The 984,415-nt window shown below is 38.8% G+C and overlaps 11 protein-coding genes, 8 long non-coding RNA genes and 1 pseudogene across 37 annotated transcripts; 10 read left to right on the top strand and 10 right to left on the bottom strand.

The window, feature by feature from the left end:
• The first annotated feature begins 50,346 nt into the window (after positions 1 to 50,346).
• Positions 50,347 to 108,407, top strand: SECISBP2L (SECIS binding protein 2 like). Of its 2 annotated transcripts, XM_004056157.5 has the most exons (18): positions 50,347 to 50,868; positions 59,031 to 59,209; positions 61,123 to 61,447; positions 63,704 to 63,839; positions 68,087 to 68,316; positions 68,601 to 68,625; positions 69,286 to 69,401; positions 77,242 to 77,376; positions 79,172 to 79,252; positions 79,785 to 79,952; positions 80,096 to 80,237; positions 83,999 to 84,168; positions 84,951 to 85,083; positions 87,775 to 87,937; positions 96,066 to 96,286; positions 97,175 to 97,329; positions 100,581 to 100,800; positions 104,257 to 108,407. In XM_004056157.5, exons 1-18 carry the CDS (start codon positions 50,845 to 50,847, stop codon positions 104,937 to 104,939), a joined length of 3,306 nt encoding a protein of 1,101 aa, XP_004056205.1. In that variant the 5' UTR covers positions 50,347 to 50,844; the 3' UTR covers positions 104,940 to 108,407. The 2 variants fall into 2 exon arrangements, with proteins under 2 accessions (XP_004056205.1, XP_004056206.1); XM_004056158.5 differs by lacking the exon at positions 77,242 to 77,376 and having other exon boundaries at positions 50,379 to 50,868.
• A 15,437-nt stretch (positions 108,408 to 123,844) lies between these two features.
• Positions 123,845 to 129,107, bottom strand: LOC101125182 (keratin, type II cytoskeletal 8-like; annotated as a pseudogene).
• Positions 129,108 to 133,298: 4,191 nt separating this feature from the next.
• On the top strand, positions 133,299 to 273,398 carry SHC4 (SHC adaptor protein 4). The gene is made up of 12 exons (XM_004056153.5): positions 133,299 to 134,788; positions 172,324 to 172,394; positions 206,337 to 206,400; positions 212,759 to 212,878; positions 224,996 to 225,049; positions 229,292 to 229,343; positions 239,323 to 239,446; positions 241,015 to 241,186; positions 245,890 to 245,950; positions 253,548 to 253,727; positions 262,109 to 262,362; positions 271,007 to 273,398. Exons 1-12 carry the CDS (start codon positions 134,204 to 134,206, stop codon positions 271,160 to 271,162), a joined length of 1,893 nt encoding a protein of 630 aa, XP_004056201.3. The 5' UTR covers positions 133,299 to 134,203; the 3' UTR covers positions 271,163 to 273,398.
• EID1 (EP300 interacting inhibitor of differentiation 1) lies at positions 217,298 to 219,252 on the bottom strand. Its single transcript, XM_004056154.5, has one exon. It carries the CDS (start codon positions 218,948 to 218,950, stop codon positions 218,387 to 218,389), a length of 564 nt encoding a protein of 187 aa, XP_004056202.1. The 5' UTR covers positions 218,951 to 219,252; the 3' UTR covers positions 217,298 to 218,386.
• Positions 273,399 to 285,232: 11,834 nt separating the features above from the next.
• LOC109023475 (uncharacterized) lies at positions 285,233 to 286,509 on the bottom strand. Its single transcript, XR_002002873.4, has 2 exons — positions 286,336 to 286,509; positions 285,233 to 286,213 (listed from the first exon to the last, which is right to left on the bottom strand). It is a non-coding gene; the product is annotated as an uncharacterized lncRNA (long non-coding RNA).
• Positions 286,044 to 358,779, top strand: CEP152 (centrosomal protein 152). Of its 10 annotated transcripts, none has more exons than XM_055363271.2 (27): positions 286,044 to 286,183; positions 291,358 to 291,451; positions 298,978 to 299,081; positions 299,299 to 299,368; positions 299,449 to 299,727; positions 300,880 to 301,030; positions 303,572 to 303,712; positions 305,657 to 305,796; positions 308,027 to 308,227; positions 312,906 to 313,053; positions 314,788 to 314,879; positions 315,659 to 315,822; positions 324,334 to 324,538; positions 327,948 to 328,073; positions 328,701 to 328,810; positions 329,566 to 329,694; positions 329,837 to 329,969; positions 334,028 to 334,309; positions 336,437 to 336,568; positions 340,157 to 340,807; positions 344,240 to 344,360; positions 348,094 to 348,261; positions 351,741 to 351,837; positions 352,389 to 352,492; positions 354,623 to 354,776; positions 355,019 to 355,092; positions 357,426 to 358,779. In XM_055363271.2, the coding sequence occupies exons 2-27, from the start codon at positions 291,365 to 291,367 to the stop codon at positions 358,463 to 358,465; spliced, it is 5,103 nt and encodes a 1,700-aa protein (XP_055219246.2). In that variant the 5' UTR covers positions 286,044 to 286,183; positions 291,358 to 291,364; the 3' UTR covers positions 358,466 to 358,779. The 10 variants fall into 10 exon arrangements, with proteins under 10 accessions (XP_055219246.2, XP_004056199.3, XP_055219245.2 ...); XM_004056151.5 differs by having other exon boundaries at positions 355,019 to 355,122; XM_055363270.2 differs by having other exon boundaries at positions 329,822 to 329,969.
• A 426-nt stretch (positions 358,780 to 359,205) lies between these two features.
• LOC134757245 (uncharacterized) lies at positions 359,206 to 376,257 on the top strand. Its single transcript, XR_010130983.1, has 4 exons — positions 359,206 to 359,397; positions 367,236 to 367,364; positions 372,733 to 372,814; positions 374,464 to 376,257. It is a non-coding gene; the product is annotated as an uncharacterized lncRNA (long non-coding RNA).
• LOC101153458 (oxidation resistance protein 1-like) lies at positions 370,864 to 371,426 on the bottom strand. Its single transcript, XM_019010367.4, has one exon. The coding sequence runs from the start codon at positions 371,424 to 371,426 to the stop codon at positions 370,935 to 370,937; it is 492 nt and encodes a 163-aa protein (XP_018865912.1). The 3' UTR covers positions 370,864 to 370,934.
• A 75,119-nt stretch (positions 376,258 to 451,376) lies between the features above and the next one.
• FBN1 (fibrillin 1) lies at positions 451,377 to 685,835 on the top strand. 2 transcript variants are annotated; one of them, XM_019011042.4, is made up of 66 exons: positions 451,381 to 451,542; positions 452,182 to 452,526; positions 484,014 to 484,096; positions 486,276 to 486,374; positions 496,865 to 496,960; positions 500,709 to 500,804; positions 558,582 to 558,779; positions 562,143 to 562,268; positions 569,638 to 569,763; positions 575,001 to 575,159; positions 579,439 to 579,618; positions 580,273 to 580,413; positions 582,137 to 582,256; positions 585,626 to 585,751; positions 587,080 to 587,202; positions 590,632 to 590,754; positions 591,840 to 591,992; positions 596,722 to 596,775; positions 598,368 to 598,493; positions 599,533 to 599,658; positions 600,174 to 600,293; positions 600,502 to 600,639; positions 601,507 to 601,557; positions 603,175 to 603,300; positions 605,679 to 605,906; positions 607,258 to 607,383; positions 607,510 to 607,638; positions 608,314 to 608,439; positions 608,551 to 608,676; positions 610,241 to 610,363; positions 611,791 to 611,916; positions 613,955 to 614,080; positions 621,085 to 621,207; positions 621,358 to 621,480; positions 623,060 to 623,185; positions 624,972 to 625,094; positions 627,241 to 627,363; positions 627,674 to 627,838; positions 629,912 to 629,980; positions 630,077 to 630,202; positions 631,751 to 631,873; positions 632,533 to 632,691; positions 635,461 to 635,532; positions 639,048 to 639,173; positions 643,115 to 643,237; positions 646,908 to 647,033; positions 648,975 to 649,091; positions 650,312 to 650,440; positions 651,080 to 651,199; positions 653,891 to 654,016; positions 657,836 to 657,985; positions 658,366 to 658,431; positions 658,676 to 658,792; positions 660,966 to 661,085; positions 662,682 to 662,804; positions 664,868 to 664,999; positions 667,200 to 667,325; positions 667,898 to 668,104; positions 669,819 to 669,944; positions 670,193 to 670,315; positions 673,858 to 673,974; positions 674,240 to 674,368; positions 675,120 to 675,239; positions 680,143 to 680,374; positions 683,164 to 683,338; positions 684,529 to 685,835. In XM_019011042.4, the coding sequence occupies exons 2-66, from the start codon at positions 452,363 to 452,365 to the stop codon at positions 684,916 to 684,918; spliced, it is 8,616 nt and encodes a 2,871-aa protein (XP_018866587.1). In that variant the 5' UTR covers positions 451,381 to 451,542; positions 452,182 to 452,362; the 3' UTR covers positions 684,919 to 685,835. The 2 variants fall into 2 exon arrangements, with proteins under 2 accessions (XP_063554609.1, XP_018866587.1); XM_063698539.1 differs by lacking the exons at positions 484,014 to 484,096; positions 486,276 to 486,374; positions 496,865 to 496,960; ... (59 more) ...; positions 683,164 to 683,338; positions 684,529 to 685,835 and adding an exon at positions 454,032 to 454,231 and having other exon boundaries at positions 451,377 to 451,542.
• LOC129527046 (uncharacterized) lies at positions 452,660 to 466,137 on the bottom strand. Its single transcript, XR_008671885.2, has 3 exons — positions 466,029 to 466,137; positions 463,666 to 463,808; positions 452,660 to 462,399 (listed from the first exon to the last, which is right to left on the bottom strand). It is a non-coding gene; the product is annotated as an uncharacterized lncRNA (long non-coding RNA).
• On the bottom strand, positions 569,260 to 571,589 carry LOC129527047 (uncharacterized). The gene is made up of 2 exons (XR_008671886.2): positions 571,525 to 571,589; positions 569,260 to 570,785 (listed from the first exon to the last, which is right to left on the bottom strand). It is a non-coding gene; the product is annotated as an uncharacterized lncRNA (long non-coding RNA).
• Positions 685,836 to 696,407: 10,572 nt separating the features above from the next.
• LOC134757244 (uncharacterized) lies at positions 696,408 to 781,945 on the top strand. The gene is made up of 3 exons (XR_010130982.1): positions 696,408 to 696,908; positions 780,349 to 780,417; positions 781,829 to 781,945. It is a non-coding gene; the product is annotated as an uncharacterized lncRNA (long non-coding RNA).
• DUT (deoxyuridine triphosphatase) lies at positions 752,235 to 764,190 on the bottom strand. Its single transcript, XM_031002281.3, is given in 9 exon segments — positions 752,235 to 753,588; positions 754,024 to 754,094; positions 754,246 to 754,320; positions 759,520 to 759,564; positions 761,101 to 761,192; positions 763,192 to 763,330; positions 763,804 to 763,943; positions 763,945 to 763,997; positions 764,000 to 764,190. Coding segments are annotated over 9 exon segments (846 nt in total). The 5' UTR covers positions 764,174 to 764,190; the 3' UTR covers positions 752,235 to 753,531.
• Positions 781,946 to 791,217: 9,272 nt separating the features above from the next.
• SLC12A1 (solute carrier family 12 member 1) lies at positions 791,218 to 903,002 on the bottom strand. The gene is made up of 27 exons (XM_055364185.2): positions 902,931 to 903,002; positions 886,652 to 887,256; positions 874,048 to 874,176; positions 873,817 to 873,892; positions 867,634 to 867,729; positions 865,476 to 865,615; positions 864,301 to 864,411; positions 861,961 to 862,072; positions 859,795 to 859,922; positions 853,307 to 853,391; positions 850,001 to 850,152; positions 847,891 to 847,998; positions 847,447 to 847,570; positions 845,228 to 845,329; positions 843,120 to 843,275; positions 839,001 to 839,100; positions 835,820 to 835,931; positions 827,458 to 827,598; positions 825,394 to 825,500; positions 820,394 to 820,476; positions 809,805 to 809,948; positions 806,877 to 807,008; positions 806,535 to 806,646; positions 803,174 to 803,260; positions 795,703 to 795,838; positions 793,591 to 793,658; positions 791,218 to 792,546 (listed from the first exon to the last, which is right to left on the bottom strand). Exons 2-27 carry the CDS (start codon positions 887,138 to 887,140, stop codon positions 792,411 to 792,413), a joined length of 3,366 nt encoding a protein of 1,121 aa, XP_055220160.2. The 5' UTR covers positions 887,141 to 887,256; positions 902,931 to 903,002; the 3' UTR covers positions 791,218 to 792,410.
• Positions 805,117 to 862,644, top strand: LOC129527266 (uncharacterized). Its single transcript, XR_008672241.2, has 9 exons — positions 805,117 to 805,272; positions 808,056 to 808,202; positions 828,913 to 828,999; positions 831,781 to 831,844; positions 834,637 to 834,704; positions 843,267 to 843,348; positions 852,479 to 852,731; positions 862,015 to 862,085; positions 862,466 to 862,644. It is a non-coding gene; the product is annotated as an uncharacterized lncRNA (long non-coding RNA).
• On the top strand, positions 862,947 to 867,563 carry LOC129527267 (uncharacterized). Its single transcript, XR_008672242.2, has 4 exons — positions 862,947 to 863,046; positions 864,324 to 864,457; positions 864,710 to 864,848; positions 867,215 to 867,563. It is a non-coding gene; the product is annotated as an uncharacterized lncRNA (long non-coding RNA).
• CTXN2 (cortexin 2) lies at positions 893,098 to 916,426 on the bottom strand. Of its 3 annotated transcripts, none has more exons than XM_031002208.3 (2): positions 916,218 to 916,426; positions 893,098 to 893,538 (listed from the first exon to the last, which is right to left on the bottom strand). In XM_031002208.3, the coding sequence occupies exon 2, from the start codon at positions 893,479 to 893,481 to the stop codon at positions 893,236 to 893,238; it is 246 nt and encodes an 81-aa protein (XP_030858068.1). In that variant the 5' UTR covers positions 893,482 to 893,538; positions 916,218 to 916,426; the 3' UTR covers positions 893,098 to 893,235. The 3 variants fall into 3 exon arrangements, with proteins under 3 accessions (XP_030858068.1, XP_004056195.1, XP_055220161.1); XM_004056147.4 differs by lacking the exon at positions 916,218 to 916,426 and adding an exon at positions 902,931 to 903,042; XM_055364186.2 differs by lacking the exon at positions 916,218 to 916,426 and adding an exon at positions 902,344 to 902,842 and having other exon boundaries at positions 893,098 to 893,542.
• On the top strand, positions 903,038 to 904,711 carry LOC109023523 (uncharacterized). 5 transcript variants are annotated; one of them, XR_002002951.4, is made up of 3 exons: positions 903,038 to 903,142; positions 903,715 to 903,837; positions 904,611 to 904,711. It is a non-coding gene; the product is annotated as an uncharacterized lncRNA (long non-coding RNA). The 5 variants fall into 5 exon arrangements; XR_010130981.1 differs by having other exon boundaries at positions 903,074 to 903,142; positions 903,710 to 903,837; XR_002002952.4 differs by having other exon boundaries at positions 903,102 to 903,193.
• A 79-nt stretch (positions 916,427 to 916,505) lies between the features above and the next one.
• Positions 916,506 to 960,566, top strand: MYEF2 (myelin expression factor 2). Of its 2 annotated transcripts, XM_004056143.5 has the most exons (17): positions 916,506 to 916,788; positions 926,363 to 926,571; positions 927,800 to 927,852; positions 929,075 to 929,082; positions 929,177 to 929,270; positions 935,395 to 935,586; positions 936,284 to 936,437; positions 936,979 to 937,028; positions 937,147 to 937,210; positions 941,307 to 941,408; positions 942,917 to 942,967; positions 943,259 to 943,327; positions 943,632 to 943,730; positions 944,032 to 944,103; positions 945,838 to 946,046; positions 946,126 to 946,177; positions 952,134 to 960,566. In XM_004056143.5, exons 1-17 carry the CDS (start codon positions 916,628 to 916,630, stop codon positions 952,295 to 952,297), a joined length of 1,803 nt encoding a protein of 600 aa, XP_004056191.1. In that variant the 5' UTR covers positions 916,506 to 916,627; the 3' UTR covers positions 952,298 to 960,566. The 2 variants fall into 2 exon arrangements, with proteins under 2 accessions (XP_004056191.1, XP_004056190.1); XM_004056142.5 differs by lacking the exon at positions 944,032 to 944,103.
• Positions 952,859 to 974,157, bottom strand: SLC24A5 (solute carrier family 24 member 5). Its single transcript, XM_004056144.4, has 9 exons — positions 974,037 to 974,157; positions 973,167 to 973,346; positions 960,857 to 960,940; positions 960,660 to 960,763; positions 960,214 to 960,314; positions 958,243 to 958,523; positions 956,034 to 956,240; positions 953,998 to 954,099; positions 952,859 to 953,181 (listed from the first exon to the last, which is right to left on the bottom strand). Exons 1-9 carry the CDS (start codon positions 974,155 to 974,157, stop codon positions 952,859 to 952,861), a joined length of 1,503 nt encoding a protein of 500 aa, XP_004056192.3.
• Positions 974,158 to 984,415: the final 10,258 nt, after the last annotated feature.

The following is a 984,415-nucleotide window of genomic DNA, read 5'->3' as shown; positions in this document are numbered from 1 at the left end:
TGCCTTCCTTTTCCTGTCTGATTTAATTTTTCTGGTTTACTATCCCAAACCATAGTATCTGATCAGACATCAATTGTTCTGTTTAACATGTGCTTGTTTTTTTTTAATCTTCCCAGCCAAATTGTAACTTTCTTGAGGGCAAAGACAACATAGGATTAATTTTCTGCAATCCACAGCTCCTAGCAGAGTGCTGGGCATGTAGTCAACATTCATTAGATTCTTGATGATTAGATTCTATCTACAGTAAACTAGAGTCTTTCAAGGTGAGGCTGCCTATTGGATAACTATAAAAAATTTCCAAAGGGGCAGACAACTAGGCTAAAGGTATACTTCCTTCTTGAACACTCAAATTCTTTATTATAGAGATTTTCATAGCCCGGAAAAGCCAAGCAAAGGGTCCGTTGTTTATTGGGAGCTTAAGGAAATATGAAGGATGCACAAGAATCATCAATAATTTATCAGGTGATGTCTTGGGCCAATACAAGTATGGTTATAACTTTTGTAATAGTCTGTCTCCTCAGTCACCAGCTAAATCTGCTGAGAAAAGGATGAAAAAGCCAGATCCAGCTGTCTATCTAAAGGCCAAGAGGCATACTTTAAGTTCTAGGGTGGAGTTCTAGAAGCTAATATATACTTACAGAAAAGGGCCAGAAAAAAATGTTAATGTAGCCACTTTGGAAAACAGTTTGGCAGTTTCTCAAAAAGTTAAACACAAAGTTGCTGTATGGCCCAGTGTTTCATACCTGAGTATCTACAAACAAGAGAAATGGAAACATATGTACACGCAGAAACTTGTACACAAATGTTCATAACAGTATTATTCATAATAGCCCCCAAATAGAAACAACCTAAATGTCCATCAATAGAGGAATGAATAGATAAAATGTAGTTTGTTCATATGATAGAATACAGAGCGATAAAAGAAAATAAATTGATACATGCTACCTGGATGAACCTCAAAAACACTATGTTAAGTGAAATAAGCCAGACACAAATAACCACATGTTGTATGAATCTATTACATAAAATGTTCAGAAAAGTAATAGAGACAGAAAGTAGATTAGTGGTTGCTTGGTGCTGTGGCTGAGGGGGAGGAGCATTAACTATAAATGAACATGAGGATTCTTACTGGGGTGAAGAGAATGTTATAAAACTGATTTATGATGATGCCTGTGCCACTTGGTAGAGTTATTAAAAACCATTGATTTGGCCAGGTGCAGTGGCTCACACCTGTAATCCCAGCATTTTGGAAAGCCAAGGCGGGCGGATCACTTGAGGTCAAAAATTCGAGACCAGCCTGGCTAACATGGTGAAACCTTGTCTCTACTAAAAATACAAAAAAAGATTAGCCAAAGGTCGTGGTGTGCACCTGTAATCCCAGCTGCTCAGGAGACTGAGGCACAAGAATCGCTTGAACCCAGGAGGCGAAGGGTGCAGTGAGCTGAGATGACGCCACTGCACTCCAACCTGGGTGACAGAGCAAGATTCTGTCTCCAAAAGAAAAAAAAAAAAAAAACCAACAACATTGATTTGTACACTTGAAATGAGTGAATTTTATGATAGAGCCTCATTCTGTTGCCCAGGCTGGAATGCAATGGAGTGATCATAGCTCACTGTATCCCTGATCTCCTGGGCTCAAGCGAGCCTCCCGCTTCAGCCTCCCCAGTAGCTATAGGTGTGTGCCTGGCTAATTTGAAAAAAACTTTTTTTTTCTGTAGACAGGAGTCTTGCTATATTGCCTAGGCTGGTTTCCAAACACTTGGGCTCAAGCAGTCCTCCCACCTTGGCCTCCCAAAGCACTGGAATTACAGGTGTGAGTCATAACGCTTAGCCTAAAATAGTTTTTTTAAAAAGTTAATATTACCTTTTTTCTGCTTGTAAAAGGAATGCATACTCAGAAAGTACAGAAAAGCATAGAAAAGAAAATAATCAATACCTATCTAGAGATTAAAAATTAGCTATTTCTTTCTGGTCTTTTTTTAAAAAATGTGTGTGTTTTACATAGTTGATACCATTCTCTGTGTGCAATTTTATATCCTGATTTTCTGACTATTATACGATAAGCATTTACCTTCTTCATCAAAGCCTTTTGATAAATATCAATTGCTGAGTAATATTTCATCATGGGGATGTATTATAATTCATTCAACTACCGTCTATTGCTGGACATTTCAATTTTATAAATAACACATGCTGAATATATTTGTACAAAAAAATAACTAAGGCTAAACTAGATTTTTCAATCTAGTTTATTTCTGGTTCTCAATCTACCTTACAAGTCTTGAATTTAGAAACATGACCTTGGTAATAGGGGCTTCCTTATCTTCAGTTGGTGAAGTGAACCCTGCTGAAGTGCAGAGAATCACTCATGATTTCAAAATATGGCAAGGATTACAATAGAATGAAACTGATTGGCTGGGCCTGCTTGCTCTGGTGAGAAGGCCACGCCAGTGTCAGGGACTGGGATCTGCAACAGAAGGTGAGGACTCCAGTGCAGCAAAAGGTCAGGAACAAGGCCAAGAGCCCTAGAAAAGGTGGCCAAGGCAATAGAGCAGGCTCCAGGGTGTCAGTGGGTCACCTGTAGTCAAGAGTGGGCTGGAGTCTGGAAGCCAAAGAGTCTGAAGCAGAAAGAAGTCACCAGCTCTCCCAACTCCTGGCAGAAACAAAGGTAGATGAAAACACAGCACCAGGAACCAGAAGTGAACCTAGCCCTACGACAAAGACTGTTTGCTAAATGCTCTCTCACATGTTGACCCTAAGGAACTGTGTTGGTATATAGGAACTCTAGTTAACCTTCCTACCTATCCAGAGGTAGGACTGGAGTTAGAGGGTGTTAACCCATCAGTCTTGGTGTGAGAAACGTCATTTAAAATAAACAATTGTATAAAGGTAATGAGTGGGTACTGATTTCAAATGCTATGTGAAATAAAGGTTTTCGCTTTCTCATCACTCATAGAAATTGACCATGAATGCTGTAAAATTGACTATGGTGATGGCTGCACAAACTCAGTGACTATACTAGACATCACTGAATTGTACCCTTTAAATAGGTGAATTGTATTATATGTGAATTATATCTCAATAAAGCTATTTTTAATTTTTAAAAAGAAAGAAAAGAGAAACTGACCATGATTGGCTACCCTTTAATATCTAGAGGATGGGGCCTATGAACTTCTCCCCATGTTCAAAATCTCTACCCCATCTGCTTCCCAGTGAACATAAGGTTTCAACAGTGAGAGCTGATTGCTCCGTATCATTCTATTGCTTCATCTAACCGTCAAGTTACCCTGAGATACCCAACTCCCAGGGTTAAGAAAGAGAAATGATGGTTAAGAAAACGTGCTACTTGTCCCTGGAGGGTTTAGTGCATAGGCATTAAAGGCTGTGGAATGGCCGGGCGCGGTGGCTCACGCCTGTAATCCCAACACTTTGGGAAGCTGAGGTGGGTGGATCACCTGAGGTCAGGAGTTCAGAACCAGCCTGGCCAACATGGTGAAACCCCGTCTCTACTTAAAATATAAAAATTAGCCAGGCATGGTGGCTAATCAGGAGACTGAGGCACAAGAATCACGTGAACCCAGGAGGCAGAGGTTGCAGTGAGCTGAGATCGCACCACTGCACTCCAGCCTGGGTTACAGAGTGAGACTTCATCTCAAAAAAAAAAAAAGTCTGTGGAAAACCAAGTTGTGGAATCCATATATTATACACATAGAAAAAGCCTAAGCAAAGAAAAAAGTTTAGCAGCAATTAAAATGCTAACAGCAGTGTAAGAGAAAGGGGAGAATGATTTTTCTCTAACAATTTGTATTCTAATGTTTCTTTGCCTGTCAAGAGATGCCATTCTGTGGTTTTTAATGATGAATTATTCTGGAGAGACAACACATTCAGCTCAGCTCAGAGAACTTAGTCTGAGATGTGCTTTTTTCCTGTGACAAAAGGAATCCAGGGAAATATGAAAACTTAGGGTGCTGTAAGAGCTAAAAGAAGAGAAAAAAATAGCAGGGGCATAAGGGAGCAAATAAAGTTACCTTTTGTTGTTCTTGTTCAGAGTTTTTGTCTGTTTTTTCAATTATGTCAAAAAAAAAGTCAATTGGAGATTATAGCTATGTAGGACAACCTGACTTATCTTCTCACATCTTGGCCTCTTCTACTGGAAAATATTTTCTTTGTGAAAATACCAAATACAGCTGCTACTCTCTCCCTCTTAAAGGAATATCTTGTACCAAGTGAGCTGGAGTGAATTCAACAGTATCTTATCTGCAAGGAGAATAGCAAAATAATACAAATGCAAATAATACAGACACAAATAAAACATTTATGTGGACGTAACCAGTTTAACGTGAAGGACAAATGTTACGTTGTCCTCCAGCACTGGGAAAGGAGGTAGGGTCTGGTATGGGGTGGTTTATTCAGTTCTGGCTCGGCAGGTAGATTTTGATCTGCTTGAAATGATCAGATGGTACAATGGAAGGAGTCATGAAAACTGAACTGTCATTTAGCAAGTGAAAAAACTAAATCCCAGAGAAGCGATGACTTATCCAAGGGCACATCAGTGGCAGAGCCAGAATCAGACACCACGTCTTAGCCTTGTAGTCCAGCACCAGGCTTTTCAGAAGTAAACCGAAACCTGACTCTAGAGAACACCTGGTTCTCATCCCTCCTCAAGATTCCTTTGAAACAAACTGGATCCTAATCTGGATTTCTTTTCCCAGAGATGCCTGGATTCAGAGGAGAACCAGGTCCGGCCTGCCCCTCTGGAGCCAGGCCAAAGCTGAGCAGCAGTTTGGGAGGGCCTGAGGGGTTCAGTACTTGGGCAGATCTAGCTAAGTAGTCTCTGGATCCTTCCACATTTCAGTTTTCAGGAGCAACAGCACCAACTCCCCTCGAAAGTAGCAAAGATGAATAGCTAAGGCACAGGTAAAACACTAGTGGTCCCAAATCATTGTCACATTCATTAAATACCAGCATACTGGTCATTTGAGAGACAGAGCTGGGGAAGATCCTGGTCCACTCTCTGATGACAGCTTTGCGTCTGGGTATGATCCCAAGAAGGAAGCATTCGTTCAGGGAACACAAAGGGGGCCTGTGTGGAAGACAGAACTGGAAGAAAGTAGCATTGTACCTAAGGAAGCTCTGGATGGCTTCTCTTGAGAGGCAGGCTCGAAGAGTGTAGGGAGGAGGAGTGCTTGGTGACAGAGTCTTGGAAAGAGAAGGTGAATGCTAACTTCTCTCTACTTCCTGCTATTTATCAAGCTGAGAGCTACAAAATGTTCTATAACTTCAGCAATATTTTTTCTAGCACATTTGAAGTGTGTCTTACAGTACAAAATCAAAATCAAATAACGACAAAAATCAAAATGTCTCTATCTGTTGTCTTTCTGAAGAGCAGAAGGTCATGTATTACATTGAGAGTTTTAGCAGATTCTTCTGATATTTTGATAAGGTTTAACCAAGTATTCATAGATAACTGAGTTATTCATGTTGTAACAGAATTGTTTTCATATGAAAATTCCAGAATCATCATTTAAAAGCATTTTTTAAAATAGAGTACACCAACTCTCCACTGAAAGTGTAGCTCAATTGATAAGAAAATATTTCTTTCTTTTTTTTTTTTAACTAGAAGTGACCTTAGAGATTATGTAACCTAATCCACTTATTTTAAAAGTGCTTCTGGCCAGGCACAGTGGCTCACACCTGTAATCCCAGCACTTTGAAAGACCAAGGCAGATGGATCGCTTGAGCTCAGGAGTTCAAGACCAGCCTGGCCAACATGGTGAAACCCCGTCTCTACAAAAAATACAAAAACTAACTGGTCATGGTGGTGAGTGCCTGTAGTCCCAGCTACTCAGGAGGCTGAGGTGGGAGTATCATGTGAGCCTGGGAGGTCGAGGCTGCAGTGAGCCGAGATCACACCACTGCATTCCAGCCTGGGTGACAGAGTGAGACCCTGTCTCAAAAAAAAAAAAAAGTATATTAGTATTGTTTGGAAAAATCCTAAAACATATTCTTCACAACCTAAAGATAGATGGACTGGGCATAGTGGCTCACACCTGTAATCCTAACACTTTGGGAGGTGGAGGCAGGAGGATCACTTGAGGCCAGGTGTTTGAGACCAGCCTGGTCAACTAGTGAGGCCTTGTCTCTAGGAAGGAAGGGGAGGGAAGGGGAGGGAAGGAGAGGGAAGGAGAGGGGAGGGGAGGGGAGGGGAGGGAACGAGAGGGGAGGGGAGGGAAGAAGAGGGGAGGGGAGGGGAGGGGGAAAAGCTAGAGGCTCGTGCCTCAGGAGTTCAAGGCTGTAGCAACCTATGATCATGCTACTGCACTCCAGCCTCAGTGACAGAGCAAGACCATGACTCAAAAAAAAAATGGATGTGTGTGTGTGTATATATATATATAAAATATATAATATATATAACATATATATTTGGAGGTTTATTTAAAGTCATAATATAGCATATTTCAAATTTGTATCACTGAAAAATTGAGCTTATTTTATTATTTGACAAACCAAACTAATGTTTATGAAGTTACAAGAAATCATCTCCATGAGCTTAATCTGATTATTCTGGAAATATTTTTAGACAGTAAAACATCTGTCACTACTTATTAAAATAAAAAAAGTGTTTCAGATACTTAAAAAACAAAACACTTGTGCATATGTATGACTTTTATGCGTCATTTAAAAATAAAAGTTAAATACTTCAGATGGGTTCACATGAGAAATGTTTATTTATTTATTTAAGACAGGATCTCACTCTGTCCATCAGGATGGAGTACAGTGGACCAGTCATGGCTCACTGCAGCCTTGAACTCCTGGGCTTAAGCCATCCTTCAGTCTCAACCTCCCAAGTAGCTGGGACTACAGGTATGCACTACCAAGTCCAGCTAATTTTTTTAATGTTTTGTAGAGATGGGGTCTCACTGTGTTGACCAGGCTGGTCTCAAACTCCTGGCCTCAAGTGATTCTCTGGCCTTGGCCTTCCAAAGTGCTGGGATTACAGCCATGAGCCACCATGCCCAGCTGAGACATTTTTTAAATAGATTAAATAATTTTGTCTTCACTATCCTATTTTTTTTATTATTTTAAACTGGAAAAGAAAGATGACTCCTACTGTTAAAATTCTTAAATGTTTTCTCAGTATATTTCAAAGGCAGGAAGATAAACTTAGGTGTCTAATACACTGAATCTAGAATAAATATTTAAATATTTCCATAAAGTGGGCTAGCTGATGAAAGCAATACAGTAAAATTTAGCAGTAATTGATATAAAATTTTATATTGGGTTCCAAAAAATTTTGCATCACTTGGAATTTTTAGTGTAGATGAGAGAAGACTTAGCGGGGAGAAAATAGCTGTTTTCAAGTATTTAAAATGGATTCAGAGAAAGAGAAATTGGCTTTGCAAGGTGTTGCTTTAAAAGTTAAAATTAGGAGCCCAGTGGGAAGTAGATATTGGGCTATAATGAGAAATAACTTATTTTAATTACTGCTATAGGCAGAGGAATGGGCTGCTCTGTAAATGGCAACCTTTGCATAAAAGATTTTTTTGGTAGCAGTTGTGTTACTATCTAACTCCCTATGATTTAAGGAAAATAAGCTAACCATTACCCCAGCACCCAACCCTGCTTTTCAAGGCCAGCATGGTGGCTTATATATAATAGACCCTCCACAAATATTTTTGAGTAAGTGAACTGATTATGGCCTAATTATTGCTACATATCAGTAAAAGTATGGAAAATAACAAATTAAAATCAAAGTATGTAGTTAATCTGATAAAAGACATTTTAAAAAACTAATGAAGGCCGGGAGAGGGGGCTCACACTTGTAATCCCAGCACTTTGGGAGGCTGAGGCAGGCAGATCACTTGAGGTCAGGTGTTTGAGGCCAGCCTAGACAAAAGGGCAAAACCTTGTCTCTGCTAAAAATACAAAAATTAGCCGGGTGTGGTGGCACACACTTGTAATCCCAGCTACTCGGGAGGCTGAAGCAGGAGAATCGCTTGAGTCCAGGAGGTGGAAGTTGCAGTGAGCCGAGATCTTGCCACTGAACTCCAGCCTAGGTGACAGAGTGAGACCCCACCTCAAAAAAAAAAAAAAGGATGAAACATTTATAATCTTTTTAACTTAAGCATTTCTTTTAATGTTGAAAAAAAATTTTTTTTTTTTTTTGAGACAGGGTTTCGCTCTTGTTGCCCAGGCTGGAGTGCAACGGCATGATCTCAGCTCACTGCAACCTCTGCCTCCCGGGTTCAGGTGATTTTCCTGCCTCAGCCTCTCGAGTAGCTGAGATTATAGGCTCCCACCACCACGCCCGGCTAATTTTTTGTATTTTTAGTAGAAACGGTTTCACCATATTGGCCAGGCTGGTCTCAAACTCCTGACCTCAGGTGATCCACCTGCCTCGGCCTTCCGAAGTTCTGGGACTACAGGCGTGAGCCACCACGCCTGGCCAATGTTGAAAAATTTTTTGACTTTTATTTATCCACGTTACTTTGAACTTAAGGTTGTGTGCAGATTATTAAATAAAAGTCTTACAGCAAATGCCTGCTGGACTGTGAAAGAATCTGTTTTACAACAAAGCCATATTTAGTTTTAGCCCAGCTAAGAAACCAATAAATCCAGAGCATCACATGACACAGTTTAAGATACGCTGTAGCTAGGGATGGTATTTTTACTACTGGAAAAACATAACCATGGACATCATCTGTTTGATTTGTTTTTTTTTTTAGACAGTGTCTCGCTCCATTGCCCAGGCTGGAGTGCAGTGGTGCAAACATGGCTCACTGCAACCTTGACCCCCCAGGCTCAAGTGATCCTCCTGCCTCAGTCTCCCCTGCAGCTGGGGCCACAGGTGTATACCACCAAGCCTGGCTGTTTTCTTTTTTTTTTAATGTAGAGATGTGGTGGGGGGTGTCTCAGTTTGTTGCCCAGGCTGGTCTCGAACTCCTGGGCTCAAGTGACCCTCCTGCCTCGACCTCCCAAAGTGTTGGGATTACAGGTGTGACCCCCCCATACTCAGCCCTGTTTGAATTTTTTTAAAGCAATCCTTTCCTTCCTGACCACAGAGGAGGGAAAGTAACTCAGGTTCACCAATACATACATTCTTAAATAAGTATCGGAACCATTAACTAAAATAAGAAAAAATAGCAAGTTAAGTTCTAGAATTCTTCCACCCAAAGCATATTCAAAACAAGCAAACAAAATATTCAGTTCTGACTCTTGCATCTTTTTAACCTATATTCTTGGTAAGGCCTTAGACATGATAAAAAGAAGCATTCTTTCCTTTTCCTTTAGTTCTTTGTCCTACATTATTAGGATCTTCCTGACTTCATCCTCCATGCCACCTCTTTAAATTAAAAATTTGAAGGCATTTGTCCATCCTACTTGGATGTCGTTGTTTAAAATTATAAACTGAGGATTTGCAAATTCCTTAAAGTGGAATTTAAGAAAATCTTTAACATTTCATAAGTCATATTGTAGTCAATGTCCTATTTTCAGGACATTGTCTGCTTTTTTCCAGAGCAGACAAATTCCCCAGAGTTATGCAGCGTGCCAGACCATCCTCCTTTTTATTTAATTATTTCGAAGGATGAAAAGCTTTTTCATAGCACCCCCACAAAATCTGTTATACCAAGCACCATAAGAAGTCACACATAGCATTGAGCTCAACACAATGCCTGTGATTGTAACTCCCCTCCTCGGCTTCTTGTCTCTCCACTCCTCAGGCCTGTAACTTATACACGTTATCTCTTCTGAATGCAGGCTTAACACTAACATACCCAGCAACCACACACAGCTTCCTGCACCCACCTCAAAGTGGTGGGCTGTTGTTCCTTCAGCATGAGTATCCAGCTATGGAAGACAGGAGATTACATTTTCTTTGGTTGCCTATGAACTGGTTCTGTCATGAGATGCTAGGCAGGGCTATGCTTGCATAGCACTGCCAATTATTCCAAGGCCAAAGTGGTCCATTTTGGTAGCTATCTCTCAAAATACCACTAGCTGAAACTTAATAACTGCATTCAGCAAGGATTTCATTCAGATACCTACCCAGGGATACCTTTGACAAACAATTTAAAAGCTTCACCAACAAATCTATTGCTGATGGTTAGGTTTTCTATGGGTGTTTATGGAGAATTTTCTTGTGTGTTCACTTTTGTAATTTGATAAAACTTGCTTTAAAAATGCTCCCAGCTGGGTGCAGTGGCTCACGCCTGTAATCCCAGCACTTTGGGAGGCCAAGGTGGGCGGATCACCTGAGGTCAGGAGTTTGAGACCAGCCTGGCCAACACAGCAAAACCCCGTCTCTACTAAAAATACAAAACAAAATTAGCTGTGCGTGGTGGCGGGCACCTGTAATCCCAGCTACTCAGGAGGCTGAGGCAGGAGAATCCTTGTCACCCAAATAATATCCTCCCTTGAACCCGGTAGGCGGAGGTTGCAGCAAGTTGAGATTGTACCATTGCATTCTAGCCTGGGCGACAAAGCAAGACTTCGTCTCACAAAAAAGAAAAAATAAATGCTTCCCACCAGTGTTATCTCAGCTGTGCTGCCATGGCATAGAACATTTGGCCTTGGATCACTGACATGTCCCAATGTTGACTGAGGGTCACTCAGTCAACCTATCACATCTGATTCAAGGGAAGTGTCAGCCTCCCAGGCAGATCTGAGTGGCTGTGTTTCACCAGTTTCTGTCTCACAGATCCTGTGAATCAGGTAACTGACTCTGGCCCCTCAATTGTAAGAAAGATCAGACTCACGTTTGTGACCCAGCTCTGGCAAGTATGTAGGACTTTAAGGCACATGTACTAATCTCATGGCAGGCTTTATTATTTTTTTCACTATATTTCTTTGTTACAACTCTGTCATGGGTATTTTATGTATTTTTGCAAACCACCTAAAATTCTGGTTTAAGTCAATAATTTAATCATTATTATACTTATTAGTAATCTGATCATTTTAAATCAATTAATTTATCATTCCATACTGAACAGAAAGAGTTCTGATTGAGTGCTGTCACATTGAAGAGCCATTCTTATTCATGGGCATCTGTTTAAAAGTTATGTAGACTGGGCTGGCACTGTGGCTCATGCCTGCAATCTCAGCACTTTGGGAGGCCGAGGTGGATGGATCACCTGAGGTCAAGGGTTCGAGACCAGCATGGCCAACATGGCGAAACTCTGTCTCTACTAAAAATACAAAAATTAGCCAGGCGTGGGTGTGCACTTGTGATCCCAGCTACTTGGAAGGCTGACACAGGAGAATCGCTTGAGTTTGGAAGGTGGAGTTTGCAGTGAGCCGAGACCACACCACTGCCCTCCAGTCTGGGCGACAGAGCAAGATTCCATCTCAAAAAAAAAGAAAAAAAAAAAAAAAGAAATTATGTAGACTGCTGCTTTCTGGGATATTTAAAAGTCCATCATCAATTACCTCCTTCTGCTATTCATTTCTTACTTTTTGTTGAAGGAGAATTGAAAAGGCAATCAGGAGAGTCCATTTCAAAAGGAAAGAAATGACTACATGAGGCACACGAACTCAAATTCATTTAAATGTTTTCAGAAATGTGTCATGTATATTTAAAATAATATACACATTGTTTTACTGAACTAGGATTCTATTGTTCTGGGTGAATTACTAGAATTCTTACACAAGTTGATAGGAACTAGAGGCTGAGCAGACGTGATATGATATCTAGTAAATAAATTAAAGATATTAAATTATACAGAAGAAAGTAGGTTATGTCCTATATGAAATTTAATCTCAAATTATTTTCTCTTTTAATTGTCTAAGCCTTCTACAATATTATTTTGTTTGGTGAATGGCTTCAGAGTTTAGATCTGCTTTTGGTTAGGAAGTGACTGAGATATTTAGTGGAGAAAGGAGGAAGAGTAACAGGTCATTGCTACTTGGTAGTAGAATAAAAGAATGGTGATGAGCTCATCACCATCAGGCATGTTTATATAGAAAAATCGGTCTTTTGTAAGATAATTTGCTAGCAAAATTATCATTGAAAAGAATTTCTTGTAGCTAGTTCAACAGAATGGTATTGTTGAAGACTCTAAAACTGTATTCTTTTGTATATAGAAGTGAACCTTTCTTATAATGTTGTGCAAATATATATATTTTTCCACAACATATTAATAATATATAATATATACTTCTATATATACAAATATATACTTAGCATTTCCTCACTTCTATTGATAAAGGCACAATAAGTTAAATAAAAATGGTGACAGTTTGGTGGAGAATAAAATTTCAAGGTGAATCTCAGTCTGTTTCCACCACAGCCTACCTTCCTGTGGGTCACCTTGAATGATGAGGCCCTGGTGGTTTGAATTTAAAATGAATTGACTCTCACCAATTGTTTTGAATGTTTATACTAACTTCAAACTTTTTTGATTAACTGACATGTATCTGGTCTTCATTGGGTAGATGTAGCAGAGCTAAGACTAGAATTTACCAATCTTGGTAGTTGTTGCTTTCTGTTCTTGATTGATTATCCAGGAGGAAGCAAATCTTGATCTTTCACATTACTGTTTGTTAACTAACACTATATATTCAGCTTATCTCTAGTTTTCTATAATTTCTCTGGTCTAATTACTTTAGCTTTTCCCCTCATTCCTTGCTTAGAATTAAAAACTTTAACTTGGTTGTGTAAACTGGCATTGCGCAATTTCTTCTATTTCACAAAATAAATTCTCTACAATCTTACCTCGTTATCTATTGCAAACTTTGCTGAAGGTAAAATAAACATCTTAAAAAGTGCTCGAGTGCAATGCTCAGTCTCCTCATGCATTTTGGTACAATCTAATTTTATTAGAAGCTATTTTTCACACAAAATCTCAACTACTACTATTTCTTGCTCAAGAAACTCCAGTTATTCTTTCATCTACAGACCCTGCGTTTACTTTTGATAAAAAGGCGGCATTTTGTTAGCTCTAATTAGGTTTGGCTCAACCCATTAGCTTTGCTAACAATAAACTAATTGTCAGTCAAACTTGTGTTTTATCTGTCACCCTCTCCCCTCCTCCATTTTATAGCTTAGTGTAGTGACAGGAACAGGCGCAGCTGACTTAAAATGAATTATTTTGTCTTTCTGAGCCTTCATTTTCTCATTTGCAAGTATACCCATCTTAGGATTGCTGAGCAAAATTGATCCAATTCCTCCAAAAGAATCAGCACTCAATAAATGTGAATGTCCTTGCCCTCAGAGAAGGATCTTGTAGGAAATTACACCAGCAAAGCAAAGTCACTGAAAAGCAGTAAGTCATCTCTTCATCTGAGTTTTACATCCAGGCTTTGACACACAATAGATGGTGGTGGTGGTGGTGGTGGTGGTGGTGGTGGTTTTTTACTAGTCAAGTGCAGCAATGAGAGGTGGGGAAAGAGCAGAACAAGGAGTTCGAGTTGTAGCTGACTGCAGACAATCTACAGGACTCACTCCCTGTTTTACCTTTAGCCAACAATACATGTTTTGAAAAATCACTCTCCCAAACCATTTTCAAAAACTTAAAGAAGAAAGCCCACATTGAAACCTGGGAAAAATTGTTTAAATTTGTCCCCTCATTTAAGATTAACCTCTAGCTCAATATTGTAATGATGATAAATTCATTCTCAAAGCATTTTGCACTTTTCCTTTATATTTATCACAACTATAACTAAATGCCTTGATCCCTGGTATTATGAACTCTATCTTGAAGGGAGGAACTGTGTCTGTCTTGGCAACTTCTATATCTCCATTTGACATACAGTAGGTGATCTTAATAAACATTTGAAGAGTCAGTGAGTGAGTGCAGTAGTCTGTGTTTCTGTTTAAAGCAGTGCTTCTGAAAGGCTGTAGGTGAATCCACTTTAAATCCATTTTCCCCCCCAATAACTTGTGGTAAAATTATCACCAATGCCTTCTCCCCATTTCAGCCTGCTCTTCCCTTGACATTATCTCATTAAAAGAATCTGTTTCTCATTGATCTTTCTTCTGCTCCGTAAATAAATGCTTTGGGGAGATAGGCTAAGGGTTAGAGAAGAAATTTAAAGAAATGCTACTGCTGAATTATTTTATTAAGGCAAAATCTTTTCACATATGAAAAGTTTGTCCTTATATTTTTGTGTAACAATGTTAGATTTTCACTTGTTGCAACTTCATTTAAAAAAAAAATGCACTGATATCTACCTGGGACACTCCGTAAGGGTACTTAAAACATTTTCCTAAAAGAGCACAAACCATATTTTTTGCCTAAATTTCATTTTAGCTTCTTTCTAATTCTAAGCAAAAAGAGTCTTTGCTACAACTATACCTCACATTTTTTACTCATTATTTAACTAAAAATTTATTGTAAAATCTGTCTTCAAATCCATCCATAGAAAAGGAGAAAGGATTTAATATTTCTATAAAGCTGTGGACTTGGAATGGAAAAAATGTATCATGAGTTTGAATTCTTCAACTGCTTATTTTTCTGGGGGAGGGCTGGAGGGGGTTACGGATGGGAGGCCTTACTCTGAGAGTTATTGTGATAGGATCTTTTGACAAAGGCAGCTCTTTTTAAATTGTTTTTCAGGCCCTTATGGGTTGGGATAAGGACCTATGTACTGGAACTTACACAAACGGAACATTTAAGCTGGGGCTTTTTATATTTCCAGGATATTTCTGAAGAACATGAGAGTCTTTTGCTTTGCAAAACATAACATTTCAAAAACAGTCTTCTAAACCTGCATATGAGTAGTTCCCACCTTACCTCATTCTTTAAAACAAGATTTTCAACACACTTAAGAATTACCTTAGAGTTTGTGAAGAATGCACATTCCATCGTCACGGAGCTGAGCTCCGGCATTGCATGTTAACCCATGGGTTATGAGATTCTTACGTACATGATCAATATAAACTATGCTTTGAAAAAAGGTTATTTTCAGATGGAAGTGGGCAACTGGGTTTCAATGACCTCCCCACTTTTCCTGTTTTTCCTTCTCCACTTCCATTCAGTCACTGCCTCAGATTACTTTCTTAGACATTCTCCTTCCACTTCTCAACAGAGAGGCAGCCTATCCAGAGAAGGTCCATGACAGAATTTGGTCTCCCACTCATCCTGTCCTCAATCCACACTCCCATCCTGCACTTCCTTTTTTAGCTCACTTGCTTATGACGGTTTCAGAATGGTTTTCTCTCCCACTTTGTTCCTTTGTCCACAGGCTCACCATTAATATTTCTCCAGGCATTTTGTTCTGGACCTCTGTGAACCACAATGACAATCTGAGAATGCATCTAGAGTGAGGTAATCATGGAAACCATATCCGTAAGGCCCAGAAATGGGAACTAGGGTGTTTAGCTTAGAGGGAATGGATGTCTTATGTCTTATGTTAACTTAGAGGGAATGATGTCTTATGTCTTAAGTTAACTTAGACTCTTTCTGTGCGGTTCTATGAATCCTAACTACAACAACTGAGTAAAAGTTATGCAAAAGCAGATTTTGGCTGAGGATCAAGGAAAACTTCCTAATGAAATAGTAGCTTTGCAAAGTTATAAAAATCCAGTCACTATGAGTGTTCAAATAGAAGATGGAGAATTTCCCGTAAGCATTTGGGGAAGGAAAATATTCTATTAGTGAAGATCAGAACTATTCATTTGTTCATTACTCTGTAAACATTTGTGTAGCACCCACTGTGTGGATGGTGCCCCAAACAGTGGTGATACAAAGATAAATAAGACTTATTTCATGTTTTGGAGGAGCTTAAGATCTAGCAGAGAACCAGACATTTAAACAAAAACATTGCAATATAGTGTATTGAGTGTAATAGTAGAAGAATGCACACAGCTGGCATCAATCACAGGCATGTGTGTGAGCAAGATTCAGAGATTCCAGCTCTCAGACTTTAAGCTGGAAGTCAGACTTTGTCACACTTTGACACCAAGTGGAGTAGCAATGAACTCCCCTCAACCCCTAAGCTTTGCCCAAGCTGCAGATTTGGTAGCAAAATATATATTGTGGTTGTTTTAAGCACTAAATTGTAAGGTGGTTTGTTAAGAAGCAATAAATGACTGGAACAAGGATGAAATGAATTAATTTATATAAAGAGCATAGAACAGTTATCTAGCACATGGTAAGTACTCAATAAATATTAAGCTACTATGGTTATTGTTTTATTATTATCATTGTTACAAAAGTGGTATTATTAAAAAAGCATTAGTATCAAAATCTGTATCAATTTATTCAGCTTTATCATGCCATAAACTGTCTGCTCATATTTCCTGCCATTTCCACATGCTTTTCCTCTTTCTTTTGCCACTTCTGCATTGCCCATAGCCACATGGAGTATGTCTACAAAGAGCTAAATATTTTGCATTTTCTATTTACCTTACCTGGAATATAGCAATACTCTCCTCCCTGGTCAAGCCACTTTCAGATTGTCCCTTCTGATCCATTCACTTACATGACAGCCAGAGAGAGTTTTTTGGGTTTTTTTTCTTTTTTTTTCAATTCAAACCTGACCACATCAGTTGCCTACTTAATATCTTTCAATAGTTTCCCACTGTTCTTAGGGCGCAGCCTCCAACCATAATTGTGGCTTCAAACCCTGTATGGTTGTCCCTCTGCTCACTCTCTCCCCTCTGAATCTTATCACCTTTACTCACTGTATTCCAACTAGCCTGGTCTGCCTGCACCTTCTCTCCTTTCTGCCTTAGGGTCCTGGAACACTGTTCCCTCTGGGCACTAGGCTCTTTAAAGAGCCTTTTTATTGAGTTAACTCCTCCTTGGCCTTCAGGCATCACCTTGAATTTTAATTTCTTATGGAAGAGCCTGAGCTCCATAGCACTTCATCAGTGATATATAAATAATAATAATAATTATTAGTATTGTATAATTATTTGTTTAATGTCTGCCTCTACAAAGGCAGGGATGATTTCTCCACAGCCACATTCCCACCACCCTAGCACATAGGAAGCAAATGACTGTCAAATTGACTCATTTCAGTGGGTTGTGCTTAGGTTCCTAACGTTTATACATATATTAGATATACAAAATATGTATACGGTCATGGACCACTTAATAGTAGGGATATGTTCTGAGAAATGCATTATTAGGTAATTTTTTTACTGTGCAAACAGCGTGGTGTGTACTTACACAAACCCAGATGGTATAGCCTACTACACTCCAGGGCTATACGGTATAGCCTATTGCTCTTCGGCTACAAACCTATACAACATGTTACTGTTCTGAATACCGTAGGCAATTGTAACACGATGATAAGTATTTGTGTGTCTAAACATAGGGAAGTACAGTAAAAATATGGTATAAAAGATAAAAAATGATACACCTGTATAGGACACTTATTATGATTGGATCTAGGAGGGTGAGTCAGTAAGTGAGCGGTAAGTAAATGAGAAAGCCTAAGAAATTATTGTACACAACTATAGATTTTATTAACTACAGTACAGTTAGGCTACATTAAATTTACGCAAAATTTTTTCTTCAGTAATAAATTAACCTCAGCTCAATGTAAATTTTTTTATTTTATATAAAAACTAAACTTTTTTCAACTTTTTGACTCTTGTGTAATAACACTTATCTTAAAACACAAACATTGTATGGCTGTACAAAAATACTTTCTTTCTTTATATCTTTATAGGCTTTTTTCTACTTCTACTTTTTTTAATTTTTTTAACTTTTTAAGCTTTTTCATTACAAACAAAGACACAAACATACACATTAGCCTAGGCCTACACAGGGTCAGAATTATCAACATCACCATCTTCCACTTCCACGTCTTGTCCCACTGGATGGTCTTCAAGGGCAGATGACGCATGAAGCTGTCATCTCGTATGATAGCAATGCCTTACAGAATATCTCCTGGAGGACCTGCCTAAGGCTGTTTTACACTTATTATTATTTTTTTTTTGTAAGTAGAAGTAAAGATTTTCCAAACAAAAAAATCAATGCACGTGATTATATGGAAGTTAGAAAAAAGAAAAAAAAACATTTTTAAAAACCAGAACTGTGCTAAATGCTCCACTTATTTTATTGCATTTTGTCTTCACAATAATCTTGGCAGAAAAGCACTTTTAACTTAGGCACAGAGAATTCACTAAGCTCATAAGGAGCAAGTTGGCATTTGAACCCAGTGACTCTAGGTCTGCGCTGTCAGAGTAACCTTCAGAATCGGCGGTAATTCAGGCGAAGATAACAGTGGTCTGCCCTGAGACAAGGGCAGAGGGGTTGAGAACAGTGAACAGTGGACAGATTTGAAGACTATTAAGGAGATAGGAATGAAAGGACTTGGTGATGGGCTAAAAGAAGTGAGAAGAAAAGAAAGAAAGAGAAAGAGAGAGAGAGAAAGAGAAAGAAAGAAAGAAAGAAAGAAAGAAAGAAAGAAAGAAAGAAAGAAAGAAAGAAAGAAAAAGAAAAGAAAGAAAGAAAGAAAGAAAAAAAGAAAGGAAGAGAGAGAAAGGGAAAGGGAGGAAGAGAGGAAGGGAGGAAGGGAGGAAGGAAGGAAGAGAGGAAGGGAGGGAGGGAGTATTAGTCAGAACGCTTTGCAGTGCAAGGAACAGAAGCTCAAGACCAGCCTGGACAACCGAGCAAGACCCTGTCTCTACAGAAAAATTTGAAAAGAAAATTAGCCTGGCATGGGGGAGAGGGCCTGTGGTTTAAGCTACACGGGAGGCTGAGGTGGGAGGATAGCTTGATCTCAGGAGTTTGAGGCTGCAGTGAGCTATGATCATGTCACTGCACTCCAGCCTGGGTGACAGAGGGAGACTCAGACTCTAAAAACAAAACGAAATTGATATAAACCAGAGGCAAAGCTGTTGGAAGGGAAGGTTTGGGGGATTCCAAGGTGTTTCTAAGGACAATTCTCAGCATGCTGGCAGTGCTGTGCCCCTCGTAGCCTCAGAATATCTGTTTCACTTTCTGATGTCAGAAGCAGACTTTCTGCTCCTAAGTGTATAAGCAGAGCTCTCCCAAAACTTTCTCCACACGGTGCAGCAACCTGCGCCATTAGGGACCTTACACGCATGCGTATGGCCACCCTAGCGCATCTCCTCCTGCAATTGGCCACCGTCTGTGTCCAGGGATAAACACGCTAGCGGCGGGGCCTGCCGTCGGTCGGGGAAAGGACTGGAAGAGGCCCTCTGAGCCCCTGGCAGGTGTCGGGGCGATGAGCCTAAGGAGTTCTGCGTCCTGGGTACAAGGAGAGTGGTGTGGATGGGGGCCACAAGCTCCGCGTGGGAATGTCCCCTTGGTTCCAAGACACCACCCTTTACAGGGAAGGGCGCCGTTAGAGGAGTGCTAGGGAGTCCTTCTGCTACATCCCCTCGTGGCTTCCCAGAACCTCCCTCCCCACCCCTCACTCCCAGGGGAGTTGTCTTCAAGTCTCCGCAGCCAGATGGAGCCACATGCCCTGGCCACAGATGCAAAGGGTTCTGGGAAAGCAAATGTCACCTTTTCCGCTTCTGCAGTGGAAGAGACAGTGCAAAGTAGGGGATGGAATATGAGATGGTTGTTGGGAAGGCAGCCAACTAGGACTGCCACAAAAAGTCAAGAGTAACACCGAGAAGTTTCTTTAAAAGTTAACACAAAATCATACCTACCATGTGACCTAGACATTCGGCTCCTGCAAATTTAACCAAGAAAAATGAAATCATATGTACATACCAAGGCTTGTACATGAAATAGTAGTTTTATTTGCAATAGCAAAAACCTAGAAATGACTCAAATGGCCATCAACAGGCAAATGAATAAACAAATTGTGGTATATCCATATAATGGTATGCTACATGCTAATAAAAAGGAATGAACTATTAATACACACATCAACATGGATGAATCTCAAAATAATTATGCTGAGTGAAAGAAACCAGACAAAAAAGTACATGCTACATGACTCCATTTATATGAAATTCTGAAAACTGTAAATTAATCTATACTGACAGAAAAGCAAATCAGTAAATATGTGCAGTTTATTGTGGTCTATAATTTATACCTCAGTAAAGCTATTTAGAATAAAACAAAGCAAAATGTTGCCAGGGTGTTTGTTATTTGGGCAATTGGTGATTCACTGAAAGGACCACAGGTTGGGAGGAAGACAAAGAGCTCTATTTGGACATACAGTGCTGAGTCTGCATAGAACCACAGAATATCCAAATAGAGAAGTCAGTGAGTTTTGAATACTAGAGTCTCTTTAAGGAGAAGTATTTGGGCTAGAGCTGCTATTTTACACCTGAAATATGCACATGAAATTTTATGACAACAGCCATTAAGGTTGAATGGTGAGGACAGAGCCAGACTCCAGTAGATTGAGACAGAAGCAAAGAAATGTAGAGAGAAAAATAGGTAACTCTTTTGGTAAGTTTGGCTGTTCTGGATAAAAGAAAAATCAAGCAATCGCTGGAGGAAGTGTCTGAGCTGAGGGGACGGGATGTTTATTTGATTTTTAATATGGAAGATAATTGAGTTATATTTAAAGTCTGAGTATAAAACTCCAGAGGAGAGGTAGACATTGATACAGGAGAGAAAGAGATAACTGATGTCACTAAGTGCATCAAAATGTAAGAAAGATTGGGATCCAGAGTGTTCTTCTACTGTAACCAAAAGGAACAAGAGACATGTACCCAGGAGTTGGTGGCAGGTGTGACAGCTGTGCTGTGCTCATTGGGAGAGCACCTGCTGCTGACCTGAAGTTTTTTTTTTGATAATAATACAATCATTATTCTATTCCTTATAAATAAATATATGTGTATATTCAATATATTCATTATAAGCCCCCATGTACTTGAAAATGTTTTCATTTTCCCAGCTCAGCAATTATCAACTGATGGCCTATCTTATTTCATCTCTACGCCAACTCTTCAACTCCCCGATCCAGATGATTTTGAAGCAAATCCTAGACTCTTTTAAAATAGACATATAATTACTATGCCATTATTCAAACTAAATAAAAATTAATTCCTTAATATCTTCCATTATTCAGTTGTTGTAGAACCAGATTATTGACCCTGCCTACTGATAGGTCATAGGTAGGGTCTTTTGGGAGAAAGAAACTAATAAAGGTTTGTGCTGAAATGCATACCCAGCTCCTTACCGCACTACTATCATGAGTGTCTTCCCAACTGAGACGTGGGCACAGAGTAGAGCCACAGTTATAGCCCTGGGTAGTCAAAAAGCTCAAGTCCTAGAGCATGAACTGTGGCAAATCCAGACATAGGAGCTGAAGCCTCAGCAGCATTTGATTCATCCATTTATTCATTTAATATTTTCTAAGTACCCATTCTGTGTCATGCACCATTGAAGACACTGGGCATACAGAAGTAAGCACATTGGACATGGTCTCTGGCCTCATGGCTATTCCAGCCTACTGCAGTGGGCTCCCTTTACCCTTTGTGGAGAATCCATCCTTCCCTCACTTCTTTAGTTAACCTAACATTGTTCTCTCTTCCAATTTGTATTTGTTGTTAAAACAATATTGTAACATTGGAGGAATTTTTTAAGAAAAAAATTTATCTAAAAAATAGCTAGATCTTTTCATAATTGTTTTTATTTTTCCACGTACCCTTCTAGTGTTTGTTCATGTATTAAAATTGGACGTTGGCTGTAATTTCAACGCTTTGGGAGGCCGAGATGGACGGATCACTTGAGATCAGGAGTTTGAGACCAGCCTGGTTAAAATTAGCCAGGTGTGGTGGCAGGATCCTGTAGTCCCAGCTACTTGGGAGGCTGAGGTGGGAGAATCACTTGAACCTGCGAGGCAGAGGTTGCAGTGAGCCAAGAACACACCACTGCACTCCCACCTGGGTGACAGAGAGAGACTCCATCTCAAAAAAAGAAAAATGGAAGCAACCTAAATGTCCATGAGTATGGAATCATTAAATTCATACAACCATTAAAAATGAAGTAGATCTCTATACATGTGCATGTTACAAATATATAAACTCAAAGTTTGCCTAAGTCAGGGGTTCTCAAGTTTTAGCATGCACCAGGATCACCTGGAGGGCTTGTGGATGGCTTCGCAATCAGTAGGTCTATGGTGGGACCTGAGACCTTGAAATTCTACCGAGTTCCCAGGGGATGCCAATGCTGTTGGTTGGGGGACTATAAGAACCACTGCCTGATCATTTAATCTTGCTAAAGCAAGGACAAGTTGTAAAGTCTCTACAGGTGCTTTGTGCTGTTCAAGTGTAGTGTTCCAAAGCAAATGGCTATTTATTTACGAGGCCATTTTGGTGAGTACAAAAGTTGGCCAGTAGCAGACTTTGAGGTAGAAGCAAAAGGTACTGAGCTCTGCATAATAATAAAGTGGGAGGACATTTGAGTTCTGGGGAAAATTAGGGGAGAAAAAAATAGAAATGGGGAAGAAAAATGATTAGAGATAAGTGGACAAAAGGACTTTGGAGCACACTGAAATATTCAATTTTAAATTATTTGCTTTCCTTTTCTGCAATAGAAACCATTCAATTATCTCCAAGTATTCTGATACTGCTTAGTCAATAGTATTTTGCGCAGTGGAGATCAGAAGTGTCCAACATGCGGTGATGTGGTACAGAAAAGGAGAAACACATACAGAAGGTGAGACCAAGAGCAAGAATCAATAATTCAGCAAAAGCAGGATGTCAGAAGAAGTGACTAGGAGAAATGAAAGCCCCAAGAGTCCCTGAGGAAGAAGAGAGATGAGAGATGGTGCTCAGAGCCATTTTTACTTGCTATTATGAAAATGGGTGTGCCCATAATGCTGGAGGACTTGCAATACTATCAGCTGATATCCAGCTAGGGACTGATATTGAGCATAGATGACAAGGTCAAGTGTGACAACACTTGTATGTTGCAAACAATGGGGGTAGAGTCATGGTTGTGGCAAAGAGTTGAGACAGAATGTAATTAAGAGACCATGTTTACTCTTAGAATAGAATCCCCCCAGAGCCTGTGGTGAGTTTAAGCTGTTAGAGTTTAGTCAGAAAGAATAACTCCCACAATACCAGCAAGGATTTCCTGGTCAGTAACTGTGTAGTTCCATTCAATAGGAAACATTATCTTTAGGAACAATCTGTACCTTAATGCCACATGGCATTGGTGTCCAAACAGAAAAAAGTAATGTAAGGAGAAACACCTAAGGTAACAGTGCTTTCTTTTTCTGATAATAAATTAGCACAGTCTCTGAAGCCAACAACTGTTTCACATTCTAAAAAACATTGCTTTGTGATGCATAAAATTTGCTTTTCCACTAGCAATGCAATAACTTGTTATTTTGTGGAAGGCAGATAGAGTGCAGATGCTCTTTCACTTGGAGTAGGGTTACATCCTAATCTATCCATCATGAGTACAGAATATTCTAAGTAAAAAATGCATTTAATATACCTAACCTCCTGAACATCATAGTTTAGCCCAGCCTGCCTTAAATGTGCTCAGAACACTTACATTAGCCTACAGTTGAGCATAATCATCTAACACAAAGTCTATTTTATAATAAAGTGTTGAATATCCCATGTAAGAGTATAACACTGATTATCACTAGCCAAGGAAAAGGTCAAAATTCAAAATTCAAAGGATGATTTCTGCTGAATCCCTATTGCTTTTGTGCTATCATAAAATCGAAAAGTCTTAAGTCGAACCATCATGTGTTGGGACCATCTGTATGAAGACTGTCCCTACAATGCATCCCATGGGGCTGGATAGCTTCACATGTGCTCTCATGGCACCCTGGTGTCATTCAGTCACAGCACCTATTATATCACATTTTTAAAATTATTATTATACTTAATAATATAATTATTATATTAATACTTAATAATATTAATTAAGTATTATATTAATACTTAATAGTTCTCAGTTACATGTGCAAAACATGCAGTTTTGTTGCATAGGTATACACATGCCATGGTGGTTTGCTGCACCCATCAACCCATCACCTACATTAGGTATTTCTCCTAATGTTGTCCCTCCCCTACCCCCTCACCTCCCACAGGCCCCGATGTGTGATGTTCCCCTCCCTGTGTCCATGTGTTCTGATTGTTCAACACCCACTTATGAGTGAGAACATGCAGTGTTTGGTTTTCTGATCTTGTGATAGTTTGCTGAGAATGATGGTTTCCAGCTTCATTCATGTCCCTGCAAAGGACATGAACTCATCCTTTTTTATGGCTGCATAGTATTCCACAGTGTGTATGTGCCACATTTTCTTAATTCAGTCTATCATTGATGGACATTTGGGTTGGTTCCAAGTCTTTGCTATTGTGAATAATGCCGCAATAAACATACATATTCATGTGTCTTTATCGTAGAATGATTTATAATCCTTTGGTTATATGCCCAGTAATGGGATTGCTGGGTCAAACGGTATTTCTAGTTCTAAATCCTTGAGAAACTGCCACACTGTCTTCCACAATGGTTGAACTAATTTACACTCCCACAAACAGTGTAAAAGCATTCCTATTTTTCGACAACCTTTCCAGCATCTGTTGTTTCCTGACTTTTTAATGATCACCATTCGAACTGGCATGAGATGGTATCTCATTGTGGTTTTGATTTGCATTTCTATAATGACCAGTGATGATGAGCATTTTTTCTTATGTCTATTGGCTGCATAAATGTTTTCTTTTGAGAAGTGTCTGTTCGTATCCTTTGCCAATTTTTTTGATGGGGTTGTTTGCTTTTTTCTTGTACATTTGTTTAAGTTCCTTGTAGATTCTGGATATTAGCCCTTTGTCAGATGAATAGATTGCAAAAATTTTCTCCCATTCTGTAGGTTGCCTGTTCACTCTGATGATAGTTTCTTTTGCTGTGCAGTTCTTTAGTTTAATTAGATCCCATTTGTCTATTTTGGCTTTTGTTGCCATTGCTTTTGCTGTTTTACACATGAAGTCTTTGCCCGTGTCTATGTCCTGAATGGTAATCCCCAGGTTTTCTTCTTGGACTTTTTTTTTTTTTTTTTTTAAGACAGAGTCTTGCTCTGTCACCCAGGCTGGAGTGCAGTGGCGCGATCTCTGCTCACTGCAAGCTCCGCCTCCCGGGTTCACACCATTCTCCTGCCTCAGTCTCCCAAGTAGCTGGACTACAGGCACCCACCACCACGCCCAGCTAATTTTTTTGTATTTTTAGTAGAGACGGGGTTTCACCATGTTAGCCAGGATGGTCTCAATCTCTTGACCTCGTAATCTGCCCACCTTGGCCTCCCAAAGTGCTGGGATTACAGGTGTGAGCCACCATGCCCGGCCTTCTTCTAGGATTTTTATGGTCCTAGGTCTTACGTTTAAGTCTTTGATCCATCTTGAGTTGATTTTTGTGTAAGGTGTAAGGAAGGGGTTCAGTTTCAGTTTTCTGCATATGGCTAGCCTGCAAACAGAGACAATCTGTCTCTGCAGAGACAATTTGACTTCCTCTCTTCCTATTTGAATATTCTTTATTTCTTTCTCTTGCCATTTATTAAATAGCAACACCATTTATTAAATAGGGAATCTTCTCCCCATTGCTTGTGCGTGTCAGGTTTGTCAAAGATCAGATGGTTGTGGGTGTGTGGCATTATTTCTGAGGCATCCGTTCTGTTCCATTGGTCTATATATCTGTTTTGGTACCAGTACCATGCTGTTTTGGTTACTGTAGCCTTGTAGTAAAGTTCGAAGTCAGGTAGGGTGATGCCTCCAGCTTTGTTCTTCTTGCCCAGAATCGTCTTGGCTATGGGGGCTCTTTTTTGGTTCCATATGAAGTGTAAAGTAGTTTTTTCCAATTCTGTGAAGAAAGTCAGTGGTAGCTTGATAGGGATAGCTTTGAATCTATAAGTTACTTTGGGTAGTAAGGCCATTTTCATGATACTGATTCTTCCTGTCTATGAGCATGGAATGTTTTTCCATTTGTTTGTATCCTCTCTTATTTCCTTGAGCAGTGGTTTGTAGTTCTCCTTGAAGAGGTCCTTCATATCCTTGGTAACTTTTATTCCTAGGTATTTTATTCTCTTTGTAGTAATTGTGAATGGGAGTTCACTCATCATTTGGCTCTCTGTTTGTCTATTATTGGTGTATAGGAATGCTTGTGATTTTTGCACATTGATTTTGTATCCTGTGACTTTGTTGAAGTTGCTTATCAGCTTAAGGAGATTTGGGACTGAGACGATGGGGTTTTCTGAATATACAATCATGTTATCTGCAAACAGAGACAATTTGACTTCCTCTTTTCCTATTTGAATACCCTTTATTTCTTTCTCTTTCCTGATTGCTCTGGCTACAACTTCCAATACTATGTTGAATAGGAGCGGTGAGAGAGGGCATCCCTGTCTTGTGCTGGTTTTTAAAGGGAATGCTTCCAGCTTTTGCCCATTCAGTATGATATTGGCTGTGGGTTTGTCATAAATAGCTCTTATTATGTTGAGATATGTTCCATCGATACCTAGTTTATTGAGAGTTTTTATGCTGAATTTTGCTGAAGGCCTCTTCTGCATCTATTGAGATAATCGTGTGGTTTTTGTTGTTTGTTCTGTTTATATGATGGATTACATTTATTGATTTGCATATGTTGAACCAGCCTTGCATCCCAGGGATGAAGCCAACTTGATCTTGGTGGATAAGCTTTTTGATGTACTGCTGGATTCAGCTTGCCAGTGTTTTATTGAGGATTTTCGCATCAATGTTCATCAGGGATATTGGCCTGAAATTTTCTTTTTTTTTTTTTTTTTGTGCCTCTGCCAGGTTTTGGTATCAGAATGATGCTGGCCTCGTAAAATGAGTTAGGGAGGATTCCCTCTTTTTCTATTGATTGGAATAGTTTCAGAAGGAATGGTACCAGCTCCTCTTTGTACCTCTGGTAGAATTCAGCTGTGAATCCATCTGGTCCTGGACCTTTTTTGTTGGTAGGCTTTAATTATTCCCTCAATTTCAAAACCCGTTATTGGTCTATTCAGAGATTCAACTTCATCCTGATTTAGTCTTGGGAGGGTGTATGTGTCCAGGAATTTATCCATTTCTTCTAGATTTTCTAGTTTATTTGCATAGAAGTGTTTCTAGTATTCTCTGATGGTAGTTTGTATTTCTGTGGGATCGGTGGTGATATCCCCTTTATCATTTTTTATTGCATCTAATTCTTCTCTCTTTTCTTCTTTATTAGTCTTGCCAGCAGTCTATCTATTTTGTTGATCTTTTCAAAAAACCAGCTCCTGGATTCATTTATTTTTTGAAAGGTTTTTTGTGTCTCTATCTCCTTCAGCTCCGCTCTGATCTTAGTTATTTCTTGCCTTCTGCTAGCTTTTGAATGTGTTTGCTCTTGCTGCTTTAGTTCTTTTAATTGTGATGTTAGGGTGTTGATTTTAGATCTCTCCTGCTTTCTCTTGTGGGCATTTAGTGCTATAAATTTCCCTCTACACACTACTTTAAATGTGTCCCAGAGATTCTGGTACATCGTGTATTTGTTCTCATTGGTTTCAAAGAACGTCTTTATTTGTGCCTTCATTTCGTTATTTACCCAGTAGTCATTCAGGAGCAGGCTGTTCAGTTTCCATGTAGTTCTGCGGTTTTGAGTGAGTTTCTTAATCCTGAGTTCTAGTTTGATTGCACTGTGGTCTGAGAGATAGTTTGTTATAATTTCTGTTCTTTTACATTTGCTGAGGAGTGGCTTTACTTCCAATTATGTGGTCAATTTCAGAATGAGTGCAATGTGGTACTGAGAAGAATGTATATTCTGTTGATTTCGGGTGGAGAGTTCTGTAGATGTCTATTAGGTCCACTTGGTCCAGAGCTGAGTTCAAGTCCTGAATATCCTTGTTAATTTTCTGTCTTGTTGATCTGTCTAATATTGACAGTGGGGTGTTAAAGTCCCCCATTATTATTTTGTGGGAGTCTAAGTCTTTTTGTAGATCTCTAAGAACTTGCTTTATGAATCAGGGTGCTCCTTATTGGGTGCATATATATTTAGGATAGTTAGCTCTTGTTGCATTGATTCCTTTACCATTATGTAATGGCCTTCTTTGTCTCTTTTGATCTTTCTTGGTTTAAAGTCTGTTTTATCAGAGACCAGGATTGCAACCCCTGCTTTTTTTTGTTTTCCATTTCCTTGGTAGATCTTCCTCCATCCCTTTAGTTTGAGCCTATGTGTGTCTTTGCACATGAGATGGGTCTCCTGAATACAGCACACTGATGGGTCTTGACTCTTTATCCATTTTGACAGTCTGTGTCTTTTAATTGGGGCATTTAGCCCGTTTACATTTTGGGTTAATATTGTTATGTGTGAATTTGAGCCTGTCATTATGATGCTAGCTGGTTATTTCACCCGTTAATGCAGTTTCTTCATAGCGTCGATGGTCTTTACTATTTGGCATGTTTTTACAGTGGCTGGTACCGGTTCTTCCTATCCATGTTTAGTGCTTCCTTCAGGAGCTCTTATAAGGCAGGCCTGGTGGAGACAAAATCTCTCAGCATTTGCTTGTCTGTAAAGGATTTTATTTCTTCTTCACTTATGAAGCTTAGTTTGGCTGGATATGAAATTCTGGGTTGAAAATTCTTTTCTTTAAGGATGTTGAATATTGGCCCCCACTCTCTTCTTGCTTGTAGAGAGATCCACTGTTAGTCTGCAGAGAGATCCACTGTTAGTCTGATGGGCTTCCCTTTGTGGGTAACCCGACCTTTCTCTCTAGGTGCCTTTAACATTTTTTCCTTCATTTCAACCTTGGTGAATCTGAAGATTCTGTGTGCTGGGGTTGCTCTTCTCAAGGAGTATCTTTGTGGTGTTCTCTATATTTTCTGAATTTGAATGTCAGCCTGTCCTGCTACATTGGGGAAATTCTGGACAATAACCTGAAGAGTGTGTTCCAACTTGGTTCCACTCTCCCCATCACTTTCAGGTACACCAATCAAATGTAGATTAAGTGTTTTCACATAGTCCCATATTTCTTGGGGGTTTTGATTGTTTGTTTTCACTCTTTTTTCTCTAATCTTGTCTTCTCACTTTATTTCATTAATTTGATCTTCAATCCCTGATATCCTTTCTTCCACTTGATTGAATCGGCTATTGAAGCTTATATGTGCTTCACAAAGTTCTTGTACTGTGGCTTTCAGCTCCATTAGGTCATTTAAGCTCTTCTCTACACTGGTTATTCTAGGTAGCCATTCCTCTAACCTTTTTTCAAGGTTTTTATCTTCCTTGCAATAGGTTAGAACATGCTCCTTTAGCTCAGAGGTTTGTTATTTCCGACCTTCTGAAGCCTACTTCTGTCAACTTATCAAACTCATTTTCCATCCAGTTTTGTTCCCTTGCTGGCAAAGAATTGTGTTCTTTTGAAGGAGAAGAGACATTCTGGTTTTTGGAATTTTCAGCCTTTCTGCTCTGGTTTCTCCCCATCTTTGTCATTTTATCTACCTTTTGTCTTTGATGGTGGTGACCTACAAATGGGGTTTTGGTGTGGATGTGCTTATTGTTGATGTTGATGCTATTCCTTTCTGTTTGTTAGTTTTCCTTCTAACAGACAGGCCCCACAGCTGCAGGTCTGCTGGAGTTTGCTGGAGGTCCACTCCAGACCCTGTTTGCCTGGGTATCACCAGCAGAGGCTGCAGAACAGCAAATACTGCTGCCTGACCCTTCCTCTGGAAGCTTTGTCCCAGAGGGGCACCTGCCTGTATGAGGTGTCTGTCCACCCCTACTGGGAGGTGTCTCCCTGTCAGGCTACATGGGGGTAAGGGACCCACTTGAGGAGGCAATCTGTCCATTATCGGAGCTCAAACATCATGCTGGGAGAACCACTGCTCTCCTCAGAGCTGTCAGGCAGGGATGTTTAAGTGGAGAAGCTGTCTGCTGCCTTCTGTTCAGATATGCCCTGCTCCCAGAGATGGAATCTAGAGAGGCAGTAGGCCTTGCTGATCTGCAGTGAGCTCTGCCCAGTTTGAGCTTCCCTGCCACTTTGTTTACACTGTGAGCATAGAGCCACCTACTCAAGCCTCAACAATGGTGGACACCCCTCCCACCACCAAGTTCCCATATCCCAGGTTGATCTCAGACTGCTGCGCTAGCAGTGAGTAAGGCTCCGTGGGCATGGGACCTGCCATGCCAGGCACAGGAGGGGATCTCCTGGTCTCGTGGTTGCGAAGACCATGGGGAAAGTGCAGTATTTGGGAAGGAGTGTACCGCCTCTCCGGGTACAGTCACTTAAGCCTTCGCTTGGCTAGGAAAGGGAAATCCCCGGACCCCTTGCACTTCCTGGGTGAGGTGATGTCCCGCCCTGCTTTGGCTCACCCTCCGTGGGCTGCACCCACCATCCAGCCAGTTCCAATGAGATGAACCAGGTACCTCAGTTGGAAATGCAGAAATCACCCGTCTTCTGCATTGATTTCACTGGGAGCTGTAGATTGGAGCTGTTCTTATTCAGCCATCTTGGAAGTGACCTCCCCATATTGCATTTTAATATCTGATCATTTGTCTTTTTCCTCCAATGGACTATAGGCAGCTTGAAGTTGGGGACTGTGTCTTTCATTAGGCACTAGAACATTATACAACCTCATAAGAGGAACTTTTAAAAATAAGTGCATCAATGGTTGTATGTGTCTTACAGTAGCCAAAGAAAACAATATTATGCCTCAAAGTCCTTCTCTATAAAATGACAGGGTTGAACTGCATGATTGCCAAGATCTATAGATCTAAAGGGCATCATTTGTCTCAGATACTTGATATATTCAAATAATTTAGAACTGCCTGAAGCTTTCCCAAGAATCCATCCACTGTTGATTCAAGTACTTTATTAACAGAGGACAGAATCTGAGATCCTGGAGATCAGAGTCTCCATTAGAAGCACTGGAAAATTCCAAGCCTATCAGAGATGAAGGGATGGAGATTCTTTTGGGAGTCTGCAGCTTCATCTTTGATAATAAATCATTCTACATGAAAGAAGCCAGAAACGAAACGTTGCATATGGTATTACTCCATTTACATGAAATATCCAGAATAGGTAAATCCATGGAGACAGAAAGCAGTTTGGTGGTTGCCAGGGGCTTGGGAGAGACAGGAATGGAGAGTGACTGCTTAAAGGATAGGGGGTCTTCCTCAGAGGTAATGAAATTGGTCAGGAACTGGATAGTGATGATGATTGCAAAACATTGTGAATGTGCTAAATGCTACTGAATTGTACACTTCAAAATGGTTAATTCTATTAGCCATGCACAGTGATGAATACCTGTAGACCCAGCTATTTGGGAGGCTGAGGCAGGAGGATCACTTGAGCCTGGGAGGTTGAGGCTGCAGTGAACCATGATTGCGCCACCGCACTCCAGCCTGGGTGACAGAGCAAGACCCTGTCTCGAAAAAAAAGTTAATATTATGTTATGTGAATTTCACCTCAGTAAAAAAAAAGTCACTGACAACCTTGAACTGGGCCAAGATTTATACTAAACTTCATTCTCTAAAATTACAAATAGTATAGTGTTAACTGACTGCAGAAACTTGATGAAGGGTCTGCTTAAGTATCTTATTTGTATTGGGTCTATAGTTCCAACAGCCTCTTTTCCAAAGGGTTTTAAATTAATAATGTTCATCATTGTCATAACAATAGGTAACATTTATTGTGTTTACTATATTCTAGATACTCTACTAATCTTTCTGAAGGTATTAACTCAATTAATTCTCATAACAACATTATGAGGTTGGTACTATTATCATTCTAATTTTACAGTAACCCAAGTTTACCCACCAGAGCAATAAGTGGCAGGCTGAATTCAAAACTCTAATCTCACTGATCGAAAGCCTATGCCTCTTGTTAATAATGCCAAGGACACAAATGACACAGTTCATGGTAGTACATGCAACTGATTTAAAGAGACCTTGTTTGATAAGATAAGCAAGACGTTTACATATTTTTCTAATTGCAGAGATATACCTGCCTAGTTTTCAAGTGAATGAGCGCAATGACAGGGTCTTGCTGGTAAACAGCAACCTTGGTGGAGGAGATGCCAAACAGACTTGACCCAGTTAAAGGAGGCAAAGTCAGAGTCAGAGTGAGCCTTATAAGCTTTCAATGTCTGGAGAAATACCATGAGAAATCTACTGACACCTTCTTCAATCAGACTTTCTCATGGTACAGATGCTGTGTACCCAGGTCTCTATGTTCCTTCTCAAAAGGTGTTATCTCTAGAACGGATAGGTGGTACTCTCTTCACAAAGGAGTCCTTGCAAGATCAGCTATGTGAGCATTATAATGTTAAAGGAGTTTTGGCTAATTTGGTAATTCTGGCAAAACATCTCATGAAAAAATATTGTGAGCAAAGCCTGTATTTATTATTGAAATGTCATGCTATGCTTCATTTATTCACTTATCCGGTTATATATTCTAAAGTATCCTAAGGCATATATCCTCAATTTTTCTGAGTATGATGCAACTCTTGGATCTCAGTGCCCTGTCAAGAATCCAGATCATCATGTCAGGTGATGTGACCCTGCCACATAAGTTCTGGGCTTCCATCCATCAGCATTTGAATAGCATGCTCTTTTAAGGTAGGCCTTTCCTCATTCAGAATCAACACTCCATATCTTTAAATCTGTGACTCGCCACATCCTCTGAAAAAGGTTAAGATGCCTGAAACTGATCTGCAGATATTATGGAACATGTGTTCCTTATGTTCAGCTGCCTCTGTTGTCCAGAGTTTCTGCCTAGGTTAGGGACAATATTAAGAAGCATATAGCCTCACTAGTTCAGGCCCTTCTTTTTGTTGTTGTTGTTGTTGAGACAGGATCCTACTCTGCTACACAGTCTGGAGTGCAGTGGCCTGAACACAGCTCACAGCAGCCTCAACCTCCTTGGCTCATATGATCCTCCCACCTCAGCCTCCCAAGTAGCTGGGACTACAGGTGCTCATCACCATGCCTGGCTAATTTTTTTGGTATTTTTTGTAGAGATGAGGTTTCACCACATTACCCTGGCTGGTCTCGAAACTCTTGGTCTCAAGCCATCCACCCGCCTCAGCCTCCAAAACTGCTAGGATTACAAATGTAAGCCACCATGCCTGTCAAGGAGCCCTTCTTAAATGTCAGATTTTAATTGCTCAAGAGGCAGTATCAGAGGATACGATTGTGAACTCCATAAACCAGGTGATCCCTCGACATCTCATCTAACCGTCCCTGACCTGTAGAATTGAAACAGAGAACAGGGCTCTGCCAGATAGAGTGCAGTGCCCTCGCCAGGGGCTGAATTTATTTTGTGTTTTAGTTAGTAAATAGCACCTCTCAACGAGCTTCAGAATTGCTTTACAACTGCCTACTTGGCCTCTCCACTTGGATGTCTTAGGCCATCTCAAACTTAATATGTTCAACACTGAGCACTGGATTTACTACCTTCCTCCCAAACTTTTCCAATCTCAGTAAATGGCTCCATCGTTCACCTATTGCTCAGGCTAAAAACCTGGGGGTGACTTTGAATCTTCTCTTTCCCTCACACCCAAAGCATCATCATATTTTTCTAATGCAGAAATATACCTGTCTAGTTTTCAAGTGAATGAGTGCAATGATGGGGTCTTGCTGGTGAACAGCAACCTTGGTGGAGCAGATGCCACAAGACTTGACCCAATTAAAGGAAACAAAGTCAGAGTGAGCCTCTTGTTTCTATTTATAAAATATATCCCAACCCTGACAGTTCCTATCCTCTCTTACTTTGGCTACTCTAACAGCCTTCCTGCTTCTCTCCCTGCTTTCCTGCTTCTCTCCCTGCACTCTTATGTCTATTATTTAATCAGAGGCCAGAGTAATCTTTATAAAACATAAAACAGATCATGTCATTCTCCTGCTGAAATCCTCCAGCGATTTCTCATCACATTTACAAGACATTCACAACTGTGAAATATAGCCTATCAGGCTCTGCATACCTTTGTGACGTCACAAGTACTGCTTTTTTTCTGAGTCTATTTTAACTTGACTGGCCCTCTTGCTATTCTTCAAACTCATCAAGCTCATTTCCATCTCAGGGCCATAACATCTGCTGTTCTTTCCACCTGGAACATCACTCTTCCGCAGATGTTTTCATGGCTCACTACCTTACTGTTTTCAGGGCTCTATTTAAATGTTACTTTTTCAGGAAGGCCATCCCTGTCCACCTTATCTAAACTAGCCTCCCCTCCATTTTCTATCCCTTTACCATGTTTTATTTTTATTCATAGCATATATAACTTCTGATATATTTAAGTATGTGTCCAATGAATGAATGACTTCCTAATAGTGCTAGAAAGTGAATTTTCACCACCTAATGTTGTGCAACTTTATATATAAAGGCATTGCATCTTTTCCCTCTGAATATACTCCCTCAAAACATACTTTCCTTCGGCAGTAAAGAGATTTTCTTAATGATGTTGAAACTGAGTCCAAACTAATCACATCAATATATACAATTTCAAGAACATGAAAGTGCCCGAACACCAGCAAAGATCTCAGAAGAAATCAGTGTAACAGCACTGAATCACAGGTTCCCATTGCATGCAAACATCTTTCCCCTGCAGCGGTGGGATTGCAAAATGTTACATGTGATAAAGATCAAAGGCTGTCACAGAGAACTGGGTGGAGTAGGCAAGGACTTCAGGACTGAGTTATACAATTGAAAGTGTTAGGATGTTTTCAAATTCTGACCTAGGACCTGACCTCAATGAGAATAAGGGGGCTGAATGCTTTGGACTTGCTTTATTTCACTCAGTCCATTTCCTAGCACAACAACATAGTAATGAGCTACACACCACAGCCAGGGCTAACAGCTCTTTCAGTGCTGCCTGTTTCTGAGTTGAGCATTTACAGAGTGAGAAAATAGAGAAGAAAAAAGATTGGGAGATGGAAAAGGGAAAGAGAGTGGCAAAATGGGGAAGGAAGAGCAGGAGAGAAAGAAGGAGAAACTTGATGGGCCGGGACAGAGCAGCAGAGAAGGGTCAGCATGTGAGTGATTCTATCTGAACACCTCCCTGGTGCTGGCGCTGCAGTCAGGCTTTGGCTGGTAACGTGTATGTTGAGAAACGAAGAGCTTCACACACAGGGCTCTGCCCTGTGTGGTCTCTCTTTTGTTTCCTCTCCCTTGTCGCTCTTATTTCTCCTCTCCTTTCTTTATTTCCTCTGCATATTCCTTGTCCCTGTGCTTTCCTCCTGACAAACACCCTGTCTTACCATCATTTGCAATGGACACATTTATTGCCTGCAAAGGAGACACTAGATTTTCTTGGGCCCTGGGAAAATATATGAACAGACATAGGGACATCTGTACCTGTGAAGCAGCTTTGCTGAAGCAGCGGCTGCTCTTCTCTAATCCCAGCTGACTGGGACATCCAAATCATTTCCTCATACTGTAATCGGGTTGCGAACTTGCCGCAAGGACCTTTCCCCTGGAGGCTTAATTCCCTTTTCTGTCCCAGACGGATCACTTTGATATGGAAGGGGGGTGGGGAAGTGCTGGGAAGGGAAGGGCAGGTCCCCGGCTAGGGCTCTGCCTACCTGCCGGTGGTCACAAACCTTGGTTAGGACAGGCACTCCTGCCTTCGTGCCCAAATGTTGCATTTCCCAAGACCACGCTGGCCCACCATGCCCCCATCCTGTGCCTATAATCTATGTGACCTGGAGGTTCTCAGGCTTATTGTGCGTTGGAGTGTCTGCCCATTCTCTAGAAATGGAGTAGGAAGAAGTCACTCTCCCCTGCTCTGGGGCCTGTAAAAATGAGGTGGGAAGCTTAGGAAGAGCCCTAAAATAGTCAAGGGGAATGTGAAAGATGAGGCCCAAGACAAGACCATAGCAGGCAGGCACACAAGCCGCTGGACGTCGAGAGGAACACGTTGTTTGAAGAAGACACAAGCAGCTGGACTGCGAGAGGACGTGGAGGGGAGCATGATGGTGGAAGAGCACATGACAGACGGCACGTGGGCAGGCTATGGACTGGCAGAACGGGGAGGAGTTTGGCTGGGGCAGTCCGAGGAGAACCGGGGCTGCCGAGTGGCCCAAATCTGGGGGAAAACCATCTCGCTTTTGGCTCTCCCATTTGCTGAGAGCTACTTCTACTCAATAAAACCTTGCACTAATTCTCCAAGCCCACACATGATCCAATTCTTCCGGTACACCAAAGCAAGAACGCTGGGATACAGAAAGCCCTCTGTTCTTGCCATAAGGCAGGGGTCTCATTGAGCTAACTAACACAAGCTGCCTGTGGACAGCTAAACTAAAAGAGCACATGGTAACACACACCCACTGGGGCTTCGGCTGTAAATATTCACCCCTATACACTGCCGTGGGGTTGTAGCCCCACAGCCTGGCAGGCTGTATGCTCCCCTAAAGATTTGAGCAGGGGGGCACTGAAGAAGCGGGCCACACCCCCATCGCATGCCCTGCAAGGGGGACAAGGGAAATTTTCCCATTTCACCTTCACTAGGTTTGTGGTTATTTTCTACGCCAGAGCATTTCCTGCTGGCGTGAGAAGCAAACAGTATAACTCAGGGCACATGTGATGAGATGCACCATTTAGGAGGCCTTGCCCAGGACCTAATAGCCTGTGAGCTCCAAGCTCACTATGAGTGTCTCCTGTATTAGTCTCACCAACAGGAAGGAGTTGTTTCCTTATATACAAGTTCTTTTGCTTGCTGTATTCAAATTCCAGCTCTGCCACTTCTATCTATACAGGAATTTCGTGTAAGCTAATTACCATATATACATGGTAATTATATCATGTACATAACATATATGTCTTAGTTTCTCCTTCTGGAGAAAAAAAGACAGTAGCTTTTCCCTCAAGGGTGCTTGTGAAGGTTGAATGAAATGTTTTCTGTAAAGGGCTCAGCACTGTTTCTGAAACAATCAGTGTAAGCTATTATTACTACTTGGTAAGAGGTCATTGTGAACAGCTTCTTATCATTCATTGTTCTTGATGGCCAGGGGCTGTAGTTCCTATTATTTCTTTTAGAGACCTTGACCAGTTCAAAGACTGTGAATTATAACCTGTTAGAGTTTGGCACAGCTGGGAATCTGGAGACCCCATGGTCAGCTGGCGAGTGAATGGCCTGCCTGTTACAAGTCAATGTGAAGAAGCAGGGCAGGTCAGCCAGAAGCAACGAGACCAGGATTCCAACAGTTGTCTTCCTTAAGAGTTCTGCCAACTCTGATTAAGGATGGACTGGAGAAGAGGCTGGGGTTTTATAAGTAGGTATAGTTTCTGATTGACTTTGGTATTGACGGGTCTTTTGAGATTAAAACCCCACAGTATAGTATTGGTGCCCTTCTCTCTATCTCCAAAACAATTTTAGGGTTTTATATTATTATAAATAATTTATTATTTCCCTCAATGTTTATCTTATACTACCATCTACCCGCAGGATCCAGATAACACAGGGCCTAGATAGTTTGGCAAGGGAGGATTGAGTTGATATAATTGTCAACATGAAGATTCCAGCTATCCTTTAAATGGATGGAAATGATATTCTCATGGATGTACCCTGTTCTGTTTTAGAGTCAGTGATGGATCTCTGGAGCTCCCACATCATGCATCAAGCCAAGTGATACATACCTTCAGGTTAGTTCTGGTCCTCATGTCTCACATTCCCCTTAACTATTTTAGGCTCTTCCTAAGCTTCCACACCTCATTTATACAGGCCCCAGAGCAGGGGCCAGTGATTTCTTCCTACCCTATTTCTAGAGAATGGGCAGACACTCCATTGCACAATAGGCCTGAGAACCTCCAGGTCACACAGATTAAAAATCATGTCACATGCACATAGATGAACAGAAACTAAGAAATATTTTTCTTATGTTAAAAAGTTAAGTTGGTGGATTCTCTTTCTTTTTATTGTACTATTTTTGCTCTGATGTTATTTTTGCAAAAACATTTAAAACTCTTTCTTTAAGAAAAAAAAACAAATTCTGTCATCTATAATGTATGCTTCCTGTCACGGTATTCTTTGAAGCAGGAATGTTTTCAGAGATGGTATCTCTGCTAGTTTTAGTTATTTAGCACTCGTTATTTTCCCTCTGAGACTGGCGATATCTTGCTTATCATTGGAAGCCTTAAGGAAACTTGATGGCACATCAAGGTTAACAAGAATTACACATTCACAGGTTGAGCTTCGTACATTTTGATTCTAAGAATCAGGGCCTGCTGATGAAGAAAGCGCCTACTGGTTCAAAAAGGACATTCCAGAAAGAATGTTAGGTTTGGGGAGCTGTGGATATGAGTCACTGACATGAAAAATCTAGATAGCTTGTTTGCAAAGATTTCTAAAGACAGAGTAAAAAAAAATTGCGTTTTTTTTAAAAATATTAAAAATAGAGACAGGGTTTCACCATGTTGGCCAGGCTGGTCTAGAGTTCCTGGCCTCAAGTGATCTGCCAGCCTAGGCCACCCAAAGTGCTGGGATTACAGGCATGAGCCACCATGCCTGGCCAGAAAACATTGAATTTTGAAGGATATTTTTCAATTTCAGGTTGTATAGTACTTCTAAATGAAGGGGGACTATCAAAGATTCATAGCTTTCACTATCATAAGACAGCATGCTCTAGAGAAAGATTGAGATTTGGAATAGTTCATGAAAATAATATGATAGGCCAGACACAGTGGCTCATACCTCTAATCCCAGCACTTTGAGGGGCCGAGGCTGGTGGATCACTTGAGCTCAGGAGTTTGAGACCGCCTGGGCAACATTACAAAACCCTGTCTTTACCAAAATACAAAATTTAGCCCAGTGTGGTGGCATGAGCCTGTAGTTCCAGCTACTGGGAAGCTGAGGCAGGAGAATCCCTCGGGCCTAGGAGGTTGCAGTGAGCCAATCTTGGCTCACAGTCTTGAGCTAAGGTTGTGCCACTGCACTCCAGCCTGGGTGACAGAATGAGACATTGTCTCAAAAATAAAAAAGAAAACCATCTTAAGGACATCATAATAAATCTGGGAAGTTATTTCCTGTTTTTAGTTGGAATGGTCTGAAGACCTCACTGCCATAAAAATGAATGTCATGTCCAATTTTTATCTAGTTCTCCAAGTCCATTTATGCATTTATTCATTCTTTTTCAACTCACTCTTACCTAAACTAGATTGTTTACAAGACAGCTAATTATGTAGTTGATCTTACCATCCAAAAATCTTTTTTTGATGTTATCGTCTTCTGTTTTCATTTTACTTTCCTGCGTCTAATATTCTCAAAGGAGCTAGGGAGTTTTCCATTTAAATCCACCATTTAATTACCTGTCTTCCTTTTTCTGGTAAACATCTGACTCAGCTCTAAAGGCAAGCTCATTTGTTCATTCAAAAAACACTGTTGAGTAATTTCTCAAGGAGTGTATGCTCTTAGAAAGGAAATAATTACATAAATAATTATACACAGTACACAAATAATTTCAGGCAGGATATGGCACAACAAGCTAGAGGAATTTTGAGGAGGATCTGTTTCATCCAGGAAATGGAGGAAATGATTTTCAATATAAAAAGGACACACTAAGTAGAAAAAAAATGTGTGAACAAAGTCAGGGAGGTGGGAAAGCACAGAATACATTTGGGATAGGCAGTGAGCCATCAATGAAGTTTGTAGATTGAATAAGGTGCATGCTCAGAGCTTCCATTTGGAATAGCAATAATAAATGTGCTCTGAGGGCTTGCTATGTGCTAGGCAATGTTCCAAGCACTGGAAACATCGAGCAGTGGGCACAACAAACAAACAAAATCCCTGCCTTCATGGAGCTTATATTTGAGATAAAAATGACAGTCAATAAACAAAACAGACAAATATACAGCATTTTAGATGATGATAAGTGCTACAGAGAAAAAGCTGGAAAGGAGAGGAAGTGTGTGTGTCTGCATGCTGTTTTTTTTTTCTTTTTTTCTTTTTTAAAAATTTCAATAGCTTTGAGGGGTACAAGTGGTTTTTGGTTACGTGGATGAATTATACAGTGGTGAAGCCTGAGATTTTAGTGCACACATCACCCAAGTAGTGTACATTATACCCAATATGTAGTTTTTTAAATCCCTCACCCCCTCTTCTACCTTCCTCCTTCTGAGTCTCCATAGTCCATTATATCGCTCTGTATTGCATGCTGCTTTAAAGAAGGTGGTCAGAAAAGGCCTCACTCCAAGGTCACATTTAAGAAAAGGCCTGAAGTGAGGGCTTGAGCCATGTGGGTTAACTGGGGGTAGGGAGTTCCTGCCAGTGGAAGCAGCAAGGCCAAGGGATCTCAAGATGAGAGTGTGCTTAGAATGACAAGGGAACAGCAAGGAGTGAGCAAGTGAATAGCAAGTGAGTGAGGAATAGGAATTAAGGCCAGAGGCATGGTAGGGGCTTGATCATAGGGACTTCAATGGCCACTCTAAGGACTTGGGCTTTTACTCTGAGATGGGAAGCTCCACTGGAGCTCCTTGGAAGAGAGGAGTGACATGATCTGACTTAAAATTTTATGGCTGACTATGGCTGATTGGGAGATTATCTGCTCCAGAGATTCTGACTTATTCGGTCTAAGAGGGGACTGAATATTCTAGCTTTAAGAGTGCCACAGATTGAGAACCACTCCTCTAGGGCTTTCAATGTGTTCTTGCATTCGTTACCTCAACTTGAACCCCTCAGCAATCCCATGCATTGTGCAGATGAGGAAACTGAGGCCCAGGGAAGCTTAAGCAACTTTTGAGGGCACATGGCCTGAAATGGGTATAGATAAAATGTAAACCCAAGTTATCAAGTGTTAGTCTAGTAGTGCTCTTTCCATCATAACACTTATATTATCAATGGAATCTTTTTTCTTATCAGTTTGCCACTGGTTTATAGGAATTTTGGTGGATTTATCTTATATGCTGAAAACATAAAGATATTATCTCTAGTAATTTTGATTCATACTCTCTTTACTCAGGTTTGATTCCATGGTCTGTTCTGTCACCCTAACCACCCTCTTGCCATTAGATCATGTTACTTTCCTGCAAATGATGAGAGATACATACTCCAGTTCAGCTGTGACCTGGCCTCAGCATTTGGCCAAAATTTGCTTTTCAGTTTCACCTTTAGCATTGGCCTTTGGAAGGTCATATTGTCAAATTTCTATTTCACCTTCTGGCAAGTCTAAACTGGGTAGGGCCTCCCCATCAGGTGATCTTACTGGGTAACCATTATATCTAATCAGCATAACTATGTAAATTATAAGAGCAAAGTATGTTAGTCAGAGTTAGTGTTAATATATGGATATGCACTTTCAAATATAGGTAAGCATTTTGGATGTATTTCCTCTGTTGAAATTCTATTAATTGTTTAATATAAACTTCAGTAATAAAGGTAATTGTGACAATTGTTAATTTTATGCAAAAATGTAGAACTTTCAAGTAGTTAGGTAAGAAAATAATTGAAAATTAATACAATTATACAAAAGATGGGCTACATAAATTTAGAAAGAAAATTACATCCTTTTGAACCACTAATATTCATACAATGTAATTAATAATAAAAGGCATGCAGAAATAAACGCATATTAGAAATTAAAATTTTAAATGAGAATAACAATCTTAGGTGTGCATCTGAAAATATCCACAAAGCATCTTCTTCAAGCACAGCACAAACTTCAGTTTCTAGGGGGCTTCAATGAAATGGAATCATGTCCATTGACCAAATCTTCAAGTCCAGCAGCAGAAAAGCGGATAAAACTTAGTTTCTATTAGAAAGAAAGGGAAGCTTAATAACAGATGATGACATCACTATCAGAAGTATCCTATACTAGCAGAGCTAGCCAAAAATAATCTTGTTCCTCATCTGACTTTGGTTAATAGTGGACTTTAATATTTAAAATTGCAATGTGCAGTATCATGACTGTAGGAACACTAGTGATGCTAAGAAATTGTTCCTGCGTTGTTTAAGCTTCTGAAGTTTGACTACTGCCAAATAAGAAATGATGTTTAACCTTCTCATGTTATATTTTTAAGGATATGTTATTAATATATGTTCTAAAATTGTATGAGACTCCTAAAATTCTGATATGTCTTGGTATATGCTATCAGTCATAGTTATAGTTAGTATGTTTAATTATTGTAGGTCACAGAAATAACCAAATTTCCTTGTCAATTGTGTCTTTAACCGTGACCATTTTAAGTCTTGCTTCCAGTTAATTGCTTAATTCTGGTGCATTTTCTGAAAGCTATTTATAAGCAACTAAAATCCTAGAGGATTGTGCCTTCAAGGAGGCTCATGGAAAGGATGGAAAGGACCCTGAGAAGCACTCTTGAATACACGGTTCTGATAACTTTAGGATCATATAATTTGGACTGGGTAGGAATTCCTAGAACTCTCATGAAGAGACTGACTGATTCATAAAACTGCTAACCCAAGCAGGACAAGAATTGATTGAATATCAAGAAAAAATTTTGCCAAATGTTATGCAAAATGAGCCAGTACTGAAATTGTTAAGAAATTCAACTTAAATGAACTCCATGGCCCAAGGCAAATTACCTATGATAACAGATTTAACAAACAGTGCTGTGCAACAAAATCGCTATTTAAGAATGATAAAAATCCAATGTTAAGTGTGGACTCATGGAGAGCCTGGATGGCTGCCTGGCCCTTCCTGAGTCCTCATAGCTTCCATTATTAAAAGCTGCATACCCTATGACTTATTAGGAAAGAGGTAAAATGATTCAAATTATATGTGTGTGTGTGTGTGTGTGTGTGTGTGTGGTGACTATTCTAAACTGCTAAAATGGCTTATGATCAATGTTTAGTTTGTCAAATTCATAATTAAGGGAAAATATCAAAATTTGGGGTACATTTCTGCTACATGATGAGCCTTTTGAACATTTATGAGGGCATTTCATTCAATTGCCATTCTACGCATATATTCTGATTGTATAGAAGCTTTCCCATGCAAGAAGGCCAATGCTATAACAGTAGCTAAAAGGTTATTTTAAAATGTGTTTCCCTCATGGGGAATTCTGAAGAAATCTCCAGTGATGGAGGTACTTGTTTCACTGGACAGGTTGTAGAACAGTTAAATAAAGTATTATAGCATTAGGCAAAGCTAAATGAATCGACTGGATTGCGTTGATCCAAAGTATTGAAGATTGATGGCAATCAGATCCACTTCCAGAGGAAAACATAAGTTGACCCCTTATGAAACAGTCACTGGAAGGCCTATCCCCCTAATAATAGAATATTATATCTCTTCCATTCCTGTACTCTGATATGACTAATTGCCACAAGGCTTTAATGCATTATGCCAAAGTGTATTTTAGTCAGGCAAAGGAAATTTTAATGACCCATTGACTCAGGATAATTAAAACATTGATGATATAGAACCGAGATATTGGGTCTTCTGGAAGTGAAGAGAAAGACTGCCCTTGCCACACACACTGCAGCAAAACTTTGGGACCACAAACCTTGTATCCATAGTCTCATAACTCTAAACAGCCCTTCCAGACTCAGGACTGTATACCAGGGGTCCCCCTAACAGGTACTTGTCCATGGCCTGTTAGGAACCAGGCTGTACAGCAGGAGGTGAGCAGTGGGCAAGCAAGTGAAGCTTCATCTGTATTTACAGCTGCTCCCCATCTCTGGCATTACCGCTTGAGCTCCACCTCCTGTCAGATCAGCAGCAGCATTAGATTCTCATAGGAGCGTGAACCCTATTGTGAACTGTGCACACGAGGGATCTAGGTTGCATACTCCTTATGAGAATCTAATGCCTGATGATCTGTTACTGTCTCCCATCACCCCCAGATGGAACTGGTTGCACAACAAACTTTTAAAAATTCTCTTGCTAAAGTTGTGCTAGATGACTGAATTACTCTAGATTATTTTTGACTGAACAGGGAAGGATCTGTGCAGTTCCTGACACTTCTTTTTGTATGAATACATCAGGTTTTATAAAGACTCACTTTCACGGGATTAACAAACAGGCTGGTTGGTTAAAACAAGATTCTTTATCAGCCTCATTCGTAGATCTATTTGATTTTAGTTGGCTTAGTTCATGAGGACCCCGGCCAGGGAGCATACTCCCAACTCTTGGTATTATCCTTCTGATAACCATAAGAGTAGTATCCCTGGTGCACTGTAGTTTCTCCAAAATTTTAAATGCTTGCATATAGCCATCTGTAGAATGTCAAATGATCTCCCTTTTGTTGGTATGACAAAAACTCAAAGAAATGAGTGATCATGAAGACGCTGTAACCTATGAATGATGTGCTGTGACTAGAAATCCAAAATGATGGCAACTGGGAGTAGTGCTAAACCCTAAATTTTGGTTACACTCACTTAGGTGAGAACTTGAGCGAAAGGGGGAAATTATTAATCAAAATTATGGGAAACCAGTGTTCTAGACAGAGCTCCTGCAGTAGGCCCCAACAGACCAGACCAAACCAACACGGAGTCACTCATGCTAAATGCTACGTAATTAAAGTGAAACATTATGGAAGCGGATCGATCCCAAAACAGATCAGTTTTGTCTATACTGAGAGGGTGACCAAAAGGGTGAATTGTTAAATTAAGTTAAAGCTGCCTCCTTACACATATAGTAAACTGTCACCTAACTGAATGTGTAAACAGACTATAACTTACTCTTGTACTAATCACGCAGTTTCAGCCAATCATAGGTGGCCAACTGTTCAAACCGTATTCAAATAAGACAAGTACCAAGCTGTAACCAATCCAGCTGTTTCTGTACCCCGCTTCTATTTTCTGTACCTCACTTTCTATAAGTATGATTGGATCATGTGGGAGCCCCAGAGTCTCTTTGAGCTTATTCTGGTTCTGGGGACCTGCTCAATTGGCAAATCATTCTTTGCTTAATTAAATTCTTAAATTTAATTTGTCTACAGTTTCTCTTTGAACACTACTAAACCTTTTAATAATAAAATTGTAATAATAATCCAGTTTTTCAATAGTCATTTAGATGTGTTTTTATATCCCTGAAGTATTAATTTTAACATTTTGCTATTCAGCATTCAGACAAAATGTGAATTCAATGCACTTCTTTAAAATTCCCCAAATGGCTTTTTGACTTAAAGTTAAATCCAAATTCTTTACCATGGCTTGCAAATTAGTACAAAATCTGGCCTGGTCTAGTCTTCCATTCTATCTATTGTCCATACTCCTCTCCCCCTCCTACCATTCACTATTCACACTGGTCTCTCCTTTCTGTTTCCACAATTTAAGAGTTTCCCCTCCTGAGGCCTTCGCTTGTCTTTCCTCTATCTTTTTGTATTTCTCAAATCTCACATCAGATATCACCTCTTCAGTGGTCAACCATCTAAGGTAATCCATTTCTTCCTCCTAGGGACTTTGTGCCCTGCATCCCAGCCACTCCAGCCATGGCTAAAAGGGACCAAAGTACAGCTCGAGCCGTGGCTTCAGAGGGTGTAAGCCCCAAGATTTGTCAGCTTCCACGTGGTATTGAGCCTGCAGGTGAACAGGAGTCAAGAATTGAGTTTGGGAATCTCTGCCTAGATTTCAGAGGATGTATGGAAATGCCTGGATGTCCAGGCAGAAGTTTGCTGCAGGGGCGGGGCACTCATGGAGAACCTCTGCTAGGGCAGTGTGGAAGGGAAATGTGGGGTGGGCACGCCCACACAGAGTCCCCACTGGGGTACTGCCTAGTGGAGCTATGAGAAGAGTGCCACCTTCCTCCAGACCCCCGAATGGTAGATCCACTGACAGCTTGCACTCTGTGCCTGGAAAAGCTGCAGACACAACACCAGCCCATGAAAGCAGCTGAGAGGGAGGCTGTACCCTGCAAAGCCACAGAGGAAGAGCTGCCCAAGACCATGGGAACCCATTTCTTCCATCAGCGTGACCTAGATGTGAGACATGGAGTCAAAGCAGATCATTTTGGAGTTTCAAGATTTGACTGCTCTGCTGGATTTCAGACTTGCATGAGACCTGTAGCCCCTTTGTTTTGGCCAATTTCTCCAACTTGGAATGGGTATATTTACCCAATGCCTGTACCCCGATTGTATCTAGGAAGTAACTAACTTGCCTTTGATTTTACAGGATCATAGGCAGAAAGGACTTGCCTTGTCTCAAATGAGACTTTGGACTGTGGACTTTTGAGTTAATGCTGAAGTGAGTTAAGACTTTGGGGGACTGTTGGGAAGGCACAATTTGTTTTGAAATGTGAGGACATGAGATTTGGGAAAGGCTGGGGCAGAATGATATGGTTTGCTGTGTTCCCACCCAAATCTCATCTTGAATTGTAGCTCCCATAATTCCCTTGTGTTGTGGGAGGGACAAAGTGGGAGATAAATAAATTATGGGGCAGTTTCCCTCATACCGTTCTCATGGTAGTGAATAAGTCTCATGAGAGCTGATGGTTTTATAAGGAGAAACCCCGTTCACTTGGGTCTCATTCTGTTCTCTTGTCTGCCACCATGTGAGATGTGCTTTTCACCTTCCACTGTGATTGTGAGGCCTCCACAGCCAGGTGGAACTGCAAGTCCATTAAACCTCTTCCTTTTGTAAATTGCCCAGTCTCGGGTATGTCTTTATTAGCAGCGTGAAAACAGACTAATACAATGACTCACGAAGGGTACTGTTTTGTATACCTTATACATAACCACACCTCCCATGGGCAAAAGGAGATGCTTCCCCTTACCTCAAGCTATGTGAGAGAAGCTTTCTGGGAAACACTTGGAGAACCTGATACATGTTGCCTGGAGTGTGGTAGAATACAAGGACCTGAGAGAAACAGTGGGAACAAGCTGCATTTTTGCCTACTGTACCTATATAAATTTTTCCCAGGGCAAAGTGTACTGAAGTCTGTAATCTACTTTGACATGCACCAAAAATAAGACAAATTAATAGCTGGATAAAGGGATGGAGGGATGGATAGCTACATGATAAATCAAGTGTAGCAAAATGATCCCAGGGATTGATGGGATCCCAGGAATTCTGCCTGAAGCCATTTTAAAAGGGAATCCAGCAAATAAGGCTGGCTTGCTCTTCCCCAAATTGATCAAGCTGAGATTTAAACCCTCAGAAGCCCAAGGGCTGAGGGCTAGGGTCATAAGTGACTGCTCTGAGATGACTTTGCTGCATGTAAACATGCAGGAAAGTAGTAATTAAACATCTGAGAAGCTCTGCCATCCTCCCCCTCACAGTCCAAACCTAGAGAAATCTAAAAGCCTAATCTGAGTGTTTAAGGTACAGGAGGTGGAGATATAAAATGTAGAAAACAAAACTGAAGTGGACCAAGCCATGTCCTTCACTGCAGGCTTCCAGCCTGAAGCAGGACTGAGCTGGGGAAAAGGAGAAGTTTTGATGTGGAATAAAGTTTGTGTGACCTTCACGACATTTCATCCAAGGCAGAAAAAGAAATTGTCTTCAGAGAATTTGAAGGTACAGGACAATAAATAATAATTCTACTTGCACCCTAGTGAATCCTGCTCCTTCAATAAAATGCACATGCCTAACAAAACCCCAACCCTGGATGAAAGAATCCTGATTTAATATAATATTACAGTTCATTTATTCAATAAATATTTGTGGAGCACCTGTTGCATGCTAGGCTTTGGTATAGGTAGTAAGAATAACAACAATGTATAAGACAAGCATTTGATATAAGTAGAGAAGTTTTCAATGTCACTGGAGGTAATGGTGACATTCTATGTTTTGATAGAGATTTGAATTACATAGGTGTATGCGTTTGTTAAAGCTAGAATTCAATATTTGGTTATAGTTTTTTCTTTTGAGATAAAATGTACATATAATGACATGTACATAATTTAACTATATGTTTGCTGAATTTTGACAAGTGCCTAGTCACCACAACTCCACCTCTCTTTATTGTCAGCAGGTAACCTTGCCTCCTACATCACTGAGAAAACAGAAGCCATTAGGCATTCCCTCAACTTTTGGCACCAAACTTATAAATGTATATAATCTGTAGCCATATTGATCTTTTCTTCCTTTCTTCCATTACGGTAGATAACATGCCCCTACTCCCATCAAAGGCCTCTTTCTTGCCCCTGGTATTTGTATCCTATCCCCTCTGAGCTTCTCAGAGGCCTTCATCTATTGGATTATCCCTCACATTCTGAACCCTCATCCCAAGGGATGAGTTTGTGTGAGTACTAAAGGCTGAATTTTCTCTTTCCTCAGAATGCTAACATGTGCCATTTCCTCTTCTTGAAACAATTTTCCTACTTCTTCTCCTTTACTGATCATAACTCCTACTCACCCTTCAGGTCTTTTTGTAGATGCTATTTACTCAAATACGCCTTCCCTGACCTTCCATCCCTTACCATGGTAGCACCTATTATACTTCCTTTTTCATTACACTCATCTCACTTATAAAGACTTCTCCTATGCAGGTCTTGCCCACAAGATAAACATGGTCTCAGCCCTCAAGGTGTCTCATAAACTTCTGTACCTCTAGTATTTAGCATAGTACCTTGCGCATTAAATATTTATTGGTGAATAAAATAATTTGCATTCATTTATATCATCTGTAAAATGTAGTATTTTTAATATGCCTTACTTTTTTTCACAGATTTTAATTTTTTATCTACTAGCTATTGCCATCTTTTTAAAGATTACATTAAATGAGAAGGGCATTGTGACATTTCTGTTCTCATAATTCTTATGATTCTGTTCTTATAATTTTAATGAATGTCTTGTACATAGAAGATTCTCAATAAAAACAATTTTACAGTCATAAAAATCCTATAATGTGGAAAGATCCTTGGGAATCCTATATTTAAATTTCCTCAGATCATTCCTCAGAAGAAGGAAGAAAAGCAAAAGTACTATAGTATTTTTATGAGTTCATTGCTATTATCTTTTTACTCAGATGAGGGTATATTATGGCTGTAGACCACCAGTAGGAAGACATTCTGAAAATTCAGAGTTATTTTATCTTTCAATTGTGAAGGAGGATGGTCATCTGTTAGTTTACATAACTACTCCTTATAAATAACTTAGTTTTTCTGAGCAACCAACCCTAAATTCATTCAGCATTCATTGAATCCCAGCTAGGTGTGTGATAGGCACTAGGGACCTAACATTATGTTAATTGCACATATATTTACAAATGTTACATACATTTGCAGTTCAAATACACATGCATTTATATTAAATTTGAGGAGGCAGAAAATTTACTAAAATTAAATAAATATATTTAGATGTAAATATAAATGTGTAAATATAAATGTTTCTCCTTTCAAGATGTTTCTATTGCCAGCCTTGATATAAGTCTTGCTGACACAATATAGCTCCTTTCAGCAGGCCAATATATAATACAGGTTGAATGTCCCTTATCTGACTTACTTGAAACCATAAGTGTTTCAGATTTTGGATTTTGGAAGATTTGCATTATACTTACTGGTTGAGCATCTCTAAACTGAAAGTCCAAAATCTGAAATGTTCCAGTGAACATTATCCTTAAATGTCATGTCTGTGCTTAGAAAGTTTCTAATTTTAGAACATTTGGGATTCAAGAGGGTTTGGGATTTCATAGTTTCCATTAGAGATACCCAACCTGTATCAACATAAGTACAGCAAGGGGCCTTCACATAACAAGCCTCATATTGGAGTCTAATAACCAGACTAATAACCTAGACTAACTGAAAAGGCAATTAGTCTTTACTGATATCTCCTGAAGCATGACAAAGCAAATTTCTTAAAATCTCTTTCCCATTCCTAGCTGTGGATCTCCACACCAGTGCCCCAAACAGCAGCCACCTCAACTCTTCCTTCACTTAAGTGTAATTTAGCTTATACAGTTGTCCCTAAGTATCCCAGGGGGGATATTGGCTCCAGGATCCCTGCTGATACCAAAATCCATGAGTGCTAAAGATCCTTATATAAAATGGTGTAGTATTTGCATACAATCCATGCACATCCTCCCATATACTTTAAATCATCTCTAGATTACTTATAATACCTAATACAATGTAAATGCTGTATAAGCAGTTGTTAAACTGTATTACTTGTATTTTATTGTTTTACTTGTTATTTCTTTTTTCCTCAAAATATTTCTATCCGCAGTTGGTTGAATCTTCACGGAGGGTGTGGGTGTTGGAGGGTGTGTCTGAGGAGATGCCCAGAAGAAATTTGCCATGCTAACGGTAGTGCCCAGTTTCAAGACAGTCTCTGCCCTTAAGGAGCTAAGGATCTGAAGATAAAATAATTACCCGTTGGGTGGTGTTATACAGATCCTGCATAAAATTAGGATTTCTGAGATGGGCGAGGTCAGCCTGGATGTGAGCCTAGAAGTGGGCATGAACCTGGATAATGAATTAACTCATCAATAAATATTTGTGGGGAGCTTCCTAGCGGGCCTCTTCCAGTCATTCTGTGTATGCGTTTTACATATGCATTTTTCTAGGGCAAGACTCCATTATTTTCAGAATATTCTCGTTCCTTTATAGTCATGACTCCCTTTATTTGCGTAACATAAGGAAGGAGCAGATGTACGGTGGGCAGATGAAAGCTTTTCCAACATCACTAAGAGGTGGTTTCAGATCCTGAAGAGGTCTTTGAAGTCCCGGGAGACCTGGGTCCCAAGTGGTCTGACACTTCTCGTTTAACAGTCGCAGGGGTGGCGTGTGGTTCGGGGCACCTGCTCCTGGGCGCCTCCACCTGGCCTTAGCCTCCAGGCCAGGCCGGGTTCCTCCTACCCTTGCTGAGGCCATTTGCTGTCACTCCGCCCACTGCCCCTCTCTGCCTCCTCCCCACTCCTTTTCCTTCCGTGTGCCTCCATTTGTAACTACGCCTCCAGCCCATTCGGGCCCTCCTCGGCTTCCGTCCCAGATGATCCCTCCCCGAAGCTCCCACCGCCTCCTCCATCTCCCGGAGCTGGAGCCGCCTCCTCGGCCAGTGGCGTAGCCGAATCGGTGTCGCGGCCAGCCAGATAGGGGCGGAGGTCCGGAATCCAGTCTGGACCCGAGCGGGGGGCCATGGAGAAAGCGGCCCGAGGCGCTGTTTACACCGACTAGCGCGGGCCCGTTGCGGCTGCAGGCACCATGGACCGAGCCCCCACGGAGCAGGTACGCGGGTTTGGGCTGGGCCTGCCGAGCCGGGGGTTGGGGTCGCCGCTTCCTCACAGGCCAGGCCCAATTCTCCGAACGTGGGGACCGGGGGCCGGTCCTGCGGTCGCAGACCCCCTCACCTGGGAGCCTGGCAGCTCCCAGCTCTCCTTCATTGTTCCAGCTGCTGCCTGGGACTTGGGGGCTTTTCCAACCCTGATTACTTCCCAGGCGGAGGGCTCGCCGTTGCTGCTTCTCCCCTGCTTGGTGAAGGGGTCAGAAGGCTCCAAGTTGTCCCTGCTCTCCTGGGAGGAGGGCTTATAACTTCCAGCAGTCTCCCCGCTTCCCCCATTCCCTTCAGCTCTGGAATGTGTTTTCAAGGTGGAAAGGCGTTTGAAGGCTTCTCACCCAGAAAGACTGTAAGAGAATGTGTGGTAACTACAGATGAAGGGAAGTCACGGGCCTTTTAGGTCTGTGTTCAATGGAGCGAAGCATTGTTTTTGCAGTGGTTTTACGGAGGTGTTTCTTTTAAGAAACGATACTACGATTTCCCCTTGTCCTTTTATCCAGTTATTTTGCAAAGAATTGTAATTAGTGGGGTTTTTTTTTTTTTAAAGCTAGCTTCTATTTTAAGGGTGTAAAGCATAAGCTTATTTTCGAACCCGTTTTCATATTCGCAAAGTAGTCCTATTAGTGTTCTGTTTTGTTTTTATTTGCATCAAATTCCTGATTATGCATGCTAGTAGGTGGTAGCAGGCAGGGGTGATAACAGTGTTAAAAGTAATCGAAAACAATAGTTTCCCCCCCAGTATTTTCCACTCTTAAGATCTGTGCGAAACGACTTAATCTGAAGTCCAAGTTTATTCACTCTCTATTCCCTTCTTCGAAGGCCTTGCCCATTGATGACTAGATGACGGAAGAAGAGAGGCTAGTAATTTCTGCCTACTAATTTTACAGTTGGATAACTAGCACCTGAATTAATGAGATAAGATTTCCCAAATTCCTGTATGTGTCTATATGTAGTTGGAGCCGGTTTGTATTTTTAAATCGGACTCTTAGCAGGCAGAGCACAGCTTCCTAGTTGTGTATACTTGTTTTTACAGAAGACTTTTTTTTTAAAAAAGCTTTATGTGAATGTAACTCTGAAGACACAAATGAGTTTTATAAAACAATACGTGGAATTACCAAAGAGAAATTGATACGGAGTCTCTTGGCAAATACACGTAGGCATTTATGTGACCCAGAAGTGTTCTGTATACAGCCTGTATCTAGTTTAATTTAAAAACATTTTTGAAGGTATCTATCATAAATACCTGAGATTTCAAAGCCTGACAAATGAATACGAATTTTCCTTGAATCATTTCCTTGTATGTGTGTTACTAATGAAAGGGTTCAACATTTTGTTCCTTCACTAGGATGCCAGGACTAAAACCAGTAATGCTACCTTATGTATACTTAGAGTTCCTTTCATCCTAGGGGAAATATAATTAACTATTTAGATGGTAATTTTTAGCATAGCTGTTTGTGATTATCCTAGCAGCAAGTGCTGTGAGCAAATTATTTAAACTAGAGAGCCTTTTCCCCTTTCCACATCTTTCCAAAGTCCACAACCTATTAAAACCTTGTAGAAATTTAAGAACTAGGAAAAAAACATGGAAGAAGGTTTTCTGTTGACTTTTTTTTCTTCCGATGCTTCTTGCCTCTTCCCCAGCCTAACCCTAAATGAAAGAATAATTTGAAAATCCTCCACTTCCCTATACACTCAGAAAATATATATAGAAAAGTGATGTCTTCACCTCATTTATGCGATAGACAGTTAATTCAGGGGTCCATGAATGACCTGGAAGGAGTATGCTTCTTTATATGCCTTTTTCTAGGGCAAGAATCCATTATTTTCATCGTATTCTCAAAGGACGGCTAAGAACCATTAACTTAATAGTAGATTGGGAACTGAGATTTCTCAATTTTGTGGAATTCTTGATTCTTTATACCATAGAGTCATGTAATGGCTTTTTCAGGATATTTGGATTATACTTTTGTATTTCTACTATTGAAGTGAATTTAGGTAGATTGAAGTCATTGAAAAGTGTATGTAATATGTGTCAATTTCCATTTTTCCTCACAGAATGTTTTTTTCCCTTTAGACCAGTGTTGACATACTCAGAATTTCTCTAGATGCCTACAGCATTAAAACTTACTCATTATAGTATTGTAGTAGTTAGCAATTCATAGAAGTTTGGTTTTTAAAAAGTAGTACTTAATATAGACTTTCTGCATTTTATCTTAACCTAATTAAATCCTTGTGTACTTTAGAAGTGTAACTTTAAAAAAAAAAGAAACTTTTTTTTTGCCTGAAGGCATTCATGTTCTTGTTCTTGTGAATTACCTTTTTTTAATATATAAAATCTTTTTATAAAAAAGGTAAATTGTATGTGTGCTGATCAAGATTGTAAAAAGTAATTTACTGGGAATACAGTGCTAGATGGATAATCTTAATTGCAATAATGATTATTTGAAAGAATGTTATAACTAGAAGAAAATCTTAGGAGTATCCTCTTTCAGCACTTTTTATAGAGTATTCTCTGTATTTAATCAAAATAGCTAGCTTAATTTTAACTGCCAGAGTTAAATATTCTAAGAATATGTGTTGCTTGGTATATAATGCATTTTTTCCCCTAAAAAAAAAAAACTTGCATTATGAGATGTGAAGAATAAATCATGGAGTTCATTTTGTTTATAAAGGCTTACTGTTTCTATTTTTAGGAAATTTATTGAGATTTTTTAAAGTAAACAATGGGCTTAGAAGTGACAGAACACTTGAGGTTAACAGTCTCTTTTCTGTTATCACAAATAATTTAAATGTTGGCTTAATTTTTAGTACATTATCATTAGATAGTTCTTTTAAAAGAATTTATAAGATTACTAGTTATTAATGTCTTTAATTTTTGGAAAAACTAATGAATACATATGATTTCATGCAACATGCTTTTTACCAATAAGGATAGAAAATTGTCTAGCTTTTCATTGTTTCCTTTAAATAATTTATAAACTTTAAGTAATGTCAGTACTCCAAATGAAATGTATTCTAAATAAGTTATTTTAAATGTTTATTATTCAGTAATACATGTAGTTGGCCCTTACGTAAGGATATAAGTAAATGAGCTGTCTTATCAGATTTAAAAAATAATATGTTCATAATAAAAAGAAGGTATTAATATATACATTTAGGGAAAATAGCATTTGGAAATTTAAAAAGACATTTTCTGTTTTTTCTTTTTGAGATGGAGTCTCACTCTGTCGCCCAGGCTGGAATGCAATGGTACTGTTTCAGCTCACTACAACCTCGCCTTCCCAGTTCAAGCAGTTCTCCTGCCTCAGCCTCCCGAAGCTGGGATTACAGGTGTGCACCACCACACCCAGCTAATTTTTGTATTTTTAGTAGAGATGGGGCTTCACCATGTTGTCCAGGCTGGTCTCGAACTTCTGACCTCAGGTGATCCACCCACGTCGGCCTCCCAAAGTGCTGGGATTACAGGCATGAGCCACTGCACCTGGCCAAAAAGACATTTTCAAGCTCTTAGGTCAAAAAAGAATAAAAAATAGTATGATAGGTTATTAAAAATGTGTTAATAATAAAATACCACATATGAAAAACCTATGGGGCCCAGCATGGTGGTGTATACCTGTAGTCCCAGCTGCTAAGGAGGCTAAGGCAGGGGCATCGCTTGACCCTAGCTAGGTGTTCTGGACTGTAGTGTGCTATGTGGATCAGGTATCTGCACTAAGTTCAGCATCAATATGATAACCTCCCTGGAGTGGGGAAACTCCAGGTTGCCTAAGGAAGGGTGAACTGGCCCAGGTCAGAAATGAAGCATGTAGAAACTCTGGTGCTGATCAGTAGTGAGATCACACCTGTGAATAGCCACTGTACTCCAGCCTGGACAAGATAGTGGGACCCCATCTCTAAAACAAACAAACAAACAAACAACCTATGGAATGTGGCTGAAGCTATACTCTGAGGCAAATGCATAGTCATAAATGCCTTCATTGTTAAACAGTTTACAAGGAGAATGAAAATTAAGCATCCAAGGCAAGAAGTTAGAGGGGAAACTCCATCAAATCAAAAGAGAAAATAAGAAGTTAAAAACAAAGTAGTGGATAATTCAGAAACTAATATTAAATCTAGAAAGCTGGTTTTTAAAAAAAGTGACCATCAGATTTAAAAAACATTAGATTTGGTCTGTTTTTTAAAAAGGAAAAGTATGGGTAGCAAAGCATTCTGCCCAGTATGGGCAGAATCTAAGTTAAATACTTTGATTTTTCTTCCTCATTATTGTCTGGAGTCTGTGAAACTTACACATGTAAGTACTGTGTTTTGTTTTGGCATTTTAATCAAAAAAACAGCACAGCTAGTAGTTATCTCTTAAGCATTAATCATTTTTCCCTTCAGAGGACATTTATTTTATCTTTTGCTATGAGATGTAAAATATCTTAAAGTTTGAGATATTCTATTTTTACCTTAACATAGAAAGAATATGGAGGGTTTCCATGGTCATATTTTTTCTGTGGGTGTGTGGTACATACTCTGGAGTTTCACTGTGGGAGAGTGTCTCGTTATGTTCCAACTTCAGTTTTGATTTTAAGTGGGTGTCAGTTTTTTATTGCTTAATCTGGGAAAATTATTTGCATTCATCTGGAGGTTCCACCTCTGAGGAATTTAGTGTACATTCTCTGCCGACGTGTGCTTTGTGGTAATGTTTGCCCATTTTCCCTAACCCAGTCCAGCACAGTGCTCTTTCCGGAATGTATGCTAAATGCACGTTTGTTGAATTATATAGGCTCTCAATGATCTGAATACATTTGTCTAATAAACTCTTTTAAATAACATTTTTGTTTCATACTCTGACAGAGTCTTGAGCTTTCTAGATTATTTACATCAAAGGCATTTTGTTTATAGACATTTGCCTTAATGTACACAAAATGAAACTGCTTAAATATTTTTACAAAGATGATTCTGGGACTATGATTTTTTTCATTAATTTGGAAAATTCTGAAATAATTTCTGAAAGATGAAGATAGTTTTGCTGTGTAGATGGTTGTGCTTTTTTGTGAAGCAAATAATACAAGAATGATTAGACTTTGTTAAGTGTAGTTTACATTTATTCCATATTTATTTCATTTATGAAGACAACTCTCTGCTATGAAAGTTCTTATTCCTAAAAAATAGATCTTGGCAAAAATAGAGAGACTAAACACAGAAATTCAAACTGAGGAATAACATTCTATAATGTATCTAGTCTAGTTTTTTCATACATTTTGTTGTTCACTATGCAAGGCTTTTTTTTTTTTTTATTTCTATACTAATATAATTGAAACACTGCCAGAATTTGTTGTTTATTTAACATGTTAATTTTATGGGCTTTAGTATGTGGACTTTTAAGAATAGTTTGGGATCATAACACTCCTTTTCAGTCCTGAGAACAACAGATGCTGCATTTTGATGTATATTACTGAAGGCCCCAAAGTCACAATAAACAGCTTTTGAAACCATACAGAGTTGTAGCTATAGGACAAAGTTTGCCAGTCTGTTCCTACTAGTGACATCTTCTGTTTGTGCAGCTGTTGACTGTAGCAGCTTCTCTCTCTCTTTTTTGTGTGTGCTAAAAACAAAGGATCATTTTAGTGTTTGTGAGTTTTATTGTTGAACTCTGATAACTAGAATTGCACTTAGAAACCAATACAAACTTTAATAAAGGCACATACTGTGTATATGTGCAGCCATTAGTTTTGAATTATACATAATACCTTTTAAACAGTAGGTTGCCTAAGTTTATAAAACTTTCTATAAAGTACAAATGAAGTGGGGTGTAAAAATTGTTTGCAACTTTTGACCTGAGCAAGAATTTGAATGTATTGCTACCAAAGTAATTTATGAGTTGATATGTTTTGGGGGGAGAGGTCAGAAAAAGTGTTATTTTAAAATTATTTATTTATGATTATATTAGTATGGTTAAGATTGATAATTTGATGTACCCATATACCTTGCTGAAAAAAACCCTGAATGTCTACTAGCTCAGATTTATAAAACTGCTCAGTGAGTTCTCATATGTCGTAAAGAACTTTTTGTTTTTTAAAAGAAATCCTGGCCAGGCTCATGCCTATAATCCCAGCACTTTGGGAGGCTGAGGTGGGAGGATTACTTGAGCCCAGGAGTTCAAGACCAGCCTGGGAAACGTGGCAAAACCCCATCTCTACATTAAAAAGTTTGCTGGGTATGGTGATGTGCACCTGTAGTCCTAACTACTTGGGAGGCTGAGGTGGGAGGATTGCTTGAGTCCAGGAGATTGAGGCTTCAGTGAGCCATGATGACACCACTGCACCTCACCCCCACCTCCACCCCGTGACAGAGCGAGACCCTGTCTAAAAAAAAAAAAAAAAAAAAAAAAAATCCTAAAAATTACATTTTTAGTGCAGTTAAGCCGTGATTTCAGTTTCTTTTCTTATGCATGTATGTGTGAACTGTATAAAGCAAGCTTCCATTATCTTTGCATTATTGCTGTAAGTCGGCTTTTCTTTTTCCTAATTGGGGAAATATTTATTGTTTTGATATATTGTGTCCTATATAAGTGAGTTTGGGTTCTAATGAATATCACAGAGTGAAAATTACTAGCTTGTATCATTAGAGTTTGAAGATATTTTTGCCTCTTATGTTAATCTTTAAGAAACCAACTTCAGTTCACTAGTATTTGTATTATTATTATAGTATATCTACTTCTGATTTGGTTAATAGTACAAATGTAAACCTCAAATCAGGTAGGGAGGAAGGATACTGAATTAATACTGCTGGACAGTTCAGATTTTACCATCCCCGCCCCTTCCCTTTTAACAAGCATTTATAAATATTTACAGTGAACTTTTTAGAGAACTTAATTTTTCTGAAACAAATGAGCATATCTCATCTTCAGATTTTTTACTTGGATTCCTTACTAGCTGCTTTTGTGAGAAACATGAAATTTATTCTTAGAACTATGTTTTGGTGGGAGCCTCTAATAAATATCACCCTAGTGGGTTTGTTGGGGAAAAGTTCTGGCTAGGACCATGGCTTTTAAGGTAATTTTTTACAATAGTTAAAAACATTAGCTTGCATTTCACTTACTGGTTTCATTAGAACATGTTTCATATCATTTGATATTATAATATTTATATGATTTTTTACAGAATGTACTTAATGATTTCAAAAAATAATTTAAAATGTTAAATTTGTTGTTAACTATAACATATAGAAACTGCGTAAAACCAATGTACAGCTTGATGAATTGTTACAGGACAAACACCTTGTAAATTTTATCCTGGTTAGGATATAGAACTTTGCCAGGCACCCTGGAAGCTCTCCAGATTCCTCTTAATCACAACTCTCTTTGCTAAGAATAATTCCTATCCTGACTTTTATGGATTTTATTTACTTTTCTTTATAGTTTTGTTGCCCATATGTGCATCCCTAAATACTACAGGGTTTTTTTAATGTCTTTTAAATCTCTATAGATTTCTTGTAAGAAAAGATACAAAGTAAACTAAAATGGATTACATATCTTGGATTACTTTAGTTTACTCACATGTGTACTGGGAAACTGAAGTACTCATATTTTCCTCAGTTTAACTGTGCAGATTTTTTCTTCTTATTGTTAAGTATTTTTTCATCTTAGACGTTTTTTCTTTTAATGATACTGATCTAATTTCCAGAAATGGACAGAAATAGACAACTTTTAAGACTATTCAAACAAATACAGAGTAATAATTATCCTTCATAATTTTGTTCAATTTTTCCCCCAACAAAATGAGTTAAAAACACATTGTTTTGTCTGAAGAGCTACATCTCTTACTACCAACTTTATTTTTAGACCCTGAGGTATAACTTCTGTGTTCTCTTGATTGTTTTAACAGCTTTAATTACATTGAAATGTAACATTTGGTTTATTTTCCTTATTCGATGGCTTTGTCTAAATAACTTGATCATTATTCAGTTATTTTAAAATTGACATTGCTCTTCCTTTTGGATGTTTTATGAATGCTGAGAAGAGACCTAATTACTGTTTATAAGGACTGACTCTTCTGTTGTTAAATTTTGAATTTGTAGGAAGTTGCTTGCTCATTTGTTATTAATGTATTCGACTTTCTCTTTGAAGAATGTCAAGCTGTCAGCTGAGGTGGAGCCATTTATTCCCCAGAAGAAGAGTCCTGATACGTTTATGATCCCTATGGCTCTCCCAAATGATAATGGAAGTGTTTCTGGTGTAGAACCAACTCCAATTCCCAGCTACCTGATTACTTGTTACCCATTTGTGCAGGAAAACCAGTCCAATAGGTAATTTGTTTATTTTTATTTTCTTTTTTGTGGGGGTGGCTATAAAAGCTGGCAAAGTGCACTTAATATTTTTCTTTTGCAACTTTTAGACTTTAACCATTTCTCTATTAAGAGGAGTAAATAAAATGATACTGAAATTTGGAAATTGTTAATATGGATTAGTTTCTCATTTTTTCTAAGAGAAAATTGAATTCTTAGGCTGTGTCTCCTTCAGTAAGTCACTAAAATTTATTTGAAGTAAGTCAGCTCAAAGGGAGAAATAAAATATTCAGAGGTGAACAAAAACCTTTTTTTTTTTTGAGATTGAACATCTAATCTCATAGTTGCCAAGACAGTCTCTGGTGTAAAAGAAAATACCAAGCAGTAGTCCTTAACTTTGAAGCTGTCATGGTTAGCATATATTAGTATTTCTAGACTCAGATTTTAGTTTAAATTTGTGTCTGTGCTATAGTTACAGGATGATTTAGCAAAATTGCCCGCAGTTAGGTCATGTATAACCTAGTGGTTAGGGTGTTACTTATGATAGTCGTGATAGCCATTCTAACCCTGCTTATACTGTCTGAGTGATTAGCACTTCATTGGTATAGTTTATTTTATTGCTGTATAAAAGTACTTTCAGCCTTTTTCAAGTTATGTCACACATAAAATTTCATTTTTCTAGGACTGTAAATGGATGAGGCAGCTGTTAACTGGCTATAGGCTCTGTCATTCCTGAGGGCTGAGTCAATCAATATTTCCACCCATCTATAAACCACTGTTGCACATTAGTGTGCCAGTGCACATTCTTTGAGAAATTATGGATGTATGGTATATAAGGCCATTCAACTACTCAAATATTAAGTGTTCAAGTTAATATTCTGAGGCTCTTAATCAAGAGTCTTGAGGGTTAGACAAATAGTAGAAACTAAGGAATCATTTTCAATTGAAGTTAGCATGATATTAAATATCTTTGCCTATATTGGATAATGTGCAAACTGATTCTTGAAACTAAATTTAATAATACTATTTTTCTATTTGAAAAAATGGCCAAGTATACAGTATGATAAACTTAATTGATTTTCTTGGTTTACCAAATAATCTTTGTGAATTCATGAGTAAACCAGCCAACAGATTATTTAAAAAATATTTTTAGGAATATGGCCGTGAACATTTTACTATTTTGCTTTGTCATGGGAGTAATGAGGAAAAGCCCTATGCTTCAACTCCCTAGTCCTTAGGACCCCATATTGATTTGGTGAGGGGGCTGCTGGGACAGGAAGAATTTTGCTAGTGTTTTATATGAACTGCATTAGAAGAAGCTCCACTGCTGAAGATGTCAGTGGACAGATTTGCCTCTTCTCTTCTTTCCCTTGGACCCAGAGCCTGCTTCTATTGCCAGGAGGGGAGCCAGGAAAAGAGCTGGACTTGGCCAAGTGATTAGGGGAGTATGAGAGGAGGAGTAGGAGGCTCTGAGATTGAGCTGAAAATGAGGAATTAAATCACCCTATGTAAAGATCACCTTACACAATGGTCACTTTACTCTGTTCTTTACAGAAGGCTGTCACAGTTGTGTACCTTGAATGGGAACTTTGGACTGCCATTGTTGGTAGATACAGTAGCTAGGTGTTTAACTTTTAGGCAGAAATGTCTTGAGGAATTTGAAGGCAGAGTTACAGACAATGGTGGTATGTGGAATACTGTAAAACCATCAGGTTGGGTTCGTTTATACTGTTGTTTACATTGTTACTGCATGTACATAATGATCTCTATAGCAAAGAAATTTATAAGATGATGATAGTTTTGTCTCCTTTCCCAAAATTATCATGAAGCCACTGTTCTGTTTTGTCTTTTATTAGTGTAAGTTAAGAGATTTTGCTTTAGTGGTATTTTTAGACTTGTCAATGGATTTGTTCTTCTTTGATTTGGTTTTGCAGACAGTTTCCTTTATATAACAATGATATACGATGGCAACAGCCCAATCCAAACCCTACTGGACCATACTTTGCCTATCCCATTATATCTGCTCAGCCGCCTGTTTCTACAGAGTATACATATTATCAGCTGATGCCAGCACCATGTGCCCAGGTTATGGGTTTCTATCATCCTTTTCCTACACCTTACTCCAACACCTTTCAGGCTGCAAATACTGTAAATGCTATCACCACAGAATGCACTGAGCGTCCAAGTCAGCTTGGACAGGTCTTCCCATTGTCCAGCCATCGAAGCAGAAACAGTAACAGAGGATCAGTGGTCCCAAAAGTAAGTGTCTGGTCTTGATTGGCTTTTAAATTTGATATTACTTATATTAGTATAAGCAATTTGCTACTTGGGTTGATTGACCATTAATGCTGAATTTACTATAAAACATATTGTTCACTATTGTAAAATGGTAAAGGGTATGTAATTCTTAAAATAATTTTCTTTGTGTTGTTTGTTCCTCATTCTTAATTGTGATATGATTTATAATCATTTTCACATTCCTTTAGAGAGTTTTACATAACATAAGGCAGAAATATTTACAAATAAATTTAGTGATAAAAATTGCATGGCGACACTAACATTTGTAAGTGATTAGTGTGGATCTTGTGCTAGCTGTGTTGAATGGCTAATGCACTTCAAGATATTTCAATGGGCCAGGTGCAGTGGCCACACCTATAATCCCAGCACTTTGGGAGGCCGAGGCAGGCTAGTCACTTGAGCCCAAGAATTTGAGACCAGTCTGGGCAACATACGAAACCCCATCTCTACCAAAAATACAAAAATTAGCTGGGTATGTTAGTGCATGCCTGTAGCTCCAGCTACTTGGGGGCTGAGGTGGGAAGATTGCTTGAGCCCAGGAGGTCAAGACTGCAGTGAACTGAGATAGCACCACTACACTCCAGCGTAGGTGACAGAGTGACACCCTGTCTCAAAAAAAAAAAAAAAAAACCAAAAGATATACTTTCAATCTTCAAAAGTTAGCTGGAGACATTATGGAAAAGAACATTTGTGGTTCATTAGATCGCTTCAACTTTATTGTTTCTACTCTGTGAATTTTTAGTAGGAATAGCACTTTGTTATTTAAGAGGTGCTTTACTTTTATATGAACAAGGGTCTCCTAGGACTGAAGAAAATGGAAGATAAATATGTGAAACCACTTACTCAGTACGAGCCTTTTGACTAAGTAAAAAAAAAAAAAAAAGAAAGAAATGAAGGCTTTGAATCACAAGAGAATTAAGGTTTAATTTTAGTTAACTTTTTAACTTAAAAGGCTATTTTACAGTTGAAGCCTTATTGTCAAAGCTAATGGGAAGAAAGAATGTGTTTCTAGTCGGCACTTTTGAGCTGATAGAAGAGGGACATCTTAGACATATCTTACGAGTATATCATCAAGGAGTTGATGCTTTCCCTAGATTCCATTAGCCCAACTTCTTCAGTGAAGTCTTTGCTGCCTCCTCGTATAATTTCTAAAAATTGAAATACAAGCAACAGAGATTGCTTTAAAAAGCTTTTAGTTTTTGTTCATGGAAACTTTCTTGGTCAAGAAATATCTTTTCGGGAACTCGGAATGAAAAAAAAGTGTTGGAAATAAGATAGTAGTGTATAATTTACAGATGTTTAAGGAACATGATTTCTTAGAATACATTCCCAGCACTTCAATTTCAGACGTTCAAGAAGTTAAATGAATTCAGAGTTCTATTGTGTAAGTTGCTATTAAGTGATGAATACTTATATTTTTAAAAGTAAAGGAAGAGATCAGTTTATTAATATTGATTGATTGATTGATTGATTGACAGGGTCGGTCTCTGTCAGCCAGACTGGAGTACAGTAGAGCAATCATTGCTCACTGTAATCTCAAACTCCTGGGCTCAAGTGATCCTCCTGCCTTAGCTTCCTGGGTAGCTAAGACTACCGATGCCTTTGTTTTTTTGTTTGTTTGTTTGTTTGTTTTGTAGCGATTGGGGGTCTCTGTGTTGCCCAGGCTGGTCCCAAACTCCTGACCTCAAGTGATCTTTCAGCCTAGGAGCCCAGGAGTTTGGGATTATAGGTGTGAACCACTGTGCCCTGCCAGGATCAGCTTTTTTATATTTTCGTTTTGAACTCTGAAGCAGAAACCATTTTTCATGTCATTGCTTTTCTGAAACTAAAATTTACTTTGGGATAGGTTACTACCCTTTTAAAGAAATTTACAACCCCTTGTATGACATTATTATACCCCTGCTATTAATTATTTTTTTGACTGAGAAAATAAAAAGTACAAGTAGCAGTTAAAAATGAATTCATTTATTAATCATACTTGTGTTAATTATTATTTGAAAAAGTGTATATATGTGTATATAATACATTGTTTAGCCTCGTATGCTTTGCTGCAGGCATTTCATGAAACCCTAGTACTATTTCCCCATGGAAGCCACGAATTTTGAACATACACTTAGGATGTGTATTTTATAATGTTTATTTTAGATGTGTATTTTATAATGTTTAGTACATTGAATAGTTGTGTGTTTTTTGTGTTTTTTTTTTTTTTTAAATCAGCAACAGCTTTTACAACAGCACATAAAAAGCAAAAGGCCGCTGGTGAAAAATGTAGCTACTCAGAAAGAAACAAATGCAGCAGGTCCTGATAGTCGATCAAAAATTGTGCTTCTGGTAGATGCTTCACAGCAAACTGGTAAGGCGAGGGTTCTTACATGTGCATCACTGATTTTTATCTGTTTTCATTCATTCACTTTATAATTGTGGTCTGAACCACTTGTCAGAATTGTAGACTTTCATCCTTTCATTTGTCCTGCCACTTTGTGAAATTCTCTAGGAAGGATAAAGCAATCTATGTCCTTAATGTTCTTTCAATTTGCTTGCTGGCCTTATGTACAATTTTGGGCGGGTTTAAGATGTCCTTTCCATTTGTAATAATGGAGCGGTTCAGAAATCAGAGATGGAATTTTGCAGATACTGTAGAAATTTGAGGAACTCATTTTGGTTAAAATTAAAATTGTACATGTTTTTATAACTAGATTAAAGCCCTTTATAAAACATCCTAATATCCTATATATCTTTGTAGAAAGAACTTAGGAAGTTTTCTATGCCATATTTTAGCATAGATCTGAACCAAACCTATGTATGTCATGTATATCCTGTTAAACAAGTACAAATTTTGAACTAGTCAAATATCATTTTGTCAAAAATTTTTAGAGAACTGTACAGGCATTAAATAAAAAAGCTTTCACCTGGTAATAGACAAGAATTAGTATTCTTACAATGTGCTATTTTTTACAGTTTATATTATGAAATTTCACTTTGTATCTTTGATCTCAGTACAGAAACTATCTGTTGAGTAGATGTTTATCTCCTCTCACCCATAGTTATTGACACTAGTAAAAAATCTTTGTTTGTGATCCAAGGCCAAGATCTGTTCAAAGGCAGAATTAGCTTTTTTATCTCTGTACAGCCTCCATTCAAATGAAGTCTGAGTTGAAATGAATAAGATGGCTTATACTTTTTTCATTTAGATTATACCCTTTCTTTTGGAGATCTGTGTATCTTTTTACAGTTGCTTAGATCCATTAGGAGCAGAGAAAGGATCTGAAAATCAGTTTAAAAGGTCTTGTTGATAGTACAGTCATTGTGTGGTTAAAGCATAAAGGCATGAAGCTTTGAGATTAACAGACTGACAAATACTTGGAGTGGCTATGGAAAAGAATCATAATGTAATATATTACGAAGTTTTCTGGTTTGGTTGTCTCTAGTCGTAGTGACCCATTTCTATGTGCTTTTAACCCTGGGAAGGCTTTAAAATATCCTTACTTCTTTACGTTGCTTATTATTTTAACCACAAAGACGTTCTTTCTAAGGCACAGGAATTAGAAAATGAAAAGATGAAGGTGAAATTTGAATAGAATGTTATATATTATACATCCTATTAGTATTTTTATTTTTAGTTTTCAAATCCGAGGATTTTAATTCTGTCAGTATTTTTATTCTTCAGTTAAGTTTTTAATTTCTGAGGATTAATTGGTATCAATCAGAGATAGAATTAAATATTATAGTTTATTAGGAATGTCTTTCCATTTCTAACAGATTTTTTACATTTGAACACAAGCTCATTATTTAATAAGAGTTTATAATAAGATAGCTGGATCTAATATAATATACAAAAGTTAATTGCATTTCAGTTTGCCACCCACAAAATTTAAAAAAAAGATGTCATTAACAATAACACTGAAAAAGAGAGTTTCTAGAAATCTTAGAGAAGACATATGGGATGTATAGGCAGAAAATGGTAAGAATAGGCTGAGCGCGGTGGCTCATGCCTGTAATCCCAGCATTCTGGGAGGCCGAGGCAGACAGATCACTTGAGGTCTGGAGTTCGAGACTACCCTGGCCAGTATGGTGAAACCCCATCTCTGCTAAAAAATATAAAAATCAGCTCTGTGTGGTGGCACGTGCCTGTAGTCTAGCTATCTGGGAGGCTGAGGTAGGAGAATCACTTGAACCTGGTAGGCGGAGGTTGCAGTGAGCCGAGATCGCATCACTGCACTCCAGCCTGGCAACTGAGAAAGACTCTGTCTCAAAAGGAAAAAAAAAAAAAAAAAAAGAAAATGATAAGTCTTTATTATGGGACATTAAGAAAAACCTAAATATCATGTTCAAAGTGATTTTGGGGAAACTTGATAAACTAATTCTAAAATAAAGGAATAGTGGTCTCAGAAGACCCAAGACATCCCTGGAAAAGAACTTTTCCTCTAGATATGGAAACTTGTAAAGCCATCTTAATTCCTATAGGTTTATTTTGTCAATGCAGTATACAAAAGTTGAACAAACAGAGAGCCCAGAAACAGACCCCACATGTGTATGAAAACATGTATATGGAAGATGGCAGAGATAGCATTACTGATTTATGCCCCATGCAAATCTATTTCAGATTGATTAAGGACTTAGGGAAACCCAATGGTAGAAGAAATATAGGCAGATAACTTTATGACTGCAGGGAGGGAACTATTTCTAAAATTAAGAATTTCTATTTATTAAAAGTAAGTGAAAGAATAATCCCCAACTTGGAAAAGACTTTTACCATGTATATAACTGACAAAGGATTAGCATGAGATATATAAAGAATTAATATGAATCAATAAGAGAATGATCCCACCCTGTCCTTGGGGCCCGTGGAACACTGTGCTAGCAGGCTAAACAATTTTGCGGGAATATGGGAATTTTTCTTTGGACGCAGTCATCTCATTCCTATGAATGTATCCAAATGGAGCCTCCCCCTAGAAAGAGAGGGGGTATTTGATTAAAGATGCATATTGCAGCAGTGCAGCAAAAGTACTGAAGCTTTCATAGTGTCCACTAGTAGCAGGTAACAAGTCCTGCTTGGATACTACTCTAAGTACAGGACACCCACTCAATGGAATAATATGGAGTCATCTTATAATTATGAAGACTTGTCATAACATGATGTCATATTAAGCAGAGCACAACTCAAAATTTTATCAGTGTTGTATAAAAATTATGAATCGGAAGAAATGTGGAAAAAGGAAAACTTGTAATTTGTTCAAAGAGAGTCGTGTTTTTTGTTTTTTGTTGGACTGTCTTGGTACAGTTATGATTTGTGAAGTAAGTAAGAAATACAACTCAGTTGAAAAATGGCAGAAGTCAGATAATTCAAAAGTAATGTTAATAAAAATTTCTCAGAAGGGAAAACACTGTGGCTAAAAGTAAAAAAAAAAAAGATCAGCCTCATTATTAAGCAGGTACATACAAATTAAAACCCACAATGAGCCACCATTTTATAACCAACAGATTAGGTACAGTCTGGATGATAATGTAAAGTATTTAATGAATATGTGGATCATTGGTATATACTACTGTTGGAGTGTAACTGTCTATTAAGTACCTGTGAAAATGATTTGGCATCAAGTGAAGTTGGATATGTGCATCCCCTAAGTTCTTGCAGTATTTACCTTAAAGAAACTTACATATGCATATATGCATGTTCATGTGTCTGTGTATCAATGTCAACAGTACTATTGTTCTTAGTAGCAAAACTCCAAAACAACTCAGGTGTCTCATCAGTGGTACAAAGGATAAGTACACTGTGGTATATTCATGTAAAGGCATGAATCACATGCACCAGTGTTGAGGTGTGGCAGGGGTTAGAAGTCACGTGGATAAAGTGGCGTTTTAAAATAAAGTTAGAAACTGGAAAATTATATGATTTAGGTTTTAGAAATACAGAAATCCATGGCAAATGTGTAAAGAAAAGTGAGGGAATGATATGCACAGAATTCAGAATAGATGGTAAGCTCTGGGTAAGAAAACGGTATAGTAGTGGAGGGGAGCACACAGTGACCTTCAAAAGATTGACGATGTTCTCTTTCCTAAATGGTTGATGGTGGTTTTAGTATTTTAGTGATATATTTTATTCTATTTTCATAATAAAAACATATAGACTGGGCGAGGTAGCTCATGCCTGTAATCCCAGCATTTTGGGAGGTCAAGTCGGGTGGATCACTTGAGCTCAGGAGTTTGAGACAAGCCTGGGCAACATGGCGAAACCCTGTCTCTACAAAAAATAACCCCGGTGTGGTGGTGGTGCGTGCCTGTAGTCCCGGCTACTTGGGAGGCTGAGGTAGAAGGATTGCTTGAGCTTGGGAGGCAAAGGTTGCAGTGAGCCAAGATTGCGCCACTGCCCTCCAGCCTGCGAAACAGACTGAGACCTTGCCTCAAGAAAAACAAAAAACATTATGAACCAACTTACCAGGTACATCTTACCTTTTAATGACCTTTTCAAAAAGTTGTCACCTATTTCTTCATTTATGAAGTTTGGTATCTATTTTCTTACAATCTTAATGATGATTTAATGAGAATTTATCAATTTGTTCATCACAGAGAATTGTCAAACTTTCCTTGCCTTTGTAGATTTCCCATCAGATATCGCTAACAAGTCTCTCTCAGAGACCACTGCAACAATGCTCTGGAAGTCCAAGGGCAGGAGAAGAAGAGCATCCCACCCTACTGCTGAATCTTCTAGTGAGCAGGGGGCTAGTGAAGCCGACATTGACAGTGATAGTGGTTACTGCAGTCCCAAACACAGCAACAACCAGCCTGCAGCAGGGGCTTTGAGAAATCCTGATTCTGGGACCATGAATGTATGTGACATCGTCTTGATTTCTTTATTGGTCATTGATATCAGTATTATTATTTTGCATCCTCTGCTAAAGCTTAAGTATCTGTTTTCATTAGCAATTCCTGTAGTAATAGGATAGTTACAAATGTATTTTGTATTTTATTAATAAAAATATTCATTTATGAAGAAGTATGATAATATTGTGATATGCATGCTTCACACTAGGATAAATTATAAAACATTTAGCAAAATACATAATGTTGGTTCTCAAGTAGAGTATAATTGTCTTTTTGTTTCTTTTTTTAGCATGTGGAATCATCTATGTGTGCAGGTACTTGTTTTCTGCATTGTGTTTTTGCTATACTTTCTACTTTTATCCATATCAGAGTTTTCCTTTTAAGCATGAGGCTTGCTGATACTGCAAAAAAAAACTTAGAAGTCTTCCAGAGATTCAAGGTAATTTGGAAGTACAGTTTTGCTGATCAGCTTGAGAAAATGCCAGCTGGAGATATTCTGTAAGAGGACACTTGTATTACTAAGAGCTGTAGTACTGCTTAGAAGTTTATAGGGCCGGGTGAGGTGGCTCACGCCTCTAATCCCAGAACTTTGGGAGGCCGAGGTGGGTGGATCACGAGGTCAGGAGTTCAAGACCAGCCTGGCCAACATGATGAAACCCAATCTCTACTAAAAATACAAAAAAGTTAGCTGGACGTGGTGGTGAGCGCCTGTAATCCCAGCTACTTGGGAGGCTGAGGAAGGAAAATTACTTGAACCCGGGAGGCGGAGGTTGCAGTGAGCCAAGATCTCGCCACTGCACTCCAGCCTGGGCAAGAAGAGTGAAACTCTGTCTCAAAAAAAAAAAAATAAGGTTTATAGAAAAATTTTCACTATTACATTTCTAGTGACTGAATTTCAGTATGTGAAGTCAGGTCAATTTAGGTTTTCCTACCTTTTATAAGTAAATTATAATTTAAAATTTCATTTGTTATAGGTGGTGTAAATTGGTCCAATGTAACTTGCCAGGCAACTCAGAAAAAACCTTGGATGGAAAAAAATCAGACATTTTCTAGAGGTGGAAGGCAAACTGAACAAAGAAATAATTCACAGGTAATTTCGAATTAGGTTGGAGAAAATTGATTAGGTATGAGATGAGTCATTTTAGATTTGTTAGTTACAGTGGTGTAGTGGATATGCACATTGAGTGATTTGGAAGTGAACTATCATGTGTAACTTTAAAATGGCTTAGCTAATAAACTTACTTAAATAATGAAACAAAATGGCAAAGTGTTGAGTGGGTATATATGGTACCATTTTTCTACATTTCTGTATATTTAAATATTTTATATGTTAAAAAAGGATGCCCTTTAATCCTGTTTCATTTGCCATGTCTTTTTCCCACATAAAAATTCAAAAGCATTTTGTGCTTTAAATATTGATTCTTTGATCTTAAGGATTGTAGCCTTGTCCACGTGTCTTTACTTGACTGTAAATACCCTTTTGTGCTAATGGCAGTGCCATAGTGATGGCTTGCCATGAGGTAGTCAGACAGAGCAGTTTCCTGAGGCCCAGAGGAACAAGGTGTAACTGCAGTACAGTAGAGCAGGCTGTGCACTGCCATGAACTACCCATAACTGTATCTTCCTGCTTTGGTTGGCTGTAAAATCAGGGAGTTGTTTAATGGTCATTATTTTTCCTTTTCATTTTTCAGATGGCCTTCTTGGATTCCTTAACTCTATTTAAGGAATTAAAACTATCATATGACTATATGGACATGTTCATCTGTGAATAAACTTAAATAGGAGCAAGTTACTAATGGGTTAAATATACTAACTCTTTGCCTGTTCCTTTGCCTCCCTGGAATGAAATACAGGTTGAGCATCCAAGAAAAAAGTTTCAGATTTTAGAGCATTTTGGATTTGGGATTGGGATTTTAGAGCATCTGAAACTTTTTTCTTTCTAGTCGACACATGATAACTGTACATAGTTATAAAGTATAGTGTGATATATTGATATATGTATATAATGTGTAATGATCAAATCAGGGTGATTAACATATCCATCATCTCAAACATAGATCATTTCTTTGTTTTGGGAACATTCAGAATCCTGTCCCCTATTTGAAAATAAACATTAAATTATTGTTAACTGTAGTCACTCTACCGGGGCTATAGAACACTAGAATTTATTCCCTCTATGTAACTGTAATTTTGCATTTGTTGACCAACCTCTCCCTATCCCTCTCCCTCAACCCTTCCCAGCCTCTAGTAAGCACTATTCTACTCTCTACTTGTAAGATCAACTTTTTTAGCTTCCACATGTGAGTGACAACGTGTGTTATTTATCTTTCTGTGCCTTGCTTATTTCACTTAACATATTGTCCTCTAGGCTCATCCATGTTGCTGTAAATGACAGGATTTTGTTCTTTTTATGGCTGAATAGTATTCTCTTGTTTATATATACCACATTTCTTCATCCATTCATCTGCTGATGGACACTTAAGTTGATTTCATATCTTGGCTATTGTGAATAATGCTGCAATAAAGAAGAGAGGTAGATATCTCTTTAACATACTGATGGCCTTTTCTTTGGATCTAGTAGTGGGATTGCTGGATCATATGGTAGTTCTTTTTTAGTTTTTGAGAAAACTTTATACTATTTTCTGTAGTGGTCATACTAATTTACATTCCCAAGATCAATGTGTATACGAGTTTCCTTTTCTCTGCATCCTCACCACCATACCAGCATTTTTTTTTTTGTCTTTTTGAGAATAGACATTCTGAGATGAGAAAATACCTCATTATGGTTTTGATATGCATTTCCCTGATGATTAGTGATGCTGAGCATTTTTTCATGTATGCCTTCTCTTGAGAAATGACTGTTCAAATCATTTGCCCATTTTTTAATTGAAAAATATGAAACTTTAGTGCCATGATGCCACAAGTAGAAAATTCTACACATAAGTACTTAACACAACTTTGTTTAATGCACACAGTTATTTAAAATACTGTATGAAATTACCTTCCGGCTATGTGTATAAGGTGTATGTGAAACACAAGTGAATTTCGTGTTTAGTCTTGGATCCCATCCCCAAGATACCTCAGTATGTATATGCAGATATTCCAGAATCTGAAAAAGTCTGAAATTCAAAACACTTCTGGTCCCAAGCATTTCAGATAAGGAATAACTCAACCTGTACTTTATATGTACCTTAACATTAATTAGGCTGTCAAAAAAAAAATAATTCACTCTTCCTTGTGGTTATTGCAAAAATAAATCATTTATGGCAAGCTTGTGAGGCAGTCTAACTTCATTTGATTAAAAACAAAAGAGCTAAAAGGGGAATCATTTATGTAGATTAGATAAATGAATTCTACCTAATATTTACATACGGGCTGAAATTTTCTGTTGAGACTGTAATTGCTAGTCCTACCCATGTTTACAGTTTCAGTACTATTGGTTTTGGTATCAGTAGCTCACTAGAGGGGAAATAATACTGAGATGAAAAACATTTTATCTCTTTCTCAAAACTTGATGAGGAATGTTAAAAGAACAAAAAAGAAAACTTTGCAAATATATATGGCACCAAAGAACTGGAGCCACATGTTTGACAATGTATTTGCTTTCTACTTCTGATGCTTTGTTATCCTTGTACTTTACTTAAGTGTATTTGTTTGATTTTTGATTTGTTTGATTTTTGAGATGCAGAATCTTTTTAAGTCAAAATGTTTTTCCCTGTTTGCAATTTCTGATTGTTTTTAGGCTCTAAACATCTTTTAGCAATCAAATAAATATTGACCTGTATGTTCTGCTACTTTTTATATTTCAGGGCATTTTTATCTGAGATTTATTTTGATCCATGGTAAAACAAAATTTTCAAAGTAGTTAACCAGTTGTCCTAACATTCTTTCCCTGGTTTGTGTTTCCATTTTAGTGATTTGCTGATTTCTTTCTTTCTTTCTTTTTTTTTTTTTTTTAAGACAGAGTCTTGCTCTTGTTGCCCAGGCTAGAATGCAGTGGCACAATCTTAGCTCACTGCAACCTCCCCCTCCCAGGTTCAAGTGATTGTCCTGCCTCAGCCTCCTGAGTAGCTGGGATTACAGGTGCCCGCCACCACGTCTGGGTAATTTTTGTATTTTTAGTAGAAACAGGGTTTCACCATGTTGGCCAGGCTGGTCTCAAACTCCTGACCTCGTGATCCACCCACCTCGGCCTCCCAAAGTATTGGGATTACAGGGGTGAGCCATGGCACCCAGCCTACTGATTTCTTATATGTTATTTTGGGGCTACTTGTTTTGTTCAGTTTATCATATTTTTGTACCTATACCATGCTGTTTAATTACAGGAGTTTTAAACATCCTTCTCAGTGTTTTAATATTGGGTAATATAGATCATTTCTTTAGTCTGGTATAGGTCTAATTTTAAATGATGGAAAGAATCCAAAAACTTGAAATCTTTTAAAACGGCTTTATTTGATGGAATAGGTTGAAAAGTAAAAGAGATTTTTAAAAAAAGATTATATACAATGTAAAAGTCTCATTTCACCTCTGCTTCTCCTTGACTTCTCCTCTCCCCCATACCTCTCCCACTTTGAGTAATTTCTTCCAGAGTTTTTTCACTTCATTATAAGTAAATAGAAGTATATATCTTATTTTTGTTCTTTCTTTACATAAAAGAGCATATCTACTCTGTTCTCTGCTTTGCTCACTTAACAGTGTATCTTGGAGACATTTTCATAATTTCCATATTACTACGTAAAGGGCTTCCACACTTTTTCCTTTTAGACAACTCATAATATTGTGTGGATATAATCTTGTTGATTTTTGTAGTCTTACCAGTGGACACTTGAGTTGTTTGCAAACTGTTGCTGTTATAGACATGCTGCTGTGTCATTTAGAAATGTGTATGTATAGAATCAGTTTCTAGTTAGGGACTGCTGAGTCAGAAGGTAAATTCATCTGTTGTTTTGGTAAATATCACCAGATTGTATCAGTTTGCATCCTCAACAACAATGTGGAAAGTGCCTAGTTTCATACGGCTTCAGATATAGTGCGTTTTCAGGATTTGGGGTGTATGCCAGTTAGATAAAAATTATGTTTTAATGTAGTTGATCATTCTTCCATGTGTTTAAGGAGCATTTGTATTTACTTCTTTTCCTGTGAACTTACCTGGTCCTATCCTTTGCTAATTTTTTGAATCTTGATCTACTTCTTTCTTTTTTGGGGTACATTTTAAAATCAGTTTGATCAAGTTTTTATCAAATTCCTGAAGTTACTTGGAGTCTTTAATATGTAATACAAGTTGCAAATATTTTGCTAGGTTTTCCTTTTTATTTTTTACTTTGCTCATTATTATCATGATTATTGCCATGCACAGTTTATTTTTAAAATAACATAAAGAAGTTTATATTTATAAATTGACTTTATTGGTCCTTTTTTTTTTGATGGCTTCTAAAGGGTTTTAAATCATAGTTGGAAGAGCTTTGCCCCGGGTTTTAAATCATAGTTGGAAGAGCTTTGCCCCTACTCTAAAGCTGTAAAGGAATTTGCTTGTTTTTTCCTCTAGTGTATTCATGGCCTTGCTTTTTACATTTAAATCTTTATTCCATTTGGAGTTTTTCTTGGTATATGATGCGAGATATGATCCTACTTTGTAATTTCAAAGTGACTTTTTAAAATCTTCCAGCACCATTTGTTGAAAAGTTGATCTCTTCTTCACTGACTTTAATTACCTTTATCACTTATTAAATTCCCAAATATATTGGAATCCATTTCTGGACTTTCTATTCTGTTCCATTGGTGTTTAAATTAATCTGTAAACTTAGAGAGAATCAGCTACCTTTATGATGTGTCATCTTTCTATGCAAAAACAGAATGTCTTCCTATTTTTGAATCTTTTTTTTTTTTTTTTTTTTTTTGAGACAGAGTCTTGCTCTGTTGCCCAGGCTGGAGTACAGTGGCACAATCTCAGCTCACTGCAACCTCCTCCTCCTGGGTTCAAATGATTCTCCTGCCTCAGCCTCCTCCCAAGTAGCTGAGATTACAGGTGCCTGCTACCACACGTGGCTAATTTTTGTATTTCAGTAGAGACCATGTTGGCCAGACTGGTCTCGAACTCCTGACCTCAAGCGATCCATCCGCTTCAGCCTCCCAAAGTGCTGGGATTACACGCATGAGCCACCGCACCTGGCTTGAATCATTTTTTTGTGTTCTTTAGAAGTGGTGTAAGGCAGGCATGGTGGCATGCACCCATAGTTCTAGCTACTTGGGAGGCTGAAGTGGGAGGAGCGCTTGAGCCCAGGAGTTTGAGGTTACAGTGAGCTATGGTGGCGCCACTGCACTCCAGCCTGGGCGACAGAATGAGACCCTGTCTCAGGTAAGCAGTTAGTCAATCAATCAAATAAATGAAAGTGTTGTAAAGTTTTCTTTAAATAAGTTTGTACATATTCTTAGTGGCAATTTCTAATTTTTTTCCTATTTATTGTAAATGGGGTATGAAAACTTTAAAATTTTTAAATTAATTTTGTGCTACTCATTTAAGAATTTTAATACATATTCAAAGCCGTAGCTTCTGCTTTGTTTTGTTCAGTATACCCTCTTTCTATCAACAAAACTCTTTCTTAGAAGAGCTGACAAAAAGTATTTCGATGTCTTGAGGTTATTGATTCATTCATGAGTTTATTGGAGTACTTGCACATTTGGCTCACATGAACTTTGTTGGGACCATTAGTTTGGGGGTTTTAATTTAATCCTGGTGCTTTATGTCTCGAAGTGTAAGAATCAGGTTGCGTTTGTTTTTAAAGGAAATTGCTTTACCATTTGTAACACCATTAATGCATATATACTAATTCTGGTTTACAACAGCAAGCGTGAGAATTCAGGTGGTTCCAGGTCTTTGTGTGCATCTGTTTGACTTCAGAATCCAAGGCCTGTGTACCAGCACCTTCTCTCCAGGTCTGCTTCCAATTCACAGTTGTTAGAATTTTGGAGTAGCTGTTACTGAAGATTATACTTTTCATATATTTTAAGTGTCCTGGTTAAGAGGGGCATTTACTGTTAGCTGCATTTGGTACTTAAGAGAGGTAACTTGAAATGTCTTAAGAGTCTTAGAATGCTTAATGTTTTTTTTCTTGCCCATATGACAGTTGAACATTTTGCATATTCGTTAATGGGATTTTTTGGTCTGTTTTGGCTGCTATAAGATAATGCTATAGACTCAGTGACTTATAAACAACAGAAGTTTATTTCTCTCAGTTCTGGAGGGTGGGAAGTCCAAGGCACTGGCAAATTCGATGTCTGGTAAGGGCCTGCTTCGTGGTTCATAGGTGGCTGTCTTCTAGCTTTGTCCTTATGTGGTAGAAGGGGTGAAGGAGGTCTCTGGGGTTTCTTATATGAGGTCACTAATCCTATTTGTGATGGCTCTGCCCTCATAACTTAATCACCTCCCAAAGGCCACACTTTCATATACCATCTCATGGGCGGAGGGAGTATTGGGATTTTAATACATGAATTTTAGGAGATAGAAACATTTTAGTCCATAACATACAATGATAATACTAATTTATGTGATTGAATAAAAGCTTATTCTCTTAAATCTTGGAAACAAGATTTGTATTAAATAATTCTCCTAATTGTTTTATCGATTTTATAAAAAAAAACTGCAAGTATCAGAAGACTTACAGTAGTTAAATTAAAGAGTAGCTGGGCACGGTGAATCATGCCTGTAATCCCAGCACTTTGGGAGGCGAGGCAGGAGGATCCCTTGAGCCCAGGAGTTCCAGACCAGCCTGGACAATATAGGTAGACCCTGCTTCTACAGAAAATAAAAAAAATTAGCTGGGTGTGGTGGTGCACACCTGTGGTCCTAGCTGTTTGGGAGGCTGAGGTGAAAGAATCACTTGTGCCCAGGAGGTTGAGGCTGCAGTGAGCTGTGATCACACTGCTGCACTCCTGCCTGGGTGACAGAGTAAGATCCTAATTGAAAAAGTAATGTAAAAGGCCAGGCATGTGACTCATGCTTTAATCTCAGTACTTTGAGAGGCCAAGGTGGGAAGATTGCTTGAAGTCAGCAGTTTGAGACCAGCCTGGGCAACATAGCGAGACCCCTGTCTCTACAAAAATACAAATAAAACAATTAGCTGGGTGTGGTGGCATGTGCTTGTAGTCCCAGCTACTTGGGAGGCTGAGGCAAGAGAATCACTCGAGCCTAGGTGTTCAGGCTGTAGTGAGCTATGATCAAGCCACTGCACTCCAACCTGGGCAACAGAGCAAGATCACGTCTCTAAAAAAAATAAGTAAGTAATATGCAGTTTCCCCCCTGTGGTAACATCTTGCAAAACTATAGTGCAATATCACACCCAGATATTGGCCTCGATACAGTCAAGATGCAGAACAGATCCATCATCACAAGGACCCTCCTGTTGGCTTTCATAGCCATACCAACTGCTCCTTATCCACTAGAATCCACTGATCTATTCTCCCTTTCTAATTTTGTTTCAATAATTTTGTATGCCTTCACACAGTCTTTTTGGGATTGGCCTTTTTCACTTCCATGGTTCTCTGGTTGTTGAGTTTATCAATACTGTAGTTTATTCCTTTTTGTGGTTGATACAGACTTCTATACTATGATCTGGATATGCCACAGTTAGTTTAACTGTTCACCCACTGTAGAACATCTGGTTTGTTTCCTGTTTTCACTTTTGTGAATAAAGCTGCTAATAAATATTCATGTCGAGGGGAAAAAAGCAATGTGCATTAATTGTCTCATTTTTCTATTTTTCTTATAAGTACCTTACTTGTCAGAAACTTGATCTTTAAAATAAGTGATGCACTTGGTGAAAATTTATTGAGTTGTACACTTGTGTGTACTTTTCTGCCAGTATGTTATATATTTGAGTGAAACATTTATTTAAAAATAATTAGATTTTTTTTCCCCTCTGGGGTTTACTTAGGTTGGATTCAGATGCCGAGGACACAGTACTTCCTCAGAAAGAAGACAGAATTTGCAAAAGAGACCAGATAATAAGCATTTAAGCTCTAGTCAATCCCATAGAAGCGATCCAAATTCTGAGTCTTTATATTTTGAGGTATTTTTTTCAAACTCTATTTGTAAGCTGTTATAGGAAATGTTCCCATTAAGAAATTAATTTGTTACATTGTGAACATTATGAGTACTTTTTATGTCTTAACATGTGATTCTAGTATTAAATTATAAATTACTCAGAAGTATTAACTCATTTTTGTCTTGGTTATATATATTTCATCTAACATTAATTTTACTGGTGTTTATTTTTATACATTTTTGTCCTGTGTGTTCATCATTTTGAGGTAATGTATAGAAGTAGAACTTGATTTCATGTGGACTTTATTTAGTATGGAGCTTTTTCACTTAATTTTTGTTGTTATTCAATCCATTTGAAAGGCTTTTCAGATTTGAGTAGTTCAGTCTAGTTAAGTTGTGCTGCCAGCCAGGAGAATTTTAGAGAAGGAAGAAAAATGTTTTACTTTCTCTGATAGACAGTTCATATCCTAATTGCACTGTTATTCATCTAACAGATTCTTACTGGTGGTCTAGTATATGTGTGCAGTGTAAGTAAGGTGCTCTGAATGATACATTAAGGTGAATAGACCTGCTATCTTTGGGAAAGTTGCTGTGTAGTAGGAGAACATAGGCATATACACACCTAATACTTAGTTGAGTGTGGTTAGAGTTGAGCGCAGAGACAGGTCACTTTGGGTTTGTGGCAGGGTAGGTAACATTTGAAATGAATTTAAAAAACAAATAGAATTTGTATGTGTCAAGATGTTTTTCACCACACATCTCCGGTAACTCATTTGAGTAACTCATTTTGGTTGGATCATAAATTCTATTAAATGAGTTAATAGATGGAGATTAAACTGGAAAACTTGCTTGAGGTCAGAGGACAGAAATCAATAATATGCTGGGCGTGGTGGCTAATGCCTGTAATCCCAGCACTTTGGGAGGCCAAGCGGATCACCTGAGGTCAGGATCACTTGAGGTCAGGAGTTCGAGACCAGACTGGCCAACGTGGTGAAACCCCATCTCTACTAAAAATACAAAAAGTTAACTGGGCGTGGTGGCAGGTCCCTGTAATCCCAGTTAATTGGGAGGCTGAGGCAGGAGAATTGCTTGAACCCAGGAGGTGGAGGTTGCAGTGAGCCGAGATTGTGCCATTGCACTCTATCCTGGGCAACAATAGTGAAACTCCATCTCAAAAAAAAAAAAAAATCAGTAATATGTTAGATAAGTTTAGTAATTGAGCCAAAGGACTTGAGAGTATATCTCAATTATTCTTTCAAGAATAGTTTCAATATATCCAGATCTGGCAATTGTAGTACATGTACTCAACTGTACTGTTGGTTCTATACTTATATTTAAAGATATTAGGTATAATTTTCAGGATAAAGGAAGATATTAATAAATTAATTTCAATGGAAAAGATGTTTTTAACCTTATTGACAATCGTGTGGAGTAATGCAGAACAAGGAATATATTAATAAAGTTTACATGAAGCTGTCTGTTAAACACTTTTTCAAATTATCTGAATATGATAAAACCCAGTTTGAATTTCTTTTCAATTACCCACCCATCTGAAGGTAGAATTATTAATAAAAATGAAATAGTAGGTGCAGAAATCCAAAAAATGGACATGTGTGGATACGCCCCCATCCTTGAATAATTAAATTGTTTATGTTTTAGCATGTGAGAAATGACATTTCCTCTTTAAGACCGACTTTGAATAATTCAGTAGTAGAATACAAGAAATAACTTCCTCATTTTTCAATACTTCTAAGCATTATAAAAAGTTTTTTTAGGAGTTTTCCTTGAACTCTTTTTACTTAAAATGTGAAACATTTCAGGATGAAGATGGGTTTCAAGAACTAAATGAGAATGGAAATGCTAAGGATGAGAATATTCAACAAAAACTTTCTTCTAAAGTAGTAAGTAACTCTTTAAAAAGAAAAGCAAAATATGACATCTTTTGAACAATGGCTATGTTGAAGGGAAATATTAAAGATAAGTGTAAAGGCACATGGAGCAGCAGAGTGTGCAGGAGATGGTGTTTAGTACCTATCTTTAATATTTCTTTCCAGCATAGCCTGAACAAAGATAATACCCTATGAAATCCACAGTTCTATTACTAAAATACCATTAACTAAATGATATCATCATACAACATACAGTCTGCACTGAAATTTTCCCAACTGTTGCAAAATTTTACTTTGGATGTAATTTTGTTTTATTTCATTCAAGGATCCAGGCAGCCATCACCCACTGCATTAAGCTGTTTTGTCCCTTTATTATTTCCCAGTCTGAAATGGTCCCACTGTCAAATCCTGTTCTTTATGACATTGAATTCTTTGAAGAGTCTAGTCCAGTTGTACTGCAGAACATCCCACATTCTGGATCCTTTTTCCTTATGATTGACTTTTATGGGATCACTAACAAATGTGTTTTTTCTGGTTATCATAGTTGGATGATTTACCTGAAAACTCACCAATCAATATAGTTCAGACTCCAATTCCCATTACCACCTCAGTTCCTAAACGTGCAAAAAGTCAGAAGAAGAAAGCTTTAGCAGCAGCCCTTGCCACAGCTCAAGAATATTCAGAAATAAGTATGGAGCAAAAAAAATTACAGGTACATATTCATTTTTATGAACAAATGTGATAGTTTACTTGCTAGGTTTGATGGAATAGATAGGAGTGATAAATGTAGTCATCTTAAAATGCCACAGTTTCATACTGTAACAAAAAAATTAATTTTTTATATTTATTTTGTAGGAAGCTTTATCAAAAGCAGCTGGAAAAAAGAATAAAACACCTGTGCAGCTAGATTTAGGGGACATGTTAGCTGCTCTGGAAAAACAACAGCAAGCAATGAAAGCACGGCAAATTACTAACACCAGACCTCTGTCATATACAGGTGATATCATTAGTCTGAGCAATTTGCTGTTTGTCTCTGGTAATATATGTTAGATGTTGTTAATCGAAATTTTTAAAATTTTATATATGTATGTGTATATATATGTGTGTGTGTGTATACATATATGTATGTGTGTTTGTGTGTGTGTATTTTAAGTCAGCTTAAACCGCAAGCCTTGAAATTGTCCATGCTCCTTTCCACACCTAGTCCTTTAACACATCCTGTCTGTCCTGCCTGCAAAACATATCCATACTCTTAACTACTCACCAGATTTCCTGCCACCACAGTAGCCCCCATTATTGTATCATACTAGACTGAGTAGCCTCCTTACTACTACTTGCTTTTCCCTCCCCACAACCCCTCGTCTGCATTAAAAGGAGTGACCTTTTTAAAATGTAAGCTGGATTATATCACTTCACTGCTCAGAATCCTCTAATAGTGCTTCATTTCACTTGGCATGAAGCCAGACTCCTAACTAAAGCCATATTTTAGCTGACCCTATTACCTTTTTGCCTTCGTCACCATTCTCTCCTAACACACTCTGCTCTAGCCGCATTAGCAGTCCTCAGACACACCCAGCATGATCCTAGCTCAGTATCTGTGGGCTTGCTATTCCCTTTTCCTGGGGTGCTCTTTCCCCAGGTATCAGCATAGTTTGCTTCCCTCAGGTTCTTTAGATCTCTGCATAAATGTCAGTTGGTATGCATTTTGACTCACCCAAATTTTTTTCTTTTTCAAAGATTGAAATAAAAAAATCACAAGTAATCTGACTCTTAAATTATCCAGTTTAAAACTCAGTTGCATACAAGGGTTTTGATCAGATTGTGTGTGTGTGTGTATGAGAAAATGATCTGGCTTTCTACTGAAACAGTAATTTCTATTTTAACAAACCTTGTCAGATTTAGAGCTCAGCTTTTCTGTGTTCCCTCATTTCTTTTCATAGTCTTTTTTTAGAGGGTGAGGAATAGAACAAAGGAACAGGAAAGGTACCAATGTACAGCACCAGCACCAATGTTGAGAGGCAAAATTGAATTTTGTGTTTCTTCTGATCCTATGTGAAGGGACTATTACTTATTAGACAGAAAGATAAATTACAGTGTATAATTTTAACCTGTGTGCAAAATGTTTAAACCTATCTAGTTACCGATCCACTATCAATCTCTGTTATTACAATAGTTATTTGTAATAACTATTATTACAAATAGTACTGAATGTATATAAAGCTTTAGAGTTGCATGTTGAGATGGGCAGAGTGGCAGTAATCTCTCACTTAAGAGTGAAAATAGGGAATAAAACTGAGAGTTGGCAGTGTTCTGGAGGCGGTATGCCCTAGTAGCTAAAAGCAGGGGCCCTGGAATCAAGTTGCCTTTGTTTGAATCCTGTTCTTCCATGTGTTTCATTGGCAAGTTACTTAACCTTCCTGTGCTTCGGTTTCCTCACATTAATATGAGAGTACCTACTTCAGGATTGTCTTGAGAATTAGATGAGATGATATATGTAAAGTGCTTATAGAGTATCTGGGTTATAATCACTCAATAAATGTTTAATATTATTATGGAGACAAGATTGTTAACCTGTGATACTTCAGATGGCTTATTGTTACAACTTCAATTAATTTAGCAACTGTTAATATATATGTTTATATGTGTACATATATACAGTATATATAATGTCTATATTATATACATATATACAGTATATACTGCTAAATATATACGTTTATATATTTATACATATACTGTTAATATACGTAAATAAACATTTAGCAGTTGCTAAATGTTAATATGATTATATAATTACTATGAATTATATAACTATATATTGTTTTATATATAATATCTTTTTAATATATATACACCCATATATACACATGTTCAAGAAAAGGATGAGACTGATCATGATGAAAAAGAATTATAGGGAAATGATGGATCTGGAAACAGGTCAGTGATAACTCCAGACTCTGTCTTGAATGACTGTGGTGGTGATAAGGGCTGCAATGTTACTACACAAGATAGGGATTATAGAAGAATTTTGTTGGGAAGAGCAGATGCTGCCTGTTGTATTTTAAATGCTAGCATGAGAGATTCTGGTGGTTCCTATTTAGCATATAGTTATGAATGTATGTATAGCTTAGGTTACAAGTCAGTGAGTTTCAAATACAGATGATTGTTGAAGTTGTGGAAATCAGATTGTTGGGGGAAAGAAAAATTAGGAAAAAGATGTTCACAGACAAAGCCTTGTGGAATGCTCACATTTAAAGGATAAGAGGAAGAAGAACAAGAAACATAGATTTGAGAAAGAATAAGAAAAATAAAGGAGTGTAATGTTACAGAAGGCAAGGATAGAATTTTGAGGAAAAGGATGTAGTCCTTGGTACCAAATGCTGAAGAAAATTAGAGTAGAGTGAAGAGTCAGAGAATTGTATTTGGCAATTGCAAGATTATGTGTGACCTTGACAGTACGTTTCAAGAGAATGGATTGGGCAGAGGTCAAATTGTAATGATTTGAAAAGTGATAATGAGAGAAAAACTGTTTTGAAGTTTAGTAGGGAAGGAAAGGGGAATGATGGCACCTTAGCTTGAAGGGAAGTCAGTCAAGGGAAGGGTTTAGTTGGTGTGCCTTTTTAAAAAACCCTTTCTTTTTTTTAGATAGAAGATTCTAGCATCTTATTAGGGGATCAAGAAAAAAGTCAAGGGTCAGGGAGGAACTCGAAAGATGCAAGGGTATAGGAATAGAGTTAGATCTTAGAGGAACTGAGATGGGATATTAAGAATAAAGACAGTTGGTGAGCCTTGGACAGGAGTAAGGATGTCTGCCACCTCCTTTCAGGTGGTTTGTAAGTTTATATTGGATAGCATCTTCTCAGTGAAGTGGCAGGAAAGCTCTGCTAGAGTGAGAGGATTGAGGTTGGGGATTTAGGTATAGTAAAGGATTGGAAAAAGCCAGTGGAAACTGAGGGTATCAACCAGACATAAAAGAATTACTCAGGCCGGGTGTAGTGGCTCACGCCTGTAATCCCAGCACTTTGGGAGGCCAACGCGGGCGGATCACAAGGTCAAGAGATTGAGACCATCCTGGCCAACATGGTGAAACCCTGTCTCTACTAAAAATACCAAAATTAGCTGGGCGTGGTGGCACGTGCCTGTAATCCCAGCTACTCGGGAGGCTGAGGCAGGAGAATTGCTTGAACCCAGGAGGCGGAGGTTTCAGTGAGCCGAGATCGTGCCACTGCACTGCAGCTTGGGCGACAGAGTAGACTCCATCTCAAAATAAATATATAAATAAATAAATAATAATAATTACTGAATGAAGCTGAGTGCAGCTGAGTGGGTAAAATCATCATTCTTTACTGACCAACTGAAGTAAGGAGAGAAGTGATTAAGATATCTTACATAAGGACAAATAGCAGATTCAGTGGGAATAAGAAGGGGTGCAGTATTGTGAAGTTTCAAAGGTAGAATGGTTCTGACTGAAGACCAGTTGCAAGGAATTGCCATATTTGAGGGTTGTACAGGAGAGTAGAACTAATTATTTACCCCTATAATGGACTTCTAAATTGGTTAATTGCATTGGCTTAGTCTCTAAAGGATAGGTAAAAGCTGTATCTGAGGGACACTGCCTAGCCATGTATAGTGCTCCTACTGTTATGATGTCGTTTTTTCCATGGGAGGAGGATGTTCTTGTTTTTGTAGTTATTGGAAATTTTGAAAGTATGTGGGATTGGCCCTAATAGTGAAACTAATGTTCCTCTTTGTTTTTAGTGGTTACTGCAGCTTCTTTTCACACTAAAGACTCTACTAATAGAAAACCTTTAACCAAAAGTCAGCCCTGTTTGACATCCTTTAATTCTGTGGACATTGCTTCTTCTAAAGCAAAAAAAGGAAAAGAGAAGGAAATTGCAAAACTAAAACGACCCACAGCACTTAAAAAGGTAAACCAAAATCTGGTGGGATATTTATTTTATACGATGAATAAGGATTTTAATCTGTTTTGTAAAAGTAGGTTGTGGTGTCTTAGCCAACAGATTGTTGTGAGAAGTATTCATACACATGAATCTTGACGATAATGTGTTAATTTGAAGCTCAGGATATCATCAGTATCATGACTATCTTTCTGTGTAGAACAGGGCCCTGGAAAATGAATTATTTCTATAAGGTTAAAAAAAGATAAATATGTAGTATCCCAAAACATTAGACTCCAGGAATCAGAAGCCCTGGATTTCAGTACTAACTTCAGTGCTTGCTACACATATCATTTTAGGCAACCATTTTACTCTCATCTTTCTCATCTATAAATTGGGGAGCATATTTGATTTAACTCACTATTGTTAAAAGGGTCAAAATGAGATAATTCGTTCCAAATAATTGAAAACTGTAGAATGTCAATCAAATGTAACTGTATGACCTGGGTTCCAAACTTTTTAATTTACCCTTTTTTTTTTTTGGAAACTCTAGTTTGCCACCTAGGATTTAAAGCATCAGATATGGTTTGATAGCTGTATATTCTATAACATAATTGCTTTTCTTTATTTTGTATGCAGTACTTCCTTCAACTTACAGTGTCTGAAATTACATTTGCCTTTTTGCCAGTTAGCCAAACTTCTCATGTTCATGTTTAAGTGAACTACCATACCTGTGTTATAATGTATATTGTCATCATTTGTACACAGTTGAAGAGTAATCAGTAATTAAAGACTAGTGTAATGACTTTTAGGTTATTTTAAAAGAAAGAGAGGAAAAGAAGGGGCGCTTAACTGTGGACCACAATCTTTTGGGATCCGAGGAACCAACAGAAATGCACTTAGATTTTATTGATGATTTGCCACAGGAGATTGTTTCCCAGGAAGGTAAGGAGCTCCCCGTTTCTCCTCTTCTCATGGAATGGTCTGAAATATTTTAATAGATATGTAAGCTATCACTAGTTAATGCTCCTGATTGGAAGACGTGCTCCATATTTTACATAAATCTGTTTATTCTTCAGAGTGGTTTCTTTTAAAGATGCTTTTGTAGGGAGATGGTTAAAGAGAAGGGGACAGGTATTATATAGTAGGCCTATGACATTTTTGAGGCTTAAATCCTGAATTTGTAGTGAATTCTCAAAATTAAGATGCCACGAATGCATGAGATCTCTGGAATTGTCACAAGTATTTTCATTTTGTTTTCTTTTACGTCCAAAATACTGTTGGCTATCTTTCTTTTTAGGGCTACTTTTCATTGAGTCATTTTTGTTGATTTTCTTGCTTTCATGGAATTAATACATACGTCACAATGCAATTGCAAAGCAGAATCTAGTTGGTCAGTAAGATTCAGTGTCATACAGTAAGTAGCAACACATATGATTCCAGTTGGTAACTTAGTAAAACCGCAGATTTCTTCTAATATTTATACCACCATAAAAGAAAGATTTTTCTGCTAGTATATCTTTATTGCCCAACTTTTTGCAACACATTTAAATCTGGTTTACACATAGATTAAGCAACAATGTTTCATTGTTTTTAGAAAAATGAGTTGATTTCTAAGGATTGTTCACTGGGGACATGTTTGTTTAGGGTTCTGTTTTATTCTCAATTTAATGATTCCCCATGTTTTTAGGTGTAATCATCCATCCATTCATTCAGCAAATGTTTATTGAATGCTTACCCCATGTATTTCAGTAACTAGAGTGGCAGGAGGACGTTGGGGAATGTAATAAAGATATATAGTAGACAGGTCCTGCTGTTGAAGAGCTTACAGCCCAGTAGGAAGGTAAGAAGATACACGTGGGCTGGGCGCAGTGGCTCACGCCTATAATCCTAACACTTTGGTAAGCCAAGATGGGCAGATCACTTGAGCTCAGGAGTTTGAGACCAGCCTGGGCAACAAGGCAAAACCCTGTCTCTACAAAAAAATACAAGAATTAGCTGGGCATGGTGGCTCATACTTATAGTCCAAGCTACTTGGGGGACTGAAGTGGGAGGATTGGTTGAGCCCAGGAGGTTGAGGCTGCAATGAGTGGAGATCATGCCACTGCACTCCAGCCCGGATGACAAAGTGAGACCCTGTATCAAAAACAAACAAACAAAAAAACCAAAACACCACGTGTAACTTTGCTAATTAATGGACTAGATATACAAATGCGAACTAATTTCCTGAGTTTAGCTGTTTAGGAAAGAAGCAATAACTAAACGAAAGAGACAGTAGAGTCAAGAAATGGCATTTAATAATGTGGCTTCTTGAACACAGAAGCAAAGACCAAATAAGAGAGAGACCGGCGTGGTACCTGGAGAATCAGGAGTGGTGTGGAGAGGGTGAGGTAGAATTTGTCATTGCCAGCAATAATGGGAAGTTTTAGATTGTTTAAAAAAAAAAAAGATTTCTAAGAAATAGTTGGAAAACTAGAAATGAAGAAGTGAGTAATGTGATCTGGCAAGAGGTGTGTGTGTGTGTGTGTGTGTGTGGGTGTGTGTGTGTGTGTGTGTCAGTCAGAGTCTCTGTTGTTGCCCAGGCTGGAGTGCAGTGGTGCGATCTTGGCTCACTGCAACCTCCACCTCCCGGGTTCAAGCGATTCTCCTGCCTTAGCCTCCCGAGTAGCTGGGACTACAGGCATGTGCCACCACACCCGGCTAATTTATTTGTATTTTTAGTAGAGATGGGGTTTCACCATGTTGGCTAGACTGGTCTTGAACCCTGGACCTCAAGTAATCTTCTGCCTTGGCCTCCCAAAGTGCTGGGATTACAGGCATGAGCCACCATGCCCGGCCTAAGAGGTGCAGATTTTTTCTCTTTAATTTAAATTCTCTGGGAATACATGTTTTAGATAACGTATATTCTTCCTCATCCCTGTGGAGACTTCTGGGCTATGCTTAACTTTTGAAAGAGAGAGGGGGCCGGGCGCAGTGGCTCACGCCTGTAATCCCAGCACTTTGGGAGGCCGAGGCGGGTGGATCACGAGGTCAGGAGATCGAGACCATCCTGGCTAACACAGTGAAACCCCGTCTCTACTAAAAATACTAAAAATTAGCCGGGCGTGGTGGCGGGCGCCTGTAGTCCCAGCTACTCGGGAGGCTGAGGCAGGAGAATGGCGTGAACCCAGGAGGCGGAGCTTGCAGTGAGCCGAGATCGCGCCACTGCACTCCAGCCTGGGCGACAGAGCGAGACTCCGTCTCAAAAAATAAAAAATAAAAAAAAATAAAAAAAAAGAAAGAGAGAGGGAATGTTTTTTTTTTAAAGAGATGGAAGTCTCACAACGTTTCTCAGGCTGACCTCAAACTCCCAGATTCAAGCGATTTTCTTGCCTCACCCTCTCAAGTAGCTGGGACCACAGGCATGCACCACCTCACCTGGCTAAGAATATACTTCAACAGACAATAGGAGAATTTAATTTTTGTAGTGTATGGAACATGTTTATTTGTGATATGAAAAATGCCCACCTTATTAGCTTCTGGAAAATTTGGAAATGACCCAAAAGACAATGGCCATTCTAAATTGCATTGATCAACGTAGAACTTTTCAGCATTTGAAGTTTCTAAATTTTTTCCCTTCACTCCACATCTCCACAGATACTGGACTAAGCATGCCCAGTGATACTTCACTCTCTCCAGCAAGTCAGAACTCTCCATACTGTATGACACCTGTGTCACAAGGCTCTCCTGCTAGTTCTGGAATAGGCAGTCCAATGGCATCTTCAACAATAACCAAAATCCACAGCAAAAGATTTAGAGAGTAAGTTTTATACTCATTATTGAGGTTGAATAGTTTAAGGATCTTGATTGTAGTTCTGAATTTAGTATTGTCATTGTTACTCAGTGAGTCAAGCAGACAAAAGACCAGAGATCTTTAACTCCTTTCGGATTTTGTTTAACAGCTGGGTTTATTATTTAAAGCATTGCCTTCTGTCAGCTGTTAGTATTCACGTGAGAGTGATCTGACAGTAAGTATATTCTCTTTATATCAGATAGTATTTCTATTCTAGAAATCTAGACTCTTAGTATCTTATATGTTAAATGTTGTACTATCAGTTTTCCTCCTACAAATGCTTTTGCTTTTTTGTTTATATTATTGGCCCTTCAAAAGATCACTCTAACCAATTAATAGGTTTCTAAGACCCTGTTATATGAAGTGAACCTATTACATAAAGCTATTTGTGCAAGTATTTCTAAGTTCTTAAATTGAGATAACTGGGGGGATCACAGAATATGATACCCCATCTGTGAATAGCTTTAACAGTTATTGCTGTGAAGGATTTTAAGATTTTAACATTTATGTTGATGAATTAATTTTACCTTTAAAAATGACATATGAAAGAATCCCAGGGTGAAAGTATAATCTATGTGAGTCCAAATTACATTGGTTTATTCTGTTCCTTTTCCCTATACCATTGTTTTTGAGCAAATACTTCCTGCCTAGCTTTGGAAAGTTAATTAAATGTCAAATCACAGATCTGGAGCAAATGAAACACTTGGGGGATAAAATGTTACATATGTATGAAATTAACAGCTTGAAGGAAAAAGGGAAAAAAAGAATGAAGAAAATTGCATTTTGGGATGTTCTAGTCTTTGATTGCATTCTTCAATTTGGCACACTTTGACAGTAAATGTTCCTCAATCTCTGCATTTATATATATTCTTCTGAAGTAGTGTCATTCTTGTACTTATTTAACTATTTTTCACAGAAATACAAAAAATTCCCCTGCAAACTTTTTTGCACTAAAGAAGAACAGGCACAGATTTTCCCACTATATAATATAAAAGTAGAAATTTGCTTGCCTTGGTTATTCATAGATAAGAAACACCAATTCTCCCTATTAAGTACCTGCTTATGGTAGACATGAGGGGTGATTACTAGAAAAGATGGAAAGAGTATACAGGAGAAGTATATACTTAGATGACTTCTTTATCCCAGAAATTAGGTACTGTAGTGGCCTCACGCTTCTGACTTTCTGTTTCTCACACTATAGTCAAACATAATCTCAGAGAGCCCTACTCATTTGCTTTGTCTGATGTAAAGGCATGTGATTTTTACCTCATGACCTCTTTGGTTTTGGCTTCAGTTTAATTATTGAGTTCATCCTCCATAGCCATAAATTTTCGGAGCTCTAGGCACTCTTGAGGCCATTTTACCTAGTTCCTTACTTTTATGACTGAGAAAGCCAGTGCCCAGAAATCTATCCAAGCCCAGAGGAGGAATTGTTGGTAATAGGACATTCAGTTAGAAATTGTATATATTTCCTACTAGAAGCATCTTTAGTAACTCTTTACCAAAATCATTATGTTTGTTTTTATCTAATAGCAGGTTGTCATTTGGTTTATATCCTTAGGAATTTAATAATTAGTAATTCTGATAGTCTTTACCTTAGGTTAACTTATCCTTTACATAAAATCTATCTGAATCGAGCTCGGCAAAGCTGCTGTAGCCAGACTGCCTCTTTAGATTCCTCCTCTCTGGGCAGGGCATCTCTGAAAGAAAGACAGCAGCCCTGGTCACGGGCTTACAGATAAAACTCCCATCTGCCTGGGACAGAGCATCTTGGGGAAGGGGCAGCTGTGGACGCAGCTTCAGCAGAGTTAAATGTTCCTGTCTGCTGGCTCTGAAAGGAGCAGTGGATCTCCCAGCACAGCGCTCAAGCTCTGCTAAGGGACAGACTGCCTCTTCAAGTGGGTCCCTGACCCCTGTGCCTCCTGAATAGGAGATACCTCCCAGCAGGGGTTGACAGACTCCTCATACAGGACAGCTCCACTGGCATTTGGTGGGTACCCCTCTGGGATGAAGCTCCAGAGGAAGGAACAGGCAGGAATCTGCTGTTCTGTAGCCTCCGCTAGTGATACCCAGGCAAAAAGGGTCTGGAGTGGACCTCCAGCAAACTCCAGCAGACCTGCAGCAGAGGGACCTGACTGTTAGAAGGAAAACTAGCAAACAGAAAGGAATAGCATCAACATCAACAAAAAGGATGTCCACACAAAAACCCCACCGAAGGTCACCAGTATCAAAGACCAAAGGTAGATAAATCCATGAAGATGAGGAAAAACCAGCGCAAAAAGGCTGAAAATTCCAAAAACCAGAATGCCTCTTCTCCTCCAAAGGATCACAACTCCTCGCCAGCAAGGGAACAAAAGTGGACGGAGAATGAGTTTGACAAATTGACGGAAGTAGGCTTCAGAAGATGGGTAATAACAAACTCCTCCGAGCTAAAGGAGTATGTTCTAATTCAATGTTAACAAACTCCTCCGAGCTAAAGAAGTATGTTCTAATTCAAAGCAGGGAAGCTAAGAACCTTGAAAAAAGGTTAGAGGAATTGCTAACTAGAATAACCAGTTTAAAGAAGAACATAATAAATTACCTGATGGAGCTGAAAAACAGCACAAGAATTTCGTGAAGCATACACAAGTATCAATAGCTGAATTGATCAAGCGGAAGAAAAGATATCAGTGATTGAAGATCAAATTAGTGAAATAAATCGTGAAGACAAGGTTAGAGAAAAAATAATGAAAAGGAATGAACAAAGCCTCCAAGAAATATGAGTCTATATGAAAAGACCAAAGCTACGTTAGATTGGTGTACCTGAAAGTGACGAGGAGAATGGAACCAAGTTGGAAAACACTCTTCAGGATATTATCCAGGAGAACTTCCCCAACCTAGCAGGACAGGCCAACATTCAAATGCAGGTAATACAGAGAACACCACAAAGATACTCCTTGAGAAGAACAAACCCAAGAGACAAAGCATCAGATTCACCAAGGTTGAAATGAAGGAAAAAATGTTAAAGGCAGCCAGAGAGAAAGGTCGGGTTACCCAGAAAGGTAAGGCCATCAGTCTAACAGCGGGTCTCTCTGCAGAAACCCTACAAGCCAGAAGAGAGTGGGGCCAATATTCAACATTCTTAAAAGAATTTTCAATCCAGAATCTCAAATTCAGCCAAACTAAGCTTCATAAACAAAGGAGAAATAAAATCCTATACAGACAAGTAAATGCTGAGAGATTTTGTCACCACCATGCCTGCCTTACAAGAGCTCCTGAAGGAAGCACTAAATATGGAAAGGAAAAACCGGTACCAGCCACTGCAAAAACATACCAAATTGTAAAGACCATCAACACTATGAAGAAACTGCATCAACTGAGGGGCAAAATAACCAGCTAGCATCATAATGACAGGATCAGATTCACACATAACAATATTAACTGTAAATGTGAATGGGCTAAATGCCCCAATTAAAAGACACAGACTGTCAAATTGGATAAAGAGTCAAGACCCATTGGTGTCCTGTATTCAGGAGACCCATCTCACATGCAAAGACACACATAGGCTCAAAATAAAAGGATGGAGGAATATTTACCAAGCAAATGGAAAGCAAAAAAGAAAAAGAAAAAAAAAAAAAGCAGGGGTTGCAATTCTAGTCTCTGATAAAACAGACTTTAAACCAACAAAGATCAAGAGAGACAAAGAAGGGCATTACATAATGCTAAAGGGATCAATGCATCAAGATGAGGTAACTATCCCAAATGTATATGCACCCAATATAAGAGCACCCAGATTCATAAAGCAAGTCCTTCGAGACCTACAGAGAGACTTAGACTCCTACACAGCAATAGTGGGAGACTTTTTTTTTGAGATGGAGTCTGGGTCTGTCACCCAGGCTGGAGTGCAGTGGCGCGATCTCAGCTTATTGCAACCTCCACCTCCTGAGTTCAAGTGATTCTCTTGCTTCAGCCTCCTGAGTAGGTGGGACTACAGGCCTGTGCCACCATGCCTGGCTAATTTTTGTATTTTTAGTAGAGACAGGGTTTCGCCATGTTGGCCAGGCTGGTCTCAAAGTTCTGACCTCAGGTGATCCACCTGCCTTAGTCTCACAAAGTGCTGGGATTACAGGCGTGAGCCACTGCGCCCAGCCAATAGTGGGAGACTTTAACACCCCACTGTCAATATTAGACATCAACGAGACAGAAAATTAATAAGGATATTCAGGACTTGAACTCAGCTCTGGATGAAGCAGACCTGTTAGACATCTACAGAACTCTCCACCCCAAATCACAGAATATACATTCTTCTCAGCACCACATTGCACTTATTCTAAAATTGACCACATAATTGGACGTAAAACACTCCTCAGCAAATGCAGAAGAATGGAAATTATAACAAACAGTCTCTCAAAACAAGTGCAATCAAATTAGAACTCAGGATTAAGAAACTCATTCAAAACTGCACAACTACATGGAAACTGAACAACCTGTTCCTGAATGACTACTGGGTAAATAACGAAATTAAGGCGGAGATAAATAAGTTCTTTGAAACCAATGAGAACAAAGACACAACGTACTAGAATCTCTGGGACACAGCTAAAGCAGTGTTTAGAGGGAAATTTATAGCACTAAATGCCCACAGGAGAAAGTGGGAAAGATCTAAAATCAACACCCTTACATCACAATTAAAAGAACTAGAGAAGCAAGAGCAAACACATTCAAAAGCTAGCAGAAGACAAGAAATAACTAAGATCAGAGCAGAACTGAAGGAGATAGAGACACAAAAAACCCTTCAAACAATCAATGAATCTAGGAGCTGGTTTTTTGAAAAGATTAACAAAATAGACCGCTAGCCAGACTAATAGAAAAGAGAGAAGAATCAAATAGACACAATAAAAAAATGATAAAGGGGAGATCACAACTGATCCCACAGAAATACAAACTGCCATCAGAGAATACTATAAACAGCTCTATACAAATAAACAAGAAAATCTAGAAGAAATGGATAAATTCCTGGACACATACACCCTCCCAAGACTAAACCAGAAAGAAGTTGAATCCCTGAATAGAGCAATAACAAGTTCTAAAATTGAGGCAGTAACTAATAGCCTACCAACCAAAAAAAGCCTAGAACCAGACACATTCACAGCCGAATTCTGCCAGAGTTACAAAGAGGAGCTGGTACCATTTCTTCTGAAACTATTCCAAACAATAGAAAAAGAGGGACTCCTACCTAACTCATTTTATGAGGCCAGCATCATCCTGATACCAAAACCTGGCAGAGACACAACAAAAAAAGAAAATTTCAGGCCAGTATCCCTGATGAACATCGATGCGGAAATCCTCAATAAAATACTGGCAAACCGAATCTAGCAGCACATCAAAAAGCTTATCGACCACGATCAAGTCGGCTTCATCTCTTCGATGCAAGGCTGGTTTACCATATGGAAATCAGTAAACGTAATCCATCACGTAAACAGATCCAATGATAAAACTCACATGATTATCTCAGTAGATGCAGAAGAGGCCCTCGATAAAATTCAACAGCGCTTTGTGCTAAAAACTCTCAATAAACTAGGTATTGATGGAATGTATCTCAAAATAATAAGAGCTATTTATGACAAACCCACAGCCAATATCATACTGAATGGGCAAAAGCTGGAAGCATTCACTTTGAAAACCAGCACAAGACAAGGATGCCCTCTCTCACTGCTCCTATTCAACATAGTGTTGGAAGTTCTGGCCAGGGCAGTCAGGCAAGAGAAAGAAATAAAGCGTATTCACATAGAAAGAGAGGAAGTCAAATTGTCTCTGTTTGCAGATGACATGATTGTATATTTTGAAAACCCCATTGTCTCATCCCCAAATCTCCTTAAGCTGATGAGCAACTTACTTCAGCAAAGTCTCAGACTACAAAATCAATGTGCAAAAATCAGAAGCATTCCTACACACCAATAATAGACAGCCAAATAATGAGCGAACTCCCATTCACAATTGCCACAAAGAGAATAAAATACCTAGGAATCCAACTTACAAGGGATGTGAAGGAACTCTTCAAGGAGAATTACAAACCACTGCTCAAGGAAATAAGAGAGGACACAAACAAATGGAAAAACATTCCATGCTCACGGATAGGAAGAATCAATATTGTGAAAATCGCCATACTGCCCAAAGTAATTTATAGATTCAGTGCTATCCCCATCAAGCTACCATGGACTTTCTTCACAGAATTAGAAAAAACTACTTTAAACTTCATATGGAACCAAAAAAGAGCCCATATAGCCAAGACAATCCTAAGCAAAAAGAACAAAGCTGGAGGCATTACACTACCTGACTTCAAACTTTACAAGGCTACAGTAACCAAAACAGCATGGTACTGGTACCAAAACGGATACATAGACCGATGGAACAGACCAGAGGCCTCAGAAATAACTCCACACATCTACAACCATCTGATCTTTGACAAATCTGACAAAAACAAGCAATGGGGAAAGGATTCCTTATTTAATAAATGGTGTTGGGAAAACTGACTAGCCATATGTAGAAAACTGAAATGGGGCCCCTTTCTTACACCTTATACAAAAATTAACTCAAGATGAATTAATGGCTTAAAACATAAAACCTAAAACCATAAAAACCCTGGAAGAAAACCTAGGCAATACCATTCAGGACATAGGCATGGAGCAAAGAGTTCATGACTAAAACACCAAAAGCAATGGCAACAAAAGCCAAAATTGACAGATGGGATCTAGTTAAACTAAAGAGCTTCTGCACAGCAAAAGAAACTATCATCAGAGTGAATAGGCAACCTATACGATGGGAGAAAGTTTTTGCAATCTATCCATCTGACCAAGGGGTAATATCCAGAATCTACAAAGAACTTAAACAAATTTATAAGAAAAAACAACCCCATCAAAAAGTGGGCGAAGGATATGAACAGACACTTCTCAAAAGAAGATGTTTATGCGGTCAAGAAACGTATGAAAAACTCATCATCACTGGTCATTAGAGAAATGCAAATCAAAACCACAATGAGATACCATCTCATGCCAGTTAGAATAGCAATCATTAAAAAGTCAGGAAACAAGAGACGCTGGAGAGGATGCGGAGAAATAGGAATGCTTTTACACTTTTGGTGTGAGTGTAAATTAGTTCAACCATTGTGAAAGACAGTGTGTCGATTCCTCAAGGATCTAGAATCAGAACCATTTGACCCAGCAGTCCCATTACTGGGTATATACCCAAAGGATTCTAAAGCATGCTGCTATAAAGAGACATGCACACATATGTTTATTGCAGCACTATTCACAATAGCAAAGACTTGGAACCAACCCAAATGCTCATCAATGATAGACTGGATAAAGAAAATGTGGCACATACACACCATGGAATACTATATAGCCATAAAAAAGGATGAGTTCATGTTCTTTGCAGGGACATGGATGAAGCTGGAAACCATGATTCTCAGCAAACTAACACAGGAACAGAAAACCAAACTGCATGTTTTCACGCATAAGTGGGAGTTGAACAATTAGAACACATGGACACAGGGAGGGGAACATCACACACCGGGGCCTGTCAGGGGGTGGGGGGCTAGGGGAAGGATAGCATTAGGAGAAATACCTAATGTAGATGACAGGTTGATGGGTGCAGCAAACCACCATGACACGTGTATACCTATGTAACAAACCTGCATGTTCTGCCCCTGTATCCCAGAACTCAAAGGATAATTAAAAAAAAAAAAAAATACAACATGGAAGACAACAAATATACTTGTTAATTTATCAGATATTTTTGAGTGTTTAGTATGTGCCTTTTTCCAGGTGATGGGGATAAAGTGATAAATAAAACCAGTATCATAATAAAAGCAAGCATTTGTTGAATACTTAAAAAAATCTATTTGAAATGCAGAAACAAGGAATATCTGTATCACTCTTCTGTTTTTGTAAATGACTGAAGGATTTAAGAAGTTTAAAACACTTCTTTAAGAGACTTTTCATGAAAACTTCTTACTGTATATATTTTCTCTTAGAGATATTTTCTTAATGCAGTTTTATAACTATAGGGAAAAAAATTAGGATGGAGTTACCCATTTTGGTTTTTTTTTTTTTTACAGGTATTGTAATCAGGTTCTTTGTAAAGAGATTGATGAATGTGTGACTCTTCTTCTCCAAGAGCTTGTCAGTTTCCAGGAACGCATCTACCAAAAAGATCCTGTAAGAGCAAAAGCAAGGAGACGACTCGTTATGGGTCTAAGAGAAGTTACCAAACATATGAAGTTAAACAAGATCAAGTGTGTTATAATTTCTCCAAACTGTGAAAAAATCCAGTCAAAAGGTATGCGCTTTTTGCTTTTGAAGTGTTTTGATAGTATAGCTGTGGGATATACAGTGAATATAAAGTAGAAGCCATATGTCTTTCTCATCAGAGTTTAGGTATAAAACAATATTGGAGCATGAGAAAAGAAAATGCAGTCTTTCAATACCTGAAATTAAGTAGTAGAATTGAGACTGGATTGTAAATAAAATCCTCATGTATGAACACCAGTGGAAGATTTCAGTTTGGCCCACCAACTGTCCCTTCTGTTGTGATCAGATGGAGGTCTAGCCAGAATGCATTTCTTCTGCAAATATATTCTGTTTTTAAATTTTTATGGTGGTGATTTGTCTCTGAGAAACCAGCAGTTTCATTTAGAGGCACTTAGGCAAACCAGCACACAAGTACTTTGAACTACATCGTGCATCCTTATTTGTCCTTTTTGATGGGCAACTTTAGGTGACTGTAGTAGACAAAGCAGGTAGTAGTAGTAGGCATATGCATGGCGAGGAATATCAGTGAGACCAGTAATGTGTAATCGATCTCATTGCATTGTGAGAGATCTTTTCTTGAGCTGAAACATTTGCAAGTCAGCCACTATTAACAATTTTAATTAATTTCTTTATTATAAATATTTGTTGAATTGCAGTTTGATTGCTGCTGTGCTAATCCCTATGGAGAAAGAAAAATACTGGATTGAGGGAATTTGGAATTTAATAGGGGAGAAAGAAAATACATATATACTTCCATATATTGTATAAAATTAAATAGGATAATGTGTAACAGCGTTAAGTGCTACAAGTGTTCATAGAATTCTTTGCTGCGATGTTTTATGCTTTAGCTATCGGGTGTGCAATTAGCTCCATGTAGGCAATAACTAAAGGCGTCTGCATGTGTTGATTTTCTCAGGTGGTCTGGATGAGGCTCTCTATAATGTTATAGCCATGGCACGGGAACAAGAAATTCCTTTTGTGTTTGCCCTTGGAAGGAAAGCTCTAGGACGCTGTGTGAACAAGCTGGTTCCTGTTAGCGTAGTGGGAATCTTCAACTACTTTGGTGCTGAGGTAAGAATTTAGAAGACACACACTCTTGCTCTCCAGCACATCCCCCAGATAGCACATTTTTCGATTGACATATGCCAGTGTTATGTTTAAGCATTTGAAGGAGTGAGTTGACAACCCTGAAAGAATAAATGGAAATTTTTTGAGTATTACATTTCCTTTTTTAGTGGTGGAAAAGATTTATGTAGATTAATCCGAAAGCATTTTGAAAAGGTTTTAGTTCATATTTCTGCCAAAGTGGTTTTTTTCTTCCAGGCTCAACTGCATAGTACTTGGTAATTTATTTTACTGCTGGTTAAAGATATCTGATATTACGTAATGTAATTTCTTCAGTCTCTAGATGGGTATATTTTGTGCTACTAGGAATCAGGAGACAAAAGAATCCTTTAATTGGAAGGGATTTTCCTTTAGAAAATGAAATTTCTAAACCAATTGTCACAATGATTGTACCCATGATACTATCAACCATCATCTCTTTGGCAATCTGCTAATATAGATCTTTATCTATAGGAGCTGATAATGTAGTGGTTACCAATTTAGAGTAATGCTCATCAGCTGTAGTGTTTAAGACTGTTTTTTAACAAAGTTGATTCTGAAGTACTTTGTGATATCAATGACAGACTACTTTTCCCAACCACACTATTTTTGTGTATGTGTCTATCCAGTCACCATGTTTGCATATCCTACATTCCCCTGTCCATTCTGTTTCTTTCCCACCACCCATGAAATTCTCTACCCACCTGCTCTATGAGCATATAAATAATATCTGTGCTCCCACAATAGCCTGTGCTTTTGTCACGTTTAGCATAGCACACTGCCTTGCTGTAGGTTACGTATGTTTCTTTCCCTTTAACTGTGAATTCCTTGGTGACAGGCCCCTTCCCTTGTCTTTATATTCCTGACACCTTTCACATTACTTGAGTATAAGCAGGCAATATATGTTTGTTGAATGATATTGTGAGATAGATGTATATCTGCCCACTATGCTAGACTGTATGTGAGAATTTCTTGGTAGCTCATGCCTGTTAGCCCAGTAACTCGGGAGGCTGAGGTGGGAGGAGTGCTTGAGGCCAGGAGTTCCAGACCAGCTTGGTATATTATCAAGTATGTCTATTCACAATGAATGGTAGTGCACCTGTTACTGTTACCATCTGATACAACTAATCTTGGAATTAAGCTTCCAATCTTTACCCTCACATTCAAGGCTTTAATTCCTTGATCCTAGCATCTCTCTTCAGTTTTTCTTCTCTTTCCTTATATTCTTTTATTCCTAACAATTTCTTTCTTTTATATTGTAAAACCAATGTTAAACTCACATATCCATTTGCATATTTTCTTTTTATTGTTTTCACTTCAGTGCATGGTTTGTTAAACACTGCAAATATTTGTCAAGCCTGTTACATGTAACCACATAGGGGCTATTGTTTTTTGTTTTTAACAGAATTTGTCCTTCCTTTTTAAAAATAACAAATCCTGATTATATTTTTTACACTACTAATAGGTAACACCCACCACTCTTCAAAAATCAATACAATTAGCAGCATCCTGTATTATACCTGCTATTTTAAACAATTTAAAATGCAGCTGGATAAAGGATGCTACTTATATTTTTCCCTCTTGAGATGAATCTTCAGAGACTTACTATTCTACAGCAATGTAGCACTTTTTGCCATGCTTTCATCTCAAGGTTTGTACTTACTGTAAAATTAAACAGATTCTCAAAAATGTCCAGGTTATGTTTAATTCTTTGAAATTCTTTACTTAATGTTGTGAGTATGTTGCATTGTGATACTAAATTGGACATTTAACAGTAATGGGATGCTATAGAATTATGGCATAACTAAAAGTCATATAGATTGGCCTTCTGGTGGCTGTAGAAACTTAAATCTTTGGACATCATTCGGTATCATGGTTATTGAAGTGCAACTTTAATGCTATATGTATTTTGCCATCTTATTATTTTTTTTCTGAGGCGGAGGTTCACTCTTGTTGCCCAGGCTGGAGTGCAATGGCATGATCTCGGCTCACCACAACCTCCACCTCCCGGTTTCAAGTGATTCTCCTGCCTCAGCCTCCCGAGTAGCTGGGATTACAGGCATGCACCACCACGCCCAGCTAATTTTGTATTTTTAGTAGAGATGGTGTTTCTCCATGTTGGTCACGCTGGTCTCGAACTCCTGACCTCACTTGCCTTGGCCTCCCAAAGTGCTGGGATTACAGGCATGAGCCACTGTGCCCAGCTGAATTTTGCCATCTCATTAGATGTGAATATGCTCAGTGTACCTACCACTTCAGGGAAATTATTTATTTTGTTCCTATATTTGTTTCAGCAATGAAAGAACATCTGGTTTTTTAGCTCCATATTCTACTTCCAAGCTCTATATTCTAATTTGCATTTGGCCCAGTAGTCATGCTTTTCTATCTTGTGTTATCTTTTCATCATCTTCAAGGTCCTAGCTCTCCATATTATCACCAACTTACTTTTGGTCTTCGTCTAGTTATTCCAAAAAGTAAACATTACAGAAAAATTTAATTCCTATAGAGACTGCCATCTTCTTCTACATTCCTGAACATCACTCAGAATACACTCATTCCTTTATATTCTAACCCAGATAAAATCTTTACTGCTCCCCTAACAAGCCTTATACTTTTCTTATGTCTGTAGCTTTATTAATGATTTTGCATATTTGGCTTCGAAGGCCCTGATTTTACCCCTCAAAATTGTACCTTTTTCAAGGCCAGTGCTGATGTCATCTTCCCTTCATGACTTCCTCAGTGATGCCCAGCAGTTTAGAGTTGATGCCTCAACTAAAGCCATAACACTTTACACCTCTCAAGGCATGTAAGGTGTTATGCCTTGCATTATAGGTGTCTCTTACCATCTTTTTCCAGCCACATAGAAGGTTCCTTGAGAGTAGAGTTGATGTTCAGTCATCTTTGTACCTTCTGTAGTGGCAGACACTAAAGGAAGAGTACACTTGTTGAATATTGTAAGAACTTTTAATATATCACATTTAGTGGCTAGTGTTGGAATCAAGAAATTTCCTCAGGCTTGACTTGTGAGAATTAAATAAACAGTAAATGTAAGTTACAGAGTAATTTCATAAGGTTCTGTGGTTTGCATACCATTTGGATTTTGTCCTCATTGAAAGTGTGTCTGACCCTGAAACAAACAGTAGAGATATTTATTATCCATAATAGGAGTAAAAAGTGTAACAAAAAAATGGATTAATCAAAATACTCTTTCTTTTCAGAGCCTGTTTAATAAATTAGTAGAACTCACTGAGGAGGCCAGGAAAGCATATAAAGATATGGTTGCAGCAATGGAACAGGAGCAGGCTGAGGAAGCCTTAAAGAATGTGAAGAAGGTACCACACCACATGGGACATTCTCGGAATCCCTCTGCAGCAAGTGCCATTTCTTTCTGCAGTGTTATTTCTGAACCGATCTCTGAAGTAAATGAAAAGGAATATGGTAAGTTGTTGAATACTATTTTAAATGACTTAAACCATGAGATGATTTAAATGACTTTCTATTCTACCTTTTATTTTTAATCTTTATTCTTGATTATTCAAATGTTGCTCAAAATTTGGTTTAAAACGTTGCATTAAACATGTTCATTAAAAATCAGGAGAATATTTGGGACTGAGACTTCTTATGAGACCCCAGAATTTAATCACAGTTCCAAATCTTTATAAAAAGCCTCAGGGGCTTTAAAAAGCAAAACACACCATACTTGTGACCTATCACTAACTAAACATTAGGAAGTTGTATTCCAATACTTTATGCTCAGTTACTAAAATTTTATATTTCCTAAGGGCTGGTCTGAAGGTAGTGAGTTATCTAATTTGTTCACAGTCAGTTATAGATCAATCTCCTTGTTCTGCTCTTTCCCCCCTTTTCACTACTGCACTTGACTATAGTCTTAAAAAGAAAAAAATAAATTAAAAAAAACTTTAAATGTTGTATTTAATAAGTAAACTACAGACGTGAATAATATTCACTCTAGGCTTATAAAACCTAGACATGCTGTTTGCCTTAAGTAAAGTCTGATTGTAATCAAGAAGAGATACAGACTAAAAAATAGTATTTAATGTTTAACATTTATTTATTGAAGTCTACATCTCAGTAGTTTCTTTGCCTTATTTCTATAATACTTTGAGCTCTTTAGTTCTCTTTCTTGGTTTAGTTTATGATTTGTTTTCCCTATGTAACTTCCTTTCTTCTTTTTTAAAAATTTTAAATAGTATAGCCACCTTCTTTCATTTGGCTCTTTGTTCGTTCTTTTTTTCTTTTCTCTGGGAGGTTATCAGATAGCTTGTTGCCACCTAAAATTTAACGTGTAAAAAAAACTGAGTCCTCATTTTCTTCCCGTATTCCCCTTCCTGGCCTCCCTGTCTGTGATTGTAGTTAGATGTTTGGAATGCTTTCAGTAAAGCTCCAGAGCAGAGGCAATTAACAAGCTGTTGTGGGCCCTTAGGAAACTGTTGGCCAGGGATGGGTGATACTGGTTTAGAGGCAGACATGTTTCTTTTGCAGGAGTGATACTAGTTGAAAATTAAGAAGATAAAGGGAAAGTGCTAACATTGTAAATGAGCACGATCCTCTCTATATAGTGAAATGCCGCATCTCAAAGGCAAGCCATAAGAGAAACCTATGAAGCTGTGGGTTTGGACAGATGACAGAGTAACAAATAATATTCATATGGGCACATATAAACACAAGTAGTATAAAACGAAAGTCTCAGAGATTGAGGTGATGTTTTCAGAAAGCACCAGATTCATAGTGTTCAAAGATTGAAGCCTTGGTTTTTCTATACTCTGCCTAAAGGTTTTAGGTGTAATCAGTTAATCTCGGGGTCTTGGATTTCTCCTTAGAAAAAAAAACTGTTGAAATGTTAATGTGCATCTAAAATTTTTAAACATTTTATGCCTTTAAAATTTTTTTTCATAATTAAATATATGTGGGAAAATTTTCACTTACTAGACTGTTTTTTTGTTTGTTTTTCCCAGCACTTACTATATACCAGTCATAGGGACCCAGAGATGAGCTGAAGTGGAAGTGAGGAGGAATGAGGAAGGTGAAACAGCAAACACAAAACAAGGCTTTTGACTGTATATGTAAAAAGTATTGTGGGAGTTCAGGTTAGCGATTGCCTGTCAGGAGTTAGGAAAAACTTCATGAAGGAACTAACATTTAAGAGTGGTTATCAAGATGAATAGGAGTCTGAAGGGGAAAGGAGGAAAACACATCTACAGAAAGAGTACAGCTGATGTTCCAACTTTAGGGAACAGTGAGAATTTAGATGACACTGAGCATGGAGTGTGTGGCCTATGGCGCAGGGTCAGAATGCAGTAGGACCAGAATGATAGATAAGGGCCAGATCATGAAGGGCTTTGCTGTGCCACGCCAAGGATTTTGGATTCTATCCTAGGGTGATAAAAAGCCAGTTAGACAATGATATAATCAGTTCACAAAACCGGTTACGAAGATGTTACAAATGAACAGCAAGAAAAAGAAGGCCTGAGCTAAGGGAGTAGTAAACAGATTTAGTAGTTTTTGAGCTACAGGTGTCATGGTATAGTGATGAATTCAGTGGACTAAAGGGATATAATATTAATAAGAGAGAAAAGTAGGATCAAGTGTTACTATAAGGTTTCTTCTGCTTTGAGATTGTGTAAATGATAATGTCATTAGCTGAGAATGAGAATATAGGAGGAGGTGTTTTTTTTTTTTTTTCATAAGGTAGAAATGACAGTGGAAAGGACTCATTCTACACTAAAGTAGCTTCAGGAAAGAAATTTTTTCCCAAACAATGTATCCTGACTTGAAGTGCCCAAAACATGTTCTATATCAATATATAGGCCATAGATGGTGACCATATTGAACATACTAATGTGAATAGGTTTGCTACAACTTGATAAGAATATTATACCTATAAACTGCAAATAGTAGCTGTAATGTCAATATGATAGAATTTTTATTTTTTAAAAAAATTTGAAAAAATATAGGGGTGAGAGATCTTTACTGATTCTTAGTACTTTTTTTGCCTTCAACTGATTTCCTATCATGAGAAATAATTTAGTTTGTCATCACTGTAGTATATAATACTTTTTTTGTCCTCCAAAATCACTTTGTAAGCCAAGCTATATATATATATATTATAAAACAACCTTTCACAGATGTTAGAAACGCATGGATGGATTCTTTGCTTATAATTGGAAACACATGTCCCATTACAGGCCAAAAGATAATTTAAATAACTTGCTGAGTGAGCATGGTACAAACACATGAATCAGAACTATTATTGCTGGACATCTTGGCTCTTCTATCTCTTGGGTTGTGGGTCCTTGAGCCCAGTACACCTCTAGGCTACCAAAAAGTTAGGCAGTTTATTGATTTTCATGAATATATGGATTTTATTTGTGAATGCCAGTGAGCTCCTATTGGTATAAGATCTCTTGCATTCTGAAGCATTAATATACTAATTTTTACCTCCCTGTTTCTTTATCTTGAATGTACATTTTTGGGAATTGTTTTCCCTTTGTAACATTTAAATTAGGTTGGGCACAGTGGCTCACACCTGTAATCCCAGCGTTTTGGGAGCCCAAGATAGGAGGATAGCTTGAGCCTAGGAGGTCAAGGCTGCAGTGAGCCAAGATCATGTTGCTGCATTCCAGCCTAAAAGAGCAAGACCCCATCTGAAACACACACACACACACACAGACACACACACACACATACACACACTCTCTCTCGCTCTCTGTCTCAAACTAGTACTAAATAAACTAAATTTGTAGTTTTTCCAGTCAGTTTCTAAGCCAACAAATTTATATATTTTGTTGTTCTTTCTTTTTTGGGGGTTTTTAAAGAGTTGCATGATTTTGAAACAGTGTTCTGGTTTTTAAAAAATCTGCTTGATACTTGTAGAAACAAATTGGAGAAACATGGTGGAAACTTCAGATGGACTGGAAGCATCAGAAAATGAGAAAGAGGTATCCTGTAAGCACAGCACTTCTGAAAAACCCAGTAAACTTCCATTTGACACACCCCCAATTGGTAAGCAGCCGTCATTAGTGGCTACAGGCAGTACTACCTCAGCTACAAGTGCTGGGAAATCCACAGCAAGTGATAAAGAGGAAGTGAAGCCAGATGACCTGGAATGGGCCTCACAGCAGAGTACAGAGACTGGCTCTTTGGATGGCAGTTGCCGAGATCTTTTGAATTCCTCCATCACCAGCACCACCAGCACTCTTGTACCTGGCATGCTTGAAGAAGAAGAAGATGAAGATGAGGAGGAAGAGGAAGATTATACTCATGAACCCATATCTGTAGAAGTGCAGCTCAATAGTAGAATTGAGTCTTGGGTCTCAGAGACCCAGAGAACTATGGAAACCCTTCAGCTTGGAAAAACCCTTAATGGTTCTGAGGAAGACAATGTAGAGCAAAGTGGAGAAGAGGAAGCAGAGGCGCCTGAGGTGCTGGAGCCAGGGATGGACAGTGAGGCATGGACTGCTGACCAGCAGGCCAGTCCTGGGCAGCAGAAGTCCAGCAACTGCAGCTCGCTCAACAAAGAGCACTCTGATTCTAATTACACAACGCAAACTACGTAACTCAGGAAATGTCGGCTCTCTATCTCCAGCTGTGGAAGGGTTGCAGCCATTACCTTTTATGCTTCATCTCAACATTTTGCACTGTCCAGTATTTAATATACGTATTTAATTCCCAGCAAATATTTTTGTAGCTTTTACTTGTTATGATCTGTAGCTTAGCTTTTAATTAGTATCTAAGTGTCTTTCTAAGAACTGTGTGGAAAATTCAGATCTGTTTCAGCTTATTTTGTAATCAAAAACAGTGATAAAAAGAAGACCAGATCTTAAAGAAAATAAATTTCAAATGCTTACTTAAAAGTCATTTTGAAAGTTAAAGAACAAGGTTCTAAGGATAGAAGCAGTTATCAGTGTTTGCTTCAGGACTCCACCTCCTCTACTCTAATTTGACCAAAAAATTGTTTGGGCTTCTTTAAAAAAGAACTGGGGGTGGAGTCAGAAAATTAAATGAAAGGCTGAGGGTAACTAAGTCCACCAGTGTTGTATGTTAAAAAATCAATGCAACTTTTATGTGGTCCACAAATGTTTAGTCAGAAGTCACTGATTATTGTAATTAATTAGTGTTGGGATGGGCTAAAACAGAGCCTTCAAAACTTCGGCTAGCAGTGGAGCCACCATCTTAGATTATAGCTAGCTAGCCTCATTTGTGGAAAGTGATAGATGCTGTCTATAATAGTGAACAGTCACCCATGATAGGACCTCCAGGTTCTGTCTCATATTTGCTTCTTACTTACCTCAGGAATGCTCTTGTACATAGACTTATTTACAAAAAGCTAGGCACATGTTGACAGGTGAATAACTGTAACCGATTGTATGACTGCTGCACTTACATGTAAACTCTTCAGAAACAAAGTCTTATACTGGTGTGTTCTCTTGCATGCTTCTGGTTCAGGACTCTTGATTTGAGATGTGGATTTGATTGAGTATCCAAACTTGTCCTGAGTGCAAAACTGTTTCACCTTTTAAAAAACACCTATTTTGCACCTAGCCTTGAGCACCTTCCACATAGCAATGACCATAGTTACTGTCAGGAGGTCAAGGAAAGGAACTTTGCACAACTTGTGACATGTATCCTGATAATCAAGGCTTAGATGAGGAAGTTTTAGAAGATAAGAGAAAGTTGTTCTAATTGTGCTGAAACTATTAGATGATTTAGAGTATACAGATATGTAGGTATTAATTCTCTATTCACTATTATTTATCCTTGCCCTTCTCTAGGAGTTTGTATACCTGCTTAGGAGACAATAAATCAGCTAAATGTTTTATTTGCTAGTCAGTCACCACCTGGACTTCAGTGACTTTACAAGTTTATGTAATGGTGGAAGAATGACAAACTATGTAATTTTTTTGTCTTCCATCCAACTCCCCACCACCCCCAACTGTCCCCCCCCACCCCCCCCCACACACATGCACACATCCGTACATGTGTGCGTTTTCCACTTACAAGCTTCCATAAGCAGGCACAAAACTGAGAAGGAAGGGGTATTTTCCCTGCCCTGATTATCTGGGGCAGGGCTTTGCCTCACAGAGGCAGGAGAGAAGAATTGGGCAGATTCTTTACTGAACTCATTGGGACTACTGTGCTAGTTTTGATGTTTTATAATGCTGGCATTTAATTACTGGAGAGATTGGATTCTTGGTTGATGATTTAGTATTTGTGAATTGTGAAAGTTTAGGAGCTGTGTAGAAAATGTTAGTCAATCAACTTTATTATTGTGCTAAAAGGGGACATTCTTATACTGTCCTGTCTAAACTGTTCTCCAGTATAGACTTCCTAGGCACTAAATATCCAATATTTAAAGGAACACAGCAGGTAAGGAATGAAGCCTCTGAAACAGTACTCATGGATTTATACATGGCAGATCTTACTGTCTCTACACATTTGGAAGTGTTCGTTGGTTTAAAGAAATGATAGAGGTTTTGAACTACTGACAGTCTTAAAAGTGAATTTAAAAACTGTTCATACTTTTTATGGTGTAAATTTCCTTTGCTCGATGTCAGTGATTCAGATAACTCTTGACCTTGAGATGATGGCTTTTCACAGGTTTCTTATATTTTATATCTCTGAACATGAATTGTCATTTTAGATTTTTGACATTTGTATCAAAAGAGAAGTTGAGGAAATCTTCAGAACACTGGTAACTTTTAGTTTTGCTACAGACTTCAGAAGTGTTTATTTATATGTTCGGTAAATGCTCTCGCATATGCAGTACCTCTTCTGCCAGCAAATCCAAGGGACCATAGCCTTTTTATGAGACAGGTCACCTCTAGAGGACAACCCAAGAATTATTAAAGGAAATGTTACCATTTTGAGAGCATGCTTAAATAAATATTAATAATGTCTTTATAACTTGTTTCCTTTAAATTTTGGAATATTGAATTACAGGCTTTGGAGGAGTTGTGAAAATTAGGAAAGTTTTTATATATTTTTTGAAGTGGGCATGGTTGGCTCTTTGAAGACCTATAAAGAGATCCAGTGGGAAGAGTAAGGGTTGGTTCATCATCACAAGAAATAAAAAACATAGTGATTTTTTCTCTTAATGTGTAGAGGTGGTTTTACTGGCAATAATTAATAATAGATTTCTATTTCAGTATGTAAGCATATTAACTAAAATATGAATTACACTTCCAAAGTTAGATTTCTGCTTCAGTAGGTTTGTTTGCTGTGAAGATTACTTCTCAAAAGACAGATGTTCATATTAGCTTAATTTTTGGTTTAAATATGTTTGTAAATGATGTAATATATTTCTTTTGACTAAATGTGGAAAAGTAATGTGTGTTATACATTGAGAAGTTTTTACTGGCTTTGACTGGAGGTTGTTTTTGCAGAGATGGTATTTTATATGATTCCAGTATTTGGAAAAGAATTAGTCAAAAGGAATTCACATAGTTTAAATACTGAGAAATTAATATCCAAATTGTACTTGTCTGATTTCTAAATAAGCTGGGGGAGGAGGGAGGGGTGGGAATTGAAATGTGCAAATGAGTAGTGAATGCTACACTCATTTTCAACTCTTTAACATGAAGCTGTTCAATCTTAACACATTGTTACTTTAATATATGTATAAAGAAGTATTACTGTTTGTAAAGCTGCTGTTTGCTTAAAAAAAAAACACACCCTTGTCATGTATTTTCTGTATGTTGGGCCAACAGGTTAGAACATCAACTCATTTAAAAATTTTTATCTTTTTTTGATTTAAAAAAATTCTGTGAAATAATTTATTTACAGACATCTTCCTCCTCCCTCATCCCTTCCAACCTTTACATACATCACAGAATCAACCAAACTGTTTGCCTAATCTGAAATCTGAATCCTAATGAGAAAAATTTAAATTTTGTTGGCACATCACACCTTGAAAGTATTTGTATTATTTTATAATTTAATTTCTAAATATACCACATAAGTTTATAATTTAATGTCTTAATTGTAATGCTCTAATAAAAAACTAGCAAAATTAGTGTGAGTTATAACATGAAGGGATTTTCATCTTTTGCTGTATGAAGGATAATTGTTATATCACATTTGGGGGGTAATAACAGCTTTTTTGCACTATGTAAATACTAGTGGGGATTCTTCTGTACTAATAAAATGATTATTGAAATGAAATCTGTCCTTTCAGAAGAGATACTTAAAGAGTTCATGACTCCCCACAAGTAGAAGACAGAAAAAAGAGTCCAGCTTGAGTATTGATTGGTGGTCATATGGAGTTGCCAAAAACGGCTGTAAAATCGTCACGAAGGAGTTAAGAATAAAAATCTCCATCTGGGATGGTTGGTGTGATCTGTGGCATGGGCCCAGGCGTTTAGCCAGAGACCATCCTGGTTATTAGGAGAAGGCTTCTATAGATTCCTTCACCTTTTTATATTAGTTCCTCTGTGCTGGGCACTGTTCTAAGTCTTTTCCCAGTATTAACTCACTTAATCCTTAAAACAGTCCTGTGAAGTAGATTTTGGTTACTATTTCTCACTTTTCAGATGATGGAAGAGTCATGGAGATGTTAACCCAGCCCCATACCAAAGCCCATGCCCCAATCACTGTACTTTGTTATGTCTTGGCATAAAGTGCACAGGGTGTGCAAGGCAAACATGCTTCCTTCACCTTCAGGTGTCTTTGGGAATGTGGAACAGGAGGACTGAAGAGGGCCTTGGGGACTAAAGTTATTGGGCCTCACCTCATCGCCCTTTCCCTAAGTAGCCCCAGGACTTCTCACTATGTCACAGTGAAATGTAGGGAATCTGAAAAAGTGCATTCATCTGTCAGAAAATAGGATACTAATTTTCATAACAAAGAAATGAACTTTTTGGTGATCACAAAGCGGAGGATGCCTCATCAGTTGTATCAGGTACTTCCTTTTTAACCAGTACATGTACCACTCCCTAATTTTTTCCAATAGTGATCAGTTTTTCTCCTAACTGACCAGAAGGGGGTGTGCATCGCACCTGAAAACAGTCAAAAGCTACATGTAATATTAATACTTTTTTAAAGCAGGAAACGGTGAAAGAGAAGTAACCTGAACTATGGGCCTTGCCATTAAAGGTGCTTAGTTGAGTCTAAGCTCAGAACTGGGAACCATGCTTATGGGTATCATTTCATTTTAGAGAGAATATTTAGACATGTTGAATAGGTCATGTGAAATTTCTAGATCAGCAAGTCAGTCAGTACTTTTGGCTTGATTTAGGTTCTTCTGATGTTACTGTCATGGAATATTACACTCGGCTTATATATTAGGCATCAATGGCAGCCTTGTGGATTGCAGAGCCAGAGTATGGTTTGCGAAATGGGAGATGCTTCAGTTCTGGACCCAGTCTCAATCTCTGTATTTCTCCCTTCCCAGTCCTTCCATTTTGACACTTTGAGTAATTATTTAGCAATCATGTGGCAAGCAAGGTGACCCTTACTCTTGCAGAAATGGGTTGGATAATTGTGCAACTATAAACTGGCTGTACCTGTATCTAAGGTTTCAGTTGGAAGCAGAGGATTGGAGCAAATAAGATAATGAGCTGCATGAAATTTGGAGCTTCTGGCTGAGCATGATGTTCTTTATGTAATTGCTGAGGAACCAACCAAAGAATGGAATTGTGATCTGGTGTGCTATGGTTTTGGAGGCTGGCGTAATAGGTTTCTGTGGAAGGAATGAGTGCTTCATCTAGCCATGGCTTTGAATTACCCAGAGGGAACGGATAATAGCTACAGCATTCCCGTGGTAGGCCTCTGATGGGAGGCAGTGTCAGTTGCATCCTCATCTACCAGGGGATGAGTGACGTGAGTAAGGCGGTTCCTACTTCATTGTGCAGATTTCTCCAGGTAATTGTTTTCACCCTTTACTTCTCAGTCTTCTCTCTGTTTAACTGAGTTAGAGAATTTCATTGCCTTGTAAACCCTCAGCTTGAGAATGGAGTATTGAATTGAAATTAAAGCAGTTAATGTTTGTTAGCTCTGGATAAAGAGAAATGAGAGAAAACTTTTAAAATATTGGCTTCTCAATCACAGAAATATTAGAGGTCATCATCCCTCTCATTGTTCCTTTTCCTTGCTTCCCCCTTCTTAAAGCCAATATTGTAAGGAAAATGGTGAGCTTCTAACAAATCCTGTAACATCTGTAATTAGAAAGGTAAGAAATTACTGTATTCCTATTTTACAAATACTCAAACACCATGATGACCAAGAAAGATAAAACTATTTCCTTAATTTTCTCTTTTCCTAATAAAGTGTACCAATTAAATGATGTAATCTTTTAGATAAGGTGATCAGCAAACTATTGCCTTATAGCCTGTGGACCAACGCTGCCCAGCAGCCTCTTTTTGTAAACAAAGTTTTGTTAGAACACAGCCACACATTATTTACATATTGTCCATGGTTGCTTCAGTGCTACTGCGGAGGTGAGAGACCATATGGCCTGCAAAGCCTGAAATATTTATTCTCTGGCCAACCTCTAAAATTGAGATGATGTCCAATATTTTACACTCACGTGATTCCCGCCCCCAGTTCTTTTATCTCCAGAGATGATACATCTGTTGTGGTTTTACATATTAAAAAACGTACTAAGCTCTGCCCAGTGGTGGAAGGCATGCAGATGCATAGGAGGGGCACCACCAGAAGCAAGCCTGGATGCTTGGACAGTACTGGGGTTTGGGAAGGCCTGAATTCTTGTTTCTCTGTTCTCTAATATTGGGCAAGTCCCTGGTTCCTGATTTCCTCTTCTATCAGGGGATGTACTGGATGAATCAGAACTTGGCTCCTTAGAGAAACAGTGAAGCCGTTTTTTGGTCAAGGATGGTCATAAGTTGGATGTGAGCTGGGCACTTTCTAAGGCTACTATACCCAAAGACTGCCAGCACCCTCAAAGTGGCCTGGATGGGTCCTGTCCCCAGAATGGGTCATGGCAATTAGGCTGATCACCTTAGTTCTTCCCGCTTCACCCCTCCCCCGCACCATCCCCCACTAAAATTTGAACTGGAGGCCAGAGAAAGCAGAGTGTCGCAGGTGTGCAGTATGCAGGTATGCAGAAAGTAGAGAGGCTATGAAAGTAACAAAGCAAGACTGACCACTTTGCATTTTTTTAGCCCATGCTGTGCTTTAATCAACACTACTTTTCCTTAATTGTATAGAGCTTTTTATGTACTTAAAATATTTTATAAGAATAACCAAAAGGAATGGGCCAACTAAAACGCAACTATTTTCGATCCCATAACTGACTTCCCAGATTTGGCACTGACTTCAATAAATTGACAAACAGAAAAAGTATTAGCAGTGGAAATGGAACTGGAAGCCAGATTTAAACCCCTATCTTGATTGATTTAGCAAATAACAACTATTTGTTAAATAGCCAAGAGCTACACATTTTATTTTCTTCCCATGAATGAAAAACTCTTCCTTCATCTTTTCCCTGGCCTAACCCTCCCCCAAGTAGTGAGAAATATGGGTTCCATCTATGACTCTCCCATCTGCTCTTTAGCTAGAGCAAAGTGCTTTAATCTTCATAGAAAGTTCTAAGATTGTGTTAGCAACCCACTTATTTGGTTTCCTTAGCAACCAGAACACAGTATTTAAAGTAATGGCATTCCTTGCTCGGAATAGAAATTGAGTAAGCTGATCGTGGTGCCCCTGGTCTGCTCAGGGCTGCTTCACCTCTTCAAACACTATTTTTCACCTGCCAATTCATGGTAGCAAACCTATAAATGGTAGCACAGGGGCAACTATCTGGAATACAACATAGTGAAAGCTCTGGACCTGTATCCACCGCCAACTTCACCCTGGCCAGCTGCAGTGGCACCTACAGTAGCCCAGTCTGTGGAAATATTGACAAAACAAACTGTCTCTTTTAATTCCAGAATTTAAAAAATGTTTCCATGTACTTGTAACTTTTGCAGCAATTTAGGTTAGTTGCCACCAGCTTCCAAGAAATCTGAACACGAATCAAGATGATGAAGCTGCTCAGGCATTTAGAAAAAAAGCATAAAGAAAGAAAAAAGAACTTTGAAAGGAAATCAGTACTAAAGTATTATTAACTAGGCATCTGTTGTTTTGTCTGGTTAGTACATCCATTCTTTGGGGAACAACACTTTATGCCTCACACACCCACCAGGGATATAATCTCTTAATTGCAACAGGAGCAGGCAGTTAAATGACCCCGAAACCATTGATTAGTCTGGAAATCCTGAAACAGTTGATCTGTGCCTGGCCAATGGGTTTTTTCTTTGGGAATTTTGGACTTGGGATTGAGAGAGCTTGGCTCAAATGGTTTGGGGTGTCTGGCTTTTAAAAGAGGAATCTCTAAAGTCATTTTTGGCCAAGAAAAAGCAAAATCTGGGTCAGGCAGTGTTGAACAGGTTTCCTTACTGTCAGACATTTTATAGCCTCCAATATCCTAATGTATTTTGACTCTCCATGAAGGAAGGATTTATTATATATCAGGCTGCATTTCCTCAACATGTTGGACCATGGCACACACAGTTCTCCACATTTAGTCACAGAGCACTTTTTCTGTGCAGGAACTGTGAACATCCTGGGGAACTAGTTTTTCATGTAATGTGCAACAAAATCTATGTTGCTTAAACTCTGAAGGTCCAGGAGGATGAGGCACATAAGGAATACCTGGACTGCTGTAACTCGCAGATTCTCAGCCAGGGGCAATTTCACCCCCAGGGGACATTCGGCAATGTCTGGAAACAGTTTTGATTGTCACAACTGAAGAAGGGGCTACTTGTCATCTAGCAGGTGAAGACCAGAGATACGCTAGGCATCTTATAGTACACAAGAGAGCGACATTACCCCACAAGAAAGAAGTATTTGGCCTGAAATGACAACAATGGAGAGGTTGAGAGGCCCTGCACTAACTCAATCCTGGGAGACTGCATTAGTCCCATATAGGTTCATGGCCCCAAGAAGGTGGGCATGTGTTCATATGGTGAGTTATCAAATGCTCTTGACTTCTGTTTCTGTCACATGTTTATACATTCTCTAATGTTCCAGAGTTGGCTTAGCCAGGGACATCCAGGTCTTCCTGATACAATAGGCCTTATTTTAAAAAAGTGTTTTTTTCAACCGCCTGGGGAAGAGAATGAACAGAGTTTGACCTGGAGCTTCTGATCATGTGCCAGTACATCCTCCCATGTCTCCTACTTGTTTCCTCCCATCATGTGGGCAGGCGTGTGAGGAGCAAAAGGGCAGGGAGGCACCTCTAGCAAGGGCTGCTCAGTGAACACTCCAAGAAAAGCACAACTCAAGTGCGAACAGGAGGCCAGAGGAATTCGGTGGTCTGGCCCTATCACACAATTGAATCAAGCAAAGGTGGCGGGGACTGAGTTTTCTAAGACACTGTGACATGGAGTCCAGCTGCCTGCCCTGCTGAGTAGCATCTCTGAAGCAGACACAAGAAAGCCTCTGCAGAATACTCCAGCCACCTCCCAGGGAATGGCTGCCCTGGAACCAAGTCCCTCAGGAGAATCACTGGACAGGGGCTTGGAAAGGGGCTTGGAAATGCCTGAGCAGCTCCTGTAATTCTGGAGAGAATGGAACACAAAGCCCCCGTCTACAAAGAAGAAGCTCCCTTCTTAAGATTACTGTTGAAAGACATAGGGAGACTTACTAAGCCACAAACTGAGGACCCTCTATTATATTTTAATCAAATCAGTGTTGGTTGATGCTGATTCTGGGCCACGGTTGGGTTAGTGCCCTGGCAGAGTTGACAGACACACAGGCTGCCCCATCTCACACATGGCTGTGTACTGAGAGTTCCTAAATTGCTTGAAACATGGAACATTATCCCAGAGTAGCCATATTAAAGTGCTCATTATATTCCCAAGCTAAGCCCTAGAAACCCTTAACCATAACTCATGTTGGAGCTGAAATGATAGGAAAAACCCACAGTTATAGGAAACTATGCTGCTACAAATGCGTTTCAGCTTCATACACTGAAATTGTTGTTGAATTCCCCTTGTTTCTAGGAGAAAAGTGTATAATTCAGGAAAATAAGTACACATTTCCAATTACCTCGCCCCTCCTACGCACACATACAAACACACACACACACACACACACACACACACACACACACACGGTCTTTCTCTTACCCAAACTCCCCCCCAGTGGGGCAGTGTGAGAATCAAGGATCAAGGTTTCCAGATGCAAAGGCAGGTCAGCAGCACTTTCCGCTGCTGGGGTGTTGATGTCTCAGAACAGACACTCTCCTGGCTATGGCCTCCAGATGCAATGACAGGGATAAGAAAACACAGCACACTCTGCAAGTCTGTCAAATAGAGACACGGGTCAGGCAGCATGTTTCCCCAACACAGAGGTCCCAGGTTAGGGGATCTTTAATATGGAGAGAATCGTAAAGATGATTCAGTCTAAGCCCCTCATTTACAGATGGGGAAACTGAGGCCCAGGGAAGCAAAGGGATCTGGCCAAGGCCACTTAGCTTTGTGGAGGCATATTAGGGCTGGGATTCCAGATCCACCAATCCCCAGGCTGTGCTCTTGTCCCTGCATCCTGAGACTCAGAAACTAGAATTCCCCTCGGGCTCCTTCCAACGCCCAATTCTACTTTTGCGAAACACATTCTCTAAGAGAAGCTTTGTTTTCTGGCTAAAATAGCTGTGCTTGCTGAGTTGAGGTCATAGGACTCTTGAGGCAGAGATTGCCAAACTTTGCCACCCCACGATACTGCAGATGCTGCAGTTTCTCTGCACCTGGAATCCTCCTTCTCCCAAACAGAAATCAGCAATTGGCAGCACCACCAAACACCAGCACATGTCTCCCATCCTCACCACGTTTATCTCCACTCTTTGGAAAGCAGCTGCCCCGCCTCTGGCCATCTGACCAGAATGTTCTTAACTCTCAAGAGGAGAGAGACTGCTCTTTGTAGGTGTGTGATGGTGATGGAAGAGGAAATGCAAACACTTTGTCGAAAGATGTAGCACTGGTGTTCCATGGCCCTCTGTCCACAGATGTCTGATAAGCCTCCAAACCTCTTTTCTAACCTGGAAACACCCATTATCTTGCTCAAAGCCATGCTGCTCTTTATGAGGTCCTCAGGCTGCCAGAGTGGGTGGATCAAGGAATTGACCTTAACGATACCACTATGGTATAATAATGTATTCCATGTGCAAGGCTGTTCACACCTTGAAAAACGCTTTTGTGTAAATGATCTCATGTGGCCCTGTGAGGGAGGTAAGAGAAGTGATTCTTATACCCATTTTATGGACAAAGAAACTAAAAATAAATCTGATTATTCTTCAAATGTATCCAGTGGCAGAGGCAAGATCAGAACCCGAGTCTCTTGGATCCAGTATCTTTTCCACCAAACATATAGCAGTCTTTTGAAAATTTTTTATTGTTCTTGAATAGACAATATCTACATATGGTTCATAATTCCAAAGATACCAAAAGATGTACAATGAAAAGCAAGTCCCTTTCCTGCTTCTCTGCTTCGTTCCCCAAAGGCAGCTCCCTAAAGATGCAGCCTTCCAGAGCCCATCTATGCACATCCAAACAATAGACATGTGTATGGAAATACATCTATATGTGTGTATTTGTGCATGTGCATACACACAAATGAAAGACAGTTTTTATCCTCTTAAACATATGTATTTTCCACTTCAGCCCATGTGGAGCTGCATTCCGAAAGGATCAATAATGCTCATTCGGGTGGAAGGTGGGTGATGTATCTTACAGTTAAGTTCACAGGCACTCTGCAGTCAGGCAGACCTAGGACAGACTTACCATTGATCATGTACATGTGACAAAACCTCTGTGGGCTTTAGTTTTCTCATCTGACAAATGGACATAATGATTCCTAATACATAAGTGAGAGAGTGTCTGTGACATGTTTAGCACATAGCATGTCCAATAAAGGGTGGCTACTTACTGTATGCCTACTATGTGCCAGATACTGTCCTGGGTACTGTAGAAAAGAGGTGTTGGCCCTTAAAATGTTTACAGCTTAAGGTTGGAGAAGGAGATCTAAACAAACAAATTTATTTATTTTTATATTTATGTTATACTAAATATTTTTATATTTTATATTTATTACAGCAGAATTGTTGGGAAGTCGTTCACAAAGAGAGTAAGAGCATAGACTCCTACCTGCAGGTAAGACATTCTTGGGGTCCAATCTCATCTTGAATGAGTTATTCAACTTGCCGTGAGCATCAGCTTCCCCATCTGTAAAACAGGAAAAATAATATAGAGTTGTGAGGATCAAGTGAAATAATGCACAGCACTTAAAACAGTGCCTGGCACATGACAGACATTCAATAAAGGGTGATTTTCAGAATTGTACAGAAGGAATGCCACTGTAGAAACATGTACAAGGCACCCAGGTGGCACATGGAGAAGGCAAGCCTTCCAATGACATGAGAACGGCCACGTGCCAGGCCCTGTAGTTGATGTTTTACATGCATCCTCTCACTGAGTGCTCACACTCCCTCTGAGAACTGTGTTACCCACTTTTCACAGAAGAGAAAATCAAGGCTCAGAGAGCTTCTTCCTAGGCATAGACAGAAATGGCAATTTCCTTCTCATTCTTTTATCACCTGGCTCCCCAGAGAAAAGTCACTAAAACCAAGACGTCAAGGACCTGGGGCGCTTCGTAGGTGACATTCACTCACTTGCTCACACATCTTCAGATTTGTGCTGAGCCCTCTTGTGCCCGAGCCTCTGTGCTACACCCCGGGCCAGAGCAGAGATGGCAGCTCTGGTCCTCGAGGAGCTTCTATCCCCGTGGCTGGACAGACCTCAAAGTCTCACTACACATCTGATTATTCATTCACAGCCATGATAGAGAGAAAGGGATGTGCCTGGCTTGGGACCTGATCTGGTTCAAGAGGATGTGAGGTTCCATCTCCATCTGCTCTTGCCTTCCCAACATCTCAGTTTGTGAGGGAGATCGGAGGGTAGAGAGGAAGAGACCATGAGCAGAGGTAGAAGTAGTTGAGCCTGTTATTATTGCATGGAGGGGAAGAAGGTCTCTTTTCAGCCCAGAGATCACACGGCAGTGCTCTTGGGGGGGGGGGGGGGGCTCCCATTGCCACAGCTGTGATGAATGCTGACCTTGGCCAGGCAACGCCTCTCACACCCACAGCCAAGGAGGGTGTGGAACTGACAAGATGCTGAGTGTATAGCTTCTACTGCTGTCATCGGTGGCATTGTTGAGAATATCCTTTACATCTAATTTACATGGCAGGTTCTAGTCTACCCAGCACTTTTGACATCCACCATTTCATTTTATTTGTTGTGCATAATATTTATATACAATATTTATATACAGTGGTGGTGGGTGGGCCAGGAGAGACTGGGAATTACTTCTCATTACTGCTACTCCTCACTGTAGCTCAATTTTCTACCCTCTGAGGTAAACAAGGTAGGTATTATCAGCCCCATTTTACAGATAAGGAAACTGAGGCTGTGAGCATTTAAGTTACTGGCCCGAGGTCACAGAGGTCATTTGCTTCCGAGCCAGGGATTTGGTCAGTAGGGTCCTCACGTTGACATGCAGTGATGCCACATGTTGGTCCCTTGTCAGACTCTGCCCAAGTTTCACCCTGTGACAAAGAGCCTCTTAGCTCCACATTCTTTACCAGGTAGAATTAGGCTGTGTCTTGAGGAAATAAGGTCCTCATGGCAGGTCTGGACTGCTCTCCTTCCCTATGTTCTAGTGACACTCCTCCCTCCACACTTTGGCTCCTGTTATGAACGGAATTGTGTCCCCTGCCTCCATTCATATGTTTAAGCTCCCACCTCCAATGTAACTGTATGTGGAAATAGGCCCTTCAAGGAGATAATTAAGATTAAATGAGGTCATAAGGATGGAGCCCTAATATGACAGGACCGGTGTCCTTATAAGAGAAGGAGACACCAGAATTCTCTCTCTCTAAGCATGCTCAGAAGAAAGGTCATGTGAGGACACAGCCAGAAGGCAGCCATCTGCAAGCCAGGAAGAGAGGCCTCACCAGGAACCAATGCTGGCACCTTGATCTTGGACTCCAGCCTCCAGAACAGTGAGAAAATGAATTTCTGTGATTAAAGCCTCCCAGCCTGTGTCACTTTGTCATGGAAGTCTGAGCAGACTAATATAGCTACTATGTCCTAAATCTCCACCCTCCACCTTCACCTAAAGGCATTGAGCACAGGTATTTTACCCAAGACTTTCTTTCCGGGGTTCTCCTCAATTAACTACTTAAATTAATCTGTCTTGCAGTGTTTATTTTCACAAAAACTTTCAAGAGAGATTTCCAAAGAAATAGTTTGTGACCCTGAGAAACAGGTTTGGCTTCATCAGTGAACAGCATGAATTATGAAACTGATCCTGTTCCCCCGTTTGACATGTTTGCTTGGGAGCTCAGAATTAAATTGACAGCCTAAACTTCTAGAAAGTTTACTTGCCCTTCTGTGAAACACTTTATATACTGTCACCACTGCTTTCACCTTAATTTCCTTCTTGTTTTTTTCTCATCAGTTGCTTCTTACATTTATTTCATAAGTTAATGGATGAATAATACATTCTTGTTGTAAATAATGAAAAGAACTCAGAAGTATACAGAACAAAACCTGAAAGCATTCATTTATTATGTCATAGTACTCTCTGTATTTGTGTAAGTAGCCTCAAATCCATTTGGAACAATATTAGGAATAATCAAATTTTTTAAAACAAATGAAAGATACCTTTATCTGAAAAACAAATAAATAGGTACCTTTGTTTGAAAGCTTACTGCCATGCTAGGAATGTTCAGTATGCTTTCTCTTTTGATTGTCACAGCAACTCCATAAGGCAGATTTCATATGCTCATTTCACAAACTAACACAATTGAATGAGGTTAAGTTAGTTGTCCAAAGTCATAGTAAGTGGTAAAGTCAGAATAAAACTCAGATCAAGAGTTCAAAGTTTGTGTGTTCAATAGCAAAGTCATGGAATCAACCTAAATGCCCATCAATGGTGGACTGGATAAAGAAAATGTGGTACATATACACCATGAAATACTACACAGCCATAAAAAAGAACGAGATCAGGTGCTTTGCAGCAACATGGACGAAGCTGAAGGCCATAATCCTAAAAGAACCAACGCAGGAACAGAAATAACAAATACTGCATGTTCTCACTTATAAGTGGCAGCTAAACATTGAGTACACATGGACATAAAGAAGGAAACAGGCCGGGCGCGCTGGCTCACGCCTGTAATCCCAGCACTCTGGGAGGCCGAGGCGGGCGGATCACGAGGTCAGGAGATCGAGACCATCCTGGCTAACATGGTGAAACCCCGTCTCTACTAAAAATACAAAAAAAAATAGCCGGGCGTGGTGGCGGGCGCCTGTAGTCCCAGCTACCCAGGAGGCCGAGGCAGGAGAATGGCGTGAACCCGGGATGCGGAGATTGCAGTGAGCCGAGATAGCGCCACTGCACTCCAGCCTGCAGGCGGGGCAGAGCGAGACTCCGTCTCAAAAAACAAAACAAAACAAAACAAAACAAAACAAAACAAAAAACGAAAGACACCAGGGCCTGCCTGAGGGTGGAGGGTGGGAAGCTGGGGAAGGGGTAGAAAATTTTAAAAAACTACCTATTGGGTACTATGCTTATTACCAGGGTGATGAAATAATCAGTACGGCAAACCCCATGACAAGCAATTTACCTATATAACAAACCTGCACATGTACTCTGGAAACTAAAATAAAAGTTGAAAAAAAAAAGTTTGTGTGTTAGTTTATTTGTTTGGTTTGGTTGTTTGTTGTTGTTAACTATCTTGACCCTCTATAACAAAGAGAAGGATTAGGAAATTGATGTACAACTGGGTTGTGTGGATGTGCGTGTGTTGCAGGGCAGGGGTTGTGAATTGCTCTTCAATCACAGCTACTCCTCTGTCTTGTGCAAGCCATTGGCATTATTTAGGCAATTCAGCCAAGAGCCAGGTTTTGTTTTCCCTTAAGCGGCAATAGAGACCTGACCCCAGCCAGCCGATCTTGTGTCAACTCCAGGAGAAAACGGCCAAGGCCAAGTGTAAGGACCGTAGCCTAAGTCACCTTCCACCACTGATCAGTGGGCTGCTGCTATCAGCCAGAATACAGGGCGGCCTCTCTCTCTGGGGAAGAGGCAGCAGCGGAGTCTGGACAGCGGATAGTTGCTGGGAAGAAACTTGCCCACCTCCCACCCGCTACTTCTCCCCAACCAGGGCAAGTTCGCATTGCTGTACAACACATGCGCATAGGCGCCTTCCGGACCGCTGGCTCCAGTAATTTGTACTGGCGTCCCCCTCCTCGTAGGTCCTGGCCAGAGGACTCAGCTCTCGATAGAAACGCTGACCGCTGTCCCAGCTAGCAGGCAAGCCCATTTCTATTTTCATCTGAATTCCCAGCACCTTGGGGAAAGAACTTGGCCCTTCCTATCGACCAGACCCATGACGAGGGAGGAGAGCCTGCAGGCTCCTTCTTTAGCCTTCTTTGACTTGGACTCCGAAGACAAAGGTGAACTTGAGTGCTGCGGAGACACAGCTTCCCTTTATGCTCCCACTAGGCCCCCGGGCCGCTTAGTATCCAGCACTGAGGCCCTATTGTCCCGGCGGGGCACCCGGGGCCTGACTGCCCACACTGTGAAAGCGCAGTTCCAGCCCCCTCTCCCCTCCCCCCGAGTCGCTGTGCCTGGAGAAGGGCTTTGGAGTTTCACGGAATGCACACTGGCCCTTTTCTTCTCGGGGCACCCGCAGCTTTGATGCTGTGCGCCTGGCAGCCTGGTGCTCCGCTGGTCTTTTTCAGGGAGACCGTGCGAAAGCGCGGACCAGACGCTCTCCCCGCCGCCCGGCCGGGCTTCTCGAGAAGGGCACAGCCCGGGGCGGCCGCGGAGCTGGCGGCCTGCAGCTCCCGCCGCCGCACCGAGGGGGCGCTGCGCCTGCCCGCGGGGAGCTCACGCAGCCGGAGCTCATCCGGGAAACTCATCCGCCGCCCGCCTTTCAGACGAAAAACAGGCAGCCCGGGGCCCGGCAATGCTACCTCTGGGAGCTCATTCTGAGAGCTCATTCTGAGATAATCAGATTGGGATCTGTGAGAGGATATGTCAAAAAAAACTTCTTCCTCCAAATCTTTCTATGAAAAATTGCAATCATGCTAAAAAGTTGGAAGAATGGTACAATATACACCTATATACCCGCTATCTGGCGTCTGCAATTAGCATTTTGTATGGAAGGATTTAGCAACAATGGCTATCACTGTCCTATTGTGTGTGTGTGTGTGTAGGAATCTAAATCCACCCCCTCTCCGATTTGCTAAATTATGCCACATTTGCACAATGGTACTATATAGCCGTTAAAGTAACATCGTCTATTCAGTGATATGGAGATTTTTTTTTGTTAAAAAAAAAAAGCAGGTGGAAAACCGTATGCACAATATTATGTTGTTTTTGTTTGAAAAAAAAATATGTATAGGGGAAAAGCAGCCTGAGGTGGTTTTTGTCGCTAAAATGTGAATAAGGATTGTGACTAAATTAGGATATGGATGAATTTAGTTTTCATATCTGACTTATCTTTGTAACTTATCTATCAATGAAGTACTTCTATGCAAAATGAAAAAAAGAAGTTTAAAACATGTGGTCAGCTCAAGAAGCTGACCAGGCTCCGTGGGATTATTTCAGCACTATTTATCATGACAGAAGTCCTGGGCTCTCCCAGCCCACATACAAACACTACTGTGTTGCCCCTTCTGGCCATTTCCAGCTCCACCAGCCCCACACAGGTTCTCAAATTTGCGCTAGATCCTCCCTTCTCTTATCCCTGCTTTCCTGCAGCAAACTGCATTCCTCCCTCTCATCACTTACTCTTAAGCCAGAGAGGTTCCTTAGTCTCTATAAAGAGAGAATCCTACCATGCTATTCACTTTTCCCACTAAAAGCAAAAGTCTTGTAAGATAAAATTCCTCTTCTTAAAAAGAAGTCTGGGGCTTAACCCAGAGGCAGAACCTGACCTGTCTCTCTGTGAGAGGCCTGTCTCAGTCTCCTGGGAAAAAGCATTTTTTTTAGTGTGGGTTCTTTAGGCATCTTTAGGACCAGCTGGACGATATTTTCATCACTACACAAGCAACGGCACTTTGGGAGACTACAGTAATAATAGCTCACTTCGTACACGTATTTTTAGTTCACAAAGTAAATCCACAGACTCCCTTACAGTGATTCCCAGAGCATATCCAAAATCATTTGGAGATAGAAATAGGGCTGCTAACTTATGTTTTGCCAGGTAGAGCCATTTAAAAAGCTGCCTAGTATCCATGTTTGCCATTACTTCCTAACAGAAAAGACGTTTTACCACACACAGAAAATAGGAAGGACAATCTCAATTTTTTTTTTTTTTAAAAAAGCACTGTTTAAATAGAACTTCACTATAAGGTCCTCCTTTTCCCCCATGTATTTTAAGATTATTACTATTTCTATATAAACTGGAGAAAACATTTTTACAGATAATCAGTGGTTTGGGAACAGTGCTCCATTGTTTTTGATACTTAGAGTTACCCACTTGCAGGTGAGGAAGCCAAGGTTTAGAGACTATCAGCTGATGGAATGGTTAGAACCAAATTCAAGTCTGTCTGCTCCCAGTGGCTTTTTCTTATTGCAGATTGCCTCTGTCTAACCACATTGCCAGTGTGATTCTACCCAGAGAAAACCTAACTGAAAAGCAAATGAAAGTCTTGGCTACACTTGGATCACCAGACTACACCCAGTTGGTCAAATTTTATTTTTGATTGAAAAATAACTGAGCTCGTCGGATGGAATTAGCCTTTCAGGAAAGTTCCTCTCTAATTTCATTATTTGCTTTATCAACAAAGCCATTCATATAGGTGGTTTCTAGGGGAGAATTATATATTAGAATGCTAATATATCTACTCGTATATATCTATCCATATACATCTATTGACTGGTGCCTGAAATTCCCTCATTTTGGTCTCCTTTAGTGATAGGTTTCTAAACATCACTAAAAATTTAAGAATAAGGCAAAAAGGTAGACAGCATGTCTTTTCAGTGTAATACTGAAGCATTGTTTAACAAGCTTAGTCAATAATTTTTTTTAACTTTTATATTCGGGGGTACAGGTGCAGGCTTGTTATAAGGGTATATTGCACGATGTTAAGGTTTGGGGTACTAATGATCCCATCACCTAGGTACTGAGCATAGTACCCCATAGTTTTTTTATTTTTATTTTTATTTTTGCAGAGCTAGCTGAGGTTTTATTTTGGGGGAAAAAATGGAATTGTTTTGTAATTGGAGGCATGGGCAAGGCAGGTCCCCCAGGCAGTAAACTTCCCCGCGGGTGGGCTGAGGGCCAGGGCTGAGCCTCAGGTGGGCCTCCTGTTCCCTGTGCTCCCCTGCACAGCGGCCTCCCTCTCAGGCCCTGAGGCAGCAGCAGGAGGGATAGGTTGGGCGGGGCTGCCGTGGCCATTCACTTGGGCAGAACATCAGAGGACTCGGACACCAGCTTCCCATCGCGGGTCTTGATCGTCTTCGCGACCACGGCCCTGATGGAGCCGGTGCGGCTGAAAGAGCTGGAGGCCCGGCCAGAGCCAAAGCTGGAGTCCCAGGCCTTAGCTGAGGTCAAGGCTTGTGACGCTCCGGTAGGCCGAGCTCAGCGCACCTGCATAGCCACTGGTGGCCTGTGGATACTCATATTCTGCATCCCAGATTCCAGCCGGCTCTCCTAGCCCTCCAGCAGCTTCGTGTAGGTGGCGATCTCGATGTCCAGGACCAGCTTGCCGTTCATCAGCTCCTGGTACTCAGGCAGCTGCCGTGCCATGTGCCATGTCCTGCTTGGCCCGCTGCTGGGTGGCCTCCAGCTCGGACAGGTTAGTCTTGGCCTCCTTAATGGCCAGCTCCCCGCGCTGCTCAGCATCTGCGATGACGGACTCCAGGGAAGCTCTCTGCTCTGGCCTTTGAGGCAGGCCCTCAATCTCAGCCTGGAGCCGGCTGATGTTCCGGTTCATCTCAGAAATCTTCGTCTTTGTACGACGCCGGTCATCCCAGTGCTTCCCAGCCAGTGTCTGCAGCTCCACATACTTGATCTGCTACATAATCTCAGCCTCGGGCCGGCTGCAGTTGGCGATTTCCTAGTACTGCGCCTTGACCTCCGCGATGATGCTGTCCATGTCCAGGGAGCGGCTGTTGTCCATGGACAGCACCACAGATGTGTCCAAGATCTGGGACTGCAGCTCTGGGATCTCCTCTTCATACAGCTGCCTGAGGAAGTTGATCTCGTCAGTCAGCCCCTCCAGGCGAAACTCTAGCTCTACCTTGTTCATGTAAGCGTCATCCACATCCTTCTTGATGAGGACAAATTCATTCTCCATCTCTGTAGGCTTATTGATCTCGTCCTCGTACTTTTTCTTGAAGTCCTCCTTCACGAAAAACATGCAGAGCCCCTGCATGTTGCCAAGCTCCGCCTCCAGTTTCAGCTTCTCCTGGCCCAGGATCTCTAGCTGCTGCAGAAGGTTGTTGATGTAGCTCTCGAACATATTGTCCATGTTGCTCTGAGCCGGCTTCTGCTGCTGCAGGAGGCTCCAGCTGGTCTCCAGCATCTTGTTCTGCTGTTCCAGGAACAGTACCTTGTGAACGAAGGAGGCAGACTTGTTGAGGGTCTTGATCTGCTCTTTCTCCTGGGTGTGCATGCCCTGCATGTTGGGGTCCACTTCCAGGTTAAGGGGGCTTAGCACGTTCTGGTTGACTGTGACGGCTGTGATGCCTCCCATACGCTGGCCCCGCATAGCCTCCACACAGACCCATGCTGGTGCCCAGGACATCTCGGAAGCTGCTGCTGCCCACTCGGGAGAAACTCAACAAGCTTAGTCAATAATTTTTTTTAACTTTTATATTCAGGGGGTACATGTGCTGGGTTGTTATAAGGGTATATTGCATGATGCTAAGGTTTGGGGTACTAATGATCCCATTAGGAGGCCCGGGGGCCAGAAGTGGACACCTTGTAGGACTTCTGGGTCACCCTGATGGACATGGTGGAGGCAGGAGTGGAGGCAGGCAGGCTGAACCAGGCAGAGATTCGAGAAGGAACGGAGAAGCTACTTCTAGGTCCCGTAGTTAGTTTTTCAACCCTTGCCTCACTCCTGGCTTCTCCCCCAATGGTCTCCAGTATCTATTTTTGCCATATTTATGTCCGTGAGCACCCAATGTTTAGCTATCACTTATAAGTGAGAGCATGCAGTATTTGGTTTTCTGTTCCTGCGTCAATTCACTTAGGAAAATGACCTCCAGTTTCACCTATGTCAACGCAAAGGACATGATTTTGTCTTTTTTGATGGCAGCATTATATTCCATGGTGTATTTGTATGACATTTTCTTTAATCTGCCATTGATGGGCACCTAGGTAGATTTAATGTCTTTGCTATGGACAAGTGGGACCTAGTTAAAGAAAACTAGGTTTGCTATGGTGAATAGTGCTGCAATGAAGATATGAGTGCATGTGTCTTTTTGGTAGAATGTTTTATTTTCTTTTGGATACATACCCAGTAAATTAGATTGCTGGATCAAATGGTAGTTCTGTTTAAAGTTCTTTGAGAAATCTCCAAACTGCTTTCCACAGTGGTTGAACTAATTTACATTCCCACCAACAGTATATAAGCATTCCCTTTTCTCTGCAGTCGTGCCAACATCTGTTGTTTTTGACTTTTTAATAATAGCCATTCTGACTGGTATGAGTGGTATCTTATTGTGGTTTTGATTTGCATTTCTCTGATGATTAGTGATATTGAGCATCCTTTCATGTTTTTTGGCTGCTTGTATGTCTTCTTTTGAGAAATGTCTGTTAATATCTTTGCCCACTTTTTAATAGAGTTGTATGGATTTTTTTTTTTGCTTGTTCAATTGCTTAAGTTATAGATTCTGCATATTAGACTTCTGTCAGATACAGAGTTTTCAAATATCTTCTCCCATTCTGTAGGTTGTCTGTTTACTCTGTTGATTGTTTTGCTGTGCAGAAGCTCTTTAACTAGGTCCCACTTGTTCATCTTTCTTTTTGTTGCAATTGTTTTTGACGGCTCAGTTATAAATTCTTTCCCAAGGTTGATGTCCAGAATGGTGTTTCCTAGGATGCTTATGGTTTGAAGTGTTAAATGTAAATCTTTAATCTATCTTGAGTTAATTTTTGTGTGTGGTGAAAGGTAGGGGTCTAGTTTCTTTCTTCTGCTTATGGCTGGCCAGCTATACCAGCATCATTTATTGAACAGGGAGTCCTTTCCCCATTGCTTGTTTTTGTCAACTTTGTTAAAGATCAGATGGCTGTAGGTGTGTGGCTTTATTTCTGGGTTCTCTATTCTGTTCCATTGATCTAAGTGTGTGTTTTTGTTCCAGTACCATGCTGTTTTGGTTACTGTAGTCTTATAGTATAGTTTGAAGTTGGGTAACTTTGTTCTTTTTGCTTAGGGTTGCTTGGCTATTTGGGCTCCTTTTTGGTTTCATATGAATTTTAGAATAGTTTTTTCTAATTCTGGGAAAAATGATGTTAGTAGTTTGATAGGAATAGCATTGAATCTATAGATTGCGTTGGGCAGTTTGGCTATTACAGTGATATTGATCTTAATTTAGCCTTTTCTGGTCATGCTCCTCAAAATTTTTCCAGCCACTGCCTGTTGCCCAGTTTTGAAACCACTTCACATTTTATATTTGTTATAGTAGTACTTCACTTGTGGTGCCAAAATCTGTATTAGTTTTCAATTGCTGCCATAATAAATTACCACCACCTTAGTTTAAACAACACACATTTATTATCTTGCTACTGTAAGGGTTGGGGTAGACGTTTGACACAGGTCTCTCCGATCACCTGCTTAAATCAAAGTATTGGCAGGGCTACATTTCTTTCTGGAGACTTTAGAGAAGCATCTGGTTTCTTGCTTATTCAGACTTTAAGCAGAATTAAATTATTTACAGCTCTATGTCTGAGATCCCTGTTTCTTTGTTGGCTGTCAGCTGAGGACCCTGTCTTCATAGCGCCTTCCTCCATCTCCAAAGGCAGTAACAGTAGGGTGAATCCTTCTCATGCTTCAAATTTTTCCTCCATTTTTTTATATCTCAAATTTCCTAGCTCTTACCACAACAAGGAAATGTTCTCTGCATTGAAGGACTTGTGTGTTTAGATTGGGCCCACGCAGATAATTCCTGCATCTCAAGGTCTGTAATCTTAATCACATCTGCAAAGTTTCTTTTGTCATGTTCCCGGGATTAGGGTATGGACATCTTTGGGAGTGCTTAGTCTGCTTACCATACTGTCAACATCCAGAGTTGAAACCAGGTTGATCTGACTGCTTTTGGACTTTTCCCACCTGATTCTATAATCTCCTGTCATAACTGTGCTTCTGTCTCATACCTAGAGGCCCTGCTCTTCTTATGATCCTGTTCTTGCCACTGTATTTGTGTCAGGTAGCAATGTGTTGGGCTGTAAGTCATAAATAACAGCTAAGAGCTGCTTGAGTTGCTTGAATTATTGAGGTTAATTTTTGTCACATAACAAATCTAGAGGTGATTGCTGGTCTTGGTTCAGGGATTCAATGATGTCAAAGCATTGGCTTCATAATTTGGTTGGTCTTTCCTTCATGGTTGCAGTATGGCTACCATAACTCTAGCTATCATATCCACATTCAAGACAAGAAGACATGGGGTAAAGAGTGGGCTCCAGTTTTATCTGCCCTTTTAATTAGGAAGTAGATGTTTTCCCAGAAGTCCCCATCATATTTTCACTTGCATCTGATAGATCAGAACTGTATCAAATGCCCCTATTCCCTGCAGTTACAGGGAAGCCTGAGAAAGAGAGTATTTAGCCTTTCCTGGTGGGGGTGGGCAAAGGAAAAGAAAGTTGGAAATGAGGATTGTATTAGCCAATTCATAGTGTCAGAGTTTCAGCCTATCAGGACTCTATCTTTGCCTTTTTCTCTTGCCAGTCACAATTAGAGTGGAGATTCTGCTCCTGAATCAGCCACCTGATGATTATACTTGGACCACTTTAACACCCACTTACTCCTTATAAAATCTTCCTGGCCTCAATTAACTACTTGGCCTGCCATCTGACATGGCCTGGATGCACTTTCTGTTGCTTCTAGCTGCTGGCCCCTGGAAGCACCTGACCACCTTTCAGAGCCTAGAGACTCCATCAGTCCCCTGGCTCTGCAGAGGTAAGCTTCTATTCTGACAGGGCCTGTTTTTACATGGGTCATTTATAAGCATTGTGTGTGTGTGTGTGTGTGTGTGTGTGTGTGTGTGTGTGTGTGTGTGTGTGTGTGTTTGCATGTACAGAAAAGGGGGAAATTGGACCACATTGGCCAAGAACATTTTAATCCTATGCTAGGTTTAAATTTAATAAAGTAGAAGGTCTTCTAAAAATATTACCATGGCAGATAATATCTGTTTTTATCTTCTTCCCCCCAGTAACAGAACTGTGACTTTCTGTGCAGCAACCATGCGCCCAGACAAAAGACTTTTTCATTCTCAGATGAAGAAGACTTTATCTTCTTTTACAGCTAGGTACAGCATGTGATTAAGTTCTGGCTAATGTGATATAAATTAAAACATTGTATGGGGTATCCAGAATGTTTCTTTAAAGAGAGAGGGCGTATCGTTCTTTGTCCTTTCATCCGTTTTGCTGCCTGGAGTGCAGATGAAATATCTGGAGCTCCATTAGCTATTTTGGGCTATGAGGAGAAGGACTATACTTTAGGGATGGCCAAGAGCTGACACTGCCTCTGGATTTCCCACCTCCAGAGTAATAAACTTTCTATTTAATCTATTGTAATTTTTAATTTTTATCTTATTTTCAACTGAACATGACCCTAAGTAATTCATCTACTTTTCATCTTCATGCTAACTCTTTACATAGCCTTCCCAGGTACATTATTTTCTTTTCAACAGATAGGAAAATATCTGTTTTCCTGTTCATTTTTTTAAGCTGGTCCTAGTTCTAGGAGTGTGAGATCAACAGCAGCCATCAGAAAGCTGTTGACCTACAGGGCTGGAGACTGTGAAAAAAACAGAAAACATTGGGTTCAGGAAGCAAAAGGTGATTATTTCCAGAGTTAATGACAACTTTGGGGGATATGATTTTTGTGAGGCTAGGCCCTTACTCTCAGAGATACAACTCTTCTTCACCATCTCATTTCCCCATCCTGAAAATGATATTTTGGTCTCTACCAAGAACTTTATATAAATATTTTCTTGTGGAATTTTTTTCCCCAAAATAGAGCTTCAGCAATGTTTTCATTCCCAGCTGATGGGCTGTTAGACTCATTGTGGGTATTGCTCAGTGAAAATCCTTCGCTAGTAGGCCTGCTTTATGGTAGAAATTGTAGTGGAGGGATGGAGTAACAGTCCTTGTGCTATAGCACTCAGATGCCACCTGCTCCACTTTGTTCCAAAGTAGCAATTGGCCTACAGCCCCCCAGAGTTATTATGTTTCTGCCTTGTTCTCTCTCCTCTTCCCCATATCCTCTAGCACAACCTTCCTCTACCCCGAATTCCATATTGGGTTATCTTCAAAACTGGGCTGGCATTTTTGCCAGATTCTCTTCTCTCCTCCTCCTGGACCTGGCTAATTGTAGCACGGCCCAGCCTGACCCAGGTCTTCCTTGAAACTGCCTGTTCTACTCAAGAAGCTCAGCCAGCATAGGATGTCTCTTAAGAAGCTGACATGTTGTTTCCTAGCAGGTGCCTTTAGAGAGGGGATGTCTCAGAGTAAAGGAGGCATACTGCTGAGGTCTAAGCGGAACTCTGTTTTCCAAGGGCAATGATGAGGCATTCATGGTTCTTAGATGATTTAATGACAATAATGGTTTTTCTTATCTATTATTCATGTTGTTACTTGTGAGGTATTTAGGGTGAACTTTATAGGTATGCTTTCCAAGGAGGAGAAAGGAGCAAGAACTAACATTTATCGAGCACGCAGTAGGAGTTAGGTTCATATACACTGGATCATATCACAGTGGTTAAGGGCATAGTTTGGAGTGAGTCAGTGCTCGATTCTACACCACAACTACCACTCCCTGGTTATGTGACTTGGGCAAGTCAGTAAATGTCAGATAGCACCTGCTGCATAGGCTTGCTTGGGGGCTTAAATGTGAAACACTTAGTTCAGGACCTGATCTAGAGTTAGTGCTCAGCAGATATTATTATTATTGTGCACATTTTACATATACAAAACCTAAGTCTCAGAGAGGTTAAATAACTTACTCAAAATCCCACAGCTGGTTCTGGAATTCCCAGATTAATGTTCATCCAATTACATTTTGCTGCTGAGTGCATACTGCTTGTAGGTAGTGGCCCAGTTACAAAGGTTTCCTGAGACATCTAGTCTAGTATTATCTTCTGATAAATGATCTTTGGGCTAAATACACTTTCCCTGGGGGTTTTGGAGGGGTAGATACAGGAAAACCATAGATAGGAAAATATTCTGCCAGCCCTGATCTCATTGATCTATGAGGGCCAGCTCAGGGGTAGGCTTCCCAACAACCCTAGAACCTCCAAAAATCCCCAGCTCATCTTCCTGTCCAGTCATTTCTCAGAGCTTTAGGAAGCAGTAAGATGCCCTGTAGCCATCATAGGCCTGGAAACTAGACTTGAGCTCTCTGGTCCCCTGGGAGGCAGCAGAGTACAGTGGCTGCCAGCAGAGGCTTTGCAGTCAGGCCCAGAGGGATCCCAAGATCATTGCTCAACAGCTGGAGCACCTTGAACAAGTCACTGCCCTTTCTCTCAGCCTCATTTTCATATCTGTAAGGCAGTGAGGAACATAATCCAAGCCTCCACAATTTGTTATAATAATTGAAGCAGAATGTAGGTAAACTGTCAGGTGTTCCACAAATAGTAGCTCTTATTAATATTATTTTAATCATGACTAATTGAAGAGGATGTTCTAATGCCCTGGAAAAAGCAAACCATCTGCTTTACCCACCCATCTACCTAGAATGAAAAGCAATTCAATCAACGAGCCTTCTCTTGGGCTGTTAGGACTGAGAGAGTGGTCCAGCTGGGCAGGCTCAGCCTAGAGGCTATTCCCCACTTCCCAGTTGCAGATCTGGTCTCTTTCACCCTCGTAAAACGCTGTAGCAGAGCTACCCAGGACAGCCAAGGTCTCTAGGCTTTGGGAAGAGAAGGAGCCCTCAATGGCCATGACTGCTTTCTTACCTTACCTAGTCCCACTTCACAACCCCCAACCCTCCCAGGACTCACACTTTCTGAGGCATGTAGGCTGGTCTGGGCTCCTGGAGTCTGGCCAGCATGGTGCCTACCTAGATGAGCTGGCTCCCCTGGACACCCCATCCTGCAGTCATGAGACCTCTGTAAGGATTCCTATCAGCCAGGCAGGCCCATGTCCTTTCCAGCCTTCTCCAGGCCCACCTGATTTAAAAAATTGTTTTCTTTGGACAATGTTGAGTTTCTTAGCTTCTCCCACTTTGTACTAATTTTTCTTTTTAGTTGCCTAGAATGATGTAAACTCTGCAGTGTGAGGGTTAAGAATATGAGCTTCAAGGGGAGGTAGCTCTGGTTCCAATGGCCATTTTTTCATACTGCCCACATGTACTTAGTGAGATGGGCACTGTATGGAGCATTGGGCCTCGTAAGCCCTCATAACAACCCCATTAGATGGCTGCTGCCAACATATGAGGACATTCAGGCACGGAGAGGTAAAGTAACTTTCTAAAGGGAGCATATGATGAGGTCATCATAGCATAACAGAAGCAACACAGGGACCCAGGGACCCAGGGGAAGGCAAGAAAAATGAGAGGAAGAAAGCAGATGAGGAATGAGGAGGAATGAGAGGTAAATATTCTTGCCCAGAGCCTGTCTCCTCAGCCCCAGGGATGTGGGGTCCAACTGATTTAGCTACTTCCCTCAGTTTTGCCAGGAGGAGATGTAGAGGAGGGAAAAGGAGGTCAACAAGGATTGAAGGGAAGATTTATGAAGATGCAGAAAGGCCTTTCCAGGGAAAGAAATGTCTGAACAGGCTTGGCAGACAAGATGTGATGGGTGATTTATTTCCCTGGGGGACCAGGGAGCTTGGGAGGAGTATGCCGCTTTCACTGATCACTCTCAACCATTTAATTCAGAACCTGTGTTTGGATCCCAAGGGAGCTCAGGCTCCCAAAGTCATGAATATACATAAGCCTAATCCAGCATTAGGGACAATAAGATAATGAAGGTGGCACCCTTGATTCCTTTGGTTGCCAGTTTGTCTTAATTTTTTAATTAATGAACAATTTCAGATGTCAAAGCCTTGAGACACGGAGTAATGCAATCTTTTCTGAGAGTTCTTTATCTCCTCCTATGTGTGATTTCCACCCCACCCCGACACCCCACACCCCCAGTGTTTCAGCAGTTTCCTCTTCTCTATTCCTGAAGAACCTGCATTTCCTTTTCCCAGCTCTGGTTTTGGCTTCCTGTGTGCTAAGCCTTTGCAGTTGTCATCATGTCTTCAGGATGCATTTGATAGGTACAGGAAGTCGCACCAGACGGAAGATGGAACCAACAATCAATAAAAAAAGAACTATGTTTCTAAGAAAAATGCATCATGGCTTCCCACAGGAGTTGTGAACCATATGTCCTAATATCCCTGGAACAATGGGTCTAATTTTTAGCTCTTCTGCTCTGCCCTCCCGGCCATCTCAACAAGAAAGAAAATAGATCTTTTAACCTGCTGCTCCCCGGCTAATGATCTGTAGTAAAGATTGCCTTTCCTTTTAACTCATTCATCAGATACCACAAAATAAATTACGTCCCTCCTCTCCCGCTAGCTTTATTTCTCTCGGCTACTAGTTTAGTATATTTATGGTGTATGAGTCATCAAGCTGCCTCCTGATTGGATAAAAACCAAGCACCTCTGAGACCGTCAGTCAATTACAGCTATTCTCAGCTTCATTCACAGATTTATTAGCTTGCACACACACACAGAAATTCATTCGGCAAAGTTCATTCATAAAAATTTCAACACGCTGCGTATCATCCTGCACATCTCAGCTTTCGGCTGCAAATGGGCTTCTGAAAAAAGCTCCGAGAGGAATCCAGGAGGGAGGGAAGCTCTGAGCGAGGGTAGGCAGGCTGGGAGGGGATCTGAGGAACACGGACCCATCACAAGTCAGTGAAACAATGCGGAGCAGCGCCCGTCAGTAGTACTCCTGGCTGGTGGCCCAGAACGGGATGCAAGACAAGATCTTCCAAGAGAGGGCAGCCTTTGGAATCAACGAACCCAGGCAAAAGGGCCTTTGGTTCATAGATACATTTTTTTTTCCTTTTTAAATGAACAATCACTGGAACAAATAAAGGGTTAATAGGCCAGTCATTTGCCCCGCCCTGTGAGAGCCGAAGGGAGCAGGTTCGAAAGTTCCTGTGTGCAGAACAGAAGGCTGGGGTGAGGATGGGAGTCGGGTGCTAAATATTTCTACTAGGCTCCTGCAAGGCTAGTGATGCAGCGGGCCCCCCTGGCAGGCGCTCGCCCGGGTTCTGTGCCTAAGAGTTGGCCGTGAGCGACCCGCGCCGCCGGGAGCCTGGGTCTAGGCTCTCCCGACAAGGATTCCAAGGCGAGAACACTGGTGCCTCTGCCTGGGCCAGGGAGGGACTGAAATCAGAGCAGGGGAGGCGTTTCCCCCATGGGCTGTCACCCTTAAGGGGCCGGGAGCCGAGGTGGGCGAGCTCGAGAGCAGAGTTGGAGAGGTGGCTGCTGTGAGTTGCATCGGGCGTTGAGGCATCTGATGTCTGCACCGTTTATCTACCAGACGACGAGGCGATTTATGCAACAGTATCCTGTTTCAGCCCTGCCAAGGCTATGCGAGAACGCGGCCAGGACAGCCTGGCAGGACTCGTGCTGTATGTAGGACTCTTCGGGCACCCCGGGATGCTGCACAGGGCCAAGTACAGCCGCTTTCGGAACGAGTCGATCACGTCCTTGGACGAAGGTAGCTCCGGAGGCTCGGTCGGGAACAAGGGCTCGCCGCAGCCTCCCCACCCCGCCCTGGCACCTCACCTGCCGACTGAAGATGCCACCTTGCCGTCGCAGGAGAGCCCCACCCCACTGTGCACCTTGATCCCCCGCATGGCAAGCATGAAGCTGGCCAACCCGGCCACTTTGCTGAGTCTGAAAAACTTTTGCCTGGGTACCAAAGAGGTGCCTCGGCTGAAGCTCCAGGAAAGCCGGGACCCAGGTTCCAGCGGCCCCTCTTCCCCAGAAACCAGTTTAAGTAGGTCCGGGACTGCACCTCCACCGCAGCAGGACTTCGTGGGACACAGGGCAACCGCCCTAACCCCTGATTCGTGCGCGCTTCCTGGCCCTGGGGAGCCAACACTTAGGAGCAGGCAGGACAGGCACTTTCTACAGCACCTGTTGGGGATGGGCATGAACTACTGTGTGAGGGTAAGTCCATTTTCCTCTCTGCACTCTAAGAACTTCCGTGGAAGGGGGCATCTTCTCTGCTTTCTGCAAGGGGTCTAACGTTACCTGCCTGGGTTCTGTGTTTGGACAGGACATGATTCAACTGGACCAAGGCGGAGGGGAGCTGGGTTTATATATGTCCCTATAACTATCTGACTTGTACTGGAGTCAGGCAGCCTTTGGTTCAAGGACATGAACCGGTGCTAACTTGTAGGACATGAACTTGTGGGTACTTGGCAGGTGTAGAGGCAAGTTCTGATAGAGGCAGCTGATGGCACCACTTTGTCCCCACTGGACCTAGTATTCTGGCCAAAAAGAGTCAAGGACTTCAAATCTGATCAGTGATTGAGACCTGGTAGGTTATACTGGCCATTGTATTTTGGATGAATACAGTAAACATTTCTGTGCTGTAGAAACACATGGTGTGTAAGGGGCTTGAATTATTCTTTAAAAATTTATTTCAGCATTTAACAAACACTTCTCAAAACACGTCCCAGTCTCTAACCTTGTGCCAGGAGCTAGTCTTAGCTCTCCGGTGCACATTTATTGCCTTTACTGCCTACGCTGCAGCAAGTAGGCCTTGTCCATGAGCTATGGGCAAAATCAAGGTCCTTACTGGCCTTGTATCTGTCCTTGCTCGGTCAAGATTTGGGCAAATGAAGATTTGGCATGTGCCTTTTTGCAGCTCAGATTTCAATGAGATCAATGAATACATGCGAAATACTAAGATAATAATACTTAGCAATAGATAGCTAATATGAGAATGCTGAGGGAATTCAGAAAAAAGGAAAGATTATGTGATCTGGGATTCATTCACATGGGGAACCCTCAGGAGAAGATGAATCTTGGAAGAAATGTCAGATCTGGGTTGGCAGAAAGGAGGGGATTCCTGGTAGGCCAAGAATAGGAGCAAAGTCACTGTGGTGGCTGCAGGGGAGCATCACACCAGCTGGGCCTTATGGAAGAGGAAGGGGAATGCTGGAGAATAGTGGGTGACTGAGGGAGGGGCTGGCTTGTAGTACTCAAACAAGTATGAGTTGAATAAAGACAAATAGAGATCACGGGTAGCTTGGGAGACCGAAGTTGACTGAAGCTCTTAAATGCCAAATGAGGAGACTGTAAATACTGTGATTGGTAAATGAGAATCCTCCTAGGTTTGTAGGGCATGACTCGCTGAAAGTAATTTTTAAAAGACCAGTCGGTTGATTTATTTGACATGGATTGAAGCAGGGAAAAATTAGAGACTTGGAGGACAGTAAGAAAGATACTCTGAGAGTTTAGGTATGAGGCAAAGAGAACACTGATTAAGGTGGAGAGGAGAGAAAGGAGGTGAATGGTAAGGCATTCTGTGACAGAAGAATGAGAGAAGCCTCAACAACCCTGGGAGATTAAGCAGATCATTTCAGATCATAATATAACTAATAGAATAGTGAACATTTATGGAGCAGTGGGTAGATTGATTAGTTTGTTACCATTGTTGTTTATTGGGGTAGTGATTGATTATTGATGGAGGGTTGTAAAGGGTGAAAAAAAAACTTTCAAATTGAAGTCTCAGAATGACATCAGTGATGCCAATGACTGAAGCAGAGTAAATTAGGAAATGGACTCATTTTAAGTTTGTTTTTGACATATTAAATTTAATGTAATGATTTCTAAATAATGCTAATATGTAGGTAGACAGTCATATAAAACTAGCACTCAGGCGAGATGTCTGATCTGAAGGTGTAGAGAGCTAGCCCAAGAACTGTATTACAGACAATTAGGATCTCAGTATTACAAACAGACAATTAGGATCTCAGGGAAGGTCAAATAATAAACACTGGAAGGGTTACAGAGAGAGCAGGCTTGGGCAGTCCTGGCAAATGGGTAACTAAAACCTCTAAAGCAGATAAATGTATGGGACATGCAGCTCTCGCCCTCACCCACAGTGACATGGCACATAATGGAAATATTTTCATGTTTCTACTCAAAATTCATGGGCATATTCTCATTTATCAAGATTAGGTGTGTGCCAGGCCCTCATGGGAAAACGAGTGACTCTCCAAACCTGGGCTCTCTGCACCTGCCTTACCATCACCTACACATCCTCTAGCCTCTGCCTCAGCTTTCCTTTCCTCTTGTACCTCCTGCAACCTCCCCATACCCACACACCTGTACAATTTTAAATGTGAAAAGAGTTGCTGTGTGATCTCCAGTTTCCCTAGGGGAGTGCCTCCTCTGGCGTTTTAGATTTTTAACGGGGGCACCATCTGTCCTTTCATGGCAATAATCACTGACTCCAGAAAAAGTGCTGACCCCATGACCCAAATGAACCTCACAAGATTGCCAGTATCCGTGATGTCCGATGCAAGCTAATGACATCTCTTATGAAGTCAAAATACGTGAAAGAACTTACTTATTAAGTTTTATAGAATCCTAACTTTGAAAGATGGAAGACTCAGAAGTTATCAAGGTCAATTCCTTAATGGTGAAACCAAACCCCAGGTTTTTCAAAGGCCACACAGATGAGTTAAAGCAGAGTGAGATCTAGAACCCAAATCTCCTGTGTGCCATTCTTATCTGTCTTCACCACAGGTTTCCATCCTGGTTGTTGTTCTGTTCCTCAGAATTCTTTTGAGATGTGAACCAATTTTGAAAAATGAAATGCTAAGCTATTAATTTACAGTAAAAATATCATACCAAATGAACCAAAGTTGTGAGCTCTGTATTCCCATCTGTAGGAAAAAGCACATAAAAAATTTTAAATCAAACCTTGCTTGGTAATAATGGATTCATAGGAGAGAACTGAGAGAAAGATGATCTTAATGGCTAGTTGACACAGGGCTGGTGGATTTAGGGGCAAAGTTTACAGGAAAAAAGCCACTTCATATTCTACCTTCTTATCCATATCATGTGACTGCTCCTCTCCCTGCCCCAACTTATTTGCTAATCCATTCATCCATTTATTCAACAAATATGTATTATGAATCAATTATGCAGCAGGAACTGTTCTAGGCACTGGGCATCCATGAACAAAATGAATCAGTTCTAAGCATCAGTAAACAAAAGAGACCAGGTCTGAATCATTGTGAAATATTTTAGTGAGCGGAGATAGGTTCAATTGAATAAAAGAAAAAATATACTATTTCAGATGGCATTAAGTGCTATGGAGAGCAATAAAGTGGGGTAAGTGAAAAAGGCAGTAGCTTGGGTGGGAACGGAAGGTATATTCCTCTTGGGTAAAAAGTGGGATTGTTATAGCTACTCTTTACTTTGTTTTCTTGCATATTTTCTCTTTATGATAGGGACTATATTTTTCATCTGTGCTAAGCTAGAGTTGACTTTGGGTTAAATATTCTTTTTAAAACGTGGTTCTTCATTTGGTCTTATGATGTAGAATAAATTATATAGCTGAAAACACTTTATGAATCCTGACCACCTGTTTTGAGTAACTTTAATTGAAGCTCAGACTTTGGACCACCTGAAGGTCTCTCAGGGAAGGGGGCCTAGCAAACCATTCTTTGAAAGATATTGAGCCAGAAATAGGACAGTGAGATCCCAGTCTGGGCAAAGTAGTGAGGTGGGCAAAGCCCATTAAATGGTGTCAAATGTGACTTCATTCTTCCCATAAGACTAAGTCTCCTTTCTTTAGAGGCCTTTCCAAGTCCATTCATCCATCAGCGGACATTCACTTAAAGGTCTCCCAGGTGCCCAACATAGTGGGGAATGTGGAAAATCTACAACATGACAGTGTTCTCCTCTTTAAAATGAGAGAATTGGCTTGAAAGCCCCCTCGCAGCACCAGTATTTAATGAATGTAGGGTTCCTTTCTCACACGGGAGGTGTTGAAAATGTCAGTTTCCTTTCCAATTCTCAACTTGGCTCAAAGACTTAATAAAGCAGAGGCAAAGAAACCAACCTTGACGAGCTTTGGCAGGTAACTGCAGTGGCCCTCACCACAACCCCCTGAGGAAGGCCGTGTTCTCCAGGTGAGGACACTGAGAGCCCAGGTGTCTGTGATCCACAGGATACTTCGCAACTAGTAAGTAGCAGACTGAGGATTCCTAACCAGGTGTGTCTCACTCCAATGTTCCTCCACTTCCCAACCTCTCACTTGCCTCCAAGCAAGACAGGCAGTCTCTGAAGCATGGGAATGGAGTAGCGTAGATGAGAGGCCACACTGTGCAGGATAGCCTCATCATAGGACCAGCCCATGAAACTTGCCTTGTGATATGCATTTGCATGATTTCAGTCTCTTCACTTCAGCCCAGCCCAGCCAACTGTTTCCCAGATCGCATTAGTTTCCTAGGGCTTCTGTAACAAGTCCCACAAACTGCGTGGCTTACTACTATAGAAATCGATTCTCTCACAGTTCTTGAGGCTGGACGTCTGAAATCAAGATATCAGCCAAGTCACTCTGTCTCTAAAAGCTCTAGGGGAGGAATCTTAGAGCTCTTCCTTGTCTCTTCTAGCTTTTGGCAGTTGCCTGCAATTCTTGGAGCTCCTTGGCTTGTAGATGCATCACTCCAATCTCTGCCTCTGTCTTCACATGCATTCTCTCTGTGTGTCCATGGCCAAATTTCCCTCTTTTTCATAAGAACATCAGTCATTGGATTAGGGCTCATCTAATATAATCTCATCTTTACTTGATGACATTTGCAAAGACCCTATTTCCAAAGAAGGTCACACTCACAGGTTCTGAGGGTTAAGACTTGGGCATATCTTTTTTGGTGGACATAATTCAACCCAAAACAGTCCCCAAGAACATTTATTGCAATGTGTTTGCTCACATAGGCCTTCTTGGGTATCAAGCTCATCAGCTTTGTGTGCAAATAGAAATTTGTGTTGAAAGATTTTCTTTACTTCCTTTATAAATCCCACAGTATACTCTTACCATCCATCTTCTCCTGTCTAAGGTGTCTTATCACTGACCCAGTAAACTAGTATTGTCAATCATCTGTTGTCTAGACTAGATGTAGTCCACAGTACCACAATGCTACGTCTACCTCAAGTAGCTTTTCCATAGGAGAATACAGGTCTAGGAGTTTGGAGACGTGTATTAAAGTAACGGCTCTGACACTAAGCTGTGTGATCTTGGGTGGGTCACTTCACCTCTGTGGGCCTCATTTTCTCATATTTAAAAGAAGTTTCAGCCAGGCACAGTGGTTCATGCCTGTAACCCCAGCACTTACGGAGGCTGAGGCACGCAGATCACTTGAGGTCAGGAGTTCGAGACCAGCCGGGCCAACATGGTGAAACCTCATCTCTACTAGAAATACACAAATTAGCCGGGCATGTTTGCATGCACCTGTACTCCCAGCTACTTGGGAGGCTGAGGTGGGAGGATTGCTTGAACCTGGGAAGTGGAGATTGTAGTGAGCTGAGATCATGCCACTACACTGCAGCCTGGGCGACAGAGCGAGACTCTGTCTCAAAAAAAAAAAGAAAAAGAAAAAAGAAGTTTGAACAAAATGCTGCTTAAAATCCTGAGACTCCAGGTCTTCTTTCCTACCTGTTTGAAACCCCTTACTATTAGGATCTCTTTTGGTTAGAAAGAGTTACCTTGAGGAAATAATGTTTATCCACTTTATGTTAGCAGAGAAGAGAAAGAATGTCCTTCAGGGATGCATTCACTTCTATTTTAGCACCCTCTTACTAACACTGAGCTGGCTTCACCAGTAAGGCAGAAAGGAGGGTGTTATACTGGCATGGGTGGAGGCAGTAAGTTTTAGAGGGGTGGAGGGTGGTAGAACAGCATCCAAGAGTAGGATTCCAGGGAGGGGTGAAGGGTGGGCTAGTTTGGGGGCAGGCCAGGGTTGGAAGAGGTGAGCGATAGCGGATGGGATTGTGGGAACATGGCATTCCTCACATGTCTGGCCAGCTAGGTCTGACCGGACTTGGTGTCCAACAGGAGGACTGCAGAAGTGACAGAAATTAAGCCATCTCTATTTTCTCTGGACAAAAGAGCCAGGAGAAAAAGGCCTTGCCACACACATAGCCTGGTAACTCTAACCTTGAAAGAGGGAGATTTGTAACTCCAGGAGACTCCTGGAGAGACAGTCCCATGGTTTACACAATGAAGCCAGACCTGGGTCGCTCAGGTACCCACAGCAAAGAGACATGGCTTTCTGCCTCTGTAAATTTCCTTCTTTTCTAAGTTATTGGTGGTTGAGAGGGAGGTAGTATGGATGGGAGGAAATAATTCCAGCTAAAACTGATGACTTGGCATTGAGGGTTTTATATTTTCCTTCCTATTTCTTTCTTGGAGTAGATGTGGAAGTAGATTCTGCTGGAACTTAGAGAAAGCCTGGCAGGTTTGACCCATTCCCCTGTTCTTCTCTCTAGACCTTCACATATCCCTTGATTGGTCCAGTCCTTTCATGCCCCTGGACACTAGAGCCTTAACTGCAAGAGTCTTAGAGATCAGTGAGTCCACACACTTCATTTTGCAGTTGAGGAAACTAAGGCTCAGACATGTGAAGTGACTTGCCCCCAACCACACATCTACCAGTGGTGGAGCCCAGGCAAGAGCTCCCAGTTCTGTGTACAGCACTCTATTTTCTACCTCCACCTTGCTTCATCTTCCCCCACTTCCTGAAATAAATGTGCTACACCAAATGCCTCTACATGATTAAAATGCTGCGTGTGCTTTTTAGAAAGATAATTACAAAAACTTCTTTCTAATGGGAAAATTGTCTTAAAATAGCAGTGAGAAGAAAAGAGGGAGCAGTGAGAAGAAAAGAGGGAGCATAGAAGGGTGGCAAGGAGACCAAAGAGCACTGGCTTGGCCAGTTTCAACCTTTTGATTAAGGAGGTCCCTGCGGATGGCAGTGTGTCCATGCTGGGCCAGGACTTGTTACCACATGCATGGACTGGCTCCCATTTCATTCATTGCTGCAACCCTAATGACCTTAGGGTCATTTCCCCAATATGGTTTCCTCTCATTTCCATGTTCATATTACTCTGAAGCCAATACGGTGTTATCATATGGAGGGACCGAACCAAGCCTGGATCCCAATATGACAGTTCCATCACCAGGAGAGTGATCTAAATGATGCACACATGCTGCCCCACACCCCCCTCCTACCCAGTTTCACTCACTTACATCATCTGTCTGCACCTGAAGGTGGCTAGGTTTGCACACCCACCCGTGGTATTGGAATGTGAAGACATTTCTAGTCCCTTTGTCTTTCATTTTCCCCTTCAGAATATGTGGGAAAGAAGCTTAGAATGTCCTCTTCCTGGGTAAACATACTGGGATGTCTTTCTTTTACGCAAAGGGACAGAGTACTGGGGGCTGCATGAGACCCAAGAGAGGGATCCTGCCTTCTCAACTCATGCAGCTTTTTCTCATTCTAACAATGTTGCAAAGAGTTTTTAAGGGTAGTAGAACTCTAGCATTAGTACAGGCTGTTCCCATTTCATGAAGAGATTGCGGGTGAAGAGTTAATTTGTACAGCAGTTCTTTGAGACTGAAATTTCTCAGAGAAATAAAACTAAAACTTGATAAGCCTTCTCACACAGTTAGGGACAGGATAAAATAACAAACTGTATGTACAAAGCTTAGCACAGAGCCTGTCTCATAGTAGGTCCCAAGTGGAGGGAAGAGAATGGATTTCAATAGCCTAGGGGTGCCTCTGGGCCGAAAACTCAGGATAGACTAAACTTGGTTTTGGCATTTCCCCACATTCCTTTGGCATACTTTCTCCTGGCCAGCAGCGCCACCCTGGCAGAACTTTCTTCCCTAAGTCTTGCCTTGTGCTGCTCACCAGGGAGGGCCTGCCTGCCTTCTTCTCTAAAGCTGCCTAATGTTTATCCGCTAGTTCCCTGCTCCTCCAGTGCAGCAAAGCGAAAAGCATCTGTATTTTGGAAAGATGTTTATTTACCTCATTGACTCTTCATTGTAGTGTTTCCCAAAGTTTGCTGAGGACCACCTGTATCAGTTAAAAATGCTTGTTAAAATGCAGATTCCCAGTCTCTATCTTGGACTTACTGGACCAGAATATCTGAGGCTGCGGCCCAGAAACCTGCATTTTTGGCAAACTCCTTATGTGATTCTGTGGCAGAGAAGATTTGGGAACCTCTGCTGAGTCCAGTCAGAGCAATGGTTCTCAACAGGGGATTATTTTGCCACTCAAGGGACATTTGGTAATGTCTGGAGACATTTTTAATTGTCATAACTGGGAGGGGAGGTGAATGCTACTGGCCTTTAGTGGCTGGAGGGCAGCTTGCCCCTAAACAGCCTGCAAGGCCCAGGGCAGCTCCCACAACACAGAATTGTGAGGTCCAACACGTCAGAAGTGCTGAGGCTGAGAAACCTTGAGCCAGTGGGATGAAGTGTATGAACCCGGGATGTAGATTAGGAGGCAATATTAAATGGAAAAATAAACAACTGCTCAGTGATTCCTGTAAATCGAATCTAAGCCACTTCTAAATCTTCTCATTTTCTTCTTTCCCCTCTTTTAAATCTACAGATTCTCTAAAAATTATAGTTCACACCACTTTCCACCCAAACAATATTCCTGTGGCTTCCACATCATGATCTCAAGTCATGGGATGAGGGTGAGCCACACGAGCCATATGCTGCTGTGAGCTACTTGTACATCAAGGATGTCCACATTAGGACAGATTCTACCTTAACCCAGGAGCACTCGGGCTAAATGACATTGACAGGCTAGCTTACTTTCTTTTTCTGTGGAGGGGGATGGAAATATGAGATTTTATTACAATTTATTTGGAAATATAGGAACATAACATCACATTCTCATTAACATAATAGCTATGATTTGCTGAGCTCTGTGTACGTTGCAGGAAGCTTGCATCAATTACCTCACAATGACCCTGTGGAGTGGGTAGATGGAGAGGAAACTGACACAAAGAGAGGCCCATTATCTGGCCTTGATGCTTATAAGTAGCAAGCATCAGTATTGAAATGGGAGTCCAACATGTCAACTCCACTACTGTAGTTTGCTTTACACAGTGTTGGTTTTTTTTTTAACTTTTATTTTAAGTTCAGGGGTACATGTTACATAGGTAAACTTGTGTCATGGGGGGTTGTTGTACAGATTATTTCATCACTCAGGTATTAAGCCTGGTACCCATTAGTTATTTTTCCTAATCCTCTCCCTCCTCTCATCCTCCACCCTCTGATAGGCCCCAATGTGTGTTGTTCCCCTCTATATGTCCATGTGTTCTCATCATTTAGTTCCCACTTGTAAGTGAGAACATGCAGTATTTGGTTTTATGTTCATGCATTAGTTTGCTAAGGATAATGGCCTCCAGCTCCATCCATGTCCCTGCAAAGGACATGATCTCATTCATTTTTATGGCTGCATAGTATTCCATGGTATATATGTACCACATTTTCTTTATCCAGTCTATCACTGATCTTCATTTAGGTTGATTCCATGTCTTTGCTATTGTGAATAGTGCTGCAGTGAACATACATGTGCATGTGTCTTTATAATAGAACGATTTATATTCCTTTGGGTATATACCCAGTAATGGGATTGCTGGGTCAAATGGTATTTCTGTCTTTAGATCTTTGAAGAATTACCACACTGTCTTCCACAATGGTTGAACTATTTGCACTCCCACCAACAGTGTATAAGCATTCCCTTTTCTCCACAATCTCACCAGCATCTGTTATTTTTTGACATTTTAATAACCATTCTGACTGGTGTGAGATGGTATGTGGTTTTGATTTGCATTGTTCTAATTATCAGTGATGTTGAGCCTTTTTCATGTGATAGTTGGCCACATGGATGTCTTCTTTCGAGAAGTGTCTGTTCATGTCCTTTGCCCACTTTTCAATGGGTTTTTTTTTCTTGTAAATTTGTTTAAGTTCCTTATAGATGGTGAGTACTAGACCTTTGTTGGATGCATAGTTTGCAAAACTTTTCTCCCATTCTGTAGGTTGTCTGTTTACTCTGTTGATAGTTTCTTTTGCTGTACAGATAGCTTTGTATCTTAATCATGGTATCCTACTGTTACTAGTACCTTCATTTTCACAGGGAAATGCATTAAGATTTTTAACAACTAATTTACAAGTAAATTTTAAGAGCAGAGCCTGTCTTGGGGTTGAAAACTTCCTCTAGTTAGAGGGGTTGACATTCCAGAAGGCAGGAGACTTGAAAAACCCATGTGCTTTAAGGACAATCCCAGAAATTGGATTTTTACCCTTAATATCATCAGAAAATAATCTATTATATATATGAATCATTTATTGGAAAGTGGTAAAATGCATAATTCAAACTTAATCTTTTTTAACCTAATGCCAATCCTAGCTCCTTGAAAGGCCATCGTGCCTCCCACATCCCTCTCAGCTTGGTTCCTTTAACCCTGGACTCAGAACTCATCTGATACGTTAGACTACAAAGTTCTGTTTCATGGCGAGTTAAGCTCTCCAAAGTCACAGGGCTCATCGGCAGCAGCGCAAAGACTAAATTTCACATCTCCTTACTCCCAGGCCAGTGGTCTTTCCACTACATTATGTGAATGAGACATAATTCTTGCATGAGGAGGTGTAGTAGGAAAGTAAAGCAAAGATGTCCACACACATTACTGTAATAAATGTTAGGTTATAATAAATGAAACCAAAGTGATACCAATGACGGATTATGGGAGTTCAGAGAAGAAAGGGCACACCTTCCATTTGAGATGATTAGAGAAAGTTTCTTGGAGGAAGAGGTATCTTACCTGAGTTTTAAGAAATGGGTAGAGTTTCCATAGGCTGAGATGGAGAGAGAACATCCTAGGCAAAGTGAAGGCATGGAGGTGGGAAAGTGGAGGATGTATTTGGGGAGCAGTAAGTGATTTGACTTGGTTGAACAGTGCAAGAGGCATATGTAGGAAATCAGAAGGAAAATAAGATAGACTGATACAACAAGGTTGTATAGTACCTGAAAAGTTGGGTTTTCAACAGAAAGCCACTGGATTTTTTTTTTAATGGGGGAATGACAAATGCAGAGATGTGCTTTAGGAAGATTACATGGGCTGCAATGCTCAGAGAGGATGCAAGAGGAGGGAGCCTGGAGAAAGGCAACCAGAAGAAACAGAGTGGTAACAAAGGCAGTGGCACTAGGAAGAGAGGGGAAAGATGGGACACCTAAGGGAGGAAGAAGCCACCAGCTTCTCATCCCTTTGGAAATGGGTCACAGGCAGGAAAGTAAGGGGGTAGGAAGGATGGGGCTGGGGATGAGTCCCATTGTACACCTGCTGTGTTCAAGGTGACCCCGAAAGCGTCCAGGTGGAAATCTCCAGCAAAAAATAGAATAGTTAGGACTGGGGAGAAATTATTTTTGTTGTTATTGTCATCAAGGCCCGTGGAATGGACAAGGCTGCCACAAGGAGAGGGTAGAGCAGGATTTAGGATTTAGGTGTTCTATGGAAAGGGGAGGAAGGGAATGGGCAGTATGAGGAGCAGGATGAAGAGAGGACAGGTCACCTAGGGAGAGGGTGGAGAGAGTTTCCAGGAGAGAGAGGTTGGTCAAAACCATGTCAAAATCCGTGGAGGGTTGAAGGAAGATGAGAACTGAGAAAGAACCGCAGGGCTTGGTCTTTTGTCTTCCTACTCCTACCCTCCTCCAGGATATTAACGCCAACCATCGTGACCCAAGCACACCAGTGGATATCCCACACCTCCACTGTCACCTCCGCCCACTCAGTGAATGGTGCCTCCCTGTTGTCCAAGTCAAAAGTCTGGGGGCATTCTAGACCACTCACTCTGTCTTGCTGCACGCAGCCTCCTCTTATCACAAACTCTCAATTCCACCTTTATGACATTCCTCACACACTCCCATTTCCCTCCATCCCCACTGCATTTTCTAAGGTGGGGACTCTAGTATGCAGCATTTTAAAACTTATTAGATCAGCTTCTCATGGAGCTAATATTCTGTGAAACACAGGTTGGGAAACTCTGCTATTATAGCTTTCATTTGAAACTAGGAGATCAATAATCATAATACAAGGTAGAAAATGATATATGCCTATAGACACAGTCATATACATCAGTGTGATAAAGTAGATATGTCTTCTATCTGGTGGAGATGTCTTCTAGCTGAGTAATCAAGGAAAGCTTCCTAAGGAGATGGCCTCTGAGATGGTCCCTAATGATCGGTTAGAAGTTTAACCATAGGGAATATATATATATGTAATTTTATATATTATCTAAAATATATATGAAATTTAATAATATATAAATTTTATATATAATAATATAAATACAATTATATAATATAAAATTATAAATACAATTATATGATATAAAATAATATATACAATTATATAATATAAAATAAACACATATTATATAATTATGTATTTACTATATTATAAAAATATATTTTATATGTTTATTGTATGTTAATAAATATATTTATTGTATTATATTTATATTATTTATTACTAATAAATATTTTAATATTAATATATTATTTTATATATTATTTCATATTTCATATTTTATATGTTAAAATTATATATAATATATAATCTGCATGTTAATATATTATATAAATTATATGTATAATTTATAACTTGTATACATTATAAAATTATTAATATACTAATTATAATACATAAATATTACATAATTTATATGTATATCTATTAATTTATAATTATATATAATTATAAAATTATATTACTTTACATATATATAATTTTTTTAAGGTATTGTAGATGAGGGAACATAGATAAGGAATTATAGGTTATCCGCAAGGGAGGGCACCGATTTTAGTTGGGCCAGAGTAAAGGCTGCTGGAAAAGAATGGTGGGTAATAATGCTGAGATTCGATCCAGATTATAACAAGTCTTAAGCATCAGCCTAAGAAGTTTAGGTGTCTGAGTAGAGGCATGAGGATTTGCGCTGCCAAACAAAGTGCCTTGAGGTGGGGAAGCCCATTAAGAGGAGATTACAGCAATAGTCAAGGTGAGAAGTGTTTGTATCAGGGTCTTGATACAGACAACGACGTAAAGAGATAGAGATATCATGGAAGAATAATTTGATGAAGAGGGAAAGGGGAGAGGGTAGAATTCAGTCCAGCCTGCCTAAGGTTTTTTTTTTTTTTTTTTTGAGACGGAGTCTCACTCTGTCGCCCAGGCTGGAGTGCAGTGGCATGATCTAGGCTCACTGCAAGCTCTGCATCCTGGGTTAATGCCAGTCTCCTGCCTCAGCCTCCCAAGTAGCTGGGACTACAGGCGCCCACCACCATGCCCAGCTAATTTTTTGTATTTTTAGTAGAGACGGAGTTTCACTGTGTTAGCCAGGATGGTCTCGATCTCCTGACCTCATGATCCACCCACCTCAGCCTCCCAAAGTGCTGGGATTACAGGCGTGAGCCACCGCACCTGGCCAGCCTGCCTAAGGTTTTGAGGTAAGTGGCTTAGGATGGGATGGGAGAGATGCCAGTGGAAGACACAGGACTACAGAAGGACAAGCAGTGTTGAGAGGGAACGGATGAGGTTCCATTCCCAACATGTTGAGTTTGAGGTGGCAGAGTCATCTAGATGAGAGGGAGGTGTGTGATTTTTCTTTTTTGAGACAAGGTCCCGCTCTGTCACCCAGGGTGGGATACAGAGGTGCAATCACGGCTCACTGCAGCCTCAACCTCCCAGGCTCAAGCCATCCTCCCACCTAAGCCTCCCAAGTAGCTGGGACTCCAGGCAAACACCAACAGGCTTGGCTAATTTTTAAAATTTCTGTAGAGACTGGGCCTTGCTATGTTGCCCAGGCTGGTCTCAAACTCCAGGGCTCAAGTAATTCTCCTGCCTCGGCCTTCCAAAGTGTTGGGATTACAGACGTGAGCCACTTCGCCCAGCCCAGTGTGTTTACTATCTGCTTAAATTATGTGATTTCAATAGCAGTTACAATTGCAATATACAGGTGCCATATACAGCAATTACAATGGCACGAACATAGCAGAATTCTTGGTAAGCCCACAATTCAAATACTCACAGCCGAAAGTGTGGACATACTGGTAGCCTGCTGGCTTCATGCAGCAAGTTGTCAACTGGAGATCTGTCAGCAGAGTTTTATGGTATTGAATTTTGTGTTAACAATTCAGCAACACGATTTGTTGGTATGTCTCACAATGCGTTTCCTATTTTTGTCATCACATGTAAATGCTTTGTTGTATAGCTTTAATCAATGAGCCCATTTTACATTCAATTGTTTTTCTACTAAACTTGACAACAACATCTTGCCCTTGAAGAGCAGAGAGCATTTAATGAATGCTGTTGTACTTACTCTCAAAATGGTTTCTGTTCAGGGAAAATGATATATAGAGAGTGTCCCAGGACAACCTAGAAATAAAAAACACAGCTAGGAATACAACAGATATCTTGGCTGCCCATGCAGAATCCTATCCAAGACCCTGTGTATTCATGAGATGAAACTGAATCAGCAACGAGAAGGGTGTCTCTGGGGATGGAGGTTTAAATTTAGAAACTCATCTATGGCCTTTCCCTTTATAAAGAAAGCCAAAACATGTGAGTTTTGAGTTTCTCCCACTGTTGTCAACGTTTTTATCAGCTGAAGACTAAGTGAAGATGCCTTGATTTTTGTTTTTATTATCAGTCTTCTAGAGGGCCCTTTGCATCTCCATAGCATTCTGCAAACATTAAACAAATTATAATAAAGGGTGTTACAAAAGCAGGTGTAATTTTTTTCAATAGCTTTTGTTTGTCATTTGGAAAAAATACATGTCTTTCTCAGGTGTGATGATGTTAACTATCAGAAATACGCTGGCAAAAACCAAGATACTTTATCCACAAAGTGGTTATATTTTAGCTCTTATTTACCCAATGCTTCTAGGGACTCAAAGGCCTCCAGGATCCTGGTGAATGAGATTGTTCTCTCACTTGTGTTTTTTAAATAGAGGAGTCAGGACAAGAAAAAAAGGATGACAAGCAATGACTTTTTGAGGGGTAATTGCACTATTAACACCTTCTTTTGTATTTTTTCAGACTTTTTTTCCTAAGTGTTGCATATTTGTGTATACACACAAATTTAATTGTTGACACAGATGAAAATTATACTGTGCATGCTGGTCTGCAATGTGTGTGTTTTTTTCTGTCTTGTGGATCAGGGCACCCTTGCATGTCAGTACCTGTTGATCCATCAGTGGCAGGAGAGTATCTTGGGGAAGGGGTCACACTTCTAGCCATTCCTTTATTGAAAGATAAGACCCAGAGGTGCTGGAGGACCCTGGCCAGAGGGTGGTCTGTTTTCATGCTGATTTTCTTTTGGCTTCTGAAATAATGTTAAAGATACTCATTTTGGCCAAATGAAGACATACTTAGAAATAGTTTTTGATTTGAAAAAATATGTATCTTGGAAATACTGACAGTTTGAAATAAAAGACTAAAACTTTTCAGAGTAGCTCTAACTGAAGCCTTATCCCTTAAACCCCCCTAGCATAAGCATTATATATAGCTCATAGGAGCTCACACAGCCTATTTACATAATACCTGACTCTCAGGACCTGTCTAAGTTATGTCAAGTGTCTCTTCTCAACCTTTTCAAATGCAGAGGTGAGTTTAAAAAAATGTTAATCCATCTGAAATAGATATCTGCTGTTCACTTAAAAACAAAGAAACTCTTATTCAACACCAAATCTTGAATTTTTTTATCTTTTATGACAAGCAGCAATAAGTTGCAAAGTTCTGTGAAATAAAGGCAAGTACCATATCATTGTGCCTAGTCCAGTGATAGGAATGTTCTGGGGAGAGAATGTTCCAAATGCATTGCCCAGAGAGCAAGAAAGATAAGCAAGGAATGGGGAACAGCCATCCAGTGAAAATCTCAACGTGAAACAAGTGAAAGAGATTCTGGCCTGGGATGTGTGATAAATCTCCAAATTTCTCTTCAGAAAATGTAAGAATCCGATTTTACAACTAGGCTGTCACTTAAGAAAAGAAGGAGGAAGAGGAGAGGGAGAGGAAAGGGGGAGGAGAAAGAGAGGAGGGAGAAGGAAGAGGAAGGATGAGGAAGGACGTGGGCATTGCTGTGGGAGGCCCCTGGGCCCTGGCAAGGAGTGAGTATTGATTCTGGAGGCCTCCAGGAAGCATAATGTGCACAGTCATGGGTAATATATTTATTTATGATTTATACCCTGCTGACTTCCAAAAAGGTTTGAGGTGGCTCACCTGCTAGTGAGTTAATGCTTCCTACACACACTGAGCAACTCTAAGCAAGTGAAAGAGCAGAAACTCTGTGAGTCATCACCCAACTGTTTAAGTGATAAGAGGGAGAAGGGAGCTATTTCTTCTGAATAAGATGCCCACAGATATTGTCAACACTCACCAGTAAGAATCTTGACACAGTAAACTTATTTAGTTGACATCACTAGGCAATCATTGACTTTTTCAGATAATTGAAGCTTCTCCCTTTAGATGTCAGTCTTCTAAAAATGTAGTATTTTACATGGAAACCTCTGTATAAGGAAGATTATATGCTTCCTTCTCTTCATAGACAGATGATACTGTTTGAAAAAAAATTTTGGGAGGTAAACGTCAGGTTTTTTTCTAGATCTATGGTTTATTTTTATAACAGTTTTATTGAGCTATAATTCACATACTGTAAAATTCACTTTAAGTGTACAATTCAATTGTTTTTCATATAGTCACAAAATTGTGCAACCATCACCATTGTCTAGTTTTAAAACATTTTTAGCACTCCAAAAAGAAACCCTGTAACCATTAGCAGTCACTCCCTCTTCTTCCCCTCCAATCCCTGGCAGAGACTAATCTACTTCCTGTCTCTGTGGATTTGTGTTTTCTGGCTATTTCTGATAAATGGAATCATATAATATGTGGTCTTTTGTGTCTGGTTCCTGTCATTGAGCAAGTGTTTTCAAGATTCATCATGTTGTAGCATGTGTCCATTCTTCCTTTCTTTTTATTCCAGTATAATAGTCCATTGTATGGCAATACCACATTTTGTTATCCATTCACCAGTTACTGGACCTTCGGGTTGTCTCTACTTTTGGGCTATTATGAATAGTGCTATAATGAACATTCATGGGTAAGTTTTTGTGCAGACATGTTTTCAACTTTCTTGGGTGTACACCTAGAAGTGGATACTGATTGGAATTCAATCTCTTTTTTTTTTTCTGATGGAAATGGAGCCTTCATTCTAACAGTCATGGAATGCAATGGTTGGTTGCCCCTGAAGTCTGGATTCCCAAGTGGTTGAGCTTTTTGAACTTATCTGACTACATTTTTATACTTTATCAGATTTCTTTTGTTCAGTCAGCTATGACTTTTTGCTTTTCAGAGTGAGTCTGTCTCTGGGAGGACCCAACATTTCAATCTGGGCTCTTGAGCTCTGGAGAGGACAACCTGTTACCACTGTTATCGAAAGCAAGGGTAAATGGGCTCTGAATGAAAGACTGGGTTGCTCTCCTAAGAGAAAAACATAAACATAAACATTAGTGTTGACTTAGTAGTATTTTTAGATGTTTTTGGGTGCATATTTTTGTATTCTTAGCCATGCTTAGGACATTTGAAGTTGTTAGGTATAATACTTTCAGTAAGGTGTTATTGTATAAAGACTCTACTTTCAGATAATGGGGATTAAAACGTTACTTTTGCTGACATATAGGAAAGTCTATTTAAGAGCTGCTGAACTGATTCGAGTAAGAAACCTTTTCACAGAGATCTTTTTTGGTAGGAAGGGGGCTGCAGAGGAACCCTGACTCCTCAGCTGCCATCTGAAAGCACAGTTTAAAAGATCCCCCTTATCACTTCAGATTATATCACTACAAAACTCAAATAACTGGAGTTTAAACAAGATAGAGGTTTCCCTTTTTGTTGATGTTAGGTAGGTTGGCCAGGGATTCAGTCATCAATAACCCAGGATCCTTCCAGCTTTCTGTCTGGCCATCCTTAACACATGGCTTCCATCTTTGGGCTCATTCAAGATTGCAACAAGGCTGCTAGAGCACCCAGCATCATACCCATTTTCCAAGCAGCAGGAAGAAGGAATGGCAAATACAAATGGTGTACCTCCTGGCTGAGTCAGCCCCCTTTTAAATAGTTTTCCTTGAAGTCCTACCCAATAACATCCTCTCACATCTCCTTGGGCTCCTGGCTTCCAGGGAAGCTGAGAAATGGCAGTTTTTAAACTAGGTACATTGGGGATCTGTTAGTAAAGAAGAATGAGGGAAAGGAAAAGGAACAAAAGATGTAGGTAGGGCACCCAGAGTCTCTGCCCTGGACGCCTAGGCTCTCATGCTTTAAGATGGGTGCAACAGAGGTGGACACCACATGGTGTCGCACACAGAGCTGGGCAGAGCTTTGCAAGAGTGCACCCCTTTACCACTTGAAAGTTTGTAGGCTTAGATTGTTGAAAAATAAATAGACCTTTTTCTGAAGAAGACATAAAAATGGCCAACAGCTATATAAAAAGGTGCTCGGCCAGAGCAGAGACTCTGGGTGTCCTACCTACACCTTATGTTCCTTTTCCTTTCCCTCTTTCTACGTTACTAACAGATCCCCAATGTACGCAGCTTAAAAACTGCCATTTCTCAGCTTCCCTGGAAGCCAGGGGCCCAAGGAGATGTGAGAGGATGTTATTGGGTAGGACTTCAAGGAAAACTATTACTGATCATCAGGGAAATGCAAATCAAAACTGTATGGGATATCATCTCACACCTGTTAAGAGGGCTATTATCAAAAAGACAAGAGACAATAAGTGAAGGTGTGGAGAACAGGGAACTTTTGTGCACTCTTGGTGGGAATGTAAACTGGCACAATCATTATGGAAAGCAATATGGAGGTTCTTCAAAAAATTCAAAGTAGAACTGTCATATGACCCAGCAATCCTATTGCTGGGTATATACCCAAAGGAAATGAAATCAGCATTTTGTAGAGCTTTCTGCACCCGCGTGTTCATTGTAGCATTATTCACAGTAGTCAAGATATGGAAACAACCAAAGTATCCACTGATGGATAAATGGATAAAGAAATTGTGGTATATATACAATGAAATATTATTCAGCCTTAAAAAGAAGGTAATCTTGTCATTTGTGACAACATGGATGAACCTAGAGAACATTATTCTAAGTGAAATAAGCCAGATATAGAAAGAAAACTACTGCATGATTTCACTTATATGTGGAATCTTGTAAAGGTGGAATATATAGAGGCAGAGAGTAGAACAGGGGTTACAAGGGCCAGGGAGCGGGAGAAAATGGTGAGGTATAGGTCAAGGGGCCCAAACTTGTAGTTACATAGGATGAATAGGTCTAGATATCTAATGTGCAGCATGAGGACTATTGTTAGTAACATTGGACTGTAGATGGAAAATTTGCTAAGGGAGTAGATGTTGGGTGTTTTTACCCACATACATAAAGATTATTGAGAGGAATGTTTTTGGTAATGGTTGAATTGTCTATCTCAGTCCTTCAGTGAGACTTTCTGGAGGATATGGGATTTCAGAAGAATGTTAAAGGAAGTGATGCTATCAGCAGACCCTCTTTAGGTATTATGGGAATGGCTGGCTTAGAGCCAGCATGGTATCACCTACACTTGGTTTCCATTGATGTACTCATGAATGCCATTGGTCAGGGGAATTCAGGGCAATGGTTGAAGGTTTGGTGTGTAGTCAGTGACTGGGCAAGAAAAGAAGCTGCCTAACTTCTATGAAAATCTCAAGCCTGAACTACACTTCTTATTAGCTATAACCAACTGACCTCTCCCTGCTCCTAGACTCTTACTTCAGCATTCCTAACTTTTTGATTACTTACATCAATCTATGTATCTTCTAGAAAGTCATTACTTAATGTAATAACCAATGATAATAATTGATTATCATGAGCCCTTCAAGCAATGTAAAAAATAATTGGATAATAATAACCAATAATTAATAATAATCCACTCATGCTAGCAGACTTTAAAGGAAAATAGAGATCTCCCTGTGCCCTTTTTTTCTCCTTAGCTAAAAATGCTGAGTTTTTTTTTTTTTTAAAGAATACAAGCTATAAAATAAGCAACTTGAATCTAGGATCCTATTTACATTGCATCCTGAAGGTGTTGGTTATTTAAGTTATAACAGCGTTATTTGAGTTTGATTCAAAAATCTATGTTCGATTTTAATGGGAACCTGATGTTTGTGGTCGAATAGCTTAGCAAATTTGTATGCTTTCTTAGAGCTTTGTGCTGCGCGGTGATCTTGTTCAAGTCACTTAAATGCTTTGGAAATAAAGGGGTTGGGACAAATAGTGTCGTCCATCACAAAGTTTTTATGAATCTAGGGTTTTTGTTTTTTTAAAAAAATACTGACTAACAGGTCACCTCGTTCTAGCTCTGATCATGATGACCCTGTGATGCAATCCTGAAGCAACCCTAGTTACTGAAGTCACAGGATCCTGCTGCTGTCCATCTTCATAGCATTGCCATTTACATAAAATTAGGCTCAATCCTGATTATTTATAAGAATATGACTCAAATACTGCATGTTCTCATTTATAAATGAGAATGAAATAATATGTACACGTGGGCATAGAGTTGAAATTGATAGACATTGGAGACTCAGAAGGGTGGGAGGGTGTGAAGGAGGTGAAGGATGAAAAATTACTTAACGAATACAATGTGAACTATTTGAGTGATAGTTACAGCAAATGCCCAGACTTCACCGCTACCCGGTATATCCATGAAACAAAACTGCACTTGTACCCCTTAAATTAACACCAAAAGAAGATTCCCAGAAAGGTATCCAGACATGTGAAAAGGGCAACTGTATCTTCAACTTTCAAAGTTACTTGATTTGAATGCTTGAGAGAATCTGATTCATAATTAAAATAATTTATTTGAATCAGGTCTTTCACATTTCATGGGTAGTCTTCACTCCTGCCTCCCCAGGAACTGTGATCTCGCCATTATTTCTCTTCTCTCCTGTTACTGTCAAACTTTCTATCAATAAACATGCTCAAATCTGTTCTGCCCTTAAAATAACACCCTCCCCTAAGCTTATGTTGCCCCTCTTGTTAAAATATCAATTTCTCAAAACAAAAACAAAAGTACTATGCTTACCGGTTCACTGCCTCATCTCCATATCAAATTTTAAATCTCTTGCTACCTGGCTTCTACGTTGACTACTCCACTGATAATGTTCCACAAAAGCCAACAGTTGCCAAACTCCTATGAACATTTTCCAGTTCCTTAGCCTATTGACCCTCTCCACTGCCCTGAATTCAGTCAACAACTTCTTCCTCCATGGAGCTCTGTGTACCCTTGACTGCTGCTGTCTTATACTCTTCTGATTCGCTTTGTACATCTCTGACTTTTGTGTCTTTAGTAGACTGTTCTCTGCCTTCCCTTTAAATGCTGAGTGACATCAGATAAGCCATTTAATTTTTTATCCACAAAAAGTAGAGGAGTTGGAATGGATCATCTCTAAGGTCCCTTCGAGCCCTGGTGTGCTTTTAGTCATATTATCAGGAGTCAGAATTCACTGCTCCAGGTACAGACAACTCTTGTGTTTCATGTAAAAAGAAGTATAATGAGAAATGATTAACATTTGAGCTGCATTTCCGCAAAGCCGTATTGTTGACTGCTGCTTTTTCAAAGAAGTCATAAAAGCTGAAAACTAATACAGCATAATTCAGCAGTTTATCACCATGTGGGAGAATGACTAATGTGAGTCATGGTTTCAGTATAACAAACACTGACCATTCGTTTAGGACTTCAGTGCTGTGACATAGAGGGAGAATGACGTCAATGAGGTTCTTTGCCCACATGGTCTCCAGACATGACCACACATTGAACATGCAAAGTCCTAGAGCGCTGGGGAGATTGAAACCACCCTCATACTGATGCTGCTACTAGGGACATCAACTTTGACCAGACATGGTAACTGATGACAAAAATTTTGGCCTTTGACACTGCTGAGTCAAACGGAAAATGGAGTAGAAGAAAGAGTTTGATGGAGCTGCTGTTTGTCTATCTTGTGGCAGTATTTGCAGATGCTCTCATTTGTGAATACACAGAGTTCCTCCAGTAAATATTTAATTAAATTGAAACTCGACATCCTAGGTACTGAAAGCTGAGTCAGATTTGTGTGATTTTAGGGTGTAGGATATAATTATTTAATTTTGTTGAGGAGCTGATAATTGAGAATGAAGGTCAAAATATCCCAAAAATGTTCAATTGTAAGTGGATTATGTGTTGGCAGGAGAGACCATAAACACAGTGTCACTATTAGGTTAGATCATATTCTCAACTTAACTAGACAAGAATACAAAATATAATTGGTAGGTCATTCACTAAACCATCCTGCAAGGGCATTGCCTTGGCTACAGCAGTAACCATAACCAACTTGATGGTGGACATGTTGAGCCACTGAGAAAATCGACAGGGCCCTGTGCTTAAGGTGTTCTTAGCAGACACCTAGAGCAACCTTGTCAGCACCTGTGTCTGGGCCCATCCTTCCGCTGCCCCATGATGGGTTGCACAGGGCTGCCGCCTCTTGGCGTCTCTGCCTAGGAGCCTTGGAATACCAGATGGGCTTCCAATGGCAGGCCTAGCCTTTAGATTAGCTTTGTCTGCACAGCTATGATCCTGGCTTTTTGCCTAACCTTTCAGAGCAAAGGACATCCAGCAAGACTCTCCTGGGAAGCAGATTAACTTCTGTGAGTCACTGCTCTTCCATCTCATTTATGATTCATGACCTGAGCTGTATTTTTAGCTTTTATTTATTTGGGTCTGAGAAGTGGGTTGGGTGGAAGTGTAGTTGGGAAACTCATGAAAGAATAAGAAGAAATTGGCGTCACATCTAAGCGAGGGTGGCCTGAAACTTGGTTACAGTCCTCAGACATTCAGCATAGTGTATTGAGAGCCTACTGTGTGTCACATATTGTGCTGGACTCCAAGAACAAAAGGGAAAAAGAGAACCAGCTTCTGCCCTCTAAGAGCTCATTGAATTGTGTGGGCAGATGTTTAATTGGATGATTAATGTAATGTAGCCCCTGCTGATATCTCAACCATATCCCTGGACGTTAGTCATATGGAAGTATTTGGTATTTTTGGACCACCCCTTATTTTTGCCCTTACCTCTTGCACATGCTGTGCCCATTGTCTGGAAATTCCTCCACCATCACCTCTCATTGCCTGCCCTTCATAACTCGCCCCAGCGTCCTTCCTCTGACCCTTCTTCCCTGATTCCCTGAGGCTGGTCTGGAGCCTCTCTGACACACTCCCATAGCCCCTTGCATCCCAGTGCTCATCACACTCCTATGGAGCACCATTGATTAAGGTCCCTGCACAGTAATTGAGGCTTGTTTATCAGCTCCCCATACTAAGGCAGGTAGAACTGAAGACAATCAGGAACAGCAGTATAGTCATCCCACTGTAATGATGAACATATGCTGAGACCTTTGTATGTGCCAGTCACTGTGCTTAGCACCACACATGCATTACCTGATTGGATCCTCACAATAACCCTATGAAACACATAAACTATTGTTCTTGTTTTATGGATGAAGAAACTGAGGCTTTGAGAATTAAAGTTATTTGTCCAAGGTTTCACAGCCAGTACGTGTAAAGCTGAGATTCAAACCCAGGCCCTTCTGATTCTCAAAGCCCATGCTCCTAGACTCTATGCCATATTCCTTCTCCCCTCTCATGGTTATTGTATCAGTCAGGATAGGGCAGGTCATTCTATGTTAACAAGTAATGCCAACATCTCAGTGGCTTAGACAAAAAGGTTTACTTCTTGCTCATGTCATGGTCCGAGCACATTGGCTGGGGGCATCTGCTGTATTATTCTCACTCAGCAAAAAGGCTGAAGGTGGCTTTCTATCTGTGCCTCCCCAGTTGCAAGAGAAAGGACATGTGACAAATCACTCCCACAGTGATATCATTGGCCGAATCAGGTGCTGTACCCAACTTCAAAGGGGCAGGAGAAGTGCAATGCTGCTGTGTGCTGGGAAGATGAAGAATTGGAAATATCTGTGGAACGGTACTAATGACTCCCACAATATAAAAGAAAGGAGTGAGGGAAATAGAGAAGTGAAAATAACAGAGGATAAAGTGTTCAGAGGAATAAGGGCCTTCCAGGGAATAGGAGAAAGCTTGCCTTTTTAAACCATAGGTCTCCAGTTAAACGGCTGCTGGGATCAATTATTCAGTTGTTCTTCCTGTAAGTTGCATTGTTAAGGCTTCTTCTCTTCTGAATGTATTAATACTTTGTCACAACCTGGGATTTTGCTGGATCTATCAGGAGAGAGTAGTCAATTGCTATTACAAAAGCATCTTAATCTGAGTAGGGTCAGCTTTTGCAAGCCAGTATTCCAATTCTCATTTTCATTACGGAGAACCAGTCCCACCAGGTTAAAGACTTTCTCCAATAACAGAGAGTAGCATTCCTGGTTTCCTAGGATTAGGCCTACATGGTGATAAAGATCTTAAAAGTTTCTTAGGAGGCTTGGCTACAGTGCCAACACTTGCTCCTCCCCGCAAAAGACTTGGGTTAAAGCTATTGGTTGCAACTTTTAGATCTCAATAACAACATTAAAATTGAATATAAAATACAAGCCCTCAAGGAATTTCTGCAAAGAATATATTGGGAATATTTTGGTCAAGGAGAATTCACCTTTGTACAAAGCAATTCCTGTTTTCAGAGAACACAGAATGGCTGAAACAGTATAAAACTGAGCACAATACTTACTGTCTTAGGTATTGGATGCAGCAATCTTTTGTCAAGTCACCATAAGTTATTGGATAATGTAAAACATTTGCTACATACAGGGGGTGTCTGGCCTTACCACTCCTCTTTCTCTTCATGATATGGATAGATAGATCTATATGTGTATCATTTATATCTCTATCTATCTATCTATCTATCTATCTATCTATCTATCTATCTATCTATGTGTCTGTGTGATAGAGTACTACCTTCTATATATAATATATGCAAGGCATGAGTCTCCCCTAGATGGTAAACTTCTTTAGGTCAGGATCAGAGAGATGACATGGAACAGCAGCTTTAAACATCAAAAGATCTGGGTTCTTCTCCATTAATCAGCCCTGTGACTCTTGAGCACAGCATTGAACCTCTGAGAATCAGTTTTTCCATCTGTAAAAAGGCATCAGGGCCAGGCGTGGTGGCTCAGACCTGTAATCCCAGGTTTTTGGGAGGCCAAGGTGAGAGAATTCACTTGAAGTGAGGAGTTTGAGATCACCTGGGCAACATAATGAGACCCCATCTCTACAAAGATAAAAATAAAAAAGGAGATCACCTACCTATTCAGGTCTTATCACAGTTTCATTATGAGGCTCAAATGATATAATACTTTTGCGACTAAACAGAATATACATCTCTATTTGTGCAAAGGCACATGATGAATCACATAGCACAACTTTTCTGGCCATGCCCAGCAGCAGAAAGAGCCATTTGTGGCTCCCAACACATTGGTGTAAAGTTATTTCTAGGAGAAGTCATAGCTCTCCAAATGCTATCAGTATAGTTTTTGCCACAGGGATGACCTCCAGCTGGGTGACTTTGCCTGTGCTCAAGTCTGTAGGCAGAGATGAAACCTCTCTTAGTTCAAACAAATTCCCTTGTGTAAGGGATTTTCAATGGGAGTAGGACTGTTGGAATGAGACAGTGCATAGCTGCCTCACGGGATGCAGATGGTTGTCATACTTTCCTTGCCCACAGATGACCAGTACTTTTTTCAGAGAAATTGAAAGATTTCTTTGGACAATTGTAGGCAGCTCATTTCCCAGTGTATTAGTCTGTTCTCACATTGTTATAAAGAACTACCCAAGACTGGGTCATTAATAAAGAAAAGAGGTTTAATTGACTCACAGTTCTGCAGGCTGTACAGGAGCCATGGCTGGGGAGGTCTCAGGAAACTTACAATCATGGTGGAAGGCAAAGGGGAAGCAGGCACAAGCTTGGTTCAGCTTACTTTAAGCGGACTGGGAATAGAATCTTGGGGATGGAGACAATGGAGACTCTCTCCATCTGCTGGGGTGGAGTCCACTTAGCAGGGAAAGACATCGAAGGAGATGGATTGGGCCAAGTGAAAGGCCTTGCTCACTTCACAACCCTGCCTTTTGACTTGGGCAGGAACCCTGGAGAAAGGAGATCTGCCTTTTGTAAGAGCAAACAGAACACACAACTTACTGTTAGAAGGTTCCATCGTTATAATGACTAATGACTTACAGGGTTGAAATTTCCTGGTTGTTGAGTCTCCAATGTGAATGACTGAACAAATCCAGATTTTCAGGCTTTTAAACCCGGAGCAGAAGGAGGAGTTTTCAGCAAAAATAGATGTTTGTATTTTAAAAATATATATTCAATTCAGTCAACCAAAATATATTTGGAGGGTCTACTATGTTCTAGGTGTTGGGGATACAACACTCCCTGTTCTCTGCTACTAATCTTCTAGTAGGGGAGACAGATAGGCAACAAATACATAATAATTTCAGCAGTAAGTGCTCTGTAGAAAAGCAGAGAATAGTGAAGAAATGGAAAGTGTTAGCACCTCTATGCTCCTTGATGCTATAGATTATAATATACATATTATTATATAATGCTATTATTATAGCATTCAAAGGTGCTATAAGATTATTCCTAAGAAAAGTCCGTTTTTGCCAAGACCACTTGCACCTCCTCCTTAAAGGTGTGTTCCAAGCAGCTCATCTCTCTGTCCGTCTCACTGAGCGCTCTCTAAACTTGCTTCCCTATTCCAGGGCAGGAGATCCCCTACTCCCACTGCTTCAAAACCCTGCCCAGGTTTTCATTTGATTGGTGTTACACTAAAAGGGGAAGGATTTTCCATTCCCTTCTTACACGACCCACATTCCAACTCAAACCTGGCACAAGGAGGGCTTTGGCCAGCTTAACTTCAGGATTATTTTAATTGACAACATACCCCTTTAAGAAGGAACACATTACAAATGGTCCAGTTAGGATGCAGGTTATTTTGAGACTTCCTGAGCATCACTTCTTGGCTAGTTCATTCAAATAAATCATTTAATTGCACTGTAAGAGGTGCTGGGCATAATGATGACTAAGACTCACTCCCTGCCCTTGAGAAGCCCATAGTCCAGCAGGAGGCATAGACATTGGAACAGATAAATTCCAGCACCACAGGGTGACTGCAACCTAGGGGTATAACCAAGGTGTTCTGGGATCCCAAAGGAAGAGCAATGAACTCCACCTCAAGGCTACAGAATATTTCAAAAAACTGTAGTCACTGCTGATGCCTCATTCATTTATCCATTATTCATCCATTCATGCATATTTCCTGAATAGTTTATATCAAGGATCACACACTGCCTGCAGATATTGCTTGTTTGGATTCCTTTTGTTGTTGTTGCTTCTTGGTAATTGCTTTATTGAGATGTAATTCAAATACCATATAATTCATATGCCATATAATTCACCCATTTAAAGTATACAATTCAATGGTTTTTTAGTATATTCACAGAGTTGTGCAACTATCACCAATTACAGAACATTTTTATCAACCCCCAAAGAAATCTTGTACCCGTTAGAGGTCACACTCCATTCCCCAAAAACCACATAGCCCTACTTTCTAGCTCTACAATTTTGTCTATTCTGGACATTTCACATAAATAAAATAAAATCAGTCTTTTATGATTGTCTTTTTTCACTTAGAATTAATATTTTCAAAGTTCATTCATGCTGCAGCATGTATCAATACTTGATCGCTTTTTATTGCCAAATACTATTCCATTGCATGATATACTACCTTTTATTTGTCCATTCATCAGTTGATGGACATTTGGGTTATTTCTACCTTTTGGCTATTGTAAATAATGCTGCTATGAACATTTAGGTGCAAGTTTTTGTGTGGACATATGCTTTCAATTTTATTGGGTATATTTCTAGGAGTGGAATTGCTGAGTCATATGGGTAATTCTATGTTTAACTGTTTGAGAAACTGCCAAGCTGTTTCCCCTAGTGGTGTTACCATTTTGTATTCCCACCAGCAATGTATGATGGTTCCAGTTTCTCCACATCTTCACCAACATTTATTTTCAGTTTGCTGATTTGTATTTTAAATTATAGCCATTCCAGAGGGTGTGAAGTTGTACCTCCCTGTGGCTTTGATTTGCATTTCCCAATGGTAAATTATATTGAACATCTTTTCATGTGCTTATTGTCTATTTGTATATATTTCTTGGAGAAATGTCTGTTCAGATCTTTTGTCCATTTTTAAATTGGGTTACTTGTCTTTTTATCATTGGGTTTTAAGAGTTTTTTAATGTATTTTAGATGCAAGTTTCTTAGCAGATATATCATTTGCAAATATTTTCTCCCATTCTCTGAGTGGTTTTTTCACTTTCTTCTTAGTGTCATTTGAAGCACAAAAGAATTTAATTTTTATGAAGTCCAACCTATATATTTATTTCCTTTGGTTGCTGGTGCTTTTGGTGTCATATCTAAGAAACCATTGCCTATTCTGAGGTCCTGTGATTATGACTGTTTTCTTTAAGGAGTTTTACAGTTTTAGCTCTTATATTTAGGTCTTGTAACCATTCTGAGTTTATGTTTTGCTTATGGTATGAGATAGAGGTCCAACTTTTATATACAATTGCTCTGGTGCCATCGGTTGAAAACAATGTCATTTTTCCATTGAATTCTTCTGTCACCTTTGTCAAAATTCAATTGACAGTAAATGCAGGGGTTTACTTTTGGACTCAGTTCTATTCTACTAATCTATATGTCTATCATTATGCTAGTACCACATTATCTTGATTGTGTAGCTGAGCAGTAAGTTTTGAAATTGGGACATGTGGATTCTCTAACTTTGTTCTTTTTCAAGATTGTGCTGATTATTTTGAAATTACACATGAATTTTAAGAAATTACACATGAATTTGAAGTTAGACATGAATTTTAGGATCCGTTTGTCAATTTCTACAAAGAAGCCATCTGAGATTTTGATAGGGATTCTGCTGAAGTTTTAGATCAGCTTTTGGGAGTATTACTATCTTAACATTATTAAGTCTTCTGATCCATGAACATGGGATGTTTTTTCCATTTATTTCAATTTTCTTAAATTTCCTTCAACAATGTTTTTCAGTTTTCAAAGTGTAAGCTTATCCTATCAGATTTATTCATAAGTATTTTATTCTTTTTGATCACATATTGCAAATGAAATTATTTTCTTAATTTTGTTTTGGATTGTTCATTGTGACTTGCTGGAATTAAAAATCAGGAAAACTTACAAATAAAGTCTGATTTTTGACCTCTTTTGAAAGATCACAAGGTCTGGTTTCCCAAATGGTAACGAGGGACTGGAATGATTGGTTTGGGCCTTGTTCTTTTTGTAGGCCATATGGTTCCAAGTTTGTCCTAATCTAGCTACTTTCTTATATCTAGTTTACTTTGCTCATTAATATCTTTATTATTAAGCATTGAGTTTTTGGCCTTTATGATTATTCTTTTGGGAAATCTAAGTTAGATGAGATTCAATTTGAAAGAGCAGTTAATATTATTTAAGTCCTTAATGTGATTTTTTTATATGCATATCCCATTCTTTCTTAAAAATTACCTCAAGCCATATCTTACTTGCTCATCTCAAGAATATTGTTGATCCAGGCTTTACACAGAGGATACAAAGAAGAAACAGACACCATTCTTACTATAAAAGAGATACAGACACATTGACCAAGAAGTAGTTCCATATTAGCAAAGGAAGTTTTATTAAAGGTCTGCTAGAAGTTCATACAGAGTATAGAAGAGGGCCCAAAGAAGATCAAGGCTGCAGGTAGGGATGGGGAAGAAGAGGAGAGATCTCATAAAAGAAGTGACTTTGCATTTCCTTGTGAATGATGAGTAGGTGTTAATAAGATGGACATGGATAAGAAGGACATTTCAAGAGGGAGGAGCAAAGGAAGGGGTTGTTCTGAATTTTGAAGCATGGTAAGTGAGTTCAGGCAAATGACCAGAGGGCAAAATGAGACGGCAAAAGCGGGGAGGAAAAGGCTAAAGAGTTCAGCAAGAGCCAGATCATGAGAGGCCCTGTACATCATTCTAAGAAAGCTGGATCTTTTCCTGAAGACTGGTGTTTTCTCCAAAGTGTGATTCCTGGACAACCTGTAGTAGAAGGACCTGAGTGCTTATTAAAATGCCGTTTCACAGTCTTACTGAAGAAGAATTTCTCAGAGCCTGGGAATTTTATTTTTAAAATCTGATTTGTAAGTTTCCCTGGTGATTCTTAAGTTCTTTAAAGTTTGGGAAGCTCTGCTTTAAGGGTGGGGGTCTTGGGAGTGTTTTAAGTGAGAATGATTGGGGGATCGGACGGAATGATAACATGCCATATATGTGTTTTAGTAACGTGCTGGCTGCACTGGGAAAGACAGATTCAAAAGGTGGGACACCGGAAACCCCATCTTAGGGAGGGCCATATTCTAAAGTCAACAGTAGAATAAAACTCAGAATAAAGAATACACTGGATCATCCTTGAAATCTCCAACTCCCACGCATCTGGACGATCAATTGTCAGAATCAATGTCTTGTGTTTCTGTTTGCATTTATGGAGAGATACTCTTTCTCTGGGGCAGAGTATGTCTCCAAAAATGCAAACAGAAACACAAGACATTTATTATTGCAAACAGAAACACAAGACATTATTTAACTCTCCATAAATTCAGATACTCTTTCTCTGGGGCAGATAGTTACCCTACTCTCTGGCAAGTAGGGTTGAAAGACTGAGGAGATAACAAAGGGGCTGATCTCTTGCTTTCTGCCTGCCAAATGGGTGCAGTTGAATTCATATGCTTTGCCCATGAATATGATGTGAGACCCCAGTATTGCAATTGAGAGAAAGAATGTGCCTAAACTTGGATAGCAAATGCTGGGGGTAGTGTGCAGAGTTCAGGGAAGAAGACAGGGAAGTTATGACGATGATAGGGAGATTGAAAGGATGCGGCTTACCTCTTGATTGGTTGATGGATTTGAAAAAAAAGTAAGAGTTGACTTTTCTGGTTTATGTAATTAGGTAGATAGTGATACTATTGGTTTAGATCAGAAATGTAAGTAGAGGAATAATTTGAATGTATTGAATTTGAGATGCAATTAGAATATTCATGTGCCAATACATATCTGAAGGTGGGAGAAAACCTGGGCTAAAAATGTGTGTGGCATGAGCATGAGGTAGTAATTGAAAGCAAAGGAGTGTACATGCTAGAGACTGATTTTATTAGACTAGAGTAGAACCTAGGAATCAGAATTTTTAATACTTCCCAAGTGATTCTAATATGCAGTCAGGGTTGAGAATCACTGGTATAGGGAGAGAAGGAACCATTGTTTTTAAAAAATAAGAAACTAGCAAAGGAGACTGAGAACGAATAGTCAGAGAAGATGAGGAATTGGAGAAAATGTTCTCAGGAAAGCTAAAGAGAGTTCAGAGGAAAATGAAGGGATTGAGTAAAGGTCAACAGCGGTAGGTGACCCCGATAGGTGAGTAGGAAAACAAAAATCATTCATTAAAGGAACTTTGAGGAAGTAGTTGGTTTGCTCAGGCAGTTTCACTAGAGTGATGAGGCCAGAAACTTTACTATTGTGAGTTGAGGCATGAGTGAAAGGAAGAAAGTGAGACAGTGTTTCAAGGTTATGAAGGGAATGTCCCTGTTTCTTACTCTCCCATTTTTTTTAAATGGGAAAGACTAAAAATTATTTAAAGGTGGCAGAAATATCCTGCTGTGTTTTCCTGCCATTTTGGTGGCCTCTACCATTGTTGAACATTTATCGCATGAAGGTCAGACCCTCCTTATATCATAGTTGATTATATACTGTTCTTCAGTGTTTGTTTTTAATTCATTATTTATTTTTTATTTACAGACAGGGTCTCGCTCTGTCCCCCAGGCTGGAGTGCAATGGCACGATTGTAGCTGACTGCAGCCTCAAACTCCTGGGCTCAAGTGATCCTCCTGCCTCAGCCTCCCAAGTAGCTGGGAAGTGATTTTCTTCCTTGTCTTAGCACTCTTATTATAAACTTACCAAGTGCAGGGCCTGTGCCTTAAACTTCTCTTGAAAAATATTCTCCCATACTCCTAGCCAAGATGCAGGTATATTCTGAGAAAGGGAATAAGCCATGTATAAAAAGAGATTTCACCCTACTCAATAAAACTGTGGTTCTTATAGATGAAGTAGTGAGCTTTGCTTATTTTATTTTTCAAATCTAAACTAATACTACTACTTATTTTTAAAAATAAATATGTTTACACTTATTTTTATAAACAGTACAAAAGTATAAAGTAAAAAGTAAAAACCTGCCTCTCTCCCATTTCCAAAGGCAACCACTGTTAGTTTCTTAGTATCCTGCAGACCTTCTTTCTAAGAGTATAAGAATATGTATCTTTTTTTTCTTTAGGTAGCATGCTTGTAGTCATCATTCTGTAAGAGAGTTAGGATGAGACTTCCCATAAGTAACTATCATTCCTTTTCTCTGAAAATCCCAGTAATTTCTTCTCTGGAGAGCAAAGCCCAAGATACACATGGCCATAAATAGGCTGTTCACCTCTCCCTGGGAGCAAGTGGTTGAAGCTCAGACAGTACAAAAATATTATGACTGCCTTGGGGCATAAAGGGAGGAAGCGAGTTGGGAGTTAGGTAAACCTGTGCTGGGGGCTGAATGGGCAGGTTGTCTGAGCAACGCTGAGCTCCGCTGCTTTCCCACTGTTCCTGTAAGGCTCCAAATAAAGGTCTTCAGTGTCCTCTCCTCACCACAGGGTGGGGAATTAGGGAGTGTCCTCTGTCTCACCTCCTGCAGTTCCCAGAACAGTTTGGATTCACATCTGCTGTTACCATTGTGGTCCCCCGTCTCGACACTGTTCACCGTGTTCCTGGGTAGACCAAAGGGAGGGTAGTGGCAGCCAGCAGGATAACTCCTCTTTTCACTTTTTCTGTTATACAGGGTCCTAGCAATGAACTGCAGACTCTAGAATAAACCCTGATTCAGTACCAGTGAATAAATGAAACTGAGCCAGGCACTTCTCTTTAATAGGCTTCAATTTCCTCATCTCTTAAATAAAGTTAGCAACAATGACTAATCTCATAAAAAGAAAAGATAAGTCATCTCTTTTCATGGTTGTCCTGTCTGAATGGGGCCAGGTTTCTTAAGAACAGAGCCCATGTCTTATGCAGATCCTCATTTAATACGTGAATGAGAAGTATTGTCATCTCCAGTTTATAGCTAACAAACTAAACTTCTCCTCTCTCGGGCCTTGATATTCAGCCACTATCTGCTTATGTAGTCATCAAACACCTAAAGAAAGAAGTGGACAGAGTATTTTTATGCACCGCCTCCTCCCCGCTTCCTCACCACGGTGGTTTTTAAGTGAAATGGATTGTGTGAGTCAATGGGAAGACTCACTCCATTCTTGTCTTTGGGGTAATTGTGGCAAAAATCAGTTGTGGTTTTCTCAACACATGCCCACAGTGGAAGGGGACTTGTGCTCATTGTCAATCATCTCAGGCCATGACTCATGTTTTTCCAGAAACTTCTGTTCAAATGACACACCTCAGAGGCCCCCTCCTGCCACCCTTCATCTCAGCCCCTATTCATCACTGATTGATTATTGATTTACTTGTTAATTTGCTTGTCTAGTACCTCTTTTTATTCCCTTGGCTATAACCACCGTAAGAGTAAAGATCACAGTCACTGCCATATTCCCTGCAACAGGGAGTCACCTGTGCCATAGCTGACAGACAAGTGTATGAATCAAAACAGAGGTTCACATGAAGGGAAGGGGATCCCGAAGCAATGCTTGGGCTTGCTTTAGTCCGAAGCAGATAAGGTGGTTATAACCATGAAGTGTGATTAAGAACAAAACCGTGGAGGAGTTCCTCTCACCCCCAAGACACTAAAAATTCTTCTCCTCATTGATAACCAAGATGAATGGCAACTTATTTAATAACTGGGCTGAGAATAGCCTTCACTTTGACACTCTCCTCACGTGGGTCTCAAACTTGATCAGCCTTGGGTGTCCTTGTTCCAGCTGTTTCCGTTTGTCCCTTTGTCCCCCTCCTGTTCAGACATTTCTGTCTGAACAGAAATGTCTGTTTCTGTTCTGTACTCTCCTTTCCTTTTAGAGTTCCCACCGTCAACTCTATCATCCAGGGCTGTTCCCACCGTCAACTCTATCATCCAGGGCTGTTCCCACCCACAGCTTATAGCCTGCCTGAGAAGTAGGGCACATTCTTGCCAGCTTCCCACTTCACTACAAAACCTCCTCAGTCTAGGTTGTGTGTTGCCACTCCAAAATGAAGAACAACAAAAATAACAAACATGAAGTACATTGCTGACAAATCTAGAAACCTTGCAAAGACATTGTTCTGGCCTGTAGCACCTGAGGCTGAGTCCTTGGTGCTCTTGTACTCCTGGGTGGAGAGACCAGCCAAGCCTTCACCTCCCTCCATCCCTCGGCTCCCCCTAGCCCCCACTCATTGTAAAGGTACAACAGAATTGAACAAAAGATGCTTCATTCATTCTTTCAACAAGTGTTTATCGAGTGCCCACCAGATCCTAGGCACTGTTGTAGGGAATATGGCAGTGATTGTGATCTTTACTCTTATGGTGGTTATAGCCAAGGGAATAGAAAGAGGTACTAGACAAGCAAATTAACAAGTAAACCAATAATCAATCAGTGATGAATAGGGGCTGAGATGAAGGGTGGCAGGAGGGGCCTCTGAGGTGTGTCATTTGAACTGAAACCTGAAAGATGAGAAGGGGTTTGTCCTGCAGAACAGTGTAGGAGAGCCAGGCGGACAGAATGTCAAGTGCAGGGAAGAGCTGGGGTGTATTTGAGGAGTAGAAAGGAGGCCAATGTGGCAGCAAAGTGTGTAAGGGGACAGTGACACAGATAAAGCTGAAGGGGTGAGCTGGGGCCAGGAACCCCAGGGTCTAGGGGTTTATAGTAACGAGCTTGTTTTGATCATAGATGCCAGGGGTTTCATGTGGTGGAAGAACATGATCTGATATAAAGTTTTGAAGAACCATCACAGCGGAGTGTGAAAAATGTAGGTGCTTGGTCACCTTTTCAAAAAGTGTGCACGGATAGGCCAGTTGGTATCACCTTGTCTTCAATTGGTGATTTACAGCTAAAGGGAAAGATGATACCCACCTCCTCACCAACAAGACCTCCTGGGGGTATTGGAGGGGATCCAGGCCTGCTCTCCAGCCTGTGTGGGGAGTCCACTCTTTCCAGGGCCAGGACTGCAGGATATAGGGACGCAAGACCTAGGCTCTGGGGTGGAAGAGGGCGCTGGAAGGCACCAAAAGCCAGAGAAGTCAGTGAAGACATATGGACAATCTTTTCATGCCACCTGGACGTGGAGCTTGGATGCTTGGAATTTCCTTTCTTGACAATTCTGAGATGGGCTTTCTAACCTACTTCCTATATCTAGCTTTCTTCTCCCAATAACACTTACAGTTGAAGAGAAATCTCTAGACACAACTTCCTTAAGGTACCCAAGGCTTGGGAAGTTATGTGTGATGGGGACAGAGTAAAATATCCAAAATGTTTCTTACTAGTGTGATGGGGACAGAGTAAAATATCCTAAATGTTTCAGTACTAGAGATCCCAAGAGGAGTGTAACTGAGTGTGACTAACAGGAGTCTGGATGAGACTGGCAGGGTGGTTGTCCCGGCCAGCATGCTCTTCCCAGCACCAGGCTCCAGGCAGCACTCGGTGCTTCAAGGAGTTCTATCTGCACAATCTGCTCAGAAATACTATTATACAGCAGGACGCGGTGGCTCATGCCTGTAATCCCAGCACTTTGGGAGGCCGAAGTGGGCAGATCGCTTAAGGTCAGGAGTTTAAGACCAGCCTGGCCAACATGGTGAAACCCCGTCTCTACTAAAAATACAAAAATTAGCCAGGTGCAGTGGCATGTGCCCGAATCCCAGCTACTCAAAAGGCTGAGGCAGGAGAATTGCTTGAATTTGGGAGGCAGCGGTTGCAGTGAGCCAAGATCGTGCCACTGCACGCCAGCCTGGGTGACAGAGTGAGACTCCATCTCAAAAGAAAAAAAAAAAAGAAATACTATTATACAAGAAGTGTTTGGGTAGGTGCCCCTCCCCACCAGCTCCTGACATCTTTTGACAGTGTTTTTGCCATTCCCAAGCATAGAGAGGCTGGAAAGCCTCCAGAGGAAAGCTAAACAGGGAGCATATCATTTCCAAGGAGAGAGCAGATCACTTTCAATTGGACCTCTTAGCTCTAGTAACATTTCTAAGGCAATTCTCAAAGAAGCACTCTCCCTCCTCAACCAAAGCTCTTCTGGGAGGATTGACTCTCACAGCCTCACCTGGCAAAGCTACACAGAAGACTACTAAGTCCACGTCCCTAGGCTGAATCCTCTCAGGACTCCAGAATCCAATTTTCAGCTGCCAGCCTGTTATTTCCTGGATACCCCACCGGTGCCTTAAGTCAACAGCTCCCAAACCAATTCATCATCTTCCCTTCTCCTGGCTTTCCTGTTTCTGTTGATGGCATCACTGTTCCCTCTGCTACCCTGGCTGGAAACATCTGAGTGAGTCATCCTTGACTCATCCTTCTCTCTTATTCTCCATATCAAATCAACTGCCGAATTCTGTAGTATCTGTTTCCATGATGTCACTTGAATCTGTCCCGTCCTTCCTATTGACACCATCCCTCTTCAGTGTGGGCTGTCATTACTTCCCTCTCCACAGGATCATCCTAACTTATTCCCTCACCATTAACCCACCTTCATACTGCCGCTGACTTAAGCCTCCTCCAACACAGATCTAGTTGCATCACGCCTGCCATGGATCCTCACTGCTGCCACACTAAATATAAACCATCTCTCAGCTTTATAAGTCACAATTCCCTTTGCAATACATGGTGTTCAAGCTAACCATACTAATCACTGATGCAGCACATGACTTTTGTCCTGTCAAGAACCCCCTTAATATTTAAATCAGCTGCAAAGGATGATAAGATCTTATATTACTAAGTTTGGTATTCTATGCATTTATATGCTTGTTCTATCCACTTAGAAGATTTGACATTCCTGTATTCTTTATCTCACATTTATTTTTGCTTCCTCTACTATTTAGGCCTTTGTATGTACCAGGCGTTGTTCTAAAAGCTTTATTTATACGTAGGAAATAATTTCACTCTCCTAACAATTCCTGTTGTATCCCCATTTTACCAATGACAAAACTGCGAGGCACAGAAATTAACTTGCTGAGGTTCAGGTTCCATAACTAAGAAGTAGCAGAGCCAGGATGCAAATTCACATGATCTGGCCCCAGAGCCCATGATCTTAACCACTGAACCCACATTTGTCTTTGTTACTTGCGTTATCTATATTATGGTTTGGATTTAACTGGTGTTTTGTAATTGAATTGAACCTTTAGGCATGTGTCCATTAATAGTCAGAAATAACAGTGGTAGGCAGAGGGTGCAAATGTAACTTCATAGCAGAAGCTGATTTTAGGTGCTTCCCGGGAAGTTGCTGTGAAGCTAAGAGACATCTTCTTGGAATTTTTGTCCTACTTCTTCTTTTTTTTCTTCTTATTGTAGTACATGGGCTGTATTGAAGTGCTGCAATCAATGAGATCACTGGATTTTGGAATGAGAACCCAAGTTACAAGGTAAGAAGCCAAAAATGGGAGGGGCTTTGAGGAGTATGGTTTAAAGTCACAATAATTTCTCCCACAGGAATTTTATGCAAACCTTCCAATTCATTATGCACACCTTCCAATTCATTATGCACTTTTATTCATGCGACTGGAGCGTACAAGGCTCACCCAGTGACCCTCAATGAGTGGCTTGATCTCATCGTGTGAAAGATTTCTCAACTGTGTGGCAGTGCATCTGTGTTTCATGTGAGGATGAATAAGATGATACAGTCTACAGAAATAGCTGGTTTCCCAGGTACCAAAAGTATTTAAAATTATGCCTGGCAGGAAGCCATTACAGAATCAGACCTGTCAAGGAAGTAGCAGAAAATAAGACCAAGTAAGACTTTCAACATGAGAAAGCCCAAGCTTTCCCCAAGCTCTTCCTGACGTGAGAAACTGCTTACTCCTTGTCTGGGTCTCCCTCCTCTATGTACAGTGAGCTAGATGGAACAGTGGAATCAGGGAAGTTTTACCCAGGGTGACCCCAGGGAGCTTAGGGGAAGAAATCAGAATCCCTGTTACGTGGAGCTCAAGTCAGAAGCAGAAATACAAGGCATGGTTCATTAAAGCTAAGCCCAGAGAAAGGACGGAAAGAAGGAGTGAGTGCAGACTGGCAACTGGAAAAATTGTGAAGCGAGGGAGATGAGGTGAGAAGACTGGGTCGATATGAGTGGTTCAGAATGAAGACTTGGGCATCCATTTGATGTGGTGCCAAGGTGTGTCTCAGGGGCATGCCACAGTAGATCTGTGCTTGCAGGCCTCCTGTTCTGAAGGTGAATGTTGTCATGTAGAGAATAACTCTCCCTAATGCTCATCCCATGAAATTCTAGGCCTAGAGAAAGAAGTATCCTGTGGTCAAAAAATGTAGCGAAAGGAGCCACATCGCTCTTTAGGAGACTACAGTATACAATAGTATATTGAAGACTCTGAGCCTGGTGCAGTGGCTCACGCTTGTAATCCCAGCAACTCAGAAGGCTGAGGTTGGAGGATTGCTTGAGGCCAAGAGTTTGAGACCAGCCAGGGCAACATAGTGAGACTCCATCTCTACAAAAGTGAAAAGAACATAGCCAGGCACGGTAGCACATGCCAGTAGCCCCAGCTACTCAGGAGGCTGAGGCTGGAGAATCAATTGAGCCCAGGAGTTCAAGGCTTCAGTGAGAGATGATTATGCCAATACACTCCTGTGTGGGTGACAGCAAGACCCTGACTCTTAAAAAAAAAAAAAAAAAAAAGACTGAGTAGTCCTGTGCTGCTATAGTTGAAAAAAACTCTACCCCTCAAAATTTTCTTTTTCTTTTTTCTTTTTTGTTTTTTTTTTTTTGAGACAGAGTCTCACTCTGTCTCCCAGGCAGGAGTGGTGCAATCTCGGCTCACTGCAACCTCCGCCTCACATGTTCAAGCAATTCTCCTGCCTCCGCCTCCCGAGTAGCCGGGACTACAGGTGCCCACCACCACGCCTGGCTAATTTCATATTTTTAGTAGAGATGGGGTTTCACTGTGTTGGCCAGGCTGGTCTTGAACCCCTGACCTCAGATCATCCACCTGCCTTGGACTTCCAAAGTTCTGGGATTAAGGCGTGAGCCACTACACCCAGCCTTACCTCAAGATTTTCTAAACTTATTGGGCCTTGGATCCTTTTCTTGTATAACGGAAATGTACATCCTAGGGTTCCATGAAATGTGCCTTAGGAAATGCTGATTGAGACTCTCTGCCTTATGATGCATTCAAATCTGCCTTTCCAAACCTCTCTCAACCTATCCTTGGTATTTCCTCTGGAGTCAAACATATTATATAATCCTGTTTTTTGTACTCTTGGTACCTACGTCAGTCACTGGCACATGGCAGAGGCTCAGTGGATATTTATTGAATAAATTCATGGTTCCACCTGACTACACTTCCAGTATTTGCAAGCAGCTACATTTCTTCTCCCCTTTAAATCTTCTCTTACACATTCTCAGTGCCTTCAATTACTCTTCAAGTGACATGGTATCTAGACTACTTTCCAAACTGTTAGCCCTACTTTGATGGACATATTTCAGGGTTTACTCCATTTTGATGATTCTTAATCTTGAGACATTTTTTCTTCCAATCCTGAGCAGGCTACAGATGAGAGAAAGAGGGCTGATACCCCAGGTTGGCACAGGACAAAGGAATCCCCACTGTCCTAACCTGAGAGCTATGGTCTGAATATGTCCCCTCAACATTTATGTATTGAAACTTAATTCCCAGTGTGAAAGTATCAAGAGGCAGGGCCTTTAGGAGGGGATTAATTCATTAGCCAGAGCCCTCATGAGTGGGATTAGTGATCTTATAAAAGAGGTGCAAGGGAGCATGTGAGGATGCAGCAAGAAGAACCCGGCTGAGAAGCAGCATGAGCCTTCATCACACACCAGATCTACTGGTGCCTTGATCTTGGACTTTTCAGCCTCAAGAAGTCTAAGAAATACATTTCTATTATTTATTCATTACCCAGTCTGGGGTATTTTGTTATAGCAGCAGGAATGGACTAAGACACTGAGGATGACTAATCTTCTGTTCATTCACCCATTCATTCATTGATTCTTTCTTTTTCACTCGAATGTTTATGGAATATCCATAAAGTGCCTGAAACTGTTCAAGTGAATAAGACAAAGCCTCTACCCTCATGGAATTTACATTGTTGCTGGGGAAACAGACTGTAGGCAAGGAAACAGGTAAATAAGCAATCTACTTTCAGATAGGAAGAAATGCTTATTTACTGCATCGAAAAAGCAGGGAATGAGGATAGAGATTTAGGTGGCGGGTTTTTAAATTTTATTTTATTTTCTAGTTATAAAATATTGCAAGTTTACTTAGAAGATTTGGAAAGTACAGAAAAGTATGAAAGAGAAAATTACTCAGAATCTTACCTAGAGAGGGTGTCTATTAACAGTCTGTGTTTGAAATCCATTTCCAGTATTTTTTTCTATACATGAGCTTACAAAGAATTTTACACAAAATCTGAACAATATTATATACTAAGTCTCCCATATTGAGCAATTTCCTGTTGCTAAAGATTCTAAAGCATGTTTTATCATGGTAAAATATACATAACAAGATTTACTATTTTAATCATTTATAAGTGTATAGTTCAGTGGCATTAAGCACATTCACATTGTTGCACAACTATCATCACCATCCATCTGCAGAACTTTTTCATCTTCCCGAAGATGAAAAACTGTATGCATTAAACTCTGTGCCCATTAAACAGTAACTTCTGGCCTGGCGTGGTGGCTCACGCCTGTAATCCCAGCACTGGGAGGCTGAGGCAGATGGATCACTTGAGGTCAGGGGTTTGAGATCACCTGATCAACATGGTGAAACCCTGTTTCTACTAAAAAAATACAAAATTAGCCAGGCATTGTGGCACACACCTGTAATCCCAGCTACTTGGGAGGCTGAGGCAGGAGAATTCCTTGAACCCGGGAGGCGGAGGTTGCAGCGAGCCGGATTGCACCATTGCACTCCACACTGGGCAACAAGAGCAAAACTCCATCTCAAAGGAAAAAAAAAACAAACCGGTAACTTCCCATTTCCTCTTCCTCCCCAGCCCCTGGCAACCACTGTTCTACTTTTTGTGTCTATGGATTTGACTGGTCTAGATACCTCATAAAAGTGGAAACATACAGTATTTGTCCTTTTCTGTCTGGCTTATTTCCTTTAGCACAATGTATTCAAGATTAATTCATCTTGTAGCATGTGTCAGAATTTCATTCCTTTTTAAGGCTCAATACTACTCTCTATTGTATGTCTATACTACATTTTGTCTATTCATCCATCAGTCAATAGACAAATGGGTTGTTTTGCTAAAATTTTAATAACTGCATAACATTCTCTTCTCTTCCTCCGCCTCTTCCTCCTCCTCCTCCTCCTCTTCTCCTTCTCCTTCTTCGTCACCTTCTTCTCCTTCTCCTTCTTCTCTTCCTTCTTCTTCATATATAGAGACAGGGTCTCGATATTTGGCCAAGCTGATCTTGAACTTCTGGGCTCGTGGGATCCTCCCACCTCAGACTTCCAAAGTACTGGGATTACAGGCATGATCCACCATGCCTGGCCTCTTCTATTTTTCATCATTATAAGTAACGCTGTGATTAACATCATATATATATCTTGATTATATTTCCAAAGGACAAATTCTAGAATTAGGATCACTAGGTCAAACAATATAAATGTTTTAAAGGCTTTTGATATGTATTGCTGGATGGCTCTGCAGTATATTTGTACTAATTGGTACCCCCTTTTCCCAGCCATTTATCTATTTTTATCTACTTAAAAAAATCTCTGGCCAGACGTGGTGGCTCATGCCTGTAATCTCAGCATTTTGGGAGGCCGAGGCGGGCAGAATAATTTGTAGATTTTTATTTTTACATACAACTAGAAACCTACTAAGTAAGATATAGGAAGTTACTAATGTTAAGAATTTGTAAATTAAAATGAGTGCATTATTCGGGTTTATCAAGAATGATCATTCATCATTTGGATGTGCAATATTACAAAGCTCCTGCTCGTGCACAGTTGAAGGTAATTGGAATTCCCATGCGAGGCGCAGTGGCTCACGCCTGTAATCCCAGCACTTTGGGAGGCCGAGGCGGGCGGATCATGAGGTCAGGAGATCGAGACCATCCTGGCTAACACAGTGAAACCCCATCTCTACTAAAAATACAAAAAAAAAAAAAAATTAGCCAGGCGTGGTGGCAGGTGCCTGTAGTCCCAGCTACTCAGGAGGCTGAGGCAAGAGAATGGCGTGAACCCGGGAGGCGGAGCTTGCAGTGAGCCAAGATGGGGCCACTGCACTCCAGCCTGGGTGACAGAGCAAGACTCCGTCTCAGAAAAAAAAAAAAAAAAAAAAAAACAACTCCGTGAACTTGTAAGTCTATATTTCCCTATTATTTTGTAAATAGTAAAAGGTGAACTGTTTTTTTTTTCCCCTCTGCTTCAAGGATTCAGTTATGTCTAACATACACACCAAGGGGAAGATATCTGGTATGGTATCTGGATATTGTTTCTTCTTGTAGATGTGTCTATACATGATTCAGGCATGGCTGATTGTGTTCTAAGCAGTTATGGAAGCTCGAGTGTGATGGTCTTTTATTTTTAGATCTGGTGGTCAGGAAGTCCTATCTAAGGAGAGGACATTTGAGCTAGGGCCTGAATAAAGTAAGGGATCCAGCCATGAAAGTATCTGAGAGAAGAGAGCTGAAGGCAGAGGGAAGATGGCCATGGACATCATGGGTCCATGGTGGCAACATTTGGGCAGGGAGTTTGATAAAAATGTGAGAGAGGTCAGGCACGGTGGCTCACACCTGTAGTCCCAGCACTTTGGGAGGCCAAGGTGAGAGAATCATTTGAGTCTTGGAGTTTGAGACCAGCCTGAGCAACAGAGTGAAATCCCATCTCTACCAAAAATAAAGCATGGTAGTGCAAGCCTGTAGTCCCAGATATGCTATGGGCCAAGGTGGGAGGATCACCTGAGCCTGGAAGGTCAAAGCTGCAGTGAATTGTGACCACACCACTGCACTCCAGCCCAGGTGACAGAGCAAGACCCCACCTCTACAAAAAAAAAAAAAAAAAAAAAAAATTAAAATAAAGTTTTAAGAGTGTGAGAGGGTGTGCATCTTCTCCCAAGAGTGGATGCAAAAACATTCAACCGTCAGCTCAGGAGAGGGAAAGTCTGACTGGAGGGGAAGATCAAATTTTAAAATGTCCTATGGTGTCAAGTGGTCCTACTTGAAGTCTGGAGATTCCAGCCACCAGTAGACTGGGGACCTTATCCAGGGTGGGTCTTGAAAGCAGTGAGGCTGATTTCCAAGTGCCAGGGCCAGACATCAGTCCCTTGCTTCAAAATCCTGTCCCCATCCCAGCTTCTTGAACTATTTCCCTGGGGCTTGTTGAATTTGAAATGCTGTGACTTGCAGCTATTTGGGTGTGAGAGCAGACCTGGGACGCCCTGACCCAGAAGGGAGAAGGAAAAACCCCATCAAAGAAGGGTAAATTTAAAAAAAGGGAGAAGATATAAAATAGATTATCTCTCACTTTAAAGAATTAGCAAAAAATCAAAATTTGCTGAACAGAAAAATTATATTGCAGAATTCACCTCTGACTTCCTTTTAATGGTGAATTCCTTGGTGTTTCAAATAACGTTTTGTATGGAAACAAATTACTTTCACATTTTTTTCTCAGGAGCTGAAATATTGCTGAAAGAGAGGGTGATCTTTGAAACTCTTCTTTGAAATTCTAGGTCTTGAACTAAATAGGACTATGAGCTAAATGAAAAGACTTTATAAACATAAAAAAATTTAAAGAAAAAATGGAAACGATTCAATAGTAATGTTTAATGAGAACATCTAAGACAATCAGTAACAAAACAACCTGAATAGTGGTTGAACATCAAAAATACGTTGCAGTTGAAAGAAGAGAGAATGACAAAAAAGGAAAAATTGGAAGAACAGTATTTGGGAGGTTGGGTGGGAAATAGAGGTTGTTGAGAAAGTGGTCCATATGGCCTTGAGAAACACACATTGTTGAATGAGCCAGTTTAAAGTCAAGGTGAGAGAATGTCCTATGGATACCACACTCAAACCAAATATTTCCATCCAGCTAACATATGGGGGAGTTGGGTGGGAGGGTGGTGGACGGGATCTTTTGTTGTGTTTTTCCAAAAAAAATTTCCATGGACCAAGTTAGGATTTCACAAGAAAAAACTGTATTTTGTGTGATCATAGCTATCTCTAGACATTGACATACCACCAAACATAGAATAATTCAGGTGTGAATGCTGACAAACTGGTGTAAGTAATTACCGCTACAGATACAAACAATTGGAGGCTGATGTCTCACTCACTGTAAATATTTCACCATCTTTAGATTCCAAATATCAGGGAGACAGCAACATGAAATTCCTGGTAATAAAGGAGGAGCCATGATTAAGAGTCAGCCTTTGAAACAAAGGAGAAAGATGGAGCAGAATTCTTGTCTTTAGAGGGACCTTTCTGCCAACCATTTGAGGGCTGAATCCACAGACTTAGAACACAGAAAGTACTCAGATAAGAGCAGAGGAAAATAAAAGGACAAGACGCCATTGACTTTCTCAGCCATTCCCCGGATGTCACCCCTTTCAAAGCTCTCATCTTGCTTCCCTACCTTGACTCTAGATTTAGTCCCTGGGGGAGCCACTTGAATGGCTTTTACTGTTGTTCCTCCACTAATTCTCACCCAGGCATTCATCCCCTTGGCTGATTATGGACCAGATCTCCATTTTTAATAATAGCATATTCATGCAAAGGGGCAAAAGAGGAGGTTTTTACTGATAGTAAAGAGAAACAAGATCATTAGGAAAACAAAGTTTCCTAGCCGCAGTTGTCTTTAAAATGTCCGGAACTGTATCAAAAGGAAACAAGGGAAGAGAGCAAATGAAGATCATGCTAAGAATGTCATTGTTACTTAATCTTTCCTATAAAAATGTATTCCTTATGTTTTTAAAAACACAGTTAAAGAAAATAAAACAATAACAACAACAAAAACACCTGACCTAAATCAGGAATCTGACACACACACACATACACACACACACACACACACACACACACACACAAAAGAAATCAGGTCATTAAAACTTAAAGCTCAGCTTCCTTCCCTTAAGTAAGCATCCACATCAAGTAAAGAAGGAAAAAAATCTTCCTTCTCCTCTAAGGATGGCTACCTCTTTGTGTCTAGGTGGGAACCTGCATCAAACGCTGAAGGAGGAATAGACACATCAGGGTAAACCCAGTAAGTGGAGCTGGTGAGAAAGGGCTTGCCTTTCAACCCTGAAGAACAGAATACATTTTGATACCCAAGGAAATTGCAAAGGGAACATTTATTTCATCACCACAGTACATAATTCACCCCGAGGGGCAGAGCACACCATTGGCAGAAGGGACCTCCAGATCACTGTCTTACTACTCTGTACTTTTCTGATATTTAGTGCCTTACACATGTAACTTGTATTCAGTAATAAAATCAGCCAGGCTCCCAGCACAGGATCTGCCCAAGCCAGGCTTACAGGGCAACTAAGAAGCAGTGGCTTGGAGTGGGTTTTCCTCCTTTGTGTGATTGCCACCCTGGGGGTCTGTGAAGGAAAATGGGGAACTGTTAAAGAATGGGTGGTGAGTGCTCCATTTTGAGGTCCTGGCTTCGGATTCATTTTCTCTAGCTGATCTCTACCTGTGCCTCGTGGTGTATCTGTCCCATTCCATTCTGTGAGGGAAGAAACCCTGAGTAGTGTTTTTTTTTTTTTTTTTGAACTGATGCTATAGACAGTAAGGAGGTTCTCTGGGTGATTTGGTACTAGCTAAAGCAACAAGGAAACAGAGATCATCATTCAGAAGTTATTGTAATTGGATTAATTTCCTGTGTATGTTATTACTCCTCAGCAGTGATTCTGCAAATTTCATTCACTATGTTGAAAATTTTTATTATTGGGCTTCAACAGGACATTAAAGGCAGTGACAAATGCCTTTAATGACAAATGCATACTTCTGGGTGTGTGTGTGTGTGTGTGTGTGTGTGTGAGCAACCATCAGCTGCAAAGCAGATTCAAGATGCAGCCCAACAATTACATAAAGTCCTGTACATGTGGTTTTCAATAAACGTCAACTCTAGAAGGAAAAGCATTCTGGAGAGGTCAAATATCTGTATATTAGGTAGCTAAATTAAGATATGTTTGAAAACAGTCTGGCATTTGTCTAAATTTTCTGAGGATTGCAGAACAGGATTGGTTACAGCAATGCATGGATAAGTGAGAGTATCTCTGCTAAGCCTTGGAGTAGTTGAACAGCATATGGTATGTGCAGTTAGGAGTAGGATTGCAGCCACGTGTCATGTGAAATAAAGATCACAAGAGAGGGGGATAAAAGGCCAAGTCTATTAATTTAGCAGACAAGAGAACATTCCCCAGTGAAAAAATTTACTGAGAAGAGTGCTAAGGAGAAAAAAATCAGGAGTTTTAAAGTTCTAATTTATAGTGATTATGCTAAGGATTGAAAACATGCACTGTAGCTAAGGCAGAATGCCCACGGTTGATTAAAACAGGTTGCATTGTTCATTGGTCAGGAAAGGGTGTTAAGACCCCTGCAATGGTCTGCTGTCCAAGGGTCAAGGTTCATGGCCTTTATCAGCTGATTTGAACAATAAACCATGCAATAAAACATAACATCCAAAGCTGATCTCCCCTCAGCGAGCACTGGTGTCAGTGGAAGGATGATTTCCTTTCACACACGTGCAGATGTCAGGAAGCCTTTGCTGGAAGTCTGATGTTGTGTATGTGAGTGTGTGCACAGTGACCACCTCTTTTAGTTTCAGGTTTCACTGCTCTCCAGTTTTGCCCAATCTAAGATCTCACTTTTCAGATACTTGAGATAATTGAAATAGCCAACTAAATTCCTTTTAGAAGCCTTCAAAGATCTAGCCATTTAAAAAAAAAATTTCCAATCAATTGGGAATGGTTCTGATAGCATGACAAAGTCAAATGCAGACAGAGAGGGTATGAAAGTCAATTGCACCTTTTTGCTCTGTCATTAGCACAATGTTTTTCACATAGCAGGCACATAGCTACTATTTGTTTGAATAAACAGGTGTAAAGTCAAGAAATATAGCTGCTAAGGCAACCCACGGAATGGGAAAAATATTTGAAAATCATATATCTGAAAAGGGATTAATATCCATAATATGTAAAGAACTCCTATTACTCAAAAAAAAAATAAAGAACCCTATTGAAACAATGGGCAGAGGACTTGAACAGATGTTTCTCTGAAGAAGATATACAATCATACGCATAATTCCTCTTATATGGGGTACCTACAGTAGTCAAATCCAAAGACAGGAAGTAGAATGGTAGCTGTCAGGCAGTAGAGGGAGTTACTGTTTAATGCTTATAGAGTTTCAGTTGGGGAAGATAGAAAAAGTTCTGTTCTGGAGATGGATGGCGGTGATAGCTGCACAAAAATGTGAATCTGCTTAATGCCACTGAGCTGTATGCTTAAAAATTATTAAAATGGTAAATTTTGTATTACGTATATTTATTATATATATTTAAAACTGCAGTTACCAGATGAGTTATATTTCTGGAGTACTGAAGTATTCAATATTGTATACATTTTATTCTTTAAAAAGGGTGAAAAGCAAATAAGAAAATGATAATTGAGGCTTCGGGGCTTAAGTTTCTAGCACGTCACACAGCAAAGAGAATTTGGTAAGTAGTGTGTAGTGGCCTCTTCTAATTTCTTGACAGCGAATTCCAACCAAAAGCCACACTGGCAGAGAGGAGCTGTGGCAGAACAAGACGATGAAAGAGTAGCTAATAATAGCTAATGTTTGTTAACACTGCACAGAGCTTCTGCAACCGCAAAATCACCTCGAAAGGAGTGATTTCTCCTTTTAAAGAAGGGAAAGTTGAGGCTCAGAGAGGTAAGTGTCCATTCTAAGACCACACAGCTGTTTTGCAGGGACTCAAACCCATGTACTCACACTCCAAATCCCTACCACACTTAATGTTTCCTAGTGAGATTGCTTTGGATTGAAACTAAGAAACGGTTCTTGTGGGCTGTGAATGAACTAATGTGGGAGACAAGCAAGCGAAAGGCTCAAGTCTTTAAAACGCACAATGTCGCGCCGGGCGCAGTGGCTCATGCCTGCAATCCCAACACTTTGGGAGGCCAAGGCAGACAGTTCCCTTGAGCCCAGGAGTGTGAGACCAGCCTGGGCAACATGGTGAAACCCTGTCTCTACCAAAACTACAAGAATTGAAAACCAGAAATCCCGAGAGGACCCATAGACCCTCTGAAGGAAGCAGATTGCTCCTGCAGGACCCAGGAGAACCCCCAAAACTGTGAGTGCCCCAGATGCGGAAGTGGGAAAGGGAGATCCTCCTCTCCTGAACAAACACACCCACTGGAGAAGCTGAAGATCTGTTTGCGGGAGAAGTTTCCAACTTTACCTGGAGCTGAGTCAATTTGGAGAGCTGAACGAAATCCAAGGGTAGAGGAAGCAGTAGAAAGGCCTTGGGAGCTCGCTGGGCCCCCTAGCAGGCCATTCCTGCCTGGCACCACAGGGATCCATCGGGAGGGCGACCAGAGGAGCAGGGGTTAAAACTCCACAGGGAGAAGGAATCCTCTAGTTGAACTTTGTGACAATTTGAAGTGGGTGAGAAGCCTCCTGGCCAGAACCTGGGGGAGGGCACAAATCCTGTGCTTAGACTCCACATGTAGGGAAAGAACCAAGACCTTTACTTTTGCAGCTGGGAGGCAGGTAGCCTGGAGCTGGGGCAGGTTTTCAAGCCCCTGTTGCTCTCCATCTAGAAATGGACTGGGGGCTATTGGGGAGAGCACGGTGGGAGTTAAACCGGACCTTCGGTTTGCATGGGAGCTGGATGAGGCCTGTGACTGCCAGCTTTCCCTGACTTCCCTGACAACCAACATGACTCAGCAAAGGAAGCCATAATCCTTCTAGGTACACAGCTCCAGTGACCTGGGAACCCCACCCACATCCCCCACAGCAGCCACATCAAGACCTGCCCGAGGAGAGTCAGAGCTCAGACATGCCTAGCCCCACCCCCACCTGATGGTCCTTCCCTACCCACCCTGGTAGCAGAAGACAAAGGGCATATAATCTTGGGAGTTCTAGGGCCCCACACACTGAGGGCTCCTCTCCATACTACTATAGCTGATGTTCTCTGGAAAGTGCCACCTCCTGGCAGGAGGCCAACCAGCCCAAAAATAGAGCATCAAACCACCAAAGCTAAGGACCCCCATGGAGTCCACTGCACCCACCCCTGCCCCCCACCCCCTCCACTGGAACAGGCACTGGTATCCACAGCTGAGAGACCCATAGACAGTTAACATCACAGGACTCTGTGCAGACGACCCCCAGAACCAGCCCAGAGCCAGGTAGACTCACTGGGTGGCTAGACCAAGAAGAGACAACAATCACTGCAGTTCAGCTCACAGGAAGCCACATCCATAGGAAAAGGGGGAGAGAACTACATCAAGGGAACACCCTGTGGGACAAAAGAATCTGAACAACAGCCTTCAGCCCTAGACCTTCCCTCTGACGGAGCCTACCCAAATAAGAAGGAACCAGAAAACCAACCCGGGTAATATGACAAAACAAGGCTCTTCAACACCACCCAAAAATCACACTAGTTCACCAGCAATGGATCCAAACGAAGAAGAAATCCATGATTTACCTGAAAAAGAATTCAGGATGTTAGTTATTAAGCTAATCAGGGAGGGACCAGAGAAGGGTGAAGCCCAATACAAGGAAATCCAGAAAATGACACAAGAAGTGAAGAGAGAAATATTCAAGGAAGTAGATAGCTTAAAGAAAAAGAAACAATAAAAAATTCAGGAAACTGTGGACATACTTTTAGAAATGTGAAATGCTCTGGAAAGTCTCAACAATAGAATTGAACAAGTAGAAGAAAGAAATTCAGAGCTCGAAGACAAGGTCTTCTAATTAACCCAATCCAACCAAGACACTGAAAAAAGAATAAGAAAATATGAGTGAAGCCTCCAAGAAGTCTGGGATTATGTTAAATGACCAAACCTAAGAATAATCGGTGTTCCTGAGGAAGAAGAGAATTCCAAAACTTGGAAGACATATTTGGGGGAATAATCAAGGAAAACTTCCCTGGTCTTGCTAGAGACCTAGACATCCAAATATAAGAAGCACAAAGAACACCTGGGAAATTAATCACAAAAACATCTTTGCCTAGGCACATTGTCAAAGTTAAGACGAAGGAAAGAATCTTAAGAGCTGTGAGACAGAAGCACCAGGTAACCTATAAAGGAAAACCTATTAGATTAACAGAAGATTTCTCAGCAGAAACCCTACAAGCTAGAAGGGATTGGGGCCCTATCTTCAGCCTCCTCAAACAAAACAATTATCAGCCAATAATTTTGTATCCAGTGAAACTAAGCATCATACATGAAGGAAAGATACAGTCTTTTTCAGACGAACAAATGCTGAGAGAATTCACCATTACCACATCACCACTACAAGGACTGCTAAAAAGAGCTCTAAATCTTGAAACAAATCCTGGAAACACATCAAAACAGAACTTCTTTAAAGCATAAATCACACAGGACCTATAAAACAAAAATACAAGTTAAAAAGCAAAAACAAAAACAAAAAAACTAAAGTACACAGGCAACAAAGAGCACGATGAATGCTCTTCAATCTAAACCTCACATTTCAATACTAACATTGAATGTAAATGGCCTAAATGCTCCACTTAAAAGACACACAACTGCAGAATGGATAAGAACTCACCAACCAAATATCTGCTGCCTTTAGGAGACTCACCTAACACGTAAGGACTCACATAAAGTAACGAGTAGGGTAGGAAAAAAGCATTTCATGCAAATGGATGCCAAAAGCGAGCAGGGGTAGCTATTCTTATATCAGACAAAATAAACCTTAGAGCAACAGCAGTAAAAGAGACAATGAGGGACATTATATAATGGTAAAAGGCCTTGTCCAACAGGAAAATAGCACAATCCTAAACATATATGAACCTAACACTGGAGCTCCCAAATTTATAAAACAATTACTAATAGACCTAAGAAATGAGATAAACAGCAACACAATAATAGTGGGAGACTTCAGTACTCCACTGACAGCACTAGACAGGTCATCAAGACAGAGCGTCAACAAAGAAACAATGGATTTAAACTATATATTGGAACAAGTGGACTGAACAGATATGTACAGAACATTTCATGCAGCAACTGCAGAATACACATTCTATTCAACAGCACATGGAATTTTCTCCAAGATAGACCATGAGATAGACCATAAAACAAGCCTCAAAAAATTTAAGAAAGTTGAAATTATATCAAGCACTCTCTCAGACCACAGTGGAATAAAACTGGAAATCAACTCCAAAAGGAACCTTCAAAACCCTGCAAATCCATGGAAATTAAATAACCTGCTCCTGCATGAGCATTTGGGTCAAAAACGAAATCAAGATGGAAATTTAAAAATTCTTTGAACTGAACAACAATAATGACACAATCTATCAAAACCTCTGGGATACAGCTAAGGCGGTGCTAAGAGGAAAGTTCATAGCCATAAATGTCTACATCAAAAAGACTGAAAGAGCACAAACAGACGATCTAAAGTCACACCTCAAGGAACTAGAGAAACAAGAACAAACCAAACCCAAACCCAGCAGAAGAAAGGAAATAACTAAGATCAGAGCAGAACTAAATGAAATTGAGACAAAGAAACAAAAAAACCAATACAAAAGATAAATGAAACAAAAAGATGGTTCTTTGAAAAGATAAATAAAATTGATAGACCATTAGCAAGATTAACCAAGAAAAGAAGAGAGAAAATCCAAATAACCTCACTAGCAAACAAAACAGGAGATATTACAGCTGACACCACTGAAATACAAAAGATCATTCAAGGCTACTATGAGCACCTTTACGCACATAAACTAGAAAACCTAGAAGAGATAGATACATTCCTGGAAAAATACAACCCTCCTAGCTTAAATCAGGAAGAATTAGATACCCTGAACAGACCAATAACAAGCAGCGAGATTGAAATGGTAACTTAAAAATTACCAACAACAAAAAAAAACCTCCAGGACCAGATGGATTCACAGCAGAATTCTACCAGACATTTGAAGAAGAGTTGGTACCAATCCTTTTGACATTATTCCACAAGATAGAGAAAGAAGCATACCTCGTTAATTCATTCTATGAAGCCAGCATCACCCTAATACCAAAACCAGAAAAGGACATAACCAAAAAAGAAAACTACAGACCAGTATCCTTGATGAACATAGATGCTAAACTCCTTAACAAAATACTAGCTAACCAAATCCAACAACATATCAAAAAAGATAATCCACCATGATCAAGTGGGTTTCATACCAGGGATGTGGGATAGTTTAACATGCACAAGTCAATAAATGTGATACACCACACAAATAAAATTAAAAATAAAAATCATACGATCATTTCAATAGATGCAGAAAAGACATTTGTCAAAATCCAGCAACGCTTTATCATTAAAACTCTCAGCAAAATCTGCATACAAAGGACACACCTTAATTTAATAAAAGCCATCTATGACAAACCCACAGCCAACATAATACTGAATAGGGAAACTTTGAAAACATTCCCTCTGAGAACTGGAACAAGACAAACATGCCCACTCTCACCATTCCTCTTCAGCATAGTACTGGAAGTCCTAGCCAGAGCAATCAGACAAGAGAAAGAAATAAACAGCATCCAAATCAGTAAAGAGGAAGTCAAACTGTCACTGCTTGCTGACGATATGAGATATGATCGTTTACCTTGAAAACCTTAAAGACTCCTCCAGAAAGCTCCTAGAACTGATTAAAGAATTCAGCAAAGTTTCTGGATACAAGATTAATGTACATAGATCAGTAGCTCTTCTATATATCAACAGTGACCAAGCAGAGAATTAAATCAAGAACTCAAGCCCTTTTACAATAGTGCAAAAAAAAAAAATCCTAGGAATATACCTAACAAAAGAGTCAAAAGACCTCTACAAGGAAGACTACAAAACAATGCTGAAAGAAATCGTAGATGACACAAACAAATGGAAACACATCCCATGCTCATGGATGGGCAGAATCAGTATTGTGAAAATGACCATACTGCCAAAAGCAATCTACAAATTCAATGCAGTTCCCATCAAAATACCACCATCATTCTTCACAGAATTAGAAAAAACAATTCTAAAATTCCTATGGAATGAAAAAAGAGCCCGCATAGCAAAAGCAAGACTAAACAAAAAGAACAAATCTAGAGGCATCACATTACCTGATTTCAAACTATACTATAGTGCCATAGTCACCAAAACAGTGTGGTACTGGTATAAAAATAGGCACATACACCAACGGAACAGAATAAACCCAGAAATAAATCCAAATACTTACAGCCAACTGATCTTCAACAAAGACATAAACAAAAACATAAAGTGGGGAAAGGACACCCTTTTCAACAAATGGTGCTGGGATAACTGGCTAGCCACATGTAGGAGAATGAAACTGGATCCTCATCACTCACCTTATACAAAAATCAACTCAAGATGGATTAAGGATTTAAACCTAAGGCCTGAAACTATAAAAATTCTAGAAGATAACATTGGAAAAACTCTTCTAAACATTGGCTTAGGCAAGGATTTCATGACCAAGAACCCAAAAGCAAATGCAATAAAAACAAAGATAAATAGCTGGGACCTAATTAAACTAAAGAGCTTTTGCATGGCAAAAGGAACAGTCAGCAGAGTAAACAGATAACCCACAGATAGGAGAAAATCTTCACAATCTATACAACTGGCAAAGGACTAATATCCAGAATCTACAACGAACTCAAACAAATTAGTAAGAAAGAAAACAAACAATCCCATCAAAAAGTGGGCTAAGGACATGAATAGACAGTCCTCAAAAGAAGATATACAAATGGCCAACAAACATATGAAAAAATGCTCAACATCACTAATGATCAGGGAAATGCAAATCAAAGCCACAATGCAATACCACCTCACTCCTGCAAGAATGGCCATAATCAAAAAATCAAAAAACAGATGTTGGCGTGGATGTGGTGAAGAGGGAACACGTCTACACTGCTGGTGGGAATGTAAACTAGTACAGCCACTATGGAAAACAGTGTGGAGATTCCTTAAAGAACTAAAAGTAGAACTACCATTTGATCCAGCAATCCCACTACTAGGTATCTACTGGTGGTCTTAGAATGGCCACTTACCTCTCTGAGCCTCAACTTTCCCTTCTATCTACCCAGAGGAAAATAAGTCATTATTCGAAAAAGATACTTGCATATACAGGTTTATAGCAGCACAACTGCAAAATCATGGAACCAACCCAAATGCCCATCAATCAACAAGTGGATAAAGAAACTGTGGTATATATACATACCTATATATATATACACATATTCATTCATTCCTTTTTGTGACTGTGTAGTATTCCATCATATATATATATATGATGGAATATATATATATGATGGAATACTACACAGTCACAAAAAGGAATGAATGAACAGCATTTGCAGTGACCTGGATGAGACTGGGGACTATTATTCTAAGTGAAGTAACTCAGGAATGGAAAACCAAACATCGTATGTTCTCACTGATAAGTGGGAGCTAAGTTATGAGGACACAAAGGCATGAGAATGATGCAATGGACTTTGGGGAATTGGGGGGAAGATTGGGAGGGGATGAGAGATAGAAGACTATAAGTATGGTGCAGTGTATACTGCTCGGGTGATGGGTGCATCGAAATCTCACAAACCACCACTAAAGACCTTACTCATGTAACCAAATACCACCTGTACCCCAATAACTTATGGAAAAAAAAACACAGACTTCAAAAAAAATACAAAAATTAGCTGGGCATGATGGTGCATGCCTGTAATCTCAGCTACTGGGAAGGCTGAGGGGAGAATCGCTTGAACCCAGGAGGCAGCAGTTGCAGTGAGCTGAGCTAGTGCCACTGCACTCCAGCCTGGGAGACAGAGCACAACTGTCTCGAAAAAAAAAGGAAAAGAAAAAAAAAAGAAAGAAATCACACATCACCATGACCATTATCATTGGTAAGGTCAATCCTCTGGGCCATATCTAATTCTTAATTTTTTTTGCATTTCTTTTCCGATTATGAAAAGTAAATCTGGCTTATTGTAGAAATTGGTAAGTAGAATAAACTTTTAAAAAAGGCAAATCACTGGAGATAACCCATAGTAACCGTCTGATGTATGGTTTTTCTAATCGCATGTTTAAAAACTAAAGTGAGATCCTGTGGTGCATATTAATTTGTAACATGCTTTTGCCACTTGTTGGGCACATTTTGTAGGTCATTGAGTCTGAGCAGTAATTGCTTTGATTTGAGCCTTAAGATAGAGGGAATAATTTTCATTTCATCTGCTTGCCCTAGGCATATTTACTTCTGGATTTTAAGTAACAGAAAATGATTGCCTAGCTTAAGCAAAAAGGGGAATTCCTTGAAAGGATATTGGGGCAGCTCATGGAAACTGAGGAGCAGTAAACAATCAAACTAATAAAGGACAGGGGCCAGGTCTTCTGAGGCCTTAGCAGCAGGAGTGCAGGGACACCCCCATCTCTGGTTCTCTTAGTTCCAAATACTAATTTCCAGTAAATATGGCGATTGAGGGTTTACCCTGGACCAGACATCTTTAACCAGGACAGCACTGTATTGTGGCAATATGGTAGTTCCATGGTAATCCTGTATTGAGAAGGGGAGTGGGTATGGAAAAGGGGATGAGATGGGGGAGTAGGAGAGGGGAAGAGTAGGGGGAAATGGGGGAAGGACAAGGACAAGAAAAATCAGGTGGAAAAAGAAGCTTGTAAAATGAAGGTAGTAGATACAGTAAAAAATAGATTTCCACCTCAAAAGGAAAAGAAGACATTAGATCAATTTCTTTGGACTATTTAAATTATCCCTAAATATGCTCTACTAAAATCTAATATTTGCCAAATTGTTAATCAAATGTTTGATGTTATTATAGCAGTGAGTTAATTGTAGAACATAGTTCAATTGAGCTGTATTTTTATGTGGTGGTTGAACATTTCTAAACTTTGAGACTCCATGTATAGGTACTGTATATATTTAGGCCCCTTTTATAGGACTTAGGGCATTGTTTTAGAGTTTTAGATATTTATAGAGGTATATAAAATAGTCATAGTTTTCGTTCCATGACAAGCTGTTGGCAGTTTCTATATTTCATTTGCTGAAGAGTCCTTGGTCAGGAATGAAACTCCCAATTATAGCATCTTTTCCATGGAAAATATGATCTACATTATGAAGTGGTTTCTAAAAATATGTTGTGGCTAAAAGCAGGGCCTGCTAATTTATCCATATAAATCTATAGAAACATACAGATGTGCAGATATTATTACACAAACACAGCTCCTCAATCAGGCAATACATACACATTCACTAGCCTAAGCAAGAATAGTTATATATCTGTTCATGTTGAAATATAGATGGTAATAGATGGCTTCAAGTGTTTGAAGAGAAACAAATTAATTCAGAGATTAAAACACATGAATGTGAAAGCCTATGCATGTGTATTTTTAGCTCTGATTGCTGAATGAAATAGCTTTCTCCAGTGATTTCTTCCCAGGCCTTCTTTATCATGCAGAGTCAGATGACAATACATTCTAGTATCTCTGTTTGGTGGCCCCTTTTTGCTTTCCTTAAGCCTGGATTTCTAATTTTGATTTTGATAGATACAGTGGCCAGCCTCTAGTCTTAATCATTTTACAATGCAAGTAAGAATAGGCCTTTTGAGCCATTGTTCTGGGAAGCACAGAAGCTGCAGTTGAATGGCAGCCTCCTGAGAAAGCTCAGAGTGTGCCCTGGAGGATGTCTGGCCTGGAAGGGATTGGTTTCCCTAAGGTCTTTTTTCAGTGGAGCAACCACAAGGGCTCCATCATCCATCACTTTTGGGCTTGAAGGTTTTCCTCAGAAGCCCAGTCCCTGGAGCTGGAAGGATTCAGAGCCACAGTTTCTAGAACATAGTTCGGTTGATAATAATTTATCGAATAACGGAGAGGTTTCTAGGCTTCTCAGGCCTGGATCACAGATCTTGAGATGACCCTGGAGGTCTTGAACTTTCCATGGTCACTGCTGGTTAGAGAAAAGCAGAAAAGACCTAGAGAATCTAAAACATAGGATTTGACATGCTAAACCTGGCCAAATTCCAAAACAAGAAGCTCTTGGACAATTAGGTCAGGTCCCTGGCTCAACAGGAGAGTGTTTGGCTTATGGGTGCCATCCGTGTGTGTGTGTGTGTTGTGTCTGTGTGTGTGTGTGTGTGCGTGCATGTGTGTCGTGTTTAGAGACAGGATCTCATACTGTAAGCCAGATCCTGTAACCCAGGCTGGAGTGCAGTGGCATGATCAAAGCTCCTTGCAGTCTCAAACTCCTGGGCTCAAGTGATCCTCCTGCCTCAGCCTCCCAAGGAGCTAGGACCACAGTCATACACCACCACATCTGGCTAATTACATTTTTTTTTTTTTTTTTTTTTTGTGGAGATGAGGTCTTGCTATATTGCCTAGGCTGGTCTCAAACTCTAGGCCTCAAGCAATCCTCCCACCTTAGCCTCCCAAAGTGCTGGGATTACAGGTGTGAGCCACTGTGCCCAGCCAGGTATATTTTTGAACAAAGGAATAAAAATAAATTTCGTGAAGATACTCATTTGGATCAGACAGCCTTGGGGTCCACAGGTTGATTCAGATGAAGGGAAGGATTTCTCAATCACGTGGAACTGGATGAGCCTTAACCTCTTTCTAGTTGAAGAGATCAAACATGGTTTCAACTATTAGCAGGCTGTTGAAATAGCAGTTTATTATTAATTTATAGCGACTTATCAACTTTGTCATCACAAAATTTAACATTTATAAAATAGATATTACTATTAGCCCTGTTTTGTCCATAAGAATATTGAGACTTAGAGAAATTAAAAAAATTTACCAAGGTCATCTAGCAAGTCAATAGGTGGTAGAACTGGAAATCAGATCTGCCCTGCCTCTTGTGCATTATGGGTCAACCAAAGTGGAATAATTTTAAGGAACAAATCTTGGGGAAGTGCTGAAACCCAGAAGGGTCAGAATAAGGAAATGTTTAATCCTGGGTTTAAGATGCCAGATTCCTTGTTTGTGAATTCTCTCTGGAAGGGCTTCATAAAGATACTCATAAATCTGTAGGAAAAGATACTTTAATGTCCTTTTGTGATTTCTAAGGAGAAAAAAAATGTGTGAGATAGTAGTTCTCAAACTTTAGTATGCAAAGGCTTCTTAAAACAGAGAATGTTAGCTGGGGGTGGTGGCATGCACCTGTAGTCCCCGCTACTTGGGAGGCTTAGATGGGAGGATCACTTGAGCTCAGGAGTTTGAGGCTGTAGTGTGTGATAATCACACACTTGTGAATAGCCACTGCACTCCAGCCTGGGCAACATAGTGAGCCCTTGTCTCTGAAACAAACAAACAAACAAACATGTAATATTGGACCCCAGCCCCAGAGTTTTTTGATTCAATAATTTGCATGTCTAATGAGTTCCAGGCGATGCTAATGCTGCTGGTCCGAGGACTGCACTTTGAGGCCCGCATGTGCAAGGGAAGCCTATCCAGTGATTTTAAAATGAGGTCTCCACGTAATTTGGACCACATATTACATGGAGGCTCCTTATTTTTGAGCAGGTGGTTCCCCAGAAAGTCCCCCAAAGCATCTGCAAGTTTTAATTGTTTTGTTTTTGCTTTTAAGAGAGGAAAATGGGGATATCAGGGAATGTGAGAACAGTGAGTTTTAACTATGCTACATCCTAAATAGCTAGAAAAAAAAATGATATAATTCTTTTTGGGAAGAGTGAGCTAGACGGGAGGCACCCAAAACTCATCAAAAACTAATCTCTTCCAGAGATAGTCTTTTCATTGGTAAAAGGAGAGCTTTGTGGCCAAAGTAAATGCAGGACAGTTGGTGCATCTCTCTACCTGCCAGGCAGATTTATTCCATTTCCTGCTGGTGTTCTCAGTAGGGAAGCTGAGAAATGCCTTATAGAGTAAGTGCACAGCTCTGGTCCCTTTAATTATATGTGATTGAGTTGTAGTTTTTGAGAGCTGCACTTACTTTAGGAAATGTGTACTGTAGTGTATGTTTGAACAATTAAAAAGTGGGTGTTTTTGATCCAGATCATCTGTGTCTCTTATGAGAAATTCTCTGAAAATGATTTTTTTCACTGTTGTCTGTGACAAAATAGGTTCTTGAAAGACATCATCTAGTTAAGTGTATGCAAGTTTAAGGGGGCATAACTCTGGCAGCAGCTTGTTAGCAGTTCTCAGGCTGGATATTGAAACATGTTCTGAGATGGAGAGTTGAATGCAAAAGGTTTACTAGGAGGGCTCTTGAAATCAACCATCAAGGGAGTGAGGGAAGCAGGGCCTGGCAGAGGGAGAGGCTGAAAAGCAATGAAGTCACAGCAGACTCCATGAGCAGTTCTGGATCTAGGATGGCACTTCAGAGTCACCCCATATTGAGGTACGGGGACCAGGCCTTGGAACCCCATATTGACCAGTCAGGTCGTTGGATGCCTGCTGCTGCTGGGGAGGGGTCATAACATGGGCAAGGCAACTTCCCCTAGAGAGCACAATTTCTGTGGAAGGAACTCAGCTATGATCCATGAGAAGTGAGCATCCCAGCAACTGGAGGAATGAGTACCTCTGTCCTGAAGGGGGATTGGATTTATATAGGGAGACAAGGGTTACACTTTGTTTTGATGACATAGCACTACCTAACATTCGTATGTTGAATACATTGTATTTCCAAGGCAGCCTACTAGGTACCATGCAATATCTGAAGAAAGCCAGACATGTATTCTGCCTTTATAGAAACTTATACCATCCGTTACTATACACATGATAGACATAATTTGACCTACTATATAACATATTAACTATAGCATTCCAGTTATAACACAGAGAATACTTTGCTGGGTAATAGGTGTTGTACAAATTAGGTTAGACCCAGTTCTTTTTTTTTTTTTTTTTTTTTTGAGACACGGTCTCACTTCCTGGCCCAGGCTGGAGTGCAGTGGCACAATCTCAGTTAATTGCAGCCTTGACCTCCCGGGCTCAAGCAATCCTCCCACCTCAGCCCCCCCAAGTAGCTGGGACTACAGGTGCAAGCAAACACACCTGGCTAACTTTTGTATTTTTTGTAGAGACAGGGTTTTGCCATGTTGCACAGGCTGCTCTCAAACTCCTGAGCTCAGGCAATCTGCCTGTCTCGGCCTCCCAAAGTGCTGGGATTACAGGCATGAGCCACTGCACCCGGCCTAGACCCAGTTCTTAAAGTAGATAGCCATTATAAGGATAAAGCAATAATAATGGCTAGCATTTACTGAGGTATTGTTCAAAGCACTATTATTATTCTTACTTTTTATATTTAAGGAATTGAGACATAGAGAGCTTTAAAAACTTGTTCAGGGTGACAGAGATTGTAAGAGACAGCTAGATTTTGAACTCTGGCTGTCTAACTGTAGAGTCTACCTAACTAGCTTTTCCTCACTTTCTATTATCATAAGAAAGTAGAGTTATAGATAAAGCCATCAAATTTTAACAGTTACTATAATTTTGCACTTTTGTTTATTTCTGTATTGCCTGCCCAAACACTTTGCACTGTTTCATGTACATAGTATCACTTAATGAAGGTTAGATGATAATTAAAAGGAAAAAATAATTTGTTTCCATCTGCCTCTACTGAGTGCTGTTAGAATAAAAGAATGGAAAAACAATAATTTACAGCGTAAAGGGAGTCCCATAATTCTTATACTGACATAGGGATAGACCCCTTTCTTATAATACCCAACTTCCTGTACCAAGAAACCGAACAAGACAAAGTTCAAAATATGTATAAACAATCCTTGCAAAAGATTACACTCTAATAAGCTTTGCACCATGCACAAGCTAATAACTGACCACGACCCCAAAGCCTCTTACATTTGTTTCTGGTTTGCTTTAGAGCAAGAGTCAGAGAACAACAGTCTGCAGGCCAAATCCCACCTGCTACCTGATTTCGATTTTGCCACCTTGTCAGCCAAGAATGGTTTTGACATTTTTTAAATGTTTGGAAAAAACACCCCAAAAGAATATTTTGTGACACATGAAAATCATATGGAATTCAAATTTCAGTGTCCATAAGTGTTACTGGCACACAAGCACATCCATTTGTTTATGGATTGCCTATGGCTGTTTTTCTAGCTACAACAGCAGAATTGAGTAGCTGTAACAGAAACTATATAACCTGCAAAGCCTAAAATATTTCCTACCTGGCCCTTTTCAGAAAAAGTTTGCCAACTGCTGCTAGAGTGATTCTCAACCTTAGCCTTGTTGGAAGCATTTGGAAGAGATCTTAAAACTTCTGACCCCCAAGCCCTGTCCTGCACCAATTAATTCAGAATCTCTGGAGCTGAGACCCAGTCTTCAGAACTTCGTAAAATTCTTGGTGGTGTAGTCCAATGTGCAGCCAAGGCTGAGAAACACTGCCTAGAGTGTTGAACGCGTTTGAGGGGCAAATAGATTAGATCTTGCTGCCTCCAGGATGACCTTGCTGCCTCCAGATAAGAGAGAGAATGCAGGCCACTCTCTCACTGCTTGTGTGTGCAAGGGGTGATGTAAGCCAAGATGTTCAGGACCTCCATGTGCCCTCTGGTAAAAGCCCTTCTTCTTCTTCTTCTTTTTTTTTTTTTTTTTGAGTTGGAATCTCACTCTGTAGCCCAGGCAGGAGTGCAGTAGCACGATCTCAGCTTACTGCAACCTCCACCTCCCAGGTTCAAGAGATTCTCCTGCCTCAGCCTCCCAAGTAGCTAGGACTACAGGTGCCCACCACCACTCCCGGCTACTTTTGTATTTTTAGTAGCAATGGGGTTTCACTATGTTGGCCAGGGTGGTCTTGAACTCCTGACCTCAGGTCATCCTCCCACCTAGCCCTTCCAAAGTGCTGGGATTACAGGTGTGAGCCACTGCGCCCAGCCATAAAGCCCTTCTTCTTTAGGAGATGAGAATGGGGGAGGCAGAGAGGAGAAGAGAGGATTATACCAAATATCTATCCCAGAATATAGAGTGACTACGTTGAAAACAAAATTCCCCAGAACGGAATATCATCAAACGTATAGACAGTGTAACCTTCCCTAGCCTAGCCTCTAGGAATAGGTGACCTGATTCCTTAACACGCACGAACACAACCATCTGGTCTAAGCTATACAGCACAGAACCTGTTTCTCTATGCAACGAGTCCAAGTAGGTTTAATCAGCTGTGTGGTTCATGAACTCGGTGTCAGAATCACTTGGAAGGTTTGTTAAACTGTAGATTCCTAGGCCTCACCTCAGAATCAAAACCTCTAGGAACAGTCCTAGAAATCTGTATGTTAACCAGCACCCAGCTGATTCTTAAGAACTTTACAGTTTGATCACCACTTACCTAAATGGTGTACTCTCTGTGGATGTGCAAGCTGAAGTTGTCCTACTATTATTTGTCAAGGTGGATTAACTGGCTAGGCCAGTTGTTCGTTCCTTCCAGAGGTGCACACACATTTAAAAAAATGGAATTCCCAAAAAAATTTACAACATATATGCCAAATAGCCTTTAAAAGAACCAGAGTTATTTAAAAAAAAAACAGTGGTAGAAGTAATATATTCATTACACCAATTGCTGTCTTGCTCAGTAATATAGACACCTGTATGACAAACTGTTTTACTGTTTGTTTATTTATTTATTCATTTATTTATTTATTGAGACGGACGGTTGCTCTGTCACCCAGGTTGGAGTGCAATGGCACAATCTTGGCTCACTGCAACCTCCACCTCCCGGTTCAAGCAATTCTCCTGCCTCAGCCTCCCTAGTAGCTGGGATTACAGATGTGCACCACCATGCCCAGCTAATTTTTGTATTTTTACTGGAGTTGGGGTTTCACGATGTTGGCCAGGCTGGTCTCAAACTCTTGACCTCAAGTGATCCGCCTACCTTGGCCTCCCAAAGTACAAAGATTACAGGTGTGAGCCACCACACCTGGCCAAACTGTTTTAAATATCTTTAAAATTCCAAGTATTCTCTGAAGAATTTTTGGAAGTAGATTGTTTAGAGTGAGCTTGAGTGAATAAAGTGGGTGACTAAGTAAGACCTGTTTTCGGTTTTTTTTTTTTTAAATGAGCTTTGGCTTTTAAGTGACCACATTATGCATCAGTGCACTCTTTAATTCCAAAATACACACCTTCATAATATTTTGAATATTTTATCAAAAACAAAGTTGTTTTAAAGAAGCCCAGTTTACCCTAAAGGAGAACAATCTTTTGAATTTATAAATTCCCATGTATTTTATATGAAACCAACTCTATTTCTTATTGTCATTAGTTTAACCACTTATAAAGCCTATAAGCCATCAGTTTGTGGGTGTAGGTGTTTGAATTTTGAGATACATGATTGTATTACAGGAAATCTCTGTGGGGACAGGAAAAAACCAGCACTTAATGTCCGTTAACTAGTGAGATTTATAGGGGAGATGTGATACTCTAGACAAGAGGGTCCTTCACTTCATTCCAGTGTGATTAATGGGTTCACATTTGCATCAGAGCCAAAGGGCAGAATCACGAAGTAGACAGACAAACCCATTTCCTATGGTTGCTGAGCTGGGTTGGCTAGCAAATGTACTTTAGAAACAGACTTTAAGTACAATTCAGGTGAACAGAGTGGGACACTAAGTCAGTGTGGGGATAAATGCTGTGGGCAGTACTCAAAGGTTTTATTTGACCATCCTGGGACCCGAGGTGCCTGTTTCTAAAGTGAAAGGATGTATTTTATGAGGCTGACTGAGTTCACCCTCCTAGAGTACATGGGTGATGCCCCTTGATAATAGCACAAAGCAAGTCTGAGGCTTTCCATTTTCAACTGGTCTATGGGCATTGACTGCGTTCATTGTGTGCTTATCGCCACAGAGGCAGGCTCCTGTTCTAAAGTGTCCTGTCTGAGGGCTTTCACAAATTCTTGGATGTCTTTAATTTCACTAAGCTGGACAAAATTGAACACATAGATCACTGAGCCTTGCTGTCCTGGAGGCAAAGATTTAAAAAAAGATGGTACTGGTTTCCCTAGAACAATGAGAACAGCATGATACCACATGGATGTGCAGTCTGAATTACTCAGAGTCTCTTCATTCATAATAAGAAGGCAATCCAAGACATTTAGGGTGCAACATGTCCCTTAGACTTTGTTAACTGATTTCTTTAAGGACTTACGTTGGAGATGCAAAGTGAAAGAAAGACCTTTGGGAAACGCAGGTGAATTTGTTTTGGCTGAGTATCGTTGACTTTTTATTTTGGAAAGGCTCTTGCTGTGATTAAAATTTTATTCTCATTCCTATTTGCAGGGACAAAACTGGAACTACTCCTTCACTGCATATGTGACTATAGATGTGTGTGTGTGTGTGTGTGTCAGAAGGTGGGGGATGTGGGGATCATTGCCTTTAATCATTCCAGCTGGGCCCCTTTGCCTGGTTTCATGTTGCACATTTTCTGGCTTTCCTATTTACTGAAGAACTGCATCTTGACATTCACCAGAAAAAAATCTGCCGCACAGCCTCTCCTCCCATTAAATGCTCCCCTTTGTCTTGGATTGTGATATTGCCTTCCAAACTTAAAAAAAAAAAAAAGTGTGTGTGTGTGTGTGTGTGTGTGGCGACATTGCTTCCAGAGGAGCTTAACTGTTTAAGGGTTAAAGACACAGAAGAATTATAACTTAAGTGTTGTAGTGGCCAGGAGTTGGTGAAGAAAGGTGGCTTTGTTTGGATGATTAGTTTGGACTCTGTTAAGACAGACAAAATATCTTTTTTTGGGCTTACGGCGTAGGCAGGGTTTTATATGCTTAAAAGCAAATCTTCCACGGCATTCTCATTCTCTTACATCAGCCCACTTCTCCCCTTCTCTCTCATGTGGCGAAACAATAAACAAAGTGGCCACTGTTGGTGCTCTGGGGCGTTTCTCTTTCTTTCTAATACAGGCTCCCAGGATGGAAATCTTTAGCCATTGAAACCCCAAAATTTCTGCTCCTCTAAGAGCAGACACTTGCTGAATGTTTGCTAGCTGGAGGAAGTCTCACCGCCACTCAGCTCCAAAAAGGTTCTGCAGGAGCGCAGCTGCTTGGGCTGCAAGAATGGCGGGGACCCCCTGGGCCCCAGGAGAAATCGCTCTCAACTCTGTTTTCTTTTTCTTTTTCCTCGGCATTTGTAAAGTTGGCCCAAGGGTGTGGCTGAGACTCCAGAAAAGCACTGAAAGTACTATTTGTTCTTGAAAATGTTACAGTTAATGTCTTGGTCCCAGTAGCAGGGGAAGAAAAGATCTTTGTGAACAAAAGCAACAAAATGTAGGCATCTATCTGCCTTTCCTTGCTGGGATTTCAGGAGATTTGTTAACGCTGCTATCAGCAAGGCCAGCGGAATTTGAGAGGTTAATTTAAAGCAGTATTTCTTAACCTGGGATCTGTGATTTCTAAGAGGTCCACAGAATGTTTTGGGGAGCTTTGGGGTGAGGAGTGGACCTTCTTAAATGGAATAGAAAAGTTTGTACAGGCTGGGCGCGGTGGCTCATGTCTGTAATCCCAGCACTTTGAAAGGCCAGGCGGGAAGATCACCTGAGGTCAGGAGTTTGAGACCAGCCTGGCCAATGTGGCGAAATCCCATCTCTACTAAAAATACAAAACTTAGCCGGGCATCGTGGCAGGCACCTGTAATTCCAGCTACTTGGGAGGCTGAGGCAGGAGAATCGCTTGAACCCTGGAGGCGGAGGTTGCAGTGAGCCGAGATCATGCCATTGAACTCCAGCCTGGCCGACAGAGTGAGACTCCGTCTCAAAAAAAAAAAAAAAAAAAAAAAAGAAAGGAAAGAAAGAGAGAGGGAGAGAGAGACAGAAAGAAAGAAAGAAAGAAAGAAGGAAAGTTTGTACAAATAGGTCTTTTACTGGAGAGAGGCATGGCTCATCTTAGAGTCTCCAATTCAAAAAATTAATAACTACTATTTTTTTGAGACAGGGTCTTGCTCTGTCGCCCAGACTGGAGTGCAGTAATGTGATCCTAGCTCGCTGCAGCCTTGAACTCCTAGGCTCAAGCAATCCTCCTGCATCGGGCTCCTGGGTAGCTGTGGCCACAGGTGTGCACTGCTGTGCCTGGCAATTTAAAAAATATATATTTTTGTGGACACAAGGACTCACTATGTTGTCCTGTTGGTCTCGAAGTCCTGGACTTGAGGGATCCTCCTGCCTCGGCCTCCCTAAGTGGTGGGATTACAGGCATGAGCCACTGTGCCTGGCTAATTATTACTTTTTAAAGCAAGTTCATAAGCACAAGTTTTCCCCTTTTTTTCTTTTGAGCAGAGTTTTGTATATCAAGAGATTTTGGGCGCTCTGTAAAGCCTCACATGCCTCAAATATACAGTTCTGAGTGAGCGTGTGAGTGCACACTCATATGTGTTTGCCCAGGTGGGCAGAGCCTGGCTCCAGATGCTCGTTTCTTCCAGGAGGTGGCAGCCAGCGCATAGACAGCAGAGGGCTGGGGAAGGGCAGGGGCATCCGAGTAAGCCTTTTCTAGAGTCAGCCCCTACCACTTTGTCCTTTTGCCTGGGTAGTTTACCAGCCACGCTGGTGTTAACGATTGGCCAAAGAGCTGTGCCTCCCCATGTTAGGGGAGTGAACAAGGGAAGGACAGTCAATATACTACTTTCCCTAGTCTCTAGAGCCTAGGATTCCCTCCTTTTCATCCATCTGGCGATGTGGTTCCTCCCCGGTGCTTGTGGGTTTTGAAGTCAGAATTGGATTTGCATTCTGTCTCTCTCACTGTCAATTGCGTTATTTGTACAGTTATTTAAATTATTTGAACTTTATTATCCTCATTGGTAAAATGAGGGTAAAGTCCATACCTTGGAATGGTACTGTTACGACTCAATGAAATGATGTACATAAGGTGCTCACTTCTGGGCCTGACCATAAGGAGTGCTCAGTAAATAGGGGCTGGCCAGGGGCTGTGGCTCATACCTCTAATCCCAGCACTTTGGGAGGCTGAGGTGGGAGTCTCACTTGAGCCCAGGAGTTCAAGACCAACCCAGGCAACATAGGGAGACCCTGTCTCTACAAAAAATAAAAAAGGAAAAGAAAAAATTAGCTAATTGTGGCAGTGCTTGCCATTTGCAGTGGTCCCAGCCACATGGGAGGTTGAGGTGGGAGGATTGCTTGAACCCAAGGAGGTTGAGGCTGCATTGAGCTATGATCCCACCACTGCACTCCAACCTGGGCAACAGAGTGAGGCCCCCATCTCTACAAAAGCAAAAAATTAAACAAATAAATATAAATAGGGGCTGTTCTTTCACTGAAACTCAGGCTCCCTGCTACTGCAAGGTGCACCATTCTAAAAGGCTTTACTAAACGTGCTCAAGATTTTTTATCTTTATGAAACTTTTGGGAATAGAAACAGGTAACTCTACTTAAAAAACTGAAAAAGGAAATCTGGATTTAGTGGCTACAAAGATGGAGGGGTTAAAAGCTAAGCTGGAATGGGAGCAGAGAGAGAAATAAAGAACATCTGTTAGTATCCATAACAGGAACATTGTCCCGTTTCTCTATGGGTGTCACTTCTCCATTGGGACATCTTTGATGTGCCTTCACATCTCAACACCTTTGCCTCACACTAGCAAAACTCCTGCTGAAGGAACTTACTTTGCATTATTTTCAATATTTTAAAGGATTACTTATCCGATCAAGTGCACAATGAAAGTAAAACATAACATTGTTTACCTTGTTTATATCTAAACATCAGTAGAATCAGAAACAAAATAGCAAACCACAAAAAAAGCACCTAAAACCAAGCCATAGTTTACAAGCTCTTTCTATATTACTATTGACACAGGATTAATTTTGTATAGCTGCTACCAATGTGTACATACTGTTGCAAGTTCTACTTTTTCACACTAATTTATATAGACTTCTTCGTATTTCTATAGTCCGAGTGGCAATATTTATTTTGATATGTTTTATCTCTATATCACAAGACTTTGGGTTGGTTTCTTACTTGAAGTGTTTCTTTTACTTATATACTCAACGCTATCCCAATACAGGCTTCTCCCCACCTTGTCAAAGGCTGTAATAAATTATTTAAACAAATTGTTTTTAGAGACAGGGTCTCGCTCTGTCACCCAGGCGGGAGTGCAGTGGCACTGCAGCCTTGAACTCCTGGGCTCAAGCAATCCTTCCAAGTAGCTGGGACTACAAGTATGTGCCACCACACCCCACCTGTGCTCTGACAAATTTTGACATTTGTCAACTTTTACCAAATTACTCTTTAGAAAGATTGTATTAATACTAACCAAGGCCCCTGGCAATGGATAAATATGCCTAAAGCAGAATATTTCCCATCTTTTCCAACACTGGGTTTTGTATCTTTTTTCCTAATTTAATATGAGTGAAGTATCTTGTTGTTTTAATTTTCAATTTTAAAATTATAATGAATCTGAATATTTTCCCGTCTTAAAAAGCCAAATGATTTCTCCCTCCTTTTGTGTGAATTATCGGATCCAGGGGTCAACAAACTATGGCCCATGGGCCAAATCTGGCCAGCCTTCAGTTTCTATAAATAAAGTTTTGTTGGAACACAGCCATGCTCACTTGTCTACATATTGTCTAAGGCTGCTTTTTGTGCTACAATGGCAGAGTTGAGTACTTGCAAAAGAGCAAAGTCTGAAATATTTACCGTCTGGCACTTCACAGAAACAGTTTTTAGACTCTTATTTCTTAGTTAATATTCACTCTTGTACTACCATATGTTATGCTCCAGCAATATCAAAGTACCTGTAATTCCCCTCATATCATGATACTTTGTGTTTTGGTGTCTTCACCTATGTTCTTCTGTCTGTCTAGAATTTCCAATCCCCTCGCTGCCGGGAAGGTTCATCCTTTCAAAACCTCCTTGAGAGGTATTCATGCTGTAAAGTATCCCCTTCAGCTTCAATTCACTGCATTACGTTTTGTTAGAAGATATTGATAATTGGTATGAGAATCAAGAAAACAAACGTGTGGGAAAACAGTTTGTGAAATTACAAGATGCTATATAAAAGTAACAACTTCTAGTAAAAAGTTACTATATTTGGCATATAATTATTGTTATATTTTTATTATTGTTGTTATTATATTTGGCAGCATCAATATCCACCTTTGTTTTTACTTTAAGTTCACATCATTTATAGTCAACTTTTTTTTTTTTTTTTTTGAGACGGAGTTTTGCTCTTTTTGCCCAGGCTGGAGTGCAATGGCATGATCTCAGCTCACTGCAACCTCCGCCTCTCGGCTTCAAGCGATTCTCCTGCCTCAGCCTCCCAAGTAGCTGGGATTACTGGTGCTTGCCACCATGCCTGGCTAATTTTTTGTGTTTTTAGACCAAAACATCCAAATCACTCTCATGGATTAAAGGATCTGCCCTATCTTATAATACCTCTTTATTAAATACTGCCAATAGAGTGGGGTGCCTGGACTAGCTATTTCGGCAGTATCAGTGCCAATTTGGATTAATAATATGAGTCTTATCAATTATTGAGTAGTCATTAAGATGACTCAAAATGTCAATCAACCAACCAAGCCAGAGGGCCCAAGTATCTGTGTTATCCTTCTATTTGACTCCAGAGAACAAAGGATAGAATCCTAGAGAAACAATAAATATGAAATTCTGAGAATATATGCTAACCAAAGATCCATTCTATCCTTTGGTTGCAGATAATTATGCAAAAATCAGACAAGATAATACCTTGAAGAAGAGTTTCATTTATATAGAAAAAATGATCTGAGTTAAAACATGCATTATAAGTGCAAAATAATGCCTAGAATCTTTGGGAATTCTGCTTATCTTTCAAAAGTATTTTCTAGAAGAACATCGCTCTGCACTACAAAATATCATAGCTGTAGTTTTAAAAATGGGTCTGCATGGCCGGGCGCGGTGGCTCACGCCTGTAGTCCCAACACTTTAGGAGGCCGAGGCGGGCGGATAACGAGGTCAGGAGATCGAGACCATCCTGGCTAACACGGTGAAACCCCATCTCTACTAAAAATACAAAAAAATTAACCGGGCGTGTTGGTGGGCGCCTGTTGTCCCAGCTACTCGGGAGGCTGAGGCAGGAAAATGGCGTGAACCCGGGAAGCGGAGCTTGCAGTGAGCTGAGATCGCGCCACTGCACTCCAGCCTGGGCGACAGAGCGAGACTCCGTCTCAAAACAAAAACAAAACAAAACAAAACAAAAATGGGTCTGCATTCCTCTGTCTGACCTCTCCCCACTTCCTTTGGGAATCGAAACTATAGAAAATATTGTGAAATATAATATATATAAAAACTATAATACAGTGTTGCATGTGTATGTGTATTGGTGTGTGTGTGAGAGAATATAGTTTATTAATTTAAACAATGATCTCTGGGGAATCCAGAAGAGATTTCCATTTGCCTTGTGAGAAGTTTAATATATGTGTTCAAAGCCACAAGGCTAAGGTTCAAATTACACAGAGTGAAAGCTTGGGCAGTTATGAATGCTCAGAGTCCCAGAGACAAAAGCTTTTAGTTATAACTGCATTTCTGGAAAGGAGGGCGCCAGTTTCTTCACCACTTCCATTAAGGAGCAACTACTTATTTTAGCGGTGCCTTTCTCTCGGGAAGTGCAATATATAGGAAGGGCAGAAAAGTAAGCAAAGGAGGAAATTTGATATTGATTTCTTTTCTTCTGTGAAATTACATGAAAGCTCAATGGCTCGCAGCAGCAACCTAGTCAATAAAACTCCATTTGAGACCACCTTGAAGTTCAACGTTCTCCCGATCCTTTTAAATTTTCTCTAGTGTCAGGTTCTTTTTGTATTTAATTGTCTTTAGTTCTGAGATACTATGAAGCTTTTTATTCATAACATTACAGAGATGATTTTGCTAAAGATGAAAATGCGAAGTATTTCCAGATGACAATGCCTGCCCCTCCTCTTTGGTTAAAAATCAACAACACAAAAAACAAAATCTGAAAACCCAAGGAAAAACAGAGATGAAAAAAGCGAATAGTAGAGCTCCTTGTTGTAAAGCAATTGCTCAGTATTAGGGTGCTGCTAGGTTTTCCTGCAGAAGGAGTAAGTACAGCATTTCCTCCTGTGGGGCTGGGAGAATACCATTTGTGTCAGACTCACTATTATGTATGTGTACTTTTTGGTCGTGATAATTTCTAACATTTCTTAAACACTTACTGTGTGGAGGTAGTATGCTAAGTCTTTATTTATATGGTTTCTGTTCTTTAGGGAAGCAATAAGTCGCCTGTGTGAAGCTGTCCCCGGGGCAAATGGAGCCATTAAAAAGCGAAAGGTAAATGTTGATGTGGTTTTCTTGTTTATGTTTCCCTAATTATGGCAAAGATAGTATGAAAATCGCTGTTAGTTCATCCCACCATATGACCCAAGGTCCAGCCTGGCCTTTATTAGGTGGCATGATATCAGAACTGCACTCAAAACTGCTCTTGTCCTTCAAATCTTTCCGAGTTGCCTGACACTGTCTGACGTGGTGATATCTCCAGCTGCAGAGGGGAGAGAGCCCCTGGGCTTTATGTCAGAAATGTAGGGTGCCAGAGTTGGCTGTTACTGACCAGTGAGCATGGCATCTCATCTTGCTGAGACTCTGTTCTTATTTCCTGTGGAGTTAGGGAGTTGCACTAAATGGCCAATTTAGTGCCTTCCAATTTCCACATTTTATAATGTATGTATTCTGCATTATAACATTTTAGACTTTTTAGGCTTCCTGGCCTATTTTCTAGTATAAATATGGATAGTGGTAAAGATGAGGTAATAGCACATGGGTACAGTAGCTTTCCCTGTGGAAAGAAAGCAAAAGTTTTGATATTAGACAGACTCGGATTAAAGTCCTGCCTCAGCCACCTACAAATGGTGTACTCGGACAAGTCACTTAACCTCTTGGATCCTTGGTTTACTCATCTGTAAAATGGGAGAAAATAGCACTTACTTTATAGAGTTATGTAAGAAATAAATGAAGTGATGTCTACATACTGTCTACCACAGCGTCTGGCATCTATTACACTTTCTGTGTTAATGGTAGCTAGTATTATTGCTATTAGGCTATGAGCCCTAGAATATTTTGTTGGTTTGAAAAGTCCAAAGGGCCAATGCAAAAGCTCTTGAGATAACTATATAAATCATATAGAATTGCAGACTGTTTAAGGGAAGGGTTTTTTGGTTTTGTTTTGTTTTTTGTTTTTGAGACGGAGTCTCGCTCTGTTGCCCAGGTTGGAGTGCAATGGTGCGATCTCGGCTCACTGCAAGCTCCGCCTCCCGGATTCAAGCCATTCTCCTGCCTCAGCCCCCCGAGTAGCTGGGACCACAGGAGCCCACCACCACACCCGGCTAATTTTTTGTATTTTTAGTAGAGACGGGGTTTCACTGTGTTAGCCAGGATGGTCTTGATCTCCTGACCTCATGATCCGCCTGCCTCGGCCTCCCAAAGTGCTGGGGCCACAGGCGTGAGCCACCGCACCCAGCGGAGAAGGGTTTTTTAAGAGATCTTCTGGTCTAACCTTTTCATTTTGCCAGCTACTAAACTGAGTCTGAGACAAGAGATGATATTTGCCTGAGTCACTAGGATGATTAAGGTCAGAGCCAGCTGTAGAAGCCAAGTCTTCAGATTCCCAGCTTAGGGCTCTATTTCTATACCATTCTGCCCCATTTTTGGTTATCATTCTTCATTATATTACATAGGGCTGAACCCAGTGTCACCTAGAGAATCCACACGGTATGAAACATTCTGACAAATGGCTCTTAAATTCCATCAAGGACTCCCTATGACTAGTTTCTTTCACAGAACCCATGGTTTCAAAGTAATCTCTAACCTCTTCCTGCTTCTCATAATTTCTGATTAGGATGCTTCAACTGGATGATTCCAGCTAACAGGCAAGATATTCTCATTTAAGGAGCAGGGATTCCCCATCCCAAAATAAAACAGAGCAAACCTGGCTATCATCTATCCAGAAAGTACACTTGTAGAGAAAAACAGAAAAGCAGCTAGTTTCCTTCAACAGCTAGCATGTATTGAGTACTTAATATGAGCCAGGGACTCTTTCCAGGACTTTAGGCTTTTTTCTTTTCTTTTCTCTCCGCTTTATTGTGGTAAAATATCCATAACATAAAATTTACCATCTTAACTTTTTTTTTTTTTTTTGAGACAGTTTCACTCTGTCACCCAGGCTGGAGTGCAGTGGCTCACTGCAACCTCTGCCTCCTGGGGGTTCAAACGATTCTCAATGCCTCAGCCTCCCGAGTAGCTGGGATTGCAATCATGTGCCACCATGCCTGGCTGATTTTTGTATTTTTAGTAGAAATGAGCTTTTACCATTTTGGCCAGGCTGGTCTCTAACTCCCTGGCCTCAAGTGATCTGCCCATCTCAGCCTCCCAAAGTGCTGGGATCATAGGCGTGAGCTACCACTCCCAGCCTCATCTTAACCCTTTTTAAGTGTACAGTTCAGTGGTATTAAGTACATTCACATTTTTGTGCAGCCATCGCCATCATCCATCTTTAGAATCTTTTGATCTTGCAAAACTGAAACTCTACACATTAAACAAGAACTCCCTAGTCCCCTATCTCCCCGGCCCCTGGCAACCACAATTCTACCTTCTGTCTCTATGATTTTGAGTACTCTAGGTACTTCATATGAGTGGAATCATACAGTATTGGTCCTTATGACTGGCTTAATTCACTTAGTATAATGTCCTCAAGGTTCTTCCATGTCATAGCAGATGTCAGAATTTACTTCCTTTTTATGGCTGAATAATTTTGCATTGTATGTATATACCACATTTTGCTTATCTATTCATCTGTAGATGGACACCGGGTTGCTTCCACAGCTTAGCTATTATGAATAATGCTGCTATGAACATGAGTTACAAAATCTTTTAGAGACCTTCCTTTCAATTATTTTGGGTATATACCCAGAAGTAGAATGGCTGGATCATGTGGTTATTCTATTTTTTGATTTTTTTAGGAACTGCCATACTGTTTTCTACAGCAGCTGTATCATTTTACATTCCCACCAATAATGCACAAGGGTTCTAATTTCTCCATATTCTCACCAAGCCTATTCACATTTTCAGTTTATTTATGATTTCATCTTGATAGGTATTCTAGGAATTTGTCCATTTCATCTAGATTCTCCAATTTGTTGGCATACAATTGTTCACAGTAGTCTCTTACAATCCTTTTTATTTCTGTAGAATTGATAGTAATGTCTTCACTTTCATTTCTGATTTTAGTAACTTGAGTCTTTTCTCTTTTTTGCCTTAGTTCATCTAGCTAAAGGTTTGTCAGTTTTGTCGATCTTTTGGGAGAACCAACTTTTGGTTTAATTATCTATTTTTCTATTTTCTATTTATTTTATCTGTGTTCTAATCTTTATGATTTCCTTCCTTCTGCTAGCTTTGGGTTTTGTTTTTTTCTAGTTCCTTAAGTTACAATGTTAGGTTTTTGACTTAAGACCTTTCTGCTTTTTAAATAAAAGTGTTTATATCTATGATTTTTCCTCCTAGCACTCACTGTTTTCACTGCATCCCATAAGTTTTGGTATGCTGTGGTTTTTATACTTTGTTAATCATCACAAAAAACCTAGCCACTAGTGTTATTATTTATCCCCATTTTACAGATGAGGAAACTGGGGCCCTGAGAGGTTAAGTAACTTGCTTAGTGACCCAGTCAGTGTATGGAGGAGCTAGGTCAAGCCCAGGCAGTCTGGCTCCAGCATTTACACCCTTAATCACGATGTTATCTGCTTCCTTGCCAAGCATCTGCCCTGGGGGGAGGGAGCCAAAAACAATTTAGGACCAGTTGAATATAGTCAGATCTTTGTTTGATTCCTTTAGATCTGTTAGATACTGCATCATTAGCAGTTTGGAGTGCTAATGGAAAAATGATTTATTCATTTATGTTATCTCCCATGAGTTTTGAAGTCTAAAAGTTAATGAATAACCAAAAGAACTGGGGGTTCCTGAGAGACTATGCGACATAGAGTAAGAAGAGCTAGGCTGCTATGTCAGTACAAATAAATTGACCCAGATACAGTCAATTAATGTTTCCCTATCTTAATACTTTTCTCATTTGTAAAATGTGGATAAGCACCTCTGCCAGGCCTGCCTCCACTCTTTAGTAAAAGTTGGTCAGTATCCCATCCTCAGCCTTCTCTTTCTGTTCCCTTCTCCTCTCATTCCCATAATGACCTCTCCCAAGGCCAGGGTCTGCAGTTTCTCTTTCTCGAAGGAGAAATCCTATAGCAAAATTGCCAAAATTCATTTTAAAAGTAGTAATTATAATCACTACAGTTTGTTAGCACTATGCATTTCCATATACTTTATTATTAATACTAAATTTGATTCTCCTAAGATTCCCATGGCTACAGGTGGAAGAATGGAAGTGATAGTATTATTAATCCTGTTTGGTAAACAAAAACATTGAGGGGGTTCCGGAGTTGTCTAAGGTCCCTTGACAAGTTAGGATCAAACCTGGGACTTGAATTCCAGTTGCCTCACTGCCCATCCTGTGTGCTTTCCACTCCTTTTTCTTCCATCGGTCTTTTAACTGTTAGGACATTTCTAATAATGGCATGAAAGACTTTGTCTCCTATATAATAAATACATTTTGGACATTTCTCACGAGATTAAGGTTATGGTGAGAACAAAATTAAGATGATTTACGTAAAAGTTATTTACAGATAACAAAATGCTTTTTGACTATGAGACAGTGTTATAATTTAATTTGTATTTCATAATTATATATATATATATATTTTGAGACAGTCTTGCTCTGTCGCCCAGGCTGGAGTACAGTGGCCCAATCTTGGCTCACTGTGACCTCTGCCTCCCAGGTTCAAGCGATTCTCCTACCTCAGCCTCCTCAGTAGCTGGGATTACAGGCATGCGCCACCACGCCTGGCTAATTTTTGTGTTTTTAGTAGAGACAGGGTTTCACCATGTTGGTCAGGCTGGTCTCGAACTCCTGACTTCATGATCTGCTCACCTCGGCCTCCCAGAGTGCTGGGATTACAGGCGTGAGCCACCGCACCCAGCCTCACAATAATATTTTTTAAACTAGCATGGAAAAGAAACTCTAGAGAAGCAAATGAGCAGCTTGCTGTTAAATAAAATCACTGTGAGAACACAAAATCCCTGAACTGTGTGGCTTGCTTTGCCCAGAGCCGTGTAAGAAGCAAAGAAAGTAGACCAAGAGTCAGCTTTATGATGTGGTGATAGCTGTGAGGTTTAGGGCTCCTTCCTCACATTGTTTGCACTACATTTTAGAATGTGCTTGGAATTAAAAATAAAACTGTACATTAAATTTCAACAGTGTGTGTTTAACAGTTTGGGACGGCTCCAGAATGAATCAAATGAGAGTAATATAAAAGCAAAACTAGGAAAGAAACAAATTGTGTTTTCATTGATTGCCTTAAAGTATTGATTCATATGCTGAGGAATTACTGATTTCCATCATCTGGTCCACTTTCCAGTAGAGGATTTCAGGACTTAACCCAAGCATCCATCAAAGCATTCAAATCTCTCAAATTATTTCTTAGAATTTTTAATGTTAGGAAGGGCAAAAATAAGTAATAATAATAATAACAGCTCTCATGTAACCAGCCAAATACTATGCTAAATGTTCTCTAGTTATTATTTAATCTTCACAGCAGCCCTTATGAGGTGGCTACTGTTTTTCCCCCACATTTTATATAAAAGGAATTTGAGGCTTAGAAAGTTTATTTGTCTAAGGTCATCAGTTGGTAAGTGGCATTTCTGCCTGAGGAAATCTGCCAGCCCAGCCTCTCGCCCCCCTGTTGGTACCTTTTTCCTGACATATGACCCCAGTGCTTTTCTTTATAATTCCTGGGTACCCCCTGCTCTCATGATTCTTCACCAAACCCCCACACGTCTTCTCCTTGAGAAATGCCTGATCCAGAATTTTGACTTTTATCAAAACATATCCCTTTCCTCAGGATCTTCCTCTAAATCTCTATTAGTAATTTCTGGTAAATCATCTTTATTAATGAGTTAATGTGGAATGGGCTAACCCCTTCCTAGTAATATTTGTTCATTTTAACAATTGGGACCTTCTGAAAACAATGGTTTAACCTAAAAGGGTGCCCAGTGGTAGAATTTCAGGCATCATGATTATCTGAAGGTAACAATTAGACTAGTAGAGAGGACTTTTTAACTCTGGGAAGGGAAAGATGAGGGAGGAACAGGGATGGCCTCAGAGAAGGAAGCAGTTACGTAATTGGAGAGTTCATCAATGCCTTCTGTGGCATTAGATTCAGTGGATTGTCAAATTTTTCTTGTTTTAGATTTGTAGTATTGAAAAGGACTCAAGAGTTCAGCTGGTCTAAACTCTCACAGGAATTTGTTTACATTAAAGCAGGAGCCCACTCCCAGCACCTGGGGAGGAGAGAAACTATGAGAAAGTTCTGAGGGCCTAAATTTCACTACTTAATAAAGAATTCGCTGCATCCTAATTTAAAAAAAAAGTTTATTTAATAAAAACCATTCCCTTTCATTTGATTTACGTAAAGTAAAATAGGAAGAGTTTGGACTTTGACTCATTTTTAACATTTAAAAAACATTAACATTTATTCTGTAACAAAATTCCTAACAGTGTTTTGTTTTTCTTCTTTAATTTTTAAAGCCTCCAGTTAAGTTCCTATCAACAGTTCTTGGCAAAAGTAATCTTCAGTTTTCAGGAATGAATATAAAACTGACCATCTCAACATGCAGTCTCACATTGATGAATCTTGACAACCAACAGGTAAGATCACAAATGTCATTTATAGATAAACATATCTATTTTTTCAGAGAAGCGTGGGGATAATGAAAAGAATAAAGTTTTAGACAGAGTATGCCTACAACTTAATACAGCACAAGGGAAAAATCTGCTGAAGATTTATGCATAACAATCATTAGAACAACAGCATCACTAACCCATCACTGGGGCTTGTAACCACCTACATAGGTGTCCCTACCTAACTGGCTTTGAATGAAGAACTAAGATGCAAAGAACATAGAAAATATCATTTAGCAACTCATATCCTTGAATTCATCATTGATATCTCCACCAACCCTCCCCAAATGGATAGCAATTCCGTTATCAACAACTAACAGACTGTGTGTTGGGCCAGGGTACAGATGAGGGACAAAGGGGAAAGGTGATGTTGGGGTTAATGTTCTAGCGAACTGAAATTTAAGCAGAAAATATTTTCTTCCAATTCTTGTGGTTGAGAAGCTTTCTAAAATGTTATTGTATAAAATATAATGTTTTCTTCCTTAATAATTTATGGTACTGTGGTGTGCCTACGTTTTCATTGTGAACCTCATTTCTCAAAGAACAGCATTGCTGAAGCAAATGTAGAAGATACGTAGGCATTGGGCTAAATGTGTACCTAAACCAGGACATTTTGTTTGGCTTGCTTTTAATTTTTTAAACTAAATTCCTTCTATCAGGTTATGTATGTGTGTTAGGATCTGATTTTCCTCTTTGTCTAATATGTTGTGATCCAAGTTTCTTTACACTTAAGGTTTTACTGTATGGAGTGCTGTTGATCAAGGTTTAATATGTACTTGGCAATAATAACATGCTAAAAGTCTGAGGTTACATATGGGTTGAAATGCTGGCTTTGCCACTTACTAGCAAATGACTCTACTACTCTGGGCTTCAGTTTTCCTCATCAGTGAAATGAGGATTATGGTACTTATTTATAAGGTTTCTGAGAGGATGGATTTTAAGTGTCCCATAGGGCTGTTTAGAGGATTAAATGAGATAATAGATGTAAATTATATAGCATGTGCCAGTCACATGATACCTATTATTATTTACTCTAATATTCTCAGAGACCTTTTCATATACTCAGTACTTAACAGGAAGAGCATATTATAAGATTATAAAATTATCAGTAACATATAAGTACAGGTTTTGAGGTCTATTTTATTTTCTAAATTAAAAAAACAGAATAAAATACACTGTTTAAGCAGTAGTATACAACACCTTACAGGAAAAGTGTTAATATGAAACAGTTACAAATAAGTTCTTGTCTAGTTGGGTCCTGATTGATCTTCCAAGAGTGGTGATACCATTGGTATCATGAGAGCATAACATTTTGGGCTGCACTTGGAAGACACACGTGGGTGGTGAAACATTCATTCAGTCATTCTGACATTTTGACTTAATACATATGTAGATGCAAAATTTATTTTCAATTTTCATTCACATGGATGGTACCACGCAAGCTCAATGCTTTTAGTTATGAGATCTCACTAAGTAAAGGAGCCCTCGGATTATCTCAGAGTTTTGTAAGGGAGGAAGAGTAGGCAAAGCTGAAGCCATCATAATGACAGCCTTTTGGGTAGAATCTATGATCATTTTTTAAGATGGCCCTTTCTGTGGGGTGTCTGAAATGAATAAAGAATTTATGAATGGGATTGTGGTATATGTGGTGGGGCAGAGTTTATTCTCAGCCTCTCTTTCCCCTTCAGTACCCTTCTTTAGGGCAAAGTATTACTACCCATCCATAATCTTTCAGGCAAAACAGAGGTGAGGATAACGGGTGGTTTTCATTACCAGTAACTATAGTAATATGATGTGCCCTTGAAAGTAATCCATAGCTTTTCTGCACTGGTGGCATGGAATGGGGTTGTATTCAGCCCACTGCTAGAGTGGGGACCAAAGTTAAGATCTCATTTATCTCAGACCTGAGGGCTGATTTTTAATAACTATTTTGAGCTTTCCTGCAGGCCTAGGGGAAATGGCTGGGGGGTATGGGGGAGAGATGTGCCACTGTAGAGGCCTCAACTCAAGAAGCTTTATGTCCCATGAGAAAGGCAACTAAAATGTTTAAGAAATGAAGGCAGCAAAGATGAGAGACCTTGTGGATACAGCACAAGAAAAGGATTAATTAAATCCTTAACGCTACCACTGGAAGTTCTAAAATAAATACAAAGAAATACTAATGCCTTCCCCATCCCCACTTAATTTCTAAGATATGCTTTGGACTGAAAACAAAGGTTCAAATTTATGGATATATTCATAGATGATAGCATTTATGGAACAGATAGTTCACATTTATGTTTGGCCACTGAGAACATCAAGAATATAACAATTCATTCCCAGAAAATATTTTACAAACCTCCAGAGGCAGAAAATATTAAACATGCAATGCTTGCAATTTTTAAATATTACCATATTTCAGGATGGGAATACATTTTTGCAAGGGTAAGTTATAGGTATTTCCTTGTTTTAAAATTCAAGCAACAGACTTTATTGACATACTTTAATATAGTATTTTAGGGCCTCAAGCAAAGTCAGAGTCTCAGTTGCTCACACTCCCACTAATTCTTTACTGATTTCTACAACTCTAACAGGTACTGAATTCAGAAGGGTAATAGAGTTAAGGTAAAACAGGCAAAAATTGAGATATCCTTTAGTCTCTACAAGGAGAGGCAACTTGAGATATTTAGAGGCCAAGTAGGTAATGCAAGCTGTGCAAGCACAAGAAAAAACAATGGTGCAGGCCCAATGATAAATGTCAAGTGCTACCTGGCCTCTATGTTGGGGAGACAACACTGAGGGACTTGGCAAACAGAATATCTTCCTTGTCTAAAGGTGAATCAGATGGTTTTTTTTTTTTTTGCTTTGTTTTTTTTTGTTTGTTTGTTGGCTACATAGGTCTATAGGTCAAAGGCTCCCTGATCTTTTACTTTAAAAAAAAATAATAAAAAGGTAAGAATCTAGATTTTTAGCTGCTGTCTCTGTACTGAGATGTTGGTCTCTTAAAATTATAAGCATGAACCAAACAAAATAGATCTGTGGCCTGAAGACAGCCAACATGGGATATCTGATCTAAGCGAACATTTATAATATGTATGGATAAATTTGGAAAACTCTCCCTAATCACACCGTGTACTCAAAAGCTTCTTTAAATCCCCTACCTTGCAAAATCAGTTAGAATTTCCCCAGAACTCCTTTCTCTAGCTCCCTTAAATGAAGATACACACACACACACATCGTCATTTAGTCCTCACAATTTGTAAGGTACATCCAATTGTTCCTATTTTCAGTTTAGGACACGACCAGACAGATTAATTTCCCAGTTACTGAGCTAATAAATAGTAGAACCCAAATTTTAACCAAGTAGTCTGGTTTGTCTGTGGTAACTGCATGTAAAAGAAACACAAATAATTTTACACCCCTAAAAGGGATGTTAAAATGTTTTCTATCCTCAATAAATACAAGTAAGTATTTACAATTTTCATTGTCTCTCAGCTTACTGCCTATTTTTAAGACTGAAAAACAACCGAGCCAATTGCAGAGCCCCGGTTTTTCTCCCCAGGATGGGCCTTCAGATGCAATAGTGTTTCCCACCCCCACCTCTTGTGCCCTACTCAGTCCCAGAGAGAAACAGAATCACAACCTTCTAGTTTGTGGACCTCAGATTTTTTTTCCCAAGAGTTTATCTTTCCTAATAAAGATAAACTTTCCTGGTAAAGATAAAGATCTGGAGGTAAATACAACCAGCCAGTTTATTGTGCACTGGCATACCCCCACCCACACTAATTTACATCATGCATGCAATTAATTACCTATCCACACTCATCTGACCGTAGCTGCATGCTAATTGAGAAAGCAGTGGAAGAGGCAGTAGGATTAAGAACTCTAAGCACCAACATTTTACTTCCACCATCTCTCCCTCCTAACCCAGCTAGTGTCTGAGCAATTCTGATCAGCCTTGTCACAGTCCTATCTTTTACAGATCTCTCCCCCAAAAGACAGGATGACCATAAAATAAATAGGGCTCTGAATTGTCCTGTTGCATTGGATATTCGTTCTTTACTGCTATAATGGAGCAGAAACATTTGGAACCTTTTTACTGATCATGATAAAACCTGCTGATATACTCATTTTGCTGAACCTAGCCTTCTGATGTAATCATTACTCTCCTAGAACTTCAGCATCTTAGTAAGGTAACCATGGCAACATACTCATTGATAGGGCAGGTTTTCCCAGACCAGCAAATTCTTACAGGCAAAAACTTAATTTACAAAGTTTAATTTCCAGAAATTAATTTGTGAATTAGATAGCTGAAGCTGGATCATTTTCCCTTAATACTGGTTAACACATACAATAGAAAGTAGTATACAGAGAAAGTACGTATGCAATACTATTAGCCAAACAAAATACACAGAACAAGAAATTTTATTATCTCGAATGCTGGTGCATAACAAATAACAAGCTTAATTAGAGGAGGAGACAGAGGGAAACTTCAGATACCAAGGTAATTTCTGGGCAGGTTTAAAACCTTTAAAAGTTGATAGAATAACTGTTCATAAAGTCTTTTTAGATATAGGGCTTTTTACTTGACAACTTTTATTAACAGTTCTTACAATATGAAGTTCAACTAAAGTCTTTCATCTGTCAAGTTAAAACAGCAAGCAAAACAAAATTTCTCTAGCATATAACAGCATAAGCAATGGTTTGTTTCCTTTGTACATTCACACACATTTAGTGTCTAGATTTGAAACTTTTTAATTAAGGATGTCTTAATTTTTGACTTTTAAAAATGGTTATGACAATGGATTTTCTTGATTTATAGATCACAGTGGCTTTATAAATGATCAAGATACATGTACAAACAAAATTTCAGATGCTCTTGGAAACACATCTTAAGATACAAAGCACATGTGATACATATTTGAGTTTACTCATCCTTTTGGAATAATGAAGAATACTCCATTTATCTTACACTGAAAATGTAGCCTTTGATAACTGTGGCTTGACTAGATCACAAAATAGAATTTTCCAAGTTTTCTTAAGCTTTCAGTCCAAATAACTCAAAATATATGTGTCCTAGTTGGATACATTTTTTTCTCATTATATAATTAGTATCAGTGGGCTTTTGTATTGGCAGTTTGTCTTGGTCATGACTTATTCTTGCAAAACCATCTTTACAGCAAACAAATATGAAAGATATTTTCCCCAATGCAAGGAAAATAATCTGGATCAATAACAAAGTCAAAGCCATAGGTGTTTTAGGACATTCTTGATAACTGATTTCAATGGTCTTAAAATCTTTTTTCTTTTTCTTTAATGATTCTCTTCCTTTTTCACAACTGTGCAGTCACTGTCCTATTGTCTTCTATTCTGAAAAACAAATTTTTTTGAAGGTCAAGTTTTTCAATGGCACAAAACTATTTGGAATGAACCCAAAAGATAGCGGAAAGTTGGGTCCCTCCTCAAGTAGTTTCCTCCTCTTTTAACAGCATCTAACTACTCTCTATCAATAATCTCATCACAGCCGAGTTCTTCGGTCAGACGATTGACAACCATCAGTGAAAAAAGCTCTTCGATAAAAGCTAACTGATCAAACGGGGTCTTCTCATAATGCATCTGAAACCCGCCATCCAGGGCTGGTTCTCTTGTTCTCAGAAACATCTTGTCGGCTTCTTCAAGAGCGGCTGATACTCTGTAGCCGGCACCACTAAGCTGCTCCTCTTCGGGATAGTCGTAGTCGTCCTCCCAGTCATCAAATTCCTCGCCCTCGTCCTCGCTCTCGAAGTCTGCGCCCGCCACCTGGCCTGGCTGCTCCCCAGCGTTGGGCCCGTTAGCAAGGCTCCGTTTCCCCTCTGGCGCCGCCATTGGCTGGGCCTCCTCCTCCTCCATTGGGCCTTCCTCCTCGAGCTGCTGGGCCCCGCTGCGGGAGGGACGCAGGGATAGCTCCCGGCTCCCGCTGCCTACCTCCATCTGCGGAAGGTCACCCTCGCCAGGCATCACATCCATCTGCAGGTCACTGCTCTCTTCATACAGCTCGGACAACTCAGCCATTTCCGACATTGTGCAAACCGCTCAACCTCTAGGAAAAAGCTTCCAGCAAGACAGATGCTGCGCGGCCGTGCGTTCGTGCGCGTGCGCAAAGGCTGCGCGCTTGCGTAACCCCGCGCGCAGACGTGGTCCTCAGGTACCGCCTCCTGCTTGGCGCGCCACTGTGGTTGGAGTAGCTCAATGTTTTCTCCGCGGTGTTGGCGTCGCCTTTTGAGCTACGTTTCCATCGATTCGAACTTCGTGTCTAGGGACCCTGCATGCAAGAGCGTAACAGTTTCTGTGTTACTTAACCCTACTGCTGCTTGTAATGCTGCAAACCGGAAAATAACCTTACATGGCCTTCGTAACATTTAATGCTCCTTCCCCCCCTTCTTCCTCCTCCCCTAGGCAATTTACCGATGTGCTGATGACTTCTAAATCCACGTCTCCAAATCAGACAACATCCATAACCACAGATCAGCATATTAAGAACTAATCCATTTTGTCCTTTTAGTGTTTTCATTTAAAAAGTTAAATTCACAAACAACAGATATATTGTACTTTTTTTTTTTTAGTTGTAGTGAAGAAATACTTGGTCCCATTTCTTTTCGCCTGGGAGGTATCTTTCCACTATTAGCAATGCGGTGTGTATTCTTTGAATTCTTTTTATTTGCATTTACATGTATCTTTATGTATTCATAGCAAAATACTATTTTGTGTGTTTTTTAAAAACATGTTTTACCTGTTTTTACCTTCAACTTAAAAGCCTCAGCTTTTAAGTTGTATATACTTATATGAATTATATGACTGTGTATACTTACAGGATTCAAGCACATTTCATTTATTCTGCACTTTATTTCTATTATTATTACATTGTAGTTATGTAGAATTATACAACTCACCATAATGTAGAATCAGTGGGAGCCCTGAGCTTGTTTTCCTGCAACTAGATGGTCCCATCTGGGGGTGATGAGACACAGTGACACCCGAGGTGTGTTCCTTATGTCCGGTCTATTCTGTAATCTCATTTTGGTTGCTGTTACTGTGGAAAATCCTGCCTCACAAAGATAGGATATTGAAAATGGAAGGAGGCTTTTCAGTACTTTTGTGGCAATCTCAGGATGTTCTGCCTTGACTTTAATCGAGAACATATGGAGATTTGAAGTTGTCTCAAACATACTTTTAAGGCCACCATCATTTGCAGTATCAAGCAGTTGATCCTCTTCTAGCGTGGACAAAGTGGAATCACCTGGCTTATTCACAAATGGGTCACAGATCCATTCTGTCTTTTGTGGATGAGAAGTGTGATGGTTAATACTGAGTGTCAACTTGATTGGATTGAAGGATACAAGTATTGATCCTTGGTGTGTCTGTGAGGGTGTTGCCAAAGGAGATTAACATTTGAGTCAGTGGGCTGCGAAAGGCAGACCCACCCTTAATCTGGTTGGGCACAATCTAATCAGCTGCCAGCTTGGCTAGAATATAAGCAGGCAGAAAAATGTGAAAAGAGAGACTGGCCTAGCCTCCCAGCCTAAATCTTTCTCCTGTGTTGGATGCTTCCTGCCCTCGAACATTGGATTCCCAAGTTCTTCAGTTTCAGAACTCGGACTGGCTCTCCTCTCTCCTCAGCCTGCAGACAGCCTATTGTAGGACCTTGTGATCGTGTGAGTTAATACTTAATGATCTCCCCTTTACATATATATACATATATATGTGTATATGTATGTGTGTATGTGTATATACGTGTGTGTGTGTGTATATATATATATATGTATATATATATTCCATTAGCTCTGTCCTTCTAGAGAACCCTGACTAATACAGGAAGTAATGCTCAAAATATTTTGAAAGCTGAGATAGGTGATCATGCACCAGCTGGGAGAAAGAAGACCCTGGCTCAGTCTCTTTCAAAATCTCTGCTAATGTTTGAAATGTCAGAAATCCCAGTGTTCATTTGTCACCCGCATGATTCCAGTTTGGCTTTGAATGCAGCCACCTTATCTGCCAAGTTGAACACAGTTGTTGTTCATCCCTAAAGTGACAGAGTTCACTGAGCAGGTTGAATATGTCACACAAGTAAGCAAGTTTTTTTGTGACCCATTCTGTGTCACTGAAATGTGCCGCCAATGGTGACTGTTTTTCTACAAAGAAATCTGTGAAGTAGCTCTCTTAACTCAAAAACTCTGGCCAGTGATCTACCTTTAGAAAGCCATCTCACTTCTGTGTGTAAGAGAAGACGTGTGTGCTCTGCATCCATCTCCTCGCAGAGCTGCACAAACAGATGTGAGTTAAGGGCATGTATAATATGGTTGATAATTTTAATCACATACTGCAAAATGTTGTTAAGTTCAGGTGACATTTTCTGACTAGCCATCATTTCTCTATGGATGACACGGTGCATAGACTCACATTCAGAAGCGACCTCTTTGACGTGAGTAGTGAAACCAAAATGCCATCCAGTCATGGCAGCTGCTCCACCCGTGCATATCCCGATGCAAAATGACTGATTCCACTTTCCTGATATGTAATCATTCAAAGACTTGAATAGTTCTGCATCTGTGGTGCTGGTTGGCAACAAAAGTGCATATAACATATCCTCATTCACATCCTCCTGCAAAATATATCACACACAAAAAAGCATTGTTCCTTTCTAACAATTGTGCCTCATTATCCTCTGATATTTCATCAGTTCATCTAGTTGTGGTGCTAGCCAAAAGAGGAACACATGCCACCTTTTGAACTGCAGCCTCTCCTGAAAGTTCATGACAAATGTCCTTAGAAGCAGGCAGGATCAACTCTTCACCAATAGTAAAGGACTTCTTAGCTTTAGCAATGTGGTTAGCCACTAAGAATGATGCTCTCAGTGCAAACACATCTGATGAAGTGGTGGCCTTCAATAATTGCTTCTATTCTTTGTGTTCACATTGTTTTCTTTTGAAAAACTCCAAAGGCTTAGTATTAATGCAGGGTGCGTGGTCTCCATGTGACAAAGCAGTTTAGAAGGCTTCATGGCTTTGTTAGATAGCCACTTGCTACATGTTATACAAAGCAAGCTTGGATAATGTGAATCACCTGTTGCAATGAACTGGGATTTTAAGTAGGACTCTTGGTATTTTCTTTTAAATGCAGGTTTATTTTTGTTGGCAGTCTTAAAGGCTTCTGCAGTCTCATCACTGGATCTTTCCCCCTTTTCAAAGAACCTCTCCAGTGAAGTTTGTTTTTTACTCATTTTGGCTAGGGTTAGCTTATGGGCTTACCAAAACTGTGACTGAGAAAGTGCATGGTGCAGGAAAGACACATGGATGGGAGTGGTAAATAAAATAATGGGTGGGCCAGGCACAAACTAAAATAGTCGGATTCAGACTTAAAGCCTGCCATCAGCTGCAGCTGTACAACTGAAGTACATCAACTCACTTGCCACTATGTAGCCTGCCACCAGATGCAACTTAAGTGTCACTTGCTACTTACCGATAGGGTTTTGATATGAGTCTGCAAGCAATTGATTTATTATGGTCTCTGTGCAGTCAAACCTCTCTGCTATTGTTAATCTGTATTTGCAGCCACTCCCCAGCACTAGCGTCACCACCTCAGCTCTACCTCAGGTCATCAAGCATTAGATTCTCATAAGGAGCATGCAACCTAGATCCCTCGTATGTGTAGTTCACAATAGGGTTCATTCTCCTATGAGAATCTAATGTTGCCGCTGATCTGACAGGAGGCAGAACTCAGACAGTAATGTGAGGAACGGGGAGCAGCAGTACATACACATGAAGCTTCTCTTGCTCATCCACTGCTCACCTCCTGCTCTGCAGCCCGGTTCCTAACAGGCCACGGACTGGTACTTGGTCTCTGGCCAGGAGAGTCGGGAGCCCCTGCTCTAGTTCTCCTCACCATGGACACATGATTTCTGGCTGACTGCTGCTTGGTGTCAGATTTATCATAGACTAAAAGTTCTTAAATACATGAGTCTATTTTTAGACTTTGAATTCTTGTGACATTTCTACAGTTTTATATCTTGCTGTTTGATCAGGAATATTTTGTCTTTGTTCTTTAAAAAACTGCGCTAACTCTTCTTGTGCATTTATTCTTTCATATGAATTTAGGAGCATCTTGAATATGATATTATAATATTTCTTATTATCTGATAAGGGAATTCTTATGCATTTGTCCTTTTGAAATTTGCTTTAGCTCTTCTTGCACATTTATTCTTCCATATGAATGTTAGAAGCATTTTTATTGGAATTGCATGGAATTTGTAAATTAATCTGGGGTAGGATTGACACCTTTGTAATACCATCTTCTCATCCATGAAAGTGATATATATCTTTCTACTTGTTCAGATCTTATTTATACTCTTCAATGAAGTTTTCCAAAAAGCATTACATGATTCTTATTAGTTTTGTACTAAAGTACTCTTACAAAGTGTACCTTTCTCCCCAAAATACAGTGTCTAATTGGCTATTTTTCTTTTTTTTTTTTTTTGAGTCGGAGTCTCGCTCTGTAGCCCAGGCTGGGGTGCAGTGGCATGATCTCGGCTCACTGCAATCTCCGCCTCCCGGGTTCACACCATTCTCCTGCCTCAGCCTCCTGAGTAGCGGGGACTACAGGTGCCCACCACGCCCAGCTAATTTTTTGTATTTTTAGTAGAGATGGGGTTTCACTGTGTTAGCTATGATGGTCTCAATCTCCTGACCTCATGATCCACCCGCCACGGCCTCCCAAAGGGTTGGGATTACAGGCGTGAGCCACTGCGCCCAGCCGACTATTGTTGATATATGGGAATGACATTGATCTTTGTATATTGCCTTTGTTTTTACTGAAATATAAATGTAGACAAGTACACCGATAATAAGTCCATAATAATTATCACAAAATGAAACAGTTGTATAACCAATATTCAGATCAAGAAACTCCAGCAATCCCAGAAAATCTTTTGCCCCTTCTTCCTGTGCTCCAGAAATAACCACTGTTCTGATTTCAAATACCATAATTTTGCCTAGTTTTGAACTTCATATAAATTAAGCCATGCAGTATATATTCTTTGTGTTAGATTTCTTTTGCTCAGCAAACATGTTGCTGCTATATAGTATGCCACCATTTGAATATTACAATAGTCATCATTGGAATTGTTTCCAATTTAGGGCTGTTATGAACAGGGCAGTTATTGTCTTCTTTGAGAATATTTTTTGTTGCACATATTTACACAATTGTGTTGGATATACGTCTAGGAATAAAATTGCTGGTCATCTTATATAATCAGCTTTGGTAGATTCTGTCACACAATTTTGAAAGCAGGATTAGTCAATAGGTGCATAGTTGGTGTTTTAATGAACCTTCAAAATAGCATGACAAATATGTCTCTGCAAATGGTCATTACACTGTGGTTTGCAAACAAGCAATCCTAGACTCTCAAATAGAAGACAATCTTCTTAGCTAATTAATGCGGTTTACTTGGCGATTCTTACTCATATTAGAAGTCCTAATGTTAGTGCCTTACTCAGGATACATTTAGTAGTGAATGACTGAAATCAAATTCAAACTAACTTTTGCAAAAAGAAACAAAAATATAAAGGGAGAGGGTGAAATATATTGGTTAAAGTGATGGAACAAATGTTACCACCAGACTTTTTTCCTATTTTTAGTTCTCAGTTCCGATTTTCATCAGAAGAAAAGCTTCATATTCCAGCAGACTTTTCTCACATGACAGCATAATATGGCCCCTAGAAGCTTTGGGCTTACATAGTTTTTAATGGCAGAGAGAGATGCTTTCTCTCCTATTATTCATTTCAGTTCTTCCCAAAATACATTGATTGGCTCTGCTGTATCCAGAGAGATGGTATTTTCTGATTGGCTAGCCCTAGATAATGTTCCACCTGGGTGGGCAAGGGCAGTGAGATGGGCATCACAAAATCATCAGAATCTCGTGGTTTAAATGAGATTATTATAGAGTGTAGGTTGGGTGGTTTTCAAAGGGAAGCTCATCAGGCAAAAACAAAACAAACAAATGTATGTCTATTACTGTTAGACTGTATATAACTAGAAATAATTTATATTAGCATACATGTTTATGTTTTTCAGATTATTGCAAATCATCATATGCAGTCTATTTCATTTGCCTCTGGAGGGGATCCTGTAAGTATGGATTCACAGAAGTTCTTTTTATGAGTTAAAATAACTTCTTGACATTTGGGGCTGGATGATAATAAAATAAAATAACTTTTACATAAACCATATTAGCCACTACATGTCTTTTCCTAGCATACTATTACAGTCTGTGAATAGCTACATGTAGCAGATAATAAAATATTTGCTTTAGGCAAAAATTTCCTATTATTAAATTTTAAAATACTTGGATTAGTAGATGAGCTAATAGTGCTCCATTGTGTTATTAGCCATGGAGTTATCATCTAATAAGCTTCTTGTTGATAATATCTAGGTCATGAAAAGCAAGTATGTCATACATGTGTTGCTCAATCCTTCCTTAGAATTCTTCTCAACGCAGAGTTTCTGGAACACTTTACTAATCAACTGGACTTGATATATCAACCAAGTCAATTAAGTCTAATCTGGAATGAGCAACCAAGTTTGCAGGAACTCATGGAGGAAATGCTGAGCTGGGGAGAGAGAACTTGTAGTTCTTCTCTACCAAGATGGGGTCATGTGGTACTCATTTCCCAGAGATTGTACAGGATTTCTCCAAGCCTACTTTGCAGAATGGAGTGTCATTCCTTGACTCCCTACTGCACCATTTCTGGACCACAGCAAAAGGAGAGGGGCTTTGAAGCTAGGGAGCCTGCAACTGAGCAAGAAGCAAATCTGTTTAAACTGAGGGAGTAGAAGAATACTTTTGCCACTCTGTGACATTATTGGTCTTTTTATTGTACTCTTTCCTCTTCTAACCTTCCATATGTTTTGATGAAAGGTTAGAAGAGGATGGAGTATGACTTTCATAATGGTTAAACATCAGTCATGTCAAGAAAGCAGGGGGAACATACACAGACCTTGTTCTTACTCAGACTGTATTACCTTCGTTTCTGCAAAGCATTTTTTAAAGAAAAGATTATATCCTTCAGGAACGAACCAATAAAATTCAGTTTAACAATTGATTGTTTTCTATCCACCACATTTAGTTTTCACCTGTAATTGACGAATAAAATGTAGAGTCATAAATGATAGGATGATAACCTAGAAACCCAAGAAAGATATAGAGGATGCTAAAAACTAAATCTGGCAGCTGATACCATGGTAGTTTTCATTTGTTTTAAACTTTTTGCTAAATATTCAATGGGGGAGAAATAATTGTATATCCTAAAAGGAAGTAAAGTTCTGAAGTTACTCTGTAATCATTGCTTCATTTACTGGCATCTAAAGTATTTAAGCAGGTTCTTCCACTTGGGTGTTGGTGTAACTTACCTGTGTGTAAAATATATAGCTAAATGCTATTTAAATTAGCCAATTCTTAAAAACACTTCAATAATTACTTGTCTTCACATTGGCTACCAATGACCCAAAGTATTTAAGCATGTCAAACCAAGACATGCTTTTTTTTTTTTTTTTTTTTTGAGACAGCATCTCACTCTTGTCACTCAGGCTAGAGTGCGGTGGCACGATCTTGGCTCACGAAGCATATGGAAGAAAAGCAGCCTTTACAGGATTTCAAACCCTTGTTTTCTAATTAATGGATATTCAATTTCCCCTTTAAGCTTTACTACTTCCTCATCTTTTAGCCTGGGGTATAGTTATTTTCAAATAACTATTATATATTAGTTCCATGATGCTGCCATTTTTAAAAGTAAACCAAATGTTAAGAGTTCCACCTTTTCCTCAAGAAATTCCACAGATGCCTAATTGTGAATTCCCATTAGCAAACAAGGGACATACAAGGTGTCTGGTGCTTAGCAGCTGCTATTTGAGCCCAAGAGCCTATCTGGACTCTTTTCCATCCAGCCTTGTAATCTGGCCTCAATAGCAACACCAAGGATGGTGGCTGGCAGGGAGGGTCAACTGAATCCAGGCTGAAAAATACCAGCCCTTTCTCTTCTTCCTAGCTCGGTCATCCATGAAGGAACTCAAATACTTTTCTTAAGAGATTTAAAGTAGTGTTTATACATGTAGTGTGAAAAATAATTATTGGCATTTGCCCTAAATTTCTCAAGGGTTGTCATCACGTTAGAATTGGTGCGTAAACACTCATTTACTCAAGGCATGCCCTGAATGATTTCTGTTATTGTTCTCCAGAATCTTAATTTTTTTCATACTCTCTTCATGTGCCTTTAGTTCTTTCAATTGACCAAACCACTGTTCCTATAAAAAACAAACATTAAATAATTTGTGGCCACTATGGGAAAGTTTGTACCTGCTGCATTGAGAGCACCTCTGTGCTCTCTAAAGCTGGTGAGAAAGCCTGTTGATTCTAATTTAAAGTAGAAATCTGGCGGCGGTGCCATGGCTTGGTTGGTTAAAGCACCTGTCTAGTAAAATAGAAGTCTGGAGCCACCCTAAGCATTGGCATTAGAAATCATCTCTATGAAGTTTTACCATCAGGTCAGGGAGGCAGTATTATGTACTGCCAGGCTTTGGAGTCAAGTAGACATGACTTATTTAAACTCCCTAAATTCCAGAGTCCTCATATGTAAATGGAGGATAATCCCTATTGCCTGACAGTGTTGTGGGAATTAAGTGAAATGATACATGGTTAGTGTTAGCACAGTGCCTGGCACACAGTCACAAGAAGTAACTACTACCACAATTGCTAACACATACCCGTATTTGTTTTAGGATACTAGCTGAGATCGTTTACAGCTTCACAGCGAACTGTGTACAAGGGTAGGAAGCTGACTTAAAAGTCCCTGAGGTCCAACATAGTAATCTTTCTACAAGATTTCCTCCAAAATTTCAAAAATAATGAATAGTCTTTTCGTCTCTTGGCCTTTGCTCACCCTCATTTTTACTCTCTTTGCAAAAACAGTTGTTTTCCGTCCGTCAGCCCTGAGAACAGTTGTTGGTAATGCCTCTATAACTATATATACTTTCTCCACTTAAAAAATGCATTGTGAGTATGTCAAAAATTAAATACATTTAAACATATTTTCCCCTGCTATTTGTGCTTTACTTTTAGCATTCTGTAAATTCTCCCAAATGTTTACAGCTATAGAATTTTAGAACTATACCAATGTTGGAGGCTGTTTTGAAGATGAGAAAACTGAGGTCTGGAGAGGTCTCACAGCCTCTTTCCCATAATTGGACCTACCAGACAGCATGGCTGGCATCAGACCACCTCTTCACTTAAATAAGAGTGGCAAAGTCCCCAGAAATTGTGGCTTTCCTTCTAAATTCATATAAAACAAAGCCCAAGGATATGGCCTTATTTATTTAGAGGATATTTAAAACCTTTTTTCTTTTTGTGTAAGAGAAATTTACTCAGGTATGTGTTATTATTTTCTTTAATTGCCCAAGACGAGTTATGCTGACCCTGAGATCCACTTCCTGTGTGATTCATTGTGGGTTATTAAGTGATTGTACTTGAGGGTATTACAAACATGGGCTTTTATTTCCTGCCAGTTGATTGCATCTTCCCTCTAGAGAGTCATACTTCTAATCTGCAAATGGCATTGTGTGTATTTTTTCCCGAGAACTTAGATAACAAAAAGCATCTTTAATTATTAAAACCTTATCATTCATCAGCTTACTGTTTTCAATAAAAGCTGGAATTACCAAGTAGCGTTTTGTTGGTTTGTTTTTACGAAGTCAGCAGTGCATCTCTTTTTGAACTTCTCAAGTTTTTCAAGGGTTCTCTTTTTTTAAAAATGATTTTTCTTTTCTGTATATTGATCAAATAAATTCCTTGTATTTTCACTTTATTATCCCTTAAGTTAACTTGCACTGCATACAAGCAAGCTAACAACCACAAAATCCAACATGTCTCTTTAGTCAACTTACTTTCTGATGTATGTAGTATATGTTTGGACAACAGGAGATCATGATACCCTATCTTAGTTTATGTCACTTTTGTGATTGCATAATCCCTGATATTTCAACTTTCAACCTAGGACAGCATCATAGTCTCTAGCCATTTTTAAAGAATATGTCCTAACATGTTCCCTATCTGCTTTCTCTTTTATTCTTAATGACAGTCTGCCTCTAATTTTTTAATTTTCCAATTCTTTCCCCAAGGGACAGAGAACATGGACTCCATAACTGTTAAACTATATAGTGTATATTTGTTTATGTTCCCTTTTACAATGCTTTTCTTGTCTCTTTAAATAAAAAACATTTGTATTTAAGTCCTTGCCTCAGTATCATGTCCAAAATATATGTTTCTTTCAACAGTACAGTTCATCTGTTTTAAATACAGTCATTTTCCCTTTTTTATAGGATACTACAGACTATGTTGCCTACGTAGCTAAAGATCCAGTTAATCAACGAGGTATGGAAAGCAACTTACAGATTTTTTAAAGAGCTGGTATATACCAACTCTAAAAAGTAACCAACAGTTATTTTCAATGTACAGAGTGATGACTATCACTAGGGTGCTATACTGGATTCTAGAAATATTATGCAAATTTGAGTTGGAAATAAATTGCCCTGTTAGCAGAGCAAAGTAGAAAAACTATGTAGATGAAATTTAAATCATTTTAAAGATCCACAAACCAAAGGCTTAGCTATCAAAAGAGAAGCTATTATGGTTATGATAGAGGGGGCTGGCTGTCACATCCCCACTGGACAAATGAATTACGTGTAAGATCAAAGCCAGTGAGGAGTGAGGTTATTGGCCTGCATTGGCTTTGGTGTGTGTGTGTGTGTGTGTGTGTGTGTCTTTGTACTTGCTGTTCAAGAGCCTGTATTATCTCTTTGAATGCTTGACTTCATCATATGGATTTCAGCTTAAATGCCTCTTCTTCAGAGACCTTCTTTGATAGCACCGCCTGTCTCCAGTAGCGTTTCCTACCTTGCTGCATCACAACACTTATTTCTCTTTTCATTAACACTCCACATTTCTATTATAGGTTAGTGCAAAAGTAATCACAGTTTGCCGTTGCTTTTAATGGCAAAAACTGCAATTACCTTTGCACCAGCCTAATATTTTATTTACTCACATATTGCACTTGTTTGTATGTTTAATGTGTCCTTTCTACTAGGCTAAAATCTTCATGAGGGCAGGAACCTGTTTCTCTTACTCGCTGTTGTTCCCTAGCACTCACCACGATGCCTAGCATATAGGCAATACTCAAAAACTATTTTATTGAATGACTGAGTGAATGGAAGAGTGATTTGATGGGAATTTTTGTTTCAGGATTTAGCAAGGTCACATAGTTAGTATTGCTTCTCATCCCTAACGCTGGGACATTCAGACTCCTCTTAGGGAGAAGTGTTAGGTTCCTCCTTAACTAGAACGTATTGGTTGGGCCACATCCTCTGCTGTCCCAGGGATGGAGTTTGCCCCCAAACATTTATTAAGTGGACATGGAATAGGACTTGAAAATTTAGAGAGCTATAAGACACCGAGGTGGAAATGTACATGGGATGCTGGGGAGTAAATAAATAGAACACCCTGGACCTCACAATGTAACAGCGTAAAAGGCATCTATAGGACAGACACGAGACAGCTAATAAGTAGGGACTTAATCCCATGGGCAGATGGGTGGAGAGTACTATTTACAAAGTAGAGTTTAGACAGATTGTTTGGCAGCAGGATGTAGTAGATGGATTCAGGGAGAAACTTAAGGCAGGGATATCCATTTGGAAGCTATTGTGATTGTCAGAAATGAAATGATGAAGCCCAGCTGCTGGCACAGAGCCTGGCACGTAGTAGATCCTCAGCAAATGTTTGCCAAAAGAATGTGGCAGCAAAAAGATGAAAAGGAAGGAACAGAGGATAAACAGCATGAAATACTCCATTAAAACTGACCCACTCTAAACTAAATAAGAAGAATGAATCATGGTCAAAGAGTGTGCAGGAGAGACAGGAACTAGTGAATGGGGCAGTGGGAATGTAGGAACAGGGCACAACAAAGGATACCAGAAAAGGGCAACTTCTTCTCATCCCTGCCTGAACGTCCCTAAATAATAACTGCTTGCTATTTCTGGGAAGGCCTCTGAACAACAACACTTTTTGTCTTAACATGGAAATGACAGGGTGAAAGGAAGAAAAAAATACATCAGGAAATCTAGATGTTTAGTAACTTTGCCATCAGTCACAGAATATCTCTGGGCATGTCATTGCTCTTAAGTAAATGATGGTGAAGAGTTCAAAGATTAATGTTGTTGCTAAGGGTAATGGCCAAAAAGGATCCACATGCCTGCGAAGCTCTCCCTTTGCTTAAGTGAAACAGGAGAGGCAGAGAAAATTATGATGCAGCACATTCACTTTGAAAGCCCCTGTTCTGGTGCCTGAGTGATTTGTCAGAGCTGAGCTGCTTGAAGAGGACCCCTGGGGATCCTGGCATGGGGATTTTGAGAAGGCATTCATGAGAACTGTTGAGCGAGGTCCTGGATGGGAGGTGAGGGACAGAAACCGTCCAAATCAAGGTTTCAGTTTTTTCTTTCTTTAGCCATCAGCCTGTGTATAGGAAATAAGATTGATGCTGGAGTCAGAAAGACTGGGTTGGAATCATAATTATTTCATCATCTCACTGCAATGTCAGGCAGATTGTTTCACAACCTCAAACCTTGATTTCCTTATCTTTTAAGTGGGAATAATAACATCTGCCTAACACATGGAGAGCATAGTTTTCTTTCCTCCCTTATTACATCTTTCTTTCCTATAGGAAAATGGGTGTGTCCAAGAAGATAACTTAGTAACATAGGGTAGTTTTCTTGACTTTAAAAGTTAATATGTCTCTATCACCTCTTCCTCCTTTTCTGATCTCCTCGTTCTTTCTCATATAGCTTGGCTTAAAAATCCTGTGAGAAGACACTGTGTTCTCAACATACCTCCTGCTTGCACACAGTCCTCTAGTGCTAAATCTTTTTCCCCGACCTGAGCCCTTGGACTGACAGTGCCCGCAAAGAGGTGATGACACAGCTTTTGAATACACAAATAATTATTAATGATTATGGAAGGAAAATCCCACCATGGTATTATCATTTAGTAAGAGGGAGAAACATAATCCATAAGATGTGCATAGAGAAAGAGGGATGCCTAGAGAACAGTGCCTAAAACGTAGTAGATGCTTGGGATTTGTGGAGTAAGTCAAAAAAGACACAGGTGAAAGAGCAGTGTAATGAGAGCTTACAGCCAAGTGTTTGCAGGTTGTGCGAATGTGCGTGTAAAGGCGGGGTTGCAGAGAAAGGAAAGACTGGAAGTAGGGGTCCCATAGCAGAAAAGATAGACCAGAGACAGATTGTGGGGGGACTTTGAATACTGGCCAGGAGGTCACTGGAGCCATCAAATATTTTGAGCTTTAAAAATATTATTATGTTTTGCTATTCTGAAATTACTAAATGATCATTTTTCTGGCAGTTGTGTCTTTAAAAGTGGTATTGGAGGCCGGGTGCGGTGGCTCACGCCTGTAATCCCAGCAATGTGGGAGGCCGAGGCGGGCGGATCACGAGGTCAGGAGATGGAGACCATCCTGGCTAACATGGTGAAACCCCGTCTCTACTAAAAATACAAAAAATTAGCTGGGTGTGGTGGTGGGCACCTGTAGTCCCAGCTACTCAGGAGGCTGAGGCAGGAGAATGGTGTGAACCCGGGAGGCGGAGCTTGCAGTGAGCCAAGATCACGCCACTGCACTCCAGCCTGGGCGACAGAGCAAGACTCTGTCCCCAAAAAAAAAAGAAAAGAAAGTGGTATTGGTATTGGAAAGCAGAAAAGCCACCTGGAATTATAGAATTCAATTTAGAGGACATCTCATTAGTCCCGGGCAGCAGTGTAATGTTCTAAATGGCACTGGAGGAGGAAGGAACAGTTTGGATCAAATTTGTGAACTAATAGTACTTGATGACTATTTAGATATTTAGATTGATGGAGAAATAGGAATCAGATGTTCCTGAGGATTTAATGAGATATCATATGCAATGCAGATATTTCAATACCTGGCTTATAGCACCTAGGCAATAAATGGTAGCTATTATTACTATTCTGTGTGATGTGGAGTGATGTTGCCACTAAAGAAACAGAAATTCTCATAAATAGAAGAAACAAACAAATAATCTAGTAAAAAAAAATAGGCAAAGAAAAATGGCTACCATTTATTGCATGCTTACTATGTGCTGGGCATTTTCAGTACTCCATCTGCATTATCTCATTTCATCCTCACAGCAGCCCTAGAGAGTATGTAAACATATCATTCCTTTTTTTAAATAGAAGAAAACACTGGAGGTGAGAAAAATAAGGCGGTTTTCCTAAGATTACCCAGTCATTAAGTGGATGGACAGATTCCACGTCCTGAGCACACAAAAGAACATGGCAAGGCACCAAGAAACATTTGAAAAATAAAAAAGTTTAGCCTCACTAGCAATCAAAGACACACAAATTATAATTAGACATCATATTTCATATCCAAATTTCAAACATTGAAAAAAGATAAAATGTGGTTTAGAGTAGTAGTTATTCTTGAACACTGCTGATAAAGAGTTTAGATTCAAACATTTTAAAGAGCAATTTGATCATTTGCATCAAACATCTTAAAAATGTAAATGCCTTTGAACCAGTAGTTTTATTTCTGAGGAAATAATTAGGATATGTACAAAGATTAAGCAATATAGATCATTTTTGTATATTATTTATATCATAAGACAAAATTAATTTAGTATTCATAAGTAGCAAATTAAATAAACTCATAGAATGTACTATGGTGCAGCAATTAAAGCTAATAGTAGAAAAATAAGTAATTATATGGGAAAAATATTCACAATGCTGTTAATGCAAAAACATTATGAAGATTGTGTATAGTATAATCCCAGGTGACTTTTCTGGGTAGATACACATTATAAAAAGATAGGAAAGACATATGGCAAAATGTTCCTAGTGGTTATTGAGATAACCACTGGATAGTGAAGTTTTCTGTAATTTTTATTTCTTCTTGGTGCCTTTTTGTTTTCTAAAACTCTTACAGTGAATATTTATTACATTTATAAAAAGAAAAAATATCCAAAACCTTTGAATAAATGTTTTAAAATAATGAAATCAGAAAGATGATGTTATAAAATTAACTAGCAGGTTTGGTTCATCCAGGAGAAAATGGCAGACAAGAGAAGCCCAGAGAGTAGGTCTGGGGCTGGGGGTGGGGCTGGGGGTGGGGCTGGCAGGGAGGGGAGGGAGGCAGGCCAGGCCTGCAGGTGCAGAAAAAAACTGCAACTTCTTAGCAGAACCTAGAAAGAAGAGGGCTAAGGATGTCAGGGAGTGGGAGAAGCCACAGGAGACAGTGACTTGCCTAAGGAGTAGTCAGGGGACGGGAGGAAGTCAAGAAATGAGTATTACCTAACAGAGGGGAAGAGCAAGTTTCTTCTGAAGGAGACATCTCAGATGGTCACACACTGAAAAGGAGTTAAGGGGCATGAGGGTGGGAAGATGCTATTTCGCCCAGCAATTAACAGGCCACTGGTCACTCTGGAAAGCTCAATTTCTGTACACCTATAAAGGCAGGAGCCAGATTACAGGGATGAGGAGGACAGTATGGTTGACGGGAAGTGGAGATGAGCAGAGGAGACTGGGCTTCATGCTGACAATCCCGAAGCTTCCCACTCTTCCTTTTGCTTGATTCGCTTTTAGCATTAGTGCATTTAAATCAGGGCAGTTTCCACTTTTTCCATCTTGGCTAGGACCCTTTAGTGAACTCTTCATTTTATCAAAGGCCTTTTCTATAGAAAAGGTTAAGTTCCAGTAAGAATGTTTTGAGTTTAGTTAGTGATTAATACACCCTGCTTCTGTAATTGCTGTAAATGAGGAAATCCACATTGTCTTACTCCAAATGTGTGGCAGTCCAGGAATGTTTTAATATTTTCCCTGCATCTAGTCTGTGAATAGGACTGGACTGCTTGGACTACCTGGATATAGGAAGGCCATGCTTCTGGGTCTCTGAAGAAAGTTAAAAAAAAAACAAAAACCCAAAACCAGTAAAACCAACTTAAATTAATACACTTATTTTTATTTATATTTATAGTTATAAAGTATGCGTACGACTGTCCTGGTGGTATTAATTAGCTATGAACTGAATCTGGCTTGCCTCTTTGAGGTTGTTTCTTCCTAAAGTATGGAGGACTCCCTGCTTTGATCCCATAGCACCATCTGGTGGTTGACCTGAAAAGCTGAACTTTTGAATTTCTAGTTTTCTAAGTATAAAAGGAAAAGACAGAAACAAAACAAAAAAACTGTTTATTAAAAACAAATATAAAAGTAGTAAAGAAGTGTCTGTTATCCTTTAATAATAGTTGTAATCCTCTTGTTTATGACTACCTAATTCAATAACCAAATAAAAAAGACAGATGAATATGTATCTCAGGTTCTTTTGAATCTTAGTGTAGTACTTGATACCCAGGGCTGGAAGTGTGAGCCCATCCTGCTACAGGTGGGATGAAAAAAATCCAGACTTTCATCTGATTCCAGACATGGGAAGCAAAGCTCAGGCCTTGGTAACAAAGTTACCATATCCCTGAAAAGGCACCCTCTTTTTTGTGACTTGGCTTTTTTTATATATAGTTACTTGTCTTTCTTCTTTCCCTTTAGCTGAAAATTGGGCAATTCTTGGCCAAGCTTTTGGAATTGGTTTTAATCCTGGGAAATGGGCATATTTATATGTGATTCAAGGCCCACCTCTATCCTGTCCCATGACCAACCTAAAAAAGACCATTTCCATAGAGCAACATAGCATGTCTATGAGAGGCAACAATGGAACTGTGAAAGTACATGTGCTCCCTGAAGGTGGTGAGACTGGGCAGAACATCTGCATGAGGTCAGTCTGTTTGTCTGCTGTTGCATCTTGCCTGGAGACAGACAGACACCACTGTTTGTTCTTTTATTTTTGTCCATTCTTCTCAAGCTGGGTGTGTTGGGGCATGCCTGTAGTCCCAGCTACTTGGGAGGCTGAAGCAGGAGGATCACTTGAGCCCAGGAGTTCAAGTCCAGTCTGAGCAACGTAGTGAGACACCTGTCTCTATAATAAATAAAGTAATATGGTAGTAATAGGCTAATCCAAAGAAAAGCAGATGTTGATAGCATCAGCCTATGAACAGGACCCAAACCTCAAAGCATCAGAATCGGAAAAGTTGAGATAAATAAGACATTCTAGAGGTACGCCAGAAGCGTTAGAGGCTGGTTGATGTGTCTGATTGATTCATTCATTTCTGTGTACCTACATGCCGCCCTGTTCCTCAGAGACTTTGAGCTTCCGTGACAGAGGAAGAATAGGATTTCTATAAAGCAAAAAGGGACTTCAAAGATGACTCAGGGCATTGTCTTGGCAGACGAGGACCTTGCCATAAAGTGACTTGTTCAAGGTCACATAAGTAGTGGCATAATTGGAACTTGAACTCAGATCTGAATCTTTTCACGGAGTTCTTTTAAACATCCTATTCTCTCATCGCCCTCACTGGAAGTACAATTTAGCTTTTCTTATTTATTTATTTAGGCTTAAGTATCCTGCTTCTCTCATTATCTTCCTCATCTTCATCTCTCAACATCTCCTCAATCCTAAGAAAAAATAAAATCACAAAAATTGTTGTTTCCATTTTGATATGACTTTCTATTTTGACTTCTTTTTTTGTTTGTTTATTATTATTATTTTTATTTTTGAGATGGAGTTTCACTCGTCGCCCAGACTATAGTGCAATGGCGCCATCTTGGCCCACTGCAACCTCTGCCTCCCAGGTTCAAGTGATCTTCCTGTCTCAGCCTCCCAAGTAACTGGGATTACAGGCACCTGCCACCATGCCCAGCCAATTTTTTGTATTTTTAGTAGATGCGGGGTTTCACCATGTTGGCCATGAACTCCTGACCTCAAGTGATCCACCTGCCTCAGCCTCCCAAAGTACTGGGATTACAGGTGTGAGCCACTGCACCTGGCCTTGACTTCATTTTTAATTGGACTGGGAATTTACAAGATTAAAAACAAAAGGATTACCTTTCCTTTAAAAAAAAAGTATTTATTTGGTTAGGTTGCTAGCATATTAGTGTTAGGAGATATTTTATCATTTAAGCCATACTTGATATTATGTAAGCTCTCTCTCTCTTTCTTCCTTTCTTTCTTTTTTAGAGACAGGGTCTTGCTATGTTGCCTAGGCTGGGGTGCAGTAGCTATTCACAGGTGTGATCACAGTACACTAGAGCCTGCAACCCCTGGGCTCAAGTGAACCTCTCTCCTCCCTCCTCCCTCCTTTAAGCCTCCCAAGTATCTGGGACTAGTGAATTACCTTTTCTTATAATGTAACACAGCTTCCCATGGCTCAACTGGAGGATACATCTCCAAGGGTACTTTTTAGGTCTCAGGATATGAGGCCTGACTAGCAAGGAGGAGACTATTTCCACAAATCACATAAGAAATAATTTGTATCACCTAGTAGCTATAAGAACATGTCCCATTGCAGGGACTCACTGCAATTCTCACTTCAAAAAACTCAAAGACAATTTCATACAGTAGAACTATTCATATGATTCAGAGAAATCAGTATTTATTCATTCAACAAATATGTTTAGAGCATTTTCTATCTGTTGGTCACTATGTAAAGCTACTGTGGAGAAAAATATAGGAACAATATAAAATGGCAGTCTAAAGATAGACCAAATATTTTCCTTTGGTAGGAAAGATATAAATTTATAGATATTCTTAACTGGGTTTCAAAACTGGAATTAGCTCCTAAGTCTATTTCAGGATCCAGTTTGTACTTTAAAGGGGCAACTTTATAAGAATGAAGATTTGACACCTTAGCATTGTTTGATTTAGTAATACCACCACACCACCATCACACACACACACACCTTTCAAATGTGTTCAGACAAAATTTTTAAATAAAAGTCAAATTAGTTTTGGAATGAGAATATCTGAGATTCCTTGATGTGATTATTAACATAAGGCTAAGAAACACTGTTATAGGTTCTGTTATCACTTACTGTTATCAGCTCTACAAATTCTGTTAGATGTGAATGAATTGCCTTTTACTTCAAATAAATATGAATTTTTTCCAAGACAATGCAAAGCATAAAATCATGCTTCCAATTTAGCATAGTTAAACCAGTCCATAAAGACGGTTGTCTCTCCTCTCCTCAGATATCCCTTTTAGTAATGTGTTCCAGATTTGTTTTCAAAATGCTGAGACCCAAGATACTTTCCCTGGTATTTAATCTGATTCTCCATGCACTCCTTTAAGCCCATTGCCTCTCACCTGCTTTCCTTTTCTCAGAAAATAGCTGACAATTTTTAAAACACTCTTGTGTATATTAAACTGTTATTGGACTTTTCCTCATCTCTCAATTCTTCTGGTTATCCCAATGTTCCTTTGTAAAAATTCGTCATGAGATTTATTGCCTCTGTCTTTAAGCCATCCTTAGGACTCTTTCTACGTCATCATTAGGAAACTTCCATCAATTATACCTTCATATTGCAAGGCCATATTCTAACCAAGGCAGGAATGATGTTACATATGGTAGGGAGATTAATTTACAGTCCTTAACCACAAGCTCCTCCTTTCAGTGGCAGCAGCAGATTTGCTTACTCATTTGTGATAGTCGGATGCCTGCCCGCACCCTAACTTGTTTATTTTTCTGTGAAAACTAGCGCCTTCCTGGTAACTGTGCCTCAGAAAAAGTATCTAATTTAAACTCTCATATCTTCTGGTAATGACACCTTCACCCAGTGCTGATTTTGATGCTTATTGAAGACACTTTTTTAGTGGGATTTCAAAGATGGGGATTGCTGTGCTTTTCAGTGCTTTATAATAGCAATGACAGGGAAAAGGGGTGGCGGCGGGGCGGGGGGCATATTCCAAAGCCCCTATCTTTACCAACAGCTCATTCCCCACTTTTGGAAGGGATTTGGAAGGTCATATTTTTTCAATCTTCCATAACATACCATGCAAAGATGACAAATATGAAACCTCAAACTTCGCCCTCTGTGTAGATTAGTGCCCTAAGCATAATCTATATTGAATTCAAGAGCTAGCAGTTAAACATTAGTCACATTATTAGTCAAATCAGTGTACTTTTATAAAAATGTGGCCCCCAAATCCCTGCCTTGAGCGCCCAGTTTGTAAGTGTTGGATATATTTTGATGTAAAATTTGAATCTTTCTTCTCTTTGATTCATGTGAAATGTGAAGTATTCTTTATACCATTTCATGGCTGCAGAGAGCTTGTAGTCCTGCTCCCTTTTATTCAATTATCAGTTCATGGTTTTGAAGTACTTTGATTTTATGTAATCTTCTCTTTCTAAAAATTTATTATAATATTATTTTTTGTATGTCCTCTTGCAGCCTGTCACATACTGGAATGCCACAATGGAATGGCCCAAGACGTCATAAGTACCATAGGGCAGGCTTTTGAACTCCGGTTTAAACAGTACTTGAAAAATCCTTCTTTGAATACTTCTTGTGAAAGGTCAGCCAAGAGTTTTATAATAATTTGACAATATATATATGTGTGTGCGTTTATCTATATATTTATTTGTGTGTGTATATATAACATTAATGTGGCATTTTAAAATGAACTAATAAAATTAGTAATTTTTTTCTTACAAATAGACACAGTCTCAGTACAAAATAATATTTTCCTTCCATTCATATTTATCCAGTTATATCCTCTTGCTTTGTAACAAGATTAAAAGAGATCCCTTCTCACTAAAAGTAAGAATAGATTATCTCTGTTATTCTAGCACTATAAAGAGCTTTGAATTAATTAATTGAAATCAAAATAATAAACATCAATAAACTTCTCAGATTTGTTTTAACCCCAGATCCTTTACATATCAGTTAAAAAAAAACACAGCAAGAACAAAGAGCAAAATAAGAATCAAATGTCTCTTGTAGGAATTCCTGTCAGTTGGTTTGCAATGTAAATAGATAGGCTTTAGCTAAACTGTGGTTAGAGTGGAACACGGTGGGACCCAAGGATTTGGTTGTTCTAAGGCACAGAAAGTCTGCGATGAAAGCTGAACCCTTTCAGGCCTGTCAGACTCCACCAAGTGTGGAATGCAGTGATGCCTCTGGCTCACACAATTCATGCCGGAGAAACAAAACTCTTGGGTACTTTAAAATGCATTTTCGTCTGGTGTGTCACTTTGTGTATCAACAAATACTAGGTTTGGAGATCTCCTTTTATGAGGTAGTCTAGGGTAGCAAAGGAGAGGGTGTTACCAGGAGGCCTTGATGCTGAATTTTTCCCAGGATAGCACTTCTGTCTTAGTGCTATCATTTTATTGACATGTAATGAACCTAACAAAACTGTGTGAGTTGTCAGTTGAATCAGTTCAATCCAAATAGACTTGATTTATTCTTTTTTTTTTTTTTAGTAAGAAACTTTCCCTGATTCCAGTTTGGAAGAAAACTTTGTTTGTTTGTTTGTTTGTCTTGCCCTGTTTCAATTTTAAAAACAATTCCATGTTTATATAAATCTACCCATTTGCCACATATGGTTCTAATATTTCTTTATTAATCCCATGTACTCCTCCAGATCTGTGCAGACAAGATAGCTGGCCATAGCTCTCTTATTTTTTTTTTTTCATCTTGGTTTAATAAACTGGGACAGGCCCTATACCCGAAGAACAATATTTAAATTTTATCTGGGCAAAGCATTTCCAAAATGGAACAATCAAAGTGTGCTGGAGATACTCAAGAATACTTTGTATTTTTATGATCTTATGACAAAAATATCTTACATTTAGGAAGTTCATATATTGTTATTATCATTATTTTTATCACTGGAGGAGACACAAAAGCATCACCCTTGGCACTTTCTATTGGCTTACCCCATTTTGTCTACAGAAAGCTAAACAACTCAGCCATCTGACTGCTTCCATCCAGATGTTTAACATCACTTAAGCACAGCTATAAACTGAAAACATGAATGCAAAGTTTTTCAGGATGATTTGCTTGGTTCTGATCCCCTTGCATCCCTTACAGTATTTGAGTTTTCGCCCAGCCTCTTGAGGATTCTTTTTTCCTTCACAGTGAGGAGGTGCATATTGATAGCCATGCCGAGGAGAGAGAAGATCATGAATATTACAATGAAATTCCAGGGAAGCAGCCACCAGTAGGTGGTGTTTCAGATATGCGGATCAAAGTTCAAGCCACGGAACAAATGGCTTACTGCCCCATACAGTGTGAAAAGTTGTGCTATTTGGTATGTAATGTTTTACTGTTGTTGGAACCAGCAATGCAATTCTGCCCTTATCACTAGAGCATTTACTTTGAGGATTTCCAAATGCTAGTTTAGAGAAAGTCCTGTTTTCCTCAAATACAGAGCCAGAGAGTGAATAACTGTCAGAGGCTACACTAGATCATTTTTACTCCTAATCCCCCCAATTGTAGCCTCAGCAGATGATCTCATATCTCACTTCACTGGGAAGACTGAGGCGATCCAACATGTTATCCTCAGCTTCACCCCTCCACAGCTCTAAGTCTGCCCTTGTTCTCCTTGCTTCTCTTCCTTAGCAACTATCTCCAAAGCTAATCTTTTCCCTGTGCTTCTCATCCAATCCTCTCCTGCCAACTCTGTGTCCTAGTTCTGTCCAGTAACCTCTGTCTCAATCTTCACTCTTTCTCTATTGGTTCCTTCTGCCTGCAAAAAACTTGGACTCCCTCAACCCAACCTAATAATGTTCCACCTCCTTGTCATCTTCCTTTCACCCACAAACTTCTAGAAAGCATTGTCCCTGTCTTTGTGTTAACATGTGCACTATACTGGAAGATCTGAACTCTGCTTGACAATCTGATGGAAGTTACTTTTACAATGGTCACCAGTGGCTTAATTGCTAAATCTATTTCCTTCTTCAGTATTCTGTATCTCTTTATAATGTTTGACCCCTCTTCTTTTTTGTTGTTGTTATTTTTATAATTTCAACTTTTATTTTATTTTATTTTTGTTTTAGTTTTTTTCTTTCCACCTTTTATTTTAGGCTCAAGGGGTACATATGTAGGTTTGTTAACAAGGGTAAGTTGTTTATCATGGGGGTTTGGCATACGGATAATTTTGTCACCCAGGTAATCAGCATAATACCTGGTAGCTAGTTTTTAAATCCTCACCCTCCTCCCACCCTTCACTCTCACATAGGCCCCAGTGTGTCTATTGTTCACTTCTTTGCGTACATGTGTACTAAATTCAATTTTTATTTTAGATTGAGGGAGTATGTGTGCAGGTTTGTTACATCAACATATCGTATGATGCTGAGGTTTGAGATACAAATGATCCCATCAGCCAGGTAGTGAGCATAGTAACAGATAGCTTTTCAGCCTTTGCCCCCCTCTTTCCCTCCTCCTTTTAGTGGTTGCCAGTGTCAATTGTTGCCATCTTTACGTCTATGAGTACCCAATATTTAGCTCCTACTTATAAGTGAGAACATGTGGTATTTGGTTTTTTGTTCCTGTGTCAATTTACTTAGGATAATGGCCTCCAGCAGCATCCATGTTGTTGCAAAGGACATGATTTTATTCTTTTTTTGTGGCTGCATAGTATTCCATGGTGTATATGTACCACATTTTCTTTATCCAATCCACCATTGATGGGCACCTAGATTGATTCCATGTCTTTGCTATTGTGAATAGTGCTGCGATGAACATAGAAATGCATGTGTCTTTTTGATAGAACAATTCATTTTCCTTTGGGTGTATACCCAGTAGTTGGGATTGCTGGGTCAAATGGCAGTGCTGTTTTAAGTTCTTTGAGAACTCTCCAAACTGCTTTTCACGGTGACTGGACTAGTTTACATTCCTACCAACAGTGTATGAGCATTCCCCTCTCTCTGCAGCCTTGCCAGCATCTGTATTTTTGCCTTTTTAATGATAGTCATTCTGATGTGATATGATGTGAGATGGTATCTCATTGTGGTTTTGATTTGCACTTCTCTGATGATTAGTGATGTTGAGCATCTTCTCATATGTTTGTTGGCTGCTTGTATGTGTTCTTTTGAGAAATGTCTGTTCATGAAATTTGCCCACTTTTTAATGGGGTTGTTTTTTGCTTGTTGAATTAAGTTTCTTATAGATTCTACATATAAGACCTTTTTGGATGCGTAGTGTTTGTGAATATTTTCTCCCATTCTGTAGATTGTCTGTTTACTCTGTTGATAGTTTCTATTGCCGTGCTTAGAAGCTCTTTATTTAGGTCCCATTTGTCCATTTTTATTTTTCTTGCAATTGCTTTTGAGGATGTAGTCACAAATTCTTTCTGAAGGCTGACGTCCAGAATAGATTTCCTAGGTTTTCTTCTAGGATTCTTACAATTTGAGGTCTTAACGTTTATATATTTAATCTATCTTGTATATCGTGAAAAGTAAGGGCCCAGTTTCATTCTTTTGCATATGGCTAGCCAGCTATCCCAGCACCAGTTATTGAATAGGGAGTATTTTCCCTATTGCTTATTTTTGTTGACTTTGTCAAAGATCAAATGGCTGCAGGTGTGCAGCTTTATTTCTGGGTTCTCTATTCTGTTCCATTAGTCTATGTTTGTGATTTTGTGCCAGTACCATGCTGTTTTGGTTACTGTAGCCTTATAGTGTAGCTTGAAGTCAGGTAATGTGATGCCTCTGGCTTTGTTCTTTTTACTTAGGATTGCTTTGGCTATTTGGGCTCATGTTTGGGTTCCATATGAACCAACTGTTTTTGGATAGTTTTTTCTAATTCTGGGGAAAATGATGTTGGTGTTTTATTGGAATAGCACTGGATCTGTAGATTGCTTTGGCTGGTATGGCCATTTTTATGATATTGATTCTTCCAATCCATAAGCATGGAATGCTTTTTCATTTGTGTCATCTGTGATTTCTTTCAGCAGTGTTTTCTTGTTCTCCTTGTAGAGACTTTTAACCTCCTTAGTTAGATGTATTCCTAGGTATTTTATTTTATTATATTTTGGTGGCTATTGTAAGTGAAATTGTGTTCTTGATTTGGCTCTCAGTTTGAATGTTACTGGTTTATAGAAATGCTAGATTTTTGTACATTGCTTTTGTGTCCCGAAACTTTATTGAAGTTTATCAGTTCCAGGAGCCTTTTGGCAGAGTCTAGTGTTTTCTAGGTATAGAATTATTATAGCCAGTGAAGAAAAATACTGATTCTTTTCCTATTTGTATTTTTTTTATCTCTTTCTCTTGCCTGATTGCTCTAAGACTTCCACCTCTAAATTTTTTTATTTTTATTTTATTTATTTATTTATTTATTTATTTTTATTTTTATTTTTTTGAGACAGAGTCTCACTCTGTCACCCAAGCTGGAGTGCAGTGGCGTGATCTCGGCCCACTGCAACCTCTGCCTCCCAGGTTCAAGTGATTCTTCTGCCTCAGGCTCCCAAGTAGCTGGGATTACAGGTGCATGCCACCATGCCCAGCTAATTTTTGTATTTTTAGTAGAGACAGGGTTTCCCCATGTTGGCCAGGCTGGTCTCAAACTCCTGACCTCAGGTGATCTGCCCACCTTGGCCTCCCAAATTGCTGAGATTACAAGCGTGAGCCATCACGCCTGGCCCTACCTCTTATTTTTTGAGACCTCTTCTGTAAGCTTCCAAAACATTTCCACCTTATCATTCTCTTTCTGCATCTCTAGTTGCTGCTTTCCTTTCATTTTCTCACATTTTACAACATTTTATTATGAGTATTTTTAAACATATAGACTATTTGAAAGAATTATACAATGAACACTCACATACCATCTCAATTCTACAATTAACATTTTATTGTATTTGCTTTATTACATATGTAGCTGATTATCATACATTGATCCATCTTATTTTTGATATGTTTCAAAGTAAGTCTTACCTTTTCTTTTTATGTTATCATTTATTTCATCTCCTCCAATAAAAACACAAGCCCTGCCCTACCACCACATTAGCACTCTCCTAGGCTCTACCCTTGGCCTTTATCTTGCTTCTGGCAGGCCACTTGTGTACACACTTCCTCTGCCTTCTCTGTCTTTGGCTCTTGTGTATCTCTCTAGCTGTAATGCCACATTGCACTACATTGCTTATCTATATCAAGGTTGAACTCAGCATTTTCTCCCTGACTCCAAACTTGATTCCTCTACTGATTTACTCAGGTTTATTGATGGCACTGACAATCTTTCATTAATCTACAATCTTCTGTTTTTCTCACACTTTGGGCCCCATATCAGTTCAGTCTTCAAGACCTAGGATTCTACCATGAAAATATGTTTTGAATCTATCCAGACTTTCCCGTTTCTACTGCCTCTTTCTAAGTCCTGGTCCTCACTTGCCTAGATGATTCTGAAAGACTGTTTCCTGACTCCAATCTCATTCCCTCAAACCCTCCTGCACAGTGCTGCCAAACTAATCTTTCTAAAGACACTGCCCATCTCAAAGGCATCAAATGGATCCCTCCCCCCCAGTATATTGCTGACGAGAGTTGTATGTACGGGGATGATCGAAGTTCTTTGGATGAGATTTTCAAGGGTGAGACGTGAGCCTGGCATAAACCTGAGTAGAGTAGAGATCCAATCTACCAATTCAAAGTTAGACAGAGGTTGGCTACATGGCCAATGTTTATAGCAGTGTCCTGAAAATCACTTTCTGGCTGAGACTTGGATTGAGTTCTGGCATGCGACTTCTCAAGCAGAAGCAGTAACCCTCAGGACACAGGACACTGGTAGCCTTTAGAACCCCCCAGCCCAATCAGAACCAACTCTGCAGCTCCAAGGCGATGAACTATGAAGAGTGTACTCTGTTCACCCCAAATATCCATTTTCTTTTCTTACCTGTCAAACATTTCCTGTGTCAGAAAGTGAAGTCTGCTATATTCTTCTGGGATTATTATTATTTTTTTCTTTTAAGTTCATGAATGTGTACTATGTTTGTAAATGTTTCATAATTTGTTGTTCATGCAGCCTGGAAACTCCAAGTGCAGCAGTGTATATGAGAACTGTTTAGAACAAAGCAGGGCAATAGGTAGGTACAATGCCCTTCTCCATCTGCCACCCTCCTTATTCCTTGTAAGTCCTATGGACATATGTGGCCCTTGCTCTTAAATACTTCATTGAAAAGTCAGGTATCTACCACTAAACACATAATCCTTTGACTGTAGGCTTCTCAGATAGGCCCAGAATGTTGCATATGTGTCACTAGGAAGGCTCATGGTTCTCCCTTGCTCTTGTGTGATCTGCCATGATGATGGTTTTGCTTTATGGAGTCTTTTACTGCCTTGAAATCATGAAAGCTCTCTCTCTGGAAAGGTGCTTTCTCTGCTTGAAACCCAAGGGAGTTCCACTTCAAAGAAGATCAGGAGTAAGCTAATGTGAAAATTGATGCCTGTCAGATCCATTAGGATTAAGATAAAATCTTTATTCTGGCTTGGCAAAGGGAAGGAAAGGATGTCTGAAATGTGAGAATCTCAATTAGGAGCTTGTCCACCCCATACTTGCCAGAGTATTAAATGTTTTATTACTGCATGTGATCATTGATGTTGGACAAAACTTTTCCACAACCTTGACTATCAGATTGGAAATATATTTTAATTAAAACATGTTATATTGTGAGTTAGTCATTTTAATTCCCATTAGTTGTTGAGCATATTTATTTCTTCAGGAAGGAAAGTTTTGCAGTTTTAGAGGAGGAGATGACTGAACTATATAAATAATGCAGTGGAGAATACAGATGGATAACCATATTTAAGGACTCAAATTAGCAGGAACTTGCCATCTACAAGGTAGTCACTTCCAAGGATACTTTTTTATTTCTTATGGAATTACACCAATGTAATATATTAATTTTATTATTTTTTATATAGTGAAGGATACATGAAGATTTATTCTTTCTGGTATAGGTATGATTACCACCTTCCTCTATCTTGTAAACGGAGTAGTGAACTAAGGCAACATTTTATTTTAGTTTAGTTTATTTATTTATTTATATTTATTTATTTTTTATTTGAGACAAAGGCTCACTCTGTTGCTCAGGCTGGAGTGCAATGGCGCAACCTCGGCTCACTGCAACCTCAGCCTTCCGGGTTCAAGCGATTCTCCTGTCTCAGCCTCCTGAGTAGCTGAGATTACAGGCACCTGCCACCATGCCCAGCTAATGTTTGTAGTTTTAGTAGAAACGGGGTTTCGCCATGTTGGTCAGGCTGGCTTCAAACTCCTGACCTCAAGTGATCCAGCTGCCTTGGCCTCCCAAAGTGCTGGGATCACAGGCGTGAGCCACCATGCTGGGCCTAAGGCAGTATTTTAAGTTCTGTAAAAATATGCCTTCTTATGATAGAAATTAAAATTCCATGCCATTCTTTAAAGTTATTTAAAATTCCAAACCAACCTTTAATAATATTACTAAACAAATTAAATTAATGGCAAGTATGAATCTCTTAAAAGTTATGCTCTCTGGCAGCCATATTTCCTTCCTCTCTCCTTTCCGTCATCCTGGAGGTTCTTAACCTAAGGATTTAATAGTCAGGAACGTACCACGCATGCCTTGTGGTATTGCAACCATGTTCTCCCCTGTACTGAAGCTCACTTGGAAATACCTCCATGTCCTATTTTATCTCATTCATATATTCTTCATTTATTCAACACTTTATTTAATGACTACTTACTGAAGACTTCCCATGGGTCAGGCACTGTGCTAGGTGCTAGAGCTAGAGGCACAACTGGCACTCTTGTAGTTTGCAGTTTAGCCAGGAAGACACACCTTAAACAAATGCCTACAAATATGAAGAGTGCTTCAAAGCCCAAGATGTTATAGGAACAAATAATGGGGAAACCTAACTTAATTTGGGAGGCTGTAGAGGCTCTCCCTAAGGAAGTGACAATCAAACCAAGGCCTGAAGGATGAGTAGGAATTATCCAGGCACAGAGAGGGAGGTAGGAAGGAAGTAGGAAAGGGACATAGGGAGAGAGGGAGAGAGAGCAGGGGAAAGAAGAGAGAGAAAATAAATGGGCACCAGAACTAAGCATGCCAGGACCAGTTCCCAGATCACTGGGACAGAGAGAGCTCAGGAGTAAAGAGAGAAAGATGAGTGTCGAACCTACAACAGCATCCTAAGGATCTTCAAAATGTTCAGTCCTGCCCAAATACCTCCCTTCCCAGCTTGTTTCTCTCCTCTCCATTAAATAGTCAGCATAGCCACATCCCTCCTGTCCTTAATAACCCAGCTTCTGAAGGGAACTCACTGAGTGAAAGTCTAGAAATGGACATTTCTAGAATTATGTTGAATGGGCTAAATCACAATACTACCACTAGAAAAAGGGGACATGGTTTCCCTTCTTCTTTTTCCCCCAAGAGTTCTCAACTTGATTAATTAAAAAAAATTCTTAAAACACCCATCTCCAAAAACATAAATTTATGAAGGAATTAATGGATATGAAAGTATTTTAACGTTTATTCCAGATTTTTCTTTTTGTAAGTGTAGTCTTGCAGATTATCTTAGTTTTATTTCTTCTTTAAACCAACAAACAATATAATCCCTTATTCTTATTTACATATATATTTCCCTAAGCCACTATAAGAAGATTCAAATACATTAACAGACTTTAATAAAAGTTTGTTTGGAGCCTGGGATATATTTTTATAGAATTAATCCTAGCCATGATGGTTAACTCTTAGACAAGTATACTATATTCTACTATTCTGGTTTGCCTATATTGAAGCTTAAATATATATTTTGTAATGACAGATAAAACAATAGAAAGTTCTGTTGGATACTCCCTTTGTTAATGGTGGCTGTAAGGTAATGATTGTAACTGGGAACTTCAGAATCTTGAGGAGGTGAGATGGTGTTTGCAGTTAAGAAAAGTCCTCCACCTAGATACTTTGCTCCCCCGTAAATCACTGAATTACAACATTGTTTCCATAAAAAAGCCATTTCTGAGTTCCAGTGAGGAACCAGAATGCTCAGAGGCTATCTCTCCAAACCTTAGCTACTAAAACCATGGTGGGATGGAAGGACTCAACCCATGTCCCAGTGGCCATGACAAGTAAGGTCCCTCCTACTGTGGCAGGAGAGAGTTTCCTACTAGTGTCCTTTCATCCCTAGGCACTTATAAATCAGGTAATCCTATCTTGAGACCTGTCTTGATTACTTGGGCATATTTTTGTTTGTTTGTTTTTTGTTTTTGTTTTTTTTTAAACGGAGTTTTGCTCTTGTTGCTCGGGCTGGAGTGCAATGGCGCCATCTCGTCTCACTGCAATCTCTGCCTCCTGGGTTCAAGCGATTCTCCTGCCTCAGCCTCCTGAGTAGCTGGGATTACAGGCATGCACCACCATGCCCGGCTAATTTTGTATTTTTAGTAGAGACGGGGTTTCTCCATGTTGGTCAGGTTGGTCTCGAACTCCCAGCCTTAGGTGATCTGCCCGCCTTGGCCTCCCAAAGTGCTGGGATTACAGGCATGACCCACCACGCCTGGCCTACTTGGGCATATGTTTTTAAAGTAATCCGAAAGTCTTGACCAATGAGCAATTTAATAGCAGTTGCCAGAATAGGAAATATGTAGTTTTTGTGGCTTTTCCCAGAGATTCATGTATAGGCATTTGAGAGATACCTATAGAAATATTTTCAATAGCCTCCGAAGACATCCATTTATTCAAATATTGACTTCAAACTTGAATTCCAGTGTATTATAAATACTGCAGTAGCCTCTGGTTGTTGAAAGAGTTAATTGTATTTATCACTAGACATAGAAAAGATCCTTATCCTTCATACTTATGGAAAAATTCCCTCATGGAAAACAATAATTAGCAAAATAGAATAATGTTTCCCTGACCTTCCAGTTAAAATTGAAATGTTGATATTTTTAATCAAAAAGACATTAAGTTCCCACAAACCCTAAGGGCTTACACTTTAAAATGTTGTTACTTACAGTGTATATACTGTGTATATATTTATTTTCCTCTACAAATCTTCTCTTAGGAAAGTTGGAAAGGGTCTTGGAGTAATACTTGGCACAAAGAACTTTTGGAAGGCGTACTAGCTGGCATCTGTGTCTAAGCCCTCGTGAACCATACACTTCAGCCTAGAATGATTTTAAATTTGAGTCTGGGGTGGGCTTTTCTTTTTTTTTAATTTAAGGCAACATTACCAACTTAAATATGATGGCCCATATGAAAAAAAAAGGGGGATGGCAGTTTCCTTTCTTTCTTTTTTTTTCAGTACTCTATTGTGCACTTAAAGGTGGCAGTTTTCAAGAGAGGCTAGATATAAACACTGATGTTTTTGGTGTCATCCTACGGGATGGTAAAATTGATGTGGTTAGCTCAGGCTAACGCTTTGTGAGGGGCAGATGCGTTAGCACCCTGTGCTGTGGGTTGATCCAGAGTCTTCAAAACGTGGTGGGGTTAAATATGCCAACAAAGGAAGATTGGATAGACATGCAGTTATTTGTCCAATCAGCTGATAAACATTTTTCTTTTGAGCACCTGCTTCATCCCAAGCACTGAAGATGCAGAAGATACACAAATTAGATGCGTTCTAGTCTTTCCTCAAGGACACGAGGAATTTGCAGTCTCAAGGGGGAAGACAGAAGTAAACAGATTCTTGCAGTATATCATGAAGTGGCACCATTCCCGACCTTAGGGAGGGAAGGATTCAGGGGAAGGCTTCCTGAAAAAGATGGTTTCAGAGCAGAATCTTGAAGGACAAATAAGAATTAAGTAAAGTAAAGGAGGGGGAGGATATTGCAGTAAGAGGTAAGCATCATGTATGGAGGCCCAGCATCAGTGACTAAATAATAACTGAGCATCAGTGGGAACTATTTATCGAATACCTGCTATAAGGCAGGCACTATGCTCAGTGTCTCACCAACATTATTTCACTTAGTCCTCACAACAGTATTTTAAGCTAGGCACCCACATTTTACAGATATGAAAACTGAGTCTTAGAGAGGTTAATTAACTCATCCCAGACCACTCAGATAGTAAGAGATACCCCAGGGATTTGAACTCAGGTCCATATGAATTTAAAAGCTGACCTCTAGTCAGGCCTGGTAGCTCACACCTGTAATTCCAGTGACTCCGGAGGCTGAGGCAGGAGGATCACTTTAACCTAGGAGTTCGAGGCTGCAGTAAGCTGTGTTTGCATCAATGCTCTTAAGCCTGGGTGACAGGGTGAGATGTCAACTTAAAAAAAAAAAAACTGACTTAGCCACTTTCAAGCACTTTTGATTATATTTCACTTTCAGTAAATTTTTATGAGCAGGCACTCCTACATAAATGGTTATTTAATAATGTATAAGTTGTATACACATGTGCTAATATATTAATATGCATATATCATAAAACACACAAATATAGGAAAATTTAAAGTTAGAGTAGATGATAAATAAACATTTTTTACAAAGACTTGCTAATTACAATAGCTGGATGCTATCATTAGATAATATCTCAAGGTCTAGTATGCATTTAGAGCATTTATTGAAAAAGAAAATAGATGTAAAACTACACTTAATTCCTGATAATTTGAACATTTGAGGGGCCAAAGCTCTGATCTGATTAGATCATTCTCGTTTATAAGCTCATAATGCAGCTAAGGAGGAGCTTGTACTAAAAGAATTATCCTTAATCCTTCATTTCTTTGCAGTAATTTTTTAGCCACTTTCCATTTGTAAAAGCAAGTTTAGTTTAAACTAGATAATATAACTTATAAATCCACTTAACTAAGCAAATGGAAACTATCGTATAGGTGGCAAAATGTACAAAACAGATGAGGTACCCTGTCAACTCCTCCCTCTGTAGAAACCTCACTTGTGTTTTAGGATACTCCACATACAGAGTATGACACATGACAAGATGACATGTAACAGCTGACAGACAAGGAGTAAAGGAGAAGCAGGTGGTAAGACTGCAGACTTCTGACTGGGCTTCTCCTGCTTGATGTATTCTTACTTTCCATACTATGAGTTACAAGTGTCATAGCATTATTCACCCTGATGTGAAATTCAGTATGTGGTTGGTCCTTGGACCACACTGAAAAGGTTTAATGACTAAAGCAATAGAAGGACTAATGTTGTCTTACATTATGGCAATGGACTGTCACTAGTTCGGGTGCAGCCTTATGATGACCGTGAGCACATATGGCTAGCTATATGGCTAGCACATATTCTGTTTAACTAAATAATAGAATAGAACATAAATAACAGAATGAATTACTCTCATGATATGGACTTTGGAGGTTGTATTCATCTGTTCTCATGCTGCTGATAAAGACATACCCAAGACTGGGTAATTTATAAAGGAAAGAGGTTTAATGGACTCACATTTCCACATGGCTGGGGAGGCCTCACAATCATGGCAGAAGGCAAAGGAGAAGCAAAGGCACATCTTACATGGCAGCATGCAAAAGAGCTTGTGCAGCGGAACTCCCATTTATAAAACCATCAGATCTGAGACTCATTCACTACAAGGAGAACAGTATAGGGAAAACTGCCCCCATGATTCAGTTATCTCCACCTGGCCCTGCCCTTGACACATGAGGATTATTACAATTCAAGGTGAGATTTGGGTGGGGACACAGCCAAACCATATCAGAGGTCAAGTGCAAACTGCTAGGAAAGCAGAGATCTATTCTGGTCTGGAAGGTCAGGGAAGGCCTTCCTAAAGAAAGAGATGTTTAAGTTAATATCTGAAGGATGACAGTGATGGAGAAAAGGAGTGAAGAGCATGTTAATTAGAGGAGACAGCCTTTCGATGTGAGATCATACTGCAGGAAGACCAGTGTGACCCCAGACAGAGGCTGAGGAGGAGAGAGGAAGAAGGGTAGCTGGGTAGACAGAGCAAGGCCTACAGCTTGTTAAAGAGCATGGGAAGCAATTGAAGAGGTGTGAAACCTCTGAGAAATATGACCGGATTTGCAGTTTTTAAAAGATTATTTGGGCTACAATGTGTAGAATAGAATGGAAGGGGAGAGGACAGATTAATAGAGGAGGAGGAGATAACCTGAGGCTTGAGTTCTTTTCGTTGAATAACAGAATTAAACATCAACAATTGGTGCAAGGCTGAGGTTGGCAAGAGCAAACTTTGAGCATAGAGAGAAGCCAGACTTCCTACTCTTAAGAATTTTATTGTATTCATTCATTCATTTTTTATTTATAAATTAATTTAGTTCACAGGGAATAAGGATTTAAAATTAATCAGTTTTGAAAAGGAGTTTAATTATAGATAATCAAGTTCAATATGACATGTGTGTTTTCCTGATTCCTGGGCAACCCCTCTGAGCAGTGTTGAGTGCAGGTTTGTGCTGTTTGCTGAGACTATCAGCCCTCTTTCTTCCACGGCTGGTCAGTCCTCTTTGGATCTTCCTGCTTGTCTTCTGTCTGCTGTTGACGCAATTGGTCAGCTGAGGGCTGGGCCCAAGAAGGGAAAGAAGCCCAGTGAAAGGGTGGCTTTCCCTCAGAGACTGGTGCTTATTTTGATTTTCCAGGTCAAACCTAAAAGTTAAGTGTTCAATCACTGTATAGGGTGGGGCATGGCCTTTAGGTTTCTATCAATTTTAGACTCAAACATGATTTTATTTACTATTTACAAAGAAAAAACATAATGCATTGATCACTACTAATCACTACAGGTAATGTCCATCCAAGAGGGGTGCAGTCCCAGCGAGATACCTCATTATTGAAGCACACGTGCCGAGTGGATCTCTTTGATGACCCCTGCTACATTAATACACAGGCTCTTCAAAGTACACCTGGCTCTGCTGGAAATCAAAGCTCAGTCCAACCACTGGGGAGCCCATGGCACTGCGGAAGTAAGTAGCTACTCACTGTCTGTATTCATTTCTTAGGGCTGTTTTAACAAATTACCACAAACAAATTTATTCTTTCACAGTTCTGGAGGCCAGAAGTCCAAAATCAAAGTGTCAGCAGGGTTGGTTCCTTCTAGGACCTCTGGAAGAGAATCCATTTTATGCTTCTCTTCTAGCTTCTGGTGGCTGCTGGCAATTCTTGATGTCCCTTGGCTTGTAGACACATCACTGTAATCTCTGCAACTGTCTTCATATTGACTGCCCCTGTGTCTCTATTTCTTGATCTCCCTCTCCTTCCTCTTACAGGACAACAGTCACTGGATTTAGGAGGAGATGAAATGATTGTATGAGATGAGACTAATCTCATCTCAAGATCCTTAATTTAATTACGTCTGTAAAGACCCTTTTGCCAAATTAGGTCACGTTCACAGGTACCAGGGATTAGGGCTTGAATTTATCTTTTTTTTTTTTTTTTTCTGAAGCAGGGTCTCATTCTGTCACCCAGGCTGGGGTACAGTGGCATGATCACGGGTCACTGCAACCTCTGCCTCCTGGGCTCAAGTGATCCTCTCATCTCAGCCTCCTGAGCAGCTGGGACTACAGGCACGCAACAACATGCCCAGCTAATTTTTGTATTTTTTGTAAACACAGGGTATCATCTTGTTTGCCCAGGCTGGGCCCACGCCATCTGTCTGCCTCAGCCTCTCAAAGCATTGGGATTACAGGCACCACCATGCCCGGCCTTGAATTTATCTTTTTGAGGGCTACTATTTAACTAATCGTACTATCTCATATTTCAAGAAGGCTATTTTCTTGGTCTCATTTTCAGGGATTGAGTTTTCTTTGTTTACCTCCATCCTTCACCATAGTTAATATTGATTAGAGCTTTGTGGAGTTGTTTTAGGTTTCAAGGTTTAGAAATGTTGATTTTGAATAATCCTTTCAAATACTTTAAATTTACTTCGAACTTTTGATTTCTACTATGTACTTTTGCTGAAAGAAGGGCTGTCAAGGCCAGGAGATAATTTTGAATTTGTTTATTTGCATGAGTCACAGTGGCTACTGTTTCTGTTAGGGATAGCATTAATTTTATTCATTTCAAAACCCCTTAATAAGTCATCTATAAAGCGCTAAAATAAGTTGGCTCCTTTCTTCACCCATGTACTGTGGGTAAAATACAATAAGACAAACATCTTTCCTGCCAAATTACTATCATAAACAGGAACATAAATAAAAATAAAACAAGCCAAAAGCCTATAATCAACTGAAAAATAAACAAAAAATGCTTTTCATAAAATATTGAAGTTGTTTTGTTCAGAGATTGGCATGGTGTCAAATTTGGTTTGCTCCAATGATGGAGAGCCAGTCACTAAGAAAATCCTTTTAATAGTCCAGGAGATTTCTCCAGAACTGCCAAAGACAGCTTTCCAGTTAGTGTGGCTACAATGCAAGACAAAATTTAAAAGATTTTGTTGAGCCTGGATCTCAGCAGACCGTCTTAACTGTCTAGATTAAGAACCAGGGGTCCTTATTGTCAGCCAGGTGACAAGTGATCCCTCTTTATGCTGACTTTCTGAGATCACTCCTGACACCCTATCCAACCAAGCTGGATTCTCTGGAAGCAGATGCTAAGATGAAGCTTGGCAGGCAGGGTCTGTAAGAGGATCAATATCAGGAAGCAATGGAGAGGAAGTAGGATTGGCCGGAGTGGGAGATGAGACTACAACACAGGCCCGACAAAGCCTCAGCCAACACCAAAAAGCCCATGTGGTCTGTCGGAGTTGTCCTACATTGGGCCCAAATGGCTGAGCCTATATAGCCCCATTTATCTCAGTATTGGGATGTGGGCCACACCAGGAAGGTCAAACCCTGGGCAGCTGAGGCAGAGCCAGAAGGGCTGGTCAGCTGCAGGCTGACTGCTGACACCTGGGGCAATGGTGCTTCCTTGAAGGGAGATCTGGGCAGTGCATCTCTGTGGCTACCACAGAGGACATCTTATGTGACGGGTGATGAGATGTGAAACAAATTCAGATTTTTGCTGTTAAGCTTACTCAACTGTGCAATGGGAAATGTCCTGTGTGGATAGGTAATGTTTGTTACAACTTTTTGGAAAAAAACCCTTTCTGGACCTTAGATTTTATAAGAGTATATTCTTGATACCTTTCATTTCACGGACTTTTCAGAGCCACACATATTATCAGAGAACTTATTTAGTGGGTGGCCCAAATTAGGTGATCTGGAATATTCTTTGATTCACAACTCCAGTTCCTTTATAATTTAGTCTTCAAAGTTAAAATTATTCATAATCCAAGCAAAGGAACTTTGCCTTTTGTCATAGGCTATTCAATAATATGAAATGGCAAAATTAATACATAACAAAATTTCTATCATTCATTGAAAGTAAATAAAGTCTGCCTTGTCCAAAATTGTAATGTCAAAATGTATTTTCTCTGACTCTAGCCTTTTTTCCCCACCTTTCTCCCTTTCCCTGCTTTGGTGGCAACATATTTAATAATTTAGGCCTTTGGTACAATCTCCCTCTTTATTTCCTATTAGGATTTAATGTACCATAGCGCTCTTGGGCTCCTTGCTGCCCTCTTGAGGTTAAATTCAACATTGCTCCCTCCAAAATAAATCCAACTCCAAAACCTTAAATTATGTTGATTTAAGACCATTTGATAAAGAGATGGGGTGAGGCTTCGTGGCTTTGCTGGTTAAAGCACCTGTCTAGTAATAAAGAGATGGAGTGGGGATAGCTTTATACATACTTTTTAATAAAATGTCTTAACTGCACTTTTAACCTTCCCCCATAATGGATCCTTCTATTTTCTTCCTTCCTGCCTCAAAAATCCTCTTTAGCTTCTTTAGGCATACTTAGCCTCCCTTAGCCAGAAAAAAAAAAAAAAGCTTTTGATAATTCAGTATAACCAAACCAAACAAAAACAAATCCAGAGTTACTAACCTAATATCTCTCAGGCATGCTTGTAGGGCTCCTCAGTTCATCCTGTCACACTACCAACAGAAAAAAGTTCTGACACAATCTTTATTCTCACCAAATATGGCAGAAAGATTCCATGAGTTCTGGTACTAATTTTTGTTTTGATTTATTGTTAGTTTCTGTCTCAGTTGCCATAACAAATACCGCCCCCGCCACCCCGCCAAATGCTGTAGTGTAAAAAGGGCTGACATTTATTTCTTTTACCTAAAAGCTCAAAGATTAGTGCCACGGGATTGGTAGGGTAGCTTGTCATTCTCAACATCTGGTTTCCATCTCTGGTCCAAAGTGGCTGCTTGGGCCCTCATCATCACATTTGCATTCAGCTAGTGGGAAAGGAGAAAAGCAAGAGGAGCACATATATATTTCTTTAAAGGACATGACCCAGAAGTGGCAGATATCATTTCTTTTCACCTGTGATTGGCGGACCATAGACATGTGGCCACACCTAGCTGCAAGGAAGGCTATAAAAATTACTCTAGCTGGGTGCCCAGCTAAACTTAGGAGTTCTGTAATGTAATGAAAGGGAGGATAGATATTGGTAGATGACTGTCTCTGCCACAAATATTCGTGAACTTTTCTTTTCACATAGAACATATTTGCCTTCTCCCCAAGGAAGACATTGCAAGTACTTATACCATTACAGCATCTAAGATTAGATGAAGATCCTTATTATCTGCCAAGTTGTCTGCCACTCTCCATACCCCAAATTAGCAGGGGAAAAGGAATAAGGTAATTGCAGTAGAAACTCACGTTCACAAAAGGGAGGAATGCAACAGTGTGGGACAGCAGTGACTGGTCCACAGCGATGACCAAATCTGGCCAGGCTAGAGTTGTGAAGACTACATGAGCTGGAAGTGGAGAAAGCGATTTGCTTGGATCCTGGTTCAGCTTTAGGAAAGGACTTTTGGTGTCCACTGTCATCTGTGGATCCAGATGATGCCATCTGGGTTGTTCCTACCATTGTTCTTCATGTGCATACTTAAAGTAGATATTGGAGAAAGTGCCTTTCTTGGGGGCTTCGCCACTTTTACAGGCTATTTCCCACTGTGGTCATGAGAGATTAGAGTTCGCTTCGGGGGCCAAAAGCCATGGACTAGAAGGGATTGTGATTTCTTTGGCAATGTAGTTTCCTTGAAAACTTGGCAGGATTCCATTTTATTAGCTTAGAGGCAGTTCCGTATGAAGTTTTCCACAATATTCCTTTATTGTCTTTTTAGTGCCTAAAACATCCATAGTGATATCCCTTCTCTCTTTCCTGTTATTGGTAATTTTCTCCTTTTTACTTGATCAGTCCTCTTTTAGGTTTATTAATTTTATTTATCTTTCCAGTGTGCCCAGGTTTTGGTTTAATTTTCTCTGTTGTTTTTTGTTTTCAATTTCACTGATTTCCATTTTATTTTTATTATGTTTTCCTTCTACTTGCTTTGGATTAAATTTTCTCTTTTTTATCCAACATCTATTATATTTTTTAAATATTGGCTTCATAGTTTTATTTTCATAATAAAATATTTATTCCCCTTGCCCTTTATAGATTATGTGAGGTTGGGGATCTAACTTAATTTTATCCATATTTGTCAGTTTTCCAAACCCTATTGATTGAGTAGTCTCCTCTTTTCCCTGATGCTACTTTCTATTATATCAAGCTCTTAGTATATATGTGAATTTGTTTCTGGGATCTTTATTATGTTTTTTCTATTGGACCACTTGCCTTTTCTCAACCAGCATCTTAATTACTATATACTAATTGCTATGCCTTTGTAACATGTCTGACAGACATTTAATTCTTCCTTTACATTACAAATAATTTTTCTCTGGGTACTATCTGAGCCTCTCTCTCATTTATGCTTAACATTTCATGTTAACATCTTTTTCTACCAAATTTTTGGATACTTTGTGTAAATGAACATATTTTTCCTTTCAATGCAAATACATTTTTATTTTAGAGTTTTCATACACCCAGTAATCCATACTAATAAACAGTATACAGTCAATTATCATTATTCACAGATTCCATATTTGAGAATTAGCTTACTTGCTAAAATTTAGTTGTAACTCCAAAATCAATACTCATGGTCCTTTTGTGTCATTTGTGGCCATGCACGGAGCAACAAAAATTTTCAATCACCCAATGTGCACATTCTCAGCTGATGTCAAACAAGACAACGCTCCGCTTTCTTGTTTCAGCTCTCAGTTATAATAATCCCCTTGTATACCTCCTTATTTTACTCTTCTCTTTTAGAAATTTGTCTGTATAAACATACAATCTTCACTATTTTAAATTGCTCTATAGTATTCTATTGTATGAGTGCATCATGATTTATGTAGTCAGTCCCTTATTGATGGACATATCAATTTTTCCAGTGCTTTGCTAAAATAATAATTAATACTATAAAAATTGTATACAGGTGCTTTTAAAAAATGGGATTCATCAGTGTGCCATCTTTACAGTTCATATTGGTTTCTTTAAATGTCTCATCCTTTCTTTCTCATTGAGATTACTTTCAATTATTTAATCCAGATTTTGCATGTTAGATTTTTTTCTCTTCCTTAAACTGTATTTTCCCTTTTAGAGGTTTTTGCCCATTAGATCCATTTGGGTGTGGATAGCCATATCTATACTGTGCTTTCTTGAAGGTCTGATTGTGAACAATACGTCTTTAAGTGCCAATAGGAACTCCAAGATGATATGATTACTATCTTCCATAAGTCCTGTCACTTTTTTATGGTTTCAATTAAATCTAGATTGGCCTTCCTTATTACTTCCTTAACCTCCACTACTTCTTCTCAGAAAATATGGTTATATCAATTCAGCAATTTATTAAATATTACACATAAATTATATATAAATAACCATATTTAGATTATAATTATTATTGTCAAAGTCAACTTATGCATTAGAAAAGGAGCAAGATAATAGATAATGTACCACAGTGTTAAGAGCAGTTTTATTTAGTGATGAGACCATAGGTGATTAATTTTATTTGTTTTTCTCTTTCCTAGATTTTAAAAAGCTAGTATGTGTAACTTTTAAAATTAAACAAAATAAACAAATTGTCATCTATTCTGGCAGAATCAGATTTTCAGCGAATGTTTGGATGATTGAAATCTCCCAGTGGAGTATCTTGTCCTTCTGCTAATTTGGGAAACTGTTAGGGAAACATTGTCCATTTCCTCTGGTTGGCCCACGATCTGTTGCCTCTTTTCAAGATGATATAATGTCTGTTTTTCTATTGTTTTGTCTTTGTCCAAAAGCTCTTCACCATAATCTCAGAATAGACCAAAAGCCATCAACGCATTAAGATGTGTACACCCACACACACTGCGTGCATGCATTCCTCCCACACTCACACACTTTTTCACACACACAAACACACACATGGCTACTCATTAGAAGTTATCCATTGTGCCTGAAAGCAGGCAGCACTAAGGCCAATTACAAGTATTATTCATCAAATCTGCATACATTTTGTCAGGCTATTTCTGGCAACAATAGAAAGATTTGATTGTAGAAGAGAGTGTTTCCAGCCATTAGATTTAGATTAATGATATTTTTTAAAAGATCTGTTTGTGAATACTCATTATAACTGTGTGCAGAAAGAAGCCCTCAAGTAGGGACAAAACTATAACGTATTAATAGTAGAATTGAATTACGACTACAGGACACTGGTTGCCTACACCAGTGACTTCATGGGATGATCGTGTGTAAATTGTAGTCATACAAACTCATAGTCAAGATAATTTCTCATTTGCAAGACCCTTACCTAAGGACACATAAACACTTCTTTGTGTTTATAAAGATAAAGACTGGTTTCTATTTCAAAGGCGCTTTGTGTTTTAAAACAAACAAACAAACAAACAAAGTCTAGTTTCTACGGTTATTTTCCTGGTAAATTTGCCTTATTAAACATACAAGTTTCAGACATAAGAACCTGGTTTCAGACATAAGAATTTTACATTATTAGTTCTGGAGATGCTGAAGGCTACCCCAAGTAAGATTAGCCTTGCTACCTGCTAGGGACCTCTGTGGGTACTACTGAAGCAGAGTGGCTAGATTCTACTAAAAGAAAGATTTTCACATCCAAGGCAAGGACCTTAGAGTTTAGTAATTAAGAATCTAGGCTTTGGAGTCAGATGACCTTGTTTCGAATTTCAGATCTAAAACTATTAGCAGTGTAAATTTAAGTCCCTTAACCTTCCTTTTTGTTTGTTTGAGGCAGGGTCTCACTGTGGCCCAGGCTGGAGTGCAGTGGCGCGATCTTGGCTCATTGCAACCTCTGCCTCCCCGGTTTAAGCGATTCTCTTGTCTCAGTCCCCCAAGTAGCTGGGACTGCAGGCACGTGCCACTATGCCTGGCTTTTTTTTTTTTTTTTTTTTTTTTTTTGTATTTTTTGTAGAGACAGGATTTCACCATGTTTCCCAGGCTGGTCTCGAACTCCTGAGCTCAGGTAATCCACCTGCCTTGGCCTCCCAAAGTGCTGGGATAACAGGCATGAGCCATCCTGTCCGGCCACCCTTTCTAAAGATTCATTTCCTGGCTGTCTAATTTTGAGAGTTAAACAACATAATGTATATAAAGCATTTAGCAGTTTCTATCACACTTGATAAATGAGAACTACACAGTAACTATTATCACTATTATGAGTGTGGATAGTACTATAAACTGCTAACTGGAGGTCCCTTCCCATCCCCAGTGCTCTCAACTCTGGACAACACTTATTCGGCAGCGCCTTGGGGAGCTGCCTTGGGCTGTTCCTCCCTGATGATTTGTCTTCTTTTACCTCATCAACTCTTTTTGTCCAGGCAGGTGAATGACACAAACAACAAAGTAGTCCTTTAGTAGGAATGCTGTGAGGTTTAGCAAAGTTTTGAAGTTTTGGATCAGAAGAATGACTAGACACACACTAATAATTTGGTTTTAAAAAGGTGGGACAAGAGCTAAATGCTAAAAAGTGGGGATGGCCTGAAGTTATTATAGCTATTTTCAAAGTGTTTGGAAACATTGTAGAAATTATTTGTAATCCAGGTACAGTATAAGCCTTTTTCTCTTTAACATGCAACCCCTAGGACATAAAGAGCCTCTCTCTGCAGTTATAAAAGCTGTTCTCATGGGTCTGTTCCATTTCCCATCTGAAAGAAAAACTCCTGCACCTGGGCAAGGCTTCCCTGGTAACAGAAGCCAAAGGCAATGTTTGGATCTACCATTAAATTAAAGCCTGTTGGGAGTTCTGAAAACAAAAACCTCATTTGTTCCCCAAGCAGTATTATTTAAACAATGGCTGGCACACAGTAGGACCTCAGGTTATATTTGCTGAGTGAATAAATGAATGAATGAATGGATGGATGAAGAGGTAACTCGATGATGTCTCTCTTTGTGTTCTGACTTCAGAGGCACCAGAAACTGTTCAGCCGGGTGCCACAGCCCAGCCTGCCAGCTCACATTCTTTGCCACACATTAAGCAGCAGCTGTGGAGTGAAGAATGCTATCATGGCAAGCTGAGCAGGAAGGCGGCAGAGAGCCTCTTGGTAAAGGATGGGGACTTTTTGGTTCGAGAGAGTGCAACATCCCCTGGCCAATATGTGCTGAGTGGACTACAGGGAGGCCAAGCAAAACATCTTCTCCTGGTGGATCCTGAAGGCAAGGTATCATTGACTTCTCATTAGAGGTTTCACAGGATGTTGTTCTATTAAGCATACCCTGAATGATTTCCAAAACCTGGTATTGAATAGTGCTCAAGGCTAAGTATTTGCTTTTTCTGGAACCTTCCAGCTGGAGCAGGACATGCTAACTAGAGGGTAGTGGAGGGGTTAGAGTAGGAGGCCACCCTGGAGTATCAAGCAGAGGACAGCCTCTTTCTGCCCTTTTCAATTCAATTCAATAAATTAAATGAATACCTGCTATATAGAAGTAAAGGAATTTGCAGCTGTTTGTTGTTCAGTATCACATACATAGTCCTTGCTCTCAGAGTGCTGATAATTTAATAAAACAGGTGCTTAAATAATTATAATATAAAGCTGAATGAGATAAGAATGGTTCAACCAAAGCATTATGGTGTTTCTCAGAACAGAGAGGTCATTCTGGTTGAGGCAAACTGAGAAGGTTTCTTATAGGGTCCATCATGTAAAGCAAACCTTGAAAGAAGGCAAGATTTCAAAAGGGGGACATTTGGAGTATAGAGAAGGAACCATAGGTGCAGACAGAGTAATAGAATGGTATTAAGCCAATAGAAGATGAATGACAGTAGCAAAGGATGCCTGTAGACAGAAAATTATCTTGGGAAAGGTAAGTTAGAGCCATCAATATGGGGCAGAAATGCCTAATTTGCCAGGCAGTGGGGAGGCATTGGCAGTTTTGAGACAAATGATGCAATCAAAGCCCATGTGAGTGGTGACATCAGCAAGATGGCAGAATAGGAAGTCCCAGCCCTTGTTCCCCCAAAAGAAACACAGAATTAACAACCCTATATTGACCCAAATACCTTTATGAGAACCACAGATTTCGCTTCAAAAGTTGCAGTACCTCAGGTGAGCATAGAGCTGAAAACAGTCATGTTGAAACTGGTAAGAAGAACAATTTCACTTTATCTGCATCATCTCCTTCCCCAAATCAGCATAGCTCAGTGGCAGGAAGGAATTCCATGTCTCATGACCTCTCCCTTGGGGGAATGGGGGAAAGAGGAGAGTAGAGCTTGCATGCCATGTTCTGGCTTTTCAGTGGGTTGCCTGAGGGACTGGTTTCTGTCTCACTTCACATGGAGTGCTCATGGTACTGCCATATTTTGGATGCCAGGAGCCACTGAGAACAAAGAAGAACACAGGATAGCTTGCTGCAGCTGGCACTGCTCAGTACAAATAGGAGAAAGTACACAACTTGAAGGTTCTCCTTCAGAAGGGAGGGAGGGGAGTGAAGTGTGTCCAGAATTCCAGCTTTTTGGAGGGATGCCTGATAAACCAGTTATCTGTCCTGCCACTTGGGGCACTGAAAGGAAGCTGGCATACCTTGGATGCCTGTGACCATGGAGAACAAGGGATAGTGGAGTGGCTTGCTGCTATAGAACCAGAGAACTTGCAGTGCCACAGACATCATAAGGAGCAAGAGATTACAAGTTCCTGAAAAACTGGCAAACCTCTGTAATTGAAAAATTGAACACACAGGCCCAGAAAAGTCACGTCCCCCCACAGAACGTTTTGGAGACCCCCAGAATCTCTATTTGGGCTGATTGGTGTGATTCTTCCCTTGTATGAAGCCAGTTTGTAAGGAAAGGGAGAGGTGGCTGTTTTTCAAGTGCATAGATCCCAAGACAAAGTTATGAAACTCAAAAAGAATCAGGGAAACATGGCCCAAACAAACAAACAAACAAAATAAATCTCTAGAAACAGATCCTAAAGAAACAGAGGCATATGAATTAACTGACAAAGAATTCAAAATAAGTATAATAAAGATGCTCTATGAGCTCAATAATACCATCCATGAACAAAGTCAGAATATCAACAGAGAGAAAGAAAATATTAAAAAGAGGCAGACAGAAATTTTGGACCTGAAGAATACAATAACTGAACTGAAAAAATCACTAGAGGGGTTCAGCAGCAGACTTGATTAAGCAGAAGAAAAAAACCAGCAAACTCAAAGAGAGGTCATTTGAAATTCTTCAGAAAAAGGAAGAACAACAAAAATAATATTTTTAAAAAGTGAAGAAAGCCTAAGGGATTTGTGATACACCATCAAGCAGACCAGTTTATGCATTATTGGAGTTCAAAAACAAGAGAGTGAAGGAGAAGAAGGAGAGGGAAAGGGGGCAGAAAGCTTATTTAAAGAAATAATGTCTGAATCTTCCCAAGTAAGGGATGAGAATGAACATCAGATTCAAGAAGACCGATGGACTCCAACTATGAGGAACCCTAAGACATTCACATCATGATACATTATAATCAAATTGTCAAAAACAGAGAATTTTGAAAGCAGCAAGAGAAGAGACTCATTATGTGCCAGAGAGCCTCCATAAGACTATCAGCACATTTATCATAACCACCGTAAGACTATCAGTGGGTTCAATATATTCAAAATGCTAAAAGAAAAAAGACTGCCAACCAAGACTACTCCATCTGGCAAAACCATCCTTTCTTTTTTTCTTCTTCTTCTTTTGAGACCATGTTTCACTCTTGTCACCCAGGCTGGAGTACAATGGCACCATCTCGGTTCACTGCAATCTCTGCCTCCTGGGTTCAAGTGATTCTCCTGCCTCAGCCTCCCAAGTAGCTAGGATTACAGGTGCCCGCCACCACACCTGGCTAATTTTTTGTATTTTGAGTAGAGACAGGGTTTTGCCATGTTGGCCAGGCTGGTCTTGAACTCCAGACCTCAGGTTATCCACGTGCCTCGGCCTCCCAAAGTGCTGGGATTATAGGCGTGAGCCACCGTTCCTGGCCAAAACCATCCTTTAAAAACGAAAGAGAAATATAGACTTTTTGAGATAAACAAAAGATGAGGAGTTTGTTAGCACTAGATCTGCCTTTCAAGAAATGCTAAAGTCCTTCAAGTTGAAACAAAAGGATACCAAACAGTAACATGAAAGCATATGAAAGTACAAAGCTTGCTGGTAAAGGTAAATATATAGAAAAACACAGAATACTGTAATATTATAATGGCAGAGTGTAAATAACTTTTAATTCTGGTTATAGAAGTTAAAAGACAAAAATGTGAAAAATAAGTCATATATCACTTAACAATGGGGAAATGTTATGAGAAATACATTGCTAGATGATTTTTTCATTGTGCAAACATTTTTGAATATATGTACACAAACCTAGATAGTATAGCCTACTACACACCTAGGCTATATGGTATAACCTATTGCTTGTAGGTTGCAAACCTATACAGCACGTTACTGTACTGAATACTGTAGACAATTGTAACACAATGGTAAATATTTGTGTATGTAAACATAGAAAAGGTGCAGTGAAATAGGATATAAAAGATTTGAAATGGTACACCTATGTAGAACATTTACGGTGAATGAAGCTTGCAGGACTGGAAATTGCTCCAGATGAGCCAGCGAGTGAGTGGTGAGCGAATGTAAAGACCTAGGACATTACTGCACGCTACTGCACACTTTATAAACACTATGCACTTAGACCACACTAAGTTTATTTTTTAAATTTTCTTTCTTCAATAATAAATTAACTTGAGTTTACTGTAATTTTTTTACTTTGTAAACATTTAAATTATTTTAATCTTTTGACTTTTTTGTAATAACACTTAGCTTAAAATATAGGTTATAGAGCAGTACAAAAATATCTTCTTTCTTTATATCCTTATTCTATATGGTTTTTCCTATTTTAAAATTTTTTATTTCTATTTGTTACTTTTAAACTTTTTTGTTATTGTTAAAAATAGAGACAGAAACACAGACATTAGGCTAGCACTAGACAGGGGCAGGATCATCAATATCACTGTCTTCTATCTCCACATATTGTTCCACAGTCTTTAAGGAGCAATAACTTGCATGGAGTTGTCATCTCCTATGATAACAATGCCTTATTCTAGAATATCTCCTAAAGGACCTGCTTGAGTCTCTTGAGAAAGTGTCACTATTTTCAGAAATATGACCTTGGCAGTTTGCTTGCTTTGTTTCTTTTTTCATCATAGATTTGCTCGTATGCAGATAATGCAACATGAGCATTCTTTTCTATTAATGAAAACCTTTTGGTGTTGGGGATCCATGTTTTTAGTCTTTTCAAGAAGCTTGTTAAGGTCTGAAAAAGCTTCTGCTAAACTCTTTATTGTTAATTTTTTGGGGGGTTCTTCTTCTTTTTCTTTGCCTGCACTTTCCTTTCCTTTTGCCTCCTCTTCAGCTATGCCTTCCTGTTTCAGTTCCAACAACTCATTAGTCAATTCTTCAGGACAATTGCATTAGGCAACAGGAATTTTTCAGCTTCATTATAAGCTTATGGGATCACCATTGTATATGCAGTCTGTTGTTAACCAAAATGTTATTATGCAACAATAACTATGTAACTATAAAATATGTTAATGAATACACAAAATTTAAAAATGTAATTGGTGATATCAATAACATAAAATTGTGTGTGGAGAAATAACAGTGTAGAGTATTTGTATGTGATTGAAGTTAAGTTGTTATCAGTTTAAAATAGATTGTTATAGCTATGTTTTATGCGAGCCCCATGGTAATCACAAAGAAAATACTTCTAGAAGATACACAAAACAAAATGATAAAGGAATTAAAGCCTATTCACTATGAAAAAAATCAATGAAACACAAAGGAAGACAGCAAGAAAGGAGAAACAGGACCAAAAAAAGCTTTAAGACAGAAAACAATAGAATGGTAATAGTTCTTCTCTAGTATTAACTACTTTAAATGTAAATATATTAAATTCTGTAATCAAAAAGCATAGAGTGGCTGAATTGATTAAAAAAAAACAAGATCCAACTACATGCTATCTATAAGAAACTCACTTTATTTTATTTATTTATTTTTTTGAGACGGAGTCTCGCTCTATTGCCCAGGCTGGAGTGCAGTGGCACAATCTCAGCTCACTACAACCTCCGCCTCCTGGGTTCAAGTGATTCTTCTGCCTCAGCCTCCCAAGTAGCTGGGACCACAGGGGTGCGCCACCATGCCCAGCTAACTTATATATTTTTAGTGGAGACGAGGTTTCACCATGTCCGCCAGTCTGGTCTCAAACTCCTGACCTCAGGTGATCCACCTGCTTGGCCTCCCAAAGTGTTGGGATTATAGGCGTGAGCCACCACGCCTGGCAAGGACTCACTTTAGATTTAAGGACACACGTAGGTTGAAAGTGAAAGTTTAGAAAAAGATATTCCATGAAAATGATAACCAAAAAACGGCAGGAGTGGCCATACTTATATCGGACAAAATAAACTTTAAGTCAAAATATCAAAAGAGACAAAGAAGGACATGATATAATGATAAAAGGATCAATTCTTCAGGAAGATATAATAATTATAAATATATATGCACATCAGGATACCCAAATATATGAAGCAAACATTGACAGAACTAAAGGGGGAAATAGACAGCAAAACAATAACAGTAGGGGATTTTAATGCTCCACTTTCAATAATGGATAGAACACCAGACAGATCAATGAGGAAAAAAAGAACTTGAACAACACTATGGACCAAGTGGATCTAACATTACATATACAGAACATTCCATCCAACAGCAACAGAATACATATTCTTCTCAAGTGCACACAAAACATTCTCCAGAATAGATTATGTTAGATAACAAGACAAGTCTTGACAAATTTAAAAGGCTGACATCATACCAAGTATCAGTGGAATGAAACTAGAGGCAGAAGGAAAACTGGTATTTCCACAGGCAACAAAAGGGACACTAGAGAAGTGGCATTACATTAAACTATAAAGCTTCTGCACAGCAAAGAAAACAATCAGCTTTGTGAAAAGGCAACCTACAGAATAAGAGAAACTATTTGCAAACAATGTATCTGATAAGGAGTTAATATCGAAAATATATAAGGAACGCCTACAACTCTATAGCAAAAAAATAAAAGCAACCAATGAAAACATAGGCAAAGGACTTGAATGAATAGAGATTTTTCCAAAAAGACCAAAAAATGACCAACGGGTATATGAAAACATGCTCAATCAACATCATTAATCATCAGGAAAATGCAAATCAAAACCACAGTGAGATAATACCTCACACTTGTTAAGATGGCCATTATTTTTTTAAAAAGAGGAAGAAAATAACAGGTGTTTGCAAGGATATGAAGAATTGGTGCCCTCGTGCACTATTGGTGGGTGTGTAAAATTGTACAGCCTCTATGGAACACAGTTTGGAGGTTTCTCGAAAAATTAAAAATAAAACTACCATATGATCTAGCAACCTCACTTCTGGGTAATTATCCAAAAGAACTGAAAGCAGGATCTTGAAAAGATATTTGCACTCCCATGTTTATTGCAGCATTATTCACAATAGTCAAGAGGTGAAAACAAAGATCCACTAAACAATAAATGGATAAAGAAAATATGATATATCCATATAGTGGAACACCATAGAACAACCATAGAAAAGAGGGAAATCCTGTCCTATGCTACAGTGTTCTCAAGGAAATGGGTAGTTGCTGTTTGATGGGTATAAAGTTTCAGTCATGCAAGATGAAAAAGTTCCAGAGATCTGCTGTATAACGTTGTACTTAACAGTTAACAATACTGTACTGCACACTTAAAAATCTGTTAAGTGTATAGTACAGTATTAACTGTTACATAACAGATATATATATATATATACACACACACACACATACATATGTAACAGATCTCATGTTATATGTTTCTTACCACAATGAAAAATCTTGTGTGGGTGAGGTTACAAACACAAGTGTCTGCAGGACTAGGCCAGTACTGTAAGTGAATAAAGCTGGGCAGGGGATAGAGCGAGCATAAGGTACAGTGGGCTGTGTTAAAAAAGGCACATACCCTGTGTAAGGGGGCAGTCACCATTCAGCTCCAACCAAATGCTGTCATGCAGAGCAGAGGCCCAGTGGGACCAGTTTTTATTTTTTTCAAATAAGTCATAAAACCAGAGTTTTATAGGAACTCTCCTTATTTTTAATTCAAAATAGTTGAAACTCTCTGTGTGTAACCTCCCCTCCCTATCCTAGCCCCTAGCAAACTAAAGCATACGGGGCATTCAGCCAGAGTGGCCTGCTTACAATCTCTGTACTTGAAAGATTAATTTCACACTTGTATACAGGATTGATTAAAGAGAAGGGGAAAGACCAGGGACAGAGAGAGTAATTAGAGGCTTCTAGGTAAAAAGTAGTGACAGCCCGAGGCAGAATGGAGGCAGAAGAAATACAAAGAAGAAGGCAGAGTGACTTGGCATTAAGAACATAGAATGGCAGGATTGGTCAGCTGATTTGGTGTGGGATGGGAATGAGATGGAGGAGATGAAAACCTTTTTGAGGTTTGGAGCCATTTGAGAGCAAATTGGTGCCATTGTGTCCTCTTCTGTAAATCCTTGAATGTGTATTTCCTAAGAACAGAGATATTCTCTTCCATAGCCATAGTACAAAGATCAAAATCAGGAAACTTAACATTTGTACAATACTAAGTCATAGTCCATATTCAAATTGTATTAATTATTCTAGTAATTATGCATGATTTTAATACGACAAAAACCAACATCTAGACAGAACTCCAAGAATCCCTTGTAGGAGAGCTGGCAGAAATACATAACGAGGTGCTGCCTTGTTGCATGCCTTCCCCTTTCCTGGATGGTTCCTAGCCACCCTCCAAACAGGAGCACGTGTATAACCAGGCCACCAAGCTGGTGGAGCCACAATGGATAGTAATGTACAGCTTCTGTCTATGCATAGGGTACTAGGAAGGGAATTCCATAGAAGGCATGCCATAAGAAAATTGAATTTCTTTGGCATGCCGACAGTAAGTTCCATGCAACAAATATCTGTGAATCAGCTACTATGAAGTCTGTGGGAAGGACACATGAATGCCTATTAGAAAGGTCTGAGGAGGCTTCTTGGAGAAGACAGGAATGCTGAGCCTCCAAAGAGAGGTAGGAGGTAGGACTTCTCCAGAAAGGCCTGCTTCTGACAGAGACAAGGTGATATGGAAGCACTCTGGTTAACAGAAGATAATTACAATCCTGGGATTCATGCTTGTATACAAACCAGTTAAATAGTTATAGAGATAGTGACATAGAATATACCAAACAATAATACTGCAAAGAGGCTGATTGCAAATTTGGATTGGGTGACAAGTGCCTACCATTTTCCTAACTTATGGGAATGATTGCTTTAAAATGGTAATGAGGAATGAGAAAATTGTTGACTAGGGACTACAGAGTTTAAAAGCACCTTTTCTCCTAGCCCTTTGGGAAGCCAAGGTGGGCATTGGCACTCAGGAGTTTGAGACTAGCCTGGGCAACACGGTGAAACGCCATCTCTACTAAAATAAAAAAAATTAGCCAGGCATGGTGGCACATGCCTGTAGTCCCAGTTACTTGGGCTGAAGCACTAGAATTGCTTGAACCCAGAAGGTGGAGGTTGCAGTGAGTCGAGATCGTGCCACTACACTCTAGCCTGGGCCACAGAGTGACACTCTGTCTCAAAAAAAAAAAAAAAAAAAAAAAAGTGCCTTTTCTTTTTTCAGCAAAGTATCTACTTTAGGTATATATCTGGCATTTTCCCCCTTATTATTTATATCTTTCAGGAGAACTACTATAATTTAACCTAAATATATTTGTACTTCTTTTTCAAGGTGAGGACCAAGGATCATGTATTTGATAATGTCGGCCACCTTATCAGATACCATATGGATAACAGTTTGCCAATCATCTCTTCTGGAAGCGAAGTAAGCCTTAAACAACCAGTGAGAAAAGATAATAATCCAGCACTTTTGCATTCCAACAAATGACAGTATTGAAGCACCATCACACTGATATTTCAAGAAACCCCATTTTGTATTAGGACACAAAGATAATTTAAACTTTGTAGATAAAATAGAGCACAAACTGTGAAGTGCATCTTTCCAAGACCATCATGGACCAGGTCCTCTATAAAATGAAGAACTAACAAAAATTGGTCTTCAGAAATGAAAATCAGAAAAGAGGAAGAGGGTTGGTCATTTTAAAAGAAATTATATGTATGCACGGATGTCACTTTTTAAGGCCATATTGCATTGATAACAAGCTAAAAGCACAACTAAAATTTCACATGCTAACGACAACTTGAATGAACTGCTGGGGCAGTGGTATGTGCCTTTCAACTTGATAATTTGGGGGACATTTTCATATTGGGAGATTAATTCTAAGTATCTTCATGTTCTATGACTATAGAACCATTTGCCAAAAAAAAAGCTTTTCTTGCTACAAAAAATAAGCAATTTTCTTGAGCCTTATTGACTTTATTACATTTTCTGTTTAGTAGCATTTTTCACTGCAATGTTAAAATAAATATGACATTGAATTCGAACTGTGTGTATGTCAGTGGAATCAAATCAAAAGCCACTAACATGGCTGTCTGTTTCATTGGACTGTCCCATTTGCTGGTTAAAAGGATGGGGCCCAAATCCTCTGGCCTAGCATTTCTCAGTGTTTGCTATTCAGACTGTCTAAATACAGCATGTGACAAGCTGAACAGGCCAAATCTATCAGTCATTTCTGATTTCATTATATTCTCCCCCTCTTCCTGCTAAAAAGACAAAAAACAAAAAACAAAAAAACAAAAAAAAAAACCTCATGAGTGCATGGATTTAAAAGAGGGCAAACAAAACCAGTATTCTTCATATTTACTATTCAAATTGGTTTCATTCTTAGTAAAAGTACAGAATCTATTTGAAATTATAGGAAAATTTCTTCTTGATTGGCTGACACTGAATCATAGTTTCTCACCTACATATATCCTTAGCACCTTGTATAGATATGATCAGACAAAATGCAGAAGGAAAAAAAAACATATTGAATGAAGCACTTGGAAAGATTTTCCACATGTAGACCAACTGGTAAACTAACAGAGTGAATGAGCATGGTGTACAGACAAGCATTACGCTGAGTCTTATCAGTGTGACCTTCAGCAAGTTGCTGAATCTGTTTGGGTTCCAGTTTCCTTGGCAATAAAATGAGCTAAATGGGCTAGGTGAATTTGGAGGACTATTTCAGTCCTAACTTATAGTATGAGTCTCTAAAAAGCAAGTTTTTCATTTGTTAGAGGTCGTTATTGATAACCAGTCTGTATAGTTAAGGTAAAAAATTAAGCTTTTCTTCTATAGTCTGTGTCCATACTCACAGAATGAATGGCACACCTGAGATCAACATTCACATAGTTTAGACTCCAAACTATTCAGTCTAAAATACTGAAACTTTGGAATATAGGGAATTATGATAAAAGTGGATTTGGTTTGAGTAGCAGAAAACTACTTCTGTCCTTTTCTTGCCTTTGCAAGAAAAATGTTTTTTGGTTTTTTTTTTTAATCTTGAGTTATCTGGATATTGCCTTAACTCCATTTCATTTTGGCTATGTAGATACAACTTAGTCTTTGTGATTGTGATATATTTGCTAAGTTTTAAATAAAACTTCTTTTGGATAGAAATCATTAGAAACCAAGCATACTGAACTCTAATATTTTACTGTAAAGGCTTATGATTTTTATTTCTACTGCCATTAATTTTTTAGATGGATTTGTTTCCTCTTACACAACTAGAATTAATGTATTTTTCACCAGTTTTCCATATACCTTAGGTCTTGATCGTTTGTCCTTAAAAAGGGGATCAGCATGAATATAGACAGTAGAAATGTATGGGTAGTCTAACCACTTTTATCAGAGACAGAGCAGGGCTGTGGTCTCACTCTAGCTGAGCAGAGTATTAACTTGGTAGCAAGAGTTACTGATACAAATAGATGCAATGACTGTAAATGGTGTCAGCAGTACACATGGATAATCAGTATTTGACTGTAATAGTATAGTAGTTAAATACAGCACTTAAAAATACCACAGACACAGTTAAAGCAAAAAGAAACAATAAAAGGAATGTCTGCATGCTATTTTAATCTCACATTCTTTATCTGTCTTAAAGTGGAAATCCATTTGCCTATAAATACCTGTAAATGACTTTAAAAAATAAATGATTATTGCTTTGTGACAATTGACAGAATATGTCTGATGTTTGGGATTTGGAAACTGTCATTTGTAAAATGTATCAGGGAAACACATTGGCTCAATCAAACTGGATAATTCAAGGTGAGTTTATTAAAGGGACTATTTACAAAGGTGTGGGCAGAGTTTAGGGAAATCAGGAGGGAGAATGCAGTGCCTTGGGGCCAATTAAGGGAGAAAGGGAAAGAAACAGCTAACAGAATCTGGAGAGGGAGCTGTGTGCAAGGGCTGCCTTTTAGGAGCTGTGGCCTGTAGTGGAGGAATGCAATCAGCCCTGCTGACTCAACTAAGAGGCAGTGGGGGGCATTCATAACCCGATATTTTTCTGCTCCCCCTATCTGTCTCCTGCTGGGATTCTCCACTGGCCCAAGTAACTTGAAGACAGAGAGCAAGGGAGCTCCTTGATGCAGTTCTGGAGGTCAGCCTCCTGGGAACAGAGGGGGATGGAAAAGACTAGAGGGGGAGATCTGGAAGGGCAAATAAATGGAGTACATCTAGCACAGAGGACTTTGAAGAGAGTCAAGCTTCTAAAAGCATTAGAGAGGCTTTGGGTTAGCCAGTAAGGCAAAGCTAATTTGCAGAGAAATAAGTCCAGATTCTCAGGTAACCATAAATGAATTACAGCAAAAATGTCAACTTGTTATTATTATTAAAACTCAAGCTATATTTTGAAGCATTGGTTATTTTGCTCAAGAACAACTTCAAATGCATTTCAATCTTACAGAGATACTTTTAATCCCACCTTCATGTTTCTTGCAATTCCTTCTACTAATTTTGCCATTTTATTACTTGTAATTATATATGGAAAAGTAATGAACCTGACCCTGTTACCTTTTATGATTGGAATTATAGACCAACAAAAATTATAATATGAAATCACTATGTCAAACATATGTGAAATATACCATCTGCATCTGTGGAAAATATTTAAGTATCGACATATTAGTGTTAAAAATGAATTGTCTGTAGTTTGCCATAGTCTTACTAATGGGACAAACGGTTTTAGTCTGTGAATGAAAGAGAATTTATCACTACAGACTCTGAAAACATCAAAAGAATAGGGGAATGCAACACACAGTTCTACACATATAAATTTGACAACAACTTGGATGAAATAGACCAGTTCCTCAAAAAGTACAAACTACCACAATTTAGCCAATATGAAATTGATCATTTGAATAACCTTATAACTATTATGAAAACTGAATTCACAATTACCTCCCCTAAAGAAATTCCAGGCTCAGATGTTTCATTGGAGAATTCTTTCATTTGAAGAAATAACATTAATGCTATACAATTGCTTCCAGAAAATGGAAGAGAAGGGAATACTTCTCAATTCATATTTTGAAGGTAAAATTACTCTGACATCAAAACCAGACAAAAACAGCACAAAAAAAGAAAACTACTGATGAAATCTCTGTGAATATGATCAAAAATCATTAACAAAATATTAGCAAGGATTATTCCCCAATATATAAAAAGAATTATGCACCATAATATGACTAAGTAAGGTTAATTCCAGGAATACAAGGCTGGTTCAATGTTTGAAAATCAATCACTGTAATCCACTATATTAAGAAGCTAAAGAAGAAAAACCACATGATATCAATTGATGCAGAAAATGCATTTGATACAATTAAACATCGATTTATGATAAAAATTCTTAGTAAACTAAAAATAAAGACCGTCTACAGAGGCCACGCTTGGTGGCTCACACCCGTAATCCCAACAGTTTGGGAGGCCAAGGCAGGCAGTCGCTTGAGCTCAGGAGTTTGAGACCATCCTGGGCAGCATGGCAAAACCCCATCTCTGCAGAAAAATTTTAAAATATTAGCTGGGTGTGGTGATGTGCACCTGTAGTCCCAGCTACTCTGAAGGCAGACATGGGAGGATCACTTGAGCCTGGGAGGCTAAGGCTGCAGTGAGCCATAGCTGTGCCCTGGCACTCCAGCCTGGACAATAAAGTGAGACCATGTCTTAAAAAAAAAAATCTACAAAGAACCTACAGCTAACTAACATTATACTTAAAGTCATGGCCTGAGTCATTTCCCCCTAAAATGAGGAGCAAGGCAATGACATCTTTTACCACTATTCTTGTCAATATACTACTGGAAGTTCTAGATAGTGCAATAAGACAGGAAAAGGAAATAAAAGGTATTTTATTTAAAGATCAGAAAAGAAGAAATAAAACTGTCCCTATTTGCAGATAACATGATTGTTTATGTGCAAAAAATTCCGAGGATCTACAAAAACCCTCAAAATCCCCAAATCCAGAAAATGACCAAAAAAATCCCTCCTAGAACTAAGTTTAGCAAAGCTTAGAGGATACAAGATAAACATACAAAATTAAATTGCATTTCTGTATATTAACAATGAACATATAGACACAAAATTTAAAATGCAATACTATTTACAGCTGCTAAAAAGGACATGCATGTAAACCTAACAAAATACGTACAAGATGCACACTGCAAATGACAGAATGCTGATGAAGGAAATCAAAGATCTAATAAATGGAGAGGCATACTGTGTTCATGCATTACAAACTTCAACATAAGAAAGATGTCAACTCTCCCCAAATTGGTACACAGACTTCATGCAATTCCTGTCAAACTTTCAGCAAGATTTTTGTAGATATAGACAAGATTATTCTAAAATGTATGTGGAAAGGCAGAAGAACTAGAATAGCTAAAACAATTTTTAAAAAGAACAAGGTGGGAGGAGTCATCTTACCTGATTTTAAGGCTTATTATATCATTTTAAAGACTGTATTGATGTTGGTGGAGGAATAGATACATAGGCCAATGGAACAAGATGGAGAAACCAGAAACAGACCACTCAAATATGTCCAACTGATTTTTGACAAAGATGCAAAGCAACTCAATAGATAAAGGCTAGTCATTTCAACAAATGGCGCTTGTGATGGTTAATACTGAGTGTCAACTTGATTGGATTGAAGGATGAAAACTATCGTTCCTGGGTGTGTCTGTGAGAGTGTTGCCAAAGGAGATTAATATTTTAATCAGTGGACAGGGAGAGGCAGACCCACCCTCAATCTGGGTGGGCACCATTTAATCAACTGCCAGGCAGCTAGAATAAAGCAGACAGAAGAAGGTGGAAGAACTTGACTTGTTGAGTTTTCTGGCCTTCATCTTTTCTCCCATGCTGGATGCTTCCTGCCCTCGAACACCAGACTCCATGTTCTTCAGCTTTTGGGCTTTTGGACTTACACCAGTAGTTTGCCAGGGGCTCGTGGGCCTTTGGCCACAGACTGAAGGCTGCACTGTCAGCTTCCCTACTTTTGAGATTTTGGGACGCGGACTGGCTTCCTTGCTCCTCAGCTTGCAGACGGCCTATCATGGTACTTCACCTTGTGATTGTGTGAGTCAATTCTCCTTAATAAACTCCCCTTCATGTATACACATATCCTATTAGTTCTGTCTCTTTAGAGAACCCTGACTAACACAGTGCTGGAATACTTGAGTATCTTTCGGCAAAATGAACCTCACACTTTACACAAACCTTAAGTAGATTGTGGACTTCAGTGTAAGATGTAAAACTATAACACTTTTAGGAAAAACCTAAAAGAAAATCTTCAGGATATAGGACTATGCAAAAACTTATTAGACTTAACATGATCCGTAAAAGGAAACACTAGTACAGTGGACTTCTTCAAAATTACAGATTTTTGGCCTGGCGCGGTGGCTTATGCCTAATCCTAGCACTTTAGGAGGCTGAGGTGGGCTGATTGCCTGAGCTCAGGAGTTGGAGACCAGCCTGGGCAACATGGCGAAACCCATCTCTACTAAAAATATAAAAAATTAGCCAGGCATGGTGGTGTGTGCCTGTAATCCCAGCTACTTGGGAGGCTGAGGCATGAGAATCATTTGAACCTGGGAGGCAGAGGTTGCAGTGAGCCAAGATCATGCCACTGCACTCCAGCCTCAGCAAAAGAGCAAGACTCTGTCTCAAAAAAAAAAAAAAAAAAAAAAAATTACAGATTTTTGCTGTATGTAAAACTCTGTTGAGATGATGAAGGACAAACCATAGACTGAGAGAAAATATTTGCAAACCACATATCTGACAAAGAACAAAAATCTAGAATGTAGTTAAAAACTCTCAAAACTCAACAGTTAGAAAAAATACAACACAGGCTGGGCACAGTGGCTCAGCCTGTAATCCCAACACTTTGGGAGGCCGAGGCGGGGGGATCATTTGAGGTCAGGAGTTCAAGACCAGCCTGGCCAACATGGTGAAACCCTGTCTCTACTAAAAATACAAAAATTAGCCAGGCATGGTGGTGCATGCCTGTAATTCCAGCTACTCTGGAGGCTGAGGCAGCAGAATCGCTTGAACCCAGGAGGCAGAGGTTGCAGTGAGCCGAGATCACACCACTGCACTCCAGCTTGGGCAACAGAGCAACACTTCGTCTCAAAAAAAAAAAAAAAAGAAAGAAAAAAGACAATGGAAAGTGGGCAAAATATATGAACACAGATTTCACTGAAGAATGTATACAGGTGGCAAATAAGCACATAAAAATATGTTTGATATCATTTGCCAGTAAGGAAATTAAAACCATAATGAGATATCACCACACACCTATCAGAATGGGTAAAATGGAAAATATCAACACCACCAAATGCCAGCCATGAGAAGAGAAAGTAGATCACACGTACAATCCTGGTAGGGACATGAAATAGTACAGCCACTCTGGAAAAGTCTGGCAGTTTATTAAAAAACTGCACGTGCAACTAACGTTAACCAGCAACTGCACTCCTGGGTATTGATCACAAAAAAAATGAATCCCTATGTTCACACTAAAACTTGTACAGGAATGTTCGTAACAGCTTTGTTCATAATAACCAAAAACTGGAGACAACCCAGATCCTTCCATGGGTGAATGATTAAACAAACTGTGGTGTATCCATACCATGGAACACTATTCATCACTAAAAAGGAAGAGGCATTGAGAGACGCAGCAACTTGGATGAATCTCCAGAGAATTAGAAGAGTGAAAAATGCCAGTCCCAAAAGGTTTTATTTTATATATATATATATACACACACACACACACACACATATAAACATTTTGGAAACAATAAAATTATAGAAATAAAGAACAGATTGGGGTTGCTATGGTCTGAATATTTGTATCCCCCTAAGATGCATATGCTGAAACCTAATCATCAATGTGATCATATTAGAAGGTGGGGCCTTTGTAAAGTAATTAAATTAGTGCCCCTATAAAAGAGGCCTCAGAGAGCTCCCTTAGCATTTCCGTCATGTGAGGACGCAGTAAGAAGGTGCCTTCTATGAGCCAATAAATGGGCCATCAGACACCAAATCTGCTGGTGCCTTGATCTTGAACTTCCTACTCTCCAGAACTAGAAGAAATAAACTGCTGTTGTTTATAAGCCATTCAGTTTATGGTACTTTGTTACAGCAGCCCCAGCGGACTAAGACAGGGGTTAAGGAGGGAGTTAGTAGGTGGGAGGGAAGTGGGTACAATTATAAAAGGTCGACATGAGGGATCCTTTTGGTGGCAGAATTGTTTTGTATCTTGACGGTATTAATATGGATATCCTGGTTATGATGTTGTAGTATAGTTTTGTAAGATATTATTGGTGGAAACTGGGTAAAGCTTACAGGAGATCTCATTTCTTCCATGTGAGTCTATAATTTTCCCAAAATAAAAAAGTTTAATAAAGTTTAGGGGTAAAACCTAGATATATCAAGAGACTTTAGGCAAATTTCTACTTTAACACTTGGCAGCTCCACTGAATATAGTATATCCACAGAACATGGTGATAAGATCATCTTGGTAGTCCTGGGTCCCATCGTGCTAGGACTAGGAGGGTCAATTGGAGGAGCTGCATGAGGTTACGTTCTTGAAGGGCCTCAAATGTAAATATCTGATATTATTTCCAGAGATACGCTGATAAGATCAAAGGATGGCAAACAAGGATGTTGTAGGAGATATAGCCAGTGCTTTGTCCAGACCCCCTGGAGTCCCTCAAAGCACTTCTGCCTACCCCTTCCTTGGCTTCTGTGTGTTTTGCTTCTGTGTCACTGTTCATTCTGAGAACAGATCCAGGCTAGTGAAGCTGCTTTGGGTCACCAAGAACCAGAACGGCCTGTGAGTTTACACCTTGCACCATCACTCGTACAAGAGTGCAAAAGCTCAGTTCCTTCGCATCTGTTACATTCCAGAGTTCAGGATCAGGGTGGGGGCTGGTACTTCTGAAATCATACCCTTACGTGGCCTCTTCTCCTAGCTTTACCCTTTTCTTCACTTCCTTACTGGTTTCTTCTGGAAGCCCTTAAAAAATCAGCTGTATGACTTTTCTTCTGGGAATCCAACCTCAGATCAAATAACTTTCAACATGTATTCCATTACTGGACTAGTCTTAAGTATTCAAATGCATTAAAATTTTTAATAAATATGAATGCATACAAATTTATAAATGTTAATAAATTATACATTTTCTTATGAATGGCATCATTATATTATGCTGTATTTTGTCAATATGGATTGAACACACTATGTAAGCATTTAAAATATACACCAATTTTATAATCTTGTTTTGGTACATCTTTCTTTTTTAATCTGCTGAATGTTTTAAGAAACAAAAATGGAATGGCCTGAGCATCTCTTGCCATTTGAGTGGGTTTTAATTCCACATTCAAATATAATTATTGCAGCTTTGGATCTTTAAAAATGGTCAATATCACTTCTGACAGCTTTTACTGGTTTCTGATTAAAAGCCTCTGGTGATCAAAAGCCTGTGATTAAAAAGCCTAAACATGAAATCCAAGCCATTGGTGCTTACGCTCTTTTGACCAAAGTAGCAAAAGACCTAACTTTCATCCAGCCCATCTCTTTCTTGGGCAGGGAGAAAAGAACTTGGTGACAACAGAGAACTGGAGAGGAACAATAGGAATTATTTACTTACTTACTTTTTTTTTTTTTGAGACAGAGTCTCGCTCTGTCGCCCAGGCTGGAGTGCAGTGGCACGATCTTTGCTCACTGCTAGCTTCGCCTCCCAGGTTCACGCCATTCTCTTGCCGCAGCCTCCCGAGTAGCTGGGACTACAGGTGCCTGCCACCACGCCCGGCTAATTTATTTTTATTTTTATTTTTTGTATTTTTAGTAGAGACGGTTTCACCGCATTAGCCAGGATGGTCCCGATCGCCTGACCTTGTGTTCCACCGTCCTTGGGCTCCCTAAGTGCTGGGATTACAGGCGTGAGCCACCGTGCCCAGCCTATTTACTTACTTTTAAGAGAGGAATATGATCTCATTCATATGATTTTGTATTCCTAAATACTGCCCTATTTTTCAAAAAACAAGTAATTTTTCACACTTGCCTTGATAAATATGTTATTTAAGCAGAAAAAATTCATAGCCAGCATATTTTCATAAAGTATAAGCAAATTTCAGAGGAATTACAAGTTGATTGTTTTAGTAATAAGAACTCGAACCTCTAAATGTCTATTATTTTATTTATTTATTTAGTTCTTTGAGACAGACTCTCACTGTGTTGCCCAGGCTGGAGTGCAGTGGCTGACCTCGGCTCACTGCAGCCTCCGCCTCCCAGGTTCAAGTGATTCTCCTCCCTCAGTCTCCCAAGTAGCTGGGACTACAGGCATGTGCCACCACGCCTTGCTAATTTTTATATTTTTGGTAGAGACGGGGTTTCGCCATGTTGCCTGGGTTGGTCTCAAACTCCTGACCTCAGGTGATCTGCCGGCCTTAGCCTCCCAAAGTGCTGGGATTACAGACATGAGCCATGGCGCCCCACCCAAATGTATATTATTTTAAAGTCGCTATAGAAAAAGTGAAAATATTTAAAGTAGTTAACACTACATAGAGTTGGTTTAACCAAACAACTCACAATAAACTTACTTGATATTGATGAAGCCAAACATAGTTAATAAATAAACAGTAATAACAGCTCGTAAAGACCATGACTTCCTGGGGGAATGGTGCTATTAACATCCTCCTTCCAAAACTGGGAATTCCAATTACCTTCAACTGTGCATGAGCAAGAGCTTTGTAATATTGCACATCCAACTGATGATCATTCTTGATAAACCGGAAAAATGCACTCATTTTAATTTACAAATTCTTAACATTAGTAACTTCCTATATCTTACTTGGTGGATTTCTAGTTGTATGTAAAAATAAAAATCTACAAATTATTTTCCTATGATAATTGAAGAAATGCCTTGGGCATTTGTATCATTTAATACAAATGAGGTATACCAGTGGACCATGGCCCTATTTGGAGTATCACTGGTCTAGACTTTTCAAATATAATCACTAAAAATGTATCTTAGTCATGAATGTTTGGTTGCCAAGAATGTAAACCTACCTTTATTAACTTCTTAGGGCTACTGTAACTAATACTGCAAACAACAGAAGTTTATTGTCTCACAGTTCTGGAAGCTAGAAGTCTGAAATCAAGATGTGGTAGGGCCATGCTCCCTCCAAAGGCTCTAGGGAAAAATCCTTTCTTGTCTCTTCCAGCATCTGGTGGCCCCAGACGTTCCTTGGCCTACGGCAATCTAACCCCAATCACCACCTTTACCTTCACATGGCTATCTTCTCCCTGTGTGTCTCTTTGTGTCCTCTCTTCTTCTTATAAAGACACCAGTCATTAGACTTAGGGCTGATAGCACTTTGGATAACACTTCTGTGATGACATTGCTTTAACCTGATAGCTTTGACACCAAAAAAGAGGAAAAGGGAGAAATGATGGTTTAGCTTTACCTAAGTTTAATCCCGAATGAGCTCATATTAAACAATTGTATCAGCAAAAACCATATTTCCAAATAAAGTCACATTCTGAAGTTCTAGGTGGACATGAAATTTTAGGGAACATGATTCAACCTCTACAATGACCCAAGCCAGCTCAAGTCAAAAAGTTTTTAAGGTTTAGTTATCACAGAATGCAAGGAAAAGCTAAACTGTCTGGCTTTTCAAAGTACAGGAACCAGACAGATACATGGCTTTCAGTGGCAAAAGTTCATGATCTTCAGTCTAGGGTCTACCATGTATATGACACAGTTATGGAGGAAGCATATTTCCCATAAAATACAGGCAAGTGTAATAAAAGTCTGCTTCTCCTCTGTATGGCTACCACCTTGCTCAGTTTTGTGGAATCTTAGTTATCTGGGAAGGGAATACGATTGGCCCAGCTTGGGTCTAGTGTTCCCCTTTGATTCAGTCAAGTCTGGCCAGGACGGTGGGTGGTAGGATGGTGATGGTGGTGAGGTCATAATGACTGTGAGCAGGAGCAGATTCTGTGAGAAGGGACTTGAGCAGAGTGGGCATTTTGATCCACATGTCAATATTAAATGATCCCAGCACAGTGTTTGGCACAAAGTAGGTGTTCCCAAAATACTGTTGAATAAGTTGTAAATAATGGTCTGATCTTCCTTGGTTCTTTCCAAGTACTCCTGTTCCATCTCTAGCACTTCCTATTTTTGTCCTGTTCTCATGAAGCCATATCCTTTGTGTAGACTCTTTGTTTGTCCCATCCCATAAGCTCCTGTTGCCCTCGGCACACATTCACCCTTGTCTTTCTCTGCCATCCACTCCCAGAACACCTTCCTGGTTTTTCCTTACTACCTGAGACCCCAGTGTGTACTCTAATTCAATAAGCCATAGTACATAGAAACACAATGGAAAATAATGTTTTTACATTTAAAAGCTGTTTCTCACAATCTCATCTCATTTTTTTTTTTGGCCACAATCCTGAGAAGTGGGTATTATCATCCCTATTTTCAGATAAGGACTTTGAGGCTTTTGACTGTTAAATTGTTATGGACAATGCTAGTAGGTAGGAGAACTGGGGCTTGAACTCAGATCTTCTTACTCTAAGTTCTGTGTTCCTTTGAAGATAGTACTCTTTGATGATAGCACTTTGGATAGCACTCCTGTGATGACATTGCTTTGACCTGATAGCTTTGACACCAAAAAGGAGGAAAAAGGAGAAATAATGGTTTAGCTTTACCTTTATAAATGCTTGTTAGTGGGAGGGACCCCATCTCATCAACAATGTGACATTTTCTCTTGAAATGTCTCACCCAGCTCATAGGTGTGCCCATTTAAAACATGCAAGGTAAACATCGAGCCAACGTTTCACAAATAATCTTTTGTCCAGCATTTGAGATCTTTGGCAGTTTTACTTTCTTCTCCCACACTTGCCTTCTTATCCCAGAATGCCTCTGTCTGCTTGTGTTTCTTTGGATGTTAGATTCATTCCTTGTGCACACCATTACCTGACCTGTGTAGAATGCCTTTCCTATTCTCCCAGGCTTAAAGCTCTTCTATGGACCACCTCCTTCCTGCCTTCTTCTCCAGACTTACCTCTAAATGTAAGATTCCTGCACTTTTGCTGGTCTGGCCTTTAAATTGCACTCATGCTAATCAACTGACCTGTTGAGCTCTCTCCTTCTCTTCTTCCTTGAACCTGCCTTGATAGATTCATCTTTAGGTGTTCACTTTCCCTAGAATTATTGCCTATTCTACTCTTATTACACTTAGTAAACAATTTTTATTATTATTTATCTTTCTACGTAAGCGTCTTGTAACTCAGAGTGTTGGTACCTTGAGCATAGGGGTCCTACCCTGCACCTAGGCCAGGACTTAAACAGGATAGGTGGTCAAAGAAATTTAGTTGAATATATCCATAACTCCACCAAAAACCATTTTTAGAGGCATGGCAGGATGGGAGGTTGATTTATTCTTTATTTTCCCTCTTTGTCACGTATATGCTAGTCTCACTAAAATATTTTGTATGTAGTGATGAGCTCTGGGTTTGGAGATAAAGGACCTGGTTTCAGATTCTGCCTTGTATTAGCTGTGTAGCCTTGGACAAGTCATTTAATTTATTTTTATGTAAGTTTCTTCAACTGGAAAATGGGTAGGAATACCTGTCCTAACCCCCCACAGTGTTGTAGTGAGAACCAAATGAGATGATGCTTGTGAAAGAATTTACCAATCTGTAAAGCACTGTATAATGGATTATAAACACTGCCTCCTCATGTGCTTCCCCTGACACGTTTTATGCTTTCATCCTTCTAAGAAGCAGTTGGTTGTGCATGGGGATCACCTGGCATTCTTGCTGCAGCACTCCATCATAACCCTCAGCACAGAATGCAACATACAGTTTGGCAATCGACTTCAGTGGGATGTGAAAAGTGAAAAGTGCATTTAATTCTCACTAAGATGCCTTGGCTCAGATTCAACAAATGCCATTTACTTGAAGGCCTTTTATTTGCTTTTTCTGCCCTCCCCCCTGCCAAAATCTTCATCTATTTGTTCATTTATTCATTTACTCATTTAACATAATTGTTTTGAGTGCCTACCGGGGTCATGTTAGACACCCAAGAAGTAAAGTGAGTACTTCAAGATATTCACATTGTACTGAGTGTAACAGACACACAAAAACTTACAGTAGATATAAGAACTATAATAGGATATATAGGATACACTGTGTACAGAGGTAGGAAAGATCATTTTTGCGAAGTGAGGGAGTGTGTGTCATGAAAGGCTTCAAAGGAGGTGCTAGTCTATCTTGAAAACTAAGTAGCAGGAGAAGTAAGGTAGAGGCGATGCAGGTGAAAGAAACAGCTTTCACAGCAGGTGAAAGAAAAAAAGCGCTCTGGGAACCATTGTTAGCTCAGCCTGTGAATTCATTCATTCTATTACAGTGGGTTAAATTACCTGTTGTTTGCCAAACCCTATACCAGTTTATGGGGTTACAGGGGTCAGTGTAGGCATCATGGGGGCGGACGGTGAAGTAGCAAAGGAAAACCAGCCACATTATGAAGAGCCTCGAACAACCATTTTACTCCGTGCCAGTACACATGGGAAGGGGTTGAAAGGATATGTGGACCTGCCGCCACCAATTCCTTGATTATTCACTGGAACCCTTTCAGCCAGAGAAGATAGACACAGTACTGGGCTTTACTGAGGACTGGGTGGCGCTGTCTTTAGGGGCAGGTTAATAATATACACCTAAGTGACAAGAACACTCACACCCGAGGAAATTAGAGTAGTAAATAGACACGTGGAAAAATGTGCCATCTTGTCATAATTAAAAAAGCAAAAATGTAAACAAAGCGGCACCTAGTAAGGTAGAAAACAAAGCAAAATATCTAAGGCTGTTAAATAACGGGGAAGCAGGCGCCTTAGAAAACAAGGGCAAATGTAAAAAACCTCTAAGGCAAGAGTTCGGTGGGGAATCTGCGGGATTCTGTGTGCTGAAGCGCAGGAGGCACGAGTCACCTTTGCAGTCTCCGGTACCAAACGGGCAAGGGGTTCCCGTAAGACTGCTGCACCCTGGCCGAAGGTAGCGGGTGAAGCGCCTCGGCGTCTCTAGGCAACCGATCAGCCCGCCCACTCCGGGGTGACTTCCTCGTAATTGGCTCTCGAATCCACCAATGGGCGCACAGGGGGAGCTTCCCGCCACCTCTGGCGCCCGCTTTCAAACAGCCGTACTTTGCAACTGCAGGCGGACTTCTCAACCAAGCTTGAGGAAGGCGGAGACTTCTGCCTCCTCGCTCTGCCCTGAGCCGGCACGGCTCCGCCCATCGGGCGAGCTTCTAGTCGGCGATTGAAGGAGGCGAGTGCTCCTTAAGGGCCTCCGCCCCGTGGGTTCGGTTGTGACTAGGAAGGAGCTAGTGGAGGAGAGCCAGGGTAAGGAGATTTGCTAGAAGTTGGTCTTCCGCCAGGACTACAGTTTCCTCGCGGTAACAGCCTCCGTGGCCTCCGGTAAGTTCTGATTCACTGGTGGTCTTGGACCTGGGGTTAGAGGAGTTGCGGGGTCCTCGGGATGCTGGCTGAGGGTTCCTGGGGGGCTGACCTGCCCCCTCCCCGAATCCCTCGGTGGTGGACTGCCCGCATGTTGCGGGCTCAGCTTTTACCTTTAACGTGTCATTTAGACCTCTTCATTCCTCCAATATCCTACTTAGAAGTGACATATGGGAAGCCCGCCTCGTTTCCAGGCTGCTGGGGTCGCCCTGAGACCCTACTCTGCGGACCCCGCCTTAGTCACCCTGGCGTCACGCCTGGCTCACAGTAGGTGCTCTGTGCACGTGTGTTGACCGAGTACAAGTGACGCTGGCACCCGAAGCCAGCAGCCCCGGGCATCCTGGGCCCCGTGCGGCTTTGGTCGTGTTTGTAGTGCCGTAGCTGACGCCAAACAGTTCCTCAAGGTCATTCGCTCAGCCTGTGGATGCTTATTGTGTATTAGCATTACTCGCTCCGCTCTCTGGACAACTTGAATCAATTTGTCCAAAGTGCTGTTATTAGCACTGATCACAAGATGTTGTGATCATTTGTTTATATGTCTATTTTCTTTCCCTCCATCGTGTCCTGTTAAACTTTGTAATCTTGAACAGTGCCTGGTAAATTGTCGAATGAATGAATAAGGTGCCTCCACCAGGTGTTGCAAGTCTAAACCGGGCTATGTGCTCTGGCTATTTCCATTCTAGAAGGCGAGTTATGTCAGCAAGTAAGTAGAATTTCCCAACTCCCAGTGCAATTCTTAGAAACCCCTTTTGTGGGGGTTTATAACCCTTCCTATATCGTAGTCATGAACTCGAGTCTGATTTAAGCCTATTATCACCTTATACATTCATAGTGCGTGACAATGAACATGCACTCCCTAGACAGGTGAATGCACTCAACTAAAGAGAAGCTGAAGTTGAAGCCATAAGAAAAGCATAAGAAATACAGTCTGAAAGTGCAAAGGAGTGGCCAGCTCCATGGGGGAACAGGCTTGGGAGGGCATCTTGAAGGAGGGTGGCATTTTTGTTCCATAGGAGGTTGCATTATTAGAAGTGACATTTCTCATAGGCTGCACATTCACCTTTTCTCAGATATGCGGAATCCTCTTTATTCCCTAAACCTCTTCGGTAGCTGGCAGACTCCTATTCATCAGTAATAATGTCATAATAGTAATAAAACTACAATGTATTGCTTGGTACATAGTGCTGATTACTTTACATGTAGTATCTTGTGAATCCTCAGAATCAATCTTTGAAGTGGGTATTATTTTTACCCCCATTTCTTTAACGTAGAAGCAGAAACAGTTTGCTCAAGATTGCACTGCTGATAAATTGAAGAGCCAGAATTGAGCCCAGGTTGTCTGAATGAGTGCCCTCATTCTTAGAGCCACTTGTAGCCATATTGTGTCCTTTAAGATTTATTTCTAATCTAAAAGCTCTTTTTTTCTGTAAAACTTCTCTAAACTATCCTTTCTTCTTAGGAAAAGTTAATTTGTGCTTTGTACTTTCATCTACTACGGAATTTATTACAATATGTTATTGTAACTGTTTATAGCAGTGGCTCTATCTAAGAGAGGATGAGCAGAGACAGTCAGCTCCTCATGGCTGGTACCATGTCTTAGGTGCATCTAGGATATGATCTGGAACACAGTGGGTATTCAATAAAATTTTATTGAAATAATGAATTCGTATAAGGTAACATGCCTATGTCATATTCAGTCAACAAATATTTGTTATGTACCCACCATGTGCAAGCAGGCAGATACATTTTAATTCTGCCTTCAGGGTGCTTATAGTTTATTAGATGAAGCAAAAACAATGCTACTTTTGCTTTGTAATCTTTTGTCCAAGTAAACACCCATTGGTGTTGTTGCAAGGAGGGCAGAGAAAACAACCGGGGACAACAAAAGGAATGCTGGGTCAGAGCATCCATCTGAGTGTAACAACAGGACATACTTTTTATAGTCTTGTTAAGGGTTCAGAAAAAGTTATCTAGGAAGAAAGTCTACCAGACCGCTATTGAAGAAGAAAACCAAAACATACTGTATACTTAATCTACATCATGATTTCTCAAGTGGTCAGCCTTGAGTCAATAGATATAGAAAATTTTCGTTATTTTTACTAGTGGCATAGTATTGACAAATTAATTCAAAATAATTTTACTAGTGTAAATGTTAATTTTCAATATATTAATATTGATAGTTTTCAAGATGGTTTAGCAGTTGATATTTTCACCAGCAACTCATGAGCCATACAAAATACAAAATAGTCACCACTGGGTGATAACAAGTTTTTTTTTTTGTTTTTTTTCTTTTTTTTTTTTAATCTAGTGGTTGAAAATGGCATATTGTTTAAATGACACTTCTTTGAAACATCACGAGCTTAAGCATCTTTTCAAACTAATTGATTTACACTTTTTAAAATAAATTGTCATGTCAGTCGCCCAATTTTATATTGGATTGTCTTTTTCTCATTTCTTTGTAATAATTTTATATTGGGACTTTGTCAGGTGCTTTGCAAATATTTTTCTCATTCTTATTTTTCTTGACTTTGTTATTGATGTATTTTTTCATACATAATATTTGACTCGTTAATGATGTCTTTTGCCTTAAACAAAATTTTATTTTTTGTGGTTAGGTTTCCATCACATTTTTCTTTATGGCTTTTGGATTTACTATCTTGCTATTTTTTTTTTTTTTTAAAGAAGTCTCTTTTGTTGTTCTGAATATTATACTAAAGTCTCTGGTAGCAGTGATAATGAGTGGTGATTAATAAGTTAAGGTATTAGCTTTTATTTTAAGTCTCATTTAAAATATGTATTACCTTTTTACTATATATATTTTTAACCACATTAAGTTGATCAGGTTTCCCTTTATGTCTGAAATCATTTCTTAAAGTCTTTTATAGTTTATAGTTCTGATAAGGAAAACTTATACCTTCTTCAGTGGGGGAGATTTTGGTCTTTTCAGGTATTTTTAGATGTCTTCTTTAATGACATGTTTTGAATTTAAAATAACATTAAAGATATATACTTTGATATTTTACATTCTCTTTACTTTAAAAACAAAACCGTAAGTATTCTCTATCTGAGAAAAAGTAGCTCTCTATTTAAAATATTAGTAGCTACATTTTTAGCAATAGGCTCTTATAAATCTTAATGTTCTTTTTCAATAATCAACATCAGTTGATGGCAGGTTAATAAAGGATTGGAACAAACCTCTCTTCTCTAACTTAATGAAGAAGAAAGTAACCCAAATTCCATATTTTGTCTTGTATTTATATTTGAATGAAAGAAAGGTAGAAGACACAGAATTCAGAAACAGAAAGGATTTTTTCTGCCTGCAGGATTCAGGAATTTCTTTAAGGTCCAGCTTAATTTCATCTCTTTTAAGGACATAGGATTTAATTGGGCTAGTATTTTCAATGTATATAGTGTTCTGTAGAATATTAAGTCTATTTGCATAGTGGAAAAAAATCTAGAGACATGAGATTGTGTGTTTTTCCCTCACCATTTCATGTTACAGGCTCTTTATCATATTCATATCTTCGTCTTATGTTGACATACAAAAGGATTCTTATAGATAGACTTTGATTTATTTTCCTCGATATGCATGTCTCTTCCCCCGTTTAGCCCTGGCACAAGGGTAGAAAGGAGTAGGTGTGGTCTGAGAAGCAGAGGCTGGAGGGTTTTAAGTTGAGGTAAAGTCTGAGTTGCTATGAGTTAAAAGGGACGGGTTGGGTGTAGGGACCAGAGAGGAAGGGATTAGAAGGTAGACTGCAAATTAGAGGTTGGCCAAGAAACATAACTCAGTCTTTGAAAAACAAAAACTTGTCATAGGGGGTTTTCACCACTGAAGTTCATATGTGTGTTAATCTTTAATACCATATTCATCTATTCTAGCTTGCATATTTTCTTTTCACACTTTAATATCTACAACATAGACTGCGTCTTAAAATTAATGTTATGTCATAATTTGATTGGCTACATCTCGTTCCTACTGCTACAAATGGAACTGCATCATAGAATCAAAGACATCTTAGATCTGATGAAGTGGGATATTGTCTGCTCTAGAGCTATTGGCTTCTACAAAAGTTTGTGATATAGTTCGTATCTGTTAAGACGAGGGAGCTAAGTTCTCTATGGTAAAATGCATTTGGATTGCTGGGTCTCCATGCTTCTGATTTTACTTCCAATTTAATGACATTTTAGAGCTTGAAAGGTGTAGTGAATGAGTTGTGGCTCAGGCTCACATCCAAGTGCATTTCATTGGCATGAACAGCAGTGGACTGAATGGAGGGCAGTGTTAGGCCAGGTAATTGATGGCACCTGCCTACTTTTTTGTTGTGATTGTTCAGAGCTTTGAAGTTCTGAGGAGTTTATGTATAGTGTCAGGATCCCTAAGTACAATTTAAATCAGCAGCAGCTTTTTTGAATGTAAGTAGTTGAAAACCCATTTCCTGCTGCTGCTTCTGCCGCAGCAGTGACTGCTCCCCAGGGAACTCTTGCTGTTGCTTTTGGAATTGGAAGTCCACAGTGGTGGAGCTTCACAGCCTTCACTTCTGTTTTTCCCGAGTATATTGCCAGAACCTGATTTTATCAAGCTTAAGAGGAGGACATTTAAGACTTATATTTTGTTGTGCACTCTATGGCATTTACTGAATTGTAAATGGTTTCTGGGTAGTAGTCATTCACTCATGATTTCGGGGCCTTCTTCTTGTAAAGCATGATATTTGGATTTCTGATATTAAAAAAAAATGAAGCAGTAGGGTACTGCCTGTGCCATGTTTAATATATCACATTTGAAATTTTGTTTGAGCTTAAGATTTTTACATTTGGCACATTTCTAGTTTATTATTATTGTCATCTTATTTTTTCATGTCGGCAAAAATCTTACTGTTTTATACTTTTCAGACCACTAGAAAGGTCTATTCATAGCTTTATTACCTATTTGCATGTTTTCTTTTCCATGAATTGCTGTCATATAGCTATTTTCTATGAATCACCATTATTTTTATTGGCCATAATTGAGTTATACATATTTTCTCCCGGTCTGTTTCTGTCTTTTCACTTTGTGTATGTATGGCATCTCTTATGTAGTTTGTTCTGGGGAGATTTTATGTGGTGTTCAGAAACCAAACATCTTTCCCTTCCCGCAGGAGGACCATGTCATTAGACTTTGGCAGTGTGGCACTACCAGTGCAAAATGAAGATGAAGAGTATGACAAAGAGGACTATGAAAGAGAGAAAGAGGTAAGTTGTTAAAAAAAAAAAAAAAAGAGACACTAAACCCAATCTTTAACAAGTTTTATTTCTTGATCAAAATTGTATCATCTTGTGTCATTTTGAAGGGATTTGGATTTTTTTTTAAAAAAACAACCCTAAAATCTGCTTGCTATTTAGACTGAAAAGGTGAATAAGTGGAATGCTTCTGTTTTTGAGACAGGAATAAAACACAACTGTGAATAATACCATCAGATAAATGGTTAAATTTTTCTTTTCATTTAGGAGGTAATGGTTGGCTTTGGAAGTGGAAGGTTAGTTTCTAGGTGCTTGTAACATTGCCATGAACAAGTCTGACAAGGCTCTTTGCTTTGGGTAGTTTACATCCTAGTGGAGGCAGACAATAAACAAGTAAACAAGTGAGTAAAGTAATTTGAGTGAGTGATAATTTATCATTGATAAATGACAGGGAAACAAATTGGAGTGCTATGAAAGCAATTGATAGGGGATTGCTGTAGATGGGGTGGTGAGGGAAGGTCTGTGGGAGGAGGCAATATTTGAGCTGAGACTTGACTCATGAGAAGGAACCAGCCATGCAGAAGCCTGAGGAAGAGCAGTCTAGGCCAAAACACCAATGAGTGTAAGCTGGGAAGTTGGGAAGAGACCCCGTGTATGCCACAGATCATGTGGAGCGGCCAGAAGGCCATGGTATTGGGTATATATGAGCCAGTGTTGGGTGGTGGATGTGGGTGTCAGATCATGGAAAGCCATGATAAGGTGTTTGTATTTTATTCTAAGAGCAATGGGAAGCCAGTGGAGGATTTTAAGCAGGGAAAATTGATATCATATTTTTGAAGATCTTTCAGAAGGCTGCATGGTGAATAGATTATAGAAGGAAAGGAATAAAAGGAAGAGACCATATTATTTATATATAAAGTGTTTAGCAGAATTCTTGGCACATAGCAAATGTTCAGTAAATGGTGGCAATAGTAATAGCAGCAGTAATAGTGTTATTGGTGGAAGTCAATTTAGTTGTTTTGGTTGTTTTTAGTGTAAGTCAAATTTCTTGATTGTGATAAAAGGCTTCTTTTGTCCTGACGCTATTTTTTATATGACCCATTGTCTAACATGTAAAGAAATCTTTTTTAATAGTTATTGCGGACCATGAGTATTAACAGGAAGCAAGGAATAGGGTCAGTTGACCATTGCTCCTGTGGCTGGTGGTAGAATTAAGGCAGTGATAGAAAACTGGCAACTTGCTGGATTTGGTTCAGACAGGTATTGTTGGTTGCAGAGTGCTTTTAAAAAATTGAATCTGTATTTGAAGATGGGAAAATTTTATGCAGCACTGCAGAGTCTCTGGCTTATCTAAAAAACATCCAAAGCCCTGGCCACACCTGGCCTGTATTTGCACATGGCAGCAGGCGGGCTGGAACTGAGCAGTGGCTCTCCTTCCCCAGCTGGCCACAGTCCCCACTTCTCACACAGACATGGGCTTAGGCACTCAGACCTGCCTGCTTCACTCTGGTGAATTCTCTGCCAGGGCCCTGAGGGCATTTGAGTTTATGACCCTGGTGAGGGTTTCCGGATTTTGGCAGGGCCCCTCACAACAATTGTTGTGGCAAGGATGGGAATGAGGATTTTCTGTTACTTTGAACCTGCAGCATGAGGTTTTCATGACTGGGCTTGGATAGTTGGCTGGGGTTTAGCCACTGGGATTCTTGAGAAGGTCAGTTTAAGTAATCACTACTGTAAAGAAGAAAAAATATTTTGACAGGTGATTTTTCATTGAGAAATATATTAGAGAGATAGGTAGGGTGTTAGAGCTTACTGCCAGTGTATTGTGTGGTTAAAATTTTAGAGGGGATACTAGTTAAGGAGGCAATTAATTCTAGATAATATAGAAAACAGCTATTTGGGATCACCTCTTTGATAGACTGTATGCTGGGATAGGGAATTTCAGGGGAAAAGTTGTTCTTGAAAGATCAAGTATCTAAGAATGAGTATTTCTAGCAGAGTGGAAGGATATATAGCTGAATTGACTCTAACATGATGATTATGGTTAAATTTGTAAAAAACTTCATGTTAATAAAAATATTTTTACTTTAAAAAATAATTGCTGCAAGGGAAAAAGTGAGATGAGAGGCTAGAGAGGTTCAAATTTTAGTAACAAACTTCGGAACTGTTCACAAATCTTCAGCTGTACGTATACTTTGTGACTACAGGTTAAAGTAATAAATTGGGTGGTCAAACCCAAGCTTGCATGCATATCTAGAAGGTTTTTTTTAACTGTCTCAGTCTTCCTGACCCAGCAATAGCCAAATGGTTCACAGCCTTAAGAGATTAAAGAAAAAAAGCTGTTTTATCCTGTCTACCTGGTTGGTAGCTTTGGGTCTGCGGCTTTGGGATTGTGGCTTGGTTATAACTGTTAGCAGTGGGCTAATGCATATTGCTTTCTCTACTTAGTGAATCACTTTGTGTTCAAGTTGCTGATGTGGGAGGAATGCCTTTATCCCTGATGATGTGCTGTAAGGCTTACCAGGCATGCCACATCTGACTCATAGTCTACCCTGCTAAGGGTTTGTGAGAGCCTCTCTTGGTACATGGTTGGATAGTCCTGATTTTCACTGCCTGGGATGAAAGGCCAGTTGCTAATACAGCATGTTTTTCCAAGCTGTGTTTAATTTTGTTGTTTTGGTGCCAGTTGGGATTTTGTCCACATGTGCCCATATCCCAATGAATACACCATTCCAACCTTCATGCCATCCTAATGAGCAGCTTTACAATTATGATGTTGCTTTTTCCATTTCTGTTCTCTCCATTGTTTGTATTGAAGGTCAAATGGAGAAAGTGCCTTTAACATTCAGAAAAAGGAAAGGATTTAGTAAATACTTTATTCAGTATTTAGAAGATATTTAGACCAGTGGATCTCAAGCCAGAGACCATCACAAATATACCCATATTTTGGAAAAAAAAAGAGCAAGAATTTTATAGAAACGTCCTATAATCTATTTCTAAAGTGCTACAACTCTTAATGGTACATTAATAAAAGTTGGCCCACTGTGGGTCAAGGCATAAAGGCATGGTAGAGAGGTACATAAACCACAGCTTCTCACAGTGTTTCAACTGAAACTCTCATCTCTTAAAAATAGTCGACAGAGCAGATTAGGGTGTAGATCAGTGAGAGTGATGACATCATAGAGATATGTATCATGTCAGTTAATATCAATTAATTGTCACACATCACTTATGTTTCTCCTAACTGGAGGACATTACTTTCTGATTGTACCACTTGAGAGCTGCTGGTAATACTTGTCCTTCTTGCTAAGAAGGAGATATCATCCAAAGCAAACTTTTCTTTATAAAGCTGTCCCAGAAAATAATTCAGAAGCTCTTGTATTAACTCATTCATAATGTAACAATATGACTTTGCAAAAATGCTTTTCACCTAAAGTCTCTATACTTGTGATTGCACAGTTGGATATTACAGAGATATAGTTCTTTTTTTTTTTTTTTGAGATGGAGTCTCACTCTGTTGCCCATGCTGGAGTGCAATCGCGGGATCTTGGCTGACGCTGCCTCCCGGGTTCAAGCAATTCTCCTGCCTCAGCCTCCCAAGCAGCTGGGATTAGAGGCATGCGCCACCATGCCTGGCTAATTTTTTTTGTATTTTTAGTAGAGACAGGGTTTTGCCATGTTGGCCAGGCTGGTCTTGAACTCCTGACTTCAGGTGATCCAACTGCCTCGGCCTCCCAAAGTGCTGTGATTACAGGTGTGAGCCACTGCACCCAGCCCCAGATAAAGGTCTTTTTGTAATAGGCATGCTTGTTATAAGCCTCTCAGTTGTTGGTAAAGCCACAGCTTAAAGAAGATTGCCATTTTGGACTCTCACAGTCAGCTGGAGTAGACATATACTTTCTGCAGTGTCACCAGAAGTAGCTCTGTGCTTGTTGTTGGTTCTAGATAGTAAAATTATCTGTTTATGTGTGTATATATTCTGGAGCTGGTGATTTGGGGCAGAAATACTTGGTAATCTATGATATCAAGATAATATTTGCTGATGATGGATCATTTAGTGTTGACGGGTCATTTAGTGATGACATATTTGAAAATGATCTTGAGTAGAAAGTTAGATGGTTTAGGTAGCAGGTGGCAGATAGAAACTTGCACCTGGCAATACTGACTTGGTTTTTATAGTGGTACTCCTCTAATAGAATAATAAAGCTCCACTGAGCTCAGCGTCATGAGCTGAGCAAGGTTTCCATTGCATAGCCTTTCTTCCACTTTTTAACTGCCTTGTTTGATGTAATTGTGGAAGCATTTTGATATTTTGTTTCCACTAGAGGGAGTTGTAAAGCTAGTATTTGTTTAAATTTAGCATGTATCCATGAAAGCATTATTTAATAATTCATATTTGAAAATATCAGAATCTTTTTAGAAGCGTACTAAGAGGTCACCTGTTCAAAGGGAATATGACCGTTAGGTATTCCATTTGCTACCCTTTCTCTTGGGAGAAGATTATTGTATGGTTTGTAACTTGAGGCCTCTTGCCTTCATGAATATTGAGGATTATAGGCTCTGAAGATAATCTGTTTAGTTAATTTAAGTTGAAAATCCTAACAAAAGGTTTACATGTTCTCTGTTTTACATTTGCCCCTGAATGTAGGCTTTTGTATGTTCTACATGGGTTATTGCAAAGTGTTTTGTTAACAAAGTTCTTTGAGTAAAATGCTCTCTTTTTTTTTCTTTTTAAGAAAGAAACATGAAGTAGAAAAGGAGGGGAGTTTATAGAATGATTCTGAATTTATTTCAACTGAAGCCTTAGAGTGGCAAATTATCTTTCTTACAGGGAAGGTATCTGTTAAATTTTTAAACTCGGTTAATACACAGTAATATCCTATTGAGATTGCTGCTTGCTGCCAAAAAGCAGTCTGATGAATTTTAAATTAATGGGTGGTATTAAATCTTATCACTTATAAGGATTGTTATTTCTGTTCTTGAATCTGTATTTGGAAGTTTGATAGATCTTTAATGAGGAAAATTTATAGTTTCTAAATTTCTCTATTTGGTAACATGCATATCTAGATATGGCAATTTTGTGTTTTATTGCACAGGGTTAGTGACCAAAGGGCAATTTGACAATGTATATGAGGAGGGCACACTTTGATCCTGGGAAATGGAAACACTGGAGGTGGAATTTTGTTCCTGAATGGCCTTATTTAGGAGGACTTCATTTAGCTTTTCTCTGCCCTGAAACTTACAGAAGCCAGGGAATATGACCCAGCTATGCCAAAGAACTTGATGGATAAATTTTTTGAAGATCAATTTTAAAATGTTAGCATATATGTAAAATATCTTGCAAGACTCTGAATACTATAGGGATGATTTTGCTAGTTGATGTTTATGTATGTATCCAGAAGCATTTTGATTAGCTGATTGCTTATACTCAAATTAATTTTTCTCTGTGGATGCCAATTTTGTGGTGTCACAAAGCTACAATAACTGCTGAATTATTATGTAGTTTTTTGTTTTTGTGCGGGGAAAACAATGTACTCTTCAGATGTCCCTGTCAAGGCGCCCCTGAATTTTAAGGCTATGTACTTGAACCTTACTGAAGGTTTACAAGAAAATATTCTTTCTGTTCAGGAGTCTTTACTTAATGTAAGTATAAAAGATTTGTTTTATCTTTCCTTGTGTAACATGTGGGGGTAGTCTTTTTCCTTAAAGCAGTGATGCATAATTATAGACAACAAGGGGTGCTACTTTTAAAAGACCTCATAGATGCAACTTTTTTCTCTAGTGCATTTGTGTCTTTGTAGAATTGCTTTGCTACCTTTCATTTGAGGCATGTCTTGTACAAATATGTTGATGTGTTCTGTTTTGTTTTTCATGTTGTGTCTTTTGTATTTCTTGTTTTTTATATCTCTCAGTCAACTCTGATATGGCTAATTCTCAAAATGATTTTTCAAGTACCTTGCATGTGGAGATGAGCATTTAATGAGGGTCTTGCGTGTTAATGTTAGCGTTAAACAGATTTAAAGATGAAGATAACTTTTCATTGAAGAAAATATCTTTCTCTTGTTGCATCTTTAGAAGACAAATGGATTGAGAAACCCTTAAAAAAAAAAAAACCCATCCAGTGAATATGAGAAATAAATATAGAGTGAGGAAGTATTCCCACCCACCTCCAACATACTCTGTTCCCATTCCCAAATTTTATTTCACCAAAGCTCAGTTAAGAATTTGGGGCATTCCTTTCAGACCTTGCATAAAATATATTTATTTAACTTTTACTATACATATTTTGTTTAAGAAACTTTTTTTTTTTGGTAATTCTTAACATAATACTCAGATATGTTTTATGGACACATTCCATTTCTTTTGTACTAATGACAGGTAAAGTGGAAAAAAAAATGCTATAGACCAGGGAGCATCTCATTTTTTTTTTTCCTGAAAGGTTTTACAAAGTATTTAAGGTCTTTAAAATCCACTTGCACAATGTTATGGGGTTTGATTTATGTCCTTTGGAGGGATTTAATCAAGCTGTTAATTAAACTGGTGCTTAGTTTCTTAAAGAGAAGTAATTAGAAACAGTTTCCCTAAAAAGTATTTAGTAACATAATATTTGATCTTCTAATTGTTATATAATTTAAGAAATACATTATATTGGGATTTTTAGGGTAATATTATTATATTGGGTTTTGAAGAAAGACAATAGCAGACAGTTATTGAAATCCTAAATGTTATTGAATTATGTCTAACAGACTAGCTGATTTATTCATCTTTTTATCACATTTGAAATTTGAATGAATTAATTTTGTCTATCTAGTTTATATAATAAGCAGAATGCTAAAACTGATTTTTTTCTAGAAAATAATAGGAGAGAGAAATCAAACATTTAATGTCAGATGTAGTGTCATGCTTTTGCATGTGCTATCTATAGAAAACAGTCTTCCAACTCTTCTTTTACTCAGATGTTGTATGAGAGCAGAGTATTATGTATCTTTTCATCTTTGGAATTAGATGGCTTTCCACTAATTAGTGACTCCCACGGGTTTCTACATTATCAGAGCATTTAAGGGCTTCTAGGCCACCTGCTGCTGCTGCTGTTCTCATCACCTGGCCAGAGTGCATCTGGCTACTCACATTCCCTGTGGGATGCCTAATTGTCAGTTCCCCAAGGTCTGATTACTGGTAAAACAGGATTCTGAGACTTGGTCTGCCTGCCCTGTGATAACATAATGCATTGATTGTACCATTATTGTGACTTGCTGTGTTTCCATAAAAAAGTTTTTGAATTCTGCTCTATGTGTATTTAAATCTGAGATCTTCGTTAAAAAAAAAAAGCCTTCTGATATAAATCCTAAAATTATGTATTCCCTTTTCCCCAAGTGAAATGATGAATATAATTTGTGTGGAACTTAAGAAGTTAATTAAAGGAGGGAATTATGAACTTCTTTGGTCTCTACAGTAAAAAACCACTCGTTCCAAGGCAGCTTTGGCTTGGTGTCTTGTGTTTAAGTTGGTATGATATTGATGCAGACCTTTTGACTCAGTTGCAGCAGTTACTCACAGACCTTCCCCATGACATGCTGGATGACGACCTCTCCTCTCCAGAGCTCCAGTATTCGGACTGCAGCGAGGATGGCACAGACGGACAGTAAGCACCTGAAGTCACTTTCACTTGTATATTGCAATTCTATAAGTCTTTTTCTTTTGATGAAGATTAATAATTACATGATTATAAAATTGTAAATTGATTCTTAAAATTTTGGGTGAAGATTGGAAGGAAAAATGTTAAAATCTTGGGGTGCTTTGTGTTATCTATGTACAAATAAATGATAGGCTTTAAATCGAAAGTATTCCTTTTTCTTGAGACCACATCATCCTGAGCAATTGGAGATGAGCTGGAATGAGCAAATGCTGCCCAAATCTCAAAGTGTAAATGTAAGTATCTGGTGTGATGATGACTTTGGTGAGGGTGGGACTGGATCTTCGTGCTTTTGTTGTACTCTTGTTATCTATAGGGCTATAATGAAATTCAGAGTTTATATGCTGGAGAAAAATGTGGTAATGTCTGGGAAGAAAATAGAAGTAAAACTGAAGACCGACATCCTGTGTACCATCCTGAAGAAGGTGGAGATGAAGGTGGAAGTGGTTATAGTCCTCCAAGTAAATGTGAACAGACTGATTTATATTACCTTCCTGAAAACTTTAGGCCATATACCAATGGTCAGAAGCAGGAATTTAATAACCAAGCAACCAATGTAATTAAATTTTCAGATCCTCAATGGAACCATTTTCAGGTATTGTAAAAACTTGACTTTCAAGAACTTGTGTGTGTGCACACGCATTTGCGTGATGTTTGTGTGTGTTCAGGAAATGTATGTGAGTACAATGGTAAGATGATTTAACCACACGAAGTTCTGAGAGGGCACTTATTCAGGTTCATGGTGAATTAGTCATGGTATTTTCTGTTTACAGTCTAATACAATCATGATCTTAAGTCAGAAGTTTAAAATAGAGGCTCTTTGGACATAGTTGATTAAACATTAAAAGTTAAGTCTGCCAAAGAATAACTATCCTCATTTACTGCTGCTTCTACCACTGCACTGTGCTTCAATGAGAAGCTATGTTCAGGTCTCTTATTGTAGTTTTTAAAGCAGTAATTCTGTGTAGGTGGCCACATTTAATTTCCTCAGTTTTCTTGCTCACCACCCATAACAAATTTTAGGTTAAACATGTCAAAGCTGATATCTGTTTTGTATGGTGATATAACAGTAGACAGGATGAATGTGAAGGAAAAACCAAAAAACCTTGTTTTTCCTGGGGGGGAGTTTAATGAAGTAAGACCTCAGGATATAGTTAGTTGCTTCTTAGAATTTCTCGATGACAGCAAATACCTCAACAGCTAGTCTGTGTCACGCAATGACAGGATGGATTTTTTAGGCTGTTAAGTGGTTATTTTCTCTTAATTCTATCTCCGTAGAATGTTATTATTCATCCCATAAGAGTTACTATTTATTAGATATGAGGCACTGTGGTCCATGTTCATGTTATTGGATATGTGCATTTTTATATTCCCAAGATGTTGGCATAATCTAAATCATTTGTAATAAAATATTTCTATATAGTCTTATTGGAATTCTTGGGTTTTATTTATAAAATTGCCTTCATTGTGTGCTCAAAAGTAGAATTCAGGTGTCTATAAATTATGTATTGCAGACTTTCAATTAATAGTGTTAAATAACAATACGTGCTACTTTTGAGCAGATATATGTGTGTGTGTGTGTGTGTGTGTGTATATATATATATATATATATATATATATATATGAAAACAACTTTGAACTGTACCAAAAGTAAGTTCTGTAACGTAACATTAATTTAGGTGTCTAATTCAGATAATTTTGGAAGAAAAGGCCACATCTTAATTGTCAGTTTCATTTGTTATCACAGGGTCCCAGTTGTCAAGGTTTGGAACTGTATAATAAAGTGACATATAAACCTCATCAGTCTTCTGCCCAGAATAATGGCTCACCAGCCCAGGAGATAACAGGAAGTGACACATTCGAAGGCCTGCAACAACAATTTTTAGGAGCTAATGAGAGTAGGTATCAAGTTTATATTTATTTTTTAATACCACATAATTGGGGAAATTTGAATACACAATGAATATTTGAGCACATTCAAGAATTATTATTTTTTAAGTATGACAATAGAATTGTGCTTGATATTTCAAGGAGCCCTTATTTTTAGAGATATATACTAGAGTATTTATGAATAAACTGACATGAAGTCTAGGATTTACTTTAAAAAAATAGGCTGTTGAGGGGTAATGTTGGGTGGGAATATAGATGTGGCCGAATTGGCCATGAGTTCATAATTGTTGAATCTGGGAAATGGGTTCGTGGAGATTCATCACATTATTCTCTTTACTTTCTTATATATTTGAAATTTTTCATAATGAAAAGTTAAAAGACATTTTCCCAACTTTATATTTCAGTCATTCTAGTTTGTTAAGCCCTTTCTCCTTATTTGTATAGTGTTAAGTATCCTCACCTATCATACGGGATACCTGGACTTATTTGAAATTTTAAAAAATTTTAAAAGACTTTTTATGAACTTTATATATTTTTTTGACTGAAGCCTAATTTGGAAAATGAAACATAGTTTTCAATCTCAGATTTTTGACTATATAGAAGTGTAATTTAATACATCAGCACTATCATCAACTTTTTTCTTTTGATTTTACAGTTTTTAGTCAACTCTGATATAAATTACTTTATATTCAGAATTACTTAGATGTCAGGTTCAGTCATGTGGCATTTGCCAGTTTTTTTTGTATAGTATGTATATAAATATGAGAATGAAAAAAGTGCTTATAGGTACTAGAGAATTCTGAGATGAAATGCTAATATCAAAAAACAAAAATCCCAAAATATAAACCCGTATAGTGACTGTACTGAATTACTCTTGTCATACTGTCTGGCATATTAAATAGCTTCTAATTATTGTGCATATTGAAGAGCCAGTGTAATTCTAGAGTGTGGCAGCAAGTGTTTTTGTTTTACTTTTTGTTTCCCTTTAATTAGTAGAGGAAAGGTCATACTGGATATTCTGGCTTACCTGGGCTATACCAAAGAGAAAACTGGACTTTTGGGTTGTGACTTCGTATTGTTGCTTCCATCGTACACTGGGACGGCAGGGTAGTTACAGGGGGAGACCCAGAATTCATTTTCCCCTGAAGGAGTCAACAGCAAATATGAGGATGGCCTCTCTTTGTTCTTAAGTTTTTTGTGGAATGAGGAAGTGGACAGTGTATATGACATAACTGGTTTTAGGTTGAGTAAATAAACCTCACAGCAGTGGCCTGACATCTCCTTAGTGTTTACTCTTTCAGTTCCCTTGAAAAGTTGTATTTGTATCTCCTGGTCTTTCTGCATATAAAAACCTTTCCTTACCTTTCTTAACAGTCTGCACTTCTTCAAGTTGAGTCAGTTACACATTTGTCTAAATTTGACATTTGGAAGTTAATTAAATAACTTAATGGTAGTGCCAATTTAGTGATTATAGTTTCTTAGCAACAGTAGTTTAAAAAATTTGGAGATGGGGCTAGCTCTACTATAAGACCTATGAGGAGTTTGACTTGTATAAACTTTTCAGTCTTTAATTTTCTTTATTTAACCAGATCTCTTTTTAAAAAGAGGACAGAATTATTTAGTTAGCAAGTGGTTAAAACTCAGTAAATGCATTTATTTCTGATTGTAAGCTAACAGAAACATTGTTCTAGTAGTAAGTAGAATATTTATCATTATGTAGTTGAAGCATACCTACCAATCCTTTTTTCCATTTTTTTCTCTTTTTAAAGTGGTCCCCAAATGACTAATTGTTTCTAAAAGAAGACTTCAAAAAATTTTTTTTTAATTATGTATTCGTGGAGTAGATTTGCAGGTTTGTTATATGGGTATATTAAATAATGCTGGGGTTTGACTTCTAGTGAACCCATCACCCAAATAGTGAACGTAGTACCCAATGGATAGTTTTTCAACCCTTCTCCCCTGCTCCCTCCCCAAAATTCTTGATTAATCTATTCACTAGCTAATTAATTCAGTTATGTGCCAGCATCAATATAAATATAATATTTTCCCCACTCCTGCCTAAAATAAAATATTTTGAGGCTGTCTAGAAATTTTCTTTAAAAATGATTTTATAGAAGCTGATGTATTTGTTTTGTTTTTAATTTTCTGACAGCATATTACTTTATTTCATTGCAGTTGTTATATACTGATTTTTAACTGGCTAAAATGGTAGTGATTCAGGGTTATAACTTAAACCAGTGACTTTCAAACTTTTCTAGCAGTGACCCACTGTAAGAACTGTATTTTTTTACATTGTGATATGGTGTACAACATATATCTATATGAACAGGTATATATAAATGAAACAAGTTTCACAAAATAAGACTTTCTTACTACATGATGCACTCTGATATATTCTCTCTCTCTTTTTTAATCCTAGTCACAATTCACTGAATTGATTTCATGATGCTCTAAAAAGTTGTAGTCACAGTTTGAAAAACACTGCTTTAAATGTCTATAAATTTATATTTTGGTATGTTTTTATCTAATAAATTGTCTTTAATTCCCAGACTCTGCAGAAAATATGCAGATTATTCAACTTCAGGTTCTTAACAAAGCAAAAGAGAGACAACTGGAGAACTTAATTGAAAAGTTAAATGAAAGTGAACGTCAAATTCGATATCTGAATCACCAGCTTGTAATAATAAAAGGTAAGATGCTGGATGCTGTCATTTATGAGGTACACTGAGCTAGATATCTTGTTTCCAATAACCTCAGATTACATACGAAGCTTAGAGAGTAAAAACACTTGGTCAGAGGGCTCATAGTGAGTGAGGCATAGCAAAACAAAACCCAGGATTTCTGAGTGTTGGCCTTGGATTACTTCTCTTTGGAACATGCTGTTTTGGAGACCAGGCATGGTGGCTTACGCCTGTAATCCCAGCACTTTGGGAGGCTGAGGTGGGCGGATCACTTGAGATCAGGAGTTCAAAACCAGCCTGGCCAACATGGTGAAACCCTGTCTCTACTAAAAATACAAAAATTAGCGGGGCATAATGGCAGGCACCTGTAATCCCATCTACTTGGGAGGCTGAAGCAGGAGAAGGAGAATCACCTGAACCTGCAGGTGGAGGTTGCAGTGAGCCGAGAAAGCGCCACTGCACTTCAGGCTGGGTGACAGAGTGAGACTCTGTCTCAAAAAAAAAAAAAAAAGACACTCTATTTTGGAGTCCCTATATTTTCCCTTTTCTCACTTAGGCTTTTAGAATCATTGAACATTATTTAACTGTACTGATGGCATTCTGTCCTAAAAAGTTGTTGATTCCTTATGTCTGATTCCTTATGTCATTACTCTGGATGAAGTATTCCAGCTTTCAGAGTGATTTGTGTTTAGTTTGCACTGCAGCGTTTTCTGAGGCTACAAATTAGCATAAACGTTTTAATCCAAATAAGACTTAGTGATTGTGAAGTGCCATGTCTGGGATAAACACATAGAGTAAATACAGATTCAAATTATAATTGCTTACTCCTTGTGCTTTCTCTAGTTTTGGTCCACATTGAACTTTCATTTGCAGAATAATTTTGTGATTGAACTCTAGCTCATTTCAAATTTAATTGATTGTAAAAATGTCTCTTTCTGTAATGCTCATAACATTTATTTTGAGAGAAGAACTTGTGAGCTGTTATAGCAAAGTATGTGGGAAGAATTTAACATTAGGTGAATTTAAGAGTTCATTCCAAGTGGGTCGGGCACGGTGGCTCACGCCTGTAATCCCGGCACTTTGGGAGGTCAAGGAGGGCGGGTCACGAGGTCAGGAGATCGAGATCATCCTGGCTCACACGGTGAAACCCCATCTCTACTAAAAATACAAAAAATTAGCTGGGTGTGTGGTGGCGCCAGTAGTCCCAGCTACTCGGGAGGCTGAGGCAGGAGAATGGCGTGAACCTGGGAGGCGGAGCTTGCAGTGAGCCGAGATTGCACCTCTGCCCTCCAGCCTGGCGACAGAGCGAGACTCCGTTTCAAAAAAGAGTTCATTGCAGGTATGTGTAGGATAATTAGTCCTCAGGTAACTTCTTTGATTAGCAGGGATTTGTCCCCAAAAGGGATGCAATAATAGTTTTAAAGAAAATAGTTCTGCTTCTCTAAAAAAAATTTTTTTGGTATCAGGTTTGTTTTTTTTTTTTTAATTTTTAATTTTAAATAATTTATTTATTTGGGGCTGGGTGAGGTGGCTCACGCCTGTAATCCCAGCACTTTGGGAGGCCAAGGTGGGTGGATCACTTGAGGTTAGGAGTTCGAGACCAGCCTGGCCAATATAGTGAAACCCCATCTCTACTAAAAATATAAAAATTATCTGGGAGTGGCGGCAGGTGCCTGTAATCCCAGCTACTGGGGAGGCTGAGGTTGTAGTGAGCCAAGATTATGCCACTGTACTCCAGCCTGGGCGACGGAGTGAGACGCTGTCTCAAAATAAATAAATAAGTAAGTAAGTAAATTCTTTATTTGGTTTTCTCTAAATCAACTAAAGTTCATTTTTCTGAATTAAATTTAATTCAACATTTATATATGATACAGATGTGATATCTGATTGGGATTGTGACATTGGGGTCCCTCTACAGGAACATTATTTATATAAACATTTTTAATACCGTAGATGAAAAGGATGGTTTGACTCTCAGCCTTCGAGAATCACAGAAACTCTTTCAGAATGGAAAAGAAAGAGAGATACAGCTTGAAGCTCAAATAAAAGCACTGGAGACTCAGATACAAGCATTAAAAGTCAATGAAGAACAGGTACCTATTTTAACTTATGTATGGTAAAAAAGTTAAAAGTTTAGTTATTTAACAAAACTTTTTGTAGGGTAGGACTAAATTTAGAAGAACTTTGAAGTTATTGACAAAGCATTAGAACTTAAATTTCCTGACTGCAATAGTTTGCTTCAGAATTGGTATCCCGAGAAGCTTTTATTTTTATTTTTCCTGCTGCTTCTCCATTTGGAGAACTGTTCTTTAAACTTGAGTTTAAAGTGGTGACACATTCACATTCTTTGATTAATGAGATAGCCATTTGATTTTTGGAAATAGTCATAAGTCATTGGTAGCTAAGCCTGGTGGTGGTTGATTCATTTTTTGGCAGGGGGCAGGGTTAAAAATGAAAGTGATGGCCGGGCGCAGTGGCTCACGCCTGTAATCCCAGCACTTTGGGAAGCCGTGGCGGTCGAATCACCTGAGGTCAGGAGTTCGAGACCAGCCTGGCCAACATTGTGAAACCCCGTCTCTATTAAAAGTACAAAAATTAGCTGGGCGTGGTGGCAGATGCCTGTAATCCCAGCTACTCTGGAGGCTGAGACAGCAGAATCGCTTGAACCCAGGAAACGGAGGTTGCAGTGAGCTGAGATTGCTCCATTGCACTCCAGCCTGGGGGACGAGAGCGAGACTTGTCTGAAGAAAAAAAAAATGAAAGTGACTATGAAATAATGAGCTTGGTTTTGAGTGAGATTTGTAGCTAAGTCTGAGGATGGTTTAATGATGGAGTTTAAACAGTGTTGTCTCATGTCTGGCTCCTCCTCATCCTTCAGGTCTTAGCTAAAAACAATTACCTTTTCAGAGGACTTGCTATTCACTTTATATGTAAGGTAGCCCATAGCTCCATCCTCCAACTCACCTTCATCATGCCATATTCTATTACTCTATAACTATCTGAAATGATCTCATTTGTTTACTTGTTATTTATTGTCTCTTCCCACTAGAAAGTAGTAAGAGCTTAGACCTTTTCTGTTTGGTCATTATGTCCTTAGTGCTTAGAACCCTGCCTGGCACAAATTATCTGTGTCATTCAGTGGATGGATCTCTTAGCAATGAAAGCAGTATTGGAATAAATAGGCAATCTCTGGAATAGAATGAAGAATAATTCTCTTGAAATTTTAATTTTTGTATGTAATGTAGATTATTTTTAACTTTTTGAAAACCAATAGTTATTAGATTAAAAAGTTAAGTTGCCTTTATGTAGTAAAAGGTTATAACTTTATAATCTTTTTTATGTAAGCAGCAGAATCACCATGTGTATTAGTTTCCTATTGCTGCTGTAACGGATGACCACAAATGCAGTGGTTTAAAACAACACAAATTTATCTCACAGTTCTGGAGGTCAGAAGTCTGACATGGATCTCACTAGGCTAAAATCAGGGTGTCAACAAGGCTGCATTGCTTTCCTGAGGCTTTAGGGGAGAATCCATTTTCTTGCTGTTTCCAACTTCTAGAGGCCACCTGTGTTCCTTAGCGTGTGGCCCATTTCCATCTTCAAAGCCAGCAATGAATGGCTGATTGAGTCTCTCTGGTTCTGACTTTTCTGCCTTAGTTTTTCTCATTTATGGACCCTGTGGTTACATTGGGCCCACCTGGATAATCCAGGCTACTCACCTTATTTTAAGGCAATCTAATTAGCCATATTCCACGTACAATCTTAATTTTCCCTTGCCATGTAATATAACTGATTCACAGGTTTTGGGGATTAGGACATGGTCATTTTGGAGGGCTATGATTTTGCCTACAATACCAACTGTGCAGTTATAGCTTTGAAAACTTTGTTTTTAGTAAGTGACCGTTGGCAGGTTTCATCAGTCTTTCAAGGAACAGTTGTCATTTTTCTATGACCTAACAATTGGGTTACCCCACACTTTGGTCATAGAGCAATGCAAACAGCACTGGGGCCATCACGGCATCAGCAGATTCCGTGCCTGATAGCCACATCCATCATGCTGCGCAAAATCCTCTTTCACTCCCCTCAGGTATCTACCAAATGTATTTTCTCAGGGAACACTGTTGCCAACAACTATGGGCCTAGAGGGTCCCAGCTAGGGATGTTTTAAGGAGCTTGAGCCATGATGAGCGGAGACCCCTTCTCTACTCTCATTAAAACATGCTTGAGTTTTAGTTTATAGTAAAAGTAAAAGTTTATAGACAGCACAGAGCTAAAATACTCTGTGTATATTTTAAACATGGATATCCTGTGTGTATTTACTAGATGATCAAGAAGTCCAGAACAACTGAAATGGCTCTGGAAAGCTTGAAGCAGCAGCTGGTGGACCTTCATCATTCTGAATCACTTCAACGAGCTAGAGAACAGCATGAGAGCATTGTTATGGGCCTCACAAAGAAGTATGAAGAGCAAGTATTGTCCTTACAAAAGAATTTGGATGCCACAGTCACCGCACTTAAAGAACAGGTTGGGATGATTTCAAATGAGCAACTGTTACCAACAAGTAAAGCTGGTTATGTTTTGTAACTGATATTTTATGGTTCATCATATAGAAGTCTTGGATGTTTGTAGTAAATGTTAGATTGTGTGTGAGGTGAGTGAAACTTAAAAGCCAGTGATATTGGCTGGGCGCAATGGCTCACGCCTGTAACCCCAGCACTTTGGGAGGCCAAGGCAGGCGGATCACCTGAGGTCAGGAGTTCAAGACCAGCCTGGCCAACTTGGTGAAACCCCGTCTCTACTAAAAATACAAAAAAAAAAAAAATTAGCCAGGCGCAGTGGTGCGTGCCTGTAATCCCAGCTACTCGGGAGGCTGAGGCAGGAGAATCGCTTGAACCCGGGAGGCAGAGGTTGCAGTGAGCTGAGATCGCACCACTGCACTCCACCCTGGGTGACAGAGCGAGACTCCGTCTCACCAAAAAAAAAAAAAAAAGAAGCCAGTGATATTTTAATCTGAGAATACATCCTAAAGGTATACTTTTGGAAACCCTACTTCTTACACGATTATTAGTACTTTCTCAACTTTCACATTACTTGTCCTTTATTTGTAGGGTATTTGTGTATGTTGTTTATATGGTCCTAGAATAAATCCAGACCAAAACAAATGAGTCTGCCAGCGGCTGGCTAGAACTTGAGAGGTTACCTTGGAAGCTTAACCAGTAGAAAGCCTTACTTGAGTCTCCCAGCATTTGGTAATTCACCTGTCAATACAGTCTGTTGAGAAATGATTCTTGGGAGGAGAGTAAATTTTGAGGACAGTATAATTTATAAAATAAGACAGTCTGATCTAGACTTAATGAGATTTGCATCTTGAGCATATTGCACAGTGAATTTTTATTATTTTCACTCAAGGGGGAATAAAATATTGAAAGCTAAATGTGAGTCAGGTGGTGAGTTTGCTTGTGCTCCATAACTCTAGGTAATCACTTGAGTGAATAACATTTCAGAATTTATTTTTCTTAATGTAATTTCAAAATTGATTTAACTTAAGGGAAGGAGAGAAGAAAAATCAGATGTGAGGGTATGGAAAATTTCACCACACTTAAAATTCATGCTGATTTGGGTTATTTCTGACCTATATAGCTGCCTCTAATTTTTCCATGCTTTTAGGTAGAACTATATAAGAGTGCATTACTGGCAATAATTGTTTATCATTTTATTTTATTTTTAGATGTATTTATATGCGTTTTTATTATATCTATTTCATTATGTATTTATTTTATATAAAAAAATTGTGAATTTGATCAATGTGGAGGATATATAGGAGTAGGGAAAGATGAAGGCCAGTTACGGTGGCTCATGCCTGTAATCCCAGCACTTCGGGAGGTTGAGGCAGGTGGATCACTTGAGCCCATGAGTTCAAGACTAGCCTGGGCAAAATAGTGAATCCTTGTCTTTACAAAAAAAAAATAACAAATTAGCTGGGCATGGTGGCATGCGCCTGTAGTCCCAGCTACTTGGGAGGCTGAGGTGGGAGGATTGCTTTCGAGGCTGCAGTGAGCCATGATTGCACCACTGCACTCCAGCCTGGGTTACAGAGTGAGACTATTTTTCCAGAAAAAAAAAAAAAAAAAATGAAGGCTATACCAAATTATTGAAAAGTCTACTTTATAGAATATTTAAACAAACAGAATTTGAGATGTAGCTTCATAAATTTTTATTTTATTTATTTTATTTTAAAGTTAGTTTTGGCCAAACACAGGGTAACATTGAAGTTAGTTGGACTTGGACAGTAGCCCTTCTTGGATGACTGGAGAAGAGTGGATCCTGGTGGCTTTTCCTTGTTGGGTTGGGGGTCTCCATTCTCTGTTGACTTAAACACAGTTTCATTAGGGATGGATTGGAAGGAATTTCTAGTGTTTTCTACCCCTGTGCCCACTGCATTCTCTGTTGTCCACTGCCCCACCCCCTTCAATAGAAGAACTCTACAGTAAAGTCAGAACAAATTCTTGATTCTGTGCTGGGTGGGCTTCAGACCCCTGAACCCATAAATTGAAGGTGTTAAGGTCTTTTCCCACTGTTACGTTCTTTGCCTATTTTTACTTTGTTTTAGTATTATTTTTTTAACAGAGCATGGCACTGATGTTAGGCTCTGCATATAATTGCATAGCTGCTTTGCAAAGTGGTGATTCCAAAGCGCCTAACAGAAGCCCAGACCTCGGCATCATGCCACATATCCATGTAACACACCTATACACATGTCCCCTGAATCTAAAATTAAAAACAAAATGTCTGTAACTAGTATATTTTGAGAAATTTATGGATTGTAAAATTATTAGTGTTTTTCTTAAGACAGCAGCTTTTCTGGGTAGAAAAGATTGTATGCACTCACAACATATTATAATAGTTCTTTTTTTTTGGCTGATTTTCCCTTGAATTTGTTTAGTGAGACAGAAAAGGTGAAAGAAATGGGCTTCTTGGAGCTCATAGTGTTCCTCCAATGTCATGATTCTCTCCTAGTAAACTATCGCCTGGACTCTTTCCACCAAACTGACTTTTACCTCCTCCCATTCATGGAAGTGTCATGTTAAGATCTCTGATTATCTCCTTGTTGGTATATTACTTTTTTCCTTCTGTCTCCTTGAAAACTTCAGCTTTTGGTGAAGTCATGGACTTTGGTTTCTGTGTCATAACCTTTTACCTTTTCTTTAATGTTATATTTAAAGGCTCCACTTTGAACACTTTCTGTTGGCTTAGAGACTCCCACAGACTTCTCTGTGTGTGGTCCAGTCCTCATTTTCCTGTGTGCTAGAACCCTGTCCAGTTATTTTCCCTCCCACAGATTCAGCTGTCATCTCTATCATCTCTCTCTCTCTCTCTCTTTCTTTTTTTTTTTTTTTTTTTGAGATGGAGTCTCGCTCTGTTGCCCAGGCTGGAGTTCAGCCATCATCTCTTTATCATTACACTTGTCTCAGTCTTGAAAAATGTCTGCCCATATCAGTCTTGAACTACTCAAGCTAATCATGGCAAACATTGAGCTACTCAATCTTTTTGATTTAAACTTTAAAGTTTAAATCTTTATTAAAGTATTAAAACTTTAAAGTTTTATGAGTATGATCTGTTTTCCTGAACTTGTCTACAGGATACACCATAGTTTAATTGATTGTTACATAAAATCCAATTATTGGCAGAGTCTGCCTTTTCTTTACAATTTTTTTATACCTACCTTTTCTTTAACTTTGTTTGCTAGTTCCCAGTCCCTTGTTAACACTATTGTGACCTCCCCAGAATATAAACATTAGCTGTCTCCCCACCCCTTCTTGCTGTCATTACTGTCATGCTGTCATTAATATGAGCTCATTCATTGTTTTTGCCACGTTACTTTGGTGCTTTAGAACCAGGTTTCTCAAGCTGGCCTGGAATTAGCAGCAGTGTGCCAGGAGGTTTGCAGTGCTGAATAAACATGGACTAGTTTCCAGAAGCTTCATTTTGCTCAAAAATTTAGTAGAAAAAATTTAAAGCAAACAAAGCTTCATTATGAAATAGAATACAAAATTCACATGGATTTTTAAGCTAAAATGGGAGACTTCAGAGTCTCTTTGCTTCAAGGTACTTATGTATTGGTGCTCTTATGGGATGTACCTTGTGTTAGTATCCTTAAGGTATTATTGGGCTTTAGGTTATACTACAGATCAGGCAGCAAAAGCCTAAGGCCTTTTCTCTACTTCAAAGCCCTTTCTCAGTATTCTTCTTATTTCTTATTTTCTTTAGGTTTTCTTGGGTAATTTCAATTAATCAACTTAATTCATTCCTCTGCCTCTCCCATGCTCTGCCATTTGCCTGGAATTCAGCCTGTGTAGCCATTTTTGAAAGAGAGGTGATGATTTTGACAGTGTGTTTGTTCTACCTGGACTCAGGACTCCCGTGGTTCATTACACCCAAACATATTTTCTTTTGGAAGAAACTTGAGTATATTGCATACACACTCTATATTTTATGTAATCCCATATAGTTATGCACATGCACATACACATTTACCCTATTTTTCTTTGTCATTTATTTTTCAAGTGTTTCTTACAGCACTTGATATGTCTAAGGCACTGCAGAAGCACCTTCAAGGGGGCTATTAAGAGAAATAAGACATCTAAAAGGTGGAGAAAGATAAGAAAGAAACAGATCAAGTTTAAAAGAATTTCAGAGGAGGGAAAGATTATTTTTGGCTGCTCTTAATGGAATGAACTTTTGGCTGCTTAGAATACAGTGAGTTTTCATGTGTTTATGTATATCCTTACTGTTTTGGGATACAAATTGCATGATTCAAAGTAGTCTGCCTAAATATATATACATACACTTATACTGACAATATAAAATACGCATAGGAATGTAATACATTTTCTTTGGCTTGAATAAAATCTAATTTTTGAATAACTCATTGTCTTGTGAATATAGAGTTGAAGGAGACTTTAGAAGGCACCTAATTCAACCTTTATTAGCATAATTACAAAAGAAGAAACAGACTGAAGAGTTGAAGCTTCACCCAAGCTCTTGACTCCCAGTTCTGTGCACTTTACCTTGTAAAAGAGGTGATGCTCCCATGTGATGATCTTGTGTTTGACATCAAGTCTAATTATGTATCATAATTTTTAGTTTACTCTTTATTAAAACTCTTTATGAAAATGACTTCCTGAACTTTTTTTCTATTTAGGAAGACGTTTGCTCTCGTCTGAAAGATCACGTGAAACAACTGGAAAGGAATCAGGAAGCAATCAAGTTAGAAAAGACTGAGATCATTAATAGGTTGACAAGAAGTCTAGAGGAGAGTCAAAAGCAGTGTGCCCACTTGTTGCAGTCCGGTAGGTGTCTGGTAGGTCCACTGTCTCCCCAGAAGGTTGGTTCAATATGCAGAAAGAATGTAGTAGGATCCATGAATTGTAAAAATCCAGAAGGGACAGAAAACACAATCAGCAATAAATTTCTTTAAAAAAAGAAATATATGTATATATTTTTATATATATACAGAAGGCATATATATATATACATACACACATATATAAAAATATATATATATAAAGGTTTAGTTTGTTTTTATTAAATAATTTGGAAGCTGGAGACCAGTATAAAGTACCAAATAAAAATAACCAAAATTCTACTACTGAGATAATTATTGTTAGCATTTGAATGTATTTCCTTCAAATGAAATGAATGTGCACACATAGACAATGTCCTGCTTCTTTATGTAATGCATTTCTGAAAACATACTAAAGCTGAACATGCAAAAATTGAACAATAAAATACATTATAAGGTAATTTCTATCCCTGAAAACTAAAAGTGATTATAAAATCCCATTATATTTTGCTTTTTTAGGCCCAATATTTGATCATATAGTTCTATCCTTTGTATAACTTCTTTCATATTTTTCCCCTCATAATGGAATAGTGACTTACCTAGTCAGTTGAGGCCAGAGAGTTACATTTTTGTCATGCTTCAGATTTCTAATATGGTCTTTATAGTATTAAGTTTGAGACATATGCTTCCTATCATTTTAGTTTCAGCAGTTGTTTTATTTCTTATTAATTTTTATAAAATGATATTAGAGCAGAGAACAATAAAATGATCACGTTTGTACAAACACCGCTATATAGACAAAACTTCCCTGTTTGCTGGTAAGTAGCTCACATTGTGAAAACAGGTCAACAGTTATTCATTAACTGATATATGAAAGTCACACTTTGGCATATGAAAGGTAATTTAGACTGTTGGTACAATATGTGAAAGGGTGGGCTATTCAAAAGCTGAAAATACTAAAGTCAAAGACTGCCTAAATGTATGTGTATATATGTCTTGATAGGGGGCAAAATTTGGATTATGCTTTATTAAGGGCCCCTCCCTGTTTAGTTTTATAGCCTTTGTTTTCATTTGGCATTACTTGGTGAGCCTTTTTCCTGGCTGTTAAAGGCTTTGAAAATATTATTTTCTTTATGCCATCATTGCTTCACTTAATCATTTCCCAGATGGTCATTTTCTTTTGAAACCTAATAATGTCCCTTTTAAATTGGGAACAGTCCCCCCACCACCTTGCCCAGTACATTTAAAATACTAGGTTTCTAAAGTTTCAGAATTATAACCCTAATACACTTCATTTACATGTGGAGGTGGGGATGCTGGATAGAAAAGCATCTACAAAGAAGTTAAAGGCAGCACGGTATAGTTTTCTTATTGCAGGGTAGAAATGGGTTCCAAAGAATTTTTTCTTTGACTTACCATGAGTTGGAGTGTTACGCTCCTATTAAAGGACTTCCGGAATGTTAAGGTCTGTAAATGTGACTGATTTGATTCATAAAAAGGTCATAGTAGCCCATGCCTTTAACTGCCCAAGGTCATATGGGATGCCATACTAAATCTGGGAAATGTCTGGCCCAGACCTATGCCTTCTGGGTCACACGGGCTCTATGTATTCTGAAGAGACAGTAGTAATAAAGCAGAACTTTACTTTCTGTAGCCTCAGTGGATTCAAGTCTTCTGTAGATCATAAGTACTTTGTCCCCTTACATTTTTTCAGTATATCCTATGGTTCTTTCCTCTGCAGGGTCAGTACAAGAGGTGGCTCAGCTACAGTTCCAGCTGCAGCAAGCACAGAAGGCACATGCTATGAGTGCAAACATGAACAAGGCTTTGCAAGTGAGTGTTGCCACTTGGAAGAGGCTCTATGGGTATCTGAATTAGGCAGTAGTTACATCACCTTTTTGAATCTTGGGTTTCTCTGTAAAATAGAGGTGGTTGGACCACCTTCACACCAGCCCATGGGAGTTGTTCACCATCTCCTTCACACAGTTGGCAAGTCAAACTCAGGTCTGTCTAATTGCAGAGCCAAGGCCCTGCACTTCCTGCCAGCTTGCCTGCCACCTCCTTCAAGTGGCATGTCCTTTCATCTTTGGGTGTATCCCAGAGATCAGTTCATCTATGGGGGTGGGGAATGTTGAATTTTGCTGCAATTCTGTCATATCCTCCTCCAGTGCTATTTACATTTTCCACTGGAGGGGGAGGAAAATATGGGAGAAGAGTTCCATTATTACCTCCACCTTTTCACCACTGGCAGGCTAAAGTACAACCCGTTCTTGGCAAACCAGCGTACTTTGTCCTGTACTCTAGTAAGCCAGAAAGCGCCGCCATCAGCATTTAAGCCCAAGGAACACACCACTTTCCATGGAGGACAAAATCTAAGAGACAGAGATGTGAGAGGAAATCCTTATGTTTGTTTTCTCATTCATTTATTCATTTAGGCTTTACTTGAAAACCTGATATATGCCGACCTTTATAAAGTATAATGTGTACTAATAATATATTTGAAGAAGTTTTTTTGCCTCCTGTTGATCATTAAAACAAATTTTGAAACAGAATGACTGATTTCTTCATATAGGAAAATAGTGAAAATTATTTTTAATAATTTTGTGTTGTAGGAAGAATTAACAGAACTAAAAGATGAAATTTCTCTCTATGAATCTGCTGCAAAACTAGGAATACATCCAAGTGACTCAGAAGGAGAATTAAATATAGAACTCACTGAATCATATGCGGATTTGGGTATTAAAAAGGTCAACTGGAAAAAATCCAAAGTTACCAGGTATGGAAAGAATATTTTAGTTTACTATAGAAGAACCAACATTAGTAATGCTGATGATGCATGGTATCTGTTTTAAGGTGAGAGCGTATTATTTTCATATGTTAACACTGTATATTGAATGCAGATACCTTGCATTTATCAGTGATAATATAAAAAATATACATTAATTTTTCCTAGAAACCTTTCTATGACCTTACTTTTAAAGTAGAGATTCTGTCTTTTATATTACTGCTTAATACAGATATTTTAGCAATCTCATAGTAGGAAGTATTTTATCACTCCTGCTAGAGACTGACTGGGGAAGGAGTAGTGGTGGTTGTAGAAGGAGAATTAAACACTTAAAGGACTTTAGAAGCACTTGCTGCGTGGAAGGTGCTATACAAGGCTCTGGGAATAGAGTACAAAAGATGAGATAGGAACTGTCCTTCCCACAGGGAGCTTACGTGTTTTCTGGTCAGGGAGAAAGAAACATTGTTGGAAACAACTAAGTGCTATGCATTCAATGTTATGTTTGATGTATAGAGGTGGGATTTACACATTTCCTGTACTGGTTTTGGATAGGGAAGAGAGAGATACGGTGTTTGGAAAAGATTGTATTTAGGTTAAGAAAAGATTTTTGGATGCGTTTGGCCCTTACCACCACCCTATTGTTTATAGTTTAAGACGGAGTTTGTCATCATTGTTGAATTATAGTTTCCTGAGAGTGTTTAATACATGTTGTATTTCAGGTATTACACAACTAAATACAAATATATAAATGTCCTGAAAAGTTTGCTCTACGATAGGTTTTAGAAGTTACATATTTTGAGACTGTGATCTCATTTTAAGAACAGTAAGATGAGATTCAGTAAGTAGAAATATAAAGTGATCAGGTGATACTGTGAAAGTAGATGGTATTATTCTAGTTTAGTAAGGCTCCATTTATCTAGAGGTCTGTCTTCAGGGAATCTCATCCCTGCAAATCACAGCACTGCTATCCAGAAGGAAGCAAAGAAGAAAATATCAGAACTGGATTATATGATGTATTTAGTAGGAGCCACCTTCAAGTTCTTATTCCAGGACCATATTGACTTAGATTTATTTGTACTCCATGAATTGTCTCATTTCCTAACTAACTGCAGAGGGCTAGGGCAAGGGTTGGGAAAGACAGTATCCATCCTTCGGCCAGCAGCTCAGCCTTAGCAAGGAGAAAACTATGGAAACCCAACAGGCTAGAGTTGCTGAGTATCACAGCAAATAGCTCTACACATTTACGTGTGTTTGATCCACATCAAAATGTCCACCGTTATGATCCCAAGTTGTCAAAGAAAGGCTTCCAGTTTGGTTAGTAAATTAAAGCAAAAAACGAAGTGCATTATATCTTTTTTAGACAGATTTACATAAAGTGTTAATATAGTCACCTGGAAAATTCACTGCTGCGAATGCCTCATTTCCTGCTAATGCCAGATTAATTCTAAGGGGCTAGTGGAAAGAGCATGGGCTTTAGATCCAGATTGTTTTGAATAATAGTTTTGCCATTTTATTACCAGCTTTGTGAGCTTGGGCAAATTTCTTAGCTTTTCTGAGCCTGTTTTCTTATCAAGCTTAAAATCCCTTGGAGGTTAAACTGAGGATTAAAATAATGAATATAAAAGGCCTCATGTAACACGTTCTAACATATATTAGGCATCATTTGATAAATGATGGCTGTTACTATTGTTATACAGTAGATGGTTGATTAAAACATATCACTGATCAGATTTTATATTAAGTCACATGAATTTTATATTAATTCAACACATACTTTGTAAATGTTCTTGATTCTCAATCTTGTGAAAAATATCAAATCCACTATCAACCTGTGAGAGTTGGAAAAACCAGAGTGAACTCCTTTGCTCAGTAAGGCAGACAATTAGTAGCAGAACCAGTACTTGAACCCAAACTCCTGAGAAAGGCTTGGTTGTCTGTCTGTTCATATTTACATGTCAGTTAAACCTTTTTGCCTTAAACTCCTTTCTTCATGTCTTTTATTTTTGAGGATTAAAGATGTAGTTCATGCCAAAAAAGATTTTTCTCCAATTTGTGATTACTTTTAGTTTCTGCTCTAGTTGGTCTGGGAATTGGATAAATAATACATTATGTATGTTTATCTTTTCAAATAGTTACTTCTTCATGATGTCTATTAAAACATATTCTGCTACCTTTACACTTTCTATTTACTTAGTGCTCATAGCCAAAATCCTGTACTCATCTTTTTTTTTTTTTGAGATGGAGTTTTGCTTTTGTTGCCCAGGCTGGAGTGCAATGGCATGATCTCGGCTCACTGCAACCTCCACCTCCCAGGTTTAAGCAATTCTCCTGCCTCAGCCTCCTGAGTAGCCGGGAATACAGGCATGTGCCACCATGCCCAGCTAATTTTGTATTTTTAGTAGAGACGGGGTTTCTCCATGTTGGTCAGGCTGGTCTTGAACTCCCAACTTCAGGTGATCCTCCCACCTCGCCCTCCCAAAGTGCTGGGATTACAGTCTTCAGCCACCGCGCCCGGCCTCCTGTACTCATCTTAAAGCACATTCCTATAGATAATAAACCTGAGACACCACATCATTATTATAGTAAAAGGAATGATGGACGCATTCAGTGGGAAAGTGAAGAATAAAGCACAGTGTGATTAGTCACTGGGGCTCGGCCAAAAGACATCCAGTGAAGCACAAGATAAGCGAAGAAGCGTTTTGCTTGTAGTCATCCCACCCACCAGCAGTTTATTAGATGATATTTTGGCTTCGTGGAAAACTAAAAGCAATTATACTCAGATCAAATTGAAAGGAGATAAAGGAGAGAAGATATTTGTCTCTTTCCCCTGGTCTACTGTGATTCCTAGAATAAGAGGAAGCAATAATTTTCATGTGTTGGGAATTTTAGTTCTTTGTTGACTTGGGCTGCTTTCAAATCACTGACCCAAATATTGGTGGCTACAAGCTTTTATTACCAACTACCTCCTCCCTCAAGCTACTGCCTAGTAAATTTTAAGGGTTTAGCCTCAATGTTCTATTTTACATTCATGGAATTTGAGTAGCTAAATCTGCATGCAACTTGCAGACAGCTTCCTCTCTCCCTTATTATAGTTGGCTGCTAAGCTCAAATAATAAACATTTAACAAGTGGAATGCCTTTTCCCTTTGGTCTTCTCAGCAGGCTTCATAAGGGACTACAGTTTATTTGGATTTAGGAGAACTGACTTCCATAGGACTCAGTAGTGAGCCTTTTTCAGGATTGGTCACCACCACTGATTTTTTTCCCCTTTGAGGAAAGAAGAGAAAATTATTTTAGCAAGCACTTTCTCTCTCTGACTTGGCTCCCTCTAGGAGTACAGGATGTGCTATTTCAGTGGTCAGCATTCAGTAAGAAAAGAAATTGGGGATGCATAATTTGTTAACCGAGCAAAATAATCATTCTGCTTAAGGTTAGTTCACCATGTCTTATAGCACAGGAAGTTATATTGTAAAATATTTTATATTTCTTATAATTTATGTTTTCTACTTCAATGGAAATAGAAGTGGTTTAAATGAGATCTATGTATATAGACAGACTACTTACACTATATATATATATATATATATTACAAATACAAAAGTTGCATTTTGTATTGCAAAAGCTCCTTTTATAACATTAAAAAGCCTACCTAATAGTTTGTTCATTTTCTCTGTCTCACACACCCATACACACAGACACACACACACACACACACACACACACACACAATATTCTAAGATTTTATTTGGAATCATCTAAAACTGAAGAACAGTAAACATTTTAACTCAGGTACTATTATTTTTGTTTCTAATAAAGCTTTTTTAAAAATATATTTTTGGAACAGTTTTTAATTTACAGAAAAATTTGTATTATGCAGAGTTCCTATATACGATATGCTGCACCCATTTTTCCCTACTAATACCTTATGTTAGTATGGTACATTTGTTACAATTAATGAGCCAATATTGGTATATTATTATTAATTAACATCCAGGGTTTATTTACATGCCCTTGGTTTTTATTTAACATACTTTTTCTTTTCTCGGATCCCAACCAGGCTACCCCATTACATTTAGGGGTCATGTTTCCTTAGATTTCTCTTGACTTTACTTGTTTTTGATGACCTTGACAGTCGTAAGGAATACTGGTCAAGTATTTTGTAGGAAGCTTGTCTATTGGAATATGACGTTTTTCTTATGATTATGTTTTTCTCATGGGTTTTGTGGAGAAAGACCACAGAGACTTTCATCACCTCATCTTAAGGGCAGATACCGTCAACTGTTTATTTCTTTTCAAAAGTAACTTAATCCTCCATTATGAAAAAATTAGAAAATACGGACTAAAAAAGAAGAAAATAGAAATCACCAATAATCTCACCTTACTTCCCATGAAGAAAACCACTATTATATTTCAGTATAAAACTTCCACATCACCTGTTTTGTATGTTTCTAAAAGATAAAATAATATTGATAATATTTCTTTATAATGTCATTTTACTAGTATATTCTGAAATCTTTGAATATCAGTGAATATTTTTATATATTACTTTTAGTGACTATGTAGATGAATGAACCAGTTCAGCTACTAAATCGCTGTTTAAAAGTTTTACTTATAAATAATGCAATATCATTGTTATAAGCATCCTTGTAGTCAAGTCTTTATTCACATCTTTGATTACTTCCTAAAGAAGTAGAATAATTGTCTTGCTAAAGGGCGTGCACTTATTTGAGGGCTTTGATGCATATTACTAAACAGCCCTAAAGTTTACATTATTACCCACGTCCTGAGGCTGTCCCTATTTCTTGGTAACCTAGCCAGTATTAAGAGTTATCACTTTTCCTGTTTATAATTTTTATATAGTTAGATCTGTCACTGTTTTCATTTATGGTTTCTTGATATTTAAAAATAAGGTATTGCTCTAGTACTTTCTATAGTTTTATTTTGCTTTTTAAATCTTTTGAATTGTGAAATATACCATATAAAAAACATGGAACATAAATATATAGCTTAATGAATTATTTGAAAGTGAATATTCGTAGGACTGCCACCCAGGTCAAGAAGTAAATATTGCCACGAGCTGCCCATATTCTTTCTTATTGTAACCTTGAGGCTAACTACTATCTTATCTATTAGGGCAATCACTTTCTGTTTTTTTTCCCTTAGCTTTTTAATACCCAGTTATTCACACCTAAGCACTACAGATTATTAGATTTGCCTTCATATAAAGGAAACTCATACGTTAGGTGTTTGGGTTTTCTTTTCTTTTTTTTTTTACTGTTTTATTGAGATATTATTTCACATACCATAAAAGCCACCCACTTAAAGAATACAGCTCAGTGGTTTTCCGTATATTCACAGAACTGTGCAGTCATCACCACACCTAATTTTAGAGCATTTCAACCTCCCCCCAAAGAAACTCCATGCCTATTACCAGTCATTCCCATGATCTCTTCCTGCCTCCACAGCTCCAGACAACTAATCTACTAATCTACTTCCTGTCTCTGTGGATTTGACAGCTCTGTGCATTTCATATAAATAGAATCGTATAATATGATCTTCTGTGAATTTTCTTTACCATTTCTTCTCAAGCATGTCCGCTGCTGACAGAGTCTGTTTCCTTTTATGAAAATATCCTTATATTTGTTTATTATACAATTCCTGACCAATTGTTCTTCTATTTCAGCACATTAAAGCTATGTTGGTCCACTCTCTCTGGACTCAATGGTTTCTGTGAAGAAATTCATTGTTATTTGAATTAGTGTTTCTGTCAGTAATGTATAGTTTTTTCTCTTGCTGCTTTAAGAATTTTTTTCTTTATATTTAGTTTTTGGTACTTTGATTATGATATGTTTAAGTGTGTTTTTCTTTAGTTTATCTCATTTTGGGTTCTCTGAGCTTCTTGAATATATAAATTTATTATGTCTTTTACCAAATTTGGGAAAATGTCAGCCATTAAATTTCCTTAAATACCTTTTCTGTCTCTGTGTCTTTGTTCTCTCCTTTTGGGTCTCCAGTTACATGTATGTTAGATTTTTTGATATTATACTACAGTTTCTTGAGGCTCCGTTCATTTTTTTCTATAGTTTTTCCCTTTTTATTTTGCATAATTGCTACTGGACTATTTTCAAGTTCACTCCTTTTTTTCTTGTCCTCTATACTCTATTGAGCCTATCTAGTGAAGGTTTTGTGTGTTTTTATTTTAACTTTTGTTTACTTAATACCATTTCTATTTTGTTCTTGTATTACTGTTCTTTCTCTGTTAAGAATTCCTGTTTTTTTCATTCACTTCAGGTATCTTTTTCTTTACTTCATAAAGCAGAGATATAGTAGCTACTTTAAACTTATAAAACTCTTTTAGTGACAGTTCCAGCATTTGGATCATTTGTTGATTGTCTTTTAAGAATTGGCCACATTTTTCTGGTTAGTTACATGTCAAGTAATTTTAGATTATATACTAGACATTGTGAATTTGTATGAGTGTTTTAAATCTCAGTTCAGTTCTCCAAGCCTTTGCCACATTGCTTTGAATCCAACCTGTGTATGCATCCCTTCGAGGTTAGTCATTGTGAGACTTGAATGTGTGGTTTAAATTTCAGTTAAGTTTTTAAAATCTTTGATATGCTGGTTTGAGGGTTGCCCTGTACATGCATAGTTCAGGGCTTAGACCGAGGCTTGTACAAATTTATACACAGAATTCAGGATTCCTTTCTCTGGTTCTTTTCTCTCCGGGAGTCTTCCTACACTCTCTTTTTATCACTGGGTTTCAGCAATCTGACATTGGTGTGATGTATGCTGGTTTGCTTTGTGTTTATTCTGCTTGAGATTCACCAAACTTCTGGGTTTTGTGGGGTTTTCATTTTCATCAAATTAGGAAAAATTTGGCCATTATTTTTTCAGATATGTTTTCCATCCCTCTCCTCTTCTGGGAGTTCAGTTACACATGTTGGAAAATGTAATATGTTCTGTATATTTCTGTTTTAGTTTTTTTCTCTTTGTTTTAAATTTTATAGTTTTATTGCTATATCTATGTGTTCACTGATCTTTTTCTTCTGCAGTTTTAAATATGCTATTAACCCCATCCAGTATATTTTACATTTCAGATATTATAATTTTTTCTATAAGTTTAATTTGAGTCTTTTCTGTATCTTCCATTTTCCTCCACATATTCATATCTTCCTTAACCTTCTAGAACATATGAAATATAGTAATTCTATTGTCTGTGTCATTGATGGGTTAGTTTCTATTGATTGGTTTTTCTCCTGGTATGGTTCATATTTTTTTCTACTTCTTTGTATGCCTGATAAATTTTGATTGAATGCTAGACATTTTGAATTTTGTTTTGGATGCCGGATATTACTGTGTTTTTTAAAATACTGTTGTACTTTTTCTGTGACACACAAGTTACTTGGAATCAGTTTGATCCTTTCAAGGCTTTCTTTATAGGCTTTACTACATCAGGTTTAGAAAAGGCTTTAATCTGGGGCTAATTTCGCCCCACTACTAAGGTATTATTTGATGCCCTTTAAATTAGGAAGTCTTTGCATTATGGCTCATTGAAACACAACATATTCCCAGCCTTATTCATTTCCTATGTTTTTTTCCCTAGCCACACATACAGAACAGATCTCCAGAGCTCTTTTTCTGTGCAGCTTCTTTTTCCCCAGCATTTCTTCCCTTCATATTCTAGCCACTCTGGCCTCCCCAAATTCTGAATTCTTTCTCTGAAACTCAGTGAGATTACTGGGCTCTGTTTGGGTTTCACCTCCCTGTGCTATGGCCTGGACACTCTCCAGGCAGAAAGCTGGGGTAATCTTAGAGCTCACCTTGTTTGTTTTCCTTTTCTCAGGAATCCCTGGCCTGTGCTGCCTGTTGTCTAGTGATTGAAAACTATTATTTTATTTGCATTATTTGGTTTGCTAGTTTTTTAAGGAGGAAGATAAAGTTAGTCTTGTTAATTCATTACGGCAAGGAAGCAGATAATCTCTCAATCTTTAAATTTATTGAAACTAAAATTGGGTTTAAATTAGCATGGTTTTATTTTTGTGTTTTTCTAGTTACTCAGATATTCACCCAGACTTGTGTTTTAGTAAGTTGAAAAAAATAACAGAAATTGTTGGTTCCGATGGCTAGTGTTTAATATTCTTTTCTTCCTTAATATTTATGTTGTTTCTGTTAGAGTCATAAAGGGCATGTATATACAGCATGCAGTTTTCCAATAACACAAATGTAAATTATGTCAAAGTTCACATTTCTAAGCTACTTACAGTGAGCAGCAGGACTAACTTGAGAAGGCTCTTCCTGTGAATAAACGTATTTCTGTATATAGAGACATGGCAAAGGTGGTAATCCTTGTGTATGACGACATTTAAAATTGTTTTGAAATACTAGTATATAATTGTATAGGTGAAAAAACATGTTCACCACTGTGGTCAGTGCTTTTAGGGAATAACCATGTCTGATTTATTACTTGATTTAATGTTAAAAATCACAATTTCTCCATTAGCATTGTACAACAAGAAGACCCAAATGAAGAGCTTTCAAAAGATGAGTTCATTCTGAAGTTAAAGGCAGAAGTACAGCGTTTGCTGGGTAGCAACTCAATGAAGCGTCATCTGGTGTCTCAGTTACAAAATGACCTCAAAGACTGTCATAAGAAAATTGAAGATCTCCACCAAGTGAAGAAGGATGAAAAAAGCATTGAGGTTGAGGTCTGTAAAGCCTATAGAGTTAAAAAACCATTTTTAAAAGGCTCAATAAAGAAAACTTTTACACTTTTTTTTTTTTTGAGACAGGGCCTCACTCTGTCTTCCAGGCTGGAGGGCAGTGGTGGAAACATGGCTCCCTGTAGCCTCAACCTCCCAGGCTAAAGCGATGCTCCCACCTCAGCCTCCTGAGTAGCTGGGACCACAGGCGCACGCCACTATGCCTGGCTAATTTTTAAATTTTTTTTAGAGACAGGTTCCCACAATGTTGCCCAGGCTGGTCTCAAACTCCTGGGCTCAAGCAATCCTCCCACCTCAATCTCTCATGGTGTTGGATTACAGGTGTGAATCACCACATCCAGCCCTTTTACATGTTTTTAAATTAATAAACCTTTGGCTTTCAGGAGTTTATTTGACATTTTTAGAAATAAAGTTTAAAGAAGGAAATACCATTTTTAAAGGGATACTGACAGTCCCCGACTTAGGATGGTTTGACTTACAATTTTTAGACTTTACAGTGGTGGAAAAGTTAGGTGCATTCAGTAGAAACCATATTTCAAGTACCTGTAAAACAGTTCTGTTTTTTACTTTCAGTACAGTGTTCAATAAATTTCATGAGATATTCAACAGTTTATTATAAATGAAGCTTTGCATTAGATGACTTTGCACAACTGTTGGCTATTATGAGTGTTCTGAGCACATTTAAGGTAGGCCAGGCTAAGCTATGGTTTTAATAGGTTAGATGCATTAAATGCATTTTTGACTTAATGATATTTTCAACTTATAATGATTTTATTAGGTGATAAACCCATTGTAAGTTGAAAAGCATCTGTATGTTTTTTCTGGTTACTCTTGGCACCTAGTAAATGAGATACCAATTAGGTAAAATTCCTTTACCATAAATACAAGGAAGTATTCTCTGTAACAAGGAATCTGCATTTCTTTAAGATTGGCTTTTACCAATAGTGCTCTAAAATCTAGTTAAAATAAATCCTCCATAGAAATCCTGTAGTATTTTCTATGAGATTTTCCTGGCCCATGTTCTTACAACAAAAGTCATTCTATATGAGGACATTAATTATATAGTGATGATGGTACAGATATTATATAGTGGTCGTGGTACTATGGGAAAGTACACAAAATCTGGTTATGTCAGTCATTGAAATCCACCTCTGTATTCTTCAGTTCGGAAAATGAAGCTGGAGCACTTTGTGACACTTTTGAATTTACAGAGCCAATTTCAGACAAATTGAAACTAAACACATGACTAATAAGTAAGTCAAAGATATTGCTGTAAGATCATGCTATCACAGAGATCTTTAGGGCTGCTCTCCTTTATAGATCCTTTTTTTTACCCTTCCGTATTTCACAAATCATCAGCCATCTATACTCCCAATAGAAAATAATATATAAAACACCTAATAACTAAGAAAAGCAAAAGAAGAGGGAAAAGGAATGTGGGTAGTGTACTCCTTTTCCTCCTGGGTGGAGATAATTGTTTACTTCCTTCTTTAGTACTGTTTTATCTCCTATTCTTTTAAACTAGGAGTTGTGTTCATTAGAACAGTTCTGTTAAAGTATGTATATATTCTATGCTAATTATTGTGGAATTTTAATTGTGGTTAATTTTTATATTTTGGAAAAACAGTGTTTTGCTATCAAAATCTTTTCCAGCCTGATTCCCTCTTCTGAGTAACTACATTTGATGACTAAAACATAGATTTTAATATTAACAACAAATGAGAGAGACTCCTCCCCGCCCTGCCCCCTGCACATTTAACATCTTTAAATCAAGCTGTTTTCACTGTTGCCCTACATTTCTTTAAAAGGATGGGAATGAAAGCTTGTTTCTCAATTTGTATTAAGACATTAGAGTTTATTAGTTTAAGCATTTTGGTGGGAGTGCTCTAGGATTTAGGATACTAGAAACCTGATTTTGAGTCTGAACCTTAGCTCAGATATCTTGGTGCTTTCTTTGTTCTGTATTAAACTTGCTAATGGCATTTGCTATACAGATACACTTTATCGTGTGTAGCAGTAGATAGTGGTCATGCATTGTGCTGTTTTTTAGCCTTCCCATTTTCCTCTGTAGTCTGGTTGATCAATAGATCAAAGGAATAACTATCTCATCTTTGAGTATTCTTTTTGTCCAGCTACTCTATTGCCATAGTGAATTCTCGGTAGTGTACATCTAAACTCCAATTTTTCTCAAAGTTACTTCAGTCGTGGGCTCAAGTGATCTGCCCACCTCCACCTCCCAAAGTGCTCGGATTACAAGGATGAGCCACTGTGCTGTGGCAAAGAGCTCAGAGTCCAGGTACACAACAAGTGAAATGGAGTAGATATATTTTTAAAATCTTCGTAACCCCCATCAATGGATAAAAAGAAAAGTAGATAAGGAAAACTCTCAGAGGAAAATATGCAAAGTTAAATGAACAGATAAATCTCGGAAGATGGAAAAACAAATGAACAATGAAGGTATATAAGAGGTTCCACTTTGGTGGTGACACAAGAAATACAAATGAAAGCAATTGTTAGATATTCTTTTCCCATCAAAGATAATTATTTAAAGATAATCACTGCCATTGGAGGCAAAGAGAGATGGGCAGACCCATGTACTACCTGACAGTATACATTTGGATGGCATTTCTGGAAGGCAATTCGCCAAAGTCTATCATGAGTCTTAAAAATTGTATGTATTGAATAAAATATATGTCCGTGAGTGAATGCTGACATAAATGAATACATACAAAAATAGAATAAATGCTTGATCTTAGTAGGAGAACATATGATGAGAAATAGGATATTTGTATTGTCTCAAAGTATCCTATAAGATACTTATCATTTATTATAAAACAAAAAATAGTAAGTTTACAATGGAGATGACAGATCCCACCTTCAATTGATTATTACCAGTGGTGAGACATAGTGATATCATGTGTCTCCTGCAAAGAGCACATATCAGTTCTTGACATGCATGCCAAAGATGCATAACCTGATTTTAATAAACCTGAAAACTCCAAATTGAGGAACATCCTACAAAATAACGGGTTAGTATTCTTAGAAAACATCATGGGTTTGAAAGACTGAAGAGCTGTCCTAGATTGGAGGAGACTAATGAAACATGACAACTAAATGCCACTCAGAATCATGGATTTGATCTTGGACCAGAAAACAGACATTTGGGGCAAATTGGAGACATTTGTATAAGGTCTGTAGATTACTTGATAGTATTGCATCTGTGTTAATTTACTAGTTTTGATGATTGTGCTGTAGTTATATTGGGGGAAGATGAGTAAAAGCTATATGGAGATTATTTGTACTGTTTGCAATTTTTTTTAAAGTATGGAATTATTTCAAAGTGAAACTTAGAATTTTTTAAAACTTGTAAAACTTTCGACTTTTTAATATTCAGACTAAAACAGATACCTCAGAAAAACCAAAGAATCAATTATGGCCTGAGTCTTCTACTTCTGATGTTGTCAGAGATGATATTCTGCTGCTTAAAAATGAAATTCAAGTTTTACAACAACAAAATCAGGTGATTAAAAATATTTTTTATATATTATGAGAATTTTTATTTCCTCATTAAATACAAAGGATATAATAGAGTTTTTGCAAATAAAGAGGCAATGTGAGTTAGTAGACAAGTATATTAGCAGGTGATTATGAGTTCCAGTTACTTCCCTTTGCTAGTGAACTGTTGGTTAGTAGTTTCATTGGAAGGTAAGTTAGTGTAGTTCCAGTTCTCTTTCTCTATGGTAGCATGGCTGACAGAGGTATTCTTTCCTCCTTAGCCAGCTCTTGACCCAGAAGTAAAACTTTGCTTATTTAGATGGTTGCTGAAGATTATTGAATTCTGAGACTTATTTTAAGGCATCAGCTAGCCAATACTTCTCTGGTTAAATATTTTCATTTTATATATTTCAAAGTAAATACAAAATTTAAACGTTTAGTCGTGTCAGAAAGCTACTTGTCAAATAAATGAATCTATGTTCTTGTCAAAGCATGAAGAGACTTTTTATTTTGCAGAATTGTAAAAATAATATGTCAAATATTGTTATAGGGGAGAGAGAAAGCATAGAAAATATTAAAAAATAAGACAAAATCAATCAGTGAAAATGATGTTTATTTTCTGTAAGTACTAAGTATATTCTTTTGTGTCTAGGAACTTAAAGAAACTGAAGAAAAACTGAGAAATACGAATCAAGACTTATGTAATCAAATGAGACAAATGGTACAAGATTTTGACCATGACAAACAAGAAGCTGTGGATAGGTAAGGTCTATATAGATGCCTGACGACTGTCTCCTGGGTACCCTTCCCCTCTAAGTCCCTGCCCTTCCCTGTGACAAAAAGATTCAAAATGATTGAGTGAATTCTACCCTGTTGAGATCTTGGATTGGCAGAGATGAGTCCCTGGCTTCTCAAATTAGAATTTGGAACACATTTTCCATAGAAACAGTGTTATGTAGTGGGTTGGGTTCTATAGTATCATTGAAACTGTAGTTCACTGAAATATTATAGCTTAATATTTTTTTAAAGACTCGTCTGGGAAACTATTCTTTATAAAGAAAAAAGTCTGTGAGAGGGAATATGTCTTCCAAATACCAAATCATAAACTTGGAAACAGACTTCTGGAACATAACTTACTTGTGAGTTGGGGACTGCTAGTATTTGTGTTTAATATAGATGACTTGAAATTTTGGAGCCACACCCTCAATTATTGCCATTAATTTTTTATAAACAGAAGTCCTCAACATAGATTACTATCTCTATTTGAAGGACTGGGGCAGTCTCACATCGAAGTTTCTAATTGTTCTCTAGAAACATTTGAAGAAAGAAAAGTTTGAAGATTCTCATAAGATTGTTGGTTATTAATTAATTATTACCACTTTCAGTTGGGGAAAAGTAATCTGACCTCAATTATAATTTGCATTAGAGGGAAGAGGTGAGGAGGAAGGAAGGAAACCAATTCATTTTGGTGTTCGTAGTGAGACTGGGCATTGCCTTTGATTCCGCTCTGTTTCCAGATGTGAGAGGACTTATCAGCAGCACCATGAAGCCATGAAAACTCAAATACGTGAAAGCCTATTAGCAAAGCATGCTTTGGAGAAGCAGCAGCTCTTTGAGGCTTATGAGAGAACTCATTTGCAACTGAGGTGAGAATAAAGAGTGTAGCTGCCTTTTAAGCTGTAGAGACTACATTCCCCTATTCCATAATTTAGAGGAAAATTGTTTGTTATGCAGCTCTTGTATTTTTTTGTGGTTAAATCATTTAGTTGCTAGTTTTGTGTATCCAAGGTCTGAGTTGGATAAGTTGAATAAGGAGATGACTGCTGTGCAGGAATGTTACCTAGAAGTGTGCAGAGAGAAGGATAATCTAGAATTGACTCTCAGGAAGACCATTGAAAAGGAGCAACAGACTCAGGAGAAGGTACAGTACAAGTTTATGTTGTATCGACATCCTTTCACTCTTCAAGCCTCAGTATTATCATTTAAACGAATACATTTGTTCTAGAGAAGTGAATGGAGAAGGTATTCATAGGTTCTCTTTACTTTTGGCTGTATCACACTCATATAGCTCACAAATAAAATACAGTAAATACTGAAATGATTATTAAAACTTTAGTGTACAATGGCATATAGATAGGAGAAAGTGATTTTTTTTTCTTGCAGATTTATTCTAAAGGGCAAAAAAAAAAAAAGGATCAGTGTCACTTTAAATCTGAAAATCACAGATCCTCATTTTCAGTGTTGACTGTTCTGGAAACCCTATGTAGTCCTGTGAGCGCTGCACGGAGCATTCGTTCAGAGCCTTTTTTCTCGGATCCATTTATTTCTCACTACCTCATTGTCATTTTATTCTTCTGGGGAGAAGAGTAGGAATTTGAATGTTGGTCTCGTGATAGGGAAAGTGATGATATGAAGGATATGGACAGCAAGTTCAGCATCTTCGTATGACCTCCTTCAGGGAAGCTGGAGGGGCTAGAGTAGATTCTCCAACTCTGCCTGATTCTTCTGAGTCACTCTTGGTGAGTGTCCAGGAGTAAAATCACATGTAAACAGTCACACCTCCTCTTTTCTTCCCTGTCCTGGCCCAGTGCCTTAACAGGCCTGACTGTCCTTCACACTTTGGACCAGCGGCAAACCACAGTTTGAAAGCTATCTGCCTCAAGATTAGAAAATATTTTTAAATGCTTAAATAAATGTTCTATACAGAGGTTTTTGAATAAGTTATGTTAAAGCAAGCTATTACTACCACACACTTAAAAAGAATAGTAAAGAGCAGGCGAGGAATTCAGTTCATTCAATATCTTGATTATTGTTGAATAGATTAATATGGTGAAAAATGTGCCATGTATACATATCATCTAGTGGAAAAAGAACTTCTAAAGGGAGCTGTTTTAGGTAGGGATGGCAGTATAAAAGTGAGAAAGGATCTTATATTACCTTGAAATTGAGGACTTAGCTTTCAGTAATGTTTTAAAAATTAAAATAGGGAAATCACTCGTGTGATTCTTTTATATGTATAAAAATTGGCAAGAACGTAAGAGGAGTTTTCTCAAAGAGGTCATTCCAGGAATATTTTCTGATACTTTTAACAGAATCAATTTGACTATAAAATTTGATCTCATATAATGGGTCAGTTACAATTAGTATTTGCTATTGACTGATATTTTGGCTCATGAGTGTTTGTACACAAGTCCAAGAAGAAAAGTTAAACTGCTATTTGATCCTTCAAAAAAAACCAAACTTAGAGGTTAAATTTTTCACGTGTATCCCAAAACTTAAAGTATAATTAAAATTTTAATTGTTATAAAGTAAAATTGACTTCCTCCCACCACTGGGCGTATAGTTCTATAAACCTTCAACATGTTTATAAGTTTATCAGGATACAGAACAGTTTTATCACCCTAAAACGCTCCCTTTTGCTATCTTTGTGGTTACACTCCTCCTCCAAACCCACCCCTCACTTAAAGGGCCAGTGTACTTAAAGCATTAGAAGTTTAATTTCTTCCCTCTCTGGGAATTCATTAGTTTTTTACTGTAGAATTATATAAACCCTTAGTAGTATAAGCCAGTCAGAACTGAAACATCTTTATATTTAGGAGACTGTCTAATCTTCTCACATTTTTCAGAGGTAGGCAAAAATACACCTTTTTTTTTTTTTTAAAGGAAATGTTTCACATACATGGGAGAATCTTACTAAACTCTAGAACAAGTGAGGGCACTTCTGGGGTAGCTCTTCCATGCAGGACATAAGCCATTTTACTGCAGCTTAGCTTTAGGTAGGGAACTTAACCTGGATACAGAATATATGAGTCAGGTAACAATAAGAGTTAAAGGGTGTTTTTTTATGTTTCATGCATTGTTTTCTGAAACACTTGCTGAGTCAGGTTGCAGGTTAAATAGGAGCTCAATTCCAAGTTTTAAAGCTTTTAGTAGCACACAGAACTTTCCTCACATGTTAACCTGGCTCATTGAGAGAAAGGGGGAAAAAGTCATATACACAGAATCCTTCAGGTTGGGTAGTAATCAGTGAAGCCTATGAATTTGCAGACAAGGCAAAGATGGTCAACATTCCCATTCCTGATGCCATTTCTATGCACATTAAGGCTTATTTATACAATTGTAATATGAGTTAGGTAGGTGCATTTTAGAAGTTAGAGGGATTTTTTTTGCTATCCAAGCCACGCACAACAAGTTCATATGTTTTAACTTGGAGACTGTTAGTGTTGTAGAGAGATATTTATTTGAATTTTGTTTAAAGAGACAGCTATTGGAGGAAAGAGAAGAATATGTAAGCAAACTGCAGGTGGAACTTGAAAAAAAGTACCAAGATACACTTATGATGGAAAAGAGCAAGTAGCTGAAAGATCAAGAAACTGCTATTAAACAGCAAGTTGAAAGTGAAGTGATCTTAGCCAAAGCACATTGGGATAAGGAACAGCAAGAGGTGTGGATTAAAATTTCTTTCTGGTCACCACATTTTTAAAATGTGGTACTAACTTCAGAAGACAGTTCTTCCTGAACTAGATACGTAATTTTTATTTGCCAGGCACTTACATAATCACCCATTTTACCTTTTGGAATTGAGCTATTAGCAGTTACCACACCAGTTTTATTTTTAGGAATTTAGCCACCTCTTGACTTTTCGACCCAACTCAGGATATAACAAGTTTTATGGGCACTTCTTTGATTCCTCAAAATGAAACCATGATCTGATTTCATATTGTGGAATGATTATAACTCTAGACTAATATTTATAACTAACAAATAAGCCATATCATGGATTAGAAACAAAGAATGGGCAGTCTCAGAAGCGCATAATTTGTTACCTCTATTACTTAAATAGCAAATGAGATTAGGAAATGCTAATAGTTCCCTAGCAAGTTAGGGAACAAAGTATGATCCTAAAAGCTTATTTAGAAATGAAAACAAAAAAGAATTCTCAAGCTTATTTAAACTAAATTTTTTTTTTTCCTTTTTTGAGACGGAGCCTCGCTCTGTCTCCAGGCTGGAGTGCAGTGGTGTGATCTTGGCTCACTGCAACCTCCACCTCCCGAGTTCAAGCGATTCTCCTGCCTCAGCCTCCTGAGTAGCTGGGATTACAGGCAAGCGCCACCACACCCAGCTAATTTTTATATTTTTAGTAGAGATGGGGTTTCGCCATGTTGGCCAGGCTGGTCTTGAACTCCTGACCTCTGGTGATCCGCCTGCCTCAGCCTCCCAAAGTGCTGGGATTACAGGCATGAGCCACTGCACCTGGCCTCAACTAGATTCTTTTATCTACAAAATGGCTATTAATTGCTATTGATCTGGTAGCCAGGGAAACAGTTGGAGAACTTCAGATACCCAGGTGGTGAACAGAAAAAGGGAAAACCAAATTGTGCTGTTTCATAGTTTTGCCTAAGACTGTGTTTAGCTCCACCTCACTGTACTGTTAAAGTGGAAAAATCATTAAGATGTTCTTCCAATAATACTGCCTCCCTTTTGAATGTAGTCTACTTAGTAAAATTTAACATTATAACAAATAAGATTCTAATATGTTCAAGTGAGTAAAACTATTTTTTAGATTGTTCAGGTTTTGGTTCGTTAATTAGATTTACTCAGTCCTTTGTGGAGAGCATGGTGTTGATGGCAAAACACATTAACTGTAATTTTTTTTTTTTTTAAATCCTGCCGTCTTTGTAGTGGCAATAGGAAAGATTCCAGAAGGTTGGATATTAAGAGCAAGATATCCTGACTTTACACAACATACTTAAATCTTTCATGTGATTTTTGTCATATAGTTAAGTTCAAAGAGTAACTTTCAAGTTTTACTTGAGAGTGTATTTTAATTGACTAAATTTCTAAACCTTTTATAATTACTACAACAATATCTAGATGGTTTTCAAACACAGCTGTGGTTGCTTTTCTGGCTAGCTCTTAATTCTAGTTTTGACTTATTTGAAAATTGTTCTTCTCCTATGATTTTTCTTCTGAAAACAGATCAAAGAAAAACTCATTCAACAGCTTGAAAAGGAGTGGCAGTCTAAGCTGGATCAAACTATAAAGGCAATGAAAAAGAAGACCTCAGATTGTGGCAGCCAAACTGACCAAGTAACCACCAGTGATGTTATTTCCAAGAAAGAGATGGCAATTATGATAGAAGAGCAGAAGTGCACAATCCAGCAAAACTTAGAACAAGAGAAGGACATAGCCATCAAGGGGGCTATGAAGAAACTCGAAATTGAATTGGAACTCAAACATTGTGAAAATATTACCAAACAGGTAAAAGGCAGATTTATTCTAGTAAATTTATTGGAACTGCCTGTCTCTTAATGAAAACCCATAAAATGCTATCATTGAACTCGTTCATAACTTTATACTTTTAAGATTTTGTGCATTTCTAGGATAGAAAACCTGTCATGTTCCTAAATTTTTCTTCATAATATTTCGTCATAAAGCTGCCACCCCTCGGTTTTTCTGTATATTCTTTCGGTTTACAAAATATTTGCTCCTTTGAGATTAGTCTAAGCATTAAGATGCCCGAGGTTAAAGAGGGTGCTTTTTACATCTGAATGAATCACAGTTTAATTGTGAATCTTTCATATCTAATTTTATAGAAAATATTCCACCAAGGTGGTTATAGATAAGTAAACCTAAGCACATAAGGTATTTAACAACATTGTGTTGTGACTTGATGCGGTTGGATCTGCAGGCGTGCCCTTAAATGGAACTTTATCTATCATTCCCATCAGCTGCCCAAAAGTGGTGCCAATACCTTTCCTTTGAGGCACTCACAAAACTAGCTTTTAACTGACACAGTTACTTGATTTGAAAGAAATGTCGTACTGAGAAAAGTACAGCCTATTGTGACAGAATAAAGATGAGTTATCTGTTATATCTCTCTTACCTATTACAGTGATTCTCAAAATTTTTGGTCCCAGGACTCCTTTACAATTTTAAAAATTGGGGACTGTAAAGAGCTTCTGTTTGTGTGGTTTATATTTACACTATTGGAAAATCTGAGAAATTTTTAAAAAACAAAAATACCCAAGCACACATTCCACTGACTGTCAGAACAATGACATGATCACAGCATGCAGCTTTTGGAGAACTGTGCTGTTTATGCATGAGAGAACAGCAATAAAACAGATAGTGTCTTAATATTATTTTGGAAAAAGTTTTGACCTCACAGACTACCTGACAGGGTTTCTAGCCTCAAGAGTTCCTTGGACTTTGATACATCCGTTATGTAGTTATTTTAATTTTATTACTTATTATAAACTCTTAAACAAGATAGCACTCAATGTAAAGTTTTTGAAAATACACTCTACTTTTGATAAATACTTGAAATTCTGCTTATTTGTTACATTGTTCTACGTGATTTTACAGGGCACCTTTAAAGTCTGGAAATACAGGCAAATATATGTAATGGTGCCAAGGATATCTTCAGTTAGTTTACCGAAATGTTTACTGAAGGGGGTTTCAAAAGAGTTAAGAAAACATTCCACAGACAAAAAGTTGAGTTTAAAGGTGTAGCTTTGGTATTTATGAAATTATTAATCTTAAATAGCATAATACAGCAGAAAGGAAATGTTTCATAATAACTTTTTAAGTAGATAAATTTCTACAGGAGCTTTATCTTTTCCCCATTTCTTACCTCCTTGGAGTTTGTACGTAGATAGAGTTTACACATTGACATATTCAGCACTTTAACGAGAAATACAGCCTCTTATATCAACCCTGCTTTTGTGTTGTATGTACGTATATATACATACGTCTGCATAGCTGTGTGTATTTTAAAATAAAGGAATAAGGTAAAATTATTTAACATAATCTTCTGGTAACTAGTGGCAGATTTACAACCAGATGACCCTCATAATTAATCAAGTCTTAATTTTTTCCCTTCAGAGGTATCACCCTCATTCTTTAGTATAAACTCATTCTCGACAGTAGGAAAGTTCGCAGGTGTAGGGCTCTAAACTAGATCAGTGTATGTGTTCATGCACATGTGTAGAGCATGAGGAGTCAGGAAGGTGGTGGGTGTAGTGATTAGACAGCAGTTGGCACCAAGCAGTCCTCCAGGAGGCCTTCTCCTTTTTCCCAGGATAAATAGGAGTTGTTAGAAATGGTAATTGGTACCTCGTATGACACTTTCTAAGATAGTACTGGTCATCAGACATTCACAGATTCCCACTTCCTCTGTGGCATTTGTATGGGATGCTATGGGAAGTTTACAACAAAAGGATTAGAATCCACTGTTTGGGATAGGTAGGGTACTTGCAGTCAGTTTGACTTTATTATGTAGTGATATATGGTATAAAATACTGAAATCATAATTGCTGTTTAAAAATGGGGTCTTTTTTAAGTTTTATACTCCCCTTTACCTCTTTCTTTTGCAATGTCCTACAGGTAGAAATAGCTGTGCAAAATGCTCATCAGCGATGGCTGGGAGAACTACCAGAGCTGGCAGAGTATCAAGCACTTGTGAGGGCAGAACAGAAAAAGTGGGAAGAACAGCATGAGGTCTCTGTGAACAAAAGGGTAAGAGCTCTTCTGCAAAGACACTTCAGGAGGCTGTCTTACCTGACCCCTTCTCTTATCTCAGTCCTTGGAATTTGTACCTACTCATAGAATTGTTGAAGGATAAACATGTTGATACATGTTAAGCAATAGCTCAAAGCCTAGCAAGTGTTCTTGTCATCGTCAAGTTGTTCTTAGAGAAAGAATGTATCTTCCTATGAGGATAACTTAGAAACTATTTCATAACTCCCATTCTATCTTGCCCTATCTTTAGATGAAATTGAGAACAGGTATATATTTGTTTATTATTAGCTATACAATATCCTTTCACATTCTTAGAGATTGTTTTCTCTGTTGTGTTAGTAGTCTTGTAACATTCTTCTTGTTAAATAGCCAGTTCTCCTTTCCAGAAATGTCATGTTTCTTGACTGGAAAATACAGATATTATAACCATGTGTACTCTTCCAACTTAATTACTGGTTTAAACCAATTCTAATTAAAATGCCAACAAACTGAATGTATTTGAAGTTGACAAAATAATTCTATAAAATGTTTTTGGAAAAATAAAAGGACTAGATGTTTTTTAATGTTCTGGAAAAATTATAGTCAAGCCCTAACACATAATGGAATATATTGGAAAGCAACAACTCAGACTGTATTGAGTCACAAAGATAGAGTTCGTTTTAATTCAGTGCAATACAGATTTCAGAGGTAGGCCCTACTATAAATAAAAGCTTAATAAATTGTTTTAAAACAAGGGAATGAGGAATTATTTCATAATAGTCTTATGATAGCCAGGTAACACTTTGGAAAAATTAAGTTTACCCAATGTGTATCACAATAAACTCTAGGTTAATGAAGGAGTTAAACATTTTTAAATAAAAGTGTAGAAAAATTAAAAGAAAATTGAAGATTTCAGATCTGTACCATAATAACAACTCAATTTCGAGGCAACATATCCAATAGCAAAGATAAAGTAATAGGTTGAAATATGTTTTGTTTTTGTAGTAAAAAAGTAAAGGGAATAATAAAAATAAGAAAAATGGATAAAACATGATAAATTATAATCTATACTTTTTAGTATGTCTGAAATATTTTAAAAGGAAATTTAAGAGGGAGAGAGAGAAGAAACAATATGATTGTGAGGATATGTGTCTCAGAGCTCAGAAGTCAAGTAGAATAGTAAAGTTGAGTACAATGTAGAAAATAAAACAGGCCAAGAGATCTTTTCATAAGAACATAGAAGGCTGTATGTTTGTGAAAGCAGACATATAGAAATGAGAGAAAAGTGTTTTTGTTGCTTCTCAAACTTCAGCAGGCCTGAGAATCACTTGCAGGGTTTGTTAAAGCATAGCTATCTGGGCTTTCCTCCTAGAGATAATGATATAGTAGGTCTGGAGGGTGTCCTGGGAATTTGCCTTTTTTTTTTTTTTTTTTTTGAGATGGAGTCTTGCTGTGTTTCCCAGGCTGGAGTGCAGTGGCACAGTCTCAGCTCACTGCAACCTCTACCTCCTGGGTTCAAGCGATTCTCCTGCCTCTGCCTCCCAAGTAGCTGGGATTATAGGTGCCCGCTACCTCGCCTGGCTAATTTTTGTATTTTTAGTAGAGATGAGGTTTCACCATGTTGGCCAGGCTGGTCTTGAACTCCTGATTTCAGATGATCTTGCCCACCTCGGCCTCCCAAAGTGCTGGGATTACAGGTGGGAGTCACCACACCTGGCTGGAATTTGCATTTCTAACAGGCTCCCAGCTGGTCTTTGGACTACACTTGGATGTAAGTAGCACTATTCCAGATAATTATATCAGCCACAAAAAATAATGTCAACATGTTGTGCATCCTTCCTCCAAACCAAAAGAGGTCCAGAAAGGGCCGGTTCCATAGCATTGGCTATAGAGTTATTTTAAGATTAGAGTGATTAGTTGAGATCTGTGACAGTGTGAAGACAGTTTCTAGAATTCAGAAGTAGTTAAGTTGGTTCAGTGGTTCCCAAACTTTGCTGCACATTGGAATAACTTGAGGATCTTTAAAAAATACTGTTGCCTGGCCCCTACCCTTAAACTTTGTTTTGTGTGGGCCCTGGCCTGGGCATCAGGATTTTTAAAAGCTGCTCAGGTGATTCTAATGTGCAGCAAAGTTTGGGAACCACTGAGTTGATGAATGCTGTCAAATTCTCTTTGTAAAACTTCACATGAGAAAATGCACATTTTGGTAAGGTTGGGCAGGTCATAAAAATTCTGTGGAATCCATCACCTCTATCCGAGTCACCTGGGAATGACTTCCAGGCATCCATTGCAACATGACCTGTTTTCTCTAAAAACACTATTTAAACATGTTTCAAATCACTACTGAATTATTCTGCTGGTAGCAAAGGAATTTTGCAGTGAATTCTTTTGTAAAGCTCACCTTAGATAGTGGGTTCCTTTAGCAGAAAATTTATTTAGTAGGTACTCTATCCCATCATCCCAGCCATATATATAGTATTGATTAATGGTAACCACCATTGTCTAGGCCAAGCCTTTGGAGATGCCCAATTCTGTCTTTTGACACTAGTGCGTCCTTGTGCCTTCTTTGAATTCAGTTAGGAATTCAGTCAGGAATATTAAGAGTGAAAGGGACTCAAGGCCATTATCTACTCTACTCCTTTATATAGGTGAAGATGTTAGTGCCAAAGAGATTAAGTGACTTTTGCAAGGCCATGCATCCAAAAGTAATAACTACATAACATTTATTGAGTCCTTATCATCTGCCAGGCTCTGGGCTAAGTACTTTAAATGGATTATGTCCTTATGTCATTTAATCCTAAAGGATGCTATCAAATTGGCATTGTAATTATCCCCATTTTATAGATGAGGAAATTGAGGCTCAAAGAAGTTGAGGAATGGGCCTTTAGTTCTTCAGCTGGTAAGTTAATTCCAGCAGTTTGTCTCCAGATTCTGTTCTGTTAAGCATCTGTGCTAGGCTTCCTCTGCAAATTGGTGTCAGGATTGGAGCTTAGGTTTTTTGATTTCGCTATTACTTTTTAGTTATGTACTATCTGTTTTTTTCTGTGATCCACTAGTTCTATTATTCTGTCATACAAACAAATTAGACTAATGAAAAATGACTTTTTCTGTTTGGTATTGTCCTTTAATGAACTGTTCTAGCCACTAAAAGTGCATTAAAATACAGTTACACTTATCAGCAAGTAATTATGCAGGTGTGTGCTATATTCCTAAGTAATAGTAAAAAATCCTTATGAGTCCGCTTTTGCTTTAGGTAAAAGATACTTAATTTGTTGGGGGCACAGATAAAATTTGAGATTGTATCTGTATTAAGAAAACTAATATGAAATTTTTTCTCACATTAGTTTTGGCTAATTATATAATTATATGTGTGAGTGTTTATGTGTCTATACATACATATAAATACATATTTATGTATATATTTTGACCAGTTTAAGTATAGTGTAAGTATAGTTTTTAGAATAATGTCTTATCTAAAATCATTTCCTTTTAATTTTGATTTTACATTTCCTAGCTTCAGAGGTTAACCCAAATAGTTACCTTAATTTTTTTGCGAAGGAGGAGAATCATAAAGACTTTCAAAATGCATGTTGTTATGTTCTTTAGATATCATTTGCTGTTTCTGAAGCTAAAGAGAAGTGGAAGAGTGAGCTTGAAAATATGAGGAAAAATATACTTCCTGGAAAGGAATTGGAAGAGAAGATTCATTCTCTTCAGAGGGAACTTGAGTTAAAGAACGAAGAAGTCCCTGTGGTCATCAGGGCTGAGTTAGCTAAGGCTCGGAGTGAATGGAACAAAGAAAAGCAAGAAGAAATCCACAGAATCCAAGACCAAAATGAGCAAGATTACCGGCAATTTTTAGATGATCACCGAAATAAAATTAATGAGGTGCTTGCGGCAGCTAAAGAAGACTTTATGAAACAAAAAACTGAACTACTTCTTCAGAAGGAGACAGAATTACAAACTTGTCTAGACCAGAGTCGTAGAGAATGGACTATGCAGGAAGCCAAGCGGATCCAACTGGAAATCTATCAGTATGAGGAAGACATCCTGACTGTACTTGGGGTTCTTTTAAGTGATACCCAAAAGGAGCACATCAGTGATTCTGAGGACAAGCAGCTTTTGGAAATCATGTCGACTTGTTCTTCAAAATGGATGTCTGTGCAATATTTTGAAAAACTAAAGGGCTGCATACAGAAAGCATTTCAAGATACACTTCCTCTGCTTATAGAAAACGCTGACCCAGAATGGAAAAAGGTATGTTCCTGAGAGTGAGAGAAGGTATTGAACACCAAGAATGATTATAGAAGTTGTATATAGTGTTTTTTCCTTTTTTCGTTTTAAATTTTAGTAGATGTAAGTCTTATGTTTTTGTCAGTGGTTTAAAAAACTTTCTGTAGCGAAATCCAAAGGTTTGCATGTTTCGTTGCCAAAAAACTTTACTACTTCATAGTGTCACAAATACAAGACAAGATTTTAGCCTCTAAATATCTTTTTCCTAAAGAATATTTAGGACAAATACCTAATGCATGTGGGGCCTAAAACCTAGATGACAGGTTGATAGGTGCAGCAAACCACCATGGCACATGTATACCTATGTAGTAAACCTTCACGTTCAGCACATGTATCCCAGAACTTAAAATAAAATAAAGAATATATACTGTTCTTTCTAAGGGCCTGAGATTTCAGAAACTGAAAATTTTTTTTTCAAAATTCTGTTTTCTGGGCCTGACCACTTCATGAAATATGCATAATAAGAGTTTCTTAAAAGCTTGTAAAGAGTTTGGAAGCCTATTTATTGCCCTCAGTAAATTTATGTCTCATTTAGGCCAAAAAATGCCAACCAAGTACAAAGGTATTAATATAGAAACAAGCAAATAAATATGACTCACTCGCATAAAACTCTGAAGCCCAGTTTCTGGATGTACTATATATGTGCATATAGAATTAATTATATTCTTTTAGTTATATAAGTACTCTCTGAGACCAGCTTTTAATTTGTATGAAAGTTTCAATAAAACCAAAGTCTTGCTACCTTATGATCAAAGCAATTAGGTATGCATGAAAGATCCAGAATGATATTCTGAGCATGGTGATTAGCCAATTTCAACATTTGGGATTAGAGGCAGGAAAAAAAAAAAGCCAGTATTATAAGGTTTGTCTAATAGAGTTGAGACTTAAGAGTGAAGTTCCATCAAAATATTGTGATTAAAGAGTTTCAAGGCCAGGATTGAGCATTTGGTATTAATACCTACTTGGGAGAGTTATAAACTAGAAAAAATAACCTTGAGTTTCAGTTCCATATTCGATGATAACTAGATTATTATATTGGGCAATCACATAGTTGCTCACTGGAAAAATAAAATACAAATCCCCGGCCTAATTCCTTGGGTTTGGGTAGGATATGCATGGCACAGCTTAGCCTTTCTGGGTCCTGCATTTGAAACAGTATAGAATTTTAGAGCCAGAAGGGACCTGAAAGATCAGCTCACTCCATCCTACTTCACCGCAGTTGATATTTTTATCCTTGACCTCACAAAGGTGTTGCTACTGAGTAGTTGCCTTCAATGTAAAAATTACTGGGCAAGATCACTTCCCATGAATACTGCTTCACACTTAATTGAGATTTTTTGGAGAAAATAATTAAAATAACTTGGAGAAAACATATAATTAAAAAATTATAGCAGATTTGGAGATGAGAAATGATGGGAAAATCATGTTTACATGCTTTCGTTTGTAAGCATGTTTCGATTTTTATAACAGTTATAAAATCTGTTATAAAAATCAAGAAACTATGACACCTTTCTCCTACCATTAATATATACATATAAAATCAACCCTGGAGTCTTTTTACAGGGCTTATAATTGTGCAAGCAGTATAAGATCATCTGTGTTACTTAATGAGGCTCATAAGTCTATGGAGACAGAATCACATAATCTGGCTAAGAATTTAGATGTTTATGGCTTTTGTTGAGTGGGTCAGATTCCATTCCTGAGAAAAGGATGGCTTTGAAATGCCTAATCTGGAATTTGTCATAGAAGTAATACTTGACCTTCTGCCGTTTTCGAGCTATCTTCACTCAGGACCTTGAGGTAAAGCTATGATTATAGAGCAGTGATTTTAAATTTGTTACACAGGTGCTGTAAATGTGAGGAACTATAATTTATAATTTATTAACTCTCTAGTTTTAAAAATTGTTCATGGAAATTAAAACAAAAGATGGTTTATTAATATATAAAAACAAGTCCTCATTAAAATAACTGAGACAATCAAAAGTTTTTTTAAATGGAGAGGATGCAATGAATGAAAAATATAGCTTTCAAGAAAATGAATGCCATATCAAAATATATTAATACAGTAGTTCATAACAGATAAAACAAATATCAAATGGAACAAAATTTTCAAGCAAACTTAAGGATGTGTGTTGTCTCTTTTACCATCAAAGTCAAGTTAAAACTGAGACAAAAAGGTTGTTGCTTTTCTCCCTTTTCTGTCATCTTGACTTTTCTTCCCCAGTTTTGAGTAAAAACTGGAAGCACTGACTGCATTTTGGTTCAGGTTTTCCTACTCCTTTTGACCTCAAACCCATAGCTTCTTGATTGCCTCTTCTCTATAATTGCTAACCTCTGCTTCTGTTGGACATTGTAAGTAGGTTTTCTGACAATCAATTAAATGGTTTCTCATAATCAAAATCAAGGCTTCTAGAATCAGGCATATATAGTATGTTTTAAATAATCAGTAAGACTACTTTCTCCGTACCACCTATTCTGTTCCTTTCCGATTTAGTAGTCATCTTAAATCTGAAAACATTACCATAAAAATCCATTGATTTGGCTGAGCATGGTGGCTCACACCTGTAATCCCAGTACTTTGGGAGGCCAAAGCAGGCGGATCACGAGGGTTGAGGCAGGAGAATCGCTTGAACTGGGAGGTGGAGGTTGCAGTGAGCTGAGATCGTGCCAATGCCCTTCAGCCTGGCCGATAGAGGAGGACTCCATCTCAAAACAAAAACCAAAAATGAAAAATCCATTGATTTAGTAGCTGTATTGCTGTGACAAGGACTGGAACATAAAAACGTTCAATAAATATTAGTGAAGAAATGGTCTTGTGCAAGATGTTTAATTTAGCTAAGCCTCAGTTTCTGTCCTTAACTTTGGCATTCAGCTGGCCTTCCTTACAAAATTACTGTGTATGTTAAAGTATTTAGAAGCATATGAAGTACTATATAAATTTAAAATGATTTTTAACTGTTATTTTCAATTCATAGGAGGCAGAGGGTTAGCATTATTCTTGCTAATTAACTTGTTCCTTGCTGTAGTAAAAATGTTCTAGATTTTCAAGAACAATTCTGATTTTATATTGTCTTTCATGTGGTTTAATCATGTAAACCGTTGAAAAATCTCAAATTCACATATATAATGTGCAAACCATATCTTCTGTCTGTCTCATAGCTGCCCACCAGTCGCCTGTCAGACAGTGTTCTAATTTGGAAAGTTTCATAGGAAGCTAGTTCCTAGTACAGTGACAGTACTTATATAACACCCTAAGAAAAATATTGGCGATAGATAGTTCAGGCAAGATTTTTTTCAGGTAGTGTTTTCTCTTTGTATTTTTAATATTAACATTTTAAATATAAAATTGTATAAAGATTTTTACTAAGCATTAACTTTGAAGATACTTTATTTCAGAGAAATATGGCTGAGCTCTCTAAGGATTCTGCTAGTCGGGGCACTGGCCAAGGAGACCCTGGACCTGCTGCTGGACACCATGCTCAGCCCTTGGCCTTACAAGCAACAGAAGCAGAAGCTGGTAATTGGATTTTGTTCCCACCAGTCTTTGTAGCATCCATAATCACCCTTCTGAAGGGTTGCTTTGAGGATAAAAGGAGATCATAGATGTGAACAAATGGGTAATAATCGTCTGACTTAATGTCCCCTCTTCCTAGATTTCATTTTGTATTTAGATAAGAGGGTTAATTTAGGCCCTCTTCTTCTATTTATGGTTTTCCCTTCATTCACAAGTGATTCTTGTTACAAGGAGAATCATGAGAGTGTTAATGGAGAAGTCATGTTTTTATTCCCTGAAATCAAGGGTTTCACATCAGAGAATTGCCAAGTAATAGAGACTTTTTCATTCAAATTACTGAAACTAATTTCAATCACTTTTTAATGGAAATCTTTCTGAAATATATTAGATGTTTTCTAATTGATTTGTGAGTTTTTCTGAGGGCATGGGCAGTGTTTTTAATCTCTTCCTTTCCAACATATGGCAGAGTGATGAATTAATAGTTTAACTTTTCCGTAATGACTTAGACTCTTCATCATGACAAAAGAATTCTTGTACTGTACTAGAGCCACTTGTATTCAGAGCTTACTGAGGAGTATAGGACTTATATTGCCTATTCATGGAGATTTCAGAGCTAGAAATTTGCAAATCCTTTATTAGCTCCCATCTCTTTTAGCTTCTTGACCCTTTGCAGCCTACTCCTTTCCTCCCCACACAAACACAACAGCCTCTCTCTGCTGCTTATTTGCTGTTTCCAATGTAACCTGGAAAAGAACAAATAATTGCCAAGGCCAGTCATACCTACTAAGTAAATAACCTCAGTTTCCACACATTTCTAATTCAGAAGGCAATGTTACCAGAATCTTAGAGAATCTCTGCCTATACCATCTCTGCCTTTCTCATTGTTCACAAACCCTTTTCCCCTACTTCTAGGTTCTAGGTGGCTGAGAATATTTTACTGCCAATTCAGTGGATGATAATATTACCTTAATTTGTATTTTGCATTGTACTTTTTATGCCCTGTTTGGAATAGCCTGAGAATTCTCTTAATCTGTGAAATGAATGGGTAGAAACAAGTTTTGGATGTTACTTAGCTTTAGGAAGTCCTATAAATATAAAAGCAATTAGTTTTGGCCAAAGAAAAATCAGACTATAAAAATATTTTTCTTTAGTCTTTTTTCCCTTAAAAACAAACACATTAATAAATTCATTAGAAAGGATTAAATAATACAAAACATGTATTAAGTGATAAAGTCCTTTAAAATCCTACCACCAGAGAGTACCACTGTTGGATGTTTGGTTATATTATCCTAATATCTCATTATTATTTAAAGTACTTAAAACATTAATTATGAAATACTTAGTTCATTCAAAGAATATATGTATGCATCTGTAAGTTATGAAGCCTAGCAACCAGGAACCCATTATTCAGCTTAAGGTACAGAACATCACCAGTGCTGTTGACCACAGTTCTATGCCTGCAACCTCTCCCCAGTCTGAGCTAACAAATATTCTGATTTTCAAAAATTACTGTCTTTTTTAATGTTTTAATTATGTGTATGTACCCTCAAAAAGTTGTTGCCTTTTTGTGTTTTAACATTATAAAAATAGTTTAATACTCTATATTCTTTGTAACTTGCTTTTTTCTCGTTTAACAGCATGCTACTAAGATTTGTCTGTGTTGATGCAATAGCTCTAGTTCATTCATTTTCATTGCTACATAGTATTTCAGTGTATGAATATACTATGAGTTATCTGTTCTCTTGTTAGTGGTATTTGCATGAGTTCCAATTTTACAACAGTATCCTAGATAAAAAATATAAATGCAATTTATGGTACCATTGTGATGTTTCATTAATCCTTTAATGTTCATTAACATAAATGGCACCACTTAAATCAAACTAAAATGTCAGGAGAGAGCTAAGAATAATTTTGCTGGATCAATGACTTTACAGTAACATTTTGGCCCCTGAGCCTGTGCTAACTTGTATTCCTGCTTTATTATATCACTTATATTAATAGTCTACTTTTTAATCATTTTTGTATATTTTAATTTTATAAATTTTATGTATTACTAATGACAATGTCTGTTATTTATTGTGTACTTGCTCTGTGCCAGCTACTGTGCCAAACAGTTCTTATATATTTACATCTTCTAAAAGTTTTAAATCATTTTTTAAACTTGGAAATAATTTCAAACATATAGAAAAATAGCAAAAAGAAAAATAGTTGCGAAGAACATTCACATACCCTTTAATGAGATACACCTATTATTAACATTTTACTCCATTTTGTGCTCTTATGTATATATGTGTATGTGAATATTTCATTTTTTTATGAACCATTGGAGGGTAAGTTATATATACATTGTGACTTTTATGGCTAAGTACTTCAGACTGTATTTTCCAGGAATAGGAATATTTTCTTGTTTAACCTTAGTACAGTAAATTTAACATTAAAGTATTGTATTAATCTACTGTTGTATTCTAATTTTGTCAATTGACCCAATAATGTCTTATAGCATTTTTTTTTCTCTTCCAGTACAGAGGTTTGTCTAGGGTCAGCTGTTACATTTAGTTGTAATGTATCTTTAGCCTCCTTTAATCTAGAACATTTCCACAGCCTCTCTTTGTCTTTCATGACATTGACATTTTTGAGAAATATTCTCTGCTTCCACCTTCACTTTTTTTTAACAGAACTTTTCTCATTTGGGGTTTGTCTGGTGTTTCTTCATGGTTGATTCAGGTTGTGTTTTCTCAGCTGGAGCACTGCAAGGGGTGATATGTTGTTACATCTAAAAATTGTGGTGTCCATATGTCTTATTGGTGAGGTTACTTTTCATTACCTAGTGAATATGTTGTCTAATTTCTTCACTATATAATTACTGTTTTTTTTTTCACGCTTGCTTATCAGTTGATAAGCAATCTGTGGGAGACACTTTTTAAGACCATGCAAATATCTTCCTCTCATAAAAACCTTCTCTTGTATTTGGCAACTGTTGATGATTCTTGCTTGATCCAGTCTTTACTATGGTGGTTGTGAAATTATAATTCTTCCAACTTCCTCCCTCTATTTATCCCAGTTGGCACTAAGCATGTTGAATCAAGAATCCTTTCCTCTCATTTGTGTATTTATTTTATCTCTCTGTCCATCGATCCATCTACCTACCTACTTACCAACCCACCTACCTACCTACCATTCATAAAATTATTGGTATGACTCATAAATTCCTATTTTTAATACTTTATAATTCATTACTATATTTCATTAGTGCTCAAATTGTCCCAGATTCAGCTAGTGGAGCTCCTTCAAACTGGCTCCTATGTCCTTGTGACATGCCTGTATTTTTGAGTACTTTCTTACTTTCTGGCATAGGAAGATATTTCAGTCTTATTTTGTATATACCCTCCCCAGTACTGGAGTCAGCCATTTCTTGAAGATCCTTGACTCCTTTTAGTAGGGAATGGTATTCAATACCAAGATCCAGAGCAATAGATTTCATGACTATTTTTAAAGTAGATGGTAGTATCCAGTAGTGCCTTAGACAAGTTAGTTAATATGCTCCAAGTCACACAGACAGTAAGCAGCAGAAACAATATGTAAACCCATGTCTCTCTATCTTAAGCATCACACTCTTTCAGTCGTGCTGTAGCCTTTAGTCATGAGTCATCTGCTTTTCTTTCTGTCTTTTTTTTTTTTTAATGATAGTTCTTGGTCTAAACTGATATAAAAGTTTTCTGTCATTTAATTTTTGCAGATAAGAAAAAGGTCCTTGAAATTAAGGATTTATGCTGTGGACACTGCTTCCAAGAACTTGAAAAGGCAAAGCAGGAATGTCAAGATCTGAAAGGAAAACTGGAGAAATGCTGTAGGCATCTTCAGCATTTAGAAAGGAAGCACAAAGCTGTAGTGGAAAAAATTGGAGGTTAGCATTTAAAGTAGCACTGCTACCAATATGAATTTCTTTGATCCTTGTTGAAATGTTCTAATGTGACATTTTAGTTAATGTGTGCACTGATCCTCTTTTGGGATTAATATAAACTAATTTGGATCTTATTTTTACTAATCAAATTATTATTACAAAACTCAAAAGAGGAAGATTTCAGCTCTGATTAAAAGGTCACATTCCTTTCTTCCTTTCTTGATTAAACAGATATTGAGGGCCCAGTACATGTCAAGCAGGCTTCTAAGCACTGGGGATGCAGCAGTGAATAAATCATACAAAATTCCAGTTCTGGTGGAGATGTGTTCCCTTCCTTCAAGAAGCTTTTGGTTAAGTGAGGAGATCTAAAAACAGATTAACAAATAATTAAACGTTGAATGCTGTTGGCAGTGTTTTCCTCAGAAAGAAGATTGTTAATTCTACCTCTTATTAAAGTTAAGAAAGGTTTGACTAAGCCTTGAAAAATAGAGGTGTTTGCCAAGGAGAACAACGTTTGAGATAGAGGGAAAAGGCATAAACAAGGGCATGAGGGTCTGGACTGGCCTCCTTCTAGTCCATTCATCACAATGCTGTGAGGCATTTGGAAAGGGATATTTTCTACCATTTCCCAGTGCCCCTCTGAAGAAGGGAAGTTTTGGGGCTTAGATCGCTGCTCCCTCTTCTTACCTTTCAATATCGCTTATAGCCTATACGCTATACTCTACATTTGAAATGCTTCCGATTCCTGAGCTGGTCCTATTTCTTTTACTGCTGGACCTTCATTGCATATGATGTTTGTATTCTGTCCTGTACTTTTTCCCAACATTCTTTTTAGTCTTACTCTCGTCCTTTAGGATTCAACTCAGAAGATGCTTTATCTGCAAAGCCCTCCTTGATTTTCCCTAGTCAGGGTGAAGTGGTCTGCTCTTGTGTGGCCCTGTAGCATTGGCTCTTCCTCTATTATCACCATTACCATTCTGTATTGTAATTGTTTGGTCACTTGTCAGATACCTTCTCCAAATTCTCCAAGAATTTTCTGAGGAGAAGGAATATGCCATATCTTGTTCATCCTAATAGCCATGGTGCCCACCACATACCAGATAATAAATGTTTAAATGGACAAAAAACAAAATGCCAGGGTCCTAAATAATGGTGTCATTCAGAAAAGACCAGGTTAGTGAGTTTATTTTGTACATCCACTTCTTTCTCTTGCCTGGACACTGGCAATAATTCCCTGACTCTTTATGCTTCTAGTCTAGCCCCTCTAATCCATTCTCCATAGGGTAGCTGGAGCAACCTTTTTAAAAAGTGAATTGAAACATGACACTCTTGTTTAAAGCTCTTCAGTGGCTTGCCATGGCCTTCAGTATAAAACCAAAAACACTTAGTTTAACGGGGTTTGAAAAGTTCTTGATCCAGCACCTGCCAGCCCCTCCAACCTTGTCTTCCCCCAGCTCTCTTAATTTCTCTCAGTAGAGCCATAGCATGGATTTCATTGTTTTCTCTCTTCGCCAAAACATCCTGATCTCGTTTGGCTGGCTAACTCCTTCTCATCTTTTCCCCAATACATTACTTCCTCAGGGAGGCTTTCCTAACCACTGCAGACCTGTTTAGTCCTCCTGTTATACACTCCCCATAGTTCCTATGCTTTTTATAACATTCACCATCCTTGTAATCATTTGCTGTCTGTACTTCCCTTTGGAGTGTAGTCTTTATAGCAATAAGGATCAAGTCCTGTTCCAGCACTTAGCACAACACCTGGCACCATAGCACAACTCGGGAAATACTGCTAAGAGAAGCCACCTGTAACTACCACCGACCACTTATTACTAAGGCACTTATTACTCTTAGTACTTATTACTAAGAGATAGATAATAATTACTTTAAGACCGGAAAGGGTTTTAAGAATTTTGAGATTAAAAATTTAACAACTGCAATTCATTTTGCGATTACTTAGCTCTTTAGTAGAGGCCAGGAGGGTAAATGAGTTATTTGTCCAACTGTAGGTATATTTAAAACATAGATATGTTAAAATATGATGAAAACCAAGACAATTTGTTTTATAGAATATGGTGATAAGGGCAGTTGGATATGACTATTATTTATAAATAATAATATTTAGCACCATACTATTCTACACAGTGTTTTTTGAAGCTGATATCTTCTAAAACTCGTAGACTTGCAAATAATCGAAGAAAGTTGATATGTCACTCAAAACAATGAGTTGATACAAAGGGTCTGGGTCAGAATTTAAGTCAATAGTTTAATTGAAATTTTTTCTTAATATAACTTTAGTTGGTTATTATATCTTTGCTATTGAGATTGCTTCTTTGTTTCTTAAATTCTATTTTTCCACTCTCTTGGTAGCGTTTATTGAAAAATAGATGGGGTGGGAGTGAGTTGTTTAAAACAAAAAGTTATATCCATCGCCAGGAGGAATAGAGTAATTTTGTTCCTCAACTTACGGTGTGTTGAGAGGGTGGCATCATAGGAAACACGAGATGCCATGTTCACATTTATATTGGTATTTCCAGGCCTTGTGTAGGTGTTGTGCATTTGTTGTTTTATTTCTATTATAATCTGTAAGTTAACATTTGAAGAAAAGTTCAGAAAGGTTAATTTTTCCTAGGCTTATCAACCTTGTAAGCAGCAGAGTTAGAATGTAAACTGATGTCTCTGACTCTGAAATTCATGTGTTTTCCTTCATACCACATGGACTCTTACCAGTTTCCTCATCCTCTTTTTAAAAGTTCAAAGAATTGTAATCTCCCCCACCCTTAAGAAGGTTCTTTGTAATTCTCCCCACCCTTGAGAATGTACTTTGTGAGATCCACCCCCTGCCCCCAAAACATTGCTCTTAACTCCATCGCCTATCCCAAAACCTGTAAGAACTAATGATAATCCCATCACACTTTGCTGACTCTCTTTTCGGACTCAGCCCGCCTGCACGCAGGTGAAATAAGCAGCCTTGTTGCTCACACACACACACACACACACACACACACACACACACACACACACACAGTTCAAAGAATTGAAAATCTTACATTATTTCTGAAAAAGACACCTACTTAAGGTTAATTTTCTTTTTGTTTTATATCGAGGTGCATGTTCAGTGATCGTTTATATGAGCATAAACTGTCTACCAGGATCCATAGGGAACATGGAATTAGAAAACCTAGTAGGTTTCTACAGAGCTTCAGCACAGTTGGAAAACAAAACACAGGCATCTGAAACAGTTGAAACCCAATTCCAGGACAGTGTGTAACCCAAAGCAAGAAGAAGATGGGATACAGATTTTAAGTGCTGAGAAAACAGAGCAAGGGAATGGTCTGAGTAGGGTTTCTAAGGGAATGAACATTACAGAAAAGTGACTGGAAATTGCACAGTCTCTTCTATAAACATTTGTATTGGGAACTTAAGGGAAAAGAAGGCTTAAAAAATTTTCAACTGTCTAATATACTATAAACTTTCTGTTACAGAAGAGAATAATAAAGTTGTTGAAGAATTAATAGAAGAAAACAACGACATGAAGAATAAATTGGAAGAATTGCGAACACTTTGTAAAACACCACCAAGGTATACTTTTACTATTTTAAAGTGCTATTTTAAAGAAATCTAAGTACAAGTATCTTTAAATTTTTTTAAGTATCAGTTTTTTTGTTATACAGCAAAAAGTATAAAAAAGAAGAAAATCCCCCAAAACCTTATTTCCTGAAGATACCCTCTAGTGACCTCTTGTTTTATATCATTTAAGCCTCTTTCTACACATACTCCACATGCACAATGTGTTTTTAAAATTGAGGCTATAGTATAAGGTATTTTATAACTTTTTATTAATATTACTAGATAAGCATTTCTCCATGTTATTAGATATTCTCCTACATATGTTTTTCAATACCTGCATAAATTTTCATGTGGATTTACTGTTATTTATTGAAGCAACCATAACATTTATGTTGTTTCCATTTTTCCCCTATTTTAAATAACTGTATAGTGGAGATTGTTCTAGATGAGATTTTTAGCACTTCTCAGTTAACTTTATTAGAGTATATGGATACATATATATTTTTCAAATGAAATTTTTCAGTTACCATTTCAGTTTTTGTAATCTTTGGTTTGTTTTTTAGGTCATTGTCAGCAGGGGCCATTGAAAATGCTTGCCTGCCATGCAGTGGGGGAGCCTTGGAAGAACTTCGTGGGCAGTACATTAAAGCTGTAAAAAAAATTAAACGTAAGTTTAATTCTGAAGATTTTAAGGATGGCTTGGGCCTTTTTTATTATCACTGTTAAAGTAAACTCAGAGTTTACCAGCAGTAGTACTTTTAGGGAATTTTCCAAATTACCTTTTTCTTCAATCTTAAAAGAGATTATGGATACCTTTTCAAAATTATGTAGTCATTGATCATTTTTCCCAGATAATATCTTTTGGAAGTGATGTGAGAATCGTCTTATGTTTATATTGTTGATTTTCTTGTTTCTTTTTGGACACTAGTATTAAACTGAAAAGTTAATAATCTTACAACTTAACTAATTTGTAGTAAAGAAAATGTCACATGGGTTTTAAATGAGCAATTAACTATTACTTCCTACCATAAACTTTTTTTTTGAGATGGAATCTCACTCTGTCAACCAGGCTGGAATGCAGTGGTGGAGTCTTGGCTCACTGCAACCTCCGCCTCCTGGATTCAAGCAATTCTCCGGCCTCAGCTTCCTGAGTAGCTGGGATTACAGACATGCATCACCACACCCAGCTAATTTTTGTATTTTTAGTAGCGGCAGGGTTTCACCGTGTTGGCCAGGCTGATCTCGAACTCCTGACCTCAGGTGATCCACCCGCTTCGGCCTCGCAAGGTGCTGGGATTACGGGCGTGAGCCACTGTGCCCGGCCTCCTACCATAAATTTTAAGGACTGTGGAAGTGGATCTAGTTAGCAATTGTTCTGTTGTTTCTGGTTATTATTTCTCATAGCTATAAATTTATCAAGTCCTTGTCAGTACCAGGTTGTGCCAGCATATCCTGTAGAGCATTCTCCTGATGTGTGTTTTCCCTGTTTTGAATACTTCTTGGTTTCTAATTATAATATGCATAGAATGGATATATGTCCCAAAACAATAAGTAGTGTTTATGTAGGAAAAATGTATATTAACTTCCTAAAATTACATTTCTTTTTAACAAAAAGAGCAGGAAAAGTCTGAAGTTTCAAATATAATTGGTAGATTCAGAATCACGTGTAGATGTTCTACAAAGCTCATTCGGTATTTATAAGGGAATTTGCTTCTCCGTTGTTACTGGTGCTAATAAAGGGCATATTGCTACAAGCAACGCAACTTTTTGTTAATAATGTATTAATTGGGAAGTGGAATTTTAAGCATGTTTTCATCCTAATGTGATAACTTGTATGTATGTGTGTATATTATGTTTTAGTTATTTTTTAGAAAGTTGGTTGGAGGTTTTGTTTTGACATGTACTGCATTTCATTTTCCATTTCAAATAATGAAAAACAGTCTCCCAGTTAGTATTTTTGCATAGAACCGCTAATTTTCAGATGCTTACTGACATTAAGAGGAAGATTCCTGTATGAATTGGTATCCTTAATATAACAGAGATGGTGAAATTCTAGATGTAGGATGTAGTCTTGGATTTATTAAAAAAAAAAATAAAAGTTAGCCTTAGCTAATAGTAGTCCTAATCAAAGATATATTGAGTTAAAAAAAAAAAACTTGAAAGCTGTGGGCTATGTTTATATGTAAATTTCAGAGGCCAACTATAAGTCCCATCACCCTCCTTGTAGTCTCATTTTGTACATATCTCTTATGAATTATAATATTATATTTAGTTAGATCCTCAGAAAGTGCTGCTGAAAGAATTTTCAATAAATAATGGAACGTAAATTTTCAGAGCACGAGAGAATGAGTCTCTCCAGCTCATACTACCTCCTTTTCTTCTGTCTTTGTGTTTGCTTTTTCCTTTCTTTCTGCTTAACCTTTTCTCTATATTTTTTCTCTTTTCCTAACTGGACATAATGTACAACTGAAATACTAAGTTTCTGTACCTCATATTTACAGTATTTTCTTCACTAAGTGTTTTAGAATATGACAAAATTTAGCTGGGGAGTATGCCATGTTTCCTTACTATATGTAGCTGTCATCATTCCGAAAGAACTTATAGAGTACTTCTCATTTGAGTCTACCAAAATGATGATCTAAAATATTCCATTTTAATGACTGTGGAAAGTATAATGTTTAAACTATACTTAAAATCACTTCATCTAACAGAAAATTGATCTGAAGTCTGCCCCTCCTGTTTCTGAAAAAGTGCTAATAAACATACATTCTGTGGGCATTTTCTCACTTCCCTATAGGTGACATGCTTCGTTATATTCAGGAGAGTAAGGAACGAGCTGCAGAAATGGTAAAAGCAGAGGTACTGCGAGAACGTCAAGAAACCGCCCGAAAGATGCGCAAATATTATTTGATTTGCCTCCAACAGATTTTGCAGGATGATGGAAAAGAAGGGTGAGTTCAGTCTGAACAATGTGTCCTGAGATTACCAGGACAACATGTTATCATTTTTAAAGCATTTTCCTTAACCACTAAATTAACTATTTCTACATGATCAGCCATAGGGGGTTAAGAAAGGTTTATGGCTGTGCTACCCTAAATGTTGGAAGAGCCAATAAGAAAACAGAAACCATGGGGCTAAGGCAACTCATTTTTTCCTTTAAACTATATTTTTAATATTCTGGAATTCCCCACAGGGCTGAGAAAAAGATTATGAATGCTGCTAGCAAACTTGCTACAATGGCAAAATTACTGGAAACACCTATTTCTAGTAAGTCCCAGAGCAAAACTACACAGTCAGGTATGTCAAAGTGAGTCACCAAATGGTTTTTCTATCTCTTCTTCTTTAGCTATTTAATATTTTCAGTATGAAGAAGGCAGGGAAGGTAAGGAGTGAGAGTTAATTTGTGAAGTTGTGTATGTTTTACTTAAACTAGAAGTTTACACAAAAAGAGTACACAGTTTCCAATTTAAGTAGGCAGACTGAGCAGGCCCATCAGCTTCCTATTGCTGCTTCCATCCCTCGAAATGATAGAAAAGATTTTAAACAACAAATAAAAAATGAGAAAAAGAAGAAATTATAAGTGGGTTTTAAAAAGTTGCAGTGGGCCAGGCATGATGGCTCACACCTGTAATCCCAGCACTTTGGGAGGCTGAGGTGGGAAGATCCCTTGATCCCAGGAATTTGAGGTTGCAGTAAGCTATGATTGTGCCACTGTACTCCAGCCTGGGTGAGAGAATGAGGCCCTGTCTCAAAAAAAAAAAAAAAAGTTGCAGTGGATAGACCAGAAGCTACAAGAAATCCCTGAGAGAAAGAAGACAGTATAGGATGGAAGATGGAAACCTCAGTTCAAAACCACCAGGAGATGACAATTGCAATTAGGAGCAATATCAAAACTGTTCCACATATGAGGGTGATATGTTCCAGGAGAAATAGAGGGCCTAGGGGATATGAATGGGGTAATTAGTTGGTGTTCTAAACCAACAGCAACCAGGTGGGGTTAATCCGCTCTTTATTTCTTCTTCTCCCCTCTCTTCCCCAACCTCAATATTGAGCTGGGCAACAACAACAGGAACAAAGAATCTGGGAGCAGGGCAGTGCTCCAGGTGGCTAGCCATATCAAGCAGGAACTGGGAGCCGACATGCCTTGGGAGGCTGAGATGGGAGGATCACTTGAGTCTGGGAGGTCAAGGCTGCAGTGAGCTGTGATCGCACCACTGCTCTCCAGCCTGGGAAACAGAGCAGACCCTGTCTCAAAAAAAAAAAAAAAAAAAAAAAAAAAAAGAGTAACCAACAAAGACATAGAACGTATAACTTTAAAACTGGTAAAGGAAAAACTTGGAAAAAAACATTTTCAATCTAACAAAATCAGGAAAGAGGAAAAAAACCTAGAAAGCATGGGTAAGTAGGACATAATAGTAGTTTGAAACATCAACAATCACACTAAATATAAGTAGGTTAAACTCATATAAGTTATTAAAAGACCACAACTTTCAAATAGGGTTTTTAAAAATGTGGAAATTTGCTATTTTTACAAGAAGAACATCTAAAATTAAAAATCGGGATGGAGAATGATATACCAAGCAAATGCAGTGTTGATATTAGATAAATTATAGAGGTAAATAAAAGATTAGATAAATTAGAGTTAGCATTAAAAGGGACAAAGCTGATAGTTCATAATGATAATGGAATAGTCTCCCAAGAAACTATAATTGTTTTCTTTCTGTAGATCATACAGCTTTATATAAAGCAAGAGCTGATAGAAATACATGAAAAAGACTGGTAAATTCCCAATCACACTGGGAGATTTTTAACATATCTGTGGGGAAATGGGTTCTTGAACCTCTGGAAAACTTGAAGCTGAGATTGTTCAGGGGTCCATGAGTCTGATATTGGTAAACATTCCTCATGTACAAGCCAAAGATTATTTGTATAAATTTTGGAACGGTGATGTGAACCTTAGGTATGAAAAGGCAGTAACATATAACAAGAAAATAATTTTCTAGATCTGGGGCAACAGTGTGCAAATAATGTCCCCGGTAGAGAAGCAAATCCTTTTCATGGACTCTAGGGCTTGCTACTCTGAGATACAATGCCTCTAATTTCATGCTATGTGGCTGCTTTGTCTTTGATCAGATTTAGTGTCTTAGGTAATTAAATCAGAAAGTCTATTTAGCTATTCTAGAAGTGTATGTGTAGGTATTGGGTGGGTGGGGTTCTTTGAGCGAACTTGTCAGAAACTCCATTCTTAACATCAGAATCAGGGCAGGACTGAAAACACTGTGGCTGGATCTTGAAATTGCTATAACATCTATTGCAGAAAATGATAGGTCAGATGGATAGCAATAATAATTATATGTCAGATCTTAGTAACAAAATTACCAAGCTTTATCTAGTGGATATATGTAAAAGAATATTTTTAAATGTCCAGCATTGATGTATTTTCTTTAAGAATTATTGCAGTATATAAGCATTCTTTGGGAATACAGTATAAAAACATAAATTTTTTCTTATTTTTAATTTTTTTATTTTTTTGTTCAAGGATGAATCTTCCCTTTAAATATTAATTTTCTCTTAATTTCGTGTTTCCTTGCACATAATAGCACTGCCCCTAACTTCAGAGATGCTGATTGCAGTTAAAAAATCAAAAAGAAATGATGTGAATCAGAAAATACCATGTTGTATTGAAAGCAAATCAAATAGTGTAAACACCATCACCAGAAGTCTGTGTGAACAAGCTCCCAAGAGGAGGGCAGCTTGTAACTTACAAAGGCTGTTAGAGAACTCAGAGCATCAGAGCATAAAGCATGTGGGATCCAAAGAGACACATTTGGAATTCCAGTTTGGGGATGGTAGTTGCAAGCACCTAAACAGTTTGCCAAGGAATGTTTCTCCTGAGTTTGTTCCTTGCGAAGGTGAAGGAGGCTTTGGTTTGCACAAGAAGAAAGACCTACTCAGTGATAATGGTTCTGAATCACTTCCGCATTCAGCTGCATACCCCTTTCTTGGAACCTTAGGAAATAAACCCTCACCTAGATGTACCCCTGGTCCTTCTGAATCAGGATGCATGCATATAACCTTTCGCGATTCTAATGAAAGACTTGGTTTAAAAGTATATAAATGCAATCCACTAATGGAAAGTGAAAATGCTGCATCTGAGAAAAGTCAAGGTTTGGATGTTCAGGAACCTCCAGTAAAAGATGGAGGGGACCTTAGTGACTGCTTGGGCTGGCCTTCCAGCAGTGCAACCTTATCCTTTGACAGTCGTGAAGCATCATTTGTACATGGTAGGCCACAAGGAACTTTGGAAATACCAAGTGAATCTGTTAAATCCAAACAGTTTTCACCATCCGGTTATCTTTCAGACACAGAGGAAAGTAATATGATTTGTCAAACAATGAAATGTCAGCGTGATCAAACTCCATACCTGTCAGAAGAAACCACGTATTTGGAGCCAGGAAAGATCAGTGTGAATTGTGGACACCCATCTCGTCATAAGGCTGATACATTAAAGTCAGATTTCAAAAAACTGAGCAGTACATTACCATCTTCAGTGTGTCAGCAGCCTTCAAGAAAATTAATTGTTCCGCTATCTAGCCAACAAGATAGTGGCTTTGATAGCCCATTTGTTAATCTAGACTAATTATGGTACAGTATTTAAGAAGAATCATTAATATATTAACAAAAATGGAAGGGAAGACCTCATACTGAAAAAGATTGTGAGCCCTGCCTCTTTTGAGATGTTTTAATAACATCTGTTATATAAGTAAAGCATTCTTCTAAAATTGCTTGAGATATTTATGTTGCCTTAATATTCCAAAGGCCTGATGGTGTATGTATAATCTGCTTTTGTGTGGTGCTTATTTTTGGTTTCTAAACCATCTATTTTTATACTTATAAATTGACTCACTCTGCGGTGTTAACTTATTTAAATAAACTTGCATATGGTCTGTAGAATTGTTATGAATTATTTTGTGGTTCAGAATACAGAAATGTCATATTGGCATCATGTTTGAAATTCACCCAGAAAAAAACATAAATTTTGATTATTTGTATGTATTAGTCAGATTTAGTTTTTGAAATTAGTCATGTTTAATGAGGCTATAAACTTAATCTACATAGACTTTTCCTAGAAATATCTACTCAAAATTTTGATCTTTTTTTCAGTTAGAGGTTTTCCAGGGTTTACTACAAAATACATAGCTATGTCCTGGTTTTATTATTTAAATATTAGTCTGACTTTTTTAGTTCTTGCATTATTTCAGATCATCTGTGACATCCAAAAACTTTGTCTCTTTTATGGCTTCACATTTGTTTTTTCATCTGTATGACCTTTTGAAAAATTGAGATAAGTTTTGTCATGTAGCAAAAAATGTAAAACGATTAGATTTTTACATTCATTCATAGTGCAGAACTGGCTAATTAATGCTCTAGGTTAAAGGTTATAATTCTAAACTGAAGAATACATGCAGAAATGAATGACTACCTAAATATCATTGTTTTTAGGTGAATTCTTTTTCAGATCCCTAGCGATGGGTATGAACATTTAGCTGTATGCAAGTGCTTCCGAAAACAGTTAAGTATAGCTTTCTCTCACATCTCCCACACCTACTATATTATGGATTGTATTTGGGGGTTAATCTAGTGTATTTTTCCACCCAGAGCCAGATAACTTAGGTGGTGATGGGGAGACGGCAAGATGCATCCTCCTCCTCCTGATAACCATCTCTAAAAGCAAGAACCGAGAAGGAAAACTTTTTGGGCTTGGAAAGCTCTGTCACCTTAACTCTTGACCAGGGATAAATAAGTCTAAAAATTGGCCCTGGACTTCAGTGCTTGAATTCACATACAGCTATAGTAAGGAACAAACCATCTTGTCAAAGTCTCACTTGTATTCCTGAAGATACAATGCTCCTTCTCCAACAGTTAGGCTGTCATCTCTCACTCTAGAAAAAAACTCTATAACAGCCAAGTTTATGCTCCCTATGGATCTGGTTGGTGCTTGATGGTTTTAAGCCCTTGTTTTTAGTAAACTTAGAATCTAGGCTCGTTGCTCACCTACCTTTTCCACTTGGTTCAAAATCGATGTCAGTTATTTAAACTCTCAGCATTAAGGTTGAAATTGGAAGTCCTCTTGCTTTCTGCTCCTTTTAGAGTATCCTTAATCTTTTTTGATACTCATAATCTCAATAGGATTAAGTTACTTTATGTCATACATCCTATATCCAATTGGTTGGAGATAGGGTGTGGTATAGGGTGTATGACAAGGTAACCTAATTCTATTATGATAAATATGAAGGTATCCACTTATTAGTGTGCAAATGAAGGGACTACACAGCCAAACTATGACTAGTGATGTACATTGGTTTGAAAGGTCATGGCAGAACAAAAGGGAGGCAGGAGCCCTGTAGGTGTCATGATCACATAAATCTCACTTTGTCGTGATATTTAGCCCTTTTTTTAATGTTGCTGGATTTTTATTTTATTTTATACTTTGTTAAAGATTTTCATGTGTATGTTCTTGAGAGATATTGGTCTCTTGTTTTCCCATGCTCTCTGTCTTGCTTTGGTAAAAGGGTAATACCAGTCCCATAGGATGAGTTGGAAAGTGTTCCCTTGCCTCTGTTTTCTGAAAGAATTGGTGTAGCATTGGTATTACTTCTTCTTTATATATTGGATGGAGTTTACTAGGTGAAGGCATCTAGCCTGGGCTAGTGTGGTGCAGAAGTGTGGATTTTAAGTAATGTATTTTCTTGTTATAGAGCTATTCATAATTTCCATTTTTTCTTTAGTCAGTTTTGGTAGTTTTTGGTTTTTGAGGAATTTGGCTATTTTATCTAAATTGTCTAATTTGTTGACACAGTTAGCCATAGTATTCTCATAATCCTTTAATTTCAGTAGGCTTGATAATGATGTCCCCCTTTCATTCCTGATTTTGGTATTCTGTGTCATCTCATTTTTTTCTTAGTCTATCTAAAAGTTTATCAGATTAGTTGATTTGTTTTCCCCCAAAGAACTTTTGGGTTCTTCTCTTTTCTCTTGTTTTTCTATTTCCAATTTCATTGATTTTTCCCTCTTCCTTCTGTTTGTTTTATGTCTAATTAACTGTTCTTTGTTCTTTTTTTTTAAATTTATTTATTTTTGAGATGGAGACTTGCTCTGTCGCCAGGCTGGAGTGAAGTGGCACGATCTTGGCTCATTGCAACCTCCGTCTCCCGGGTTCAAGCAATTCTCCTGCCTCAGCCTCCCGAGTAGCTGGGACTACAGGCGTGTGCCGCCATGCCCAGCTAATTTTTGTATTTTTAGTAGAGACATGGTTTCACCATATTGGCAAGGCTGTTCTTGAACTCCTGACCTCAAGTGATCCGCCCACCTCAGCCTCCCAAAGTGCTGTGATTACAGGCATGAGCCACCATGCCTGGCCCTTCGTCAATTCTTAAAGTGAAAGTTTAGATTATTGATATGAAACTATTCTCTATTGATATAGATGTATAGAGCTCTGAATTTCTCTCTAAGCACTGTTTAAGTTGCACCTCATATGTTTTGATATGTTGTATTGTTGTTTTCATTTAGTTCAAAATATTTTCAAACTTCCGTTGCGATTTTTCTGACTCACAGATTATTTAGAAGTATGTTACTTCATTTCTAAGAATCACAGATTTTCAAAGTTTCTTTCTTATTTATTTTTAATTTACTTGTTTTCAGATAACATACTTTGAATGATTTCCATCCTTTTAAATTTCTTGAGACTTGTTTTATGGCCTGGCATATGGCCTATCCTGGAATGTTTCACATGCACCTGAAAAGAATGTATATTCTGCTCTTTTTGGATGGAGTGTTCAAAAATGTCAGTTCAAGTTGGTTGATAGCATTGTTCAAGTCTGCTATAGCCTTGCTGATTTTATTCCTATTTGTTCAACTGGTTATTAAGAGTGAGATAGTGTAATCTCTGGCTGTAATTGTTAAACTTTTTTCTTTCAATTCTGTCAGTTCTTGCTTCATGTAATTTGAAGCTTTGTTGTTAGGTATATATACGTTTATATCTGTTATGCCTTTCAGATGAATTGGCCCTTTATTATTTTAAAATATCCCTCTTTGTATCTACTATATTTCTTGTTTTAAAAGTCCATTGTGTCTATAATTACTACAACCACTGCAGCTCTCTTATGGTTACTGTTTGCATGGCATGTCTGTTTTTTTCCTTTTAACCTATTTGTATCTTTTAATTTGAAGTGAGTCTCTGTAAGACAGTATAGTGCTGGATGTTGCTTTTTTTTTTTATCAGAGAAGCTTTGATTGGAGTTTTTAGGTGCATTAAAATTTACTACAATTTTGTTAGGTTTGCATTTTCCATTTTGCTATTTGGTTACTATGTATCTTTCGTTATTGAATTGGTCTTTTATTGCCTTCTTCTGCATTGAACAAATATTTATGAGGGTACCATTTTAGTTTTTTTAACCTTTTTTTTTTTTAGCTGTTTTTCTAAGTGGTGTCTCTACTTATCATAGGTATCTTAACTTACTACGGCCTACTTCACATGAATATTGACTAACTTCTGGTACAATATAGCAACTTTGCCCCAGTTTAGCTTCATTTCCTTGCCCCTCCTTTGTGCTATTATGTCTTATATATGTATGTGTATATATATATATGTATATATTACAGTGTTATAATTATTGCTTTATGCAATAAAGCAATATGTCTTCTAAAGAATTTAATAGAAGAAATGTATATTTATAGTTCTTTATATTTACCGACGTAGTAATCATTTCTGCTGCTCTTTCTTTGTTCCCATGGATTCTAGTTGCCAGGTCTGTTGTCATTTCCTTTCATCTGTATTCCACTTCCTTTAGTATTCCAAGTAAGGCAAGTATGCCAGCAACAAATTCTCTCAGTCTTTGTTGATTTTGGAATATATTTCAAATTTATATATGAAGGACAGTATGTGATATATTTAGAGTTCCTGGTTGACTTTTTTCCTCCAGCATTTTGAATATGTCATTCCACTGCCTTATGGTCACCACTATTCATGATGAAAGGTCAACTGTTAATCCTGTTGTTCTTTATATATGATGAATTGTTTTTCTTATACTGTTTTTAAGATTTTCTCTTTGACTTTCAACAGTCTCAGCATGGTGTGTCTAGGTCTGAATTTGTGTTTATCCTACTTAGAGTCTGTTGAGCTTCTAGGATTTCTAGATTTATCCTTTTAATAAAATTTAGGCAGTTTTTTGGCCACTATTTCTTCAATTATTTTTTTCTGTCCTTGTTTCCTCTTTCTGGGGCTTTCATATACATTAATGTGCTTACCATTGTGTCACAGGTCTTTGAGGCACTGTGCATTCTTCTTTAATCATTATTGTTTTTCATATTGGATAATTTTATTAATCTATGTGCAAGTTTCCTGATCCTTCTGCCATCTCAATTCTGCTGTTTAGCCTATCTAGGAATTTTCATTTCAGCTATTAAACTTTCTAACTCTAGAATTTTCATTTGGCTCTTTTTAAATTGATGCGTAATAGTTGTACATATTTTGGGGATAGACATAGTTTGATACATGCATGCAATGTGTAATGATCGACCAGGGCAACTGGGACATCCATCACCCCAAACAGTCACCCCTTCTTTATATTGGGAACCTGCCAATTCCTCCAGCAATTTTGAACTTTACAACAAATTATTGTGAACTATAGTTACCCTGCTATACTAGAGTGGTTGGTTAATGGATACAAAAACATCATTTTATATATATATAAATATATTTTATATATATATAAATATATTATATATAAAAATATATTTATATATATAATATATATATAATATTTATTTATATATTATATATATAAATATATTTTAAGACAGTATATCACTCTGTCTCCCAGGCTGGAGTGCAGTGGTGCAGTCATGGCAGCCTTGAACTCCTGGGCTCAAGTGATCCTCCCTGCTCAGCCTCCCAAGTAGCTAGGACTACAGGTGTATGCCACCATACCTGGCTAATTTTTAAAAAAAAATTATAGGTAAGGGATCTCACCATGTTGCCCAGGCTGATCTCGAACCCCTGGCCTCCCAAAGTGCTGAAATTTTAAGCATGAGCCACCAGACCTGGCCACATTTGGCTCTTTAACAGTTACTTGTTTAAAAATAGCTACAAAGCAGCTATTACAAATATGTTTTAAAAATAAGGTAAAATGTTTAAAGAATTAAAAACATGACTTTTTTTTTAACCAGAGATTCATCATTGATCATGTATTCTTTTTTTTTCCCTTTACTCTAAAAAAAAAAAAAAAAAAAAAAAATACGTGTGCAGAACGTGCAGATTTGTTACCTAGGTATATGTGTGCCATGGTGGTTTGCTGCACCTATTGACCCATCCTCTTAAGTTCCCTCCCCTCACCCCAAACCCCCAACAGGCCCTGGTGTGTGTTGTTCCCCTCTCTGTGTCCATGTGTTCCCAATGTTCAGCTCCCAATGTTCCCACTCACTTACGAGTGAGAACATGCAGTGTTTTGTTTCCTGTTCCTGTGATAGTTTGCTGAGGATGATGGCTTCTAGCTTCATCCACATCCCTTGCAAAGGACATGATCTCATTCTTTTTTATGGCTGCATAGTATTCCATGGTGTGTATGTACCACATTTTCTTTATCTAGTCTATCATTAATGGGCATTTGAGTTGGTTCCATGTCTTTGCTATTGTAAATAGTGCTGCAGGAAACATACGTGTGCATGTGTATTTATAGCAGATTGATTCATAATCCTTTGACTATATACCCAGTAATGGGATTGCCTGGTCAGATGGTATTTCTGTTTCTAGATCCTTGAGGAATCGCCATACTGTCTTCCACAATGGTTGAACTAATTTACATTCCCACCAACAGTGGAAAAGCATTCCTATTTCTCCTCAACCTCGCCAGCAACTATTGTTTCCTGACTTTTTAATAATCACGTGAGATGATTGGTGTGAGATGGTATCTCATTGTGGTTTTGATTTGCATTTCTCTAATGACCAGTGATGTTGAGCTTTTTTCATATGCTTGTTGGTCACATAAATGTCTCCTTTTTAGAAGTGTCTGTTCATGTCCTTTGCCCACTTTTTGTTGGGGTTATTTGTTTGTTGTAAGTATGTTTAAGTTCCTTGTAAATCTGGATATTAGACTTTTGTCAGATGGGTAGATTGCAAAAGTTTTCTCCCATTCTGTAGGTTGCCTGTTCACTCTGATGATAGTTTATTTTGCTGTGCAGAAGCTCTTTAGCTTAATTAGATCCCATTTGTCAATTCTGGTTTTTGTTGCAATTGCTTTTGGCGTTTTTGTCATGAAGTCTTTGCCTATGCCAATGTCCTAAATGGTATTGCCTAGGTTTTCTTCTAGGGTTTTTATGGTTTTGGGTTTTACATTTAAGTCTTTAATCCATCTTGAGTTAATTTTTGTATAAGGTGTAAGGAAGGGGTCCAGTTTCAGTTTTCTGCATATGGCTAGCCAGTTCTCCAAGCACCATTTACTGAATTGGAGATCCTTTCCCCATTGCTCGTTTTTGTCAGGAAAAACATGACTATTTTAAAATAGCAACTATAATACAATATTCCCTGTTGAGTCATTGTCATCATATTTTCATCTTATTTTTTTCTTTTCCATATATTTTTCTGGTAAATATTTTTTGTCTGGTAAGAACACAGGAAGGTAAGATATATTCAACAAATTTTTAAGTGCACAATACAGTGTTGTTAACTATACATACAGTGTTTTACATCAGATCTCTAGAACTTTTTCATCTTGAGTAACTAAAACATTATACCTGTTGAACAGTAACTCCCCATTTCCCCTGACAGCCCCCCTTCTATTCTGTTTCTGTGAGTTTGACTGTTTTAGAAATCTCATGTAAGTGAAATCATGCAGTATTTGTCCTTTTGTGTCTTTTAGTCTTTATTCAACATCCAAACACATGCATAGTTTTTCTTGACAGCTTTTTTCTTTGATATAAATCAGACTTTCTCTTTCTTTACATACCCTATAAATTTGTTGAAAACTGGAAATTTTATGTAACATATTGTGGCAACTCTGGATTTGGTATTTGTTCCCTTGGGGGTTGTTATTGCTGGTTTATTATTATTGTTGTGTTGTTTCATTATTTGCTTAGACTTTATCTGCAAAATCGTCTATGGTGTGTGCCTGCTGATTTCTCCACTGTTGTTTTAATTTGCATTTCTAGTTTTTAGCTGGTCATTTTAGGGGATTTCTATGCATCTGTATTGCTTAATGATTATTCAATTATTGGTTAAAGGTTGTATTGAAAAACATCGAGTCAGTAGGTCTTTATCCTATGCTGATGTGTCTGTGCATTCAATGTTCAGGCAATTTTCCAGTCTTCCTCCACTTTGCTTCCCTCTGAGCGCTTCCAGGTCTTCCTGCTCATGTGCACGTCCTCATTAGTTCAGGGATATGTGGTGGGCATGGGCTTTCTTAGGTTTTCCCTACATATGCACACAGCCTCCCACTCCAGCAGAGATGTGCAGAGAGCTTATTTAGCCCCTCATTTCTAGACTTTCTTCCTGTTAATTTAAAAATTAGTCTGCCCATCTCTTGCCCCAAATGGGACTGCAATCTCAGACTAGCGGAGCTATGCATCTTCCCTGTTTCTGTCCCTCTAACTTTACTGTTTTTAACTAACCCTACTACTGGGCATGGGCTCCTTTCCTTCTACTCCAAATCAAGTGAGCCCACTGTCGCGGAGAGGCTGCTAATGTTCACTGTCATTCCTACACTGTTAGCACTACCTCACTGATCAAGTTGGGGAGGGGAATGGGGGCAGCCCCTGGTAAGAACGCCTCAGAGTCTCACTGATCTTCCAAAGTTCAGCAGCTTCTCAATTTTGGTTGTTTCCCTTTGGTTGATTTTCAGAGCCCTGAAATGGTTGTTTTTGTTCTTTTTTCAGTTTTGTAGTAATTTTTTTTTGGGGGGGCCGGTGGGGAGCTTCTTCACTCCAGCATCACCAGAAATTTCCTTATTTTTATTTATTTGTTACGTACTGGAGTAATCTTTTTTCTGTGTATTTATTAATTTTTTCTTTATTTTCCCCAACTTTTTATATTGAAAATCTTCATAATCTGTAGAAAATAAACACCTATATACCCTGCATTTAGATTTATCAATTGTTTACTTTCTACATTTGTTTTATATTTGTCTGTAAATATACATACATATGCATGTACATAGTATGTATATGTATATAAAAACATTTTTCCTTAACCATGAAGATTATTTGCAGACACCCTGAGTATTCCTTCCTAAATACTTCAGCATACATTTTCTAAGAACAAAAACATTTTATTTCTTAAATACAATTGTCATATTTAGGACATTGAATATTGATAAATATTTATATACATATACACTTAAAAATTTTTTTTTATTTAGGAGATGGGATCTTGCTCTGTCACCCAGGCTGGAGAGCAGTTGCTCAAATCACTGCAACTGAACCGAGACTTCAACTGTTGGGTTCAAATGATCCTCCCCACTCAGCCTCTTGAATAGCTGGGACAACAGGTACACAGCGCTGCACTTGGCTAATTTTTAAATATTTTTGTAGACACAGTGTCTCACTATGTTGCCTGGGCTGGTCTCAAACTCCTGGACTCAAGCAATCCTCCCACCTTAGCCTTCGAAAGTGTTGAAATTACAGGCGTGAGCCACTGTGCCCAGCCAACATACATACATTCTATATTCAAATTGCCCTAATTGTGACAATAATGTGTTATAACTTTTTTTTAGATCTTTACTGTTCACCTTCAAGCTGAGGACTTACCACTTTTCTTCGATTATGAAAAATGCTCAGCCAATAGCTATTCATTAAACAAATATTTATGAGGTATCAACAACTGATTGTTAATGTTCTAGGGTGATACAATGCTTATCAAAACATGAGTTTCTACCTTAGTGGTTCACACTCTAGTCAGGGGAGACAGTAAATACACATAACTTATGTAGTATGTTAGAAGTTGGTAAGTGCTATGGAGAAAATAAGGGCAGGTAAGTGTAAAAAGAGGAGTAAAGAGGGAGTGATTACAAATTTAAATAGAATAGTGAGGGTCGGTCACGCTGAGATGGTAACATTTGGGTAAAGATTAGAAGGAAGCCACTCTAACTCCACCATTCCTTCTGTTTCCTACTTCTGGAACTTCTCTTAGACATAGCCCCATCCTCGTTTCTCTTCATTGTTCTTTTGTATACTTTTATTTTTCTGTGCTACTTTGTGGAGGTCTTTTTTCACTGGAAGTACTGTCTTCCAGTTTGCTAACTCTGTCTTTGTTTATTTAATTTATTGAGTTTTGAAATTTCACTTCCGGGATTTCTAGTTGGTGTTTTTACACCTAGACTTTTTGTAAAATTTCTACCTGTTCGGTAATCTTGTTTTCTAATAGATTCTATTTATTTATATTTTTAAAGACTAAGAAATTCTTAAAGTTACTTCTAGAGTAATTTATCACGTCACTTGGGAGTGAGTTCATATCGAAATTGTTGCTTTTTGTTTGTTTGTTTTTGCCTTACACAGAATTAGTTTCCCCCACGTGTGTGGAATTTTGGCTTGCAGTCTAACTTGCAGTCTAACAGTGAAGAAGATTTTTTTTCTCCTTCTGAGTTCTCTCCCACCACTCTGTCTAGTTCTTTTGGTTGCCTCCATATGGGCTCCATATAGTACCCAGTCCAAGATTGGGTCTTACATAGGTGATTTCTGATCTAGTGGGGCTATTCTAAAGCTAGTCACTGAGCCAGCAGGCAGCTTGGCCCAGTTCCTGGCTGCAAAGCTCTGCCTTTAACCTCTAGGCTCTCTAGATACATAGTTTTAATATAACTTGTGGCCTCAGGTGGAGAGTGTAGCTTTTTCAGCCTCCCTGAGGTAAGGAACCCCTACCTGGACTACTACTTTAGACAGCAAGCTTGTCCTTTGTTCCTTTCCTCAGTTGGATGGTTTTAGTCCTTATTATTCTGCAGAAAAACTCCTGGCCACCTTTACTACTTTTGGGTTTTTTTTTTTAAGCCGAGTCTCACTGTGTCGCCCAGGCTGGAGTGCAGTGACACAGTCTTGGCTCACTGCAACCTCCGCCTCCAGGTTCAAGCGATTCTCCTGCCTCAGCCTCCTGAGTAGCTGGGACTACAGGCACGCACCACCACTCCCGGCTAATTTTTGTATTTTTAGTAGAGATGGGGTTTCACCATATTGGCCAGGCTGGTCTTGAACTCCTGACCTCAAGTGATCCACCCACCTCAGCCTCCCAAAGTGCTAGGATTACAGGCATGAGCCACCGTGCCAGGCCTACTTTTACTACATTTAGATACAGAACAGGTAGTACCTTACTTTTCAAGTCCTCAGGGACATTTTGTGTTTTAAATGTCTTTTTTCTCTATATACTTTTTCCGTCATTGTTATATGTTGGTAGATGTTGGGTCATTCCAAAGTGTAAACTTAGAATGCCATGAAGGACCTAAAGTCTGCTTTGCCATTAGCTCTGTGTCTTAGCTGTTTCTGTAGCCTGTCTGGGCCTCAGTGTTTGCTATTATTAAGGTTTAGGCATATGATTTCCTAAAGATTCAGGTAAACCAGATTTAAAAGTATGTGAAGGCCGGGTGCGGTGGCTCACGCCTGTAATCCCAGCACTTTGGGAGACTGAGGCGGGCGCATCACCTGAGGTCAGGAGTTCAAGACCAGCCTAGTCAACATGGTGAAACCCCGTCTCTACTAAAAATACAAAAATTAGACAGGTGTGGTGGTGGGCGCCTATAATCCCAGCTACTCGGGAGGCTGAGGCAGGAGAATTGCTTGAACCCGGGGGGCAGAGGTTGCAGTGAGCCGAGATTGTGCCATTGCACTCCAGCCTGGATAAGAAAGCGAAACTCCCTCTAAAAAAAAAAGAGTACATGAAGAATAGTGAGATAGGTAAATTGAGGCTAGATCATGATCATGGATGGTCTTGGATGTCAAAGCCAAAGAATTCGAAATTTGGTTCATAGGAAAGGGAGAGTTGTTGAAGTTTTGGTAGCATGATTTAGAGAGATTAGGGAAGCCATATAATAGGAGGACTTGGAGGAACAGAGGAAACAGCCAAGGAACCAGGAGGACAATGTCCAAGGACAGTCAGGCAAGGAACAAGGCCAGAGCCAGGGTAGATGTGGTGGAAATGAAGAGGTGACAAGATTGAGAATATGACACACCCATGCTTCCAGGACCTACTGAGAAGTACCAGAAGGGATTTATAGCGTGGGTGTTTGTGAAGATGACTCTGCTATCAACAGTACTGGAGAATCAAGACAGGGTGGATTGAAGGGACCACGCCCTCCCTTGAGTACTGAAGTGCTCAGTCCTTTGGTGGGCACAGTCATGAGAACAACTAATTTACAGATACTAACTTGATGATGAGCATTGTGCCAAGCACTTCACTAACTCCTTTAATCCTCACAACAGCTTTTTGAGTGAGGCTCTGTATAAGCACTTTATGGTTGACTAAAATCAAGGCTTAGAGAAGATAAGTAATTTGTTCATGGTTAACACAAGCTTGCACCAGGCAAAGCCAAAAATTATACACAAGTCTTTTTTTTTTTTTTTTTTGTCTATGAAGTATGTATTATTTTGGCAAGTGATTTTTTCCTTCCTAAGAATAAGATGAACATGTCCAAATGTTACCTGTGCCAATTTCACAGATACAGAAGTATCTAGTCTTCATTTCCTCAATGCCCCAATTAGATGGTTCTAGTAAACGAATCAATATAGTTAAAAAAAAAAAAAATACAGGTTCAACAAAAGAGCACCATCCTATTAGGGAACTGAGTAACATGTGAAAATGAAGTTGTCATTATAATCAAAATGTTGCCCAAATTCTAACAAACCCAAGCTGTTATACTAGTACATGGACGCAGTCCATAGTGTTAACTTAAAGAACTCTGGGACAAGAATATGATTTGAAAAATAAACTCCAAAATTATACCTGTAATAAATGGTGAGACAGACCAATTTTAAAGCACAAGTGACACGTTACACTGTATTGCTTCTTGAACTTTCCAAATAATGCTTGTCCATGTCAGGTTTGGGCCATTCTCCTGCTAAGACAGAGAGCATTGTATTTATTCAAAAGCCCAGATTTCAATATCTTGGATAAAGAAATCTTCCTTCTTAGAAAGTGTACGATTCCCAAACGTTTTACAAGAATGGCTTCTTGCATGGTAGAGATCTCCATCAAGCCAAAGGGCAAATTCTCCTCCTCCACCACCAAAAGCTAGTGAATCCATGTCTCCTTTGATAAAAAACATACTATCTCCTGTCCACTTAAAGACCTCAAACTCTGGACAGAATGTAAAAACAAAGGTTTCTCCAGTACCATAAAAGCCATCACTCACTTTAAATGGCTTAGATGCTAACGCACCAAAAACCTGTCCATCACTGTCTTTAATCACCATCAGCACTGGGGTGTCTAAACCTGTCATTGTTCGATAAAGAGTTTTCAAGCTTGTGCCATGTTTTCCAGTACCATAAACAAGAGTCCATGGATAGCCAGTTGTTCTTGGTGGAAGATGCTTGGTAAGCTTTTCAATTTGATCTGGCAGTAAACTTTTCATTTGAGAATAGGTTTAGGTTTACCAAAAAGTTGCAAAGATATACAGAGTCTCCATACCTCTCACCCAGATTCCTCTGTTGTTAATGTCTTACATCACTATGGTAACTTTTTCACAACTAAGGAACCAACATTACATTTAAATATAGATGTATTTTTTTTTTCTTGTGACGCTAGAGGCCACGGCTTTAATCCCTATACTGTCTTTATTTGGTTTGGCTTACAGGTGAGCTGGAATTTATTTTAAAGGGGAAAGTCCTTTTCTTTTTCCGCTCCTTCCACTTCCCCTCCATGCTTCCAAGCAGGAAAATGAGTTCAGCAGGCTCCTCCACATGTGAAATCAGTTTAACTTGCTTTCTCAGCAGGATGTAGACGAGCAATAGATCTTGCTCTTTAGCAGGGGTTTATAGAATACGACATTATATGACGATTATGCTGCAGCTAGAAATTTACCAACACAACAGGAAAGCCTGTAATATTATAGAACCATCTTTTGTAATTTTAAAATTCAACGAGTAATGGTTCATCTTAAAAGAAAAAAGATATTTAGAAATTTTCTAGTAGTAGATATGCCATTTTTAAATCTCTTGATATAATTGTAACAACTTTTCCCCTTAAGGACCAGACCAGGAAATTAATTAGAAATCAAAATAGTAAAACATCATTAAATAGAAACTTTGTTATTTTCAAAAGTAAGATAAATGAATTGGCTTCTTCCACAAAGGTCAGCAATAATCTGGAAACTTTGAGAACATGTTAAATCTTGTGCTCTTAAAAATGTTGTCTGATGAGTAAATAAAGTAGAATCAAGAAAACTTTTAAAACTTATTTTTGGTTTTGGTTCAGGCATAGCCCTTGTCTGAAATATTTCCTCATTTCATTTCACAATTTTATCAATCATGTTGTATATAGAATGTACTGGATGAAATTCTGCTTCTTATGTTTTCTTGACCCTGTGCTCTTACACAAACTGTTTCCCTAGGAACGGTTAATAAAAATTGAAACACCATATTTCACCCTATTCAATAAAAGTTGAAATATCCTATCTGTGTAAGAGCACAGGGTGAACTCAATACATGTATTATCACAGTGACCCTGTAGATGTCAATGATTTCATCGGCTACCAATTAGTTTTCCTGGAAAAGTTTTTGAAAATGTGGTCCAGTGTCGCAATCTACTCTGCAAGGTCTTCAAGATTATTCATTAAACATGACAATGGATCAGTTATTATATTAAGCCCTGTACCTACACTTTTGTCTTAATCCTTCCAACAATTTTTCAAACTAGGTCTTATTATCCTCATTCTATAGATGAGAAAGAAGGGAAGGAACTTATGCAAAGAGTCTCATGTGGCTGAACAGGAGTCCAAGGAAGCCATGGAGTTACTGCAAGGTGAATATGAACTCATTTGCTGGCCAAGCATTGTCTACAGATGAAAACAACAATATATCTCCAGCATCAATATGGCATCGTTTTCAAACATATGTAGATGCCGTTGCTATCATTAATAAGAGGACTTTATACTAAAAACATTTCGGAGTTGCTGCACTGTTCTGAAAAATATCCTGTTAAAATTGGATCAGACCTGTACTGAATAGTTCAGATCTAGTTAGTACAAAGCAGTTCTCAGGTTAGAAGAGGTAGTGACTAGGATCAAACTTTGGCATCAAATATGTTGCATATCTTTATTCTGTCACCTACTGGTGAGCCTAGATTCCACATCTGGAAAATGGGAACATATAGTGGACACTATTGGTTATCTACCCAACGTTATTACCTACTTCTTCCTTGTTGGCAGACCAAGGGGGGCATAGCTGTCACTTCCCCTCATGACTCAGTTTCAACTCTGTTGCTGACTCCTGTTTGGCCTGAGTAATCCCAGTGGCCTCAATTCCTGTTACCGTGACTTGTTTAGGGATGGGCATATGACTCAGTTCTGGACAATGCCATATAAGGGAGAGGCTGCAGGGCTTGTAGAAAATGTTTCTTTCTAAAAAGTATTTTCTTCCACACTGGAAAGAGCTGACTTTAAATGACAAATGTGCAACTTCTAGATCAGTGGTAAGAGCCATTTTTTAGATGTTACTGTGTCTGGTTGTAACACCTGGATTTGCAGCAACCATCTTGCAACACTGTCTTCCAAATGAATAGCTGTTATTAATGTTATTCACAGAAACATAAAAGGCCTCAGGCATCTGGGAAGGACTGTCCTCACACATCATTCATAAGTAAACTCTTTGCTGGCCTCCTATAAACAAGGACATGTCAATTGTTACTTTAGGTCTACCGTCTTAAGTCTAGCTCCTAAAACTAAAGCCGTTTGATTCCACACTGATTATGTTGCTTACAAGCTTATCTTCCAGATGCAGAGCAAGGACAAGACAACATCAGTCATCTCCTTCACCTATCAGAGACAACTGCATAATTGATTCATTCTTTTCTCCTTTTTTTCTCTTCAAACATTCATCTTATCTCTGTAAAATGTAGATTTACTGGGCACTAACTAAAGTCTCAAGAGAATATAACCATTCGCCTTACCTTCCCCCCTTCCTGCATGCCTATCTCCCTTTAAAGAAATATATAAATTCTAAACCTCCTAAAAACCTCTTCAGGAAAACAGCCACAGATGTGCCTGTGGCTCATGTTTTCCCAAATGTGCCCTAAAACTGGTGTAATAAACCTCCATCGACTGAGACTTTTGCCTCAGTCTCTCATTTCGATTATCAGTTCAAATGAGAATTTTTGCAAAGGAACTTACACTAACTGGAAAATAGTATGGACTCAATAATCAATGTTAGCTCTGAGTGACAATGATAAGGTGGTGCTTTTAGTTTCTTCAAGCCCCTAAATCTGGTGTGAAATCTCCCCCACTAAACACTGTCATTTCTTCTATGTTGTTTAGTACTCAATAAAAATTGCACATGGATATATCAATCTAGGTCAATATAGGACAACACAAATTTGTGTTCCCAGAATGCTGGGAGGTTGAGAAACACCTAAAACCAAGTTTTAAGAAAGGCACATTCTTTTCTTCCCTTCAGATAAAAATATATTTGGCCCATTCCTCCAAAAACTAAGCAATATTCCCATCTGGAGAGAGAAAGAAGATCTCACCTATTGAAAGCAAATTATCTTCCTCAAGTCACTTCCTGAATATACTGTAGGAAGTTTACTTTCAAAGTTCTCTTCCCTGGAGCAAATCAGATTATTTACATGTATTTGCCTGCTCTGAAGAAAAAACACTTGAACACCAGAAGAAAGAAAATCTGTACTTGCTCAAAGTCAAAATACCAAAGAATAAAGAAAGAGGTCTCCTTAGGAGAAATGAAAAGTTTTGTTCTTCTTGGAAGAAGTCTTCAAAGATTTTAGAGCAAAATATATACAGGTATGAGTATTGGTATGGACACTAGAAGATTAAAAAAAGACCTCAAAAAATAAACATGTTTTGGCTTTAGTCCCTCAGAGTAATTAACATGTTGCTGTAGCTGACAAAATTTGTGGCCAGATAGAAACCTGCTAGTTGAAAAATTTGGAATCCTGTAGCCTCCCATCTCTGCCTAAGATCAAGGCCAAACATCTGCTCTCCTCCCACTTCCTGAGCCCTCAGCCTGTTTAGAGGAGTCGGGTCAGTTGTCTTGCAGAGAGGGTGCAAAGGTAAGTGGCAGAGGGGCCAAAGCCCAGTGCCAGGCTCAGCTTTCATAATGTGCCCTGTGATGGATGCTCAGAGTTCAGAACACCCAGCTGGCCAGAGAGAGGCTTTTGGAAACAACAGAGGATTGACGTTCTTCAGTACTCATTTTCCAGCAAAGACAAATATCTGATTATATAATAGAGAAGTTATGTCTTCTGGCACCCAAAGAACTGACCTACAATGACAAATGTGCAACTTATTAAGCAAATTCCATTGAGCCTGCAACACATACTAGTTGTTTTCTCAAGACACGTAGTTGCTTTACCACCAAGAACCCTTTCCTCAATGGTTCCAGCTGGCAAAACTCACTGTCATTTCGATCTATTGCTTTGTAATCACACAAACCTTCTCCGTGGGTTTTTCAAAATTAAACTAAGTTGATCTGCTCTGATTTCCCTTTGCTGCCACGATTCTAGAGACCATAGATAATTGTTTAAGCCCAAATCCATAAGGCGAGTTTCTGTTGGAGAAAAACCAGGGAAAGAGTCCTTCCGTGATGTATCTTGTATATGCTGGCTCCTCTGGGGTGGGTGCAACCTTGTTTGCTTAATCAGGATGCACACCCTAAGCAGAGATGCCTGGTTTTGATTTAAATGGGTACAAAATATGTTCCCTTTGTTCTGGAGCTCTTACTAAAGCTAGTACAGAAACCTCGGCTCTATATGTTATTGGGGTTTCTCATTTTCCCACAAAGCACATGGGATGGGTGGTCATGGCAATGGTGAGCAGGATCATTGCGGCGCATTAAGTTAACTGGCACAAATCATTTGTTTGCTGAGGAGGAACAGAATCATATGTGGCAATACCTTCCCAGGGAGTGTTGCCTCACTGTCATCACAGACTGAGCTTTGGAGAGACGTAGGAAAGGATAGCAGTGGCTGACTCCTCTATGTGTTTTACTTACATATAGGTGCAGCAGAGAGAATAATCAATATCTATGGTGACAATTCATAAGCAAGTCCACATTTAAAACATTAATATATAAAAAGCCCCTTTCCCAGCTCTGGTCCCAGTTGCCTAATTCTCCACCCTTGAAGCAGAGTTTGTTACTCAAAACCTATTTACATGAGTATAAATAAATATCCTTATTTTATATGAGTGGTAGCATAATATACCTACTGTTCTGTACCTCGCTTATATCAAAAATTTTAAAGCAAGCATATGAATAACATTGTTATGCTTTTTAGTACTAAAAATTGAAGACCTGAAAATAGTGAAAACTGGAACAAAAGAAGATTAGCCACTTAGATATATGGGGTGGTACTCCACAGATTATTTATAACTGAAGTGTGAGGCAACCTACTAGTGGAAAGAGCCTTCCCTTTCCCAAGGAGGGGATGATGACAAAGGAAGACAAAGCTAAACACAGGTGTACCCTGCTAGTCTCCCTCTCCTTCCTATGACCTCACTTCTTCCCTTCCTCCAGATCTTCTCTCTGTACCTTTCCTAAACCACCTGTCCTGCTTCCCCACCAATCTTGTTCCTCTTCTTCTCCTTCCTTCTGTCAATCAATCCTTCAGTTCTTTGCATCTACCTTTTTCACCTCCATCCCTTCTACCAGGTCATTCTTCTGGATTCCCTGACTTTGGCCCTTCCTTGCCTTCCAGGTCCTCTTTAATGGGAGTGGAGGAGCTGCCTGTGTCATTGGGGGTCAGAGAAGGACACGGGTCACAGAAAAACTGAGTCTGGAAAGGATGACACTGAGCTAGTGGGGGTGTGTAGGAGGCACAGGGACTGGAATGAGAACTGTTCCACTGCCTTCCCTGCCTGCCCACGTGTAAGAAGTAGTGTTATCAGTCAGGGTTCAAACAGAAGCAGAACCAGTAGGAGATAAAGATGACTAATATGGATAGATAGATATTAAGGAAGTTACGTATACAATTGTGGGGGCTGGGTAAGTGAGTCCAAAGTCTACAGAATAGGCAGTCAAGAAGGGAAGAGCACAAGCAAGCTGGGACCCCACGTGCACAGGTCAAAGCTACTGTTCACAGGCAGGGTCTCTGTTTCGTGTAGGGCCTTCCAACCAGTTAAGTCAGGCCCACACAGGATAATTTCCCTAATTAAGGATCACCTGATTAGGAACTTATTTATACCCACAAGTTCCTTCATCGCAGCACCTACATTCATGTTCGATTGCATAACTGGCAGAAGCATGTGAATGCAATAAAATGGCTGCTATTTCCCTTCCATCCCCCAACTCTTGCAAGAGAATATCTCCTGTAGTGCAACCTGGGCAGAACCTATTAGCAAGGGAATTCTGGGGAATACAGTTTAACCCAAACAGGTTGAGCCACTACAAAATAATCAGAAACAGTTACCGTAATGGGCGGCTGCTGGGCAAATGCCCCAGTCCTTGCCAGGCCAGACTCATCCTAGAGGAACCTGCAGCTATGGGCCACTGCACAGCTGCTTCTGTGGTGTTCCTTTATTGACTGCCCTTAAAGAATGGCATAGTAGAAATAGAACATTCCAATATGCCCTCCATCCTTCCCCAGAGCTCCCCAGACCTTCAAAGTAGCACTTCAAGGAGCACTTGCTGAAGGGGAAGATACTTCTGCTAATAATAATAATAATAAGCCTTTTCTCACATGTTAGAATTGGAACTATAAGTCAAAGTGGAGATGTTACAGGAATAATTTTGCATCTGCTTGTCAACTGTTTGCTCCTCCAGACCCTCCCTTCATCTTCTCCACCCTGCTCTAGACTTTGGGGCTCTGACAGGTTTGAGCTGCATCAACAGTGCTTCCTCATCCTCTCTCCAGCTCCCAGTTGGGTTTGGTCACCGAGTAGTGCTGGCAGAAGATAGGAAGGAAGAAGAAAGTGAAGTCCAGCTGTTTAATTCCCTGGCTTTAACCCTGCAGATTACTTTGGGCTGCCCTAGTCCCTAAACTAAAGGGACTTCTTGCTTCAAGGCAGCCTCTGTCCACCAGCACTTCTCAAGCTATACATAGTGAAGGAACAAGTTTTGTTCTTTTGTTTTCATCACCATTTCCTTATGGACTTACAGTTGAAATCAACTAATTTATCTAGGATTTAAACTGTTGTCAGCTGACTCTAAAGTTAGTGATATTGATTCTTATCATTCTGTAACTACTAGGAAAGTAAGAAATGTAGACACCCTCTAGAAATACAAATTAAAGAATGTGTGTGCCTGGATCGTCCTGATGCCTAGCCTTCTAAGCTGATTCTCCAGTGGAGCCTCAGTAGGGGCCACCTTCCTTCTCCTGACCGTGTCCCCTCTTCTCTTTCCCTGAAAATGTCTCTCCCCGAGAACAAGAACTAGGGCCCAGATCTTCTTGGAAAACTTTGAAGAGGTGATGAATTTACTACGTTAAAATTATATTTCTTTAAAGTGGAAGTAGTAAACCAATGGGCCAGGGTCTTTAATGATCTTAATGTGAGGGGACCCCCACCTAAGGACTCTTTCCTTCAGCTTTTGGAAATCAGCTTTTGGAGTGCAAAGAACTTGGAACAAAGAACTTGGAAATCAGCTTTTGGGGTGCAAAGAACTTGGAACAAATACTATGTTCTGCAGTCTCTTTAAATATTGAACTACTCAAGGATCAGGAACACTGCAGTTGCTTTTGCCTTTCAGTGAGAATTAGTGCTCAGAAGGAAGCTTCTCTTCTGAATTAAGGTTTAGGGAATCTTTTTGGTTGCCATAACTTAGTTATAAATAAAAAGAAAACTAGAAATGGAATGGGCATGTGTATTGTTTTAAGGAACTGCTCTTGTTCCATTAGTGAGTGGCTTTAAAGAGTACAAAGACTCCCTAGCCTTAGGCGTGGGGCTTTATTCCACAGAGCAGAAGACTTTCACATGGAATCAGTGATTCCCTCACATCTTTGGGTTTTAAAGCAATTAAGTGAGATTGATCAGAAACAATAGACATAAGGCAACAGTTGCAAATATAATTTATACATGATACCCAACTTGAGTTGTTGTATGTTCTCACTTAATGTTTTACTCCCCTCTAGTGGATTTTTATATAGCACATGATACCCTGAGTGTGGTATAGGATAGCAGATGTTAGAGGAAAAAAATAATTTTGCAATATGTTTAAAGCATGTTGATGTTTTATAGAATTTCTATACAAGTTTATATAATTTCGGAGATTAAAAAAAAGGTTGGCCGGGTGCGGTGGCTCACACCTGTAATCCCAGCACTTTGGGAGGCCAAGGCGGATGGATCACAAGGTCAGGAGTTCGAGACCAGCCTGGCCAATATGGTGAAACCCCATCTCTACTAAAAATACAAAAATTAGCTGGGCATGGTGGCGTGCACCTGTAGTCCCAGCTACTCAGGAGGCTGAGGTAGGAGAATAGCTTGAACCCGGGAGGTGGAGGTTGCAGTGAGTCGAGATCGTACCACTGCACTCCAGCCTGGGCGACAGAGCGAGATTCCATCTCAAAAAAAAAAAAAAAAAAAAAAAAGATTAAAGGCCTGTTAGTTCACTTTCCCCATTTTGCAGGTGAAGAAGCTAAGTCTCAGAAAGATAACTCACCCAAGAGGACACAAGGATAAACCTGATACCCATGGCAGTAGAAAGGCTACACTTACCCACTCAGATGCTCATCAATGGAGGAGAGACTTATGCCTGGAGGAACTTGGAAATCAAACTCAGTAAGTGTATTATGTGTTGTTGATACTCTAGGAGGGGAGGGATTTGCATCAGGAAGGGAACGGTAAGTGTTAACAGGGACATGTAGAGATGAAAGTATTGACAATATAAACTCTGGGTTGCTTTCCTTCTTGCTACTGCCAATTGGTGCAGCACCTGCTTAGAGGTGTCCTTTGGCTTGGAGACCTCCTTAGTCTATATAGTCTGAATTCTTGCTGTGTAATTTTTAGTTCTGTTTCATTCTCCTTAAATTTTCACAACCATTCTCCAAAGAATTTCTACTTACCTCCACTCTCCTAAATAAATGTAAAGTTTTACTCTTTTGTATGAAAAATTTTCATCAGCATTCCTAAAGTTGATGGTTCACTTTAGGAATGTCTGATTAAGCTTCTGCTAGACTGGTCCTCCCACAGAAAACAACTATAACCTCTGAGCAAAATAAAAAACAAACAAAAATCTACCTGGAGGCAATGGAGCCTGAACAAAATGAAATTTATTCTGGAGGGAGGTTGGCATTTGGGAGAAGGGAATGGTAAAGGGTAGATTTCCTGTGTTTTAACAGCTCTTTGCCTGAAGGCAGACCACAGTTGGCAACATGTGGTAGCTGAAATGCCCATAGAAAATTGGGAGTCTTTCTGGTCTAAGGAATCAGAACACAGAGTTCAAGGCAATTGTAGCTACTGGAAAGTGAAGGGGGAATCCTAGCAATCATAAAACCAGGAAAGGGAAACTAAAAATTGCTCAAATCTTTGTTGATCTATGACTTCTTCTTGGATGGACCAGATTCCAAGTAGCTTCCTTAAGAATAAAATAACTGGACTGAGATTTGGGTTATTGCCCAAGAGAGAAGAGTTTACAGTTTTGGTCTAACTAAGTCACTTGCCTGCTAAAACAAAACAAAATAAAAAGTAATACTCTTTGGAGGAATATAACCAAATCCAGAGTCTTCTCACATAATTTTCACAGTGTCTAGGATATAATCCAAAATTACTCAACATAATAGAAACAACAAAAAATGTGATCTATTCTCAAGAAAAATAATAGTCAACACAGACCAAACCTGAGATGATCCAACTGTTGAAAGTAACAGGCAAGAATTTTGAAGTAGCTGTTGTACACATGCACAGTGATGTAAAAGGAAATATGCTTACAATGAATGAAAAGATAGGAAATTTCAGCAAAGAAATAAACCATTAAAAGAACCAAATAGGGATTCTTGAACTAAAAATTAAATTATCTGAAATATAACATTCACCATGGGCTTAATGGCAGAAGGAGATGACAGAGGAAAGAGCCACTGAACTTGAAAATAGAATCAATAGAATTATCTAATAGGCAATAGAGTGGTCAAAGAAACTTAACAAAGAAAGCAAGCAAGCATCAAGGATTTGTGGTACAAAGCCAAAAGGTTTAACATATATAGAATAAGAGGCCCAGAGGAGAGGAGAAAAAGAAAATTAAACAAAAGAAACATTTTAAGAGTTAATGGACAAAATTTCTCCCTTTTTTTTTTTTGTTTTTTGCTTTTTGTTTTTTGAGACAGACTCTCCCTCTGTCGCCCAGGCTGGAGTGCAGTGGCATGATCTCGGCGCACTGCAACCTCTGCCTCCCAGGTTCACACATTCTCCTGCCTTAGCTCCCAGAGTAGCTGGGACTACAGGTCCCTGCCACCACACCTGGCTAATTTTTTGTATTTTTAGTAGAGACGGGGTTTCACCGTGTTAGCCAGGATGGTCTCGATCTCCTGACCTCGTGATCCACCCGCCTTGGCCTGCCAAAGTGCTGGGATTACAGGCGTGAGCCACCGTGCCCAGCTCCCAATTTTTATATGAATTATAAATTTACAGTTTAAAAAAGCTCAGCAAACTCCAAGTCATAGCATAACCAAAGTGCTGAAAACCAAAGACAATGAGAAATTTCTGAAAGCAGGCAAAAAAAACCCAACAAACTATATATAAGGGAACAATTATTTGATGACCACTGAAGTCTCATCAGAAAGGATGAGACCAGAAAACGATTAACCAACATCTTTAAAAAGCTACAGAAAAAAAAAAAAAAAGGGAAAGGAAGAGAAGAGGAGAGGGGAAGGGAAGGAAAGGTGAGCATCAGAACTGGTAACTAGAAAATATTTTTTCTCTGTTTCTTTAAAATATATATATAACAATTTTAAGCAAAAATTATAACATTGTCTCATGTTTATAATGTATATAAATTTAATGCATATGACAATTATAGCATAAAATAAGGGACGGAGGTGGCTGATAAGTGGACTATATGATTGCAAGTGCTCTACAATTTACATGAAGTGATATAGTAATATATCTTGATAGCATTTTGGATTACACAGATGTTTGCAATCGTCAAAACTCAACAAATGTACACTTCAGGTTAGTACATTTTACTCAGGTTTTACCTTTTACTTCAGGTTTGTAAGTTTTACCTCAAAAGAAAAGTACTGCAGACAATGTTGAACTCTAAATATTAACAATACAGAAAATATTGAACTCTAAAATTCATGCTGAAACATTTAGAGGGAAGAGTATGGATGTCTGCTATTTATTTGGAAATACTAAAAAAAATAAGAGGGATTGATGTGGATAGAGGGATGGGTAGACAGGGGGTAAAGCAAGTATAGTAAAATATTATTCATATATTCTAGGTGGTAGGTATACAACGGTTCACTGACAAATTATTTTAACTTTGCCATATGTTAGAAAATGTCTATAATAAGGCTGGGCATGGTGGCTCATGCCTGTAATCTCAGCACTTTTGGAGGCTGAGGCCAGAGGATTGCTTGAGCCCAGGAGTTCAAGACCAACCTGGGCAAAGTGGAGAAACCATGTCTCTACCAAAAATACAAAAATTAGTCACGTGCGATGGTGCATGCCTGTGATCCCAGCTACTTGGGAGGCAGAAGTGGGAGGATCGCTTGAGCCTGGGAGGCAGAGGTTGCAGTGCGCTGAGATTGCACCACTGCACTCCAGCCTGGGTGACAGAGTGAGAACTTGTCTTAAAAAAAAAAAAAAAAAAAAGAAAAAAGTCTATAATAAAATGCCAGCAATATGAGGTTAAAACTTAAAACTGCATTTATAAAGATTTATAGTAATCTTCTCCTTTGTTTTTTTCCAATGTAACATTGATATTTATTACTGGCTCTAGGAAGACTTTAACATGGCATTAGGACACATTTTTCAAACCCAACTGTAAAAATAAACAGGTTTTAGAAATGTTTTTAATACAGAAGTTACTAAAAAGAAGAAACTCCCAAAATTTTATCACCCAGCAGCAGCACTTTTAATATTTTGGTGAATTAGTTTTCAGTATTTTAAAACATGAATATATAATCTCTTTCATCTTGGTGATTTTATTATGACATTAAATATTTTTATAAAATATAATTTTTTGTTTTGTTTTGTTTGAGACAGGGTCTCACTCTGTCACTCAGGCTGGAGTACAGTGGTGTGATCTCACCTCACTGGAGCCTCCCCCTTTTTAATGGCTTAATTGTATACAGACATTATATTATTTGACCTGAATGAAAAGATAGAAATAAATAAACCTCTTATTTGACATATAAATTGTTTTCAGCCTTTCACATAAATGTTTACATAAAAAGAGGTCATAGAACAAGAATTAAAAATTAGAAGGGGATCAGACTTCTCACTTGCAACAAATAAAATTAGAAAACAGTGGAACAGTGCTTTTACAGTTCTGATGGAAAAAGACCTTCAATTCATAATCCAGTACTCAGCCTGCCAATTTAATAATAATGCGATGCCTTTAAAAATTTACTATTTCCAAGTACAATAGCTCACACCTGTAATCCCAGCACTTTGGGAGGCTAACGTGGGCAAATCACTTGAGCCCAGGAGTTCCTGACCAACCTGGGCAACATGGTGAAACCCCATTTCTACAAAAAAAAAAGTACGAAAATTAGGTGGGCGTGATGGCGTGCACCTGCAGTCCCAGCTACTTGGGAGGCTGAGGCAGGAGGATCACTTGAGCCCAGGAGTTCAATGCTGCAGTGAGCCATGATCATGCCACTGCACTCCAGCCTGGGTGACAGAGCAAGACCCTGTCTCTATTTAACAACAACAACAACAACAAAAATTACTCTTTTTTTAAACAAACAAACAAACAAAAAACTATTTTGGGATGTGCTTTCCCAAAACAAGTTGGCAACAAAGAAAGTGGAAGACACAGGATCCAGGAAACAAGGATGGAATGCAACACAATGGAAAAAGGAAGGGAATTCCCAAGACAAAAAGGAAATTGCCAGGGTGGTTGTGAAGGGGAGTTCCAGCAGTACAGTGATTATGGAATGCAGCCCATCTAGAATCATGGAAAAGAATGGAGATACTCATGAAAGAGAGTTCTTGAAGAAAAATGAAATGTATAGAATACCCAGTGAGTTTAAACTTGAGAGAATAGTTTTAGTTCTGTTGGGAAACTGTGGATGAAATGATGAGAGGATGATGAAATGATGATGGATGAAGTTTTCTCAACTTAAAAAAAAAGTTGAAAAAATGTCAAAGGCAGTATTTTTTCCAGAGAAAGAGTTGTACATGGAAATAAATATCATTGTATGCTGTAGGCTTATCCCTGAACAATATTTATTTTATCATAATAATGTAAACACGTTACACTCCTTAAAAAAGAATAATAAAGCTATATTGAGATTATCAGGGAAGAAAAGTGTATGTATGTGGGTAGAAGCAGGGTATGTACGAGCAAACTCCTTATTTTCTACAGTTGAAAATAAATAGATAATATCTAAAACTAAAAAATATTAAGAAAAATCAGTATAAAGATGTTATTGAGAGGCCGGGTGTGATGGCTCACACCTGTAATCCCAATAATTTGGGAGGCTGAGGTGGGAGGACTGCTTGAGTTCATGAGTCTGAGACCAGCCTGGGCAGCATGGCAAAACCCCATCTCTACCAAAAAAAAAAAAAAAAAATTAGCTAGGCATGGTGGTACATGCCTGTAGTCCCAGCTACTCAGGAGGCTGAGGTGGGAGGATGGCTTGAGCCCAGGAGGTTGAGGTTGCAATGAGCCAAGATGGCACCACTGCACTCAAGCCTGGGCGGCAGAGCCAGACTTGCCTCAAAAACAACAACAAAAAGATGTTATTTAGAAATTTGGAGCTAAGCATGTTCTCACTTGTAAGTGGGAGCTAAATGATGAGAACACAGGGACACATAGAGGGGAACAACACACACTGGGGCCTTTTGGAGGGTGGAGGGTGGAGGGTGGGAGGAGGGAGAGGATCAGGAAAAATAACTAATGGGTACCAGGCTTAATACCTGGGTGATGAAATAATCTGTACAACAAACCCTCATGACACAAGTTTATCTGTGTAACAACAAACCTGAACTTGTACCCCTGAACTTTGAAAGTTAAAAAAAAAAAAGACATTTGGAGGTAAATACTAGAAAACAGCTAAAGGGATTGAAAGTTGCCCTGGAGGACAATACATTGTTGCCCTGGGGGACGGGAATTTGGACTAGAAAAAGCTAGGCTAGAATTTTGCTGTTTTTTCATTATGTCTGTTTTTATTATGATTTTTTTAAACTCTCAATTATGGGAGAAGTGTATATATTCCACCAGTCCAAGCTAAGGCACTTCCAGGTTGCAAAATCCCCTGAGTAGGGCTTGCAAAGCTTAACCACATCATCCTGAAACTCCACATAGTTGCCCTGTGTCGTTATACAATAGCTTTTAGCAGGCACGGTCACCTAGACCTGACATCTGGGTTCTGGGTAGAATTTCTTACACCACGATCACGAGACCCATCCTGTGGCATTGCCCACAGTCCCTAAGATAATGACTAATTAGCTCAGATATACAGTTGAATTGCTGCTGTGAATTTGCAGGCATGCTAGCCAGTTAAAGGTTGGGAGAGGCTGAGAGGGCTGCCCTGGGACTATCACATTCCCCTCTGTGAAGAAATTTAAACAGAAGCTAGATAAAGGCTTGAGGAGGATGTTGTGGAGACTTGTAGATTCGGGATAGGGTTGGCATAGGTGGCTGTGAAGTCCCTCCACCCTGAGATTCTATGAAAGACTTTCTTCAGGCCTTGCTTAGAATTGCTACCAGTTAGTATTTAGGGCAAGGATTAGAACCCAGGAAGAGATGTTAATTATCTCTTTACCTCTCTTAGTTTTTCTAACAGCCTTGAATACATTCAATATATTCCCACTGCCTTTCAAATGTTCCTAGTGTGTTTGAAAAGCATGTGTATTATCCATTGTTGGCAATCTATATTTTATATGTGATCATTTGATAAAACTTGATAAATGTGTTGTTCAAATTTTAATTTCTTGCCTGTTCAATCTGTCAATTGTTTTAAGAAGTATGTGAAACTCAGTTTCTCCTTGTAGTCATCTCAATTTTTCTTTATCTATTTTGAGCCTATCTTATGTTCATGTACATTTAGAATTCTTATTTCCTCCTGATTTATTAAAACTTTTGAAAACTATGTAGTGACCTTTGTTATCTTCACGAATATTCCCCTCTTTCATTTAAAATTAATACAGCTATGCCAGACTTTTTCATTAGTATTTTCCTGGTATATATTTTTCCATCCTTCTACTTTCAACCTTTCTGTCTTATGCTCATACCTTCCTTCTGGGGTTATTTTCTTTCTTTCTGAAGTACTTGAGAAGTTCCTTTCCCACTGTCAGCAATGGACAGATAATGTAGACAGAAAATCAACAAAGAAACATCAGACTTAAACTGCACCACAGACCAAATGGACCTAACAGTCATCTATAACACATGCTGCAGATTACACATTCTTTGGAACTGCACATGGAAGATTCTCCAGGATAGAACATGTTAGGCCACAAAACAAGTCTTTACAAATTTAAGAAGCTTGACATCGTATTGAGTATGTTTTATGGACAAAATGGTATAAATTAGAAATCCACAAGAAGGAAAACTTCAGAAACTTTACAAATACATAGAAATTAATATGCTCCTAAATAACCAATCGGTTAATGAAGAAGTTAGGAGGGAAATTTAAAAATTTTTTGAGGCAAATGAGAATGGAAACATATCACACCAAAACCTATGGGACACAGCAAAAGCAGTTCTGAGAGGAAGTTTATAGCAATAAATACCTACATCAAAAAAAGAAGAAAGATTTTAATAAACAACATAATGATGCACCTGAAGAAACTAGTAAAGCAAGAATGAACTCAACCTAAAATTGGTAGGAGAAAGGAAGTAATAAAGCTCAGAGCAGAAATAAACAAAACAGAGACTGAAAAAAAAAATTCAAAAGGTCAATGAAACAAATAGTCATTTTTTTAAAAGATAAAATTAATAAACCTTTAGCTAGACTCAAAAAAGAGAGAAGAGTTAAATAGGTAGAATCAGAGATGAAAAAGGAAACATTACAACTGATATCATAGAAATACAAAAAATTGGATGACAGAGCCTTGGCAGAAAATTAAATAAATAAAAATTTTAAAAAATACAAAAGATCAGCTGGGTGCAGTGGCTCATGCTTGTAATCTCAGCATTTTGGAAGGCAGAGACAGGAGGATCACTTGAACACAGGAGTTTCAGACCAGCCTGGGCAACATGGTGAGACACCCCGCTTCCATCTCTACAAAAAATTAAAAAATTAGCCAGGCATGGTGGCAGATGCCTATAGTCTTAGCTACTCAGGAAGTTGAGATAGGAGGATCCCTTAAGCCCAGGAGTTCCAGGCTGCAGTGAGCTATGACCATGCCACTGTACTCTAGCCTGGGTGACACAGTGAGACCCTTTCTCTCAAAAAAATTTTTTAAGGAATACAAAAGATCATAAGAGACTTCCCCCCCATTTTGCCATGCCTTTATAAAAATCACAGATCATAAGTGACTATTATGAACAACTATATGCCAACAAATTTGACAACATAGGAGAAACAGATAAATTTCTGGACACATACAACTGTCAAGATTAAATAAAGAAGAAATAGAAAATCTAAACAGACCGATAATGAGTAGGGAAATCAAATCAGTCACAAAAAGTCTACCATCAAAGAAAAACCCAGAATCTGATGGCTTCACTGCTGAGTTCTAACAAACATTTAAAGAAGAAAGAATACCAATCCTCCTCAAACTATTCCACAAAATTGAAGAGGAGGGAATACTTCCAAACTCATTTTACAAGGCCAGCATTATTCTGATTCCAAAACCAGACAAGAACATAACAGAAAAAGAGGAAACTACAAGCTGTAGCCCTGATGAACACAAATGCAAAAATCCCCAAGATACTAGTAAACTGAATTCAACAGCACATTAAAAGGATCATTCACTATGATCAAGTGGGATTCATCCCAGAAATACAAAGATAGTTCAACACATGCAAATCAATAAATATGATGCACCAAATTAACAGAAAGAAGGACAAAGCCATCTGATCATTTCAACAACTGCAGAAAAAGCATTTGACAAAATCCAACATCCTCTCATGATAACAACTTTCAACAAATTAGGTATAGTTAGAATGTACCTCAACACAGTAAAGACCATAGATGACAAACCCACAACTAACATCTTACTGAACGGAGCAAAGCTGAAAGTTTTTCCTCTAAAATCAGGAAAAAGACAAGGATACCCACTTTTACCACTTCTATTTGATATAGTACTTAAAGTCCTAGCCAGAGCAATTTATACAACAGAAAGAAATAAAAGACATGCAAATTGGAAAAGAATTCAATTTGTCTCTGTTTGTGGGCAACATGATCTTATATATAGAAAGCTCTAAAGACTCCACCAAAAAACTATTAGAACTAATAAACAAATAAAATTGCAGGATATAAACCAACATACAAAAATCAGTAGTATTTCTATACACTAATAGTGAACTATCTGAAAAAGAAATCAAGAAAATGATCCTATTTACAACAGTTACGAAAAAATGAGTTACGTAGGAATAAACTTAAGAAAGGTGAAATATCTCTACACTGGAAACTATAAAACAATGATGAAAGAAATTGTAAAAGGCACAAATAAATGCAAAGATATCCTGTGTTTATTGATTGGAAGAATAAATATTGTTAAAATGGCCACACTACCCAAAGCAATCTACGGATTTAATACAAACTATCAAAGTACCAATGAAATTATTCACAGAAATAAAAGAAACAATTCTAAAAGTCCAATGGAACTACAAAAGATACAAAATAGCTGAAGCAATCCTGAGCAAAAAGAACAAAGCTACAGGCATCACACTACCTGATTTTAAAATACATAAAGCTATAGAAACTGAAACAGCATGATACTGGCATAAAAGCAGACATATAGACCAAGGAAACAGAATAGAGAGCACCTTCGGGGAAAAGACAAGTCTTTCCAATAACTGATGCTGGGAAAATTGGATATTCACATGTGGAAGAATGAGAATAGACCCCTACCTCTCATCATGTGCAAAAATCAACTCAAAATGCATTAAATACTTAAATGTAAACTTGAAACTCTAAATTTACTAGAAGAAAACATAGAGAAAATGCTTCATGACATTGGACTAGATAAAGATTTTTTAAATAAGACCTCAAAATAACAGTTAAAAGCAACAAAAGAAAAACATAGGCAAAGGGGGTTACATCAAACTAAAAAGCTTTTGCACAGCAAAGAAAAGAATAAACAGTGAAGAGGCAACCTACAGGATGGGAGAAAATATTTGCAAACCCTGTACATCTGACAAGAAGTCAATATCCAGAATAAATAATGAACCTAACAGCAAGATAAAAATAAAAATGCGGATAAAAAATGAACCAAAGACCTGAATAGTCATTTCCCAAAACAATATATACAAATGGCTAACAAGTATGTGGAAAAATGTTCAACATCACTAATCATCAGGGAAATACAAATCAAAACCCTAATGAGAATGGTTATGAGTGCCTATTATAAAAAGTTAGAATGTCTGTTATAAAAAAGACAAAAGAAAACAAGTGTTGGCAATGATGTGGAGAAAAGGACAAACTTACACACTGATGGTGGGATTATAAATTAGTACAGCCATTATGAAAAACAGTATGGAGTTTCCTCTTTAAAAAAAAAATAGAGCAACTGCATGATTCAGGAAGTCCACTACTGGGTTTATACCCAAAGAAAACTGAATCAGTATGTCAAGGAACTATGTACACTGCCATGTTTATTTCAGCACTATTTGTAATAGCCAACATATGGAATCAACCTAAATGTCCAACAAAGAATGAATGAGTAAAGAAAATGTTGCATATATAAAGAATGGAATAATACTCAGCCTTGAAAAAGAATGAAATTCTATCATTTATGACAACGAGGGTGAACCTGGAGGACGTAATGTTAAGTGAAATAAGCCAGACACAGAAAGACAAATACCACATAATATCACTCATGTTGAATCTAAAATAAAAAGTTAATATCATAGAAGTAGAGAAAACAGTGGTTACCAGAGACTGGGGATAGGGGGACAAGGAAGGGAGAATGGTGAGAGGTTGATCAGTGGGTACAAAGTTACAATAAGATAGGGGAAATGAGATCTGATATTCTATTGCACAGTAAGGTGACTGGTTAGTACTAAGGTATTGTATATTACTAAATAGTCAGAAGACATGTTATTGAATATTCTTACCACAAAGAAATGATAAATTTATGAGGATGGATATGCTATTAATAACTACCTGGATTTGATCATTGTATGACATACACATATATTGAAATATCAAATTTTGTCCCATAACTATGTATAATTACAATGTGTCAATTTAAACATGAAAATAATAAAAATCCAAAAAATAAGAAGTTTTTCAAAGTAAATATACGTTGGAACTTACTTCCTTCAGTTTGTTTGTCTGAAAAACTTTTTTAAGTTTATTTTTTACTTCACTCTTAAAAGATAAGTATTCTGGGTATAGATTTATAAATTGGTGATTATTTTCTTTCAGTGTTTTGAGGCATTATTCCATTGTCCTGCTTTTATTGTTGTTGAGAAATCAGCCTTTGGTCTAAATATCCCTTTGAAAGTAAAGTAATCTGTTCTTTTTACTCTCTGTTGATTCTCTCTTTCTCTCTTTCTTTCTTTCTCTCTCTTTCTTTCTTTTTTGGAGAGGGAGTACTTTTAAAATCATTTCTTTAACTTGATGTTGTATATTCTCACTACAATGCATCTAGGTTAAGATTTGTTTGCATTTATGCTGCTTGAGATTCACTGGGTTTCCTGAATCTAAAGATTCATGAGTCTAACGGATTCTGGAAAAGTTTCAGCTATAATCTCTTCAAAATATTGCTTCTCCCCATTACCTCCTGCAACTCTCATTAGATGTAATTCAAACTTCTCAAACTGTGCTCTATGGTTTTTGATTTCTATTTCATGTTTTCTATTTCTGTGTCTCTTGAGTTGCATTCTAGTTAATTCCTTCAGCCCTGTTATTCACTACACAAAGTTTCTTTTCAGCTGTATCTAATCTGCTGTTTAAGCTGTCATTGAATTTCTAATTTTAGTCTCTAAATATTTAATGTAGTTTCAAAAAATGATTTCTATTTTTGATAACTCTTATACCTTGCCATGTTTTTGATAGCTCTCATTTTTTCTTTAATTATGTTAAACAGTTACATTAGTTTTTAATTGTTCTAATATACCCTGTCTTTGTAAATATAATTCTGTAGTCTATTATTTTGTCTACCTCTAACTCATGATGGGTTGTTTTCTTTTTATGAGTATGGTGATGTTTTTTGTTTCTTTGTTTTTTAACTTTTATTTTAAGTTCAGGGGTAAAAGTTCATGTTTGTCACGTAGGCAAACTTGTGTCATAGGGGTTTGTTATACAGATTATTTCATCACCTAGGTATTAAGCCTAGTACCCATTAGTTATTTTTCCTGATCCTCTCCCTTTTCCCGCTCTTCACCCTCTGAAAGGCCCCAGTGTGTGTTGTTCCCCTCTACGTGTCCGTGTGTTCTCAGGTGATATTTTTTGAATGACAGCTCGAGTACCTTGGAACTTTGTCCTTAGAAATTCACTGAAGCCTAGGTTTAATCAAGTTGTACTTCTCTGCAAAGAACTGTGCTCTGTGCTCACTTCTGTGACATGTCTAGAGGCCTTTCCAACCTGAGAATGCTTTAAATGCATTTTGTGTGTGTGTGTGTGTGTGTGTGTGTGTGTGTGTGTGTGTGTGTGTGTGTGTGTGTGTGCATGCACGCCTTATAGAATTTCAACTCCAAACTATGATTTGGGTTGGGAATTTCAGGACATTTAATTTCTTTCTACCTGAGGCAAGTCTCATAATCTGCTTCTATGAGTCGTTTGTTTCTTTGTTCTGTATTTTGTTCACTAAGAGTGTTACCTTTCAGGGGTCTCACTTTACGTGGGGATCTTGACCTGACTCATCTTGTGTGGGACCTGTGCTTTTTCTCCTGTGCCCTTTTTTTCATAGGCCACCAGGGATTGACAGATGTGCAACCTTTGGCTTCAGTGCTTTCTCACACTCTCAATTCATGCTTTCTTGTTTTTTGATTTGAGGCTTCTGAGGATTTTCCTAATTTTCTTGCCATATCAACTACTCGTTTGATGACTGTGACTTTAATGAATATATATATATTTATATATATGAATATGTTTTAATATTTTAAAATATATTGTACCAGGATTAATTTTTGCCATTTAGTTTAGCATATTGAAGAAAACAGAAATGCCTTGCTTTCTTTCACTCTTGATTTCTTTCTTTTACTCCCTCTCTCCTTCTCTCCTCTTCTCTGTTTTCTTTGTTTTTTCTTTCTCATTATTTCATTTTTCTTTTTTGTCATTCTATTTTTCTTTTCACATGCCCTTGATATTTTCTTTTTTCCCTCTTTCTTGTCCTCTTATTATTCTTGTTTGTTTTATCTTTTTTGCTCTTTATTTCACTTTCTTTTCTTTCCTTTTTCTATCATTCATGCCATTTTTCAAAGTAAAGCCCCCAAAATTGTTTTCAGTTTAATACAGAGTAATGTTTTAGTAATCTCTTTTTGTAAAATTAGTTTGACTATCACTAATTAGGACAATGAGGTTCTGTGTCATTGGAATGAAGTACTATTTATTGACTATAATGCTTTTCATATAATAAGTGCTCAATAAATGTTTTTGTTTTTGAATGAAACTTTATTCAATATTCTAACTCTGTTATGGTGAACACATTGTGAGATCCAAATGTTGCCAAGTAGACTGTACCTGTGACTCAGTCAAGCCTAACCCAAACTGACAGAGAAATTGATGGAATGTTAATTGATAGCAGCTGGATGACTGGCATGAGCGCAGCCACAGGAAAGGGCCAAGGATCTCTCAGTGAATATAAAACTTACATATATCAAAGGACCCAGAGGCTTTTTAATGAGAATGACCTCTGGTTAAAATTAGAGTGAAAGGGAAATAAAGATAATAACTTAGGGACTTTGGGTTCTAGCATATTTTCCACTTAATAGCCACTGACTTAGAAAATGAAACTCATGGAATTCTCATAATAGTGGTGACTTGGCTCTAATGATCCCGAAACCCCAGTAGGTGGGTTCATGACTTGTTGGTTAGCAACAATGGAAATTATACTAAGTGGAGAAAACAGGAATAAGTCCCCAAATTTGAAATATCATTATCAGTGTTTTGGCTGATAGAAAACAGGTTTTGGTTACTGAATTTGCCTCTTAGAGTGGGCTGAGCAGGGGTAGCTTATTCATTGGAATTGAAAACAACTCTAGATGGATTTGAGGGGAATAAGATCAGAGTTTTTGTGGATCACAAGCTGGCTGTACATCAGTAAAGACCTCCCATTATATGAAAAATTCTAAGTTAATACTGGAATAAGTTGACAAGGCTAAACCTATCATAGGTCCTAGGATTTGTTTTGGTGGGGACCCTCCAGGAAAATCTCCTTTTGGGGCTGGAGAGTTCCCCAGAGAAATTAGTGATCACCCTGTCCACTAAATGAGGTCTCTGGTCTATTACTATAAAACTGGATGATGCAACGTGATTGTAATTTACTAGTTTGACTTCGGTTGTGTTCAAAATATTAAAGCATGATAGTGTTTAACTGTATACTGATGAGTTGTTTTATCTATTTGCCCTCCCCAATACACAGCTTTATTTCTGTAGCATTCTAAAGCAAATTCCTGAAATTACTGCATTTTATCTGTAAATACTTTAGAATACTGGCTACCTCTGAGAAGGGTTAAGGTTATATCTGGTTGGTCCAATAGAGGATGCCACAAGACATGAGCCTGGTCCATGATACTTCTTCCTCATCTGCTAGTGCTAACATATGCATAGTAATTCTAGATATGTGTCAGAAACATTTTAAGTGCTTCACATGTTTTAACACCCCTGACAAACTTGGAGGGAGTCCATTTTCTTGGGGTCCCACAGGCTATCAGAACAACTCTACCTACATATCCATCAATATGTGCTCCACTCTATTAAAAGTGCTGAAAACTGCAACCCTTTGGATCTGTTTGGCTAGGGTTTCTCTTTTTTTTCATTTTCACTGTGGCTCAGAGGATGAAGGTGACTTACTGCTTGCTTGTGTCTTACCTATACATGAAAAGTGTGTTTCTCTGGATAAAAGATCATTCATTCAGAAGACAAACAGCTGTTTTCATTCTTGGAAACTGAAAGGTATTTCTTTTCTTTCTTTTCTTTTCTTTTTTTCTTTTCTGAGGCAGAGTCTTGCACTGTTGCCCGGGCTGGAGTGCAATGGTGTGATCTCGGCTCACTGCAACCTTTGCCTCCTGGGTTCAAGTAATTCTCTTGCCTTAGCCTCCCGAGCAGGCGGGATTACAGGTGCCCACCACCATGCCTGGCTAGTTTTTTGTATTTTTAGTAGAGACAGGGTTTCACTATGTTGGCCAGGCTAGTCTCAAACTCCTGACCTCGTAATCTGCCCGCCTCAGCCTCCGAAAGTGCTGGGATTACAGGCCTGAGCCACCGCGCCCGGCCAGAACCTGAAAGGTATTTCTTCATCAGATTCATATTTGAAGACATCTTTAATTTTTTTAACCATTAAACAGTGTTTACTTCAGTTGTGGGCTCTGCTTCTCTGGGATGATTATGAAGAAATGGAAGATGGCATGTCGAACATACAAACTTACTTTGGAATGTACCAGCTTGCTTTCCTTTGAAGGTGCAAGGAAAGTAAATCAGTAGGGTACATTACTATATCCATCTACTAGAAATTGTTACCTACTATGGTAATCTTTTAGGTTGGAATATTTTAGACTGGAAAATGAATCTTTTCCAACCTTGTAATCCAAGAAAGTTTGACCACTGGTGTTTTGACTCAAAAATAAATTTTGAGAGTTATTTGGATTTTTAAGAGAACAGATGAAGAAATGGTAATAGTATTTTAAATATATTATTTTGTAGTTTAAAAATTATGAATATAAGGTCTGATCTCTTAGAATTCAGGTGTACAAAGAAGAGTTTTTCATTGGAAACCGGCCTTGAGCAGAGACCAAGCTGTAGGAAAAACAACCCTGTGCTGCCTCCCTAGAAGGCAGAGACAATGTGGGGGACTATGTATTCTGACAGGTACCAATATCACACGCTACCACAATTCAGATAACTTTAAAAGAAACTTTCATATCTGATAGATACACTTTTTTGCCCAGATACTTCCTGGCTATTATTGCATACTTTGTCCAGAAGAAAAATTTTAATCATTAGTTAAAATTTTTAAATGGCATTTGAATTCTATGGAATTTATATTAATTAGGTACAACTGACATTTTTGCATTGATGAATTTTTCAATTTGAGACATACTACATTTGTCCTTTTAATTATTTATGTTTTTAGACAAGTTTTCTTGTAGTATTGCTTTTGTTTTCTTTATATTGCTCCTGCATGTTCCTTAAGTTTATTTGTAGGTTTATACATTTTGTGTTGTTTTCTACATTGCAATTTCTGGTGGACTAATATTGGTATTATAAGAAACCTATTGGCTGAGCATGGTGGCTCCAGCCTGTAATCCCAGCACTTTGGGGGGCTGAGGTGGGTGGATCACTCGAGCCCAGGATTTCGAGACCAGCCTGGCCAACATGGTGAAACCCTGTCTCTACCCAAAACACAAAAATTAGCTGGGCATGGTGACGTGTGCCTGTAATCCCAGCTACTCAGGAGGCTGAGGCAGACGAATCACTTGAACCTGGGAGGTGGAGGTTGCGGTAAGCTGAGATCACCCCACTGCAATCCAGCCTGGGTGACAGAGCAAGGCCCTGTCTCCAAAAACAAAACAACAAAAAAAACCTATTGATTTTTATGTATTAATTAGTATGATACTGGTTGCTTATTAGTTTTAATAGTGTTTCAGTTGTTTTTCTTGTTCTTCCAGAAAGGCAGTTATCAGAAGTAAATAATAATGATTTTTGCTTTTTCCTTTCCAAAATATATATTCCATGTTTTGTTAGCATATGTGATTGTATTCGCTAGCATATATGTTGTATCTAGAGTGATATTAAATCATATGGTAAACAGGTTTCATTCTTGCTTTATATCTGATTGAAAGAGAAATGTCTTTGCAGCAGTATTCTGAAAGTTCCTGAAAATACTGTTTAAAAAACAGTAGTCAAATATATTTTGGAAACACATATTAATATGTTAAAGGTTCTGAAATATCTGTAGTAAAGAGATTTGTTTACATGTGATTAATTTATTGTTACCATTTCCTAAATGTACTTAATAATTTAATAATAAACCATTAATCTATCCCTTCTTTTTTTTGAGACAGGGTCTTTGTCTTGCTCACGCTATAGTGCAGTGGTGTGATCATAGCTCACTGCAGCCTTAACCTCCCAGGCTCAAGTGATCTGACACCTCAGTCTCCCGAGTAGTTGGGACTACAGGGATGCACCATCGTGCTCAGCTTTTTATTTTTTGTAGATACAGGATCTCACTATGTTGTCCAGGCTGGTCTCAAACTCCTGGGCTCAAGTGATCCTCCTGCCTTGGTTACCCAAGTTGCTGGGATTACAAGCATGAGCCACTGTGCCCGACCCCTTCCTTTTTTTCTTTTTTTTAAACACAATAACTGTAACCTTAGCTAACCAACACTCTATATATTGAAACATGCTATTGGATATTGGTTGGAAACAATTTTTTTTTTTTTGACATGGAGTTTCGCTCTTGTTGCCTAGGCTGGAGTGCAATGGTGTGATCTCGGCTCACATTGACCTCTGCCTCCCAGGTTCAAGCGATTCTCCTTCCTCAACCTCCCAAGTAGCTGGGATTACAGGCATGCAGTACCACACCTGGCTAATTTTGTATTTTTAGTAGAGAGGGTGTTTCTCCATGTTGGTCAGGCTGGTCTTGAACTCCTGACCTCAGGTGATCTGCCTGCCTCGGCCTCCCAAAGTGCTGGGATTACAGGCATGAGCCACCATGCCCAGTGGAAACAATTTTAAAGACCATTTTACATAAATTTATTTGATTCCTATTTTATTAGTAAATGCTAAATTTTACCAAATGAATTTTTAGTAATCAAGATGATTGAAATGTCTTTTTTCCTTTGATCAATGTGATGAATTATATTGATAGATTTTTTGATATTAAACTATTTTTGAATGTTTAAAAGAAACCATTCCAGCCAGGCGTGGTGGCTCACGCCTATAATCCCAGCACTTTGGGAGGCCGAGGTGGGTGGATCATGAGGTCAGGAGGTCAAGACCAGCCTGACCAACATGGTGAAACCCTCCCTGTCTCTACTAAAAATACAAAAATTAGCCAGGTGTGGTGGCACATGCCTGTAATCCCAGCTACTCGGGAGGCTGAGGCAGGAGAATTGCTTGAACCCGGGAGGCAGAGGTTGCAGTGAGCCGAGATCGTGCCATTGCACTCCAGCCAGGGTGACAGAGTGAGACTCTGTCTTGGAAAAAAAAAAAAAAAAAAGAAACCATTCTATGACCATGGGCTTTCATTCCTTTAATATTCTTCCATATTTCATTTGCTAATATTTTATTTAAGATTTTTAGGTCTATAGATCTTAACAATAACAGTCAAGCATTAATGATCTAGGATACTTAGATAGAAGTAGCCTGCTAACTTTTTGTAATTATGTTACCAAAAGTAACCAAGACATTGGTACCTAAATCCAAAATACTGGGTTATATTCAAGTTATATTCTTGATATATATTAATATAATCCTACTTGATATTTTTGCTGTAATTCACATCTTTTCCAACAAAAGACTTGATGTGAAGTTTCACCAGAAAATAAAAGAGAATTTCAGTTATCTTCACTACCAATTACATAATTATATATTTTAAATCCCTGACATATAAAAATTACATATTTTGTCCAATTTTACTCAGTTTTAAAAATAAAGATTAGGAGAAGAGAAGGGAATTACTAATGGTTTGTTAATCAGCTGTAGCAAACCATGCTTGTCAAATGATGACTTAAATAAGTAAAAACGTTCTGGGAGAAATAAGTGTATTATGTAACAGTAAGTCCTCAGTAGATTCTGAAATAAACAGAAAATAAAATTATTCCAATATCTTTTTTGGAAGAAATACTTCTTTACACATTCACAGGGGAAGCCATGGGGGACCTAGTAGCATATCTGCTTGGTAAGTTGGCGTTTGAGATTCATATAGCTACCTCCTCCCATTATGTGATAGGATGCCAAGATCCCTTAATAACTGCCAATGTCAATTTTTTATTGTTTTGTTTTTTCTTGCTGTATGTCTACGATTGAGAAAAAAATGTCAACACATTTTAACAAAATCCTATACATGTGGTAAAAAAAATTTAAAGCCCAAAGTGCTGAATCTAGGACTTTGCTTAATAATAATCACATATATGATGAGAATTTTGGAAACATTTCAATTGCAGGTTCCACTTGGATAGCATTACTAGTGCGTGTAATTATAACCTACATGCCAGTGAGCATAAATGTGTAACCAATAACTTGTGAACTTCTGTTGCTGATTGTATCTTTTAAGGTTTGGTGCAAATAACAGAAATATCCCAACAGCAGAACACCCCGTCCTCCATGTTCCTCCTCCATCCCCACAGATCACTTTTAATATTTCTGTGTGTCCTTCCCCCATTTTCTGTAGGTCTTTACTTTTAACCACCCACACCTCTCCAGAGGACTGCCCTCGGGTTCCTGGAGCCACTTTGTCTGCAAGCACAGGGCATCCGCTGCACCCCACAGTATGGTTCATACCCAGTAACGACAGCGTGAGGGTTTGAAAGCCCAGCTGTCTTACCTCAGTTTAGGACAACCTCTGAGCTGTAATTTCCCCACCAGAGCACTTCTGAAGGATCTGGCTGGGTAGGCCTAAAATTGCACCCTCACTTAACTTTTTCCCTTTCCTAGTCCCACCTCCCTCATCTCCTGAGTGGTTTTTCCTGCAAGCATTTCCTTAATCAATCATTGGCACATAAATCTTCATCTCAGAGTCTGCTTCCAGGAAAACTGACCCAAGACACAGCATAAGTATTTTCTTTAGAAGAAAGGGATCTAATGCAGGGAATTGGGTGCTTATAAAATCATTGGAAGGGAGCAGGAATCAGAGGCCACCATTAAGCTTAAGAATATCCTGCCATAATCAGAGGGCTGGTGTATTAGTCTATTCTCACACTGCTATAAAGAAATACACAAGACTAGGTAATCTATGAAGGAGAGATGTTTAATTTACTGTCAGTTCCACATGGCTGAGGAGGCCTCAGGCAACTTACAATCATGGTGGAAGGTGAAAGGGAAGCAAGTACCCTCTTCACAAGGGCAGGAAAGAGAAGAGTGAGGAGTGAAGGGGGAAGAGCCCCTTATAAAACCATCAGATCTCATCAGAGCTCACTCATTATCAGGAGAACAGCATGAGGGACCCACCCCCATGATCCAATCACCTCCCACCAGGTTTCTCCCTAGACACGTGGGGATTATGGGGATTACAATTCAAGATGAGATTTGGGTGGGGACACAGCCAAACCGTATCAGCAGGGAAGCTGCTGCCAGCATGGACACAACTACCTCTCAGTAGCCAAAGCTGGTGACTAGACAGCAGAACACAGTGCCTGGCCACTATCTTGTAGAAGCTATGTCTTTAAGACCTCGATTCCAGCTATAACCCCTAGCATCCACAGTAAATTTGCATCTGACTCAGTTCCAGCTTCCTCATCTTGCAACTGCAGATAACTTGCTATTTTAAATGTAGAACCCAGCTGCAAGGGAGTATGGGAAATGTAGTTTTTACTTACCAGTCTCTGCAGCTTAGGAAGACACCCTAGAAGGAAGATGGAAGCTGGTTGCCAATTGATCATAATCACAGCACTAGGGATAAGAGGAAATGAGTTAACATGCAGTCACTTCAGGGACCTTGGGCATAATGGTTTTTTGCCTGGAACATGTGTCTGCTACCCTCAATTCCTACTCTACCCCAGAGCTGGCTAACTGATATTTATCTTTAGTTTTAGATGAGTGTTTCTCAAACTGCAGATATCACTAATCAAAGGGTCATAAAATCAATATAGTAGGTATTTGCCACCAAGATAGAAAAAAATTATAGAATATAAATCATATTTCTTAGTGTAGGTCATGGTCAAAAGGCTTGAAAAACATTCCCTTGAATGTAATGCCTCAATTTCCTGGTATTTTAAGTCTGAGTGTGATGCCTTTCTTGGAAACACTGTAATTTACTCATTATAGTTCTTATCACACACACACACATGTGTGTTTGGGTGTGTTAAGTGTCTGTGCTCTTCATTAGACTCCAGCTCCCGGAGGTCAGGTACTGTGCTCATCTTGCTGTCTGTAACCTTGGCACCAGGTCTGTCATAGTTTTTATACTTTTTTTTTTTTTAACGTATCTCTTGAATGAATAAAGGGGAAAAGGATTGTTACGAACTTTTGTATTACTTAGCCACTCTTGGGATTAATAAGTAGACTTAAGGTTCAGAGAAGACTTTGAGCAAGTGCATAAGCTAGAAATAAGATTAGTAATAGGGGCACTGAAGCAAAGTAAAAAAATATCCCAGCACAGATCAATCAGGTAATACAGAGCAAGAGCATCATGGAACCCACAAGGGAGAAACTCTAACCAGTCAGCATGGAAATCACTCCCCTAGCCTCACTGCAAAGGCTTGTTGCCTGCTTCTTAGCACTGCAGAATAGGAAGCATGAAGAAAACTCATTCCAAACATGTACGTATAGTTCACTGAATAGAGATTTCATATGAGTGTGGGTTCAGTTTTTCTCAACAAGTCTTTATACAATTCTCAGTAAGTCTTGAATTAATGAATTCCTTAATGATAATTATGTGTAGATTCCTTTGCTGACACACCTATTTGACCAGAGAGTGAAGAATCTCATGAGTAAAGCCAGTAAACAGGCTCTTACCCCTTAGAGAATTCTGCTGGGGGAGGTGTGTATATAACTGCTGTGTTATTTAGTGAAAGGTACTGATGGCTAATTGAGCAATAGTATGATAATGTATTAAAAAATAATAAAGGCAGCAGAATTCTTACAACTCTGGAAGATTTTAGACACTTTTTGTAGATCAGAAAGCTCAGATACAGGGAGAGCAAGTAACTAACTTGCTCAAGGTAGTAGAGGTGGTGCACAGCAGTGAGGACTCAAACCCAGATCTGTCTCATTCCCAAACTATGCTTTCAACCACTCTGGCAGAGCAAGTGGTGACTAATTGTCTGATCCTTTTTCTAGCCCTTAATTATTGCTTTTTGCTTCTTTGTGGCATGAAATTTATTTTAATTTTTCCTGAGGTTGATGGCCCATGACATAAGATTCCACAGTCATATACTAAAATTGCAAAAATTGCATGGATGGCCAAGAAAAACTTCCCTTTCAGATTGCAATCACTTGGAAACATTTCCTTTACTGTCTTGGGTTTGCATTTATGGTTGGAATGCATAAGCATTCCTAGTTACTCTGCTTGTTCATTTCTTTAAAAAAATGTGTTCTGTACTTAACTATGTCACAGGCAGAGTTCTAGACATTGGGGATATTGACAAAGTCCCTGCTCTCACAGAGTTTTCATTCTAGTTGGGGGAAATAGACAACTAAATTTAAATTTGAAATAGGTAACATGAAAAGTAGTCATAACTATAATAAAACAGCAATGTTGGGAGACAATGACAGCTGTTTATGTGTGTGAATGTGTAATACATATTTTGTAGGGTAGTTGAGGAAGGCTTTTATGATAAGGTGGCTGCATTTGTGAGTTTTCACACTGCTATAAAGAACTACCTGAGACTGGGTAATTTATGAAGAAAAGAAGTTTAATTGACTACATTCTGCAGGCTTAATAGGAAGAGGCCTCAGGAAACTTACAATTATGGCAGAAGGTGAAGAGGAAGCAAGCACCTTCTTCACACGGTGGCAGGAGGTAGAGAGCAAAGGGGGAAGTGCCACACACTTTTAAACCATCAGATCTTGTGAGAACTCACTCACTAACACGAGAACAGCATGGGGGAAATCTTCCCCTACAATCCAATCACCTCCAACCAGGTCCCTCCCCAAACATTCGGAATTACAATCCAACATGAGATTTGCGTGGGGATGCAGAGCCAAACCATATCAGTGACATTTGAACAGGGACCTGAAAAAAGTGAGAGAGAAGAGTCCTGTGGGTATATGGAGCAGCACTTTCCAGGCAGAAAGACCAGCAAGTGTAAAGGCCCTGGGGTAGAAGTGCACTTGGTTTGTTTGAGAAACAGCAAGGAGGCCTGTGTGATGACAGTGAAGTGAGTGGAGGGGAAAATAGTAGAGATGAGATAAGGGCAAGGTCGTATAGGGTCTTGTAGGCCCTGCTAAAGATTTTAGTCTTATTCAGAGTGAGACCTTATATTTAATAATGAGAAATAATATACTTTAAATTACTTTTCAGAAGGATCATTCCAGCTGCTGGGAGAAGAATCCAATACAGGGAAGCAAAGATGGGAGGTGGGAGCTAGATCTGAGAGGAGGCTATGGCAGTACCCTTGGATTGTCGTGGATTGGATTAGTATGGTAATGGAAGAGTTGGAGAAAAGAAGTGGTAATCTACATATAGTTTGAAGATAAGCTTATAGGAATTTCTTATGTATTCCTGTGATGTTAGATAAAGAGAGAAATCAATAATGACTAGGATGCTTGCCCTGAGAATCTTGGAGAATGAAGCTGTCATTTACTGAGAAGAGGAAAACTATGGAATGAGCAATTCTTTTTTTTCTAGGGGCAGGGGAGGTAGTAGTGAAATCAAGAATTTGGTGTTGCTCATGTTAAATTTGAAATGTCTATTGCTGTCCAAAAGGAGCTTTAGATATGCAGTTCTGGTGAGTGAACAGGGCTGGAGAAATTTCAACTGGGAGTTGTCAGCATAGAAATGAGGCTGAATGAGATCATCTGGTAAGCAAATATAAATAGAGGAAGGATGACAGTCTAAGATTGAGCTCTTGATACCACAGTCAGAAAGATGAGGATGAACCAGCCAATATTTCTGAGAAGGAGTAGACAGTGATGGAGGAGGAAACCCAGAAAGTGTAGCATCCTGAAAACTAAGTGAAGAAAGTGTTTCATGAGGGCTGAGAGATTGAGTAGAATGGGTTGGATGATTGAGGACTGACCGTTGGATTTGAAAACACTGAAATTGTTGACAACTTTGATAAGAGCTATTTATGGGCATAGTGGCATTGAGAGAATGAGAGGAGGAGTGGAGATGGCAGGTAGAGATCACTCTTTCTAGGAGTTTTCCAGAGAAACGGGCTGGAGAAAAATACTGATAGAGACTTTAATTTGCTTTTTAAAGATAAAAAATGTTTGCTTGTTAATGGTATTTATCTAGTAGTCAGAAGAAATTTAGCCTTAGATACAAGTATGAATTGTCTACCTTAAAAAAATTTTTTTTGGAGTTGGGGACTCACTCTGTCATCCAGGCTGCAGTGCAGTGTCATGATCATAGTTCACTGTAACCTCAAACTCCTGGCCTCAAGGAATCCTCCTACCTCACTGTTCTGAATAGCCATGATTACAAGCATACAGCACCATGTTCAGGTACTTTAAAAAAAACTTTTTAGAGATGGGATTTCCCTGCGTTGTCCAGGCTGATTTTGAATTCCTAACCTCAAGTGATCCTCCCACCTTGGCATCCCAAAGCACTGATTACAGGTATAAGCCACCCCACCTGGCCACTGGTTTTTAAATTCTACTTTTTGTAGTAACCGATAGCTGTTAAGAGTTATGGCTTATTTATGACTTGGTTCTTTCTCTAAGCTTGAGGAGAACATATCATTCCAAGTCATTTTAGTTGGATTAGGGCTTTGAGACCTATAGATAGCTTAAATTTACATTCTTAGCACACTCAGCTTCTGCTTTACCTGAAAGATTTTTGATGACCATAAACTTTTTCACTTTTCTAACCATAAAATTATCCATTTCCATCTATCATTTTGCATTGTAGCCTAAAAAAGTAGTAAAGAAATATAGATTTCAGGTAATTTTTTTTTTTTTTGAGATGGAGTCTTGCTTTGTCACACAGGCTGGAGTGCAGTGGCGCAATCTCGGCTCACTGCAACCTCTGCCTCTTGGGTTCAAGCGATTCTCCTGCCTCAGCCTCCTAAGTAGCTGGGATTACAGGTGCCTGGCACCATGCCTGGCTAATTTTCGTATTTTTAGTAGAGACAGGGTTTCGACATGTTGGGCAGGCTGGTCTCAAAGTCAATTTCAGGTAAATTTTAAAGACATATCTACTCTAAGAATCCTCTTGCTCCTTTTCTAGTTATAAAAGGATGTTTTTCTCTTTAATACAAAATTATTTTGTTTTTCTCTATCATTAGATATTTAGCTGATAAGCATCCACCAGTGGAATTCCTGAATCTGTATACAACTGGTATCCTTGCCAACAGTGAATGCAAGACTTCCAGATCACTTACAAATCAGGCTCTTTTAAAAGATCTTCCTCATTGCCTTTTCTGGAAACATTTAAAAACCAGTTTAATCAGAACCAAAGACAGTTTTATTTTCTATTGAAAGAAAATTAACATTTCTTATCAATGTTAGTGGGTTGTGAGAAGGATTCACTATCCCCACTGTTTTTCATTAAAGGCCAAGTTTGTTTCTGACTTCTCTTTTGCTTAATCCCCTGTGGGATAGAGTCAAGTGCATGTTTTTTTAACATACAACTATTTTCTCTACGCCCCAGGAAATGTGAACTGTGTGTCACATCCAGTAAAACATGGTGCCTCCAACCATGGAGTCTGCTTTATTTGAACATTTAATTTTTGCTTTTCAGAGTGTTATAATTTTACCTTTCTTGCTCAATCTAAGGCAGAATGAGTGGTTCTTTTGAGTCTCCTTATTCTAATATTAGATTTCCCAAACTAAATTCCCTCTTTACTATGCACAATTCTAGATTTAAATATGATGTAAAAAATTCTACTGTCTTTGTATGCTGATTTAATGTATCTCCTGTGTTAAAAGCAAGATTGAAAACGGACATGCAGATGGACACAGCCAAAGAATCAATGAGCTTGAAGATGTGGCAGTGGAAACTTCCCAAACTGAAATGGAAAGAGAAAAAAGAAGAATAATGCAAAAGTCAATATACTTTTAAAGGACCAGGATAAAAAACAAAACAAAACAAAAAAAAACACCCAACCAGAACAGAACATCTAAAATCTGTGGGAACAGTATCAAGATGTGTATATGTGCAATCAGGAATACCAGAGGGACACCAAACCACAGGTTCCGAAGCACAGAAAATAACAAGCAGGATAAATAACAAAAGGCTACACTTACACATATTATAGTCAAACTGCAACAAAGAGAAAATCTGTCAAGAAGCCAGAATAAAAAAAAAAAAAAACAAAACCCACCTCATCTACAGAGGAACAAGGATAAAAATTACAACAGGCTTCTCATCAGAAATTATGCAAGAACATGAAGTTTTTAAAGTGATGAAAGAAAAAATCCTCAGCAACCTGGAGTTCTTTTTCTTTTTTAACTTTTAATTTTTGTGGGTACATAGTAGGTATATATATTTATGGGGTGTTTGGGATATTTTGATACAGGCATATATGTGTAATAATCACATCTGGGTATATGGGTTTCCATCACCTCAAGCATGTATCCTTTGTGTTACAAACAATCCAGTTATATTCTTTAGTTATTTTTAAATTTACGATTAAATTATTACATCACCATGTTGTGCTATCAAATACTAGATCTTACTCATTCTTTTCAAACTATTTTATATACCCATTAACCATCTCCACTTCCCTCCCACCACTCCTCAATGGCCCTTCCCAGCCTCTGGTAACCATCATTCTACTCTCCATGAGTTCAATTAAAAAAATTTTTAGTACTCACAAATAAATGAGAGCATGAGAAGTTTGTCTTTCTGTGCCTGGCTTCTTTCACTTAACATAAAGACCTCCAGTTTCATCCATGTTTTTGCAAATGATGGGATCTCTTTCTTTTTTCATGGCCAAATAGTACTCCATTGCAAATAAGTATCACATTTTCTTTGTCCATTCATCTGTTAACAGACGTTTCGGTTGCTTCCAAATATTGGCTATTGTGAACAGTGCTTCAATAAACATGAGACTGTAGATATCACTTTGATATACTGATTCCCTTTCTTTTGTGTATATACCTACGAGTGGGATTGCTGGATCATATGGTAGCTCTATTTTCAATTCTTTCAGGAACCTCCAAACTGTTCTCCATAGTGCCTATATTAATTTACATCCCCACCAACAGTCTATGAGGTTCCCCTTTCTCCACATCCTCACCAGAATTGATTATTGTCTGTCTTTTGGATAAAAGCCATTTTAATTGGGATAAGATGGTATCTCATTATAATTTTGATTTTCATTTCTCTGATGATCAATGATGTCAAGCACCTTTTCATATAAATGTTTGCCATTTGTATGTCTTCTTTTGAAAAATGTCTAGTCAGATCTTTGGCCCATTTTTAATTAGTTTATTGGATTTTTTTTCCTATAGATTTGTTTGCACTACTTATATATTCTGGTTATAAATCCCTTGTGAGATGGATAGTTTGCAAATATTTTCTCCCATTCTGTGGGTTTTCTCTTCACTTTGTTAATTGTTTCCTTCACTGTGCAAAAGCTTTTTAACTTGATCTGATCCCATTTGTCCCTTTGCTTTTTAACTTGATCTGATCCCATTTGTCCCTTTTTGCTCTGGTTGCCTGTGCTTGTGGGGTATTACTAAAGAAATCTTTGCCCAGTCCAATGTCCTGATTTCTCTAATGTTTTCTTATAGTAGTTTCATAATATGCGGTATTAGATTTAAGTCTTTAATCCATTTTGGTTTGATTTTTGGATCTGGCCAGAGATAGAGGAGTCCAGTTTCATTCTTCTGCATATGGATATTTAGTTTTTCCAGCACCATTTATTGAAGAGACTGCCCTTTCCACAATTTATGTTCTTGGCACCTTTGTCAAAAATGAATTCATTGCAGATGTATCGATTTGCTTCTGCGTTCTCTATTCTGCTCCATTAGTCTATGTGTCTGTTTTTAAGCCAGTCCCATGCTGTTTTGGTTACTATAACTTGGTGGTGTAGTTTGAAGTCAGGTAATATGATTCCTCCAGTTTTGTTCTTTTTGCTTAGGATAGCTTTGACTATTCTAGGTCTTTTGTGGTTTCATATAAATTTTATAACTTTTTTCTATTTCTGTGAGAAATGTCATTGGTATTTTGATAGAGATTGCATTGAATCTTTAGATTGCTTTGGGTAGTATGGACATTTTAATGATGATTCTTCTAATCCATGAACATGGAATATCTTTCCATTTTTTGGTGTCCTCTTTAATTTCTTTGATCAATGTTTTATAGTTTTCATTGTACAGATTTTTCACTTCTTTGGTTAATTCCTAGCTATTTAATTTTATTGGTAGTTACTGTAAATGGGGTTCATTTCTTGATTTCTTTTTCAGATTGTTCACTCTTGACATATAGAAATGCTACTGATTTTTGTGTGTTGATTTTGTACCCTACAAGTTTAATAAATTTGTTTATCAGTTCTAATAGTTTTTTGGTAGACTAGGTTTTTCCAAATATGATCATATCATCTGCAAACAAGGATAATTTGACTTCTCTCTTTCTGATTTGGATACCCTGTATTTCTTTCTCTTGTCTGATTGCTCTAGGTAGGACTTCCAGTGCTACATTGAATAACAGTGGTGAAAGTGGACATTGTTGTCATGTTCCAGATCTTAGAGGAAAGGCTTTCAGTTTTTCCCCATTCACTATACTAGCTCTGGGTCTGTCATATATTGCTTTCATTCTGTTGAGGTATATTCCTTCTATATCCAGTTTTTTAAGGGCTTTTATCACGAAGGGATGTTGAATTTTATAAAATGCTTTCTCAGCATTAATGAAATACTCATATGTTTTTTGTCCTTCATTCTATTGATATGATGTATCAGATTGATTGATTTGCATATGGTGAACCATCCTTGCATCCCTGGGATAAGTCCCACTTGGTCATGGTGAATGATCTTTTTAATATGTTGTTGAATTTAGTTTACTAGTATTTTGTTGATTTTTGCATCAGTATTCATCAGAGATACTATTCTCTCTCTCTCTCGTTCTCTCTGTCTCTGTCTCTCTCTCTCTCTCTCTCTCTCGCTTTTTGATGTATTTTTGTCTGGTTTTGGTATCAGGGTAAAACTGGCCTTGTAGAATGAGTTTGAAAGTATTCCCTCCCCTCTGTTTTTCAGAATAGTTTGGGTTGGATTGCTATTCGTTCTTTAAATATTTGGTAAAATTCAGCAGTGAAGCCATCATTTGCTGGGTTTTCTTCACTGGGAGATTTTTTTTAACTGTAATTTTAATTTTAATGTTAAGTTTTGGGGTACATATGCAGGATGTGCAGGTTTGTTACATAGGTAAACGTGTGCCATGGTGGTTTGCTGCACCTATCAACACATCATCCAAAATATTAAGCCCAGTATGCGTTAGCTATTTTTCCTAATGCTCTCCCTCCCGCCCCATCCCCCAGTAGGCCTTAGTATGTGTTGTTCCCCTGCTGGGAGATTTTTATTACAGCTTTGATCTCATTACTTTTTACTGGTCTCTTCAGGATTTGGATTTCTTCATGGTTCAGTCTTGGTAGGTTGTATGTGTCTAGGAATTTATCCATTTTTTCCCTAGATTTTCCAATTTATTGGCATATAATTGCTCACAGTGGCCTCTAATGATCCCTTGAATTTCTGTGGTATTGGTTATAATGTCTCCTTTTCATCTCTGATTTAATTATTTTTTTTTAAGACATGTTCTGGCTCTGTTGCCAAGGCTAGAATGCAGTGGCAGGGTCTTGGCTCACTGCAACCTCTGCCTCCCAGGTTCAAGTAATTCTCAAACCTCTGCCTCCCAAGTAGCTGGAACTACAGGTGTGTGCCACCACACCTGGCTAATTTTTTTATTTTTGTAGAGACAGAGTTTCACCATGTTGGCCAGGCTGGTCTTGGACTCCTGACCTCAGGTGATCCACCTGCCTCAGCCTCCCAAAGTGCTGGGATTACAGGTGTGAGCCACCATGCCTGGCTTGATTTAATTTATTAGGTTCTTCTGTGTTTTTTTCTTATCTAGTCTGACTAAAGTTTTGTCACTTTTGTTTATCTTTTTAAAAAACTTTTTGTTTCATTGATCTTTTGTTTTCTTCATTTAATTTCATTTATTTTTGCCCTGATCTTTATTATTTAATTTCTTCTTCTAACTTTGGGCTTATTTGCTCTTGCTTTTCTAGTTCTTGAAGATGCAGTTAGGTGTTTCTTTCTGTTGGTTTGTTGTTGTTTTTGAAGTTTTTCTCTTTTTTTGATGTAGGCACTTACAGCAATAAACTTCCCTTCTGGTACTGCTTTTGCTGTATCCCATAGGTTTTGGTATGTTGTGTTTCCATTATCATTTGTTTCAAAATATTTTTCAATTTTCTTCTTAATCTCGTCATTGATCCACTGGTCATTCAGGAGCATATTATTTAATTTCCATGTTTGTATAGTTTCCAAAATTCCTCTTGTTATTGATTTCTAGTTTTATTCTATTGTGGTCAGAGAAGATACTTGATATTATTTCAGTTTTTTGAATGTTTTAAGACTTGTTTTGTGGCTGAACATATGGTCTATCTTGAAAATTATCCATGTCCCAAGGAGAAGAATGTGTATTCTGCAGCTTTTGGGTGAAATGTTCTGCAAATATCTATTAGATCCATTTGGTCTATAGTTCAGATTAAGTCTGATGTTTCTTTGTTGAACTTCTGTCTGGATGATCTATCCAATGCTGAAATTGGAGTGTTGAAGTCTTTAGTTGTTATTGTATTAGGGCCTTTCTTTCTCTTTAGCTCAGATAATATTTGCTTTGTATATCTAGGTGCTCCAGTGTTGGGTGCATGTATATTTACAGTAGTTATAATCTCTTGCTGAATGATTCCTTTATCATAATGACCTTCTATGTCTCTTTTTATAGTTTTTGTCTTGAAGTCTATTTTGTCTTATATAAGTATAGCTACTCCTGCTTTTTTTTTGTTTCCATTGGCATAGAGTATGTTTTCCCTCCCTTTATTTTCAGTCTGTGTGTGTCTTTATAGGTGAAGGGTGATTCTTGTAAGCAACAGATCATTGGGCCTTGTTTTTTCATCCATTCAGCCACTCTATATCTTTTCATTGGAGGTTTAGTCCATTTATATTAAATGTTGTTATTGATAAACAGGGACTTTTGTCATTTTATTATTAGTTTTCTGGTTGTTGTGTGGTCATCTCTTCCTTCCTTCTTGTCTTCCTTTTAGTGAAGGTGATTTTCTCTAGTAGTATATTTTAATTTCTTGATTTTTATCTTTTGTGAATGCATTGTATGTTTTTGGATTTGAGGTTACCATGAGGCTTGCAGATAATATCTTATAAACCAATATTTTATACTGATGACAACTTAAAACTGATTCCATAAACAAACAAGCAGAAGGAAATCTAATAAAAACTCTGTACTTTATCACCTAGCTTTTAAACTTTTTGTTTTTTCTATTTATATCTTATTGTACTGTCCACGTCTTTAAAAGTTTTTGTAGTTATTATTTTTGATTGATTCATCTTTTCAACACTCTACTCAAGGTTTAAGTAGTTTACATATAACAATTACAGTTTTATAACATTCTGTGTTTTTCTGAGTATTCACTATTACCTCTGGGTTTTGTACCTTCAGATGATTTCTTATTGTTCCTCAGCATCCTTTTCTTTCTGATTGAAGAACTCCCTTTAGCATTTATTATAGGACAGGTCTGATGTTGATGAAATCTCTCAGCTTTTGTTTGTCTAGGAAAGTCTTTATTTTGCCCTCATGTTTGAAGGATGTTTTCACCAGATATACTATTCTAGGATAAAAGTTTTTTTTCCTTCAGCACCTTAAATGTGTCATGCCACTCTTTCCTGGCCTATAAAGTTTCCACTGAAAAGTCTGCTGCCAGGCATATTGGAGCTCCATTGTATGTTACTTGTTTCTTTTCTCGTGCTGCTTTTAAGATCTTTTCTTTATCCTTCACCTTTGGGAGTTTGATTGTTAAATGCCTTGAGGTATTCTTCTTTGGGTTAAATCTGCTTGGTGTTCTACAGCCTTCTTGTACTTGAATATTGATATATTTCTCTAGATGTGGGAAGTCCTCTGTTATTATCCATTTGAATAAGCTTTCTACCCCCCCACCACCTCCTTTTTAAGGCCAATAACTCTTAGCTTTGCCCTTTTGAAGATATTTCCTAGATCCTGTAGGTGTGCTTCATTCTTTTCTCTTTTGTCTCCTCGGACTGTGTATTTTCAAACAGCGTGTCTTCAAGCTCACTAATTATTTCTACTGTTTGATCAATTCTGTTATTAAGGCACTCTGGGCTGGGCGCAGTGGCTCACACCTATAATCCCAGCACTTTGGGAGGCCGAGGCAGGTGGATCACCTGAGGCCAGGAGTTTGAGACCAGCCTGGCCAACATGGTGAAACCCCGTCTCTACTAAAAATACAAAAATTAGCTGGGCCTGGTGGTGGTTGTCTGTAATCCCAGCTACTCAGGAGGCTGAGGCAGGAGAATTGCTTGAACCTGGGAGATGGAGGTTGCAGTGAGCTGAGATCATGCCTCTGCACTCCAGCCTCGGTGACAAGAGCCAAACTCTGTCTCAAAAAAAAAAAAAAAAAAAAAAAGAGAGATTCAGATGCATTCGTCAGTATGTCAATTGCATTTTTCAATCCCAGAATTTCTTCTTGCTTCTCTTTAATTATGTCAATTTCTTTGTAAAATTTATCTGATAGGATTCTGAATTTCTTCTCTGTTTTATCTTGAATTTCTTTGAGTTTCCTCAAAACAGCTATTTTAAATTCTCTGTGTGAAAGGCCACATATCTCTGTCTCTCCTAGATTGGCCTCTGGTGCCTAAGTAGTTTGTTTGGTGAAGTCATATTTTCCTGGATGATCTTGATGTTTGTGAATGTGTCATTGGTATTTGGGCATTGAAGAGTTAGGTATTTATTACAGTCTTCATAGTCTAGACTTGTTTGCACTTGTTCTTATGAAGGCTTTCTAGGTGTTCAGAGACTTGGATGTTGTGATCTAAGTTTTTGGTCACTGCAGCCATATCTGCATTAGAGGGCACCTTAGGGCCAATAATGCTGAGGTTCTTGTAGAATGGTAGAGGTACTGCCTTAGTGGTCTTTGATAAGATCCAAAAGAATTGTCTGGATTATCAGGCAAATACTCTTGTTCTCTTCCCTTACTTTCTCCTAAACAAACAAAGTTTCCCTGTCTATGCTGAGCTGCCTGGAGCTGGGGGAGGGGTGACAAAAGGACTCCTTTGGCCACCGCCACTGGGACTGTGCTGGGTCAGACCTGAAGCTGGCACAAGACTGGGTCTTGCCCAAGACCTACCGTAGCCACTACCTGGTTATGTTCGCTCAAGGCCCTAGGGCTCTACTGTCAGGAGGTGGCCAAGCCAGCCAGTCTTGTGCATTTCCCTTTAGGGTGGTAAGTTCCCCAGGGTCCTGGCAAGTCCAGAGATGCTGTCCTGGAGTCAGAGACCTTAGAAATCTACCTGGTGCTCTATTCTATTGCAGCTAAGCTGGCACCAAAACCATAAGACAAAACCCTTCCCACTCTTCCCTCCACTTTCCCCAGGCAGAGGACTCTCTCCTTTGTCTACCACCACCACAGGTTCCTGGGGGAGTACTGCAGGGTACCACCAATATTCACTTAAGGCCCAAAGGTTCTTTTGGTGAATGCTTCCAGGTCTGGGACTCACCCTTCATGGCAGTGGGCCCCCTCTGGCCCAGGAATAACCAGAAATGACATCTAAGAGCCAAGGCCTGGAATTGGGGATCTGAAGAGCCTGCTTGGTACTCTCCCCACTGTGGCCAGGCTGGTACCTAAGCTGCAAGACAAAGTTCCCTGTATTCTTCCATCTTTTTTTCTCAAGCAGAAGGAGTCTGTTCTCATAGGCACCACAGCTGTGAATATGCTGGGTTACACCTGGAACCAGCACATCTCAGAGTCTCACTCAAGGCTCATAGCACGTACTACCTGGTTACCACTGCTGATTATTCAGGGCCCAAGGGTTCTTTAGTCAGCAGGTGATGAATCCTGCCAGAACTGGATCCTTCCTTTCAAGGTGGTGGGTTCCCTTTTGGCCCAGGATATGTCTAGAAATGTTGTTTGGGAACTAAGGCCTGGAATGGGGGCCTCACGACTCTGACTGGTGCCCTATCCTTCTGTGGCTAAGTTGATGTTCAAGATGCAAGAGAAAGTCTTTTTCACCTTTCCCTCTCTTCTCCTCAGGCAGAAGGGAGCAGTCACTTTCATTGTTGTGAGCTGCCCTGCCTGGGGTTGGGGTAGAGGTCATGCAAGTACTCTGTTAGCTGCACCAGCTGGTATGTCACTGGGTTGCATAACCTCCAAGTCCACTGGCTTCAAGCCCAGCCCTAGGAGTTGCCTAGGATTTGCAGTCCCTATGACCTATGTTGCCTTTCAAGTTTACCTAGGATCCCATAGCACTTTAGCCTGTGGTGGTGAGGGTTGCCGAACCTCAAGTTCCAACTGCTGGGATGGGTGATTCTCTTCTGGTTAGGGGTGATCTAAATGTTATCTCTGTGGGTCTCAGCTGAGTTCTGCCTGGTGTTGGCAGCACTGAGTTCCAATGCAAAATTCCACAAGCACTGTGCTCTTCTCGCAAATGTACAGATTCTGTCTTCTGTGCCATGTGGCCATTACTGAAGAACTGAGGAGGGGTGGCGTTGGCAATTCAAGATGGTCTTTCCTACCCTCTTCAGTGCCTCTTTCAGTGATATGAAGTTAAAACCAGGTACTGTGATCACTCACCTGATTTTTGGTTCTTATGAAGGTTCTTTTTTGTGTAGAAAGTTGTTAAATTTGGTGTTCCTGTGGGGAGGATGATTGGTGGAGGCTTCTATTCAGCCATCTTGCTCTACCTCTATTTAGAGTTTTATATCTAGCGAAATTATCCTTCACAAGTAAAGGAGCAATAAAGACTTTCTCAGGAAAACAAAAACTGAGGGAATTCCTTGCCAGCAGACTGTCCTACAAGAAGTGTTAAAGTATGTTCTTTAGGGAGAAGGAAATTGATATAGTCAGAAATGTGAATCTACATAAAGAAAGGAAAACATCAGAGAAGGAATAAATGAAAGTAAATTCAAATCTTTCATTTTTCTTATTTTTAATTGATCAAAAAGCAAGCTGTTCTCTTAAATTAATAATTGTGGCAATGTAGTGGGTGAACATATCTAATGGGTAAGTGAAATGAAGAACAGCAATCTCATAAGTGACAGGAGGGAGGAATTGGGACCTTCACTCTATTTGAAGTTCTGTAGTGTTTTTTGAATGTAGGCTTTGATTAGTTTTAATGGAGTATTGCAAACTCTAGGTCAACGATTTAATTTTTTTAAAAAAGAAGTATAGTTGATATTTAAGAGAAGATAAAATGAAATTACATAAAATGTTTCTTAATACCAGAGAAGGCAAAAAAATTTGGGAAAAAAGGACAAATACAATGAATATAAAGCAGTTAAAATCATGGTAAATAAATTTACATTATATATTGTTGGTTAAAGTAGAATTTTTTAGAACTGATGCATGCCATTGCCTGTTTTAACTTAACTTTTTCATTAACATCCAGTGCTCAGTTCCAAACAGGTCAGGAACACAGCATCTGCTGTTTGTGGGACATGGAGGAACCACATTGCCCTCAGCTTGGGGTTCCTTTGCCCATTTCTGGGCCTCTTTCTCCTTTGCCATCTCCTTTGTGAAACTGACTTAACTGGAACCCACAGAACATTAGACTGGAGGCAAATGCTGGACCAACTTAGGGAAAGAGTTTTTCCTGCCAGAGAGAGAGCCTGTGCTGACTGTTCAGTCTCATTCTTCTGCCACGTAAAGCCCTCAGGAAAGATGTCTCACTCAGAATTTTCTGATAAGTTAGTGTACATAGCAACAATGATAAACCGTTGGGATTTATCATTGCAAATAACAAGCAAGTTCTGGCTCCCTGGCTCCCCTCCCCAGGAATAATCTAATTGCCAGGTACACTTATCAAATGTTAGTTTTGCCAAAAGGCATACATCATAAAGCTTTATGACTTGGCTATTGATTTAAGCATTCACTGGATGAATAGAGTCAATTTAATGTAATGTTAAGGGCTGTCACCAGCGAATGGCCTTCAAAAGATCTCCATGCTTTTTCTTATCAAGCATATTCTTCACATAATAACTTCAGATGCCAATTGGGCATAAAACTATACATGTGATTCACTCACATATCAATATGTTACTGATTTGAGTCCATTCTATATGCTCTGTATAGAATTAGCATTCAAGTTAATCACAAAAATATACTTTTTTTTGTATAGTCACAAACCACACAATGATGCTTCAAAGATGAATCACATATACCTCAGTGGTCCCATAAGATTATAATAGAGCCGAAAAATTCCTATGCCTATTTACATCATATCTGTCACAGCATTGTAGTGCAATGCCTTACTCATGTGTCTGTGGTGATGCTAGTATAAACAAACCTACTACACTCACTACCAGTCATAGAGTAGCATATACAGTTATGTACAGTACATAATACTTGAGTGATAATAAATGACTATGCTACCAGCTTGTGTATTTACTATATTTTTGTCATTATTTTAAAGTTTATTCCTTATACTTATATTTTAAAAAGTTAAATGTAAAACAGCCTCAGGCAGATCTTCAGGAGGAATTCCACAAGAAGGCATTGTTATTATCACAGGAGATGACAGCTCCATGCCTGTGAATGCCCTTGAAGACCTTCCAGTGGGACAAGATGTGGCGGTGGAAGACAGTGAAATTGATGATCCTGATCTTGTGTAGGTCTGGGTTAATGTGCGTGTTTGTATTTTCATTTTTAACAAGAAGTTTAAAAAGTTAAAAAAAGAAAAATAGAAAAAGCTTACAGAATAAGGATATAAAGACAGAAAACTTTTGTACAGCTACACAATGTGTTTGCATTTTATGTTATTACAAGAGTCAAAAAGTTAAGTGTGTAAAGTAAAAAAATTACAGTAGATTAAGGTTTATTATTGAAACCTTATTTATTATTATTGAAAAAAGACAATTTTAAAGATAAATGTAGTATAACTTAGGTGTACAGTGTTGATAGGGTTAAGTGCCCCGTATAGCTACACCACTGTTTATCTTTTATTCTGCATTTTACTGTCCCTTTCATATGTTTAGATATAAAAACACCATTGTGTTACAATTACCTCCTGTATTTAGTACAGTAACTGCTTGCTGTACAGGTTTGTAGCTGAGGAGCAGTAGGCTAGACCAGATGGCCTAGGTGTGGAGTAGGCTATGCTATCTAGGTTTGTGTAAGAATACTCTATGATGCTCACACCACATCACAGAAATTGCCTAATGACATATTTCTGCGAATGTATTCCTGTCATTAAGCTATGGATGACTGTAATGAAAATCAGTTGCTGAGGACTATGACATGCCTGAGTGACAAAAGACCCATTCAGTTTTTCCTGGGGATTCCAACAATGTCAGGCAAAAAACAGTCTGTGCCTTTATTTTCTACACACAACAGATACTGATCAGTTCATTTTCCTTCAGAGGTTTGTCGAATGTTTATCATTGTAAATTATTATTATAAGTTACTATAGCTTCAAGCCTTTCAAAAGATATTTAAATATTTCCCATATTTTAATGCATTCAGATGCTTTCATACAATTACACTGCCATTTCCTAAACTGCTGTTCTGTGGGTGTAGAATGTTTGCCACATATTTTCTTGTTGGAATATTGAGAAGTGTGTTAAAATAAGTTTAAAATATTTTTAATATACTAATATACATAAAAAGTTTCCAAAGAGGGGTATTTTATTAAATACTTGGACAGTTTAATAGGACACTCACTCGAAGTCTTTGCATGATGAATTTAGTAGTAAATAGGCAATTATTAATTTTTAAAATGTAATTTAATTTATTTACTCTTCTTGAACTTATAATTCAAAAGGACATGTCACATTTTCTTAACCTCTTTGGTGATATACTACAGTTTTATTGGTTCAAATCAAGAAAGAGATCATGTGTTGTTTCCTGTCGTGACATATGTGATATTAAATTCTTTGTAGATGGAACTCAGCAATTTGCTTTCTCTGTGTCTGCTGGGTATTTCCTGAACGTCTGCAGTACCTGCCTTGAATCTATGGGTTTATTTGTTAGTTGAAAGGCATTGTGCTTTTTGATCTTTCGGAGTTAAATTTCAGTGACTTGTGAGGAGCTTTCTTGGACCCCACTTTCTCCTGCTTGGGTGTGATGCATTTCTTTTGGAGCCTGCCATAAGTGCTTTCACAGCCGTCGTATCCCTTTACCTTGGATATCGTAGGGATTCTCTCACATGTACCATGCTTCCACTTGCACCTGTTTCCAGCAGGCCAGACAGTGAGTCACGGGAGTGAATGAACTCTCAGCGGGCATCCAGATGATCCTGCAAACCTTTCAGTAACACCTGCATGTGGAAGGAGTTCACTTGTCCCATGGACTAACAGCCCGACATATCATCATCTTCAGCTTCCTCTTCCACCTTCCAGTCTTATGAATCCTTAGGGAGTGAGATGTTCAAGGCAGCCCTTTTTTCTTTGACAAATAGGTTGTCTTTCAGTTTGAGGAGTTAATAAGGGTTTCTTGCTTCTTGCCTTTTACAGTCTTTTAAATCTTTGCAGTTTTTGAAATTCTCTTTACAAACATCCTCAATCTCATCTCTCATATCTTCTTTATCTGTGTTGTATTTCCTATTATTGATTGCCTATTTCTATTACAAATTTTTAGTTGACATTTCCAAAGGAAGCCATGATCATATATTTAAACTCTGAACACACAGAGAAAATTACCGTAGTAACCTTGTTTGTGTTGTGTTTGCTTTTGTGCATAAGGCAATCACCAGTCATGGAGGGACTGAGCTTGAAGATAAGACTTCAAGCCTGAAGAAACACTGAATATTCCGTTTATTAGAAGAGACGAAGAGATTCTTAAGACAGATAAAATACTTAGAGTAGGAATCCAGGAGGGAAAAGATTATTGACGAAGAAGCTGGAAGTTGAAAGTATGACAAGAAATTTTTGAAAAGAAAAAAAGAAATTACATCCTTTAAGCTGTATGAGATTCAAGAGGTTGGATCTGTAGAGAGAACATTCAGAAATAAAGCAGTAACATCCACTTCTTGCTCCCACATATTAAGGAGGCTTTTCAAGTGTGGGTGGATTATGGAAACCTATTATCCCAGCCTGAGGAGGAAGGGACACATCCATGGCAGTTGGTGGAGACTCCATGTTGAGAAGAATGGAGGCAGCCACAGAGAGCCACACATGGTGTGTAGGGAAGAAAGCATTTCTCATGGATTATGTTCCCAAGACAAGATGGCTAATGCTATCCCAAGTTGCTGCTACCCATGTCTGCAGGTTCACCTGTAATGAATTACATTGCCTCAGGAGACATGGGCTGTTTATCTAATAGTCGCAGTCCTGACAAGGAAGCCAAAGGGCGCATAGCAGAAATTAATGAGCTTTAGAGTCAGAAAGAACTGGGTCCCAATCCCAAGACTGCTGCTCATAAGTAGTGTGATTTGGGACAAGTTACTTAGCCTTCCTAAATCTTAGGATTTTATTTCTAAAATGGGGATGATGTCTGCTTCTCCAGGACACGTTAAGGTGTCTAGAATAGAATCTTGCACATATAAGCCACTTATATAAATACATTTTTAAAATCTCCAAATGTCTTTAATTCAGCTTTGTTTAAAATTAAAACAAGAGGCCCATGAATTGTTCTTTAAGTAACAAACTTTAGAGACTAAGAAGCAACACACTCTAAAAAATCAAAGCACTATGTTAGTTACAACCTTTCTTTAGATAGATAAAAGACAGCAGATATTTATATACTAATTATCTTAACATTTAAGTATATGTTTTGTCATTGTCCAGTTTCTGTGTAAATCTGTTTGCCAAAAATATTCTAAGGTTTGTTTTAATTCTTCTAAGGACTATTGAATTGTGATTATAAATGCTTGTTTTGGGAAACTACATTTGTTAAAATGTATATGTGGAAAACAGTTCACTTCAAATGACAACTACATCATAAGATACTAATTTCATCCATCAATATAGTTAAAAATTAACCCTCTCACTATGTTTTGACTGATTTATTGTACAAATTAACTCAACCAGTATAAAAGGACTATGAGACTCTCTTAGAATTATAAACATATCTAAAGGGATTTTCCTTTGAACAATTTACCTTACACATCAAAGTAAATGTGGCTAAAACAGATGACTTTAAAATACAATACAGAAACTCAATTTTCCCCAACACATTTAAATATCTGTCCTAATCCACTCGAGTCTGCAACTTATTCCCTATTCTTTGAGAGCTCATATTCCAAATAGTCCACAGTCTGGCCAAACCTTGAAAATTCTAAATAGCATATTTTGATAGAGGAAGACAGCCCTGCCTTTCCTTACTATGTACTTGCTTCCAAGGGGTTATAACCTACCTGGCAGACATGTTCGCTGGCTTAGGAGAGCCATTCTAACTTAGCTGAGTGTGGGAGGACAAGGGGGAGCCCTTATTCAGATCCTATGCAGCCACAGCCATCCTCCTGCACATGAAAGTTTTCATTAACTATGGGTTTGCTGCTGTTTTGATAGGAATCTTCTATATTGGGGTATGTGTGTGTGTGTGTGTGTGTGTGTGTGTGGTGTGCATTCATATATATGAAAGGAGAGAGAGAATGATTAATTAGCAAGCAAGGCAAAATGGTAACAATTGGTAAATCTAGAGTATATAGGTATCCTTTGTACTATTACAATTTTTTGAACATCAAAAATTATTTCAAAATACAAGGCTAAAAATAAAAAAGAAACACACCCCAGATTCCATGTCTAAGAATCTCCCCAATACCTCATGCTAACCAGAGTGCTGCTCGGTACAGGGAAGACATGAGAGGGACAGTCTGGCCTGGCCTCCTGTGTCAGCTCTGATTTGCAGCTCTGACTGTGCAGCGGTGCACCTACATGGTGTGTGCAGATGAGGAGCTGCAGACCCAGAAAGGGTGAAAGCTAGGAAGAGATGCCTTGATGAAGAAGACATGCTATGTCTCTGGTTAAAAAAAAAAAAAGGTTGGGAGACATATCTAGGCTTCCTGACTTTATGAGGATAATAACTGACTAGAAAGGTCCGACAAAGACAATTGGGACTCTCTAATCGAACTTCAAACCCTAGTGAAGTTTTTCACCAAGAAAGAATTAGGTGGGAAAACACACACACACACACACGCACACCCGCACACACACACACAGTACCTTTATACATAGAATCTGTTTGTGTGTGTGTTTGTACATATGTGTTCGTGACAGGCGTGGCTGGACCATTTTTCCTCAACAGACTATCTTCTTGGCTTATAGTCCCAACATTTACTTTTCCTCCTAGCCTATCTCATCCCATGTCCCCAGGGCAAGGCAGACTAGGAAACTTCCCCGTGGAATAAGCCATACTAGAAAGTCAACAGAGGAAACAGAGAACATTGTAACAGAAGAGAGGATCCAGAAACAATGGAGAAGACGGTCATTTGGTGTCCCTAACATGGGCCATTTCCTTGTGGTTCTCTGGTGTTGCATAACTCCGTATCTTTTTGCAGCCCTTATGAAGAGAAGGCTCAGTGGGGTGGTGAATACTGGTCTAGGTGCCTAGGGGGCTGACCTCGTACTACTGACTTAGTGAATCCTTGCCTTGGGTCCTCGTAATTTTGTCTTTCTAGGCTTCTTCCTGATCTTTCCCAGTTTTCTCATATGTCCTGAATAACGTGACTCATAACTGGCCCTCTGGAGACTTTGAGGAGCATTTTGTAATAACTGTGCCTACATTTGTCACCTCTGTGAAATCGGTTGGGGGCTTTGAACTATTGAATCATTTGTTTTTATGTTGGGCCACCTAAGAGGGTGTTGGCTACACTAATACGTAAGGCTTTCCTTTCCCATGTGGTTCCTGGTTCCTAGCTTCTTGTGATACCTCAGAGTATATCCCCCTAAAATTTGTTTTGACCACCCAACTGCCAGCTAGAACCAAGACTTTGATATCCTGGGTGGCAAGATTTAATAAGTAGATTTTATTAATTCCTAGATGATAAAACTTAAAATAAATCTTAGATGCATTTAAAAATGTGTCATGTATTATTTTAGGCATGTGAGCTATGAAATAATGGCAATAATGATGTGTTTAAAACCATTAAATCATGTAGCTGGCTGAAAATGTTCCATAAAATAGAGTGAGAGCAATAACTGTAGGTCAGAGTGAATTCTGAAAGATGACCACACAGGGACCAGGCAGGCTTTAGGACATGAACATGCTCTGAGGCAGAAATCATTTTAATGGAATTTCCTGAGGTTCACAGAAAATTTACGTAGTTCATAAAACAAAGATAGTAAGAAGGTCCAGACATTCAACAGTTGAAGCAGAGTTCAAATGGGACAGCATACTAAGACAGTCCTGCCATAAGTCAATCAGTGTTCCACAAGTTCTGTGTGTAAAGGAATCTGGTAGGCACTGAGGAATTCACAGCTGATTTGTTCTAAGTTGCTTTAATGCACAGCATTCCATTCAGTCCTCCCATGAACCCTAGCGATGTAGGCAGAGCTAATAATTATCTCCCCAGCTCAAAGATGAAGAAATTGAAACATGGGCAGGACCTCTCAACTCTAATGCACATGTAGAGCAACTGGAGCTTCCATTAAAATGCAGATTCTGTTATAGAAGGTCTAGAGTAAAGCTTGCAATTTTGCATTTCTAACAAGTTTCCAGGTGATACTGATGCTGCTGTGTGTTGTAAGACCTTAGAGAATATAAATGATTCCCATTGGCCTGGCCAAGAAAAACTGAAAAGTTTCAAAGCATAGTGGAGAAATAAATGGCTATTATATGTTTGGTAAGTAAGTATCCTGATGCTCTTAGCTAATAATTTTTAAAAATTGGGGCACACTTCTATAATAAATTTACCATGATGAATTATATCTTACTGATGTGATTAGCTTCCTTGAGTAGCCTGTAGTTTCCTTGAGAAGAAGTAAGAAGAATGGTGGTGGTGGTAAGGGGGTGTGGTGGTAATAGTAATGACCAAGATGATCCTGAGAATGGCAACAATTTATTGAGCACTTACCTGTGTCAGGCATTGGATTAAGTCTTTCACATTACTGCCCTTGATCTTTATAACAGCCCCATGATATATCTTTATCCCTAGTTTACAAAAGAGGTATTTAAAGGCTAGAGAAGTTAAGTAACTTAGAGCTGGTCTTAAACCAGGTCGGTTTCATTCAAGACGGGGGCCATAGCTTGCTGGTGTTTGTTTTTTGACAACTGGCACAGAACTGGAGAGAAGTGACTTTCGTTTCTGTGAAATGGGAAGCTTGGCCCAAGAAGAGGTTGTCCTTCCTAATAACTATCCCAACAGTAGAATGGGCTGCCCTGATGGAGTAGGCATCCTGCCTCCAGGGATTCTTGAACTGGGTGGGGTATTGGGCTACCCAGTGGTTTTAAATCTACGTTTTACAGAGTTGCTTCAGAGGGGACCCTTAACTGGGGTAAAGAATAGACCTGGAAGGCAGGCTCTGGGCTCTCCTCTGCTTTTAGCAGAGTAGCACTTCTTTATTTTATTTACATATTGGAGTTGTGTTTGAATAAAGTTTTCTGATGCCATAAACATGTTCAAAGCCTTCAGACTAGGTGATCTCTAAGATATTGTCTAAAATTAACGTTGCATGATTTGGCCAAGGTTTCATGGCAGAACTTGGACTAGAGTTGGGTCAACTGGCTTTCTTCTAACCCATGCTGTCCTGAAGTCCAGACCTAGTACTTACTTCCTTAGACAGTGCATTGACACAGTCGTTGCTCTGAGGCTCAGTGATTTAGGGGAAAGAACTGTGAATAGGATGATCTTGGTACAGTCTAGCTTCTCCACTAATTAGCTGTGGAAACTTCAGCAATCATTTATTTATTCATCGAATACTTATTCTGACTCACTATGGACCAGGCACTGTCCTGTGCACTGGGAATATGATGGTGACAAGACCGGGGCCCTGGCTCTCATCAAAATCACGTTTAAAGGAGTTATATAGAAAATAAAAAGTAAATACAGAAGATAATTCTACTTATATGTTGCACCACACACAAAATAAAATAAAACCAAGAAATGTGATAGTGATTGGTGGTTTTGTGGGCCACTTGAGACAGCGAAATCATCTCCTCTTTACAGTTTGGCTGAGACCTGAAGGAAGACTGTCCATGTAGTGACCTGGGGGAGGGGATGAGGAAGACATTTGAGGGTGAGGTAGCAGCAAACACAAAGTCATGACATGGGAATGAATTTGATACTTTGAGGAACAGAATATTCCAGTGTAGTGGGAAAATTGTAGCTAGAAGGAAAGTTGCTCTAAGAAAGACTGGGGAGGTAGACCAGGACACACATACCGGCTTTACTCAGAGTAGCATCATTATGAGGATAAGATGAGACAGTGGACGTGAGAACCCTGGAATGAGAATGTATCTTGGGCTGCTGCAGAGGCTCATAAATAGCCCTTTACTTCTCCACTTTCCAACAGAAAAGAGCATCTAAACAAAAACAAAAAATGAAACGAAACAAAGCAATCCAGTATCTCTTCCCAGTTGGATCCTCCTTTTGGTGTTTTCTGACTCGTACTCAGTGGGAAGAAGCATAAATGCTCAGAACTTCTGAGACCCCATCTTCAGAAGTCCTGCCTTGGGGCGCATGGGGACTCAACAGACATGTGAGGAGGAAAAGAAAAGCCCCACGTGTGACTCCAAGGTGTCCCAGTTGCCCCTCCCCCTTGGTTTTCACAGCTTTCCCAAGCAGTGAGAACATCTCCTAAGAAGGAAAGATTGGCTTCTAGGTGTTTCTGCTGTTTCCTCCTTCTGCCTTGTCTTGGCAAACAGTTCACTTTAGTAAAAAGAGCATTCTATCAGGGGACGTGGGCTCCAGTTAGGGATCCACCGCTAATTAGTTGGGTGACCTTGGAAAGTCCTGCAATTTTAGAGCACAAAACACCTTAGGGAAATTACTCATTTTCCTACTTTGTGTCCAGATAAGGAAATGAGATTCTGAGAGGTCAACCTCAACCCAAGGTCATTTGTTGTGTGGAGAGTCGGGTCTAGAACCTCAGGTCTCATCATTTCCAGTGCAGTGTTCTTTCTATCGCAAAGTGCTCTCCCTCCTCGCCTGGGTCTCAGATACCGCAACTGTAAGATGAAGCAACTGTGTTGGCTCAGGTGTCTCATCAGTGCACAGTTGTGCTTTATCCGGCTAGCACAGGGCTGTAAAGTCCTTCAACGTGAGCCCTTGGGTTGGGGCATCAACTCTCCTGTTTGACACAGACCCTATCACTCCCATGTAACCCATCTGTGTCATCTGCCCAGCCTGTTCACACAAGCGTAGGACTCTGGACCAGAAGATCTCTTAGGTCTCTTCTAACCTTCAAAGTCTCTGATCCTAAATCTTCTCCTTTCAGATTTTTAGAGAGCAAACAGGATTCTTGATGGGAAAAGAGAACCTTTTGGACTAACTTTGTCCCCTTCTGGCAGAAACACCACCCCTCAAACCAGAGGGGAGTAAGAAATCACAAAAGTTTAGTCATCAACCCAGAGAGGCCAAAGTCTGACTAAAGACAGCCTCAGCTTATTAAATATAACTTGTAGAAAACCACCCAGCAAGATCAAGAGGATAAACCCTTTTAGGGTTAGGAATAAAGGGCCTCTTGTAGTTAAAACAGCACCCTTTCAGGGAGACCCCAGCATCACACACGCCAAAAGTATGTGAGGCTAGAACACCATGTTTCTGGGATGGCAGTGTCCCAGTGGACTCAAGCTGAAGCTCGGTGCTGGGAGGAGCAATGTTGGCTGCAGATATTGGGTTGGCCTTGACTGAAACAATGACTATGCATGCTTCAGGGAATTTTAGTAAGAATGAGATCACCCTGGCTGTGCCGGGCTTTCTTCACGTAGCGTGTTATCAATAATGGAAGAGTTAGAAAAGGCAATGACTTTAAATATCCCAGGGAGACTTCACCCTTCTCCATAAAGTGTAGGTCCTTCTCCAACCCTGCTACATCCCTGCCTGTAGAACACCAGCCTCAATCCAGGGGAATTTTGCCTCATGTTTTTCTGTGGTAGAAATGTGAATTGCTATATAGTTTGCCCTATCAAAGGACCTGTAGGGCCTGAGTGAAAAAAAAACATCAGTTCCATTATGCCTATATTCCTCATCTATTCATTCATTCATTTGTTCATTCTTTCAACCAATATTTATTGAGAGGCTACTATGTACTGGACATTATTCAAGTGCTTGGAATACATGAATGAATAAATTTTTAAATCTTGCCTTCATGGAGCTTATATTCTATGTAATAGGTGGGTTATTCTGTGTAGATACTAAAGAGGTTTAAAGTTTTATGATCATCTTCTTAGCTATTTGGCACCCTTTTCAATGGCATTTTAAAGAGATACTAAGAGTCTAATACACTTTTCCTTCACTTAGTTTTCTTCTTACATCCACAGTGACTGTGAGGAGCAAAAATATAATTTTTCACTTTCTATGGCTTTTTCTTCCTGCAATCTTTGCAGGAACCTCAGGCTTAATTATTACAATGTCAGTTCCCACCCTAGATTTCTGAATACCAAAATGAGCTTTTTAAACCCCTGGTTTGTATCTCGAGTTTCAAGACACTTGTTGGATGTCCGTGTGAAAACTCAAGATGTGTAAAAATGAACTGGTCTCTCCACAACCAACTATCTTTCCTAGTTCTAATATCAGTGTTGTCAACACCAGGTTTTTTTATTTTATGTTCCATTTGAAACCTTGTCTTCAGTCACTTGGTATGACTCTGATACTCAGTCAGCTAATCTACTGACTTCTTTCATCTTGTTCCTTGTGTGTGTCCCTGTCTCTGTTCTCACTGCTTCCCTCAGATCCTTTCCAGCTCATTCTTGGATCAGTCCATCAGCCTCCCGGGGAAGCTCTCCTACCCCAGGATCCCCTGTTCCAATCTATCCTGCACGTGGACCCCAGGTGAATGTTCCTTTCATCCCACCCATTGCTTTCATCCCACCACTGGCTGCTCGTATCTAACATAAATCCCTTGCCAGATTTCTGAGGTGCTTCATGGTGTGACTTGCCTATACCAACCAATCCAGCAGCTCTTTCCCTTTTCTTAACATGGTCTCCCTGCTCTTAATATTAAGGTGGGTCTCTTAACATTCCTCAAATGCATAAAGCTCATTTAATTTGTGTTCACACTTTTCCTCCTCAGCCTGGGCAACATAATCTTTTTCCTTTAGCCTAAATAGATCACACACCTCTTATTTGCAACAGAACTCTAGTGCTACCTCCTTCACAGAACTCCCTTCCTGTGAGCTTTGATAGAGCTGCAGTTGCATCATACTGTTCAGCAACCAATCCCATTAGTCTTTAAGGATTTGATGTATTCATAATCTTGCCAGATGAATCCTAAGCTCCTTGAGCCAGGAACTATAGAGTATACTGTAATATATATATATATATACTATATTGTACTACAGTATATCATATTCTACTATACTACATAAAACTGTACTCTACTATTTTGTACCTACGTTTTGTTTTTTGTTTTTTGTTTTTGGTTTATTGTTGGTTTATCTAGGTAAACTCCCCCACTCCGTATCCCACCATCAAATATGATGTTATTTCACTTCATCATTCCCTCACAACTCCACTGTGTCAAAGATAAATAAAAAGAGCTTTTTATTAAGGGGAAAAATATATACAGTATATTACTAACCATGTTTATCCCATCTTTGAGAATCCATATTTATGTACACAGATATATTACACATTTTTGGGTGCAAGGTTTATTCTGGTGTTCATGGCCACATCTTTTATATTCACTTGAAATTGTTAATTAAGAGCCTGGCTATTTTTTTTTTCTCCTAGTAATCTGATCTCAAAGGAGAAAAATAATTTAAATAGACTATTAGAGAGGTTCGCTCATCTTCAATAAAGGTGTTTTTCTGCAGAGAGCTAAGGTTTGACAGACATTTACTTTTTTTAAAAGTCATTTTATGCCTGTCTACATGGAAAATAATTTGCTCATAAGAAATGAGAATATGGTTGTTTATCCTTTAGCAATATATGCAACTTCAAAATCAATGAGCTAAAAATCTGTTTCTTTCAGAATATAAATTAACTGTCAAAAATCTGCATCTCAAATGATTGTGTGCTGCGTATTTCTCTCTTAATTCATGCATACCATGGATTGTATAGCATTACCTCATATACGGTAATCATCATGTGTCAATGTGAGATACTGAAAAATACACCATGAGTGTCCCACTAGAGATCAAAGCCATCTAAGTCTAATTAACTTGTTTTGCAAACTGTTTCTAGTTCTTGTCCCCAAATATACAAACATCAGAAATCAGAAGTCAGTCTAAATATTCGAATACCCATGGCGGGGTGCGGTGGCTCATGCCTGTAATCCCAGCACTTTGGGAGGCCAAAGCAGGTGGGTCATTTGAGGCCAGGAGTTACAGAGCAGCCTGGCCAACATGGTGAAACCCTGTCTCTACTAAAAATACAAAATCAGCCGGGCGTGGTGGTGGCTTACCTGTAGTCCCAGCTACTCAGAAGACTGAGGCACTAGAATCACTTGAACCCGGTAGGCGGAGGTTGCAGTGAGCTGAGATCATGCCACTGTACTCCAGGCTGGGCAACAGAGGAAGACTCCCTCTCAAAAAAAAAAAAAAAAAAAAAATTGAATATCTTATTGCACTAAATAACAAAATTTTAACTTGCTATTCTTTGGTTATCTGTACTTTTAGTTTGAATTTATATACTTTGTGCTTTTTAACATTGTCTTGGAACAATTTAATAAATGTTACAAAAGGCATTCCTTTCCATATGGAACAGACTCATGAACTGTGAATTATTGTATGTGGGTCATTTACCATTTTAATTCATCATTGGTTTTCCTAGTGTCAAGAATCTATCTTGCTTCACTGCAGAGCAAAAGTTATATTCCTTTCAATTCAGGAGGATCTATACATAAGAGAAAATCCTACAGAAGACAATAGAGCTGATTATCTCTACAAATCCAATGGGCATATTGAAATTTCTAGCCATTTGGGATCTGCACTATGTTAGAGGGAGATCAGGCCAGAACTTGGCAGGTCACAGAAGAGAAGTGCATGATGTGGCTCGGCCTCCATCATCTTTTCAGTGCAGGGTGGTTGTATTCACAGAGTTCAGGCAAAAGATAATAAAAATGGCTTATGCATGTCCCATATTCATCCGGGCCAAACCTGCTATAAAGTTACTCAGTCTCAGGGTATAAGAAGCCCTCAGCCTTCCTGGAAGAGAGCAAAGGAAAGGAAAACTAGGAAGAGTTCAACAGCTTGGGTTGTAATTTCTGCACTTTTTATGACAAATTCTTGTAATGTTTACTCATTTTTTCCAATTTTTTCCAGAGAATGTTATATCTCTGCCTCCCAGGGTTTTGTAAGTAATGCTGACACATTTTTGTAGCAGCCGTCATTGAACAATATTTACTTTTCTCCTAGTTTTCATAATGAAGTTAGAATTCATAGAAAAGGGACATATGAAATATTTTATCTGTGGTTTTGAGACCATATTGAGGCAGCAGCAATAAAGGAAATGGGTGGAGAATTTTCATTAACTCTATTAAACTTGAGTTTTCCCAAACTGGACACGTTATCTTGCTAGAAAGTTACCCTGAGCTCCCTGAATACCAAATTCCTTTCTTTTTGCTCTCTCCAAACTTACCTCCTTTCTTTTTTAACTAATCTGAAATGTGAATTATTTTGCCTAGCAAAGAACATAGAATAACCATAGAACAGTGCTTTGCAAAGAATAGGTAGTCAATAAATTGTTTCAGAATGAAAGAAAGTCACTTGTAATTTTAATTGGCATGCTTAGGAAAGATGAATTTCAATAAATCATTTTTCTTCTGCACTTTAAAATAATGTTTACTTATTTCTAATGGATAACCTTTGTAGTAAATTATATATAATACAATGAGAAAATAAAAACCACTGATAATCTTATCACAATGATAACATTTTGATATATTTTTTGGTATTTTTCTTTTGACATACATTTCATATATATGATTTGTTTCCTGTTTCTTTTTTACGTACCATTGTATCATGCACATTTTCCCAAGTCATTAATATTTTTCCAAGACATTATATTTCAATAGGAATGTCATATGAATGGTATCACCGTGTATTCAACTGTTGCCTTTCTGTTAGTCAAAAAGATTATTTCTAGTATTTCAATATAATAAATAATATTGCTATGAATATCTGTATATAAAAATCTTGTTTATAGTTCTGATTGTTTTCTTAGTTTGATTTCTGGAATTACAATTAAAAGTATAGGTATATTGGCATTTTAAGACATTTTTATTGTGGACAACTTAAAGCATAAAGAAAAGTGACAAAATAGCAAAGTGAAACCCGTGCACCCATCACTCCACTTCAACAGCAATCAACTTGGGCAAACTCGCTTATCCTCCACCACCACCCACATCCCTCTACCTGGGTTATTCTGAAGCAGATACCAGGTGTCTGGCCATTCCATGGTAGAACTCATCCTTGACTTTTTTCCCTGGTCCCACACATCCAATCCATCAGCACGTTCCATTGTTTTTGTTTGTTTGTTTTTGTTTTTGTTTTTAATCTCCAAGGATACCCTGACTGTGTCCTGCCCTCTATCTCCATCAGTGTTACTCTAGTGCGGGCACCATCGTCAATCACCTGGACCACTCCAAGAGCCTCTTAATTGGTTTTCCTGCTTCTCTTGCCCACATATTTTGAGGTAAAGATCTAAGATTTTAAATAATGACTTTAAGACAATTTCCCATAATAATTTGTAACAAATTCATCTTGCCTAATTCTTAAATTTTTCTGTTGAGCTTATTTTTTTTTCAAAAGAATTACAAAAAATGTCCAATCTATTTCTTTCTTTTTTTTTTTTTTTTTCCTTGAGATGGAGTCTCACTCTGTCACCAGGCTGGAGTGCAGTGGCACAATCTCGGCTCACTGCAACCTCCGGCTCCTGAGTTCAGGCGATTCTCCTGCCTCAGCCTCCTGGCTGGCTGGTGTGCAGTGGCACAATCTCGGCTCACTGCAACCTCCGGCTCCTGAGTTCAGGCGATTCTCCTGCCTCAGCCTCCTGGCTAGCTGGGACTACCGGCACATGACATCACGCCCAGCTAATTTTTTTTTTTTTTAATTTTTAGTGGCGACGGGGTTTCACCATATTGGCCAGGATGGTCTCAATCTCCTGACCTCGTGATCCGCCCACCTCGGCCTCCCAAAGTGCTGGGATTACAGGTGTGAGCCACTGCGCCCGGCTCATCCAATCTATTTCAAAGAGGTTATTCTTGATGAAACGTCAGCAAATAATTTCTCTGTGTGTGTGTATATATATATATGTGTGTGTGTGTCTTCCTCCCTTTCTCTCTCTCTTTCTCTAGAGATATAGAGGTGTAGAGAGAGAGAAAGAGAAAGGAATATATGTAGGCATATATCTATACATCTATCTAGATCTAGATCTATATTACGAGCACATTTGGATGGTTGAGGGATAGTTCTGTCTGGAGAGAGGAAGTTAAATTAAGTGACTCATTAGGGTTCCTTCCAGGTATTGAATTTTTGGAGTCTATGAGACCTCTTGATATAATATAAATTTCCAGGTAAAAATTAAATGAGAAGAATCTTATTGCTTTTGAAGATATGGTAAAGAAATAATATCAGATTAAAGCCAAGAAGAGTTTGATTAAGTGAATGATGATAATGTTTGCCTAATTACTGAATAAAACATGTAGATTTATGTCTTGTCTCTCCTGTGGTTATTGAAGCCACTGTTATGGAAAATGTTGGGGGACTAGGATGTGATCATTTATAAATAATAGACATTTGGAAATTTGACTGTGCTGGTCCCTCAGAAGACTCAGTTTCCATCACTTCAATATTTAGAGTTCAGGCTCATATCAGACAGCTCTAATCTTCCTTTCTCACCTACATGGCAACCAGCTCTATTCGGACTCCTTCCAGCCTCCTGCAGGTGCAGGGTTACAGACTCTCTCTCAAGGCCATCCACATTAGGGTGGTCCCATGGCTACTTCAAGAGCTTTTCACATGCTGCACAGAGACTTCCCATGAAATCCCACTCTAAGCTTGTGTTTGCACAACTTGGATGAATCAATGAATTCATGCTTTCTGGGGCAACACTTTAATAAACAAACGTTCCTTCCTTTCTGTTTCTGGATAGACAGTTCTGAGAAGTATTTCTTAAGGATATTAGCCTACTTGCTAACCCATTTTGTATTGGCACTTTCTCTCTCCCTGCACTGTGCTCCCCACCCTCCTGTGGTAGGCAGCTCCAAAATGATCTCCAGTGTCTGGGCTCATGATACTCATGCCCTTGAATAATTCCCTCCCTTCGAGTGTGGGCTGGACCTAGTAACCTCTTCTAAAGACAGAATACCATTCAGAAACACTGATGGAATGTCACTTCTGACAATAGGTTATAAAAGCACTGGCTTTCATCTTGCTCTCTCTCTCTCTCTGGAAGCCCTTGTTCTCAGGAAAGCAATCTGCCATTTTGTGAGTATCCCTGAGAAGAGGCCCATATGGCAAGGAACTGATGCCATCAACAGAGTGAGAGTATGAACACTGCCAACATCCACATGAGTGAGGTGGGGAGCAGATGTCCCCGTCCAGCCTTGAGATGACTACGGCCCCAGCAGATACATGATTGCAGCCTTGTGACAGATCCCAAGTGAGAGGCTCTCAGCTAAGTGGCTTCTGGATTCCTGACCCACAGAAACTGTGAGATAATTACATGTGTGTTGTTTCAAGTGGCTAAGTTTTGGAATGTAATGTGGCATTTATCATGCAGTAATAGATAACTAATACACTCTACACCCTACCTCATCCCTACCCTTCACACCTGCCTGCTGGGATCACATTCCCCAGGAAAGTGCTCACAGGTAGGTTTTTTTTTGTCTTAGGGCATGTTTCTGAGAAACTTTGGCCAAAATATATTTTCTTCATGTTCTCTGGTAGTTACTTGTTGATAGCTCATTCTCAATGTTAGATGCAAGCCTCTTTTTAAGCATTTATTTGGCCTAGAAGACAGCAAATTTTTTTGATTTGCTCATTCCCCTCTTTTCTCAGCTCAGGATAACTTTCCTCAGGGGTGCTTTCGGCTGATGCTTCTGTACCAGTTTTCCTCATTTCTCCCTTAGGGGCCCTTACAAGTTTTGGGCATGCATCTGCATTTCCTACCCTCCCTGACTGCTATCTTCTCTCTCTTCACGTCCTCCTTTTGTACCATGAAATAGGTTCTCGTGTTGATTTTTCACATTTTCGATTCCGTTTTCAATTAAGTTATTTTCACTCCAGCTCCAGATGATAGTAACTTCTAGAGTTGTTAAAGATAACCTTTTCTGAAAAATCTTTAGCTACTTCTTATTAAGTTTTATATTGCTCTTTGTTTTGGTTAAAAATCTATTTTTGCGATACAGGTGATTATGGTAATAGCCTAGAACACTGGGGAACTCAGGTGAGGAGCAAAGTAACTCAGAACCTGGGGTGCGGCAATGACCTGGGGACAATATGGAGAGAGTGGAGGGGGAGCTGCAGACTTGCTTTGATGACAAACGCAGCTACAGTAGGATCAGCCTACATGTTTCCCTTGAGTTAACACCATGAGAAGCGCAAGCTGGAAAGATCATCTTATTTGTTGTCCTGAGGCTGTAGGTTGCCTTTCTGGGATGGCCTGTCTCCTTCAAAGCTATTCTTGACATTTATTTGAGTTGGGTTTCATTTATGTCAGAATATTTAGAGTGAGGCCACACTACCATGATTGATTTCAAATTTCACCCTTCCCTAGGAATGACCTTGGAAATAAGCAAGGGATGTCTCCATTTCACATGTGGGAAAAACTGGTTCGCAAAGAAGTTAAGTAATTTATCCAAGATGGGAAATCTGGCAGAGTGGCGGGGCAGAGAACTTTTATAATCTTCTAATATTTGTAGAAATTATTTAACAGTTATGCTGTTTTAGAATCAGGTATTTATGAAAGTTTTTAAAGTTTAAGTGAGGACTGACATTCAGTGAAGTCCTCAATGTTTATCTTCCATATGCCCAGTCTTCCATTTCCACAGACTTTGGCGCCTTCCCTGTTTTTCCAACTCTCCCTACGTGTGATGTTTCAACCAAGGATCCCTTGTCAAAATCTGACTCAGCAAAGGAACTGAATCTGTGCCCTCATACAAGAAAAGCATTTATGAATGCTTAATGTATTACTTCCCTTTAAAAATTATTACAAATAAATGAATCTCTAATTGTAGAATTTGGGGACTCCAAAAGCTGGGAAAAGGGTTGAAGAACTGAGGTGATGAGCAGAGAAAGAAGTTTTGAAAAACTTTCTTTTCTTGGGCCTTGTTGCTCACCATGTAACAACATCCTCTTACTTTTCCTGTGGTGGGAAAGTACCCTGTAGTACTAGCAAGGTGCACCCAGGTAGAGGACAACAGGAATAGTTATCCTACTTGCTCAGGCTTACATTTTTACACATGAAACATAGTTTCTTTTACATGTTTATTTACTTATTTGTTCTCAGGAAGACTGACAGCTGGGTGATGTGAAAGGGACATTATGTTCTGATATCCTTCAGATAGAGAAATCCTAAATTGCTGTTAATTTCTTGTGCATATTCAGCTGCTGGATTGCATACATCACATCACTAGCAACCTGTGCAGAACGGCCAAGGGATGGAGTATGTGGCATTGGGAACAGAGATTGTCCTTGGAGATTTCTGCTGTATTCCCTGCAACTTCAGGACCTTCTTGCTCTTGAAAGTTGCAGTTTCATATTGGCTGCTGGACCAGTCCTGTATGATGTGCCACTTATCAATAAAATGAATTGGTTTCTCCAGGGTGTGGTTATCTCATTATAGTTTTAATTTGCATTTCCCTGATAACTAATAATGTTGAACATCTTTCCATATGCCATCTATATATCTTTTTATGCAAAACTTAAATATTTTGTACATGTTTCTAAAATTGGTTTATTTTCTTATTGAGTTGTAAGAGTTCTTTATGTATTCTGATATAAGTCCTATGTCAGACATATATATTATAGTCAATTCTTTTTTTTTTTTTTTTTTTTGAGAGAGAGTCTCTCACTGTGTTGCTCAGGCACTAGTGTGATCATAGCTAGTGAGCTTCAAACTCCTGGGCTCAAGCAATTCTCCTGCCTCAGCCTCCCGAGCAGTTGAGACCACAGGTGCATGTGGCCACACCTGGCTAATTGTTTATTTTTTTTGTAGGGATGAGGTCTCAATATGTTGCCCAGATTGGTCTTGAACTCCTGACCTCAAACAATCCTCCTGCCTCAGCCTCCCAGGTTTCCTTACATACACACAACAACGCTAAAACAACAACAACAAAAACCCTGTTCTCTGCCACCAAAGAATGGGGAAAAGAGTGGCCTAACAACAAAACACAATTTTTTTGGCAAATTCAAAATTTGCCAAACTCTGTTCAAATGCCAATGGAAAAATTGCAGCCTCCTCCTCTAGCCCACAAAGACAGACTTGACTGCTATGATTCCTCCACTGAGTGGTATCAGCAGGGCTGAGGTGGAAGCTGATCGTTCCTTCTCTACCTAATGAAAGGGAAGGGTGCTCTGATTCTCTTGGAAGTGAAGGGTGTTTGGACTCTCATGCCAGGGTACCATCTGCAGGGTCCTGGGCTAAAATGGGCCTCCATGCTCACCCAGAACCAACAAGAATTAACAAGGCAGTGTGAGGCAACTGTAGTCACCACTAGGTTGAAAGGAGAGCTAGATAAATCCACAATTATAGTTGGAGACTTTAATACCCTACTTTCAGCAATTGATAGAATTATAAGACAAAATTATTTTGGCTATTCTAGTTCCCTTATTTTTCCCTATAAAATTTGCATCAGTTTTTTAATTTCTGCATAAATGTATACTCGGATTTTAATTGAGATTATGTTTATCTATAGGCTAATTTAGGAAGAATTTAATTCTTTTTTTTTTTTTTTTTTTTGAGACGGAGTCTTGCTTTGTCGCCCAGGCTGGAGTGCAGTGGCGCGTTCTCGGCTCACTGCAAGCTCCACCTCCCGGGTTCACGCCATTCTCCTGCCTCAGCCTCCCAAGTAGCTGGGACTACAGGCGCCCACTACCACGCCCGGCTAATTTTTTGTATTTTTAGTAGAGACGGGGTTTCACCGTGTTAGCCAGGATGGTCTCGATCTCCTGACCTCGTGATCCGCCCGCCTCGGCCTCCCAAAGTGAAGAATTTAATTCTTAACAACATTGAGTCTTTTGATCTATAAACTATTACATATTTCCATTTATTTAGATCTTCTTTAATTTCTTTTAGGAATATTTTATAATTCTTATATGAGTCTTGCATATATTTTATTAAATTTATTTCTGAGTATTTCAAATTTAAAGTGACATTTTTTAGAATGAATATGCCTTTGTCTGGCCTTCATTTTGGAGGATATGTTTGCTGGGTAGAGAATTTGGGGCCAACAATTTTTGTTTGTTTGTTTCCACCCCCTAAAGATATTGTTTCCCTGTTTCTTTACCTCTGTTATTTCTGATCATAAGTCAAAATTAATTTGCATGATTGTTCCCCTGTATGTAATGTGTCATTTCTTTGGCTCCTTTGAAGATTTTCTCCTTATCTGTGTTTTTTTTTAGCAGCATAAACATAGTCTTTTTTATATTGATTCTTCCCCAGTTTGCTGAGCATCCTCAATCTGTAAATATAGCAACATTTTTGGTCATAGTTATTCAAAGACTATGCTTTCTGCTATCTGTCTCTTTCTCTTCTTCTATAACTTCAGATGCTTATATGATAGATCTTTTGTTATGGTCTCAGAAGTCCTTGAAGCTCTGTTAATTTTTTTAAGTCTTTTGTCCTTTTTCTTTGTGTTCTTCATATTGGATAATTTCTATTGATTAATATTCAGGCTCCCTGACTCTTTTCAATATGATCTCAATTCTAATGTTTAGCTCATCCAATATATTTTTAATTTCAGATATTATATTTATAAATTCTAGAATTTCTCATTAGTTCTTTGTTATACTTTCTGTTTCACTGCTATTCCTCTGCCCTTTCATTCATTATAAGCATATTTTCCTTTGCGTCATTCATCACAATTATTTTTATTTTTATTTTTCAACTTTTATTTTAGATTCAGAAGGTACACGTGCAGGTTTGTTACCTGGGCATATGGCATGATGCCGAGGATTTGGGGTATGAATGATCCCATCACCCAGGTGCTGAGCATATCACCTAATAGTTTTTTACCCCTTCCTCCATCTCTCCCTCCTCTCTCTAGTAGTCCCCAGTTTCTGTTGTTGCCATCTTTATTTCCATGAGTCCCCAATGTTTAGCTCCCACTTATAAGTGAGAACATGTGGTATTTAGCGTGTAGTATTCTATGGTGTATATGTGCTACATTTTCTTTAATTGATCAGGATTATAATACCTGCCTTAAAATTTCTTTTCTGATAATTCCAATATCTGGGTCATCTCGGAGTTTCTATCTCTTGATTGTCTTTTCTCCTGAAAATTGCTCACATTTTATTGTTTCTCTGTATTTTGAATGCTAGGAGTTGTATTCTGGACATTATGAATGTTTAATAGCAAAGACTATAGATTTTGTTGTATTTCTTCAAATAGAGTTGTGATTTGGTTTTGTTTTGTTTAATGGGCAATTAACTTTGTTGTATTCAAAGTTATGAATACAACAGACTACGAACTCTGTCTCTTGGACAGTAGCTCAAACTGCAGTTCAGTTCTTATAGCCTTTACTGGGTTGGATGCAGTCTGTCCATCTATGAATATTCACAGGCCAGGCAGACATTTGAAAAGCATGTACACACAAAATTTGTTGTTTCCTCTCTTTGATTCTTTCCTTTTTGGGATTCTCCCCTTACTTTCCATCAGCTGGGTTGCCCTGAACTCTGTACTCTGTTTCTTCAGTCCAGAAAGACTATGGATTTTCTCTCAAAATTTTAGTCACCCTGTACCATGCTGGTTGCAGCCTGTCTTCAGACCAAAAGTCATAAGAAATAGAAAATTCACCCTGTGCCATTTCCTTCCTCTGGGTATCAACTCTTCTCCAGAATTGGCCTGCCTTTATTCACACTCTAGTCCTTTAGATAATTATGTTGTTGTAATTATTGTTCGTTTTGTTTTTGTATTTTTTCTAGCTTATTGTTATTTGTAGAAGTGTTCATCTAGCAGGAACCAATTTAGTCAGACTAAAAGTGAAATACCAAATGGTATTGTTTTTAAAATGTTCTTTAAAAAATCTATTTTACTTTTTTTTTGCTAATATATAGAATGATACCGGATTTTTGTATAATGACCTTGTGTTCTATGTCATTGGTGAATTTACTTTCTAGTTCTAGTCACCTTTTTGTCTATTGTTAGTGTACTCTATCTAAATAGCTGTTTTGTCTGTGGCAGTTTGATTTCTCCCTTTCCAATATATATGCCTTTCATTTCTTTTTCTTGCTACAGCATTCAGTACCGTGTTAAATTCAGTGGCAGTATCAGAGATTCTTCCCTTCTTCCTGACTAAAGGTGAAAACATTTGGTCTTTCACCACTGAAAGTGAAGTTAGTGTCGTTTCTCCATAGATGTTCTTTATCAGGATGTTCTCTTTTATTCCTAGGTTGCTGAAAGTTTTTTATTACAATTTTGTGTTTAATTTTCTCAAATGCTTTCTCCGTATTTTGTTTTTCTCTTTTAATTCATTAGTATGGTGAATTACATTGATTTTTGAATGTTAAAAAAATCCCTTTGATTCCTAGGATAAACTCTGCTTGTTCGTAATGCATTTTCCTTTCCATACATTGCTGATTCTGATTTGCTAAAATTTTGTTTAAGATTATTGTTCCATATTTCTAAGGGTTATTGATCTGTCCTTTCTTTTCCTGTAATGCCCTTGCTTGGTTTTTTCAGAATAATGGTAGGCTAATAAAATGATTGGGAAGTGTTTGCTCTGCTTCTGTTTTCTGGATAAGTTTTTGTAGGAATGTTACTATATCCTCCATAAATGTTTGATAAACTATATCAGTGAAGCTATTCGTACCTGGTATTTTCCTTGTGGAGACATTTTAAATTATGAATTTAATATATTTAAAGGTATCTTCAGCCCTGTTTCTATTCTTTTGTACCAGTTTGGTAATTTATGTCTTTCAAGAAATTTTTGTATTTCATTTAATTTTCCAAATTTATTGGCACAGAGTTGTTCTTAATATTTCCTTGACCTTGTAAAGTCTGTGGGACTTTTAACAATGTCTTGTCTTTTATTTTGAAACGGGTCATTTGTCTCCTCTCCTTTCATCTTGAAGAGTATTGAACTTATATTATCCATAACAGACTTTTAGGAATGTTGGAAATATTGGGCCACACCCTAGAAGAGGGCATCACCTTGAGCTAGCAGTTTCCTGAGGCAAACGGCAAAGCTCAAAGAGGGACACAGCTGTGAGCTGTTAGCAGTTAACATTCCCAGCAACTGGGGGCTGTGTGCGTCGGCGCAGAAGAGGAGAGCTTGGCAGAGAACAGCATTATCCACGTTGTAAGGGAAAACACATTTTGAATGTGAGATAAAGTTTGAGCAAAAGCAGGCTATTAAATAGAGAGATTTGCAGTGGCAATATGGAATTGGGCTTGGTGAGGGCCAGGGGGCAGAGAAATAAATGTGGAAAGGGCCCCAAACAGTGCCGAGCAACCTGAGTTCCCTGGATCCGTAGGGGCCTAGGAAAATAGTTATGTGCATCCTAGAAACAAGGACAAGTCGGCTCAGCTAACGGTATCAACCTTATGTATTTATGTTGATTATCTCATGCTGATGGGCACTCAGACTAGTGAAAGTAGATATTTATTTTTGCTCAATAAATATGAAATATACTTCCTGGTTCCTGATCAAGAAAGTAATTCAAATGTATTCTCAAATCTTCACTCAAGAGCTGAATATTTATCTCTGGAAATGTAAATTTATTATTGTGTATTTTAGACAGTTTTTAAACAAAAAAAATTCTCTCTTGGAAACAAAACCATCTTGCAAAGCTTTCTTTAATTGATAATCATTTGAGTATCTACATGTACTAATAATATTTATTATTCACAAATTATCCAGACATGAATGTATTACATGAATGTAGTTTCTTTATCACCTCCCAAAATTCTGACTATCATTCCAAATGGAGACATGTAGGTCTTTTTTTATCCTTGTGTTTGCCAGCAGCAGAGTCTGTTTCTGATATTTAGAGGTTGTCCCTCCTTTCCTCTTTAATTACACAAGATTCCTACCCTTCTTGCCATGAGAATCTGTTTCCAAGAATATATCTGAAACTCAAAGAACAAATGCTGGCTATCAAGAGGGTTATCCCTTCCAGGTCAATTTGCAGGTTTATTAGGAATCAAAAGTCTAAACTATAGGAAAATGCAATTTTAATTAGCTGGTAAATTTAATTTCTTACAGATGCTCACAAGTCTGAATCCCAAGTCTCTTCAAAACTGTTGCATCTCCTTTACTGACTGGCAAAATTGCTCCAAAACCTCTGCCTTCTGGCTACTTCACCTCGGCTGGGCTGCCTTCAGAACTGCCACATGTAACAAACACCAAGCTCACCATCTTCTCTCTTCCCCATTCGCATCTTTCTCCTCCTCAGTTCCTTAGTTCTGTTCATTCTCTGGCCAACCAAATTCAAGTCTCAGTGTTATCTTTGGCTTGCCTCTCTCCATTGCTTTTCATATTCAATCATTCACTCAGCTGTAATGATTCTATCATGAAATGACACCATAATTTTCTATTCATTTTCATGTGTACTGACAAATCTTTGGAGCACATGCTCATCACCAACACCCAGCTGCTGCCTTAACCTCCTGATCTCCTTTCTTAAAAGATTTCTGTTTTCCAGTTCTTCTTGCATGGTGACAAAATATTAATTTTCTAAATCATGTCATTCCCATGCTTTACATTCTATAATAATGTGCATTTCTTCACAATCCTCAATCTTCTGGTCCCAACCCACTTTCTAATCTTCTCTTTCTCTTTTTCTTCTTTATACATTCCACCCAGTTTTGTCCATTCTTCTAAACAGGTTGCATACTTTCCTATCTTTGGTCTTTCCTTGTACAAGAGTTTCTCCTCCAATATGACAGGAGGGCTCTACCGTTCACCGGTAAAAGATTTTTCCCAAGTTTTCAACGCTCAGCTGATCTCCTCCTTTCTCCATGAAAACTTTTCTGGTCACTGTGGCATAGAGGTCTCTTCCTCTCCTCTGAACATCTAGAACTCCCATTCTCTGTTGGTTTAGCACTAATTGCCTTACATTGTTAGTTTCCCTTTTTTTTTCTTTTTTGGTGTACAGGGTTAAAAATATACTAGACATTAACTGTGATCCTGTGTTCCCTTTCAACTGAAAGCGAATCCCAGGCTGAGCGAATGGGAGAAGCTGAGAGAAGGGGAAATAACTCTGCCTAATAGGGGGCTGGTGGGCCTGGAGGGTAGACTGAGGAATCTTAGGAAAGAGGCCAGGGGCAGAGAGGAGGAGAACCATGGCAAGCACAGGTGTAGGGGTGGATTTGAAAGATTTGGAGATGGGAAAATTAAGGTCCGAGGGAGACATGGGGATTCTACAGTAAAGAGAGAAAACTGTGCTGTGCGTGGTGTGGCACAGTCTTCCCTTCACATCTCATGAGAGTCCTTCAGTAATGACTTATGTTACTTTTTACTGAAGATCATGTCAGATGTTTTCTCATTAAGACAGATTCTGTTTCTTTGTGATATGACACTGTATGGAGATGGGCTTTCCGGTGAGAACAAGAAGGGCTAACTACACACACACACACACACACGCACACCCCTTACACTTCTCAGTATTCCATGTGATGCCAAGCAGTACCACGAGTAGAAGGAGCTCGCCTGCTACCTTGGATGTTTGTCTTGGTGCTCTTAGACCTTTGTACCCCTTTTCACCCAGTTCCCATAGATCTGTCACGGTCTCCAGTGGTTCTCCCGAGATTCATGTATTCTAGTGATGATGCAAGGAGATCAGTTAGGGTTTGGGAAGAAAATAAAATGAAAAAAACATATATGCACAGGCACATGTACACACAAAAAATTATCCTTTAAAATTAGCTTTTTGCGGGATATGTTTTACAATGTGCATGCAAAGTAGAATTGCCATATAATAAACACTGCTCTGCAATTACAGCACTAGAATTGTAAATATTCTTTGAAAGGATCTAATTCATGGATTTCCATACCTTGTTATATTTCAGAGAACTGGACACTTTAAAAATAGAGATTCCTAGACTCCACCTCAGACCTACTGAATCAGCATTGGGTGATTGTTAGGGACAGGAATCTGAAGTTTAACAAGCTCCTTGGTTTATCCTGAAATAGCCCACTCGTGGCCTGCCTTTCACTGAAATCTAACTCCCTTATTTTCCTAAAGAGGAAAAGGAGGACCCTAGAAGTAAAGTGACTTTCTGAGGCCACAGCAGATGGGTAGCAAAGCCGAGACAGGACCATAGTCTTCTGTCTTCTAATTCCATGCTTGTTCCATCCCTATTTATGTATTTGATTTTCAAACTCTGGGCAGAATTTTCTAGTATTTCCCAGACTCTTCCTTCTCCTATTCTATCACTCTGGACACTTCCCCAAGTTTTTTTTTTTTTTAATCTGTGGAAAGATATCCAGTATGATGTCATTAATATTGTTGCTAGCAGAATCATGCAGAAATTGAGAAATTTCAAGCTGTAGCACAAATGGCTTGAGTTCCAGATGGAACTCAAAGGGAACAAATTTTAAGACTACTAAATCATACCAATTGTAATTGAAAAATACAAAAAGCATTCAAGCTTTCATAGATGAGAGAAACACAGATAAAGGACCTTTGATAAACCCTTTTGCAAGCATAGGTGAGTGAGAACATGGTGGTCCTAATAATGAAAACAGAGAATTTAGGGGAAGAAACAAGTTTAGGGAGTTTGCTGACATATTAGTTACCTCTTTCTGTGTAACAAATAACCTCAACATTTAGTGGCTTCAAACACTACACATTTGTCATCTCATTGTTTCTGTGTCACAAATGAGGCACTGCTTAGCTAGATGCCTCGGGCTGAACGTTACTCACTGCTGAATCAAGGTGTTGGCTGGGGTTGCAGTCTCATCTGAAGACTCCCAAGCTTGCTTGTGTGATTGTTATCAATAGCAGAGTTCAGTTCATCAAGGGTGGTTTGGACTGTGGGCCTTAGTCCATCACTGTTGGCCAGAGGCCTCCATCCGTTTCTTGCATAGGGCCTCCCTGCAGGGCAGCTCACAACGTGACAGCTGGCTTCCATCAGCGTGGGCAGGCAGGAGGGCAAGAAAGGGCAAGCAAGACAGGCTCCTGAGTCTTTGTGTAACTTCTTATTAGAGGTGACATCCCATGGCCTCTGCCATACTCTGTCTGTTAGAAGACAGTGACTAGGTCCAGGCCATGCTCAAGGGGAGGGGATTACCCCTGGGCATGAGTACCCAGAAGGGGGATCTTTGGAGGCCTTCATAGAGGCTGCTACCACAGTTGAGTCTGAACGCCTGTGGGAGGACTAGGTGGAGGCATCCAGCAGGAACTTGGACATCTGAATTTGAAGCTCTAGGGAAATGTCTGGGCTGGAGATTCAGATTTGGGAGTTAGTAGTATGTTATGACCAAGGGGTGAAATCATGGGAATAGATCAAGTCAGCCAGGAAAAACATTTTTTTAGGTATCAAGTAATTACTGGTATGCACTAATTACTAACTTTTTAGAGAAAATTCAGATCTAGAGTGAAAACAAAAACAGATGTAGGAAAACAGAAAAGTCACTAACCAAAGCTACTTGTTACTCATAACTTAATCAAGATTTTCATATTTGCCATGAATATTTGGGTTAGGGCAGGTGGCATTTTCTGGTATCATTAGAATACTAAGATCCTGAAGGAAAAGTGCATTCTTTACAAAAATTATTTAAAATAGGTGACCAAATGAAATGTGGAAAGCCTCTGGATGGAGAAAAATAAGGTCTAGTTTGCTTTTCATCAGGTTCAAACCAGAGATCAGATGGATCTCAGTGTTTTCAACAAGTTTTGGGTTATGGATATTATTAACATTCATATAATATGATTAATCGTAGTCATTTAAAGACTGACTCCTACAGGCCATAATACCCCTTCTCTTCATAAACACATAGCCCAGGGTGTGTCACAGAAACCTTGGAGAGCTAGAAGTATGTCACCGTGAAGGATGGTGAAACACCCCGCATGTCCCCTTTGGCCCATAATCTTCCCTCCCTCTGTGCCTTGGACTCATGCTCATCACTTCCGCCTGGAATGTTCTCCCCATGTAGCCAAATCCTACCCTCCCTTCAAGGCGATCCTCAAATCTCATTTCTTCCATTAAGTTTTCTGACTGGACCACTCCACCCCACCCCACCTCTGTCCTCTGTGGATCCCTGTCTTGGTGCCAGCCACTTTGGAGAATCATGCCCAAGCCAGGTTCTGTGCTGGCCTTTTTCTTTAACTCCAGAAGTTGGTAAACTATGGCTGCACAGAGCAAATCTGTCCCCATGCCCTGTTTCTATATGGCCTGCAGGCTATGAATAGTTATTACACTTTTAAGTTGTTGAAAATGATCAAATGAAGAAGATTTCATTGCACATGAAAATTATATGAAATTCAAGTTTCAGTGTCCATAGACAAATTTTTATTTTTGTCAGTAAAATGCATGTGGAAATTTGTTTTCTTTTGCCTTACGGTTCATGAAGCTTAAAGTATTTGTTAGCTGTCTATCACTTTATAGAAATTTGCTGACCTCTGCTATAAGCACTCATTTTCTCCCTCCTGAGAGAGAGCAGTCTGCAGGATGGGCACATTTTGGTGGCTTCTGTAGTGTCTCCCATAGTCTGCAACACAAGGCTGGTGTTTGGTAACACTTGTTGAATGCAGCTCATAGAGAATGTTTTTAATTTGTGATGGATACGATGTTATGTCCTTTCCTGCTGTCCAGGCCTCCGCTTTATTTGCCTCTGCCGTTGGGCTGGTATCTGTTATGTCTGGTAGAAAAAATGACAGGGAATACCAGGGTGGGTCACAGAACTCATGGAAAACACAAGTGAAATGAAGTCTGGGAACCAGAGCTTTTGTTTTGGGTGGAGAGCAACTGTTTGCTTTGGGGGATTGAGGTAATGAAAGTTATTTCAATAACATAATTCAGCAGTTGTACATGCTTTCTGCCAGAAAGATGGCTAGGCAGACCTCACCCAGGGACCCCATCCACAAAATGCAAAGGTTAAACACTCAAATGCTGAACAAATTCTCCTCCCTGTTTAGCAGAAGATAAAACTATACATCCACCAGGGTTACAACTATGTAAAATGCACCATATGGACAAAGACTAGAGGCAAAATGAGAAAACTAAAACAGGGTGGTTGGGATTACGAAAAAAATACCAAAAAAAATCTTTTATTTAAGTAGTTAAAATATTTCTAATAAATAAATTTTCTGAAGAACTATGAAAATGAAAACAATTCTCATTTTTTTCTAGCATGTATAAATTTTTACCTTTTTAAAACTCTTTTTCACCTTTTGCCCTCACAACACTAGAATTTTATATTGAAGTGGAAATTGCTCAGGATTCTTAGTATAACACAAAAGCACAAACATATGCAAACTTTCCCTAAAACAAAGGTTTATTTATGTTATTTTAAACTGCTCTTTCTTAAGCCTGCATTATATTTGTATAATTACAAAATTCTAAAATGGGAAGAACATTACTAACTTCCCTCTTAACACAGTGCCTGCACTAAGCAAAGGCTTAGTTCATGGTAATTGTTGCTGTAAGGACCTCCTGCAATGCTCTAGCCCTTGTGATTCTTAGGGGGCAGAAATGGCATCCCTACAGCAGTGAAGCCTCAGCTTCCAGCACAGTGTTCAGCTTTTAATCAAAATTGGTTACACAAATAAATGAACTAAACAATCAAAAAAAAAAAAAGAAATGGCACATACATAGAGGTACTATCTATGCTAGCAATCAGGCAACTGAATTCCACCTTCAGCTCTTTAAAACTAAGATCCATTCATTCATATCCTCTCCCAAGTGGGAGTGATGGGACAACTGAGGCACAATGAGGCAATATGACACACCAAGGCTCTGTCAATTGCTGGAAAAGTTTAGGCCTTTCTTTAACCCAGAGAATGATGAGGAAGAATGGCATGAGGTTTTAAGGTTGACATCACGTCACCATCTAGAAAACAAGTTCATTCAACAAATATTTATGGAGCACCCATTTTGTACAAGGAATTGTCCTATATTATGAGTGAACTAGAAGCTGAAGCAGAGAGGCAGAGACTTGTCCATGGCAGCTCTCTTGATCTCTTCATTTCCTGGAGTGATCTTGGTGATCCTGGAATCTTGCATGGATCTTGTAGCATGGAATAAATGAGGCTCTCAAGTAAGATGCAATAGATTCAGGCAGCAATGAAACTCAAGGGATGAAATCTTAGCTTCCCAGAAGACACAAGAGAAGTGTTGTGGATACTGGGAATGACTCCAGTTTGCATCAACCCTAGATCTTGACTGAGATTTTGTGGCCACAGATGAGGTAGCAGTGACGACATGAAAAGTTTCCTTGATTTGTCAAAGGCTTGGTTTTAATTACAGCTCCACCTCTCCTCTTGATTTTATGAATTTGAGCAAGTTTCTTAACTCTTCTGAATGTGAGTTTCTTCATCTCTAAAATTGAGAAAAATTATTTTATATTATAAGGTTTCAATTATTTATCTATTCCTACGTAATAGACCACCCTAATAAATAAGCAGCTTAAAACAACAATGATATATGTATTCTATGGGTTAACTGGGCAGTTGTGCTGATCTGCTGGGCTCACATATGTGACTACATTTAGTTGGTAGCTCAGGAAGAGTCTTGATGTAGCTGAGAGAGTTGGGGCTGTCTCTCTCTACATTGTCTTTCATCCTGGACTTCTTGAAGGCCTATCCATCTCAGGGCAACATCTAATAGGGTAAAAGAGGAAGCTGCAAGATTTCTTAAGGCCTAGCTTTAGAAGTCATACAATGTTACTTCCATGATATTCTACTGGTAAAAGAAAAATACAAAGCCAACTCAGATTCAAAGAGTTGAGAAATAGACTCTACTTCTTGATGGAAGAAGATAAGAAATATTGTGGCTATGTTTTTCAATCTACCAAAAGTTGTGGCAAAGATTAAATGTGGTTATGTATGTGAACGTATTATTTTTCTCTCTATATATATAAATAGGTATGGTTTCTGGTAGCTGTGATATATGCATTACATTTTTATAACTACAAAATTCTACAATACTCACTAAAAGTCAGAAGCCAATTTTTGAAGATATAGTTGGTTGTATCATGAGTGATCTATTTGCCACCATCAATGGCAGGAACTGAGGCTACATGAAAGTCTAGTTAGCTTTTTGTGAAGTCATGATTTAGTTTGCAAAGGAAGACGTAGAAGCTGATTTTAGAGTATGCTTCTTCCAAGTAAAGCTTGAAAATGCTTTATTTCAGTAAGCTCTAAACATCTTGAGAGTTCTTGAGATGATGTAATGGACATCTGGATTTTTTTTTTTTTTTTTTTTTTTTGCTCCTGACAAGCATTAATGCCCTTCAATTTTTGGTGCATGACCAAAATAGTGTTTTGCCCATCTTTTATAGATGAACCCTTTTCCCATGGCATGCAATCTTGTTGGGACTATCCATCAAGATACTCCATCATCCTTTGGCCAGGATTGTGCCCAAGTTCCCTAAATAGCTACGTCAAAAGGACCCTGTCCTTTGAATTTGAACTCCAAGAGGGGTGGCAAAAAGATGAAAATGGTTGGAATTGATTTACTCACATGACATTAGCCTGAAGAGGTTCTCTGCTTACCATTATCCCCGAACTGTACTACTCCCCATTTTATCACAAAGTCAAGTTCAATGAGCCATCTCATAACCTGATAATACTTAAAAGATCTTTTTTTTTTGCTTAAATTTTCCATAGCTAGTTTTCTTGCTTGTAGACAAAGAACCCTTGCTGACATAGATATTTATACAGGAGGTATAAAATGATGAGAGTGGCTTGAAGCTAAAAATGCCACAAGATTTCAATTGATCATCCTGGTTAACACGGTGAAACCCCATCTCTACTAAAAATACAAAAAAATTAGCCGGGCATGGTGGCAGGTGCCTGTATTCCCAGCTACTTGGGAGGCTGAGGCAGGAGAATGACGTGAACCCCAGAGGTGGAGCTTGCAGTGAGCCAAGATCGTGCCACTGCACTCCAGCCTGGGTGACAAAGTGAGACACTGTCTCAAAAAAAAAAAAAAAAAAAAGATTTCAATTGATCCAACAACAAACAAAGTATTTGTGTTTTGTCATAGTTTTCAGGACACTAGCACGTTTCCTTGAATAAGGAATGCCACCTTGTCTTTAAGGATCTATCATACAGCTAGGGGGAGTAAGTACAATGGCTACAGAAAAAAAATATATATTTAGGTTGACGCAAAAGTAATTGCGATTTTGCTAGTACTTTTAAATGGCAAAAACTGCAATTACTTTTGTGCCAACCTAATAGTTCACTATAGCAACAGAAGAAATATCCCTAATGTTCAGTGCCTGACATGGCACTTGGCATATAGTAGGCATACTATAATTATGTATTAAAATTAACTATTAAGTGAATGATTCAGTTAATAAGTGCAATGATGTTAGAACAAGAGAGATGGGCATGAGCTAAAACACCTACGAACAAGAAGGAATCTGAGCAGGGTTTCTTAGGGTGAATAGAATTCTTTGAAATAAGGAGATGGAAGCAAGGAATTCTAGCCCATGGACTTAATTTGCAAACAGTGCAAAACAACCTATTATGTAAAAAAAAAAAAAAAAAAAGTCTGTGATAGGTTTAAGGAGAGTTGGGTCCTCAATCATCTGGCATCAAGAAAATCTTATTGCAAAGACACAGATTTTTATTATCCATTACTGAATTTTGTCATAAGTAGCATGCTACTCTAATACATGTTGATTGCCTAGATAGTGGGAATAGTTCTTGTATATTTAAAATGCATTTACTTTTAAGTAATCAAGTTCCCCCTGCTTCCCCTTCCCCTGTAATCTTCCACCATTGTGGTCAGAACATGAGACTTACTGCTCAAAGAGGGGAGTATATGGCTTGGAGCTGCCACCCAATATGAAGGAAGAATCTTTCCTTTATTGGAGAAAGAGGCCAATGAATAAAGAGGAGGTTGCGGGGGAAAGCAAAGGCCAGGTAAAAACGTTTCATCCAAATCCCTCCCTTGGAGGTGAAACCCTGGAAGGCAGTTTGAGTTAGAAATAATAGAAATGTCCAGAAATGTTGGAAGAGGGGACTTGCAGGGCACCAGGATTTGGCCTTTACTTCCTGGGCAGAAGCCTTAGAAAAGGCTTGTGTTTGGTTGCTGCTGACCAACATGTCACTGAGTGTAAGATTCTGAGAGAAGGGGCACAGCATGTCTTGCATGCTGCTGGAGTACAAGGAAAACATGCAGTTTCCAGAGTCCCCTGTGGGTGCAGAGCAGCCCAGAAAACTGGTGGGCAGGACAAGGCCTTTCTGGATGTCCAACAGCCCTGCTTTCTCCTAATCCATGGTCCCTCTGCTCAGATCCTTTTCCCAGTGTGAGTTACCTCCTTACCCCTCCCTACCCAGGGAGCTTTAAAAAATATCCATGTGAAGAATCCACTACAGACTACTCAAATCAGAAACTCTGGGTGTTGGGGCCTGGTGTCAGTGTCAGATTTTTTTTTTTTTTTGAGGCAGAGTTTCACTCTGTTCTGCCCAGGCTGTAGTGCAGTGGCACAATCTCCGCTCACTGCAATCTCTACCTCTCAGGTTCAAGCGATTCTAGTGCCTCAGCCTCCTGAGTAGCAAGATTTACAGGCATGCACCACCACACCTGGCTAAGTTTTGTATTTTTAGTAGAGACAGAGTTTCACAATGTTGGTCGGGCTGGTCTTGAACTACTGGTCTAAAGTGATCCACCTGCCTTGGTCTCCCAAAGTGCTGGGATTACAGGCCCAGGCATGAGCCACCACGCCCATCCTGGTGTCAGAATTTTTTTAAAGCCTCTTATTATTTTACTGCATAGCCAGGGTTGAGAACCGCTATCCTAAGTAGAGTCTAGTTATGTTTTAGACTTAAGTTAAATATCACTTCCTCAGGGATCCCTTTCCTGATCAGCCCTAGCCTAGGTCAAGTCCCCTTGTTATATATCCTCCAAGCAAGCACCCAGTACTTATCCTGTTTGGCGCTTAACAATTGGGCCATTATTTGTTTCAAGTCTGCCTTTCCTTGTTGACTACCTGCTGTGTGAGGGGAGACACATTTCTGCCCTTTTCACTAAATTGTTGAAGTCAGCCGTGTTCAAATTGTTGAACCTGCCTTGTTAAAATTGTTGAAGTCTAGTTCAACAATGCACTAAGTGGTACACAGTTCGTGCTCAGTAAAAACATCTTGAATGAATGATCTCCTTTACTCAGCCAGGAGTGTGTGACCAAGGCTCTCATTCATGAATCTGCTAAGAGACCTTTTGCAGGTGAGACCTTAAAGTACACCACATACATACTAACAGGACTATGGCTTTAGATCAGCTCATAGTTCCCACAGTTTTACTGTTTCATCTTCATGTATCACAGCAGTTCAGCATGTCCATCATCACCATTACAACCCTGTGTGGTGGACACTACAAGTCCCATCTTATAATTAGAAAGAAGTTGAATAACTTGCCCAGGTCTCTCTACCCTACTGTCTGGGCCCCTTTACAAACGGTTACAAATAAGGAAAATCCCTTTCAACAGGATACGTTCCCAGGGTACCTGTTTGTGCTGAGCTTTTATCATTGGCTTGACAGCAGGCTGGTGGCTGCTTGCAGGGGATTTTCTGGGGGTCTCCAGTTAACAGCAGCCAGGACCCAGTGTGCGACTTCCGGCCTTCCTAAACTGTTACAGGGTGCAGGCATCATTGGGCATTATCCATATAAGGATGCCACAAATACCATACCTTTCAAAGCCACTAAATTCACTGTGCCGCGCATATCCTGGGGAGAGGCAGCTGTGTTGGGGGGAAGGCGAGGGGACCGGGAGGGTGTAAGTAGAGTCCTCCAGATGAACCCCAGTCTTAATCTGGGCTGGGCAAGAGGACCATCCCTTCACCGCTCCCATCCTAAATCCTAGGTTCCAACATTTACAGGCCCCTGGGTTGGACACCGACTTAGAGAGAGCATCTTGGATTCAGGCCTGGGTGGCTTGAATTGAGCCTCAGAAGAGCCGCGTCTGGAGTGGGCTCTCGACACCCAGGGCAAGTGGGGGCGGCAGAGCCCTCTCCTCGGTCGGCACAGCAGCCTCTGCCGCGGTCCCGGCCTGCGACGCGCCCAGTCTTAGCCTCCCGGCCTCCGGCGTCTGCTGAGTGTCCGGCGGGAGAGGCGCAGGGAGCGCGCTACCGGGAGGCGCGGGCAGCGGGGACTGGTCTTCTCTCGGGCCAGGGCCTCCGGGGCAACCGTCTCCAGCGCGCATTCTTGGTGCAGGTGGAACAGCTTTCTGCTCCGGTAGGGCTTCACCTATCGCGGGAGAGGTTAATCTCGGATCTGAACCTCGCAGCCGCAGAGCGGGCTAAAACCGCTACTCCACCTCTTCCCATTTCTCTCCTCCCCACCTCAAGACAAAAAGTCCCAGGCCGGGCAGGACCTGATCACCTCTGCCTCCTCCCACTGCGCTAATCCTGCGAGCGAGAGGCCCCGCACCGAGGCGGAGGCTGGCAAAGGGGAGTGGAAAGGGAGGATGGATGGGGCCGGGGGGTGGGGTGGTGATGAGGGCGATGAAGGAGGGGGTGTCATTTTCTTTTTCTTTCTTTTTTTTAAAAAAGTATTTCTCTCGCGAGAAACCGCTGCGCGGACGATACTTGAAGAGGTGGGGAAAGGAGGGGGCTGCGGGAGCCGCGGCAGAGACTGTGGGTGCCACAAGCGGACAGGCGGCCACAGCTAGGACAGCTGCGAGCAGAGCCGAGCAGTGGCTGTAGCGGCCACGACTGGGAGCAGCCGCCGCCGCCTCCTCGGGAGTCGGAGCCGCCGCTTCTCCAGTGGGTGCAGCCGGGGTCCCGACGGGGGTCGGGCGGCCACCGGGGCTGGAGCTGCGGCCACGGAGGCTTTTGCGTTTGCGCCGCGCCGCGCCGCGCCGCGCCGAGGGCAGGCACAGGGACTGGGGTGAGGGGCTGTCCCGGAACGTCCACAGCTGGCGCTGGCCCTCCCCTGCCTGACAGCTTCCTGGCCCGGGGCTCTTGGTGCCGGGCTCCGCGTCAGATGTTCGGGGGGCGGTGGCAGCGCCCGTAGTCGGCGGGGACGGCGCGGCTGGCTTCCAGCCTGGCGGAGAGGGCAGGCTGAGGAGTGGGGCGTTCAGAGCGCGCATCGCGCGCAATTCGTGCCACTAAAAAAAATAAACCCAGAGAGCTCGCCCGGGGCTTAGGACCGCTGGGGATATGGGTACTTTGCGCCGCGCTCTTCTGGCGGGGCCCGGGAGGCCGAGGGATCGGCCGGGGCTGCTGCCGCCGGGGGCCTGGGCTTTCCAGCCAGCTGTGGACCAAACGGTTTTCCCTTACCCAAATTAACTGCGCCACGCGCAGGCGGCGCACGGGTTGGGCTCGGGAATGGGGACCGCGAGGCTTCAGCATCCCGATGCCCTGAAAGTCTCCCCGCCTCGGGGATTTGTCTCTGTGTTGCAGCTGGCAGGGGCCGCCTGAAGTGGGAGCAGCGCCTGGAGAAGGCGGGAGGAGCCCGGCCCGGGGGACGGGCGGCGGGATAGCGGGACCCCGGCGGCGCGGTGCGCTTCAGGGCGCAGCGGCGGCCGCAGACCGAGCCCCGGGCGCGGCAAGAGGCGGCGGGAGCCGGTGGCGGCTCGGCATCATGCGTCGAGGGGGTCTGCTGGAGATCGTCCTGGGATTTACCGTGCTTTTAGCGTCCTACACGAGCCATGGGGCGGACGCCAATTTGGAGGCTGGGAACGTGAAGGAAACCAGAGCCAGTCGGGCCAAGAGAAGAGGCGGTGGAGGACACGACGCGCTTAAAGGGTAAAGGAACCGGTTCCCTCCTTTGGTGTGGGTCTCCCAAGTTTCAAGATCCACAACAAGGGGCAGGATGACTCTCCCTGTGGAAGACTCCTTGGCAAGACCTCCTGGGGGCACCTTAGAGGTGCTAGGGTTGTTTAGTCCCCACCCCGTTCGTGGTTAAACTACCTTGCCCCTACTCCCAGAGATTTCTGCCCCAAAGGAGAGGACATGGTTAAATGGAATCTTGGGCCATTGTTGAGGCAGATTTTGGGAGGCGAGAAGAGTTCCTTGGGGAAGAAGGGGAGGAGTTGCGAGTGGGATAAGAGGAGAAGCCCATTCCTTTCTCTGCAATATCAATTCTGGTTGTTTCTAGAGGAAAGTACTTTCCTTGGGGTCATCTTGGTAGATGCTGTATTTGAAAGGGGGCAAGGAAAGGAAGGGATTCCCATGACAGTCAGAGGAGAAATCACACAGTAGTTGACTCTTCCGTAAATTATGCTTATTAAAATTACGGATTGGGTTTTCTGGGCAATGCTTCCTTTAGATGTCTACATTGGAAGCAGAACAGGGCAAGTAGTTCTGAGAACTGGTTTTTTGAGTTGTGTGGGGCTCTCTGTTTCACTGCAGCAGTAAGGCTGCTGTGGCCGGCCTTAAGGGAGTATTTTTAACTAGTGGTGTTTGTGTTGTGTACATGCAATTGACCATTTCACTGGCTTCCCATGCCACTGTTATAGATGTTTCAGCCGGAAAAATTTTAATTAGACTTGACTAAGGGTTGTCACTTTCCTGTATTGAAGGACAGTGGGAATACATTTCCTTTAAGATAAATTTGTCTGCAGTTGTTTAAGTTAAAGCCTCCATGGAAACAGCAGGATGGACTGTCAATGACCCCTTTTATCTTCTTGGAGGAGCCTGTTAAATAAATTCAGACAGTATATATAGGGAGATTTTGTATTAAATTCTTACCATTCTCGCTGATGCTCTTTTCCTGAGTGGTTCTGTAGCTTTATTATATAGCTCTGGGGCACCAAGTGATGGTATCCACTTGGATATGTGGCTGATCATTTCACTTAACTCTTTTTTTGTTGTGAGGTGTTATAGTCATGTATATGTAGTAAAATTTGTGTTTGTATGGCCCAGATATGAGAAGAAAAAGTAAACTCACCAGACCAGTTTTTGACTCCTAGTCTGGAGTAAGGACAAGATGATTGTATGAGCCAAGCACTTAGGCTGTGATAAAATAGCACAGAAAATAGTTATGATTAATTCGGTTCCATCTTGGCCTTCGTGGAAAATAAACCCAGAATTCCGATAATGTTGGAAGGAAGTTTGCTTATCATGGTAAGCCTGACCCTGATCAGACAGCAGATGTTTATTGCCCTGTGTGTAAGGCACATGGCAAGTTCAATAAGTAGACTGAGGCTCTGATTTTCATATGTTCTCAAGAGGACCTCATTTAGTCCAGTATTTTTCCTTCAAAAATACATTTCTCCTACATAATAATATCTTAATATCTATTCTGATAGGATTGCTCCTATATATAAAGGACATGGGGATTTAATTCTGTGGCTGAAGATCTGCAGAGAGGTGTGAGGCCTGGTCAGACATTTGTCTCATTTCTCTGGGCTGTCACCAACTAGTGTGTTCCCTTGGGAATGTGAAAAAAGAAACTAAGCTTTACTTTGTTGCTTAACAGGATGCCACACTTTTACTCACACTTGTGCTTTTTCTCTCTGGTTTTAAATTTGTTTGTGATTATAGAGAGATACCTCTCTGTGCTCCTCACAGTATTTGATCATTAACACAGACCTTATCCTATTGTAAACTATTTATAAAGCCTTCCTAAAAACAGGGTATTAATAGAATTGTAATTATGTGTGTTCCTAATTCTCATGTTAACTATAAGATTTTATAATAAGTGATATATATATATATACACACACACACACACACACACGGGGGTGAAAATAATAATTTAAAAATATATACAATTAAAAGTATTTCCCTGCCACCTTTCAGAGACCATTTTCTTGTGTATTTTTCTATAAATCTTTTAGGCGTATGTATACATGTACAAATAAACACAAATATATATGTATACATACACACATATGTGTGTGTGTGTGTATCCTTTTTAATACATGGAATGTACTGTACATGCAATATTCTGAACTTTACTTACTTTTTATGTATCTTTAATTCATCCATCTATTAACTCATATGGATCTACCTCATTCATTTTCTTTCTTTTTTTTTGAGACACAGTCTTGCTCTGTTGCCCAGGCTGGAGTGTAATGGTGCAATCTTGGCTTACTGCCTCCACCTTCCCGGCTCAAGCGATTCTCCTGCCTCAGCCTCCAGAGTAGCTGGGATTACAGGTGCGTGCCACCAAGCCCGGCTAATTTTTTGTATTTTTAGTAGAGATGGGGTTTCGCCATGTTGGCCAGGATGGTCTCAAACTCTTGGCCTCAAGCGATCCACCCACCTCTGCCTCTCCAAGTGCTGGGATTACAGGCTTGAGCCACTGCGCCCTACCCCATTTTCTTGTTGTATAGAACCTCATTATGTCACTGGAACAGTTCCCTAGTGATGGCTCTTTAGATTACATTGAGTCTTTTGCTATTACCAACTTTCTTCTGCATACCTGTGTTTACATACACGTGTTTATATGTGGTATAAATTAGTAAAAATAGAATTGCTGGATCAAAGGCTTTCCCATAGATTTTAAGCAAACCCCAATTCTTATGTTAAATTTGAATAACATTTTAAATTTATTCCCTCTGCTTATTGCCATTACAGTCTCATATGAATAAATCCTTTAACAGTGCCCTGCTATATAAATCATCAGAAAAAGCAGTTATGTACTACATTTTTCCAGTTATTGCTTAAAATTTCTGTTTTTGTCTGTTAAAATATTACCGGCTTCAAAACTCACCTCTTTGACTACAGTGAAACCTGTTTACCATTCTGATTGGAGATGCACAGTTTATGAAGTGAAAGTGATTTGTAACCCCCGAGTCTGCCTGATGCCCAGTTGGTGGCAGCAACTTTCAGCACCTCACTAATCTTTCCTCCAGTTAAAAGGTACTTTAAACTCATCAGTATCTGCTGTGCACTGGTTCCTTCTCCCCAGCAAATACTGCCTTCTTGTTTTTCTCTGATGTGGCAGGTGACTACAGAATCCGCCTTGGTATTCTTCAAATGCATATATATTCCTTTCTTGTCAGCTCCCTCTCTTCCTAGATTAGAAAGCTGCCTCATTTTCTGCTCACTGGATGTGCAGTCCCAGCTTGTCTTCCTCTCCTCCCACCCTGTTGCAGGTGTTCTTTTTTTTTTTTCTTCTCTCCCCACTGGGCAGCAAAAGTTGTTCCACAGTGGAAATTTAGGCATCCTCAAGTTTCTTCCCAGCTTCTGCTGTGTTTTCTTAGAGTAAATTGCCAATTTCTGTTTTTACAGGAAATCCTTTTTTAAAAATGGGATCAGTGTGGTCCCCCTCCACGCTGCAAAAATTGCATTTTTCTCTATTTTCAAATGAGATTTGTTCAAGTTTCAAAACCGCGTGAAATAATAAATGTATGGTAGTTTTCTTTTCCTTGGGCATTGCTTGATATGTGAAATGGGTTTATGAAAAATAATAAAATCATAACGTTATTTGTTTGACTTTCAATTCATGGGAATTTTTCTCAGCTAAACTCTAAATGGTGATTAGGCAAAACGTGTGGGAGACAGTCCAAAAAAGAAAAAACTCAACTGTACTTGAATAGCGGTAGTTATGCACCATTTATTTATGATTGCCTTATTGCTTTAGCTCCCAAGTAAGGAAATATTACTGTTTCCTGTCAAAGGGGGAAAAGTTCTTCACAGTGAGATCTCCTTTCCCAAACCTTGGAGAAGACGGATTGAGACTTCTGCCCTTGTGTGGTTTATAGGTACATGAGACCAGTTGTATTTGACACAATTTGTCCCCTTGTGTGTGATTCCTTTTGGTCTTTGTTTATTTGTTTATTTTTTTCCAGAGGTCTTGTTGCCAGAAAAATACACATGGAACAGTTCATACCCATGGTAGATTATGTGATGGCAAACTCCAAGGGATTAGTTATGTAGAAGTCTGTTATTAAAATAAAGAACTATAATAGGGAATACAGAAAAAGTTCTGTAGACTTTATAAAGTCCATTTTACTTTATAAAGGGGACTTTAAGACTTCACCTGAAGTCAGATGGGCTAATAATTAAATATGGGGAAAGACTCCTGCAGGGGTATGGTTTACATTTATTGAAAAGATTAAGCTAAAATATTGGGACACAATTTTTTTTTAAAAAAGGATATAGTGTTCTTAAATAGAAGATTTCAGCAATTCCACACATGAAACAAGAAGGTAGAGACAAAGTATTTATTTATGTGACTCATTTTGTAACATTGAGGACATAGAGGTTGTTTATAAAAATGTGTAAGTTGGTAATACAAATTAATTAAAACATACATCAGCCTATGGTGAAATGAGATGAGAGCTGATGGAAATGGAGTACAGACTTCCCTTCAACCTTATTTGGAATTTTAAAGAATATTAAAATGTTCCTTTATTGTCTTGTGTAGCACATACTTTAAAAATTATAGTATTATACTGATGACTCTAATCAAGCAAAATACTAAAAAATTATTAGAGTATTCATGTACCAGTTTGTTGGCTTTTTCTTCCAATAAGCCAATCAGCCTAACCACTTTGGGAGTTTTAGCTTTATTTTCAATGTGAAAATAAGATTTTACAAATGTTTTCTTGAAAGAGAAATACATTCTTTTAACAGTTTCTTTGTTTTTAAACATGAACCCAGCAAATGGGCCTGCTTAAGCAACTTAGAATTTTTTTCTCATGAGATTCTTTGAAGAAACCGACATCAATAATATATCAGGCCTGAGTTATGTGGCCTAACTCAGGCACTTGATAGTTTAGTGTTTCATGATTGTTCAGGTCGATTTTCTCATTAGATAGTTAAATCATCGAAGACAAGAATCCCATTATAAGCATTTTACCACTAACTCATCATTAAGTGGGGTTTCAGAAAGTTCATTAATTCAAGAAGGCTTGATTGAATGCTAGCTTGAGTTTAGTTCTGTGGAAGGCCAGAGACATATACCCCATAACCCTGGGGGTACTTCAGGAACCATGAGTGCACAGAAGGGTAGCGTCCCTGGAATGGGGGTCTGGTATTAAGTCTAAACAAATACATAATAACAATTGCAGCCATGGTAGGTAACATTTAGGTAACATCTATATGTTACTAAGCACTATATGTTGCTAAGCACTGTTCTTACTGTTTTGCATATGATAATTCATTGAATCCTCATAGCCACTCTACAAGCTGGGTGCTTTCATAAGCTTCCCTTCACAGATGTGAGAGCCGAGGGATGCAGAGGTTAAGTTCTAAAGACAAAACTTAACGTTAACTTTTCTTTCTCCATTAATTTTAGTTATGGTTTTGGTTTTTCATTCCACCAGACAAAAATGCAGGCCCAAGACGTTGGTAAAATTCCACTTAAAATTCCTAATATTCTTTCATGCTAGTTCACAAATCCTAAGTATGGTTAATCACACAGTATTATTTAGTCCAACAAGAAACTTTCTGCAAATACATTAATAAAACAGAAAGAATCATAGGATGTTAGAGCCAGCGGGACTTTGGACAGCGTATTATATTTTAATATTAGACCTTGACTTGTGTGAGGGTGGTAGGTAACCATTGCAGGCAGCCTGCTGGGCATTGTGTGGGCTTCTGAGCTGGAGGCATTGCTGTTTATGTTGTTCAGAACCCTCTTGCTGTCATGTCCCCTGTGAGAAATCTCTCTGAATAGGGTTGCAAGAAGTATTTCTCTTTCCAGTGGAAATTGGTATGTGTCTTAAATCACGACCAGTCGTATGAGTTATTTAATTATTTCTTTTTCATTTTTTAACCTTGGTTGCCTGTAAACTCAGCCCAATTTTTTTACGTTAAATTGCAGCCATAATGGTAAAAAAAAAAAAAAAAAAAGCTCTGATGTATCACTTATGATTGTACTTTGCAAATACTAATTCTTTTAAAACATAAATCCTTTATGAGGAAAATTAAGCTTATTTATTCATTTAACAAATGAAGAAACAAGGGATGCAGAGTTTCAGTAATTACTCCAGGGACATAAACTAGTAAGTGGTAGAGTTGGGAAATCTAGCTTCATAGCTGGAGCTCTTAATCTTAATATTTTACTGCTTTACAGTTATAATAAATCTTGTAGCTGGTAAGTTTTTTTCTTCCATACCTTTTATACCTTCATTTCCCAAGAATCTTCTCCCACCATTGCTATGTGGAAAGACTCAACATTTATTGATGGCAGATGCTGTTACAAGCCAAGGGAAGCATCACTGTGGGAATGGGATTGATCAGAAGTGACTTTACAGTGAAAGTCTATTAGGGCTGGGCATGGTGGCTTATTCCTGTAATGCCAGTGCTTTGGGAGGCTGAGGCAGGAGGATCACTTGAGCCCAGAGGGTTGAGGCTGCAGTGAGCTATGATCATGCCACTGCACTCTAGCCTGGGCGACAGAGCAAGATCCTGTCTTAAAAAAAAAAAAAGTTTATCAGTGGTCAACAAACTGAAGACCAAGCTCGCTTTTTTTGAAAATAGAGTTTTATTGAAACAAATCCATGCCTGTTTATTTACTTATTATGTATGGCTGCTTTCTCCCTACAGCAGCAGAGTGGAGTAGTTGCAACAGAGACAGTATGGCCCATAAAACTGAAACATTTGCTCTTTGGTCCTTTACAGAAAAAGTTTAACAACCTCTGATCTGCGTGATAAAAAGTGACTGTCTACTAGGAGTGAGAACCCCTTGAAGGCAGAGATCTTGCTTGTTTTATTTATCTCTAGGAACATCTAGGAACTGGGTATGCGGCACATGTTCAATAGAATAGTTTTTGATGGTTGAACTCTGAGCAATTTTGATGAGCTGATTAACTGGGTATGGTTAATTATATAAACTAGAGCTTGGAGTAAGTATAGCTGAGAAATAAAGGAAAGATGAGTGAAAAATACATCAAGGGAAAGGGATATGAAGTGTCTGAGGTCTTAGGACATTGACTGCAGTTGGGCAGGGTTGGCACGGCATGGTTCCAAGTGACATGGTTTGTAGTGCAGTCTATGAAACGAGTGCCCTCTGGAGCTGTGCAGTTTGCAACCTTGAGCAATCTTGTGAGCCCGTACATAGGTGGCAACGTTGTTAGGGAAAGGAGAGGGACTAGTGGAAACATAAATGTCACTGATTGTTGTGAAAGGCAAGGACGGGGAGCTAGTAAAGGATTCTAAGATAGGAACATGATCAGATCTTTGCCACTGGGTAGGGGTGTGAAAGGTAGATGATTAGAGAGAAGAGAGACTAAAGGCAGGGAGATTTGGATTTGGGAGGCTAATATAGGAGTCACAGTGAGAGTCCACGATGGTCTGAGCAAATTCAGTGAAAGGGGTGAAGAAAGAAGAGACTCAGGTGGTTCCAGAGTTAATGCAGACAGTACTTGACTAGTTGGTTGTGAAAGACAAAGGCGAGGAGGACCTAGAATGCTCCCACCTCCATATATATTCAAACTTAACCATACACGAAGTCACTGTAGCACCATAAAGAGAAAATAAAGGGAAACGAGATCAGGCCTAGGCCCTCTACTACCATGAAACAAAGTATTTTCATTTGTGAGTGTTTGAGTTATTTTATTGCTACGTAACAAATTGCCCCAGACTTCATGGCTTAAAACAACAATTTTATTCTTTCTCATGATTCTGTGGCTCAGGAATTTAGACAGGACACAGTGGGGAATCTTGTCTCTGTGCCCCACAATGTCAGTTGGGCTGGAACAGGCAGTATGACTTCTTCACGTATGCATCTGGTTCTGTGACCAGGCACTGGCGCCTGCCGCCCTATTTACTTGGGTGTGGTTTATCTAAATGGACCCACTGAGGAGGAGAATAAAGGAAGCAAAGAGCCACTCGTCTGGCTCTGCTGGGGGCCTTCCAAGTTTTAAAGCTCTCTCTCATGCAGTTTCCTGCCTGAACCTGCCCCCGGGATGGAGCCATTGAATGTGGTTTTTTTCAAATGGGGAGACTGAGCCCCAGATGCAGCGACTAGGCCTTGCTCAGAGTGAGTGTCTGTTGGGGCTGGATCTTGAACAGCAGCCTCCTGACCCTGGTCACGTGTGTTTATCCCACATATTGACCGTAGGCTAACTCGAAGGGCTGGGGGCTGGCTGGCTGGGGTCACATGGGCTCATATGTCCTCGACATTGCCTGGATTCCTTGATTCTCCTTTATATAGTCTCAGGTTGTCCCCTTTCTATACGTGGCCTCTCTACATGGTCTTTAGAGCAGCATAGCCAGACTTTTTCCGTGGCAGCTCAGGATCTCTCAAGAGCACAAAAGTGGGAACTACCAGACTTTCTTCAAACTTAGCCTGGAATCGCATGACCTGGAATTCCATCCAAGTCATAGGCCTCATCCAGATTGAAGGGCATGGACTATTAAGACCTACCTTTGGATGTGAGGAGCAGCATGTGTCTGCCGGGAGGGGAGAAAGTGGAGCCATCTTTGGAGACCAGCTACCACTGTGAGGCAATAGATCTTTGAGAAGGCTAATCAGATACTTTAAGTTTTAATTCTAACTTCATCAAGTTCAGTTGGCTTAGTTCTCTACTGAGGATGCCTCATTGTATTTTGCTGCTGTAACTTCAGAATGAAAAAGCTCCATAAATATTGTGTTTGCATGTTCTGTTAGATTCATGTTAGGGCATTGTTCTTAGTTTGTCCACAGTTCTGCATTTAAAGAACTCACAACTGTCAGGAATAAAATTAAAGTTCCTAATGAAGCAGTATGTTTTGTTTTATTCAAATATGAGAATTTCAAAACATCTAACCATTTTCCATTTGCTTTTAAGAAAATCAGCTTTTAAGATTATACATGAAATAAATTTAATGCGCAATCACTCTAATTTATTAACTTTGGTATGTTTTAACTTCTTCTGTATGGAATTTTATTTTCAATTTCTATTTATAGCCTCAAATGTATGTATCTGTTGGTGTAATCCACCTCAATTTTTTAAATTAGGGGTTATACTAATAAGTAAAAATAGGTTGCAGTTGCTAATAGAATTGGTGTTGTAATGAGCTGAACTGTACTATTTTTCTTATAAATGGAGTAGCCACATTATCAATAGAATAAAATTGGATTAGGAATATAGTCAAGTTTGCATTGTGGGTGTCTTATACTATATCAAATCCTAGATTTAAATTTCTTGTGACTACCACTTTTTCAACCTAAGTGACTTTTTTTTTGGTTGAAGTTATCACTGACTCTGTTTATTCAGCTCCCTCAGAGCGGAAGAGAGAAAGCAAAAACCCCTATCTCTACCATTCCCAGCCGGAGATGTATTCCAGACAGCAAGCAGGCTCAGAGTGGGAGAGCTGCTCCATTAAACAAGTGGTTTAGTTCAACATTTTGAAGGATTATGAATTCCTAGACCATCAGTCATACTTACATTCAAATATAAGTATCCAAACACATCTAATTCCAAATATAGTACAACCATTTTATGATGTTGGTGTTGGGAGACAGGATTTATGTCTGCCCTAAAGACACATTGTCTGCTGTCAAGTTTCATGGTTTTGAACTGAAGTATGGTAATATCTTTATTAATAAAGACAATGTACTCCAGAGGCAGGGTTTCATTTTGTGTGTGTGTGTGGTTTTTTTTTTTTTTTTTTTTGGTTTCTTCTTCTTCCTTTTCCGTTTCTGTTTCTCTTTCTTTGTTGCCATCTTTTCCTTTTCTTCTTTTTCTTCATCATCATTGTTTCATCTTCTTTTTGTAAGTAATTTCATAAGCTGTGCTGCAAATAAAATAGGGAGAATAGGAATATCAAATGAGAGTTAAAACCTTAAGAAAAGTGAACAAGGTCTAAGTAAAATACAAAATTTTTACCTGGGAACTTTGGGATGTTCAAAAAGAAAAACAGGGTTAAGGTTTTTGTTAGGGGAAGGAAGGAGAAAGCCTGAGGGAGGCAGGAGGAGAGAGCTGGGAGAAGGTTCTGGAGTGAAAGTCTTGCCAGCCAGTGGACCTAGGCTGGACAGGGCAGACGCTGGGTTTTGAAAGATATTGATGACAACCCCTTCACTCCCGGCAGCATTGGGACCAGGCGACCTGTGGCCTTAATCAGCCTCTTTTAGGGGACAGAGAGCTTATGGAGGAGAGTCAGGACATAAAGACACTTGGATGCCAGAAAAGATTCGTATGAAAACATTTAGAGGAATGCAGTGGAAAAGCAGGTTAATCCATTGTCTGGTGTGCACCTGTGTATATGGTACTATGTAAAGTTTGATGCATCCTGCTTCCCGTAACTAATGGTTTATTGTGTATCATTTCCCCTGTTCATTCAGTGCTAATTTGTAAGATTGTGTAATCAGACCCTAATAGGTTTGGCCCTTTGATGAATAACTTTTAAAGGACCTTCTTATTTTTAAATGCTTTTATTTTTGCCATTGAAATTATGGCTCATATCTTCTTCCATAGCCAGACCATCCATCTTTAGAAAAATTCATATTACAAATTAGTTATAGTAGGACAGATTTTAGAAATGTATAAATACTGAAACTGAGGCCCAGAGAAGGTCCAGGAACAAGTGCTCAAGGTGCTTATTTTCCTCTCTGGTTCGTAGGTGAGGAAGCTGAGTCATGTGGTAGCGAGAGCTGACCTAAGGCGCGTTGTTGGGTAATAGATTGGGCCTCTTTGTGTTCATACCCTCAAGAGGTGGACTGGTATCTGCAAGTTCTCTGCTACACTTGAAATAACCAAACCTTATCAATCCTGTGGGCATGGGTGTTTTTCTTTCTCTCATGTTTTGACCTTAGGCAGTGTGATTACTCTCTCAGCGGTCAGCCCTGAAGGGGTGATACTGTAGCAGAGTTTTAGATCCTCAGTACTACCCTGCTGTCAGTGGGAGCCTCCACATTAGAAGGGATTGGGTGGGATGGGACTTTTTGAGGGAGGCAGTTGTCAATGAGGGTATCAGTCAGGTGGTTGGAAAAAGAGAAATAGTCTTCTCCGGGAGTCTGAAGCATGACTCCTCCCCCCAACCCTCCACCACACACATACTCACACTTCTAATTGGCAGTCAAAGAGTCAAATGACCTGGGATCAACTAAGGCAGTTCTGGGTCTGTGATTAAGCTTGGTTTCTTGTTGTGTAACTTGCTGGCTCAGTTGTCCAAACTATACATTAAGAGTTCATGTAATAAACATGCTAAAGAAAGAAAAAAATTCTTAAATTCTTGTGTTTTCTTCCATATCATCTCCCCTAGTAATACTGTAAAACATCTGCCTACTCCAAGTGACAACTATGTTATGAGCATTAGCTGTGTTTGAATAGGACCCAATGCTTCATTTTCAGAATGAACACCCTGTCTTGGGCTTGTTGATATTATTATCTTTTTTTCCATTGATTCTAGGCAGAACTGCCATTTGGAATATCTTTCTCTCCCTTTACTGATGGGGTTAATGTCTGAGGAGATGTAGGCAAGTGCTTTTCAGTGAAGGACTTGATGTGCAGCCTTTAAGTAGACAAATAGTTTTTTAATCTTTCATGGACTGCTGGTGCTTCACACCCCAGAGTTGAGGCCACTGACCTCAAGTTTGCAAATTTTATATCCCATTACCACCCTGTGAGCTCTGTACTCCCCAGGGTCACATAGTCGATGTTTTAGCTGGAATCTGAGAAAGTGCCTGAACATTTCCTGAAGAGTTGGCTAGGAATGTTTGGCAGTTTGGTCATAAAAACCCAGAGCTAGTGGCTGGGGTATATGTTATAATTACCTCACACTATTTCCTATTTGAGCCTGGCTGTGGGTAGTGGGGTATACTGGTATTGATTGTGGGACCATATTTTAAAGGACCAAGGAGTCATTTTCAATGATCACTAATAACCGTTGGCCACACTTTCAGGGAGGTTTGGAAGTGTGGAAATAGACATGCTTTGGGTCAAATCCTGGCTCCACCACCTACTAGGAGGAAACCTCAGACGAGTGATTTGACCTCTCTGGGCCTCAGTTTCTTCACTTGTAAATGCGATTAAATTATTCATCTTTCTGTGTTGTCCTAAGATTTAATGGGATGGTACATTTCAAGTTCTTAGTACTATGCCTGACATGTTTAGCTATGATGATGAGAATGATTATAATGCTGTTACAGATAAGGAAAATGAGGCAGAGAGTCATCCAAAGAGGCTGTTTTTTATGGCTAAAGCAAAAATCTAGATAATCATACCTATCTGGATACCACAGTCTCCACTTTCTTATCATAGAAATGATTGTATTAAGAAAGAGGAGGCAAACCTGAATTTTAAAATGTTCAGAAGTGTAATTTTAATGGACTTACTATATCTGTGGAGATCTGGTTATACTTAAAGGCAGTTTGGGGATAAGTTTTTATTTTTTAATTTTCTCTTTCCCTAAATTGTGTTGTCTTCATTGGGAAACAAACTTACTAAATATTATTCCTTATTAATATGCACCCCCTCAACTCTTCCAAAAAAGTTTGCATTTTTTAACTGGCAGATCTGTCAAATAGGCCTTGCCTCTTTCCTGATTAACACATTTTTTTAAAAGATACTTTGTGAAAAGAATTTAAATTTTAGTAAATGGAAAGACTGGGTTGAAAACCATTCTCTTTGGCAGCAGTGCAGAGATACCCTGGGAGTTAGAATTGTTTCATAGCAAGGTGGTGTGCCATTCTTGAAATGTGCTTTAATTGCCTCTGTTGGAGTAAGGGTTTGGTTATAATTGGGTAGCCCAGATGACCACCTACAATTCTTTGCCACACTGCCTTTCAACACGTAATCTCAGAGGTAAAGAGATAAGCCCTCTTTTCCAGATTCCTCATATCAGATCTCGCGGAGAACTCCAGCACTGCCCCAGTCACACGCCCTTCACTGTCGCCAAAGAAATAGGACACTCCAGCTAGTCAGGACTGAGCCATGTGTTAGTCCTGTCTGAACCATGTGGAATGGGCTTAGGAAACAAAGAGTTTGGTTAGCAGAGAAGGGGAAGGGATACTGGATGGGCAAACACAACACATCTGCACTCACAGGGAGAAAGCTCCCTTTTCCATAGCGTCAGTATTCCCTCCACCCACTGTGTTATCACTGTCCTCTCTAGGTGCTTTGTGGGCAGGCCTTGCTTGCGTGATTGGGGACAGGCTGACTCAGATTGGCAGCCCCTGAGAAGAGCCACTTTCTAGTTGAGCGTTCCCTTCCTTTGGCTTCATGCCATGCAGCAACATAATGCTCATTTACTACAAAGAGATTCTTATTTGTTCTTCTTCTTCTGTGTCCTCTTTCTCTTGAGAAATTAAAAATCTTTTTATTTTTAAATTTTCTCTTAATGATTTCCATTTTGATTTTAATGAGAGTTGACTTTCGGAGAGGTCTTAAACTATTGAACATCCATGAGAGTGGAACAAAACATACATTATCTTAATTTAGGCATAGCTTTCGTAGAGTTCCTATACGCTGCACCCTACATGCCAGCTCTGGTTAACTGATTGGCAGTAAACTCTAAGAAGTTGCGGTTGCTTCATATTCATTCACAGCCTATAAAAATAAGAGTAGAGTGTTTTAAATAAGGAACGATTTGAACAGATAATAGTTACTTTTCTATTTGCCATTGAAAATGTTCAAATTACTTAATGTCTCTCATCCCCGTGGGGTAAATCACACCATCACCAACAGAAAGTTTGTAAAAAAGTAAGAATATAAAATCAAACGAATACCAGGTACTTTCTTTTCTTTTCTTTTTTCTTTTTTGAGATGGAGTCTCACTCTGTCATCCAGGCTGGAGTGCAGTGGCGCAATCTCGGCTCACTGCAAATACCAGGTATTTTCTGTGCTCTACCAACTTCCTGGGAAAAAAATAAACCTCAAATAAAATAAACTTTTCCTTTTAAAGTTTTGAAAACCTTTCAGGTATTTTACAAAGATAGGCAAACCACTTTTTCTCCTTTTGCTTGTAAGCAGTTCTAACTTAATCCAGACATTATTGAACTTTGACAAAAGACAGCAGGGTCTAATATGACTGCAGACTGACTCATCTGCTCATTTGCATTTGGGACCTTCCTTGAAAATAGGTTGTTTGACACACATTCTCACACATTGAAAGGTCAGAAGACATACCAGGATTCTTTGCTAAATGATTTCCTCCCTCCATTTCGTATTTCCCATGTCCATAAGAATTCTTCCACTTATGCACAGAAAAACCCAAATTTAACCTTTTTATGGACCTGATACACAAAAAAACCCCTTCCCCCAAAACACATCTTTTGTTAACTGATGGGTTTATGTTTGTCATAAAGAAAGACAAAATGTCTTTATAAAAATGAATCATGTCAAAAAGGACCTGGATGCCCAAGGGGATCCATCCCCTGGACCGACATGTTAATTGTTTGCACAGGTGTAGTGAAGTCATTTGTTCTTGGATTCCTCATCTAGTGAACTGTAACCTTATTTAGTAGCTGGATACTTAGTAGAAACACTTTGGTTAGTTGTTGCCACTGATTTAACATGGTACACATGTTGGGATTGGACTGTTGTCTCTTAATGGGGGTCCCCTCCCTCTCAGGAATGTTGAGCTGCATAACAGATAAAGGTGGTTCTTCAAGTGAACGAAAACAGAAAACAAAAGTGTGGCGTGATGGCATGTAGGAGACCATGGATATCAGGATGGACTAGGCCAGGTGCTGCTGCAAATTTGTGTTTTTTAAAAAGAATTTTATTTAACACAGATGTGGATAATTTCAAACCTAGCAAGAAGGATACAGTGATGATACAGCTTCAGCATTTATCAATTAATGGTCAATCTTGTTTTATCTACTTCTTCTCTCCCTCATTGCATTTATTTTGAAGTAAATCCTTGAAAAATCATTTTACTTTTAAATATTTCAATGTGTGTCCTAAAAGATAAGGGCCCTTTAAGAAACATAAACACAATAACATTATTCTGTTTACCATTAACACTAATTTTCTAATTTTATCAAATATTCAGTGAATATTTAAAATTTCCTAATTGAGTCATAAATTTTATTTGTTTTTTTTGCAGTTTATTCAAATCAGGATCCAAAAAAGTCCGTATTTTGCAATTGGTTGATCTGTCTTAAATATTTTTGAATATATAAATTGTCCCCCTGTCAGTTTTTCCTTGTAATTTATGTATTGAAGAAATTGGTTCCTGTCCTCTACACCAGTGCTTCTTAAGATGCCAGTCCACAAACTCCTGTTACTGGTCCATGATGAGATGAGAAGCCAGGGTGTAAATCCAAAATATGTCACTAAGCACACTATTTAGTTCAGCTGATATTTTATTTCTAGGGAGACTTTCTCGATGAAGGAAGCAGTGAGATGGTTTAGATTCTAGCTTAAGCTCCTTATCTCAGCATAGACTAGTAACGTCTAGTTTGTAGAACAGCACTGGCCAGTCCTTGGACCACACATGGCTTTCACCGCTGCAGAGTTTCTTGCAGTCCAGTGATGACTGCATTCCAGTGGTATGGTCCTACCATGTTTCTCAGTCCCCTGTATTTGTTGTGAATTGCTAGTTAGAGCTAGATGCTTGATTCAACTCAATTAACTTTTTTTTCAAGAAGACTTTATAAGTCGTATGTGTCCTTCCATTAGGAGGGACATCATTACTACTAGTCTCTCTTTTTGTGTTATTAGCATTCATTGATAATCATTTTCTAGATCTATTAGGGTGGCAGAATGGGGATATTCAAATTCTGTCATTTCCTATTGACTTACTAATGCTGTAAAGTTTTACTCCTAGTTTTGAACTTAGGCTCAATGCTTCACAGCCAGTAATGTTTGCAATATGCTGGGTCTGATTTTTCTTATCTGCGACTTTGTTGTAGAAAAATTATTTAATATCTAACAGTAAGGATAGGCTATTATGAGCTATGAAATTGTGGAAAATTCACACAGAAGGAGCCTGGCATTTGAAAGGGAAGAAAATAATTCTGCAAAGGTCCATTTATCCCATGATCTTTTGTGAGTGTCAAGATGGAAGCACTCAATGTGTTTTTATTTTAAAGTAAGGGATTTCAGGCAAGAACCTTATGAAAAGTTGGTAAGATTTTGGACTATGAGGGTAATAAAGAAGATATCTGCAGAGATTTTAACATTCAGAAGTGAATTTTTGTACCTTCATTTCGGCATTGCTTTCTCAGGAATGCTCTTTTTTTTTTTTTCTTCTTCAAGAAATTGGAACAAGTACAGCCTTAGTGATTCAAATGAAAGATTCTGAAAATTACTGGTACACCCAGTCCCCTTTGGGGAAAGGAAGGTAGGGACAAGAGCGGCCCCGGGAGCTCCTCCCCGACTGTTTGTAGGGGATGGTACGTGCGCATGTGCATGTGTGCCAGGCACATCACCCGTGTGTTTCATGTCAGTGAAACATGTCCGTCATTCTCTAAGGCCTCATGTATTCTTACTTGATAGAAAACTCCTGGGTGAAATGACAGGCTTTTGGAACTGCTTTTTCGTCAGTGGGTGCTGCTACAGAGATTTGGAAGCCCTTTAGGTATGCGAGGTGGATGTATTTCTGTCTGTTTTGACATCATCATCACCACTTCAGAAGTTGTCATGTTGAAGCTTTGTGCTGGCATTTAGCACCTGCTCTGCTTAATTATAGCTTGAAACACAAATACTGTGACATCTTCCCTGGAGCTGGAAGGGTGCTGAGAGGACAGTGCTGGCATCACTCACACTGAGAGGGAAATCTTTCGGGTTGGATTTCAGGGAAGAGCTGTGCTGGCCATTGGAATGAGGATAGTCACCACTTTCTCTGTGTAATGGACAACATCCCAGCAGGCTCTGAATTAAGTCACAGAGATGTGAAATTGGAGGGGTTTTTTTTAGAAGATCATCTGGATCACCCAGGCCTTCGAGCAGCTCATTGTCTTCCTAAGCCGGGTCAGACAGTTGCCTGCGTGTCCTGATGGTTTTGCTTAGAGCTACTTTTCAAAAGACAAGCCACACCCATGTTGAAGCGTGTGTACTAACACATTCCAATGCCAGCTCTGAGTAGGTTTTGAATTATCCACATGTTGAATCTTTCTTGTGCTCTCTACACACCCACTCCCTCAAACATTGAGCATGTTAAGAGCTGACTAATGTTTTTACCGGAGGGTGCAGGACAGAATACTCATTCTCTGTTGGGAAATGCAGAAACTATTTCAGAAACAGAAATGCCAATCTATAGGAGTGAATGTTCCTAAAATGTGTTCTCTTTACATTGTTTTCCTTTGCTAATACACTTCCCAAACACTGTCTTATTTATTTATTTTGCAAACCTAGTAAAAAAATCAGAGCACAAAAAATGATGTACAAATTAGTTTATACAAAAAAGAGAATACATTCTCTTTGGAATATTTATGGAAACATCTTTCTAATCTCTAATCTGAAAATCTTTAACACTAACCTTGGAATGTTATTAATAAAGTCTTTTGGTTTTTAATTAGGGATTTATGACGTCTCCATTGTGTAGCCTTTGAAAAATTACTTCACTTCTCACATTTTCAGTTTCCTCATCTGAGAATGAGCACACCAATACGTTTTCTTGATAGGGTTTGGGGGAAGAGTAAATTTTATAAATTAAAGCTCTCTAATAGTTGCTAATTATTATTTTTATTCCACTGAATGACTTCATGTGGACTAAAGTACTGATTTGGTTAAATTCCCTTGAATTTAAATTAGACTATTTTTATTAAAAGTTTTCCAGATATCTAAATGTTTAAAAAATAAATGCTTACAACTTTGTTTCAATTGCAAAATTAAAAAAAAAACAAGTTTTTGACTGCTAATATTGTGAAGTGTTAATTTCAATGAAATAATCTCAGCAACTGCATGCTTTTACCTAACTTCCTCTGACTTTATAGAAACTTTAAATCTGTTAGTGATTTATTTATTTATTTTTGTTCCTGAGCAACAATATTGTCCCTGTTTTGATGGGAGGGCTAGATAGAGAAATGTTTTAAAGATCCATGGCCTGTTGACTGCTATGAAATATGGTTTGAGCTACAAGATCTCTGAAGCTTTTGTAGCTATAAATGTTTCTAAATGATGCAACTGAAACATGGAAGAATTTCACTCTTGTACTCCATGTATTCCACTTATGGGTAATTGTTGTTATGTGTTAGATTTTTTCCTTTTAATTTTCTAAAATTTAAAAAAGTAGATGAAATGATACTGATTTCTTACTAGTAATTATACTTTTCATTTTTTTTTTTTTTTTTGAGACAGGGTCTTGCTCTGTCACCCAGGCTGGAGTGCAGTGGCGTGATTGCGGCTCACTCTAGCCTCAACCTCCTGGGCTCAAGTGATCCTCCCACTCAGCCTTCCAAGTAGCTGGGAAGCTACAGGTGCATGCCACCGTCTTGGCTAATTTAAAAATTTTTTTGAAGATATAGAGTCTTGCTATGTTACCCAGGCTGGATCTTTTTTTAAAAGTTTCTTATAAACATATCCACCTTTTTAAATAAATTAAATACTCACTACTCTGATAGAATTCTCGTTAACTTATGTTGTCTTAGTGGTAAATGAAACTCTAAACTCTCATTTACCACTTAAGATTCAAGTATTGTGTTAGGTGTCGAGATTGTAAAGATAAATCTGAACGTGCTATATTTAAGGAACTTGCACACACACACAAAAAAACCCTGGCAATTTCCAGTTTTAGGAGAGGTGAAATTCTTGAATAATTTTGGTATGAGACTGAAGTCACCAAATAGGATTCAAAACGGACTTGCTTCCTTGCTTCACATGTAAGCCACTCGTGCTAGAAATAGCTCACTGAAGTCTATCTGTGAGCCAGTCCAGGATACTGATTTTATGTTATAGTTGCTAATGGGGCGGGATCTTCTGGCCTTTAAAATAAATCAGGTGCATCGAGGATGAGAACTCTCCAGGTTTTAAGTCTGTGATTCATGGACTTGTGGATGTCCTGTATTGGCCCTGATGGTCTCATGCAGGGGGTCCAGAAGGGTGTCAAGCCTGGGCTGGGACGGCTCTGACTCTGGCTGCCCTCTCAGGACTGTGTGGAGTTGCCTGAGTTTAAGGTGTTCATTTCTCACAGATCACTGGGCAGCTTACTAAGCTGAGACATGGTGGGTTTGAGTGGCCAAGTTTTCCTCTGGTTGCCTGCCGTGGAATGTGTTTTCCCATAGAAACAACATTTTAAGTTGTGGTCAGGTTCCCAGACCAGCCCACAATAGCCTATTCAGCTGATAATGCAGCTGAGAGACTGCTATTTGACTGGTCTGGAGACCAAACCACCACCTATTAACATTGTTTCTATTGGACAGGCCATTCCAAGTTCTAAATACTAATATAGAAATGAAATTTTGGAGCTCTACCTGTTTGTCAATTGGGGGCTGACAGCATTCGGAACTCAAGTATCAAATCACCCTGCACTCTAGGTTCCTGAAAGACCTCATTCTTTCTTTCTCCTAAGTCTGACCCCATTGGCTGATTTTCCTGTCTCTTCCTGGGGCTGCCAGTACATTCAGAAGATATTATCTCCCTGGACAGAGCTCTTGGTTTGAGAATTTCTGGGAAGTGGCAAGAATCATGGTTTTAGTCCCCAGTTCCTTCTGTGGGTGGTAACGGAATTCCACAAGCTCCACCGCCGGCTCCGCCTCTGGCCGGCCTCTCTCTGTGCAGGCTCAGAATCCCCTCGCCACTTGTTTTGTGTTTTCAATCATTTCTATAATTTCGTTCACCCTTTGGAAAAGTACAGTGTGGCTTCAACTTGAATAAATGGAATGAATATCCCAGTCAAAGAAAAGCTCTTGATAGACCCCTGAGCTCACTGGTGAAGTCCAGGGGTTTCAGAGTGCTGGGAAGCAGTTCTTCACACAGACAACGTGTTCTCATCATGTCATTGGCCATATCCTCTCGGATGCTCCAGAAGCAAACATTTGAGATAAGCTGGATTTTCTGTTTGGAAGCAATGCTTCCTCATCCTTAGATGGTCAAATAGTTGAAACTTCATGAAGAAATTCACGTCTTCCCATGTATGGGAGCAACTTTTACCCAACCAAGCAGACATGTGACGCCAGTAGGCCAGATACAGATGCCCTCCCTTGGAGAAGTGATCCAGTACACACTAGGACAGCAAGTTATTCAAATCATTGCCTTGAGAACTTTGAGGAGTCCATTCTGGTGGTGTAATTTTCTAAGCAGACAAGCAGACTTAGTGTTCTTAGTGCTGCTTAATCCAGAGTTCCAGAAGCATGAAGTGAAGAGTGCTGACTTGCTGCACACGTGATGTACTTTAAACATCTGTGCTTCTGGTCTTCATGGTTCAATTGTCTAGTTTCCTGTAGAGTGCATCCCATGGCTTTTTGAGCTTCAAATTCTTTTTTTTTTTTTTAATATATACACTCCACCTATAAAAGATTCCAATAGGATTTAAATTGGCTGTCAGTCTAAAAATGATGTCCCAGATCCGAGGAACTGCCTTTTCAGCTTTCTATTTCCTAATTTTCTTAGGCTGTGCATGTGTGTGTGTGTGTGTGTGTGTTTGTGTCTTTGTGTGTGTGTATGTGAGAGAGAGAATGTGTGTGTTGGGGAGGAGAGTGCATGTGTACATGCCCTTGAAGGGGGACGACATTTTTGGACCATAAGTTCTTGGGCTATTGCTTTTGATCAACACAAATCTCCATGAAAAGGTGAGGGTACACAGTGAATGAAACTGTTGATGCCACACCTTTGTGCTGCCTGTGCTGTGAGTTACTCCACTCAGCAGTGGGAAAAGCCTTCATCCAAGCAGCACATCCAGAGAGACCTATCAAGGTCACTCTGTGAATTTTGTCATGATTGTCTGTAGGAATTGGCCGCATGAGGCTGGCTCCATCTATGGCCTTGATCAGTTGCAGCAATCTGCCATAATAAAATGCATGCCAACTTGTGAGCTGAAAACCTTCGTTTAGTTGCCTGTGGGATTTTTTTTCTTCTTTTGCCAAAGAAATAAATAGAATCAAATGTTAACATATGTGTGTTATTTGTTGTCTACATTGATTTTGTATTTTCTCAAAGGAAAATATTGATTTCTGAGTTATAAACATGGATAACTTCACTGATCAGAATAAGTTAATGACAGGCATGTCAGTGAAATAATCAAGGCACAAAACCACCATCCATTTCTGTTTAACTGCCTATGTAGCCTTTCAAAGACGTGTTAAATAGTCTTCCTTTAAATAGATAAATTTATAAGAAATAATTCTATCGCACAGATTTTAATGTCGGTGGCATATTCCATCTGGCCTACTTTTGGCACTGAGGAGATGATATTAATCTTTGTTAATTGTACTTCGTACTCACTATTGCCTTTAGTCAATATTATCTTGTGTGCTTCTAAATAGACTCCAGGATAGTCTAGGCATAATAGACATTGTTTCTGTGCTTGAAGAACAATTTATTACTCTGGGAGTAAAGGGGGTGGTGGGTTGGGCTTCAGGGATGAGATCTAGACATATAATTGTTTTAAATATATAGCTACAGTATAGCCTATGTAGGTTTTTGAAGATATGTCTGGAATTGTGTTTGTAGTGTGAAAGATGGATGGATTCATCAGGGAACACTAAGGGAGATGGAACTACATATTGAAATGGAAAGATGGAAGAGCTGATATAAAAATGGAGGAAGTGTCTGGTTTTAGTGTGTGTCAGAGATAGCAGTGCGTGCATGAGTGAGGGCTGAGATGGTGAAGAAGAGGAGCTGAGTAGGAGGGTGGAAGTTGAAGGTATAGGTAAAGATAAGAGTCAACAGGTAGATTAGGCGTACCTGGTAGATATCTGAAGCTACTAATGAGATGTTTAACATTATAGAGAGTGAAGGTCCATCTTTGGGCTGTAGGGGAATAGAAATAAGCACGGTGAATATGAAAAGATACTTACCCATATTGTCCTAATGGAGTAGAGAGAAACTAGGAAGCCAGGAAAAAAGAACATGATGTTAGTCCAACAATGAAATCACCAGGATTTGGACAAGGGATTTGCTAATGGAGTTGGAGAATTTAAGGGGAATTTCATCAGTGGGATGAAATAAAACTAGTGACTCCCCTTAGCAACCGGGAAACATCAAGTCATAGCTCAGATAGTCCTCTTCTGAGCTTACCATGCATGCTGTGGCTAAAGGCCTTTGTTCTGGCCTCCCTGAGTTCCCCAGGCAGACCTTGATGTTAGTGCTTTGTCTGTTGTGTAGATACTGTGTGTGTATGTGCCTGTGTTCCTAGACTGTAAGATCCTCAAGAGCAAAGACTGTGTCTTAGTCGCTTTTTAAATATAGCTGTTTTATTTATAATTGCATTGGGACAGGATTATTATTATTTTACCTTAAAATAAACTTTTCACTTTAGAACGGTTTTAGAGTCACAGAAAAATTGAGAGAGTTGCCATATACTCTGGACACTTTACTCTGTTGTTAGCATCTCATACTAGCATGGTATATTTTTTGTAATTAATGAACCAATTTTTTTCTTTTTTTTTTTTTTGGGACGGAGTCTCGCTCTGTCACCCAGGCTGAAGTGCAGTGGCACCATCTCGGCTCACTGCAAGCTCCGCCTCCCAGGTTCACACCATTCTCCTGCCTCAGCCTCCCGAGTAGCTGGGACTACAGGCGCCCGCCACCACGCCCGGCTAATTTTTTTTTTTTTTTTGTATTTTTAGTAGAGATGGGGTTTCACTGTATTAGGCAGGATGGTCTCGATCTCCTGACCTTGTGATCCGCCTGCCTCAGCCTCCCAAAGTACTGGGATTACAGGCGTGAGCCATCGTGCCCAAACAATGAACCAATATTGATATGTAGTTAGTGATTAAAGTCTATTCCTTATTCAAATGTTTTGAGTTTTTACTTAATGTCCTTTTTATGTTCAGAATCCCATCTAGGATATACCACACTGCATTTAGTAGTCATGTTTTCTTAGATATGACTTAGCTGTCACAGTTCTCAGACTTTCCTTGTTTTAATGACCTTGACAGTTTTTAGAAGGGCTGGTCAGATATTTTGTAGAATGGCCCTTAGTGGAATTATTTGATGTTTTTGTCATGATTACATTGAAATTATGGGTTTTTGGGAAAAAGACCACAGAGGTAAAGTTCCATTTTTATCACATAATATTAAGGGTTTATAGTATCAACATGATTTTCCATTGTTGCTGTAACCCTTCATTGCCTGGCTGAGATAGGATTTGTCAGGATTTTCCACTTCCTCCCCCTCCCTTTATACTGTACTCTTTGGAAGACAGTCAGTATGTGTAGCTCACATGTAAGGAGTGGGGAGTTATGCTTCATCTTTTTGAAGACAGAGCATCTACAAAATTATTTGAAAGTCGGAAGCACAGATTTGTCTTTTCTCTCCCATTTATTTCTTCAATCATTTATTTATCAGTATGGACTTATGGATATTTATTTCTTACTTGGTGTTGTAATCCAATGCTGCTTTTGTTATTTTGTTGCTCCAAAAGGGTTCTAGCTTTGGCCATTTGGACTTCCTTCATTTGGCTCCTGTGTCCCTTGCCATGCTCCCCTCAGTGTGGATGTTTGTTTAGCACTTCCTTATACTTTCTGTCACTGCAAGATGCTACAGATTCAGCTTGTCTATTTCCTGCCCAGCCCTAGAATCATCTCCCAGGAGCCCTGATTCCTTTTATTGAATAATAGTATTAGCAACCAAGATCTAGGCATTAGGTGTGCTCATCTTGGTCAGTTTTATTTCTTATCTAACACAGTGCCTAGCACATAATAGGCTCTCATTAAATATTGCTGAACAGCCAGTAGTAATGGAATGTTGAGTAACTGATGGTACAAATGACTCAATGAAATATTATGTATCTATCAAAAATGATCATTAGATTTATACAATAACATAAGTGAAAAAGTAACAAAAAATGAAGATTGTAATAACACTCATGCAAAACAAGCAGAGACTCGTGCAAAAAATGCTAACATGGGGAACTAGATTTGAATTTTGGCTCCCCAGTTTATTAACATATGAATTTAGATGGATTAATCTCTATGGCCCAGCTTCCTCACATTAATTATAATGCAATAGTAATGATAAAAATAATAACTTATTTCATAGAAGTATTGTGGGGAGGTAAATGAGTGCTGTGACTGAAATAGGATAAGCACTTAATAGATATGATTAATATAGTGATTATTGTGAGGCTGATGGAACTATGGTGTTTTGTCTTTGTTTCCCAAACCCTCAATGATGTGTAACATTACATACATCGTGATCTCTTCATCTCTCTTCCCAGTCTTCTGTAAGGAATATCTGGAGCTGGATCATTCCAGCCATGATAGTCTCACTCTCGCTTCCTAAGAATTCCCATAGTGCTTCCTATTTGAAATGATTGCTCAGCAATGTTTTTATGTTGTCTGGGGGTCATCACTACCCTTTGTACATACATGCTCCTCCAGTCCCCCGACCATGGCTCTCAGGAAAGGGGCAGCTTGAGTCCCTCTCATGAGCCCTTCAGCGCACAACCAAATGTATCTCAATAGGTTAATTTAATTTTTAAAACATGTTGATTTGGCATTCATATAGGTCGAAGCATGTAGAGTATCCAGACTTCAATACATTTTAGCTCTTCTCCTGTTTTTTTTTTTTAACTTTTATTTTAGGTTCAGGGGTACATGTGCAGGTTTGTTATACAGGTAAACTCGTGTCATGATGGTTTGAGGTACAAATTATTTCAGTTTGTTTCTTAATCATATTTTATTTCCATAGTCACAAAAAAACAAGAAAATTAAAAAAAAACCTTTGGGTTGGTAAAAAAAAAAAAATTGTTGAACAGCTTTGTGCTTGTGGGCAAGGTGAATAGTCCTGATGTACCCGGTTGTGGACCTGACAGTGAACTTACTGGCTACACAGGAAGAGGAGCTATTGATCTTGGATAAATTGAGTTTGAGATGGTAACAAAACATTTAATTCTAAATGCCCTGAAAACAGGAACTGAAGAGAGAAGAAAAGAGACAGAGTGGAAGAAAGGCAGATAGGGAAGGGGAGTTGAGGAAGGGAGGGAGCGAAGGAGGGAGAGAGAAACAGATGGACCATGGCTTGGGAGGAAAAGGTAATAGAGTCACCAATCTACTGGTGATGGAGAAGGCAAGAAGGGGATAAAGCTCTTGAAAACCAGAATAAATCTATTATTCATTCTGTTCCTTTTCAGATTACTTTCATCTAAAAAATAAAAAAAAAAATCCCAAACTGCACAAAGTAAGTTAGAGTGGTTGGCTGGCTTGCATCCTCAAAGGAGGAAGCCAGAATTGCCTGTGTCCCAAGCAGTGTCGACCCAGACAATCCAGAAAAGAGTCTTTGGGTCTACAGCAGTGGTCTCCAACCTTTTCGGTATCAGGGACTGGTTTCGTGGAACATAAGTTTTCCACAGACCAAGGGTGCTGGGGGATGGGGGGATGGTTTCAGGATGATTCAAGCTCATTACATTTATTGTGCACTTTATTTCTATTATTATTACATTGTAATATATTATGAGATAATTATACAACTCACCGTAATGTAGAATCAGTGGGAGCCCTGAGCTTGTTTTCCAGCGACTAGAGGATCCCATCTGGTGGTGATAGGAGACAGTGACAGATCATCAGGCATTAGATTCTCATAAGGAGTGGGCAACCTAGATCCCTCCCACACGCAGTTCACAATCAGGTTTGCGCTTCTATGAGAATCTAATGCTGTCCCTGATCTGACAGGAGGTGGAGTTCAGGTGGTAATGAGAGTGATGGGAGCAGCTGTAAATACAGAGGAAGCTTCACTTGCTTGCCTGCCACTTACACCCTGCTGTGTGGCCCAGTTCCTAACAGGACATGGACCGTTACTGGTCTGTGGCCCAGGGGTTGGGGACCCCAGTCTAGAGAGTCAAGCTGAAGCTTAGGGAGGTCACGGAAGCTGTTCTCATTACCAGGGTTTGAAGTTTTGTTACCCAGGTTGCATTGTGACTGGCAGATGGACTGTAACAGTCACATGAGATATTCACATCACTACTGGGAGACTTGACCTCTGACTTCAGTGAAGAGGGCCAGAATAAAGGCACTAAAATAAAGAGGAGGAATATTTGAAAGGTTCGTTAGAATAGTATGGGCCCCTTCATCAGACAGTACTCATGATGTTTTTTCTTTTTTTATCTTGATAAGAAAATTGTCAAAGAGCAAATAAAATCATGATGTGTAGTTCACAATACAGGCAGCTCATTTACGTATTGTAATTGTTTCATGATCTATCACATTTTTTATAGTGGAAGTTATTTTAACCTTGGAACAGTAGGATGTTAAGATATTAACATGGGACACATTACATGGGAAGTTGGGTGTCCTTTGTTGTGTGAGGGCATGTACCTTTTGATCCCCTCCAGATTTATACTTAAGGGGCTAAATCATAGTTTTTTTCCTTAAAGGTTAAAAAAAAAGCAGTTAATGGAGCAGGGTCAGCCTCATTAGCCCTTACCTAGTACTTGTTCTCCTTGCCCAAGAGTTTAATCACTAACAAATATGTTGAGAAACTAACATATATGAAATAAGAGCCTCCTGACCTTGTTTTTATTACCTTAACCTTTTCTGAAAAGGAGTTTGCACTTTGCATAGGAAACAGAAAGGCTATCTTGCTGTAAGAGGCCAAATTGCAGAAGTGGGCTTTGGCTAAGGAATGTGGACACACTGCAGACATCTTGCACAGAGGCCAAGTCTTGCAATGATGTGGTCAGACGTGGTAGAGGCCAGCTGTTTGCTCCATTGAGAGAGGCTTTTGCCAGTCCACAGGCTCTCTGAGGGCTGTGTTTAACTGAATCCAAGTATCAAACCTGCTGAGACTCACTCATCCCCCAGGGTGTTTGGAGTTGGGTTCTTACAGAGCACAATATTGAAAGTAACTGGTAAGAGAAGTTACAGATAAAGACTTAGCTATTTTAAAAAAATGTAACATACAGTGGTGAAATGGAATATAAATGTATTTTCCCTCTTTCCCCTATAAACTATTGGAATACAGGTAAAAACAGTTTATGCTGGCTGGGCACGGTGGCTCACACCTTTAATCCCAGCACTTTGGGAGGCAGAGGCAGGCGGATCACGAGGTCAGGAGTTCGAGACCAGCCTGGCCAATATGGTGAAACCCCGTCTCTACTAAAAATACAAAAATTAGCTGGGTGTAGTGGTGTGTGCCTGTAGTCCCAGCTACTCGGGAGGCTAAGGCAGAAAAATCTATCGAACCCGGGAGGCGGAGGTTGAGGTGAGCTGAGATCGCACTGCTGCACTCCAGCCTGGGCGACAGAGCGAGACTCCATCTCAAAAAAAAAAAACAAAAAAGCAAAAAAAAAAACCCCCAAAACAGTTTATGCTGTGCTTTATCCTTGGTCTATTGATGGACATTCTGTGATTTGTGTTACTTATGTCACCATGAATGCTACTGGATGAAATATCATCTTGCCCTCTAAGTACACTTTTGACTTGACATAAGGTTAGGAGAGTGTACTCTAGAATCAGGCTTCTTGAGTTCAAATCTCCATTAGACACGTCTAAGCTATGTGACCTTGGCCAGGTTGTTTAACCTTCTTAAGCCATAGTTTTTTTTTTTAGTGTTAAACATTATAACAATAAAAATTACCTCAAAGAGTTGCTATTAGGATGAAATAAGATAATATATCTTTAGCACTTAGCAAAAAGTTATTTCCCCTTTGAATTTTAATTTTTTAAAATTTGTTGAATGTTATTGCTACTTGCACAGAGCTTTACATCCGACTTTGTGTGTTTGTGTTGGAGTGATGGGGGTTGATGGGGATGGCTTTTGAAGTGAAAAGAGAAAGAGGTATGGATGCTATACTTTCATTGACCCGAAAGTGTAACTTTATTAAAGATTTACCTTCCTTGTACAAGCATTTTGTATTGAAACCTTATAACTAAATCTTTTATTATGGAAATAATCCAGCATGTCTCATTTAGAGTTTACATATTTTGGTTCTTTCCAGCTTCAATAAGACATTCATTTATTTCCAGAATTAGAGCTGTTTTTTTCCTGTGTATAAGTAAAACAAATGTCATGCAGCTTGTTTGAACGAGTTCTATTAGGTTGCAGTTTCTCAAGACCAAAAGCAGCAGAGGAGGAATCTTACATGTTTCAAATACTTTGCGTTGAGCCATACCACATAGCATTTAGAATGATTTAAGAATGAATGGCAACACAATTAAAACAATCATTGTCATTTGAAGGTATTGGTTGAAACAGCTGAAATTAAATAACATGTTACTTGTGAATGATAAAGTTTTAAAACTCATAGAAAGTCAGAGGATGCAAATAAAATAAGTCCAACCCAAAATTGTAAAGAACCTTAAGAAATACAGTGAAATGAAAATGTGATGCACTAATGAAAGGGAATGGTGAATGAATAAAACAAGAAGTATCCTGTTTCAAAGATAAGACGTTCATACTTCGAAAGTCGAGTTATTGCTTTAAGTGAAAGACGATGGAAATAGAAGAGCGTATTTTAAAACTGTTCATTTTAAAATGAACAGTTGTGGATGAATATTAGATAAGAAAGCAAGAGAACTCTCTCTCTGCTTCCCCAGGTTCTCATCTCTTAAGGTAACTAGGTTGAAACATTTCTGTTTTTTGTTCTTCTCATGTAACACCATCTACCATGTTTGTACCTCTGTATCTACATTTAAACAGTACCCACTGGTTTCTTGCTTTGAAAGATGGGGACTTAGCTCACTAAAGTATCTGTACCCTCTTTCTCTCTTCTTCACAACTTTAAAATATAGTTGTAGTATAACTTTTATTTATTGGTTATTTTAAAACACAATGTAATATATATATAAGACTCTGTTTCTAGGATCAGCTGCTTTATTGACTGCCACACCTTTCCTCCCAAATTGTTTCCTGAGTTATGTTATCTGTCCCATTACTTTTACTCTTGTGAAGGTTTACAACATTTACGTTTTCTTTTGTAACTATAGTAAATTGTAAAATCTTCCATGTTTTGGCTGTAGATTGATTCTAAACATTAAAAAAAGAATGTTTATATTACCATGCTTTTTCAAATTCCTTGGAAAATCTTTAGAATATTTTGCTTTGTAGGACTGAAATAGTTATTCTGGATCCTTTGTTTCTGAGCTTCTTCATCTTGTGTATGTGTACATTTTTGTCAGACACTATGTCTGTGACATATTGTGTCAGACAATGTATGATTGTAGTAAAAAAAAAGTAAAACCTTGTTATGTCAACCACAGGGCACCCTGCAAAGGCTCAGGAGTGCTCTGACACTATTCCAGGATTTGATAGGGATTGGACTATCTCCAGCGGAGCTGTTCTAATGGGCTGTTGCTGGAGAAGGTTTGAGGTGGTTGACTTTGGCCTGGATTGTCATTTCAAATTGAGAGAACTTTTATAATAAAAGTTTGGAAGGTTTGTGTGTTCCCCTCTACCCCAGCTGTCTACCCTGACTTCCTCTCTCATTTTCCTTTCCGAGAATTTGAATTTCCCCAGGAACTTCTGGACACTCTGAAGTTTCAGGCATTACTTTGTCATGGAGGGACAAAGGGTTGAGAGCCTTTGACTTAAAATTCTCCATAACATCTTTCTTCCTTTATTCCTTGTGGTTCCACTGGCTGAGTAACCTGGGTCAGAAGATGATTCCATCAGGATGATAATGCTGCATTGCATTTTCATCATCTTTTTCATATATGAAGCTCTCATGTCCATTGTTTGACATACATACACACGAGGGAGACATTTCATTATGCCATTGTACACAGAAATATACTGAGCTCACACAGGCTCTAACATCATGCACATATTTCGCCTCTATTCAATCATTTCCTCTCTATCCTTAGAGAAGGCCTGGGCTGCTGGGTATGGAGTTAGGGCCCTTTCCTTGGCTCCTCCAGCTTTCTTCCTAATTCCCTTTCTGACCTCAGCATCTGTCAGTGTGAAGCATGTGTGGTGCCCTGCAGGGTGTTCCAGATTTTCTGGAGCAACAAAAGGGGTAAAGGACATAGCAAAGACCTTATGTTGGTTCCCAAACCTGCATGATGTTAAAGTAGTGAGTTCAGAGGAAACGTGGGAGGACTCTGTACTGTTTCACGTGGTCTACATATACAAAGAGAATGTGGGAGTTAACCCTAACTGAAAATACATTTTAGCTATACAGTTGTTTTTAAAGGTTTATGCTTTTGGGTTGACAGTGTTTATACCAGTAAGCTTTGGAATTGCTCCTAGTTTGTGAAATTGATTGCAAAACATTTGACCTTCCTTATTAGCCCCTGATCACTAGCAGCTAGCATCAATGCTTAGGCCCTCAGGATACGGCAAAGTAAAACTAATGGTTGCTTCTAGGTCTCTGTGTATTGTAGTCTCTGTCCTAGTTTCCAGTGTAGAAGTCATTGGATCCTTACTTAATTGCTCCCTGAAATTGTTAAATGTGGATCATCTGGATTCTGAATGGAGTTTCTACTCCAAGACATGTGATGAACTGTCTGTAAACAAGAAACCCAGAGTGACACTGATTTTATTTTCTTGTAACTGCTGTTATCAAGTGTGTTTCCAAACTTTTTTTTTTTGGAGACAGAGTCTCACTCTGTTGCCCAGGCTGGAGTGCAGTGGTGCGATGTCAGCTCACTGCAGCCTCTGCCTCCCGGATTCAAGCGATTCTCGTGCCTCAGCCCCCCAAGTAGCTGGGACTACAGGTGCGTGCCACCATGCCAAGCTAATTTTTGTATTTTTGGTAGAGATGGGGTTTCACCATGTTGGCCAGGCTGGTCTTGAATTCATTACCTCAAGTGACCTGCCCGCCTCGGCTTCCCAAAGTGCTGGGATTACAGGCGTGAGCCACCGCGCCTGGCCTGTTTCCAAACTTTTGCTAAACAAATATTTACATGTTTTGGCCTTTATTTTTTCTGACTCATGTCAGAGTTTGCGTTCCTGTAATTTTAGTGAAAGGAAGAATATGTAAAATTATAGAGGTGAGATGGGCCATAGGAAAAAAAATATATATATATGGCTTCAAAGTGTAGAAATGTGAAGTCTTACGTGCATTAGATTTTATTACAAACTTTCTTAACCATATTGGTAAGAAATTTATTGTTTAAGTTTATTGTCTAATTTAAGACTTGTATGGCTTCATGAATTGTGACAGAATGTGCTACATTTTGTATCTCTGGTTTTTATTTCCCTGATGGGCCATATGCATAGGTGATACTAAGGGATGTCCCTGCTGATATCACTATGTTAGTGTCCCAAGCTACCAACCCAGCATTGAGTCTCATGAGTTTGCTTTATCTGTCTGCCAGGATTCATCTTGCTTTTATAACTCAGGATTTTTTTTTCCTTTTATTTGGCCATCTCTTCCTGTTCTTCTTCTTTTTTTTAAAGTATGGAATTCTTCTGTTTTTGTTTTAGACCCAATGTCTGTGGATCACGTTATAATGCTTACTGTTGCCCTGGATGGAAAACCTTACCTGGCGGAAATCAGTGTATTGTCCGTAAGTAAATAGAAAACTTGTCATTCTGCATGTCCTTCTTTTGTTGTGTTGGTTGCATGGGGAGCCTTAGAATGTGGCCCTTGGTAACTGTACTATTAATCTGTTGATAGTACAGCCTTCCAGCTTTAAGACTTTTCTACCTTTCCAGTTTGGGAAATACATCAACTTGGTCAAACCCTGTCAAAGTTTAGTCATGGGGATACTTTGCTCGAGGTTGTGTCATTTACATATGTTGTGCCTGGCTACACAGACTATCTAATTACTTTGATGGGAGTTTGAATGAAAGCGTATTATTACTGCTTTTCTTATTGTAATTTCTAACTTTGTTGGCCACCCATGGGCCTTACCAAACCCTGTACATTGAATTTGGGTGATTGAGGGGCCAAGAGCAGACCTGACTCTTAGACAGAGGGGAAAGGAAGGAGATAGATCACCAGATGAAGATCAGTGGAAAGACTAAGAAAGATCTCAAATGATAACAGTGGTTCCTCTATTGATTTCCGCTGGCAAGGCAAACTTCCAGATTTCCCCAATATCCCAAAATGTTGAGTGACAAATCACATGCCAGACAAGGTGTTCTTTAATGAAGACACCAAAGTCAAATTTAGTCATGATGCCTGCCCTTCATGAGCTTTTACAGTTGTTGTACCTATGAAATAATGTCCAGTTTTCAGAAAACTCCAGTAGTATAATGGGGAAATTTAGAGCTGAAGGGACATTAAGAATCACTTAGTTCACCTTCTCACTTGGCTGACAGTGGTCAGTGGAGTATTCAATAGACTATATTGGCCAATATTTGCTTCATGACCTGAAAAAGTTTAACTGTTTCTCAATTCTTGATTTTGACCAGAAAGCATCTCCTGTATTTGGCACATTATGGTCTAAGACCAAAATTGGATCACTAAAAGAGAAATATAATGGTATTTGGATTTTTCTCAATGAACTTTATAATAGAACCCTTTCCTAGCCTTCTGTAGAGTTCTCTGAGAAATGATGTCTCCAGATATTTAAATAAATGTTTATTGGATCTTTGACAGTTTGTTTCTTAGTCGTTTCCAGTTTCCATCCTAAACTCTTTGGATGTTTGAGTGCACTTTCTATCAAGTGTACTCTTTTAGCCTTGCATATCACGTTTGCACTTGCAAGGTTGTGCAGGAGCTTGAGGAAAAGATCATGCCTGTCATGACAAAAAGTAGTGACCAAGTGCTAGTCTGCTGATAAATATAAATCATATGCCATTTAAACTTATTGTTGTGACCACTAGCAGAGCATTTGGTACCAGCATGATATTAGTCTCTGGGTGGTATGCAAATGTTAGTATTTCTCTAAAGGATGAATGGCTTCCTGACTGTAGAATCAGTACTCTAGCAGTAGATTCCAGCATTCTTCTCTCAGACTCTTGATGGAATTCAGAACAGGATAAAAATTAAACATTAAACATTTACAATAGGCTGGACGCGGTGGTTTACGCCTGTAATCCCAGCACTTTGAGAGGCCGAGGCAGGCGGATGACAAGGTCAGGAGATTGAGACTGTCCTGGCTAACACAGTGAAACCCTGTCTCTACTAAAAATACAAAAAATTAGCTGGGCATGGTGGCACATGCCTGTAGTCCCAGCTACTCGGGAGGCTGAGGCAGGAGAATGGCATGAACCTGGGAGACGGAGCTTGCAGTGAGCATAGATTGCGCCATTGCACTCCAACCTGGGTGACAGAGCGAGACTCCATCTCAAAAAACAAAACAAAACAAAAAAACATTTATAATAAAATTGGCTCCCAAGAGTAATAATGTAATTTTTATATCATTAAATCTTAGAGTTAATATTATATTTCTTATGATCATATAAATATGTTTAGATGCAGGATTTAATTTGTTTGTTTGGTTTTCTCTTCATAGCCTGTCCTGGGCTTTTGATGGATTGAGTGCTGTGGACTAAGCAAAGAGAGGTTGAGAACCACCGTTATTGGATAAAGGAGTTGTGGATTTTAAAGCCAGAGTTTATTTAGTTCAATAGACTTGTTTTGAAAATGAGTACACCTGAGGCTTAAGGTCATATAAGTCATGATAGCAGAGTTCGTGAGGGACCTGAGAACCCAGGTTTCCTCATTTGAGGATTGGTCCCCTATAACAAATCGTGTTCCAAATCCATGTGCTAACAGACCTCTGGTTTTATTCACAGCCATTTGCCGGCATTCCTGTGGGGATGGATTTTGTTCGAGGCCAAATATGTGCACTTGCCCATCTGGTCAGATAGCTCCTTCCTGTGGCTCCAGATCCAGTAAGTCTAACATGTCATTATATATAATATTATTTTATGTGGTTATACCCCATTTTCTCCTAAATTTGATTTTGGCTTTCCTCTTTCCTGCAATACATTTTTTCACTAGAACATCTGCCTTCTCTGTTCTGCCCAAAATACTTGGAAAGGCTTTCCTTCATCTGGCCTCTCATTTCCCTTCTTTACTCTTTATAGGAAAATTACCTATGGGGCATAGTTACTATGAATAGTATAAAGCTTATGGCCTTTTATGTAGGTATCGCCTTATTCATCTTTGTATCTCCAGTGTAAACACCATAAAAGGTGCTCAATGAAATGGTTGTTTAATGAACATTTTTGGCTCAAGAAATCTAGGCATGCTTCCTTGTGGTACTGAAATATGAATCTGATTAAAAACTTATTTAAGACTCAAGACCCCTGCTTTACAAGAAGAAAATGTAAGAAGTCATTATGGAAGTTTCTGGGGGTGATTTATAATGAAGCATAAACATATTTTTCCTTTCAGAATGTTGCCACTTTCTGTGATGCCAGATGAATATCCACAGTTCATTCTTCAGAGCCTTTTCTTGCTTGTTCTATTGTTTTTCTTTTGGGGGTTTGGGCAAGTGAGTCATAATTGGTTGTTTAAAAGCTGAAGTTCTTGTTTGTATAAACAGCCCCTCAAAACTTTGACCGTCCCCATGGCAAAAAAAGTAGGTCCCTTTTCTGTTTCTTTTTGTCCGGTAAGAAAATGCACCCCCCTTATTGTGTGTCCTATTTTGACAAAGTTTTAAAGAAAAACATTGTGGAATAAGTGCATTCTCTTTTGTTTACTGCAAGTAGAGACTTCAGTGTGTCAAGGCTCATTACCTGTTAAGAGTCCGAACATTTGAGTGTGTCTCTCACAAGCCAATTAACAGGTTAGGGCAAATTGTCCTGTGTAGCACTCTTGGTGCCCTCTTGCCTCCCTTGGCTTCATGGATGAACACGGGGGACTCTTCCTGAGAGCTTTGTATACTTTTCTGGCCAGAGAGCATGCCAGGTCTGCATGCAGGGCAACCTGGAAGTGCTGGGGGTTAGTGGACCTAGAAGCAGACTTTTAACCAACAACAGATGGAGAGTGGTTGGATAAGTGCCTCAGCTTCCTTGCCTCTCATTTTGGATAACCATGAGGTTCACTCTGCACTGTCTCCTGAAGTTCCCCAGTGGGACCGAGCCCTCGCTGTTCACAGTGATAATAGATTTGATAATGTACTTTATTAGCTTCCTTCTCTTTTTGTCTCACTTTCCCACTCTCCTATGAGTGTTTCCTAGAATTACTTTCAGAACAAACTACTTCCATTTAAATTATTGTCTCAGAATCTGCTTCTGGTAGAGCCCACACAGTAACAGCCACCTTTTACTAAATACAGCCAGTTACAATTGGGATAGAAATTCCCCTATGGGCTGGGACTCTTGCTTATTGCACTGAATGTGTAGCATAGTTTTCCTTGATCACAGCTTGGTGTCAGACATGCATCTTCCGAGTAATAGCAGGTTCATTCTACGTAGCAAGGGCCCCTGAGCTGGAGGAATAGAACGAGGCAGAGAAGCCAGCTGGCAGCACATCTGGGAACATGCGGGACATCTCCGTCTCTATAAGGATGACTTCCAGGCTGCCACTGAAGCATAAGCATCTCAGGGTTGGAAAAGAAGTGCAGTTATAAAGTTGGGAATAGACCCCATCTCTCAGATTGGTCCCTGAACCAACTAACAACATTGCACTCCTCTGGGGGAAGAAATACAGCCAGATGGCAAAACTGGGTATTAAGTTGGGAAGGTCTTCAATGATAGTGTGAACTGATAATGACTTCTCTATCAAGTAGAAATCATGAGATGTGGAGACAGGATGTTAACAAGACCAGAGGGAAAAGCCATGGTCCTGGTAGAATCCAAGTTAACTGTGGGGTGTGACGAGTATAGTAGTAAAGTCCTGGGGCCAGATTTAGTCTAGAGACTAAAATCCAAGACTGTGGGTGGTGCTTTCTGAGGAAGTCTGAGTCATATCTATGGTACCTGGACGTTAGACAAAGTCCCCAAGTAGTTTGTGGATGAGAGTAGTGTAAGGAGGAGGTTCTGGTTTCATCAGGATCTTTGGGGTTACTTGAAATCTTTAAAATTGTTGGCTTTGATTCTCTCTGCACTAATATTGTCTAAATGGCTTGCAAAATTAAAGACAGCAAAATATTTTAAATTAAGGATAGCTGGGGATGATCAGAATTCATTTCTCATCTTTTGGAGTGATGTTCTAGGGAACAGCTGTGCCATTCCACAGAACATCCTGATCACTTTGCTAACTTTCCTGCTAATAGAAGGACAATTCTACTCAGTGAAATGTTTGCATTCACTACATGTGGTTCTACTAAAAAGGATCAATTTAGATCACTGAACCAATTTTTACTATGAAAAATTTTATACTTTTTATATGATAGGGATCAAGGAAGTCTAGGCAAGTCGTGGGACCTCAGAGAGGCTTAGTTTTCCCACTTGAATATGAACAGAATGGAAGAAGTGTTGTTCTTTCAGGTGGTTTTTGACTTGAGTGTCCTGTGACTCTGAGAATAGAAAATGATCTCTTAGTGACCTGAATGAGAGATTGCATTTCCAGAAGGTTCAAAGTACCAGCCAGTGATTCTCTTGGACAACAGGAAGTTGTGGCTTCCCTTAGTGCTGGTGGAACTCTTGACACTCGTCATTCAGCACCAGGGCAAAAAGAATGATTAGCTAGACAGGGTCAAAACAGTAGTTTTTCTAGACTTTAATTCCAGCCCTCTTTAGGACTGTTCTTTGCTATGTCAGTCTCTGAGGCTAGAGATGGATTTTGAGCAATCCTAATTGTCATAAAGACCTATCATGGTTTACTGATGTATGAATTTACTCATTCTTCTAATATGTGTGTACACACATTCAAATATATATTAGCTTATAACACTGGGATTAATAAACTCTATAACTTTACATATATATTTGTCAGTTTGGGCTGCTATAACAAAATACTATAGACTGGGTCATTTATAAACAATAAAAATGTATTTTTTTACAGTTCTAGAGGCTGGGAAGTCCAAGATCAAGAGGCCAGCAGATTACATGTCTGGTGAAGGCCTGCTCCTCCTAGATGGTGCTTTCTGTGTGTCCTCACATGGCGGAAGGGACAAACAGGTTTCCCAGGCCTTTTTTTTTTTATAAGGATACTAATCCTTTCATGAGGGCTCTGCCTGCATAACTTAATCACCTCCCCAAAGGCCCCACTGCTCCATACTCTCCCATTAGGGACTAAGTTTCAACATATGAATTTTGTGGGGACTCAAACATTTAGACAATTATATATATATATGTATATGTATGTGTATGTATATAATTGTCTAATTATATATATAATTATATATGATACATTATAAAAGTTGTTTCCTATAGTTTATATTTTGTAATTTGGTATTTTCTATTTTGTAATTCCTACAGTTTATATTTTGTAATTTTGGAATCTTCTCATTCTGTTTTACTCTTTACACTTTTTTAAAGAATGCTAAAAATTAAACTTCATATTCTGAGATAACTGTAGATTTACAAACAGTTGCCTTAGTCTGTTTTCTGCTGCTATAACAGTATACCACAGACTGGATAACTTATAAACAACAAAAGTTTATTTGGCTCGTGGTTCTGGAGGCTGGGAAGTCCAGAGCACGGCACCAATGTCTATCAAGGGCAATCCCATGGTGGAAGGCATCACATGGGGAGCAACTATGAGAGACAGACAGAAAATGGGGCTGAACTCCCGAGATGACCAACCCACTCCCGAGATAATGGCATAAATCCATTTATGAGGGCAAAGCCCTCATGACCTTATCACGTCTTAAAGGTTCCACCTCTTAATACCATCACAATGATAATTAAATTTCAACATGAGTTTTGGAAGGAACATTCCAACCATGGCAGTTGTAAGAAATAATTCAGAAATATCCTGGGTATTCTTTATTTAGTTTTCCCCATGGTGACATCTTGCAAGACTATAGTACAAGAGCAGAACCAGGATATCACAAAATCGATACAGTCAAGATACAGAACATTTCCATCACCACAAAGAGTGCTGATGTTGCCCTTTTATTGTCATTTTCTTCCTGACATAATTCTCTCTCTAATTCTGACAACCACTAATCTGTTCTACATTTCTATAATTTTTTCATTTCACAAATGTTATATAAATGGAATCACAGAATATGTAACCTTTTGGAAGTGGCTTTTTTCACTCATCAGAATTCTCTGGAGAGTCATCTAGGTTGTTGCAGTATGAACAACTTGTTATTTTTTATTGCTGAGTAGTAGTACATGCTATGGATGTACCAGAAGTTTGTTTGGCCATTCACCTATTGAAAGGCATCTGAGTTGTCATCAGTTTTTTTTTCTTTATTATTTGAACTAAGCTGCTATGAACATTTGTGTACAAGTTTGTGGTGTGAACACAAATCTTATGTTGTCTGGGATAAATACTCAGAAATGCAATTTCTAGATTGTGTGATAGTTTCATGTTTAGCATTTTAAGAACTGTCAAACTGTTTTTGGAGTCGCCGTATGTACCATTTTGCATTCTCACAAGCAGTGTATGAATGACCCAGTTTCTCTGCATCCTTACCAGCTTTTGGTGTTGTCTTTATTTTTTATTTTAGCTATTCTGATTGCTGTGTAGTCTTCTCTTACTGTGGTTTCAGTTTGCATTTCCCTATTGGATAGTGATGTCAAACATCTTTTTATGTGCTTATTGCCACCTGTATATCTTTTTCAGTGAAAGGTCTCTTTATATCTTTTGTCCAGATTCTTATTTTTAATTAAAATAATTTTTTTAGACGGGGTCTTACTCTGTCACCCAGGTTGGAGTACAGTGGCACGATCTCAGCTCACTGCAACCTTCGTCTCCCAGGCTCAAGTTATCCTCCCACCTCAGCCTCCTGAGTAGCTGGGACTACAGAGGCACACCACCATGCCCCACTAAGTTTTTTGTATTTTTGGTAGAGACAGAGTTTTGCCATGCTGCCCAGGCTGGTCTTGAACTCCTGAGCTCAAGCAATCTGCATGCCTTGGGCTCCCAAAGTGTTGGGATTACAGGCGTGAGCCACTGTGCCTGGCCTCTTTTGCCCAGATGCTAATTGAATTGTTTGTTATTTCATTATTGAGTTTTGAGAATTCTTTGTATACTCTAAATACTAGCCGTTTGTCAGATATGTGATTTGCAGGCATTTTATCACACTCTGTAGCTTGCTTTTTAATATTTTTAATGGGATCTTTCATAGAGCAAATGTTTTCAAATTTGAGTAAGTCTAACTTATCAGTTTTCCCTTTACTGGATCATGCTTTCATTGTCAAGTCTAGGAATGCTTTGTCTACTCCTAGATTCTGAAGATTTTCTCCAACTTTTTTCTGATAGTTTCATAGTTTTATTTTTATTTACTTATTCTTTGAGACAGGGTCTTGCTCTGCCACCCAGATGGGTAGGCAGATTTTCCCCACTTTATCCTTTTTTTGTTTTAGCTATTCTAGTTCTTTTCTGTAAAAACTGTAGATTAATCTTGTCTATATTTACAAAACCTTTTAAGATTTTGATAGGAATTGCATCAAACTTGTATATCAATTTGGGGCCCTTTACACTTTTCAAACCCCTTATAGTTTGATCACATTTTCTCATTTAGTTTACTTCAATTCAATGAGAGTGTCAGCAGGACCAGTCGCAGACAAAACCTCTCGGACACCGGTTTTAGGAAGGGGCTTTAATCAGCTGGGAGCAAGAGTTTGGGGCATTTGTACTCCCAATGCAAATCTGAGCTCTAAGGGTGTGAGGAGGCCAGCAGAACAATTCTAGACCAGTGTGTTAGCAAGTTTGAGGGAGTATGGTGCAACCAAATCCTGAAAGTGTGGGGACATTCAGAGGAAGGGAAGGTGGTGCTTTAGCCAGTCTGGAAGAAGTCCTCCTTGAAAAAGCTTTTCAGGGAAGTGTGGGATTTATATGGACTGGGAGGAGAAGCATGCATGGAATCTACTCAGACTTGTCCTTAGAAATGGTTGAACTCTTTGCTTTCTAGTCTACCCTTTATGGAAGCACCTTTATCACTACTGTCATTTAACTTGTCCTTCTCTGCAGCTTTTCCAGCTTGGCTAGATTTTTTTGTTTGTTTGTTTGTTTGAGAATTTTAGTGAAGTTTCTCTTCCAAGCTGTGTGTCTTTAGGCATCCCCAGACATCTGTTCACTTAAGGGAAATGCCATTGCTGTTATCCCTCTAAATGAAAATTGTTTTTATCCTGCAGTGACTCTGATTGTCCCTGTGGACTGTTGTCTCAGGTGTAGAGTCCAGAAGTTAGTCTAGCTGTTTAATTTGTCTGTCTGTGCTTTTCCTAGTACCTAAATTAAAATCACATGTTCGTCATACAAATGCTTATGAGCAAATTGCTCACAGTGTTCTTCCTGCCAGTTGTGCCTGCCAAGATGATGGCAGGTCTTTAGAATCATTCCAAACCTAATGCATCCCAAAGAAAATCATTACCTGAGGTATTGAGATCCAAGTGCCAGCCCTGCCTCTCTCTCATTCCCATAGCGTGCTCACATTGTTCTTTTCTGATGAATCATTTAAGAACTAATCTGTGCTGGGCTGTAATCTAAAGAAAATTTCTTCTGCTCTTTCTGGCCAATGCTGCCAAATGGAAGACGTTCAGTAAGTCACTGTTGAATGACTGAAATGACTGACTGACATCTGATATGAACACAAAATTAATTTGGGATCTTTTATGGATATGGGGAGATGGCAATATTTTCTGTTAGCTCTGGGTTATTGAGCCTTACATGAAACCCTTTACGGCTGTCTGCTCGTCTTCAAGGGCAGGTCCTCACTGGGACCCTAGGACTCTCAGGGTTCACTGCATATGGCAGGATCAGTGCACTTTGATTCCCCTAGTGTTTTCAATTTCTAGTAAAATCTTAACACAGATTGAGTTTAGGAATATCTTCTGACTTGGGGTACTTAGTGCATCCAGGAAAGAATACAGCATCATTATGGGTGTAGGAGGAACCCCTAGTTTTCAGCTGGCTTTTTTAAGAGACGTAGAACTTGGTCTCCTAATTATGATACATCTAGAATTCTTGTTCAAATCAGTGTAAATTTAGAATATGCATCAATGGCAGGACTGAATCCAAAATAAAACCAATTTGGGTATATATTCTCTGTAAACTATTTCCTGCGTGTACAGTGAAACTGCGTATCTAGTTCTTTCACTTCCCCACAGAAATCCTGAGCGACTGCTCCCACCTTTATCGGAATGCTTTATTCCCCACTAAAGATCTAAGACTCACGACGAATACAAAGTTTCCCATGGTTAACACGGTGGCAAAGCAAGTGATTCAGAGCCTATTACCTGTCCTGAGCCTGCCTCCTCCTGGCTTCCCCCAAGGATTCATGCATATGGTTCCTTGATGTCTTCTTGTTTCACAAGTCTGAATGAGTGCTTTTATTTTTTAAAGAAAGAATATTTTATGCTGGAAAAAGTTTTCCTGAAAGACAAGGTAAAAAATATATATCGGGGAGATTTTTTATTATATTGCATTTAATTGTAAACTTACCATTCTTGCCAGAAAGAAGAATTCATTCTGATTTTCAACTTGAACAAATAATGTAAAGTCACTAAACTACTGTTAGCTTTTTTATCTCAAAGTAGTTAAATGGCTTTGTTGCTCATGTGGGAATGGAAATTAGCTCTTGGCATGAACTGCTTTAATTGAAATCAGTTTGAAGGCTGAGTTCCTATGCTGCTTGACAGATGACATCATTTCCTGTGCTTTTCCCAATCCTCACTGTTTTTCCAAGATAGGATGAAGCTAAGTTTAACTTCAAATTTTAAAGCAACTATACACCTTTTCATGACCTACTTAGAATATTATTCAAAGTTTTCACTAAATCATTTTTTTTCTTTGTATACTTATAGACAGATTTTTAGTTAAAAAAGCATCTTGGCTGAGATGTTTTAACGGAATCATAAGAGCCTAAAATAACTGCAATCAGTTTCCGGGGTTGCTTAATTTCATTACTCCAACAAAGGAGTTATTTCTGCATTCATACATGGGGAAACAAAGATAAAAATATTTTTAATAGCAACCTACTTTGCAGGGCTGTGTAAGTGCTTTGGACACAATGGACAACTTCTAAGTCTCAGTTTGGTCTTTGGGCATAGCTTTTGATGTCATCATCAGGCAGCATGAGTTAAGTAAATAAAAATTAATTTAGCACAGTTTTATACAGCACTTACATATAAAGCAAGGTACTACTCTAGGCACTTAAGGGGTATTGCATAATTAATGCTCTCCCACTCCCCACTCTCAAGAAGTTTTTAAACAAATGAGGTGGGGCAAAATAAGTAAAAATAGGCTGGATTATATAATATATGCTTCAAAAGAGAAATATGAAGTAATTGGAAAGGAGAGAGGGCTCACATTTGGTTTGGGAAGTATCAGAAAAGATCAGCCGAAAGAAACAATATTTGAAATGGGTTTTGGAGATAGATAGGATTTCAGGTTTGGGGGAGAACTGTGTGTGTGTTGTGTTGGGGTTTAGGAGTTAGGGGCAAGGAGACAAAGAGGCAGGTAAGAGAGAGGGTTCTACAGAGGGACTAGGACGAGGAAAGTGCCGGGTGTTTTGCATGGCACATAGTAGGCACTCAGAAATGTTTGTTGAGTGAATGAATGACTGATAAGTAGATCAGGGGATGGAGTCATAGGACATAGTGGGCATGTGCCAAGGAGCCTCGAAAGACACCTGGGGCCATGCTGAGGGGACCGTGAATGTGGAGAGATGGAGGTGGCTCTAGTTCAGTAGAAACAGGCCTTTGATGGTGTTTCAGTGTGTGGCATGTTCTTGAAAAGGCATTTAACTTTCAACTCGATCTAACTTCTTTGTGCTGTAAAAGAGTATAGAAGATAGTGGGTTCTGCACTTTCCTTCCCTGTTGTTAGGCTGAGATTTGTGTAGCTCCTTATAAAAATTGTCCCTTTCTCCTGAAGTCAAGTAGCCACTTTTCAATACCGTGGCTGAGGATTCCTAACAAGGGGTAATGGACAGGGTGGCTGTTGGGAAGAATCTTCTATTTGCTCTGAAGAGATTTGGCCCCTGTGCTTCAGGAAGAGTGAGCATAAACAGCAGATTTCTGCTTTTGTGTAGAAAGAAGATATTCTCTTCTCCTTAGCTAAAATTATTGAACCTTCTTCTCTGAAAATTTACTCCCACAACTTGGAGGACCAGACAGAATAAGCCAAACCTCCAAAGCCCAATCCTGGCCTCCATGTGTAGGCAGGTATCAACAAGGATTAGTGGTTAATTCAATCAAGCTTTGGACTAGGAAATAGCCTAGGATTTTGAAAGTGCTATTAGCATTCCTAAATTACTGACCTAGAGATAGCCTGAACACTGGAGAAATGAGAGCACTTGCCTGCGCTCTTGTCATTGCTCACTGTGAGCCCGTGGCTGTCTTTTACTCCAGCCTCTCTGAGTGTCTCATTGTCTGGGGTCTAAGGCTGTCAGCCCATGGTCTTTCTACCCTGGGCCCTGAAATGTACACTTCTGTAGGTGAAAATGAGGATCTTATTGAGTTTGAGGTTACAGTTTAAACAAGCAGCTCTTTCTCAGGCAAATCCAGCTGTCCCTGTCATCAGGCAGTCTTGTTATTAAATGTCTTTGTAGGTATTTTCTTTTTTCTCTATTCTGCCTCTAAAATTTCTTTTAACAAAATTCTTTGGAATTTGCTACTCTTAACTGTTCCCCTGCACCATCTACCTGGGATTCTAAATCTTTTCACAGGAAAGTTATTGCCATCATAATCTTGTCTCATATGGTTACTCAAGGCAATACTTTCTTGTTGTTATAAATTACAGAAATGACATTGAGTTGTAATTTCTGTTAAATTAAAGAAGTCATTTAGCACTATTAAAGTGAATGCCAAAGAAACAATTGCATTGCATGGTAAATGATTTTTTTTTTCTTTCGCTCGCTGTGTCACTCAGGCTGGAGTACAGTGGTGTGATCTCCGCTCACTACAACCTCTGCCCCACCAGGTTCAAGCGATTCTCTTGCCTCAGCCTCCTGAGTGGCTGGGATTACAGGCATGCGCCATTACGCCTGGCTAATTTTTGTATTTTTAGTGGGGACGGGGTTCCACCATGTTGGCCAGGCTGGTCTCAAACTCCTGACCTCAGGTGATCCGCCTACCTTGGCCTCCCAAAGTGTTGGGATTACAGGCGTGAGCCACTGCGCCTAGCTGGTAAATGATTTTACACACACAAATAATAATATGTTTAGCATTCTCAATTAGGTCATTATCAGGTAAAAATAGATGCATCCTGATAAGCTGTTTGATTTTCTCTTCAAATAACTACAGATCAACTCCTGTGAGCTGTTGCAATCTATGCATTTAAGTTGCAAAAGTAAATTCTTCTTCTTTTTTTTCAAGTACAACACTGCAATATTCGCTGTATGAATGGAGGTAGCTGCAGTGACGATCACTGTCTATGCCAGAAAGGATACATAGGGACTCACTGTGGACAACGTAAGTACACTGTAGTTATAAGTATTCTAGATGTTAACCTGTTTGTAGACAAGTAGAATAAAGAGATAAGTGCTGATGGATTTTCTTCGATTACCTGGGACACAGCATGTTTACAAGTGTCCAGTGACCTTTACAGATGAACAAATCATTTACTCAAAAAACTTAGCACCAAATTTCCAATTGGAACCTTGATTGGTTACAGGTTGTTTGATTCATTTTCCTCTCATTTACCTTCACCACTCTGCTTGCCTGATCTCCTTGATTTCTAGTCACCACCAAAGAAGCAGAATTCTTGTTCATTCCAGACGCGTACCTTCCACTCACTTGCTGAACTTCAACACTTGGATTTTCAGGAAGCATCTCAAGTAAAATATTTCAAAACTCAGCCTCATCATTCTCTCTAAACATGTCCTTTATCTTGATTGGTGGTATCTGCATCCCTCTCATTTCCTAATCTAGATTCTGCTACTGAAGTACTTATCGCATGGTGTTCAGTTTGAAGGTTCATGTGCACACACCATTTATTGTATCTACTTTCTACCAGTCCCTGTGCTTTGCAGAAGACGAACATTCTTTTTAAAAAGCTTGTTTTTTTTATTACTTTAAGATGAACATATATACCCTACAGAAAATTTGGAAAAGTTTAAAAATACAAAAAGTAAAATTATTCATGATTTCATCATTCCAGATAGTATCTTCTAGACTTGTAATGCGTATTTGGTACATGAGTTCTTACTGTATATATAGTTTTTGTACCACTTTTTCACTTAATATTTTATTCAGAGTATGCTCATTACACATTTTAAAATACATTTTAATGGTTGCCTAGTACTCTATTACATGGATGTTTGACTGTTTATTTAATGAATCCTCAATGGTGGATGTTATTCAGGGCGTTTCTAATTTTTGCTTTTGTGTATATATTTATTAGGATTAATAATGTTATTATAAATAAACAAAAATGTAGAGAATGCCCTAGTGACCATCTGTGTTAGTCTGTTTTCATGCTGCTGATAAAGACATACCCAAGACTGGCCAATTTATAAAAGAAAGAGGTTTATTGGACTTACAGTTCCACATGGCTGGGGAGGCTTCATAATCATGGTGGAAGGCAGGGAGCAACAAGTCACGTCTTACATGGATGGCAGCAGGCAGAAAGAGCTTGTGCAGGAAAACTCCCCCTTATGATAACCATCAGATCTTGTGAGACTTACTGTTATGGGAACAGCATGGGAAAGAGACCTGCCCCCATGATTCAATTACTTCCCACCTCCCACAACATATGAGAATTCAAGATGAGATTTGGGTGGTGACACAGCCAAACTGTATCACCATCCACACACTGCAGTGGGAGAAGAATATTGGTTGAGTTTTGTGTAGCCCAGCCTGGAGAGAGGAGAGGCAGCCTCCGCAGTGTGGGTGATCCTTGGGCTGAGTCTTGAGGGATGGGTAGGAGTTTACCTGTCAGGTGATGGGGAATGGACCTTTTGGGCAGATGGTAGAGCATGACCAAAGCACCAGCACAAGACACAGCAAGGGATGTGGGACATAGCAAGTGCTTTGGTGTTGCTAGAGCTTAAATGCAGAGGAGAGTGAGGGGAAAGGAAGTAAGGTCAGATAGGATGTCATGGGCCAGGTTTTGATGCCTTTATGCATACTATGTTTTCTCCCAAAGTAGGGCCAGGAAAGAGGAGTGAGACCACAACAATAAACAACACTAACAACATCAATAACATACATCTTTTGAGTTACTCTGTGCTTACTGTGTGCTAGGCACATTTTAGAACTCTATGTGTGTTAACTCATGTAATATGACAACAACCCTTTGTGTTAGAGGCCATAAATGTTACCCTCTGGCAGATGAGGGAACTGGAACACAGGGACCTCAGTAGTTCCTCTAAGGGTATATAGATGGTAATCGGCAGAGTTGGGGTTGGAACCCAAGCAGTCTGACTCCATAGCCTGTGTGTTTACTCTTGTGAAATACCAACCTTATTACCCTTCACTTATGAAGGTTTACAGTGAGAAAGATCACAGTGTGGAAGCGCAACTGGAGGAGGACAAAACAGGAGCAGGAAGACAAGTCCTAACTAAGGCTATGGCTGTGGAGATGGCGAGATGGGGCTGGATCCCGAGGCATTCCAGGAGAATCAGGAGGGGCTGCTGGGCATCTCTCCTGCTCCCCTTAGTGCTCCCTGAGGGAGTTTAGCCCAATGCCCAACACACAAGTGCTTAATTAACACTGGCAGAATTAGAAAACTTTTCCTAAACTTCAGCTTCCTCATCTGTAATCTGGGAGGGTTGGCTTGGGCAAGCTCAAAATTTCTTTTCTGTTTAGAAGCTCTTCATTCTGCCTGACTATAAATCAAGAGGCAAAGAAGACAATTAATTTACATAAACCTCTCTGGTTATATGATGAGTAATGGCCTCCTGCCATAATTTTTGGTTGAAAAGGGTTGTGTCAGTTCAGGTCCTCTTATGCCAAGAAAATATCAAGACAGAATTAGACATAAAAGAGAATTTATTGGGGAAAAGGCCCGTGAAGAATAAAGGAAAGAGGAAGCAGAAGTAGGAGGGAATGGTCTTCAGACCATGATGCCTGTCTGATCCTGTGCAAGGAGGGAGGGAAGGAAGGACAATTGCATAGAAGGAACTTCAGCCTGTAGTGCAGCTCCAAAATGCCTTAGCCAGGTTGGTGGAGAACCCAGGGCAAAAAGTGCCCATCAAAGAGTTCCATGATGGGTGGAAATAGCCAGGCTTTAGTATCCTAATGCTGTGTTTAGTCATTGGCTGTGAGCCTGCCCTTGACATGAACATTGCAGCAGATCTGAAGGCTGGAAGTGGTCTGCCAGCTAAACTTGCAGGAGATTCTCTTGAGGGAAAGTATGAGTGGCTCAACTTCATGGCTGCTATAGGGTAATGTATGGAAAAATGTATAGAAAATATATAAGGAGCAAGGAATTTGAATGGAGGTTTTTGGGGGAGCCTCATGGAGCAGTAAGATTTCAGCTGGGCTTTGAAGAGTGGGTGGAACTGATATATTTGGCAGAGAAGAGCCTGCCACACATGACGAAGATGCCTAGAAAGAGCCCATGCATGCACGAGTTACAGGAACTTGTACAAAGAGGAGTTGTTCAGCACATGAACTTTCAATTCTTATTTTAATGTCATTTCTAACAAGCAAAATATCCTGCCCTGAAGCATCTCTAGATTTACTGCACCAATAGTTTCTGTAAGTTCTGTTATAACTCTCAATTGGATTTTCATTATGGTACTTAAATTACTGAAGATCATTAGTAGTATTTTGTTGTTTGCAGTTAATTGTGCAATTGAACATGCTACATTTCTGTAAGGGTGACATCAGAGGGGCTGATATTTCCCCTCATGGGAGCCCTGTTGCAATTAAACATAAATCATAAGCAAAAGAGTCTTTGCTAACACGCAGTTCTCATCCAGTGACATCTCTTAGAAACCACTGTTTTCAAGGTTGAACTGAAAGCATTGCTCAGATGCTTCACGGAATGAGACCATCAGCATTAACATAGATACAAACTCATCTATTCCAGGCAGCTTTACCTAAGAGTGGACTGAGGAATATCTGAGTATGTGTAACTGTAGAGTGACCATTCAAAACAAACACCAGGGTGACTTTAGACATTTTATTGTTGTCCTTCCAGGGGACCACAAGTGTTACTTCATTAGCATTTATTTTCAGGTAAAGCGTCTCAGCTCTCTCCTTATTTTACAGCTGTTTGTGAAAGTGGCTGTCTCAATGGAGGAAGGTGTGTGGCCCCAAATCGATGTGCATGCACTTACGGATTTACTGGACCCCAGTGTGAAAGAGGTAATGGTTTTTAAAATCATTTGCATAAAGACATGCTGGTACCTAAAGCTGTTACTAATTTGCACAGACATTGGGTCTGCATGGCTACTTCCTGAATGTTGCTGAGCTTTGAGGGGATTTCTCAGTTGTCATTGGGAAGGTCCCTAGGATGACAAGACAGCAGCCCTGAATCTATGCATGATATTCGGCAATGTTTGTCAGTCCAAGTTTACCTAAATTCAGTTATTTGCTAATTTGGTGGTACTCAGCTATGAGCGTATACATAATTACCAGTTGGCATCAGGATAAAAAGGGGAGAACTTTCTTCTGTAAGGGTAAGGATTAAGCTCTTTATTATGCCAGTGAATTAAGTGGTCTTGAACAAAACATATGTATGGAAAGGGAGAATTTCAGTATGAAAAGCACACCTAAAGATCTGTTGGACCTGTTGGGGGCTGTAGAGGTGTACAAGCTCAGCATTCAACACTCACCATAGATATATTGAGTGTCTGCTGAGAAGCTACTTTGTGTAGATGGTTTATTCAGTACTCATTGCAGCCTGCTAGAGTGTGTAGAATTATCCTTAATTTTGCATATGAGAAGATGAAGGCACAAAGAGGTCCAGGGATGTCCCCAAGGCCACATACATAAGAAACCTTTAATTTGAATGTGTGTTTTGTCTCTTCAAGTCTAATGTTTACTGCTGCTCTTAATTAAAAGAAACATTCTACCTGATTTGCCTACCTAAAAATACAAGTATGATATTGAGATATGTGTGGATGTGCAATATTCTTAAGTTTTTTTCCCTGAACTTTGGTCTTACTAATAATCTTGTCTCTACATTTATAGATTTTTTTCTCATCGTCCCTAGTTTTATAATGAAAGTTTAGAAGTTTTATGTTACACAAAACTGTAATTGAAAATTTGCATGAACTTTTAAACTGCAGTAATCACTTTTAGCAAAAGTTGTATAGACATCTTATTCTAAGATGGAAAGTAAAGATTCAGTAGCAGATGTTGAATATGTCATTTAAAACATGTAATAGAGGAAAACAAAGAGCAGAGAGTGGTTTGTGAGAAATTGTTTATTTTCTGTCTGTGTTTATAATTTATCTAAATTCAGTTATTTGCTAATAATGCAGTAATACCTATTTGAGCAAGAAATTCCAGGTCGATTACTTTGATTACTAGGTAAATTACATTGTGTCTCTATTAATGGGACCACTGCATGGTATTGATGTGTAATGCATAATAGACCTTTACATTGCATGTTGATATCCTTTAGGAGTCCCTCCTTAAACTGCTTCTTTTTACAACTTGCACAGATGTGTTTTTATTCGCTAATAATTATAATGGTCCAGAGTACTAAAAACTATTTCTTCTAGGCAATATCATTCTGTGGCCTTATTACTTAATCAGGGAAGTTGTAGGAGATTAAAATTGTTAATGTGTAGCTTGAGGAGTGGTGTGTGAAAATAATTTCTCAGATGATAATGCTGGGCTTAATTTGTTTTAGAAAAATCACTAATAAGATGAAGTTACAGGGCAATTTATCTGTAACATTTTACCTGTAACCATTTTAACAAAGTGGTTAAAGATTTGCTGCAAAGACTATTGATGCTCATAGTTGATATTGATGATAACACAGTCTAAAATAAAGGGCGTGATATTGAACCATTCCACAGTGATTTCTTCAAAGATTTGATCTTTGTCCAAGATTAAGAAATGTCCTGAATGGGTTAAATTACTAAGCTACTAATCAAAACTGGCATGTTACTCAGAGGTTTCTCCAAGTTTGGGGGTGTCTTCAATTGCTCCCCTTCAGGAAAAAGGGCTATCCTGAAATCTGCACTAAGGTGTAAATATCTGTTGACTCCATAGAATTTTCCCAGTGGTGATTTTCAAAATCAAATTCATCCCCAAGTGGCAGATTTTCAGGCATTTGTGGTAGTGGAGACTGGAGAGCAGAAGGGAGCCTTGCCCGTTAGTAGCAGAAGGGTAGTGCCATCTACCCACTGCCTGTTTTACCCACGGGTACAGTCCCAGACCTTCGATGGGAGAAGAAAAACATGGGTGTCATTTCCCACACCACATGGGAGAGGGGAGTCTTTTTGATTCCAGAATTCTATTTCCATTTGTAGAGTCTTCACTGTTTGCTGCTCTTATGAGAGTCGTCTGTTTACCTCTTTGAAGAATTAGAGGCAGTAGATCCTCTTACTTAGATGTATGAGATGTATGTTTGTGATTTCAAGAGTGATGAATAAAAATCTGATACCGAGTCAGGACAGATCCATCCTGAAGTGTGGGGAAGTATTCAGGGTGACTTCCGATGGTGGGTTGGTATACTTATTGTGGTGCTTATTACTGGATAAGTACCTAGGTTGGTTGTATTGTGTTTTAACTGGGATGTGATGTTTATTTTTTAAAGTGCACATCCGGGAGGCCTTTACTACTTTCCTTTCTCCCTCCATCTACATTTTCCCTTAGTACTCTCTCCACATCTCTTTTTGTAGCATTTACCGCATTGCATCAAAACAGCAAGTTTCCAATCTCCCTCACTAGAGCATAAGTTTTCAGGAGCAACTATAGTTTCTTCATCTTGTTAATTCTAGCCTTACTGTGTGATGCACAGTACACGACCCATAGATGATGAACTGGATTCATTTAATAGCATCAGAAAATCTGGAGATATAATGATCGGATATGAACAAGTATCTCCTGGAAATAATTGCTGTTTGCCAACAGTCCTGGATATTGATTTCATTAATTCCATGCTAAACAGAGCTGATTACAGTGTTGATACCTAATTGAATCATTCTTTCAGAAGAATGATCTTTCAGGTCCACGAGACTGTCATTTTTCAGTTAACAGGGATGCAAAAAGGAGGAATGTTTTGATCAAAACTAAGTGGCAATAAAAACAAAAGCAAAAACCTCTTATCATGATATAATACACATGTAAGGGAACATTTAGAATGTCAGTTACAAGTACTTCTCAGGATAAAGATCTATGTCCCTGGGAGATCTTGGAACTTTTATACATTAATAACTACCTCAGAGACCCACTATGAGTGTGAAATACACCTTTGGGGGTCATACTGGCAGGATTTGTATCACATTAAGCCAATAAGTCAATCTTAATCATCCATGAACATAGTATTTTGGTTTTGTGATGGAGAGAAGCAGCAGATCTCATGCTTGAATTATGAATCATAACAGTCATGTAACAGTGTAAGAAGATTATAAAGCAATTTGTCTTACTTGCAGCTTTTTGTCATTAAGATAAGTTTGTTTAAAAAAATTCTTGGCTGGCCAGCCTCATCCCCAGTGGGCAGGTAGCAATGATATATTTTACCATTGCCACTACCATTGTTTCTCTACACCCAGAGGATAAAAAATAGAGACCTGTGGCTTATTTGGCCTGTGATGTTTACTTTTTAAAAGCTGAATAGGAATACCTTTAAATACATCTTCTAGTTTGTCATAGTCCCCACCACTACCTATTGTCACATCTTGCTCAAGTTCATTCATTTAGCTTAGGTATTAGCCCTTGTGAGCATTCAAGTTTGCCACCTCCTGCTGCTTTCTCTGTCAAAGATTGTGTCTCTATTTTTTTTAACCACAAGTTAATTTAATTTTTCTTCCTGTCACTTTTTTTTGGTAAGTTCACATTTGTGGTTTTCTTGTTGCCTCCTACTCCGACCCTTTGCCTTCTCTCTGCTTGGGCCTTGAGCAACTAGTAGAACTTAATCACTTCTTAGCTCAGTGGTACAGTATGTTAGCATTTGTTATCAGATTATTGAAGTGAGGTCAGTGCCTGTTTTGGCAATGACAATACAAGCTAGTCGTATATTGCCATAGTTACTGCTAACAAAAAAACTGTGTGGAATCACTTTCTCTTGCCATCTTGCCTCAGAATGCACATTTATAATCTGGTTAAATGCCTTTGTATTAAACACAGTGAATCATATGAGTGGATGAGACTTTTCAGGGTCATGTCAAAAGAGAGAAGAATGATGGAGATAGACCTGAACTTGGAGATGGGGGTGGGGTGTGGTGATGAATAGGCTTAGGGAAGAAGAGAAACAAAGAGATACAGCAAGAGAACCAGGAGAGCATTGAACCAAACAAACAAAAAGGAGTTCAAGAAATAACTTGGCAATTGTTAGACTCATCGAAGGTCTGAGAATGAGAATCATAAAGCGGCCATTGGACGTAAGAACAGCTGACATGTACTGAGTACTTGCAGTGTGCCAGGTGGTGTGCTAAGCACTTCACTTTGATGATTTGCAACAACTTTATGAGAAAAGTCCTGTAATAAGTCCCATTTTATGGAGGAACAAGCGGAGGCAAAGAGAGATCAAGTGCCTTGTCCAAGAAGGGACAGCTTATAAGTGGTAAAATAGAGGCCTGAACCTAGACATTCTGGCTCCTAAGCCTGTGCACATAACCACTGTGTAGTACTTGGACTTCACTGGAAAGGGGCCACTCATAACTCTAAAGACCTCACTGGAAAGGGCCACTCGTAACTCTAAAGACTTTTCTGAGGAACGGTAGGAAGAAACCTAGAACTATGAATTTTAGAATGGAAGTCAAGATGAAAAGGCAAAAGAAAGGATTCTTGCATATTCTTGGATGTTTCAAATGTAGGGTTTTGGAATATTCCTCTATTTGATTGATTTCAATGTACGAATCTGCTCTTGGAAAGAGAGAGATTCCTGTGTGTTTACAGGACATATAAATGTGCTCCAAAGGACTGAACTAACATGCCTGGAAGTAGACATATGGAATGAATATTGTCATTTAGTGCAGTTATCATGGAAAGTTATATCGTTTTCTTGTAATATTACAACAGCTCAAAATGTGTTTGGAACTCTTTTTTGGAGGTGCCTTTGCAGAATCAGCAATACATTCAAATCAGTGTGTGATTTTTTTTTTCCCTTTTGAGGAGGCATATGAGTTTTCAGAAACAGCCTACAGTAATTTACTGTTAATTCTAGTGACTACAGTGGGTAATCACACATTTTAGCTGTTTGGGATCAAAAGCAGACTTAGATTTAAAAAATAGTAAAAATAATTTTCTCATGTGGTTCATAAAGCACATGGAATTGGTTTAATGTTTTAATGTCAAACTTTATGTGAGCCAGAGGATGAAGCCTTTTGGAAGCATAAATGCAAATAGCAAGAAGTTTTCTCTCATTTCTCCATCTGAAGCTGCTCATCATGAATCTCCATCCTCAGAATATTAGCATGCACATGGACTCTTCTAAATCCTGGTGCCTTTGTTCTGTGTTAAATTCCTACCCAAGTCTAAACTGTGAAGACAATACTTGGATTTCTGCCAACTTAAGAAAGTCTGTTGGCTGTTATGCTGGCTATCAGTAGATAAAGTATAGGGGAAAGCATTGTTGAACTGATAGCCTTAAGGAAAAGGAACAATTGGGGCCAAAGTGGAGTAGAATAAAAATGAGAGGATGGAAATAATCCTTAGTTCATTAGAGAAGCAGAACAGTTGAAAGTGAACTAGCTCTTCATGCAGGTACTTGCTTCCTAGGAAATTACAGTCTTAATGAAGCTGAAAAGGTTTTTGTATTTGTTAGCACAACAATGAAACAGAATAGAACAAACAACAGCTAGGCTGATTGTAATTCCACCTCCTTCTTATGTGTGCAGTTGACATTTGAGAAACTTGTCCTCACACCTTGTTTCTCTGATGATGTAAAAATGATTTTGCACAGATATCTTTCTAATGATTTTATTGAATGACTTTCAAAAATACTGCATTAAGCAGTTGATAAACACATATAAATCCAAAAAGGCAGCATCTATACTGTGTCTAATGAATGGAAAGGACTAACATGTAATTATCCAAATATATAATAATCAGATAGTCCATTTTGGAAACACCTGCTTCGAAAAAGAAAGTAAAAACATTACCTTATCTCAAGACCTGTTTAGAGAGCTTCATGGAATCAGGAGCTGATTTTCCTGTGCTTTTTTTTCTCCTGGTGTTTTTCAGGAAGGTATTAATAAAATACAGATTCATTATTATTTTTTCTCTATGTAGAAGTAAGTTTTACAGAGCTGCATTTCTGACACGAATTTTACATAATTTTAAGTTGTAGGTGGCTATCACTAAAGTTCGCAGGGTAATGCCACAGGCTAACTCCCATTCTCCATGTGCTTTTGGAAGGCAGAGCTCTGTGAACTATGTATATTTTCTTCTTTCCAAAAGCAAAAAGCAATAAACTGTCATTACTAAACTACACTGAAGGCCTCTATGAACCTCTCTTTTGGTATTCAGTTTCAATGGAAAGTGACAGTGTGGCCGGGCGTGGTGGCTCACGCCTGTAATCCCAGCACTTTGGGAGGCCGGGGCAGGTGAATCACGAGGTCAGGAGATCGAGACCATCCTGGCTCTACTGTGAAACCCTGTCTCTACTACAAATAGAAAAACAAAATTAGCCGGGCGTGGTGGCGGGCACCTATAGTCCCAGTTACTCGGGAGGCTGAAGCGGGAGAATGGCGTGAACCCGGGAGGTGGAGCTTGCAGTGAGCCGAGATCACGCCACTGCACTCCAGCCTGGGCGACAGAGCGAGACGCCATCTCAAAAAAAAAAAAAAAGAAAGAAAGAAAGTAACAATGTGTAGATAGCAGGGGCAGAATGCCCTAAATGTTACTGTGCGTCTACAGTGGTATTGCAACATTTGTGGCAGCTGGTGGATCACTGAATAAACTAGATTTTCCTAGAATAGTTCCAGGAATTGCATCTTTTGACACACACACTCGTTTTTTTGTGGCTGGGTAACTGTATACACTGAGGGCACACATGCTCCTCTGTCTCGCAGGCTGCACATACGTGGTATGAACAAGCAGTGGGGATGGGATGCAACCAGAAAGAAGCTTGATTTTTGTCTCCCACTCACTGTCCCTCTTGGCCCACTTTGTAGGCTACTTCTTCTCCTGCTGGTAGATGAAATCATCTGGTCTGTTTTAGACTTTCTCCCCTATAGTTCCTTTAATGGGGGCAGAGGCATCTGTGTTCTGACTGTTGCTGACATTTTCTTCCTCAATCCCTGGGCATCCAGTGGTACCTCCAGCCTCTTGAGTTCTCTTTGCTGCTCCAAGGAGCCATCTGGGAAAGGAGCTAGGCTCAGTCCACATCAGCTTTCTTTTTGGCAGCCCCTAGCTTGTTGGCAGAAAACATTCATGCATTTTTTCTGCCACGATAAATTGCTGGAGTGCAAACTATTGACACGTTAGCAAATGCTCATTGGAACCATTGTCCAAGCATCTGGCCAGACAGTTTCCAGGCATTTGACAGTCCCTAGTCCACAGTGTCCTCCAGACTTCTGGGGATAGGTGTCATGCGATCTGAGGAGTCTCCCTGAAGCCTCTCTCATGACTTGGCGTCATAATGTGGCCCTTCACCAGTTTCCCAGGAAGGGCTAGTAACAGCCCAGCTCTCTCCAGAGTAACCTGCTTCCCATCACTTGCTACTTTGGACATTTGAATACTCTTGATATGCATAAAGGTTTAAGAGGTCATCATCACCCACCTTGCAAATTATGCGTCAAAATATCACACTTGACTTAGAATGTGGCATCTGTTCCCTTGGTGGTTCAATTGAAATTTTGATTCTAACATTCTCTTGTGTTATCAAAGCTAATCATTTAATACAACTGTTAAATTTAGTGTCGTGGTTTCATCTTCAAAAACAGTTTTTTTAACTTCATTTTTTTTAGCTCTTATGAACTTATTAAAAAGATAAAACTAATTTTTATATGTCGTTAGCCCCACATTTAATATTTGAACCACTTTTCGATCTTAGATGTTCAAACAGTAGAACAGTACTGAACAACAGAAATATAATGTGAGCCACATATATAATTTTAACTTTTCTTGTAGCCACATGAAAAAGTAAAAGGAAAGAGGTGAAATTAATTTTAATAATATATTTTATTTAACCCAATATATCTAAAAGCTTCATGTCAATAGATACTCAGTATTAAAAATTATCTGTGAGATATATTGTATTCTCTTTTCCATTCTAAGTCGTTCAAATCCAATGCATATATTATACCACATCTCAGTTTGGACCAGCTAATATCCACATGTGGCTATCATCTTGGACAGCACAACTCTAGAACTTCCAGTAATACATATCCAAACTTTACCCAAAGTATCTACTAGGTTTCCAGTTTTCTTTCTTTTCCTTCCTTCTGCTGCTTCTCCAACTCTTCAGAAAGCAGCATCTTAGAAAATCAAAGAGAGGCTGCATTGATATTTGAAAAGTAAACCATTAAAAAAAAGAACTGGGGCCTCAGAGCTGAGCCTAATTTCTCAGGTTCTCTTAGTAGAAGTTTGATCAAATATAAGTGATAAAGCTCAATCTCATGTTATATCATGTCAATTAGATATAACAACTACAGCATATATTTAATAAAGCCTTGACACTAAGCTAGGCATGATGATAGAATCATGAGAGGAGTGTATGGCTCTTGTCATGAGGGCCTTAAAATAATTTTTGGAAAGACAGACATGCATACTATATTGGAAACAGTTAAGTAACCAAGCAGGGCCAGGACTTAGCTAGGCAGAGGAGATAAAGGAAAGTACTACAGGTAAAGGGAAGAGTTAGTACAGATTTAGAGGCTCGTATTGACCTGGGGAAAAGGGAGGACCCTGCTGTGTCAGCTTTCATGGTACTGGGGCCCTTCTATGGGAGAAGAGGCAAAGGCACAACGTCAACTCACATAACTCCAAAGAAGGGAGGGCCTATTGCAAGCTTCTCCATGATGCCCTTCCATTCTATTGAACTGTGCTTCTGTACAATTTCTGTCTGAAGCAGGATATTGGGATTAAAAAATGCCCCTTTGTATGTATAAATTAGTGGGAAGACTGGTCTATTTCTGAAACTGTTTTCACTTTCTTATAGACGGCATTCAGGAAATCCTTACCAATTTTATATGCCCAACTGAGAGTACTTCAGAACACTTAATGTTTATGTTCCCAGTAGTTATGGTCTCTAGAGAGTCTATGCTGTTTTTGGTTTATGAACATATGTTGGACAAATACATGGGGCTTCATGGTCCCGACGATGTGCCAAAGTACTTTTTGTAGAACATCAGTCCCATGAGGGGTTCCATGAAATTAAGTTGCCATGGATATAATATCATTTTTGGAAACTCCATCCCATGTCTTCTTGGGGAGGCATCGGGTTTGTTAGCTCTTGGGAGTCCTGCAGGAAGGAAACTGTTTTTACTTAGTTTAACTCACATCTCCAAGCCCATGAATTTTAGAATTTCTTCTTTCCAATGTATTTTCCCTTAACACCTTTAATGTCTTCATCTTGGAGATCTGGATTCTTATTATTTTGACAGTCATTTTGAAAATCACTTGACATCTGCATGACAACATTTTCATATTCTAGATAGATGTTTTGAATCCATGTATGATCCTCATTTTAAAGATAAATATTTGCCTAAATGTCTAGAGGTTTTTGGAGGAAGATCTTCATTATTTAATCATTCACCTTTTGGGTTCCTAAGAGGATTCATTTGACCATAAATTTAAACACAGCATGAGACACTCATCCTTTGGGGTTTGGTTCTCAAGTACTTTAAAGAATCATATAGGAAAGCTGGACTATCCCATTAAATACCGATAACTTCCTAGTTTTTAATGGCTTGATGTGGTCAGTGTGCATGCCATCCTGGTTCTGGTTCTTATCAGCCACTGGCGGTACTACTTCTAGAACTAGGAGTATGAGATATTCTTAGAGCTAGAGCTCCCTTTTCTATACTGGTTAGATCCTTTTCTTTCAAGGTCAAGTTTAAGTCTCATTCTCTCCCCAGTCACTTCCTGATTATAGGAGGCCAGCCCCCAAACCCCCACCCCAACCAGCCCCGTCAGTTTCTATGCAACTTTGCTGACATGGCCACCTCTGGCCTCCCGGACCCCACCCACATTTCAGTTGCTCAGTGAATCTATTAAATTTTTGGGTTTTGCCATTCGCTTTAAGGATTACATCAGACATTTTAGCATTTTTATTCCTCCAATGAATTCTTGTTTTTCTTGCATTTTATTACATTTTAAACTGATTAACTGACCCAGTGCTTGTCTTTGGGGATATGTACTCATGATTTTTAAATATTTACTAAGAGGTAAAGAATGAGCATATTCATCTTGTCAAAAAACTTTTTTTCCATGTACATTTATTGATTTTTGTGTTGAAATACTTCTATCAGCATAAAACCGTCTAGAATTCTGTTTCATGGCTTCAGGAAGCCTTATCAGCAAATTGCAATATTTAAGTTCCTTAAAAATATTTTCTTTACTAAGTGAAACATAAATCATCTATTAATTTTAAAATATGAAATAATTATATAGGTATTATTTCAGTATTTTCTTTAAAAAGTCAATTTGGTTTATCAGTCCCATCATCTGGGAATTACACAATTGGCTAATCTGCTTTTGGGACTACTAAAATAGAGGTTTATGTATAGTCTCTCAGTCAGACTATGGTACTCCCCATAGGCCAAAGACTAGAAATTAGATCTGATACTTCTTCCTATTTCCCTACCAAACTTAGAGCTGTGAAGAGAGTAGGTATCTATTAAATATTTGTTGATTTGCATAATTTAACTGTGGGCTCTTGAAGTCGATGAGAGGGAGTGTTTAAATGTTAAATACATCTGTTTAATCCAACATTCTAAGAAAAGACATTCTGGACAACAATCTTTATAAATCTATGTGTATGTTATATTGAAATATTAGTGTAGTTATTTATAACTGACATATTGTAGGAAGTGAACGCATGAAAAAAGCGTTCTCCAACTTTCCTACCATATTCCCTCGGTGATAATCTTTTGTCTCCGAACTGTTTCAGAAGAGCTTTATAAGTAAACAATAGACTGGGATATTTGTTTTCTCAGGAAATAAAGAATGTTCTAATGGTTCAGTTTATAAGATAGATCCATTTCTATCTCTGTCATTAGAGAGCCCTTATCCTCTTGCCTGCCCTCTCCTAGGAGGCATCATTGACCTTTACCATTGTAGGCACTGAACCACGCTGAAAGAGAAGCCTTACAGGATGGAGGCAACTTTTATCCAAATTGAAAATGTTTTTATAAACATACATTAGCTCTTCATGAACCATTTGTTTCCTGAAGTCCCAATGGAAATGATCATATTCTGTTAGGGATTCCAATGATATATTCTTTAAACTAAGACTCATGAACGTTAAAAGGCAAAAGCGAAGCCAGAAGTAAATTTTGACTCATTCTTTATATAATCATTTGAAAACTTCACTTGAAAACTGGAGAAAATTTTGGAACTTTCTTGTTCTACTATGGAGAAGATAAAAGCAGAAGCATCCACAGTATCTTAATGATTTAAAACTGGCTTTGGAAAGAAGTATGTAATAGAATTCAGATTGTCCTTGGAGGAAAGCAACCCTAAATCACCATCGAAAATTCTTTATTTTTTTTTTTCAGACGGCATAATTTGGAGTGGGATTGGGCTATTTCTTTTCAGACCTTATTTAGGCCTCATTTCTTTCTACAGTGTTCTCCACATTGCCAAGCAGAATAAGCTATCACAAAACTAAACAAAAGGCAGTGCCTAGAAGGCATCCCATCCCTTGATGGAGCCAGCTGGGAGTGTACCCAGGACTTTCCTGTTCTCATGGCTCCTGGGGTTGTTATTCTTTACTTTTTATGAATGAGACAAAATGATAGTGAAATTATTTTCAGAACTAAATCATATCTCAAAGGAGTCTTCATTCCAACTTGTCACTATCACATGACAATCATTTTAATGTTTTCATTTAAAATATCTAATTAGGAGGAGTTGTGTTTTTCTAATTGCCTAGCCATTCCTAGAAAACTGATCACGAGCTCATGCTCTGAGGATAAATCTTGCTACTTGCTGGACTGGTGGCCTTGAGCAAGTTACTGCATGTCTCTCAGGCACAGTTTCCTAATCTATACAATGAGGGTAATGATAGTATTTATCTAGTAAGATTGTTAGGAAGGTTAAGTGAGATCATCCACAAAGTACTTAGCGCAGGATCTGGCACATAATACATGTATAAGAAATGTTAGCTATTTTAAATTCACATGAAAATGAGGGTAATCTTGGTTGACAAGTATCATTTCATTAACAGTATCATGAAATGTTCACATATCACTGAAATTACACCTAAACTTAAAGGCCTCATTTTGACCATTTTTTCCACTTAGAAGTTTTGTTATTTTACTTGAACAGCATATTTTTTGGATCCCCTATTCAGATGAAACCCAACATTCTTGAGCTGGATATAGAAAGGTCAACATCAAGAAAGAAGCACATCAACCATGTGCTTTTCTTTAGTACACATTCAACTGTTGCAGTTGTAATGAAGGCTAAAACTACAATAGTGCAAATAGTAATAAAGAAAGAGAAAATGAAGGGGTAAGGGAAAACTATTTCCATAAAATGTAATGGTGACTGTGGCTGGGAAGCATTTGTTCTCCCAATAACTAACCAAAAATTCCTGAAAGATTTGCTTACTTTTACTGATATACAGGTACAGAAGGGAAAATGAACTTGTCTATTCAGAAAAGGCCAATAACGAAATATAAGAGGTACTTAGCTATTTTAGAAATGTGGCATTCTAAAATCAATGAGAGGTAATAGACACTTACCCATCAGTAAAATAAACTGAACACCTCTGTAAAGTATACAGTTTCCAGGTGGCTGTAAGACCTTAAGTCTACAAATACGGCCTGGTCAGGTTGGATGGGAGTGGGGGATGCTTTTACTCATGGAACCATGTGCCATTCTTCTTTTGTTGCAAAGGACTAAAAGTGTTAGTCCCAGAGGACTAAAGTTAGAAAAATCAAAACATTTGGTTATTTTAAACCCACAGATTTCAAGCTGCCCTCGTTAGTGTTCAGTTTTGTTAAGTCTATCCATAAAAAGGTGTGATGTTAAGCTGAAAAGAAATTGTTCTAAAACGAAGAGAGGAGGTGTGAGTTTATCTGTCATGCATGAGTATTTCTCAGGCACTATGCTAATGACTGGAGATGTATAATAATGAATGAAACACATGCATCCCGCCTTCTGGAGTCACATTCCTGTGGGGAGATGGAAGCAGTGGTTAGAAGGGCATGTGTAGGAAGGCTGGCCACACATTGAGAGGTGTGCAGTGGTGCTGTGACTCCCACGCTGGGAATAGGAGCTCTGTACATTTTTCTATAGCACATTAGAAGTCTGATGGTTCCGGCTGACCATGAGACTCTTCCCAAAGGAGCCTCTGGGATACCGACTTTGTTAAGATGAGAGAGCTCTTCTTATAGGTTTCCAATGCCCTTCAAAGTCAGAGGGATCTTAAGTCTTTTGCTGCTTATATTGCTTTTCCTCTAATCCTTGTGCTCCCACAGGGACTCTGATCCCTAGCTTTCCCCCAGAAACGTTAATGAACTGGAACTCAAGTGTCCAAAAAAATGCAAGTACACCACAAAAATGGTTTGTTTAGGCGTCAAACATTTTGAGATAATGCATACTTTTGAATGGATGCCTGCAGTCTTGTCCCTGGGGAACGCCTTTGGATGTCAGGCAATCCTGGCTTCAATAAATCATTTGCTGTTTGGACAAGTCGTGGCCACCACGTCAGTCACTAGATACATTTGTAATGGTTTACATGAACAATAACAACAACCACCTAGCAACACACTGTTTGGTCATGTCATTTTTTTCTAATATCACATGTGGTTTTGTGGGCTTTAGAAGAATAAATTCTTACTGCATCTAAAAGGTCTTGAAAATTAAACAGCAAATATTGTTGGAGGCCTACTGTGCACAATAGGTGAAATCACACTGCATGGTGTAAGAATGAAACATGGGTCTTTGCTAGTTTATTAGTAATTTTATACTCCACACGGGAGAGACTATTTCTGTTCTGTTCAACATTTTACGTCTAATGCCTGACACGCAGTAGCTCGGCAAGTATTTGTTGACTGGAAAAATGAACAAATGAGTAGTTTTCAGGCATAGTTTATTTCTTGAATTTCCTGTAATTCAAAAAAGAAATGACTGATCTACCATCTGTACTTTTTAGCTGATAGTTTTTTCCCTCGACTTTTTAAAACCATGAACACAACAGTGTCAGGTAGAGCCAAGTGTATTCTGTGAAGTGTTAATACCTCAGAGATGCCACGTTTATGTCATCCCTTCCATTTATGCAGCACTTATGAACATATACCACCCTAGTCAGTCCTTGGGGCAGCCCTTCATATTTTATAGCAAAGAGTGAGATTGAAGGGGAACCTCTGTGACTCAGAATTCTAAGGCAGGTGTCTAGGAATGAGACTTATGTCTTCTCAGTCAGCCCAGACTATGGGGCATCTATATTCTCCAACATGTATTTGCTTGCTTTTAGAGCTCACTGTGGTCGCTAGCATTACCTTTTGTTATTATTAACTATCTTTTAATTTTAGCTCTATCTTTGTTCTTTCCTCTCATTTTTCACACCTTTTTGATTTTCAGTCAGACTGCTGACACTTTGCTATTTCTGTTCTCTGTGTCTCTTAGACACTATGTCAATTTTTAAAATTTCAAATTTGACGGAACTAGGCAATATTTAGAATTAATTTTGTCGAGGAGAGCTTGTCTTTAATTGTAAGTGGATATTATGTGGTGAAAACACTTGGCTTAGCTGAAATTGAGCTGTGCATAGAATCAGAAGACAATCTGGTCCTGATGGAGTCTGAGAACACACAGGCATGGATAATCCGGATGTGTGAATGAATGAACTGCTGCTGTGTCACGCTGCCCGGGACATCCTTCTGTTGGAATTTCTGTGAAAGTAGACCAGGCATATCGCATATTGGAGTGTGTATTCCAGGAAGAGTTGAGAATTGGTTTTCTTTTATGACCTCTTTGTTTTCTTGCTGCACATATCAGGAGATTTGCAGTTTCTGTCATATAAAAACTACTGGAAATTTAGAATTATCTCCTCTGAGAGCATGAGCCCCTTGAGAACAGGGAGTTTTGACTGTCTAATTACAGTGGCTAGAAAATGTCTAACACAGAGTAGATGCTCAATACATATTTGTTGAATTAAAGAATGGATCTGGCATATATACAGCTGATCACTTTTTGCAATAGGACATGGGTTGATGGTGTAGTGAATGATTTGTTGGTGCATTGCTGTGATGATGTTCTGAGCTCACCCAGCCTCAGTTACTCAATGACAGCAAGTTCAAGTCATGTCAGAGTTGGTGTTTGGCTCTTGTCTGCCCCACTATACAAGTGCATGCAGTTTTAGTCTCTGTTTTGGTGGGTAGTTTCCTACCCCTCTGGCTCGCTATACTTGATTATGAAATTATAATTGGCTTTCGTTTATCTCTTTGGGATAGAATAGTAACTGTAGCTAATCTGTGGCTGAAAATAGGGAGATAAGAATGAAAATAATTAAAATGGATCACTCTGGGTAGCCTGAAGTGACATAGATTAATGTACTATCAGTTTTTTCCCCCTGAGAAACATTTGGTCACAAGGAAGTTTGGCTTTCAGAAGAAATTCAGATTTGGGTGTGTGGCTTTTGGCATAGTCTAGCATCACTGGAATGGCCTAAAGTAGATGTTTCTTTTTTTCCCATGCCTTCCTGTGGGTGCTCAGAACAACCCAGTCTTTTGACTGTAGGGTTATCTGCCATTCGTAGACTGAGCATTATCTTGCCAAGTCATGTGGAGAAGCCAGTTACCGAGTGCACTTGGAGCAGAAGATAATACTTGGCTGAAGCATCCCAGAAAGCCTAAAAAGCTAATGTGAGAGGGATATAATGTAGAGTTTCTAAGGAGAGGTGGAGAAAGAGACTGATTGATCAATTGCTTGATCTCCAAAGGGCAGGGGCTCTACCACGTGTTTCATAGTGCTAGGAAATGGCAAACTTTAAAAAGGTGTTCTTCAGTTGCCCCAAGAAATACAAATGTCACGCTTGTCTGACTGTCAGGAACGAATTGTCCTAGTGCATGCATGATGACTGTATGTTCTTCTTTGATAGCGCCATGGTGTGGGTAGGTATGAGGATCTGTTGGCTTAGGAGCAGTTGGAAAAACTGGACAAGGAAGGAAAAGAAAATGAAACTAAGAGGCTGGATTGAGAAATACCAAGAAGGGTGGAAATTTCAAGCTTTTTTTAACTTCAGTAACTGTAAGAGAGAAAGAAAGAGAATGAAACAGAAATGTCTGACTGTGTCCCTTCAATTTCAAAACATATTTTGTAGCTCTCCACTGACTCTGGTTTATTCATTATTTATTTAATAGACTCCTTTGTTAACTTCAGGAAGTTAATACTAGTGGCAATTCTTTTAGTCGTATTGGGTTGCTAAAAAGCTGTGGACCCTACCACATACCACAGTTTAGATTAATTGAATCTAAGTGTGCATGAGTTTGATTAAATATGTAAGAGGGATTTATTATTAAGAGCCCTTCTTAGGACATATGAGCTTGGAAGAGCCTGATTTATAACTTAGTAGCTTTTTCACTTTGTGAAGGGATGGGACATAAAGTGTTCTTTTCCAGAGTGATGTGGACTGAGATAAGATTTATAGATTAGTGAAAGAAGTCCACATCTCAGTCAAAAGATTTCCAGAAATGTTCTCCTCATTATTCTTCAGAGACCTGAGCTATTCCAGATGTCCATAGGTTTCAGAAAGGTAGCTTCTGGGGAGTTGAGACTTTCTAAAAGATGAAAATGTCAACCTTCTTCCTTCCCTGCTTTTTTGAGATGGTAGTAGAGCTATATATTCAACTGTATGTAGATGAAATTGTAATATAAGAAGAAAAATAATGGCCATTATTAAAATTCGGCAGTAGGCCAAACAGGAATTATATAACTGTTTTGCTTCATAGATAGAATTGTTCCTAAATTCAGCTGATATGGAATTTTTAAGAATTTATTTTTTGGGGGGTCAAGAAATGATCTATTGTAAGCATGCAAGGAAAAACTTCCTATTCTCTGCTCTAATTGCTACATCCAGATATTTATTATGACATACAAGCAAGATTCAGTGCTCGTGGTGAAATCTCTGTGCCTCACATTGCATTTGCCCTGCCTGCCCTCCTTTCAAAGCTGTGCTTACCGCTTTGGTATAAGGTCACTGAAAGTGTCTGCGAGCTTTAACAAGTTGGAGATGCATTTCTACAGCTGACATTTTTCACTTAAAAATAAATTATAGGATGCGCTTTGGAGAGCACACGCCTAGGAGTGGAACATTAACAAAGGATACGTCAAACCACAGACACTTCTAGTGGATCCAGTTCACAGTATTGCCACACAGCCTGAAAAAATAACATTAGTACCAGCAAAACTATCATCCCTAGCATTCAGTCATTATCCCTGTGGACAGGCTTGGGAACAGCCATGTGGATGTAGCTACTTTGTGCTTCTTCCCATGCAGATTTGATTTTTCTTTCCACTTTCTCCCTTTTAATGAATGAACTAAAAATGAATTTGAACTACTTGCCAACCTTAGAAGGTTTGATTTTAAAATATATTTTCTTCTCAAATACATGAACCAGTAGCATCACTTTCAATTCCCTACTCCCATTCTCTGTCCAAAAATACATATGCCAATCTTCAATTTTTTTTTGTAGATTGCATGTAAACGATGGATATTACTTTAGTAACAAGCACATAGTAACAGCTTAATTTCTTTTTGAATTGTTAGGCTGCACAAATCAATCATGTGGTGCCAGCTGAAGACTGCTTTTACAACAAGACATATGTTACAAATATATTAATCTTAGCGGCATATGGCACCTGAGACCTCGTAGGAAGGCGTTGCAAATAGGATGATCATGCCCTATTAGCTGGCTCACTTCCTAACTTACATTAATTCATGCATTATGGAACGTCACCAACACATGAAACAAAAAGTAGAAATGGCACTGCTGAGTAATCACAAGCCATTGACTAAAGAAACTTCAGGGAAGGCGGGGCAATGAGCATTCTTTGAACCACTTAATTCAAGAAATAACAGGCTTTGTTTATTTAAGAGGCCAGTCTGTCTGTTTTCTGATTGCATTCTTATTGTGAAAATGCCAGAGCACATTACAATGGATAAAATGAGAGGAAAAAAAGGGCGATTTAAGTAGGCCAGGAAAGAGTAGTGGTAGATGTTTGAATGCCACCCCTTGGAATTAATCAGTGGTTTATAAACCTGAAATACTTTTTAATTTTGAGAACTGAGTTTCTGACTCAAATTATACAAGAGAAAATGTTACTTGGCTTGAGAAAGGAAAAACTTTGGTTCATGTAAATATGTACCCTGATGCCTTTATCATGGGGGAATTGTAATTAGGGATTCAGAATCTTGAGAACATGATTGTGACCTAGTTATTTCTGTACAGCAAGTGCTCACAGGAGGTACTGGCTAGACCTGAAAATAATGAATTAAGAGATTCCAGCTGGGATGTGATGAAAGCATTTTTGGGAATCTCTGTATCTTGGCTGGACCACATGGGTTATAACTTGGAGAGACCTAAACGAGTAGTAGTATATGACAGATTTATAGTCCAATTGATGTTGGGCATCAGAAAAAAAGGCTGAGGTTAAAAAAAATGACTTGAGAATTATGAGTTCTAAAAGAATTGCTATTGGAAGGGATGCTAATGCAGGAAAGCATGAATTCTTTATATGAGGGCAATAAAAATAATAAAATTTGGTGCTGAGGCATTGAATGGGAAACACAGTAGCTTATTTTTTACAAAGACCCCTCCTCCAAGATCCCTTATCTACCTTCTCTGCTGTACAGTTCTCCACAACACATCCTCCATCTAACATATAGTATATTTTCTGTCTGACCTAGTTCTTCCACGACATTATTAAACTCCATGAGGGCAGACATTTTGTTTGCCACTGCTCCCACCATCCCCCTCACTTTGTTGTATCCTTAGCTACTAGAGTGGTGTGTGACACTTAGTAGGCTCTTGATAAAAATTGTTGAATGAATGAATGAATGAACGAGTGCATCAATGGTGTCATTTTTAAGCCAGAAATTCATTTTAGTCCCTCTCTTCCCTGCATCTATCTCTCCCTCCCTCCCACCTTCCCTTCATTCCTCCAGCAAGCACTGGATGTGCCAAGGCACAAAGACCAATAAAACAAGGTTCCTGCCCTCCAGCTTATGGTCTGTTGGGATCAACCCATGGTTAAATGAAGGAGTCCAGTACAGAGTGATAATGCTATATTAGACATGTGCACAAAGGGAGATCAGAGTAGAGGGGGGAAAAAAACATTTAATCAGGCTGAGAGGTCAAGGACAATTTTTTTCTAGAGAATTAAGGATTGGAAAATTAAGGATTTGTAGAGCCTAAAAGAATATGTAACAGTTGATGAAAAATGAAATGACTTGCAAGAAAGGATACGACCTGGAAGAAGAAGACAACGTTGTCAGGGAAACGGCAGGTAGTTCACCATGAAGGGAGGCAGATGATGGGAGCAGATGGAGTTTGGAGGTAAGTTAAATGGAGAGTCATTTCAAAATCATTGGTTTTCCAAGGTGTTTTGTTGTGTTCATTGAGTCAACAATACTGAGACTTCATAATACTGCAGACAAGTAGGTGAGACCACTCCATGTGAGTTTTGGTCCTCTTGCTCTTCTGTTTCCCGGTTTACTATGTGCCCCTTCCCAGCTTGATATCTCAGGCTAAGAAGTAAGTGGACTTTCTGTTTCTATTCTTTTACTTAGGATAATGCTTTCCAGTTCTAACCATGATGCTGCAAAAAACATGATTTTATTCTTTTTTATGGCAGAGTAGTATTCCATGGTTGTGTGTGTGTGTGTGTGTGTGTGTGTGTGTGTGTGTGTGTGTGTATCTCACATTTTTTATCCAGCCCTCCATTGATGAATCCTTATGTTGATTCTATATCTTTGCTTTGGGAATAGTGCTGTGATAAAAATATGAGTACAGGCGTCTTTTTAATATAATGATTTCTCTTCCTTTGGGTAGATATTGTTGGATCGAATGGTAGTTTTATTTTTAGTTCTTTGAGAAATGTCCATACTGTTTTCCGTAGAGGTTGGACAGAGCCAAATATTACATGTTTTCACTTATAAGTGTGAGCTAAACAGTGGGTACACTTGGACAGAGAGAGTGGAATGATGGACATTGGAGACTACCAAAGGTGAGAAGGTAGGAGGAGGGTGAAAGTTGAAAAATTACCTATTGGGTACAATGCTCACAATTCAGATAATGGGTACAGTAAAAGCCAGAGTTTGCCATTATGCAATATATGCATGTAAGAAACCTGCGCTTGTACCCCCTAAATACATACATACATACATATGTAAATACATAAAGAATTAAGCGGAGCTCTAAAGCTGGTTTACCATTTCCTTGCCAGAGCATTATTTGGAGTGTGGCGACTTTAACATTTAATACGAGTTACAAGACTCTAAAGTCCATGCTAGAGCAATTGCTCTTTCAGCCTCATTTTGTTTTCTGTGATTGTGGGCAGGGGCCATCTCTGAAAGAATACTCCTGTCTTTCGTGGTATTTACTTGAGTTTATACTTTGTGTCACACGTGAACTATTTCCTGTGTCTAATCTGCAAATGTTCCCTTCTGGAACCCACTTTTATGTTTAACCTATAGGAATGCCTAACTGTTGAGTAAAATGGTGCTTTTGTGTTATTTTCACCTAACATAATCTCAGAATTTTAGTAGATTTTAGTATTAATATCTTTATATGTGATGCAGTCATCATCAATATTTGTTCTTTTAAATTAACATTCAAAATTAAGTGAACAAAACAACAGTGATATTCATAAAATTGGATGCTATTTTGTGTCATGCTTGAGTTTCCAAATGGAAGCCTCCTGATTGTCCTGATCTGATGTCACATGGAAGCCACTGCATACTCTTGATCTTTTCTATGTTTCTAATCATTTTATTAACATTTCTTGGAATCTTTTCTAGCTTATTGCATTTATATTGGCTGGTTTTATAGTGATAAGAAGATTGAGAGCTGTTTAGGATATAGATGTTATCTGTACATGGTGCCTGTACAAAGTAGGTGCTTAATATGTTTTTTTTTTTGAATGGGCAAGTAAGAGTTATATTTTTAAAACATGCATCCGATCATTAACCACTTCCTACTGCCTTTAGGAAAAAGTCCAGACTCCTTTGCCAGAGCCACCAGGCCATTTACAACCTGGAAGCAGCAGACCTTTTCAGCCTTATCTCTTGCTGTCACAAACAACAATCCACAATCTACAGTATATGTTTGCAGTGCCATGCTTCATCCATGCTGCTCCTTCCATCTGACATTCTTACTGATTTGTCAGATGAGAAAGCTTCCATTAGCCATTCACAGAAGAATTACTTCTCTATTTCCAAAACACTGTTTGTACTTCCAGAATAATCACACTGGTTCATTTCACTGTCTATACTTATCTCCCCATCTAGGTCGTACACTCAAGACAGAGGCTCTGTCTTACTTACATTTGTATCTTTAGGGTCTAATATTGTACCACTGACCATTGCAAGGACTCAGGAATGTGCTCTGAATTAATTAACAAGGTAATTAGGCCAGTGCCACAGCCTGAGTATCACACAGCTTCATGGTCTCTGCTCCACACCATGAGGACAGGACCCGTGCGGTCGGGACAAGGCTAAAGAGGCCTAACCCTCAGCCAGGGCTCTGCAAGGCTGCACCAAGGCTGGGTTTAATCTGGGACCCCTCATTCATCCGCAGTCAGTAGAGGAGTGACCATCACTGGCTTCTAAAAATCCATGGGGTCCTGGCCCGTCTGCACAGCCTACCCTCATCAAAGAAGAGTTCTTTGATGGTACTGCCCAGGGTCTCTTGATAGCAGTGGTTTTCCTGGGGGAGCAGGCTCAGTCAAAGCCTCAGTCTGGTTCTGATGGTTCCTTTAATTGTTTGCCAAGAATCTGGTTAAAGGGGACATGACAGACTTCAAGGGACTGATGAGAATCCAAGATCTCCTTGCTGGCCACAAATCATTAATTGAGAGCTATGCCTTAGGAGGGTAATATATATTTTCTTTCTTATGACCATGATTTTACATTTGCTGAAGCTTATTTAGTCTTTAACTCTCCATTCACTTAGCCTTGTAAGACCTGTTTTGGAATAATCATAATTATTATTGTTATTTTAAAATTTAGCCATTGTCCTTTTTTATTTTTATAACACTATAAGCCATGTTGTTTAATTTACAATTTATTATATTCTGTTGTGATATGAGATCATAGTGATGGTTAGTACAACAATGTGATAGCTATCACTTTATGCACCATTTTAAGATTAATGGGCATCATGATATGAGTTATAGATATGAAGTTCCAATGTATAATTTGAGCTGTGTTGTGTATTCTTGGCCATAATCGTCACATAACTCAGCATATGTATATATAAATATATGTAAAAATACAAACTTGCAAAAACAATTTGAGACAATCCCAAAAGATAGATCTCAAAGAAAGATTTCTTTCTTAGTTGAAACGCTTTCTTAGCTTCCTGTTTTCAGATAATGCTCAAACTCATTAGTGGACCAGACAAAGCCTCCCATGAGCTGGTCTTTCCCACCTCGCTGGCTCATCCCCAGCAGGTGCCCTTCATTTATCTGCAGAACCATGCCCACATCCTCCCTTTGTTCCCCCTTTTCACACTTAACAGATGTTCGCAACTAGTCTACTTGTCTCTGTTCGGAGCCCTTCGCCTCTTGTTTTTTAAAAAAATTTAAATGCAAAACAGTGCAGTGACTAATAAGACAACCATATTTAAACCGTCTACCTGGTATTAACAAATGTCAACATTTCATGAATTTTAAATAAACGAACCAGAGCATCTCAGATAAAGCTTATGTCCCTCTTTTCCTCCCTAGTTCCTTTGCCATTCCTCTCTCCAGAGGTGACTGCCATCATGAATTTGTGCTAGAGTTTTTAATCTTGTCAATTTACTGTGTGTATGATTTCGTGGCCATTTGTAACTGTGTAGATTTTACTTGTACACTTTCTCTCTAAGATTTTTTTTAAAATGCCATTTTAGACAATCCCCAGTACTGATCCTTGGGGGCTCTTTGCTTCCTATTCTTTGAGGGGTCTTTGTTTTTTTTTTAACAAACTAATTAAATTGTTGCTATTTCTTAAAAATCTTTCTACTGTTTCTGGTCTGGAGCTTCTTCAGTGATTTTGTGACAGTCTTGGAAAATCTAATTTTAATTCTCCACTTTATTGAAAACTTGGTTGGCCTTTTCTTTTTCTGACCTCCTCTTGCCCCTACAAAGGTAGAGATTAATAATACATAATTTCTTTTTACAGAAAGCACATTACTTATTTATTAGCTTGGTAGTTTCAGCATTGAGAATCCTTCATTTTTAATGTTCAGAATTTTTCTCAAAGATCTTTTAACATTTCGATCCTTTACTTAAGAAATCCTGATATCAAAGTAATCCATATTCATAATAGACAATGTGAAAAGTATTTTTTTTAATTTAGAAAAGTGCAGAGAAGTTGGAGAAAATACTCATAGGTCCCTGAGCGACTGCTATTAATGTTTAATATGCTCATTTAAGAAAGTTTGGGAAGTAGCAAAGAAACTACCTACCATACTAATGTAATCACAGTTAATATTTGCCTGACTATATTTCCTTCTAGTTTCTATTTTTCTTTACATAGTAAATTTCTTTGCAATCACAACATAAATTCAGTTTGTATTATATGTTTTCCACACATACACATTTTAAAATACTGTATAACCCTGTGTTTTCATTTTTTAAGCATTTGGGCTCTATCCTTAGCTTTAATTTTTTTCTGTTATTTCGTTATGTGTAACATCTTTGAACACAGAGTGTTTTTTTGTATTTAGAATGGAGTGAAATTGTTGGAGGATGGCTACAGGCACTTTAAAGCCCTTACTACCTATTATGAATGTGGTCACGTGTGCACCTGCATGTCTAAGTTTTGGTTTCACCTCATTCTTGCCATCATAGGGATTTTTTAAATAATAAAAAAGAAAGAAAAATCCTTACTTATTCCCAACAATAGACATTTACTCTTTATTGAAATAGGTTCTTAAATCTTTTTTTTTAAATCTTTTTGACTTTAAATATTTTTGCAGGTATTTAAATTTGTATTAGTGTGCATATATTTTTGTTTTCATTTTACATGTGGTCCTTTTCCTCGTGATTTATCTATGGCTTTTAAGATTAGAAAGTCTTTGTGCTTTCAGAGATTCAATAAATATTTTTATTCATGTTCTTCCAGTTTTTTGTGGTTCGATTTTTAAATATATTTGATGCTTTAATCTAATTTGGATTTGTTGTAGGCCTAAGACAGATCTACCAGGGTACCATTGTTCTGCTATACCTAGTTTAAACCAGTGGTAAATGCTATCAGTGGTGGATGGATGAATTCCAAGATTCATTTCACATTTTGTACCTGACTCTTTGTAGGAGTGTTATTTAAATCAGGCTGATGGGTGTTGCTAAAATGTTGGACCAGCCTTGGACTTCTCATACCCATGCTGACCTGTGGCTCAGTGGGAATCTAGCATTTGTCCCTGAAGGTGCACTGCCCTTGGTTTCTGAATAGCCTCCAGCTAGTTTATACTAGATCTTTGGCCTTTCTCTGGGGCTTGTGAACTCTGCTTTCCAGCAAACAATGTACCTTCACTATTAGTCAACAGACCATTTTCCTTAGGCCCTGGAAGGCCTATAACACAAGCTCCTTCATCCACAGGCAGAATCCCTTCCAATCACCTTTCCTCTTGGATCTGCCCACCCATCCCCTGCAGCCTGGCCAGCAGATGCCAGTTTGCCTGGGCTGGTCAGCACATTCACACCAGCCCTCTCTCCTTAGCTGACTGAAAAGCTTTCTTTTTTAGCTCCATGACTGCAGAATAAATAAGAGCAATAACATTGCTCTTTTGTTTTAAATAAATAAGTATGGGGCAAGTGATTCAATCAATAACTGAGCAAGAATTGACTTTTCCAGTTTAAATGTAGTGAGCACCCTATCACCTAGAGTGTTCAACAGATTCAGGAAAACATTTTAAGAAATGTTAGATAGGGGAGTCATGAATTTCATGAGGATGACTGTCTCCATAATCTTCTCACCCTAAGGTTCTGAAGTTACGTGAGTATCTCATTTCACACCTCCCTTTTTTTTTTCAAAGTTTTCCCAACATTTACAGTAGCAGAGGCACAAAACAAATTTTTTGCATGTGTATTTATGTATGTGTATACATCCTTTTATTGATCTCTTCATGAAAAGGTAAGGAATGTGATATAGATTTATGTAAAGAATCTTATTTGCTAGAACGTGATGTTAATGAGGTCATAACCGCAGGTTTGATCCTTAGATAAGCCAACTGTGTTAAGTCCTAGGATTAGTTTGGAAAAAATGGCTTCTAAAAAACAGGAAAAATATGATTGGAAAACAGGTTTAGTATCTGCCCCAGGTGGTTAGATATATAAAGCTTACTTATCCAGTGAGTGTAAGAAACCAAAACCAAAACAAACAGAAAGAGTATTAAGTCCATACAGTTGAGATAGATGTAGAATATCTGACCACAGACTTGTAGGTTGTATTAGTTGACAACGTGTGCATCTTTTTAGGTAAATATAAGAATTGGTTTGTGAATTGATTTTTTTTTTCAAAAAAGCATCATGGAGGTGTAATTTACATACCATAAAATTCACCCATCTTAAATGTATAATTCAATTCAATTCAATTCAATTCAATTCAAATTTTAGTAAATTCAGAGTTATGCAACCATTACCACAATCTAGTTTCAGAACATTTCTGTCATCCCCCAAAAGATTTCTTACACCTGTTGGCAAAAAATCCTTGCTCTCTCGCAGAGCCCTGGGCAACCACTAATACACTTTCTGTCTCTATAGATATGCCTTTTCTGGACCTTTCAAATAAATAGAATCTTATAATACATATTATTTTATATTTGGCTTTTGTCACTTGGCATAATGTTGTAGCATGTAGTTTATTCCTTTTTATTGTGGAGTAACATTCCATTGTAAGGATATATCATATTTTGTTCATACATTCACCAGCTGATGGACATTTTGATTGTTTCCAGTATGGGGCTATTATGAATAATATTGCTATTAACATTCACATACAAGTCTTTGTCTGGCCATATGTATTTCTTTCTCTTGGGTGGATATTTAGGTGTAGAATTGCTGGATTATATGCCAAGTTTATATTTAACTTTTTAAGAAACTGCCTAATTATTTTCCAAGGTAGCTGTACCATTTTACATTCCCATTAAACAATGAGTGAGGGTTCTAGTTTCTCCTTATTCTCACAACTACGTTACTGTCTTTCTTTTTCATTATAACCATTCTAGTGGATGTGAAATGATGTCCTATGGTTTTCATTTTTATTTTCCTAATGATTAGTGGTGTTGAACATCTTTTCATGTGCCTATTCGTGTATCTTCTTTGGTAACATGTTTACTCAAATGTCTTGCCAGCTTTTAAAATTGGGTTATCTTCTTATTGAGATGTAAGAGTTCCTTGTAGTTTTTAATGCAAGTTCTTTATCGGATATTGGAAATATTTTCTTCCAGCCTGTGACTTGTCTTTTTAATTTTCGTAATGGCGCCTTTTGAAGTATAAACATTTTTAATTTTGATGATGTCTAAATTATCAGTCTTTTTCTTTTATGAATTGTGCTTCTGATATTTTATGTAAGAACTCTTTGCCTACCCAAGATCTTAAAATTTTTCTCACGTTTTCTTCTAGAAGTTGCATAGTTTTAGCTCTTATATTTAAGTCTGTGATCCATTTTGAATTAATTTTTGTATATGGTGTGAGGTGAGGGTCAACTGTTTTGCATATACATATCCATATCCAATGTTACTAGTACTATTTGTTGAAAAGACCATCTTTTCTCATTGAATTTCCTTGACACTTTTGCTGAAAATCAGTTAGCCGTAACTAGAAGGGTTTATTTCTGGCCTTTCTATTCTGTTTCATTGATCTAATCTCTGTTCTTACTCTAGTACCATAGTCTCTTGATTACTGTTGCTTTGTAGTAAATTTTGAAGTCCTCCAACTTTATTCTTCTTCTTCTAAATTGTTTTGGCTACTCTGGGTCCTTTGCATTTCCGTATAAATTTTAGCTTCAACTTGTCAATTTCCACAAAACATTGCATTGAGATTTTGATAAAGATTACCTTTAATCTACAGGTCAATTTGTGAAGAAATGTTAACAATATTGATTTTTCCGTTCTGTGAACATGGAATGCCTCTCCACTTATTTAAAGATTTTTCGACTTATCTCGGCAATGTTTTGTTCAGTGCACAAATTATGTACTTTTGTCATTAGATTTATTACTATAAATCTTATTCCTTTTGATGTAATTGTGAATTGAATTACTTTGTAATTTAATTTTCTGATTGTTCACTGTTAGTATATAAAAATATGACTGCTCTTTGTATACTGATGTTGTATTCTGTGACTTTTCTGGACTTGTTTTTTTTTTTTTTTTGGTAGATTCCTTAGGATTTTCTATATACAGGATTATGTTGTCTTGGAATAAAGATAGTCTTTCTTTCTTTCTTTCTTTTCTTTTCTTTCTTTCTTTCTTTCTTTCCTTCTTTCTTTCTTATCTGTATACTTTAATTTCTTTTCTTTGCATCACTGCACTGGTTAGAACCCCAAGAACAATGTTCAATAGAAGTAACAAGAACTGATATCCTTATCTTGCTCCTGATATTAGAAAGAAAGCATTTGTTATTTCACCATTATGTATCATGTTAGCTGTAGGTTTTTCGTAGGTACCCTTCAACAGGTTGAGGTAGTTTCTTTCTATTTATGTTTTGTTGAGAGTTTTATCGTGAATAGACATTGGATTTCGTCAAATGCTTGGTCTATATCTATTGAGATGATCATGTGGTTTTTGTCTGTTATTCTATTAATATGGTGTATTACATTAATTGATTTTCAGATGTTAAACTGACCTTGCATTCCTAGGACAAATTCCATTTGGTCATGGTGAATACTTCTTTTTATATATTGTTGGATTTGGTGTGATAGTTCTGTGTTGAGGGTTTTTCTGTCTCTGTTCATCGGGAATATTGGTCTGTAGTTTTCTTTTCATGTCTTCGTCTGGCTTTGGTATCAGGGTAATCCTGGCTCACAGAAAAGTTGAGAAGTGAGCCAATTGGTTTTTTTTAAACTGGTCTCAGTTAGGGGGAAGGAAGAATGGTATACAACAGTGTTTCTCTATCTATGATGAAATTTCATTTAAAAATCATTTCTTATCTTGTGAATTGATACTTTAAAAATATAATAAAAATGAATTACTAGAAAAATCATACAAAAATATACAAATAAAAGCCCCACTGATGAATTATATTCAGCCTATATTAAATTACTCCATGAAATTGATAAAAACGTTCCTAAAGGTTTACTCTTAATTTCTGTGTTTACCTCATCACAGACTGGACACAAACAGTTCTCACAAATCTGTGAACCAGCTTTTAGTCTGGTGTAAAGCACTGGTGTAAACCCATGCTTCTCAAACTTTAATGTTCATAGAAATCACCTGGGGATCCTGTTCAAGAGCAGATTCCGATTTGGCAGGTCGGGGGCAGGGCCTGAGTCTCTGCATTTCCATCAAACTCCCAGGTGATGGTGATGCGGCGGCTGCTGGGCCACAGGTCACACTTTGAGTGCCAAGGCTATGAAAAACAATGCAGACAGCAACATAAATGTGATTTTTAAATAACCCTGTCATAAATTGCTTTGGGACATATTTTGGATTTTCCAAGATTGTTGGATTGTTACTCAGCTGTCAGGATTCTCTAGATATCAGTTGTTTTTCTTGGCCTGTGACCTTTCTGGGTCTCCAGCTGTTCCTCTATAAATCCAGGGGGTTGAACTAGAAGATCTCTGAAGTCCTTTCCAGATCTCACTGTCTGTGATTTTAAGCATCCATGTCAAAGGAGAATTATGGTTTCATTTGCATTTTCTTTTTGTATAAACCTAATAAAACATGAACCCAAAGTTTTATGCTACAACAGTTCTTAACATAATGTTAAAAAGTAACAGTAAACATGCTTTACTAAATTTTGGATGATTCAGAAAGATTAGTGTCAACATTCAAAGGTTTTTCCATGTTGAAGTCTTGAAGAGAAAGGGTGGGGGTCTTGTTTAACTTTATAGTTGGAAATCCAATTAAAAAAATAATTGACTTGCTTAAACTGTGGAGACACAAGTAAAATAGGTGTTTATATTATGAAATTCAAGTTGACACAAAATAGCTGAAAGGCTTCAATTTCAGCCAAGTTGAAATGATGTCATTGTCCTTTATATTTCATTTTATTTACTGAGATACTTGAAACTTTTTCCCCTGTTGCTTAAAAGCAAATGAAAAGGGTGGTAAATCAGTGGTAGAAATGTGTTGTCGAAACCTCCAGGGGCTGTATCCTCAGCCTTCAGCACATATTAGTGTGATTCTGCTATTCTTACTACAGATGATTACAGCAAACTCTGCAATGAAGGGTGGAGGCATTTGGTCAGCCTCCAAAGAAAGTGACTAATATTTGACCTAATGTACAGAGTACATGAATAACATATTCTTAGGGTAAGAAAAAAATTCTGGTTTACAGGGTGTGTAAGAGTTCATATTTCTTTTTCAATTCTTCCAAAAGATTTAAAATACTCAGCTGCTCTATTAAATTTTTAATTCCTCAGGCTCAAATGCAAATCATGCATTAGATGCCATTATTCAATTCAATTTAAGAACAGACTCTTGCCCCAGGAATTTATTAAAATAGTTTAGAATCTTGAAGATAAATAGTATCAGTTTTGTAAGTTTGTAGTGCCCTCATTCTTCAAAACAGCTTTTTCGTTTTATACACTGTTGAGTAATGGTTTCCCTGGGTACAGACATTTGAAGTCTACAAAATATATAGGAGTTTTTATTTGCTGAGATTAGTGGAAAGTTAGCATTTTCTTTTTCTTTTTTTTTTTTTATCACTTTGAACATCATTTAAATAATATACTTACTGTATTTCTGTTATTTTTGGCACAATATTTTACTTGGTGGGTTTCCTTTTATTCATTTAGTAATAATGGGGTCAGCTTGGCAGGCCTTTTATTTTTAATTAACTAACACATGATTGTGTTATGTGTTAAGATATGTTCATTAATGTTAGGAAAAACACAGATGAAAATGTTTACAGTGGTTCACTCTGGGTGGTGGGATTATAGTTGAATTTCATTTTCTGATTTCTAATTTTTTGTGTCTTTTGAATGTTCTACAAAGGCCACATAATTTTTTTTGAATTAGAAAACACCACAAGTATAAAATTAATAAAAGCTTAGAATTTCTAGCTTTATTTCTCTCTAGAGAAAGGGAACTTTTCATGTATCTATTTAATATGTATGATGCACTTACTATACACCGTGCACTTTGCTGGGTCTGGGGAGGAATAGGGGAGGTGAGAGACAGCTGTTTCCCTTAAGCTCAGTTCTAGATCTTTATCTGACCAAGGTATGGTGGGTGGGGAGCAATAAATGATATCCCCCAATGAATTATTACCATCGTAAAGTGGTAATCATTTTATGCTTCTCGCCTGGAATTTAAAGAGGATGAATTGAGATTCTATATGTAAGGCACTTGGTCTAATACTTGGTACATAGGAAAGTAATCATGATTACTGTGCTTTGCACATTCATGGTGATGAACTCATTACCTCTAGAGTTAGGCTGGTCTGTTTAGATAGCCTGGGGGAAAGGTGAGACCAGATACCCAGGTGACATTCATCTCTGGGATACCTCCCCCATTTCTGCAGTTATTCTTCCACGTGGCATCCTTTTAAATACCAACCACTAAAAGTTTGGTTTATTAACTTAATTCCTTCCAAGCCAAGTTTCTGTTGGGACCTTTCTCTGAGAATGCAATTCTAGTTTTATCATGAAGGATAGTGAGAAACTAGGATTTGTTATGTAGTTGTGCAACTATAAATATTTATTTCATCGATATGCGAGGGCCACCTGGGGTTTTTGCTTTTTAATTAATTAAATTAATTTTATATTAATAGACAATAAGCATTTGAGAAGGCAAAGATATACCTAGACAAAAAAAAAAGTCCTGAATCACTGAAAGCAGTTTAGACAGAGACATTGAGTCCAGAAACTTCAACTTAATTCTCCCCAAAGTGTCTTTTCTGTGACCCCACAACAAAGCACACACAAAACCGCATTGGCTTTGTATCACAGAAATGCTTCCCTGTCCCAGCAGTTGATTCTAATAAGTTTGTTTTATTGATCTGGTTGCAAGGGGTGCTGTCCAACAAATAATCCTATACAATAAAAAGCCTTCTCAAGTGACTGTTGAATAGTCAGGGTGGTGTTGGTGTCTGTGTGATGATGAAGGTGATGGGTGAGCAAAGTTCAGCTAATCACAGGGTTATTGTTCTATGGTGAGGCAGCCACAGCGTCACTCTTGAGCTTTCTGCATGCCTGCCTCCCATACCAAACATTACAGCCTTCCCCTAAAACTTCCAGACCACCCACTGGAACAACATAGTATATAAAAGGATCCAGATGCTTGGAAAGAGAAAGGGTGAAGTGCAGAGCATGCGTGATACCTTCTCGTTGGCCCTTCTAGATTTTGAGCACTGTTTTTACATAGCTGGCTCACTAAAGAGATCAAACTTCATCTCCAAGTCTCGTTTTCAGAGCATTTTTTGAAATATATCAAGATTAAAATGTATCACAAAAAATCTGCATTTTTAAGATTGTTCTGGATTCAGGGGTGACTGTGCCTCTACGGCTCTGCACCTTTCTTCAGTATTCCCCAGAAAACAGGGGGAAACAAATCGTTGTAGGATGTGCACACACGTGGAGCTCTAAAGCTAGACAGGATGTGGGGAATAGAGGAGAGAGTAGAGAGTGTCAAATAACAGAGTGATACCCACGAGGAAAGAGTACCAAATACATGGGGAGCGCCTGTTTGCAGAATGGCACAGGAGAGTTGGCTAAATACACATAACTTACACTTGAAGGCTTAATTGCTTGGAAATTTTTAAAATATTTTATTTTATACATGTATATATTTGGAACTTAGGCTACTTGGTAGCTTTGCAGTGGTTCACCTGGTGAAATATGGCTTCTCAATCTGTTTGTTCAAAACAGATTTAATAGATAGGGTTTTTTTTCCCTCCTCCCTGCCTGCTCCCTGCAGGACAGCTGATTTACAAGAGGCACTCTTCTTCATATGATACTCATTAATTAATTTATTTACCTAACCCCTTCATTTTCTCTCACCTTCCTCTCCAGTGTTGCTTCCTTAGTTTCTCTTTATCACATTACCGTTAAAAATATTTACCTAAAAGTCTCTTTCTCTCTCTCAAGTTAGGTTCAGAAAAGGAGAGTTGGCTGCCTGTTTTCACCCATATCTTCAGTGCCTAGAATAGTGTCTGGCAGACAGTAGGTACTCAATGAATACTGATGATAAAACTTAGTTCATGAAGAAGTTCTAGACAGGACTATGAGTAAAACATCTTGGTTCATTTGATTGTTCATCTGTTCATTCATTCATTGTCTCTCATGTATCTATTGAAGACATAGTCTGTGCTAAGGACTGTAGTACTAGGTACTGGGCATATAATCCTCCTCTAAAGGACTTTACAAATAGATGAAAACATCTTCTTTTGGTACAATCTCTTCATTTAAATAAAAGACTAATGAAAATTAGATTTAAAATGTTTCATTACAAATTTTAGAGTCCTCCAAACTATTGATTAAAACAATACATAAATGTTTCCCTTCCAGTTTAAATTAAATCAGAAAGCTTGTGTGGGCTGTTCTCCTTGCCTGGTTTAGACTGGAAGACCCCAGCTGCAGGGAAGATGCTTTCCTCAAACCATGGGCAGGCAGAGCTTTCCTGCCAGTGAGCAAGTTGGCATGCCGGTGTTTGAGTGGCAGTCCATTAGTTGCCATCACCACCTAGTGCAATCTCTAAAAAATAACAATCTTTATCCTTGAAAATGAAAATACTTTGGTTTTAAAAATATGTTTCTGTTTTTAATGAATCCAAGACTTGAGTTAATTTAAAGGCACTCACATTTCCCTTTGCTGATGGCGACACCTAAAACATTCATGCCCATGCACAAAAGGCTATTCCATTTGGAGTTCTCTTACATTGACTCAATTCCCCATTTGTAATACACAACATGGCCACCATTGGGCAACAAAATAAATTTATTAAAGCAAAGAAAAACTGTGGGTTACTGTGTTACATGCTTTTTCAGAATTGTAAAGTTTCCCTGAAGTAGATATATCACAGTAATCCATGGCCTCTTTGTGGCCTACGGTCTGCCAAAATTACTGAAGATGTCCCAGCATCACAGCACGGACCTGTGGAGAGGAACTTTATAGCATTCCGGCCCAATCTCTGCTTTTTGTAGAGGGTTCTGTGGAGTTTCGGTGAACTGAGCTTACTAACCAGGGGTCACAGAGCTAATTGATGGGAGTCCAGGCTTGATTCCATTCTTCTAACATCCAGTCCAATGTTGCCCAGAATGTGATCTACTGACAACTTACATCATGATTGGCAGGGTTACTCAGCAAAAATGATTCCTGGCCCCCATCAGAATCAAAATTATTGAGGGTTCAGTCCAGGGATTTGCGTTTCAATAAGTTCCTCAGTGGTTCTTACGGACACTAAAATTTGGGCTTTTACCAATAAGCCTTAAGACCCCATTTCCAGGGAAAGGAATGTGCTAAATAGTTCTTCCAGAATGCTTGCCCAAGAGAATGACTTGCCTTCATATTTGTTCTGCTGTGTATATTGACAGTATAAACCATTTCAAGATGAGCTTTAAGGATGAGTAAAAACATACGCTAAATTAGGAGCTGAAATCTTTAATTTAGAGATACTTTTTCCATAGTCTGAGAGTAGGAAAATTTTCATCTGAAGGTTGTTTATTCAGTGGATGAATCAAAAATTGTTGATAAAGTCTAAAAAAGGTAAATATGATTCTTTAAAATTTTGAATTGAGTGTAATGGAGCTTGAATTGATATTTAGTATGTTCAATTTACTTGTGTTTTCATAAAAACCTTGCTGGATGAATATTCAGGGTGCCAATAAATTTGTTACCTGTTTGGCCATAGGAACTGGGCAGAGGGAAGTTATGGGAAGACTTTTCAGTGAATATTTTCTATGCTTCTTGATTTTTGAACCCTTTGAATATATTGCCTATTCACAAATTTTTAAATAATATAAATGTTGAAAGCATTAACATTCATTGTAGGGCCTTAGTAGGTGATTGCTCTGACTCTGCCCAGGCTACAAAAACACATACTCTAGAATCTAGGTGTCCCTGTAGCAGAAGGTAATGAATATTTCCAAAGGGCAGAGCCAGGAAGGGAAAGACTGCACATTCAGCTAGTTTTAAGGAAATCACTAATTGGCTTGAAAAGATAAGTCATTTTGTTTTTAGCACTTATACTCATTATTTTAAAGCCCCTCCCTGATAGACCACTCATCACTGGGGTTTTGGGTGACCTTGGGCAAATCACTCAACCCTCTTGAGACTTTGTTTTCTAGTCTGTAATAATACTGATGAAAACTGCCTGTATTTCAGTTGGCTGACGATTTCTGAATACATTACTTAGTTTTCACAACAACTCTGGGGGTTGGGTAGTATGGCATGATCCCTATTGTTCAGATGAGGAAATTATGACCCAGAGAGGTTATATGGTTTAGAGAGGGTCACACAGGGGTGGGACATCTAACTTCCAGTACTGGGCTCTTTCCACTGTGGCATGCAGGGGACGTGGATTAGGCAATTTCCAGGGCCTCTTCTGGCATCCAAGTCCTTGAGTATATGAGCTATTTGGGGCTCCGTCAACTTTTGTTGAAGTCTTTTGGAAAAATCCAAAGGAAATTGAAGCCATGGGTTTGCAATTTTAGAAGCTCGCATTGTAATTAGAGTATCAAAATGTGCTCATATGAAGACAACCGAGGAATACTTACAAAGCCAACACATACCAAGTTATGCAAATTACAAATATACCAGATCTCATATCACATAGCACAAACTCTGCACCTAACTACCAAGGGGATGGGGAATCCCAAACCTCAGAGAATAACATTTGACTCTCTCATCCTCTCCTAAATGATACTAGCAACTGCTCTTTGAGCACCCAGTAAGGCAAGCATTTGTTACGTATTATCACATTTAATCCTTACCACATCCTCTGAGGCAGGTATTATTATCCCAATTTTATAGGATAAGGAAACAAGACTTAGAGATTAAGTGATTTGAATAAGGCTTGTAGGTGGTAAAGCCCATCACCAACCAGGGTCCTTATTATTTTTGTTATTTTTATTGCTATCTCCTACAGGAAAGTTAGGATCCTTTATTGATTTAAGGTGTGTGCGCTTTGTCTCATGCCTGGCTCGTCTTCATGTCTAAGAGTACATGTAGCATGGTTTCAGATAAGGGTATGTTGAAGAGAAAACTTAACGTACCTCTGCCAATACCCAGGGTGAGCCTGATTTCATGCAGTAGCAATTTGAGTCGCCTTTAGTGGGCCCATGAGTAAAGGAGGCCCATGAATTCTGCCTTCTTGCCTCAAAACTCTTTATTATGTGAGCCTGGCTTCTCCTGTGTAGCATCTGTTACTTCGTTTTGCCTTCCACATGTACTAAGTAGAAATAGACAAACTTAACTCTTGCAGATAATAGATGACTGAAAACAGATGATGGGCACACAAAACAGGCTTTGTCTCCATAGGATTTTGTTGGTAAAATACTTCGTCTTTCACTTCAATATATTTTGTTCATTGTTTTGCTGCTGCTTAGATATGAAAACTTTCCTCTATCGTCCTAATCTTCTGATATGCCATCATCTCTTTCAACCTCTTTTCCGATGCCAGAGTGAATCCAGTCTGCCCTTGAATACTGTAGAAACCTCTTGGCAGTTGTTAACAAGCCTTAGCATTTACTCAGTCATTCTGGGAAGAGAGGGGAATTTACACTGTTTCCTTAGTTCACATAGACACAGGCGAGGTAAGTAGCCTGGCTGGGTTGGCAGAGGTTCTTGAGGATTGTAAAAACTGTGCTTTGCTCCGGACCCTGGCTCCTCACAGAGGTCTGCCTGCTTGTCCTTGGTCTGTGTCCTCGGCAGGCCTTTTACTTGAGTCAGACTCCTCTAATGAGAGAGTTCTTGGGTTTCAGTCTGGGGGAATCCAGCCTCCACCCGCCAGACTTCCTGGAGAGCTCTCTGCTGATGCTGAAAGTGCCTGGAGCCTTGAGGATTGGATCAAGCTCCCTTTCGAAGGGGTCTCAAAATTCTTTAGACATAATATATTTGTGGCTACAATTTGTTAAGAAAGGAAACAGGCTGTACTAGCCAATAAATTGTCAAAGGAGCACATACCTAAGATAGAGAAAATGGTTTGCAGCACACAACGCTCTCACTCCCTTTTCTAGTGCTCTGCATTGAGTATTTACACTAACTTTTAGTAGCAGCTGATTTCTAAGAAGACTTCTGGCTTCTGCTCTTTGCATTGACCAAAACTCTTGGGGCATGTGTTGAGTGAGGGAATACCTTTTTATTCACCTGCTTCCTAGTCTGAACTTTCAGATAATCGGCACTTCTTGTTCCCAGTGTGAATCCAAAGAGCTGAAACAGCTTTCTTTGTGGGAAATCAGGTAAGTGGGATTTCTCTACAGGGATGCAGATGCAGATCTGAATGCATGTACAGTGCTCCATAGCTCACTGACTAAGCTTTAACCAGCAAGTCAGAGCTATACAGCACCTATAGGTACTCCCACGATACTTCAAAAATTTTCATGGAATTATAAACATTGATTGTCAGAAAAACAGACCTAGTTATCTCATTTTGCAGGCTTTGCGTCTTGAACACATTTGATATCCATTCCTACTAAATTTTCTCTCTGAATCTGATCTGTCTGCTATTCATATATTTCTGTTGTTTTATTAGTATGTGCTGTAGCCAGATATTTTGCTAATTTGTGTGCTTTTTCTTTGCTTTTTCATAATTCTGCCCAACTTCTTAGGTATAGAATTTCCAAAGCTAGTTGTTAGTGTGCCAAAACAGCCAAAACAGCTTTAACAAAAAAAACTATGCTTTGCTTGACTGGGCTGTAAGATGACTTAGATAATTTATGCTTCCCTTCACCATACTTGGGGGGAGTACCTGTTTAGAAAGGGTTTTATATCCTGGCTTGGAATAGGTCTAATAATTTAAACCCTCTCTCCTGGAATTACCAAGGTCTAAAACTAAACCTCATGCTAATAATGTTGAAGTTGAAATGGTTTTCAAAATGATACCCAAGTGTTTATAATTTTTTATATGCTGAACTGTCTTGTTTAGATAAACTGGAAGAAGATATTCTGGGATAGGAAATGGCTGAAGGAAACAAAGGTGTGTGCAGAGAAATACATGAAATGTGTTGTAGGATCAAAGATTTAACAGTTTATATGGAAAAAGGAGAACTCAAATAAGGAGATGGGAAATGGAGTTGGATGGTAGCTTGGCCTGGCTGAGAGGACTTGGAGTGCTGATTATTATTTATGCCTAGCTTGTTTAAGAGTTTTTAAAAAATAGGAAACCACATGTGAATGGGAGTGGGGGAACCACTCTAACTTTTAACTTAGCCACATAGGAGAAGCCTACTTATTCAGACCTCAAGCCTTAGTCCTGGCAAATTCATCTCCTGGTAATGGCTTAATTATATTTCAGGCATAGTATTCAAGGTGGGTGTTAAGTTTTTATTTTTAAGTGAGAATCTTGCAAATGCAAGCGTATCAACTGATAGCCAGTGTCTTAGGGCCCCTGCACAAACAGCTAAGTATGCTCAGAGAGCCCTACTGTGGAAAAGATGCCCTAGAGGAACACCCAGTCATCCTTTCCTTTAACCTTCATCTCATCGTTTTCTCTTCCCTTCCCCAACCTGGACCTATCTTGCCCAGCCTTCTCAATGAATACTTGGCATGAACTTCATTCACTCAACTTTGTCGCTGACACGCCCGTTGTACTGACGGAATCCTGGCTTGAATGGCGCTTGCTCAGCTGTGCTTTAGACAAACCCTTCTGGCTGACCTGGTTTAAACCTGGCTTTCTTGACGCCATCCTCAGCATGTTCCAAGGTGAAAAAGGACTCTGCTGCCCCTTCTGTTGCTCCTCTGCAGGGGAAACCAGTTGCCACTTGGCACCAGGATGTATCAGGCCGGCATCCAGAGTAGTAACATGATTTAGTGAAAATAGTACTAGACCAGGAGGAAACTTGAGTCCTAGTGCTGGTCTGCTTTTCAGTGGCTGTGTGACCTTGGGCAAATCATTGCACCACCCCAATCTCAGTTTTTTTCATCTATGAAGTGACGAGCTGTTCTTTAAAAACCTTTCTGATCCTCAAAGTCAGGAATTCACATAGGTTACCAAATTCTTGAATGAATAGAGATTTGGGTTCTAAGTGCTTTTCTTTTCATCTACTGCACTGCCTTTTTACACGAAACAGGGGCCATCTCTATATTGTTTTGTAGTGTGCACTCAACTCCCCTCTCAATCTTGGGTTCAGGTACCAAAAAGACTTTCCTTCACCTGCACAGTTCACTACAAAGAAGGGCATTCTAAAAGTCTGTAAGTGGGCCAGGTGATTCAGGATGTTTCGCATTACTTTAAGAAGCTTTTTCTTGAATTAAATCACTCTATTTTTAGCAACTCACTGGGTGATGCTTTTAAAAATATCACTGATAAAAAATATGTGCTTGAGACAATTACAGGTATTTCACATATAATATTTCACCCAAATCTTAACAACCTTAAATTCTCTCCCCTTGACACGTGAGGGGATTGAGGCTTACTGAGATTAAACAATGACACAGGGCTCAGAATGGGCAGGGTTGGAATTTAGGTCAGAAGTTTCTGTGTCCACAGCCTGAATTCAACTCTGGCACTATGTTCACTATGAGGAATAGCTGCCATTGCTGTAAGAATACCTGGCGTTTTGTGCAGGAGATCTCAGGGAGCCCTTTTTGTTAGGTTTCAAAGAAAATGATTTCTAACTGCATTTCAGATGCCTGGAATTTATGCTGTGTCAAGCACTTTTCCACTTAATTCTAAATCCGTGGGTATTTCAAGGGGAATTTAACCCATATGGTTCTGATTCACTTGTACTTAACTCATCAAAAAGGATCGTTTTGTAAACCTTAGCCTCTTCTTATGAATGCTTTCGAGCTCATATTTGGCTGGCATTGGCTGGATTTCGAATCTGCCATGGTTGAAGCTTGGTTTTAAATCCTTCTTTCCAACAACTATTTTGTGGTGGTTTCATCCTGGGAGTGGATGGAAATTGAAGGTGAGTCATGGATGCTCTTCCAAAACTTTACCAGGATTCCAGTGGTATAGACAGTCACTAACCTTTGAGGTTCGTGAGGTTTGTTGCACTCACCTACAGCCTTACCCCATTAAGTAGTTGAATTGTGCATGGATGTGGTCTATGAGGGTAAAAAATTAAAATCATAGATGTTGCATTTTCCCCTGGGATGGTGTAGAGAAAAATTGTCTTTGAGATAAAAGGTATTTGTGGAGGTTAGGTATATTACTACTTTGGAAAGGCCTTTTAGCATAGAGTCTTCTATTTGGGAGACATTAGAGTTATAGAGCTAGTGGAAAGTTTCTTTCAGAAACCCCCATTAGAAATGTAGAAGGCAAAAGCCTATTTATTATCTTTGCATTTAGATGAGTTGGGTACATTCAGTTCTGATAACCTGCTGAGTTGGAGAATTAATTAACTTGTCTAATTAACTTCACATGAGCTCATCTAAGGAATGTGTGTAGTTGTGTGGCCCAGAGGAAGCAAGAGCAATTTTTATACCTAGTTAACAGTTTGGTTTAAGAAAGATATATTGAGTGTCTTCTATTCCAGGAAGTTGGGGATAGAAGATAAGAGTTCAGAGATAAACAAGACTCTCTCCTCCTAAGGAACCTGCTATTTGGTAGGTTATAACCTATATGCTTCTCTTTGGACCATGGCCAAATGGTATGACTGGCAAATAGTCAATGTACAGCAATACACCATGGGAGCTCAGAAGATGAAGATGTTCATTTTGATATATGAAGCTGGACAGGCTTTTCCCAAAATGCAGTGTTTAAGTTTGGTCTTGAAGGATAAGAAGGCTTTTAAAGGCAGGGTCAGGGGCGAGACAACCAGACATGTTCTTGGGTAATACAGACAATGCCAAATAGTCTCCACAGATTTCTGCTGTTTATAGACGTGGAGCGGGGTGACTCTGCGGAGGTGAATCAGAGCGTTAGAAGCTCATGCTGGGCGAAAGGGGGTTGTGCACAGTCCTCGATAATGAGCAGCTGGGATTAACATGACAGTTTTTAACCGAGCACAGATTTTCAGGGCTGGGACAGTTTAGCCTTGGATCAAGAAGAAAACACAAGAAAGGGACAAGGAAGGGAACAAGATGTGAAGGAACAGTATGTGAGATTTACACATCATCACTGCATGCCATGTTTAAATAGAACATACTGCATAACATCTTAACATGCCCTTACATTTCTATAGTGCACAAATAATGGCTTATTCTGTCTCACGTTGAAGAAACCAATTAAATGATGCATGTTGGGTATAAAGGTTTTTTCTACTGAAAGTATCATTGTCATAGAATAGAAAGAGTTATAATCAGACAGAAAATTAAATATCTTAAATATTTCTCTTGTATAATGTTTACAAACACCCTATTATCATCCCTATTTATAATTAAGAAAACTGTGGATCAGAAAGTAAATAATTTGCCCATGGTCACATAGGTATATAAGACACTTCCATTTCAGTTTGCAGATATAATGTGTATGTGTGTATGTGGCTTACCTTTTCTATTTGTCATACTTTTTCAATTCACTATATGACACATTTACAGAGTATATGTCATGTATGTGTTAGTTGCAAACCTAATTTAAAAATGAATACTGCCCAACCTAAGCAGTAAAATATGACTGATACCCATTTAGGATTCCCTGTACCATCTCCTTCCTGCTTCTCTACAGGGAGGTAACCTCTATCATAGATTTTATTACATATATTTTTTAGCTGACACCAACATTGCTTCTGTGTTATCATGGTTTACAGTGAATATATTTACAAAAACAAAATTGGGATAATTTTCATTTCTTGCAAACAACACTCCAACACTGCACTGAGGGTTTTGTTAGCTCAAGATTTAGGAGTGTGAGAACAAGGTCCTGAAACTGATGTGAACGTTGCTTCAATCTCGACTGCTGTGATTTAATCCTGGGGAGCAAGAGGGCAAAAATGAGGCCGAAGGGGAGGCATGAAGTAACCAACAGGGCCTGATCTGGGATTTGAAAGATGTAGATTGTCGTTCCATCTGCCACTAATTTGTTCTGTGACATTGAGAAAATAACTTCGCCGCTCTGTGTTTTGATTTACCCTTGTGTACATTGTACCGTCATTTTGAGGAAGGCAAAGTAGTGGGGAAAGCACAGCTTTTAGAATCAGAAACACCAAAAGCTGAATTCTCATTCTGCCACTTACTGTTTGTATAACCTTGGGCAAATTTCTTAACTTTACTTTGAGCCTCAGTTTCCTTCTGTATAAAATGAAGCAAAAGTCTTCCTCAGAGAATTGTTGTGAGAATTAAGTGAGACAGCATGTTTCCCTTGTAGCCAGCACCATGCTCCATAAATGCTCATTTTCTTTTTCTTCTTCTATAAGTTTCCTTCCAATTCTAAAATAGGAGATTCCAGTGCTCATCTTATACATAAACGACTGAAGCACAACCAGCTCATAATTATGGAATTTCCTGTATTAAAGGGCTCAACATTTCTCTCAAATCAGCCTTGTCATTAGAAGACTTTCCAAGGTCTGGATGAATCTTTTGAAATTAACAATAACATCTGGAAAAAAAAATGGCTCATCTCACACTCACAGAGTAGAGAGAAAGGAGTGAGAAGTATTATATAAGTTCATTTACTACCCTTGATTCTCCCGTTCCCTGAGCCAAAACAATAGACTATAAAGCTGCGACTTCATTTTTATTGTTTCATAAGCCATCTGCATTTGCATGAAGTGTCAGTACCGTTACCCTATTTAAAGGTTGAATGTCACTGTGAATGCAATACTTTACCTTTTACTGTCTCCCGGGAACCTACCTAGGCATTTACATAGTTCTTTGCTTTCTTTTCAATCCATTCTTATTGATGTATTGTTTGAAATTGGCCACTGTTTGGGAATAACTCCAAAATTCCATTATTTCCATGTGTCCACTCTGTTTATATTTTTATGATTGTTATGGTAAGCAATCAAATATGTAACATTTGGGAACTGAGGGGAGGGGATGGTGGTCTTTACTTTCAATTGACGGTAGTATATAGGGCATATCACATTCAAAATATCTCAATTATTTAAAAAATAGAATAGAGAAAGAGGGTCATCTAACAGAGATATTAGTGAGCTTATTTAAAAAATAGAACGTATCTTACAAGTGAGAACTGGCAGTAACTCTTATGATGGTAATGATGCATATGACCATTTATTTGATTTAATTGGAAAAATATGTGTACATCAGAGAACAGTGGATTAACGGAGATGATCAGAGTTGAGTCATGTCCCAACATTAGATATCTTACTATGTTTCGAGGAAGAAAAATTAAGTTGATTTGGGGAATATGAGCTTAGGAAGGAATATCTGGAATTCTCATTTGCATTTGGGTAAAATTTGGTTATGCACTTGACCTACTTTGCTCAATCTTTTTGCTCTTAATTTTTAAAATACAAGCTACATAAAAATTCCAGAAATGTAGTATCTTATGCTTGGATTATTCACTCATATATATGTCAAATGACAACATAATTTGTGGACTTGGTGTCTCAGAAATGAGTTTGGATGCAAATGATGCAAAACCCAACCACAGTGACTTAAACAAATAGGGGTTAATTTTTCTTATGTCAGGAATGAATTTGGAGGTATATGGTAGCTGATGGTGATTCCACTGCTCAAAAATGTCATCAGGCCAGCCAGTGGTTCACGCCTGTAATCCCTGCACTTTGGGAGGCTGAGGTGGGAGGATCGCTTGAGCCCAGGACTTCAAGACCAGCCTGGGCAACATAGGGAGACCCCATCTCTACAAAAAATAAAAAAATAGCCAGGCATGGTGACATGTGCCTGTAGTCTCAGCTATTTGGGAGGCTGAGGTGGGAGGATCGCTTGAGCCCAGGAGGTTGAGGATATAGTGAGCTGTGATCCCACCACTGAACTCTAGCTTGGGTGACACAATGAGATTCTGTCTCAAAAAAAAAAAAAAAAAAGTCATTGAGAACTGAGGTTCTTCTTTCTTTGTGCTTTATAAAACCACAATGAGATACCATCTAACACCTATTAAAGCTGCTATTAAAAAGTCAAAAAATAACAGATGCTGCGGAGGTTGTGGAGAAAAAGGAACACTTATACACTGTTGTTGGAAGTGTAATTGGTTCAACCATTGTGGAAGACAGTGTGGTGATTCCTCAAAGACCTAATTACAGAAATACCATTTGACCCAGCAATACCACTACCGGGTATATACCCAAAGGAACATAAATCATTATATTATAAAGACACATGCATGTGTATGCTCATTGCAGCACTATTCACAATAGCAAAGAAATGAAATCCACCTAACTGTCCATCAGTGAGACTGGAAAAAGAAAATGTGGTACATATACACCATGGAATACTATGCAGCCATAAAAGGGAACTTTGCAAGGACATGGATAGAGCTGGAGGCCACTATACTTAGCAAACTAACACAGCAACAGAAACCAAATACTACATATTCTTACTTATAAGTGGGAACTAAATGATGAGAACAGATGGACGCATAGAGGAGAACAGCACACACTGGGCCTTTTGGAGGGCGGAGGGTGGGAGAAGGGAGAGGATCAGGGAAAACGACTAATGGGAACTAGGCTTAATACTTGGGTGATGAAATAATCTGCACAGCGAACCCCCATGGCACAAGTTTACCTATGTAACAAACCTGCGCTTTTACCCCTGAACTTAAAGTTAAAAAAAAAAAAAAAAAAAGAACAAGGTCTTCATGAATCCAGGCTTGGACTTGATCTGCATGTCACCTTTATCTTTGCTCTATATTGCGAATTCAACTGTTGTTTATAAGAAAAGGCCAGGCAAGAGAGTAGAGATAACTTAGAACAAATCTCTGAGCTCTTCAGAATGGATTAAAAGGTGTGTCTTGCAGATTGTGGGTCATTGACGTCATTTGTTTTTAAGAATAGCAGGATGTATTGGTTATGTGTACCCATGGTATGTGTGGGAGGAGAGGAAAAATAGAAGGACCAGGGACTATGGTAGGTATTTTGTATACTTATTTACTACTCATACAACCCCAGGAAGCAGAGAAAACTGACTCAAAGGGTAACTTTATTCACTGCCACATTGATAATCAGCATTCCAGAATTCAAATCAAGCATGATAGATTCACGGAATTATAAGTAGTTAATTACGTCTTGAGCAAAGGGAATGAATAGTTCAAAAGATTAAGGATTTAGACCAACTTAAAGATATGTCATTTTGCATCCTCCATTCATTCATTCATTCATTCATTCATTCATTCATTCATAAATACTTGAGTGCTTATTATGGGCCCATGGGGATATTCTAGGCCATGGAGATGCAAAGTTTAAAAAGACAAAATATGTATCCTTAAGGCTCACAATCTGATGAAAGACAATCATATAAGTGAGAGTTTACCATGGAGTTTGGTTAGTGCCACAGAGGAGGGAAGGAGTAAGTCGTCAGGGGAGACTTCCAAGTGGAGGAATTTGGTGGAAAAATAGGGAGAGGAAAGTCATTCCAGGTAGAGGAGATGGCATTTGCAAAGACGTGTGGAAGAGAAACAGCACCGTGAGTTGAGGAACTGCAGTTCTCTCAGTGTCAATGGAGGGGGAAGGCATTTAGGGAAGAGGCCAGAGAGGAAGCCAAGTAGGGAGCATTTCACAGAGCGTGTTAGGGTCTAACTGAAGTTAGGTTCACTCCAGCAGGGCAAAGGGAAATGAGGGTCTACACTAAAGCAGTAGCAATTGCATTTCAGAGGAGGGGCAATAAAGAAGCTGTTGAGGTGGTAAATTTGACAAAGTTTGCGGGTGATTAGGTGGGGGTGTGAGGGATACTCTGTGATCCCTGCTGCCCTGAGTCTGTGGCCCTGTGATGTGGGCTGTGGTGATGCCCTTTCCCAAAATAAGAAGTGTGGGAGGAGCAAGTCTAATGGCAAAACAAGCTTCTGTCAGACATCTTTCTACATGCTCTGCCCTTCCTGCACTATGGAAACAACCTTCTCTTCCTAACGTAGCTGCAGCCATCCTGGCTCAGGCCAGCTGAAAGGCCACGAGGGCGTCTGAATGGTTCATGATTTGACCACTTGAATGCCATCAGAGAGTGACGTGTCTAACTCGAGATGAACAGCAAATTGGTTGCTGAGCTGAGACTGGCGTGCAGGCCTCCTCCCTTTTAGGCTTATTGTCTTTAGGTTCTAGCCCTGCACTGTGTTCTGCCTAAATGGGCAAGGTAACATTATCCACAAATGCCTGCTGCTGTTTGGGGAAAACTAACCAGGACGGTATGTGTTACTAAAAGTTAGCTATCAATTTATAGAGGGCAGTGATGACTTTCATGCAGGTTTATGTTTCTGTGTGGCTCCCTTTGGAATTACAAGTAAAGGAAGGGGAGAACTGGAGTCGTTTTTTTGTCTGTGCTTGTGTCACTAACTAGGAGAGTTTTTTTTTTTTCTTTTCTTTGAGAATGAACACATAAAACTCTAGTAAATCAGAGTAAGTTATCTAAGTAATGCCAAATTCTTATTAGTTACTTCTTTTTAAATAGTGCAGGGGATTATTACCTTTTCTGAGCCATGGACACTTTTAAGAATTTGGTGAAAGAACGCGTTCTTCTTCCAGAAAGGAATAAATGAAGGCACTGTATTGAGTCCAAGTGCATTGCTTGCAAGTAATGGAACTAGCTTAAGCAGAAGGAGGGATTTACTGTAAGGAAATCCCAGGTTATAAGAAACCCAAGGGTAGGTACTATAGCAGGGCTTTACCCAGGGCTGGAAGCAAAAACCAAATGCTCTCTCCAACTCTTTCTGGAGCCAGCTGGTCTCTATCCCTGCCCCATGCAGGTGGACTGCTCTGTGCATCATGTACATGCCCCCTCCCTGCTCCCAGGGTAAGTCACCTGAGGTCTAGCCAGCTGCAGAGGTGAACACCAGTGCTCCTCAATCCCAATTCCAGATTTCTGGAAGAGAATATGTGTTTGCTCACTTAATTGTGTTCAGATTCATCGAACTTGCACATGTGATTTATGTATAGTTTCAGGGCACCTTTAGACCTACCAAGTCCCAATCGTGGTCTTCAAGTTAAGAACCCATAACTAGAGAAATCGGAATGCCCATAGACCAGCAGCACTAACTTTTAGCCGTAAAACTACTGCAGAAATTTGAAAATACATTTGAATAGAAAGCATTTGCATGAGCATAGTTCCTAAGAACACTTGCTTTGTGCAGGAGTTGTGAATTTTAAATATTAGTAGTGAAATCCCAGGATGGCGAATATGTTGTATATTAAATTATAACACTTTCCAAGGTCATTGATATTCTATTCCTAACTTTTACCCTTAAAGGTTTGGAAAATTCCATTTTAATTATTGTTAACATGCTTTGTAAATATCCAAGGGAATAAAACATAGACCTGTTAATACATCCAGAGAGCTAAAATCTGGCTCAAGTTGTTTTTTCTTCCACAGTTGGAGAAAATTGTGGTGTTTGGCTTCCCTCTTGGGGCATTTTAAACCACTTTTAATGCTGTCTCTTATTATTTTCTAACCATATACACTTTCCGCACGTATCTAACTAGCTGCCTTAGATGAAACCCCAGCGTCTGGCCAAGCTGATGTAAATCTCTAGTAAGTGGTAAGAGGGAACAGAGTAACACAGTGCCCTGTCAGTGTTCAGACAGTACACGATTTCATAGTTGTAGACCTTATAGTCTCAGGAGCAACTTTAAATCTTTTTTCTAGTTCTATAGAATGGAAGTTTCTAAGGCGTCTACCATTCTCCTGCTGGCTCCACTGGGCAACACTTAGCTAGAACTAGAGTGGCCTATCTGCCCATGGGATAGTATTAAGATTTAACTCTTCACATCATGTGTACCTGAGGTGTCTGGGAAATAACTATTAATTCCAAAGAGCAGGATGAATATTTGCATAATTGCTAGTCTGTGCCATAAAACAGTTGTCACTCACCAGTGGCCCAGAATATCGAAATCTGTATGTTTCCAGTGGAGCTGCCAAGAGACCCCATGTGATTGTCCCATTAGTGACGTGTTCTCACTCCACTTAGCAGGTCTGAAAAATGGACGACCATAAAATAACAGTGAAAACTCAGTTCTAGGGTCTGCTGCCTTAGTCTTTGGTGTCTAAGAATATGGATCATCTGTTGTATTTGATATCTGAGCACGTACTGATTTTTGTCAGGAATCTTCTCTTGTTGATGAATTAAATCTACATAATCGGGTTTTGGTGCTGCTGCCTCTCCCACCCCCTCAGCTCCCATGCCTGTCTTTTGCACGGTTCACTCACGTGTTCTGAGTAATGCTTGTACTTTCTTCCAACTTGTCTTTCTTCAGCTGAGTTCAGTGCCAGACTCTGAGCTGGAAACAGTCTCAGGAATTTTTCATTCATCAGACATTTTCTTCCAAAGAAAAGTTCTGAGAAGAGGAGGGCCACCTTGATAGTAATGTTAGCATGCTTCTGTGACTGTGTGTGTGTGTGTGAAAGAGAGAAGATATACAAACAACCTATATACCACGTATCTATTAGCACATGGATATTTGATAAAAAGCCAATTCTAGAAATAACGTTTGCCAACCAATGTATCAAAACCATCTCCCTGCCGTTTCTCTGTCTTGATATTACAGAAAGTTCATATTTATAGGAGGCATTTCTCAGCTGTGGTTAATAATGGCTGAACTTTTGTCCCTGCTTTAAGTTTTCCACCAGATCTCTCAGAATTGATGCTATCATGGAATGTGAATGTGGTGTGTCTCCATTTCCTGTAGAATGAACTCAGGTCTGGCAGCTAAAGCTAGTGGTCTTGGATTCCCATGCCCTGTCATTTACAAAAGGGGCAGTGGAGTTCCTCTGTAGGAAATCCCACCCACCACGCCAGGATTCCATCACATATTGTTGGTCTGGGCCGTGGGTACTTCGTACTTGGTTTTCTGTGAAAATTCACCAAGTGTGTTTGAAGTAAGAATCTCAACCCTAATGTTTATACATAAATGTCTGAATATGATAGGAGTAAATGCTTGCTCACAAAAAGGAAGGGAAGGAAATTTATAAAAAAGCAAAAACACACAAGTCAGGGTATAATTACATTATACACAGGTTTTGTTTTTGTTCATTTGATAGCATTAAGATTTATAGATAATATCATTTTATTTAGGGACAGCCTCACTAATTCAAGTTACCTGTTCTACGCCAGGTACCTTATTGTGAGAATGGGAAGAACTTGTTAACGGATTATTAGTATTTACAGCCTAATCTTCCCTAGTTTCCCCATTTCAGCAAATGACCATTTATTCAGTGATGGAAGCCAGAAGCCCGGGAGCCTTCTGGTTTCCCTCACGCTTCCCATGTGATCCATCCACACGTGCTGTTGGTTCTTCGGCCCAAGGACGTCCCCTACCTGCTGGCCTTCCACCCTTTCTATGCCACCACTCTCGCCAACTTTCACCTCAAATCCTTCAGTAGCCTCCCTGAAAGCCTTTCCATTTCCACTCCTGAGCCCTTAAAGGAGCACACTTCTCAAATAACAGTGGCTTTTATTTTCAGTGGCTTTTTATTGAGCTTTGAGCCAGATCCAGACTCCTCATCATATCCCGAGATGTCCTGCATAATCCAGCCCCTGCCAAAGGATCCAACCTCATGGCATGCCCCTTCCCCTTTGCACTCAAAGCTCTGGTCACAGCGGCTTTCTTTTAATCCTAGAGAAGCCAGGCTATCTGCCAGCCCAGAGCCACTGTTCTTGCTGTCTCCGATACTTAGAAAGCATTTAGATGTTGCACAGCTGGCTTGTGCTCATCCTTTAGGCCTCAGTTTAAATGTCACCTCCTCAAAGAAGTCTTTTCTGATAACTTTTACCAAGGCAGGTGTACCCAATTATTCTCTATGACAGCAGCATGCTTGTTTCATTTGTAACTAAATTACAACCTCAAATCTAAAACTATTTTAATGTGTTGATCTATTTATTCACTACCTCCTCCACAAGATTGCAAACTCCATGTGAACAGAGGTTTTATGCTGTGCTATTCACTGACACAGGGTCGTGGCTCAATAAATATTTGTCGAATGCATAAGGAAACCCATGATTCTATTTTACAGTTGTAAAATGTAGGCCTTTACAACTGTAAAGCATTGAAGTCAAAGTGTTTAATTTAATTTTAGGTTGTGGAATTTCTTTCTTTCTTTCTTTTTTGATACAGGGTGTCACTCTGTTGCCCAGGCTTGAGAGCAGTGGTGTGATCGCGGCTCACTACAGCAAGCGATCCTCACACCTCAGCCTCTTGAGTAGCTGGGAGTACAGGCGCCTACCATCACACCCAGCTACATTTTTGTGTATTTTTTGTAAAGATGGGGCTTTGCCGTGTTGCCCAAGCTGGTCTTGAACTCCTGGGTTCAAGCGATCCACCTGCCTCGTCCTCCCAAAGTGCTGGGGGTATAGGCATGAGCCACTGTGCCAGCTAGAATTTTCTTTTTCTTGTGTTAAAGTATACATAAGATAAAATTTACCATTTTAACCACTTCTTTGTGTACAGTTTGGTGGCATTAAGTACATTCACATTGTTGTGCACCTTGTCACCCCTGTCCATCTCCAGAACCTTTTCATGTTCCCAAACTAAAACTCTCCATTCCTCCCTCCCCTAAATTCCTGGCAACCATCATTGCACTGCTGTCTATGAATTTGACTGCTCTGGGTACCTCATATTAGTGCACTGCAATCGATTGATATTTTATATCAATTTATTTTTATTGCCTCTTTACCAACATATGCCTTTACCCTCCACGTACACAGTGTTCAATGTTAAAATTGGCTTGCTACTGAAAATCTCATTTCTAATCATTATTTAATGATAAAACATTCTATTAGGATTCTTCATGAAAATTCATCTTTTGTGGAACTTATTTTTGGAAAATAAACAATATTACAAGGTACTTTTATGATATACAGGTTAATTTAAGAATATGTTGCCCCTGACAATTTTTATATTTAATCGTAAGACCCTTTCCTCTTGGGCTATTAATCTTGTTTTTGGATTGGAGAGAATATTTTATGCTTCATGGCTTTGAAAAAATATAAAAGAACAAATAAATTGTTATACAATATTATTGTTTTTGTCTTGCTGTTTAATAGCTGATGCTCTGTGGTCAAACTTCAGTGTTTGGCTTAACGTGGCATTTCATACAAGCTGTTTTAAAAGGGAATGAATCAGAGCCAACTGGTTCTTTAAAGTGGAATTTGCAGACCATTAAGAATGAAAGTATTCTGTATGATTTTATTATCTTGATGGTAAATATGTCACCCAAACTATGATTTGACTTTACCGATTCTCCCAGTCTTTTTTTTTCTAGTAAAAGTAGAGATAACTTTACAGGAAGATGAAAGTCAGTAATGACTTGTAGGATTTATAGTGAAGGAACAAATAATATCAGGTAAATGATTATTTCAAAATGAGATATTCTTTTACTCTGAACAAGATTTCTAACTGTTTTCTTCATCATGGAACAGAATAAAATGTGGTAACAATTTGCTGCAGTTGAATTGCTGCCACACATAATTGGGTCCCACAGAACTATGGCCTGGATTTTGGTGAATTGCTTAGTCTGCATGTTAGATTAAAAGGTGTACAATAAATCACCTTGTTTCTGCAGTTTTGAATGATATTTACATTTAAGTCATAGTGGTAATACTTTTCATTTATGGAATAAAGAAAATAAAATCAGGGAAAATACTAATGTAGAAATGGTTTTGTTTTTTTCCTATATGGTTTATTTCTAAAGTGCTTTTTAAAAACATTTAGTTACAATTAAGCCATACCTCAGAAGCAGTTTGTTAAAGGTAAACATTTTGCCTAATATAGTTTAGTAAATTTTGCCAAAAGGTTGTATTCTTTTAATAACACCGTATAGACCATGTTAAATAGGTAATCTTGGGTGCAGTATTTTATATAAATGCATGGATTGGAAAGTATATTCAAACCTTATTGTGTCATTTAAAAAATGCCATGTAGCTTAAATAAGATGGGAGAGGCAACATTGCATAGTAAAAGTAGGCCTGAAAGGAATTTCTTTCCCCTGAAATTTTATTATAAAAAATTTCAAACTTACATTAAAGTTGAAGGAATAATATAAAGTATACCCATATACTTTCCACTTATATTGAATAATTGTTCCCACTTTTATACACATAATAGCTCTCTGTGTGTATGTACACATATGTATGTATATATGTGTATATAGAATATGTAAAATATATATTAAAATATGTATTTATTATTTATTTACGTTGCTGAATTATTTGAAAGTTAAGTTGCATACATCATGAGACGTCACCTCTAAGCACTAAGGACATTCTTGTATGTAACCACAATACCATTATCACACCTAGAAAAACAACAATTCTGCAGTGTCATGTAGTATGTAGTCCACATAAGATTTCTGAAATTGTCTCTTTTAGAAACAGTATCCAATTGAGTTTTGATTATTATGATTTTTAATCTAAAATAATCTCTGTACTTCTTTTGGTGAAGAGAAAGTCATTTGCTTTTGGAAAAGTTCTGGACAATTGCCTTAGAAAATATCACATGTTCTGAGTTTTCTGGTTGTTTCCTTGTGGTATAATTTACCTTGTTCCTCTATCCCTATATTCCCTTTCAGCTAGAAGTTTGGTGTGGAAGTTTGATTAGATTAAGCCTTGACACTTTTTGACAAGAAACTTCATAGATAATGTGCACTACTTTATATTTTATAAAATCAGGAGTCCCGGAAGGATTTCAGACGATCTCCGTGATAGTGCAATTCTGGAATGAATCAAGAGTTGACTTTTGGTGTTACTGATGCTAAATAGGCCTTGTATTTGGGCCCCAATTGGAGAATGCCCCTGGAATTCCACTCAGATACAAGCTGCAGCAGTGGGTAGGGGTTGGATATGAGAGTTCCTGACAGCGGCATGAGATCATGTATATCAGTGTGCTTTGTAAAACTAGAAGGAAAGAGACTGGAAATGGGAATTCTACTCACTATTAGGACACTGCAGTAGTGGATGATCAACCTTCCTAAATTTTGACTTTGTTGTTTGCTTTGATGAGCTGGTAGTTAGTATAATTAACTATAATATAATTAGTAAAGAACATAATAAAGTGCCTCATAATCAGTGCAGCACTGTGGAAATGAATAGTATTTTGCCATGATTAGGATTTTAGTCCTAGTTGAGAAATACTGGGTTATGTCGAGTGGCAGTGATGCCATTTTATGGGCTGTCTTATGTTCCTAAAGTTAGACTTTCAGATAAGTAGTTGTTATCTTGCAGAGATCTCCAATTAATCATGGCACACGAGCACTCTTCATTAAAGGAAAAGAGAAAGAGAGAAGGAAAAAAAATACACACACACACACAGACACACACAGACACACAGACACACACACACACACACACACACACACACACATCTTAGAGTCCTAGAGGGCAAAAATCATCTTGGGGAGCTTTTGCAAGACGTATATGCCTGGGCCCCATGCCACATCTACTGAATCGGGTTCCATGGGGAAAACTGGGGGAGGACAGGGCGGGACCCAGGCATCAGCATTTTGCAAAATCTCCCCCAAGTGATTCTATTATGTCCTAAGGTTAAGAATGATTGCAGTAAGAAGAAGTAACAGCAGTTAGGAGGCTGATTATGATAATGGAACTTCTTAACTTTAATTTTCCTTAGACTAAAAGTTCTCTGAACTCCTTCCTCAGAAAGTTGTATTGAAATTCCACACATTAGGAGCCTAATGTTCCCCAGGCCAACCTACCTGGGAGAAATAAGTGTGCTGTGACCCTCTATGTCATGGATAAATTGATATCTCATTCTTTTGTTTGTCATTTTTATGAAAAGAAGGATTTAAAATAATTGGAGCCTAGTGCCCAAAATTATATCCTTGTGCCTTCCCTGCAGTTTGTGGTTTAGTGACTGGGCAGGAGGGACAAGAATTCATTGTACCACAGAATATTCTTTCCCTGTAAACGATGCATTTGCTTCAGGGTGAAGTCTGATTACAAATGAAAGTGAAATAATGCTGTAGACCACAGCATTCTGAGCTGCAGAGCTGGGCATGAGCTGAGGATCAGAGGCTGCAGACACATGTTGGTCAGAGCCCAAGCCTTGAGGCCAAATCTAACGGGACTGGAGAGCAATCCTTGAGCTAACCACTCAGAATGGGAACATGGAGATGCAGAATTTCCCATGAACCAGCCACACTGGAGTAAGCCAGTTAAAAACAATTAGAATTGCACTTTAATTTTGGAAAGACTTGGCCTGTTGCCCTAGTTCATGAAGGTCTTATAAGGAAGTGATTGTAGAGCAATTTGCAAATAGAAAGCATTTCTAATACTATATTTTAGTTGCATTAGGAATAATGATTTACACTGAAGCCAGGAATGAGTCAGAAGTTACACAAGCTTTGAGTTAAGCACACTCCCTGTCTAATGCTGAGACTATCTGAAAAAAAAAAAGAGTATGTAAATTTAGCTTAATATCATGTAAGTGCTATGGGAATAATTGTAAATAATTGGATTATTAGTAAGGAATTGGAAGTGTGGGCAGATTTCTTTCTGCGGTTGGAGTATTGGACTAAAAACAGCATAACCTTGGCAATCTAAATGAAGTACGGGACGAAAAGTACATGCCGCCAAATCGGAATGACATTTGAAAACCATGTTAATACAGCATTTACCTTCCAAGACATTTTTAGATCCAATTTTATTTCATCCAGATTATGCCTCTCCCTCTACAATCAGCAATTTTTGTTTAAAATATGGATCTACAAATACATTTGTATCCACTTGCTAATCCGTACTGTCAAATAAGCCAGTTCGAATTTGTTTCCAAAATAACTTTGTCTATAGTGATAAGTATCTAGCACAGAAATGTACTAAGTCCGTAGATTCTATTCTACATAAAGTATTCGCCAAATATATAGTATACTTAATAAATTGGATCCCTGTGGACTGTTGGGATGCCTAATATAGATTGTCAGAATTAACAACTACCATCTCGATTCTATGTATTTTGTATTGAAATAAGAATAATACGTTATTGACCCTGGAAAAGTCTTAAGGGTTTTTTTTTTTTAATGAAGATCTTCCAATGAGAAATTCACATGTGAAGTTATGAATCAGTGGCAGACAGAACTGAATCAGATTTGTATTAGCATTTTGTAGAGTGTCTGGATTTTGCTGGTGTCACTCACAAAACACCATATTTGTATCTATCCTGAACCTTGGCAATCCTCATATATAAGATAATTCCACAGAGTATCTTGGCAAGAGGAGGTGGAAAAACAAATCCCAACAGTGTTGAAGAGAGGATTATAAATTAAAATTCATGTTGCATTATGCTTTTTAAAAAGGATTGAATATGGCAAGCTAACCTGAATCTGTTTGATTAAAGCATTTGCACTTGTCTCAGTAAATTAACAGAAAGAAACAAGCCTAAATTCTCTTTCTTGTTACCTAACATAGAGAGTTTTATTTATTTTTTAAATAAAAGATTACAGTGCTGTGATCTTTCTAGTCTCAGATGTAGGATATATATAGTCATAAAAATCTTGATGACTGTTTTTATCCTGAAAAGGATTCATTGTAATGTACACTGAATGCTATGTGTAATAATGAAGAATTAGAGGCAATTTAAATGATAGACAGTAAGAAAATTACTGAACACATTCTGTTATAACTTGATGGAAAATTATGCAGCAATTAAAATCATATTGTAGAATAGCATTTATTACATGGGAAAAAGCTTTGGCAATGTTAAGTGAAGAAAATCCAGCAGGATTCAAAAGTATATTTTTAGTATAATCCTTATTTTATGATTAAAAAAATAAAACACACACATGCATACACACAAAATCTTACGTATGATAATATAATCAATACGTTATCAAGGGTTTCTTTAGGTGTAATTACATTTGTTTATATGCTACTGCCTTTTCTCAATTGTCTAAAGTAATTACTTAATTTTGAATTAAAATACATAATAAAATATTGAAATAGAAAGGAAAGACCAAACAGCAAAGATGTATTTATTAAATCCCTATAGATATTGTTTGGGAGAATTGAGCCAAAAAAATAAAGATGACTTTGGTATTTCACTTTGTCCACATAGTTCCCGCATTTTAAAGAGATTTTGTTACAAATTACTGCAGTGCTGAGTGACTTTTTCTTCATCGAAAGAACGAAATGAGGGCTGAGATTTATTCAACAGCTCAGTATTTAATATTTGTTTATATTTTTGTTTGAATTCAATATCTGTGGAAGAAGATAGCAGGTTTTGAATAAATCTGGCATACAATGTAAAATATTAAACTATACCTACAGCTTGACTATATAAAACTAAAAAAACAGTAGAGTAAGAAATGCATAAACAAAGTAAAAAAAAAGACAAATGATAAACAGAGAAAGTGTCAGGAGACAGGGCTGGAAAGGTGGGTGGGGCTATATCATGCAGAGAAGAGGGACACAGAGGTCTCAGGCTTGTCTTTTGGCATGGTGAGTCTGGTTGCATGTAGATATCACTCACACAATTTTTGACCTGTTTGCATATCACCTGTACTAGTATTTAATATTTTTAAAAAATTGAATTAAAAGGTTTTTCAATTCATCATCCTCATAGCAGACATAACTGTGAAATCATGAGTCTGATATATTTATGCTATTTCATAATACATATTAAAATTAATATGTGACTACTAAAATCTAAAATTATCTTGCATCCTGTGAGTGGGACATAACACTGGCATGGAGGGAGGGAGCTGGGGAGCTGGGGACTCGGCATTTGGACCATCCTGTCTGTCTCTCCAGTGCTGCCATAGCTTGGATATGGTAGTCTTCTTTACATATATGACTGGCATGGAGGTTTGTTTTTGGAATTCTTCAGAAGGTTGATCTTACAGCATGGGCATCAGAGCAGTGCTGTTTCTGCAACGCCATTGAACAGAGGTGGTTCATTGCAGATAGCAGAGGAGAGGGAGGAAGAGCACGTAGTGATGGGGAGCAGATGGAGTTGAAATTCCAGGGGAGGGGTTGGAGTGGAGATGCAAGAAAAAGAAAGCAAGAGAGAACACACAGGATAGAGGGATGCCAGCAGATAAGATTCAGCTATTGCCAAAACATTGTTACGATCCAGAATGTTCACTCTTGCTGGTACTGTAATGAAAAGTTGTCTTTTTTTCCTTAGTAAATAGCATGTCTGCAATGTCCTATGAGCTACTTAAAGAAAGAAGAAAATAATGAAAACATCCCAGTAGTTTCATTAGCACAGCCAGTGATTTTCATAAAACTGTTGCGTTCACAGGTGAAAGGAACTTACTGGGGTCATTGAGTCCATTTTTAGACTCACAGGGATCACTGCACCTAAACACTTCTGAAAATGACCTGGAAGCATGCAAATGTTGGTTTGTGGACAGAAGCCTATGAGTCTCACCCCAGCCCAGCCTCCCTTGTCTGTCAAGGTCATTGTAGAACCACAGAAATGGATATTATGGCCCTGATTTCTCTCACAAGGGGACAACCTGGGTTTGGTCCTCTGTGCTCACTACGTCTTTATCTTTCTTATTCGTTGTTGGCTCTCTCTCTGTAGGAAAAAAAAAAAAAAGAGGCAGATCTTATAACTGGTGGTAGACTGCTCTGATTGGAAATTCTCTTGTGGACTTAGCTTATCCCTGTTTTGCTTTAAGATGGTCCTTTTGCCTAGGGGTTACAATGATTTCAGACCAGTGTCCTCACTCTTTATATTAAAACCTAATGTGTTTTGCATGGACAAAATTTTAAATTCTTGTTTGTTGGTTTGCTTGTTTTATATTTGAAATAAGATGACCCCCAACTCAAAAGAAACAGATAACCATTTCTTTTATTGAAGGAACTCCCAGGAAGAAGGTGCCATGACTTGCCTCACTGCAAGCTTCAAAATTCTTTGCTTTCTCAGCCCTAAATAAGAATAGACTGGAAGCTCTGTGAGGTCAGGGATTTGGCCTCTTTTAGTCACTGAAGCATCTGTATCAGGCACAGGAGCTGATTCAGTGTAGGCACTGATATATTTTCTTAAGTAATGAGTGGATAATATTACCATGTTACATTTGTATAGCAATTCACAGTTGTAAAGAGTTTTCCATTAGCTCGTCTGATCCTCACAATGCCGTTTTCAAAGTGGATAACAACTGATGTTTTCATCCATATTTTGTAGGTTAGGAAATCGGGTTCAGAAGTAGAATGGTCTATCCAAGGCCTTACACAGGGGCAGTGATGCATGATTCTGTCCCTGAAATTCATTTCTCAATTTGGAGTCAAGCAAGATGGAGCACAGCTGTTCCTCTGCATGATGGTTCCTGCTTTTCTGGATTTTCATCAGATTTTTATTCTTTATTTTCAGATTACAGGACAGGTCCATGTTTTACTGTGATCAGCAACCAGATGTGCCAGGGACAACTCAGCGGGATTGTCTGCACAAAAACCCTCTGCTGTGCCACAGTCGGCCGAGCCTGGGGCCACCCCTGTGAGATGTGTCCTGCCCAGCCTCACCCCTGCCGCCGTGGCTTCATTCCAAATATCCGCACGGGAGCTTGTCAAGGTAAACCCGGGCTGATGGAATTATTAATGGATTAATCTTATTTGCTCTGGAGAGCCATTCTCCAATGAAGTTGAAGAGAATGGAAAAGTAGTGTCAGCTACATAACTTCACAATTTCGCTGACTGCATGATATCCAACTAAGGCATTAGGAACGTGGCTCTCGAGAGAGCAGCTGAAGTCTTACTGAATGTTTTCTTGCCAACCATTCCCCCTTTCTGACCGCAGAGGTGTTTGTATGTACCTCTGACTCCAGGGGTGGTGTGATTCTGTTTACAGCGATGCTGTGCATTATGGCAATGCTGTGTAGAAACACAAAGCAAGGTTTGTGAACAAGGTAGTTTATGTTTTTCTTAATTTTTTTTCTTCATTTGAAACTGTTGAGTTCCTCTCTCTCATGGGTTGTGCTTAATTGACCTGAAGAAAATTGTTTCTCTCGACATTTTGCATGCTACATTATGCATTTTTTTACAAGTCCGAAATAAATTAGGATTTGTTTCACAGTTTTAAATATCCCCAGATGTCGCCTGCTAGCTGCTTCTCCTGCCTCCCGTAGAAGCCCTTACTCTGTTTTTGGCTTTTACTCCTGTTCTTCCAGCTGTACAAATTCTTTTATTGTCTGGATGTCTGGCAGGAAACAGGAGGAAGTGAACAGAGGCAGCTCCACACTAAACTGATGGGATTGAAAACTCTCAGCCTGTATCTGTTTCCTTTAGACAGCCTCAGGACTTTTTATAGCAAGTTGCAATATTTTCAGAAACTTCAGGATATGCTTTTCTGAGGCAAATAGATAATACTTTGGCTTTGTTTTGTATGTTAATTCTAAGGGTAATGTGCAATAAAACAGAACTTGAGCTTAGTCACACAGTTTTGTGGGTCTCCATTACATTCCACTTCAATAAATTCCACTTCTGATATTGTCATTCCTGGCCTTCAGCTCCCATGTACAACATACAGCTCCTTTGGATGCCCTTAAATGTATCCCTCTGAATGTCAGGAGAAGTCACCTTGAAACTCTAAAATTATCAAGGGATGGATTGTAGTATTTTATAAAAGTTTAGTTGTTTTTTGGTGCCTTCTTATTTTCCCCATTTTTAGAAAATCCCAGTGAGTTTTGAAGAATTTGTTCGTCTTGGGATTACAAAGTTAGCTAATACCCATGAACTCGTTGACAGTGACCAGAGAGCTATACTTTTAACTGCCTCAGCTGCCCATCAATGACCCATTGTCAGAGGTTAGGGTGCTAATGGAATTGGGGGGGTGGGGATAATGAACTGCCTTCTCTTTAGCTTTGCTATTCGTTTCATAAATCTGGATCTTTCCAGCATTTGCTTCCTGTTTCTTTCTAACTCTGCTATTCAACATCCAAGAAAACCAAAACCCATTGAATCACAATGGCAGTTATATTGCCATTTTGAGAGTGAAATTCTTCATGTTTGGTTGTTGTTGTTGTTGTTGTTGTTTTTTCTAAGAGATTCTGCCACCAGGTTGTGGCTCTCGCTCCTTGCTGGTGTTTCCAGTCCTTGGGTCAGATGTGAGGGGCTGTGGGCAAATGGGTTCATAAAGGAGCTTATTCTGTCTTCAGACCTGGAGTATACAGCCAGTGGAGAATTGCCTTGTCTATATTTTCTGTTGGCCAGAAATCATGATCAACAAGACAGCTAGTTCTGCCTATATGTAAAAATCTTGATTTTCAAAAACATTTTAAAAAATACATTCAACACATCAAGAGAATGGAAAATTCTGGTCTAAGACAAAACTGAAATTGGCTAGAAAACATAATTTAATGATTTTCCACATATAATCATGTATCTGTGGGTTAAGATATTTCATTTAAAACAGTTAAGTGATACTTTTATAATAAACTAAGTTGTTGTTTCTTTAATATCCCTTTTACTGCATGCTGACTTTTCTCAAGAACACAGGTTGAGATCTTATAAACAGCAATCACTTTTTTCTTTACTCAATGAAGAGTGAAACTAAAGAGCACATTAAGCTTCCAGGTTTCAAAAAGAATACATTAGACTGTTTGCTTGGGGATTCTTTATTAAATCAGACTTTTCTGTTATGAACAAAGAGATGGAGAGAATGTACATGTACTTTTATAATCTTTATAACAGAAGTAGTGAGCCTGAAATGATTAATTTTGCTCCTGGAAGGTTAATATTTGGGCTTACACATAAGAACCCAAGTTAGTCCTTAGGTGCTGGTTATACAACAGTGAAGAAAATGGACAAAGTCCCTGCTTTCTGGAAGCTTATATTGAAGACATTCAATTTATTAAATAAAACAAACAGGCATGTATTAGGTCAGTGGGTGGTTAGTCCTGTGGAAAAAAATAAACAGGGAAGTAAGGATGATTAGAGCCAGCAGCCAGGTGTTGCTGTTGGACTGTCAAGGGAAGGGCTCATGGCTAAAGTGGCATTGGAGCACAGACCTGGAGGATGAGACATCGTGGGCCGTGCAGCTCTCTGGAGGAAGACTATTCCGGGCAGAGGGGCAGCCTTACAGAGCTCTGTGGCAGGTGCATCCTTGGCATATTTGAGGAATCCAGTGTGGTGGGAGAGATAGGAGGGTGGAAAATGGGTGAAAGAGCAGAGAAGTCATGTAGAACTCCCCAGGACGTATAGTACACACTGACACGTTGAGCTGGGGAAAGACATGATCTCACTGACATTTACAAAGGTGCCTTCTGGCGGCCACTGTGCCAGCAAGGTAAGTCTGTAGCTGAAACTACACACTCACTCACCTAACAATCTCTCTCACTTCTTGGCCTAATTTTCTGAGTTGTTTAATTTTTACTGTGCAAGGCACTTCTCCAGAATGTGAAGTGAACATTTCCACTTCATTTGCGCAAAAACATTAGCTGTCTCGTGTAGTCTGAGTGACCTTCAATAAATTCCGTTTTAACTAAATCACTCAGTACAACTCTTAAAGGTTGTTTCATTGTAGAAATGTATTGCATTTTGATTTGCAAGATTTTTTGAATAACTCTGATTATTACTACCAATCTGGAGATAAAAATGAGGCCGTGAATAATGGCCTTTTAAACGTATCTTTATACTTTGCTGCATATGTGCTGAAACCCACAAAAGTTAACACACTCTCCTCTACATTAGGAAACATGGAAGATGGGAAAACAAAAAATACTTGTGACTTCTTATGGAACATTATTAATCAAACGATGTATTTTACATAATGCAATTGTGAGAAACAGTTTCTCTAATCATATTCCAAATATTGTGATGGACAAATAACTCACCGATATAAATATGGTAACATAATTGTGGACAAATTATCACATTTTATTCTGCAATGAATTTCATATGAGTTTTTTTTTTCTCTCTGTCTTCTGTAATCTGACAGATGTGGATGAATGCCAGGCCATCCCCGGGCTCTGTCAGGGAGGAAATTGCATTAATACTGTTGGGTCTTTTGAGTGCAAATGCCCTGCTGGACACAAACTTAATGAAGTGTCACAAAAATGTGAAGGTAAGAAATCTTATGCTTTGCAGTTGGGGGGTGTAGTGGGGGCAGGCAAAACTCAACATTAGAAACAAGCTTGTTTGCAAATTATTCCTAAATCCTTCTGTCTTTGTCATCCCTGTGAATGTGTAAATATAATATTTTTAACAGTAATAATATGCCTTTGTGCTATTGGACCAGAAAAACCCTGTAGCTTTTTCCACTTTTATAGACCCAAAACAAGAGGTCCATCTGAATCAAATTAAATATTAAAAACATGAAATATTTTTGAACCAACGTTTGGTTTAAAATGTTCAACACACATGTTTTTGCATAGTTCTAGAGACATGAATTTAAATTTGGTCATTAGATATCATTCAGAATAATATATCTTCCGAAGTTTTTCTAGTTAAAAGGTATGTTTGATTTTGTGTGTGGGGAGGCAGATTGATCTATTAACCCTTATATTTATGCTCCTAGTACATGCTCATGATTTTCTTTTCTGGGGGATGGTAATTGCCTATCAAATGAAAAGCTTTTAATGTTAGTCAAACAGAAAAGTAATTTGAGATAATTTTTATATTTACATTTAGTGTATAGATTGAACTTCTACAAATATATATACAGAGGATGTGTTTATAGTCACCACTACTGCTACTGCTCTTTCCCGAAATGAGGCCTGACTTCCAATTACACTCATAATTTCTTCGTGAGAGGGGAGCATCTAGAAAATATGTAGGCAGCATTGGACTCTCTTTTCTTTGATGAGTGCATGTAACTTATATATAGTAATGTCCAACAATAGTGTAACAGCATTCTCAGGGCTACATCTCTCATCAAGATCAGAAGAGAAAACTTTTTCCTTCATCCTCAACTCACCCCACCTTGAGGTTTCATTTAGATGGATGCATTTTTATTGAAAACAGATGCTGTTATATTTATGCCCCTAGACTCTAACAGTGAGTACGTTCTAAGATATTTGTCTGGGCTGGATAATTAACCTTGTCAGTTGCCACTGTATATCAGATGAGCAAAAGACAGCTTTAAATTTAAGGTGCAATTCATAAATTACATGTAAGACATTTAATATCTACTTGCCCTGAAACTGAATAATCTAACTCTGATAGAACTATCTTTATGAGTTGGAGTTGTTTTTAGGTTATAAATCATCATTGAATTTATAATTGATACTGCATTCTTGAACATGTTATACATAGTTATTCGGGGTAGTTGTGAAAAAATAGTTCTTTCTAAAGGCTTCTTAAAAAAACATTTTTAGTTTCAAAGAACAATAAAGTTGACTCTCGATAGGCCAATGTATTTTAGAAGTTGTACTGTAGATCTAAATTTGAAGCAGAGAATGTTAGCACTGAAAGGGGCAAAGAACTCAGCTATGTCCACACTCTACATTATATATTAAGGAATGGTGTCTTGGGTGTATTAAGTACCCTGTCTGAGGCCATTCAGACAAGACTGCTCAAATTTACCTCTTTAACTCACACTCTGGTGCTTGCTGAGCCATATTACATTGTCCTCTTTCCTAGATGAAAGTTATTATTCTGGAATAGATTTTCGGGCCATACACACACACACACACACACACACACACACACACACACACATATATATACACACACACATATATATACACACACATATCTATATATACACACACATATACCTATATACACACACACATATATATATGACATTAACTTAACAAGCCATTAAAGTTTATCACATGCAAAACCTACATCAATGATAGATTGTGTTTTATCTTTTAGGCTTTCTCAGTTTAATATATTCAGCTTCAGAATATATAATCAGCTTCAAGATTGAGGGGAGTATAGTCCTTATGACTTGTCCAGTCTGTGTTTTGTTTTCTGAAATTATGATGGCTTCTAGCCTGAACTAGAATTGATTTTGTCTCTTGCTTTTCATTCAGACAAGTCGATTAACAGGAATGGTCTATGGATGTGGACTAGACAGAAGATTCTAATTTAAGGCTCAGACTGAAAGAAAAATCATTCGAATCTTTTTATTGATGCTAAGAAACCTATTATGGTGGTGTATCCAGTGGACCAAAAACTCAGTCTGAGTATTACTTAATCCTTTTCCACACACACAAAAATTTTCCAGCTACATGTGAAAGTCAGCAGCAAGATAAAAACAGACTATTTTGGCTAGATTTTTTTTTCCTTTGCCATCTACTATTACATTAATTTAGATAATGGTTTTTTCCTTCTTTTCCTTCTAGTATCAATGCAAAATTGATACTAGAGGAGAATGTCCTGTTAGTGCTATACATTCTCTGGCCTGGAGACTGGTGTGAGCAGGGTTGACCTGTCTTACTCTGGTAAGAAGGTAATCAGGAAGTACCCTGAGAGCTCTTGGCAAGCCGGGTTCACTTCTTCGACGTCCTTGCTCTTTTCCGGTTACAGTATCTCACTGTGGAAATGGCATAACTCTGGGCATCGGCTGGTGTCTAGATGGCCAATAGAGGGAACGCAGGAAGTCTGGCCCATAATCATTGAATATGTGCCCTAGAAAGATGATGAGTATAACCATGGGGTTTTGTGCCCTTGTGAAAATGTCCTGGTACCTTTGCCATTGCTTTGAGTGGCTTTTTAAAGGTAGCTTCCTTTAGACTTGGAGGGGAAGGAATTGAGTACTTTTCATAGAATTTTTTCAAGAAAAACCAATTCCATCAAATTGGCTTTAGCAAATTCACAAGATGCTAACCCTCACGCTCTCAGATCTGAGAATGCCATTATTCGAGTTGCTTTCCATGAGATCTTCCTCTTGCAGAATTCTCACTTCCTTCCTAAAATGTCCCTCTTTCCAAAAACTAAAAAAAAAAAGAAATGTTACGGAAAAGTGTTTTATAAATACATATAATTGGAGGACATTTTGAAATGTAAATTAACAAGTTGAAGGGATTTAAATAACAATTATTAAATTTTCATACATTTAAGAAGGAAAAGATTGAGATTTATAGCTGTGATTTGAGAAAAAAGGAAACAGAGTTCATGCCCACCTTCTTTATTGATCTTTCCAATGACTGTAGAGTATGCATGCTGAAAGAACACATGAACATTTTTCTTTGGAAACCAAGTCCATATTTGCATAGGTTACTATGGGAGGAAATTAAGAAATAAAAAGCGTAATTAAGGGATTAAGTTTTATTTCTGGAAGAAGTCCGTTGGATTCCTAATTAACCACTAATATTTTGGGATTTAGATTATCGCCAGCCCAGCCTTTAGCAATTATAATAGCACTGCATGATGCACAGGACCTTTTTAAAAGTGTAGCTTTTAAATCCATGCACTCCATAATATGTGAGCCAAAAACCTCAGGACTTCCCCTTTCCAAAATAATGGCATATTTATCTCATGGCTACTTACTGTTAGGGGCTTTTATCCTCTCAGGAGCTAAGGAGAATTCCTGGGGCGGCTTAACCCACTACCACAGATGGGGCTCCATCCTCTTTCAGCTGTTTGCAGGCCCTAGACTTTCACTGTTCAAGGTAACTGGCTCTCTCTATACAATTAGTTGAAAAAAAAAATCTCTGTGGTGAAGGTCAAAGAGCCCTGGAAATAAGGCAGGCCTGGCTCCCGTCCTTGATGCCCCGTGGTCAAGTCCCTAATGCTTTGTGTGATCTTAGATAAGTCAATTACCATCTCTGAGTTACTTCAACTTTCAAATGAAGGGGTTGAACAAGATGCTATGTGGGGGTTCTTTCCAGTTCCAGAATTCAGACTCCATTTTCAAGTTGTGATCAGACAGCGGATGCAGCATGAATAAAAGCTGGCGTACGTGGTGTGACTATAAAATAGTATGGCTGATGTTTTTGTCAACATGACTTGAAGAGTCAGCTTGTTTAGTTTTTAGTGATACATTTTACACTGGGTTGAGTTTGTACAATCAAACAAAGTTAAGCTCACAGGCTCAGTGGCATTCATGATCATTAGTGTGTCACATGTTACTTTTAAATAGCTGCCACAGTTTTTAGTTTTTTTCTCTCATTGTATTAGTATCTAGTCAGTCAGGATCAGGTTAACTGTCAGGATCAGGTTTCTCTTGTCAAGTCCACAATCTTGGATGGAGCTTCTAGATAGCCAAGTAATAGATGGTGATGCCTGTCCCAGAACAGACATCAAGCTCCATCCATCTGCCCTCCACACTCTTTCCTCCCATTCTGCCAGAGGAGCCCTAGGATAAAGGGGCTTAGGCATGGGAAGAATGCTCTGGGAGAACAGATGAGACTGAAGGATGGGAAGGAGCAGAAACAAAGGACAGGTGGCGAATAAGGAAGGAAGAGATCTGCCATTTGTGACTCTTCTTAAGGTCACAGCAAGAAGCCAGTGAGGTCATGGACAGCTACCATGGGACAGCTACTCCCCAGCAGCTCTGCCTCCTTTCCTGCCTCAGGGAAGCAGGGAGAAATGTCCAGAGCACGGAAATAGCTCTTCCCAGCCAAGCACCACTCCCCAACAAGCGTCCCCACCTGGTTTACTTTCATGGCTGGCATTTGACACAGCCTGATTTATAGAAACTGAGAAAGTGACCATTCTCAAATTCCCTCTTAACTTGGGATGCCTCAAATTCAATTAAAAGGAGATGAACACAGAGTGGGAAGAACTTGGAGAAATAATAAATTCCTATGAACGAGTTTCAGAGTGTGAGTCAATCCTATTCAAACACCTTATTCTGGCCTTTGCTGTCGGGAACTTTGCACCACAGCCTGGTAATAGATAGAACTCTTGCTTTTATTTGTTACGAAGCCATGCCACTGAGAAACAAGGTGGTTTAGGAAAGGGGAAAGGCACTAGACACCTGAAGGCAAAAGGGTGTGTCACTGAGAAGGGGACATATTAAGGGAAATTTGAAGTCATTTAAGCTCTTTCAAATGTAACAATTTGGCCTAGTCCCATTTTATCTTAATCTATGTGAACTCAGGGAGGTGTGCACTATGACATATTTCCTGACCTGCTGGCTTTCAAAGGCATGTACCTAGATGGAAACTCCCCACACCCACCCTAAAAACCCCTGCCAGTTGGAGACTTGGGTTTAGCTTCACTTTATAAATGATGGGCCTCTTTGCTCTTATTTCAGGTTTGATTCATGTCAGTTTTCTGAAGGCCTCAGTGTAATGCAAGAGGTGTACGTGGGCACCAGAGGTATAGAATCAGGCCCACAATCCTACCTGCATTATAAGGATTAGATGATTGGGTACACATAAAGCATTTTGACTATGCCCAGCACTCAGCACATGCAAACTCTCATCATTATTGTCCTTGTTATTGTTATCTTCAATAAAGGGCCCAAATCTCACTCAGCCAGCATGGAAAAGATGTTTCCCCCATTCTGCCAATGTTAATTCTATTGTTTAAGCAAATTTTTCTGACATGGGCTGTCATTTAAACTTTTTGGATATTGATGTTCGCTAAGTGGCCTTAATAAGAATGGTAGCTGTCATTTATATTAATGGGTTGAGAAAAAATATTTAATGCCACATTGTCTCCTCATGCGATCTTTGGCAGGTGTTGTAGGACTCAGATACTAACTTTTAGGGACACGTTGAAAAAGGTACATTCTTCTTAATTACAATTATAGCTTCCTCTATCCTTAAATGAAGCTTTGAATCCTGTAGGCTCTTTGACATACTTGCTTTTTGTTTGTGTTAAGTAGAAGTGTGGCTGCCTTGAGATATTACGTGGGTAACCCTAGGCTCTGTCTGCCCTTGGCAGTTTCTCTACCTGACCCTTTCACAGACTCTAGTGAAATTTATATCTGTCAGAATAGAATATGCACCTTTACCGTTACATAATTTTGCAATGACAGTGCTGTTTATGTTAGCATTGACTCTAATATAAGCAGTGAAATATTGTTTGGTTTAGCCTCTAGCCTAGCATGGAAGAATGGTGATTTTGGTTTTAAAAAGGTTAAACTGCATGTAAACACTGTCATTGCTGCCTTTTTTACTAACAAGGTGAACTTGAGTCAGAAGATACTTGAATCTGGTTCACTTAGAACTCTATTTTGTCTTATAAATGAAGAGAGTACTTAGCCTGTAGAATAAATGTTCTTATTGGGGGTTGTAAGCCTTTCCCAGTTTTAACGGTGTCAGCCTGGCCATTGTAATATTCCCAGGAGGCCTGGGTCAAATGTCACCTCTCCCAAGGTCAGTGCAGAAAGCTCTGCTGGTCTCAGAGAGGAGGCCATGCAGATTCCCTGTGCCCTGAGTTTACTTCTAGCCTAAGAAGGAAGCTGTCATTTTTTTCTCTTCTTCTGCTGGTGCCATATCTGTTGACATTTGTCAGTGTGTGGGTCAGGCTATTGAAAATCTCTCCTTGAAGGAAATGGCCATATTTGTCCTAAGGGAATTTTACTGCTTCCTTGATGGGAACCAGTGGTGTCAAGCCCTGAGGGCTAACCCCAGCTTTGGCCTCCATAGCATTCAGGATGTTTATTAGAGGATGTCCTTGGGATCAACACCTGCAGAAGAGAAGAGGAAGAGGCAAGAGCGTGCAGAGAAGGCAAGCTGGGGTGCAGCCCATCAACAGCCTCCACTGGTCCCAGAAGGAATTGGGGAATTGGAGGGGCCTTCAGTGTTGTCTCCCATTGGGGCAGGATGTACCAGACTTTGATCCTCCTCCACAATTGCTTATTGGGTGTCGGGTGCCTGGGAAGGGTGTGACCTCGGGTGAGGTGGCTCTCTGCGACTCAGGCAATCTTAGAAGAGGCTAAGAGCCAAAGAACCTGTGTTGACAGTATTCCCAGCCTCCTGGGCAGCAAGTCCCTCTTTGAAGGGGACATTGGTTAGGGCACCCAGTGTCTATCACAGTTCATTCACCAACCACAGAAGACCATCATAATGGTAGTTTGGGTGCCACTGAGAGCACCAAGTTGGCCAAGTTGGGATCAGCACTCAGACCACAAGATCTCTTCTGTAGGATTCCAGTATCTGCGTTGTGGAAAATAGATTGAAAAGCAATGCAAGAAGTGATACAGAATATAAAATAATTAGTAGGAGAGTTTAACTTAATGCAAAACATGGAAACAAAAGGAAAACAAAATTTTAAAATAAATGACATTTGTAACATTAACATGCTATAGTTACTTGGTGAAACAACAGTACACAGGTTTAGATTTTAAAGGGGGGTGATTTCATTTTGCCCTAATCTGTTGAATTTGGTAAATCTTTTGGGTAAGTCTGTGTTGAAAGAAGCAGCATCTACCTTTGAATTGACTGTTCTCCATGCAGTTTTTACTTTTTAATGATGGCTGTTTCCAGGGACATGATTTGACTAGTGTTAACATCTGAATCCTTCTACTGACGAATGGTTTTATATTGTGTTCTACAAATGCTGAGATTCTTTTTTTTATATTCCAGATATTGATGAATGCAGCACCATTCCTGGAATCTGTGATGGGGGCGAATGTACAAACACAGTCAGCAGTTACTTTTGCAAATGTCCCCCTGGTTTTTACACCTCTCCAGATGGTACCAGATGCATAGGTAGGTTTAATTACAAACAGCATGCATGGTTTGTGTAAGTCAGTTCCATAACAAACAACTTTCTAAACAAGCTTGTTAAGGAGCACATATAATTTATCAACTGAGGTAAAATGTACATTTTTGGAAAAGTGTTAAACAGTTGACTGCCCTCTTAAAGAACAGAGGCACCTTGTGGTCATTTTGGAGACGTTTTGCCTCCCATAAAAGAGGGATGATCCAGGAGACCTTACAGATATCTTCAGTCTATTAATTAATGTTGCAGTCGTGCAGCGTTAAACCTTGAAGCCATCCCAGGTGTCTCTCTCTTTTTACCCCCACCTTCAGTCATTCCCCGGAACCTATGTTAATTTGGCCTGAATTTTTTCAATAATGTCTTAATTGGTCTCCCTGCTTCTTGGCTTCTCTACAATCCATCTTGTCAGATTTATCTTCCTAAAATAGTGCTTGGATTAAATAACACTCTTGCTCAAACCCTCAGTAGTTTTCCATTAGGACTTAGAAATTAGTGGTTTTCAGTCTGTGTCCAATGGATCCTTCAAGTGTTTCAAAGCCCTCCAGGGCTGCAGGGATTGCGGAGGGCACAGAGAAAAGGGAGAGAGCTGAGTGGAAAGGGCTCTTGTCCCCCCACACTCCCACACACATTCTAGGCATAGCAATTTCACTTTATCTGCTGTGAGTGTTAGACTTCCATGTCAGGTATCAATTAAATCAGGGGTTCTATTGTTTAAAAAATAGATTTGGCTGGGCGCAGTAGCTCACGCATGTAATCCCAGCACTTTGGGAGGCCGAGGTGGGCAGATTGCCTCAGTCAGGTCAGGAGTTCAAGACCAGCCTGGCCAACATGGTGAAACCCTGTCTCTACTAAAAATACAAAAATTTGCCAGGCGTCGTGGCAGGCGCCTGTAATCCCAGCTACTCAGGAGGCTGAAGCAGGAGAATCACTGGAAGCCAGGAGGTGGAGGTTGCAGTGAGCTGAGATCACGCCACTGCACTCCAGCCTGGGCGATAGAACGAGACTTCATCTGAAAAAAAAAAAAATAGATTTGACAGCTGCTGGATTTAATAATTGTTAAGACTTCTTTAAAAGTGCAGTGTTCTAGATTAAATTCAAGTTCCAAAGTGCACAGTCTGATATTTAAGGATTTTAAGAGAGCTTCAAACTACATGAGGATTAAGACATATTTACATATCAGATGGTTCACATTTTAAAAGTTATTTTCTTTTTATCAAATATATCCATACTAACTTTTTACAAAGGAGGAATGGAAGGGAACTAAGATTCATGGATCACAGGGTATGAGGTGTTTTATGTAAATTATCTGACTTGATGTTCATTTCACAGCAGTATTGTAGGTGGGAAGCAGCTGAGATTGAGAGAGGTTAGATAAATGATGGCCCAATAGTTTAAGTGGGTAGTGAGAGAAGGATCTGGGATTCCACCGTGACCTGAGTGCACAGCCCAGACTTCCCTCATTTTGCCTTCTACCCCTCAACTCTGGATGCAGTTCACTCTTTCTTGCCAGATCCCTAGGCAAGCCCCGTTTCTTCTTTGCAACTCTGTTGTGCCCATAATTAGAAACTTGTCATACAAAATGATCCAAGTGACCTTTCTGCCTTCTGGTGCTCCTATTTCCCTCCATGGTAAGCAACAGAGACCCCCAAAATTATCCGTAGTGATGAGAAAATACAAATAGCCCCTGACAGTATAAACAAATCCAAGGCTTGTTTGTAAGACAGTTGTTTGGAATGAGAAGGTCTCACCAATAGAAAACCTCCTATGTAGATAGTGGTATGCAGTATCTTCCGTGCACATTTCTTCTAACTGTAAAATTCCAACTGTCACCTTCTGCCACCACGTTCTGAGACTCTCAGACCTCCCAGCCCCGAGCTCCCTTTGTGTTCTAAGCTCTTTTAGTATTATTTTATTTGTTGTTCTGTGATCTTCCTGTGGCATTTGTAATACTGCCTGTAGGGTTGTCTTTTTATATTGTTGTGTTCTCTCTCTTCGACTCCTAGGAGTCATAAAGATGTCCTTTCCCTAGTTTGAACCTCACAACTCCTAACTCCTGGTTGTACACGACCATGTTAGTGACAGGTTAGGAGAGGCCTGTTGACAGGCTAGACGACCTGCAAACACCTATTTAATCCATAATATATTTGCTTTGATATAATGTGGTTTCTGGATCCTGAGAATAAGGGCCAAGTGATTCAAAAGGGGTGAAAAGAGTGAGATTTCCTCCTCCTTTTCGCCAGATGTCTTGGCCAGGGCAGATTTAAAATGGAAGGTGTTTGTGGTTCCTTCTGTGTCCCTTTATGTCCCCTTACGTTGACTCCTGAAGGTCTTCAAGTTATTCTACAGCCACCCCTTACCCTCTGTACAAAGTGACATACCACCACAACGGTTCCCCCGCCACCCTTGGTGTGGCACTGCTGCCTAACGAAGTGAAAAACTTCAGGCTGTTGTGTTCTGGAGGTCATTTACTCCAAATGGTTTCCGATTTTCAGTTTTTTCCTTCCTTATTAGCCTGTAGGTTTTCATTAAAATTATAAGTTATATAAATGTATATTTTTAACAAAGGTGCTTCTTCAGCAAAAAAATAAATTAGAAAAATTATTATTATATGTGCAGGTGCCATCTGTAAATCAGGGACTGCCAGTAACCCAAACTTGATTTGTAATTTTTTTTACCCCCAACATTCACCATTTTGATCAAGAGTTTGTGATCCATTGATTTAACATATAAGTCAGCCAGATGGGCAATAACATGGTATCATAGTTGATTTGCAAAATAATAGACATTAGCCCATTAAGCTTTTGTCATTGGCAACTGTAGGCCCTAGTTTTGCTCTGAAAGATAGCCCATGCTGAAAATTATATGTACAAATTCCATAATTTGGTCAAGTGTTTACACTGGGTTTTGACCACCGAATTCATTTGAAGCTGGGATATAAGCCAGTTTTGAATATCTCTTCCCATTCTCAACAGTCTTTGGTTTCCATGCCCCAAATATTTACTAATTCCCAAGTATATAAAGTATTAGTGGTTTTAAGGCATTACAAATTAGAATGTAGGAAGTTCAATTTCTCTGCCCTCTTGACGAGGGAGGTACCACCTGAGGCTTCACAGAGAGCATACTTGTCTATACTCCCTCTCCAGCCATTTATCCTGGACCAGGCTGGAATAAAACTTGTTCTGCCTCTTTGGTGAAACTATTAGTCTGACCAGAGGTACAGGAACTGGAACCACAAAAAAATTCTGGAAAGCACATTTACACTGGCTAGTGGTTTTAAGTACTTTTCGGAAATAATCTTGTATCCTTTAAAACTGACCCATAATATTCTTTTATGGTTTGTCTAGGTTGGTTTTAGCCTTCTTCACTTGATGTTAATAATTTAAATGTTTCTAAATTAGCCTCGTTTTTATTTTATTTCATTTTATTAATTTATTGAAACCTCAAGACATGAGGGCTTTGTGTTCTTAAGAATGATGTAGATTGTAACAATTACAGGTATGACCCTGTTTGAGAAAACTTGAAATTTAATATTCAGACTTACAGGAAACCCAGGGATGGATTTTTGGCTATGAAAGATCTTTGCTTTACAAAAGGATTTAACCCTTATATTCCTTTAAATCAGTGGTCCCCAACCTTTTTGGCACGAGGGACTAGTTTCGTGGAAGACAATTTTTCCATGGACTGGGAGAAGAGGATGGTTTCAGGATGATTCAAGCACATTACATTTATTGTGCACTTTATTATACACAATAAAGTGTATTATATTAAATTAATTAATACAATTTAATATTATATATTAAATTGTAATATATAATGAAGTAATTATACAACTCACCATAATGTAGATCAATGGGAGCCCTGAGCTTGTTTTCCTGCAATTAGATGGTCCCATCTGAGGGTGATGGGAGACATTGGCAGATCATCAGGCATTAGATTCTCATTGGGAACACACAACCTAGAACCCTCGCATGCATAGTTCACAATAGGGTTCACCATCCTATGAGAATCTAGTGCTGCCACTGATCTGACAGAGGCAGGGCTCAGGCAGTAATGCCAGCAATGGGGAGTGGCTATAAATACAGATGAAGCTTCACTCATTCACCTGCCGCTCACCCCCTGCTGGACAGCCCAGTTCCTAACACGCCACAGACCAGAACTGGGGATTGGGGCCCCTGGGGGTTAGAGACCCCTGCTTTAAATAGCAAGCATATTGACAATATTATTTGCTTTTCAAAATTTAATTTTATATGATCTCTGTAGAGATATAGTTTACTTGAAGAGAGGTACACCCTCAGCACATGTCAGGCAGTAAAAGTGTTTTGCATTTTGCTACCTGCCCTCACTGTTTCATGGTAATATCTCAAAGGCATATGGAGCAGTTAGGTTTTCCTATGCCACAAACTCTTTCGGTAACCCAGAGCTGCGCTGCAGTGTGTCGGATGTCATGACAATTAGACATGATGTAACCCAATAAAAGTGATATAGAAATGCGTCTTACCATGTTGCTTTGAGAAGACACTTTCTGCCAAAAACAACAACAAAATCCTTCTAGAGCTATTGTATCCTATAGGACTAAGAACTTGGAATCATGTGCCATTTTGAAGTTATAAATAACTAGTACCTTTTAAAATCTGTTAGGGCCCTAAGACAAAAGGAAATCTTGATTAATAAGCATTGGATCTAAATGCAAAGTGGCTCATTCTTCAAAAATAACAACAACAACAAAAACTTATGTGTGACTCTCACAGTTGCAGACTGGAAAATAAGAAAGATCTTTTAGAAATGTAGACTAAATGTTGTTTTAAAATAGATTTACATATTTTCCTAAAATGGCTCGAATTAAGCAGTTTGAAACCAGGGACAACCCAGTCTCTCTTCAGCATAGAGACATGTCTTCATAAATAATTAACTGTTACTGCTAGTGATTTTCTTAGTCTCTCTTTTCCTATGGCACACATGGTTTTAATCATTCGTTCCCACCTTGGGTATGGAATGTGGGACTTCAGCCAAGTGCACTAGCACACAGGGGCAAAAGGTGTGAGACCAGGGATTTCTGACTGAGCACTGTTCCTGTGCAGCGCTCGCAGCTTCCCTTCTGGGGGGCAGAGGTGTGAGTTAATCCTGCCGTAGCCCAAGTGTGAAGTATGGAGCTGCTCGGGCAGGGGAGTGTTGTTACAAGTATTATCTCAGTGATGTGTGTGTGTATGTGTTTCTTTGTCCTCAGATGTTCGCCCAGGATACTGTTACACAGCTCTGACAAACGGGCGCTGCTCTAACCAGCTGCCACAGTCCATAACCAAAATGCAGTGCTGCTGTGATGCCGGCCGATGCTGGTCTCCAGGGGTCACTGTCGCCCCTGAGATGTGTCCCATCAGAGCAACCGGTAAGAGCCCTTCCAGTTATCTGCAGAATATCCCATCCCAGCCCTCACAATCCCAGTGGCAATGTGCATGATGCAGATGTAGTGGAAACCTGGGTAAATGAGTAGACTCCAGGAAATATAAGAGATGATGTCCAGGGAAATTTCCCTAGAAAATGCACAGGGGAAAAAAAGGGGTCTGTACAAAGAGTACTGTTTTCAGGTACTGCTTTTTACTTAGCTGGCTTATTACTACTAAACAGAAACCTTTTGGGGAAGTACTTATTCTCATTTTAATACTTAATGGCTCTCATGTAGTACTCAAAAGCTCAGTAGAGTAAAACTCAGCTTTCAGAATTTTTCAGGTAAGTTGTTCAGGAGACACATTTCCTTTTTCCTAACATTGGACTCCTTCCTTCCTGCTAAGTCCTGCTTGTTTTTTTTTTCCTTCACAGTATCTCTTTTATCTGTCCATTTTTTTGTTTCCATTAGAAGCATATTTTCTCTAGTCTGGACTGTTCCAGTAGTCTCCTAACTAGTCTCTGAAATCCACCATTGCCATGAGTCAGTGAAGTTCAGTTTAAAAAATTGTGTCTAGGGGAGAAAAAGGAGACACCTTTTGACTAATTGAGCCTATTTCAAAACACCATGTTGTACACAATGAATGCATACAATTTTTATTCGTTAGTTTAAAAATACATAACTAAACAAATACATAAATACAGCACACTTTCGTTAGTCCAGAAAGATGTCCAAAAATATTTCCCCAGGATGAACTCGGGCAATATTTAGTGGCCAATTCACTCCATTTCTTGCAAAGAACATTTGCTACTTAGCACAGCATTTAGAGTCCCCGAATCTAATCCCAGTTCATCTTTTTAATTCTTGTTCTTTATAGTAGTTTAAATTATATGATTGAGTTTTCATTGCACCCAATCCGAGCATTTCTAAATTCAAGTTGGCTTTTTTTCTAAAACTTCTTGCCAGTTCAGTCTCTTTCTCCCTACTCCTGCCATCCTTGCCTGTTTTATATCCTCTTTTCTTGTTAAGGATCTGCTGAAACAGGACCTAATCCATGAATATCCCGAGGTACCTGCAGCTGGAAGTGCTCCCTTCTTCCTTGTGCTCCCGTGGTTCTAGCTGGTACTATCACTATGGCATGAGTGCCATATGTGTGTTCACATCTTGCTCTTTTACTGGTTGATCAATCTCATTAGGAAATCTCATTCATTATTGTAGTCTCATATTTCTCATGCTTTTTACACTTCCATAGTATTTAGCAAAATCTTGCTTATAGGAGGCATTCAAATACAGAGAGCAACTTATTAGGCAACATCTTTCCCACCAATTGAGCATATTTCAAAACATCACGTTGTGCACAATGAATATATACAATTTTTACTTGTCAATTAAAATACTAATACATAAATAAACAAATACATAGATGAAGTTTACCTTCCTGAGTCCAGTAGGGGACCATTTAGTAGATCACTGTTTAGAAGCACATGACTTCCTACTAAGACATGGCTTAGGTACCAGGAGAATGGCTTTTAAAATGCATATGTTAACTTAGGAATCAGCAGCTTTGATGTGGATTCCTTCCTGTGTTGAGGCTTTGAATAGAGAAGAGGACTAGAGCAGGTTTAGGTGCCTGCGGGAAGACCTACTTTGGGACAGTTGGAGCAGAAGACCAGGTTCCTGTGTGTGGCTTTACAGGGAGCTGTCCTCCCAGGTATACCACTGAGAGATGCACAGCCCTCAGAGGCCTTGGGCAAAACAGATTTATAGAGCAAAATAACTTGCAGGTAGGTTTTTGTTTGTCTAAATATTCCAGTACCAGTGCTACAGAGATCTGGGCTCTTACAGAGAGTGATGCAGGAAGGATTTTAGATTGGCCAGCTTTTCACTCTTTAAAAAATAAATCAGCATCATCTTGGGTTAAGTGGAGATAGGAAAGATGGACATCAGCTTAACAAAATTAGCCCCACGTTGCTGATCCTGAATGTAAAGGGGCAATGAGAAGATTACTAAATCTGTAAAAAATAGGAAGACATATCGGATTCAGTCTGATACACTTTCCTAGAGAGGTTAAGATGAATTTAATGGCATTCTTAAAGTAAAATGCCCACCTAATTAGCAGAAATGCTGATAAACTATTCAATTTCTTTTATATAAATTCAAAAAGTCTTAAAAAGAAAGGCCGAATTGGTACCTACAAATGCTTGGAAGCAAAGTGAGTTCCTTAATGTAACTGTCATTTAATTAAATTAACACGTAGTTAATGAATTCCTGTTATGTGCAATTTGCAGGGCAAGGCTGAGAGTGGGAACTAGTCATGAGTTAGAGATGATCCCTGACTTCAAAGACTACACAGTCTTAGTGGTGGGAATTTGGTGAGAGCAGGTTCCCAGGGAATGGTGGATATGGCACGTACAGATGATAAATCTATAGGAAGAATCACTGTTGGTTGACAAACAGGATTGAGACATCTTGAGTCAGGGAATCATGAACAACATAGAATTCCTTTACAAATACATTCAAGTACGTCAGTATCTCTGTAATTTGAAATTCCAGTGAAATCGTAATTAAAATGCTGTAAGAGAATTCTCTGAAAACATAAACTTGACCTGAGATGGAAATGTCAAATATGAATGAAGAAATTTTAGAAACGGACCAGAAAGTACCAACAGTACTTTCCTATTTAACCTCATGTAAATTGGCAGAATGTCCCGTGAGGTTGAAATATGAATGCATTTCAGTTAAGACCTATTACTGTCTGAAAATAAGTTAAATTTTAGTCTGTAAGGAAAAGAAAAATATTAGTCTAATTTCTATTAATGGCTGAAACTAGCATAGAAGGTATCCATGAGAAAATCACTGTACAACTGTGAAAATAAAATTACCAACATCCTAGCAAAAGAGGAAAAAAATGAAATTTAAAAGTCACATAGGTTACTTATAGAAGGGAACTATGAAAAAACATGGCTATTTGTAGGCAACATGAAAATAAATAAAATAAATACATCCTTGGAAACCTGGATACTGCTTAAAAACACCTTTTTGGAAGCCCAGAACAAATGTTTGGAAACCTAAAGATGATTTATTTGATAAAGACCTGACACTGTGAAAAATAGTAATCATCCTAAAAATGTAGAATCATAGGGAAGCAGATGATGAATTCAGGATGTCCTCATTCAGAGGGTCACTATGCAGCATTCATACCTGACCCACACCCCTTGGTGTTTCTCCTCCCTTATGGGCCACTTCTCCATTGATATTGCTTTCTTTTACGAATCAGTATTCTTCAGGGTTCTGTCTTTGCACTCCCTTCTCTTCCCCTTCCACACCACTCTTACATGAGCTCATCCATCCCCATGGCTTTGAGTATCACCTCTCTGTACTGATGACTCTCAAACTCACGTCTAGCATTGATTCGTCTAAGCTTCACACTGTCTTTTACAACTGCGAAGTGATAGCTCCACTTGGATGTCTGATATCTCAAAACTCCTATGTTCAAAATGGAACTTGGTTTCTACCCACCAAACCTGCTATTACCATGATTTTTCCCATCCAGGCAAGGGCACCAACATTCACCCAACTGCTCAACCAGAAAATTAGGAGTCATTGTTGACTTCTTGTGTCCTGAGCTCTGACACTTACTACTTCACTGAGCACTATACATTTATCTCAAAAATGTACTTCACTGAACACTATACATTTATCTCTAAAATGTGCTTCAGATTTGTCCACTTCTGTCTGATTCAGTCACTGACTCCCCCGTCCAGACATCATCATCTCCCCCTTGGTCTTCTGCAACAGCCTTGCCTCCCCGCAGTAATGTTCTTCATATGATGTAATTGTAAGCATGATCTTCTGAAAATGGTAATCTGATCATGTCCCACCCCCGTTGAAGACATCCAGTGGTTTTGCACTGCGCATAAAATAAAATCCAAATTTTTTAATGTATTCTGTAGAGCCCTGTGGGATCCACAGGTGGGACTGGATGGAGAAAGTAGTACTTTTATGTTTTCCATGAGGTGAATTTTGATACAGATAAAGACTCTGAGGTTTTGGGAGGAACATGGTTTTGGATTTGAATTATTGTTCCAGAGTGGTTGCTGCTGCAGGTATTAAAAATGGGAATCCAGTCAGTTGGTTCTTTTTCTTTTCTCCAGTTGACCTGTGAATTTTGAGGATCAATTTTATTCAAAAATATCTTTAAAAAAATAAGGATGACTTCTGTGGGCCTATGATCATCAGCTACAGCTCAGCTGTTGTGTTTTGTTTTGTTGTGTTTTTCTAGAGGATTTCAACAAGCTGTGCTCTGTTCCTATGGTAATTCCTGGGAGACCAGAATATCCTCCCCCACCCCTTGGCCCCATTCCTCCAGTTCTCCCTGTTCCTCCTGGCTTTCCTCCTGGACCTCAAATTCCGGTCCCTCGACCACCAGTGGAATATCTGTATCCATCTCGGGAGCCACCAAGTAAGAATTCAAAAATCATCTAGTTATTTTTCTTGCATTGTTCAAGTTAACATTTTTTATTATTTATTTATGCTGCTTTAGTCATTAAATAAGTTTGTAAATTGTTATATTAATTTTTGGTTTACATAATGTTATCTATATCTATATCATATGTATGTCTCAATTTTCCTATTGCATAGAGAAAAACGGGAGGCTTCCTATTCTCCAGAGATTAATGTCCTTTTGTTATTGGTGTTTTCAGGCAACTATGGGAGAGTTATGGGCGATAGTTAAATCTGATTCACAGAAAGGATTAATAGAGGAGGTATAAAATTAGACTTTAGGTTATAGAGCTTGCAAGGCAGTTTTATAAGTAGTTCAATACCAATATCTCTCTGCCTTTGTTATTTCTGCAAACTAGAGGTTTGAGAGTGAGGTGGTGAAGAGGGCAGAGAAAAGCAGGCTGCAGCTGGGTTGTGAGCTCCCCGGTGCTCACAGTGCAATGTGATCTCTGTTGGCAGGGTGGAAATATGCTCTGTTGTCACCAGACGACCTTTGCCCAAAGAGTATCCTCTTTCCTTTCTGATTCAACATCTTGTTCATTATTGTCAGATTAAGTACTGATGAAAGATACCATAGTTAAAATAATTTTAATGGGGCTTAATGTTCTTCTAGGGGTGCTGCCAGTAAACGTTACTGATTACTGCCAGTTGGTCCGCTATCTCTGTCAAAATGGACGCTGCATTCCAACTCCTGGGAGCTACCGGTGTGAGTGCAACAAAGGGTTCCAGCTGGACCTCCGTGGGGAGTGTATTGGTACGTGATCCATCCTAGGTTGGCACCAAGGGTCTGTTGTAATTCTGTTCCTTGACTCTACTGGTTTTCTATTGCTGCTGTAACAACTTACCCCAAACTTGGTGGCTTAATACAATACAAATTTAAATTATCTTTCAGCTCTGTAGGTTAGTAGTCCAACAGAAGTCTTACTGGGCTAACATCCAGGTGTTGGGAGGGCTGTCTTCCTTTTGGTGGCTCTTGGGAGGAATCCATCTCTTTGCCTTTTTCAGCTACTAGCAGCTGCCTGTGTCCTTAGCTCATGACCCCTTCCTCCATTTTCAAAGCCAGCAGTGTTGCATCTTCAAATCTCTCTCTCTCTCTCTCTGGCTCTCTCTTGCAATTCCCTCTTCCACATTTAAGGATATCTGTGACTGCATTTGGCCAGCTGTATAATCCAGGAGACTCTCCATCTCAAGATCACTGATTAGCAACCTTAATTCCATCTACAACTTTAATTCCCCTTTGCTGGCTATATAACATATCCATAGGTTCTGGGAATTAAGACATGAGCATATTTGGGAGGTTGTTATTCTGCCTATTAAAGTTACTTTTAACTTTCATTGTAAAAGATACTCAATTCATTTCTGGTAACTCCAATTTAAGACACCCTACCAAAAGCCTAACCATTAAAAGAAAGTGTTAAAAATATCCCCAAATTATGGAATTTTGCACATTATACTAGTCTAAATGTGTAGCTTACCAACTCTCTTAGACTAGTTATTGTAAATGGAAGAAAGAAAGTTTAAATTGCTGATGAGGCATTTAAGCTGGTGAAGGGAGGAAATGTAATGAAAGAATAATCAATTTGTTGGATTGGATAAGAACACGCAGCTCCTATCAACTTGTTTTAAAAATAAGTTCACCTCTTAGTTCTGTTATGAATTCTAATTTTCTAATTATAAATTTATGATTTGTCAGAAATGATGAGTTCTTACTTTCCCAAACTATTTAATTTCCTGATGATATGAACACCCCTCCTAGAGGTCATCAGAGCTGAGGAGAAGTGGGAACATCTAACTCAGGGTTGCGGAATGTGAGGTCAAATCTGTATCTGGCACTAAGAAGCATGTGGGCAAGTGGGTTATCTTTGCTAAATTTTAGCTTCCTCTTGTTTACAAGTAGGGTCATATAAACCAGTTTATCTCTAAATGTACTGATAATTCTAAGTGACTGTAAAACTAGTGTGAGCCTGTGTATTGAACACATCTGGGGATGGGGGAGAGTCTGTGGTGATTGAGAACTGCCCTTTAAACAACAGTTGCTTCATGTTTTGTTCTAACATTTTAGTGGAACTCAGCAGGGAATGCTTGGATATGGTTAGACCTTCTTTTTATTGGAAAAAAACAGAGCTTCAAGAGATACTTGGAATCCTATCCAGAAGCCACTTCTGAAATGTTAGTCTGTTTGGTTCTCTTAGATCAGACTCAAGGAAGAAAAAATGTTTATTAGATCAGATTGTTGAGTTGCTACATGTTTGGAATTTTTCTCTGCAAAATGACACATGAAAATAATACACTTTAACTGCTCAACCAGTCTTCAAATGGCTAATGACATATTGTAGTGGAAAGAAAAAAGATCCTTTCATTATGTTATTTATTTCTCAAAAGGAAAATGTTTTATATGTATAAAAGGAACCCAGAAAGTCTTAGAATTATGAAGTATTGCTATGTAATTTTGCACTAAAATACATTGTGCTTTGCAGATGTTGATGAATGTGAGAAAAACCCCTGTGCTGGTGGTGAGTGTATTAACAACCAGGGTTCGTACACCTGTCAGTGCCGTGCTGGATATCAGAGCACACTCACGCGGACAGAATGCCGAGGTATGGTCCTGGCTCCTGACGTGGAATGTGGGACATATATGCTAACTGGGGGTTGGCTTCAGAGGAGTTCCATGGAGTTTAAATAACCCATGCCGGAAGAGACTAATATAGTCCCATGGCTTTTTTGAACTTAGTTCCACCTATTGTCATTCTGAAAGACAGTGTCATAAAATCTGGCAAGCATTGAAGTTATTTTATAACATGTGTCTATGCCTGAAGGAAAATCTTATTTTCAGTATTGTTGTCTCGTCACAATTATTGCCTCTTAAGTTTTCATCTGAGAAGTAGAGAGTGGGATTGTCCTTTGTGACACAGCAACTGAGGAAAATTTCAGTTGAAATTATGTGCAATTAATTTCTTAATGGAAAGTTCTAAAAGATAAGGATGTCACTCTAAGCCCTTGCTGCTTTTTAGTGTGGTCAGCAACAGCATCTCCTAGAGCTGCTTGGAAAGGCAGAATCTCAGGTTCCACCACAGACATACTATTGCAGAATCTATATTTTAACAAGATCCCCCAGCAATCTGTATGTACATTGAAGTTTGAGAAGCACTGCTATAAATGTCCCCTCATAAAAAATTTCCCATCAGGTTTATTAACTAATTTATTAAGCCACCCAATATGCCTTTTATTAAATGACTCTTATGTACTTAGTTTCTAAAACAGAAATAAATAAGATACAATGATCACTGTCAGGGAGCCCAAACATCTATCTCCATCTCTATCTCTAAATTAAGCACAAAATGAACTGTATCATTCAGTAAAGACAGAAAAAAAAAACAGGCAAATACTCTGTTAAAGTTAAATAAAAGGGCCCATCAATGATAGACTGGATAAAGAAAATGTAGTACATGTACACCATGGAATATTATGCAGCCATAAAAAAGAATGAGATCATGTCCTTTGCAGGGACATGGATGGAGCTGGAGGTCATTATACTTAGTAAACTAACATAGGAACAGAAAACCAAATACTGCATGTTCTCACTTTTAAGTGGGAGCTAAATGGTGACACATGAACACATAGAAGGGACCAACACACACCGGGGCCTATTGGAGGGTGGAGGGTTGGAGGAGGGAGAGGATCAGGAAAAATAACCAATGGGTAGTAGGCTTAATACCTGGGTAATGAAATAATCTGTACAACAAACCCCCATGACAGAAGTTTACCTATTTAACAAACCTGCACATGTATCCCTGAACTTAAAAGTTTTTTAAAAGTTAAGTAAAAGATAGCGAGGTTTATATCACTTTAGAAAATTGGTAGCCATTGACAAGAGTTGATCTTATTTGCCTCTTTTAGCAAAAGCTCTTCATGAGTTGAAGACATATAGAAGTTTTAATTTTTATCAGTGGACTGGCTTCAAAATTTATGAATTTTGTTCTCACGTAGAGATTTCTTGCCACCAGTGTATTTTAGTGCACTACATATAAATGACCATTTTAAGCAGAAAAAAACTGGAACAAGGACTTTGAACTCACTAACATTTCTATTAATTAATTATAAATATGGATAGGTTGAACACGTAACTGAGTTGAGAACCTTCTTAATATTATGACTATTGTTTAAAATAATTAACATGTACAAATAGCATACTAGGCATTTTGCAATAACAGAAAATAAAATGAAATCAATGTCCAGAGACTGCACTGTTAAATAAGCAAAGAGAGGTGGTTATTGAGAGCACTCAGCTGGGGCAAGGACCAGCCAGTATAAACCCATGTATGTGGTTGTTATCAATCTGAGACTTAGTATTGGAGACTGAGGATGACCTGAATATTTAAAGCACTGCCTTCTTTAAGAGCTAGCGCTAAGGTTATCCTGCAAATAAGAAGTTGAGAACGTGCTCACATTATTTTGCTGATGAAAGTTGCCACAGAATGGTCCAAAAGGCTGTGCACATAGCTGGGAAGTAAGTGAGGGGCCGAGTAGAAGGGGATAGAAGGATGGGCAGAAACACAGTAGAGGAGAACTTTGAATGACAAGCTTTAAATTTGTCTTATAGGGCAGTGGGGAACCCCATGACATTCTGAAATTGAGGAAGAAAGAAAAAGATGAACTTTTTATCCTGTTTATTTTAACCTTGGGCCTCAAAAAATTATAGGATCCTTAAAAAAAGTCTGCTCAAGAATATGTGGTTTTTTACCATTTTTTTGAGTGTGGAGCAAGTCTGATTTTTAGCAAGGATTAAGAAATAAACGAGAGAGAAAAAGATCGTAGGTTGTTGGCACAAAGATCAGACAGAAGAAAAGCCCAGACTGCCTCAGCTCGTCCAATGACTTGTGTGGAAACCACTGCAGGATCTGCCCAGAAAGAAAGTGCATCTGAGGGCCAACCACAAGACACCATGCAGACACAGGGTAAACAGTCAGAGTAACTGACGTGCCATGAACGCACGTGCTCATTGTTCAGGGGATATTTAGGGCACTTATACTCAGACAAATGTGACCTCAACTCTGCATAGATAGGAATGCTCCCATCCAACTCCACATAGTTTCTTGGTCCCTGTCTTCTGGGAATAAGCCCTGGAAGTGATTGTGTGCCTGTGTAGACAAAGAGGTTTGTGTTCATCCTCTTTGATGTTTATCCAGGTTTGTAGCTTCTTGAAACTGAGAGAAACAGATAATCCAGGGCACCATGCTATCCACTTTGGGTAGATTGTTAATATTTAAGGGAGAAATCAGATACAGATTGTTTCAGTTATTGTTATTTTAACACTTCGTGTCAAGCTCTATTGTGTACCTTGGCATAATATTAACCACAATAGAAAAAAAGGAAAAATACCCTCATAGAATCAATATTTTATTTGGTTGGTAGAATACTCATAAAGTTGTTTTTTAAAAGACTAAGAATCTATCAGCAGTAACCCTGCACGTAAACCAGAATTGGTATAAGGAAGATGGACATTTTAGAGATGTGATTGATGGTTTTCAGGCAGAATTAAGGTGATTGTTTAAAAAAATAGCATATGTTGTATTGTTCTGAGATAGCTATAAAATATGTCTTTTAAAATTATGTGTTTAAAGATGCCAGCCAAATTTCAGTATAAATAATGATTTATACTGGTTAAATAGATGTGCTTGGAAAATGGTGAAGAAGAATCTATTTTGTTTACAGACTTCGGATTTAAGGAGTCTTATTAGAAATTAGAGTTACATCTAATGTAATTATACAGGTTTTTTATCATGTCTTTTCAACTGTGATAACCCTAAATATCACATTATTTGATAACCAATTAATGTTGGAGAATATTATTAAGTAATTAAAACCAAAAGCCAAGATCATGAGTTTGCAAATGGAGGGAGGGGGAAATAAAATAATTTTAACTCCCCTAAATAAAGCTATTTCTTCTTTTTAAACTTTGATTTTAGACATTGATGAGTGTTTACAGAATGGCCGGATCTGCAATAATGGACGCTGCATCAACACAGATGGCAGTTTTCATTGCGTGTGTAATGCGGGCTTTCACGTTACACGAGATGGGAAGAACTGTGAAGGTAATAATAGTATACTAATGTTAGTCGTCTCCTTCCATTGCAGTTTCAATATCAGGGGTCTTTAACAAGACCAAATAATGAGTGAAATGTCAAAGTATCAAATATGTTTTATATATTTTATCTGGGAGGGAAGCCTAATTTTCCATGATATTCATTTCTTAATTTACATTTGTGTGAATCAAATAACATTTTAATATGCTAGGAGAGCTTGCCATTTAAAGATCCCTGGTGTGATGAAACTTCTGTGGCACAATTTCATACTTTCTAATTTTTTACAATCAGAATTTGTACATTTTTTAAAAATAGGACACACCTAAGTCCGTGTATTATCTAGCCGTTTATAATCTTTTTGTTTAAAGTGTCTGCCTAGTAATAAAATGCTACTAATCAGTATCTGAAATATATATCTAAAATAGATATAATGTAAAATACATGTTATATATATTTTCTGTATATGTAATATATGTGTATATATGTATTTCTGAATATGTAATATATAGATAATCATAAAATACATATTTAAATATAAATAATATATATCTAAAATATAAATAATATATATTTAAAATACATTATATATGTCTAATATATATATTATATATATCTAAAATATGTATATATAATAAATCACTTTGGTCTTTCTAAAGCCTGTAAGTGAAAACACTGTGTCTAAAAGAGCAAGTGCCTCCCAAGACAGCTTTAATATCAAATAAAATAACATAGTGATGAATTTAAAGAACCATCCCCAATGTTTAAGGGATCTTAAAGGTTCACTGGCACAGCTATAATCCGTAGTTGAGCCATGTATTCTAAAAGTCCACTTTTTACCTGCCCCTATTTAAAATTGCTTCAAACTACAAGTTATCTTCTGGTTTTCATCTTTAAAAGAATTAGGATGTAGCCTAAATACATTTCAAATTCCACTAATCTTAGTTTTGACTTATGTTCATATTCAGAGCATTAGAAGTAATATGAATCTGTGAAATAAATATACCCACTAGGCTATTAGCACATTTTTCAGTTTGTAAACTATTATTCCTAAAAAGGACCCTGATAACTTCTATGGAGTCAAATTTTATAAATAAATATACCTATACATCTAGCCCTAGAGTTTGCATGCACATGCCAAAACTCAAGAACTTGAGATATGTATTTCATATGTCCCATCTTCTCCTTCCTTAGATGATCTTATTTGGATGAAAATTAGCCTTAGGCTGTAATAACAAAAAGAAAGAAATATGAAGAAACAGAATTATTTTCATCCGGATTGGTTTCCTTCATAAGCTTACTCTTCTGGTCATAAGAAAATGTATGTTTTGTATTTTCAGATATGGATGAATGCAGCATAAGGAACATGTGCCTTAATGGAATGTGTATCAATGAAGATGGCAGTTTTAAATGTATTTGCAAACCTGGATTCCAGCTGGCATCAGATGGACGTTATTGCAAAGGTTTGTGCTATAAAACCCTAGATCATGTTCTTCACGTGCCTTTTCTCCTCCTTATGTTGTTTAGAGGTACTACCTTTCTTTACTGATTCTCCCCACTTAAAGTACCTTGAATTTTGGTTTGGGAAACCTGACTGAAACTCCTTCTTAAATCCAGCCATCCAAAGAGCTACAGTTTATGCCCAGAAGACTATTGTTATTTCAGAAAGGGTATTTGAGGTCTTCTCAAAGGAGTCAAAAGCTATGTAGCAAATAAATAATCCAAACTGCGTATTGGTCTTCCAACAGATGTGGGCATTGTTCTCAAGAAGCTGAGTTCTACCTCTTCTTTCCAGTTAGGGAATAATGGTGGTTAGGCTTCTTGGTGGCTGTTATTTGCCACCTCTTACATCTTTACCTGGACAGAATAGTGTAGACTGTTATTTGCAATGATCTCTTCCTCATAATTTCCTCTAGGCATCTTAAGACACAGAAATTTTTTTTAAGGATAATTTATTTAGGCTTTATCAAGTTACATAAGCAAGAAGGGAAACAGGATTAAGCAGAATAAATAAACAACCAAGAACCATTTTTTAGTTTGGTAAACCATTTTGAAATAATCTCATTGCCCCAGGTATCGAAGCAAAAATGAGGATTTTTATTTTTGCTGTTGAGAATTGGGGTCCTAAGAAAAGTTACTGGAGACAAATTTGTGCTTGGTGTCTCCTGTCTTATGTAGGGATCAGTGATTATTGCACTTGGTCCAGGATCTGAGTTGGAACCAGACTTCTTAAAGAACCTCATACTCAAAACAGATCCAGAAAATCTGCTAAAATGCTGCACTTAGAGCTTCTGGGCATAGTTTCAGATGCAGAAGTGTAGAGGGTCAAGCTATTCAAGGTAGAGGAAAGCAGAATAAAGTCCTATGGTGCCTCTTCTCTGTGTGCCCCTAGTGGACAGCTTTGGTAAACGTGTTATGGAAGAAAGCCTTGTATTAAGTCCTTGGCAAGATGTGCATTTTCTCCAGGCTTAAAAGAACTTCAAGCCCTTGGTTGTTTACCTACATTCTCTATGACCTTCACATCAATGGCTCTTAATATTGTGCAAATCTGTCTTCCCAGCAAGAGAAAACAGTTGGGTGTTTCAAATTTGAAGGAGGAAGGTGGTTTCTGTACTTTTGAGCCCTGTGCTAGGAGGAACTTATATGAGAAGACAGGATTAACACATGGAAATATTCTACAATGTAAAATAGCATAAAACAAAGTGCCAAACTGTGCAAATTTAGCACTGTACAAGTAAAAAGGAAAAGGGAAGAGAATAATTGCTGGAATATTTGGAATTAGGCTTCCAAAAAATATAATAGAAAGAGATATGAAAGCCCCTTTGTGAACAGACCTAGGAGAATACATAATCTTCTTGTTGATACACAGAGCACACTAAGATTCACTTTTAGTGCCTCTAGGCTCCTGCTGACCCAGGCCACAGCGTCCCAACATTAAGTATGGCCAATAGATAATGCTGTGACCTCATAGATGAAACCAGATTTGGCAACCATTGGCAACCAGTGAAATAGTATCCTATCAATAAATTGGTTGTTCTATTAATTTGAAAGTGCTGATGATATGGATGGTTTGTTCTGACTTTAGCATTCTGGCTTAAGGATCTGAGAGAGAGAGAGAGAGAGCTCCACAGCTCTGTATTATTATCAATGTCTTATTTTTTTCTAGCTTATAGAGCGTAGAGTACACACACTGTAATAAGACTAAAGGATGAAAAAAGAAATTAATCCCATGTATACTGAATTTCTTCATTTTTATAATTTTTGTCTTTATGCCATAGGGTAAGATTTTCTCTTAGCCCTGAGCACTTAGTTCTGAGCCCACAAAGATGTGACTGTTCAAAGCTGAATCATCAATGCTAATTCAGTCTCCACAGTTAACTCATCTGATCAACAACATGGCTTCTCTGTTCACTCTCTGAAAGTTGAAGCCACTAACTTTGACCAAGGTTACCTCCCTTTGGATCTACCTTACATCTCCGTTCTTATTAAAAACCCTTTGTGTTACCTTTCAGGTTGTAGTCTCCACGTTTTACTGTGTGTCACAATTTGAATAAAAAGTTGACCAGAATAACTAACCAATTTGAGTTCCTGTATTTAAATATAACTGCTGTTTCAAATACAATCTGTACACAGAACCTTGGACCACCCGAATATATTTTGTGCCAAACAACACAAGCTAAGTAAAACACGAAGGTGTTTTACTCTCAATTTGCCTTTCTAAGGTCAGGAGAAAGTTAATAGTCACATACAGTAGTTGTATAATATAAAAGGAGTTGTTATAAAATCATTTGCTTTTCTTTTTCTTTTTTTTCTAAGACACAGCCTCACTCTGTCTCCCAGGCTGGATGGAGTGCAGTGGCACAATCTCAGCTCACTGCAACCTCTGCCTCCGGGGTTCAAGTAATTCTTGTGCCTCAGCCTCCCAAGTTGCTGGGATTATAGCCGCATGCCACCATGCCCAGCTGATTTTTGTATTTTTAGTAGAGATGGAGTTTCCCCATGTTGGCCAGGCTGATCTTGAACTCCCGGCCTCAAGTGATCTGCCCACCTCAGCCTCCCAAAGTGCTGGGATTACAAGTGTGAGCCACTGCACCTGGCCTAAAATCATTTGCTTCTAAGTGTTGTATGTTTTCCAAACCACAGTTTTGGTGCCTTTTGTACTTCCCCATATTAAGGGGGGAAAAAAACCTCTGCTATTATTAATATGTGTCCGATAAAGTCTTTTACCAGACCTCCTTAAGTATACACATAAAATACCATAAAGTATTTGTAAAGTTTAAGAAAGATTTTTCTTTGCTGGGTTCCAACTGCATACAGTGCTGTTATTGGCCAAGAATGGTCATTAGAATAATCTATATTCATTTTCTGTTCTTTTTCTATGGTGTTCCATCAAGGCTTTAGTTGTATATCCTTTAATTTTAGGCGAATTTTCCCAGAGAGCCAAGACATGGGTGATACTAGAAGGGATGCCAGTCTGGGTGATGAATACCAAAAGGAAAGTCTTCCTGTAGTTTACTATTACCCTAGATTTCTGAGAGCCCTGGAAGAGCTACCCTGGTTATGCATTTCACAAAACTCTTTGTCTTTTAGCAGCCATTGTTCTCCTTCCTCCGATTCTGTTTTTGCCTTTGTGATTATTTTGGATACAAAAATCTCTTGGGAGAATATATTAAAGTTACTTTTTATGGAAAATAAGTTCCAACAGTTGATTTCTCTTGATTTTGTTACTGTTCTTTCAAAGGAAAATGAGAATGCCATTTGAGCTTTTGTTGCTGATGCTGCATATTATTTCCTATCTTCCCCATTTTCAAGTGTTAAAACATGATTGTCAACATGTTATAATTTTAGATAAATGTCACTTCATTTTTAATAAGTGCCTTTCTCTGCCACAGACATTAACGAGTGTGAAACCCCTGGGATCTGCATGAATGGGCGTTGCGTCAACACTGATGGCTCCTACAGATGTGAATGCTTCCCTGGACTGGCTGTGGGTCTGGATGGACGTGTGTGTGTTGGTAAGAAAACATCATGGCTAACCTTATGAGAGAGGTTTGGCCTCTGTCACTCAATAAAGCCCACTGGTAACAAATGCTCTCTACTGTAGCAGATAAGATATAAAGAATATTTGCAGAGCAACAAACCAACAGGATCAGTTCTCTTTTTGTGTAAATTGAACATTAATTTGAGGATTAGGAAGATGAGCTAAGTGAAAAGCAAGGGAATCCCCACCTATCCTTCCCCCTTTTCTTCCCTAATCCCATAGCTGTCTTCAGTTTTCTCCAGGCCTCCTTTGTTGATATTGGTCATTGAAATTGATGTGCATATGCTATTATCTCATGATGCACATTTTAATAGAGAATTGATGTCCATGGACAGTATAGAATGCAAAGGAGAATATGGATAATCCAGAAACCTGTATGATAGTAGTTTTATGAGGCTTTATAAAAAGTATGAGACTTGTTGAAAAATTGATACCATTTTTATCCAGATTATTTTTAAGAAAGGTACTCAGTAAGCCATTTGAATTGGAAAAGGATAGGGCATAGCAGGAGACTGTCTTCCTGGTGGTAAAGATAACACAGCTTAGTTGACCAACATCTACATATTTATATAACAAACCTTTTACAGATTAAACTTTCTCCTTTTTGGAAAGTATACCTAATTCAGACATTCAGTAATTGCGTGTTTATTTTGGGATAGGCCGCATTTCTAATAAAGGTCTTATTTAGCAGGATGTGAGATTCAACATTCATCCATCATTAATTCAACATTTATTAAGTGCCTGCTCTGCACGGGCCCGAGAAAGACAAAATAAGTGAGATATAATTCCGGCATTGAAGGGCCTCACATTTTAGTAAACCATGATACTCCCTAGAAAACTGAAACAATCTGGCCATTGGTTTCCAATGCTTAGAAGCTGAATGTGTTTTGTTTTTCTGTTTTTGTTTATTTTTTCTTCAAATGGAGCCCTGATATCAGAGGCATTCCCTGTGAGTTACACCAGGGATGATGGATAAATAAAGCCCTCTTCAACTTTGACTTGGGGGGTTCTCATCTGTTTGAAGTGACAGTGTGATGACAGATGCTTCTTCCTGTTTAGACACACACATGCGGAGCACATGCTATGGTGGATACAAGAGAGGCCAGTGTATCAAACCTTTGTTTGGTGCTGTCACTAAATCTGAATGCTGTTGCGCCAGCACTGAGTATGCATTTGGGGAACCTTGCCAGCCATGTCCTGCACAGAATTCAGGTATGTGGTATCATGGAGATGCCCTCGTACTGCCAGCCTTCTGCCACCATTGAGGTCTTCGCATTTGTGGAATTCACAGGGAAAGATGACATTTTGCTCTCCAGGTATGCCATGTGCTTTCTTGGGGTCTTGGCAGAGGCCAGCCAGTGTCTAGTCACAGGTACTTATCTAAGCCTCATAATTATTTGGAATAGGCATTGCATTTGTGCCTCTCGTATAAACTCTCCTACCTCAATAATACTCAAGCTGTTTGCAATACATGCACCTTGCCTTGTTTTCTAAAGTTGTTTCATGATGTTTGCATTTTGCAGAAACTATTATAAAAGCAGACTTTTACACAGCATAAAAGTAAATAACTGTCATATTACTTGACTATTTCCACTAGCTTTCCAAAAGGCCATTTGTAAATTTTGTTTACATCCCACGTATTGATTTTGGTGTGGTTTTCTTTTTCTTTCTTCTCCTTCTTTTTTTTTTTTTTTTGAGATGGAGTCTCGCTCTGTTGCCCAGGCTGGAGTGCAGTGGCACGATCTCAGCTCACTGCCACCTCCGCCTCCCGGGTTCAAGCGATTCTCTGCCTCAACCTCCTGAGTAGCTGGGATTACATGTGTGCGCCACCACGCCCAGCTAATTTTTGTATTTTTAGTAGAGACGAGGTTTCACCATATTGGCCAGGCTGGTCTTGAACTCCTGACCTCGTGATCCACCTGCCTCAGCCTCCCAAAGTGCTGGGATTACAGGTGTGAGCCACCACGCCCGGACCGGTGTGGTTTTCTTTAATGATTTGATTTAATCTGAGAGAAAAAAGTATTTTTCTCCAATTGAAGTGACATGGCCTAATGAAAAGAGAACTGGATAGCGAGTCAGAATTCTCTTCCTCCATCAACAGGCAGCCAAATTACTTAATCAGGGGATTTAGTTATTTGTGTATTTTGCTTATTTCTGAATTTTCCTCACCTACTTTTCAAAAGGATTTGAGGTGGCTTATATTAATAAACATAATTATAAAATAGAATAATGCAGACAAGCTATCCTTAGACACTTCATCTACAAAATGAGTTGCCTTAGATAATCCAAAAGGTCCTGTCCAGTTGTAAATTATTTCTATTTATAAAACAAGAATAGGTTACTGAAATTAAAACAATGTTCTGCCAGTATTTAATTAAGCACAATTTTAAGGTAGCTTGGCAGTGGACCTCTAATGTCCTAAAATAAAGTTAGACCTAATATTGAAAATATGTAGCTCTGGTTGGTTGGTTTTACATATAGGATTTAGTCAGTTTATTTCTGCCCTAAAGGAAACACATTAAAGAGTAAATCGTAATTTTAAAAGATTTGTTATTTTAAAAATGATAGTATTTGAAAGTAACAGTTGGAAATTAAAATACACTATGAAAAGTTAGAGAAAGTTAAATGGAAGACTTTAAAAGAAATGGGGGGCCAGGCATGGTGCCTCACACCTGTAATCCCAGCACTATGGGAGGCCAAGGCAGGTGTATCACTTGAGGTTAGGAGTTCAAGACCAGCTTGGCTGACATGGTGAAATCTCATCTCTACTAAAAATACAAACGAACAAACAAACAAACAAAAAGTCATGCGTGGTGGTGCACGCCTATAACTCCAGCTACTCGGGAGGCTGAGGCAGGAGAATCACTTGAATCCAGGAGGTGGAGGTTTCAGTGAGCCAAGATAGCACCACTGTTCTCCAGCCTGGGTGACAGAGCGAGACTCTGTCTCAATAAAGAAAGAAAAAGGAAATGAGGGATGCCTATTTAAAGAAAGAAAACTGCTCTGGCTAATGACTTCACCCAGTGAATAATATAGAAATTATCATTTTATGTATGATCACCAATCAGTTCAATATGTGTTTATAACACTTTTATTATATACAAATATCATTCTGTTGAAGACACTTTCCTATAACTTTATAGTTGTATATTATTAATATCATCCTTTTGGGTGTTACTTTAACTTTTCAAAGTACTTTTCTTACCTACTTTGAATTTGCAATACAGACAAGTATCATGAAAGCTGGCACACAAGAGTACAGGTGACTTGTTCACATGTTGAATGATTGGAAGAGCCAAGATTTAGAATCCAGGAACCTTGGTGCATATAGTTATTTGCCTTTATATTTTCCTCTGGACCAAGTGCACTTCCAAAGAATTCTTAAAATCCACAGGGAAATCATGTGGGTTTATAAAAAGGTGACCAAAGGACCAGATTTCTTTAAGCAGTTGTCTTAGTCCAGTTTTTGTTGCAGTAACAGAAAACCACAGATTGAGTAATTTATAAAGAAAATGCATTAATTTCTCACAGTTCTGGAGCCTGGGAAGTCCAATATCAAGGTGCCAGCACCTGTGGGGGGGCCTTCTTGCCAAGTCGCTTCACAGCTGAAAGTGGAAGGGCAACAGAACATGCAGGAGTGAGAGAAAGCTAGAGAGGACTGAATGTGCTTTTATAACAAGTCACTCCTCCCATGATAATGACATTAATCCATTCATGAGGGTAGAGCCTTCACGACCTAATCACCTCTTATTAGGCCTCACCTCCCAGCATTACTATTGAATTGGGGATGAAGTTTCCAGCACATGAACTTTGGAGGACACATTCAAACCAAAGCAACAGTAAAGCTTAAAGAGAGTTAAATGTAAGGCCCGGTTCCACTAACTTCTGTCTTATATTTGAATGAATTTACCCAAAAAAGGGTCCACACATGGAAGTAGTTTCATTCATTTGGTTTCTCCACCTCTTTGGTCATGAACCATCCGAATGTAGGATATCCCTCATTTCAAGAATGGGGGGTAGGCTGTTTAAAGTACTGAAAATATTCAAAAGGAATGTCTTCAGTCAGTTGAGGGAGAGACTCCAAATATACAAAATCTGAAGTTCATCTTTGTGGTCTGCAAGTCAGGCAAGCTACATATGAAGCTGTTTCTCACTGGTTGCTGGAGCTGATTCACATTGTTCAGCAAGCCCTCTTGTGTCCTCAGCCTTCTGACAATGACATTTCACAGACATAGATCAGTTAAACCCACGGGAGTGTAATTGGTCAGTTAAACCCACAGGAGGGTAATTCTGGGGGATTTTCTCATGGGTCCCTCATGTCACTGTCTCCATGGCACTACGCGGAGTTAGCTCATCAACACCTACCCCTTACTATGTGTTTATAATACTTTTATTTACTTATTTTTTTATTCAGGGCCTGAGCTGTGCACAGTACACGTTCAATCATTAAACATGTAATGTTAATTCTGTATAGCCACCAGGTGAAATGGGAGTTGTCATTCCAAATTTATGGGAGAAGAAACTAACAGAGGAAAAGGGCGGCTTCCAAAACTCCCAGCAATTAGCATTGTCATCGGTATTAAAACCCATGCTTATTTGAACTCACTACAAAAAATGGTCTAGTACCAGATCCTGCCTAAATGGAAAACAATGGTGACAATAATTTGCTTCCATTTAGGCCAAACATCAGCAAAATTGTCATTATCTCTAAAAGTCCTTTTTATAAAACTGGCATGATTTTGGTTTTCTTGTTTCATTACTTACAGTATTTCATGCATATTTTAGCTTTTTGCTGATATAGCATAATAAAAAAGATGAATTTCTTTTTGTTCCTAGACCTGGCTTTCAAACATACCTTCCCATCTGTTGTTTTTCTGAACCCTTCTAAGATGGTTTGAAAATTAAATCATCACTGCTTTCTCAAATTCACATTTGTTAGAAGACATGATAATCTTTGGTTGTATAACTCATTTACGTCCACTGTCATCAGGATGCAATTCTCTGGCATGCAGGAGATAGGAACTATTTGCTTCAGCAGTGAGGTGCAGTCAGCCTCTACAATAAGCCCCAGCCCTGATATCCAGTTCTCCTTCCACTTAAGCACAGATGATTTACATATGACCATGAGACTGTGTTTGCCAGAAACCATTGGCAGCTTAAGGGGACACTAGTTTCCTTTCCATGGATAGTGTGATTCCAGGTAGTTCTACATTTTCATCATTCACTCTTATGTTAAGTATTGTTGGAATTGTATATAAAACATGGTATTAATTTTAAGAAATAGAAATTTGATTCTATCTCAAATTTGGGGACATATTCTTTATACTTCAGTTTCTTCAATATGATCTCACAGTTTTAACATTAAGCAATACTTTCTCTATGGATATATCATAGAGAATGAATCCAGTATCCTGATACATATTAACTTTAAAAATACACTTAAATGCAAGAGTAGGTATTCTGTTGTTGCTCTTGTGAGAGGAGGCTAGAGAATTTGCAGAGAGAAATGAGGAAATGTTAAGAACCAATTGTACTGAGAAAACAGCTAGCACTGAGAAACAAAATTATCCCCAAGATGGTGGGAGAAACTTTTATTAACAGTTAAGAAACCACATTTTAACAGGCACATTTCACCGTAAGTGTAAAGTGTTCCCTGGTGAACAAAATCAAGTTATAGGAAAAACACCTTTTCCGAAAGGGCTTTGCACAAGGAATTGCTATAACTTGCCTGTATCCTTAAAAGTTGTTTTCCTCGATGATGTGTAGCCTTTAAAATGGGAGCCTGGTGTAAAGGTGACTCCCTGGGGAGATACCTCCTTTTCCGTTACCACTTAAGTTTGGTTCTACTCACTTTGGAGGAAATGATGTGTGCAAGATCAAGGGCAGGATCTACCTGTTCTGCAAACAAAGGAATCATTTACTATCTGTTAATTTATTGCAGCGGAATATCAGGCACTCTGCAGCAGTGGGCCAGGGATGACGTCAGCAGGCAGTGGTAAGGATTCCTTTCAAAATTTACTACCTTCAGTATGTGCAGAGGCAGCATCAGGCTTTCCTGTGGGTTTCCAGTTGATCCCTTTACACTAGTCTGGCCTGACTCCCTCTCTGGCCATCACTGTGCCATGTATCTGGGATGCTCAGAAGCCTTCAGTGGCAGAGCAGCCAGGGCACTGTGGGCTCTAGGATTTCTGGGTGTGGCTGTGGGGCTTGGCCACTGAGGGGGTCAGGTGCTCTCCCAGTGTGGTTGATGGGTGCTCGCAGATGACGTGTAATGACTTTTGTTGCTCATGCTTGAGAAGGGGCAGCCTGACTCTCCTGTGGATCTTCCACTATCAAGTACCACTCAGGATGATGGGCAAGTTGAACCATTCTCCATCTGCATTCTGAAGGATTCTTAACTGTTAAGTGCTCAGTATTATAAAATGGCAGTAGAGAGCAGTGACAATAATTAACTGAGTTAGAAGAGAATGAAATATTTAGCTAGAGAAATATTGGTGCCATGCAAGGAATTAAAGTTAAAAGGGAGAATTGGAACAAGTATGAAAATAGGTGACAAGAAAGAGAAAGGGATTATTTTATTAATATAAAGCTACGTAGTTTGATTCAGGGAGATCTGAAAGAACATGGACTGGCTGAATTGATTGTCAGTTCATTCAGTATGATTAGTTTCATCATTGTGTGTGAATGAAAATGTGGAGGGGATATTTAGAGGAGGAAAGAGCTGAGAGGTAAGGAAACTTATAACGAATAAGGAGTTAATGGGGAATAAGTAAGTTGTGATAGGGACTTGGAAGAAAAAAAAAGTCAACCCTAGTTTATAGAAGAGTCAGGCACCAGGATTTGAGACTATCCATTCACTGGTTGTCATTCTGCACCTGCCTTGACTATGAGATCCCTCCTCAGTTGTGAGGGTACAGAAGAGGGAGGGCCCCACCTCAGGTGGGCAGAGCAGCGGAGGCTCTTTCAGAGCATGTGGTGTTGGAGCTGGCTTTTGACCTGTAAATAGGCCTGCTCCAAGCATTCCTGACACAGAGTGAAGAGGACATTATATGTTCATAGAAGAGTGTGAAGTCTGGGATAAGTAAACAAAGAATTTATATTTTAGTTTAATCTTGAGGATATTGTTGAACCTATGAAAGTTTGAACCAGGAGAACGATATAATACCTTGTTTTTAGGATGGTAAGAATGGTTGCAGTGTAGAGTAGTGCAGGGTAGATGGAAGAAAGAGGGGCTGGTGGTAGGGAGACCAGTTGTCGGGACTTGGGATCTGCTGTCCATCCATTTTTCCATCTTGGTGCTTGGACTAGGAGAAGTCCAGGAGGTCTCCTTCAGCTTGCTTAAGGATTGGTTATCTTGTAGTTCCAGCTGAGACGCAAAGTTCCTCTCAGGAACTTGTGGGAGAAAGATTGGACTCAGAATATCTTACAGTGAGAAAAAGAGACCGAGTGTTCTTTTTCCAGTGAAATCGATTTTTTTCCTCCTGTAGCTCCTAAGGTCATTACATTTATTGTAGTGTTATATTTTTAACAATTCATTCAGTGTTTATTTTATAATCTTAATTGATTTTGACCTTTTTTGTGGTGCAGATATAAATGAATGTGCACTAGATCCTGATATTTGCCCAAATGGAATCTGTGAAAACCTTCGTGGGACCTATAAATGTATATGCAATTCAGGATATGAAGTGGATTCAACTGGGAAAAACTGCGTTGGTGAGAAGTTTTACCCATTTTCTGAAACATTTCCTGCATAATGCATTCCTTCTTTCATTGCTGGGAGAAAACTGCCTTTGAGTACCTTAGAGGACTGGGCAAATGGACACTTTATACTTCGGATGTCAGCACAGCATATGCATATCTTTAGTAATAAAAATTTACATCACTGAATCTTCACAGTTTATGGATAACGATGTATCAGATTCACTCCTTGAAATGATTTGCTCATTAAAATAATGATGTATCAGATTTCACTCCTTCAAAGAGAAGCTCCTTAGATATAAGATGCAGAGATTCTGAGCCATTCTCATGTGACTACAAAGTCAACCTTGATTTTACTGAGAGAGAAGCAGCTCTTCTCCCAACCATTTATTAGACTTAATCAGAGAAAACACAGCTTATTTTCAGGAATACCTGCTCTCTTAAAGTTGGGTTTTGCTTCAGACAGGCATATTATTCAGCTAAAAGCAAGCAGTTTTCCTGAGGTCCCTGAATCATGAAGCTAAATTCCCCATGACAATCATAAATGCTACAGATTACTTTATACTTTATAATCATACCTGGAGACAATTTGAATTATTATAAGGAAGAAACACCCATTCTGGAACTAACACATTTCAAAGATGGACCATACTTTCTAAATATTTATTTAGTTCCTTTAATCAATAAGGTTAATCCTTTTAATTCGACAAAATGAATTAAATTATATAAATTTAATTATATAATGTAACTATATAAAGATTAATGATTTCCAGCAAATCTGTATTTTCTTCCTGCTAAAGAAATAAGTGAATTAAATAGCCTAGTGACTTTAGGCTTTGTAGATATTTAGTTTAGATACTTAGTTTAAAACCAGGTCAAGCCTCTGTTTTCCTAAAATGAGATAGTTTAGGTAAAAGCTAATGCTACAGGAGTTTTGCCTTTTTGCTTGAATTGATCATGTTGTTATGACTTTAAAGATCTAATGTAAAAGAGCAAAGTAGATACAGGCAAAGTTTGGGCCCTTTTTAAGTGTTTATTTTCATTGACTTTGCAGATATTAATGAATGTGTACTGAACAGTCTCCTTTGTGACAATGGACAATGTAGAAATACTCCTGGAAGTTTTGTCTGTACCTGCCCCAAGGGATTTATCTACAAACCTGATCTAAAAACATGTGAAGGTAAACCATATTTTTGTTCTTATACTGTGTACTTTGCTATCTTTTGGAATGCCATTAGAAAACCATAAGACTAAATCAGAGTCTCCTGTATTTTAGACAGTTATGCCAGTTTAGTTGAAATTCTGTGGTTCTACATGGCACTAGTATGTACTTTGTAAGCCACTTATGGTATTTACTTGTAATTGGCATTTTAATTGCCGTCATTTAATAGATAAAGAAAATGTTATGTGTCTGCTATTTGAGCTATTCATTCAGAAATCACATACACATTTACTCCAGATTTTCTAAATAAAAAGAAAGATTCAGCCAAGTCCCATATTCTATAGTATAGAGATGTACTAGTTTATACTATAGAGTTATTATTTTGGCATTCCATCTAGTGTAGGTAAAACTATTTAGCCCAGCTTTACTATGTGGGATTAAGGATATGTAGTAGCAATTGGGGTCAAAGTTGAAGTACTCTTTTAGGCCCAAGACTAGATTTTAGCAGTAATGTAGACCTGTTTTTGTTTCAGACATTGATGAATGCGAATCAAGTCCTTGCATTAATGGAGTCTGCAAGAACAGCCCAGGCTCTTTTATTTGTGAATGTTCTTCTGAAAGTACTTTGGATCCAACAAAAACCATCTGCATAGGTATTTATCTTTCTGAGAATGATTTTTCTATGTTTATCAATGTTGTTATACTTAATGTCAGCTTTTCCTGCAAAAGAATTTAAGTATGGATGAACAATATTAAAAACTTCATTATTCCTTGTTTCAAATGCTATTTTTGTCTATAATTCCAAGGTGTATGTTTGAATTTTTATATAGATTCTATTAAATATTATTCCCTCCTCTGCAGAAACCATCAAGGGCACTTGCTGGCAGACTGTCATTGATGGGCGATGTGAGATCAACATCAATGGAGCCACCTTAAAGTCCCAGTGCTGCTCCTCCCTCGGTGCTGCGTGGGGAAGCCCGTGCACCCTATGCCAAGTTGGTAAGAGAAACCCATGCTGTGGTTCCTATACCACTCCAATGGTCTTTGCATAAAAAGGGGAAGCCTAGTATTTCATTTATCTAGGCTTACATGAGAATTTTCAAAGATTTAATCCTGATGGCCCCGAACATATTGCTGAATGGGAAATAAGAAGCGTCAAATTTTATGTGATTTTGTTCATTTATTATTTTCTATCTTCACATTGTAATGTGGTTAGTTTGTGTTGCTTCCCTGGAGCACCAGTGCCTACCGGCTCTCTTGGGAACCTTGTGGTTAGGGGTTCTGAGCTTTTTATAGGTACAGATTATCTTTCAAAAAGCTAATTGATGTAAAGAAACCGGTATTCATGACTAAACTTCGTAAGGGTTTCTGGTGAACTTCTAAATCTGTTGGGAATTTGAGGTTTGAGAACCTTGCTCATGGTTTTGCTGATTTAATGTTTAAATATATAAATGTGTAAATTTATGTGAATGTTGGAGGCCATGAGATCTCCAAATTATAGACTTGAGTTTTCCATATTCATGTTAAAGTAATTCTATAGTGTGATTCCTATTTTCAGGTGAAGAGCAAGAGAGAAAGCTACCTTCAGTTTCCCTCTTAGCTGTCACTTTAACATGATCTATAGGGCACGTCTGTGTCTTTTGGAGTATCTTAGTGGAATTGAGCTTTATTTGAGGAGACATTTCATTACTGTTCTTCCTCACCTATGCAATCACAGAAACATTTTGTTATCTCATACTTATAGCAACGCAATCTACTTCATGTTCCAGGTCATCTTTCATGTTTCTTACACTATGTCAGAACTGCAAAGTCTGGATATTGTTATCTCAAATTTGTTTTCTGTTTTGTTTTTCGTTTTTATTACAGATCCCATATGTGGTAAAGGGTACTCAAGAATTAAAGGAACACAATGTGAAGGTATTTCTGATTACTTATAAACCATACATTTTTGTGTGCATAATGAATGTTTGTGTTAACTCGGACTGGATAAAGCTGTCATATAACTTCACAGGGAGAAATATGCAGCAGAGAAAAAAAATAATGAGAACTACAAAACGGAACAGCTGTTAATTTCACAAGCATATATACACTATTGCTAGTGTCAGAACGCTATGTCCAAAGGACAGGGTGGGTGGCTGAAAATGTTTTAGGTTGATCACAGTTTAGAGAGACTGCACTTTCAAAATGCTATCAGGAAGAGAAAAACAGGAAGTTTTTGATGAGTCTGTAAAATTTGCCTTTCTTTGGTTTGTCCTGGCATTTTTTTGTTTGTTTGTTTCACAGTCATGGGTGATTTAGAAGGACACATTCTGTTTTCTCTTTGTTGAAAGTCTGCATGGAGTTTCTTCAGTTTGCTGTGATTCTTTCTCATGGAGTTTCAGATAGACATAGGTCATGGTGACTAACACAACCTGACATGACACAGCAGCTGAAAAATTTTAAAAACAGCAATTAGTCCCATATGTGGGATGAAATGAAGTTTTTTCCCTGTTAAAACAAAGAGGCACACTACAACCCCCACCCAAGGTCTTGCTTTCCAAATGATGACTGAATCCTTTGGCCTTTCTCTGGTCCAGACCCGCTGTTAATAACTTATCTGACCTCAGCAGCATATTTTGTTGTACAAGTGGCCAAAACAAAAAAACCCAAAAAGGTAGATTCCACCCTCTCCCCATTGATCTCTCTTACAAGGAAAGATTCAGAATATTTTTTCAACATTCCTGGTGTGGAAAGTTATTTCTTCTAAATAGAGACACAGTGTATATGAGTTTCTTAGCTAATGTTCCCCCCTCTTTTTTTTTTTTTGGCATTGGCAAGTAAGTGCCTTTCTTTTGATTAACTTGGTGGTGAATACTTTTCCAAATTAAGTGCAGAGAACATGTTGCTCTCCATTAGGCAAACTGGGAAGGACTGGTACATTTGAGAGAGATTGGTTGAATGACGAATGAATGAACATGAGTATCTTTTAATTCTCCTCAACCCAAGCTGAGACCAAAGCATGGACAGAACAGCCTGAGACCATGGCTGAGTTAGAAATGATTGTACATTTTCTGGTGATTTATCAGAACTTCTTAAAAGAGACCCTTCACTGGCCCACATATTCCTTGGTGGGATATTTTTCTATGCTGACCTTCAAGCTGTTTCTTCTTTGCTAGTTTGAAAAACCAGGTTTTTGCTTCTCTACTCATTTCCAGACATGTGGTCTCATAAAGCAAATTATATTGCTGGGAACCTTACCTGAAATGTCCACAGCTACCAGAGCTGACTCCAAGAACTCACACCAGCTGCCTGTCTCTACAACTCAAAAGTTATTCCCTGAAACCAATGGAGAAATTCTTACATATTTAGTAATAGGTGGGCTCGTTCTGGTTGCTATTCAGGCACCCTAGAAATTCTACACGAACTACTTGTAGGCAAACTAGTTTTATGAACTTACCAGGTTCAACATGGGGAATAATTATGACTCTATGAGTAGAATAAGGTAGAATGATATTATAAAGATATATTAACTTTATGCTTTTTTTTTCTTTTTAGATATAGATGAATGTGAAGTGTTCCCAGGAGTGTGTAAAAATGGCCTGTGTGTTAACACTATGGGGTCATTCAAGTGTCAGTGTCCCAGTGGAATGACTTTGGATGCCACAGGAAGGATCTGTCTTGGTAAATACTGAGCTCATTATTTTTCTAATAATAATTTATTAACGATTATTAAAAATGAAGTTAACAAGATATAGCTGAGCACTTAGCTTCAGGTACAGACACACACTCCAAAATTCAGCATGTCCGATAGGGTCCATGGCCACTCCTTTGACAGTCTTTTGAATAGTAAGCAGCAACTGTAGTTTCTGTTGATATGCAACTATTCCTTAAATCACTAGCATCACAGTTATTTTTCCAGAGCTCTTAAATTGGCCCCATATGCCGTGAACTATAAAATACAAGCTGAGTGGTGGAGAAAAGAACAATATTTGCACATATTTGGAAACTGTAGCCCATGTCTTCTAAGCATACCCTGACATTGGCCAGAAGGACAGGTCCTTGCAAAAACACCTGTGGAGATCAGGAGTGAAGATGCCACTCCCCTGAAAAGTGAACCTGAGAAAGCTCAGCCCAGGGTAGGTATCACTGCTAGTCATAGTGGGATACTCTGTGCCAACTGCTAGAGCCCAAATGGGATCCTCTAGCCAAATTGTCTCACCCCAACCCTAAGTCCTTAGAACTCTAAGTCCTAAGTCCCTATGGGCTCGTGATAGCGGCAAGTTTGAGATCCCACATCTCATGCATCTAAGGTCTGGCAGACTTATTCTGGTGTTACTACTATGGCTTCTGCCAGCCTAGAGTATATCCCTTGGATCACTGGTTTCTGAGTTCATGACTCTGGAAATGATGCTTACCTGTATTTTGCATCTGAAACCACATTACTTTGAAGTGTACGCTCAGTGAAGACTATTGTAGGTAGTTAAAAAAGTGGGCCAGGTGTGGTGGCTCACGCCTGTAATCCCAGCACTTTGGGAGGCCGAGGCGGGCGGATCACGAGGTCAGGAGATCGAGACCATCTTTGCTAACACAGTGAAACCCCGTTTCTACTGAAAATACAAAAAAGTAGCCGGGCACGGTGGCGGGCACCTGTAATCCCAGCTACTCGGGAGGCTGAGGCAGGAGAATGGCATGAACTCAGGAGGCGGAGCTTGCAGTGAGCCGAGATAGTGCCACTGCAGTCCGGCCTAGGCAAAAGAGTGAGACTCCGTCTCTAAAAAAAAAAAAGAAAAAAAAGAAAAAGAAGGTGGTATACAGTGAAGGATTTTGATCACTTACAAATTAGAATTAACAAACCTTTAAATATTGAACTTTATAGTTTATAGTGTAAATAAATAATATGGAATGGAAGCGGGAATTCAAAGCCAAAAGTATTTTTGTAATTAAGGATGTCAGTTAATGCTATTCTGAGTCTTAGTTTATTTGTTTAGGAGGAATCAGTATTTAATGAGAATCTTCTTCTAGGTTCTTCAGTTGAAAGATGCTTCAGTGTTTAATTTAGGATTCATTTAAAAATAATTTATCTTAATACGGGCAGTCTGAATATAAAGCTGAATATAAAGACTTCAAAAACTTTCTAACGTTAGAGGAAACCCAGGGAGTTAGATAAATTGTTAATGACCCCATTGTGAAGGAGAAAGAGAAGGAAGATACATCTTACATTTCACTTACACTTCATTATTTTCAGATGCATAATCTTATTTGAGCTTCACAGAACCTTCTGAGAGATGAGTGCAACATCCTATAACAGATGTGGAAATTCAGGTTTAGGATAATTTATTGAAGGCAATCCACTGAGTTACAGAAGAGGACCAAAATCCAGCTCTTCTGACCTCTGCTCTGCTAGGCTTTCTGCTCTTCTTTATAATCCCATGAATTTGGGTTTGGGGCTAGAGGTATGCCACATGTACCTTGAAGAATGTGCCCTTAAGCACGTGTTTAGGTGAAAGAAATATTTGAGAATAAAAGTGAATGGCTTTTCTTTGCATTTTTCTCTTTAATCTCAAGTAAGGCAGTCCTCTTTCCAGAGTTCATCATTCCACCTTTCCAAAAATGAAGTGGGTCGGAGGAAAAGGTGATTGCACTAGGGCAGACACGCTCCAACAATAAAGAGTACAGTTGGCTTCTAGCTGTGGAGGACATGCCAAGACATCATGGCATGCACGCATCGGTGATAGGTATTTCTGTACAGGAGAAAAACATCTCCCGAAAGAGCGCTGTGGGATCTCTCAGAATACCATTCCTTATGTAGAATTATCAGACGTTGAAAGGGAACTTTTCAGAAATAGGAGGTGCAAACATGGGCTGACAAAGAGAGTCTTTATTAGGCAAGGATACTTACCCCAGAGCCTGGGGTTTTTTTTGAGGAATAAAACTAATTCCAGTCAATAAGTATACAGCAAATTATTACGTGTGCAGTATTTTACCTAACAGAGTGTTGGCAGTTTGGGGCAGTGGAAGCCATGTGGCTCTATTTAACCTCCCTTGATTCCCTCTGACAGATATCCGCCTGGAAACCTGCTTCCTGAGGTATGAGGACGAGGAGTGCACCCTGCCTATTGCTGGCCGCCACCGCATGGACGCCTGCTGCTGCTCTGTCGGGGCAGCCTGGGGTACTGAGGAATGCGAGGAGTGTCCCATGAGAAATACTCCTGAGTACGAGGAGCTGTGTCCGAGAGGACCCGGATTTGCGACAAAAGAAATTACAAATGGAAAGCCTTTCTTCAAAGGTACAATGTTACGTTTTCCATGGCCAATTGCCTTCCTTTTCAGACCAATAAGATGCATTTTCATGATCTCAGCACTCTACTTGATCATCCCAGCATGGACTTTTTGCTTTCTGAATTATATAATTATCTTTGTTTAGAAAAGTATGAACTTTTTTTTTTTTAACTGTTTGGTCCAAGAAGTCCTGGGGGTTAAAATTGTTCTGTATGGGGAGATAGTTTCAGATAGTTTCTAGGTGGCCCTCTTAAATGTCAATTACGTAAACTCAAAGGAACTTTAATTTTGCTTCCAAAAGCTATGGTAATTCATTGCTGAAGAAGGACTTGGTGTTCTGGAGATTTAATCTCCCAGTTCTGTCTCACACGTAGAAATTACTTGCGTATTTCTTGAGTGTTTGGTCTTGTTTTGGAAAAAGGCCCCGTAGTGGGAAACTCAGGTCACATGTTACATGTATGCAGTTTTCTAGTGTACAAGAAACTCTTTAAATTATATTAATGAGATCTTGAGCTGGACACGGTGGCTCATGCCTATAATCCCAGCACTTTGAGAGGCCAAGGTGGGCAGATTACTTGAGTCCAGGAGTTCAAGACCAGTCTGGGCAACATGGTGAAACCCTGTGTCTACAAAAAAAAAAAAAAAAAAAAAAATAGCTAGGCATGGTGGTGCACACCTGTAATCCCAGCTACTCAGATGGCTGAGGCACAAGAATTGCTTGAATCTGGGAGGCAGAGGTTGCAGTGAGCCAAGCACACCACTGTACTCCAGCCTTGATGACAGAGCAGATCCTGTCTCAAAAAAAGAAAGAAAGACATCTTAAGGTATATACATTAAGAAAATATTTTTAAATTGTACAAATTATTTGCAAATAATTTAAATTATAAATTATATCTTTGAAATTTTTATATTTTGGCATATCCAAAAAAGCACCAAACAGTATTAAGTGAATATCTCATTCTGCTACACAGTCAATTGATAGCTGTAGGATAATATATTCTAATAATGTTCTATGTGCTTTAAATATAGATACTAGTGGTTTAGAATATATTATCTACTCATTCAGCAAGTAGTGGTTAAATATTCACTATGTGTCAGGCAGTGTGCTGGGCCCTAGAAGTCTGAATAGACACATTATTTGCTTCTTTAACAATGCTTTATAAAATGTAGAAATTTGAAAGGCTAGAAATGTTTACAAAGTCATATATCTCATGGATCATCACACATTCTTGGAAATGTGTACTGCCAAGACCTTAAATCAAGAACTTCCAACCTTCATGATTTAAAATGGTGGGCACTGAGACCTCCTGACTGCTTACTCATAAACTTATTTTGCCCCACATTTTCTTATTCTTGAAGATATCAATGAGTGCAAGATGATCCCCAGCCTCTGCACCCACGGCAAGTGCAGAAACACCATCGGCAGCTTTAAGTGCAGGTGTGACAGCGGCTTTGCTCTTGATTCTGAAGAAAGGAACTGCACAGGTCAGTTAATGAGCCTTAAGGGCCAGGAGAGGGGACGTCCTTTAAAACTCTTTATCTTTAACATATTGTCGCAAGAATTAAGGCTGTCCTGAGACTCATTTGCTGCCACTTGCTGTTTTTGTGCAGACATTGACGAATGCCGCATATCTCCTGACCTCTGTGGCAGAGGCCAGTGTGTGAACACCCCTGGGGACTTTGAATGCAAGTGTGACGAAGGCTATGAAAGTGGATTCATGATGATGAAGAACTGCATGGGTAAGTTTGGGATCATTTGATCAATACAGAAAGAGAAGGATTCCATGAAGCTTTGATGGCTCATAGCCTATGTTCCAGGTTCTTCCTGCTGCCCCAGTGCAACCAGTGAAGTTAGGAATCAGTCTCCAACAGAGGGAGACTGAGGTAGAAAGAACGAGGGAATTCATGCCGTGGGCTTGTGGGTGATGGCAGAGACCAGTTGTGGGTCCTTGAGAAGTGAGTTTAACACCTGAAATGGATACCCAGGCGGAAGAGAGGACAATTGAGACAGAAGCTGTAGTAGAGGTCCCTTTACAAGATGTCTGTCCAACACTTCTAGAAAAGGTGATTGATAAACTGGTTGCTTTAGGTCTGGTTTCCTAGAAACAAAGTTTGAAATGGAGATTCTTGCAAAAGTGGTATTTCTTACTGTGAGCAAATTCTCTCAGAAGGTACTTGTCAGGAAGTAAGGAGAGCAGGGTAGTGCAGGAGAAGAAAATAAACGAAGAGTTTGGCTGCATTTTGGTTTTAGTCCGATCCTGCAGGGAGCTCTGGTGTATGAATAGCACCAGAGAGTTGTCCCACCTTGAGACAAGGAGGTCAAGATGGACACGCAACAATGGGTGGGGGAGGAGTGCTTGGTCTGGTGGAGGAGATGAGGCCCCCACCTTTAACATGGTCATTTCCATTTTGCAGATATTGATGAGTGTCAGAGAGATCCTCTCCTATGCCGAGGTGGTGTTTGCCATAACACAGAGGGAAGTTACCGCTGTGAATGCCCGCCTGGCCATCAGCTGTCCCCCAACATCTCCGCGTGTATCGGTAAGGAGAAAGACTTTCATACCATTTACTTGTGGTCAGTTGTTTGAATGACATCACTGCCAAAGTTGGAAGCTTATGTTTGGGTGTTTGTTCTTCTTATTTTCCCAACAGACATCAATGAATGTGAGCTGAGTGCACACCTGTGCCCCAATGGCCGCTGTGTGAACCTCATAGGGAAGTATCAGTGTGCCTGCAACCCTGGCTACCATTCAACTCCCGATAGGCTATTTTGTGTTGGTAAGTTCTTTTTTATTTTATTTTATTTTATTTTATTTTATTTTATTTTATTTTATTTTATTTTATTTTATTTCGTCTCTCCCTAAAACACTCCATGTACTCTGAGTTTTGTTTTCATTGCTACTTTTACTTATCTTTCCTGTTTCCCTGCAATATTCTTTTTATAGTGGCTCACGATCTTTGGATCTCATCTCCATTATCTGTTTAAAGAGCCAGTTAAGTGAAGGACATAGGATGTTTTAGCTCTAATAAGCATAATTTGACCCATGCTGTTTGGATAGGGAACAGTAGCAGCATGTGCTTTGTCTACACACATGCATACCAATGCACATTAACAAATGGTAACTAACCACCTGAAATAAACTAAACATGGTGAGTGCTGTGGAAAAGAGCAGAAAGCTGAGGTGAAATCACTGCCCTTATGTGATTTAGATCAGCTAAAAGATTTCAAAAAATAACTATTGGAAAGAAGACCATGGAATGTTCATATCTTACACTGCAATTGAGGGTATGCCTGGCTCTCCTTAAAGATGGGTTTTTGTGGGACAAGAATTTTGCTTTGTGGTCAGCCCTCTGTAGGTTTAGTCGTGCTGTGAAGAGTGGCACAGACAGTCCTGTGGCTTTATTGTGCCCCAAGTCAAAGTGAAACTTTGTAGAAACTGCCAGTTTTTGCCTGGTTTGGGGTGTACACCATGTGGAACTGCCAAGTCTCACATGGTTTCCACCCAAAACCATAAATCAGCCCAAAGTTTTCTGAAACATGGCCCAGGACAACTCAGAACTTCATCTCAGGTTATTGAAAAAGATTGGAACCTCAGCCAATCAAACTGAATTTCAAGTTTATAAGTGAATCTGTGGCCAAGAGAATTTCATCCACGTGCCTATTATCATAACTGAGATGTGTTCTCCTAGCACCCAATACTTCTCCTGCATTGCAAATGGCACATCATGCATGGTGCAATTAATTGTTCATCTGTCTCCTGGCCACAGTGTAATCATTTTGAAGTCATAGATTGTGTCTGTCCCATTCGCTATTAGATTCTCATCTGTAGCATATAGTAGGTATGTCATTAACGTTTGTTGAAGGAATCAGTGACTGCCTGTTGCCCTAGAATGCTTTTTCCCCTTTTTTTGACCTGTGCCTGGAAATGTTAAAAATGTGCCATGCTCATAAACACAGAGGGAGGTGTGTTAGCCCATTTTTGTGATACTGTAATAGAATACCTGAAACTGGGTGATTTATAATGAATAGAAATTATTAGTTCACAGTTCTGGAAGGTGGGAAATCCAATATCAAGAAGCCAGGATTTTGCATGGTCCTTTTTCCTACGTTATCCCATTGAAGAAAGCACGAGGGTGAAAGAGAGCAAGAGGGGGCTGAACTTGATCTTTTATAACAGCACTGATCCCACCATGAGGGTAGAGCCCTCATAGGATGATTACCTCTTTTAAAGGTCCTGCCTCTTAAATAGTGTTACAATGGCAGTTAAATTTCAACATGAGTATTGGAGGGGACAGACATCCAAACCATATCAGAAGGTGATATTATTTTCATTTCTTTTAGACATTGATGAATGCAGCATAATGAATGGTGGTTGTGAAACCTTCTGCACAAACTCTGAAGGCAGCTATGAATGTAGCTGTCAGCCGGGATTTGCACTAATGCCTGACCAGAGATCATGCACCGGTGAGTAGGTTCTAGCCTCATGTTGAATCTCTCAGTAGGTTCCTAAATAAAGTAGTTTAGGGCCCAGGCTTTGGAGTCAAGCAGGCTTGAGTCCAAACCCTTGTTTGTCATATATTTTAACTGTATCCTTAATCAAGATACCTATTATTAGAATCCTCATCTATAAAATGAAGTTCAAATTGCCTGCATAAAAAAGTATTTACAGAGCTTACCATAGTACCTGGCATATAATAAATGGAATATAAAATACATTTTCCTTCATTGACCAGACTTTTGAAGAGTTTGATGTTTTGGCCTAATTCAGTGCAACTCCAGGTTTATTCCTTGAACCATCGGCAACCGCATCACCTGAGAACTTGTTAAAAAATGTAAAATCTCAGGCCCCATTCCAGATCTACCGTATCAGAAACTACTGAGGTAGATCCCAGGAATTTGTTTTCACAAGCTCTCCAAATGATTTGGATGCATGCTAAAGTTTGAGAACCAGTGGTCTAATTTACACTTCCTTTTGTATCACCCTGGCTGTGAGAGCTGTGAGCCAGGTAGAGGTGAGAAACAAAGTGGGTAATAACATAGGCTTTGATTTTGGCTTGGCTTAAGAAGAGAATTTGGATTTAGGATCCAAAATTATTTTACTGACCTAGAAAAATGTCCCTTAAAAAATCTAGATATAAATTTGGCTACAAAAATTGTTGAAAATAAGGCCAGGCACGGTGGCTTACACCTGTAATCCCAGCACTGTGGGAGGCTGAGGCAGGCAGATCACCTGAGGTCAGGAGTTCAAGACCAGCCTGACCAACATGGTGAAACTCCGTTTCTACTAAAAATACAAAATTAGTTGGGCGTGGTGGCACATGCTTGTAATCCCAGCTACTTGGGAGGCTGAGGCAGGAGAATCGCTTGAACCTGGGAGGTGGTGGTTGCAGTGAGCCAAGATCGCGCCATTGCACTCCAGCGTGGTGACAGAGTGAGACTCTGTCTCAAAAAAAAAAAAATTGTTGAAAGTAAATATTATTACTAAGAGCATCTAAGTAGGTATGGTTATTTCAAGTAATTCTTACCTTAAAATATTGCTAAAACAGTTGATATAATTCAGGCATTTATAATTTGACAATAGGGAAAATAAGATTTATAATAATTTTTGAATGATAAATTAAATGAAAGAAATATTTTAAATAAATAATAGACTTTTAAGCAGGTGTGGACTTTGCCCTTGAGCAGTATATTATAAATATTGAAAAATATTTTTTCCTTTTTTACCAAGGATAACCCAATGGGCTAGTTTATGCAAAGCTTCATTTGGATTTGAGAGTTAATAGTCTTATGCTAGTAGGCTAAGTTTATTTGACTATGGTCAGTTAATGTTTTCTCACTGAACAGTGGAACCAATATCAACAACCTGTGGTTGTTGGTTTTATTCTTTGCAGACATTGATGAGTGTGAAGATAATCCCAATATCTGTGATGGTGGTCAGTGCACAAATATCCCTGGAGAGTACAGGTGCTTGTGTTATGATGGATTCATGGCATCTGAAGACATGAAGACTTGTGTAGGTAAGCAAAGAAGACAGAATTTTTCATCTTGTCTTGTTAGTCATAAGCACTGTTAAATTACATAAAGTTAGTTTGGGTCAGTGATAGAAAGATTCCATAGGAAAAGTAAGGATATTTAGAGGCACAATACTCATATTTTAACCAGCATTCCAAAGAGAGCTTTCTTGTGGCTATTAAATGGTACTCTTGTCAGATATGTTATGAGGACTGACTGGCCATTCGTCAGCTGCAGATGGACATTTCTTTTATGCCTATCCATTACTTTTGTCCACTTAACCCTCCTTCTGCTTTGACTATCATGTAGGCTTTTTAAATCCTTGACTAAAGGCAAACAAAATTTACTTCTGACAAGAATGCAGTAAACTTTAGAACTGATCTATTTGTTTTGTATAGTTTCTATTGTTATGCCTTCAAATTTGATAAACTTTTCTTCTACGATCTCTAATCTGCCTTTCCTCACATACAGTGTATTTTTCATATCAGATGTTGTAGTTTTCACCTCTAAAAGTTCGACTTGGGTATTTTTTCATATATTCTGTGTCTCTGCATAAGTTCAATCATTCCTCTAGCTGTTTGAACACATGGAATACAGTTATAACAACTTTTAGTGTCTTTGTCTCCTAATTCTGTCATCTGCATTAGTTCTAGGTCATTTGAATAAATTGACTTTCTTCCTTATTTTAGGTCATATTTTCCTGCTTCATTGAGTGACTGGTAATTTTTGATTGGATGCCAGATATTGTAAATTTTGCCTTACTGAGTGCTAGATATTTTTGTATTCCTAGAAACATTTTTGAACTTTGTTCTGAAGTGTAAATTACTTGGAAACACATAGATCCCTTTCAAAGTCTTGCTTTTAAGCTTTTAAGCTACACTTATTCTAGGGGTAATTTTGCTCTGTTAGTGAGGTAAGACCCTTCTGGATATTTTACCCAATTCCCTGTGAATTATGAGGCTTTCCAGTCTGGCTGGTGGGAACAGGCACAATCCCAGACCCCCTGTGAACTTTGAGGATTGTTCCCTCTCATTTTCTTGGGTAGTGCTTTCCCCAGCCTTGAGTAGTTTGTTTCCTTATATGAATGTGCTGGTCACCGCTCATCTGAATACTTGCAGAAGACTCTTAGCAAATCTCTGGCATTGCTTTCTTCTGTGTAGCTCTCTCCTGTCCTTTACTCTGCCCTATGGACCCTAACTACCTCAGCCTTCCAGGATGCCCAGATTCATCTCCTCGACTCAAGGACAGTGCCTGGCTCCATCTGGTACCTCCTCCTTATGCCATGGAGTTAAAACTCTCCTATTCAGTAAACTCGGGCAATTGTAGGATTCACCTAGTTTTTCTTTCTCTCAGGGATCACTGTCTTTTGTTGCCTAATGTCCAATGTCTAGAAAACCATTTTTTAAGGTATCTATATTGTCTATTTTTTTGGTTGTTTCATCTGAGAGTATAATTTTAATTCCTGTTATTCTATCTTGGCCAGAAGCAAGAGTCTGGTATTGATTATACTTACATTTTTATCACATTTATCTTCTGAAAGCCTTTACTGAAAATTTTTGAAGTCCTAGAATTAAAATGAATGTCATAAAAAATGAATAATTTTTAATTTGGAAAAGAAGTGAAGTCTTAAACTACTTACACTAAGACAACCAGTTCATCTATCCTTTCTTTCAAAATATGAAAACTAAATTGTTATCATCATGCAGACTGAATTAAACTTTTCATCCTGCAACAGAGTATGCTGTTCTAAAAAGTTTTCTAGACTGTCACATAAACGAGCTCTAAACTCAGCATGGAGCCCATCTGTTTATTTGATTACCTGGCCTGCTGCTTATGGGCCAGATGAAAGCCAGTCTGAATAATGAGCTTGCAATGTAAAGAATGAAGAGCAAATGTAAATTGGCCTCTAAAATTTAACATTGTTTTTCTGAGTGAAAGCATTTTACCTTTTCTAATTTATTTGTCATAGTTATTATGTCTTGGGGGGAAAGTATTCAATGATATCAAATAGCTACATATATTAATAGTATCTATGTTTTACAGATGTCAATGAGTGTGACCTGAATCCAAATATCTGCCTAAGTGGGACCTGTGAAAACACGAAAGGCTCATTTATCTGCCACTGTGATATGGGCTACTCCGGCAAAAAAGGAAAAACTGGCTGTACAGGTGTGTTTGTTCAAGTAGAACAATAAAATATTAAGTAGTTAGGAGACTGGTATCATAATTATAGATTGATACGTGTTTTAAAACTCATACATTTTAACTATATTATAAAACATTTTGCATAACATTTTTCATTAATTTAGCTTCCACTTCTTTGAAATTTGTCATCGTTTATATTGGATCCAAGTTGAAGGTTTTTTTCTTGACCTGTGGGGGAAAAAAGGTGTATTGAATAAATTAACACTGTAAATAGCACATTTTTATGAGGTTAAAAATCACATTTTCATATCAAATTAGTGAACATGCTAATTACCAAATATTCATGGCCCTTTACTGAAGCAAGCCTTTTCCAATAACCTCCTTTGCCAACACTTCATTTAAGGTTTATAACTGGAATTGCTCTTTAAAGGAAAACATCCTACAATTCATATATTTCATCAATTCTCACTAGTCTTCCAGTGCCTTAAATAGGAGCACTTTTGATGTATTAAGTCGTATTAGTCCAAATAAGTCTTTATGCATGGGACTTAGCAAATCTTATGAAGTGATAATGAAACCATTTGCAATGTTGTTTGTCTATTACCAATAGCACATGAGAAAATGTTTTCACAATATTTGTAGGAGACTATCCTATTAAATGCCAAATGGAAGAAGTTACTCTGTGGTAATGACATTGTGTTTAGTTTATAAGTGTTTAGTTGGTATTTTCAAATATGAGGCAATGACATTAAGCCCATGGAATGATATAATAAAGTTTTACTCTAGTTACTTATATTAATTTGACAGATTATGGCATATAACATAATTTAAAACATAATGGAAACCATGGTGAGCTTGAATTAGGTAACTGAATAATTTCTTAATAAATAACAGTCTTTAATTCCAAAAACCAGTTTGGCAAGCTCTTATGACTTAAAACAAACATTAAAATATTTGCAGATTGGCAGTGTGGCAAATGTGCAGATCCTTCTCTTAATTATATCAACATATTTCAAGAAAACAGCAAAATATATTTATTATTGTTTCAAACTGGCCAATAATGCTATTTCAAATTTATTGATATGTAGGATAAGGGCAATAATATTAGTGTTGGTTCAAAAATAACAGATGCTAGCCAAATTATGAGAAGAAGCATGAAGCTGGAATGTTTTCATTTTCACTATGCTACTCCTTACATGAAGCCTGTCTAGGAGTCCATTCTGATAAATGGCACAGTGTTTAAACTCTCAACTCCCTATACGGCCTCTCGGTACAAATGGTGCCTAGCTTTGTATGTCTATGGTTCAAGCTTTATTTTTAGCTTCCAGTATAAATATAGGACTTGGTAAGGGATGATGGTCTGGCAGTAGTGAAAAGAAAGGTAAGATAGTTCTGTATTATGTTTTAACTAATAGAGGATAATACTACTGTTTTGCTAAGCTGAGCACATTGAAATTCAACCCAGAGGCAGTGATGCTTATGAAAGAAGTCAATCTCATGGAACAGCCTTCATTCCCCATAAGAAAGAGGTCTCTAGAATTCAATGCTCCAAATTCTAGCTAACTGGGTCATGCGCAGTGGCCGATTATTTTAGGCCTTACCCTGAAGAAAGCTTAAATTTTCATGTTATTTAATATAGTTTTAGGTAAATGACATATAATGTATACAATGCTGTTGGCGCAGTGCTGGTCAATAAATAAAAGCTATTGTCAAATGAAACATAGACACAGTGTCTAGAGGCCATTTTAGTGAAAGCCATTGCTTCTAGTCTATATCTATTGTCCACTGTTTTGTTGTTTCATTTGAGAATTTAACAGTCTAGCAAAAATTTTATGCTGCTGTTTACTGATTCATGCTTGAACTCAGTTTAAAGAAGGAAAATCTTACTCTTTATATTGAAAGGCTTGTTTTTCGTAGTTGAATTTGCACAGATACTAAGACCATGGTGACAGAGCTGTGCACTACAGTTGCATGAAGTGACACCAGCTTTACGTTAAGAACAGCAGCCTTTGAGTCAATCGCATGAACATAGATTTGAAGTCAAAGTAACACTTGATCCTCTTCAAATCTTTTTCATAGATTTGAAGTCAAAGGAACACTTGAGCTCTTCCTCCAGTTTTAAAAATTACAGCCTAAAATGATTTTCCAATTTGCTAAAATCCAGCTAGCACTGTAGGAAGACTTGAGTTTTATGCCCCTTTGATACCAGAGTAACATGGCATGTGATATTCTCATCTGAAGGAGTAGTACTCTGAATTGTGTTTTTAGTAAATCCACTCATTCATGATCTTGAACAAATCACCAGGGTGTTCTGCAGTTACTCAAATGTTCTCCTTGGGTAAGTAACAGCCCTGACCTGTGGAAGGGCATCACATTTGATTGGAAATGGCTTAACCAAACAGTAAGTTTGGTATACTTGAAAACGTGTTTTTAAAAATCTGGGGCAAAATGTTTTTTGAATCCCATGTCACTAAGGCTCTTTTAGCTGCTTTTAGTTTAAAATTTGTGTCATTCACAACTTAGAACACCGTCAGGTTACCTTGGTGATGGCTTTGCTAATAATGTTCCAGGCAACTAATGTAAGTAGAGATAGGTATCTTGCCTAACTGGATAAGCAAGCAGACAAAAGGAATATGTCTACTTATTTATCTATTTATTTATTTAGATAGATTATTGTTTAATGAAAAGAATTATGAAAATATGTATGCTATTTTATAAGGAGAAATTTTGTTTTATGAGAACTAAGAAAAAGACCTCTGGGCTCCATTACAGTTTTGTCTAAATATTTCAGCTCCCTGTCATTACTGAGTATTTCCATTTTAACAAATAAACATGTTTTTTCCCCCAATCACTTTAGCAATGTTCAGAATCCACCCACTGACTTACATTCCCAGCCCACACAGATGCTAAGGGTTTCTTTTTACTCCGTAAGCTTTGTTCAGACCATCGGTATTGCCAAGGGGGAATGTTCCATTTAATGGAGAGAGAATACATTTGCTTGACACGCAGAACACAGCTCTTCTATCCTTGGCTTAAGTGGGCTGGATTACAATTTTTCTATGACCCAATGTAAGGCTTCTGCTGCTTGTTCTACATAGTTAAGGCCCTGCTAGGTGTCATCTTTGATGGGTGGTCCTGGCTTTCACAAGCTAATTTTAAGACCCTACCTCCCATCATGTGCTTACTTAGTTAATGAATAAAGCAAGCATACCATTAAGTGGAATTAAATCAGACTTGTTTTCAGTTAAAATGGTGGGATTTCTGGGTAATTCCATATTGGAAACTAGCTGGTTTCTTTCACAAGAGAAATGTCTCTGGTGGATCTTGGTTCATAGGAGAGAATCATGTATTTCAACCACCAACAGTCAGTGAGAATTTGTGTTCATTTCCTTCCAGTTTCTTATCACTGCTAATTTTCCTTCACTGGCTGTCGGCCTGTGAAAACTCCATGGGTGTTCAGTTAATAGTGTTGGCTCAAATTTGGATCCAAATTAAGAAATCCAGGTAGCCTTCACGTTTGGCCTCTCCATTCATGGTAACGCCCTCTTCCTCAATGCCTAATCAAGGAGTTTCTGCAGTGCACAGCTCTGCCAGGTTATGATCCAGGAGTCAGATGCCCAGATGGCAGGGAAGGCAGGTGTTTGTGTGGGTGATACAGCCTCTCGCTGCGTGACTGTAAGAGGAGGCCACAGCAGCCCCGGGCACAAGCCCATACTTGGATGACACACTTGCATGGGACATACCCAGAGCCTGTGAGCAGGGTCTGCTCACACCACACCCTTGCCCTTCAAGAGAGCCATGCAAGAGGACCTTTGAGTCTTTGTGACAAAGGTTAGGTGGGATTAAGAAGGTTGCGGTGTCACTTTAAGTTTGAATTTCTTTGCTTTTCTTGGCTTATGCTATTCTTAATCTTAAAAAGGAATTTTCTGTTTGCAGCGAACTTGTGCAGCAAAGAGAACGTTTTTACAGAAAGAGATATTCTTGGCAAACATGTACTATGTTTCCTTCATGTTATTGAAGAGTGTTTCAATACAGCATTTTTGTTTGCTTGTTTTCCTTATGGCTCACTTTCCCCTTCTGTTTGCTTTTATGATGAATTACAGTCCAAGTCTGCCACAGAAACAATTAATGAATGATAGTTGGTGCATGCATGCACACACACCCACATGCAAAAACCTTTTATTTGGAGATGCTTTTATACTTTATGACCACTTGAAGTCTCTCCAATGTTACATACTGAGAGTGTAAAGCATTGAGATAATAACTTATACAAATACTTACAAAATGGAGGATTGAATATTGGCTCCTGAGTTACTCTCTCCTATTACCCAAAAGCCCATGATACACAGCCTGTTGTAAATATAGTTTCTTTTCACCTTGAAAATATTGCCGTAAAACTGAAAACACTTTCTTAAATTGTAAATTTCTATTAGCATATTACTGATGATTTTTAAAGGAGACTCTCCGTTAAAAAGAAATGATAATTTTCTTAATTGCAAGATTAAACATGGAAGGTAAAAGCCATATGAAAATGATAATACTCATAAAATAAGAGTACCTTTGGTCATTAGAAAACTGGAAAGAAAATGATTACAGAATTACTAGATTAATAGGTTGTGGTCATCTCTGAAAATTATGCTTAGTAGAAGATATTAGTGAGTATTTCTATAAGTCAGTTAATGTTCACCAATATTTTGGTAACTCCATAAAGCAAGGCTTAGAATAAAATCCTGATATGACTAAAGAAATGCGCTCAGCTGGGCGCAGTGGTTCACGCCTTAATCCCAACACTTTGGGAGGCCAAGGCGGGTGGATCACCTGAGGTTAGGAGTTCAAGACCAGCCTCACCAACATGGTGATACCCCATCCCTACTAAAAATACAAAAAAAAAAAAAAAAAAAAAAAGCCGGGCATGGTGGCAGGCACCTGTAATCCCAGCTACTAGGGAGGCTGAGGCAGGAGAATTGCTTGAACCCAGGTGGCGGAGGTTGCAGTGAACCGAGATCGCACCATTGTACTCCAGCCTGGGCGATAAGAGCAAAACTCCATCAAAAAAAAAAAGAAAAGAAAAGAAAAGAAAGAAAGAAGCTCAGCTAGGCAGCTGTGGCCCAAGGGAAGGAGTGCCAATCACCAGATGGGGAAACTGAGTTTCAGGAGGTCCTGGCTCTGCCCCTCACTGACTTGTAGGGCCCAACTTCTTTGTCTTCTTCTGAGAAACTGAGATTGGGAGAATGGAATTACGAGTTCTTTCCACTTAGAAAATTCCTTGATTCTATAACATCTGGAGGCTTTGATACTTATGCAATTGAAGCTTTTTGTGTCCACATAAGATTATTTGTCAGAGATCATGACAAATATAGGAGAGAAATTTAGGCAGAACTCCACAAAAATGGTGATTTGTTGCATTACCTCTGAGGGGAGCAATTACCTGAGGCAGAAAGAAGTTTTGACAGCCCTGCTTGGGAGTATTTGTGCTAGTTCTGTGGGATCTGTTAGGTCAGATATGGAAAGACATACATTCTTGAATTCCTGTGCCTACTTAGCACTGTTATCCCTGAATTGGCCTTCCTCCTCATTTCCTTGGAATGTGCCATGCTCAATTATTTAGCTGGTTAAAGCTCCCAGTCACAGTCTAAAGCTATGTGTCTCTCTTGACCTGCAATAATAACTTGATAGGTCCACGTGGCTGCCAAGGTTACACTAAAATCCACCTATACAATGTGTCATGACTGAAAGGACATTCTTCCAGGCATGCTGCTTCATTTTTATGATCATTAGTGATATTATAAAGTTCTTTTGTAGGAGCAATCTGTTCTTATTTCATTTTGTGTTTGCTCTAGAAGTTATGAAGAAGCCAAAGATCCCAGGACCATTTCAGAGCTTCAGATGGAACACTTGGCAGATAGCATGTTTGCAAACACTTTCAAGTCATTTAATTGGGCTTCATAAGTAAACAAAAAGGCAAACATGAATTACTTGCCCAGTTTCTTTTTCATGCCACTATTGAAGTGTTCACTGGAAATTCTTGCAGTGTTTTGTATGGCAAAATTGTTCTTCTTGACCTAAGATTGGTGTTAGATGTTGGTTTCCATATAGAGTACCATATTTATGAGTTCTTGTTCTTGGTTAATGACAAAGTTGATTATGAGGGTAACCCATTATAGAATGGGCTCGTTTTGGAAAATTTTCACTTAGTACTTTATGTTCTTTTCTGTAACATATTTATGTTAGAGAGTCTATCTTGGCTAAAGTTGACAATAGAATTTTGGAGAATAGAGCAGTTTGGAAAATTTGGAGTCTTTTAGTAATGTGACCCTAATCTGATATTCCTTATATTCTGACAAAATCCCCATTGGATTAACTTGAGTTTTACATGAAATATACAAGAAGGCTTGGCTCTCCAATGTGCTAGGACTCTAAGAAGCTAGGGAAAAGATGGCTTATATACTGTCTTAAGGAACATTTTCTGCAAATGCTTAAATTAGCAATACCTAAAGTAAAGCTTTTGTAGAAATGAAGCATAATTAAATAACAGTGTTTTAAGTTGAAGAATAAAATATATTTTATATATAGAATATAATGCAAAAATTTTCTAATTTGCCAGCAAGTTTGTATTTTTTGTCTATACAAGATATGAAAATAATGTGCATCATTACTCCATAGTTGACTTACTAAAAATACTAGCAAAAGAAAATATATGACAAGGAGTATTAAAACCATAGAAAATTAAGCAACTCATTTTTTATGGTCTTCAGCTGTAAAAAGTCACTTTGCAGTGACTGGAAACTTACATTAAAATATGGAAAATAATTAGAGTTAACAATAGCTAGTACAATCATATTGTTATATCTTTATAATTTGAAATTTAAAGCTGTTTGATATATGTAGAGTTTATATATGGATGCAAAACCAGTCTATACTATACCATGGGAAGTTTGAAGGCAAGTCAACTTTTGAATATTACTTATTTTAAAAACCAAAAGACATTTGTGCTGAGCCTTTTTCTAAATCACTGCTCATTTTTCCAGACATCAATGAATGTGAAATTGGAGCACACAACTGTGGCAAACATGCTGTATGTACAAATACAGCAGGAAGCTTCAAATGTAGCTGCAGTCCCGGGTGGATTGGAGATGGCATTAAGTGCACTGGTGAGTAGGAAAGTAACAGAGGTTGCTTATCAAGGACTGCATAGATTACACATATGAAAATATTAATTATGAGAAGTTATTTTAATTTGTGTATTATTGGTTTTAAATACCACCCTTTCTGTTAATAATGATATAACCTTTTTCTATAAGATCTGGACGAATGTTCCAATGGAACCCATATGTGCAGCCAGCATGCAGACTGCAAGAATACCATGGGATCTTACCGCTGTCTGTGCAAGGAAGGATACACAGGTGATGGCTTCACTTGTACAGGTATGTTCACGCTGGAAACAACCGTGTCAACACTAGTCAGAGAAGCCAGGCATTCCACATTTCTCAGGCTAGCAATTCTTTTTTGAAGACTGGGTCAGTTAATAGAAAAGATTCATCATTTGGCACTAGAGCTCTGTGGGAAAAAAAAAATTGGAACCAGGTCAATTAGGGAGATCTCAAAAGCTTCTCGATAGATAGATAGGTAGGTAGATAGATAGATAGATAGATAATTTAAGTGCCATTATCACATCATTTACAGTGATCTGTGCTCTAACATAAAATGATACCAAAAAAGTCATACCATTCTCCACCTCAAGTCAGCTAGGCCTTATAATAGTTACAATTGGCATATATATCATTATATAACTGTATATAATGATGTCATTAGTTTAAACAAATCATACTTCCTTTTATATGCCTAGCCTTTATTTATTTATTTTTTTTTTGCTTATTTCTCACCAATGACTTCCTTTCTGTACCAACACAAGGATAAGCTTGCTGTAGCGAACTATGTAAGGAAAAGGGATTAGATGTTCTAGATTAGAAGAACAGTATATATTTTTCTCCAACAGGCCATCATCATCATCATTATCGTCATCATCATCAACATTCCATATTGGTATAAGTAAAAATTTCAAACTTGCTATGGAACTCATTCACTTCCAGTTTTGCAATAATATATTAATGAAATTTTCTTTTTGGCTCTAATTAATAGCCATAGAATTAACATAAACTTCTATACACATGTAAACATACATGATTAGACTTGTCATTACGTAAATTATACATATACTTACATGTGCATGTATTTACAGACAGCACTTTTTATATCAGAGCTCTGGAGTTAAATAAAATAGTAAGATCCGTTAGCCATTAGGTCGCATAGCTACTCCTATAACTTAAAACATTAATTTATCCTGAGCACTTTGTTCATAAAAAGTCATTTAAGCACAATAGAGGCTAAGGCTCATTAAGTGATTTACCTGGAATTTTTTTTTATTCACTGAAAGTTTTATCTCAGATGAAATCATTTTTGCCTAACTTACTGATTTTTTGTCATCAAAAACCTCCCATCATTTTGAGAACATATTCAAATTCCATGTATTAGGCATGTGTGGTTTATGTGTTTGATATTTAAATGCCTGTGATTATTAAGAAAACTAGGTAGAGATTAAGCAGATGGAATTTTTCTTCTCCCTGTGGTTGCCATTCTTTTGCACTTTTGGTGCCCATCTAAGCTAAGCCTGAAACTTGAGAAATAGACACAAACATGATGTGTCATTTCCTGTCATGGGTGTGCCCTCCATGCGGATGACCCTTCTTGAACAGGCCTTAGTTTGCATGATTCCTTCGGCTTATTCATTTTATATCATTCAGGGTAAATTATCATTCAGGATTCTGAATCAGCCCCATGTAAATTGCATATTCAGTGTTAGCCTACCAAAGAGAAAAATAATGACTTTAAATGTGTCAAATTGAAGTTATGCCAAAACATTGCTGCACTGGAAAGTTGTTAGACCTGAGGAATTAGAAAGCCCCTAACCGAGGAAGAGTAACTTGTGTTTCTTTCTGGCTGTAGACCTTGATGAGTGCTCTGAGAACCTGAATCTCTGTGGCAATGGCCAGTGCCTCAATGCACCAGGAGGATACCGCTGTGAATGCGACATGGGCTTCGTGCCCAGTGCTGACGGGAAAGCCTGTGAAGGTAACTGATGGGGAAGCCGCTGGGAGCCTTGCCGGGCTTGATGAGATTAGGTTATTTAAACATTCCTGATGCTTTTTTTTTTTTTTTAAACTGAGGTGTGTTTTAGCTTCATTTCTAAGCTGGTCAGTTCAGTTTGTAGAGGGATTAGGTTTCCAGCTGACCATTTCTCTTGCTGCACAGAAAACCTCAGCTGACTGGCCACAAGCTGTACATCCAGCCTTGGCCGCGTGGTCTGCAAGGGTGTATCCACTGGTCAATGAGGGTAGCCAGGTGTGGTTAAATCAGTGCAACCCATTTATCCCTACAGAGGGGGATGCAACCCGTTAATCCCTACCGAGGGAGAAAAGAGCTCAAAGTGCAAGTTCCCTGATAATGTCCTGTTGTGGGATTATCACTAAATGTGGAAACACAGGTTTTAATCTCCACTGTATTTGGTTTCTAGAAATAAAAGCAGAGCAAATAGTCTTGTCCATACGTAGAATGGTATGTCTCACATTTGCTCTAAATATCTAACATATATGAACATGGGACAGTTTTGCAAATCTGTTCAGTAGGGGACCCTTGGGATACTGCCATATGGCATGGTATCGCTCAGCTTTAGGCTCTGTCATTCTGATAAGTGTTGGTCAGACGGGAAGAGTCCTGGGAACCTGTTAGCTGAGGCTGGATCCCATTAGGGAACACAAGATTCTTCCCTTTACCCACATTTGTCAAATTTAAGCACATTCTCCTTCATTGAAAAGAAGATTTCAGTAGAAATAAACAAATGATAACGATTGTCAGTAGAAGTTTAAACAAGACCCTGATTAATGTATTAGTTAATAGTTGTTCCTTGTTAACAAGACATGAACTCAAAATCAGTCATTAGCTATGACATGTATACTAATTCCCTCATGTATTTTTATGTAAATACTTTTCTTTGTTATGGAACCGTTGGGTGTTCTTTATACAGTTTATATTAAATATGCAGAGTTTGATATAAAACTCCTTGGAGTCAAGAAACCAGATTATGCTCTTGATCATGTGCCTAATACCTTTTTTACTTTTGTTACTCCAAACATCCAAGGAAAACAGGTACTGTGCCACCTCTGGTAACACAAATAGTCACAGTGAAAGTTTTGCTTCTCTTATTGCTATAAGGGAGGGTTTTGTTTGTTTGTTTGTTCTTAATATAAATCATGGCTGGCGGAGTGGTCATGGCTATTTAAAGCTAGTCTCAAGCCTGAAAATGTGACTGTGTGTCAACTGCACACGAAGAATGTTAACAGGAGGCAGAGACAGAGGCCTGGAAGAAGCGTGTGCGGTTTTTCAATCTTCGTCAACAAAGGCAAACACATGCCACAGGACTAGGGACACTGGAGATTATGCAACTAATTACGACAGTTCCCTGAAAGACATTGTGGCTTGTGAAATTTTAATTCACAACAAAAACAGTGACTACATAGATAGATTAAAAAAAAAACGAATTTAGCGTAAGGTGGCTTGCTTGCCTCTTACTTTACGAAAGTGATGTGGACCTACGAGGAACACTACAAATGAGATATGTATCTATAAAATGCTCAGCCTGCTGCTTGGCATGTAATAGGGACTGAGGAAAAGTAAGCTCTCACCTACGAGACTTCACTGTGCATGGCAAATCATCTAAAAGTCTATAGGAGAAGTGCCCAGATTGGTGTTAGGTACTCTGCATTTTCTTAGTATTTACATTAGTTGCCTAATTATATTTGGCAGGTTTTTTTAAGAAAAATATAAATTAAGTTTTTTGCTTTTTTCTCCCTCCCCCAAGATATTGATGAGTGCTCCCTTCCGAACATCTGTGTCTTTGGAACTTGCCACAACCTCCCTGGCCTGTTCCGCTGTGAGTGTGAGATAGGCTACGAACTGGACAGAAGTGGCGGGAACTGCACAGGTAAGACCTCCACTGGCATGAAAATCGGCTCCCTGGTGTCCCGGGGGACCCAGCTATTGGAGCCTCCCTGGGACTATACAAGGGCCGTCACAGAGGACAAGAAAAGCAAGGGGGAAGTATTAAGAATCACAGATACCTTTTCTCAGACATGGAACTGATTGGAGGTGAGGATCCAGAGGAAAGAGTCTAAGACAATTGAAGGAGCACAGTTTGTAGCCTTGAAATTGAGTTTGTGGCTACAAAGGAATGTTCTAGGGGTGCTCTAGCAGTGTAGCTTCCCAGCCATTTCCTTTTCTACTTGGGTACATTTTCGGAGAGTTTCCTTTTGGAGGCCATGCCCCGGGATCATGGGTTTTCTCCTTGTACTTCGTTGTTGGCAATACCCACCCCACTCCTTCCTACCCCTGCCCTGCCCGTGGTCACCAGAGTACTGGGTACACAGAGCTCAGCCACCTATCTCTAGTGTATAAATCATTTTCTTGTTGAGCCAAGGACTCTCAGGGAACATTAGAAAAAGCTTAGAAAAACTACAGGCACCCAGCAGACTGACACTCGGTTCTCTTTGGCACTAAGACTTTGAAAGCCATTTGCATTTCCCCTTCCTAATTCACCCCTCTGTTCAAGGATACTGAAGAAACAACTTATGTTCTGTATGAGTTCAAATTTCAGGAAAAAATCTGGTCTTTTCAACCACCTAAACAAACCGTGACTCAGGGGCTCTCCAGATCATGACCACCACCACCACCCTGCAAATGCTCTGGATGGAGTATTCCTCTCCAGCCACACATTCTTCCCTTGGTTTTCCTTAAAGTTATTACGAGACCAGGCTGGGTCTCTTGCATACCTCAGGAAGTCCCCCTCTCCATGGCCTGTACCCTCTCCTGTGTGCCCCAGATCACTATCAACATCATTCTGTCTAAACTCGTTTCTGTTACTCTGGCCCTGTCCGTCCAAATTCACATGCAATTTGAACAAAAAAATCATCTGCAGCGCAACCCGCAGGAGGGTTGCCAGATCCAAGGGGAGGACCAAGGCAAAGGTGTTGCCCCTCTTCTCCAGTCCCTCCTCACAGAAGCCGTTTGTCTATTCTTGAGTATTTCATGAGTGTTCAAAACAGACAAAAGGAATTGTACAGAGTGGAATTTGCCAAAACCCATGTCCTAAATATCTGGAATTCTGTACATATTTTTGGAATAGAAACTGAAAGGGAAATATTCAACTCAGCATGGATGATGGGAGAGACACTCCTTGCCGACCTCAGGGAACACGCTAAGCCTCACACGTGTGTGTCAGGGGAAGCAGCAAGAGTTGCCCTTCTGAGGGTTTCCTGGGACATCTTGCTCTAATTTGATGAAATAACAAGCCACATATACTCAATATATTTTCTTAAAACCTGTGTCTGAATTTTTGGTTGACCGAGGTCACAACAGTGTTTTGCCTTCAGTTACCTTGACTGGAATATTTTTCCTAGTGCCAAAGTTATATATATATATATAAAATATATAATATATATTATATTATATATATTTATATTATATTATATGTATTATATATATTTTATATATATGTGTGTGTATATATATATATATATATATATATTTTTTTTTTTTTTTGAGACGGAGTCTCACTCTGTTACCCAGACTGGAGTACAGTGGTACCATCTCGGCTCACTGCAAGCTCCACCTCCCAGGTTCATGCCATTCTCCTGCCTCAGCCTCCCGAGTAGCTGGGACTACAGGCACCCACCACCAAGCCTGGCTAATTTTTTGTATTTTTAGTAGAGATGAGGTTTCACTGTGTTAGCCAGGATGGTCTCGATCTCCTGACCTTGTGATCTGCCTGCCTCGGCCTCCCAAAGTGCTGGGATTACAGGCGTGAGCCACCATGCCTGGCCCAAAGTTATATTTTATCCTGATGACAAATTTGAATGGTAAATGTGTTCTGGGGAAAGACCACCAAAGACTGTATCATATTTCCTTCCTGAGGTGTTTTATCTCTGAAGTGGAAGACTGCATTTCTAGATATAGTTATAACTAGTAGCTTTAAAATTCTTGTTTGGAGCTCTAGATTGGGCCCTGTTCCTTTATGGTGATGTCTGCCTACACCGGCTCAGATGATAACTCCACTGCTTACTGTTCGGTTTTAGATGTGAATGAATGCCTGGATCCAACCACGTGCATCAGTGGGAACTGTGTCAACACTCCAGGCAGCTATACCTGTGACTGCCCACCTGATTTTGAACTGAACCCAACTCGAGTTGGCTGTGTTGGTAAGACCTTAAAAACTTTTCAGAGAAGCAAGCATACTGTATATTATTTTGAAAACAGCACCAAACATTCCATTCTCAAAGTTTGCAAAATGAATGATACAGAAATTTAAACATTTCCTAACTCTACTTTAGATTCAGATTATCTTTTCCATAGGGAAAATTCTCGGTAGTGTATAATGTTCATGGGCACTTTTTAGTTTCTCAGTAAAAGTAAATTATGGTTTTTGAACAGTTCCTGAAATGGGTTTGAATTTTCAACCCCAGTAGAAAGATTCTGCCTGATGCTTTTGTGTTTGTATATGGTAAATAGATACCCGCTCTGGAAATTGCTATTTGGATATTCGACCTCGAGGAGACAATGGAGATACAGCCTGCAGCAATGAAATTGGAGTTGGTGTTTCCAAAGCTTCCTGCTGCTGTTCTCTGGGTAAAGCCTGGGGTACTCCTTGTGAGATGTGCCCTGCTGTGAACACATGTAAGTGGACATCCTCCTATTTATTATTATTTCAACTCCAGCCAGTTCTCCTTTCTAGATCAGAAGATAAACCTTTTCTACTCTTAGATCAGAGAAGAAAGATCAGTCCTCTCAGCCCTGTAGAGGGGACCTTATTCCCAATTCGAGAGTCAGAAAATATTCCTGGTTGGCTCACACTAAAAGATCAGGTAGGGCAGGTAACATCTCACTTCTGTGTAAGTGAAAAGCAGATAGCATTACTTTAAAGATTTTCCAGACTAGGTTACTTTCACCATGTTGCTTACCTTCCAGGGACACATTGATTATCTCTCCTCTTCTCATCTATTGACTAGTTTGGAAGGCTCTACGCCAGACTCAGTGTCCCTGGGTTTGAAGAGAAGCAATTAGTTAAGCAACTATAAAATGGAAGAGTATTCCATTGTTATGGTGTGGCTTGAAAGAAGGCTTTAGCATATGATTGTAAGGACATACAAACTATGTCTCCTAAAAATATAAAAGGGTTTTCGTTTTTCCAAGTGAGTCCTGTATTATGATTCAGAATTAGATGTAGCTTCTTTGGCAAAAGTCAGTGGCTACTGCTTATAGCGTATGTTGGGATAGGTATGGATTCTTTTTTTGCTGAAGGGTCATTTATTCAATTCTTCTAAAAATATTTGTTGAGTACCTAGAGTGTGTACTCTGGATGTGCAAAGATGAATTAGACTAGATCCTGCCCTTCAGGAAAATACAGCATAGTAGGCAAATTATGACCTAAACATAAGCGTTATAATTCAAAATAGGCCTCAGAAAGAGAAGAAAGGGCAGGCACAGTGCTGTGTTGGTACAAAGAGCACACCTGGTACAAATTAGGACTCCACTAGTTGTCACCCATGTAACCTTGGGCAAGTTCCATAGCATTCGTAAAATACCTCATAGGATTAAATGAAATCACTCATGCAGAGCACCCAGCACAGGGGTGAGTGCTCAGCCGGCTCCTCCTCTCTTCTCTTCAGAAAGGGAGGTCAGTTCTGCTTGGGAGAGGGTGGGGACTTAGTGTGTTTTTTAATTGAGCCTTCAAGAAGGTTGTGACATGAAAGAAGAAATTCAAAAAGTATGGATGATTGCAGAAAGAGAACAAGTAAAAGAGGAGGACTTTTCATTTCATTGGTGCCAAAGGGGGCAAACTAAGACACTTAATTTGGGGAGTCAGCTTTGTAGATTAATAACAGTAGCAAAACAATAGATATCCACACCACACCATATCTGGACCAGAGTTAGAACTGGAATATATACATATAGTCATGTGTACATATAATTTCAGGGAGCCAGGACAGGGATTAGCAGATCTGGACAGACCATGACATTATGAAAGAACTGATCTTATAGCTCCTCACTGGGATGATGCAGCAGGTTACAGACATTCTTATTCACATGTCCTGTACATATCACCGTCCTGGTGCATACCACTGAAATAAATGTTTCTGGGTAAAATACTTGGATGAAAGAATTAATGGGGGAAACCCAAGGACACTATAGAAAGTTGTTTTTGGAAACCACGAGAATCAATATTGCCACCCATAGAAACAGAGGTGCAAGAAATGTCTCTAGTCATTAAGGAGAGAATTGGGATGGGAATCAACAGAGAACAGCTTTTCCTAAGGCTCTGTTTGGAAAGGGTTTTGGAAAGAAGCCAATTAAGATTATTAAGGGAGGCTGTAGTTCCCAGAAAGTGGGCTGAACAGAACATAAAAATGAAGATGAAGTTTTTCAGAAAATAAAGAGGGAAAGAAAATCTGTAAAAAGAAATAAGGGATGAAGGTAAGGTATAAAACAGTCCACACGCATGTAAGACCAGGGAGTGGTTAGAGTTCAAGGACTAAGGACAGTGGCCTTGCACTGGGGACACATAATAAAAACCACTGGAAAATGGGAAGTATACACAAAGGTGTTAACTTACTTCAGACGGGCAGAGTAACAACTAAAGATTCCTGAAAATGAACATTTTCAGTTGGATATGTGAGTATTTCTCTTGAGGATACTATTTCTAAAAACTTTAGATTCAAAACAACTCAATTTGAATTTTTGTTTCAATAGCCGAGTACAAAATTCTTTGTCCTGGAGGGGAAGGTTTCCGACCAAATCCTATCACCGTTATATTGGAAGGTAATTGTGTTTCCTTTGTCTTAAAGCACACACAACTTGAATTTCCTTGGGTTTATTTACAATGCTAAAGGAATGCCTTTGTTTTGATTTTGATAGATATTGATGAGTGCCAGGAGCTACCAGGGCTGTGCCAAGGAGGAAAGTGTATCAACACCTTTGGGAGTTTCCAGTGCCGCTGTCCAACCGGCTACTACCTGAATGAAGATACACGAGTGTGTGATGGTAAATGGTCCTTGTAGGATGATAAGGTCTTGCAGATATCAAGAACTGACCTGCAAAACCAGAATATGGTTACCAGGAAAATAGAATTTAGCAGTGTGGCACAATGGTCTAAACACGAACATAGCCAGGTAAATATGTCACACATGTGGCAATTTGGACTAATGTTACTCAAATGATGTCATTTCTGGTAAGTCCTAAATCTCCCTCTTTTCCTGAGAAAAACAGAATCGTATACTGCTGGACCATAGCCTCATTTATGCTTACAAAAGAGTTTTCCATGCTCTTCAGAAAAGCCATTTTTTACGTGAGTGGCACAGGTCCCATTTCAGTGTTACTTCTCTATTTGGAGGAGTTCTGGGCCCTCTTCTTTTAATCCTTCACCACTTACCATTGGTGCTCATGTATTCAAATAAGCTTCTCCTAGAAGGCGGCCCTTTGGCTTTATGCTATGAGTGGTGGCCCTTGTTCATCCTGTGTTACTGGAAAGGTGGAGAATATTAACCACTTACAGGTTTCAGAGCACTTCAGCCATGAGCCATGGTTTTCATCTACATGGAGGAATCACACAACTGTTTAGGAAAGAGACCTCCTTGTGCTCTGCATAAGAAATATTCCCCTGGCTCTTTAATGGCTTATTAGGTCACCCAGACAATGGCAACCTTATTGAGTATTAGTTGAACATCACAGTGTATATGGCACAGCTCTAAGACCCATGGAGTTAACAAAGATTAGAATCAACTCCTTCATTTGGAAGTGGGGAGAGGATGTGAAATATGCTCCATGCTGCCTTACCAATGCAGATTCATGAAGCCAGCTGTTAATGGCTTCGGGATACTGTATACCTTATCATAGATTTTGTGAACATAGGAAGCGTACTTGTCTTCCTAAGGGATATTTGATATTTTAATTTCTCCACATTTCTATGTCTGCCTACCTTTGAGGATATTATAGGTTCATTTATTAGGAGACTCATTATTACATTTGATAATGCCTCATGTCAGAAGGCAAGAGTTCCTTTTCTTTTTTTTGTTTTTGTTTTTTGTTTGTTTGTTTCGAGACAGAGTCTTGCTCTGTTGCCCAGGCTGGAGTGCAATGGCATGATCTTGGCTCACTGCAACCTCTGCATGTAGAGTTCAAGCAATTCTCCTGCCTCAGCCTCCAGAGTAGAGTAGCTGGGACTACAGGTGTGCACCACCACGCCTGGCTAATTTTTGTATTTTTAGTAGAGATGGGGTTTCACCATGTTGGCCAGGCTAGTCTGGAACTCCTGACCTCAAGTGATCCACCCACCTTGGCCTCCCAAAATGCTGGGATTACAGGCATGAGCCGCCATGCCCAGCCAAGAGTTCCTTTTCTAAAACCCTCTTTCCTCAAAAGGCACACATTTGCACAGAGAGAGGACACGGATGAATGAAATACCTATTTTCGTTATCTTATTTGAAAATACCCTATAGATTTTCTCCTCTAATGTCAACATTCATTAAGTATCAGGCCATTCCAAAATGTGAAGTTTTCATATTCACATACCACTTTCTCTTTGGATTATAGATGTGAATGAATGTGAGACTCCTGGAATCTGTGGTCCAGGGACATGTTACAATACCGTTGGCAACTACACCTGTATCTGTCCTCCAGACTACATGCAAGTGAATGGGGGAAATAATTGCATGGGTAAGTCCAAGCTTTTCTCAGTAATGCATGTTTGGTTCTCATCTACAAAGAGGAAGAGAGCTCACAAGTTCATCACCTTAGGGTGATGTTACTCATCAGACTGAGTGCTGGCATCCCTTCACTGTCTTCTTAGGAGCCTCTTCCCCTGTAAATCATAACTTGGCATTTTTTCACCACCACGGGTGGGTGTTTGGGAGTTTTCTCTAAAATGTAGTGTTGGAAAATCCCAAACAACAGTTAATAGTACTGCTTTTGTTTGACTTTTGGGTGTATCTTTGTACAATTATATTTACAGTGCTGACCTACAGTATTAAAACATCATGAGTCGGAAATGAGAAACTTACTGCCAAATGGCAGTAGGAAATTGTTACTAGGAGACTGGGCAGAGAGTCATTTAAAGTTTATTAATGCTACAGGTATATAATGACTTAGTTCTGTGGCATGAAATATCAGGGAATGTATTTCTCAAAGTCCTTTATCTTGTAGCAGCATAGGTAGCTAGAAAGTTGTGTAAGAGCAAGTTTTTTGTGTCCTTATCAAAGTCAAGCTACAATACAATTCAAATGAAACTTGCTTGTTGAGTATCCACTTAGAAATTTGTTGTGATTTCCCACATGGCATCACCAACCCTCCAATCCTTTTTTTTACCTCCCTTCTAGATATGAGAAGAAGTTTGTGCTACAGAAACTACTATGCTGACAACCAGACCTGTGATGGAGAACTGTTATTCAACATGACCAAGAAGATGTGCTGCTGTTCCTACAACATTGGCCGGGCATGGAACAAGCCCTGTGAACAGTGTCCCATCCCAAGTACAGGTGAGTTTTAGTTTCTCCATTATCAAAAATATAGGTTGAAAAATTACCCATGAATTGTTGGGGAAATCAGTCTTAGTGAAGGAAGCAAAGTGTGCATTGTTTATCTTTACAGGGAAAAAAATGGCTCATGATTTAAATTCACAGTTGGTGCTGGTCATTCCAGCCGAACATTGAGTCACAGAATATGTTTTCTAATGTATACCCTAATACATAACCAGACTTGTAAACTCAGCGTATCACAAAAATATAAACTATAAACAATGTTCTCATTGTTACTGAATTCTTCATGTATCTAAAAGACTGTAAACATTAGACAAATCAATGTGACAGTAAGGGAAACATAATTCCTTGTCTTTTTACTTATTTAAAGCTAAACTCGTTCCAAAAATAGTTAAAGGCAGCCTACAAAGATGTAAATGTTAAACAAGAAATAAGCATAAGGCAAATGGCAAACAAGAATAAGAAAGAGCCAGGAGCAGGACTAATACACAAAATTCAAGCCGGGAATTCCTACACGCTTGCCTGAAATAAGCAATAATTTTAGCCCCAAACTTTCTAGCAGCTCCTATGAAAAGGGAGATGTGATCAAGTACAAAATTCTCAATGAGCATAAAGAAAACTCAAAATGAAAGGAAAGTGCAACTTTTCTTGATATTGAGATCCGAGATAAATTTCTTCTTATATTCTCATAGACAAAGAAACTAAATAATGTTATTTGTCTTAAAAAAAAAAAAGGCTAAATTGCATCCTTTGAATAAATAAAGACATTAGTGTACTGTTCTTATATCATATGGTATATGCTGTGCATTATGTATATGATGATGACATCATTTGCCAAGATTATGATCTGGATTAATTGAAATTACCATGCAAGGAATTGATTAGGGTATTCTATAAAGGGAATCCTACACCATTTTCCACAGTGATATATAAAATATTAAATCTGTTGTTTGGTACTACCTGACATTGCATGCAACAGAAAATTCTTTTTTAGTAAAATGTATTATTCCATCCATTGTTTACTCCAGAAATAATATAATAACCACCACTTAGAATTCTGATTTACCTCCACCCTGCAAAATGTTTCTAGACCAGGGCTTGGCAAAATACACCCCATGGGCCAAATCTGTCCCACCATCTACTTTTGAATGGCCTGCAAGCTAAGAAGGATTTCTACATTTTAAATGGTTGGAAAAAATCAGGAGAATAGTATTTCATAATATGAAAGTTACATGAACTTCAGATTTTGTTTCCCATAAATAAAACTTTTTTAGAGCACACTAATTTATTTCCATATTGTCTACTACTGCTTTCATGGCAGCATTAAATAGTTTTGACTGACTGTACAGCCTGCAAAGCCTAAGATATTTACTCTCTGTCCCTTTATTAAAAAGTTTGCTGACCCTTGATCTTGAATAATGGTCTTTACAACTTTAGGTGGTACTTACCTGTTGGTAAAAAATCTGAAGCTTATGCACACCTGGTGTGCATTTATATGTAAAAGTCTATGTGTATATATCTATGTATGCGTATATGTATTTGTTTTCAATTATATTGAAAAATACATTTATTATTTTTCTGAGCTGTTCTAATATAAAGTGTACACAAAATTAATTTTTTTAAAGATTAGATTTTTCCAAAGATAGATAGAAGTCCTCGCATTTTCTTTTTTATCCTAATGGATTATTGCATATTCCTCTGGAGACCACTTTGGAAACCCTTAATGTAGACTAACATTTACTTTTAGAAATGATTGCCTGAGTTTTGAATATCTACATACTCTTGTGTAAAATGCAAGATTTCTTCTTGATGTTGGATATTCACCAAATTCAGTCATGGCTTTTCATTTGCTGTGAAATCTGCACATATTTTAAGAGTCCCTGTAATTTCTTTGGGTGACCAATGTCAGCTGGCGTTTACAGTGTTGGAAGTGAACACTCATAGATTAAGGAAACAAAACACAAGGAGAATAACATGCTATATTTTGATTAAAATATTTCCAGAAATCTTTTACTGATTTTCACTGAGCGTGACCAATAAGGCAATGGCCATCTGAAGCTTAGATTGATACCATACCTTACCAGTTACAGTCATGATCTGGAATCACAAAATCTCACAGTTAGAAGGGACTGCTGATAGAATTTAGTTCATCCTTTATTATCTGTTAAATTTGACTAATTCAAGTGAGAGAAAGACAGAGAGAGACAGAAAAGGAGAGAGGGAGAGGGAGAGAATATGACAGAGCTGTACCAAATGAAATCCAGCTCCAAAAACTGAAAAACTGGTGAAGGTTGGTTGATTGACCCAAATTAGTCATTAATAGATCTGATGTCAAGAATGTGGCTAGATTTGCTATGGTCTCCTATAATCTACCGAGAAAATGGCTTTTGTACGTGTCCCTCAAACCCTAGATCTCTAAATGCAGAGTAGAGAGAGGCACTCTTACCAGTCCCTGAGTTCAGAGCTGAATAACATCCATATTGAAATCCAAACTCCTACAGGTAAACTCATGTGAATGAGTGGCATGTGATCTGGGGATCTCTACTTCTCCTTCATTATCACGTCAACGTTAGGTCGTTTTTTTCTTCAATATTTGTCTTACAGGCAAGATTATATCTGTAGGAATTTTCAGGTTTACTTTTTATTTTAAATTCTTCAAACTACAGACAAATACCTTTCAAGAATGCTTACAAAATAATTTTTTTCAGTCCAATTATTGTTCTTTGCTGACCCCTATCCTCCCATCCCACCTTTGTTTAATCATTGCAGATGAGTTTGCTACACTCTGTGGAAGTCAAAGGCCAGGCTTTGTCATCGACATTTATACCGGTTTACCCGTTGGTGAGTCATGACGGCATTGTCAGAACTTTCTGGTTTTTTGCCTTTGTGTTAGCAAGAGGAGTACACCATTATTTTTTCAGTTCCCATTTTTCTCTTAAAGGAAAAAAAATATTAAACAATGCCTTTCACTTTATTGAAACACTGATTCTTAGTTGGAAACAAACTGTGCAAACACCCTGTGCAGCTCCACCTAATTGGCAACAACATTTGTTGTTCATGATTAAGGGGATTGGAAAGCTTTTCTCAAAATTACAATCAAGCATAGTTAAACCAACCTTAGGCATCAACATGGGGAGAGATTCTGGGAGTAGGGCCAGTTGACATTTGATTTGACTGTAATTCTCAATCCTTCCTTCTGACTAAGACCAGGTTAAGTGACTTTTCACACCAATCCTTACATGTAGATTGTTTACATAAAGTCCTTTCGTGGATCAATTTTATCTTACATGGAATCTCCTCAGGTCATCTGTTTTGGGAATTTCAGATGTGAAATAAAAATCTTTTCGGTCTGAGGCCCTGCCTGGTAAATGAAGCAGAGAACACAACATTGGGAGAGATGCTTGTGCAGGAATCAGAAGTATTACACAGCACTCAGCCAGTGCAGGCAATGCCCTTGTGGTTTAAAACCAAATAACATAAAAGTAGATGGAAAGCTATTACATTCTCTGAGTTTTTCCCTGGTGTGATTTATATGCATCCTTAGATGCCCTCTTAAGTCTGCACAGTTGTGTCTAGTAGCAAACATCACCACTTGCTTTATTCCACCTTATTCATAGTAAGTAAACTAAAATCCACATCAGCCTTTCCAGTGACCTTGTTTAAGAAAACAAGAGTCTGGTCCAGCAATCAGCCTGGCTCCCTTAGCGCCAAATCCATATGGCTCCACAGTCTCGTCCACGTCCAAAGAAACTTCATGGTTTGGAAAGAAAAACTGCTAAATGACATTGGCATGGAACACCTGGCCCTAGCTGCTTTGTTTTTCCCCTTCCCAAAACAGATCTTTTAACCTCCCTAGAATCTGTGATCACAAGATAAGTGGTCTGTAATGGTAATGGTTCTCCACGGACCAACCAGGCATGTACCCCAGCAAGGCTGCCCTCCCACGTTGGCAGTAAGCAAAGACTAGAAACAACATTAACGTTGTCCACTAGGAGAGCTGGAAAGGCTTCAGACTTCATCTAGTCCAAATGCCTTGCTTCATATTTGAGGAGACAGAGGCCCAGAGAGGGGAAGGGACTCACCCAAGGCCACCCAGCTAATTAATAACAGAGCTGGGACCAGAACACAGTCCTGACTCATGGCTTAGTTTGCTTCTAGCTCTTGAAAACTGGACATCTGATATTTAGCTATATGCTTATTGTTACCAAATTCCAGCATGACAAAATATTTAGATGACTGAAAAACTTTGTTTTATTTAAGCTTTATACTCTCCTTTTGGAAGATCTTATGATTGTTGGCATGTGGAGTCCATTCATATAGGGTTAAAACTATAGCATGTTTATCAATCTTGTCTTAAAATATAAACTTCACTAAGTTGAAGTTCAAATAAAATACTGACAGGAAAAGAAAATATAATTTTTAATATGTCCTTTTGCTATTTTACACCTAACAATGGCTGGAAATTAGACTCAGCCCGTTATTGTTAAACTTGATAATAATATATCACTTATATTTAAAACAAATGAATGTGAATATGATGTTTCGTGTTCTAACCCACACTGAATGAATGGCATCTGAATTTGTTTTTTGTTTACTTATGATACACAGTTGTGATGTAACTTTATATGGCATTTTCATGACATGAATGACAAAGGTGTGAAAGATCTAAAGACATAATTGCGTGTATTCAAAATAGCAATGAACCCTTTGAGATTCTAAGCTGTTTCTTTTCATTAAATAGGTCAATTTTGCCGTCACACAAAATCAAGCCCTTTTTTAAAAAGGGTCTAAAATAAATCTATGACATCAAATTTCTCCTTTAAAACAGATTGGTTATAGAGTGTGGTTCTTCTAGAATTGCAGCAGCTCTTGTAGGCTCCACTTCAGTCCGTGATCATCTTCTCACAAGTATGCAAGCAAAGTATGTACCTTGCAAAGGCTCCTGACTATAATAAGTAAACAACGTATCTCAACAACAGTCATAGAAACTAGTGAACTGGAAGACTTTGGATTGTAGACCAAGGCTTTGCGTACCTCCCAGCTGAGGTGTTTCATCAAACCCAGCCAAGGGGCTGATGGAAGGGCCTTCCAGGATAACAAAAGTGTTGATGACAGTTCTGTGAAGATTGTATTAGGGTGATGCAGGAAATCACCATAATACGATCTTCCCTTATATGATAAGGGAGGCAAGATGGCCTGTTAACTGAGTCCCAGTGTCAAATCCTGACTCTGCCTTTCATTGGCTGCTTGGTCTTGGGCAGGTTATATCCTGTGGCTTGGCCTCACTTGCTTCATCTCTTAGTTAGAATAGTCATAGTACCGAGACCATCTCATGGGGTGGCTGTGATAATTCAGCCAATAAATACAGGTTGAATGCTTGAGAAATGTACCAGTCATGCAGCAAATGAGATACTGTCACTATTAATACTATTACCATTATTATTACTATTACTACTCTTATCCTAGAGGGCACTTCAGTGGTCAGGAGTTCAGAGTGGGTAAGACAGAGATGGAACCACTCCAGGCTGGGGACATGGCCAGGCTGGTGAGGTGTCCAAAGTCTCTCTCCATAGCTGGCCAGCCCTGCCTTAGCAGCCTGGGTCCTGGCCGTGTTCTCACTCTTGCTCCTGTTTTAGTGCTCACCAACACACTGCCAGACACTTGCTCTTAACTGAACAAATTTGAATTGAGCACTTACTACCTGTCATGTAGAGTGCTAAGGAACTATAACACAGTGTTGGAGAGCCAAGCCCAACTCCCAGTCTTAGGAAGCACACATTCTACTGCGACAGTTCTTCCTTGGTGCTGACCTCATTTTCATTGTCAGCCCCAGCCCAGCTGACATCCCCGCACCTGACTTACCTCCTTTCTAAAGCCACATGAAGTAGGAAGGGGGAGTTGAACTGGAATTTGAAAGATCAGAGTTCCATATGACCATGTGCTCCTCTGTGGTTCTTTACCAGCTCACCTCTGCCTTTTTCCCTAAATATAGGCACACTTGGGTGGAGAGGCTGTTTACCCTTGACCATCCCTTCTATTCTACTCATCTGGTGTATCCGCAGTGCCCAGAGGATACAAAGATATCTCCTACCTGTACAAAATTGACATTCTGAAGCAAAACCCAGAACACATATTTCAAATCCAGTTAGACTCATGTCTGGAAAGTGGTTTAGTTATCTCAATTTGCTATTCATTGATGTCCCTATTGCCATCACCACCACCCCAACACATGCATGCACACACACACACACACACGCACGCACGCACGCACGCACGCACGCGCTTTCCATCTTGTCTTACCCTGCACAGGGATCATGTGCTGTCCTGTCACTCATGAATGACTACTCTGTCTCTAGATATTGATGAGTGCCGGGAGATCCCAGGGGTCTGTGAAAATGGAGTGTGTATCAACATGGTTGGCAGCTTCCGATGTGAATGTCCAGTGGGATTCTTCTATAATGACAAGTTGTTGGTTTGTGAAGGTAAGTGGCATCATGACTTTATCATATCCAGAAAAGAGCTAACTGATGAGCTACTTGATACACACTTGGCGAATTTCACAACATTGAAATTTCAGAAATGCATTAAGCTCTAGAAATAGTAAAGGGCATGGTGTGGAACAACATGAAATTTCATGCAAAAAAAAAAATTCACTAACTTCAGTGGAAAAACCAGGAGGCACATTCCCAGCCCCTTTCCCCCAACACACAGTGTGTTAATATTAGACTTCCCAGCTGATATGAAAAAGCTTTGAGTTCCTGGGTGTGTCACATAGATTGCTTTCGTTTCACATCGCTGGAAAATCAATATGAGTGGACAGTCATCCTAGTTGACTCTCAAAATCACTTCTCTTCCAGACAGAGACTTTGCTACTCCCAAGTGAAAACAAGGTTAATGCAGTTATTCCAAATGCATGAGAGAATTCCAAATGGCAAGAACAGCAAATTTGATTTTATATGAAGAATGTTGGCATGCACATGTACTTTTTTCATTTTCAAATTACCTCCTGTTGCCATGTATATGTACTGTGATTCGGAGCATTCCTTATAGCACTTCATATTTTTTCCTGCATCTGGGAAAGATAGTTCTCTTACATTTTAGTAAAAGGGACATTACTGGTTATTAAATATACCATGTGCCCAGGATAGTTGGAATAATTTTCTATTTAATACTTACACTTCAGGCCTCTAGCAGAGTTTTTATTCATGTTAGAAAGGGTTATTACCCCTTAGAGCACGTATTACAGCACATATGTCAACATTTTAATGTTAAAAAAAACTTTTTTGTCTATACTGAAGACAACTTATATACCACAAGTAAAGTTATAGTCCTAACCACATACTTGTTAAGTTCCTGTCACCAGGCTTTCAGTTACTGTGGCCAAGTGGGCACATGTCCCTTACTCTGCCTGCTGTGTGAGTTAGTGGGAATGGAGTAATAGCCATTCCGAGCCTTCCTAAGAAGATAGCCAGTTCAGACCTTGGCCCAAGTCCCTGGGCTCTGGGAAGCCATCAAGGATCAGGTACCTGGAGAGGAAGCATGGATGTGGGAGAGGGAACCCACGGCAGATGATCTTACAGTGCTAGAGTTGGCTGCCTCCCTCACAGCCGCACTTTTCCCCCTCTCAAACATGCTCAGCATGCCTGCCACCTGCCAGTGGCATTTTCCTCCCCACACTTCCCCTCAGAGATGGCTTTGATGATGACTGTACCCAGGTACCTTTTAACCACTTATATTTGCTGAAGCTGCAGCCCTTGGCCAGAACCCATAGACAAGACCACCCATGACCACCAAGTCAACTTAGACCTTGCTAGATCCATGAGATTAAACACATGCAACTGTACCAATGCAAGGCATTTTGCTGTCAGGGTAGCATTCTGTGGATATTGAGATAACTAAGTGCTCCAACTTCTGATTTCCATTTCACAGAATATCCGTCTTCAGGGTGAATGTTTAATCCAGGCTCAGCTGCTTCCTAGCATACTCTTAGCTCTTAGAATAGGAAAATGAAGGTTGAGTGCATACATGCCTCAGCAATGCTGAAATTGGAATGGATTGTAGAGGTGATTTAGGGAGCTTCCAAGCCTCTGCTCTCGCCAAGTAGCCACATTATCAGATGCCACATCATAGAAGTGCTTCTCTGTGACACTATTCAGTTTCTCCAGTGGCACAATCTGCCCCCTGTGTTTCTATACATCCTGAATACAAAGCAGGGCAGACCTGGTGAGTGAGGTGGTGCTGGGTCCCTTGTAACCCAAGGAAGACACACTCCTGCTCCTGTCTCTGTTGCCCAGAGAGGCACAATCCACCCACCTTAGACAGGAAACCCCACTGACTGACTGACAGTCCTGAGGGTTTTCCACCACAGAATCACGCCCAAGAGGCATCGGCTGATGTATTTGCCACCCCCTTGTAGGAACTTCTTTGGTCGAGCCAACTTCTGTGTAAAAGCCCAGAACTGGTACTAAGGGCCAACCCTCACCTGTGTTATAGGCCATCCCCTTTATTGGACTTAGTCTGTAAATTAGATTGTTCCACTGGAGCAGGGAAGAGGGAAACATGTATTTTGCCCCATGATATAGCATGGACATGTAGTAACTTTTGTGATGCCATGAATTTGAACTATACTAGTATCTGGTTTTTTTTTGTTGTTGTTTGTTGTTGTTTTGTTTTGTTTTGTTTTGTAGACAGACAACCCCCTAAGCAAAGTCAAAACTCTGGAACACACAATATCCATTATCCAAAATCTTTTCTGTTTTAATGAGAGTTGGTTTGTTTTCAGTAGTTTTATGATAACTCCCATGTTAGGTTTTCTTGATTTGATTGCCTTGTGGTAGTAATTTGAGCAGGTGTCTTTACAGCCCTGTACCTCAAAGCACTCTCTACAGACCAGGAGCACCTGCATCAGCTGGGAACTTATTAGAAATTCAGACTCTCAGGCCATTTTCCAGACATGCCAAGTCAGAATCTGCATTTTAGCAAGATCCCAAGTGATTCATGTGGACTTTAAGATTTGAGACATTCTGCTCTTGCAGCCTTTCAGACAATAGCAACCTTATTGAATCATAAAATCCAGATCTTTGAGTAAATACAAGGCTTCCTAGGATATTAATCTATACCCATGTCAAGTGCTGGCCCTAGCAGCCAAGTTTCATGACTTTTTTTTAGATGTGAGCATCATTAGAGTCCATATGTGGTCATAAATCAAGCCTTGCATTTATAAATATTACTGAAGTGGGAAAGTTTAGATAATGGACTTTCGGTCTTCCTTTCTCTCTTTCTTTTTTTTTAATAGAGTTTATTTTCTAGTGCAGTTTTAGGTCCACAGCAATATTGAGAAGAAGGCACAAATATTTATCATATATTCCCTACCCCTACACATGCACAGCCTCCCCCATCATCAGCATCCTCCATCAGAGTGGTGCATTTGTTACTCATTGAATCTCCGTTGACATCATTATCACTCAGAGTCCACTCTGATGATTTACATTAGAGCTCGCTCTTGGTATTGTACATTCTATGGGTTTGGAAAAATTTATAATGACATGTATCCACCATTCCATAACTATTCATAGAATAATTTCATTGCCCTAAAAATTCTCTGTGCTTTGCCTGTGTATCCCCTAATCTCCCCTAACCCCTGGCAACCACTGATTTTTTACTGTCTCCAGAGTTTTGCCTTTTCCAGAATGTTATATGGTTGGAATCATACATTATGTCGCCTTTCCAGATTGGCTTCTGATTCGCTTAGTAATATACATTTAATTTTCTTTTTTCTTCTTTTTCTTTTACCTTTTTTTTCCCTTTTTTTTGTGTGTGTTTTTTGTTTGTTTGTTTGTTTGTTTGTTTTTGACTTGGAGTTTTGCACTTGTTGCCCAGGCTGGAATGCAATGGCATGATCTTGGCTCGCTGCTACCTCCATCTCCCAGGCTCAAACAGTTCTCCTGCCCCAGCTTCCCAAGTAGCTGGGATTGCAGGTGCCCGCCACCATGCCCAGCTAACTTTGTATTTTTAGTAGAGACGGGGTTTCACCATGTTGGTCAGGCTGGTCTCAAACTCCTGACCTCAGGTGATCCACCCGCCTTAGCTTCCCAAAGTGCTAGGATTACAGGTGTGAGCAACCGCACCTGGCCATATTTAATTTTCTTCCATGTCTTTTCATGGCTTGATAGCTCATTTCTTTTTAGTGCTAAGTAACATTCCATTGTCTGAATGTATCACAGTTTATTTATTAATTCACCTATCGAAGGACATCTTGGTTGCTTCCAAATTCTGGCAATAAATAAAACTGCTGTACACATCTTTGTTGTCTTTTCAATAGAACAGATCAAAATAAAATATAAATTTGTTTTCGTGTGAGAGGCTTTGTTGACTGGACACCAGATTCTGTTCTCCTTCGAATTCAGTTCTCTTCTGCTCGTAGATATTGACGAGTGTCAGAACGGCCCAGTGTGCCAGCGCAACGCCGAATGCATCAACACTGCAGGCAGCTACCGCTGTGACTGTAAGCCCGGCTACCGCTTCACCTCCACAGGACAGTGCAATGGTATGTAGTGCCCCACAGGCTGGACACGCCTACCCAAGAGTTTGTCTTCATGAAGCTTCAGATATCTGGATTTATTTTCAGATAGTTAAGCTGAAGAATATATGAGTTAAGATTTAGACTGATGAACTCTAATATTAAACTAAATTGGAAAAAGGGATATTGTCAAAATATCTAAACACTTAGCTTTTTAATCCTCTTTCTGGATGAGATATTTTCAAAACAAGAAGTAAATCATTCGCATACATAGATTTCGTATTTGCCTGTCTGCTGCCCTGCCTGCAAACACTCACCCCCACACATTACACACACACACAATTATGCATACACACACTCCCCTAAGCAACATTTAGGACCAAATGATTTTTTTCCCTGCACAGAATCCCTCTCAGAAAGGTGAGATTTTCACCATCTTGGCTGCATACCCCAAATCTAGACAGTGAAGCTCTCCTGAGCTGGGTCAGATTAATCTGCAGAAACAGAACAAACAAAGCCATCGCTTTTCTTCCCAGTCATCTTACAGGGAAAGGGTCACTCACTGAAGGCAGTAAACATCAACAGCCTTTATTAGCTATTTATTCCCATGACCCCTAGAGATTAGATTTTTTTGGTGTTCACTTTTGTCAGGGATGTGATAGAAATAGGAAGCACATTGGCATGTTATCAACTTCAGTGTACGGTGAAGTTATTCAGTATCTGATGGTATCTTGTAGCCAGTGGTGTGAAAATTTAAAAGACTGCTGTTTCAGCCCAGAAGCAAAATAATATCTCAGAATGATTTTCTTATAAGTTTTTAAGTAATTCTGAATCTGTATATTTAGCAAAAATCACTGTATATTTAGCAAAGCAAATCATTGTATATTAGTCAGGAAGAATGTGTTATTTTGCTCACGGTTCATTTCACGGGGGGTTTCCTGGATATTTTATGCATTTGTGAATGAAACAACACAGGGGAACGTGGTCAGATTTTCCTTGGATTTCCTTGCCTACCAGTGATTAAGTGGTAGGAAGTGCACTGTTCTCTTTAGGGTATTTTGCATTGTTTTATGAGACCTTGGTGGGAAGAGGGTGTAATTGCCAAGCAAAAAGTCGCATTGAGAATCAAGACTTGTTTTGTTGAGTTTAAAGGAAAATGTGTAAGTATTTAGCATTTTGTCAACAGAGCTGTTGCTATCCATGTATTAAAAATACAGGACAGGAAAAGCAGGGACGTCTCTGATATGAACCACAATACCCTAGAGAAACTTGGCATTGATACCACTTCCCTGCATTTTGCTCATAATTTATATTTCTTTAGAACTGGATGAAATAATTCCAGTCAAAATAAAGAATTGCTGATAATATAGAATGAGTCATTTCATACCATTTCACACTCAGGTAGGAAGTGGGACAGAACTATTTATAGATCAAGATAAGACATTCAGCCATAGCCTGCTGGAGCTTAAGCCATTTACTGTTTTCTTGTAGGAGACTATCATACATAAAATGCACCCAGCTATAAGTGTTGTGAGTGAGCATCATTTGCAGCCAAAAGCTTGATTTCCTTTATTCATTGAAATCCTCAGAAGAAAGAGAATTAACTTGAGTTTTGCAACCATTCAGCCTGTTGGGTTGAAGACTTCATTCTAGAAATGTCTTTATTTATGTCTTACTTTTAAAATATCTTGAAATGCTATTCTATACTTGGCATTTTTTTTCAGGCATGCTGCAAAGTACTCCTTTGTGCATCTGTTTAAAATGAAAATAACTAAAACTTTCTCTCCATCATGAGATCTTCATTTGAATTCATAAGCACATTATTTCAAATCCCAAATCACACCTGGCCATAGCACCCACATTATTGCTGAGAGAGCTGAGAGAACAATTAGATATCTGAGCTCAGGATGCTAGTCTGACAGCAGAAGCTGGATAGTTAGAGCAAATGCAACCCCCTTCTGAAATGTCTTGCCCCGCAAAAGACAAGGAACAGTTTCTTCCCAGCTACTTCCTTGTGGTTTCCTCTCTTTCTCTGTTGACTGTTTGGGTTTCTTTCCACAGTAGCCTGTTCAGACCTCCTATCCCAACCTCAAATATGATCATCTAAGAGTTCAAATTCTGGTGCTTGTGGAAACCTAGATTTCTGCTCTAGTTTTACCAGTAGAACTCCAAAGTACTCCCCATGTTTCATTTTTCATTTATTTAAACCATCATGAAATAGGGCAATAGATGAAAGGAAATTCCTAATTGGGGATCCCTTTCTAATAAGATCCTTAAGGCTCTCCATTTCCTTGTGGAACTCAGATATGAGACAGACCTCGTCCCCTGCATACCTCCAGGTCCAGTCCTACCTGAAGGTGCCAAAGTTTTGGGCCAACTATGGTAGGACCTGAGACACCCTTCCTCAAGATCGGAAATCAGTCTCCTCTGCCTATACTGGGAAGCAGTTGGCTCACTTTAAATTCATTTTCTCAAAAGGGAATAATCATAATTTGTTAAATAGCATTTCTGCATAGGCTAGTAGTAGTTCCTAAGCTGCTCTATCTCAATTTCCCCTCATAATGATATACTCAACTTCACTTGGAACTTCTAAATGGTGTGATGATTCATCTACTAAATAGGAGATAACCATAACAATGGCATCCCGGACACATGAAATGGAGGAGATGTCCATGATTCTGGCACAGGCAGGGTTGCTGTGTGCAGCAAAAAGTGTCCATTCATGATTACTGTGTTCTGAGTAGACATTGCAGGCAAACGGCAAGTCTGGATTATTTAACTAAGAGCGAAATGCCATCTGCCCTACAGCATCTGCAGCAAAGATGACACTCCATTTGCTTTCTTCTGTGACAGTAGGAAAATCAGAATGGCACAGTGCTCTTCAAAGTACATTTACTCTAAACACAGAGCTTTAAAAAATTAGAGACATAAGTTGGCGTATAATTATGTCATATGTGAATTCATGCATTAAATTCTGCCCCTCAGATAATCAGATTTCAGGAAAGCAACAAAGATTCAATTGATGATAAATATAATTTAGAGCTTAAAGGCTGGCAGAAGCAAGATGAGAGGGCTTCCTTTTGAATGGATGAGAGTAAAAAGAAAGAGACAGTGTTCAGGTTGTCACATGCTAAAAGGAGCCCTGTGTAGACGTGAATACTTGGTGAAGATGGAACAAAAAGTTACAGGCATAAGACAAAACAAAGAGATGCAACTTGAACAAGCGGCCATGTAGGTTGTCCATCAAGAAAAACTTAATCTTAGTCATAGGATTTGACTTTGATATAAATTTCCAGAGGAAGCCATGAACTATCCATGACTTAAGGCACCAAATCTTAACTAGACAAAATACTTCAATTAATTCCACAGTCTGTGGTGCTGCGTAGGCCGATAATCAAACAGAAAATCCTCCCAGCTTGAATTTTTCCCCCCATTTTACTTCTAAGTTTTCTCATCTTTCAGAATATTTTTTGATTACTTACCCTTATTTTTTATTGTGTCAAGTATTGTTAACATTACTCTGACTATGCCTGGTAAATGAGAGTAAGTTTTAATCCATTTTGATGCAAAAATAAATATATCTGTTTCACTAACTTAGTTTAGAGCTAGGATTACTCCTGAGAACGATAGCTAGAAGTAAGTTATTGAATTATATTTTGTCTTCTAAGTTCTCACTTAAGATGCTTTTTATTTACAGATCGTAATGAATGTCAAGAAATCCCCAATATATGCAGTCATGGGCAGTGCATTGACACAGTTGGAAGCTTTTATTGCCTTTGCCACACTGGTTTTAAAACAAATGATGACCAAACCATGTGCTTGGGTAAGTATGCAATTATTATTCTTTTTTTTCATATGCTGTTGAAAGCTTTATTTGATTCTAAATATGGATAAAATTTAATACTAAGTCTTTTAGTAGTATTTTTGCTATATACAAAATAAAAACACAGATATGCAGCAGTGATATCCTATTTAATCTTTGGCAATCTGAACATGATAAACCTCTTCCTTGTTATTCGTTTGGCTGTCAGTTTAGAAAAAATTGACTAAGGGGTAAATTGAAAAAGATATTAATACAAAAATATTAGTGTTAATAGGCTATTATTCATATGTAATATTGATGTGGATTTTCTTTTGAGTTTTTGAGTGTGAGATGACCATTTTTTTGAGAAGGGTTTATAGTGTGTACCAGATTCTCAAAGGCAAATTTATAAATCCTACAAAGGCAAAGAAAAGTTAATCATTTTTCTAGAGGAAAAAGAGCTCAGGATTTTAAATCTCTTTCCTGATTTCTCTATTATCAGGATGCTGATTTAGAATAAACTTCAGTGTGTAATGAATCATTTTCTTCTTTTCCTTCCTTTATTTTTCTACTTTAAAGCAATACCATTAAGTCTTTTTGGGACATTAAGAACATAAATCAGATTCACAGCTGAAAGAACAATTAATATAGTAATGTTTAAGTCCTTGACTTTGGCTATGACTGGGTTCATCCATTTGGGAACATTTCTCATAAAGTTGTATCTTCTCCAGAGTAATGACAAGAGCACTGACAGCCCTACTCATCACTGGGCAGCTAACCTGTGTAAAAGCTATGATGATCCTGCCCAACTTTCTTTCTACATCTCTCATCTGAATTTTCTGGAGCCCCCTAACATAGAACCTTCCCAACCAAAGAACTTCACCAGTTTGGCTAAAAATGAATCAAGGCAGAAATTCTTGATTACTAGCAATGACTCATCTGGGTGTAGTCTTCAACCACAGACACACATTAGAGTCCCTTTGGGTTAGCAATAGCTTCCTGATTCAGGAATCACAGATCATTTATCTTCATGTCCAAAATGTGAAAAGAAAGGGAATCCTAACTCTAATCATTAAATTTTGCTATTCTCCGTTGTTACCTTCCACTCTCTCTCTCTCGTTTCATCCTTGTCCCTCTTCATAGTGCCTCATTCTTTCAAACCAGCAGTAACAACTTTCTTTCATTAAATTTTTGTATTACTTCCTCTTTAATATAATGTGCATCTACTCTTTATAAGAAATATGCTAGCTGCTGTGATGAGATGCAAAGACGTATAAGATGTCAGAGTAGCTTTACAAAATCATCAGAGAAAAGTACAGACCAATCAAAAGGCGAATAAGAATGCAAGCATGTATGAAAAGAACAAATTAAGTGCCATCTCGTTGGGGTAGTTTAGAAAAGCGAGAGAAGTCATCATTGGTGGAAGTTGTTCTATGTTTTTACAGGTGTAGGGAAAAAGGAAAAGTTGTCTGAAATGACAGGTGAGCTAGGAAGCTGAGTTATTTTGTTGCTGATTGTGGGGTAATGCCAGGTGAGTCACTGCTTTTTGGTAAATTGGAGTGAGAATCTTGAAGGTTGAAGTTTGCCAAAGGTGGCAACACCTCAAGACCCAGATGCACACTGAGTTTTTTCCATTTTCAAGTGAAAATATTTGAGAAAAGTGGCAAGGGTGGAGAATTCTAGAAGTAAATAGAATAAAATAATTCTTGTTCAGGTCTCATGTCCTTAGCTTGCCTCCTTTCACTGGCCAGCCAAGGAAACCATTTATTCCCAAGGTTTAGAGCTTTGCCGCTGCCTGGTGTCTTGCAGGGATGACTGCTGCTGGAGCTGATACCAACATCAAGAAGTTCTCAGCCTATGGATATGGACTGGTGAACCCTAAAATGCTCTTTAGCCACTGTAACCGTGTAACCACTTTTTCTACTTATAATTATGTTTCTTTATGGCCTTTCTTCCTACTAGACATAAATGAATGTGAAAGAGATGCCTGTGGGAATGGAACTTGCCGGAACACAATTGGTTCCTTCAACTGCCGCTGCAATCATGGTTTCATCCTTTCTCACAACAATGACTGTATAGGTGCGTGTGCAAAATTGTGCATCAGCAAAGGAAGTCAGTTTTATATGTGTTCTTTGTAATTAGCATCATCTCTAGTGTTCCAGCTGTCTTTTAAAAATGTATGCTATCTTATGCATAACAGTTGGTTATGGGACTTGTCAAATACAATGTGCTCAACATGAAATATATTACAGAAGTCTCCCCTTATCCATGAGGGATACATTCTGAGACCCCCAGCAGATGCCTGAAACCACAGATAGTACTGAACCCTCTATATACCATGTTTTTTCCTACACATACATACCTAGACTAAAGTTTAATTTATAAATTAGGCATGGTAATAGATTAACATCAATAACTAATAAGAAAATAGAACAATTATAACAATATACTGTAATAAGAGTTATATGACTGTACTTTCTTGTGTGCTGTCTCTCTCTCTCTCTTTCTCTCTCTCAAAATATTTTATTGTACTATACTTACCTATTTTTGGGTAGCAGCTGGCCTTGGATAACTGAACCCCCAGAAAGCAAAACCATAGATAAGGGGGAACCACTGTAACTATATCCATTACTTTTATTAAAATGCTTATTAGCAGCTATAATTTTTATGTCTACTTTGCTGTAAATTAAATAAATTTCAAAATAAATGGAATTAGATTAAGCCAAAAAAATTTTTAAATATACAAAAGTGATTCTTTATATAGAAATTATATGATTCAGGACTATGAACCTTCTGGTCTAGATGTTTCATGTGGCCTCTCTTAAATAAATCATTGAATCTACAGAATCTCCCTTCTAAAACATACTAGGCAAGAGTAATAAGCCAAATTCTTTAAATTTTATTGTGCTATAGGCTAATTTAAATCTAATTGCAAGAATACAAAATAATGCCCTTAGCTGAATTGTGTATTAGGATTTTATTTTTTAAATCAAAAAATTTTTAAATCTAAAATTTAAAAATAAAATCTAAAGGAAAATCAAGGAAAAACTGATAGGAAATTTGAATGTAAATTGTCAGTCTCTAATATAATAATGTAATCTTATTGTTAAATGTGTATAGGTGCTTAAAGCCAGTTCTGTTGTTGCAAACTACATCTTCATTGGCATTTCTTGTTTGGCTAAGCCAGCAAAGGCCACTAAAATTCAGAAAAAGTATTTTTTCCTTTAAAAGTTTTGATTATTGCTGGGATTATGACATCTTTGGAATATATTAAAGGATTGTTGGGGATTTTTCTGCAGATGTTGATGAATGTGCAAGTGGAAATGGGAATCTTTGCAGAAATGGCCAATGCATTAATACAGTGGGGTCTTTCCAGTGCCAGTGCAATGAAGGCTATGAGGTGGCTCCAGATGGGAGGACTTGTGTGGGTAAGTACAGGACTTAGAAAGACCTGGAAAGAATGCTTCCAGAGACCACTCAAGGAATCATGCAGTCTCTATTCTAATGCTTCTTTCTGGAAACCTGGAGGAAAAGTCAGAGTAGAATTATATTAATCCTCCCTATAAAGGCTTGTTTTTATTTAAGTATATATACATATATGTATATGTATATATATATAATCACTTTTTCCCTTATTTTAAAAATTAAGCTATTGTACTCGCCGAGAATACTCAAACTGTTAAACAGTGAAATTGCTAAATTGCTCTGTAAGCAATTGTGATTTCCCTTCTTAAATTTTTTTCTTTAAAATACTTTTATAGTAAGCTCTCATATCTTTTGAGTATCCTTAAAATCTTTATATACTCACTGACTTTTCACATGCTACAATTTTCTGGAAACATTTAATTTGATGCAGGTAAAATAAAATATGGTTGTTATACTATACATTTTTGAAAGCTGATAAAGCTTATTTTTATTATTGCTTATTTTTCTCCATGGTGGAATTTTATGAACTTTAATTTGCTTTATGTATTTCTTTGATTCATTCTAGTTTTTTTGAATTTTAATTGTTTGATGGAAGTCATGCCAGTGGGAACCTCTTCCTTATTTTTCCCTTTTCTTTGCAGATATCAATGAATGTCTTCTAGAACCCAGAAAATGTGCACCAGGTACCTGTCAAAACTTGGATGGGTCCTACAGATGCATTTGCCCACCTGGATACAGTCTTCAAAATGAGAAGTGTGAAGGTAGGAAAGCTATCAGTTGTAGCAAATGAGGAGTGTTGGGTGTCCACAGACTTAGCAGAATGAGAATTTTTGTAATGACGTCTTCATTTTGGAATACTTTATCAGAAACAAATGCAAGGGCATAGGTGTGACATGGTCTCATCCTTCTGGAAAGACAAGAAGCACTAATTATAATGCTAATCTCTAATGAAGTTATTTTGTTCTGTGCATATGACTGATCATATGATCCTGACTCTTTTCCACTGTGCTGTCATACATTTGTTAGGAATGCTGTGTCCTACTCCCAGTATTTCTGAGCTACATTTTTTAAGTGGCAATTCTTTGCAGCTAAAAATAGCTCCTGATTCCATTTAAAAACTTTAAATGACCACATTCAAGGTTGGATGAATGTGGTTATATCGTTTGTCTATTTTGTTTTTACCTATAGAGCAGTGGAAATGTGTTATTTCAAATAAATTCTCAGCAAATTTTACAGCATTACATTCCTTTTTGTTTGTTTTTAATGGAGACAGGGTCTTACTCTGTCACCAGGTTGGAGTACAGTGGCACGAGTATAGCTCACTGTAAGCTTGAACTCCTGGGCTCAAGTGATCATCCTGTCTCAGCCTCTGGAGTAGCTGGGACTACAGGCATGTGCCACCATGCCTGGCTGATTTTTTAATTCTTTGTAGAGATGGGGCCTCCCAATGTTGCCAGGCTGGTCTCAAACTCCTGGCCTCAAATGATCCTCCTTCCTCAGCCTCCCAAGGGCCTTCCTTTAACCTCAACAAATATGTCATATCATTAAGTGAAGGACATTAATTGCTAGAATTTCATAAATAAGTAGGGTTGAAAGGATTTTCAAGAAGTCACCTAGTTCACACCCGTGACTTTAAACAGGTCTGCATCTAATCCACAATGAGAATTTTCTCTACTTTTAATATCGTCAATTAGAAATTTTATTATATATCCAATTTAAGTAACAATCAAGTGATGATATTTAAAATGGAAACACCTTATTGAAATTGTCTAGATGCAAATTTTTAAAGCATGTTATTTTACTTTTATTAAAAATTGGCTTTATTATCAATACATAAGTTCGCTAAATTGAACAGAATTAATATATATAGAAAGAAAAATAACTGCACAGTCAATGAATGTGCCCATTCTACAATATTTGGCCCTATCCTAATAAGTTGGCATGTACAGGCTAATTTCTACCATAATAGAAATAGTCATAGTAATAATTAAAAACAACTGAAAACATTTGAGCATTTTCACAAAAGTTAACTTTTATATTAAGAAAAGGTTGGATACAGGGGTGGAAGGAGTGTCAGAATGGAGTAATTCAATCGGCAATAGTAGATCAGATTCATTAATAAACCACAGGGAACATAACACAGGTATAAATGCAACCCAATAACATGGCGTGATGGAGAAGCTGATTTTGCGTTGCACAGAAAGAGAATCACTTGGCATTGCACATTTCTAGAATACTTATTGTGTGGTATTTACAATATTAAGTCAAGATAATAAGGTTAATTTCTCAACTTTTCCTTAGTTGGGCCTCTTGAGAATAAAGTTGTATAATGCAAGTACATTTTGGTATGAGTAGAAACCTTTGCACAAATATAAAAATAAAGAGCCCAGGATACAAGGATATTTTGTGTTTTGTTGAAAAAATAAAAAAGTATTCTCATAAAAGTAGCATGGCTCAGAATTAAGACTTACCACTTTGTTCACTAAAAATTCCTGCTGAAAGTCAGGAGGAAAGATAAGTGAGTTTGTTGGAATAGAGTGGGCATATTTTTCCATAGGTAATCATATGTTTTATTGACCAACCCAAGCCAATTTTGAAAGTAGAAAAGGGCACTATTAACAATAAAGTCAGGCCAACTGGCATGAGCTGGGGCTCCCCCAGGCAAACTAGGACATATAGTTACTCAAGCCATTCAAACTTCTTATTGGCTACTCTTAACTACCTCTGTACAGGAGCTAAAATGTATAATATACTAAAAAAAATGCCACAATTCTAAGTGTACAGTTTCCTATTATCTATATGATGAAAGAAAAAGCCTGTACAAGAAAGGTATTTTTGTGTCTTTAGAAAGATTAACCCACAAATCAGGAGCGTCATCTTCTGTGATATCGTTAGTTTGCACTTCATAGGATTATACTTATTTTCATGAGTCTTGGTGTTCTTGTAAAATTCACAGTTTTAGGGCTATAGCATAGGGTATTGGGAAAAGTTCTGTGGATGGTTGGAGGGGAGTAAATTTGGATCAAAGGCCTAGATCTCACATTGAGTGACTCACTAGCAATGTGCTTAAAGTCTCAGCATTTCTGCTTCCTGAACAATGGTGCAGTGTGACTCTAGAATTTCATGCTTCTTTCCTGGCCTAGGGTACTATGAAATTACTCTGACTTTTCTAGTTAGCCAAGCAACTCAGTCTGGGTAAGAGATGTTTGTCACTGCACCGCTTAGAAGGCAGTTGCACATTCCATTTTTATATCAATAACTGTCAAAACTAATTCTTTTGAAGTCATGACAACCTAGAAGTCCAGTCCACAGTGTTATGGTACAGAAAAATACCTTTATTATTGTAAGAGTTTGGAAACTCAGTTGCCCTTTGTGTGTCCACATTGTGTGTCTGGTACCTGATGATGTCTCCATCGTGTTTTGACTTTGTTTGACTCATGTGATTCTTTTAGATATTGATGAGTGTGTCGAAGAGCCAGAAATTTGTGCCCTGGGCACATGCAGTAACACTGAAGGCAGCTTCAAATGTCTGTGTCCAGAAGGGTTTTCCTTGTCCTCCAGTGGAAGAAGGTGCCAAGGTAAGTGTCTTTGAAGGCTTTGGGCTTTCAATGCTGCATGTTTATTTGTGGTGGTCTTATTTTTCAAACATGGCAAAGCTCTGTTTCTTTGTGAACAGGAAGATGGAGAGTTTTCATTCACCCAGAGGTCTAATGATAACCATATGTCAGAAGGTTCATTTTCACTTTTAAGGTTAAAAACTCATCCATCAAGTTATGGTTGCTTATACAATTGTACTGATACATAAACCTCTCTCCCACTAAGAACACAAATGCTGATAGGCCCATCAGTGGGGAAACACCTTGAGCCACCGAAACAGCAAAGCCTGGGGAAATTGAGCTACATATCCCCTACCTCTGAAGAGATAAGCTGAAAAATGTGGGTCCAAAGTTAGACTTGAGACTGAAAAACTGCACATTAACCCATCTGCCCCCGCAATATGGTAACCATCCCTTATATCACAAATTCTCCAAGAAAACAAAAATAAATTTAAACTGATCAGGATTCTTGCTGGGCCATTGTTCATTTTTAGGAATAATACTTGTCAACTATTTGAGTAAAGATTTTCAAGGGTTTGCCAATGACTTTCAAATTTTAAACAAAAATCAAAAGGATCTTGAACTTCGGCATAACACAATATGTACTTAAGTCCCAGAAAACTGTTTAGACTTTTCTAAACAATACAATTGTGTATGGATATCTACATACACAAACTAGTTTTGTGAATTCCGGGGAAGGGAGATGAAACAAACACATGTATTTCTTTTTTTTCCACTTGTAGCTTTTGTTTTTTGGTTGTTATTGTTGTTTTGATGTTGAGTTGGGTTTTTTTTTTTTTGTTTTTTTTTTTGCATGGTTTTTTGGTTTTGCTTCCATATTACCAAAGATGGAAGAGGCACTGGATATCATTTAAGATTCAAAAAATTGAGTTTGGGGTCCCAGCCCTGCCATATTTAGTCTAGAGCAGGTCATTTAATCTTTTGGAAGCTCAATTTCCTCATTTTAAACAACAATAATATCTGCCCAACCAGCCTTACTGTGACAAAGCTTTGTTAGTTTCTGAGTCCTTTGTAGACTCTTGTTGTTATTCTAATGATCTGATTAACTTTTTACTTTTCAACTAGTTATTTGGGAAGTAAGAAGGAGAGTGTTGAGAGTTCTCCGGTTGATTTCAGCTTGTTGGTAGTTGTCAGTGGTCTGTGTGGATTTCAGGGTGGTGCTTAATTCGAACAGATATTCTGCATGGTACACACCAGCCAGATAAATTCTAACTCCTACTCCCTTGTTTTTGTGTGCCTTTGGCTTGGCCTGAATTTGGAAAGAAAGCAGTGAGAAACCAGGTGTGAATCTGCCGATGTGGCAGGCCAGAGGAAACTCCTAGGCTATTAATTCAATTTGCACTGGCCCATCACAGAGCAAGCTAACGCTGCAGGAAGAATCAGCCCAGCTGTGAGCAGCCCTGCCACATGCTCAGCTCCAGGAGGCAGAGCCAGAACTGAGGAATGCAAGCAGGGGAAGTGACTTTTGTAGTTCTGATGAAATTTCGAGGTCATTAAGGGCTCTTTGCAGATGGACTGGTAAACAGGCATCCCAGCGAGTCCTAAAGTATGTGGGCAAGCACAGCTCTCTTCCCCAATGCAAGACACCCTTGATTAATAAGCCAATTCTAGAGAATCACCACAAGCTAAAGTAAGTCTCCTTCAGAGCACAGATTTTGCTGGAGCCAGGAAATTGAGAGCTGGGTTTTTCTTGTAAGATGACAAATTAGGAGTCAGACTTCTATTGCCCATGAAATGAGAAAATTCCACAGAACCATGGATAATGTTTTTTAAAAAGCGAATGCCATGGGACTCAGATGGACAGAGCCTGGCACAAAAGACCACAGGTGTAAATGAGCCACTCCCACTTGCAAAGTTCAACGAAGAGAATTTGCCACTTAGACTGACTCAAGACTTCGTGCATTTGAGTCTCTGTCTAATGCCAAGATTTTTTTTTTTCAGGGTGGAGTGGAGTGGTGTGGGGGAGATAGAGCTGGGGTCTGGGAAGAGGTCAGCTATTAAAGGAAAAGAGAATGAGAATTTTAATACACCAATATTACAACATACATATTTAAAGAAACACTACAAACTGGAAGACAAAGCAGAGTTAAGTTTTCATATATTTGTTGAGACATTTTTGTGAGTAGTCACTGAATTATATCTAAAGGTAGTTGGAGGCATAAATAATAAAAATAAGACTGATAAATACAAAACATTATATGTGACAAAGAACTTGAAGAATAAAAGAGATCAAAAGTGTTCTCCAAGAAACAAGAATTTGTTCAGTCTTGAAGTTTCTCAGCAAAGCAAACATTTGGGTGGCAGAGATGCCACAGGATTGACTTTTATTGCTCTTGACCTTCAGAAGGATAATTCATTGAAAGGTGCTTGCCAGGTCCTTGCCACAACAGATGGGGAAGTGGAATAGAAATTAGAGAGATGATTTATCTCAATGAGTTGGTAGCCGTGAAAGGTTGAGCAAGTTTACTGGGGAGGCTACCTGAATTTGATTTACGTAACTTGGTAAATATAACAGATAGATAGATAGAAACTTTAATTCATGAAAACCTTTCCTTTGTTATCTCTGGCAACTCTGTTATTCCTACATTGTCTTCTTTGTCATGAAATAAAAGCTGGTGAGACTGTCTTAACAGAAGTGCTTAGGTGGTTATGATAGTATGGTTCCTGGGATTGAAAAACAGTGATGGAAGTGAATGAAAAAGGCAGAGGTGGTCAGATATAAAGAAAGAAGAATAGTACAATATGGGTATGAATGCATTTCTTTTAAACCTGCAGATTGTGGCCTCTGTGTAATGAGAGGAGTTTTGCAAGGCTTTAAGAAGTCAAGTTCGAGGGAAAACACAGTCCATACCTCTGGTTGAGCTCACTTTTTGGAGTCAGTGTGTTGTATGAGAAATGGAAAAGCCCGTTTCCAAAATTATGTCAAGCAATGTTGGAGAATTTTATAGGAAGTAGATCCCATCTTCTTTGTTGGAGTCATCAAAGCAATAATCAATATTGAAATATATTCTTTCAAAGAAAGACTATTCTGTTCCCACCCACCCACAGCCCTGCCCTCCTCTTCCTTCCCTCTCTGTGTTGAGCTAAACAACCTTCTTTTAAAAATTTAACATTGACACAGCTCTGCATATGTGTGTGTGTGTAAAATCTACAAAAAGCCCCACTTGCGTTTTGTAGCCAGCATCTCTGGGAGTATCTGCTTCAGTGACCAACCCTTGTGTTGTATTTTTGCCCATCTACAAAGTTGCCACTTCTGTATTTGTTCTGTGCCTGTGATCTGGGATTTTATTTTAGTTCCAGAGTTTAGGGGACACAGAATAAACCACAAAGTGTGATATCACAGTAAATATTAGAACTAAGAGGATTCTCTTACTCTAGTGTGCTCATTAAACATGATATTGCAAGCAGAGCTATCAATGAAGGAATCTTGTGAATGATTCCTTCTGTGGACTTTCCAATCCTGAAGTCACTGACAGATGTCAGTTTTGAAAACTGTCAGTTTTGGATTTTATTGGATTCACATCGGGTTACTTTGACATAGTGACTAAAATGAGAAGTAATAAATTTAAGTTCATAGAGTTGTTCATCAGATCTCACTATACAAAAGATACCCATGACTTTAACAATCTCAGCTCAGTTACCATTAGAATCACATAAGGAGTATTGCTGTGGTCCTGAGAGGAGAACATATATAACATAGTGGGTTGTTCTTTATTTGCTGTGGTGCAATAAGGACTCAGTAGGAAAGCAACTGAAGGGTGTCATAAATTTATGCTGCAGATTTGCGAATGAGCTACTGTTATGCAAAGTTTGAAGGAGGAAAGTGTTCATCACCCAAATCCAGAAATCACTCCAAGCAGGAATGCTGCTGTGCCTTGAAGGGAGAAGGCTGGGGAGACCCCTGCGAGCTCTGCCCCACGGAACCTGATGGTATGTCTGTCATCCGCATTTCTCTCTGGGCCATGCAGGGTGCAGACTGGCCATGACGTAAGTAAGACTGTAGGCCTTAAAGACAGTAACACAATTTAATTTAATTGTAAGTCTAATTAGAATGTTCATTAAAAATTATTTTATCTCAGGAGCTTGTTAGTTATTTTCTTTTTAATTATGTCATGAATCACAGATGCCCAAGGAGTAGACACAACATCTTAGGGAGTCTCGTTAAATAACTTCCTCTGGTTTCTGGGCTTGTTTTGTCCGTCATTTATCAATATGCACAGCATGTAGCAATTTTCTACCTCAAAATGCTTGTGGAGAAGCTTGTAACTAATTGCTATTGTTCTATCTATTAATGAGTGTCTCCACCACAGAGGCCTTCCGCCAGATCTGTCCTTATGGAAGTGGGATCATCGTGGGACCTGATGATTCAGCAGTTGGTCAGTTGCCTGTGCTGGATTCTCAGCATTTCTCAGTATTCTCAATCTGCTTCTTCTCTAGTTATTCTTATTTCTCTCCATCTATCTTGGAAAATTAAGTGCTACTTTTTTGTCACTTCATTTAGATAGCAATTATATTATTGTATTATTAGATAATCTATTGATTAAACACTGAAATGATCATAATTTATCTTCACGTTTAAAAAATACCTTGTTATTCACTATTTTTTTTCTCTTGCTTAAGATATGGACGAATGCAAAGAACCCGATGTCTGTAAACATGGACAGTGCATCAATACAGATGGTTCCTATCGCTGCGAGTGTCCCTTTGGTTATATTCTAGCAGGGAATGAATGTGTAGGTGAGTAATAAGTTTTCTTCCATAGGAACTTTACAGATTAAAAATTAAGCTATACAGTATTCACTGTATAGCCATGAATATAGGTACCAAGATGGCACTGAAATAAGTTTTATCCATCTACTCATACATCATTCATTTAGAATACTAGTGAGTCACCATCAGGTCCCAGGCACTGTGCTAGGCTCTGGAGCTGCAGCACTGAACCATGAAGACAAGTTCCTTCCTTTCATGGACCTTACAGCCTAATGGTGAAGGCAGACACTGGACATATCAGAAGAGATACTAGAAAGGACAACATCATAATGAAAGTCTTTGTGAAATTTTTAAAAAATTGTTAATGGTCATAATCTTATTCCCTTATCAAATAAAAATTTTATCTGGATTCTTTTATATTTAGTAAGATGAAAGGCTATATAACCAGTACACAATCTTTTTTTTGTAACCCTGTTTTTAAAATGTCAAATAATGGCTCCTCTGGCTGGCCTTTGACCCTTAATCAACACTAACTCTAACTTAAATCCAAGGATCATATTTAGTTATCTAAGAATTCCAAAGTGATTCAATATAACATAATTAATACTAGCATAAATGCTGAGAGTTTGTCTGTGTGAATTAGAAAGTACTTTTTCCATACAAGAAATCAGGTTATGAAGATTTCAGCTCCAGCTATGGCTGTGGGAGTTTAAGCAAGTTTTTTTAGCTTTTCTAGGCCTTAGAATATAATATTATGCAAGTAAAATAACATTTCTAATTACCTTTGCAGCTCTAAAGATCAATGGTATCGGGATTTTTATTAACTTGAAACAGAAATAATATTCTTGACAGTAATTGAATATTATAGTAGAACAAAAGCAAATATTTCAATGTTTTCTCCTCAGAATCTTCAGTTAGTGCTAATATGTGCATATGAAATGAGCCTCTTCGCCTAGGAGCTCCCCACCATAGCTTCTTGTCTTCACTTTTGACTTAAGAACCTCAGCACAAGAAACAACTGTTGACAAGAGCCATTACTCTTCTGTGCCTTAGATAGCTAAAATATCAATGTTATTTCTCAAAATTATTTCTTTCCCAAGGGGAGATATTCTCCCCAAGGATGTGTCAGAATAAGAATGGTGAGTATTCTAGGTGGATGGGTTAGAAGGCATATATATGTATATACATATATATATATATACACACACACATGCATGCACACACACACACACACACACATTTTAGGTCTCTTTGGTAAGATTTGTTCTCTCTGCCTGTGTTTTAGAGCGGTCATAACCTAAACATATTTTTTTCTAGCCTTTCCTCTTCCTAATGTAAACCATCTGGTTTCAACAGAATCAACACAATCTACTTGAATCTTGATTTTATTTGATGTATTAATTTTACTTAACCTCTGGTCTTTTGTTTTACGTAAGTTTAGTCTTTTATTTTATATCTGGCAAAAATCCATCATGTTTAAGGCTTCTTGGGGAGTGATGTAATGTAAGGCCAAACTGTGGATGTATTTCTGCTTTAAACAAGCAGAAACTTTTGATGAGTGATAGGGGCCTTTTTTTTTTTTTAACCCTTAGAGCATCTACTCCAAGTAGAAGATTTAGTTTATAATGTGGGAGGCTGGAGAAACTCATGGAGAAGAGCACTGTAAGGGCTAGATGTCCAGGCACTGTCATTCTCACTGTCACTGCCACTGCCACTGAGCAAGTGGAATTTCACGGCTATAAACCTGAGATAATAAGACATGCACACTCCCTTTCTGCAAGAACAGAATGAGAATTAAACATTACAGATCAGGCTGGGCTTGGTGGCTCACACCTTTAATCTCAGCACTTTGGGATGCCAAGGTGGGCAGATTGCTTGAGGTCAAGAGTTCAAGACCAGCCTGGCCAACATGGCGAAACCCTGTCTCCACTAAAAATACAAAAATTACCTGGGCGTGGTGGTGTGCACCCGTAATTCCAGCTACTCAGGAGGCTGAGGCATGAGAATCACTTGAACCTGAGAGGCAGAGTTTGCATGAGCTGAAATCGCGCCACAGCACTCCAGTCTGGATGTCAAAGTGAGACTCTGTCTCAAAACAACAACAACAACAACAACAAAATTACAGTTTAAAATCCTCTGATAGGATAAAAGGTATTATCTCAATTCATCATGTTTTGGACACATTCCTGGTTTCTTGCAGATACTGATGAATGTTCTGTTGGCAATCCTTGTGGAAATGGAACCTGCAAGAATGTGATTGGAGGTTTTGAATGCACCTGTGAGGAGGGATTTGAGCCCGGTCCAATGATGACATGTGAAGGTACATCTCTTAAACAGAGAACAGTTGATTACGTATACTGATCCTGGGAACAATTGGTTGATTACAAGTCTTAATATTAAATACAACTCAGGGTGTATATAATAAAGATCATCTAGGCCTGATCATTCTTCTTTTGTGGCCTCTTCGTAGGGAAAGAGAGATATCCAAGAATGATACAATTGTGTGTTCATGGCACATCTACACTGTATATCACAGAGAGTTCTCGTTGGTGTTTCCCTACCACTTATATTTAGATGCTTCCGTGTTGTTTAATACCTTCTTTCTTACTCTCACTTTCTCCTTCTTTATGTTTGTCTCTCATACTCCCACTTTTCTTTTTCTTTTCTCTTTTTCTCTTCTTTTCTATTTCTAGGAGCACTGCACACTAAGATACCCACCATCATCCTGTAGCCATTTGGAGGCAATCACAGCAAAAGCGGTTGCCTGTAATATATAAGCATCTGAAAAGTGTCCATCCATAAGCCTGGTGGAATGTAGGGAAAGAAGGAAAGGGAGGGAGTGTCTAGAGCAGTGGCTCTCAAAGGGTGGTTCCCAGGAGCAGCTGTATCAGCATCACCTGGGAACTTATTAGAAATGCACATTGTCAGGCCTCATCCAAGACCTCCTAAATCAGAAACTCCGAGAGTGGGGTGGAGCCCAGCAGCCCTCTAGGTGATCTGATACACTCTCAAGTAGGGATTCACTGGCCTAAGGAAAGAATGAAGGAGAGGTGAAGGCAGAGAATAAAGTTGGTAGCAAAGAGAGCTCTTCATCAGATATGATCTATCAAATGCCCATTGTCAGGGTTGTGGTAAATCTTTAAAGGTTGTGACTAAGTCATGATCTGGGCTCTCACTCGTGTTCTTAGTCAGCACTGGCCTTGGGGAGCAACATGATAGTTGAGATGGTCTATTTTAATCCTGCTTTTCCAAAACACATTCTGATGGTTCCAAACTCTGCAGTCTGCAGAAATCACTTTTTTTCCATTAACGGTAAACTCATTCCCATCTATTTAAGGTTTGAACATGGGCATCTGTGTAAACTGAGTGTCTCTGTCAGTATAAAATGATCTGGAACACTATTTGCTTGGGCAGAAGAATCGCTGTTATTTCACAGGAGCCTCTTTGTTTGGGGAAAGAGAGGTGGTTAACAATATTGGAGGAGCTGGTTTCTGTTCTGACCACAATTGTTTTGGCGGAATGGGGCAAAACTGATTCCCACGCCATGTAACTGTTGGGAGTGACAAATGGTCAACCTGAGCCTTCTAAGCCAAAATTTCAGAAGAGCCCCTCAAATGTTGGGTGGCCTGTAATTTCCCATCCACCTAAATAATCATTAATAATTATACCAGGACAACAAACATAAACTGGGACTGTGCTGGGAGAACCGGGATGGAGAGTCACTCCGTTTATATCAAATATAAAATAATCAACCCATTTTATAATTTCCTGGAAATGGGAGACCACTTGATCCATCCATGTTTATGACAATGAAGCATTGCAACTTTTGGTAAAGTTTTAGAGTTTTAGTTCAATTGGTAGGTTCCCTTTTGTTGCTGTCCGTGATCCCTTATTTTCTTACTCTCCTCTGCTGCAGATATAAATGAATGTGCCCAGAATCCTCTGCTCTGTGCCTTCCGATGTGTGAACACTTATGGGTCATATGAATGCAAATGTCCCGTGGGATATGTGCTCAGAGAAGACCGTAGGATGTGCAAAGGTGAGTCATCGTGTTCAAGGTCATCTAAGCCAGGAAGCTTTATCTGTGAGGGGAGATGTCCCTCAAAGCTTCCATTAGTAGGAGAAGGCTGGGAATTGGAATATAAATAGTCCGTGGACAATACGGGGGTTGTCACTGCCACGTTTCCCCCTAAATTGTAGCTGGAAGCATCATCAAGCGAAGTTGAGGACTGCACTGCACATCCTTTACTAGGTCTCACTGTGCATCGCATGCTCACAGCATGCCAGTATTTCTACAAGATATGGGAATAGAAAGAAAAAGACATTTCCCCACATTCAAAAAACCCAATATGAAGAGATTGAGACACATATAAATACGTTCTCATAATACAGTGTGATAAATGCTATGGTGATTATATATACAAAATGCTCTGAGAACACCAAAGGATATTCTATTTCAAGAATGGGGTAACACGTGCAATCTACTTTAGCTAAACCATCTCCATTAAAAATACTTCCTGAACACCTGCAATTTCCGAAGCACTGAACTAGGCTCTATTTCACAAACTGCAGTAATCATAGAGTTTGCTCTTGAAGAGCTCTGATTTGCTCCTGTCAATATCTTAAATGAACAGACACCTGTTCTCTCAAGATGGCGTAAATATAGTTTTGCTTAAGGGTGGGGAAATTTCCTAAATGAAAGGTCCTAATCATATGCAGAATAAATGTCAAATTTCTCAGCTCAGAGCATGTAAACGGGAAAGATAGAAAAAGAAAGAAGTACAATAGGACAGAAAGTAAAGACTGAGGAAGGCCCAACCAAGTCCACAAAAGGAAATGAAGGAGGGAAGAACCAGTAGAGAATAAGATATTTGAGATATATAATATAAAATAGTCGTTTACTATTGTATCCTGTTTACTAATATTATCATATAAAAATAATGTCATATTGGCCAGGCGCGGTGGCTTACCCCTGTAATCCCAGCACTTTGGGAGTCCGAGGTGGGTGGATAACCTGAGGTCAGGAGTTTGAGACCAGCCTGACCAACATAGTGAAACCCCGTCTCTACTAAAAATACAAAAAATTAGCTGGCGTGATGGCGCATTCTTGTAATCTCACCTACTTGGGAGGCTGAGGCAGAAGAATTGCTTGAACCCCGGAGGTGGAGGTCGCAGTGAGCTGAGATCATGCCACTGCACTCCAGACTGGATGACGGAGTGAGACTCCATCTCAAAAAAATAATAATATCATATTATAATATATTGTGTTATTATTATAATTATTGCATAATGTAAGCTTTGGTTTGTTACTCTTATAATCCATAATGATTGTAGTACTATTATAATTATTGCCTTATCACATATTGTGATTATAATGCTGTTATAATTATTGTTATATTAAGATATATCCATTATATTATAATTACATGAGGCCCTTTTAGTTCAATTAGTCAACAAGAATTAGAAATCATGCTTCAACAAAGGAGTATAAAACATAAAGGGACAGCCAGGCACGATGGCTCATGCCTGTAATCCCAGCACTTTGGGAGGCCGAGGTGGGTGGATCACTTGAGGCCAGGAGTTTGAGACCAGCCTGGACAACATGGTGAAACCCCATCTCTACTAAAAATACAAAAAAAATTAGCCAAGCGTGGTGGTGCATGCCTGTAATCCCAGATACTTGGGAGACTGAGGTATGAGAAAAACTTGAACCCGGGAGGCAGAGGTTGAAGTGAGCTGAGATCGGGCCACTGCACTCCAGCCTGGGCAACAGAGAGAGACTCTTTCAAAAACATAAATAAATAAGAATAGAAATAAATAAAAAATAAGGGAAGGAGAAGAGAGAAAAGGCATGATGAGAATCATGCTTCTTGAAGAGGTCATCAGTTGATTAGGGAGCAATTTCTTCAAGTTCAAAGGTGGTTAGAAGATTCCTTTCCATTCTTTAGAGATCATACTCAACAGAGCAGAAGGAAATACAGCCAATAGTGAAATAACAGATGAACATTGGTTACTTAATAACATTTTATGTTTAAAAGTCAGGTAATTAAGGCAGATATATGCATTTTCTTTGACAAATTTGTGATTGTACATTTTTTACAGATGAGGATGAGTGTGAAGAGGGAAAACATGACTGTACTGAAAAACAAATGGAATGCAAGAACCTCATTGGCACATATATGTGCATCTGTGGACCCGGGTATCAGCGGAGACCTGACGGAGAAGGCTGTGTAGGTAAGAGGATCCCTGTGGAAGGAGCTTTGAGTGCGTCAGAAGTGACGGTGGACAGAAGGAACCTGGGCTCTGAGTTCTTGTGACACTGTGTTCTTGGCGAGACCCATTTTGTTCTCTTACCGCATGTCAGGACTCTCCATGGTGGTTCCCTTGCCTCGTGATCATTTGTGAATTCCAAGAGCACTGTCATTGTCCCTCTGAGCTGGCCTTTGTCTGCTTTCTTGACCCATTTGCTGCCAGGATTTGAACAGCATGCCTTTTCTCTATTCTCCTCCTTTACTTTCCATACTCTTTTGTTGATTTGGGGGTCAATTCTCCCCATCACATTGGAATGCTTCCCTATTGACTTAGCTTTGCTACAAATGCCAGGTACCTCTCAATCAGGAATATCTCAAAACCATTGGGATCTACCTCCAGAAAATCTGGTCTTGTCTAGAGTAGCATCCAGGCACTGATATTTTTTTAAAGCTCCTCAGCTGATTCTAATATGGATCCAACATTGAGAACTTCAGCCTTAGACCAGGAGTTGGCAAACTGCCTACAGGCTAATTCCAGCCTGCCAGCCCACTGTGTGTTTTTATAAATAAGGTTTTATTAAACATAGGTATAACCATTCATTTGCATATTGTCCATGGCTACTTTCATGCCACAATGGCAGAGCCAAGTGGTTGCAACTGAGACCATATGACCCACAAAGCCTAAAATATTTCCTATTTGACCCTAACAAAAAGTTTCCTGACCTCTGCTTAGATAATAATTACAGGAGAAAATTATGAAAACCTTCTCACATGCATTCTCTTTCTTTTTAATAATAAATGGTGTTATAAAGATATATTTTATGTTGTCATTCAAGAAGATTAAGAATCCCATTGCCCTTTTACTCTGTACAATACAGATTGAAGCAGGAATTAAAGAACAGACTCTAAAAGCACAGAATAAGAAAATATGTAGATTAATTGTCACACACTGGATCCTCCTGGATCGGTAATTCTCAACCTCAGCTGCACTTTGGAATCATTTGGGGAGCTCAAGTCCAACCTCAGATATTCTGATTGAATTGGTCTGGGGGTGGCTGGGGCATTGCATTGGGGTTTTGAACCTGTTTTGACACTGTTCTGGATTCACCTTCCAACCTTCTCTCTTTCCTAGTGAGAGCTCCATCTGAGGGACCCTGAACTATTCTCAAAGGAAGGGAAGCACCTCAGCAAATTATTTTTGATCTTTCTAAATAATAATCAGATAATTCTAAGAATCTGTAGATATTTTAATGTTTTTTTAAACCTGGGAAACTGAGTTGTAGTTTATGATTTCTTAATAATATTGTTGAAATATTACAATAAACGCAACCTATATTGGAGATATAATCTAGGTTAATCTGAAGATTAATCTAGACAAACTCCCCCAGATCAATATTGACCATTATAGATATTATTCTAACATGTATTAAAATATTTCTTTCACATGCTGATACTCACATTTTTCTCTCCTTCACTTGAAATAACCCTTTGAGAGTCCTTTTTATGTCCTAATATGAAAAGATTTAAATTTTACTAAGTGAAAAATGTAAGTGTGCATAAAATGCTACCATCTATGTTTAAGTATATAAAATGCTATCAGTTAGGCCTTTAAAAGATCTGAAGTGCACACACACATACACATATTATGTATGTATTTGCTTTTATATGCATAATCCAGCTCTGGAAGGATACATTAGAAATTGGCCCCAGAATTGGTTGCTTTTCAGGAGGGGAGTTTGGTGTCTGGGAAGTAGGAAATGAAGGGGGTACTTTTGCTGAATCTCCTTTTGTACCTTTTTAATTTTGAACCATGTGAAGAGATAAGCTATTTACAAACTATATAGGAAAGAAGAAAATCTATTCTTCTATAAAAGATTCAGATGGCTCTTTCTGTTTTCAGTCTTTCAATGAAACCAAACAGTTAAGAATGAATTGAAGTCCCTTTTATACCTTTTAAATTTTGAGCCATGTGAACAGATTAGTGATTCAAAAGCTAAGTTAAGAAGGAAAGATGTGAGAGAGCGAAGGAAGGTGAGAGGGAGGGAAGGGAGGAAGGAAAGAAGAAAGGAACAAAGGGAGGGAAGGAGGGAGGGAGGAAGGAAGGAACGAAGGAAGGAGCTCCATCCTCTATAAAATGGTCAGATGACTCTTCTTGTGTTTGGTCCTTCAATAAAATCAAACAGATGAGAATGAATGTCAGACGAAGCCAGGGATCTGTGAGAATGGGCGCTGCCTCAACACCCGTGGGAGCTACACCTGTGAGTGTAATGATGGGTTTACTGCCAGCCCCAACCAGGACGAGTGCCTTGGTGAGTACAGTTGGCAGCGCACTTTCCTAACCTCAGCCTCCACACTGGGATGCTGGAAACCCAGACTTCTTATTTAAAATACAAGAAAATGTCAAAATCTGAGGAAGGATAAAAAATGTTCATATTTTGGAGATGCCGTAGTGACTGTGATTGTCCATTGGGCTCAGCACCACCCTGCAGCTACATTCTTCCTTTGCTAATTGGATCCTGAATCACTTGTTTGGAATTTCTTGGCTGCCTTTGAAGCCCTTGGTGATCAGGATCCACTTCCATGTGTTTCTCTGCCCCTCTGTCTGTAAGCATGGCTATTCCCTTGTATTTCTGGGAGCAGAGAGAGTTATAAGCTTGTCTAGGCCAATGTCTTTCTGCCTACTTACTGAATGTCTTATTTGTTTCCCTCAGACGTCATCCTTTCTCTTTTACTGCTGTCTCCAGCTTTCCCCTCTTGCTTCTTCTCACCCAGGGTAAAGTGTTACATCCTTTTTTGGTTTTTATATCTGACCAAATTTTTAATATTTTGTTTGCTCTTAAAATTTCCTGACATCCCCTTTGCCATATAATGTCCCTTCCAGACAATCGGGAAGGGTACTGCTTCACAGAGGTGCTACAAAACATGTGTCAGATCGGCTCCAGCAACAGGAACCCCGTCACCAAATCTGAATGCTGCTGTGACGGAGGGAGAGGCTGGGGCCCCCACTGTGAGATATGCCCTTTCCAGGGGACTGTGGCTTTCAAGAAACTCTGTCCCCATGGCCGAGGATTCATGACCAATGGAGCAGGTACTTCATTTATAGTCCAAAAATACTTGCAGGGAATCTATTTATTTGTTTTTTTGTGTGAAAAACAGATGAAAATATGGAGTTTGCAATATGTGCCTAGGTTGAATTGCACAGCTGAGGCCAACAAAAATTCTTCATTGTGGAGTTTTAGACATTTGAGGTCATGCTGCCAAAGTGGCCTTGGTCCACTTGATTAAGCTGTGTGTGCTTAGGACCCTCCCTCTGCATTCCAGCGAGTCTTCAACTTTTTAAACAGTTTACTATAAGTCAATTGGCTACTCAGAATATAATTTTTAAATTTTTTAGATAAACTTTGAAATAAATGATTATTAAATGCGCAAACCAGTCCACCAAGATGTGGAACTCCTAAAACTGGCCAAACAGTATTGCATAAAAGAAGTATAAATCATGCTGATATCCTGGCAATTAAACACAATTGCATCTGGAAAAGCACAAGCTCCTTAACTAGAGCAGGATGAGGAAGTGTCAGACTGTCTAAGGCAACTCTAGAGATATCTAGGCCTGTCACCAATATGATTCCTGTGTTTATCAACTGTAACTGCAATTGGTTTTTAGTTCATAAAAGGACTGAGAAAAGGTGAGAGCTTTTTTGAGCTTCTTGGGAGGGAATTAGAAGTGAAAGGGGAAGAAGGAGGTTAAGAAGGATTTGTGTTTGTATTGGAAAGATGTGGCTGAAGGCAGAATAATGGAACTGGATGTGATTTAAAAAAAAAAGAAAAAACAGACCTAGAAAGGTAAGATGGAGTGACCAAAAGCAATTTATGATTCTTTGGAGGATGTAGCAATAAGATGGCTGAAAAAACTCACTTCTGGAGACCAATAAGAGTGTGCTAAATTGCACTTCAGAGTAGACTTGTAAAGGTCAGATACACCCAGCTGTTGGTATAAGATGGTTATTTGGCAGTCAAGGGCTGAGAACCCATGTAGAAAGTGCTTGTATTGGCACTTCGCCAAGCAGTAAGAAGGTAAAATGGGTCAAGATGTGGAAGACAGTGGTTTTAATGCTCAACAGTGCATATTGACCCAGTCTTTCTCTCTGTGGTACAGCCATGAGTAAGGGTCTCCCTTCCTTAGCAGGCTGCAAAAACCCAGCACTGTCATCCACCTCAGAGCCCTGGTTAGTTTCTCCCCTCACCAGAGGACAGAAGTTCATCTCATTTCCCCAATATTATGTAATTTGAACTTTTTCAGGATTAACCACAAACACAACAAAAATAATGTAAAAACAAAAAACAAAAAACCTTACTTCTTATTTTAAGCATGCAATACTGGGGGGGGGGTAAATGGGGTTTCCTTGTCAAAAGGATCTGCTTCTGTGATTCATTTATTAGATGTCAGCAGGAGGCAAGCTTAATGGCATGAGATGACACAAAAAGCCAAATATGTCTAGATGGGGTGGCTGTTCTATGGACCCAGAAGAGAAAAATATACATTTAGAAGACCAGTTGTTTTTAAAGTTTTTCTGTGGCTGAATTATTTTATCAGTTATAGTCTAATGAAGTTATTTGTTTGCCTTTTGATATAGCTACTGTTACATATTAAATTTATGCTGTCATCTTACTGGTTTAATTTCTTAGACCCAAAATATAGTAACACAATTTATTAGTATTTACACTGAAGTGACCCCCTAGCTATTAATGTTGTCAATTTTATGATATATTTCTTATCTTAATTTATATTTGTTAAATTACAGATATCGATGAATGCAAGGTTATTCATGATGTTTGCCGAAATGGGGAATGTGTCAATGACAGAGGATCATATCATTGCATTTGTAAAACTGGGTACACTCCAGATATAACTGGAACTTCCTGTGTAGGTAAGTGTCTATTTCTGATGGCTTATCTTCAAGTGGAAATTTTAGATTATGGAAAAAAAAAAACCCCAAAGCTAAAAATCTAAAAAGTCTGTGCAGTTTCATAGGAAAGCACAGGACAATCATCAAAGTCTACACAGAGTTTCCTTTTTCTTTCCCCGAAACTAAAATTCTTCATTAGACCCTGTGGAAATTGAGCGTGTACACATCATTTTTAGATGCACAGTCACGCTGTATTTCTTTGATCATAGATCTGAACGAGTGCAACCAGGCTCCCAAACCCTGCAATTTTATCTGCAAAAACACAGAAGGGAGTTACCAGTGTTCATGCCCGAAAGGCTACATTCTGCAAGAGGATGGAAGGAGCTGCAAAGGTAAAGTAGAATTGACCATTGCCCCTCACCTAGCTCCTGACACATGGCTGCATTCCTTTGCCTGTAAGAACTCCACAGGCAAGCCGAAAGACCTGCTTTACAGGCAGGAGGTGCTTCCCTGGGGTTAATGCCTCCATGGGACCTACCTCCTGTGCTGGAGGGAGGGAGGCTAAAGCCAGGGAGATTGTGGAGGAAGCAGCTGTCCTTGCTGCATGCCCCCTGGGCATCCATGGTGGCCATCCATGACTGTCTCAGAGATAGCAGGGCCAGCTCTCAATGGTTCTGGTGGGGCAGATTCTTAATTGGTGACCTCCTCTCTGCTTTCTGTTTTTTTGTATTTATTCTTTATAGCTATATAGTTCAGGTTTCCAGGAAGGTCCTGCCTCGGAATAATCAGTGCCATGATCGTAGAGGACATTGTGCCTAATGAATTAGATACTGTGTCCAGATTTTTGTTCTGCAGGAAAAGTCCATTTCTGCCCTGTAGGAGCTTCCCTGAGACATAAATATATTCTCACTCATAGGTCGGAATTGAACAATGAGGTCACATGGACACAGGAAGGGGAATATCACACTCTGGGGAATGTTGTGGGGTGGGGTGAGGGGGGAGGGATAGCATCGGGAGATATACCTAATGCTAGATGACGAGTTAGTGGGTGCAGTGCACCAGCATGGCACATGTATACATATGTAACTAACCTGCACAATTGCACATGTACCCTAAAACTTAAAGTATAATTAAAAAATATATATATATATATCACACAGAATTAAGAACCAGCAAAGCTCTGGGCAGAAATCCCTTCTCAACCAGAAGTTATCCTTTGCAAAATTTTTTTGGTTTAATTTTACTCCTGTAAACATCTTCCTCCACAATAAGAACATTATATTTAGTGAATAGCACTAGTGAGTCATACTTAACAATAATTTGGGAAATTAGAGATTTGGAGAAGAAAAGGTAGACCAAGTGGTAGAGCAAGAGATATCATGTCATGCCATGAAACTTTGAAGGAAATTTATAGAAACATACAGAAGTAAGGAAGGTAAAGGATAGAGTGGAGTCTTTTTCCTATTTTTTGTCGTAAAGCTTAAGTTCTTCCACTTACTTGGTATATATAACTAAATATCAAATGAATGATGCAGCTGTGTGTACCACTGAACTGAGAAGAGGCTAGAAGGGTGGAGGGTGGGACCCGCACATCCCCATGGAGGATCCAGATTGGAGGAGAGGAGAGGAGGGGAGAGAAGTGGAGAGCAGCGAGAAGTTGGGCTCTTGACCTCTTTCCTGTGTCTGCTGAAAGGGAGAGTTAAGAGACATGTAATAGTGGATGACACCATGGGCAACTGCCTGAGGCCTTCCTGTGCAGCACAAAGCCTGTATAATCCTGTAGTTTGGGGAGAGGAAGTTGAGAGACCTACTTACACATTCTAACCATCTTAAATGAAGTCGCTCATAGTTTTGTTCTTCTCAAATGTGGAACTTATTTTACATCTGGGGTCACTGTGAGTTCTAGGCAATGTGAAGCTATAACTCAGAGCCATAAATTTATTCATATAAATGAAGAACCAAATTCAAGGGGAAAATATCTCTCGTATATATTATCTGTAACAAGCAAAACAAATTTATAGCATTTTTTCTAACCTCTGGGGGCAGAAAATTCTCAAAAGTTTCCAGCAATTAAAAGATGAAAAATGAAAATGCATCAATAAAGTTCTCTTTATGGCTCTAGGAGTGCAAAGAGCAACTGTAATTTTTACATGTCCACTCACAACTTGTCCCTTTTCCTGTTTTTTCCCATAAGGTTCAAATTCTTCCACTTACTTGGTATATATAACTAAATATCAAATGAATAGTGCAGATAGTTGCACCACAGTCACTGAGAAGGAAGAGGCCAGAAGGGTGGCCGTGGGAGCAGCACATCCCCAGTGAGAGATGGGTAGAATGCAGATTAGAGGGGAGAAGAGGAGGAAGGGTATTCTTGGAGACAAGAGCAGCAAGTGCTGCTATTCTTCATGTGTTGTACTCATGAAATGGTGTTAGGAGAAATCACTGAGTCATCTTCCTCACCTGTTGCAGGTGAGCTTCAGCAAATGTGTCATGATGCTCCAGCCAGGCTCCTTGGGCCATAGACAGGGGAAACCAGTCCACAGGCTCTGAGAAAGCTGAACAGAGAGTGCATATCAGTCAAGCTTTCAGCAGTGGAAAGAGCACAGGACAGGCTGCATTATAAGAGAAGCCGGAACTAGGACAGGTCTCCAGAGGGTCTCTCAGTGTAGGTCCACTCCAGATGTTACTCTAGCCAGGAACTGGCCCTGTGGAGTGGAAGCAGTCACTGGCAAAGCTGGCACTGATCTGCAGCTCCAACGCAGTTGTGCAGATGGTGAGGGCATAGTGATTGAATTTGTGATAAAATAAAGTCACTAATGTTTTTTCCTGAATATGCGACAATTTTAAAATTATCATTAAAATTTAGCTAGAAGCTAGAACACAACATTTCATCTCTTGATATTTTGAAATAACATTGGAGTTGAGAATGCAACTAGAAGTTGAGGCATTGAGAAAAGAGGCCTGGTCAAAGCAGAGGGTTTTATTGAGATGTGGGAAGCAATGTTGGATAAACACTGCAGGCAGTTGTCAGTTTTGGATTTTTGGTTTTTTTGTTTTTTGTTTTTTGTTTTTGTTTTGAGACGAAGTTTCACTCTGTTGCCCAGGCTGGAGTGCAGTGGTGCGATCTCAGCTCACTGCAACCTCTGCCTCCCAGGTAGCTGGGATTACGTGCACGCACCACCACACCCAGCTAATTTTTGTATTTTCACTAGAGACAGGTTTTGCCATGTTGCCCAGGCTGGTCTCAAACTCCTGAGCTCAAAGTGATCAGCCTGCCTTGGCCTCCCAAAGTGCTGGGAATACAGGCATGAGCCACCACACTTGGCCTGGAGGCAGTTTTATTAAAAGTGCCTTTAGCTATTAAAATGAATTTTTCCTTTGCTTTGTTTCCTTCCTGATTGCTCAATTTTGGTTTATCCTAAGAAGAATCATGACTAAAGAAATCAGATTTTGTTTTTGACGACTTCATTTGGGTAGATTAAAAACAGCAAACAGAAGAGAACTAAGCCAGCAAATTCATTTCCAGCTTCAACATTTCTCTTTATGTTCTAACTTAAATAGATCTTTTCAATGCTCTGGAAAATCTGCAGAATCATTCATCTTTCACTTCATTTAAAAATTTGTTTAAAATGTCATGATTTATTTGAAATTCCTTTGTTGAGGAATTCCTGCATTCTCCAATTAGAATTGTGTTTTCTTGGATCCCCTAAAGATCTCTTTATATTTTTTTGAGGGGAGGAGGGTCTAAATTGACACCTTGTTTTATCTTTCAGATCTTTACCCCCTGTGTCCCTCCTTGCCTTTTGCTGTGGCTTCTTTCTAGTCAGGGTCATTTGAGACCTCCAAATCAAACGTGGAGCTGCTTCATAGGGGCGGCTTCCCTGATCCTGTTTTGTTGGCTTGACTCAAATGCCTCTCTTGCATTCTCTTGTAGATCTTGATGAGTGTGCAACCAAGCAACACAACTGCCAGTTCCTATGTGTTAACACCATTGGCGGCTTCACATGCAAATGTCCTCCCGGATTTACCCAACACCATACGTCCTGCATTGGTGAGTAGGAGAGGAAAAAATCCTGCATGGATTGTAGCGATTCTTTTAAGGGATTATTTTCTATTTCCTCTGCTGCTGGGATAAGAAAATAAAAGCTCAAAGAAATATATGAGTGCATGTATGTGTGAGCACACCGGTACATGTATGTGAAGAGTTGTTGGCCTTATTTGGCCTTTTCCGAGTTATCCTTCTAATTTTCTTTTAAATGATACAAAGAGAGCTTTGGGGAATTTTAACCCCTCTTTGCCCCCACTGCTTCTCATAGATAACAATGAATGCACCTCTGACATCAATCTGTGCGGGTCTAAGGGCATTTGCCAGAACACTCCTGGAAGCTTCACCTGTGAATGCCAGCGGGGATTCTCACTTGATCAGACCGGCTCCAGCTGTGAAGGTGGGTGGAGACTTCAGCTGCGATCCAGCTGGTGAATCCTTGTGGAGGTGGCCTGTGTGGCTATTGGCACCTTCATCATCAGCCTCTATGAGATAGCAGATCTGAGCCCAGGGGGGCACTCAGCTAAAATAGTGTGCACAGGTCCTGTATCTTAGAGTCGTGTTTTGTTTCATGCTTGATTATGTCTAACACACATGCCTTTCCTAAGTATATCAAGACTTTTTCTGCTAAGTTTTTAATTTAACCTAATAGGGAATAACTCAGTCAAGAAAAATATACTTGATTTTGATTCATTAATTTTCTGGTCACTGGGTCCAGAGCCATAAAGGGATTTCCCCCATGTGGACTAAACATATGAGGAATAGCTCTTCTGATGACATTTAATTAGAAGTTTAAATGATATTTTTAGAAGTTGATTGTGGCTTTGACGCGTTTTGGTTTCTAATTGTGTCACCAAAAATAAAAAAAAAAAAAAGAGCAAACACAAATAACTTATAACTTACAGAGCTGTCCCAGAGAGTGCTTTGGGCTTTGCACTAATTTCCTGATCATTTTTATTTGTAGAATTTGCCAGGGCTCTCTGAATGATTTTCTCCTTGGACTTAGCAGCAGTTCCAGAAGAGATATTCTTGAAGTTTTTGGTGGTAGAATAATGTATAGGATGTGTAGGGGCCAGATTTCTTATTAGAATCCATCTGGCTTCAGAGAGAGATATTGAGTTGGCATCATGGTGGCTCTGCTTCTTTTTCAGACGTGGATGAGTGTGAGGGTAACCACCGCTGCCAGCATGGCTGCCAGAACATCATTGGGGGCTACAGGTGCAGCTGCCCCCAGGGCTACCTCCAGCACTACCAGTGGAACCAGTGTGTTGGCAAGTAACTTTTCCTCACTCTCAAGATGCATGGCTGTCAGCTCCTATGAAGCAAAACACTGCTTTCTTTCTGAAGCTGTAAATGTGTTATTGAAGCAACAAATACTCATTTAAAATTGCCCTAACCTGGTTGAAACTCGAGGTAAGTAACAGTCTTTGCAAAACAGCAAACTAAGAAAAAAAATTATAATTGAGGGTGCTTTGAGAGCATCTGAAATGAAATGCCCCCAGAATTTCTTGAAGTGCAATATCCTCCACCCTCCCGCTGCACTGCTAGTCATCAGCCCACACTTGAGTTATGTTCATATCAGGGGTCAAAAAATCTTACTTATGACTGAAAAATATCAGCCAGCCAAAGGCTATTTTGAGTGGCTTTTGGCCTAAAGATGCCAAAGTAGTTCTGTTCAGCTCTACACATTTTGAGACAGAGCGCAAGCAGGAAACACAGCAAGGTTGTGTTTTTTTGTGTGTTTTTGTTTTGTTTTGTTTTGTTTTTCAAGATTGCTAAATTCTTTTGATAATTAAGGGAGATCTACTGACTCTCTCATTAAATTGAAATGATGTCATCTTTGATTCTACAATGTCATGGGAAAATAAGTCTTAATGCACATCAGAGAATCAAAACATTGTGAGTTTGGAGGGATACCAGAAGCCACTTAGCTCAGGCACTTTGTTTTACAGATAAGGACCTAGAAGTCCAGAAAGGGACGGTAATATTTCCTTGCCCAGTTCTTTTGTGACATGCTTGGAACTAGAACCCACAACTCTTAACTTTCTGATGTAGAGCTGCCTTTCAAGTGTCACATTCACTTGTTTATGTTCATTCAGCAAGCGTCTGTGGAGTGCCACTGCAAGCTTGGTGCTTTGGTAACCTGTTCTAGTTGCTACATTATTCTGTACAGAGCCCTCCTTAGCAAAAACTCAAAGAATTACTGCTTCCTGGGTGCAGGCTCTGCATTGCAGTGGTTCACTTTCATGCAGATGAAGACATATTTGGTGTGTTTTCATTTATCAAAATCATCTCTGTCATCTAGTTTGATTCTACACAAGACAGATTTGCAGTGGCATGTAGGGTTGACTGAAGTGACCCCTGTGCTATAGGAGTTTCGACTGCGTGAGTCTCTGGCTAGCTATCTGGTTTTAATAAAAATGTCTTTGTTCATTAGCAGCTCAGGGAGGTCTTTGATTTTAATCACCAGTTTCTGACATTGTTCACAGAACTTCCAGAGTGAACTTTGTTGATTCAACACCCAGTTTATGAGCCTGTCTGTTCTCATTATTTAGGTCATTTTAATAACACTGAAGCTAAGTGAAAAAAACATAAGAGAGGAAAGGTATGTCGCTCCTGTACCTTCTCCTCCTCCTCCTACCATCAGTCTGAGGATGGTAGAGGCGACCAGGCCGTGCACTAGTGTCCTGGAGATTCTGCTCTGGTCTCGTGAAGATCATCTCCTGGCTGGACACTCTAAAAAAACAAGTTGATTTAGAAGTCAGAAGAAGTTTGGGGTTCTTAATGTCTCCAAATGCCAAATTGCTCTCATCAATCTTGAGAATTAGAGTTATCTAGAATGAGCATTGCCTTGGGCTAAAATAGCTTCCCTAGAACCACAAGAAACAGAGCAGATCTCTTAGACCAGCCCTCCCTGGATCCTCACTCCCAGGTGGCTGGAAGTTCACTCTTTGGGGTAAGAGGGCCACTAATTTCATTGCTTTCTAGAAGTAAATTTCAAAAGTTCAGCTTGCAGATAGATAGAGTTGACCCATTTTCCTCTAGAGAAAATGAGTAAAAGAAAGCCCATCCTGCATTTGTGAAGTTTCCTATCGGTACTCCCTTAAGGCCACAGCTAACATGAACAGTGCAAGCTGGATGCTGAAACCTTTGATTTTAGAGGACAGAGTGGTGGGTTTCAATCCACTTTTAAGGAGTAGTTTTCAGACTTTAATGCTATTTTGGTAAAATTCGAATTGTCTCTTTATAAAACAAGCAAAACCCTCACCAATCTAAGTACCAACTGGAAGAATAAAACAAATATTTTGGAGTGTAAAAAAATTCCTTGTGGAGTCATTTGCTCCAGAGTGCAGAGGATGAAAAAGGTCAAGAAAAGTGCAAAACATGTTAACCAAATCATGGTGTTTGTATATTGATAAAAAGGGCGAGTGCACAAACATGCTCTTTTCAAACTGTAAACACTGAATATTTGCCAATTTCTTATTTTAATCTGTGCTCTACTCCATCCTACCTCTCCAACCTAGATAAGCAAGTTTAATAACTTTATTAAATTCTCAGGGAAGGGAGAAAATGTAAAATAAAATTTAAAAGAATGTGAAAGGAGAGGGGGAGAACTCTTGATAGTTGTAGTAACACAGATAGATGCTCGAAGTTAAAAAGAACCTTAGAGTTCTAGCCTTCCCTCTTTCCTAATATATAAATCCTTCTCTAACTTCCTTGCTTATCCCAGTTTGGCTTAAATACCACCTTGAAGGGCGCCCACTTTCTCCCAAGATAGCCCAATCTATGTATAGACAGCTTTTAATACTTAGAAATGTCTTTTTTTGGCATAAAAAAAATCATTTCTCCTCCCTCTAATTTCTCACCATTGGTCCTACTTCTGCTCTTTGGAGGAAAAAACACAGAATAAATCTAAGCTATAGAATGACAAGTCTTCCCCCTCATATACCCACGCCTTGCAGGTTTTATTAGTCAGGGTCCCAGCAAGAAGCAGATGGCTGAAGCCAACCAAAAGTGAGGGACAGGGGAGCAGAGCTTGCTCATGCTCCATAGATCAGCCACCTGGGGCCAAGAGCAAGTGGAGAGGATGGAGGATGGACGTGGAGGAGCAAGAAGACATCAGCCCAGGGGTGTTCTCTCCAATGAAGTAAATATGCTTCGTTCTTCATTCTTTGTTTGACATGGAGCTTGGTGCCAGTAGTTTCTGTTGCTCTCTATTGCACACTTCGTCCTCAATTTAAAATAAGGAGAAAGAACACAGATAACGTGTTGAGCACAGAAAGAGAAAGGGAAGAATGAGAAAGATAAAATTATTATTTCTATTTTAAGAGCCCTGGAGCCTAAGTGACCTTGGGTGAAGACTTGAAGGTCTTTGGATACAAAAGATTTTCAGACAGGCAGTTAAGATCAAAGACCTGTAGCTGAAGGGAAGGAGGGAAAGAGAGAAGGAAGGAGGGGAGGAGAGAAGGAAGGAAGGAAGGAAAGGAGGGAGGGGAGGGGAGGGGGGAGGGAAGGAAGGAAGGAAGAAAGAAGGGAAGGAGAGAAGGAAAGAAGGTAGGAGGGAAGGAGACATGGAAGGAGGGAAGGCAGGCAGGCAGGCAGGTAGGAAATGTGAATATATACTAAGTATATACAAGTGAGCATCCTTCCCCACCACTTTTATCCACCTGTTTTCTAATTTAAAAAAAAAAGAAAACATAGATTTTTTGAGAAACATTATTTTTCTTTATAAATGAATCTGCCTTAGCAAAGAGGGTAAACTAATTACAGGAGAAAGGAAGCACCAGCTTAAATGTGGAGCGTCTCTTGAGACGCACTGTGGTATAAAGGAAAGCACATGGATGGCCTTTGCAGTCCAACAGACCTGGCTGTGAATTTCTGCCCCGCTGCTGCTGGCTGTGAGATCTTGGAAGAGCTTTCTGAGCCTCACTTTCTTCAGCTGTAAAACAGAATATAATACCTCTTTCTCAGGATTGTTAGGAAAGCTAAGGAAATGAATGGGCAATACCTGTATCCCATCTATCATAAAATAGGTATCTAATAAACATTCATTCCCTTCCCCTTCCTCTCTTCCATAGGAAGTGGTTATTCGCTAAGTGAAGAGAAGGCCAATCTATCTACATTCAAATGAACGTATGCCTGAAAATGGGCTATAGCAGTCAAGAAATGTCTTACCAGCAACTTTCCAACCTGCCCTGCAAAGGCAGATCTACAAAAATATATTAGAGACTTCCAAAAATTATAAATCAGAAATAATGAGAAACTCATGGTTTTCCCCCTTCTAGTTGATTTTTTTAAAGTAAGATTTCTTTTTCCTGCTTCTTAGCATCAGACTTGGCAGGTCCCTGTGGGTAGCCAGCCCTGCAGCTTCTGTCTCTCTTGTGGGTTTTCCCCAATTACTGCTTGTGAAGTCTGCACCAAATCTCTTCCAGCCACACTTAGTTTTAGACAGGGCTCAGACACTCTGGGCAGGAGGCTGGTTTGAATAAGGAGGGGGCCGATTGGGTGATGGGAGCAGACATACCAGAAGGCATTATTCATCTCCCAGAACAGGTACCTGGGGGCTTTTGCAGAATTTTGAAAAGGAAGTCCAAGTGGGGCAGACACGTGGGGCAGACACTTGGGGCAGGATATCAGCCTTTGCCAGATCAGCATATCCTGAAATAGGCGGACAGGGAAAGCAACCTGTGGGAAAATGATTGGTCTCTGCTTTTGAGATATTTGTCTCCTCGCTGGGCACTTGTGGAGCAAGTACGCAGAGAACTGCAAGATTCCTTTCCTCCCCCCTTGAACCCTAAATCTTAGCTACGGACCAGCACCATGTTGGTTCATGACCGGATGTTTACATGGAGCAGAAGATACCAGTGTTGACTTCTGATGAGAACTGGAGTCTGCTGGTCCTCAGAATGCCATCCTCTAATGCCCTCTGCCTGGTGCATTTGACTTCATCTTCCATGTCTCATCTTCCATGTTTACTCACAACATAGCAAGAAGCCACATCCATGCCCGCATCTTTCTCTGCTGTTGCTCTCCCCACCCAGCCACCTCTGCCTGTCTTACCTTCCTGAGAGCCTAGCTGAGGGCCAGCTGGCCGGCAGCAAGTGGCCAGATCCAATGTCCTCAATAGAAATCTCTGGCTGCTGCCACACATGCCGCTTCTTATTTTGCCTGCAGATGAAAACGAATGCCTCAGCGCTCACATCTGCGGAGGAGCCTCCTGTCACAACACCCTGGGGAGCTACAAGTGCATGTGTCCTGCCGGCTTCCAGTATGAACAGTTCAGTGGAGGATGCCAAGACATCAATGAATGTGGCTCTGCGCAGGCCCCCTGCAGCTATGGCTGTTCCAATACCGAGGGCGGTTACCTGTGTGGCTGTCCACCTGGTTACTTCCGCATAGGCCAAGGGTAAGCAGTGCTCTTCCTGGTCATGGTTGGAGATTCTTTCATTTGTAATATAATTAAGTATACTGAACTCAAAATTACCTGTCCTAGCAGAGGAGAACCATGCTTTTTGTAATCCTAAAATTAATTCCAGTTAGCTTGGCAAAAGTTTTAGGTTATTTTATTTGAAAGGAAGCATCTGGATTTCTGGAAACGTCAAACAAAGTAATGAAACTACATTGTAAATATCTCGCTATATGACTTCTCTATCTTATTCTCTTGATCTTCACATCTTGTTGGGAAGTGATTCATCTCTCTGTAAATACACCTCTCTGCCAACCCATGACAGAACTGGGCTCACCCTGCACACGACTGATCCACTCTTCTCCTGGGGCAGGGAGGATTCTATCTGGACTTAAAATGCCTTTGTATCTAGCTCCTGTTAGGATAAGTCAAAGACATCCCTTTGGGTTGGAAATTATTTAGGGTTTTAAATTATATTTTACATTTCAGACTTGAATTTACATTAAATTTTACCAAAGGTTCATTGAAACACTTACTGTATTTTCCTGGTTAGAAAAAGAAAAACAAAAAAAACACTTCACCAAATTATAGGTGTGTCTGTGTGAGAGTTGGGGCAGGGAAGGCCTTTTTTTTTTTTTTAGACGGAGTCTTGTTCTGTCGCCCAGGCTGGAGTGCAGTGGTGCAATCTCAGCTCACTGCAAGCTCTGCCTCCCGGGTTCACACGATTCTCCTGCCTCAGCCTCCAGAGTAGCTGGGACTACAGGTGCCCGCCACCACGCCCGGCTAATTTTTTGTATTTTTAATAGAGACAGGGTTTCACCGTGTTAGCCAGGATGGTCTCGATCTCTGGACCTCGTGATCCGCCCGTCTTGACCTCCCAAAGTGCTGAGATTACAGGCGAGAGCCACTGTACCCGGCTGGGAAGGCCTATTTTTATTTTACCCAGCTATTTAAAAGTTTAGTGTTAAGTTTTCAAAGTTTGGATCTTTTTTCCTGCTGAATTAATCTGGACTCGGGTGTCCACCTAGTTTTAGCTATCCTGAGAGGAAGTGCACATTTTAACTTTTTAATTAGGAACACATAGACATTAAATATATATATACATTATGTACTCCCCCACATGCGTGTACACACACACCCCCACACACATCCACACTTATACCAAATTATTAATGTAGCAGTCTTTGATTTCTTGACATACAAACATCAAGTGATTCATTTTGGATCTGGGTAGGTAGAAGAATGTTTCGTGGGAAGCACACAGAATGCCAGCAATCGGACACAAATTCCCAGATGTTTGTGTCTGGCTCTCAGTAGACTCATTCTTTATAGTTTAATGCCAGAACCATTTTTTCCCAGCAAAAATTGTGACACTCTAAACTGGCTTTTGGCCAGTGGGATTTTGTAGTCACACTTCTTATAAGTGGTGCTCCCGGGATATGAAAATACTGGAAAGGAGTTCTGAGAAAGGAACCAAAGCCTGCAAATTTGCAGTTTACCTCCTAATAATTTAATCATTGTGTGAATGTATACGCATACGCACATACCCACAGGATGAGCATTTATCACTTCATCCGTTGTATTGTTTCTACATATTTCATATTGCAAGATAAAGAGGAAAGGAAATGTATTGGACTCTGGCAAGATTGGGGGAAACAGTAGGAACCTATAAACTGCTTTGAAATACAACAGATATTCTGTTCATTGGCAACATATTTTGAATCCTAAGGGTATGTAGGAAAATGAGTTCTAAAGAGCAGATCAGCTATTACAGAAAAACAGATAATAATTTTTGGTCTATATTATGACCCATTGTTAGAAATCTACCCATTTAAAACAGTTTTGGCCTCTCCGAATCACTAGAATGGACTCTGCCCCCAAATAAAGATTCTTTTAAGGACCATTCAAATGTTTCAACACATTTGGAAAGAGGAGCTTGATAAATACACATTCCAAGTGGCCTCTGAAATAGTAAGCAGAATAACAAAACAAGGTACTTGTGAAACATTCGAGCCTCCCTCCATAACTTGGCTTTGATAACTGAAAGGCAAAGAAAAACAGCTGAACGAGTTCTCTCTTGGGCATGGGTTTGTTTATCAATCTTCACATGAGTCAGAGCCAGTGGCCCTAGTGGTTTTGAATGACTTGAAACAGTTTCCCACAGTTGGGCAAACTCTGATACATGCATTTTATATATGGCATATCTTCATAGTTTATTATTAAATTAACCTTCATTATCAACCGGAGCTTTCTTCTTATCCTCAGTAGCATAAGCAAAAGTGAAACGTCAAGGAATAGGAGCAATTGCTCCAAAGCTTGAGTGAGGAAAAGTAATGATGGAAGTGGGAGAATGCAAGAAACTCAACAGTGATGTCTCACACCTTGCTCACTCCCATGGAGCCTGTTTCATAAAAAGAAGCCATTTTTATTTAGCCTCCCAAGTTACATGGCCTCCCTCATCTGCTATTCTCTTGTTTCCACTCTGTGTCTCCTCCCCAGTATAAGTACTGCAAAATGCTTTCCATGTTAGGTTTGGGAATGAAGAGATAAATAAATATCCAAGACAGGGTCTTGATAGGCAGTAGAAGGAAATCAATACATTCAGGGAACTGGGAATTAGAGGCCAAACAGAGGACCTCAATGTAGTTCTCAGAACTAGCTGATCCTCCAGTGGACAAGCAAGGGCTGTATCTCACAACTGCAAGGAACAGGCTTCACCAGAACTCTTGTACCACCTACCTTGTCTTCCCATTCTAATGAAAAACATCTATGCTCCCCTTCTGCTGCAGGCACTGTGTTTCTGGAATGGGCATGGGCCGAGGAAACCCAGAGCCACCTGTCAGTGGTGAAATGGATGACAATTCACTCTCCCCAGAGGCCTGTTACGAGTGTAAGATCAATGGCTACCCCAAACGGGGCAGGAAACGGAGAAGCACAAACGAAACTGATGCCTCCAATATCGAGGTGGGTCAGAAGTTAGTTTCTCCTGATGTCTCCTGTGGTGGAAAGCCCTTCCAGATTCCTGTGGTTTCCTCCAAGGATGCTCCAAAGTGTGAAAAAGCTCCCCAGGGAGAAACTCCAGACATTCCCTGAGCTCTAGGCTGTATTTTACAAGAGGCTGTGGGGCTTTCTGGAGTTTCTTGCTGCTTTTCGGGAGTGGCCATTTGAAGGTTTTCACATACTTGCTCATTTCCTCTGTCTCGCCAAAAAAAAGTCAAATACCCACCCAAAGTCTGCTGAAAGGATAAGGTCTGAGATCCAGGACAGCAAGTGGGCAGAATAGCGAAGTGACATAGTGCTCCCTACATAGGGACGCCAAGTTCTGAAAGCTAGAGGCTCCTCTACTGAAAAGAGCCATGTGGAGTGTGAGGGAACTTGGATTGTAGACAAAAATAACGTGGAGCTGAAGCAGCCTGGTTTCCTTTGCCTACGGCTGCTGCAGCCTTTCAGTCAACTCAGAAGTGCACAGATATTCACCCAGACCTCTGGCTCTGGGCCCATAGAATCCAGCACATGTGGTCCCAGAGAGGCAAGTAAGAAGCCAGGTGAAAAGCATTGAATATTAGCAGATCATCACAGTCAGGAAGTAGGCTCATAGGTGTGTCCTTAGGAGAAGATGGTTTTGCGTCAGTGAATCAAATTGAAATAGTCTGGTTCTTCGTATTAGTGCTGCAACCCATCTGCTGTCATTTAAGAAATGAGATAAATCTTTGGAAATAACATAATCTATTAAAACAGTAGTTCTCAAACTTTAGCATGCATCTGAACCACCTACTAGGTCTTGTTAAAATTGATTGTTGGGAGACATCCCCAGGGTTTCTGATTCAGTAGTTCTGGGGTGAGGCCGAGAATTTGCATTTCTAACAGATTCCCAGGTGATGCTGATGCAGCTTGTTCAGGGACTACACTTTGAGACCTCCAGATACAAATGATTTCAACCTGCCTTTCTTCCTGACATCAGTTAATATTTTCAAATATTACAAATATGTGCCAATTTAATACATTTGTGGTCTAAACAAAATGCTTTCAATATTGTGTATGCAGCATAAGGCAGAAAATTGTATTAGTGTGAAATTTGAGTCATTTTTTCTTTAATATGAGAGCTAAGTGGCATATGTACATTGTATTTAACATATTGCCATGTGTCTTTCCAGGATCAGTCTGAGACAGAAGCCAATGTGAGTCTTGCAAGTTGGGATGTTGAGAAGACAGCCATCTTTGCTTTCAATATTTCCCACATCAGTAACAAGGTTCGAATCCTAGAACTCCTTCCAGCTCTTACAACTCTGACGAATCACAACAGATACTTGATCGAATCTGGAAATGAAGATGGCTTCTTTAAAATCAACCAAAAGGAAGGGATCAGCTACCTCCACTTCACAAAGAAGAAGCCAGTGGCTGGAACCTATTCATTACAAATCAGTAGTACTCCACTTTATAAAAAGAAAGAACTTAACCAACTAGAAGACAAATATGACAAAGACTACCTCAGTGGTGAACTGGGTGATAATCTGAAGATGAAAATCCAGGTTTTGCTTCATTAATTCACCATCCAGAGACCAAATAATTAAAAGAAAAACAAATATAGATAGGTAGAACTATATTTTCCCCCAATCAGAATCATCATATCATAGGTACAATCTTTCACCAAGTAAATTTGTATAAATAAGCACTATTCTTTGTATTACCAAAGCAAGGTACAGGTGACTACCCTAGTTCAAAACAACCACTTTCTCAGGCTTCTCGTGTGTGTAGCTAAGCTACCTTGTCATATGTGTTGATTCTTGAAAACTGGGACGTGTATTTCCATTGGGGGTTGGCCATTTATGCTGACATGCCATCCTTCCAGCAAATGTACAGGAATGTGCTTTCAATTGATGGACTACTCTGTTTTTTGCAAATTTGTAAACTTTGCTTCTCCAAATACAAGTACTAGGTTGTCCATTTATGGTACCTATTTGGTGCTAGTAAATTTTCAAACTAGATTTATAAATGCACTGTAATATGTACACAACTTAGAAACCAAATTACAAGTATTCAGTTCCAATACTTCATTAATTTCAATCAACCAAAGTTAGTTCAGTAGCTTATCTCAGTTATGAGTATAATACATTACATGTAAATTAAGTGTGTGTATACTGTAATCGTGCTATTTTTTATCATTGAAACATTTATAAACTAGAATAATAATGCCCTTAATGTGAGGGTTTGTAATGGTGCTTATTAAGACCAAAGACTTGTTAAATGTATACACCAAGTGGTAATGAAATTTCTGTGACTGGCCCACACGTGCATAGAGGTCTGGGAGGACCAGGAAACAGCCTCAGTGGCCAGAGGATCACCAGTGCATCCTTCATCACAGCATGTGCAATATGCCAAGATTACCCTCGGTCATTCCTGTCAACAAGGGGTCAATGTCATAAATGTCACAATAAAACAATCTCTTCTTTTTTTTAGTTTACCCCTTGGCTTTGTGTTCTTGCATGGATTTGGGGTTGGAGGGGCCATTCCGGAGGCTAAATAAAGTCTCCTGGATTTAAATTATCCTGGGTCTCTTACTTATGGCTTATGAAAGTACCAAATGTATAACCACTAGAAGAAAATTCAACATATGAGTCGATCCCTTGTTTTATCCATTGAAAGTAGCAGAGTCTGGCGTCATTAACCTGACTTGCTTGTGAGAAATTTAGATTGTAGAGTCATTTCTGAAACATGACCTAATTCATCTTGTGACTTTTAAATAGTCTTAAATACCAAGTTCAGTCATTGTCTTAGAGCACATGAATTTCATTATAATAGATTTATCATGCCCCCCTCTCAAATATACACAGTTTTGGCAAGCCTTAGGTGTTCTGTTCCATTTTTTTTCCCCCTAAACATCTTTTGTTAGTCAATGCTCATCTAATTACAAAGGGATAATCCCAGACTGTATCCAATTGCTGTAACTTTTGGTTTCTTAATGTCATAATTTTTAAAGTCTGTTTTATTTTAAGTGCAATATTGAGTATTTAGCTGTTAGGCTCAATCCATCGATATGAAATAATTTTTTAAATCCCTAAGGGCAGGAAAGCATTTCATGGTAGTGAAAATAAGAGGAAATAAGATTGCATGAAGGTGGGGGGCGGAGAAACTAGGTAGGACACAGGAAAGTGCTCTCAAAAAATCTTTGAAGAGCTCAGCTGAAAAAAATGGAGTAGATTTGGCTCATACTATTCCGGAAGGCAAAACCAGGGTCAGCTGATGTCAGCCCCAGTTTAATACACACGGTCCCAATTATAGAGCTACTCACTGAAAGAATGGGTTTCCTTGCATTGTGGTGAGCTCCCTGTCACAAGATAGAAGAGTTTCAGTCTAGGCTTAATGGCAACCATTGGACAAAGATGCTTTCTTCCACCTAACAGGCCATTAACATCTTAAAGGTATTTTTGTATCTCTAATTTTGTTTATAATAGGTGCTCAACAGAATGAGCTGAATGGCTGTTACAAAGGGGGTTTGTACCTTGGGTAAGAGATTAAAATATTACTCAAAATTTCCTTCTAACGCTGCACCTATGGAACCATGTGATAGAGGTGTATTAAAATTGTTATCGAAGAATATATAGCATATGGTAAACAACAGTTTGCATATGGAAAATGTCTTTGATAATTTAACCAGAACTGCATTATATTCGATAACGGATTTTCTTTATAACAAACTACAGGAGAAAATGGAGCTGGCACACAGTGGATCACTTTGATATTTTTAATAGTCCAAGTCTGGATTTTATTTATTCCTGAGCCAACAATTTTGAACAGCATATTTTCCATGTTTCTGACTGTAACAAAACATTTTCCTCATTGTTCCATTGTAAATATTCCTCTTGTTGGAACTCTTTTTAATCCTGAGATTTAAACCTGTACCTTTCAATTGTCTGTGACCTTTCAATATCACTTTCAATAGCTGAAGAACTTGGCTTTGTAAATCTCTCAGAAGCTTGAAAATATCTTGTCTCTACCCCCTCAGCCCATTTCATTTGCCAATAATTATTTTGTAAGTAGGGTTGAAATGAACTCAGCTGGCCTTGTGAAATGTTTAAACTTGCACAAACAACTACATTTTTTGTTCAACAAATAGCAGTTTACTCAGCCAAAATCACTTTGGATATTGCCATTACAAATACTGTTAAACTTCAGAAATCATGTCTGTAAATTAGATGAGCCAAAATAAAGGACAATTGGGTTGATGCTGCATTAGTATCCTTAAAAGTTACATACCCATAAATGTTAGGGATTTTAAAATTACCATCAACTTGGTCCACAGAATATATTTTATTCTGGTTTTAACTGTAGTGCTTAGAGAACTGTATTAGAAATGTAATTATTAGGAATGTAATTATTAAATGATTTAAGGACATGGTTTTTAAAGTTAGAAGATCATTACTGGCAGAAATATTAGTTTCACATTTATAGCTGAAGACAGATATTTACCCCTTGCCAATTTAAAATAACACTTTGTAAAAAAGAGAGAAGAAAAAAAAACAATTTACTTCATTATGCTTTTTTTGAAACCCAATATGAGCCTGACATTACGTATGAGTTAGGAAAGGATGATCTATATTATTCTGAGTGTTAGGGTTGGAGAGATAGAAGAGGGCTGTACACTTGACTTTGCAAATTTCCATGTATATTCATGACTGGTTTTATTCACAGGATTGGCTCTCAGTTAAAGACATTCTCACAAATATCTGCATAAACATGAGGGTCTTGTACATTTGACATCTGACATGCATTTGGCAAGACCTGACAAAAATCACAAAATCTGTTGTTTCAACTCACTGCTAATAAATCTAAAATGGTTTCTTTTTTTCAAACAAAATCATAAACCTCGTTTTAGGACATAGGCTGCTTTGAATCCTTGATTCAAACCTGAATTATGGCTGGGCACTGTGGCTGATGCCTGTAATCCCAGCACTTTGGGAGGCCAAGGTGGGCAGATCACTTGATGTCAGGAGTTTGAGACCAGCCTAGCCAACATGGTGAAACCCCATCTCTACTGAAAATACAAAACGTAATCAGGCATGATAGTGCGCACCTGTAGTCCCAGCTACTCGAGGGGCTGAGGCAGGAGAATTACTTGAACCCAGGAGACGGAGATTGCAGTGAGCTGAGATTACACCACTGCACTCCAGCCTGCATGGAAGAGTAAGACTCCATCTCAAAAAAGAAAAAAAAATCTGAATTATAACTTCTACAAATGGATGTCAGTTTCATTTCTTACGGTTGGATGGTAGAAGGACTGAACCAAGTTATAGCAGGTAAGTGGATGCGATTTCTGGCTAGCTCCACCCTCTGCTGTCTCTTCATTGTGATTTTTGATCTTTGTGACCATCCCCATTTCATAAATGAAGGCAAAATTATCCTCTCTATGCTCCCCTGTGCCCCCTGTGGGTTGGTTATGGTGTCAGCTAGAAGGCATCAAGCCTTCCAAGTACTTCTGGAATCCATAGCTTGGGTTCAAATCTAAGCAACACAGAGGTGGAGATTTTAAGCAAAAAGCAGCTGCTCCATTGAGCATTTCCCAACTTTCATATCCCACCTGATGTATTCTTTGCAGCTGTGCTGGGAGTTGCAGAAATAAGAAGAGATCTGTTTCCTTTTTACCCTGAAATAGTCTCTTGGGGAGAATTAAATCAAACCTACATGATCAACCTTTATCTTCTCCTGGAAATGGAGACATTTGAAAACATCCTGATGATAATCACACGTCCCATCAGTCCTACTAGACAGTGACAGAGGTCACAGGCCTTTGTAGTTGTGTCTACATGGTGAACTCTGCTCTGTGTGGCCCCACCAGCTCTGCTATGGAGGCCAGACCTGTCAGAAAAGATTAATGAGACCTGAATATATCAGAATTTCCAAGGCTCAACAGACTAGATTGGGTTTGTGTCTGTGTATTTTTGTAACTACATGAAATCAGCACGATGTGCTGTTTAGCCTTTCTGTCTTCAGCTGTATGGAGATTATCCCTCTTTGGGCAGTCCCGTGATCAGGCAGGGTGGCAAGGCCTGCTGCTTCCTGCGCCTTTGTGGCTTGGCTTCCGTGGGCTCTCTGGTGGGTCATTCACAGGAGGTGTGGTGCCTCCAGCTGGGGAGTCAGTGTGCTGTTTAACCAGCTCCCCAGGAGAAAATGGCTCCTGATCTCATGCCCACATGTTCACCCCCACAGGCCTCACCCCTGCTGGGAGAGGACACGGAAGCCAGATGCACCATCCTTAAAGGCTGATGCTTTCAGCCTTGATTTTTTTTTTTTCCTAGCGTCAGTGATTCTTCATTTACAGAGCTTTGACCTTTACCGTGAGCTGCAAAGAAAGTTCACTGAGAGCTCATTTTGCTCCTGAGGAGTGCCTGCCTGAGAGTCCTGATACTGCAGGACATCTGGGGTCAGAAAGCTGTGCTCAAATCTTAGTTCCATCCCTTTCTAGTTATTCCACCCAGGGCAACTCCTTGATGTCTCCGAGCCTTGCTATTGTGGATAATAGTAACACCTTCCCTATGTCCTTGCAGGACCATTATTACCCACTATATATAAAAGTCTACTACTTCTGTAGAACTTCACAGTTTTAACAAGCACTTGTGAACTGTAACCTCTGATCCTCAATCCTCACCTCAATCCTAGATTTTGATCATCCTAATCATGTACAAGTTGGGGTCTCTTGCCAAAGGTCTCTCACCCTAAAGAGTTGGAACTGAGACTAAAAACTCCAGATCTTCTGACAACACAGTGCATACCCAGTTCACTGTGCTTGCCAGAAGAATGAATAAAATGTAACACAAGAAAGTAAAATAGGAATCTGTAAGCTACAAATTGTATTGTGATTCAAGATCTAGGCTTCTCTCTGCTCTTCTAGAAACCAAGAGAAGGCCAAGGAGAGAGCGGGCCATACCGTTGTCAGTCCTCTTGCTTCTCTGCTTGCTCCCCTCCCTTGCCCCTCAGTAAATCTCTTCATGGCCCCTGTAACCCGCTGTCATACGAGGCCTCTGATGACAAGGACTAGGCCTGCTTTGTCCTCGTAGCTTTATCACCCAGCTCAGTGCCTGGCACATAGCAGGCACTTAATATGTGTTGAAAGGATCAATGACTGAGATTAGGAGAAGGAAAATAGGAAAAATCTCTGCAGAAGAGCAACCTATTTCTTCTATCTCTTCCTCTTCATCTCCCTCCCTTCGTTTTTCTGAAAAAAATATTTTCTGAGCACTTGCCTTGAGCCATCTGCATGAAGCAGTAGAGACAAAGATGAATGAAGCCAAGTTCCTAACGCAGAGGTACTTTCAAATAAGCGGTAGGAGAGCAGTTCTCTCCCAGCTATAGTCAGAGGGGATGTGAGCCTTTGACACTCTTGAAGGAAGTAGCAGGGTGTATGATCTTCAGTGCCTTGGTTCTAGAAGCCAGGAGGCAAGCTATGCTTCAGTACTATGTTCCTTCTGACATCTGTAAAGCCCCGTGTCTAGATCCTTATGAATCACTGAAATTAAAACACCCTTCTAACCTATCTCCCCCATATAATGCTGTGGTAGTTTTCACATAAAATGGTGATTTTCAGTGGTGAGTTCATTTTTAAAGTTAAATTTCTATATTTAAATTAAACTTACTCTGAAATCCAATACATAAAATATAAGCAGGGCTTCGTGGGTTAAAGCAAAGCTAGGCAACCTGGAGACACTCACTGCCTCCAAGACAATTCTTATTAAAAATTATAACAAAGACTGAGTGTGTGGGCTCATGCCTATGATTTCAGCACTTTGGGAGGCTGAGGCAGGTAGATTGCTTGAGCCCAGCCTGGGCAACATAGGGAGACCCTGTCTCTACAAAAAATACCAAAATTAGCCAGTTATGGTGGCACATGCCTGTAGTCCCAGCTATTGGGGAGGCCAAGGCAGGAGGATTACTTGAGCCTGGAAGGCCAAGGCTGCAGTGAGTCATGATCACACCACTGCACTCCGGCCTGGGCAGACATATTTCATACTGTAAAGGACCCTTTTTTTTTTTTTGAGATGGAGTCTCGCTCTTTCGCCCAGGCCGGAGTGCAGTGGCACCATCTCGGCTCACTGCAAGCTCCGCCTCCCGGGTTCATGCCATTCTCTTGCCTCAGCCTCCCGAGTAGCTGGGACTACAGGTGCCCGCCACTGCGCCCGGCTAATTTTTTGTATTTTTAGTAGAGACGGGGTTTCATCGTGTTAGCCGGGATGGTCTCGATCTCCTGACCTCGTGATCCACCAGACTTGGCCTCCGAAAGTGCTGGGATTACAGGTGTGAGCCACTGTGCCCGGCCATAAAGGACCCTTTTATTTCAAATATAAGTGTGTGTGTATGTATATATATACATATATATGTAAAAACAATATACATATAAAATGTATATGTATGATTGATTCTACGAATAGAAGAGAAAAATAATATATAAAGTTAACTTTTTTCATTTTTTGAGATGCAATTTCACTCTTGTTGCCCAGGCTGGATTGAAATGGCACAATCTCAGCTCACTGCCACCTCTGCCTCCGGGGTTCAAGCGATTCTCCTGCCTCAGCCTCCCAAGTAGCTGGGATTACAGGCGCCCGCCACCACACCCAGCTAATTTTGTACTTTTAGTAGAGACGGGTTTTTTTCCATGTTGGTCAGGCTGGTCTCGAACTCCTGACCTCAGGTGATCCACCCATCTTGGCCTCCCATAGTGCTGTGATTACAGGCTTGAGCCACTCTGCCAGGCCATATAAAGTTATTTTTAAATATTGGCACTTAAACTCTAAGCCTTTGGTTCTTAAATTAGGAAGTTATAAACATTTTTATGATATTTATATGTGGCAGGAATGGACTACAAGCTCACCAGTCCTGTATTTTTTCTCCTGGGCCCACAGAAAGATGGCATACCCTAACTTCTTCTGCAGTTAGGTTGGAGCTGGGTGATGTGATTCTAACCAGCGGGATGTCAGGAGGCGTGATGTATACCATTTTCAGGTCTAGCTGAGAAAACACTTATGCAATCATCCACACTCACAAGAAATAAACTTTCTTGTAGTAAACCATTGATATCTGGGGACTTCTTGTTGTACCAGCTATATTAATTACCCTCATACAAATAAATAATAAATAAATAAATATTCTCCACTTTTTCACTATAAGGAATCCACAGCAACGGTTCTCAAACTTGGTTGCATGTTAGAACCACTTAGGATGCTTTTTAAAAGAATCCCAGTGTCCTGACTGCACCCCAGACCAATTAATTCAGAATCTGGATTTGAGGTTCAGCCATTATCAGTTTTAAAAGCTCTCCAGTTGACTGCAATTTGCAGCCATGGTTAAGAACCACTTTTCTAAATCTTTAGATAACACAGATGAGGGTGTTTTCTTGGGGAACTCCACCATTTAATTCTGGTATGTGCCCTTCCACTATTGTTACCGCTAGTCTGCAGGACATTGTGTTATCACCTAACAATATTAACCATGCCATTTCCTGACTCTGTGAGCTGTGTTTTTACTGGAGTTTTGCGGCATGTCATCAGTAGACAAGAATTAAGCAGCAGTGAGGCGTGGATGCTGCCAGGTGGTTTCCTGCATTAACCAGCTACCTGACTCCTCTCACGCTAGCCTTGGGGCAAGATTACAATTCTTGCCTCCACACTGGGTAGTTCCCAGGGAGTCAGCGTGTCCAATGTGAAATCTGTCCACAGCAAAATACTGGAGAAACTCCCTAAAATATACAAATCAGAAACAGGGCCCAATTAACTGAAGCTGTCTCATACCACTTTTTACAAAACTGGAAAATAGAAATTAATTCTTTTGAAAAAAATAGTTCTCTGGAGTGAAAATAGAAGCTTTTTCTTTTCAAGAAGCTATCAGCTTCTGCTAAAAGTGTGCAGCGATGGGATACAGGCTGAGCTGCCAACCAGCATGCTCACCAACCTCCAGGCTCAAGTGAACCGATCTTGAAATGCTAAAGTTAAAGCATGGCAGGGGCGATGCATTCTGTTACCTCAAATTTAAACCTTTCATATGCCTCCCTAGAAGTTTTCTGATTCAGAAAACCACAAAAGAAAAATTGAAGACAAATCAGCTACAGAAAAGTAGGATGTTGTTGCCAATATGAGAGTCAGAAAAAGGAACTTTAAAATATAATTTGAATAAGAAATTTCAATTATATTTTTGTGTACTTCATGTGTGAAGGACTAACGCTGTGCAATTATACACAGTAGAAAGATGTGAAATTAAAAAGTCATTCCAAGTAAGTTTAAATATTACGTTTCTTCCAATGCATGCAATAAATTCTCTGTGTTAAATGTGAAGAAAGAGATCTATTTTAATTTATTCCTGTCCTTAGTAAATAAATGCTAAGTAATCAATGTTTAAAGAGTATCCACCTTGAAGGGCAACAAATTACTGTCCTGCCTAGAGCAACCATACGTCAGTCTAGCCTTCCTTAAAGTCTGCTGGAGCAGTGTTTCCCAGACTTTAATGTGCACACACACCAGTTGCAAATGTTATTAAAATGCAAATTTTGAGTCTGAAGGGCTGGTATAGGGCCCAAGATTCTGCATTTCTAACAAACACCCATGGGATGCTCATACTGCTCCAATAGAACTCTGTTTACAAAAACAGGCCACCAGACCACAGTTACAGTTTGCAGTTTGAATTTTTAAAATATTGCATAAAATATTATTTATTATAGGTGCTGAGGTTGTTCTGGAAGAGTGCCCTACTTACCTTGCCTTAGCCCAGGTCCTGGGTGTGGCCTGTGGACCACACTTCCAAGAGTGAGATCCTAGTGGAATGGCTCTTGGCTGTTGTCCTTGCTCTGTGATTGATTTGCACTTCTCTTTGCATTCAATCCAATTTCAATACCCCCAGCCTGCCTCCTCTCATACCACTGGTTCTTATTATACATAAAATGTGTTCAAAGACCCCGAATTTTAAGAAGACACTGCCATGTGTGCTAATTGTGCATATGTTGTTTCTGAAATTTCAGCTCCTCCTGAATGAAACTCTTTCTATGAAAGAGAAATAATATTTAGTATGCTTCACTGCAATTATGGATGCTGCATTTCTTGATGGTGTATGTGTGCATGCATGTATGTGTGTATACCGTACATACTCTTTTTTTTTTTATTTTTGAGACAAGGTCTCGCTGTGTCACCCACACTGGAGTACAGTGGTGTGATCATAGCTCACCACAGCCTTGAACTTCTGGTCTCAATCAATCCTCCTGCCTCAGCCTCCTGAGTAGCTATGACTACAGGTGTGCAACATTACGCCTGGCTAATTTTTTTTATTTTTTGTAGAGATGAAGTCTCACTGTGTTGGCCAGGCTGGTCTTGAACTCCTGGCCTCCCACATCGGCCTCCCAAAGTGTTGGGATCATAGGTGTGAGCCACCATGCCCAGTCTATACTCTTTTAAAATGAAGTTTATACTTTTTTTTTTTTTTTGAGACTGAATCTGGCTCTGTTGCCCAGGCTGGAGTGCAGTGGCAAGATCTTGACTCACTGCAAGCTCCGCCTCCCGGTTCACGTCACTCTCCTGCCTCAGCCTCCTGAGTAGCTGGGACTACAGGTGCCCACCACCACGCCCAGCTAATTTTTTGTATTTTTTTTAGTAGAGATGGGGTTTCACCACATTAGCCAGGATGGTCTCGATCTTCTGACCTAGAGAGCCGCCCGCCTTGGCCTCCCAAAGTGCTGGGATTACAAGCGTGAGCCACCTTAAAAAAAACTTTTTGAATGGTCCTTGAAGCAAAAACATTTTGCTTTCCCTTGGTTGGGCATTTATTCTCTATCTAGTATAATCAGAATACTTATTGGTGTTACTTTGCTTTTTTAGAGAGCTTTTGTCAGGGGATTAACATGCAAAGGGCATATCAAAATGAACAGGCGTAAAAGGAGCTTCAACTGCTTCTTCAATAGTGGAGGACAAGTCTGATTTGTTTTTAAAAGATAAACTAAACTGTGCTGGCTTAAGATGACCTCATATAATCCATTACTCGTTCATTGCTCTTATTCTTCAAATATGTGTCCTCTTTTTAAAAACACATTGACATGATTACCAAAATCTCAACATACCAATCTGATGAGATGGTTGATCCTCATCAACTTGATATTTTATACTGGGCAGGAATGCTTAATGATATCTTTCAACTCAGAGATTTCATCACACAGCTCGTGTCTACAGCTCACTTGCAAAAATATAAAACAAGGTCCCTTCTAGCATGGTTTCCTCACCATCTATTTCCAAAGAATTCAATAATCTGCCCCCTCCCTTCCTTGTCTGGCTTCTACTCCATTTGCCACAAACCACAAAAGCACTTTTATCCAAATAAATACACCCATTTACTCACATACTGAGCAGCAAGTATACACAAAAATCCACTTTAGAGGAGAGGATCAGTGGGAAGCCAAGGGAAGCACTGCCCCAGCGGGAGAGGGCCGTAAACTCCTCCCATTGCACAGGGGGGATGTTATAAGGAGGTAGCACAGCAAATTAGTTTTCCTTATATTTTAAGCCAATATTTTTTTGCTTCTTAGTAAACATTAATTGAGATCTTCCATTTGCTTTGCACTGTGCTAGGCTTTAGAAAGAATACAGGTTTACAACATTAAACCACTTACTTACAATTCAGCAGCAAGAGTACCACATATGAAGCCACTCACTATGTGGATGCACACACACCCTCACAAACACATAAAGATATATAAATTATAGGATTTCTACAATGTTTCAAGTAGTTCAGAAATATCTTATTTACTCCTCACGACCATCCTGCAAGGTTGGGTATCACTGAGCTCTTCTTATTGAAGGAGAATATGAGGCCCAGGAAGGGTGAGTAATCTTCCCAACATGACAGGGCTGTCAAGTGGCAGAGATGGGACTAAATCCTAAACTTATCTAACTTTGTTTTGGTCAAGAAAACCTCCAGTGGCTTGACCTGATACAAGTGTATTTGTTGCCCAATGTCCTCTGCAGGTGTTCCTGGCTGGCTGGGCTCTTCTGGGAGGTGATTCTCCAAGTGGTGACTCAGGAATCCAGTCCTTTCCATCTTGCAGCTCTGCTATTTCCAACAGGTGGCATTCAGGTCATCAAAGAAGAGGAAGACTGAATGATGATGGCACATTAGATACTGCAACAACTCTTACCCCAAAATGAGATAAATCACTTTTATTTCGTGGTCCATAATTAGTTACATGGCCCCAATAAGATACAGAGGGGTTGAGAAATGAAGTGGCCAGATAGCTGTTTCCCAGAAACAACCTAACCTAATGGAAGGAGAGCAAATATCCTAGCTTTCTCTGCCACAGACTCCAAGGCCACCAAACCTCACTGCTTCTGAATCATGTAGGAGGAACAGCTAAACTGTATGGTGCCAAATTACAAGTCCGGAAAGAAGATCAAAGGATTCAGAGATCATAAGGTTGGAGCACAAAGAAGGAAACCCGATTAGGGTGCTGAAAAGTGGATATGAAGAAGACATTTCTGGCTGAGAAGAACCAGAGTAAACATGCAGAATTGGGAAGGTAAGGATGTCTCACAATGGTGCTGTGAGATATATTATGAGACGTATCACATGCAATGATATATATCACCGGTTGAGCTCCTAGGGGAGGGCAGCACTCTAAAAAAAAAATGGAGCTTAGTAAATGCTTTTCAGCTGATGTAGACTGCAGCCTTTCCAGGGATTTCTCAAAATGGAAGTTCACGGAGGCTGGGGACCCTGTTTTGTATGTTGTATTCTGTTGTTCAGTACCCAGAACTTGACAGTTGCTCAGAAAAGATGTGTTGTGAGTGGTCTATGGGTAAGAGTGGGCTTTAGAAAAATGTGCTGAGAGTGGCCAGGCGCAAGTGGCTCATGCCCGGAATCCTAGAACTTTGGGAGGCTGAGGCAGGAGGATCACGTGAAGCCAGGAGCTTGAGACCAGCCTGGGCGACATAGTGATACCCCCCATCTCTACAAAAAAATTAAAAAATAGCTAAATGTTGTGGTGCAGGCCTGTAGTCCCACTTATTTGGGTGGGTGAGGTAGGAGGATTGCTTAAGCCCATGAGTTTGAGCCTGCAGTGAACTATGATCACAGCACTGCACTCCAGCCGGGGGGGATGGAGGAAGACCCTGTCTGAGAAAAAAAAAAAAAAAAAAAAATGTGCTGAGAGATGGCTAGTTCAAGGTCTTCCAGTTTCATTTTGTCTACTATTGGGCTTTTCATTACCTGAAGGGAGTTGTAAATTTCTTGAATCGCATTACATGTATTTTCCACAAAACGAATTCCTAAAATTTAGTATGGGGGTTGTGTAATGGAGGTGCTGAAAGATCCTTGCCATCAGAGGTGTTGGGGAAAGCTTCTTGGAGATCAGACAGCCAGGCTGGGCTTTTTCAGAGAGAGGATATCCCGAGTAAGGGCAGTGCAGTGGGCCACAGGCCAGCTGGCAGGCACCGTGTGTAAAGGAAGTAGGTTAGGAGGTGTGGTCGTAGAGGGGCCAGAATGCCTGTCTAGAGTAATTTGGAATACAGTGGGCAGCTTTGGGAACATTCGGAGGAGTAATCCAGCAGGAGTGCACAGGATATGTCTGGGAAGCCCAGAGACTGGGGTGGTGGAACAATTCAGAAAGTCTCTGAACTCTCTTTTGCATTGCTCATTTACAGTCGCTTGGCCAATGCCCACCTATCCCATTGCACATTCAGGCATGAGTGCAGGGGCTGTGTCTGTCTCAATCCTTTGTGGAAAGAATGAAATCCTGTGCGAGTCCACACAGGGCGGCCTCTCACAATGTGGTGGCTCAGAAAGTGGAAGGAAGCAATGCATGAGTTAAGAGGGCCTGCCCCTGCTCTACTGCCCAGTGGCCTGGGGAAAGTCACTTCTCTCCTGGTCTTAGTTTTTCCACCTTTACCTAGTCCCCTAAATATGAACACTGAGGAGATGGAGTTGTAGTGATTATGGAAAACTAAAAGTTAAAGAGCATGTTTAAAGACTTTGTTTTATTTTATTTTATTATACTTTAAGTTCTATGGTACATGTGCACAATGTGCAGGTTAGTTACATATGTATACATGTGCCATGCTGGTGTGCTGCACCCATTAACTCATCATTTAGCATTAGGTATATCTCCTAAAGCTATCCCTCCCCCCTCCCCCCACCCCACAATAGTCCCCGGAGTGTGATGTTCCCCTTCCTGTGTCCATGTGTTCTCATTGTTCAATTCCCACCTATGAGTGAGAATATGCAGTGTTTGGTTTTTTGTTCTTGCGATAGTTTACTGAGAATGATGATTTCCAATTTCATCCATGTCCCTACAAAGGACATGAACTCATCATTTTTTATGGCTGCATAGTATTCCATGGTGTATATGTGCCACATTTTCTTAATCCAGTCTATCATTGTTGGACATTTGGGTTGGTTCCAAGTCTTTGCTATTGTGAATAGTGCTGCAGTAAACATACGTGTGCATGTGTCTTTATAGCAGCATGATTTATAGTCCTTTGGGTATATGCCCAGTAATGGGATGGCTGGGTCAAATGGTATTTCTAGTTCTAGATCCCTGAGGAATCGCCACACTGACTTCCACAATGGTTGAACTAGTTTACAGTCCCACCAACAGTTGTTTTTTTTTTAATAAAAACAAACAAAAAAAGAAGGTGAAGGGAGTGTGAGCTGGTGGTGCATAGGACAGGCTGAGGTGGAGAGCACATTAGCCTCTGCAGCTGGGGAACCTCGCTTGGTTTCCTTATTCTTGCCAGGAACCTTTCTGGACCCCCACAGAAATCACTCGCCCTGACCCACCATGGACCCAACGCCTCTTCCTGCCACATTAGATTGTACCTCCCTTTATCCTTCTGGACTTGTACAAGTTGAAAAGGGTTTGCTTCTTATATAGGTTCCTGATCTTTTCCAGCCACCAGGCAAAACCACATTCTACCATTGCTAAGTTCACAGGAACACCATGAACTCAGCTGCTTTCATGAAAAAAGGAGGCTATCTGGCGCGGCAGCAGGAAGAGGCAATGGGTCGTGGTGGGTCTGGGAAGCCAGTGAGTCTTTTTGTGCCTCAGTTGCCACATGTGTAAAAGGCAGATGATACTGCTCTGCCTGAAAGCTGTCCTGGGTGACCTCCCACATCTGCCTGCCCCCCATCTCCCTCCTCTGTTCCCACTCCCATACCCCCTGTGCTCCCAGCTCTCTGATTCTGTGAAACTCAATGCCTGGGACAGCCCATCACAAGTCACTCTCCATTCTTCTGGTTTCCATAGGGATACAGAGAGGTACCTGACAAGAATCTGGCACCCAAGCCTTGCAAACTGCAGTGACTAACGTGACAGCTCCACCTCCACTTGACTTAAGTGATGTGTGTCCCCGTTTGAGAGTCATGACACAGGACCTTGTGCTCTGAAGTTCTAGAAGTCCTAAACCCCAGGCCTAGGTTTTTGTATGTTGGGAAAAAAACTTTCCGATTTGCAAAGCGCTGTCATGTGAGCCTGTTCTCCCCAAGACTGAGGATGATAAACAACCCCAGTGAGCCCATGACCTGGCTGCTGTGAGTTCCAAGGGAGGGGAGCACTCCCTGACCATGTGAGGTGCCCCACACCCTCTCTCTTCCCTTACTCACAGCCTTCCACACCCCCACCAGGGAATGCTGGAGGAGAGGAGCTACTGCTCAAGTCTCCCAACCAGGGTGAGCTCTGGGCCACCCCCGCTGCCTCCCAGTCACAGGTGGCTAAGAGGAAGGGTGCTCCCAGCTCAGATTTGTGGCTGGAACAAGAGAGTCTCAGGAGAAAAGCTGAGCAAATTGGGTCAGACTTCTGAACAGGGTTGGGAGATTCCTTGGAGTGACTGGGTATGTGTCAGCTGCTTAATGATTCCAGTGTCTTCTCCCAACTTGTAAGGCACCGCCCTCCCCTTGGGGAGCTGCAGCTGCCAAGGAGCGCTGCTCAGTGCTCTGGCTGCTGTGACGCGCGTGCTTAATAATAATGAGCATCATTTATGAAACCCTTAAAATATGCCAGGCAGCCTTCTAACCACTTCACAAATGTAGCTGCTTCACAAGCTTGGGATAAAAATGCAGTCACAATCTTTCAAATGTGTACACTAAATGCCTTGGCACCCCTGTTATGTCTATGTAAGAGCCCCAAGACCCCAGGAAGGCTTCTTCAGTCTAAAAAGTCGGTCCAGATGAGTATTGCCCTAAGGCATTAAACCCAAAGCCTTCCTTAGTGTACCAAGGAGCCTCCTTGTTTTTGGCTATAGTTGCCACTGCCTGGCGGTCACCATTAAGATTCTACAAAATCCCTGACTGTGGACTTCCTCCCAGCGAAACAGATGACAAAAACCCCTGCCCATTCCAGGAGCCAGATCCCTTCAGACAGGCACTTTCAGAATGGGAACAAGGCCAAAAACACTGCACATGTAAGGATGGCATCTGCTCTTCTCCACTGTCCTTGGTGTGTGTGTTCTCAACTCAGGGACCCTTGGCTGGCAAACAACAAGTGCCAGGCACAGCTCTGGCACTTTATATGCAGTCCTCTGCATTCACACACACAGTTATTTTTCCAGACTCAGCTACCCACCATACTTCCTACTGTGCTATGGATCTCATCCCCTAAATGGCAAAGAAGGGCTACCTCTCCATACACAACACCAAGCCTATTTCCTGTCTCAGTAGGCCTGGTGTGCTTTTCAGGGAATTGTCCCACCTTATTATTCGTGGGTGATCTTTTTGAATTCTCACATCTCTTTGCATAATTAGCTCCATCCCACAAAAGAGGAAACAGGTAGAATGATGTGAAGGGACTTGCTCAAAGTCAGACAGCTAAGACCTGGTTGAAGTGAGACTTAAACTCACACCCTGAACACACTCTTCACAGCACGGTTTCATCCTGCCAAAGCATTCTTGGCTGGGACATCCACCTGAGTTGAAGTCAAGGGAAGAGGTTCTTGAGGCAGGTTAAGGTGTTTCTCTGTGGAGCCATTGGACCTGGGCTCAATGGGAAGAACCAGGTGGAGACAGCCAAGCTGAAAGGCCTTATCTGAACTCCAGTAGAGGAGATGAACATCGAGTCGTTTGTGAGTAGCCAGAACAAGTCATGCCACATGCGGGGTGTGGTAGTTTCGTACACATGTTGGCCTTGGACTGTGGCCTGGCCTGGCACTCTTACTAGGCTAAGGGCCTGGGTTAAGGAGACCCAGGAGGGTAAATGTGAGAGAATCTACAGGCACGTGTGCCAGTTTTGTGCCTCCCTCCACTCCTAGGCTGTGTTTTTGGCCTCAAACTCAGCGCTCGCCTTTTTGGCCATAATCGCCTCTATACTAGGTCTGATGCTTTTTGGACAAAAACTCATGGGAAGAAGGGCTTTTTCTGGTCTCACTTGACAGTCATTTGGATACATGAACTTGCCTTTTCCAGTACCACCCCGATCACCCCTTTGTCTCCTAATAAAGGCCCATCATGGTGAAACACTGTCTGGTCCAAACAAGAAGCTGGCATGGAAAATCCTTAAACAGAAGTGAGATTTGAGTCCCAGTTAAGAGCCAAGCAACGAATGGAGAAATAAGAGAGCTGAGGTTATGGGCACAGAGAACAGAAAGAGCAGGTGGCTCTGAGAGAGAGACCCATATTGTGGGGTGAGAGGTGGAGGAATGTTAACAGGAAGTAAGCTGCGAACCACCAAGCCAAAGCAAACACAGGCTCCAAAACGGCCCATATGGCCTATCCATAAGGAAGGCGGCCAAGACAGAGCACAGCAGGAGGAGGGGAGGGGAGAACGCCCGGCTCCTTGCTCAACTGTCAACAACTGGGGGAGATGGTGCCAGTGATCCATTCTGGGCTCTACTTGAATAACTCAGATGGGGTGTCTTTGCCCCTTAGATCAGAGTAAGATGGGCTTGAATTCTATCATCACCCCCTACCCCAACCCCACCAGCCTGTGGAAATGTAAAACTCTCCCCCTGGTTTCTATGAATTCCTGAGGGCGTTTGTAATTGTCATCTCCTCTGGTAAGCTTCTACTTTCCAGTGTACGGTGTCTGTCGTGCACCATAACCCAGGCATGAAACACAGCACCCCACCCCCCGCTGCTTCCGTTTCCATGCACTTCTGCCCTCTCCACTTCCAAATTAGACCCTAAAGGATTTGGGTTTGAGAAGTGATGGAAGAGAGGATTGGTCATGATGATATAAAGCAGTTTATATGACAATGCTTTTTCTCATATATCTGCTTGCCTTTGGGCTTTTTCAAGGACTAAACACTTTACTACTACATGAACCTAAATATATATATATATATATATATATATATATCTTTTTCATGACAGAAGGCTTTTATGACATGATGGGTTTTTATATAAGTATCAGATAATAACCATAATTATAGCTAACATTTATTAAGAATGTACCAGGTACCAGACACAATTAAGAAGTTTATATGAGTAATTCATTTTATTCTTACATTATCACCATTTTACAGACTAGAAAGAAGCCCTACTAGAGATTGAGTGGTACCCTCTTCAAGGGTTCACAGCTAATAAATAGCAGGACAGGGATTTGAGCCCAGGCACTCTGACGCCAAACCTGCATTCACCACTAATGCCTGTCTAGATCCACAGGAGACCCGAACATCCCTGGAGAGGGCGAAGAGCAGCTACAGGAGTACCAGGACCGTTTGTGTGGGAAGCAGAAGTTGAAGGAAGAGAGAAAGGAGATGAGAAGGCCTGATTGATTATTAGGTCAACAGAATCTGGGCACTGAGAGGGAATGATCTATTTCGTGAACAGACTGCTTTGCTCTTGGAGTCATAGTCTCTGGAACTGGATCAGAGAAAAACCCAGAAAATAAATGCAGCTTTAGTGAACAGAGAAGTAACCTTAGCCTGAACCCAGAGAAACAGGGTATGGAAATTAAGATGAGAACTCGGGCTTCCTGGAAGGCTGGGCAGGAGGCTCTGTCTCTGTTCTATGCTGCAGAGACAAGAAGGTTCTTGGCTCCTTGCCACTGGCAATGAGAATAATGGGACAGAAAGTGGGGAAAGCCTGTTAAGCCTGAAACAACAAGAGGAGGAAAGAATGTTACCAGAGTCTTGTAAGAGCTAGAACCTAAGAGAAAATGCAGTGCGGCCACTGCCAGAACTGTGCGAAGGCCAAGAGGAAATCAGAGAATGCCCTAAACTCTCTCTTTTTCCCACCCCCTAAACTCACACTGTTACCTCCCATTTCCCAAACCTAACTAAAAGCTGAAGGCAAGGTACTCTAGTAATATGGTACATAAAGAAACACAGAGCAAGGCACAGAAAGGCAAAGAATGGATTAGGGTGGAAGGGTAGAAACCGAAAATAACCAGCACCTCCTATGACCCAGCAAGTCTACTTGAGCTTTATACAGTAAAGAGGCTCAATGCACTGTGTACAATGTGCATGGACAAGAAGGTTGGCAGCAATACTATCTGCAAAAGGCCCAAGCTGGAGACTACTCAAATATCCACTCATAGTAGAATGGATAAATAAACTGTGTTACATTCATTTATACCTAGGGACACCAAAGCAATGAAATTAATTAACCACAGCTATACACAATGGCAAGGATGAATTCCACAAACAAGGTTGAGTTAAAACGCAAGGAAAGTATAATTCTATATATATTAAGTTTGAAATTGAGCTAAACTAACTTACATTACTTATGAATACATATAGGTGATAAAACTATGTATATACATAATATATGTATATTAAAATGTGTGTGTGTGTATATATATATATATATAGAAAATGATTATCACAAAAATCAGGATAGTGTTTACCTTTAGGTGAGACGACAGAATTATGATACAAGCTGTTCAAGGGGAAAGGGAGGAAAGGGAGACCTGTGGATGGTGGCAGTGTTCTATGTCTTGATCTAGCTGTGGTTACACAGATGTTTGCTTTACATGTATTCATGAAAAATATGTTTTAGCTACATATTTGTAACATCCTTAATAATACAAATAAAAATGGAAAACATGTTGATATGATTTTCCGACATTCGCTAGACATATGCATATATATAGTATATTTGAGATAATCACTGCATTTGCAACTTTTCTCAATGCTAGAGCATAAGAATTTTCTGAAACCCATGACAACTCCTTTCTAAGTTAGTTTTAAGGCTAAATAATATTGCTGAATAATGTATATTATAAAGTAGTTAACTATTCCCTTATCAATGACATCTGGGTTGTATCAATACTGTTTCATTTATGATACTTCTTGCCCTTTCTAATAAGTAGTTATTTTAAGGAATTCTAACCCATACTTTCATACTCCCGGCTTTCTTTGGGTGATAAGAGAAAAATGAAAAGAGTGTTAGTTAATAGTTCCAACTGACCCCCTAGTCTAAGCTATCTCTCCCTATGATTAGCCCTATCATCCTTTCTACTTGTCCTTCATGCCACTTATCATAATTGTAAAATGTGCAATTAGTTGGCAATTAGTTGTCCCTGCACTTACTTGGTCAATGTCTATCACCCCTACTGGGACCTCCAGGAAGGCAGAGAACACGTCTGCTTTGTTGATCTCTGTCCTCAGTGCCAACACAAATCCTGCCTAGCACAAGGGTGCTCATTAAATATTTGTCAAAGGAATAAATTAATGCATGAATTAAGGAATGAATTTGAATGTATCCAGTCTTTCTGCCCTGCCCAACTTTGAAAATGAGTTTATCTCCTCCAGGAAAAAGCTTCACAAAATAGAGACACCCCTGAATGTACAAGCAGAGGCCTAATTGAGAGGGACGAGGGTGTGGATGGGACCCTTTACTAGTTGTGATACAAAATAGAGGGTCTCCAAAATTCTTTCCATTCCCCAAATCTCAGGATGCAGTCACCTAGCCAGGGCCAAGACTCAAGACAGGAAGAGTAGGACCCTGTATCAGAACGGAGAGATAGTATTTGTTTAAAAGTAACTGAAGAGTTACTGGAAGTCATGTTCTTTTCTACTGAGACAAACAAACAAAGGTTTGTTTGTTTTTTTAAGCTAGTTTATTTGGCCATATATGTAAATGAGCGTCAAAGGAGTGACCAAAAAAAAAAAAAACCCAAAACTTCTTAAGTGCAATAATTTTTTAAAGTCTTACTAGAATGTGGAAAGACTTAAATAAAAGACACATTTTTCAATAGTTTGTCTCAAAATATGAGGTCACTAATTTTCCATGTCTTATGCTTTTTTACACACTAAATTGAGAAGTCCTGAAAAAACTGTGTTTCTCCCATCTTTATCGGAATCAAGAACAAGTAACATTTCTTGTTAGGATATAAAACAGGGAAACATAGTTCACATATATTGCACAAAATTATTTAAAAAGAAAACTCTGGAAAGAGAACTATGCACGATGGAAAACTGAAAATTCTCCAATTTCAAGATGAGTCAGCAAATAACTTTTATATGACAGCGACCTGGGAACCCTGCTGAACAGAAAAACCTACTTTAATGGGAAATCAGACCTATTTCCTGACTTTTAGGAACCATAATCATTTGAAGACCTCTTTTAGGTGATGTGTCCATGTCTTTGCCTGTTGAAATTTATTAGGAACAGAATATGATATTCCCAGGACAATACTGACCCACAGGAAAGGATCCTCACTCAATGGAATGTAATTACATCAGGCCTCCTTGTCCCAACCTTTCAGGCTTTTCTTTCCCACATGGTGCAAGCTGTTCGGTGGGGCTGCCAGGTTTTAATTAGAAAGTCTTACGTTTCCAGGGAAATCATCGGCACCTGGCTTCTTGCTTACACCTCTCCCAATCCTTCTCTCTTTCACCCCCAAATATTAATTTCCCCTTGCCTCAAAAGGGACATGCTTTTGCCAAGGATTCTTAATCCTTAGCATGTTGCTCACTCAAAGAAAGGAGGTGGAGAAGGCAGGGGAGAGGAGAGAAGAGAAGAAATGGTGAGTTCTTTCCTTTCAACATTGATCATCCAAATAGTTTTGGTATTTCCTGGTGCTTTGCTCGGTGCCTTCTTATTTGAGATGAAACTGCCCACTATGTAATTACCTATGTATTTTTAACTGATAAAATTGCTACCCTCTTATTCCCAATGGAATTGGGGCATAGAAAATGAATAGAGTGTCAAGATCCTGAGGCAATAACACCAATCTACTTAGTAACTACTCCCCATCTCCCTGTTACCTCTGAATTCATATAGTTGTCTCAAATTTTCATTAGCTCAAAATTAATTTTTCTACTAAAATGTCATAAATGGTGAACAATACCTAGTTTCTTGCAGTAAGAATAGGACCAGCTAGAATAAAAAATTTGTGTCTTCCCCTTTCTCAAGCACAAAGCTAGCCAGACACAGACACAGACACATTGTTCAATGTATTCGTCACCTTTGGTCTGTCTGCCCAACAGCCCTCTCTTTTTCTGGGAATGGTAGTGCCCTCTCTTTGGGGAATTGTCTCTTCTCTAATCAAGTAGATTTATTAAAGACGTGGGGCTAGAAAGGCCGGCTCCATCTGAGAGTATGCCCAAGATTCTAATACACTGGGAAGTTGTTAAATTTCTCTAGCAGGATTTCCAGCCAAGTATAACTTCAATACATTTTTAGAAAGAAAATTTGCCAAGAGCTTTTGTGTTTAGGAAGATGCAGAAAGTCATCCTGGGAAAGATGATACTCGATGTTTCCCTACAACACTTAGATGGTCTAGGTTATGCAGACTTGGCCACTCTCCAGGAAGAAGGGTGTGTTACACACTCCGGGTTCAGAACCGCTGAGATGTTTGTGCAGTTCTACAGAATGAAAGCCTCTCTGATGGATCGAGACAGTCCTAACAGAAGTTCCCCGGGACATCAAGGGCCCCAGAGAAGAACTTCACAGGCAGGAAGCAGGAGTCTGGATCAATGAACAAGGCCACGGGTTTATAGGAAGAGCTGGTTCCAGGAGTGTAGCCTGGGCTGGACTCCTGCATGCTCAGCCAAGACCAGCCACCCTGCTGTGGTATTTATGTTTGGGAGGCTATAAATAACCTTCTGCATATAACTGAAGAGAGCCTACATCTTGAAGCCTGAAGGTGAGGTTAATTCAGAGCCAGTGCAGGACTCATGAGGGCCCATTGCCACAGCAGACAACATGCAGAGCACCCTGCAAACCACACTAGGGCATTAACTGCCCAAACAGCCTAAAGCTTGGGAGCCAAACTAACCCATTTGCACTAAACAAGTTGCCAGGTTTCTGTACAATTTAAGTTGGGAGCAAAGGCTTCAGAAGAAAACAATAAATTTCCTACTAATATGGCCAGATGAGGAAGGTTGTTGTGTAATTGATTGGAACAAATATAAACGTAGAAATGTAAATGGGTTATAGCCAATATTAAATGGCTCATATTAAAGATACCTCTCTACATGAATATTCACTCAGAAGATCCATGACTTTTTAAATGTCCACTTGTCCATCACTGGTGTTTAGTGTTGGAAGAGAGGGTGCCTTTGTGTGAATGGTCTGTCAGTCAGGAGGTGCTTACAGCAGAACTCTGGATGCACATCACTAGAAAGTGTTTATGCATTCCCCCCACACTGGTATTTAACTGCATCTGTCTGCATCCTTCAGAGTTAAGGCCAAGCCATCTCCATTTCTAATTCAGTAGAGACACATACTTCATAAATGAAAAATTGATGTCTGTAATCCCGACATTTTGGGAGGCCGAGGTGGGCGGATCACTTGAGGTCAGGAGTTCAAGACCAGCCTGGCCAACATAGTGAAACCCTGTCTCTACTAATAATACAAAAATTAGCCGGGCATGGTGTCAGGTGCCTGTAATCCCAGCTACTCAGGAGGATGAGGTAGGAGAATCACTTGAACCCAGGAGGTGAAGGTTGCAGTGAGCCAGTATTGCACCACTGCACTCCAGCCTGGGCTACAGAGTGAGACTCCTTCTCAAAAACAAAAAAGAAAGAAAGTAAAACTGAGACATAAGAGGACAAAATACCTGAAATCAAAACTCAACAGGTTGTGATACTTCATAGTATTGGTGTTTTAGCAGTGTGGTTGTGACCATGGACCTTAGAACTAAAGTGTCTTGGTTCAAATTCTAGCTTGATCACTTACTAGCTGTGTGACTTTGGGAAAGTTACTTACATTTTCTGATCCCCTACTCCTCATAGAATAGAGATAGTAATGGTACCCATTTCACACTTGCTCAGAGCACTTACATTAGCCTACAGTTGGGCAAAATCATCTAACACAAAGCCTATTTTATAACAAAGTGTTGAATATCTCATGTAATTTGTTGAATACCGTACTGAAGGTGAAAAATTGGATGGTTGTATAGGTACTTGATGTATGGTTATACCGAATGCATATTGCTTTCACACCATTATAAGGCTGAAAAAATCATTTAAATAGAACCATAGTCAATTAAGACTATCTGTATTATCTCACACAACTTCTGAGGGTCAAGTGTGACTTAGCTGGATAGTACCCAGGAGTGGCTTAGCTGGATAGTTTTCACTGAGGGTCTCTCGTGAGGTTACAGTCAAGTTGTCAGCAGGGACTTCAGTCATTTGAAGTCTTGACTAGGGCTGGAGGACCCACTTCCAAAATGGCCTCATGTGGCTATTGGCAGGAGACTTCAGCTCATTACCATATGGGCCTCTCTGTAGTGCTGACTACAACATAGCACCTGGCTTCCCCAGCGTGAATAATGGGAGGGAGACAGAGACAGAGATAGAGGTCAAATGGAAGCCATGGTGTCTTTTATAACTTAAACATGGAAGCAACATACTATTTTTTCTTTCATACTATATTGGTCACATAGACCCACCCTGGTGCACTGCCGGAGGGAACTTCACAAGGGTGACATTGTCAGAAGGTAGGGATCATTGGCAGTCACCTGGTAGGCTGGCTACCACACCAGCAGAACCAAGGGGAGCAGACACTGAGTCTTATTGACACTTCTTGACTCCCTGGACCATCCATATCTCATATGAATCAATCACTGCCTTTCTGTGCTTAAGTTGTTGTGAGAAGTGTTTGGTCCATTGCTACGAAAAAGTTCTTGACTGGGATAATTGTTAGCTCTTATTGAGCACTTAATCAATGCCATGCAGTGTGCTTGAACCTTCATGACAACTCCATGAGTTAGGGATTATCATTCTTAATTTCCTTTTCCCAGATGAAAAAAACTGAGGCTGAGAAATTATGTGGCTTGGCGAAAAGTCATGCAACTGGCAAGTGGTAGATCCAAGTTTCAAACCCAAGTAGTCTTATCTAGAGCCTTGTCTCTTCCTATTATGAAAGGTCACCTTTTTTTTTTTTTTTTTGAGATGGAGTCTCGCTCTGTCACCCAGGCTGGAGTGCAGTGGCTCAATCTTGGCTCACTGCAACCTCCGCCTCCCGGGTTCAAGCGATTCTCATGCCTCAGCCTCACGAGTAGCTGGGACTACAGGCACATGCCGCCATGCCCAGCTAATTTTTTGTATTTTTTAGTAGAGATGGGGTTTCACCATGTTAGCCAGGCTGGTCTCCGTCTCCTGAACTTGTGATCTGCCTGCCTCGGCCTCCCAAACTGCTGAGATTACAGGCGTGAGCCACTGCACCTGGCTGAAAGGTGACTCTTAAGCATTTCCCCTCTTGATTCAGTTTGAGATCTTTCTCCCCTAAGATGGGCTCTCAGCTTGCATTCTCTCATAGGGTGGTTCACATATAAGCTGAAACTGGGCCCATATCCAATGAGTACTGGGTGGATGGCCCAGGCTAAAAGCTGAAGTGAATCATAGGAGAGAAAACTGTTGCCCTGCTAAGCCATTCCTATTGTGGCATCCATGATGCATATCCAGCAGAGGCCAACCAGTCATCTGTCACCAACCCAAGGTGCCTTCAGTTTCTGATCCCAGTAATTGAGGACATGTGTTACTCTGCAAACAGTCCTGATGGGAAATGGCTGGTGGTTCTTCCCCTCTGATGCTTGGGAAATGAGAGGGCAAAGGAGGGGAGTAGAGAGGAGGCTGAACACTTTTATTTTTTTTTATGTTAACAGCTCTAAATGATTAAGGGTAGGAAGGGAATGGCAATAGAACATAAAAATGCTTTGTGTAGAGTTCACATTTACTCGCACTTTTAACTCCACTGTGGCTTATTAGTTCACGGGAAAAATTACAAAAGGAAATAAAAACCTGACTATGAATCCAGTATAAACAATTTGCAGCCATAGTAACCAAGAAAGTGCAACTCCTAGATTAAAAAAAAAAAAAAGTCTTTGCAAGAGTGTCCATGCGGAGGATGTCAGGAAATGGTTACAGAGTGAAGAACTCAGTCAACCCCTGGTCAGTGAAGCAAAGCAGCTCTGAAGAGGCTGCGTGCATACCCTGCATACCCTGGCTAAGATGTACATCAGGAGTTGGCAAAGTTCTAATTCCTATTTGATAGAGTTTCCAACTCAGCTGTAAATATTCACTCAAGAATAAAACAACGTCAAAAGACTTTGCCTGACAAGAATTTGATTTTTGTTGTTGTTGTTTAAATCAACTTTGGTTTGCATGAGTTCAACCCAACTTCACTGCAGGAAGACAATAGGGTGTGTGGCTTCTTGTGTGTTTCCACATTAGCTTTGGAATGACTCGAAGCCGCCTTGTGAATTCAATTCTGGATAAAATACAGCAACTCAGGACTCAGAACCACACCCTATCTTTTCACCTTTGGGATATGAGTCATCAGCTTCTAATTTGTGTAGCCAGATCCTAGCAATGTATGGTCCCAGGATCTCAGAGGAAGTCCAAGCAAGTGCCAGTAGTTTTGGAGGTCCTGGGGCAATCACCCAAATGGGAATTGTGGGCACCTATCCCACCCAGCTATCAAATTTGAGAGTAAAAGCATCTTTAAGGGTCATCTAATCCAATGAGCCATATGATGCCTGAATTCCCTCTTTTCCTGTTTGTGCCAGAGGACGTTCATCCCATGCTTGGAGCCCCACCCTTTGAGAAGGAGAGCTCCCCAAGGCAACTAATACAGTGTGACTGCAAAATACTCTTTCTTAAAGAGTCTGTCTCTTTGTAAATTACAACACACAGTTCCTTCAAGCAAGTCAAATATTCATGTATTTGAGAATGAATGGCTATTTTGTCCTCAGATTTCTCTAGTCTAAACCATAAGAATTCTTAACTATTCTTTATCTAGTTACTTCCCTCTGAACACCTCCGGAGGACTTCTTGAAGTTCAGTCCCTCATATGAACACAGCACTCAATGTATATTCTGTTCAGGGAGAGGAACCAACACCATTATCAGTTTCTTCATTCTGAGATTTTACTTCTATTGACTTTGTTTCCTATTTATCTGTTTCTTAAAGCCTGTGGTATTTTGAACTCATAATTAATTTACTTCCCACTAGAATTTTTGGCTAGGCCACGCCCTTGGTCACCAATCACCAGTTCTGCTCTACTCTCTGAGCACATGGAAGTAGTACACTTCCCTGCCTCTTGAAGATAGCTATGGTCATTGTGACAGAATGCAATATTTTGTCTCTGCCCTTCTTTCCTGGAATACAGTTCCTAAAATCCTTAGAATCTCCCAAATGATAAGTGTATTTTGTATGCTAATGAGATGACTGGTGGCTGGGGTTCCTGGATGGCTTCAGGATAGGAACTGGTTGCTAAAAGAACCAACCATGTGATTAGAGGATTGGAACTTGGTTTCACACCCTCTGCCTTTCTGGGAGGGGCGAGGGGCTAGAGGTTGAGTTGATCATCAATGGCCAATGATTTAATCAATCATGCCTATATCATGAAGCCTTCATAAAAAAATTAAGCAAAGGGATTTGGAGAGCTTCCAGGTTGGTGAACAAGAATGCATCCACATGCTGGGAAGATGGAGCACCCCAAATTCCATGGAGACAGAAACTTCTGTGCTCGGGATCCTTTAGTGGTGCATTCTTGTAGGACTGAGGCCTTAACCTGTGGGGTCGGCACCAACTCTGGGCAGATAGTGTCAGAAATGAGTTAAATTGTAGGACACCTAGTTGAAAATTGGAAAAATTGGTTGATGTGAGAAAAATCCCCACAAATTTAGTGTTAGAAGTGTTGTGAGAATAGAGAAAAACAGTTTTTTAAATAGTCATGTTGCCAGCTGTGGCCAATAAGAAATGAGTAGAGTATCACATGTCAATTCCAGGTTCAGGCACTTAAGTGCTTATTCTCATCTTTCCAGGCATCTCTTTGCCCATCCTGACTATTGTCAACCCATGTGTTGATACAGAGTTGTCATAGATTGAATCAAGCTGGAATGCTGAGCCAACACATGGAGGACAGCAGCCCTAGCACGCTGCCCAGACATGCTTGAGTGAAAAATAAACTGTTATTGCATTGTGCACAAGATTTTGGGATTGCTTTTGCCGTATAACGCTTTTCCAAATCAATGTCTAAGTGTTTTTACATGCAGGGTCAGATTTACCACTCACACATTCTCCCATACCTCCTTTTTGCACTTTAGTAATTGGTTTTTGGATTCGATTTAGCAACTTATATTTGTTTTTCTCATAAAAATTAGTTTTAATCATTTCAGTTCAATGAAAAATTTGGTATTTTGATTCCATCAAACAAAAATATTCATTCTTCCCACTACCTTCATTACATTTGAAATTTTGATAAGAATAGAGATGAAACCTAGAAAAAAGAAATTTCTGATGACACACTTTTCTTAGCTTTCTACTCTCTATTCTCATGGTAATGTTCAACCCTAATGAAGACAGTTTCAGACTTTCTTAACTCAGGATAAACGTAAAAGGAAAAGTCACCAGGGGAAAAATAACAACCGGAAATCCTGTTTTTATTAATTAGTTGAGCTCTCAGTTCTCATAATGAAAACAAAACATAACTATGGAAAAGGTATGTAATTGTCTTACTTTATTGAGCTACAAAATCATTTAATTTTAAGCATTTTGGGGAGAATCTAATGACAAATAAGATTTCATTGCTATCTCAAAGAGTCTAAAGTTAGGCTGAAATCAGGTTGATTACATTAACATAAAGCTCCAACACTGTGGCTGTTACTGTTGGTTGTGCACCCAATGACCATCCCCCATTTCTTCAACCTGAATTCCCTTCACCTGATGTTGTTCGGGTATCAGGAGTACATGGGCTTCAGGAAGTATTGGCCTCTTCCCCCAGACCAGTTATGAGCGTTATATTGTCCTTTGTCCTTCCTTGGTTTGGAAATGGGCATGCCATACAATTCCGGCCACTGAGATGAAAGTGAAGTCTGCAATGAGGTTTTTGGGAAAGTTTTTCTCACTCTTAGAAAGAGACATAGGGAAGGAGGCTTCTGTCTTCCAGACTTAGTATACGTGTGTGAGAATGCAATATTTAGAGTCTCAGCTATAGGACCGTTAGAGGAAAAAACAAAACCTGACACAGTCAGCCTGGCAGGCCAGACAAGATGGAAAGAATTACGTTCCTTATTACATAAAGGAAGTGCTGAATTAACCCATTCAGGAACTGTTTTACCACTAGACTTCTCATATGGATCATAAATATTTTTATCATGTAAGCCATGTTGAGTTGCATAGGTCTTTTGTTACTTGCTGTCAAAAGCATCCTAATTGTTATAATCACTAAGAAATTTTTCAGCATACACATCCTTATGCTATTTTATAAAAAGTAGAACCTTAGTAGTAGTAGTAGTAATGATAACACTCTTACGATTATGAGAATCTACTTTGGGTGAGGCACTATGGTAACCACTTTAGATAGATTTTTTTTTTTTTAATAACCTTTAGTCTTCCAATTCAAGCATAGGGTCTGGTATCTTGTTTCTCATCTTCTCTGAGAATGGGTTTAACTATAAAGGTCTGAATTCACTTGATATAAAATTTAGTCTATGGTATTCTAAGTTCTTTGACCAACAAATATTTGTCAATATGAGGTGACCCAGAAGTTTGTGATGGCTTCAAAAAGGAAAAAAAAAAGATTCGTTTACTTAATTTTGCATTTCTCTTGAAATATTGAACTAAGTGTAGAAACAATTCCCTTAGAGGAAGTTAGGAATTTGCAGAAGGGATGTTAACACTTTACAGCTACCACAGTACCAATAACTACATTTTGGCTTTGGATTTTGGAAAAGTGCTTACCTGCCCTCTGCCTGCCCCTGGCTTCAAAAGGCTTCACCCATGCTCAGAGTTCATCTTGCTGCTTCAATTAAATGGGCAGGTGGCTCCCAATTCACTTGAACTATGGACATACCCAATGGGGAAATGTTCCGCAGTGTGTTCACATATGAATTTATGTGGCCTGGGAGGGTTGTAGGGCTGTATGATGCTCCTCAATGGTTTCTGAGTGACTAAGCTAAGGCCAGCACTCAATGGCCAGCTAGAGAGTCTCACCTCATATCCTTCCAAGGTGGCCACTGGGAGTGAAAAGAGGGAAGGAATCATCACTGCTTCCTTCCTGTTTTCCCCTCCAGGCAGGCAGAGCTACAAGAGTACTATGTCAGGAAAACATTGGTAAACAGGTTGCAAATTGCTGTTCACAATTTTCCTTTCACATTTCAGCAAGGAGGCCACCTGTGAAAACAGAATGTTCTAAGTGTCATCCTCTAAGAAAAGAAAACAAAGGCTTATGGGCATTGGGGACAATGCTTCCTGCCCTGCTGTCCATCCTCAGCCTCACCAAGCCTAGTAAATAGACAAGCTTGGAAACAGTGATGTTTGTTTCCGAAGAAATGACATCAGTGCAGGGGTCACCTCACCTATTTTATCGTGGGGGATATGAGGGTGAAAAATGAAAATGAATGCATAGTGTATGATGAACATTTTAAAAAGCCTGATCCCTGGTGGTTGCTGGGTGCTCCCTGTCCTCAATAGGTACAAATAAAGTGGGGCATAATTTAAGTTCATATTGTATGAATATAAGAATAAGCATGACGATATGGCAGTGTCCCCACCCAAATCTCATCTTGAATTGTAGTTCCCACAATCCCCAGGTGTCATGGAGGGACCCAGTGGGAGGTAATTGAATCATCAGGGCAGTTCCCCCATGCTATTCTGATGACAATAAGTTCTCAAAAGGGCTGATGGTTTTATAAGGGGCTTCCCACTTGGCTCAGTTCTCCTTCTTCTTCTCCCTGCTGCCATGTGAAGAAGGACATCTTGGTTCCTCTTCTGCCATGATTGTAAGTTTCCTGAGGCCTTCCCAGCCATGTGGAACTGTGAGTCAATTAATCTTCTTTCCTTCATAAATTACCCAGTCTTGGATATGTCTTTACTAGCAGCATGAGAACGAACAAATACACATGGTTTAAGAAAAAAAAATGGAGAAGAGCTTTAAAATAATAGTCTTTCACTATACCCTTCCCTACCACCCATGCCATACCCTGAGGCAAGCACTGACATCCATAGTACTGGGTAATAGGTGTAGATTTCTATTTCTTGATCTATTAGCACTTAAGGATATCAATTTACTCTTAAAATGTCAATTTAGCTCTTTACATCATCCTTCACCTTCCCTCCTCCTTATGCTCCTGATCTTTAATAGTTCTGTTACTATTTTTCAGTTTTTTCATTGACTGCCTTTGTGACTTTAAATAACACATTTATACACTATTTCATCCTCCATCAACCTTAGTCAATATCTCAACTCCTTTTTTTGTAGAGTAAATTACAAATATAGACATAGTTTTTGCATAACCATAGCAGTTAACATTTATTTATGCTTAGCTGTCAGGCATCTGTACTTTGTCTATTGATTAATTTTAGAAGGTAGAAGTGAATACAGAGCATTTGTATTTCTGTGACTGAGTAAATCTTGCTCAATGCTGACCCAAGTAGCATGTTAGAATTGCATTTTCTTCTCAAAGGTCTTCTGGGATATGTAAGGAAAATGTTTATAGCATCAAGGCCAAACAGATTCCCTTTTCTTATATATTATCAAATTGCTTAAAATCATACCCCTTTATTATTTACTCTGTATTCAGACCAAGATTTTCTGTCCTGATTATTGTTTTTCCTGACACTTTTAATGTCCTTTGTGTGAAGTAGTTCACTGTGCATTGATTACCAGCTTGCCTGAGTCTGGTGAGACAGAACACACTCATATGCAACAAGTTACATGAAGCAAATTTATTACTTACAGATATGTAGCAAGAGATTGCAGAATCCCAGAATTCATTGTAAGCCGGTTCCCCAAGACTCAGGAAAGCTACACAGGGCAGATGAAGTCTCAATTGTGCATGCCCTACTTGCACCACAGCTGAGACTCTAAAACTAATCCATTCTGAGTTTTATAATCTGGGGTAACAGGACCCTGTGGGATGAAGCACTGAAGGATGTTCTGTCCTGCAGGTAGCTGGACTGGGACAGAACCCAGGCTGTTCTGGCCAGTCCCTCCCTATCTCAGGATGTTGCCTTCCCAGAACATTCTACAGCTATTCTTGAAAACAAAAAGTGGAAAGAGTTGAGAACTGGGTCTGTCCAGGGCCACCCAGAGAACTGTCCTGCACTTTGCCTTTTTTTGACAAAACAATAATGTGCTTTTATGATTTCCTCAAGTTTTCTCATCCCCTCAGTCGTGCTGTCAAATGCAAGCCTTCCTCTCCAAGCAGTGCATCCTCCCATTTCATGACTGACCTCTGAGACCTGCCTTTTTTGTACTTTTGGGTTGAACCTTCTGTTTCCAGAATCCTATGCTGCTTCTTCCTTGACTTTCATTCTCATTTACTTTTTCTGAAGTGCATCCTTACCTAACTTCAAGCAAGGATACCCTTGCTTGTCGGGAAAGAGCTTTATTTTGGCCTTACACTTCCTGGACAGTTTACCAGAATTCAAGACTCAAAATCCTCAGCCCTCTGCCTCACACTCAGCTGCAAAACAATTTTCACAGGTAAAATTGAGTACATTTTCATCAACATATTTCCTTAAAGTTTTATCAAAAATTAAAAAGTGCAATTTCAAAAAACCTTTCAATTTTGACTCCTGACCCCAGCAACTCATGGAAACTGTTCTCTCACAGATGATAGATTCTTGCCTCATTTAACAATCTCTTTTCAGTCTGCAGTGCCTGAAAGTGCTGACTTCTGTTCGTAGACCTGGAAGGCACAGGTGCTTTCTAATATACAAGAGTTTCAAGCATGCAGGAACTGAACCTTTTGGTTGGAACAAAAAGCCAGGGGCCAATGGGAGTCCAAGAAATAGAAGTGAGAGAGTCAGTGAAACAGAGAGAGGAGATGGAGAAGAAATAAGGGGAAGAAGAAGGGCAACAACCAGAAAAAATATTTTCTTTCCCTCCCCCTTATCCTCCTGATCTTTAATGGTTACATTGTTACTTTTAGTTCTTCCATTGGCTACAAAGGTGACTTTAAATAACACATATCCATCACTACTCAGATTTATATCAATATTCAGAAAAAAGGCTGTATTAGTCTGTTTTCATGCTGCTGATAAAGATGTAGCTGAGACTGGGCAATTTACAAAAGAAAGAGGTTTCACTGGACTTACAGTTCCACATGGCTGGGGAGGCCTCACAATCATGGCGGAAGGCAAGGAGGAGCAAATCACATCTTACATGGATGGCAACTGGCAAAGAGAGAGCTTGTGCAGAGAAACTCCCGTTTTTAAAGCCATCAGATCTTATAAAACCCATTCACTATCACGAAAACAGCGCAGGAAAGACCTGCCCCCAAGACTCAGTCATCTACCACAACACATGGGAATTACGGGAGCTACAAGATGAGATTTGGGTGAGGATACAGAGCCAAACCATAGGATTCTGTTCCTGGCCCCTCCCATATCTCATGTCCTCACATCTCAAAACCAATCACACCTTCCTAACAGTCCCGCAAAGCCTTAACTCATTTCAGCATTAACTCAAAAGTCCACATAGTCCAACGTCTCATCTGAGACAAGGCAAGCTCCTTCTGTCTATTAGCCTGTGAAATAAAAGCAAGTTAGTTACTTCCTGGATACAATGGGGGTACAGGCATTGGGTAAATACAGCCTTTCCAAATGGGAGAAATTGGCCAAAACAAAGGGGCTAGAGGCCCCACGCAAGTCCAAAATCCAGCAGGGCAGTCAAATCCTAAAGCTTCAGAATGATCTCCTTTGACTCCATGTCTCACATCCAGGTCACACTGATGCAAGAGGTGGGTTCCTATAGTCTTGGGCAGCTCCACCCCTGTGGCCTTGCAGGGTACAGCCTCCCTCCTTGCTACCTTCACTGGCTGGTGTTGAGTGTCTGAAGTTTTTCCAGGTGCACAGTGCAAGCTGTCAGTGGATCTATCATTCTGGGGTCTGGAGGATGGTGGCCCTTCTCTCACAGTTCTACTAAGTGGTGCCCCAGTAAGGACTCTGTGTGGGGGCTCCCACCCCACATATCCCTTCTGCATTGCCCCAGCAGAGGTTTTCCATGAGGACTCCACCCCTATAGCAAACTTCTGCCTGGGCATCCAAGTGTTTCCATACATCTTCTGAAATCTAGGCAGAGGTTCCAAAACCTCAATTCTTGACTTCCGTGCACTCACAGGCTCAACACCACATGGAAGCTGCCAGGGCTTGGGGCTTCCACCCTCCGAAGCCATGGCCTGAGCTCTACATTGGCCCCTTTCAGCCATGGCTGGAGCAGCTGGGACACAGGGCACCAAGTCCTAGGCTGCACACAGAATGAGGACCCTGGGCCCAGCCCATGAAACCACTTTTTCCTCCTGGGCCTCCATGCCTGTGATGGGAAGGGCTGCTGTGAAGACCTCTAACATGCCCTGGAGACATTTTTCCCATTGTCTTGGGGATTAACATTTGACTCCTTATTACTTTTGTGAATTTCTGCAGCTGGCTTGAATTTCTCCTAAAGAAAATGGGATTTTCTTTTCTATCACATTGTGAGGCTGCAAATTTTCTAAACTTTTATACTCTGTTTCCCTTTTAAAACTGAATGCCTTTAATAGCACCCAAGTCAATTCTTGAATGCTTTGCTGCTTAGAAATTTCTTCTGCCAGATATCCTAAATCATCTCTCTCAAATTCAAAGTTCTACAAATCTCTAGGGCAGGGGCAAAATGCTGCAATCTCTTCACTAAAACATAACAAGAGTCACCTTCGCTCAAACATAACAAGAGTCACCTTTGCTCTGGTTCCCAACAAGTTACTCATCTCCATCTGAGACCACCTCAGCCTGGATTTCATTGTCCATATCATTTTCAGCATTTTAGTCAAAGCCGTTCAACAGGTCTCTAGGAGGTTCCAAATTGTCCCACATTTTCCTGTCTTCTTCTGAGCCCTCCAAACTGTTCCAATCTCTGCCTGTTACCCAGTTCCAAAGTTGCTTCCACATTTTCAGGTATCTTTTCAGCAGCACCCCACTCTACTGGTGCCAGTTTACTGTATTAGTCCATTTTTACACTGCTGATAAAGACATACTTGAGGCTGGGCAAGCTACAAAAGAAAGAGGCTTAATGGACTTACAGATCCACATGGCTGGGGAGGCCTCGCAATCATGGTCAAGGGCAAGGAGGAACAAGTCATATCTTACATGGATGGCAGGAGGCAAAGTGAGAGCTAGTGCAGAGAAACTCCCATTTTTAAAACCATCAGATCTCATGAGATACATTTACTATCATGAGAACAGCACAGGAAACACCTGCCCCCATGATTCAGTCATCTCCCACTGGGTCCCTCCTACAACACATGGGAATTATGGAGCTACAAGATGAGATTTGGGTGGGGACACAAAGCCAAACCATATCAAAGGCAAAGGGTTTTAAGTCAATCTGTGAGTTGATTGGGCTATTTTTTAGTGCTGATTTTCACCAAAGGAGGGTGGGGATGAGAGAGGAAGGGAGTTCTTGATAGGGTGCTGTTCAAAGATGCTTGGGGGCAGTTGCAGGGGAGCTGAGATCTTTTCCATATTTCTGTTTCTTCTCTGAGCTCCACAGAGCCAGAGGCCATGAGCAGACAGGCTTTGGGGCCTGGATGACAGTTGTGACAGATATCACTGCCTTCTACCAGGCCCACAGGGAACACAAGATGCTCCAGTGCTGTCAGGATCTAGGGGAAGCTGCTGTCATTTTTGCATCTCCAGGGTTTCAGCTTTGAGATCACCAGGAAATAATACCATGTGGAGGGAGCTGGTGGGATTCTTACAGGGTTGGGGCAAGGTGTTCTGTGACTTTAATACCTGTGAGAGGGCTGGAGTGAATGACTGTGAGAACTGGGTGGGAGCACATATGAGGCACCCCGGGGGATGTCCAGAAACACCTGGAGTAGCTGAGGTCCCATTTCATGCACACAAGCCCTAACTTTCAAAAATGGGTCCCAACTGCTAGCTCAGCTCTATGTCTCCAGATGGAAGAGATCTGTGAATCTATGAAACCCAAATTGTTCTGGCAGAGCAAAGTAACTTTGCCTACTTTATAGCTACCAAGGGATCCAATTCAACTCCATCTTTGAAAACCAGATTCAACTAGTCCAATTTCCATGGTTTAGCTGCCAGTTCTTCATTTGCAGGTTGACAGAAGGGAATGAGAGAAAGAGAGAGGGATTATACTATTTCTGTTCCCTTCTATCCCTATCCTTTTTCTTCCCCTCACTTGATAAAGCAAATAGTAATTTGTCCAAGATTTTTATCAGGGAGACCAATCTCTCTACCCCAGTCCAGGTTTTCTGTGCATAAAGGAGTGAATATATTCTTAGAAATGATATGGAGAGAATGAGTACAAATGGTGAAGTAAAATATAGCTTCCAGGGCTGCAGAGCTCATGAAGATGCTAGAAGTCATCCAATCCAATCCAATCCAATCCAATCCCTTCTACGTTCTTGTGCTCATTGCTCTTTCAGGCTCCTGTCCGCCTCCAGTAACACAACAAGAAAAAAAAATCGATGGGACTTTATAGCTACATGGTATTGAAGAAAGTCTATCAGTAGACAAAAGAGAATGAATAGTTTGAATGCAGATCATGATGAGAAATGTCAAACCCTTGAGAAAATGTGCTATGAAGGGTAGTATAGGTCAAAACACACTTTCCTCTGAGTTTAAGCCTCAGCACTGTGATGTTTAAAAAGAAAAGAATGTCTAGAAGAATAGACATAAAAGATAAGAACTGGGATGAATAAGGAAGGGTGGAGCTCAGGAAACTAATAAGTGAGAAGAATGGAAAGAAATGGGCTACAGCAAAGAGAGTGGGAGTGAGAGCAGAGAAAGAGGCTGATGAACAGAAAAGTGACACTGGGTGTGGACCGAGGACTGGATACCGAAAGGGTGGGTCACGACAGATAATGGTAGCCGGGGGAAGGTGAAGCAATCAGAGAAGTGGAGACAGGCAGGGAGTGGACCAAGCAAAGAGACTTCACAATCCGTCTGGGGAGAAATGGGGAGGAGGAGGGAGGTAGGGGGGGAAAAGCAAGCATGGCGCAAGTCCAGATAGCTGCACACCGGGGCAGCCTCAGAGGAGTGACTCACCGCCTCTCAGGCAGATTTGCTTCGCAGCCCCTGGTTGGTACGACTACTTGAGCTCATCAAGAAGCTTAGCAAATTAAGAAGTGATTAAAATACTAAGGGTAGGGCCAGGTATTGTTGCCAGCATAACATGATTAATGTTATACTAGTCTCTTTTCAGCCCTATGGATTCCATCTTCTCTTGTCATTCACATGGACTGTGAAGTCATTCATTTTCTTTTCCTCTAAAACTCTGTGATTCCTTTGCTTAATGTCACTCTGCACAGAACTTGAGCCTCCCTTCACCTCGCCTTATCTCACAGTAATATGACTAAGTCATTGGTGACACTGACATGGGGAGAGGGAGTTACCAAAATCTTAGAAGACGATGTCTCGCTTATGAAGGGCTGTTTAAAATGGAGGTGAGATGCTGTACAGTAACATTCCAGAAAGCAGATACAATGACCGGTGTTTCCAACCATGATCAGTCTTTACAGGGTGTACAGTACAGTGGACAGGCAGCCCTCCTTCTCCCTTAGCGTCAGTTTCCTTCATCACAAAATGGTGGTGGGGGCAAGGCTGGGAGGAGGAATTGAACTAGGAATTCATTGGAAACGGCTCCTTAGTTTCTTCTCACATCTTGGAGGTGGCTTCCTAGAGTGTTGTGTCTGGAAAGGGATTCTGAAACCACATCATGAGTAAGTGGGAGAATGCTAACATGGGTCATTGTGAAAAATAGCAATTTTTAAGTATTCTGTGAAAGTCACTATTCTAAGTGATCTACATAAATTGTGTCATTATTAATCCATTTTATGATTAAGGATTCTCACAGTGAGTCTTGCTCAGTGGTGTCTGCCATGGTCCTGGGACAGGTAAGATGCAGTATAAGTGCCATGGGTTTCTGACTTCTGCACCAAATAATCTCTAAATTCCTTTTTTCACACTCTAGAATACTATAATATGTGAGAGATTACAGCAGTGACCTGCCTTAGGCTACTCCTAATAGGGTTCCTCTTTGCCACTGTCGGTCTTCATTGTCCTTCTCTCCAGGATCCTGAGCACTTCTGCGTGAATGCGTGGAAGCAGTCATTGGCTCCATGGCTGCTTTCTCATGGATGATGCAGGACAAATGCTGAAACTTGCCTTGCTTTGCCTGCAGCCTCACATAGGTGATTGGTCAAACACCCTATGCTGGTTGTTAACAAATTCATCATTTTCCCGGTGCTGCCAGAAGTCTGAATTTGGCGATCATCTTCTGCTCTGTGACACTTCACCAGGGGAGATGTCCATCTTCCTTAAATCTCCTGCTAGCATACACTGAGATTTGTGGCTATACATCACAGGTCAACTCCTCATTCATAGCACCGGGAGGATGCTAGGAAAAAAAAAAAAAAAAGCAGGTCATTTTTCTCCAACATCTGTATCCTCTGTGTGTGCCTCCAGAGCTATCCAGGTTAAGAACAATGATTACAGTTTAACCATAAATCTTTGGTAATATATCTCTTGTCTCCAGTACTCTAGTGTATGTATTAATAACAACTTCCAAAGTATGTATAATGCCTAATTTATATAATACTTTTATACAGTTAGCTTATATTAATCTTTATCCTCACGACAGGTAAAGTAGGTTTTATTATCACCATCAGTCCAGAAGGAAATCAGGTCCTAGGGAGTTCAAATGATCCTTACATACAGCTGGAAAAAGCAGAACCGGAATTAGAATCTAGATCCTTTGAGTAGAGACCTGCAGGACATACAAGAGCAGGAAGTTGGTGAAAAACTTGGAGAAGAAACTGAACAAGGGAGTGGGAAGCTTGCTTTATTATAGGTCACCCCATTTCCTGGCTCTGAATAGAATCCAAGAGGCTTCGGTTCAGAGGCAGGTCATGGAACAGAAGCTATAATTGCTAAGTGAAGAAACTGTTGAAATGAGCTGCAAACTTTTTGATTTCTTCATCCCGTTTCAGAATCCTGTACAGTAGTGGTTTCCAATCCATGTTCTGGGGAGCCTTAGGGTCAAGTTTGTGAAGTTTCCTTAGGGTCAACACGACATCATGGTGGAACATCCCTGCAGTACCACTTTCACCTGTCTTAGATATTGGACATCTGCATAAGATTTAAGTTGAAGAATATTTTGCTACTTAGGAAAAATCTTTGAAAATCGTCATTATACAGGACTATTTAACCTCTTGCCCGTTTAGTTCTGCAGGACATCTGGATAATTTTCAGCCAAGGAATTTACCATCAGGAGAGGTAAACAGTGATCTAGACTGTCACATGGGAGCTAGGAGGTGGAGTGATGATCATGCTTAAGACATGGGATTAGAAGTCATGGGGATTTGGTCATCCAGGGTCAGAAAAGGTGGCCCACCAAGGCCGTGATAGTGGGAACTCCGAGCCAAGCAGGACCTCTTCAGGGATGTGTGTAGTGTGTAGGAACTGAGAAGTGAATGTAGGGGATCAAGTTCCAGACTTGGATCCTATGCCAGAATTCTATTAAATCCTAGGACCCAGGTTAGGCTTTACTCCTGGGAGCTTTAATGCACCACTAGAAATGCTACCAACTACATTAGACAGGATTGGATCTTGTCTTTTAAAATTCCACTTTTACCTGTCATTTCCATGAATGTGTGAAGTCAACATTCAACCCTGTCATCTCCCTAAATTGGATAAACTCCATAAATTCCACTAGTGAGCCTAGCCCATTCCAGGTCAGGATCTGGGACCAGGTAATGATTAGCAACAAGAACAGATGCAGGCTGAAATTTGATATAAAAATGACTACATTTAAGCCAGGTGTGATGGTGCACACCTGTGGTCCCAACTACTCGGGGCTGAGGCAGGAGGGTCTTTTAAACTTAGAAAGCCAAAGCTGTACTACTCTATGATTTTACCTGTGAATAGCCATTGTACTTCAGCCTAGGCAACGTAGCAAGTCCTCATCTCTTAAAAAAAAATCAAAATACATTTAGTCACAAGCCACCATCATCATCATCACCATCCTGAACCTGTTATAAAAAAGTCAACAAGCAATTTTTTGCACTGCAAAGGAAAAACCAGAAACCTTGTCAGAAATCATTTGGGGGATTCTGAAATCAAAACATACTCTGAAATAGAGGCATGAAAACAAGAACAGCAGTGCAATTAAATGCTGTCCTTTGCTTGACTCTTGTGTCATAGAAACAATAGCTAATACACAATATTATCTCAAAGTGGAGGAAAAGATCTTGAGAAGTTTAATCCTGGATATCCTTGGCCTAGGATTAAATATTTAGGTGGAGCATTGGCCTGCTTATGAGCTGTGCACGTTAATACTGCAACCACTCAGCCTAAGTCATCCCCCCTGGTAATTCTACCTCCCCACAGCAGCGCCCCAAACTCACTGTTACATTAGGCAATTGTGGTGAGCTGGTAACCTGATAGCAGCACATTATGTAGTTATGTGGGAACTCTGGTTTCTGGAACAGACTGAGGTTCCCAAGCTCTGGTCTTATGCTATTTGGGCATGTCTTTCACAAAGCACTCTATGTAGAAAACAGACAGAAACACTAACTAGCACTGTTTGGGGGGATGTTTTTCAATAGAGGCATGGCATTGACCCATTTCTTTCAAAGAGTTCTCGTTAGAAAGGAGAAAATTTGGTAATAACAATAAATAACTCCCTTCTCTGCCTGATATTTGTTCCCTAGCTTGTTTAAATACTGTCCTTTTGGGTAAGTTATATCGTTTATAAATTAAAGTGTAGTAAAATAATTCTCTGTCATCAGTGGTAGAGGTACATTACACTCTTGTTTCGTTTTTTTCTTTTCCTTTTTTTTTTTTTTGAGACAAAGTCTCATTCTATCACCCAGGCTGGAGTGCAGTGGTGCAATCTCAGCTCACTGCAACCTCCGCCTCCTGGGTTCAAGCGATTCTCCTGCCTCAGCCTTCCGAGTAGCTGGAATTACAGGTGCATGCTTGGCTAATTTTTGTATTTTTTAGAAGAGACGGGGTTTCACCATATTTGCCAGGCTGGCCTCAAACTCCTGACCTCGTGATCCACCCGCCTTGGCCTCCCAAAGTGCTGGGATTACAGGCATGAGCCACTGTGCCAGGCCTACACTCTTGTTTCCTAAAGAAACCATTGAACTTGGTAGGAAAGCAAAGTGAAATATTTCAGATTTAAGCAGTGAAAATGGATAGGGGAAAGTAATAAGGGTTTATGTACCGGTTTTCATGCTTTTGATAAGAAGCAAATTCCCTGTGCACAGTCATCCACCCTTTACAAAAGCTGGCTTTGAGAAGATGGGAAGGAAAGGAGAAGAGGCAGAGTAGAGCATTTTCAATATTTCCGCTGAGGGATGGTGTCACTTTGGCGTTACAGCTGTACTCCCATATTGTCAGAATGAGAGCTCAGATGTTTTATGGCAATTTGACTCCACTAGTCAGATCTTCTTAAAGGTTACTCCTAAAACCACGTTAAGGAGAGGTGGAGAGCACAACCTGGTAGGAGTAGAGGGTTGTGGCAGAGGAGAAAAAGAGAGTGAAGAGATGAAAAGAGAGAGATTGCTGAGACAACTAGGTTAGGAGAGTAACTCAGAAAAGCTTGTGAGATTTTACTATGTTGCCTCTGAATATGTGTAGAAGAATTTTAGGTATAAACTAGAACATGGGAGATTCACTCTGAAAAAAGAAAATTTCAGGGAATAGATTGTTTGTGTTAACAATTGGGCTTGGTCACCCAGATGAACAAGGGCCAGGTTCCTCGCCTCATGGGAGAGATCCCTCTTGACCCTATCCCTCAGGACCTCCCACATCAAGCCCACTTGTGCCTATGCGTGAGATGTATGCAGGTGACACGCCTGAATGCCAGGTTCCTATCTAACTCTGTAGCCAGGTAAGCTGGCTCAGTTGTGGCACGTGCCCCTTGGTCGCCCCCTCTTAAATGAGCTAGTGAAGAAACAAGTGGTGCTACATCTTAGGAGTTTCCAGAGGTGAGATTTTAAAGTTTGGAATGATGTCACTTTAGAATGATTTGCAAACAGCTTCCACATAAAGGAAAGTTTCCAAAAGAAGGAGAGTGATCACTCAGGTACCTAAATTTTTAATAGAGAAAATTCCAAAAACACTCTACATCATAGGATAAGTCTTTTTCTGACACATTAGTTGTTTTTGTGGGGGGGCGGGGGGATTTTCTCATTTAGAATAAGCGTCCCAATATTTGTTTTGTTTTCTGTTTGTTTGTTTGTTTGTTTGTTTGTTTGTTTGTTTTGAGATAGAGTCTCACTCTTATTGCCCAGGCTGGAGTGCAATGGTGCAATCTCAGCTCACTACAACCTCTGCCTCCCAGGTTCAAGCGATTCTCCTGCCTCAGCCTCCTGAGTAGCTGGGATTACAGGCACACACCACCACACTCGGCTAATTTTTTAATATGTTTTTAGTGGAGATGGGGTTTCACCATGTTGTCCAGGCTGGTCTCAAAATCCTGACCTCAGGTGATCCACCCACCTCAGCCTCCCAAAGTGCTGGGATTACAGGTGTGAGCCACTATGCCTGGCCGCATCCCAATATTTGTAATTTTGATCCAATCCAGTGCACTGCTGTGTTTGGAGCTGGGAATTCTGGTCAAACTATCTTCTAAGACATTCATGCTCCAGCTGGGAGGGGCATACCCAGAAAGTCACAGAAATTCCAAGCAATGCTATTCTCCCAGGCAATATCCAGTTGGACTAGGATGGACATTGATCAATGCTAACTCATCCATAAGCAGGCCAGCGAGAAAAGAGAAAAACTGAGCCGGGCCAATTGGATTACTTTCTTTAAAATGTTGGACTTGAGAAACTGAGAGACTAACTTCTTAGCTGTAAGAAGACAAATGGAAGGTCATGTAGACTGGGAAGCTGGGCTAGCCATCATGAGACATGTTCTATATGACAAGAGCACAGAGCAGATGTAGAGAAAGGGGGAGGAAGGGGACAGAGAGGAAAGGGGAATACCCCTAAAATGAGTGGCTTTGGGCCCAGCATGGTGGCTCACACCTGTAATCCCAGCACTTTGGGAGTCCGAGGCGGATGGATCATGAGGTCAGGAGTTCAAGACCAGCCTGGCCAAGATGGTGAAACCCCGTCTCTACTAAAAATACAAAAATTAGCCAGGTGTGGTGGTGGGTGCCTGTAATCCCATCTACTCAGGAGGCTGAGGCAGAGAATTGTTTGAACCCAGGAGGTGGAGGCTGCAGTGAGCTGAGATTACACCACTGCACTCCAGCCTGGGAGACAGAGTGAAACTCCATCTCAAAAAAAAAAAAGAGTGGCTTTGGTTCCTGGCAAGATTCCAAGTCCCATGAGTTCCCATGCTATTTCATTTCTTGTTTTCAAATTCCTGTGACTCTTCTTTGTTTTGTAACCATCACTCCCCGCCCCTCAACCATAACCATCACTCCCAACTCTCCCTCCAAACTACCCTCACCTCTACTGAGTGGGCTCTCCTGGTTCTCTATTCCTTCCAACTGTGAAGATGGATGCCTGAATAAAACACTCCCAAATGCTATCTGGATTACTCTTCAAGCCACCAAACTAAGAGAACACAATGTGACAAAAAATGAGAAAGAAAATAAAGTTAAAAAGATGGAAATCATCACAAAGCAGATGTGAGAGATATGACCAATATTTAACTAAACTTTATGAAATGTATACTTTTAAATTTAAATTTTAAACTACAAACATATTCCCTAAATAAGGAAAAATGAAAGATGATATAATGGGTGGAACAATAAAAGACTGGCCAAAAAATTTAAAAAGTACCAACAGTAAAACGAAAAAAAGTAAAAATCTACAGAGCAGAATGGTGACTTCCTTTCTGGGAGGAAAAATACTGGAAGGGGATGCCTGCTGGGTGCTAGTTGCCTTACACACATGATGTTGTTGAATTCTTACACCCAGCCCTTTGAGGCGAGTGGTGACACTTCCATTTAACAACAGCGCAGTCAACAGTTCAAATAGATAAGACCTGCTGAGGTCAGACAGCAAAAAAGAGCAGAATCCCATGTCTGGCTGCCTCTAGGGTTGATGCTTTAAATGAAAAATGTGCTTGTCTGACTGTTCTCAGGAAAGGTGCACCAGCATGGAGATGAAGTTTCCTGAGAGGAACCAATCTTTCCCAGGTTTCCCCACCTGGAAGTCTCAGCAACAGAGTTAAAGATTCTATTCTATTGACTGTTTGCAGTTCCTGGGACTTTCCATACAGCTGGATCTTTTACAAAACAAATCCTGGCCCACGACATGATTACCAAGGAGACAGCTGTGGGGTGGATCTTGAGTGTAGGCTCATCTGAGGCCAGTGTCGAGCAAACAAGGTCAGACAAAAAGGGTGCATGTTTTAAAGAGCCTTGCTCATTAGCCATTGCTAATGAGAACAACAAAGCCATGGTGTGATGGGTAGCTTATCATGCCTAGATGTGGGGCATTTCCCAATGGTGGTGTCCTTGCCTTCTTGGCGTTTGGGAGAAGCAAACTTATCTAGAACAATTAGGAAAACAATTCAGTTACAGAGTTTGAAACAGAATTGCCTGTGACTTTATTATAACTGGTCTAAGAGACTTTGGAACTCAAAGCAGTTTTTTAACCTGTCTTTAAAACTTATGACGCCTGGGCAACTGACCCTATCTCTAGGGTATTGCTTTTTCATTATCTGGGTGTGGTGGCATATGCTTGTAGTCTCAGCTACCCAGGAGACTGAGGTGGGAGGATCACTTGAGCACAGGAGGTAGAGGCTTCGATGAGCTATGATTGTACTATTGCACTTTATCCTGGGTAACAAATTGAGACTCTTGAGTCAAAAAAAGGGGGGGGAGGGGAAGATAACATTCTGAGAGATATTCCTATTGCACAAGTGAGTAAATTGAAGAGCAGAAAATTGACAGTGGGTTATGCCAGGTTATATCCTGCAAGCTCAACTGAGGCAAAAATCAGGACCTGGAAATCCTGGCTCCAGGGTGAAGGTTTTACCTTTTGATGCAGTTGTTTTGCAGCACCCAAGAGGTCTCAGATTATATCTTCCTTATTCATTCATTCATAACATATATACTGAATGGCTGAGATATGACAGACACTTTGCTAAGTGCTAGAAAAGTCAAGGAAGAATAGGACACAATCGTAGCCATTGAGGGCAATATTTTGTGCAGCAGTCCTCCATTGTGGAACTGCAAAATACTACACCTAAATTCTCCACTGTGGGATTGGGAAAATATAGTGTTTTTAAAGAAGTATTTTTTATTATAATAATAATTATATTTTTATTTTTATAAAATAAAAATAAAATTTTATATTATAAAATTATAAAATTAGGTGTTTCATAGGAAGAAGACAAGTAGATTCCATGTAATGGAAAGTCTATGCATAGCCTTGAAAACAAGAAAGAGTAGGAATATTTGAAAAATAGCAAACAAAACAAAACAAAAGCCTTTGTCTGGGTTGTTTTATTAAGGTTAGAAAAGCTACCAAGAGTTAAATCACGAAAGATCTTGCATGCTTATGGGTTAGAACTCATGCTGTAGGATTGAAGTTCTAGGAACAGATTTTAGCCACAGTAGTAACATGATGGTATTCTGGCTTTACAAAGTAGTTATGATTCAAATTAAACATTGAAAATTAAAGACAAACATTTATATATACTCTCTGGAGAAACCTATTGAAAATGACAGTAAGGGGATTTAAAAAGGTGTAAACTCCCAAGGACAAAGAGAGCTGTAGAGGAGACATCAGACAAAAGTTGACAATTGTATTTTGGAAGATGGAAAGCCAAAAAGAGAGGAGTTGCTGACTGAGTAAAGTGGGGAAAACAACCAAAACCTAAAAGCCTAATAAAACCTAAGAGGAAGCCAAGAAGAAGAAAGATAAGTTGCTCTAAAGAACTTAGGAAAGGTCAGGATTGACAGTTCTTGGTGTTGATGAAGATGACAGGAATGGGTGGAGCCAAACGCAAAGACTTTGTTGAATGTCTATAAAAGTAAGTTATAGAGTCTTCACCATGCCTCCAGTCAGATGAGCGTCTCTCCTCTTCCCTGGTAGAAGGCAGGATGCTTGCTCTCTGGAGAGGCTGAACCAGCAGGGTTCTGGACTCAGTGATACTGGGGAGTAGGGTAAGAGGCTGGACAGAAACAGAAGGATTAAGTGAAAGTCCACATACTGAAGGGGGACACGTGGAAACCTTCATGCAGCTCCATGAACACAGACATCGAAGCCTATGCTCCCCACAGAGGAGACTGACAAGTTCTTCTTTGGAGAAAGTGACCAACCCTAAGGAAAACACCTACTAATACTGACATGGCAGTCACCCAACGAAGTGCCTGGCTCCTGCCTATCATTCTACAGTGCAGTCCACCAGTCTGCAAGTCCTACCAAAGCACACAGGGCTTCCAATCAACCTTTTATTCCCTGACGCCTAAATGTAGGCAGCCAAAGATCTCCAGATACATTAAGAAATTCTCCAGTATGAGAGACAGGTTTTAAAAACAAGAGCAATGACAAATAAATAGAAAACAAAAACATGAAGAAAAGAGGCAATGCAAGAGAAGACTTCAGAAACCCTCCTTTAAGAGTTCCTGCACCTAGATAATAAGTTGCTATAAAAATCTCTTAAAAATTAAAATGTTAAAGTAGAAATGTTTGTAAAAATCCACAAAGAATTGGCAGGTAAAGTTAAGAATATCTTTTAGAAGGCAGTACAAAAGAAACAAACAAAAAAACCACAGTGAGTAAAGATAAGAAAGTAAAATACCCATATCAAGGTATGTCATTGTGAAATTTCAAAGTACTAGGAATAAAAAATAAAATTCTTTAAAACTCCAAAGAAGCAAATAGTTTCCACATAAAGTTGATTCAAAATGTACTGGACTTCTTAACAGTAACATTAGAAGCTAAAAAGCAATGTAGAAATGACTTAAAGATCCCGAGGAAAACAATTACTTTCTACCAAGGCTTTAATCCCTGGCCAATCTCTCATTTCACTGTGAAATTAGAATCAAGGTATTGTCAGGTATGTAAAGTGTGGTATACAGTATTTATGCTCCCCAATATCTGGTTCCCCTTTCCTTCCTGGGTGCAAAGAGGACTACACTTCCCAGGCTTCTCCAAGTTAGGCAGGGCCACACGTTCTGATCATGGCTGTGAACAGAAGTGACATAGACTTTCTGGCCAAATAATTAGACAGGAGTATGAACTCCATGCTTTCTGAAGACGTCTGATGTTGAAATGGTGGAGCCACAAGATTGAAGAGTTTGCATTACTGGATCACCACATGAAAGATAGTTGCCCTGGAGAGTTAGCCAACTTCCAGCCAACTTGGTGTGACCCAGAAAAAGACTTGACATGTTAACCCATTAAGAAGTGAAGCTACATTTTCTTAATCTAGTCTATCATTGTTGGACATTTAGGTTGGTTCCAAGTCTTTGCTATTGTGAATAGTGCCACAATAAACATACGTATGCATGTGTGTTTATAGCAGCATGATTTATAATCCTTTGAGTATATACCCAGTAATGGGATGGCTGGGTCATTAGGAGATATACGTAATGTTAATGACTAGTTAATGGGTGCAGCACACCAACATGGCACATGTATACATATGTATACACGTGTATACATATGTAACATGTGCACGTTGTGCACATGTACCCTAAAACTTCAAGTATAATAAAAAAGAAGTGAAGCTTATTTTTTTCTGCAGCATAGTCTAGCCTAACCTAATGTATAACCTATCAAAGATATTTCTAACTGTACCATTTCTCAAGAAGTTAATGGCTACCCTATGACCCAACAATTCAACCTCTAGGTGATATTCCCCAAAAGAAATGAGTGCATGCGTGCAACAAAAGACAGGGACCAGACTGGTTGTAGCAGCTTTATTTATTATATCCAAATACTTTACATTCATACCACATAAAATAGCAAAAACAAACAACAAAATAAACAACTGGTACATGCAACAACATGGATGACTCTCCCAAGCATGATGCAAGAATACCAAACACAAAACAGTACATACTGTATGATGATTTTATATAAAGTTCAAGAACAGGCAAAACTCATTGATGGTGGTAGAAGCCAGAGTAGCGATGACCCTGTTGAAGGTACGGGGTAGGATAGAGGTTACTGATGGGGAAGAGGCATGAGGGAGCCTTGAAGAGTTTGGGAACTATTCAATATCTTGATCTGGATGTCAGTTACGTGAATGTCTGTGTATACAAAAATGCACTGGGCTGAGCACTTAAGTTAGTGCACTTAAATTTAGCAAACAGTTTGGTACACTTCAATTTAAAGAAATGTTTAGGCCAGGTGCGGTGGCTCACCCCTGTAATCCCAGCACCTTGGGAGGCCAAGGCAGACAGATCACCTGAGGTCAGGAATTCGAGACCAGTGTGGCCACCATGGTGAAACCATGTCTCTACTAAAAATACAAAAATTAGCCAGGCATGGTGGAGGGTGCCTGTAATCCCAGCTACTTGGGAGTCTGAGGCAGGAGAATCACTTGAACCCAGGAGGCAGAGGTTGTAGTGAGCCCAGATTGCACCACTGCACTCCAGCCTGGGTGACAAGAGCAAAACTCCATCTCAAAAATAAATAAATAAATAAATAAAATAAAATCTTAAAATGTTTAAAAAGCAGCTGCTGGAGATTGTGCTTTACCAAAGTGAGGAACAAACCCAAACTGGAAAAGCATGGGATACAGGCAATAGGAAATTGCATGGAGGACACAGATGAAAGGGATTCCTAAGAAGACTGAGCTCCAGGATGGCAGTTGCAGAGTAGTCAGGAGTGACAGGAGCTGGAGACAAAGGAATTAAAGTGGGGAAGCATCTAGAAGAAAAAAAATGAAAAGAAAAAGAAACTGATAGATTATCTTAGGGTCCAACTCTATTCAAGGGAGTATCACAATTCTACCAAAGAATTTGGGGAGAAATTCCTAATAAGCATAAAAAACTAAGCAACAACAAAAATAAGCTATTACTAATGAAAAAAAGAAACCCACAAAAAGTTACATAAGCATGTTACCATAGTACACTATATGACTCAGCTTTAAATTTAGCCAGAATATTGTTAGATGATTATGTTGGGAGGATGAGAGGAAGGACAAAGTGGGGGCATGGGAGGAGTGCAGCCAGAGGGGTATGGTAAGAAAGCTAAATTCTCATCAGGCCCAGAAGAAAACCAGTAGAAAGTGACTACACTTGAAACGAAATGAAATAACTGCACTTGCATATTATTTAGGAACATGAAAGTAAATCACAAACAGTTGAAAGTGTTTGGACTCAGAGTGGAGAGGGGTAGATAGAGGACTGATATTTTTATTGTTGTATTGACTTCTACATTACATACATAAAGTATTTCAGCACTATGCTGAAGCAATTTTTAAAATTTCAGAAGACCAGGTGCGGTGGCTCACGCCTGTAATCCCAGCACTTTGGGAGGCCAAGGCAGGCAGATCACAAGGTCAGGAGATGGAGACCATCCTGGCTAATACAGTGAAACTCCGTCTCTACTAAAAATACAAAAAAAATTGCCAGGCATGGTGGCAGGCGCCTATAGTCCCAGCTACTCAGGAGGCTGAGGCAGGAGAATCGCTTGAACCCGGGAGGCTGAGCTTGCAGTGAGCAGAATTCGCACCACTGCACTCTAGCCTGGGCAAAAGAGTGAGACTCTCAAAAAAAAAAATTTTTTTTTCAGAAAACTCTAAGAAATCAAAAATAAAGTGACTCATTTGAAAACACATTTTGCTTCCAATTGGTTTTTTGCTGTTGTTGTTTTTGTTTTGCTTTTTTTTTTTTTTTTTTAAGATGGAATCTCTCCCTGTCCCATAGGCTGGAGTGCAGTGGTGTGATCTCGGCCCACTGCAACCTCCCGCCTCCTGGGCTCAGATGATTCTCCTGAGTCAGCCTCCCAAGTAGGTGGGACTACAGGCACATGCTCCAGTTGATTTTTTTAAAAACACATACATAGCACATAGTAAGTTGCATAGAGAGGAATTTGTGGCAGGTTATAAAATCACACTGTAATCCTCTTAGAGATCCAAAAAGCTGGGACATTAAACTCGGTCAGCCACCAGTGCTTACTTCAAAGGAAACAGAGTCATGAGATACAAGTGTAAGTTCTATCAGCTTTCAGCTCCATCACAGCTAATGGCATGATAATATTGTACCAGTTTAGAACTTTTAGGTGTAATCGCTTTTTGTTATTATTTCAAATCACAACTGCACAACTTAAATGTGCTTTTAAAAAATTAGGTTCTATTAAAGAAAAAATGATTCCTTTATTTAAACAAGGCAATCTGTACCTACAAGGGGCTACAACTACAACTTCTGGAGGCCTATTAAAACCACCAGTGGAAACCACATGTGGAAAAAAATAGGTACTGGGCTAGTTAAAATGCTAATACAATTTCAAGTATTACTGTATTTTTTTTCTAAGAAGGAAGACAATACAATAGTGTTTTGAAAACTATAGTATAGGAAAGTATATGTGTTATATGTGTGTGGTATATATAAATGAAATAAATCTTGATAATACAATTTAAGTCTCCTTGGATTTGGCTCTGAAAAAGAAATACTTAATGACAATGAATAATTAAAGGAAGTTTGAATGACAGGTCTAAGAAAAAATAATTTTTTTTGAGACAGGATCTCATTCTGTCACCCAAGTTGGAGTGCAATGGTGTGATCTCGGTTCACTGCAGCCTCGAACTCCTAGGCTCAATTGATCCTCCCACCTCAACCTCCTGAATGGCTGGGACTATAGGCTACAGACATGCACCATCATGCCCAGCTAATTTTTGGTAGAGAAGGGTTTTCACCATGTTGCTCAGGCTGAAAATCTTAAATTAAGCTTATAGTTCTGTGTTTCAGACATTTTGAGAAAAAATATTCCATACTAGAATGATGAATGTATCTTTTTAGTCCTCAGCTTTTTCTTTGTTACTGCCTATACATCACAGGCTCTTTATTAGAACTATATTTCTAGCCAATGATAAAAAACAAAAAACTACTAGTTGGTGGTACTTTTATCAAATTCCATTTGCTGCAGATATTTAGATTTTTGTTAGCCAAGACTTTCAGAACTACTGCTATGTGATTATAAGAATTTATTCATGACACCTTCAAATCAACACAATCTGTTTTCTTCAGATTCTAATTAGTTATCAATATTTCAAAATTAATATTTAGCAGTTGTCAATCTTTAAATGCAAGAGATGTTTACCATGATTTTATTCTCCTAATGTCCACATTATTGAAAAATAAACCAAAAGATAAGAGAAAAATACTAGCAAATGGCTAGCTACCTTAAAAAAAGGAGGTGCATTTGATTGAGACTTTTGATTTTGATGGTTCTTATCTTATAGAATCCATTTCAGAACTAAATAGACCTAGGTATAAAAGGATGAGGCAACAAAGATATTTCTTCCATTCTGTGACTTGGAATAGCCATACTCCTCTCACATACAATGTGTTTTGGTTTGAAAATATGTTTTCAAAAATATGAATTACTATACAGAACATGATAAATAAAAGCTCTGTGTCTTCATATAGCTAGGCCAGTTTGAGAAATTATGTACGTTTAGTAGCAGCAAAATGTTCACCAAGTATTGATTGGTTTAATATTTTTAGTAGCTTATTAAAAAAAGCTATTTCTATTTTTTTTTGTGATGTTTGGGAAATAAACATGCTGATAATTCTTTCGTAAGATACTTTTTAAGATTGAGACCCTATGAGGTACCGAAAAAAGCATTGACTTCTCTCACACTTGAGGTCACAAATTTTTGCAAGTCAAAAATGTTGGCCATGCCAAAAACATCATGCTGCACACTACCAAATAAAAGAACACTGTTATTCTTACAAGGAAAGGTTTGACAAGACAGGAAATAGGCAGGGTCAGAGAGGTTTACTTAATACGGAGACTCATTTAACCATCATGAAGCCAAAATACAATGACAGTTAAAAAAAATAAACAAATAGCTGTTACACAAAACAAAACCCCAGGATACATGGTCTCTACTGGAACGGATTATTAGAGTTTTAGCAAATACAGGAAGTGGATAACCCCAGAGAACCCTCACAACATTTCTAGACGTCTTCTCCATTTACTTTTGTCACATACGCTTTACTGAGATAATGAAGATTAAAACAGTTTTAATTTGTGGTTAGAAATTTGAACAAAGAAGGATTGATCTTAAAATGCTGCAAGTAACCTCATTAAAGGGCAATCATTTTAAAAGTCACATTCTCCTAAAAATGGGGAAGGAGGAGGAAGAAAAAAATGAAAGATAGGAAAAATCTAGCTGTTCATTACAATTTTCCATTTTTGTTTAAACACAGCAGGAGGGCAAAGCTGCTGGCTTCTCTGGTCCTTACAAATGCCAGGAGAGATTATACAAACCCTGCAACCACCCAAATCTTATTTAAAGTTAAAATCATTATTCTCATCTAATGACTTTTGCCTGCTTTCACTCAAATATTGCAGCATTTTGTTTTCTGCCAGCTTGGACCCATTGAGAATTGTAGACTTATAATTGCAGATAAACTATGAAAAAACAAAAACAAAACAAAAAAACTACCTTTTACAAAAAAGCAAACATCAAGTGACATCTAGTGGTTGCTAGATACTATTTCCTAAGGCCTCTAGATAGCAATATTTTCAACAACATATTGTCTTAATGTTGGTTATAATTTTTGTTTCCCACATACAGCCTCGGTCTTTTTTTAAGACAGAAATGCATCTGATAAAGATAGTAAAGTTGCCATTTTCTTTTCTCAAAGAAAAATTCTTTTTCTATTAGAATATAAATAAGGAAATAACTCAGCTATAACTCATGCTATCTGCATGCAAAAAAAGTTCGCAGTCTATCCCATATTAAACTTATTTGGGCAATTATCAACTGTCTAGATGCATCTTAAGAGAAGATGACATTTCAAATCCCAAATTCCTCTGTTTATCTACCATCTTTTGTTTTGTTTTGCTTTTTGAGACGGAGTTTTGCTCTTGTTGCCCAGGCTGGAGTGCAATGGTGCAATCTCAGCTTATTGCAACCTCTGCCTCCCTGGTTCAAGTGATTCTCCTGCCTCAGCTTCCCAAGTAGCTGGAATTACAGGCGCCCGCCACCATGCCCGGCTAATTTGTTTGTATTTTTAGCAGAGATGCGGTTTCACCACGTTAGCCAGGCTGGTCTTGAACTCTTGATCTCAGGTGATCCACCTGCCTCGGCCTCCCAAAGTGCTGGGATTATAGGCGTGAGCCACTGTGCCCGGCCTATCTATAATCTTAATGGCTTTATTAACTTGATAAAATTAAATTTAGTTCAATTATTGTCCACATTTTCCTTTCCCCCACCTTTAGAATGCTACAGGGTAATTTTGCAAGAATCTAGGCCCACTTTTCACAATTTTTGCTACTTTCACCACAAGTTGTTAAAGAATAGTAACTTAAACAAGGCTACATAGACATCAGCTGCAAACCTAATTGGGATTGGAATTGCTTAACAACGCTCCTTCAGTGATTTCATGTTTCTGAAAGGCGCCGTAGAAAATAAATGCCTTGCATTGATGTCTTGAAACTGCATTTGTGAAAGAGACAGAAAAGGAAATTATTGACTGAGAAATTGAAAGATGGTGTTTAAATTTAGTATTTTCTTTCCTTGCAAGGAAAGGAAACTTGGAAAATGCAACTGTAACCCAAACGCCAGCGGTCTGGCTGTCCCCAAGTCTTCCAGTCTTCCAGAGTCACTCTTCATCTTAACAACAGCGCACACACACACACACACACACACACACACACACTCCTACTCCTATATAAAACTCCCATCTGACTTCTATGGAAGAACTAGCATCCCTTCACCTCCAATCTTTTCAAGGATTCTCAGGAGCTCTGCTTATTCTTAATCTCGGCGGTGCATCAGGCTTCTCACTACTTTTTCTTCACCCATTTTGGCCCAGATGCAAACTCTTTTGCTTTTAGTCCCGCTCTAAAGTCCCACTGACGCTAAAGGAGTGGATTTGACTGAAGTTTGGGTAATAAAAGGGGAGCTACCGAACAGATGGCTCGGAAAACAGATTAAAATGTAATCTGTGAAGTGATACAATGTCTGGGATTTGTTTCAAAATAATTCACTGGGGGTTGGGAGTGGGCAAATAGGTAGGGATACGGAAGAAACAAAATCAGCTATGAGAGGATCATTGTTAAAGCTGAGTGATGATTACACGGGGTTCATTATACTTCTCATTCTGCTTTTGTATATGCTAGAAATTTCCATAATATAAATTTAGAAGAAGTGTCTTGGCACTCCTTGATGCAGGAAATTTCTCACTGGTCCTTTCTCTGATTAGCCTCCTACCATATTTTGGCGTTCCTGCCCCCTGCTAACCACCCCTGCCCCCAACTCCTGAGTCCCTCACATCTCTCTGCCTCTCCTTCTCAGCGTGCCCAAACAAGCCCTTGAGCTCTGAGATCCTACTCTAACATTTGAGTAGCCCATCAGAATGGCTTGCTGACTCCCTAAAAATAAAGAGACCAGTTTTCACCCTAAAAGTAAATTCTGCCCCTAGGTTTACAATACCTCACAGATAATTATATTAGAACAAAGCAGTTTAAAAGATGATACTCTGGCCGGGCGCGGTGGCTCACGCCTGTAATCCCAGCACTTGGGAGGCCGAGGCGGGTGGATCACTTGAGGCCAGGGATTTGAGACCAGTCTCGCCAACATGGTGAAACCCCGCCTCTACTAAAAATACAAAAATTAGCCAGGCATGGTGGCGGACACCTGTAATCTCAACTACTCAGGAGGCTGAGGCAGGAGAATCCCTTGAACCCAGGAAGCAGAAGTTGCAGTGAACCGAGATCGCGCCACTGCACTCCAGCCTGGGCAACAGAGCAAGACTCTGTCTCAAAAAAAAAAAAAAAAAGGTGATACTCTATGCCTACGAAGTAAAATGTGGCAGGCAGATGATTATTTTGCCTTCTAAACAAGAGATGTACAATATAGACACAAATAAAACTATCTTTAAGTAATAAACAATATTAATACGTATTTTCTCTCCCAACCACACTACAGTAGCCAAAAGGCTAAGCAGTTATCACAGCCCCTGCTCATCAGAGGTGACCTAGAAGGCTGAGGAATCTGAACTCCCAGATGAGCTGTACTGGGGGAGAGGGCGGTGCAGGGGGTGGAACCTAGCTTGAGTACCCAGCCTCTCTTCTACCTTCGTCAGCATCAACTGGCAACAGCTCCTTTCACTTCACTTTGTCTACTTTGGCCTAGAAAACACAGGCTTTGCTTAGTGCAGCTCTGAAGTCAGCTGAGGTTAATGTTCAAACCCCACAGAAGGTGTGCGTCTGAAGAAAGGAAGTGAAGTTTCGTAAGGGAAAGGATTTTTTGTTTCAAAATATGTGTGGGGAAATAATAAGAGAATTCATCTGAATAATTAGGTTAACAATACAAAGGTAGAAACTGCATGTTGTCCATATTTCACATTCCCAGGAGGGAGAAAAGAGATTCAGAGATTTGGGGTGCGACAAAGTAGCCGTGGCTTTTGCAGCCTCATGCCAAACACATCTGAGCAAGGGACACAGAAAAGTGGATGTGTTACCGCTGGCCTGTGCCATTGTCCCCAAACACACATGAGACAATGTCAGCACTTACTTCTAGCTCTAAATTGAAAAAACACTTCCTCTCTTTCTGCCAGCACCATTTTCCCTCCCACTTACCCCTGGAGTCTGACACAGTTTCCATTCCAAGGAGACCGGGTAATGATTCCAAGGAGAAAGGGTAACATACTTCAGCAAAAGAGCTGGCGGACAGTGTGAGACGGGCGCAGGGATCAGTTTAGGCTGAAATGAATTAGGAAACATTTTTAACTTGCCCTTTGAAGTTTTTATTGCCTTATCATCAAACGACTTCTCTTCTTGGGCTGTATATTGATTTTTCTGACTATGAAAAAGTGTTTCATCTCTTCTATGATAATCAAACAGTCTCAGTCAACAGCACCTTCTTTTTTCTAAACCATATTATTTCACTATTACACAATTATCCTACACTCCTCACCTGACAGGAACCTCATACAGCATTAGTCTTTTTCTAATATTATTTTCCCTAACATCCTCATTCCAAACGTTTCCATTTCAAACATGTAGCTGCAGGGCATTATATCATTATTTGCCTTTGCTCTCATCGAAGTATATTTTATGAGAGCTTCCTGTCATTTATCCTGATCTATGCTACTATTTGTCAAAGCATCACCTCTGCTTCTCTGTCTGCTTCTCTAAGATGCCAGAAAAAAAAAAAATTTCTTCGCAACTAAAAGTTAAGCCATTATAAATCCCACAGGGATTTTTAAATGGGCACACTTGGGATTTTATTTTATTCTAAGTAGAATGTTCTTTCTGATACTCAAAGTGAATGACCTTGTAGAAAAGTATTTTGTCATATTTCCTCTCTAGCCCCTGGCACATTAGAAAATAGTCACAAAGAGTTACTATCCTATGTATTGAACAATGTGTGATTCGAAGGCCAAACTCATATTTGGTTCAGACCTCAGTAGAAATTTGGGCTAATGCCTTTCATGGATGAGGAAAGGGTTTTAGACCCAGGCCAGGAACCCTGGAGTTTAGTCCTACAACTGCTATGGCTGGTTGGTGTCCTGACACCAAATACGTCTTAGTTTCCCTTTGTCTCAGGTAGTTCATTTGTAAAGATTCACTCACAATTGCAGTTCTGCAGTTTTTCAGTGTCATTCCTACCCATCTTTCTTTCTTCCTTCCTTTCTTTCTTTCTTTCTTTCCTTCTTTCTTTCTTTCTTTCTTTCTTTCTTTCTTTTTGAGACGGAGTCTTACTCTGTCACCAGGGTGGAGTGCAGTGGCGTGATCTTGGCTCACTGCAAGCTCCGACTCCCTGGTTCAAGCGATTCTCCTGCCTCAGCCTCCTGAGTAGCTGGGATTACAGGCATGCGCCACCACGCTCAGCTAATTTTTATATTTTTAGTAGAGACGGGGTTTCGCCATGTTGGCCAGGATGATCTCGATCTCCTGACCTTGTGATCCACCCGCCTCTGCCTCCCAAAGTGCTGGGATTACAGGCGTGAGTCACTGCACCTGGCTTCCATCTTTCTTTCTTTCTTTTCTTTCTTTCTTTTCTTTTTTTTTTTGAGACAGAGTCTCACTTTGTTGCCCAGGCTGGAGTGCAGTGTCATGATTATGCCACATTGTAAAACAGCCTCGTTGCCTGGGGTAATTACCAAAGGTCTGCATCCTCAACGTCCTGGGCTTAAGTGATCTTCCCATCTCTCAGCCTCCCGAGTAGCTGGGACTACAAGTGTGAGCCATCATGCCTGGCTAATTTTTTTAGAGACTGGGTTTCGCTATGTTGCTTAGGCTGGTCTTGAACTCCTGGGCACAAGCGATTTGCCCACCTCAGTCTCCCGAGGTGCTTTGATTACAGATGTGAGCCACCACGCTCGGTCTCCACCCACCTTTCTTTTGCCATCCTCTGTGCTCATTACCTGGCTTCTTAACCTCATTGTCAGACATTTGATTAATATCAGTATTGCTGAAGCTCAGCTCTAGTGATATTATTCTTTGTCCAAAACTCTTCTGTGACTGGCCATTGCCTCCTTGACTGTTTAGGACCCTCTAGAGCAAATCTGCAACCTACCATTCCAGAAGAGTTACCAACAATTCCCTGCATGTCCTTTATACTCCAGTCCATTGGAACTTTGGTTTTGCCATTTCTTGAATATACCTCATGCCCTCTTTGTATTTTCATGCACATCATATATGTCACACTACCTATATTTGCACAGATGCCTATATTTGTCTTATTTCCCCTGCTACAGATGGTAACCTTCCTAACTACTACCATTTATTGACTAAATGCTTTTTGCCATGGACTGTGTAAGATACTTTACACCTATCATCTCTAGGTCTTCTAATAATGTAAGGTGGATATTATTAACTTCATTTTTCAGATGGAAAGGCAGACTCAAGAGGTTAGATGATGTCCTTAAGGTCACACAGCTAGCATGTCACAGCTCATGTCTTGGTTGTTTCACCTACATCATCTAGAAAAACACTAAATTGGATAAACAATAATGCTGACACTTGCCTGGCACATAGATGCTAGGCAAACACAAGTATGCATGAAGGATGGTGATTCTATCCCTTAAATACAGCTAGCTCACTTTAGATAACTGCCACCAGGTGGCAGTAATTTGCCACGGCTGTACAGTCTGGTCTTATTCAAGATTCGTAAAACGGGAGAGGGGGAGAAGACTACAGAGATTATCTGACCGACTCTCTTTATTTTATGATAAAAATTGAGGATCTGGAAGTTTACTTTATTTATTGAAGATATTTTAGTTAGTAAAAGAACAGAGCTTAAACTCAGATGTAAAACTCCCAAAGTTACTATTTTTTTCATTAGATCAGGCTCATTTTTTACTTCAAAATTTGTAATTTATAATGTTCCCATATATTTTCAATATTAAAAATATTTGTTAAAGCAGTAAATGCAATACAAATTTAACAAAAATATTTTATAATAAAATTTTAATCGTTTCTTAGTCAAGTAATGTAGTTTTCATGTTTAAAAAATGTTAAAATAGGCTGGGCGCAGTGGCTCATGCCTGTAATTAATCCCAGCACTTTGGGAGGCTGAGATGGGCAGACCATGAGGTCAGGAGTTCAAGACCAGCCTGGCCAACATGATGAAACCCTGTCTCTCTAAAAATACAAAAAAATTAGCTGGGCATAGTGGCGCACGCCTGTAATCCCAGCTACTCAGGAGGCTGAGGCAGGAGAATTGCTTGAACCCAAGAGGCAGAGGTTGCAGTGAGCCGAGATCGCACCATTGCACGCCAGCTCTGGGCGACAGAGCAAGACTCCGTATCAGAAAAAAAAAAAAAAAAAAAAAAAAAAAGTTAAAATACAGATCATGCAAAAAGGAAAAAATTACCTGCAATTCCAACAGCCTAAGATATCATCATTTTGATATATATTCTCCTAGAAGTTTCTTTACTCATAGGTAAACCCATTTTGAAAACATATGATCAAACCTAGACATAATTTGGTAATTTGTTAATCTTTTTTTTTTTTTTTTTTTTTTTTTTTTTTGAGACGGAGTCTCACTGTCGCCCAGGCTGGAGTGCAGTGGCACGATCTCGGCTCACTGCAAGCTCCGCTTCCCGGGTTCACGCCATTCTCCTGCCTCAGTCTCCCGAGTAGCTGGGACTACAGGTGCCCACTACCACACTGGCTAATTTTTTGTATTTTTAGTAGAGACGGGATTTCACCGTGTTAGCCAGGATGGTCTCAATCTCCTGACCTCGTGATCTGCCTGCCTTGGCCTCCCAAAGTGCTGGGATTGCAGGCGTGAGACACCGCGCCCGGCTGGTAGTTTGTTAATCTTAACTCTTCTCTCTAATCTTGCTCTCGTAGTTATTAGACTTTTTCTTTATGAGATATCCTCTTTATGAGATATCCTGGATCTTTTAGAATCTTCCCAACTTAAATGTGTTTAGTTGCCATGAAAGACTTTTTAATATTTTTAATCATATGCTTCTTCAGATAATTCTTCCAGTGAAAATTTGTTTCAGTTATAATTTCTTTTCCATTTTTTCATTCCCTTTTCAGTAAGAAAAAGAGCAACATCAAAACATTGCTTACATACCCATCTCCAGTGGAGAAGCATCTTTTCACAAAAGGCATTTTATCTTCCCTTTTGAGAAGTTACTCCTCCCCATTTCAGCTCTCTTCTTAGGATGATAATACTAGATGGTATTTCTCAGCTAAAAGGACCAGGTCAGCCTGGCATGGTGGCTCACACCTGTAATCCTAGCACTCTGGGAGGCCGAGGCGGGTGGATCACCTGAGGTCAGGAGTTCAAGACCAGCCTAGCCAACATGGTGAAACTCAGTCTCCATTAAAAATATAAAAATTAGCTGGGCATGGTGGCGGGTGCCTGTAATTCTCCAGAGAATCATGTGAACCCAGGAGGCAGAAGTTGCAGTGAGACGAGATCACACCACTGCACTCCAGCCTGGGCAACAGAGTGAGACTGTCTCAAATAAATAAATAAACAAATAAATAAATAAAAATAAAAGGACTAGGTCAGTTACCAATAAAACTATATTTTTTACATTAATGAATGGAAGATGAAATGGTTTTAAATGCTTGATCAAGAATTATACTATTATCTTTACCAGAATGTTCACATGCTTGTTAGCATGGATTTTGTGTGTAAAGTTTTCTCCATATCCAGAGATATTCTGTGAATCTATAAGTATTACTGCTAACACAGTGGTCCCTCAGTATCCACAGGGGATTGGTTCCGGGAGATCTCTCTGCCCCCTGCAGATACCAAAATCCTAGAATGCTCAAGTACCTTATATAAAATTGTGTCATATTCATAGAACCTATGCATATCCTCCTGTATACTTTAAAATCATTTCCAGATTACTTATAATACCCAATATAATGTAAATGCTATGCAAAAAATTGTTATGCTGTATTGGTTAGGCAATAATAACAAGAGGAAAAAAAGTCTGCACGTTTAGTACAGGCACACCGCCTATTTCTTTTTTCAAATATTTTTGATCCATGGTTGGTTGAATTCACAGACACAAAACCCATAGATACAGAGGGCTGACCATCTTATAATTGAATTTTGGCCCATATGATTTTTAAATTTTTTTATTTTATTTGTCCATATGTTATTTGGGTACAGGTGGTATTTGGTTACATGAGTAAGTTCTTTAGCGGTGATTTGTGATATTTTGGTGCACCCATTACCCGAGCAGTATACTCTGCACCCTCTGTAGTGTAGAGTCTTTTATCCCTCTCCCTGCTCCCACTCTTCCCCCCAAGTCCCCAAAGTCCATTGTATCATTCTACTGCTTTTACGTCCTCATAGCTTAGCTCCCACATATCGGTGAGAACATACGATGTTTGGTTTTCCATTCGTGAGTTACTTTTATCCTATGTAATCTGCAGTTCTGGTAACTGATAGGCGATCCCCACTATCTTAGGGTATGTAGTAGAAATAAACAGTAGGGAGAGAAAGGAAGTTGGATGGCATAGATAGTATGAACTATTGGTACCGTCCTACCAGGGAGTCCTGCTGGAGGTGAAGACGCAGGGGGAAAGAAGGGCAAGTAAGACATAGGTGGTCTGGGGACAGTCAACAGACAGTCAACACAAGGGGATTGGGGTAGGAGTTCTGCTGAGAATGCTTTCTATGTGACTACTTGGACTACTCAATACTCATTTAATTTTGCCAGTTATGTTCAAGGCCCATTAACCCCAATCTCTCATGTACTCGCTTCACAACACTCCAGGTGTCTGCATATCTTGGCCCTCCAGCCTACCCTATTCTTCCATTGATAAAACATGAAAAGATGAAAAAGAAGTTGAGGTACCAATTTCCTGCAAGGTGGGATGGAAATGGCCAGGAAGTATAGTACTGTGAAGGGAAGGTGCTATGAAACTCAGATCTCAGGCCCTGGCCTCCTTGCCCAGCCAAGCCAACAGTTTAAATAATACTATGTTGCTTCCTCTGCAAATAGCCCCGCTGAAGTCAATTAATTGATGGAGCACCAGATTCATCTTTAGGAGACTTCCTGTTATTTCTCTTCTGATGTACATATAGCACCAAGGACAGAAATGAACAGTGGGCATCATTAGTGAGTGAGGCAGACTGTCAAGAAAGAAGACAACTGCCTGATTTCTGTTGGGAAATTACTAAGAATGGCAAAATGGTTACTGCTATTCAATTAGTAGTTAATCTGAAAATCATAAGGTCTTCTCCTTGGCCATAAGTAAATAACTTTGGTTTCCTTTCTAGTGCAGAAGAACTTGCCTTTAGAAAAAGACACTTCCCTGGTCTCCCTTTGCCCCCAGCAGGAATCTAGCAAATGGGAATGCAAAGCTCAATGAGCTCAGGAACCAAGCCTCATTAGCATAAGGCTTCCACCTCCTAGAAAACCAGTTTATTTTCTTTTTTTACGTCTTACTTATAACTGTAAAGGCCCATATTTAAAAAGAAAAGAAAAATCTCAATTTAATAATCTAATCCTCTACCTTAAGAAACTAGAAAATGAAAAGCAAACTAAAACTAAAGCAATGAGAAAGAAAATAATATAAATTAGAGTAGCAATAAATGAAGTAGAGAATATAAAAAGCAGAAAAATCAAAACCACTTTTGATTCTTGAAAATATCAATAAAAGTAATGAATCTTTATCTTGACTAACCAAGAATAAAAGAGAGAAGACTCAGATTACTAGAATCAGGAATGAAAGACGTACATTGCTATTGACCTTGTAGAAATAAAAAGGATTGGCAGGGCGCAGTAGCTCACGCTTGTAATCCCAGCACTTTGGGAGGCCAAGGCAGGTGGATCACCTGAGGTGAGAAGACCGAGACCATGCTGGCCAATATGGTGAAACCGCATCTCTACTAAAATACAAGAAAAAAAAAAATTAGCCAGGCATGGTGGCACATGCCTGTGGTCCCAACTACTCAGGAGGCTGAGGCAGGGGAATCGCTTGAACCCAGGAGGCAGAGATTGCAGTGAACTGAGATTATGCCACTGCACTCCAGCCTGGCAACAGAGCGAGACTCTGTCTCAAAAAAAAAAAAAAAAAAAAGGAAATAAATAAAAAGGATTATAAGAACACTATCAACAAGCGTATGCCAAGAAATTAGATAACCTAGATGAAATGGAGAAATTTCTGAAAAGACACAAACTACCTGTGATGGTTAATACTGAGTGTCAACTTGATTGGATTGAGGGATACAAAGTATTAATCCTGGGTGTGTCTGTGTGGGTGTTGCCAAAAGAGATTAACATTTGAGTCAGTGGGCTGGGGAAGGCAAATCCACCCTTAATCTGGTGGGCACAATCTAATCAGCTTCCAGCAAATATAAAGCAGGCAGAAAAATGTGAAAAAGGAAAGATGGGCCTAGCCTCCCGCGCCTACATCTTTCTTCCATGTAGGATGCTTCTTGCCCTAGAACCCGGATTGGCTCTCCTTGCTCCTCAGCTTGCAGACAACCTATTGTGGAACCTTGTGATCGTGTAAGTTACTACTTAATAAACTCACCTTTTTATATATATATATATCTCCATCCTATTAGTTCTGTCCCTCTGAGAGAGCCCTAATAAACTACCAAAACAAACTCAAGAAGAAATAGAAAATCTGGACAGACCAATAACAATTAAATACACTTAATTAGTAATCGAAGCTTTCTACAAAGAAATGTGCAGATGCAGATGGTTTCACTGGTAAATTTCAAACCTTTAAAGAATCAAACAATCTTCACAAACTCAAAAATAGAAGAGGGAAAACGTTCCATCTCATTCTATGAGGTCCTAATGCCAAAAACAAAGACATCACAAGAGAGGAAAAATACTATTAATTATATCTGCAGTGGGTAGAAATGTGTCCCCTAAAAAGATATGTTGAAGTCCTAACTTCCAGTACTTGTAAATGTGATCTTATTGGAAATATGGGCTTGGCAGATGTAATCAAGATGAGGTCATACTACACTGAGGAAGAGGGAAATATGGACACATATACAGAGAGACACAGAGAGGATGCCTAGGCCAGGCACAGTGGCTCATGCCTGTAATCCCAGCACTCTGGGAGGCCGAGGCGGGTGGATCACCTGAGGTCAGGAGTTCAAGACCAGCCTGGCCATCATGGTGAAGACCTGTCTCTACTAAAAATGCAAACAATTAGTCGGGCGTGGTGACAATCCCAGCTACTCAGGAGGCTGAGGCAGGAGAATCGCTTGAACCAGGGAGGTGGAGGTTGCAGTGAGCTGAGATCATGCCATTACACTCCAGCCTGGGCAACAAGAGCGAAACTACATCTCAAAAAAAAAAAAAAAAAAAAAAAGAGAGAGAGAGAGGATGCCTAATTTCAAAACTTAATAGAAGCTATAGTACTCAAGGCAGTGTGATACTGGCATAAAGACTAACAAATAAAGATCAATGTAACAGACTTGAGAATTCAGAAATTGGCCCTTATATTTATGGTTAATTGATTTTCAACAAGGATGCCAAAACAATTAGATGGGGAAATAGTCTTTTTCAACAAATGCTGGAATAACTGAATATCCACATGCCAAAGAATGAAGTTAGACCTCTATCTCACACCACATACCCAAGTCAAGTCAAAATGGATCAAAGCCCCAAATGTAAAAGCTAAAACTATAAAACTCTTGGAAGAAAATTAGGTGTAAAATCCTTATGACCTTGCATTATATAATATATGCATCAGAAGCACAAACAACATTAAAAAGATAACTTGGACCTAATCAGAATTTTAAAAATTTATGCTTCTTGACACCATCATGAAAGTGAAAGTACACTCAAATAATAAATGAAAATATTTGCAAATCATATACCTGATCCTGGACTTTAATCCAGAATAAAAACCCTTACAATTCAAAAATTAAAAGATCATAAAAAAAATTCAAAATGGATCAGAACTAAATGTAAAATGTGAAACTGTAAAACTCCTAGAAAATAACAGGAGAAATGGAAATGCACATTAATGAAAGAAGCCAATCTGAAAAAGCTGTATCCCATGATTCCAACTATGTAAGACTCCGGAAAAGGCAAAACTATGAAGACAGTACAAAGACCAGTGGTTGCTTAAGTGTGCTAAGCGAGGGGTAGGCAGGCATGGGCCAGAAGAGCAGAATAGGTGAAGCACAGAGGATTTCTAGGGCAGTGAAAATGTGCTGTATGATACAATAAAGATGAACACGTCATTATAAATGTGTCCAAACCCATAGAATGTACAAAAGCAAAAGTGAACCCAAATGTAACTACAGACTTTGGGTAAAAATGATACGTCAACGTACGTTCATCAATTGTAACAAATATACCACCCTGGTGGGGGATGCTGATAATGGAGGGGGCTGTGCACGTTTGTGAGGAGGGGGTATATGGGATATCTTTGCACTTTCTTTCAATTTTGCTGTGAACCTAAAACTGCTATAAAAAGAAGTGGTTTTAACTTAATTGAGAATAAGCAACTATAACTGTAATTTGAGCAGACATTTCAGAATATTATAATAAAACATGCAGAGATAGAGAAGCTGAGATTTTCCAGAACTGATGAAAGATATCAATACACAGATTAAGAGACTCAGTGAATCCCCAAAAGATAAACAGTAATCTATTCCCTAGTTGTGCAACTACACTAAACCAAAGACATATACAAACACATAATCTTAAAACCAACCGGAGGAAAAAAGCCACATAACCTGTCTAGAGCTTGATTGACAACTGACTCTTTAAACTGTTACAAGAAAAGCCAGAAACTGTAGAGGTGCTGGAGGTAGGAGAGGGGAGGGGAGGGAATGAGAAGGGAGAAAAGAAAGGATGGGAGGGGAGGGGAGGAGAGGGGAGGAACACAAGGGATTCGAAGAGAAAGAATATTCCTCAGTTCGCATCATGAAAGTAGCATAATTTGGGTACCAAAAGCTGACAAATACAATGTGACAAGGGAAAAATTATAAGCCAATCTCTCCTGTGAACATTGATAAAAAAGAAGACCCTAAACAAAATATTAGAAAACCAAGTTTAGCAATAACAATAATACAGCATGACCAAGTTGGGTTTGCAAGGTTGTGGTGCATAAATACAACAGAACACTGTAAGGTAATAAAATAAATGAACTACAGCTATATGAAACATGGATAAAATCTCAATGTTAAGGAAAGGAAGCAAGACCCAAGAATTAATGAGTACATTGATAAAGTTCAAAACCAGGCAAAGCGAAGCTTAGGCTTGATTAGGTTACAAACTTTAAAGAAAAGGAAATTAAGTGTCAAAAGAATGGATACCCCTACAGGTGGCGTATGATTGAGAAGGAATGTACTCCTGGCAATATTCTGCTTGGTCACTTTGGTAATGGTTATTCAGATGTTCTTATTTTGTAGTTATTCACTATACTGTAAACTTGCTTTGTATGCTTTTCTAAATTTTATATTTCAGCCAGTAAAAATACTATAATCAAACTTTATAGAAATAACACAGAAAAATGAGTCTCCAATAATCCCATTACGTTATTTTCTTTTATATGGCATATATTTTGCTTTTATTTCATTTTATTAATTTTGCTATTTTAGGGAAGTTCTATGAGTCCGCCCCTATGCCACCATCTTCCTATAGATTAAGTCCTCTAATCCTATTTCTGGTCCCTCAAGTCACATGTGACAAGGCTAATTCCATCTGAGTCCTTTTTGGAGACAGAGTCTTGCTTTGTCGCCTAGCCTGGAGTGTAGTGGTGTGATCTCGGCTCACTGCAACCGTGCCTTCTGGGTTCAAGCAATTCTCCTGCCTTGGCCTCCCAAGTAGCTGGGGTTATAGGCGCGTGCTACTATCCCCAGCTAATTTTTGTATTTTTAGTAGAGATGGGGTTTCACCATGTTGGCCAGGCTGGTCTCAAACTCCTGACTTCAAGTGATCCACCCACCTTGGCCTCCCAAAAGTGCTGGGATTACAGGCGTGAGCCACCATGCCCAGCCCCATCTAAGTGTTTAATCTAAGGACATCTATCATATCCCAGGGACTTTCAATAGCCACTTCTTCCCCCATATTCCTCCCATTCCCGATACATTTCTTCTCTAAACAAAACATCCTGGGTCTTTCACCTAACCCCATGGACATACTCCAAATCTCTAATTTCCCGAGCAGCTTCATATCTGAGCATGTTCCTTTAAGCATGGTACACAGATGGAAACATTCCGGGTATGAAGAAATTAAACTATCTCTTCTACTCTACATTCTCTACCTCTACCACTTGGAAGAGGCTGAAGATACTGCACATATGGACTTGAAGGCATAAGGGCCTGCATTTTAAGTCACTGCTGTGGTCTCAATGTGTCCCCCAAAATTCATGCTGGGAACTTAGTCTCGAATGCAACAGTATTGGGAGGCAGCGCCTAACGTGAAGTGTTTAAGTCCTAAGGACTGAGCCCTCATGAATGCATTATAGTGCCCTTATAAAATGGGCTTGTGGGAGTGGCTCTTTTCTAGTCTTCTGCCATGTGAGGATATGACATTCCTCCTCTCTGGAGGACACAGCAATAAGGCACCATCTTGGACTTCCCAGCCTCCAAAACTGAGAATAAATTTCCATTCTCTGTAAATTACCATCTCAGGTATAGCAGCACAAAACAAAGACAGTGATCATCATAGCTGAAATGTTATGCAGGTTACTAAACCTCTCTGAGCCTATTTCTGCATTCTGTACAATGGGTTTTACCTACTCTCTCACAGTATGAGTAAAAAACCAGGTGTTTATGAAGTGCCTGTTACAGCAGACTTTCTGTTAGAGGTAACTGACATTAACAATGTAAACTAAGACCATATTTCTCGGTAGCCATGTAATACTGTTTGTTCTTACTCAACTGTTACTCGGTATTGATCACAGTTCAGTTGCACAAAACAGAATCCATTCTGGTTAGTTTAGCAGAAAAACATTTAAAATTTATTGACAACAGAAATAATTTATAGCCCAACCCGGTATGCAAAAATGCTGGCTATGTCCCACTGAGTTGATTTCATGGCTCACTAATGAAATGTGAGCCACAGAGAGACAATTACATTGCAGGGTATTAAATGGCCTGGAGAATCACCAGAAAAGAACACTCTTGCCTGTGCTTCCACAAACTGGGTGGTCAAGCGGGCTGATAGTTCCAGAAGCACTCCATGTGTATAACTCACATCCTCAAAACGATGCCTGGTGTCTCACAGAATCTGATGGACAAAAACCTAAGTGACACCCAAAACCCTGATACAAAGGAATCTGAGAAACATAGTAAAGAAAGGAAAGCACACTAGCAAAACTTCCAAAACATGTTAATCAAGGTAAGCCACAGAATCAGTCCCATATCTGCAATGAAATGCTGCTTATGTATGTGAGACAGAAAAACCTGGTGGCTGAAGTATGTATTATTTCATTTATCTTATCTCTATAAATGGCATATTTTCTTGATTACAGCCTATTTCTACTTCACTGAGGGAAAACTCATAACTACAACTAGTACAATTTGCCTGATGAGATGAAATTCAAGGGAACAAACCTAAAGTAACAAATCCCCAAGTTACATGTCTTTCACAAACATACCTCTACCCAGTCAATAGAGGATTTATCAAAAGAAAGATTAATAGTGGAAAAATAAACTGAGGATTCTTTTCTCACCCTCATCACAAAGAATCTTAAGATTAAAAAGAAGTTTTTAGACTAGTGAAGAGAAGGGAAGAACAAGGAATACCTTTAATCTCTCCTTTTCATTTTTATTTTAGTTCAGCTTATGCAAGATTTTGTACCTTGTGAAAGAATGTTTACTGAATAAAAAATATTGCTTAAGATTTAAAGCAATTAAAGCAAAATAAGTTGCTGAAGGGGGATCATATGAGTTAAATACAGGCTTTTTTTTTAAATCTGTAATTGATGTACATTTGATTTTAAGAAGACACTGTTTACATCAGGTCACCACAAAGCAGATTTACATACAACCTTCAATTGCAGAAAAAAAAAGTTTCTTTTTGATCCAAACACAAAGAAAAACTTCTTTGTTTTCTTTTAATGATCTTTTCCTTGATCATAAAAAAAAAGTAAAAAATGCAGTACATTTAGAAGGTAAAGCTAGTAAGTTTACAGAAGTGCAAAACACCAAAACACTTTAAGCAAAAACTTTTTTTTTTTTTTTTAAGAAAAAGGTATGACTTCTTGTTTTCTGTTCTTGGCATAAATTTTAATTCTTTCCAGTGGAACCAAAACCTCCTGAACCCCTTTCGGTGTCATCCAAGGCCTGAAAGATAGAAAGGTAGTAAGCTTCACAGTTTTTTTAAGAGCCTCTTTCAGTTTTCCTCTCCAGCTCCTAAGAAAAATACAGCCAGAATTCTACTCTTGCTATATCATCTTTTCAAAAGGGAGATTACAGAAAGAAAATTAAATTCTAAAAAGCTCCATAAATTAGAATATTGGATAACTTTAAAAAATTCTAATAAAATATTAGAAGTTCACAGTATGTTTAAATAACTTATTATCCAAAGTAATACTACATAATAGCTACATGAAAAACATTTAAAGAAATTCTAAAACTAGTATTTTAAATTTGCTTAAAATAAGTTTAGTCATATATACTATTTAGTTACAAACAGCATATTAAATTCTCAAGATTATATATATTTCTTCACTTAAGATGTTACATTACTTATTCTCTATCTTCCTTTGTAATACTTACTTGAACTTCTTGTATTTCTGGATAAAAAATCCGTTCGCAAATGAGCTGTGCAATTCGATCACCTTTTTTGACTTCAAAGAAAGAATAGTTTATTACTGACGTTACTGACACATTCGCCATATCCTGTCTTATTCAATGAGAATTAAAGGAGTCAATATTAATTTACACATACATGACTCTGAAAATTCACTAAAATTATGTGAATGTATATATTTAACATACCTTCAAACTTTTCTTTGCCAAAATTAAACAGTACAACACCAACATTTCCTCTATAATCTTCATCTATGACACCAGCTAGAGAAAAGAAAAATAATATTATCTCAATTTTTGCTATCGGAATACTAGAGGTGTAAGATTATCTCAAAATCATTATCATGTAGCTCTGAGATTTGTATTCTTACAATTGAATAAGTGAATCTTGCCCTGGTACTATGTAAAGCCTCAAAACCAAGAAATGACATTACTAAAATACAAATAAAAATTTAGAAAACAGGTCCTAATTTTCCAACCTGTCACTCTTTATCAAATGGCGACCATTTCCTATTTTAAGCTGGCAGTAGCAATGGCCATCTCCAACCTACTGTCTACCCACGGCACACTTGCCAAAAAGACTAGGAGAAAATTACGATTTGGGTTTTAAAGGTTTTTCCTGGTATCAGCTTCCCGCTAATACCCAGATTGAAATACGATTGAGTCATAAATAAAAATGTCAAAAAGCCTAAAGCTCTGCAGTGGAGTAAATCAACGCTGACATTGTTAAGCAGCAGTCTTGCAAATATTAGAATATTCCATTTTTACACTAAAAATGAAGCTGTATTTTTCAGTTCATAATCTTCCTCTCCTTTTAATCTGAACCACCATCCTTTCTTAGAGCATGGTTTCTCAGAAGACAGTAGCACATAGGCTTCATGAGTACAACTTTGTATGTGTAATTAATACTTGTTTAAGATTATGAACACAGGGGGAGAAGACCTTTGCAGGGGAGACTTGAGCCAGGTCCCTGACATAGCCCAGAGAGTTATACTTACCAGACTTGCTAGCATTTATCTTTGAGCCAATAATTTAAAATATTTCCATAAACGCAAGCACAGATAATACAGGTGCACTGGGCCTTTTCATTTTTTTATATTGATAAATAATTCACAAAGCATACAATTTATCCATTTAAAGTGTTACAATTCCACATTTCACAGTGTATCAGAGTTGGCCAACTATAGTCACAGTCAATTATAGCACATTTACATTACCCTCCCTCCAAAAATCCCCTACCTTATTAGCAGTCACTCCCCTTCCTCCTCCCACCCCCAATTTCCTGCTATACACGTTAATTCTTTCTCCTCAGTTTGTGAAAGGCTGGATAAGACTCACGTGAATCTAACTGAAGACAGCTCCATGTCACATCTTACTTGTTATTAATACTCTACCCCAAACAAAAGCCCTGATGAAGGAAAAAATATGGAAATAAAAATAATCCTGTGTTCAGCTCAATGGGCAGTAATGCTATTTGCCCATACTCCTCATTATTTGAAAGCTGAGAAAACAAGACAAAAAAACCCCAAAGCATACCCACCCCCCATTTTTTAAGAACAAGAGTAATTCCTAAGCATATCCTTTCAATTTTCTCATATAACGGGGGGAAAAAAGCAAACCCTTAGGTCCACCACGGGGAAAAATATTCAGCAAAAACAACGTTTTAGATTTTCCGAATGGATTACAACATACGTTTAAATGAACCCCTGTGCTTTATGAATGAATTACTAGGGACAAGTGAATCTGAATTTAAGCACTTCTTAAAAGGTTCCTGATGCAACACTTTTACGAGAAGAGTGAGTATAAAACTGGGCAGAAAAGCAGCAAAGGCAGTTCATCTCCTGTCGGGCCTGAAGGAAACAATCAATTATTGAACTTGACCAATTCCAATACCAAACCCTGCTTTATTTCTTCACCGTCAGTTGACCATTAATTTACCCCTTAATATTTATGAAAAAGTTTGATATAAAGATGAAACCAGCTGTTTTCCGCATTATCTATATGGAAAAAATTTTGACTGCAGGGACAATTTCAATTAGATTTAATGAAGAAATCCCTCAACATAGCATGTTGTTCCATGCTAGAAAAAATGGCCACAGTTGGCTAGAGAACTTCCATGCTGGGAGATTTTGAGGTACAAGCTAATAATTCATCTATCTTGAATGAGTTAGAGAAAGACATGGACTGACTTCTGAACTATTGTTTCTACTTTATTCAAAAATTTTTAAATAACTAAAACAATACGAATACATATAAAGTAAAAGCTTATAATATTCTCTTACCCTCCCTGAGATAGCTAATGTTACAGAAATATATCTTACATACTACTTTATTTTTTTCTTTTTATCCTTTGAGATTAATATATGTAAATGTTAGCCATTCTTTTTAGATACAAGATATGGAAATATGGGTTCTCTCTCTCCTTCTCTTTCTTTCTTTTTTTTGGCAGGGTCTCACTCTTATAGCCCAGGCAGGAGTATAGTGGTATGATCACAACTCACTATAGCCTCAACCTCAAGTGATTCTCCCACCTCAGCCTCCAGGTACACAGGCACCACCACACCTGGCTAATTTTTGTATTTCTGTTAGAGAGAAAGTATCCCTATGTTGCTCAAATAAGCCTCAAACTCCTGGGCTCAAGCAATCTGCCTGTCTCAGCCTCCCAAAGTGCTGGGATTACAGGCATGAGCCACAACACCCAACCTGTACCATTGTTTCTATGTAACTATTCTCTTGCATAATATCAGACACAGGCTGGTTTTACATTTTGCTATAATAAATGAAGCAGCCCTTTAAATATATCCTTGTACATTAATGCTTTTTATTTTCATCAAATAGGTTGCAAAAAAGGTGTAGCCATTCAAACTTCCATCAGCAATATTTGAGAATGCCCATTTCCAAAATCCTTGCCAATATTTGATGGCAACAATCTCTTACATTCTGGCCAATATGATGAGTACAAAATGGCTATCTCATTGCCTTACTTTTCATTCCCTGATGACTAGTGAGGCTGGATTTTTTTCCTCCCGTTTGTTGGACATTTGCATGTCCTTGTCTATATTTTGTGTATGTTTTTTTCTCATTTGTTCTTTTTCATATAAGTTGCAAATATTTGCTTGTTGGCTTTATAGTATCTTCTAACATACAAAAACACTCCCTTTTTGAAAGGCCCCTGCTACGTATCCGTAAAGCAGTCCTATCAGAACTACTCAGATGATTGGGTGTCTTGAATTCTGCAGATAGGTGATCTTTATGCTTGGGCCATGAAAATGTGAAAAACCTTTAAGTGACTAAAAGAAATTAAGAAGTTTGAAGTCAATTCAAATGTATGGCAGAAAAAAAGGCCCTCAATAGTTTTTTTTTTAGCATGAATGTTGACGGTATAAAAATTTCAGTAGTTCCAAATTCATTTACCACCCAATTGCCATTCGACCTTCAAGAAAAGCCTTCTCTGCCTACAGGATATAAGTATCAGGGATATTTCTCCTCAGAGAAAGCAGAAAGTATCTTGAAGTTATCACTGGAAAAATCATGCATTGGAACTGGCAGAGTGATTAACTGACTTCAGGCAAAAGTTTTACTGTGTCAAGAGTTTGGCATGTCATTTGTTGGAAACCTTTTTTAGTGCAAAACTATCCACACCTACCAGATGTGAATTCTGAACAGAATCCTGAATGCTCAACTTTTCCCTTTGACCCTTATTTAGAGCCTGGGATTTCTAACATCTCTCTTCAGAAATAAAAACTGTTGCCAACTATGATAAACTTGTGCCTAAGGGAGATTGTTAAGATTCTCTGCATCCAAGAACACACCACAATGTGATTTTATGAACAACACCATACCAACCACCAGGCAAACTAACTTTCCATTCTTTTACATGAATTTTTTTCCAGAAAGTTGTTTTAAACAGAGCAAAAATTAGTAACAAAGTCGAATAAAAGAAAAAGTTTCCACAATCTGTGAAGTCCGTAAGGACAGAAATTATATCTCACAGAATCTAATATGTGCCAAGTACTATATTAGGTATTTCATACACATTATCATTTAATCCTCCTACCTCTAGAGGCAGGCACACTAATTTCCATTGTAAAATGAGGAAACAGGCTCAGAAAGGTTAAGTAATAACTAGTTAGTGACAGAGCTGGGACCTACATCCAGTTGTTATTCCAAAGCTCCCATTCCTTGAACAATCATTTGAAACTTCATTGAAAATATATACAATTATTTATATCCTTAAGTTACTGTCCCAAAATGACCACAGTTGACCTTGTAAAAGCATTTTTGAACATCGGGCATAACTTACAGAGCCCAAGGAATCCTCAACCCAAGAGTGGGCTGTCAATGTCCATCCTGCTATGTAAAACTCAGCTCCCCTTTAGTCCCTAAAGGGTGTACTTTTGGGGTCCTGTCTTGTCCCACAGCACCACCTAGTGACACTATGGAGAGACACCACACCCAACAAATGTTAGACTAAGGGGCAGGTCTAGGATAGCCAGGTTTCATTAAGTGCTTAGTTAACCCTTGCAGTGGCACATAAAAGTGAGCTAATTCTGGACGTGTTTAGTTGGTGAGGGGGATGCAGCAGGGTAATCTCCACAATTAATTGCAGTGGAAAGAACAAGGAGGTTGGAATCACACAGAGACTCCAGTTTTTACCACATATCCATGTGGGCTCATTTCTAAGCCAGTTTTCCTGATCTGTTAACAAGCCTGCATAAAGCAGCTCTGTAAAAACGGGTGGAGGAGGAGATCTAGCACACCTACTTATGTGGGGGCCAAGATATCTTGTTAAGTGAAAGATTCACTACTGATGGGATAAAGGGTCAGTATGTAAGGACCACATAAGTGGGGTCTGAATCCCAGTTGGAGCGGACCTGAAACAAGGAAACCACATCAGGAAAGTAGAAATTTCCTTACAATAAGAGGAGTAGCTCTGTATCAAGAGTAGTTAGCAGAGGACACTGAGGGTTCTTCATGAAAGGTACCACATGAGGTAGGGTTAACTTTGAGACAAACATGAGAAAGGCTTTGTTATAAGGGAAACAGGTAACACAGAGGACTGTCTTGACAAATTTAGAGAAAAGTGTTTTCTCTCCTGACTTCAGGGAAAGATTTTCTTCTTAAATTTTGCTAAAGACAGATAGCTCTCTTATGAAGAAAATTCTTACAAGATAGACCTGTGTTTTCTAGAACTTTTGTTGCTTAAATAATTACTTAATTATTGTATCATTAAATCTGTCATTATTAATAATTAGGTAATAATTATTTTAAAAATTAAGTTAGTAGTTAAACAAAATATAATTACTTAAAATAACCACAAAGCTTTTCCTCCTATTATAACAAGCTTTCCTCTAATCATTTTCTTTTCTTAAAAATAAAATCTGTCATTTGAATATTACCTTTTAAACAAAGACAAAGTAAATACTTGCAAACATTTACAGAATAGAAAAGGAAATATATTACCTCCTATATCAATAAAGTGTTTTGCAGCCAAGCCTGACCGTGGAGCTAAAAACAAAAAAGGAGACATTGGTTATTTTAAGGGGGAAGGGCTATATCAGAGATAACTGATGCAATTTAAGCATGTCATTCTCTTCACCTATAATATCTATATCTTCATCTTAACTTTAGCACATGGTTTTGAATTAAAGAATATATATTCATCATACTGCATTACCAAAGTTGGAAAGACTAGTTTAGAAAAATTCCACAAGGTTTTAATTCAAAACTAACTTAAACCACTCCCATGTGACTTCAGTCAGAATTTGTGGTGCTGCAGACAGGGGAGAAGGACTGCTAGAATGAGCTGAAAGGTGAGCAAGCGGGAACAACTGTAGGCTGCTCTTTCAAGAAGTTAAGCCTCAAAGGGGAAGAAAGAGAACTATGGCCAGCAGGAACACACTACTGAGGAAGAAGACTTTGGTTTTAAGATGGGACACCACAACATGTACAATGCAGATGGGAAGGAAAAGGAAGAGGAAGGGAGAGGGAAACAAACCTAACCAAATAGTAGCAGAGCATAGCCTACAACTTGGGACCCCACTATTCATGATTCAGATGCCAAAAGACATGCCTGTAGGAAACACATGAACCAGAGTAACATAAATGGGCTAATATCAGTTAAGTAAAAATGCCAAAAACTAAGTCTCAATGATTCAATGCTAGTATACTTTTTAATCCTAAAAAATGAAAAAAATAAAAAGCTAAGGTTACACCTTATTATTGCAGACTCAAGCATCAGGCCTATAATTAATTATCCTAACTTCCAGCATTTTATTTTAGAATAATTTAAATCAGGCACTTTGTCAATAATGCTGCCTCTTTCTGTACTAACCTTTATTTCACTCCATCTCCTGCCCCTTCCCCTGAAAAAATTCTAAAAAATGGAGTCAACGATGCTCAAGAGATGAGATGAGAGCCCATCTTGTTATCTTTTAAGGGCTGAAGTACTGGCAGTTTCCCCACTCATGGCTAATAATACAGTGCCAGTCTAGCTCCTTTCCCTGGAGGAGGGCGTCACAGCTCCATTGCCTCCTTTATGTTTACTCTGAAGTTAGTCAAAAAGAACTTATGCTCTTGCAAAGAACTGTCTGGTAACAACTGATCCGCTCCAGAAAAATCAAACCTGTTGACGTGTACTCCATTTTGTCCTAGCTCCTCCCAGTGCCTCTACAACACTGAAGAGTATCCCTTACCCTAACCCCATGGCCAAACAAGAAAAGGTTAAGTAGGCTTACACATTCTGGGACCAACAGGTCAGAAGTTTTACTCTCATAATATAGAATGCCATGTTCTGAGAACAGCCTTCTAGGCCAGTGTGAGCCTAAAAGCTCCAGTGAGGAAGGAGAAAAATAAAAGGGTCAAAAAGAGGCAAAGCAGAGATGTAAATAAAGCCTTTCAAAGAGTGCATTTGCTATCACAAATGGTGCTTCTTTTAGGACACAGCCCAAGCAATATTGCCTGCTTATTACCCCAAATGAAACATGAAGAATCTATCACAAAGGAGAACTTGACAAATAGTTACCTGTTTCTTAAATGACTTACCCACTCTTCCATAACACCCAGAAGGGAGCGCTATCTGAATGTCCGTTTTCACAACAGCTTTCTCCATAGGTGGTATTGTGTAATCATAGGCACTAAGAAAATATTGAAAGAAAATAACTGCAAATCTATTTATAAAATTGTTTTTATATTTTGTGACCAAGCATACAAAATTGCTTTCAGTGTATTTAATGAATTCATGCAACTTTAGTTTCTAAAATCAACCTTGCTATGATGAATTACCAATTCATCTTAAAAGTTTATGAAGAAGGTAGAGGTGGCTATTTTATTATTAAAAAGACAGCTTTAGATAAAATAATTCTCCATGAATATTTTTGGTGGTGTGAAGAGATGTCAACATTGTAAATGTTTGCCCCTGAACAAAAGTTTATTGGAAACTGAGGTACTTATCAGCGTGAAAGGGCAGAAAGGCAAACTTTCAAAAGGTGGATGCTTTACAACCATAGTTTGAAAAGGAAAAAAATGAAGAAAGAACAAAGAAAAAAGGCCAAATACTACTAATAATACTAGCTATCATTGATTAAGCCTTTACTGTGTGCCAGGCACAGTTCTAATTGGTTTACATATATTAACCCATTTTATTCTCACAATGATCTGTGTGATTAGGGAAAATCTGCAGAAGGAAAGGAGAAAACGGGTGGACAAAATAAGAGATAAAGAACTGTGTTGTATTTGTCAGGCAGGGCTTGGTAGTTTACCAAGCTTAGGCTATGAATTTCCTGGCTGAGGGAGACAGCTGATCACTGTGAACAGCCCCTGGAGACGGACCTTGCTTAGGAACAGAATTCCTCTAAGGTCCACATAGCAAATGCTGCTACTCTTGATATTACTGTGGCCCTCTCCTGGGTAGAAATTTAAGAGATTTTACAATGAGCAGAACCGGACGTTTACTTTGGAGACCTTAATTAACTCTGGTACTTCCCCTTCTTTCACTGAAATCCCTCTTTAAACAGTTAAGCCCTAATTTATTACAGATCCATTATTTCCATGTCAATTTCAGTATACAGAAAGTCACCTGTGTTTATTAGGAGTCTACTTAAGGTATCTTAAATCAAGGACTCCCCTAGGACTCAAGAAAGTGCTCCAAAATATACTTTGGAAAGGTCTAGTCAAACTATATCACTCTACTTTTATAAATCAAAATTAAGAGACTGTAGTTTTTCCAGCTACAATTGTCCATACCTACTTTCCTTTTCCTTTCTTTTCTGTTGCTATCATCATGCACTACTTTGTCTTCTCCTGTGCTTACACCAATAGTTCTCATGTTTGAATTACCTGAGATACTTTAAAATAAATCCCAATGCTTGGGATTTAGTATAAAATCTCCTTCCCTCTCAGCATTACTTTTCTCCTACCTTAATGGTTCTAAGAACTGGGCACAGTAGTCAGATGAAAAAAAAAAAAAGCCCAAAATTCGGAATAAAAAATTATATCATCTTCAAGCCTCTGGGGAAATCAATTCAGCTCTTCACAAACTCCTGCCTGTGTAAAAAGTAACACTTATCTAGTTAAGGATTGTTGTGAGGACTAAATACAACAGCATACGGAAAGTTTTTAGTACAGGTAAAACGTGCTGTAGAGATGAAAGTGTGGTAGATTACAGGCAGCTCTGCCTTTCGTTTTCAGATGCCTTCTCAAATTCCGCCCTGGGCCGGATGAATGTATAGAAAATAACTTTTTCAGGCAGATGCATCTTCGTTCATCCTTCTTAGGTATTTTCACGCTCACATCTAGGATCTCACCTTGGTTTTTCTATTGAGCACAGCATCACCCTCAAGCCACTCGAAAGCCACCATGGGCCTTCCTCTCTATCTTCTATTTAGGAAGGGCACAATAAACGTTGCAAAGTAACGCCTTGCTAGACACCGTATAGCTATTTTACTTATTCTGCAGTCTTTGCCCAAATCTCTATTTAATTTATGCCAAAGATGAAAGCTAAAATTTTAAACACGAAAAAGGCAGAAATCCTATTTATAGCTAGTGTGTTCCTGTGATCTCTTCGGTGACTGTTTCTAGCTGTGGCAGCGGACGGCCGGCCCTTCCCAGCCTCCTCGCCGGCAGGTCCCCGCTCACCTGTACAGGTCGTAGCCCGCGGCGCGCGCGGAGCCCCGGGTGGGGGCCGTGGCGTGCTCGGAGAGCCGGGCAAAGCGGAGCTGCATGCCGCCCTCCTCCGCAGGCCGGGCCCGCTTACTGGGTGAAATGGCGGGTATCTCTTCAGAGCAGGGCATGGCAGAGCCAGAAGGCGAGCGAGGAGACCACCGGAGGAACAAGAGAGCGCACGATGAGCGGCGCCGCAGGGAGCGCGCCAAAAACGAAATTTCCCGCCAGCCCCGCCCCACCCACCGCTCCTCCCCCGGGACGAGTCCACAGTTCTGGCTGAGAGGGGAGGCGGGATTCACATTTTGGGTTAGAAGCCCTTCTCGGAAAGCAGGTTTGGGATGGGAAACTACTGGGTCCCACTCAACTTTCCACATTCAGCGCGTGGGGCCACCTTTGAAGGGGAGCTTCTAGGGCGTCGCCCTCACACACTAGAAAGCCGCCCCCTCGCCAAGGGACCCTAATGGACCACCCCCCCACCCCCCCCCCGCGCGCAGAAGGACCGCTCGCCACCCTACTTCCCCCACAGCCTCAAGGCGCGAGGCTTCCTTCCAGACGGCCGGAGCCCCTCGCCCGCCACCTTCCTACCCGGCCCCGGCGCCGGGCATCCCCCCGCCTTAGGAAGCTCGCCCTTCCAGCCAGCGGCCCCGACTGTACTGGCTCCGCGGCAGCCTTGGCTCAGGCGGCCAGCGCTGGACAGCGGCCGGGGAATCCCGTGCTGCGCGGCGCGGCCGAGGGGCGGGCCTGGCCCGGAGAGTACCGTGGCTTCGGCCCTCTGCCGTGCGCCTCGCGCGTTTTGCATCGCTGAGCGAAGCAGAGACGGAAGGAAATGGTAGCAGAGCGCGGGGCGAGGGCAGAGGGGAGTCATTTCCCCCAGAGTTTGGGCTGGTTGGGTCCTCGGCACCTCCGGACGTGCGCCAGGCTTCCACCCTGAAGACGCGCCCGTTCCTGGGAACATGACCTCGGAAGCAGTCGCAGCCGCCGCCGGACGAGGGGCGTGGAGAGGCGGTGCCCCGGCAGCCCAGGGATGGCGCAGGCCCTGGGGCCCCAGGAAGACGGCGCCCTTGGCGTCTTGAGTCTTGCTGCCGCTTCTGGATGCCTAGGCCTCTTGCTCTCGCTCTTCTTGTTTGCTCTGGCCCCCAGTTTTCCGAGAGTGTACGCCAGGCCCGGGCCCTGCTCCTGGACTGACTTACCTGGGGCGGCACCGCCCGCAGCCATGGCTCCCGGGCTCTGAGCTTAGCGGCGCCCTAAGCGCCGGAACCGCATCTCGGCGCCGGTGACAGTTACTGCGCCCGGGGCCGCTTCCCAAGCTGTGGGCAAGACACCGCGCCCGATTTCCTTTCAGCACCGAGTGTCAGACGTTGTGTTTATTCGATCGGAGGCAGGGAGGGCGCTACTATCCTATCACAGGTTTGGGATAACCCAACAGAAACGCAGCGGGAACCCCTTGGCTAGGAGTCGAACAAGGATCCCGGGTCGTGGTGGTATAGTTTACAGTGGGGGATAAAGCAGTAACTTTCTAGATAGTTGTTAATAATTTTTTGTGAGTTGCAAGTATCTCCTTATTTCTCACAAAAATCTGCGAGCTGAATTGAATGGTTTTCAATTTTCAAAATTAAGCTGTGGGGCAGTTTTGGAGTATTATTGGGGAAATTTTACATTCGTTGCTATGCCTTTCCATACAGGCCCCCCCTTTTCGGTCTCCTTAACTGGTTCCTCTTCGTAGTTGGAATTCCTTTGCATGAGGCTATGGAATATACACTACCTTCTCTGGACGTTAACTATTAGCTACAGCTTGAGGACTCCCAAATTTATGCCTTTAGCAACACGATCCGAGCCCAGCAACTTTTCGACCTCATTTTGAGCCAACATTATTTTGCTCCCTTATTTTGCTGAAGTACTTTCTCCAGTTATTTACTTAAAATGTTCACATGAGAGACATATTATTTGATTCCTTGCTTGTACTAAGATGTAATGATTGTAACGACTTCATTACAATCTCGCTTCATTCAAGCGAGATAAAAGTCTCGCTTCATTCATGAAACTTTTTACAATCAGTATTGACCCCTGCCCCATCTTGTCTCTTTTAACACTTACTATATCATTCATTAGTCGTTAGCCGTATACTCTTATTGTGTAATCTTCTGATGTATATGCATTTTATCTCTCACATGAATTAGAGTCATAAACTTTTATGAATTCTTCAAAGCACTTACTTCAGTGTTTACACAAAAGTTACTTGTTTGGCTTATTACAATATCTAACACCAAGCAGGTTACCTTCTATTTTTTGTTGTTAATCTGTATACATAAAGTGTTTATTGTTACTTTTCAGCTGAGTTTATTTTAGACTAAAAGAGAAACGGCCATAATCTAACTGGCAAAAAGTAATAGGATTCTGAGCCAGTAAGCATTTAATAGAACGTTCTTTATGACAATAGAAATATAACTTGTTATGAACATACACCTTAAATGCAAGATACTGCAGTTAAGAACTAAACATGTTTCAACCATAATTTACTTCATGGTTTTTTTTTTTTTTTGTTTTTTTTTTTGAGACAGAGCCTTTGCTGGAGTGCAATGGCTCGATCTCGGCTCACCCCAACCTCCTCCCAGGTTCAAGCAATTCTCCTGCCTCAGCCTTCCAAGTAGCTGGAATTACAGGCATGAGCCACCACGCCTGGCTAATTTTGTATTTTTAGTAGAGATGGGGTTTCTCCATGTTGGTCAGGCTGGTCTCGAACTCCCGACCTCAGGTGATCCGCCCACCTCGGCCTCCCAAAGTGCTGGGATTACAGGCGTGAGCCACCGCACCCGGCCCTTCATGGTGTTTTTTTTTATCAGACTATAGTTATCCTATCAGTCATGCTGATTAATTCAATTACCTAAGTCTAGTGCCAATTTGAACCTTCTGAAAATGCAAGTCAGTACTTGAAAAGCATGGTTGTTTTTCCTATCTTTGCCATTTTGGGGATTTCTCTCTCATTTTAACAAAGATATACATTGTTACTACTTTATGTCAGGTGTATTCTAAGTGCTTTAAAAAATATTAACTCGAGGCCAGGCGTGGTGGCTCACACCTATAATCCCAGCACTTTGGGAGGCTGAGGCGGGCGGATCACCTGAGGTCAGGAGTTCGATACCAGCCTGACCAACATGGAGAAACCCCGTCTCTACTAAAACTACAAAATTAGCCGGATGTGATGGCACATTCATGTAATCCCAGCTACTCGGGAGGCTGAGGCAGGAGAATCGCTTGAACTCGGGAGGCGGAAGTTGCGGTGAGCTGAGATTGCGCCATTGCACTCCAGCCTGGGCAACAAGAGCAAAACGACGTCTCAAAAAAAAAAAAAAAAAAAAAAAAAAAAAAAAAAAAATTGGCTGGGTGCAGTGGCTCACACCTGTAATCCCAGCACTTTGGGAGGTCAAGGTGGGAGGATTGCTTCAGCTCAGGAGTTCGAGACCAGCCTGGGCAACGTAGGCAGACCCCCATCTCTACAAAACATATACAAAATTAGCCAGGCATGGTGGGTGGCAGGCACATGTAGCCCCAGCTACTCAGGAGGCAGAGGTGGGAGGATCACTTGAGTACAGGAGTTGGGAGGCTGCAGACAGTTATTATCATGCCACTGCATTCCAGTCTGGGCAACAGAGTGCCCTGTCTCAAAAAAACAAACTCGTTTAATCATGACAACTAGAGGAAACAAATTCTTTATCCCCGTTTTACAGATGAGGATACCAAAGCACAGAGTGATTAAATAACTTACCCAAGATCACACAGACCACAACTAGAAGGAGGTTAAACCACGATTCAGATAGTCTGGCCTCAGAACCCTTGCGTTTAGCCGCTGTGTGCTGTATATTTATATGTCCCCTGTTGAGTCTATAGTAACTCTTGCTGTTGTTGATGTTGAGACAAGGTCTTACTCTGTCACCAAGGCTGGAGTACAGGTGGTCCTTCCACCCCAGCCTTCCAGATAGCTGGGACGACAGGCACGTGCAACCACGCCTGGCTAATTGTTCGTACATTTTGTAGAGATGCAATTTCACCATGTTGCCCACGGCGGGTCTCTTGAACTCCTGGGCTCAAGCAATCCGCCTTTCTTGGCCTGCCCAAGTGCTAGGATTACAGGCATCAGCCACTGTGCCTGGCCTTGTGGTAACTTAATACTGACCTTGCTACTGGCTGTGTTTCCAGGTCTGGGAGAGATGTTTGTAGTAAGTAAGCCAAGCATTCTTAATTTCACAGTTCATCATACCATCCTTCTTGAAACACTTCCTCCCATTTCACTGGCTGTCTCCTCAGTCTCCTTGGCCCCTCTTCCGTTCTCAACCTGTTATTGCTCACGATAAAAACCCTTGGAGTCTTACTTACCTCCTCTTTCTATCTTAGGTCTTCCCTTACCTAAAAATAGTCTCCTTCTAGGCAGCAGCTAATGCTTTACCCTGTTGGGTTTTTCTGCATAGTATATATTGCTATGTAAAATTACATGTATATTCACTTGACTCGTTAGCTGTATGTTTCCTCCACTATCATATAACCTTCATGATGGATTTAAACCTATCTTAATTTGGGTTTCAGATGTTCCTTTTTAAAACCTTTTCCTGCGTTCTGTGAAATTTACTAAATGCTTTTTATTTCACCTTTCCCCTCTAATTTAGATGTTTTACTCTTTAGTTTTATTATTTTAAATAAAACATACAGTGTCTAAAATATAAAATTAATCAAAATGATTGTCTTTCTTCTGGATAACTCAAGGACCTTAGAATGCTTTAACACCATTAACCCTTCTTTTGACAAATATGCTATTACTGTCTAGTGTATTAAATGTATCTTTTAATCTCAATAAGCATCATTATTTTACTACTTTTTATAGTCATTAAAAAAATATTTACGCATGCTTTTATTACTTTCTTTGCTCCTCTTTCTCATCTCCGACCTCCATCTGGATCACTGTCCTTCTGTCCAAACCTCCCATGGAGAGGATCTCCAATAGACAGTTGAGCTGTCTTAGTGTTTTGTGAGTTTGAACAAAACTCTCAAACTCCTCCTCGGGGGAATATGTTCTTTGGCGATCATTGAGGAATGGAAGAACTGAAAAAATTAATGGAAAATTGTCATCATTTCCTATAACTGAAGGAATCTATATTTCAATTTAGAACATTCCATCATGGGACAAAATACTCATTTATCGTGCCACAGTTCACCCTTAATAGAAATATGTGTAAGCTAAAAAAAGAAGCCATACTTTGGGTTCTGGCACCAAAATTTAGAAGTGCTCCTTTGTTTCAAGCCCAGAGGTTTTTATACGATAGGATAAAGTGCCAGTCAGGTTTTGGATAGGTAAGTGTGCCCATCTTTTGCAAAAGGGCAATTGCAATAGAGGAGGTAGGAAGAAGGGCCAGAATATAGGCAGATCAGTTTCAGTAAAAAGTACATTTGTATGTTGACTAGCTGACGGTTCATTCTTTTAAAACTGTTTTGTCCAGAATACCATCAGGAAACTCCTTGGAATGTCTTATACTCCCCCGAGAGTATATATGGCTGAATGTGAAAACACTGAACTGGGGTATAATTTATGAAACCCACAAAAATGTTCCTGCCAGGTTCTTGGGAAGAACACAAAGACCAGATAAATATATGTAGACTTTTGATTTCATAAGACCAACACAGAACTCTTAAGCATGTAAGTAGCTCAGTAGATTGACATTGAATGGCAGTTAAATAAACAGTTAAGGAGCTAGCAGATAATCAACAAAACAAGCATTTATTTCTGCAAAATTACTTTGGACAAGCTCACAAATGACTGCCTCATTGAACTAAAGGCTCAAAGGGAGCAGAATACTTAAGCCACAAACTCAGAACTATAGTTCTCCCTAATACACTGAATACCCAATCTCTCTTAACAAACATAATCACCATGAAAAGCATACTCTGAATTATGCCAGTGGCGTAGAAGCACCAGGAGCCAAAAGTTCTGTAATTACAGTCCAGAGAAAGACTATTGTTATTTCATTTTAAAGCATCATTGAGTTTTAGGAAGTGAAATAAAAACAGGCCGGACGTGGTGGCTCATGCCTGTAATCCCAGCATTTTGGGAGACCGAGACGGGCAGATCACTTGAGGTCAGTCATTTGAGACCAGCCTGGCCAACATGGTGAAACGCTGTCTCTACTAAAGATACAAAAATTAGCCAGGTGTGGTGGTGCATGCCTACAATCCCAGCTACTTGGGAGACTGAGGCAGGAGAAACACTTGAATCAAGGAGGTGGAGGTTGCAGTGAGCCAGCCTGGATCACACAATTGCCCTCCAGCCTGGGCGACAGAGCAAAACTCCATCTCAAAAAAAAAAAAAAAAAAAAAGAATAAGAATTATCTTTTATAAGCAGATGGCTTAAGTGCCAGGGTACACAGGAGAATCATCAAAAGAGCTAGAGTAAATGCACATATCCAAGCCCCATCACCAACTGACTACACAAAATCTCCAGGGTGATTCTGTTGCCCACCCCTGGTTAAAGACCGCTGCTTTAGGGGATTTATTTCTAGAGAATCTGTGGGGGTCAAGACATCCTGAAAAGAATAATGTCACATATAAGCAATATTACCAGCTTTACCAAGTATACTATACTGTGGACCGTTTTAATAAAGGCTCCATTACCTTAAATATAGGGGCAGAGCCAGGGTCTGTGTTCTTAGCAATGCTTCTGTGGTACAATTGTATTAAGAGTAATTGCATGGCTGGCCCGAAGGTAGGGAGTTATCTCAACCGATTGTTCAGAGTCAGGAGTTTGATCTGAAACTCCTTGTTCTACTTTCTCCCCTTCTCACTACTATGCTTGACTAGTCTTTAAAATTTTTTTTTTTAAAAAAGAATAACTGCAGACCAGGCAGCATTCAGAATATTTGCTTATTTCTTAGTTTTGCTGAGACTATTAAATAAACAAGTCTCTAACGAGGCCCCAGTAGTTAAACAGGACTGCAAGGCTGAAACACTGTAGAATGTAAAGTGAAATTTTAATGTAAATTTTAGTGTAAGAAATATATTTGCTGGTTTTAATTGTTCAAGATTAGATAAGGGGAAAAGAGTAGGTGGAGGGGAATCACATGGACTAAACTGGAAAGCTCTTTAAAAACTAAGTCAGCTCTAAGCTCCCACTGTCTCCTCTGGCTTATATGAACTCTTCATATTGTGTCTCCCTCTCTCATCTTTGGAGGGCATCCAATTGGACTGGAAAAGTAAACATATAATGCAGACCATCTTTATACCTGGTTCAGACATTAATTGTTCGGCTCCATTTGGCTAGAGTAGCAGAACTGGTTTCACTCCAGCACACGGACTATTTTCATAGTAGTGGTAAAGCAGTGTAACGGGCCAACACTGAAATTTTGTAAGCTGACCAGCGTATTTCGATTGTTAAATATGTTTGGTGATGAAAACCCTGGAAACTTCTATTGACCCATCAGTCTGCCTAAGGAATCTTTTCAGTTCATCTTCAGTAATATTCATTAGCCTTTCAGACTGATCTTTGGCTCATAAATTTCAAGGTATGATGATGGAAGCTCAAGCAATGTTCCTGTCTGTAAGTATATTAAACCAAACAAGGTAAATATGGACTCAATGTCAGAAACAAGTAACGTCTGGAAACATACATTATAACTAAGGGGCACTAAGTTGCAATTATTGCATCAGAGATTTGGGAACTAGGAACATTTTAACCCATTTTGTGAAAGCTCAGGAATCAAGATATTCTTCCTTTGAAATACTTAGATATGTCTTAGTTACCTTGGGCTGCCATAACTAAATACCATAGACTAAGTTAAACAACAGAAATTAATTTTCACACAGTTCTGGAGGCTCCAAGGTCAGGGTGCCATCATCGTGGTGTTCTGCTAAGGGCTCTCTTGTGGGTTGCAGAAGGCCACTTTCTCTCTGTGTACTCATATGGTCTTTCCTTGGATTCAGACCCTACCCTTATGACTTAATTTAAACTTGATTACCTCCCCAAGGCCCCATCTCAAATACCATCACACCAGCAGTTAGGACTTTAACATTAAATTTGGGAGGGTGGGGCACATTCAGTCCATAACAGGAATCAAGATATTTTTCCTGTAAAATGCTCTCGCAAAATTAATGTGTACCCTTGATCACATGCCTTCGTTATTTCTTAATGTAACACACATTTCTTTGCAATATTTTCATTTGGGAATACATTTCAGATCACCAAACATATTTCTGTATCATGGGGCTTCTTTAAAGGGCTTGAAAACTTTTCAGGAGAGCAACAAATACCCCTCTCCCCCATATTTTTGACTCAGGAGAGGTGAGGAGGGTAGCAGGGGAAAGCTAGGATCCTTAGATTTCTCGGCCATATTCTTTCTTTCTGCTGTTTCCTGTCTTTTCTTGTTGTTTAGAGACCTTCTCTTCTTTATAAACTTCTTCAATCTCACCCTCCCATATTCTGAGCAATAAAGGGTAAGTAAAGAAAAAACCCTGGATTACCAAGAAGGGCATTTCAAAAGTATTATCCCGACTGGGTGTGGTGGCTCATGCCTGTAATTCCAACATTTTGGGAGGTCAAGGCGAGAGAATTGCTTGAGCTTGGGAGTTAGAGACCAGCCTGGGCAACACAGTGAGACCTTGTCTCCACACACACAAAAAACTAACAAATTAGCTGGACGTGGTGGCACGCGCTTGTAGTCTCAGCTACTTTGGAGGCTGAAGTGGACGGATTGCTTGAGCTTGGCAAGTCGAGACTGCCGTAAGCAGTGATCGCACCACCTGCATTCCAGCCTGGGCCACGGAGTGAGACTCTGCCTCAAAAACAAAAGTATTATCCCTTTTACTTTTAATCAGTATGTTAATGCAAATTATTCATAAAATGCTACATGAAATGTGGCCAAGACAATCTGATGAGTTGGCAAATTCTTTTGGAATAACGATGTGATTGCCTCCATGCATTCATTGCATTCACGTATTGCTAATGGAAGTTTTACACTGACAAAAGTTTGGGACATACTCTTTGGTAATAATAGCTTATATAGTTAAAGTCGTGTCTGTATTGCAGGACTTCTCAGAGTCTTTAATGACCATTGTGAATTTCCAAGCTGGGCTATGTGCTCTGTAAGCATTTCCCAAGCACATGTGGCCATAGAACCATTTTTTGTAAAGGATATATTAGTAGTCTTTTGCTGGTAAGTAATAGAAACTAACCTGAGCTAACCTTATCAACAAATAACATTTATTTGGAAGAACAATGGGTGTATTGTTCAACCTGTTGCATTGAACTACCAAGCCCCAGGAAGAACAGGCAGCTATTGGAAACCTTGCGATTAAATGTTGTAACGTTTCACCTTGATCTTTGTTTGCAGTCAAATTTGACATCCAGTTTTACTTTTCTCTTTCCATTTTTGCTTTTGATTTACATTATGATCCTTTCAGTTATTACAAACCTTCATTAAAGCATGTTGCATACAAGGTTAGTGGCATTTTAGGCTAAGAAGGGATAAAGCGGAGAATGGGAGTATTCTCTCCAAGGATCACACCTCCTCTGATTTTAACCTGATGATGACGACAATGTTCTAAAGGAAGTCTTAGAATCCCCCCAGTAATCAACAGAAGTGATCAGAGGCCCCATCTGAGTTGGGGTTTGGAGACTTACAGGGACTAAACAGGGGTGGTTCTGAGAAGAAACTAGGCAACAATGTAGAATTAGACCTTAAAACAAATTGACTCTCAAATAAGCTGGAGGAAAGTGACTCATGAGATAGGAGAGGCATTCCCTTGGCATACACAGTGACTCCCTATAGCTCTGTGAGTTGAACATCCCTAGTCTGAAAATCCAAAATGCTCCAAAATCTTAAACTTTTGAGCACCAAATGACACCACAAATGGAAAATTCCTCACCTGACCTCATGCAACTGGTTGCAATCAAGACTTAGACACAAAACACACTGTTTATTCACCATTCCCAAGGGGTTACAGTGCACAGTAACTTTTCAATCAAAACACAGAATTGTAGGTGGAAACTGAGAGCCTGTCATTGTTTGTGACTGCTGTTGTTTAATGGATGATACAGGTGTTCTGGTGGTGCTATTGTGCCACTTAGTTACCCTGAACACATTTTTTCACCGTATTAGTGGTATGTCATATTTTTTACTAAGTACTTATATGTGAATAAGTATAAGAAATTGATTGCTTATTGGTTGCATATCAATTCAAAGTCAGCAATGATGGTGATGCCAAACAACAGGTGACTGTCCATATGCGTGGCTGAGATAGTGACACCTTTGCTTTCTGATGGTTCAATGTACATCAACTTCATATATGCACAAACCTTGCTTCATACACAAAATTATTTAATATACTATATAAAATTACCTTCAGGCTATGTGTATAAGGTGTATATGAAACATTGGTGAGTTTTACCTTTAGACATGAATCACATCCCCAACATAACTCATTATGTATATGCAAATATTCCAGAATCTGAAAAAATTCAAAATCTGAAACACTTTCGGTCTCAAGCATTTCAGTTAAGGGATGCTTAACCTGTAAATGCTCCCTGGAGTAGAAGAGGTAGACTTTACTTGGCAGGGAGGGAATAGGGAAGTTGGGTTGGTTTCTTGGTGTAAAAAGGTCTGGAGGTGAATAGAAAGGCTTTCTCTGGGCCGGGCGTGGTGGCTCATGAGACCATCCTGGCTAACATGGTGAAACCCCATCTCTACCAAAACTACAAAAAATTAGCCGGGCGTGGCGGCGTGCGCCTGTAGTCCCAGCTGCTGGGGAGGCTGAGGCAGGAGAATGACATGAACCCGGGAGGCGGAGCTTGCAGTGAGCCGAGATCGCGCCACTGCACTCCACACTCCAGCCTGGGGGACAGAGCGAGACTCCGTCTCAAAAAAAAAAAAAAAAAAAAAAAAAAAGTCTTTCTCCGAGTTGAGAGAAGACTGAATGATTTTAAGCTTCAGTATTTGCACTCTTCAGCGTGTGGGTATCAATAGGAACATAACTATTTGTAGGTATTGTGAGTAAATTGTTCTGATTTATGTGAAAGATTACTTTTGGGGACTAAAGGAGTTCATAGACTAGAGAAACAGAGTAGGGTGAGATTGTGCAGGCCTTAAAAATTGAGCCAAGAAGTTTATATTTAATGCTATAGGTCAAATACTTGTAAAGCAATGGAACCCATTCTTTCAGCCTAATTTTATTCTGAAGTACACAGTGTAGAACAGTCAGACCAGAACTTTTGCCATTAAAATAGGTGCATGGTGAGCCTCCCATCTTCCCCCCTTGGCAGGCCCAAAGAGGACACCACAGATCTTCTGATGTTCAGAGAGGTGTTTAGTTTGAAAAATTGCCATTTGTAGGCTCTTGGACAGGGGAGTAGAATGAGTAGAGTAATATTTGACAAGAGTTTAGTGGAATGAGATTTTTTAAGATGATGTGGAGACTAAGAAGCTGGAGGCTGGGGAGACTGGAAATTTTCTATTGTGCTAATCCAAGCTTGAAGTGATGAAGACTACACAGTCCAAATTTTCTATTGCTGCTGTAAAAAATTACCAACAGCCTTGATGGCTTAAACAATACAAACTTCTTACCTTGCAGTTCTTTAGGTCAGAAGTCCGACATGGGTATCACTGGACTAAAATTAAGAGGTTGGCAAGGCTGCCCTCCCTTCTAGAGGCTCTGAGGGAGAATCCATTTTCTTGCTTTTCCCAGCTGCTGGGCTGCCTGCATTCCATGCTTTGTGACCTCCTTCTTCCATCTTCCTCGCCAACGCAGCAGGTTGAATTCTTCTCATGCTGCCACTGCCACCTCTCTGGTTCTATGTCCACAGCTGAGAAAATTTCTTCTCTTTCAAGACTCATGTGATTAGAGTGGCCCCACCCAGATTATCCAGGATAATCTCCCCATCTCAAGGTTGGTGACCTTAATCACATCTGCAAAGTCACCTTTGCCATGTAAGGTAATAAAATTCATAGTTCTGGGGATCTGAGTGTGGACATCTTTGAAGGCCATTTTTCTGTCTACCACAAGACTTAAAACAGATATTTTAAACAATCAATAGGACTTCCCTTTTAGCTGAATTGATGGCTCAGTAAGTCAATTTGATATGGAAATAGGGTAGAATAGGTGGAAGAAGATATTGAGATGAATTATTGGTGATTTGGGTAATTTTACCCCTTTTTAATCATTGTAAGACTTGTGAAGGTCTCTGTATGCCTGCTTGCTGACTTTAGAGAAACAGCCCTGTAGTCATGAAAGCAGTAATCTGAGTGTCTTGGGAGAGCTTTCAGATCTGGTATCAATAAGCCTTTCAAAAGCAGGCCTGATCTGTTTCTGAGTGTCCCCAGGGATGGACTTACTTTCCCACCTTCCCCAAGAACACTAGTGCCTCTCTTGTTGGCTCCCAGTTGCTAGGGTAGCAGAGAGGGCATTTTCCTCCCTCTTCTCTCCTTCCCCTTTACAAACCCCATCTCAATCAGTCTGATTTCCCAGATGGAGCAAATGGGGCCAGGGAACAAGATATGACAAATGATTGCCAAAGCGCAGTAGAAGATGGCTTTGGGATTGCACTGGAATTGGTAAATGGAGATCCTGGTGTCCACTGGGCAGGTGATTTGGGTGCTGGTGAAGGTTGTGGCAATCATTCTGAGCAGAATGTGCCTGTGAGAGCCTTTCTCTACTATTGGGGGTAATTCCAGGAGAAAGGATGCCTAGTTAAGACACTACCTTATATGATTTTGATCTCTTTATTTCTCAGTCTCATTGGTTGCACCTGATTTCCTCCATGACATTATACAACTATTGTATAATTTTTTCTGCTGGTAGCACATGATTTTTCCAAATTAAAAAAAAAGAAAAAGGTTATACTTTTCATCTATGTCTGTGTAAACAAACCCAGTAATTACTATAACTCAAATTGCTGCTGAAACTCTCCATATTTTAATGTGCACACTGTTGCACTTGTTACTAAACGTCTGCATATATACTGGGAAGCTAATCCTGAATTAGGAAACTGAAAAACTGATTAAAATAAAATTGGGCCAAGTCCATGATTTTTATATTCATAAGATTCAAATTTTCTGTGAGGAAATGTGCAATATGAATTGAATTATCTTCCAGAGTAATAACAACAACAACAAAAAGGAAACTTAAGCAATGGCAAAATATGGGTATCTGTGCAGGGAGATGTATGAATTCCACTTGTGGTTTCGGGTGATTGTGATTCCGCATTCTAGTACTTACTAGACTGCACAAACTCAATTCTCTTTAGTCCAAAGTGGGTATTATCCAGTTCTCCTATAGAAACGTTTTCTCAAATTTTAGAATTTTACCAAAATAATTTTTCCACTGAACTTTGAAGACAGCATTATTAATCTTCATAAGTGTTTTAATCACTTTCTTTCCTGATTGCCTTTAGGACAAAAGAGCAGTTGTAAATGTTCAAAAAAAGAAAAAAAGTCAGGAAGGTGAGAGTTCATTATTTTTGTGCCTATAGGCATAGGCTAGCTGAAACTGAGTATTAAGGAAATCATGTAGAAAATTCAAGTCTCTGCATTTTCTTTTAGTAAATTGTAATAATTGGACTACCCCTAACACACCTTTGTTTGTTCCCTCCAGGCCCACTCTCTGTCCCTTTACAGCTTGTTCTGTGTCCAGGCAGCTGACCTGTATGGGCATCACCAACGAGCTCCTTTGTCTTCTGGCTTCAATTGGGGTTAGGACAATGGAGAGCCCCAGCAGGAGACCAGAGGGAGAAGGGCGGGAAAGGTCAGGTGGGCGTTATACCTCTACTGAACACCACTGCTCTTGTCAAGTTGCCTTGTCTTCCAAGCTCTAGAAATGATGTTCTCCCCTTTTCTCTTCGGACCTGGCAAAGGGAACAGCATCACATTATTCCCAGCCTGTAGGTACTGGACTCTCCCCTGTGGTTTTGGGCTTCCATCTCTTGCCCACATCTTTATGAATAGTCCCTTTAGTAAACCCTCCTCAAGTTATCCTAATTTGACTGTGTTCTCTGTTTCCTACTGTGACCCACACAAAGACAGAATCTGGTTCATCCAGCCCTACTAATTCTGTATCTAAACAAATCTAAATTATTTTCCCATTCTGAGGCCACCATCATTTCTTACCAAGACTGGTTTTTTGTTTTGTTTTGTTTTTGTTTTTGTTTTTGTTTTGAGATGGAGGTCTTGTTCTGTCGCCAGGCTGGAGTGCAGTGATGCAATCTTGGCTTACTGCAACCTCTGCCTCCCGGGTTCAAGCCATTCTCTTGCTTCAGCCTCCCGAGTAGCTGGGACTACAGGCATGCAACACCACACCTGGCTAATTTTTGTATTTTTAGTAGAGATGGGGTTTCACCATGTTGTCCAGGATGGTTTCTATCTCCTGTCCTCGTGATCTGCCCACCTCGGCCTCCCAAAGTGCTGGGATTACAGGCGTAAGCCACCACACCCGGCTACCGGGACTGTTAACTAATCTCCCTGCTTTCACCATTTATGGCTTAAAATCTTCTAAAGGTTTCCCATCACACATATAATAAATCCCTAATTCCCTGTCATGGCCCAAGGCCCTGCATGATCAGACTGTTATTGTTCAACTTTCTCTTGAGTCACACTCCTTTCCTAGGTTCCAGAATAGCTCAAGTCCTCTCTTGCCTGGGGGCTTTTGCGCATAGTGTTCATTCTGTCTGGCCTGTTCTACTCACTGTTCTTCACATGGGTAGCACCATCAAAGACAAAAACTGAACAAGTAAGGAGATTGATTTTATTTTGGCTATTGCAATAGGGAAAAAACCCCAGATTTGAAGATTAGAGTATGTATTTTCTATTACTGCTGTAAAAAATTATCACAAAATTAGTGACTTAAAACAATAGAAATTGATTCCCTTACAGTTCTGGAGGCTAGAATTCCAAAATGAGTCTTCCGTGCCAAAAATCAAGGTGTCTCTGGTGCCGTATTGCCTCTGGAGAGATGCAGATTCTCTAAGGGAGAATCTGTTTTCTTGCTTTTTCCCATGTCTAGAGCTGCATTCCTTGGCTCATGGCCCCTTTATCTTCAAAACCAGCAGTGTAGCATCTTCTGTCTGACCCTGCTTCTGTCTGCTTCCATCACATGATTTTCTGCTTATAGTCAAATGTCCCTCAGCTTCCCCCTTACAAAGATACTTGTGCTTATGCATGTGGTGCTTAATACCTAGGTGATGGGTGGATAGGTGCAGTAAACCATCATGGCATGTGTTTACTTATGTAACAAACCTGCACATCCTGTACATGTATCCCAGAATTTAAAATAAAATAAAGTAAAATAAAATTTAAATTTAAAAAAATACTTGTGCTTTTATTTAGGACCTAGCCAGATAATCCAGGATGATTGCCTCATCTCAAGATCCTTAATCACATTTGCAAAAGCCCTTTTTCCATGTAAGGTAAAATTCAGATTTCAGGGATTAGGACCTGGATATCTTCAGGGGCCATGTTCAGCCTACTACAGTGTATCTAGCAGGATAGTTTTGTTTTAGATTTTTTCTGTCTGTTTGTTTGTTTTTTTGAGACAGAGTCTTACTCTGCCACTCAGGCTGGAGTGCAGTGGTGTGATCTCAGCTCACTGTAACCTCTGCCTCCTGGGTTCAAGCAATTCTCCTGCCTCAGCCCCCTGAGTAGCTAGGATTATAGGCACCCGCCACCATACCCGGCTTATTTTTTTGTATTTTTAGTAGAGGCTGGGTTTCACCATGTTGGCCAGGATGGTCTCAAACTCCTGACCTCAAGTGATCTGCCCACCTTGGCCTCCCAAAGTGCTGGGATTACAGGTGTGAGCCCCCACACCTGGCCTTGTCTTAGATTTTTATAGGGAAGAGTAGACAAGTTATAGGTGGAGTAAATTTAAAGTTGGGATTGTTTATTTCTGTGTCTAGTTAGTTTCATGAGGACAAACCTTATCTCAGCTAATCATCCATGAGACAAAGAATAAAGTTAGAAGGTGTCTGTCTGACCTTATCTGCAGGCTCAGTTTAAAGGGGAAAAGTCTGGGTTTGACCTTGTCACAGGTAAACAAAGGAATCATCTACAGTCTTGTAGGAATCATGAGAAAGAGTTGGCAGTGTCTTGTCTAAGTCATATAGGGAATGGTGGTTGATTTCAGTTAGCCATTTCTAGAACACAGAAAATTGGGGAGACTTCTTAATGATTGCTGTGTTCCAGGAGCACAGGGCTCCGGTAAAGTTCAACACTGTCAGCACCTTCTTATCCTTATGTGTTTTTCATAGACACCCTCACTGAGTACCCTAATAAAGTATTACTATTTCCATTATTCTCTGTCACACTGATACAGAACAGCTGGGCTCCTGGCTAACCACCACCCCCCCCCCCCCCCCCCCCGGCCTTCCCCACCCTTAAGCCTGGAACCACAGCCCTAAGTGAAAATAGCTGACCCTGTTTTTCCGCCCAAATGTTACTTTTTTGGCCTGCCACGCCCCTATCCTGTTGACATAAAAATACTTCAACTGGCAGAGCAACACAAGCAGCGGAGCGGTGGGGATACAAGCTGCTGAGCATCGAGACTATGGATAGATGTGGCTAACTTCAGACACTGCGGCTTCAGGGAAAGATCACCTTCTTCCCACACCCATCCCCTTTCCAATTCCTTATCCTGCTGAGAGCCACTTATATCGCCCAGTAAAATCCTCCGCATACACCAACCACCTTTCTATTCGTTCTTGTGGCCTGATTCTTCCTGGATGCCCGGGTACGGAGAGGGCAGGGGCTTGGATGCTGCTATAGGGCCTGCACAGAGCGTGCTCCTGCCAGAGAGGAGTAATGGGCCAGTTCCAGTGTTGGTCTTCAGTTGCTGCACTCACTTGCTCACAGGCTCTCTTTTGGGAGGAGTGGCCGACAGTGGGCTGAGTGAAAGGAGCCTCTCCAGTTCCCGCCCACAAAGGGCATCAAGGTCAACAGAGTTATCCTGTCTCAACACCTTCTCTTTATTTCCTTCACAGTATTTTTCACAATTTGTAATTATTATGTGTAACTTGTTTTCTTGTCTGTCTAAACCTTTAACTTTTTGAGGGCAGGGAATGTGGATGCCAATATCTTAAGAGCTCAGAACAGTGTATCTTTGTGTCTTTACAGCCTGACACATTTTTGTTGAATCAATTGACAAAAGAACTGACACCAGATGGCCAATCAACTCAAGAGAAAGTAAGTATAGTAGTGAACTAAATAAGGATAAAAATAACAGTGATTGAAAAAAGAGGCTGGGCGAGGTGGCTCACGCCTATAATCCCAGCAGTTTGGGAGGCTGAGGTGGGCAGATCACAAGGTCAGGAGATTGAGACCATCCTGACCAACATGGTGAAACCCTATCTCTACTAAAAATAAAAAAATTAGCTTGGCGTGGTGGTGTGTGCCTGTAATCCCAGCTACTCTGGAGGTTGAGGCAGGAGAATCGTTTGAACGGGAGTGCGAGGTTGCAGCGAGCCGAGATCGCACCATTGCATTCCAGCCTGGGCAACAGCGTGAGACTCCGTCTCAAAAAAAAAAAAAAAAAAAAAGAGTGAGGCTGGGTGCGGTGGCTCATGCCTGTAATCTTAGCACTTTGGGAGGCCAAGGTGGGCAGATAACTTGAGATTAGTTCAAGACAGCCTGGCCAACATGGTGAAACTCCATCTCTGCTAAAAATACAAAAATTAGCTGGGCATAGTGGCGCATGCCTGTAATCCCAGCTACTTGGAAGGCTGATGCATGAGAATTGCTTGAACCTGAGAGACAGAAGTTGCAGTGGGTTGAGACATGCCACTGCACTCCAGCCTGGGTGACAGAGCGAGACTCCATCTCAAAAAAAAAAAAAAAAAAGAGAGAGAGTCAGAAATCCCAGGCAGCAGGATAAGCATATTCAGAGCCCTGGAGAGTACAGAGTGTGTGTTGCGTCAGGGCATAGCTGGTGTGGAAGGGCCCTGAACAGGGCAGAATGCGGCTTCATAGTGAGTCAGAGACCAGACCCCAAAGGAGTTTCATACTTGCCATGTCCCCTCAGTGCCCTGTATTAATTCATTGTTCCAACAAATATCTGTTGAATGTGTTCCATGTGCCAGGCACTGGTCTAGACTTTGAGGATATGGCAGGCAACAGAACAGACAAAATAAGTCTGACAGCAGATAGAAGATGTGATTCAAATGAGTAGTGCCGAGAGTTAAGGAGAAAAGTAAAGCAGGGAGGGAGGTATGGGATTTAGACTTCTGATTTCAGAGAGGGAAGCCAGGGAAGGCCTCAGTGAGAACATGCTATTTGCTGAGTGTGGGGCTGGGGGCTGGGGGTTGTTTTACCTAACTTGAAGGAAGTGATATCTTGGGGACGGGCATTCCAGGCAGAGGACACAGCAGGCACTAAGGTCCCAGGGTGCAAACTCACCTGTAAGAAGGCCAGTGTGGTCTGAACAGTGACAGAGGAAGGCATACAGTTGTAGGAGTTGAAGTCACAGAAATAGGTGGATGGGGTGCAGGGGTAGGGCCTTGTAAGCTCTTGTAAGGACAGTGGCTTTTCCATGGACTGAAATGGGAAGCCATTAGAAGATTTTGGTAACAGGAATGGCAATCTCTAGTTTACTTGGCAGGATTGCTTGGGTTGCTATGAGGAAGAGGAGGAGTAAGGCCTGATGTGGAAAGACCTTTGAGAAGATGTTGAAATGAGGCAGAGGAGGAGTTAGGCCTGATGTGGAAAGACCCTTGAGAAGGCTCCTGCAGTGATCCAGGTGAGAAATGGTCCAGTGGCAACATGGGCCAGAGAGGCAGAAGTGGAGATGGTGACAAGTGAGTAGATTCTGGATATATTCTGAAGCCAATAGGATTTGCTGATAAATCAGATGTGTGTGTGAGAGTCAAAGATGACTCGAAGATTCATGGCAAGGATAGCATTGTCATGCATGGAGATGAAGGAACAGTGTTAAAGAGCACCTTTGGGAAGGAAGAGTAAGAGCTCACTTTTGGACACATTAAGTCAAAAGTGCACAAATAATACTTTTTTTTTTTAGTAGAATTCATTTTGTAAATGTATCTTTGAGCATTAGGAAATCATAGTATGTTGACCTGTTTCCAATGTGCATGTTGTGTTAGCAGCTGGAGTTGTTTAATATTTTTTTTTGTATTTGTTTTTGTTTTTTGTTTTTTGAGACAGAGTCTTGCTCTGTCACCCAGGCTGGAGCGCAGTGGCGCAATTACAACTTACTGCAAGCTCCGCCTCTAGGGCTCAAGGGATCCTTCCCACCTCAGCCTCCCAAGTAGCTGGGACTACAGGCATACACCACCACACCTGACTAATGTTTGTTATTATTATTATTTTTTTTTGTAGAGACAGGGTTTCACTCTGTTGCCCAGACTGTTCTCGAACTCCTGAGCTCAAGCTATCCTCCTGCCTCGGCTTCCCAAACTGCTGGGATTACAGATGTGAGCCACCGTGCTTGGCCAAACATCTTTAAATACCTGTTATTTCTTACTCCTCTGAACTTCTCACTTTCCCTGAGAATAATTTTACCACCTCTTTGTTGGGCAGAAGTGCAATAGGAACATCAGAAAGTGCAAGTACATAATAACAGAGAAGTCAGTCTCCTTTTCTTCATCTCTTGGGCATCCAAAAGAGCAGATGATCCAGATTTGAAAGTCTGGGAAAGCCATGCTGTGTGAGAACAGGGGCTTGCATGACAACAGAGGGTTGGGCTTGAGCCCCCAGGGTCTGCAGCAAAGTCTCACAGTTTGGCAGTTACTTATGCCTTTCTCTCAAAGTCAACTGCTGAGTTTTGTCCCAAACTACCCTCCGCTGCAATATATCTCCCAGGCTGAGGAGGAAATTAGTCTTCTTATCCCAGTTGTCATTGCTTGTCACCTTCTCTGAAGCAATGACATTCATGACCTGGTTCTTGGCCTCAACCTCTGAGAAGTTCTCCTTTCTGCATTCCTCATCTTGAATTACTTAACCTGAAAATATACTGTTTAAATCTTACACTGGAGCTCCATATACTCTGCTTAACTGCAGAAAGAGTCTGTCTATGTAAATTAATTTTCCAGATAACTGAAGCTTAGCCATCTTTTGATGCCAGCCATGTGGACGAGAATTTTTCTGAGGGTGAATTGCAGTGCAGATATCCTTGCTTTCTTAACCAGGATACATGGAACAAAATTGAGCTTTTCTGCCATTAGTCTGTCCTCTTACAAAGTAATGATGTCCTCAAGCTCTACTGGGGTGTGTAGAATCTGTTTCACGTTTTTGACCTCAGATTGCTGCAATTTTGTGCTCTATATTTCCTTTGTTAAAAGTTTTTCATGTTTTGCTGCATTATCCCTGGTGTCAGTTATGGCTAGTTACTGCTCATTTAACATTTTGTTGACTGAAAAACAATGTAACTAGAATTGTGTGCAGATGTTCTGTATGGAAACACCATTTTAGTACTTGAGGATCTCTGAGGTCTTTTTCAGGTTTAATTTATTTTTATGGTTCTAGATATCCCTCCAAATGAATATGATCTATTGTGCATGCACAGAGAGTGGAACTTTTTGGGGGACACTTCATGGACCATTTTTAACTTATCTAACTCCCAGCTTGGCTCTTCATAGCTGATATATATGATCTCTAGAAATGTGAGATAGCAATATTGAAGGCAGGATTCTAAGATGGCCTGTGTAATCTCCTCCTCTTGAGTCTGGGAGGGACCTGTGAGTATGGTGGGGTGCCCCTCTAATTATTAGCTTACTTTATAAGAAAGAGATGGAAATTTTTGCAGATATAATTAAAATCCTTAATCTGTTGACTTTAAGTTTGATCTTTTTTTAAATTTTTTTATTTTATTATTATTTTTTTTTGAGACGGAGTCTTGCTCCCGTTGGGCAGGCCGGAGTGCAGTAGAGCGATCTTGGCTCACTGCAACTTCTGCCTCCCGGGTTCAAGCAATTCTCTTGCCTCAGCCTCCCGAGTAGCTGGGATTACAGGCACGGGCCACCACACCCAGCTAATTTTTATATTTTTAGTAGAGATGGGGTTTTACCATCTTGGCCAGGCTGATCTCTAACTCCTGACCTCAGGTGATCCACCAGCCTCTGCCTCCCAAAGTGCTAGTATAACAGGTGTGAGCCACCATGCCCGGCCTTTAAGTTCAATCATAAGGGAGATTGACTAAAGTGGGCCTGACTTAATCAGGTAAGCCCTTTAACAGAGGGTCTAGAGTTTAAAGATTTCTCCCTGGTGGGCTTAAAGACGCAAGCTGCCGTGAGTTCTATAGCAGCAAGAAAATTAATACAGCTGCTAACCACCTGAGCTTGGAAGAGGATCCTGAACCTCAGAGGAGACTGTAGCCCTAGCTAAAATCTTGATTCCAGCATAGTAAGATCCTGAGCAAAGAACCCAGTTAAGATATGTCTGGCCAGCCATAGGGCTCACACCTGTAATCCCAGCACTGTGGGAGGCCAAGGCAGGAAGACTGTTTGAGGCCAGGAGTTCTAGACCAGCCTGGGCAACATAGCAAGACCTTGTCTCTACAAAAAATAAATAAAATAAAATAAAATAAAAGATATGCCTGTACTCTCGACCCATGGAAAGTGTGAAATAATAGATGGGTACTGTTTTAAACCATGAAGTTTGTGATAATTTATTATGCAGCAGTAGAAAATTAATACACATCCCACTTGGGTTTTGTGTTTAAAAGGATGAAAGAACATACTATACTCATAATGCATAGATTCACACAATTCAGTCACATTATAATAATTACCCTATCCTACTATGGATAATATCAATTCTGAGTTTTATTTGGCCCAGAAAATAAAACTCAGAACCTATTAAGATTATACTTGGCTGAGTATGGTGGCTGCTGCCTGTAATCCCAGCATTTGGGGAGGCTGAGGTGGGAGGATTGCTTAAATGCAGCAGTTTGTGACCTGCCTGGGCAACAAAGCGAGACCCTATCTATAGAAAAAGGAATAATAAAAAGAAAAAATAGTTCAGCATGGTGGCTTGCACCTGTAGTCCCAGCCACCTGGGAGGCTGAGGTGGGAGGATCACTTGAGCCCAGGAGTTCAGAGGCTTCAGTGAGCTATGACTGCGACACTGCACTCCAGCCTGGGCAACACAGACTCTGTCTCTAGACAAAACAAAACAAAACAAAACACAGCACAAGATTATACTTGTCTATTCCTGAGTTTCAGAAAGTAAAATATGCAATATGAACCTACTGACCTAAATAATGTCTGCAGGGCTATAGTGGTAAATCTGATGCAATATTTCTCTATCACTTTCTCCACCCAAGAAAGAAGCATATATATATTTTAAAAGATCTCATGTTTAAAAAAAAAACAAACTAAAAACCTAAGCTTATCAGTAGGTATGTGATGGGGTCAACTTTTTCTTTTTACAGTGACATTTTAGTTGCTCACTTATTTTACAAATAAGCACAACACAATAATGATGGTATAATATATTTTTGAGTGTTAGAAATTTATTATATATGACCTTCACAATATATGTCAGATCAAACATGAGTTAATCATTAAATACAGTCTGGCAGACAAGTAGCTTGTTTATGGATTTAATTATTTAAATGTTAGTTTTGAGTAGTTATTATTGTATATAGTAAAAATGAAATCTCTTACTTGTCCTTCATTCAGTTTTCTTCTCCAAAGTCAACCCTAATTGGTTTCTTATGCATTCTTCTAGAGGTACACTATGCACTTACAAATAAATATTCAAAAAATATGAATAAGTAAATGGTAACTAATGCTCACTAAATTGGATTAAATTAACTGATTTCCTAGCAATAAGATATATCTGTATTCCTAGAATACCATATTCCTGATTATAGTGGAATATTGTTTGAATACATTGGTAAAATTGAGTTGCTGGTATTCTATTTTGGATTTTCCTATGTTTATTCATACAAGAAATTGACTTGTATCCTATTTTTGTGGTCTGTCATATTTTGGTATCAAGTTTATGCTAGTTTTGCAAAATAACTGAGAAAGGGAAAGACAATGTTTTATCTTGTTCTGTTCAGCAATAGCTTAAATAGAATGGTAATTATATTTTCTTTGAAAATTTAAAAGAAGTCACCTAGAAAAAATCCTTTGGGTTGAAACTTTTTTGAGCTAAATCTTTGACAATCTTTGTGTTTTATCCTGAAGTATTAGACTTTATCAGGTATTCTATTTCCTTTTGAGTTAATTTGAGTAGTTTATATTTTACTACAAATAGATATGTTTATTGTAATTAAAAATTTACCATACTAGAGTTTTAAAGGACATTCTTTCCCAAAGTTGAACCCAAAGTCCCTTGCTTATTTGTAAATGTGTATATTTATATTTTATCTATTCTTCTAAAACTAAAAAGAAGTTTTTTTATTTGATGTTATTCCTTTTTTTTTTTAGCAACAGCAACAAACAACAGTTGAGTTTGTCATTTAAACTGTTACTGTCTTTATTGAAAATAATAATGTCTACGCTTAAGTATTTACCATAAAGTGCGGAGCCCAGTACTGTGCTCATCTATTGACCCACATTATCTCATCTGTTTGCAACAACCCTAAGAGGTGCATTCTCTTAATTCCCGTTTTACATAGGAGAAGACTGATTCTTAAGGACGCCAACTAACGACCCCTCTTCTAGAGAGTGGGGAAACTGAGATTCAGCTCCCAGCTCTTTGTCTCCTAGGCTTGAGCTCTTCATCTTACTATGCTGCTTTTTCCCTCAATTTCTTTTTCATGCTTTCCTTTGATTACTTTGTGCTGTTTTTAATTCTTGAGTTTAATGTTAACTTCCATTTTTCTTATTTATTAATAAAGCCATTTATGGCTACATATTTGCCTCCAACTCCTGCTTTTTTATCATATGTTTTGCTATGTGGAATTCTCCATGTCATTTTTACCAAAGAGTCTAAAGCTGCATTTTCTACTTCTTTTTGACCTGAGTTATTTAGGAGAATTTTCTTTTTCCAGTAAGTAAGGTTTTTTATATTGTTGTTTATATATTTGTAATGTCAGTTTTATTGTGTTGTGATAAAAGTGTTATATTTACTATTTCTACATTTTGGAATTTACTGAGTTTTTATTTGCTATTAACATAGAATTTGTTTTCATAAATATTCAATAGATTTTTAAAAGTTGATGTATTTTCTGTGGGTGGGCACTATTGTACCTATTCAATTTTTTTTAATGTTGTTTGAATTCTTCCTATACTTGATTTGTCAAAGATTGTCATAAGGGTGAACTGTTTCCTAAGAAAATTGACTTTCTGGCTGGGTGCAGTGGCTCACGCCTGTAATCCCGGCACTTTGGGAGGCCGAGGAGGGTGAATCATCTGAGGTTAGGAGTTCAAGAACAGCCTGGACAACATGGTGAAACTCTGTCTCTACTAAAAACACAAAAGTTAGCCGAGCTGTCGGCACATGCTTATAATTCCAGCTATTCAGGAGACTGAGGCAGGAGACTCACTTGATCCCGGGAGGCAGAGCTTGCAGTAGGCAGAAATTGTGCCACTGCACTCCAGCCTGGGCAACAAGAGTGAAACTCCATCTTAAAAAAAAAAAAAAAAAAAATCAAAAATTGGCTTTCTGGGACTGTCTTTTTGTTTCCAACAATTTTTATATTATTTACGTCAATACTATGCTATTTGTTCACAGAATGCTGCATTATTATTATAGCTACATTGTGGCTATATATATTTTATAAATATAAAATGATACTCTCCTGTCATTCCTAATTCTTTTAGTCTTAAACTTTGAAGTTAATATTGTCAACTCTGTTCCTTTTGCTTAAATGTTTGTATATATTTTTGTTTATTCTTTTGCTTTTAGCCTTTTTTTTTCACTTCCACTTGTGGATTTTTAGCCTTTTTATATTTAATTCTGAATATAATGCTTGCAGATAGAAAAGAGTTTGATTTTTTCATTAAATTTGAGAGTCATTTTGTTAATAAGAACGATGAACACATTTGTGTTTTCTATTTGTTTCTTGCATGTTTGATTTTTCTTCTATTGTAGGATTCTATTATTGTATAATTTCTCTCTTTTTTAAGTAATTTTTTTTACTTTTCTCTTTTGGATTATTTTTAATGTTTTTATGCTCTTTATGTATTGGGATTTACACACAATGTTGTTGTTTTCTTTTCTGATGCCTCTGCCAAAGGCATCCATGAGATGCTGCATAGCAATGCCCACCGAGCATACCATGCAACCTCTCAGGGAAGCTGTTCTGAATACTTGCAGTATCCAACACAATGGGTCCTAAGGAAGGTGCTCCACCCTGTCCTACTGCCTATTCTCACTTCCAGCTTCAAATTGCGGGGAGGGATTATTGGAATTCTCCCAGGGTCTCCTGTAATTATTCCCTAAGATTTTTTTTTCCCCAGGAGCATTGATTGTAAGCTGATCTTTGATTGCTTCCATCAGTCTCCACCCATGTAAACTATAGCATGATTTTATTTCTAAAAAAATTACCATGTGAATGGCATCCTTTCTTAGTTTTCTGCTGTGATGCAGATTTTCTTCTGTTTTTTAAAAATTTTATTTTATTTTTTTTGAGACAAAGTTTCACTCTGTTGCCCAGGCTGGAGTGCAGTGGCGTGATCTCGGCCGTTTCAGGGGAGACCTGATACGCATTGAGAAAGATAATTAGAAAGGCCGGGCGCAGTGGCTCACACTTGTAATCCCAGCACTTTGGGAGGCCAAGGCGAGCAGATCACCTGAGGTCAGGAGTTCGAGACCAGCCTGGCCAATATGGCAAACCCCCTCTCTACTAAAAATACAAAAATTAGCCAGGTGCCTCTAATCACAGCTACTCAGGAGGCTGAGGCATGAGAATTGCTTGAACCTGGGAGGTGGAGGTTTCAGGGACCCGAGATTGTGCCATGGCACTCCAGCCTGGGTGACAAAGTGAGACTCCATGTCAAAAAAAAAAAAAAAAAGAGAGAGAAAGAGAATTAGATGCCATTCCTCCAGTATATGTGTGTGTTTTTTACAAAAGTCTGGTCAATCTGCATTTAGGGTATCTGCAGGACACCTAGAGAGAAACATCAAGACAATTAGTGTTTAAATATATGGATCTGAGACTTAGAAGAGATCTGAGTTAAAAATGTAAATTCAGGAGACACCAACATGTAGTGGAAATCAAATCATGGAAATGGGAGGGACTGCCCTCAAAGTAGTACTTCCAAAATCTTACAGATCATCAGAACATACAGGTCCCTCAGTCCTACTCCCAGAGATTCTAATTTACCAGGGTTATGGTGGTCCCCAAGAATTTATACTCTCTTTTTAAAGTTTCCATCGATGGCCTGGTATGGTGACTCATGCTTGCAATCCCAGCACTTTGGAAGGCCAAGGCAGGAGGATTGCTTGAGGCCAGGAGTTCAAGAGCAGCTTGGGCAATATAGTGAGCTCCTGTCTCTACAAAAAAATTTTAAAAGGTTAGCCAGGTGTGGTGGCGTATGAATGTAGTCCTAGCTATTCAGGAAGTAGAGGTGAGAGAATTGTTTGAACCCAGGAGTTTGAGATTATGGCGAGCTATAATTGCACCACTACACTCCATCCTGGGTGAGACAGCCAGACTTTGTCTCTAAATAATAATAATAATTATAATAAATAAAACTTCCATTGAAATATTTCTAAAATTGAGTGTTAAGTGAAAAACTCATAGGACAATGCTCCCAGTATGGCACTATCTATGAAAGAAATTTTATGTCTATGAATATGTCTATGTTTGTGGGGATGGGAGCAGAGACAGCAACTGAAAAAGTGATGTTGAAGTCATGGTGAGGAAAGGGTGGGGACGCTGTTGAGAAACATGCACAAAGTGAGGAGACAGAGACAGTTGGACACCAATGCACATGACTGTGGAATGTTCTTCTTGCTCAGAAACCTGAGTGTAGACATGGAGATGATGGGTGGCTGGATCAATAGAGTTGGGTGAAGTAAAGGACAACAGAGGGGCACCAAGGGCCGGACAAATCTGCTGCTGTGTGACTATAGCCCCTATCCTTTTAACTTTCTGCCCTCCGAATTTATTCCCAATACAGTTGCTCTTGACCTCAAGATCTCTAGTACCTTAGAGCCACCCAACCCTTAACCTGGAATCCAAGGGCTATACTCAGCCATCTTCTTGCTACTAGCCCTCAGGAAATTCAGTAACTCGGTTTCTACTACTTTATATGGTCCCTTCGGTACTACCCAGACGTTGTTTAATGAAGAGCTTGTTGCCCTAACAGCTAGGAGTGCTGTCAGCACATAGACTTTCCCTGCCAGGCCCTTGGGGGATTGCCTCTGCTGCACAGAGCTGCCCCATGCACCCCCCTGCCCCAGAGGTCACACCCCTTCCCAGGCAGCCCCCATGCAATAACTGATAAAAGCAGAGTACAAAAGCCTGGCCCTCTCTGCCCTGCTTGGGATGACTCTCTGTAGGGTCAGCAGAGGCTGTCGTTGGGCCTGCGTCCCAGCTCACTGCTTACCTCTATGTTTGCTGTTTCTTCCCCTCCTTCCCTCAGGTGTTGATCCCTAGGGGATCATGCTAAACTTTGTCTCAGAGTCTGTTTCCCAAGGAACCCAACTTGCAGCAGCCGGGAAAGAAACAAGAGCCAGAATGTCCTGTTAAAGAAGTCATATTACCTCTCACCTTTCCCAGAGACCCTCAAGTATTTCAGAGAAGTGTCAGGCCCACATGAAGCTGAGTTTAGGCATTTGGATTTCAGGTCCATAGTGCTCAAGAGAAAGGGTTTTATCAAGGGCAGAGTTAAGCACAGTGGCCCTGGATTTGGGATAGGAATATCCAGCTGCCTAAGCTTTGCTGATGGTCTCCCTTATTTTCTGGTCATCCTTCTGAGCAGAGAGGCTGGGTTAGGAAGTCCTGATCTTGAATCCTAGCTTTAAGCAGCTGCAGATGAGGCCACTGATTGAAATCTTCAGGCTCACATCTGATACACCATTGCACCACAATTTTAGTGACTGAAAGTAAAAACATGACCTAGGCCAAAGCAATTGAATTTGAGTGCTTTTATTTCAGGTTCATATTTTCCCATATATGCTTTCAGTTAGAATGAACAGTCAAAACATGTCAAGGAGAAAAATCAAGCCATTCATCAGAAAAACAATATTTTCATTGGTTTGTCAATGTGATTAAGTATTATAGGTATACTAACAAAAATGAAAAAAATCAGTATCTGTATATTCCAAATTTTACAAGTTTTTCAACTTCACATGTTAATTATTCTTTTAAATCCATACAATCACTATAGAAAGTAACTAAATATATGATTCAGGATATATTTCTTAATAATGGTTTGAAAATTTGTGGCACTTAGTTTTCAAGTAGTCATCTATAAAGATTTCATCTGTACTAACCATTTAATTAGAAAAAAATTTGCAAAGTAATGCCGTGATGGAAATTTCAAAATATTTGATAGGGAGTACAATTAAAGTTTATATGTTGAGAATAGAATATATTTCATTTTATTGGAGTATATGGTGTCTTCTAATCTAGTTAATATACTTTTCAGGCAGCAGCAAATTTAAGCCATATGTTATCAATGATTGCTCAGATCACTTGAAGTATATAATCTGTTACATTAAATAACCTTATTTAGGTAACTGCTTTGAATATTTTGTAGACTCAACTACTTCTTAAAGTTTTGAGTTATTGATTTTTAAATCTGCTTTGTGGGTATAAGCCTCTGAGGGGGCCAAGCATAATTATGTTCCCCAGCCTATTGGTCTTTTCCTTTGATAACCACCCGTGGTTACTATGCCAGCCTGTCAGTAAGCATTTATTGAGATCCTGCTGTGGGGCTGAGACCTATACCAGGGCTGAGAAGCAAACACTCAAAACAAAAAATTAAGAAACAAAAGATTAAGTTTGTCTGCAGAAGTTTACAATCACATTGGTGGTTTTCATGAGCATAAGCCAACATGAGTTTCCTTGATTTTCTCGTTTATCAACAGCAGTGACAAAAATGTTTTTCTAGGAATAACATTGGCTTTGACAACCCCTTAAGCTGAGAAGAGAAAAAAAAGCTCACATTAACTGATAAAAATTATGCAATGTATGTAGAATCTGGTAGGATCATCTCCAGAGGTTTGCATATCCATAGATCAGATTTACAACATAAAGTACTGGAACATGTTTCTTAATTATGCATTACATTAAGTTAAAATGTATTCCAATCTTTCATGTTTTAAGAGTAAAATGTCAAGACATTTTTGTGATTTCCTCTAACTAGTAAGACAGGTGGGAGGTTCTTTGTGAGGATTTCCAACCAAGCCATATACAACAAATCCGATATGGATCCCTTTCTTGCCACGGGAAGGCTCCTAATGACATGAAGGAAAAATTTAAAAATGAAAGTGAAAATTACTATAGGTAGTAACGGCACTAGTATTTCTGAGCTATTTAATAACTGGCAGCCTTAACTTTTACCCCACCCCAAGATGAAAGCGCCGAAATTATTTTTATTGTAGATAGCAAACTGATGTATTTTTCAGGTAATACTATCTATAAATCAGAAAAACAGACTTAGGTATTGTAAAGACAAAACAAAAATGTACATTTTCAGTTTCCTTTAAATAGGGAATTTGATCAGCTAATACCTACCCCCCTTTTTGGTGTAAATGATTTTTCAAATAATTTAAATATCTTATATTTGGGGAAAACCTCAGAAACCATCTATCGGAACCCTACCACCCAATCCAGCAGACCATTCTACAATGCCTTTGATGGATAGTTTTCCAGTCTACACTACGTGAAGATATATTTATCTTTATACATAGGAGTCAATTCATGAGGTATAAATGTGAAGTCATTAGAGATTTTCTTGTTTAAATACCAACCTTTAAGTAAACAAACATACATTTTCAGTAGATGCAACCCTAACATTTGTAAGGCTAGAGCATAAAGCGTGAAAATGGAAATGGCTCTGCCTTTTTCTCCTACCCTGGCCTCTTCCTACAGTACAGGGAGCCTCATGAACCTGCCATGGGCACAGTGGCTCAGGGACATCCACTCAGGGAAGGGGCCCGTGAGCTGTGGTCGCTGACTTGTGGCTGTTAGGCAGAGAAATCCAGGGTCTCAGATTCCTGGAGCGTGGTCTTACTAGATGGGCACATGCCTCTTCATAAGGCATGGTGGACAGCAAGTCCAAGTGAGGCTCTCTGATGCTCGTGGGCCTGAGGGGTCAAGGTCTCAGAGTGGCACTTACCTTCCTTCACTGTCTAAGAATCCCACGTGTTCCCCCCCCCCAAAAAAACACAAAAACAAAACAAAATTCCCACCTGAAGAGTCCCAAGCTTTTAAATGGATTAACCCATTAACCCTAAGATTTATTTCTAATGTTCTTCAATGCTTGCAATGATACTTACAGGACAATGAGATTAGCAGCTCTGGAGTGCTCCTGTAAGAGTTCATTCAGTCGAACTTGGCGGTAACTCTGTGGGCAACATTCAGATTTGTTGAGTACCGTTCTACCAGAATTATGAATGAGAATTTATTTTCTTAAATCATGAACAAGCAGAAAATCTCATCTTAAAAAATGTGTAAAAATTACAATTATTTTTTCAGGCTTAGAAACTTATGGTGTTTTAAAACCTCATGAGAAATTTTAGAAATATGAAGAATAAGACACAGTACAAAGATTTTCATTGTGCTATAGTGGCTTATTAAATTCTAGGGAGAGGGGAAGCAAACAACATAGATAACACTAAAAAGAAGGTGTTTTCTCCTACCCTGGCCTCTTCCTACACTACAAGGAGCCTCATGAACCTGCCATGGGCACAGTGGCATATGCCCATGCCCACGCACAGTGGAATGGCCAGTTTGAGGCAATAGGTTTTCTGTTAAAAAAGAAGCCGATTGAATCTTGATACCAATTTGATACTCTAAGAACATAAATTATATTCTAGTCTGCCTTTCTTTAAGCTCTCTGAATATTCTGTAAGCAGAGGGGGCTTTCAATTAAAAAGCCACCAAAAGACTCACTTGGAAAAATAACCACTTTGCAGTGATGAGAGTAATATTTTTTACTGTATTTCACTGGTTCAGAAACCAAGGCTCAGATGCATGATTTGCTCAATTATATGAAAAAACTTGGTCAGAACCTGGCAGTTTGTTACACACAGACTTTATAATTCTAGTTCAGTCTCTTTTTTTTCACTAAATCTAAAAGGCTTTTAGCGTTTCTTGCTCGAATTTTTTCAAATTCAGCTCCTAATGTGGTTTATGTAGGGCATGGGGCAGTCAGTCCAAGCGAGGCTCTCTGAAGCTCGTGGGCCCCAGGGGTCAGGGTCTCAGGGTGGCCCTTATCTTCCTTCACTGTCCAAAATCCCACATGTTCCAGAAAACAAAATCCTACCTGAAGAGTTATGAGCTTTTAAATTGATTAACCCATTTATCCTAAGATTTCTCTCTCTCTCTTTTTTTTTTTTTAACAGGGTTTCACTCCTATCATCCAGACTAGAGTACAGTGGCACGAGCTCAGCTCACCTCTGCCCCCTGGGCTCAAGTGATCCTCCTGCCTTCGCCTCCCAAGTAGCTGGGACCACACACACGCTACCTCACCAGGCTAATTTTTGTATTTTTTTGTAGAGGTGGGGTTTTGCTCTGTTAACCAAGCTGGCCCTGAACTCCTGGGCTCAAGCAGTCCTCCTGCCTTAGCCTCCCAAAATTCTGGGATTACAGGTGTGAGCCACTGCACCCGGCCCTAAGATTTCTTTCTAACATTTGTAAATGCCTGCAATTATACTTAAAGTACATTGAGATTAGCAGCGCTTGAGTGCTCCTGTGAAAACACTCAAGATTTTGTAGTTTAGAAGTTCTTGTGGTCCCTTTTCATTTCCGTCCAATCCAGGTGTCAATTCTTCTACCTAGTTGTTGACCCCCTGCCCTTCGCATTATTCTCATTATCACCAACTTCATTTGGCTCAGGACAGAAGGCACAGATGGGAGCATCTTACTGGGCTTTCTAGAAAGGCTCACCATTTTACATCCATCTTACAATGTGTGCTGGATCCAGCTTCCATATTCATTGTTCCAGTCACATCATATGTTTCCTCAGATGCCTTTATAAGTTTTTCATAGCCATCTCTTCATCAGGTTAAAAGTATTTCTTATCGTGTTAAATTGTGAGTCAATCTAACTTTATCAACTTTGCACACATATTGACTCAAATTATTTTAGGCTGATGAGTCTGTCTCCTGCTCTTTAAAATTAAATTTGAAAGGAGACTTCACAATATGTACCAATAACCTATTTTTTAACTTTTAAAATATAATTAACCTTATGGGAAAAAAATGAAACAGTTTTCTAAATAATCGTATCCAGTAAATGATTGAAAAGCACTTGAAAAATGCAGAAAGCTTGGATCTTGAATAATGACATTTGATAATAAATATATTGCTTCTTTGTCTTTAAATCAACTACTGTTTCCTTTTTCAGCTAGTTAGACAGCAAAAAAATTAAGAAAGACAAATCCTTACCTTTTCCTTGACTGCTTCCAGTTCTGCATCTGTAATTTTCCACGGAGTTTCTCTTTTTAATTTCTCAGCAGTTGTTAAATCTTTGCAGCTTTCATGGAGACGATATGGTTCAATCATCTCTTCAAAGACTTTCCAGCTAAAATTTGAATTATAAAGGAGGCCTCACAGTGGGAAACTAACTCATTATTTCACAGATACTCCAGGTATGACTGGCTCTGCTGGCTGTGGAATCAGAGCTGAATATCATGCAAATCTTTTAAGAATTATCTTCGCAGGGAATTTACTGTGAGTAAAACCATGGCTACAGTACTCCCTCCCTACCCCAGAAAAGGCCTTAGAGTGTTCGAGGCCTTGTTAGTCTATTAGGTATTAGATCTTCAATGTTAACACACATACGCATACATACTTACAATATTAACACATATACACATAGGTAGTAATTGTTCTGCAAAGACATTTTCTGCATAGTGTAGTCGAAGACATAGTTGTAATGTAGATACTTTACCACACAAATGAGTTTCCACCTGCTTATTGTACAGACTCTATGGGAGACATTTATCAATTAATGTAGGAAATGGATATGGCTACCCTCACCCTTAGTCCACATGGCAACTCCCACTCATGGCAGGAGGCCGCGGGCAGGTAGGAGAACAGCAAGGGCTCCCACAAGTTTAATGATTGTAGAACAATTTGGACGTTTTCTGCAAATAATGCTCCCCTTGTCCTTTTGTTGTTTGACGTTGCTGTCTGAGATTTTCAAATGAGTATTATTCAGGTTCATGTTAGGAGAAAGAACAAAAATCAATAATGTTTTAATGCCTAAAAATCTGAGGCTATGTTAGAACATTTAAAAAGAAATCGCTGAGGAGAAAACTAGCAGCTAAGAGCTATAGAACATTTTAAAAATTACTTATAAGAACCTCATAAGATTTATTTTTAAAAACAATGACACAAAGTAAAAGTTATAATTTATGGCGGTAGTTGTCTCCAGTATGCTACTTTAAGATGATCTCAAGTATGAAAAATTTCTTTGGTTTTATATAATGTAGCTTAGTTATAATTTAGTAATTTTGGAATTAATAATAATTAGAATTGATATGCTGTTAAGTCAAGAAATGAAAATATGAAGTAATGAGTTCAATTATCTCACCAACTGGCCTGATTTAGGATTTGCAGATAAAAGTGCAGAGATTACAAAGGAGCAGGATTGTCCCTACTAGTGAGCCTTTGTTAAGAGACTGAAAAGATACTTAATGCATTAGGCTTCTATTGCATTAACTTATTTAGAAAGGTAGGCAAAGACGGGGAAAGAATAAGACTGATAGGCCCTATTATTCTTTCAACTTTTATTTCCTATTTCAACAGTGTCGTGCCTTTAGAGACCTCTAGGAGTGGTCATTACTATGGAAAGGTGCTGGCTTTGGAGAGTAGGGTCTGGGTTCTCGCTCCAGCTCTTGCATTGTCCTCCTTGACCTGGATATTCTAGGCTATAAAAGGGGAGTAACAATGGCTGCTAGAAGGGGAGTAAAAATGGCTGCTAGAAACTGGCTTGAGAGTCACTGTGAGGATTTGGGTGACAGTGCTCTGAAAAGCATGCAGTGCCTTGGAAAAGCAAGATATTCACTTTACTCAGCAGCCACAGGGTTGAGGTTAGCAATGGAGAGGCTTTCTGTTTAAGCTCTTCGTATGCTTATTTTGATCAGGATGAGAGTTTCTTTGCAGCTCAGCCCAAATCCTTGTTAGAAAGCACAGTACAAAAATAGTTTCCTAAGAAATAGAAGGTGGAGTAGAGGTTGCTGGTTGTCTCCCCAGTATCCGTACTGTGTTTTCCTCATTGTACTTTCAGTGGGAATGACTCCATGCCAGTGTGAGCCAATCAGCACAACTCTATGTCTTCTTCCAGAGTAATTGGCCAGGTGGGCACATAACACAGGTAAACTTGAACCAATAAGCACCCACAACTATGCTGACCACAGTAATGTCTCAGTGGCTTAGGTTAGTGAAACCTGAAAGGAGCCCTGGACCCTGAGCTCAGTAATTTGGGAAGAGACAAACTTTCCCTCCTACGGAACATACATGAGCGAGTAGATAGTCCTGGTTGCAATTGACAGTCATCTTGTTTTTATAAGTGAAATCAACTTTGATAGATGATTTTATTAAAAAAAAGTAAAGTAGGGAGACTGAAAGAGAATCAGTCCTTGATTACAAAATTAACCTAGATCAAGCTTACCCTGAAATCCAAAATATGATTTTATTTTTAAGGTATATGTGAAAGTAATTCCTATTGTCTAAATCACTGTGACTTAAGTTTTCTTTTACTTGCAATTGAAACATGCTAAGTGACACAGGGGGTGATAACGGGGCTGTATTTGCCCATTTTTGTCTTTGAACTCTTACTGCTCCTTCTCTGTGTTCATCTTTGATTGGTCTATCCTTTGGATCATCTCTGAGCTGGCCATTTTTCATTCTCTTTGCTAGAGGATCCTGACGTAGCTCAAGATTTCTATTTTGAATCTCATTAAATCTGATTTTTTTCCTTATAAGTACTTTTAATTGACTATAGAATAAGCCAAGTGTTACATGCTATTAAATATAAATAAGAATTCAATTTTTAAAATTAACTGCTGCCTTCCTCATCCTTCTTCCTCATAATAAAGTTTAAAAATTTTTAAATTGCATAATATTTTCCCCCTAAGTCCACATAAAATTTCTTCTCTCAAAGTAATGTACCAATTGTTTCTGGGACTACTCTAGCATCTTTAAACTAAATTACCTACTTAATTGCTTCTAGTTTCTCTTTGATTTCCACATAAAGATTGTTGTCTTTTTGTCCTATGACTTTTAATTCAGTCTATACAATAAAAAATAGAATTTAAGCACAAGAGCTTTTCAGTTTCTCCTGGGTCAATTATTTTCTCATTAACTTTGCTTTTGTACTCCCTTTCACCCTTGCCCTACCATGTTTATAGATAATGTTTCTATGATAAAATTCCTCCATCAAGACTTACTGATGTTTTATGGGTAGTCAAAAGATTTATTAAAGGCAATTTGAGGGCATTTAAAATTAGCCTCCAACATGGAAATCATTGACAAACTATTTTTGACATTGTGTATCACCCGGCAACCAAGAAAGAATACTGAGTGATCAGGGGATAGTTGTTAACAGTAGGTAAGGGCTGCCCGGCCAAGGTCCAAGTGGGAGCTGAGATAGAGCCAGTGTTCTATTCTCTAAGCCTTAGCCCCTGGGTCTGGGGCTGCATCAGCCCAGAGGAAGAGTTCTCTTTCTCTGATTAGACCATCCAGAGGAGTTGCCTTAATTAAGGTATTACAAATGTGCCAGACGCGCTACTAGTGGCCATCCGTGAGATTTATTGAATGACCATACTGTCTTCTACATTAGGGTTACTTTCAGGTATTGGAACAGCCATTGCCAACATCAGATATGGACTGTTTTATAAGGTAATATGGCATCACTATGGTAGGAGGCTGAAGAGAGGAGGATGGCTCTTCCAGCACACTCCTGGTGGCCTCCTGTTTCGTCAGCAGGGTATATATTGGCCACAAGGATTCTTTTATTTCAGTAAGAATGGATTTTTTTTTCCCTGCATTTTCCTTAATACCTTGAAACAACAGAGAGAAAATCTCCAAAATTTTGAAAACTAATTTATTTCCTGACAAAAAAATTAATTCTCTTTATTCCAGGATAATGAGGACATGTGACAAATACCAAATTAACATGGTGGACATCAGAAGAGGGCATCTTGGGACAAAGGTCAGAGTAGTAAGAAGAAAAGTGTCCAGACTATGAAAAGTATTCAAAGAATAAAGAGGCTTGGTTAATGGAAGAGGTACATCAGCCTCCTCAGCAACAGGACAGAAAGGATGGCTATGCAGGGTGGTGACCATGGCAGCTGGATAGAGACTATTATGAAAGAAGGGGAAGGAAACAAGGGCTTGGGTTGAGAAAACCAGATTGACAAGTAAAGAGACAAAGAAATATAGGGACAAATTAATCAGCAAACATTGATAATGCTTAGCTAAGGATAAGACCAACAACAGCAAGGAGAATTTGGCTACAAGAAGTGGGTGAGGCCAGGTGTGGTGGCTCATGCCTGTAATTCCAGCACTTTGGGAAGCCAAGGTGGCAGGATCAATTAAGCCCAGGGGTTTGAGACCAGTCAGGGCAACATAGTGAGACTTTTCTTTACAAAAAAAAAAAAAAAAGCTGGGTATAGGGGCTCATGCCTGTAGACCCAGCTACTCAAGAGGCTGAGGCAGGAGGATCTCTTGAGCCCAGGAGTTAGAGGCTGCAATGAGCTATGATTGTACCACCTGCAACCTAGCCTAGACGACAGAGTGAGACCCTGTCTTAAAAATAAATAAATAAATAAATAAATAAATAAATAAATAAATAAATAAATAAAATAAAAAGAAGTGGGTGGATAATTCATGCCCAGAATTAAGCTAGGGCTTATAGGAAATCCTAAGTCAGTAGAAGACACAGTGACTACCCACTAGACAACAGAAAATGGCCCTATCTTGCAGAGCACTGGCCAGCTATGCCCTATTGCTAAGTGGCATGTACTAAGGAATTGTTGGACTTGCTGTTGTGAAAGATGATGTATTTCTACCAATTAGAGCCATATGATGAGCTTGTTTGATTATATCACTGCAAATGCCAAAATGCAATGACATAGAGAATGGAAGTTCTTTGAATAAAAAGTGGAAGGCTACCAGAGATTATTGTATGACAACCCAGTTCATATCAGAATGTTAATTCCATTTATCAATGAAAATTATATGTTCTTAATTTTTCTTATGTATTTACAACGGTAGAAATATAAAAATGTAAGGCAGTAGAGTATGATGTAAAGAAATATCACAAAGTAATAATCAGTTTAACACTGTCGATTATAGCTTTCTGATCACAGTTAATGTATTTTTCTTTTCTTCTTCTTCTTTTTTTTTTTTTTTTGAGATGTAGTCTTGCTCTGTCGCCCAGGCTGAGGTGCAGTGGTGCGATCTCGGCTTACTGCAACCTCTGTCTCCCAGGTCCAAGCGATTCTCCTGCCTCAGCTTCCAGAGTAGTTGGGACTACAGGCACCCACCACCATACCTGGCTAATTTTTGAATTTTTAGTACAGACGGGGTTTCACCGTGTTGGTCAGGCTGATCTCAAACTCCTCACTTCAGCTGATCTGCTGCCTCAGCCTCCCAAAGTGCTGGGATTACAGGCGTGAGTCACAGTGCTTGGCTCCTTTTTCTTTTTTTCTTTTTCTTTTTTTTTTTTTTTTGAGATAGGGTCTCACTCTGTCACCCAGGCTGCAGTGCAGTGGGGTGATCATGGCTCACTGCAGCCTTGACTTTCCAGGTTCACATGATCTCCTGCCTCAGCCTCCTGAGTATCTAGGACTACAGGCATACACCACGAAGCCTGGCAAATTTTTGCTATTTTTTGGGGTCTTGCTATGTTGCCTAGGCTGCTCTGGAACTCCTGGGCTCAAGCGATCCTCCCATCTTGGCCTCTCAAAGTGCTGAGGTTACAGGCGTGAGCCACAGCGCCTTGCAGTTAAGGTGTTTTGTAAAGCCATTTTAACTGACCCATCTCCTTGGAAGGATCATGAATAACCTCAAAGAATATGAAATTCAAGTTTGTTTGATCAGTAGGAATGCATCTTAAATTGGAATAATTTTCAGTTAGTTATTAAGCTCATATAGAATAGCAATAAATCAAAGGAAGGAAAGAGGCAAGAAGCCTGGAAAACTGTGGAATTATAATCCATCAAGAAGTACAAAAGGAAGAAGAAATGATGGTCAACAGAAAAGGGAAGAGATCTGACAGAACCGTGATAATCTAAGCCATTCCAGGACCTTCACATCCCTCTGTATGATTCCTCTTGGAGGCCCCACTCCACATGAAATCAAATGTATTAAATTATATCTGAATGCAACAGAAAATATGATTTTAGACCATAAATAATTGAAGACATTTTATAATTGTTAAATGATAACTCTAAATATTTAATTTAATTTATAATTGGCCATGGTTTTTAAACAATCTTCTTGCACCCTTGCAAACTACTGTGAAGATCTAACCTACAACTGTTTTCAAATATCAGTGTTGCCAGGTGTGATGGCTCATGCCTGTAATCCCAGCACTTTGGGAAGCTAAGGCGGGCAGATGGCTTAAGCTCAGGGGCTTGAGACCAGCCTGGGCAACATGGCAAAAGCCTGTCTCTACCAAAAAATTAGCCAGGTGTGGTGGCATGTGCTTGTGGTCGGTCCCAGCTATCTAGGAGGCTGAGATGGGAGAATGACCTGAGCCCAGGAGGCAGAGGTTGTTGTGAGCTGAGATTGCACTGCTACACTCCAGCCTGGGTGACAGAGTGAGACCCTGTCTCAAAAAAACCCCCATAAAACCCCCAAAAATATCATTGTTATAAGCTGAATGCTTGTGTCTCCCCACCCAAATTCATGTGTTGAAGCCCTAACTTCCAGGTGATAGTATTTGGAGGTGAAGCCTTTGGGTGGCAATTAGGTTTAGATGAGTTCATGAGGGTAGGTTCCCTATTTTAGGATTAGTGCCCTTATAGGAAGAGAAAGAGACAGCAGAATTCTTTCCCCCATGTGAGGACCTAGCAAGGAGGTGGCCATCTACATACCAGGAAGAGGGCCCTGAAAGGGAACTGAGTAATTTAGCACCTTGAACTGGGACTTCCCAGAACTTCACCAGAACTGTGAGAAATAAATGTCTGTTGTTTAATCCACCCAGTCCATCGCATTTTGGTATAGCAGCCTGAGCTAACTAAGACACTAATGGAGTTGATAAATATAACAATTAACGAGGATTAAAATAATGTCACATTTTGAAGATATTTAAATGATTACTTTTATTTTGTCATTTTCTCTTTTTTTTATTTTGGAGCCAGTACATTTCTTTTCCAGGCTTCAAATAGTTTTAGACGTCCCCCCCAAAATTCATAGGCCTTCCCTGCTGGGCCTTTAGTGCCTAAAAGCTAAAGTGGCCCTTTAGAGTTGGTATTGTCAGTGTGCCAAGAAGACACAAGCTATTTCCATATATTCTCCATCAGAGCTCCCCGTCCAGGCTGCCCCACGAGTAACTCTGAATAACAAAACTTGCCCTGATGGCTCCATTCAGAATAGTATGACCTTGCACTTCGTGCTGCTCTTGCCACCATAGAAACCAAGAACAGGAAGGGCAATTCTAAAATACTAACTAATCTGTTTCAACAATTCTCCCTCTCAGGCTTGTCTTCACTGTAAAAGCTTTCCTTCCCTTTAGAATGTACTTGTTAGTTCCATGTCATGCTTATTTGAAGGCTCTTCTTATTAGATCCTATCAAGAAGTCACTGCAGTAAATACATAACATTTTTACTGTTTGATAATCAACACAAAAGAGAATGAGAGAGTACCATGGGTAATCAATGGCTCTTGTTAAATATTTCATACCTCTCTTTGTTTGGCCTAATGTTGATGTCACCGATGATATGGATGTCTGCAAATTTTATCCTAAATTTGCTCAGAAGGGAAGCCATTCTGAAAATATAAAAGGAAAATACTTCATCATTGCATATTTAACTATTTTCAATCAAAGAGTTTTTTGTTTGAGTTAAGATATCAAAAGCAATCACGTCTTATTTCAGCTTAGCTTTCAGACAGAGGCTTTTTGGTTGGTGTTTGATTTTCATTACAGTACTTGATGAACGCATTAAGTGTGGACCAAGCTATTTCCCTGAAGGCATAAAGAAACCCCTGTAGGTGCAGACACTGGCAACAGCCAATCCAACTCTGCATTTATGTCACAGGGAACAGAATGCAAATCTGTCCACATTTCTTATTATTTGAAAGACAGCAAGTCTTAATACTTATGGACTATTATATTGGTGATAATTTTTATAGAGTTACTGACAAGCTACTGACAAACAGTTATACAATATATCATAAGATGATAAATTATATGATTAATTATATATACAAACATATATCTAAATTATATAATATATAAACATATTATAACATTATAAACCATCATATATATTATAAAACCTCACATATATATATATATATATATATATATATATGGTTTTTTCCTGGCAACTGATAATTCTGATATAATTTCAAAGTTACAGAAAAGTTTTTAAGATAATACAAAGAACTCCCAAATTCACCAATTGTTTATATTTTGTCCCGTTTGATTTACCATTTTCTTTGTTTCTCTCTCTTTATATTTATCTATCTATTTACTTCTATCTCTATCTACCTATCTACTCTAATCTTTTAAAGTCAGTTGCAGATATTAGGCACCTTTACCCCTAAATTTTTCAGTGAGCAGTTCATAAGAACAAGGACAATCTCTTATATAAAGAGAGCACAATTTTTGAAATGGGAAAATTTAACATTGGTGCCATACTACCATCTAAGCCACAAAACATTTTCAAATTATACTAATTGTCCCAATAAAATATTGGCAGCTTTAAGAAATATAAAATATTATAGACATTATGTTAGTTTCCATGTTAATATGATCCTCTTTAAGTATAATTAAATCTATGTAATATTAGCATATAAATATATTGCTTTGATTGAAAAGACATATATGCATATATGCATATATGCATAATATGTATGCAGTCATACACCACATAAAAACATTCTGATCAATGACAGACTGCATATACGATGGTGGTCCCATAAGATTATAATGGAACTGAAAAATTCCTATCACCTAGTGATGTCGTAGCTGTTGTAACGGCATAGCACAATACATTATTCACACATTTGTGATGATGCTGGTGTAAACAAACCAACTGCACTGCCAGTCATATAAAAATATAGCACATACGATTGCGTACAGTACATAATACTTGATAACATAATAAATGACTGTTACTGGTTATGTGTTTACGTACTGTACCTTTTATTATTATTTTAGAGTGTAGTCCTTCTACTTATTAAAAAAAGTGAACTGTGAAACAGCTTCAGGCAGGTCCTTTAGGAGGTATTCCAGAGGAAACTTTGTTTTCATAGGAGATGACAGCTCCATGCCTGTTATTGCCCTGGAAGACCTTCCAGTGGGATACAGGATGTGGAGGTGGCAGACAGTGATATTGATGATCCTGACCCTGGATAGACCTACACTAATGTGTGTGTTTATGTTTCAGTTTTTAACAAAAATATTTAAAAAGAAAAAAAGAAAACAGTTTAAAAAATAGAAAAAAGCTTATAGAATAAGGATATAAAGAAAACACTTTTGCACAGCTGTACAATACGTTTTAAGCTCAGTGTTATTACAAAAGGGTCAAAAGCTTAGAAATTGTGAAGTAAAAATGTTTACGGTAAGCTAAGGTTAATTTATTATTGAAGAAAAAAATATTTTTTATTCCCAGGTCCAGCTTTGAAGAAAAATATTTTTGTATAAATTTTGTGTAGCCCAAGTATACAGTGTTGATAAAATCTACAGTAGTGTAGTCGTGTCCTGGGGCCTCACATTCACTCACCACTCACTGACTCACCCAGAGCAACTGCCAGTCCTGCAAGTTCCACTCATGGTAAGTGCCCAATACAAGTGGATCATTTTTTACCTTTTATGCTGTATTTTTACTGTACCATTTCTATGTTTTGATACACAAATATTTACCATTGTGTCACATTTGCCTATAGTATTCAGTTCAGATTTGTAGCCTAGGAGCAACAGCATATACCATATAACCTAGGTGTGTAGTAGGCTATACCATCTAGGTTTGTGTAAGTACACTCTATGATGTTTGCACAATATGAAATTGCCTGATACATTTCTCAGAATGTAACAATGTAGCAGTGTATAACTATGTGTGTGTGTATATACATTGTTATACATTATACATTATACAGTTATACATAGTTGTACTATATATATATATATATATATATATATATATATATATATATATATCACATTCACAGCATAATACATCCTGAGAGGGAAGAGAAAATGTTAAAAATTACTGAATAAAGCCTGTCATTATTTTGTGACTTCTGGAAGTGCTGGTTCCAGGAAGAGCTCAGAGCTTAGTCCCTCAGTGCCCTGTGGGACTAAGAGCTGCTGAAGGTGGTTTTCTGGATTTCCACCAGAGACCTCTAGATGTGTCATGTTCTCAGCATGCTTATTATTCTCACAACTGGCATCAACTCTCAATGGCTAAATTAATGAGAAAGATACAGACTTACACTGTGGGATTTTTTTTTTTTAAATTAAAAGAGTTCTCTACAGTCATCCCTTTAAACTCTTTCAAACTACAAAGGAGAAACTGGGGACCCAGATGCGTTTGGAGACTGTTGCAAAGTCCTGCAGCTCCTTGATGGCAGAGCTGGGGCTAGAACCCAGGTGCAGTCTCTCCATTTAGTTCTCTTTTACATATGCTGTTCTAAGAGTGACTGCCATGAATTAGGAGGTTTGAATTCCCACAGAAAAAGCAACTGGACCCAGATTTCCTTCAGGCTCTTCTTTTCTTGGATGCCTTTACTGGTCAGAACAAAATAAGCATTATATGAGATAACGAAGCTCCCACTCAAGACTTGAGATGAGGCTTCTGTGGCACCTTCCTTTTGGAAAGCATTTGTGACAGAGGATAAGAGGACTTGCTTGAAGACAGCAATCAGGAAAAATATGCGAATAATTTACTGACCAGATAACCAAGTAAACAGGAGGCCTATCCTGGTGTCTTTGTCTTTAAGTCTATTGTGTCTCAGAGACACTTAAAGTTATTAAAATTAAAGCATTAAAGCAACAAACCTCTGAAATGACCTAACATGTGAGTGGCAAACTACTTACGCAATTTTTTCTTCTTCAATGCGGTTGATCTTCCCTCCCACATAGATTCTTAATTTACAGTCTTTCCATTTTTTTCTGAGAGTCAAGATATAGGGGATAAGAAGTGTTAACCCTGGAATGAAGAATAAATTATGACACAATGAGTATATCTAAATGGAAGGAAATGAATAGCTTTATATCTTTATTCATTCCCACATTGATAGCTCTTAATTAAGTTATAATCTTTGGAGAACACAGAAATGTTATTCTTTAACCAGTATTGTTCCCATATACCTTCTCATGCAGTTTAAGTTTATCAAAATAGAAATTCTTGTCCCTAGTGTATTTTCTGAAAGTTTTTACCTCCATCATCAAACAGCCACCAAACATCAATTGTGCCTTTTTCTTGTTTCTTTTTAAATTGAGTGCTGGCTTCCACCAGTTTCTGGTTGAACTCTCCCACATGCATCGACTGGCTTGTGTTAATGCTGCCATCTGAAACGAAAGAGGAATTGATGCATCTGTTTGCTTTTGAGGGCGGAAACAAAATAACTTTCCAATCAATCTAGTGATGAAAATAGAGAAAAGGCCACAGATTCATGTTTATTATACCTAAAATAAATAGCGACTCTATTCTTCAAAAGGCAGAGATAAAAGTCCAATCCCAGAATAATTGAGAACACCTTCAATAGTTAAATAAAATATTGACAGTCAATAAGTAAAACAGCTTTATAATTATAGTTTTTATTAAAAGACAATGGATTTTTTCAGACCTTTAGTAATCTGTCTCAGAGTGGAGTTATTATTTTGGCATGCAACAATGCTACTAGCCAGAATATCCCCATTTCCCAAAATCTCAGATATAAATCACCTTAATGATATTAATATTTTTGTATTTACTTAACATGTGGTAAGTGGTTTTCTAGAAATAAGCTATACAATCAGAAATATCCTTTCATTAGGGAATTGATTCATGAAGCACTATTTTGGTTTAAGTTCCATTCAGGTCTGGTTTATAAAATTTGCCAGGGACCGTGTGCATCTTGAACTCTATGACTGTTTAGTCTCTTAGTTGGCCTGGCTTACTCCTCTGCTTTCTTTTCAAGGAATCTTGTGAAGCTAAAGTAAAGCCATTTGAGCTATTTGAATCTTTGTGAATTAGATGAAAAAAAAAAAACCTTAGAAAATATGGAAATACAAAACATCTTTACGTGAGTTGTAATTAAGGGTGCCTATAAAATAGTTAAAATTTTTTTAAATGCGATTTCTACCCTAACATGGATACAGTGAAAGTGTACCAGGGAACTCGGCCAGTGTTGGAACTGGACCTGTTCCTGTTTACCAAGAGGGGTTTATTTGCCACAGCGTACGTAGCATTTCTCATATCTGTGTCTTTGAAAGTCATGACTTTATTGCTCTGTTTCAAAGAGGTGGTGTCAGCCTGGTGCTTAGAGGAGGGCTGACAGCCTCTTCAGAGCTTCCTCTCTGATCTAAGAGGTTCTGAAGATGCTTTGTTTTATCTTTTGCTGTTTCCATGTTTAGGGTCTGTCAGTTCTGAAGCAATGATCTGATATTGTTTTTACATCCCTGGGACCGCTGAGGGAGAAAAATTTATTTACAAAATGGACCAAGCTCTGCCCTCACTTACAGACAAGTCAAAGCAGCCAGAGGCCTCCTGTTCACACTCAGGTACCTGGGGGCAGGATTGGTTCTCGTCTAGAACTCAAAAGAGTTGACAAGCAATGGAAGCCCAGAGTAGTGAATGGGCCCACTTTAGAGCTGTGTTTAAACTTCTAGGTATTAAAACAATATATAACATTATTACTTTTCTTTTCTGAACAATTTGACATGTTGACTTTTGGAAGAGTATATTTTTGCCGAAACAAGTATTGTGATGCAGAAATAAGCTTCCAGAATAAATAACAAGTCCCGCTGTCATAATAAGGACATTAATGCTTCCCTCTCTCTAGTTGGAGCACATTATTGGGCTATGACTTTGGAATTTTCCATTATTTTCCAGACTGTACCACTTAATAGAGCAGATTTTATGGATTGTTAACTTTTTTCACAGTTAAACAAAATAATTAGAAAGAAAAGAAGATAATAGTTAGCATCCAGAACAGTCTTATTTAAATATTTTCACCCTAAAAGTCCTGATGTAGCTTCAAGTTGAATTCAAACACATCATTTATGTCATTTTAAGGTGGACTGTAAGGAGTAGGCCACGGCCCATGGGGTATCCCAGGAGCTCGACAGTAGCCAGAGTATTTGAAGTGGGGCACTATCTGGATTTCCCATCTTTTTCTGTGGATATATAAAACTATTATATTACAGGTGAAATTTCATCCTTGGGCTATAGTAGGAAAGCAAACAGACAAACGATTTACAGGGTAGGAGATGGCCTTTTCGAAGGGCCTCTTTAAAGGGTTGGCGCCGGTCAACCTAGACCAGAAGCTTGCTAAGTCTCCACTTGGATCCTGCTGTTTGACTTGGAGACCCTCCCAGAGAAACCATCTTTTCCTGGCCTCACACCAGTGTATGACTTCAGTAACTACAGGACATTCGTGCATAAACAAATGCTTGGTAACATTCTGATTTTTGACCAGCAGAGGTCACTGTGGACCTCATTAAACTCAAACCCATAGCGTTTCGGGAAGTAATTTTCAAAAAACCAAACGTTTGCATCATCTGTTTATAAAATGTGTAACAAGCTCTCCCAACCTCTGATCCTCTGTCCCAGGATTGCATACCATAAGTCCACATATAAGCGTAGCATTTAGATGAAATCTACAGGTAGTGAGTACCAATAAAGTTCTAAGTCGTGCATTCTGGTTTGTGATAAAGATGCTTTTGTTGAAAACAGTGTTCCAGCTGGATACCGTATTTGCATGTACTAGTCATATTTCAGTTCCCTGAAATGTCTGAAAGGTAAGGGTGTCTGTGGATAAGACAGTTTGGGTATTGGCTCTTAAATTTCTATCCCCTTTCCATCTTAACTGAGAAACTTCTGTTTTATGGCATGCAATCTGCTTAAGCACTATTTGACTTCCAAACCAAATATTACACTTAAAAAATAATTTTTGACAGTAAGATGGTACAAAGTACTTAATGAGGTTGATAAATGACAATAGCTGCTACCGTTTATCCATACTACCTTGTGGAGAGAAACCTTTGAGTTCCTACCCACACTCAATGCCCCCAACATCTTAGAGGCTGACTTCGGACTCTTCATAGATGCTGAAATAGTGACTCATCTTGTAAACTTTTTTGCAAATTTTAAAAAGTTCTTACCTTTTTTAGGCGTTGTCTTGGTAATGTTCAACTTGCCAGCTTTTTTAAACAAGCCTCGGATGCCTCCACTTTCCTCTTCACACTCATTATCTTTGATAGTCGCTTCCAATGCTAGTCTCTCCTGTTCTAATCTCTCTAATTCCTCTGATGAAAGAAGACAAAATCACCCACTTAACTCAGAACTACAAAGTTTCTAGAAACAATCTTATAAACTTTTAATATTTAAAATGGTATGTATGTGATAAAATAATTGTTTATACATAGTATTTTTTCTAAATGATTTTTATATATTATCTTTTAATAAAAGTAATATATTTTGGTTGGGTGAGGTAGCTCATGCCTGTAATCTCAGCACTTTGGGAAGCCAAGATGGGTGTATCGTTTGAGCCCAGGAGTTTGAAACCAGACTGGGCAACATGGTGAAACTCCATCCCTATGAACGATACAAAAATCAGCTGGGTGTGGTGTGTAGTGCCAGCTACTTGGGAGGCCGAGGTGAGAGGATCACCTGAGCCTGGGAGGTAGAGGCTGCAGTGAGCCATGGTCATGCCACTGCACTGCAGCCTGGGCAATAGAGTGAGATTGTGTCTCCAAAAGAAAAGAGAAAAAGTAATGTATCTTAGTAAATTGTATTCAGAAAGTTGTCACAACTAGCTTAGAAAAATAGCCCTATGTGTTAAGTTATGATACATGAAGTTACTGCATTTTTATTTGTGAGGGCAAGAGAGGCTATTTAATGCCATCCTTATTCACTACCATGCAAAAACAAACAAACAGAAAATCTTTCACACTGTAAGCCACTGATTTACTGACCTAAGCTAGTGGGTCAGATGTTTTACAACTGGAAGTGACAAAATTACAGAAGTACACTGGGTATATATCAGCCACACAACAATGCTTCATGAATTGAAACATAAAACTAGACAGCAAGAATTAAGAAAAGATAACAAAATCTTACAATAAACTCTATAGGCTCTGGATACAAATTACAATGGAAAATATCCACCACCAATTCCTTTCAATAAGCACAATACTTTGTGGAGTGGGTGACCAAAGTCAAAGAAATAAAAGCTGAGGTTTCTGGGTGCCTGTCAGAGTTCAAATTGCTAAAAGGGGTCTTGTGACATGTTTTAGTCTGGAACAGGAGTCAAGCAGTGCAAAATTTCCTGCCCAAGGTTGAGACACACTATCCAAGCTTTGATGTTGTATCTGGCTGCCTTTTATCTTTTTTGGATTCCGATTGTGACGAAAATTTCCTAGCTGCTATGTAATGTGCTGGATCTCTCTTTGACCTCACCCTGCACTGAATCAGGGTAAATAAGACTTTCAAAGCAGTCATATGACAGTGCTACACTTTGGAGGCTTCTTGCTTCTTGCTTATACTGGGTGAGGTGGCACTCTTGTCAGATGCCCTCATCTTATTGCCTGCTGAGAACAGAGCCTTAGAAAATGAGCAATGCTCAGAGGAAGAGGATAGAAAACCTAGATTCAGTGTTACAAAACACTGGGAGAGCTTCTGTAAATGTCAACCCTTGGAGCCCATTGCGTTATCTATCTGTGAAGCGAAGCTATACAAACTCTAGATTTATCAATTATGTACTAACTAAATCTGTCAGGACAGTCACATCCCTAGACCATGCTGCTATTCAGCTACACAGAATTGTCTGGCCCCTTTCCAGGTCTTAGCAATTAATCTTTTGCGAGTGGCGTGAGATTTAAGGTCAAATCACCCATGTGATTTCCCCAAAGCTTCAAAGGTTCTCAAGATCAGCAGCTATAGAAAATCTGAGAAATTAGACTGATGGTATTAAAGCTGAGACAGAAGTTGCTTACCCCTGACTTTTGAAAGGAGAAGACAAGCTGCATTGCACTGGGGGGTCACAACCGATTACAGCTCTGCTGCTGGCTTTATGTGACATTAGGCAAGTAATTTACTTTTTCTATGCCTCGGATTTCCCGTCTGTGAAATGGAAAACTGTAACCCTTTCCTTTTCCCACCCCCCAAGCTTTGCAAAAAGAATAAACAAAGTTTCTGCATAGTGTTTTGGAGGTCCTTAAAAAACAGAGCAAGAACGGCATTCTATAGGCAGTATATTTATGCAACTTTTGGAAATGGGCCTAGTCATGCAAAACAAATTGAGTATTTTGAGATGCCTGGGAGTTATTTTAGCAGTTGCTATTTATTGCACACTCTTTGGGTGCCAGGGACTGTGTTGCATTTTATTCCTTTCTAAACAACTCTGAGATAGTTACTACTATTATCATCTTCATTTTGTAGATGAAGAAACTAATAGGTTAAGTGAGTTGCCTGATATCACCCAGCAAGTTACAGGGTTCATATACAAAGAGATCTGCATATGCTTCCCACTATGAAGACCTTCCTCCTGTGGCTTATTATTATTATTTCAGAGTTGTTTTATTACCTTCCTATGCTTTATCATCAGATAAACCTAAACACTCTCAGGCACATGGTGTAATGGGCTAAGTTAATCCCCCAAAATGATGGCCCATCCAACATGTCATTTTAAAAGGAGGACCCTAAAGTTACGGTTCTATATGGAAGGCTGCACTAGAGCAGCAGCACTGGTACCCAGACTTTGTTGTCACTGTCCTGGATGACGGCACCCTAGCTGTTATTTTGTCTTCTGGGGTATTGCAGGGGCCACTTATGGGGTAACCTGCTCTTTGCAGTCCTCTGATGTGGCAACTGTAAGGGCTGCCCTGGGAGGGGATTCTTCTCTTTTCTTTTTTTGGGCAGGCTCCAGTGCGCCCTATGATTAGCCACTGGTTGCCAAGCTCTTTGTCCTCTAGTTTGGACAAAGAGGGAAAGAAAGATAAATCCTCTTTTGTAATGGAGTCAGCAGGCTGACCGAACTGGGAGCGATTCCAACAATTGCTTGAAGGTATGTGCACAGCCCATCCAGAACAGAGCAAGCTGCAGAATTGCAGGCCTGAGAGACAAAACCAAATTTTGCTCGAATGCTTTAGATGTAGCAGTTTCCTCAAAGATGATAGAGACAGAAGATTACAGAGAGTATTTATTCTAAAGGCTAAAATCAACTTGCTTTGCCATCTTGGATTTTCAGATCCATACCATGGTGTGATTCCCATTTGCATAGTGATTTTCGCAAGTTCTTATTCAACTTAATTCTTAATTATTCACTTGGTAGGTGATCTAAGGCCTCCTTCTGTGCACTCCTTCCTTTTCGCATTTCAACACTAAACAGAAGTGATGTTTTGATTATCTGTTCTTCTGAATGATCTATCTGGTGTACTGCTTGCCTCTGTTTGCATGCAGGGAAATTTAGAGTAGACTTTGTCTAAACATTTTTGTCAACAGAAATACTGGCCAGATGACTTGCAAAGGCATACCATTAGCCACAAGGGGAGCCAGCCGAGAGAGTATGAACGAATGGATATAAGTTGATTTCCACTGGCCTGACAATAAAAATTATTTATTCTATCATCACCACCATCACGACTACATTTTTAATTTTCAGAAATTATAAAGCCCTTTCTACATAGTATCTCATTTGATACCAATACTGGGATGCATGCAGAGCTGGCATTATTCTCCCCATTTTACCAAAAAGGAAACTTGGGCTCAGAAAGTTCAAGTGATTTGTCCAAGGTAGCACAGCTAGTGACCCAAGTCTTCTGCTCCCAATTCTAGTGTTTATCCCTCTTCTCCCTTCTCCTTCAGTGATATGCCTTGATCGCAATAGCTGCCTGTTGAAGGAACACCCGGTCTGCATGTTTTCAAAAACCATCCCCAAATTTCTCAATCAGAATCAATCTCCTCTATATTTCCGTAATACCTTGCTTAAACCTTTATTCCACTAACTACTATAACTGTGTGACTTGGATGTCTATCTTATTCACAATGGACTCCAGACTCCTGGAGGGCAGAACTTACACCATTTTTCATCACCAACATTTATTGAGAGTTTACTGTATGCCAAGTACAATGCCAAACACTTTGCAGCCATCAAATTCTTTAATTCAAAACAACAAATCTGTGATGTAGGCACTATAATTATTCCCATTGGAAAATGCAAAAAGTGAAACACAGAGAGGATGGGTAACTCGACCAACATCACACAGACAAAAGTTGTCAAATTTGGGATCCAAACCCAGGTCTGTCTATTCCAAACCCTATGCTTGGACCTCATGTTATCCCTCCCATGTTCTTCATGCTGCCACCCCTCCCGTTTATTACCTGGACCCATGTTTGCACCAACAGGCACTCAAGAATTGTATGTTGAAATAAATTAAAGAACAGATCAATGCTGTTCAATTCAGTTCAATAGTTTTGAAAGTACTGTCTTTATAAAAGAAGAAAAACAAGTGCAGAGTTGTGAAGAATGGGGGTGTGAGAAGTGTGTGTGTGTATATGTGTGTGTGTGGTAAGTACAAAAGACAATGTTTGAAAGAAGTGCAGTTAATACCGTATACAAAGTTATATAAAAAAGGGGCAGATAGAGGACAGAAGGTGGGACCAGTGAGATAAGAGCCTGGGAAATGGAAGCATGAGAGGCAAGTGGGGAAGGAGAGGGGACTTTTCCCTGGAAAAGACCACCACCTGGAAATCCTTTAATGGTAACTACTGGGAACTTGAATACATTAGATAATTCTGTAGTATGTCATAGTTTATAAGGCCACATTGCTACCGAGAGATACAGATAGAGATAGATAGAGATCGAGATATAGAAATAGAGATATAGAGAGCATGCCTGCCCTTCTCTCTTTTCAAGATGTTTATAACCTCAACCTGAAGTTATGATGCTGGAAGAAAAAGCTTAGACCTGTAGGTTCTCTCAGTTGAGGGTAGGTTTCTAATCAATTTTGTCATCCACATCCCAAACAGTTTTCATAGTAATAACTAAGAGTGACTCTTGAGCCACACTGTCATGTAAATGCCAAAAGTACTTTGAATAGTAGTTACTGTATTTTCAAGTGCTTTATAAATCAATTATATGGTACCCAGTTGGAGTGACTATTTTTTGAAACGCAATTTACTTGTCAAGATTGCTTCAAATGTTATGTCCCCAGTCTTTTTTTTTTTTTAAGATGTCTTTTAGAAATAGGCAGAGGCCCTACAAATTACAATCTGCTTTGAATCTTAAGGATAGAGAGTCGTTAATTATCTGACACCAGAAGGGAGAGTAGGGAAACCCACTGGGGAATGGAATCCCTTCCCATTTTACAGCATCGTTTTTCTTTATTAATTATTAAGTTGTAATTCTTTCCTTGGTCAATCAACTCAAAGCTGTAAATGCTCATATGAATCAATGTGCTGTACCCCAGGTGAAGTCTAGTTGAATTGAAGGCAGGAAGCAATCCTGCAGTGGTTGCCTTCTAATCAAGTAATTATTTACTACACTGCCATCTGTCTTTATTTTGCTAAGCCACTTGATCAGACACAGCAGTATCCCCGTGCTCTGAGATGGTCACAAATCATGCTGTACTTACATGGAATACTTGACCACAATATATTGCATATCATGTTCCATCACTTTATTTCTTACCAGTACAATTTTGACTCCTTGTTGTAGTTGGAAAACTTGCCAAATTCCTCTGGGAAGTGAGCAGTATGAAATATCGTGGCTTTTTTTGTGTGTGTTGTCAGGCAATAATTTATTAAGAGAAACTATCAGTCATCAGTATTGGATGAGTTGCTACAGTATACAAGTTACAATGTTATGAGCATCGATCTTATTTATATTAAAAGTTATTCTCACATAAGCCTGTGATACAATATAAAAATAATTGTCGTTAGCTGGTAAATTATCTATAAAGCTGATTTCTATTCACTGCTTTATTAACTACAGTATATGGGCACTCTGAATTGCTAATATTTCCTTTAAATTATAATCTGTGATGACACTGTGGTGCCTGTGTTGGAAAAGCTATCATGACAATCATTAACATAGTATAATGCAATACTTAAGATTTATTAGGCCCTTATTAGGCCCTGAATTACAGCATAATATAATGAAATGCAAGTTTATTTCTTCCAATTCAAAATCTAATAAGAGGTTTGTGTCATAAATTACATAAACCTCAAAACAATGCATGGAAATGTGGCGGAAAGTTAATTTCTATCATTATGTTGTTTTTCTGCATGTTCTTCATATATTTGTGTAACATTGTTTTTCTTTGTTTACCCTAGATAGTTGGTACTTGTAATTATTTTATTAGCATCCAATTGCATTTTCCCTTTCTTGACTAAGAAGCAGAAATATTTCAAACATCAACGTTTATTTAAATAGGATACAACCCTTGGGAAATTAAAAGGGGATGCAGTTCACTGCCAGGATTCTTTGAGAAATACTGCAAAACTTGGTTGCTGTATTGCTTTATAGAAGTAAATTGGTGGTGCATCTTGGCAGATGGAACAATGAGGGGTGGGAGCAATGCTTTTCAGCTACATCACATCTTTCAGCTTGAAGAGATCAACATAACACACAAAGCAAATGTGTAATCTAAATACAAGTTATATTTTGCATTCTCATTTTTAGATGGAAAACATTATAGCACAAAAGCCAGGAGAAAAAAATTAAAGTAAAACCTGGGAAGTTCGCAACAGAACAGTTCTCTTAATACTAAGTTCTTGTAATTGCCCTCAAAGTCAGGTCTATGTTACCATAGACAGGCAGGCCCCTTGTTCGGTGTCTTAAGGAACACATAGAAACAGCTTTGCCTCATTCCCAGAGCTCAGATTTCACCATTGCCTCTCTTTATATGTCACCATCCTCTCTAGCTCTTCTTTTTCAAAGATAAAATAGGGGCTTCAAACAGATACAGGTTTGAATCCCAGCTGTACCAATGACTAGCCTTGTGAATCTTGGGTAAGCCCCCATTTTACCAGTTGTAAAATGGGGACAATGATAATACTCTCCTCATAGGGTAGCTGGGATGATAAATGCTATGTGTGAACAAGAAGCATAATAGATGGCACATAATAAGTGCTCAAATATTTTTTTTTTTTTTTTTTTTTTTTTTTGTTGAGACGGAGTCTCGCTCTTTCGCCCAGGCTGGAGTGCAGTGGCGTGATCTCGGCTCACTGCAAGCTCCGCCTCCCGGATTCACGTAAGTGCTCAAATATTTTAACTATGTTGCTACTAAAGTATTAAGTTCTACTAGGAGGGAATATACATTAATAGTGAATACTCAGGAGTTAGTATTTCTGATCTGGAGATTTAAAATGTCCATAAAGAAGAAAAGGGGCATAAAAAGGAAGGCTAAAGGCACCAAGAGATAACCTTTTGTGCTACAATTTTGCATAGGATGCACTCTCCTCGCAGTTTTATTTTTTAATGCTTCATTATCATAGAGTATACATAATCAGATAGTAGCTCTGTGTCTTATACAAACACTTGATCTCTAGTTTTTTCTTCGTCCTCCTCTTCTCCTACAACATACCAGAATGGTTGCATCAGAAAATTCACCTAATCCACTCATATTCTTTCCTGTTTTGATGTAGACAGTAATGAACCAGCAAACGGAATATGAATCGATCAGGCAATAGCCCTTAAGAATTCTTTTTTCTGTCTGCTGAACCTACTCTCAGAAATACCCTGATGCCGCTCATGTACCTTGGAGACTTCATGCTGCCAGAGAAAACTGGACAACCACAACTGGGTTTTCACTGTTGTACACTGATCAGTTCTTGCTGATCTTTTTCATTCTCCATCATGACTTTTTAAAATGCTTACTAGTTTCTTCTCATTCTCAGTTAAACCATTCCTCTCTTGCTTTTAGAAGTAAACCATTGCTCCAGCTTAACAGAAAGAATTGAGACTATTGTGCATCATCATCTTCAATTTACCACTCTACTCTCAAAAATCCACATATCCCATCATCAATCCTCACCTCCTTTGCTCCAATTTTAGATGAAGTGTTTTCTTTAATTTTTTAAATTTTTAAAATTTTTTTATGCTTCAGGCCAACTCTTCCATTCATGCCTTTCCCTCAATTTTCTGTTCCTCCTGGATCTTACTCCATGGGTCGCCCCTTTCTTTGCCTACATCTTCAATTTTTTCACTCTCTTGTGCCATTTCCTCAGTCTGGGAACATGATTTGATCTCCCAGAGATCTATAGGTTCCCCACAGTAAGCCTGCTCAATCTCATTCCTCTTGTTACCATCCAAGCTTCTCAGAAGGGTTGGCTACATCCATATTCTCTGCTTGTTCATCTGATAGTCTCTCCTCAACCCACTGCAATCTCGATTCTGATAACCCTGCTTTACAGAAATTGCTCTCACTAAGATTACCTATGTCATGCCAATTCCATTTGATTCATGATCTTACTGTACATTTCTGCTGCATTTGGCAATGTTGATTATTCTCCCCATTTTGAGCACTGTACTCCCATGGTTTACCTGACCCCAGACTTCTGGTTTCTTCACCTTTCTGACCTCTCCTTCTCTTCTTTGGGGCCTTTTTCCTACACTTTGGAGTCCTTGGCTACATGCAGTCTTTGAGTTCTATTTTCTAGGATGGTGGTTTGAATCCACATTAGCCATGAGGTCTCCTGTATTAGTCCGCCCAGGCTGCCATAACAAGTGTCACAGACAGGGTGTCATAAACAATAAAAATTTATTTCCTCACAATTCTGGAGGCTGGAAGTCCAAGGTCAAGGCATCGGCAGGATTGATTTTATTCTGAGGCCTCATTCCTTGGCTTGAAGATAGCTGCCTTTTCACCTTGTCTTCACATGATCACCCCTCAGTCTGTATCCTAATGTCTTCTTATAAGGACACCAGTAATATTGGATTAGGGCCCACCCAAATAACCTAATTTTACCTTAATTACCTCTTTAAAGACCCTGTCTCCAAATACAGTCACATTCCGAGGTCCTGGGGGTTAGCACTTCAACATATGAATTTGGTGGGGGAGACACAGTTCAGCCCATAACATCTCCTAAATCTGTATTTCCAGCTCAGATTTCTCTTTTATGATGAGGACTGTCTAACTGCCTATTAGACATTTCCCGTAGGATTTCTCACAGGAGATTTTTTGAAATTGAGCCAGGCATCTCCTCATTAAATCTATACTTCCTCTTGCATTTCCCATTTCCATTGGCTCATCCAGTCAGCCAGGGAGTTTTTCTTTACTCCTCCCTTTCCCATATCCCACACATTCAATCAACTCCCAAACGCTGCTCTTCGTACCTGCGAAATACTTTTCAATTCTCTTCTTTTCTCTCCATCCCTACTGAGGCTGCCCTAGTTCAAGCTGTCACCTTGTCTTGTTTGATTATTGTAGAACTCTTTGATTTGTCTATTTCCATTCTAGTCCTGAGTCCATGCCCCATATAACCGAAAGAGCATGAGATCTAAAACCCAAGTTTGACCACGTTATTCCCTCATTTGAATCTCTCTGATGGTTCCTCATTACCTACAGAATGTGATCCATCTTTTTAATATGGCAAATGAGGCTTTTACAGTCTAGATCCTCCTTATAGTGGCAGCCTCATATTTTACTATTGTCGGCTTCCTACTTTTCAATTCAGTAACATGAATCTGCTTTTGGTTGTCTACATATTCCATTCCTCTCTATTCTCATGTCCTCACCTTTACAAATGCTTTCCTCTTTGTCAGGAATGCATTCTCCAAACTGTCTCCTTACTTTTCTCTCCCTCAACTTTGTCTGGTTAACTCCTACTCATCCAATGCATCTCAAATCAAAGGTAATTTTTGCCAGAATGCCTTTTTGGAGTGAGTTAGGTGCCCCTTCTTTCTTTCCCATAATTCCTTATTTATACCTATTATAATGCTAATAATTGATCTACTTCCCTTACTAGGTTGTGTGTCTCTTGAGGGCATGACAGAATTTATTAATCTTAGTCTACCCAGCACCACTTGCACGTACACTATGCCTGGTACATAACAGGCACCAGAAAAGCATTGTTTTTTCTTAATGTTGTGTTGTAAGTGGACTCTGTCGTGAAGCTCAGAGGAAGAGGTAAATCATGAATTCATGTCTTGTGCTAATTTTTCAGTAAGTATATCAATATGTTCTTTATTTCATACACAAAAGAGTATGTTTAAATTCTAAGACTAAGCAAGTATACCAAATTCTCTACAGGGAAAAAACAAAGAGTCACTCATCTGAATTAGTGTTTCTGCCTCTGACTTAGATTAGTGATTCACAGCATGATACATTCAGGCTCATTTCCATGTTAGCTACAAACCAGTTCATAGACTCTCAAAAGCAAAATACGTGTTTTTCCAAGGAAAGAATTAATCTTCATTTTCTGAAACATCTTGCAGAAATTAATTTGGCAGGTTATTTTACCGAAGGTGTTTATTTTCCTTGATGCTGGCTTTGTGGTTTTGTGATAAGAAAAATAATTGATGACTACCTTGAATTCCTCTATATTTCTGGTTAGCAGGGCAAAGGCTACTTGTCTTAGCATTGGAGAAAATACTGGGGGAACTATATGCACTACGAGTAGCACTAGAATGTAAGCTCCACTGTCAAGGAGTTTTGTCTATATTGTGCCCTGCTGTATCCCATAACAATGTCAGGCACAAAGTAGGTGCTCAATAAATACTTGTTGGTTGAATAAAGAAAGTACATACCTTGCACCTGAAGAACCTGAGAGATGTCAAATCCTTGGCTGATTCTGACTATAACCACGCCAATCTCAAAATCAAATGCATCACTGAAAGAGGAAGCAAAGCAGTCAGCGTTTTAAATGGCTCTTTTAATCCTCAAGCTTTGGACTAGTATTACACTTGCTTCTAGGATTTTGATATAATGAAACTATTAAAATCCACCTTAGAATATAGCCAAGAGCTGATGCATTTGTTTGTTTGTTTGTTCTTCCCCTATGCCTTTTTAAAGTATATTTTGGGTAGAGGTAACTAAATTATTCACTTTAGCCAATTTGTTCAAATAATACTATAAATCAGAATTTTGATTAAGAGCTTGTTGCATCTTTTAAAAATAATCAAATCTTTTATACAGTGAGCAAAACAATCACTGGTATATTTAGATCAGAGAGTTTACAGACTGCAAAGACTCTTTGAAATGATTAGCCACCACCCCCAACCTGGCCGCCTCCCAGAAGGACTCCTGTAACATTTCTGACATCAAGTTCATGGTTAGAAATGTCTCCAGTTCCTCTATAGAATTTTCAGAATTGACTCTAAACCGGTCATTTGGAGCAATGCTTTTTCATGGCAACTCTACATACTGGCGCTTGTGTTTTCTCTGTATTCAACCCAAAGGAATTAGATTACCTAGAAGAGAAATAAAGTCTGTCTTTCTTTTATCTCTGTTTGAAGAGATTAAAGTTTAAGAGATAAATGTTTTCTCTGGTGCTAAATATGGAAGCAAGTCAATTAATACTTTGAGTCATTTAAATTTTTTTCATTGGGAGGTCCTTTGTTTATACTTCTATGGATCTAAAACTTAACGACTTCTTGCCATTAGGTCATCCTACCCCAGAAACAATTGTCCCACCATATGCAAACGGTTTCCAATGGCCTAGGTAAATCTGAATTTTCATTTGGTATACATAAGTTTGGTGCAATATGAATATCCACTCAAAATCCAAACCATAAGTAATCTTAACAGAATAGGTCTATTCTGGCACAAGCTGTCACAAAGTAAATTCCTCATAAACAAATCTTGTTTCTGATTGTCCTCAATTATAAAAAGTAGACAATGTGCTCCACAAAAAAATTTGGATTCTATGTTAGGTAGAATAATGCACCGTCAAAGTATCCTAATTCCTGGAACCTGTGAATGTACTTCCTTACATGGCAAAAGGGACTTGGCAGATGTGATTCGGTTAAGGACTTTGAGATGGGGAGATTATCCTAGATTACCTGGATGGGACAAGAGTAATCACAAGAGTACTTAAAAGTGAAATTAGGAGGCATAAAAGGAGGTCACAGTAATGTGGTGTGAGAGGAACTTGACCAGCCATCGCTGGCTTTGAAGATTGAGAAAGGCATTCCTGAGCCACACCCACATGAGGGGAGCTTCTGGAAGCTGGAAAAGGCAAGGTCAGAAATGTATCCTAGAGCCTCCGGAAGGGAATGCAGCCTGGCCCACACGTGCCAGACTAATCGACAGAACTGTAAGATAATCAAGTGTAGGTTTTTTTTTTTTTTTTTTTTTTTTTGACAGTCTGGCTCTGCCACACAGGCTGGAGCGCAGTGGTGTGATATTGGCTCACTGCAACCTCCGTCTCCCAGGTTCAAGCAATTCTGCCTCAACCTGCTGAGTAGCTGGAATTACAGGTGTGCACCACCACGCCAGGCTAATGTTTGTATTTTTAGTAGAGGTTGGGTTTCATCATCTTGACCAGGTTTGTCTCAAACTCGTGACCTCAAGTGATCTGCCCACCTTGGCCTCCCAAAGTGCTGGGATTATAGGTGTGAGCCACTGCGCCCAGCCTAAAGTATTGTTTTAAGCCACTAAATTTGAGGTAATTTGTTATTGGCAGCCATTGAAAACTAATATATACAAATTCTAATTAAAATTAAACCATACTTGGCTGGGCAAGATGGCTCATGTCTGTAATCCAAACACTCTGGGAGGCCAAGGCGGTGGATCACCTGAGGTCAGGAGTTCAAGACTAACCTGGCCAACATGGTGAAACCCCATCTCTACTAAGAAATATAAAAATTAGCTGGGCATGGTGGTGTGCACCTGTAGTCCTGCTTACTTGGTAGGCTGAGACAGGAGAGTCGCTTGAACCTGGGAGCTGGAGGTTGCAGTGAGCCAAGATAGCGCCACTGCACTTCAGCCTGGGCAACAGAGCGAGACTCTGTCTTAAAAAACAAACAAACAAACAAACAAAAAACTAAACCATACTTAAGAATATTACAGACATTTAAAATCTTTTATTCAAAGAAAAATGGTAAAATACTATAGTCTTATAATAATACACCTGTGTTAACAATAATACTGTGATTTAAGTCATAAAGCCACAAAAATTGGAAAGGGAAATGTAATATGGATACATGATTGTCATTATTAGCCCCATTGCTGTGCTAGAAAAGTCATTTAACTTTACCAGTCCAGCTAGGTTTTATACTAGTACACATCTGGGTCACCCTAATATTGAACTTTATTACCAAGGAGATCTATTATTAATTTGTCATAAAAGCCAGAAGCCTCCTTGGTTCAGTATTACTGGGTTTGATTATTTTGCTCCCTTTGGATTTCTAGAATGTTTGGGATGGTAGAGAGATTGGAAGATAGTCCAAGGTAATTCTGTATCAAATAATGGACTATTTCATTGAAGATTTACACGTTACTTCCTATTTGCTCTTTTCCCCCCCCCCCATCCCTTTTGTTCCCCAAGGTGAAGATGAAATTTTACTGAAGAATCTGGGTAACAGAGGACAGATCTGGTCAATTTCCAAGAATGTCTGATCAGCAACTGACTATGATTCTAAATATATCAAAATACTGTTTGCTGAGGCTGGTAAAATTCTGATCCCGATCACCTGGTTTAGCCTTAACTTACTGAACTTATAACACCAGCAGGAGCCAGATGACAGTACGCGGCACCCAGGCTTTATACGTTTGGGAAGCACAATGCACTTAATATATAGGTTCCTCACATTAGAAAGACTGTTGAGTGAATTTCTGTTTGTTCAGTAATGTCTGTACGTTCAGAAGATAAAAGTTATTTTCTTGTGCTTCCTTTCAGTAGAACTAAGAATGCTTTTGTTAATATGTTGCATAAATCTGCTCAATATAATGATAAATGTTATGATTATAATAACAAGGGGTAGAAGAAATAGCCTGCTTTAAGAAGTGTTAAGCGTATACTTGTTTTCCTTGGATAGGATGAACTTTGAAGTGCAGCTGTATCTCTCAGGGTATGTCATGTACCCTGTAGTCTGAAATCAAAGTGAAGCCAGATCCCAGACACAGGAAACCTTCCATTTCCAGAGATGTTGACACAAAAGATGGCTTTTGGGCATAGCTAACATTGCCGCTCTGGAGTCTGATTAAGTATTTTCAAGCCTAGAAGAAATGCTGAACTTTCTTTTCTTTTTTTTTTTTTTGAGGCAGAGTTTTAATCTTGTTGCCCAGGCTGGAGTGCAGTGGCACAATCTCAGCTCACTGCAACCTTCACCTCCCAGGTTCAAGTAATTCTCCTGCCTCGGCCTCCCAAGTAGGCGCCCACCACCATGCCCAGCTAATTTTTGTATTTTTAGTAGAGACGGGGTTTCACCATGTTGGCCAGGCTGGTCTGGAACTCCTGACCTCAGGTAATCCACCCGCCTTGGCCTCCCAAAATGCTGGGATTACAGGGGTGAGCCACCAGGCCTGGTTGAAAGCTCAACTTTCTACAGTGTTTCTCTCTGTATGTGTAGAATTTGTTTTCTCTTATTCAAAGGAAGAAACCAAGCCAGGTAATACTTGGAGTATATATGTATATATATAATACTCCAAATATTACATATTATATACTCCAAGTATTATGTGTGTGTGTATATATATATATATATATATACTCTAAGTATTATATATTATATACTCCAAAACTGTGTGTGTGTGTATATATATATACAATTTTGGAGTATATAATGTTATAATACTTATGTGTGTATATATATATACACACACACATACACACATAAGTATATATTATATACTCCACAATTGTGTGTATGTATATATATATATGAATAATATATATATACTTGGAGTATATAATATATATATAAAATACTTTGGAGTATGTAATATATAATATATATAGTATAAAATATGTAATACTTGTTTTGGAGTATATAATATATAGAGAAAGCATAGCGTTATAGTCATGAGTTTCAACTTTGAATTTGGATAGTCCTGGGTTGGAATTCCAGCTCTGTCACTAAATGCTGAGATTTTTCAGCATGCTACTTAATTTTTAATGTCTTTGTCTCCACTTGTGGAATGGGAAAAAATATTAGTACTTCCTTCGAAATCTTCTTATGAGAATTAAATGAGATAATACATGTTAAAGACATTAGCCTGCGGCCTGCTAGTCCTTTAAGATCTATCATTATTACTTACATCCTAAGTCTCCTCAAATATTTAGCTATTAGAGGTTATGTACCACCGGAAACTCACATTCTGTGCACAAGCCAATGATGCTCCACCTGGTAGCAGAAGCACCTGGCATATGGGAGCCTCTTAGCAGAGGGAGATATAGGGCTCTGGGATAGTGAACGAATTATCAGAGGCTCAGAAGAAGACAATGACTGAATTGGAGACAGCAGCCAACCCAAGATTCCAGGTGTTTTGAAAGAAGAATTTCTCCTTGCTTAGCTGTGCTTTACTTTTAATCTTGTAAATAGATTTTAAGGTTGTAACTCTGAACATTTACTTTTTTCTCTGACACTGGTGTTTCTCTCACCCTGCCTCCTCTGACACTCTGATTCCCTCAAACTCTATTATTGGTGGTGTTTTTTTCACATTGGAAAAGAAGTCAGAGTACCAGGGGAATGTACTCTTCTCAGGCAATTGAATCTGACACAACAGTGTTATGTGCAGTACAAGTTACGTACTGCCCTGCTTAGTGCTTTATAAACAAGAACACATCTTGAAAGCCATCACTTACTGTATGATTCCCACGTAGTTCTCAATCTCTGTCAAGGGAGCTTTCCTCCAGTTTTTCTTATATCCAATCACCAGAGTGTTTGGTTTCATTCTTCCTAAGCCTGAGGCCTAAACAGAGGACATAAAAACGTGGGCAATCCTTACCGTACTGGGAAACTACCATCACAAATGAAAAATAATGTCTAAAGGAGCACTGAAGTAATGTTCTGAAGATTCTGAAGATTAGATTACATTTTAGTGCATGTCCTTCATGCCCGTACCCAAGCATAAAATGGAAAGATTAATTCTAAATCATCCCAGCTATAAATGGATTTTAGGTGACAGAAATGTAGCTTTTCTAAATTAGCAGTCATTTGCATTTCTTCTGACACAGTCATTAAAATGGTTCAATAATTTAAAATCAAGTGAGGGTCAGCTTAACTGTTGGTATGCATGTTGTAACTTAGTGGTTCAAAGCTCATTTCCACCTGTTATATCCATAATGTCATTAGCAATAAAATCCATGTTTGGAAAATTCTTATGTACAAGGATCACTGAAATCTCTATTTATGTTATTTATTGAAGAGTGACTGAATTATGTTTCCAAAACCTAATTCTTTTATGTGACAGTATCATTAATAGCCATCTTCCATATCAGAAGTGTTGTTTCCCTTCATTAGATGACAGCATACAGCTTCCAGTTAATCAAATTTAATTCAACAATATTACTAAGCACCTATGAATTGCATAGTGCTATGTCTTGTCCTTTTGCCATGGTTCTCCTGTGCTTCACTTTTTATGTGAAGAAATTCATATGAATGTATGCATGTTCAAATTTTCTACCATTTCTTCTGGATTCTAATAATTCTTTTTCATACTTGTGTCTTTTCTTTCCCTGCTCTTATTTTATGTCCATATTCCCATTCCTAGTTGAAAATATTATTTTACAAATCTTCTATGATAATTTTATAATAAATGACTAATAGTGACAACATATTTAACCAAAGAGCTATTGAAAACTAACTTGGTACTGAAAGAAAAATCAGCATCTTGCAATAACACCTATTTCCATGGTTTAGCAAATTAATAACAGATGAAAAGAGGCTCATTGTGGGTAATAGGTTTTGCAGAAATTGTTTCTCTGTATGTGCATCTACTTTGCAAGTGTTCTTAAGGGAAATTAGGCACAGGATTGCATCAAATACTCTTAAGCTCCAAAATATTACCAATTAAGCTTAACCAATATTTTTTCTTTCCTGCCTGCATGCGCATCTGAGTTACCTGGATGCAGTTCTGACTTCTGACACTCTGAAATACAGTAACTCTGAAAGCCAAATGCACCATTTCATATATATATAATTAGGGTTTTCAACCATATTAAACCCAAAATGCTCGGAAAGCCAAGCTCTACAATTTCTGAGGGTCTCTTGGATTGTTTTAAGGATTCTTTGTCACTCTAAATTATGAAGATCAGAACTAGGGAAAGATTTTATGTACTTACTATAGCAGAGATGAAGGAAAAAGGAAAAAATAAGGGAGAAAAGATGTGAGAACTATGGGATTTAAGGTTGAGCTGTAGAGATTATTACATTTTATTCAACATTCTGGAAATAATTCAGGAGGATAGGGAGATTTTACGCCCAGGTCACCATGCATTAATTTAGTTGGTCTAGCAGCTGCCCTAACACCATTTGCAAAAGAAAAAAGGAAAAGAATGCCTGACTTGAGCATTGCTATATGCAGTATGAGATATAAAAATAGTTTGAAGTTTCAATAGGATCCTGAATGTCGTCAACCACCAGAACAAATTTGCATTTCAATAAGTACGGGGGCAGAATGTATGCTGGTGGCCAAAGGCAACCTCATTTTCCATTTCCAGTGTATCATTCATAGTTCATTGTAATAGAACTTCTCTGCTTTTGTTCTAGCTTTGCCTATACCCAGGAATTCAAAATAATCCCTTAACCATCTGCACTGATCTCTGATGCTTGGCTGCCTAACTACAGCCGTTCACTTCGGGAGCCTTATTAACATGGAGCACTAATTGTCTTTTGCCTCTGTGCTCATTCCCTCAATGCAGCCTTACCTGAAGAAGACTTCGGACACCATCCCTGAAACAGTCTGCCGCCACTGCAGCATAAAAAGCCTTGATTTTGTTCTTTATAAGCCAGGCCTGTTTTTTCGCCATGCCACTGTTCATCTCCTTAACACACAGTTTGCGCGGTCCCTGTGTGACACAATGAAATATTGGTTAGAACCCTGCTATTATATATCACATTGCTGTTGTTTTCTAAAGGACAAAAATAGCCAGCAATGCCCCATTGAGTTAAGAAATGGGAAAGAGGGAAAAACACCTCACTGAACAGGGTTCCGCAGATTCAGCCTTTTGGAGATGACCTGTGGTATTCACACCATTCATTTTCTACCCAAAACATCTAGACTGATTAACATCTGCTTAATTTACTGCCTGACACTGAATGAAAGGAAGAGCTGAGGGCAACATGACACAAGGAAAATACTGAAAATGTGATTGAAGAGGCTTAGGATAAATACACAATCAACCTTTGACTCATTAGCGAGAGCCACTTTCAGGAACACCAAAGAAATCTCAGCTGGAGCCTAATTTCAAGAAATGGACAGAGCTCCATGGGAGGTAGAACATGGTGACCTGCAAATCCTGCCATGAACTGCACATCTTGTCAATTTTGTTTGGCTGATGCATTGCTTTATTGTGTGGCAAAAATACCCTTATACCACTTTTCCCTGTGTAATGTTGCCACACTTCCATTCAAATACATTAACATTTCCTTGTCATTCAATGAATTTGGTGGGAACAAAGGTTTACATACCTATGACCTAAGAAGAGTGGAAGAGATTAAGAGGGAAGAAGACAGGTGTTGTGACGGTTGATAAGGCATTTTATAATTTCAAGATTTAGTTCTGGAAACACATTTTTTAATGAAAAATTCTATTTTTATTTCTCCTTCCTTAAATGTCCAAGCTAGTTCTTTTCTTCTCATGATGTAATTCAATCCAAAAGTTATTTCTGATTATCTGCCATATGTCTGACAGGGTATAAATCCATTTTCCCAGGAAATTCTTTTAATTTATAGAGAGATTTGTATTTTGTTGAGATGGCTTAGATTTTACATGAATCACTTGGGATCTTGATAAAATGCAGCCTTGTAGGTATTGAAGCAGGGCTCAAGATTTTGCATTTCTAACAAACTCCTGGAGGCAACAGATGCTGCTGCTCCTTAGACAGACCACACTTGGAGTCACGGTCTTAAAGGGTCTTAGATTGGAGAGAAAGGACATTGGGATGCATGAAAAAAAAAAAAAAGCCCAGGCTTTGCGGTCAGACAAAACAGGTCTCAGATCTAAGCCTGAGGAGGTAATTCCTTATCTCTGAGCTTTTATATCTTATTCTGAAAATAAGGATAAACTCTTGCTCCTGCAAGGTTGCTTTAAGTAGTAATAATAAAGTACCTAGTGCAATGTCATCAAAGCCCCGGATGTGATTTTACCACTGTGCTTGCAGGAACACTGAACTGTGAGTCAGAATGTTGGGTTGAGATCTGGCACTGACTGGCTGACAGCCTGGGTCTGCCATTTGTCCTCTCTTGAGGTATGTTCTACATTGATAAAACTCAGGCAATTGCCTAGGTCATCACTGCCCAATATGATAGCCTGTATATCCATGCTGCTATTGAACATTTGAAATGTGGCTGGTTCACATTGAGATATGCTGGATGCATAAACTACACACTGGATTTCAACGTCCTACTACAAAAAAGAATGTAAAATATCTCATTAATGTTTCTATATTGATTCTATATTGAAATTACAATATTTTGGACACACTGGGTTAATACAATATTATTAAAAATAACTTTACCTATTTCTTTTTCCTTTTTAATTGGCTACTAGAAAATTTTAAATTACATATATGGCACATAATATATTTCTATTACACAACATTCAATCTCTAGGGTCCCTTCCATTTTAATATTCTATTTAAATTGGATCAGACTCTTTATATTCTTATTTTTTCCAGCATATTTCCTAGAACCTGCCAGCTTTTCAAAACAGTTTGGTTGACTTCCCATTAAAGGAAAATTTAAAAACAAGAAACTTCCATGAAGATAGAAAAGGCAGAGAGATTGGCAGGGTAGTTACTATACTAGATGACCTAGTCTAAGGAAAGATATGCCATTGTGGATCAATTTAGCTCAGGTTTCCAGATTGTCAATGCATTTTGAATCACTAGTCCTTCTTTGAGCATTCTAAACTTCATCAACTGCAAAAAAAGAAAGAATATTTTATTCAAGGAAGTTCAGTGGTTACAGCAGCCATTAGATAGAAGAATAACAAACAGGAAATACTTTGAACCATCAGTGTAGTGAGTTGTACCACAGTGACTGTGAACCCCTGGGGAGAATGGCATTTATTTAAATAAATACAGTCTAATGTATGTCTGTTAGTATTATAAAAATCCAGATTAAACATTAATTGTGACAGAGATTTACTTTAATGCCTAAACTTGCCATATTGAGAAGTCATAAAAATGTTTCATGCAGAATCTCTCTTTGCTAAAAACGATTATAACATCATTGTAGCACACTTATTAATGCGAAGCAAGGAAGGCTGCAATACAAATGTAGTAAGAATAAAGCAAACTAACAAAGAGAAAAGACATACTGGAACACAATTATTCAACATTCAAATATGCCATAGTTACAAAAATGAATTTTACTACCCCATTATAATATTGTAGAGATTAGCTTCAGTTGGGATCCAAAATATAAGTACATAAATTAATTCAGGATTCAAACAAAGAAGCTTTAAAAATCTTGTATATATTATAACTTTGATATTAATTGAGAAAGGGGTAAAGCATTTCTAATTATGTAGTGTGGAGAAGTTGATGTGATGTTACTTTAAATACGTGACTATCATGAAAAAGAGTTTGTAAAGGGGTTCCAACCCCATTCGGATCAAACAGAGGAATTCACCAAGTGCAGTATTCCTTCCAACTTTTTTCTTTTTTTTTAGCGTTGAGAGTCTTATTAGTCTGTCTTTGTTTTCATGGCTGCTTTGGTTGGAATTGTGGGAAAGAAAATTTTTCCCTTTCTGATTTGGTCCATATTATCTTACCATACATGCTAGTGCCCATTCATAGATCATTTCATTCTTTCAATATTTGGTCATGTCACTATTTTATTAACATCATAACAGAGGCTCACTGATAAAAAAAAATAAGATGCATCTAGAAAGAATACATTTTTTCCTTGGTGGATGTGAAATTTGAGATTAAGAGGAGGCTGAAAGATAGAAGAAGAAATGAGAATTTAGTTTTCCCTGGGTTATAAGGGCTTGAACTGCCTTCCTTATGCAGTTCAAGAGTTAAGAGGTAGGTGTCTTCTGTGAGATTTATTGAGAACGCCTCAAACAGAGAATTCAAAGAGAGCTTTAGGTTTTCTTAAGATATTTTATAATTTTTTAGAAAAAAAAAGAGAAAAAGAAACAGGGTAAAAGTCTAAGAGAGAGCCGGTTAAAGTCCATCCCTTTCCTCCTTTACAGGAGAGGACAATCAGGTTTAAAGTAACATTAATGAGTAAGAAAAACATGAATGAAAATAGATTTACATTTTGGTATCCGTGTGTGAAATGATGAGAAGAATACCCATAAAATTCAGATAACATTGCCTCTGGGGACAGAGAGAACCAGGGGTCTGGAGTGGTATTAAAAGGGGCTTTAACTTGATCTGTAATGGCTTATTTCATTTAAAAAGTGAGTGGAAGGCCGAGTGCAATGGCTCATACCTATAATGGACTTTGGGAGGTCGAGGAGGGCAAATCGCTTGAGCCCAGGAGTTGGAGACCAGCCTGGGCAACATGGCAAAACCCTATCTCTACAAAAAATACAAAAATTAGCTGGGTGTGGTGGCACATGCCTGTAGTCCCGGACACTGGGAAGGCTGAGGCGGGAGGATTGCTTGAGCCTGGGAGCTCAAGGCTGCAGTGAGCTATGATTGCGCCATTGTACTCCAGCTTAAGTGACAGAGGGAGATTCTGTCTCAAATAAATAAATAAATAAATAAATAAATAAATAAATAAAAATAAAGTGAGTAGAAGCTTCTATAACCAATTTTTTTTTTCTTTTTTCTTTTTTAGGCAGGGACTCACTGCATGTGGCCCAAAATGTTAACAGTCATTAATTAGGAAAAGTAGAATATAAATTAAAGGTCTCATTTAATTTTATATAGTGAGCCATATGAAACTGCCAGTATCAAACGATTTTGATCTATAAAAATGCAAATTTTATATGATTCAACCTAATTAATTTTTTTAGTGTTTCAAAATTTAAAAACAGAATCAATCTTTTTAAAAAATTCTTATTTCTTCAGCCACCAGCACAACACAATGTACTTGATAAAAGATGCCACTGTAAACCTGAAAGCCTTTTGCAAGGTAAGACAAGCAAAATTGAGAAAAGAGGTAAGTGGCGTGTTTTTGGACAATAATGACTTTATCTGATTTGTGTTCCAAATCCCAGATCAATGGAATCGACTTTCAATTCAATTAACTTTTGATACTTAAACGTATATCTGTTTATTCATTTTAATAAAAAAATTCCTATTTTTAAATGTAAAATTGAGAAGCATATGAATAAGGAACTGCTGCAGTATGATGCCTTTGCACCTGGGAAAGGTAAGTGTCAACTGATCCCATAAGACTTCTAGAACTGAACATAGTGTGCCCAGAGAATTACAGGTACATAAATTCAAACTAAGTTATCTGGGATGATTGGTTTGGATATCTCTGCATCTACTATGAATGACATAAGTAAGGAAACTCATTGACAAAGGCAGTGCTTATATGTGTCAGGATACATAGGGTAAAACTGGTGGAGGATGCAACTTGCAACTTTTAACTAATAACTTACCTTTTGCTGAACCTGTTGAACTTGGCTATGCTTAGAAATATGAGGGGGATACTACAAGGTGGAGTTTTCCTCCCTGTGTCTTCCTATGGTGATAAGAATGATAGGTACAAAAGAACAAATGATGCACATATTTAATATAAAGCCTATTGGGATAGAAATATGTCATTTATTTATTTTGTTAGTTCAAAAGAGAAGAATAGACAGATTTTTTAAATTACGAAGCTGGATTCTTTAGAATGGGTCCCCAAATTTACCTTGATGAAGAGTTGCTCACTTGAAATCTTTAAGCTGAATAGTAAAAAAGCAAGAGAGAGGAAGAGGCCTGCGGAGAGTGTTAAGAGTTAGCTGGATAGTTGGAAGGCCACAGCGGGTGCTTGGGGCCCAGCAAAGAGTACAGCTCTCTTAATTTCAAATCAAATAATGATTTACCATGCTGCAGTTGCAGGAAATGACAGCTGTGGCCACACGTTTTCCCTCTACCCACCCACATCAAAATGCCAATGAGTTCTACGTCTTGCTCCTTTCTGGTAATGTAACAGCACTTAAAGCAAGTACTTCAATAGCTGTGGGCCACCAGAAGGATGGAGCCCAGAGCCTGCTGTCTTGTGATTAGTGGGTGGAAGCACATATCTCACTGTTACATCATGATCAAACTGCTGCACACTTAAAAAGTTCAAAATCCAGTGTCTGGACCTGGTTTTTCTAAGAAGGCATGCTTTAGGTTTTTATTGAAGGTAATATATTTCTGGAATAAAAATAGCAACTATAGCATACCAAAAATAATGATATTGACAATAACAATGAAAGTTAATTGAGCATTTACTCTTTGAGGGACACCAGACTCAGCATTAGAAAGCTTATCTTCTATAATTCAAATAGCAACTCTATAACATAGGTGCTATTTTCATTATTTTCATTTTACAACTGAGAAAATTAAGGCACAGAGAGATGAAATTATGTGCCTAAGGGACTCACGGCTAATAGGTGGCAAAATAATGATTTGAAACTTGACTGTTATTCTCAAAAGCCCATGAGCACCATCTTTCTAGACTTAAAAACTAAATTGTCTTTCTCTTATTATCATCACTATTTAACATTTTCCACAAGGTTGGCCTAACCATCAACCATTGTGCTTTTGGAAAAAAATTTCTAATGGCATACTTACTCCCCATATATCCCCTTCCATCTGTTTCTTTGCAAAGATGATTGACGACTGAGCCTAGAGTCTAAAAATGCTGTCAACATCTGCAGCCCCAGGAGCTCATACAAAGTAACTAACTGGAAAGTCATTAACTGATGCAGTAACTATTTTCTGTCCCCAAGAGAACCTTGGCACCTTGGAGCAGGACTCTTGGGCCCTACATGGAGAGACCAGTATAGTAATGTATAATGCAGCTCAACATATGTGTCAAACAAACAGGGCCATTGGTGGCACAGACTGAGGTGCCTACTTCAAATGAAATGATATTCCAGCACTATCCTCCTGTATTATAGTTAAAGCAGCAAATGGTTAATTAAAAGCAATCTCTTTTGTTTCTGAGGAGACCCTTTCTCCTTTGCCAATAGATGACTGTTTATACTCCCAGTTTATTTCTTCAGTCCTAAAGATATTTTATTGCCTGCTAAACTTAGTTTTCTCTAAATTGCTGGAGAAGAAAAACACCCCAAACTGCTTATTTCATCAAAACTGGCTCCTATATTATATTGGCCAAAATGAAATCCACCAATCCAGGGCACCAGAGTTGATAATATGAGAGAGGGGTGCTTGATAAGATTTTAAAATTTCTCTGAAGTCACAGTTGGTCATTACTTAACCTGTCAATCTCACAAGTACTTAGTAGGAGTCTCTCCATCTCCTACCAGATAATTGCATTAAGTTATATTGTTTGAATTACTGTCATATAAGCACTGAGAGGAAAGAGAATATGAACAACTGCTTCATAAAGCATTTAGAATATTGCCAAGTGTAAAAAATGCTTAAGTGCTGATCAAGATGACATGTGGTAAATTAGCCCCCAGCATCATGGCAGAGTTGACTGGCTCTAAAGTCACCTGACTTCCTGACAGCCCTGTTCCTTGGCAGGTATTGGAGATTTAAGTAGTGGTGCTGGATTTCGATAGTACTCCCAAGGATGCAAGTGTGCTAAGGCTTTCTCCTCAAGGCGTGACACTTAGCACACTTGTGTGGCCTGGACTGATATCTTGGCTCTGCCACTTTCTTGTCATGTGATCCAGTGCAATAATTTAATTTTCCTGAATCTCACTTTCCCAATCACTAAAATGGGAACAGGGCTACTTTTCTTTCCTGCTTCACTAGGCTATTGTGTGGCTCCAATAAGAAAAACTGTAGAAAAATGCTTTGAAGAAAAATGGTTTGAAGAATACGTAAGTACTTAAGTACTATAAAAATGCATTGATAGCTGAGAATTTTGAGTGGTGTGTGTGTGTGTGTGTGTGTGTGTGTGTGATAGAGAGAGAGAGAGAGAGAGGGAATACAAGTAGAGGTGGGCTAGTGCGGAGGACTTAGACTTTATTATTATTATTATTATTATGGAGTCTTGCTCTGTAGCCCAGGCTGGAATGCAGTGGTGTGATCTTGACTCACCATAACCTCCACCTCCCAGGTTCAAGCGATTCTCCTGCCTCAGCCTCCTGAGTAGCTGGGATTACAGGCATGCATCACCATGCCCGGCTAATTTTTGTATTTTTAGTAGAGAGAGGGTTTCGCCATGATTGTCATGGTCTCGAACTCCTGACCTCAGGTGATCCGCCCACTTTGGCCTCTCAAAGTGCTGGGATTACAGGCATGAGCCAATGCACCCTTTGGCTTATTATTTTATTATTATTTTAATGCTTTCTCCACACTTGAGAAATTGGTCAACAGTTATGATTAAATTACTAGCACCAGTTTTGAATACCTCTTAGGAAACTCACCAATAAGTTATTATTAGTCTACCATGTATTTCCTGGGCAAAAATAATTCATTTAGCTCTGAATGTTTATCTAAGGCATGAAAAACTTGGTTTAGTTTTTTGAGTATCTGCAATGTCATCAAACTTATCCAAATATTTAATCTAAATTCTATGTGCTGTCATTTAAGGCCATTATGTCTGGTTCTTTCCTCATCAGTTAATCTCTATAATAGTGCTCTATCTGGCTCATTCCATCTTTTTATATTTCTGTAGACAGTTATCACCCCAAATGCCTTCATTTTATTTCTGAGCCAGCTATCTTTTTCTTGACTCAAAGGCCATCATTTGGAAATATTTGTCACTTATAGTTGGTCTCTTATGAAATCTGAAACACATTACATCTACCTGTTTAAATTCAGGATCACGGGCTCTTGCTTGTCCTTGCTCTATGAATCAAGGTAGAGGGCTCTCCTATAAACTGTTTTTTTGCTATTTTCCTGTCACTGCGTGTACCTTTTCTCCTCACCCAAAATAATCCAAGATAAGCAGGGAGGAAAAAGGACTTCCCTGGGGTGAAGTGGCTCTTACCACAAAGACTTCACAGCAGATGCAAAGGCCACTGTTCTTGGTAAAGGCGTGAGTTATGTCCAGGAGAGCAGGTCTTGTCATGGGTCCCCCTGTTAAGACAATGCACTGGGGCCTGGAAATAAAAAGAAGATGTGAAAATGGGCCCCTGCAAGAAGCCTGTAACCTTAGAACCATTGCAATGGGATGACCGGTACAGAGGCTTGGAAAAATGGGGCAACCTCTCCCCTATCTATATTTTGGGTTTCGCACCAGTATTCTTGAATCATCCTGCCTGTCTGTCTTGACATGTTTGTGTTCTCAGTTCAGTTAGTCCTAGCAAAAGTGTTAAGTAAGGAAAAAGTGGTCTTATGGTCCCTGATATGGTTTGGCTGTGTTCCCACCCAAATCTCATCTTGAATTGTAGCTTCCATAATCCCCATGTATTGTGAGAGGGACCCAGTGGGAGGTAATTGAATCATGGGGACAGATGTTCCCATGCTGTTCTCATGGTAGTGAATAAGTCTGAAGAGACCTGATGGTTTTATAAAGGGCAGTTCCCCTGCATACACTCTCTTGCCTGTCACCACGTAAGACATGACTTTGCTCCTCCTTCACCCTCCGCCATGATTGTGAGGCTTCCTCAGCCATGTGGAACTGTGAGTCTATTAAATCTCTTTTTCTTGAAAAATTACACAGTCTTGGGTATTTCTCCATAGCATCATGAAAATGGACTACAATTCATACTGGTAGAGTGGGGTGCTGCTGTAAAGATACCCAAAAATGTGGAAGTGACTTTGGAACTGGATATAACAGGCAGAGGCTGGAACAGTTTGGAGGGCTCAGAAGAAGACAGAAAAATGTGGGAAAGTTTGGAACTTCCTAGAGACTTGGAGGGCTCAGAAGAAAGGAAGATGTGTAAAAGTTTGGAATTTCATAGAGACTTATTGAATGGCTTTGACCAAAATGCTGATAGTGATATGGACAATAAAGTTCAGGCTGAGGTGGTCTCAGATGGAGATGAAGAGCTCCTTGGGAACTGGAGTAAAGGTCACTCTTGCTGTGCAAAGAGACTGGCAGCATTTTGCCTCTGCCCTAGAAATCTGTGAAACTTTGAACTTGAGAGAGATGATTTAGGTATCTGGCAGAAGAAATTTCTAAGCAGCAAAGTGTTCAAGAGGAAACAGAGCAAAAAAGTTGGAAAAATTTGCAGTAGAAAGGAAAAAACCATGTTCTGGGGAGAAATTTAAGCTGGCTGCAGAAATTTGCATAGGTAACAAGGAGGCAAATGCTAATCACCAAGACGATGGGGAAAATATTTCCAGAGCATGTCAGAGAACTTCACAGCAGCCTCTCTCATCACAGGCCTGGAGGCCCAGGAGGGAAATATCGTTTCCTGGGCATGGTCCAGGGCCCCCTGCTGTGTGCAGCCTAGGGACTTGGTGCCCTTTGTCCTAGCTGCTCCAGCCATGGCTAAAAGGGGCCAAGGTATAGCTTGGATGGTGGCTTCAGAAGGTGAAAGTCCCAAGCCTTGGCAGCTTTCATGTGGTGTTGGTCCTGTGGGTGCATAGAAGACCAGAATTGAGGTTTGAGAACCTCCACCTAGATGTCAGAGGATGTATGGAAATGCCTGGATATCCAGGCAGAGGTGTGCTGCAGGGGCAGAGCACTCATGGAGAACCTCTGCTAGGGTAGAAGGGAAATGTGGGGTTGGAGCCCCCAGACAGACTCCCCACTGGGGCACTGCCTAGTAGGTCTGTAAGAAGAGGACCACAGTCCTCTAGACCCCAGAATGGTAGATCCACCGACAGTTTGCACTGTACACCTGGAAAAGCTGCAGACACTCAACACCAGCCAGTGAAAGCAGCCAGGAGGGAGGCTGTACCCTGCAAAGCCACAGGGGCAGAGCTGCTCAACACCATGGGAACCCACCTTGCATCAACATGACCTGGATATGAGACATGGAGTCAAAGGAGATCATTTTGGAGCTTTAAGATTTTACTGCCCCACTGGATTTCGGACTTGCATGGGGCATGTAGCCCCTTTGTTTTGGCCAATTTCTTCCATTTGGAACAGGTGTGTTTACCAAATGCCTGTATCCCCATTGTATCTAGGAAGTAACTAACTTGCTTTTGATTTTACAGACTCATAGGCAGAAGGGACATGCCTTGTCTCAGATGAGACTTTGGACTGTGGACTTTTGAGTTAATGCTGAAATGAGTTAAGACTTTGGGGGACTGTTGGGAAGGCATGATTAGTTTTGAAATGTGAGGACAAGAAATTTGGGGGGGGGCCGGGGATGGAATGATATGGTTTGGGCTGTGTCCCCACCTAAATCTCATCTTGAATTATAGTTCCCATAATCCCCATGTGTTGTGGGAGGGACCCAGTGGGAGGTAATTGAATCATGGGGGTGGGTTTTTCCTGTGCTGTTCTCATGACAGTGAATAAGTCTCCCAAGAACTGATGGTTATATAAAGGGCAGTTCCCCTGCACACACTCCCTTGCCTGCCACCATGTAAGACATGCCTTTGCTCTTCCCTTGCCTTCTGCCATGATTGTGAGGCCTCCCCAGCCATGTGGAACGGTGAGTCCATTAAGCCTCTTTTTCTAAAATTATAAATTACCCAGTCTTGGGTATTTCTTCATAGCAGTATGAAAATGGACTAATACAGTCCCCCTGTCCTTTTTCCTCTAGCCACTTACCACAAATCCCAAGGCAATCTGTTCCTCTCCAAGCAAGATTTTTATGTTACTTTCTTTCATTCTTCATACAAGGTTGCGCTTGAGGTTTTATTCAAAATAAGATACAACTAATGAAAAGCTAAAAGCGTTACTTTTAAGAGAATTCAGTAAGCCCTAAAGCCTTAAGCAGAATGGAAACAATAGCAGAGTAATGTGTATGGGGATTTAGGATCATCTCTCTGAAGTCACATTACTTAGTCCACCTTGCTATCTCCACGCATGGAAGGTGACACCTGGCACTATGAGGGGCTGTAGTTTGGGATGGACATAGCTGAGTGTGGAAGGAAAGAAGCACTCACTTACAGGAGGTGGTGTCATGAAAATGTGGCAGTTTTGTATGACTGCTTATTTTTAGAATGTACCCCTAAAGCTTATAACTACTTGAATGCCCTTGTCTCTTATAAAGGAGAGCCACTTCTAGGGTGGAACAACACCAGGATGCCTGAGACACCAGCTTTACCTGAAGTTTTTTACGTGGTCTTCCACTGTGGTTAATTCCAGAGCATTGTCTAAAGCACTCACGTAGGAAAGAGCCTGTGTGGAGGAGCCCCAGTTCACATCTGTGGATAAAGGAGGAAATTGGCATAAAAAGCACTGACCTTTCCTCTGTGCACCATGAATAATTTTTACAAGTCATTCCCTTCTATGATTTTCCTTGGCTATGCCAGCAAAGATGAGTGCCCAAATTAGAGAAAATATAGTGTGGGATTTCCTAAAAAGCACTTTGTATCCTTCTATGAATACTACGTGAATCTTCAGAAGCGAAGGCTTCATTCCAGCAAAGGATCAGACTGTACAACTGCAGTCCTAGAAATCTTGCTTGGTGGGAGAGGCTGTGCGATAACCACATTGCAGGCAGATAGACTTGGGAAACTGGTCAGTCCCTGAATAAATTCAAAGTGTCTTCACAAATTCTTTTTTTTTTTTTTGAGATGGAGTTTCACTCTGTCACCAGGCTGGAGTGCAGTGGCACGATCTTGGCTCACTGCAACCTCCACCTCCCGGGTTCAAGAGATTTTCGTGCCTCAACCTCCTGAGTAGCTGTGACTACAGGCACCCGCCACCATGTCTGGATAATTTTTGTATTTTTAGTAGAGACAGGGTTTCACCATATTGGCCAGACTGGTCTCAAACTCTTGACTTTGTGATCCACCCATCTCGGTCTCTCAAAGTGCTGGGATTACAGGCGTGAGCCACCGCGCCTGGCCCAAATTCTTAAACTGGAAGGAGAAGCAGCATTTCTGTATACACAGATAGTGTGCAGTAATCTTTATATTTTGAATAGTAAAACTGAATAGCACGGGAATTCTATGAAGAGGATCAAGATTCTTTAGCAAACATTTTAGATGGATCTTTGAGAACCTAATCCCTAATCTTCATCATAAGGGAGGTCAGCTCTATCATCCCTCCCCTTCCCCCCGCCTCCGCTTTTTCTTTTTGTTTGAGACGGAGTCTGGCTCTGTCACCCAGGCTGGAGTGCAGTGGCGCGATCTGGACTTACTGCAAGCTCCGCCTCCGGGGCTCACGCCATTCTTCTGCCTCAGCCTCCCGAGTAGCTGGGACTACAGGCGCCCGCCACCACGCCCGGCTAATTTTTTGTATTTTTTTTAAGTAGAGACGGAGTTTCACCGTGTTAGCCAGGATGGTCTCCATCTCCTGACATCGTGATCCACCCGCCTCGCCCTCCCAAAGTGCTGGGATTACAGGCGTGAGCCACGAAGCCCGGTCTTTTTTTTTTTTTTTTTTTTTTTTTTTTTACGAATTTAAATATTAAATGGATCTTCCAAGGTTTATGAGAGGAAGTCCCTGGCAAGAATGTACAGATACACCCCAGATGACAAACAGAACCTATTCTCCTTAGCCTTGTTCTAGAAAGCCAGGGAAATGGGTGAACAATGATTATCTGGAGATAAAGAAGATCAATATTGATTAAGTGTTGATTGTGCATCAGGCGTGAAGCATACCTTAGGCTGTTTATTTTTATAGGGATAAAAACTCTACTTGTCAATTGGACGTTTGTATGTAAAAAGTGAACCTTGAACAATACCTCACATCGTATACAAAAATTAACTCAAAATGGATAATAGACCTAAATATACTTTCCAAAGCATTAAAACTTCTAGAAGTTTGTGACTCTGGATAAGGAAAAGATACCTTAGATCAGATGCAACATGGTAAGCCATTAAAAAAAAAAGATAAATTAGACTTCACAAAAACTTAGAACTTTTACTCTTCAAAACAAACTGTAAGGAAAATAGAGAAACCACAGATCCAGAGAAAATATTTGCAAAACACATACTACTAAAGGATTTGCATCCAGAATAGATAAAGAACTCTCATTACTGAATAATAATAAAACAACTAAAAAATGAGCGAAAGATTTAAACAGACACTTGACTAAAAAAGATATATGGATGGCAAATAAGATGTTCAACATCGTTAATCATTGGGAAAATGCAAATTAAACCACAATGAGGTGGCACTACACATCTATTAGAATGGCTTTTAAAAAATCATCTGGCAATAATACATGCTGACAAACACGTGGAGCATCTAGGACTCCCATTCATGGCTTGTAGGAATGGAAAATAATACTGCTACCACAGAAAACAGTTTGGCAGTTTCGTATAAAGTTATATATACACTTACTATTAATCATAAATCCCACTACTAGATATTTACCCAAGGGAAAATGAAAACATAAGTCCACATAAAGTGCTGTGGACCTAAACTGAAAACAACTCAGTTGACCATCAACTGGTGAATAGAATTTAAAAATATATGTGATGTATTCATACAATAGAATACTACTCAGTGATACCAAAGAATAAACCACTTACATATGCAACAGCATGGATAAATCTAAAAGCATTCTGCTAAGTGAAAGGAAGTCTTCTCAAAGGCTATATCGTGTATGTTTCTATTTATGTGGTAATTTGGAAAAGGCAAAGCTACAGGATCAGACATCAGAAAAGCAGCTGCCTGAGGCTAAGTTGGAGGGTGGAGATTGACTACACAGGGGTATAATGGAACTTGTGAGGATGATGGAAATATCCTGTATCTTGATGATGGTTACAGCACTGTACAAGTTTGTCAAAACATATAGACAGCACATTTAAAAGGGCTGAATTTTGCCATATGTAAGTTATACGTGATGTTAACAATATGTAAAGTAATAAAAGCTAAACAGACCCCTCCAAGGTAGTTACTACAAGCTCTGCTTTACTGGCAGAGTAAGGGAAAGGAGAATGTGAGGGTGGCTCTGGGTTACCCTGCACTGCACTGACTGCAGCCCCTCTTAAATTTAATATACATGGTACTAAAGTCAACACCCAAAGTTCAGATCCAATTGTTTATCCAATTGATTAGCCTGTGGCATCTTCCTATTGCTCACAACATCAGATTCTTTGGCATGACCTTTACGCTTCTTATTTATCTGGCCCCCACCAACTCTTCCAGGCTCTCCCTGTGATCCTTCTCCCCATCACTCAGGAACTTTCTGTGTGTTGAAGGCCTTGAGCCTTCCCAAATATGCTGCCCCGCACTTGCATGTGTCCTTAATGTCATTCATGCTTCACCTTCTGCCCAAAATACCATTCCCTGACTCTGATTAACCAAACCCCAGTTGCTTGCTTTTTTTTTAATTTAAAAAAACCCTCATTTATTTATTCATTTAAAAAATATTTGTTAAATGTCCACTGAGTGTTTGACTCTGTGAACATAAGTTAGGAACCGGAAAGTTTTCCTGGATAATTCCAAAGTTAATCCTTCCCTCCCCTTTTCTCAGCAATTTGCTCATATTACTCTCATAGTGGTTACTATATTGAATCATAATTAATTCCTTAAGTGTGACTCTGTGAACTCCTTGAGGACAGGGACTATATCTAATTTATCAGGACATCAGAAACAGAAAGTGATGTAATGGAAAGCTTGTCAGGTTGGTTTGGTATCATATACATTCTGGTTATATGGTCAGCTCCATCACATCTTGATTATTACTTTGGCAAGTAGTCAACTCTTTGAACCCCAGTTTCTTCATCTGTAAAATGGGACTAATAGTATTGTGATGATTGAATGAGTGCACGGTATATAACAGGTGCTCAACAAGGTTAACTATTGTTGTTATTATTCTTATTCTTATTTTTTGAGACAGAGTTTCGCTCTTGTTGCCCAGGTTGGAGTGCAGTGGTGTGATCTTGGCTCACTGCAACCTCCGCTTTCTGGTTTCAAGCGATCCTCCTGCCTCAGCCTCCTGAGTAGCTGAGGTTACAGGGGCCCGCCACCACACCTGGCTAATTTGTGTATTTTTAGCAGAGATGGGGTTTCACCATGTTGGCCAGGCTGGTCTTGAACTCCTGACCTTGTGATCCGCCTACCTCAGCCTCCTAAAGTGCTGGGATTACAGGCGTGAGCCACCACACCCGGCCCCAACTATTGTTACTATTATATTGCACGATATTATTAATATCCACCTTACATATGCCTCACCTAAGCACATAAAAGCTGCTCAATAAATGCTTAATAAATGAGTAGTTAGAGAGAGATTTGGAAACCCTATTCCAGACAGTCATTATCTTACCTGGCTTCTTATAAGTCACATAGACGTAAAGGAAGAATTCAATGACATAGGTGATGACAGCTGCCCACCAGTTGATGACAAACATGACTGCACAGCACAAAACAGCTCCAAAAAGAGATACCCACATGTTGTAAATTCCATACGCAGGTCTCCATCCTGAAAACAAAATATGCAGAAGGAAAACTTCCACTCTACTATGATCATGGCACTGAATATTAGAAGAATGCAGGTAACATGCCTTTTTCCTTACATAAAGAATCAGAACTTTTAGGCCATGTTCCAGAATCTGTGATTATTTTCCTATGGTCTTGGGTCCCTGGTCTATGAAGATGGTACTTACACCAAATAGAATGCTGTAAAGTTTAGGAAATGTTAAGCATCTGAAAAATAAGCCATTCAGGACCCTCCATACTCCGTGCTCCCGATTGTCTTCCCAAACTTCCAAACCTTAAGCATCTAGTATCTATGCCATCAGGAGCTGAAAAGAGGCAGGAGGAATGGAAAGAGTGGGATCTACCAGGTGGGGAGGAGAAACTTCTTGGTTGTCAGAGAAAGAAAAAGAGAAAACAATGGGCTTTTTGCTCCCTTGGAGAAGGTGGAGTAGTCATCAAGGGTCAATCTGCTTGACTTCCTGGTAGCTTCCATTACCCTAAGAGGACAGTGCTTGCCCTTTCAGAAATAATAATTGATGAAAAAAGATGGAGAAATGGCTTTTTAAACTTAATGGCTAGCAAAGGCTTCTTAAACCCAATGTGTTAATGTGTCATGCATTTTGCAATGGAAATATTTCTCACAGTGCGCACATGCGTGGGAGTTTTCTGTGTTCTCTTAGTTCCCTGAAATGGAAGCAACTGGAAGACAGTATGGACAGGAGGGAAAAGCTCTGATACGAAGGGCACCTTTTGTTAATGAATGGGGTATGTTTTAAATTAGGAGTTGCCAAAACACAACAGAACTTTTAAGTGTTTGGGAGCAATTTTCTAAATGGCCACAAGATGGACATAGCACTTCAAGAACATCATTGAAAATAGTCTTATTTTTCTCTGAGTCTGGCTTCCCGTCCGTGTGTGTGTGTGTGTGTGTGTGTGTGTGTGTGTGTGTGTGTGTGAGGCAGACATTTTCTGGGTTTGTGTATCCATGTGTCTTCCTCTATATGCTATTCTATATTTTCCTGTCTCTCCCCCTCTTTCCCGTTCTCTTTTTTACTCTTTTCCCTGGCTGCCTCTATTATTTCACCTTATTTTTCAAAAGTGGCCATAACATGGCATGGAGTCACACATTTCTGTGTTAACAAAACACACAAAGAAACAAAAATACTCTGCTACTTTCTGTAGCCTAGTATTCGTTAGATTAAGATTGGTCTGCCATCTATATTTTGTCTTATTGGCAGCAAGTTTTTCCAAAGGAGGCTTAATATCTTGTCAGGCCCTCAATGAGTGGAAATGTGTTTATATATCCGGTAAAAGTTCTCAAGGTGGAGAACTTTCTGAAGGTAGATAATGACAACTCTCTATTCTGGTAGAAAGGCAGAAGAAACTGTAGTGGACAATGAAAGCAAAGAAGAGGTGAGGAGTGACTAGAAAGGGGAAGGTTCTTTGGTGTGAAATTTTGAACAGCTTTAAACCACAGCCCAAAGGGTGCACTGATGCCACCACCATCAATGCAGCCTATCTACATTGCCTCCACTCAGCAGGTAATTATGGGAACTACTCATCCTTCTCTTCTGCACCATGGGCAGGAAACAAATTTGATAGTAAGGAAGTTTCAAATATATACATTAATTCCACTTCTGTGGTCACTTTCACCCTGGAAATAAATAGTGGTGTTTTTCTACTGCTGAAATAAGTGTGGTTTCTCTTGCAATGAATAATTTATTGCCACAGGAGAAAATTGACTTTCCGGTTGGTCAAAAAGGCCATTGCTCAAATGATTCTTTTTCTATTTCAAAACTCATCCCCAAACTCACCAAAATAAAGTGGATTATGCTTCCCACTAGGATATAAGGAAACATATAAACACAGATTGAACACTTTTCACTGATTTATTTCATTTTATTGAGACAACCTAACTGTTTGCTTAGGCATATTTTAGTTTGGAAGTCAGCTTACCTGGAGATTTGGCATAAGAGGCATGGAAGCAGGAGAAATTAATAAGTGCATATGAGGCCAGGAAAAAGTTGGAGATGATGGGAGCAATGGTGTTCAGTTCCGCTGTAAAAGTAACAGAATTGAACATGTACGTATGAGTGATGAGACCAGGGGCTGAACAGCTGTTATAGCCTCGAAGCTTGACTTTATTTGGAAATTGAAAACATAGCGAACATCTGTCAAAGTTTAAGAAGTTAGTCATTTTTCTTTGGGGATACATATTTACTCTTAGCTAGGGTTTCCATAAAGTAAGTAATAAAAAAGCCTACCAATCAGAAAATAGACAATCGAGACCTCTACCTACAAAAAGTTCAAGTGGCAACGGGTAGGTGTGCGACTGGGCATACAATTAACTCCCCTGTAGCTTTTCTGGAGGCATCTAATCCTGTGTTCTATAACTGTTCTGTATGCAATAAGTAGGCTCTGCAGGATATTAGTTAAATAGCAGTGCACCGAAAACTCCCCAGTTGAAATCTCCCTGCATAGGCCCAATATGTGTTCTCTGATTTTTAGGACTCTTTGTCATTCATACCTTTTTCACATCTCTAGAGAGTTCTACCTCTCAAGGCTAGCCAAAATATTATTATTATTATTATTTTGAGATAGAGTCTAGCTCTTGTCACCCTGGAGTGCAATGGCACAATCTCGGCTCACTGCAACCTCTGCCTCCCGGGTTCAAGCGATTCTCCTGCCTCAGCCTCCCTAGTAGCTGGGACTATAGGCACCCACCACCACGCCCAGGTAATTTTTGTAGTTTTAGTAGAGACAAGGTTTCACTACGTAGGCTGCACTGGTCTTGAACTCCTGACCTCCAGTGATCTGCCCACCTCAGCCTCCCAAAGTGCCAGGATGAACAGGCATAAGCCACCGTGCCTGGCCCCAAAATACTTTTGCCTCAGGAGTAAATATCTGGTATGATTTAATTCCAGCTGGATTTTTTTACTGGGCAATATAAGAAAAAATATAGAGACGTCATCCTTTATCTGAAGGTCAGACATCTATCACCCTCAATGATGCAAATGATGCAATGATGCAAATGATGCAATGATGCAAATGCAGGCAGCTGGGTGTGATTCTGGACCATGGATACCAACAAGAAAGTAGGCAAAACAGCTGCCATGAAGCTTATGGGTGGAGCCAATGCACTTGTTCTGAAAGAATGATTTTAAAGGATATTATCTAATGTATACAAGACTTTAAAAACTTTGGTTGCTTATTCGCTTAAATGCAGCACAGGGCAATGATTTGAGATCTTAGAGGCTAAATTACATAATTGAAACATCTCTATATGAAATCAGTTTTAATTTAATTTTTAAAAATCTAACAAACACAGAGAGTTACAAATTCCCCTCTTCAGCCTCATACAAATGCTATGAGGATTCATGAATTATAGTCCCTTCCTGAGTTCAATATGTAACTATGAGGAGCCCTCATTGCTTGGCACTGCTGTGCTGAGGAAGTCTCTGCCCGCCTATGTGTGGCTTCCAAAGTCCTCTGCCTTCTGCTTCTTTTCCTCTGATATGCTCATCAGCAAAAGTGGGGCCTTAGGGAGGAGAGAGAAATGTGCAAGTTTAAGTTGATGAATGTGCCTCTCCAAGATTATGTAGCTGTTTCCATATCACCTGGGGAGAGGAAGCCGAGATTATAGTCTAGGTAAGTGATTCTCAAATACCAGTGGTCTACGAATCTCTTGAGGAGCTTGTGAAATGTAGACTCCTTACCCTCAGTGAGTCTGACTCAGTTACTCTGGAATTGGGCCTGAAGTCTCCGCACTTTCCCAAACACCCCAGGTGATTGCGACATAGATGGTCAGTGGACCACATTTCCAGAAACACTAACAGGCAATTCAATTCTGCTAGCCATCAGGTCAGTAGATATGGCAGCTGGGGGAGACTCTAGATTTAGACAGTTTCAGGCAGGTGGGAGGAAGGATTCAGCTGCATGTGGTTGGATGGATTTCGAACACTCAAGATTCAAAGAATAGATTAAAATTCAAAGTCTACCTCGAGTTCCTCAAAGGCCCTCTACACACAAGGATTTCTCATTTCCTTCTTAGATGCCAATATTCCCAAATAGGATCCTAAACATAAAACAAGTAATTTTTCAAACTAAAAGGAAAGCCCTATGAATAATCGGAAGAATTCTTTGGTTTTCAATAAAAACAAGAAAACTTTACAAACCAATAAGAATAAATGCCATGGCTATAAGATAAGTGAGAATATATCCTCTCAGGGGTTCATTGTTTTTCCCGTATCCCTTTGCAAAAAACTGCAGGGCTTTGTAGATGTTGTCCTTGCACAGAGCCTAATGGAAAAGAAGAGAAGAAATTTGTCATTTATAGCTATGCACAGTCATTTTCTCTAGGTGATTCAAACAAGAAGATTTGGGGAAAGATTAAGTGATACACAAGATGAGGCACAAGTTAACACTGCAGTTTATCATTCTTTATATTATTTGAATCGATCTTGACTATGTGGCAGGCATAGAACTTGAGCCAGATGCAAACATTAACTGTTTCAGAAAATGATGGAAAATGATTGCCAGTGAGAACGAATATTTCAGCTTGATTCACATTCTGTGGAAATAGCAATAGGGAGAAGCACAAGCTGTTGTGCTTGTATTACCTGGAACACTTTGGGTGCGCTGACAAGGGAGGCCAGGGCGGAGGAGAGTGTTGCAGAAAAGATTCCCGCAGTGATGAGGGGGCCAAACCCTGATACCATGCTCATGACCTTGAGAAGAGAGGTACAAGTAAGGAGAATTTCTGTGATTTGGAATCTGTTTCATAAGCAAATGGCTTTCAACTAGATTTTTTCCCCCTGCTTCATTCTCACATTCCTTTTGTTGTTGTTGTTGTTTGTTTGAGACAGTCTCGCTCTATCGCCCAGGCTGGAGTGCAGTGGCACGATCTTGGCTCACTGCAACCGCTGCCTCCCGGTTCAAGCGATTCTTGTACCTCAGCCTACCGAGTAGCTGGGATTACAGGCACCTGCCACCACGCCTGGCTAATTTTTGTATTTCTAGTAGAGACGGGGTTTCACCATGTTGGCCAGGCTGGTCTTGAACTCCTGACCTCAAGTGATCCGCCCGCCTCAGCCTCCCAAAGGGCTGGGATTATAGTCGTGAGCCACCGCACTTGGCCATTCTCACATTCTTAATTTTATTTTTTAAAAATAGAAATGGCCTTTTTGGTTATTTATAAGATAATAAATGCTCACCGCAATATATCCAGAAGATATTGGAAAGAATAAAGAAAGAAATGGTTTCAAGGATTTTGACATTTTCCCCTCTGTTCTTTGTGGCCATATGTTTCTTTGATGATAGGGAATTCTATCCAGCAGAAAGTAGTATTTTAATAAGGTTTGGGGAGGGGCTCAGCTGTTTACTAGTCTTTTTACAGCCATTAACCTTTCTTCTTCCTGCACACAGAGGCTTTTCAGACCTTTGCTATTTCTGTGCTCATTAAACATAATTTTAGATCTGAGACATGATGTGATTCTATTAATTTAAGTCATATTTTGGAATAATGACTTCAGCTGAGTTAATTTCTCTTTGTGGGTTGTTAAAACAGAGGAATGAAGCTTTCGCGACAAATTTACTTCTCCCTCTGCTCACCAATCATGCAGACCAATTAATATGTTTAAAGTCCTACAGTTTTCCTAACTTCCATTGTTCCTTCCCCCTTATTTACCTTCCCTCTGGCACTCACAATTTCTCTCTTAGCCTTGTCTTCTAGGCTTTCCAGGGCCATCTCAGAGGCTTTGTCTAAGCTGAAGGCCATGTATGAAATGCATTCCAAGATTTCTCAGCGAACTTAAAGCAGGACTGTCATTTGACCCAGCAATCTCTTTACTGGGTATATATCCAAAAGAAAATATATCATTCAACCAAAAAGATACAGGCATCTGTATGTCTATTGCAGCACTATTCACAATAGCAAAGACATGGAATCAACCTAGATGCCCATCAATGGTGGACTGGATAAAGAAAATGTGGTACACATACACCATGCAATACTACACAGCCGCAAAAAGAATAAAATCGTGTCCTTTGCAGCAACGTGGATGCAGCTAGAGGCCACTATCCTAAGCAAATTAACACAGGAACAGAAAACCAAATACCACATATTCTCACTTACAAGTGGGAGCTAAACATTGAGTACTCATGAACATGAAGTGGCAACAAGGGACACTGGGGACTACTAGAGAGGGGATAGAGGAAGGCAAGGGTTGAAAACTAGCTATTGAGTACTATGCTTAGTACCTGGGTGAACTACTCACAGTGAACAGAGGCTACTTGTTGTAATACCCCCAAATCTCAGCATCACACAATACACTCATGTAACAAACCTGCACATGGAGGATACTCCCTGAATCTGGAATAAAAACTAAAATTATAAAAGAAAGAAATACATAACAAGTGCTAACTAATCTAAGTTCCTTTCCACCATGAAATCTTGCACAACTGATTGGAACACACATAGTGCCAGGAGATGATCTCTCCCTGATGATGGAATTCATACCACTGCCTATTGTCTCTGACTACAGGAAGTGTAACCATAGGATTTACTGCCATGTAATGACTGTATGACTCCTTTCCCTTCCACATGAATCATTCCATGCTGGATTCTTATCAGCCAATAACCAATCAGTTGCAGATTCAGAAATCTTACTCTATGTGACATTCAAAAAATGAAAATAATAGCAGTGAACATTTTTGAATTTTGCTTCAAACCTGGAAATTGTTCATCAGCCCGTACTGACATGGTTCATGTCGACATCTTGAGAAGTCATAGCCCAACCCACATGCTGCTGAACCATTGCAGTTCATCCCAGAAATGATGGTGTCATTCATGTTCCCGGTGGCATCTCGGACCACACAGGCCCCTGTGGAAACAACCGTGGCTTGTTATTTCTTTATAAAGTTCTGGTCCCTTACGGTTTTCTACTGAAAACGTAGTTTACTTTGAGTCTGAAAAGGTCCATTTCTTAGCCTCTGTTCACTGTGAGTAGTTCTTGATAACTGGAGGCTCCCATCTGCTGAGTCCTGGGGTTTCCCCTTTTCTGTAACAGGCTGCCATTTCAACTCCCTGTGTGACTTAGATTTGAGTGGTAAGAGACTTGGGAGTTGACACTCAGTCTTAATTTCTTATCTCTTAAAACTTGCATGGCAGTGCTTGGTACCTAACACATACTCAATATATATGTCTGGCTTAGTACTACCAACTGGATGTTTTTCAAGTAGAAGGATTTATTTTCTCATCTGCAAGAGAGCCAAGGGGTGGCATTATGGAATTCTATTATAGCGATTAAGAGAATGCAGCCCCTCTTTTCAACTAATGATATTCCTTGCATAATTTATCAGAGTTACAGTTCTACATTATATGCAGTTTTAATGGTTTAAACAATGAAGGAAATGTTTTAGGATAAAATACTCAGATTTCCTAGGCAATGGTCAAATAATATTGATCAGGTATCTATCTCAGATGATCTATTCCATTATTTTCATACATTTGAGTGTATCTGTCATTTTCTACTATAGCATTTTATGATGAACGTCTTTGTGCATAAACTTTTTCTTCTAGGATAGATTCTTAACAATAGAATTATGGTCATTTAGAAGACTGTTGATATATATTTTAATCACTGGCATTCCCTTATGATTTTTTCTAACTAATCTTTGCCACGTATTTGATAGGATTTTTGAAATATATGAATATACGTGTGAAGTATATATAAACTTTTCTGAACTACATGAAGGATAAATACTTTACAAACTAAATACCAACCAATAAAACTGCTTTGGATTTCAAACTCTACCCAGGGTGGATTCTCATGCCTTGCTAATAATACCTTTAAGACAGGTCCCAGTGACAGGAATAAATGTGTTCCCTTAATCTTAGCCATGGAATCCACATTCCTTGAATTTGGGAGACTTAAAAATTATAGACTCTTTTTGTTTATTTGTTTGTTTTTGTTTTTGAGACAGAGTCTCGTTCTGTCACCCAGGCTGGAGTGCAGTGCATGATCTTGGCTCACTGCGACCTCCGCCTCCTGGGTTCAAGCAATTCTCTGCCTCAGCCACCCAAGTATCTGGGATTACAGGCACCTGCCACCATGCCCAGATAATTTTTGTATTTTTAGTAGAGATGGGGTTTCACCCTCTTGGCCAGGCTGGCATTGAACTCCTGACCTCGTGATCCACCCGCCTCCACCTCCCAAAGTGCTGGGATTACAGGCGTGAGCCACTGCACCCGGCCAATCATAGACTCTTTTATCTGAAAGAGCCATTTTAAATAATCAGTGCAGGGATCCTTTTTATCATGGTACTGAGAGGTAGCCTGCCAGCCTCTACTTGAATGCTTGAAATTATGGATGTCAATTACCAAGTCAAACTATTCTTCCATATTTTACCTGTTTGCATTGTTCATTTATGTTGAACTGAACTCTTTGAATCATGTATTTTAACCTCTGCATAACAGATCTCTCAAATTCCCATGAAGCCAGGCCATGAGCCATTATTTGTACTAATGACAGGACATTGACTCCATGACTGTCCTTCTCCTATACTGGGAAAGTGTAGAAATGTATATTTTTCCACCCATTAGGGGCAAAACTAGAAGAAGCTCTGAAATCAGGTCTATACCTTTACTCATTCTCTCACTTTAACTGTAGAAAAAAGAAAACCACTCAGGAAATTTAACTTTAGTGGTTTCAGTGTCATTTAAAAATGTGTTGATTTCCTAAAGCACTGAAACAAAAAAAAAAAAATCTCTTTACATGTAACTAAACTTGGACATGCCCCAGCAATACATTTATCTACCTATTTATTTATTTTTGACACATGGTCTCACTCTGTTGCCCAGGCTGGAGTGCAGTGCTGTGATCACAGCTCACTGCACCCTTGACCTTCCAGGCTTAAGCAATCCTCCCACCTCACCCTTCCAAGTTGCTGGGATCATAGGTTTGTGCCGCCACGCCTGGCTAATTTTTTATTTTTTGTAGGAATGGGGTCTCTGTATGTTTTCCCAGCTAGTCTTGAACTCCTGGGCTTAAGCAATCCTCTGGCCTCAGCCTCCCAAATTAGTGGGATTACAGGCATGAGCTACTGTGCCCAGCCCCAACAATACTCTTAACAAAATTATCAAATTTCCTCAAATTAGAGACAATGAGACAGGGAAGGATTTAAGTTCATTTTTTCTTTTATCTCCAGAAACCAACTGTAGGTACATGTACCTTCTCAATTTCTCTTATAAGCAGAAGAGGACTGGGATGTACCCTTTGGCTTCCATGGTGGTCCAGCCTGGAGCTGTTTTCCCTGTTGTACACAGAAGATGGTTTTCTTCTCTAAATGTTGGGAAACCTCTTCCTTTCCTACTATGGAAAAAGTATGAGGCAACCCCCAACCAGGAGGAGGTGTGGCTGCAGGCAGCAGGTAGAACCAAAGTCAGTCTCAGGAACAGCAGGTGAGTACACATATTTTCTGTTCACTGAACAATGTAGGGGCTGGCCACCCACACTGCCAGCAGCTGGGTCTTGTTCTGATATCCTGCCAATTGGTGACAGTGACATTTCCGTATTAAGGATAGCAGTACAAGGATGAGACACAGTCACAAATTCCACATCTTTCCTACTTTCCTAAGGCTGTTTTTAGGTTTGAAGGGTTTTGTTTTTCACTTCTTTTCTCTACTCTGTTTCTCTCCTGCCTCCTAGAACAAGGGAAGTGTATGCCAGAAGTGGTGGCCTCCTTAGCAGTGGGATTATCATCAAGGATGGTAAAATGGGACCCTCTTTGTGTTCAGGTAGAATGACAACCTGATTAGCTTTACTCTAGCCCTGACCCACAGATGTCTGTAGTACAGCTTAATTGCCTTCAAATCCCTAAAGTATCCACATCATTAACATTAAGCTACCAAGAATGGAATTAAAATCGTTGCCTTTTAAAAAACTCTGTATTTATGCTGCATTGAAAGCCCACTAGATGTGAACAACTGGACCCCTCGTAATTCTGACATTCTGACACTGGAGACGTACCACTTACCTACACAAATTGCAACCCCTAAGTAGGCAACAGTGGTGATGAAAATGGCCAGCATGGTTCCTCTGGGGATGGCATCTTGGGGATCCTTTAAAAAAATAATGTGGAGGTAGAAGAATACAGAGCAGAATAAGAACCATAGATCACTTGGTGTTATTTTCATATTTTCAGATTTTTAGGCTACCCTTCCTGAGGCAAGTTCTAAGAAAAGATCAGGCAAACAGCAAGTTGATGAGCTCGAGCTTTATTTTGGACAAAGACAAGGTGTGCAGAGTGAATTAAGAAATTTGTAAAACTTTCAGCTGAACAGAAGAGATCTCTAACTGTCCAGAGGGAAGTTTCTATAGAAAAGTATAGTAGGTGGTTCACTCACCAAGGCCTCATCCTTCTCTTTATCTCCTATGAATTTCATTTAGATGTATCACATCTTGAATTTGTAGGGGAAAATATACAAACATATCTGGCATGTGGATAATATCTCTGGGTGTATTTTTTTTATACTGAGCTTAAGCTTGCCTTTAAAAAAATCACTTTTGACTGAGTAAAAAGGATGATCTACTTACTAAATTTTTCAATCCCTTAAATCCCCTATTTGAAATCTAGTTCAGAAATATCTGCAATGGGAGATATTTAATTTCCATAAGCAGACATAAAGAAAGAGGCAAATTCAAGCTTAAACCAGAAAATGGGCTTTTCTCTTGCTTATAAGTGTATATACATTCACTAAGTTGAGTTCACATCATACTTAATTGACCATTTTATATCCTATTGGGGGGGATAAATCATATAAAATCAATTTTTAAGTAGCATATTGAATTGTATTCAATTCAACTTAATAGGGATTATTAAATAGAAATTTTAATGTCTTCACTTATACAGGACAGGGCCTGGCATAGAGTAGGAGTCAATAAATATTGAATTGAAGAAGGTACAATCTCAGCAGGTATGAGTCCCCCACCAGAGCACATTAGACTCATCAATACAAATAAGCAATCACTGCAGTCAAACAAAGTTTGTGCTTTAAAAAGAAAACATAAATATGCTGAAAAAGTCCATCAAAAAGGTCACGCATAGTGAAAATGTAGACTCAACTTGATGACTGGAAGTCACAACTGAATCAAGCAAACCTGCCCCACATGGCAGTTAGCCAGCCCTATGAGACCACTCTGTGGTCATTAATTTCTCCCCACTCTTCTAGGAGTATCTGCACACAGGGTTTGTTCTGACATGTACATACTGAGTCTCTTCCTTCCAAACTATTGTCATCGTCAGTGTGGCAGGTGTATGCAATGGGGCAGCACACAGAAGGATAAAGAAGGCAGTCGTGACTGTGATGGGGCCTACTGAATCCCCTAATTCATGTTATGTTCCAAAATTTATTTTATTGATGAAGAATTTCTTGAGATCTGAGTAAAATGTAAAGAACTGACAGTGGGAAGAACAGAAATATATATGTGTATATAAAATTTATGCATGTTTTATATATATATATATATATATATGGATAACAGATGTGAAGATGGAAGGCAGTCTTATACCTAAAACACAAAAACTTAGTTTTTGGCCAGGTGCAGTGGCTCACGCCTGTAATCCCAGCACTTTGGGAGGCCAAGGCGGGCAGATCACCTGAGGTCAGGAGTTAGAGAGCAGCCTAGCCAACATGGCGAAACCCCATCTCTACTAAAAATACAAAAATCAGCTGTGCATGGTGGTATGCGCCTGTAATCCCAGCTGCTCGGGAGACTGAGGCACGAGAATCACTTGAACCTGGGAGGCGAAGGTTGCAGTGAGCCGAGATTGCGCCACCGCACTCCAGCCAGGGTGACAGAGTGAGACACTGTCTCAAACCAACAAACAAACACCCCAAAAACTTAGTTTTTATTTGCAGCTGTCTGCTACAAGCTCTAAAATGGTTTAACAGGAGTCACATGAGATTCCATCATGACTCTAAGACATTATTATTTATTTGTTTGTTTGTTTATTTGTTTATTTATTTATTTATTTTGAGATGGATTCTTGCTCTGTTGCCCAGGCTGGAGTGCAGTGGCTCAATTGTGGTTCACTGCAGCCTCAACCTTCCCGTGCTCAAGTGATCCTCCCACCTCAGCCTCCTAAGTAGGCGGGATGATAGGTGTGTGCCACCATGCCCAGCTATTTTTTTGTGTGTGTTTTGTAGAGGCACGGTTTTGCCATGTTGCTCAGGCTGGTCTCAAACTCCTGGGCTCAAGCAATCACCCACCTGGGCCTCCCAAAGTGCCGCGATTATAAGCATGAGTCACCATGCCCAGCCATGATCCTAAGACATTAACATATAAATCTGGATGCCAATATATTAATGTATGATTAGATATTCACATTGTCTGGTCTGGCTAGCTTTCTCTTAGATAGGGTTCAGGAGGACTTTGACAAATTATTGGTTTTCACTTGAAATGTAGTTTCCATCCACAAGCAGTAACCCAAAACCTAACCTTCTTTACCTTTTTTCATTAGACATTATATTTTTCCTTAGGACAGAATGCAAGCAATCTATTAGATTCCTGCTTTCTGGGTATGTCAACCACATCCCAATTTTGCTTCTGTGAAATCACTTCTTAGCTTTCTTGATTAGACTTGGGTATTTTCTAAATCTTCTCCCAGGTACATATTTACAGATCATCTGTTAGTGCATTATTAGCAAATGTAAGGTTCTGGATGGGAACTTTGTAGCATGCCTTTGTGTCTGTGAGCTTCCTTCCAGAGGAGGATTCTGAGGCTGTGAGCGGAGATCAGGATCTTTCCTATCCTATAGTGTGTAAACAGTAAATGTTTTCTAAACTGACCGAATCCATTATGTTATATTTCTAGGTTCATTTTCAAAGAGAAATAAGATCTACAAGTACTGAAGTTTCCTCCCCATTTCCCAACATATTGTCACCTCCCAGAACTTAACATGGTTGGCCCCTCCGGCTTGTGACCACGTTACTACTTCTCAAAGCATTCTCCTCTCTTGATTTTCATGACCCCACTGTCTTGATTTCTCCTGCTTCTTAGCTCTGTCTCTTTTTTTCTTCATGGACTTGCTTTTTACCATCAATACTTTGAAGGTCTGTGTCTGCCTGAACGCTGCCTCAAACCTCTTCTGTCTTCCCTTTTGCGCATACCTGCATTAACTCATCCATGTCATGGCTGCCAGTCCTGCCCTAGCTCTTTTCAGAGCTCCAGACTCATACATCTAGCTACCCACTCACTAGACATCGCCACCCCATGTCCTTCTGCCATTTCAACCTCAATAGACAAATGTGAGCTTCCTTTCCTCATCTACTATACTGTGGAATCAATTTGACGGGTTACAACCAGCGTTAAAAGAATCCAATAGAATAGAACTGATGTGAGAATATCAGAAGGCATTGCTTGTAATAAAGTAGAGAATCATTTGGGGACAATTTTCTAAGTGTGCACTTCGTTGTGATATATACTGTTTTCTTACTGTGGATCATAGTAAAAAACATTTTTTTTTCTATTTCTTCTCCTAATTCTAACAAAAGCTGATATCTTTGGTTCTTTTCCTCTGCATCGCCTTAAATCAGGCCCACGTCATCTCTTGTCCAGATTATTATGATATTTTCTAGTTGATCTTTCTGCCTCCAGTCTTCCTACCTATTACACCATTTCCCCACCTTCCAAACCACCCTCCACAAGCTGTTAGCAGGCTCTGTCTAACACACATATTTAATCATGTTATTCCTTTGTCTAACCTTCTTAGAGTCTCTAGCTAGTTTGGGGATAATATCCAAACTCTATTGTCTGTAGTTAAAAGGACCCCTGAGTTCTGTATATAGTAAAAGTATATAGTATATAGTAGTGTATGTGTTAAAAGTTAAGCCTAATTATAAAATCATAAAAGTATTTTTAAATGAAAAGAATGCAACATTCTACAATAATATTATGGCCATGTATGCCCCCAAAATCTTAACAGGCCATTGTTTGTAGTTTCTTTACATGTGAACTCAGAATCAGAGATTTCTCAGTAGAGGCTGCTAAATAAATAAAAACTTCTTCACTAACATAACAACCCTAAATCAAGTTAACACTTATTTTGAAGGGGGAGGAATTTTAAGTCTCGTCTTTTCAGACAGAAATAATATCTTCTCTTTCTTTGCTTACTCCCAGAGTACTTAGGACACATAGAAAATTATTTATAAATATGTTTATTAATATATTAATGAAGGATTACATACACTACTCTGCACATAAAATAATTCTCATTAGCAGCATCTTTCTTGGTGCCTTCTTACATCCCATTCCTTCTGTTTCAAATGTCCGTCTCTTCTTTGTCCTGTTGGCAAACTCCTGTTCATCCCTCAAAACCTGGATTGAGTGTCCCCTCTTCTGAAAGTCTTCCTTTACTTTTTGAGGGGACAGGCAATTTCTGCTTCCTCTTTCCTTTGCACTTGATTCTACTCTTGCTTGTTCTAATTCATGTAAGGGAAGTCTGTCTCCTCCTTCGACTCTGAGCTCCTTGAGGGAGAGGTGAAGCTCCTTGTTTTCTCAGTGCCTGGTGTGAACAGGCACTCAGTGAGGGCCAGCTAAGTGGATCTGACTACTATACATCTGACACAAACTTGTTTTTGAGGAGTCTAAAGAAAGAGCAATATTCTTTAATTTAAAGATGTGCTTATAATTTGTAGAAATTTAAATCTGTGACCTCTGATACTCTTCCAGAGCTGACAAACCAGAAGTTCAACATCCACAGCTAAATTTCATTCAGCAGTGATACTATTTGAATCATTTTGAACAAGTTTCTTAACTTTTCTGCACCTCAGCATAATATTTTTATGCCATATTTCTGCTGGAGAATTTACCATAGCACTGTGGCCCCTAATATAAATATCTAAATGCCTTTATTTATTTACTCAATTAGTATTTATTGAGGCCTTACTAGCTTTGAGGATACAGCAATGAACAAAATCAAAGGCAAACTCTCTACTTTCATGGAGTTATATTCTAGGGCAAGCACCTCTGGCTCAAGTCCCTCTAACAGCCGTTTCCCTTTGCCTTCAAGGTGATTGAGCCCCATCAGGGTTTCTCCAGTTGAACTGTAAGAGACTTCTCACTGTCCCGTTTCCTTATGCCTGACTATCCTCTCTGCCTGGAATACTCTATATTTCTTCATTAATAGCCAGCATCCAGACTTTGCTTTATGCTCAGGTTCAAAAATTATTTCCTTGAGAAAAGCATCCCTGATTAACTTAACAATTATTTGTTCAGTATTTTCATTTCACTTCCCGCTTGGACAATGCATATGTTTTTCATGTATGTATATTTCTTAATGAGTCTTGAAAATATTTCTTGTCTTCCAAAGTTGATAATAATTTGTTGTGGTAAAACCTGTGTCTTCTACTTTGCATGTGTGTGTGTGTGTATGTGTTAGAAATGGCTTATTGTCCCCTGATATATGTCCTCACTTTCCTCCTTTTAATACTAGGACCCCCTAAAATTTTATCTGGGCATGTGGCTGCCCAGATAGAGACTACATTTCCCACCCTCCTTTGCAACCAGGTAAGGCCACAAGGCTAAATTCTGGCCTACGGAATGTCAGCAGGAGCTATACATGCAAGTTCTAGGAATTGCTTGCCCTCTACATGCTTATCCCCCTTCCCATGGACTGGAATGTGACCTTGCAGATGGAGGGCAAGCCCCAAAGTAACAGTGAAACAAAGAGGTTATCTGGGTTTCTGGGCTACCTTTTGGAGCAGACTTTTCTTATTCCACTGGATGGCCTACGGGATGATTTAACATAAAATTTTTATTTATTTATTTATGAGTATATCAAGACTTATCATGAAATATACATACATTTTATTTATTTTTGTTTTTTAAAGAGATCAGGGTCTTGCTGTGTCGCCCAGGCTGGCCTCAAACTCCTGGGTTCAAGCAATCCTCCCACCTCAGCCTCCCAAGTGTCTGGGACTCTAGGTACTTGGCACTGTGCCCAACTGAGCTAGATTTTGTGCATTAAAACCTGCATCTTGTTTAGGCCACTATTGCTGGTCTTTTATAATATTCCCATATCCTAACTCATACCATGCTCTTTGCAGTACTTCACACAGAATAATTAAGTGGGAAGCTAAGTGAAAATGTGATTATTTTCCTTTGTTTTGTTTTGTTTTTACTTTTACAGGAAAATATTCCCATTCATTTGGGTTTAAAAGAGAAAGGGTGGTTCTGGTATTTTTTTCACTGAACTACATTTATTTTGGGGAAATATGACACACTATCATACTACCCTGTTCTTCTGATATCACTGAATAAGACTTTTGGAAGAATTATCTGGAATAGAGATCCAAATTTGGCATTAAAAGAGAGAACTTTTAAATCATCAGGAAATCTTGCAGAAACCTACAGTTTGAATCTGTAGGGTAATATGGTCACATCTAACCTCTCTAGCTCCTTGTGCTACCCACCAAGTGTACCACCACTCCCAGGACTGCAAAGCAGAGCAAACAACGTACCTCCAAATCTCCTGAGATATTGGCACCAGCAAGAATCCCAGTAGCTGCTGGGAAAAAAATGGCAAAGACAGAGAAGAAGCCTTCACCCTTTGTGAAGCGTGGCCCAAAGTTTTCTGCAAATATTGATGCTGCAACATAAATTATAAGAAAATTATGATGTAGACATTTTTCACAGTCAGGAGATTAAGTTACCATTGGCTTCCCTAGTCCTAAATGCAAATACATTCCTATATTCTAATTTTTTTTTTTTTTTGAGACAGAGTCTCACTCTGTTGCCCAGGCTGGAGTGCAATGGCACGATCTCAGCTCACTGCAACCTCTGCCTCCCAGGTTCAAGCAACCAAGCAATTCTCCTGCCTCAGCCCCACCAAGTAGCTGGGATTACAGGTGCCCGCCACCACACCTGGCTAATTTTTTGTATTTTTAGTAGAGATGGGGTTTCACCATGTGGGCCAGGCTGGTCTCAAACTCCTGACCTCAGGCGATCCACCTGCCTCGACCTCCCAAAGGGCTGGGATTACAGGCATGAGCTACCGCGCCCGGCCACATTCCTATATTCTAAATGGAATGAACTTGAAGATGTGGTGTACTCCTGAGGAGCTTTATGTTAATATTTGCCAAAAGTCAAAATATATATCATAAGGTTTTAGATCTCTATGACATAGCTCTGAAAAATCAATTTTTGTGCCAAAAGAGATCCAGGCTGCCTGACTTTTTTGCATCTAGAAAAGGTTGAAAGAGGAGGAGATGAATTCTCTCATGATCACACTGGCATACACACAAATGCACCACCACACACATTCACACACACACACAACTACATTCTCACATGCATAAATACCATAAACAATCAACACACTGGTTTTCTACGCCTTTTTTGGTAGTTGAAGAACCTTGTGTGTGAGTCTACTTTACAATTTTGCTACTAATGTATGAATCTTTTTACTTTTTACTCCTAGATATTAGATCTTAGCGGCTTATACCAAATCCTCAGTATGGGAGAATATTATGATGAGAAGCTTTGTTAATAAAATAATACCATCCCACACATTGCCACCAAATTATTAAATAAAAAGGAAACAACCTAGAAGAAAAACAGAAGGAAAAAAGAGAGAAGGAGAGGAAAAAAATGTGAACAAAAGAATCTGGGATGCAAAAATAGGAAAAAAGGCTTAAAGAAAAAATATGGTAGGAATGGGAAGGAGGGAAAATAATAGAAGGGAAAAGGATATTAATATGCAAAGCAAACCAGAAAGTCTTTATGAAGAAAAGGAATCAGGAAGAAAGAGGTATGTGATATCAAAAAGAAATAAATACTGACAACTGAGTAAATAATAAAGGGAAACATTTAAAAACTCAGCAGTGGATTCTTGAGTAAGCTAGAGGGAAAAGAAAGGCAAGAACAGATAGAAGGAGTAAAATAAGGAGAGAAGGAAGTCAAATTTCATGCTCTGTGATGTTATCACAGGATGCTACACTGAGTAACTCCTACAGTCTTTTCTGCCTGAAAGCCTGACAGTGATGCTTAACTAGGTAATGCTATGGGAAAGCAAGGTGCAAACAAGCCTAGCAGGAAGAGAGAAATGACTATGTTTGACTTTAGCGCTCTGCAGTGGTTGAACAAATTGAGCTGTGTCTCTGTTTCTACTATTTGACAGCAACAACAAAAGGTTTGCAAAGCACTTTCACATCCACTGTCTTATTTGTTTCTCAAAATTCCCTCAGGAAGTTCTTATTATTGCCCACATTTTGGCAGGAAAATGTGAGACCCAGTCACATTAGGTGTTCTGTCCAGCTGTTAAGTGGCAGAGTTGAGATCCAACCTTGGGTCTCCTGAATCCAACTCCAGGCTCTTTCCTGGAGAAATTTACTATCCATTTTATCACTAGTTAGTTATCACTAGTTAAACTCATATATTTTCTGGTTCTAAAACTTATGGTGTGCCCAAATTTGCTGGTGAAGTACTGGGTTTCAGAAGAGAATGATAGTTTTTGCCTCTATTATGTTTCCCCAACGTACTTCCCATTTCTTTTGGGCTTCTGCATCCACAAGTAACTTGAAAGGGGAGCCAGGCATTCCGAAGGCTGGGGTTGGGGTGATGGGGATGGTGATGAGGAGGGCAATGGAGGAGTATTTAATGAAAAGCAACCAATTTATTCCATGTACCTTGGTAATTAAAGAAACCTTTGGACTTTTTCTCATTGTTGGATGGAATGACAGTTCCAATGAAGAAGTTTGCAATAGCAATTAGAAGAATGACCAGAAGAATGACTTGGGCCTGGAATGGAAAGGTAAAAGGAAACCAAATCAGATTTATTTAACAACTTTTTACGTAATTATAAAAGTTAGAAGTGTCCACTGCAGAAAGACTCTAGCTGATATTTCAGTTAAGTCTCTGCTACCCAGAGTAGGTAATACATGCATCCTTATTAGAATGGCATGTAAATAGGTCTTATTCTACTTGGATGTATATGCCACATTTTTAATGGCACACGTGTTTGGGCAGTTGAACGTGACATTTCTGTAACATTCTAAGTAGCAGGTGGGTAACTTCCACCATTGTCCCAGGAATGTAAATGAAGCCAAAAGTTTTAACACTGATAAACTTGAGGGGGGTTGTGTTTGTTTGTTTGTTTTCGGCAGAGTATTTATGGGTTGTTTCTGTTCCCAGTGCTAACTGCAGGAGTTCGAGAATGCAGAATGATGAATACAATTCCTGTGATTCCCAGTGCACTTGACGTCAGGCTGCCGCTGTGTGCTCAGCACAAGCAGTCTGCAAAGTTGACTGGTCAGATGGTCTTCCTTCAGCCCCTCCAATGCTGCAAGGTGTTTATGGCTTGGTGTTGCCATATGCTGCTTCCTTTACCTGGAAAGCACTTCACTCTACTTCTTGCATAGCTATTTCCTTCTTTTCATCCTTTAAGTCTTAGTTACCTCCTCAGAGAGGCCTTTCTTGACAATTTAATCTTTTATGTTTTATTATTTTATTTTGTTTTCCCAAGATGGAGTCTCACTCTGTTGCAAAGGCTGGAATGCAATGGCGCGATCTCGGCTCACTGCAACCTCCACCTCCTGGGTTCAAGCAGTTCTCCTGCCTCAGCCTCCTGAGTAGCTGGGATTACAGGCATACGCCACCCTGGCTAATTTTGTATTTTTAATAGAGACAGGGTTTCACCATGTTGGCCAGGCTGGCCTCGAACTCCTGACCTCGTGATCTGCCCGCCTCAGCCTCCCAAAGTGCTGGGATTACAGGTATGTGCCACCGTGCCTGGCCCATTTAAATAATAACAGCTATCTGTTCACTGAGGGCTTACGATAGAACAGTTGCAGATTTACTTTACCTGCATTCTTTTAGGTAAATAATACCACCAACAAACTGACAGCCTTATGGAGTAGGCAATATTATTATCCTCATTTTAAAGGTAAAGACACTGAAGCACCGGGAGGTTAAATAATTTACTGAAGGCTGCAGAGATATAAACTGGATTCAAATTCAGGCACTCTAACTACAGAGCTGGAGCTTTAAATGCTACCCTCTACTGCTAACTGAACTTCATTGCGTCACTCAGGGAATAAAGTTATCTAAAGTAGGGTTCTGTGTTTTTTCATCACAGTGTCCTGTTGATACTAATTTTCCCAAATTCCATTTTTATATTTATTTCTTTATTTGCTTGCTTATTATTGATCTCTTCATAGACCATATATACGGATTAGGCCTGTTTTGGTCACAGGTGAATATCAGTGCCTAGAAGAATGCTCAACACGTGGTAGGCACTAACTTAATTTTTGTTGAATGTGTGAATGCATAATCTACAAATAAATGCCATGTAGGAATGTTTTTTATTGACTTATAGGTGGGAGGCTTTGGCTGTCTTTCCACGTCTCATGACTGCTTGAGATCTAGTTACTTCATCCACAGGCACGTAGGAATATTTTCAATTGCACCAGTCACTTGAGGGAATTACAAAGGAGGCAAAAGACATGTTTCCCATCATTCAGAAATTTACTATCCATTTTATCATTAGTTAAACTTAGAGATTTTCTGGTTCTAAAGCCTATGATGTGCCTAAATTTGCTGGTGAAGTACTGGCTTTCAGATGAGAATGATAGTTTTTGCCTCTCTTATGTTCTCAACACACTTGCCATTTCTCTTGGGCTTTTGCACCCACAGGCAGCTTGAAAGAGGAATAAGGGTTTGTGATTGAGAGACCCAGGCTTCCAGCGTGCACCACTGCTATGATCATAAGGGGTCTGTGCATAAGGCAGCCGCCTTGGTGACAGCACAGAGAGACAAAATACGGCAGTCATGTGACTCATGAGCCCTGAGTCATGACTGCCTGGGCTTCGTGCTTTGCAGGCTTGGTGTTCCACCTAGCACTTGCCTGCTCATTTCACCATAGCAGCTAATAACAGCAATTCCTTTCGAATATGGAGTTCCTTCTACTCCTGCAATTTGTTCAGGACCTGACCAGCCACTGTTGATGATATCATTTTTGAGAAATTTACCTTTGCCTCCCATTCCATTCCAGCTACTGAAATTCCTAGAAGAATCACCACTGTGATGGAGCCTATAATCCGGATGTCGTTGGTTGGATCCACCATCATCGAATCACTCTCCTGGGGAAACAAATTATTAAGTGCTTAGAGATACAGCTTTTTGCATGTGAGTCTTATTGCAGCATTTAACAGTAAAAAGAGATACTATACAATTACACCTGGGGCCATATAGGATAATAGAAAAATGGAGTATTCATAAATTTATGAAGATAAAAAACCTAGCATTTTTTTCTGTGATAATAGGCCTTTGATAGTCAAGATTAGGAGTTAGACATTTTAGAGATTCATTCTAGCTTTTGAAGTTGTTGTAGTATTAAGTGAAAATATGTATACATATACATATTGTGTTTTATTTCAGAAGAATGACTAGTTATTTCTGTGTGTCAAGGGGAATCCTAGCAGAATAAAAACGGATGGTTTACGGTGTAAATCCTGAAAGTTAAGTGGTGTCCTATGTAAGAACAGATGACACAAACCTGATAATGCATCTCTTGAAGGTAATATACCTTATGAACTGTAAGCTCATTTATTTATCTAATTTTTAAATAGAAGTACTTTTACCAATTGAATTCAGTGAATGCTATCATTACTATGAGAAAAGGACTGGAAATTAGTTGATATATCAGCTAATGAATGTGCTTGCACATGCGACATCCTAGACTAGGCACCTAAATTAGGAAATGGCTAGTTTTCTGGAGTGAATTATTTTAATTTTTAAACTTTCTTTCCTTTTGGAAATTTATAACCATAATCATAGTACTACTGTTGACAGCAATATCCATTATTTATCTGATGTTGCATATTTTACACAATATTTTGTGTACATTATTTCATTTGATCTGTGCCACACTTCTGTGAAATACATATAACAGTATTATTAGCCCATATTATAGATTTCGAAAACAAAGTTCGGAAGAATAGAGGAACTAATCCAAACTTTCTTGGCTGGTAAGTGCGAGAACCTGGACTCAAAGCCAGATCTTCTGATGCCAAGCCCAGGCTCCTTCCACTATATTTAACTTTTTTCCTCTCATTTAGCTGTAATGATATCCCTTAGTGCCCTGAGAAGGCAAACTAAACTAAATTATGCTGCTTGGCAGAAAAAAAGAAAAGCTTTTAATTACCTTAAGAAGATCTACTACAGTCTCAGCAAATCCCACCACATACATAGCAACAGCCACTGCATTAGCAAAAGCAAAGATCAGGCCTATTGACCCACCGAACTCGGGCCCTAAACTTCTGGAAATAAGATAGTAGGCCCCACCTGAAACAAGAAATGAACATACTTTACATTGAGGAACTGCTAGTTTATATGACCAAACGATTGTGACTATCTGAGAACATTTACAGTGTGAATTATTTTAATAACAGTATTACAACTTCCCAATAATTTTAGGAATCCTGTGTTACCCAGTGAATAACTTAGCCCTTCTTGGTACTCTGTACTTAATCTACAATAGAAGTATCCTGACTTAATAAAGCCTACTCTATTAAAACATAAATGTAAAAAAGCTACAAAGAAGAACACAGCAAACTTTACAAAAAATGCGTTGTCTTTATAAAAATATCATTGGAGTATTCAAATTAATAATGCAACTGAAGTAAAATTTTATATAAAAAATTTCCAGGAGTAGGAAAGTCTAGGTAGAAAATGAAGTAGGTGAAGTTTATCTTTGTTTTTCTAACTTCCTTTCTGTTGTGTATATATGTAAAATATATATTTACACATATATAGATATATGTACATATATACAATTTCCTGATATATATGTGCTGCATAAAATAAGATATCTGTATTATCCATTCTTTAAATCAAACTTGCTTTTCTATGTTTTTAGTGAAAGAAGTCATGATATATATATATATATAAACATATATATACAAAACATATATAGGTACATACATAAAATTTTCTGATATATATGTGCTGCATAAAACAAGATATCTACAGAGTGTGATGTATTATTCATTCTATAAATCAAACTTGGTTTTCTATGTTTTTAGCTCAAGAAGGCATGATTATTGCTAAATACCCATATATGTATGGGTGTGGCAAGTAGGTCCCTTGCCTGTTGGCCACTGAGAGCACAGTGTTTGGGAGTTGCAAGTGGGAAGAAAAGTGGGGAGGGTCTGGAACAATTACTTCTCCCTTGGACATTGAAAAAATAGTTCTATTAAATATATATAGTTGCATACTTCTGTGCATATGAAGGATTGAACTAGATTGGTCAAATGCCTAAAGGGTACCTAGGGCAGCTTATTGAAGGTGAAAAGCACTAGATGTTAGGAGGTCTGATTATCACAGACCATAGTAAGATTATGACTTCCTATACAGAGCTGGCTTTGGAGGTAGGCAGAGTTGGCACAGCAATGACAAACAAACATACCTAAAAACAAAACAAAATTACTTTTTGCTGAGAGAAATTTCTTTCACTATAGTAACTCTTTTGGGCTCAGGGGTCAAAGTCCTCTCTAAAAATGTAGCATATTGTCTGGGTGGAGCAAATCCCAATTATTTCCTTTATACAGATCACCTTAAACAAATGAGCTAGTCAGTTACCTAGGTGGGCTGGATCAACATGAGAGACAGGCAGAAGTTGAGAGTGGAAGTGTGTTGTGGGCAGGATGTTTTAGAAGGCCCTGAGTAGGAAGACCTGGATAAGGTGCCCAAGTAGAGAACCAGAGAAACCAAAGGGGAAGGGGAGGGGGAACAAAGGAGGAAAGAACAACAGTACATTTCATCCATTTCACTTTCTGCCTAGGCCTGCCTACTCCTAGATTATTTGAAAGTAACTCTTTGCTTATTTATTTGTTTATTCCCTTCTAATGATCTTCCCTTGCCTGTTGGTCATTGGGAGCACAGCGTTTGGGGTGAGCCCCGAGGCCTGGGTGCAGGAGTGGTTTACTGAGTGGCAATCATCAGCAATGCCATCTGGGGCACTGGAGAAGACCCATGCTGAGAGGACCTGCGAGAGAGCCAGTGGGTCTCATCCAAGGTACAAAGAAACCATATATTTTGCTATAATATTCCATACCTTCTTACTAGACACATAGTCACTCTCCACTTTATAAACATGTTTCGTTATGAGAAATGGGTCATGTCAATGAAGATATTCCAATTTTAGTTGAGAAAAATTTTGCTTTGCTGTTTAAATTTTGGGTTATTTTGTTTAGGACACTGGGGACTAATTAGCAATATGTTACTTTCACTTCCAATAGTAAACTAACTCCAGACATTACTAGTAACCAAGCCTCTAGTCATAAGTAAATTAATTGGCTTACCTCCTCTTACTACTCCATTCGTGCAAATAGCAGACATAGAAATACCTGTGAGTGTCGTTACTACCACACTTAGGCCAATGATGATGACTCCAAGACCTGCAAAATCCCCCAAGAAAGGTGTTTGGTTCCAGTACTGAGAGAAGTCACCAGTACTTCAGGAGGCAGCAGTCTGAATCTTCTCACAGAAAGATCCACCTCCCTGTGAAAACCTGAAATGTTCTAAAAGATCCCATTTCATGAAGGTCTAGGAAGCACCTCAAATGTACTAAACGTTAAAACAGAAGCCAAATCTGGAATCAGTTTCCAAGGAACATCAGTTAGAGGTGTGCAGACTAGCCTGAAAAAGAAAAAGTTTACCTAAGGAAGGTGCACATCTGTAAGGCATAACCTACAATGTGCCAGAGAGATCCATTAGAAAAGAGACCAGAGTAGACCTGGACTATTCTCATCGTACCTTAGGTTTTCTTTGGCATCCAGCTCCTCCAAATAGCCAGGCTTCAAGAACATTGGGCTACTTCCTTGTTCCCATCAAAAAGAAGTATAAAAAATTGTTCGCCTACCCGTAGCAAGTGATGAGGGCATTAGATATCTTAGAGATTTTACCTCCACGAACAAACCCGTTAGTTGCTATCGCAGAAGTTGACAACCCAGTAATAGAAGTTACCATGGTGGAAAGAAGAATTATGAGAACTCCAAGACCTGTTAGCAATGAAAGATAGAAGATATTGCATTTTACTTTTCTTCCTTGGATTCCCTATTGCTGCAGACTACACTGCCTTTAACTTAAGTTTTCAGGTCCATGCCTCGGGCTTCAATGGGGTTTCTTTGTGCTAAGGAGAAACTGGTTTGCCCGGCATAAAGACCAAGTCAGAGAACTGCTCATTATGATGAAGGATGGTTTCCAAAAGTAAACACAATCGAAAGTGCAGCCTTGGAAAGGAAAAGTTGACTTATGCTGGTGTCCTGGGGGAGAAACTATCCTGGCTGTGAAAAGAGAAAACATGACATTTGACCTTCTTTCTTGCTTGAAGGAACTGGAATGAGAAAGTTGGGGGTTTGACAAAGGTTAAATCCTTTCCCATTTTTCTTGCATCTCTTTGCCTGATGGGGGAAAAGAAACCAACTTGCATTACCTTTGAAAACACTCCAGGAAGGTCAGTGGTGAACTATTAGAGCCTGTGTTGCCTTTACCTTACAAATGATGGTGCGGGTCACAAGTTTAATTACCTCCTCTGACACATCCATTTGTGGCAATAGCAGAGGTGGATAAACCAGTGATACCAGTCACTGTCACGGCTAAGCCGATGATAATCACACCAAGACCTCAGTTTAAAGAGGAAAAATAAAGGTATTAAATGGTGGAAGAATTCATTGGATCATTTACATAAAAACCAGCAAGTCTAGGGTAAACATCAAAGGACCACATTTGAGTCTAACAAGTTGGCTAGGAAATCACCATGGAGTAAATGCTTAGCTTTGAAGTTTTCTGCTTGTAGTAGCTCTGGTTCCAAGAAACTTAAGAGCTAAAATGTGCAGAACTAAGTTGTACAAAACAAAGCCACTAGGGCTGGTCAAAATTTAATGTGCACCCATCTTATTATTATTATTATTTTTAGAGACAGTCTTGCTATTTTTTCCAGGCTGGTCTCAAACTCCTGGCCTCAAGTCATCCTCCTACCTCAGCCTCCCAAGTATCTTGGACTACAGGCTTGCACTATTGCACCTGACAGAATTCCATCTTTGGAGACGTTATAGACACCTACAAACATGATAATTGGCCTACAATTCCAAGCTGTCAAGATAACTAGAGATTAAATGTTCATCCTTCCAGGTTACTATCGTTTTATGTACATTTGGTCACATAGAGGTGGAGAACTACATACAGTATAGCAAATTATTCATCTGGCAGATGGGTAAAGTGGAAAGAATGAAATTAAATTACATTAACTTGTTGACTGTGTGAATTCTGGAAAGTTGCTTATTATGATAAGTCACTTTAAATAAATAAACAACTGAGCCAAAAATAGCAATGAAATTAGAAAGAATGCATGTGTAAAATGGCTAACATAGCACATGGAACACAGTACACACTCAATGATATTGCTTTTTGATCGTATTCACAATAGTCATAATACTTACTGCTTTTTAAAAACCTACTATATATCCAGCTATGTGGCAGGTAATGTAAGAAACACAAGACACAAATAAAATGAAATTTAAAAAGCTGCCCCAAGGATTTTATGGTTCAGAAGGTTGATGATTATAAGGAGAGGGAGAAAGTGGTAGAGGCCAGAATTCAACGAAGCCGTGACTGCTTTCAGCTTCAAGAAACACATAGCAAGGAGGCTACAAAAGGGTATCAGAATATATCACTTTGGCATAAGGATTATTTGTAGCTGAGACAACCGAAAAAAAGTAGATACAAGAAAAGCTCTCGATCCCCTTCCCATTTACCTAAAAGCGAGACATAAATTTGTCCTCCCTCCCCTCTCTACCAGAAAGTGATGTCTCTGATTACCAGAGACAATTTTGGATGCTTATCAGCCTGACAAAAGCACCACAGGCATCTACACAACAAGCTTTGCTGAGAAGCTCTTATCTTCCATTCCTTTCCCTATATATTTACCTTGGCAGCATTTGCCACCCTATGAATGAAAAGTCCTTTTCCTTTGTCTTATCACCTCTCTACAATTTAATTGTTCTGTTGTTAAGATGATATATAAGCCCATGTTCTAAGCACCCCTTTAAGTCACTCATCACTGAGTGGTCCCATGTGTATGTACCATGTACATGTTAATAAATTCTGTTTTTCTCTTATTGATCTGACTTTTGTCAGTCTAATTTATAGGCCCCCAGCCAATGAACCTAAGATGGGTAGAAGATAACTGTTTTTCCTCTCCTACAATACCCTCTCTAATGGAGGCCGAACCAGAATTCAGGGAGAGGGCTATGGAGTCACAGCCACTGAACTCACCCTGGCTCCATGCAGAATGCTCTGGTCTGGGCTGTTTGGTAAGCTCCCCTATGTAAAGTGAATGCTCCATAGTTGTTGTTGGCAGGCTCTCTCGTTCCAAGTATGGTTAGAAGGGTAGTCAGCCACGAGAGGCTGTGATCTCTCTGGCCATGCCCAAGGAGAAGGGAAAGTGGAAGGAGGTTAAGGGCAGCAGTGGGAATGAGTCAAGGTATTAAAGGCTGGTTCTTTTGAAGCTCTTGGCCATACCCTGTCTCTAACAGCAGCCTCTAGGCTTTTTTGCAGGTTAAAGTGGAGTGGGAAGAGGCTAACTAAGCACAGGCTGCAAACTTGGACCATATTGCTTTAGACCCTGTAGACTCTTAAAAGCTTGCGGTTGTAAAAAATAGTTGGACCAAATTCTTCATATCTATTGCAGGGATACTGTGGTGAGCAGTGCCTCTGTATCACTATGTGGCTTCAGGTCCTTGTGCCACTAAAGGTGATTTATTCTGCACTTGTTTTGCTCCTGACTTTGTTTTGAAGAAGCTTGATAGAAAATGTTTAGCATACCCCAGAAACTCTACAGGACCATATAATTTGCATTTCATAACACTAAACCTACTCCAACCTTATTATTTCCTCACTGTTATTTTCCTTTTGACTCTAGTTTTTTCAACAATTCTTAATTCATCCTTTTGCATTGTATATATTTCTCCAAACCATTTGAAATCTTGGAACAAAGTTTTATACTTTTGAACAGCAAGGGATTTGCTTCTCTCTCATAATCAAACATAAAATCCCAGGGTAGAAGGCAGCTTGGAGAACATTCAGTTCATTGTTTTCTGAAATTATGGTTCTTGAACCACCTGCTTCAGGAAATGCCTGGGGTGCTTATTAAAAATGCTCAGACCTACTGAATTTGGATCTTTAAAAGTAAATCCCAAGATTCTGCAGTTTCCTAACCTAACTTCCCAGATAATTCTTATGCATCCCTCAGTAAGACAACTAAGCTACCCTCAGCCTATTTCAACTTGTGTCTGCCTGTTCAGAAAGGTACTTTAGCTTTATCTTCAAAGAATTCATTGGGTAGGAATTAACCTGCTCCTTAATATTTAGAAAAGAAAGGGAAACACCGAATGTAAGTGACTTGCTTCAGGTCATACCGGCTTTCACACCCAACTTCCTTGCTTGATGGTTAAATTTATTGGAAACCATCTTGCCCCAGCAAGGTCTCCAAGATAGAGAAGAACAACTAGACAGCATTAGCAGCTCATTCAACCCTTTGCTTTTGGGAACAAGACAGCCAAAACTCGTAGCCCAGAATGGTTACCCAAGGGCTGTAGCTACTGTTACTCCTGGCTCCAGATTCCTTCTGGCTGTATTCCCAGGGTCTGGGCTTGAAAATGTATTCAGATTTCTTCCTCAATCTACCCCCAAAGCAAGAACAAATAGATGTGTTTGTTTCTTTTCTTCCCCAATAAGGAAAACCCAAATGGGACCCAGATGGTGACTTAACTCATTTAGTTTTAGGTTCATAGCAAAGGCCAGTAAAACTGAGTAAGGTTGACAATAAGTTTCTAGTACTCACTGAAGTCTATCTTCCAAGAATTAAAAAAAGAAAAGAAAAGAAAAGAAAAACACAAACCTCCATTCAAAGGAAAACCCATTGAACACTTACTAGGTAGAATTTTACTCTCTTCTAATATCTAATTTAACTACCTCAATATAAAGATCTTTATTAAAATAATATTAATTTTATTTTAATATTTTAATATGATAGCATAATAAACCGTTTAGCAGAAGATAGGATTCTTCATTCTCTACAGTTTTTCAAGAAACTCAATACTGGGTTGACTGTGAAGAGTAATGTAAGATCTGATTAAAGTTCAGATTATTGCCCAAACATATGGATGTTAAATAAGTTGCATTAAAAAGAATTACTGTTGCCCTTGGCTACTCTCACACCTCCAAACAAAGTAATGTTTCTTGATGATCTCAATAAGTTACTAAAACTACCCTTAAAAACCTAATTTTGCATGAAACCCTGGAGCAAAAGCTTGGCAATATTAAGATGCAGATTTTCCATGGAACGGCATATACTTATTTTGGACCCTGCGGCTGTGAGCATTCATTTGTTATGCATCATAAAACCGGCAAGCAGCCCTCTGTCAGGAACCCAGCAGTTGCCAAACATGAAACATGGAAAAACTATGGGAACTGGCTCCATTTTTTCAAGTTACAGCTTAGCCCTTTCTTTTTTGAGTTAGTCTTCCGGTGATGCTGCGTGTGTTTTGAAGAGCAAAGCCAATAAATAATGACCAACTACCTTTTAAAATGTGAATTAAGATACCTTCTGGAGTGCTATCTGAAAGCACAATAGAACTTCCATATTCCTGAGACTAAGTCTTCTCCAGAAAGTGAATTCATAATGTATTTCCCATATATGGAATAGAACATTATTAATTTTTATCTCATTAAATGGGGAACTTTAATACAATTCAATTAGATTTTTCATAAAAACTTTACTAATATACTTTCAACAAAAAAGATTTGCTAGAAGAAATAATATTTAAAATGGAATGTAATATTTAAAACATTAAACAACCACTCAAAATAATGTCATTATTATCCATTTTTCATTTAGAAAAAAATAACAGTAATGCACATATTATCTTAGTCATTTCATCTTTCACTTAAAGCTTGTATCTGGCAATATTTGATTAACCTTTGTTTTCTTACTGCTGGTACCTGAAAGTAACACAATTATTTTCTTTGGAAAAAGTTCAACAATTCAGCATTTTTATTAGTCAGGTCACATTTTCACCAGTTTTCTCACAAGTTATTTTTGTTCAGTGAAGTTTTACCAATCATGCCAAGAAGGATACTCGGTAACAAATGAGAGGCAAATGTCAATATGTCCCCCAATACAAATATTATTATCTAAAAGTAACATGCTATTATATGTCTGTGTACCTAAAACTCTATCAAAAGATAGAGATATCTCCTTGAGCATTCACCTGTTTGGCAAGCTGGAAAATTCCAGTTTCATAGGAGTTAACTCTTCACCTTTGCTTTCTGACAAACATCGTCAAAGAAGCAAAGTAAAAGGAGACCAACTGTAAATTATTTCTGTGACCTTCATCTCACATTCAGTATCAATGGTGAAAAAAGATTGCTTATTGAATTTATAATTTACATGCAAAATTATTTAGGGGGGGAAAAATGCTTACCAATTCCAGCTTCTCCAACAATCCAGGAGAGGCGAATGAAGAGCATGACTCCCCAGATGTTCAGCATGCATCTTACCTGTGGACAGAAGCGGTATTGAAAGGAGACAGGACAAACGATAGTGGGACAAAACCCGGAGCTCTTCATAAAGCTGTGCCCAGGCCTTGTTCACTCTTAATTCACTAGAACATTGAATGGATAGTTTTCATTTGTAAACAGAAGAGCTTTCTCACCAGCACACCTTTCACCCATCCAAACTTCACAACACCAGCTTGATCATCCTTATTTTCAGCTTGTTCATCTCCAGGTATCCCATCACCGTTAGCAACTCTGTCAGCTGAACTTGGGGTGACTGCCACATTCTGCATTTTATAGATAGCAAAAACACAGTAGTTGGTCAATGAACAAAGGGTTCCATGAAGCTTTTCAAAGCAAATCAAAACAATGGAAATAAAACTTAAAATACCAAAAAACCCCCAAACTAAATATATTCTGAGAATTTTAGTGAAACTTATATTTTTTGCCCTGGAAGCGGAAAGTTTCATTTTGTGAGTCATTTTAAAGTGTTTTTTAGGGCTGGGTGAAGGGAACCTGAGATGTTCTTCCACTAGTGAGAATATTTCTTCTGGTGAAAAGTCAGATTTGGATAAGTTTAGCACATAAGAGGAACAAAAGAGAGAAGGGCTACAAGGAAGGGACAGCCAGAGTAAATAAGGGTCTTTGGAAGTCATGTTACTACCAAAAAGAGAACCTTCCTGAGCTAAGTAGAGGATCTGTGCTTCTTTTGGTGAAACTCCCTGTACTTCATTTTATCTATCTATCTATCTATCTATCTATCTATCTATCTATCTATCTATCTATCTACCTTTTTTTTTTTTTTTTTTTTTTTGAGGCAGAGTCTTGCTGTTTCACTCAGGCTGGAGTGCAGTGGCACAATCTTGGCTCACTGCAACCTGTGCCTCCCGGGTTAAGGCAATTCTTGTGCCTTAGCCTCCCGAGTAGCTGGGATTACAGGCACACACCACCACACTCAGCTAATTTTTTGTATTTTTAGTAGCTGGGATTACAGGTGCGCACCGCCACACCCAGCTAATTTTTTGTATTTTTTGTAGAGACAGACTTTTGCCATGTTGCCCAGGCTGGTCTCGAACTCCTGAGCTCAGGCAATCCGCCTGCCTCGGCCTCCCAAAGTGCTAGGATTAGAGTTGTGAGCCACCGCACCCGTCCTATTTTATTCATTTAAAATCATGATGATAAAACTTCTCTACACACCTCAGAGGATCTTTAAGAGAATTCAATGAAAGACACATAGACATGTTTTCTGTCTTTCTTTCTTTCCTTCTTTCCTTTCTTTCTCTTTTTCTCTCTTTCTCTTTCTTTCTTTTTCTTTCCTTCTCTCTTTCTTTCTTTCTTTCATCTTTCTTTCTTTCCTTCTCTTTGACAGAGTCTTGCTCTGTCACCCAGGCTGGAATGCAGTGGTATGAACTCGGCTCACTGCAACCTCCACCTCCTGGATTCAAGTCATTCTCCTGCCTCAACCTCTAGAGTAGCTGGGACTACAGGGGTGCACCACCACGCCCAGGTAATTTTTGTATTTTTAGTAGAGACGGGGCTTCACCTTGCTGGCCAGGATGGTCCTGATCTCTTGACCTCATGACCCTCTTGACCTCAAGGCCCGCCTTGGCCTCCCAAAGTGCTGAGATTACAGGCATGAGCCACCACACCCGGCCGACAAGTTTTCTAAGAAAACAAAACAATAAAGTTTAAAGTATTCCACAAAAGTTTAAATGCACTGGATGATGACAAGAATGTTATTCCTGTAGAAGTTTCTTTGAGATTCTGTTATGCCTTTGCCTGAGAATTGTTGAATATGCTAGTATCTTATAGAAGATAAGAAGTTTCATAACTGATTACTAGTTGAGTAGAAATAAGAAGTTGGTAGTATAAATAAGGGTTTAAACTTTTATATAGTTTTTTCCTGTGGCCTGATTTTGAAAAAGACTTCCATTCTCATTACGATAGTATCTGAGCTCAAGAGGGCAGGAAACAGCTCTTTTTCTGTCAAATTGAGAATAGTTCTCTATGTATAATTTCTCTTTAAGATATGGGTTTGAATAATTTCAGATGCACTTACTTAATTTAGCTTATCTGGCTTTTACCCGGCCGTTTGTGTAGACTGTACTTCTTTGAGCTCTGAAAACAGTTTTCTTTTCTAGGAAACATTTTGAAACCACTGGGGAAGGCTCTGAGATTGAGCCCTCAATTACCACGATTATAGAATGACTATATCTTATTTAAGTGGTCTAAACTGGTTTAAGCCTAGGATGATATGTTCTGATATCACTAGTTAAGAAGTCTTAGATAAAACCATTTTTTCTTCCTCTAAAATGGAGCTGGTGTGAAATAAACATCCATATTTAGTATCAAAGGTTCATTTTAGGATGATTGAAGCTCTTGCCCTTGCCATACTCAAAGACTCTTGCTTGTTTGGGCTAAAGTATAGCTTACCCATGGTAAACTGCCCTCATTTGGCCTCTATACTCCAAGTAACTTTGACTTCTTGTCTTCTTCTTCTAGCCTGTTCTTCTCCTTGTCTTTTTATTTATTTGTTTTTCCTTCTCGAGGTGAGTGCATTTTCTTTGTCTTTGTAAGCATTTCTCCTCAAACTTTCTTCTTCCTTGAGACCTTGTTCATGATACTATTGTGACACTTGGATAACCAGCATAATACAGAGTCATAAGAGTCATTGTGTGACAAGTGAATCAGAGAAAGATTCAGCACTTAATTACCATTATTATAGGATGATTCTAAATTGTGGGTTACTTTTTCTCAGTACCAGCCAAAGGCTTGGCATATAGCAGGCCATCAATAAACAATGCTGAATCAGCCAGGCACAGTGGCTCATGCCTGTAATCCCAGTACTTTGGAAGGCTGAGGCAGGAGGATTGCTTGAGCCCAGAAGTTTGAGACCAGCCTAGGCAACATGGCTAAACCCTATCTCTACAGAAAATAGAAAAAAATTACCTGCGTGTGGTGGCATGCACCTCTAGTCCCATCTACTTGGGAGGCTGAAGTGGGAGGATCACTTGAGCTAGGGAGGTCAAGGCTGCAGTGAACCACAATTGTGCCACTGCATTCCAGCCTGGGTGGCAGAGTGAGACCCTATCTCAAACAAACAAACAAACAAGCAAAAACAACAATAACAAAACAATGTTGAATTCAGAAGGTGGACTTGAAAGTTTGTGATCTCTACCTCTTAAGAGCAGATATCCTAGTTTCTTATCCATTCTTGCCTCCTACTTCTTTTATCTTCCATCTCTATGGGACAGCTCATTTCTTATTGTTTCTTCTGGGTAGGTCACATTTAAAAGTGAAGAAGAAGGGACTGAATCCTAAGACAGATTATTTTATTATTTTCTGACAGTATTGGGAAAAAATGGAATAACAGAGGAGATTGAAGTTAATAATTAAAATTTAGCTTTTAATTACCTGAGGAATATGTTAATCTTAGATATCCTCAGTCCTTATTTGCACAAATAATTGAAAGCTAACATAATATATTCACACCAATGTAAGAATAAACGCAGTCCAAAAAATTGAGGCTAACATAGTGGGGCAGAAACTGGTCATCTATACCAGCTATAAATGCAAACCAAGTATGTAATTCAAAATTTTCTACTTTTTAAAAAGTAAAAAGAAATTGGTGCAGTAAATTAGGTTTAGAGATGGACCCTTACATTTTAAAGATATATTTAATCTTTGGAGAATATCGTATTTCTAATATTTGCAATATAAGTATTTATTAGCAATAGTTGCACCCCAACTTGTAGAGAACTGAATCACACGAGTGTTTTAGTAATGTATTTTACTTAATAGAATATCTATAAAATATTATTTCAATATATAATCAGTATAAAAATATTAGGAAATATTTTACATTCTGTTTTTAATACTAAGTCTTTGATATTCCGTGTGTATTTTCCACTGGCAGTACATCTCAGTTTGGACTAGCCATGTTCCAAGTGCTCAATAGCCCCATGTGGTTAGTGGCTACCATATTGGACAGCACAGGTCTATACAATGCAGTCAATTTCAGATGCATGAAACATTTGAGGCTGTTTTCCAGTCCATTAAAAATTCTGTTTTTCTCTGAAAGAATTCTGTACGCATATGGCAGCTGAATAGGTCAAATGTAACTTTCATTTTTTTCATAACTGAAATGTATAATCAATGAGAGCAGGGAATTGAGGAATGTGTTAAAATGTCCATGAATATTGAAGGGATTATTTTGTTAGGAGATCTATTTATTTAGTTTGATTTGAGAAAAACTTAAAAAAAAATTGTCAATATTCTAGTTAATCAAAATCCCATAGCCAGACCATCTGTAGTTACTCACTTTGGGGGGCAATTTTCTTTGTGTAGATTAATTGAGGATCCCAAGAGACACAGCCTTAGTTGCTTGCCTTTTTTAAAGATGGTCTTGGGAATAAAACCTATGTTTTCTGATTAAACTTGAAGATTTGGTCTGGGAAATTGCTCTGCTAGCTGATAAACTCCAATGGTGATTGTGACCCTTAGATATGAATTGATGAGAATATCCAAGACTGTAAACAAATCTTACAAAGTAGGCTAAAGGATGAACAGGGTATTTAAAATTTCCTCTAAAATGAACTTTCCTTCCTGATGGATGCCCTTCCTGGTCACAGTTTAATGGTTCTTCAATTTATCACTAGGATTTCACAATATGATGCAAAAAGCATATTCTATGAGAGGATGACAGGGAAACCACTATATGTGCAAGTTAGTAAAGCAATCATTTTCTAAATTATTCAAAGGAGTAGTCAATGTAGGGTGTTCAACTCTCCCTTAGGTATTAATAATATGTTCAACCTGCTAGAGTTTCAAAGTTTTAAATATATTTATACCATAGAGGGGAAAAAACCCCAAATGTATACTTCTTTTGTTGACTATTAAGGTCTGATAGTAAATTTACAAGCACAGAAGCCATTTCCATTGCTTACTCTCATGTAGCAGCCAAAAAATCCTGCACTGTATAAACTAGGATACTTGGAATCTAGTTTTGGTTGTGCAATTAATTCAGGGTACGTCCTCCATCAAGGTGTTTAACCATGCTTGAATACTGCCAATAAGAATAAATCCAGTGGATTTTGTGAAAATCTTATCTTGAAGTAATTTACTCTAAGGCAAAATTGTTTTTCTCTGTTTGCCATCTTACGGTTCTGACATGGCAAAGCAAACCTTTGTTTCACTCTTTAATAAATGCCTCCTTAGTAAATCAGAACAGCAATTGTAAACTCATCATCAAAGTACTGAACATGACTTTGGGTGGAGGGTTTGTGGGGACTTGATGGCTATGAGCTGTGTAGCAAGTGGCCTGCAGTCTCCTAGCTGGTTCATGTTCTTGAGGCCAAAGTCTCAAAGACTAAAAGTTTTATGATTACTGCCTGAAACCAGTTTTTCCCTTCATACATTGAATTAATTTGTTTGTTCACACTCCCATTACCATAAATGATGACCCATAACCTTTTATAAATGTATTCTAAATTATGTAGCTTTAGGGAATGATTATTTATTTACTAAGAATTTTACCTGTGTGTTAAGGATTCAGGAAAAGTAAAATAAAGTATGTTTAAAAAATGAAAGAAAGACCACTTGATAAAAGATTATCCCCACTCCAATTTTGACAACTAATGAATCTTCAATCACATGCAGTTTAAAGGGCAATGAGTTCTTGATAATGAAAGATTAAATTATTTTGTTTAATATGTAATGTGATTTTTCAGACCCCAGAAACATATCAGATACCTTTATAGCTATTATCAAAGCAGAGGAAAATAAATATATTTGTTCTTTAAGTTCCAGCTAGATACTATTTGTTACTTATATCTTTATGTCTGTCATCAAAGCAGGGAAAATAAATATATTTATTCTTTAAGTTCCAACTAGATAATATTTGCTACTTATACATTCTTTTGAATTTTGAGCCTTTAATCTCAGGTTGATAGAATTCTTAGACCACCACCGAGAGACAGTTCTGTAAATATTCACACCTAGATGATCCCCCTGTTGTTTTAAACTTTCTTTTATTATTGTCATATTCAAACATATGTAAAAGTAATGAGAATAACAAAATAAATCTCAGGTACTCATTATTGAGTTTCAACAATGATCAACATATGGCCAAACTTATTCCACCTAACCTAAGCCCCTCCCACTCCTGCCACTCAATTATCTAAAAACCAATCCCAGTAAGAACCAGATGATTCCTAAGCTTCATTTCAGAATGAAAAACATATGATTCTAACCATATTTCCATACCTTACTGATCAATAGTATTATGTTTATACATTTCTATCCCTTTGTGATAAAAGGCAATATTTTAAATTATGAAAATGAAAGTCTTTTTTTCTTGTTTTGAAAGTTATTACACATTATGCCTATAAATCACTACCAATGGTCACAATTTGTAATCATGGTGCATTTACTATAGCTGAAAACACATATCTCACACACAAATTGACTTGTGTTTTTGATAATTTAGGACAAAAGTTAGCTATGTGCAATAAACTGGCATATGAAAAAGAAAATGGAAAGGTTCTTAATATTTTCCAAGTATAAGTTTAAGGGAACTACTGCTCTTCTTGCCATCTATTACTAAACTATTTATAATAAAAAATTAATTGTTTTTTTTGTTTTTTTTTTTCCCACAGATTGTTTTAATAGTGTGAGCTCCCCGGGGAACTGGCCCTGAGTGCTAAGAAACTCTAACTAAAGTATCAGAATGAACTCTTAGTTGCAGAGGTTCACTCCAACAAATATTTTAAGGGTGGCTTCTGGTCACTGGATTTTATTTGGCTGTTGTTAGCTTAGTAATTATTTCTAATTTCAGATATCCCCAATTTGAATGCTAAAGTTGCAAATTTGAACTTTGAAACACTGTAGAAAAGGTTATTTTCTAGAGAAAACATTTGTACATTTTTGTACTTTTATAGAAGATAAGCATTTAATATATATTTTAATACATTGATTTATGTGGTTTAATGTTTGTTAACTTGACTACATTTCCTTTATTCGTATCCATAACGATGTCGTTTGACTTATAAAATTCTAGAGGAGGCTGGGTGTGGTGGCTCACACCTGTAGTCCCAGCACTTTGGGAGGTTGAGCGGGCGGATCACGAGGTCAGGAGATCGAGACCATCCTGGCTAACACGGTGAAACCCCGTCTCTACTAAAAATACAAAACAAAAAACAAAACACAAAACAAAACAAAATTAGCCGGGCATGCTGGCGGGCGCCTGTAGTCCCAGCTACTCAGGAGGCTGAGGCAGGAGAATGGCGTGAACCCGGGAGGCAGAGCTTGCAGTGAGCCAAGATTGCGCCGCTACACTCTAGCCCGGGTGACAGAGCGAGACCCCGTCTCAAAAAAAAAAAAAAAAAAAAAAAAAAAAAAAAAAAAAAAATTCTAGAGGAAAGAGGTCAAGTCACTTTAACTCACTTTACACAGAAACTCTTGTAAATACATGCTTAATAAATGCTTTTGATGGTGACAATGAAAATGATTGAGACATAATTAATTCTGTAGGACAAGCAATACAATCTTTTGTCACAGTCTCAGAAAAAAGGACTGAAACAAGAAAGAACCTCCTGCTCAGCCCATCATGACAGAGTGTGATTTTCTTCTTCGTGCCTGAGTCCCACCATTCTCTACAGCTGTTGAATGAGTTAATGAAAAGTGCCAAGGGAAAGCAGATTGAGGATGGAAAGTAGAACTGAAGATCAAGGACTCTGGAGTCCTGCAGACATGGGTTCAACTTATGAGCATGTGACCTTGGTTTCTTGACCTTGGAAGTTCATTGACTTTTGCAAGCCTTTGTTTTCTCTTCTAAAAGATCCACAGCATTTTATAAAACTTTCACCATCCATAAAAAAGCAATAATAATAGTACCTCCCTTGAGGGGTTGTTGTTAAGGATTGAGTGAGAATTTTTTAAGTGTGAGCACAGTGTCTGAAACATAACAAATTCTCAACAAAAAGTTGGTTATTACTACACTGCATTTAAAGTTAATGCTTTTATTTACAAATTATTTGTAGTTGTTAACAGCATAATGATCCAAATATAGTCATTTCATGGATTTTTTTTGGATTAGTTTCTATAGAGTTAGCTTCTTTAAGAATAATATTTGTCTTAATTTTATAGTATTTTATACTTTTCATAGATAGCTTATTTCAATGACACATGGCTTCGATAGAAAGTCTATATATTTCCTTGAATCCTTTTAAATTATATTTTTCTGAAATGCTAACAACAATGGTGGTTAGTAGGGCTGAAAAGGAGTTCCATTTTGGTTAGTCCTGTAGTAAGGAATTGGATATGAAAAGTTGGTCACAGGAATTAGGCTGGATACTGAAAGCAAAATTCTCTTTACAAAGTAAAGGCATTAGATTAATCTTTGCCAGATGTCAAATAATTATTACATATGCTTTAATACGGAAAGATCTCGAGGGTATGTTTGGTAAAAACTGCAGAGTGCAGAACAATGTGGAAAATACGTCTGATATATGTTTGAAAATAAATATAAACAGAAAGATTGATAGGAATCCAGATATTTATAGATACATGTGTATGTTTATATAAGCCTAGAACACTTCTGGAAGGATTTACAAGAAACTGTTAGTAATGATTGTCCTGGAGAGAATAACTGAATATTGATGTTAGAAGAGAAACATTTTATTACATATTTTTTAGTATTTGTTAAATATTTTATTTGTATTTATTTTTCTGTTAAAATAAAAAGCTAGTATAAAAATTACTACTATCATCATCAACGATCATTTATTGAATTCTTACCCATTGTAAGGGTAGACTTTATACTTATAGAAACTAATGTTTACAAGCATCTTGCAAGATAAGTAGAAGTTATGTAGTTCGTACAATAGCTTGCAGAGAGCAAGTAAAGGACAGTTGTTTCTCCTGCTTTTAAGTAGAGTTTTCAGAAATTTATAATTAACGGTCACCAGTATAGGTATTTAGCTCTTTACTAACATAGATAATAAAAAGAATTTATTCAATTACGATCTCAAGTCATTGGGATTACAAATTCTGTCAATATCTATCACAACTAGAGTTTCATTTAAGGTAGAGCCTTAAAATAATGTCTTTCAAACCTGTTTTTTATTTTACCTATTAGGATAATTTTGTCATGTAACTTTTTTCTCACTTGGAAATTGTAGCCAAAATTTACACAAAATCCAATTGGTTTTCTGACTAACCATGTTCTGCCATTCAGTATGAATGTGCTATTGCTATTATAACTTTTAAAAGCATTCTAATCATAGTTACAAAAAGTATTGTCTAGCTTGTACTGTGTCAATTACCTTCTACTTTTAAATGATTTAAGTAAACACTATCATTTATATTTTTTGCATACAAAATCTGTGAAGGGTCTGAGTATAATCACATAATGTTTGTTCTGTTGATGATTTCTCGTTGTGATTTGAGGAACTACCATAAAAATGTCAAGGGTCACAAGGAGGTGGCAGCACAGCTACAGCACATTGCAGGTTTTCACTTCTTATATTTGAGGGGGGAAAAGTAAGGGGAGTAGCTGAGTCAAATTCATTAGCAAGCAATAAAAAGATAAATTAAAGAAGGCCCAGACTGCTACACATGGAGAGCCAGGCTAGGCCATACAATTTCAGCAACACTAGAATGGGCTTGGCTGCAGAAATGTGCCCATTGTAGATTCTGTGGTTGAATCTGAATTCTACTCCCAATTTGGCTACGTGGATACCTCTTCATGGTTTAATCAAGATGAAGGGTCCTAGATAACTGAGCATCAAGTCTGTAAAAGAGTAGCTTATTACTATACACTTTCAAAATGATTATTCAGAGCTTAGGCCTAATTTTTAATATTTTAATTTGCCATTCCTTTGTGTCTAAGAAAAAAAATGCTTTAAGTCGAAGTTCAGTCTTTAGTTTCATTTTATGTCTTCAAAAGTGATACAATATTCCAAACAGCTATTACATTTATCTAATGCAGCTATAACATTCCTACTGTGTGGTCATTTAGATGGCTTTCTTTTTCTTTTTTTTTTTGAGATGGAGTTTCGCTCCTGTTGCCCAGGCTGGAGTGCAGTGGCACTATCTCAGTTCACCGCAACCTCTGCCTCTCAGGTTCAAGCAATTCTCCTGCCTCAGTCTCCCAGGGCCAGGATTACAAGCATGTGCCACCATGCCTGGCTAATTTTTTTTTTTTTTTTAAGTAGAGAAGAGATTTCACCAGTTGGTCATGGCTGGTCTTGAATTTTTGACCTCAGGTGATCCACCAGCCTCAGCCTCCCAAAGTGCTGGGATTACAGGCATGAGCCACCACACCCAGGCTTTAGATGGCTTTCTAAACACCTGTTCCTTCAGAGCTTTTCTCCCTTCATTGAAAGATTTACACAAGCCATGGCTTTTGCAATTATAAATAAGCTACTTTTCTCTGTCTGGAATGTCAGTCCTAAGAACAATGTGAATTTATACCATTTCTTTTTTAATGAAGTTAGAATTCTATTTTCTTTTGTTGTAAATTGGGGAAGTAGGTGAATGATAATATTTAAATTGTGATACTAACTTTAAAAAAGGAGGCAGATTTAAAAATTATCATGTGTGACGTGGTAGAGTATTGTGGGATAGAATTTCAGGTCTTTTTTAAAAAGAACTTTGATTCATTTTAATTCTTCAGAAACAATTGAAATATCTTTTTATAATGCCCTAATTTCTTTCTGCCCTTTCCATGTCTTGGAAACTCCTGGGGGCTGCTTCTGTCAACCTTCTTTTCCTTTCTGTTCTCCTTTTTCTCTCTGCCATTTTCCTTTCCTTTCCTGACACAGAAAAGGACAGTGACACCTCAGCTGGATTTCAACAGTTCAAACTGCCTCCCTTCTCAAAATTCTTCATGGGGGCTACCATGTTGTCTGAAATTGTTGCATTGCTAACTTCTTTTGATTAAAGCATCAAGTATGCCAGATAAAATCTAAATCTTAGGTCTATAAGGAAACCAGCCATTTGGCAGACTGTTGCCAATTTAGTACACAGGACTAGCAATGTTTGGTGGGGAAAGGGGACAAGGAAACAAAATTAAAAGCATGGGCTCCTCCTCAGGAAGTCACTTGGTCTCTGGTGGTAGGACCCAGAGTCAGGGACCCTAGCAGCCAAGGCAAATACGATTTGGAGATGGATTTTCTTGTGGAAGGAAAGGTGAGCAGAAACTAAAGAAAGATTTACCCCTTTATTAGCATCTTTCCTGAGAGTAGTATTCCTAGACTCTCTGGAGTGGATGATCATTTAAAAAAATATTGAAGGAATGAATGGTTGAATGCATACAAAAGGAACTGTTTGAATCATTTTCTTCTCAAAACTTGGGCAAGAGTAAACTCATTTGAATATGTGACATCTAATCATTCTTTTTAGCAGGTAATTGTGTTTTATAAAGAATGATATTTATTCCAAACTGGTCTGGAAGAGCAGGAAGATAAAGTTGATCGGTATATTTTGGAGAAAGTTATGGAAGAAGAAATCTACTAAGTTCCAAGATTGGAGGCCGGGCATGGTGGCTCACACCTGTAATCCCAGCACTTTGGGAGGCTGAGGTGGGCAGATCACCTGAGGTTGGGAGTTCAAGACCAGCCTGACCAACATGGAGAAACCCCGTCTTTACTAAAAATACAAAAAAATTATCTGGGTGTGGTGTGGCACATGCCTGTAATCCCAGCTACTCAGGGGGCTGAGGCAGAAGAATCGCTTGAACCCAGGAGGTGGAGGTTGCGGTGAGCCGAGATCGCACCATTGCACTCCAGCCTGGGCAACAAGAGCGAAACTTCGTCTCAAAAAAGATTGGAAAAAGTGCTGCCTCATACTTCTAACAGACTTGGGAACCCTGGCTGTATTTCTTAAATAATGAAAAGTTTAGTCACTTCTGCTGCTTCTGTACTTTAATTTAGTTATTTTTATATGCTTAAGCACATTCAGGAGCCTCAGGCAAAGTTTTAAAGAGGAAGGGATAAAATGCTGAATCTTATAAATCTCTGCTCTCTCTTTAAAGAATATAAAAAATACCCCTATGCACTAAAGGCTGTCACCCACAGTATTAACTACAGCAAGCACAAGTGTTTTGCTTTTTATACGATTGACATAGAGACATTAATACTGACGTGAAACCAGCCTGGTATTCAGTTTGCCGTGTTTAACCAAGTGTGAATTGAGTGGACTATAATCATATACAAGGAACAACATATTGCCTAATGTTTAGAGTTAATTCTTTAGTTCTCTATCCTAAGTCAGAAAACATTTGTGGAGCTGGGCACAGTGGCTCATGCCTGCAATCCCATCTCTTTGGGAGGCCAAGGTGGGAGGATCCCTTTAAGTCAGGAGTTCGAGACCAGCTTGGGCAACATAGCAAGACCCTGTCTCTACAAAATATAAAGAAGTTAGTCAGGTGTGGTGGTGCATGCCTGCAGTCCCAGCTACTCAGGAGGTTAAGGTGGGAGGATTGTTTGAGCCCAGGAGTTCAAAGCTGCAGTGTCCACCACACTTCAGGCTGGGTGACAGAGCGAGACTTTGTCTCAAGAAAAAAAAAAAAAATCCAAAGAAAAAGCATCTGTGAAACACTTTTCTGGGAGCTAGGGACAGTTTTGTAAGTAAGATGGATAGTGTTTGGAATAGACCTCTCCATTTGACTGTTTCACATTCATTCACAGTGTAATGAAAGAGAAGGAAATTATCTGAAGTTATGAATAAGGGAGGAGACTTGCTTGTGTCCTTCAAGCTTACCTTTGCGAGTTGCTCGTGAATCTCAAGCAGGCTGGGTCGGTTGACCTTGGGCCCACTGATGCTGCCGGTGTTACGATAGTACTCTATCTTGGGAACGGCATCCATGGTGTTGTGGCCAAAAGTTTGCAGACAGTATGTGTTTGTGTGAGAATCATAAGCGTGAAAACTGGCATCTGTTTTAGCAGTTTCTCCACTTTGGAGGAAATTGTCATAGCACTCCTGATTCCCAGGCCTAAAGCTGATTCTGAGTCTTTTCTGAGCTTCATCCCCAAAAGAGGTTTCTTCATAATGCGGTGGGTCAGTATTGTCATCTGCAGCTGCACTGCTCTCATGGTTCTCATTTATGACATTAACTTGAAAGCGATTGGTATTACTGGGCACTGAATCCAGAAATACATTGGAAGAGTTGTTCAGTGACATCTTCCAAAATTGATTTTTTACTGAGCTATCTACTTTGTGGTGTTTTAAAAAATCTATGTGTTTCTTCATCAAAATAAACACTAATGTGCTTCCATTAGGGAGCTCCTGGCTTTTGTTCTAGATGATTCAATAAATAGATTCTTGATATATTGTCTCCTATATAATCTTCAGGATGTTCTTCAAAGCTGTCATTGAAAAAGAAAATTAAACTTGTTCCAAGTAATACAAATATATTTAGGTAAGGGTGGGATATAAGGGAACAGTTTTATTTTACAAGACATACAATTTTAAACTCATTTCACTAAAATTTATCTGTCCAGGAACCTTAGTCATGTGAGTAATTAAATCTGATAATAAATAACTGGAAAACTGTTCCAGCAAACAGAATTTCCAATGCAGTCATTAAAATGTTACCTGTGTCTGTAATTTGCTTGAATTCAGTGCACTGGAGTTCACTATGACTTTAGAAAAGATGTAACTTTACCTATTGAACACAGTAAGAGCTGATGAGAATATTCTCAGCCTAAGACACAGTTCACTGACAGTACTAAATGCTGAAACTGCAAAGTATTTTGATTGTTAGGAATATATACTATATAACATATAAAATGGAAAACAAAACTTCTAAAAAATATATTGTTGCTAGTTTATGCTCAACTAATAAATTCCAAATTTTGTTACCTATGCAACAAGTAAAAAATTATGTTTTAGAATATGCATTTTAAAAATACATCCCATCAAGATGATGTCTCTGTGAATTCTTAGATCTTTTACAAGATCCAAATGTTTCATTTGCTCATACATTTGTTTGTTTTGCAAATACTAACATGAAACCTTAAAAAAATATGAATATAGAAATAAGTCATATATCTATAAGAAATAAGTCATATACCTTAAAAAAGTCCTCTGCTATGTTTAGGTAAAATAATCATGCTCTACTGACTCATTTTAATGAAATGTCTTCAATAATTGAGAGGTTTATATTTGACTGTGAGGTGAATAGACTTCACAATAATTTTCGCAATTTCATAGTACTGGCCTGTCTTAAAACACTTTCTTTAGAATTATATTTCCTTATTGATACCTTAAAATTCGGCTTTTCAAGGGAAGTTCTAGAAAAATGAGATAAATATAAATAAAAACTTGTCTCTCTCATGCAGTTATTAAAGCTGTGTATTTGAATTAAAAAAAACCTCAACTTCATTTCTCAAGTAACCTTTCCTGGGGAAATTATAAATGAAGCTATTATCTTTTTAGTTTCTACAAAACACTTCTCTTCATAGTCCTTGACACCCTCACCTACTCCTCAGAATCTACTTTATGACATAATATTAAGTATGATTTTTACCCTGCCCAGAAATGTTCAACTTACCACCAAGGAGCCTTCTTCTGAGGAAATGTGACCTGCTTCAGCGTCACCCAGGAATATATGGGGCACTTAGCTTTCAGCCCAGAAACTTAGGCTTCTGCTTATTGGTTAGAAAATTTCTTGAAAGAGATGACTGTGCAATGATTGGCCTGGAATAGTACTGTAAGCCCCACCAGGTCATTAGCCCTGAGGAACCTTAAGTACCACATCAACTGGTAACTAGTAGTAAACCATTAATCCTTTTAGACAGGAAGTAACATAGAGTTTCTTTAATTCATAAGGAGAATTGGATCCCTTAACAGCAATAGTCCAAAAAATATGAGCATTGCCATTAGTCATTTGGGGATAGATAAATTGAGTTCCACCGTCTTACAGATGAGTCCTAGTGACCTCCTATTGTTTAGCATGTGTATTAAAATATAGTTCTCCAGAGATAATTTCTATACTCTGTAACTAGAAAGTAGTGTCTGAAATGATTTTATCTTGCTTGTAGTAGACATTACCTTGACTCTTTTGCATGGGAAGTAATCAGATTAAGAGTGGAATCAATGATTTATTGAAAATATTTCTATTTTGGGAAATATGGGAAAACTTTTTTTTTTTTTTTTGAGATGGAGTCTCGCTCTGTTGCCCAGGTTGCAGTGCACTGGTGCAATCTCAGCTCACTGCAACTTCTGTCTCCCAGGTTCAAGTGATTCTCCTGCCTTGGCCGCCTGAGTAGCTGGGATTACAGGCGCCCACCACCACGCCTGGCTAAATTTTTTTGTAATTTTAGTAGAGACGGGGTTTCACCATGTTGACCAGGCTGGTCTCGAACTCCAGACCTCAGGTAATCTGCCCGGCACAGCCTCCCAAAGTGTCGAGATTACAGGTGTGAGCCACCGCGCCCAGCAGGGAAAACTGTTTTAGGCAGGAACCAAACTGTGGGTAAGTATCTCAGTGGCACTACTAAATGACCTTTCTGTCTCCAACTAGAAAAACATTTTTTTTGTCCAACTCAGTTTTTGAGTTTTGTTGAGGAAAAGGTTTTTCTTTTTCAGATCTGCAAGTAGGTGATTATTAACACTGCAAACAATTCCTCCCTCAGGTCTGTCACTGATTATCAATCAGGATAATTGAATGAGACCTCTTTGTTTCTTATAAGAAACGATTTAAGTGATTTCCAGTTGTCTGAGTAGCTCGGTTGTGGTGTAATATAGTGGCTAGGAGCAAGACTCAAGTCAGAAGGCCCAACTTCTGTCATGGCCCTGCCACTTGCTGTCTGTGTGAACTCAGTCAAGTTACTCAATCTTTCTGTGCCTTAATTTTCTCATCTGCAAATGCAGTTGTGGATTATAATTGTACCTACCTTGTTGTAGAGTTATTTTGAGGAATAAATGAGTTAGTTTGTGTATGGGGTTTAGAACAGCAACAATTTGTACCTAGTGCTTGCTTTCACTATTTTAGCGCTATTTACAATTAGCTGGGGATTTTTACTTAGCACATACAAGATTGTGAGGTGAATCATTAGAGATTGGGAGAGATATTTTGTCTATAAAAAATAAGTGTAAAGGTAAGTTAGTGAACTGATACAGGATTATAGAAGTGTCTAGAGACACCTAAGTAAAACCCTTTAGATCCTCTTCGTTAAGTAAATGTCATGCTAATCAGTCAGGCTAATGTCGTGAGGCTATATCAGAAATAGAGACAGAATTACAAGTATATACCTATAACTCATTCCACTCTTAAAGGTCACCAGCACAAGGCATTTATCTGTTCAACAAAGGGTTCTGATTCCTCATATAGAAAGTGTTTTGGCATAGGAATGTCCCATTTCAAATTCAGCTGGGTGGGGCTGGTTGTTTAGATCAAGACAAAGAACAGCTAGGATGGGGCTGGCACCCAAAACAAGTTCTATTCACCAGACCAGAACAGGAGCCATAAGCTGACATCCTCCAACCCTTTTGGGAGCCACTTATTTACTCTACAACCTTTTTCCTCTACTAATGACTGTGAATACCTCTGATACCAGTCAATTTCCTTTTTCTTGCTGACTGACTGCCTGACTTCAGAGTGGTATGAATTTGTTTTAGTCTTGGTCTTATATCAACCAGACATTTTCATTCTAAGCCTTTCATCTCTCACTGTGAAATGAAAGTCTTTGTTCTCTTTTAAGGGGATTCAGCCATCCTGGAACAAATGGGAGACGGTTTTGGGGGTATGGATGAAATAACACCATCCATAAAGCCAACCTTGAAAGGTGAATCCGATTTAGGCCTTTCAGACAGGGGGGAAAGGTAACAGGAGCAAGCTCTCTTGAGGTATGCTCCTCTATCTTTCCTGTGTCCTCTCTGACAAGGCTTTTGGGAAGGGGAAGCTAGAGGCTGATCCAACTGTGACACTGAACATCTATTCCTAGAAGAATTAACATTTCATGAAATTTCCATGTTGTTTTCATGTTGTAACCAGCCTTTTATATTTTTTATATTCTTTCTGTTTCTGAAAATACAGATACTGACTTTTCTATCCCCCAAACCACCCCACCCCCCAAAAAAAACTAAGGCACCCAATAGACCACAAATAAAAACCACAGATGAAGACACTTTTGGTTAATAGAATTTTTCTTTAGTGGATTTGGAAATAATATTATGGTAGAGTTAATATACTTGAAAAGCTTATGGGAGTTGAACTTCCAGAAACAATGCTCATATTTCATAAAAGTTTTCTTGGTTGTAGAGGTCTTTCTTCTTTTGAAATAAAGATCTGGCCTTGGTTTGTTCTAGTCACCAAAATGGAGGGTCTTGGTGGGTGTCTTCTCTGGGAGACAAATGAAACATCTGGTACTTTAAAAGCCTTGGTCAACAAAGAGACCTAGTTTCCTGGCACACACAATTTTCAGTATGTTCAGTTGAACTTGGCCCAGTGGCCTGTTCTTGGGCCAAGTTACTAACTGGCTATGAGGTGTACCAGGCCTACACTCTTGAACCAACTGGGGTACAGAGAGCCTCCTTGAGGTGAGGATTTGGTCCAGAAGATCCACAGCTAATAACAGATATGTTCTAAATCTATTATGAGATGGAAAGCATCAAGGAATCTCACAGAGACAGCTGGTTTTGGAATTCCATAGACCTGAGCAGTAACCATGCCTATAAGCTATCTAGAAGTGTTGAGGACAGTGTCTAGGGATACAGCAGAAATCAAACTGCCCAAGTTCAATCCCTAACATAACCATTCCCTAGCTATGGTGACCTTGGGAAGCTAGTTAATTTCTCTTAGCTTCAGTTTCTCTTCTGCAAAATTAAGATTAAAAATAAAATGGAAATAGTAGTCTCCAACTCAAATAATTGATAAGAGTATCAAATAAATTGAAAGTAACTAGTTTAGTGCAACCTCTTGGTAATATTAGTCTTGTTCCTTCATGGTATGTTTTGCAGTTCTGTGTTTTCAAAGGACATAAATATTTTTTTATTTATCTCCTGCTATGTTCCTCCATTCTGACTCATAGAGAGTCAGAAGTTTGTAGTTGGAAAGAATTTAGAACTATATAATTTTATCTTTTTATTTCTCAATTGAAGAGAATGAAATACTAGAGAGATTGAATAATTTACACTAAGCCATTGCTTCTTAGGGTTTGAGAATCTCTATTACTGCTACTGATGAGGACAATAAATATTGATAGCAAGGTATGTTTAGATACTATTTTATGGTTTACAAAATGTTTTCACAGTCATTATATCTAATTGGCCCTCTCAATATTGCTGAAGACATGCAGGATGGGTTTCTTAATTCTTGTTGTGCAACATAGGTTCCCTTTAGGTAACTTTCTAGGTCATAAAGCTAGTTCTTGGCTAAGCTAACATTAGAATTCAAATCTCCGAGTTTAGGCTCCTAATCTGAAAAACTTTTCATGATATCTTAAATCCTCATTCATTTCAGATCTCTGGGTTTTCAGATACATTTGTAGCATTCATAGGGCACTAGAATTGAAAAGGATGTTAACACTACTCTTCACTGAAGCTCACAGAGATTAGATGACTTACCCATTAGAGCATAGCTCTACTGGTGGCACAGCTGAGACTGTCTTTGTTTCTGCTTAGAGTACTCTTTCCACTAGGTCATGCTGGAAACTCCCTTTTAAATTCTATTTATGCAAGGGGTAGGGGAGGGAGCATCAGTATGAGGCAGATCTGGTTTGGATTCCAAGCTATGGGATTTTACTGCAAGATATTCGACAAACAGAAGAGATAGGAGGGTCAGGGCTCTGTGAAATTTGGGGAACTTTAGGGCCTGTGACTACTTGTAGGCTTTGGGTGTTAGATTTTTGAGATATTTTTTCACCTGTGAACCTTTTGGGCCTATGGTTATTATTAGACAAATAATATTTTGATTATTCTTTGGACTAAATTCTCTGTTTAAGACCTGACTCACTAAAGCTAAAGGGGTCTGAGTCAGGAATGTGGAGGGGATGCCTGGGCTTTTCAGAGGGGAGAGAGCAAGATGCCTTTAGCACAGTTTATTAGCACAAGAAAGGAAGCAGAAATTCAAGGCAGTTGTTCAAGATAAGAATAAAGATGGTAAACATGGCTGCAGCCATCCTTACGCTCTATTCATTGGAAACCTCTAAGTGGGAACAGAGGAAAGTGACGAATCCCAACAATAGTTTATCATTTACACAGCATGGTGAAGAAATTAGTCACAGATGTTTATTGAATTCACTGAACAAAATGAGCCTCTCTCCCACACACTCAAGGTAATTACAATTGTATCCAGAATGTGTCCTGATGGCACAACCATAAAAACCATATAGTTGGAACTCTCACGCCAGTGCATATTCAAATGTCCCTTTATCAAACTCTTCAACTTCATCTTCCCATGTAGAGGAAGGCATGCTACTATATGGGTCTAGCAGGATTTTGAAGCATCGGATAATAAGAAGTCCCAAGAAGATACACAAAATCCCAACAAAAGCAAAGCCAGTTTTTTGCTCCAGAGTCAATGAGAAAGCTGATACTTCGTTGACACTCATCTTAGCTGAAGAGTTGCCACAGTAGGTACTACTCATTATTCACTGGCACATTGTTGTGGCTCTTCACAGTTCCTTCTGGAATCAACTCTTTGCCTAGGTACAAAATTGGACTCAGTTTAGTTTTACCTTTGTATGGTATTGGGCAGGTTGTTGCTTAATAAAATCTGATGTTTTTCAAACCTTCTTGACTTAACTCACAAAAGATGTTTGAAAGCATCATCAGATACAGATTGGAATCAAATTAGCATTGGAGATGCTACTTCTAAATGTTGTAATTGAAGAATTTCCTTTGTGGACACATAAGACTGTGCCTACATACTCTAAATAAATCAAGTATGAAGGTGAATATTCAAATTATCAGCCCTAAAATCTTTTGATTCATTGCTAGACAGTTAGATAGCTGCTTCTTTGATCTGAATTGTCATCTAATTTTCACCTCATATTTGCACGTGTAGGTAGATAATATAAACAATCATAGCATGTAAGCTGCTCAAGCTGTTTAAGGTCCATACTTCAAGGTCTATTTCCAGTGCCATTTTGACTGATATAGATTCTGATCCTTTTAAACAGATATAATGACTTCTTTCTTTTCATCCCCTTAGGTTTTATATGTATGTATTTACATTTTTTTCTTCACTACCACTGGATACACTAAGTGTCAATTTCTTAAAGAGAGGAATTATGTTTTTAAAATTACATTAATGCAGGCAGTGCCCAACAGAGCAGCTTGAAAGTAATAAGCAGCAGTGGCTATGGCCATTAGCCACCTCCCCACCATCTCCATTAGCCTTCAGAACACTCTAAGTAAACATAAAATCCAAGTTAAACAGCATGCTTTCTCTGCAAATTCAACTTCAAGACAAGCTCCCCAGTCTCACTCCCAACAAGATTTCCACTTCTAAGTCCCTATTGTGCTGAGATTCTAAAACTACCACTAAAGCATTCAGAAAGTATATGTTCAACTGAAACAAAATAGGTTTTTTTCCCATTTGATGTCTTAAGTTAGTTAAATGAATTAATTACAAATAAAGATAAATTTAATTAATCAAATAATTACTAATGTACAGCCACCTTTTTTAAGAGGACTGTCACCAAATAGCTTTTCATCCAATAACTGTGAATAATAGACTGTTGGTATTTTCTTTTTTATTGTTGCTTTTTCTGATAATTTTTAAGAATTATATGTATTAAAATTACTGACCCTTGAGATTTGTTTGGACCTAATTTTCAGGAAACAACTGAGACAGAATAAAGGATGGGAGGTAAGGAACGAAGAAAGAGAGTAAGAAAAGCAGGACTTGTAGCTTTCAAAGTTATTCTGCAAATAATACACCAACTAATATCAATCAATATTTTGTTTTATAATGATTTAGATTACAAAAAAGCTCTATCCTCAAACCTTAAGTGGTAGAAATATTCAATAATTATGGCTTATGTTCATTGTTTGATTTTTTTGTTTAGTAAAGGGAAAAAATATTGTTCAAACCCCTGTTGAGTTTCTTTCCACTAAGTCATTTTTTGTCCTAATCAATATAGTATAGTGAAAAGACTTTAGTTTTTTAAATATAGGGACACTTATTGGCTGAGAATGATCTTCCTGAAGATTGAGTTCTTGTTGTAGTATTTATCCTGTAAAAGGCACAGAGGACTGGATTGAATCTCCAATGACTCTGAGACTTAACTAGAACTTCTTTTGCTGACTAAAGGTCTAATTTTCTTGCTTTTGTCAATTAAAAATCATTTGTTAAGATCCATATACTCACTGGATCGTTTATTTAATGGAAGGAGAAACTGAATAGCAGGATGTTTCTCTATAGAGATGTTGGACCAAGGAGATGATTCAGCGAACTAACTTGTTCATTTAGTTTTTTACTAGAGCATAACCTTGCTGGGCTACAACATGTGGATATTTCAGGGGATATGTGGGTAAGAGGAGGCAATAAACATGGTTTATGGATGGACGCTGTGGTTTCCCAATAGATTTCCTTCAGTGAAGGACTTGTTGCCCAGCAACAAAGAATGTTGGCAGCAAACAGTCTTCAGCTGTCAGCCCCTTTCACCAATTGCCTCGATTGCAGAGAGCTGCTTCACCCAAAGTCATGGCCCTTCCCAGGGAAGACCATACTCAATCATTGATTATATAATAGTATAGAGGCGTGGCCATCTTGTATCAAAGGGGGACAACTCTAAAAAACTATTTTAGCTTCAGAGTTCTAGATGGGGTCAGCAGAGACTGTCATTGGGTCTATAGCACAGTTCAATTTCTGGCCACTCCTGTTTAATTCCCCACTCTTCCATGGGTGCTGAGCCCAAGGACAGTCCTCAATAAAAATTCAGCAAACTAACCTCTGTCTCAGAGACTGGCTTCTGGAGAACCCAACCTTTAACAACTGACATCACAAAAGTTAAAGCACCTGGGCAGTTTTAATGATCTGTTCATTTTTCAACTAGTTCTTTTTGTTATCATCTAGCAGTAGCCTAAACTGATTATAGTTATGATGTTAGCTAAATTTATTTAGGTGTTTTGAAAATGCATAATGTAGACACAGACACAGTATCATAGCTGATTGTTGGAGGAGTGAAGTCTGTTGGCTCTTAACCAGTGATTAATCCACTACTCTCTTATTTTTCTTAAAACCTACTAACCAACAAAACAAACCAGCAAAAAGAGGCATGTTTTAGAGGCAGCAATAAAACATTCTTGTCATTTGTTACTATTAGTTTAAAACAAGGCATCTTCCTAGTTAGACAAACAAAATCCTTTTATACTTTAGAATATAATATGTCCATCATACAGCAAATAATACTTTGTTCCTAGAGCCTTAGATGATATGTAAATTAATGAGTTATTTATCATTTTTAAATGGAAAATAATTACTTCTCACATAGTGATCACAGTTCCCAGCACACTGTAGGTATTCAATACATATTTTAATTGAATTAAACTAAATATTTTGAAGAATATATTTTTTGAGGAATAAAGTCCTTCAAATAAAGTTTTGTACAAAACTCTAGTTTTTAGATATCCAAAAAGCATGCAAATACATTTAGTTAAAATGAAAAAGAAAATTTTTATTTGATTTCAAAAATTGGATTTAAAAATAAGTATAAAAACTCAGTAGCTCTTTCAGAGTTCAGTGTTTTTGTTCTTTTCTATCAAATTTACTTAGCATTCTCAGACTTACATCATTTTTAGTATTCAAATGTGGAGAAAACAGATCTTTCCTAACAACCTTGGGAGTTTCCTTTTGTTTTCTAAGGAAAGGTATATAGCCATCTTATATTTTGGCATTAGTTTGTGCCAGGAAGTACAGGGTTAAATTTTGTATTCAACTGTAGTGACATTGGTTAGCTTAAGATTTCTGGTATAATTACTCCTTCTTCCTCTGTCCCTGCCCTCTACATTACTTGACTGTTATCCTTAACTAAGAAGGTATTGTAAGATACTTCAAAGGCTTTTGGAATCAGGTAAGGGCATAAAGAATGAGTAGATATGCAGAGTCACTGTTAATGAATAAACAAAGTCACCATTTTTATACTACCTTGGAGGAAGAGATGAATGGCTATTTCATGGCTTTAAACATAATTTATAAGCACTCTGTGTCTCTATTATTGGTACAAATATAGCAGCAATGCAGTATAACTAGGGAAAATGCTGAGAAGTGACCAAAAACTGTCAGAATGCTGTTAAGAAATCTAAAGAGCTAAATGAACTTAAGGTAACATATAATAATATTTTAATTTATTCATTAACCAAATATATATTGAGTATCTGTTAGATGTCAGTACTTTTCTTGGTACTAGAGTACAGTGGTGAACTAGATAACAATGTGCACCTGCCAAACTGAGGGTTACATCCAGTGGTGAAGACAGACACAATTATTTAAAAATATCTATCTCTATATATCCATATCTATATATTATACCAGGTACTCATAGTCATAAAGGCTATGAAAGAAAGCAAAGCACGTTAAGCAGAAAGAGAATGATGGTGGATAAGCAGCACTCCTTTAGTTAAAGAGGTCAGCAAAGGCTTCCCTAAGGAGACAATATTTGCCCTGAATGATGTCTAGAAGGGAAACATGAAAATATTTGGAAGAATAGATTTGAAATTTGTGGAAACAGCCTTTGCAAAGGCTTTGAGGTGGAAGGGTTTCACATACCATATGTTCAGATCAAGAGATAGACCGATATAAGATTAAGCCCTTTATTTGTACAAGATGGTTTAATGCTATCAAACAACAAAAAAAGGCAGAACTACTTAATCTACTTCTGTCTTTTTAACCAATATAGAATGGGCTTTAGAAATGACAAAAAAAATCAAACAATGTAAGCGGATAATACTTCAGTAGAATAATGTTTAGCTACATTAAATGAGTTAAAAATCTCATGATCAGACAATTTATAACTTGGAGATATACTTTCAAGACTTTTGAGAAATTACAGACCATGAAAAAGCTGCCAGAGGTAAGGACATGGACAAATGTCTCAATTTTCAAGAGGAGTAAGGGGGAATTGTAAAAATTATATATTGGCTACTCGGAATTGATCTTTGTTGTAAACCCATAATTAATTATTTAACAAGTAATTTGTCAATATTTAAGTAGTCATTAAAAGTTAACATGAGTTTAATAGGTAATGCCAATTCACTTCCTTTTCAAAAGTTTGCTACTAATATGATGAATCAGAGAAATAGCATGGACATGGTTTAGTTATTTTGGCAATGCATTTAACAGTCTCCCATGACATCTTTGTGGGGAAGATATGAGATATGCCTGGATAATAGTGTTTTTATGTAGATTCATAGATCTGAACTACCCTAATAAATATCGGGTTCTGTAATCATGGACGTGGGTCTCCAGTGTGGTATTACAAAGGTTTCACTTTAATCTACGCATGCTTTTCAGTGTTTTTGAACAGTGACTAAGTTGAAGATATTGAAGTGAAGCTTATTAAATTTGACAAAGCATGGCTGAAATATGATAGCACATGGAAAAAACACTCAAAACAATTCTGATGCCTAGAATTCTGGGCTGAAGCTAGAACATAAAATTTAATAGAAACGCTTCTAAAGCCCTTTGGTTAAGTGGGAGGGAAGGAGATGCACCAAATCCAAACAGGGGAGATAATGACTTGGCAATTCATGTAAAATAAATCTGTAAGCTGCAATTAGTCAAGTTAGCCTGAGCCAAAGATATGAGTTGGTGGCTTATAAAAGCAAATGTCTTAAATTGAATAGGGGTGCAAATGATAGAAAGTAATAACATTATTATAATGTGTCAGGCCACATATAAAGTAACACTGCATATATTCACTATACTTTCATTGAAACATATTTATTGGGTTGCTAGTATGCTCTCGTAGACATGCACTCCTCTACTTAAAGAGATTCCAACTAGTAAGGGAGAAGAGCCATGTACACACAAGGAAAGAAACAACAACATAGGCTTCTACAAAAGCAATAAAAAAGGAAGAGGAAGCCAACTTGTATTTAAAATCTACTGTGTATCAAATACTGCTTTACATATTTTATTTTATTCCCACAACACCCACATAGTGTTGATATTATCTTCAACATCTTGGTGGAAAAAAAAGAAGATCCAAAAAGGATAAACAAGTTTAGATGCAATCAAGATATCACCCATTGAGGGATCAGGAAAGTTTTTCTTGCAAGAGATTGTATTTGAACTGAGTCTTGAGAGACAGAATGATTCAGATCTGTGAAGAAGAAAAAAGCATGACAATAAATATGAAGGCAGAAAAGTACTGGATTTTTTCAGAGCACAGTGAGCAATTTGGTACAGGCAAAGGGGAGTATGGGAAACAAAGCGTTGGAAAGGTAGGTTGGAGCCAAATTGTGAAATATGTTGACTGTCAGGCTAAGAGTTTGAAATCTATTTGCTTAAAGGCTGAGTGGCTTGATGATGAGACTGAAATAGACATAATTTTGAGGGAGAGAGCATCATGGGAAAGAAATGGTTCAGGTGAGAAGCAATGAGGGTCTCCACTAGGGAGTAGATGTATGGAAGAGGGTAGAGGTTGGAAAGATATTTAGAAAAGTAGGAGGGAAAGGATTTGGAAAGTAGTGGGCCCAAGGAGAGAGAGGTATCAAAGATGACTCTACACTATTAAGCTCGGACAAGTGTAAATATAGTGTTTTTATTAATCAAAACAAAGAAAATAAGAGCAAAGCAGAGACTTAAAAGTAAATGATAAGTTTATTTCTGGACTTGGTGAATTTGTGGTACTCATGTGTGGTGCATAGTAGGCACTCAATTGTCAGCTTTCAATAAATTTATCCAGATCATTTTGTCTGTCATAAAATTTTTGATGGGGAGAATATTTTCAGGTATTGTTGTCAAATAACGTTTGTGTAGAAGACTTTATCCAGGATAGAGAGAGCCCAGTACATAGAAATATTTGCAGATCAAAACTTAAAGAGAAGAAAAGAATTGTTGAGTTTTGCCTAGGAAAGGGAAGACCAAGAAGGACAATAGGTAGACTCAAATATTTGAAATATTATCTTGTAGGAAGCCAGATGGACTTGTTCTAGATTGATCCAGAGAGCAATTTTACTGTAATTCCATTAAAGTCTATTTTCTGTTACCAGAAAAGATTAAAGATGGAAGAAGCCTAGCAAGGAACTTCAAGGAATGCCACTCCTACAAGGAGGATCTCCTAGTGGAGTTATATAAGATGAATCATGAGTAAATCTGTAGCAGAAATTTCACCTATAATAAAGGAGGCTAGGGTTTCTAGAACGAGGCATTAGCAAACAGTGTCAAATTCTGCAGTGGTGATGGAAACTAAGCACTGAAAAACAGGGTCTTATGGTTGGCATTCATAATTATTTCATCATTATAAAAATTTAGTTGAGAGTCTAGGAGGGATACTAAATTGAATTGGATTTAGGAGTGAGGGGTAATGAGAAAATGGAGTCAGGTGGTAAATAAACTTGACAGAAAATAAGTTTTACTTAGTCGGTACAGAAGGTTAAATCATATGATGAATCACTTTCAATAATGAAGACGTGACTGCATATTCAGTTTTTAAAGGAAGAGCTCCGTAAATTTACCTGGATTCAAAGAACTGTAAAATTTCCATTTTTAACAAAAAAAAATGGGTTGAGAAAGAACAAATGTTTTATTAATATCTTACAAGGGAAAACAGGCTTTTATATTTATCATAAAATATACTCTATACTAAAGATGAAAACAAAATACAGGTCAAGGAGAGCAACTGAAAAAGTAATATTCAAAGGCTGATTAAAAATTTGTCCATTGCTGCAGGCTGTGCCTACACAAGCAAATAGAAGTAAAAAGTTAAGCAATTGCCTAACAATGTGTTCAGCAAACAGATGGTTTTAGTAATTTAAACCATATATATAGCAGTTGAAATATCAGTATTTCAGGCCTAAATTTTTCAAACAATTGGCCAAACTTTCCATTTTACTTGCTCTGTGAAATGAAGAACTTGTCTCATTTCAACAACAAATCCAAAGTTTTTGAGAATATACTGTTAAGTGTGCCAAGTCTTCTGCTTTTCTATTGATATAGAACATAATCTGATATGAAAATATTGTTAATAACAAAATATTATTAAAAAACAAAAGTCCCCAGTTATAAAACTGATTCATTCACAATTACTAAGGAGTTCAAAATACTCAACAGTTACAGATAAAATATACATTTTTCACTTTCTCTAATTGCTGGAAGAGCTCTTCACAACAGACACTGTAATGCCTAGCTCCGGAGAAGCATCATCTTAATATCCTGTTTACTGGGAAATAGAAAAAGAAAGAAATCTGAGAAAATTTAGATTAAGTTACAAAACCATATATTAAAAAATCCATATAAAAATAGTTAAGAAAAATGAACTTTCAAAAATAAGTAGAAGGTAAAATTGGGTAGTGGTAAAAATTATTTGAAATATATTATACCACAAAATTGGGTAAAATAAACAATGTACAGTTTAAATATCAGGATCAATATATATAATGATTAAAATATTTAAGCATCTTTTAATACTACTGATGCAAATGATAAAATACTGTCTTGAGCCATATTCACTGGAATAAATGGTTAGGTACTTTGGCAATGAGTAACTTGGTTGAAAGTACATTTCCTTCATGGCAATTGTCAGGCACTAAGATTTCTAAGTACTGATGAGTCATAAGATTGGGCCAGGGGTGTTCCTGTAGATATCAAATAGCCCAAATCTCATGAAGTTGCTTTGTAATTAGCAACTAGTAAGTAAAAAACAAAGTCTTCCTATGATCAGTACTTACAAATCATATCTCCGTAAGCAGTTAAGCAAAGATGATAGTATTTTTATACCTGATATGCAGCCTTTCATATTCATGAATATTGTTAGTGATGTTTATGTCTTCTGTGAAATAACCTTACTAGAGATATAAAAATATACCTTTCAGATAAAATCATTTAATCATGCAACAATGCACAATTACAGAAACTAATGTTAAAAAGTGTGTACCCATTAAAGAAAGAACCTCCTGGGTTTTATTTTCATCAACAGGTTTTTCCTCTTGTTTATTTCTCTAGTAATGGTAGAGAATAACAATAAACCTGAAATAATAACTATTAGAGTGGAATATGATGTTCTAGGTAGAGAGTATTTTAGCACTGGTCATTAGATATAATAATCTCTACTGCTAATGATGACATTCATAATTTCATGAAATAAGACATAAAAGAAAACCCAAGCTTAAAAAATAAGGAACCATTCCATACATATACACACTCCACACAAAATATAAAGATTATATCCCAGTAAAAGAGAGAAAAGAAGCATTATTGAAACCACATCTGCACAGAGGTAGTTAATCATTAAGAATCGAATGTGATGGAATAAAAGGAAAACCTTAAATTACAAACCTAGATGTCTTCATCATGGTGAAATGCATAAATTTCAGGGCTTTCCAGAGATCCCAGACCTTAGGATCTGCCAGAATCCACCCCTAAACCCTCAGATTTCAACCTTAAGAGAATTTCTCTCTTAGGAGAACCTTTGGATGGCTCAAGGACTCTGACACTCAATCCTTCCAACGCACTGGGAAACCTGGTCTGAAAATTCTCCAAATATCTCATTAAAGAAACCTAGACCATCATCATCATTCTGCGTTGTTTGTTTCCAGGTCTCTTTCTACGCACTAAACCGAAGAAGCATGGAAACTTCCTACAAAACATTATGGGAGAAGCATCAGCAATCTGCACGTACACAACACTTTTCCCCCGCCTGGCAGCCGCATCAGCAGTGGCGCTAGCATTAGGGGTGCTGTTTCCCCTTTAGAATTTGAACTTATCAGACCTACTGGCTCCTCCACCCACCGCCCCACCCCCCGCTCTTTTGCTTCAGAAATACAAGAGAATGAGGACATGCTTCTCATCTGGACCTGCATTTGGAACGCTGTCAGTTAATGCGGAGGGAAGGGGGAGAAAGTTACTTCGCAGACAGCGATGTCTCACCTTCCATGCTTGTTGCCATGGAGATGAAGTCCAGCCAGTAGAATTAAGTGTTGGCACGTTTGTCTGTGTTCGCTGATCGGTTCAGTAACAAATGTAGAAGGCGTGTTCTGGAACCTGCGTAGAGTCACAGGGCCCTGGTTAGCGCTTTCCTGGCCTAGAAGTGTAAATGTCTGTGTCTGTTGGTGAGACAGAGGACGTGGGCGCCCGCCGAAGTACGTGTGCGCGCGCGCGTGTTTGCAGGAAAACGTGCATGGATTTCTTCGGTGTGGCAGTGTGTAAATATTTGCGCTCGCATGTGTCTGTGTGTGTATGTGAGACTGAAAGGAGGTGGGAGATGAGGAGGGGAAGGGAATCAGCTTCAGCAGCAACAGGCTCTATCTATTCTTCAGTTCTGCTAAAAGAAAAAGAGAGGAAGAAAAAAATAGACACTCCTTTTTTTTCTCACAACACACCCTGAAGGTTAGCAATTAGATTTCATCATTATCTTTGTTTACTAAGGCAGTGAGGATTTGATTTACTGCTGAAATCCTTGTTTTGCTCTCTTTGCTGCATTCCTGGCTGTGCTGCGGGCATTTTGCTGTGCTTTGGTGACAGCCGTTTTCAGTAGAACAGTAGGCACTAAATTCTTACATGTTTCTTCTTATCCGGTAAGGAAAATTCAGGAGTGAAAGGTGTATTGATTTAACTGGAGACTGAATGTGTCGTTTGGAGTTCTTTTCCTCTACTCTTTCCCTTCTCTCTTCCACACAAACACAACTGAATCCCCCTCCGTTTCTAAGAGAAGGCGCCTAGGCGCTGTCCGTAGTGCTGAAATGGTGCGTGGTGAGACCTGTCTCCCCAACACAAGCTAGAAGACAACAAAATAGCAGCCAGGAAACGCTCTGATAAAGCTCTAGATAGCTGCCAGGTACGTTTTCTAAACAGTGTTGAATATGTAGATTCTAAACCTAACCGACATTGAAAGCAAGGTAAAGCAAAGCAAAGCAAAGGAAAACAAAAAACAACAACAGAAACCTTGCTCTTTATCCTTATTTTAGGGGTCTGGCCGTTTCAACAAACTCAGTTATAGGGTTCCCAATTCTATTTATGTTTTGCTACTCTATCCAGAACCTACAAGTTGCAAGCACTTTTAGATTCCCTACAATCTTAATTATTCACCTTATAACTACTGGACTGTGAGTGGTTGGGGGAAATGTAGATACAGAATTGGGACACTCATCTAAAGAAAATACTTTGAAAACATAATGTAAGTGCAACTAGATTCAATAACAAAGTGAAGACAAACTTCATGATTATTTAGAGTATTTACTGATTTAGGAAATGTAATGGTCTTACAAAAAATGGGCAATGTATAACTGGGAGTTCATATAAGACCACATTTTTTAAAAGTTGTTTTTTGATTTTAAACTATTAAGATGTCCTAAAATGTAGGTGAACTAACTGCCCTCTATGAAAGACTGAAAGACATATCTTATTCTAGGGACATTTTAATGGCCATGGTTTTATTGACCCTTTTTAAACTTGCCAAGGGCCACATTCTTTATTAGCACTCTGGGCTGGAACAGTGCTTCTTGAAGTATAACATGCATATGAATCTCCAACGATCTTGCTAAAATGCAGACTCTGATTCAGTAGGTGTGGGGTTGGGTCTCAGATTGTGCTTTTCTGACAATTTCCTAGGTGATGCCAGAGATTACTAGTTTTGGGACCAATTAAAGTAGCAAGATGCAGCCAGGAGTGGTGGCTCATGCCTGTAATCCCAGCACTTTGGGAGGCCGAGGTAGGAGGATCACCTGAGGTGAGGAGTTTGAGACCAGCCTGACCAACATGGTGAAACCCTGTCTCTACTAAAAATACAAAAATTAGCTGGGTGTGGTGGTGGGTGCCTGTAATCCCAGCTACTCAGGAGACTGAGGCAGGAGAATCACTTGAACTCAGGAGGCGGACATTGCAGTGAGCTGAGATTGTGCCACTGCACTCCAGCCTGGGTGACAGAGCGAGACATTGTCTCAAAATAAATAAATAAATAAAAATAAAGTAGCAAGATGCTAGAGATATTGAATTCTGGCAATGCAGTCAGTCATAGATTGTGGGAAAGGAGATCATTTTATTCCATCTATTATTCTATGTGTGTTTCCAAACTGTTACAAAAATAATTTATTCAAAATTAGTTCAGAGACTAATCATGTAAACATTTTGTCTGTACAGTATGAACAATTTTTCATGAATTTGATTCCTTTGATTTTGATTTTGACATTGTCTGGACCAGTAGTATAGTTGAGTCTGTATTTCCATACTATGATTTACAACCATTCATTCTCTTTGCAGGCCCAGCTCAAGGGAGCAGAACTAAGTTACATGATTCTGCTGCGGATGTATGAGCTCCACTCCAATAATTTATTATCATGGTTGGAGACTTTGACTTGTCACTTTATGACTTGAAATATGGCTCCATGGTAAATGCCCATAAAGCTGATTTTTAAAATCTGGATATTACAGTTCTAATTCTCACTTAGTTTAAAAGGTAGAATAGGCTTCTTGTTTCATAGATCATTTGTGTGAATGTTGATTTGTCATGTCATTGACATCATACACACATGCTTACATTTTGAAGGTTGCTAGCATTTCCCATTAATGCTTCTGAATTGATGCCAAAGGAAAGCATTGATTATAAATTAGGTTCCTTGGTATTAGTTGGTGCATGACCCTGACCCTTTTCAAGCTATATGAAAGGTAATGATGCTCTCAAAAGTCTGCAAAATGGCTTATTCAGGAAAGCATAATGGATTAAAAATCCATTAGGTTCCACTTTCTTTGCTAGATGCTGAGATACAAAGATAAATGAGATTTGGTCTCTGCCCTTGAGGAGATACGTGGCAAAATAATATGGTAAGTTCTACAAAGTTCTATACAAACACAGATTAATATACTATTCATATTTTATTAGCCATTGCCAAAGAAGGGATGAAGAACTGCAAAAAGATAAAACACAGAATACTTGTACTTCAGGTCCTTGCCAATATCTACTGCCCAACTTTTACAAAAAAAATTGCTGAAAGGCATGAAATATATGAATGCCTTTCTAAAGCACATGTGGATAATCTATACTTCTGGAGCATCTATGATTTATTTTCAGAACAATCCAAGTTATTAGAAAGGTAAATATGTGGGTGACATTGTTTAGAAGTTCCTCAAACAGATTTGCCTTTACTATGTTTGACATTATGCTCTCAGCTTATATACAGTAATTCTATGTGAAACAGTAGCCAGCTTACACAACCTGCTCTATATCTACTACAGAGCTGTTACTAAAGTGTTGGTCAACATATAACTTACTATTTCTTATATAAAGATGCCCAAGAAATTTAGATTTCATAGATATATCCCCAAAAGCATTTCTTTCAATACCAGTTTAATGAATTGAACTTTCATACCTCACTTAAATCAACCCAGGGTAAAGTGGTATGTTCTGTTCTTACATACAATGAAAATCATGTAACTAATTAAAGTTAGCATTTATTTTAGCTACTAGGGATGTCAGAGTCAAATTAACAGCTGAAAATGAATAACTACATAAGACCTTAAGCCTTTTATATCTTTTTTTTTAATCACCTTAACTACTGCAATTTTGGTTTCTCAGGTAATGATAATATTATTTTCTTTTAATTATTTGTTTTAATGTGTGACCTCATATAAATGTCCTCATAAAATCAGAAGTGGAGTAAATAAATACATAAAGTAAATTTCTCTACTTTTTGATTATTGGGTGATTTGATTATATGGTTGTTTTATAAATTTATTCTAAATAGGATACTAAAATACAGAAAATGTATCATCTAATTAGCTATGAAGATAAAAATCTAAACTATAATGAGGAAATATTAAAATGTCAAGATGACAGAAGAAATTTTTCAGTTTATATAATTATAGATAAGCTTAATTTCAAACCACTTTGTTACCCTATTGCTATTTTTATACTCTAAATAGTGTCCCTTATATGACTAAGACTTTTTGTTATCTCAGAGATTGGAAGTGTTAATTGTCCACCTTGTTAGAAGACATGGTAACTATAGGAATTTAGAAAGCATGATAGCCCGACTGTAATGAATATATTCTAGAATGAGGTTGTCACAAAGAAACTGAAAACAAGAATTTCCTCTAACAACTGAGCTCAGGATTCTTTTCAGAGGAAAATTTAGCTTGCATAAATTCTTGCCATCTTGGCTCTAGTTGACTTCTTGCTCTCAACTTTTGCAAAGTGAGATCACCTTTACCTCTTCAACCTATGAGGCCAACATGTTACTTTCAATTTTTCAGGAAAATCTACATCTTGTTTGGCTGAGGTTTGATTACTATTCCTTAACTAAAATATTTTAATGTAGCTGTGCTTTTTAATTTGAATATTGCTATTGATTCAAACATTGGGTAGCATATCTTTCAAATGTGAAATTTTAAAACATGTATTAAAGACAAACATAAATTAGTTTTGGTATAACTATTTTTTAAGATTAATCCAATGCTTTTTTGGCTTTAGATGATGTTTGGTAATTAGCTATATTCAAAAGTCAACCTTTTTTTTTTTTCAAAAAATGAACTCCTATGTATATGAGTGTTATTTTTATCTACCCATGTCTTTTTTGTCTACATACACAGTTTTAATCATTGTTTTGGGGGGAGTAATAAGAATGATTTTGAAATTTCACTAAGAAATATATGCCCTCTTCCTAAAAATGCATATATACAGATGTTTTGCTCACAGCTCAGGTATTCATGGATCTCTGGAAGTTCATTTTTATAATCCCAAGGTAATCCAAAGAGCCTGCTAAAAAATTCTGCTGTAAATGAATGGTACATGATCTCATTCCCTGTTTTACAACGAAGTACTGAATGGCTTAAACTCCTACTTTTTTTTTTTTTGAGATGGAGTCTCCCTCTGTTACCCAGGCTGGAGTGCAGTGGCTCGATCTCTGCTCACTGCAACCTCTGCCTCCTGGGTTCAAGTGATTCTCCTGCCTCAGCCTTCTGAGTAACTGGGATTACAAGCACATGCCATCAGGCCTGGCTAATTTTTTTTTTTTTTTGTATTTTTAGTACAATCAGGGTTTCAGCATGTTGGTCAGGCTCGTCTCGAACTCCTGACCTCATGATCCGCCTGCCTTGGCTTCCCAAAATGCTGGGATTACAGGCGTGAGCCACCGCGCCTGGCCAACTCCTACATATTTTAAAGCCACCCCATTAGTTTTCTATTTTTTTCCCCTTGGAGATCTTCCTTTAGGTCATTTTTACCATCTGATATCTCAAAACTAAGCCAAGGCTGAATGTGCTGAAATAGGATTAGAGAGTACAGTAATAGGATAATTAGATTTGATTAGAAAATGACTGTGTGGGATTTTGTCAACAGTGAAGAAATGATCTAAGTATATGGACTCCTAAGTGAATTGAGCATGATGACACTTTAGTGTAGTTAATGATCTAATGCTGGTCTGGTTGATGAGTCCCATTGAAAATGAGATGCTCTGTTTTCTGGTAAACTTTTCTGCAAAGAAAAATGTACTAAATGTTTCAGTTCAGAGTGTTCTATTTAAATGAAATTTCATTTAATTGCTTTTAGTTTTACTGCCCATAAGCCTTCAATTGTTTCATTTAAAGTGTACTTTAAGCCCTCTACTATATTCACTGTTGAATCTAATGAGTATGAGAGGGTACCTTGGGCACAATCTCCACGAATGTGTGAGCCATAACTACAGTATAATATATAGAGATTAGCTTAAGTTATTTTGCTCTGCTAAAGATAGAGAAACAAGAGCAGTTTTCTAACATAATGTATGCTTCTGTAATAGGACTCAGTTAAAAAATAATTGGCAAATAGGAATGTCAATGAAATGTGGAAATCAATTGTTTTATACATGATTTTCCCCAATACATTAATGTTTTGACTACCAAGTAAAAGCAGTTGCACTCTAAGTCCACTAACACAGCTGAAGGTAGTAAGCTGTGGAGGAAAGTAGTCCTATATACAACACCCATTCACTCCTCCTTTTTCCTCTTGGCTTAATTTCACCATATGATCTGTCTTGAAAATGCTTATTGCACAATTCTTCCTGATCTTTGTGCATTTGTCCTTGTTTTTGTAACTCAACCTTTGGTTTATTTATTCCATTATTCTTTCCTAACTCAAACAAATTTGTGAAGTTCTAAATGTGTTGAAATATATATCGTAACTTTTATTTTTAATTGTGCTAGCATTTTCTTAGCTTTGTAAATGTTTTTTGCAGTGCTATGGTTGTGATGTTATGTAAGTTTTACACTTTTTCCTCCAACATAATTTTTTCCCTAAATATTGCCAGTTATTTTTGTTATTGAATAGACTTAATTTTCTTAGAGCAGTTTCAGGATTACAGAAAAGTCAGAGAGTACAGAAAGTTCCCATATATCTCCCATCCCTTTTCTCACAGTTTCACTTGTTATTAACATCTTACATTAGTGTGGTACATTTGTTAACAATTGATAAAACAATTTTGTTACATTATTATTAATTAAGTACACAGTTTACACTAGAGTTTATTCTTTTTGTTGGTCAGTTCTATGAGTTTTGAAGAGTGTATAATGTCATATATTCACCATTATATTGTCATGCAGAATAGTTTCACATTTCTAAATATCCCCTATTTATCCCTTCCTCTTCCCCTCACAAACCCCTGGAATCCATTGATCTGAAACTGTCTTGCAGTTTTCTCTTTTCCAGAATGTATGTATAGAGTCATATAGACTCTGTTGCCCTTTCAAACTGGCTTCTTTCACTTAACAACACGCATGTAAGCGTCCTTCATGAGTTTTCATGGCTTGATAGCTCATTTATTTTTTATTGTTCAATAATATTTCATTGTATGGTTATGCCACAGTTTATTTATCTATACATCTGTTGAAAGATATCTCGGTTACTTCCAATTTTTGGCAATTATGAATAAAGATACTATAAATATTTGTGTGCAGGCTTTTGTGTGGACATAAGTTTTCAATTTGTTTCAGCAAATAACTAAGAGCGTGATTGTTGGATTCTATGGTAAGACTATATTTAGCTGTGTAAGAAATTGCCATACTGTCTTCCAAAGTGGCTGCATCATTTTGTATTTCCACCAGTAATGAATGAGAGTTCCTGTTGCTCCACATCATCTTCAACATTTAGTGTTGTCAGTGTTTTGGATTTTAGCCATTCCAATAATATATAGTGGTATCTCATTATTGTTCCAATTTTCAACCCCCAGTACATCTGATGTTAATGATAATTTCATATGCTTATTTTTCATTTGCATATCTTCTTTGCTATGTGTCTGTTCAGATTTTTCCACTCTTTAATTGGGTTGCTTGTGCTCTTATTGTTGAGTTTTAAGAGTTCTTTACATATTTTGGATATAAGTTCTTTACATACTTTGGATATAAGTTCTTTATTAGATATGAATTTTGAAAAGATTTTATTCCAGTCTGTGGCTTATCTTTCCATTTTCTTAAGTTGCCAGTTATTTTTAATATATGATTTTGTAGAATGTGAGTTATTTTTCTTTTTCAGGGTTCTGTGCATTGTTAAAGAATGAACACTTATATATTTGGTATCAGAGTTCTAAAACTAGGCTAGCCAAATAAAAGCCACACCTCTCATATATTAAGCAAAGCTAAACTGAATGAACGTTTATCTGGTGAGATGCGAAGACACTTTAGGCAACTATAGGAGATAATCAGAAAGAACTAAGGAGGGGCCTTCTTTTTCTATACTACCTAAAAGTCAGTATAAAATAAATTGAAGTTAGTGACTATGATCTAAAACAGTACTTAAAAATATGAAGATTTTTGAGGAGAAAATGTAAGCCTAATGTTTTGAGGACTGATTAATTGTAATAATTTTTTAGTCTACAGTAGTTCTACAGTAGTTCCTATGTGACTGTCCTGAGGACTTTAGATAGTGCTCAAAGCAAAGGCACTTGGGAAGAATAAGGTTTGATTTTTCAGAAATGTTGTTGATACTAGTTTCCAGAAATATTCAGAGTGCTGATGCAGAAATCTGGTTTGAAGTACATGGACACTTATGCAAGCCTACATTTGCTCTGTAATGTTGGGACTGTCAGAACATCTAGACTGACAGTACTACCATGCAGTCTCTTTAGTAGCCTGAACGATATTGCAAGGAACTCACAATTGAGATTTGTTAATGGAGTCAAGAGAATAAGATAAGTCACAAGTATTTTTACATACTTTATCTTATTTAGAAGTTCAGGCATTTTTAAATCTAACACACACAGTGAATGAATGGATTGTTAAAACAAAATAAAATGGAGACCAGGCTTGAGAACCCTCGGAGCAGACAAAACCAGTTAGGCCATGTAAGAGTAACTTAGGTTATTTCTTGTAAATACCTCTGACAATTGTAAGTAAAACTTAAGTTGTCTTCCAAAAATGGTATAAGATGATGAATTTTAAACCAATCTGTTGTCTGAAAACCTCCATGGTAATAACAAATCATCGTAAAAGTTAAAGTTTCATTTTTGCTTTATAAGCCAGCCTATAATGCCATGCCTCTGAGCTTCCACTTAGCATTTTCGGTTTGAGATCTCTCAGCTTGTAAGTTGTTGTTTTCTATGTATAATTTACACATTTTAAAACATTTGACCTGATTTTATTTTTCAAAGCACGATTGCACACATAGGGTAACTGTCTCCTTCATATGTGGGTACCTCAGAAAGCATGCCAAATGGTTTAGAAACTGTGCAAAATATTACCTATTGACACTTAGCATCGTTTTTGCCCTTCTAAGTTCTGTCTCCTGTGAGACATTTCTCAAACTCTGTTGCTAATAGTATTTCAACCTAAATTCTACCAAGGAGAGGCACTGTTACAAAATTTGCAAGGAGGAAGGGAAAGAGAAGCCATCAATTTCAGTAGTGGCTGCAGGTAACTTTGTGGGTATCAGCAAACGGCAGATGGAATGTTAAGTCAGCAGATTCTGGGCACAAGGAAGTCTTGAGACTTATCTTGTTGTTACAGGTCAGAGGGATCCTTGGCCATGGTTCCTTGTGACTCCTGCTCTTCCTAATATGTCAAACTCTAGCAATAGCTCCTGGACCTTTGCCCTCTCAGCCTTACTAATTGTTGTATAAGCCTCTAAGACTTTATGCATTAAATCCTTTCCTAGAGGAAACATCTATAGTGTTTGACTGAGTCAAAAGCTTTCTTTTCCTGACTGATAAAAATAGCTAGAAATGAAAATCATGGAAATATATTTTGTTTATATACATACTGCATATTGCATATACACACATATATATATTCTGCATGTTTAAACACTTTGTGAATTGAAACATAGTAACATGAAATCACTTCAATCTACCATTTTGCAATACACCATGAAAAAATATCACATCAGTATACTACTGAAAAATCATAGCTTTCACCAAACTAGGCTCATAAGCAGCCATCAGGAATGGTGTGACCCTTGAGGAAAAGGGCTGTAATAAGGTACAATTTTTGGATTCTGTTTAGTTTCATGAAATGGAGGATCAGAGACAGAAATCCAATGGCAATGCCTAAAGGCAATGGAGGTTATTTTCTGAATTATTTGAATAATTGAGGTAAAAGTGGAGTTTCTGCCTGGATTATTCAGATAATTGTCTTAATTCTAAACTTCACTTAGCTAGCTGGTAGAGACCTTTGTATAGGATGTATTTTTGGAATGCTAAATGCTAAAAAAAAAGAACTCCTAAAGTAAGCAGAGCTGTGGTGTAATGAGGGTGTATAGGGGGTGATACAGAGATACGGAGGGAGAGAGAGAGAGAAAGGAGGAAAAGAGAAGAAGAGAGAATGGTAAATAGCTAATCATCAGAAGAAGATTAAACTTTACTTTCTACTTGATAGTAACCAATGTCCACATTTTCATCACAGAATGAACTTTTTATAAAAAGGGAAATACATATGTAGATTTCAAATATAAACGATAGTATTTTAAAAAGTTACGAATTCCTTTTTAAGCTTTAAAGAGGTAAATTTTTACTTTGTAAGGTTTAGAAACTTCATGCCTTCAAATCCAGCAATTTATATAGTGAAGCAAGTTGACTTAAAAATTATACCATACTTTTTGTTTTATTTCATATTGTTGGTCTTTGCCTTTTAATTCTTTTTTCTTTTTTGAGTTTCTGAATCCCCCAGAGAAGGTAATCTATTTATTATGAATTCTAGGGCTAGAATATCAGCACAAATATGGAAGTATTTTTAGAAGCTATTGTCACCATAGAAATGTTAGCCACCATTTTTGTCTAGTTTCTTTTTTTAAAAAATTTTATTATTATCCCTAAAACTTAATTCTTAAAGACAAAATAAATTAAAAAAAAGAAGAATGATGACATCCATTCTCTTCTTCATTGGTAACAGAACCCTGGGCAGTAAGCCCAGCCCCCAAATTATTTGCCAACCTCCCCCACAGCTGAGTGTGTCATGTGACTAAGTTCTCGCCCATAAGCGGAAGTGTTGTGTGAGACTTCTGGATAGGTCCCTTTTTTTCTGGACTCCTTCTGACCTACAATGCAGACAAGGTGCCTCGATCTCCAGCAGCCATCTTGGGTCATAGGGCAACCTTAAGAATGGAAGCCTCACACTAGGATGGCGAAAGATTAAGGCAGCAGGAACCTGACTTCATGATGACTGTGAAGCTACTATATATCCTCTGGGATGCTCCTTCTGCATTTATTTTACTTAAGAGAGTAAAAATGTATATCTTGCTTAAGACACTATTATTTCTAGTTATTGTTATTAGCAGATGAACACAATTCCTAAGTGATATATATATTAAGGTATTAATTGAAAATATTTTGTGATTTCTAGGATTAGATTTCTAGATATGTGTAATAGCTTTTCCCCTATCCCGCCACGTACACACACATAAACATGCATTCTAATTTGTAAGAAAGAAAACTAAGTGATTATGTGAAGTTGTACCAGTAATATATTTTGTGCAATTGCAAAGGATAATGCTTTTGCAATGTGAATCATGGGAAAATAAGAATTTGAGCATCACTTAAGAATTTTTCAATGTACCTACATGCACTAAAAAACAAACAAACAAAAAACAAAAAACCAAGGCCGGGCGCTCTGGCTCATGCCTGTAATCCCAGCAATTTGGGAGGCCAAGGTGGGCAGATCACAGGGTCAGGAGATGGAGACCATCCTGGCTAACACGGTGAAACCTGTTTCTACTAAAAATACAAAAAATTAGCCGGGCCTGCTGGCGGGCGCCTGTAGTCCCAGCTACTCAGGAGGCTGAGGCAGGAGAATGGTATGAACCCGGGAGGTGGAGCTTGCAGTGAGCAGAGATGGCGCCACTGCACTCCAGCCTGGGTGACAGAGCGAGACTCCGTCTCAAAAAAGACAAAACAAAACAAAACGAACCAAAACAGTAGAGAGGAAGACAAGCAAATACAGAAATGGAATTCAGCAACAGAATATTAATAGTTTTTTCTTTATCTTTTGCAATTAATAGCAAGAAAGGAAGGAAAGATCAATCTATTGAGCAGTCAGATGGAATGGTAAAGATTAATCATTCTCTTCCCTTCAGAAGTTGCCTTAATTCTTTGTCTTTTAAGATCCAGCTCTTTTATAAGGCCCTCACCAATCTCTCAGTAGGAATTAACCTCTGCTCTTTATCAGGACTAGAACTAAGCTACAGGGGGTGAGGCATTTGTCTTGGGTAAAAAATTTAAAACTCAGTAATCAAGATAAATATTTTAATGGAATATTTTAATTGGCAAACTAAGGCATGTGGGCCATTCTCCTGTTTTTGTAAATAATTTTTTAATTATACTTTGCTTTTATTTGTATTATAGCACTTAAATAGTACTTTTTACATTAGCCCTCTCCCAACAGTGCTGTACTCATTTTTGTATTCCTCATGTACCTACTACTCTGTTTGAAGTATAAAGGCCTCTTAAAAAAATCTTGCATTGAGTTGATTAAAGGATTTTTGCAAGAATATATTGTACTGGTGATGGTGGGGTTCAATTTTCATACTGAATTCAACAATAGCAAAAGAATAACAGAATGATGACTATTTTGAAAGTACTTATAATTTAGAGCTGTGGGAAAAATCACTTGGCTTGTCTTTGACTAAAACCCTGCTGAGCTTAGGGAGATAGAGAATTGTAATATTACATTATGTTCATATAGCACTTTTTCCTACATAAAGTGCTTTCTTTTAATCCTCACCTCAATCCTGTAAGGTCGGTATTGCTATCCTTATTTATTGTAGAGAGATTGAGAAATCAGGTGACTTGTCCAGGGAGTTATGGGCAAAAAGAGGCAGAGCTGGGGTTCTAACCCAGATTTTGTCTGTCACAATTGAATGCCCTTTCTGCGATTATAAATCTTATGTCTCAGAGTTGAATGAGAAACAATTTATACAGCAACTACAATAGCATTCTCATCATTAAAATGTTCTGATTATGTGTGTGTGTGTTTGTGTACGTGTGTGTGCGTATGTGTGTGTGTGATGAAGTAGCTGAACTTGGTATTTTTCGGTAGAGGGTAGGAAACTACACATTGAAAAGCCGAAGATGAAATTATGTTATTTGAGTATTACTTTCTAACTACAACTTTACCACTGATGTGTGTATGATATTCTGCAAAGTAACTAAACTGTACATGTTTGCTTCTTCATGGAAAAAAAAATTTGGGAAGACATTTAAACTTTTCAGCTGAAAAAGTTTATGTCAATGTGAAAGATTATAGTACTCGAGAATTAGGAGTTGATTAAATTTAACGGTTTCCTTTTCATACTTAGGGGGAAAAATCTACGACTGTATTTTAAAACTCCATATGGCAATTAAATTTGAGAGCGTATAACTAACTACTTCACATAGAATTTCCATCAGTATACAATAAACACACAGTCAAAACCTCAAATGTCCATTATTAGCCCATCTAGTAGACGATATTTTATAATTATGGATTCCCCATATTGATTGATGTCCAGAGAAAAACTGCAGTCTTCTCTTACTAAGCTGATAGTTGAGTTCCTGGGAAATCCTCACCCCCTAAGAACAAATAATTCTCAAAGAAATTCAAAGTCATTCCTTTTGGTGAATTGCAATCAGTCATCAATAACTATTTATGGAATGTCCGAAGGGTGCCTAGGCATTGAAATGGCAAGAGACTTATATTTGCTTAATTCAAAGGATTTCTAAAGGGAGTCTGAGGACTTGCAAGAAGTCTTTAAAGATGCAAAGTGGTGTGTTCTTTAACTGTCCCTACCTGGAATGAATTGAACAGTCTGGGTGTTAGGGCTTTGGTGTCTAATCCCGCTTTGCAAGCGAAGACTCCACTGGTGCCAAGCGACAGGCGGGCTGGTGGGCAGACATGGCACCACCACCGGGGGCTTTCAGGACTGGTCCAGCCCTCCCAGGCAGGTGTAGGGCCGACTGCAGCAACGGCGGCCCTGACCCCCACTCCCATGGCTCCCCTCCCCCCAGCACTCCCACCCCCCGCACCCGGCACACACCATCTCCCAGTCACCCAGTCTCGACCGATTCTCGCGAGATCCGGGTTACTGAGCGCTCGGGGCCTTTTCAAATCGGGATCCGTTACCGCTTCCCCGGCAGCCGCCATTGTCGCGCTCGGAGCCCCTCAGCTCAGGCGGCCGAGGCGGAGGCAGCGGCGGCGGGATGGCGGACGCCAACAAGGCCGAGGTGCCCGGGGCCACTGGTGGCGACAGCCCGCACCTGCAGCCCGCGGAGCCGCCGGGCGAGCCGCGGCGAGAGCCGCACCCCCCGGAGGCGGAGAAGCAGCAGCCGCAGCACAGCAGCAGCTCCAATGGCGTTAAAATGTATTGTCTTTTCCTCCGGGAACCGGGGCGAGGTGGGGGGCGGGGAGTCTACCGGGCGGCCACAGGCCGGGCTGGGCCCCGATGGGGGACAACCACCCCCAGACCCCGGCCCGCCCCCGGGCCATCGGCTTCCTGAGGAGCAGGTGCAGCTGGGCCGCTCCCAGGCCCTTCCCCGCCCGCCCCAGGCCTGGCCGCCTGTGGTCCTGGGAGCCGGGGCTGGGGGCCTGGGGACCAGCGCTCTTCCCTGATTTCTAGCCCGAGACAGCGGACACCCCTCTTCCCTGACTTTGGTTAAAGAATCTTTGAGCAAAGCTCAGCGACCGCCACGGTTTGCAGGAAAATGGTCCCCCTTTAAGGACCAGTAGTTAGTGTTCATCACTAGGGAGTATCTAGGGATGACATCATCGGACATTTCCTCTTAACCAACGAGAACATATTTAAAAGGAATATTCCTGGCTTCTTTCTGAGCTTCACAAGTTTAGTGTTTTGTTGTTTTCTAAAGTGTATGTTCATTTTTAAACTGATTTATACCGAGAGGAAGTTTAATAATGTGCTGTTAGACTCTATGTATTGTGTTACTCTTGAATTGGCTAGACGTACTTTAAAAAGGGAAATGTGCGATGTGCGTGGCTTCCCTTCCCACTGGGTAATGTGCGTCAGCTGTGAAGAGTATTTTTTTTTTAACTCAGTGTATGATTATCTTAAGTTTGGTATAATAGATGGTTAAATTTTTTTTTTTTCCCCCAAATGAAGGAAAACTTTTAAGGTCGCAGCTGTCACTAGTGCCTATAAAGAATTTAGTTGACCCCAATCCATACTAATTTCTGGTTCTAGGGAAATGTTATGCTCCCCTTTGTTCTTGTCCTGTGGGAGGATATGAAGTTAAGCGCTTACTTTCATATGCCTACCTCCTTAAACCTGAAGTTGAAAGTATGTTAATAATTAAGTGAAAACATCCTTTTCCTTCTCTGTTATGCCTCAGAGCAGAAAGCAATAGATATATGCTCAGTAAAATAGACAAGGGAAAGGTCATTCTGACCTTTGTATAAGCATGTTTGAAATTGTATGGTAAGAACTGGACCAGTCTGTGTAAAAGTTGGCAAAAAAGATGGGGTAGCTCTCCCCAGCTCTTTGACACTCTTGCTCTCAAATGAGTTTGAACAGGATCGGCAGCATCTTCTAGGAGAATAGAGGCGCAGGTATAAGAGATTGGAACTTAGTGGAGTTTGTTCCTGGATGAAGAGTGGTGCACCTCAGTAATTGAGGAACCAGAAAGGGAATGAAGCGCTTTCTACCATGCTTGCCAAAACGTGGGCTTTCTGGAATTTGGCATTAAAAATAGAGATGAAAACCGGTGGAATGATAAACTTAAAAATATGTGCTATTCATATCTAAACACAAGTATACATGCCACCTTTTCTCCTGAACAAAAAGTGCAGCCTTGAATTACAGAGAGAAGCCTTCCTATACTTGGGTATGATTAGTGTTGATATAGGGGAAGTTTGGTATCTAAACCTCCATCAGATTTTCTATTCCCTTCTAAAGTCTCTTCATGATTTAGCAGGACAGGAAAAGAGAAAGGAGAAAAGTGGAGAAAGAATCCTTTTCTGATTTAGGAAGAGAAAAATATAAGGTGAAGAAATGAAGAAATATTACTAGTAAATACAGATTATTTCCATATTGCTTATAAAATTCGCCTCTCCCTTTCTCTTTTTCCCAGAAGTTGAATCGAGTCCAATTTACTCTCAGGGATTTCTCTTACTGTCTATTCCATAAGAACATTTGTGATGGTCCAGCATGAGTCATTCAAACTGAATAACTAGTGACCTAGTCCTTTTTTTTTTTTCTTTTACTTCGTGAACTAGTAGGAGTGGATAACAACCCCAATACATAAACCTTGAGTTGATTACCATATATTTTTAATAATAAAAATAATTCATTTTTGATTATAAAAATTACCGTAATATTGCCCCAAATTATATATTGGTTGGAATTGAACAGAGTACTGCTTGTCATCAGGATTGAAATAATATTTGCTGAGGTTAATCCATAGTTATTGAGGGTGGGAGACCACTATGTCTTATTCTTCTTTGTATTCTTAAGGCCTAGTAAATATTTGTGGAAGAAATGCAGAAGTGAACTTTCATGCTTATGAAACTCATATACAGGGAATTTAGTTTGCATGTTCACACCTTTAGAAAAGATCCGTTTTCCAACTGTAGTCTTCTTCTTTAACGCCAAATGGTATACTAGCTCTCCTTTTCTTAAAAAGGAATAGGAGGGAAAAGAGCAGTATTATTATAACTTTATTATTCATGTGTAATTAAGTATAACTTTGGAGTAGGTAGAGATTGAGAGTTATATTAGGGTACTATAAAATATTAAGCATTGGAGCAAGGTAATGTGTTCTTTAGCTGAGTGATCTTTATTAGGAATAAAGACTAGAACTGTTTCCCCCAGCTTTATTGAGGTAAATTGACAAAAATTGTATATTTTGAAGTGTACAGTGTGATGTTTTGGTATACAAATAAATTGTGAAATGATTACCACAATCACGCTAATTAACGTATCTGTTACCTCACATAACTACCATATTTTTTGGTGTTGAAAATACTTAAGATCTATTCTTTAAGCAAATTTCAAGTATACAGTAAATATGTTAAGTATAGTCACTATACTGTACCTTAGATCTACAGAACTTACTCATCCTATAACTGAAAGTTTGCGCCCTTAGAACATTTCCCCATCCCCTGCTGCCCTCCACCTCTGGTAAACACCCTTCTACTCTCTGCTTCTGAGTTTGACTTTTTTTAGAGTCTGTGTGTAAGTGAGATCATGTAGCATTTGTCTTTCTGAGTCTGGCTTTTTTCACATAGCACAGTGTCCTCTAGGTTTATCTCTGTTGTTGCAAATGGCAAGATTTTGTTCTTTTTGTAAGGCTGAGTAATAATATTCCAGTGTGGATGTGTTGTGTAAACATAAAATATATATCATGTTTCCTTTAATCATTTATCACATAAAATATAATATATATCATGTTTCCTTTAATCATTCCTTTAATCTGTCAATGGACACTTAAGTCGTTGTTTCCATATCTTGGGTATTGTGGATGATGCGGTGAACATGGGAGTGCAGATATCTCCTTGAGATAGTGATTTCATTTTCATTGGGTATATACCCAGAAGTGGCATTGATGAATCATGTGGTAGTTCTGTTTTTAATTTTTTGGGGACCCTTGATGCTGTTTTCCATAATGGCTGTACCAATGTATATTCCCACCAGCAGTATCTAAGGGTTCTTTCTCCACATCCTCAGCAACAGTTGCTATCTTTTGACTTTTTGATAAGTCATCCTAACAGGTATGAAGTGATATTGCAGTGTGGTTTTGAGTTGTATTTCCCTGATGAACAGTGATATTGAGCACCTTTTCATATACCTTTTGGACGTTGGTGTGTCTTCTTTGGAAAAATTATCTATTAGGATCCTTTTCTCATTTTTTTAATTGGGTTGCTATTGAGTTGTATGGGTTCCTTATACATTTTTGATATTAATCCCGTATTGGATATATGGTTTGCAAATTTTATCTCTCATTTCTTAGGTTGCCTTTTTATTTTGTTGAGTTTCCTTTGCTGTGCAATAACTTTTTACTTTGATGTAGTCCCAATTGTTTACTTTTGTTTGTGTTGTCTGTGCTTTTGGTGTCATATCAAAAAAAAAAAAATCATTGCCAAGGCCAAGGTCATGGAACTTTTCTCTTGTGTTTTCTTCTAGGAGTTACACGGTTTTAGGTGTTATGTTTTAAGTTTTTAATCCATTTTCATTTTGTTTTGTATGTGGATATCTAGTTTTCCCAATACCATTTGTTGAAGAGACTGTCCTTTCACCATTGTATATTTTTGGTGCCTTTGTCAAGGATTAGTTTACCATATGCTTGGGGATGTGTTTTTGAGTGTTTGTTATGCTCAATTGGTCTGTGTGTCTGTTTTTGTACCAGTACCATATTGTTTTGATTACTATAGATTTGTAATATAACTTGAATCAGGTAGTGTGGTACTTTTAGTTTTTTCTTCTTGTTTAAGCTTGCTTTAGCCATTTGAGATCTTTTATGGTTCATAAGGATTTCAGGAATTTTTCCATTTCGGTGAAAAACGCTGTTAGAATTTTGATAGAGATCACATTGAATTTATAGGTCATTTTGGGTAGGAAGGACATTTTGACAATATTAACTCCTCTCATCTGTGAACATGGAATATCTTTCATTTGTATTATTTTCAATTTCTTTTATCATTGATCGTTTTTCAGTGTATAGCTCTTTAGCTTTCTTGGTTAAATTTATTTCTAGGTATTTTATTCTTTCTGATGCTATTTTAAATGAGATTATGTTCTTAATTTTTTGGATAGTTCATTATTATTAGTGTGTAGATATGCAGTGGATTTTTGAATGTTGACTTTGTATTCTATAACTTTACTGAATTTGTTCTAATAGTTTTTTTGGTGTTGTCTTTAAAATTTTCTCAATAATTTTCTATATAAGATCACATCTTCTGCAAACAGAGATAATTTTACTTCTTTCTCTCCAATTTGGTTGCCTTTTATGTCTTTTATTTGCCTAACTGCTCTGGCTGTGACCTTCAGTACAATGTTGAATAGAAGTGGTGAGCATGGGCATCTTCTCTTTTTCCTGCTCTTAGAGGTAAAACCTTCAAATTTTCACTGTTGAGTATGACATTAGCTATGGGGTTGTCATATATGACCTTTATTGTGTTGAGGAACATTCCTTCTATACTGAATTTGTTGAGAGTGTTTATCTTGAAAGGATGTTGAGTTTTGTCAAATGCTTTTTCTGGATCTATTGAGATGATCTTTGATTTTTAAAAAATCCTTCATTCTGTTAATGTGGTGTATAACATTTATTGATTTATGTATGTCATCCTTGCATCCCTGATATAGATACCATTTGATTATGGTGTATGATCCTTTTAATGTGCTGTTGAATTTAGTTTGCTAGTATTTTGTTGAGAATTTTTACATCTGTGTTCATCAGGGATATTGCTGTAATTTTCTTTTCTTGTAGGATCCTTGTCTTGTGTTGTTATCAGGGTAATCTTGGCCTTATAAAATGATTTGAAAGACTTTCCTCATGTTCAGTTTTTTGGAACAGTTTGAGAAGGATTGGTATTAGTTCTTAAATGTTTGGTAGAATTTACCAGTGAAGCTATCAGGTCCTGGGCTTCTCTTTCTTGGGAGATTTTTGATTACTGACTCCATCTCCCTTGTTAGTGGACAGTTCAGATTTTCTAATTTTTCATGATTCAGCCTTGGTGAGTTGTATATTTCCAGGAATTTATTAATTTCTTCTAAGTTATCCAATTTGTTGGTATATAATTGTTAATAGTAGTTTCTTATAATTCTCTGTATTTCTGTGGTATCTGTTATAATGTCTCCTCTTTGATTTCCTTAGATATTTTTCTATTTTTTCCTCTTTGATTTCTGATTTTTTTCCCCCTTAATCTAGTTTGATCTTTGTCAGTTTTGCTTATCTTTCAAAAACCAACTTTTAATTTTATTGATCTTTTCTGTTGTTTTTCTAGTATATTTCATTTATTTTTGCCCTGATTTTCGTTATTTTCTTCTTTCTACTAACTTTGGACTGAGCTCTTTTTTCTAGTTCCTTGAGGTGTAAAGTTAGGTTGTTGGAGATCTTTATTCTTTTTTTTTTTTGATACAGAGTCTTGCTCTGTCTCAAAAAAAAAAACAATGTGCACTTTGGGAGGCCGAGGCGGGCGGATCACGAGGTCAGGAGATCGAGACCATCCTGGCTAACATGGTGAAACCCCGTCTCTACTAAAAATACAAAAAATTAGCCGGGCGTGGTGGCGGGCGCCTGTAGTCCCAGCTACTCGGGAGGCTGAGGCAGGAGAATGGCGTGAACCCAGGAGGCGGAGCTTGCAGTGAGCTGAGATTGCGCCACTGCACTCCAGCCTGGGCGACAGAGCCAGACTCTGTCTCAAAAAAAAAAAAAAAAAAAAATGTGCAATGTTGTGATCTTGGCTCACTGCAACCTCTGCCTCCTGGGTTCAGGTGAATCTCCTGCCTCAGCCTCCCAAGCAGCTGGGATTACAGGCATGCATCACTACGCCTGGCTAATTTTTGTATTTTTAGTAGTGACGGGGTTTCACCATGTTGGCCAGGTTCATCTCGAACTCCTGACCTCACGTCACCCACCTGCCTTGGCCTCCCAAAGTGCCGGGATTACAGGTGTGAGCCACTGCACCTGGCCTGGAGGTCGTTTTTCTTAATGTAGGCATTTATTGCTCTGAACTGCCCTCTGGTAGTTTTCCTCTGGAACTGGGATTAATATTGGATCTCATACTACACCATTATACTTTTAAAATCACACATTAAAACTATGTTTCTTCTTTTGATGTTGGAGGTTGATTTTTTTCAGAAATGTATGTTATAATTTAGATACGCATAGTTCAATTTTAAGAATAGATAACATTTTTATGACAATTTTAGAGTTTTTATTTTAAGTACATTGTGGGAGTGGTTGTCTAAATGAACAGTTTGGGAATTTAGTACTTGGAATTCTGGAAGTAGTACCAATATTTTGGAATTATGTAGCATCATTTCCTTAAGAGTTTTCACATATATTTTTACTTTCTCTTCCAAAGTATTTATGACTTGGAAATAGTTCAGAAATTATATAATTATGGCTCAGTTTCTTAATAATTAGATCATCCCTGTAGCCTCTCAACTGTTATGCCTTTTATAGTTTTTTTTCTTTTTTTGTTATACACTGGAAAGAAACTTAAGATAAATTTTAATTCTACATCATAGATGAGCAGTTTAGCAGTATTTTTAAGATGCTTCTTATGGGGGAAAATGAAGAAATTTACTTTCTCTGATCATCTTTGAGTAAATATTTTAAAGAAAATATTATATATAATGTTACTGTTTTTAATGGAATTTTCAGATTGTTGTAAGCAAATATTTAATCTATGTAACCCCACCTAAGTCAAGAATAGAACATTGTAAGTACTTCAGAACTTTGTGTAATTTTCACAATTGGTTTAATCCAGGAAGAAAATAGGCAGGGGAATGGGTATTAATCTAGAGACTATATAGATATCTGCTTACTGAATAGAGTCTTAGTTACTTTACAAACATTCATTGAATTCATCTAAGCCTATTATGTAAACAGGCCCTTTGGGAATTGAAAAGAAAGGTTTGTTCTTCTATCTGCGGTACCCAGAAACCAGAGAAAAGGCCTTTGTGCCTTTTGGCTGCTTGCTGCCATTTTCAAAAGTGTCACTCTGTTTAGACAGGTAGGTACTTTCTAGATTTAGACAGCTGAGAAGACTCCCCCCTAGGCCATGCCATTTCTGATGAAGGAATATGTTTGATAGTGAAGATGTCCTTTTTAAGGTCTAAAAAAAATGGCAAAGCAAGTTTGGTCCAAATGTCTCTTTCTTTATTCTAGCAGTTTTTCTGGCAACATCTGTGCTCAGATGAGTATGGATTCTTAAATGACTGTTAATTCATTAAAAAATTATAGCACAGTGTTATATGCAGTCACCGTGCGAGGTGCTGCTGATACCAAAGCAGATAGTTTTTGTTCTCATAGAGTTTACATACTATATTTATGGCTGTGTTACCTACAAAGAAGAGTAGTGTTCAAGAAGCTCTGTATATTATGTAACAAATGACTGCAGTTAGAGGTGTTTGGAGCATTGCAATGTATGGATCACCAGAATTGCTGGGCTTAGAAGATAATTTAGAGCCTGGCTCATGAAACTTGGTTTGTTGTCAGAATAATCCAGAAAGCTTTAAAAAAAATTTAGATTCCTGGGTGTCATCCACAGTGATATTATTAGTAATGTTTGTGAAAAATTGCTTTAAAATTGAAGTTTTGTTATTAAAATAGTTTTAAATTGACTAGAGCACTTATTTAAATAAGAAATCTATTGGCTGGGCACGGTGGCTCACACCTGTAATCCCAGCACTTTGGGAGGCCAAGGCTGGTGGATCACCCGAGGTCAGGAGTTTGAGACCAGCCTGGCCAACATGGTGAAACCCTGTCTCTCCTAAAAATACAAAGATTAGCTGGGTATAGTGGCAGACACCTGTAATTCCAGCTACTTGGGAGGCTGAGGAAGGAGAATTCCTTGAACCCAGGAGGCGGAGATTGCAGTGAGCCGAGATCTTGCCACTGTACTCCAGCCTGGGTGACAGAATGAAACTGTATCTCAAACAACAACAACAACAACAACAACAACAACAACAACAACAACAACAAAAAACCCCACAAAAAAACCCTATTGTTTGTTCTGTAAAAAAGACTTGTTTTGAAAAGTAAATTGCATTTTAAAATAGAAATCCAAATTTTTATCTGTAGGGTTTAAGTGTATGCCTACATCTTTTGGATGGTTGGCATATGACATCATAGAGTTGCATTGTGATTACGGTATTATAAATTACTTTTTTTTCTAGTTAAGGCCTCATTAAAAATCAGGTTTGGCCGGGCGTGGTGGCTCACGCCTGTAATCCCAGCACTTTGGGAGGCGAGGTGAGTGGATCACGAGGTCAGGAGTTCAAGATCAGCCTGGCCAAGATGATGAAACCCCGTCTCTACTAAAAATACAAAAAATTAAATGGGCGTGGTGGTGGGCACCTGTAATCCCAGCTGCTCGGGAGGCTAAGGCAGAGAATTGCTTGGACCTGGGAGGCGGAGGTTGCAGTGAGTCGAGATTGCACCATTGCACTCCAGCCTGGGTGACAGAGCAAAACTCCGTCTCAAAAAAAAAAAAAAAATCAGGTTTATAAAATTTTGGCTTACGTTGCTTTTATGTACTGCTTCTGTCCTACATTACCCATTGTAGGTAATATTAATGAAACTGCATAATTTGATGAAGTACCCTATTCTAGTTTGTAGGTTAAAATGTAACTTAAAATATTAGGATACTTTATAAGTTTTCTGTGTTGATCAAAATTGGGAATAGAAGAAAGTTTGAGAGTCTTAATGTGAGTATATACATATATAGATGTGGATTTATAGACATAACTTTGTATTTTAATTATGCTTCTAATTAAGGGAGGAGAAAGTTCTGAGAAGAAACTATTAACCTTTAAGAGATGAACTTTTTCAGAGTATCACTGTGTAAGTTAGTTTTTAAAAAAGTTTTTAATGATGCCCAGAAAGTTAATTCTCCATCAAAGGTGGCAGTTTTAGATACCTTAGAAGTAAAATTATCTGCTCTCCCCTCTGTTCCAGTCTAATAGCATTTATTAATTAAGTAGTGTGATGGGAAAAACTGGGTGATTGTTTGGATGCTTACAACTATTTAATGTGGGAAAAAAATGAGGACTGTTAAATGAGAAACCAAATCCTTGCTTTGAAATAGCATTGGGTAATTTCAAAGCTCTCAGGCTGATTCTCCAGCTACTTTGCTGAGGTCTAGCTTAGTGGAGAGTTTTGTGAGGTGATAAATATGAAATACTTATTTAATATAGACTTCCATTCTTATAAGTACAACTGAGGGTTTTTGTTTGTTTGACTTTTTTTAATTCACAGGGAGAATGATGAATCAGCAAAAGAAGAGAAATCTGACTTAAAGGAAAAATCTACAGGAAGTAAGAAGGCCAATAGATTTCATCCTTATTCAAAAGACAAGAATTCGGGCACTGGAGAAAAGAAGGGTCCAAATCGTAACAGAGTTTTCATTAGCAACATCCCGTATGACATGAAATGGCAAGCTATTAAAGATCTAATGAGAGAGAAAGGTAACTATCTCTGAAATAACCCACTGTTGGATAATCTTCATATAGGCAGGGGAGGGAACTACACAAACATTTTTATTCCTCTGAGCCACACAGACTCAAAAAATTGATTTTTATTTCTTGACATGTGAATTAATCTATTCCTCTTCTTTCTCTTGACACAATTTCATTACAAGGTAGTATGGATATTTTTCTTTTTGCCATTTTAGTGGGATAGTAGCGAGCCAGCATATGCATGCCACCAAGAATTTTGTTAAAGTGATTGCTTTGTCTAGTTGAAGTTTTTATAGATTTTAAAAGGGCTATTGCATTAGTTAAGCAATACATTTAGCGTGTTAAGAATGAATAATAAGGTCTGATTATTTATTTTTTTTCCAAAAGCTGTTTTGTTATTATCTTGGTGGAGTCTGGAATCTGGCTGTGGAATTTATTTTGTTTGCATTGTCATGACTGCCATGATGCTGTCTTTGCAGTTCTAAATTAAAATTGCATTACTGCTGTTGCAGTTTTGTTTTCAGAATAATCTGAAAACCTTCATCTTATATACATGGTTGGTTTTGGGGAAAAATAATTTTAATACTTGATCTTGTAAAAGTTAGTTTTGTTATCTCTTGAAAAATTGAGTTTCAACAGTCCTGCAAACTATGTACTTGGCTTTGAGGCTGATCTCTTCTAATAAATTTTTTTTTTAAATTGCATTGGTGTATCTGTTGTAAGGTGACAACTATTTGATTGGTTTTATTCATTGACTTTATTTAGAAAGTGTGTGGCTTGCTGTGAAGCATGATTTGTAAATTTAGTTTACTGATGGCAAACATGATTGAAGACATTCAGGTAGAAAGTCACCTTAAAACAGCTGTTGTGTGTAGGCTGACCAAAGTTATTTGAAAAGTGCTAATGTTGATGTTTTTTAATATGATAGGTTAAGGGACCATTTGTATGTATATGTGCATTTGTTCACCAACTATATCATGCTGGCCAAAATATGATCTGTAGTATGAATTAGGTTAATATGGTTGTTAGCTTTTCTTTAGAGAATGTGGATGATGTACATTTCTGAAAATTAGTTAAATTTACATAGCCATTGATAGGAGGTATGTTGGTCTGGTTTTGATTGTTGGTGAATAATAGGTGCTTCTCTGTAGAGTTGTGCACAGGTGTGCAGTAAAGCAAGATACTGGTGTTTAAATGTATTGTTTCTTGGTATCTTCCTTTTGTATGTCTTATGTAGTTGGTGAGGTTACATACGTGGAGCTCTTTAAGGATGCGGAAGGAAAATCAAGGGTAAGTGCTGTGGGCAATAATCTGCTTGAGGTTTAAAAGTTCCTCAGCAGTTTACTTTTTGTATAATACTTGTACCAGTTTTTGGAAACTTAAGTTTCATTTTGTTTTACTTTATTATGCAAGATTTGAGGCTCTATACCAGCAAGTCTGACACTTATACAAACCTAGCTGCCTGGAAGGGATGGGTTTTATAAACACTCCAAAGGGGCATTCACTTTTCCAATGCTCTAAGGTAATACTTCTTCTTAGCCAATAAGATTTTAGCATAGGATTTTTTTTGTTGTATTTTGATGTCTTCAAGGATACTTTAAAAGTCACTGAATTGATAATATTCCTGAGTTTTTTGAGGGGACTATAGCTTAAAGGTGTTAGTTCAGAATGTATTTTTGAAATTTTACTGAAAAGCTAAATTTGGTAGCCTGCAGGACTACATAAGAGGCAGTGCTCTAACCAATTGGTATGAATGACATTTACGATTATATTGACATAGAAGGAATTGGTTGATAGTATATTTTGATTTTTAGCAATAAGAATGCAGTATACTGAAGAATACAATGGAAAACTCTTAGCAATGTTTCATTATGTTAGTAAAACTAGTTGGGTGCATGATGAATAAAAATTTTGTCATTACATTCATATGGGACTTTGAATGGCAATCACAGGGAATTATTTTTTGAATAACTCTCCAAATTAATTTATTATTAGTTTATAGGTGATTTTTACATACTTCCAACTGGGTGCTGTTAAATGTGCAGCCAGTTTTAATCTAATAGAGAACTTGTTAAAAATAAAATTAATATTTATTCACTATTTTGATTTTAATAGAGTTGGAAAATATGTCGTAGACAATACATTTTTTGAAAATATTTGTAACTATAGAAGGATAGGTCTATTGGAGCCTTTAGTTATTTCCTTGAATTCCTGTTGATTTAATTTGTGCAGTGACATTAATTTCAACTTAATGAAAAGTCACCTAAAAGTAAAAAATGTGCTCCAAGCTTGTTACATGTTAGAGTCTACTATCTTTAATAGATACATTTAAAAATTTAGAGAAAATTTGTGGTTACTTGCCTGTTATGTTCTGGAGGTATGAAAGATGAAGTGATTCTACCATATTATTAATTGCCTTAATGATTGAAATGTTAGAACTGATTATTAACTTCATTTGCTGATCTAAAACTTTTTTTCTTTTGCATATTTTGACAAATCTACCTGGATATAGGGTTGTGGGTAAGAAATTTTTTCTTTAAGTATCTTAAGTCAAATTAAACTTTGGAAAAAAATTAGCACATAAACATTTCCTATAAATTTTTTCCCTATTAAGTGTGGTTGAATTCAAAGATGAAGAATTTGTAAAGAAAGCCCTAGAAACTATGAACAAATATGATCTTAGTGGAAGACCCCTTAATATTAAAGAGGTAAGATTTCTCATATTTAGAATTTAAACATTTGACTATAAGGACATGTTTTCCTTGGATTTTCAATTTGGTAATATATTTGCCTGACTACAACTTTTTTTTAAAGCATAGGTGTTTATTAAAGCATTATATATTGATGATAGTTTTACTTGTACATGATTTTATATTTGCTGTTAAGCAGTTATCCTATATACTTGATTGGTTCCAAGTTGTTAAAAATAAAAGCACATAATTAAAAAAAATTTGAGGACCTAGAAATTCAAAGGGGATAAACTTTAGGTGCTGAGTTTATTTGGTACAGACATTTTCAATATTTATATTTTGTTATTTGAGAAATATAATATCCTTGTAATTGATAATTAAAGGTCACTTAATGCAAATATATTATGGATTTGAATAAAATTGATATTCACTTTTTATCAGAGTTACTTGGAAACTGTACTAGATTAAAATTTAAGAAAAATTATAACTCTGTTAGTGAAATTTATAACTAGAAGTTGGAATCCCCTAAAATGGAAATGTCTTCTTTGTACAAAATTGTAGCAGTGTAAACAGGTTGACAAAAAATGACTAGAAGATACAAACAAAAAATTTACAGTTTAACCTTGAGAATGATTGGCTTGAATAGCACTCATCTTCATAGGTTCCTTTATTTTGTATTGTTAATCTTAATAGTTTGATTACAGACCTGTTATGTACGTATACTTGCTAAAGTCTGTGTTAAAAGAGATAAATAGTGTAACTTTGGGACCCTGAAGATTTTGTACTAATACTGATGCTAATCATTGGTTGTAGAGCAGTACTGTCACCCATGGCATTTAATAGTATAGTAATGATTTGATTCCTGGCTTTATCACTTTCTAGTGGGTGTCTAGACATGCTACTTAATTTCTCTAAACTGAAGTAATGGTAGTAGTACTACTGATAATAGAGGCATACCTTGGAGCTATTGTAGGTTTGGTTCCAGACTACTGCAATAAAGCAAATATAACAATAAAGTGTGCCATATGTATGTTTTGGTTTTGCAGTACACATAAAAGTTATGTTTATACTATATTCTGTTTAAAGTGTGCAATAGCATTATGTCTAAAAGCACAATATACATGCCTTAATTTAAAAATACTTTATTGCTGAAAATGCTAGTGATCATTTGAACTTTCACTGTAACCTTTTGGCTGGTGGAGAGTCTTGCCTCAGTGCTGATGGCTGCTGACTGATCAGGGTGATGGTTACTAAAGTTTGGGGTGGCTGTTGCAATTCTTAAATTAAGAACAATGAAATTTGCTGTATCAGTTGAGTCTTCCTTTCATAATAGATTTCTCTGAAGCATGTGATGTTGTTTGATAGCATTTTACCTACGGTAGAACTTCCTTCAAAATTGAAGTCAGTCCTCTCAAACCTGCTGCTGCTTTATCAATTAAATTTATATAATATTCTAAATCCTTTGTTGTCATTTCAACAGTGTACATAGCATATTCACCAGGTGTAGATTCCATCTCAAGAAATGACTTTCTTTGCTCATACAAGAAGCGACTCCTAATTTATTTAGGTTTTATCATGAGTTTGCAGCAATTTATTCGCATCTTCAGGATCCACTTCTAATTCTAGTTTTCTTGCTCTTTCCATCACATCTTCAGTTACATCCACCATTGAAGTCTTGAAGCCCTCAAAGTCATCCATTAGGATTAGAATCCATTTATTGCAAACTCCTGTTAATATTGATATTTTGACCTTATGAATCACAGATGTTCTTAATGACATCCAGAATGGTACATTCTTTCCAGAAGGTTTTTAATTTACTTTGCCCAGATCTATCAGAGGAATCACTGTCTATGACAGCAATAGCCTTACAAATTGTATTTCTTAAATAATCAGGCTTGAAAGTTAAAATTATTTCTTGATTGATGGGTTACAGAATGGATATTGTGTTAATAGACCTGCAAACAACATTAGTCTTCTTGTATATCTTCTTTAATGCTCTTGGGTGACAAGTGCATTGTCAATGAGCAGTAATATTTCAAAAGGATTTTTTTTTTGAGCAAGAGGTCTCAACAGTGGGCTTAAAATATTCAGCAAACTATCCTTAAACAGGTGTGCTGTCATCCAGGCTTTGTTATTTCATTTACAGAGCACAGACAGAGTAGATTTAGCCTAATTATTAAGGGCCCTAGGATTTTCAGAATGGTAAATGAGTATTGGCTTCAAGTCAATTAAGGTTACCAGTTGCATTAGCCCCTAGTAAAAAGAGTCAGTGTGGCCTTTGAAGCTTTGAAGCCAAATACTGACTTCTCCCTTCTAACTCTGAAAGTCCTAGATGGCATCTTCTTTCTATAGAAGACTGTTTCATTACACTGAAAATCTATTGTTTAGTGTAGCCATCTCATCAATGATCTTAGCTAGGTGTTCTGGATAACTTGCTGTAGCTTCTACATCAGCACTTGCTGCTTCACTTGCACTTTTATGTTATAGAGATGGCTTATTTCTTTAAATCTCATGAACCAGCTTCAAACTTTTCTTCTGCAGCTTTCTCACCTCTCTCAGCCTTCATAGAATTGAAGAGAGTTAAGGCCTTACTCTGGATTAGGCTTTGGCTTAAGGGAATGATGAGGCTGCTTTGATCTTCTGTTCAAACCACTGAAACTTTCAGACCACTGAAATGTTATAAGCACAAACAAGTGAAATATCTTAATAGTTCAAGAAGCATCTTCTGTGTTGTGTTATCCTTCTTCCCCAAAGGTAACCGGTATCTTAAATTTTGTGTTTTTACCTGTTTTTGAAACAGCATTAAGGCTGTTTCACTTTCTCATCATTCGTGTGTTCACTGGAGTAGCACTTTAAGTTTCCTTCAGGAACTTCGATGCAAGAGGCCCGGCTTTTCACCTGTCTGAACTTTTGACATGCCTTCCTCACTAAGCTTAATCATGTCTAGCTTTTGATTTAAAGTGAGAGACTTGCAACTCTTTCTTTTACTTGAACACTTAGAAGCCATTTTAGGGTTATTAACTGACCTAATTTCAATATTATTGTGTCTTGGAATAGGGAGGCCTGAGGCGACGGAGAGAGATGGGGAGCGGCTGGTCGGTGGAGCAGTCAGAACATTTATTGATTAAGTTCGCTGTTTTATTTGGGCACGGTTGATGGTGCCCCAAAACAATTAAAACATCAAAGATCACTGATCACAGATCACCATAACAGATAATAATGAAGAAGGTTGAGATATTGCATGAATTACCAAAATGTGATACGGAGACACAAAGTGAGCACATGTTGGGAAAATGGTGCTAATAGACTTGCTGGACACGGGGTTGTCACAGACCTTCAATTTGCAAAAAGTGCAATATCTGCAAAGCACAGTAAAGTGAAGCACAATAAAACGAAATGTGCTTTTATTTACCTAATAGGACTTTTATGAGGATTAAATGAGATACATGGTAAAGAACTTATGTTCTGGCATCAGAGAACCTCTCTAACTCAGGGCAAATTACTTAAACTTTCTCCTTTGTTTTCATAATTACTAAGATGGGAGTAATGATAGCACCTACCTCATAGTGCTATCAGGACTCGAAGAGTTAATATATGTAAACCATTTAGTGTTGGCTATTTATTATGCTTGTGATATTACCAGTGTACAAAGCACTAAGCACAGTGCTCAAAATATTTTAGCTACATAATAAATGTTAGCTTTAGTAATGATGATTGTTACTCCTGTCCAAGAGTCTCTTGTTCCTGAGTGTGAGATAATAGCTTGAAATCAAAGGCCATGCTACCAACATATAACATGTATCCCAGATACCTTTATTTGAGTTTGCTTCCAAATTATTCTAGTCCTCTTTGAGTCTATTATAGTTTATTATTAAAAAAGTTATTAACAGGAATGTATAGAATTAGCAGAGAAAATTTTGACTGTTGTGGTTTGTGTCAGCCAGTTATTTGGTGGTTTTTATGCATAAGCCAGGGCCAGTGCTTCAGAAATATATTGGTATCTTAATTTTCTTTAAATTATAATAATCAGAATGATTATTTTGAGGATTAAATTAGGTTGGTGCAAAAGTAAATGCAGTTTTTGCCATTAAAAAAAGCTTTGAATTAAAATAATGGCAAAAACTGCATTTACTTTTGCACCAACCTGACAATTTTCCGTTTTATGTTTTCTGTTTCTCTTCAAAGGACATGTACTACAGATTCTTAGTGTCTTTTTCTTTTATTGGAAAAAAATGTTTATTGGATGCTAAATATCATCCAATAAACTTCCATATAATATTGGATGCTAAATATCATGTTATTGTGTTCTTTTAAGTTTCAGCACATTGTAGATCCTCAGTAATATTTCAGAGACCCTGGAGTTATATAATCCAAGTTGAAAGAGGATGCCGCCATTTTTAACTTTTTTAAGAGAGAAAAAAAAGGCTAAATTTGGCCTAGCTAAGTGATGAGCGATTTATTCAGTTGACTTTTTTGAATTAATGTCACTTTGGCAGTCCCTTTCCTGGGATATCTAATTTATAGAGGGGTGGATGGAATGAATGCTTAGAACTGCTAATGAGGAAAGTCTAAGGAAGGTGTATTTCTAATGTTCCTTAACAGACTTTAGAATTACATTTTTTTCATTTAATTAAATGCAGAATAGTAGCAGTTATAAACTGCTATTGTAGGCCCTCCAAAAGCAATAGCAGTCAGTAACCAGCAGGCTGACAGCAAGGGGAAAAGAAGAGTAAAAGTCATGTTATATAGTAGGTGGTTTGTTTTATATAAATTTTATTTTATATATGTTTTATGTATGTATGCACGTATTGTATGTGTATATATTTCTGTCATATATATGTATATAAAAGACAGATCAACACAGCAATACATCTTGTTAATGTTATAAGCACAAACAACCGAAATAGCTTACTATACTAGTTCAAGAAACATCTTCTCTTCTGAGTTATCTTTCTTCCCCATAGGTAGCCACTATCCTAAATTTCGTATTTTTACCTCTTTTTGAATCCTCAGGCCTGAAGAATTTATTATTTATTAACTTATATGTTTTGAAGCATTCTTTGATACATTTTTTTTCTTTTGTAATCCTTTATATTCCTTCATAGTGAAGAAATATGTTGGAAGCCAGAATGGTTTTATTATTTTACGTTTTCACCTTTTATTCTCCAGCCATCCTAGAGAATTTATTAAAGTCACCTGACTTTGTTTTTATTAGTACTGTATTCCCAGACTGAGGCCAGCAAAGTAGATTTGATGGTTACCTTTACACTTCATCTTAGCCTAAAGATGGAGAAGTGATGATGGGGTGATTACCTTTAACATAATCATTTGGCATTGCAGATGATAGTCTATCAATGTGTTTATGTGGTTTTTGTTTATTTATTTTTGTTTTTTAGTATTCCACCTAGTGGGATGAGTGAGAAGTACATTTATGTTTGTGTGCGTGTGTGTGTGTGTGTATGTTTGGTTTTGTTTAAAGGTAGGGTGTTTCTCTTAAAAAATTAATGAACCTAACAAAAAAACAATGTTTAATATCATTTCTCACTTGGACACTTAGCCCTCCTTTATCTCTCTTCTCCTCCATCTCAGATTATAATCATTGTTGAAGAAGGTAAGAGTTTAGAAGGTGGGTAATTGTATTTTGTTCAGGAATAAAATTTACAGATTACAATCGGCCATCCTATCCTCTACCCCAATATTTGGGTTTTATAACAGTCTGTTCCACTATTGAAAAGCTTTGAATTAGTCTGAATTTGGCATTCCATTGGGCATCCAATAGTGAGAATTGACCATTCCTACATTTTGGAAAGAAAAGTTGCAGTGAGTACTTCGCTCTTCTTTGAGTTACATGTATGTATACATGTACCCTAGTGTGAGAGCAAAATTAAACTAATTTCAAGTTCTTAAGTGGCTTTAGTGATTGGAAAAAAATATTTAACTGACATCTCTGGAGGCTGAAATATTTTGTTTATCCACAGGTTTTTATGGGACTCAATTCTCTGGATGAGAAAAAAGCTCACTCTTCAAGAGGGTCAATAATTTGAGCCAGACAGGATAGCTACTGTAGAATTTAAGTTGTTATTTTAATTATGTAGAATTACTGATGTATTTAGTGGAATTTAACATTCAATGTGCGTTATAGGATCCTGATGGAGAAAATGCTCGTAGGGCATTGCAGCGAACAGGAGGATCATTTCCAGGAGGACACGTCTCTGATATGGGATCAGGGTTGATGAATTTACCACCTTCCATTCTCAATAATCCAAACATTCCTCCTGAAGTCATCAGTAATTTGCAGGCCGGTAGACTTGGTTCCACAATTTTTGTTGCCAATGTAAGTTCAAGCTTTAGTCTAAAATTTGTCATTCAGATAGATAGCTAATTTGATTAAATGAATGAGTTATAGGTTTATAGAACATTTTGCTTATTTTTAACTAAAGTAAGTGAAATAGTAATTATTGTAAACTTAAAATCAATTGATGTATATACATACATATATGTATATACACACACACAGACACACAAGGTTAGAGTTTAAATACAACTATTTGGATTTTTTAAACATGGAACTGTGCAGTTTATACACATTCAAGCAGTTCTTGAAATTATATGTGTTTTGGTTTATATTGGTAAATGGATTTCTTTTTTTAGTCTTGATATTTGTGAATATGCATGCCATAGTTGGTTTGTTATTTGTTCTAAGCATTTGAAAGTCAGTGAAAACAATACTTTTCAAAATCTGGATTTCGCTTGGTAAAAATAGATATGCAAGTTTTAAATGTACAAGACAGGTTTGAGCAGTTGAGAGATGATTTTGGAAATTTTAAAAAAATAAGGATAAGGAACAATGTAGACGTAGCTTAAATGATTTTAAACAACTGAAGATGTTTTAAAATTTGAACATTATCAATATATTGTTGAACTAGAATTATAGTTCTTTATGGTTTTAAGAGTTTAGAAAAGATTTTTTGTATTTACAGATGGGGAGACGGATTTATTAGGTATGTAACTTTATACAATTTTATATTAAGCTTGACTTCAAAGTTGGTTGGAAGAAGCTAAAGGAAGTGTTCAGCATAGCTGGAACTGTGAAGCGGGCAGATATTAAAGAAGACAAAGATGGCAAGAGCAGAGGAATGGGCACTGTCACTTTTGAGCAAGCAATTGAAGCAGTTCAAGCAATTTGTATCCTGATTTACATTTCAGCATTGTTTATGAGGTTGAAGAAGCATAATACCACCTTTGTTTTGGCGGGGGGTAATTGAATTTAAGGTTGCCTGGCTTAGAGATGTGTGTTAGACTTTAGTCTCCAGCAAATAAAACCCTTAGTAGGTCCACGTATTAAAGTCACTCTTAAAACTTGAATTGGCCATATTGTACAGGGCTGGTATGAAGTTTTTTCTTTTCTTTCTTCCTACCACAATTAATTGTATACATGCATTTAACAATTGTGTAATCTATTGTATATTAATGCAGTTACTTTAAGCAAAGCCTTACAAGTTTACTTTTTTCAATGGTTGAATTAAAAATACATCTTATTGATGAAATAAAACCGTAAAGCAAAGAATTGAATATTTTTTTGAGTATATGAAAGTGGCTAATATCAATAAGTATTAAAGATGTTAATTAAAATATAAGAGATAGTTGGACTCTAAGATTATTAAAAATTAGTTTGTGTTCTAATTTTATAGTTATCTTAACTGACTTTCCTTGACTGAACCAACAGCTATGTTCAATGGGCAGTTTTTATTTGATAGACCTATGCATGTGAAAATGGTGAGTTCCTGTATATCACTTCAACCTCCAACCTCTTCAGGTCTTTTATTGGCTCTCCTCTACATTACAATTCTTTGTGGTAATATGTTAACCATATTATAAACTTTCTTGCAATTAGGATGACAAGTCTGTTCCTCATGAAGAGTACCGTTCACATGATGGTAAAACACCACAATTACCACGTAAGTAAAAGCTGTTATGAGAAACAACATAGGCTTTTTTTGGTTTGTTTTATTATGTGCTAAGCAACACTTTGTTTTTGTGCCTACATCCTAGTTTCTCACAATTTGGGATTAGTTTGGAGTTATGAAGATAGTTTGGCGCTATTGATTAGGAAGACTGAGAAGATAAGTGTTACGTGCCATTTTTTTTTTCTCTTTGGTAACTTTTCCTGACTAATCAGCAATACATTCTAAGATGTTTGGTAAATTTATACACTTGAAGGAAAAAAAGTCCTCTGTGATTTCACCATCTGTGGGTAACCTCATTATAACATTTTTGTGTATTTTCTTCTAGCCTGCTATGTATATTTTTTACATAGTTGGGAACAAAAATAATTTTGAATTATTTTTTGTTTAACATTAGAGTATAAGCATTTTTTCATGTTGAAGATTCTTTTCAAATATTTTTATTGGTAGTATAATAGTCTATCATATAGATGTTCCATAACTATTTCACTGTTCTGTATTTTAGGTGTTTTAACTTTTATTTTCTTTTGCGTAACCACAGAGTAACACATGCCTTTTTGTTCACAAATCTTTGTAATGTTTTTGAGTACTTCCTTCAGACAGATATTCTGAAGTAGATTTACAGTTCTCATGGGTTAGTATTATCAAATTGTTTTCCAAAATGACTATAACAGTGTAATATACTTATTGTATTATGTTTCTCAGTGCCTCTGTGTCTCAGTGCCTCCTTTGAAAAGTGGGGAGAATAATAGTGTCTACATCATGGGGTTGACATGAGTATTACATGAATTAATATATGTAAAGCACTTAGAATCATTTTGGCATAATGTAAACAATAAATATTAGCTATTGTTTTTACTATTTCACTGCATCTTCTCTGGTTTTTAAAGTATTCTTATAAGAAATCTTAAATATACAGACAAAAGTAAAATTACTCATATAGTTATCATATGCCATATTTGTTGTAGATTTTTTTCTTTAAAATAAATAAAATTTTACGGTAAAATGGAGCTTCCCCATCTCCCTTGCCCATCTTTCAACTTATGCCTTATCCAGAGCAAACAACTTATGGATAGAATATTTATCATTTAGGTTTTAATAATTTGACTACACATTTGTACATCCATAAACATAGGGAATTGTTTTGTTGGATTTAAAATTTTGTTTGAGTGATATCATAATGTATTATGTAACTTGCTTTTTTTTAAATTGTTTTTGAGATTCATTTATGTTGATAGATGTAGCTCTAGTTTCTTCGTTTTAACTGCTGATACCACATTTTATACATTTTTCTGTTTTTTAGGTTATTTTAATTTTTAGTTATTGTGTATTAAGTTGGAAAGTATTTGCTATTTTTTATCAGAATTATATGTTCTCTTTATATTTGCTAGAAATTATGTGTAAAACTGGCCTTCCTCTGTTGTTTCTGGGAAGTTTTTAACTACTGATGGTTTATATTTTCTGTCTTTTTTTTGAGTCAATTTTTGTAATTTCTATTTTTCTAAGGATTTTTTCGTTTTTGTTCATTTTCAAATATTTTGGCTTAAATTATCTCTTAAGTTTTTGCTACATCTATGTTTCTGTTTTAAAAATTCTGAATGTTTGCAATTTTTATTTTTTTCTTGGTTAATTTTGTTAGAAATTTGTCAGTTTAATAGAGTATTCAAATAACTGAATTTGGATGTTCTGTATTTCTAATTTCTGCACTTAGCCTTATTATTTTTTCCTTCTATTTATTGGGGTTTAGTTTGTTTTTGTCCTAACTCCTTAAGTTGAATGCTTACTTCAAATTGGTAGCTTTTCCTTTCTATTATAAGCAGTTATGACTATAAAGTTAGTACATGGGTTTTGCTATGGAGCATTTTTATGATGGGTCAGTTTTTAGAGTATTTAAAAATTACCATTATGGGCCGGGCATGGTGGCTAACACCTGTAATCCCAGCACTTTGGGAGGCCGAGGCAGGTGGATCACTTGAGGTCAGGAGTTCGAGATCAGCCTGGCCAACATGGTAAAACCCCGTCTCTACTAAAAATACAAAAAAAAGTAGCCAGGCATGGTGGCGCATGCCTGTAGTCCCAGTTACTCAGGAGACTAAGGCAGGAGAATTGCTTGAACCTGGGAGGCAGAGGTTGCAGTGAGCTGAGATAGTGCCCCTGCACTCCAGCCTGGGTGACAGAGGGAGACTCTGTCTCAAAAAAAAAAAAAAAATTACCATTATGATTTCTTATTGAGCCATGTATTATTTGAAAATGGAAGTTTTCGATTTCCAAATGTATGAGTTTTTTTTTTTTCCTTTGTACTTTTTCATTTCAATGTGGTCAGAGAACATGGTTTATATGTGAGTGTGATTCTTTGGAATTCATTTGGACTTATGGATGGCCTACCATATGGCACATTTTTCTTAAGTATTCTGGGTACAGTTGGTGAGTGCAGTGATCTATATATGTTCATTAAATCAAGTTTGCTAATCATTTAAATTGTCTTAGATCCAATACTTTTTCTGCTGTAACACTGTTTATCTTATTATCTTATGTGTCTGGTAAAATTGCCCAATAGAATAGTGGATTTGTCTACTTTTTCTTGTTTTTACTTAAATATTTTTAAGCTAGCTTAGTAGGTGCATCTAGATTAGAATTGATATATTTTCCTAGTGAATTAAAAATTTTATAGGGTGATTTTTTTCTCTAGTAATTACTTTGAGTCTTTGGTCTCGTTTTAATGTAAGTACAGCAGCTTTATTTTGTTTAGTACTTGCCTGGTACATTTTTCCTATTTTTTTTACTGTTTCAGGCATGCCCCTTATAAAGGGTGTTATTGCTGGGCTTAGACTTTTTTAAAAAATCACTTTGATAGTTTTTTTCACCATGAAATTGAAGAGTTCAATTTCTTCACATGTATTGGTTCATTTGGATTAATTTCCATTATATTGTGTCTTATTTTTCTGTCTTACAAATACTTATTTTTCTCCTATCTTGGATTGTTCTGGATATTTTAATATTTCTGTGAAGCCTGAAGTTAATATAATTATTCTTTTATGTAATAGTAGAGTGACCTTTGGATACAGTCACTTTCCTACTGAATTATACTATCATTGCTCAGCATTTTAGTTGTGTATTATTAGTTCTGTACTATTTTTTTTTTCTGTCCTGCAAGTTAGACAATGTTATTTACCATTTTCTTGTGTCATCACTCCTCTGCTTTTATAGACTCTGGCACTATTTTTTTTCCCCTGAAGCATATATGTTAGAAGCTCTTTTAAGTGAGGATCTTTTATTAGTAAATTCTCTCAATTTTGGGTTTTAAATGTCTTCAAAGATAGTTTAACTTGTATAAAGATTGATAATTATTTTCTCTAAGCACTTTGAAAATATTCTACAGTCTTCATGTTTACACTGTTGCTATTAAGTCAGCTATTTGTTGAATCATCCTTTCTTTATAAGTAATCTGTCCTTCCTGTGCAGTTTGTGCAGTTTGACAGCAAAGACCACAGTCTTAAAATCAGCTACATGTCATTATGCAAGCAACCTAAGGTCTCAAAAATTTCCTCTTCTATGGACAATAGATGTGGAAACACTTAAGGTGCCATATAAATATAAATAAATATTTATATCAATGAGAAAACTAGGTAATATAATATTTGCCTTATTCAGTGTTATACTTTCATGGTTATTGACTTTTTAGTTTGATTTGAACCATTTAAAAAGTAATTATCAAATTTTAAGTGGGCCTACAAATTTGGGCAAGATGCTCATTTTCAGATATGTGTGCCATATATAAGGTGATATGATATTATTCAAAATCCTCTAGGTATTTTATTATTCCTTTCAGTGTACCTTTAAGTGGGGTATAAGGTGTACTTTATATTATATCATGTTTTATTTCATAAAACACTTCTCATTAATAAATGGTTTTATAGTCGGGCTTCAGTGTGCTACTTTCTAGATAAAAACAAGAACCAGTGCTTTTATTTGAAAATTTGCAGAAATTTTAAAGATACTACTACAGGTATATAGCTTTTTAAAAAATTTTATTGCCAATTAGTTAATCATATATGGATCTTTGTAATGATTGTTCTCATTTTTGTTTTAGGTGGTCTTGGAGGCATTGGGATGGGACTTGGTCCGGGTGGACAGCCTATTAGTGCCAGCCAGTTGAACATAGGTGGAGTAATGGGAAATTTAGGTCCAGGTGGTGAGTATTCTAACTTCCTCTTTTCTTTTTAAATGATACATGTGCTAGCTAATAAAGCCTCCATTGATGTGGTTTGTAATAATGTTTAAAGGACTCTAATTAATAGTTAGATATTTACGGTGTCACTTCATTCTGAAAAAGGAATGAAACCTTGAGCACAGCTAACATGAAAGAGATAGGCAGAAGTCAGGAGGGTTTCTTTGGGGCCAGCTATGTTGTAGCTAGCCTTTTAGCATTTTGGATTTTGAAATGTCTTGAAGGCAGAAGGAGAATATATCATCTATGAACAGTATTTATGGAGTAGCTGAAATGCTACCATATCATAGGCAACTAAAATCTGTTTATCCAGTTGGGAAGGTGGCTTTTCAGGCAGTTATTTGGCTGCTCACCTGGAAGAACTCACAGTTCATTTTTAGAGATTGGTTTTTAAACTTTGGTGTTAGGACCCTTTTATATTTTAAAATTTGTTGAGAACCCGAAAATGCTTTGCTTATGTAGTTATAATTACCAGTATTTACTGTATTATAAATGAAAAATTAGAAATTAAAAAAATTACATATTAAAAAATGATAAACTTATTACACGTTAACATACATAAAAACTTTAAGAAAATAAACTATTTTTCAATGCAAAAAAGAAATTGGTGAGGAGAGTGGCATTGTTTTACCTTTCCACACATCTTTTTAATGTTTGGCTTAATATTGCTGTTATATCTGTTTCTGCACTTTAGTTTTTTGTGATATTGTACATCATATAGTGTTTGGAAAATTACACCTTAAACTCAAGAGAATGAGGGTAAAACATCAAATAATGTCTTAGTAGTATTTGGTGACTTAAATAGTTTTGACCTATTGAACCCTCAAGAGTCCCTGGACCATACTTTGTGAATTACTGTTTTAATTGATGGACTAATAAATGCTATCAGATTCCTATTTTGTCAAGATGCTGTAGTCACACTTTAAATTATGAGGCTCATTATCATAATCATTCTGATCCAAACAAGTTTTCTCCCTTACCCTTAGACTCTCACACCTACCTACTCTTTCCTAAATACATACTATTTATATTTTGAAAATTTTTACTGCTCTTTTAACTGCGATGTTTAGAGAGTCCTTACATTCTGGCCTGATCTCTAAATCTGCTGTAATGCTATTTCTGTGTCTATGCTGGAAAAAAAAAAATCATTGATAGTAGTATTTCTGTGTTTATTGTGGAAAAAAAAGTGAATGATTACCTAGTTCTAGATATTCTCTAACTGAATGTTGTGGGTGTTACTAGTGAATTTTGCTTTCTTGTCTGATAAATGTTCAAAGAAACCCTTTTGAAGATTCATGATTAGACAGCTGCTATGGCATAGCACTTTAAACCATGCCTCCTGTACCCTACCGCTTCTCTAGTGTTTCATTGTGGTTATACCAGTGGTATCTATTTTGCTATAATGCATTATATCATCTTTTAGTCATAAAAATAAAATATACTTAAAGTACATACTGTGTATTTTATTTGAGGTATGGGAATGGATGGTCCAGGTTTTGGAGGAATGAATAGAATTGGAGGAGGTATGTATAAAGATTTGTTTTTTTGTATGTACCCATCACCATTTTTAATAAACTGGAAACTGTGTTGAGAATTCCATGAAAAAAAAGTCATGGTTTATTGTTGGCTCATGTTCTAAAGGCTGCTAGCAGAAATTGAGCCTGGTACATACTTAAAGGAAGGTGATGTGTTAAGAAGTAGCTGCACAAGGTAGGGTGGATGAAGAGCTTACTGGTGAGATTTAACATTTACAAAATGTACCTTTCAGCTACATGACTGACAGTCGGATCTCAAAATTAATCTTTATTCCATAGGAATAGGGTTTGGTGGTCTGGAAGCAATGAATAGCATGGGAGGATTTGGAGGAGTTGGCCGAATGGGAGGTAGGTAAACGTATGCAGTGGGAAGTGTGTGCATATTTAGTTTTCCCTATTATTAATATTTCCCCCCTATAACTTAGGAATGTGTGCTAAAAATGTCTTCAGAAGGCATATAGGCACTAGGGGGTAAGGACAGGCCTGGGGAATGGGGATGATATGTGTGGCATGTGAGGTAAATTGGGTAAATGACAGACTATTTTGTATTTGTGACTTACGCTGTCTTTTCATAATTTAGATACATTCCTGAATGTTTTCAACATGTATTGATGTATTTGAAAAGGGTTAATTTGTTGCACAATTTTTTCAGAGCTGTACCGTGGTGCGATGACTAGTAGCATGGAGCGAGATTTTGGACGTGGTGATATTGGAATAAATCGAGGCTTTGGAGATTCCTTTGGTAGACTTGGTAGGGCTGGCTGCATCCTTCTCCTTTTCTTTTTGTAGGCTATAATTTTCGAAATTTGGTTTCTCTTTTTTTATGAAAAATCAGAAAATAATAATGTTTTATACAACTTATTACCTGAAGAAAACACTTTAAGGATTTTAATATGCTAGCTCTCTTTTTCAACATCTTACATATTTGAACTCTATTTTCAGAAGACTTAATGCTTTTCATTTATTGTAAATCAGATCACATAGTACCTTGGGAATTTTAAAGTATGATTATTTAAAATTAATTAGTATATTATCTTTCCATCCTTGTTTAGGCAGTGCAATGATTGGAGGGTTTGCAGGAAGAATAGGAGCTTCTAACATGGGTCCAGTAGGATCTGGAATAAGTAGGTTTAAATTTTACTAGAATTTATTCAGTAATATTTGAGTGCTTGCAAAGACTTTGCAAGGGTAGTTATTGTAGTATAGTAATACTTTGTTCTTATACGTTAATGTGTCTTGCTATAATTTGAGAAACCTTGATAATTGAGCAAAGCCTTTCTGTTTGATTATTGTTTGAAATTTCTAAATTAACTGTTTGAATGTTACTTTTTTGATATTTCTAAACTATGTGTTAACAGCCAATCCAAGAACCTTCTTTCCAACTAAGGAATCTGGGGATTTCTCTGATCATGTTTCAGGAGCAACTTTTGCTTTAGCACCAACTTTGTTTCCTTGCTTATTTTCTATAATAGCTATTAGTGACTAGCTTATTTTATTTGTAAACATCTATGTCTTTTGGTAAATGCAGATATAGCACTCTTAGGCATCTCCTGAGCTTGAGTCAGGCTAAGGTTGAAAGAGGTACTTAATTCTTTTCCTCTTGAACCTTTCCCGTAGTAGCATCAAGAGTAGTTGCAACACTGGGGAATGCTGAATCTCCCATCCGTCTATTTCCACTCCTACCTTTTAGGCCTTATATTAAGCCTGAATACGTGGATTATTTATTTATTTTTTTAACCTCTTTTGCTTACTGGGACATATCTCTGAGCTCTCCGTACTTTATTGACTTCCTTTAATTGATCAAATTTCACAAATAGAAAATACAACCTATTAAACTATTCTAAGAGTAAATTCTAAAATCCTGTCAGCTGAAGACGTCTACTTCCATTTATCTTGCTCCTCATTTTATTCCTCCTTCCATCATCTTTTAGCCTCAGCCATTTCCTATTAGTCCTAACTTCCTTACCTTCCTCTTTTATCTCAGTGTTTGTACTTCTGTTTCCCTGATTTTATATTGGTTATTCACAAAAAGCCAATTTGAGGGTGATGTTAATTTTTAGAATTTCCATGTTTGGGGATATTACATACAAGACAGAAGGTTTGATAATGAGTAAGATGGGAGCAATTGAAAAGGACAGGAAATCGAGTCAGTGCATAAGAATGAAGTAGGTATGAGTTCGGAGCTAAATTCTTAAGCTCTGGCTAACGGGAAGTGACAGCATTTTTTGTTCCCTTGACAAGTTCTGTATAATATTGAGATTAAAAGTTATGTTTTGCTATGAGTATTGAATTACCATGAGAATAAAAACTGGGAAACAGAGGTGAAGATGCTGAGGTGAAAGATAACCTAGGAAAGGAGTATTTACTTGTAGGAGAGTATGATGAGAGCGGCTTGAGTGCTAGAGTTGTAATAACTTGAATTTATCTCTGTGTATCTTTATTCTAGCAATTATTATGCTTGATATTATTGGAAAATAAAAATAAGGATCAGAACAACTGTCCTGTTATTGGAAGCAGTGATTGGTAGAGGATTTATATATTTATATGATATATTTAGTGATCAGAATACAATTTTATACAGTTATATATGTATAATGTATTTATACAGTGGCTAGAATTTCTCAGCTAACTAAATGTATATGTAAGCAAATTCTGTTCTTTGGAAAGTTGTTATCTGTATGAAAATAATTTTATGTTTGTATATTATTTAATTATATAAACAAATTAATTTCCCCCTTCTTTCTCAAAAATGTTTATCTCCTCTTCTTTTCCTCCTTTCTCCTCTTCTCCTTTTCCTTATGTTTTTGAAACAAAAACACAAAATTCCCAAATCCCCCCGTCCTTTCTTGAAAATCCAGGTGGTGGAATGGGTGGCATGAACAGTGTGACTGGAGGAATGGGGATGGGACTGGACCGGATGAGTTCCAGCTTTGATAGAATGGGACCAGGTATAGGAGCTATACTGGAAAGGAGCATCGATATGGATCGAGGATTTTTATCGGGTCCGATGGGAAGCGGAATGAGAGAGAGAATAGGCTCCAAAGGCAACCAGATATTTGTCAGAAATGTAAGCAAATAAATATTAAGGATAATTGAAATTCTTTTTTTTCTTGTATATATGTTACTAATACCTCTTTTCATTCTAGCTACCTTTTGACTTGACTTGGCAGAAACTAAAAGAGAAATTCAGTCAGTGTGGTAAGTATGCAAATGACTGCAGATATGTTGATATTGATTATGGAGGAAAATTGGTTTTAAACTTCTATACACTGTGTTTAGACCTTTGCCTGTCCAGATGCCTATTCCTGGATAGTCTTGATAGTGTGCCAGGTCTAATTCCACTTCAAATAAATGAATTATTTCACTATCTTTTGACTTAGAGCAGTGCTATTACTACTAGGTAATAACAAGGTTTAGGTAACAAGGTTTAGGATATACCCTATCATTGTTTTCTGTTAATAAAGATAGGGCTTATTTTATTACCTCATTTTAAAAAGATAAATATATTATCATTCTTTGCATTAAACTTTTTTCTCATGAGAAATATTAATAAATGGTATATTTATTTCCTTGTTTATAGTATAGTGCAGGGGATTATCAGCATAACCAACTGAGATGCTGATGTCCAATTGATAAAGGAGTTAATAGGTGAGACCCATTCTACATACACTGTATTCCTACCCAACACAGGAAACCTAGCTGGTAGCATACAACCCACTGTCAGGAATGCCTTGGACATGGGTACATTTTGGTTGCCCTTCTTATTCTTTTATAAACTGTTCTTAACTATAATGATACTACTTATACAACCTTAATGTGTTCCATAGGTCTGTGGAAGATTAGGTGGTTTATCACTTTTAAAAAAGAGCTTTTTATATACCATACTTAACTTTTGTTACAAATATCTTAATTGACTAAATTCTCACTTTTTCTTTCTTTTGCAATAATGGGAGAATTCATGTGAGTGTTATAAAGTAAAATATTTTTTGCTAGTATTAATATTTTTCTGCTATTGCATGGAATCTCAGCGACTGTAGTCACAATAGGAAATTACATAAGATAGCATATATATAATTTCTGAGGTCATGAAGGAATAGGTTTAGTGTTCTGTCACAAAATAGCCTTTGTGGCCACTACAGAGATAATATTATCTCATATTTCTTTATATCTAACTCTTTTGTAGCTTTTATTATATTAATAGTTATTTGTTCAAGTTTTCTTCCATCCTACGTGGAAGCTCTTGAAGGCAAGAATTGTCTTTTTATCTTAGCTCCTTTTGTTGCTTCTGTACATATGGTAAGAGTTTATGAAAAGTTGATAAGTTAAACATTCTGGGTAGATGTTCATTTATTCAGTAATTTATTCATTAAATCCACAAACATATTTTTGGCAGTCTGTTAGGCCCTAGAATTTTGAAGGTGAACAAAGTGAGATGCTCCTGCCATCAAAGAACATACAACATGAATTTGTCTAGGATGTTCTGTTGACTCTCTTTCTTGATCATCCTTTTATTTTGCACTAATCAAAAATTCAAGAAAAAGTTGTTGAAAACAAGTTAACTGGTTAATAGTCACCACTAAGAGAAAGCAAAATAGTAAAGTGGCCTTGAGGTATTGGTCTTCTTTGCAGGAGTAAGAAGATCTACCAGAATGAGTAAGCAGTGTCTGGCCATGAATCCTGTAGACTACAGAGGAAAGAATGTATATAGGATCTTAGTGAAATACATCAAATGAGGAGCAGTGGCAGCAAGTATAATCTCTGTTGATTTAGTCTGAGTGAAAAAAAAATCTCCAAATGAGATATGACATTATGTTAAAAGTAGAAATGAAACTTAGCAAGATAAAGAGCAAAGCAGGACAAAGAAATGACAATGAAAAGGTGACCATTGTTGAGTTGACTGTTCTTTATTCTTTGTAGGCTGCTTTCCGTTTAAGGTTAGATATGAGCAAGGCTTGCAGCAAACTTCAAGTGTTTGGTGGGCTTCTGGTTGGAGTGGCATTGTTTTGACATGAGGAAATCAGCAATTGCAAGACATTTTTTGAAAGGAAAAAGCATTCAAATCTAAATAGAAAATTTTTACAGTATGTTAGCCATATAAAATAATGGTTAAATTATTCTTTACTTTGCTATTTTAGCTCTATTCTTATAATCCTTTTTTGATTATAATTATATTTTAAGATTAATGATTTTTGTTTTATCAATTCTTTTGTAAAAGTTTCTGACTCTTAGATTCTATATTAAGATAATACCATATTTACACAATTCCCTATATCTCCCTTATTTTTAACCTTGAACTACATTGATGGAAAAGTTATAATAATATAGAATTAAGTGTCCAGCTATTGACAACTGTACAAATTATCTAGCTAGTATGAACTGAACCATCCATTTTTATGCCATGTCACTTATTTATAAATCTTTTTCTTAGTATGAGACATTTCTTTTTAACATGCTGCAAGCCAGTAATGGCCTCTTGGGCAGTAAAAGGCAGTCTTCTGTTGTTGTTTTTCTTGTAAGCCCAAAGAGAGTAAGTATATTCTCTTGCTTGCTTCTTAGTAAGAATCTAGTAGTACTCCATGCATCTCCCATAAACAATATCTGTCAGTAAAGGGTGCCACTGGCAACCCCCTCTGCTTATAAATTATCTCTAGTGATTAACTGTTCTTGATGGAGTAATTACAAAGGCTGAGTAAATGTTATATTATGGGTTATATTACCCTCAATAGAACATTTTCTCAGCCTTTGTAATTCAGAAAAGATTGTTTTCAGATCTTTCCAAATATAACAAGATGAGAAATAAGTGAATATAACTGCTATTTTCTGGTTCCATCAAGCCCCTAAAGGTAACATTTTTGACCCCAGGCTGGTGAGATACACATCTTTCCTGTAGCAAAAGAGATCTATCTTTTTATCTTGCCTTGTGTAATTCCTCAGAGAGATGCATTATCAAAAAGGCTGAGTATAAATAAATTAACCTATTTAGTATTGGACCCCACATCATTTCAGCTTGTGCTAATAGGGTCAAATGGGCATAGTCTTTTAAATGTGCTCCCATGTCATCTGTATACTTTAGCTGCATTCTGGCCTTCTGGCTCAGTATGATGTAAGACTATAACATTTTAGAACTTCAGCACAAGGAAAACCCATTCTCAATTATTCTTGCTATAAGCCATATAAACAGATAAAACTTTGTTCCACAGATTTCCATTATGTAGTATTTCTACATCAGTGTGCTTGTCAACTGCATGGAAAATGGAGGCTTATGGTAGATTTTATTGATTAAAGTACTTGCTGCTTCAAGCATTTTGAGTGGACTTTAGAATAACTTAACAGTAAAATTGCAGTAATAGTACAAATGATATATGATGAGCATTCATTGATAGGCTCTATCTTTTGTTTGTAAAGAAACAACAGAATACTTTGCTTTTCTATCCCTTATATCCTTATTATGTTTTCTTATCGTAGAATTTCTGATTTTCCTGTTTTCATCCGTGGTTGTGTTAACTTCATGTAGGCAGTAGATTTTATTGAACATCCTTTAATTTGGTCTGTTTTTACATGTGTTTTTATACTGGCATATCCCAAAATATACCCCACAAGATGTTTATAGACTGGGTTAAATAAAACAGAAAGATTTCTTTTACTGTGGGACAAATCCTTTTTATTACTAGTATATGTAACAGCAATATGTTTGATTATTCTGTGATACTGATTTCTCATGGCATACTATTTTGTCCTGTGCTGTTGCCAAAATATCAGTCCTGTTTTTGTTTTCTTGGAATCGTACAAGATTATTAGATATTTAACTTAGTTGAGGAAGTTCTCAGAGCATGTAAAAAGTCAGGCAGGTCTGATTTTAATCAGCTATTTGAAACTAATTTTTTTCTCCTCAATTATTTATCTTTAGAAAAGAAAATATTTCAGTTGGTGTTTTTATAGGATCAGGAAGAAACTTAGAACATTTATAACTCTTTCTGGTTCTGTACTGCTGGGATTCTTTTTAGGGGAGCAGTCTAACCATAAAACAAATATTTATGGGCTACTGTCCATATAGCTTGAACATCAGAACTGTAAGAAAGTTCAAGTATCTTAGCTGAGGGACCTTGTCAACTAGAAAATTTTTGAGGTCATTGTGAGGTCAGGAATTTGGAGGTCTGAGTGCTGATTTCTAAACTGAAAGAGGCAATTTAAGAGAAAAACAAAAAAGAGAAACTGTCCTGAAAGATCGAGAGACAGATTATGCAAGAAATAGTGACATGTTTTCTTTTGAGGTTTTGAAGATTTCTTGCTTAGGTGAACTTTACTATTGCTGATAAATCTATGATGGGATACTTAAGAAAAACTCTACGTTTTTAGGTAAAATTAAGATAAGGAAGAATCTTTAACCTTAAAAGCCCTTGAAAATCCTCCACAGTTCTTTTCAAAATAAACTGTAAGGTGCTGTCATTTACCAACAGCTTCTTTAATTAAACTTGCTTTTTTTCAGGTACCAGCATTCAAGATATTAAGAGGACTCTGGGAATTGTGCTGCATTTATCTTTAAATTGTTTTAAAATGTGTTTTCCAGTTTCATTTTATGATGTTTATTAGAAAGTGTGATTACTGTGTTTTTGCTTTTTTTCCCCATTTCATTCCAGTTGTGGGCTAAATATTATTTGGATCTACTTTAACCATTATCATGTAATTTCTCTGGAGATTAGCCTATTTTATAACTTTTCAGAACACATTTAAAGACTATCTGGCCTGTGTAACAAGATACTGGTTTTGTCTCAGTATGACATTTATTATCCTAGACCATTTAATTAGTGTTTAGTAGGTGAGCAGTTGACTACCAGTTGGTTTTCAAAAAGAAATGCAGTAATAGGGAGTGGATGAAAAAGTGAAAGTATAAAGTAGTCCATCATGTTATAGGTAAGAGATTATTCAGATTAAGATTTCAACAGAAAAAAAACTTCCTTATGGATTGATATTAAAGTTTGATCTTATCATCTGGAAAGGGCTTATGCAGTTTTTCGACAGGTCCTCTTGCTTTTACCTTTCTCCTTTTTTTTCTCCTCCCTTCCTAGAACTAAATATGTCTGGCTGTCTGATTTGGTTGCCAGACTAAAATTAGCCCATAGTGATCTGGCAACTATAATATTTAAAGTCTTCTAACTTGATTTGTTTTGACATGTACATCTAGTGGGGAGGGAAATATTTTGGTAAGTAGTCACACCCTAAATTTATGACCTGTTTGGATTGAGTGACCGTGTATTCCAGTTTGCCTGGGGATAGTCTCCCTTTACATCTGTTACTTATGTGTAATTATTGATAACTCCCCCTTTTACTCTCAAAAGTGTTCTATTGTAGTGATGAATTCTTATGGCCACTTTGTATTTTGATAAATGGTATTGATTTACTTCAAATACCAGTCTCTAGAGTTAGCAATGATATTATAACTGCATAAGGACAGGTTTCTGGTTTTGTTCCTCTTTCCTGAAGCTTCTCTGATATTCTCCTTGACATCACTGTTTTTACCTTTATTGATTTAAGTCTGTGCTATCTCTTCCCATGACTATTTCCGTAGCATATTTGGTGCCATTCTTAAGACTTTGAGCTCAAACTGTGATATTGAATAAACGGCTTTGGCACTGTGGTTGCAAAGCAGAATTAGTGGGGCCCTTTGTAGCCTGATAGAAATTAGATTTCTGGTCAGTTGCACTTGTTTGCAGGGGATAAAGGAGTGAAATGAGGATAAAAGGGAAGGAAGAGAGATTAGGGAGACTGAGCAGTAAGCAACCGTTTATTCTAAAAATAATTTTGTTTAAATGTGTAAGTTTGTTATAGGGCATGGTGAGTTGGTGGCATTTTGTGCTAGCTTGACTTATTGCTTATAAAATTAACCTCAGGAATTAGGGATTTAACATAAATAAAATACATTAAATCCTAAGAAAATCTTTCCTGATTCCAATTTTGTATATTCTAATATGTATATATTTATTACTTTATATGAATTGTATTTTAGTCCAAATATAATGCTTATATTATTTATTTTAAATAAGTAATGTTTTTAATCAAATTAATTATCACAATTGGCTATGAGGAATTTCAAACCTATAAAGTGAAATAGAACTTATTTAAACTGACTAGTAATTCTGTAACTTTTATTTTACAGGTCATGTAATGTTTGCAGAAATAAAAATGGAGAATGGAAAGTCAAAAGGCTGTGGAACAGTCAGATTTGACTCCCCAGAATCAGCTGAAAAAGCCTGCAGAATAATGAATGGCATAAAAATCAGTGGCAGAGAAATTGATGTTCGCTTGGATCGTAATGCATAATTTCAAGCCATGGTTGGAACATTCCTACATCTGTTTTGCTGAATCTCCTAGTAAAAGTCATTTTTTTAAAGTAATATTGTATGCTTACAAAAGCTGTAAAAATGAACTTTTAAAACTCCCACCAGCTTTTAACAGTATAATGTTAAAAATATACTGTAATTTTTGTTAATCTCAAGTTTGGGTTTTTAAAGACAGCAAGTCTGGTCATTCAGTTTAAATGAATGGTTATACTGTTTTTAATGAAATAAGCCATTTTCCTGTTGTTTTCAGTACTACATAGTTGGATTTGTTTGTTCTAGTTTCTCCAGTTTTTGTCAACTTATTGTATGGTAAAACATAGATTTTTTTCCCCCCAAACTTCTGTTTTATAATATGTAATTTTTCATGAAAAGAAAGGGCTCAGAAAAATTAGGATGTGATTTTGGTTGGTTTTAAATTACTGTAAGTAAGTTTTAGATTCTAAGGTTCAAGATTTTTAAAATTTGATTTAAATGAAGAAATGGATTTTTCTCTCTGCCCCTTCCTGCCATTCATATTTTCTGCATAACACTATTAATAATATCAACCTCCACAGCCCCTTATTTTATTATTTCCAATAATTCCAAGTTCATATAGAACTGATAATGTAGCAAGCCCCAAGTATGATAATAGGCAGACTATTCCCAACTTTCTGTCTAGTTTCCAGCCATTGAAGTGAACTGCTAAAAAAAGAAAAATAATTGAAATGTTGAGAGAGATGGTTATGTAAGTTAGTCCTCTGCTGTTTACTTCTGCAGGAGCTGATCCATTTATAAATGCAGTTTTAATAAACCATGGAATACCAAGGCACAACATATCAAACACATTGGATCCCACGATGTTAGACATAGCCATATCTCCTTTCCCTACAAAAGAAAAGCATACTGTTAAAATGTGCTTACCAATACTGTGTTTTATTAATAATCTTCATAAGAAAAGAAACACTGGATACTTTTTTGTTGTTGATTCATTTTGAAAAATTGTTGTTAGAGCAAAAGTCTTACTGAATTTGTATTTTTAAATTTTTCTTGGGTTAGTATTTAAAGTCTTAACATTTATTTAATAATTATATTTATTAAACCATTTTTCAATAAGGTATATAGCTTACTTGTTGCTTTTCATTGTAATTTAACATGGTTAATGGTTAATTACTATTTAACACACATTTCAAATGAACATTATTTGGGGGATTAGATTGAGTGAAATTAACCTGCTATTAAATAGTAAACTTTTCCTCTGGAGTCACTTTTTTCCCCCTTCAAAGTATGTTACTGAGAAAGTAAACTTTTTGTTTGTTTGTTTGTTTTTTTGTTTTTTGAGACACAGTCTCGCTCTGTTGCCCAGGCTGCTGGAGTGCCGTGGCGCAATCTCGGCTCACTGCAACCTCCGCCTCCTGGATTCAAACAATTCTCCTGCCTCAGCCTCCTGAGTAGCTGGGATTACAGGCGCATGCCACCACGCCTGGCTAATTTTTGTATTTTTAGTAGAGACTGGGTTTCACCATGTTGGTCAGGCTGGTCTCAAACTCCTGACCTCGTGATCCACCCGCCTCGGCCTCCCAAAATCCTGGGATTACAGGCGCGAGCCACCACACCCGGCCGGAAGTAGACATTTTTAAAGCTACTTTTACTCATTCTAGCCTTGTAGAATGACCATTGCAGCTTGAGGGACCTAGTTCTTACCTTTTCTTGCAACCAACACACTTGCAATTGTGTCTGGTATGCTTGTTCCTGCTGCTAATAAAGTAAGGCCCATTACTGTATCGGGAATTTCTAGTGTTTCCCCTGTAATAAACAGATATTTCAAGTTACAAATCTTAAAGATTCACTAACCATCCTTTGCAGTTATTTTGGATATTTCCTTCGTGAACAAAAATAAAATAGGCACATTTAGAATTCAGAGCCAATATGTGCTTGCTTATTAGTTTTTTAGCTAGCAACATATTTGAATCAGGCTGGTAATTCGGGTAACCCAGGTAGCACAGATTTTTAGTGACATATCTAAAGATACGTAACAGCCAAAATTCTGCCAATGAGAAATTTTCCTGTTTGATATTCTTACAAAAGATGTTTATGTCCACCATTATCTCATCAGGGCTGTGCTGAATATTTGATAATGAGACTGATCATTCTGCTTTTTCTTTCTTAAAAATATTAGAGTTAAGCAAATTAATTATAGCTATCTTTAAGCTATAAATGTGTTAACATGTATATATACCATTTATTATGTTCTACTTTAGTGATATACCTTAATTTAGTGGGCTTTGGCAGGGCGGGGGAGGGGGAACGTTCATTAATCTCTGAGGAAAACAAAACCTGTTTTCTACTTCTTGAGTCTAACATATGGTCCCAATTTATTAATACTTCTGTTAAATTTGATGTCAGGTCAACATTTTTCAGAAATGTATTTATTCTCAGAAACAGAACCAGAGAGAAGTTAAACAAAAGGTTATGTAACTGTTCCTTTAATGTTGTAATTGAAAACTTGGTTTAGCGTCTTTTTTTTCTTTCTCTTTTTTTTTCTTAAAATGCCAATTAAAATAACTTAATTAGAAAGTAGCTTATTTATTGCATGCTTATACATTGATATTGGAATTGGAATTGGTTGTTAATTTCTGTTACTGGCTTTGCTAGAATTCATATGTGCATAAATAACACTAATATTTATCATCTTGGGGGCTGTTCTGTGATCTATTACATGATTTTTGCTCTCTTTTTATTTTTCTAGTATCAAATGTGTTCTGGCTGAGTGAATTTGGATAGATATAATATGCAAGCTAATTGGACTTTTTCATTTTTCTCATTAAGAAAAGGAAGAAATAGTCCACTTTTTGCTAGCATACTATTCTAAGACTTACATTAATTTGGGAAAAGTCAAGGGTCAACAAATGTTTGTGTCTGTGAGGGGCCAGATAGTAATTATTTAGGCTTTGCAGGCTGTGTGATTTCTGTTGCAGTTATTCAGCTTTGCCAATGTAGTGTGAAAACAATCATAGATAATATGTAAAACCTTACTAATAAAAACAAGCTGGGTTATGTTGGCACAAAGGCAGTAGTTTGTTCACCTCTGCTGTAAGTTAATTTGGGTTAACCTTTGTAGGAGAAATTACAGATTATTTTTGTCTTTGTTCATAGTTTTTTTGTTTAGGGACTGTAGTGGATTATGGCCAAGCAGCAGTAGTTAGTTAAGTCTTAATCATGAAGGTAGTAGAAACCTAGAATAAAACTTTTATGCCCTTTTCACTCATTTCATAGTATGTTTGTATTGCCATGTTGAAAAGCCAAATAAAATACAATCCAGTTAAGCAGTGAGCACCCATTGTTTTCCCAAAAATAGAGCTCCTTGCTTTGTTTTTTGTTTTTGTTTTTTTTCATTATGGAATGGAATTCAATATAAAGAGTTTATTGTGGACCCCATGGAATGTGATTAAATTATTAGCATAATAAAAAGACATCCTATGAATTTGATTTCATTTATAAGATCTCTTGAATTGTACCCCAGGCTAAATAACAGTGGAAAATACAGTTTATATATAATATGCAACTCACAAACTCCAGTGATCTTGTTATAGTAATACTTAATCATTTTGTAAATGGTACTAATCTTCAATCTTGCTGAAAAGAAATTTGCTGTGTAGCTAGACTACTTTGAGTGAACATATGCAATTTCTTCTTATATGAATATTTTCAAGTTGTGCTATTGTACTTAAAATACATACCAGTTATTGTGACCATCCAAACCAGGATATATGTAAATGCGGATATCCATATTGCAGACATGAAAAAGGTTATCACAAAGTAGTTTTTCCAAAACTTTTTTCTACAATCTGGTGTGGTTAGAAAAAGTAATGTAATAATAGGAAGGGATAATACCCAAAAAATTCTTTTTAAGTCTGCTTCAGGCATGTTGAAAACACTTGGTGGATCTGTTGTGGAAAAAGTAAACACTTTTGAGTTTTCTCAAATGGCTAATTAAGTTAGAAATGCCTATTTAGAAAGCTATATTGAAATAAATTAGCTGTATCAGTTTTTAAAAGGCTGTTTAAAACATTTGAGTACCTCATTACTGATATTGCTGGTGAAAAGAAACTAATTGAAACTTTAGGGCAGACAATGTAAGATGTGATACTCAGCATTTCTTTATTCGGGGCCTTAAATCTATAAAAATGTCTTGGGCCATTCGTTAAATATATTGTAGATAGTGTTTATGAAGTGTCAATTGGACATCTCCTGTGGATTGTCTTCAGTAACTTTTTGCTCAAGGGATTAACCTGGTTTCTAACCTAGCTACTCCAGTTGTCTCCACTTCATAATATTGATGATGCCTCTGCCTGCCCTATGTACCAGATAATGTATACTTAAAGAATATAAAATAATCATAGCATTAATTTTTTTAGTAAGTCGCATATCCTAATTCTTAGTGGAAGTGGTTTTTTTGTCCTATTTCATTACTATTTTATTTATTAAATTCAGACTTTACCACAGTTCATAGAAATAACCTTAAAGTAGGAGGTAGTATATGATCTAAAATACGATTTATGAAAATTGAGTATATTTCTTTATTCAATTTAATTTAGTAGAAGGATAATGATAATATATTGGATAAAAATTGGAATTCAGAAATGTTCAAAATTTGTATGGCATTTACAAAATAATGTAACAATTGGATCAAATCATGTTAAAACTAATGTTAGTACAACAACTCATAAAAAGTTTGCCAAGCTTCAACCAATGTGCCATTAAGTAATATTAGATATAATTTTAACATAATCAAAGAATTTGGATTGGTTCTTTTGCGTTTCTTATTATAAACTTAATTTGGAGAGGCATACCTCTTATACCTGCAAGAGTAGAAGCTAAAACTTTTGTAAAAAGGTGGAAAAGTCATGTTTTAAAATTTTAAGTAGTAAATTAGAATAAAACCCTCCTAAAGGCTTAATTAAATTTAGAATCTGTTTTGGACAACCACTTTATAAAAAGGTAACCCATGAACTTATAATTTTGACCATAGCTGAATTTTCTGACTTCCTACTGAACATATTTACCTAAAAGTTTTGCTATTGCTTTAAACAATGGTAAACCTCAGCTGTTTTTCTTCTTTCTTCCAAACCAGCCCCTTTTTCTGAGTTCCCAGTTTTAATAAGTGGTGTTCCCATTTTCTCAGTCAAGATTAAAACATAGGAGGTGTCTTTGTTCCTTTTTCTGGCCCCATATAGTCTTGGTGATGCTTCCTTCATATAGTCTCACATCTGTTCTTCTTTATTCCCACCACTTTCACTTGGTCTAGGCACCTAGTAAACACATCAGCTGTTGTAATAGCCTCTCTTACAGACCTCTTTGTCTCTTCATATTTTAGTTCGGTGAACATCATTTTGGGTAACATTACTAAGATAACAGTTCTAATAATTTCTCTCCTCAGAAACCTTCCAAGATTCTTAAAATAGCATTTAAGATTCTTCTTATCCTATTCCTTTTTACCTTTCCTCTCCTTCCTTACTATGCACATACTGTGCTCTATGTGTTTTATCTCTGCATCATTTATGGAATGAAGACCTCAGTAGCTGCTACTTATTGGTCATAACATATGTCGTTAGTTAAAATCTTTCCTGTCCAGCAAGGCCCAATTTAAGTGCCCCTTCTCTGTGAAAATCTATCTGTCCTCACCACATTTTGGCAATCTGTCCCATTTGTGAACCACAGTCACACTTTATTTTTCTCTTTTTATGGTACTTAACGTTCATACTTTAGCTATTTTGTATTTCCTGTGATATTGGAAGTTCCTTAAAGGTAGGGACTTAGTCTTTATCATTTCTGAGTCTTCACAGTCTTTTTTACATAAAAAGTACACAATACTTGCTGAATTGAAATGAAATTTTAAAGTTTTTCTTTTGTGAATAGACTTAATAATGGGCAAGATTTAGTGATTACCTTCAGAAACCTGACTAAGACCATGTAAACTTATAGAGAGCTGAGAGTAGCCAGAATCTTCATAAAATATTCCACTATCAGTTCTTGATTGCCAACGAATGAACGGTTGACCTTCATCTTCCCAGCCCATCAGTGGCTGTTGTTCACTTCTCTCCATAGCTTTGGCAAGACAGGCGCAGCAAGGACTGCATTTCTTTATAATATATTGGTTAATTTTAATGTCAAAACACAGCACCAAAACATACAATCCATATATCAAAAGCAGTAAAGCCCCTTCATACCTATAAAAGAGAAATTTGTGTTTTTAAATTAAAAGTGAAAGTCATTTTAGAGTTGATAGCTTTTGGGCAGTATCTATTGAATGATTTTCTAACAAAAGTAGCCATAGAACAATCAAACATTTCTAGATATTTTTTGTTTTGTAGATTTGTCCAGACTTGATTACAGCATTATTATGTTTATTGATAAAAGCTGAACACTTCTGTGTTTTTTTTTTTTTAAACAAGATCAACAAACTTGTTTTTACTTGTAGATTCCTTCCAAATGATAGGTATAAAAATGCAATGAAAATGATAATTGGAGATTTTCAAAATAAATGTAAAATTAATAAATAGTGGTGAACATTTTCTGCCTCAGCTCATTGGCATAATACATTCCCCAACATACATAATAATTATAAAATAATATAGTAACTGTTAAGTTATTTCAACTGTCCAAGTTTTCTGGTATAGGAACTTTGTGTAAAATATTACTCAGAATATGGGAGGCTTAGGCTGGGATTTTTCAGTTTGTCATACAGAGCATTTTTAATGATTTGAATGTAGCTGAATTTGGCTTACAGTCACAAGAAAACAAGATGTTCTAAAATATAAAATTATACCCTTGGAACCAAGAACTGTTTCCCTGTACTCTGGCAGTTAGCTAATGCCATCACATTTGAACCTTGCATTTACCTTTTATAGCCAGTGAATCTCTGTCTGCTGTATCTTAAAGAACAGTTCTGATTTCCCTAATGGAGGAAGAATTAGCTTGGATACTCTCACAGTCACTGTCCCTTACAGACAACTGCTGAGTTCTAGAAGGATTTCTATTCTACCAACACAGTGTCTTAGGGAGACAGACTAGAGGACAGGATAATTAGTTTAGAAATTATGCTTCTGGCTAGGTTTTAAGTTTCTTGATAGCAGGTATTACGCCGTGCTGCAAGGTTGTGGTTCTCCAGATGGACACCATTATATTTTTTTTTCATATTTTTCTGGTGTCCTCTGGAGTTAGGCAATGTATAACCTGTGTAGCTGTGTTTTACATTTCATTATCCCTTATGATATCTAGCATAGTGAGAAGGACCTAGTAGGTGCCTGCTGCTTACTAGTTGAAAAAGTTAGTATCTGTCCACTCAGTCACCACCTTTTTCATATTCTTGGACCAGCTAGGCACAGAGAGATTGTAAGGAAAGCAAACAATTTTTAATATTAAAAGCTAAGCATTGTTATTTCTTAGAGGAAGGCTATAGTTTCTCCTGAATGAGCATCAGAAGTTTGGAGGAATTTAAAAAGACTTCTTTTACTTCCTCTACCATCCTTCTCCAGTCTTTTGTGGCCATGACCACTTCTAACCAAGGCAAGGTGAGCAGTAACCCAGCAGAAGAAAAAGTCAACTGTTGTGGCTTTAATGGACAGCAGGAGTTGGGAAACTTTCTGAATAGGCAGCCAGTGGGGAGAAGGAAAAGTGGTGGTCTCCAGTGACTAGTGAGAGAAAAAAGGAGACTGTGAAGTGACTAAAAAGAAATTGCAAACTAGTGAGAAGAACTCAATCAGCAATTGTGATGAGTTTAACTCACAGACCTGTTGGAATATGGTATAGAAGTGGCAGATTAAGTGACTGAAATAACATTTCTGAAAAAAAAATTACTGAACCATCAGAAATTCATAAAATCTCTAATTTTTACATAAGAATTATTTTCAAGCTTACCAGTAAACTTGGTTGTCATATATTATAGCAAGAACTGCTGCTACACTAATTGTGTACGCTGCACAGTCTCTGAATAGGGGCCAACATGATAGTGTTGAGACCTGTAATACGATAAGTTATTATTTCCATTACATTGTAACTTCTTCAAGTACAATCCTTAGTATAATACTAAAATTGTTTATATATTTGTAGTTAAATATTGTTATCTTTTGCATATTGCTTAGAGAAAATAATGTAAAATTGTGTTCTAACTTACACAGACTTTCATAAATCTGACCAAGAGCTATTTGTGGATTAACATTAAATTGAATACATGTTGTTTTTCTACTGATTAATAAATTTGATTGCGCATATTATTAGTGCCCTGTTGTCCATCCCAGACGACGAACAGTTATCTTTAGAATTTTTTAAGACAATACATTTTGTTGAATGGTTTTGTTACATACCGTATTAGATAGCAAACCACAGGCAGCACAGATGCCAAGGAGATTATAAATTGCAGATCCAAGGATGGTGCTAATGCCAATATCTCCCTTTGTGATAAATACACCTATGTGCAAGATAGTACCAGCTAAGTTAGTGTTAACTTGAAGAAAATAAAAATCACACTGAGTAAGCAAGAAGTATAAGGAGCAATATTTACCTAGGAAAGCAGTAACTAATTCAGGAGCTGAACTACCCGCTGCCATGAAAGTTGCGCCTGCAACATCCTGAGACAATCCAAGGGCTGAACATAAATGAAATGATTGTTATGCCTAATAAAGTGAAAGAGTATGTCTTTACAACTAAACACAATAGATACTCAAAGCTACAGCTTCACATAAAACCACTATTAAACTAGAAAAATAAAATACACAGATTAAAAGAGTCCAATGTTTTGCTTCTTTATGACTTCATTACTTAATGCTTCTACAGAAAGGGTGAGGGAAGGCCAGGAGACTAAAGGGAATATCCTGAGTGCCAAATATAGGGTTATTTGGAACCCAGAAAAGCGTTCAGAGGCAGAGGGCTTGTAGGTGAGTAGCAACAGCATGGCTTTGAAAATTAAGATAATTTGGAAATCCTAACCCAACTTCAAAGAAGAAAAAAAAGATGTTAGTTTTTTAGATGTATAATGCAGCTGAACAGAGCTTGTTCACAAATTTGCACACATCTGTTAAGTCATCTCAACTGTCCGTTCAAATTTTCTGGTATAGGACCTTTGTGTAAATTATTATTCGGAATATGGGAGGCTTTGGCTGGGGTTTTTCAGTTTGCCATGCAGAGAATTTTTGATGATTTGAATGTAGCTGAATTTGGCTGATAGTCACAAGAAAACATGGATATTCTAAAAAAATTTGCAGTTTCAACGATGTCAAATTACAAATGAGAGAAAATAACTAGATTTAATATTGTGTAGTCTATTGATTTAAAACATGGATCTATTAAAATTTTGCTCTAGAATAGGAATATAAGAAAATACATAATACTACAGTTTATTTCTATCCACCAGGCTTACAAGCATGCAAGTTCATAAACTTTAGTGACTGACAAGATAAGAGTCACTAAATTAAGAAGTTTTTTGTCCTTTCAATTTTAGGGCCAAGGGACCTACCATGGGAAGGAACAGAGAAAGCCGTAGGCCGAGATAGGTTTGCATAAGAAATCCCCAACCAGGCTTTACTGATAAACTAAAAACTAGCTAATAGAGGTAGCATGCCATACGTTAAATTATCTACCCTAGGTCACAAAGTTAGTATCGAAGTCAGAACTAGAATTTGGGTTTTCAAGACTTGATGGCAACTCTTTGTTGATGTTTATTGTCGTTTACTATACCTATTGGTTTTTGACGCTTCAGTCTTCCCAGACCCTCAAACTCTGGTGTGCTTGGTTGACTCCTTGTCACAGGTGGTTGGTATTTCCTTCTTATTCTTGTCTCTGGGACCACCTGTTGCCTGCACTCAGGTGAACCTTGTTCTGTAGTCTGCTGGGACGGCATTTGAGCTTACTGATTCCTTTTGTGTTTCTTGGTGTGGCAGATTATATATTACAATAATAGTTATGGTATTTTTCTGCTCCACATAGTTTTCCAGAACCCTTTAATCCCCTACATAAAAGGTGATACGACTTCCTTACTGTCATCACAGGACATTTCCCTTAAGCTACGACATGGTAAGTCCTGCTACTTTGTTGAAACCCCCATACTGGAGAAACCTCATGAAAAGCCCATATAGAAATAGAGATATCTAAGGAATTGCTGCTGTTTCAGTCCCCAGATTTTGAAAATTCCCAGCCTAGGCACCAGACATGTGAGAGAGTGAGCTCTCAGATGATTCTAGCTCCATCCTCTGACCATAGCTGCACAAGAGACCCTGAGTGAGAACTACCTAGCTTAGCTCAGTAAACACCCAAAACCGTGAAATTAATTGTTGTTTTTAGCCACTAGTTTTGGGGTGATAGTTAAGTCATCTGGTGGTTCATTTATTTGTTGTATTTATTGAGTGCTTACTATATGCCAGATGCTTTTTTAATGTGCTAGTAATGGCACAACAGTGAACAAATGGCAGTGAACAAAACAGACAAATATTCCTGCTCTCACAGAGCTTTACTTTTAGCAAGGGGAAGCAGATAAGATAAGCAAAATAGGTATGATGTTAGAGATAAGTTGCAAGGAGTAAAGGCAGGGAGGGAAGAGAGAGAAAAATGTCAGAGAGGAAGGATTGAAATTTTAGATTGGATAACCAGAAAGGACTTAATTGAGAAGGTAACTAAAGACCTTGAAATGAGTCACTTGTATGCCTGGGCTAAAAGTATTCTATGCAGAATAAATGACTGCAAAGGTTCTGAAGTAGAGGCTAGTCTGTGTGGTGAAGAAACAGAAGACCTGCATGTCTAGAATGAAGAGTGTCAAGGGAAAGCAGTAGGTGATGAGATTAAAGGTAATAGGCAGATCATGTAAGGTCTTGTGGATCCTAATAAGGACTTTGGCTTTCATTTTGAAAGATGTGGGAAGTACTTAGAAATCTGTCACCCGCATACTGTCTGCTGATGATACCAGCTCCAATCATTAATTTTATCCCTTGGGGTAATTTGGTCTGAGAGATCCAACCAGCCCTAATCCAAGCTATTTTGACACCTGAAAAACCATTGTGAAAAGTTCTCTTGGGGTGGTTAGAATTATTTAGGCCAGGCCCTCTATTCTGTTTGCCTTTGGTCATGTTGCTTGTTGAACATCTACCTGCAGTGACTAGTGAAGGGTGAGAAATAAATGATTTTTGTAGTTTACATTGTATCCTAGTGCATTTTGTGTTGTATAAAGGAATACCTGAGACTGGGTAGTTTATAAAGAAAAAAAGGTTTATTTGGCTCATGATTCCTCTGTCTGGAAAAGTTCAAGATTGGGCATCTGGAGAGAGCCTCAGGCTGCTTCCACTCATGGTGGAAGATAAAGGGGCAACTGGTGTGTGCAGAGATCACATGGTGAGAGAGGAAGTAAGAGAGAGAGGTGGGCGGTGCCAGGCTCTTTTAAACAACCAGCTCTGTAAAGGAACTAAAGAGAGAGAACTCACCCGCTAGGAAAGGATTAACCCCCAGGATCTAAACACCTCCCATTACTCCCCACCTCCAACATTTAGGATCAAATTTCAACATGAGATTTGGAGTGGGCAAATACCCAAACCATAGCATATTTCCTAGTATTTCTTTTCCTGATTAGAGTGATTACATACATATACATATATACATGCATACGTACAATCACTCTAACCAGTGTGTGTATATATGTATAGACAAACATATATACTATATTCTTATTACAATTCTGATGTGTACAACTGACCATAATATTTAAAACATAGAACAAAAAGATAAAGGAGATGGCTCTGTAATTAACTGTTTTTCATTTTAGAAATGAAGTAAATAATATATTCATGGTGTACAATGCACTCCCATATACAAAATTTAATATCAACTATCATGAGATATGAGTGGTGGTATTCCACTTTACAGATAAACAGGCCCAGGAGGTAAAATAATGTCACATGGATTGCAAGGATCTTAAATGTTGAGAGTTAGGGCATAAACCCTGAGCCTGTTGATTCTAAGCCCAATGCTGTTTTTATTTTACCACAGAAACCCAATATAAGAATGGCACTTAGGCCAATTATAACATGGTGGGTGACTGAATCTTTTTTGTTTACACTTTGTGGCACTGGCACCATAATCACCCTCATTCTATTCTTTCCTGGTGGAAAAAATAGTTACCGAGAGCCAAGAATACTTTGGAAGTTTTCCGGCACATTCTAGAGAATTTATAGATTTAGTGCTGCTGGATATTACCATGAATTGTCTTCCCAAATCAAATCAGGGCTAGATAATATGTGGAAGAAATTGAAAAAGAACAGAATGCCTTATCTTAAAATAACTGCCCAAACAGTGCAGCTGAATACTGAACAATCTTCATTTAGCACTAGCTGAAGAATGCTTCATTAGAAAACTCAGTCTCAAGGAAGGACAATAGGTGGTCCTTTAGAAAAGTTTCAGTCTCAAAAGGCAGTAAGAATAAAGCTTGTTCCTATTCACTGCACTCAAATTATGAAAGGAAAGATTTTGTATAGATGGATGGATAAAACTTAAAGATATTTTAACAAATTATATCTTAATGTTCTAAGAATATTTTATAAAATGTTTTATACCTCTGAACTTTAGAATAGATTGGCTTTGTCTTCTTTGACCTTTTGGGTAAAATTTCTTTCTGCTATAGTTTATTATTAAGGATAAATTTTTCTAGTTTTTTCCTCCCATAGCTATTATTCTTTTTTTCCTCTATTACTCTAAAGGAATAATCACATATCCTGGAAGATATAGTAGAAATGTTCAACTTGAATTTTCTTTATAGGTTTAGATATCAACACATTGTTTATATAAAGTGCAACTTCGTGGTAATGAGGTGATTATGAAAATTCATCAGACTTTTTCTTAAATGTGTTTTTTTCTGTGATGTCATGTTAGAAAGTTTATGATGGTTTTTGAAAATCTCCTTCTGGAAATATGATATAGTAGAAAGAATATTAAACTAAAACTGAGACCTGGATTCAGCCCTGCCAGTAACTTGATAGAAGACTTAAGTTATTTAGACAAGCCTCATTTTGCCATCTGTGAAATGGAGGATCAGACCACACAATCTTTAAGGTATTATCTTTTTTTTTCAATCTTTACTCAAAGTTATAGAATGTGAATTCTATGCTTTAAGACTCTACACCACTTTTTATTTTTAATTAAATTTCTTTTATAATACCTACCCCCCACCACCAAGTCTACATTACCAAAATTTAGACGATGAAGGGGAAAAATAGAGGAATACTTTTATCATAGTATTTTAACCACTCCTGTCATTTCAACGTGTCTAGTCCTTTTCACAATGCACATTTTAATATAGTTACAGCCATAGGCTATATGCAATTTGGTGTCCTGTGGCATCATTTTTAAAAGTCTGCAAACTTTAGTGCTTTGTGAATGGATTAGAGTTTTAGAAACAATCAAAAAAGTCTCAGACCCAACTCTAGTGACCATGGTGAGTAGTCATGCTGAGTCATACAATTTAGGGTCCAAAATGAAGTGCAACAGCAAACTGATGTCTTTTTTGTGATTTGCAAAACTGGTTCTGAAATTAATTTCAAATGTATTCCTAGAAATATTTTGAAGGGAATAAATGCCTAGAGGGGAAAAATAGTTACTGCGAGTCAGGAATACATGACTGCATGTATATGCTCTGGGATGTTTTTAACAATAAGTAAGATAACTTGATTACCTTACATTTACCAACTCATATTTTGTCTGAGCAATGAAAGAATGAATTCTGAAACCTGTAATGCTTTTAAAGGCTGATTCCACCGAAAAAGACTCTCCCTATCCCCAATCTAACAGCTGTAATATTACAGTGGATTTCTACCTGCCCTTAGCCTATCATATGAAGTGTACTTCTTTTATACAAGGCACTTTACCTCCAAACCTAACAATTACTTCATTTTTTGTTCCATAACTTTCCCAAGGTCACATACGTAATAAATGCAGAGGTAGGAAGGGAACCTAGATCTTTTTGACACCAAGAAGCTGCCCTTTCAGCTATCCATGTGGGCAAAGTAAAGAGATAATACATAACCTTATTATTATTTCTTGTTCCTGCAATAGCATCTTGGTAAAATACTGAGTACTTAGCACTTATTTAGATCCATATGCCTGGTGTAGATTTAGATGCAATCCAAAGGGACCACAATTTAGATCAGAGAAAAAAGAACAACAAAGAGGATGAAATGCTCTTAGGAGAATGAGTGTGTAGCAGGGAGGAAGCACTATTCTTAGATTCTTTGTTCTTTAGTAAAGCTTTTGCTTCTGTAAATTTCATGAGGATTAAAAATCAAACAATCCCCTGAAACTGTAGGCTATCCAAATGCCATACTCACAGAATTATTTGAATCCCAATTTTTTCAATTTAGAAACAATTCTGCCTGGAATTAAAACTTGCATTTCTTTCTTATTGCCTATTTCTGAAACGTAAAGTAGAACATAAGCAAATATTAGTCCAAAGCAGAGTAAGTGAAAATTTCTTAAAATAAAAAGTAAATATTTAAGTATATTTCCCCCAAACCTTATTAAGATCATTTTCATGTAAGACGTATTATAATTCAAAGGTATCAGTGTGGTAGAGAGGTTATATCTAATTGAATGGTATATTAGTGTAAATTTTTTTTTAAAGTTTCATAGCTGGCTCACTGTGGAATTTGGACTCTATCAAGTGACCAGTCTTAAGGGGTTCTCAGAGTTTTCTATGTATATAGTTTGGAAAAATATAAAGAAAGCTGCCCAGAACGGTGGTTCAATAGCTCTGAGATCCCCATTACATATCAAAAGGATATTTTTTCATTTTATATCATCTTTTGTGTTTCTAAAATTAAACTGCTTAGAGAGATTAGACATACTGGTCCTATTTGGTCTTTAAATGAATATAGTTTATATTATATTTTTAATTTGTATTATATATTGGCTTATATTAAAATTATTTAAATTTAAATTATATTTAAAAGTGACTTTTTAAACAATAAAAGATGAAGTAAAATGGTATAGATGCTAATGTAAATGAAATAAAAGGAACTTTAAACAGAATATTTTTTAATTTTTATTTTTATTTATTTATTTATTTTGAAATGGAGTCTTGCTCTGTTGCCCAGGCTGGAGGGCAGTGGCACGATCTCAGCTGACTGCAAACTCTGCCTCCCGGGTTTAAGCAATTCTCCTGCCTCAGCCTCCCGAGGAGCTGGGATTACAGGCCGGGTGCCTGCCACCACGACTGGCTAATATTTGTATTTTTGTAGAAACGGGGTTTTACCATGTTGGCCAGGCTGGTCTCGAACTCCTGGGCTCAAGTAATCCACCCACCTTGGACTCCCAAAGCACTGGGATTACAGGTGTAAGCCAGTGCTCCCGGCCTAAACAGAATATTCCAGAGATAATTAAGGTATACTTTAAAGTTGTCACATGGCTTATTAGATAAAATAACTAGTTTAATAAGCTTACTTCCTACCTTGTCAAATAGACCTTACTTTTATTTACCTTAAATTTCGTGTTCAAGTTCTAGCAGATGCACCGTAGATTTGGTTATTTGCTCCAAAAATACTTAAATAGGCTTTGGTATTCCCCATCTCCACTTTCATCTTTCCTGAGTAAAGGATTCTAACCTCTGTAGTCTGTTCTTATGTAACAATGAACATTCAGTGAATGTTTTCTATGTGCTAGGTACTTGTGTAAGCAGTTCACTTGTGTTTCTTCGTGCACTTGTCACACAGCACTATGAACTGAAAGTTGTAATCATCCTGTTTCACAGCTGAGATAACAGAGGCAGAGGGAAGTTAGGAACTTTGCCCAGGGTCACAGTGCTAGCAAATGGCAGAGCCGGGATTTGAACCTGGGCTATCTGGCTCCAGGGTGGGCACTTTCAATTGTCTCTCTATAAGAGTGTGGCACTAGAGCATATGACGGCTGTGTCCTTCCCCTCCAGCTGTCCGGGGATTCTTAGCATTTGTCATAGACCATTCAGCAACTATATCAATATAGAGATAGAAAAAAAGTGGAAAAAGCCCCAAGCAAACAATACCAGATAGGACTACAAAGTGATGTAACTAAATTCACAAACTAAGCAAGGGAATCTTAGACACAGGTTTCTAAGTCAGGCTTACATGAATGATCAGAGACGACAAAGGCTCGCTCCTTTTCCTTAGTCATTTGGATTCCTCTCTCACTGTGTCTCTGTCTCTCTTCCTGTCTCTCATACACACCCCTCAGGGTATCCATCCAGGTAACATTCTAGAGCAGCACAACTGGTTGGGATGAGGAAGCTCTCCTTAGTTTATTCCTCACCCCATTACCTCTAGCTCCTTTAGCTCTAACTTGGGCTTGGGTAATGCTCCTCTTCTGATCACATCTTTAACTCTTTTCCCAGAATCTCCATTCTGTTTCCCAGCCCAGAAGCCAAGGCTTTTCTCCAAACGTGAAATGCCCTGGACAACTAGAGGGTGATACATTTGTGTCCCCTCTACAACACCGATTAATTTCATTTCAGCCCTCTGTGTTCAGAGAATTATTAGCTTCTTTTCCTGTAGAACCAAATGGACAGAAAAAGAAGATAGGATTACAGGAAGGGGGCATAGCAACAGCATTTTCTTTTATTGGCTCCATACAGTTAAGATGGTGGTAAAGTGTCTGAGGTTGCCTAGTAGAGATACGTGCTTTTCCAGCTTTTCCAGTGTTTGAGGGTAGAGGAGAGGGTGTGTGACTTTTATGATCATGAGCAGAGCAAGGAGAAGGAAAAAAAATCCTTGCTGGAAGCCTCTGGTGGAGGCAGCTCTAGGAGACCAAGACCAACACACGTAGGTCCAAAAGAGAAAGAGCACTGGTTTGACCAAGCGGGGGCCCTGCCAGAGCACCAGCAAGAGGCTCTGCCCTCTTCCACTTCCAGCTCATCCCTGCACGGAGATGACAATCCTGAGCCTCTTCTAGTCTTCACCTGGCTAAAGATCCTGCTGTTGGCCAAATGAGCCACTGTGGTGATTTGAGGAGTGAGTGGGGCTGGGGTGGGACAGGGGCCTGCCAATCCTTCCATTGTATTCTAGGTTGGAACTCAGTATACATACCCCACAAGACATTATAGCCTCATCTATGATGATGAAGTTCCACTGTACTACATTATGATCTCATGATCTTGGACAAAATGTTTAGGCCTGGGAGCTTATGGATAAGTGTCTATAGCATTGATTTACAATCACCTATAGGTTGCCAAAGGTCCAAAATGATTTTTGTAAATAATTCAATGTATTCTCTTTATTTTGTAATATACTTCCTCCATAGTAACTCTGGGTATTTGATTTTTTTTGTCAAAATTTTCAGTGCTCTCGAGAGGAAAATTTCTTGTAAGATGGTTCAAATAGAACAGTTCTGAAACAACTATATTCTAGCAACGAATCTCAAACAAGGATGTGTAAAGTTTTATCATGTAGCAGTTGAGATCATGCTTGAGTTTTGGCATTAGAGAGATCAGGACTTTCTCTGTGTGGCTATGTGGTCATGAGAAATTACCTACCCTCCCAGCCTTGGCTTCCTCATCAGTAAAACCAAAACATTAGTCCCTATTCTGTAAGGTTTTTGGGAAGACTAAGTGAAACCATATATATATATATATATAATCTTATATATATTATATAAACCATATATTATTATAAGATATATATCTTTCATCTATAATTTTATCATAAGTAACTGATAAAAAATAACACTGTAGTACATTGTGGAATACTTTAGTAAACTGTTTTGAGGGTTATGTTAATAACTATTAGTTGACAAAATGGGTGGAACTATTATGACTCAATGCTCATCAAGAAACTGGGGAAAGGCAAAGCACTTGCAGACTTTTGAAGCCCATTTCTCAGATGTAAACAAATTTCAGGAAAATTGTTTTTTATTGCTGATGTCATAATTTGGATAAGACCATGCTAGAACTTGAAAAGAGAAGTGACAGAATTAATTTATAAGCATTTAAAAATGAATTGAGCTAGCACTATTTCTATCTCATTTTGTTGCCAGTATTTTCAATACTCAAGATGAGGGTCAATTTTTAACAGCTGAAGATTTGGCAGTGGCATGGATATTCATCAATCACACATCTGTAAGAACTACTGTATTTCAGGGCAGAGAGACTCACTTGAGAAATGCATGTTTGCTGATGATGTTTCAAAGTAATTTCACAAGGTGCACGTTGGAAGTCACTTAGACATATTAAGTCACTTAATGAACAATACTTTGAAGTCATAATCTAAATTTTAATGCAGTAGTGTCTTCTACAGGGCTAGAAAGGTTTTTTATTTTTTACTTCTCCTAAGATAATTTTTATAATAAAATTCTTGACAGATTTATTTTTTCAGTCATGTCATTGTTCAGTTAAGTCATTGCAAATGGAAATAATTCCTTACAATTTAAATTTCTATGTTTTATATGATTAACATTTTTAATTTTTCAATTTTTAGTTTTTTACATTTTTCTAATTAAAAGTGCAGTATTGGCATAAGAATGTACAAAAAGGTTATTAGAACAGAGTTGGGAGCATAGAGACAGATCTACATCTATATAAGAACTTAGTATATGAAAATTGATCAACTGTTGAAAAAAAGAACATTACATCCTATAGCAAGACAGATTCTTAGTGGAAAAAATAAATAAATTTAAAAAAATCCTGCATGTAGAATAAAATATGATGATTTTTATGACCTACGGATAAAAATGTCTTTCTAGTTATAAAACCAAAAGGAGAATCATAAAGAAAAAGATTTACAAATTTACTTAAAATATTTAAACTTCAAACTTCAATGTGATAAACACAAAATACAAAATCAAACAAACCATGAAAAAGCATATGATATGAAGTAATACTAGAAAAACGGTTAATATCCTTATATATTTTTAAAGTCTTGAAAATCAATAAGAAAGAGACAGAATACCCCTGATATAATATGGGCAAAAAAACACAAAAGGAAAACCATAAAATTCAATAAACATATAAAATATTCACCCTCATGGATAATAAGATAAATACAAATTTTATAAAATAATGGTTAAAGCAACCAAGGATATTTCACATATTTTTCATGGTTTTCTGGAATGGATGCTTAAGGAGGTATAAGTAGGCACACCTTTTGTGGGATGCCTTTTGCAAATATATATCATAAGACTTAAAATATCCACATCTCTTCCTCTTAATCAGGAAATGATCAGAGAGGTGTGCAAAGATTTTATACAATTATGGGCATGACATTAACACAAAAAACTTAAAACAGGCCAAATGTCCAATGAGAGTAATAGTTTTAAATTTTATGATAAATTTCTACTGGGTGCCTACTATGTGTAAAAACCAGTGTCAGATGCTCAAATCATTTATAGAATCATGGACTATCATGATATCATTAAAAATAATGTTTTTGAAGAATGTTTAATAATATTGGAAAATGTGCACAATAAAATATTGTGTGAAAAAAGGAAAGATCCTGAACTGTATATAAAGCAAGATTCAAAAGATTTAAAGGAAATATACCAAATGGTAACTGTGTAGATGGAAATACAGGTGATTTTATCTTTCTCTTCTATTTTTCTTGTATTTCATTAATCTAAGTAAAACTTAAATAATTTAATCTTTATTAAAGAAAATATCAATTATATATAAGATGTAATGTCAAGATAAAAGCATATGTTTGTATCTACTTAAGAAAAATTGTAATAAATTAGGCTAATCTATCATATATATATATATTATATATTTTCATTAAACAGATAGGTGTTGAGTGCCTCTGCTATCACCAGTTACTGTTTAGAGCCTGCAGATTCTGGTATACTGCAGTGAACAAGGGAGAAAATAATTCGCTTTGCATTTCAGCAGGGGTTGGGGGTGGGGTGATGGGAAAAGGGAGAGTTTACATTCATGCTCTTTCCCTTTATAAAGAAATGGCAGCAATGTGTGTGTGCCGGGGGGGTGGGTGGAGGTTGAGGACGCTGCTGTTACTGTGCAGTCTTGTGAATATGCAATAGGAAACCCAGTCCTTAACTCTGACATTGCTTTTTGCTGTAATGTGAGCATGCTCAGCCAAATAAATAACCAAACATGAGACCAAGTCTAGAAACACACTTTTGCTCATATGGCACAAAACATAACTGCTATCCTGGTTTTTAGGGACCAGTGCACCAGTGAAGGTCTATGCTCAGAAAGAATTCAGCAGATACTGCTGAAGGAACAGAGCTCAGAGGCTTGGACCGGCTGATCTTATTTTCAGAAACCAATAAATGGAGCTCTTAATTTTTAATAAATGAATTTACAGTCATCTGATGTCTAAGGTCACTTAGGATACTGGACTTATTCATCTAATCTGTTTATTGGTTCTTAAATATCAATTAATTTCCTTAATGATAGGATGCTGGGAAAGGAAGATGGGGAGGGTGGTCCTTAATTGCCATTTGTTTATCACTTTTATAATCAAAGTTATAGTGAGCTTAGAGTAAAAATAAAAAGAAGTTTTTTGAAGCATAAAATGGCAAATATTAGGAGTTTCATTGTATTAGGAGCGCACACAAAGTACATACAAGTGAAATCTTGGAAGAGTTCTTATAACAAACATCCAGGCAGTAGACAAACTAGAGATTTCTGGAAATAGGCAGGAAAATAATAACTGCCGGGTTCTAACTTAAAGAAACTCTGATTCACATTAACTACCAAGAGAAAGCACACTCGACCAGTTCCTTAAGACACGGGACCCCACAACAAGAAGCTGGTGCTCTGCAACCAGTTGAGAAGTACAAGACAGCTGCTGAGCTATTTCAAAGACAGTCATATCTGTGTGGCACACTCTCCCAGAAGGTTACAGGGCAACTTTCCAGCCACTTACATTCACTGATGATTTCCAGGGATGGTAGGAAGTATTCATCACAGACAATAGATATGGCCATGAACATGTAAACGATAATTAGGAAATAGATTATGATGCCTCCATCTCTGCGCTCCTGTCTCGTGAAAAACCCTTCGGGAAACTCCGATGATGGAGAAATAACACATTGGGTGCTATTTCCTGTTAAGGAAAAGGAGGTGAAAGTTTGAAGAGTTTGGAGTCACACATTCCAAGCCCACAGACAGCTTCCTTAAGAAATCTGTAAGTGTGGGGTAACCGGGTGGAATTTTAAGGACCCACTGGAAATGTATAAAGCGCTTCTGAATATAACACAGTTGTAGAGTTTTTAAAACATTTTTTTGGGGAACTGAAAAGAGATATCTTAATGAAATATGTTGATGATGTTGAAGAATTAAAAAGAGGAAATCATGAAATCACTCCTCCTTGTTTTTATTTCTGAATCTCTCTTCCCCAAGTAGAAACTGTATCTCTGATACATGAAGATTTCTATTATTTATACAATTTCGTTTTCTCATTGCAGAGCCTAAATTGTTCACAGGCCTGCCAAGAATCATCCACTGTTGCAGAGAGAATTTCTAAGATGAAAGATTTTTTGTTTTCACCAAAAAGTCTCCAAGAACAAAAACTGGAGACTTGGCCTACTATGATCTCTGTGAATTACTTTGGAGTATATTTAAGAACTTATTTGAAGGATCAAAAGTGTTTGATATCTTTTTAAATGCTAAAATTCAGAAGCGTAAGTAAAAGTGAGCCCATTGAGAATTTTTCTCTTTTTGTCCCTTCATCTGTATGTGGTAGCAGCAGCAGCTGCTGCTGCAGCAGAGCTAACTGACCCCAATGTCCACCTACCTGTGGCCCTTGGGAGACGCTGGGGCAGGGAGGTCCCTGAGAGAGGCAGATGTGCAGTGGCCCACAGGATGCTGAGCAACACAGCCCTTCTCGCCCATGTTTGGCCCCCTTTTGTCTGCATTTCTGCTGTGCTCTTACTGCAGCGTGCAGCTTCAGGAAGGGAGAAGAGGAGGATTAAACTGGATCATGTGAGGAGTCTCCTTCCTGCCCAATACCCTGCCCAGGGCACATCTCAGCAAGGCCAGCACAGGAGAAAGGGCGAGTGTAGCCAGCCAGGCTTCTCTGATCAGGAGACCCAATCTCCAGGGAGGCCGGAGGAGACGGAGGAGAGCTGACAACCATTGTCTATAGCTATTTCCATGGCCTACAGTCTCTAAGGGCAGATTAAGGCAGCTTGTACTTTATGAAAATGTGTGGTTTTATTTAATGTCTTCATACTGGCTCTGCTTTTGACTTTCTCTAGATTTGTAAAAAGTTGGGTTTGCAACTGCTTCCCATCTCTCTCCAGCCCTTTCCCCTAGAAGTTGTTTGGGTTGATATTAATATATGTACATGCTTTGGCTAGCTTGGCATCCTTTCATATTTCTGTTTTAGCCTCTCATCTTCATCTTCAGTTAGGGCCAAAGGGAGAAAGGCCAGTTAGGGCATCATTGCAATCATCTAGCTGAGAAATGATAGTGACTTGAACCAAGGTGGTGGCAATGGGGATGGAGAGTAGCTGACAGTTTCAAGAATTATTGAGATGGAGTGGATGCTATTTGATCATTGATAGGCTGTGCTTTCTGCCAGAGGGAGCTATCTAAAATGCAAATTTGACATACAAGGTAGTGTTTAAATATAGACTACTATCTTCCCTATGCTAACATTTATGAGGCTTGCCAAGATATTTAGAACTTTTGGCAGTGTAGTAACCTATAGCTAATAGCACAGGCTATGGAACCAGACCACATGGTTTGAGCCCTAGCACTGCTACTTACTAGTTATGTGACTTTTGGCATGTTATTTAACTTTTCTGCTACACAGTTCTGCTATCTGTAAAACAGGGATCACCTGTATTTGGGTTGTGGTAAGAATTACAAAAATGAATGCAAATAATTTGCTTAGAATGACCTCTGGCTGACGTCTTCATTCCTTCCTTTCTTTTTCTTTGTTTTGTTTGTTTTCCTTCCTCCCTTCCTTCCTTCCTTCCTTTCTTCTCCTCCTCCTCTTTCTCTCCTTCCTTCCCTCCTTCCTTCCTTTCCTTCCTTGCTTCCTTCTTTCTTTCTTCCTTTCTTTTTTCTTTCTTTCTTTCTTTCTTTCTTTCTTTCTTTCTTTCTTTCTTTCTTTTTCTTTCAATTGAAATAGAAGCGTTTTTGTTCATAAAAATTTTTGTGGTTTTGCAACTTTCATGGTTCCTTTGCTTTGCAGAAAAAACACAAAAATTGATATGCTTAGTAAGTTTTCTATTTAGAAACTAGCTTTATCTGATGGAACGGAGTAAGTTGCTTCCTGATGTTTGTGATCTTGGGTCGGAAAAAAGTCTCAAAAACTCCTTTGTTTTGTGGGAATTGGTATCCATTATAAACCTCTCCAAAACTGTCATTTCTAGGAACTAGATATTCAGATGTATGGTGTGATTGTGAGGCTGTGATGATGAGTCACCAAAGCATAGCCCAGTATAGAGCAGATTCTCAACAAGCACAGTTCCAGCTGTCTACACTCGCAGGAAGCAGCACCCTGATCACTGGGGAGTGGCCTAGGTGCCAGCTAGCTAAGACTAAGGGAAGAGGTCGTTTAGTTTTATGCTGAGTGGAAGTGTCTTGCGAGCCTCTCCTCTTCAACACACAGTACTTCAATCAATTCATAAAACATCATAAACAAATAAAATACCAATAATATAAAAAGCTCAAACCCAAAGTGAAAGCTTCCAGTGCACATTGTCAACTAATTCAAGAGAGAGAGCAAGTGTCTGAAGGTACGAGCCAATTGCTATGGAACAGCAGAAGTGCCTTGCACATAGTTAGTACTCCATCAACATTTGCAGATCGATTACTTTGCAATGAATGGTCTTGAAAACACATTGCCAGAACATGCATAAGTTTGGTCTAAACAAATTACCATCTAAATATGGATTTACCACGAAAAGAGATTTTAGGAGATGAATTAGATTTGCTTCACACACATTCTTCATTTTGCAAAAGCATCTTAAAGATCTTTTTCTTGTAAAATAACACACAGATAAAACTACATACATGAATAGTTTATTATATTATTATTATTTTCATAAGATGAACACCCTTGTAAACATCCAAGATCAAGAAATAGAAATTTGCCAGCCACCCACATATACACCATGGAATACTATGCAGCCATAAAAAAGGATGAGTTCATGTCCTTTGTAGAGACATGGATGAAGCTGGAAACCATCATTCTCAGCAAACTATCGCAAGGACAAAAAACCAAACACCGCATGTTCTCCCTCATAGGTGGGAACTGAACAATGAGAACACATGGACACAGGAAGGGGAACATCACACACCGGGTCCTGTCGTGGGGTGGCGGGGGGGGGGGGGGATAGCATTAGGAGATATACCTAATGTAAATGACGAGTTAATGGGTGCAGCACTCCAACATGGCACAGGTATACATATGTAACAAACCTGCGTGTTGTGCACATGTACCCTAGAACTTAAAGTATCATAAAAATAAGTAAATAAATAAATTTGCCAGCCCCCCTAGAAGCCGCTTTGTGAGCCTCAGTCTCCTCTCCTCCCTTTCTCTGAAAGTAACCACTCTCCTGACTTGTAATCATTTCCTCATGTGTGTAGTTTTAATAGTCCGTGATGTAATCCAGTGCATCTTTATGATGCTATAACTTAATTTTGCCTTAAAAAGGTATCTTTTAACTTTCATTTAGTCTATAGTCCTACCTTTTTTTTCTCTTCTGTTTCTTATAACTTGTCCCTGGGAAAAGCCCAGGGCATTTGATCTGTAGAGTTTCCTACAGTTTTGATTTTGATGACGTGTCCTTGTGATATAGTTCAATATGTTCCTGTTTTCTGCATTTTTGTAAACTGGCAGCTGGATGCAGAGGCTTGATCAGACTCAGTCCTATCCCTCTGGCAAGGCTATAGGTGGTGGCATGTTTGTTTACAGGAAGCACACTGTGTCTGCTCATCTCTCTTTTGTAATGTGAGCAGCAGCCACTCATGCTCATTACTCCCATTAATTAACTCCCATTAATTCTTTGGGAGTTGCGAAAGGGTGGTGTATTACTCAGGGTTCTCTAGAGGGACAGAACTAGTAGGATATTTATCTATATATCTATATCTATAACATATATATATATATGTAGTTTATTAAGTAGTATTAGCTCACGTGATTGCAAGGTCCCACAACAGGCCATCTGCAAGCTGAGGAGCAAGGAAGCCAGTCCAAGTCCCAAAGCTGAAGAACTTGGAGTCCAATGTTTGAGGGCAGAAAGCAGCGAGCACCTGAGAAAGATGTAGTCTGGGAGGCTAAGCCAGTCTAGCCTTTTCATGCTTTTCTGCCTGCTTTATATTCACTGGCAGCTGATTAGATGGTGCCCACCCAGATTAAGGGTAGGTCTTCCTTTCCCAGCCCACTGACTCGAATAAATATTATTCTCCTTTGGCAATACCCTCACAGACATGCCCAGGATCAATACTTTGTATCCTTCAATTCAATCAAGTTGACACTCAGTATTAACCATCACAGGTGGCATTCTAATTCTAATTTATTCTTCATTCATCAGTCGGAATATATTACAAAGAGATGATTTTGATCATCTACTCTTTGAATACCCAGGGGTACCCAGTTTCTGATTCTTTCTCTTTATTTATAGGTTTTCAAAACAATAAATTGGTTCCCTATTTTCCTCCATAAATAACCAATTAGATTAAGTTGTTATGAATTAATCTGTTTAAATATATTTGATGGGTTCCAATCAATTGCAATTATTACCCATGTTGAAGCTCAAATTGTCTCATCGTTAGCCAGTGGGAGCCCCTTCAGCATGATTTCTGAACATCTTTGACATGATCTTAATCATCTTTGATAGCTTCCTCACTACCTAGTATAATAAGATGTTCCAGGCTCATCTTATATATGAAATCACCCATTTCTCCAAAATCCTTATTTTTTTAAAGTGGAGTCTATTTTAAGACTGTGGTCTAAGAATCTGGGTTGTTAGAGGGGCTCACTGCAACTGGGTTGGTCATCGTTTCTAAATCTCAGTCTCTCTCTCTCTCTGACACACACACGGACACACAGACACACACACACACAGACACACACACACACACATTCCTACCTCTTAATAAAATACATCATGAGTTAATACTGATACTTAGCATTCAAATTCATGATGACAACTTTTTATTTTAATCTGAACTTTTTCTATACTAACTCTGTGTCCCCTTTCTTTCATACCACAGGTTATGGTTCCCAAGAACACAGGAGATGACAAAATAGGAATATCCAAAATTTTATAATTTATGATTTTATAATTATAAAATCATATACCTATAATTATAGGTAATGGTACCACATTACCTATATAGCAGTGCAAAATAACAATATTGTTACTACTAGCCCCAATATAAATACTGAGAAGAGTTAAACATTTGTGCATATGCTCTTCCTTTCTCCCTCTATTCTTTTAAGAACTATAGTCTCTCTACATTGCCACAGCTTATAGTCATTAAATCTACGTTTCTCCCTTTTAACCCACATTTTGCCGGGTTCTACAAGTAACTATGTGTTTAATGCTTGCCATCAGTCCTTAGGCTGTTGTTTCTCTAGATATTTTGATACCTGCAACTTATTTTCTAGTAGATTGCTGGGAAGGACCTTTGGGAACAATATTGCTTGAATTCTATCATGTTGGTAACAATTTGTCAATGATCTCTATACTTGAAAGTCAGCTCTGCTGGATGTAAAATCATTGGCTTGCATTTTTTCCTTTGAATATCTTAAATATGTTACTCTGTTTTCTTCTACCATAAAACATTGTTATTGACAAGTCAATAATTATCTAATTTGTATTCTTTTACAAGCCACTTGCTCTTTTTTTTCTAGATACCCAAAGGACCTTTTTTCTCTTAAACTTCAATAATTTTACTAGAATATATCATAGTGTGGGTCATTGTAGGTCAACATTCTTAGGTCTGTAGTGTGCTTTTTCACAATGTAATTTCAAATCCTTTTATTTCAGGAGTGTTTTCTTGAATTATATTTCTTAGTGTTTGTTCTGCCCTCTTTCTCTGGATTTCTTATTCCAGAGACTTCCACTGTTTCTATGTTGGATGTTCTTTGAGTATCTTCGATATTTTAACTTGGTTACAAATCCTCTTTATCTCTCTTTTAAATTTCTTTTTTGACTTAAAATTTTTTCATGCTTTTTCCTTTCTATCTCTGAAGACATTATCTGTCGTGTTTATTGCTCTTGCGTTCCTTCTAGCTTGATATTAATTTTTGGGATGGCTTTTATCCTTTATATCAAATTCTTTCCAGAGTCCTACCACCTAATTTCTGAGTTTTTTTTTTCTACTTCTGATTTAGGTTGTTCTTTATGTTCTGTATGATTTCCTTCAGTTTTTTTTTATTTTTTAGATTTTAGAAGGTTGCAATTTTGATCTGTTCTGTGGACATGTCTTCCTGGCACACTTCTATTATCCGAAGGGATGTAATTCTACTTCTTATTATCTTTTATTCTATTTATTTATTTATTTATTTTTATTGAGACAGAGTCTCACTCTGTCACCTAGGCTGGAGTGCAGTGGCACCATCTTGGCTCACTGTAACCTCCACCTTCCAGGTTCAAGCGATTCTCATGCCGCAGCCTCTCAAGTGGCTGGGACTACAGGTGTGTGTGCCACCATGCCTGGCTAATTCTTGTATTTTTAGTAGAGACGGGGTTTCACCATGTTGGCCAGGCTGATCTCAAACTCTTGACCTCAGGTGATCTGCCTGCCTCAGCCTCCCAAAGTGCTGGGATTACAGGTGTGAGCCACCGTGCCTGGCTCTTTTATTCTTACAATAACTTTGTGTGGGCTTTAACCTCTATGCCTTTCTTTCCTCATTTTTATAGAAAATTATTTTTTCTTGAACTTTTAGAAGAAAGCGTTATTCACTGTGGCTTTTCTCAATTCGCAGAGCTCCCTCTTTCATTGTTTCTTACAGTGTTCCAAAATAACATGACTTTGTTATTTTGTTCCAAAATAACATGAGATTTTCTGACACAGTCCTCCACGCCTGTGTTTATCTGGATCTTCTCTTTCCCTTTATTCTCAAATGTCTCTATCCTGCTTAGCTTTTCTGCCATGGGTAGCAGTTTCAATGTGTAGTTTAAGACCTCCAAGCATTGGGCCCTCTGCTGAAAGGAGCTCTGGCTGATCAGTTTTGAGGGTTCATATGGGTCAGACCTTACTATGACCTCTATATTCACCCGCTATTGGAATGAGCCAAACCTTTTATAGTTGTAGCTATTGTTCTCGAATTGTCTTATGGTACTTTTACAAATACCTGTTGTGTATTTTGGGGTCTCCAGTTCTCAGGTAAGTCGGATTCCCTGTGCCCATCCTGTACTTCTCTCTCATAGAAGCCGATACCATGCATATTTGGTGTCATAACGATAGTTTGTCCCCACTCATTTGTATTTGAGTTTCATAGGGGTAGCTTTACATAATTATCACTCTTGTCCATGAGTCTTTGGATTTGCTACTTAGTTGCTTTGTCTATTTCTGTGTAGGAATTTGGAGAGATTGGAAAACCATATAACCACTGTCTGCATCTTCAAAAAGCTTTTTGTTTTTAACCAAAAGCATTCATAGATGTATTCTTTAATCAGAAAATTATTTTAGTACATTGCACATGTGATTTGCTTTACGAAGATTCTATTTAATACAACCAGTAGGGAACCCTACTGCATTTTGACTTATATTTTCTTTTTTATAATTACGACTTTTCATTTACTTAAAAATTTTGATAAATGTATGTGTTTCTTTAAAATAACTATACAAAAAGGATAGTTTTTTTGTTTTGTTTTTTAAGATGGATATATCGGGACATAACCCCACCATAAATTAAAGAACATCTGTATTATGTAAAGTTGCATACAGCTAAATTGTTATACAAGTTTGTGCTGAGAACAAACGAAACAAAACTTTGCACCTGTTGGATGTTTGACCTTGGGAAAATCACTTCACTTCTTAGGGCTTCCTTGTTCTCATTTGTAAAATGAAAGATCTGGGTCAGATATGATTCTAAGATATGTTCTTAATTCTACTCCTAATTAGCATTTGCTAGTATGAAACAATATTAAGCACTGAATGGCTTGTACTAAAAATGGAAATTTAAATAAATCAATAAATAAGCCATCTCTTGAAATAGCCAAGTAAGCTTACCCATTAAAATCAACACAGCAGTGGTTATTGAGCTGTGATCAAGTTATAGACTGGCAGTCATTTTTTCCCCTTAGGGAAAAACCATTAGAATGACATTCAGCTCTTACTTGCTCATGGCCCAGCTTCAGGTTAACAGTCTTCTCCCATATACCTGGGCCTCTGATTCCTCTGATTAGTGAGACAGCAGCTGTGATGTTTGGGAATCAAAGCTAACATGTTTACTAAGCACAAGGTATTCACGTACACTATTCAGTACAGTTCCCCCACAGACCCTAATGAATAGAGTAGTAGTTCTCACTGGCTGCTCAATAGATGTGTCTGGTGGCTTTTAAAATTACTGATGATTTGGTACTTACCCAGACCAATTGAATCACAATCTATAAGGATGGCTTAGGGATAGGTATTAAAAAAATTCCTATGTGATTTTAGGAGGGTGGGGAACTACCGGGGTGAATATTGCTAAGCCCTGCTTTATAGATGATTGATTGAGTCAGTTACCCAAGATCTGAGGATCCATAGCTCATAAGTGAAAGAGCCAGGATGTAGACAAAGGTCTGTCTAATGCCAAAGTGCATGAATATCCTTAACTATTAAGCTGAGCCACCTCCTCACAATCTGTTTCATGAGGGCATGAAACCATGTCTACCTAATTTCCTACAGCACTTCCAGTGTACAACACAGTGCCAGGCACATGCTGGGTATCTAATAAACATTATTGAATGAATGTATAAAGTAGATAAGCTATTCCACCTTGAATTTTATTTGATAACATCCACAGGACCCTGTAATAACACACTGAGTTTGTTGAGGGTGTGACTGGCTGGGGCCGGTGTTACGGGTGGTAAAAGAATTTACCAGGACAGTTATAGGTAAAAAAAAGGCAGATTTGATAAAGTTCGAAGATACATTGCAAGGGTGCAACAGGCAGCACAGCAGAGAAGGGGCTGTCTGCAAAGAGGCAGGGGCTGGAGGGAAGTTTTATGGGGTCATATTGGAGGGGCTACATGCAGATAAGTTATGCAGATCAGGTCCTGCTGCTGGGGTCTACATGTGAATGAGGTATTTGGAAACAGGATGTCTGCAGGTTGTCTGTGATTAGCAGTTTCTCAGAACAATTATTCTCTCTGACCTGGGGCCCCTTCCTTATTGTTGCTTGCTTATCTTATTAGGACTCCGCAGGGTTTTTTGTACATTTGCCTTTCTATCTCATCCAAAATGCCATCTGCCCGGTTCTCGAAGCACTTGTCTGAGATGTCCCCTTACTCAGCGGCTCCATTAGCTCTTCAGCTCCACCTGCTGATGCTTCCACACAGGTTGGGCTTTCCCAGCTTCCCTTGAAGGGAACACAGGCCAATGTAGTGTTAGGAGGCCTGTGAAATCTGTCATTTGAAAAGGCATTCTGACTCTGCCACTGAATGAAGAATTCGCAATGTTGATCACCCTTGCACTTTATTATCTGCATCCCTATCCCTCAATATGAAGGCTTCCATAGGCGTCCCTGATCACTATGAAGACTAAGGCAGGGAAACGAAGCAGATGGCTTGGGCTATCCCATACTCTGACTCCAGCTTGTCAATATTACTTGTTTATTTTTAATTTTTTACTGGAATATATAATATACATGCAGAAAACAATGTACATACTTTGCGGTTACCTTTTGCAATGTAAACATGCAGAGTCAGATCGCGTGGGTAACCTTTAGCAAGATGAGTGAGTGATTGCTAAGAACAATGTGGAGCAGAGTGGATTTTGAATGTAAATGCATTGTTATGTGGAGCCTTCATCGCCTCAGTTGCTGCTGTCGCACGGGCGGCTTTCCCTCAGGATCCTGGAACAGGAGGTCAGTATGGGCATCAGCTCGACTAGGAGCTTTCAGCTTATCTACTGAGTGTCATTTTTTTTTTTTTTTTTGTCTCTGACCATCACATGAGTTTCTAACTGGAGCCACAGCCATGACTGAGTGTTGAATGGCATTTCACTCAATGGTTCACGTATTCACAAGGCACCTGCCAACTTCCCCAGACCCTTGTCCTTTCCCAGACTCAAGTTGGGCACTAAAACCAGGGTTCAGCACTGGTTTAGAGCATGAGTGAACATTCCTAATTTTCGACCCAATTCAGATTGGTCTAATTTTACTGCTGTATGGCTCCAATGCTGTGAAAATTGTCTAAAACATTTTCAATTCCTAGGAGGTCTTCACTGTCTTCTCAAAGTTATACTTTTTATTTCCTTCACTGGAAGGCATCTTCTAGTCCTCTAAATACTAAGGGGGAGTTTAAATTATTTTGGCAGTAGTCAAGTTTTGCAGATCAAATATTATTTAAAATAAACAATATTTTAGAGTGGAAATAATTTTAGAGCTTGCCAAATCTGGGTTAAAATCTTCCTCCCCATTCTTTCTGAAACAGTCATTGTGGATAATACCATATGCTTTTTAGGCTGTGTGATAAAAAAAAAAAAATAAACCCCTGTTCCCTCTGTACTATAACTGTATGAGAGCACATTTTATGTTAGTAGAACTTGGCAGAGTCCTTAACTCTCAATGAAACTGAATGCATTGGGCAGGCCATCAGCTGGGGAAAAAATTAACAGATAAGACATTTTCATTAGCTGTATTTACACAGAATGGAATTGGATATTTAGCCTCTGCTCTTTGATACTTGTTGCTCTTACTTCATTTGTGCTAGCCTTACTCTGCCTTTGTTCTCAGAGTTTGAATAAAAGCCTTCCCTGAGTGTTTCAGTATGTGGTGGTTTAAGGAGTGATTTGGAAAAAGGCCTGCCTCTTGCTTGGCTTTGCCATTTTCTCCTCTAGCTCTGTTTCATTAGGGGGTTCTGAGGGGGTGGCCAGTGAGAACAAGAAGTGGAGGGGCCCTGACTCAAACACAATAGAGTGTGGAGATTTATTTCCTTCACTTTAATATAATAAACCCCTCAGGGTCTGAGTTAGCACCATCGTTTTTCCTTAGTCTGC

The sequence above is a fragment of the Gorilla gorilla genome, chromosome 16, assembly GCF_029281585.2.
Source record: "Gorilla gorilla gorilla isolate KB3781 chromosome 16, NHGRI_mGorGor1-v2.1_pri, whole genome shotgun sequence".
NCBI lineage: Eukaryota > Metazoa > Chordata > Mammalia > Primates > Hominidae > Gorilla > Gorilla gorilla.
The sequence above is the reverse complement of the archived record's forward strand: the minus strand, read 5'-3'. Positions and strand labels throughout refer to the sequence as shown.

What these genes read in the sequence shown, in the direction of transcription:
- EID1 (XM_004056154.5), bottom strand. Translation starts at nt 218,950, where the DNA reads ATGTCGGAAATGGCTGAGTTGTCCGAGCTGTATGAAGAGAGCAGTGAC.
- SLC12A1 (XM_055364185.2), bottom strand. Translation starts at nt 887,140, where the DNA reads ATGAAGAAACACATAGATTTTTTAAAACACCACAAAGTAGATAGCTCA. An exon ending in TGTTGGAGAAGCTGGAATTG is followed by an intron (nt 867,730 to 873,816) that starts GTAAGCATTTTT and finishes GGGATTTTGCAG; the next exon opens with GTCTTGGAGTCATCATCATT. An exon ending in TGGAAGCAGTCAAGGAAAAG is followed by an intron (nt 793,659 to 795,702) that starts GTAAGGATTTGT and finishes TGTTGCCCACAG; the next exon opens with AGTTACCGCCAAGTTCGACT.
- SLC24A5 (XM_004056144.4), bottom strand. Translation starts at nt 974,157, where the DNA reads ATGCAGACAAAAGGGGGCCAAACATGGGCGAGAAGGGCTGTGTTGCTC. An exon ending in CCTGGAAATCATCAGTGAAT is followed by an intron (nt 960,941 to 973,166) that starts GTAAGTGGCTGG and finishes ATTTATGTTCAG; the next exon opens with CCCTTGGATTGTCTCAGGAT. An exon ending in GTGGTTTGCTATCTAATACG is followed by an intron (nt 960,315 to 960,659) that starts GTATGTAACAAA and finishes ATCGTATTACAG; the next exon opens with GTCTCAACACTATCATGTTG.
- MYEF2 (XM_004056143.5), top strand. Translation starts at nt 916,628, where the DNA reads ATGGCGGACGCCAACAAGGCCGAGGTGCCCGGGGCCACTGGTGGCGAC. An exon ending in AGGAGTTGGCCGAATGGGAG is followed by an intron (nt 943,328 to 943,631) that starts GTAGGTAAACGT and finishes CAATTTTTTCAG; the next exon opens with AGCTGTACCGTGGTGCGATG. An exon ending in TCCAGTAGGATCTGGAATAA is followed by an intron (nt 944,104 to 945,837) that starts GTAGGTTTAAAT and finishes TTGAAAATCCAG; the next exon opens with GTGGTGGAATGGGTGGCATG.
- SECISBP2L (XM_004056157.5), top strand. Translation starts at nt 50,845, where the DNA reads ATGGACCGAGCCCCCACGGAGCAG. An exon ending in CTGATTCTGGGACCATGAAT is followed by an intron (nt 68,317 to 68,600) that starts GTATGTGACATC and finishes TTCTTTTTTTAG; the next exon opens with CATGTGGAATCATCTATGTG. An exon ending in TGGAGCAAAAAAAATTACAG is followed by an intron (nt 79,953 to 80,095) that starts GTACATATTCAT and finishes TTTATTTTGTAG; the next exon opens with GAAGCTTTATCAAAAGCAGC.
- LOC101153458 (XM_019010367.4), bottom strand. Translation starts at nt 371,426, where the DNA reads ATGAAAAGTTTACTGCCAGATCAAATTGAAAAGCTTACCAAGCATCTT.
- SHC4 (XM_004056153.5), top strand. Translation starts at nt 134,204, where the DNA reads ATGCGAGAACGCGGCCAGGACAGCCTGGCAGGACTCGTGCTGTATGTA. An exon ending in GAGCCCATGGCACTGCGGAA is followed by an intron (nt 253,728 to 262,108) that starts GTAAGTAGCTAC and finishes TTCTGACTTCAG; the next exon opens with AGGCACCAGAAACTGTTCAG. An exon ending in TGGTGGATCCTGAAGGCAAG is followed by an intron (nt 262,363 to 271,006) that starts GTATCATTGACT and finishes TTCTTTTTCAAG; the next exon opens with GTGAGGACCAAGGATCATGT.
- CEP152 (XM_055363269.2), top strand. Translation starts at nt 291,365, where the DNA reads ATGTCATTAGACTTTGGCAGTGTGGCACTACCAGTGCAAAATGAAGAT. An exon ending in AGAACTCATTTGCAACTGAG is followed by an intron (nt 329,695 to 329,821) that starts GTGAGAATAAAG and finishes TTTAGTTGCTAG; the next exon opens with TTTTGTGTATCCAAGGTCTG. An exon ending in GAGCAAAACTACACAGTCAG is followed by an intron (nt 355,123 to 357,425) that starts GTATGTCAAAGT and finishes TGCACATAATAG; the next exon opens with CACTGCCCCTAACTTCAGAG.
- CTXN2 (XM_031002208.3), bottom strand. Translation starts at nt 893,481, where the DNA reads ATGAGTAGTACCTACTGTGGCAACTCTTCAGCTAAGATGAGTGTCAAC.
- FBN1 (XM_019011042.4), top strand. Translation starts at nt 452,363, where the DNA reads ATGCGTCGAGGGGGTCTGCTGGAGATCGTCCTGGGATTTACCGTGCTT. An exon ending in TGAAGAAAGGAACTGCACAG is followed by an intron (nt 607,384 to 607,509) that starts GTCAGTTAATGA and finishes GTTTTTGTGCAG; the next exon opens with ACATTGACGAATGCCGCATA. An exon ending in TATCACCGTTATATTGGAAG is followed by an intron (nt 629,981 to 630,076) that starts GTAATTGTGTTT and finishes TGATTTTGATAG; the next exon opens with ATATTGATGAGTGCCAGGAG.